At 42.1% G+C, this 844,823-nt stretch overlaps 2 protein-coding genes across 8 annotated transcripts; both read right to left on the bottom strand.

Annotated features, from left to right (window-relative positions):
- Positions 1–75,691: 75,691 nt before the first annotated feature.
- slc8a3 (solute carrier family 8 member 3) lies at positions 75,692–594,020 on the bottom strand. 6 transcript variants are annotated; one of them, XM_063052126.1, is made up of 8 exons: positions 593,517–594,020; positions 589,096–590,932; positions 242,264–242,370; positions 229,631–229,651; positions 133,211–133,335; positions 124,178–124,277; positions 85,813–86,085; positions 75,692–80,956 (listed from the first exon to the last, which is right to left on the bottom strand). In XM_063052126.1, the coding sequence occupies exons 2-8, from the start codon at positions 590,856–590,858 to the stop codon at positions 80,580–80,582; spliced, it is 2,766 nt and encodes a 921-aa protein (XP_062908196.1). In that variant the 5' UTR covers positions 590,859–590,932; positions 593,517–594,020; the 3' UTR covers positions 75,692–80,579. The 6 variants fall into 6 exon arrangements, with proteins under 6 accessions (XP_062908196.1, XP_062908213.1, XP_062908203.1 ...); XM_063052143.1 differs by lacking the exon at positions 242,264–242,370 and adding an exon at positions 238,072–238,175; XM_063052133.1 differs by lacking the exon at positions 593,517–594,020 and adding an exon at positions 592,556–592,839.
- Positions 594,021–644,187: 50,167 nt separating this feature from the next.
- Positions 644,188–724,796, bottom strand: LOC134358591 (cytochrome c oxidase assembly protein COX16 homolog, mitochondrial). Of its 2 annotated transcripts, XM_063071113.1 has the most exons (4): positions 724,700–724,796; positions 697,395–697,472; positions 652,512–652,580; positions 644,188–646,315 (listed from the first exon to the last, which is right to left on the bottom strand). In XM_063071113.1, the coding sequence occupies exons 1-4, from the start codon at positions 724,748–724,750 to the stop codon at positions 646,199–646,201; spliced, it is 315 nt and encodes a 104-aa protein (XP_062927183.1). In that variant the 5' UTR covers positions 724,751–724,796; the 3' UTR covers positions 644,188–646,198. The 2 variants fall into 2 exon arrangements, with proteins under 2 accessions (XP_062927183.1, XP_062927111.1); XM_063071041.1 differs by lacking the exons at positions 697,395–697,472; positions 724,700–724,796 and adding an exon at positions 658,376–658,503.
- Positions 724,797–844,823: the final 120,027 nt, after the last annotated feature.

The following is an 844,823-nucleotide window of genomic DNA, read 5'->3' as shown; positions in this document are numbered from 1 at the left end:
CTGTGATTAGTTCTGGAGGATAGCATCACACAGCAGTCACATCAGCTCTAATTTTCACCATTCAGGAATTGTCTGCAACTCATTCCCATTTAAACCAATTAGAAATTTAGATTTTTTTAAAAAAGTAACTAATTTCTAAGGTTCTGAGATGGATCGACAAGTAGATGAGAAAGTTTAATAGATGGGGAAAAATACTGAACGAAATTAGTCTCTGCTTTTTCCACAGTGTGTGGTACTGAGTGGAAAGAATATATGGAAGTGAAGTTCAGTACAGAGCTTCAATTAGAAAGATTTCTTGTGGTTTGTATTATATCTCAATTCTAGCGTTCAAATGCATCTAAGTAGTTGCCCAGAGATGCCTTTCATGTTCTTCACCATTTCCTAACAGGTAAAGAAGCTGGAATTCTGATTCTTGCCTCTCTGACATCACAGTATGTGCATGTGTACTTTTTATTGCTGTGCTGTGCATGGGATTATAAACCTTCATTGCTTCAAATCATTAGGGATTAGCAAAAGCAATCCTTCTGGCTTGGGCTGCCCATTAGGCATATGTCAACATGCATTGCATATCAAATCTTTTGGTGCTAAGTATGATGCCAGCCTATGGCCTACTAGTCGTATCAATGGGAAACAGCTTCTTGGAGATCAACTTCCTGCCAAGGATCACTTCAGAATTTATCTTCCTGTATGACATGAAGCATCTTGCTATATTTATTTACTTACTTAGAGATACAGCACCGAATCGGCCTTTTTGGACCTTCAAGCTGTGCTGCCAACAACCCTCGATTTAACCCTAGCCCAATCATGCAACAATTTACAATGGTCAATTAACCTACTAACCAGAACACCTTGGTACTGGACTGTGGGAGGAAACCAGAGCACCTGGAGGAAATCTACACAATCCTTGGGGCGGACGTACAAACTCCTTACAGAGGACATCGGGATTGAACTCCAAACTCTGATGCCCCGAGCAGTAATAGTGTATCAGATACAGAGAGCCCCAGATTGGTGAATCTGTAGAATTCCTTGCCACAGGCAGCTGTGGAGGCCAAGTCTTCAGGTATATTTTAGGCAGAGGTTGATGGATGCTTAATTGATCAGACATGAAGGGATAGGGGGGAAGGCAGGAGATTGTGGCTGAGAGGAAAAATGGATCAGCCATGACAAAATGGCAGAGCAGACTCAATGGGCCAAATGGCCTAATTCTGCCCCTATATCTTATGGTCTTTATATATCCCTTAAGCATTATAAGGGATGTTTAAAATATATGGAGCTTATAAGATAATGTTTTTCAAATCTATTAGATACTTATGCTTGGTATCAGAAATAGTAATATTGCATTGCATGCTTGGTATTGTGTCCCCAGTCTCTAAAGGTCTAGAGTGCTCCAACAGGATGGCTCAACTCAAATTGCGTAAGAAGAACCTATGACTACATCCGTGGGAAGTGCTGGAGTTGGATGTACTCAGGATTATTCGGGAGGGTGAAGACTTTAGAGATGAGACGTTTGAAAAGGTGGTTACAGCCAAAGTAGAGTCTTCGGACAGTCGATTAAGAAGTCAGTGCAGGGTTCTCCTGTGGTCGTTTCCCTCAGCAACAAGTATAGCTCTTCGGATGCTGCTGGGGGCTTGACCCATCAGGGCAGAACAACAGCAGCCAGGCTAGTGGCAATGTAACCAGCTTTGAGGCTCAACAGGGAAGGGTAATTATAGGGGATTCGATAGTTAGGGGGACAGACAGGGGATTATGTGGCAGCAAAAGAGGCACAAGGATGGTGTACTGCCTGCCAGGTGCTGGGACCCAGGATGTAGTGGATAGTCTCAAGGGTTTGGGGAACAGCCAGAGGTCGTGGTGCATATTGACAGCAATGTCATAGGCAGAAAAGGGGAAGAGGTCGTACACAGTGAGAATATAGAGTTAGGAAAGGGGCTGAAGAGAAGAGCCTTCAATCTTGTAATCGTTGGATTATTCCCCGTGCCATGGGCTAGTGCAGGTTGGAATGGGGTGATACCACAGATGAACAAGTGGCTGAGGAGATGATGTAGGGACGGGGTTTCAAGTTCTTGGATCATTGGAAACTTTTCTGAGGAAGTGACCTGTACAAGAGGCACAGGTTGCACGTGAACTGGAGAGGAACCAATATCCTGGACAGGAGGTTTGCTAATGTTACTCAGGAGCATTTAAACTAGTTTTGCACAGGGCTGGGAACCGGATCCCCAGGTCAGTAAGTTAAGGATCAGACTGGAAGATAGATATCAGGGAAAGTATTGAAAGGCAAAATTGAAATAGCAGGTATGATGGGTTGGATAGTTTGAAGTGTGTATATTTTAATGCTAGAAGCATTATAGGTAAAGGTGATGAGCTTAGAGCATGGATCAGAAAATGGAACTACGATATTGTGGCCATGACTGAAACTTGGTTGAGAGACGGGCAGGAATGAGTGATTAATGTACCAGGTTTTCACAGTTTTAGAAAAGATAGAAAAGGACGTGAAAGAGGGGCAGAGAGTTGCACTACTTTTCCTTTTTCAATCTTTTTATTAAATTTCAGATTAATATACCTAACAATACTAATGATACAAAGAGATCAGTGTAACGTTGATAATGGTTAACATGAACAAACATAATTCGAGTAAAATATATAATTCAAGCCTCCCAATCTCTAAGTAATTGAACATGAAAAAAGAGTTTTTTAAAGAACCCCCTAAACTTTAAAAAAACAAAGACTGGGATGTCCTATTCCCTCAGATAAGAACATTTTTTTTCATTAACTCCACTCCTCCATAGAAAAACAAAAGATTATTAAAAAACAGGGTTCTGAAAGGGACAGCTTACATCATATGAAAATGTTGAATAAATGGTCTCCAGGTTTCTTCAAATTTAACTGAAGAATCAACCATACCACACCTAATTTTTTCCAGGTTTAAACATAATATAGTTTGAGAAAACCATTGAAAAGTAGTAGGAGGATCAGAATCTTTCCATTTAAGTAAGATGGATCTTTTAGCTGTTAGTGTAACAAACGGCAAGCTGAAACGGATAAATGACCAACATCTGTCACTGATAATCCAAAAATTGCAGTAATAGGGTGAGGTTTTAAATTAATATGCAAAACTGTTGAAATAATATCAAAAATATCTTTCCAATATTTATCTAAAAGAGGGCAAGACCAAAACATATGTGTCAGAGAGGCCACCTCAGAGTTACATCTGTCTCACACAGGATTTATATGTCGGTAAAAATGAGCTAATTTATCCTTAGACATATGAGCCCTATAGACTATTTTAAATTGTATCAGTGTAAAACTAGCACACATTGAGGAAGTATTAACTAGTTGAAAAAGTTTCTCCCATTTCTCTATAAGTAAAGATACCTGAAGTTCTCTTTCCCATTCATTTTTTATTTTATCAGATGTACTGAGATGTATTTTCTTAATTAAATCATACAAAACTGCTATTAAGCACTTCTGATAGGGATTTAAACCTAAATTTTTTCCTGTAATATTGGTTGGATGAAATGTTGGAAAATTAGGTAAAATACCATTCAAAAAACTTCTAATCTGCAGATATCGGAAAAAATGTGAACTAGGCAACTTATATTTGTTAGATAATTGTTCAAACGACATGAACAATTATCCATGGATAAATCATGAAAGCATGCTATTCCCCTCGTTTTCCATAAGGAAAAATCTTGATCAATTCTAGAAGGTTGAAAGAAAAAATTAGATATAATAGGACTAGATTCGTTCAATCCAAAAAATTTATGAAATTGAAACCATATTCGTATTGTATGTTTAATTATTGGATTAATTATTTGTTTATTCAGTTTGGTTAATGCAAAGGGGAGTGAAGCTCCTAAAATAGAAGCCAATGAGAACCCCTGCACAGACTCACCCTTAAGGTTCACCCATCGTGGACAATGAATTTCATCCCAATCTTGCGTCCAAAACATTAAATATCAGATATTAATTGCCCAATAATAAAACTTAAAATTCGGCAATGCTAAACCACCATCCTTTTTTGATTTCTGTAGATATTTCTTACTCAATGTAGGATTTTTATTCTGCCATATATATGAAGAAATTTTAGAATCAATAATATCAAAAAAGGATTTAGAGATAAAAATTGGTACCATTTGAAATAAATACAGAAACTTAGGTAAAACAGTCACTTTAATAACATTAATTTGACCAATCAATGATAAGGACAGTGGAGACCATTTAGTAAACAATTGTTTAACGTGGTCAATTAAAGGTAGAAAGTTAACTTTAAATAGATCTTTATATTTTTTAGTAATTTTGACACCCAAATAAGTGAAATAATCAGTAATTAATTCAAATGATAACTATCTATAAATAGGAACTTGCATATTTAATGGAAAAAAGTTCACTCTTATTAAGATTTAGTTTATAACCAGAAAAACTACTAAACTGAGCTAGTAGTGTTAAAACTGCCGGGATGGATTTCTCTGGGTTAGAGGTACATAGTAACAAGTCTCCTGCATACCATGATACCTTATGCATCTCCTTCCCACAAGTAATTCCAAATATATCCAAATATATACGAAAAGCAATTGCCAAAGTTATATCAAATAATAAAGGATTTAACAGTGTTAATAAAAATAGCAGATTTGTTTGGAGATATTTGATTAGGCAGACCTATCCATCAAAGGATTCAAGCAACAATTAGTCTCCACCCATTATCAACTTATATTCATTTAAATCAGGAAAAGATGCAAATAAATGCTTAAAATTTCAGGATAGTCAGTATTTGGTGCATAAATATTAACCAAAACAACTTTCTGGTTATAAAGTAAGCCAATAATTAACAAAAATCTACCATTCGGGTCTGAAATTGTTTCAAAATGAACAAATGAAATTGAGGAGTCTATAAAATAGAGACTCCTTTTACCTTAAGATCTTCAAGAAATTGACGTGCCTCCATCTCTGATTTAAACCATTTACGTGATTTATCTGGCAAAACAACCCTTAAATGCACAGGATATAACAACGCAGGGTATAATTTCCTTTGGTGTCATTCCGACATCACCAACTTAAAAAAAGACCTCTCTTGTAACAACTCTGGACTAAAATCTTCCACCAAACGAAATTTGAGATCTCCATGCTCAATCACTCCTTTCCGACATGCAACTCAAATTAAATGCTCCTCAGTATGCACATAGTGGAAATGTAGAACAACGGCTCTGAGTTTTAAATCTTTCAGAGGTTTAACCCTTAATGAGTGATGAGCGCAGTCTAGTATAGGGGGATTAGAAAACACTTCAGTACTGAATACCTCCATTAAAAATTAAGCAAAAAACTTAGTGAGATTTCCACTTTCAACGTCCTCGCGAAGTCCTATAATCCGTAGATTCTGTCTGCGACTGCGATTTTCCAGGTCAATGATCTTGGCTTTATATTGTTCCAGTGTTTGAGTGGTCGAGATTACTTTCTTCTCCAACGAGCTCAATCTGCAGTCTCTTTGTGTGCCATTTTCATCAAGATCCGAAATTAATTGTTGTTGCTTTTCATTCTCGTGTTTAATTGCTCCAATGTGATCTTCAATATTATTTAACTTTATCTCGAGATTAGAAAATCTTTTATCAAATTTATCAAGTTTGTCATCCAAAAGCTTGGATGTAACTTCCAAAGTCAGTTGTGCCTGTTTAGGCTGTTTAGACTGTTTAGGGTCGCCTCCTCCTCCTCCTCCATTTCCATTGCCGGCTTCCTCGCTCTCGGTTAGTGCCTTTTTCCCTTGTCATTTCCAAGAATTAACAATCAAAATTCAAGCATACAACAATAATGTAAACACTTCAAAGTGAATACTAAACAGGTGGTAAATAAATGAAAAAAAGAACGGAGCAAAGTCAAGTGCGACTTACTCCATCTAGTGCTTGAAGAGAGTCTCTGGGAGTTGTACTACTACTCGGGCAATATCACAGCTGCATTCAGGGGGGACACAATGGAGGGACAGACACTGAGTCCATTTGGGTAGAACCCAGGAATAGGAAGGGTGCAATCACGCCAGTGGAATTGTACTACAGATGCGTCACCCACACCCCACCCCCCATAGCCACCAGGACAGTGAGGAAATGATTCCCTAATATAAACTGCGACTGTCTTAGTGCATGGGTTTTAAGTGGGACAGAATTTGTTAAGTGTATCCAAGAAAGGTTTATAAAATCATTATATGGACGGTCCAACTAGAGGAGGGGCTGTACTGGACCAGGTGTAAGGTAATGAGCCTGGCCAGCTAACTGACCTTTCAGTGGGTGAACAGTTAGGGAATAGTGACCACAACTCCTTAACTTTTAGAATAGCTATAGATAAGGATAGGTATGGTCCTTGTGGGAGAGACTTAAGTTGGCGTAGGGCAAATTACAAGGGCATTTAGCAAGAACTAAGAAGAGTTCATTGGGAACACTTCTTTTTCTGGCAAATCCACATCAGACATATGGAGGGTGTTTAAAGATCAATTGCGCAGAGTACAGGAAAGGTATGTTCCTGTTAGAAGGAAGACCAGGGATAGAAAGATAAGAGAACCTTGGATGTCCAGAGAGGTGATGAATTTAGTCAAGAAGAAAAAGGAAAAGTATGTTAAGTTTTGGAAGTTCAGATCAAGTGAAGCACATGGAGAGTACAAAGAAACCAGAAAAGAATTAAAGAAGGGATTTAGGAAAGCTAGGAGGGGCTATGGAAAGTCCTCAGCAAGTAGGATTACGATGAATCCCAAGGCATTTTATGCAAACATCAAGAGCAAGAGGATAACTAGAGAGAGGGTAGGACCACTCAAGGATAAAGAGGGGAACGTTTGCTTGGATGCAGAGAATGTGTGAGGTTCTTAATGAGTACTTTGTTTCAGTATTTACCAAGGAAAAGGACGTGGAGAATCAGGAGATCAGTGCTGAGTGTATAAATATGTTAGGGCATTTGGAGGTCAAGGACAGGGAAATGTTCATCTTCCTAGTGTGTATTAAGGTGGATAAGTCCCCAGGACTTGATGGGATTCACCCTAGGTTATTGAAGAGGTCAAGAGATGAGTTTGATGGGGCTTGACCGTTATCTTCATGTCCTTTCTAGGTACAGGCGAGGTCCCGGAGGACTGTTGAGAGGTCAATGTTGTACATCAATTTATAAAGGGAACAAGGGAAAATCCTGGGAACTATAGACTGGTGAGTCTCATGTCAGTTGTAGGGGAATTGCTGGAGAAAATTAATTCTTAGGGATAGGATATATGAGCATTTGGAAACCCATGGCCTAATTAGGGAGAGCCAGCATGGCTGTGTGGTGATTGACAAGGTGATGAGAGAGATTGATAACAGTAGGGCAGTTGCTTTTGTCTTTGTGGATTTTAGTTTGACAAAGGCCCTCATGGGAGGCAAATCCAGAAGATTATGGTGCATAAGGTCTGCAGCAAATTGGCTATTTGGATTCAGAACTGGCTTGTGCATGGAAGATAGACGCTGGTGGTTCAAGGGATTTATTCGAACTGGAGGTCTGCAATTAGTAGTGTTCCACAGGGATCTGTGCTAGGACCTCTGCCGATTGCGATGTATATAAATGACCTGGATGAAAATATAGATCAGTGGGATAGTATGTTTGCGGATGATACAAAGATTGGTGGGTTGTAGATAGTGGAGAACACTGGCAAAGGATACAGCGTGATATAGATCAGTTGCAGATGTGGGCAGAGAAATGGCAGATAGAGTTTAATGCAGATAAATGAGAGATGTTGCAGCTCAATAGGTCAAATGCAAGGATACAGTACACTGTTAAGGATAAGGTCCTTAACAGTGTTGTTGAGCAGAGAGATCTTGGGATCCAAGTTCATAGCTCCTTGAAAGTGATTACACAGGTCGATAAGGTGGTTAGGAAAGCTTATAGAATGCCTGCTTTTATTAGTTGAGGCATTGAGTTCAAAAGTCAGGAGGTATTGTTGCAACTTTATAAAACTCTGGTTAGTCCACATATGGAATATTGCATACAGTTCCAGTCACACCACTATAGGAAGGACGTTGAGACTTTGGAGAGGGAGCAGAAGAGGTTTACCAGGATACTGCCTGGTTTAGAGGGCACGTGCTATCAGGAGAGGCTGAACAAACTTGGGTTGTTCACTTTGGAGTGATAGAGGCTGAGGGGAATTCTAATATACGTAGCTGCTTCACAGGGTAGAAATGTCTACCGAGGGTATGATTAAAGGTGAGGTGGGTAGGTTCAAAGGGGATGTGAGGGGTAAGTTTTTACTCAGAGAGTGATAGATGCCTGGAATTCACTACCTGATATGGTGGTAGTGGCAGATACATTACTTCTAAGTGACGTTTAGATAAGCACATGAATTTGAGGAAAATGGAGGGATGTGGACATAGTGTAGGCAGAAGCATTTAGTTGAACTGGCCATTTGATTACTAATTTAATTGGTTTAGTACAGGGCCTGTTCCTGAGCTGTACTGTTCTATAACATGAAAGGAACCATTCAAATCAATCTCTACATTTCTAATGATAAACTTCTGGTTTATTTTTTAAGATTTGTTTCTCTCCCAACCTTGTGGCGCATCGGGCGGTAACCCTGTCATTTCTTTAGCACTTGTGTTTTATGAGGCCGAGTTGCTATTGCAATGGTCAATGCAGCACAGATGGAAAGCATGCAAGGAGCCAGCCGGATTTGAAATCAGGACCACACGCCTCGAAGTCTGGTGTGGATGCCTCTACATCACCAGCCAGCTAACTATTTGAGCGTTGACTCAAACAATTAATTACTTGCATGCCAAAACCGAAACCAAAGTAGTTTAATTTGCAAAATTCTTTCCCTAACAAAACTGAGGCTTGGAGAGGCAGCTACATTGTACATCTGTGACTTTCTGTGGTTTATAGTCAGCTTAATTCTGCTGCTGTGGCGATGATTATTTCCAGCTAACGTCAGCCTTTCGTTTCCTAGTGGGGTATACAGCTACTTCCAGGGCTACAGTGATACAGTTACTGAAGTAATTGATTAGAGGCTAATCCATCTCAGATGCCAGGGCATTTCAGCTGCTAAGAGCAAAATCATAAGCAGCTGTCAGCATATAAATAGCAAATAACTTTAAAATTTTTGAAATGTCACTGCTGAATTTACAATACATTTATGATCCTCAAATTTTATGTTGAATAAAACATGAGCAAAAGATTTGAATTAAAAGTAAGGGAAGAATGAATGAAAAAATATCCTTCCCCCTCCCCTCCCCTCTTCCCCACTCTGGCCTCTTACCTCTTCTCACCTACCCTCCACCTCTTCCTTCCCTTTCTCTCATGGTCCACTCTCCTCTGCTATCAAATGACTTCCTCTCCAGCCCCGTATCTTTCCTACCCACCGTCGCTTCACCTATCACCTTCTAGTTATCCTCCTTCCCCTCCCCCCACCTTTTTATTGTGGTGTCCTCCTTCCCTGTCCTGAAGAAGAGTCTCAGCCCAAAATGTCAACAGTTTATTCATTTCCATAGACAATGCCTGACCGGCTGGGTTCTTCCAGCATTTTGTGTGTGTTGCTTTGGATTTCCAGTATCTGCAGACTTTCTTGCACTTAGAATAAATACATGATTGATGATGAAATCCATCCTTTATCTGTACAAAACCAATGTGGCCAAGTCATTTTGTCCTTCAGTTGTCTTTCTGAGGTCTAGCAATGTTCCAAATCAAAACTGATTTTATTAGTTGGTTTTTCATATTAACAACATACATTTTTGTGGTTCATATTCTGGATCCCTAAAGAGGTTTATATGAGGAACACAATCTGTAAAAAGTGGGTCTTTAAATTAGCAATAAAATTGATTTTACAGAATCACATAAAAATTGAATGGTAAAACTGGATAGTAATTTATCCATTAGATGCAATCACATCGTGCTAATCCTGAGGGTTAGGTTCCCTCCATAAAAGAACATCGCATTCATGACGAAGTGTTGAAGATAATTTGCAAAAGAACTGGAGAGGAGGATTTTTTAACACTGCAAATCACTGTGATATCAGATACAGTAGTGATGACAGCACGTTGTCTAACAACTTCTACAGGGGATTAGCAAACAAACACGTGTAGGACTCAGAGAAGAAAACCGGGGGAGTGGGGTGAATTAAATCACTCATTCAAACAGTGCCCGAACAGCCAGACTCTTACAATTCATGTTTCACCTGCTGAAGATCGCAACATTGCTTCTGGTTTGTCAGTGTTGGAAGTTTTGTTTTTGGAAAATAGCCTTATAAAATAACCTTTTTTTGCTCAGTTAACTTAGTTGTTTACTTGCAATGTGTGCAGCAAGTCAGCTGGAGACCGTCACCTTTGATGGCAAGTATCATTCACAGCACTGCATGGAGATGGGTACAAATACTTCAGCTTTATCTCTTGCAGTCCTTTGGCTCTCGCTCAAAGGTTCAAAGTAAGATTATTACCAACGTACATATATGTCACCATATAGTATCCCAAGATCATTTTCTTGCAGGCATTCACAGTAAATACCAAGAAATACAATAGAATCAATGAAGAACTGCACACAACAAGACAGGCAAACAACAAATGTGCAAAAGACAACAAAGTGTGTAAATACAAAAAGTTAAAAAAACAAACAAAATAATAATAATAAATAAATAAGTTTTAAATATCGAGAACATGAGATGAAGAGTCCTTGAAAGTGAGGCATGGATTGTGAGGACAGTTCAGTGTTGTGGTGAGTGAAGTTGATCCCTCCGGTTTAAGTGCTTGATGGTTGTAGAGTAATAACTGTTCCTGAACCTGGTGGTGTGCGACCCAAGGCTTCTGTACTACCTTCCCAATGGCAGCAGAAAGAAGCAAGCATGGCCGGGATGGTGAGGGTCCTTGATGATGATGATGATGATGATGATGGATAGGTCCTGCAAGAGCGCTCCTTGTAGCTATGCTTGATGGTGGGGAGGGATTTACTCATGATGGAATGGGCTGTATCCATCTTTTTGTGGGCTGCTCTGTTCAGGGGCACTGATGTTTCCATACCAGGCCATGATGCAACCACTCAGTGTACTCTCCACTGCCCATCAGTAGAAGTTTGCCAAAGTTTCAAATAATGTACTGAACATTTGGAAACCTCTAAGAAAGTAGAGGTTCTGCTGTGACTTCTTTGAATAGCATTTACATGCTGAACCCAGGACAGATCCTCTGAAATGATAACGTTGAGGAATTTGAAGTTGCTGACCCTCTCCACCTCTGATCCTCTGGTGAGGACTGGCTCATAGACCTCCTGCACTCAGTCATCAGCTCGATGGTTTTGCTGACATAAGTGAGAGATTGTTCCTGTGGCACTGTTCAGCTAGATTTTTAATCTCCCTCCTATATGCTGATTCCTCACCACCTTTGATTTGGCCAACGTGAGTGGAGATGTCAGCAAACATAAATATGGCAGACAACAGGAATTCTGCAGATGCTGGAAATTCAAGCAACACACATAAAAGTTGCTGATGAATGCAGTAGGCCAGGCAGCATCTCTAGGAAGAGGTGCAGTCGATGTTTCAGGCCGAGACCCTTCTCTCTCTTCCTTCAGTTAGTCCTGATGAAGGGTCTCGGCCTGAAACATTGACTGCACCTCTTCCTAGAGATGCTGCCTGGCCTGCTGCGTTCACCAGCAACTTTTATGTGTGTTGCTTAAATATGGCAGTGGAGCTATGCATAGCCTCACAGTTATAAGTGTAAAGCAAGTAGAGCAGGGGGCTAAACACACAGCCTTATGGTGCACCTGTGCAGATGGAGATTGTGGAGGAAATATTGTTGCTGATCTGAAGTGATTGGGGTCTGCAAGTAAGGAAATCGAGGATTCAGTTGCACAAGGAGATATTGAGCTAGATCTTGGAGCTTATTGGTTAGTTTTGAGGGGATAGTAATATTGAATGCAGAGCTGTAGTCAATGAAAAACATCCTGATGTATGCATCTTCACTGTCCAGATGTTCCAGGTTTGAGTGAAGAGCCAATGAAATGGCATCTACTGTGGACTTGTTGTGACATTAGGCAAACTGGAGCAGATCCAAGTCACTCCTCAGAAAGGAGTTGATAAAGTTTAATTACCAACCTCTCAAAGCACTTCATCATAGTTAATGAATGTGCTACTGGACAGTAGTCATTGAGACAGGTTACCACGTTCTTCCTGGGCATAGTTGAAGACTGCTTGAAGACTGATGAAGCAAGATGTAAATGATCTCAGGTGAACAACCAGTTGATCAACTCAGTTCTTCAGCACTCACCCTGGTAACCCATCCGGGCCAGATGCTTTCTACGGGCTCACCCTCTGGAAGGTACTCTCATGTCGGCCTCAGAGACAGAAATCACCGTCTCTGGGGGCTGTGGGAGTTTGTGAAGGTGCCTCCATGGTTTGTCAGTCAAAGATAGCATAGGAAGCATGGAGCTCATCGGGGGTGAAACCTTGGTGTCACATATGTCGTTTCATTTTACTTTGTAGGAGATGATAGAATTCAAGCCTTGCCACAACTGCCAAGCATCCTTCTGTGATTCCTCTTTGGCTCAGAATCACCACTTCACGTGTGAGAAGGCTTCCCAGAGGTCATGCCTTGCCCTTGTGTCATACCTCAACACCACTGAGCTGGCCCTCAGCAGACTGCGAACCTCTTGGTTCATCCAGGTCTTCCGGTTGAGTAACAATCCAAGTGATTTTGTGGGGATACACTCATCCACAACTGAATTTATAACGTTCGTAATAACTATGGTTTATTCGTTCTGATACTCTGATGAGTTCCTGAACATCGCCCAGTCCAATGACTTGGTGCAATCCCATAGTCGCTTCTATGTACCTCGGGACAACCCCTTTGTTGACCTTGCTCATTAGCCCCTGACAGTATGCAGGTAGGGTAGGACAGCCAGATGTTCAGATCTCCTGAAATGCAGTCTGGGAATGGAACTGTACGTACTCCTTCTGGTAGTGTAGCAGTGCTGAGTGTTTTGAGACCCTTGGTAATGCAGGTGATATGTTGATAACAATTTGACAGAGATTTCTTCAAGCAAGCTTAACTGAAATCCTCGGCAATGATTTGAGAGGTGCCGGTGTAGGCTGTTTCTTGTTTGCTAATCATGACACTCAGTACATCAAGTGCTTGCTTTACTTCTGCCTTTGTTGATGTGTAAACTATGACCAGGATCATGGAAGGCAAACTCTCTCGGTAAGTGAAACAGATGGCACTTAATCATTAGATGTTCCAGGTTGGGAGAACAAGAGTGCGATAAGACTGCTGTGTCCGAGAATGATGAAGAGTTTATCATGAACTACCTTTTGCCCTCTTTGAATCAGCAGTCTGGTCCATTCGGTACTGGGTCTGTGGTTGTTTGTCATCTAAGTTAATGCTTTGGGTGATAATGTAGTAATTTGGTTCAGCACATTCGTGGATGACACCAAGATTGGGGGTGTAGTACACAGCAAGAAAAATTATCAAACCTTGCAGCGGGATCTGGACTAGCTGGAAAAATGGCAGATGGAAATTAATGCAGATAAGTGTGATGTTGTTCCACTTTGGGAAGATAAACCAGGGTAGGGCTTCCACAGTGAACGGTAGGATACTGAGGAGTCCAGTAGAGCAGAGGGATCTGAGAATACAAATCGTAATTTCTTGAAAGTGGCTTCACAGGTAGATAGGTTTGTAAAGAGAGCCTTTGGCTCATTGGCCTTCATAAATCAGGGTACTGCTTAGATGAGTTGGGATATTATGTTGAGGTTGTATTTAGGATGCTGCTGAGGCCAGAATTGGGGTATTGTGTGCATTTCTGGTCACCTACCTACAGGAAGTATATCAATAAGATTGAAAGAGTGCAGGGAAAATTGATAAGGATGTTGGTGGTACTTGAGGATTGAGTTTCAGGCAATGATTGAATAGGTTAGGACTTTAAGATGAGGAGAGGATGTTTTCCTAGGTTGGGGGAGTCTAAGACCCAGAGGACACAGCCTCAGAATACAGTGGTGTCCTTTCAGAACGAGATGAGGAGAAATTTCTTTGGCCAGAGAGCAGCGAATGTATGGAATTTGTTGCCACCGGTGGCTGTGGAGGCCAAACCATTGGGTATATATAAGGCAGAGGTTGTTAGATTCTTGATTTGCCAGGGAATGAAAGGATACAGGGAGAAGACAGGAGATCGGGACTGAGAGGGAAAATGGATCAGCCAAAATGAAATGGCAGAGCAGACTTGATGGGCCCAGTAGCCTAATTATGCTCCTATATCTGATGGTCTTATGGTCTTTAGTCCCTGAAGTGTAGGAGAATGAGGGGAGGTTTGAAGAGGTATGCAAAATTATGAGGGATATAGATAGGCTAATTACAAGCAAGCTTTTTCCACTGAGGTTGGGTGAGACTAGAACTAGACGTCATGGGGTAAGGGTGAAAGGTGAAATATTTAAGGGAAACCTGAGGGGGAACTTCTTCACTCAGAGGGTAGTGAGAGTGTGGAACGAGCTGCCAGCGAAAATGGTGGTTATGGCTCGATGGCAAGGTTTAAGAGAAAGTTCAGTAAGTACATGGATGGGAGAGTTATGGTGGGAAATGGCCCAGGTGTGGGTCAATGGGTCTAGACAGAATCATAGCTTGGTGCAGCCTCAATGGGTTGAAAGGTTCTATGACACTATAAATCTGACATTGTGGTAAATGCCATGCGGGCAGGACCTGAGATGGGGCGGGAATGTGGGCAATAGCTGGCCTGTCCGGGGCAGTTGATAGGATAGGAATTCACCATAGCAACCAAAACATAATGGAGGTGAGGAGGCTTATCATTCAGGAGTACAGTTGGAAATTCTGGAAGACAATTTAGTATCAGACTCAAAGTGAAGTAACAGGGCCAGAAATTAAAATTAACATGAGGAAGCAGACTCTCATTAAAAGAAAATGGTCACTGATGATAACACAAGTCTGATGAGTTTATCGAAGTTCTTCAGCAAGCTTAAGTTAATCAAAACCTACTGAAAATGAATGAATGCAAGAGCTGGAAGGTAACACCACAGGCCAAAAGCTCTAACGAGATGGAGCTTTGTCTGACAAAAGTTACCTATCCCCAGCTAAGCACTGACAATTAAAATTGCACTCAACTCTTATCTTTCCTCAGTGCCAGTATATTCTGATTGGTAAGCTACGTGCAATGCCATAAAATGAACTGCTGATTGAAATTGATCACAAATTATTTTCTCATTCAATATAAACAATTTACCTCCTCCTTGTGAAATGAGGCAGTCTTTATCAAAGAGCAGAGTCACAGAGATGTTGAGTAGATAAAAAGGCTGATCTTTTCAAGAGGATGCTGTGTGAAGAACTACCAGTGTGACACCATAGTGAGGTATGTAACACAGTAGCAACAAATCAAAAGTATGTTTCGCAATGCATGGTTATAATCAACTGCTTTTGCTGTGTGCAGACAGATCAAAGATTTGCTCAAACTTTCCTTGAAGAGTTGTAACAACCCCACTGACTCCTGCCAATCACTGGCCCATGACCATTCAACATGGGGATGGACCATTACTGTTGGCACTGAGAACCTGGAGCCCATACACCAGGAGCAGAGTATCTGAAATAATAGTGGAAGGAATGTGCCATCTCACAAACTACCTACCTGAACCACCCCTTTAAACATCTTCTGTTCCATCTGTGGAAGAGTTGATGATTCCTTCCATCATTCACTTCAGAACCAACAAAGTTGGAGTGAAAGCTTGTCATCCTCTTTTTGGAGAGACTGCCTAAGAAGAAGATTCTGGAATACTATATCTCATATACAATGATCCAACCACACAACAAGGAAGCGACAATGAATTTAAAACAGAGAACTTGTATATTCACATAAAAGTTGCTGGTGAACGCAGCAGGCCAGGCAGCATCTATAGGAAGAGGCGCAGTCGACGTTTCAGGCCGAGACCCTTCGTCAGGACTAACTGAAGGAAGAGTGAGTAAGGGATTTGAAAGTTGGAGGGGGAGGGGGAGATCCAAAATGATAGGAGAAGACAGGAGGGGGAGGGATGGAGCCAAGAGCTGGACAGGTGATAGGCAAAAGGGATACGAGAGGATCATGGAACAGGAGGTCCGGGAAGAAAGACAAGGAGGTGGGGGGGGGGGACCCAGAGGATGGGCAAGGGGTATATTCAGAGGGACAGAGGGAGAAAAAGGAGAGTGAGAGAAAGAATGTGTGTATAAAAATAAGTAACAGATGGGGTACGAGGGGGAGGTGGGGCATTAGCGGAAGTTAGAGAAGTCGATGTTCATGCCATCAGGTTGGAGGCTACCCAGACGGAATATAAGGTGTTGTTCCTCCAACCTGAGTGCGGGTTCATCTTTACAGTAGAGGAGGCCGTGGATAGACATGTCAGAATGGGAATGGGATGTGGAATTAAAATGTGTGGCCACTGGGAGATCCTGCTTTCTCTGGCAGACAGAGCGTAGATGTTCAGCAAAGCGGTCAAAGCGGATGCAGACTGGGACTTTTATATATTGGCGAGACCCGACACAGACTGGGAGACCGCTTTGCTGAACATCTACGCTCTGTCCTCCAGAGAAACCAGGATCTCCCAGTGGCCACACATTTTAATTCCACATCCCATTCCCATTCTGACATGTCTATCCATGGCCTCCTCTACTGTAAAGATGAAGCCACACCCAGGTTGGAGGAACAACACCTTACATTCCGTCTGGGTAGCCTCCAACCTGATGGCATGAACATCGACTTCTCTAACTTCCGCTGATGCCCCACCTCCCCCTCGTACCCCATCTGTTACTTATTTTTATACACACATTCTTTCTCTCATTTTCCTTTTTCTCCCTCTGTCCCTCTGAATATACCCCTTGCCCATCCTCTGTGTTTCCCCCCCCCCACCCCTTGTCTTTCTTCCCGGGCCTCCTATCCCATGATCCTCTCGTATCCCCTTTTGCCAATCACCTGTCCAGCTCTTGGCTCCATCCCTCCCCCTCCTGTCTTCTATCATTTTGGATCTCCCCCTCCCCCTCCAACTTTCAAATCCCTTACTCACTCTTTCTTCAGTTAGTCCTGATGAAGGGTCTTGGCCTGAAACGTCGACTGCACCTCTTCCTAGAGATGCTGCCTGGCCTGCTGTGTTCACCAGCAACTTTTATGTGTGTTGCTTGAATTTCCAGCATCTGCAGAATTCCTGTTGTTTAACTTGTATATTCAGTTCAGTTTCAGCTTGCTTCCAGTCATAGCTGAGGAGATTGTTGGGCTCAGTCCTATAGATATTTTTGTGCTGCAGAATGCGCCTGTACCCTCTCAGGATGGAGTGAATGAGAGACTGGAGTGAGAGACGTGATGAGGAGAATGTCATCTGTTGATGAGCACATTGCCTGAAGTGGGACCAAACAGTAGTGGTTCCAGAGATGTTAAGAGAGCAAATCCTGAAGGACATCCATATTCAATGTACAGGGATTGTTCCAATGGAGGTCGTATCCAGAGGTTGAGTGCTTTGGGGATTGATCAGGATATGGAGAGTTGGAATCCTGCTCAGGACTGCAGGCTTTCGATTTTCTCTGGTCTGACCCCAAGGTGAAGGTGGGATCACCTCAACCAGCAGGATGCTAGCTGGATTGGACAACGTCCTCCACCTGACAACCATTGAAAGTGGTTGAAGTGTTACCCTTCTGGTCATGGTTCTCCACTAAATGAACCAGTGCATTTCTGAAGCCAGCGTTCATGTAATACATAGCTTGATCAAAAAAAACTTCTCGATATACCTCTTCTGAACTACTATCACCGCAACCTGTAATTTTCCTTTAAGTAACATACATTGTGATCTCAAGTCAGGCACGGCAACTTTAAGAGGACAAAGGTACATTGGAATGGCCGGAATAGAGGAAGGAGGGGAGGACTCCAATGCAGACTAACATGGTTGACAGCAGAGGTTTATGCACTGCTCAGGGATTGGAATGCTGCCTCAGATCAGGAGACAGGATGACTCTAAGGTCAGCAAGAGACACACTCCATGTGCCATCAGGAAGGCAAAGCAAGAGCACTCACAGAAAATTCACAGACACCTTTGTGACACCAGGGACATATCTTCTATGTGGCAAGATATAGAAACATAACACCATCCTGCACATCAGTAAAAGCAATGCCTCCCTTGCTGATAGGTTGAATGCCTTCTATGCACGATTTGACGAGATGAATGGTGTGACTTTCCCTAGCAGAGCGCTCGCCCTCTCTGGCCGCAGCTGAGGTAAGGAGGATCTTAGGCAGGGTAAACCCACGCAAAGCTGCAGGGCTGGACAACATATCTGGTCAGGTGCTGAGGGATTGTGTGGCCCAGCTGTGGGCATCTTTAATATCCACTTGCAACAGTCCACTGTCCCTGCAGGCTTCAAGGCAGTCACCATCATTCCAGTATCAAAGAGAGCCATGGTAACTGGTCTAAATCAGCGGTACCCAACCACCAGGCCGCAAAGCATGTGCTACCGGGCTGCAAGGAAACGATATGAGTCAGCTGCACCTTTCCTCATTCCCTGTCACGCACTGTTGAACTTGAACATAGGGTTGCCAACTGTCCCGTATTTGCCTGGACATCCCGTATATTGGGCGAAATTGGTTTGTCCCATACAGGACCGCCCTTCTCCCGTATTTCCCCCGCTAAGGTAGAGCATTCCTATGAAACCGTTCATGCAGAAGTGGCGTAAAGCGAAGAAGCAATTACCATGAATTTATGTGGGAAAAATTTTTGAGAGTTCCCAGACCCAAAAAATAACCTAACAAATCATACCAAATAACACATAAAACCTAAAATAAATAACACTAACATATAGTAAAAGCAGGAAAGATGTGATAAATACACAAGCCTATATAAAATAGAAATAATGTATGTACAGTATAGTCGGGAAGATGAAGGCAAAACCAACTTGTGGGGGGAAAAATTCGGCATGTAAGCGCATGCGCAAATCACATGCGCAGTCACGCATGCGCCCACAGGTGACCGCGCAAGGCTTCATGGTCATGGTAGTCTTTCCTGGGGTAAAGTGTCCTGTATTTGACTGCTACTTTTGTCCCTTATTTGGGAGTGAGAAAGTTGGCAACCCTAACTGTAAAAGACATGTTGAGGTGAGTTTAACCCCACTTGAACACCCCCCCGGTCGGCCAGTCCGCAAGAATATTGTCAATATTAAACTGGTCCATGGTACAATAAAGGTTGGGGACCCCTGGTCTAAACGACTACCGTCTAGTGACATTGACCTCAGCAATCATGGTGCTTTCGGCAGCTGGTGATGGATTGTATAAAATCCCACCTTCCAGCTGCATTGCACCCTTTCCACTTTGCCTACTGCTTAAACTAGTGTACTGATGATGCCATAGCCTCAGATCTCTTTTCCGTCCTGTCCCTTGTAGGAAACCATGCCTCTTACACCAAGTTGTTGTTCATCGATTTCAGCTCAGGATTTAACACAATTAGAGGCTGGTGGGTAAACTGTCTTTGTTGGAACTCAATGCCCATCTCTGTAACTGGATCTTGGACTTCTTGATGGAAGGATAGAAGGACCCCAGTCAGTCCAAGTTGGCGGCAATATCTGAAGCTCCATCATGCTGAGCACTGGTGCCCTCCCCCGGGGCTGTGAGCTCAGCTCCCTGTGGTTCACACTGCTGGCTCACGACTGCACAACAGTGGTTGGCCTCATCAGCAACAATGATGAGTCGGCATACAGAAAGGAGATAGAGAGCCTTGTCAAATGGTGTGAGAACAACAACCTGAGACTCAATATGGACAAGACAAAAGAGATGATTATGGACTTCAGAAAGGCACAGGTCAACCACTCTCCATTGCACATCAATGGCTCTGCTGTGGACAGACTGAAGAGCACAGAGTTCCTTGGTACGCACATAAAGAACAATCTATGTAACCTGGAACCACAACACCCCCACATTCGTCAATAAGGCACAGCAGTGTTTGCACTTCCTGGGGAGACCGAGGCTTGCAACGTTCCTTGCTCCCATTCTAACAATTTTCTGCAGGACCACCATCGAAATTGTCCTGCCTGGCTATATCATTGTGTGCTAAAATGCTGCAAGGCATCAGACCACAAGACCCTACAGACGACAGTAAAAACCACCGAGAGGATCGCCAGGGTATCCCGCACCCCCCAGTTTGTGACATTTACCAGGAGTGTTGTATACAAAGGGCCCAAAGCATTGCTGAGGATCCCGACCACCCATCCCATTCATCCAACAGTCTCCTTGACCCGCTACCATCAGGAAGGTGGTACGGAAGCATCAGGATTAGAACTGCCAGACTGAGTAACAGTTTCTTTCCTCAGGCTTTGTGACTAATGAGTACTCTGCCACCACTGAGGTTTCGTCACCAGGACAGTAAGCTGTTTACTGTGTAGTGATTTGTATAGTGCTGTGCACTATATGCATGCACTTTGAATATTAACTTACTGTATGTGTGGTAATATTTTGTTGTCTGTGCTGTGTGTGTTATATGATTTGTGGGTGCACTGTGGTTCAGAGAAATATTGTTTTGGTTGGTTGAATATATGTACACAATCAGATGACAATAAGCTCGAACTTGAACTGGTTTTGAGCCAGAAGGCAAGAAGGCATGGTTCTCTGATTAACTCAATGAATGCTCCAGTAGAAATTGTCCAAGAGATTAGACAACATGTTATCCTTTTTACATGGAACATCGCTCTTTTTTTTGGCTTTGAGCTGCTTTTTTTCTGCATCAGTTTCCCAGTCAAATGCCCAGAAGTTATTTCAGAACAGGATCGATGGCCCGCAGGTCATAAGACCTCAATGGAACATAAGGAAGGGGAGAAGGACACAGAGCTTTCAGATCATTTCAAGAGGAGCAGTTTCTTGTTAGTCAAGTTAATTTGAATATATTGCTTGAAGAGGTGTTCTTTCAAAGAGAAACTTTCAAATAAGATGCATTGAATAGTGCTGGTTTAAAAAACTAACTAATTCCTTCGGGCATGAAAACAAATGCAATGTGTACAAAATGTCACTTTAGTGAGATCAGTCAATGCAAATACCTTGAGGAAGGAAAGGAAATGAAAAGTTAAAGGCTTTGCGTAATGGTAGAGTTTATCTGGAGTAGCTTGACCTACTTTATCCTGACCAACAGAACAAGGAGAAGAATTTATTTTCACATTTACAGAAATATTTCTTCATGATATATGTGGTCAGATGCCTAAAATAATGCCAACGTTGTCAACGCTGTAGAAAAGAAACTGATGAAGGCCCTGAATGAAAGAGTAATGGTGTGTGCTTTCAAGTACTTTATGTTTTTGGCAATTCCCAGCTGTGGCATGTGATTATGTACCGGTCTAATGAGATTAGGATATAATGTTCTGTTATGAGAATAGGCAGTTAGTGCTGCCTCATGTCTTGTAGAGAACATGTTAGCCTGATAATAGAACAGCCTGTTCTAAGCTCGAAGGTGAATTCAGCCATCAGAGTTTTTCAAAATCAAAAGCATATATTTAGCATTTTAAAGGAATTATAGAATCATTGAATTGTGACATTTTGACCTGCACAAAAATTTTGAAAGTGCAACTTTTTAGTTCCATCCTCCTGTGCATTTCCTATGGTTTATGCATTTTTCTCCTTTTTTCCCCTCTTGAAGGAATCCGTTTCCATGAATCATTCTGGCAGTGTATCCTGGATCATTGGATTTAAAAAAATGCCTCATTTGTAATTAACTTAATTCTCAGTGCTTCAGTTACTCATTCAGTTCTTATTACTTGTAATATGACTCTACTGGCACTGGTTCCACTGTAAAACATCTCCTTCTCTGATTCCTTAATGCCTTAACACGTGGTGGATGGAATTGGACACAATGGTGACTTTCAGTGATTTATAAATTATAAGCAGGATAAATTACTTGCCTTTGTATGCCATTGTTATTCTAGTTCAGTTGATTATATCGACAACAGAAGAGGTTCAAAGACGTCTTAAAAGCCAACATGAAGAAATGTAAATCGACATAAACAATTGGGAAACCAATGCCAAGGACAGGAAACTCTGGCAAGCCATCATCCGAGAAGGAACAGCAACTTTTGAAGCCAACAGATGTGCAGAATTAGAAGAAAAGAGAAGAAAATGGAAAGAGAGGCAGCAACAACCAAAGCCCAATCTGCCATCTGGAACTACCTGTCCTGAATGCGGAAGAACTTTCAAAGCCAACATTGGACTCATAAACCACTTGAGAGCCCATAAGTAGATCAACGGAACGAAGACCATTATCCTCGACCTCAAGGGATAGCCACGACGACGATGGTTATATCCAATCATGCGCTGATGATTAATTTCATAGTTTGCAAGGATAATGATGCTTCTGGTCCTTCTTGACCTGGTGACATAGAGCTGGATTGCACAGACTATAGGGCTTATACAGTACCAACCATCAGCTACATTCTTACACTAATCCCACTTTAGTGTAATTTTATTCTCCCCATATTCTCACCACCTCCTCCCAGATTCTACTACTGGCGCACATACCTAGGAACAATTTGCAATGGCCAGTTAACCTATAAATAGACTTGACTTTGGGATACAGGAAACCCGCACAATCACAGGGAGAATGTCCAGGATCCATACATACACACCTGAGGGTATGATTGAACCTGGATCCCTCGGGGTTTGAAGCAAAAACAACAACCTCCACACCACCATGCTGCCCGGTGATAAATTTCATGGCGATAATATAGTATATCAATCACAGATATAAAATGTACAGTTTGCAGAAAAGACTTTCAAGTTTTCACCAAGTTTTGTGTGCGCAGGTTTTCTAACAATACACACAATGACTTGCTCTGTCCAAGGCTCTCACACCCTGGACCCTGTAGTCAGCCAAATCATTTCCCTTTCTGCTCCCCTTAATATTTTGGAAACTTCTTTAAAATTACTACTTAAATCCAGATAATGCAAACCTAAATTATATAATCTGTCTACTTGGTTCAACATTTGGATATTACTTAGTGCAACACTCTCAAAGTCCAAAGTTCAAAATGAATTTTTTACTAAAGTACGTACATGCCACCATACACTACTCTGAGATTAATTTTCCTGTAGGCACTCACAGTGGCATGAAGAAATCAATGGTAAACTACACACAAACAAGACTGACAAGCAACCAATGTGAAAAAGAAGACAAACTGCAAATACAAAAAAACCCCAAAAATAATGATAATAAATAAGGAAATACATAACACAGAGAACAGGAGTTGTACAATCCTTGAAAAGTGACTCCATACGGTTGTCTTCAGTGATCAGTATAATGCTGAGGAGAGTGAAGTTATCCACACTGGTTCAAGAGCCTGATAGTTGAAGGGTAATAACTGTCCCGGTACAGTATACCTTTTCCAAGGTTTGCTCCAGTCTGGAATGTAATCCTGGAGGAAGAACAAATTGAAGCAGCAATGAACAGCTGGTTAAGTTATGAAATAAAGACAAGAATGAACTAACATTGGAATTATAACAGATTAAATATGCACAGGTCTATCAGTACGTACTTGAGGGAAAAGAAATTGGTATCTTTCATGTCATTAACCTATCTCAGTTGCTTCACAGCCAACAAAGTCAAATCCTATTGGTAATATTAAGCTTTCTATATATATATAGTAGCATCAGCATTTTTTTAATATCCTGCCTCTAAAGTTCATTTTATGGAAGTCAACAGAATGAATTCCAGAGGCTGAGTTCAATGTACTGAGAGTCAATCCACAATGTTTACTATTATTGGCCAGGGACAAATTTCTAGGCATATGTATGTTTGAAATGCACTCATGCAGGCAATTGCAGAAGGCAATTTTACAAATTTTACTGTACCACTGACAGGAAGGAATTGAATACTAAGTAATTTGTTTTGTTGCTATTGGCTGTGGCATAAATGACACTGATAGAAATACTGGCTCTTCTTTAGCACCATGGATCCTGAACAGACAGGGTTTTGGTTTCTATCTCATCTGAAAGATATAACCACTAGTAACGTATAATCCCCTCAGCCCTGCACTAGAGTGCATTTTAGATGATGAATGAGACTCAAAAGCAGAATCCTTACACTTAGAACTGAGTGCACATAACCTGGGCAAGCTGAAACTTTCCTATAAAACTTTCTTATTCACCGCAGTGCCAATTATGCCTAAGATTGGAACTTTTCATGCATTTCATCAAGCACTAAAGTAAGAATAAGAATAAGAATAAGAATATCTTTATTGTCATTGTTGTGGAGCAATGAAACACAGTTTAGCAGCTCAACGTTTTGCAACATGACAAAGAATATATACTTAAAATAAACTCTAAAACCTCAGGAGTGCAGTCCAAAATTAATCATATATGGATGGGGGGGGGGGGCGGGGGTAGGACTATTGCACACCTACCCTTCCTGGAAGTGTGATGCATTTAGCTGTTGCCGTCTTAGGAGGGGGGCAGGAGAAAGGAAGGGGGTGTTATACATTTCACTGCTTGTGGGTAGAAGCTGTTAAGGAGTCCCTTTGTTTTCATCCTTAATGCTCTGTATCTCTTCCCAGAAGGTAGAGGGGAAAACAGGTGATGTCCAGGATGAGTGGGATCCTTTGAAATACAAGTAGCCTTCTTTTGAAGTCTGCCGGTATAAATGTCTCTGAGGAAGAGTAATGTTGTGTCAATAACCCGCTCTGCTACCCTCACCACCCGCTGCAAGTCCTTCCTGTTCTGTTCTGTGCAGCTGGCAAACCACACTGCACAGCAATACGTCAGGAGGCTCTCTATAGTTGTCCGATAGAAGTTGATCAGCAGGTGGTGAGGGAGGAGAGCGTACTTTAGCTTCCTTAGGAAGTAGAGCCTCTGTTGGGCCTTCCCCACCTGATAAGAGATATGGGCAGTCCAGGTGAGGTCAGCCGAGATGTGGACGCTGAGGAACTTGAAACTCTCTACTCTCTCCACCTCTTTCCCGTATATGTGCAGAGCAGAGTGCTCGCCGCGTGTTGAAGTACTTCTTTTGTTCACATTTATTATACTCTGTTCGAAGCTCAAAGTAAATTTATCATCAAAGTACCTACAGTATATGTTGCCATATACAACCCTGAGATTCATTGTCTTGCAGGCATACTCAATAAATCCACAGAATAATGACCATAACAGAATCAGTGAAAGACTATACCAACTCGGACACTCAACCAACATGCAAAAGACAACAAACTGTGCAAATATAAAAAGGAAGAAATAATAATAATAATAAATAAATAAATAAATAAATAAATAATAGATAACATGAGCTGAGGAGTTGTTGAAAATGAATCCATTTTAGTGACAGGGCACGTGAAGTTGAGTGAAGCTATGTCCTTTAATTCAAGAGCCTGATGGTTGAGGGGTAATAACTGTTCCTGAACCTGGTGGTGTGAGTCCTGAGGCTTTGATACCTCCTTCCTGATGGCAGCAGTGAAAAGACAGCGTGTCCTGGGTGGTAGGGGTCCTTGATGATGGAAGCTGCTTTCCTGTGGCAGTGCTCCATATAGATGTGTTCAATGGTGGGTTTTAACCATGATGGACTGGGCTGTATCCACTACTTTTTATAGTATTTTCTATTAAAGGGCATTGGTGTTTCCATACCAGGCTGTGAAGCAATCAGTATACTTTCAACCACACATTTATAGAAGTTGGTCAAAGTTTTAGATGTCATGCCGAATCTTCACAAAATCCTAATGAAGGAGAGGCACTGCCAGACTTTATTCATAATTCTGTACATAAACACAAACTTCTTTCCCAGATTTATCCAGGTCTCTTTTTCATCTTTACTCCCATCCCGACATTCTAGGTTTTATCACTCACCTACACAAAAGCTGTAATTTACAGTAGCCAGTAATCTCCCTCCCACTCTGAACATTACCATCCTAATTCAAATTCAAAGTGCAAAGCAAATGAAACACCCTGGTTTCCTTGGCTGTGTAAGTCTTTTCTATATATGATTTATAATTTAAATTTTTAATATTTACTATCAATTTGTAATCCAGGGAGCACGAAACGCAGAATCAAATATCGCTGTGATGATTGTACGCTGTAGTATCAATTGTTTGGCGACAATAAAGTAAAGTCTAAGGAAGACAACCTCTGGCCCCACCAAACTCCTGAGATTCAGGCGTACTTGATCCTAGCTCACATCTCAGTTTGTGTGGATGCTGTGTCATTTGCTACCCTGTTACAAATTAATGCCGTGAAATAACAGAGTGTAAACTGCATACAATTAAAGGAATTATATTTATGAATCTTAACTGAAGTGTTAGTAAAGAATAACAAAAAGAAAAGGGCCTGTTCTAAATAAACAGTCAAATGTGCACAAGATGGAGCTCATCTGGAACTTCTCTGTCACTCACACGCTGGGCCCTCGGTCAACATCAAAGCTCACACCACCTTCCGAACGTCACTCACAATCCACCTCAAACAAACAGTTCTCCCACCGGATCGTATGCTATGACCGGTTCTCCTCAGCATCTTCTCCCTTCATCTCCTCTCGAACAAAAGAAAAGTTCGAGCTCAACCTTATTGTCCCTCACCAAGAAAACCTCCTGCTAAGTGGATGGCACACATTCCACATCATCCCTGATCTTCAACAGTAGCCCAAACAGGCTGAAACCAGAACAAACAGCTCTTACAGAGCTGCTAAATGAAATACCTACAGCATAACAGTAAAGATGTAAACCAGGGCATTACAAAAATTTATTATCAAAGTACATATATGTCACTATATACAACCCTGAGATTCGTTTTCTTGTATGTATACTCAATAAATCCATAATAGAATAATAACTGTTACAGAATCAATGAAAGACTGCACCAGACTGGGCATTCATCAGTGTGCAAAAGACAACTAACTGTGCTAATACAAGAATAAATAAATAATAATAATTAATATATAATTAAGAAAGATTGAGATGATGAGATGGAAAGTCCTTGAAGGTGAGTTGCAGGAACATTTCAAAGATGGGGCAAGTGAAGTTGTGATGTCTTTTCCCTTTGGCTCAAGAGCCTAATGTTTGAGGGATAATAACTGTTCCTGAACCCAGAAGTGTGAGTCTTGAGGCCGCTGTACCTTCTTCCCGATGGCAGCAGCGAGAAGAGAGCGCGTCCTGGGTGGTGGGGGGTCTCTGATGATGAACGCTGCTCTCCTGCGACAATATTTGGTGTAGGTGTGCTCAATAAAATATGGAATATTCTAAGGCAAGTAAATTTTGTCCTCTTCCCCACCAGTTTTTCTGAGCCACAGCCAAGCAGAGATAGTTTGAGAAATTAATATAATAGCTTTGAAATTGCAGCAAAAGAATGCTAGTCCTACTTCGCCCTCCTGGTGACTGCTGCCTACATGGAGTTTGGAAAGTACTGTGCCCTTTTCCGGTGTAGTATCTCTAGAGGGGAACTGTGGTGTGTACAAGTGAGGCACTTGGCTGCTAATCCTCAACTAGATCATCTAGGGTAGAACATTGATAGAGATTGACTTAAATAGAACTAAATATTGTTGTTCAGCTTTGTCCGATGTTAATTAGTTCCGTAGGGCTGTAGGAACGACTCGTACAGGTGACTAAACTTAAAGTTAAAATAATAACGATGTAAAAGTAACATAGGTAGCATTGATTTAGGGAGTGCAGACCCGCTGCGTGTGGACACGCTGCCATTTCTCTATTATACAGAGACAAATCAGTGTACAGAGCGGAGGTACAGAACTTAATGAGCTGGTGCTCAGAGAACAACCTGTCTCTTAGTATAGCAAAGACTAAGGAGCTAATTATCAAGTTTGGAAAGTCGTGGAATGAGAGTGTGCTCCGGTCTACATTAATGGAGACATAGTGGAGGGAATGCCCAGTTTCAGGTTTCTGGGAATACATATCTCAGAAGACCTTACATGGTCCACTAACACCACAACAATAGTTCAGAAAGCACAGCAACGCTTGTTTTTCCTCAGGACACTGAAGAAAACTTGTCTACCTGAACAGATGCTGGTGACTTTTTACCGCTGCACCATAGAGAGCATCTTAACATACTGCATCTCTGTGTGGTATTTCAGTTGTACAGCAGGTCATCTCTAGTGCACAGAAGATCATCGGGACACAGCTCCCAGTCCTGGAGGACACCTACAGCTCACACTGCCTAAGGAAAGTTACAAGCATCTGTAAGGACAATACACACCCATGCAATCATCTGTTTGAACTTGTTCCATCTGGCAGATGTTATAAGATTTTCCATGCCCGCACTTCCAGACTGAAAAATAGCTTTTTCCCCAGAGCTATAATTACTCTGAACCAATCGATCAAGCATCATCCATAAATTTGTTATATTGCTACTTTAATACTGGTTTTATGGTTGTCATGCATCTGAGTTGTGCTTTTGTACTGCTGGACATTGCTTGTACCGGCTGGGTACTTGATTTTATTTATTGTTTATTTATTTATTTATATGTTATTTTATAGCATTGAGTACAAGAGTTGCAAACTGATTTTCGCTGTATAGGAGTGGAGTCTCTTGTACCATAGCTTTTCATTTCAATGGTTTTCTCAAACTATGTCTTGCTTAAATTTAGAAAAAATTAGAAGCGTCATTTACGACCCTTCTGTTAAATTTGAAAAGATTTGGAGACCATTTATTCAATAACTTCATATGATGTAATTTGACCCTTTACAATTCTATTTTGTTACTCCATATTCGGGGAGAGGAGCGGAGTTAACGATAATAATGGACTTATCTGAGGTATCATAATAGCCCATTCTTTTTCTTTTTTTCCCTTTGGTTTAGTTTTCTTTTAATTGGGTTAGATTTTTTTTTCTTTTGGGGTATAATTTTTTTTCTTTTTTCATGATATTTTTATATTTTCACCTTATATTTTCCTATATTATATTTGTACTTTTTGAGATTTTGGGAGGCTCATCAATTATGTATCAATTGAGCTCATATTTGTATAAACTATTTATCAATAATGTAATCCCAATTTCTCTGTATCTATTTTTGTAATGTTTATGATGATGAAATTAATAAAAAGATTGAAAAAGAAGGAAAAGAAGGCTTTTCATGCATGCATTTAATGATACACATACATTCTCTAGAAATATATTTTTTATATTTTTTATCATTGTACCAGTGATCAGTATTCAAAACGTATATTTATTATCAAAGTATGTATACAGAATATAACTCTGAGATTCATCCTCCTGCAGGATGATACACACAGATGCTCTAGAATTTACAGGTATATTTCTTTCATGGTATTGGTAATTCAAGCTAGCTTCATTATCACCGATGTTACAAAATTTTGCCTGTGCCCAAGAGGACAAAGCCATCCACTGGAGGCAAATTTACTGAGTATGCTTCAGACTGAACATTGCCGTGAAATTATTCCCAAAACAGGAAGAGACACATTCCTTAATCTAAAATGGTTTTATTCCATCATCATGTTAGAATTGAGTTCAGAGGCTTTCAATGCATTCAAGGAAACCACACCGCCTCACTCTTGAGGTCAAGGACTCCCTGAATAGAAATAAAGAGTTTAAAAAGGATGTGTGCCTTAATTAAAATCGATAATGTTCCTGCAGTTTGATATCCTGACACTGCTAGATATTTTTTCAAAAAAATATATATTAAATATGGTCATTTGATTTTGTAAGAAAAATCTATTTTATTGATCTGCAGAATCAGTCACATTAACAGTGACTCTGATTTGGAATTTGTCCTCTTTTCGACCAGTTGATTACATTGTGAATATAGTACAGGTTACAAATATTATTTTAAAAAAGGAACCATGTTCCATTAAGCCACTTTATGGGCTGATGGTGACAATATGAAGCTCTGGGCAACTAGATTTGATTAAGGCACCTTACAGTCTAATTGGGATCCTGTGTTTCAAATGTTAACTTGCCCTCTAGGCAAAATATCACATAGCTGCTCTCGGGACTTTTTAAAAGATGTTTTCCAGCATGGTTACAACCGTTAGTGTGTCAAGCTCTTCCATTCTTACAGAACGGTCGAACATGGACCGGGATTTTAATGGATGTTGTTTTGCTACACTGTGATATCAATAAGGAAACAAGAGAATGGGAATGGACAGAACAGCACATCAAACATTCAGAGACGGATCATAACATAAGAGAGAAAATGAGGTCGAAATTTTTAGTCTCTGTATGCCAGCTCAGGAATTATGATGTAATATTAATCTTTGCCTCTCTGTTGTCAAAGCTCTATATGTTTTGCCAACTCCTACTTTGCTTACCACTGGTGAGTGTTAACGTGCCTCCCAATATACAGGCAGTGTGACTTACAATAAAATAACTGCAAGTACATCTAATACAATCATCGAGTACAAAAGCTTAATCAGAGGGTATAGAGCTAACTGAGGAACCATTAATAATAAGCAAGATCCTCCATTAAATTTCTACGTATATTTTCTCTTAGAAACATGGTTTTTCATTGACAAATGTAAGCTCCCAAGAGCATAGGAGAGTACAGCACTGGCCCTTTGGCCCATCATGCTCATGCTGACCCTACAGTACTGTGCAAGAGTCTTAATTACTTATATATAGCTAGGGTGCCTAAGACTTTTGCACAGTACTGTATTTTGAAGTGTGAAACAGAGAGTGAGTTTGTAAATCTGGCAGGAACAAAGGATGTTGGGAATGGCGAGGGTGGAGCACCACAGGAGGAGTGTGGAGCAGGTGAGAAAAAAGGAGTACCAGGGTGGAGGTGGTGTGGGTGCAGACACACCCGGCTCTGAGACACCAGGCAAGGCCACTGGATTCCAAACAATAGGTTTATTGGTCATTACAAAGTGTCTCTCTGGTGCTTCCTGCTCCTTCCCCTTTTCCCAACCATGATTCCCCTCTCCCCTTCCCCTTCCCACTCTCAGACCACAATAGAGACCTATGTCAGAATCAGGTTTATCATCACTCACATATGTCATGAAATTTGTTTTTTTTTTGCAGCAGTGCAGTACAATACATAAAATTACTACAATACTGTGCAAAGGTATTAAGCACCCTAAGTATATACATGTGCTGAAGACCTTTGCGCAGTACTAATTCCATCTACCTGTAGATGGCCGATATCCCTCTATACCTTGTCTGTTCATGTGTTTGCCTCCTAATCATTTCTATTGGATTGGCTTGTACCATTTTCACTGGCAGTGTATTCCAGCTGCCTACCACTCCCTCCGTAAGAAGACTCGTCTTGCACATCCCTTTTAACCTTCATCCCCCCACTTTCATCTTAAAACCAGAAACATAAATAAAATCATGTATTAGAAATCTGCTGGTTAAACGGCAGTGTTAGCAGTGAGGAGGATGCTAAGAGGATGCAGGGTGACTTGGATAGGTTGGCTGAGTGGGCAAACTCATGGCAGATGCAATTTAATGTGGATAAATGTGAAGTTATCCACTTTGGTGGCAAAAATAGGAAAACAGATTATTATCTGAATGGTGGCCGATTAGGAAAAGGGGAGGTGCAACGAGACCTGGGTGTCATTATACACCAGTCATTGAAAGTGGGCATGCAGGTACAGCAGGCGGTGAAAAAGGCGAACGGTATGCTGGCATTTATAGCGAGAGGATTCGAGTACAGGAGCAGGGAGGTACTACTGCAGTTGTACAAGGCCTTGGTGAGACCACACCTGGAATATTGTGTGCAGTTTTGGTCCCCTAATCTGAGGAAAGACATCTTTGCCATAGAGGGAGTACAAAGAAGGTTCACCAGATTGATTCCTGGGATGGCAGGTCTTTCATATGAAGAAAGACTGGATGAACTGGGCTTGTACTCGTTGGAATTTAGAAGATTGAGGGGGGATCTGATTGAAACGTATAAGATCCTAAAGGGATTGGACAGGCTAGATGCGGGAAGATTGTTCCCGATGTTGGGGAGGTCTAGAACGAGGGGTCACAGTTTGAGGATAGAGGGGAAGCCTTTTAGGACCGAGGTTAGGAAAAACTTCTTCACACAGAGAGTGGTGAATCTGTGGAATTCTCTGCCACAGCAAACTGTTGAGGCCAGTTCATTAGCTATGTTTAAAAGGAAGTTAGATATGGCCCCTGTGGCTACAGGGGTCAGGGGGTATGGAGGGAAGGCTGGGTTCTGAGTTGGATGATCAGCCATGATCATAATAAATGGCGGTGCAGGCTCGAAGGGCCGAATGGCCTACTCCTGCACCTATTTTCTATGTTTCTATGTTTCTATACTAGATATTCATGTGGGTGTGTGCAAGAGGAAGGTGCTATGTTGTATAATGGTTCAGGATGTTGAATAGTGCTCTACTCCTTTTCTTAAGTCTCTTCTTCACAATACAATGGAGAGTTTGCTCCATTATACATGTTCAATAGTTGTAGATACTCTTATGATCAGAAATGGGACAAACCAAGCACGCCTGCTTCAGAATCAAAATAGTTACAAATAATCAGCAGTTCAGGCAGATCTCTGGAGAAAGAAATAGAACGATGATCTTTTATCTTATTAAGGAATGAATCCTTTCTGTGTCAAAATGCATGTTCGGCTGTGTGCGTTTAAGAAAGGTCATTGACATGACCGTACATTTACAAATAGCATCGCAGGGATCAGCTGAGCAGGGAACAACATCATAACCAGTTTGGCTACCTAGCCTCATTGTACGCAGGATGGTGTCTATACTCTCAACAGAATGCACGCGCCACTGATCTGTGCAGGCACTGGGTATGATATTTTGGACTTCCAAACAGTTTCTGCCGTATGCAGTATATAATCACTAGGGAAACCTGGTTTAATTTGAAACCTCAGTTTTGTTCATAAGGTACACATATTTTGTTAGTAATTTGCTAAATTGTTAGTTGATTGATAGTATTCAAACCAATTCTTTCAATGCAACTCTTATTTTGTCCAACAATGTAAGTATAAATCTGGATTATGGGCCTAATCTCAACATGGGGTAATGATCTGGAATTGTAGGGGAGGTGGAAACTCATCTCCTTCTACCTTAGGCCACAAACTTATCAATCACCCCGATGAGTTATTAACTTCAAACTTTCTGCATAATCACTCAAAGAGTTGAACTGCATGTGCATGTAACAAGAGCTGTATAACTCATCTCCTTCTACCTTAGGCCACGAACTTATCAATCACCCCTGCTGTGGACACTTTCTGGAGGTCCAAGATCCGTATGCTCCACAACCGCTGGATTAAGTGTAGGAGGGGACTATGTTGAAAAATGAATGTGCTAAGTTTTCTAAAATTGACTCCTTCTACTTTAGGCCACAAATTTATCAATCTCCCCTTGTAGAGTGAAATGCGTTGTTTGCGTTAACAGCCAGCACAACCTGAGGATGTGCTGGGGGCGGTCTACAAGTGAAGCCACGCCTGACATGCCCACAATTTTCAGCAGAACAGCACAACGACAGCAACAAAACACAACGGCAAAACACGACTCTTTTCTCCTTCCCACTCACCCAGTAGTCTGCAGGACCATGAAGAAAAGTTGAAGAATGGGACTGACCGGATTACAATACTAGGACCGAGCATAGATTTGATGGGCCAAATGGTCTCCTTTTCATTTGTAACAGTTCTATGACTCTATGAGTTAGAATTCATAAGTTTCAACTGCACTGCTAACTAATAAGTCAAACTGACAGAGTATCAGAAAAGTATTTAATTTAAAGCATAATCCTTTCAGGTGGGATTGCGCCTGGCTGTAGAAACATATTAAAAAATAAAATTAAACTTCCTGACACATCCATAATGCGGGAAATTGATGAGGATTCTGAAGAATGAAAGCATCAAAGCATCAAAGATTCCCATTAAAATGTGAAGCCTGATATTGAGAGCTATCCATCAGAAGATCTTTAATCCTCTTTGCTGTGAATCTCTGTAGTTATAGTCTAATGGCTCAGAAAATTAACTAGCAGCTTCCCCACCCCCTTTAAGCTACCGCTTGAGGCTGTCAAAGTGATGACAAAATGCTATAGTTTGAGAGCAACGTGACCTTAAACTACAGCAGACATCAGACCAAATCATCTCTAATTTGTAAGCATTTGGTGCCAATGACTCATTATATTCTGCCTACGAAAGGAAACATCTAAAATGTCCACTCTAGCTGCCCAGAGTCTGCTTCAGATGCCTGTCAGTTAGAGAGCTGGCACTGGAAGCTACTGCTATGTTGCTATTGTTTAGCAGTCATAACTTTGTGATTCAGGGATATATTTCAATGCAAATTAGACCATTAGAGGGCCTGAAATCTTGAACTTATTTATGATGATAACAACAACTTCTGAGGCACCCTTGCAAAGGTTATCACTCCAGTAAGCTTCCACTGACAGCTACAATTAAAAATGCACATTCTTTCAGCCAAAAATAGCATTTGTGCAAAGGGTCTGAAAAGAACAGGAAACAATAACTAAATTCTGTGTTATTTTTGAACTCCTTCCTTTTATCAAACTATTCAGAAAGCCTTTATCCTCTGCTTTATCTATGCATACACGTGGCAAGTGAGAGCTTATTGTAACTCATGACAGCAAAGAAAAAACTCACGGTTAATTAAACAGAAAGCTGCTGATTTTGCCTGGAGATTTAAAGAACACGTTATGCTTAACACAAATGCTTAACATTTCCAAAGATTAATCTAAAATAAAAACAAACTGAAGAAGCTGGAAATCAGAAATTAAAACATTGCTGGAAACATTCAGCAAGTCAGGTAGTATTTTTGGAAAGAAAAACAGAGTTAAAATTTTGATCTAAAATGCAAACCCCATTTCTCTTTCTACCCATGTACTGTACTTCTGCTTTTTATTTCAGATTTCATTCAAGTCTAGCAACTGTAGGTCAATCACAATCGACTGTCACATGACAAAATACCATGATCCCCAACTGATAATTAATCAATTAATTTGTTGTTGGTAGTGTTAGTGATCAAGAAATGAAGACGGATACATGTGGCTCAATTTGATGTAGTGATAAATTTTAGTCAAGAGTACGTTGTTGATCAGAAGTAGCCTCTTGGCCTTGGGATGAATGGTGGTCGAGGTTGAATGTTGGCTGAAGAATTGATTTGTTTTATCTCAATTATCGTGCTCAGCTAAGTAAGAAGAAATAGCTAAATTTTAACAACTCCTCTGGAAGAAAGCTCTTTCAATAACACCTCACTGAGTCAAAGTTCTTGGAAAATGTTCACTGATCAGGGCCCAGGAAGCCTTTTTGCCTTGATCAGCTTTCTAACACAGGTGTGGACTCTTCCAGGGGTTCAAAGAGTTAGAGCATTCAACATAAAACAGAGAACAATACTGCACAGGACAGGCCATTCAGCCCACAATGTTGTGACGAACTAGCTAAAAGCAAATCAAAAACACCAAAACACGAATCCCAGTTTGGGACTAACCTTCTTAACTGCCTTATCGTCTTGTGTAGCCACTTTCAAGGAGCTATGAACTTGGATCCCAAGATCTCTCTGCCCAGCAACACTGTCTCCTTGCATTTGCCTACTGAGGTGCAACACTTCACATTTATTTGGGTTAAACATCATCTGTCATTTTCCACCCCATGTCTGTGACTAATCTATATCATGCTATGTTCTTTGCTAGTCTTTTACATTGTCCACAGCTCCGCCAGTCTTGGTATTGTCCACAAATTTACTAACCCACCCATCTACATTTTCATCCATCTCATTTACATGCATCACAAACAGCAGCGGTCCCAGCACACTTCCCTGTAGAACTCCACTAATTGCAGACCTCAGTTCAAATATGTCCCTTCAACCACTACCAAATATCTTCTATTCTCAAGACCTTCCGAATCCAAACAGCCAATTCACTGTGGACCTTAAACTTCTGGATTAGCCTCCCATGAGGAACTTCGCCAAATGCCTTACTAAAATCTATGTAGACAGCTTCCACTACCCTACTCTCACCAATCTCTCTTGTCACCTTGCCAAAAAACTCAATAAAGTTGATAAGGCAAACCTGCCATGCACAAAGCCATGCTGGCTCTCCCTAATTAGTCCATGCATTTCCAAATGCTCATATACCCTATCTCTTTTTTTATTTGCGTGTGCCTGCGTGCATGCAAGTCTGTGCGTGTGTGTCTGCGTGTGTGCACATCTGGGCGTGCGTGCGTGCGTCTGTGATGACGTCTTTTTCATGGTTTTTACAAGGCGTGGAGTGAGAGAGAGACTGTGTGGCGCACCATTCCTCACACAGACATTTTCACAGTACTTTTCCCTTTATTTTACAAGGTCGAGTTGCGATCTCGACACTCAACCTGGCACAGATGGAAACCATACTCGGGAGCGGACTTGACAGGTTTCGAACCCGGGAACCTCTGCTCCCGGGTCCAGCACCGATGCCATTGGGCCACCAGCCGGCCCTCATATACCCTATCTCTAAGAGCTTTCTTCAGCCAATTCCCTACAGCTCACATGAAACTCACCAGACTATAGTCCCCAGGATTTTCCCTTCTTCCTTTCATAAGTAGCGATACAACATTAACCACTCACCAGTCCATCGGGTCCTTGCCTTTAGATAGAGAGGACACGAAGATGCTGGTCAAGGCCCCAGCAATCTTGTCTTTCTCCTTCAATAACCTGGGGTAAATCCCATCAGGTCCTGGGGCCATCCACTTTAATACTCATTTGGAGGCCCAACACTTCCTCTTCCTTGACCTCCAAATGACCTAACGTATTTATACACCTAACACTGACCTCCTGGTCCTCCATATCCTTTTCCTTGGAAAATACTGAAGCAAAGTTCTCATTAAGTACCTCACTCACATTCTCTGCATTCAAACAAGTGTTCCCCTCTTTATCTCTAACTGGTCCCACCTTCTTCCTAGTTATCCTCTTGCTCGTGATGAAGGCATAGAGTGACATGGGATTCATCTTAATTCTGCTTGGTAAGGACTTTCCATGGCCCCTCCTGGTTTTCCTAATTCCCTTCTCTAGTTCTTTGTTGACTTCTTTATACTCCTCATGATTCATTTAACCCTAACTTCTTAAGCGTTACATACTTTTCTTCTTCTTGACTAGATTCATCACATCTCTGGACATGCAAGGTTCTCTTATCTTTCCATCCCTGTCCTTCCTTTTAACAGGAAAATACCTTTCCTGCACACTATGCTATTGATCTTTAAGTACCCTCCACATGTCCGATGTGGATTAGCCAGAAAAAAGACATTCCCAATTAACTCTTCTCAGTTCCTGCCTAATGCCCTCGTAACTTTCCCTACTCCAAACTAAAACTCTCTTACAAAGACCATACTTAACATTATCTATAGCTATCCTGAAATTTGAGAAGTTGTGGTCACTGTTCGCCCACTGAAAAGTCCGTCGCCTGGCCAGGCTCATTACCAACACCAGGTCCAGTACGGCCTCTTCTCTCATTGGACCATCCACAAAATGATTTAAGAAACATTCCTAGATACATTTAACAAATTCTGCCCCTTGTAAAACCCCTTACACTAAGAAGGCTGCAGTTTATATTAGGGAAGTTGAAATCCCCCATGACAACAAACCTATTATTCTTACATAATTCCTTAATCCGAATACGTATCTGTTTCTCAATGTTCCAGTGGCTATTAGGGGTTATGTAGTACAATCCCATCAGTGTGATTGCACCCTTCCTATTTTGAGTTCCTCCCAAGTCGACTAAGTGTCTGTCCCACTATTTTGTCTCTGAGTGCAGCTGTGATATTGTCCCCGATTAGTAGTGTAGCTCCCTCCTCCTCTTTTACCTCCTCCTCTATCTTTTCTAAACCTTTGAAAAGCTGGTGCATTAATCACCCATTCCTGTCCCTAGCTCAACCATGTTTCAGTAATGGCTGCAACATCGTTGTACCATGTACTGATCCATGCTCGAAGTTCATCACTGTTACCCATAATACTCCTAGCATTAAAATATATACTTCAAACTATCTGACCCATCATACCTGCTATTTTGGTTTTCCTTTCAATACTTTCCCTGACTTCTGGTCCGATCATTACTGACTTGGGCCTCTGATTCTCACCCCCTGAAAAATGAGTTTAAACTCTCCTGAGTAGCATTAGCAAACCTCCCAGATAGGATATTGGTTCCCCTCCAGTTCAGGTGCAACCTGTCCATCTTGTACAGGTCACCCCTTCCCCAGAAAATGTTTCAATGATCCAAGAACTTGAAACACTGCCCCCTACACCATCTTCTCAGCCATTTATTCAGCCGTGCTATCACTCCATTCCTACCTGCACAAGCCTGTGGCACAGGGAATAATCCATAGATTACAACCATAGAAGTCCCTCTCTTCAGCTTCTTTCCTAACTTTATAAACTCACTGTGTAGCACCTCTTCCCTTTTTCTGCCTGTCATTGGTGCCAATGTTGACAAGAACCTCTGGCTGTTCCCCTTCCCCTTTGAGAATAACTTGCAGCTGCTGTTGTTTTTGAGTAAGTTAAACTTCCTATATTCCTTACTCAGCCTCTTGTCATAAACAAGTGAACAGAAGGGTGTTCATTGGTTCTTTATTTAATCAAGAGAAAACAACGGGGTCCACTTTGGCTCAATTAAACAATGCATTCCCCTGGCCTGATGAATGTAATGGAAAACTGTTACATGCATGTGAAGTCACCAGTAGCAAAAACAGTATGAATGTTTGAGAGCATTTGGGCTTGCTGGGAATGGTCAAGGAATAAAACCACAAGACCATAAGACATAGGAGCACAATTAGGCCATTTGGCCCATCAAGTCTGACCTGCCATTCAATCATGGCTGATCCTTGTTTCCCTTCCTCAGCCCCACTCCTTGGACTTCTCCCTGTAACCTTTGATGCCATGGCCAATCAAGAACCTATCAATCTCCACCTTAAATATACCCAACAACCTGGCCTCCACAGCTGCATGTGATAATAAATTCCACAAATTCACCACCCTCTGGCTAAAGAAACTTCTCCGCATCTCTGTTTTAAATGGATGCCCCTCTATCCTGAGGCTGTGCCCGTTTGTCCTAGACTCCCCCACCATGGGAAATATCCTTTTCACATCTTTTCTGTCTAGGCCTTTCAACATTTGAAAGGTTTCAATGAGATCCTCTCTCATCCTTCTAAATTCCAGTAAGTACAAATCGAGAGCTATCAAATGTTCCTCGTATGACAACTCTTTCAATTCCTGGAATCATCCTTGTGAACCTCCTCTGAACTCTCTCCAATGCTAGCACATCTTTTCTTAGATGACGAGCACAAAACTGTTCACAATACTCAAGGTGAGGCCTCACCAGTTCCTTATAAAGTGTCAGCATCACATCCCTGCTCTTGTATTCTAGAGTTCTTGAAATGAATGCTAACATTGCATGTGTCTTTCTCACCACCAACCCTACCCACAGGTTAACCTTTAGGGTGTTCTGCACAAGGACTCCCAAATCCCTTTTCATCTCAGATTTTCGGATTTTCTCCCCATTTAGAAAATAGTCTGCACATTTATTTCTACTACCAAACTACATGACCATCCATTTTCTAACATTGTATTTCATTTGCCTCTTTCTTTCCCATTCTCCTAATCTGTCTAAGTCCTTCTGCAGCCTTCCTGTTTCCTCAACACTACCTGCTCCTCCACCAATCTTAATAGAATCTGCAAATCTATTCCATCATCTAAATCACTGATATACAGCATAAAAAGAAGTGGTCCCAACTCCAACCCCTACAGAAAACCACTAGTACTGACAGCTAAACAGAAAAGGATCCTTTTATTCCTACTCGCTGCCTCCTACCAATCAGTCACTGCTCTATCCATGTCAGTAACTTTCCTGTAATACTATGGGTTCTTAATTTGGTAAGCAGCCTCATTTGTAGCACTTGTCACAGGCCTTCTGAAAGTCCAAATACATAATATCTGCTGCATCCTCTTTATCTGTCCTACTTGTAATCTTCTCAAAAAATTCCAAGAGGTTCGTCAGGCAAGATTTTCTAAGGAAACCATGCTGACTTTGTCGTATCTTGTCCTGTGTCATCAAGTAATCTACAACATCATCCTTAACAATTGACTCCAACATCTTCACAACCACTGAGGTCAGGCTAACTGGTCTATAATTTCTGCTGCCTTCCTCCTTTCTTAAAGAGTGGAGTGACATTTGCAATTTTCCAGTCCTCTGGCACCGTGCTAGAGTTCAATGATTCTTGAAAGATCATTACTAATGCCTCCACTATCTCTACCACTACCTCTTCCAAAACCCTAGGATGCAGTTCATCTGGTCCGGCTGACTTATGTACCCTTAGGTCTTTCAGCTTTTTAGCACCTTCTCCCTTGTAATCGTAACTGCACTCACTTCTCTTCCCTCACTTCTCTTCTCTTTCAACCTCCGGCACACTGCTAGTGTCTTCCATAGTGAAGACTGATGCAAACTACTCATTTAGTTCATCTGCCATCTCCGTGTCCCCTGTTATTATTTCTCTGGCCTCATTTTCTGGTGGTCCTATATCCACTCTCAAAGAAGCATAGAAAACCTACTGCACAATACAGGCCCTTCGGCCTACAATGCTGTGCCAAACATGTAATTACCTTAGAAATTACATAGGGTTATCCATAGCCCTCTGTTTTTCTAAGCTCCAAGTATCTATCCAGGAGTCTCTTAAAAAGCCCTATGGTATCTGCCTCCACCACCATCGCCAGCAGCCCATTCCACGCACTCACCATTCTGTGTAAAAATACTTTCTCCTGACATCTCCTCTGTACCTACTTACAAGTGCCTTAAAACTATGCCCTCTCATGTTAGCCATTTCAGCCCTGGGAAAAAGCCTCTGACTATCCACATGATCAATGCCTCTCATCATCTTATACTCCTCTATCAGGTCACCTCTCATCCTCCATCGCTCCAAGGAGAAAAGGCCAAGTTCACTCAACCTATTGTCATAAGGCATGCTCCCCAATCCAGTCAACATCCTTGTAAATCTCCTCTGCACCCTTTCTATAGTTTCCACATCCTTCCTGTAGTGAGGTGACCAGAACTGAGCAGAGAACTCCAAGTGAGGTCTGACCAGGGTTCTCGGCTCGTGAACTCAATCCCACGGTTGACGAAGGCCAATGAACCGTATGCCTTCTTAATCACACAGTCAACCTTTGGACTGGGACCCCAAGATCCCTGTGATCCTCCTCACTGCCAAGAGTCTTACCATTAATACTATATTCTGTCATCATATTTGACCTACCAAAATGAACCACCTCACACTTATCAGGGTTGAACTCCATCTGCCACTTCTCAGCCCAGTTTTGCACCCAATCGATGTCCCGCTGTAACCTCTGATAGCCCTCCACACTATCTACAACACCTCCAATGTTTGTGTTATCAGCAAATTTACTAACACATCCCTCCAGATCCTCATTCAGGTCACTTATAAAAATCACAAAGAGAAAAGGTCCCAGAACAGATCCCTGAAGCACACCACTGGTGACCAACCTCCATGCAGAATATGACCCGTCTACAACCACTCTTTGCCTTCTGTGGGCAGGCCAATTCTGGATCCACAAAGCAAGGTCCCCTTGGATCCCATGCCTCCTTACTTTCTCAATAAGCCTTGCACGGGGCACCTTATCAAATGCCTTGCTGAAATCCATATACACTACATCTACTGCTCTTCCTTCATCAATGTGTTTAGGCACATCCTCAAAAAATTCAATCAGGCTCGTAAGGCACAATCTGCCTTTCACAAAGCCATGCTGACTATCCCTAATCATATTATGCCTCTCAAAATATTCATAACTCCTGCCTCTCATCTCTCTTTTACTTGGAAAAGCTTTTTCTATCCACCTTGATATTGTTTACTAGCTTGCTATTATATTTCATTTTTTTCCCTCCTAATGATTCTATTAGTGACTTTCAGTAGGTTTTCAAAAGCTTCCTAATCCTCTAAATCTTCCTACTAATTTTTGTTTTGTCGCATACCCTCCCTTTTTCTTTTACATTAGCTTTGACTTCCCTTGTCAGTCACGGTTGTACTATTTTGCCATTTGAGTGTTTCTTTATTTTTGGAATACATCTATCCTGCACCTTCCTCATTTTTTTCCAGAAACTCAAGCCATTTCTACTCTGCTGACATCCTTGCCAGCATCTCCTTTCAATTTACTTTGGCCAGCTCCTTGCTCAAACCATTGTAATTTCCTTTACTCTACTGAAATACTGCTATATCAGACTTTACCTTCTCCCTGTCAAATTTCAGGTTGAACTCAATCATATTGTGATTAAGAAGAATGGCAGAATGTTGGGGTGATTAGAATCCATTCCTCTACCTTTGACTTCTGTGACAGACAACTCATTCATCTGCAATTTGTTGATATGTCTTTTTAGCTTATAGGAATTATACCTGTGTTTTGGAAATCCTTTGTGTTTAAAAAATTGCAATTTGTACTTCTTTTATAAGATAGAAATCCTCTGTGTTTAAACTACTTTGTTAGCTGGAAGTATCTCCTCTTTGTAGGGAAGGATACCCACTGTTCAAATTGGCATCTAAATTTGCCATGGAGGATACAGTAATCAGGGAAGCGATATAGCCTTTAAAGACTTGGTAGCTACAGTATATTCTCCCTATAGTCAGGGCTCCTGTATCTATTTATATCAGATGGGAGTTAAGGTCTTTATTTGAGATCAGAACTTGGCAGACAGTAAACCCAAACCAGAAATGTCTACTCTAGTACCAAAATCATCTTGCAATAAGGGCCAGTGTAGCTTTGTCTTGCAGAAATTGAATTTAATGTTCAGAGATTCTTGTATGAAGTCAGCCTGGTCCATCTGTACACAAGTTAATCAGTCACCAATTGAAAATGTTCTGCCTGTGGCACAGTGGCTTCTACAGACATACAGAACAAAAGGATAGCAAGGGACAAAACTGTACATCTACAGTATACATGGGGACAAAATAGAATGAGGAAGATCATGAATGGATTTTTTGGATCTGCATTTACTTGGGAGATGGACATAGAGTCTATAGAACTGAGAAAAAACAGCAGTAAGGTCAAGGATCATGTATAGATTACTTAGGAGGAGGTGCTTGCTGTCTTGAGGCAAATTAGGACAGACAAATCCAGAGGGCCTGACAGGGTGTCCGCTTGGACCTTATGGGATTCTAGTCCAGAAATTGCAGGGGCCCTAGCAGAGGTAGTAAAACATCCTTATCCAGGGATGAAGTGCTGGAGATTGAAGAGTAGCTAATATTGTTCCACAAACATGAGAAAATCTGCCGATGCTGGAAATCCAAAGCAACACACTCAAAATGCTGGACAAACTCAGCAGGCCAGACAGCATCTATCGAAAAGAGGAAACAGTCGATGTTTCGGGCCGAAGTAAAGAGCTGGGAAGTTGATTGGTGAAAGAGATAAAGGCCTGGAGAAGGGGGATTCTGATAGGAGATGGCAGAGGAACCAGAAGGAGGTAAGGAGATAAGGTGAGAGAGGGAAACAGGCATGGGGAATGGTGGGGGGGGGGGACAATTACTGGCAATTAGAGAAATCAGTTCATGCCATAAGGCTGGCAGCCACCTAGAATATAAGAGAGAATGCAGAATATATTACACAGAACCTGAGTTGGCCATGTCAGAATGGGAACGGGAAGTAGAATTCAAATGACTGGCCTCCAGGAGATCCCGCTTTTTCTGGCAGACAGAACATAGGTGCTCAGCAAAGCAGTCTACCAATCTACGTCAGGTCTCACCAATCTACAGGAGGGCACACCTGGAGCAGTGGATACAGTAGATGATCCCAACAGACCCTACTTCCCATTCCCATTCTGACATGTCAGTCCATGGCCTCCTCTACTGCCATGTTGAGGCCACGCTCAGGTTGGAGGAGCAACACCTTATATTCTGTCAGAGTAACCTCCAACCTGAAGGCATGAAGATTGATTTCCTGAATTTCCAGTAATTGCCTCCCCCTCCCCACCTTCACCATTCCCTATTCCTGTTTCCCACTCTCTCCTTACCTGCCCATCACCTGCCACAGGTGCTTCTCCCCTTCCCTTTCTTCCATGGCCTTCTGTCCTCTCCTATCCAATTCTCCCTTCTCCAGCCCACCATCTTTTTCACCAATCAACTTTCCAGCTCTTTACTTCACCCCTCCCCCCTCCCAGTTTCACCTATCACCTGCCACCTTGTACTTCTTCCTCCCCTTCCTCCAGTTTCTTATTCTGAGTTCTCCCTTTCCTTTCCAGTCCTGATTAAGGATCTTGGCCTGAAATGTAGACAGCTAATATTGTTCTAGTGTTTAAGAAATGCTCTATGAATAAGCCAGGAAATTACAGGCTGGTGAGCCTAGTATCAATCGTGGGTAAGTTATTGGAAAGTGTTCTAAGGGATCAGTATGTAAGTATTTGGATAGACAGGGCCTTATTAGGAATAGTCAACAATGGCTTTGTCCATGGTAGGTTGTGTTAGACCAAACTTAAGAGTTTTTTGAGGAGGCTATCATGGAAATTAATGAAGGAAATGTTGTCCACATGGTTCTTAGCAAGATGTATTACCACATCCCACGTGGGAGACTGGTCAAAAAGATTCAGTTTTTTGGCATTCAGGATGAGGTAGTAAAACGGATTTGGCATTGGCTTTGTGGGAGAAGTCAGAGAGTTGCAATAGACGCCAGTTTCTCTTACTAGAGGTCTGTGACGAGTGGAATGCCGCAGGGATCAGTGCTGAATCCATTGTTGTTTGTAATTATCAAAATCTGGATGATAATGTGGTAAACTGGATCAGCAAATTTGTGGATGACACCAAGACTAGGGGGCATAGTTGACAGCGAGGAAGACCATCAAAGCTTGCGGTGGAATTTTTCCAGCTAGAAAAATGGGCTGAAAATGGCAGATGGAATTTAATGCAGACAAGTGTGAGGTGTTTCACTCTGGTAGGACCGATCTGGGTAGGACTTACACAGTGAACGTTAGGACACCAAGGAGTGTGGTAGAACAAAGGGATCTGGGAATACAGATCCATAGTTCCTTGAAATTGATGTCACAGGTAGACAGGGAAGTACAGAGAGCTTTTGGCACATTGACCATAAATCAAAGTACTGAGTATATGAGTTGGATTGGTATGGTAAAGTTGTATCAGATGTTGTTGAAGCCTAATTTGGAGATACGTGTCTAGTTCTGGTCACCTACCTGCAGGAAAGATATCAATAAGATTGAAAGAGTAGAGAGAAAATTTACAACAACGTTGGTAGGACTTGAGGATCTGAGTTATAGGTAAAGGTTGAATAGGTTAGGGCTTTATTATCTGGAGCATAGAAAAATGAGGGGAGGTTTGATAGATATATGCAAAATTATGAGGTATCGAAAGGATAAATGCAAAGAAGCTTATTCCACTGAGGTTAGGTGAGACTAGAACTAGAGGTCATAGGTTAAGGGTAAAAGGTAAAATATTTAAAGGTAACTTGAGGGAGATCTCCACTTAGAGGGTTGTGAGGGCATTGAACAATCTGCATGTGGAAGTGGTGGATGTGGGCTTGATTTTAAACATTTAAGAGAAACTTGGGTAAGTACATTGATGGGAGAGGAATGGTCCAGGTGCTGGTCAATGGGACGAGGCAGAATAATAGTTCAACATTGACTAGATGGGCTGAAAGGCCTGTTTCTGTGCTGTAATGCTCTATAACTTTGTCCAATTCTGTTATTATTTTTAATTGTTTTTTAAAGTCTCACTGACTGTCTAGTACTGGTGTTAGAGTAACTCTTTACAGTCTGTGACAGCCATTCTATAGTCTATGCAGTTTTGGAGGATGACACCCACTTACCCATTGTCTTCCATAACCACCTCCTTCAAAACCCTAGGCTAGGGCTTCTAAATATTTTTTATGCTATGGACTCCTACCTTTAACTGAGGGGTCCATAGACTCAAGGTTCATAACCCCTACCCAAAGATATAGTGTGCAGTAGGTCAAAATTCAAAGTTGAAAGTAAATTTATTATCAGCCACTCAAGCTTGTAACTCCTCTAGAGTTGTCATAGGTCTCTTGGTGGCCTCCCACACTAGTTCTCTTCTTGAATGGCCACTCGGTTTTTGAGGACATCCTGCTCGAGGCAGGTTTACAGCTGTGCCATATTCTTTCCATTTCTTGATGATTGACTTAACTGTACTCCAAGGGATGTTCATTGAATTTGTAATTATCATGTATCCATCTCCTGACTTGTGCTTTTCAATAACATTTTTGTGGTGTTGCTTGGAGTGTTCTTTTGTCTTCATGGTGTAGTTTTTTGCCAGGATACTGATTCACCAGCAGTTGGACCTTCCAGATACATGTGTATTTTTACTACAATCAATTGAAACAGCTTGACTGCACACAGGTGATCTCCGTTTAACTGATTACATGACTTCTAAAACCAATCGGCTGACCAGTGATGAGTTGGTGTGTCATATTAAAGGGAGTAAATACTTGCACAATCAATTATTTATTATTTTATATTTGTAATTAATTTAGTTCATTTTGTAGACATCTGTTTTCACTTTGACAGAAAGGAGTATTCTACTGTTGATCAGTGTCAAAAGCTAAATTAAATATGTCACCATATACAACTCTGAGATTCATTTTCTTGCAGGCATTCACAGTAAGTATAAAGGCACACAACAGAATCAATGAAGATATACAAGATGGACAATCAACCAATGTGCAAAAGAGAACAAACTGTGCAAATACAAAAAGTAAACAAAATAATAATAACTAAGCAATAAATAGAGAACTTGAGCAGAAAAGTCCTTGAACATTAGTCCATAGTTTGTGGAAACAGTTCCGTGTTGTGGTGAGTGAAGTTATCACCTCTGGTTCAAGAGCCTGATGACTGGCTCATGAGCCTATGGTTTCATCCTCTTGTATTCAATCATCAGTTTCTTGGTCTTACTGCTGTTAATTGAGATGTTGTTGTAGCACCACTATATACTGATTTAATACATAGTTAATTCAGCTAATGACAGTGGTGTCATCAGCAAAATTAAATATGGCTTTGGAGCTGTGTTTAACCTCAGAGTCATGAGTATAAAGTAAGTAAAGTAGGAAGCTGTGCACGTAGCCTTGTGGTGCACCTGTGCTGATAGTGATTGTGGAGTTATGTTGTTGCTAATCCAAACTGACTTGGGTCTATAAGAGAGGAAATCAAGGATCCACTGCACAAGGAGGTATTGAGGCCAAGGACTTGGAGCTCATTGATTAGTTTTGAGGGGATGATAGTGTTGAATGCTGAGCTGTAGTCAATGAAGAGCATCCTGATGTGTGCATCTTCACTATCCAGATGTTCCAGGGTACAACGAAGAGCCAATAAAATTGTATCTACTGTTGTCCTGTTGTGACAATAGGCAAACTGGAGCAGATCCAAGTTGCTCCTCAGGCAGGGATTGATAAGTTTCATCACCAACTTCTCGAAGCACTTCATCACAGTGAAGGTAAGTCCCACTAGAAGATCATCATTGAGGCAGGTTTCCATGTTCTTCTTGGGCACCTATATAATTGAAGCCTGCTTGAAGCAGGTGGGTACCTCAGACTGCTGAATCAAGAGTTTAAAGATAACAGTGAACACTCCAGCCATTTGATCAGTACAGGTATTTAGTACTTGGCCAGGTACACCATAGAAGCATAGAAAGCATAGAAAATAGGTGCAGGAGTAGGCCATTCGGCCCTTCGAGCCTGCACCGCCATTCAGTATGATCATGGCTGATCATCCAACTCAGAACCCTGCACCAGCCTTCCCTCCATACCCCCTAATACCTTTAGCCACAAGGGCCATATCTAACACCATCTGGGCTAGACGTTTTCCGAGGTTTCACCAGATTGATTCCTGGGATGGCAGGTCTTTCATATGAAGAAAGACTGGATGAACTGGGCTTGTACTCGTTGGAATTTAGAAGATTGAGGGGGGATCTGATTGAAACGTATAAGATCCTAAAGGGATTGGACAGGCTAGATGCGGGAAGATTGTTCCCGATGTTGGGGAGGTCCAGAACGAGGGGTCACAGTTTGAGGATAGAGGGGAAGCCTTTTAGGACCGAGATTAGGAAAAACTTCTTCACACAGAGAGTGGTGAATCTGTGGAATTCTCTGCCACAGCAAACTGTTGAGGCCAGTTCATTGGCTATGTTTAAGAGGGAGTTAGATATGGCCCTTGTGGCTACAGGGGTCAGGGGGTATGGAGGGAAGGCTGGGGCGGGGTTCTGAGTTGGATGATCAGCCATGATCATAATAAATGGCGGTGCAGGCTCGAAGGGCCGAATGGCCTACTCCTGCACCTATTTTCTATGTTTCTATGTTTCTATGTAATGGAAGCTCTCTTGTGTCGGCCTCTGAGACAGAAATCACAGGGTCATTGCAGGCTGTGGGAGTTGGTGATGGTGCCTTCATATTTTGTCCATGATAAGTGCCTATAAAAAGTATTCACCCATGCCCCCCCTTGGAAGTTTTAATGTTTTATTGTTTTACAACTTTGAATCACAATGGATTTGATTTGGCTTTTTTGACACTGATCAACAGGAAAAGAGTCTTTTGTGTCAAAGTGAAAACAGATCTCGCAAAGTGATCTAAATTAATTACAAATATGACACACCAAATCATGACTGGTGCAGCCAATTGGTTTTAGAAGTCATATAATCAGTTAAATAGAGATCACCTGTGTGCAGTCAAGGTGTTTCAATTGATTGTAGTAAAAATACACCTGTATCTGGAAGGTCCAACTGCTGGTGAGTCAGTATCCTGGCAAAAACTACACCATGAAGACAAAAGAACACTCCAAGCAACATCACAAAAAGGTTATTTGAAAAGCACAAGTCAGGAGATGGATATATGATAATTTCCAAGTCACTGAATATCCCTTGGAGTACAGTTAAGTCAATCATCAAGAAATGGAAAGAATATGGCACAGCTGTAAATATGCCTGGAGCAGGACACCCTCAAAAACTGAGTGACCAATGCAGAAGGGGACTAGTGAGGGAGGCCACCAAGAGACCTATAACAGCTCTGGAGGAGTTACAAGCTTCAGTGGCTGAGATGGGAGAGGCTGCACATACAACAACTGGTGCCTGGATGCCTCACCAGTTGTAGCTTTATGGGAGAGTGGCAAAGAGAAAGCCACCATTGGTAAAAATCTCACATGAAATCTCATGTAGAGTTTGCTGGAAGGCATGTCGGAGACACTGAAGTCAGCTGAAAGAAGGTCCTATGATCTGATGAAACCAAGATTGAGCTTTTTGGCCATCAGACTAAACACTGTTCATCATGGTGGTGACTGCATCATACTCTGTGGATGCTTCACTGTAGCAGGTCCTGGAAGGCTTGTGAAGGTACAGAGTGAAATGAATGCAGTAAAATACAGGGAAATCCTGGAGGAAAACCTGATGCAGTCTGCAAAAGAACTGCGACTTAAGAGATGATTTGTTTTCCAGCAAGACAATGCCTTCAAGCATAAAGCCAAAGCTACACAGGAATGGCTTAAAAACACCAAAGTTTATGTTCTGGAGTGGCCAAGTCAGAGTCCAGACCTCAATCCAATTGAGAATTTGTGGCTGGACTTGAAATGGACTGTTCACTCATGATCCCCATGCAATTTGACAAAGTTTGGGTAGTTTTGTAAAGAAGAATGGGATAAAATTGCATTGTCCAGATGTGCAAAGCTAGTAGAGACCTATCCACACAGACTGAAGGCTGTAATTGCTGGCAAAGATGCATCTACTAAATATTGACTTGAAGGGGCTGAGTAATTATACAATCAATTATTTTGTTCAATAATTGTAATAAATTTAAATCAATTTATAGAAATTTGTTTTCACTTGGACACAAAAGAGTTTTTTTCTGTTAACCAGCGTAAAAAAAAAAGTCAAAGTACGTCCTTCTGATTAATGTTTTAAAACAATGAAACATGAATTTTTCCAAGGGAGTGTATACTTTTTATAAGCACTGTATAGGTTAACAGGTCCTGGGGATTTATCAACTTTCATTCCATTAATTTCTCCTGTGCTAATTATTATTAATTCAAATTTCTTGGAACTACTTATTCCATCCAGACTTGCAGATCTCCACCATTTTCCTGAAGAAAGACTGGATGAACTGGGCTTGTACTCGTTGGAATTTAGAAGATTGAGGGGGGATCTGATTGAAACGTATAAAATCCTAAAGGGATTGGACAGGCTAGATACAGAAAGATTGTTTCCGATGTTGGGGAAGTCCAGAACAAGGGGTCACAGTTTGAGGATAAAGGGGAAGCCTTTTAGGACCGAGATTAGGAAAAACATCTTCACACAGAGAGTGGTGAATCTGTGGAATTCTCTGCCACAGGAAACAGTTGAGGCCAGGTCATTGGCTATGTTTAAGAGGGAGTTAGATATGGCCCTTGTGGCTACGGGGGTCAGGGGGTATGGAGGGAAGGCTGGGGCGGGGTTCTGAGTTGGATGATCAGCCAAGATCATAATAAATGGCGGTGCAGGCTCAAAGGGCCGAATTGCCTTCTCCTGCACCTATTTTCTATGTTTCTATGATTACTGTGTCTTCTGGTCAACATTCAGAATCAGAATCAGGTTTATTATCACCGGCCTGAGACGTGAAATTTGTTAACTTAGCAGCAGCAGCTCAATGCAATACATAATCTAGCACAGCGGTCCCCAACCACCGGGCTGCAGACCGGTACCGGGCCGCAAAGCACGCGCTACCGGGCCGCGAGGAAACGATATGATTTGGTGATATGAGTCAGCTGCACCTTTCCTCATTCCCTGTCCCGCCACTGTTGAGCTTGAACACACGCGAGGTCATTACACGTGCGTCATCCTTGTCAGCGCGGGAAGGAGATCAACTCCTCGAGCTTGCAAATGACGACGGGCTGAAAAGTATGTTTGACATAACATCTCTGCCGGCATTCTGGATCAAAGTCAAGGCTAAATATCCTGAGATAGCCACAAAAGCACTAAAAACGTTGCTCCTATTTCCAACATATCTCTGCAATGAATGCAACGAAAACTAAATTGCGGAATAGACAGGACATAAGGAACCCCGTTCGAGTATCGCTGTCTCCCATCACCCCCGATAGGACCGTCTTGTTGCAGGGAAACAAGCCCAGGGCTCCCACTGATTCAGCGATATTGGTGTGTTGCAATGATTTTATATGTTCATACGAGGAAAATATGTGCTGTGTGTTTAATATCCAAATGTTACTTAAAATGTTATGATGCTATTGAATTATATAACTATATAACAATTACAGCACGGAAACAGGCGATCTCTGCCCTTCTAGTCCGTGCCGAACGCTACTCTCACCTAATCCCACCAATCTGCACTCCGCCCATAACGCTCCATACCTTTCCTGCCCATACACCTATCCAAGTTTTCTTTAGATGATAATATCGAACCTGCCTCTACCACTTCTACTGGAAGTTTTTTCAACACTTACTTTAAGCTCCCCTGTCCTCCCCTGATAATTGACTTATCGCTATATTCATGCGAGGAAAATGTGCGCTGTGTGTTTAATATTAAATACGTTAGATAAACACTTTTAGAAACGAAATTGAGTGTATTAGCCACTTATCACCTATATTCCAGTCGTGATTATCACCCCCCCCCCCACCGAACAGAATCGGCAAAAGCGATTTATAGAAAAAAATTGGCACGTACACGAATGCGCGAGTCACGCATGCGCACTTGTGCCCACGCAAGGCTTCATGGTCATTGTAGTCTTTGGGTAAACCCAACATATTTGACCGCTAACAACAGGAATTCTGCAGATGCTGGAAATTCAAGCAACACACATCAAAGTTGCTGGTGAACGCAGCAGGCCAAGCAGCATCTATAGGAAGAGGCGCAGTCGACGTTTCAGGCCGAGACCCTTCGTCAGGACCGCTACTCTTGTCCGTTGGCAACCCTACCCGCCCCCCACTGGTCAGCCGGTCCGCAAGAATATTGTCAATATGAAACCGGTCCGCAGTGCAAAAAAGGTTGGGGACCCCTGATCTAGCAGAAAGAGGAAAATAAATAAATAAAATATAATAATAAATAAACATGTAAATCAATTGGGTATATTGAATAGATTATTTAAAAATATGCAAAAACAGAAATACTGTACATTAAAAAAAGTGAGGTAGTGTCCAAAGCTTCAATGTCCATTTAGGAATCGGATGGCAGAGGGGAAGAAGCTGTTCCTGAATCGCTGAGTGTGTGTCTTTGGGCTTCTGTGTCTCCTACCTGATGGTAACAGTGAGAAAAGGGCATGCCCTGGGTGCTGGAGGTCACTAATAATGGGCACTGCCTTTCTGAGACATCACTCCCTAAAGATGTCCTGGGTACTTTGTAGGCTAGTGCTCAAGATGGAGCTGACTAGATTTACAACCCTCTGCAGCTTCTTTCGGTCCTGTGCAGTAGCCCCTCCATACCAGACAGTGATGCAGCCTGTCAGAATGCTCGCCACGGTACAACCATAGAAGTTTTTGAGTGTATTTGTTGACGTGCCAAATCGCTTCAAACTCCTAATTTCTTTATGACTACATCAATATGTTGGGACCAGGTTATATCCTCAGAGATCTTGACACTGAGAAACTTGAAGCTGCTCACTCTCGCCACTTCCAATCCCTCTATGAGGATTGGTATGTGTTCCTTCGTCTTGCCCTTCCTGAAGTCCACAATCAGCTTTTCATTTTACTGACATTGAGTGCCAGGTAGTTGCTGCAGCACCATTCCACTAGTCAACATATCTCACTCCTGTACGCCCTCTCGTCACCACCTGAGATTCTACCAACAATGGTTGTATTGTCAGCAAGTTTGTAAATGGTATTTGAGCTATGCCTAGCCACACAGTCATGTGTATACAGGGAGTAGAGCAGTGGGCTAAGCACACACCCCTGAGGTGCGCCAGTGTTGATCGTCAGCGAAGAGGGTAGGTTATCACCAATCTGCACAGACTGTGGTCTTCTGGTTAGGAAGTCGAGGATCCAATTACAGAGGGAGGTACAGAGGCCCAGGTTCTGCAACTTCTCAATCAGTATTGAGGGAATGATGTTATTAAATGCTGAGCTATAGTTGATGAACAGCATCCTGACGTAGGTGTATGTGTTGTCTAGGTGGTCTAAAGCCATGTGGAGAGCCATGGAGATTGCATCTGCCGTTGACCTATTGTGACGATAGGCAAATTGCAATGGGTCCAGGTCCTTACTAGGAAGAACATATTGAATGAACAGTGCTGCATGCAATTTCTTGGAGCTTCCCTACATACAGACTGGCTGCAAATTACCTGCTACCATTGTAACCACAGGTGTTCTTTGCTGACCCTTAGGAGGACGTAGTAGGCGCTATGCTAGTGAAAAGCTTTTTTATTCACCAAACACCACGCTATTGTTCAATACTCATAGAATAAACAGTTTGAAGCTGTTTTGTGGCAGAAGTTAATGTATTTAAAAGCAGATTTTTATTGTTTGAATCCTCTTCAGATAACACAACTATTGTAACAAAAGTCAGCAACAGCTCACTTAACACTTTACATGAGGTCATGCTTCATTCTCTTGGAGAAACTCCTTACCTTCAAAAGCCAGCTGAAGGACAATTCCATCATGTCTTCCCTGACCTTCAATCTTGGTCTACATCAGATAGTATTAACTTGCAAAGACCTGACATTCAGTAAAATTCCAATAATCCAGCTCCCTTTTGGGATTTCAGAGCACTTTACAGATGATTGGTTATTACTCCTATTATTACCCAAATTTGCATCCATTTCCATTCTTTTAATATGTTGCTCAGTCAGCACAGTGTTTCAGGGGAGCAGGGTATAACTTCTCCAGAGCCTGGCTATGGCTGCAAACATGCCCACGTGCCTGAATCCTTGAGTTCTGGACTATGACCCCTGGTCTCAGCTGATTCCAGACTCCCACCTCTGGCAGTAAAATTACGTTTTGCAATTTATGGATGTTTCAACAAGTCTAAGAAGTGTTCTATGTCACATGAAATGGAGAATTTCATTCACAATGGAATCCAAATAAAATACAGAACATTTGCATTGGAGGAGGTCTCATTACAAAGAGTTGAGAAGGATCTGCCTGATAAATTGGAATCAAAGATCAGTAGGAAGAACAGCCACTGAATAATGCAGATTGTCAAGGAGGACTTGGTTTGGCAGAAAAGTAGACAAATTCTGCTAAAGGGGTGAGTAAGGACATTTAAGGCTACAGCTCTCTGAATGACAGAATGGTGCCAAATTTCAGTAGGATAGATCATTGTGCACACGTTGCCATGGAGAAAGAGGCAAATGAGAATACTAATTTTCAGCAGAAATCCAAGAACAGAGAAAGAACAATCCATCTGATTGGGAAGGGGCTCTGCAAACAAGGGGAAATTGAGAACTTGCAATCTGATTATTAACTTACCCCGGAGAGAAATCAAAAATCGTGCAGTAAAAACCATCATGCAAGGAAAGGCACGTCTTTGTAGGGGCAATGGTGAACATTATCTTACAGAGGCAGGTGATATCGCGGAGATATTAAATAATTATTTCACCAACACAAATTCTGCAGCTGCTGGAAACACAAAACAGCACAACAAAATGCTGGAGAAACTCTGCAGGTCAGGCAGCATCTGTGGCCTTTCTTCAGGACTGGGAAGGAAGGGAGAAGATGCCAGAATAAAAAGATTAGGGAGAGGAAGGAAGATAGCTAGAAGGAGGTGGGTGAAGCCAGGTGGGTAGGAAAGACATAGGGCTGGAGAGGATGGAATCTGAGAGGAGAGGTGGGTAGACCATCTGAGAAATGGAAGGACGGCAGGGCCAAAGGGGAGGTGATAGGCAGGTGAGTAGGAGGCCAGAGTGGGGAATAGAAGAAGAGAGGGGGAGGGATTTTTTTAAAACTGGAAGGAGAAATCAATATTCATGCCCTCAGGTTAGAGGGTACCCAGAAGGAATATACGGTTTTGCTCCTCCACCCTGATGGTGGCATCATCCTGGAACAAGAGGAAGACATAGATTGATCTTCTAGCAATCCTCCTTCTTTTACAGACTAACGTCCTGCAGGAAAGGAACTGGACTGACCTTAGATATAGCTGCAAGTCTACCACTGTGGAGAAGTCTTAACTGGTCTTTGAAATAGCCTAAAGAGCCATTGAATTCAAAACAGATAGGGATGGACATTGAACATGTGTTCAAGGTTCAAAATAAATTTATTATCAAAGTACATGTATGTCACTCCGTACTACTGTGAGATACATTTCCCTGTGGGTATTCGTAGTAAATACAAAGAAACACTATATAATCAATGAAAAACAGCACTCAACAGGACAAACACCCAATCTGCAAAAAACAACAAAAACTGTGCAAATACAAAAAGAGAAAAAAAAACCAAAACAATAATAATAAATAAGTAATAAATATAGGGAATATAGGATGAAGAGTCCTTGAAAATGAGTCGATAGATTATGGAACAGTTCAGTGATGGGGCAAGTGAAGTTATCCCGTCTGGTTCAAGAGCCTGATGGTTGAGGGGTGATAACTATTCCTGATCATTGTGGTGTTGGTCCTGAGGCTCCTGTACCTCCTTCCTGATGGTAGTAGTGAGAAGAGAGCATGTCCTGGATGTTGGGGTCCTCATGGTGGATGCTGCTCTCCTATGACAGTACTTCTTGCAAATGTGCTCAATGGTGGGGAGGGCTTTACCTGTGATAGACTATGCTGTATCCATTACTTTTTGTAGGCTTTTCCATTCAAGGGCATTGATGTTTCCATACCAGGCTGTGATGCAACAAGTCAGTATGCTCTCCACCACAGAAGTTTGGGCTTCTGTAGAAGTTTGTTGAATGACATGCCAAATCTTTGCAAACTTCTAAGGAAGCAGAGGTGCTGCCATGCTTTCTTTGTAATGGCACTTAAGTTCAAAGTATATTTATTATTAAAATATGTATACCATATACAACCTTGAGATTCATGTGCTGGACGGGACAGGTCTTCTGAAAGTATAACATCAAGGAATTTCAAGTTGCTGACCCTCCCCACCTCTGGTCTCATGATAAGACTGGCTCATGGACCTCTGGTTTCCTCCTCCTGAAGTCAACAATCAGCTCCTTTTCTCCTATATACTCATTTGTCAACACATTTGATTCGTCCAATGATAGGTTTGTCATTAACAAAGTTAAATATGGCATGGGAGTTGTGCTTTACACTTATGACCATGAGGCTAAGCAAGTAGAGCAGGGGGCTAAGCACATAGCCTTGCACTGCATCTGTGCTGATGGTGATTGTGGTGGTTATGTTGTTGCCGATTGGAACTGACTGGGGTCTGCAAGTGAGGAAATCAATGACCCATTTACAGAAGGAGGCATGGTGGCCTAGGTTCTGGAGCTTATTGACTAGTTTCAAGGGGATGATAGTATTGAATACAGAGCTGTAGTCAATGAATGACATCCTAATGTATGCATCTTCACTGTTCAGATGTTCAGTGAAGAGCCGATGACATAGCATCTGCTGTTGACCAGTTGTCATGGTAAGCTAACTGGAGCAGATCCAAGTCACCCCTCTGGCAGGAGTTAATATGTTTCATTGCCAATCTCTCATAGCACTTCATAGTGTACATAAATGCTACTGGATGATAACAATAGAGGAAGGTTACCACATTCTTCTTGGCACCAGTATAACTGAAGCCAGCTAGAAGCAAGTGGGTACCTCAGACTGCCAAGATGAGAGGTTAGTGATCTCAGTGAATGCTCCAGCCAGTTGATCAGCACAGGTATTCAGTAGGTGGCCAGGAACCCTGTCTGGGCCGGAAGCTTTCTATGGGTTCACCCTCTTGAAGGGATGCTCTAACATTGGCCTCAATCACAGGGTCGTTGGGGGCGGTGGGAGTTTTGTCTCCATGTTTTGATAATTGAGCTCATGTGGGAGTGAAACCTTGTTGTCCCACGTGTCGCTTGGTTTTACTTTGTGATTCATAGGAGGTGATAACTTTCAAGCCAAGCCACTGCTGCTGAGTTTTCTTCCATGATTCCAGATTTGTACAGAATTGCCACTTCATAATGTATCTGGATCTCTTGTACTTTACATAGAAACGTAGAAACATAGAAAATAGGTGCAGGAGTAGGCCATTCGGCCCTTCGAGCCTGCACCGCCATTTATTATGATCATGGCTGATCATCCAACTCAGAACCCCGCCCCAGCCTTCCCTCCATACCCCCTGACCCCCGTAGCCACAAGGGCCATATCTAACTCCCTCTTAAATATAGCCAATGAACTGGCCTCAACTGTTTCCTGTGGCAGAGAATTCCACAGATTCACCACTCTCAGTGTGAAGAAGTTTTTCCTAATCTCGGTCCTAAGAGGCTTCCCCTCTATCCTCAAACTGTGGCCCCTCGTTCTGGACTTCCCCAACATCGGGAACAATCTTCCTGCATCTAGCCTGTCCAATCCCTTTAGGATTTTATACGTTTCAATCAGATCCCCCCCCAATCTCCTAAATTCCAACGAGTACAAGCCCAGTTCATCCAGTCTTTCTTCATATGAAAGACCTGCCATCCCAGGAATCAATCTGGTGAACCTTCTTTGTACTCCCTCTATGGCAAGGATGTCTTTCCTCAGATTAGGGGACCAAAACTGTACACAATACTCCAGGTGTGGTCTCACCAAGGCCTTGTACAACTGCAGTAGTACCTCCCTGCTCCTGTACTCGAATCCTCTCACTATAAATGCCAGCATACCATTCGCCTTTTTCACCGCCTGCTGTACCTGCATGCCCAATTTTAATGACTGGTGTATAATGACACCCAGGTCTTGTTGCACCTCCCCTTTTCCTAATCGGCCACCATTCAGATAATAATCTGTTTTCCTGTTTTTGCCACCAAAGTGGATAACCGCATTTATCCACATTAAATTGCATCTGCCATGAATTTGCCCACTCACCCAACCTATCCAAGTCACCCTGCATCCTCTTAGCATCCTCCTCACTGCTAACACTGCCACCCAGCTTCGTGTCATCCGCAAACTTGGAGATGCTGCATTTAATTCCCTCATCCAAGTCATTAATATATATTGTAAACAACTGGGGTCCCAGCACTGAGCCTTGCGGTACCCCACTAGTTACCGCCTGCCATTCTGAAAAGGTCCCGTTTATTCCCACTCTTTGCTTCCTGTCTGCTAACCAATTCTCCACCCACATCAATACCTTACCCCCAATACCGTGTGCTTTAAGTTTGCACACTAATCTCCTGTGTGGGACCTTGTCAAAAGCCTTTTGAAAATCCAAATATACCACATCCACCGGTTCTCCCCTATCCACTCTACTAGTTACATCCTCAAAAAATTCTATGAGATTCGTCAGACACGATTTTCCTTTCACAAATCCATGCTGACTTTGTCCGATGATTTCACCGCTTTCCAAATGTGCTGTTATCACATCCTTGATAACTGACTCCAGCAGTTTCCCCACCACCGACGTTAGGCTAACCGGTCTATAATTCCCCGGTTTTTCTCTCCCTCCTTTTTTAAAAAGTGGAGTTACATTAGCGACCCTCCAATCCTCAGGAACTAGTCCAGAGTCTAACGAGTTTTGAAAAATTATCACTAATGCATCCACTATTTCTTGGGCTACTTCCTTAAGCACTCTAGGATGCAGACCATCTGACCCTGGGGATTTATCTGCCTTCAATCCCTTCAATTTATCTAACACCACTTCCCTACTAACATGTATTTCGCTCAGTTCCTCCATCTCACTGGACCCTCTGTCCCCTACTATTTCTGGAAGATTATTTATGTCCTCGTTAGTGAAGACAGAACCAAAGTAATTATTCAATTGGTCTGCCATGTCCTTGCTCCCCATAATCAATTCACCTGTTTCTGTCTGTAGGGGACCTACATTTGTCTTTACCAGTCTTACTTGTACTGAAGGCCACTAATCTGACCCTCGGCAGATTGTGGATGTCTTGGTTCATCCAGGGCTCCTGATTGGGGAAGACTAAATGATTTTATGGGGACACGCACGTCCATTTTATAAATGTCTATGTCTTCAACAAGAGAATGATAAATTAAAATGGAGTTCTTCAATGAAGCAACAGCAATGACTGATGATAGGAAATAGTTCAATTTCAAAACAAGTTCAGTTAATTACCACATAATAGATCATTCAGCAAAACTAAAATGCTTTGTTAACAATGGAGAAAAGAAACAAAAATGTGTGAAAGGCTGTGTGGACTGCTACTCCAAGCGTGGTCTAACCAGTGTTTTACAGAGCTGCAACATTTCCTCATGGCTCTTGAACACAATTATCTGACTAATGAAGGTCAACACAAAATATGCTGTCTTGATCACCGTAGCAACTTGAGTGGCAACTTGAGGGATCTATGGATGTGAACCCCAAGATCCCTCTGTTCCTTCACACTGATAAATATCCTGCCATTAACCGTGTACTCTGCCTTCAAATTTGACCTTCCAAAGTGTCCAATTTGACACGTTACCAGCTAGAACTCCATCTGCCATTTTTCAGCCCAGTTCTGCTTCCTTTCAATTTCCCATTGTAACCTACAACGACATCCTACACTAACCTCAGCACCATTAATCTTTGTGTCAACAGGAACCACAATCTACTATTTAAATGACAGGATGGAACAGAAAGACTTGGGCTGCAAAAATTTTTTTTGAAGGAATTTAAAAGGACATTTAAATGTTAATGAATTCTGAGCTTTATTAACAAAAGCACAAAAGCAAGGAGTATTATAAAGATATGATTAACCCTCGTGTGTTTATTCCAGAGAATCTGCGAAATGTTTATATTCTGGAGAGGGTGTAGTACGAAACTGGAGATCTTGAATAATTTAGCATACAGTAGAGAAAGTTATCAGAGATGATGAAGGTATCTAAAATCATAAGTGGCTTTGAAATTGAAATAAGCAAAAATGATTCTAATGATAAAAGAGAGTGAAAAACAAAAGGTTGACATGAGGAAACATTTTGTTACAGAGCAAGCTGTTGTGATCTGCAATGTGCCACATAATAGGCTGGGAGAGAAGATTCACTGGTAACTTTCAAAATGGAATCGGGAGAATTTATAGTGTTAATAAAAACAGAAAATGTTGGAAATACTCAGCCAGTCAGGCAGTATCTGCAGAAAGAGAAAGAGAGGTGACATTCCAAGTCTGAGACTCTTTGCCAAACTTCTGAAACTTTGTTGATGTTTTTCATTCCATAGCCTGCCTGACCTACTGAGTATTTTCAATATTTTCTTATTTCATTGCAGATTTCTGAACTTTTATCTTATTGTAATTAGATAAACTAATAGAGGTGTGGTGATGAATATAATATTATTACTGCACCAGCGATCTGGATTCAATTGTACTGCTGTCGGTAAGGAGTTTGTACATTCTCCCTGTGACCGTGGGGGTTTCCCCTGGTGCTCCTGTCTTCTCCCACATTCCAACGAGATACGGGCTAGTAGCGTAATTGGTCCCATGGGTGTAATTGGGTGGTGCAGGCTCATTGGGGCAGAAGGGCATGTTACCGTGCTGAATCTCTTCGTATAGATAAAATTAATTTTGAGGATTAATTGGAAATGAACTTGAGGGGTGTGAAACTAATTTCACAATTCTATCAAAGAAACATAGAAACATAGAAAACCTACAGCATATTACAGGCCCTTCGGCCCACAAAGTTGTGCCAAACATGTCCCGATATGATGGGCCGCCTTCTGTGTCGTATACAACAATTGTGTCTGTGCTCTGACACTACCTTCCCTGAGAGGTTTCCTCGAATACGTGCAAAAGCACCAATCACGTAATAGTGTCTGACTGCATAACTTATGCACTTAATCATCTGTCTACAATGATGGAATGTGGGCTTTGAAAATAGAATGAGATAGACACGAGAAGAAAATAATTTTTAGCACAATGGAGAAAGGTTTGAGGAATGGGACTACTTTACCAGGTGATTGCATGGATTAAATGGGTCTCCTGATGCTGGAATTAGTCTATGATTCCACCACCATCAGCACAATATAGTATCAAGCAGATTTTCTGTCTAACTTCCTTTCAGACAAAAGTAAAGTTGGGTAAATCATTTTTAAGGATTCTTTATCTTTAACACAATATAGTCTTTGTATCTTTGGTTGGCACAGTAGCGTGGATACTAACACAGCATTTTATAGCGCCAGTGATCGATGATCGGGTTCAATTCCTGTCGCCATCTGTAAGGATTTTGTACGTTCTCCCTGTGACCGTGTAGGTTTCCTCCACATGCTCCAGTTTCCTCCCACACACCAAAGGTGCATGGGCTAGTAAGTTATGAGCATGCAATGTTATTCCTGGAATGACAATACCCTCTAAAGATGAAGAAGTCAATTTTTAGATAATGAGGACACGCAGTCCTCTTTTACTGTCATTTAGTAATGCATGCATTAAGAAAAGATACAATTAAGAAATGATAAATTACACTAATTGCTCAGAGATAGATGCAATATTTGTAGGTTGTTCCCAGCACATCTTCAGACTGTGTTGGACATTGACTCAAATGACACATTTCACTTTGTATTTTGATGTACATGTGACAATTGAAGCTAACCTTTAATCTTTGGTTCTGCTCAATTGTCATTCCTGGAATGACAGCGCCCTCTAAAGATGGAGAAGTAAATTGCCTGAATTGCTCAGTGGTGCCATATTGTTAGAGTTTGTGAATCACGCCATCTAGTGTTTGAATTTCAACACTAACCTTCGGTACACATGACTCAGCTTTTCTCAGATTGGACCTTCTTTATATAGAAACCTGACATAACTGTCATTGTCTCTGAGGTGACTGTATGTACTGTACTAAATAATAAACAGCCAACCTACACTTTAGAATGTGTTGCTGGAACTTGCCATCAGATTGAACGATTATAATAGCTCAGTGGGAAAGGAGTGGATAAAACCAATGTTATCATCGATAAATAAAGCAAAAGACCACAGATGGAGTAGGTTTGGAATAAGAACAGGAACTGCAGTAAATAGTCAGCAGGGTCAGGTCAGATCAGAGAATATCTGTGGAGAAACAGTTAATGTTTCAAGACAGTTCCGGTAAAAGATAATTAATGAGAGTCATAGAACACTACAGCACAGAACTAGGCTCTTCGGCTCACCTAGCTTGTGCTGAATGGTTAAACTGCCTAGTCCCATCAAGTGCACCCAGATCACAGACCTCCATACCCCACCCATCCATGTACCTATCCAAGTTTCTCTCAAATGTTGAAATTTTCCCCATATCCACTACTTGCGTTGGCAGCTCATTCCACACACTCACCACCCTCTGAGTGAAGAAGTTCCCCCTCATGTTCCCCTTAAACATTTCACCTTTCACACTTAACCCATGACCTCTAGTGATATTCCCACTCAACCTCAGTGGAAAAAACTTGCTTGCATTTACCCTATCTAAATGCTTCATAATTCTGTATACTTCATATGAACTCCTCCCTCAATCTTCTGTGTTCTAGGAAAGTAATGTCCTAACCTATTCAACCTTTCCCTATAACTCAGGTCCTCAACTCCTGACAACATCCTTGTAAATTTTCTCTGCACTCTTTCAATCTTATTTACATCTTTCCTGTAGGCACATGACCAAACCTGGACACAATACTCCAAATTAGAGCTCACCAACATCTTATACAAGTTCAACATAACATCCCAACTCCTGCACTCAGTACAGTGATTTATGAACGCTAATGTGCCAAATGCTTTCTTTGCAACCCTATCTACCCACAATGCCACCTTCAAGGAATTATGGATCTGTATTCCCAGATCCCTCTGTTCTACCACACTCTTCAGTGCCCTACTGTTCACTGTGTAAGACCTACGTACCCTGGTTGTCCCTCCCAAAGTGCAACACCTCACACTTGTCTGCATTAAATTCCATCTGCCAATTTTTTTCAGCCCATTTTCCCAGCTGGTTCAGAAATGGCCTGAATCATTAACTCTCTTGCTTTTCAGATGCCGCCTGACCATCTGAATATTCCCAGCCTCCTCTGTTTTTATTTGGAACTGATACAGTGTTATAGAGTTGCTTTTATACAGCATGCATTGCTGCTCAACAAGATATATTAATCTTACCTTGTACTTAAACAGTATGGACAGCATAGATATGGTTGGTAGTTGACCACAAAAGATTTGGTTGGTCTTTTTCAGCTGCTGCAATGACGGGGGTTATTTCCCTGAGTCAGGAAGTGTAGAGAAGGCTTGACCCAAAAACAGAGCAGTAGAGACAATTCAGCAGTGAAGGATAACTTTAATAACAGAAAGCAAAATAATAAGGCACGGGGGCCACACAACAAGAGAGAACGGAAACTAGACACGACAGGCAACAAGATCAACTTTAGCCAAGGAGAGTGAGAGCTCAGAGCAACTGGTTGAGGCCTGGCTGGTTCAGTGAGGGAACAAGGGCAATGGGTAAGAGCTGGGGTTAAATAGGCTGCCCGTGATGAGTCTGGAATGAATGGCAAATGGGTGGATTCTGGGATGTGCCTGCGTATGCAGACTGGGAGGAGTTAAATCATTTCTGGACAAGTCAGTGTGGTATTTGATTGGAAGATGGCTTGTAAGGGGTATAGATAGGGTGAATGCATGCAGTTTTCTCCCCCCTTATGTTGGATGGGACTGGAGGTCATAGGCTTTGGGGGAAAGTTGAAATATTTAAGGGGAATATGAGGGGGAACTTCTTCACTCAGAGGATGGTGCAACCTCAGAGGATCCTGCCAGATTCCTCAGTGCCCTACTGCTCACTGTGTATGTACCTTGGTTGGTCCTCCCAGCAGAAGTGGTGGATACGGATTCAATTGTAACATTTAAGAGAAGTCCAGGAATGGGAGAGGTATGAATGGCTGTGGGCTTGGAGCAGTAGATATGACTAGGCAGAAGACCTGGTTGACATGGACTAGGTGGGCCAAAGTGCCTGTTTTCAATGCTATATTGCTCTATAATTGGGAAAGATACATTTTGATGACATTGGAGAGACTTGTTCAATCGCAGAAGCTCCTATGAGATCAACAAAGGTGTTATTGTCTTATTTTAAAACTTGTTTACAATCACAAGACCCTGCTGGACATGAAGAATTTAAAATTCTGCGGGTCCACCCCACCAGTGAGTTGCTCATTGGCAGAGAAACTGAAGGAGCTGGACTTGGTTTTGATCATGCTGCTGCCCATGTCAGAGAGGCTTTGGAGGAGTTGCTGAGTGAAGGCAGTGTGCGGTCTAACAGCGAGTGCTCATCTTAGCCGCTTTTCTTGTGATCACAACATCTTGTTAGACATCATTAATGTGGAATGCTGCAAGTCCGATTCACTGGTTGAGTGGCGGTTGGCGGGAGCAGCCAGCACGGGAGCTGTGTGGCCCTGGTCATGGTGAGGACTGGGCCTCAAGCCACGGGTTTCCCTGTTTACAGACACACATGAGAGAAGTGTTGGATTCGGGGCGCTCCACCGGAGGCTGTGTGACGCAGCCTTCAAGCTGTGGTCGGTGCTGCTCTCCAGAGTTTGCTCAGCTGAAGACAAGTTGTATTGTGTTTGACTGCAAATTGCTGCAACATTCATGGACTCAGAGCCTTGGACTATATATTATATGTCTGATTGTATATTACTGATATGCTGTATGTGCCTTGTGCTTTGTGTGACTGTGGGTACTGTTTTGCACCTTGGCCCTGATGTAACACTGTTTCATTTGTCTGTGATCATGGGTATTAAAGCTTGGTTGAATGACAATTAAACTTGAACTAGGGAAAAACGTTGTGTGCAACAGACTGATACACTAATCAGCTTCTATGTCTGATGAAATGTAAATGTATGGAAATATGGGTACAGAGAAAACTATAGGGCTTCAGAGACAGTGACCACAACTCCTTGACTTTTACCATAGCTTTCGAGAGGGAAAGGGGCGGACGGTATGGGGAACTATTTAATTGGGGAAAGGAAATTTTAATGCTATTAGGCAGGAACTTGGGAACATAAATTGGGAAAAAAAGTCCTCAGGGAAATACAAAATGGAAACATAGAGGTTATTTACAGTGCACTTGCATGGGGTCTGGATAGGTTTGTCCCTCTGAGGCAGGGAAAGGAGGGTAGGAAGGAACCATGGCTGACAAAAGATGTGGAACATCTAGTCAAGAGGGAAAAAGAAGCTTCCTTAAAGTTTAAGAAGCAAGGATCAGACAGGACTTCAGATAGTTACAAAGTAGCTACGAAGAAGCCTAAGGGTGGACATAGGAGAGATAATGGACCTTAGCCGGTAGGATTAAAGAAAACCCCAAGATATTCCACATGTATGTGAAGAATAGGAAGATAACTAGAATGAGAGTAGGCCTGATCAAGGGTAGAAGAGGAAACATACTCCCCGAGTCGGAGGAGGTAGGAGAGGTCTTAGATGAATACCTTGTGTCAGTACTCACCAGTGAGAGGCGCCTTGATGTTCATGACAACAGCATAAAGCAGACAGATATGCTGAAGCGTGTTGCATTAAGAAAGAGGATGTGCTAGAAACTTTGAAAAACATTAGGTAAGATCAGTCCCTGGGATTGGATGTGATATACTCGTGATTACTATGAGAAGTCAGGGAAGAGATTGCTGCATGGTTAACGATGATCTTTTCATTTTCACTGGCCATAGAAGTAGTACCATAATATTGGAGGGTGGCAAATGTTATTCTTTTGTTCAAGACAGAGAGAAGGGATAACATTGGAAATTATAGACCAGTGAGTCTTATTGCAGTGGTGTGCAAATTATTGAAAATTCTTAGTGATAGGCCTTACTGGTGTAACACTCGCTTTGCCTAGGGTATGATCTCGGGGAGATAACCTTCTCTTGCCCAGCCAAACCTTAGAGCTCTCGTTTGGGTGGATGCTGTGTGATGTGCTCCCCCATTTCAAATCAGTGTCCCGAAATGACAAGTCATACACCACATGCAGTTAAACAATTAAGATTTTATAATTTTTACTTGAACTATAGGGTTAGTAGAAAACCAAATATGAAAATAAAAAGGTGCCAAATCAGTAACTTTATCAATTCAACCCCTTTTGTGCACAATAAATGTTGGAGATCACGTAACTCTTTCCACTAGCCGATCTCCTCCGAACTCTGTCAGGTCCCAAGCCCCCGGTCAGGGTTCCTCCAGCCACAGGTCACCACATCTCTTCAGATGCGTCCTCTCTCTTCTTCCCCATGGCGCCTTCTGACCAAAACCCATGAAGAACAGTAGCTTTCATACATGAGAAAGAATAACATCTATCCCAATTAGCAAATGAATACAATTCCCGTTATCAGTAATTATAACCTAAACAAATTGCTACAGTTAACTCAGCAGTTAACATTACAAAGAAACCATTTCATTATAACACTACAGAGAAGCCATTTTATTGGTCTTAGCACATAACCTGAAAGAAGAAACTCCTTACACTGGCATTTGGAGAAATATAGTCTGATTAAGGATAGTCAGCATGGCTTTGTGGAGAGCCTGACTAAATTCTTTGAGGATATAACAAAGTACATTGAAGGCAAAGTAGTAGTTGTGGTGTGTATGGATTTTAGTAAAGTGTTTGATAATGTTACCCATGGTAGGCTCATTCAGGAAGTCAGGAGTATAGGAACTTTTTTGTTGAAGAGCACCAATTAATTGATGATCAATCACTCCTGATACCATGCTGTGTTCATTATTGAGGGATAGTGCAGAGCACACCAGGATGCCAGCATGTAGGATACTTGACTGAACTTTATTGATAATGCTGCTTGTACAGTATGTGAACTCCTCCCATGTGGGAGTGACTAACTGAGTAGCTTAACTGACTATTAACTACCACAACAAGGAATAACCCTGGGAATTATAGAGCAGTGAGTATTACTTCAGTGGTGGGCAAATTATTGGAGAAAATTCTTAGAGAGGAACTTTACTAGAATTTGGAGAAACATAGTCTGGTTAGGAATAGTCAGCAAGGCTTTGTCAAGGGTAGATCATGTCTCACAAGCCTGACTGAATCCTTTGAGGATGTAACAAAGCATGTTGATGAAGGCAGAGTAGTAGATGGATTTTAGTAAGGTGTTTGATAAGGTTACCCATGGTAGGCTCCTTCAGAGAGTCAGGAGGCATCGGATCCAAGAAAACTTGGCTGCTTGGTTACAGAGTTGTCTTTCCGAATAAGGCAGAGTGTGATTGTAAATGGAGTGTATTCTGCTTGGAGGTCCCTGACCAGTGGTATTCCACAATGATCTGTTCTGGAATTTGTGCCTTCGTGATTTTTATAAATGACTTGGATGAGGAGAGCGAAGGGTGTGTTAGTAAATTTGCAGATGACGTAAAGTTGGTGGTGCTGAAGATAGTGTTTAAGATAGCTGTAGTTTACAAAGGGACATTGATGGGATGCAGAGCCGGTCTTAGAAGTGGTAGATGGAGTTCAATCTGGAAAAGTGTTAAGTGCTTCACTTTGAAAGGTCAAATTTGAAGGCAGAGTACAAAGTTAATGGCAAGGTTCTTAACAGCGTGAGGGAGCAGAGGGATCTTGGGGTCCACTTCCATAGATACCTCATAGTTGTCGCACAAGTTGTAAGGAGGGTATCAAGGAGTTGGCCTCCATTAGTTGGGCTATGGAGTTCTTGGTAGTTTTCACAGTGGTACTCTACCGAATCAGTGAGTAGGAGCATGAGAAGTAGGAGAGAAATTTCATTTTGGTCCATGGCTGAAGTTTGAAAAAGGCGGCACTTTGTGAACGGGATTCTTTAGGAAAGATGAATAAAAGTAAAGCAGGGTCAAGCGGAGTGGCCATTGTGTGAGTGGGCCAGTGTTGGAGTGGCTTTGGCTCATCAGGCTTGGGTAAGGTCAACACACACAAAATGCTGGAGGAACCCAGCAGACCAGGCAGCAACTGTGGAAAAGAATACAGTCGATATTTTGGGTCAACGACCTTCAGCTTGTATGGGAGACTGAGGAAGTGATTGTTAGGAGCTACACGGAGACAGTCATCCCTAGGTTGCAGGAGGTAGGTTACTGGGTGATTGTCAGGAGGAGGAAGGGAAATGCAGAGTACCCCTGTGATCTTTCCCCTCAATAATAAGTTTACCACTTTGGATACTGTTGAGGGGGACAACCTACCACAGCAACTGGGTCTCTGGCACTGAGTCTGGTGCTGTGGCTCAGAAGAGACTTGAAGAGGACTGCAGTAATGATAAGAGATTACATATTTAGCAGAATAGATCAGGAAGACCAGGGTAATAATCTCTGGATTGCTGCCTGTGCCACGTGCTAGTGAGGGTAAGAAAAGGATAACCTGGCACATGAATGCGTGGCTGAGGAACTGGTGCAGGGGGCAGGGTTTCAGATTTCGGGATCATTGGGATCTTTTCTGGGGAAGGTATGGCCCGTACAAAAAGGATGTGTTACACCTAAACCTGAGGGGGACCAGTATCCTTATGGGCAGGTTTGCTTGAACTATTCGGGAAAGTTTAACCTAATTTAGCAGGGAGATGGAAATTGGGTGATAGGGCTAAGGACGGGGTAGTTGGTTTACAAGCAGAGGCAGTGTGCAGTAAGTCTGCTAGAAGTGAAAAGCTGCAGATAGAGCAAAATTGCAGTGCAATGGAAAATGGGGACAAAATTGAAAAGAGTGATGAATATGGGACCGAAGATGTTATATATGAATACACGCAGCATACGGAATAAGGTAGATGAACTTGTGGCACAGTTACAGATTGGTACCTATGGTGTTATGGGCATCACTGAATTGTGGCTGAAAGAAGATTACAACTGGGAGGTTAATGTCCAAAGATACACATCGTATTGAAGGGACAGGCAGGTAGACAAAGGGGGTGGCATGACTCTGTTGGTTTTAAACAAAAATGAAATCAAGTCATTAGAAAGAGGTGACATCAGATCAGAAGGTGTAGAATCATTGTGGACAGAGCTAAAGAACTGCAAGGGTAAAACAACCCTGATGGGATTTATATACAGACCTCAAACAGTAGTAAAGAGGTGGTCTGTAAATTAAAACAGGAGGTAGAAAATGCATGTAAGAAGGGCAATGTTGCGAAAGTCATGGGGGTTTTCAATATGCAGGTAGAATAGAAAAATTAGGTTGGTGATGGATCCCAAGAGGGCACTTTCTAAAATGTCTACGAGATGGCTTTTTAAAGCAGCATATGGTTGAGCCTGCTAGGGGATCAGTTATTCTAGACTGGGTGTTGTGAAATGAATCAGAATTGATCAGAGAGCTTAAGGTAAAGAAATCCTTAAGGGTCAGTGGTGATAATATGATAGAATTCACCCTACAATTTGAGAAGAGGCTAAAGTCTGATCTATTAGTAATACAATGGAGTAAAGGGAATTGGAGGCATGAGAGAGCAGCTGGCTAAAAACTGACTGGAAGGGAACACTAGCAGGGATGATGGCAGAGCAGCAATGGCTGGAATTTCTGGGAGCAATTCGGAAGGCACAGGATAGATACATCCCAAAAAAGAAGTATTCTAAGCATTTTAGAGGCAGGATGACACAGCTGTGTCTGACGAGAAGTCAAAGCCAACATAAAAGCCAAAGAGGGTATGTAATAGAGCTATAAGTAGTGGGAAGTTGCAGGATTGGGAAGATTTTAAAAACCAACAGAATGCAACAACAAGAGTCATAAAGAGGGAGAAGATGGAATATGAAGGTAATCTAGCCAATAATTTAAATAGAGGATACAAGAAGTATCTTCAGATGTATAAAGTGTAAAAGAGAGGCAAGAGTAGATTTTGGACCACTGGAAAGTGATGTTGGAGAGGTAGTAATGGGGGACGAGGAAAAGACAGATGAATTGAATAATTATTTTGCATCAGCCTTCGATGTGGAAGACACCAGCAGTTTGCCAGAAGCTGAGAGTGTCAGAGGGCTGAAATGTGTGAAGTTGCCATTACTAGGGCAAAGGTACTTCGGAAATTGAAAGGTCTGTAGGTATATAAGTCACCTGGACCAGATAGTCCACATTCCATGGTTCTGAAAGAGGTGGCTGAAGAGATTGTGGAGGCATTGATAATGATCTTTCAAGTATCAGCGTATTCTTGCATGGTTACATAAGACTGGAAAATGCAAATGTCACTCCACTCTTCAAGAAGGGAGACAAGCAGAAGTAAGGAAATTATAGGCCAGTTAGTATGACCTCAGTGTCTGGGAAGATGTTGGAGTCGATTATTAAGGACGTGGCTTTGGGGTACTTCAAGGCACATGATAAAATAGGCCATAGTCTGCATGGTTTCCTTAAGAGAAAATCTTGATTGACAAATCTGTTGGAATTCTTTGAAGAAATAACAAGCAGGATGGACAAAGGAGAATCGATGGATGGTGTGTAGTTAAATTTTCAAAAGGCCTTTGACAAGGTGCTTACATGAGGCAACTTAACAAGATATGAGCCCATGCTACAGGAAGGATACTAGCATAGATAAAGCAGTGGCTGACTGGCAGAAGGCAAAGCATGGGAATAAAGGGAGCCTTTTCTAGTTGGCTGCCCGTGACTAGTGATGTTCCACAGGTGTTGCTGTTGGGGCAGCTTCTTCTTGTGTTGTATGTCAATGATTTTGATGATGTAATTGATGGCTTTGTGGCTAAGTTTGTGGAAAATATGAAGATAAGTGGAGGGGCAGGAACTGATGAGGAAGTAGTGAGTCTGCAGAAGGATTTAGACAGATTAGGAGAATGGGTAAAACTAGTGCCAGATGGAATATAGTGTAGGGAATTGTATGGTCATGCACTTTGGTAGAAGGAACAAAAGTGTAGTATTTTCTAATGGGGAGAAAATTCAGAAATAAGAGATGCAAAAGGACTCCTCATGCAAAGGTTTCCAAAGGTTCACTTGCAAGTTGAGATGGTCGTAAGGAAGACATATGCAATGTTAGCATTCATTTTGAGATTACTAGAATATAAAAGCAAGGATGTGATGGCTTTACAAGGCATTAGTCATGCCACTCTTGGAGTATCATGAGCAGTCTTGGGCCCCTTTGGATCTCCAATGACATGGAGGCCAAGCCATGGGGAATATTTAAGGCAGAGGTTGATAGATTCTTGATTAGTCAGGGCATGAAGAGATGCGTGAAGAAAGAAGAAGGTTGGAGCTAAGAGGGAAATGGATCAGCCATGATGAAATGGTGGAGCAGACTTAATGGACCAAATGGCTGAACTCTACTCCTATATATCTTATGGCCTAAGAGCTATGAAGTAATATTTCAGCACTATAAAACTCTGGTTAGACCATATTTGGAATATTGTGTTCCGTTCTGGTTGCCTCATTATAGAAAGGATGTGGAAACTTTAGAGAGGATGCAAAGGAGATTTAAGGTGATTGAAGGAATGCTTGGGGGGGGAGATGACAGAAGTAAGTTTTTTTTTACACAAAGAATAGTAGAATGCTCTGCTAGGAGTGGTGGTAGAGGCTGATACAACAGGGACATTTAAGAAACACTTAATAAGCATGTGTTTGGTAGAAAAGTGGAGGACTATGCAGGAGGTAAGGGTTAGGTTGAACTTAAGAGTTGGCTACAAAGTTGGCAAAACGTCGAGGGCCGAAGAGCCTTACTATGTTGTATGTTAACAACATTGTACAGCTTATTAACAGTTATTTTGGGTCATCCATAACTGAGTGGGTGCAGTTGAGATACAAGTGCTAATATTATTTCACACAACTGAATCCCTGCTTGCTTTCCCTTTGCTGCCATATATCCTGTTGTCTTGAGCTGTGCGGTTCAGTGCCTGCCCCTCTCAACTGGTTGTCTTCACCTTGCTTTCTACCTTACTTACAAAGGTGAAAACTGGCACTGATGGGCTTGATACTGATGGCTGGGTTGGCAAGAGCGCCAAAGTCGCCTCAACGTTTGATGCGCCAGTGTAATTAATTGTTTGATTCCTGCTTCATCAAGTATTCCAATGGTGAGAGCCAAGGTTACAATGACATGTTACATTTATTATTTATAAATGTCAAGTCAAACTTAATCTACCTTTTACAATCAAAAAACCGTTTATTGTTTCAGCAAAAAAAGTTGTCATTTCAGATGATGAAAGTGGCATTGGTGTGAGCACGTGGTCTGAGCTGTTTTTTTAGCTGGATGGTTTTCTCTATGGATTCTCTTGGATTGATATTCAGGTTTGCTTCTGTAAGTATGTAAATACAGAAGACAATTGGACAATGGCACCTTGGATTCTAGAGGAGCACAATTTGCTGTTGACAGCCAAAACAATTCTATTTTAGGTGCCCTACAGCAAGGAGGTTGACAGTGAATTTGAAGAGTGCTTGGTGATTAAATTGGTGAGTTGATTTATTATTGTTCCATGTAGAGTGAAAAACATATTGCATACCATCCTATGAATCAATTCATTACAGCAATGCATTGGTGTAGTGCAAGGTAAGACAATAAGTGTGCAGAATAAAGTGTTACAGTACAGAGAAAGTGCAGTGCAGGTAGACAGTAAGGTGCAAGGTCACACTGAGGTACATTGTGAGGTCAACATCCATTTTTTCATACTAAGGAATGACTCAATGGTCTTATAACAGCAGGGTAGAAGCTGCCCTCGTATCTGGTGTTATGTTCTTTCAGGCTTTTGTATCTTACTGCAAAAAGAACAGGTTCCATCTGATTTACAGAGATCCCCCCCCCCCCCAGATTTTGGGAGTTTGATACTGCTGATAACCCAAGTTTGGCTAGCCAGATAGATTAAAAGGAATACATTAGTGAAGGAGGTACATGGGTCTACTTTATCCCCATCTTCCCCCCACAACCTCACACCAGTTTTATCCCCAATGTTTCTTTCTTTCCCAGTTCCAATGAACCGTCTTCATCCTAAAGCATTAGCTCATTTTTCCATCCACAAATAACTGTTGAACAATTCCAGCATTTTCTGCTTCAGATTTCCATCTTTGGTTGCTTCCTGATTTTGATAAACAATTTACAGTACGTATATTGATAGCCTTGTTAAAATTCCCTCCCTAAATATTAAGAATCTCTGCCTGTGACTTTTCAAAACAGAAGTAGCAAAAATCCAGTCACCTCGAATTGTCTGCCTGTATATTTGTACAAAATAGTAGGCATAATAAAATTACTACATTAGATAGATGGCCCTCTGTCCACCAAGTCTACAATTAGCAAGTGACAATTTACATTAATCCCAATTTATTCACCCCACATTCCCCCATCAACTGCTCCCAGATTCTACCACCCAGGGCCATTTCCTCAAAATTAACCTACAACCCACAGTTCTCAGTAGTGAACCTTCCCATGTAAAGGATCATCATTCTATGATTGACAAACTTCCTGACGAAGGGTCTCGGCCCAAAACGTCGACTGTATCTCTCTTGCTGCCTGACCTGCTGCGTTCACCAGCAACTTTTATGTGTGTTGCTTGAAATTCCAGTATCTGCAGATTTCCTCATGTTTGTGTTCCATATTAAACAGTTTCCTTTGTTTGAATGTTCTGAGCCAGAAGGCATATACCTGTACTTGAAATGTTTAGCAAAGAAGGCAAGTAGTGATAAATTACTTTGCATAGTATGTCATTATACTTTGAACTGACTGAAAGGATGCTTCTTTACTTCCAGTAATGCACCCCCCCCCCCCAACCATCCCTTATCTCCTTCCCTGCCCATTACCTCCCTCTGGTGCTCCTCCCCCCTTTTCTTTCTTCCATGGTCTTCCGTCTTCTATTAGATTCCCCCTTCTCCAGCCCTGCATCTCTTTCACCAATCAACTTCCCAGCTCTTTACTTCATCCCTCCCCCTCCTGGTTTCACCTATCACCTTGTGTTTCTCTCTCCTCTCCCCCACCTTTCAAATTTATTCCTCCATCTTTTTTCCTCCTGTCCAGCCCAAAATGTTGACTGTACTTTTCTCCATAGGTGCTGCCTGGCCTGCTGAGTTCCTCCAGCATTTTGTGTGTGTTGAAAGGACGCTTGCAGGTTCCCCTCCATCTTATTTACCATACTGAGGGGGATAAAAGATTCTTCATTGCTGCTGGATCTAAATCCTGTGATTGCTATCCAACACAGAAGGAGTACATTCACTGGAAATACTGCTGTGGTTCAGGGCAATGGGTCACCAGCACCTTAACGAGGGAATTTATTTATGTATTTATTGAGAAACAGCATGGAATAGGCCCTTTGAGCCATGCCGCCCAACAATCCCAATTTAATCCTAGCCTAATCAGGGGACAATTTGCAATGACTAATTAATCTACTAACTGGTACGTCTTTGGACTGCGGGAGGAGACCAGAGCCCCCGGAGGAAACCCATGTCGTCACAGGGCAGAATGTACAAACACCCTACAGGTAGAGGAATGAATTGAATCCGGGTTGCCTGTACTGTAGAACATGGTGCTAACCACCAAGCTACAGTGATAGCCAATAAATGCCGGCCTTCCTGGTGACGTTTTGAGAACAAATAAATGATGCTATGCTGGTGGAAATCTTTCAGCTTGTCAACAGATCGGTTCAAGCTAAATAATTAGGGCCAGAATTTGCTACAGCAATACTATTTTCTTGTAGTACACACCACCTCCTAACTAGCCAAGCCAGCTCATAAGGTCTGGGAACCTCAAGGCAGTTCATAAAAGTTTGTGCTAGGAGGTGACCTGGCACATAAAACGGACATATCCTCAGATTAAAATATCACAGTGAAATTTTACTGTTTGTACCAATTTTTGAGTCAGTAGGAGATTTTTAAAATGACACCATCCATTTTTGGCTGCATTTATAAAACCTTAAAATATCAAAAAGCCCAGGAAACCTGACACCAATAAAAGTCAAAATGTAGACAGCTATGCACCATCTTTATTCCTTAGTAGATATTTTTTATTATGAATAGTTTATTTTTGAAATTTAAAAGATGTCCTAACTACAATGGTATAAATACAGGAATTAAACACAGTAAATCCAGATTCAGCCCTATATTGGTAACTGTAAAACTAAAGGTATTCCATTCTAGTGTCAAGTTATAGTTGGACAGAAAGTGGATTATAACAAAATTACTGTGTGGGGGGTGGGGGGAGGGTCAACGTTGGCAACAACATTTGGAGATGGTTTTATTTAACTTGTCATGGCTGGGATTGGGAGGATAATGGTAATATGCTGTGTACTACCTATCACCCAAAAGTTCTGCATGACCATGGTGTTGTAGGAAAAAGAAAAGCTAACGACTCATAAATAGGGATGTGGTTGGTGCTAATGTGGTAATAAGGAACCACAGGCCAAGCCTAAAAGCAGAGGCATGGAATGCAGCTCCGATAACACCCAAGTTTCAGAAATTTTATTAATTATTGTAATAGAAAATTGGATTTATTAGTAACTGAATTTGATTTTTGGATGATCATCTTATTCTATAATCAAGACCTAATTTGTTACTTAATTAAGCCTTTCTGGAACCATTATTCTGCTGTCAAAACCTAGTTATACTGTTGATCAAGTTTCTGTGCAATCTGAGGATGTAATAGCTGCAACAAGTTTGTGCTCAGGGAGATTATAAATTTTAATAAATCACCTGTTATTTTGAACAACACACGGTCCTTCCGCATGATCCTCCACATGGCTTGAGAGAACGGGCAGGTCCTGACAACCTTAGCACAACCTTTAGGCTGAGCTTAAAAAAAATAACTTGCATCTGTATAGTGCTATGCACCCAGGGCATTCCAAAACATTTCACTGCCAATTAAGCACCCTTGACATGTTTTCAATTTCACATTGCAAAGGAATGTGGCAGCCAGTTTGTGCCCAGAGAGGAACATGAAACTGATCAGATAAGATGCATTATATGTCTGAAAGCTGAAGGGAACGCATCTGTTATATACTGAAATAGTTTTATGTCCACACAAGAAGGGATTGAGAAAGTCATTCACCCTTTAGGACAGAGAACACACCAAAATACTTCAGTGGTTTTCAGTCTTTTATTGTAAATGTTCACACATTTTCCCTTCAGATTACTGTACAAAGCAGTTTTGAATGTAATTCTGGGGTGTTTACACCTAAGGGCCCAGGCGAACAGGCAGTGCCATTACCCAGTTACCGAAAGTTTTCCCAAAGAACTACTTCGCGGTGAGCAATCCTGCCTTTACCAAATCTAGCCATGATGGTCAAGAACACAATGCACAGCAAATGGAACTACTTCAAGTAGCTAGGCTACAAGTTCATGGTACCGTGTACAGAATCTCTTTGATGCAGTAAAAGAAAGCAACAGGAAAAAAAATCAGAAGACAACAATGGAAAGGAAAAAAAAACAATTCCATTCAATGCAACATGCAAAGCATGCAGACAAAGGATAGAAAATTGGTTACAAAAACCACTACCTACAAATGGTTTCTAACTTGAATGTGGTCTGTTTGTGTGGAAAACCAATCCGTGTTTTGCTTGCACTCGTCATGGCAGTGGACAAGCCCAGAGCTGAGATGTTTTATTTCTACTGCCTGGTCTTTGCTTTCCATCATCTTCAGGCTCCAGAAGTGAACTGGTTACAGCTGAGCCTGGTGGGATGCCAAGTCATTCAAAGAAAATGGAACTTGCACAACCCGATACTACATGAAAAGTAACAATGCTTCAAAACACTGTCTTTCACTCATGGAAAAAACGAAAGCATGTGCGGGTAGATCTTGACTTTGTGAGACAGAATACAACAGGCAGGTCGGCAGCTAAGTCCAACTTCTCCATTGAAACCAACGGAAATAGAAATTAATGGAGAAATATAACGCAGTCTGCCGATTTGCTACCGACAATGTTACACCAATCCAAATCCACCAGATACCTCCTGGACGCCCGACTCCCATCCCATCCGCCCCAACCCTCTACCCCATCTTTACTTTCAGGAACTGAGATGGATGATGTACCCATTGCTTCAGAAGACTTTTCAGAGTTGAATTAATTAGCCTTCTATATTTTCTTTTTGACAGATTGTGGAGATTATCTTAAGCTTGTCTGTGAAATGATTTTGAATCTGCAAATGATACTGCCTTACCAATGTACAATGATACAATTTACAGCGGTTTCACCAGGATAAATGATCAGCTACAGGGTACAACTACAACATTAATAAAGGGCTCTCCCTCACTGAGTTATTCAATATAAGAGTCGGATGTCACAAAGTCTCTGTATAAAGGGGCCATTTATGTCTAAAAGATTTACCTTTGTCATGCCTACAGTATATCCTCGAGGCTTAAGAAGGTCTTGAAGGTACTGTCTGTAGTGAATTATTTTGTATAAAGAATCTGGCTAGAGTGGAAAAACTGCAGAAAGAGTTAGTTGAGAATCTGTATAAAATGTCATCCGACGGCTTGTATAAAGAGTCACCTGGGAGAGAACAGCAGGTTTAAAGATATTATATTCACCCTTAACGACATCAGCATACAAGCTATGAGTGTTTGACCATGTGATATAAAGTGGGCATCTCTGGTGTATAGAAAGAGGTTTTAAGTAGTATTTACTGCATGAAATCGTTTTCTTATATTGAGTGAACGGTGGAATACATCTGTGGGATATAAAGCGGGGCCTCTTTTCCTGTACTATATAGAAGTAAAACACTTGATCGTGTCAGGCCACAGTGGAGAAAACACATACCCACAGCCATCATCATTTAAATTCTTAGGTGCTACAATCTCTCAGGGTAATTGCCTGCTCCATGTCCAAGCTGGATGAAAGTACCAATTGTTAACAGCTACACTTGTACCACTGTTGAGGCGAAGGACCGGGGCGGTGAGCAGTAAGATTTACCTCAAGGATCTTGCTCGTAAATATAATCTTGGAATACTTTTAGATACCTTAAGAATACTTGATCTGTCTCTATGGGGCAAAGACATTTAGTCTGATGGATATCTTCACTACCCTTGCAGTGATGTGTCCAAGGGGATTGGGGACAAGCAAGGAGCAAAGGTTTACCCAAAAATGATCCTAAACATGAGTGTAATGCAAGGCTATGGACAGGTTTGCACACTTTGCCCCCCAGATATGAAAGAGGTACAGACTACCCTTATCAAACAAAAGCTGTAAAACTTAAATTATTGCGCAAAAAAGACCATTTGCATTGCCAATTGAACAAAAACATTAACTCCATCACTGTCATGTGTACCAGAGTGCACCTAAATCAAAAACAACTGCAGTCAACGCAACTACAATTTATCACTTCGAAACCTAGAACAACTTTAACTAATTAAGGAAAAATGTTTAAAGCAAACTAATACCTTTTTCTGTAAATTCAGTTTTTTTGTGTAATTTTACTCAAACCTTTTCGAGCCAGAAAGAAAGATATGCACACAAATACACAGAAGTTTTCCATGCAGACTTTCTCTGAAAAAAGAGGATCATTACTTGGACATAAACAACAATCCAATAAACTCATCAGCATTAACAGCACTAGGCTAAACTGAACGATGAACATGATTACCCCCGCAAGTAAATGAACTATGCTTCTGTAGGATAGGCTTTTGTTTTCCTCTCAAAAACATTGGGAAGAAGATATACAGCAGGAAAAATAAGAGCACTTTTGAGTATCTATTTTATGACTGCGCCTGCCATCCTAGACATTTTGCATTCAAAACGTAACGTGCACCTTCTCCCCGGAACCGTTAATGTCACCAGTCTATTAGATCTCATTTTCACAGTAAGCATACTTTGATGCTGCTGTAAGCACGAACCTAATAATTGTGCTGTTTGCTTCCCCTAACCTTGACCCAGGTGAAATGTTTACACTGTATAATGCATTCGGCGTCTTGTGTTCTGAATTAGGTTGCTAAGATTGCAGCGCTGATTATGGACAATCAGGCAGCTGAATGTTCTATGATGTGAAGGGGATGCTTGGGCAAGGACCCAAGCACTGAATTCCAGATGGCGACTGCTCTTCATTTCAATGTAGTATTAAACCAAGAGTCATACAGGAAGGTCTTGAGAAACCAGGAGTTAATGGGAATCCAGGGGACGTACTGACAAGAGACAATCATCCTAGCTCCAGTATGTCCTGGAGGGCACTGTTCCAGCCTGATGTCATCGCTGCCTTATTAATTATCTTCCTTCCATCGCAGAAGTTGGGAAGTTTGCTGATGGTTGCTCAAAGTTCCCTTCTATTTGCTTTCCCTAGACAACGATCAGTTCCGTGCCTACTGTGAGCAAGGCTTCCGCAATAATCAGCCTTGAGCAGTTCTGAAATAATAGTCACATTGTACAAGTTATAGACTTTGACCATTTTCAACAAGATCAGCTCTAACAGTTTTACCTTGGGATGTAATGGCATTATGATCATCTACTCTCCACCATTAACAACCTGGGGGTCGCCATTAAAGAGAAACATTACATGAGCCAGCCACATAAAAGCCAAGCCTATGAAAGCAGATTACAGAGTCTTACCTTGTAACTCCCCAAGGCTGTTGCGCCATTCACAAGTCACAACCCAGATGTTGTGGTCTAAATGAACATGGTATCAGGGACACTCAAGAACCTCCACACCATCAGAATTAAGTGCCCCATCCTATCAGCAACCCACTTTCCGATTTAATCACTCACTCACTCACTCACTCCCTCCACTACAGCTTCTCCATTCTTGTTGTGTGCATAAGGCACACTGCGGTAACCTGCCAATACTTCCTCAGCAGCACCTGCTACGCCTCTTGACCATGGACCATAAATACAGGGGAATATTGCCACAATGATGTGTGCTTAAGTCCCAGTGCCCAGTGCGGTTATGAAATTAAAATCCTGGACCTCTCAGATTTATTATGCTTTTAAAAGAGTAAATTCGCCACAATTTGGCAGTTCACCATCTGCTTCTTAAGCACAATTCACATTGGACGATAAATAGCAGACGTGCTGGCAACGTCCACCTCCTGAGATTGAGTAAAATAAATATAACAGACGTGACGCCACCTCAACTACTCTCCGAGGCTCTCATCCCACTTATTACCATTCCAGGCAATTGGAATTAAGGATGGCTCTAGCTGTGAACTGAGTGAGTGGCAGGAGTTAGCTTCTGTTCCAATATTCCAGATCAATCATGGGGCAAATTAAGCTAATCCATCAGACTCTGAATGCTACTTGTCTCTTTCTTAGTAAATGGCAAGGCAGAATTAACGTCGCAACCCAGTGCACCAATTCTGTGAACCCAGCCCTTCCTGAAGAACTGAACGAGTATTCTGAAGGGTTTGAGCTCAGCTTTTGCCTTCCATGTGCTTGCCTTGGCTCTTTTCATTTGTGATGATGCAAGCAAGCTACATTAAAACAGGGTTCCAAAGCGTACAGGATTTGTAATTAAATTAAATTAGGTCTCTGCTATAGGCGTGCTTTCAAGTGGATCCCACTGCCAGCCCGTGATGTAAATGCCATCCAGTTTGTTCTTTGAGACTATTTGCTTTGGGTGGATTTACTCTCCAGAGGAAGGACTGAACACAGTAATTGCTATGGACACACAGCAGGGCAATACTCATAAACGGCAGTTCTCATTGCTGTTCTTTTCTTCCTTAGTTGACAGTTCAATTAAACAATCCTTCATCCAATTCAATTCAGGTAACCCAACAGGACCTAAGCACTACCTAACCCACCCCTCCCCCTAACATTAGTTTCATAAAAACCCTTCAGTAAGGCAAGAAAGCTCAGGAGCGACTGATGAAGACACAGGACTGTCCTCTACAAAATGTCATGTTTTTATTTATTTGTGGGACATGTGCTGCCCTCTTCAATGGGACCATCTCCAGTGTTTCTTTTAAGAGTGGAATATTGTTGGCAAGTATTGCATTGTGTTCGAAGAGATTCAAGTGATGTGTCTCTTTGGGGGTAGCACAAAGGCCCCTTTGCTTTAGAACCCCTTTATATAGCAGTAGGCTTCCAAACAAGAGAACAGAATGTATAGTAACCACAATCCACCAAATAATGCGGCGGTGGCAATGCGGGGTCCCCGCGGACCCCCAAGCTCTCCCCCGATGTGCGGCCGCCTCCTGTACAGCAGGATGCTCACGCTGACAAAAGCAAAGATGGTGAAGAGAGTGACAGAAAAGGCCAGGGTGCCTGCTTCCACTCGGAACTCCTTGCCCTGGGATGCCCAGTAGATGGCAGCAACAGACCACGCCAATCCAATGCCCAGGAAAACATTGACCGCATTGCTTCCAGTGACGTTCCCGATGGAGGCATCTGCATAGTAGTCCTGTGAGGCTGCCACTTTGCTGGCAAAGGTATCTGTGGGATAACACAAGGTGCAGCAGATCAAAACAGGAGTAGGTAAAAAAAACTTTTACATTCATTGGCTGAAGTGAGCCCAAAAATAGTGATTGGGAAAATGAGTTACTTACATTTTCACTTTGAATATATGAAGTTGTGGTGTTATATCTGATCCCTCAAACTTGGGCCTCTTCTGATGCTGCTCCCCAGTTCCCACTCCACATTTCCTCTCTACCCACACTCTCTTCTGCAATTGAACTATTTAGTTAAATTGACTCCCCGTGTTTTACCATCCAGGATGTTTTAACACAATTCTCTGTACTACATCAGCTATGTCTCTGCCCTTTCCACCAATTCATCTGTCGCTCTCCGGAAATCTGCAACTGAGCTTCATCCGTTCTTCAGTGAAAAACCCAGAATACGCCCAATCTTGTTTCATGATTGTAACCACACAGAAAGGAGGTATTCAGCCCAAAGGCCTGTGCTGACTCCTGACCATATTCCATCGATCACCTTCCAGCTAGCCTCTTTCCGATCCGCCCAGCTTTTTATCCACACATCTGCCCTCCTCCTTCACAGTCCCGAAACATTGACTGTTTACTCTTTTCCATAGATGCTGCCTGACCTGCTGAGTTCCTCCAGCATTTTGTGTGTGTTTCTTTGGATTTCCAGCATCTGCAGACTTTCTTGTGTTTCTAGCTTGTTAAGATTCTGATCACCACCATGCATTCCAGGTGCTTCCCTGCCTTCACGCCATTTTTCCAGAGTTTACATTAGGGTACTTAATGTTGTGTAGTTGACTACTTGCCATCTTCACATCTTTCTGGTTTATTTGATCAGGTGTTACTTGCTTTCACTTGATTTGACAATTTACAAACTCTCCAGATATAATACATATACAGGACTGTCAGCCTGCAATGTTGTATATAAACCTACTCCACAATCAATATAACCCTTCCCTCCCATACACCCCATAATCCAGGCACCTGCCACTCTGTGCAAAAAGAAACTACATTTGAAATCTTTTCTCCACTCACATTAAGCAGATGTTCTCTGGTTTGGGGCACCTGGGAAAAAGGTGATGACTGTCCATTCTATTCCTCTCATAATCTTATTCACCTCTAGTAAGTCTCCACTCATCCTTTTGGGGTATCCTGTTGCTTCAAGAGAAAAGCTCTAGCTTGCTGTAGACATGTTCTTTGATCATTTTACTAAATCTCCTCTACACCTTGCCTAAGACTCCCGCATCCTTCATATATTCAGGCAACCAGGACTGAATAATATACTTTATTGAGTCATAGAAAACTAAAGCACAGAAACAGGCCCTTTGGCCCATCTAGTTCATGCCAAACTTTTTATCTGCCTAGTCCCATTACAGTATGTACCTATCCAAACTTCTCCTATATGTTGAAATTGAACCCACATCCACCACTTCCACTGGCAGCTCATTCCACACTCTCATCACCCTCTGAGTGAAGAAGTTTCCCCTTGTATTCCCTCTAAACATTTTACCTTTCACACTTAACCCTGACCTCTAGTTCAAGTCTCACCCAACCTCAGTGGAAAAAGCGTGCTTGCATTTACCCTATCGACACCCCTCATAATTCTGTATATCTCTAACAAATCTCCCACCATTTTTCTATGCTGCAGGGAACAAAATCCTAACCTATAGCTCAGGTCCTCAATTCCTGGCAACATCCTCGTAAACATTCTCATTAAGCATGTGCTTCCTATTTCTACTGAGATATATTCTACTTTAGTACTCCCAAGCACATCAATTAAGTCTCATCCAAAACTCTGTGCTGGACACACAGAAAGTGTAATTGTTGAGAAAGCTGGAGTATTATTGATGTGCGTGTGGAAATTAGCAATTTTCACAGATGACGTCACAAAGTTAAAGAATGTGAACGACGATAAGCCAGTGGTGGCAGGTAAGGATGGTGCCTGTATGATGAAAAGAGTAACGATAGACAAGGATAAATCCAAGGCTGAAAGTATGGATCTGGGTGCTATCACGGGGTATTATTATTTCTGGCTATTTCAAATAGCCAGCAGTGCAGCCACATGAAGGAAGTGATTTTGACAGCAAATTAAATGCAATGCAGGAAAGTGAGATGTAGCTAATTACTGAACGGCAGTGCAAGATATAAGGGCTTGCATCACAATTGCAGCCAAGTCATGGCTATAACTGTGAATGTTCAGAGACTGGCTTTTCAACTTACTGAGTCCTTGCCAACAACCATTAATACAATGCTAATCCCATTTTTATAAAAATCCCCATGTTTTCAATCCTGCAGTTTCAACCACTCACTTACACACTTGGTGAAATTTTCAGCAGTCAACCAATCCACCCAGCCTGATAACTTTGGCATGCTGGAGCAAACCAGCACGTCCAGCAGAAACAAGCAAACTCCGCTCAGAGGTCAGGGTCGAATCCTGAATCAATGGAGCTGTGGGGCCGTGTGGCTCTGCTACTGTGCGACTCACAAGCCTTAGAAACAGAGTTACTTCAGTCACCTCCATGAGGGTGGCCAACCCAGCTGCTGCAGCCCCTCTGTGAGATCAGTTTGTCTCCCAGGTCGCAGCTGGTGGAATCTGGGGTCTCAACTACATTGGGCTTTCAGTAGTTAAATAATTTCGATATCATTGGAACTATTTAAATGTCGTTTCAACAGGTTCAAAGAATCTCAAAAACTTATTTTAAAAAGTTACAAAAATGATAGTCTATTTAAAAATTCCCTACACTGCTAGGAATTAATTAAGAATACAAAGACAGATGCCTTCCGCTAAGGTTGGGTGAAACTAAAGCTAAAGGTCATAGGTTAGGGGTGAAAGGGGAACCTGAGGGCGAATTTCTTCACTCAGAGGGTGATGTGAGTTTGGAACGAACTGCCAGAGTAAGTAGTGGAAGCAGGTTTGATTTCAGCATTTAAGAAAAGATTGGATAAGTACAGGGATAGGAGGGTATGGAGGGCTATGGTCCAGGTTTGGGTCGGTGGGACTAGGCAGACTAACACCTCAGCATGGACTAGATGGGCCGAAGGGCCTTATTCTCTGCTGTAGTGCTCTATCACTCTGTGACAATAAAAAATAAAGAAATGTGGGCTGCATCACTTAACAATTAGACCAATGATTTAGGGAATACAGGGAGTGCCAGCAGTTTCAGTGAGTGTTACTGCCCAATTATTGAAATTCAGTATTACATCAATCTCCCTGTGGATCCGGGGAGACTACGCTGGATTCTCGTTAATGGATGAATTGGAAAACTGATGATTCAGATTTAACTTTGCTGAATAATCTAGTTAATGGTGATAATGTTGCAAAGTGCCGGAATAAGAAGAGAGCTGATGTCTTCAATCAGGGAGCAGCAGATGGAATTTCTGGGGTATGTACAGAGGAAAGAGATGGGAGAAAGTGATGGAAGAAAAGGTCGTGACTGAGAGAGCAAGACATTCATGAATTACATCAAGGGAGGGACAGGCAAAAGTTTTGAAGTGCTTATTAGAATATCACAGATTGAAGACAGATGGCAGACCATGATCGCCCATGTCATGCAACATGGCACATAATGATATTGAGGATGAATGGTGGTTAGCTCTTGCTTGCTATTGCAAACAGATTGGAACAGCTAAATAATAACTTTTATAAGGTCCCCACCTGCTGCATGATTCTGCATTCTGAAAATTTATCATACTTCATTTCTGCATCATATGGGCAGTTTTAATATCTCAGCCTTTTTAAATCTCTCTGCAGCCTCAAACTTCTCTCAAAAAATGGAAACAGATTGTAAGGAAAAGCAGAAGAAGGCAACTCAAGCTCCTCTGTTCAGAAACTGGTTGACCTTCATGGGTGGTTCACACCTCTGTTAAAATGTCTTGACCTATCACAGCTACATAATAAAACACTGACATATCCACTCCCTTTCTCGTACAAAGGTTTTCACAACTGAAGCTTAGCTATTTATCTTTTCACAGATACTTCCTGGCCTGCTGAGTGTTTCCAGCCTGCTTGTCTTCCTTCTGATTTTAGCCTGAGGAATAGACACGAGCCATGTGGAATGGAGAGAGTAATAAGGCGCATTACTGAGGTGTTTGATCAAAATGGCCTGTGGGATCTTGCTGAATGCAAAATGAGTTTCCCGTTGCCCATAGAACCAACACTGAAGGAAATGATTTAGTTTCAAAGCATGTTGAAACATACCTGTGACTTGGAGGAATGATAGACAGTACTGTGTTAAAGTCTTAGGCACACACAGTATATATAACTACGGGGCCTAAGACTTTTGCATAGTACTGTAGTAATTGTATGTATTGCACTATTCTGCTGCCGCAAAAAAAAATAAATTTCATGACATATGTGAATGATGATAGACCTGATTGTGCTATGGGTCTCTATTGTGAATTGAGAGTGGGAAGGGGTCAGGGGGAGGGGAATCATGATTGGAATAAGGGGAAGGGAGAGGGGTGGAAGCAGCTGAGAGACATTCTGTAATGACCAATAAACCAATTGTTTGGAATCCAATGGTATTGCCTGGTGTCTCAGGGCCGGGTGTGTCTATACCCACACCACCCTCCGCCCTGGCACTCCTTCTCTGCCACCCATCCCACACTCCACCACTCCATTTCCAACCTCCTCGGCTCCCACCCGATTTACAAACTTGCTCTCTGCTCCACATTGACAAACACAGTACTGTGTGAAAATCTTAAGCACCTTAGCTATGTATATGTTCTGAATGCTTTTGCACAAATGCTGACATTTCACATGAACTGAAGTTCCCTATTAAAATAATCATTGAGTGCCTCTTAAAGGGAAACACGAGAAGTGAACAGCAAGTAAATCAAATACAATCACAGTTATGTCTTCTGTTTACTTACCAGGTACAGAGGTGCCAAGAGCTACAAATACCACAGCAGTGACTGAATCTTTCAGGCCAATGGTGCAACCAAAGTGAGAGGCCAGATCTCCAATGATGGCTGTCAGGATGCCAATGATGAGAATGGACGTTACAAAGCAGGCCCAGCCATTCCAATATTCAGTGGGTGGTACGCAGGCAAACAGAACCTTCCAGAAGACGGTCAGGAAGTGCATCACGTAGTCAAAGCATGAAGGCAGCCTCTCCTCCCCTGTATCTTCATCTTCTTCATCACCTGGCAGAAATAGCAGAGTTTGGTTGGGGTGGAAGGTCAGTTAAGTCAGCAGGGAATCAGACAGGACAAAAGCAAGTGGGACTCATGGGAATACCTCCAATGCAATGTCATGGCTGTGGAATGGAGGGGTACACTTTTGGTAGTGTGGAGCCAATGAAGACAGACCAGTATGTTTGCTCATATAGCTGACACAAGGACAACAGATGTTTTGGGCTAATATCCTTCATCTGGACTGTAAGTCAGAAGGGACATTGCTGACATAAAATGAGGGGGTTGGCTGGAGCAAGAGCTGGCAAACAATAGGTGGGCGAAAGTGATGTGCTCCCCTCCCCACTACCCTTATTTGGCTCCTTGGTCGACGTTCTTTCCTTCTCAGATTACATCATCTGCAGCCCTTTGTTGCCTCCACTTCCCGGCTTCTGTCACGAGCTTCCCTGCCCACCTGACTCCATCTGCCAGCCACTCCACCTAACATGGATCCACCCTTTGCTTGCCAGCTCTTATCCTACTCACATCTTTATACTGGATTTCTCCCCTCTGCCCGTTCAGTCCCGATGAAGGGTCTTGGCCCAAAATATTGACTATCTGTTTCCCAGTGCAGATTCTGCCTGACCTGCTAAGTGTGGTTTTCTTGCTCCTTCTATGACATGATCTACACCCAGATGGAAGACAGCAAGGGGCAAGGCTTACCAAAGGGGAGATGGTTATCGTTACTTCCACACATTGACTGTGGAACTGAAAGAGCAGAACCAACTGCATCTACATAAGCACTGGCGAGCAGAATAACTCTACCCTCCTCACACACCCGTCCCACCTCCTTCCCCCCAAACAAATTGTAATAACAACCTCACGTTCCACTGACTGGAGGGCAGCAAATTCTGGCTACCATCTGCAAAGGCCACACTGAGTGGAGGCCTAGTCAAGGCAGGGACTTTCCTCTACAATTCAACAACTTGCTGTCCCTTACCTTCTCCCACCTATGAGGCACTGGAGGTCAGACAGTGCCTGTGGATAACCACCTTCAGAAGAGAAGGAGAGACAAAGGCAGAAAGACAAAGCAAATACGTAATTCTTTTTTAAAAAATGCCATTGGAATGTATGGGTTTTGAGCTTTTCATCTTGCCATCCACCCTGTCAGCTTTAATTTTTCTGAAGCTCTCAGTATAGTCCCAAAGCTGTTGCCAAGGTATTGGAACATCTGTTATAAAGTCATTGCTTTACTTAAATTGCTGTTGCATCCACTTCAAATAATCCAAGTGTTTATGAAGTCTCACAGAGAATGATATGCTTGCCATTAAATGAGTAAAGTAAACAATGGAAATAGAAAGGTATCAAATGATCCAAGAACTACTTCAGTCAGCCCTACAGAAAGCTGTCAAACAAGCAGCAGCATTACTGACTGTACCTCACAACCAGAGTGCAGACTCAAGCCTCACTCCATAGGTCTGAGCAAGTAATCCTGGCTGACACTCCACCCTCATACTGAAACAATGCTGGACTGTTGGAGATGCTGTCAATCAGCCGAAAATATAAACTCTAAAAGATCCTTACCACCTCTTCAAACAATGCCTCTTGAACCAGAAGGGATAACTTCCTCCCTCACTACTATTCAGGGCCCCAGACAGTCCTTTCAGGTGAGGCGACACTTCACATGTGAGCTGGCTGGGGTGATATACTGTGTCCGGTGCTCCCGATGCAGCCTTCTATATGTTGGCGAGACCCGGCGCAAACTGGGAGACCGTTTCGCTGAACACCTACGCTTTGTCCGCCAGAGAAAGCAGGGTCTCCCAGTGGCCACACATTTTAATTCCACGTCCCATTCACATTCTGATATATCTATCCACGGCCTCCTCTACTGCCAAGATGAAGCCACACTCAGGTTGGAGGAACAACACCTTATATTCTGTCTGGGTAGCCTCCAACCTGATGGCATGAACATTGACTTCTCTAACTTCTGTTGATGCCCCTCCTCCCTCTCATACCCCATTTGTTATTTATTTATTCTATATATCTATTCTTTTTCTCTCTCTCCTTTTTCTCCCTCCGTCCCTCTCACTATACTCCTTGCCCATCCTCTGGGCTTCACCACTCCCCCTTTCTTTCTCCCTAGGCCTCCTGTCCCATGATCCTCTCATATCCCTTTTGCCAATCAACTGTCAAGCTCCTTGTTCAATCCTTCCCCCTCCTGTCTTCTCCTATCATTTCGGATCTCCCCCTCCTCACCCACTTTCAAATTCTTACTTGCTCTTCTTTCAGCTAGTCCTGACGAAGGATATCCGCCCGAAACGTCGACTGTACCTCTTCCTATAGATGCTGCCTGGCCTGCTGCGTTCACCAGCAACTTTTATGTGTGTTGCTTGAAATTCCAGCATCTGCAGATTTCCTCATGTTTGACAGATAACTTCACTCATTTTCACTTGCCCCATTACGAAACTGTTTCCACAACCTATGGACTCACTTTAAAGAGTTCTTCATCATGTTCTTGATATTTATTGCTCATTCATTCATTTATTTACTTATTTATTTATTTAATTCTCAAGCTTAATTGTCATTAAACCAAACATGAATACAGCCAAATGAAATAGCATTACTCCAGGGCCAAGATACAAAATACAATGCCAACAAACATACACAGCAAAAGGCACATATAGAAACATAGAAACATAGAAAATAGGTGCAGGAGTAGGCCATTCGGCCCTTCGAGCCTGCACCGCCATTTATTATGATCATGGCTGATCATCCAACTCATATAGCACATATAAGGTAGCAAACACATATAAAATATCAGAACCAGAATCAGGTTCATTATCACCGGCATGGGTCATGAAATTTGTTAACCTAGCAGCAGCAGTTCCATGCAATACATAATATAGAAGAAAAAAACAAAATAATAATAATTATTATAAATAAGTAAATCAATTCCAGTATAAATATATTGAATAGATTAAAAAGCATGCAGAAAAAAACAGAAATAATATATATTTGAAAAGTGAGGTAGTGTTCACGGGTTCAATGTCCATTTAGGAATCAGATGGCAGAGGGGAAGAAGCTGTTCCTGAATCGCTGAGTGTGTGCCTTCAGGCTCCTGTACCTCCTACCTGATGGTCATGGTGAGAAAAGGGCATGCCCTGGGTGCTGGGGCAAAATACAGTCACACAAAAAATATATAGTCCAAGACCTTGAGTCCATGAATGTTGCGGCGGTCTGCAGTCGAATGCTTAAGCAAACACTGGGCTGCAGCACCAACTCCAGCTTGGATGCCACACCGCCCACCCCCACACCACTCCGGTGGAGCGCACCTCCCTCCTGGGCAGCTGCAAACGGGTGACACCACGCTTGAGGCCAGTCCTTGCTATGACATCCGCCAATAAATCGATGTTGTCTTTTGCACACGGTTCGTGCAGTCCTTCATTGCTTCTATTAATGAAAATGAATCTCTGAGTTGTGTAAAGTGACATATATGTACTTTAATAAATTTACTTTGAACTTTGCCTTATCAGCTGTCACCTTTGTTACATGGTAAGTGATTGTATGCAAAGGTATTTATTTGTAAAGTACAGTCATAAATGCCATATAAGTGGAAGTTCACATGAAGAAGAGTCATTGATAGTCTTGGTCGGCTTTTAAAATAGCTTAAAAAATAGCATGAAACACTATTCTCCCTCCTGCCACATACCCCTGCCACCAACAGAAATGCTACACCTGCCCATTCACCTCCTCCCTCACCTCCACTCTGGGCCCCAAACAGTTCTTCCAGGTGAGGCAACACTTCACCTGTGAATCCGTTGGGGTCACCTATTGTATCCGGTGGTCTTGATGCCATCTCCTCTACATTGGTGAGACCCAAAGTAGGGAGCAGCAACGTGCCGAGCACCTCTGTTCCATCTGCAGAAAGCAGAACTTTCCAGTGGCCAACAATTTTAATTCCTATCCCCATTCCCATTCCGACATGTCCCAAATTTGCCACAATGAGGCCACCCTCAGGGTGGAGGAGCAACACCTCATATTCTGTCTAGGTAGTCTCCAGCCTGATGGTATGAATGTCAATTTCTCCGTACAGTAATTTTTTTCCAGCTTCCTTCCCTGGAAAAGGGAATGTTTTTCCCTTTTATTCCCCACTTGGGCCCCTTATCTCTTCTCCTCACCTGCCTATCACCTCCCCCAGTGCCTCTCCTTCTTCCCTTTCTCCAATGGTCCACTCTCCTCTTGTATCAGATTTCTTCCTCTCCAACCCTCTAGCTTTCTCACCTGCCTGGCTTCACCTATCACCCTCTAGCCAGTCCTCTTTCCCCATCCCCCCCCACCTTGTTCTGGTATCTTCCTCCTTCCTTTCTAGTCCCGAAGAAGGGTCTCAGCCCAAAACGTTGACTAGTTATTCATTTCCATGGATGCTGCCTGACCTGCTGAGTTCCTCCGCATTTTGTGTGTTGCTCTGAAACACAGACTTCTATATCAATGATTAATTCAGAACAAGACAATGGGCTATCACTGAGCAAGAGGCTTGCATGGCTGGCACCTGTATTATTTCGGATGATATCTTTTTTTCAGTTACAATTATATGGAACAGAATTGCACATGAAAATGTTCTTTTCTAGGAAGCTTCCCATGTCCCCAGTGTTGCTAGTTATCTGTAAACGTACAGTGAAAGGAAGCCAAGCAGATTGAAGATAAGGGAAGTGCATTGTACGCCAGTGAGGACTCACAATTTGTAAAGTCACCAGAATGCCATGGCGAGTCAGGATTACTCAAGCATGGATGGGACAGATTCCATAGATAAACACAGATTTGGAATCTGTCCACAGGCTAGAACAGTGGTCCCCAAACTCCGGGTTGCGAAGAATGCAGTGATGCAGCGGTAGCTGGGACGCACCCAGCACACCTTTAAGAAAAAAGCCGAAATAAACAAGCTAATTAATTAGGTGCCACCCGGCACATAAATATCGGCCCAGATCAGAGGTGACGCAATCGGCAATCGCCTCTGATCTGGGCCGACATTTACGTGCCAGGCAGCACCTAATTAATTAGCTTGTTTATTTTGGCTTTTTTCTTAAAGATGTGCTGGATGCGTTCTGGCTACCGCTGCACCCCTGCATGCTTCGTGGCAGTGTATCAGTCCGCAGCCCGGAGGTTGGGGACCACTGGGTTAGGAGAACACAGCAGCACTGTTTCATTATTTCTTTTCTTTTGCAATGTTTATCTTTTGTAATTTATAAATTTTTATGTTTTTTCTGCTCCTGCAAAACAACAAAGTTTGTGTCATATGCCAGTAGTAATAAATCTGATTCTGACTGAGGGCTACAGTGAACTTGCAGAGAAGAGTAGATGAACCCTGGCTGGTGGGTCAAAGTCCAATCCTGCTCCTCTCTTGTTGAGTCCATATTTTCCTGTGTAACTAATTAAATAACCTCCCCTGTGTTACTCACTTAATGACCTGTTGTTGGCAGAAATCCTTATCACTGCAGCTCTTGATATTTATCCTGGGGTCCGAAGAAACATCTTAGCGCTAAGGGTTCTGGTACTCAGCAGGAAACTATTATTAGCAAAGATCAAGGAGTTCAACAGAGCTGCTGCCTAACAACTCAATCCACCTGCAGTGCTATCTGTTTGGAGTTCTCCCTGTGATGACGTGTGTTTGCTCCAGGTGCTCCTATTTTACTTACACCACGAAGTTGGACGGGTTGGTTGGTTAATTGGCCTCTGGCGTGAGAGGTAGAATCCGTTGATACAGTAACCCATTGTAATGAACTGAAAGCTGTAAATATTGTGCATTCACTGGAGTGAATTAACTGGAGTGAGGATGCATCTCCCCTGATGTTTTCACACCACGAATGTCTTCTTGCCTCAGTGGGTGTGAGGTGATCTTAGGATAACATAGCCAACCAACTGACATTTCACATTTATCTCACCACATTGAATCTAGCATTTGGCTAACATAAATAAAGTCTCAAATGTCCAGATTGCATAATAACTTGGAAATAGTTAACTAATTATAAGATATTTGAAAAGGCACTCAACATTCTGCCCATGAAAGGCAAGTTCAACTTTTATGCCTGATGGATGAAATTATCTACAATTTGGTGCTCCAGTCAGATGGAGCAGACTTCACATGCTGGGACAGGCATGTCTCCATCTCACCAGGGCTGCTAGCTACCTTCACCTGGTTTAGTCTGCCTGTCGAACCAGCGTACCGCAGTGTGACCGCTGTTGCGCACAAACAGCTACTTGGAGCCACAGGTGAAAGCTGAGTGTCCGGTAGGGACCAAAGGTAAGTGAGCTGCCCCAGAATGGACACGACAAGCCCCTTCACCAGGGGTACTAACCCGTCCTGGACACCCCATACACTGATGCATTGCTCTGTCACTAACAATTAAAAACATAGAAACATAGAAAATAGGTGCAGGAGTAGGCCATTCGGCCCTTCGAGCCTACACCGCCATTCAGTATGATCATGGCTGATCATCCAACTCAGAACCCTGTACCAGCCTTCCCTCCATACCCCCTGATCCCCGTAGCCACAAGGGCCATATCTAACTCCGTCTTAAATATAACCAATGAACTGGCCTCAACTGTTTTCTGTGGCAGAGAATTCCACAGATTCACCACGCTCTGTGTGAAGAAGTTTTTCCTCATCTCGGTCCTAAAAGGCTTCCCCTTTATCCTCAAACTGTGACCCCTCGTTCTGGACTTCCCCAACATCGGGAACAATCTTCCTGCATCTAGCCTGTCCAATCCCTTTAGGATTTTATATGTTTCAATAAGATCCCCCCTCAATCTTCTAAATTCCAGAGTTCCATTAGGAACTAATACACATTTTATAGTACTGTGATAGCATTGGTAGTGTTCTAATCTGTTCTGTATTTCAAGTAAATACATAATTAGTTACTCAGTTAAACAGTAGTTTGTCTTATTTATACCTTTTTAACTATTTCCATGAAACTTCCGATAATTGGGGCAGCCGCTTAATTGGGACAAAATGTACTGGTTCAGATGTGCCCACTTAACAGGAATCAATTGTGTTTCTATTTTCCATATCAGTTGTCCTTATTACTGAGACTGCAAAGTTTGTTCCAACCTGCGACTGGGAATTGAATCACACAGGTCCAAAACAAAGCACCTATTCACCCAGCTGGTCAGAGCAGATCTTCTTCAAGTTGACATGAATTGAATTCAGGTGGAAGGACAAATTTTGAATGGTCAATATGCCAAAGTAGTACCCTGTCAAGCCTCTTCCTTTTCTACTATATCGCGGAATGACTTCTAACAGAAGCAGGAAAAATAGTTTAAAATGATGAAGGATTCCCAGAAACATCGGAATTTTATCCCATGGATAGTTTAAGCAGACCCTCTATATTCCCAGGTGATCCCGGCAGGCTTATTCACTAAGAAGCTGACAAACGAGTGCTACTTTTGCAGATTTCAAGCAGAACAGACATCTCTCCATTTGGGTGAAGGTTTAACATCACAAAACATATACTCGACTTTCTGAAAGAATTGTCTGCCCTCCGCGAGAGTGTCATAATCTAATGCCCTCACTCACCACATTAGCCGATGTTGAGTTTTCCCTCAGAGCCCTTGTTTGACTTGGTTTGGTTACAGCACAAAGTAGAGTTTGCATATTTTACTGGGTAAGTCACAAGACAAGTAGATGGAACTGCAGCTGCTTTATTTGGCTCTGAACAAGAACAGAGCAACTGTTTCTGCAGTTTGTGCATAATTAGACATTCATGAATACTTTGATGCAAAGAGGTAAATTATTCAAAAGTCCATCTGCCCTAAAGGAAAATCAAGCATAGTTTTTTTCCACCAGGTCACCCTGTATATTCTCAACATTTTACAACTCCTTAAACTGCAAATAGAGCCTTTATTTACAACTAGTAAGAATTGGCAAGGCTGTCCCGGATGTATCTATTGCCTGAGCTCACTACTCACTTGTACTGTACCGTACTGGTTATGGCGAGCCAGCCAACCTAATCACCATGGGGTAGAGTGAGATCCCTACTCCAAGTCAGTCTCAGGCACTGGATCTTGAAGTCCCATCCCCAAAATGTACTTAAGGTCTTTGACAGCTTGCTGCCTTCAAAGACACCTAAACCATTCTTTAAATGATTCCAACCAAAGCATTTCAAAGCTGTTCAAGTGGATTTAAATAAGTGAAACAACTAAAGTTTAGCAGGACAAAAATTAAAGAATTTAAGCAATAAATTTAATTAAAACATTTTAAAAGCTAGCCTTTAGTTAGAAAAAGAAATTAAAATAAAGGAAAACAAGCAAATCAGTTAATTCTGTAACAGTGACCATGAGTGTGTGGAGTGGGGCAGGGGTTTGTGGCTTTCACCCAAGTAGATATAAATCTGAGGAGCCAAATGTAAAGTGCATCCTCAGTAGGTTCCAGCCAGAGCAGGAGGCCAGTTGGATCTCAGACCTCTGTATTTCATCAGGCATGTAGGAGAATGCTCTGAGACAGACTGGAAGAAGCCAGTAGTTCCCTACATAACTTCTGGCCGAGTGTAAGGTCGATCCAGACAATATTTTAAGATTGCCAGGAGCAATCCATATCATTGGCCTCGTTTTCTCATTACCAGACATGTATAGGCCAATTTTCTAGTGCCTCGATATTATGTTACATCTCCACTCATGCACACGTGGACAGATGGCAAAATCTCATCAACAAAGCAAGTAGAATTATATTATAAAAATATAACATGTGGAATGCGCAGAAGCTGAGCCTTTGTAATGGGAGATACAAGAATCTTAGCTGGACCAGGAAAACAACAGCAAGTTGGATCCTGATAACTCTACAGTGAATTATTCAGTTCCTGACACCCCAAAACCTCCCTTCTCCGACCTGGTCCGTGACTGATACGCCTCCGTAAACCTGGATGAGTGCGTGTCAATGTCATTTAGTAGGCATAATGGCAGAAAAGGAAAATAAAGTAGGTCACTTCATTGGGACATCATCCAGCTGCCTTAAACAGTCACTTCCTCTACACTGGTGGCTGCTGTCTGCATCTCTCCCATAGTGTAGTGCAGCAACTCATCAGGATTTCAATTATACCTTCCAAACCCACACACGCAACAACTTTGGAGGGCAGGAGTAGCCAGTGAGTGGGAACACCACTATTTTCAAATTCTTCCGATTACAGATCAGAATCATATGGAAACATCATCCCTTCAGCACTGCAATGTCCAAATCCTAGTATTCTGAACTTAAGTGGTGGTAATGGATTACCTTCACTAGAAGGATTGCAGTAAGTTATAAGACCATAAGACACAGGATCAGAATTAGTGCCATCGAGTGTGCTCCGCCATTTGATCATGTCTAATCCATTTCCCTGTCAACCCCATTCTCCTGCCTTCTCCCTGTAACCTTTCACGCCCTGACTAATCAAGAACCTATCAACCTCCGCCTTAAATACGCCCAATGACCTGTCTTCCACAGCCGCCCATGGCAATAAATATAGGAGCAGAATTAGGCCATTTGGCCCATTGAGTCTGCTCCACCATTTCATCATGGCTGATCCAATTTTCCTCTCAGCCCCAATCGCCTGCTTTCTCCCGATAGCCCTTCATGCCCTGACAGATCAAGAATCTACCAATCCCTGCCTTAAATATAGATAAAGACTTGGGCTTCACAATTGCCAGTGGCAAAAACTTCCACAGATTCACCACTCTCTGGCTAAAGAAATTCCTCCTCATTTCTTCTCTAAAAGGACGCCCCTCTATTCTGAGGTTGTGTCCTCTGGTCTTAGACTCTCCCACCATAGGAAACATCCTCTCCACATCCATTCTATCAACACCTTTTACCATTCGATATGTTTCAATGAGGTCACCCATCACTCTACTGAATTCTAGTGAATACAGGCCCAGAGGCATCAAAGCTCTTTATATGACAAGCCATTCATTCCTGGAATAATTTTCGTAAATCTCGTTTGAACCCTTTCCAATTTCAGCACATACTTTCTAAGATAAGGGACATAAACCTGATCACAATACCCTGTGAGGCCTCACCAGTGCTTCATAAAGTTTCAACATTACATCCTTGCTTTTATATTCTAGTCCTCTTGAAATGAATGCTAATATTGCATTTGGCTTCCTCACCACAGACTCAATCTGCAAATTAACCTTTAGGGAATCCTGCACAATGACTCCCAAGTCCCTTTGGCACCTCAATTATTTGTATTTTCTCTCCATTTAGAAAATAGACATTTCTTCTACCAAAGTGCATGATCACACACTTCCCAACACTGTATTCCACCTGCCATTTCTTTGCCCATTCTCCTAATCTGCCTTCAGTAGCCTCTCTACTTCCTCAAACAATGTGCCCCTCCATCTACCTTCATTTCATCTGTAAACATTTCAACAAAGCCATCAATTCCATCATCCAAATCATTGACATATAACATAAAAAGAATCATTTCCAGCACAGACCCCTGTGGAACACCACTAGTCACCACAGCCAGCCAGAAAAGGCTCCTTTTATTCCTACTCTTTGCCTCCTGCTAATCAGTCACTGCTTTATTTGTGCTAGAATCTTTCCTGTAATTCCATGGGCTCGTAGCTTATTAAGCAGCCTCATGTGTGGCACCTTGTCAAAGGCCTTCTGAAAATCCAAGTACACGACATCAACCGATGTCCTATAATCTGAATACCCTTCCTGACAGTCTGACTGCATGCTGTCTTTGCTTTTTTACCATCCATCATATCCTGCGTCCTTTCATTCCAGTTCCCATCCCTCTGCCAAATTTGTTTAAACCCTCCCCGACGGCTCTAACAAACCTGCCCTCGAAAATATTGGTCCCCCTCTGGTTCAGGTACAACCCATCACTTTTGTACAGGTCATACCTCCCCCAGAAGAGATCCCAATGATCCAAGAACCTGAAGCCCTGACCCCTGCACCAGCTTCTTAACCACACATTTATCTGCCAATTCTCCTTTATCTATCCTGCTTGTTATTTCTTCAAAGAATTTCAACAAATTTGTCAGGCAAGATTTTCCCTTGAGGAAACCATGCTAACTATGGCCTATTTTATCATATGCGTCTAAGTACCCTGAGGTCTCACCCTTAATAATTGACTCCAACATCTTCTTGTTGTTGAGTGACATATGCAATTTTCCAGTCTTCCAGAACCATTCCAGAATCTAGTGATTCTTGGAAGATCATAACTCAGGCCTCCACGATTTCTTCAACCACCTCTTTCAGAACTCTTTGATGTATGCCATCTGGTCCAAGCGACTTATCTACCTTCAGACCTTTCATTTTCCCAAGAACCTTCTCTTGAGTTATGGTATCTTCACACACTTCATGCCCCCTGACTCCTGGAACTTCCACTATACTGCTAGTGTCTTCCACAGTGAAGACTGATGCAAAATACTTACTTAGTTCGTCCACCGTTTTGTTGTCTCCCATTACTATCTCTCCAGCATTGTTTTTCAGCGGTCCGATATCCATTCCCGCCTCACACTTTATCTATCTGAAGAAACTTTTGGTGCCCTCTTTAATATTGTTGGTTAACTTACTTTTGAAGTCAACTTTTACTTTCATAGTGACTTCTTAGTTGCCATCTGTTGGTATTTGAAAGCTTCCCAATTCACTAACTTCCCCCTAAATTTTGCTCTGTTATATGCCATCTCCTTGGCTTTTATGTTGCCTTTGACTTCTCTTCCTAGCCACTGTTGTGTTATCTTTCCCTTAGAATACTTCTTCCTCTTTGGGATGTATATATCGTGAGCCTTCTGAATAGCTTCCAGAAATTCCAGCCGTTGCTGCTCTGCCGTCATCCTTGCCAGTGTTCTTTTCCAATTGATTCTGGCCAACTCTTCTCTCATGCCTCTGTAATTCCCTTTATTCCACTATAATACTGATGCATCTGACTTTAGCTTCTCCTTCTCAAATTTCAGGGTGAACTCAATCATATTATGATCACTTTCCCCCAAGGGTTCTTTTACCTTAAGCTCTCTAATCAATTCTGGTTCATTGCATAACACTTGATCCAGAAGTTAATCCTCTACCTTTCAACATTCTGTAGGTTTGAATGAGATCCCCCTGCATTCCTCTAAATTCCAGTGAGTACAGGCCCAAAGCTGCTAACCACTCCTCATATGTTAACCCCATTCATTCCCAGAATCATCCTCACAAATCTTCTCTGGACTCCCTCCAATGACAATACATCCTTTCTGAGATAGGAGGACTAAAACTGCTCTTGACAATATTCCAAGAGCAGCCTGACTAGTGTTTTATAAAGCTTCATTATTATTTCCTTGTTTGTATATTCTATTTCCCCTTGAAATAATTGCCAACATTGCATTTGCCTTCTTTACCATAGACTCAACCCATGAATTAACCTTTTGGGAGTCTTTCACAAAGTCCCTTTGCACCTGCCAATCTACAACTATGTTGCAAGTTCATCAACCTGATTCAGTATACTGCACGTATTCAGATATAACACCTTTTGTCCTGTATTTAACCTTTTCAATTTTGTCTTCCTTTTAAGTTGCAGCTCATCCTGTTCACTGTAATTTTGCCTGTTATCAGCCTCTCGTCACTACATATTGTCTCTGTTTGGAAACCATCTACCTCATCGTCAGCACTATTATCTGCCTTTCCTGTGCTACTCCTTGCACTGAAGTTTAGGCAGCTTAGGACACTAGTCACACCGCGCTCAATCTGGTGATTCTTCACTTTGTCTGAGTTCTTACTAATACCTGCCTCCACAACCTCTCCACTAACTGTTCTGGCACTCTGGTTCCCATCCCTCTGCAACTCTAGTTTAACAAACCTTCCCACTAGTATATTAGTCACCCTCCAGTTCAGGTGCAAACTGTCTCTTCTGTACAGTTCCCAACTTCCCTAGAGGAGAGCCCAATGATCCAAAAATGTGAAGCCCTCCCCCCTACACCAACTCCTTAGCCACGTATTAAACTATATAATCTTCCTAGTTCTAGCCTCATGAGCATATGGCATGGTTAGCGGTCCTGAGACCACAATCCTGGGGGCTCCTCATCACTTGTCCTACCCATATCATTGGTACCTACATGGACCATGACTTCTGGCTGTTCACCCTCCCACTTAAAAATACTGAGGACTTGATCCCCTAACAAATCCCCTATCACCATAGCGTGCCTCTTCTCCCCCCTTCCCTTCCGAATCTCAGTGGCAGACTCACTGCCAGAGACCCAACGACTGTGTCTCTCCTCTGTTAGGTCATCCCCCCAACAGTATCCAAAGTAACATACTTGTTGCTGAGGGGTATGGCCATAGAGGTACTCTGCACTGGCTCGTTAACCCCTTTCTCCTTCCTGACTCTTACCCAGTTTCCTGTGACCTGCACCTTGGGTGTAACTACCTTTCTATACACTATGTCTTATCTATAACCATTCAGCCTCCTGAGTGATCCAGAGTTCATCCAGTTCCAGCTCCAAATCCTTAACACAGTTTGTTAGAAGCTGCAGCTGGATGCACTTCTCGCAGTTGTAGTCATCAGGGACACTGAAGGTCTCCCTGCCTTCCCACATCCTGCAAGAAGAGCATTTCACTATCCTGCCTGTCATCCCTACTGTCCCTAGCTGAGCAGATAGAAATAGAATGAAAAAAAGTTGATGTTTTCTTTCCTTTGCTTTCTCTGACTAAATCATCGAAGAGCTGAAGCTTCAAGATATGTCCACTCAGATGATGGCTGCTGCGCTTGTCCCTGCCTTCCTTTAATTTACCTTCACTAGTCAATCCCAGATGGTGATTGGTGACTGGTAAAAACTCTATTACACTGCCACAATCTGCTGCTGCTGTCTTTTATCCTTGGGCTGTGGACCTTATTGAAGTCTCCTCCTCTCCAGACTTCTGATGTCAAGGTTGGCTGCTGGTCAAATCTCTATTACGCCAGGGTTATGAAGTGACCTTCTTCAAGCCAAGTGGGGCATAAGTGCTGGTCTGCCAGAGCCCTCACACTCCTTGAATAAATTCTTCTTTAAATAGACGTGTTACACAGGAGGGAAAAGTTATGTTGGTACTTGGAAGACTGAAGGATAAACTCAAACAGTAAAGTAACAAAATAATAATACATTTTGAGAGAGACTTGAATCGTGTTTTCCCATTGAGTCTCCAGAATCTAACCTAATGATGTGTGACCTTGTCAATTTTTTTGTATTTGGATGCTTTGAAGTCCAAAGATCTTTAATCAACTAAAAACAAAGTGAGTGTGAGTTTTTAGCGGATTATCAATTTTTCCTTAACTTTCCTAATAAAAGGTAAAGAACATGATTTTGCAAGTTGTGGAATGAAGGAGAAACTCAAACAGTTAATGCATTCAGATTATTTTGTGTGATTCTATTAACGAATAGCTTACTGTCCTGGACTTCTACTTCAATACTTCAGTACATGAATTAATTCCTTAGTTCACTCCACCGATATCTGAGTGAGGCAAAAATACCAAAGTATGAAGAAGTTCAAAGGAATGAAGAAGTCAGGAGAAGCCATTGCGCGAAGAGCTTTCAGTTCAATGCTATTGAGAGTAAAGGAGAAGAAGGAGCATTCATGCCAACAGGGAGACATTCTGTGCTCAAAATTCCTGCTGCATTTGCCAACATGAGCTTGCCACGTGGTTTGGGCTTGCAGCCACCATGAGCTGGAGTTAGGAATAGCTGAATCAATTGTACAGAGACGTATGTTTTGTTTTATTGAGATACAGTGTGGAATAGGCCCTTTTGGCCCTTCGAGCCGTGCTGCCCAGAAATCCCCAGTTTACTCCTAGCCTAATCATGGGACAATTTACAATGACCAATTAACCAACCAGCTTGTACGTCTTTGGACTGTGGGAGGAATTCAGAAGGAAACCCACGTAGGCACGGTTAGAACATAAAAACTCCTTACAGGCAGCGGCGGGATAAAATACTCTCGCTATATTGATCTGGACTGAGCGTAAACTCCAGGCAAGAAAACCTATGCCTAACCCAGACACTGGACAAGATTTTTAAAATGTTTTCCACGGCTACTATCAACCTTGGCAGCAGCATTGTAACTTACTTCTGTGTGTCTGGTATCAGAAAACATTTCACAGCCAGTTAACTTATATGAAGTAAACCATCAGTCAGCTTTCCATAATGGCATTGAAGTGTCATGGTTATTTTCCGTCTTCAGGCACTTATCTCAGATTTGATTTTAACTGCCCATCATTACTAAAAGTGAAATGTGCATTCAAAATACACATCAATAAGACAGACTAATTAAATCTGTATTGAAATAAAGCACACCAATGCAGAAGCTTAGAGACTGATTAATATTGGGACCAAAATAAAATAATGATGCAAAAGACTCAATCTTTAGAGATGATAATCCCAGTGACATAAATTGCCTTTTTCAGATTTAGGTAGTCTTGGAACTAACAGCTTTGTTTTGTTTGAAGAGAACAGATAATGTGCTTTCTGATATATCCCTGTTGGAACTGTAGTTTGCTATTTTCTACTTTTTCTTTATCCTTCCTGCCCACCAGTTCTATAACATTATTGTTATGGTGTCATTGGGAAGGTGGGACTCAAGCAGTTAATGCATTCAAATCATTCTGTGTGACTCTGGTAATGAATGGCTTAATGATTTAGATGTCTTCGTTTGCTATAATGACATTTTAACCCAGTTATTTTACATGAATAAACTTCTCAGTTAAAATAATGGACAAAAGAACAGTATACAAAAGCTTAACATCTTCAATAATTACATTGTGCAAAGGAATTTCAACTTGTGAAATATTCAGATTTTCCTAACATCAGCACGAGCCTTTTATTAGCTGGTGTTCCTTTTATTTCTGTTCTTTTTTGTTGCCAATTCTTAGGTTGTATCTTGCACTGATTTTATTCACGTTCTGACCTCTGGGTAACTACAAATCTTCCCAATGTACAGTAACAAAAATGTGTTCCCTCTGATTGGAACCATCTGATTTCCTGTTACATCTGTCTATCAATCTGCAGTACTGTGCAAAATCCTTAGACATACAAACATAGCTAGGATGCTTGAATTTTGCACAGTAGTATAGTAATATTATGTATTGCATTGTACTGCTGCCACACAAAAAGAAATTAATTTCATGAGTAATCATACCCTGATTCTGATATTGGTCTCTACTGTCGACTGAGAGTGGGAAGGGGGCGGGGAGAGGGGAATCATGGTTGGGAAAATGGGAAAGGAGAGGTGAGGGAGCGGGAAATACTAGAGGGATATTCTGTAATGATCAGTATAACCAATTGTTTGGAATCATATGATGTTTTTTGGTATCTCAGGGCTGGGTGTGTCTACACCACACCACTCCCACCCCCCACCCCCCAAGCTCAGGTACTCCTTTTCTGCTACCTGTCCCATACACATCCCTGGGAACTACAGTTTGTACATCTGCGTGAAGTGCATCCGGCTGCAGCTCCTTGAAGACCGTGTTAGGGATCTGGAGCAGCAGCTAGATGACCTTCAGCTTGTACGGGAGAAGAAGGAGATAATCGATCAGAGTTTCAGGGAAGTAGTCACCTCTAAGTTGCAGGAGGCGAGTAGCTGACTGTCAGGAGAAATGGAAATGTGAATCAACAGTTAGCGCGAGGTACCCCTGTGGGGGATGACCTCCCTGGGGAATGCCACGGAGACTGGGTTACTGGCACTGAGCATGGGTCCGTGGTGCAGAAGGGAAAGAGGGAGAAGAGGGGAGTGGTAGTGATAGGGGACTCATTCGTCAGAGGAACAGACAGAAGATTCTGTGGACGCGAACAGGACACCCGAATGGTATGTTGCCTCCCAGATGCCAGGGTCAGGGACCTCTAACATCGCATCCACAGCATTTTGGAGAGGGAGGGAGAGCAGCCCAATGTCTTGATACATACTGGTACCAATGACACAGGAAGGAAAAGCAAAGAGGTCCTGAAAAGAGAATTTAGAGAGCTAGGTAGAAAGCTGAGAAGCAGGACTTCCAGGGTAGTAATTTCTGGATTGATGCCTGTGCCATGCGCTACTGAGGGTAGAAACAGGATGAATTGGCAAATTAATGTGTGGTTAAGAAGCTGGTGCAGGGGGCAGGGCTTCAGGCTCTTAGATCATTAGGATCTCTTCTGGGGGACGTATGACCTGTTCAAAAGTGACTGGTTGCACCTGAACCCAAGGGGAACCAATATTCTTGCAGGCAGGTTTGTTAAAGCTGTTGGGGAGGGTTTAAACTAATTTGATAGGGGGTAGGAAATGGAGTGAAGGGACTCAGGATAGGATGGACAGTAAAATCGCAAAGATAGTGTGCAGGCAGACTGTCAGGAAGGGTAGGTAGATGATAGGACAAAATTACAGCCAGCAGGGTGAATATCAGTGCATTAGGGATGCAGAATCAAAAAGTGTAGCAAATGCAATACTCAAAGTGTTATATCTCAATGCACGGAGTATAAGAAATAAGGTGGATGATCTTGTTGCATTATTACAGATTGTCAGATACAATGTTGTGGCCATCACTGAATCGTGGCTGAATGATGGATGTAGCTGGGAGCTGAATGTCCAAGGTTACAGGTTACAGGTTGTATCGGAGGGATAGGAAGGTAGGCAGAGGGGGTGGCATGGCTCTGCTGGTAAGGAATGGCATCAAATCAGTAGAAAGGTGTGACACAGGATCAGAAGATGCTGAATCCTTGTGGGTTGAGTTAAGAAACCTCAAGGATAAAAGGACCCTGATGGCAGTTATATATAAGCCTCCCAGCAGTAGCTGGGATGTGGACTACGGATTACAATGGGAAATAGAAAAGACATGTCAAAGGGGCAATTTTATGATAGTCGTGGGAGATTTCAACATGTAGGTCGATTGGAAAATTCAGGTTAGCAATGAATCCCAAGAGAGTGAGTTTGTTGAATGCCTGCGAGATGGTTTTTCAGAGCAGTTTGTCATTGAGCCTTCTAGGAGTGTAGTTATACTGGATTGGGTATGATGTAATGAACCAGAGGTGATTAGGGAGTTTAAGGTAAAAGAATCCTTAGGAATCAGTGATCACAATATCATTGAGTTCAGCTTGAAATTTGATAGGGAGAAAGTAAAGTCTGATGTAGCAGTATTTCAGTGCAGTAAAGGAAATTACAGTGCTATGAGAGAGGAGTTGGCCAAAGTAAACTGGAAGAAGATGCTGGCAGGGATAACAGCAGAGCAGAAATAGCATATGTTTCTGGGAATAATGAGGAAGGTGCAGGATAAATGTATTCTAAAGATGAATAAATACTCAAATGGCAAAATAGTACAACTGGGGCTGACAAGGGAAGTCAAAGCTGATTAAAAAGCAAAACAGAGGGCATACAACAATGCGAAAATTAGCAGTAAGGTAAAAACCTACAGCAAGCAACAAGAAGAATCATTAGGAAGGAAATGATGAAATATGAAAGCAAGCTAGCAAACAATATTCAAGTGGATAGTAAATGCTAAGGGAGAGATGAGAGTGGATATAGGATTGCTAGAAAATGAGGCCAGAGAAATAATAATGGGGAACAAAGAGATGGCAGATGAACTAAATGAGTATTTTGCACTGTGGAAGACATTAGCAGTGTGCCAGATGTTGAAGGGTGCAGGGTAAGGGAAGTGAGGGCAGTTACTATTACAAGGAAGAAGATGCTCAAAAAGAGCAGAAAGGAAATTATAGACCAGTTAGCCTGATCTCAGAGGTGGGAAGATGTTGGAGTCAATCGTTAAGGACGAGGTTATGGAGTACTTGGTGACACAGGACAAGAAAGGACAAAGTCAGCATGGTTTCCTTCAGGGAAAGTCCTGCCTGAAGAACCTGTCGGAAATCTTAGAGATTACAAGTAGGATAGATAAAGGGGATGCAGTGGATGTTATATACATGGACCTTCAGAAGGCCTTTGACAAAGTGCCACATATGAGGCTGCTTACCAAGTTAAGAGCCTGTGGTATTACAGGAAAGTTATTGACATAATTAAAGCATTAGCTGATTGGTAAGAGGCAATGAGTGGGAATAAAAGGATCCTTTTATGGTTGCCTGCCAGTGACTAGTGGTGTTCCGCAGGGGTCGGTGTTGGGACCACTTCTTTTTATGCTGAATGTCAAGGATCTAAATGATGGAATAGATGGCTTTGTTGCCAAGTTTGCGGATGTTACAAAGATTGGTGGAGGGGCAGGGAGTGTTGAAGAAACAGGTAAACTGCAGAAGGACTTAGACAGATTAGGAGAATGGGCAAGAAAGTGGCAAATGAAATACAATGTTGGAAAATGCATGGTCATGCACTTTGGTAGCAGAAATAAATGTGCAGACTATTTTCTTAATTGGGAGAAGATCTGAGATGCAAAGGGACTTTGGGAGTCCTTGTGCAGGACACCCTGAAGGTTAACTTGCAGGTTGAGTCAGTCATGGGGAAGGCAAATGCAATGTTAGCATTCATTTCAAGAGGTCTAGAATACAAGAGTAAGGATGTGATGCTGAGGCTTTATAAGGCACTCGTGAGACCTTACCTTGAGTATTGTGAACAGTTTTGGGCTCCTTATCTAAGAAAAAATGTGCTGGTATTAGAGGAAGTCCAGAGGAGGTTCACAAGGATGATTTTGAGAATGAAAGGGTAATCATATGAGGAACTTATACTAGCTCTGGGTCTGTACTCGCTGGAATTCAGAAGGATGATAAGGGTCTCATTGAAGCCTTTCAAATGTTGAAAGGCCTAGACATGGTAAATGTGGAAAGGCTGTTTCCCATGGTGGGAGGGTCTAGGACAAGAGGGCACAGCCTTAGTATAGAAGGGCATCCATTTAAAACCAAGATGCAGAGAAATTTCTTTAGCCAGACGGTGGTGAATTTGTACAATTTTGTTTAACACAGGCAGCTGTGGAGGCTAGGTTGTTGGGTGTATTTAAGGCAGAGCGTGATAGGTTTTTGATTGGCCATGGCATCAAAGGTTATGGGGAGAAGGTCAGGGAGCTGGACCGAGGACTGAAAAAAAACAATCAGTCATGATTGAATGGCAGAGTCGACTCGATAGGCCAATTGGCCTAATTCTGCTCCTATGTCTTATGGTCTTATAGCATCTTTTGTTTCTGCCAGATTTACAAACTTGCTCTCTGTTCAAATTGAGAAATACAGTACTGACCAAAAGTCTTAAGCAACCTGGCTCTCTCTCTCTCTCTCTCTCTCTCTCTCTATATATATATATATATATATACATACACACAGATATAATACACACACATCCAACATGATGTCTGGCCAAGGAGTAGTCACAGAATCATAGAAATCTGACAGAAGTAACTAACTTTTTCACTCGCAGGTTTTGGTACTTCAGGTTCTTACCTCCATAATTGTTTCAGCCTTCACTGTCTTTCAGGCAGCAAGTTCCAGACACTCACAATTCTCCACATGAAAACAAATGCCCAAAAGCCTCCTTCTGTCAATTTCCTTAAGTCTATGCTCTCTCTGATGCTGACTTTACCGTTAATGGAAATAGATCCTGTGTGGACCTCTCATCATTTTGTACATAACGTACCCTCAGTCTCACTTGTTCAAAGGAAAACAATTCCAGCCAAGTCAGTCTGTGCAAATAACTAAAATTCATCAGCGACAAATGCAGCTGGCTGCCTTTGGACCAGCGTAAAAGCAGGCACGATACCTGCCAAGGGTGCTGGAACCCTTGTGTCTCACTTACCGATTTATTTAAATATGGCATTTCATGGTTCAATAATGAGAACAACACAGGCACATTCAGTAAATGAGCAGCATAATGCAATGAAGAAGAGAGAGAGCAGATGGTCAGGAATTATTGAAATATGAAGTTTCCTATTTAGAGTAACCGTATTGTAACTTGTGACTTTATAACATGATACAAAACCAGCACAGACGACATGCAGACAAACAAGGGGATAGAGAGGGGCTAAAATTCAAAAAGAGGATAGAGCAGGGTGGAGGGTTAGGTGGGAGGTTGGAGGGGATTATGAAGCTCAGTGTAAAATCAAAGGGGGATTATCAATGACAGCTGGTAAGACTGACGAGGTTTTACCTTGAAAGTAAGACCTCTAGGCCATGAGGTTGGGGGAAGGGTGAACAGCTCCATCACCAACAGATGTCAGCACTGAGATGGAGACTCCACTCAGGGAATCTGACCAGGTCAGCTGCCAGAAGTCACGGCTCATCAGATAGTTTATGGACTGACCTGCCAAATGGCCATTGTTTTGCAATCATTATGCATAGACATAGAGTCATATGGCACTAAACCAGGCTGTTCGTTCACTGAGTCTGTACTGACCATCAAACATCCACGGCAGTAATCCTACCCTAACCCATTTTATTCTCCCCACATTCCCATCAGCTCCTCACAGATTCTACCTCTCACATACCCACTTGGGTGTAATTTACAGAATCCAATTAACTGATCTACCTGCATGATTTTGAAACAGGAGAAGAAAATGGAACCCACACTGTTACAGTGAGAACATGCAAACACTACACACACAGCACCAAAGGTCAGGATTGAAGCCAGATCAATGAAACTAGGAGGCAGGAATTCTACATCTCCCTATATCCCAAGCGTTCTATGTTTCTAGTGATCAATATTGTCAGCAGGCACCTGCAAATGCTATCTCTCTGTTTTCCATACTCTAAGAGTGACAAAATCTCTCCATTCTTCAAAATCCAATTATTAACTGCAGCCCCTCACATCTAGGGAATCATACTTTTTTTGCTGGGTCAAAAGAGAGAATGGAAGGGCAAACTTAACCACTGATAGCAACAAAATCAACATCATACCATTCAAAGTGCTCATTTGGATTCACCATCATCATTATGTGCAGTATTGTATGACGTAGGCAATCATGGCCTCTGTGACCATGATTGCTCTTGGCAAATTTTTCTACAGAAGTGGTTTGCCATTGCCTTTTTCTGACCCCAGCCATTATCAATACTCTTCAGCCTGGCATCAGCAGTTGTACAACCAGGACTTGCGATGTGCAGCAGCTGCTCCTGCAACCATCCACCACCTGCTCCGATAGCTTCAGGTGACCCTGATCGGGGGAGTGCGCTAAGCAGGTCGTACAACCTGCCCAAGGGTGGCCTGCCGGCTAGCAGAGGCAAGGAGAACCTTACACCTCCTTTGGTAGAGACGTATATCTGCCCCACCACCCGCTAGACATCTTTAATAAAAACCAAACGATTCAACACAAACTTCCCTGCGTCAAAGCTCTAGAGTAACAACAGCCTACTTTCCAGTGAGTGATACAGTCTCTGGTGGGGAACAAATTAAGTCAGTCTTGTCACTTGAAAGCATTCAGGAGACATCTTTCATGTTGTCTGAACGTTCCAACTGGACTCCTGTGGAGTAAATTTGATATTGATTGCATCTGCCTGATCTTGGTAAGTTAGTATTCATTGTTCTCCTTTGGAAACAGTAAGAGTTGAAACAGCTGAATTTTAAAATCCACTGAGGCAACATCAGTCATTGGCATGAATGTTTATCAGCTACTCTGACTGCACACCTCTCATGGCCGATGCACAGTAGACATGTTCCCCTTTAGGTTGTAGCCAGATTAACAAGTTAAAATCAAAACTGTTAGCCCTGTTGCTTGTAAATGAAATATTGTGAGTCTGATATCAGACTGGAGTCGTTTACAATGCCCACTGATTTTAAAATGGGTTTCCAGCTGTATTTAAGTCAAAGAAGAGGAATTTCACACAAATTAATATAGATATGTTACTGATAATATACTCTGACTCAATCTGCTTGCTGGGTAATGCTATAAATACCCTAAGTGGCCTATGAACTTTTGAAATATTTTTCAAGCATTAGAAAATTGGTTTTCAGCAATGAGTGACCTGAACATATTTGTATGTTTCTACCTGTCCCACTGATAGCAGCTTAATTAAATGCTGTCACGCTTGAGCAAAAAAAAATCAAACTGATTTAATTGCACATCATTAGGTTAGGGTGAAATCAATTTCCAATTAAGAAACAAAACTTTCCTTTTGTATCTTTATGGTAGGACCACGTTGGGCCTGTACTGCTGAATTTACATCGAACTGACAGTGAACCTTGCAGTCACATTTTGTCTCACCCCATATTTTATTTCCTTTCGACAGGTCAAAATCTAAACTCAATTCTGAGTTAACAACAATTAAGCTCTCACCAAACTAACTATGCTGAGCCCTTGTTGTCCACTGACTGACCGTGGACTTGTGAGGTCAGCTCATATTACTGGGAATGCTGTTAAAGGAGCCCCTCTCACATGGTGTCCTGTGAATCCTTTTTACCATGAGATGGATTGCATTGGACATCCTGTGCTGGCAAAGTATCAATAATTGGCATGTAGCTGGAATTATAGTTATGATTGGAAAAATCAGGGCTCAGGAATTTAGATGGGGTATGTTGTAGAATCTGGGGCGGAGTATGGGTCATGCGTGCAACTGGAGCTGGGAACACCAGGAGATCAGGAACATGGAGAGGTTTGGGCTGGAACTGGGGCAAAGGGTGCTTGCATGCTTCACCTTGATACTTACAAAGCGGTGGTCACACCTGTGGAACGCTGGCCAGTCCATGTCACTACAGCCTGAGCCTCATTGTCAATAGCTTTGAAGTTCAAAGCGGAAGGTAAATTTATTATCGACGTATGTGCGTGCCACCATATATACTACTTTGAGATTTATTTTCTTGCAGGTACTCACAATAGAACAAGGAAAAACAATAGAAAGAATAAAATCTACAAAGGCGGACAAACTAGTTTCATTTGTATCTGCGTTTCATTGGAAAACTGTACACTAATAAATAGAACATGGCCTGTTTGTTGTAATCAATGGGGGTTGTGATTATTGTTGGAAAATGTGAAACATTGCTGAGTTATCATGCTTGTAAAGAGAGGTCTCGCCACCACAACTCCCTGTCACCACCTCTTAAAGCAATGGGGTGTGAACAAATTAAACTCCCTCAAAGTCTTGGAGAATCCAGATTCTTAGTTGCGAAAAATCCCCACTCATACAGCTACTTAAAAGTTCGAGTGTACGAAAGCTTGATGAGCTGCTCAATTGTGGACATTTCTGAGAAGAGCATTCACAAAATGAAGACAACTGCCAGTATAGTGAAAAGACTTCAGCCGATGACCTTTAAAGCAATCACACAAATAATCCCTTTAAAGAATATATTGCTATCTTTGACAATTTCAGCACCCGTGTCATCACATGCTATTGCTTGATAAAGATAACGAACTGACAAGCCAGTAATTCCTGACAACGTAAAGCTTTTAAAACCACAGCTTCCTAATACACAATTGTCTGCCTAACATGTCCCACATTCTGGAAATAATCTATATTTAAACTGCTCACAGAAGCATTGGTATCAGTCTAAAAAGACCGATCCAGAGAGGAAAGAAAATAGTTTTTGTGTTTTTATTTAAACTCTTATTTTCTCCAGCTGTATTTTTTCCCACATATCAAAAAGATTATGTAAAGTTCATAGTGCTTTTCTAAAAATAAATTTAAAATGTATATTCTGGAAATCTAATATAAAATAGAAAAGGCAGGAGAGATTCGGCAGGTCAGACAGCACCTGGGGAAAGGGAAACAGAATTAAGGTTTCTGGTCATTGACATTTCATCAGAGATGATGGATGTGCTTGGACTTGCAGAAACATGCCTAAATGCAGACTCGTGCATACATACAGCACACTATATTCTTCACCCAGAATACCTGGAATACACTGCCTGGAAGGGTGGTGGGAGCACAGCCAGTGACAGCTTGTTCTTGAACCTCCTGGGCTTAGAGTGTTACAAGCCAACACCTGAGAGGTGGGATTAATTTGGGTGGGTGCCCACTGGCTGGTGTGGACATGATAGGCCAAATGACTTGTTTCCATGCTGTATCATTCTATGACTCTGTACCAAACGTGGGTTTATGTATCCATAGCAAAATCTGGGCCTTCATCTGCTTATCTAGACTCAGATGTAGGCTCAGGCCTTTACCTTAGGCCTGCACCTTGCGCCTGGCTGTGCGCACAAGCTACAGTTTGTTGGGCCCTGGGCCAGTGTGTGCATCAGATATCAGTGACTGCAGAACCACCTTCTGGAGTCCTCTTCCTGTATATACTTAAGCACTCAGGGGAGGGGAAACAAAGGGCCAAAAGAACAGGTTTAGCATTCCCAGGGAATTACCCTAGCAGGAATGAGCACTAGATATTTTGGCTATGCTGTGGCACTGTTCGATAAAATAGTTTATTTTGGAGCCAGTAGGGACATATATTTTCACCTACAGAACATCCTGATTGGACATCCTCGAGGATATCGTGGATGTGAGAGGAGACAAGTGGTGGAATGCTTGAAAGATCAAGTTCGGACTAATGCTTAGCTCACAGGAAAGAGAGGCGAATCTACAGAGGCAACTTCATGGGAAGCTGAAAGAGTAATGTGACTGGATATAAACCGACATTGGACGTGGGTTGCATCAAGGCACAGCGTGTAGAGCTGCTGTTTCACAGTTCCAGTGATCTGAGTTCCATCAGGACCCATAGTGCTGCCTTTGTGGAGTTTGCACGTTCTCCTTGTGAGGGTGTAAGTTTATCTGGGTGCTCAGACTTCTTCTCACATCTCAGAGACGTGAGATTAGGAGGTTAATCGGTCACAGTAAATTGATCCCTTAGTGTAGGTGAGTGGTAGAGTCTGGGATGTGGGGGGCGGGGGAGGTTACTGATGGGAATGTGGGGAGAATAAAATTGGATAAGAGAGGATAGTGAAATGGGTGCAAATTCAAATGACCAAAAGGCCTGCATCAGTACTGCGTGGCTCTGTGCAGTCACATTAGTGAGATGATCCAAGTCTTGGACTGACATCCATTCTGAGCAGCTCTATGAAAGTTGAAACAGAGACCTGCATGAATCTGGGGAAGAAGTTTTGGAGTTTAGGTACTTGAGAGCTAAAGGCACATCCCTCCAAAGGTGGAGTGATTGAATTCAGGGATTATCAAATGTCCTGAGCTAGAGGTGTGAAAATAACTTGGAAGTTTTTAAGACGAGAGGAATTTAGAGGATAGGCAGGGGTGAAACCATTGGCAGGATTGTAAAATGGAGATTTCATGTGCCGATTGGATGGGTGGATTATGATGCCAAATGTGGTCTTCTCCATCTGTAACACACAGAAAGTCACCAGGGCATGGCCCAAAATGCTAATTGCATATTCCTCCCCATAGATGCTGCCTATCCTGCCGAGTTCCTCTGACATTCTGTGTGTGTTACTCTGGATTTCCAGCATCTGCAGAATCTCTTGTGTTTATCATTCACTTCATCTGTAGCAACCTTGCAAGTAATTAGTGGTATGCAGTTTATTTTCTTCTCACTTCGGCGTACTTGAGAGCTGAAATCACTGCCTGTGTCGTGCCTCATTGCCCTCGCACAAGTTTGCCAGCTATTTACTAACTGCATCAGCTGGAGCCACCAGAGGAAACACAAGTGCTGCAGAGCCTTGACACTGCACTGAGCTTCAGGGCCAATAAACAGAGCACGTTATCAAAAAGTGCAACGGATGCAGATGACAATCTGCTCTGATAATGGATTAGCTGGTGATCTACTCTGTTCCTAAAGCAATTATAAAAGGATGTAACACCAATTGTCAAAAATTCTCTAACGTCACCTTTGTAATCCTTTTAATATATTGGCTTGATAGTAAAACTGATATCTGATGCTATGTGGAAAAAGGCGAATATAGAAACGCTCTGAGATCGGGCTTACAACATTCATTATGTTTGAGCCCATGTGGTCACCACATCTGTGTTTTCATTCCCACTCATGGACAACACGCCTCCAAAACACATATAAGACTTTGGACATGCTCCAAGAGAACCTGCTCAGGCAGGTTGAGAACCCCACCCACTTGTGATTCCCTCCCCAATTCCCACCCCTTTCCAGGCACATGACACTGGCAACTTATTCCCTGAAATTAATTGGAATCTGAATCCCTTTCCAGCAATCTCTGTACCTAAACCCTGAAACTTCTTCCTCAGATTTATCCAGGTCTCAGTTTGATCTTTCTGACTTTATAGAGCTTCTCAGAACTGATGCCAGTCCAAAGGCTGGATCATCCTCACTAACGTGAATCTACAGAGTCCTGCAGTACAGATGCAGGCCAAAACAACACGAAAAAACACAACACGCTGGAGGAACTCAGCAGGCCGGGCAGCATCTGTGGCAGCATCCTCCAGCGTGTTGTGTTTCTCCATGTTCCACGGATGCTGCCTGACCTGCTGAGTTCCTCCAGCATGTTGTGTTTTTTTCTGTTGCTTTCACCCCAGCATTTGCAGAATGCAGGCCTTTTGGCCCATTGATTCCGCAGCCACTTACACTAATCCTACTCTTATCCCATTTTATTCTCCCCACATTCCCATCATCAACCACCCCCACCCCACACCATCCTAGGTTCCATCACTCATCTATACAAAAGTGGTAATTTACAGTGGCCAGTAATCTCCCCCCAACTCTGAACATTCCCAACCTAATTCTAATTCAAAGTGCAAAGTTCAAAGTTCAAAGTAAATCATTATTAAAGTATTATCGTGTCACCACATACAACCCCGAGTTTCATTTTTTGCGGGCAAACCCAATAAATCCATAATAGAACAGTGACCATACGAAAATCAGTGAAAAACCGCACCAACAGAGGCATTCAACCAGTGTGCAAAAGACAACAAAGTGTGCAAATTCAAAAAGAAAGAAATAATAATAAATCAATAAACAATGAATATCGAGAACATGAGATGAAAAGTCCTTGACAGTGAGTTCATAGGTTGTGGGAACATTTCAGTGATGAGGCAAGTGAAGTTGAGTGAAGATTTCCCCTTGGGTTCAAAAGCCTGATGGTTGAGGAGTAATAACTGTTCCTGAACATGATGCTGTGAGTCTTTCGGCTCTTGTATCTCCCTCCTGATGGCGGCAGCGAGAAGGGAGCATGTCCCTGATAACGGATGGTACTTTGCTGCGACAACACTTCGTGTAGACATGCTCAATGGTGGGGAGGGAATTCCACACTTCCAAGCCACTGCTTTGATGTCTTTACCCACCGCCCCTCATCCTTCTTCTGTAACACAGACCACAAACTCCCTGCCTCCCTCTGCTTAGATTATAATAGTGAGAGGGACTGGAATTACTGAGCTTGGTACATAACAGAATTTCGCAGCACTGGGCTCTTTGTGAAACATTTAGTGGTCAGCCATGCAAGGCTTTCCAGGAAGGTTAGAATTTCCAGGCCAATAATGTGTAAGGAGTAAAGCTTGTTTGACTGGAAGAGAAAGGCTTTAAAGGTTGAGTCAACTGAGGACTCATGTTGTCCTCCCCCTTTCTGGACCCAGTATCGACTGCCCACCATCATTTTGAGAATGTACTTGAAGTGACATACAAGCTTCACAGCTCAGTATATCAGTCTAACTCTTTCCCTTTCTGATGCAACAACATGACGGATAAAAACAGGCAGCTTGAGCTCTGCTGATACCAGCACTTCACTTCAGAAACCCACATTCACTCCAAAACCCCCCAAGATGTTTCCTTATCTGTCATAAGGCAGCTACGAAGGGCTAAATGGCATACCCCTGCTTCTAAATCTTACGTAGTGCTCTAAGGAAGGGACCTGAGCTACTGATGTCGCCATTGCTCTCTGTGATCGGAATAAACCCACCATAAATAATTTCCCCTCTGTCAGCTGGGTTCTAGATGCTGTGCTGGCCAGAAGATGGTGGGTTGAGTGTGCAGTCCTCTGCCAGTCAGGCAATGCCTCAGCCTTGCCCCCGGTGGAAGACGTGCTGCTGATTGGCCTCTGTTGTTACTGGTGAAGAGAGGAGGATTGGCTAAGGTAGCAGCATTTCCTGCTCTTTTGTGGGATGTTGAATAACCGATTGAATAGCAGACTCATGTGGGAAGAAGCCTGAGTTATGTTCAAAGTGCTTCAGTGAGTCCTGAACCCGTAACTCTGAGCCAAGCACACTGCCATCTCAACCACATTGTTGAAATGTAAAAATCCCACTACTTGACTGTAGTTAGCTTGTCCTCAGAAGCAAAATTTTAGGCCTGGCTGACAATATATCGCCATGATTTCCCCATCTCACTCAGTGTCAACAGCAAATATTAGGCCTGCGCTCCCCAGCAGTCACTGGGGCATTTACAATGATTACTAAGCTTGTTAGCACAGACAGGAAGGTGTACTTTCCTCTGGTGGAGAATGAAGAACCAGTAGGATAGCCTGATGAAATGAGATGGAGATGGGAGCCTCCATGGAGGTGCATCCATGGTTCCACGGTCTCTGATGGTGCAGTGATCCAGACCACTTGCACATAGTGAAGAGAATCAATGAAGCATCTCCCACCGCTACGATTCACAGTCACACGGTCAAAGCAATCTCAATAATCTCAGAAGGGTGACTGATGTAGGTCAAGGTACTTCTGCTAGTACTGACTCTTATGTATAATACCTTAAACATAGGATGTGTGTGTAAAAGGATCATAGCAGACAGCAAAAGTTGTGAATGGTCAGGAGGAAAGTGACATGAGTTCAGGGGGCTGCAGAAAGTCTAGTAAAGAGGATGGACCTGTGGCAGATGACATTTCATAAAAAAAAGTACCAAGTGGTGTAATTTGGTAGGAAGTATAAGGAGAAACAATGCAAGTACAAATTCTCAAACGTGTACATGGATGGACATATACCTAGCTTCAAAAACAGACATGTGGATTACCAAAGTAGAGCGCTTATAACAATGCTCTATAGAAGGCCAACTCAGCCAGTTAGAATATTGCATCCCATTCTTGCACTCCAAGCACCAGAGGGTGCACAATCCTTGCTGAAGGTGCAGAAAAGGCCTACTGAAATGTAATAAAATGTTACTGGAAGGCTTGAGACACTAGAAAAGCTCTCCTTACATGTCAAAGGCTTAAAAAAACAGAGCCGAAGCATTCAGAGTAATGAGGGGTCTCAACAGAGTACAGAGAAGAAATATTCTCGTTGATGGAAGGATAGAGGACACAGAATCTCCATTCATCTAGTAATCTCTCATCCTGTTCCTCACTGTGTTTATCTTCCTGGGAAAGTACAAAGCCTAACCAACTTTTATCGATGCCCATCAAATGCATCCAATCTGGATGCATCATGGTTCAAGAAACTGTGGAGATTTGTGGACACAGCTCAGCACACCAGGGAATCCAGCCACTCCTCTATGGGCTCTGTTTACACCTCTTACTGTATCAGTAAAGCAGCCAGCATCGTATAAGACCCACATACCCTGGACATTCTCTCTAGTCTCCCCTCTTCCATTGGGCATAACGTACCAAACCTGAAAGAGCACACAACCAAGCTCAAGGACAGCTTCTATCCTGCTGTTATAAGAATATTGGATGGTTCCCTAGTACAATATATTGGACTCTCGACCTCCCAGTCTACCTCATTATGATCTTGTACCTTATTGTTTACCTGCACTGCATTTCCCCCGTAGTTGTTACACTTTATCCTGCATTGTTATTGCTTTACTTTGTTCTACCTCATTGCACTGTGCAATGATCTGATCGGTATGAGCAGTTTGCAAGACAAGCTTTTCACTGCAACTTGGTACGTGTGGCGATAGTAAACAAATTCCAATTCCAATTCCATTGTTCACCACCACTACCTGTCACCAGACACTCTTGTCCTTTCTCGCAAGAGCTACATTAGTCCACTGAATGCATCATTCTTTTAGGGAAGTGTGACTCAGCATTATGGACCCACTGCCCTCCAAGGGAATGTTGGGCTGGAGCCACTGGCTGCGCGAGCTCCCTGAAGCACAACACTGAATCGACAGGAGTGGAGGATTCTGCCCTTCACATCTCAACAGTTATTCATTTCGATGCTAGAGCCTGAAGGTGGTTTGCTGCTAGGGGAGTTGTGTGAGGGAACAGTTAAAAGAAATCTTTGGGATGTTCTGTTATAAGTCATAGCTGATTTTCATTTTAACTCCAGCTATTGCCTTTGATGTGTGACCTCTAATATCCAAAACTTTGAATACTCATACTTAAAAAAGATCTGTCAGCATCAGCTTTGAACCATTCACCATTGTGACCTTAATGGTCTGAAGCGGAAGAGAAATGCAGATTTCCAGCATTCTTCACGTGACTGACCTCACCCCTGAAAAAGTGGGCATGAAAACAGAAACAGAAGCACAATAAACTGATGTCAATACTTGGTTTCGTTCTTCTGTTTCCCATGTCTGTTCCTTATAATATATGTAACAAACTGTAGAAGGCATTAAAAAAATACCCGAAAGGTGCCTTGATAACTGGAGAATCAATCCTGACTTTGAAATCTGGCACGGTAGGAACAGTCTTTAAATGCAATCTGACAAAATTTTAATTCTCTGATTGGATGTTCAGCTTGCAAACTAAACTAATCTACAAGCTGAACAAATATCAACAGCTCTCTTAGTAAGGTATACAATATTTTCAGCTGGCTGCTAACCTGTTTATCCTTGCTGGTTCCGAGCAAAATGTTCCTCCTTCCACAGTTCTGGCTAAGGACCGTTTTTAGTTTTTGTCAGAACTGGCCCGCTATGCAAGGTCATCCGCCTCTGACATTGACACAGTTTTGTCTTTCTCTCCAGTGATGCTGCCTGACCTGCTAGTTATATCCGGTGTTCTCATTTGTCTGAGGCTTCTACCAACGTACAGTAAGTGATCTGTATCTGATTCCTCTAATGCCTTCTTTTTGTTTCAGTTTTCTCCAATAGCTTGAATGAAAGTGATGTCACGTGGACACCTTTGGTCTCCACTCCATCACAGACATCCCCACCGTTCTCTCCACATCTCCCCCCCTCTGTAACTTATAACAGACTTGTTCTCTGACTTCTCCAGTTCTGATGGTCATTGACCAGAGGTGTTACCTCTATTTCCCTCTCCACAGATGCCACCGGACCAGCTGGCTGCTCCCAACATTTTCTGTTTTTCTTTCAACTATTCACCAATGCATGACGCTCCATTTATGATCAGCCATAGCTATCCAAGGGATGGGAACCAATGTCATCTTATGCCTGCTTTCATTTTCCATTCTAAAGCCTTTTCATGATATCACAATTCAGAATTCTATTGTCTTTTCAGTAACAATGTTTACTACAAGCCATGGTGCCCAATTTAATCACTGGACAATTTATAATGACAAATTAACCTATCAACTGGTACCTCTTTGGACTGTGGGAGGAAACCAGAGCACCCGGAGGAAACCCACGTGGTCACGGTGAGAACGTACAAGCTCCTTACAGGCAGTGAGGGGAATTGAACCCGGGTCGCCTGTACTGTAAAGCATTATGCTAACCACTACACTGCCATGCTGCCCAAAGATCTTTTGGTGAGCTTCTTCAATTTTAACCACCTTCACTGTGTAATAATAACAGTCACTGAAAAGAATAATTTTTCAGAGTTGGTTCTGTCCATCCCTTTTCTGACTCTTCCATTGCCTTAAAAATCCCCTGCATAGGATGATATGGCAGAAGAAAGGATGATGGATGTTTCAAAAAGGACAGAGAGGTAGGTAAAAGAGGTGGGGGGGGTGGGTGGCATTGCTAATCAGGAATAGTAGCACAGCTGTAGAAAGGTTAGATGGGGTGGGATTTGGTAGGTATATCCAGCAAAGATTCCTGACACAATATGTGGACAGGCAGACTAGAGCAGAGACCATACTGGATCCAATACTAGGCAAAGAACCTGGTAAGATGGCAAACTTCTTGGTGGGTGAGCATTTCGGTGACAGTGTCCATAATTCCCTGACTTTTACCATAGCCTTGGACGGGGATAGGAGCAGGTCATATAGAAAAGCATTTAATTGGGGGAGGGTGAATTATGTGCTGTTAGGCAGGAACTTAGGTGCATAAATTGGGAACATGTACTCAGGAAAATGTACAATGTAAATATGGAGGTTGATAGGGAGTACTTGCCTGGAGTTCTGGATAGATTTGTCACTCTGAGGCCAGGAAAAAATTGTAGGATGAAGAGACATTGGTTGACAAGAACACCAGAGACTTTCCAGATGCTGGAAATCTAGAGCAATACACAAAAAAAAATCTGGGGGAACTCAGCAAGTCAGGCAGCATCTAAAGAGAGGAATAAGTGGTTAATGTTTCTGGTCAAGACCCTTCCACAGGAGTTGAAAGGAAGGGTGCAGATGCCAGAATAAGAAGGTGTGGGGAGGAGGAAGATGGGTGGGTGTGGGAGGAAGGATGGAGAGAGAAGCTGGAATGATAGGTGGAAAAGGTAAAGGACTGAAGAAGAAGGAATTTGATAGGAGAAGACAGTGGACCGTGGAAGGAAAGGAAGGATGAAGGGGGCACCAGAGGGAGATGATGGACAGCTATCAGACTGGGGGCTACCCAGATGGAATATAAGGTGCTGCTCCTCCAACCTGACTGTGGCACCCTTGTGTCAGTAGAGGAGGCCAGGGGCTGACATAGCGGAATGGAAATGAGCATTCAAATTGAAATAGGCCACCTCAGAGAAAAGTGGGACGGTGGCATGAACATTGATTTCTCTAACTTATGGTAATCTCGCCCCCTCCCCTTCTCCCCTTTTCCGTTCCCTATTCTGATTTTCTCTTACCCCTTCTCTTTTCCTTACTCCCCCCCCCGCCCCCATCGCCTCCTCTGGTACTCCTCATCCTTCCCTTTCTTCCACGTGCACTGTCCTCTATCAGATCCCTTCTTGCTGGTACTCCCTTCCCTCCCCCCTCCCATCTGCTTATTCGTCTACACCTTTCCTTTTAAATCCTGATGAAGAGGGGCTCGCCCACAACGTTGACTGTTTATTCCCCTCCATAGATGGTTGACAAGAGATGTGGAACATCTTGTCAAGAGGAAGAATAAAGCATACTTAAGGTTTAGGAAGCCAGGATCAGACAGGGCTCTGGGGAGTTACAAGATAACCAGAAAGGAGCCTAAGGAGGGGCTTATGAAAGCTAGAAGGGGACATGCGAAGGCCAATGTATATGAAGAACAGGATAATGAATGGAATAAGGATAGGACTGACCAGGGATAAAGGAGGAAACTTGTGCCTGGAGTCAGAGAAGGAAGGGGGCGTCCCTAATGAATATTTTGTTTTAGTTTTCACCAGTGAGAGGGACCTTGATGAATCTGAGGACAGGGTAAAACAGGCTGAAATGCTGGAACATATCGAAGTTAAGAAAGACGATTTGCTGGAACTTTCGGAAAACATTAGGGTAGGTAAGTCTCCAGGGCTAGACAGGGTATACTCCAGGTTTCTACAGGAAATAAGTGAAGAGATTGCTACACATTTGGCAATTATCTTTGTGTCCTCACTGGCCACAGGAGTAGTGCCAGAAGACTGGAGGGTGGCAAATGTTATTCCTTTGTTCAAGAAAGTTAATCGGGGTAATCCTGCTGAACTATAGACCAGTGAGTCTTACATCAGTGGAGGGTGACCTGTCGGTGAAGACTGGATTTATGAGCATTTGGAGAAGCAACATCTGATTAAGGATAGTCAACATGGCTTTGTGAGGGGCAGGCCATTCCTCACGAGGCTGATTGTGTTCTTTGGGGATGTGACAGAACACAGTGATGAAGATAGAACAATGGATGAACATGCAGTTGATAAAGATCCCCATGGCTTACTCATTCAGAAAGTGAAGATACATGGGATTCGGGGAAACTTGATTCCGAATTGGCTTGCCACATTAGTTAGAGTGTGGTTTGGATTGAACGAAGGCTGGTGGTGTTGAGAATAGTGCTGAAAGTCAATGTGGGTTACAACAGGACATGGATAGGATGCAGAACTGAGCTGAAAAGTAGCAGATGGAGATCAATCCAGAAAAGTGTGAGGTGACGTGTTTTAGAAGGTTGGGCATGAAGGCAGAGGGCAGGGTTAATGGCAGGATTGTTGGCACTTTAAGGGAACAGAGGGATCTTGGAGTCCAGAGCTACGGGTCCCTCAAAATTACCATGCAAGTTGTTAGGGCGGTTAAGAAGGCATATGGTGTGTTGCCCTCATTGGTTGGGGGATTGCGTTCAAGATCCGCAAGGTAATGTTTCAGCTCTATAAAACTCTGGTAGACCACACTTCAGTTCTGTTTGCCTCATTATAGGAAAGAGGGGAAAGCTGTAAAAAGGGAGCAGAGGAGATTTCAAAGTTCAAACTCTAAAGTAAAATTTATTATCACAGTACATACATGTTACCACATACAACCCTGAGATTCCTTTTCCTGCGGGCATACTTAGCAAATCTATAGAACAGTAACCATAAACAGGATCTGTAAACTGTAAATATCAGGAACTGTAAACTGTAAACAAACTGCGAATGCAGATATAAATAAGTAGCAATAAATAACAAGCATGAAGTGACAATATTACAGGGTCCTTAAATGAGCATAGTTATCCCCTTTTGTTCAAGAGCCTGAACCTGATGGTGTGAGTCCTGAGGCACTTGTACCTTCTACCTGATGGCAGCAGCGAGGAAAGACGATGGCCTGGGGGTGAGGATCTTTGATGATGGGTGCTGTTTCTCTGCGACAACGTTTCACGTAGACATGCTCAATAATTGGGAGGGTTTTACCCATGATGTACTGGGCTGAATCCACTACCTTCTGTAGGATTTTCTGTTCAAAGGCATTGGTGTTCCCATATCAGGCTGCAATGCAGGCAGTCAGCACGCATTGTGCTGTAGATGTAGATGCTGCTTGGCCTGCTGCGTTCACCAGCAACTTTGATGTATGTAGCACGCTTTCTATGGAAGTTTGCCAAGGTTTTTGATGACATACCGAATCTCCACAGACTCCTGAGGAGCTAGAGGCACTTGTCTTGTTTCTTTGCAATTTTATTTATATGAAGGGTCCAGAACAAGACCTAGATACCGCCTGGATTAGAGATCACATCTTAAAAGGATAGGTGAGCCAATTACTTTTTCCCAAGGTGGAAATGGCTAATATAAAAGGGCATAATTTTAAGGTGTTTGGAGGAAAGTATAGGGGGGATGTCAGAGGTAGACTTTTTACACAGAGAGTGGGTGCATGGAATGCCATTCCATGATCGGTGGTGGAGGCATATGGAGTCATGGAGAACTACAGCACAGGAACAGAATCTTCATCCTGCCTGTCTGTCTGTGCCAAACTAGTTCCATCGACCTGCACCCTGACCGTAGTCCTCCATATCCCTCCTATTCATGTACTTTTCTGATCTTCTCTTAAACATTGAAATCAAAACCGCATTCACCACTTCCGCAGATAGCTTGTTCCACACTCTCATCCCCTTGTGAGTGAAGTTCCCCTTAAACATTTCATCTTTCACCCCTAACCCATGACCTCTAGTTGTAGTCTCACCCAATCACAGCAGAAGAAGTTTGCTTACATCTACCCTACCTATATCCCTCATAATTTTATACACTGCTATCAAATCTCCTCTCATTCTCTAATGCTCCAGGGAATGAAGTCCGAGCTGATTTGACCTTTCCCTATAATTCAGGTCCTTAAGACCCAGCAACATCCTTACAAGTTTTCTCTGTACTCTTTCATCCTTATTGATATCGTTCCTGTAGGTGGGTGACCAGATACATCAGGGATATTCAAGAAACTCTTCAATAGGCATGTAGACCAATGAGAAATGGAGATCTATGTGGGAGGGAAGGGTAACATTGATCTTGAAATAGGTCTAAATATTGAACTATCATGTACTGTGCTTTACTATTCTGTGTTCTGTGTCCTAAAAATTGACCATAATGGTCTCCTTAGCATGAACAGAGACAGTGCTGATGTCTGATTTGAAGAAAAACTTCCCTTGCAGCTAGCAAATCCATTTGACCAATTGCCCCAGCAAAACCTTTTTGCTTTCATGATCTATTTCTGAGGATGGTCTTGGGTAAAAGCAAAGAGATACTATGCCAGTGGAACTGCTGCAAAGGTAGAGGACTATCTGTCTGAATGAAAGATTTTGAATATTCACATCATAAATGGCTTGTATTCTTCCTTCATTATATTTATTCAGCTCAGCTATGATGTTCCAATCGATTTCCTAGACCATAGTAATTTAGCTGATATTATGCAGGATTAGATTCTATAGAAGTAAAAAGCTCACAGCTTAATGCTTCCCTCTAAAACGTAATGTTTTTCAACCGGATGGTAGCATTGCTACTTTCTGACAACTTTTCATATATGGACAGTCAAATTTTGCATGCTGGCAACAAGCAGTGCCAAAACTATTAGAAACTTCGCAAGCTTGTTCAAAGTTCAAAGTTCAAAGTATTTTCTACCTACATATTCACCATATACTGTCTTAATTTTCTTGCAGGCATTTACAGGAAAAACAAAATACAGTAGAATCTAAAGAAAACTATACTTGAGCAGACAAAAAAGGGTGACAAATAATCAAGGTGCAAAAGAAGATAAATTGTGCAAATGAAAATAATACTGAGAACATGAGTTGTAAAGAGTCCTGTAGGTCATAGAATCAGTTAAGAGTAGTGGTGAATGAAGTTATCCATGTCAGTTCAGGAGCCTGATAGCTGTCGTGTATTAACTATTCCCTAGTGGTGTGGGTCCTAAGGCACCTATACCTCCTGCGTGATGGTAATAGTAGTGAGAAGAGAGCATGGCCTGGATGATGGGGGTGGGGGGTTGGGGGGGGGTCTTGGCTAATGGATACAGCTTTCTTCTGGCAGCATTCCATGTAAATGTGCTCAAAGGTGGGGGAGAATTTGCCAGTGATTGACTGGGCTGTATCCACCATTTTCGGTAGTCCTTTCCATTCCTGGCCATTGGCGTCTCCATACCCGGCGCCATGAATCGACCAGTCAGGATGCAACCACTGCACGTCAATAGGAGTTTGTTAAGGTCTTTGGTGACATGCCGAAACTATGCAAATTTCTAAGAGATTAGAGGTGCTGCCGTGCCTTCTCAGTGATGACCTTTATGTGACAGATCCTCTGATCTGTTAACGCCAAGGAATTTAAAGCTACTGACCCTCTCCACCTCCATTCCCCAAACGAGGACAGGCTCATGGATCTCCGGCAGTGAGCCATTGCTGTAATGAGTTACAGGCAAGCAGACGGTGCACAGGTCTGTTTTACTTTGCACGATCAAAAGAAGTTACAGCTTATGTTAAAAGCAGTCTATAAATCGGATGCACTTGGATAAATACCTCACCTGCACTGACTGTGATGGCCTCCATGAACTGATCCCGCCAGGAATGTGTCCCGACCACAAGCGCAAGATTCGTCTTCTTTATGAGCTTATCCACTGTGCTCTGCCAGTTAGAGGATGCAGAATTAATGACCGGATCTAATGCACAATGAATCACCCAATAACATTCAACTCACCCTGCATTTACCAGTTCTTTGAATAAGCTCTCCAACTCGTCCCAAATACTTGCTCCCCCTGTGGCCTCCTCTACATCGTTGAGTCTCGAAGCAGATTGGGAGTTCCCTTTACTCCAGCTGCCATGTGCCAGGATCTCCCACTGGCCAGCCATTTTAATTCCCATTCTCACACAGACGTCTCTGTCCATTGCCTCCTCCACTGCAACAGTGAAGCCAAATGCAGGTCGGAGGAGCAGCACCTCATATTCTGTCTTGGTAGTCTTCAACCTGACAGCATTAACATCATTTTCTCTGACTTATGTTAACCACTTCGCCCTGTCCTCCCACCCCCTAATCTCCTGCTTTCCCTTATCCCCCAGCTCCTTTACTTCTTCCCTTTCCCCTCCCCACCATCATGAGACCTGCTCATCACCTTCACCTTCCTCTGGTTCCTCACCTCCTTTCCATTGCTTCCACTCCAGTTGGATTCCTTCTCCTTCAGGCCTATGCTTCTTCCACCTATCAGCTGCCAGCTTCTCACATCACGCTCTTTCTCACTTCCTACCTCCCCCTACGACCAATTACCCAGCAGCTCTTGCTTGTCCCCTCCCCCACCCGCTTATTTCAGCTTCTGCTCGCTACCTTTCTGCTTCTGTTGAAGGGTTTCAGCTGGATTGTTCATCCCATCCCCCCCCCCCCGACCCCAGATGCTGCCTGACCTATTCAGTGTCTCCAGCAACTTTGTGTGTGATACATGTCTAGAAAGACTTTCTGTAAACCTGAAGAACTTTAAGTTGCTGGGGCACAGCCTTCCCATTTGCAAGTCATGTTAAATACCTTTGATAATCCCTTGCCTAGTTGGTCAAATATCGCATTTACAAGGACACCCTGGAATATCTGACCTATTATTGACGTCAAGCTAATGGGCCTATAATTATCTAGTTCTGCTTTTGCCCTATTTGAAAAATTGGATGTACATTGGCATAATTCCAGTTTAGGAAACATTAACATTTTCATTGCTATCAGCACTATTAATTGCTGTCGGTTGCCAGTCATTCTCAAGAGTCAAAGTGTGCATTTGCTTGAGACTTCCTTTATTGAGTATCTTTCAATAACTGAATATAATCAATGATCTTCTCACCTACTTCTCACATTTCAGATTATTTTATTTGTCACATGTACATTGAAACATACAGTAAAATGTATCATTTGCATTAACGACCAACACGACCTAAGAATATGCAAGCCATTGCAATGACTACAAATCTACTGTTAGCTGATCCAATAAAACCTGGCGTTGTTTTTTACCCGTGTATAGCACTTGTAGTCCCAGTTTACTTATAACATTTGTTATTGACCAGTCATTTGGGACTTCATAAAAACTCACCCATTCTTAAGGTACATAATGTGCTTTGTTTTTAAACTTGCTGTTAAAAGCTTTTTATTTATATTCTGTCATGGTGTTGTCAACACACATCATGATTTATCCAACCAACCCCTTCCAAATGCTCTGCCATTTCATCAAAGTAAATTTTTTTTTTCAAATTTACTTCTGGAGATACCTTGTTCCTTAAATTCTATCAACCAATTGAATCAGATATTATTGCGATTAGGTATTTTCCCACATGGACATCTTAACACCAGTATTCACCAGTTCAGTATTAAGCGTTAGACTTACCAAATAAGACTAAGTTAGGGTATTTCAACAAATTTTATGAATCTTATTGATCAGGTGGTCATTGGAAATAAAGTGTTTCTCCCCGTGCTGTTCATTGCGACAAAGTTTCTTTTTGTTAGCAGGGACATACCTCTTATAAACAAGTACAGTATTTCCAATCTACTACAGAGTCACTGGCTCAACAGTCACCACTTTGCTGAAAGCCACGTTCAACACTACTGCTGTGCCTCTGACCACTTTAAGGAAAAGACACAGTGGTACAGCAGGCGACGCCACTACCTCTGGGCTCAGGCAGTCTGAGTTCTTTCCTGACCCCTGAATCTGTCAGTGTGGAACCTTCAAGATCTCCCTTGTGAGTCCATTGGTTTCCCCAGATACTTGCCTCCCTCCCACATCCCAAAGATATGCTGGTTTGCTAGGCTGATTGCCCGATCCTGAAGGGCTGTCTAAGAAAGCCTTATTTATTAGAAAACCCAAAGTCCTAGACCTGTACTTTCCAATATCCCCCTTTCGCTTTATCCATCGGCACAGCCCAGTGCATATTTAAACATGAACATCCAAACAGTAGCCACACTGGTCAACTGATCAGGCTGTCCAGCAATTCTGCATAAACCTTAAAGTGCACTTCGCAACTAGTGTGAGTGCCTTGGGAGCTGGAACTTCCAATCTTGCTGGGAAAATGATAATCAAGCAAAATAGTTGTTATTTTGTAAGATTGCTTGACACTGGTACTGACAAAACGCTACAGCAATCACTGTGAGTAGGTTTAATTGTTGTGGTTCTATTGTCATTAATTAAAGCCAGAAGAGTGCCAAGTTTGCTGTTTGTTTTGTTTTTTATTTGTAATGCTACAATAAGAGAGTACTACTTTTAGAAGAGGAATTACTGTTTGACTAATTCCATGTGTTCTCCTGCCCTGCGGTGTCCCGCATGTCTCATCGTTTCTCTCACTTTCTCAGCATGGGGAGTTGGAGCCAGGTTTGCAGGTGAGCTCAAACACGTTACCACATCTCACTCAGCACTCCCCATATGTACCATAGCGGCCTTGACAGGGTCAGCGGGAGTGACACTGCACCTGACGAAACACTGGGAATGGTCTGTTTTAATTGGCGCAGTGGGTATTAAGAGCTCTGCTGCAAGCAGGCACCAATTAGGGTGCACTGCTCTTTCAAACTGGTCTCTATTTTGCCTTTCCATTGTCCGATGCACTGGTGACAGGTTGCAGAACTGGGCACTGAGCTGGATGGGAAACACAGACGGGGCTGTCAGTGATATTACAGCATAACTTCTGCAGCTTTCAATATTAACGGGAGTTACAAAGGGTTTCTTGAGATTTCATCATGGTTAATAATACCATACGTGCCCTCCGCAACTGAGAACAAGGAGAGGATGCTTAGGAAGCTGAGAGGTCTGAAGGTAGGTAAGTCACCTGGACCAGATGGATTACGCCCCAGGGCTCTGAAAGAAGTACCTGAATAGATTTGAAGGTATTAGTAGTGATCTTCCAAGAACTATTGGACTCTGCAGTGGTTCCGGAGGGCTGGCAAATTGCAAGTCACTCCACTCTTTAAAAAGGGGGGCAAATATGGGAAGTTATAGGCCAGTTAGCTTTACTTCAGAAGCTGACAAGATGTTCGAGACCATTAACAAGGATGAGGCTTCAAGGTACTTGGAGGCACATGGTAGAATGGACTGAATTCAACATGGTTTCCTTTAGGGAAAATCTTATCTAACAAATTTTCTGGAATTATTTGAGGAAATAACAGGCAAGATAGGCAAAGCAGAGTCGTTACATGTTGTTTGCTTGGATTTTCAGAAATGCTACACGAGGCTGCTAAACATGGTATTACACAAAAAGATAAAAAGCATGGCTCGAAGATTGGCTGACTGGCGGAAGGCAAAGAGTGTGAATAAAAGTGGCAAACAACAGGAATTCTGCAGATGCTGGAAATTCAAGCAACACACATAAAAGTTGCTGGTGAACGCAGCAGGCCAGGCAGCATCTCTAGGAAGAGGTGCAGTCGACGTTTCAGGCCGAGACCCTTCGTCAGGACTAACTGAAGGAAGAGCGAGTAAGGGATTTGAAAGTTGGAGGGGGAGGGGGAGATCCAAAATGATAGGAGAAGACAGGAGGGGGAGGGATGGAGCCAAGAGCTGGACAGGTGATAGGCAAAAGGGGATACGAGAGGATCATGGGACAGGAGGTCCGGGAAGAAAGACAAGGTGGGGGGGGGGGGACCCAGAGGATGGGCAAGGGGTATATTCAGAGGGACAGAGGGAGAAAAAGGAGAGTGAGAGAAAGAATGTGTGTATAAAAATAAGTAACAGATGGGGTATGAGGGGGAGGTGGGGCATTAGCGGAAGTTAGAGAAGTCGATGTTCATGCCATCAGGTTGGAGGCTACCCAGACGGAATATAAGGTGTTGTTCCTCCAACCTGGGTGTGGCTTCATCTTTACAGTAGAGGAGGCCGTGGATAGGCATGTCAGAATGGGAATGGGATGTGGAATTAAAGTGGCTTTTTCTAGTTGTCTCCTGGTGGCGAGCGGTGATTGGCAGGGGTCGGTGTAGGCCCATTACTTTGCACATGATATGTTAGTAATCTGGATGACAATATTGATGACCTTGTGGTCAAGTCTGTGGATAACACTAAAACAGGTGGAGTGGCAGGTAGAGTGGAGGAAGTGGAGAGTCTGCAGAAGACTTGGACAGATTAAGAGAATGAGCAAAGAAGTGGCAGATTGAATAGAGTGTTTAGCAGTGTGTGGTCATGCACTTTGGTAGAAGGAATAAAAGCACTGACTATTTTCTAAATGGGGAGCAGGTTCAGAAAACAGAAGCACATAGGGGTTTGGAAGTTCTGGCGCAGGATTCCCTAAAGGTGAACTTACGAGTTGAGTCTGTAGTAAAGAAGGTAAGTGCAATGTTAGCATTCATTTGGAGAGAACTAAAATACAAAAGCAAGGATATAATGCTGAAGTTTTATAAGGCATTGGCCAGACCTTGTTTCGAGTATGGTGAGCAGTTTTGAGACCCTTATCTAAGAAAGGATATGTTGGCATTGGAGAGGATCCAGAGAAGGTTTACAAGAATAATCCTGGGATTGAAAATGTTCCTGTATGAGGAGCGTTGATGGATCAGGCTCCGTACTCACTAGAATTTAGAAGAATCAAAGGGAATCTCGTTGAAAACTATTGAATATTGAAAGGCCTAGATAGAGGGCACATGGAGAGGATGTTTCCTATTGTGCATGGACCTAGAACCAGAGGGCACAGCCTCAGATTAGAAGGGCGTCCCTTTCGAACAAAGATTATAAGGCACTTCTTTAGCAAAAGGGTGGTGGATCCGAAGAGCTCTTTGCCACAGATGGCCTTGGAGGCCAAGTTATTGCATATATTCAAAGTGAAGCAATGGCCTACAGGTATTTCTGTTCCTATTCTTAGGGTCTTTTGGAAATCTGGAATGAAAACAGAAAATGCTGGAAAAATTCAGCTTGTCAGGCAGCATCTGTGGAAAAAAAGAGAGCTCGTAATTCAGGTCTGAGTCTCTCCACTGGGAGAGCTCATTTTTGTCCCCTGCAATATTCCCAACAAACCTGGGATCTTTCTGTTCTCTGTGGCTCAGAAGAAGTGAGCTTAGAGATGGAGGAAGAAAAGCTCAAAAAGCAAATAAATGAGAGGATTCATTCATGTCATTATATTCCGGCATTTGCGGATGATAAAGGCTTTAGAGGCTTCATCAACACACCCCAGCTGGGATAAGGATGTTCTGCCTGAGGCCACTGGGAGCTGCAAATGGTATTGGTAATACAAAATGGTCCACTTAAGAAAAATTATTTTGTAAAGATTTCAGCACAAGTGCACTGGCGAAGCCTCGCTTGGAGTATTGTGAGCAGTTTCGGGCTCTGTTTTTAAGAAAGGATGCGCTGACAATGGAGAGGGTTCAAAGAAGGTTCACAAAAATGATTCTGGGGTTGAAAGGCTTATTATATGTGGAACATTTGCTGGCTCTGGGCCTGTACTCACTGGAATTCAGAAGAATGAAGGGGATCTCATTAAAACCTATGGAAATGTTGAAAGGCCTAAATAGAGTGGATGTGGAGAGGATGTTTCTTATGGTGGGTGAGTCTAGGACCAGAGGACATAGCCTCAGAATAGAGGGATGTCCATTTAGAACAGATGAGGAATTTCTTTAGCTACAGAGTGGTGAATCTGTGGAATTCATTGCCACAGGTGGCGGTGGAATCCAAGTTATTGGGTATATTTAAGGCAGAGGCTGATAGATTCTTGATTAGTCAGGGCATGAGGGTTAAGGAGAGAAGGCAGAGGATTTTGGCTAAGAGGAAAATGGATCAGCCACGATGAAATGACAGAGCAGACTCGATGGACCAAATGGCCTAATTCTGCTTCTATATATTATTGTCTTATTGTTTATTACTGTTGTGTGTACCAAGATATAACATTTGCATGGCACCCAGGCAGATCATGCCATACCTGAGCACATCAAGGTAAAAAAAAGAAAGCACAATGCAGAATATTGTGTTGCACCTACAGCAAAAGTGCAGTGCATTGTAAACAAAGTGCAAGGAGCATTACAGGGTAGATTAGGAGAACAAGAATTCACCTTTAGCGTATGTGCTGTCTGTTCAGGAGCCTGATAACAGTGGGATGGAAGATGCCCTTGAGTCTGGTGCTACATACTCTCAAGCTCTTGTATCTTTTGCGAGAGGGAAGAAGGGAAAACTGGATCATAACTAACTTTGTTTCAACACAATCAGATTTAAGTAGTCTGTACTCACTAATGGGGATGGACTGCTCAAACTTTCCAGAATTCCACAGCCCTACATCCATCTTCACTGCTCATGATGTCGCCTTACTTTATGTCCCTTGTGTCAACAGAACACTTGAATGTGACTTTTCATCCCATCAAACAAATTGGTTATAAATATGATGATTGGTTGAAGTCCAAAAACATCCTTGCAGGGCACCTCTCTCCACATGTGGCCCATATGGGTATGTACCCAATATCCTCACCTTCCATCTCCAGCTGTGGAGCTAATTTCTTTCTCAATAGTCTCTCTTCAAATGCATGGGCTTCAGCTTCAGTTAGTGATCTCCTCTGAGGAACTTTATCAATTGTCCTCAGGAATCATTCCTCTTCGAATTCTTCAGTCACCTCCTCAAAAACTTAATTTGTAATATTCATAAATGTATTAATTTTTACTGCTTTGTGCTGTCTGTCTCTGATCTGCAGAGAATTTCCAAGGTGTCCTTAATTATAGTCTGCTAATTTCTGCATGACTCTCTTTAGAACTAACACTTTCACACCTTATGTTCTATCTGCCATAATCCGTTATTTCATACTTTGTACTATACTTTTTCTGTCACTTGACTGTCCATGTTTTTCTGCAATGCATCATATGTAAAACTGACAGCCTCATGTTGGCAGTGGGTTGTGGGGCAGAGAAAGACAAAGCTTGCATAAAAATGGTGTATCCAAACATAGGAGTGGATGGTTGTGCCATTTCTGTTCCAGGTGCTTTCTGGATATGTTCAGTTTTGTACCCATCAGAGTTGAGGAAGCAAAGATGGGACCTGGATCTTGGTAACAAGCAGTTTTAATAAGCTAAAGTTAGTGGACCACAGTGAGATATGGAGATTTCCGAGTAAATCAACTACTGCCACAAGCGCGTACATCTTCGGCCATTCAGAACAGAAAATGTTTCATTTCAACAAATTCAATTGTCCAGCATCTAAGCGGACATGAAGAAGACGTGAGGGATTTGTGTAAGTTGCAGGTTTTTGAAAGGGTGGATGATTTCTAGAAGAATTTATAATGAGAATCTTGGAGGGCAGATGGCTTAGGATTCCCCAGGACAGAATTGGAAGGGTACCTCAAAGAGTAGATTACCAAGGACAATATTGTGGTCAAAAAGAAATTATTCCATGTAAGGGTAGGGGTTCCCCAGGAAATATACTTACTAATTTGCATTATTCAGTACTGATAAGTCATGCATGTATGTGTTGGCAAGGTAGCGTAGAAAATAGGACAAACCAAAGGAAATGGTGAATAGGAAGCCTTGCAGATTCCCTTCTCTCTCTAACCCGAGTCAATGGATAGTGATTGGGAACAGGAACCCTGACTTAATTCTCTTGTCTCTCACACAGGGGTCACTAAGCATTGATGGGAACAAGGACCCCAGCAGATTTCCCTCTTTCTTTAACCCAGAGGCAGCAGAACAATGGTTATCCAGCAGGCGTCGCAGCACAGCAGCAGCGGCCTTTCGGATCTGGTGCTACTTTAATTTGTTTTTTAATTTAATTTTAAGGCACAGTTATGGTTTAGGGCAATGGATAACAGAGTGACTATCTACCATCGCCAAATGCTGCTACAATACAGAGATCACCTAAAAACAAACCTTCATGAAGATCTGCTGGTTAAATTGAGCGATCTTGGCTTGCTGAGAGAATCAGGCCTGCAGTCCTTGGAGTCGCCTGATGCCAGTGGCCGGAGGTAGGGACGTCGTAAGCGGTGTGCGAGGAAGTGGAAGCGAGGAGAGCAGGCAGGAGTCTGTGCCAGGAAAAAAGCAAGTCCTAGCCGCTGGCTCTCCTGTCCATTCTGCTCTCCAATGGACATTAAGTTGGACTACATCCAACTCCAGCGAAATACTCGGCGGGAGTACAGCTGTTTATTTATGTAATAGTTTTACCCTCAAGCCATCGGACTACCAACCTACTGCCCTCCACTGTGCCTATTGTCTTGTTTATCATTTATTGTAATGCCTGCATTGTTCTGTGTACTTTATGCAGTCCTGGGTAGATCTGTAGTCTAGTGTAGTTTTTGTGTTGTTTTACACGGTTCAGTGTAGTTTTTGTATTGTTTCATGTAGCACCATTGTCCTGAAAAACATTGTCTCATTTCTACTGTGTACTGTACCAGCAGTTATGGTCGAAATGACAATAAGAAGTAACTTGACTTGACTTGTTAGGAGTAAGAACATTTTTACTTACTTCCTCTACCTAGACCTGGGGGAGGCAGGAGGTGAGGGAGAACAAAATTACTATCTTATTGTCCCCAATTCACTATTCTGTATATTTGCTAGTATTAACATTTGCTTCTTTCCATTATTTAACTTTATGAATGGATCTATAATAGTTTAAAGTACTCCGTAATAGTTTAAAGATGAAACAAATTAATTTCTTACCTTAAATTCATAAGATTCTTCAATGATGACCTCCAATTTTGGATGTTCACCCAAAATGGGTTTCCCCATTTCTGCAATGCGTTTTGCTTCCTCCTCCTCAATTGTCAGTTTACGGTTAGCATCCTCTGCAAAACAAAGAGTTTACTTCATCAACTAAAACTGCAGAGTGGTGTTTCCTGTTCTTGTGTACTCTCCACCCCATCCCACAATACCTGCCCATCCCATTGCCTTTAGACCTTTCAAAAGGCATCCACATATACATCAACAGCAAATTTGCAAAGATGCTGCTCTGCTCTGATGGCTTAATTCAATTTCCCTGTTGATCCAAGCTACCTACAAGCAGTCATGTTGGTTATAAATGTAAAATAAAGACAACAGAATTCACTGCAATATTTGGGCTGCAGTCTTCAGTGACTTACATCCACGAAGTACATATTGGTGAAAACAAACTGAACTAAAACCAAATCAAAACTATACCTAAATTGAAAGGCCATTTAGTTACTGTTTGTAATATTCTCTGCAACTTTTCATCATGTTTCCCCAACAAAACCATAGGTATCCATACCCTCTTCTCAGTTATCAGAGCAGGACATGTTTTTTTTAATGAACAGCAACAACCAGTTGTTGCAATGTGAACTGTATAATTATTATACTTGATCCTGATCAAGCCATGCATGACTGATTTCCTTCTTTCTCTCACACAAAGATTTGAAAGTTGACAACTTCTAACAGAACTTTGTTACACCAAAGAAGTCTAAATATGAAAAAAATGAGCATTCGAAGTGGACATTGAAGTCTGATACTTCAATATAGTTCTGTACTAATAATAATAGATTAAAAGATGTGTCCGTCACTGAGTATCTGGGGTTTAAAGTAGCACCTGAATCCTGAAAATGAATTACCTTCCCTGCTATTAGTTGATTTGTCATCTACGTAGGATATTACTTGTGCAATAAGATTTGTACCAGCCACTGTAAAGCATACAGGAGAAATTCCAAGTAATTCTCCCTTCAATCTCATCACCTATCCTTTGAGTCTATCCACTATGGCAAGCCTATGTCTTGCTACCAGATAATTTATACTCCAGGATTCCATGATTTGGGCTTATTAAATGGAAGAGATAATTGGGTTATCAATGGAAAAACTAAAAGAAGATGTTCCATTGCTCCAGGAGACGTGTTAAGGCACAGTAAGAACTGTGGTTTCCATCTCGCTGCTTCTTGGTCCTATGGAAGTTGCTGAAGAAAGCTAGATAAAGAAATTGGCATGAAATTGTCCTTTTTATGAGGCTCTCATACATCATACACCATTGGCTTTACCCCCTCCAGTTCTCTGTTTCCTCCTCCAGCTCTTCCGCCCTTCAGAATCTCCAAGTGGCTGTGGTTTCAATCTCTCAGAGGTTAGCCTCTGGCATTCCTACCCTAGGTCCCTCCTTCTCCCTATCTTTCTGCACTCCTTTACAATGCTCCGTAAAACCAAGGGCTAAGCCTTCAGCCATCTGCTCTACACCCCTGGTGTATCTCAGGGCGAAACTTTGATAAAATCCCTTTATATTCCCTTAAGACATTTTATTTAATTTAAAGTGCTATATAATTGCAAGCTGTTGTTACAAGTAAGTGCAGTGATTTTTGTCCGCCTTCAAAGACAAGAAATGAAGTCTTACGGATAATTGTTACTCCACAACAAAGATGCAACCATAGCGCATGTGTTTAACGGATCAAGGGTGGATTTTGTGTCTCAATTAAATCTTTTTGATAGGAAAGAGCTTCATTGTATTTTATTTCATTCAGCTTTGTCCTCAGAATGTTCCTCACTTGAAGTTTAGCAGCAGTTCAAAGCCAATCTTCTCCCTAGCTGTATTAAGCTTGACATAGCAATGTAGCCAAAGATTTTTCAACTCATTCAACTGAGTTTCTCACAAGCACAAAATATTGACGTCTGAATGATCTTAAGGTGCATCCAATGAAAGTGTTACTGCTGTCAAAGGCTGGAACTATAATTATATTTCTTCTAAAATATTAGAAGCCAAAAACACAAGACAATCTGCTGATGCTGTAAATCTTGAGCAGTGTACACAAAATGCTGGAGGGACTCAGCGAGTCAAACAGCATTAATATAGGGGAATAAATGGTCCATGTTTTGGGCAAAAACCAGAAAAAGAAGGTGGAGGGGAGTAGGGGGAGGAGTACAAGCTGGCAGGTGATAAATAAGACCAGGAGAGGGCGAAGGTAGGTGGGTGGAGTAAAGTAAAAAGCTGGGAGGTAAGAGGTAGAAGAGGTAAAGGGCTGAAGAAGGACTCTGATAGGAGAGGACAGTGGACCATTGATGAAGAGGAAAGAGGAAGGATACTAGAGGGAAGTGATGGGCAGGTGAGGTGAAGGTTGGTTTGCAGATGCAGCAGGCTTTCAAGAAGGCAAATGGAATGTTGGCCTTCATTGCTAGAGGGATTGAATTTAAGAGCAGGGAGGTTATGCTGCAACTGTACAGGGTACTGATGAGGTTGCACCTGGAGTACTGCGTGCAGTTCTGGTCTCCTAACTTGAGAAAGGATATACTGGCTTTGGAGGCGGCGTAGAGGAGGTTAACTAAGTTGATTCCAGAGATGAGGGGATTAGACTATAAGGAGAGATTGAGTTGCCTGGGACTGTACTCACTGGAATTCAGAAGGATGAGAGGAGATCTTATAGAAACATATAAAATTTTGAAAGGGATAAGATAGAGCAGAAAAGTTGTTTCCACTGGTAGGTGAGACTAGAACTAGGGGACACAGTTTCAAGATTTAGGGGAGTAGATTTAGGACAGAGATGAGGAGGAACTGCTTTTCCCAGAGAGTGGTGAATCTGTGGAATTCTCTGCCCAATGAAGCAGTGGAGGCTACCTCAGTAAATATACTTAAGACAAGGTTAGAAGATTTTTGCATAGTTGGGGAATTAAGGGTTATGTGGGAAAGGCAGGTAGGTGGAGATGAGTCCATGGCCAGAGCAAGTATGATCTTATTGAATGGCAGAGCAGGCTCTACGGCCTAGAAGGCCTACTCCTGCTCCTATTTCTTATGTTCTTTTGAAGAGAATGAGTGAAAGGGGAACCAGAATGGGGAATGAAAAAGAGAGAAGGGTGAGGTGAAGAAATTACTTAAAGTTAGAGAAATGAATATTCAAGTTATCAGGCCACTCGGATATGAGGTGTTGTTCCTCCAACCTGAGTTTTACCTCAGAATAGGCAGTAGGAGAGGCCATGGACCAACATGTCACAAAGGGAATGGGAAGTCGAATTGAAATGGGTGGCCACCAGGAAATCCTGGCTTTTGTGTCTTCTACTTGCCACCTACCAGCTTGTACTCCTTTCCATCTCCCCACCTTCTTACTCTGGTGTCTTGCCCCTTCCTTCCCTGCCCTGATGAAGAGTTTCAGCCCAAAGTGATGACTGCTTATTCTCCTCTGTTGATGCTGCTTAACTTACTAAGTTCCTCCAGCACTTTGTGTGTATTGCTATTGGTAGCCAAAAATCTTATGTCTAAGCAAACTGTGTGAGTGAACAAACATGCTACAAAAATAAAAAAAGTTATGTCTTCATGTATTCAAAATTCTAGTATGTTTATTATCAAAAAAAGTATAAATTATATACCTTGAGATTTGTTTGCTTACAGGCAGCCACAAGGCAAGAAACCCGAAGAACTCAATTAAAAAGACACCATAAACAAGGGAAAACACAGACACAGACACACACACAGACACGCAGACACACACACACACACACACACACACACACACACACACATCATGCAAACAATAGAAGCAAACGACAGCATTCTGAACCAGACTGACTCCCTAGATCCGCTCCCCTGAGCAGCCAGAGTAGGCCCAAGCCTACTCACGTTGGCCATCTCAGTTCATCTTAGCAGGTCAAAAAATGCCGTGAAACTCACGGGGCCGACAGCCTCCAGAGAGGGGTATGAACATCACGGGCAAGTGAACAAAATCAGCCAGACCTTTGCCTCTGGTGCCGACACTCGGGCTTTTCAGTTTATCTGGACCACGTTTAAATTGCCCAAGCACTAGGTCGTGCCTCACTCTAGGACCTGGGTCCCGGCGCAGCGACACAGCCGAAGCTGTTCTCAGTCTCACGAAATCGGTTCGCCGCTTGGAGTGATCCACCTCGGACCCAGAGTACACGGACAGGCATCGAAACTCTTCTGCATCGACTCCTCTACAAATCGTTCACTCCAACGATTCACTCTCCACCTGCAACCCCATCTTGAACATGTTGCCCCTCGGCTTTGCAATGCACCCGCACAGCCCATCCTTCCAATCAGCTTCACCTCCGCTTGCTTCTTCATTGATAATTGACCACAACTTACTTCAGGAAAGGTGTTATTCGTAATGTTTTTAGTCATTTACACATCAAAAACTAATGTTGTATTTTGTATATATTTACATCGAGACAAAGCTTTATTGACACAACTTTAAAACTATTTACATATTTAGTCTTTAATACTTTAAGCCGTAGCAGGGTTAATGTCTATGCTGATGTTACCCTGCTGTACATTGGATAGATCACTTGACTTTGCTGTCCAATAAGATGATAATATAAACATACATATGGACACAGACAGCATTTTCCATGGTGCATGATATATATTACCCCGTTCCCGCCTAAATTTTGGCAACAATAGTAGGATGCAAGAAACATTGCAATGACTGTGGAAGGGTTTCAGTTTCTTCCTCTGCACAGTGATCAAGTTTTGACGACTCTGCCAATATCTGTAACCCATTGGGCCTTTCCTGAAGACACAGGAGAGATTGCAGGTGCTGGAATCTGAAGAACATAACAGGAGGATGAGAAATAGGAGCAGGAGTAGGCCATCTGGCCCGTTGAGCCCGCTCCGCCATTCAATAAGATCATGGCTGATCTGGCCATGGACTCATCTCCACCTACCTGCCTTTTCCCCGTATCCCTTGATTCTTCCAGTATGCAAAAATCTATCCAACCTTGTCTTGAATATATTTACTGAGGTAGCATCCACTGCTTCATTAGGCAGAGAATTCCACAGATTCACCACTCTCTGGGAAAAGCAGCTCCTCCTCATCTCTGTCCTAAACCTACTCCCCTGAACCTTGAGGCTATGTCCCCCTAGTTCTAGTCTCACCTACCAGTGGAAACAACTTTCCTGCCTCTATCTCAGTATCAGAATCAGAATCAGGTTTATTATCACCGGAATGTCACGTGAAATTTGTTACCTTAGCAGCAGCAGTTCAATGTAAAACATAAAATAGGAGAAGAAATAATAATAATAATAAATAAATAAGCAAATCTTATTCAGTATACTTTATACAGTATATGTATATTGAATAGATTAAAAATCATGTAAAAAACAGAAATACTATACAGCATATTTTTTAAAAAGTGAGGTAGTGTCCAAGGGTTCAATGGCCATTTATGTATCGGATGGCAGAGGGGAAGAAGCTGTTCCTGAATCACTGAGTGTGTGCCTTCAGGCTTCTGTATCTCCTACCTGATGGTAACAGTGAGAAAAGGGCATGCCCTGGGTGCTGGAGATCCTTAATAATGTACGCTGCTTTTCTGAGTCACTGCTCCTTGAAGATGTCCTGGGTACTTTGTAGGCTAGTACCCAAGATGGAGCCGACTAAATTTACAACCCTCTGCAGCTCCTTTCAGTCCTGTGCAGTAGCACCCCCCGCCATACCAGACAGTGATGCAGCCTGTCAGAATGCTCTCCACAGTACATTGATAGAAGTTTTTGAGTTATTTGTTGACATACCAAATCTCTTCAAACTCCTAATGAACTACAGCCACTGTCTTGCCTTCTTCATAACTGCATCAATATGTTGGGACCAGGTTAGATCCTCAGAGATCTTGACACCCAGGAACTTGAAATTGCTCACTCTCTCCACTTCTGATCCCTCTGTGAGGATTGGTATGTGTTCCTTCATCTTACCTTTCTGGAAGTCCACAATCAGCCCTTTTGTCTTACTGACGTTGAGTGCCAGGGTGTTGCTGCAGCACCACTCCACTAGTTGGCATATCTCACTCCTGTACGCCCTCTCGTCACCACCTGAGATTCTACCAACAATAGTCTTATCTACCCCTTTCGTAATTTTATATGTTTCTGTAAAATCTCCTCTCATCCTTCTGAATTCTAGTGAGCGCAGTTCTAGGCGACTCAATCTCTCCTCATAATCTAATCCCCTCATCTCTGGAATCAGCCTGGTGAACTTCCTCTGCACCACCTCCAAAGCCAGTATATCCTTCCTCAAGTAAGGAGACCAGAACTGCATGCAGTACTCCAGGTGCGACCTCACCAGTACCCTGTAGAGTTACAGCATAACCTCGCTGCTATAAAATTCAATCCCTCTAGCAATGAAGGCCACATCCCACTTGCCTTCTTGATAGCCTGCGGCACCTGCAAACCAACCTTTTGTGATTCATGCACAAGCATTCCCAAGTCCCTCTGCACAGCAGCATGCTGCAATTTTTAACATTTGAATAATAATCTGTTCTTTCATTTTTCCTTCCAGAAGCAACAAACAATCTGCAGGAGGAGCACAGAGAAGTGAGCAGCATCTGTGAGTGTTTCTTGGTCTCGTCTGGATTTTCAGACACAGTTAGTGGAAAACCTTCTTTGAATGAATTAAACATTTAGATCACACTTTTTCACCCAGCAACAGAGTTCTCACGTATTAGCGGTGACAGAGAACCTGCAATGGTATTCTGTTTGAAATCCTGTCCTCAATGGTATGATTACTGCCTGCCGTCCATCCTGAAATTTGTAACTTGCTACAGATTTGGGCCTAATATTGCAAGCTGAGGGAGGCAGGGTGGAAATTCGTCTCTACCAAAGAAGGTATAGGCACTCCTTCCCTCTGCAGCTCACCCCTTGGGCAAGGTGTAGCATCCCTTGGGCAAGGGTCACGTGAAGCCATGGGAGCAGGTGGTGGATGGTCATATGAGCAGCTGGTCTATATCACAAGTCCTGTTTATGCAACCACTGATGCTAGGCAGATAATTGGAGTACTGATAATGGCTGGGGTCACCCGTCTTGTAAAGGCACTGCCCAGAAGAAGGTAATGGCAAACCACTTCTGTAGTGAAATACGCGAAAAACAATCATGGTCATGGAAAGACCATGCTCACCTATGCCAATGACACAGCACATAATGATAATGATGACTGCAAGCTGAGGCTTATGATCTAAAAACTGAATGAAGGACTTTGCTCAGTAAAAAACTATGTTATTTCTTATTTCCAAACCTTATTTCAAGTGCGTCCTATTCAATCTGTAACAATCAACCTGTCATAGCATCTTCTCCTTGCCAATCAACAGAGCTGCATCTGAAGGATGTGTTCTTGGCCCACTGTTCTACTCTCTACACTCATGACCGTGTAACTAGAGTGCCATCAATATATTTGCTGATGTCACAACTATCGCTGGTGGGATTTCAGATGTGAATGAGGAGGGGAACAGGAGGCAGAGAAATTGGGCAGTTGAGTGGCGTTGCAACAACAACCTAGCACTCAACATCAGCAAGACCATGGAATTGATTGTAGATTTCAGGAAGGGAAAGTTGTGAAAACACACACCAGTCCTCATTGAGGGGGCTGCCGTGCAAAGAATGAGTAGTTTCAAGTTCCTGGGCATCAATATCTCACAGGATCTATCCTAAGCCTAACATATTAATGAAACCATGGAGAAGGCATGCCAAAGACTATACTTCATTAGTATTCTGTGGAGATTTGGTTTGTGTCGAACACACTAGTAAATTTCTATAGATGCACTGTGAAGAGTATTTTGACTGGTTACATTACCGCCTGGATCTTATCATCATCCAGCACGGAGCATCCACACCAGGACCACCAGACTCAAAAGCAGCTACTTTCTCCAAGCAGTAAGGCTGATCAAGACCTCCAGCCACTAACCCACCCTTCCACAACCCCACCACCATTACTTATCAGCCACCTTATATACCTGTGCCTGGCACCATTTTATGGACATACAGTGCAATTAACTCCTGTACGTAAGCTATCTTATGTATTCATATTTATTTTGTTTTTTTGTGCTGCATTGGATCTGGAGTAGAAATTATTTCGTTCTCCTTTACACTTGTGTACTGGAAATGGCATTAAATGATCTTGAAGCTTGATCAAAAGAGGCCATACAGGGTTGGAGGCTCAGGTAGCTCCATCACAGGCATGTCTCCCCACCACTGAGGACATTTTCAAAAGGCAGTGGTCTCACAATCCGGCACATGCCCTCTTCTCAGTATTACCGCCATCAGGGATGAGATACAGGTGCCGGAAGATGCACACTCAGTGTTTTAGGTACAGGTTCCTAACCTCCAACATTAGATTTCTGAATGGTCCACGAACTCATGAACACTACTTCACTATATCTCTTTTGTACATTGTTTTACAGTAACTTTTGTCTTGCACTGTTCTGCTGCCACAAAAAAACAACTTTCTGACACACGCCAGTAATAATAAACCTGATTCTGATCTATGAATAATCATGTTGTCTCCTTGACAGAGGAAGAAACTAAAACAATGGGATTTTCTTTCACATCAACATTACTGCACTATGATAATTCAGACATAACATCAGAATCAACATGGAGAATTTCACTTACTAAGCTTTCAATATAAGCACACTAAGCTTCCTTATCCAACCCCCATTGCTCTTCCTTTCTCAACAAATGATACAATGACCTGCCCGCCATCACAAAAACTGCTAGCAATAGCACGTCATTCTACACTTAGGGGAATTGCTATATCTGCTATATTTCCAAGTTTCAATGCATTAGTGGTCACCTCTACTATTTTTTGTCACTGATGTAGGCCATCAGCATTAACTCTCAAACCAAGAGACAAATCACCCGATTGAAAAGCATGCAACTGCTTCATTTCAATTCACTTGGGTAATCTCCTGGCACCACTTCCAAAATCTGGAGGTTTTCTTCTTCTCCGCTTGTAGCAATCAATAAAAACAAAGCAATGATCCAACACTTAAAAAATCTTAAGGCTTGGAATGTTGTGTTCTGTTCCATGTGTAGACAGTCAGGTGGTGCTATCTTTTCAATATTTAATTGTGCTTAGGCGCTATGAATGTTTCTGATCTTATTCATCACCTGCAGGTCTTGCAAAGTGAGTGTAGATTTGTAGTCTTCACATGAGATGGATATTCATTTCCTGAGCAAGGGGCGTGGGGTCACATGTTTTGCAATGCTCACTTTTTAAACACAGCAGCTGCCTCTTGTCAAGGTCAAAACAATTGTGAGTATACTTCCAACTTTATTGAATAAATTCTTCTCGGGCTTCTAGCCAGGTAAGGGTAATGATTATCACCGACATTTCAATGACAAACTCGGCCATCCTCGTCAGGGATGATGCCTGGGCATGTCTAGTCCAGTGGTATTTATACCCTGTAATCCATCCCTCTGATTGGTTAGTCCTCGTCCAATCAGGTCTTCGCTCTTTCACCTTGTTTACAATCGGATTCCAGTTCTTACTTAGAGTGAGAGCTTTGGCTTTATCAAAATACAAAAGTTACTTTTCCTCCAGTTTTATTTCAATGGCTTCCTTTACCAGGCGATCCCAAAAGTCACTGGCGCGGCACAGTAGTTTTATGCTGTTGAAGTCAATCCTATGGCCATTGCGAATGCAGTGTTCTGATACTGCCGATTTCTCCGGGTAACCCAAATGGATACACCTCCTGTGCTCTTTGATGCACATTTCCACCATGTATCCCATCTGGTCGATATACGCTGCTCCAGATTCACAGGGAATCCTGTAAATGCCAGCCAACCTGAGTCTAAGGTCATCTTTGACCTGCACAAACTGTGACTTGAGCTTCCTTACGGGTTTGTGGTTGGAATTAATCCGGTAATTCTCCAGGATCCTGGTGATACTTCCAGAAACTGTGGAAATATAGGGAAGACAAGTGGTAGCAATGGGTTACTCCTCATTGTTAGGTTTCCTGGTTTTTCTGTCAGTGCTCTTAAGGTTGACTTAAGGTTGTGCAAAAAGAGTATCTGAGGAACCATCACATATATGTGAAGTCACTCAAATGGCAAAGGGTATAAGTGTAGACAACAGTTCCAGCTATTAGGAATGGGGTAAAGAACATCAAGAAGAATGAAAGGAGTGAGCTAGAATCCGTTTCTCTGGCTTCGATTTCAGCAACGATGATTTATTCTTCTGTATTGTTGGTATGTTTCTTTAGTTTATAGGAATCCTATCTGTGTTTTGGAGATTCTTTGTGTTTTAGAAAAGGTTTGTAATCTGGAAATGTCTTATAAGATAGAAGCCCTCTGTGAGTTTTAGATGTGTTCTAAGAGTGTTGTTTGGATTTAAACATGTATTGCGGAAAACAAATGAGCAGTGTTTTAAACTACTTTGTTAACTCAAAGTATCTTCTCTTTGTTCGGCGGTGGGGGAGAACCCACCACTCAATTAGTGGGTATTGTTAGCTGAACTCACCGTGGTGAATAAACAGGGAAGGAAACTAGTCTTTGAAGATTGGATCGTTACAGCATAATCTCCCCTTAGTGAGAGTACTCATGGCTATCTATATCTGATAGGGGTAAAGGCCTGCATTTGAGTTCAGAGCTTCATGGTCAGCAAATTCAATACCATCACTCATATCACGTCCCCATATTTTGTTTTTTTAAACCGTAAATACTATTGGTTTGGTACGTTTAACTTAAGCCATTTTCAGAGCAGAGCAGTTTGCTGTGGCTTTTTCACTACTTTCTTGAAATTCAAAATTCAAAGTTGGGCGGCACGGAGACATAGTGGTTAGCACAACGCTTTACAGTACAGGTGGGCACAACGCTTTACAATACAGGTGGGCACAACGCTTTACAGTACAGTTGAGCGGGGTTCAATTCCCGCTGCTGCCTGTAAGGAGTTCATGCATTCTCCATTTATCCATGTGGGTTTCCTCCGGGTGCTCTGGTTTCCTCCCACACTCTCCTGGCCAAAGACGTACCGGTTGGTAGGTTAATTGGTCATTGTAAATTGTCTGCGATTAAGCAGGATTAAATGGCGGGGTGTAGTGGGGTTGCTGGAGGCCATGGCTCAAAGGGCCGGAAGGACCAATTCTGCGCTGTATGACAATAAATAGACAAAATAAGTAAATATATTTATTATTAAAGTACATATATATCACCATATATAATCCTGAGATTCATTTTCTTGCAGGCATACTCAGGAAATTAGTAATGGAAGGTGCACCAACTTGTGTGTTCAACCAGAGTGCATAAGACAACAAACTGTGGCGTTACAAAAGGGATGAAATAATAGTAATAATAAATACAGTAAATAAGCAATAAATAACCAGAGCAGGAGATAAGGAATCAGTACATACGCAGTGAGAACACTTCAATGATGGGGCAAGTGAAGCTGAGTGAAGTTTTCCCGTTTGGTTCAAGAGCCTGATGTTTGAGGGTAATAACTGTTCCTGAACCTGGTCTTGAGGCTCCTGTACCTTCTTCCTGAAGGCAGCAGTGAGAAGAGAGCGTGATCTGGGTGACGGGGGCCCCTGATGATGGATGCTGCTTTCCTGTGATAATGCTCCAGGTAGAAGTGCTCAGTGGTGGGGTGGGCTTTACCCGTGAGGGACTGGCTGTATCCACTACTTTCTGTAGGCATTTCCATTCAAGGGCATTGGTGTTTCCATACCAGGCTGTGATGCAACCAGTCTCTACCACACATCTGTGAATATGCCCATTGTACCATGTGATGCTTGCGATTTGCCTTTGAATATATGCTTCACAATAATAAGCGAAGGAGCTTCTCTGAAGTATCCCCCAGTAGAAACGTTCTTTCAGTAAAGAGATTTGCTAGCCAATCCCTCCTTATATACACTGGGCTGTTGACTTAGTGCTACCATTGTATTGACTGTGTTCTATGCCCTAAGGTTTGTCAAAGTTTTAGATGTCAATGCCGAATCTTCCTAAAAATGTGAAGGTGCCTCTGTGCTTCCTTCATAATTGCACTTCCTTGTAGGGCCCAGGACAGGTCCTCTGAAATGATAACACCAAGGAATTTAAAGTTGCTGATCCTCTCCACCTCTGATCCTCAGGTTAGGACTGGTACATGGACCTCTCTGGTTTCCTCCTCCTTGATCTTACTGACATTGATTAAGAGGTTGCTGCAGAAGCACCACCCAGCCAGCTTTTCAATATGTTGATTCTTCACCACCAATGATTCGGCCTATGACAATGGTGTCATCAGCAAACTTGAATATTGCACAGGAGCTGTGCTTAGCCACAAGGTCATAAGTGTAAAGCGAATAGAGCAAGGGGGCTAAGCACGACTGATGCACCTGTGCTGATGGTGATTGTGACTCTTAGAACTTGCAGGTCCAATCTGCGCTTGCCATAAACTGGCTTTGCATCTTACCTGATGTGAATATGCCCATTGTACCATGTGATGCTTGCGATCTGCGTTTGAATATATGCTTCACAATAATAAGCCAAGGAGCTTCTCTGAAGTATCCCCCAGTAGAAACGTTCTTTCAGTAAAGAGATTTGCTAGCCAATCCCTCCTTATATACACTGGGCTGTTGACTTAGTGCTACCATTGTATTGACTGTGTTCTATGCCCTAATGTTTGTGAAGCCTTGCCAGGATAGATTTTCTGTTTGACAACCAATGGTGTCAAAGTGTAGTTGCTTGGGTAAAGTTCTTGATAAATTATTGAATACTCTGCGACGGTATTAATCCACACATTCATTCACTGATTGTTTAATCATCATCATTGCAATATTTTTTTAAAATGCTCAATATCTTTACTTGAAAATCTGTCTGACTGCTACTTGTGGCATTGACAAAATACAAAACCAGTTCCTTTTTGTCTGAATAAACTAATTATCATTTATTTTTATTGACATTTGAAATGGCTGCTGAAATTCACTTTGGCTCCACAGATTGCCTGCCTTTTAGAACAGAAGAATTGGAAGCAGGAACAGGCCATGTGACCAATAATATCCCATCAGTCAATCAGTAAGATTATGGCTTTTACTTCAAAGCTGTCCTTCTTTATTCCCCTTATCTCTCGATTCCCCTTTTATTCAAATAACTTGCTTTGAATATACTCAACTAAGCCTCCACAGCCCTCTTGGGTACAGAATTCCAAGTGTTCTTTACCTACGTGTAAAGAACCTTCTTCTCATTTCAATCCTTAATCACCAATTGATTATTCGGAAACTACAGCCTCTGGCTCTACACACCCCAACAAGGAGAATATCATACAAAATGCATTTTGTGTTTGTTGCCAGGATTTCCAGCATCTGCAGATTTTCTCTTGTTTGTGAGAAGAATATCATCTCTGGATTTCCCTGACAAATCCCATAAGATTTTTTTAAAAGTTTTATTGTGATTTCGTTGATGCATTCAGTAGATATACATTCCATCCATGCAAACTTTAGAGATTATGGACTCTGCCCTCTCCATCTCAGGATCTAATCTTTATGTATTTATTGAGATACAGTGTGGAAGAGGCCCTTCCAGCCCATTGAGCTGTGCCGCCCAGCAATCCCCCCAATTTAATCCTAGCCTAATCACATGACAATTTACAACGACAAATTAATCTACCAACTAGCAGGTCTTTGGACTGTGTGAGGAAACTGGAGCATCTGGAGGAAATCCATGTGGTCATGGGGAGAATGTACAAACTCCTTACAGACAGTGGCGGGAATTGGACTCAGGTCACTTGTACAGTAAAGCGTTATGCTAACCATTATGCTACTGTGCTGTCCCAATTTATGGACCTTCTTTGCAGTTCTTATCTTATAAGTATATCTTTCCTTGGGTCATGAGGCCAAAGCTGTGAACAATATTGCCGGTATTCATCATGGCCCTATAGAACAGAAGATGGATACCTTTCAGTTTCCTATCAAACCTCCTTATGTTAAAGGCCAACACTGTGTTTACCTTTCTATCTGCTTGTTGACCTGAATGTTAACTTTCTACAATTTGTATACAAGAAGACCTAGTCTCTCGAAACAGCAATACCTTTCCATCTTTTGGCAAATGAAATATTTGGCTGTTCTACTCTTTCAGGACTGTGCATATGATGGCCATTGGCACAGCACTGACTGACCAAATGATAGTTGTACTAATTGCCTACTGTAGTGTAGATGGATGGTGGGACAATTAGAATGAAGTTGATGCATGTGTAAGAGAGAATAGGTGACATAGTTTGGGAATGGCATGGATGGGATTGCAGTGATAACCAGCATAAGTTCAATAGGCTAAATAGCCCACTTCTCTGTTATAAGAAACTATGAAAAAATATACTCTAAACTCTATTTCATGAGCCATTGATTTTGCTACACGACTCTGACAGTGGATAGTGCCAATTCCACTTGTTAAAGGCCGATAAAATGCTCCAGGATTATTAAGTAGCATTTAAAAGAAGTAATTTTAAATGCAAGTTTGAAAGTCAGATATTGAATGCTCAACAACTTTCTCACTACCAGTCTACTCATATAGCTATTTATACAAGAATCAACATTAGAAGGGAGAAGACAAAGTAAAAACTCACCATTTGTAACACCTTACTTAATTTTTGTCTCAAATTTACAGGTTTCTGTTATTGGTTTTGGCTTCAGATTAAAGGTAATCAGCCAGGTTTTGCACAGGCTGAATTATTCATGAACACTTTGCTTCTGATTTCCACTGTATTACTTTTCTACGGCTGCTTTGTGTCCCCTTCTCCTTCAACCACCAGGACATTTTTTACTTTATAGAATATGCTCATTAGTTCAAAATTTCAGGTAAGTAGTTCTTAAGCTCAGTCATATATGCTGAATCTCCTCATGTAGCCAGACAATGCAGCCATCTCTTTCCCTTACTATTCAAAAGTGACATGGCTATACTTGTTTTGTGTGTGTATGTGAGAGAGAGGGGGAGAGATGGTCCAGTAATGAGTCTGCATTGCTGTCTCCTGTCACTGTGGCTTGCTACCCTCATCGGTAATCATGAATGCCTTAGACAAGTGAGATTCCATGCATATGATTGCAGGAAACTACTGCATAAATCAGTTTTTGTGCTATAAAGACACCTAAAATTTACCATCCGACAGTCATCAATGACCTTCAAACAACTCAAAGTAAAACCACCATCCTTGTTTCCAATTTCTAATACCTTCATGAAATTTCTGAAGCACGCTACATGCATTCAAGAAGGCAGAAGCTCATTTATAAGACCAGTTGCCTGAAAGACATCGATTGTTCGGTAGTCTCTTGGTCAATAACTCAGGAAAGCAATCAGGTGAGAATGCATGTCTGTTTTCTTTCCAGATCTGTGATGTTGGCTCAGTAAAGAGACACATTATGTCACCTTCATTAACAATTCATGAGATAAGCATTAATTTCCTCAATCACCAACTTCTTCAATCACTTCACATTCACATGAGATGACGACACTAACTCAATAGCTAAATGAGGTGAAGGGGATTTAATTCACAAACTGGATTCCCATTTGAAACTATGATACCAGCTTCCTGCTCATGATATTATCCCAGTTTTCAATAACAGGTGGAATTTTGCTTGCCTCCATCAGGATGTGAAGAACATTTGCAGAGTATCACAGTTTAGGAGGGGCAAGAGATAGGGCAGGGGTGGGGGTGGGAAGGAAAATGATAGAGCGCATACATTGAATTGTGTGCCATTCATGGATGCATCAGTTCACAGCAGTGGGTGCCTTGTAGAGGCATAAAACAAATGCAATGAACATAATTTTAAAAGGAAAAGCTCAAAATGAAAGGATATAAGCATATTTTAAATAAAATCATTTAAATTGCAACAAAAATCCAAGGCTTGACTGTCCCTGAGGATCAGAACCACACCAGGCAATGAATGTCTTGCGAGCAGTTCATCATTACATTTCATGAGTAAGTGTCCGTTGTGTGTGGAAGTGCTGACTTCCAGATTTCAGAAGTTTGATTGGGAAATTCATACAGTATTCTTTGACTTTCTGTTACAGGTTTATGAATATGTTATCCTTTCCACATTCCAACAATATCAAGTGAGGCAGAAAGAGACTGAACCCAGAATGAATCCTGCGTTCAAAGTCGCACCTAGAACCTTTGAACCAAGACAAGGAAAACAGTCAACAGGGTATGCGTTCCTCTGTGGTTAATTTAACGAGATAGCAGGGAGTAAACTGAAAAAAAAACTGAGAAGCAACTTGCTGCTAATGCTATCTTCCAACCCTGACCTCTAACAACTAATGAATCCTTCAAGCTCTATACAATTGCGGGATTGGGGTCAGAGTTGGTGGGAGGTCATAGGTTTAACATGTTCATTCTGAAACTAGCCTGAGGTTTGTGAAACCTCTTGAATGGAATACAAGTAATATTCCCGATGATTCCAGCTGATTATAATGGATTCTGCATGCAGGTAACACAATTCACACTTCACCCTGATGCAGGGTCTCGTTGACAGTTCTTCTCGCCCCAATCCTCTCCCCCACCCCCCACCCCCAGAGTCACTGCTTGGCCTGCCGAGTTTCTCCAGCAGTTTGTTCTTTGCTCACTCAGTGTTATTCATTGGCAACCTGATGGGGGCCTGATACCATATTGTCAACACTTCTTAATGCACGCCTGTGCTATTTACTATTTTAGTACTTTCGCCCACCATTTGAAGGGTGATGACTGTGAATGGAGGTCTTAACCAACACACATAACCAGGCTCAAGGACAGCTTCTATCCCACTTGTACAAAACTCTTGAACAGACCTCTTCTTCATGAAAGATGAACTCTTGACCTCTCAGTCTACCTTGTCGTGGCCCCTGCATCTTATCAACTACTTGCACTCCACTTCCTCTGTATCGTAAATGTAGCACTATATTCTGCATTTGCTTTTATCTTGTACTAATTCGATGTTCCTAAGTTTTAAAGTGATCTATACGGACATCTTGCAAAATGAAGTTTTTTAATTGTATCTCAGAACATATGACAATGTTAAAGCTATTTCGATTAATCAAATCCAATTTTTGTAACAGGCTCAGCGATGACCTGTGAATGAGAGAGAAATGCTATTCATAGGAGAGGTAGTGCAATGGAGATTTTGGTAAGATGTAGAAAACTGAGATGTTGTGCATACTCAAGGGGAAGGAACTCCTTCAAGCGATGAGACTAATACAAAGAATTATGCCCGGTTGCCTGAGATGCATTGAAGAAGTTCAATCCTCTCACATGACTAGCTAAGATCAGCTAAGGAAATCTTCAAATGCTACATTCCAAAATGCACCAGCCTCAGGCACGTCTCGCAGCATCACAATGTCTGTCTCCTCTCACAGCCTCCCGTCATCTGGAGTCACTCTTCATATTCAACACAAACGTAGAATTTGCTGAGTATCCCACGCAAGAAGATCAGGGTTCTCCACCGGACAGAGTGGCACCAGAGGCGGCATCGTGAAAGGGCCAGAAAACGTGCTGCCTTTATCACCAACCCCTTCAAGTTAGTCACAGTCATAGTCATACTTTATTGATCCCGGGGGAAATTGGTTTTCATTACAGTTGCTCCATAAATTATAAATAGTAATAGAACCATAAATAGTTAAATAGGAATATGTAAATTATGCCAGGAAATAAGTCCAGGACCAGCTTATTGGCTCAGGGTGTCTGACCCTTCAAGGGAGGAGTTGTAAAGTTTGATGGCCACAGGCAGGAATGACTTCCTGTGACGCTCTGTGTGGCATCTTGGTGTAATGAGTCTCTGGCTGAATGTACTCCTGTGCCCACCCAGTACATTATGTAGTGGATGGGAGACATTGACCAAGATGGCATGCAACTTGGACAGCATCCTCTTTTCAGACACCACCATCAGAGAGTCCAGTTCCATCCCCACAACATCACTGGCCTTACGAATGAGTTTGTTGATTCTGTTGGTGTCTGCCACCCTTAGCCTGCTACCCCAGCACACAACAGCAAACATGATAGCACTGGCCACCACAGACTCGTAGAACATCCTCAGCATTGTCCGGCAGATGTTAAAGGACCTCAGTCTCCTCAGGAAATAGAGACGGCTCTGACCCTTCTTGTAGACAGCCTCAGTGTTCTTTGACCAGTCCAGTTTATTGTCAATTCGTATCCCCAGGTATTTGTAATCCTCCACCATGTCCACACTGACCCCCTGGATGGAAACAGGGGTCACCGGTACCTTAGCTCTCCTCAGGTCTACCACCAGCTCCTTAGTCTTTTTCACATTAAGCTGCAGATAATTCTGCTGACACCATGTGACAAAGTTTCCTACCGCAGCCCTGTACTCAGCCTCATCTCCCTTGCTGATGCATCCAACTATGGCAGAGTCATCAGAAAACTTCTGAAGATGACAAGACTCTGTGCAGTAGTTGAAGTCCGAGGTGTAAATGGTGAAGAGGAAGGGAGACAAGACAGTCCCCTGTGGAGCCCCAGTGCTGCTGATCACTCTGTCGGACACACAGTGTTGCAAGCACACGTACTGTGGTCTGCCAGTCAGGTAATCAAGAATCCATGATACCAGGGAAGCATCCACCTGCATCGCTGTCAGCTTCTCCCCCAGCAGAGCAGGGCGGATGGTGTTGAACGCACTGGAGAAGTCAAAAAACATGACCCTCACAGTGCTCGCTGGCTTGTCCAGGTGGGCGCAGACACGGTTCAGCAGAGGAACGATGGCATCCTCAACTCCTAGTCGGGGTTGGTAGGCGAACTGGAGGGGTTCTAAGTGTGGCCTGCCCATAGGCTGGAGCAGCTCCAGAACAAGTCTCTCCAGGGTCTTCATGATGTGGGAGGTCAATGCCACCGGTCTGTAGTCATTGAGGCCACTGTGACGCGGCATCTTCGGCACAGGGACGAGGCAGGACGTCTTCCACAGTACAGGAACCCTCCGGAGCCTCAGGCTCAGGTTGAATACATGGCGAAGTACTCCACATAGCTGAGGGGCACAGGCTTTGAGCACCCTGGTACTGACACCATCCGGTCCTGCAGCCTTGCTTGGGTTGAGACGTTTCAGCTGTCTTCTCACCTGTTCAGTTGTGAAGCCCACTGTGGTGGTTTCGCGTGGGGAAGGGGTATAGTCATGAGAGCAGGGTGGGGGACTGTGAGGAGGGGTAGGAGGGGAGAGTGGAATTTGTGTTGGTTGGGGGCCGAAAACAGATGGCTCATGTGTGGGATGGGCAGGGGCCACAATGTCAAATCTGTTAAAGAACAGGTTAAGTTCATTGGCGCTGTCCACACTGCCTTCTGCTCCTCTGTTGCTAGTTTGCCGGAACCCAGTGATGGTCCTCATCCCCTCCAGACCTCTCTCATGTTGTTCTGCTGGAGTTTCCACTCAAACTTCCTCCTGTACCTGTCTTTAGCCTCCCTGATCCTGGCTTTCAGGTGACTCTGTATTGCCCTCAGCTCCTCCCTATTTCCATCTCTAAACACCCTCTTTTTAGCATTCAGGATGTCCTTAATGTCCTTTGTCACCCATGGCTTGTTATTTGAATAACAAAGGACAGTTCTTGTCGAACATTGCAGTCCACACAGAAGTTGATGTAATCAGTGATGCACTCTGTGAGCCCATCAATATCCTCTCCATGTGGCTCACAGAGTGCCTGCCAGTCTGTCACCTCAAAACAACCCTGGAGCGCCTCATAAGCCTCCTCCGACCATTTCCTCACTGTCCTCGAGGTTACAGGTTTACTCTTCACCAGAGGCACGTAGCAGGGTTTTAGATGCACCAGGTTGTGATCTGACCTTCCCAGTGGGGGGAGGGGAGAGGAGCTGTATGCATCCTTAATGTTAGCGTACATCAAATCCAGAGTCCTCTCCCCTCTGGTTGTACAGCTCACATACTGCGTGAAGTTGGGCAGTGTTCTAGCCATGGTAACCTGGTTGAAGTCACCCGAGATGGTAATGAGGGCACCCGGGTGCTGGGTTTGTAATCTGGCTATGACGGTGTAAATGATGTTACACATCGACATCGGATTGGCAGAGGGAGGGACGTACACAACAACCACAATTGCATGCGAGATTTCCCTTGGTAAATAATATGGCCGGAGTCCAACAGCAAAAAGTTCAATATCCGGGCTACAAACACGTTCACCAAGGAGTTGCCAGGGCAGAAGCACAGTGGGAAATTGGCCTGTTTGCAGGAAGACATAAACCAACATCTGAAGAAGATATACAGTGATCCTGAAAGACAGCAGGAGTTGGGAGAGTGCAACATCCTAATAGACCCCACTGAACCAGATGTGAAGTTCGACATGTCAGAGCTGCAGCTAAAGGAAGTCAGAGAGGTCGTCCACAAAGCAAGGGCAAGCTCGGCTCCAGGACCAAACAACACCTTGTACAAAGTGTACAAGAACTGTCCTGTGACTTCCGGTAAGATGGTGATAGGTTAATCGCTTAAAATTGGCGCTCTGTTTCATTTCTTACCTCTGCACCTCTTATCTTCTTTTTTTTACCCCAAAATGCTAATTTTTTTTTTTGTTCTCCTACCTGCCTGAGAATACACCTGTCCTACAATGGCTTTCAAGCCCTCTAAATCTGGGAAAAAAGAAGTCACTGTCTCCGGCTCCTCTACCGACTTATTGCCATTTTGGATCAGCACCGACAGGAGATTATATCTCAATTTAAGTCTGAATATGTCTTATTTTAGTTTGTTGGAGTCAAAATTGGATCAAATTAACTCCAAAGTGGAGGATCATGCTGTACGTCTCTCTCATCTTGACTCAGAAACCGAAGATTTAAAATGTCATGTTCAGCAGCTGGAAGCTGTTTGTTCTAATCTGAGTGAGTGTAACACCAAGTTATTATCTAAAATGACTGATCTCGAAGCTCGGAGCAGAAGGCATAATTTACGAATCTTCAGTCTGCCAGAGGCTATCGAAAGCAGATCTCCTGTTGAATTTTTTTCTTCTTTACTTTGTGAGATTTTTGGGAAAGATACTCTTCCGACTTTACCTGAGCTAGACAGCGTTCACCATTTATTTCTGGCCAAGCCCGAGTTAGGCTCTAGGCCACCCCCAGTTATACTCAGTTTTCATCGATATCAGGTGAAAAACCTTTTGATTATGGAAGCATGTCGGAGAGGAAAATTGCATTATAAGGATCATTCCATTCGTATTGTTGAAGATTATGCTCCTCAAGTTTTGAGGCTGCGCGCCGAGTACAAAGTTGTTATGAAAGAGTTCTACAATCGTGGATTCAGGCCCTCTCTGCGTTATCCTGCCCGTCTCCGAATAACTTTTTCTATTGGGGACAAAAAATGGTTCAACCCTGTTACAGAAGCTCAGGAATTTATCCAAAGTCTCTCTACCATTGCGACTCCTTCAGACTCAATTTGATTATTTAAAATGACTGATTAGTACTTTTTTCTCTCTTTGGTTTTTTCCTTGTTTTCTTTTTAAATTAAATTTTTAAATTACTGAAAATGGGTTAACTCTGTTACAGAAGTTCAGAAATTTATCGAAAGTCTCCCTGCCATGGCGACTCCTTCAGACTTGATTTAATTATTTAAAATGGCCGATCAGTACCTTTTTTTTCTCTCTTAGGGTTTTTTTCCCTGTTTTCTTTTTAAACTAAATTTTTAATTACTGAATTCTTTTTTATAGTTTTTCACGGGTATGGTACTCTGGATTATTACGTTGAGTTAAGTCTAATACTCTTTGATGATACCGTTTCTTTTTTTCTTTATGTACAATTTTAATTCGTAGTGCATAAATTCTCTGTTTTTTTATGAACTGTTAATTAAATGGAGCTTATGAAGATATTCAGAAACTGGAAGTTGGGGTTAGGGATAGTTTTTTTCTGAAGAGCTTGCTGCTGTTCTTTGGTAGCTTTCTTGCTTTTGGATTAGAGTGGGGGGAGGGTTCCCTAGCACCAACACTATTTATACAACCCTTAGTTATTCTTTGTTACTCAGGACTTTTTTTTGTCCTGATTTTCTTGTCTTATACCTTTGCCCCAGAGCTGTTACTTGAATGTTTGTTCCTATTTATGCCTACTACCCTTTATGCTTTTTTATATGACAACGGTTAGCCCATTGAATCTAATAAACTGGAATGTTAAGGGATTGAACCATCCTGTTAAAAGAAGGAAGGTGTTTTCACATCTCAAGCAGCTCAAAGCTGACATTGCTTTTTCGCAAGAAACAGATATTTGTGGTTTTGATAACTTTCGCCTTATGTCTAGGTGGGTGGGACAGCACTTCCATTCTGTTTTTCCAGCTAAAACCAGGGGGGTTTCGATCCTTATTAATCAGAATGTTCCCTTTGAGCTTCACAACAAAGTATCGGATACAAATGGTCGTTTTATTATAGTCTCTGGGAAATTGTTTAATAATAGGGTAGTCTTGGCTAACCTCTATGCTCCCAACTCAGATGATGTGGACTTTTGTGATCGTTTTTTTCTCTTTATTGCCTGACTTGAGTTTATATTCCCTCATATTGGGTGGTGATTTTAATTGTTGGTTAGATCCAGTATTGGATCGATCCTCCTCTGTTCCTAGACTCCCTAGATGAGGAGGAGGAGGAGTAAATCTGCTCTATCTATTCACTCTTTCCTTTCTAATTATGATATCTCTGATGTGTGGTGTTTTTTTCCATCCTACTGAGAGAGATTATTCCTTTTTTTCACATGTCCTTCATACTTTTACTATAATTGATTATTGTGATTATCAGAGTATATTGGTTTCTGATCATGCCCCTGTTACTCTGTCCATAAATTTCCCTGGTTTTCCTCAAATGAATAAGCGTTGGTGTTTTAACCCGACCTTATTGTCAGATAATGATTTTGTAAAATTTATGAAGGACCAGATAACTTTTTTTTTAAAGTACTAACATGTCATCTGAAATCTCATCCCAGGTTGTCTGGGATGCTATGAAAGCATATTTGAGGGGTCAAATAATTTCATATACTGCGAATCGGAAAAGAAAGACATATTTAGAGCGATTAGACTTGATTAGTCAAATTAAAGCAACAGACCAATTATATGCCCCTAACAAAAATCCCGAACTGTATAAGAAGTGAGTAGAACTTCAATCTAAGTTTGACCTCATCTCCACTCGGCCAGTTGAACGCCAACTTCTTGAAAGTAAGAGTCAATTTTATATTCATGGGGATAAGTCCGGTTAAGAGTTTAGTTAACCAACTAAGACGCTCTAAAGCTAAACAACAAATTACAAAAATTTGAATGGGAAATGGGAACATTATTTCGAATCATTCTGATATTAATGATACATTTAAGAACTATTATTCTCGACTTTATACCTCTGAATCTTTAAATGATAGTATCTCTGTTGAGCATTTTTTAAACAGTTTAAATATTCCTTCGCTCTCCTCCGAAAGCAAAACTCAATGAGCCATTATCACTAGAGAAAATATCATCTGCCATCTCTGCATTGCAGTGGGGTAAATCTCCTGGACCTGATGGCTTTTCTGTAGAATTTTATCAATCATTTTCTTCACTGCTTTTGTCTCAATAATTTTTAGTTCTATCTGATTCATTTAAACACGGTAAATTGCCAGCATCACTTAACGAGGCACGTATCATTCTTTTAGCCAAAAAAGATAAAGATCCGACAGAGTGTTCTTTGTATACGCTGATTTCTTTGTTAAATGTCAATGTTAAAATTTTGGCGAAAGTTTTGGCTTGTAGATTAGAGAACATTGTACCCTCTATTATTTCTGCAGATCAAACTGGTATTATTAAAAATCGCCTTCCCTTTTTCAATATACGTCGCTTATTTAATATCTTATATTCACCCTCAATTGGGACTCCTGAATGTGTTATTTCTCTTGATGCGGAGAAAGCGTTCGATCATGTGGAATGGAATTACCTTTTTGCGGTTTTAGAAAAATTTGATTCTGGACGAAGATTTATTACATGGATTAAATTGTTACATTTATGTCCCACTGCTTCTGTTTTGACCAACTCTCAACAATCCCAGTCTTTCAGCCTTAAACGTGGCACCCGTCAAGGATGCCCTTTAAGTCCCTTATTTTTTGATGTGGCCATAGAGCCATTGGCGATTGCGTTTCGTAGCTGCTTTGAATTGATGGGGATTTGGAGAGGGGGTGTTGCGCATAAAGTTTCTCTTTATACTGATGATCTTTTACTTTTTATATCAAATCCGACTACCTCCTTACCCCCAATGTTTTCACTCCTTAATAAATTTTAATTAATTATAGCTTTTCAGTTATAAACTTAATTTACACAAGAGCAAACTCTTTCCGATCAATAGAGAAGCCAAGCATTAATATTCCATGACCTCCCTTTTAAAGTAGTTAACAATTAACTCACTTACCTTGGTATTACAGTAACAAGGAACTTTAAGAATCTTTTTCGAAAAAATTTTACCAGTCATCTAAACTCTACAAAACAGAATCTGACACAGTGGTCACCCTTGTCCATGTCTGTTGTAGGTTGAATTAATGTTATTAAAATGTATATCCTTCCTAAATTTTTGTATCTATTTCAATCTTTACCAATTTTTATTTCTAAAGCTTTTTTTGATGCGTTAGATTCTATTATTTCCTCCTATCTATGTGTAAGGGTTTTCTTCTTTTATGTTACTCTGTAGGCTAATTAAAATGGCTTCTTTGTTATGTTAACTGCTGAGAAAGTTCTCTCGCTAGCAGCTTGTTTGGATTATAGAAAGAGTTGTATTCAGTTGCTAACCAATTGGGATAGATGTTATTCTTTTTTGTGTGTCTGTAAGCTATTGTGATGCGTGGGTTTTTGGGCAGAAGGCGCGATGGGGAGAGAGAGGGTGGATGCGATGTTGTGAGCTGGCCGGCTGGTCGGACCCGAAGCCGGAGTTCGAGGTCCAGGGTCTTCGGCAAGGAGAGGAGACGACAACAGACTGGTGTGGAGCGTCTGGTCGACCACTGTGGTTGGTCCCAGGCAGCGGGTCGAGGTGGTCAGAGGGGATCGAATGGTGGAAAGCTGACCCTGTTACTAGAGCTCCAACCTCCACGAAGAGGTTGAACTTTGATAAGTTTGGCGCCTTTTACTTTCCTTTTATATTTTATCTCTATTAATCATATAGTTCCAATAATATCTATAAAGTGTAATCATTTAATCGTATATGGTGTATTGTCTGTTATTTGGCGGGGTGGGGTACATCACACAGCATCCACACAAACTTGATTACCCAGTTTGGAGGGGCTGAAGGCTGCTTCCCTTAGACGAAAGTGAGTTGAGTGAGCCCGAGGCCTACCAGGGGGCTACATATGGAAGGGCAAACGGCCCAGACTTAATAAAGTTCATCTTCAAAAACCTAAAAGGGAAGATGGTATGGCCTTGCCCGATTTTCGTTTTTATTACTGGGCAGCCAATATTCACTGCCTTACCTTTTGGTCTTTCTTTCATAATCAGTCTGACTGCCCAAAATGGGTGTCAATGGAGTTGAATTCTCGTAAGGATCTTTCCATTTCTGCACTGTTTGGATCCGCAGTTCCCTGTCATTTGTCTAGACTAATTGTTAATCCTCTTATTAGACATACTCTGAGAATATGGACACAGTTCAGAAAATATAACGGCCTTCATGGTTTCTCTCTCTCCAGCCCTATTTTACAAAATCATCTTTTCCTACCTTCCATGAAGGATTCAACATTTTATGATTGGTACAGAAAGGGTATTAGGCGTTTTAAAGATCTTTTCATAGGTAATCGTTTTACAACTTTTCAACAACTGTCTGTAAAGTTTAACCTACTTAATACTCATTTCCTTAGACATCTTCAAATTAAACATTTCATTAACCCTTAATATCAAACTTTCCTGAGAAGCCTGAGAAAAATGTTCTGGATTTGTTTCTTTGTATCAATCCATTGGGTAAAGGTTTAATAGCTGTTATTCGGGATAAGTTAGTGATCTTGAGGTGTGCCCCTTTCGATAAAATTAGAATTGCTTGGGAAAATGATTTAAATATCTCCTTATCTGATGTGGTTTGGGATTCAATTCTTAAGTCAGTGAACTCAACCTCTCTGTGTGCTCGCCACTGCCTTTTATAGTTTAAGGTTGTACACAGGACTCGCATGTCTAAAACTAAATTATCGCAGTTTTATCCTGACACTAGTCCCGTTTGTGATAAGGGTAAAGGGGGTGAGCCTTCTCTTATCCATATGTACTGGGCCTGTCCTAGTCTAGAGAAATTCTGGAGAGAAGTTTTTTTCAACCTTATCCCATATTCTTAATTGCCACTTCGAACCTAACCCTCTGATTGCTCTTTTTGGCATCTTGAGTGAAGTAGACATGCACCTGAGTCCGACTAAACGTCGAACATTATCTTTTGCCTCTCTCTTGGCTAGATGGTTAGTTCTTCTGAGGTGGAAAGATGCTGCCCCACCCACTCACGCTCAATGGCTTAGTAATATTATGTCCCGTTTAGACCTTGAAAAGATTCATTACTCAATTCTCAATTCGGACATAAAGTTCCAAAAGGTGTGGGGACCTTTTCCTGAATACTTTCATAACTCCTCTTTAGATTAAGTCCATCCCTTTTTTTGTACTACAATCCCTTACCTTCAGCTTTTTTTCCTGTAGGTTTTATGGTTTTTTGTTGTGAATTACATTATAGTTTTGGTAGTCGGCATTATGTTTTCTTTTTTATATATATATTTACAGCTCTGTGGGGTCGAGTGCTCCGATTATGTTTTTCTTTTATACACAGAAATGGTTGGCCTGGGGTTTTTTTTAGTGGGAGGTTAATCTTACATGAGTTTATTTTGGGTGCTTTTTCTTTATTGTTATGAACTATATATTGGACATGTTTGTTTTGCTCTGTATAAATCTCCATTTTATTGATGTTTTTTTTCTGTAGCTATAGTGTAGAAACGCAGAAAAAAATTAATAAAAAAAAAACTGCCCCAAACCCCTGCTGCGTCTGTGGAAGATCCTGAGAATCTTCTGGAGAAGGGGGAAGATCCCAGAACAGTGGAGAGTGGCTGAAGGGGTGTGGATCCCGAAGGAGGAAAATGCCACCCAGATAGATCAGTTTCGCATCATCTCCCTGCTGTGTGTCGAGGCGAAGATCTTCTTCAGTGCAGTTTCCAATCGGCTGTGCACCTACCTAGCAAAGAACACCTATATTGATACATCAGTCCAGAAAGGTGGTATTTCAGGGATGCCGGGCTGTCTGGAGCACATCGGTGTGGTGACACAGCTCATCAGGGAAGTCAGAGAGAACAAGGGCAACCTGTCAGTGTTGTGGCTCGACCTGGCAAATGCATATGGCTCCATTCCGCACAAGCTGGTGCAGCTCACACTGACCAAACATCCCGTCCCCAGCAGAAACCGAGACCTTATCGCTGATTATTACAGCAACTTCAGGATGAGGGTCTCTTCAGCAGCAATTACATCAACCTGGCACAAGGTGGAGGTCGGCATCATCACAGGGTGCACTATCTCAGTGACACTGTTCTCCCTAGCCATGAACATGCTCACTAAGTCTGCTGAACCAGAGTGCAGAGGGCCCAGAATGAATTCCGCTCAACGGCAACCACCTATCAGGGCATTCATGGATGACCTCGCAGTCAACACAGAATCAGTCCCAGGCTGCCAGGGGCTCGAAAAGCTGGTGGAGTGGGCCCGGATGCATTTCAAACCAGCCAAATCAAGATCGATGCAAACACGAGGAAATCTGCAGATGCTGGAAATTCAAGCAACACACATCAAAGTTGCTGGTGAACGCAGCAGTCCAGGCAGCATCTCTAGGACGAGGCACAGTCGACGTTTCGGGCCGAGACCCTTTGTCAGGACTAACTAAAAGAAGAGCTAGTGATCTTACCTGTGACTGTACCTCGTCCTAGAGATGCTGCCTGGCCTGCTGCGTTCACCAGCAACTTTGAAATCAACATCGATGGTGCTGAGGAAGGGGAAGGTGGAGAACAAGTTCCAGTTCAGCATCGCAGGCACAGCCATCCCAACCATCACAGAAAAGCCAGTCAAGAGCTTAGGCAAAGTTTCTGACAGCTCTTTAAGGGACATGACATCCATCCAGGCGACCTGCACCGAGTTGGAAGGCTGGCTGAAATCTGTGGACAAGTCTGGCCTACCTGGGAAATTTAAAGCCTGGGTGTATCAGCATGGCATTCTTCCCAGAATCCTGTGGCCCCTCCTCGTCTATGCAGTTCCGATCTCAACAGTCGAAACGTTAGAGAGGAGGGTTAGCAACCACCTCAGGAGATGGCTGGGGCTGCCAAAGAGCCTGAGCAGCATCGCACTCTATGGACACCACAACAAACTGAAACTGCCCTTCAAATCCTTGGAGGAGGAATTCAAGGTAACAAGAGCCAGAGAAGTGCTACAGTATAGGGACTCAAGTGACCCGAAGGTGGCTAGAGCAGGGATCCAAGTGAGGACTGGCAGGAAGTGGAGGGCAGAGGAAGCTGTTCAGGAGGGAGAGGCGAGGCTGCGTCACAGGAGGCTGGTGGGAGTGGTCACACAAGGCCGAGCTGGGCTAGGATCCTTTAAAACTCCCCAAATGGACACCAGAGGGAAGGAAAGGCGTCGTCTAGTTCAGGAGGAGGTGAGAACCTGCAAGGCGGTGGGAATGAAGCATCAGGGAGCTTGGACAAGATGGGAGAATGCGGTTGAGAGGAAAGTGACCTGGGCTGATCTTTGGAAAGCCGAACCACACCGCATCCAATTTCTCATCCAGGCAGTGTACGATGTGCTTCCAAGCCCATCAAACCTGCACACATGGGGCAAGGCAGAGTCACCTGCGTGCCCACTGTGCTCCAAGCGAGGAACCCTGGAGCACATCCTCAGCGGCTGCGCAAGGGCACTTGGTGAGGGACAGTACAGGTGGAGGCATGATCGGGTCCTGAAGACCATTGCTGAAGCCGTCAGCACAGGAGTTGAGTGGACAAAGCGGTCCCGACCCTCCAAGCAGACCATTGCCTTTGTCAGAGCTGGGGAGCAGCCAATACCTGCCAAAAGAACATCTGCAGGCATTCTGACCTCTGCAAGGGACTGGCAGCTGTTGGTGGACCTCGAAGGGCAGCTGAAGTTCCCCAACCATATCGCAGCCACCACCCTGCGACCAGACATTGTCCTAGTGTCTGAGTCTACTAAGCAAGTGGTGTTGCTGGAGCTGACAGTCCCATGGGAAGATAGCTTGGAGGAGGCCTTTGAAAGGAAGCTCTCCAAGTACGCAGGACTGGTCAGCAACTGTCAGCAGGCTGGATGGAGAGTGAGGTGTCTCCCAGTGGAGGTTGGTTGTAGGGGATTCACAGCCCATTCCTTAGCCAAAACCTTCAGCATTTTGGGCATCGAGGGAGAGAGGAAGAGGAGAGCCATCCGCAGTACCACCGATGCGGCAGAGAGGGCCTCAAGGTGGCTGTGGCTCAAAAGAGGGGAGCCATGGAGTCATAAGTAGCTAGCCATCTGGACACAAGCTGGGGTCTGATCAGCCCCGGCTGGGTCACCTGGAGGAGGTTGTATGATGTTGAAAGACCTGAAACACCCAATGATTCCAGTAACATCACTGAAGACGTGTCCAGAGGCATCAGTAGAAGTATGTACACAGCTAAGATCAGCTAAGGAAATCTTCAAATGCTACATTCCAAAATACACCAGCCTCAGGCACTTCTCACAGCATCACAATGTCTGTCTCCCTCACAACCTCCCGTCATCTGGAGTCACTCTTCATATTCAACACAAACGTAGAATTTGCTGAGTATCCCATGCACAGCATGTGCATATTTGGAACTGTTCAGCTGTGGCAGTCACACAAGTAAACTGTGCAACATTTCAGTGAAATACTTCTATTTTAGTTCCTGTAGAGAGGAAAAGAAAACTGGAAATTGCTGTAAGTCACCAGAAAAAGAGAGGTGCAACTGCAGGTACTGTCCACCATGAAAGGGATGTGGTAGCCATCTTGGGATGGGCGATGAGCATTGCAAACATATGAAATGAGCTAGAATAAAGTCAGTGGAGATGACGGTAGCTTAGAACAGCACAGCACTGGAACAAGCCCCCAATGTTGTGTTGACCATGATGCTAATTTAAACTCGCAAACACGAGGAAATCTGCAGATGCTGGAATTTGAAGCAACACACATAAAAGTTGCTGGTGAACGCAGCAGGCCAGGCAGCATCTCTAGGAAGAGGTACAGTTGACATTTCAGGCTGAGACCCTTCGTCAGGACTAACTGAAAAGGGCTAGTAAGAGATTTGAAAGTGGGAGGGGGAGGGGGAAATCCAAAATGTTAGGAGAAGACAGGAGGGGGAGGGATGGAACCAAGAGCTGGACAGGTGATTGGCAAAAGGGGTACGAGAGGATCATGGGACGGGAGGCCTAGGGAGAAAGAAAGGGGGAGGGGGGAAGCCCAGAGGATGGGCAAGCAGTTATAGTGAGAGGGACAGCGGGAGAAAAAGGAGAGAGAGAAAAAGAATATATATATATATAAAAATAAATAACAGATGGGGTACGAGGGTACGAGGGGGAGGTGGGGAATTAACGGAAGTTAGAGAAGTCAATGTTAAAGCCATCAGGTTGGAGGCTACCTGATGGCATTAAGGTAGCCAAACTGAGTGTTGGCTCAGGTTGTTCCTCTAACCTGAGTGTGGCTTCATCTTTACAGTAGAGGAGGCCGTGGATAGACATATCAGAATGGGAATGGGACGTGGAATTAAAATGTGTGGCCACTGGGAGATCCTGCTTTCTCTGGCGGACGGAGCGTAGGTGTTCAGCGAATTCCTGAATGGTAGTGAGGGAGGAAGTGTAAGGGCATGTGTAGCACTTGTTCCTGAATGGTAATGAGGGAGGTAGCCTCCGGGTCCAACACATAATTCTCCGTAACTTACGCCACCTCCAAAGGGATCCCACCACCAAGCATATCTTTCCCTCCCCCGCCCTCTGCTTTCCGCAGGAATCGCTCCCTATGCGACTCCCTTGTCCATTCGTCCCCCCCATCCGTCCCCACTGATCTCCCTCCTGGCACTTAACCTTGTAAGCGGAACAAGTGCTACACATGCCCTTACACTTCCTCCCTCACTACCATTCAGGGCCCCAGACAGTCCTTCCAGGTGAGGCGGCACTTCACCTGTGAGTCGGCTGGGGTGATATACTGCGTCCGGTGCTCCTGATGCAGCCTTCTATATATATTGGCGAGACCCGGCGCAGACTGGGAGACCGTTTCACTGAACACCTATGCTCTGTCCACCAGAGAAAGCAGGATCTCCCAATGGCCACACATTTTAATTCCACATCCCATTCCCATTCTGATATGTCTACCCGTGGCCTCCTCTACTGTCAAGATGAAGCCACACTCAGGTTGGAGGAACAACACCTTATATTCCGTCTGGGTAGCCTCGAACCTGATGGCATGAACATTGACTTCTCTAACTTACGTTAATGCCCCACCTTCCCCTTGTACCCCATCCGTTATTTATTTATATACACACATTCTTTTTCTCTCTCTCTCTCTCTCCTTTTTCTCTCTCTGTCCCTCTCACTATACTCCTTGCCCATCCTCTGGGTTTTCCACCCCTCCCCCTTTTCTTTCTCCCTAGGCCTCCTGTCCCATGATCCTCTCATATCCCTTTCGCTAATCACCTGTCCAGCTCTTGGCTCCATCCCTCCCTCTCCTGTCTTCTCCTATCATTTCAGATCTCCCTCTCCCCCCCTCCACTTTCAAATCTCTTACTAGCTCTTCCTCCAGTTAGTCCTGACGAAGGGTCTCGGCCTGAAACGTCAACTGTACCTCTTCCTATAGATGCTGCCTGGCCTGCTGTGTTCACCAGCAATTTTTATGTGTGTTGTTAATTTACACTAATTGCTTCTGCCTGTACATGACCTATAACCCTTTATTCCCTGCCTGTTCATGTGCTTGTCCAAACACCCCTTTAACTTTGTATTACTATTGCAGCTGCTTCCACCATTTTCCCTGTTATCACACTCTGAGCACTGACCAATCTCTGTGTAAAAATTATACTTCACAAATTTCATTTAACTTTCCACCATCACCTCATCCTCACAACAAATCCTCCTCTTCATACCCCTTGTCCCTAACTTACAATCTGCACGTGGTACAACATTGTAACTCTTACATTTTACTCTAAGCACCATGCACTTGCATTTTCCTTTCTGATTTCAGACTCCAGAGCAGCCCAAGAAGCTGAGGAACAAAGAGGAGATAGTGTTGGTGAAGTCAATTTTATAATCAGCTTTGATGGTGACATCAGCCACAAGTGTTGAGTATTCAACTCAGGGGAAAAGATGGTGAAGTTGACAGCCTACTGCAAGGAAGTTCTGGCAAAATACTCAGATGAGGACTTTGGACCACCAGACAATAGATAATGGATGAAAGGAGAAAGTTGCAATGCTTGGGGGCACTGAGCAGCCTGCTGGGTACTCAATATTCATTATCAAGGAGCATAGAGGAATCTGGCACTGTCCTGAGAGTTCAAATTCAGCTCTTGGAACCATTGGCCAATGCTGTGAAATGGGTTCAATGAGCTTGTCATAGAGCCATAGAGTCAAAGAAACATACCGCACAGAAACAGGCCCTTCATCCCATCCACTCCATGCTAAACCATTTAAACTGCCTAATCTTGTTGACCTGCACCAGGACCATAGACCTCCACACCCCTACAATCCATGTACCTATCTAAAGTTCTCTTAAACATTGAAATCTAGCTTGCATGCACCACTTATGCTGGCAACTCATTCCACACTCTCATAACTCTCTGAGTGAAGAAGATTCCCAGAGTCATAGTCATAGTCATACTTTATTGATCCCGGGGGAAATTGGTTTTCGTTACAGTTGCACTATAAATAATTAAATAGTAATAAAACCATAAATAATTAAATAGTAATATGTAAATTATGCCAGGAAATAAGTCCAGAACCAGCCTATTGGCTCAGGGTATCTGACCCTCCAAGGGAGGAGTTGTAAAGTTTGATGGCCACAGGCAGGAATGACTTCCTATGATGCTCTGTGTTGCATCTCAGTGGAATGAGTCTCCGGCTGAATGTACTCCTGTGCCCAACTAGTACATTATGTAGTGGATGGGAGACATTGTCCAAGATGGCATGCAACTTGGACAGCATCCTCTTTTCAGATACCACCGTGAGAGAGTCCAGTTCCATCCCCACAACATCACTGGCCTTACGAATGAGTTTGTTGATTCTGTTGGTGTCTGCTACCCTCAGCCTGCTGCCCCAGCACACAACAGCAAACATGATCACACTGGCCACCACAGACTCGTAGAACATCCTCAGCATCGTCCGGCAGATGTTAAAGGACCTCAGTCTCCTCAGGAAATAGAGACGGCTCTGACCCTTCTTGTAGACAGCCTCAGTGTTCTTTGACCAGTCCAGTTTATTGTCAATTCGTATCCCCAGGTATTTGTAATCCTCCACCATGTCCACACTGACCCCCTGGATGGAAACAGGGGTCACTGGTACCTTAGCTCTCCTCAGGTCTACCACCAGCTCCTTAGTCTTTTTCACATTAAGCTGCAGATAATTCTGCTCACACCATGTGACAAAGTTTCCTACCGTAGCCCTGTACTCAGCCTCATCTCCCCTGCTGATGCATCCAACTATGGCAGAGTCATCAGAAAACTTCTGAAGATGACAAGACTCTGTGCAGTAGTTGAAGTCCGAGGTGTAAATGGTGAAGAGAAAGGGAGACAAGACAGTCCCTTGTGGAGCCCCAGTGCTGCTGATCACTCTGTCGGACACACAGTGTTGCAAGCACACGTACTGTGGTCTGCCAGTCAGGTAATCAAGAATCCATGACACCAGGAAAGCATCCACCTGCATCGCTGTCAGCTTCTCCCCCAGCAGAGCAGGGTGGATGGTGTTGAACACACTGGAGAAGTCAAAAAACATGACCCTCACAGTGCTCCCACACGTTCCCTTAATCTTTTCACCCTTAACCCATGATCTCTGGTTGAAGTACCACCTAACCTCAGTGGAAAAGGTCTGCTTGCATTTACCCTAACTATACCCCTCATAATTTTGTTTACCTCTATCAAATCCAAGGAATAAAATCCTAAACTATTCAATCTTTCCTTATAACTCAGATCTTCCAGACACAGCGACATCCTTGTAAAATTTCTCTGTACTCTTTCAGCCTTATTTACATCTTTCCTATAGGTAGTTGACCGAAACTGCACACAATACTCCAAATTAGGCCTCACCATATAACTTAGACATAACGTCCCATCTCCTATACTCAATACTTCAATTTATGAAGGGCAATGTGCCAAAACCTTTCTTTACAATCCTATCTACCCATGACATCAATTTCAACAAATTATGGACCTGTATTCCCAGACCCCTTTGTTCTACCACACTCCTCAGTGCCCTAACATTCACTGTGTAAGACCTACCCTGATTGGTCCTACCAAAGTACAACACATGACACTGAGTTTATTTTAGCTCCTTTGGTTACACTGGTCCTAGCTAGACCATGTAGGGGAGGGCTGCCAGGGTTGCCTTTTCCAGTTTGTTCACTTCCTCTTCACCCGTGCTGCTCCTCCTTGGTGGAGTTCGATAGATTATGTGAAAGGGTCACAACAGTGAGATAGGCAGCATGAGGCAGACCATCACAAGTCGTCAGGTTTGCCCAGGTGAGCGCTGCATAGCTTCACCTCAACAGGAGCAACTCTGCTTCAAAACACGAAGGGCCAACTCTTATCAAATCCCTGCAACAGCTTTCTGTGGTTTTGATCATTTTCATATTCCTGCACCAAAATAAAGGCTTCCAATGGATGCCTGAGGCTCACTGCCTGATGTCTGTCTGACTTGGGGCAGCCTTTAATTGATTCTATTGTGTTCCTTAAATTTACTGTGAATGACTGCAAGAAAATGAATCTCAGGTTTGTATATGGTGACATATACAGTATGTACTTCGATAATAAATTTACTTTGAACTTTGAAACTTGTGGTCCATGCAGAAACACTGAAGTCCAAGCTGTAGTGACTTAGCACCGGCCAGACCATTCCCTTTATACTTCTGAAACTTTAAGCAACTGTAGTGAGCTGATAGAAACACACAGAGTGGTAGCGATGAACAGAACACATAAGCCAGCAACTAAACTAATAACCTCTGTAAATCATGAGCATAGAGAAGGGGATCCTTCTTGCTGCCTAAAATCGTGCATAAATGTGCATTGTGCACATATATATAAGCTTTGAGATCTAAAGCACCAGTTCCCGCAGTGAATCAGCTTTGCACAGTGAACAGTATCACAATCAATATGTTGCCAGTGGTCATTGTAGTAACACTAATCAACCCTTTTACCAATAGCATCCTACTTTCCTACTTTCTGCTTTGGATGTGTAGCAACGCAAATAACACCTTGGGCTTCACTACACCCAGAAATGAGATGTGAAGTTGAGATCAGAAGGAGAATAGGTATGGCTAAGGCCCAGTTTATGAAGCTAAAAGATCTACTCTGCAATCGGAAGGTGGACATCCAAAGTAGAATCCGCTTCCTCGAGTGTTACGTATGATCAGTACTGAGGTATGGATCAGAAACATGGACCCTGAAGAAGGATGACTGAAACGAACTAATGCTTTTGAAATGTGGTGCTATGGACGAATATTGAAGATCAGCTGGGTAGAGAGAGTTTCAAATGAGAGGTTTTTGTCCGAAGTTGATAGAGCATGGATACTGCTGGAGAAGGTCATGAAGTTAAAAGTTGCTTATTGTGGACACATTACGCAGAGAGATAACATCTTGTCAGACTTGCTATATGGAAAGGTGGAGGGAAAGAAATGAAGAGGAAGGCAAAGAACAACGTGGCTGGATAACATCAAGGATTGAACCAAGCTGGACAAGACTAGACTTGTTGTGGACAAGTATCAGGACAGAGCAGCATGGAGGGAAATCGTCCGCCAACTGGAAATTCCAGATGCAACCTAACAACGACACCCAGAAAAAACATAGGTGCCACAATACCTGATTTCATCCTCCGGAAATCTAAAGTCAGCAGAGCTCAATACTTCTGGTTTTGAATGTCACTGACATATTTTTATACTGTACTTTACAATTTGCATTTTCTCTGTGTTACCAACCAATATTTGCCTGTAACTCCCCATTGGAAAACTCAACATAATCAAATCACCTGCAGTTCTGCAGAACGCTGCACTAGAGGCCAATAACAACAAAGATGCTGGGAAAATCATTTCATTGATGATCATTTTGTTTTATGGTTAATTTAAAATTTACAATGCCTTCTAGTCTAATAATTGCATTGGGCAGCTGCTTTATAAAACACCTACATCCTTTCATACTGGTGAAAAACCAATAGAGATATTACAACTGAACATTATTGTGATCTTTCAGAAAGCAGAAAAATTAAATCTTCATTATCGTCCCAATGATGGAGTAAGGCACTTTCCTATTTCTTTATAATCATATGAGAATTATTTCTTGATAAATTTGTTAAAACCTTGTCTCAAAAGTTAAGTCTTTATTGAAGATTAACAACCGGTGCTACCGCTGATGAAGCTTTTCAGAAGAAATGTATAAATTCCACATGGTTTCTTAACTGAAGAATAATGAATATCCTGGAGTTGGTAACCACCAGATGTCCACGTGATTGTTACACATTTTGCATTCAAGTATTCTGTGGCTTCAGCAAACATTGACTATACAATTACTTCCTTCAGTCTATTATTAGAATACTTCAATGCATAGCTCTTTGAAAGTTAAACACTGAACCTTAATACATGTGGACAAATTGGAGGAACATTTCACTCTGAAACTTCAACATTATTGTTTCATTAACAACTTGAAGCATGGGCCCTAATGAAATGGTATGCTCACAAGATCATTATATATATGATCATATAGTGTGCTCTCATTCCTGTATTCTACCGCCTGTACACAGATGGCTGCATGGCCAGATTCTACTGTAACTCCAACTGCACATTTGCAGATGACACCACTGCAATGGGCAACATCTCAAATAACAATGAGTTGGATCATGAGAAGGAGATGGAGAGCTTAGTAACATGGTACCATGACAACAACCTTTCCCACAATGACAGCAGAACAAAGGAGAACCATTGACTTCAGGAAGGGGACGGTAAACGTGCTGCTGTTCACATCAATGGTGTTGAGGTTGAAGGTTGGAAGTGAACATCTAACCATGTAGATGCCATGGCCAAGAAGTTCACCAATGCCACTACTTTCTCAGGAGGCTACAGAAATTTGCCATGCCCCTTTTGATCTTTACCAATTTTATCAATGCACCATAGAAAGCATCCTATCTGGATACATAATAGCTTGGTATGGCAGCTTCTCTGCATGTGACTGCAAGACACTGCAGAAAGTCGTGGATATACCTCAACACATCACGAATACCAGCCTTCCCTCTGTGGACTCTGTCTACACTTCTCATGGCCTCAGTCGAGAAGCCAGCATAATAAAAGACCGCACCCACCCTGGACATTCTCCCTTTCCCTTTCTTCCATGGCGCAGAAGATACACAAGCCCGAAAGCACATATCACCAGGCTCGAGGACAGCTTCAATGTCACTGCTATACAACTATTAAATGGTTCCCTAGTATAATAAGGTAGATCCTTGAATACACAATCCACCTTGTTATGATATTCCACTTCATTGTTTATCTGCGCTGCCTGTTTTTCTATAGCTATTACACTTTTATTTTGCATTATTATTGCTTTACCTTCTATTTCCTCAATGCATTGCGTAATGATTTGATCAGTATGAACAGCATGCAAAACAAGTTTTTCACTTTATCTCGGCACGTGACAATAATAGATCAATTCCAAATCTGGTTCCAATTCCAAAGGTACAGTATTGCTGAAAGTGACAATCCACTTTAATCTGAGCCATTTAACCTTTCAGTGCCAGTGGATCTGGGGCAATGCTGGTTCAGTTATCCTATCAGATGCTGACAGCAAAGAATAAATGTACGGTACATCTCTTTGAAAGTGGAAAACAACTTTTTTAATGAAGTCAGTGGAGAATATATAATTAAGCTGCTTAAATTCATGGTAACTGAACACAATTATTATTGGACCTACTCAATTCATTTAGAGTTGCTGGTTTTCATGAAATTACACAGATTAATGGATATGATACATTCATTCTTTACTAAAGGGTGTGCCTTTCTGCTTTAGGTTGACAAACGTTCAATTACTCAGTAAATTAAAATTTTTAAAAAGCTGCAGATACTGGAAATGTGAAATAAATAAAATAGTAAAAATGAAAACTCTCAACAGGTCTAGTGGATTCTATGTTTCATCAGACCTAAAAACATTAACCCTGTTGCTCTTTCTAAATCTGCTGCCTCACCCGATGAGTCCTTTCTGTCCTTGTTTCAAATTATCCAGTTCTAAGCCATTAGTGGTAGTCTCACCTTTATCCCCAAGCTATAAAGCAAATGGGGTCAAATTTAATTAAACCTAAACTTTGATAAACTGATGAAATCTGGCGCAAAATTAGGTTTGTATTGCTTGACTTTAAATCTCTCTGAAATTAGTGGAAATTAAGGGTTGACTCATGAAAACACTGAAAAGAACCCTTTCCTTTCGTATATTTGCAGGTAAATACATCCTCTGTTGATATTCTCAGCTGTCACAACCCCAGAATCACACACACACACACACACACACACAATGTATATAGTTAAATTAAGTAAATATTGCAAAAATCAAAATTTTTAAAAGTAGTGAGGTGGTGTTTATGGGTTAATGTCCATTTAGAAATCAGATGGCAGAGGGAAAGAATCGTTGAGTGTGTGCCTGCTCACTTCTGTACCTTCTTCCTGATGGTAGCAATGAGAAGAGGGCATGTCCTGGGTGATGGGGTCCTTAATAATGGATGCCGGCTCTTTGATTTCCAGGACACTACAGAGGCTGGTGCCCATAATGGAGCTCTACACATGGGTTCCAGCAGCAGAGCTTGATCATGCAAGGACTTCTGAAGGAAATGCTGGGAAATCGGCTAATGGGAGCCTACCATGGCCAGACCTGATATGGGAATGGAATCCCCATATATTTTGAGTGGGGATTCTCAATCTATAGACAAGGAGGGAAATGTTAGTTCTATTATCTATTTTGTTTTTACCTGTTTGTCTTTATTTGATTGTTAATTTTGATTAGGGTTCTCTAGAATATTGTCAATAAATATTTTCCTATTACCTAGATTAGACTGATTGGTATATAATTAACAGATTAATAGCCCTTCCTTTTGAGCAGGTGTCAAATAACTGACAATACCTTCTAAACCCATGACCTGGACTATCAGGAATGACAAAGGCAGCAACCACATAGGAACACCACCACCACCACCTGCAGCTTCCCCTTTAGTTCTTTCACCATCCCAACCTGGAAATATAACACCAATCCTCCACTGCTGTTGGATCTAAATTCTGCAACTCTTCACCCAATAGACTGTGGAAGCCTGTTCACCAGAAGGAATGCAGCAGTGCAAGAAGATGAGTCACCAACCCTTTTTTAAGAGCATTTAAGGACTGGTTATAAATGCTGGTTGAAATAGAACAAATAAATGAAAAGAAATCCACACCTCTGACAACGCAGTGGAGAATGGAAAGGTGTAGGCTCTGATTCCATTCTACCTTTAGTTTTTATCAGGCTGGGAAAAAGAACCTGCCATGTTTCTTGAGTCAGTACGAGTCCCTGCTTGTTTCTGATGTACATTATCAACACGTTCCAGGTATGCAAGGCATAATTTTCTCTGCCTGCAGTTGACAATGGCAAACTGCAAGGAGAAATAGAAATAATCTTCCAGAAGGATGTGGACAGGCTTGTGATGAGCAGTTGTATGACAGAAGCTACGTACTGCTGGCAAGGGTTGTGTAGTTTGGTGAAAATAATGAGGGGGAGACCATAATTTGGGGCTGCATTTAGTCAAATCTTCAAAAGTGGCAGGATGTTGGAAAAGCTGTAAAAATACACATGAGACCACTGGTTTTATTAATGAGGATGCAGAGTTGAAAACGAAGGAAGCTGTGCTAAAAATGACATATTCAGTTCTGGACACCTCCAGTTTAGAATGACAATCAAGAACTTAAAGAAACCCAGAAGCAACTCATTAGAAGGTACCACATTAGCTGGCAGGCAGAAAAGGTTAAAACATTTGAAAGCAATGTCAAAATCTTGAAAGATTAAACTAGTACAGAATGTTTTGGTTGATGGATTACAGTAACCAGCTGGTGAAGCTTTAAAGCAATTGGCAAAGGAATTAACCTGCAAAGAATTATCAGAAAAGTTCTGCCTATAATAGTGATGAAAGTAGATATGATTAAAAAATGAAAATGCGTGGAGGGGAAATCACATCTTGCAGAATAGGAGCAGGTGAATGGTACTTAATTTTTGGCACTGATTTGCTCTACCACAGTGAGCAGAAAACTTTCCCTGCGATATCATTCTATAATTCACGAAGTCAACTCACACAGCACATAAACAAAACTTTCAACTAACTGATTACATACCAACCATCAAGTAGTCATTTACAGTCATCACACTTTAATCTCCCCACATTCTTATCAATGTTCCATGATTCTGCCACTCACTTTACATTCGGGACAATTTATGTTGGCAAACTAACTTAGCAATCTGTATGGCCTTGCAGGGAGAACGTGCAAACCCCACACAAAGAGTACACAAGGTCAGTATTGAGCCTCAATTGCCATAGTGGTGAGGCAGCATCTCCACTAACTGTGCAACTGCATTGCTCACAGGTATACACTGTGAAATATATTTTATAGCTGAACACCAGAAGGCCAGACTGATGAGAGCTCTGACAAGCAATTAGGTTATCAGTCGATTTTTTACAGCATGTGCTATACTCTAGCCAGTATCTGTACCTTGAAACCTCATGCAAATCTGAGAAACAACTCAGCAAATTATATCTTTCAATTAGATTGGTCATTATTTTGCCTAGGTTAGTACTGTAGTTATATCCTCCTGCATGGCTCCTCTAACACAGATCAATTAGTCCTCATTGTCTCAATATTTCCATTGATACTAAGGGAAAACTTCAGGTGAAGGGTCGCCTTTTTCAATCAAACTGGATAGTGAGGCAGAAACAATCTGAATTAATTGGCCTAGGACAAAATATCTAATTGCTCTTGGATTATAATCAAATGAACACTGATTTTGGAAGGATGGAAGAGCATAAGATTGACAAGAACAAACAAACTGAGTTAATCTACTTTGTTTTGTCCTACTCTTCTTTTTTGTTGTTTTGATTGTGTTCTCGCTTAATTATGTAATTATTGACGACATGGAATGTTCCTGCCTTTTGAGCCACACTGCCCAGCAATTTAATCACGGGACAATTTACAATGGCCAATTAACCTACCAACTGGTACATCTTTGTATAATTTATGTTTAATCCATGTTTTTCTTGTGAATGTTCTGCCTTTAATGCAATCTGCCTGTGATGCTGCTGCAAGCAAATTTTTCATTGCATGAGTGCATAGATGTACTTGTGCATGTGACAATGAACTTGACTTGATCCAGTGCTATCCAGGGATTTTACCACGTTTGTATGCAGAAAGTGATTTGAGTGCTCCACCCCAAGTCATTTGGATAATAATAAGACCGCAAGCTATATGAGCAAAGTTAAGCCATTTGGCCCATCGAGTCTCTCTGCTCTTTCAGCAAGGCTGATCGAATTCTCCTCTCAGCCCCAAACTCCTGCCATCTCCACGTATCCCTTCGTGCTCTGACCAATCAAAAAGCTATGAAACTCTGACTTAAATATACGTAAAGACTTGGCCCCCACAGCTTCCTGCGGCAAAGAATTCCACCGATTCACCACTGCCTGGCTAAAGAAACTCCTCCTCATCTCTATTCTAAAAGGACACCCCTCTATTCTGAGGTCCTCTGGTCTGAGACTCCCCTATCATAGGGAACATCATCTCCACATCCACTTTATCAAGGCCATTAACCATTCAATAGGGTTCAATGAGGTCACGCCTCACTCTTCTGAATTCCAGAGAATATAGGCCGAGAGACATCAAACGCCCTTCATATGACAAACTATTGAATCCTGAAATCATTTTCGTGAACCTTCTTTGAACCCTCTCCAGTTTCAGCATATCCTTTCTAAGGGGCACAAAACTGCTCACAATACTCCAGTGCTTTATAAAGTCTCAACATTACATCCTTGCTTTTCTACTCTAGTCCTCTTGAAATGAATGCTAACATTGCATTTGCCTTCCTCACTACAGATTCAGCCTGCAAATTAACCTTTAGTGAATCCTGCACAATGACTCCCAAGTCCCTTTGCACTTCAGTTTTTTTGTATTTTCTCTCCAAGAAGAAAATAGCTTTTCTAAATCCTCAAAAATACCTGCCCTTCCATCTACCTTCATTTCGTCAGCAAACATTTCAATGAAGCCATCAATTCCATCATCCAAATCATTGACATATAATGTGAAAAAACAGGTCCCAACACAGACCCCTGTGGAACACCACTGGTCACTGGAAACCAGTCAGAAAAGGTTTGCCTCCTGCCAATCAGCCACTGCTTTATCCATGCTAGAATCTTTCCTGTAATACCACAGGCTTGTAGCTTGTTAAGCAGCCTTATGTGTGGCACCTTGTCAAAGGCCTTCTGAAAATCCAAGTATACAAAATCAACCAATTCTCCATTGTTTGTCCTGATTGCTATTTCTTCAAAGTACTCCAACAGATTTTTCCGATAAGATTTCCCTTGAGGAAACCATGCTGACTGCAGCCTATTTTATCATGTGCTTCCAAGTACCCTGAGACCTCATACTTAACAATCGACTCCAACATCTTCTCAACCACTGACGAAAGACTAACTGGAATATAGCTTCCTTTCTTCTGTCCCTCTTTCTCTTCTTGAAGAGTGGAGTGACATTTGCAATTTCCAGTCCTCCAGAACCATTCCAGAAACTAGTAATTCTGGAAAGATCATTACTAATGCCTCTATGATCTCTTCAGCCACCTCTTTCAGAACTCTGGGGTGTACACCATCTGGTTCAGGTGACTTATCTGCCTTCAGAACTTTCAGTTCCCAAGAACCTTCTCTCTAGTTATGTACTTCACACACTTCATGACTCCTGACACCTGGAACTTCCACCATACTGCTAGAGTCTGCCACCGTGAAAACTGATGCAAAATACTTATTTAGTTTATCTGCTGTTTCCTTGTCCCCCATTACTACCTCTCCAGCATTGTTTTCCAGAGGTCTGATATCAACTCTCACCTCTTTTCTACACTTTATGTATCTGAAGAAACTTTTGGTATCCTCTTTAATATTATTGGCTAGCTTACCTTTGTATTCCATCTTTACTTTCTTAATGACTTTTTTAGTTGCCTTCTGTTGGTTTTTAAAAGCTTCCCAATCCTCTAACTTCTCACTAATTTTTGTATTCTATGCCCTCTCCGGCTTTTATGTTGGTTTTGACTTCTCTTGTTGGCCATGGTTGTGTCATCTTTCTTTCAGAATACTTCTTACTCTTTGGGATGCATATATCCTGTGCCTTCCAAATAGCTTCCAAAAATTCCAACTATTGCTGCTCTGCCATCATCCCAATCAATTTTTTTTCAATCAATTCTGGCCAACTTGTCTCTCATGCCTCTGTAATTCCCTTTACTCCACTGTAATGCTGATACATCTGACTTTAGCTTCGCCTTCTCAAATTTCAGGGTGAATTTGATCATATTATGATCACTTGACTCTAAGGATTCTTTTACCTTAAGCTCTGTAATCAATTCTGGTCCATTGCATAACACCTGATCCAGAAGTTAATCTTCTAGTGGGCTCAAACATGTACTACTCTAAAAAAACAGCTTGCAGACACTCTAGAAATTCCTCTTCTTGTACTCTAGCATCAACCTGTTTTCCAAATCTACCTGCATATTGAAGTCCTCCATGACTATTGTAACTTTGTCCTTTTGGCTTGCATTTTCTATCTCCCATTGTAATTTGTGGGCCACATTATACTATTGTTTGGGGGTCTCTGTACAACTCCTGTCAGGGTCTTTTTACCATTGCAGTTCCTTAGCTCTGTCTACAATGATTCAATACCTTCTGACCCTATGTCACCTCTTTCTAATGATTTGGTTTCATTTTCTACCAACAGAGCAATGCTGCCCCCTCTGCTTTCCTGTCTGTCCTTTCGATACAATGTGTATCCTTGGACATTAAACTCCCAGCTGTAATCTTCTTTCAGCCATGATTCAGTGATGCCTACAACATCATACCTGCCAGTCTGCAACTGTGCTGCAAGTTCATCTACCTTATTCTGTACACTGCGCACATTCAGATACAACACTTTCAGTCCTGTATTCACCCTTTTCCATTTTGTCCACATTTTACATTGCAACTCATCCTGTTGACTGCAATTTTGCCCTATCAACAGCCTCTCCTCACTACACATTGTCTCTGTTTGTAAACCAACTACCTCACCTGCAGAACTATTATTCGCCTTTCCTATGATACTTCCTACATTGAAATATTGGCAGCTCAGGACACTAGTTGCACCATGTTCAACCTTTTGATTCCGAACTTTGTCTGAGGTCTTACCAATGCCTCCCACCCACAAACTCTCCTCTAACTGTTCTTGCACTCTGGTTCCCACCCCCCTGCAACTCTAGTTTAAACCCCACCATGCAGCAGTAACAAACCTTCCTGCTAGGATATTAGTCCCCCTCCAGTTCAGGTGCAAGCCGCCCCTCTGTACAGGTCCCATCTTCCCTGGAAGAGACCAAAATCTTGTGCCCAAAAATCCAAAGTAAGATCCGAAAACCTTATGCCCTCTCTCCTACACCAGCTCCTTAGCCATGTATTAAACTGTATAATCTTCCTAGTTCTAGCCTCACTAGCATGTGGTACGGACTCTGATTGAAATCCCCTGCTCTTCAAAGATCCGATGTCCAGATTGGTCGCTGGTCAAAGCTCTATTATGCTTCCGTGACCGGCTCCTGCCTTTTATCTTTGGACAATGGACCTGATTGAAATCCCCTCCTCTGCAATCTTCCATGTGTGCTTCATTGCTCACATAATCCTTCATGTGCTCACCTTAAGGCTATTAATTGATTGATTGATTGATTGATTTAGTTATTTATTGGGATACAGTGTGGAATTGGCCTTTGCAGTCCTTCGAGTCATGCCACCCAATTTTAATCCTAGTTCAATGATGGAACAATTTACAATGACCAAATAACCTCCCTACAGGTATATCTTTGGACTGTGGGAGGAAACCAGGGCAGCTGGAGGAAATCCACACAGTCACGGAAAGGATGTACAATCTCCTTACAGGTAGCGATGGAAAATGAACCCATACTGTAAAGTATTGTACTAACCACTGTGTTACCATGTCTCTATCTTATGCCTTTTTTTGCACTTATTCCTCCAATCAGTGATCACCATCCTGCTTGATCCTGGGGAACAAGCTTTAAATTAGATTAAAATAAAACTACTGAGTGCAGAAATGCACAATTCCCATTTTATTCCCCATTATTTAATAAAGAATTCAATAGCTTAATGAAGATATTTACACCAATACTTCAATCGGTGGAATGTAGGAAGAGGAAAAGAAATTTGAACCAGATGGTTTAGGAGATTTGTAGCTGCTACATATGTACAGCTGTAAAAAAGCAAAAGGTCAAATGATCAAGGCAATACGGTATAGCCTTAAAAATAACAGCAGCAATGCTTGTCATCTTTTATACTCCAAAGCTGCAAATTGTACTTTTTTTAAAGGCAGTAAATAAATACCTGTTCCGGTTGCTTTAACATTCTTTGTAACTACCTATGGCATTGACACTGCATGGACCACTGCTATACACTGAATGGCCATAAACAATTGGTTATTAACTCTCTGTTCAGGAACGTTGTTTCATTTTTACTGTGTACTGTACCAGCAGCTTATGGTCGAAATGACAATAAACTTGACTTGACTTGATTGTTACATCATTGATCAACAGTGTACAATATGTTGTAGGGAACTTGAAACTGTTCCTGCATTGTTTGGTACATAACTTAAGCTGGAATATTTGGTTCTTCCCAGCAATTTGATCGAGTGTCTTCCCATTCATCATCTGTCCTGCAGAGGAATCCTCACCAGCATCAGCTGACTCTACCTTCAGTGCCTGGAGGCTGCCTTTTTTTCTTTTATTTTGTCTGAGGTGCATCTTGGCTTGCGGAGTGTCATGAAGTAAACAAATCATCTCTGAGACTAAATCTCAAGTATGGTTGCATACTCCAGCATACGACATCTCACTGACAGTTTTAGTAGCATCCTTGATGGGTCAGTACGTTGTGGTAGGACTTCCTTCACATTGCCCTCTTGAGGCACCGTTTATATGCACATCTCTGGTTCAAGGAATTATTCATAATAGATCTAAAAGCTTTGGAATAAATCCTTCTATGCATGACATCTCCATGGCTGCTGATAACTCCATTTTACTCTACATAATCGCTAAGGATAGCTATTTCTAAGTGAGCAATAAAACTATGTCCTGGTAGTGAACAGAACCACAGTGGCCCATTATACCATGTAACACTTCATTGGTTGTTCAACTGCTGGTACAGTGATAGACATAGCACTGTTCCAGCTATTAGCTCATCAATCATTCTGAAGGAGAGATCTGCCGGTTCCAAGCAGAACCTGAACTACAGTCTTATTGGTTTTTCTTCTTGCATCGTAAATCTAGTAGGTATTGCTGAACAATAATACAGCAAAGACTGCAATTAGATCTCTTCATGGTGAATAAAAGAAATATTTTAGTTCTGCAAAAAAAAAATCGCTCTCAATTATATAATGCTGAAATACTGAAATACTTTAACTTTACTATGGTTCAAACTAATTTCACTATGTTTAATCACAAAGCATTACTTCAGAAATAAACATGCCAGGTATGATGTTGTGGCCATCACTGAATCGTGCCTGCAGGATGTTTTTAGTTGGGAGCTGAATGTCCAAGTTCACACGTTGTATCGGAGGGATAGGAAAGTAGGCAGAGGGCATGGCTCTACCAGCAAAGAATGGCATCAAATCAGTAGGAAGATGTTGAATCTTTGTGAGTTTTGCTAAGAAACTGCAAGGGTAAAAGGACCCTAATGGCAGATATACACAGGCCTCCCAACAGTGGCCTGGAGGTGGACCACTGATTACAATAGGAAATAGAAAAGGCTTGTCAAAAGGGCAATGTTATGATACTCATGGGAGATTTTAACATGCAGGTTGATTGGGAAAATCAAGTTGGTAATGGGTCTCAAGAGAGTGAGTTTGTTGATTGCCTAAGAGATGGCTTTTTAGAGCAGTTTGTCGTTGAGCCTACTAGGGGATCAGCTATACTGGACTGGGTGTTATGTGATGAACCAGAGGCGATTAGGGAACTTAAGATAAAAGAACCCTTTGGAATCAGTGATCACAATATGATTGAGTTCAACTTGAAATTTGATAGGGAGAAAGTAAAGTCTGATGTAGCAGAATTTCAGTGGAGTAAAGGAATTACAGAGGTATGAGAGAGGAGTTGGCCAAAGTAAATTGGAAGGAGCTGCTGGCAGGGATGACAGCAGAGAAGCAATGGTGTGAGTTTCTGGGAAAAATGAGGAAGGTGCAGGACATGTGTATTCCAAAAGTGAAGAAATACTCAAATGGCAAAATTGTATAAGTGTGGCTGACAAGGAAAGTCAAAACTATTTTAAAAACAAAATAGAGGGCATACATCAAAGCAAAATTTACTGGGAAGATAGAGGATTGGGGAGTTTTTAAAAACCTACAGAGAGCAACTAAAAGAATCATTAGAAGGGAAAAGATGAAAGATGAAAGCAAGCGAGCAAATAATATCAAAGTGGATAGTAAAAGCTTTCTCAAGTATGTAAAAAATGAAAGAGAGATGAGAGTGAATATAGGACTGCTAGAATTAATAACGGGGGTCAAGGTGATGGCAGATCGAACTAAATGAGTATTTTGCATCAGCCTTCACTGCGGAAGACACTAGCAGTATGCCATCAAAGGTTACGGGGAGAAAGCTGGGAAATAGGGTTGAGGGGGAGAAAAAAAAGGGTCAGCCATGATTGAATGGCGGAGCAGACTTGATGGGCCAAATGGCTTAATTCTGCTCCTATGTCTTATGGTCTTACGCAGTGCAATATAAATTCCTCATCAGTACCTGGCGTGCAAGATTAATGAATATACAAATCATTCTGCCACAGATTATGCACATTATAAAATATGCAGCTGAAAAATGCATCCTTGCAATGAATGTCAGTAGCAGGGCATTTGCTGACCATCCCAAGATGACTATTAACTGAAGAGTACCTACAAGTCAATAATGCTGAATCTTGTGTTGCTTATGGCCATTGCCGGGTAACAGATGACGGATTACTTTTATCAAAGGGTGTTGATAAAACATATAAGTTTTTTATGTCTAACATGATCTTCATTACTGACACTAACTTTTATTTCAGACTTACTAAAATACTTGAACGTACAGTATTTCTATGCTACAACAATGGGATTTGAACCCCTGTCTCGTAAGAACAAACCTCTAGATCTCTAGATTATTGTACTGAAGCTTTGGACAAAAATTCATGAAGAGTGTTATTTACAGGGAGCTGAAAGAGACAGTCCATGCAAGGATCACAAACATTCTGCTGAGTTTAACAGCAGGTCTTCCAACTGTTGTCTTCCATTTTTCATCCACATGCTGGCCAAAGTTATAAGCTGCTCTCTGGGCAAAGCTTTATTTATGGAAAATGGAATGTTAAACTATTAGGCTAACTGTTTGATTCCTATTATTTTTGAAGACACATAAAGCTTATGCCTATGAACAATAAAATTGCTTCTTACTCTCCTTACTGCACCGACGTATAATTCCTATTGCCTTTTCTGATAAAGAAGAAATATTTCTTCTGAAGGGCCAGTGAAGATTATTCTCACTGGGTATGAGGTAGAGCGTTATGAAGGCAATGTTGACATCCTGTGCCTGTGATCCAGACAGTTACAGAATAACTTATCATATGAAGTGTTGCCTAGCTCTCCTCTGCTTCCAAAGTTGACATTTGATCTCCTGAGCACTTCTCTTATAGAACTGCAAGATGCATACCTTCTGTGATTTGATCCTCCCAGACTCTGCATAAACTTTTGAAACTTAACTACCTCTGTGTCTCAGAACAACGATTGTTGCTTTAAGGTCTTGCGAATCAGCACCACTGTTTGTCTGCTTTTTGTTGACTACTTGGAGTAACCAAAATAACTGCCTGAATGTTATACACTCAGTTGTCACTATATTAGGTACGCCTGTACACATGTTCGTTAATGTAAATATCTAATCAGCCCATCATGTGGCAGCAACTTAATGAATAAAAGCATACAGACATGGTCAAGAGGTTCAGTTGTTGTTCAGACCAAATATCAGAATGGGGAAGAAATGGATCTCAGTGACTTTGACTGTGAAATGATTGTTGGTGCCGGGTGGGGTAGTTTGAGTATCTCAGAAACTGCTGATCTCCTGGGATTTTCACACATAACAGAGTTTACAGATAATGGTGCGAAAAACAAAACACATCCAGTGAGCATCAGTTCTGTGGGTGAAAATGCCTTGTCAGGGGAGAATGTCCAGACTGGTTCAACCTGAATGGAAGAAGACAGTAACTCAAATAACCACATGTCACAACAGTGGTGTGCAGAAGAGCATCTCTGAACGTAGAGCTTGTTGAACCTTGAAGTGGATGGGCTGCAGCAGCAGACCATCAACAAACGCATAGTGGCCACTTCATTCGGTAGAGGAGGTATCTAATAAAGTGGCCACTAAGTGTACTTGTGAGGTTGAAGAAACTGTCAGTGATCACCATCATCACCTTGTGAAACTGGAAACCATGAAATATGTTTATGGTGTTAAATAATGGAAGGTGTTGTAATCTTCACCATCAGTAAAAAGACAAGAATTTTCAGTACAAATTAACCATTCTCATTGTATAATATCCTGAAATGGTCACCCTTGTTTCATAAAGTTTTACTTCATAATTTTGTACTAAACTTTAATTATTTGACAATTACTCTTGATGCCTGGAAAATCTAAAATATGACTTGCAAAGAGCGCTATATGAGGTTATTCTTACCCTTTGCCATTAGGCTCTATAATGAGTCAACCTATAGCCGGGGAACTGATGACCCCCTCCTGTTAGACTGTTTGAGGTAACCTATTTGCTTTAGTTTTTTCTTGCTTTACTTCTAAAATTTGTATATTTGTATATCTGTGCACTTGTAAGGCTACTGTAATTTCCTTTGGGATCATTGAAGTATCTATCTATCTAACTAACAGTAAGCTTGGTGAGGCTTTAGATGTAAAGGCGTAAAGGTGAAAACATAGACTATGAACCTTGCTAACTGTTCTTGAATTACAGATATAAATATAACAAGTGTGGGACCATGATCATCATGGGACATTCATTTGCAGTCACAAAGGAATGGCTGCAATTTGTATTTTTAGGTTTGGAAGATCCTTCTTCAGTCTTTTGAGTTAATCAGTTAACTAATTGGAAGCACTGGGACTAATTCTGGCTTACTCCAGTGAAAGCCAGCGAGGATGATGAAGACAACGAGATCCAAATGACCACCTCTCATTTTCTGTTTTTTTCTCGGCTGAGTAACATTTTTTGAAAAGTGTGGCATGGTAATCCTAATATAAAAAAAGGGTAAATCCATCATTAGGAAACCTTTTGGTCTTTTTGACAAAGAGAACACATCCAGGTGACACTAAAACTGAAAGAGGCATGAATTATAGGTGTTGTTGGAGCTTGGTAGTGTGATGTTAGCAACATCTCTTTGTTTCAGCTAATAAACCAGCAGCAGCAAATTCAATTTATTCCTTTGCCTTTAATGCAACCTGAAGACATTTGAATTCAGTTTAGATTTAGTAACCATTAGCTGTTTGAATGGATCAGTTATAATTGAGGCAAAACTCTTGCAGTTTTAGATAGTTAGTCTCTTAAAATTTTTCTTTCATTTCTTAACTCTGAGAATAGGAATGAACTTCACATCAAGGTAAGCTATTACGCTCTTAATATTGAGCTGTGCTAAACTTGGTTGTCAGGATATAAAACAGGACCCCATCACCATTTTATAGAGAAAATGGGAAAGTCATTCAGGTTAGCAAACATAGAAATAAATTGTCCTACAATCATCAATTAAGTGCAGCAATCTTTCTAGAAAAATACATCCCGGCAAATCTGAATTCTACGAGTTTACTAAAGATCAAATTTCTGCGTAAAACAATAAACATTGTCGACTGAACTTTCTCATAATTTAATACCCTCACAGGCAACTATGTATTTTAAGTAGACTAACCCTAAATATTATTTAGAAAGAGTTTAGCTTAGTCAGGACTTTGAACTGTTTAATGGAGTCATTAATACCCTTCATCGACCCTTTCTCAGATGCTTGCAGTTTGATTTTTCTCCGTTGAGGGCTTGGCACATAGAAGACTGAACTAATCAGTTTTATCAGTAACAGTCTTTATCAGTGATAATGCATACATCTATCTGACCAGATTATCAAGCTCATGAAATCAAGAAAGCTACTCATTCACTTGCATATAAAAACAGATAACGTAGAACAATAGAGATGAATTTGGCAGAATGCTCCAATTTACTTTCAATAAGAAGGTAATAGATTGAGTGTAGATCTTGTCTTTAGGCAACATTTCTAACCATTTCTTTTAATTCATGATCAGGTCATCAGAAAACACAGATAAGAATGACATTCAGGGAATGCATTCCAAAAGATGTGTGTTGAAAAGGAACTTAATTATACCTGAACCAAAGTTTCCTGAGAGAACCACATCACAAAATAGTATTTTCAGAACCATCAGGAAAACCTGAAACAGAATCTAACCGCACAGGCGAAGTAAGTAGGACAGGGAGATGAATAGATCTTCAAAAAAAAATACAGAGCTGTCCAGTAAAGTCATAGACCATAGACCATAGAAACTACAGCACAGAAACAGGCCTTTTGGCCCTTCTTGGCTGTGCCGAACCATTTTCTGCCTAGTCCCACTGACCTGCACACGGACCATATCCCTCCATACACCTCCCATCCATGTATCTGTCCAATTTATTCTTAAATGTTAAAAAAGAACCCGCATTTACCACCTCGTCTGGCAGCTCATTCCATACTCCCACCACTCTCTGTGTGAAGAAGCCCCCCCTAATGTTCCCTTTAAACTTTTCCCCCCTCACCCTTAACCCATTTCCTCTGGTTTTTTTCTCCCTTTGCCTCAGTGGAAAAAGCCTGCTTGCATTCACTCTATCTATACCCATCATAATTTTATATACCTCTATCAAATATCCCCTCATTCTTCTATGCTCCAGGGAATAAAGTCCCAACCTATTCAACCTTTCTCTGTAACTGAGTTTCTCAAGTCCCGGCAACATCCTTGTAAACCTTCTCTGCACTCTTTCAACCTTATTTATATCCTTCCTGTAATCTGGTGACCAAAACTGAACACAATACTCCAGATTCGGCCTCACCAATGCCTTATACAACCTCATCATAACATTCCAGCTCTTATACTCAATACTTTGATTAATAAAGGCCAATGTACCAAAAGCTCTCTTTACGACCCTATCTACCTGTGACGCCACTTTTAGGGAATGTTGTATCTGTATTCCCAGATCCCTCTGTTCCACTGCACTCCTCAGTGCCTTACCATTAACCCTGTATGTTCTACGTTGGATTGTCCTTCCAATGTGCAATGCCTCACACTTGTCAGTATTAAACTCCATCTGCCATTTTTTAGCCCATTTTTCCAGCTGGTCCAAGTCCCTCTGCAGGCTCTGAAAACCTTCCTCACTGTCTACTACACCTCCAATCTTTGTATCATCAGCAAACTTGCTGATCCAATTTACCACATTATCATCCAAATCATTGATATAGATGACAAATAACAATGGACCCAGCACTGATCCCTGTGGCACACCACTAGTCACAGGCCTCCACTCGGAGAAGCAATTCTCTACCACCACTCTCTGGCTTCTTCCATCGAGCCAATGTCTAATCCAATTTACCACCTCTCCATGTATACCTAGCGACTGAATTTTCCTAACTAACCTCCCATGCGGGACCTTGTCAACGGTCTTACTGAAGTCCATGTAGACGATATCCACTGCCTTCCCTTTATCCACTTTCCTGGTAACCTCCTCGAAAAATTCCAATAGATTGGTCAAACATGACCTACCACACACAAAGCCATGTTGACTCTCTCTAATAAGTCCCAGTCTATCCAAATGCTTGTAGATTCTGTCTCTTAGTACTCCCTTCAATAACTTACCTACTACCGACGTTAAACTTACTGGCCTATAATTTCCCGGATTACTTTTCGATCCTTTTTTAAACAATGGAACAACATGAGCCACTCTCCAATCCTCCGGCACCTCACCTGTAGACAGCGACATTTTAAATATTTCAGCCAGGGCCCCTGCAATTTCAACACTAGTCTCCTTCAAGGTCCGAGGGAACACCCTGTCAGGTCCCGGGGATTTATCCACTTTAATTTTCCTCAAGACAGCAAGGACCTCCTCCTTTTCGATCTGTACACTTTCCATGATCTCACTACTTGTTTCCCTTAATTCCATAGACTTCATGCCAGTTTCCTTAGTAATCACAGACGCAAAAAACCTACTTAAGATCTCCCCCATTTCCTTTGGTTCCGCACATAGCTGACCACTCTGATCTTCAAGAGAACCAATTTTATCCCTTACAATCCTTTTGCTCTTAATATACCTGTAAAAGCTCTTTGGATTATCCTTCACTTTGACTGCCAAGTCATGATATTGTGAGACTATAATAACCCAACCATATATCGTTGGGATACAGGGCTGAGAAGTGGCAGATGAAGTTCAACCCAGATCGTGCGAAGTGGTTAATTTCAGTAGGTCAAATTTGAAGACAGAATATAATATTAATGGTAAGACTTCTGGCAATGTGGAGGATCAGCGAGATCTTGGGATCTGTGACCCTAAGACACTCAAAGCTGCTGTGCAGGTTGACAGTGTTGTTAAGAAGGTGTACGGAGTGATGACCTTCATCAACCATGGGACTGAGTTCAAGAGCCATGAGGTAATGTTAAAGCTATATAAGACCTTAGTTAGACCCCCCCCCCCCATTGATTTCTGGTCACCTCACTACAGGAACGATGTGGATACTATAGAGAGAGTGCAGAAGAGATTACAAAGGATGTTGCCTGGATTGGAGAGAATGCCTTATGAGAACAGGTTGAATGAAATTGACCTTTTCTCTTTGGAGTGACAGAGGACAGAGGATGAGAGATGACCTAATAAAGATGTATAAGATGATGAGAGGCACTGATCGTGTAGATAGCCAGAGGCTTTTTCACAGGGCTGAAATGGCTAACACGAGGCAGCATAGTTTTAAGGTGCTTGGAAGTAGGTACAAGGGGGAAGTCAAAGGTAAGTTTTTCACACAGGCAGTGGAATGCACTGCTAGCGAAGGTGGTAGAGGCAGATACAATAGGGTATTTTAAGAGACTCTCAGATAGGTACATGGAACTCACTTCTTCAGTTCTGGCCAAGATTCCTGGATCTTAAATGTTGACTTTTTCTTCCTTCTAGATGTCACCTGACCTGACAAGTGTTTTTAGTATTTTCTGTTTTTATACATAGTAAGTGCAGCTCTTTCTCTGGAAGCCTTCCTTTGTGTGCAAAATTGAAGGGTCAGCCAATGGTGAGCGCATTTACTGAATGAGATGGCTTGGTCACAAAGTGTGACACAATGGACATTACACCTACTTGTTCTGGAGTGCAACATGGCAATCAGAGGCCACAGAGCTTGTCAGGAGTACAGTGTGGCTGGAGAATTCCTGTGCCCAAAATGCCACTTGTTGCTTACTGAGTTGGAGGCCGTGGAAATGATTTCCCTTAAATACAGTGGTGGAGCCACACTGGAAGACATCAAGAGGCCAGTGGTGAGGGAGTTAAGAGTCATGGTGATGTTGACCTCTATGGAGAGAGCAGATCTGGCATTAGGGCCCAGCTCAGGCCTCAGTCACATCTCCACTGATGGGCCATTGCTGGCAGTGTCATCCAAATGTAATGACCTGGGAAAGGTTTCACTGCTAATGGAATGGTTTCTCTGTAGTGCAGTGTTTGGGTTATGACTAGAGATAATGGGGGTTTTGGAATGTGCACTGACCCATGAGGGGAGGTGTTTTTCTTTCTTGTGTATCCAAGAGAGAGTTTTGTGGTCTTTTGTTCGACGGAAGATGGAGAGAGAAGATGCCCGAACAGGGAAGTCATAGTCTGCAGAACAGAGTGGACATGGAATGGGGTCGGGAGTTGACAACACCTGGGGGAAATTGATGGAGAACGAACAGACGGGAAAATCATGAACTCCAAGGCTGTACTTTAGACTGTTTCATGAGAATGGGCCTTTTTCCTTTTTTGTTTCTTTACTAACCCTATGGTCAAATTAAGAATTATAAAGTTCAATCATTTAATTGCATATCGTGTACTGTTTATTATTTTGTGGTACTGATTTGTAACGGGGAACACATCACACAGCATCCACCCAAACAAGATTTCTCAAGTTTGGCCAGGCCGGAGGCTGTCTTCCCCTAGACTAACAAGCATCTCCGCAACCACACAAAGGAGAAAGTACTCACTATTGATAATAACACATGCAATGGGGAAAAAGTGTTTTGGCAGCTCGCGGGGAGTTCTAAGGTGGCCCACTCAGAATTTCTGATGCCAGCTGATCATCTTCTTCCCTCCAATCCCTCCCCCCCATTAAACAGCCACAAACTAGCACAATATCCTTCTAGTTTCCAGATATCATAATGGAAAATGGGACAATATACAATGGTCTTCTCTGAGGGGTCAGTGTGGTGGAGAATGTGAGCAGACTTTAGTTCCCAGGTATCACCGTGAAGGATCGGAGGATCTATCCTGGGCCCAAAATGTTGATGCAATCATGGAGGGGCATTCCAGTATCTCTACTTCTTTAGGAGTTTGAGGAGATTTGGTATGTTAACAAAGAATTCTTGCAAATTTCTATAGATGTACAGTGGAGAGCATCCTGACTAGTTGCATCACAGCCTGGTTTGGAGGATCCAATGCATGGGATTGCAAGAGGCCACAGAGGCAGAGGACTGTAGACTCGACCAGCTCCAACATGGGCACCGTCCTTACAACCATTGAGGTCACCTTTCAGAGGTGGTGCTTTAAGAAAGCTGCATCCACCACATAGGACCATCATCATCCAGACCATGCCCTCTTGTCATTACTACCATCAGGAAGGTAATACAGGGGCCTGAAGATGCAGGCTCAACAGCTCAACAATATCAACTTCCCCTCTGCCATCATAATTCTAAACAGTCCATAAACCCATGAACTCTGCATTTTCCCTTCTGTTGCATTCTTTATTAATTTTGCACCTCATAGCTATTTATGGCAATCTGTATGATCCAGTTTGAGGGAGACTGTTCTGTGATGCTTGCAGCGTGAAGCTTTTCACAGATAAAAGATGTATTTTTGCAAATAGCAGCATCATTCAGTGAGGGCAAGAAAAGGTCACACATGCAAGCACAGATCAGGAATGCAAACGTCTGATCTAACTTTGTGAATGGCATGTTTTTATCCTTAAAAATAGCTAACATAATTTACTCCGGGCAAAATCAGAAATGGACTGCATGGTACTAATCTTTTCAACACTATGCCATTCTGGAGACATGATTCGAGTTTAAGAACATAACTGGAGTTAAAGAGACTCTCTGATTGATTAAGACTTCCAAGGCCATAGATTAGGTTTTCTATATGTAAGACCTTTGAACTTTACATAACAATCACCATCATTATGTGGCATGTTGATAACGTCAGAATCAGAATCAGGTTTATTATCATTGGCATGTGTCGTGAAATTTGTTAACTTAGCAGCAACAGTTCAATGCAATACATAATATAGAAAAGAAAAAATACAATAATAATAATAATAATAAATAAATCAATTACAGTATATGTATATTGAATAGATTAAAAATTGTGCAAAAAAAAACAGAAATAATATATATTAAAAAGTGAAGTAGTGTTCACAGGTTCAATGTCCATTTAGGAATTGGATGGCAGAGGGGAAGAAGCTGTAGGAGAGGGGAAGAGGAGAAGAAGAACTGATGTAGGCCGGCGATTCCCAACAGGGGCGGTTATGTGTCCTAAGGAGGTGTTAGGGGAAATAGAAGTTGTTGTTCAAGATTCTTGGTGGGGCAGTAAGTGGCGCCCTAACTTCAGGCACAAGACTTGACTGACTGTTAGTAGAGCAGACACTTCCAACAGCAAGCATGAGACACTGGAACACAGAAAGAAGCTTAGCTCTGCAGCTGGTGAGCATTCATTGTCACAACACTTCTGAAACTCGGCAATCTCATCCGACCTTATCAACCAAACAGACATTATTGGGGATACATAAATTAGCAACCAAGGTGCCCAACAATTTCCCTTGACTCGAGGCACGGAATGAGTTCATGCAAGTTAACAGTTGATAAGTGAAGAACACCCTCTGAACTTTCTCTACAGGTCTGCGGAAAACAGGTTGCGTAATGATACGGCACTAGCCAGAACCAAATAGTGAAATAGAGCCAATCAGTGAACCTGCCAACCCAGAGGATTCCTCTTGAAGTGTTCAAAGTGACTTCAGCTTCATGTACAGCTAAGAACCATCTTTGGTCAATCACACACACTGGAGTAGTATAGAAGTAGCTTGCTAAACACCAGCTCTAACATTCAGATTCCAATCTAAACCCTTGTTAATGTAAATTTTGCTGTTGTGTTCATCTTCATCTTTGCCTTGCCATTCCTTTGTGTGCCGCTACCATCATTCCATCCCTGTCAACTTGCTGCTATTGTCAACATCCAATAGGCATTCAAAGTTTGTGTTAATTTTTTATTTTAATTAATTTAACTAATCCATTAATGACGGATAAATATGTACCGCATTATCTCTACGAGTCTGAAGGCGGTGAAGCCTTCAATTCTTATCCTGCTGAGAAACAGAAACTCCAGAAAGTGTATCAATACAATGTTACATACCTGGAGTATGGTTTTATTTCATTCCCGTCAGACCAGCGATGCCCCGTGTGTCTATTTGTAATACTATACTGTCTAATGAAGCCATGAAACCATCAAGATTACAGGAACATTTCCATAAAAGACACTCTGAAAAGGCTACTTATGGTATTACTCAGTTTCAGAAGATGAAAGAAGCATTTGAAAAGTGTTGCACACTCAAGTCATTTTCCAAGAAAGGTAAAAATGATTATTGCTTATTCCTTATTGCTTCTTATAACATTTCCAAAAAGATAGCAAAGTGTGGAAAATCTCATACAATTGGTGAAAGATTAATAATGCTTGCTGTATCAGAAGTGCTCAATACTGTTCTAAAAATGGATACCACTATTTTAAAATCAATTCCTCTGAGTAATAACTCTGTAGCTCATTGTATTGATAAAACGAGCGAAGACATTAAGTATCAGCTATGCACAGAGCTACAAAAACAGAATTTGGGATACAACTGGATGAGTCAACTGTTTGAGACAATGAGACATTGCTAATGGTATATGTATGATTTATCAAAAATAGAAAAGTGTATGAAGCAATTCTCTTTGGTAAAGTGTTAAAAACAAATATCAATGGAGAATCAATCTATGATGAGCTCAAAATGACAAGGATAAAAGTATTCCAATTAGGAACATGATTTGTTGTGCAACAGATGGAGCGCCATATCTGACAGGTCGCCATGCTAGTTTAGTAGCATTTATGAGAAAAGAAATTCCAAGTATGTTTGCATTCTATTGTGTAATTCACCATCATCATCTCGCAGCCAAAAGCTTCAGCCAGTGACTTTTCTCAAGCATGACTCTTGTAATAACTGCTATCAACAAAATTATAGTTCATCCATTAAATAGCAGAATATTTCACCAGTTATGCCAAGATAACGATGAAGTGTTGGAACACTTACTTCTTTGCACTGAAGTGCGTTGGCTGTCAAAGGGCTGCTGCTTAAAATATTTCTTTGATCTTTTTGACTGTGGTTGAATTTTTGCTTAAAGTTGACAAAAGTTTGGGAAACAAGACTGAACTTCTACATGGAGATGTGGCATACCTAGCTGATCTGTATGACAAAATGAACATCCTAAATATGAAATTGCAGGTTGAGAATTTCGATTTAATCAAGGTAATAAGTGCAGTGTCCACTTTTATCGGAAAATTGGAAATAAATAAGCAAAACATTGGGAGAAGAACGTTCTCACAGTTTCCCTGCATGGAAATTATGCCACTCTCTTTCACAGATGGTGATTTGCAAGAGTACTGCTTACACCTGCAGTCACTGAAGAAGGATTTTCAGAATCGATTCAAGAATTTGAATGATCTGGAAAACAGACTGCACAATTAACCCATTTCTTTGCAAAATGGAAGGACAGAAAGAAAGCTTGCAAGAAGAACTGATAAAAATTCAGAATGATGAAGAAGCAAACACATTTTTCAAAAATGTCTGCTTTTGTAGTATGTGGCTACACTATCATCCAAAGATTTTTGGTCTTTGGAGAAGAGCCAAACTGCTCTTCATCGCATTTCCATCCTCCTACCTTATTGAAAGAGGCTTCAGTGGAGAGAACCACCTACTCACAAATAACAGAAACCACTTGGACATTGTTACGTGTGGGGACTTAAGGCTTTTGCTGTCACAATTCAAACTAGATATTTCAACTCTTGCAAAAAATCATCAAGCTCAAGGATTACATTGATATTGAATCTGCTGAACAGTGCACAGGTAATATGAAAGTGCTTTAGGGGGACATTGGCCTTTAAAGGTTGGGAAAATTGGCGGGAGGAGAGACAGCAGCGCACCACGCGTGCACAGCCTTCCGGTGAAAATGATATCGTATTCGTTAAATAGGGGCCATGGACAATTCTGATTTGATGGAGACAGACATGAAAGCACAGAGGAACATCTGGAGAAATTTCTGAAATGCTTGTTTGCTGCTGTCATTACTGCGTGGTCAGGAATCTTTCAGAGGGTAGGCCTCAAAATCCCTGGCTTTGCCTGCTGTTGGTGACCAAGATTGAGGTCGAATCGTTTGGACAGAGATGGCGCTCAGTACTCAGTGTCGGAGAGCTGATCAGAGCTCTAAGTTTTCGGATGGCTCAGAGTTGGACTGTGGTCGGCATGACAGGGAGAGTTTTTCTTCCTTCTCTCGTCAGCGTGAGATGTGGGACATTTGAGAGACTTTGAACTTTTACTGTACTCATGGGCTTCTTCATCAAGTTATAGTATTGTTGCACTATTGTAATTATATGTTATAATTATGTGGTTTTGTCAGCTTTTTCAGTCTTGTCTGTCCTGTGTTTTGTGATATCACACTGGAGGAAATATTGTATCATTTCTTAATGCATGCATTACTAAGTGACAATAAAAAGAGGACTGCGTGTCTTCATAATCTAAAAAAACACTGACTTAGGCGATTATGGTCTCCATGACCATGATTTGTTCTTCGCAAACTTTTCTACAGAAGTTGTTGCCATGCCTTCTTCTGGGCAGTGTCTTTATAAGATGGGTGACCCCAACTATTATCAATACACTTCCGAGATTGTCTGCCTGGTGTCAGTGGTCGCATAACCAGGATTTGTGATATGCACCAATTGCTCATATGACCATCCGCCTGCTGATCCCCTGGCTTCTCATGACTCTGATTGGTGCAAGCAGGTGCAACAACTTGCCCAAGGTTCACCCGCAGGTTAACGAAGTGAAGGAGCACCTTACACTTTCTTTGGTATATAGTCCTATATAGTCCTAAAAATACTACAAAGTAGTGTATAGTCCTAAAAATACTACAAAGTGGTGTTGTATTAGGTGCACACTTCAGAGGCTCTGAATCATTGACAACAATATTCTAACCACACATTAAAACCAAGGATCCCAACTTTCTGCATGTATGTTCTGCAGAAATGTATCTGCTTGTTTTAGTAACATTGCCTCTATTCACGGCAAAAATCTACTGAAATTGTAAACATTGCATTTTAAATAATTTTAATTATTCTGTAATGCTTACCTCAATAATAACCTGTCTGATGTTAGAGACATTTAAAAAAAACTACTAAATTATCCACACAACTTTGACAAGACAAGGACTGGACTTTGCTGGTAATCAAAACCTTCAGGGGCACTGGGGTAGGTCTTCTTTACTGCTGGAAGTCTTGTCTACATCCAGACCATTCAACTGGAATCTGGGATGCTTCGGGCCAACATTGTAAGATCCCAGCATCTAAATAAGGTAAAGAGAGGCATGTGGAGGTAGTGGCTGGTAATTCCAAGTTTTGAGACTGCGCCAGCAAGATTTGGTCCAATGTATTTATATCATCAATTAGGATAAGAAACATTTCAACAAATATCAAAGTAAATTTTTGGGTGTCAGACACCAAACTTGGTGACTATGGAGCTCACTGAATAGCATTTATGTGGAAACTCAGGACTGGAATATGTTTTGTCCCCATGTACAACAATAGTTTCAGCTGGTTTCGAGAAGATTCTACAAAGCAGTCTGCAAAAAAAAATCAATACTGTAATTAAAAGGTGAAATGTAATTTTGCTCAAAGTGATAATTTGTTTGATAAATTATAATTTGTAATGGTATATTTAATCACACAACAGCTCACATACAATTATAATGATTTAGTGGTTCACGAGCACCGTGAACCAGGCTGTGGGGTGGAAGAGGCCTCTCTGTGTTAAACTGGACAAATTCATCATCTGAGATCAGACATTGTGTAGACATTCTTAAGACTTGTTCACTCACAAAATAATTCCTGCACCATGTACAGGCCAAGCACACATTATTTGTTTTGATGTGAGATAATTTATTAGATGATTACGTTTACTGCATTGCAATGTTATGCTAGAAATAAGAATAACTGACCTAAAAAGTAATATAAGGTGTAATTAAGCACAGAAACTTAAAACATACGGCAGTGTCTCTTCATGTCAGAATAATGAGACAACTGACCTCTGTTACCTTGTCAGCTTTCTCACAGTTGGTGAGCGGTGGTGTGTCAATGGGGTTCCACTATGTTCGAAGAGCACAAGAGGGGCATCAAAACAAATTTGTCAGCGGACTGACAGGAAGTGTATTTAGAGCGGCTATCTGCGTGGCGATATTGACAACCAAAAGCTTACAGACCTTGTTACCTTGCGACCCTGTGTGCAATAGGGGAGTATGGAAACATGTAAGAGTTCAAGGGGATAAAACAAAGACAAGACTTAAAGTAGATAGGGAAGCAGCTCTCTACCTTGAGGAGCTGTGTGCTTCTTTTGCTGTGTTGTCAGCCGATAGGGCTGCTTAACTCATTAAACCAGAATGTCACCAGAAATATTTCTACCTATATAATACAAATAATATGAATTCAGTCCTAACTGCTTAGATTTCCAAGCATAGCAGCCCTTTCATTGTAAAAATATGCAGTCTCACAAAGTAAGGGCTGCAAATTGGCAAGTCTCTACAAGAAGGGAACTGACATGGGAAAAGCAAAGGGATAATTGGAATCCCAACAACTTGAATTCAGTCCTCTATTTTCACATTTAGCTGTCTCAGGCTGTTAAAGTACGGCATGTTGTAGGCTTTAATAAATCGATACATAATAAATCCAATTCCACAGAGGATCACATGAAATTGCTTCCAGTTTCACTCCACGTCCTCTATCCTGGTCTGGCCTAACTTCCTCAGCTGCTTGATGTAGCAGGAACACCAACTTTGAAAGATTATTAACTTTTATTGTTTTTAGCAGCAATATGTAAAATAATTAGACATGAATAATTGATTATGTTAACCTCAAGCAAAACTTCGTATTCACTCAATTAAGTCCTCTTTTTTGGTGCTCAAGATATGCCTTCATCTACAGGACGGTGCAAAAGTCTTAGGCACATATATATAGCTAGGGTGCCTAAGAATTTTGTACAGCATGGTATTTCTCTACATGGAATAGAGAGCAAGTTTGTAAATCTGGTGGGAGCAGAGGATGTTGGAGAATGGCAAGGGGTGCGGCACTGCAAAAGAAGTGTGGGACGGGTGGCAGAAAAGGAGTGCCAGGGGTGGAAGGTGGCACGGATGCTCTGAGACACCAAGCTAGGTCACTTGATTCCAAACAGTTGGTTTGTTGATAATTACAGAATGTTCCTCTGGTGCTTCCCTCTCACCCGCCTCTCCTTTCCCCTTTTCCCAGCCCTGATTCCCCTCTCCCAGACCCCTTGCCACTCTCGGTCCACAACAGAGACCCATATCAGAATCAGGTTTATCATCACTCACAATTGTCATGAAAGTTGTTCTGTGTGTGTTTTTTTTGTGGCAGCAGTACAGTGCAATGCATAAAATTACTACAGTTCTGTGCAAAAGCCTTGCGCATATATTGTACTGTACATTGGGAAAACTAAATGGTGACTGGGTGACTACTGTCCAGAATCTCCCTGGTCTGTCCACAAGGGCGACCCTGAACCTCCAATATTCTGTCACTTTAATTCCCTATCACATTTCTGCTGTCTGACATTCTCCACTGTTCCATCAAAGTTCGACATAAGCTCAAGGTCAAACCCCTTAGAATCTGAGTGAACACATTAAATCCTCCGGACTTAATAATAAATACGATTCCATAAATCAGCCAAATGAGCTTTGAGTCTCACGTTCCCAGCATTCAGCTTCACTCTCCCCTTAAACATACAAACACAAGAAATGGGAGCACCAATTCCATCTACATCTACTCTATCTCCATCTACAGGTTTGCAGATGATACAACTGTGGTGGGTCATATCTCAGATAATGAGCTGGAGTACAGGAAGGAGATAGAGAGAATCATGACAACAGCCTTTTCCTCAGTGTCAACAAAATAGCTAGACATTGATTTTGGGGGGGGGGGGGAGATGTAGTGCAGATGCTTCTGTCTTCATCAACAGTGTTGAGGTTGAGAGGGTTGAGAGCTTCAGGTTTCTAGGTGTAGTCATCACCAATAGCCTATCCTGGTCCAAACATATTGATGTCATAATCAAGAAAGTTCACCAATTCCTCAGGAGGCTAAAGAAATTTGGCATATCGCTTTTGATCCTGACAAAATTTTTATTGATGCACCATAGAAAACATCCTATTTTTATGCGTAACAGCTTGGTATAGCAACTGCTCTGCACATGAACGCAGAGAGTTGTGGACACAGCTCAGCACATCACAGAAACCAAACTCTCCTCTACGGATTCTGTCAATACTTCTTGTTGCTTTAGAAAAGCATCCAACAGAACCAAAGACCCCACCCATCCCAGACATTCTCTCTTCTCCCTTGTCTCATTGGGTACAAGATACAAAGGGCTTAAAGCACGCACCATCAGACTCAAGGGTAGCTTCTATCTCAGAGACTCTTGAATCAACTTCTTGTACGATAAGATGAGCTCTTTACCTCGCACTCTACCATGTTATGATCTTGCACTTTATTGTTTACCTGCACTGTGCTTTCTCTGTAGTTTTTACACTTTATTCCGTACAGTTATTGTTCTGCCTTAATGCACTGTGTGATGATTTGATGTGAATGAACTGTATGTAACACAAGCTTTCACTGTAGACGTGACAATAACACACCAGTAAAGATTGCAACTGATTTTCTGCCTCACACCATTTTCCTCTATAACTCTTGTCCCCGATTCACCAAATATCCATAAATCATTTGATCTCAGTGACTGAGCCGACATAGCTCTTCAGGATAGAATCTTCCAATGATTTGTCACCATTTGAGTGAAGAAATTTCACCTCATCTTAATCCTAAATGACATATGCCTTATGCTTACTCTGTAATCTTTGGCACTATAGCCCTCAATTAGGAGAAACATCCTCCTTGCATTCAGTATGTCAATTCTGTAAGAATTTTCCAAGTTTCAATGAGATCTCTTCTCATTCTTATAAACTCTGGATAACCAGTTCTAATGAAACCAATTTCTTTTCATAGACATGCCTGCCATCCTGTGAACCAGTCAAGTAAATCTTCACTGCACTCTTCTTCTCTGATAAGTACATCCTTCTTTAGGTATAAAACCAAAACTATGCACAATATTTCAGGTGCAGTTGAACTAAGGCACTATAAATTTGCAGTAAGTCATCTCTACTCTTAAACTCAAATTCTTTTATAATGAAGGCAAATATAGCATTTTCTTTCTTCATCTCTAGCTTCAGTAACTTGTGCACAAGGACACCCGGGTCCCCTTTGAACATCAACACTACCCATTCTCCAATCATTTTAAAAAATGCACACCACTTTTGTAACACATGGCTATTTGGATTACTGTCACCTTCCTTCAGCTTGAACTTATCTGGCCATTCTCCTCTAACCTCTCTCATGAACAAGGCATTTTCACTCATAGAACTGATGATCACTGGATGTGTTTTGTTTTTCACAATATTCTCTGTAATCCATAGACTGTTGTGTGTGAAAATCCCAGATCACCAGTTTTTGAGATACTCAAACCACCCTGGCACAGTCAAAGTCACTTAGATCACATTTCTTCTCCATTCTGATGTTTGGTCTGAACAACACCTAAACTTTTTGACTACATCTTCAAGCATTTATGCATTGAGTTGCTGTCACTTGATTGGTTCTATTAGATATTGCAATAACGAGCAGGCATACAGGGGTACCTAATAAAGTGGCCACTAACTGTCGATCGTAAATAGCTGCGGCCAAACTTTGTGTTAACCTGCCATTCACAATTGGCCAACCTAATCAAAGATCCACGTTTCCACACAATCTTTCCTGGTCTCTGCTTTATCACAGACCACCCTTTTGTCCTTTCTATCCATCTCTCTCTCTGTAAATTAAAATCTGCTTTATTTCTAAGTTATCTGAGTCTGATGACGGGTCACTAATCTGAGGCTCTGTTTCTCTCTACAGATGCTGCCTGACCTGCTAAGTATTTCACCCTCTGCTTTTATTTCTCAATATGTACATATTACACCACCATCATCCACCCCTCCTTTACTTCACCAGCCCTCCACCACCATCCCCACATTTCAAGACTCCCCCTCCCTCACAATTTGACACACCTTTCCTGGCATCTCACTAAAAATGCTCACAATAGACCAAATGCAAGCTGACCAATAGCTTATGAAGTCACAGCAGTACATACTGCTTTTAAATTTTAGTCATTTCACAATGAATGCAAACATTGCATATCCCTACCTTACTAAAGCCAAAATTCAAAGTAAATTAATATTAATTAAATTAAAGGCATCTGTTAGTCTTGTGAGACCATGGATCTGCGCCTGAAAAGTCTTCACTCTCCAGGGCGCAGGCCTGGGCAAGGTTGTATGGAAGACCAGCTGCAAGTCTCCCCTCTCCACGACACCAATGTTGTCCAAGGGAAGGGCATTAGGACCCATACAGCTTGGCAACAGTGTCGTCGCAGAGCAATGTGTAATTAAGTGCCTTGCTCAAGGACACAACACGCTGCCTCGGATGGGGCTCGAACTCACGACCTTCAGATCGCTAGTCAAATGCCTTAACCACTTGGCCACATGCCCACAAATTAATATCAAAGTACATATATGTCACCATACATTACCTTTAGATGCATCTTCCTGCAGACATTTACACAAAAACTAAGAAGCACAAGAGAAATTATGTAAAGCTATACATAAGCAAAGACTGACAAACTACCAATGTGCAAAGGAGAACAAATTACACAAATAAAAATCAATAAATAATAAATCAATAATTTTTTAGGTTATGGAATCATTTTCAGAATTAAGGTGAATGAAGTTAGACACGCCGGTTTAGGAGCCTAGTGGCTGTTCCTGAACCTTGTGGCATGGGACCCAAGGCTTCTGTACCTCCTGCCCGATAGTAATGTGTGAAGAGTGCATGAGCTGGACAGTGGGAGGCCTTGATGATGGATGCTGCTTTCCTGTGGCAGCACTCCTTGTACATGTGCAGGGAGAGCATTTCCTGTGTTGGACCGGGCTGTATCCATAACTTTCTGTAGACTTTTTCATTCCTGCACATTGGTGTTTCCATACTCGTCTGTGATGCAACCAGCGAGGATATACTCCACTGTGCATCTAAAGAAGTCTGTCAAAGTTTTAGATGATATGCCAAATCTACACAAACTCATGCAGTCCCACTTTCGTTATGATGGCACCCATGTGCCGGTGCCAGGACAGGTTCTCTGACATGGTAACACCAGGAACTTTAAAGTTACTGACCCTAATGAGTTCAGGCTTATGGATGTCCAAATTCTTCCTCATGTACTGTAGTCTTTAGTTTTGTTGATGTCAAGTGAGAGGTTGTTGTTGTAGCACCATTCTACCAGGTTTTCAATTTCCCTCCTATATGCTGATTTGTCACCACATTTGATTTTGCAGCAACAGTGATGTCATCAGCTAACTTGAATATGATGTTGGAGCTGTGCGTATCCTCACAGTCATAAGTGTAAGGTGAGTAGAGCAGGGGGCTAAGCACACAGCCTTGTGGTGCATCTGTGCTGATGGAGATTGTGGAGGAGACGCTGTTGTCAATCTGAACTGACTGGGGTCTGCAAGTGAGGAAATAGAGGATCCATTTGCACAGAGAGGGGTCAAGGCTTAGGTATTAGAGCTTAGTGATTAACTTTGAGTTAACCCGCAAACTACTAGTTACCCTCAAGGGAATTCTGACCTAAGACTCCCAAGTCCCTTTGTATCTCCAATTTCTGAATTCTGAAGGTAAGTTATTAAACTGTAGAGTTCATCACAGGGCCCAGTCTAGTTGTAGTGGATGGATTTGATATAGGGTCATATGAACAGGAGTGCATGTAACAGGGCATTCCATAATATGGCATTAAGTGATGACAACTCAAAAGGTTAACTGGAGCTGCTATGTTTTGTAACTCCAAAACATTAAACTAATTAAAAGAAAATCAGGAAGCTGGGATAACTTGAGTACTTCATTTTTACTTTAAGTGAGGCAAGCACATGTGACATGGTGGCATGATGACTTATGCCATTTACATTCTTTTACATATAATCCAAAATGAATTATTTAAATGAATAAGATGCTTAATCAAACAATATACTTACAATGTTATTTAAATATTACTGAAATATTAAATACACAACAGTCCTCCCTGTTTATATACAGTATACTATACAAATCGACTTCTATACAGACATCCACAGCGTAGCAAATTTTAATTTGCTCAGACCTAAAGATTTAACCATTGTGGAGGATTTCTTCGTCTGGTGCGATAATGCCTTTCCTGATGGGTGGAGTCAAACTGCTTGGCAGGTGAGATTTGTGGCTGTAAAACAACCAGGTTCTGTGGCCGCCTCCATGGTGTTTGTAGGCGTTGACTTGGGACTACAGGAAGTATTGACTCTGGAACCACAGGAAGTGATTCTGATAACTCTGGACACCTTTCTTCTGTACGTATTGCATTGCTGAACAGTACATTGCAAGTTTCACTGGATGATGTTGCTCATAATGTGTGTCTGATGTCACCATTCCCTTTACCTTTTTGAAAGCCACCTCATACCGTTTTGTCCATTGCCATTTCCTCCCGAACTGTAGTAATGAGTTCAAGGAATGGAGCACAGTAGCCAGGTTTGGCAGGAACCTGGTTTAATAATTGACAAATTCTAAAAAGAACCACAACTGTGACATGTCCTTTGGCCTTGGTCAATCACCACTGCTTGAATTTTCTCAGCACACTTGTGTAATGCTTGCGTGTCAGTGGTGTGACCACAGTAAGTGATGCTTGGTTTAAAGAATTTGTTGCGTTGTGCTCTGAGCCCATAATCTTCTAATATTTTTAACACGGTCTTGAGATTTTAGAGACATTCCTCGTCATCATTACCGGCAACAATGATCTCATCCTGGTAACACTGAGAGCTTGGGCAGCCTTGAAGCACCTGGTCCATAGCTTTCAGCCAGAGTACAAGTGAAAATGCTACTCCAAAAATAACCCTTTTGTAGTGATAAAGCCCTTTGTGAGAAACACTTTGGACTCTTCTTCCATCTCCACTTGTAGGTAGGCCTCAGCTAAATCCACTTTGCTGAAATGTTTTCCTCCAGAAAGGTGTGCAAAGATATCCTCTCTCCTGGGCAGAGGATACGGATCTATTTTCAGTACTGGGTTGATGGTGACGTTAATATCACCATAGATCCTGACAGACCCATTCTTCTTTGCTACTGGGACAAACGGCATTGTCCATGTGCTCCACTCAACCTTGGAAGGAATTCCTTCAGCCTCCATGTGATCTAGCTCACTGGCTACTTTTATCGCGAATGGTATAAGGAAACCAGACAGGCTTTGCAAAACTTGGGTGCGGCATTTTCATTTAACACTATTTTACGCTTGATATGTTTGAATTTTCCAGTGCTGTACTTGAACACTGCTGCAGCATCATCCAGTACATTTCTTAATTTGCTTTCTGTTGACTCTATTACGGGGGATGTGGCAAGCAAATGGTGGGTGGATCTCCAACCAAGTTGTAGTTGTTTCAGCCAATCACATCCCCGCAGTGCTGGCCTTACTGTTTTTACTATAAACAGACCCAATGTGGCCTTTAGGTTGTTGTATTTTACTGATACAAATGTTATACCCACAGGAGTTATCTCTTCTCCAGTTTAAATCCTTAGTTGAATATCTGCAGACTTCAGTTCAATATCATTTTGTGGAATAACTTAAACAGCCAAGCCAATGTCCAATTCCATTTTAGTTAATTTGCTATTCACATCTGATGTAAGCTATATTGTTTGTCTATTATTAGTTTTCACATCATAAATCTCAAAGCTACTCAGTCCTGTGTCACTCACATTCATTATTATCAGATTTTTCATCAACAGCATGAAGATCGGTGCTCTTTTTGAAACTGCAATTTGACTTTTTATCTTTTTATTGCACAGTCCATTTATTTTTGTCTGCCCAGTCTATTCTTAGTACTGTATATGTCCTACTTTGTTGCATTCTCTGCAAGTTTCACTTTTAAACCTGCATTAGTCTGGTGTATTTGAGTCCCTGGCACAACAGTAACACAATTTTTGAGGCCAGGTAGGTTTCTATTTAGATGTTACAATTTTGTTCATGCTCATTTTCATTCCTGACTGAAACTCAATTGCATCTCTGTCTGCTGTTTTCATTGATACAGCTATTTCAACTGCTCTTTTAAATGTGAATTGTGCTTCAGTTAGGAACTGTTTTTGAATTTTCTTTGTCAGAATTCACAAACTAAACAATCTCTCAGTGCATCACTAAGTTCATCACTGAACTGACAACATTTAAACAGCTTCTTCAATTCATCCACATATGCTGAAATGGACTTCCCTTCCTTTTGAATCCACTTTCAATTTTGGTTCTAAATGTACCAGCATTACTTTTACAATATCAGTAAAGCTCATTTCAGCTGGTATGCTTGGAACAGTTAAACTTCTAAGCAAACAGAATGTTCTTCCACTAATTACACTCAGCAAAACTGGCATTCATTTCTCATCGGCTATTTCATTTGCTTCAAAATACAGCTCAATTTGCTCAGCATACAAAATCTACCTATTTGTTGTGAAACCGAATGTGTCTATCTTTCCAATGTGGCCAGCCATTTCTGCTCTTATTTTAAATTTATGATTATTGTCACCCAGTATGAACCTGTGAAATTTGTCCTTTTTTGTTTTTTTTAACTGAACCCATGTTCATTCGCTCCCCTCCAAAGAGACGTGTTGCGCTGCTTTTTTTAAAGAGAAACATCTCGCTGCGCTTTGATAGTTAGGTAGTCAACTCAGGTTTGTCTTTAAAATGTATTGTCATCGCTGTTATGTTTTGTATCTCCAAAACATTAAACTAATTAAAAGAGAAACATGGAGCCAGGATTACTCATGTACCTTTGTTTTTACTGTTACGTGTCCACAGTTTCGTTTTCCTGGGAGTCCATAGTTTTGTTTACTGTGGGTGTCACATATCCCCAGATTCGTTTTACTGAGGGTCCACAGTTTTGTTTCTGTGAGCAGTACCTTATGATGTATGCCGATGGTATAAAAGAAATGTGGACTGTGCTGAGAAGGAGTCAAAGGAAAGAGAGAGAGAGTGAAGATTACAGGCTTCGAGCTATCCGGGAACAGCTTACGATCGAGAAGGGTAAAGTCTAATGCTTACCCAAACCCAAAGGATTGGGTTAATCAGTGGCACACTGTGCATTGTGAAGACGTGTCTGTCCTTCGTATGATCCATGGGTGTGGATTTCGTGACAGTCACTTTGTGAAATCGCTCTTTGTGGACTTCAGAATAGTATCCCTCGGCTGGGATCTTCGCTAACCGTTTCTTTGTTCATGAAATCTTTGGAATTCATCGTGATCGCCTCGTCACTGCACTATGAATCTCCAAGTCTCTCCTCTCACCTATTTCGTGAATTACTGGGACTCTCTGAACTGCCACTTTAAGACTGTGCTTGAGTAAGATTTGTTAAGAACGGGTTCTAAGTTTGACTGTTTGGGAGCTATAGACGCACAACACTGTTAAATTCTGTTTAAGAAAATAGTTTATTTAATCTTCTATATTTTTGAGTAGATGTAAATAAATATAGTGGTTTTAATATTAAAACCCGACTCAATTTGTCATCTCTTGCTGCTGGTACGTTACGAAATCGTAACATTACTTTAAGTGGCATAAACACGTATAACATGGTGGTGTGATGACATATGTTATTTACGTATTTTTACATATAACCTGTAATAAATTATTTAAATGAACAATATTACTCAAATATTACTGAAATATTAAATACACAAGAGGAGCAGCCTGTTAACCACTCATTATTGGAACTGTCTCTGCCAGATCACATCAACATCACTGTATATTCAGACAAGTCTATCAGTGATCTGTACAAGGCCAATCTATTGCTACAGATAGCCTGTTAATAATATCACTGTTTAATATCGAATTCACTCCTCACTTGCAGTGAGTTCCATATTTTGCAGGCAGAGCTGAGAGCTCAGAGCTCTGCAGCATACTAGATGTGACCTCTCTGTGTTATGCCATGTTGCCCAGCCATCATCATCCTCTGGAGAGGACTTAAATTTCAGGTCAGCATCCTGTGTCACATTTGCTGTTCAATCTGGAAGTGACCCTGAAGTTGGCCCTATCTATGTCCATCACCTTGCGCCTCTGATTGCTTGTTTTCACCAGCAGTTCACTTTACCCTAGTTAGGAAAACTGAACTGTGGAAGCCAGAAAATTTACTTCCCTTTGTTAAAAAGTTCACTAAAAACTCCCCAACTTTGACATAGAAACTTCAGTAGACAAAGTCACCACGTACAAAACTGGACTTACATACATGCCACCTGAGATGAAGATGTAAGTAGAGGCAAGTTGGATGTGGCAGACTGGATTTATAATTTATCATAGTCATTGAGAACAATTAAACACTGTGAGGATAGTAATTCACCTGAGAATTCATTGAGGTTAATCAAAAGTCATATTCAGCAACTGAGCTATTGTCATTTTCTGTTCTTTTAAATGTAACATGTGGGCCTAATCAATACAGTTTCCTGAGCACCCGAACTACTGTGCTGCAGGTCCAAACTTTGTAGGAAGAATCAGAAAGCAAAATATCATTAGTTGTACTTAACTTTGAAATGCAAGGCAAACCTGTAAGTGCAATTGTTTCACATGCATCATCACTCAGTCACTGCGACTGCCTTACTGACACAGAGCAGGTGGCAGTGCCATGCACTGAGTGACATGCAGTCTCATTTAGCTTGCTGCGTTGGGCATGATCCTGACAGAGGGCTGCTGGAGCACCTAATTAAGGTAGAGGATCCCGATGTGCTACATGGTGCAATAAAAGGCATACGATTCCTTCTGCCCAAGATACACAGTCCAAGATCAGGATCGGACAACAGGTATCAAAGGCAGCATGAAAGCTAAAGAGACGGCATATAATATAGTAAAAATCTGCGATAAGTTAGAGGATTGGGAAAGTTTAAAAAACTGACAGAAGGCAACTAAAAACAAACATTGGGAGAGAAAAGATGAAATATGAATGTAAGCTGGCCAATAATATGAAAGAGGATACCAAAAGGCTTCTCCAGAGATATAAAGAGTAAAAGAGGGGTGAATGTGGATATTGGATTGCTTGAAAATGATTCTGTAAGGGTAGTGATGGGGCAACAAAGAAATGGCAGGCGAACATAATACAGTATGTATTTTGCATCAGAAGTGGCTGCAGTCGTTATTATTAAGGAGAAGACACTTGGGAAGCTGGAAGCTCTGAAGTTAGAAAAATCACCTGGACCAGTTGGACTACACCACAGGGTTCTGAACAAGGTAGCGTGAGATATTGTGGAGGTATTAGTAGCCATCTTTCAAGAATCACTAGATTCTGGAATGGTTCTGCAGGACTGGAAAATTGCGACTGTCACTACACTTTTTAAGAAGGAAGGGGGACAGAAGAAAGGAAATTACAAGCCAGTTAGCCTGATTTCAGTGGTTAGGGAGATGTTGGAGTCTGATATTAAGGATGAGGTTTAGGGATACTTGGAGGCACATGATAAAGTAAGCCAAAGTCAGCATGGATTCCTTAAGGGGAAATCTTGTCTGACAAATATTTGGAATTCATTGATGAAATAACTGGCAGGAGAGACAAAGGAGAATCAGTTGATGTTGTTTACTTGGATTTTCAGAAGGCCTTTGACAAGGTGCCACACATGAACCTGCTAAACCAAATAAGAGCCTATGGAATTCTATCATCGAATTGATAAAAGATTAGCTGATTGGCAGGAGGCAAAGACTGGAAACAAGGGGAACCTAGTCAGGTTGGTTGCTGGTGACTAGTGGTGTTCCACAGTGTCGGTATTGGGACAGCTTCTTCTCACATCATATGTCATTGATTTGGATGACAGAACTGCTGGCTTTGTGGCCAAGTTTGCAGACAATACAAAGATCGATGGAGGGGCAGGTACTGTTGAGCAAGCAGGGAGTTTGCAGAAGGAGCTAGACAGATTAGGAGAATGGGCAAAAAAATGGCAGATGGAATATAGTGTCGGGAAGTTTATGGTCATTCACTTTGGTAGAAGGAATAAAGGCATAGACTATTTTCTAAATGGGGAGACAATTCAAAATTCAGAGGTGCAAAGGGACTGTGAGACCTTGTGCAGGATTCCCTAAAGGTTAATTTTCAGGTTGAGTCAGTGGCAAGGGAGGCAAATCCAATGTTAGCATTCAGTTTGAGAGGACTAGAGTATAAGAGCAAGGATGTTATGCTGAGGATTTATAAGGCATTGGTCAGACCACACCTGGAGTATTGTGAGCAGTTTTGGGCTGCTTATCTAGGAAAAGATGGGCTGATATTTGAGCGGGTCCAGAGCAGGTTCACGAGAAAGATTCTGGGAAGTAAAGGGTTAGCATATGAGGAGCATAGTATGCTCTGGGCCTTTATTTGTTGGAGTTAGAAGAATGAGGCGGTGTCTCATTGAAACCTATCCAATATTGAAAGGCCTAGTTAGGGTGGATGGTGGGAGACTCTAAGACTAGGGGACACAGCCTCTGAATAGAGGGGCGTTCTTTTAGAACCGAGATGAGGAGGAACTTCTTCAGCCAGAGTGTGGCGAATCTGTGGAACTCGTTGCCACGGACAGCTGTGAAGGCCAAGTCCTTGATTATATTTAAAGCATAGGTTGATAGCTTCTTGATTAGTCAAGGCATCAAAGCTTATGGGGAAAAGGCAGGAGATTGGGGTTGAGAAGAATAATAAATCAGCAATGATGGAATAGTAGAGTAGATTTGATGAACTGAGTGGCCTAATTTTGCTCCTATGACTTATGGTCTTATGATCTTACCCAATGTGATATCAACTGGTCAGGTGGTATTATAAGTAAGTTAGTGCAAGGCACTGTTTATGTCAGGGGTGAGTCAGGAGGTGTGCCATTCATATATATGTGTGCACAAATGCATTCACGCATGGATGTGAGGTTTTTGTAAGTGTGAATTTTTGTGTGAATCTGAGTGTGTTTGTGTTCATGCCAATGCATACTTGCATGTGCTTGTTTGTCTTTTGTGTGTGTGCATGTCTGTGAGAGACCACTGTGTATACTTAAAGGTCAACAGGAAGCCACTGCAAGAAATATCTGAGACATTCCCAACATTTATTTTTCCGAACTGCTCAGAGACAGAGTTGCTCACAAAAAATGCAAATCTCATGAGATTGCATTGCTCCTGTTCTCCAAATGTAGATTATAACAAATAGAATACAGAACCCAGAACAAGACAGCACAGAAACAGGCACTTCAGCTCACGATGTCTGTGCTAAACACAATGTCAAATTAAAGTAAATCTTTTCTCCTGCCCATGGTCCATATCCCTCCATTCCTGGGATATTCATGTGTCTATCTAACAGCCTCTTAAACACAGTTATTGTATCTATTTTCACAATTGCCCAACAGCTTATTCCATATGTCTACTAATCTGCACATAAATGCTGCCCCACACAGAGAGTCATAAAGTTATAGAGCACAGGATGATGCTCTTCTGTCCAACTGGTCCATGCCAACCAAAGTTCCCACCTAAGCTAAACCTATTTGACTGTCTTTGGCCCATTTCCCCCTAAACGTTCCTATCCATGTATCTTTTTATGTACCTACCTCAACCATTTACTCTGGCAACTCATTCCAATTACAAACCAACTTCTGGGTGAAAAAGATGCCCATCAGGTTTCTATTACTTCTCTCATCACTCACCTGAAACCTACGCCTTCTAGTTCTTGACTCCCCAACCCAGGAGGAAAAACCCTCATAATTTTATACACCTCCATACGATCATCCCTATGACCCAATGAAGGAAGTCCCAACCTGCTCAGCCTCCATGAGTAATGCTGTCCCTCAAGTCTCAGCAGCATCTTCATAAGTCTCCTGTGTAGTCTTTCCAGTTTAACAGCATCTTTCCTACAGTGGGGTGACCAAAACTGAACAGAAAACTGAACTCACCAACATCTCCCTTAAGCTTGCCCCTCTCACTTTAAGTGCATGTCCTCTAGTATTTGGTATTTCTATCCTTGGAAGAAAATTCTTACTGTCTATCCTATCAATGCCACTTACTATTTTACAAACTTCTATCAGATCTCCCCTCAGCCTCCAACTCTTCAGAGAAAACAACCCAAGTTTTTTCAACCTCTCCTCAATCTCATACTCTATAATCCAAGCAGCATCCTTCAGCTCTATGTGGTCCAAAGCCTCCACATTCTTCCTGTAATTGCACACAATATTCCAAGTACATCCTAACCAAAGTTCCATATAGCTACTAGCACAACTTCTTTACTGTTACACTCCACGTCTTGTCAAATGAAAGCAAGCACGCCATATGCCTCCTGTACCACCATATCTACTTGCATGGTCATTTTCAAGGAGCTCTGGACTTGGACCTCATGACTTCTGTGTACATCAAGCCTCTTAAGAGTCCTGTCATTAACTGAATATTTTCCCCTTACTTTTGACCTTCCAAAGTGCATCACCTCATCATTGCCTGGTATAAAAAACAGCTGTTATTTCTACACCCATACCTGTAACTATATCTTGTAGTATCATTTGACAACCTTCTTCAGTGTCCAATATTTCTCATTGTCCCAAAGGTGAGCCTAGCCAGCACAGAGCACCAGTTTGCATCAGTAGCACGCACAGAAAGCACATACCTTAATTTGCAATGGAATTATAAGTAACTGAAATTAAAACTAGACTAAGCACTTCCATCCACAACCCCACTTATCAAATAATGAAACTATGCCTTGACATCACCCCACTAGTGGCTGGTGAAATGATGAGAACAAAACCAACTGCCACTTCATCCAACTGCCTGGACAAATTGTACACAAAGTGACCCTGTTGGCAGGAGTATTGAAACAAAATTCATGACAGGGGTGTAAAATGAAAATTGCAACACCCCATGTTTTAGGCTCTGCTGAGCTGAATTCTGCCCATTATTTATTTTATTTTCAACAAAAGCGAAGGACCAATAGAGGTCATTAATACGAGGGAAAGGTCCCGCCTGGACTTGAGGAAGTTATTAGAGATAATGAGCTAATGAAATATGTTAAGATGCCTGTACCCTGTGCTTCTGAATGTAATTGTATTCAGTCCATAATTAAGTCCTGGAAGCCCCCATTCACTCTGGAACTGAACTTCACTTGATTAAGAGAATCCTAGCGTCGAGGATGACTTCAAAAGAAGATGTCTCAAATCGTTAAGAATCCCCATTACCCAGGACATCCCCTCTTCTCATTGCTACCATCAAGGAGGAAGTATAGGCACTGGAGCCTGAAGACACACACGCAGCATTTTGGAACAGCTTCTTCTCCTCTGCCGTCAGATTTCTGAATGGACAATGAACCCATGAACACTACTTCACAAATTTTTTAAAAACGCAAACAAGAGGAATTCTGCAGATGCTGGAAATTCAAGCAACACACATCGAAGTTGCTGGTGAACGCAGCAGGCCAGGCAGCTTCTCTAGGAAGAGGTACAGTCGACGTCCTGACGAAGGGCCTCGGCCTGAAATGTCGACTGTACCTCTTCCTAGAGTTGCTGCCTGGCCTGCTGCGTTCACCAGCAACTTTGATGTGTGTTGCTTCACAAATTTTTGTTCGCTTTTTGCACTACTTACTTAATTTTATATACAGTATATATATCTCTCATTGTAATTTATAGTTTTTATTATGTATTGCACTGCTGTTGCAAAACAACAAATTTCATGACGTATGCGAATGATATTGAACATGGTTCTGATTCTGTCACAATGCTTATAGAACATAGAAAAGTACAGTACAGTACAGATCATTACACCTGCAACATTTTGCCAACCTTTTAGCCTACTCCAAGATCAGTCAAACTCTTCTCTTTCACTTTTCTTTCATCCACATGCCTATCTAAGAGTCTGTCAATTAGACTATGAGAACACTCAGACCTCGTTTATTGTCATTTAGAAATGCATGCATGCATTAAGAAATGATACAATGTTCCTCCAGAGTGATATCATAAAAAAACAGAACAAACCAAAGACTAACACTGACGGAACCACATAATTATAACATATAGTTACAGCAGTGCAAAACAATACCATAATGTGATAAAGAACAGACCATGGGCATGGTAAAAAAAAGTCTCAAAGTCCCGATCGACTCCCGAGTCCCCGATAGCAGGCGGCAAAAGGGAGAAACTCCCATAAACCTCCAGGCACCGACAACTGCCAATGCATTGGAAGCACCCAATAACAGCCGACACTGAGTCTGTCCGTCCAAAAACTTCGAGCCTCTGACCAGCCCCTCCGATACAGCCTCCCGAGCGCCATCGACCTCGCCCCGGCCGCCAAAACAAGCAAAGCCGAGGATTCGGGGCCTTCTCCTCCGGAGATTCCGGACCACACAGTAGCAGCGGCAACGAAGTGGACATTTCAGAAGTTTCTCCAGATGTTCCTCCGTACTCTCACGTCTGTCTCCATCAAATCAGAATTGTGCATGGTACCCTACTTGACAGATTACAGATATCATTCACCGGAGTGGCCGCACGTGCTGTGTCATGCCGCCATCTTCTCTTCCTCCTCTTATCCCTAATCCAGAAGCTTCATCGTTGAACTCCAAATGGCTTCCTTTGGTGAGGCCTTTTCTAGCTGGGGTTCCCTGGTACTGAATTCTAAGCAGGCTCGTTAGGAAGCAAAGGGAGTGGAAGGTTTATTTTTGTAATAATTTTCATACTATTTAATTAATCCTACATCCTATACATGTTATCATTGTTTTTAGTTGTTTTAAACATTATTTAATCATTTCAAATTAACACTTTTTCACTATCAGAGGCATTTACAATAAGTGCCATGACTTCTTTGACAGGAGACAAAGTTTTCCCCCAGCTTTGCTTTCTGTCAAAGCCTATCAGGGTATTCTAGGGGTAAGGTTTCTGCACAATGCCAGGAAGTGGGGCCTTGGGATTCTTTTAAATATTAAAGATGCTACTTAAATACAAGATTTTTTCCTACAAATTTAATTAACTTTATTAGTTATTTCATTATCCTCAACAATTCAAGATTTGCCCTTCAAGTTCTTAAAGTTATGTTAGTTGCTTTTGATCTATAAATGCGCAAATAAAGTTGAGCCTAAAGATGAACAACTACAGAAAGTTATCTTCGTGGTGCACATTGTGGTGTACAGATGTGATGGTTTTGTCTCAGTCCTGCTCACCCGACCTGGAACATCTAGCAGTCAAATATTGTCCATTTTATCTGCTGGGGGAACTTTCTGCCATCATCCTGGTATCAGTAAACATTCCAACTCAAGCCATCATCAGGCAGACACTGAAGGAGCTGTGGACTGTAATCAGCAATCATGAAACAGTGTACCTGATGCCTTCCCTATCGTTGCATGGATTTCAACAAGGCCAGCTTCAGAAGTCTTTGAACAACTACCATCAACATAAGACTTATGGAACTAGAGGAGCCAACACACTTACTCACTCTCATACCTCCCTCAAGAGGACTTACTGAGCCACCCATGGCCACACTATCGAAAGTCCGATCACCTGGCTGTACTTTTACTTCTGGCGTATAGGCTGAGACTGAAGACCGCAGCACTAGTGGTGAGAATCAAGAAGGTATGGTCAAGGGAGATGGAAGAACACTTATAGGACTGCTTTGAATTGGTAGACTAGAAAATATTCAAGGATTTGTCTTTGGATCTGAATGAATATGCCACAGTTATCACCATCTTCATCAAGACCTGGGTGGATACTTTATACTTTATTGTCGCCAAACAATTCATACTAGAATGTACAATTATCACAGCGATATTTGATTCTGTGCTTCCTGCTCCCTGGATTACAAATATTAAATATTTAAAATAGTAAAAATTAGTAAATATTAAAAATTTAAATTATAAATCATAAATAGAAAATAGAAAAATGGAAAGTAAGGTAGTACAAAAAAAACCGAGAGGCAGGTCCAGATATTTGGAGGGTACGGCCCAGATCCGGGTCAGGATCTGTTCAGCAGTCTTATCACAGTTGGAAAGAAGCTGTTCCCAAATCTGGCCGTACGAGTTTTCAAGCTCCTGAGCCTTCTCCCGGAGGGAAGAGGGACGAAAAGTCTGTTGGCTGGGTGGGTCGTGTCCTTGATTATCCTGGCAGCACTGCTCCGACAGCGTGCGGTGTAAGTGAGTCCAAGGACGGAAGATTGGTTTGTGTGATGTGCTACGCTGTGTTCACGATCTTCTGCAGCTTCTTTCGTCTTGGACAGGACAACTTCCATACCAGGCTGTGATGCGCCCTAGAAGAACTCTTTCTATGGTGCATCTATAAAAATTAGTGAGCGTTTTAGGGGACGGGCCAAATTTCTTTAGCTTTCTCAATAAGTAAAGGCGCTGGTGGGCCTTCTTGGCAGTGAACTCTGCTTGGTTGGACCAAGTCAGGTCATTTGTGATATTGACCCTGAGGAACTTAAAGCTTTTGACCTGTTCCACTTGCGAACCACCAATGTAAATTGGGTCGTGAGGTCTGCTACTCCTTCTGAAGTCAACAACCAATTCCTTTGTCTTGCTGACGTTGAGGGATAGGTTATTGTCTTCGCACCATGCCACCAGGTTCTTAATTTCCTCTCTGTACTCAAACTCATCATTACCCAAGATACGGCCTACAATTGTTGTGTCATCAGCAAACTTACATATTGAGTTTGATGGAAACTTGGCTACACAATCATGGGTGTACAGTGAGTACAGCAGGGGGCTGAGTACATAGCCTTTTGGAACATCGGTGCTCAGAGTGATTGTAGAGGATGGGAGTGCGCCTTCAAGAACATACCAGACATACCCAAACCTAAAGCTGTGGCTGAACCAAAAGATTCATAGTGTGCTGGGGGCTAGATCTGTGGAATTCAAAGCCCAGTGAACCAGAACTATACAAGAAGTCCAGGTATGACCAACAGAAGGCTACTTTAAGGGTGAAAAAGCAATTCTGATTGAAATTAGTTAAAGACAGAATCGGATGCACATCAGCTCTGGCAGTGTTTGCAGGCCTTTATATCCCCCAAAGCAAAACCTAACATCATGAATGGCTGCGATGCTTCACTCCCAGATGAACTAATTGCCATTTTGCATGCTTTGAAAGGGAGAATAAAAGTTCATATCCCTGTAACGTTTGGTGACCCTGTGATCTCTGCCTTGAAGGCCGATGTCAGAACACCTTTCATGAGAGTGAACCTTCATAAGGCATCAGGCCCTGATGGCGTACCTGGTGGGGCACTGAAAACCTGTGCCAACCAACTGGCAGGAGTGCTCAAGGACACCTTCAAACTCTCACTGCTGCAGTCGAAGTTCCCAACTGCTTCATAAGGGTGACAATCATATCAGTGCCCAAGAAGAGTAGGGTGGGCTGCCTCACTGTCTATTGCCCAGTTACACTCACATCTACTGTAATGAAGTGCTTTGAGAGGATGGTCATGGCCAGAATCAAATCCTGCCTAAGCAAGGACCTGGACCATACGCAAGTTGCCTATCACCACAATAGGTCTACAGTGGATGCAATCTCACTGGCTCTCCACACAGCCTTGGATCACCTGGACAATAGAAATACCTATGTCAGGCAACTGTTTATTGATTATAGTTCAGCATTCAACACCACTATACCCTCAATACTAATCAACAAGCTCCAAAACCCGGGCCTCTGTTCTTCCCTCTGCAAGTGGATCCTTGACTTCCTCATCGGGAGACCACAGTCGGTGCAAATTGGAAGTAACAGCTCCTCCCCACTGACAATCAACGCAGCTGGACCTCAAGCATATGTTCTTAGCCCACTGCTCTACTCTCTACACCCACAACTGTGTGGCTAGGCACAGCTCAAACACCATCTATAAATGTGCCAATGACAGAACTATTGTTGGCAGAATTTCAGATGGTGACAAGGAGGTGTACAGGAGTGAGATAGATGAGCTTGTCGACTGGTGTTCAAACAACCACCTTGCATTTAACGTCAGGAAGACCAAGGAATTGATTGTGGACTTCAGGAAGGGGGAGTCGAGGGAACACACACCAGTCCTTATCGAGGGATCAGCAGTGGAGAGGGTGAGCAGTTTCACGTTGCTGGGTGTCAATATCCCTAGAGACCTATCCTGGGCCCAACATATTGAAGCAATTACAATGAATGTACAACAGCAGCTATATTTCATTAGGAGTTTGAGCAGACTTGATATGTCACCAAATACACTTGCAAATTTCTACAGATGTATCATGGAGAGCACTGAAATTGGTTGAATCATCATCTGGCACGGAGGGGCCACAATATAGGACTGGAAAAGGCTTCATCATGGGCCTCCTAATTGAGGACATCAAAGGCATCATCACAAGGCAATGTCTCGAAAAGGCAGCATCTGTCAGTAAGGTTGCCCCATCACCCAGGACATGCCCTCTTCTCATTGCTACCATCAAGGAGGAGGTACAGGAGCTTGTAGACTCACACTCAACATTTTAAGAATTGCTTCTTCCCCATTGTCATCAGATTTCTGACTGGAAAGTGAGCCCACGTACACTACCGTACTATTTTTACTTCTTTTCGCTCTGTTTCTGTACTACTACAGGTTGAGCACCCCTCACCTGAAATGCTTAGGGTTGGAAATGTTTCAGATTTCGGATATTTTCTGATTTTAGAATATTTGCACCTATATAATGAGATAGCTTGGGGATAGGACCAAAGTCTAAACATGAAATCCACTGACATTACATATACTGCTTATACACATACCTTGAAGGTTGTTTTATATAATATTTGTAATAATTTTGTGCATGAAACAATAATGTGTACATTAAACCAACAGGAAGGTAAGCTATCAATATCTTAGCCATCCAGATGGACAGTCAGTGGCTGTTTGGCATCATTCCCAACTCTGAATTTTTGTGCTACCAATAAATAGTCTTTGCCTTACACTTGTTCATCACACATATGTACTGCTGTAGCCCTTCGGCATGCGAGATGTTTATCAGTGATGATCATGATGAAGTCATCAATTAATTTATCTGCTGCTTCATGATCAGCAGCTGCTTTATCCCCAGAAATGGTTAAAAATATAATGTTGTGCCTTACCTTAAATTATGCAACCAGCCTGCTGAGTATTCACAATTACCTCAATTTTCAGTTTGTCATGATAAACCTTTGCTTGTTTCATGATCAGCATATCATATGCAACACATGTTCACACCAACGCTGATACTTCCATTCTTTCAATACACAATTGAGATCTTCATTTTCACCTTATGCAGTGTTTTTCTATTTTTCATTAACTTCTGTTCATTATATATGCGAGGTCACTTCTCAGAACTGTCTGTGGTGCACAGAGACCCATGCATCACCTGGAAACCTTCCCCGCTCCTTGTGGAATTACTCATTTGTGACGTCATGCCAGCGCTCAAAAAAAATTTGCATTTTGGTGGTTTTCGGAGTTTGGAATTTTGGATAAGGGGCGCTGAACCTGTATTTTAATTATATATAATTACAACATATGTCAGTGATATTAATAGTAATTCTGATTCTGAAGTTAAATGTCAGATCAGGAAATTTGTAAAACAGTGCATATGAGAAATCCTTGATTGGCTTTGAAGGTATATATATATACTGTAATTCCTGAGGGTAATCATCCAGTGTACACTGCTGTGTATGGGGTGTCCAGAGAGTGGTAGCACCTCTGGTGGAGGGGCTTGTAAACACAAGAGATTCTGAAGAGGCTGGAAATCCAGAGCAACTCACACAGAATGCTGGAGGAACTCAGCAGATCAGGCAGCATCTATAGAAATGAATAAACAGTCGATGTTCTGGGCCAAGACCCTTCTCCAGGACTCAAGGGGCTTGTCAGGTCCATTCTGGGGCAGCTCACGCACCTTTGGTCCCCAGTGGACACTCAGCTCTCACTTGTGACCCCCAGTATCTGTTTGCATGTGAGAGTGGCTACACGCTGCTACACTGCTTCCACATGCAGGCTAAACAAGGCAAGGATATCCGGTGGGCCTCATAAACCGGTGAAAAAGGGACATGCCTTTCCTACCATGGGAAGTCTGTTCTGGCAGAATGGTTAGAGTAGATCAACAGTGAGATCCAATGGCTAAGAAAGCAGTTCTGAAAAAGGGCATAATAAGGTACAAACGAAGTCATGGCTATCCACTGCAGCCTAGACGCCAGTTTGTGATGACTACTCGTACCACTAGAACTGGACTTCTGAGGTCAAGAGACTGGAATTGCCCCAGCGCAATGGCTTTCCCACTTTAAAACTCTCCCACACAGGTTTCACTGTCATCATCGGGACAAGGGACAATCAACACAGTCATGTTCTTTTAATTGACTAAATGAACAAAATTAGTGCAGACACCTAGTTCAGATTATAGACTGCTGTTATACAATGCTTTCAACAATTGCATCATCCAAATCATTACTTTCATTGTAGCATTCAATATGATTTCATTGCTTTCAAATTCTTTTTCGTTCCTAACTTGTTGAAGCAGTGAAATTGTTTCATTTTCACTCCCGGCCATTTGTGGCATCTCCAAGCATGAATGCTTGAAACTGCAATGAGCAAAACAATTCCGAATTGTTCTGCTCTCCCTCCACCCATTTTCTTATTCTGGCTTCTTCCCCCTTCCTTTCCAGTCCTGATGAAGTGTCTCAGCTCAAATGTTTACTCATTTCCAGAGGTGCTGCCTGACCCGCTGAGTTTCTCCAGTATTTTGTGATCATTGATCTGGATTTCCAGCATCTGCAGAATCTCTTATGTTTCTAAATTTTCTTACTGCTTATTTCCCAACTATCAGTGACACATGCAACTGATGCTATTAAAATTTGTTCACCCTAAGCAAGGTGTAGTATCCAATGGCAACACGGTTCACACAACTGACACTAGTTAGAATCAATATATATATATATATACAATCTTAATATAATTTATTTAAACATAATTAATATAGTTAAGTAAATAAAGTTGATAGAAAACATTGCATTTAAATAAGTATCTTTAAAAGTAAACAATCCCAAGGCACCACTTCCTGGCATTGGGCAGAAACACTACCTCTAAAATAGTCTTTGACAGAAGGCAAAGCTAGCTGATGCAAGAAAACATAACATAACATAACACACAGTGACCATTTTATTAGGTTCACCTGTACACTGGCTCGTTAATACAAATAAGTAATCAGCCAATCATGTGGCAGCAACTCAGTGCATAAGAGCATGTATAATAAGGTTCAGATGTTCAGTGTTGTTCAGACCAAACATCAAAATGGGGAAGAAATGGGATCTAAGTGACTTTGAGCATGGAATGATTGTTGGTGCCAGATGGGGTGGTTTGAGTATCTCCGAAATTGCTGATCTCCTGGGATTTTCACACAAAACAGTCTCTAGAGTTTACAGAGAATGGTGCAGAAAAACAAAAAATGTCCAGTGAGCAGCAGATCTGTGGGCAAAAACGCCTTGTTAATGAGAGAGTTGCTGCCCTAAATGCCAGTGGTCTAACAGGCAGTAACTACAAAATGAAAGAGGTCAGAGGAGAACAGTCAGACTGATTCAAGCTGACAGGAAGATGACAGTAACTCATATAATTACATGTTACAACAGTGGTGTGCAGAAGAGCAGCTCTGAACGCACAACACGTCAAACCTGGAAGTGGATGAGGTACAGCAGCAGAAGGCCATGTTATTAAGTCAGAATCAGTATATCAAAATCAGGTTCAGTATCACTGGTATATGTCATGAAATTTGTTAACTTAGCAGCAGCAGTACAATGCAATGCATGATGAATTTAGAATAAATAAAGAAATTACAATAAGTATATATTAAATAGTTAACTTAAAAATAGTGCAAAAACAGAAATAATAAAGGTGTGAAGTAGTGTTCATGGGTCTACTTAGAAATCGGACGGCAGAGAGGAAGAAGCTGTCACTGAATCGCCAAGTGTGTGCCCTTTGGCTTTGAACCTCCTTCCTGATGGTAACAACAAGTGGAAATGTCCTGGGTGATGAGGCGATGAGGGTCCTTAATAATGGACATCACCTTTCTGAGCTACAGTACTTAATAAAGTGGCCACTGACACTATATATATATACATACACACATTTTATATATATATATATATATACACACACACACTATATATATATATAAAATATAGTAGTAGAGCTACTAGGACTTAATGTTTCAATCCTTATGGTAAGTTGGCACTCTCGATGTTGGCAGTCGGTCTGGAGTGGTGACAAGAAGGGAGGGTAGGTACGTCATGGGGGTCATCAGGTGGGCACCCTCCTTTTTATAAATTACACTAACTTCTTTGGGCATTTTCCTTGAATACAAAGTTTGCTTTCCCTTGGACAGCATCCAGTGAAAGTGACAAAATCTATGGTTGCTGCTGCGTGCAAGTGCACAATGTGTGGTGTTGGGTGAGATCAGCTGGGATTGGATCAGAGCACAGAGTCAGCATTCTAAGTTGCATGGCCTGTTACAGTGAACCACCCAGAACAGAAAAGTTTTGCGTAACATTTGGGGCAGGGATTAAAGTGGGAGGATGGAACCTAAGAATTCCGCCCTTTTGCTTTTCCACTGCTTCTGATGCTGAGCACAACCTTTGTTAATGTTGATGGCAATTAACTTGGCACGGATGTGGCAGACCAGAGGACCACCGCTGTGCTGTACAGCTAGACGACTTATTCTAACAGAAAAGCCAGCCGCAGTGAAGGTAGGGGCAGGGACATCCTGAAATATAACATTCAGCTGACAATCATGAGCATGGGAATTTTATTACTCAGCACTATATATAGAATACTTAGAAAACAAATGAAAAGTTTTCTGCTTCTCACTTCGGTTTTGTGGATTCTAATGTGTGTTGGTTTAGTGTATAAAATTATTATTTTTCTTGTAGTTTAGCTTTTCCTGTGCTTGCTTGTATTTTTATATAATCAGCTCTACATATGTAATTGTTCAGTGAATTTTTCAGTAATTGTAATGTAGCTAATTCTGTATTTTTCCAGAAGTTTCTCTGCACCAGGTGTCATGCCACTGAAACTGGCTATTTCATGGGTTATTCTTACCTCTGGAATGTCCTGTTTTTGTCTAATCTCACTTGTTTGTAATACAAAATGACCACAATTTCTCTGTTCTTTTCTTTTTCCTGTTATTCATTTTCCTGACACTTAACAAACGACTGTAACCAACAATTTTATGCCACATTCTTGACTTTCAAAGAAATTTTGGATTGCAAAATCACCATGATCCAACAGGTGGCTGAAGAAAGCTATTTTGGAACTGCAGAATTTTCCACAAATGGGGCAGAGAATTGCCAAATGGAAAGTAGTTTGTGAGGTGATGCTCTCCTTCCAGGTCTTACATGGAGCTTCTGTATGATGCCAATACTGGGAATCGAGACTCTCAACAGCATCCTGAATGTTTTTGTCTCCACTTTGAGTGATCTTGGGCCAGTGAATCCCAGGAATTGTTCAAAGTTCAAAGTAATTTTTTTTAAATCGAAGTACATATATGTCACCATATACAATCCTGAGATTTTCTTCTTGTGGAGCATTAACAGTACATAGAAGGAAGCATAATAGAATCAATAAAACACCTCACATGACAGAGGTGGCGAACAGTCAATGTGTAAAACACAACAAACTGCAAATACAAGAAGAAGAAATAATAATAATAAATATCAAGAACATGAGTTGCAATCCTTAAAAGAGTGTGGATAGATTGTGGAATAAGTTCCAGGGGGTGGGGGGGGGGGGTGACTAAAGTTATCCCCTCTGGTTTCCGGTTCAAGAGCCTGATGGTTGAAATGCAATAACTGCTCCTGAACCTGGTAGTGTGGGATGTGAGGCTCCTGTACCTCCTTCCTGATTACAACAGTGAGAAGAGAGGATGGCCTTGATTGTGGGATCCTGATTGATAGATGCTGATTCCCTGCGACTGCTCTCCTTGTAAATGTGTTCAATGATGGGGAGGGCTTTACCTGGGATGGACTGAGCTATAGCCACTACTTTTTGTAAGTTGTTCCCTTCAAGGGCATTGGTGTTTCCTTACCAGGTCATGATGCAACCAGTCAGTATATTCTGCACCATGCATTTATTGAAGTTCGTCAAGTTTTAGATGACATCCTGAATCTGCACGAACTTCTAAGGAAGTAGAGGCGCTGCTGTGACTACTTTGTAATGGCAGCTACATACTGGATCCAGGACAGAGTCCTCTGAAATGATAACACCGAGCAAATTAAAGTTGCTAGTTCTTTCCACCTTTGATCCCCTGATCAGGACTCCGATTTTCTCCTCCTCTAGTCAATAATCAGCTCTTTACTGTTGCTTCCAGTGAGTGAGAGGTTGTTGTTGCAGCACCATTCAGTCAGATTCGCAGTCTCCCTTCTATATGCTGATTCGTCACCACCTTTGAATGGGCCAATAGACAGTGATGTGGTCAGCAAAATGAAAAATGGCATTGGAGCTGTCACACAGCCTTAAGCATAATGCGAGTAGAGCAGGGGTGGCTAAGCACAGAGCTTTGTGGCACACCTGTACTGATGGTAATTGTGAAGATGCTGTTGCCAGTCCAAACTGACGGGGGTCTACAAGTGTAAAAATTGAGAATCCAGTTCTATTGAGGCCTATATTATTGATTACCTTTGAGGGATGCTCGTACTGAATGCTGAGCTGTAGCCAATGAAGAGTAGCCTGATGTATGCATCTTCACTATCCAGGTGTTCCAAGCAGAGGGCATCTGACGTTCACTTTTTGTGATAGTAGGCAAATGGGAGTGGATCCAAGTCGCTCCTCAGGCAGGAGTTGCTATGATTCATGGACCAACCTCTCAAAGCAATTCATCGCAGTGGACGTGAGTGCTAAAGGATTATAGTCATTGTGGCAGGTTGCCACGTTCTTCTTGGGCACGGGTATAATTGAAGGCTCCTTGAAGCAGGCGGGTATGTCAGACTGCCAGACTGCTGAAGCAGGAGGTTAAAGATATCAGGTATCACTCCAGCCAGCTGAATTGCACAGGCCTTCAGTATTTGGCCAGGAACCCCGTCTGGGCCAGATGTTTTCCATGGGTTCACCCTTCTGAAGGGTGCTCTCATATCAGCTTCTGAGTCTGAAATCACAGGGTAGCCACTCCACTGTCTCCTGTGAGCACCTGTTTGGTATTCTTACTTCTGGAGCCTTCCTTTTTATGCAGGTAGGAGGAGGACAGCCAAATGATTAAATTTCCCAAGACGAGGTCTAGAGATTGAAGGGTAGGCAGTCCTAATCATAGTACAGTAGTAGCCGAGTGTGTTGAGACCTCTGGTGTGCAGGTGATATGTTGATAGTAATTGGGCAGAGATTTCTTCAAGCCTGACCGAAGTCCCTGACAACAACTTGAAAGGCGTCACAGTACGCTGTTACTTGCTTGCTAATCGCGGCACTCAATACATTGCATGCTTGCTTAACAGCAGCCTTTGGCGGATTTGAATTATGGACTACTTCCTTTTGGTAAAGGTAGGCATCTATGACAACATTCACCATCCCCTCAATCCACCAGTACAGACGTTGGTTGATTTAGGAAATGAAAGGAGTCGCATGTAGGACATAATGAGTTTATGTCATGAGTTTATGACATCTATTCACCTCAAATTCCCAAAGAAGCAAAGAGCCAATAGCAGGTATGCTTTAAAGTTCTGCAGCACTTTCAGTCGTAGAAATTTAAAGACATATTCAGAGTTATCTGCAGACCAGTGCTACTTACAGCAGTCTCATTTTGGAAAAGGAAACAGCACAGCACAGGAAGAGGCCCTTCACCCTGCCCTGTCTACACAGACAATGATGCCAACCTAACTCATCCTGTCTGCCTCCATTTACTGCCTGTTCACGTCTGTCTAAATGCCTCATAAATGTTGCTATTATATCCGCTTCTACCTCTTCCAAGCAAACACCACTCTCTGCATAAAAAGCTTGCCTCATAAACCTCCTTTAATCTAACCCCTCTCAACTTAAGCCAATTCACTTTAGAATTGACAATTCTGCCCTAGGAAAGAAAGACACCTGCAATCTGCACTATTTATGCCTCTAATAATTTTACATATTTCTGTCTGGTTTTGATGTTCTCTGCCTGCACCTTCATTTCCCCCAGGATCAATAAAGTATGACTATGACTATGACTATGGCTATGTTTCTTATCTAGCTCCTCCTTAAACATTGTGATTAAATTGGCTTTATGAACTGCTGTGGTAGCACATTCCACATTGCAGGAATCACAGACTCATGCAGAATAGAAGGAGGCTTCCAGCCAGCTTTCTGAATGAGCTTCTAGCTAATCCCACTCTTTTCTTTCTCCAAAGCCCTGCAAAGGATATTCTTCTTGAAGTACATAACCAAGATCCTTCTAAAAAATAAACACTGAATCTGTTACCAAAAGACTTTCAGGCAGTGGTTTCCATTTCATTTCTATCACCTCCTCATTTCTACTTTGCTTCTTTAATCAAATTAATTCAACACACATCTTTTCGTTTGCAGCTTTCTCCATCTCCCTCGCCCTCGTGTGGGGGAAATGTGAACCTCCCACCTTTACCTTCCCTTCCTGGTCTGCATAAAGCGAACACACAGAACACCAGAAAATGGGAGCAGGAGTTGGGTCAGTGACTTCTCAAGATTGACTCGCCTTTCAATATGACCAAAGCTGGTATCAGCTCCTCATTTCACAATAGTCGGCTATTTTCTGATCTTTCATAAATTTATCTTCCTCCAGCTTAAATATTTCTAACAAACTATCCCCACAACTGTCTGGGGTAGAGTATTTCAGAGACTCCATGACAAGAAACTTCCCCATACCTCTATTTTAAATGACTGGTCCTCTATTTTGTAATTAAGTCCCACTTGTTCTAGAGGGCCCCTGAAGCCGATTATACAAACTGCTAGAACTGTTGGTCTGCCTGTTTCTCCACCATCAAACAGATATGAGGCAAGAAATCCCAATCCATTTTATTGAATCGACTGGTAGTTTGAGTGTTGCTGGCTTTTAGACAGCTTTCCAATGTAGGTAACAACACAGGAAAAATATTGATTTGAAATAAGCTTTCCACTAAATAAGACCATAAGACCATAAGATATAGGAACAGAAGTAGGCCATTTGGCCCACCAAGTCTGCTCCATTCAACCATGGGTTGATCCAATTCTTCCAGTCATCCCCACTCCCCTGCTTTCACCCCATACTCTTTGATGCACTGGCTAATCAAGAACCTATCTATCTCTGCCTTAAATACACCCAATGACTTGGCCTCCACAGCTGCTCATGGCAACAAATCCCACAGATTTACGTCCTTCAATCATGAAGTCGTGCCCTCTTGTCCTAGAATCCCCTACCATGGGAAATAACTTTGCCATATCTAATCTGTTCAGGCCTTTTAACATTTGGAATGTTTCTATGAGATCCCCCCCTCATTGTCTTGATCTCCAGGGAATACACCCCAAGAGCTGCCAGACATTCCTCATACGGTAACCCTTTCATTCCTGGAATCATTCTTGTGAATCTTCTCTGAACCCTCACCAAAGTCAGTATATCCTTTCTAAGATAAGGAGCTCAAAACTGCACACAATACTCTAAGTGTGGTCTCATGAGTGCCTAATACAGCCTCAACGTCACAACCCTATTATATCCTATACCTCTAGAAATGAATGCTAACATTGCCTTTGCCTTCTTCACAACCGACTCAACCTGGAGGTTAACCTTTAGGGCATCTTGCAAAGGACTCCCAGGTCCCTTTGCATCTCTGCATTTTGAATTTTCTCCCCATCTAAATAATAGTCTGCCCGTTTATTTCTTCCAACCAAAATGCATGACTATACACTTTCCAACATTGTATTTCATTTGCCACTTCTTTGCCTATTCCCCTAAACTATCTAAGTCTCTCTGCAGGCTTTCTGTTTCCTCAACACAACCCGCTCCTCCACCTATCTTTGTATCATTGGCAAAGTTAGTCACAAATCCATTGATACCACAGTCCAAATCATTGACATACATCATAAAAAGCAGCAGTCCCAACACCGACCCCCGCGGAAATCCACTGGTAACTGGCAGCCAGCCAGAATAGAATCTCTTTATTCCCACTCTCTGTTTTCTGCTGACCAGTCAATGCTCCACCCATGCTATTAACCTCCCTGTAATTCCATGGGCTCTTATCTTGCTAAGTAGCCTCATGTGCAGCACCTTGTCAAAGGCCTTCTGAAAATCCAAATCCAAGCACACCACATCTACTGCAACTCCTTTGTCTACTCTTGTCACAAAGGGGGGTGTTGGGAACAGACCCAAATGCAAGACACAGACACTGAAGTACTAGGAACAGGACAAGGGTGCAGGACCTGGGCTAGGACGTGGACAAGAAACAGGGAACCCGGACGAGGAACTATGAACTAGGAACCTAGCTTGGACTCCGAGCCAGAGACTGGACAAGGACCCAGAACCTGGGTCTTGCCTCGGGCTTGGACCCCAGAACTGGGCAAGGACATGACATGGCTACAGGACAGGACGAAGCTGGAGGCTGGAGGCTGCGGTCTTGGAATGCGGAGACTGATAACTTGGAGGCTGGAGCTCGGGGACAGACTGGGAACTGTACATCAACGTAGAGCCGGGACTTATCTTTAACACGATACTAACACGAGACTGGACAGTAGATGGACATAGAGCCAGGACTTATCCATGGAAAAGCTGGGACTCATCTTTATCTCCACACTAAGGTGGGACAGGTCCATCGGTCGGGTAACGGCAGAAAGGCCTGACTTACCCAACAGAGGCAAAGACAAGACAAGACAGATCCCCCCGCAGGGCAACGGCAGAACGGCCTGACTTACCCCACAGAGGTGAGGACAAGAGGGGACAGATCCAACCGTAGGGTAACGGCAGAATGGCCTGACTTACCCCACGGCGGCGAGGATAAGAAGAGGCAAACTCCGAAGAACGACAGACAGTTCCATCTCTGCATTGGGATTGCTCCAAGTTGCAGTTACAGCCAGCAACCTCGGCTGGCTACGGAAACAGCCGGATCCCTACCTAGCTCGGAGTGGCTGACAGCCACTCAGCTGGCCTGGGAAACGGCTGAATCCATACTGCAAAGACAGCTCCGATTACCGACAGCAAGGTTCCATGAAGCGACGGTTCTCCAATGCGGCCTAAAGATGGCAAGTGGCCGCTCTAGCCCCTTCCACTGGCAGGTTGCTCCCAGGGAATCTTGACAAGACGAGCCAGCCACCCACACTCGACCCTAAGGCTATCTCTTTTCCAAGCCTCAAGATGGGAATCAGGTGCCTATGATTAACCCAACCGAAACAAGGGACAGCTGGAAGACCCGGAGTCTTGAGTCCATGGACTGGACCGTGAACCAGAATGTGGAATTCACGGACTGGACCATGACAACTCTGCTTGTAATTTCCTCAAAGAATTGCAGTAGGTTTGTCAGGCAGAATTTTCCTTTCAGGAAACCAGGCTGGCTTTGGCCTATCTTGTCATGTGCCTCCAGGTACTCCGTAATCTCATCCCTAACAATCAATTTCAACAACTTCCCAACCACTGATGTCAGGCTAACAGGTCTATAGTTTCCTTTCTGCAGCTTCCTACCCTTCTTAAATAGCAGAGTAGCATTTTTAATTTTTCAGTCATCTGGTACAATGCCAGAATCTATCAATTCTTTAAAGATGATGATCGTTAATGCCTCTGCAATCTCTCCAGCTACTTCCTTCAGATCTATATCTTCAGCCTATAGTTCCCTTTCTGCTGCCTCCCATGCTTCTTAAATAGTGGAGTAACATTTGCAATTTTCTAGTCATCCAGTACAATCTATCAATTCTTGGAAGATCATTAATGCCTCTGCAATCTCTCCAGCTACTTCCTTCAGAACCCAAGGGTGCATTCCATCAGGTCCAGGAGATTTATCCACCCTCAGACCAGTAAGCTTCCGGAGCACCTTCTCAGTCATAATTTTCACTGCACAAACTTCACTTCCCTGACACTCTTGAATGTCCGATATACTGCAGACGTCTTCCACTGTGAAAACTGATGCAAAATACGCACTCAGTTCCTCTGCCATCTCTGCATCTCTCATTACAATATCTCCAGCATCATTTTGTATTGGTCCTATATCTACCCTCAACTCTCTTTTACCATTTATATACTTAAAAAAGCTTTTAGTATCTTCTTTGATATTAGTCATCAGCTTCCTTTCATAATTCATCTTTTCCTTCCTAATGACCTTTTTAGTTTCCTTCTGCACATTTATAAATGCCTCCCAATCCTCTATCTTTTCACTAGCTTTGGCTTCCTTGTATGCCCTCTCTTTTGCTTTTACTTTGGCTCTGACTTCAATTATCAGCCACGAGAGTGTCCTTCTTCCCTTCGAAAATTTCTTCTAATTTGGAATATATCTGTCTTGCACTTCTCTCATTTTTCACAGAAACTCCAACTATTGCTGCTCTGCTGTCCTTCCCACAAATGTCCCTTTGCAGTCAAGTTCGGCCAGTTCTCCTTTCATGCCACTGCAATTTCTTTTATTCCACAGAAATACCAACACATTGAATTTTCTTTTCTCCCTCTCAAATTTCAATGTGAACTCGATCATATTGTGATCACTGTTCTCTAAGGATTCCTTAACCTTAAGCTCTCTTATCCTTAGTGAACTCCAGGTCATTGTACAACACCCAGTCTAGCACAGTCGATCCCCTAGTGGGCTCAACAACAAGCTGTTCTTAAAAAGCCATCCCTTAGACATTTTACAAATTCTGTCTCTTGAGGTCCAGTACTGACCTGGTTTTCCCAATCCACTTTCATATTAAAATCTCCAATGATTATCATACATGGCTTTTCTGACACACCTTATCTATCTCCTGCTGTAATTTGTAATTCACATCCCAGCTACCGTATGAAATACCTATTTCATGCAGTAGTGAAGCTACTCTGAACTGCGTAACATGTGCACAAAAACAAGTACATAACAATACTAGCATAAATCTTCATTCACTGCACCATTCAGTAAGGTATGACCTGAACGAACGGGCATTTTGACTATTTTATCAAGGCTTTTTCCAGCCACTTCTCAATTTTCATCATGGTTGGGAAGAAATAATGATAAAAAATTGGTGAGAGAAAAACACAAATAGAGCTCAGTTGTCCAGGAAATGCAAACAAAGATCTCAAGATGGTTTTACAACATTTTGGTTTTAAAATGTGGGATGCTATGGATGTTATTTTAGTTTGTAGTTCTGCCCAAATAGAAGTTAATGAGCCTAGAATTAATATTGTAACTGTTGAACCAATGTGCCCTCTGAAATGATTTCAAGAAATAGATAATGAAAATAAAGGACTATCCCTGAATAAACTGTAATACTGACACTTTGGATCATATTGCTCCAAGAATGAGTTGTTTAATTACAAATGAAGTGTAATGTTACACCTGTACCTGGCTGGATAGGTGGCACCCACCATTCAGCCAGCTGTAGGTAATCAGTGCAATTATTGCATTAGGACAATTAATGAGCACGGTGTCAAGAGAAAAAAATTATACATATCTGGATGGAAAAGGAATTGATAGGTACGGTGAGATCAGAGACTGATTAAGCCATCGGAATGCTGTTCTTATTTGGCCTGATAGGTTTTAATCATTCTTCTAAAGCAAGGGTTCTAAACCTCTTTTATGCCATGGACCCCTACCGTTAACCGAGGGGGTCCATAGATCCGAGGTTGGGAACCTGTTTTCTAAAAGTAGCTTTAAATGGCTTCTCCATCATTTATCCCTTTTTATGTTCCCTCCTTTAACCCATGGAGCTCGGCTTCTGAAAACTAATCATAAAACGACACTGATAGTTATGTAAGGTCTCCTGCCTAGGTCTTGTCACCATGCCAGCTAAAGAAGAAGAAACTATGCAAGTAGTTGAGAGGAGACTGGGCTGTCCCACTCTTGGAGCTCCCAAACCTCTTGGAGCATAGCAGCATCAAATGGGACACTGCTTCCCTCTCTCAGAGGGAGATTTTAATTGTGAGAGGCAGCAAAAGAAACTGTACAAAAAGAGGATTCATTTACCAAACTTTTTCATTTAATCTTACTATAACAAGCAGCAGAAGATGAGGAAGTGCCTATATTTCAAGCTGGTGTATCTGTGCTGACATTTCACAGATAGCAAGTACAATTGGAACACTGGAGGTGATGTGGCTGTTAAGTTCCATTACACAACAACATGGCAAACTCTGGCAGCAACCAGGGCTCTTAAACTACCCCTCCTACATTCAGTTCTATCAACAAACCCATGTTTCTAGAAACTTTGCACTTTGATCTTCCCACCGTTCCACTGGAATTTCTCTCTCTATAATAGATCTCCACGCACATACATGTAGCATAGGTTACAAAAAAATGGCAGTTTAGAAAAATCAGGAAAGATCTGCTTACCCGGCTGTGCCAATAAGAGAGCTGCAGAGAAAGAGAGGAAAAGGATCAAATCTCAGAAAGAATCAGAGGCATCTTCCCATTCTTCATTGCAACAGAGTAGGTGGTCTGCAGTTAGTAATCACTCCTGACTCATTTCATCTCCCTGATATGAAATATCTCATGTTTTGATCCATTTTGTGGCTTTTGCAGAGCATACACCAAAATGTACTTTATTGGATGATCCAAAAATATGTCTTAAGGATAAGAATCAGAGAGAAATACATTTACCTTACATCATGATGCAATATCCTGATCAAGGTTTGGGACATCCAATTTGAGCCTCACCTGAGGCATTTCAACTTAATAGTTGCTCACTGGAATGCAATGAAGTGGAATGTGGGCTCTTGAGGGTAAATTATATTTTATAGACTTGCGCGGAAAGTTAGGTCGAAGGGTCTATTTCTGTGCATTACAACTTCATGACTTTAAATTAAATAGTAAACTTCTTTTTATGGAGGTTGGGTTACAAGTGTAAGGAAGTTATGTACAGGGATTTGGTGAAGTTTTGCTCTCCTTATTTACTGTAGGCTGCATTTGGTTTGTAGATGCAAAGATTTGATAGATTTATTCCTACTATTGATTTAAGAACGTATGAAGATGATAGTTACAAGTGGTCAATTTACTAGTTAAGTCCACATAACTGGACTAACAATCCAGAGACTTAAGTTCAAATCTCACTGCGGCAGCTTTGAAATTCTAATTTGTATTTACAATTTGGATACAACAACTAGTGTTAGCAATGATGACCACAGATTCTGTGAGATTTTGTAACAAAAAGGTCTGAATTACAATTTTTTCCTGCTGGAATAAAGGAATTCCAGAGTCACTACATGACATCAATCTTTAAAATGGCATTTAGGAATGGGCATTAAATGCGAGTGATGCCTTCAGTAATGAATAGAAAAGGAAGGGAGCATAGTGCCTTCAAGGGGAAGAGATATGGGGAGGGAAATCCAGGGAATCGGAGTCAGATGCTTAATGGTGGATATGCGCAGTTAGAGGAATACAGAGCTCCCAGGAGTCTGTCTGAAGTTATGGGAAAACAAGAAGGATAAATCTATAGAGCATTCCAACCTTTTTTATGCCATAAAGCAAGGGGTCCATGGTCCAAGTTGGGAACCCCTGCCATAGGGGAATCTAAGCATGAGAAAGAGAAGTTTAAAATTGAGTCCTTGGTAGACTGGAAGCCAATCCAAATCATTTGCTGTGTCGAGGAGTGGAAAGGACTAGCGGCAGTTAGCGAGAGTCTTGGGGACGTTGGACACTAACAAAAGCATTAATGAGGGTGAGAATGATGACATTATAGGGTGAAGGAAAGTAGAAATTGTGATGGAGAGGATCTGTATACATTTGTTCAGGTCTCTGCTTATCGCTCTCAATAGATGTTGTCCAGTGTCTGCAGCATTTACATTTTACATACAAGTTCATAGTTTGAATCCAGAGATGGCCTTTAATGGGATATAGTGGTTAAGACAATTGATGCGTTTGTTGGTCAGCACGCTGTGCTTGCATTAACAACTTATTGCAACGTGAAGAGAACAGATAGCTGTCATTCACTGCAATGCCCTTAACATGATGTGCCTCAGGCAGAGTGGCTGGCAGATCAGAAAGTACAATACTCACTGAACTTCAGAGTTACAACTTTGGGGAATAAAGTGGAATAAGGCACGATGAAATGCAAATTACATCACATCGCCAAACAGGGAGTACATTGGCTTCAATATACTTTTGCGACAAATATGACTTGATCAGAATATTTACATACAAGGCGAAGGAAATGCTGTCCAACACTTTGGGACCTTGTTTTACGGCAGGATTTTCAAACAGATCATTTTTTTTCTCTCAGACTGGAATTTGAATCATTAATTCCAATCACTCTGACAAAAATTGGATCTTGAGTCCCACAATGAAGCAACATCTGGGTTCTGCTACACATCAGCTATTCCCACATTCTCTTTCATACTGTTTGTTCTTTTTTGGAAATGCTCTCTATGCCAATCGTTGCTGGGCACTGGGATTATGTAATGAGCCAAAATGAAAACCATGGGAAGTCAATGGCATCCATTGAGTTCAATGTACACAGACCGGATTTCTAGCAACCCAATATAAAACGTATACAACAGGAGCCTCACTAACAGTGCTAGGTAGTTTTTGTACTGATGCACATCCTATCTTGTAATAGTTTATATCCTTTTTTTAGTTATATTTTCGATGATGAGAGAAGGTAGCAAGAAGTTCTCCTTGGCATCTAATTTAAAATAATTGTAACAATCTGGGTTAAGTTACCTGCTATGTGAACTATTCTACTGACAACTTGGGGAAGACAACTCAACTGCAGTGCTTAGTTTTAATAACATAGATTAATTTCTGTAAAATCTGCTGAATTAAACCCACTCCATTAAAATATACTAACTTACATTTAAATTCCTAGTAATCATAAAAAAAACTCAGCAACATATATTTAAGTATCAAAGTACTTAATATTGGAACATGGCCAAAAGATAAATATACCCTTCTGAAAGAGGTTTCGATTGCTTGAGAGACTTGAAGTGGAATTTCCCTCCAGAGTGTTTATTATCTTAAGTAAGTTTCTGAGGATCTTAACTAGCTATGGAACTGTCGGGGCAACGGGTAGGGGTGGGAAAATAGTGGAGAGCAGTGCGTACATTGGGGTTGGTGAGAAGGCTTCTAGTTCCATATTCATTGTAAATATGAGACTGACTATATAGGCCACATTTGTATAGCCGTATCTAACTTATGAGTTGGATATAAGTGGCCCACGCCTCTCCAACCACAATACTACCATCCTCATCTCAGGTACACACACACACACACACACACACACACACACACACACGTATCTGCACATTCTCTTTTTGATCTTAGTACTTAACTCAGAAGGACCTAATTATACCCAAGCCATTTGTGAAAATTTGCTGGACTAATTAGTTCATTTCAAGTGAAAACCCAAATCTATTCCATTCTGAGGTGAATGCCTGGTTGAGACACCTCTGCCTATCCATGAGGTGTCCTTGCCGTAGCTCAACTGAAGGTTTAGAAGGTTCTAAATGCAGCAAGCACGCCCTCAGAACTCCATTTTATATACTCTTTTTAAAATGCCAACACTGTACTTGTTTAGTAACAGCAGTGGTTTCAGACCCTTGCTCTTGTGAAACAGTGAGACTGTTCTCACCCTAGAGTCTGCTACTCACCCCTGTCCAGCCTCCCCATCAAATTGTTCCAGCATGTGTTACTTTCTCCAATAACAGATGCCATCAGAGGGAACAAAACCATGTTTACTTTCTACGCTTAATATTTTATATGTTGCTTTCCAGTCTTTGCAAATGTATCAATGGCTCCTTTCACTTCGTAACTTTGCCAACCAGCGTTCAGCCAAAGCTACTAAGGGAGAAGAGTACTCGAAAAGGTTAAGGGTGCTGTAGCTGAATCCGGTTTGTGCCATTCACATGAATGGTACCATTGCTTTGCCAAACCTGCAGAGCCTCCACTTTGCTGGTGGCCTGTCACGAAGAGTCACACAGCTTCACTGGCATGCTTCTTAAACCAAACCAAAGCAAAGTACAACACAGCTGGTCATTCAGTGTGCAGGGCAGCAGCAGAAGAGCAAACACATCAACAGAAATGACAGTATGGCTAAACATATTATAAGCATAGAGGAAAAGTATGCTTAAAGGAACAGCATCCACTTTGTATTTAAGACTCAGCATTACATAAGCTTAAAGTGTCACCCAACTGAATCCCAGACAGCAAGGTTTTATTAATTGGGAGAAGAAAGGAAAGAGAAATAATAAATGATTATAAGCTACAGCTCGAAATTGTGTATGTCATGTTTAAAATTAAGAGGTAAACAGTATTGGACTGGGCGAAAGAAATATGGGACTTTAATATTCATGTGAGTTGTCTTATCGAACACCATTTCTGTTGTTCTATCAGGCGAAAAGTTTAGATTAAAATGACTTATAGTGTCTGGTTTTCATTTCCATATACCTCTGCATAGACCATTCAAATAATTGTTTTCCCCATCAACAATGAGTGGGTATGACCACATTAATCATCATAAAATATGAAAGGTATTCTGTGCAAACTCATAATCTAAGATTATGTTGAGATCATGACAGAATGGATTTGGGACCTTCTCACATCATGCACAGAATGATATCGAGCACAGGACATGGCAGCACTGTACAGGCTCTTCAGCTCATGATAGTGTGCCACCTTTTAACCATTTCCTCCTACAAAACACTCCAATTTTCTATCATCCATGTTTCTATCTTAAATGCCTCTAATGGACCCTCTCTTTTACCAACCCTAGCTGGCCGTTTTATGCACCCAGCACTCCCTGTGTGAAGAACTTACCTCTGACTCCTCCTCCCCCATACTTCCTTCCAATCACCTTAAAACTATGCCCCCTTGTACTGTCCATTCTACCCTGGGAAAATGTCTCTGGCTATCCCCTCTACTTCTTCTTCTTATCATCTTGAGCACCTCTATTGTCGCCCTCCATTTTCCTTCGCTCCAGAGAGAAAAGCCCGAGATTGCTCAACCTATCTTCATAAGACAATATTCCAAGTGTGGTCTAACCAGGGTTATAGAGCTACATTACTTCATGATTCTTGAGCTCAAATCCTTGACTAATGAAGGCCAACACACCATTCACCCTCTTCACAACCCCATCAACTTGCATGGCGTCTTTGAGGGATTTATTGACGTGGACCCCTGGATCCCTCTTTTCCTTCACACTCCCAAGAATTCTACCATTATGCCTCTATTCCGCCTTCAAATTCGACTTTCCAAAGCAAATCATTTCACACTTTTCTGGGTTGAACTCCATCTGCCACCTCTCGGCCCAGCTCTGCATCCTGTCAATGTCCCTTTGCAACCTATAACAACCCTCTACAGTATCCACATCTACACAAATCTTTGTGTCATCTGCAAACTTATTGAACACCCTTAGACTTCCTCATCTAAGTCATTTATAAAAATCACAAAGAGCAGAGGTCTCACAACAGATCCCTCCAGAATACTACTGGTTACTGACTTCCAAGCAGAATATACTCCATCTCCTACTTCCTCTGCCTTCTACTGGGCAAGCCAATTCTGTATCTCCACAGCCAAGTTTCCCTGGATCCCATGTCTCCTGACCTTCTGAAGGAGCCAGCCACAGGGAATCTTATCAAATGCTTTACTAAAATCCACTGCTCTACCTTCATCAACATGATTTGTCACATCCTCAAAGATTAAATCAGGCTCTTGAGGTATGATCTTCCCCTCTCAAAGCCATGTTGACTATCCCTAATCAGACTAGACTTCTCTAAATACTTATATATCCTGTCTCTAAGAATCCTCTGCAATAATTTTCCTTCCACTGGAGTAAGACTCACTGGTCAATAATTCCCAAGGTTACCCCTATTCCTGTTCTTGACACAAAGGAATTATATTTGCCACAGTCCAATCATCTAGTACTTCTCCTGTGGCCAACGAAGAAACAAAGGTCATTGCCAAAGGTGCAACAATCTCTTCCCTCACTTCCCGTAGTAACCTGGGGGATATCCTGTCTGGTCCCGGGATCTTATCTATTCTAATGCTTTTCAAAGGTTCTAGCACATTCTCTTTCTTAACATCAGCGTGTTTGAGCATATCAGCCAGTTTTACGATGTCCTCACAGTCATCAAGTTCCTCTCACTGGTGAATTCTGAGGCCTGTCCCATCAGGCATGTGTTTCCTCCACCACCCCTGTTCGATCCAACCTTCACTTTGTCCAATCTTCACTTTGTCCATCCTGCTGTCCTTCACATACCTGTAGAATACCTTGGGGTTTTCCTAAATCCTACTCACCATGCCCTTCTAATGCCCCTTCTAGCTCTCCTAAGTCCGTTCTTAAACTCCTTCCTGCTACTTTGTAATTTTCTACAGCTCTGCCTGATCTTTGCTTCCTAAAATTTAAATAGGCTCCTTTCTTCCTCTTGACTAGATGTTCAACATCTTTTATCTATCAGGGTTTCTTCACCCTCCCATCGTTTCCCTGCCTCATTCGGCCAAACCTATCCAGAACCCCATGCAAGTGCTTCCAAAATAACCTCCACACGTGGATTTCCCTGCAAACATCCTAGTTCCTGTCTAATACCTTTATAACTCTCCCTCCTCCAATTAAATACTTCCTTATACTATCTCATCTTATCCCTCTCCAAGGCTATAGTAAAGGTCAGATAGTTGTGGTCACTGTCTCTGAAATGCACTCCCACTGAGAGATTTGACACATGACTTGTTTCATTATCTAGCACCAAATGCAATATGGCTTCTCTCCTAGTCAGCCTGTCTACATACTGTGTCAGGAATCCTCCTGGACACCCATAACAAATTCCACCCTTTCAATCCTTTCAGACTAAGGAGGTGCCAATCAATATTAGGGAAGTTGAACTCCCCCATTACAACAATCTTGTTATTTTGGCACTTCTTGAAAATCTGCATCCCTATCTGTTCCTCAGTGTCTCTGTTTTTATTGGGGAGAATTATAGAACACTCCCAACAGTGTGTTTGTTCTCTTCCTGTTTCTAATATCCAACCACACTGACTCAATAGACAATCCATCCGTGACATCCTCTTTCTACAGCTGTGAAACTGTCAATGCCAGTCCCCCAACTCTTTTACCTCCCCCTCCCCGTCCCTTTTGAAACATCTAAACCCCAGAACATCCAGCAGCCATTCCTACCCTTGTGACAGCCAAGTTCCATAATGGTCACAACATCATAGTTCCATGCCTTAAGTTCATCGCCCTTGCTTCAAATAGCTCTCCCATTAAAATAGACTCACGGACACACCTCAACCCAACCCACTGACTGCAACTTTACCCTTTAAATTGCACAGCCTTCCTCACCAACTCTCTACGTGTTGCATCTACTTGCACACCAACTGTCCCATCCTCTGACCTACCACTCTGGTTCCTATCCCCTCGCCATACAAGTTTAAACCATCTCCAACAACTCTAGCAAATCCGCTCACAAGGATTTGATCCCCCTCAAGTTCATGAATCAGCCCTTAAGGTGATTTATTTAAATGACAGTTCAGTAAAATGGGAAGGTAACTGAACAGGAAAAGTGACCCAAGCCATTCCTCATGACTGCTCATTAGCTGTGAACTGATGGAGCCCTCTTGAATCGCAACTGTGCCATGACATCACCTCTTCATGCCAAATAGCATTAAAGTTTCCACATCACAGCATGGCCAAGGATCACATCAGCAAGTTATATATGTAGAAAGGGAAGTGGAGCATGGAGGCAAATTAGACTGGAATCTCTCTGGACATGGATCTAAGACCAGACCAGGCTCTGTAGCAATGTCACTTGAAGGGCCGATTGATAGTCACTAGGAAATGCTCAGCATGAGGATGTACCCGGCTCATAGAGAGAATTCGTGTTGCTTTTTGAAGCCAACTGGTCCCAATCTCCTCCCTTGTTCTCAACCCCCTTCAAACTTTGCCTCTTCAATACTAAAGCACTTCCCTTTCAAAAACCTGCCTCCATCACCTGTTAAGTTTTATAATATAACTAACCACCGTTGGAACAGAAGAATCATCTCCCACTTGACTCTTACGTCTCAGTCACCTTAAGTCTATGTCCAATGCTCCTGCCTATAGTCACTGTGACTCACCAAAGCCCCTCATCATTTCGAGCGTCTCTTTTAACCACCACTTAATCTTCCTTGGTCCAAGGAGAATAACTTTGACTTTCCTTATCTCTCCATGAGAGAGGAGGGCTGGAATGTGAGACAGGATGGGTAGGATGGAGACAGGACAAAGATATATCAAGATAAATGGAGTAACTTAAAAGGTATATAAAATGGAGAAATGCATTTGATTAATAGAAGCAAACTAAGACAATAAACCGTCTGCTACTTTATGCCTGGGATTCAGTTGGATTTGACCCATTCTTTCCAGCCTTATTCACACTCACACGCGCATTAAGGGTATTTGAAAAACATTCTTTGCCATTCAAACAAAGGGGCTGCTGTGTCCTTAGTAATGAAAGTGTATGACTGACTGCCTGGAAAGCATCCCTCCAAGATGCCAATTTTTAAGTAATGTATTATTTTTTCCAAACAAAAAAAAAGATGATGAATAAAATAGCAAGAGGATTAAGCTGAATACAGGAAAATGAAGTCACGTGCATTGCCTCGGTATCCCAGTTCCATCGCACGGTTTGCGGCAACAAGATGTTATATGCAAGTACTAGACCAGGCCGAGAAAATGCAGTGCACATGATCTGGGAGAGAAACCAAAAAAAGCACTAGGCATAGATGACCGAAACAGGGTGAGAGCGGGAATACAGGAGGAAAAGTAATAGATTTTCTCAAAAAAAAAGCCGTTACATCTCAGGATCTCACACCTGATATTCCTCGTTTCATCCATTTCGGTTCACCAAGCACAATGAAGAAATGTTCCTGCTTTTCGTATTCCTCATCATCATTTATTTTAACGCTTATGGTTTTCCTGTAAGGATATAAGAGAGAAAATGTACAATGGGTTGCTCGAAAACCACTGCAGTCAGACATGCAACTTACTTTTAATTGCAAACTTGCTTGCTGATTAGTGAAGGGCCTATAGTGCAACCATAGTGGTGTCACATGCCACCATTTTCTTGGCCTATTAGGAGGCTGAATAAAGCTACATTTGGACCTTGTTCCACACCCCACCCCCCCACTACCTAACAGGCAGTGGTAAAGACAGAGCTCATGTAACCTGCCAAACCCTTCAGTTCTTCTATGCTGAAGTCAATATAATCACATTTTAAAAAACATAGGGTCTTTATTTAGAATGCCTTTACTGCTGCAGTGTCCTGGTGAAATCGTGTTGCACTACATGTAAAACAGGCTGGTTGCACCTGACACGTTAAGAATGCCAGTCACTGTAGTCTATAGGCAATGCAAAGATAGGTTGAAAGGACAGGTTCCCAGCACACGTGACATCCTTTCTTTGTCACGTCCTTTGCTTTGAAAGCCTTATGCAGCAAGTCAAATTCTAGGCCAGGTTTAGGTAGACAATAGGCATTGAAATCCTGACTGATGGTCGCTTGCTAGACCTCCTTGGAAACAACTGAAGACGACCATTTGGTGTGCGATTGGGGCCTGATGTAGACTAGAAAAGTAAACATTTCCCTTCTCATTTTAGTGAACCAGCTTGCTTATACAACTGTTCTAACCAAGTTCAAACAACTTCTATAATGAGAATTAAATTTGTATTATATGGATTATTACTTATGGAGTTTAACTTGCTGAACCAGTAACATAACCACCAGACAACCAAATTTGTTTGCTGCCTTTTTCCACTTTGTAAAGACCTTAATCTTCTTTCTAAAAGTGATGGATCCCAGTTTGCTAATTAATTTATTGGCAGATTGCATGGATTGTGAGGTAATTCGATTTTCAGAACTTGAGTTATTCATGGTAAAAAGCACCACCATTTATATTTGTAATGACACATAAAGGGCAGATTGCTCAATGCCAGCTCCCAGAAGAGCAATCCCATTAGTCACATTCCCCTTCTTATTTCCCAGAATACTCTTGCAATGTCTTCCTCTTACACTTGCCCATCAACTCCCCTTTCGTTCCTTTGTCTGTGCCTACACTGGTGACTACTTACACCGGACAATTAACATGCCTGTGCATCTTTGAGGGGTGGGAGGAAACAGGAGCTAGAAGAAACTCACTGGTTTCTCAGAGAATTTGCAGACTCTACGCGGATGACACCTGGTGATGGAGTAGAATGCAGGTCTCCAGAGCTGTGAGGCAGCGGTGGTAGAATCCAAAAGGATCCTACCACAAAACATATCCTTACCTCCCCCCACTCCCTCCGCCTTCCACAAGAATCGCTCCCTCTGCGATTCCTTTGTCCGTTTGTCCTTCCTGGCACTTGTGCCAGCCAGCGGCCTAAGTGCTACACCTGCCCCTACACCAGCTCCCTCACGACCATTCAGGGCCCCAAACAGTCCTTCCAGGTGAGGCGACACTTCACCTGCGAAGCTGCTGGGGTTGTCTATTGTGTCCAGTACTCCCGATGCGGCCTCCTCTACACTGGTGAGACCCATAAATTGGGGGAGCGCTTCATCGAGCACCCCCGCACCATCCACCACAAGCGGGACTTCCTGGCGGCCAAACATTTTAATTCCGAATTCCCATTCCTGTTCTGACACGTTGGTCCAAGGCCTCCTCCTGTGCCATGGCATGACACATCGATTTCTTCTTCTGCTAAACCAATTTCCACCCCCTTCTTTTATTCCCCACTCTTGACCTTTTACTTCTTCTTCCCTGCCTATTATTTCCTCCTGGGTCCCTTTCTCCTACGGTCCACTTTCCTCTCCTATCAGATTCCTTCCCCTCCAGCCCTGGATCTTTCCCATCCACCTGGATTCACCTATCACTTTCATTTTTGCTTCTTCCCCCCCCCCCCACCTTTTTATTCTGGCATCTTCCCCCTTCCTTTTAATTCTGAAGAAGGTTCTCGGCCTGAAACTTCAACTATCTATTCACTTCCCCAGATGCAGCCTGAACTGCTGGGAGTGAGCATTCTCTCTGTGTTGCAGTGGCAATTACTGCTCTGCTTTGCCAATCAGGCGGTATTGCAACAACAGTGCTTTTGGAGTTCTGCTGAGGTGGAGAGAGGAAGGTGTGTCCCATATCTGCTCACTCTCAGTTGTTAGAACAATATTGGGGAAAGTGTGGGGTAATTGCAGCCATCCAGAACTTACTGAGTTCCCCTGAATAGCCCTCTGAAGAGGATCTGCTCTTCTCCCTGATGGGATTTCTGTCATCTTCTATTTACATCTCCAGACAGATCAACTATGTTGAACAAGCCTTCAGCACCTTCTGGCAGCCAGCACCACCATCACTTGTGGCATTTAGTCTCCCTCAGTCCCCACCCTTCCACTGACATTCCCTTTCTTCTCTCCACATCTCCCTCTTCCCTGTAACTTCACGCATCTGGGCAGCACAGGAGTGTAGCGGTTAGCGTAAGGCTATACAGAGCCAGTGACTCAGGTTCCGTTCACGCTGTTGTATGTAACAGTTTTGCCCATATGGGTTTCTTCTTGATGCTCCAGCTTCCTCCCACAGACTTAGGGGTTAGTAGGTTAATTGATCACTTCATTGTAATTGAGCAGTGTGGGCTTGTTGGGCCAGAGAGGCCTGTTACTGCACTTTACCTCTCACTACAAATAAATATTAGTACAAATACTTGACTTCAATTTTTTTCCTGTTCCGATGCAAGATTAAAGATCTAAAAAGTTAACTCTGTCCTTTGCTCCACTGAACCTGCATGATCAGCTGAGTAATTGCAGCTCTCTCGGGTTTTATTTCACACTTCCTCAATAGCCCTACCTTTTAACTATTCCTCCCTCTCTGTTGTCTAATCAGCAGTTTAAAATCGCACAGAATTTGGAATATTTTAACACTTTAAATTTGGTGTTTTTGATTCATTATTCAACTTTAAAATCATGTTTATCTTTTATTAAATTACTTGGTTCAACTCAATTCTTTTCAGATGCCTCTGAATGGTACAGTGATTTTTTAAACACTATTAAAAGTTGCTCATGTCTTTTTACAATAGTCAGAAGGAGGTGGGAGGATGTAGCAGTTTTCCAGAGAGTTTAGGGCATGGAACTTTTTCATGGAGTCACCAGAGCGTGTGCAGCCTTCCAGTATTTATTGATGGATTCTGTGATACTTCTAGTCTAAGAAGGAGATCACCTACACTGGGGCCAGGTAATTTGTTCCTGTGGCAGAATACAGGTGCCAATTCCGAGCAAGATGGTGATGCCTGCAAGGGCCGACTCAATACTTCTTGAGATAAGATTCTTCATCAGTATACTCCTTTTGAATTTATTACGGGCATTTGTTGCCTGATATTGCATAGTTGAGAGAATTCTGTTTTTACTGAATATGGGGGGGGGGGCGGGTAGAGACTTCATTTCATGCCATATCTTCGCCACCAAGGCCATGTGCCTCTATGAAATACAGTGCTACCAATGAATGGTGAGCTTCGCATAACAAATGTGGCTCACCTACATTCATACATCACCTCTCCCAGAGCTGAAAGTCACAATTCGCAACATATAATGTACATACTGCACAAGTAATTGGTAGCTCTTCCTCACTAGCTTCTCTGTAGAATTCATTTAGGAGAAGTCATGGAATGGACTCCCCACACCAGTCAAAGCAGTCCGGGTATAACAAGAGAGCATGTTACTTAGCACACAACCAGACCTGTCCTCATGTGTTCCACAGGCTACTGGGATACTAGCTGTTAGCAGCAGGAAGGGGCAGGATGTCAAGAACAGGGGCTTGGGGGTGGCAGGTTACTGCAGCCATGGAGATGGGCCTGATTAGCAACTCACTAACAAGCCAAGACTGAAATGGGTGGCACATCACCAATCTGACTGCGGGGAGGGCCCCAGTGTTAAGTGTCTCTTGGGAATCAAGCATTCAAACAAGACAAAAGAGAAGAGGAGGGATGAAATGAGACAAAGGGGAAAGAAAGGAGAGAGGAAGGCCTTCAGTAGGGGCTCATTCTGGTGAGTACTCCACCTTTCTGTAAACTCATATCGACCATGCGTGGCTCCTTCAGCTCAAAGAAGAAATTCTTGTTTTTCTCATACTCCTCATCATCAATTATTTTGATCTGAGCTCTTTTGCTGCAAATGAAAAACAATAATGTCACAAGGGAAGGGAAAGGAAGCAGGGGAGGGAGGCAAAGGGTGGGGAGGGAGAGGGTGGGACTGTGGGTGCAGCGATGGATGAGCACTGCCCAACAAGGGCAGTTTGTTAATACTGCAGAGCAGAGATTGCATTGCTGGGGAGGAGGTGCACTACACCTGTGGATAAATAACATACAAAACTTGGAAAGCTTCACCCTGGTAATTGGATGCATTTTGTGTATTATTAACCATCGCAGTAAAGTGACTGGATGAAATAGCCCTGCTGGTTGCTTTAAATGTCAAAAAATATGTAAGCTCAGATCCGTGTTAAGACGCCAAAGGAGTTTCATACTAACACGTTTATTACAATGACATGAAGCCTCTTCAGGGTAATAATGGTAAAGGTGCCAGTGATTCAGAACACACACAACTCAACACAGTGATCACTAGAATGGCTCTCAGAGGTTGCAGCTGACACAAGATAAAAGCTGACGTATTTATTCACTCTGATAAATTTCACTTCAGTTAAAAAAAGTAAAAATAAAATTTGAAATAAAATAAAAATATGCTATCCCAATGTTTTCATGCATTTTATTACTTGAAATAATAAGGTAATTTCATTTTGCAAATGTTAACTTCTGCATAGATTCCCTTTATTACACAAAAATATCCACAGAAGAGGTGTTAATTACCAGACTGGAGTTTGATCAGGTTTCGATGAAATCAGAAATCACTAAAATCTCACTGAATTTGCAGCATACATTTATAACAGTTCAAGGCCTCCGTCCTGTTTCCCCCCCACATCTAGCTTGTTATGTTGGACCAAAATCATAAAAAAACTGCTCTATGTCATCACAGATTTAATCACAATCAAATTTGAGGCTTTTAATTATTCTTCAACATTATTTACAATTTGCATGGAGGAGTTACATCATTGTAAAGCAGAGTTCCTTCTGAATAACAAGGCGATACTGTCAGGAAGTTTACACCATTTGTAAAAGGAGCAAGATTGAATAGCTGCAAGGTTCCTTACTTCTACATCTACCATGGCCTTAATTCTGACTGCAAATTAGTGCCCTTGACAGGAAGCAAAAGCGTGGATGTACCAATTTGGCAATGTAACGGCCATCCGAATTGTGGTGTCAGGAAACAGGAAACAGTAATTGCCAGCCCCTTTGTTTTCTCCGGAACTCTTTCATTCTCAATGCCACTGTGTGTAAAGATCGGCATTTGGAATGAAAGAATTCCAGGGAAAACAAAGGGGCCAGAAATTATAGCTCCCTGCATTACAGAGAAGTATCATAGCGTGCCAGTACTTCTGTATTAAAAAAAATGAAATTTGGTATACAAAATAAAAAACTTAATTACTGATTTATAATTAACATTAAAAATAACAGAAAAGTAACCAATCCATTCATTGGTCAAAGCTGGATCTCAGCACATATACTCTTGGAAAGAAGAGAGGTATATCTATATGGGCTGCTTAGCATTTGTAGAGACTAATCTTGTTCCTAACTGTACTGGCAAAGTGAGACTAGATTGTGTTTAAGAGTTTCTTGTTGCTATAAAAGTATGCAATAAGCTAATTTAACAGCTGGGGGTGGCTGTTCTCCCTTTTCAGCAGTGAGCTGACATGACACTTCCAGGAGGATTCCTTCACCAGTAACTCCTGAGATATTTATTGATAGGGTGGACTGAGCTGCCAGGAACTGACAGCGTGTAATTATAGTGTCATGTTATTGCAACTCAAGGCAGGTGGAGAAGGGCTGAGGAAGGTGCCCCCTACCTGTCAGCACTATCCAAGAAGCAACCTGTTGGCTTGAGAGCAACAAACGTTGTAGACACCATATAGCCCATGGGTCTGTTTATCCCATATGAAGGATTTACAATGCTCTTGCTGTACACTCATTGCTCCCAGCGTTTCCCAGCCTTGCTTTGTACCCAGGATTAGATGCACAATGCTCTCCACTGTGACTTAAGAAACTAACTTTTCAGCAAGAACTTCACATCACACTCTTACTAAACTGTTTTGACCTTTTTTTTCCACATTGCACACCAATCTTCCTTCTCAAATTGCCAATCTGTGGGCAGTTTGTACAGCCTACAGATATCAGGAGATAGGAATCAAAGTTTCTTTGACAAAGCACGCTTACATCTAAGATCACATGCGAGCCTGTTTACTACCAGGATCTCAAAAGACAAACATACTGCTGTTTTAACCTATTCTTCCACCTATTTTATAGGGGATACTGCTGTTTTCAAGTTCAAGTTTAATTGTCATGCAGCCATTCATGAATACAGTCAAACGAAACAGTGGTAACCTGGGGCAACGTGCAAAACACAGAACCAACAGTCATTTGCAGCACCAGGCACAAATAGCACATAAAAGGGACCAGTAAAATAGTGTCACACAAAAAATATATAGTCCAACTCCCTGAGTCCATGAACATTGCAGCAATCTACAGTCGAACACAATACTCCTTGTCTTCTGCCGAGTGAACACTAGAGGGCAGCACCAACTCCAGTCTGTTGAAGCTTTGCCGTTGTCTGCTTCCCCCCCACCCCCGCCACCGTTCACCAATAAACCAGTGAATCGGACTTGCAGCATTCCACACCACCGACATCCAACAGTGTCACTAGGAAAGCGACCAGGACGATCACTCACTGTTAAACTGCACACCTCCTTTGTGACCCACTCTGACGCCGGCAGCAGTACAATCTGCACCGTCCAGTTCCTTCAGCTTCTCAGCCAATGAACTGACAGGGCACACCTGAGGTACCTTAAGTTCTTAACGTCCGGCAGGGTCTTGCAATCATAAAAAATATATTTTAGAAAGACAATACTACTTTTGGTTGGCCCTGTAGAAGCCACTGTGTCTGAGCACGCCTCCATCTTACCAGAAGATCTTATGTTTTTCTTATCTTTTTGTAATAGATATCGACAGCCAGCTTGAAATAATGGTGAAAGGTCTAATGTTTGTTGAATATTGTCAAATCTCATCCAGTCATGTTGCCAGTGCAGCTAAAGACATGATTATCAGGTTATAGAGTATAGCAACAGGCCTTCTGGCCCACTATATACATGCTCATCATCAAGTACTTTCCATTCCAATGCAATTTTCCAACACTGTCCCAAGGCCATCGTCCAGGTGATTAGAGTGGTAGTCCAGCTACTTCTTACATGTTGTGAGAGTCCCTGTCTCCATCATTCCTTCACGCAGTGTGCTGCAGATTCATAACTACCCTATGAATGAAAAAAGGCTTCCTGAGATCCCATCCAAGCCAAGTACCCCTTCCCTTGAAGCATTGCTATCTGGTTTTAGACATCTCCACTAAACTGAAAGTTTCTTACCATCAGCACTATCTCTGCACCTCATCATCTTGTAATCATCAACTAAGTCTCCCATCAGCCTAATCTGCTTTAAGGAAAACAAACTTAACCCATCTTGCCTTTCCTCATAACTGAAACACCCCATCCCAGGTAACATCCTGGTGAATCTCCTAGGTACTCTGAGCAGTGGAATGAGCTAAGATGCCATTCCTTTCTGATCTCGGGTTGAGGAGGGACAACTTCAATATCCATAGAAGAGTGGAACTTGGCACTTGGGAACGTAAACATGACAGCATTGATGAGATGATTGCATTTTCACACGATGCAATAGAATTTTCCAGTGGCCGCTCTGCAATTGGTGTTTGACAAGACGAAAGTTTGTTGAACATTCTTTGATGGTGATGTTGCTAAGTGTCATCTGCTAGTCATAGAGATTGTTCACTAGAGGACCTGGATGGGGATATTTGTAAAATTGGTTTGGACAAGTCTAATCAGCCAGTTCAATGATGGCATGCCAAATGAAGATAAAGGAGAAAACCAGAAATCCAATCCAATACTGATCCCTCAGTTTAAATAGTAAAACTATACATTAATTTCCATCAAATGATATATATGTAGTGATTCACTGGAATGATTTTATTTGCTGAAAGCTGAAATCTGGAGATCAACATATTTCATATTTTATTAAACTGAAGCCGTTGATCTTACAGCAGGGATTTATTGTACTACAGAAAGGGCAGAGCTGAGAAATCATATAAAGGAGGCAGAAAGATAAATTCACAGAAGGATTAGGAATAATGAAGGAATAAATAAAAGCTAATGTAAAGCAACACCATAAATAAGGGTGTTTTCTGTGCACCATATCCACTCTTTACTGCAGTACCATGGCTCCACATAAGTATGTGGACTGTGTTGCTACACAGAACCGGAAGACTTACTGTCCCATTGTAAGCTGCTATTGACCTATTCATTACTCTCCACAATCTGGGTGAATTTATCTTTTTAGCCTCCTTTTGGGTCACAGCATGTTACTGCCTCTGCAGTAGAATAAGCCTGTGATCGGATTCCAGATTGTACCTAGGAATAGATATCTACCCAATACTTCCTTATTCCTCAAAGTTTTCAGCTGCCTTCCAAACTGCAGTCAATTGGAAGTCAGAAGTGTTACTTGCACGAAACGAATCTGGTCAGAGAGATGTGTTCCGTTTGTCTCTAAAATACATTTTGTGGACTGAATGCTACGTATCACAATGATGCCACCTCTCGCATATGCCAGAGCACCTGCTAGGCTTCGGATTTCACTTCTGGAGCAGATTGCATTTGTCTGTTCCTTTATTCCTGAGGCCGCATTTAGTTTTTGTGCTGAAATTGGCCCAAAATATCCTCCAAGTCTTATTTCCATGGATGCCCTAGGAGGTGGAACAGTCTGCCATTAATGACCCGGTCTATGGTAGTGGATCCTGAGGCTCTGTCACAAACTGCCGTCACAGCCACTAACCAGCACTTTGTCCAACCGTCAGGGCTGCCAGACCAAATCATAAGAGAGGGTTCTCCAGCCACGACCGGCATAAATATGAGGAGCTAAATATCAAATGCATCTATCCACTCGGCCCAGGATGTGACAATTGTCTGCGTATTCTTGATTCCTGCAGCAGAATTGGAGATCAAGTTCACTGCCTCTGCTTGGTTCTGACTTCATGTGGTGAAGCGCTGATGCTAATGTTAGGGATCCACTGGCTGACACACTGCAACTAGGATTCAGTTCTCTACAAAGCTGCCTGCACGAAAGCTGGTACCTGAAATGTACCAAGCTTCCGTGAACTCTGGAAAGCTACTCATGTGACTACAAATTTGCAACCTATTCCTTTAAGCACTCTGAGGTGAAAGCCATTAGATCCTGGAAATTTATCTGCCCTAAGTCCCATTACTTGTTCCAATATAAAGTATTAAATACAGTCAAATCCTTCCCTTGAGTTTTGGTTGAAATACCGCAGTGCCAGCTACGAAAGCTGACGTCTCCAAAGGAACAACAGCTCTTGAGGAAAAACACAGAAGCCCACCAAAGCAAGGTAGGAAACAGGTGGTAGGACAAACTATACCTTTCTATTTACTATTAATTTCCAATGTTGTCAAAACTTGGCAATTTGGGCCGGCTCCCCCACCGGACTTAGTCTGGTAAGGAGGGTGTGAGGACACCTAGCAGGACTGAAAAAAAACAAGACCTGACAAAGGGCGGATGAGCTCCTTATGAGCCGACGGCCATCTTCCATGGAAGAGATTAAAGCCTCGCCACGTATCTACGAATCGTATGCTATGCACCTAGTTAGAAGAGACATGATGAACTTGGGCGCTGCACCGTGTGCCTGGACCTGCCCAAGGCCTCCGTCTAAGGAAGGGCCGAGCTCGAAGAAGCGGCCGCGGCTGGAGGCCGACACGGCCTCGGGCTCGAGTTTGGCGGGGGCGGCGGCAGGCGGTGCCAAGGTGGCTAGCGAGAACAAACTGGAGGAGAGGCTGCACTCGGTGCTGTTGCAAGATCGAAGAAGATGGAGGTGCATAGCCGCCAACCCTGGATTCGGGACGGCACTCACTGACTGACTGACTGACAAAACTTATTTCTCTCACAATTTCCCTCTTACAAATGCAGAATGTATTTTCCCCGAGGCAGATTTGTAATTGTGCTGTAAAATATTACACTACCTCAAAATCATTGTTCACACATTGAAACTGGTCAGTACAAATTATACTTGGACACAAGTAAGAGGTGGGGATTGTATTACCTAATCATATTTACACACACACTCACTGTTGTGTAAGAGGTGGGGATTGTATTACCTAATCATATTTATACACACACACGCTGTTGTGTAAGAGGTGGGGATTGTATTACCCAGTCATACTTACACACGCACTCACTGTTGTGTAAGAGGTGGGGATTGTATTACCTAATCATATTTACACACACACTCACTGTTGTGTAACAGGTGGGGATTGTATTACCTAATCATATTTACACATACACTTACCGTTCTGTAAGAGGTGGAGATTGTATTACCTAATCATATTTACACACACACTCACTGTTGTGTAAGAGGTGGGGATTGTATTACCTAATTAATCTGGTGGCAAATGCACACAGGTACAATAATGACAAAACCTTTCCGCGGTGGTCATTATAAACAATTGAGAAGCATGATAAATAATTGCCTGTTTATCATTACATGGGCAGTCTTTCACCAGATTCATCTGGGGTTCTGATCCATTTTATGGATGTGTACTTAGCCCCTGCTCTACTCGTTTTACACCTATGACTGTATGGCTAAGTACAGCTCCAACACCATATACAAGTTTGCTGATGATACACCACTGTTGTGGGCTGTATCAAAGGCAGTGATGAATCAGTGTACAGGAGAGGGACTGAAAATTTGGCTGAGTGGTGTAATAACAACAACCTCTCACTCAATGTCAAAAGGACCAGGGAACTGATTGTAGACTTCAGGAGAGGGAAAGCAGAGGTCCATGAGCCAGTAATCATCGGAGGATCAGAGGTGGAGAGGGTCAGTAACTTTAAATTCCTGGGTGTCACTATCTCAGAGGACCCGTTTTGACCCATCATATAAATATAATTGAGAAGAAAGCACAAGAGTGCCTCTGCTTCCTCAGGAGTCTGTGGAGATTCAGCATGTGATCTAAAACTTCAGCAAACTCCTCCAGATGTGTGCTGGAAGGTTTGCTGACTGGTTGCATTATGGTCTGGTAACAGAACACCAATGCCTTTAGGTGGAAAATCCTACATAAAGTAGTGGATTCGGCCCAGTAGATCGGGGTAAAACCCTCCCAACCATTGAGCGCATCTACACGGAACATTGCCGTAAGAAAACAGCAAACTTCATCCACCTAGGCCATGCTCTTTTCTCACTGCTGCCATCAGATAGAAGATACAAGACCTTCAGGAGCCACACCACCACATTCAAAAACAGTGACTGTCCTCAACCATCAGGCTCTTGAACCAAAGGGGATTACTACACTCATTTAGGACTCTTTTATCTTATTATTACATGCTTTTTATTTATTGCTATTTATTTATTTATTAACTACATTTGCACAGATTGTTTACTGTTCCTGATGTTTATAGTTTACAGATTCTGTTCAGTTACTGTTCTATAGATTTGTTAAGTATGCCCACAGAAAAAGAATCTCAGGGTTGTCTGTGGTGACATGTATGTACTCCAATAATAAATTTTACTTTGAACTTTGACACTATTCCCCCAATATTTACACAATGTATTGGCCTGGTCTTGCTACTAAACTGAATGATAGGCATTGTGCAGAGGGTAGCATTTTCATATCAAATAAATGTTGTTCTCAGAGTGAAATTCAACAACTCGGAAGACCCTTGTGTATCTGAATCAGGCCCTCTCACTTCCCTTCTTAGAGGCTTAAGTGGCTGCCTGCTCCTCCTCTTCCCACCCGGGACCCAGCCTGGGCTTCCTTGAAGCTTCTCTGACGCCACTTGGAGTCACGTCAGCTCCCAGCTGCAAGAACTACAGTAGATTAGTCACAGCTGTGATGACTCAACATAGTCTTGTGACGGCAATACGTTACCACCAGAGCCCTGAGTTACTGTATGTATAACGCTCACAGACTTTATTTGCACTTTTCTAGCTGGAAGCTGTGTGTTTGAAAAAAGTAATAGATTTATTAAACGCTTACTTTCATCTGCCTCGTGCACGTTGTACACACACACACAAACTAGCACAGACAGTACATTACCTGCTGAGAACTACTTCCATTCTAATGCTATCTCATCATTGTTGGTGAACGAGCAAATGTGGAAAAGGGAGTTGACACACTGGTTTACCAAAGGGCTCACCACTCAGTGATGACGCAGTGCACTGACCATCATATTGTTGGCTGATCTGCTGCCACAAACCTCCATGAAGCCTGAGGCACGAGCCACTGATCTTCGAACACCATGGAGAATGAGAAGGAACGTGTCAAGTCTGTGAGGTGCTGCGGAGATTGTGGGACCGTGGGAAAGACCAAGGGGTGGATTAGGGTCTAGAACTGGTGGCCAAGCCTGCATCTTTTCTGTGTAGGAAGGAGAACTCACTTAGGGAGCAGGGATAGAACTGGAGTGATGGAGAGATGCAATTTGTTATTATTGCAGAGAAACAGCACAGCAATGTGGATATTATCAATGGGTTATTAGGGTGCTGATGCAATCAATTTTGCCTTAACTGGGGTGGGATTCAGAAAACATTGCTACCCCAGGAATGACACAACCACAGGCAGGTCTCGGACAATCTCAGTTAATCTGCTCCTCGGATGCAGTCTGGGACCTCACTGATCACGTGCACACCTTTCAGGGAGTATTACAATTGCATAGAGAATTTTGCATATCCGACGCGGAAATCCTGCGACATGCAAGCTGCAAAAAGCTGCAAACTCAGCCAGCTCCATCACGGGCACCAGCTTCCTCGGCATCGAGGACACTTTCAAAAGGCAATGCCGCAAAAAAGGCAGCATCCATCGTGAAGGCCCTCTATCGCCCACGACATGCTCTCTCCTCATTGCTTCCATCAAGGAGAAGCAGCTTCAGGACACACACTCAACACTTTAGGAACACCTTCTTCCCTCCACCATCACATTTCTGAACAGATAATGAATCCATTCATACTACCTCACTGATTTTTCTTCTTTTTTTGATCTCTTTTTGCACTACTTATCTAATTTATTTGTAATATATTACGGTCATTTATAGTTTTTTTATTATGCATTGCAAAGCACAGCTGCCACAAAATAACATAATTCACAACATGTGCCAGTGATATTAAACCTGATTCTGAGCTCAAATGAGAGTCAGAATTCACTGGAAAACAGGTAAATTCCTGGAGTAATACCACCCGGAAATGGGTGTCACCTCACTTCACTTCTGGAAAAGTCCATTTTCCCTTGCTGAATTAAATAAGCGCCGACTGGTTTTCAGCAAGATATCCAGCTCATGCATCACTTATAGGATAGATCACGCCAGCTGCATTGCTGGGAAAGGCATTCAGAGCGTGGCAGTAACATTAGCAGCTGACAACATGCGGAATAGAGGCACTGGTGACAATCAGCACGTAACGTGAATGTTATGTCAATGCTACCAAACTGGACGTCAAAGACATCGCCTATGCTATGTGCTAATCATGAAGAGCTAAGCAGGCGTTTAGCAACAGGATGTTCCTCCATAAAGCTATTTTCCATTACTATCCGGCTCGTTAATAACTCAGTAGTGGGGTGTGTTGCTTCGGTTCAATGCATGGTTGATGGTTCTAAACATCCATCAAGCTGTTAAAGGTGACATACAGAGCATGGTGTGCCAGGGATTAGAAGATTTTTGTTGACATCAAAGCTTCTGAAATCACAAGGTGTTCTCGTAAACACAAAATACTCTGCAGATGCTGGGGTCAAAGCAACACTCACAACACGCTGGAGGAACTCAGCAGGTCGGGCAGCATCCGTGGAAACGATGAGTCGATGTTTCGGGCCGGAACCCTTTATCAGGGTTGGGGGACCGCTTTGTCGAGCATCTCCGCTCTGCCCACCACAACAGACAGGATCTCCCAGTAGCCACCCACTTCAACTCTGCTTCCCACTCCCATTCAGATATGTCCATACACGGCCTCCTCTACTGCCATGATGAGGCTAAACTCAGGTTGGAGGAGCAACACCTCATATACCGTCTAGGTAGTCTCCAGCCCCTTGGTATGAACATAGAATTCTCCAACTTCTGGTAATTCCCTCCCCCTCCCTTCCCCTATCCCTATGTCACTCTGCCCCCTCCCCCAGCTGCCCATCACCTCCCTCATTGTTCCGCCTCCTTCTACTACCCATTGTGTTTTCCCCTATTCCTTCTTCACCTTTCCTGCCTATCACCTCCCTGCTTCCCCTCCCCCACCCCTTTATCGTTCCCCTTACTGGTTCTTCACCTGGAACCTACCAGCCTTCTCCTTCCCACCCTCCCCCGACCTTCTTTATAGGGCCTCTGCCCCTTCCCTCTACAGTCCTGACGAAAGGTTCCGGCCCAAAACGTCGACTCATCGTTTCCACAGATGCTGCCCGACCTGCTGAGTTCCTCCAGCGTGTTGTGAGTGTAACAAGGTGTTCTCGGCTGATCAAGTCACTAAGCACAACACCAAACCACTACTCCAGCTGGTGTAATTACACTGTACTGCTGCAGCTACCAACTGTCACCATACTACACTGTGAATCCATCTAGATCATTACCCCATGCAATTACTGCTGTTAGCTTCACTACACCAGAACATTACTCCTAGTAGTTTGAGATTGCATCATTAGTCTTTCCAGGATCGCCAAAACCCGCCATATATCCTGCTACTGTCCATAGGTGTATGACTCGCGAAGACAGCACATCCCACCCCTGCTAGGATCACTATTAACTCTGCCGCCATCACTGAAATGCACCATTGTTCCTGCTGGTGTCATTATACTGAACTGTCATGCTTGCTAGAAATGCTCTTCTGCTGCAAATATTATTCTTCTCTTCCTAGGAAGCCCAAGGGATAAAGGCTGATCTACTGCCACTCCTGCTGATTTCATCACAACGTTACTTCTGCTTGTAGAGTGTGACTGAACTGCAGCCCCATCCTTACTTGTGTCACTGCCACCCTACCACTCCAGCTGGTACCTCCACACAGCAACAATACGGTTGTAAATTCATTCTTCTCAGGCGGACTCTCGGGATGAAGAATGTCTTGGTTTCACTCCAATTCTGTGAGCTCTGGCGTTGCTGATGAGGCATCTGCAGACTCTTCAACAGATGGGGCTGAAGACGACTGAAGGGATTTGTCTGTGTGGCACTGTGAACCTTCTGCTATACAGCTGGTCCACCATGGGCTTCACAGCAGAAAATTCATGAGGCGTTTACCAAGACTCTGGGCAGTGTTGCTAAGACACCAGTCAAGCTAATTCTTGATGGCTTCATGAAGATGACAGCCCTGCACTAGAGTGTCCTCCAGAAGGTTTAGCCACTGCTCTGCTTGAAAATTGGCCAGCTCCTGCCTGAAATGTATCACTCAGTACAGCACCATTGGTAAAAAAGTGATCAAGCTCTTAAGATATACAAGTCTGCAATTGTTATGATGGTCCTGACACTCTGGGTCCAAAACCATGTTGAAGAGTGCATTGCTCCTTTGCCTGTGCATTGCTTCTTTTCACGGGCTTCTGTGCACACAGGCTTTACAGAGCTCTAGTCTGATCCAGTGGCAAGGTGGTCTAAGATCTCTAGATGCTCGGCTTTGATGCAGGAGAATTAATACTCACACATTAATGGGCACACGGGTAGGTGCTGCCCGGCATGCAAGTGTAGTTGGTAGCATCATTACGCTGTGCTGTTCCACCTGCTGATAACACCCTATAGCATCGTCTGTGGAATTTGTTGCCACGAGCGGCGGTGGAGGCCAAGTCATTGGGTGTATTTAAGGCAGAGTTAGATAGGTTCCTGATTAGCCAGGGCATCAACGGGTATGGGATGAAAGCAGGGGAGTGGGGATGATTGGATGAAGTGGATCAGCCCAGGATTGAATGGCGGAGCAGACTCGACAGGCCGAATGGCCTACTTCTGCTCCCATGTCTTATGGTCTTATGGTCTTATTCCTGCTAATGTCACCACCCTGCACCTTCTTTCTTACTGGTAGCATTATCTGGTAACATCACTCTTCTAGTAACATTGCACCACACCATATCTCCTGGTAGCCCCATAGCATTGCACTACTCCTACCAGTACCTCTACAAAGCAAATTATTGTGAATGGTATTAGTTTTCAGGGTAATGGGGAGCTGCAGCAGAAGCAATAACTGCAACTATCTACCATAGATCTTAAGGTATTTCAGAGTCAGAATTAGATTTATTATCACTAACATATGACATGAACTTGGTTGTGGTACTATGCAAATACATAAAAATCTAGAAATTACAAAACATCAATAAATAAAAGGAATAAGGTGGTTGAATTTGTGAGCTCATGAACTGTTCAGAAATCTGATGGGGAAGGGAGAAAAAGTGCTCCTAAATCAGTGATGGTGGGTCTTCGAGCTCCCACACCTTCTCCCTGATGGTAGTAATAAAAAGAAGACATGCCCTGAATGGCAAGGGTCCTAAATAATGGATAGGGCCTTCTTGAGGCACTGCCTCTTGAAGAAATCCTTGATGTTGAGGAGGGCTGTGCTTGTGATAGAACTGATTGAGCCTCTTCAGGAAACTGTGCATTGCTTCCACTCTAGTTTGTGATGCAACCAGTCAGAATGCTCTTGACTGTATATCTATATACATTTGTACAAGGTACTGTTGACAAATCTCCTCAAACTCCTAATGAAGTTAAGCCAGAGTCTTGCCTTCTTCCTGACTACATCGATGGCTTGGGCCCAGGATAGATCCTCTGAGCTGTTAACGTCCAGGAACTTGAATCTTCTCACTCTTTCCACTGCTGACTCCTCAAGGAGGATTAGTATTCATGTATGGTTACGTGACCATTAACCTTGAACTTGAAATAAACCTCAATCCCAATTGACCTGATTTGGATTCCACGCTTTTATTTTTAATGTTGCCCTCCATTGTGATCCTTCATGTATATTCTTCAGTTCAAAATAATCTCTGACCTGTATTTACAATTTGTTAAGGAATTGATTCGTATTTCCTTTCTTGTAACCCAGGATTAAAACCTTCCGAAAGTGCATAGATTCATCTGTGACCTTCTGCAGTTAATGTTTTCCTAAGCTCTTGCTGTTTTATGACTATTTTATTACATTCATTAAATATTGACAGTCCCTTCTCCTAAGTCAACTGCAAGAGCATTGACTAGTTTATTGGAAGTTTTTCAAAGTGACTTGATCTATAGAAATAGAAATTGCAGTTTCAACTTGCAGCAAGTTCATAGATTTTATAGGTATTCCAAAGTGAAGTCAGCAATAATTGATCTATTGCTCAGATACTCTGTGCATTTGATTAACCTCTGAAGTTATATATTAAGAATGAACTGTCAGTAAACTCTCTGCCTTTCTGGTTCAAGGGAGAAAACTGAGTACAAAACACTTGATGGTGGAGTAAATGAAACAGACTTTACTAATACTTTACACATCAGGCCCACCTACTTACCTACCTTCTGAAACTCCATAGAACTGTCTCAAAATTACATTTCTTTACACATTATGTTTTGCCTTTATCAAATGTACAATCAAATGAGCTTAAACCATGAATTTATTCCCAAATCTCATTAGAACAACCTATTGGTGTGAACATGAGAGCAATTTATGACAAACCATGAAAAGATGGGCTTTTTAGTGATCATGTTTTAAAGCATAACCCACCCATGTTTATTTCTCAAGCCACTATACTTAACATCATCATTCATGGCTGACTCTCTTTCTATCACTTATTTCTTTACTCAAATCCATTTCATGCACAGCACTCAATGCATTAAAAGTAGAAGGCATGTTACACGTTCCCTCTGTGACACCTGAAAATCATCATGATGCTTATTGGTGCTCCGAGATATCAGACAGTGTGAAAGGAGGGAGGAGAAGATGGCGGCGTGACGCAGTGCGCGCGGCTGTTCCGGATGAGTATCGATATGTGTTAACTAGGGGGCCGTGCACACTCCGGATTTGATAGAGACAGCCGTGAGAAGCGCAGAGGAACATCTGGAGTAACTTCTGAAATGCCTGCTTCGCTGCCGCTGCTACTGTGCGATCGAGAATCTCCGGAGATGAAGGCCCCTAATCCTTGGCTTTGCGTATCGCCTGTTCCCGGGGCCGGGGTCGAAGCACTCGGCAGAGATGGTGCTCGGTGCTCGGTGTTGAATAGGTGGTTGGAGGCTCGGAGTTTTTCGGACGGACTCGGGGTCAGACTGTGGTCGGATGCTTCCAGGATGCTGCACCGGCAAGTTCTTGGTGCTGGAGGTTTACCATCTGCGTGAGATGATGGGACTTTCGAGAGATTTTGAGACTTTTACTGTGCCATGGTCTGTTCTTATCAAATTACGGTATTGCTTTGCACTGTTGTGACTATATGTTATAATTATGTGGTTTTTGTTAGTTTTTAAGTCAGTTTATCATGTGTTTTCGTGATATCATTCTGGTAAAACATTTTTTTATCATTTCCTAATGCATGCATTATTAAATGACAATAAAAGGGGACTGCATGTCCTCAGAATCATAATAATAATTAACCTTCAACTCCTCAAGGTATTCAATGGATGAGCCTTCAGTGCAACCTCGAATTTATAGTCACTCATCTCTTTAATTCTCTGGTCACACCACCACTCTGATCTTCTTGAGTTTGGCATTTGACACTCCTCCAATCCAGTGCAACAGAAACTTGTGCAGAAGTGTCTCACCTTTCTGTCACGTGTTTCAGAAACTCTGAAGTCAACACATTTAACAGTCAACTCATCTGTTTCCTTACCTGATGCATCCCCACCCTGTTTCACCTTCCAGGATCATCATTTTTGTCAATTAAACTTCCCCAACTTCTATCCTACCACAGGCTGTATATTTTATCTTCTCCTTTTTTAATTATATTATTTTTAGACAAAATTCTATCTTGAAGTGCAAAACCCACATACAATGCATTTGGGTGAATCAGTGAAACAACTAACAGAGTTGCTATCTCACATTCCAGTGACCCAGGCTCAGTCCTGACCATTGTATGCACTGAATTTGCATTGTTCTCTTTCAGACTATGTAGGTTCCCTTCCACACATTGAAGGCATGCCAATAGTGTAGGTGAATGGTAGAATGCAGAGAGAGCTGGTGGAAAGCTACAGGGTAAATTAAAGGAGGAATGGGATACTTCTGTGAACAGGCAGAGTCTCTATCAAAATGGCCACTTTTTAAGTCATGAGGAAATATTGTATATGGTATCACTTTATTGAAGTTTCACAATGCAGAGGTGATGAATTCACCTTATGTCCCCGCCAATATTTACTCTCCCGTCTCCATCACAGAACAGATTATTTGCCACTATCCCATTGCTGTTTGTGAGAGCTTTGCATTTACAAATTGATTGTAATGTGTGCCTCACTCCAACACCGACTCCACTTCGGAAAGACAGCTGGCTGTAGAATGCTCTGGGATGGTCGGAGGCCATGAAAGGTACATTGCTCTTCATTAGAAACGCTCAGGAGTGTGGAGGAGATGAGCGAGGAAAGCTGAAGAGTGCCCTAAAATGAATATCATAAAACATAGAACATACAGCACAGCACAGTACAGGCCCTTCGGCCCACAATGCTGTGCCAGACTTTTAACCTAATCAAAGATCAATCTAACATTTCCTTCTCACAAGGCCCTCCATTTTTCTTTCATCCATGAGCTTATCTAAGAGTCTCTTAAACCACCCTGATGTATCTGCCTCTACCACTACCCCTGGCAGCACAGGTAGCAAGAATACTCGAGCTAGGGATAGCAAGAGATGATGGGTGTGAGGAAGTGTGGAGGGTAGCGATCAGAATCTCATACCAACTACAAACAAGGCTATGTCATACAGTGTCTTGAGTTTATTCTGCCATTCAATTTAGATCATGGCTGATTCTGTGCATCAAGTCCATTCTCCTCACTGATCCCTACCCTCTCATCTTCCCCGCTGGTCTCCCTGCCCCCATCCAGAAATTCTGCAATCTCAATGACTGAGCATCCAGGGAAACAAATCTGAATAAAGTAAATTTTCCTTGTCTCAATCCTCAGTGACTGGTCACTTATCCTGTGGCATTGGAACCTAGTTCCGAATTCCTTAGCTGTAGAAAACAACCACTCATCTTGTGAATTCTTGAAGCATTACAAAGCTATGCGAAACGAGATAGGAAATAAATGGGGCCCTGATGGAGATTTTGCATTTTTGTTGGCCATAGGCTGTAATGAGCTTGTCGGGCTTGTGCGGGAAGCTGGAGAGCATTGGGCTCTGAGGTTTTTAGAGCACCTGAATTTGTTAATTGTTGTTTAACGAGAGTTGTTAATCATTTAGAATGTCTTGTGTTTTTCTCAAGCGATTCACTCTTTGCAATGCGGTCTCCTGGTGTTGTCTACTTAAACTTGTTAAGTTTATTTTGAAAAACTTAGGGATTCTGTGTTACTTGTATTATTTAAGCGGATGCCTGATTAGCACTGATCGTGGGACCCTAGTTTTAAGAATGTTACGTGTCACTTAACCAAGCCATCAATGTTCTGTTGGAACTCTTATGAATAAACTCTGGTTGTCATCCCTATATTGGTGTCTCTCTTTCCTCCGTACTTAGTAACAACATTGCCAGCGCACATTGTGACGGAGGCAAAGCACCAAGTAAACTGGTGGATAACTAAAATTGTTCCTTTACTTGAGACGGGCAACAGCAGTACGCCAGAAAACTACTAACTAGTGAGCCCTACTTAGATCTGTGATAGGGAATATTGTAGAAAATATTAAGGAACAGCATTCAAATTCATTTGGATCAGGAAGGCACCATAGCTTTGTGAGGGGAATATCCTCTTTCACTAATTTGATAGTTTATTGATGAATTAACCAAGAAGATTTGTGAAAAAAGGCAGCAAATGTTGTCTATATTACCTTTATGAAGGCATTTCAGAAGATCTCACCTGGCCCAGTAGATTAAGAAATAAGATTCAAGGCAAGCTGACTAATTGTATCTTAAATTGACTTGGTGATATGAGGCAAAGGGTAATTGTAGAAGGATATTTTTGTTTGATAGGAAGTCTGTGACTAGTGGTATACAAAAGGGATCAATAATGTGTTTGTGATACATGGTAAAGTTTCGGATGTGAATGTAGGAGGAATAATTATTAGATATGCAGATTATATGAAAGCTTATTTAGTTAGAGATACCGCTCAGTATCAAGCCTATCTGGTCCAATGAGCCTGGGGCAATTACACCCATGTGACTAATTAACCTGCTAACGTGTTGCCTTTGGCATGTGGGAGGAAAGCAAAGTATCTTGAGGAAACTCACACAGTTACAGGGAGAATTTCCTTACAGGCAGCGGCAGAATTGAACCCACATCACTGTAAGTTGGTGATATTATAGTCAGTGAGGAAGTTACCTAAGGCTACAACAGATAGAAATCAGTTGGAAAGTTGGGTGTTTCATTTGCAAATGGAATTTGAACCTGTCAAGTCAAGGTGATGCACTTTGGATGTCAAATAGAGGTAGGACATATACAATAACTGGTAGTGCACTAAGGAATATTGATAAGCAAATGTACTTCGGGCTCGAAATCTGTAATTCACTGAAAGATAGATGCAGATAGATTGGATGGTAAAGACGCATACTTGGCTTTCTAAGTTGGGGCATCAAATATAAGAGTTGGGACACTAAATTACTATTTTGGGAAAAACCGGTTCGGACATACTTGGAGTATTGTGTACACTTCTGGTCCCCACATTATATGAAGAATGTTGTAACTCTGGAGAGAGTGAAGAGAAGATTCACCTGAATGTTTCCTGGATTGGAGGACTTCAGTTATGGGATGGGATTTGATAAGCTGTGTTTGATTTCCCTGGATCAAAGAAAGCTGAAGAGTGATCTGATTAAAGTATAAAAGACTTTCAGAGGCATGGATATAATAAATAGACAATGGTAGAGCTGTCAAAAACAAGAACATATCATCTTATGGTGAGGTGTAGGAGATTTAAAGGGTATATTAGAAGAAACTTTTTACTAAAAGGGTGATTGATAGCTGTCAGAGAAGGTGATGGAATCAGAAACAATTACTACATTCAAATGCCGCTAAAGTGTTACTTCAAAGCATAGAAGAGGACAGTAGACATGAGATCCAGCAGATGCAGGGTATCTTGAACAACATGCACAACTGCTGGAAAAAGTCAGCAAGGTAGAGAGCATCCATGGAGGGGAATAAGCAGTCAATGTTTCGAGTGGAGACCCTTCGTCGGGACTGGAAAGGACGTGGTTAGAAATCAGAATAAAGTGGTGGGGGAGGGGAAGGATTACAATTTAGCAGGTGATAGTTAAGACCAGGTGAGTGAGAAGATTGGTGATTGGTGGAAGGGGGAGGATGAAGTAAGAAGCTGGGAGATGATAGGTAGAAGAAGTAAAAGGCTGAAGAAGAAGGAATCTGATAGGAAAGGACAATGCACCATGGAAAAAAGGAAAGGAGGAGGAAAACCAGAGAGAGATGATGGGCAGGTGAGGAGAAGAAAAACAGTAAGAGGGTAACTAGAAAGGGGAATAGAAAAAGAGAAGGGAGGTGAAGGCAGTTATTAATGGAAGTTAGAGAAATCATCCTATCAGGTTGGAGGCTACCCAGATGGAGTGAAGTATTGCTCTTCCAACCTGAGTTTTGTCTCATTGTGGCAGTAGAGGAGGTCATGAATGGACATGCCGGTGTGAGAATGGGAAGTTGAATTGAAATGGGTAGCCACCGGGAGAGCTTGACTTTTGCAGTGGACAGAGCAAAGATGTGCAAAAGATGGTCCCCCACTCTGCACCAGGACTCACTGGTTATACCAGGAACACCCAACCGACTCGCAAGTGAAGCATTGCCTCTCCTGGAAGAACTATTTGGGCCTTGAATAGTGGTGAGGGAGAAGATGTGGGGCAGGTGCAGCACTTGTCATGCTTGCAGGGATAAGTGCCAGGAGGTTTGTCTAGGTTCCTCTGAAACATGTCTAAATCATTGAATGTAAACCATGAATAGCTGATCCAGTGACATCCTGCTCAGGACAACCTGCCCAGTAAGTAAGTTTATTCGCAGTCTTTTATCATTGATCTCAGCTCTCATCTCTGGACTCTAATGTGTAGACTGCCTTTACTCTATCTCTCAGAGTGGGCAACCTCCTCATCCCACCCAGGGATTGATCTAATGAATCTACACTGCACTGACTCTAATGCAAGCCTATCCTTCTTTATGTGAAAACACCAAACATTTTGCACAGTATTCAACAATATCAGGAGGACTTCCTTAACTTTTATTCCAACCCCTTGCAGTATAGACCAACAAATCACTTGCTTTCCTAATTGCTTGCTGTATCTGTGTCTTTATTCATTTCAATGTCACGTTTCTCACTGTATGATCTTCCAATCAATGTGCATAACTTCACATTTCCCCACTCTGTACTCTATTGTCACATTGCACTCTCTTAATGCGCATTTATCCCTTTGCAGACTCTCAGCTCGATAGCCAGCTCAGCTTTCTTTCATCAACAACCTTGATACAATCTGCCATTTCATCTAAATAATTTAATAAAAATTGAATACCTCATGGGCCTGAACTAATCCCTTGTGGTACCCTACCAATGAATCCACCAATATGAATACAGCCCACTTACTTCTAATCGCAGGCCAGGATTTTTTTTTAACTGTGTTTCCTATGTGGAACTGTTGATATTTGTCATCCTAATTACTAGATAGTTTCAGCACTTTTGGCCAAGATCCTCCAGCCATTTCCCAGTTGAGTTCCCCATGGAGGTCATTGGCACAGCCGGATGATGCTGAGTTTCCTCAGTAATTATGTTGGGAGATCTGCTCTTGGATGCTCTGTTAGTAAGCCTGGCATGTTTCACAAGCCCATTCTTCAGGCTCCAGAGAAGAAAAGGAAGAGCAGCCCACGTTTATTAATGATATATGTATCATATGTTGCTTATATAACATGGTGTTCAAAGCTCAAAGTAAACCTATATATACACACAACCTTGAGATTCATTTTCTTGAGGGCATACTCAATAAATCCATAACAGAATGAATGAAAGTTTAGATTAGATTAGATAATGAGGACATGCAGTCCTCTTTTATTGTCATTTAGTAATGCATGCATTAAGAAATGATACAATGTTTCACCAGAATAATATCACAGACACATGACAAACCGACTGAAAAACTGACAAAAACCACATAATTATAACATATAGTTACAACAGTGCAAAGCAATACCGTAATTTGATAAAGAACAGACCATGGCACGGTAAAAAGTCTCAAAGTCTCTCGAAAGTCCCATCATCTCACGTAGACGGTGAACCTCCAGCGCCGTAAACTTGCCGATGCAGCATCCTGGAAGCATTCGACCACAGTCCGACTCCGAGTCCGTCCGAAAACTCTGAGCCTCCAACCAGCTCTCCGACACTGAGCACCATCTCTGCCAAGTGATTCGACCCCGTTCCCGGCAACAGGCAATAGGCAAAGCCGAGGATTTGGGGCCCTCCCCTCCGGAGATTCTCGATCGCATAGTAGCAGCAGCAGCGAAACAGGCATTTCAGAAGTTTCTCCAGGTGTTCCTCCGTGCTTCTCACGGCTGTCGCCATCAAATCAGGATTGTGCACGGCCCCCTAGTTAACACATACGATATCATTCGGAACGGCTGCGCGCGCTGCGTCGCGCCACTATCTTCACCTCGCTGTTCACATTGTCACTGCACCAACTTGGTGAAAAAAGACAACAAATGATGCAAATTCAAAAGTAAACAAATAATAATAATAATAATAAATAAATAAGCGAGCAATAAATATTCAGAACATGGATGAAGAATCCTTGAAAGTGAGTGTATACGTTGTGGGAACATTTCAATGATAGGGCAAGTGAAGTTGAGTATAGTTAAGTGCATTCCTCTTTGAAGACTGATAAGCTTCTTCAGTAAATTTGAAAATATAATTTATATTTTATTAATGTTATCAACTATCTGAAGAGGCTTTTGTGTACCTTTAGCTGATCTTCCTTTTTAAGCTGTACAAACTCTTAAATTTAGATTGTGGGAGTAAATCAGCAAGTGTCGATCTATTGTTCCAGCTTTTGATAATTTGTTCTCACAATCTAACCTATTATTTTTGAATACTTATTGCTGCTTCCTCAAATGTTATCTACTGCATCTTACTCAAATCTAATCCTCTCCTGTGTTCTTAGTTAGCTACGGATAGATCCACTTTTCTCCAGCTGCTTTCAATTTTGCAAACTACAGCACATTCACTGAGAATATTGAAACATACCTTTACATGAATGCCCATTGGTTATCTATTGATAGAAGAAAATAGTAACAATTATATTTTATATATTGCATTTAGCAGTAAATCTGCTCGTTTTTAATAATGCAATATATTGAGGGAAGTAATTAACTTTTGTCTTCTCTCTTCCTGTTTGATTAAAACATAATCTTGGTTGCCTCACTAAAGGTTAACTCATTTTCATAAGATATCCAACAGCTCTTCATGTTAAGCTAACCACAAGATGAAATTATGGCAGTTCCAAAGGCAGATTTCAATTAACAGCAGGGTGAAACTCATCCTGCATCTTAGTTTGCCCCAGAACATCTTTGTTTCTCCCTGTTGACGAACACAGGTTTGCTCTTTCACCAGTAAACCATCCTAACTGCCAAAAAGCAAATTAGAGGCTTAGTACCTGCAGGCTGATCAATGTGGTATCAAATAGTCCCAAGTGTCATAAAATCCTGCTGAGGCAAAGGGCTTCTGTTTGTGTGTTGGGTTGGGGAGAGAAGGCAAGAATTTTAAACAGCGCTGAGAAGCATTCAGATTAAAAGTTTATTAAGACTTTATTTAAACAGCTGTGGATGAGTGTGTCCCCACAAAATCATTCAGGGTTTACGCCATTCAGAAGTCCGGAATGAACAATGAAATCCAGAACTTGCTGAGAGCCAGATCAGAGGCATTCAAGTCCGGAGATCAAGAATGCTACAAGAAGTGCAGGTGTGATCTCTGCACCAAGTGGAGATCTACCTGCATCTTCTGGTCTAGACTGAAATCAACGAGGGATGCTTGACAGATGTCGCAGGGTTTGAATATCATAACCTCCTACCTCCTAATCTTGCGACATAGGGGGCAGCAGAGTTTCGCTTCCAGATGAGCTCAAAGCCTCCTACGCTCACTTTGATCACCAGAACAGGGAGGAACCATCATTCACCCCATGTCTCCTGATAATCCTTTGGTCTCAGTATCTGAAGATGGCACATGGGCTGCCTTCAAGAGAGTGAAACCAAGGAAAGTATTCAGTCCAGACAGAGTTTCTGGCCGAGTACTAAAGACCTGTGCTGACCAACTGGCTGGTGCATTCACAGATATCTTCAACCTCTCGCTCCGGTAGTGTGTGGTACCCACCTGCTAAAAGTAGGCTTCAAACATACCGGTGTCCAAGAAGAGAGTGGTAACCTGTCCCAATCACTATTGCCCAGTAGCACTTACATCCACAGTGATGAAGTATTTTGAGAGGCTGGTGTTGAAATATATCAGCTCCTGTCGGAGTCCTGACTTTGATCCGCTCTATTTCACCTATTGAATCAACAGGTCTACAGCAGATGCCATCATATTGGCTCTTTACACAATCCTAGAACATCTAGACAGCTACGGTACATAAGTCAGGATGCTCTTTCTTGATTACAGCTCAGCACTTAATACCATAATACCCTCAAAACTAATCAGTAAACTCTAAGACCTGGGCCTTAATACCCCCTTGTGCAATTGGATCCTGGACTTGTCAGTTCGGATTGGCAAAAACATCTCCTCCACAACCTCCATCAGCACAGCTGCGCCACAGGGATGCGTATTTAGCCCCTATGTACACTTGTGACTGTGTAGCTAAGTACAGCTCCAACATAATATACAGTGCCTATAAAAAATATTCACCCCCCCCCCAGAAGTTTTCATGTTTTATTGTTTTACAACATTGAATCACAGTGGATTTAATTTGGCTTTTTTGAATCTGATCAACAGAAAAAGACTCTTTCATATCAAAGTGAAAACAGATTTCTACAAAGTGATCTATATTAATCACAAATATGAAACACAAAATAATTGATTGTGTAAGTATTCACCCCCTTCAAGTCAGTATTTAGTAGATGTACCTTTGGCAATTATAGCCTTGAGTCTGTGTGGATAGGTCAGCTTTGCAAGTCTGGATACTGTAGTTTTTCCCCCATTCTTCTTTATAAAACTGTTCAAGCCCAGTCAGAATGCATGGGGATCTTGAGCAAACAGTCCTTTTCAAGCCCAACAACAAATTCTCAATTGTATTGAGGTCTGAAATCTGACTTGGCCACTCCAGGACATTAACTTTGTTGTTTTTAAGCCATTCCTGTGTAGCTTTGGCTTTATGCTTGGGGTCAATATCCTGCTAAAAAAACAAATCGTCTCCCAAGTTGCAGTTCTCTTGCACACTGCATCAAGTTTTCCTTCAAGATTTCCCTGTATTTTGCTGCATTCATTTTACCTTCTATCTTCACAAGCCTTCCAGGGCCTGCTGCAGTGAAGCATCCCCACAGCATGATGCAGCCACCACCATGCTTCACGGTGGGGATGGTGTGTCTTTGATGATGTGTGGTGTTCGGCTTACACCAAACATTGCATTTAGTCTGGTGGCCAAAAAGCTCAATTTGGGTTTCATCAAACCATAGAAATTTCTTCCAGCTGACTTCAGAGTCTCCCACATTCCTTCTGGCAAACTCTAGCCAAGATCTCATGTGAGTTTTTTTCAACACTGGCTTTCTCTTTCCCACTCTCCCATAACAATATGACTAGTGAAGTACCCAGGCAACAGTTTTTGAATGTGCAGTCTCTCCCATCTCAGCTTTTGAAACTTGTAACTCCAGCAGAATTATCATAGGTCTCTTGGTGGCCTCCCTCACTAGTCCTCTACTTGCATGGTCACTCAGTTTTTGAGGACAGTCTGCTCTTGGCAGATTTACAGCTGTGCCATATTCTCTCCATTTCTTGATGATTTGACTTAACTGTACTCCGATGACATTCAGTGATTTGGGACTTGTATCCATCTCCTGACTTGAGTGTTTCAATGACCTTTTCACAGAGTTGCTTGGAGTGTTCTTTTGTCTTCATGCTGTGGTTTTTGCCAGGATACTGACTCACCAGCAGTTGGACCCTCCAGATACAGGTGTATTTTTACTACAATCAATTTAAACTCCTTGGCTGCACACAGTGATGTCCACATAACAAATTATGTGACTTCTAAAACCAATTGGCTGCACCAGTGATGATTTGGTGAGTCGTATTGAAGGGGAGTGAATACTTATAAAATCAATTATTTTCTGTTTTATATTTGTAATTAATTTAGATCACTTTGTAGAGATCTGTTTTCACTTTGACACGAAAGAGTCTTTTTCTGTTGATCAGTGTCAACAAAGCCAAATTAAATCCATTGTGATTCAATGTTTTAAAACATAAAACTTCCAAGGAGGGTGAATACTTTTTATAGGAACTGTACAAGTTTGCTGATGACAGCACTGTTGTGGGCTGTGTCAAAGGTGGTGATGAATCAGCATACAAGATTCAAAGTTTGGCTGAGTGGTGTAGTAACAACAACCTCTCACTCGATGTCAATAAGACCAAGGAACTGGTTGTGGACTTCAGGAGAGGAAAACCAGAGCTCCATAAGCCACTAATCAACGGAGGATTGGAGGTGGAGAGAGTCAGTAACTTTAAATTCCCGGGTGTTACTATCGCAGAGGACCTGTCCTGGACCCATTATTTCATATAATTGCAAAGAAAGCACGGCAGTGCCCCTGCTTCCTCCGGAGTGTGCAGAGCTTCGGCATGTCATCAGAAACCTTGGCAAACTTTCACAGATGTGTGGTGTAAAGTGTGCTGACTGGCTGCATTATGGTCTGGTATGGGAACACCAATTTCCTTTGAGCAGAAAATCCTACAGAAGGTAGTGTATTTGGCCCAGTACATTTCAGGTTAAACACTCCCAACCATTGAGCACATCTACATGAAATGCTGCCATAGAAAAACAGCATCCATCATCAAAGATCCTCACCACCCAGGCCATGCTCTTTTCTTGCTGTTGTCATCAGGTAGAAGATACAAGAGCCTCAGGACTTGCATCACAACGTTCAAGAACAGTCACTGCCCCTCAGCCATTAGGTTCTTGAACAAAAGGGGATAACTATTGTACACTCATTCTACTTCTGGTGTTCCCACAACCAATGGCCTCACTTTAAAGACTCTTTATCTTGTTATTTCATGCTCATTATTTATTGCTGTTTATTTATATTTGCATTTGTGCGGATGGTTGTTTATTCATCTTGTTTACAGTTATTGTTCTATAGATCTGCTAAATATGCCTGCAGGAAGTGTCTTGGGGTTGTACGTCTCGGGGATGCGAAAGTCTCTGGATGGTTGCTATACACGAATGCTCCGGATGGCTCTTGATGTGAGTTGACAACAGCACATGATGAACATCAAGCTCTATAACAACCTACCGATGCATACCACTAAAATCAGGCGAGAAGACTGCAACTAGCGGGGCACTGTCTATGCCAGCCCGAGCTACCTGCCAGCCTAGTCATCATATGGGAGCCCAAGCACGGGAGGATGAACCCTGGGCCCCCTCCCAAGACTATGGTCAACACGCTCCTAGAAGACAGTGGCGCGGCTAATGTAGATGAACTGAACACACTGATGAGGGAGAGGGAGAGGTGGAGAGTCCGTCATTGTGCCCGACGCCTGCCCCCTAGGCCTGAGTTGACAGAGTAGTAGTAGTAATTGTATGTGGTGACGTGTATGTACTCTGATAATAAATTTTACTTTGAACTTTGAGTTTGGATGGCTGATTTCTTTCGGGGCGTTCTGAACAAGGAACGGTTCTTGCCAGGAATGCCAGTTAGAAAATTATACAGAATCTCTGCCAGCACACATAAAAGTTGCTGGTGAACGCAGCAGGCCAGCTGTACCTCTTCCTAGAGATGCTGCTTGGCCTGCATTCACCAGCAACTTTTATGTGTGTTGCTTGAAATTCCAGCATCTGCAGATTCCCTCCTGTTGCAGAATCTCTGCCATACTCTCTGTTCACTTTCCATCAATCTACAACAATGAGCATCAAATCCGAGCTAGAGAAACTGCTGAGCTTCAGAGCTTCCTGGGCTGGGATACTGTGAATAGCACTCCCTGGCATCTCCCCTCGTGTTCTAGCTCACTGGATTTGAATTTCATGCTTTCTCCGCAGGGGAGCCAGGTTAAAATGACACTGAAAATGAGATTTTTTTCTTTCTCTTTCTCTCTCTCTCTCTCTCAATAACTCTCACTCACATGGTTTTAAAATGAATTGCGTTTTAACCCTTCTCATTTTTGGAGTGCAACTGCTTAATCTTTTTTGAGTGTAATGTTTATAGATTATTTTAACTCAATTTAAAGCAGTCAACTACGGGGGCACTAATAACTTCACACATGTTTTCAATGAGCCTTACCCTTTCTAAATCGTCTTTGGGATGATCTGTCAGGTGGGGTAATAGAGCTGGATACACGAGGGACAGCTGGCTACGAATGCTGCAATTTGTCTCTTTACTCTTGCTCACCACATAACAGAACACGCTTTGTACCAAGCTTCACATTATGCAGGTAGTGAATTAGTGCCTCAGGAGTGAGCAATCTGCTGTTCCACTGCAGGTAAGCAAAACAAATATCCTCTCCGGACCTTTACAATATATTTGAATTCAGCCGTACTCTTATAACATCCCTAAGGCTAAATTGTGACTAGCCTATCAAGAGAACCAAAAACAAATTAAATCATCAAATCAAATAGTAAAGCAGTACTAGCACCCTCAGAACCCCCTTCAGAAGAGGAAAAGCAAGGAAGTAAGCATATTAGGTTGCAGGGAGGGGAGGGGTGGGGAGTGGGGAGTACTGAGGGAATGCCTGTCATAGAGTGCTCCCAGATTACTCCCAGAGTCCTCTAATATGGTACAAAACTTCAGTCTACTGGGCTGTCATCCCAATAAGCCTGTGTTTGTGATAGCCATGGAACCTATATCAGACAAGTCAAAAGATTGAAGAGATACAACCAAAACTTCTAAATTCAACATCAGCATCTTTTCTCACAGCAACTTCCTGAGCATCAAGGCTTCAAGTACACTCAGGCCCAGTGGATAGTTCTGCATCAGATTCCTAAAACAATTGATTTCCTTTGGGTGCTCTGACAGTCCAAATTCATGCAGGTTGGTCGGTTATTGATCATGGTAAGTCATAGTCATAGTCATACTTTATTGATCCCGGGGGAAATTGGTTTTCGTTACAGTTGCACCATAAATAATAAATAGTAATAAAACCATAAATAGTTAAATAGTAACATGTAAATTATGCCAGGAAATTATGAAATAAGTCCAGGACCAGCCTATTGGCTCAGGGTGTCTGACCCTCCAAGGGAGGAGTTGTAAAGTTTGATGGCCACAGGCAGGAATGACTTCCTATGACGCTCTGTTTTGCATCTCGGTGGAATGAGTCTCTGGCTGAATGTACTCCTGTGCCCACCCAGTACATTATGTAGTGGATGGGAGACATTGACCAAGATGGCATGCAACTTGGACAGCATCCTCTTTTCAGACACCACCGTGAGAAAGTCCAGTTCCATCCCCACAACATCATTGGCCTTACGAATGAGTTTGTTGATTCTGTTGGTGTCTGCTACCCTCAGCCTGCTGCCCCAGCACACAACAGCAAACATGATAGCACTGGCCTCCATAGACTCGTAGAACATCCTCAGCATTGTCCGGCAGATGTTAAAGGACCTCAGTCTCCTCAGGAAATAGAGACGGCTCTGACACTTCTTGTAGACAGCCTCAGTGCCACCAATGTATAGAAGTAAGTAGTGAATATAGGAGAACTGATGGGAAATTTGGAAAGAATAAAATGGGACCGGAACAGGATAAATGAATGTTTGATGGTGCAGACTGAGTGGTTGAAAGTTTTTTTTTTATGCTTTTTGATTCTGTGATCCTAACTTCAGGTATTATAGAAGCAGGAGAAAAATTAGAATCAACACACACAAAATGCTGGAGGAACTCAGCAGGTCAGGCAGCATCTATGGAAAATAATAAACAGTTGACATTTCAGACCAAAACCCTTCTTCAGGACTGAGAAGGAAGGGGGAAGATGTCAGAATAAAAAGCTGGGGGGGAGGGGAGAGATGATAGCCAGAGGGTGATATGTGAAGTCAGGTGGGTGGGCAAGGTCAAGGGCTGGAGAAGAAAGCACGTGACAGGAGAGAAGAGTGGACAATAGGAGAAAGGGAAGCAGAAGGGACCCAGGGGAAATAATATGCAGGTGAGAGGAAGTGAAAGGTCAAAGTGGGAAATAGATGGAGGGGTAGGCGAAGACATTTGTTCACCAGAAGGAGAAATCAATATTCCTGCCATCAGGTTTGTGGAAAAATTAATAACCTCCTACAGAGTACGAAGATCAGAATGAGAAAACATCTAATTCAGTAAAGGAGGTATTAAATTACACAGATTATCAGAGCTGCAGCATAAATTTCTCAAACAAGGTCAGGAATAGTTTCTTCATAATCCTGTTTCCAAGAAGGAAGCAGAGGGAGTATTGACAGGATGTTAAGAATGATGTTTCTGTTATCAATAAAAGGGATACATGTATTGAAAGAGGATTGAAAATATCTGGCTGGATATGATGAATAGAGAGGAAGGTTGTTTTTATTTATTAGAGTTCCAAACAGTGAGATGGTTGAGCAAATCGGTTGGCACATTACAAAGAAGTGTAATAAAAATTAAGTTGCATGATTAGGAGGCTTTAATTATCTCAGTGCAGACTGGAAAAATCACAGTATGCCCTGATGCAGCCCTTCAGCTTTCAAGCGAATGGTGAACACAGCATTTTACAGTTTGTGTTAATTAGGTCGGAACATATCAGTGACAAGCATGTATGCGGAGTGATAGTGAAGAAAAGGTGAATGCAGGGTAAGAGCTAAGAGACATTCGGGGAAGAGAGAGTTTGGATACAACTTGGCATATTATTTTCAAAGCGGAAGGAAGATTACCCAAAGTTAATCTGCCCTGGAAATAAAAATTTAAACATTATAGTAAAAAAAATGCAGCCTTGTGGCAAATATCAGCAGTAAGAGTAAGTTAAAACCAAGAAGTTTAATCCAAGTGCAGAAGGCAAAAAAAATATGAGAAAGGATGAAAAGGCAATGTTGAACTTTGAAACAATTTATATACAAAACAAAATAGAAGAGAATAATGGGAGAAAAATGGGCTATTATTAAAGTTCTTAAAGAAAATGTTCCTGCAAAGATAGAAGGCAAAACTGAGCATGAGTCTTCAGAGAGGATCCGGATGATGTGAGGGTTACAAAGAAAGAGAATAAATTTATGGACACTAAATGTAGGACATATGCAGCAGGCCAGGATGTAGCTGTGAAAGATAAACAGTTACTGTTTCAAGTTGATGACCTTTCATGCAGAAGGTGAAATCTCATTGGCTTGACCTGATGTGTTACCCCACACTTTTCTAATTTTATTTTAGACTTTCAGTACCTGCTTTTTTTTTGCTCTACACGTTTATAGACAGAATTGTAAAAGGGAAAACGTTAAAAGGATCATTGGTAGGGAGGGTCAACAGGCAAGCCTGCTAAAGGAGCAGGGGTTGAAGTAATAGAGGCACAGGACTAAATTTCTGATCTCAAAACTGGATTGCAGAGCAGGGGAGGGTTGCTAACGTTAAGCTGTTCTCAGAGAGGGCAATAATCAAGAAACCACAGGTTTACCGATCAAACATTGGTGGAACAATTGTCACTGCAAATCATCAATAGGAGCAAGATAAGCTTATATTCAGAAGGTGTGAGTTAAAAATAAGAACCAGTGTATATTCAGTCAAATTAATTAGACTGTACCTTCTTAATGCCACTTCACAGAGAGTCGATCAAAGTACCACAGTTGATGCCAGCGGAGAATTTTACGAGGCATTTCACAAAGTCCTACCACAGAGACACATTGAAAAGGTGGAAGCTCTTGGATTTATGGAGTATCAGCTCAGTAAAAGGAAGCAAAGGATACTGGCAGATGCGCAAGAACAGTTTCACTGGTTTAATTTGCAGCTGGTGTTAACACAGCTAAAACTTCAGTAACACAATCTGACCACGAGCAACTGGGCTTTTCATTCTAATACAGAATTACAGCCGCTCAAAGGCTTCCTGTTTGACACCTGAGAAAATGACCTCCATGACATTCAAAGTTCTTGTTAGGTTTAAAATAGATGATTACGTGACACCATTGCTTGTACAATTTCTAACAGGATTACTAGCATATCAACATTGTGGACTTGATTCAAGTATTAAATAGCACAAACGTAAATACTACACTGTAACTTTCCAATAAAATAATGGGCACGTTTTGCTTTAAGGATTGCAGCTTACCCCACAAGTCTTCATTATGTTAACAACATCTCCAAAGCCAGGGTGTACTGATAAATTTAAAAGGCAAAGATCAATACGTTTGAGAAGGAAGATCTGTGGGGCTGAGAGTAGTCAATCACACTGTACTGATCCCAAAGGAAGTGTGCAATGGTAATATATGGTTAATAACCCAAGAGGGACTCCACATCCATCTAGATTGGAAACTGTTGTCAGATGTTGCTTCTGATTAAGAGGCAAGTTTTGGCGGTGAATACTGTTGCCTGAACTAGACGTGATTGTTTAGTTCTGTTTATTTCATTGACTGAAAATGGACTAATCCAGGAAAGAAAGATAGAAACATAGAAAACCTACCGCATAATACAGGCCCTTCAGCCCACAAAGCTGTGCCGAACATATCAATACCTTAGAACTACCTAGGCTTACCCATAGCCCTCTATTTTTATAAGCTCCATGTACCTATCCTGGAGTCTCTTCAAAGACCATATCGTTCTTCCTCCACCACAGCTGCTGGCAGCCCATTCCACGCACCCACCACTCTCTGCGTGAAAAAACTTACCCCTGACATCTCCCCTGTACCCACTTCCAAGCACCTTAATACTATGCCCTCTCATGCTAGGCATTTCAGCCCTGGGAAAAAGCCTCTGACTATCCACACATCAATGCCTCTCATTATCTTGTACACATCTATCAGGTCACCTCTCATCTTCCATCGCTCCAAGGAGAAAAGGCTGAGTTCACTCAAACTGTTCTCATAAGGAACACTCCCCAATCCAGGCAACATCCTTGAAAATGTCCTCTGCACCCTTTCTATGGTTTCCACATCCTTCCTGTAGTGAGGCGACCAAAACTGAGAACAGTATTGCAAGTGGGGTCTGACCAGAGTCCTATATAGCTGCAACATTACCTCTCGGCTCTTAAACTCAATCCCACGATTAATGAAGGCCAATGCACCGTATGCCTTCTTAACCACAGAGTCAACCTGTGTAGCTGCTTTAAGCATCCTATGGACTCGGACCCCAAGATCCCTCTGATCTTCCACACTGCCAAGAGTCTCACCATTGATGCTATATTCTGCCATCATATTTGACCTACTAAATGAACCACCTCACACTTATTTGGGTTGAACTCCATCTGCCACTTCTCAGCCCTGTTTTGTATCCTACCAATGTCCCGCTGTAACCTCTGACAGCCCTCCACACTATCCACAACACCCCCAAACTTTGTGTCATCAGCAAATTTACTAACCCATCATTCCACTTCCTCATCCAGGTCATTTATAAAAATCAGGAAGAGTAGGGGTCGCAGAACAGATCCCTAAGGCACAACACTGGTGACCGACCTCCATGAAGAATATGACCCATCTACAACCACTCTTTGCCTTCTGTGGGCAAGCCAGTTCTGGATCCACAAAGCAATGTCTCCTTGGATCCTATGCCTCCTTACTTTCGCAATAAGCCTTGCATGGGGTACCTTATCAAATGCCTTGCTGAAATCCATATACACTACATCTACTGCTCTACCTTCATCAATGTGTTTAGTCACATCCTCAAAAAATTCAATCAGGCTCATAAGGCACAACCTTCCTTTGACAAAGCCATGCTGACTATTCCTAATCATATTATGCCTCTCCAAATATTCATAAATTCTAGTCATAGTCATAGTCATAGTCATACTTTATTGATCCCGGGGGAAATTGGTTTTCATTACAGTTGCACCATAAATAATAAGTAGTAATAAAACCATAACTAGTTAAATAGTGATATGTAAATTATGCCAGGAAATTATGAAATAAGTCCAGGACCAGCCTATTGGCTCAGGGTGTCTGACCCTCCAAGGGAGGAGTTGTAAAGTTTGATAGCCACAGGCAGGAATGACTTCCTATGATGCTCTGTGTTGCATCTCAGTGGAATGAGTCTCTGGCTGAATGTACTCCTGTGCCCTCCCAGTACATTATGTAGTGGATGGGAGACATTGTCCAAGATGGCGTGCAACTTGACACCACCGTGAGAGAGTCAAGTTCCATCCCCACAACATCACTGGCCTTACGAATGAGTTTGTTGATTCTGTTGATGTCTGCTACCCTCAGCCTGCTGTCCCAGCACACAACAGCAAACATGATAGCACTGGCCACCACAGACTCGTAGAACACCCTCAGCATCGTCCGGCAGATGTTAAAGGACCTCAGTCTCCTCAGGAAATGGAGACGGCTCTGACCCTTCTTGTAGACAGCCTCAGTGTTCTTTGACCAGTCCAGTTTATTGTCAATTTGTATCCCCAGGTATTTGTAATCCTCCACCATGTCCACACTGACTCCCCTGGATGGAAACAGGGGTCACCGGTACCTTAGCTCTCCTCAGGTCTACCACCAGCTCCTTAGTCTTTTTCACATTAAGCTGCAGATAATTCTGCACCATGTGACAAAGTTTCCTACCGTAGCCCTGTACTCAGCCTCATCTCCCTTGCTAATGCATCCAACTATGGCAGAGTCATCAGAACACTTCTGAAGATGACAAGACTCTGTGCAGTAGTTGAAGTCCGAGGTGTAAATGGTGAAGAAAAAGGGAGACAAGACAGACCCCTGTGGAGCCCCAGTGCTGCTGATCACTCTGTCGGATACACAGTGTTGCAAGCACACGTACCGTGGTCTGCCAGTCAGGTAATCAAGAATCCATGACACCAGGAAAGCATCCACCTGCATCGCTGTCAGCTTCTCCCCCAGCAGAGCAGGGCGGATGGTATTGAACACACTGGAGAAGTCAAAAAACATGACCCTCACAGTGCTTCTGTGATCCTGCTTCTCAGGATCCTCCCTGAAGTAAGACTCACTGGTCTATAATTTCCTGGGCTATCTCTACTCCCTTTCTTGAATAAGGGAACAACATCCGCAACCCTCCAATCCTCCGGAACCTCTCCCGTCCTCATTGATGATGCAAAGATCATTGCCAGAGGCTCAGCAATCTCCTCCCTTGCTAACCACAGTAGCTTGGGATTCATCCCGTTCGGTTCCGCTGACTTATCCAACTTGATGCTTTCCAAAAGCTCCAGCACATCCTCTTCCTTAATATCTGCATGCTCAAGCAAGTCTGCTGCAAGTCATTCCTACAATCTCTAAAATCCTTTTCCATAGTGAATACTGAAGCAAAGTATTCATTAAGTACGTCTGCTATCTCCTCCGGTTCCATACACACTTCTCCTCTGTAACACTTGGTTGGTCCTATTCTCTCACATCTTATCCTCTTGCTCTTCAGATATTGCAGAATGCCTTGGGGTTTTCCTTAATCCTGTCCGCCAAGGCCTTCTCATGGCCCCTTCTGGCTCTCCTAATTTCATTCTTAAGCTCCTTTCTGCTTGCCTTATAATCTTCTGGATCTCTATCATTACCTAGTTTTTTGAACCTTTCGTAAGCTCTTTTGCTTCTTGACTAGATTTACAACAGCCTTTGTGCGCCACAGTTTCTGTACCCTATCATCCTTTCCCTGTCTCATTGGAACGTACCTATGCAGAACCCCACATAAGTATTCCCTGAGCATTTGCCACATTTCTTTTGTACATTTCCCTGAGAACATCTGTTTCCAATTTATGCTTCCAAGTTCCTACCTGATAGCCTCATATTTCCCATTATTTCAATTAAATGTTTCCCTAACTTGCCTGTTCCAATCCCTCTCCAATGCCATGGTAAAGGAGATAGAATTGTGATCACTATCTCCAAAATGCTCTCCCAATGAGAGACCTGACACCTGACCACAATCATTTCCCAATACCTGATCAAGTACAGCCTCTCCTCTTGTAGGTTTATCTACATATTGCGTCAAAAAACCTTCCTGAACACACCTAGCAAACTCCACCCCATCTAAACCCCTCAGTCTAGGGAGATACCAATCAATATATGGGAAATTAAAATCTCTCACCACAACAACCCTGTTGTTATTACACCTTTGCAGAATCTGTTTCCCTATCTGCTCCTCGATGTCCCTGTTACTATTGGGTGGTCTATAAAAAACACTCAGTAGAGTTATTAACACCTTCCTATTCCTAACTTCCACCCACAGGGACTCCGTAGACAACACCTCCATGACCTCTCCCTTTTCTGCAGCCATGACACTATCTCTGATCAACAGTGCCACGCCCCCACCTCTTTTGCCTCCCTCCCTGTCCTTTCTTTAATATCTAAAGCATGGCACTTGAAGTAGTCATTCCTGCCCCTGCACTATCCAAGTCTCTGTAATGGCCACAACATCATAGTCCCAAGTACTGATCCATGCTCTAAGCTCATCCGCTTTGTTCATAATACTCCTCACATTAAAATAGACACATCTCAAACCATCAGACTGAGCACATCCCTTCTCTATTGCCTGCCTATCCTCCCTTTCGCACTGTCTCCAAGCTTTCTCTAGTTGTGAGCCAACCTGCCTTTCCTCCGTCACTTCAGTTCGGTTCCCACCCCCCAACAATCCTAGTTTAAACTTTCCCCAATAGCCTTAGCAAACCTCCCTGCCAGGATATTGGTCCCCCTGGGATTCAAGTGCAACCTGTCCTTTTTGTACAGGTCACAACTGCCCCAAAAGAGGTACCAATGATCCAGAAATCTGAATACCTGCCCCCTGCTCCGATCCCTCAGCCACGCATTTATCCTCCACCTCATTATATTCCTATAATCACTGTCACATGGCACTGGCAGTAATCCCGAGATTACTACCTTTGAGGTCCTGCTTCTCAACTTCCTAACTCCCTGTAGTCTGTTTTCAGGACCTCCTCCCTTTTCCTGCCTATGTCGTTGGTACCAATATGTACCGCGACCTCTGGTTGTTTTCCTTCCTACTTCAAGATATCATGGACGCGATCGGAAACACCTCAGACCCTGGCACCTGAGAGGCAAACTACCATCTGCGTTTCTTTCCTGCATCCACAGAATTGACTGTCTGACCCCCCAAACTATAGAGTCCCCTATCACTGCTGCTGTCCTCTTCCTTTCCCCACCCTTTTAAGCCACAGGGCCAGACTCTGTGCTAGAGGTGCAACCACTGTTGCTTCCCCCAGGTAGGCCATCCACGCCCCCCCCCCCAAACAGTACTCAAACAGGGGTACTTATTGTTAAGGGGCAGCCACTGGGGTACTCTCTAGCCTCTGACTGCTGCCCTTCCCTCTCCTGACTGTTACCCACTTCCCTGTCTCCCCAGGCCCTGGAATGACGACCTGCGCATAGCTCCTCTTTATCACCTCCTCACTCTGCCTGACCAGACGAAGGTCATCAAGCTGCATCTCCAGTTCCCTAACGTGGTCCCTAAGGAGCTGCAGCTCGACACACCTGGTGCAGATGTGGTCGTCCAGGAGGCTGGGAGTCTCCAGGACCTCCCACATCTGACACCGAGCACAGAAAACCAGCCTCACACACATACTTTCTGTCTGTATTCTACACTGATAACCTGCCTCGCCTTGACCCTTTATCGCTGAAGCCCCGTCCAGCCAAAGCCTTCCTACTCTGTCTCCCTCTACTCTGACGCCCGCTGTATAAATCCGTCTTCTTTTTAAACTCTTCTCGCTGTTCTCACTGGCCGATCTCCATGCGCTTGTGCAGTTATGCCCCTGTACTTCCCCGGGCTGACTGGCTGTCTATGGAATAAATGACTCAGTACTATGTATCAATTTGATGGTAAACTCGTTGGGTTATGTGTTCACTAATCATGTGCTAGCTCATATCCTGACTCAGCCAATGCCAACTCCTAGGTCATGGATTTCAAACAAGTCATGCATTCCAAGCTCGGTAAAATCCACAAGGTCTTGTAAATCTTTCACTCCCATGGAACAAAGCACAAAGGACAAAGTACAGCGCAGGAATAACCCCTTCACCCCATGATGTAGTGCCAAGCTAATTAAATTAATAATCAAATGCCCTTCTATCCACACAATGCGCATATCTTTCCATTTCCTCCATGTTCATGTAAGAGCCTCTTGAACACCACTAACATATTTTTCTCCATCACCACCTCTGTTCATTCCGGGCACCCATCACTCTACCCTGGAGTCGGTGCTGCCACCCCCAGTGGGGCTCTACTGGGGGCAACTGTGGATTGATGGTGTGAGTTTTTGGGTCTCTCTTATTGTGTGGTTGCGATACCACTTGTGCTTGCTATCTTGTGCGTGCTTTGTGCTGTGTATGACTGTGGGTACTGTGTTTTGCATCTTGACCCCAGAGTAAAGCTGTTTTGTTCAGCTGTATTTGTGAGGATCCCTGTATGGTTGAACGACAATTAAACTTGAATTGAATTGAATTGAGCATCCATTCCTGTCCCTCCATCAACCACGTCTTCATTGTGACCGCAACACCAGTGAGCATCCATTCCTGTCCCTCCATCAACCACGTCTTCATTGTGACCGCAACACCATAGTTCAATGTACTGATCCATGATCTATGTTTATCACTCTTACCCATAATACTCCTAGCAGTAAATTAAACACATTTCAACCCATCTAGCCCATTGTGTTATTACCTTGCTCCTGTCCGTTCTTACTTGACATGATATCTAACTTTCTCTCAGTCTCTCCACTTTCTGACCTGGTGCCTTGGTTCACACCTCCTGCCAAAGTAGTTTAAACCCTCCCAAGTAGCACTAGCAAACCTCCCAGACAGGATATTGGCTTCCCTCCAGTTAAAGTGCAGCCCATCCCTGGCCTACTCCTAGCCCAGAGGAAGTTGCAAAGATTCAATAGCCAGAAACTCTGCCACCCACACACCCTCTCCTCAGCCACATGTTCATCTGTTTCATCTTTCTATTCCTGAGCTAACTAGCGTATGGCACTGGGAGTAATCCAGGGATAATTATCACAGCTCTAACTGACATCACAGCTGCCCCCCTGCATCTGTTGCTCTCGTTACTGGAGATTCAAGGTCAATGGACCCTGCCACTTTGGAGTGGTCCACCCCTTCATTAACCTCATTCCACTCCACTTGTCTTTACTTGGAATCCATCTTTATGAATCGTATATCTTACCAGGAGTGGGAGGGGGTCCCAGGTATTGCTGTATGCTTATGTGTGCTAGTTGGAGGTCAAGTGGGCCAGAGGATTAGGGCTGCGGGGGAGGGGTTGTCTTTAATTGTGCGTTTGTGGGAAAGCAGTGGGACAGGAGGTGCTTGGATGCTCAGTGTTGGTCAGGGTGAATGGGTGTGCTCTGCACTGCGGGATGTAGTTAGGATTCGGGGTACAGTCAGGCAATGGAGGTGAGGGCATGTTGGAGAGAGGGGGCTGAAAGAGAGAGTTTGGTGGGGAGAGGGGTTTGCACAGGAGAAGAGTTTGGTGGAGGGACGGGGCTGGCAGAGGAGGGGGGCTACTGAAAGAAGAGAGGGAGCTGGCAGAGAGGGTTTTTGCCTGGCCTGCTTGGGGAGCAAGTGCCCTGGAGCACCATATTACCAAACATCTACCTGCGGGATGGAGTGGGCTGTGATGTGATTTGGTCTGTATTAGATGATCTGTAGTGAGGGATGTAAAGGGGTGCATGTGAGTTCAAAGCGGACATACCTCCCCTGCCTTGTGTAGTTTTTCTGGGGTCTATCTTGTACCTGGGTATGTGGGAGCGTTCCCAGTCTGGGTTATATTAACAAGGAACATATGGCCCTATTCTTAATGCTCGAATTTTACAGATGCAATCAGTAGTTTTTAGACCTAGTTATTAGGCTTAGTTGGGAAGAGGTTTGTAATGTTTCAATCCATTTCCTCTCTGCTCTTTTTCTTTGAAGGTTTGATCAGTTCACATTCGTTTCCAGGCCAACGATCTCCAAAGTTTGGATCCCATGCTGCTGGAAATATTCTGGTCTTCTCTTGTAGTGTTACTAAGGTGACCTGTGAGCCTGAGTCTAAAGCTGTCATCTGTCTCCCCTATTTAAAGTAATTATGGCATTGTTTGCACTGAATTGTGTACACTAAGCTCTGATATTCACAAGTTATCCTCTGCTTTAACTGGGCCCACATACCAGTACCAATGTTGTGTATGGTTTTTGACACTCTTAAGCATTCACATGCCCTACTCTTTCTTCCACCACCACCACCACCACCCCCAACAGTTTGGGGCTATTTTTAATTTGGTACTGCCTAGTATGCCTCTCAAGTTTTTCACTCTTAAAAGCTGACACTATAATGTACTGACTCAGTGAGTCTACCTCAGTAAATTGCTCAAAGCAGGTTTTGATTTCTGCACGGATACTGACTGCCATCCCACTGTATCCCGTTATCAACTGTAACCTAGGTGCTGCCCTGGTCTGTGGTATGGGATTTGTGAGGCCTTTCAAGAAGTCTGATTTGATGGGCCTGAACTTCCATCTGTTGTAGCCTCTCCGTCTAAGTGCATTGAAGAGGATTGTAATGGCCTGTTTGCAGTCCTCCTCCCTGAGTGTCTATAGTTTTGAAAAACACTTTAGCTTCTGACTCCCATTTTCTGGTGCTAATTTCAATACAATTTTCTCCCTTCTTGTTGTGGCCTTAACTTCTATGGCGAGGTGATGAGGATTCAGAATTTAGAGTCTATCTCAGAGTGCGTCCACACCCCCCAGATGTAATCCAGGTACTTGTAGAGAGCCACATAGGTTTCCTGGGGCACTTAGGGAACGCTGTCTCTTCCCACTTTGCCATGTATGTGTTAGCATAGGCTGGGGCAAATTCCTTTCTCATCGTCATGCCTCTGACTTATAGGTAAAATTAATCATTGAATTCAAAGTCATTCTTAGATAGTCTGAGCTTGCAAATAGGAGCAGTAACAGTAAGGAAAACCTCACCTGCACCTACTTACTCAGCCCCTCTCTCTGCAGCCTCCTGAACCAAAACCTCAGCACTCATTCTGAACCACGGCACTTAAAGCTCAAACAGGGCCACTCCCAAAAATGGTCAATCCAAAATGGTCTCCACTACAGCCTGCTTCCTTTTCATTCCTACAGAAAAAAAAACAACCTGCTTCCTTTTTATACGTACAGAAAATAAAACTGAACGAGCAAGCTCTCGACTGAAAAATAACCTGCAGAGAAGCTGCCGCCTCCTCTGGCTGCTGCAGCTAGACAAACATAACATCCTTCAGCACAACATGATGGAGACTGGGAGCTGCCAGCATGGGTGAAGCTATTGAAGAAACCTGTTCCAAGTCATGAATGTGTTTGATGTGCATGTAGGCAGATTTCTCTTGATGGCTGCTCCCACTGAGCTCGATATCCTCCACATGCAATATGAACCGTCCCTTGTACTCCCATGATACCAAAAATTCAACCGAGCATTGTGAGAGCTGGTGAGGAAATGGTTAAGTTTATAGTAAGTAGTTAATCCAAGAGACTGAAATTGTTGTCTCTTTGACACCACAGTCTGGATTCAATACTTGGTATAAAAGTAGTTAAATAAGACCAGCCTATAAAAGCACGGTGCACTTAAGGAAAGAGCAGTGGTTGCCTGTGCAGAACTCATTCTACCAAATTGCAATATTCCACTGGGAGTTTTCCTTTCAGCTGCAACATGTTATCAAGCATCTCCTTAATCCCCTGTCACTATTAATAGATGCACATGACGCTCAGGGGATCTCCTCAGCTAGTACCAGCAGCTCCGCCAACACCTAATAGCCAGAACAGTATCAACGGTGGCATTTCATTACTGCCCTTTCATATCATCTTACTTCCTGACATTCCTTTGTCTCTTACAAACACAGGAACAGGACTGGGCCATTCAGACCATCAACCCTGTGTTTAAACACATCGGTGGTCGATGTGTACCTTAACACCATTATCATATCTTGATTACATCTCCCTTAAACCCATTGGTTGGCAGTTTCACTTTTCACCCTTTCCATTAACTCCCGGCTTTAGCATTTTTTTTCCCGTGAGGTTGAGAGGGATAATAAAATCAGCCATGATGGAATGGTGGAGCAGAATTTGTTCCCTATTGTTCATTGCCAACTTTTATCATGTGCTTGGAAATTAGAGAGTGAGAAGATACCAAATGTGAACAGTATCATGCAACAAAAGACAATGTCTTTTGGACTCAGAAGTGTCGGGGAGTGTCATGATAATGATCTGAGAAAGCTACAAACCATAATCCAGGAACAGAAGTGGCTTATTTTCATTGTAGATAGGTTAACAATAAGCATAGATGGTGCCTACATAAATGTAGAAAGCAGAGAAGTTTAAAACATTAAGGGAGGCCATTCTGCCCTTCATATCCAAGCTAGCCAAAAATAAACATTGGGTTAACTTGGCCTACTGACTTGAATCCACGACCCTACAGGTTCTGGCAATTCGAGTTCTTCACATGAGGTGAGGATTTCTCCTTCCAACAGTTTTTCAGGCAGACACCTACCACTTATTGAATTAAATCATTGTTTTTTTTTCAAACCTCCTCCAATCTTTTTTACCAATTAACTGACATCTATGCAAACTAGTTAACAACCACACTCCTAAGGGAAATAGATCCTTCCTGACCAAGTCCTGACGAAGGGTCTCGGCCTGAAACGTCGACTGTGCTTCTTCCTATGGATGCTGCCTGGCCTCCTGCGTTCCACCAGCATTTTGTGTGTGTTGCTCCTTCCTGTTTAACCTATCTAAGCCTTTCACAACTTTCCATACAAAGAAATTTCCCCAGAATCCTTTCTTCCAAGTGGGTGTCCAGGTCTGACAATCACGTCTGTAACCTCCCCAGTGCCAGCCACCCTTCCTGGTTAAAAGGCACTGTCAAGGTGAGACAGGTACATCTGTTTTTATTTTAGTGTTAGAGCTACAAAGACTCACCTGTTCAAAAGCTCTAGTGTTTCACAGTAGGCCATGCTCCACGTGGCCTCCTACTGATCCTGATTATACACTGGTCTACAAGGGCATCACAAGCAATGCCAAACTTCTTTTGGTGAATCTTTCAGCAATTCGCACCAAATAAGACCATTTGATATACGCCATGCAGGGAATTGATAGCACAGCGCTGAGCAGGGTAGAAACATAACTGCTTTCTTTATTGCCATTTCCATAATACTGGGCATGTCCAGTACCGTCGTAATTTTATGTTTTGTACTGTATTACTGTCGCAAGAAAAACAAATTTCATGACATCTGTGAGTGATAATAAACCTGATTCTGATGTGGGTCTCTGTTATGGACTGAGAGTGGGAAGGGGGCAGGGACAGGGGAGGGAGTGGGATGCATCGGAGAGACATTCTGTAATGATCAAAGAAACATTTGTTTGGAATCAAATGACCTTGCCTGGTGTCTCAGGGCTGAGTGTGTCATTACCAGCACCATCCTCTGCCCCTGGTGCTCCTCCTCTGCCAATCCCAGAGCGCTCCACTCCTGTCATTCCCAACATCCTTTGATCCCGCCAGATTTACAAACTCACTCTCTGCTCCACTTTAACAAATACAGTACTGTGCAAAAGTCTTAGGCACCCTAGCTACATATATATGCCTAGGACTTTTAACAGTACTGTATGTGCAGTACCCTTAAAGAGATGCTTGCAAAATGAAATATAATAATATAATACAACATTAACATAACAATACAGCAACACAAGAGGAGGCACTGCTGCCCTCTTTGATGCAGAGGAGGACCAAGGACCAATGTCCACCAATAACATTTCATGGATCTGCTAAACTGGATCAACAAGGATGTTACTCCATCTTGCAGCTGGCTGTACTCCATGTGACCCCCCACATTTACCAAACGTTATAGTTCCCTTAGCTATAATATGCAATGCTAAATTCCTTTCCGTGAATTGGGTCTCTACTCAATGAAGAATCAGTCTACCACATGCACGTGAAGAAGTGGTGCCACTGGACTACCAGGAAGTGACATCACAAGATGTAAAAACACAAAAAAACTAATTGAACATAATGTGATCAATCACTCTGGGAAACCACTGTGACTAAAGCCACAAATCCTGCAGTTATGAGGGTACAATCAATGAATACTCTTAATTGGAAGCTTTTGAAGGACCTCCCCAGAAAAAAAATGTCAGCAATGACAGAGGAGATGTCACCTGGCCATCTTTTATCAGCTTCCTTCAGTGGTTCAGCTAAACACAACCTGCACTTTGACACCCAGCTCTTCGCAACTCAAAACTGAACTGCCCTGGAACCGTCAGCTCCTGAGAGCTACCTGTCAGGCAGGAAGCTGGAATCCACTGTGGCGGCTGTGGAGATACGGCAGGCGCCAGCTGCCAGTTCATCTGGAAACACTGGGAACTGGCTGGGTATTAATCCTTAGGGACAATGCAAACAACAGGAATTCTGCAGATGCTGGAAATTCAAGCAACACACATCAAAGTTGCTGGTGAATGCAGCAGGCCAGGCAGCATCTCTAGGAAGAGGTACAGTCGACGTTTCAGGTCGAGACCCTTCGTCAGGACTAACTGAAGGAAGAGTTAGTAAGAGATTTGAAAGTTGGAGGGGGAGGGGGAGATCCAAAATGATAGGAGAAGACAGGAGGGGGAGGGATAGAGCCAAGAGCTGGACAAGTGATTCACAAAAGGGATACGAGAGGATCATGGGACAGGAGGTCCGGGAAGAAAGACAAGGGGGGGGGGACCCAGAGGATGGGCAAGGGGTATATTCAGAGGGACAGAGGGAGAAAAAGGAGAGTGAGAGAAAGAATGTGTGTATAAAAATAAGTAACAGATGGGGTACGAGGGGGAGGTGGGGCCTTAGCGGAAGTTAGAGAAGTCGATGTTCATGCCATCAGGTTGGAGGCTACCCAGACGGAATATAAGGTGTTGTTCCTCCAACCTGAGTGTGGCTTCATCTTTACAGTAGAGGAGGCTGTGGATAGACATGTCAGAATGGGAATGGGAAAAGAAGCTGTACGCTTCTTTTTGGATTCCAGACCTAATCAGTTCCCCTCTACCACCACTCTGCTCCGTCTAGCGGAATTAGTCCTTACTCTTAATAATTTCTCCTTTGGCTCCTCCCACTTCCTCCAAATTAAAGGTGTAGCTATGGGCACCCGTATGGGTCCTAGCTATGCCTGCCTTTTTGTTGGGTTTGTGGAACAATCTATGTTCCGTACCTATTCTGGTATCTGTCCCCCACTTTTCCTTCGCTACATCGACGACTGCATTGGCGCTGCTTCCTGCACGCATGCTGAGCTCGTTGACTTTATTAACTTTGCCTCCAACTTTCACCCTGCCCTCAAGTTTACCTGGTCCATTTCCGACACCTCCCTCCCCTTTCTAGATCTTTCTGTCTCCATCTCTGGAGACAGCTTATCTACTGATGTCTACTATAAGCCTACTGACTCTCACAGCTACCTGGACTATTCCTCTTCTCACCCTGTCTCTTGCAAAAACGCCATCCCCTTCTCGCAATTCCTCCGTCTCTGCCGCATCTGCTCTCAGGATGAGGCTTTTCATTCTAGGACGAGGGAGATGTCCTCCTTTTTTAAAGAAAGAGGCTTCCCTTCTTCCACTATCAACTCTGCTCTTAAACGCATCTCCCCCATTTCACGTACATCAGCTCTCACTCCATCCTCCCGCCACTCCACTAGGAATAGGGTTCCCCTGGTCCTCACTTACCACCCCACCAGCCTCCGGGTCCAACATATTATTCTCCGTAACTTCCGCCACCTCCAACGGGATCCCACCACTAAGCACATCTTTCCCTCCCCCCCCCGCTTTCCGCAGGGATCGCTCCTTACGCGACTCCCTTGTCCATTCGTCCCCCCCCCCATCACTCCCCACCAATCTCCCTCCTGGCACTTATCCTTGTAAGCGGAACAAGTGCTACACATGCCCTTACACTTCCTCCCTTACCACCATTCAGGGCCCCAGACAGTCCTTCCAGCTGAGGCGACACTTCACCTGTGAGTCGGCTGGGGTGATATACTGCGTCTGGTGCTCCCAATGTGGCCTTTTATATATTGGCGAGACCCGACGCAGACTTGGAGACGGCTTTGCTGAACACCTACGCTCTGTCCGCCAGAGAAAGCAGGATCTCCCAGTGGCCACACATTTTAATTCCACATCCCATTCCCATTCTAACATGTCTATCCACGGCCTCCTCTACTGTAAAGATGAAGCCACACTCAGGTTGGAGGAACAACACCTTATATTCCGTCTGGGTAGCCTCCAACCTGATGGCATGAACATCGACTTCTCTAACTTCCGCTAATGCCCCACCTCCCCCTCGTACCCCATCTGTTTTTTATTTTTATATACACATTCTTTCTCTCACTCTCCTTTTTCTCCCTCTGTCCCTCTGAATATACCCCTTGCCCATCCTCTGGGTTCCCCCCTCTTGTCTTTCTTCCCGGACCTCCTGTCCCATGATCCACTCGTATCCCTTTTGCCAATCACCTGTCCAGCTCTTGGCTCCATCCCTCCCCCTCCTGTCTTCTCCTATCATTTTGGATCTCCCCCTCCCCCTCCAACTTTCAAATCTCTTACTAACTCTTCCTTCAGTTAGTCCTGCCGAAGGGTCTCGGCCTGAAATGTCGACTGTACCTCTTCCTAGAGATGCTGCCTGGCCTGCTGCGTTCACCAGCAACTTTGATGTGTGTTGCATTAATCCTTGGGGGTTAGTTTATGTCTGCTTGCCTCATCATCAATTCTGATACTGTACATCAGCACAGGATCTTCCCCAGGGGCTTAATGGAAAGAGGAGGCAGTCTCTCTAAATTCACCCGCCACTCGATTTACTGTGGAAAAGTTTGGTGAACTAATAACCTCATGAAAGTAAGGCAGGGTGAAGTCTACAGTTCCCAAAACATTCAGCAGCCTAGGTATGGTGAACGGGGCTCAATAAAGAATTCGCCAACTTGAAATAAATTAATTCTTCCTTTCTAAATGTATTAGGACTGGTCATTTTTGCCTCCTCCCCTCCCACCATTTACAAAAAAAAAATTCTTCACTTCAGTATTTTAGCCTGCTGGCCATGTCCAGGTTGCACAGACTATACACAGCACAACAGGTTCTTTCAGGTTTTGTGGCTGCCCGTAAGCAGACAAATCTCAAGGTTATACAATTATACATACTTTGATAATAAATGTTCTTTGAACACTAGCAGCACATCATACAGACAAAGGAACTTAATTACCCATTAAATGCCACATTATTTCACCCTTTCAGAGAAATTCCCTCCATTCCTTTGCTCATCCTCCCCCAACTTTCCCTGCTGTCTAATCAACCTTCTTTCTTTCCTTCCCTGTTTTGTCGAAGGGTCCCAGGCTGGAAATGTTAATTTTCCACAGATACTGCCTGACCTGCTTTGTGCTTCCAGCATTTTCTGCTTTTATTTCAGATTTCCAACATCTGCAGTTTTTTTTTTATTTTCATGCTTTGGTGGCAAATGAGCAGCTCCCAAATGATAATTCTATAAAATTAGAAAGAATAATGAAACAGGTTGACTGGCTCAGGATTTTCATATCAAGTGTGTACCTCTCTCGAGCTTGAAGCTCAGAACAATTTTTTCCTGCTCTTGAAGAAATTACCTGCTGACACTAGCTGAAGGCTTCCTGATTCAAGTTTCAAAATATTTCCAACATTAGGATTTTAGAGTTTTAACTTCAATAGTCTCAAAGAAGTTACTTAGCTTTAATTGAGTATCTGTGCAGGGTGTTTACATTCCATAAAATTCTATTCGTTAAAAGTCCCTAGCCTTGCCACCGTGGGACATTAAATGACATATAAAACTGCACGCAAAATCCACACAAAATCTCTTCGCAGGGGACCTGCAGTTAATGAGGTCAGCTGCTCTTGCAAAATTCAACAACAGATCTGACAGAGGCCACACTGCTTTGCTTGTGATAATTCTTCAAGGCTAGAACTGCCTGCAGAATCAGACTCGGTCCAAACAGAACTAAGTTTTTCCCTTCATATCATCCCTGGATACCGACAAAAAGAAACCCACTAGTTTAAACAAAACCTTTGTTGCTGCAATGGGGTACACAGATACACAGTCAAGATGGGACTAAGCCACATATGGAGAGATTGAGGTACATGGTCAAAGGTTTAGCCAAAGAATTAACTCTGGTACCAGAGTCCAGACCAGAACTTCTCATTCTTGCCTGAGTTCTAGTAAATATTGGGGCATTCTTTATAGCATAGTTTTTTAATTAACCTTGTGTAGGTGTACACTACAAATTAGTATGTCAGTCAGCAGCAGTGACATCTTCAACTATAATCCATTATTTCCCTTGTTCTTCTCAGTACTCATAAAGTCCTACTGGGATTATATGCAGCAACAAAGTTATTAATTTAATACAATAATCTGTTCCCAACTGCAGACATGACCATCGGATTAATCACTTTCTGAAGGCTTCTCCCAATCAGCCAGCGAGGTCCTTGCATTTTGAATTCTCTATCGGAGAGATGACCAATCGTATTCAAGCATTATTCAAAATATTCTGTTGGAGCATGAGTGCAGTGAACTGAGATTGTTATTAATACCTTATCCAGTAAATTCTGGGCTTTTGCCCTTCAGGTGTGATGCACTCTAAGGCAGACACTTAAGCAGTGAACACATACTGACATCATTCACCCATGACTCATTCATGGAAGGAAAGGTGGAAACCCACTCTGTGCTGCAAGTCACCTTGCTTCAGAATTTGTTCTGCAAATATGGGATGTTTAACCTTCAAGCTCATCAACAACATATCTATTATGTGAGTGACTCTCATTGGTATATTGTGAATAGCTATGCACCTGTTGTTATGGAACAGTGGGACTTAGGAACACAAGTACATAATTCTCTGAAAGTGGTATCACAGATGGATAGGGTGGTAAAGAAGGCATGCTGGCCTTCAAAGTCATTGAGTATAGGAGTTGCGATGTTCTGTTGAAATTGTACAAGGCATTTGGAGAATTGTGCACAATTTTGGTCACTCTTTTAGAGCAAAGGCATCGTTAAACTGAAAAAAAAAGCAGAAACAAATTATGTGAATGCTGCAAGGATCCAAAGGCCTGAATTACAGGGAGAGGTTGGGCAGGCTAGGACTTTATTCCCTGGAACATAGCAGACTGAGGGGTAATCTTGTAAAGCTGTATAAAATCATGAGGGAACATACATGAAAGTTGCTGGTGAACGCAGCAGGCCAAGCAGCATCTATAGGAAGAGGTGCAGTCGACGTTTCAGGCTGAGACCCTTCGTCAGGACTAACTGAAGGAAGAGTGAGTAAGGGATTTGAAAGCTGGAGGGGGAGGGGGAGATGCAAAATGATAGGAGAAGACAGGAGGGGGAGGGATAGAGCCGAGAGCTGGTCAGGTGATAGGCAAAAGGGGATACGAGAGGATCATGGGACAGGAGGTCCGGGAAGAAAGACAAGGGGGGGGGTGACCCAGAGGATGGGCAAGAGGTATATTCAGAGGGACAGAGGGAGAAAAAGGAGAGTGAGAGAAAGAATGTGTGCATAAAAATGAGTAACAGATGGGGTATGAGGGGGAGGTGGGGCCTTAGCGGAAGTTAGAGAAGTCGATGTTCATGCCATCAGGTTGGAGGCTACCCAGACGGAATATAAGGTGTTGTTCCTCCAACCTGAGTGTGGCTTCATCTTTACAGTAGAGGAGGCCGTGGATAGACATGTCAGAATGGGAATGGGATGTGGAATTAAAATGTGTGGCCACTGGGAGATCCTGCTTTCTCTGGTGGACAGAGCGTAGATGTTCAGCAAAGCGGTCTCCCAGACTGCGTCGGGTCTCACCAATATATAAAAGGCCACATCGGGAGCACCGGATGCAGTATATCACCCCAGTCGACTCACAGGTGAAGTGATGCCTCACCTGGAAGGACTGTTTGGGGCCCTGAATGGTGGTAAGGGAGGAAGTGTAAGGGCATGTGTAGCACTTGTTCTGCTTACACGGATAAGTGCCAGGAGGGAGATCAGTGGGGAGGGATGGGGGGGACGAATGGACAAGGGAGTTGTGTAGGGAGCGATCCCTGCGGAATGCAGAGAGAGTGGGGGAGGGAAAGATGTGCTTAGTGGTGGGATCCCGTTGGAGGTGGCGGAAGTTACGGAGAATAATATGTTGGACCTGGAGGCTGGTGGGGTGGTAGGTGAGGACCAGGGGAACCCTATTCCTAGTGGGGTGGCGGGAGGATGGAGTGAGAGCAGATGTACGTGAAATGGGGGAGATGCGTTTAAGAGCAGAGTTGATAGTGGAGGAAGGGAAGCCCCTTTCTTTAAAAAAGGAAGACATCTTCCTCGTCCTAGAATGAAAAGCCTCATCCTGAGAGCAGATGCGGCGGAGACGGAGGAATTGCGAGAAGGGGATGGCGTTTTTGCAAGAGACAGGGTGAGAAGAGGAATAGTCCAGATAGCTGTGAGAGTCAGTAGGCTTATAGTAGACATCAGTGGATAAGCTGTCTCCAGAGACAGAGACAGAAAGATCTAGAAAGGGGAGGGAGGTGTCGGAAATGGACCAGGTAAACTTGAGGGCAGGGTGAAAGTTGGAGGCAAAGTTAATAAAGTCAACGAGTTCTGCATGCGTGCAGGAAGCAGCGCCAATGCAGTCGTCGATGTAGCGAAGGAAAAGTGGGGGACAGATACCAGAATAGGCACGGAACATAGATTGTTCCACAAACCCAACAAAAAGGCAGGCATAATCATGAGAAAATCATGAGGGGTTTGGATAGGCTGAATACACACATTCTATTTCCCAGGAAAGAGAACTAGACGTCATAGGTTTAAGATGAGGGGTGAAAGATTTAAAAGGTATCTTGGGGCAATGTTAGCATTCATTTTAAGAAGTCTAGAATATAAAAGCAAGGATGTAATGTTGAGGCTTTATATAGAACTGGTGAGGCCTCTCTTGGAGTATTGTGAGCAGGTTTGGGCCCCGTATCTTAGAAAGGATATGCTGAAACTGGAGAGGGTTCAAAAGAGGTTCAGGAAAATGATTGCAAGATTGAATGGCTTGTATTATGAAGAGTGTTGATGGTTCTGGCCTGTATTCATGAGAATTTAGAAGAATGAGGGATGATCTCATTAAAAATCTATCGAATGGTGAAAGGCGTTGATAGGGTGGATGTGAAGAGGATGTTTTCTATGGTGGGAGAGTCTAAGACTAGGGGACACAGCCTCAGAATAGAATGGAGATGAGGAGGGATTTCTTCTGTCAGAAAGTGGTGAATCTGTGGAATTCTTTTCCACAGGCAGTTGTGGCGGCCAAGTCTTTATGCATATTTGTGGCAGAGCTTGGTAGATCTTTGACTGGTCAGGGTCTGAAGGGATATGGGGGGGAAGGCAGGAGATTGGGGCTGAGAGGAAAATTGGATCAGCTATGATAAAATAGTGGAGCAGACTTGATGGGCCAAATGGCCTAATTCTGCTCCTATACCTTATGGTCTAAACTCTTTTTTTTATTTTATTTAGAAATCCACCTTGGTAACAGGCCCTTCTGGCCCAATGAGCCTGCTCCACCCATGTGACAAATTAAACTCGTGGAAGGAAACCAGAGCACCCAGAGGAACCCACGTAATGCTGAGAAACACCAACACAGGTGGAGTCCCCAAACGTGTGAAGTCTGGCAGCTTCTGTGCATCAGTGTGCCACAGACTTGTGGCAGCTCCGCATTAGACTGCCACGCTTGGAGGATAGGGTGAAGAACAGTTTTTGTATCTGGTGCTGTTGGTCACAGTTAGCACAGCTTGGGTCTGCCTTTATCCTGATAATGCTAATATGTTTTAAGCAACAGAAAATACTGCAAACATTCAGTGGCTCAGGCAATAGGGGTAGAAAAAGAAAAATATTTACATTTCAGGTCGGACCTTTCTCAATTCTAAAGAAGGATCTTCAACTTAAAACGTTAACTCTGCTTTTCTCTACACAAATGCTGCCTAACTGGCTGAGTATTTCCAGCAATTTCTGTTATTATTTCAGATTTCCAGCATCTGTAAGTTTTTGTTTGATTGCAGTGTCACCACATTTCTAGATGTGTTTCTTTATTTGATACAATTTCTGAATATTAATATTCTTAATAGTCGTGCAAGGAGGATAATGTATATTGCAATGTTATTAACCACTGTTCATTTAATTTCTCTGAATTAACAATCTCATAACCTCTCTTTCCAGGACAATAGAGCTTGTTGACTGCTTATCCAATTATTTAGTGGGAAAATAACTTAAATACCCTTTAAAACCTCTGGCTGATTGTGAGGCACATGCTGCTTGATTACTAGCACAGTTTTCTAAGTTATTCAGTGTATTTTGCATCAGTAATAACTTTTGTTTATTGCTTTAATTAACCAATTCACAAGGTTTTGTTTATTCCACTGTTGGAGATGTGTTATTTTCTTTCCAGTTAAATCACTTGATGTACTTTGCATATGTGGATATTTTTCACCATCTGGATATTTCTGATAGTATACGATCCAGGCAAGGATCCAAGCTGTGGAATATTTAATACCCCTGTAGGATTGGAAGGTTGGCATTTTCTGTTTACACAATTGTCAGGCCGAAGTGTTAGCTCAGTTATGTTAATGGAGAGAATAATCATAAGGTTTGCAAACGCAGGGGTGGAAATACCCAGCCAGTACTATCACTGAACAAACATAGACCATCAGACAAAAAAAATCTGATTGACAGCTGCTCAGCGACAAACTGCAAATACCCACGATCGAAAAGAGTCACACTTCGAGTTTCAGGCCAACCGACAAAGGCGGTTGACCACTCTGTCCACCGCCACAGGCAAAATCTTCCGGTGGCCACCCATTTCAATTCGACTCCATACCCGTTCTGACATGCCTGTCCAGAGCCTGCTCTACCACCATGAGTTCAGAGAAAACAGCTTTATTTTTCACATTTATATCGAAGCGTAGAGGACAGTGAAATGCGTCGTGACCGACACAGTCCCAGAACATGCTTCCGGCACCAGCACAGTTTGCCCACAACTTACTGACCCTTACTAACTGTACACCTTTGGAATATGGGAGGAAACCCATGCGATCACAGGAGGAACATACAAACTCTTTACAGACGGTGGCAGGAACTGAACCACCATCGCTGGCACCTAGAAGTGTTACGCCAGCTGCTATACTACTGTGCTGCCCTGATGAGGCCAAACTCTGACTGGCAGAGCAAAAAATCATTCTGCCTGGGTAGCCTCCAACCTGATGGCACGAACATCGATTTCTCCAACTTCTGGCGTTTTCTTCTCTTACTCCGCTTTCTCTCTTTTTCCTTTAGTCATTCTTGTTCCCTTCTCATCTCTTCTCCTCACCTGCCCATCACCTCTCTCTGGTGCCCCTCCTCCTTCCCTTCCTTCCATGGTCCACTGTCCTTTCTTATTAGATTCCTTCCTCTTCAGTCTTTTACTTCTTCCACCTATCCCCTCCCTTCCCAGCTTCTTACTTCATCCCCCCCCCTTTCCCCACGCACTCACTTTCCCTCTCACCTGGTGTCACCTATTACATGATAGCATGTAATCCTCCCCCTCCACCCTCCACCCTCTTGCTCTGTCTCCTAACTCCTTCCTTTCCAGTCCTGATGAAGGCTCCCGGCCCGAAACAAGCACTGTTTATTCTCCTCCACACATACTGCCCGACTTGCTGAGTTTCTCCAGTGTTCTGTGTGTGTTGCAACCGACAAAGACAGTTTTCTTCAAGTGAAGTTCTGGTTGTGAAGATTATGTCAGGGAAGCTCAGACAGCATTTTATTTTTGAAATTAGTTTCTTAAGGCATTTTATTTTGTGAATTCTACCTTGATTTTGACCACCTCTGCCAGCAATAGAAAGGTATTGTTAGAAAGATGAAGGAAAAATAAATTGTGTGTAAGAATATCTCACTCCATAGTGCCACCTAGACCTAACTGAATCTACAGTATTTCCTTTTTCTAGCGATTGGCTGTAAGAGAAACCTATCCACTATAGGCTTGCTGTGTGCCAAAGGCCACCGTACTGTGCAGAATGTAAACGATCTCCATTAGTGATGAGCCAAGCTTTGAAAGCAGCGTACTGCGGAACCCATCCCGCGGCGTGCCGGAAGGAATCAACACCTGGACAAAGATATCCCCCCACATCAGCACCACCTCCCCACGCCTGAACAGTTACCGTCTCAATCACACAGATATCCTGCCACTGTCCCCTTGCCAAATGACTGGCATTTTTCCACCCGAGCTGGCAAAAGGGTAGGTCTAAACACATTCTGTGTAACTTCAGTTCCAGCTTAATCAATATCAACTTCCTGGCATGTAGACCTAACAATTACCACAAGCACCAAAAAAAAAAAAATCCTTGCAATCAGCCTGAATTGCTGTATAAATGCTAGGCTCTATCTTAACATATAAACTAACCTCTAAGGCCAGTTTTTGCACAGGCCTATCCATCTAATATCTGTTCTCATCAATCTCCAGTACCTAAGAATCACAGATGCTTGGTTCCAGTCTTCCCTTCCCCATCACAGAATATACACGGAATACTAACAAAACAAATGGGTTTCAAGGCAGCATATGCTGTTAGTGGCAATATCAATGTGCCCAAATTTTACCGTCAAAAAGTAGCGTGTAATGCCGTTTCTTGTTTATTAATGTTCAATGAAGGCAAAATCGATGAGGTATGTTGTTAGATCTCTTCCTGTTCATCCCAGCAATCTTTTACATACTCCCTCCCTCTCTATGACCTCTTTCTTATCCCCCCGTCCTCTCCAAGTATTGTTACTCATCCCTCATCTGATCTCCTCCCTGGGCGCCCTGTTATTCCCACCCACCCCGCCCATCTCCTCCACAATATTTTATTCTCCTTCTTATACCTGGTCTTCACTTACCATCAACTCAATCCTCTCTCTCAACTGTACCAGGAGATCACAAAGACAAGTTCTAGTGCTTGAGATGTGCTTGAATGCTCATGCAGAGTGGTACTTGTCAGATATGTTACACACAGCCTCTTGAAGCTGTGTGCACTCGAAGAAGAACCCCTGAAGATCTCAGTCAAAGCCGGCATGGGTTCTCCTTGTCATGCCTCTTTGATATGAGCAGTCTGGGACCAAAGAATTTTAGTTTAGTGGCTTTCTTCCTAGTGACAAATTATTGAAGTTCATCTGCATCAGGGTCTCCCAACCCTTTTTATGCCACAGACCAATATCATTAAACAAGGGGTCCATGGACCCTAAATTGAGCACCCCTGATCTAGAGTAAAATCCAGACAGAAGCAACATCGTACAATGAGAATAAATAATAGTTTACCCTCCCTGGGTCACTGTTCACTCAGGTGACAGTTATCAGCTGAGGCATAATTTGTCCCTTAATTTCTTTTCTTTCAGTGGCATCACCTGGATGTCTTGTCTTTAACTTCCTCATTGTCTGCTCTGCCTTCAAGTCTCACTCAGTAACATCTTTCCTATGATCCAGCTCTGAGGAGGAATTATTTGGTTTCTAAGCCAAATAATACCTCCACCTCAAAAGCATCCTAGGTTTCCCGATGTCTGAATTTGATGTCTTTACAGTATGTTTCCTTGACCATGTTAGATGGCTTTGTTGCCATATTTTCAGATGATATGAAGACTGGTGGAGGGGCAGGTAGTGTTGAGGAAACAGGTAGACTGCAGAAGGACTTAGACAGATTAGGAGAATGGGCAAGAGAGTGCCAAATGAAATACAATGCTGGAAAATGCATGGTCATGCACTTTGGTAGAAGAAATAAATGTGCAGACTATTTTCTAAACAGGGAGAAAATCCCAAAAATCTGAGATGCAAAGGGACTAGGGGTCTTTGTGCAGGATTCCCTCAAGATTAAAATTGCAGGTAGAGTCTGTGGTGAGGAAAGCAAATGCAATGTTAGCATTCATTTCAAGAGGTCTAGAATACAAGAGCACAGATGTGATGCTGAGGCTTTATAAGGCACTAGTAAGGCCTTGCCTTGAGTATTGTGAATGGTTTTGGGCACCTCATCTAAGAAAAGATGTGCTGGTATTGGAGAGGGTTCAGAGTAGGTTCACAAGGATGATTGCGGGAATGAAAGGGTTATCATACACGGAACTTTTGATAGCTCTGGGTCTGTACTCTCTGGAATTTGGAAGGATGAGGGGAGATCTTATTGAAACCTTTCAAATGTTGAAAGTCTAGACAGTGTAGATGTGGAAAGAATGTTTCCCATGGTGGGGAAGTCTAGGACCAGAGGGCATAGCCTCAGGATAGAGAGGCGTCCATTTAAAACAGAGATGCAGAGAAATATCTTTAGCCAGAGGGTGGTGAATTTGTGGAATTTATTACCACAGGCAGCTGTGGAGACCAGGCCGTAGAGTGATAAATTCTTTACTGGACACCACATCACAGGTCATGGGAAGGGCTGGGGAGTGGAGCTGGAGAGAGGTAAAAGGATCAGCCATGATTGAATGGTGGAGTAGACATGATGGCCTGATGCTGCTCCCATGTCTTATGGTCTTATGCATTCTACCTGAACCTCAGCCAGTGATAAAGCTATGCTTCACAGCTCCCAGAGGAAAAACACTATCGACTATCCTGTCCTGGGGAACTGTTTTCCCATCTGCAACCTCCATGTGACCATGGTACGTTGTTCCTCTCATCTCCAGTGTTGTAGCCGTCTGGTGACTATGCAACCTTATTCACCTTTGGGGACTGTTCTTGATTAGGTTCATTCTTACCTCTCCACCGCAACTCCAGCAATGGTCTCTCCTGCTCCATATCATCAACTCTGAAGTCTCCAAGGAAACATTTTAGTTGCTCTTTTTCTTTACATAACTTTTCCTACCACTGTCTGTTAGGAGTTTCTATGTTCTCCCCGTGACTGCATGTGTTTCCTCCAGGGTGCTCTGGTTTCCGCCCATGCTCCAAGGACATACCAGTTGCTAAGTTAGTTAGTCATTGTAAATTGTCCCGTAATTAGGCTAAGATTAAATTGGGAGACTTCTGGGCAGTGCGGCTTGAAGGGCTGGAAGGGCCTTCTTGTGCTGTAGGTCAAGACAGGTTTCCCCCGCCATCCGCAGGTAGAGCGTTCCTATAAAACGGTTCATAAGCCGAAATGTCATAAAGCGAAGAAGCAATTACCATTTGCTTATATGGGAAAATTTTGTGAGTGTTCGCAGACCCAAAAATAACCTACCAAATCATGCCAAATAACACATAAAACCTAAAATAACAGTAACATATAGTAAAAGCAGGAATGGTATGATAAATACACAGCCTATAAGAAGTAGAAATACTTTTCCACAATCATTACTGAACTGTTCTCCGGAGCGAAAATCTCATGCAAGCGCCGTCGGCAGAAAATCTCACACAAGCGCTGTTAGCAAAAACACGCGCAAGCGCTCTCCAGTAACCTTTAAGCTATGAAGCTGCCAAATCATACCAAATAACACGTAAAAATACACAGCCAATATAAAGTAGAAATAATGTATGTACAGTGTAGTATCACTTACCGGAATCGGGACAGCGCAGAGCACACTGATGATGGTGTGTTAGACTGAGTCGTCGGAGTTTGGGTGGTGCAGTGGCCCCTCACCCTCCAAGCCGCTGAGCAATACATTGCCGCGAAGAACGCAGGGGTCCAGTGGTAGCCGGGAGGTACACAGCACATCTTTAAGAAAAAAGCCAAAACAAACATGCTGATTAATTAGGTGCCGCCTGTAATTGTCGGCCCAGATCAGTGCCGATTTCTGATTGCGTCGTCTCTGATCTGGGCTGACAACTACGTGTCGGCGGCACCTAATTAATTAGCATGTTTATTTCGGCTTTTTTCTTAAAGATGTGCTGTGTGCCTCCCGGCTACCTTTGCATTCTCTGCGAATCGGTATCTGTCCGTGGCCTGGGGGTTGGGGTGGTGGGACACTGGGGTGTCATCTCGTCGTCTGTTTCCATTAGAGCAGGCAGCTTATCTTCTTCTATCTCTTCCCGCCTCGATGTCAAAGGTCGAGGTTCGTCGTCTGCTGTGGCTGATGTGGAAGGCTTGCTTGACTGCTGAGCCTCGCGCATTTTTCTATCACACAGTTCTTTGTAAGGACTCAAACCATCCTGCAAATATCCCCTAAACCGACGTACCCCTTCAAAACTAAAGTTGTACTTTATCATTACTCATTCAGTTTCGATTGTTATCCTTTTTTCTTACAATTGCATCAGCTCTTCATCTGTCAGTTCTTGGTGATGGGATGCCAAAACCTCTTCAACATCATCTTCGTCAACTTCCACAAGCCAAACTCACGTTGTCCTTACTTCGTTCACCATGATCAAAACGCTTAATTATGTTTCGTTTTACCTTAAATGTAACACCCTTATGAGCTCTTTCAGGCTTTTCTGATACCATAAAACTCATCTTGCAAACGGCTGCTCACAGGCTCGTGTTTAAGCAATGCCAGCAAGAATCTGGGGGAGAGCGGCTGCTCGGGGTGCGCTGCCTTTTATCGCGCGCTGAATTTTTTTTTCGTAACAGTGAAAACACCTTCTGAAAGCGAAAATAGGGTACTAATGTAGGTCTTTCGTAACAGTGAAGTTTCGTAAAGCGAACGTTCGAAAAGCGGGGGACACCTGTAATTAAAATAAAATTGTCCGAGGCCTGGACCTAGGCCGCATTCATAAGCCTGGGGTCGGCATCTACACAGATAGAAATGACAACTTGCTCAATCTCAGTACTACTTATTCAACACACCACTGACATTATGAAGTTTGTTTCTCACATTTGGTTAGCTTTAGTTTGCCCTGAAATAGTCACTTCCAGCTATTCTCATCAATTCTTGTACCTTGCTAATTGATTTGATTTCCTCTCAGGACACTGCTTCAGGGAAAATTTGTGAGTCTATTCACTCCCTAGCTGAGCTTCTCTCACACTGCCCACCCACACTGCAGCCAGCACTCCATTAACAGATCCGAGTAACTTAAACTTCGGACTGGGTCACTTGTGCGAATTTCATACTGTTTTACGGCATGACTCAGGAGTGTAAGAGTAGAAACTCACAGGGAACCCTGATATGTGCCTTTTGACCATGAGTTTGTGCAGGATTTCCTCAGTCTTTCAGAGAGAGGAACGAAGTAACACTTTAGTGAGGTAGAGAACAACATGCGTCGTTGAGCTTCCTTATTCAGTCAACAGCAAGTGAACACAAAGAGGATCAGTCAAAACAAATCCCATTTCCTTCATTCAGTCTTACTTCAATGTGATATAAATGCCATGCACCTGTGATAGCCAACTAATTTTTGTGGAATTTTTCCCCTTTCTCGACAATTTGTAACTGCAAGCCCTGATATCCTTCTTACATCCCCTGTTTATATTCCAACCAGCTATCCATGGGCTCCTGTTGGTCTTTTCTCTCTGAATATTTACATGAGCTGGCTGCCAGACAAGGCAACCATCTAAGCAGACATTGTTGGTGCAACGGGAAAAACCTTTACAGCCGAATATATCTAAGCGGCTGAAAGAACTTTAATGGCGTAAAGCAATTGGTTATTGATGCCTTATGTGAGTGTTAATCTATCCAATGCACCTCTCCGCCCTTCGAATTTAATCTTTGATGGGAACATGTCCTGAAGACACAGTGCGTTTTTGGGTCTACAATGTGACCCTATTGCTGCATCGTCCACAATAAACTTGTACCACAGATTATGACTGGTATAGACTAACTGTAACCTGCTCCAACCAGTCGCTACACCGCTGAGCACTGCTGTTTGCCATCGAATACCCTGAGCAGCTACAAAACTTGCAACAGCATGTTGCTCATCCAACTTAAACTTCAGGTTACAGAAACTTAAAAGACAACAGGAGGAGATATTCACAATTAAATAATACATGCAGCTCGCAATGAGATACAAGTAACAGGCAATATACTTCCCAACAGTATTATCAAACAAAATTTGCCACATTTGCAGCATATAAGGAAATACTTTGTGCTTATGAAGTTTGGTTAAAGGAGTAGACTTTAAGAAGGCATCTTCCAGAAGGTGTGGGCAGGGGGGAGAGTGTCATTGAGATTTCGGGAGGGAAGTCAGGGCGGCCAGCCTCCAACCTGATGGCATGAACATTGACTTCTCTAACTTCCGCTAATGCCCCACCTCCCCCTCATACCCCATCTGTTACTTATTTTTATACACACATTCTTTCTCTCACTCTCCTTTTTCTTCCTCTGTCCCTCTGAATATACCCCTTGCCCATCCTCTGGGTCACCCCCCCCTCCTTGTCTTTCTTCCCGGACCTCCTGTCCCATGATCCTCTCGTATCCCCTTTTGCCTATCACCTGTCCATCTCTTGGCTCCATCCCTCCCCCTCCTGTCTTCTCCTATCATTTTGGATCTCCCCCTCCCCCTCCCACTTTCAAATCCCTTACTCACTCTTCCTTCAGTTAGTCCTGACGAAGGGTCTCGGCCTGAAACGTCGACTGCACCTCTTCCTAGTGATGCTGCCTGGCCTGCTGCGTTCACCAGCAACTTTTATGTGTGTTGCTTGAATTTCCAGCATCTGCAGAATTCCTGTTGTTTACTATTTTGTATAACTTCAGTTAAAATTCCAATTGAATTCCAAAAGACTGCATCAAAATTATCCCAATTTTAACTGGAGGCATAGTATTTGTAAAAAGACCAGACCACACAATGATATTTGGTTTTAAAGGAACTCAAGTGAGTTTAAAAATATGACTAGAACATTATTCCAAAGCATTGGACAGTACTTTAAGAACTATCTCACAGCTCTGGAGGATTAAATCCACCAGAGTTAGATTAGATTATGAGGACACTCAGTCCTCGTTTATTGTCATTTAGAAATGCATGCATTAAAAAATGATACAGCGCTCCTCCAGAATGATATCACAAGAAAAACACAGGACAAACCAAGACTAAAACTGACAAAACCACATAATTATAACATATAGTTACAACAGTGCAAAGCAATACCATAATTTGATAAAGAGCAGACCATGGGCACGGTAAAAAAAAGTCTCAAAGTCCCGACAGACTCATCATCTCACGCAGGCGGCAGAACGGAGAAACTCTCCCTGCCATGAACCTCCAAACGCCGCCAACTTGCTGATGCAGCACCATTGGAAGAACCCCACCGCAGCGGACTCTGAGTCTGTCCGACAACTTCGAGCCTCCGACCAGCCCCTCCGACACAGCCTCTCTGAGCACCATCCTCTGCCAAGCGCTTTGACCCCGCACCCCCACACCCCCCGGCCACTGAGCAACAAGCAAAGCCGAGGACTCGGGGCCTTCTCCTCTGGAGATTCTGGACCACACAGTAGCAACAGCAGCAAAGCAGGCATTCCAGAAGTTTCACTAGATGTTCCTCCATGCTCTCACGTCCGTCTCCATCAAATCAGGATTGCGCACGGCACCCTACTTGATAAATAACAGACATCACCACCGGAATGGCCACTGCAAGCTCTGCAAGTTACTCTCCCAAATGGGAGATCAAAACACTCTGGGAAAAGGTAAACTTTTTCAGAAGTGCATAATATCCTCGGTTCAAAGTAAAAAGTAAATTTCTTATCAAATACATATATGTCACCATACTCAACCCTGAGATACATTTTATTGTGGGCATACCCCATAAATCCATTATAGCACTCTTAACCATTTATGCAAAAAGGCAGGCCTGGTGCAGGGTCTTGGCCCGAAATGTCAACTCTTTTACATAGACACTGCCTGGCCTACTGAGTTCCTCCTGCATTTAAAGTCTGTTGCATGCAAAATTACCAGTGGGATCAGAGATGGGAACAAAGTTTGAGGTTTATAATGATAATTTCATTTGCTTCTCATCATTTTTATAAATTGTGATATGATTACATATTTTACCTTCCTTTTCAACAGAGAAAATATGAATTGATAAGGGAGGAAGTGAGGAGAAATTTAACTGTAGTGGTTCCATTTTCTGATGTGACCCTATCCATACCCTGTGGTAATGCCACCAGCATTACAAAGGAGATAATTGTCCCATCAAACTTGCCAAGAACATCGGATTCAGAGGGCTGCAGAATACTGCCACACAGAAAAAAAATGTTCAGCTCATTAATTCTATTCTGGCTTTCTGTACTACAATTATATTACTCTGACCACTTTTCTCTACCTGTATCTCTAGAATATTCCCACAAGTGCCATTAACTAAATATATACCATAAAATAGAAATGTTGGCCATATTGCTCCTTGAGATTATTAGATTTTTTTTCTATTTTATTAGATATGGGCTGAAATGTATATGATCCAACTCCATTAACCTACCCCTTCTTCACAGTTCTCAAATCAAGTTAGAACAATCTTATATATAATGTTAAAAATTAACTGAGCGGTAATCATAATTGCAGAAGAAAGTACTAATTTCTACCATGTGCTTGTCTAACTTCACTCCTGACAAAGTCTGACTCTAGTATTTAGTCCAAGATCTCTGGCCCAAACACCCCAACCACCAAAAATACTTTCTCTTTACCCCATAAGATCCTCTTTACAAGGACATGAGAGACTGCAGAAGCTGGAATATGGAGTAATGAACAGTGCTGATGCAGGGTTTCCACCCAGAACAATTCCTATTTGGCTCGACCTGCTGAGTTCCTTCAGCAGATCGTTTGTCATTCCCCTTAACATCTTAACACCTTCAATAGAATTTTCTTTCTAAATTTCAAGGAGAAAAGCTTGGGTCCCACAGTCTCTCTGCAGAAGTCACCTTATGAAGTCCAGATTGTATTCTAATACACTTGGACCGCACCTCCTTCAAGGACAATATACCATTTCTAAGGTATGGTGCCCAATTTCTCTTTCTACTTCAGGTGGTCTCAGCAGGAATTTGTACAGTTATAGCAGTACTCCAATCCTAATGTATTTCAGCTTCCTAGATACAAAAACTACCAATCTATTAACATGTTATAGAGGGTTATTTTCTGTTAAGTGCAGGTGGAGGAAATTAAATTTGACCTCTTCTGGGGAACCTTTTAAAAAAATATATAATATAGATCATAAATCCAACAAACATAAATCCTTAAGAGTGCCCGGTGATGCTCTGGGCCAAACCCCTGCCTTTGCTGATGCTGGTGCTGTTAGCTTCCAAAAGACTAGTTTTGAAACCTTCTTCTAAGCAAGTGCCCCAGAATCAAAGATGTAACTTCCACTCCAGTTTTGTACGTGAGTTAATGAAGCCCATGTAGAAGCCACAAACTCATCCACAGATGGAGCAGGAGGTGGCTGATAGGGTGGCCATGTAGTTTGTAAAGTTGTGCACCCCAGGGATGCTATACATGCAAGGCTGTGATGGTTATTTAGAAAGCTCGCTTTCTAAACACAGCAGCTGCCACTGGTTAGATCACAAACAGACTGAAGTAAAAATTGAACAAAATATTTTGCTTGACTTCTAGTCGTAAATGGTAGTCAGTCTCCAGTTCTTAAAACGTAAATGGAAAGCAGTAATCAGCTTGAAGTTAAAAACATAGCCCCCATCTGTCGCGATGTACACTGGCAATGTCGGAACCTAAGTGCAGAGGAAAGACAGGCTCCACTGTAGAGACGGTGACCAGAGCTTATTCAGAAAAATTCCAACAGAACATTAGTGCCTCGACCGAACAACACCACAAGATGTAACATTTTCAAAACTAGGACCCCATGATTAGCGCTAATCGGGCGCCACTTAAATAATACAAGTAACAAAATAAACTTATCAAGTTTATTTAAACAGAAAGTACCAGGAGACTGCATTACAAAAAGGGAGAGACTCGTGAAAAAACTCAAGGAACTCTTCACAATTAACAACTCTCATTAAACAACATGTAACCTATTCAGATGCTCGAAAAACCTCGGAGCCCAATGCTCTCTGGCTCCCCAAACAGGCCTGAAGAGCTTATTACACTGTCTTGCTACTCAAGAGTGCAGTATAAGACAGTGGGTTGTTTAATTTGGCTTGTTTCTAAACAAATAAAGCTGACTAAGTTGTTTAGTTCAAGGAAGCTGACAGACCAGATGGAAGCAATCATTTAGCATTTCAAATAACTGGTCTATTAACATTGGGAGTTTTATGTACAGCATTAGCTAAGATCTACTGTATGTCTAGGTCTTTGGACCATTTTTGTTAGAAGGTTATCTGAGGAACTAAAATGGTAGAAAAAGGATATAAATATCTAGAGCAGTTCAGGCTTATTAGGAGCGGAGTTTAAAAAAAAGCACGGAAGAAACACGCAGTGAACTGGAGTCCATTTCTCGGCTTCAGTTTCTGCAATGGACGATTTGTTCATCTACATCATTTTTATGTCTCTTTAGCTTATAAGAATTGTATGTGTGTTTTCAAAATGGTTTGTAATTTGGAAATGCTTAAGCTAGAAATTCTCTGTGAGTTTTAAACGTGTTTTAAGAGTGTTGTTTGGATTCAAATATCTATCACTGGGAAGTAGAGGGGAACCGCCACTTGAATAGAGGGCATTGACAGCTAAACTTGCTTTGGAGAAAAAACAAGGAAGTGAGCTAGGCTTTGAAGATTGGGTAACTACAGTATAATCTCCCTTTAGAGAGAGTACTTGTAGCTATTTATGTCCGATAGAGCTTAAGATCTTCATTTGGGTTTAGAACTTTATGGTCAGCAAACCCACTACCATCACAAAACCTGGCCCTAGGTTTTCAATGACATCACAAATGCTTCTTCTCCACTTTGAGACATAAATTCAGAGGACTCAGTGGGGATGTTGTGATTCCTCAAGAACGTTCTTCAATCTTTTTTTTTTATCTTGTGCTGAATATATGCAAGTAGCTGACCAGGAAATCCAAAGAATAACAATGAGGACTGAGTAATATGCTCTGTGGCACCCCACCAACTATCAACCTAAACAGAACAATGTAATCCAACTCTGTACTTTGTCCTACAAACAATCCACTATTTATACGTCAAGTTTTGAGCTTTTATGATCCCATGGTGCTACATTTATAATATCAATATTTCTCATTGAAATCTCAAAGGATAAGTCCCCTTTTGGATCCAGTCCCTCTATGATTGCACATCCTACTTTCTGCTGCAGTAATTAAGGTATTGGAGTGGAGCAGGGAGATCTTCACAACGTTAACCGCTCTGTCCCCATTTTTCTCGTAATCCACTGGCCCAATTACCCTATCTCCTTCCCCCTCCCACTCTCTCAATCAACTCAACTCTCACAACATTCCTACTCCTGGTTCCTCTCTTCACCTCCTTCCCTGTATTCCATGGTCCACGATCTTCTCCTATCAGATTCTATTTTCTTCAGCCCATTGTACTTCCACCTATCACCTCCCAGCTTTGTACATCGTTCTCACTCTTCCCTTCCCTCACCTGCCTATCAATCCCCTTCCCACTTCACCTGGATCCATCTCTCACCCTGCAACTCCTGCTCTACCCTTTCCCCCAACACTTTATGCTTTCTCCCTTCTTTTTTCCCATCAGAGCCAGTATAAAAAATATTTTTGGGGGGAACAAGAGCTGATGGCTTACACACTGACTGTCTATTTCCCTCCACTGATGCTGCCTCACCCAGTTTTTCCAGCATTTTGTGTGTTCTCTTATAAAGTATTCATCTATACTTGTAACGGGTTCAAATTCGAAAATGGCACATCGTTCTTTCGTAATGACGCATCGTTCAGACAGAACAGTATCGTCTATTTTTAGTTCAGCTACTAAAAGCTGATAGCAAAATATAATTTTTCCTTCATAAATTAATTTAATGACAATTGAAAAAGAACAAGATACCCTTCCGGGGCTTGACAGGCCACTAACTTGAGCAAAACAAATGAGATAGCTTGCCACCATGACAATCAAAGTTTATAATGTTTCAGATGCACCAGCAATTACTGGTAGAGGGAGTAGCAGGGCTGTTGGAAGAGTAGTTTAATACTCAGTGGCAATCAGAGGATCTTGCAACTCATTTTAATTAAACATAATTGCACAGGAAAGATATATTGACATGGAATACCCATTAAATTGCCCCCGCACACTGAGCGTTTGCAGACATCCTAACACTCTTGTCAGGGTTATCAGTGTTGAAACATTTTAATACAGCACAGACAAAACTAAGAAAGTCTTCCATTTAGAATAATATTTAAATAATAATATGGCAATTATTTGCTGCTAGTGTGCTGTTTACCCTGCTCTAGGCACTTCTACTGAGGAACTACACTGATGGCCTACCACCTCATCAGATTCTAGATTTGGAACCCATAATCCTGTCCTGTATCTATGGCAACCATCTTTGCACACATTCATTAAGGCAACACAATCTCCATAAGTTTAATAAGTATACGTGCTGGAAAAAACAAGTCACAATACATATTACATATAATTTAATGTTCCCTGGTACAGAGACTCAAAGCACTTGAGACTCAAGGGAAATCTCAATCCAATTCATTTGAAGCCTATGTTTTAAGTACCGACTAATTTTATCAAGCTCCAGAAAGCTATAACTCATTTAACTGAACTCTGCACTCATACACTATGCGTCAGATGTTCTGGTAATACTAACCTTCTACACAGGGGATGCAGAGTGATAGACTTTTTTAAAAAAGTTGCAATATAATTTAAAGGATTGTGAGAGGAACAGTGCAAGGAATTTAACATGAAGCTTGCAAAATCACAAATGCTGATGGAGGCAGTATATTGGGTGGTTAATGTCTTGGACATTTTTTTCACTCTACAAGTTTCTGCAGTTAATATACCAAACTATTACTGTTTATTATTCACAATTGCTTTGTCATTTCTTTACTTATACATGGAGTGCAGCTGTCGCTGACTTGCCAGAATTCATTTCCCATCCCTAATTTTCCCCGATGTGTGGAGGCAATTCAGAGTCATCCACAATGATGGGTAAGTAACTCCAGATAAGCTAAATAAAGTAGAGATACTAGATTACTTTCCTGAAAGAGAAAGAGGTGGGTTTGACAGCAGTCTGGCTGCTGCATGGTTATTTGAGACTACATTTAATTCCAAATTTATTCAGTGACTTTACATTATATTCAGCCAGTAAAGCTCCTGCTTCAGAACGCCAAAGACATTTGATAAATCCTGAGCTGGGGTGCTGTCTGTGTGGAGTTTGCATGTTCTCCCTGGGAATGGTTGGGTTTTCTCCAGGAGCTTCAGTTTCCTCTCATTTCACAAAGCAGATTGCTAGGTTAATTGGCCATTATAAAATGCCCTTAGTGTGTGGGAAAGTAAGAGAATTGGTTACGGGGACAACGGATCACTTCGTGAACTGGTGTCAACTGGATGGTTGTAAATCTGCCATGCTGTATTTGAACTGGTGCCTCCGGATTAGCCCAGCAATGTAATCTCTTCCATAGCATGCACCATTATACCTCATTTTAGGAAATGTCTCCAATGCCTGCCATAGGAAAGCCAGGTATGTGGAAATCGATAAACTGGGGAGCAGGGGGCTCTGTCTCCAAGAGTTCAATCAAACGGTCAGGGGTTCCTAAATTTGGGAGAGGAGTGAGTTACTTTAAGCCAATTTGTTGAGCCAGAAACTGGCAGGAACATATCAGCCACCAATAGTATATTGCTGTCCATTAACTCACACAGATACAGACCCACCTGAAGATCACTATGGGCAACTCTCACGATTAAAGAGACCAAAACAAAGTCTAACCACCAAATCTGCAGATCAAGTATATGGTAGTATCTACATGAGGTGCTAACTCAAGAAGGCAATATCCATCATCAAAAATGCCCTGTAACAGAACTTTGCCTTCTTGTGTTGCCATCAGAAAGGAGGTACGGAAGCCCAAAGTTCCACTCCACCACGTTCAAGAACAGCTACTTCCTTTCAATCAGTGTAGCAGCACCACAAACACGGAAAATTCTGCAGATGCTGGAAATCTAAAGCAATGCACACAAAATGCTGGAAGAACTCAAGCAGCATCTATGGAAATGATTGAACAGTCAAGATTTCAGGCCTTGTCCTGATGAAAGGTCTCAGGCTGAAATGTCGACTGTTTATTCATTTCCATGGATGCTGCCTGACCTGCTGAGTTCCTCCAGCATTTTGTGTGTATTGCACCACTTTGATCACTTTGCACTACAATGGCCTTATTTTTATTTTAATTGTGTTCTTTATTAATGTTTATGTTTAACTTTTTTAAGAATGCCATTTATATTATGCTATGTCAGGTCACGGTATTTTTAAGACAGATGTTGATAGATTCTTGATTAGTCAGTGCATGAAGGGCTGCGGGGAGAAGGCAGGAGATTGGGGCTGAGAGAGGAATGCATCAGCCATGATGAAACAGCACAGCAGACTCAACGGGACAAATGTCCTAATTCTGCTCCTATATCTTACGGTCTTATGTGCCTGAATTGCAGATGAAGTAAGTTTTTCATTGAACCTGCACATATACGAGCTTGTGTACATGACAATATACTTGACATTGAAGTTTATTTTTTTTAATGTCTTAAATAAAACATTTTTGTTGGTGGTGTAAAACTGCCTCTGGGAAAATCTTCACATGGGTAATAGAGAATGATGCTGGACTGTCCCATTCTGAGATAGTGGGATAAGACCGTAAGACACAGGAGCAGAATTAGGCCATTCTATCATGGCTGATTCATTATCCCTCTCAGCCCCATTCTCCTGCCTTCATCCTATAACCTTTGACACCCTTACTAAACAAAAACCTACCAACCTCAGCTTTAAATACAGTATACCCAATGACCAGGCCTCCACAGCCATCTATAGACTCACCACCCTCTGGCTCAAGAAATTCCTTCTCAACTCTGTTTTAAGGTCTGTCTTTGTATTCTGAGGCTGTGTCCTCCGGCCTTAGACTCCCCTGCTATGGGTAGCATCCTCTGCATATCCACTGTATATAGGTCTTTTAATACTCGACAGGTTTCAATTAGATCCTTCTTCGTTCTTCTAATCTCCAGCAAGTACAGGCCCAGAGCCATCAAATGGCCCTTTCATTCTAAGGATCATTCTTGTGAACCTCCTCTCCACCCTCTCCAAAGCTAGTGCATCCTTTCTTAGATAAGGAACCCAAAACTGCTCCCATTACTCCAAGTGCAGCCTGACCAGTGCCTTATAAAACCTCAGCGTTACATCCTTGCTTTTATATCTTAGTCCTCTCGAATCAGAATCAGATCTATTATCACTGAGATATGATGTGAATTTTTTTGTTTTATTGCAGCAGTACAGGCAAAAACATCTATAAATTACAAGAATAATTAAATCGTGCAGAACAAGAATAACAAGGTGGTGCTCATGGGTTCATGGGCCATTTAGAAATCTGAAGGTGGAGGAGAAAAAAAATTGTTCTTAGATCATTGAGACTGAGTCTTCAAGTGCCAGTAGTTCCTTTCTGATGTTAGTAATGAGAAAGGGTCATGTCTTGGACAGTGAAGATCCTCGGTGGTGAATACCAACTTACTGAAGCACCACTTTAGGAAGATGTCCTCAACGATCGGAAGGGTTGCCCATGATGGAGTGGCAGAATCAGACTCAGCCTTAACATCTCTGGCACATGTTGTGAAATTTGCTATTTTGCCGCAGCAGTACTTTGCAATAAATAACAATTTTTTTTTTAAAAAACCTACAAATTACAATAAACGTGAGAAGAACTGCAGATGCTGGAAATACAAAGCAACACACATAAAATGCTGGAGGAACTCAGCAGGTCAGGCAGCATCCATGGAAATGAATCGATAGTCGATGTTTCGGTCGAGACCCTTCTTCAGGACTGAGAAGAAAGGGGGAAGATGCCAGAATAAATGGGGGGGGGGATGAAGGAGGCTAGCTGGAAAGTGATAGGTGAAGGCGGGTGGGTGGCAAAGGTCAAGGGCTGGAAAAGAAAGAATGTGAAGGGAGGGGAAAGTGGTCCATAAGAGAAAGGGAAGGAGGAGGGGACCCGGGAGAACTAATAGGCATGTGAGAAGAGGTAAAAGGTCAGAGTGGGGACTAGAGGTAGGTGGGGTGGGAATTTGTTTACCGGAGGGAGAGATAATATTTGTGCCATCATTCTGGAGGCTGCGGAATATAAGGTGTTGCTTCTCAACCCTGTGTCCATCCTCATCTTGCCGCAAGAGGAGGCTATGGATCGACATTGTTGGAATGGGAATTAAAATGTTTGGCCAATGGGAAGTCCTGCATGTGGCAGATGGGGTGGAGGTACTTGACGAAGTGGTTCCCCCAATTTACAACAGCTCTCACCAACACACAGGAGCCTGCAACGGGAGCACCAGACACAATAAATGGCCGCAGCAGATTCGCAGAATCACCCGAAAGGACATCCTGGGGATCCTAATGGAGGTGAAGGAGGAGGTGAATGGCACAATTAAGTAAGTACGTAGTGCAAAAACTGAGCCAAAAAAAAACTGAGAGAGTGCTCATGCATTCATTGTCCATTCAGAAATCTAATGGCAGAGGAGAAGGAGCTCTTCCTGAAACATTCAGTATGTCTTCAAACTCCTGTACCTTCTGTTTAATAGTAGCAATGAGAAGTGGGCGTGTCCTGGGGGCCCTTAATGATGGGCGTCGCCTTTTTGAAACATCACCTTTTGAAGGTATCCTCGATGCTGGGGAGGCTAGTGCCCATGATGGAGCCAAGTGAGTTTACATCTTTCTGCAGCTTTTTCTGATCCTGCGCACTGGCCCCTCTGTACCAGTTAGAATGCTCCCCACAGCACATCTGTAGAGATTTGCAAGTGTCTTTGGTGACACACCAAGTTTCCTCAAACTCCCGAGTGAAATATAGCCACTGTCATGCCTTTTTTTTGGTAATTGCATCGGTATGTGTGGCTCAGGATAGATCTTCAGGGATGTTGACACCCAGAAACTTGAAACTGCTCACCCTTTCCCTCGATGAGGATTGGCATGTGTACCCTCGACTTCCCTTTCCTGACATCCACAGTCAATTCCTTGGTCTAACTGATGTTGAGTGCAAGATTGTTGTTACTGTGACACCACTCAACCAGCTGATCTCACTCCTGCATGCCTCCCCACCATCATCTGAAACTCTGCCAATAATAGTTGTGTCTTCAGCAAATTTATAGGTGTGGGCCTAGCCACACAATTATGGGTGTAGAGAGAGTAGATCAGTGGCCTAAGTATGCATCCTTGAGGTGTGCCAGTGTTGACTGTCAGCAAGGAGGAGATATCATTTGTGATTCACACTGACAGTGGTCGCCCAGTAAGGAAGTCAGGGATCCAGTTGCAGAGGGAAGTACAGAGGCCCAAGTTTTGGAGCTTGTTGATTAGAACCGAGGGTATGATTGTGTTGAATGCTGAGCTCCACAACCCTCTGCAGCCATGCTATTATACCTCAGGGTGCTGGAGTTCAGAGCTGAATTCTGGCGTCCTCTATTAGAAAGCTTTGTACGTTCTTCCTGTGAGCGTGTGGGTTTCCTCCAGGTGCTCCAGTTTCCTCCCACAGTCCAAAGACTTACCGATCAGTAGGTTAATTGGTCATTGTAAATTGTCCTGTGATTAGGCTGGGGCTAAGTCGGAGGTTTCTGGGCGGCATGGCTCAAAGGCCGGAAGAGGCCATTCCACGCTGTATTCCTAAATAAATATATTCCTTCATCTTCTTAATATTTGGACATCCATCAATTTCTCTTTTGGATGAGTTGAATGATTGTACCTTCACAGATCTCCTGGGTATAGAAATCCAAAGGTTCACCAGCCTCTGAGCAAATAAATTTCTCACTCAGACTTAAATGCCCTCTACCCCTTCTTCAGAAACTGTGCCCTCTGGTTCAAGATCCCTCAACCAGGGCAAGCATGCTTACTGCTGAATGTTGTAAGTTTGATAAAATCCCCTCTCACTTTACCAAACTCTAATAAATACAGCCCAATCTACTTAATCTCTCCTCGTATACAAACTTGCCATCCCTGAAACAAGTCTGGTGAATCTTCATGAAGGGTCTCAGCCTGAAACGTCGTCTGTACAGGTGCTGCCAGGCCTGACAAGTTCCTCCAACATTTCATGTGTTGCTGGTGAATCTTGTATGGAAAGTACACATCTTCTTATTTAAGAAGCAAAAACCTCCAGCAGCAGGCTCAAGAAAGACGTATAAAATCATAATAGAGGGGATCTAAATATTCAGCATGGCAATGTAAACACTGGAGTGCAACAGATGCTTACATCACTGAAGTAAGGGCTCAAGATAGTGGAAATATGGATCAAGTTGTCAGTCGAAACCTAGGACACTGCATCCAGTCCTGACCATTGAGAATAGGAGAGAAGGTCTAGAATAGTACAGTATAGAGAACACCAAAAAGGCTGATCACCAGTAACCGGGCCCAGGTTCTGTAGCAAGACTGGAGGCAGAATGTTCTTCAACCTAGAAAGTTGATTTCGTGTGCTTTATGCTTATGTTACTTATAGCAACCAGGTGGAACAGAGAATTGTGCCTGTTGTTTCCAGCTGGAGGAAAAATAGCATGGGACCTTCCTCCTCAGGTGGCCTTAAAAGTGTGCTGCCCACATGTGCTTGGGCTAGTGTCTAGTCCATAAGGGAAGGAGGGTGTAGGCCTTTGTGTGAATCATTGCTTTAGCATTTTATTTAACCCAATTTGCGTTACTTGAGCTTGTGGTATTTGAATGGCTGGTCTTAAATCTCCATGTGAACCTGAGGCACTGATGTGCTTTATTACACTGGTGTAGTAACTTTACCTAACACACTTTATTTGGTCTGATAATAACTCAGCAACTGTATGTTATGTGACATCTGGCTTGCCTCTCTATATACAATGTTATTAACAAAATTTCTCCTTGTTAATCAAACTTGTTATAACTTTAAGCTACCTTGTTGAACTGCCTGCCTTAAGGAGGTCCAGAACCTGCCTGTACTACTGGCTCAGTAATGACATTAATACTCAAATGTAGAAGTTCAATGAGAGATACAAGGTGACAAAGGAGCATCAATGTATGGGGTAAACACTGAAGTCACAGAGGAGACAAAAATCTTGGGCAGCAATGGTTTGAGTTTAGCAGCACACTGGATAGATGAATGAAAGAAGTGTAAGGCTTTCCTCATCCAGAACCACCTTGTGGGTGTTTGTTATCTCCAGGGTGTGGATGCCTGTGCAATCCCGATCAGGTATTTCACGCTTCAAAAGTCAGAGCACGGCAAAATGAACAGTCATATTGCTCATGGTGATAATTCACTTCAAAACTCGTACATGACACAGACTTTTGAAACAGGCACTATAATTTTCCAAGCAATATGACTTGCATGGATGTTAGAATATAAAACACAAGCAAAAGCTTAAATATTTTTGGCAATGTGGAGATTGTAGGCAAGTATCATGGATCATAGACAATCATGACAGTACTATAGAAATTGTACTTAATTATAATTCCAAAACCGACTTAAGTACATAGGGATTTGAGATGGAGTGCAATTACACAATACACAGCATGGGAACATAAGATCTAATTATTAGCTAAAACAGTCAGAATATAATTGGCATTTGTTATTGACCAACCTTAAAGGGTTTCTTCTCTATTAATTTTGGATCCGTAAAATTGCTAAGTATTCAAAAATCATTTGCAAAGCATTAAGCACTCCACAGAACAAGCACAACTATGCTCCCCAAACAAAAGTATTTGAAGATGTTTCTCAGTGGATGAATACAAAATGGCTGATTGACCTTTGGTGGCATGTTGTAAAATTTCAGAGAAATCACAGATGCCCCAAACTATTAGTATGTAATTTTGTAACTGTTCTTACTTTTGACATGAAGGCAGAGGGAAGGAAAGAGGTGTGTTATAAATTGCTAACGTCTGCAGTTACTAGAATGCCAGTGACTTGATGTCCAGTTGCTGGCTTCCTTGTTTACACGTAGAAAATGTGGCCTGACTGAAATAATTCAGAATTACCAAAAAACTTGCTCCAAACACAGGCAAAGAGGCATAATCTGTTGGTAACTGCCCCCATTATCCCATCTGGTTTCCGTTAGCAGAGGTATTCAAAGATTCAAAGTACATTTATTATCAAAGAATGTATAAATTATACAACCTTGAGATTTGTCTGCTTACAGGCAGACACAAAGCAAGGAACCCGAAAGAACCCAACTCAGAAAACTAAAGACCAACACCCAATGTGCAAAGAAAGAGAGACAAAACTCAAATCATGCAAATAATAAGAGCAAGCAACAGCATTATGAACTAAATTGAATCCTTAGATCTGAATCGCCAGAACAGCCAGCAGTAGGCCCAAAGCCTCAGCCTCAGTTCATCATGTTGGCCAGGCGAATCACTGTGACGCTGTCAGACATGGAACACAGCAGCCAGGGCAGTCTCACAGCCTGAATACCACAGAGAGAGGAGGGAAGATTGTGGGGGAGCAAGTAACTCTTGCCTCTGGATCCCACATACTGCTTTTCCAATCTATCTGGGCCAGTGATTAAATTGTCCAAACAGAGGATCGTGCCTTGCATTAGGACCTGGGCCTAGACCACGCTGCCATTCTCGACCCCTCCAAATCAGCTTGGCGCTTAGAGCGATCCAACCTCACACCCGGGCAAGTTGGACAGGCATCAAAACTCCTCTGCCTCAACTCCTGCTCATTTCAACTTTGCAATTTTGCAACGCACCAGCACAGCACAGCACATCCCTCGAACTTGCTCACCTCTTCATTATTTGTGTTGATAGTTTACCACAATTTACTTCAGTAAAGGTGCTACTAATAATGTTTTTAGTCAAATTTCTTGCCTTTTGAACTACCAGTAAGCTGTTGTTGCCTTCAGTAGTGCCATCTTAAACCAGAACCCTTTGTTTCCCCCACTCCTTCCCCAGCTTCTCTACTACTGCTAGGTAACTTAACTTACTTTCTTTCTTCCTGGACCTGAAAAATTAACTGTTTCTCTCTTCATAGATGTTGCCTGACCTGCTGAGTGTTTCCAGTATTTTCATTTCCTGAGCCAGAGTTGAGGAAATATACTTGTATGGAAATACAGAAAGATTGAAAAGTTGAAGGATGCTTGCTTTTATTTTACAACTAAACTGCTATTGGAGAACTATGGGATGCAGTATGGAAGACCCTTATGCGAGGAAGAGTGAAAGAGAAGAACAAGACAGTCACGTGTGGTGCAGAAGTTAGTGCTATTCACTGATAGTCTCAGTGACCCAGATTCCACCCTGACCTACAAAGCTCTCTGTGTGGGGCTTGCATGTTATTGCTGTAATCCAGTGGTGAGAAGAAACTGGAATCTCCTCTCTGTTGTCTACTTTGACATTTTAAAAAAATTCTATGCCTTTTATTACCAGATACTTTTAAATGGATGTAGCACTGAATGGTTAAAGGTGTTTCATGATTTGAGTAATTTTAATCTGGATATAAATATTCAAATCATGAAAGACCTTTGAATTCCATGCTTTGAATCTAATTTAAAGTGTTTTCATTTAGAATGTCTAAAACACCAATGGCATGAGGAAACAAGATGAACACAAGAATAGTCAAAGCTAAAGAAAGAATGGTTTGCATCGTAATAATGCTTTTATAACTGCAGGACATCCCAAAACTATTTAAGCTTAGCAAAAACTTCCAACATTGTACGTCAGGACACACAGTGGCCAATCCACATACAGCAAAATAGTTTAAAACAAATATGTGGTTATTATACAATTATAATTAAGAGCTTTAGCAATGAGGACAGTGTTAATATTTCAAGCAAAACAGATGGTATTATGTTCTTGAGCACAAATGTAGAGCAACTCCATCAGAGATTCAAGCCCAACCGATATCATTGCCTTTTGGAAGACGTTGTCACTTTGTTTGATTCTATTAATGAAAAGGTATTGATGTTTATACCTGATTAACAACAAAAAAAGTGAGGGTAGAATTTGGTGGGGGGGAGGTAAATGGGAAAGTGGGAAAAATAAAATGAAATCAATCAAAGATTGGTATAAATTGGTGCTAGACTGCCAGCGTGAACTTAGCGGACTGAAAGACTTGTTTCTGAGCTGTAATACTCTATGACTCTATAAAACTGAAAATAACAAAAAATTGCTCACGTATAGGAAATCTGAAATTAAAATAGAAAATCCTGGAAATACTCAACCCATTAGAATGCATCTGTGGGAAGAGAAAAGAGCTAACTTTTCAGGTCAAAGACCTTTCATCAGAATTCACATCAGACTCAATAAAAGTTGTGCAAGTGACATTTACTGAGCACAATTTACAATTTACAATTTACTCATGGAACTCTACTTGCTATAAATCACAATTACTTTGCTTATAATCTCTCCACCTTTCCATTTCTCAAGCTATCATCCATCACTCATTTTATTCCACAAGCCCATGGCCCGCAGTACCAGGCAGGGCGAGGGATTATTTTCCATCCCATTCTTTAGAAATGGATGCAATGCAACCATCACAAGATTCTCAAGCAGGCAGCTGGATATCAGATCTTGGGAGGCCACACATTACATGAGTGGTTGGAGTCACAGCTGATACAAAGCAGAAATGGCACATAGATGGAAAAATCAAAGCTACAGGCAGCTTATGTTGGTGGGAAGAAATTAGCTCTAGTGGCTGGTTAGTACTAATATTTTTTAATACTCCATGCAAATGATTTCCAACAAACTAGATGTTTCAAAATGTGTTTAAAAACTCAAAGGTATGGCCTGTCCAAGTGGAATTTCTAAACTTTTCATTAACTAACAAGAGAATATTCCATCTTATGCTGAGAAAAATGAGACATCTTCCATCCAAATTCAACCAACGCCAACCAATACAAGCTGGTCATCTGCTGAGGTCACAAATATAAGTAATTCTTAAAGAAAGATAAAATAATGACCTGTAAACTGATATTAAGTTATAATGAAGTCTGAATGACACTGCTCTGATTATTTAGGAATAGCTAGATGTTATCCTCCACCACCTGGATCAACACGTTGACATTGTGTGGAGGCCTCTGTGCTTCAAGGACTCCATCAGGCGATGTCACCTCAGGGCCAGCTATGTTGGAACGGCTGAGGATGAGATGACAAACAAAGATCCAACCTTGGCTCCTGAATGGACAGACTTGCATCTGCCCCTCCCAGGTCACACTTCAGTTAGAAGTGTGAACGCCATATGAAACAAGAACAACTAGACTTGTCGTACAGTCCAGTAAACATAGAAGATAGAAAATCTACAGTGCATTACAGGCCCTTCGGCCCACAATGTTGTGCTAACCATGTTAGGACAATCCTTCCATTCTTAATGAATAGCTATATGAAAATGATCAATGACACAGAGAATTCATTAAAATTATAGTCTAGGAATTCAATCAATGTGCTTATGTATCATGTGATAGAATTTTAGCAACTACCTGAATGAATTTACCATGCAACATAACTAAACAAGTTAATTTTTGACCTGCATTCTCCAAGCTTATTTTCTGCATGCACACAAAGGATGCTGGGCATACCAATGTCATCAAACAATATGAAATGCACACTGGTTGTCACCACTGTGAAACTCCATCGTACAATTTATGGGCTTCAAGCACAGCATCATGTCTTAACCTGATAGTTAAGAGGTCTGTCTTGCTCCTGAAGAGTCCAGATTTAATTGATGGTGAGGAGTTTGTCTAGGGTGGTACACGTATCACAACCTAACTCAAGTGTCTAAAGGCAAGCGCAGGGATGACAGAAACCTCCGGTAGAAGGGCAAAGCTTGCTTAATCTTGATTTTCAATAGTAATGTTGGTCGTGGAAGGTATGCACTCTCGTCAGGTAGCATCCTCTATTAGCCTGCCCTGTTTTCACACCACCTCCACACCCCCTTCCCTGTCCACGTCCAAAGGCCTTCGTCCACTTCCGGACAACCTTAATGTGTCCCTCCAATTGCAACATGTGCTTCAGCTCAAAACTGCTGAAGGCCGATGCATTGCACTGCTTTAAAGTACCTTTTTCCATCTTTTAATCAAACTTCTGCCTCCATATGTTAGTGTGAGAATGCACGGGTCTAGACTGGAGAGCAATGCAGATCACTAAGGTAAGGATTCATTTATTTATGCATGAAGTTGTACAGCAGAGAAACAGGCCCTTCAGCCCCCAATACACACACTGCCTCTAACAACTAGCTACATTAATCCCACATACCATCGGGCAGTACAAACAGAAACCTGAAGTCCCACATGACCAGGTTCAAGAACAGCTACTTCCCTTCAACCATACCATTCTTGAATGGACCAGGACAACCCTGATCATGGGTTTAGCAGCATTATGCTCGCATTGAAAACTTTGCATTAAAATGGAATTTATTTTTTCTTGTTCTCATTGTTTCATACATGTAAAAATGTGTTTACTTACATTTTTCATGTGAATTCTGTTTATACGATGCAACGTGCCTGTGGCGGCTGCTGCAAGTAAGATTTTCATAACGCAATTGTTAGTAATCAAGTGACCTTGCCTGATGTCTCAGGGCTGGGTGAGTCTGCACCTGCGCCACCCGCTGTCCCTCGCCATTCCCAACATCCTTTGCTCCAGCCAGATTTACAAACTCCCTCTCCACTTGACATTGACAAATACAGTACTGTGCAAAGTCTGAGGCACCCTAGCTATATCTATGTGGCTAACACGTTTGCACGGAACTGTATTACACAGGAACATAGATATTAAATCATGATTTCAGGGGGGGTAAGTTTTACCATCCATACCTGGTTGTGGACTGTTGGACAAAATAATGACAAACAACAAAAATATCATGTCTTTGGCTTATGGTACCTTCCCCACATCTGGAATATTTGGACGATTCCAACTCACTGTATCATCAAACATCAATGCATCCATCTACACCTCTAGAAAGAATGGGCACAATGGACTCATTATAAATGTCAGGAAATATAATACGAAAGGTCAATGATTTTAAGAAAATGATCAATTCTTGGAAGAGGACTTGCAATAATCAGTATCAAGCACTTCCAGGTCCGAGGCTACAGATTAGATCGTGTTGCCAATATGGCAGAAGGCCAAGTACAGGCTTATGAATACCTAACTAACTGTTTTACCACACAACTCTCCAAGAACCCCAGAATGTAAGAAGTATCATTAAAGAAAAAGATTGCAACTAGGAACATTAGAATGCATGGTGGCAGAAGACTTATTGAGAATATTAAATCAATTTTGTGTGGTTGTGTTTGGAGCAATTGCTTTTGCAAACACTATGAAAAGATGTTCTGTGGTGAGATCTGACGAGACAGATTTTGCGCTAAGTGACCCATCACTTGACTGGGCATGCTGGAGTTCGCTTTCTTCCATCAGACAGTGAAATATTGACCTGTATGCTGGAGCACAAATCATCTAAAGCCACCTCAGCAAATGAACCTTGAAGCAAATAACTTACTAATGAGCAGAAGGATTTTTCTCCTTATGTTCAGTTGGTAATGACTGATAAAAAGGAGTAAAAGGCATCCGTTTGTCTTGTGAGACCATGGATCTGCACCTGGAAAATCTTCACTCTCCAGGGCGCAGGCCTGGGCAAGGTTGTATGGAAGACTGGCAGTTGCCCATGCTGCAAGTCTCCCCTCTCCACGACACTGATGTTGTCCAGGGGAAGGGGAAGGGCCGATACAGCTTGGCACCAGCGTTGTCACAGAGCATTGTGTGGTTAAGACCTGCTCAAGGACACAACACGCTGCCTCAGCTGGGGCTTGAACTCATGACCTTCAGATCGCTAGTCGAATGCCTTAACCACTTGGCCACATAAAAAGGAGTAAACAGAAGTAAAGATAGCATTGTACTTCACTGGTCACTATGGCAGAGAGCTTCAGCAAGCAAACAGGCCCACCAAAAAGAAACCTGTGTGAATTATTAATCCTTTTACTCAATGATAAGGGTGGAAAGATTCAAGTTTTTTCATGAAATGGCAGATGAACAGGAAGATATGTACACATGCTTACCTGAACTGAAATTGCTGGCTAGAAATTATAACCTCAGAGATCTGAGAGATTTGTTGATCCATGACAAGATTGCATGCAGAACCTGAGATGCAGTATTGAAGGAGCATCAATTGAGAGCGACAAATTTCGACCTGGAAAATAAATGTATGGAATCCTGTTGGGCTTCAGAGCTGTAATGAAGAGTGGATATGGGCTGCACCATTCCAGCAAGGCAGTCAAGTTGAAGCAAAGAACAGCAATAGCTTAAAGGTTGTAAATATTGTGCCAAGTACCCTGAATAGGAGAAAGAGAAAAGTCAAGCTTGTGAGATGAGATTCACATGCTACATGAGAACAGTGGAGCACTTTTCATCCCAATATGGAGGAAGGAAGTCTAGAGGTAAATGAAATCAAACCAGTAAAGGATCAAAGCCAAGTACCAATTTGGCCATGGTTTCTGTGAGAGGAAGTGATAAGGGTCAAAGCTATAACATGGTATGGGGTAGAGAGGAAAAGGACAATTGGACAGTGGAGAGGAGGCCAAAGATCTAACACCAAGCTTTGCTATAATGGAAGTGGAAGGGAGAGATATAGTTCCAGATAGAGAATGGTGCAACTATCATCCTAATATCATCCTAAAGAATGCTCTCAAGGAACCGGAAGAGACAAGATACATTGTGCAACCATACCAATGCAACCGTACTACTGGGCCGCAAGTAGTAGATCTGCTATCTCATGGCTCCAGTGATCTAGCTTTGATCTGACTTATTTCTTGGCGTTGACCCTATACTGGTTTGATTTTGAGTGCAAAATGTCTGTGTGGAGTTTGCATGTTCTCCCCGTGACAGATTGGGTTTCCCTCAGGTGATCTGCCTTCTCACAACCCAAAGAGGGTTGCCAAATCTCCTTAAATTTCTAAGAAAGGTAGGTTAATTGGTCATTGCAAATTGTCCTTGGCATGTAGATGAGTCAAAGAATCTGGGAGAGGTTGAAGGGAAGTCATGTTTATTGTCACTGCACAAGTACGATGAGGTACAGCTACAAATCCTTGCAGCAGCAACACATAGAATATAAATTACACAAGACAACGAAGAGGAAAAGACTGCAAAACAAGAGATTGCTGAGAAAAATCCATGTTAATGTAAGAGATGGTCCAGATGTTCTGTTGCTGATGTAGGGTTAAGGTGGTGCTGGTCCATTGGCTCCGCTGCTCTCTGCAGCTTCTTGCATTCCCATGCTTTGATGCAACTGCAAGGAGTTTCTTCTTTTATGTTACTGCATTTGTTAATCAAAATGGCTTCTTTGTGATGTTAAATGCTGAGAAGGTTCTCTCGCTGCGGTTTGTTTGGGTTATATTATTGATAAGAGAGCAAATGAACCAATGGGTGTCCATGTTATTCTTTTCTGGGGTGATATTGTCTCATATGGCTGGGAAACGGTGTTTTTGGCGGGGAGTTGGAGGAGAGACCGGGAGGAAGACGGACGTGCTGGGTTTTGGCGGGGAGTTGGAGGAGAGACCGGGAGGAAGACGGACGTGCTGGGGTTTTGACGGGGAGTTGGAGGAGAGACCGGGAGGAAGACGGACGTGCTGGGTTTTGGCGGGGAGTTGGAGGAGAGACCGGGAGGAAGACGGACGTGCTGGGTTTTGGCGGGGAGTTGGAGGAGAGACCGGGAGGAAAACGGACGTGCTGGGTTTTGGCGGGAAGTTGGAGGAGAGACCGGGAGGAAGACGGACGTGCTGGGTTTTGACGGGGAGTTGGAGGAGAGACCGGGAGGAAGACGGACGTGCTGGGAGCGCTCCGGTTGATCACTTTGGGTGGTTCCGAGCTGCGAGTTGAGGGGGACAGAGTGGATCGCAGGGTGAAGAGAGAAGGTCCCGAGCTCCAACTGTGTGCACCAAGAAAGTGAACTTTGATAAATCTGGCGCTTTTTTTTCATTCCCTTTTGTATTGTACCTCTATTAATCTCATAGTCCTAGTAAGATTTATAAAGCGCAATTTGTAAAACGTACGTTGTGTGCTGGCTGATATTTGATGTTTGAGGCCGTATCAGGTGGCATTGCACAGCAACTGACGCAACTGGGAGACAAGGTTGGGCGGCGGACGGGGTTTCCCCTAGGTAAGATGATAACACACAGGGATTTGAAACTGTATCATTCTTCAATACACAAGCGTAGAGAGCAAAATGATTGTTACTCCAGATTTGATGCAACAAAAAAATCACAAGCATAAAGAATAAAAAGCATACTAAATATAAATACCTAAAGCTAGCTGATATACATAGACTGATTGTACGTCCATTAAGTGATGCTCGATACAGGAGTATCTGTACAGAAAGTGATTGATAAGACATTATAAGGTAGTGGCGGGTGGGTTAATGGGTGGGGGTGTTCAACAGCCTGATGGCTGATGAATTTGTTGATGTTAACCATGAGGCTGTTATGGCGCTACCATTTAACAAGACGGTCTAGCTCAGTCCTTTGAGCTGGCTCATCACTGCCTATGAACTGTGATGTAGGTTGAACAAAAACAAAATGGGGTTAGCACAGAATTGACTTAAATGGACGTTTAATGTTCAGCAAGAAATTGGTAGGCCAAAGGGCTTGTTTCCTTGGTGTACGACTCTAAATGCAAGTTAGAAATGAAACAGCCAAAGAATAGAATGACTGGAAAACCATATTCCAGTGACCATGCAAGAGAACTGATAACAGCAGATAGATCTCTGTCTCCTACAGATACAGGATCAACACTGAACAGGTGACATCTGTTGGATAGATTTGTAGATGTGTTTCAAGGAACTGAAAACTAACAAAACACTATCCAGAAATGAACAACAATAAGCAGATGTTAGTATGCCCTCTGACATGCATTCAGCTGGCTATCAAACAAGGACTGAAAGCTGAACTTGACTTATGGAGGCAGCAATCATCACACAAGCTGGTAAAAGATCTATATTTTTCAGTACATACCAAACATGAAGATGTTTAGACAATGGATATCGATTGGTGACTCATCCCTGTTGGGAAGTCTAAATGTGTTACACAGTCATGCTCTCACTTGCCTCTAAAATCAGTGGACCCAATTTTGAAGTTAGGGTCGAAGCACTTGTGCTGCTACAGGCCATCCCTCAACGCCAACTGCAGATGAATTTCTCTGCATCAGGTGGGTCAAGGGCCAGATCGGATTTTCCAGCATTTCCCTCATCTCAAGTAGCTGACAACTTGCCTTTCTTCCAGTCATTTAACACTGTCCCTTAGTATTTCTGGTGCTGAAGGTAGTGCCACTGGAGCTATGTGCTCTCAAACACTATCCCTGTGTGCCAACTATCACACGCAGACCTGGATAGACAGCATCTGTTGTACTGTCAGCGGGACTGTTTGAACCAAGCTGGTTGATGAGTAAGAACTCCCATGGACGAAAGGAGCTGCTTTAGAGCATCTCAGAAGGGGACTAGAGACCTAAAGGAGGTCTAATGAGATCAAATGGAAAAACCTTTTTTTTTTCTCTAACAGTTAGATATAAAGGGATTTAAGAAAAAAAGATGAGGGAAATATGAATAAGCCGCTTTTCATCTTTTCTTTGAATGCTCCAAGATATTAATTATACCATTATAAGAGGCAGTAATTGATTAATACAGTGTGATATGTCACCCTATCATTTCCGTTTAATACACTCTCAGCAGATACTTAGGAAGGAACTTGCTTTTCACGCCAGTTGACCACGGCTATAGGTTAGATGCCTTTCAAGACACAATGCTACAAATGGTTCTGAAACTCCTTCAGGATAATGAGAGGGCAGAAAAACAACAATCTTTCCTAGACATAAATTGCCAAGATAAACTTTGACAATCAAAGCCAGAGTCCAAGGTAAAATTAATCCAACAGACTAACGCATAACTGTGTTTCGACTATTGATCCTTCTGCTCAAATGAAGCACACTTCTCACTGTGCTTCAACATATAAACAGTCCATTGGGGATCTGAATGCAGCAGAAGGTTGGAGCACACTCCTCTCTACACCTGGGATTCTGAACAGACCCAGCCGGTGAGATGAAATGTCTTCTCTTGCTAATTACTTTAATGGATTTAATTCCCCCTGAACATTATTTTTTAATGCACTTGTTAACACGGTTACATGAATTTTTGTCTGCAATAAAAGTGGTAGGGACAGAAATTTATGCAAAAACACTGAGTTCAATTAAGTTGGTGCAAGAGGGAATTAAAATGTTAAAGGGGGAGAAAATGGGATCATTAGTATGCCTATTTTATAAGCTATGATTGCACATTGTGTTCCACAGTTGCTTCAGCTTCATGCACACATTCTGGAGAAAATCATTTTGGATTCCATATTGATGTGCAAGGAACACCTGCTGGAAGCACGGAGTCCAGCCAGACACGATGCTAGTTGCCGTGCAATCACCGTCATCCTGCAATTTGCACCACACCCAGCATCCCTTGATTGAACCACAAGGAGAACACTTGGTTGGATGCTGAGTATGGGCAAGGGTCATTGAGAGTTATCCAGTCAGAAAAGCATCACTGTAGTCACCACATATCAACTGACAAGATGCTTCTAATACACTGCTGTGACAATTCAATGGGTCTTCGATGCTTTCTGCTCCTCTCTCAATTTGGCGAAGTATCAACTACCCAATGGATACTTTGCTGGCTTAAAGCTTCTACAAAGGCAAGTTGTCCTCAGTAGGTATTTCCATAAAACCATAAGACATAGGAGCAGAATTAGGGCATTCAGCCCATCGATTATTATCCCTCTGGCTGATTCATTATCCTTCTCAACCCCATTCTCCTGCCTTCTCCCCATAACATTTCACGGCCTTACACATTAAATATACTCGAAGTCTTGGCCTCCACAGCTGTCAGTAGCAATGAATTCCACAGATTCACCACCCTCTGGTTAAAGAAATTCCTGCTTATCTCTGTTTTAAATGGACACCCACACCCCTTTGCACCTCAGATTTTTGAATTTTCTCTTGATTTAGAAAATAGTCTTGAGTTTTTATTTCTTCAACCGAAGTGCATGACCATACACTTCCGGACACTGTATTCCATCTGCCACTTCTTTGTCCATTCTCCTAATCTGTCTAGGTCTTTCTGTAGCCTCTCTTCTCTCCACTTCCTCAAAACTACCTGCCCCTTGTCAAAGGCCTTTTGAAAATCCAAGTCAACAACATCCACAGACTCTCCTTTGTCTATCCTGCCTGTTATTTCTTCAAACATTTCCGAAGATTTGTCAGCCAAGATTTCCCCTTGAGGAAACCATCTTGACTTTGGCCTATTTTATCATGTGCCTTCAACTACTCTGAGACCTCATCCTTAATAGACAACAACATCTTTCCAACCTCTGAAGTCAGATTATCAGGGTATAATTTCCTTTTTAAAGAATGGAGTGACATTTGCAATTTTCAAGTCCTCCAGACCATTCCAGAATCTAATGATCCTTGAAAGATTACAACTAATGCCTCCACGATCTCTTTAGCTACTTCCTTCAGTCTGTCTGGTCCAGGTAACTTATCTACCTTCATACTTATCAGGTTCTCAAACACCTCCTCCTTCGTAATAACTACAATCACTTCTTCCCCCTGACACTGTCAAATGTCTGGCATACTGCTAATGTCTTCCAGAGTGAAAACTGATGCAAAATACTTATTAAGTTCATCCACCATTTCTTTGTCCTCCCCATTACTACTTCCCCAGCATCATTTTCCAGCGGTCTGATATCCACTCTCTTCTTTCTTTCACTCTTTAGACAGGATATCTGAAAAATCTCCTTGTATCCTACTTTATTTTATTGGCTAGCTTACTTTCATATCACCTTCTGATCAGTAACTGCAAATATTTAGCTATTTGCTTTCTAGCAATGTGCAGGTTAAATCACTATTCAATCAGAGTTAATCACGACTTATTTCTTTTGGTGGGGAAAGAGCACATCTTGGCTCCAATATGGTCTCATGCTTCCCACAGTGCTGGATGTCACTGTCTGCATGAACTAAGGCAGGCAACCACACTGTATGAACTTTGTCCTGTATCAGTACTGACAGGGATCTATATTCAGAATGGTTATAGACATAATGAGCAGATGACGTGGCTTTATACAAATCTCATTGGACACCGAACAGCAAGGCTCTCTGGGCTTCACCGGACTCGAGGACCATGACTGGTTCTAAACAGGATCTGAAGAGGATATGAGCAAGAAGCAAATCAAACACTCTTCTGCCTGTGGACATAGTTGTCCTGAACAAATGGTGGACAATATCATTGCATCCTGCCCTCACAACAAAATCAATGGAGATACCTGTGAGATAAAGTCCCTCTATGAAGCAACAGTATATTTGCTCAAGAACGTCGAGCTCAATTTATGAACACTGCTGCAGCCACATGCAAGAAGATGAAGTTGTTGGAAGCTATTCTAGCGACAGCTGTGATGACTTCATTTTACCACATTTAAGCCTCTGGCTCACAAGTCACCGGTTTCACAGCAGATGGCTCAGAGTACACGTTCGTAAATCCACTGTAAACCATTCTGTCAGAGGAAACGTAGTTGATGCAGCAACAATTCTTTACCTGGACAACTCTAAGAGGACCCATACCCATACTCTGCAAAGCAATCTTTGAGGTTCATGACAGTCGCTGCATATATTACAAGCAATCACCCTTTGTTAATCATCCTATGGGGAGAAGGCAGGAACGGGGTACTGATTGTGGATGATCAGCCATGATCACAGTGAACGGCAGTGCTGGCTCAAAGGGCCGAATGGCCTACTCCTGCATCTATTGTCTATTGTCTATTGTCACCAGCTACCTGGAAGATGGCTGTGGAGCTAGAGAGCGCTGGAGAGGAAAACAAATGGCAGTCTCGTCAGCTGCACTAAGTGCAATATCAACCCCACCAAAACTCTTCTAATGAAAGGTTAACTGTTCCTCCACAGAAACCACTTGACCTGCCAAGTATTTTGAGTTGTTATTATAATCTCTGCAATATTTTCTCACGTGATACTCCATCTAGTCCCATCCCTTGCATGCTCTGTCGATGACCATTGAAAGCTACTTCACGTGAAATGTAAAATTATCTCTTCAAAATAAAACATTGAATTTTAATTCATGAACAATATAATGGTTTACTGCATCACAAAGTCAACGTCTCCTCATGAATTAATTCAATGCCACATTCCATCTAACGTTGCCTGCCCTGGTGACATCCAGAGGCTGCAACATAGCAGTTGGGTTGCTGTTAACCTTGTAGATGTTGCAGCCTGGAGCCATATATAGTCCAGAGTCATGGAGCATGGAAGCGGGGCCTTGAGACCAACTGGTCCATGTCAACAAGATTCCTATCTAAATTAGCCCCATCTGCCCATGTTTGGACTACATCCCTCTAATTGTTTCCTTTCCAGTTAGCCATCCAAGTACCTTCTAAATGTTGATAATGTACCCGCATCAACCACTTCAACTGGCAGCGCATTCCATATACTGATCACCCTCTGGGTGAAGAAATTTCCCCTCAAGCTCTCATTAAATCTTTCCCCTCTCAGCTTAAACCTATGCCCTCTGATGGTTCCGGGTCCCCAACTCTGGGGAAAAGACTGCGTGCATTCGCCCTATCTACGCCCCTCAGAATTTCACGCACCTCTATAAGATCAGCCTCATTCTCCTATGCTCTAATGAGAAGAGAAGACCCCTATTCAACCTCACTCCATAATAATGTTCTTCGAGACCTGTGGAGCATGACCTAAAGCAGCTTTGGGTCCAAAATGTGTGGCTTTTTGTTGTGCCATTTCAATGCTGGCAGCAACAGTCGGGCTGGCTGAATTGCGAGTAAATTCTAAAGGGTTCAGTAAGGGTGGGATCCAGTGCCATCCCCCCGCAGATCCGCGCTCTGAGGAGCCACTTAGGAAGCTGCTTCAACAAGTAGCAGGGGCTGTGGTCTGGTGGTGTCCTTGACAATCAGAACCAGAGTGGGACACAGTGGCTCCGCAGTCTGGGGGCTGTCTAAACGAATCGAGGTCCAGGCAGGAAGCAGCGAAATCTGTGGTCTGTGGTGTCCAGTGCCTCTGGAGCCAGAGTTAGAGAAGGTAGGATCCGTGGTCTGGAGACGGGCAATCGTCCAATCCTTCCACGTGAGGAGGGCAAGGAACTGGCAGTTGAAGCCAACGATCCTGCAGTGGTTGAAATATCAGAGAGGCTATGACTGGCGGAGGAGAGAGAGGCCCAGAGCAGTGGCAGAGACTGACCCAGGGCCGGCAGTTATCTGAAAGGGTGGCAATGTATAATATGGAGAGAGAAGTGGCAGGAGAAGCTGTCAATCAAACTCAGATTCTGGGATCCTCCGTCTGTCCAAACTGGATGGTCTGAAAACGGAGCTGGAAGCAATGTGGAACAAGATGGTGGTGAAAGCAAATTCCCAGGAAGGATTCCTGGCTGAGGTAGTGAGTCCGGATGAGCACATGGTTGAAGAGTCGGAAGGCAGCAGAGATCACAGACAGAGCAGTGACAGAGAGTCTCACTAAAGTCTCATTAAAGAGAAGAATTAAATTTCTTCAGGCAAGGTACTTCTGTTGGGGTCGTCTACTATATCAGTGCTCTCGTTGTGTGGCCTCCTCTACATTGGTGAGACCCTCCTTAGATTGGCAGGCCGCTTTGATGAGCACCTCAGCTTCATCTGCCAAAAAGGGTATTCCCTGGTGGCCAAACACTTCAGTTCCTATTCCCACGACCGCTATGACATGTCATTCCACTTCTCCCATGATGAGGCCACTCTCAGGTTGGAGGAGCAACACCTCAGATTCTATCTTGGTAGCTTCCAGCCTGATGGCATGAACATTGGCTTCTCCAACTTCCAGTAATTTTACCGCTCCCAGTGTCCTCTTCTTCATTTCCCTATTCTGATCTCTACCTGTTCTCCTCCCCTGCCTATCATCTTCCCCCCGGTGCCTCTCCTCCCTTCCTTTCTCCCATGATCCATTTTCCTCTCCTATCCGAGTTCCTCCAGCAATTTTTGTGTGTTGTTCTAGATTACTGCAATCCATTTTTTACTGGCCTTCCGAAGCAATCTATTGACAGACTTCAACTCATTCAGAACAGTGCTGCTAGACTTTTAACTGAAACCAGGATGAGGTCGCATATCACTACCATCCTAGCTACCTATACCTTTGGGAATTGACTTTAAAGTTTTCTTACTTGTTTTTACAGTTCCTAATTGTCTGGGACCAGAGTACATCACAGAATCACTTTTGCTTTATAATCCTGCTTGACCTCTCAGGTCTCTTAAATTTAAACAATCTCCCTCAAAAATAATTGGCAGATCAGTGTTTTTGATTATACTCCTGAACTATAGAACTCAATACCTGAAGCTATAAGGGATGCAGACTCAGCTCGCATTTTAAAATGCCAGCACAAAACCTATTTATTTAACCTTGCTTTTAACTAACATCTTTCAATTAATAGCTTTTTATCTTTTATTTCATGCTTGTACTTTATCCTATTGTAAAGCACTTTGAACTATGCTACCTGTATGAAAAGTGTTCTGTGAATAAGTTACTATTATTGCTATTTTTATTATTATTATGACAATGGGATAGAAACTGTCATTGTGCATGATAGTGCATGTTCTCGAGCTTCTGTATCTTCTACCAGATGGAAGCAAGAAGAATATACAGTGTGGGACAGGTCTCTGTGTTGGCTGCCCTGGTGTGGTCTGAGATTTAGCTCTTGCTATCGGAGGCTCTGTGGAGTCGGATCTTTTACATGGATGGGACTGCCTTAGGCCTAGCTGACTGGTGCTATTCGAGCCTGGCAGTTGCTCAGGTCGGTCAGAAGATCAACAGACCTATGTTAGCTTGCAGGGCAGCAGGCTGAGTTTTAACTGCACACTTTAGAGACTGGGAGGCTGCTTCTTGTGCTGCACTAGAAGCAATTTGATATGGCAACAGGGATGGTTCCACAAGTGTTGAAATGGACTTTGGGATGCTACTTGCATTGTAATCAATGGCTGAGGGTTAATCATGTATCGCAGAGTTGGCAACTATTTTCAGAGGCTGTCATATTTAGTGCCAAGCTTGATAAGTATTTAAACGACTTCTGTATTAGTCTGAATTAAGAATCTCTGAGCGTTGGATCCATATTGCAAAAAATGGCCCCAATTTGTAGATTATCATTTTATTACATATGGTGCTCCATTACTGGGAAACAGGAGAGGAATTTACCAATCTTGTATTAGTACCATTATGTTTGGAAATTCATTCCCTAATCTGTAGCACAAAAGTACTACCCTGTGCCTTTACCATTTTACACTCTGCCTTTAACATTCATTCTACTGGATGAACAATATAGCCATAATACAGCAAACTCATGTAATGATTTAATACATATAACATTATTGAATAGTTCCAGTTCAAGTTTACAGACATAGGAAGACATACTCAGGAAATGAATGCTGTGAAAATTAGATTTTTGTAGCAACAGCCATTATAAACTTGACAAATATAAGTCAACAGAAATTTAATTAATATAAATGATCCATAACTTACAAGGCAAGTAAACAAAGTAAACATAATGACTTTAGTACAAGGCCTCTGTGTATTCCTGGTACATGAACTCAGTACCTCTTTTAATGCTCCTTCTTCACTTTGAATGGTCATGGGCCATAGATACACAGAAGTCGGTGGGATTGTTGCACTTGTTGAATGATTTACTTAAAGGAAACATTGAGTAAATCATCAAATCTTTTTTTTCCTTCTGTTCACTTCTTATCGTGACACTACTCAGCATGGTTTTAGCTTAGGGAGCCTGATGCTGGGCAAGTAAACAACATGGTCTTTCCAGTGTAGGTGACACAGGGTAACCAGGGCCTCAGCACTGGGCATGATGCCTGGATGATACGCTCGTCGTGGTTTCCTAACTGTGCAAAATCTTGTTAAGTGCAGCACTGCAACTATATTGGAATTAGAAATTGGATTGCAGGAAGTTCTAAGGTGTGCAGCTAATACCAATTCTAAAGAAAACAAGTATAACGAATGTACCTCTTGGCAATCCAACAAATGGTACAAATGTGCATCTTGTGAATACAAGACCCTGTTGGACTTTGGTAATGCAAAATACTGCAAGTCCCATTCATTGGTTCATTGGTGACTCCTACGGCGGGGGTGGGGCTGCTCGCGCTCTGTTGTTGCACGGGCCAGGCTCTCAGGCCTGTTACAGCCACCCAGTAGAGGAGGCGGCGGAGGTGATGTGGGAGAAAACAGAGGGGCGGTGGACGTGCTGTAATTGTGTACTGTGTGTGACTGTATGTACTGCGTTTTGCACCTTGGCCCTGGAGGAACACTGTTTCATTTAGCTGTGCACATGGATGAGGTTGAATGACAATTAAACCTGAACTTGAACTTCCTAATAAGGAAGGAAAAAACATTAGTGCATAAGACAATGGAGACACAAGAGACTGCAGATGCTGAAATCTAGACTGCAATCTACTGGGGAAATTTAGTGGATTGGGCAGGATCTGTGGGAGGGAAAGAATTGTCCATGAGCTAAATCAAAATCCTACATCAGTCCTGAACAATTCTCAACTCAAATCCCTGACATTTCCTTCCCTCCCCCCATCCTCCAGTTGATTGCTTATTACTACAGACTCCAGTACCTGTCATCTTTTGTGTCCCAGTCCTGATGTAGGGTTTTGATATGACATATAGACAACTCTTTTCCTGCCACAGTTGCTGCTCAGTCCGTTATGTTTCTCCTAAGATTGTTTGTTGTTCTGGAGCACATGACAAAGCCGAGCAGAAAACTGAAAAAGCAGATCACGACCATTTCCATCACCAGCTATAAAGAAATCAAAGCAGTGCTATAAAAAGTGAGCCTGGAATGGGAAATAAAGAGGTGGCAGATGAACGATAGAGATATTTTGCATTGGTTTTCACCACGAAGGATTACAAGATTCTGGAAAGAGCTACAAGTAGGGAGCTGCAAGGGAGGGAGTAACTAAGGGGAAATGACAATCACCAGGGTAGCTGGACTGAATCAATTTTTGGAGCTGTGGGCTGACAATTTACAGGTTATGACAGATGTCATTCTAGGATCCAAACAAAGTGCCTGGTGAGATAGTTGATGGGCTTTTTTTGAAATTTGTGAATATTCCCTAACTTCAAAGATTTCAATTTAAGCAAATAACAAACTTAACTATTTTACTCAAAAATGGGAGACTGAAAGCAAGTAAGTATAAGCCAGTTAGTGTAACATTTGCAACAGGAAAGTACTAGAAACTCTTGTTAAAGATGTAATACAGCACTTAGAAAAATACAAGGTAATCAGGCAGAGTCAACATGATCTTGTGAAAGCAAAAAGCACTGGGTATATAGCACTCAGATTTCCAAAAGGAAATTGATAAGATGTCATATCAAAGGTCATTGCAGAAAATAATGTTGGAGGAGTTAACTTAGTTGTGCAGACAGATGATCTGCTGGCAAATCTGTGCTTTAGAGAACAGGCATAAAAAGTCTTGAGAATGGTCATCAATGACCTTTTTTCTGATTGGAAACATGTAACCTCGAGGGACTGGGGGAATTACTTTTGTGATGAGGGATGACATAATAATGCCTAAAGAGATATTCATGGGGGTTTGTCCAGTGAGGTTGCATGCATAAAATGTAGAAACATGAAAGGGATAGTCACTTTAATGGAATTCTATTCCAGTCAGCAGGAATTAGATGTGTACAGAGATCATGAATGGCTTTAAAAATAATAGGATTGTATTAGTAAGAAATTATATTTTCCCTAAATATTGACTGGATCATCCATGGTGCAAAGGGCTTGGATGAGCTGATATTTGTGTAATCTGTCCAAGAAAGCTTCCTCTGTCAATAAATGGAGGGCCTTACTGGACACTTGACATCGTCTTAGGGAACAATGTAGGGCAAGTGACTGAAGCGTTAGTGGTGGTGCACTTTGGCACCACTAACCATAATTCTATTAGTTTTAAAATAATTATGGAGGGAAATAGGAGTTCTTCATAAGTTATGCCCCTAAACTAGAACACGGCCAATTTTGGAGGCATTAGCAGAAACTTCACAGATCAATTGGGAAAGACTGCTTGCAGGCAAAGAGGAGTCCGGTAAGTGGGAAGCTGTTAAAAGTGTGATATCAAGAGCTCAGGGAAGCATGGCAAGGCTGGCAAGCTTAGGGCTTAGGGCACCTGGTCTAATGACAGAGAGTGAAGGTCTGGTCAGAAAAAAGGAGGCGTGTATCAGTACTAGCTAGTTGGAATCAAGTGAATTCCTTGACGAGTATAAGAAATCTAGGAGTATACTTAAGAGGGAAATCATGAGAGCAGAACGAGGGTATGAAATGGATCTAGCAGGCAAGGTTAAGAAAAATTCCAACAGATTCTACTGGTAAAGATGTGGCTAGGGATAAAATAGGTCCTCTTAACATCAGTATGACTCTCTATGCGTGGAGCCACAAGAAATGGGTGAGATTTTAGCGAACAATTCTCAACAGTTTTTTTTCCTATGGATAAGATCATAAAGGCTAAAGATTAGAGGCAAATGAGTCATTATGTCTGAGACCACATACAAATTGAGTAGCAGAGAAAGTGGTTGAGGCCAGTACAAAAACAAGATTCAAAGAATATTTGGACAGGTGTATGATAGAAAAAGTTGAAAGAGATATGGGCCAAACATGGGCAAATGGGACTAGCTTAGATGGCATCTTGATTGACATAGATAAGATGGGCAAAAGGGCCTGTTCCTGTTCTTTATTACTCTTCATGACTCAATAACGAATGGTGGAATACAGGGATTAGTGATGAGATCTCAACATTTACAATTTATACAACATACTTGGGTATATTCATAGAGTTACAGAAAAATACAACACAGAAACAGGCCCTTTGGCCCATCTAGTCCATGCCAAACTATTTAAGCTGCCTAGTCCCATCGACCTGCACCTGGACCTGGGCCCTCCATACCCCTAGCATCCATATACCTTCCATACTTTTCTTAAACTTTGAGATCGAACTCACATGCACCACTTGTGCTGGCAGCTCATTCCACACTCTCAAGTATTCACACACTCTGTATTGCTCTATCAAATCTCCCCTCAAATTCTTTGTTCCAAGGATATAGATTCTGAGGAATGATTGCTATATTTGCTGATGACACAAAGATCAGCAGGATTGAAGAAGACAAAAGGCTGCTACAAAGGAATACAGATTAAGCAAGAATGAGAAGATCTGCAAATGGAGTTTATAGAACTGTCCATTTTAGCAGGAAAATGAAATAAAAATGATCTAAATTATGAGATATTGCAGAATTCTGAGATGTAGAGGGGACTAGGTGCCCAAGTGCATGATTCACCAAAGGCTGATATACAGGTACAACGTGTCAATAGGAAAGCTAACAGAATTCATTTATTGCAAAGGAATTCTGAAGGGATCTGAATATAGTAGTGGGAGATTATGTGTCATTTGTAAAGGGCATTTTTGTAATCACTCTTGGGTTCCCAATTATAGTACTAATCTTATTTAAGGAAGGTGTTAATTGTATTAAAGCAGTTCAGAAAAAAATTGACTCAAACATTCTCTCAAGACTTTTTGTCTTGTGAGAAAATCTTGGAGTGGCTGGAGCTTAGAACAAACTGTGAAAAGTGATTTGACTATAACAGTGAAGATCTTGAAAAGGCTGGAATGAGGAAAGTATGTTACTTCCTCTGGGAGAATCTAGGACTAGAGGTTGCTCTTGAAAATCAAGGGCGCACCTATTTAAGACAACAGAGAAGGGGTGATTTTTTTTTCTTACTCTCAAAGTGTCATGAGTGTTTTAGAACACTTTGCCCTTCAAAGGGCACTGGAAGCAGAGTCTCTGAATATCTTAACATAGAGGTAAACAAATGCAATCAAATGGTGAGGCTGGCTGGAAGGGCCAAAGGCCTCCTCTTTCTACTTTGTATATTTATGCAGGCATTTTCAACACCACCCAAGGAGACAATTAGAGTCTCAGTGGCACTACAACAGGAGATTCCCTTCTTGGCTAGAGGCAAAACCATACTTACCTTGTTATGTATCTGCCCTGTGTCTGACTCCAGAGTCTGTGACAGATGGGAAGAGTAGAACAACTGTCAACTCATTTCTGACACCTCCATCCCCTTTCCGGATCTCTCCACCTCCATCTCTGGAGACAAACCAACATCTTTAATAAACTTGCCGATTCCCTTGGTTATCTTGACTGTACCTGTTCCCATCCTGTCTTCTGTAGCAATGCTATTTCCTTTTCTCTGTTCCTTCATCTCTACTGCATCTGTTCCCAGGATGTGGCTTTTCTTTCCAGGACATCAAAGATGTCCTCCTTCTTCAAAGAATGGGATTTCCCTTCCTCCACCATTGATGATGCCCTCACCCGCATCTCCTCCATTTCCTGAACATCTGGGCTCACCCCATTTTCCCACCACCTTAACAGTGGATAGAGTTCCATATGTCCTTACCTACAACCCCATGGGGCTCCGCATCCAACTCATCACCCTCCACAACTTCTGCCATCTCCAAAGAACCCGTACTCCAGCCTCTTATCTATTCTCCCTTCCCCTCGCGCTCCTCCTCCTTCCCTTTCTCCTATGGTCCACTCTCCTCTCCTATCAGATCCTTCTTCTCCAGCCCTTTATCTTTCCTACCCATCTGGCTTCACCTGTCACCTTCTGACTATCCTCCTTCCCTCCCCCCACCTTTTTATTCTATCGTCTTCCCCTTCCTTTCCAGCCCTGAAGAGGGGTCTCAGCCCGAAGTATCAACTGTTCATTGATTTCCATAGATGCTGCCTGACCTGCTGAGGTCCTCCAACATTTTGTGTCTCTTGCTTTGAAAGTGCAACAATAATTCAACACTACGGCAATAATGTAAAATAATGTTAAATGGCTCAACGTAAGGAAGCAATTATCATTCAAAGTCCGTGATGAATGTGCTCCTTCATCTAATGGATTCTTCTCTGTGGCAATAATCTTTAAAGTTAAATTATTTAAGAAGGCCAATATATTACAAGCAATTCAAATTGACCCATGCAACTATCTTCAATCTGGGCCTTTGAAAAAAAATGAAGTAAGACAAAATAGATTTTTTTTGAGGGATGAGAATGATAGTGATAAATTAGAGACACGTTTTTTGGAGTAACCATCTTCAGTAAGCAGAGTGAAATTAAAGTACTACACATTAAACCCTTGCCACAGTCTCCAAGTTATGTAGATAATACAATCATAATGAGATTACTGAGCATGCTTATTTAGTACACAACGAAAAGGTATAGGTTCCTTTCCTGCTAATATACACCACGGCAACTTTGATTTTCCATGCCAAATAATACATATTCATTGTTTGATCAGTTATGGCCAGCTCAATCATAATTAAGCCTCTCCTCAAAATTTCCATTACCTCCCAAATTCAAAACAAGTGGGCAAAAAAAAATACAATCCACTAAGCACCAGCATTAATGCACTTGGAAGTAAACCCTCTGGGGACTGAAGCGAAGCACAGACTTATTAACTAGAAAGGAATTCAGCCATTCTCTATTGGATTAGACCACGCAGAACACAAATTAATTTTCCTCTATCCTGCTGCCACTTCACCAGAATATTTAAGTATTAAAACATTGTAATCCCCGGGACCGTGTCTACTTGCAGCTTTGTCGGCATGGTTAACAATATCGAAAACAAATTGCATTATCTGTATGTTTGGTGATACTCCCAGTACAGAGGAGCCCTTCGGAATCACTTCCCTAGTGGCTACAAAATAAAAATGGCAGACAGTCAAGTGAGGCATTTGTCACTGTGCTCATCAACTGTTATAAAATCTGTTATCAGGCCGGAGAATTGGTGGTAAATTGCTACATGCTGGCGGCAAAATCAAACCAATGTTATTCTAAATTTACATTGGTTGCGACACCACTGTTCTGTTGTACTATGTTATACTATCTAGTTATTTGATGTGATTAAATTCCCCCTGCTTTTCTGATTTTCTAATGCACTTGCATTTCCTTTGACAGGGTGACTCTCATTCTACAAAGGGAAATATCCCATTGCAAATATTTCAGCCTCCACAGAAAGGGCATTTAAAGATCATCTTGAAACCCAGCACTTTGAACATCAGGTTATGAATCCTCAATGTGCTAATCTGGAATTTCTTATTCTTAAATGCAATGCTAACTTGATAAAAATAGCGCACAGAGCAATGTAACAAATACATTATTCATTCATGCATTCTCAAATTGCCCAGACTCAAGATATGACTGAAATAAATGTAAATTTTCCTCCAACACAACACTGGCACAGTAACGCAGCTAGGAGAGCTGTGCACACAACCCCAGTGACCCTGGTTCAGTCCAGACCTCTGGTGCTGTGGGTGTGGAGGTTGCATGTTCTCATTGTGGCCTGGTGGGTTTTCTCCTTGGTGCTCTGGTTTCCGTCCGTATCCCAAAAACATGCGAGTTGGTAGGGCAATCAGCCCCTGCAAATTGTACCTCGTGTGTAGGTAAATGGTTAAGTCTGTGGGGGAGTTGATGGCAATGTGGGGAGCACAAAATTGGATTAGTCTAAGATTAGTGTAAGTGAGCGCTCAAAGCAGACTTGATGGGTTGAAGACCTTCTTCCATGCTGCATCACTCTACGGCTCCAAAGCGAGTTTGTGCACAATCCAATGATTCCAACAGGGAATGAGACTTTCACATTGGATTTCCCTTGGAAGTGATGGGTATATGTTGACAATGATCACTCAATCATAGAATTACTCTCACAAATTGCCTGATTAACAAATCTAATTTAATAAATGTATTAAAATCAGTGTCTCCTCTATATAAGTGCTCCCTGATATTCTGTGGTTTCAGCCCTTTCTCTTTCATGTTTCAGATTTCCATCATCTGCAGGGTTTGCTTTTGATTATATGTTCAACATAGGAGTAAAATTTATTGACCTTGCATGCTTATATTAAGGTCTAACAGGGTAGTTAATAGAGATGATTGCACAGAATCTCCTTCTTTCTGCCTCACCTTGTGCAATGAAGATTTAGCTTGCACTAACATATAGTAGGTGGCTGTGGACGTGAACCCATATGTGACAGCAGCAATGTGTTTTGTTTTTGGGAAGCTCTGCTGGCGAAGAATGAAAATGTAAAATACATGAGACTGAAAAACCAAGCGACTGAGGAGGTGACGCGGCTGAAGGGGCAAGAGATATGGGGCACTTTTAAAGGTATTTCAATGTTCTAGCAGAGAGGTGAGACAATTCAGCTTTAGCTATTGTATTAAATTGGCCTGTGGAATGTTTGAAAGCTACCTGTAATGACCCTTTCTTAGCAAAGATATGTTTTCTTTAAAGTTTACAGTCATTGAAGGTGACAGGAAATTATTGAAGGTTTGAGGGCCTAATGTAATTTATTGGGGCTTTCTTGAGATCTAGATTTGTTATGTTGAAAATGTAATTATAAGCATATGCATATTTGAAATTAGAATTAAAAATTTCCAACAGCACAATGAGGCAGCATAAACTAATATCTAAATAATTAGAACAATAGAATAAATGCAAGTGAGAGGGCATATAATAGGGCAAGTACTAGTGGGAAGTCTGACAATTAAGAAGCTTTTAAAAACCTACAGAAGGCGTCTAAAAAAACCCTTAGGGGAGAAAAGATTAGATATGATGGTAAGCTAGCCAATAATATCAAAGAATATCAAGTGTTTTCTTCAGATACATAAAGATTAAAAGAGAGATGCGAGTGGATTTTGGACCACAGGAAAATTGTGCTGGAGAGGTAGTACTGGGGGACAAAGAAATGGCGGAAGAAATTGGGAATGTGCTTGGGAGACTGAAAGGTCTGAAGGTTGATAAGTCATCGGAACAGATGGACTACACCCCAGGGTTCCAAAAGAGGTAGCAGAGGAGATTGTGGAAAGATTGTGGTGATCTTTCAAGAATCATGAGAGTCTGGAATGGTTCCGTAGGACTGGGAAATTGCAAACACCATCCCACTCTTTAAGATGGGAGGAAGGTAGAAGAAAGGAAATTAAAGGCCAGTTAGCCTGAGCAGTGGTTGGGAAGATATTGCTGTCCCATTATTAATGATGAAGTTTTGGGGTACTGGAGGTGCAGGATAAAGTTGGTCAAAGTCAGCATGGTTTCCTAAAGGAAAATCTTGCTTGACAAATCTGTTGGAATTCTTTGAGGAGATAACAGGCAGGATAGACAAAGGCGAGTAAGTGGATGTTGCGTATTTGGATTTTCAGAAAGCCTTTGACAAAGTGTCACACATGAGGCTGCTTAACAAGATTAGAGCTTTCTTTACCTAGAGGACAATGAACCTGTGGAATTCATTGCCACGGACAGCTGTGAAGGCCACATCATCGCGCATATTTAAACCAGAGGTTGATAGGTTCTTGGTTAGTCAGAGCATCAAAGGTTACAGGGAGAAGGCAGGGGAATGGGGTTGAGAGGGATAATAAATCGGCCATGTTAGAAAGGTAGAGCAGAGTCAATGGGCCAAATGGCCTAATTCTGCTGCTGTGTATTTTATTCATATGGAGAATTTTCCATAACTTTCATCCATTATGTATATGTCCATCTTTCACACGACCTCAGCATGATACAGAAGAGGTAAGGGGTAGACAGACTGAACTTAGGTGAAATTTTGCACAGCTAATTTTGTGAAGTCTATTCTTCTCTGTCTTAATCGCCGTAGCCTACATGTAAATGCCAGAGGGAATTGTACTAGATATGTATATAGATGAAAATGATCAGAGTAAAGACAGGAATAAGCAAAGAAGCCCTTTCCCTCCACAAGCCCTAAACTTTTATTCTTTCTAACCCAATAAATCTATGATAGGAAATAATTACTCATACAGAGAACCTGCAAGATAATCCTCAAAACTATTGTTTTCTCCCCCTATCAAAGGCAAGTAATCACAACTATTGATGTGTTACATGACCTATTCAATTGAACACTGTCCAGCTGCAATCTCTGAACTCTTTATCCCTTGTGTCAAAGGGTCACTTGTGTTCTTTCCAGTATTTGACTATGGATCTGTACACTTACCCTTAAATACAGCAATCTAATCATAAATGGATGCTTTATCGACCTGTATCACAGAAGCAATTAACCCAGCAAATGTCTCTCATGAACACAAGAAAAACTGCAGATGCTAGAAATCCAAAGCAACACACACACAATGCTGGGGGATCTCAGCAGGTCAGGCAGCATCTATGGCAAAGAGTAAACAGTTGATGTTCAGGCCGAGACCCTTCGTCAGGACTGGAAAGAAAGTTGAGAAGACAGAGTAAGAAGGTGGGGGGGGGAGGACGATGTACTAGGTGGTAGGTGAAAGGTGAAACTGGGAGAGGATGAGCGGTGAAGTAAACAGCCGGGCAGTTGATTGGTGAAAGAGGTGGAGGGCTATTGGAGGGAAAAGTCTGATGGGAGAGGGTAGAAGACCATGGAACAATGGGAAGGGGGAGGAGCATCAGAGGGAGGTGCTGGGCAGGTAAGGAGATATGGTGAGAGAGAGAAACAGGAATGGGAAATGCCTCTCATGTATAGAAAGCCATTCTGCATACCCAAGGAAGCAAAATGTCACTGTTAATGGAAAGGGAGGTTAATAATTTTAATTTGTGTCCTCTGGTCCGAGATTGACAGTCTATAAAAATAATCTGCTTTTATCCCTTCCAACTACATTATCCATCCTTCTTGAGGTTACACAAAGGATCCAAAGCATGCTCATTTCTACCTTCATATATGGATAAAGTTCTGGGGATTTATCTTTTCAACATGCAGTCCCAAGTGCCAGAACCCTTGTTTGATTTGTATCCTGTCCAATGCATCAAAGTCCTTTACAAGGTAAGGTGGCCAAAAGTACACAGTTACTGTGCCATCAGTTATTTTGACAGGTTTAAATACATTTGAAAGAAGAAGGTTAAATACCTTGAAATGAGCCCAATACACATGAATCGTTTCAGTGCTATTAGTCTTGTAGTGAAGGGATTATACTATAAATGGCCAATGTTCACAAAACTATCCTTTCAGTTTTACACATTTGCGAACAGTTGCACATTCAGTAATGTGAATTTTCTTTCACCCACGTGAATTTTACACCCTTCAGTACATTCATTTAGTTAGTTTATCTTGTTTTGAAGGCCATCAGTCTCCTGGACAGTATTGTCTACCATTAAGTACCTCCATCACCCAGGACATGCCCTCTTCTCACTGTTACCATGAGGAAGGAAGTACAGAAGCCTGAAGGCACACACTGAATGATTCAGGAACAGCTTCTTCCCCTCTGCCATCCGGTTTCTGAATGAAAGTTGAACCCATGAACCCTACCTCACTACATTTTTGTTTCTGGTTTTTTTTCACTACTTATTTAATAAAACTATTACATATATATATATATTTTCTGTAATTCACCATTTTTTAATGATCATGTATTGCACTCTACTGCTGACGCAAAGTTAACAAATTTCACGACATATGCTGGCGATATTAAACCTGGTTCTCATTCTGTGCAAACATCTTAGGTACATGTATATAGCTAGAGTACCTAAAACCTTGGTACAGCATTGTAGTAATTTTATGTACTGCACTGTACTGCTGCTACAAAAAAAGGATATTTCAAGACATGTGAGTGATGAACATCCTGATCCTGATATGGATCTCATTGTGGACCGAGAATGGGAGGGGGGCAAGGAGAGGAGAATCATGTTTGTGAAAAGGGGAAAGAGAGACGTTCTTTAATGATAAATAAACCAATTGCTTGGAATCAGATGACATTACCTGGTGTCTCAGGACTGGGTGGGTCGGCACACACACCAACCCCAAACCCCCCGGCCCTGGCATTCCTTCTCTGCCACCCGACCCACACCCCTCCCACGGCACTCTACCCTCTCCATTCACAACACCCCCCATTCCTGCCTGATTCACAAACTCTCTCTTCACTCCATGTTGACAAATATAGTACTGTAGGCAGCCTAAGGCTTTTGCACAGTCCTGAACAATGGCCAGGAAGTGCAGCATTTGCGTTAGAAGGCTTTCCTTCATAACTGAAGAGCAGAATCTAGAATAAACCAGAAAATGCTGGAAATGTTCAGCAGGCCGGGCAGCCTCAGTGCAAAGGTAAACAGAGGTAACATTTCCAAACTGTTGCAGGGTCTTCAACCTGAGATACTAATTCTCTTTTATTTCCTATAGATGCTACTTGATCTACTGAGTATTCATTCCCACCATCTTGTGTTTAAGGTGAATAGAGCAGGTGGGCTCCAAGGAATAGATTACAAGGAAAGATTAAACAAATTAGGTTAATACTTGCTGGATTGTAGAAGGATTGAAGGATGATTCTTCAGAACTTCAAAGACAACAGATTGTGTAGGTACAAAGAAGCTGACTGAGGCATCACCATGGTAATTAATTGACCGTAAATTAGTCACAATCTAATTGAATGATGGTACAAACTAAATGGTCCTTCCCTGTTTCAATCTTTCAAGTCATAAATAACATTGCTCTGAGAACATATTATTCTAAGCAAAGAAAACCAGGGGCTTCCCTTAGTTCCAATCCCATCTAATCCTATTTTGGATGGATGGAGCAGGATATTGTATGCTGAGACTAAAAACTTGGAAAACAAACAAAACCTTGGTGAGAATCTGGTTAATCTTGCACGGCAGTATGGTCATTAGCACAATGCTTTATAGTACCAGTGACCTGGGTTCAATCCCCACAGCTGCCCGTAAGAAATTTGCAGGTTTTCCCCGTGACTGCGTGGGTTTCCTCCAGGTGCTCCAGTTTCCTCCCACAGTCCAAAGATGTACTGGTTGGTAGGTTAATTGCTCATTGTAAATTATCCTGTGATTAGGCTAGGATTAAATCAGGTGATTGCTGGATGGTATGGTTGAAGGGCCTATTCCGCGCTATACCTCAATAAGTAAATAAATAATTAATAAATAAACAAACAAAAAGAATTTTTGTACGCAGTCTTCCATATGGTTCTGCAGTCATTCCACAAATCACAAGAAGGATAAGCTCCTCGAAAACGCTTTGTTAAGTGAAAATTCATGAACTGGTAAGGCTGAATGAAGAGCAAAATGAGCCTCTCAATACTGCATATTTCTACAGGTGGAGAGTAACACCCTATTTCATCACTTATTGAGATACAGTGCAGAATAGACCCTCCCAGCCCTCCAATCTGTGCCACCCAATAAATCTGATTTTGCCAGCCTAATCACAGGATAACTTACAATGACCAATTAACGTACCAACTAGGGTTGCTAACTTTCTCAATCCCAATAAGGGACAAAAGTAGCAGTCAAATAGAGGGCACTTGTGATTACCCTGAAAAAGACTACCATGACCATGAAGCCTTGCGCGGGCACCTGTGTGCACATGCGTGTACGATTTTTTTCTACAAATCGGTTTTGGCTTAATCTTCCCGATTTTGTTAAGTGAAACTACACTGTACATACATTATTTCTACTTTATATAGGCTGTGTATTTATCATCTCATTCCTGCTTTTACTATATGTTAGTGGTGTTTTAGGTTTTATGTGTTACTTGGTATGAATTGGTAGATTATTCTTTGGGTCTGAATGCTCAAAAATTTTTCCCAGATAAATTAATGGTAATTGCTTCTTCACCTTACCCCATTTCGGCTTATGAGCGGTTTCATAGGAACGCTCTACCTTAGCGGGGGAAATACAGGACAAGGGCGGTCCCGAATGGGACAAACCAATTTAGCTCAATATACAGGATGTCCTGGCAAATACGGGACAGTTGGCAACCCTAGTACCAACCGTTATGTCTTTGGACAGTGGGAGGAAACTGGAGCACCCGGAGGAAACCCGTGCAATCATGGGGAGAATGTACAAGCTCCTTACAGACACTGGCAGGAATTGAACCCAGCATTGCTGGTACTGTAAAGCATTGTGCTAACCACTATGCTACCATCCTGGCCCTTTTTTTTTGTTAAAGCAAAAAGCAGATTCATTACTCAAAGATGCACCTCCCAAGGAGTCAATGGCATCATACTGAGAATTCATAAATCATGACCTTAAATTGAGAAACACCTGTATAACAATAGGCCCACAAAAAAGGCAGCACAAGCTTTCTATCTAGGATTTGATGATCTGTACATATTCAAGGAAAAAGACATGAATTAAGCTTGTGTTTCCTGTTCATTTTCTCCCATTCTTTGTAGAAAGAGTTGACTTCAAGCAGAGGTTGAGTTTATCACTGTGTGTGCTGCAAAATACACACTGTACATATTGTTGTGTTATTTAGCAGCGGGACATAATCTGAATTTCAAGGGTGACACAGGATGGGGGAGAGAGCAGGGAAAAGGCCAAGAACAGGTCAGGCCTAATCTTAGTGAAAGTCGGAGCAGACCCCATGGATTGCCTGACTCTAATTCTGCTCCTGTTGCTAACGTTCTGCACACCAGCACTCTCATCAGCACGAGGAGGGGCTGAAGTCCAACGACTGTTCCTACCCTTTCTGGGGAGATGTGTAGATCACCAGAGTAACATTCAAATCTCCCTTCTTAGTCTGTGTTGCTCAAGCACTCTCTAAATTCAATCTATTGCCTCAGGACACTGTTCTATGATATGAATCGCACCAGATATGTTTCCTCTTTTGACAGTTTGGATATATATTTATACAGCACATATTATACCTTCATTTCAGTGTTGCACGGACAATGAATTATCCCTGAAGTACTGATAGTGTTGTTGTGCAGCCTAATGCCAAACAAACAAGATTAATGATTATTCCCTTTTGATCACTTTGAGCCAGAAGCAAGTGACAACTTTTGTTCAAAAAACATCTCATGAAATATTCACACGAATCTAAAGAGACAGACAAGACCTTGGAAAACAATATGGTATTCCCTCAGTAATGCACTGCAGTATAAGCTCTGTGCTCCATACTCATTGCCTGGTTTGTTTCCACAACCTCTGACCCAGCAAAGCTCATGATATTGATAGAAATACTCCACTGGGGTCAGTTTTAAGGCAAATGTAAAAGAAAATTATCTTTGATTGCAAGTGGTAAATAAATTGGATATTAGCTATTGGTTACGTTCGTTTTTTATACAGAATCTAGATGTTACCAAAACTAGTGACCAATACTTTGACTTCCATAGTGCTGGCAACAATTAAAACTTTGGCCCCAGTACCTTTCTCCTTGCAATTCAGCATATCCTACTAGAAGCACATTGATGGCAACTTCAAGCGAGACCGTTTGCCTTTTTCCTCCTTAGATGTGAACAGCCAAGCTTCCTTTACTCTGCCTATACCCTTTCACAAGTGTCTTCTGGACTGCAGATCCATATTTATTTATTGAGATACAGTGTGGAGTAGGTCCTTTCGGCCCTTCGAGCCATGGCACCCAGCAACCCCTGATTTAACCTTAGCCTAATCAAAATGACCAACTAACCTACCAAGTGGTATGACTTTGGACTGTGACAGGAAACTGGAGCACCCAGAGGAAACATGCGGTCACGGGGAGAACGTGCGAACTCCTTGCAGACAGCAACAGGATTTGAACCTATGTCGCTGGTACTGTAGAGCATTGTGCTAACCACCACACTACCATGGCATCCAAGATTATTCAGATTATCACCAAGATTAACCAGGCTTGATAAATGCATTCACTTTAACATTGAGAAGTGTCAGACTATTCAATTGTAGAAAGCATTACACTCAAACCCAACAGTCTCTTCACCTTGCCAACAGCAGCACAGTGAAGACCTATAGCCCACAGAGCATCTCGCCTTCTGCTCTATGCTGCAGAGAAGGATTAAACTCCAACAGAAAATTTCCAGCAAATCCCATATCCACCCCAACATCTCTATGCTAAAGTTGGATAGAGTAAAGCAGTTTCATTTTTAAAGTTTATTCCCGTAAGATATCACAGTCCACAGAAAGAACTTCTAGTAGCATGTCTCGACAGACTATGATCCACCTTTTGTCATTTTTATTTATACAGAGAATTTCAATGTCCACACAGATTAAGGTATTCAGTGCTACAGTTGCCATGTCAACAAAGGACTATTAAATTCAGTTGCAAGTCATTACTTACAGAGATCAGAGTGGCACACTACCTAGTTAGTCCCTAATCCTCTCCTTATGGCTTCATGGGCATGACCAAGGCTTAAATAAATCCTTAAAATGTGATACTGTACCAGGAAATGGCACAGCCTCTGTAAACCTTTACATTTCCTTAGCTTCACCAACCTGCACTGCTTAGAACTACATGGTAACAGGCTCCATCTTATCTGGCCAAACTGTACCATTAAACATTAATGACAAATGAGAACTTCAGCATGTTCCAAAATGACAGAAATCAATGTGACCTAATTTAACATAGTGTCAGATTCAAGGTTTAAAGAGTTCTCTATTAAACAAGTTACATTACAGGGAGATACTGTTAATGCCTGGCAGTAATTCACAATGAATCCTTAAATTCAAAACCTGCAGCTTACCAATAGTTTAACTCATTGTCGGCAGTCCACAGTAGATACATGGTCTGACTCCTAATAATAAAACAGTGCAAAATTGCATGAAAGTAAAATCTGTGTTCTGGTTACTGTTATAATGACTAACTTTTGGTGTGGATAGTTCCTCGATGTGAAACTTGAAACTCTGTTTCTCTCTCAACGGACGAGGCTGACCTACTGAATAATTCCAGCCTTTTTCTGTTTTCAAGTTGGACCATGTTTTCAGTGAAATTGGTTGGTTGTTGGCTGGTTAGTGGAATGGTTAGCGCAATGCTGTTGTAGCTTGAGGCGTCGGAGTTTGGAGTTAAGTTCTTTTGCTGTCTGTGAGGAGTTTGTACGTTCTCCCCGTGACCACGTCGTTTCCTCCGGGTGCTCCGGTCCCTTCCTACATTCCAAAGACATACCACAGTAAGTAGGTTAATTGGTCACTGTAACTTGTCCTATGATTACACGAGGTTTAATGAAGTGGGTTGCTGGATGGTGTAGCTTGTTGGGCCAGAAGGGCCTATTCCCCACTGTATCTCTATGTAAATACATACTATATAAGTAAACCTCCGACATTTGACATCAAGCCGAGAAAGGGGATTCATGCTTACATTAAGGAAGACACACAGAGTGCTGGAGGATATCTGTCAGTCAGGCAGCATCTACAGAGAGGAATAAACAGTCAGCACTTCAGGCCAAGAACCTTCATCATTCTTACATTAAGTTCCCTTTGAAACAAGACTCCTCCCACAGAGCACCTTAGTTTTGTGTCTCCAGGCTGGAGTAAGTGTCCTACTCTCTGAATTCGTATGAGTACGAACCCACATGCTTAGACACAGAGATCAGAGGACTACCACTAACACATGAATGACACCAATGAAACAATATACTCAGCCTTGCCCTTCTTCCAAGCGCGTTTCACTGACAGCACTTAGTTTTAATGATGAAGGTGATAATGGGGCTGAACATCCTGACATTCGCTGCTGTGTTAATGGATTTTGATAAGTAGTTGTTTTTGTGGAGCAATTAAGTTCATGTTAACAATGTGTGCTTCACTTTGCTGGTAATTCTGCAACTAGAGTCATAGAACACTACAGCACAGAAACAGGCCCTTTGGCCCATCTAGTCCATGCCAAACCCACCTAGTCCCATTGACCTGGTAGGCAAGTCTCAGGAAGGAAATGACGATCCTAACGAGGTGAGTCACTACAAGCTTCAACATCTCACTTGTACAGATTTGAGGGCACTGTCACTTCCTTTTGGGTTTTTTCCAAAAATATTGTGAATGTTATTTTTGCACAATTTTGGACTTTTTGAAACGGGCAGAATGTGCTCCCGAAGTGAAAGCAATGTTACACAGCCACTGCTCTTTTTCCAGATGGCTTTCCCTCTTCCTTGCTGGTTGACCAGAGTTAAATCAGAGGCCTCCACCCCTTCAATAATATCCAAATGCCTATCCCTTAACCAAACTCCGTCTCATCTACAAGTGAGCATATTTGGAACAAGTACTGCTAGCTTTGGTTGGACTGCGCTTTATCTCCCGGTTCACGTCAAGCACTTTATCTAGAGAGCACTTCTAATCTCAACATCAGTCGTGCAATGTTTGTTTGTTTATTTATTGAGATACAGTGCCTTTCCGGCCCTTCAAGACACACCGCCCAGTAATCTCCCAATTTAATCCAGACCCAACCCTGGGACCAATTATCCTACCAACCTGCACGTCTGTGGAGGAAACCGAAGCACCTGGAGGAACCTCACATGGTCACGGGGAGAACGTACAAACTCCTACAGGCAGCGGCGGGAATTGAACCCGCATCCCTGGTACTGTAAAGCGTTGTGCTAACCACAACATTACCGGCCGCCCCAGGTCTTCTGCATGAAATTCGGAGAAAGCCTGCTGGAGGGATGGTGTCCCAAGCAGACTGTTAACATCATTTACTTCGGATACCTGATAATCAACATTATTTAGGCCAAAAGCCTCATCAGCAAGTGAGCGCCAACAAACTACTCGGCTGTCGGTGAGAAAAGCCCTCTGCATGCAGCCCCTGTGGGCACTGCACTGGGAATAAGACTATTCCTCATCACCTTCCAGAATGTACCTTTCACTGGAAGGTCTGGAAAAAATACAAGGAAACTGTTTGAGGTCCATCACTAGAAGCTGCAAAGGACTCCATACCGTATGGCTGTTCCCACAGGTGAACACTGAGGCAAGCATCAACTGCTGCTGAAGAACCACCTCAGGTATGCCCAAAACTCATCAATATTCCAGGGCAAGGTGTTGTCAGGGACTGAGTACTACAACCCAACACACTCTAGGCCCAGGACTATGTGCTGAGGAATGCAATGAAGCCACTGCAACACCTCCATAGTTTAAGGACCTCCTGCCATTGCACAGACATCTGTGTTAAACCCCACCCCCCCCCCAAACTACTTGTTCAGGATTGTATAGAAGTGACAGTGTTCTTTGTCATTCATTTTCAGGGTCTGGGTATGGCTGACAACGACACAAGGACACAAACAAAATGTGGAGGAACTCAGCAGGTCAGGCAGTGTCTATGGACATTAATAAATAGTTGACGTTTCGGGCCGAGATCCTTCTTCAGGGAATCTCCCTCTGTCCATCCCAAAATGTACCCACTAAATGAATGGGAATAGATAGATAAAACATACGTACATGTAGAGTTCAAACTCTCCTCTTGAATGGAGAGTGTTAATGGAACGCAAATTCCCCTCGTCTTTGTTCTTGCTGAACACAATGGATGAAACTTAATGTGTTTGCTTCCTCCTTCCCCTACTTTCCCCTTTTTCTCCCCCCCCCCCGAGAGTTGTGAAGTTTGCTCATTTGCCTTCAGAAACCGAAACTGCCTTCCAGGACCTTGAACAAGGTTTCTCATTCATCATGTGTCAGCCAAGGCATATCAACGAGTTCATCAGTACCAAGGGCCAAAGTGAATTCAAACCTAATTTCCAGTGCAAAAATCAGTGGCTGTCTCCTGATATTACAAGCTGTCCTTCTGTAGGTGACTCGCTACTGAAATATGTTACTAAGAAATAACTTAATGAAAATCCATACTTCTAGCGCACTTACAACATTCGGTTTGGTAACATAATTAAGGGTTATAGATGCTCATCTTGCCTTGAGTTTGATCCCACTTAAAGCAAAATTACTAATTTATTTGTTTATTGACATACAGCGCAGAATAGCCCCTTTCTGCTATTCCACCCAGCAGCCCTCGGTTCAATCCTAGCCTAATCACGGCGTCACACATAAAAAATGCTGGTGAATGCAGCAGGCCAGGCAGCATCTATAGAAGAGGTACAGTTGACATTTCAGGCCGAGACCCTTCATCAGGACTAACTGAAAGAAGAGATAGTAAGAGATTTGAAAGGTAGAGGGGGAGGGGGAGATCCAAAATGATAGGAGAAGACAGGAGGGGGAGGGATGAAGCCAAGAGCTGGACAGTTGATTAGCAAAATGGATATGAGGCGGGAGAAGGGAGAGGATCATGGGACGGAAGGCCTAGGGAGAAAGAAAGGGGGAGGGGGGGAGCCCAGAGGATGGGCAAGGAATTATAGTGCGAGGGACAGAGGGAAAAAACAGAGAGAGAAAAAAATAATAATAATAATAAATAACAGATGGGGTATGAAGGGGAAGTGGGGCATTAACAGAAGTTAGAGAAGTCGATGTTCATGCCATCAGGTTGGAGGCTACCCAGATGGAATATAAGGTGTTGTTCCTCCAACCTGAGTGTGGCTTCATCTTGACAGTAGAGGAGGCCGTGGATAGACATATCACAATGGGAATGGGACGTGGAATTAAAATGTGTGGCCACTGGGAGATCCTGCTTTTTCTAGTGGACAGAGTGTAGGTGTTCAGCGAAACGGTCTCTCAGCCTGCGTCGGGTCTCACCAATACACAGAAGGCCGCATCGGGAGAACCGGACGCAGTACATCACCCCAGCCGACTCACAAGTGATGTGTCGCCTCACCTGGAAGGACTGTCTGGGGCCCTGAATGGTGGTAAGGGAGGAAGTGTAATGGCATGTATAGCGTTTGTTCTGCTTACAAGGATAAGTGCCGGGAGGGAAATCGGTGGGAAGGGATGGGGGGGACGAATTGACAAGGGAGTCGAGTAGGGAGCGATCCCTGCAGAAAGCAGAAAGGCGGGGAGAGGGAAAGATGTGCTTAGTGGTGGGATCCCGTTGGAGGTGTACTGTCAAGATGAAGCCACACTCAGTTTGGAGGAACAACACCTTATATTCCGTCTGGGTAGCCTCCAACCTGATGGCATGAACATTGACTTCTCTAACTTCTGTTAATGCCCCACCTCCCCTTTGTACTCCATGCGTTATTTATTATTTTTTTTTCTCGCTCTTTTTTCTCCCTCTGTCCCTGTCACTATAACTCCTTGCCCATCCTCTGGGCTTCCCCCCTCCCCCTTTCTTTCACCATAAGCCTCCCATCCCATGATCCTTTTCCTTTTCCAGCCTTGTATCCCTTTTGCCAATCACCTGTCCAGCTCTTGGCTCCACCCCTCCCCCTCTTGTCTTCTCCTAGCATTTCGGATCTCCCCCTCCCCCTCCCACTTTCAAGTCTCTTACTACCTCTTCTTTCAGTTAGTCCTGACAAAGGGTCTTGGCCCGAAACGTCGACTGTACCTCTTCCTATAGATGATGCCTGGCCTGCTGCGTTCACCAGCATTTTATGTGTGTTGCTTGAATTTCCAGCATCTGCAGATTTCCTCGTGTTTGCGATTCTAATCACGGCAAGTCGTGTACTTGCTATTTCAATAATATTTGAGCAATCTTATATATATATAGCTTCATTAAGCATTCTTGTTCATTTAAATAATTAATTACAAGTTATATGCAAAGATGTGTTAATTGCATACGTCATCATCACGTGATACTTGCACACTTCACTTAAAGTAAGACAAAGTTACACCTACATTGCCAGACTCGTATGTCTTTGAGTTAATTTAATGTTTTGAAGTTACAACACATAACACAGGACAACTTTCAATGATCATTTAACCTACCAACACAATCTTGGGACTGTGGGAGGAAACCAGAGCACCCGGAGGAAACCCACCCGGTCACGGGGAGAATGTACAAACTCCTTACAGGCAGCAGCAGGAATTGAACCTGGGTTGCTGGTCCCGTAAAGCATTGTGCTAACCACTATGCTTTGCCTTAATAAAAGAAACATGTTGATGTCCTGTGCTGTGTTGGAAATATTTCACATGCTGTGTCTTTTGTTTTGATTGGCCCAAGCAGTACTTTTTTAAGGTTGGTCCCAGATATGGTCATACTTTCTTTATGTAAACAGATACCTGGTATGAAGTTGTGGTGATATCACGTGTCACGTGACAGACTTCGGAGCATGCGCAGAACTGACAGAATGGTCGAGAAGCTTGCATGTTAGATGTGGTTGCCGTTTGCTGTTAAATAAAAGTTCTAGTTATGTTCTTCCAGAATATGTGTCTTTATGAGTAACCCACGGTATGTATAAAGAACACAACATGGTGTCAGAAGTCGGTCTGGAAGAATAATTCATTTCGCTAACACAGGAGAAGTGAAGATAATCGAAAAAAGAGCGCAAACTTTTTCGTTGTTTGCTAACAGCTTTAAAAATTGAAGTTTTGCAACCCCCACCGATGCTTCAGCTGACTGGAAATGTAGCTGAAAACTGGAAAAAATTCAAACAGCGTTTTGAGACTTATTTATCGGCAATTGGAGCAGAAAATAAAATGGAAAAAACGAAAGCTGCAATTCTACTCCACGTGATTGGGGATGATGCATTTGAGGTATATAACCATTTTTTTAAAAAAAATTATTTTTATTTGGATAAGGAGTTCACAATTATCATGTACTTTTTCACACATATAACCTTTTCCATTTTTTTATATGTATAAAACTACAATTATTTATACATTCTTAAGTACACATTGAGATGATATAAAAGCAAAATAAACATTTAAATAGATAATTATGTACTGTGGTAAATCTAACCTATTAGGCTAAGTAATGAAATTAGTTGTTAAGAAAAATGGTAATAATAGTTTCCATACAACCCTTCTGGACCATTTCCACTGGTCCAAAATGTTGCATACAAGCCTATATACCAACCATTGTAGGTGTTTATATCCCAATTTGTTCGTGCTTGTTCCTGCCCGCAGACATAATTATCCAATCCCTATGTACTTATTTACTTAATTTTTTCATTTTTTTTTATCCCTTTCCCAAATCTTTCCCTTTACTTGTGATAATTCTCTATTTTCCAAAAAAAAACAACTAACATTTAGACTAGGGGTGCTTACGTTAGCAATATTACTGTGTTGATGAGAAGAGCAATATAAATCATTAGGAGAGTCATCTAAAGTCTGCTCGCATTGGGGTTATATATTCAATCCATTTATTCCAGATTTGATAAAATGTTTCTTTTTGAGTTCTCAGGGAGTAGGTCAACTTTTCCATTTTAAATATTTCCAAGATAATTTCGTACCAATCTTCTAATGTAGGTGGTATTGGATTTAGCCATTTTCTAGTGATTGATTTCTTACTTGCCGCTAAGAGGGCCTGCAGCAACTTTATATCTTCCTTCTGTTCAAGGAAAAGGTATATAACCATTTTACTTTTGAGAATGGAGAAACCACAGTAAAACATGCGAGTTTGTAGAGCCGATGGACTCTCTCGTTAAAGACAGAGTTGTTTGCGGCATTCTGGACAATGCTCTGAGAGAGACTCTTAAGAGAACCAGACGTAAATTTGGAAAAAGCTTTGATTCTCTGCAAAGCTTCAGAAACCGTAAAGTCGCAGGCTAAAGAGCTGTTTATTGAGAACTGCAGCATACACGCTGTGAATAACAGCAAACATGCTAGAAACAATAATGAAGCGACTACAAAACCAACAGAGAGCAAGACGTCATTTGAAAGAAAAAAACTTTGTGATCGCTGTGGGTGGCAGCCCCGACCTAAGATGTGTCCAGTGTATCGGAAAGTGTGCAACAACTGTGGTAAGATTAATCATTTTTCACGCTGTTGAGGAAGTAGAAAGAAAATAAAACAAGTGAAAAAGCAATGGCAGGAGCAGGGTGCTTCAGTGCCAGCGATAATGAAAGAGACACAGAGAATATGAGATTCAGTTTCATCACCATCTAGAGCAAGAACGCGCACAGTGGGCACAGTATAAGGAAGCAGTGGAACGTGAACTGACTGATCTAAGGAGATGTTTGTCTGAAGGACAAGGAGATAAAATAAGGATACAAGACAAAATGAACACATGGACACAGAAAGCTACAGTACTTGAAGAAGTCCAACACAGATCATACATGGTCCAAACAGAAGAAGGAGCAGTGTTAAGAAGAAATCGCAAAGTCCTCATGAAAGCGCCAACTTCAGAGTTTCAGTTAACTGATGCAGACCAGACAAAACATGAGAATAACAACAAAACACAAGAACTGTGTGAACCACTTAGAAGGTCTACTCATGTTCATAAACCCCAGAGAGACTGATAGAGACATGGGTTAAATTATGCATTTGTTTTGATTAGTGTTGCTAATTGTTATTCTTTTTGAGGAAAGGAAGGTGTGGTGATATCATGTGTCACGTGACAGAGTTCGGAGCATGCGCAGAACTGACAGAATGATCGAGAAGCTTGTTATGTTAGACGTGGTTGCTGTTTGCTGTTAAATAAAAGTTCTAGTTATGTCCTTCCAGAATATGTGTCTTTATGAGTAACCACTGTACGTATAAAGAACCCAACAGAAGCAGCCAGCTGTCCCTCAGGCAGGGCTCCAATAATCACTCCAAGAACAACTCTTGGACCTGTCAACCAGTTTCTAAACTAAGCATCCGAACACTTCACTGCAAGATGCTCCCACAGTTTGAAAGTAGTCCTCTTGCCTCCTACTGGGATTTCACCATTCAGAAAAGTAACCATTCTATTAGACCAGATGATAATCCGTAAAAATATCCTTATTAAAAAAAACTTAAAATAAGCAAGCCCTGGCTAACTTGGCCGAGATTTACTTTTCCTTGATGATTGTTCATTTTTACTGTTAAATATGAAGGCAATTGAAATTGCAATGCATTGCAATACAGTTGCAATAACACATCAGAAACGATGCTATCTCAAGTAAGAGAAAATCTGCAGATGCTGGAAATCCGAGCCACACATGACTGGTGAAGAGTTTTGGCCCGAAACATTGACTGCACTTTTTTCCATGAATGCTGCCTGGCCTGCTGAGTTCCTGCAGCATTTTGTGTGTGCTGCTATGATGCAATCTGTCCACACTGCTGCTACAGAATGGCACTTTCAACCACTGTCCTGCACCTATTGGGATAAGCTCCTCAATGAGAAAACCCTCATAAACTTAACATGGACAATCTTCTTCTATCTACTTTGAAGGTTTACCTAAGCTTACATCTAAAGCGTGTTGGCGCGTGACCAAGTGGTTAAGGCATTAGCGATTTGATGGTTGCTAATTCGAACCTTGGCTGTGGCAGTGTGTGTGTCCCTGAGCAAGGCACTTAACCACATATTTCTCTGCGACGACACCGGTGCCAAGCTGTATCGGCCCTAGTGCCCTTCCCTTGGACAACATCGGTGGCATGGAGAGGAGAGACTTGCAGCATGGGCAACTGCTGGTCTTCCATACAATCTTGCCCAGGCCTGTGCCCTGGAAACCTTCCAAGGTGCAAATCCATGGTCTCACGAGACTAACGGATGCCTATACATCTAAAACAGTGCAAGTAAGCTGACCAAATATACACATGGTAAAACCTCACTTTTATGTTAGCCTCTCAAAAGATCATAACCATTCCATTAGTAAAGATCACAATTCTAGTCTAGTGTACATGAACTGGCCATTGGAAAGACTAAGAGCATGGTAGCATAGTTAGTAGTAGAGTAGTGGTTAACACAATGCTTTACAGTACCAGTAACCAAGGTTCATTCCACTGCTGTCTGTAAGGGGTTAGTGTGTTCTCCCCGTGACTGCGTGGATTTCCTCCAAGCGTTCTGGTTTCTTCTCACATTCCAAAGATATATCGGTTGATCATTTTAAATTGTCCCTTGATTAGGCTAGAGTTAAATTGGGGTGGCTGGGTGATGCAGCTCGAAGGGTCTATTCTGCACTGTATCTCAATAAACAAACACACAAACAAATAAACAAATAACTAAAGACAGATTGTTATGAAAATCACAGTGGAAATGGAAGCCCTGGTGGCTACAGATGGCAACAACTCTATTGGGGATGGCTAGATAGTTCTCCCGTCAATCATGTAAAAAGATGGGACAGTCATAACTAACTGGAACTGATTCATGTACATGATTTGTATTATATTACGACCCTCCTATTTAACGTACTTTGCTGGAGAAAATGCGTGTGTTTTTTATGCAAGCTCTGAAGGACCTTAAGATGGTTACATCAGAAAACGAGAAAGGAAAAGCAGTAGTGAGCCATGAGGCCCCTTCAAGCCTGCTCTGCTACCCAACAAGAACATTGCTGATCTTCCACATCAAAAAAAAACTGATTTATCTCCATATCCCTGTTTCCTTTAGTATCCTGAAATCTATCAGTCAATGTTGGAACCCTCACAGCACTCTGGGGAGAGAGATCCAAAAGATCAGTACACTTCAGGTAAAGAAATGTATCCCTGCTTTTTATCCTCCATTATTTTGAGGGTACTCTGCAGCCTCTCCTGGATGGAGGGACTTATATAACTTCTAATAAGGCATGTTTAGTCTTATACAGATTCAGATTCATTTATTTATCTCATGTACATTGAGACATACAATGAAATGTGTTGTATGCATTAATAATCAACACAGCTTAAGGATGTGCTGGGGGCAGCCAGCAAGTGTCGCCACGTGTTCCAGCACCAACCGAGCATGCCCCACAATGTTCAGCAGAACAACACAAGCAACAACAACAAAACAAATCCCTTTCCCACCCCCTCACTCAGACAGACTGGCCTCTAACCCCAGGACAGGCCACCTCCAGGGCTCTGACCTCCAGGCCTTGGCCCCAGACTCTCAGACTCTTGCCACGTTGGACCTCCAACCTCCAATCCCAACTTCCAACAACGCCAACTGTCGGGCCTCGCCATCTGGACTCACCGTCTCCGGTCTTCGACCTCTGGGGTTCGCCCCAGGACTCGCTGACCGCGGGACTTTGAACTCTGGCCTTTGACCACCAGGTTCACATGAGCTGATTTTATTTTCAGCATTCAGATTCAGATTCAGATTAATTATGAATAGTCATTGCTGGGGCCTTGCCCAACCGTTTCCACCCAGTGACTTACCCAAATCACAGTGTCCATCTCCAGGGACTGTGGACATGACCTTTACTGAGCAAGTACTTCTACACGGGCGCAGAGAGCAGCAACAACAACCATTCTTGATGTCACCAAAAGCTTTGGCTTGAGGGTCTCTCGAGGGAAGCTCCTTGAAAACAACTGTCTGTAGAAGCTTGCCTCCATCTTACATTGGTACACAAGCCATAATCTTAATCAATGTGATTGTTACAAGACCAGACTCACAAAACACTAGTGTCAAGCAATGCCTTATCACAGGCCCATCAATTTTCCTTAATGTTCCTCATTGCAAACTGTATCTTATGTCCACCAAACTTCCCAATGGAACTGATCCTGGGATTTAATGGAAAACTTTGGAAGTACCGCATCTCCACTCCAGTCAAAGTCACCACAACCTTGTGTCTGCGTACACTTTGAAGCCGAGGCCCAAGTCATCGATTGCTTCTTCATTGATCCATGGTAGAACATGAGCATTTTATACAATTTCCATAAGTTCAAAGTGAATTCATTATCAAAGTACATATATTGTATTTCACTATATACAACCCTAAGATTCATTTTCTTGCGGGCATACTCCATATATCCAACAACCATAATAGAATCAATGAAAGAACGTACCAACAGGATGGACAACCAGTGTGTAAAAGATAATAAACTGTGCAAATACAAAAAGAAAGGGAAAAAATAAATAATAATAATAACAGCACTAGAACAGTCTGAAAATTCCTAGCAACTGGGAAATGAGTGTTTTTCGCTATGCCTGTACCTCAGGTTTTACCAGCTTGAGCTGAGAAAAAATAAAAAATACAGTAGTAATAATAATAATAAATAAATAAATAAGCAACAAATATCAAGGACATGAGATGAAGAGTCCTAGAAAGTGACTCCATAGTTTGTGGGGACAGTTCAGTGATGGGGCAAGTGAAGTTGAGAGAAGTTATCTCCTCTGGTTCACTAGCCTGATGGTTGAGGGGTAATAACTGTTCCTGAACCTGGTGGTGTGAGACCTGAGGCTCCCGTACCTTCTTCCTGATGGCAGCAGAGAGATGAGAGCATAGCTGGGTAGCGGGGGCCCCAATGATGGATGCTGTTTTCCTGCAACAACACTCCGTGTAGATTTGCTCAGTGGTGGGAAGGGCTTTACTGTACTTGCAATGGACTAGGCTGCATTCATTACTTTTTGTAGGATTTTCATCTGCAAATTTAAATATGGCACTGGAGCTGTGCTTAGTCACACAGTCATAAGTGTAAAGCAGGTAGAGCACGGGGGCTAAGCACACAACCTTGAGGTACACCTGTGCTGATGGAGATTGTGGAGGAGATGTTATTACCAATCTGATCTGGCTGGTCCATCATTCAATCATGGCTGATTTTTTTTTCAAAAAAGCAAGAGATTCTGCAGATGCTGGAAATCCAGAACAATAGGCACAAGATGCTGGAGGAACTCAGCAGGTCTGGCAGCATCAATGGAAATGAATAAACAACTTCAGAATCCGCGTCCAGTCTTCCGTCATAAAAGTCAAATTAAGTTCCTTTCCCCAATCTTGTTTAATCTTAAATAAAGGACGCTTATCCCATTGTAATAGTAAATTATAAATTCTTCCGATGGAACCCTTTATCAAAAGGTTCGTACTCATAATAGTATCTAACAGGTTGGCATCCAATGTGCAAGGAAAATTACTTAAATATTTTTGTAAGAAATGTCAAACTTGAAGGTATTGTAAAAGGTGTGAGTATGAAAGAGAATATTTATCAACCAATTGTTCAAAAGACATTAGTCTATCTTCTTTAAATAAATCCAGAAAATAATTAATACCTTTACTTTCCCAAAGTAAAAAAATTGGATCACTCAAAGAAAGCTTAAAAAAGTAATTTTCATAGATTAAACAACAAAGTTTAAATTTTTTAAGATAAAAAAAATTACAGAACTGGAGCCAAGTTTGTAAAGAATGCTTGATCAATTTAAATTAGCAACTTTAGCTAACTGTATAGGTAAAGCAGCTCTTTGATCTGTGCTAGTCATTCACTGATTCAATTTAAAATTGTACATCGTTACTATTTGATGAAGGAGAGATTGTCTAAAATGTTTCCTAATGTTGATAGTTATTGCGCTAGATGTAAAACTGAAACAGCTACACTGACACATATGTTTTGGTCCTGTTCTATACTGGAACAGTTCTGGAAGTCAGTTTTTTCTACAATTTCTGAAGCACTTAAAATTAATTTACAACCTCACAAATTAACTGTGCTTTTTTGGAATAATTCCTCAAAATATCCTCAGTATCTCTTTGTCTGACCAACATGTTATTGCATTTGTTACATTGATAGCTAGGAGGGCCATTTTGTTGAAGTGGAAGGATACATCAGCTCCCACTTTGTCACAATGGTTCTCTCAAGTGATGCTATGTCTTAGTTTGGAGAAAATTAGAAGTTGAACTTTTGAACCTATGTTTGATTTTGAGAAAAGATGGGGTTCATTTGCTCGTTACTATCACTTGAGTTAATTGATAGATTTCCTCCACAATCTAATTGTAAATTTTTGATATATATTTTTTTCTTGCTGGTGGTTTGATGTTTATCTTTAGAAGCCTTTTGTATGACGCATAGCTACGGGGTTGAACGAATGGGTTTTTTTTTCTTACTTTTTCTTGCTTAGTAGGGGGTTTTTTTGGTCACCAAAATTTTTTCTTTTTTTTTTAATTTTATTTTTATTTGGATAAGGAGTTCACAATTATCATGTACTTTTTTCACACATATAACCTTTTCCATTTTTTTATATGTATAAAACTACAATTATTTATACATTCTTAAGTACACATTGAGATGATATAAAAGCAAAATAAACATTTAAATAGATAATTATGTACTGTGGTAAATCTAACCTATTAGGCTAAGTTGTTAAGAAAAATGGTAATAATAGTTTCCATACAACCCTTCTGGACCATTTCCACTGGTCCAAAATGTTGCATACAAGCCTATATACCAACCATTGTAGGTGTTTATATCCCAATTTGTTCGTGCTTGTTCCTGCCCGCAGACATAATTATCCAATCCCTATGTACTTATTTACTTAATTTTTTCTTTTTTTTTATCCCTTTCCCAAATCTTTCCCTTTACTTGTGTTAATTCTCCACCAAAATTTTTTCAATCTTTGAAACAATGTTTTTTTTTTCTTGAGACATTGTAAGTGTTGCCTACTTCGATGTACTCTTGTTAATTTTGGATAATAATAAAAGATTTGAAAAGAAAGGAAATGAATAAACAGTTGATGTTTCAGGCTGAGACCTTTAATCGGGAAGTTTTTTACAATGTTCTCCTGCCTGTAACCCTTAACCTTCTTTCCAAGCCAGAACATAGCAATCTCTGCCTTAAATACACTAATTGACTCGGCCTCCACAGCTTTCTCTGGCAATGTTTTCCACCGATTCACCATCCTCTAGCTGAAGAAATTCCTCCTCATCTCAATTCTAAAGGAATATCTCTCAATTCTGAGGCTGTGCCCTCAGCTCCTGGACTCTTCTACAAAGTTTGTACTAATGAAAACATCCCCATTCTCTCCAGGCTATGGGATGGTACTGTGAGCCTCAGGTAGCAGGACCAAACAGAAGAACAGTATAAATGGTGGAAGGAACAGATCCCCTTATACACTACCCACCCAGCTTTACTGTCAAGCATCCTCTGCCTACATGTGAAAAAATCTTGTGGATCCACATTGGCCTTGTCAGTCACCTCAGACTGGAATGAATGCTAGTTATCTTTGATCGCAAGGAAACATCACAGAGAAAATTGCAAACAGTAAACCAAATTTTGGGCTAACAGAAAATGCCAGTTAAATCTTACCACTGAGGTTTATAAAATGTCCAGAAGTAAAAGGCTGACAATGGTAAAAGTGACAACGAAGCTGTCAGGCTGTCATAAAAAAATCTAATTGGTGAACCTGTCCTTGAGGAAATAGGAAAGAGAACTTACTGTCCTTACCTGCCAATTATTTAAAGCAGATTCTTACCAGCTTTCAGTCTGAACAGAAACTCAAAGGCTTCCATTTTTTTGATAAATCCCTTTGCATCCTTTAACCTTGAACCCCAGAGCGCTGTTTTAACATTCCTTTTGACGTTCAGAAGAAGAAATACAATGTGAAGAGCTGCTATGTTGAACAGTAGATTTGCTGATGCTGCCATGAAGGAAGGCTTTATTATGCCCACTTTGAAAATGGTTTGCTTAAGCTTATTTGCATCATCCACAAACCTGCCACAAACTAGCACAATGAATGCAAAGGTAAAAATCCATCCTTGGGCGTTTATGGTAAACATACATGAAGAACACAGCCTGTGTATTGTACTTCTAATATTTGGATCCACTGACATCATTACAAGCACATTTCATTTTTTAAAAGTTTACATACTAAAGAAATATCTACTCATAAAAGTGGTATCTCAGTGTATCTGAAAATAGGCTTATCTGCATTAATAAATGTTTTTAATCAAATACTAATCCTTCAAGTAATGATTCTAAATTGCCAAATAACGATTTAAAAATATGGAGTCTAGCATACATGTAGATGTACATGTATCGATGTACAAGTTAGAGCAGAAATCATGCTTAAATGTATGACTAGGGTTAGGGTTAGGGTTAGGTTTATACTTTTAGGTATAAAGTATAAAATATAAAGTATAAATGTTTATTTTAATGATTCACAAGATTGTGTGACTGACAAGGCTTGTGTTTATTGTCTAGACATGACTGTCTTTGGAGAGAAGGTGGTGTGCCACTTCTTGGAACAGCAGTGCATATGCTGAAGGGACTCTACAATGCTCTTCGAGCAGGCTTTCTAGGTTGATGACCCAGTGACGAAGAAGGAACTCTGCTAGAGATGAAAACTGTGAGAGGAAACTTAGTGGGGAGAGGGGGTTGTCCTTACAACATGGATATGCTGAGATATTTCCTCTTCTGGAAGAATCAACAAATACAGATCCTTCCCAGATCCTTGCTTAACAGAGCACTCATTTAAGACACAGATAAGTTGTATATTTTGCTATGAGAGTCTTTGAACTTTCTTCCTGAAAGAGCAGTAAAAGCAAACTCTTTGAATTTTTTAAATCAGTGTTAAATAGATTTCAGATAAGCAAAGGGATGAAGAGGTAGTTGGAAAGGTAGAGTTGGGATTACAATCACGACAGCCATGATCTTATTAAATGGCAGAGAAGACTTGAGGGGCCAAATGCCCAATTCCTGCTCTTAACTGGTGTTATGAACATCAGAGCCAGGATGATATGTGACTTGGAGGGGACTTGCAGGTAACTGCAATCTCCTATATACCCTATCCTTGTCCTTTTAGGTAATTTGGGAGAAGCCTGTAGGTGATGTTGCAGTGCAAACTGTATACGGTACACATCCTTCCTGGGACAATGCTGTAAGAGATGAGTGCTCAAGATGTTACATGGGGTGCCTATCAAGTGGTGACATCATCTTGCAGTTGAAGTGATAACATCATCACATCAGTGAAGAGGTGACATCATCACATCAGTGGTGACATCACCTTGCAATTGAAGTGATTACATCATCACATCAAAGTGAAATGAAGAGGTGATATCACCACATCAAAGGGATGACATCAATTAAAATGGTGACATCATCAAGTGGTGACATCAATTATTTGTATTGACATTACATAGGGTGACTATCAAGTGTTCAAGATGTTGCATAGGGTGCCTATCAAGTGGGTTGCTTTATCTTAGAAGCCGTTTAGCTTCTTTGGTGTTACAGAGACTGCACATATCCAGGCAGGTAGCTAGTACTCCATCACTTTTCTGACATGTCTTGTGGATTATAAAAAGAAAAGTTACAAAGAGTAGGGAGGGGAGTTACTTTCAAACCACCTACCTATTCTTGCAGTCACAATATGAACATATTAGTATGACTATCCAACTCATCTCTAGTTAATCATGATCCCCAGGATGTTGGAGGACAGTCAAAGAGCAACATAATTGAAATATCTAGAGTATAGGGTTAGACTCTCACATGTTGGAAATGGTCATTGCTACAAAGTTATGTCTTGTGAATGTCACATTCCCATTCACGCCCATATAGTGCCCAGATACTGTTGCAGGTTGTCTCCAGTGTTCATTGCAGAATGGCTGCTAACAGAACTGCCCTTTGTGAAATTACCTGCAAGTGCCAGCACCTCTCCCTTCATGTTGAAGAGGTTGTTGATGAAGAATCTAAGTATTTCCTGAGGAATCCTGCAGTGACGGGCTACACTGCGATGATTGACCTCCAACAACAAGAAGCAGGTTCCTTCATGCAAGTTTTGGCTCCAAACATTTTGGAGTTTTACCCCTGATTCAATAGAGCCTCCGTTTTGCCAAGGCTTATTAATAGCACTCAGTCAAATGCTGCCTGGATATCCATGGCAGTCCCACTCAGACACAGACAGATTTCAGATTGTGAGTGTAAGTCTATAGTCAGCAACATGGCATGGGCAACAATGATAACAATGCCATCAGTCAACTAGCTGAAGAGGAACCTGACTGGCCATTGATTAAACAGGTTGTAATTGTCTTTTCTTTGATACAACATACCTGAGCAAGTTTCTGCTTTGCCAGATACATGCTAGTGGAATGGTTTGGCTGGATCTGGAGGATGCCTTTAGCTCTTCATCCAAGGTATTGTGAAGTCCTATAAAAATTCACTGTAGTTAGAAATTCAGGAGCTTTGTCATAATGCAAGGAGTGATCTGACAGAGCTTAAGAGAGGCTTCTGAAATGGTAGGACAATAGGAGGAGGCTGGTTTCGATCATCAGTTAAGGCTGCTCAATCTTGTTTTGTGTACTTACATGGGGGTCTGCCACTGTTGATGATAAGAATGCTTGGGTAGCCTTGACTTCCCAATTAACTGTTTCAATGTAAAATTATGAGTGTATAAATAGGATGATGCATGCAGGCTCTTTCCCCTTACACTGGGTGAGACTGATTTAGACGTTCTGCAGCTGCTGGAAATCTTGAGAAACAGTGAGAAGAGAACATAGGCTGAGTGATGGGGATTCCTGATGATGGAAGATGTTTTCCTCTGGTAACGCTCTGGTAGATGTGCTCAATGGTGGGGAGGGCTTTACCCGTGATGGACTGAAACGTATCCTCTACCTTTTGTAGGATTTTCTCTTCAAGGGTATTGGCGTTTCCATGTCAGATTGTGATGCAGCCAGTCAATATACTCTCCACCACACATCTATAGAAGTTTGAAAAAGTTTTAGATGTTGTATTGAATCTTTACAAACACCTAAGGAAATGGAGACGTAGGTACAGGTAGACAGGTATGGGTGCAGGTAAATGGGACCAGGCAGAAGATCGTGTTGGTATGCACGGGATGGGCCAAAGGGCTGTTTCTGTGGTGTAGATACAGATATTGTCATAAAGAGGGCACTGGTAGTGGATCCAAATGCAAGGCACAGACACTGAAGTACTAGGAACAGGACTAGGTTTGTCAAGAAAGCAAAGGAAGAAATTACGCTGGACATTGACACAGGCCCTGGATGAGACTAGGATTCAGGGCCTGGGTTAGGACTTGGGCTAGAAGCACGGGACCCGGATGTGGAATTAGGAACAAGGAGCCTGGACTAGGAACTCGGAACTCCGGAACCAGAGTCTGGACAAGAATCCGGAACCTGGGTCTAGGCGAGGACTCGGGACTAGGATCTTGGCAAGGACTCGGGGCTAGGATCTTGGCAAGGACAGGACATGGCTACAGGACAGGATGAGGTACCCCAGCACGGGACGAAGAATCTCCAGCACCGGGCTGGGCGAGGAACCAGAACTAGATGAGGACACGAAGCTCAGATTTGGATAGGGCTGGAACATGGCGCCTGGACTTGGCCTTGGAACACAGGAACACAGAGCCTTGGACGTGGACTGGACGCTCAGAGCCTTGGACGTGGACTGGACTCTCAGAGCCTTGGACGTGGACTGGACGCTCAGAGCCTTGGACGTGGACTGGACTCTCAGAGCCTTGGACGTGGACTGGATGCTCAGAGCCTTGGAACACAGGAACACAGAGCCTTGGACGTGGACTGGACGCTCAGAGCCTTGGACGTGGACTGGACTCTCAGAGCCTTGGACGTGGACTGGATGAGGGCCTTGGACGTGGACTGGACTCTCAGAGCCTTGGACGTGGACTGGACTCTCAGAGCCTTGGATGTGGACTGGATGCTCAGAGCCTTGGATGTGGACTGGATGAGGCTCTTGGACTAGGATTGGCTCGGCTCTTGGACTCGACTTGGTTAGACTCTTAGGTACGGAACCGGGACACCTCCTTCGACCACAGCGCAAGGACCCTTTCTATGATGCAGGGCCGGGACCCTTACTAGGACGCAAGACCTGGACCCTTACTAGGACGCAAAGCTGGGACCCTTTCTAGGATGTAGGACCAGGTTGACTACCGAGGACACTTGCTGAGGGAACTGCCAAGGTAACCTGCCGAAGCACTCCTGGACTGGACGAGAACACGAAGCCTTGACTTGGACAGGACTGGAAGACGGCGCCTGGAACTTGGAATACAGGAACACAGAACACAGAACCTGGACCCCTCCTTGGGAACAGGACTTAGGACCAGGCTTTACACAGAGTCAGGACCCCTCCTTGGGAACAGGACCTAAGGCTGGGACTCTTCTTTGACAAAGACACTAAACATGGGGACACAAAGAGATAGTTCCAAGCTCAGTGATAGATGGTTCCTTATCTTGGCATGGCAAGGCTTCGGTCTCACTCTGGCAGTTAAACTTGATGGGGATGCAAGTCCAGAAGGGAATCCTTGGTTTGAGAGGTATTTATGTGCCAGTCCAAAACGAGAATCAGGTGCCTCTATTAAGGCACCCAATGGAACAAGAGAAAGCAGGAAAACCCAGAATAAGGAATCAATGGACCAGGCTGTGAACCGGAATGCGGACATCATGGACCGGACCAACACAGATATGGTTGAGCATTCTTTGGTTGTGATCTGCTCTATCACAAGTGGCTTCAGCTCCTCAGCATGCATGTTGTCACGTACTGTAGCATTATCAAGATGGCACCTTTATGTTTTAGTGTCCCCAGCACTGATTCCAGAATGCCCTTCCAGGCTTCTGACTGAATTGGTGTTAGTCTATTAGCTTGACAGTAACTGCAGAGTGACAGATATTCCTGGCCATAAGGTGTTAGATGGTTGATACTGCTGCTGCGGCTAACGGTAAACAGAGTCCTTTAGATGCCCAATGCTGAGCCTGCAGATCGGTACGGCATGTATCCCATCTCACATGTCAGTAATACCACAAAACATGACGGAGTTTGGTCTCAGTAGGAAGACAGGACTTTATCTGCAGAAGATCCGTGTCAAGGCGGCAGGCAGTAATATAGCAATGACAGGTGAGAGCAATGTCAAGAGGTTTTATCCTCATTAATATACTCACAACTTACTGCTGGACCAAGCTAATAGTCTTGTCTCTGGAGACCTGACCAGTCTGGTCTGTCCTGGCATTACCAGACCACATTTGATATGGTTATTCTAAGCACCCAACACTAAGTCCGCTGCATTCTTGCTACTCTCAGTGCTTCTTCCAAGTAGTATCCAACATGCAGAAGAGCCAATATCCACTGTGATAGGAGATATTAAATAGGAGGTCTCTTTATCTTTGACCTGATACTTTAATATTTCATGGGTCTGTACAGTGCTGTACTGTTCTATGTTTATGGGTTCTGGAGAGGGGGTGGCTGCCCTATTTGTATATGACCGTACTTTTGAAATGTATCATTATATCTTTGGGCTCAAAAGGATATTTAATTTTTAAAGCCTCCTTGAGTGTAATAAGCAGTAAAGTACAATTACATTGTATGCAATCAGAAAGTAAAGCAATCACATCAGTCAAGCCAGGTTTTAGCTGGAGCCTTCTAAAACAATTGCAAAAGATTCAGTAACCTGATTACAATTTGTGCTCAAAATTCTGTGACCTTTAGCAGCTGTTATACTGATTTCCTTTGAAATGTGTCAGAAAAGCACTTCAAACAAATGGAAATTTCAGGTAAGAATGTTTACTCCTGTACATGTGTCCTGAGACCTAATCCGACTGCATCTGTAGGTTGAGTACAGCAAAGTCCAACTGTTCATACCTTCCTTTAGTAAACTTAAATTGACAGAATCATCAAGAAAGGATTGCAAAATGTTTGTAGAATTTCTGAACTAAAATACTGACAGCAGCTCCTCAGATTTCTTGATGTTGAAAAGCAAATGATGAAAGCAATTCATACTGAGATTGTAGGATAGTAACGTACTAATGGCTGAGGTAGAGAAGTAAAGGGGGGTTGAGAGAGAGGTGGAGAGAGAGGGAGGGAGGGAGAGGGAGAGAGAGACAGAGAGAGGGAAAGAGGGAGGGGAGAGGGGAGGGTGGGGGCAGAGAGAGAGAGAGAGAGAGAAGCCAAAATGATTCAAATGTAAATTAAAGAGATGCAAGAAGAAGAAACACAAAATTAAAATTAAAAGCAGAAAGCAGGAAATAGTCTCTTACTGCTTATTTGAGAGACTTCCACAAAAGCTGAATAGTCTCAACATGAATATTTCAAAAGAAGAGGTTGATCCACTTGATCCAGATACCCCAGTAAGTCCGAAAATGCTCCATTGGTAGTGTCTAAGGATCAGGACACTGCAGTCGCAAAACTAGGCAATATGATATTAATCCACATAAATCTACTTTATTGACATGCATGGAAACAAATAAAGCAAAGGATGCTTCACGAGATTACAAAGTTGTGACAACTCAATTTTCATGGATACTATCAACACAAAATGCACGTTCTTGATTGTGCAGAATTATAATCTGCACAGTAAAACAAGATTAATCAACCTTGTATGACAAGTGAGTTGAACAAACTATTTTCTGTCTTTGACAACACATACAATTCAGTAAATAAGTGATCACTTTTGCTGCCTTTTCAAAAGAAAATGGCCACTCTTTGATATTTGGCTTCCTTCCTATGCAGTCAAATTGCTTTCACAAATTTTCCAATCTGAATGGATTGTTGGATACCTGTAATACACTCATCTTTCACCTCTTTGAGGCTAAATCTGAATCCAGCCTAAAGTAATGGAATAAAATTTACTGACCTAGAAATTGTTGTGCTTATTAACGTGGCAATGCGTCCGCAGCATACACTAGTTTTATTGGTGTGGTGGGATCCAGACAGTAACATCCCGATGCACTTAAGACCCAAGGCATCACAGCTGATACAGACTCACTCAGAGGCTCGTGATCTCCTAGGATGGAAAACTATGAAGAAATCAGCTTAAGGATAGGAGAGGGTGGATTATTGGATTATTGGATTATTGGAGCTGGCTCTTTGGAAGGGCATAATCATAGTGGGGCTTGCGACAGAATGATGATGGTAGAGATGACTGAAGGAGGGGACAATTGAGCAGGAGGTCAGTTAGGAGCTGTGGTGGGTGGTTGCACTCAGAGGAGTAAATTGAGAGAGGGGGATGATTAGAAAGACAACCAAGATTCATGAAATTGCAGAGATGTGCACAGACCATCAAAAAAAACACCCTTCCCTCTAATGAAACTGTCTACAATTCCCACTGCATCAGAAAAGCAAAAGATTCCTCACAGACTGGTCATTCTCTCTTCTCTCCCTTTCTGTTGGTCAGGAGATATAAAAGCTTGAAATCATTCACCACTAGGTTCAAGAACAGTTTCTACCCTGCTGTTATGATACTGCTGAACAGACCTCTTACAGATAGAGACGGACTCTTGGTCTCCCAGCTACCATGTCTTGGACTTTGCATTTTATTTGTATACCTGTGTTGCATTTTGTAAGTTTGACACTACGTTCTGCATTCTGTTTTTGTGTTTTTTTTTCCTTTGGTGTCCTTATAGGTGGAATGATCTGACAGACAGCACACAAAACAAAGTATTTCACTCTATCTTGGGACACGTGGCTATAGTAAACCAATTCAGAGAGATGCTCAGGTACCTGAGGATAAGGGTACAGTTGGCCAGTGTTGGCCAGATGGCAGCTGCACAGAGTTGGCGAGATTGGATTTCCAGTCATGGTTTGAGGATGACATGATCAACAGCCTCTACGCTGAGGACAAGAAACTAGTGAAGAAGATTCAGACCACTGACAAGGCCTTCAACCAAATGGAACAAGATTTGGAACTTGGGGCACAGTGTAGGAGCAAACAGATTATTATCTGTAAGTTTGAATCTGTTGAGAAAAGCTTAAAGGTGGCTGAAACTCCAATACACAGTTGGCTGAGCATTCAAATGCCTTCTCCAAAATTTAAAGTGCTGTTGCTTGAGAGATAAATGTTGACCAGGACATAGAAATTTCCTTGATATAGGCCCAATGATAATTTATATTAACCTAAGAGAACCGATGAAGCCTAAGCTTAACTTTGACCATAAATTTGGAGAGTGCATTACTGAAGTTTTAGTCTAGGTGAGGTGTTTAGGTCTATAGAATGATAGTTAACCCCAAGACCTTTAGAATCAAAGTCATTAGATATCTCTTTAAAGGAGTGGCGATATAAGAGACTGCAGCTACTGGAATTTGGAGGAACAGACAAACTGCTAGAGGAGCTCAATGGATCATTAGCATTATTGGGGAGCGGAGAGGGGACAGCAATTGTCAGGACTGATGCAGGGTCTTGACCCAAAACATCAACAAATTCGCTCCTTCCATAGAAGATGCTCACACGAAATTTGTCTTTTGCTCTTTAAAGTATGTTTGATTGAGAAAAGAAAGGCACCAAAGGATCTGTGCCTTTGCTGCATAATGCTGTTCATACTATTCACGGCTGGCAAATGAAAATCAGTTTAGGGAAGTATGAGGTTATGCACTTCATTGAGAGCAAGCAGGGCAAAGGAATACAGATTATGTGGCAGGCACTGTTCCCTGTAAGCTGTGTGTGTGTGTGCGTGGCCGCGCAGTAACTGAAATGCCCCCAGCACATAGCCTTTGTTGCCATGCAGCTGGGATTTTCTTCTATATAATCAAGTCCTAGTAGCTCTACTAATAGCTCTACTAATGTTTTATTAAAGTGCCGTGGTTGTTCAAGAAAGCATCTCACCATCACCTGTCAAGGGCATTTATTGATGGTTAATTAATACTGCCCTTCCCAGAGATGCCCAGATTCAGGAAATGAATGATCGAATTAAAAACAATTTATTTTATTAATTTTATTAAAAACTGCAATGATTATTGACCTGTCTGCTAATGGAATTAAGTTCCCCTCTGCTCTACCTAGACGTGCCATAACATATGCATTTTAATTAAACCTCTTGCAAACTTCCAGTAGTTCAGAGAATATGAACCTATCTCAGCCAGTTCTTCCTCAGAGCTAAATGTTCTGACCTTGGTACTTCTTGGGTGTTGCCACATTTTTTCTTCAATATAATACCGGAACTATATATGGTAATTTAGTCTCCATAATCTACTAGCGTCTAGTAAAATTTAACTGTTATGTTTGCTCCCCCACTGTTATATTCAGGGCCTCAAAGAAATTTTTCTTGTTTCGAGATACGGTGTGATGTAGGCCTTTCCAACCCTTCGAACCATGCTGCCCCAGCAATCCCTGAAAACCCTGATTTTATCCTAATTTAATCACGGGAAATTTACAATAACCAATTAAACTACCCGGTACATCTTTGGACTGTGGAAGGAAAGCAGAATGCCTGGGGAAAACCTATGCATTCCATGGGGAGGATATACAGGGACTCCTTACAGAACAGCACTGGAAACCAGCGCGGATAACTTCACTCACCATTACACTTTTTTATACTTTATACTTTATACTTCATTGTCGCCAAACAATTGATACTAGAACATACAATCATCACAGCGATATTTGATTCTGCGCTTTGCGCTCACTGGAGTATAAATTGATAGTAAATATTAAAAATTTAAATTATAGATCATAAATAGAGAACAGAAAAGGGAAAGTAGGGTAGTGAAAAAAAAAACTGAGATGCAGGTCCGGATATTTGGAGGGTACGGCCCAGATCTGGGTCAGGATCCGTTCAGCAGTCTTATCGCAGTTGGAAAGAAGCTGTTCCCAAATCTGGCCATACGAGTCTTCAAGATCCTGAGCCTTCTCCCAGAGGGAAGAGGGACGAAAAGTGTGTTGGCTGGGTGGGTCATGTCCTTGATTATCCTGGCAGCACTGCTCCGACAGCGTGCAGTGTAAAGTGAGTCCACGGACGGAAGATTGGTTTGTGTGATGTGCTGGGCTATGTTCATGATCTTCTGCAGCTTCTTCTGGTCTTGGACAGGACAACTTCCATACCAGGTTGTGATGCACCCTAGAAGAATGCTTTCTACGATGCATCTATAAAAATTAGTGAGGGTTTTAGGGGACAGGCCAAATTTCTTTAGCTTTCTCGGGAAATAAAGGCACTGGTGGGCCTTCTGGGCAGTGGACTCTGCTTGGTTGGACCAAGTCAGGTCATTTGTGATATTGACCCCAAGGAACTTAAAGCTTTTGACCTGTTCCACTTGTGCACACCGATGTAAATGGGGTCGTGCGGTCTGCTACTCCTTCTGAAGTCAACAACCAATTCCTTTGTCTTGCTGACATTGAGGGATAGGTTATTGTCTTCGCACCATGCCACCAGGTTCTTAATTTTCTCTCTGTACTCAAACTCATCATTACCCGGGATACGGCCTACAATTGTGGTGTCATCAGCAAACTTATATATTAAGTTTGATGGAAACTTGGCTACACAATCATGGGTGTACATTGAGTACAGCAGGGGCTGAGTACACAGCCTTGTGGGGCACCGGTGCTCAGAGTGATTGTAGAGGAGAGCTTGTCCACTATTTTTACAGCCTGGGTCCTGTCTGTGAGGAAGTTGAAGATCCAGCTGCAGATCTGAGTGTTAAGGCCCAGGTTCCGGAGCTTAGGAATCATTACTCTTAACTAAGGGAGGGCAGGAGGATAAATACAGGGCTCTGGTGGAAGACATCGTCAAATGGTGCAAGCTGAATCATCTGCAGCTCAACTTCAGTAAGACAAAGGAGATGGTGATGGACTTTAGGAAGACTAAGCCTGCACTGCTTCCTGTTACTACTGATGGTGAGGACGTGGATGTGGTGAGGACCTACAAGTACCTGGGGGTGCACCTGGATGACAGACTTGAGTGGAGCATCAACACAGAGGCTGTGTACAAAAAGGGCCAGAGTTACCTCTGCTTCCCGAGGAGACTGAGGTCCTTTGGAATATGTAGGCCTCTCGTCTACATGTTCTACCAGTCTGTTGTCGCCAGTACAATCTTCTATGTGGTGATGTGCTGGGGCCAGCAGGCTCAATAAACTGATTAGAAAGGATGGCTCTGTTATAGGAGTCAAACTTGACACACTGGAAGCTGTGGTAGAACAAAGGACCCTACGGAAAATCTTGGCAATTCTGGACAATGTTTCTCACCCTCTGCATGCCACCTTGGCTGAACAGAGGAACACTTTCAGTAATAGACTAAGATAACTGCACTACTCCAAAGAGCACTATCTGAGGTTATTTTTACCCTCAGCCATTAGGCTCTATAATGAGTCAAACTATAGCCAGGAAGTGATGACCCCCTCCTGTTAGACTGTTTGAGGTAACTTAATTTGTATTCTTTCTTACTTCTCTTCTAATATTTGTATATCTGTGCACTTGTAGTGCTACCGTGACACTGTCATTTCCTTTGTGATAAAAAAAACCTATATTTATGCATATAACATATAACCATATAACAATTACAGCACGGAAACAGGCCATCTCGGCCCTTCTAGTCTGTGCCGAACTCTTACTCTCACCTAGTCCCACCGACCTGCACTCAGCCCATAACCCTCCATTCCTTTCCTGTCCATATATCTATCCAATTTAACTTTAAACGAGAACATCGAACATGCCTCAACCATTTCTGCTGGAAGCTCGTTCCACACAGCTACCACTCTCTGAGTAAAGAAGTTCCCCCTCATGTTATCTCTAAATTTTTGCCCTTTAACTCTCAACTCATGTCCTCTTGTTTGAATCTCCCCCATTCCCAATGGAAAAAGCCTATCCACGTCAACTCTATCAATCCCCCTCATAATTTTAAACACCTCTATCGTCCCCCCTCAACCTTCTACGCTCCAAAGACTAAAGATCTAACTTGTTCAACCTTTCTCTGTAGCTTAGGAGATGAAACCCAGGCAACATTCTAGTAAATCTCCTCTGTACTCTCTCAATTTTATTGACATCTTTCCTATAATTCGGTGACCAGAACTGTACACAATACTCCAAATTTGGCCTTACCAATGCCTTAAACAATTTCAACATTACATCCCAACTCCTATACTCAATGCTCTGATTTATAAAGGCCAGCAAACCAAAAGCTTCCTTCGCCACCCTATCCACATGAGATTCCACCTTCAGGGAACTATGCACCATTATTCCTAGATCCCTCTGTTCTACTGCATTCTTCAATGCCCTACCATTTACCATGTATGTCCTATTTTGATTAGTCCTACCAAAATATAGCACCTCACATTTTTTCAGCATTAAACTCCATCTGCCATCTTTCAGCTCAACTTCCAGGTTTTCCAGTAAAACATCCTATTGTCAAGATGCTCATGATTTTATTTCTTACTTACTGACTGAGTGAATTTTCAACCTTAAGGTTATCCAGTAGATGGCCATTGTGGGCAAGACCATGCTATGTTCCCCTTGGGATAGGTGGCATGTGAGGCTACATCAGTTAACAACCAATCACATTATTACAGAACTTAAGTTGTATATAAGCTATATTGGATAAGCATAGCCATTTTCCTTCCCTAAATATATTAGTAATACAGCAGATTTTTATTACAGTTCAGTGGATTTGCATTCATTTTTGTACAAATTAGCTCTTATTTCTTGACTTGTTTAGTATGGGACTGAATTAATTTAAATCCCCTAGCTGCCATAGTGGGAGTTAACATCGCATCCTTAGAACTTTAGTCAATAACCAATGCTCTGGCATACCCGTCCATACACGGATTTCAACTGTATGCACAGCCTTTCATCATCATCACATGCATCTATGCCTCTGAAAGGTTTAAATTCCTCAGTGCAGGGCTGGAATGCTTGTTTATTTTTAATTCGAAACATCTACGCTCTATTTTCCAATACAAAATGTAATGACAGAAGTTGATTAGAACTGAGGGTACAATTGTGTTGAACACTGAGCTGTAGTCAATAAACAGCAGCCTAATGTAGGTATTACTATTGTCCAGTTGATACTTTAGCCAAGCATTAGGCACAATCTGTCTGAAATTAGGATTATCATGACAGTAGAGATGAAGATCAAAGCTCAGCACGGAGCAAAATGGGTATGCTGCTGTCCTAGTTTACACTGAAGAGCTGGGTTTGTCAATGCCAACACCATGTTTTACAGTTATTCGTTCACGAGGACATTAATTCAACACATCTGCTCCATTTTATTCTAATGCTGATTGTTTATTAATATTAATTCATTAAAATGTATGGGAAGCATATTTACATAATATCTGATCATAGCTTTCACACTTGGTGAATGAATTTTGAGATGTATTTGCTTTCATGGCTACTACACAAGGATGTAATTGTTAGTAAGGAAATTGATGTGAGATTTTTGTTTACTGGCTATCAATAGGTGGGGGGGGGGGTAGGGATGAACTCTACATTTCCCATAGCAACCAACCTGACGATTTTCTAATCGTCCTCGACCTGTGTCACATGAAGAATTAAGCAAAACTTTATACGGTTTGACAAGTGTTGATATAGTTTTCAGTTGTGGGCAGCTGATGACCTCAATGTGGTAATTTTATCGAGGGGGAAATCTGGAATAAACATAAAAAGAAATTTCATTCTGACTTCTTCAATTAAAATAATAACCACACTTCCCTGTGCTTAAGAACAGATCTCTGTTAGAACCCCACAGGCTATCCCTTCCCAGCAGGTTTCTCATGCCTCATTACTGTTCTGGTGTGAGGCTAGCAAATGCCACAGATTGTTTTCCCAGTCAACCACATGGTCAAGCTTTTCTTTCACGTACCTCCTTGGAGGCTGAGCAGAGTCAGTGATGATGGAAGCATTTGTATGACAAGATATACAGAAGGAGAAAACAGAATCAAGCAACCCAACGAGAGCTACTAAATATTATTATTCTCTTTTACTATTATGCTCGGATTTCCCTCACTCTCTGTCCCCTTGACGGGAGAGGGCATATGTTAGGTGCAAAATGATAAAAGGAACACAAAAGCAGTATAACGAATTCAATTCTCTCATATTAGCTCATTGATTCCATCAGACCAAGGCTGACCTAAAGTCCCACTCAATTCGCCAGGTTCTCCTGATCCGCTTATCTATCAAACGGCTTATCCATTGACAGAAAGAATTTCCATCCAAATTATAAATCAGCAGACTGCGTTCTGCTATTTTGTTACCTAATAAGGAGATAGAAGAAAAAGAGAAAATAGTAAGTAGTGGATTCCTGGGTTCCCTCTTACGGAAGTGTGGAAGGGTAAGGAAGGAGGAATTCTGTTATGTTTTGTAACTTCAAAACATTAAACTAATTCAAGGAAAAACACAGGAGCCAAAATTGCGGGTATAACCTCACCTTTACTTTAAGCGAGGTGCACATGTATCACGTGGTAGCAGAATGATGTATGCAATTAATGTATTTTTACATTTAACCCATAATTAAACAAACAAGAATGCTAATCAATGTACTTGTATATGCAAGATTGATGAAATATGAAATACACAACAAATTCTGAACCAAATTTAATCTCTTGTAGTCTCTCTTACTGAAGTGTGGAAGCATAAGAAGGAGAGGGAGGAATTTTGAACATTTTATATTTCAAAAATGGACATCATTCTTAATGTATACAGTAAATACAACTGGGACACGTCTTTTCAATGCATTTCAAGTCTTACGAAGTGCCAAAAGCACTGTTTCCTCCTAAACAATGCAGCCAAGAAGAGTTTGAGAGCCTGTAACACAGAGCCCAGCTACTCAGCATCCAGTGATGACATGGGATATTTGCACTGATAGCATCTATCCCCAAAGTGCTTGAAAATAATTCCAGGTCTTCAGAAGATGTATTGGCTGTAACAGAAACTCAGAGCACCACATCAGACTGTCAGAGTATCAGATTTACTGCCAGGTTAACCTGTTACAGTCTATAAACGCACTTGAATACAAATGACACGCTGCATCTACTCTGACAAGATGACAAATTGCCGGCAAAGGAAATTGAAAAGAACCAAAGAGAAAACAAAGCTACACTACTAATGAGAGGTTTGTTCTTTGTGCTACCTGCTTTGCAACATAAAGACACGGGTGCGATACATGACAAGAAAGGCAAATGCATTGGAGAGTCAGAATCTGGCAACTGCTTTTCCCTTATAAAATGAACTGGAAAAACATCACACGACCACATTAAAAATGTCATTCATCCAGCTACTTTCCCTCATCTAAAAGATTGGCCTTTAAGGTTTCTACTATTGAAAGCTGAGTGCAAACATTCCCAGATTTGCACTTCACAGAAACCCTGAAAAGAATCCTGTGTATTGCAAAGGGCAGAAGAGCCTGTTTCTAGGCCATACAACACTACGGGTCCTTTTTTAATTACAGCAATGTTCTACTGCTTCAGGCAACCCTGATGTGCTGGAAGGTTGGACTCATGACAGGCAAAACATAGTTAATTTTGGAGAGTGCAGTGCTCTGCATGCAGGCATCATGAGTGCATGACATGCGTAATCGTTCAGGGAGAGGAATTAAAGAAGATGGGAATAAAAGATCTGGCCAGCATACTCACATAAAAATAATATTTGTACTTATATAGTTTTTTCTTAGTTGTAGGACATTGTAAAGCGGTTCATGGATAATTGAAATATAGTCTCCTTGGTAATGCAGGGAACACAGTATCCAGTTTGAGCAAAGAATGATCCTGTAAACAAGAAACTGCAATGCTGGATTTTGGAATTAAAAATATGAGCTGTTGTACGAATTCAGCAAGTCAGGCAGCAACTGTGGAGGGAAACGGACAGTAGACATTTCTGGTCAAAATCTTACATCTTGACTGGATGGTGTGGCGTGATGGTGACCAGTTTCAAGTCTCTGGAGTAGGATTAGAACCTACAACCCTCCGATCTCAGAGGCAAGCAACTGGTACAAGGAGCCAAGCATTTACAAACAAGAAACACCAGAAAGCCCGCTGATGCTGGAAATCCAAAGCAACACACACAAAATGCTGGAGGAACTCAGCAGGTCAGGCAGCATCTATGGAATTGAACGAACAATCAACATTTTGGGCTGAGACCCAAGCAATATTTTTTGGCAAAAGTTAGACAAAGTAACTAGATTTGGAGCACAACCAGCTGTAGGCTTAGAGTTGTCATTTATCTGTATAAATAAACAATGGCCAGGCCTCCAGTGGAATGTGTCTAGGTTTTGGCCACCCCACATGAAGCTTAGAAAAAACTGCAGAAAAATCCCACTGCATTAATTCTTAGTTCTGAGCACATTAGATATCAATATACTCAAAAAAATTGTTAGCAGTTTAGCGATGCATGAACATTGGGGAGATCATATCAAGATTAATACAATAATTAAGTTGTGATCAACTTGGTCATCGCTTCCAACTAAAATAAAAACTAGATGTTAGGAATAGATGTGATTTGAACTTAAGGTCGGTTTTAAAAGCAATATATAGAGTTTGTTCAGAGAATAATAAATTTTCCAAATGGACTGCCAGCTCATTACTTGGAGATCATTTATGCTTCAGGTTGGGTTGGGTATCACTGTGACCAAAGAAGAATTCTAAAAAAAAATTTCAGGGCCAGAAATGCTGCCAAGCTCACCCATTCTGGACAACGTGTGATTCCAGACCCATCAATTTGGCTGTTTTTTCATCACCCAATGAGTCTCTACATTCAGAGGGTAAATAGCGATTGACAACAAATTTTGCAAATCCTGCCAGCAATGTCCACATCTCATGAATGTTCTCACATTGCCATGGTAGCCATTCCTCTAGTCAGGCACACGATTAATCTTACATGCAGCGATACCATCATAAAACACGCAGACATCATCTGCCTTCGTAAATCTAAACGACAGTCACAGGACCTTCACCTTAGCTCCATGAACATTGCCACAGCAGTTCTTGGTGACCTAAATAGCCGTGAATGATTCATGCTCAGAAACTACAAAGAAAGCAAAAATTCTACAAGTGTAATTACAAGAAAGCGATCTGCCGTTATTCACTTTCCTGTACCCGACCATGGCTCCGATGTAGGAGCACTTGGTCAGAGATGTGTGAGGGATGGGTTTGTGGAAACCCTTGAAGAAGCTTAGCACACCTTTATCTGGCAAATCTGGAGCATTGGGCCGCTTGAAGATGCTGCCTGTTGGGGCAGCAAGGGAAGAAAAGGAGGACATCTAACATTAGAGAAGAAGGTTAATATACAGTACATGCACACACATATTCACAGACAGCAGCAATTACTGCTGATTTTTCTGACCAGCTCTAGAGCTGCTATCAAGAAATAACAAAGCCCAAAGCAAACTTGAATATTTAAATACTCCTCGTGGGATTCCAAAGAAATGTCCTAAATATCTTTTCATCTGTAAAGATTTACATCTAACTTGTTGTCTCAGAGCACGTCCACTGATCTACTTCCCTACAACATCCTTGTGGTTTGGGTCTAAGCTCATGAACAATGGCAGTGCTATAATTATTCAGCTGCTGCCCTGACAGCAAAGGAGAAAAGACCAGTGAACTCTTTTAATCTGCTCGCCAGTGGCGACTCTGCACTTGACAGAGTGCAGGAAATAGCACACAGATCTGGCCTTGCTTTGCTGCTGCTTATTGCAAAGTGAATCTCTGCGTAAACAATCCCACACATACTCCTTGGAAATGAAGCCAGCTCTAAATTGCAGGCTACACTGAGGATGCGAGCTCTCCAATATATTAAAGAGCCTTTTGTGTGTACCCCATAATTTATGTATGCTGGAATGACCAATTGTGTTCTGGAAGCAAATTATTCAGCTAGGAACTTCGCTCCCTTAAAAGCAGCCAATGCTGTCATATAAATCCTTCCCCTTCAAACCCATCTGTACACCTAATAAAGCTAACAGACCAGCTCATTGACGTCAGCAAACAGTGCTGGATAAAGGTTGCAGGCCGTCTTTACTATATTTCCTTCCTTTGAGTTATGGTTAGTCAGTGATCAGCAACTAATAAATAAGGGTGTCATGTTGAAAGAAATGAAGCATTACTTGAAGATAAGAATTCCTCCAATCCCATTTATAAATTCTGAGGTCAGTGGGGGAATGAATGCATCACATTACAAATTGTCTCAATTAATTTCATCCTTTTAAGGATGAATGCATAAATCCTAGAGCAACAGGTTCTCAAAGGATTGGCTTCAGTGGATGCTGCACCTTGTCCAGCACCAGTTTCTATAGTCTGTCAGCCCAATGGCTTCAAGACAAGAGCTTCTGGATAATTCGGGTAGAGCTAATGCAGAAACTTGCTAATTCCACAGCGAAGGCCCTTTAAGACAGTGTCGGAATAAACCGCTGGTGCTGTTGCCATGTTGTTGTTAGGGTCAAGGTTTCAACAGGACACGACTGAGCAACACTTGCAGGGCAAAATTTGCAAATGTGATGTTGGGCATCAGGTCAGACGTTAAAACACAGAACATAGAAAGATACAGCACATTACAGGCCCTTCGGCCCACAATGTTGTACTGACCATGTAACCTACTCTAGAAACTGCCTAGAATCACCTTAGCACATAGCCCTCTATTTTTCTAAGTTTCATTGAGTCTAGCCCTGTGGCTCAGAGACATAGGGGAGAAAAAGAGGGTGGTAATGATAAGGGATACAATCATTAGGGGAACAGATGGGAGATTCTATGGTTATGAAAGAGACTTCTGGATGGTATATTGCCTCCCAGGTCCAGGCTCAGGGATAGGGTGAACAGCCAGAAGTCATGGTACACATTGGTAGCAACAACAAAAGTAGGAAAAGGTATGAGGTCCTGAAGAGCACACATAGGTAGTTAGGCAGAAAGCTAAAAATACAGAGTCTCAAGAGTAGGCCTATTTAAGATTGGAAAGAGGAATTGTGCCTTTTCCTTCCTGAAGGGTTGTGAATATTTGGAGTTTTTACTACAGTGACAGTTGTAGAGGCTAACACACAAGCCTCCGATTGGGTTGCAAAGGATATCAAGAATTGTGGGGACCAGGCAATCAAATGGAATTAAAACCAAAGACCAAATAAGCCTGATCTTGCTCACTGACTCAGCAGTCTCATGGGCTGAATATCCTGCTCCTTTTTCTTATCTCGTTATCCCACATGGACCAGTCAGCCTTAATTAGGTCCTTGCCAAGCCCATTCCTGGCAACGCTCTGGCTGCTAGAGCTCTAGGGATGTTAGCCTAAACTCCAGGATGCCTGTGGTAAACCATATATATATGTTGTAACACCCCTCTGCTGATTGCCCTTGTGGCTCCTCCACAGACCCCTGAATAAAGGCGATTGGGCCTTGGCTCCTCCTCTCAGTCCAGGGACAGACACTCAGCATGCTGGAGGTCACATTTTACTGCGAATAAAAGCCTTTCAGTATTTACTCTACTTCCAGTCTTTTGGAGTTATTGATGGCGCATCAATGCCATAACCCAAAAGGCCCCTGTCAAAGCCTAACATCGCTACTCAAGGCTTTTCACCTTCATCTCTTTGAAAATGCTGCAGCTCCTCGGCCCAGTCCATGTCAGCACATTTATCTTATTTAAATTTTGTTCTTTAATAGGTGAGGGCCAACTTTTCTTTACCCATACCACACTGAAGGAAGTTTCACCTCATTGCAGTTAGTCCGTAAGTCCTCAGCCTTGTTCACCAGCATCACCATAAATGTAACTCATCTGCATATGAAAACAGAGTGATTAAATCAAATTTAATAAAACATCTTGGATTCATTGAGCAGCTTTAACATTGTAAGATGCTTAAAGGTACTTCATAGCAGATGAAGCCCTCTCACTGGGCTTGCATAGATACTTGGCTCGTTAGCCGGCTTGGCTTACAGCCACTGGACTCAGCGGTGAAAAAGCCACCTTTCTCAAACAATATATGTCTAGGGTCGCTATGATTTAGGTCCAACCAAACAGGAAAGTTGGGAGTCCTGATTTGAGCAAATGCTGTGTAAATTATCTGTCTGCAAGAAATAACAGGTCGTAAACCGCATACAGTTATAAAGAAAGTTTAATTACTAATTTCAGCTTAATCAACCAGTGATGAAGAGGAAGAAGAAAAAGAAAAAACAAAAGGGCCCAATACAATTTGTTGTGTATTGAAATGGTAAGGTCTGTTAACATAGCTTGACACTTGTCAAGTACGATGATGATGCCATCAGTCTGGGCCAGAACACATGATGTGAGGGAGCGTGGAAGCGAGAATGAGAAATGAAGACATGTTCAGAGCGTGAAATGTCGAGTCATTATATATGCACTATCAAATTAAGTGCTAAGATAGGTTGCAAATATAAAATAGTGGCGACGAGGATACGGATCTTGAAAGTAAGTTTAACATTAGTTGATGAGAATGGAGAAATCCGGGATCCCCACTTCCAATGTTTTGTGGAGCCAACTTTGCTAGGTCCGAGATGAGTTCAACTCATTTGAACTTTATGCTGATGGTAAAGGACTGATAGTGGCCAATAACGCAGCAGATAGTACAAAACAAAGAAGAAAAGCATTACTTTTGCACCTTGCAGGACCAGATGTGCAGGATATATTCTCAACACGACCAAACACGGGACAAGTCACAGACCTCACGGCAGCAGTAGATGTGCTGAATGCTTACTTTGTTCCCTAGGTTAACACTACGTTCACCCGGCAGCATTTTCATCAGCTTGCCCAAAAACAAAGTGAGATGGTTCAACGGTTCTCGACACACCTTCGGCAGGCAACAAAAAAATTGTAATTTTCGAGTAGACACAGACAACCAAATCAGGTGGGATTTAGCCAGAGAGGGAAAATGTAACTCACTCTATGTGCAGAGAAAACCACTGGAGAATATGCAGGGGCTCATGCTTGCCCACACACTGGAAATAGCGGCACAATGTGAACAAGTAGAGGAACCATGGGAGCCAGCCAGAGACTGTGTGCCATCTTTCACACTGTGAGGACACAACACATGGCAAAAAGACAGAGGGAAAAAGAAAGTTTACTAATACAGATGAAAGGAAATGCTACAAATATGGAAACACAGATCACCCAGGTAGAGACCCGAAGCTCATGGAGAGAGGTGGAGAGAGTCCCAGCCACAGATCCAGAGCTGCAGGAGGTGCGTAAAGCCATCATGAATAGACACTTTGAGAACTGTAAGGCATACGCACCCATTGCAAATCAGCTGTGTGTAGTGGGTCATCTTGTCCTCCGAGGGACACGGATTGTGCTACCTAAAGCCCTGCACACACGGGCACTCACCCTGGCTCATGAAGGACACTTGAAAATAGTTGGTACGAAACAGCATCTCAGAACCAAGGTTTGGTGGCCTGTTGTGGATAAAGCAGCTGAGAAATACTGCAAAACTTGTCACACAGTCAAATTGCCTCCAGACCCAACCCTCCAGGACCACTAAAACTGACATTGTAACCGGATGGTCCTTGGCAGGAGGTAGCTGTAGATTTGCTTGGACCATTACCAACAAGCCATTCCATTCTAGTAGCAGTTGATTACTACAGCTGATTTTGTGAATATGACATTTTGAACTCTACAAATACACAGAGTTATTGACAGACTGGAGAACATTTTCAGCAGACATGGACTGCCTTTATCTATTAAATCAGATAAGATACTCAACCTCAATTCGGATCTGAACAGTTCAAGGAATATTGTGAGAGTAATGGAATCAAACACCTGAAAACAATGCCAAAGTGGGTTCAGGCAAATGGTGAAGTGGAGCCTCAAAATGCATCACCGATAAGGATTGCTCGAGCAGAAGGACTTGTGAGCTAAGAAGGTATGTGACTGTGTACGGATGTATGGAACGTGCCACTACAGGGAAAAGTCCTGCTAAACTTCGCTACAACTGCAAAATGAGGGGGAAGTTACCAGACATCAAGAAGGTACACACAGCAGAACTGGAAGTATGAGATTGGGATGCAAAACACAAAGTACAAGCTGTATGCAGGTGATCACAAGAGTCTACTGTGAAAGTTGGGGACACTGTGCTTAACCAGAAAGAAAAAGTGGACAAATTCACCACACCTTTCAATATAACACCTCACAGGGAGGTGAGGAAAACAGGAAATCAAGTGGTAGTTGATTCTTCAACTGGAATGTAGAATGCAAGGAACACCACACTTGTAAAAAAAAAGTTCAACATAAGGGAAACTTCTGAAAAACAGGAGGAAACTCAAGGATTTGACAATGAGGTACAGGATCAGTTACAGACAAGCTCAGGTTCACAGTGAGCAAAAGTCATTTCCAGACATTGAAAGCAAAGAGAAACCAGTAGAGGGACCTCAAAGGGTTAGAAAAGAAATTCAGAAGTTTAATGATTTTGTATTGAAGTAGAGCTTCGGGTTTTAAAACAATGAAAACTGTTGTAACTTGAAAATGAAGTTCTCAGTTCCAGTTAAAACAGAAAATGTGTTGGTTATAGCCATGCATATCAGAGAATATCTGTTGAATTGAAATGGTTAAATCTGTGGACTGAATGTGGTCTAAGACATTGAAGTTCATTTCTCAGGAAAGGAGGAATGTCATGTATTGAAATGGTAAGGTCCATTAATGTAGTTTGACACTTGTCAGGTACAGTGATGATGTCATCAGTCTGGGACAGAACAACATGTGATGTGAGGGAGCAAGAAAGCAAGAATGAGAAACAAAGACAGATTTAGAGAATGAAGCATCAAATCTGGAAGTACTATCTAATGAAGTACTAAGATAGGTTGCAAATACACAACACAATTAAACCAGTCTAAATATGCAGAGAGTTGGAGCTCATCTCTTCCAAAAGTTGGGTATGACCATTACTAACGACATGTCGAATTCTCATCAACAATTACCGGTAGGACTTCCCACCTTTATTTCACAAAGCACCCCTTGCAATCATGTCTTCCCATTGGATCGAATCCTACGGCCGTCTCTCCCAATCTTCTCATCTCTCCATCTCCCGGCAAGAAGACCACAAACCCTATCGTGTCCTTTACAATTTTCTCTCTGCCCAGCTTTTTCTAGAACTTTCTCCCAATTCCACCATCCTGATTGGCTGACACAACATTTCTAAGTTGAACTTCTCAGCCTCTTATCTTTAACTGAAACCCAAACACTATCAGCAGGACATACTGCTGCTACAGAAAGCTATTAAGTGAAATACCCTACAACAACGGCAGGAAAAATCTTAACCAGGGCATTATGCAAGTTTATCAGATAATGTCCAACATTAGGAAACATTAGGTGACATATCAGCTTGGTCACAAGGTTTTGACATGGAACAGTACAGCAAAAGGACACAAGAAATTCTGCAGATTCTGGAAATCCGAAGTAAAACACACAAGGTGCTATAGGAACTCAGTAGGACAGGCAGCTTCTTTGGAAATGAGTAGACAGTTAATGTTTTCAACTGAGGCCTTTCTTCAAGACTGAAAAGGAAGGGGAAAGAGGCGGGTGGACAATAGGTGCCTATCGCCTACCCCTGCTGCCCATTCCCCCTATAGTCCCCGCTCCTATCCTTCCTCTCCAGCCTTTTACCTTTCCCACCCACCTGGCTTTACCTATCAGCTTCCTGCTATCCTCCTTCCCCTCCCCCCACCTTTTTATTTTGGCATCTTCCTTCCTTCCTTTCCAGTCCTAGAGAAGGATCCCAACCCGAAATTAGGATTATGAGCACAAAAATGAAAATATTGAAGTCATTGTATTGCTGGCCCAGAACCAAAATAACTCAATGTAAGGTAGAAACTTAAAGATATATGGGGAGAGAGGAGTGGGAGTTTGGGTAGGTGGCCCTTGAATTCATTGAGTTAGGGTGAAGCTCTGGAAGCAGAAGTTTATGATATGGTATCAACATTTCAGCATGGGATCAAAGTACTTACAGTTACCAATAGTCTGAACTATCTCCAAACAGTGGCCAGAGAGAAGGGTGGAGACATGGCCAAGGATGAAACCAAACACTTTCCAGTACTTAACTGATACAAATATCTACTCACCCAATAGTGACCAACAGTTAACTATGTCACATGATACTCAAACAGGTTAGGAAAGGAATCTAACCAATGGTCCTATTCCATAATATTTATGAGGGTCTTTCAAAAGTGCAGAAAATTTTCTCTAAGAAATTAGGAAATTAATATAAACAGAGAGCATCTGCAATCTTACTCAGTCTCACTGTCAACTTTGAAATAAATGAGTTGAGATCATCCACATAAATAGATATTGTTTTTCTTTGAAATTAGGAAGGTGTGATTTAACGTTTAAATTGAATTTTTCCAATATATTACTCAGGCACACAGCTACATTAGTCACAAATTGAGTTATGTATTGGGCTATCATTCTGACGTCTGCAAGAACATTTTCATCCCATTGAAATTAAATCTCATTGTAACTCTAAACTGTACTGCTTTTGCTAATTGAAGAAACACTTTAACTGACTGACATCAGGCTGAAAGTGTGAGGAAGGAAAGGTTGCAGAGACTGCTTGTTCATAGATATTACTGTTGATATCACTATGCTTAATGTCCCAGATAATAAAATTGGTGATGAATGTGAATATAACAGAAAGATAGGATAAGTTAAGTCACTGAGGATCAGCGTGTAAAGTCCCTGCACATTGGAACTAGAACTAATAAAGGGTCCAATCTTATTCACCAGAATCTTGTCCAGATTGGGACATTAAAGATATGTTGAGACAGGAATGGTAACAGAACAGGATGCTTTTCCTTGTGAGGAAGGGGCTGAGACTTGACTTGATATAGATACACAAAATTTATGAGGAGTATAGTTAGACAAAGTAATAAAAATCATTTTCCCATCGTTTGGTTGCCTTTGACAAGGGGGCACTGATTTGCAGTGAGAGGTCGGAGGTTGAGCGGAGATCAGGGGTGGGGAATTTTTTCACACAGACTGTGGCTACAGTCCGGAATGCATTGCCTGTAGAGGTGATGGAGGTAGATTAGGGCGGCACGTTAGCGTAGTGGTTATCATAACACTTTACAGTGCCTGTTTTCAGAAGATCAGGGTTCAGTTCCCACCATTGCCTGTAAGGAGTTTGTACAGTACACTCCCTGTTGACCACACGGTGCTACGGTTTCTTCACACATCGCAAGGAAGATGCACAACTTAGCGTTAGTATGTTGTGGGCCAAGTTGGTGCTGCAACCATGGCAACCCTACGGGCTGCCCCCAGTACATCTTTGGGTTGTGTGGGTTGTTGACACAAACAATGCATTTCACAGTACATTTCAATGTTTTGATGTACAGTACATGTGACAAATAAAGCTCATCTTTGCTTCTTTCTTCATATGTGACATTTAAGAGACATCCAGACAATGACCTGTACAGAAATGCATAGAAGGCTATAGCCCCAATGCAAGTAAATGGCATCAGTAGCAATGGATACAATGGTCAGCCTGTTGTATGGTAAAGTCCAGGTCAAAACCAATGAATTCCCACATGAGGGAGCAAGCATCAGGAGGCATCTTCCAGGAGGGGAGGGAGCGAGGGAGAGGCAGAGCCAGAGAGAGAACGGGGAAGGGGTGAGAAAGAATTGGGGAGGATCAAGCTGCTTGAAATATATTCTTCAGGTTTTCAAGGACATGAGTTAGTAATAGATGGAGAATATTCAAAAAAGGGAACACGCAAAACAATTACCAAGTCACCTTGATACTCCCGCTTCTCAGATTTGCTGCAGCGATCTTGTTTCCTGCAAAACGGCCGATGGCTCGTTGAGAATCCCAGTTTGCCATTTTGGTCTAATTACAGCTGCCAGCAGGTGTAAGAGTTAAGCACAAAACTGCTCATAACTGAGCCCCAATAGCGCCATTTATACTCATCTTATAGACAGCTGGGATAGGAAAGAGACCTTCAAAGTGTAGTGTGCAGCTGGGAAGCATGCTGTGATGTTTTGTTAGAGTCCATATCACATTTCGTTTATATTGTAATTGACCTTGAAGACAAATGTTGCAAAGTTTCCAACCCTTACACCATTAGAGCTAATGAATAAAGCATTCAGTTTGAACATTCGTCCTCTAGACTTTCCTTTGGTCAGTATGACATCTCTCAAGGATTTGTATGAGTTGCCTGTGTATATCTGGTGTGTGTGCAGCATCTATGATTTGTTTTAACAATAGAGGACTTTCCTGTTTGTCAAGAAAAGCAGTCAACATGCTGAGGAAATGCTTCATGCTTTCAACACAGCCTACCGTCATCAGATAATCACACATTAAATAGAGGCACTCTGTTATCTATGCACCTCAGCTTCAGTCTCAGGAAACTTGTCTAGAATCAGTGTGACATCTCCATTTACCATGCTTCCTGCCTCATGGCCTCCTGAAATCAGGCTGCAGCAATTTCGATCGGAGTAGAGCTGCAGATTTGCCTTAATGTTCGCATTTCAATGGGGGTGGGGATGGAAATATGCACCTCTCACATTTCTGGGACAAAACCTGGCGTGACTGAGTGAACCGTGCTGTCAAACGTTAAGACTGCCAATTTAAATCACTTTCAAATAATGTATGAAATTATGAAGAAGAAGCCACTGTGCCCATTCCCTTCAGCCTTCCCATTAATTGCACTATCACAGATTTATCCTAAGTCATGAGCACCTTAGGTAGGCAACTTGTTCACCGGTAGTGCTTCCAACTGCAATCCCCAACCCCAGCTTTCCATCAGCACACTTGCGACTCTCAAGGAGGTGCCAGCTTGTAAATGAAACCCGCAGAGCATTTACGGGTTTACTCCGCTGGTAAATCATCCTGGCAGCTGGCAATGATGGAGTAACAAAAGATCATTAACTTTCTTTCTCTGTCCCCAGAGGCTGCTTTTCCTTTGGTTTTTGTTTCAAGTGCTAGTAGTAATTTCTTCTGTTTAATTCAGGAACGCTCACTAGTTTGGAGTCTGGTCAAGTGATGATTTTCTATGCTCATTTCCAGGATCAGGATGCCATTAACACACACAAAATGCTGGAGGAACTCAGCCGGTCAGGCAGCGTCTATAGGAAAGAGTAAACAGTCAAAGCTTTGGGCTGAGACCTTCGTTAGGACTGGGAGGAAAAGGATGAGAAGAAGGTGGGGAGAGGAGAATAGGTAGTGCAAGGTGATACTGAAGAGCTGGGGGGCTGGTGGGTGCAAAGAAGTAAAGGACTGGAGAAGGGGGATCTGACAGGAGAGGGTAGAAGACCATGCAAGAAAGGGAGGGGGAGGAGCAGCAGAGGGAGATGATGGGCAGGTAAGGAGATAAGGTGAGAGAGGGAAACAGGAATGGGGGAATGGTGAAGGGGAGGGGGCAATTACAAGAAGTTTGAGAAATCAATGTTCATGCCATCAGGTTGGAGGCTACCCTGACAGAATACAAGGTGTTGCTCCTTCAACCTGAGTGTGGCCTCATCATGGCAGTAGAGGAGGCCATGGGTTGACATGTTGGAATGGGAATGGGGTGGGCACTAGGAGATCCTCCTTTTTCTGGCTGACAGAGCGTAGGTGCTTGGTGAAGCAGTCTCCCAGTGTACGTTGGGTGCCATTAGCAGGTTGAACACCTACTGCTTATCCTGGAGTGCCGCTGAGGAGGTGGTGGTGAGCGACCTACTAGAACCACTGCAATCCTTCTGGTGAAGATGCTCCCATCGTGCTGCTGAGTGGCAAGTTCCAAGATTTCGAACCCACAATGACGATATATTTCTGAGTCGATGTATTGTGTGGCACAGCGGTGGACCTGCAGGTGATGCACCTGGCGCATTTGTTGTGGGTTTGAGGGGGTGGGGTTCAGTAGTCTGGGTGAGTAGCTGCAGGGCATTTTGTGCATGAACTGGTGGTGCAGGAAAATGAATGTTTAAAGGTGTCTGACAATCAAATGGACTACTTTTCCTAGAAGGTTTTGCGTACGTTGAGAGTGATTGGTACTGCACTCATCCAGGCATATGAAGGGTATTTCTTAACACTCCTGATTACAGACTTGCATATTGAACCTGTCCTTAGGTACCCACCGGTAAGGAGTTCCTGATTTCCTGCAGACTTTGTTTAGTTCATTGACTCTCACTCCATTTCATCCACCCCTGACTCTCACTGTGGTATGACTTCACATCACTTCATTTATCCCTTATCCCTTCCTTCAGCAATCCACAGACTTCAGAAACCTAAATTATATCTGACATTACTTTTCAGCACCTCGCATTCCTTATCCTGTCCCCTTCCACCTTAGTAAAGCTCTAGATCATACTCTTGATCCTGAACCTTGATGATGAACCCAGTAATAGATGTGTATTTCATCAGTCAGCATTATTCTGATAAGTGGTCTGCAGAGAGCATCATCATATTCTCACTTCATTTAAAACAGCCATGACTTACATTTTTTCAGGACTCTATGTGCCTTTAAAAATGGATGACACAGGTAGTGGCGCCAAAGATTGGCTCAAAACAGTGTAATGGAATGTTGTATGGTAGGAAGCCATGTTGGAGGAGGAAGATGCCCAAATGGCTGGAAATGCCTACCAAGTAAATAAGATAGAACCTAAGAGGAAGTCTAAGAAAGTTCCAAGGATGAATTTTGCTATATCCATGAGATAGGAGGTGGGCTACTTGTAAGAGTTCAAAACTGGTGAGATTAGGGACCCTGAAGGCTGCTGCAGGTCCTGTTTTGCTTTGCTGTGCCCATGTGTATGATCTGCCAAGCATGCTGCCTCATGTCTGTAATTGGACCCAGCTCCACGCTGTAAGAAACCTTCGGGATTCTGAATGGCCCAAGTGCACGTTGCTGGATTCTCACCAGTTTCCCTGAATAATTCTGTTTGATTCTATTCTACAATCTCAATTAAAGCCAGTTCTTAAATAAATCCACAATATAAATCATTCCCCTATCAATGCTACTATTCGTCCAAATCAAAAGCACTACTTTGTGAATTCGTTGCTATTATACATCATTTTAATATTACTTTTTATGCAGATTGCCATTCAAACTGGAGTACTAGTGGACTACCTTGTTTTTAATCTGAGCAAATCAATTGCATTGGCTTGAGATTAAATTCTAATGGATCACTTGCCCTTGAAAGTTCAAGTAAAATGTAAACATTATTATTGCTTGCTTGACATTTCCTTGCCATTAATACATACAGCAGTGCGTACTGGTTCAGCAATAGCATGGTTTTCCCTTGTCAGTTCAAATCCCACTCCAAAAGTCAAATCTCAGTTGCCAGGGTGACAGTGAGGAAATAGTGAACTACTGGGGTCACTTACTTTTGAGGGAGCTACAAAAGCAAGGCCATCTCCTTTCCAATACAAATGTGAAGCTCCTATGTTCCCGTTCACAGAACGCAGTGGAAACCTCGACATGTCACAAGCAAGATTTAATCTTCAGCCAGTGCCTTATAGAAAGTTTATTTCATCCCTGCCTCTGGGATCTTGCTGTTCATAAATTTAATGTCCATATTACAACAATCTTTATGATTCAGAACTACTACCAATACTACTTCGTAGTATCTGAGACATCTTCCAGGAGCGGTGCCTTGGAAAGGCATCATTATTATTAAGGAGCCTCATCACCCAAGACATGCCCTCTACTCATTGTTACCGTCAGAAAGGAGGTACAAAAGCCTGAATGCACACACTCAGCAATTCAGGAACAGCTCCTTCCCCTCTGCCATCCGATTCCGAAATGGACATTGAACCCGTGAACTCTACCTCACCACTTCACTATTTTTATTATTTTTGTTTTTGCACCATTTTTAATTTAACATGTATATATTTATCATGTATTACATTGTACCACTGCTACTGAGTTAACAAATTTTACAGCATATGCCGGTGATAATAAATGTGATGGTGTTATTTCACTGGCTGCAGGACACGTTGCTACATCTCAAAGTCGTGCAAAGTACTAAGTCAACGTAACTTCTATCGTTATACCCTTTATAGTTTAAATCAGATCTCATGTTTAATGCATTCTCCATAATGATAACCTGAGTATAACATACGTCCTCCAAGTTAAATATTTTACAACCAGATATATACACTGCACAACTGAACGGTAAATAAAGAAAAAGCTGCAGGTGATGCAAATCTGATGAGAAAACAGAAAATGCCGGAAACACTGAGTAGGCCAGGCAGTACCCATGGAATACGAGACAATTAATGTTCTGATGAAGAGTGTTTCAGCTGAAATTCAATCTCTTTTCCTCTTTTCACAACTGCTGCCTGACATGATGAGTGTTTCCAGCATTCTCTGTTCTTAGGTCAGTTCGTCAGCTACTGATTCTCCCAGACCATAGTAAACAACTGCTACAATGTTGGAGTTGGAGTCACAGAATCATGGAGCACAGAGCCAGGATCCCAGCCTACAATATCCATGCCAACCATGAACTACCCATCTAATCTTATTTACCAATACCTTCATAGTAGGCTTCTTAGCCTTGGCAGTTCAAGTGTTCACCTTGATACTTCCACCACCCACTCAGACAACGGTATACAAATGGATGGTAAATAAATATAAAGCTGCCAGTTTCAGGATCCAAACACCTAGGCAACAAGATTTTTCTTTGGATCCCCTCTAAACCCCTTATCCGTAAAGCTATGGACAACTTTATTAAGAGTTACCTACAATCCAACCTGTCGATGCTCCTCATTATTTTGTATACAGTACTTCATTCAAGTTACCCATAAGCCCCCTCTGCTCCAAGGAAAGCAAACTCACATTCTCCAATCTCTCCTCATCACTGAGATGCTCTATTGCAGGCGATATCCTGGCGCTGGGCCTGTACTTGCTGGATTTTAGAAGAATGAGGAGAAATCTCATTGAAGCCTCTCAAACACTGAAAGGCCTGGATAGAGTGGATGTGGAGAGGATGTTTCCAATAGTGGGAGAATCTAGGACCAGAAGGCAGAGCCTTAGAATAGAAAGCTGTCACTTGAGAACAGACATGAAGGGAATTTCTTTAGCCAGATGGTGGTGAATCTGTGAAATTCATTGCCACAGATGGCTGTGTAGACCAAATAATTAGGTATATTTAAAGTCGAAATTGATAGGTTCTTGATTAGTAAGGGTGTCAAAGGATACGAGAAGAAGGCCGGAGAAGGAGGTTGAGAGGGAGAATAAATCAACCATGATGGAATGGGAGAGCAAACTCAGTGAGTCGAATGGTCTAAATCTGCTCCTATGTCTTAAAGTCTTATCATCATATTTACTTGCAGTGCAGGACCAGTGGGAAAATGTTAATTTGCATCTGGGAGTTAGCAATAAGAGGGCTTGTGTTGATTTGCTCATTTGCTCTCAGCAACTAGCTGAAGAAAAATGTTTAATGTACTATAAATTTAATCACAAATATGGATGAATATTCAGGAATGAAATTTTCCAATTGAACTTGGGTGTTATTAGTGACTGATTCAACATCAATTAAGTCTGTGTTGATATTATGACCGACTGAAGCATCAAGTGATGTCTGCAGTCATTCCAGAAATTCAAAGGTTAGTTCACATTTAAGAACACTGCTCCCAGAAGGGAAATGCTCAAAATGATTAACTGCTGATTCTGTTAGATACCCTCACTAACGAATTTCTTAGGGAGCACATATGAGATTGTACCCAGAGCAATCCTACGTCTATCATTAATTACCACACTTTATACCAACTCTAACAACAAAAACCTAATTACCAAACATATTGGTGTATCTACTTCACAGAATACAAACATCTAGACTATGTACAAGCCTTCACCTCCTTTGGCAAGTCAGCCTATTTTGGTGCATTTATCTCCCCACAGGCAACAATTATTCATTTGATATCAGGGATTGGCTTGCCAGCAGACAACTGGGAACAGACTGTCTTCACCATGTCCAGCCTGTTCTTATATACAAACTGCTCTGAGATTTAGCTTGGTTCTATTTATTCAGCCTGAGGAGCTGTGGTGTTTATATTGAGCCCAGGGACAAAAAGAGCTTCAAAGATACAGATAAGGTAGCAGAACTGAAAAGCCATACAAACAAAAAGTGAAATACTGATTACGAAGCGAATTGAATGCTTCCCTAATGCTTGATTGTTTAGCCAATCAATGGGGGTTTAGGGAATTTGAAGATAGGGGGGAAAAGCAGACAAATCAGAGGATCAGCCACAATCTTCACAAATGGCAGAGCAGACCTGAAAGCATTATTGGCAGATTCCTGCTTCCATCCCATAAATCCTCATGTTGACTTGACATAGAGCTTGAGGCCATAAGCAGACAGTATAATATTACCACCAGGCCTGCATCAAGACGATGAACACCACTGTTCCCTCTAAGTTGCATGGGTATGCGGCCTTGAAGTAACTAAAACGCTCCCACATACATAGCCTTTGTTGCCACGCAGCTGGAATTTTCTTTTATATAATGTTAATATAGTTGTGAAATATCCTGTAATTAATTCTGTGTTAATGAATTTAATCTATAAATTTTATAAATAATAAACATATCACAACCTTTACTCTGAAACATTTTAGAGCTTCAATATAGTTACATTGTCAGTGTTTCAAATTATAACGCAGTTACAAATTGTAACAATAAACACAGAATGAAAATCAGTAGCTCATAGCAACGTGTGTGTAATCACTTGGATAATAGATTTCCTGATAATAAGTTAAGAGAATGACAAGCTTCTGACCCTGTTGTTGCAATTGCAAACTCAACCAATTTTGAATTTGGAAAAAGGAATGTTGTACGACTGACAAAAAAAACTCAGCTACCATGAACTACCATGAAAGCAATGCTTCAAGAATATTGCAGCAATACTGTGATTTCAATTTTGTCGTTTCTGAGAAAGTTAAGACTGGTTCAATTAAGATGTTCACTGGTATGTTGAACTTGCTTAGAAACAAAGAACTTGAAAACTGTCAATTCTTTTGACATTGTTGGAATATTTCAAGCTTCTAGTGCTGTCTGTGACCATGGATTCAGCCTTATGAAATCAGTCAAATGTAAATCCAGAAACAGACTAGAAGTGGAATATTTGGATGATCTAACAAAGATTAAGAAGTATTTTTCAGCTGGATGCAATTTAATCTGGACACTCTCTATTGACAATGGCTTTGTAATAAAGACAGACAAGAAAAAGTTTATGAAACATGAAAGATTGTTGTACTGTATTTCATTATACCTTTCAATTAATAAATAAAATCAAACATATGTGATTTTCAGTTTTCATTCTAAGTATTCATAGTATGCATATTACCAAATGAAACATTTAAAATGCCATGCAATTTTCAGGTCGTGTAATGGTTGGTCCACTCAGCTGTAAAAAAAATTAACCAATTTACAAATTTACTTAAGATCTATAATCGAGGCAGATTGCCACTTTGAAGAATGGGAGGTTTTCGTTGAAATCCTTAAGTTTGAAAGTGTCAAGCGAGTGAGGACTGTAGAATCAGATAGGAACGAGGTGGAGCAAAGTGAGAAATGTTTATGTTCAGTAAAGTCATTTAAGTTTACAGATGGAATTAAATTCAATGAATCATGTAACAGCTGAAGGATAGTGGTGGTGGATGTGGCTAGGATGTTATCTCTTATGGGAGAATATTAAACCAAGGGCCACAGCTTAAAAATATAGAATTGTTCATTTACGAACAGAAATGGGGTAGTATTTTTTTCTCTCAGGAGGTCAAAAGTTTTTTGAACTTTCTTGATCTAAGGACAGATGAAGAGAGACAGCGACATTTTGATAAGTAAGGGAATGGGGTGTTTCAGGAATAGTCAGGATGCAGCGCTGAGTTTACAGTCAGATCAGCCATTATCTGATTGAATGGCAGGACAGGCTTGAGGGGCCGAGAGGCCTACTCCTATTCCTAATATGTAAATAAAAGACCTGAGGAGATGATTACCTACTCCTCTTCCATGTTACAAAAGGAGAAATAGACAACTACAGATACTTATTGATTTGTGGAAGTTCTATTTACAAATTTTCACCACAGAGCCATAGAGTCTTGAGGATACATGGCTTCAATTTGCCATTCAGTTTTTCTCTATAATGAACTGCATGCCACTCTTCTCCCTTAGAGAGTATACTGTACTAAAAGATCTATAATGCATTTTGTCCAGCACTTTCAACTTACAAAATTTCTCTGAATGGAGTTCATCTCCTTAGTAAGTTGACACAATTCCCAATGCCCAATTTATGACTGAAGATGGCGCCAAGTTGTGATGAATCTAGTACAGATCAAGAAAAGTAAAATGCACGGCAAGGCTACCTCACTTGTGCCTGATAGTACAGATAACTGCAACTTGACCAAGAGTGGATACACATGCTGTCTCATTAGTAGCGTGGCTTGACTTGGAAAATCTAAGCAGAAACCAAGTGGAAGACAAGTTTTGTCATTTGGGTATTATATTCATGATTAAATATCAGTGTTTGGCAGGGCATGGTGAAAATATATTTCACTTGAACGACTTGCTGTGATGACTCCGATTGTCAAACTGGCCCTTCTTTGAAGAAGCTGGACATCACTATTTAATAACAGAATTTTTTTGACTTACTTTCATAAATGCTTCCCTTTTTCATGATTCGGTTTGTTTATTTCTGGTCCCAATAAAACCTGTCAAAATTAGCCAGAAGGCTGGAGCCTGTGCAATGTCTAAATCCCTAAGTGTACTGCAGCACCCATGGAACACTTTACTCATCAACTGAAATACACAGCCCTAATTTCCCAATTCATAATTACAATTCCTTATTTGGATCTGCAGAATAGGGTGACATTCAGTGATCAAACGATGGTACACAACATATTGCCAAAATAATTCAATTCTGAAGCCTCTATTGAAAGAGAGACAATGAGTTTTGTCAATAACCACAAGAGATTGTGCAGGTGCTGGAATTCCAGAGTAACATACACAAGATATTGGAGAGACTCAGCAGATTGAGCAGCATCTATGGAGGGGATGAACAGCCGACTTTTCAGCCAAGGCCCTTTATGAGGATTCATCCATCTTGTCAAAACCCTACCACCATCAGGAAGGAGGTACAGAAGCCTGAAGGTACACACTCAACAATTCAGGAACAGCTTCTTCCCCTCTACCATCCGATTTCTGAATGGACGTTGAACCCATGAACACAACCTCACTACTTTCTTCTTTCCTTTATTTTTGCACTACTTATTTAAGTTAACTATTTAAAATATGTATACTTGCTGTAATTAACAGTTTTTCTCTCTATTATTATGTATTGCTGCCACAAAGTCAACAAATTTCATGACATATGCTGGCGATATTAAACCTGGTTCTGATTCCGATTCTGAATCAAATCTAATCAAGTTTAATTATCATTCAAACCATACATGGATACAGTCAAATAAGGTAGTGTTTCTGTGGGGCCAAGGTGCATAATATACATTCAAAATAGCGAGAGAGGAAGAGAAAGAAGAACACACATCATTATGTAAGGAAACACATGTACAGACAGGTCCCTGAGCGACATGCTAATTGCTCCCGGCAATCCAGCCTGTTATTCCACCGATTGAACACTGCAGGGCAGCACATTTGGGAGAGGTCAGCTCCCATTTGAGCACAAACTCCACTCTACACCACTCCAGCATCGGCTCACCTGGACTGCAGCAGGAGGCAAGCCTGCAGCTTGAGGCCTAATCCTTGCTACAGCCGAGGCCTCACAGCTGCCTTGTTGGCTGCCTCGTCACCAAATAAGGGAAACAGGCCCGTGGCATCTTATATTATCAATGTCCAACAGGGTCTTGCGTACGCAGGAGAAGTGTCCAAGACAGTCACTCACGGTTACACTGCACACTGCTCTCACACACCAACTCCAATGCCTTTGAGTAGCAGGCAGCAGCATGATATGCATACAGGTCACCTCCTCCAAACACAATCCGGCCTGACCGCCAGCTCCTCCTTCTCCACCCCGTCCACCGGCTTCTCCTTCTCCACCCCGACCACCGGCTTCTCCTTCTCCACCCCGACCACCGGCTTCTCCTTCTCCACCCCGTCCACCGGCTTCTCCTTCTCCACCCCGACCACCGGCTTCTCCTTCTCCACCCTGACCACCGGCTTCTCCTTCTCCACCCCGTCCACCGGCTTCTCCTTCTCCACCCCGACCACCGGCTTCTCCTTCTCCACCCCGACCACCGGCTTCTCCTTCTCCGGTCTGTCCACCGGCTTCTCCTTCTCCACCCCGACCACCGGCTTCTCCTTCTCCACCCCGACCACCGGCTTCTCCTTCTCCACCCTGACCACCGGCTTCTCCTTCTCCACCCCGTCCACCGGCTTCTCCTTCTCCAACCCGTCCACCGGCTTCTCCTTCTCCACCCTGTCCACCGGCTTCTCCTTCTCCACCCTGACCACCGGCTTCTCCTTCTCCACCCTGACCACCGGCTTCTCCTTCTCCGGTCTGTCCACCGGCTTCTCCTTCTCCACCCCGTCCACCGGCTTCTCCTTCTCCACCCTGACCACCGGCTTCTCCTTCTCCACCCCGACCACCGGCTTCTCCTTCTCCACCCTGACCACCGGCTTCTCCTTCTCCACCCCGTCCACCGGCTTCTCCTTCTCCAACCCGTCCACCGGCTTCTCCTTCTCCACCCTGTCCACCGGCTTCTCCTTCTCCACCCCGACCACCGGCTTCTCCTTCTCCACCCCGACCACCGGCTTCTCCTTCTCCACCCTGTCCACCGGCTTCTCCTTCTCCACCCTGAACACCGGCTTCTCCTTCTCCACCCCGTCCACCGGCTTCTCCTTCTCCAGTCTGTCCACCGGCTTCTCCTTCTCCACCCTGTCCACCGGCTTCTCCTTCTCCACCCTGTCCACCGGCTTCTCCTTCTCCACCCCGTCCACCGGCTTCTCCTTCTCCACCCTGACCACCGGCTTCTCCTTCTCCACCCCGTCCACCGGCTTCTCCTTCTCCACCCTGAACACCGGCTTCTCCTTCTCCACCCTGTCCACCAGCTTCTCCTTCTCCACCCTGTCCACCGGCTTCTCCTTCTCCACCCCGACCACCGGCTTCTCCTTCTCCACCCCGACCACCGGCTTCTCCTACTCCACCCCGACCACCGGCTTCTCCTTCTCCACCCTGACCACCGGCTTCTCCTTCTCCACCCCGTCCACCGGCTTCTCCTTCTCCGGTCTGTCCACCGGCTTCTCCTTCTCCACCCTGTCCACCGGCTTCTCCTTCTCCACCCTGACCACCGGCTTCTCCTTCTCCACCCCGTCCACCGGCTTCTCCTTCTCCAACCCGTCCACCGGCTTCTCCTTCTCCACCCTGACCACCCGCTTCTCCTTCTCCATCCCGTCCACCGGCTTCTCCTTCTCCACCCTGACCACCGGCTTCTCCTTCTCCACCCTGACCACCAGCCTCTCCTTCTCCACCCCGTCCACTGGCTTCTCCTTCTCCACCCTGACCACCAGCCTCTCCTTCTCTACCCCGTCCACTGGCTTCTCCTTCTCCACCCCATCCACCGGCTTCTCCTTCTCCACCCCGTCCACCGGCCTCTCCTTCTCAGGTCTGTCCACCAGCTTCTCCTTCTCCACCCCGTCCACCGGCTTCTCCTTCTCCACCGGCTTCTCCTTCTCCACCCTGACCACCAGCCTCTCCTTCTCCACCCCGTCCACCGGCTTCTCCTTCTCCACCCTGTCCACCGGCTTCTCCTTCTCCACCCTGACCACCGGCTTCTCCTTCTCTGACTCGTCTGTCAGCTCCTTTGACACCCTGGCCAGCTGCTCTGAACAACAAACAGATCACTGATGCAGCAGACCTGCTGTCCCCATTGTTATTGATGTCTGACGTACTCCTAAAATCATAAAAAACTCATTTTTAAAAGAAAAGCGCACCTTTGGTTGGCCCCCGAGAGGTCACGTTTGTGCGCGCTGCCATCTTACCGGTGTCTGAACATAGTCCTTGACTTTGTGGTACACTAAATAACATCTACACATTCTAAATTGATATCTACAACTCCTGTCCAATGTAACAACAACTGGATACATCACCTTTAACAGGGTAAAACATTCCACGGCAGCCTGGCTCCATGATGCATGTGACAGGGTACAGCAGATTCAGTTTCAAAGTGCTGATCAGTCTTCAGATAGCTGAACAAATCCCCCACTTCGCCTCTGTGATTTACTATAATGCTACTGGACACTCTCAAAGAGACATGTGCCTTGCAAATCATTCCAGAGAATGCATGAACATCCATTCAAAATGCAGAGGAGGTTTTCTCCTCTCAAACCGTACTAAAGAGAGTGAGTTCATTGTTATTTTCACCACATTTACTCCCACACCTCATGCTGACAAGAGGTTAAATGAATCTGAACTGATCCCAGACCGAAAGATGGGTTCTACTTGTTTCCTCTGCACTGCAATCAACCAGCACAGAGAGATTTGCAGAACTAATATCTCTGCTGACAGATTATTGGATAACCTACAATGATGGTTTTCATGTTGAAAGAATTTTGCTTCTCCACATCCCTTGCCTTGCAACCTCATTTCTATTTAAACTGCTGTGTGCTACATCTATGAAATGCAGCTGGTTATGGAGATGTAATCAGAGGCTCATGATACTACCGATGAGGATTAATGAGCAAAACCTGAAATTGTTATAACTTGGCCGCTAAATTTCTCCACAGCCTTAACGGAAGTAGCATCCGTGTAGTTATGTTTTGTTAGTGGGAAGGACGCAACTAATGGCTCATACTTCGAAGCATAGCAACAACTCTGTGAATAGAGCCAAGTAGCCTATTACAAACCACTCCTGAAGCAGGATAAACCCTAATAGGTTAGGATAGTGTGATGCACTCTCCCTAGTCTTACCAGCTGTTTTAATGTTAGCACTGTGTCCTATCTGGATTTTAGCTCCCCACTCGTGATCTGCAAGCAAAGTCAGGCCATCAAAGCACATTTGGCTTTAACCAATAAAAAAGCCAACTGCCTGAGCTCTGTTGAACCCCTCGTTTGATCTAGGCACATGGGACAGGCACGCTCTAGCAACTCCCTTTTTCAATGGTTTTTCATGACTGGCAAAGGTAAGATCAATCCTGAAAGGGTTCATTAATTATGAAGGCCAATTACATGCAGTGGCCTCTTTATTAGGTACAGGAGTGTACTTAACAAAGTGGCCACACGAGTGGAACCTGGTATGGTCTTCTGCTGCTGTAGCCCATCCACTTCAAGTCTCGTCGCGTTGAGCGTTCAGAGATACTCTTCTGTACACCACGGTTGTAACGTGTGTTTCTTTGAGTTACTGTCACCTTAGACATTCTCCGACCTCTCCCATTAACAAAGTGTTTTCACGCACAGAAATGCTGTTCACTGCATGTTTGTTGTTTGCATCATTCTCTGTAAACTCTAGGCACTGTTGTGCAGGAAAATGCCAGGAGATCAACAGTTTCTGAGAGACTCAACCACCTCATTTGGTACCAACAGTCATTCCGCAGTCAAAGTTACTCAGGTCACATTTCTTCCCCATTCTGGTGTTTGGTCTGAACAACAGCTGAACCTCTTGACCATATCTGCATGCTTTTATGCACTGAGTTGCTGCCACATGATTGGCTGATTAGATATCTGCATTAACGAGAAGGTGTACCTAATAAAGTGACCACTGAGTGAAGGGTTAGTAAAGTAACAAAAGAAAATTTTAATTCATATTTTTAGAACATCACTAATTACAATGTGATTTAATATATCTGGAAAAGGTTAGAAATATGAAACAGTTTCCAGTAGTTGAGAACTATATAAAACACTTAGGACAGAGAGTAGGACCTATCACCTGCCACCTTGTATTTCTTCCTCCCCTCCTCCCCACCTTCATATTCTGACCGCGTTCCTTTCCCTTCCAGTCCTGAAGCAGGGTCTCAGCCACAAATGTCGACTATTTACTCTTTTCCATAGATGCTACCCGGCCTTCTGAGCTCCTCCAGCATTTTGTGTGTGTTGCTTTTTTAGATAAGGAGGCCTAAACTGTAAGCGATACTCCTGGACCCACCTATGTTCCTGTACTCATTTTTGTTTGAATGAGGGAGAAATATCATTTGTCTTCTTAATTGTTTGTTGTAGCTGTGTGTAGGTTTTCAGAGACTTGTGTGCAAGGACATGCAGGTCCATTTAAAAATACCCTGTTATCATTAAACAAAATGCCATGTTTATCTGTTTTAATCATCAAAGTGAATATTGCCCATGTTATCCGCTCACTCATCTTGCCTTGAAGCCACTTTACACCCTCCTACCTACATACAATCCCTTCAAGATTTGTATCATCAGCAAACTTGGAAATGTGACATTTGGTCCCCTTAATCAAATTGTTGATCTACAGTAGACTGTGAATAGCTAAGGTCCAAGCAATACAGTAATGACCCTGAAAGGAAGCAAAATCTTGTATAAGTGAAGGGATGGTAATGAAGCTGTTAGTCAGTGATTGATCGATGAGCAGACACTTAATCTGTTCTCAATGGTCTATCAATAAAGTCCACTGCTCTGAGCAGAATGATGCAAGCAAACAATATGCAGTTCAATGAGATCCGCCAGTAATAAACAGATAAATACCACTGTGTCCTTGTCATAATTTTCAACAGATTACAATCTTCCAGTTATTTCATTTTGATAGCCCTACATTTTATTCCCAATGCAATTTTGTATTCTTAATGCCCTTTGGTTCTTCCATTAACTTACACCCACACACACGACTCCTATAGCAACCAACTAAAAGGCTTTCAAGAATAACCATGTGACCCTGCTATTTAGTACTGTACTCCTCTGCCTTGTGTGGCCTTGGATTGGTGTACTCCCTCGTGGCAATCTGATGACAGCATCCGATTTCTTGTATAGTTATGGCGGGTCGGAGTTTTCCAACATTTTAATACAAACGCTCTAGAGAAATCTTAGTTTGTCATTTATTTAATTACACTGTCAATATCAAAAGCTAAACAAGGTAATTACTATCAGAGGAGGTTATTTTTTTAAATTAAAGCGATAAAGCCGCACTGTCCCAGCAACAACCCATCAACCCCAAAGCCCTAATCTAATTCTGGGACAATTCACAGTGACCAATTAACCTACCCAGGACATCTTTGTACTGTGAGAGGAAACCAGAGTGCCTGGGGGAGAACCCACACATTCCACAGAGAGGACGTACGGACTCCTCACAGACGACCTCGGAACTGAACTCTGAACTCCAAACTCCCAAGCTTTAACAGCATCGGGCTAACCACTACGCTACCGTGGTCACTTGCATTGATTTTATTTATACAAAATAGTATAATTGCATGTCTTCTTATATTTATATTAAAAAGGGCATATGTAGCAACACTGCTTTGAATTAAACATAGAAAACATAGAAAACCTATAGCACAATACAGGTCCTTCAGTCCACAAAGCTGTGCGGAACATGTCCTTACCTTAGATATTACATAGGGTTACCCACAGTCCTCTATTCTTCTGAGCTTTATGTACCTGTCCAGGAGTCTCTTACAAGACCCTATCGTTTCCGCCTCCACCACAGTCACCGGCAGCCCAACCCACACACTCACCACTCTCTGCGTAAAAAACTTACACCTGACATCTCCTCTGTACTTACTTCCAAGCACCTTAAAACTGTGCCATCTCATGCTAGCTATTTCAGACCTGGGGAAAAGCCTCTGACTATCCACACAATCAATGCCTCTCATCATCTTATACACCTCTGTCAGGTCACCTCTCATCCTCCATCGCTCCAAGGAGAAAAGGCCAAGTACACTCAACATATACTCTTAAGGCATACCCCACAATCCAGGCAACATCCTTGTTAAATCTCCGCTGCACCCTTTCTATGGTTTCCACATCCTTCCTATAGTGAGACGACCAGAACTGAGCACAATACTCCAAGTGGGGTCTGACCAGGGTCCTATATAGCTGCAACATTACCTCTCAACTCTTAAACTCAGTCCCATGACTGATAAAGGTCAATGCACCGTATGCTTTCTTAACCACATTCAACCTGCGCAGCTGCTTTGAGTATCCTATGGACTCGGACCCCAAGATCCCTCTGGTCCTCCACCTGCCAAGAGTCTCACCATTGATGCTATATTCCGCCATCATATTTGACCTTCCAAAATGAACCACCTCACACTTATCTGGGTTGAACTCCATCTGTCACTTCTCAGCCCAGTTTTGCATCCTATCAATGCCCCGTTGCAACCTCTGACAGCCCTCTATGCACAACACCCCCAACCTTTGTGTCATCAGCAAATTTACTAGCCCATCCCTCCACTTCTTCATCCTGGTCATTTATAAAAATCACGAAGAGCAGGGGTCTCAGAACAGATCCCTGAGGTACACCACTGAATTGAAAAGAATTAGCTTTTTTTTGGAGATGATTGAATTTTTTTTGAAACGACGAGAAATCAATTCAATTCCGAGCCTGAAGGTGGATATCTCAACTATCTCTATATATATATATATATATATAAAAATTTGTTCTGACTACCCCACTCACTGGTTCCCCTGCCCCCTCCCTCTCTGAGGTTTGGCCGAGAACTGACAACATGGGATGTCAGCACCCGTATCCTTTTCTGCTGAGGACTGAAGAGCCTCATGGGTTTTCGTGTAGATGCTGATTCGTAGGTGGGGAGGCGGTGGTGAACCCTCCCCGTTTTCCCTTCTCGTCTGTTCTCCGGCCCATATGGTAAGTCGAATGTAGCAATTAACTTCCATCACTTTACAGTTCTCTTACACAGTGCTGAGAACATCATATTAGTAACATCTATTTGCTTGCTGATTGATGTCTCCTAGTTGCATCAAAGTTGACAAACCTAATCACTACAGCTTGCCAGCACTATGACCACTTTGACAATGTCGTACTAAAATGGAATTTCACTTTTTCTTGTTTTTATTGTGTCCTTCCTTGCTCAAATTATGCTGATTTATGTTTAATCTATATTTCCCTTATGAATGCTACTTATATGATGCTATGTGCGTGGGATGCTGAGACAAGTAAGTTTTTCCTTGCACCTGTGCATACATGTGCTTATGCAGATCGACGATAAACTTGACTTTGACTCACCTAGAATGGTGCAAGAAATAGGAAAAGTGCTCCGGAAGGTTGAGATTGATTGTCAAGGTAGTGGCTCATTTTTACAGTATGTTTTACCGGACCTCAGAATCCTGGAGTACTTACAGCGGTCCTTTGAAGGACCTTGTAATACATCACTGGACTGGTTATCCCAACACGGGAACCAGTGAGGCCAAGAGAGGAATTTAAGTCTCATTGTGGAAGTCCAAAAATCTAAATTCAGTGGATTGAATGAATCTGAAAATAAAAACCTGGTGCCGTTGATGGTGACCATGAAGTGGCCTGGCCATCACTAATACCCATTTAGTTGACAAATACCTTGAAGTGCAAGGGATCTGACTGTCAGTACCTGGTCCGGGCAATGTGTGACTCCAGACTCGCCAATAAGGATGGTTCTTATCCACCCTCTACAATGACCTGCAAAAAACAAACTCCTGGAGCAACTCAGGGGCTCAAACAGCATCTGTGGGAGCAGAGGACTGCCTGTATTTTGAGTCATAATTGTATAAGGCATTGGTGAGGCAGAAATTGGAGTATTGTGTGCACTTCTGGTCACCTACCTACAGGAAAGGTACCACTTAGCTTGGAAGAGTGCAGGGAAAATTTACAAAGGATTTTGTCAGCACTTGAGGGTCTGAGTTATAGGGAAAAGTTGAATAGGTTAGAAGTTTATTCCCTGGAGCACAGGAGGATAAAGAGAGCTTTTCTAGAGGTATACAAAATTATGAGGGATGTAGATAGAGAGAATGCATGAAGGTTTTAACCCCTCATGTTGGGTGAGACTGGAACGAGAGGTCATAGGCTTGGGGTGAAAGGTGAAATATTTAAAGGGGACTACTTCATTTAGAGGGTGGTGTGAGTGTGAAACAGGCTTCCAGTATAAGTGATAGAGGCAGGTTCAATTGCAACATTTAAGACAAGCTTGGATAGGGACATAGAAGAGAGATTATGGAAGGCTCTGGTCTGGGTGCAGGTAGATGGGACTAAATAGAAGACCAGGCTGGAATAAATTAGATGGGCTGAATGGCCTGTTTCTGCTCTGCTCTATGACTCACACTGGAGCTCATCACAGTACACCAGAAACTCCTTTGCACCAGCAGATAACCACCAGCTGCTTACCTACACCAGGGGAAATTCTAAAGTAGCCGATAAGCCTGTCCCTGGGATGTTAGAGGACACCAGAGCAACTGTGGAGAACCACATGGTCAGAGTGTAAAAGTGCAAGCTCTACAACGATGGCAGCTGAGGTCAGGATCCATGCTATCCTTAGAATAAAAAAACACTGAGTAGAAATAATATTGACTCTGTGGCCTTAAAATCATCATCATTCACAAAAGAATAACGCAGATCGTTTTATTGAAGTGGCTCTATTTCCACTTTCCATTCTGCCTATCAACTCCACCTCTTACCTGGATTCCAGTCACTGCTTCCCTTCTGTCCCATTTTCCTCACCTCTGAACCACCTATCCCCCGTCACTGTCTCTTTCCTCATTTCCAGCCTCTCTATCTACCCATGACCACTCTTCGCACAGGCTGTTATCCCCCTACCCACTCTGCCATCCCCACCTCTCTCCCTTTATTCCACGCCCCAGCTTCCTCTCCTATCAGATTCCATCAACTCCGGCACATTGTCACTTCCACCTTCCAGCTCCTGGGGCAACTCTCATCCTCCCTTCACTCATCTGCCTATCATCCTGCCCTCTCACCTAGATCCCCCTAGAATCTGTCAGCTCTTGCTCCATCTGTCTCTTACATCTCTATCTCATCTCTAACCTTCAGTCCCGATGAAGGATCATGACCGGAAACATCGACTGTCCAATTCCCTCCTTTGATGCTGTTTGACCCATTGTTTTGCTTCACTATGTTGCAGACATCCCACCCTGCAAAAACTCATTTCAGGGAGGTAGCACCACCGCCCCCTGCAACCCCATATCATTACCCCACCCCCCCCGGGTCCACCTCCAAGGGTGTATTTAATACTTTGTTTAGTGATTTTGTCTAATCTGTGGACCAAGTTGGGTATATGCAGAAAATGTGACATTAAAATATGTACTTATATTATATTATCATGTTTATTCTATTACAACTTTAAGGAGGTCTACAGGGAGTTTGGCCTCATCATGTAGGACATCAATAGCGTAGCTCCTTAGCAGCCATCCAGCTAGTTTAAATAACGTTAGCTACGCTAATGAACGAATGACACCTGTTAAACTCACCTCAACATGTCTTTTTCATTTTAACCCACCATGGACAATAGAAAAGTCGCTGTTGCAAACAGTGTAGCGAGCAACACTGTCATTATTTTTGAGGTCGACTGTAAAGCCTGCCCACAGGGAAACCTGATAGGTCTAGTTAGCACGAAGAGAGACCAATCAGGATGCTCGCTCTCCCTCTCCCTCTCCCAAAAATCGATTTCCGGGATATTGTATATAATTTCCGGGTATCAGGGAGCTGCTATCAATATGCGGGAGACTCCCGGAACTTCCAGGAGAGGTGGGATGGCTGATGTTGTGTCTGTTGCTTCAATCAGAGAGAACTGGGAATGCTACTGTTCTGGCTTTCTTGCTCCAACGCATCGGACAGGAAGGGATCACAGGCAACATGAGTATCAGAACCTTACTTTGTAGACCAATGTAAACCCACAAAATGTCATTGCATTGCCTATCACCACTGAGCTGTCGCTTCGTTTTAGTCAACACAGCTTGTGGTGCATCTCACAGAGAATGCAGAACTTCCTCTTCATTATCAGTGGGAATTGATTAAAGATATCGTGGAAAGGAGCAAGAGGATCATCATTACAACAGCCACAGAAACCAACATGAACAATGGATCTTCCCCACCAATTATAATATGGGGGACCTGTGGAAGAATTCTTTCAGCTGGAGTATGGCTGAAGGCAGGATTGCTGCCTGAGGGGTGGTAGATAGAGATACTCTCACAACATTTAAAAAGTATCTACATGAGCTTTTGAATCGCCAGGCCTCAGAAATGCTGATAAATCAGATTAGTGTAGATTAGGGCCTGAAGATCTAAAGGACCTGTTCTGTACTGTGTGACTCAATGACTCTACCAAGCTAATGAAATCGAACACACAATGTAGTGTGCAAGTGAAGACTGATATTTGCGAGTGCACTTGTATAAGTGTCAAAGGACAAGTTTCTCCACCAATGAAACTAGAGGTGCCAAGGGTTGGGAGAGAGAGCTTGGACAATTCTGCAAGATCAAAGGTCAGACATGGTCAATTTGGCAGTGCAGGTAATAGGCGGTCTTTGAAACCTTGCCATAGATTGAGAGAAAATTTCAATGATCATCTTTACTGTGGTCAGGTTGCAGTATAGGTTCAGTGTTGGAGCAGTGTTTTTGGTAAGGTCTGAAATCTGAAATTTCTAGGGCTCATGGAAGGGCCAATACCAGCACAGAGCTAGTTGTAGGTATGAGGGAGTATTCGAAAAATGGAGCTGGGCGCAGTCAGAACATCAATGGAAGCTTGGACATGTCTTGTGGGCAATGTTCTTGAAAGACAGCATGTAATTTAGGAAGAAAACTGGGCCAAAGATAGCCCCTTGGAAAACACTGCGAGATGACAGTGAGGGATGAGAAACAAAGCCAGTGCAGGACATGCACTGAGTGCAGCCAACCAGATGTGGAAAGCAACTGCAGCAGAACCGAACTGACTAAACTGAACATTCCCAGACTGCTTCAGTGACTTTGTTGTCTGATGTTCGGTGTTTTTCGCTCGATTTTTTTGCCGTTTGCACGATTTGTTCTTTTTTTTGCAGTTAAGTGTTTGATGTTTTCTTTGAATGGACTCCATGTTATTTCTTTGCTTCATGGCTGCCTGTGGGAAGATGACTCTCAGGGTTGTATATTGCATAGATACTTTGGTAATAAGTGTACACTGAATCTTTGAATTAGTGCAAATGGACCAGTGAAACGAGTCAGTGGAAACAGAGGCAATGTTCAACCATAGAAGGAGAATATTCTCACTCCCAGAGTTACAGGGAAATGCATTCATGAGCTAGGAATATGGTTACCACAATGCCTGATAAAGTGAAGTTCAATCGGAAGACACATGTATCGGAATGCCATTCAGATATCCTCTTTCCATGTGGAAAGTTTAAAGAAAACTCCTTGCCTGTTAACCAGACTCCAAAACTTTAAATAGGTATCAGTACTGAGCAGAGAGAATATGCCATGGGAAAACTATTCAATTAGGATTATATGTTATCTTCCCTCAGAATCAGAATCAGGATTAATGTCACTGGCATATGCTGTGAAATTTATTGTCTTTGTGGCAGCAGTACAATGCAATACATAATAATAGAAACATAGAAAACATACAGCACAATACAGGCCCTTAGGCCCACAAAGCTGTGTCGAACGTCTCCTTACCTTAGAAATTACCGAGGGTTACCCATAGCCCTCTATTTTTCTAAGCTCCATGTACCTGTCCTGCTGTCTCTTAAAAGACCCTATCATATAATAGAGGAAAAAACTTGAATTACAGCAAGTATATTTATATTAAATAGATAAATTTAAAAAGTAATGCAAAAATAGTTTTTTAAAGTAGTAAGATAGAGCTCATGGGTTCAGTGTCCATTCAGAAATCAGATGGCAGAGTGTGTGCCATTGTGTTGCAACATAACAAATCCCCAATTATCCATTTTTCCCACTGCATGCTTTCCACACTGAATATAATTAAGCCATTGATAAATTGCAGCTAAGGACAGCAATACATTTTTTAATCTAATCACTTTTAAACAAATTTATGATGGTTATTCATTGCTCTCTGTTCTCATTCAGATTAAAGTACTGAATGGGCTGTGGTTCAAAAGGTTGCAAAATTAGTGAGAAAGATGGGAAAAGGACCTACAGTCATTGAGCTGTTTGTGATTATATTGATCGACCGTACAGATTCAGTATTTAGGCTTTTAACTGTGACATATGAAATGCAAAAAGAATACAACAGCAAATGATGAACTTATAAACTAGCAGTACGTTCTTTAGGCTTCAAATATACTGCTATACAATCACAGAGTTGAACAGCATGGAAAAATATTCTTCAGCCTGCACTTGTCCATGCTGACCTAGATGTATGTTCAGCTCATCCCATTTGCCTCCAAACTCTTCCCATCCATACAGCTGTCCACATCTTAAATGTATCTAATGTACCTGCCTCAACTATTTCCTCTGGCAGCTGGTTCCATATATCTACCGAAAACTGTCCCCCAAGGTTAAACCTTTTACCGCTAACCTTAAAACTAAGTCCTCTAGTTTTTGGCTCCCCATTCCCGAGAAAAAGGCCTATCTCTATGAGATCACAACTCAACTTCCTATGCTCCAACTAAAGGCCCAGTCTGTTGAGCTTTCTCATAAGTTCCTTGAGTCCTGGCAACATCCTCCTTAATCTTTCTTGCACTCTTTCCAGTTGACTTACAGCCTTCCTATAACAGAGTGAATATATAGTATTGCTGAATATATGAACGGTATAATAATAGTGTAGCTTGATTGATTAAACATTCCATAATTTCATTAGCAAATATGTTCTACTCATGGATGGTACTAAAGAGATGTATAAGCCGATAACAAAATAAAATAAAACTTGTACTCCCTATATCATTTGAGGTTACAAAAGTGTCTGTACTACAGAATATTTTGCTTCAGCATCTCTCACCTGCCTGTCCAATCGTATGACTATTCCATCTAGCTGGCTCATTCTTTCCAACTGAATCCCTGACTCGTGGCTGCCTGGATACAGACAGTAAACAATTAATTACTTGACAGTCATAGGTACAGATGGGAGGCTTTCCACACTAATGTCATCTGTCTCTGTCCTCTGGACAACTTGTCGGAAACTCAAGTGGCCTAAATCACAGACGCCATAGCTGCAGAGGAAGCCATGGGAGCAGGTGGTGGATGGTCGTACGAGCAGCTGGTGCATATCACAAGTACTGGTTATGCGACCACTGACGCCAGGCAGCCAATCTCTTAAGAGTATTGATAATGGCTGGGATCACCCGTCTTTTAAAGACACTGCCTAGAAGAAGGCAATGGCAAACCACTTCTGTAGAAAAATTTACCTAGAACAATCATGGTCATGGAAAGACCATGATCGCCCAACATCATATGACATGCCACATAATGACGATGTCATCCGACACAGCACATAGCGAATGAACTGCGGGAAAGGAAAGGCTGGTATCCTGGGCAGAAAGTCAACTCCCGATACCGAAAGTTTCTTCCAACACTTGAGGTTGATGGAATATTCCCCATCTGTCGGAATGAGTGTTGCTACAACAATGTTCAAGCAGCTCTTCACCATCCAGTACAAAATGGCACCCTACATACTACCCTCAACATTCATTCTTTCCACCACCGGTGCATAATGGCTGTAGTGTGTACCATCTGCAAAATCCCAAGTAGTTCTCACCCAAGCTGATCCACCAGCACCTCCCGAAGCCATCAAGAAAGACGAGGGCAGCTGATACTACATCCAGGTTCCCCTCCAACGCATGCACCATTTTTCCTCAAAAGTATGTAACAATTCTTCCATTGACACTAGGACTAAATCATGGAACCCGTTAACCCAATAGCATTTTGGAGGTGCCCTCACCAGAAAAACTACAGCAGCTAAAAAAATGACTCACACCATGTTCTCAAGGGAATTAAGTAGGGACAAAACTCCTCACCAGCAATATTCAGATTCCAGACGAACATGAGAATAATTCAGAGCAGAACATCTCACAAGAATATTGTTTCTTTGAAAAAAAGATATACCTATCTAAATGTAAAGAACTCTATAGAAAACTCTATAGGGTTCTGACGAAGGGTCTCAGCCCGAAACGTCGACTGTACCTCTTCCTATAGATGCTGCCTGGCCTGCTGTGTTCTACCAGCATTTTGTGTGTATTGCTTGAATTTCCAGCATCTGCAGATTTTCTCGTGTTTGCATTTCTATAGAAAGCATTCAGCTTTGAATCCCAGTGACTTTGTCTGCACCCAACTTATTTAAAATTATTCAAAAATTTCTAATGGTTGTTCACTGACTCAAAAGGCAAATCAGGCATCACTTCAGAGTGCTGAGCTAACACTGTGTAACACCAGTTTCCCTTAGCAAGGTATTTCCAAATAACACACAGAATGAAATGTCATCCATTTTCCAAACTAATAACTTTGAATCATAAAATAACTTGACTGTGAGCTTATACTATTGAGTAACGCACACAAAACGTGGGACAAACTCAGCCAGGTCAGGCAATGTCTATGAACGGGATTCTGCAGAACCTCCTGTGTTTATATCACTAAAGTGTACAGGTTTTAAGCACTGCTTTATCATGAACACATGATAAAACAGAATTCCTTCTAAAAGGATGGCTTATCATGCACCGGGAGTGCTTGTTGTGAACACAAGTGACAAGAAGAGAATTACTTTTTTTATACCAAAAGCTACCCAAGTATTTTTTTAAGTGTTGGTCCACAACTAGCAAGACCAGATAACTGAACGCTGTTTCAGAGGATGAGGGACAATATACTGAGTTACTGAAGCACATATGGAATTAAAACAAGAAAAAGGGTGAAATAAGCCATAGATAGACATGGAGCAGGAATCAATCTGTTCTGTCACTGCCTTTCACTGAAAGTGGTGTTGGAGAGACTTCTGGCATCAGTCTCCAATCAGCTTATCACCACTTTCCACCTATGCATATTTGCTATATTGTCACTGTTTGGCTCCAACTTGTTTATTATTTCTCTATTATTATTATTTTCGATTATAAGGAGATCAGCCTCATTCTCAAAAGCTCCAAATATCATTGGTTGGGGGAGATCATCGGAAAAGATCGCAATCTGCAGAGGCGGTATAGGAACAGGAAAAACAGTCATCTGTGGCAGGGCTTATGAGCCTTGCTGTCTTTAAAGATAAAAACTATGGATTTACAAAGTGGCCCATCTACATAAGCACCCTATTAGTGTCCATTTAGTACGTTCTTCGTATGGGAGTCCTTGGGTCTGATTTTAAAGGGTAACCAGTATTACTCACAGTACTATTCTGGACCTAGTAATGTGTACTCCTGGTTTTAACACTCTTGCCGTGGAAAGCCACAAGGCATTAGCCAACACTCAACAGTCAGCATATGCAAAAATTCTGCAATATTACACATAAGTATCTGAACGAAAAATCACTTTTCTCTTTGCTGAAAGGTGAATGCCACCCCTGTGGTTCGAAGCATATACATGCACCTGTCTATCCGCTGACTTCAAATTTGGGAGCTGACATTATTTGCCAGGGGGACAACTGAGGCAACATATGGCAGCATGACTTCCAGGCCATCTTCATGCACCCTGTCAATTCAGGTTAGAATGACACATCAGTATCCAAGATTCACATGATGCTCATCTCACAGTTAGTTAGGGTTTCACCAGCTTCTTTCAATAAAAGAGACTTCACCATTACTTGGGACAAGCTCTGGTAAATAACTAAAATTGATTGACTGCACCTCCCCCCACCCCCACCCCCCGCCCCCACCGCATCCACAGTCTGGACCTGCTAACAAATATTTGTAATGAATACTTCTAGGGATTCAACTCTCCACTGTCCCTATGGGTTCTTTCCAAAATCCTGGCTCCCCACACAACCACATGAGTGCAGGGTTTGACTGTCAAATATCCTACGCTCATCAGTAAGACTCCCTGCAGTTTCTTAACTCACACCAAAACTGTAACTGTTTTCAGATTTCCACAAAAGGCTGAACAAATCATCCTTTCCTTTTTACTGAACAAGCAACCAGTCAGCTTTAGATTACAGAGTTATCCACCTCAGATGAGTGCAAAACGTCTTTGACTGTGTCTCTATTTTTTAGATTAGTAATAGAGTCATAGAGTGATAAAATGACAAAATAATGATCACACCATGCATTGTTTTAAGTACTAGCATGCCACAGGAGGAAGAGGGATTGGTAGGCTAATTGTTCACCATAAACAGCCCGCAGCGTGTACGTGAGGGGTAGACTCTGTGGAGCTGATGAGAATGTGAGGAGGATAAAATTGGATTAGTGGCATGGTAGCGTAGTGGTTAGCACAACGCTTTACAGAACCTGCGACCCAGGTTCAATTCCCGCTGCTGTCTGTATGGCATTTGTACCTACTCCCTGTGACTGCGTAGGTTTAATCCGGGTGCTCCAGTTTCCTCCCACAGTCCAAAGGCATATGGGTTTTTAGGTTAGTTGGTCATTGTAAATTGTCCCGGTGATTAGGCAAGGGTTAATTTGGAGGATTGCTGGGTGGTGCAGCTCAAAGGGCCGGAAGGGCTATTCCATGCTAAATCTCAAAATATAAATAAAGTGCCCAACTTCTGTAAATGTCTGGTTGATGGTTGGCAGGTAATTGATGGGCCGAAGGGCCTGTTCCCTGCTGTATGACTCTATCACTCTACAGAGCTGAACAAGTTCCTTCCATAATGCTGAGCTCTCAGAAGAGGACAATCCAGAGTCGGAGATGGCACCACACGAGATGAATGACAAGTCACTGAGGGCCTTGCAAGGATCACAAGGGTATGGCTTGCTGGATGTGGACCTCAGGAGTTAATCATAAATGAGGCAAGTGGAAGGGACACAGGAGGTGGAGGGATGAGAGACGGAAAAGTGAGCAAGAACTCACTGAATAAGTGTTGCTCTTCAGACCACTGAGTCCTCACCAACCATCCACCACACATTTACATCAACCCTACATTAACCCCATTTTTAATTCTCCCCCATATTTCCAGCAAATCCTCCCAGATTCCACCACTCACTGACACACCAGGGGCAATTCACAATGGCCAATTAAACTAGCAACCTGTATGTCTTTGGGATATAGGTTTAAACTGGAGCACCCAGAGGAAACCCACATGATCAGAGGGGTAACCTGCAAACACCACACAGACAGCACCTGAACTCTGGACTGAACCCTGTTTTTTGTACTATGAGGCAGCAAGTCCACCCGCTGTGCTACTGTGCTGGACAATTATTAAAGTAATCAATAATAGTTTATTGGTTCGTTTATAAATTAATTTGTGCATATAATAACATGAAATACAGTGCTTTTCATATGAAGATTACACACATTTCAGAGAATTTTGCTTATTGTCTCTTGCAAGTGACATCCAGGGGTATGGTAGAAAGACCCCTGCCTTGAAGAAGTACATCTTTTGGTTTCAATTCTTTTGTACTTGGACACAAAAGCCAATTAAATGCCATTCTCAGGAGACCAAAAAAGCCTAGTTCAAACCCTGGTGGCTGTTCAGTCCACGAGTTCTTAAATACAAAGAATACACAACAGCATCAATGAAACCCCACACTCAGCACAGACAGTCAAACAACCAACATGCATTTACATGCAGTATTTGTATTTATACTGATCATATTGTTAATTCATGACATCTTTCCAGTCGTTTAAATGATTTCTTTCCTCAGTCATTGAAAGAAACACTGCACAGTTAACCACAGAAGGAGTCGATCAGCCCATTGAATTTGCCTCCTCCTACGTTTCATGTGCATTTAAAAATCTGCTTTGGTTTTAAATCAATGGCTACAGACTCGTCTAGGTTGGGCTCATGCGGGTCTGAAAGGGAGAGGGCTAGAGGGAGCTAATGTGAGCCTGGAAGGAATACGACAGAGCGGAGCTCGTGCGGACCTAAAAGGGTAACTGTTAGTGGACCGTGTAGGGTGAACCAGGAACAGGAATGAACAGAACAATAAGTAAATAACCATGTCATCAGCTGCAGGCTGAAGCAGAGAGGGTAGGGTATATGAAAGTTGATGAGCAATGCGAAGAGATTCGGGTAGGGTGAAGCTCAAACAGACTGGGAAGGCAGAACAAAGTGAGAGCAAGACACTTTGCTGGGCACAGCAGAAGCAGGTGAGGGAGAAATGCAGAGGGAGCAGGATGATCCAAAGTGGTTCTGGCAAATGGAATACACACCCAGCAGGGTGGAGCTCGTGCGGACTTGGAAGGGCGAAGGCAGAGTGGAATTTATGCAGAGCTGAGAGGAATACAGCAGGATGGAGTTCCTGCCGACTGTATAGGGAGAACTGGGAGCAGGAATGGATGGGTCGAGGGCTGACCAGCTAAGTAATCGGCCTAAGAATGTGGCAGGGAGAGTAGGATGTGCGAACGTGAAAGGCAATGTGAAGAGGTACAGGACGACAAGCCAGCGTACCTACTAGACTGAAGCATGAATAGACTTGGAAAGCAGAGCGAGGAGTGAGACAAGGTGGAATCAGGCAGCCAAGAGAAATGCAAAGGGACTAGGATGATCTGCAGTGGATCTGGCATGGTGGGGCTCATGCAGACCTGAAAGGCTGGATGGAGTTCATGTGGACCTGAAGGGGAAATGATAGACTGAAGCAGCAAGGGTGTGGGTTTGGGGATGCAGGAAATTATGCACATAAAGATACAAGGGTAGTGTGAGATCGTACTCTGGAGTTCAGGTGTGTAGCCAGATATTAATTTCACCAGAAACCAATATTAGGATTTGAATGTGGATTGCAGATTGAATTTAAAACGTAGCTCAGAGCAAATGGACCTCAGATGCCTGCATATGCATGAATGTGGCTTACAGTCAGTAGGAATTAACATTCATTTTGGATGTCTGGAGAGTTGGTGCTAGGTACGAGGTGTTTAAAAACTTCATGTAATTCAAATGAAGCATAGTAGGTGCAGAATAACCAATGTTCCCTCTAACTGTAATGACCAGTGTGCACAAAATACCTGGTGCTGCGCAATTTTTTTGCCCAGTGACAACACATTTGCGCACTGAATTTTATATATAGAGGTATTCATTTCAATAGCAAGCAAAACACTGTCAATAAGAACTTTGATCTCCTCTGGCTTTGATCAGTTTGGCTCTCGTTCAGCTGCATGCTCACAAAACATATGTAGCAGGCCTGTAGCATTTTTTGCCTGAGCTTTTGCACAGTGTCCATATGTGATCTGCTTGCTAAATGATGCTTTAAAAAGTCAAGTTTCCAAATATTACTCCACTTCTTCCCACTTGCAAATTCTCCAGCAACTTTTGTATCACGACAATGCTCGCAGGTAACACCAGTTTCTATATTGTACATAAATATTTCTCACCGCTGCACGTTCCTGATCACACGAGCTTTCAGTGTAGCAGTTTCTACTGTTTCATTAAGCCATTCCACTTTAAATGAACCAGCCGTTCTTTTGGGCTTCACGCGTTCTGCTTCTTTGGAGTTCGACATAGTCAATCAATCACTTCTTCAATAAAAAGCAGTATAAATAAGCCGGTTCTAAAATCTGCAAACAAATCATCGCAAACTCCACGTTGTCAACGCCGTCCGCACCAGAAACCGGAAAAGGAAATTTGATTGCGTACAATCATGACAACGAGGTAGAGGGCGACAATCTTTTGTGCGAGGTTTAAATTATTTTGTGTGCTAGTAGCAAAAGATGTGTGCACGCACGCTCCTAAGAGGGAACATTAATTGTAACTAAAGAATTGTCTTGCAGTTACCTTTGATCTTTAGCATATAAAAATGTCATTTAATATTGGGTTGAGCAGGCCTTTTCTTCCATAAAACACTTCTATATCCACTAGGTTCAGTGTCTCTCTGGGGACTTTACTCATATTACAACAGCCAGCATAGATATGATGGGCCAAAAAGCCTGATTCTGTCTTTAATAAAACTATGACACAATTACTGAGGTGATATTGTCTAATCAGTTTGAAATAGCCTTGCCGCCATTACATATGATATGAACATGACTCAATCCACTTCTTAAGAAACCCCAGACAATAGTTCAGCAGTTACAATGAAACTCCTACTTCCTCAAAGGGTAGTTATTACCATGATTAAGTTACCCCCCAAAATCCCCACAATGAGCAGTCTGCTTAAATTCCCTTCTTTTTTACTGCACCCTTGCTTCTGATGGTGGAGTGGATTTAACTAGAATTTGGAGTAGGTATGTGAAACCAATGATTACCTTTGGATTTCATATTAATAATACGTCAACTTTATAGCAAAGAATCCAAATAGAAAGGCAATATTGCATCAACTTCTCAGAAATTTGACTCTAGGTATTAGCTACGAAGGATGAAAATTACGGCTGTTACTATTTTTGGATTCAGACCATGCTGTAAAAGATATTAGGTTTTGATCCACGTGTTAGGAAGAATGTGGAAACCATAGAAAGGGTGCAGAGGAGATTTACAAGGATATTGCCTGGATTGGGGAGCATGCCTTATGAGAATAGGTTGAGTGAATTCGGCCTTTTTTCCTTGGAGCGACGGAGGATGAGAGGTGACCTGATAGAGGTGTACAAGATGATGAGAGGCATTTCCCGGGGCTGAAATGGCTAGCACGGGAGGGCACAGTTTTAAGGTCCTTGGAAGTAGGTACAGCGGAGATATCAGGGGTAAGTTTTTTACACAGAGAGTGGTGAGTGTGTGGAATGGGCTGCCGGCGGCAGTGGTGGAGGCGGACATGATAGGGTCTTTTAAGAGACTCCTGGGCACGTATATGGAGCTCAGAAAAATGGAGGACTACGGGTAACCCTCGGTAATTTCTCAGGTAAGGACACCTTCGGCACAGCTTTGTGGGCTGAAGGGCCTGTATTGAGCTGTAGGTTTTCTATGTTCTATGTGAGACTCCATACGTTAATAGAATCATTGGTATTGCCAATTCTGCCAGAAGTTTCTGTTTCTTTTTATTATACTCTAGCTGAAAGTGATTGCACTGCGTCACACTGCTGTGATTTAGCATCTATTGGTGAAACACTCTTCTGGCATTCATCAATGGATATCTGTGAGTGGTTTTGAAGCTGGCAGAAAGGTTCCTGATGTATTGTTCATCGGGAAGGAATACCTCCCAGCTACATTTTGATGTCTGCCTTTACGAGTTTCTTGCTTTTCTACCTTGAAGGCACCATATGAATAAATGCAAGTTATTCTTCTTGTGACTCTAACACTGTTGCTTTCTGCTGGTTTTTATGCACCGCTGTTAAGGGGGCCACCACTGAATTGTTCAGCTGCTGCAGTCCCACGAGGAAATCTGGCTGAATAATGTTGACCTCTATATTCTGTGGGAGAACGTAAATGATGTCTTTATGACTGAGTATGGTCGGTTTTCAAAATTGGAAATGGGTGAAAGTACCCCATTCCCATAATTCCATGGAGGAACCAAGCCTAACAGGCTGTCAAGGAATGTGGAAAAGCCCTCAGTCTCTGTACCATCTTTCTGCCCTTGAGAAACTCAGGTTTAGAGATACCTTTCACTCAGCACAATATTCACTCAACAAGTAAAGAAATGGCATTTATAAAGTTATTTTCATCATTGTAAGTTAAATAACAGTCTTCAGGGCAAAAATAAAACTTCAAAAGTACAGTATAGTTTTCATTGCAGGGTGGGGAAAGACGTGGTACTCAATTTCTATACAGCAAGATCCCACTAAATAGGAATGAAATTCAAACCAAATTATCTCTTTGGATATTGGATGAGAGCTAGAAGTTGGCTTGGTTATCACTGAGGATAACACATATGTCCTTCTCTGAATACTGGCATTAATGACCACCTACAAAAGTAAACAAAACCTCTGAAGACTCATTTGAAAGACAATAGAGATTCATCTTCAGTCACTGGGGATGAATTTGTAAGGTGGTAGAGAATGCACCCAAACGAATGCAGAAAGGAAATAAGGCGAAGGCTAGCAATGGCACACACAAGCACTACCAAACTCTGGAACATCTGGAAAGATAGATCTGTGAGCACTGACACCAAGATACGCCTCCTCAAGAGTCTCGCCTGGCCAGTAACCCTATATCGCTGTGAAACATGGACCTTAAAAGCAGCTGATGAAAAGAAGTTGACAGCATTTGAGATGTGGACATACAGACAGATCCTCAGGGTATCATACATTGAAAGGAGATCCAACAATTTCATAATAGAAAAGATTGGCACGAAACCAATACTTCTGGAAACCGTTATTCAAAGGAAACTTCGCTATTTTGGACACATCTCAAGAACTGATGACACACTGGAACGCACTGTGCTTGAAGGCAGAGTAGAAGGAAGCTGCTCCTGAGGCAGACAGAGGACAACCTGGATCGACAACATCAAGAAGTGGACCAGCCTCACCGCCAGAGATGAAAGAGGGTTGACTGCCAACAGATGGCAGTGGAAGAAAGTGGTCGCCGAGGCTCTGGCAGAGTATGGCACATGATGATGATGATGACAGAATGCACATTGTGATCTTGAATCACTTGCAACTTTTGTGTCCAGTGCCATCCACATATCAAGGGATGAAAATAGAATGTAAAGTATTCCCACTACCACACTGTCCCTCTACAAGTACCAATCCAAGGAAGATTATCACTACATCTCTTTGCAGATGAAGATAAACTCACAACCATCTGATTCAGGGATGAGTACTCCACATAAAGCCGTAAACTTAATGGACCAAATGGCCTTCTTTGCTGCAATATTGAGAAAGGACACATAGAAGACAGATTAAATGGCAAAATATTGATCACATGAATTGGTAAAGTCATTTATGATCATCACATGGACCTCAGTGATTCAGACATATTTTTAAGATACTTCGATATCGCAGGAAGAAGCGGGATTGGTAAGCTAACTGTTCACTGTAAGGTGCTCTTAGTGTGTAGGTGAGGAATAGAATCTATGGGAAGTTGATGGAAATGTGAGGAGAATAAAACTGGATTAGTGTAGGATTTCTGTAAATGGCTGATTGATGGCTGGCAGATAATTGATGAGCTGAAGGGCCTGTTTGTCTTCTGTATGACTCTCTCACTCTACCGAACTGAGGAAATTCCTTCCATAATGCTGAGCTCTCAGAAGAGGGCAATCCAGAGTCACAGAGTCACACGTGATGAATGACAAATCACTGAGGGTCTTGCAAGGATCAAGAGGGTGTGGCTTGATGGATGTGGGCCTCAGGACTTAATCATTATGGTGGCAGGTGGAAGGGACACAGGTGGTGGAGAGATAAGAGAGAGGAAAATAAGCAAAAACTCATTGAATGAACGTGGATCTTCAGACAATTGAATCCTCACCAACCATCCACCACACATTTACATCAACCCTACATTAATCTCATTTTTAATTCTCCCCCACATTTCCAGCAAATCCTCCCAGATTCGATTCCACCAGTCACTGACACACCAGAGGCAATTTTCAGTGGCAAATTAAACTACTAACCCATATCTCTTTGAGATGGATAATTGTGCTGGATAATTAATAGATTAATTAGGAAAAATATTGATTGATTAAATTATAAATTAATATGTTCATGTAATAGCATGGATTAAAGTAGTCTTCATATGATGGCTACATATATTCCGGGGAATTTTGTTAATTGTCTCCTGCAACTGTCATCCTGGGGTACGGTAGAAAGACCACCACCTTGAAGTGGTACATCTTTTACTTTTACAGTAATTGTTTTGTACTTGGACTCAAGAGGAAGGGAGGCAATGGGTGAAGAGACAAGAGAGAGAAGTGAGCCACATCTCACTAAACTAGTGCAACAGATAGATTCATCATTCACTTAGACAACATGATTGGTGGAGATCTATTCGGATGGTTCAAAGTCATGTAATTAATGCAAAGACAGTCAGGAAAATCCATGTTTTGCGCTAAAAATTGCTAATATGAATGGGAAACTGCCTGGCTTGGCTCCGAAACAAATCACTGTTTTTCAAAGAAACATGAATAGTTCAAGGATGCAAATTTCTCTTCCGGATTTAAGCTTACAGAGCTAGGAGCACACTTTGATATTCAGCAAAGCCAGTTACTGCCTGTCAAATTTAACAAACTTGAACACATCAATTATTATTTTAAAGTTCCCTGCCCTCAAGGTAAAGCAGTTGGAATGACTTTGTAAATCACCCAAATACAGCATATGCTTGGAAAGTTTTTTGGCAGTTCTCAATGTTGACAGTTATGGATTGGCTTAAAACTTTGATGTGTCCCACTCACGCAGCAGAGCTTCTTGTCAGCTAATGACAGATCTCCGTAAAGAATCTCTTCAGTGCAGTCTTCTCCAGATTTGAAAGGGAAAGAACGCCAACAGCTTCAATGTGCAACAGTACAAGATATCCCAGAGGTATCACTACGGCAGTTCATGAAAGCTGTGTTTGATGTTGACGTGTGATTGTTAAACTACTGTATTAACAAAGATGTGCTGGAAACATATTACAGGTTGTTTCACCCACTTGAAATTTAACAGATTTATTCATGTTCCAAGGGCAACATCCATCCTTTTAGCAAACTAATAGCAAAGTCTCAAAGAAATGTCAACTGCAAACATAAATTCTGTCTTACACTCCACAGATGCTGCCTGGCCTGTTGAGTATCTCCAGCATTTTCTGACTTTCTTCCAGGCTTTCAGCAACTGCAGATATTATTAACTTCGGAGCAACTAATTAGACTTGCACTAATCAAGGGTTCAAACATGCCATGCCTCAGAGGAACCGTCTGAAATCAGTGCAGCAGCAAAATTAAAATCCATGATATTGTATTAAGATGCTGGAGTCACATCAAAATAGAAGACTGGATGTGTTGTTGAGAAGGATTTGGAAGTCATGGAATTATACAACACTAAGACAGGTCCTTCAGCCCAGGGGGCTCTTCTGAGCATTTGTAACACTTCATTAGGCACAGAGACAGTCTTAGGGAGCATGGTTTTGACGAGAAACAGCTTATTGAGCCTTTTTACTGCAAAGCAGGTCAGAATGGGATGAAGGACAGATGCTGACACATCAGGTTCCCCCAGTCAGCAAACGGGTAGGGCTCTGGGGCATGTTGAAGAGTGCTAGTTAGTACTGAGATGTCTGAAACCACAGGAGAAGAGTGTGAGAGCCAGAGGATATCTGAGGAAGATTATCTTCGTTGAGAGAGTTGTTGCAATTTGGGATGTAGCAAAAAATGTGGTAGCAACTAATTGTCATTTTAATTGGCATTGCAATTCAAAATTATAATCTCTACTGAAACATATTGAATAAATTGATTATTGAAAACACTTTCAGTCCTTTGTCTCACTTCAGTAAGAGGACAGACCTTTGAAAGATCCTCTTGATGAATCCTTTTGACATTTCTGAATATTTTCCCATAAGGCTTAACAGGAAGTTTATTAAACTACTGTAGAACATGGAACAGTACAGACTCTTCGGACCACGATGCTGTGCCAACCTTGTGCCCATCTAAGAGTCTCTTAAATGTTCCTAATGTATCCATCTCTTCCAAGCCCCATCCACTCTGCTTTCCTGGCAGTGCATTCCATGCACCGACTACTCTCTGTGTAAAGTATCTATCTCTAACATACCCCCTATACCTTCCTCCAATCACCTTAAAATTATTCCCTCTCATATTAGCCATTTCCACCCTGGGTAAAATAGGCACTGACTCTCCACTTTATCTATGTCAATTCTCATCTTATACACTACTATCAAGTCACCTCTCATCCTCACTCGTTCCAAAAAGAAAAAGACCCTAGTTCATTCAACCTTTCCTCATAAGACGTGCTGTCTAATTCAGGCAGCATCCTAAAATCTCTCCTGCTCCTTCTCTAAGGTTTCCACATTCTTCCTATAATGCGGTGACCAGAACTGAATACAATGGTCCAACTGTGGTTTAACCAGAGTTTTAAGGAGCTGCAACATTGCCTCATTACCTAAATAAATTGAATTATTAGCAGCTGCTACGATATTGATCTTTGAGTTGGATGACCAAAGGAATATTGTCAAATTGTTTTGATGGAAATGAAAAAAAGAGAAAGATGAATGTATTATGATGTATTCAAATAATGAATGTAATCTAATACATACATTAGATTAAATGGCATTTGAAAAAAAAACATTCCTTGTATCTGAAAATGGCAAGAAAACATAACTTAAACTGAAATTACCAAACATAAAAAATTAATGTCTGGGCTCCCTATTGTGCTCGCCCTTAAGCCTTCGAACCTTGTGAAACTAGATTCTTTGGACTCATATTGCTGCCATCCTGTTGCGAAGTACATTGTGTGATTTTGGCTGATAACCCAATGCACGCTGTTCCTAGCAATACATCACGCAGGTTCAAAATTCAACACGAGCAATAATCTATTTTTATCACAGAAACAAGAATAATACTTGCAGTGATGATCATCAATCACTTCCCATGAATAGCTGGGTGCACTGTTGAGGTGTACAGCTGAAGTGGCAATCACGAGGAGCTAAGAGCAAGTCATGTGGATAAAGGCTGAATGCATTCTCACAGTGCTGGATTCCCTTAACGAACTTTGGCCTTACAATAAAGATTCAAGTCAACAAGTGCTAATACAAGAGTTTACTGCTTGAAGATGAAAATAATCAGAAGATTTTTCTGACCTAACCTTTACATTCAATTAAGTCTCTCAAGGGTTTTTATTGTTATGCATTAGAACCTGTATACCACTGTTTTAAGGAATTATAGCTGGTTCCTTCCTTGCCTTATAATAAATTGCATTCTATTTGATAAATATACAGTATTAATTAAAGATTAGGCAATAACCTTTTCATTGACGTAGTTCCCCTGCAATTAAATTGGATTATACTTCCAAACCCCCTACTGTGCAAGTTAGCCAGCTCACTGTGCAATACAGGGGAAAAAAGGCATCCGTTAGTCTTCACTCTCCAGGGTGCAGGCCTGGGCAAGGTTGTATGGAAGACCAGCAGTTGCCCATGCTGCAAGTCTCCCTTCTCCACGACACCAATGTTGTCCAAGGGAAGGGCATTAGGGACCCATACAGCTTGGCACTGGTGTCGTCACAGAGTGCCTTAAGTGCCTTGCTCAAGGACACAACACATGTTGCCTTGGCTGGGGCTCGAACTCATGACCTTCAGGTCACTAGTCCAATGCCTTAACCACTTGGCCACGTGCCCACACAGGAAAAAGACAGGAAAAATGTTGCATATTTAAGAATTGCATTATTTATTGAGTTACAGCACAGAATAGGCCCTTCTGGCCCTTCGAGCCCTGCTGCCCAGCAGCCCCCGATTTACCCAGCCTAATCACAGGCCAATTTGCAATGACCAATTAACCTATCAACTGGTACGTACTTGCACTGTGTGGGAGGAAACTGGAGCACCCAGAGGAAACCCACACAGTCATGAGGAGAACGTACAAACTCCTCACCGGCAACAGCAGGGAATCGAACATGGGTTGCTGGTACTATATTGCGTTGTGCTAACCACTACACTACCCAGTTGAGACACTGTACTAATGTAGGTAGAGTGGTAATGCTAGGGATGTTCTCCTTCCAACAGAGGAAGTTACAAAAGGATCTGTTCATTCTATAAAATCATGAGAGGTATAAACAGAATGAACTATCAGTATAGTGCCAAAATTAAGGCAACAAAGAACCAAAACTAACATGAGGTGAAAAAGCAACACACGTCAAAGTTGCTGGTGAACGCAGCAGGCCAGGTAGCATCTCTAGGAAGAGGTACAGTCGACGTTTCAGGCTGAGACCCTTCGTCAGGACTAACTGAAGGAAGAGTTAGTAAGAGATTTGAAAGTGGGAGGGGGAGGGGGAGATCCAAAATGATAGGAGAAGACAGGAGGGGGAGGGATGGAGCCAAGAGCTGGACAGTTGATTGGCAAAGGAGATATGAGAGGATCATGGGACAGGAGGCCCAAGGAGAAGGAAAAGAGGGAGGGGGGAAAACCCAGAGGATGGGCAAGGGGTATAGTCAGAGGGACAGAGGGAGAAAAAGGAGAGTGAGAGAAAGAATGTGTGTATATAAATAACGGATGGGGTACGAGGGGGAGGTGGGGCATTAGCAGAAGTTGATGATGGGCAGGTAAGGAGATAAGGTGAGAGAGGGAAACAGGAATGGGGGAATGGTGAAGGGGAGGGGGCAATTACAAGAAGTTTGAGAAATCAATGTTCATGCCATCAGGTTGGAGGCTACCCAGATGGAATATAAGGTGTTGTTCCTCCAACCTGAGTGTGGCTTCATCTTTACAGTAGAGGAGGCCGTGGATAGACATGTCAGAATGGGAATGGGATGTGGAATTAAAATGTGTGGCCACTGGGAGATCCTGTTTTCTCTGGCGGACAGAGCGTAGGTGTTCAGCAAAACGGTCTAGCAGAATTAGTCCTTACTCTCAATAATTTCTCTTTTGGCTCCTCCCACTTCCTCTAAACTAAACCAACTTGCTACCAACCATACTCCCTAGGATGTGGGTAGAAACCCACATGATCACAGCCAGATTGTATAAACTCCACAAAGAAAGTATCAGAAGTCAGGATTGACCATAGGTTACCAGAACTCTGAGACAGCAGTTCAACCAGCCGAGCCACAGAGCCATCCCCAACTATAAACCATCTCTGAAAGTCATTACTCTACGAGTTTGACTTGTCCAAGGCATTAATTTGCAGAACAAATCATGCCTAATTTCCAATTAATTCAGAGAAATTAGGAAGTCCTCTGAGGACCTGGAAAAATTATTAGACTAGCATATCTGCATTATTAGATTTTGGCATTTTAGGACATTATTTTGAAGCTATGGTTAAACCTTTGATGAGGGAAGAGTAGGGAAATTTCACTCTTATCTACTGAGTTCCTCCAGCAGCTCATATTTTGTTCCAGATTCCAATATAAACAGTCCCTTGTGTCCTCACTCTTATCTGGTCTATCACATATCTTACCAAATTGAAAATTACTGTATATACCTGCACTGGCAGCAGAATGTCTTTTCTATGAATACAAATCCCCTTATTCTATTCTCGTTAGAATCTGGCTTCCCAACTCAAATCTGACAGGACCTGACCATATGTAGGGTTAAGTTTGGATAATCAAAAACATCTTATGTCCTTGGGCTCAGTTCGGAGCGATCCTGGCCAGCTCTTTGTAAACAAGGGCATCAATGCTCAGGACCTGTTAAGTAAATGCATTACCTAATTAATGAATACATTATTAGATACCATCTGGGACAATACTGGGCATTGCACTGCCATGTAAAATAGGTGAGTGTTGGGACTGAGCTGCAATTCTGGAGGGCAATGGTTGGATCGTGTATGAAAATAACTTATCCTCGGACTCGGTTCAGGTTCAGAGTGGATTGAGCAAGGTCGTGTTGGATTTCAACTTGAACAGAGCCCTGGTTCTCATGTAAGAAAATAAGATCAAAGATTTAAGGACAAATAAAACTGTCAGCCAAATTATGTCACACCAGAGATGTTAATTAATTAGGGATAAGATGAAGAGTTTAGAGTAAATTTTACCAGAGAACTGTGTAAAGCAGCTGGTATTGACTTAACCACTCAGTAAACAATCACTTGAATATTTGAAGTCAAGGAAATTGGAATTATGACTGGACCAGTGGGGCTGTGCTTTCATTTAGAAACTATCCCCATTAACTTAGTGCAACAAGAAACTCCAACAGAATGGAGGTCCAGTGATCAGCATGTAAACAGAAAGAGTGCTTAGTGTTTTGTGGCAGGTGAGGGACTTGAATCAAGAACAAGTCTTCAACTTGAAGTGGAAAAGTAGATTTTGTTTTCCTTGGGGAAAGGAGTTAACTTCTCCATAATGCCTTCCTGGTCTGTATTTACATTAAGATCTTGAAAGCCTCCGGAAGAGCTGATGAAATGATCCTGCTTTAGGAACTATGTGTTCAATCCCTGTCTTTTTTAATCTAAGAAATATATCTGTATGTTTGAACGAGGGAATCTAAAACCCCTTAAGCGTGAAGTGAACAAATATAACTGCAACCAATCTTCATTGCCAGGGATTTATTTTCCACTAAAGTGTATAAAAAAAATGAAGCCGTACATTTTCAAGGAACAACACTGTCAAGAAGATATGCCAGTGTAATTTCTGCCCTTTATTGCAACTGCTTTACATGGCATCAATCTTGAATACCAAGCATCTAAATTTAATAGTGTCAGAGATTCAGGTCGAGTGCAGAATGCAAATGAAGGCTGCCACAAGCAAATCACCACAGACAGAGCTGCTGAGAATACCAAGCAACACACATAAAAGAAGGGTCTCAGCCCAAAACGTCGACTGTACCTCTTCCTATAGATGCTGCCTGGCCTGCTGTGTTCACCAACAACTTTTATGTGTGTTGCTTGAAATTCCAGCATCTGCAGATTTCCTCGTGTTTGTGTGCTGAGAATACCCCAGTTTTTGACTATACTTTCTACATTCTGGTCACATGGCCCTCTCATCTTCACATGGAAAGTATCTGTTTTCTGTCATAAGACACCAGGATATGGATTGCTGGGTTCAAAGTTCAGTTAGGTTCTGTTCTAATATCCATCAGCATATATAGGCATGGGACCAACTTTCACATCAGTTTTACATTTGTTTATCTTCAAGCATTGCTCTTCCATCAGTAGGGAGTGCCATCTGCTCTCCACATCTTATGCAATGAAATCACCTGTCTCACTTTTTGATTCACCGAACTTAAGAGCAACACTCATTTTTTTTCCCTATTTCCTTTCAACATAAACGAAGGCAATTTCAATCCACCAAGTGTATCTGACTCAGGGAACAATTCCTAGTCTGATTTGCGAGTTGAAGTTTATTGTCACAGGCATGCATTCACAGGGTATAAATGCCATGAGCATCAGCTTCCGTTCCCCGAGTAATTTTCTCTGTACTCTATTCTCCCCACAGTTACTTCACTTCCACTCACCTACATCCCAGAGGCAACTTACAGTGGCCAATTAACCATCCAACCTGCATGTCTATGGCCCAAGGCAGGAAACCAAAATATTTGGATGAAACCCACATTGTCACAGGGAAAATAGGCAACCGCCACACAAGGACCACCAAAGGTCGGGTTTGAACCTCGGGCTTTGAGACATTGTGCTGTCTGAAAAAAAAATCACCACCTTTCCTGTCTGAAACCTTCATGAGATTACCTGTCTGAAAATTATGACCGATCACAAAATTGAGGTAAGGGTTAAACTTGGGATTATGATCATGGGTTGACTCCGCAGACTCTAAGACTTGATGTGTCGACTGGTAAATGATAAAATACTAAATTACTGGAGTGAACACAAGAGATTGAAATTCTGGCATAATTCTTATGAAAAACAGAACATACTGGAAGCACAGAGTAGATCAGGCAGCAAACAAAAGGAGAGAAATGGAGTTAATCTTTTCTCTCAAGGACCCTTAATTGGAACTCAGACTGTATATTTGAAGTTGTCGAGGAGGGGAGGGGAGTGGTAGAGACAATGAAACAACTGTTAGTGATACTGTGATCATAAGCGTCCAGGCAACAATTATAGTAAAAACTGGCAGGTAGAAGCAAAATCAGAAACAAGTTGAAACTGAAATGTACAGTACAACCACATTTGTGGAATTTGCTTTTTGGAAGTTTTCAACTCATCTTTGAGTCCTGAGATCCACCTAATGCCCAGATCAATGATCAGGTACTGCTCCACATGCTTACCTTAGAATAGTGTAAGAGCTCGAAGCAAAGAGCTCAGAGTGGGATTGGAATGGGGAATTAAATTACAGTTAGCAGGAAGTTCAGGGTTTCCCCAAGGGACTAAACAGAGATAACCGATATTGCTTTGGCATCAGAGGATTATGAACTATGCTACAAATCACACAGGGCCATCACTGCTTTTTGAACACAGACACACACAACTGAGGCTATTTAAAAACTGTTCACTTTAAGCATGGCGCTGTGTCTACTGGCCACACAAGTTCAGCTGGTTAGAAACTATTCATCAACAGTCTTCTGTCCTAGTTAATTGGCATATTGTATAAACAAAGGGAACCCTGGCTATTTTCTCAATTAGTTTTTTTGCTTTAACAGTTGTCCCATATAAGCAGCCACCCCGATTAACTGATAGACCAATTAGCAGGACTCCACTATATAGGCGACCTTATGTATTTACACTTATTGTGTATTTTTATTATTATTGTGTTCTTTATCTTATTGTGCTTTTTCTTGCTCTGCAATGGATCTGGAGTAGCAATGATTTCATTCTCCTTTACACACATGTATTGGAAATGACATCAAGCAATCCTGAGAAGAAGAAGGAAATCCCTACATAACAGGCTTACATAAAAATCTGCTATGGTGACCTGGTGTTTTCAACACTGCGGTACAACTTCCAAGACTTTTTGTGGTTGCCTGCAATCCAAACAACTCCATTGCCTGAAGGCTTCTCTTTGAAATACTTCAGCATGAATTGATAGCATTGGTGCTGATATCTTCTGTACTCAATATGAGGAGATCCTCAAGGCTGTATAATGACCAAGACGAGGCCAGACAATTCCCCATTGTCTGGAAGAGAAAAACACTGGGGAAATAATACAGTAAGACGAAAGAGCTGATTGTGGACTTCAGGAAGGGTAAGACGAAGGAGCACATACTAATCCTCATAGAGGGATCAGAAGTGGAGACAGTGAGCAGCTTCAAGTTCTTCAGTATCAAGATCTCTGAGGATCTAACCTGGTCCAAACATATCGATGTAGTTATAAAGAAGGCAAGACAGCAGCTATATTTTATTAGGAGTTTGAAGAGTTTTGGCATGTCAACAAATACACTCAAGAACTTCTATAGTTGTACCATGGAGAGAATTCTGACAGGCTGCATCACTGTCTGGTATGGAGGGGCTACTGCACAGGACCGAAAGAAGCTGCAGAAGGTTGTAAATCTAGTCAGCTCCATCTTGGGTACCAGCCTACAAAGTACCCAGGACATCTTTAGGGAGCGGTGTCACAGAAAGGCAGCATCCGTTATTAAGGACCTCCAGCACCCAGGGCATGCCCTTTTCTCACTGTTACCATCAGGGAGGAGATATAGAAGCCTGAAGGCACACAAACAGCGATTCAGGAACAGCTTCTTCCCCTCTGCCACCCGATTCCTAAATGGACATTGAAGCTTTGGACGCTATCTCACTTTTCTTAATATACAGTATTTCTGTTTTTGCACATTCTTTTAAATCTATTCAATATACGTAATTGATTTACTTGTTTATTTATTATTATTTTTTATTTATTATTATTTCTCTCTCTGTCAGGTTATATAGTCCATTGAACTGCTGCTGCTAAGTTAACAAATTTCACATCACATGCCAGTGATAATAAACCTGATTCTGTTTCTGATTATACTAATGTTCCCTCTTAATGAAATTCCCCTTCCATTCCTCTGCTGAGGAATTATAGTGTGAAGGTGGTGCTGAATTTTAACAGACAACATCCCACAGGTGTAATTGCCATGAATGGAGGTTGAGAGGCCAGTCCGATAGGGGACTCTGCTGCAGGAGGGGCTGCATATGCCAAGCTGCTGTAAGTAAATCTTGTGACCCTACTGCTCTGTGGAATACACTGGTGTGATTCATTTACATAAATGCTGTATTCCAACAGACATAGTCCATATGCTGTTTGAATTTTGGAAGAAAACAGCAATCTGTTAGCTGACAGATACAAAGCTGCGTTCAATGAGGAATTAGAGAAATGGCACATCTGGATGGCACAAATGACTTGGCAACAGGGACCAATGATAATGAATCAGCCAGTATTCACACTCTACATCTTTCCAATTAGACATATTTACTTAAAGTATCACTTTACAAGTTAAAACACCATTGAACAGGACAGAGGGGTGTCACCCCAGTTTAACAATCAGATTCCTTTCCCATCTTCCTTTGAGCAGGTAATTGAGATCAAGTTTCACTCTATGATTGAACCAATTATTCTCGGTCACTGGCCTTTGGTACGTTGATGAAAGTGTCAATAAAGAGGAATTTTTTTTTCTCCCAGGGTGGGGTGTGATAAAGTCTTACACTGAAGGGGTGACAGGATAGCATAATGGTTAGCACAACATTTTACAGTACCAGCAACCCGGGTTCATTTCCTGCCACTGCTTGTAGGGAGTTTGTACGTTCTCCCCGTGACCCAGTGGGGTTCCTCCAGGTGCTTCTGCTTCCTCCAACAGTCCAAAGACGTATCGGTTGGGAGGTTTTCAACCCTATTGGCTAGGAAAGCCATTTTACTTAAGTGGAAAGACCCTAACCATCCTATTGCCTTTTATTGGCTTTCCTCTATCATGTCCTGTTTAAGTCTAGAGAAAATAAGAAGTCGGGCGTTGGATACATCCTTTAAATTTGAAGAAATCTGGTGACTTTTTATTCAATATTTTCATATGATCTGATTTTTGTACTGATTCTCTTCCAGCTATTTTCTCAGAACCTTAGATTTGATCAGCGAGTCTCCCTTCTCTTGATTTTTCTCTCAGGATGGACTGCCCAGTCCTACTTTTCTTGTTTAGAATAGTGGGTTTTTTCTTTTTTTAATATATAAATATTTCTAATAGTCCTTCCTTTCTTCATAAATTGATAAGAGGAGAATGAATTACATTCTTTTTTTTCTGTATTATACATTCTATATCAAATTTATACTTGTAGATCAACACTATGTGTGATTCTGATATTGTTTATTTTACCTTCTGTATTTACTGTTACTGACATATATACCAGAGATATTCTCCTCTTGTTTGTATACACACTTTTTTAAAAAATCAATAAAAAGATTGAAAAAAGAAAGAAAGATTGGGAGGTTAATTGGTCATTGTAAATTGTCCGGTGATTAGGCTCAGATTAAGTCGAGGTTCGGTGGCATGGTTTGAAGTGTCGGAAGAGCCTATTCTGTGCTGTATCTCAATAAACAAATAAACTTCCTGAAAGGGGGAAATGGCTTGAAGTGTTTTTGTTTTCTGACCTCAAATCTACCTTGTTAAATTCTCACATCTTATTGTTTACCTGCACTGCACTTTGTTTGCAGCTGTTACACTTTATTCTGCATTGTCATTGCTTTACCTTGTTCTATCTCAATGTACTGTGTTACTTGATTTGTATGAACAGTATGCAAAGCAAGTTCAGTACATGAGACAATAATAAACGAATTCCAATTCCAATAAATCTCTCTGGTTCTATTTTCTATAAGTGTGAACCATTTAACCTGCTCTTGTGGCCACAGTATTGTAATGCTTTGTCCAATTAACTTTGATTCTCCCATGATGCTTATGGTGGAGGATTTGCTGATGCTGAGGCAAGATTGAGTGAAAAAGGGAGGCAGTGAAATGTTGGAGGTGGCCGTTGCCTCACACATGAACGGCATAAATATCCCACAATTGGGAACATGCTTTCTTGTCCAAGCTTGTCAAATGTCTTGTTTCGCTAACCAATAAGTGTTAGCACAAAGCTCATTTGGACTTTTGTACTAGCCAAGTTGTACTGATTGTAGAGAAATCTTTTCAGTAATTCATTGACATGAAGCAGAGCACTCGTCATGACAAATAGAATCCATTCAACATTAACTGGAACTGTCAGCAGCTTCCACAATGTGGTGTGGAATAACAACCAGAAATCAGATGCACAATATTACGTTAAAGGCTGCGTCAAATGGACGCCGTAACCTATGCAGGTGGCCTACGCGCGTTGTGAGCATTTATACTTGTGCGTTGGTGTGTCTGCGTCGCTCTGCAATTCACGCACGTCATGCATGCACACACATCTGCCCATGCAAGGCTTCATGGTCTTGGTAGTCTTTCTCAGGGTAAACAAGTTTAAAGCAAGCGTCTTTTTTCATAAAAGCGAAATGTCCCCTCCATAATTTCGGAGGTCAGTAAAGCTTTATGGAAAGCATTGCAGCCAGAGTTCCTCCCCTGCCCTTCAGTCGCCCAATGGCAAGCTATTGCAGCGTAGGAGGAAATGCGATGCTACCAAGCGGACCAATCACAGTTGTTGCTGTCTGCGTTACAGCGACACATAGTTACATTTTGGGAGAGGTGCGCGCCAGGCTACGGTGTAGGGATCCGTATAGGCTCTGCATAGGGTTCGCGGCTACGCCGTACCTACGGTGTCAATTTGATGCACGAGTATAAATCAGTCTTTAGATTGTAAATGCAGAAACACAACCATGAGGATCAGTCCCCCATAAGGCTCTTATACCAAAGGGGATAACTTCATTCAACTTCACTTGCCGCATTACGGAACTGTTTCCACAACCTATGGACTCTCACTTTCGAGGACTCTTCATCTCATGTTCCTGATATTTATTGCTTATTTGTTTATTATTATTATTTCTTTCCTTTTGTATTTGTGCAGTTTGTTGCCTTTTCCACACTGGTTGAACAGCCAAGTTGGTGCGGCCTTTTATTGATTCTATTATGGTTATTATTCTATTATGGATTTTTTGAGTACACCTGTAAAAAAATGAATCTCAGGGTTGTATATGATGACATATCTATAATATTCTGATCATAAATTTACTTAGGACTTTGAACATATCAGATGACCTGTGCAGGGTTCAGAACTTAGCTGCAAACACAAGGAAGGCATTGCCTGCGTCTTTACATTCTTAGGAAGTTAAGGAAGTTCAGTTTGTCACTTAACATCATAAACCTGCAGGTTGTTGCTATGTCTCCCGCTTGCTGTGAAAATGGGGGACACCTCCCTCTCCCTTGCCAGGGAGAGAGAGAACTGCGGTCTGTCGAATATCAGATGAAATGCGAAGCCTTTGGGGTAGCTTTGGTCTGTGTCTTTGCTATTGCTTAGCACACACTTGGGCTCAGTGATGGTACCAATGTGCTTTTTTTTTGCTGGTGGGGGGAGGGGGATCGTTGCATGCTGCCACTTACGTGTGGGAGGGGGGATCTGGGGAGGGACTTTGGGGTTCTGACATTTAACTGTCGTTCATTCTGTGGGGCACTTCTCTGTTTCCATGGATGTTTGCGAAAAAAAAAATTCAGGATGCATATTGTATACATTCCTCTGACATTAAATTGGACCTTTGAAACACTCCAACAAATCTCTACAGGTGAAGGTATCCTGACTGGTTGTATCATGTTCTGGTACAGCAATCTGAATTGACAGGAACCTAAGGAGCTGCAAAGTAGTAGACTGAGCCCAATACACCAACAACACATCCTTCTCTCCATCGGTACCATCCACAGGAGGTGCTGCCTCATGAAAGCAACGTCTAGATGTCCACTATCTGGGCCATGCCATCTTCTCTCAGATACTATTGGACACGAGGTACGGAAGACTGAAGTCCCACACCACCATATTTAGAACAGCTCCAACCACTTGGTTCTCAAACCTACCGGCAGAACCCAGTTTAACAACACTATGGCCACTTTGATGACTATGCGCTACAATGGAGTATTTTTTCTAATTATGTTCTGTCTGTAAATGTTCAATATGATTTATGTTATGCTTTTCTTATGAATGTTGTGCATTTGATGCCATATGCCTTGATGCTTCTGCAAGTAAGTTTTTCAATGTGTCTGTGCATACGTGTACTTGTGCATACCACAATAAACTTGACCTTGACTTTGACATTTGAATGTCAGAATGTGGTTCAGGTTAAACATGCCTTGTCCACAAATGAAAAGTGTTGTCAACCAGCATAATCACATCTCTCCAGGCTATGGCAGCTGTCAGACATGTCAACTAATAATAAAAAAAAGCACCAAAAGCTAGGGGAAAAAAACAATAAAATCACTACAGGCAACACACACAAAATGCTGGAGGAGCTCAGCAGGCCAGACAGCATCTATGGAAAAGAGTACAATTGACCTTTCAGACTGAGACTATTCATCAGAATCATTAATTCAATTTCAAAACTTATAAACTTTTGAAACAGATAAAAAAACAAACCTAGTTATTCCAAAAAAATTGAATTACTTTAAATTAACCTCCTCTCCCCTCTCTATTCTTCTCCAATTAGTCTCTCTCACCTTGTACCAGATCTAACTGTAAAAGTTCGCAGGCAAACTCTTCAGCATAACTCTGGGGGTTCAGCAAGGAGTCCAACTTCACAATATAGCCAGGAAATCGGCAGCGGATCCTGGTTAGCAATGTTGAGAATTCCACATTCCTGAATTTCCTAACACCTCTGAATGCTGTTGCTTGCTTTCATTGTTTGCACAATTTGTTTTTTCTCACTCTCGGCACATTGGGTGTTTGTTGGATTTTTTTAATGGGTTCTTTCAGGTTTCTTGTTTCATGGCTGCCTGTAAGGAGACAAATCTCAATGTATACGTACTTTGATAACAAATGTACTTTGAACTTTGAACTTCTCAGGTAAGTGATAGGAAATACAAGCAGTTTGGGACAGAATTGCCAGCCATTCACAGTAAGTTCTAAACCATTACCTTAAACTCACATAAGTATGCTGGCATGGAGTAGAGTGTCAGGTTCATAGCCTATCCATCTAAAAGTTGACCAATGTCAGGACTCGCTGGAGGCAAAAGCAGCAAGAGGAAGATGTTCCTTTGTGTGTTGGTGGCAAGGAGGTGGAGAGACTGACAGCAATATTGCCGTGAGTCTACCAGTATAATTCATTACTTTATGCATTACTATCTGAAGTTTTTGGATAAACAATTTCATTAGGAAGTCCATTTGAGATGCATTTACTCAAAAGTCACCTCTAGTTAAATAAAATTCAATTTGATGTTAAATGTCAAAGGCAATGATATAGTCCAGTAAGTGGGATTTTGAGAAAACTATTTTGAAATATTGCACACATCCAATGACATTGATGGAAAAAAGGACTACACAGACTTTAGACTCTTACATATGAAAAGAAAAATCATAGGGATATTCAGCATGCAAACATGATTCAAGAATGCAGTATGTAAATTGTGGTCAGGCAAGGATCAATTGCAACATCCAGTTGAGTATGACTACAACAGTGTGTAGTTAAACCCAGGCAAGGGAGACCTTTGAAGTGAGACAGCTAAAGCCAACCTTGCCCATTGTAGACAGATAGGTGAGAAAGACTATGGCAATATGTAATCAATGTAGAAGAACATAATTTCCCTTTACACGACAGGAGGAGCTGGAATTCGAGATAGGAATAACAGAAGGATGTGAAACACACCCGACAACTAATGGACAGTTACTTTACTGAATTCAAAATATCATCAGCTGCCAGTTTGAAGTTTCGATTGACTTTTAACACCTCTATTGTGAATGGCGATTGATCTTGCAAATAAGGAACTTACTAAATGGCCAATATCCATGACTGATAAGCCGATTCTGTATAAAAAATAGCTATTTTCTGTTCAGACTTTAGAAGAGTGTGGGTGACAGGAGCCACGCTGTTCTCCTTGTGTACAAGTTAAATACAAACATGTTTTAAGAGCATGAGTGTTCTAGGCCTGGTGATTTTAGTTATTTTCTTTTATTATTGGCAGTGACAGTTACTTGCAGGTTCTATTAAGACAGCTAACCCACGACTTCACTGTAGAAGAATATAGTAGCCAATCAGTCCTAAATCCTTGGCTGTTCATGTTTGACCAAGGAACTGAGTCCACTGCTGGTATGCAAGTTTCCTCCTGTGTGGAGTAGTCGAGGTACACTAACACTTTAGTCACCAACATAGTGAAGCTGCAACATTAAAAACAGGTTGCCGAGGTCTGGTACAGGTCCTGCATGAGATTGCCATGGTCCAGGTTGGGTCCTGTATGGAGTTGCCAAGGGCTCGGCCGGGTCCTGCGTGAGGTTGCTGTGGTCTGGGTTGGGTCCCGCACAAAGCACAAGAAAATTTGGTAAAGGTGTTTAAAAAAAGGAATTTTGAAATTTGTGTGTCTATGTCACATGCCCGCACACACGCGTGTGTGTGTGTGTGTGTGTGTGTGTGTGTGTGCGTATGAATAATAGCATGAAAGTCCCCTGTCCCGGGCCTCGAAAGGACTCCAGTTCTTTGTATCAGAAAGCAGCAAGTCTGGTGAGAAGTAGGGTTGAAATGGACTAAGTGAGTGTCTGCAGACTTGTTAGAAAAACGAAAATGTGAGAAGAATGCAGGGTCGCCCGAGTTTGTTCAATTTCAACACGAATCCTGTAGAAAAGCAGAGAAAGTGAACAAAAATTGAAGAAGGAAAAGACACAGAAAGAACAGACAAGGTATAATAGTGTCTACCTCAGTTTCTGCCTCCACCACCACCAGCATCATAGACCACACACTTCAAATAATCTGTTTCCGACTCTACTTAAGAACTTGTATGATTTATTTCTGCCTGTTGTAAAATGCCACCTGAGGTACTGTAAGCCCACCTGATGGTGGACTTCTTATTAGCTCAGCCAAGTTGTCCTTACCCAGGGCAGGCACACATCCAAAGCAGGTGAACTGCCTTTAACTTATGCAAATTAAGGCCATGCCCTAGAGGTGTGACTGGAGCACCAGAGCCAGCTGAGCATTTGACTTCCCTGTCAAGGAAGCAGATGTATGTTGTTCATGTAGAGCCTGGATGTTGCATGCAACATTTAAGAGTGGATGGAAGTAGTCTTGTGAGTCCTAATTCTATAAAGACATCAAGTTAAACACAGGCAAGAAAACAGCCTTCTAATTGCCACTATGTTAGTCCTCCATGTTGACCAGCCCTTGGAAGAAGCGCCTTAAAAGGCAAAGGGACACAACAAGGGGACTTCAATGTCTATTACCAAAAGTGGTTCGATTCACCATTACAGACAGAGTTGAAGAAGTTGCTGGCAGTCTGGATCAGCAGTAGATAATGAATGAACTAACCCAAAGAAAACAATGGAACAGGACATACTAGCTAAATATGAGCAATGGAGTTAGAGTTCAGAGAACTAGGAGTAGAGTATGGGTCTGTAGTGACCACCACAGAAGGACAGGGCACTGAAATTAATCTGAAAGAAATCTGATAAAAGGAAAAAATGTATTTTGGTTATCAAGGGGTATAGAGTCAGACAAAGACAGAGGAATCTTGCAGTGTATATCCCCAAGTTACGGGACACAAGGATAAGTTGGTTAAGAAGACATAGGTGATAGCTGGTTTTATTGACCAACCTACAGAGAAGTCATGAAGTAATTTTCTGAAATGTTAGTTTGGCCACAGTACACAGTATTGAGTATGTTCCTGGTCACCACGTTACACAAAACATGTGAAGTAATAGAGAGAGTGCAGAGGAGACTGACGAGGATGTTGCCAAGTCTGGAGAATTGCTATTATTAGAAGACACTGGTTAGGTCAAGGATGTTAACATTGGAATGAAGGAGTAAAAAAGATTTAATTGAAATATTTATAATGGAAAGATTAAAAGGGAGGACGTATCTCCCTTAGCAAGGAAGCCAAATGCAGGCAAGTGGGACTAGATCAGTTAGGCAACTTGATTGGCACAAATGAGTTGTGCCAAATGACCCATTTCCAGTGTGTAGCATTAAGACTTCATGGTCGTTGCCAGGGGACTTAGATTAAGTTGGAGGGAAGTTCTGAAAAGGAAGTTTGGCAATGGTGCAATGTGGAGAGAGGAAAAGAGAGAAAACATTTGACAGGGAAGTCAAATGCTCAGCTGGCTCTGGTGCTCCAATCACACCTCTAGGGCATGGCCTTAATTTGCATAAGTTAAAGGCAGAATGTTCTGTGAGCTGGCATTGACTCAATGGTCTGTATAGCCTCCTTCTATGTTGTGAGGAAATATGGTTACACCTGAGTGTTGAATGAAGAATAATGAGTGGTTTAATAAAACAGTGATGAAGGGCAGGAGGATAGACCCTGAGAAAAAAAGAAGTTGATGTAAGTAAGGACTGGACCTAGCAAATGTCTGGAAGAGGATGGAACAGCGAGAGTGATGAGTCTAAAGACAAGTGAGACTCATATGAACATGAGAAACAAAAAAAAGGTGTGCCATGTTCATAAGAACGAAATTCACTCCATTAATAGAACGAGGGAAGATCTTTGATGTTGCAGTGTTTTCCAAGCTTGGCATTTTGCTTGACTGGTGATGAAATGTCTGCAAGTTAATTGCCAAAATCAGCAAACACAGATACATCAAACGCCTCAATCTGAGCTACCAATATTCACCAACAAAGTCTATCAAATGTTACTTAGAGACACAGAAATTAGAAATTATTTTTCAACATTGTTTTAAATGGCAAAGAAAGTGTGGAAAATACTCTTAGCTTAAAATTACAATCAGCCCAGTAGAGAGGATATAACTCCACGTTAACAGCTTTCACCAGCCTAGTAGTTCACACTCAATCTGAATTGTGTGCTCTTTCTGTTACAGGCTGCAAACCAGTTTCATCAAGCAAAACAAAGCAAAAATTTGAACAAGCGTGTTCCTCAGTCACAGATCCATATGATCGATGTTTGTATTGTCACATTCATTACGAAGTGAACTACACTGTAGCCAGCTACAGAAGTACTTGTAAGCCCCTTATTCTCTTACCTTGTCTACCATAGTGACGGTTACAGAATATCGTTTCGTCAATGCGTCTGCGAAGCAGAATATAAGGCTGCCCGGTTCGTCCACGCTTACTGATGTCAGTGAAGGTCAAAGGATTATTTTTATTAGAAAACCGAAGTTCTAGAAGGAGAAATTGGTAAAAATACAATATTCCAGTCCTGTATCTCTGAGTTACAAATGGGCTGCTTTACCCTTGGACACATCCATTTTCTGTTCATTAACCTTTTCATTGTTTCTATTCCTATGCAACTAAGCAAGCTTAATGGAAAACTATGACCACTGAAAGCAATCATAAATGAAATAACAATCACTGGGAGGGATTATATAAGGAAAATTAACATTCTGCCAACAGACTACAGTGGGAATAAGGAATAACCACAGTAAAAATACAGTAGGCATGATTTGTTTCACAGACTGTAAGAGTAAATTTGGCAAAGGTGAGGCTATTTTGCTTATACCTGATTTGTACAGTGCTATGAAGATTGAGATTTTATGCAGACTTGAACTTTAGCTTCATAAGCAGTCGTTAACAATATAATCACAAACCCCGTTATACACATATATCCATGCCCTGCAAGCAGAAAACCATGATTTGTATTGTGTAACATCTTCCCAATCCCAGTGAGTATAAAGGCATTTCAAACAGAAATAGAAGCAGGAGTGGGTAAATAAGATCATGTTTGATTCTGTGCTCCATCCACTTTCTTACCTCATCCTCATGATGCCCAAAACTATTGATCTTAACACTGAGTACACTCAAGAGTCCACGATCCTTTAAGGCAGTTAATTCCAACAACCTACACCTTTCCCTTAACAGTATCTTCCTACTTAGCCGCCACCAACCGTGTTCGAGACACCACATTATTATGCACACAGCGAGCACAACAAATGACAGTGAACTAAGCACCCCGATATAAGAGAGATAACTGCGAGTCAGAACATTCAGGTAAGATCTTTACTCTCCTCTCAACTGCATCAAAAGATTTCTTCCGTCCAATCAGAAGAGTCGATAGGGCCTGAGCTTCTGTCAGCAAGTGAATGCGTGGATTGCAACCTCTTTGAAGTTACTCCTGGCTCAAAGCGTCAGGACTGTGCATCCAAATCGATCACAGTTCACTCAAAGTCATCCCTGGTGCCCGTGGGAATGAGGGAGCAAGCTGCACAAAAATGGTGGTTGGATGATAATTGCTCCAAAAAAATTATAGTGCATTACACACTAGTTTTCTATGTATAATTTTTTAAATAAATTGTCAAAGTGCATTTTATCTCTCTCTGAATTTAGGAAGAACTCTCTAAGCTTTGCAATTTATGATTTAATGTTGTAAATCATTGAGGAACCAATGCTGAATTCTTTCATAAGAACATTAAAATTTTCACTTTTTTCAGTCTTTTACATATTTTATTTTTTGCTTCAGTGTTATAACAACATATTTCCAGTTTGTGAGTATTCTTAACCAATGTAGTGAACAGATGGCAGACATACAGTTCAGTTTATGAAGCACAATTGGAATCAACCATCACTTATAAACACACGTGTGGGACTGTTGTGCCCAGGGCAAGCCACTTACACACTCCAAGCAACACACACAATACGCTGGAGGAACTCAGCAGGCCAGGCAGTATCTATGGAAAAGATTAAACAGTCAACATTTTGGGGCGAGACCATTCATCAGGACCGGACACAAAAGATGAAAAGTCAGAGTACAAGGTGGTGGAGGGAGTGAGAAGTACAAGTAGTAGGTGATAGGTGGAACCAGGAGGGGGGATGGTTGAAATAATGAGCTGGGAAGTTGATTGGTGAAAAAGATAAGTGGCTGGAGAAGGGGGAATCTGATCTGGTAGAAAACCATGGAAGAAAGGGAAGGGGGAGGAGAACCAGAGTGAGGTGATGGGCAGGTAAGGAGATATGGTGAGAGAGGGAAATGAGAATGGGGAATGGCGAAGGGGTGGGGAGATTACTGAAAGTGTGAGAAATCGATGTTCATGCCATCAGGTTGAAGGCTAGCCAAACAGAATATAAGGGAGCTGCTCTTCCAACTTGAGTGTGGCCTCATCACGGCAGGAGAGGAGGCCATGCACTGACATGCTGGAATGGGAATGGGAGGTAGATTTAAAATGAGTGGCCACTGGTTTTTTTTTCTGGCGGATGGAGCATAGGTGCTCGGTGAAGCGGTCTCCCAATCTATGTCAGGTCTCACCGATAAACAGGATGCCTCACCGAGAGCATCAGATACAGTAGATGACACCCAGCAGACTCACAGGTGAAGTGTCACCTCACGTGGAAGGACTGTTTAGGGCCCTGAATGGTAGTGAGGGAAGAGGTGTAGGGGCGAGTGTAGCACTTGTTCTGCTTGCAAGGATAAGTACCAGGAGGGAGATCAGAGGGCAAGGGAGTGAAATAAAGAGCATAGGGAGCGATCCCTGTGGAAAGCAGAAAGTGGCGGGGAGGGAAAGATGTGTTTGGTGGTAGGATTCCATTGCCGAAGGCAGAAGTTATAGAGAATTATGTGCTGGACGCGGAGGCTGGTAAGAGAATATGCAACTTCCTGGTCAGGGACAATACGTTGGTTTCATTCCCATCCACACATTGTCTGGAGCTCTGCAGGGATATTTAGCCCACATTATCCAGGGAGCAACCACTGATAGACAAGCCTGGTACATCCTAGTCTTCCTGGTGCAGTCCCAAGCTAGGACCTAGGTTAGGCGAATCTTTTTTTGTTCAAGTCCTTAGTTCCCAAAGCACCTTCTCCTGTAGCACCAGTCCAACACCCCCATGCCTATCAAATCCTGATCTTCACCCCAAATCTATAATCCTAACTTTATATCCTACCAGGTGCAATCCCACCCGCCTGCACCTTCAAACCCTCAACTTCCCAAATTGCAGGCCCCAACCTCACCTTCTTTCTGTCCTGTCCACTAACCAAGACCTCCCCCCACAGTGCCACCCTAACCATCCAAAATGCAAATGGTATCCTACACTGAGTGCCAGGTATCTCTCTACCTTTCTACCACTTGCTTTACGGTGCACTAGAATTTCTAGGCAAGGTGCCAGGCAATATGTAACCAGACATTTTGTTATTATACACTAATGCAACCATCATAATCCTGCCAATGTCAGGTGTATCTAAAAAGAAAACATCTGTAAGATTCTGATTGAAATATAAAACTTGGCAGAAAATTGAAAGGGCTCTTTATGGACAAAATACCTCTTTAAATATCAAAGTAGCTACATTTTTCTTCCACTTTGTCATATAGAAACACGGAATAAAGCACACACTCTCACACACAGCTTGGCAAATGTTACCGAATGAAATCCCTCAGAAATCCTCCCAGAAATAAGTCTTAGCAGCAGCTGACACACACACTTCAGCTTCGAGCTTGACTTCCTTCCCCTTCCTCCACCTTGCATCTTCACCACCACCCCCTGTCCTTTCCAGTCCTGAGGAAGAAATTCAGCCTGAAACTTTGACTGTTTATTCACTTTCATAGATGTTGCCTGACATGCTGCGTTCCTCCAGCATTTTGTGTGTATTGCCCTAGCATCTGCAGAATCTCCTGTGTTTCTCTCTTTCAAAGATCTCGAGAAAGTCATCCACGCCCTTATATCCTCCCGCTTGGACTACTCCAACTCCCTATATATTGGGATTAGTCAGTCGTCCCTGTCCCGCCTGCAACTGGTCCAGAACGCCGCAGCCAGGCTCCTGACAGGTGCCTGGAAGAGGGACCATATTACTTCTATCCTGGCCTCTCTACACTGGCTACCAGTACGGTTTAGAATTGATTTTAAGGTTCTCCTGTTTGTTTATAAAGCCCTAAATGGGCTGGCCCCCTCCTATATCACAGACCTTCTAACCCCTTATTCTAATTCCAGGTCCCTCAGGTCGGCTGACTTGGGGCTCCTGGCTGTCCCGCGATCTAAATTTAAGTTCAGGGGTGACCGCGGCTTTGCTGTTGTAGCCCATAGACTGTGGAACAGCATTCCCCTCCCTATCAGATCTGCCCCCTCCATTGACTCTTTTAAGTCCAGGCTCAAAACTTACCTTTATTCACTAGCGTTTGAATCTTCCTGAGGTGGCTGATTTTTGGCTTGTGTCTAGGCTCATGTGTTGTTTATTTTGTGCCTATAAGCTGTGTGCCTTGTTGTTTATATCTGTAAACAACAGGAATTCTGCAGATGATGGAAATTCAAGCAACACACATAAAAGTTGCTGGTGAACGCAGAAGGCCAGGCAGCATCTCTAGGACTGTCCAACTTTCAAATCCCTTACTCACTCTTCCTTCAGTTAGTCCTGACGAAGGGTCTCAGCCTGAAATGTCGACTGCACCTCTTCCTAGAGATGCTGCCTGGCCTGCTGCATTCACTAGCAACTTTTATGTGTGTTGTTTATATCTGTGTTTATTGTTTTTGTGATTTTAGCTACCTGTTATGGTTTGTACAGTACTTTGGTCAACATGGGTTGTCTTTAAATGTGCTTTATAAATAAATTTGACTTGACTTGACTTGACTCGACTTGACTTCTGACCTGAAGCCTCTTATCTTTAAGAAAAAAGTGCCAGAAGTCATCGGGCATGTTGCACATTCAGTGTATTTAAATTACATTCACTAGCATTTTATTATCATGCCATCGTGCCTCATGAATATCTCTCCTCACTATGTTTACAACCAACTTGCACTTCAGTATACATTTCCAAATTAGTTGTGTGAAAACAACCTTCATTGAGAACATATATAATCCAGGCTGAATCCTGTGAGGGTCAGATTTTAATTAAAAAATGGATATGTGAAAGAAAGTGCAAATGTCAAACTTTAATATTGATGTACCCAATAAAGTGCCAGATTTAATTTAGATCTTGGTCTACTTTGTGAAGCTCATTCACGAGGGGCAAAGAATTTCAATCTACTTGCAAAGCTGTAATTATTAGCATCGTCAAAGAGGTAGAAACAATTTCTAGATCTGGGAGACAAGCAGGAGCTCATCAAAGGGATAACAAGGTGAAGTTGGTCTGTTAGCAAAGGCAATTTCTCTTCCAAATCTTCGAGTGAAAAGATCAGTCAATTTTACAGTTAGTGGCAAAATTACTTCTGCTTTACAAAATAAGGGGTTGGTTTGTGGCAAGGAGTTAAGAGTTTGCGTCCATTATTTGGATGGGAAGGGAAACAAGTGGAAGGAGAAGATCTCTCTGTAATCTTGGAGCCTTTGTTGCCTACTTCAGGGCCTAGGATATGGATAGTTGGTTCATTGTTTTAGCAGACTGACAGTCATCGCCAGCAGAGAAAATAATCAGTTTGAATTCTACACCAGTAGTTGAATGAAAATATTGGAACACTGTCCATAACCTTGGCTGGGTCCACAATGCCAGACAGAAGATGTGAGCATAAGGAACAAGGACAGCTCCACACCATGCGGCCTCCAAGCCAGATGCACGCTCAGCAACCTGCTTGTGGAATCCAGAATTTAAAAAATCTGATAGCCAAGTTCTCCCTGATAATTTGTACAGCCGGATCTTTCATCTAGTTTCTCACAGTTTCAATGATCTATCATTCTACGTATTGATTACAATCAATCCCTCATACACATTTGACCCTGGTTACCTTTGTTTTTTTTCTTTGAATTCTATTTGTCTCCGACAAAGGCTGAATAGTTAAGTCTTCCCTTTTTCTCCACTGTAATTTTCCTACCTTGGCTCTTAATGTACATTTGCTAATCTCAAGCCATGTTCGGTAGATTATAACAAAGTTTTTATAATGCTGTAGTTGATATGGTCTCCTTCAGTTTTCTGTGTTTTCTTTCTTGTTACCAATCAATGGGTGAACAATGTTGCTGTTTGGGCCTGGGAGGGGTTGGGGAATTTGGGGATTTGGGGTCTGAAGTTCTTGCTGGTGTTTTCCACGTGGGAAATCTGTCAGTTTTTTGTGTGCAAGAGAGGGGGGGTTGGGGGCTTGATGTTTGCGAGTTTTGTTTCTCTTTGTTTCCGTGTTGGGGGGGAGGTAGGTTGATGTCTTTTCTTTCAATGACTACCATGGGTTTCTGTATTTCATGGCTACCTGGAGAAGACCAGTCTCAGAGTTGTATTCTGCATACATGCTTTGATAATAAAAGTGAACCCTTGAAACTTCGATTTCTTATTAATCCATTATCATTTATTTTCTCTTTTCCTGTCAATTCCTTGGTTATCCTTTGTTGAGTGTTTATTTCATCCCTTTCTTTGCAATACCTTAAGTCTCTTTTAATCTAATAACATTTTAGTTTCTTTGGTTAGATGGGGACATAAAGCGAAGCTACTCTGAAGAATCCATATTCACGAAAGAAAGTCATCCTTTTCTTTATGTTTTTCCCCCATAACTTAGGCTGACCACATCCTTCAAGCTTCTTTCTCAAGATCACCTCAAACAGTTTGTCATACACACCTCTGTCAGAATAGAAATTCACCTTCAGTGTCTGCCCTGAACACACAATGCAGAATTGGCTGCTGGTTGTGCTCTGTACCTGATATGCATTTTCATTGGATTAATTCACTCCCATCACTGTATTCTGCATCCCACTAATTCAAAACTTCATATTAATTTGATATCCTGTCTTTGAGCTAAGAAGGCCTCCCCTTCATTGTCAACACTACACTATCTCCTTTTCCACTCTCAATCTTTTCTAGAGGTCGAATACTAAGAATTCTTTGTGCCCAACTTGTATATGCCACATCTTCGAACTATCAATGGCTCCAAGGTGACACCCATTTATCTCAACATATGCTAGTAATTTGTATTGTTATAGATGCATGGTGAATCCAAATAATCCTTTTACCTTTATCCCTTGGAGCAACCTTCATTGATAATGCCCTGTTTTCCATTTAAATTAACCTTATAAACTCCGTACAAATGCTCTGCAAGAGCTGAAGAATGTCAGTTCTAGAGTGAATAAGTTAGCTCTTAACTCATTGAAGTCTATTCTTCCAATGTAAGACACAAATTTTAAGTGTGATGGAATCCTCTTATGCTAGTTTACTGAGATCAGCATACACAAACCTCATGTAAACAGTAGTGCTCCAATTTTTCATTCCTTGCGTGACCTCTGCCTCATGAAACAAAGCGACATGGTTGATATAGTATAAATGGACTTACAAATTTTCATGGAATGAAAGTAGGTATGACTAACAGTATAGAAAATTGGGTGTTATAAGAAGCAGAGAGCTGTAGTGAAAGTCTTCGCTGTCTAGACGTAATTGTTTAATAGAGATCCCCCGGAGATGATACTGAGCTAAAGGTTTTCCTCAATGAACTTGCGTTTACGGAATACAATTTGCAAAAACTGCAGCTGAATTGTGAGCAGGATACCAATAGATGTCATTAAGAGAAAGAGAAGTCAGAGGGATGAATTAGATAACATTTAATGCAGAATCACAAGCGATTCTGCAGATACTGAAAATCTTGAGCAACACACAAAATACTGGAAGAACTCAGCAGGTCAGGCGGCATCTATGGAGGGGACTGACTGAACAGTCTACACTTTGGGCCAAGACCCTTCATCATTTAATCCAAAGAAGTGTGACGTGTTATATTTTGGTAGGAAGAACAAGGAATGTATAACTGAGAGATCACACTAAAACAGAAACCTGGAGCCAGGTGTACGATATTAATAGGAAGTAGCAGGACACGATGAGTGAAAGCTTCAAAAAGCATTTTTAGTCAAGGGATTTATGGGATAACTAGAATACAAAAGCAACGAAATCATAAAGAACCTTTGTAAATGACTTGTTCAGCCACCACTAGAGTATTATGTACAATTTTAAGTGACATGTCTTATGTGGAAGAGGTTTACTGAACAAATTCCATGGATTTATTTATTTATTGAGATCCTGTGCAAAATTGGCTCTTCTGGACCTTTGAGTCACACTGCCCAGCAACCCCATAGTCTAATCACAGGACAATTTATAATGACCAATTAACTTACCATCTGGTATGTCTTTGGACTGTGGGAGGAAACCGGAGCACCCGGAGGATTCCCATGTGGTCAACGGGTGAACGTACAGCCAACGGTGGGAAATAAACCTGGGTCACTGGTCCTGTAAAGTGTTGTGCAAACCACTACCCTACTGTGCCGCCCAGATGAGGAACTGTACTAATGTAGGTAGAGTGGCAATGCTAGAGTTGATCCCCTTCCAACAGAAGAGGTTACAAGGGATCTGATCGATATATAAAATCATGAGAGATATAGACAGAATAAGCCATTAGCATAGTGCCAAAAAGAGGCAACAAAGTTATTAAAAACCAGAACTAACAGAAGGAGAAAAAATAGTGCTCAACTGCTCTGAAATATAGAGTCTGATTTGGTAGTAGAGGCGAGTTCAGTAATTGCATTCTTAAGGAAGTTGAATAAGTTCCTGAAAGGAATGAATCTGCAAAGCTATGGAGAGAGACTGCAGGAGTGGGACTGGTTGAGGCAGATTTGACAAACCAATGCTGCACAATACTGTAAACAATCTGTAAATCTATTATGCCCCATCTATTGCAGAGGTCAGGTTTTTTTCAAACAATAGAAAACGGCCTTGTGGTTGACAGTGAGAAATGCTTTCAGACAATGAGGAAGATATAGATGGTCTAGACAACTGGACAGAAAAGTAGCAAATTAAGGTGAATCAAGTATGTGTAAGGGTGCAGATAGGAAGGTGCAGCAATAGATAATACAGATGGATAATACAGATTGGTCTGCATTGACATTTTGAGACAAAAGACCTGGCTCTGTGCTATTTGAATCCATAGCTCTATGTTTCCAGAATTAAGCAGAAATAATTTGGGTGGAGATACAGTAAAGATGGTAACCAGTAATGAGAGTATATGGTACTACCATTCTTGTTTAACGGTTTATAGTGATTTTGGATAACCACAAATCCATTATGGCTATGGGCCCTCAGTCAGTAATGCTAAATAATTGGGCACCTACATTAGAAACATGGAGGCCAACCAAGCTTAGAATAATAGTGTGGAAGGTGAATTTACGAAGTGTACAATAGATAATTTCTGGAGCTGCATGTTAATGAAAAAGTAGGAATACAGACTATTTGACATCTGTTATTGTGCAAGGGGAATGGATTAATCAATAACCTGGGCCTTTAGGGAAGGGTGATCATAACTGAAGGATTCAAAAACTGACCGTAGCTTAGTTCAATCTGAAAGTAGTATCTAAGATTTGAGTAAAACAGAGCAAACTATGAAGACATTGCCTAATGTAGATCAGAGTACTGCATTAAAAGGAAAAGAAAAAAGATTAACATTTAAATAATTAATACATGGTTTATAATAAATATAAAACAAAAGAGTGAAATGTAAAGTACGGACCTATTTCTTTTAGAGCAATGACTCCCCTCAGCACTAATTATTGACTGATAACTTACCTATGCGCATTGATTTGCTGCTCTCTCTGCAAAGTGAACATACAAGTGAACTTCACCTCCAAGTGTGTGCCTTTATTTATTTGGTATGTAGTTGTACAGACACAAAAAATTGGTGACGAGTATGAACCTGAACGTCAGTGAATATCACCAAATATCACCGATAGTTATAAAATGACAGAACTCGTAGGAAAGGAGGGAGACGGTGAGAGGAAAGAGTGAACTAGTACCGAGAAGGAAGTCACAGGTGCTAGCACAGGGATGCGTGAGTGACAGTGCACAGTACACAGTGAGAGATGCACAACTAGCTAAGCAAAAATGAAAAAAAAAACGTGACAATGGCCTTAATCAGGAAAGTTGATTAATTTTATAGTGCTAATGAGGACCCGGGATTGGATATGAGTTGAACTGCATTCTAATGCTAATGATGTGGATGAGGTAAAGAAAGTCTCCACACTTCTTAGCTTAATGGGTGCTAGAACATACAGTCTCTTACACAACCTACTAACTCCTGAAAAGCCAGCAAACAAGACATTTGACAAAATTGTTGCAATTTTACAAAATCACTTTAGCCCAAAACTGCTAGTAAGTACAATCTGAGAGATTTAGATTTCACAAAAGGAACCAAAGGATGAAAGCATTTCTGAATACACTTTAAAACTGCATAAACTTTCCCCATACTGTAACCTTAGAGATGGACTTTCTGATGCATTAAGGGACATGCTTCTATGTGGTATGCATAGTCAAAGCACTCAAAAGAGGCTACCGTCAGAAAGAGAGCTAGCTTTAGCACAGGCATTGACCATTGCAATATCATTGGAGACATCAGCAAAGGATGCATTAGAACCACAGAAAAATAGTTCAGAATGTGCAAATGTCCCTGAATCATGCAAAAAGCCAAAAATGTTATTGATGTGGCAAATTCACCCATAATGCAAATGACTGATGATTCAAAGAAAAAGTTTGCAGAAAAAGTCACAGAAGAGAACACAGAGAGAGTGTGCAAGTCAAACAAAAAGTACAACCAAAGAGAAAAACCACACAGAGTGAAAAGTTGCAAACACAAAACTAAACAAATGCATAAAGTGACTGAATGTGAAACTGAATCAAATAACACAGAGTCTGACAAAGGTGAGCTGTCATGCCTAGAACTGTCTAGCATTACTGAAGCAGATTGCAAAATCACATGGATCACAACATATGTACCAACATATATTCTTAATGCATGCATTTCTAAATGACAATAAACGAGGACTGAGTGTCCTCATAATCTAATCTAATCTAATGTAATGTGCCTGGTGCAAAACTGAAAATGGAGCTGGATACAGGGTCAGCTTTGTCTATAATTTCTAAGCTAACTGTTTTCTAAGATAACTTTAGAAAGGACCTCAGTGATGCTAAAGACCTATACAGGTGAAAAAGTGTCTCCGAAAGACAAACCGAAAATGAATGTGGCGTACAAAGGTAGAGAAAAAAAGTTAGAACTTATGTGTTGAAAAGTGGAGGGCCAGCACTTTTCAGACATGAGAAAAATCCAGCTAGACTGGCACACAATCAAAGCTCTCAATGTGTCATTCTCTCCAAGGCTGTGTGGAGCAACTGGGCCATGCCTATTTTCCCAGTGATCAAGAACGGGAAGGCTCGGAGCTGTTGGTAAATGTGGGGACTGCAGAGTAAGCATCATACAGTGCAGTATCCCCTGCCATGAATAGAAGAATTGTATCATTGGCAGGCAGGGAGAGGTTTTCAAAGATTGACTTGTCACAAGCCTATCTGCAAGTGGAGATTGAGGAGTCCGTTGGGAAGTTCCTGACAATCAACACTCAAGAGGAACTGTTCCAGTATAATCGTCTCATCTTTGGCGTCGCATCAGCTCCAGCTATTTGGCAAAGAGCAATGGATCAAGTGCTCCAAGGTATCCCAGGAACACAATGTTACCTTGATGAGATCATCGTGACTGGCAAGAATGATGAAGAGCACCTGCAGAAACTTGGCAAAGTGCTTACCAGACTGAGTGAGTATGGTCTGCGCACAAAAGAGAGAAATGTGAGTTTTTCAAAAACAAAATCTCATATAGTGAACATATCATTGACAAGCAGGGCTTGTATAAGTCGCAAGGGAAGACTGAAGCAGTGCTACAGGCACCCAAACCGAAAAAATGTGTCACAACTCAGGTCATACTTGGGCCTTGTAAACTACTACAAACTAAACCTTGTAAACTAAACCACCAGTTTCTCCCAAACATTATCACAGTGCTACGCCTACTGAACGCACTATTGCAAACAGCAGCAAAGTGGGAATGGTCAGAGAGATGTGAAAGAGTATTCCAGGAAGCAAGGAGACTAATAACATCTTATGAACTGCTCACCCATTATGACCCATCCCTGCCCATCAGACTGGTGTGCGATACGTCCCCTTATGGCATTGGAGCTGTTTTGCCATAGACTATGAAAAATGGATCTGAACGTCCGATCATGTTTGGTTCAAGATCACCGACGAGCGCAGAATGCAACTATGCACAGATCAACTAAGAGGCCCTTAGTCTAGGATGGAGAGTAAAGAAGTTCCACCATTACCTCTACAGACAAATGTTTACCCTAGTGATAGACCACCAGCCCCTTGTGTCCATTTTCAATTCCAGGAAGGGAATCCCAGTAATGACTGCTACCTGGTTGCAATGTTGGCCACTATTTCTAGGAGCCCACTCTTATTACATAGAATTCGAGGGTATCAAACAACACAGCATTGCTGATGGCTTGTCACATCTTCCACTATTCGCAAATGAAGAAGAAAAGACTTCATTCTGTGACCCAGCAGAGGCGTTCCATACAGCACTGGTGGACCAGATGCTGGTAACAAATTCGGAAATACAATGAGAAACAAGGAATGACCCAACGTTGTCAGGTCTATGACATCACCATGCAAGGACGGCCAGCTCATGATAATCCTCTGTTTCCAGAGCTCTCAGTGACCAACTGTTTGTATGTCAAAGAATGCTGACGTGTGGATCTTGTGTTGTGATTCCCTGTAAACTGCGCACCAGAGTGTTACCGGATCTGTATGAAGGACACCTGAGGTCAGTCAAGATGTAGAGTCTCGCCTAGAGCTATGTATGGTGGCCGAAAATAGATAGACAGATTGAAGACGACCGAAAGCTGTTCAGGATGCCACAAAGTTCAAAATGCACCTCTATAGGTACCTTTACACCCATGGGAGTGGCCATCATCACTGTAGCAAAGAGTACTTTGTTGGGCCATTCATGGACTCCATGTTTCTGATTGCTGTGGATGCTCATTTGAAGTGGCCAGAGGTTATGCCAATGAAATCAAGCACCTCAGAAAAGACTGTTTCCACTCTGAGGACTACCTTCAGCAAAAATAGCTTACATGAACAAATTGTGAGCAACAACGGACCACAATATACGTTGGAAGATTTCAGACTGCTCAGGCAGAAAAATAGCATCAAACTGGGCTTGTATACACTGGAATTTAGAAGGATGAGAGAGGATCTGATCAGAACAGATAAGATTATTAAGGTATTGGACACGCTAGAGGCAGGAAACGTGTTCCCGATGTTGGGGGAGTCCAGAACCAGAGGCCACAGTTTAAGAATAAGGGGTAGGCCATTTAGAACGGAGTTGTGGAAAAACTTTTTCATACAGAGGGTTGTGGATCTGTGGAATGCTCTGCCTGAGAGGGCAGTGGAGGCCAATTTTCTGGATGCTTTCAAGAAAGAGTTAGATAGAGCTCTTAAAGATAGCGGAGTCAAGAGATATGGGGAGAAGGGAGGAACTGGGTACTGATTCTGGATAATCAGCCATGATCACAGTGAATGGCGGTGCTGGCTCAAAGGGCCGAATGGCCTTCTCTTGCACCTATTGTCTATTTCAAGTCAGCTCTTCACTACCCAGCAATGAATGAGTTAGCGGAAAGGTTTATCCAAACCTTCAAGAAGTCCATTAAAGCTATGGGCAAGGAGGGCATTTCTCTTCAGCACAAGGTGGATAACTTTCTTTTGTATATTGGAACTCTGTTTGTGCAACAACAAATCAAGCACCTGCAATGCTGGTCATGAACAGGAACATAAGATCTCACATGGATTTCCTGAAACCAGACCTCCGTAGCGAATGAACAGTTCAACCAGTTGCCAAGTAAATCAGTAAGGAGTTTCGGGTTGGACAGGAAGTCCTAGTGCGTGATTGCCAAGATGTGGACATCATGTAGGATGCCTACAAAACTGGGCCACTGATGCATACAGTGGATGCTGGAGATCAGACGCGGAGACGTCATGTGGATCAGAAACTGGATGTTCAGCTGAAGAACATACCTGAGTCAACTGCATCCAACACGATGGACACATTACAGACACTGCACTTACCTCTCAGTGATGATCATGTCACTAACAGCAACATGACACCGGCAACTGAAAGCACTGTCTTTGACAAGACACCTGCCAAACCTGATGCCACTCCACAGGTCCAGAGGTGCTATCCTGAAAGAAACAGAGCACCATCTAAAAGACTGAACCTTTAGTATAGTGAAGTTAGTTATGGACTGTTATTGTGAATGCATGTTTATTTGAACATGGTCTGTTAAAGGGAAATTGAATGTTTTGTAGATATACAGTTTTATGTTACATTAATCTAAAGGGGGAGGAAGTGTACTGTATGGATCTATTTCTTTCAGCACAATGACTCCCCTTAGCACTGATCATTGACTGATAATTTACCCTTATGCGTTGATTTGCTGCTCTCTCTGCAAAGTGAATATAAAAGTTAACTTCACCTCTGAGTGTGTGCCTTTATTTATTTGATATGTAGTTGTACTGACACACCAAATTCCAGACGTGCCTTACAAGAGAAGTTTAAGATCAGGGGAAAGGGGTTTACAGCATATTGTTGCCAGAAAGAATAGCAAGCCTAAGGATCAGGAATATATTAGAATTTTGCAATAGAGCACCAATAGTTCAAAAAGAAAGAGAAAGACATTAGAATTGGGCAATTGAGCACAGAGAAGTTCAAGAAGAAAGAGAAGGAATGCAATTGTACTATAATAAGAAACATAAAGTAGCCTGTAAAAGCTTTTATAAATATGTAAGGAAAAGTTTAGCAAATGTTTATGGGACTCCCTTGATTACCTCTACAGGAAAAATTACTGTGTATTGGGAAATATGGAAATGACAGAGAAATTTAACCGGCATTTTTTATCTGCATTCACAGACGACTTTGAAACCCTACTGAAAATAGCAGAAAGAGGACCTACAGTGAATGCAGAGTTGAAAGAAGATAAGATGGGTGTAAAAAAAGGTAATAGAGAAATAAATAAGAGTACTGATGAAATGTCTCAGCCCAAAACGTCAACTAATTATTCCCCTCCACAGATGCTGCCTGACCTGCTGAGTTCCTCCAGTATCTTGTGTGCTGCTAGAGTATTCATGGGATTGAACATCAATAAATCCCATGGATTTAATGACCTGAATACCAAGGTCTTGAAAGAGGTAGTAATGGAGGCTGTAGCTACACTACTTGTCATCTTCCAAAATTACACAGAATCTAGAACAGTTCTCACAGGTTGTAATATAGTCAATGTAACAATCTATTTACAAGGAAAAGGAACAGGGAAAACGGGGACCTACGAATAAGATATCGTAAGAACTCATGATAATAAAAATAGAGAAATAGAGGCAGGGCACTCTGCAAGTGGTAGAACTAAGCAGAGGCAACATGAATTTATGGAACAGAAATTATATTTGCAAAATTGATTAGGATTTTTCTGAGGTTATCAGTTGATAAAAGCTGAGGAGAAACCAGTGGATGGTGTATTTAGACTCTGAGAAGCACTTAAGAAATAATTAGACAAACGTAGACCACATAGGACTGTTAGTAACATACTGGCATGGATTGAGGATTAGTTATTGGAGAGAAAAGGGATCAGGAACAAATCAGCCATTTTTGGGTTGGAGTTGCGTAATTAGAGGTGCTTAGGAATCAGTATTGAGGTACTCTGGTACTCCATGTATTTTTTCTTAGATCAAAAGCCAGACACCAAAAATATTTGACTGCACATTTCTTTTAATAATTTTGTATTTAGATACAAAAAAGGTCTGTCCAGTCTGTTGCCCATCTTAGAATATATGTTAACTTATACACATTATATGCATGGAAAGGCTTAAGTTGTTCCATTGAAATGTATTTCAAGGTGAATGTACAGTATGTCTTCATGAGGAACGTAAAATTGTAAGGAAGAAAGAAATAAAGAAAGGAGAAAGGGGAGGCAGGTAGCTGGATGGATGGGAGAAAGCAGTCAATAGAAGGAAGGGAAAGCAGAGGAAAAGGCCTATTGTAAAAAGCAGCAGTTGCTCTTAATCAGCATACTGCAAGACAACAGGACCTATGCTTCATGCTTTTAATACATAATATCCATTAAGAGGAACCCAGACAGTACCAGCATTGCACCAGTCAACACACTGATGACTCAAATGTGTTTCAGGAATAAAATGAGATTTTCAAAGTGGGAATTTTGCAAAAAGCTAAATGCTATTAAATGCTCACTGCTTTCCACTTAATTTTTTTTCATTAGCTTTAAACGTTCTAAATATTATGATTTAAAAAATAGGCTCAGTTCATGTTTCATTTGTTACTTTGTAATGAATTAAGGGATCAGTGACCCAGCGCAACCCCCATCCACCCCTTCACCACGGACAGCTAATCAAATTAGTTCAATAATTATCCTTATTGTTCTGCAGTGTTATGAAGGGAAGCTCCCCGTGCTTATGACATCGATTACATAGCACATCAAAGATTTTGCTTCCTGAATACTGTTAGGTGTATCTTATAGATTTTCGGCCACAGACCATGAAAACCACTGTGAAATTTTCCTAACTTGACCCATTTTTTAAAAATCGCCTATATTTGTTATTTCAATTCATAATTCAAGTCAAAATAACTGATGCCAAGATTAAGGAAGGCATTTTTGTTTGTCCACAAATCAAACAGGTCATCAATGACAGGCAATTCAAAGAACTTCTAGTGGAACTGGAGAAAATCTCATGGAAGGCATTCAAGGATGTTGTTGAAAATTTTCTTGGCAGCTACAGAGCACCAAATTACGTGCGGCTGGTTAACAGCATGCTTATAGCATACAAAACCATGAAATGCAACATGTCATCAAAGACTCATTTTCTGCATTCCCATTTAGACTTCTTCCCTGCAAATCTTGGCACTGTCAGTGACGAGCATGGTGAAAGGTTTCACCAGGACATTGTGATCATGGAGAAACTGTATCAGGGTAACTGGAATTCATCAGTGCTGGCTGATTATTGTTGGACACTTAAGCGGGAAGCCACAGACACTGAGTACAAATGAAAATCATCAACAAAACATTTTTTAGCTTAGTTGAATTATTGCAAGGTGTCAGCACTGCTATGCAATTAACACATTATATTCAATAAAAGTTAGTTTCTTGTTTCTCCAAATTCCTACATGATACAAGTGGTCTGAAATTATACTTGTGTTCAGCTTCAAGCCATTTATCATAAACAAAAAATTTCTGAGGAAGCAAAATTTTCGAAAACTTTCTTGTCCGGTGTTATGAGTCATCATTTTCAAATTGAGTGGGCAATTAAAAACGCAAACACGAGGAAATCTGCAGTTGCTAGAATTTCAAGCAACACACTTAAAAGTTGCTGGTGAACGCAGCAGGCCAGGCCTGAAAGGGTCTTGGCCCAAAACGTCGACTGTACCTCTTCCTAGATATGCTGCCTGGCCTGCTGCATTCACCAGCAACTTTTAAGTGTGTTGCGGCAATTAAAAAGATATGATAGGGAGGTGCAATATGAAGATACAGGTAAACACACACTTTAGGTACAGAAAAAGACTATTCATGGCTAAATTGATGGTAAGTTTAATTTTATCATCCTAGTTGCCCTGTAATCTTTCACCCCTTGCATAATCAGAAACATAAGTAACTCGGCATTAAGAAAATACAGAGGATCAACTTGCACGACCCTCTGAGAGCATTTGGGAGAAATAAAATTGCCTTATTTTGAACTTAAATGAACTAAGACTTATTTTCAAATAGGAATCCTTGGTCCTGGATCCTCCCACAAAAGCTTAATCTTTTTTACATCCACCTTGTCCAGACTCCATAGGATCTTCATTCAATGCAAATGTATTTAGCTAAGGCTTTAGAGTGGATTTGCCAGACCTTGCTTTGAACTCTGTATGCAGTGCTCAAGATCACATTATGAGGGGTGATTGATAAGTTCGTGGTCTAAGGTAGAAGGAGTCAATTTTAGAAAACCTAGCACATTTATTTTTCAACATAGTCCCATCCTATATTTACACACAGTCCGGCAGTCGTGGAGCGTACGGATCTTGGACCTCCGGAAAGTGTCCACAGCAGGGGTGATTGATAAGTTTGTGGCCTAAGGTAGGATATGAGTTATACAGCTCTTGTTACATGTACATGCAGGTTAACCCTTTGAGTGATTATGCAGAAAGTTTGGAGTTAATAACTCAGCTCCTGCTACCTAAGACCACAAACTTATCAATCACCCCCTGATGAGTTATTAACTTCAAACTTTCCGCATAATCACTCAAAGAGTTGACCTTCATGTGCATGTAATGAGAGCTGTATAACTCATCTCCTACTACCTTAGGCCACGAACTTATCAATCACCCCCGCTGTGGACCAGTTCTGGAGGTCCAAGATCCGTGTGCTCCATGACCGCTGGACTAAGTGTGTAAGTGTAAGAGGGGACTATGTTGAAAAATAAATGTGCTGGGTTTTCTACTACCTTAGGCCACGAACTTATCAATCACCCCTCGTATAAATAAGTAATTTTGAGCCACCTGCATACAGACAGTAATAGCCCAAGTATGACGGGGATAAGTGAAGACTTGACAAGAGGTAATTAAAGATCACCCTTCTCAGGTGGACAGCATTATAAGGGATATTGATAAGGCAAACTCAGAATATCACTGCCATAAATCAGAAAAAAAAATCAACAGATGAGACAGATCCTTGAAAACAAAAATCTTTACTAAGATGTCCAGAAATACCTAGATATAATCCAACTGAAACAACAAAGTGAGAGAAATCTGGTATACTCCATGAATGCCGGGCAGGTGAGTTGAAATATCATTGAATATTAAGTTGGACACATTGACAGCTCAGTGAGATGAGGTCATGGTTTGTTTTCTTATTTTTCATTCTGCTCTTAATCATTGGGTTTTTCCAGTTTTACATCTCAAATGTATTTGTATTTTCATCTGCTTTACATTTGGACGCATTTACATTTCGAACTGTTTTCTTCCTACTGAAGATCAACCCAGTCTCTTCTAGTCTGCTGTAATCAGTTATACTTCAGAGTGGCTGATTGTGGTTTTATCAGAGACAGCACTCCTTTTCAATGGAACAAGATTTTTATTCATCTAAAGAAAATGACTATCTTTCCCAAAAAAAACCAGAAGCTGTCAAAAACTTCAAAAGGTAGCACTCCTGCATTTCCAAGGAATATGTTACTTTTCATGTTACTCCAAAGGTGTGCAACACAGCCTTTGAGTCCAAACTCTGAGCTTTCGGAGTGATAAGATATTTTCTGAAAAGAAGCATGCCAGTGTTGGAAGAACGGTGTAGGTATATAGCACAGACACAATGTGGCACAGGTTGTATTAGGCAGGTGGGCCACACTGTCTGAGCAGAAGAGCAAGTGAGGGTGTAACAAACTGTCCCCCTCTTTACAAGGAAGAACTCACTCCCATTCATTAGGATGACAGTACTTCTTAAAGCTGAGTAGAAGATTAACAGATGTGGATAGAAGAAAGATATATCTGCATTTAAGACTTCATGTTTATAATGTGAGGAGAAAATAAATTACTCCAATACGTGGAACAGTCCATGTTGCAAGTCTATACTGGTAATGCCCCCAACTCCTCCTATGCTACATTGGCGATTACATCGGTGCTGCTTCCTGCACCCATGCTGAGCTTGTCAACTTCATCAACTTTGTCTCCAACTTCCACCCTGCCCTAAAATTTACTTGGTCCATTTCTGACACCTCTCTCCCTTTTCTCAATCTCTCTGTCTCTGGAAACAGTCTATCTACTGATGTCCATTACAAACCTACGGACTCTCACAGCTTCCTGAACTATACTACCTCCCACTTGCAAAAAATGCCATTCCCTTTTCTCAGTTCCTCCGTTTCTGCCGCATCTGCTCTCAAGATGAGGCTTCTATTCCAGAACAACTGAGATGTCCTCCTTCAAAGAAAGGGGCTTCCCTTCCTCCATCATTAATGCTGCCCTCACCCGCATCTCTTCTATTTCATCTACACCTGCCCTCACCCTATCCTCCCGCTGCCACACCAGGGACAGGGTTCCTCTGGTCCTCACCTACCACCCCACAGGCCTCTGCATCCAGCATATAATTCTCCGTAACTTCTGCCATCTCCAATGGGATCCCACCACCAAGCACATCTTTCCCTCCCCCCACCACTTTCTACTTTCCACAGGGATCGCTCCCTACACAACTCCCTTGTCCATTCATCCCTCCCCACTGACCTCCCTCCTGGCACTTATCCTTGCAAGCAGAACAAGTGCTACACCTGCCCCTACACCTCCTCCCTCACTACCATTCAGGGCTCCAAGCAGCACTTCCAGGTGATGCAACACTTAGACCGTCTCCAGAGACAGAGAGATTGAGAAAGGGGGGAGAGTCTGTTAGGGTCATATACTGTGTTCGGTGCTCCCAGTGTGGCCTCTGGTATATTGGTGAGACCTGATGTAGACTGGGAGACCACTTCATTGAGTACCTTCGCTCTGTCCACCACAAAAAGTGGGATTTCCCGATGGCTACCCATTTGAATTTTACTTCCCACTTCCATTCCGACGTGCCTCCTCTACAGCCAGGATGAGGCCACTCTCAGGTTGGAGGAGCGACACTTTATATTATGTCTGGGTAGCCTCCAACCCAATGGTATGAAGATCAAACTTCTAGGGATTGCCTCTGCGCCCCCACCCCTTCACCATTCCCGTTTCCCTTTATCACCTCCCCCTTCTTTTTCTTCCATGGTCTTCTATCCTCTCCCATCAGACTCCCCTTTCTCCAGCCCTTTATCTCTTTCACCTATCAACTTCCCAGCTCTTTACTTCACCCGTCCCCCTCTCCCAGTTTCACCCATCACCTGCCTCCTTGTACTTTGCCCTCCCCTCCCTCCACCTTCTTATTCTGACTTCTCCTCTTTCTGTCCAGTCCTGAAGAAGGGTCTCTGCCCAAAATGCCTACTGTTTACCCTTTTCCATAGATGCTGCCCGGCCTGCTGACTTCCACCAGCATTTTGTGTGTTGCTTTGGATTTTCAGCATCTGCAGATTTCCTCAAATTTGTAGATTTAACCCTTCATGCGTGCACACCATTGGAGTAATATAAAAAGTAATACCTAGATAACTGTGTATTTCCTATGTTCCCTATTGCTTTTATGTAGGGCTGTAATTCATGTCCAGATGTTTGTTGTCATTCTCCCAATGTCTGGGATGCACGTCTGTTCACAGTCTTATCGTTAATGGTTGGTTCTGCAGTGAAAGTTGTTGAAGAGCAGGAGAGAAGGAAATAGAGGTCTGTACATCCACCTGATCAATCCCAGCGATTTCAATTTCATTTACATATAAATTGGAAAGAGACAGGAATACTGTATCAATAAATCTGCAGCTTTTGACGGCAGGTTTCTGATGCATGGATTAATAGCCACAATGACTCTTATCTCCTGCATTCTCCCCACTGGAGCATCAAGTTTAATTACCAATCAAATGGGAAGTAAATAGCAGGAATACATTTAAACATAATTATTTCTACGACATAAGCACCGGTAAATTACCTCAGCAAGAGTGCAGCAAGCTAAGAATAACTTCTTCTGAAGACAAACCCTTTTTTAGTTTGCTGAACTCTGCCTGCAAAACAGAACACCAATGGTTGATTTATCAGCATATCCTTTGCTTGGTTTTCCACTGAAATCAAAAAGGAAGGAGTGTTATTATAGCTTGTAATATTTGGAGTTTAGGAGAATCAAGGTGCCAGAGAATGATGTTGAAGAAAAAGAACATTCACAAGGTGGTGGGTGGCCTATCTTACTTTCACTTCATGTTCTGAGTGGATGCTTGACTGAAAGACCAGCTGAAGGGAAATCCATTTTGCAGAAGAAATCATAGGTTGGGAGGATAATTGAATTCATTTTGAATCCTGAAGCAAAAAGGCAGCAAAGGCTTGATGAGCTGAAAGGTCTCCATCTCTGCTTAATTACCTTTCGACCTGAATGTAGTTGTTTAACCCTGCTGCCAGAGAACTGTTCACTACGTACCGGTGAAGTTGACACACAACCATCAACAGATGCTTTGGGAACTGCTCATGCAGAAGCTAAAGACATGAGCTAAAAACGGAGAGCTAAATGGTTGCAAATGGAAAGCTGGGAGGAAGTCTAGAGTGGCAGTAGGTACAAAGGGTGATTAGTGCTGAGACAAGCGTTGTTCACAATTCAGCTAACAAATTAGATGTTGGAATCAAAGCTTCAAATTAAGAGTTTGTGTATAACATCGTATATGAGATGGAGAGGAAGGTGAAAGTCTACCTTCTTAATGCTATGGAAAACAAATTAAACACTAGTCAATAATGCAATTAATCTTGTTTGGAGAAAAGTTTGATAAACTTTCAGAATGGACATATAAATGGCAAATGAATTTCAACAGGTAAGTGGAAAGCAAAATAAGGAAGCCATGTATAACTTTGAAAATGAGAATCTAAATGGAGCAGAGGGAGAAATGGATCTCGGAGGACGTACAAAAATCACTGCAAGAAACGACAGGTTAATAAGACCATAAAAAATGTCATGGAGTTTATTTCTGAAGGAATTGAACTGAAAAGTTACTCTGAAATTGAATTGAACTTTGCTAAACCACACTGATGCATACAAATCTAATCATATAGAGTACATGGACAGTTTACAGAGGGTAAAAATTAGATTTACAAGCAGCATGAGATTCTAATTAACAGAAAATTAATAGCCTATTTTTAAATAGGAAGCTAAAGAGAAATTGTGCAGAAGTTTTTAAAATTGCGAAGGGTTTGGATGGAGTAGAAGGAATGTTTCCATCTACGGGGAGAGCTAGATTAAAAAGCCATCAATAACAAGAGCAATCATGAAATCAAATGGGGAATTCTAAAGAAACTGAATGAAAATTGAGAAGAGAAATGTGAACCACAGGGTGAGAAGCACTAAGGGGTGGTTAGATAAGCATATGGAGGGGAAAAAGGTGACGCTGCTCCAGGTATATCAGGAAGAAAGGAGAAAGTTTAAATAGACCATAAGCAGGTAAACGGAATCCTGGTACTCCCGCATCACTCACATCAGGGGTGTGTTCAAGAGAAGGCAATAAAGGCTCACAAAAATTTTTGAGGCCAGGCACGTGATGCACACACTTGCTCAGTAACATTAAGGTTGCATTCATGTATTTTTGCAAAGAAACAGCACCTATAGAGGCCCGTGCGTTCCCAATTCATACTGATCCTTTAAAATAGTTCAGCTTTTTTTTTGCAATGACGTCTCAGTCCTAAAAATTGGGATAGAATTCTGGAAAAGGATTGCAATTTTGCTTTTTATTTGAAAAACAAACTTGGTATTTTTATTGCAGAGGAAAAGAACTGAGAATTGAAAAGTTCTTCCAACTAGGGACACCCTGTATGAAATATTGAACTACAATCCCATGCCAACAACTGTATGGATTAGAAGCAAAATCCTTCCAATCTCCAATTAACAATATGGTACAGGTCCACTGCATCACTATTCACAGGAGCTTAGGACCTGTGCGGAAGGAACTGGTAACTCAAGAGAATTACCAGTGCTCAAGACTTGTCATGTCATCTCCAGATCTAATGTTCAAGCTGCCCTCTGTCGCTTCCTGTAGGTAACTACAGGACAGGCAGCCGGCAGTGGGGAAGTTACCAGAAGGATTTCTGAGGGACAGGATCTACTATCACTTGGATAGTCAAGAGTCTGATTAGGAGTAGTCAGCAAAGCTTTGTGCATGGAAAGTCATGCTTGACAAAATTTTAGTGTCTTATGAAAAGGTAACCAATGTGGCAGAGAGTAGGACAGTGAATGTTGTCTATTTGGACTTTAGCAAGGCTTTCATCGAGGTCCTGCATGGTAGGCTGGTCTGGAAAGTGAGGACGCACGGAACGCAGGGAGAGCGAGTTAGGTGCATTCACAATTGGATTGAGGTTGAAAAGCAGAGGGTGGTGGTTGAAGGTTGTTTCTGGAATGGAGGCCAGTGACTAGTGATGTAACATACGTGGCTGCTGTTGGGACCCTTGTTATTCCTTATTTATATGCAGTAAATGATCTGGATGTGAATACACTGGACTGAATCAGCAAGTACAAGGATGGGGATGACACAAAATTAGTTGGTGGCGTTTCTAATGAAGGTTATCGTAGATGAATGGGGAGCTTAACCAGTGAGGGAAGTGGGCCAATGAGTGGCAAATGAATTTCAATGTAAGTACATGTGAGCTGATGCATTTTCAAAAGTCAATTCAACATAGGACTTATACTATGAATAGTATGCCACTGAGGAATGTGAAGGAACAATGAGACCTAAGGATAGATGTGCATAGTTTGTTGAAAGCAAGATCACATGCAAACAGGGTGGCAAAAAAGGCATAAAGTATGCAGACAATCATTCCTTAGTGGCATACCATTCATAGTATAAATCCTATGTTGAATTGACGTTTAAAAATGCACAGGAGTATTATGTTACAGTTATGTAAGTAATTAGTAAGGCTGTACTTGGAGTACTGTGTACAATTTTGGTCACACTGTAATAGCAGAGATGTGGTTAAACTGGAAAGAGTGCAGAAAAGATGTTGCCAAGACTAGAGAAGCTGAGAAGTTATAGAGAGAGGTTGAATAAGCTCGTTCTTTATTCTTTGAATCATAGTAGAATAAGGAGTGACCTTGTAACAATGTTTAAAATCGAGAAGCACAGATATATTGTATGCCAGAACTAGGGGGCACAAATTTAGGGTAAGAGAGGAAAGATTTGAAAGGGACCTGCAGAGGAACGTTTTCACACAGAAGGTGGTGAGCAGTTGGAGTGACATGCCAGAGGAAGTGGGGTGAGGCAGGTGCAATAGCATCGTTTTTAGAAACACTTAGATAGGTACATGGAAGGATATGGGCCAAACACAGGAAATTGGGAACCATTGGCTGGGAACTCGGTCAGCATGGAATCGATGGGCTCAAGGGCCTGTATTTGTGCTGTATTGCTCAATGACTTCATGTCTCCTGCAGGCCAAAATTACCTGTGGTAAGTTTTATGCTAGTTTTTTTTAAATTATTCTACCTGCTTTTCTACAGACACGGTTTAAACGGCTCCCTAAATACACAGAAAGCAGCAGGAGGCTTTAACCCCAATGTAAGAGGCCTGAGAGAAAAACATGTAGGGTGAAAACTTAAAAGTCATTCTTCTGTGATACTGATTCAGTTTTTCACCCTCTATTGGTACAGTGTGACGTGCTGGGTGTGTCCCATAGACCTGGCATAAAAACAGAATGATTCTAGTTTCTGTTTCTAATTTCCAGCATCTGCACCGTTTTTGATTTTTTATTTGGCATAAAAATTGTCCTTTGTCATAGCAACTGTATGAATGATGCAGTAAATTCAGTTCAGAAACTAAATCTCAGAACCAGAGAGCAGAAATCATCTGTTTCCACAAGACATATTTGGACCACACAACAGAACATACATTTCTACCTATTCCCGTAGATGCTGCCTGACCTGCTGAGTTCCTCCAGCATATTGTGTGTGTTACCCTGGATTTCCAGCATCTGCTGCAAGTCTTGTGTTTATAAATTTCTACCCCCTTGTTGTTTCATTAGACTTTGATAATAACAGTAATGTGCTTATTATTGCCATAATTCTCAGTCTTATCAGTTTAAGAATCCTTAAAAATGCTGAAAATGATAAACTTCTGAGGAACCGACTGAGCAGAGGTGAACGTAGCTGACAGCAGATGTACTCCATCTACTTAGCCTGAATAACCAAAAGCAAGTTTCTTCATTTATCTCTTGGCTATAAAATTTCTAGTGCATAGCACAATTTATCACGAGGGAACACAGGAATCAGATACTCTGTATGAAGGCATGAAATCACAGCTAAACAAAACAGGATTTCCAATTTGTGGAAGCTTTGTTGAATCCCCCATAGAAGATCTGAACATGATGCATCTTTCTCTAAACTTCTAATACAGCCCTCCCAACCACTGAACGCGTCTACATGAAACACTGTTGTAGGAAATCAGCATCCATCATCAGGGATCCCACCACCTAGGGCTTCCCTCTTCTCGCTGCTGCCATCAGGAAGAAGGTACAGGAGCCTCAGGACTCACACCACCAGGTTTCAGGACCAGCAGTTTCACTACCAGTTATTACTCCTCAACCATCAGGCTCTTGAACCAGAGGGGATAACTTCATTCAACTTCGCTTGCCTAATCATTGAAATGTTCCCACAACCAATAGACTCACTTTCAGAGACTCTTCATCTCATGTTCTCAATATTTTTGCTTATTTATTTACTTTTTATTATTATTTCTTTCATTTTGTATTTGCGTAGTTTGTTGTCTTTTGCACAAAGGTCGAACACCCAAGTTGGTGTGATCTTTCATTTATTCTAATATAGATTTAAGCCTGCAAGAAACTGAATCTCAGGGTCACATATGGTGACATATATGTACTTTGATAATAAAAAGTTACTTTACTTTGAAAGAGACTGTGGCTAATTGGCCCCTTGACTCTATGCTCCCCATCTACTCTCCTGTAACCAATTCTCTCTCCATTGCTCATGAAATCTCTATTGATATTCTTGCCATCCACCGACGTACATAAATTACAGCCGCCAATTAACTGACCAGCACAACGTTGAGTTGTGGGTGGAGATTGGAACAACAGGGTCAGGATAGAGTCCAACCTGTAAGGGAGCAACACAATAGCTATTCCACAGAGCTGCCCATATTAAACCACTCCAAATGCAACCTTGAGTCATCAAAGGCACTATATAAATGAAAATTGTTACTGCTACAGCTGCTGTCCATGAGCTGAATATTCTCAGGATTCATCTGAATGCAAAAACTTCAAAAGCACTTACTTTTATTAAATTTAAATAAAACATAAACTAGAAAATGTATATTTCATTGGATTAAATAAAATATCTCTTTATAAATGTACTAAATTTATTTCCAATAGGCTCAGAGAGTGGTGAGTCTGTGGAATTCATTGCCACAGGCAGCTATGGAGGCCAAGTCACTGAGTTATAGTAAGGCAGAGGTTGATAGATTCTTGTTTAGACAGGACATGAAGAGTTATGAGGAGAAGGCAGGATATTCGAGCTGAGAGGGAAAATAAATCAGCAATGGTGAAGTGGTGGAGCAGACTCGATGGGCCAAATAGCCTAATTCTGTTCCTATATCTTATGGTCTTACAGCACAGAAGCAATTCTTATACCAAAGCTGAATGAAATGCTACCAGTCGTAAGTGAAGAATGTAGCATGGCGTTCAGGAGAAACTGCTTTAACAAAAGTGGTGAGGATATGGACAGGCCTCAATGGATCAGAATTGTTGTAATTATGACGAAGCTAGATAAATGCGAGGGAGGGAAGAGCAAAGGACACACTAACAAGATAAGACACAGGAAGGCGGCAGGAAGCATGAGTATCATCAAGGATCAGATGGGCAGAATAGTCTGCTTTGGACTTGCAAGGGCATCGCATTTCACTATGAAAATACAAGTGAGAAGGGAACGGTCTCAAGGATTTGGTTAACTACGAATGCATCGAAAGATTCATTAAGGACATTGTGGGCCCAGGCTTTCATCCATGGTTTCAGAAGTAATTACAAACTTACTTCTGAAACTTAACCAATTAAAAAAAGTGATTAATGTGAATATTATGTAATGTAATAAATTCACATTGTACTTTTTTGGCTTACACCTAATATTTTATCAGCTGTGACTGCTTTACCCCACTCTGCAATTTTTCTTTGATAAATGAAGCATAACCACTATGACAACGAAGTTTGTCTTACCTTGTAATTATGGACATTTTACCTTGCTGCTATTCACAGAGCAATGGAATGGCAATTAATGCCATATTACTAAAGAGTAACAAGGGGGGCAGACTTAAATATAACAGGAAGCACAGACAATAGCGTTAATATGATTCTATCCATTCCGAACTGATGGCATCAAGCAGTGTGTCCCTGCTGTCCAAGATGTACAAAGCCAGAGTATTGTATGGAACATTCATTTTCCTTCCCTAAAAGGAAGCAAGCACACATTTGTGTCACAGTTGTCGCATTCACCCCTCCCTTTGAATTAGACAGTAGTGGTTTTAAGTACCACTCCAGGGAGCTGGACATGTTATCTCAGCTGCCGTTTCAACGTGCAACTGAGGAGGTGCTGCACGTTCGAAGAGAGAGATCTTTTGGAAGAGATGCTAAATTGAGTGCCCATCTGCTCTCTCCATTTGGAATAGGGGAGTCTCCCAAGTACCCTGGCCAATGACTATAAAAGGAACTCAACCAGCATCTCTAAAAGGAGACAGCCTATTCATTGAGGGAAATGATTGCTACCTTCACTGCTTTGGAGCAGTTGCCACACTCCTCTGAAAGCATTTTGGGGTGACTTGAAGGTCACGAATTATACAACCATGAATGCAAGTTCTTTCTCTGTAAATCAATAATGAATTCAGTTGTTACCACCCATTTTAAAGTTCAAAGTAAGTTTAATATCAAGTACATTTATGTCACCAGGTACACCATTCTATTCATTTTATATGCCTTTCCATTCCTTTCTTTGTCATTTTATCTCCATTAATCTTTTAAAAGTGCTTAGGAATTGAGTGTGTTTTATATGTACGAGCCACGTACAAGAAGTTACTCTGCCATGGACGGTCCCAAGCCCGGCTGCAAAAGGAGGAGGCTGGGCACGGGGCTAGCAACCCCATCCCGTAAAAGCCCAGAGTTACAGAAACACCAACACAAGTCCCAAAGACCAACAAGAGAAAATCCGCAGATGCTGGAAATTCAAGCAACACACACAAAATGCTGCAGGAACTCAGCAGGACAGGCAGCATCTACGGCAAAGAGTACAGTCGATGCTTCAGGCTGAGACCCTTCATCAGGACTTGCCCCAACGGCATCCCTGGGAGAGGAACCATCTTTGAAGATGGGCCACACCTGGGGACAACTTGAAAGGCTGACCCAAGGCAGAGTACTCTGGCGAGCTGCTGTTGCCAGCCTATGTCCCAGCAGGGGTGATAGGCTTAAGAAGAAGATGTACAAAAATTGCACTCATCCATTCTAAAGTATTTTCTCCCATTTCCATCTCTCAGGAAATCAGACTGTTGTAATTCTTCCCAGCTTTCATTTCTGTCATACTTTGCATGCAAGATGATTACTCAAGGACAGAAATTGGATCAAATCCTTGGGCCAATCGACCTTTTTAAATAACTCATGTCAAAATGCAAAGTAAAGAACTATACATGTATGAATAGATGTGACTTCCACAATCTTGCGTTTAAAGTCATCCCCTGTAATCTGTAGTTTAAAAAAACCTGAAGGATCTACTAACCGGGACCCGTTGATCCATGAGAGGATGTTCATGTCTGATCATGGTGGCATGCCACAGATACAGAGGGTGATGGTGGGGTAAGAAGGGGTCTTCCCAGTGATCCGCTTACTGTTACCCACCTCAACCCTGTTACCTCCCCCACTCCTATTCTGCCTCATCTCCAAGCAGTGCACACAGGTAAACTCTCAAACTGCAAAGAACAAACTTCTACTCATTCAACACTGTTAAAGATGCCAGTTGGTTTTTAATTCTAAGGGGAGCAAGCTGCAGTAGCTACTTAGTAAAAGAAGAATGGGATTATTTTGTAACCTTGGATTTGTTCTATAAATGACAATGTCTGCTCCACATTTCTAGGCACACGTGTATCATATCGACAGTACTGCCCTTGTCAACTTTTTTCAATAATTTTTCTAAGTGGCACTACGCAAACTGCATTTATTGAAATCTGTGAGCCTGATCATATTTGCAGGGCATGGTTCACCAAGTGCTTGTTCAGTTCCTCACTTGAAAACTTCGTTATTATTCATACCCACATCAGAGATTGCCACAAATGCTGAAATGACCAGGCCATAAACAGACTTGGCTGTTACACTGAAGATGATGCAGAAATATTCACAATTCCGTTCCTACCAGAGATGCTGTCTGACCCTCTGAGTTCCTTCAATCCAGTTTATTGTTTGCTGCGTGATATCCTTTTCCCATGAATCCCTGCAACATATTTGCTCTCAGATACCCAAGCGTTCTCCCTTGATGCTTGTACTACTTATCATCATCACTGTGTGCTGTATTGTATGACGTGAGCGATCAAGGACTATAACCATGATTGTTCTAGGCAATTTTTCTACAAATGTGGTTTGCCATTGTCTTCTTCTGGGCAGTGTCTTTACAAGACGGGTGATCTCAGTCATTATCAATACTCTTCAGATCTTCAGAGATTGACTGCCTGGTGTCAGTGGTCGCATAACTAGGACTTGTGATATGCACCAGCTGCTCATATAACCATCCACCACCTGCTCCCATGGCTTTACGCGACCCCGATCGCAGGGCTAAGCAGGTGTTACATCTTGTCCAAGGGTGACCTACAGGCTAACGGAGGGAAGAAACGCCTTACACCTCCTTTGGTAGAGATAAATCTCCATCCTGCCACTTAACTACAGCAGGGCTAATTCACAGTGGACAATTAACCTTCTTGCACAACACGTTTTTGTGATCCACGAGGAAGCTTGAGCCCCTCGGGTAAAGATAGAGGGAGAATGGGCAAACTGTACACTGGCAGCATTAAAGCACCTGGTTCCCTAGAGCTGTGAGACAGCAATACTGACTGCTACACTGTTTTTGAGTATTTATATTCTCGAGACATGTACATTTACAAAGCAACCTTTCTGGCTGGCATTTCCAGCACAAGGATTGCCACTGGATTTGAACATTACCACGTGACAACATTAAATTACTGCTTTGTAACAAGTCCAGTACATAGCAACTCGGCTCAGGGAATGCTAAAACATAGCACTGTCCGTCTTTGTGCTATTTGCGAATGTAGTAGAGGGTTACAAGATTGAGTCAGTGGTTAATACAATGTGTTTCCTTGGGGCCCCTAAATGTTGATTGGGAAAGGAAATAAGTCTGATGACCATTCAAAGTTCAAAGTACATTAATTCTCACAGTATTTAAGCAGTATACAACCCTGAGATTCGCCGTTCCACAGACAGCCACAAAACAAAGAAAACCCTAGAATCCGTTTAAAGGAAAACATCAAACACACCCCACTGAGCAAAACAAAATACAATCACACAAACGGCAAAAAAAGTGAAAAAGCAGAATATAAAACACAAAAATTGAAAACGTTCTGGCATATTCAATTCAGATCAGTTCAGTTCAATCTAGCACTGTGCCGCTTGCCATCTGCTCAAAATAGCAACAAATAAAAGAGCGGCCAGGAACCACAACATGAACTACAGAGTCCAATCCACAAAAGTAAAAAATAGTACGTAAGAGGAAAGATCTGCAACAACACTCATATGGGGTAAGTGCCACTATGAAAGGACTCTTGAAATGGACATGAACTTTTAATTTTTAAGCAACATGTGTCAGATCTAATAATGCAGCGAAGCAAATCTCCACACATTTCTAGGAAATTAGCTTTAGATTTAGATTATGAGGACACGCAGTCCTCTTTAAGCACGGTAGGTAGGGGAAGTAGAGACTGTTTAAGTGGAAAACATTAGGATAATAGAGAACAAAATGAAGTACGTTTGAAAATGGTTAAGGAAAGGGAACCAAAAACTAGAGGGCATAGTTTTACAGTGGAGGAGAAAGATTTAAAACGAAGCTGAGGGACAACTGCTTCATGGAGAGAGTGGTGCATATAAAGAATGAACTGTCACAGGAAGCGGCTCAGGTAGATACAACAATAATAACATTTAAGAGAGGAATATGGGCCAAACTCATGCAAATGGGAACAGCTTATGTGGACACTTTGGTCGCATGAACAAGTTACGCTGGCTTTACTCTATGACTTTATGAAGGAAAGTCAAAGGTAAAAACAGCCAGTTAGAGGCACCAAGTTCAGTGATTTCTGAAGGAATTGTCATTATCATAGTCATAGTCATACTTTATTGATCCCGGGGGAAATTGGTTTTCATTACAGTTGCTCCATAAATAATAAATTGTAATAAAACCATAAATAATTAAATAGTAATATGTAAATTATGCCAGGAAATAAGTCCAGGACCAGCCTATTGGCTCAGGGTGTCTGACCCTCCAAGGGAGGAGTTGTAAAGTTTAATGGCCACAGGCAGGAATGACTTCCTATGACGCTCTGTGTTGCATCTCGGTGGAATGAGTCTCTGGCTGAATGTACTCCTGTGCCCAACCAGTACATTATGTAGTGGATGGGAGACATTGTCCAAGATGGCATGCAACTTGGACAGCATCCTCTTTTCAGACACCACTGTCAGAGAGTCCAGTTCCACCCCCACAACATCACTGGCTTTATGAATGAGTTTGTTGATTCTGTTGGTGTCTGCCACCCTCAGCCTGCTGCCCCAGAACACAACAGCAAACATGATAGCACTGGCCACCACATTCTCGTAGAACATCCTCAGCATCGTCCGGCAGATGTTAAAGGACCTCAGTCTCCTCAGGAAATAGAGACGGCTCTGACCCTTCTTCTAGACAGCCTCAGTGTTCTTTGACCAGTCCAGTTTATTAGGATCATGCCTTTCATTCTAATTCAAAAAAACTGACTTGGACTTGAATTCAAGAAGTACAGCATAACTTTGTGAGTGATATAAATGTAATATAATGGTGAATAATATAGAGGTTGCTAACAGACAAGGAAGTATAAACTAGGCAAAACACACACACACACACACACACACACACACACACACACACACACACACACACACACACAGTCCTAAAGAAGGGTCTCGGCCTGAAATGCTAACAATTTATTCGTTTCCATAGATGCTGCCTGACCTGCTGAGTTCCCCCAGCATTTTGTTTGTGTTGCTCTGGGTTTCCAGCATCTGCGGAATCTCTGGTGTTTATTAAGTAGGCAGATGCAGATTAATGAAATTAACTATGAAGTGATGCATTTTAAGTGGAAGCAAATTCCATGGCAACTTTCGAAAAGCAAGTGAACGTGTACTCAGAGAGGATTAATATGTAGAAATGTGGAGAAAAAGTTGTAGTGTGGGATTATATTGGACAATTCATTCAGTGGGATGCCAGACACAGAATTATATGGTTGTTAGTGAGTCTAGATGGAAATACTGAATTAATCTTCCTCTTCCCCTCAAACCCCACAGAGCTTTTATAAACTGCTCGAGCAGAGGAGGATTTTCTGCATTGTACTGTTGAGCACAAATTGAAGGTCTGTTAGATATATTCTCGGTCCAATCAGACCAAGAATACCAGCTGCTTAAGCATGATAGTGTAGAATACTGAACTGCTCATAATTTCTTACATCATTCAGACAGGGGTCCCAGCTATTTTAGACTGTTCTTTGCATACATTCACAAGCACATACCATTCATGCCTTATTAATATCCATTTTTACAACTGGATAGGACATAGACCACAGATAGGATTTCAACAAATATTAAATTATATGAGGAGAAAAGCAGTGGAATCAAAACCAGTTTTTGAAGACGCAAGATATGTCTGAAATAATACAAAATTCGACATGTCAGGTAGCATCTATGGAGAAAGAACAGTCTTTTTTTCCCAGTTCTGAAGAAGGGTGTTGACCCAAGCCAGGCTGCACAGCAATTAATGTTATGATTAATGCTGCTGCATACCAGATCCAGCAACCTGGGTTCAATTATGACCTTGGGTAGTTTCTGTGTAGAGTTCGCACGTCCTCATAATGCCATATTGGTTTCCCTCCCAAATCACAAAGATGTGCGAGTTGATAGATTAATTGGTCACTGTAATTACCCTTAGTTTAGGACGGGGTGTAGAGTCAATGCAGTATTGATGAGCATGTGGAGGGATGGAACTTCCGAAATCATTTTGCGAACTGGTGTAGATAGACTCAATAATCCAAAACAGTTTAATGTTGCACAGTACTGGAGTATTGCACTGTACTGCTACAAAAAAAAATTCATGACATACAATGATATATATATGTTTCTATGTTTAATATATGTGTGGTGATAAACCTGATTCTGATATGGGTCTCCATTGTGGACAGAGTGGGAAGCAGGCAGGGAGAGGGGAATCATGGTTGGAAAAAGGGGAAGGGAGAGGGAAGGGAGAGGAAAGCACCAAAGAGACATTCTGTAACGATCAATAACCCAATTGTTTCAAATCACTTTGCCTAGTGTGTCAGTGCTGGGTATATGTGCACCCACGCCACCCTCCTGCTCCTGACACTCCTACTCTTCTACCCATCCTACACCCCTCCCTCGCCGTTCCCAACATCCTTTTCTCCCGCCAGATTTACAAACTCGCTCTCTGCTCCATGCTGACAAATAACAGCATAGTGCAAAAGTTTCAGGCACCCTATTTGCCTAAGACTTCATGGTACTGTATCTCAAGATTCTATATGGTATACATATTTTGAACCTTTAACTTGGAAATAAGATATGCTACTTTACTTGCTGATGGTTTCTAGCATTTCCTGATTTTGTTGCAGATTTCTGATGTGTAGCTTTTAATTCAATTCACAGTCTTGTGTTTACTGCCTGCTCAGTCACATGTAACCTAATCCCATGTCCACAGTCCATATCACAATTCCGGTTGACATGTCCGATGACATCATTCGTTGGTGAGCCAAATTACAGCTGGCGAATCAGTCCCTAGAGGCTCACACTCAGGGACAGTGGGGGCATAAGAAAGATGTTGTGGCATTTAAATTTGCCGAGACCTTCCTGCATTCTAGGTTCTCGATACTTGATCCCATCGGCTGCCTTCAAAGTTAATGTAGGCCCCTATGGTCAAAGCACACCAGCCTGGTCATATGACTCACTTGCAAGAATGCCATTGCTTTGGAGGCTGCCTTCAATAAAAACCTTGTGTTGCTTTCTTGGACATCCCTGGTCCAGTGCCCTCAAATTCTGACTCTTGCCCTATGCATGCATTTTCTGTTCAGGAGTGTTTCTTTAAATGTCCTAAATTATGTCTTTTTGCACCCATCACAGTTACCTCTCCACATCTCTCCACCAGCCTTTGTCCAAAACTACCAAAAACTAAGTCTTTGAAAGAGTGGAGGTTGTCATTGTTATTTCTAAATAATAGGAAAAGTTAATTGCATCTGATTTTTAGAGTTCCTAAGCAGAAGCTAAAGTTCAAATTTTTAAAAATATAATTTATTTTAATTTGTTTGTTTACTCCTGGGAAAGATAGATGCCGGAAAAGCGGATCCATTTTATCCCTTGGGAAGGCAATAGCAGCCACTGCCTGGCTGAGCCTTCCTCCAAAGGAACAGCACAGTACATTCCGCAAGTAAGATACCTCATTACAACTTCAGGTCTTTGGAATTCCTGGCAAGCTGCCAGAGAAATGATGCAGCACCAGCACTTCTTTTAACACTGCATCGTCAGAGGAGTTTCCTACGCAAAGGTGGTTGCCAGGAACATATGGTTCAATGCATTCATTTCAGACGAAGCTTTAGTAACACTAGGATTTAAACCACAGTGGTTTGGGGTCAGCAGAAACAAATTAAAGTCAATGGATTCATCCCACTTCGAACATCTCACTGCTGCCGGGCTAGAGTGAACCATCTGAGCCCAAACACCACTTGTGCCGATGACTTGAAACTTTGACTGTGTATTTTCCTCTACAGATGCTACCTGACTACAGAGTTCCTTCAACTGTTTGTTTCTGTTTTGCACCAGGTTCCAGCAACTACAGTCACTTTTGTCAGCATCAGTAATTAGTCCAGAGGGGAATGAGGCAAAATAGCCAAATGGGAAGGGGGTATCGGAAAGTACTCTCAGTCAGCACTTCACTGCAATGAGTACTTCCTCTGTGGCTACAGTGCTCCATGAATTTTCTCCTCACTAGTTTTAGATCAATCTTTCAACCTGAGCAATTTGGTGGAAGCGACTGTGAGGAAAGGGCTGGATCACTTCTTTCTAACACTTCACTGTGACTTCTTTTGGTGACCAGTGTCGGATTCCTGGGTATTTGTGACAAAAGAGTCACCAAAACCAACTTTGATGTCCTTTATGTTTTGTAACTTCAAAACATTAAACTAATACAAAGGAAGATACAGGAGTCCGAAAATACGGACCTAACTTTGAGTTAAGCAAGGCGCGCAAGTATCACTTGGCAGCGTGATGATGAATGCAATTTGAGAATTTATAGTTATAACCTGTAATGAATTATTAAAGCAACAAAAATGCTTTATCAAACTATATACATACACAAGATCACTCAAATATTATTGAAATAATAAATACACAACATCCTTCACTACCTAAAGGCAGTAACATTATCTTTCAGTTTTCACCAGTTAAGAGAGACTGTTGGTATGAAAATGTAATCATAAAGTGGTTTGGCCTACATTTTATTAACAATGAAGGAACAGTCCAGTAAACATAGCAAATAGTCATCCTAATAATTAAGGACTAATAAGCCTACATATATTTGTAAATGGAATAGAATAGTATGGGGAAATAGTTTATTTAAAGTTTATGCACTATATGGACATAGTAAAACAAATCCATTTGTTGGGAAGACTTGGAAATGGACCTGGCTCAGAATAGCAGAACATGAACGAAAGGAACAGGTAAAGGTAATTGTGCCTGTCTCACGTGCAGTACTGTTCAAGACTAATCTTTCACCACAGAGCCATCTCATCGAAACATAGAAAACCTAAAGCACAATACAGGCCCTTCGGCCCACAAAGCTGTGCCAAACATGTCCTTACCTTAGAAATTACCTGGGGTTACCCATAGCCCTCTATTTTCCTAAGCTCCATGTACCCATCCAGGAGTCTCTTAAAGACCCTATCGTATCCGCCTCCACCACCATCGCCGGCAGCCCATTCCATGCACTCACCACTCTCTGCATAAAAAAGTTTACCCCTGACATCTCCTCTGTGCCTGCTTCCAAGCACCTTAAAACTGTGCCCTCTCATGCTAGCCATTTCAGCCCTAGGAAAAAGCCTCTGACTATCCACAAGATCAATGCCTCTCATCATCTCTGTCAGGTAACATCTTATCCTCTGTCACTCCAAGGAGAAAAGGCCGAGTTCACTCAACCTATTCTCATAAGGCATTCTCCTGAGTCCAGACAACATCCTTGTAAATCTCCTCTGCACCCTTTCTATGGTTTCCACATCCTTCCTGTAGTGAGGCGACCAGAACTGAGCACAGTACTCCAAGTGGGGTCTGACCAGGGTCCTATATAGCTGTAACATTACCTCTTGGCTCCTAAACTCAATCCCATGATTGATGAAAGCCAATGTACCATATGCCTTCTTAACCACAGAGTCAACCTGCGCAGCAGTATTGAGTGTCCTCTGGACTCGGACCCCAAGATCCCTCTGATCCTCCACACTGCCAAGAGTCTTACCATTAATATTATATTCTGCCATCATATTTGACCTATCAAAATGAACCACCTCAGACTTATCTGGGTTGAACTCCATCTGCCACTACTCAGCCCAGTTTTGCATCCTATCAATGTCCTGCTGTAACCTCTGACAGCCATCCACACTATCCACAACACCTCCAACCTTTGTGTCATCAGCAAATTTACTAACACATCGCTCCACTTCCTCATCCTGCTCTCCTTCAACCAGAAGATCTTAATGGCAAATTGTATCTATGGCTACAATGACATAGCAAAAAAGTTCAATAATAACTAAATATTAATGATATTATGATCTGAAATGTACTAGCTATGAAGATGGGTTTAAAAAGTGAGGTTTGGAACAAGTTGGCAAACCAACATCACCAAAATCACGAGAAAGTCTGAAGATGCTGGAAATCCAAAACAACACACACAAAATGCTGGGGGAACTCAGCAGGTCAGGCAGCATCTATGGAAATGAACAACCAGTCAACGTTCCGGGCTGAGACCCTTCTTCAGGACCATGTTCTGAAATGCTACCCCAATAACCACAGCCACTCTGATCAATTTGCATTAAAATGGACATACTTTTTTTGTTCTAATTATAGCCTTTCTTATAAAAATTGTGTGCAACTTATGCTTATATTTTTCTTGTAAATGCCGCTTGTGTGATGTTAATTGCCTGTGATGCTACTGCCAGCAAGTTTTATAATACACCTGTGCCATAATGTATGATGACAAACTCGACGTTGACTTTACTAAATCTTGGTAACATTTTGCCATGAGTGTCGCCCTGTATCTCAGCCATAAGCGTCTTCATGGATTATCTTTAGATCAACAGGCAGAGAAACCAACAAGGGAAAAAAGAGATAAGACAAATATAGCATTATGAAAAGAGAAAGGAATATTAAAAATCTTCTTGTAAAATAGTCTTGGGAAGATTGAATCTGGTGTGATAAAATTTTACTTCAAATTTGAAAACAATGCAGTCCAATCTGGAACTCGGTTCTGAAATTTAAGCAAAGGAAACTGCAGAGGTGTGAGGGGCAAATTGACTGCAGTTGATTGGGGAAGTACATTAAAAGGTATGAATGTGAACTAGCACTTAAAGAGCTGGTGAGACTGAAAGTTGATAAATCGGAAGGACCTTCTAATTAAGAAACTATCAATCTCCAGTTTAAATATACCCAATAACTTGGCCTCCAGAGCTATATGTAGCAATGAATTCCACAGACTCACCACTCGCTGGCTAAAGAAATTCCTCCTCTTCTCTATTCTAAAGGGCATCCTCCTATTCCGAGGCTGAGACTTCTGGTTCTAGAATTTCCCACTAAAGGAAATATCCTCTCCCTGTCCACTCTATCTAGGCCTTTCAATATTCAATAGGTTTCAATGAGATCCCCCCCTCCCATTCTTCTCAACTCCAGCGGGTGCAGGCCCAGAGCTCGCAAATCCTCCTTGTAAGTTAACCCTTTCATTCCTGGGATCATTGCTCATGAGAAGTGGAAATCACTGTCAAGACAAACACTTGCTGCTCCTTCCTAGTCACTTCCTGAATTAAAGACTTTGTCAACCTCATTCTGCTTCTCCTCCCACAGATACAGCCTGCTAAGTATTTCCAGCATTTTCTGTTTATATATTAATAATTATTACAATGTTTAAGAATTCTGTGAACAGCTGCCGTAAGTGTTATGGATCATGCTGTGGCAATGTTATTAAGTAAGCAAAGTCATGCTCGAACACAGTAAGTTACATGCATGGCAACAAGAAGACTATGCCGAGTTACCATGTTATCCACAGTAAGATGTCAGAACATGCCCTTCCTCTGAGATCTCCCACACTGGGATTTTTAACAGTTACTGCCATGCCATTATCGATGTGTGCCAACAGCCCTACCATCTGCAGCAGGTGAGAGGGGAGTGGCAAATCAAAGTCATCCCTGAAAAAGAATTGCCGACATCTGGCTCACAGAGGCCATGTGTGAAGGGTGGGAACAGGTTATCCAATCCTCTCTGCTGGAGTGAGTGAATGGCACAGCAAGAAAGAAGAACAGGTATGGAACATCTCTTCTGCAGAAGATACTGACCCTGACAATTGCTTGAGTAGGCACCCCTTGGCCCCAGTCAATCTCTCTCTTAATTTTAGCTAGGCTGATTTAAGCAAATATCAATAACAAACCTCTGCTTCACTGTGCTTAGTTATTCACTTAAATCTATAACATGAGGTTTTACAGAGCTCGCAAATAGCACGTGGCCAAGTGGTTAAGGCGTTCATGTAGTGATCTGAAGGTCGCTAGTCCGAGCCTCAGCTGTGGCAGCGTGTTTGTGTCCTTGAGTAAGGCACTTAACCACACATTGCTCTAGTGTCTGTGTGAGGAGTGGCGCCCCACACAGACTTCCAATCTGTGCCTTGTAAGGCATGAAAATGCCTGACGCAGGCCTCTCATGGTCTGAGTCGACGTTCCCCCCTCCCCCTCCCCTCCCCTCCAAATAGCAAAGTAATTGATATAGGTGGAACACACTTCACAATCTTCATCTGTTACAATGGCCACTTTCATGGAAATGCAGTCACCACTCTTTTTTCTCTATATTTCACTGTGTGCAGGTCTACTGGGCACTGTGCAGTACTGCAGTGAAACCCTCATTTGGATTAAAGGAGAATGCTTTGAAATGCCATGTAGATGAAATCTAAAGATGGGTTATGCTGCCTGTGTCTCCCTTTGGCGCAAAGACAGACAGTTAACAGATGTGACCCTGGAAGTAAATGGTAATGATCAGAAACCTCAACCATTGTTGACAAATGTTCATCTTCTTTAAATTGGCTTCAGATAAAAGAATTCCACTTCCACTATCTGCTTCTGGAGTGTTTGAACACAAAGGTACCTCGCTACACTGCCTAGCCTCTGAATACCAGAGCTCTAGCAGTACGTTAATTATACTCACTGCAGTGGTTACAGAAGATTGCTCATCACTGCCTTCTCAAGACAATTAGATACAGGCAATTGATGTCAGCCTTAAGAGCAATGTTCATATCTCCAGAATGATTTTGTTTTAAGACAAAAGGTCCAATTTTCTTCCTTTATTATTTCATCGATTTCAACTCTGAATATTTTCCTTTTGCATAAAATAAAAACAGATAATGCTGTGTGTAATCAGCAGGTCAGGACACATGTCTTGAGAAGAGAAACAGAGGTAATGTTTATAGTTCACAGTCAAAGATCTTATTTACTTATTTATCTATTTATCTATCTTTCTATTTATTTATTTATCTATTGTGATACAGTGAGGATTTGGCCCTTCGAGCCCTTCGAGACGCGCCACCCAGCAATCCCCCAATTTAATCACAGCCTAATCATGGGCCAATTAACCTTGCCTGAACTGGGAAGGAGGTAAAAGAAGCTTAATAAACTGTGGGAAGTGGGGGGGCGGAAGAGGGATGTATCAAATAATGTAAAGCTGGGATGACCCGGGGGACAAGGTTGTCTGGTCAATGAGTGAATGTGAGCACTCAGAGAGTGAGAACACAGACAAAGGAAGGAGATGGTGAGAAACGCAGAGCAGGAAAGCGTGCTCAACAAGTCGGGGAGGATATGTCTTCCACTCCCAGAAGGAACTAAGCAGAAGGAAAAATAGGGAAAGGAAAACAAACAAGCTGAGCCAATAGGACCCCGCCAGGCAGATCCTCCTGCTCTGCTTTTTGAGATTAACGCACATTTCTAAGGATCCCTGAGGGCAGTGCTACAAGGAGATAAAGTTGTAAAGAAGGCATGCAGGTTACTGGGCTTCATCAGCTGGGCACGGAATATCAGAGCAAAGAGGTAATGGTATAACAATATAAGACAACTGAATGACCATCTACCAGACTGCACTGTAGAGAGTGCAGAAGAATTCACCAGGTCATTGCTTGAGATGCGGCCTTTCGTTTATACAGGGAGATTGGATAGACCGGGGTCACAACCTATAGTCTCACTTTCGAGATTCAACAACTCATGTTCTCAGTATTATTTACATATTTATTTATTATTATCATTACTCCATGTTTGTATATGCTAATTGTCTTCATTTGCATGTTGGTTATTTGTCAGTCTTTGCGTACAGTTTTTCACTGGTTCCACTATATTTTTGTTCTACTGTGGATGCCTGCAAGAAAATCAATCTCAGGGTACTATGTGGTGACATGTACAGAACTCTGCAAACGTCTTAGGCACATATATATAGCTAGGGTGCCCAAGAGTTTTGCAAGGTACTGTATTTGTCGAAGTGGAGCGGAGAGTGAGTTTATAAATCTGGCAGGAGCAAAGGATGTTGGCGAGAGTGATGTGCCGTGGGGGGGTGGTGTGGGGCGGTTGGCAGAGAAGGAGAGCCGATGGGGCAGTGTTTGGTGTGGGTGCAGACACACCCAGACCTATGACACCAGGCAAGGTCACTTGATTCCAAACAATTGGCTTATTGATCATGACAGAATGTCTCTCTGGTGCCTCCCACTCCCTCACTCTCCCTTCCCCTTTTTCTAATCACGATTCCCTTCTCCCTGCCCACTTCACACTCTCTGTCCACAATAGAGTCCCATATTAGAATCAGGCTTATCATCAGTCACTTTTTTTTGAGGCAGAGTCTAGTGCAACACATATAACTGTGCAAAGGTCTTAGGACACTAGTTACATATATGTGCCTAAGACTTATGCACAGTACTGTACATACTTTGATAATAAATATATTTTGAACTTTGAACTTTGACTGGGTGTGACTTGGAACAGAGAAGGCAAAGAGTGACCTAGCTAAGGCAAAGAAATAAGGGGCATAGGTTAGTCAATAGTGAAACATTTTGCCCCTGTTACAGGTGTTAACCAGAGAGCACAGGTTTAAAGAGAATTAGAGGGGAGTTAAGGAAGAAATTTTCACCCAAGGGAAGCTGAAATATGGGATGCACAAACCTGAGGCTTACTACAAGCAAGAACTCTCATAATGTTTAAGAAGTATTTCGATGAACATCTGAAAAGCCATAGCAAAGGCAATGAGTTGAGTGCTGGAAATTGCAAGTCATATAAATTGGTACTTGACACCAAAAAAATCTATAGCTCCTCTTAATTCTGCTTGTTGACCTTCAGCCATGGGGTTTGGGTGCTGCTGAACAGACATAACATCCTTTGAAATTCTTCCACTGGGGGCCAAGGCCATGTCTGGTGACTGGAGAGGAGGGAAGATCAGAGCAGTGGAAGTTTAGTAGCGGGAAGGGAGATCTCTTTCAAGGGTTATTAGTGGAAGCAGAGATTAAATAACTAAATGAGATCCTATTGGAAAATGTAAACGCATGCATTGTATTTTCTATGTATTACAGTATTTACTCAAATGCACACATTGTATTTTCTATATTTACTATGTAACCACTGCTAGCTCAATAGAAGGTATTCACTATGTAGCCATGACTTTTGACCTGATCACTATTAATTCATGAAGAGAACTAGAATGAAACCAAGTAGAAAGATAATGGTGGCGAGTAAGGTGATGAAATATGCGGCAGTATGTCAACACAAGACTAATTAAGAAATAACTGTGGTTAGGGATGAGAGGACACCTGGCCTAAAATGTAAACTAGGACATAACTAAGTTGGGGAGTAAAACAATAGTGGAAAGTCGAGAGCGGATATATTGATAATATGTAATCACAGGCTGACTGGATGTGATAATGTAGCTAAGATAGGAAATTGCTATTAAAAATGCTGTATACAAGCCTCGACGGGCAGTCAGCTACTAGCTTTCTGATTGTCTCAGCTTTGATTTGCAAATTAAAGTTTAAAACGCCTTGACGAGTTTTCTGCGTCTCCTTGTCGTTTGTGAGAAACGAGAAACCACGACAATCCACAGTTAAAAATTCATTACAAAGGTTATTTGAAGTTGTATTGCAAGTTAGAACACCACATAAAGTTCTAAACATTCAAAATAAAATGGCAAATGAAAGCTGACAAACTCACCAATAATTTAGTAGGAATAAGCAGTTGTAGTTGCAGAGGTGGATTTATAGGAGTTATGTCTTTCCTATACTGTAGTAAAATTGGGAGAGCCTTTCAAGATTATGAAGTGCTGTCTGTGTATTTTCAATGTGTACTACTAATTAGCCCATAGTAATTTTGATCTGATTTATTATGTTTTTTAAAATAAGTTATTTCTTATCCTAGGATTACGTTCCAAGAAATTCAAAGATTTAAATACAACTGAGAGGATAATGCCTGGAGCTACTGAAACCAAGGGGGACAAGATATTTTGATGAGTTGTCTTGAGAGCTAATGGACCAGGAAGTAACAAAAATCACTCTTGTCAATTTAAAGCAATGCGAAGACTGATAATGTGCTAGAACACTTCTAAGTGATAGTTGCAAGTGAGGAATCAGAATTAAGTAATCTGTGCAATTTCTTTCAATGAAAAAGAAAAAGGCTATTCAGCACATCCAACCTATGCCAACTTCCAAAAGAACAATTCAATCAGTCCTAAACACTCTCTTTTATTCTGTATTCTTGTGAGTCAGTTTTGATCATACATGTTCACCATCCTTTCTTTGGTCCTTTTGATCTTTTTTTTAACCATTAAACCACATCGAGAGGTGATTAACCAAGCAGTGTGCCTTTGGGATGTGAGAAGAAACCGGGGCACGTAGCAGAATCCAACACTGCCTCAAGCATAGCATACAAACTCCCACCAGAGAGCACACAAGGTTTGGATCAATCTACCTCCCCGGAACTGAGAGACAGCAGCACTAACTGCTGTGCCACTGAGTCGACTCTTGTAGTGAGGGAAGCTGCAAAGGCACAGTGAAGTTGAGTAGCTGATAGGCTAGGCAGCCATTCTCTAAACTTGGACACATCATGTGTCAAAGACCATGGCTTACCTTCCAACCTTTCTTCAGGAATAAATGCCCGGTTCATAGGAAATGTCAACAGCAAAACCGGTTTCATCTGAGGATGAAAACCTAGTTCTTAAATACAAGGCCAAATGGATACAACAGTGGGGTTCTCCAAACCATTCTGCTTGTTGACCTTCAGCCATGGGGTTTAGGGTGCCGCTGAAAGTTTCCACTGGGGACCAAGGCTAGGTCTGGTGGCTGGAAAGGAAATCTCCTTCAAGGGTGTGGGAGAGGAATCGGGACCAGGAGGGGGCATAAGTACTTAAAGTGAGTGAGCTGTAGAGTCATTTAGCACAGAAAGGGGCCCTTCTGCCAAAGTGGTCCATGCTGAACAACATCCCCATCTAAGCTTGACCCATTTGCCCATGTTTGGCCTATATCCTTCTAAACCTCTCCTATCCATGTTCCCGACAATGTACCTTTTAAATGTTGTTAATGTAGCTGTATCAATCACTTCTTCCAGCAGCTCATTTCACGTATTGAGCACCTTCTGGGTGAAAAAGTTGCCCCTCAAATTCCCATAAAATCTTTCCCCTCTCACCCTAAACTTATGGCCTCTAATTCTTGATATCTCCAATCCTGAGGAAAAGACTCTGCACATTGTCCCTATCCAGGGCCCTCATGATTTTGTGTGTGTGTGTGTGTGTGTGTGTGTGTGTGTGTGTGTGTGTATATGTGCACGTGCCCTTAACTCCTGGTGGAGTCGTCGGGGTTCTGTCATGACAAGCTTTTTGCATCGATCTTTTTGGTATGCTCATCATACAGCGTGTCTTGGGCATGTGAAGCCTGGCGGAGCCCATCCCTCTCCAGGTTCTTTTTTACGAGGTCAAGTTGTTAGCTCGACACAACCCAGGCACGGATGGAAAGCATGCAAGAGAGCCGGCTAGACTCAAACTCGGGACCTCTCACCCCGAAGTCCAGCGCTACGCCACCAGCCGGCTTCCTCATGATTTTGTAGACTTCTATAAGAGTGGGTATGGGACTCAAGACTGATATCTTGGCATTGCAAGGTGTCACTTGGTTTGAGAAGCAGGCGGTACAAAGGGAAATACGTAATTTAGCTCACGGGGTCCCAATCCAGATGTTTAGTCAGACAATTTAGTTTAATAATCCCTGTCATAGTTCAAAATTCCTCATGGAATGGAATTGGCATCAGGTTTGGAAAAGCACGTCTTTGCCTTGACGTGCCAGGTGAATTTCTAGTAAGACCCAAAATGGAATAGAAATGGTCGCTGCTGGAAGATTTTCAACTACATAACATTAAAATCAAAGCAACCAATAACTGAATTTCCAGGCAGTGGAATATTATAAGATCCTATGAAGACATCTGAAGATTTTCAGTACTAAAAGCATCATTACAATGTCTGTTAAACTGAAATAGTTCACTTAATTGTATACCTAAGATAGATCAACTTGATGAGTTATAATTGTCCTCATTTTACTTAATTTTATCTCAGAGCATTTTTCCTAAAATAAAAGACTTGAGGGTACACTTCCACTGACAGTGTTTATAGTGCTGCATCCACCAATTCACACAATCATAAGATTTGATTTCAGATAGTGAAAAAACACTCCTGTTTATATAATTCACAGAAGACTGCCTAGGACAGGGAGACTGAATGCTCAAAGTTTAAAGTTCAAAGTAAATTTATTATCAAAACATGTGTATGTCACCATTTTTTGCAGACATTCACAGAAGAACAAAGAAAAACAATGGAATCGATGAAACCCAACACCCAAAGACTGACAAACAACCAATGTGCAAATGCAAAAAAAAGTAAGTAAATAAAGACTGAGAACATGATTTGCAGAGACCTTAAAAGTGAGTGAAATTAATTCGGTGTTGAGGTGAGTGAAGTTATCCATTCTGGCTCAGGGGTCTGATGGTTGAGGGGTAATTGTTCTTGAACCTGGTGGTGTGAGACCCAAGGCTCCTGTACCTATTTCCTAATGGCAGCAACGAAAAGACAGGATGGCTGGGATGGTGGGGGTCCTTGATGATAGACGCTGCTCTCTTGTCGCAGCCAGTGAATGTCAGGCCACATGTACTGCAGAAACACGGTTTATAAAGATCATAACAAAGTAGCTGATTACTTTCATAGATTAGAACATAAACTCAGTGTCGGCTGTGCTCGGCTGCTTCCAAGGCATCGGCAAGTTGACGGTGCCTGGAGGTTTATGGCAGGGAGTTTCTCCCTTTTGCCGCCTGGTATCGGGGACTCGGGCGTCCATCGACTCAGGGACTTTGAGACTTTTTTTACTGTGCCCTTGGTTCTTCTTCATCAAATTATGGTATTGCTTTGCACTGCTGTATCTATATGTTATAATTATGTGCTTCTGTCAGTGTTAGTCTTTGGTTTGTCCTGTTTTCTGTGATATCACTCCGGAGAAACATTGTATCATTTCTTAATGCATGTATGCATTTCTAAATGACAATAAAAGAGGACTGAGTGTTCTCATAATCTAATCTAAAAATATAAAGAGCATCTTTAAGTAAATCCAATGTGAAGGAAATTAGAAAAATATTTCCAAGGGTAATTAGAATTTGAAAGTCTCCCTTACAAATAAGTGAATTGGACATTTCCTTGGGAAAGAATGCCGAAGCTTCAACAGTGGGCAAGAAAAAGACCCGACATTTTGTAGCTCAGATGAATAAAACTACCAACTAGCCTCATGGTCGATGTAACCCACTTCTGTAATTCAAAAACTTTATGGGCAATGTTGATAGACGACGTAAGTGTGAATTCTCTTTTAAACTTGAGCTGGCTATAACAATGAAATTACTGTGGATGGAGAGACTAATTACTGTTCTTTCAAATAGTCCCTGTCAACTGTTCAATCAAACGTCAAAATCTCCAAACGACCCATGAAATGCAGTGGTGTAAATAATGACTCTGAATTTAAGCAAAGCAGCAGAGAATGGAACATTATCATAAAGTAGAAATATGCAGCAGGAAAATGGCAGGGAGCATGCAGGCATATTAATAATAACCAGTAAAGCCAGATAAAACCCAGCAGATGTCAAGTAATACCACAAAACATCATCAATTAATCTGGAACTCTTTGTGCCTCACAGTAATTATGCATTCATTAGAATATTGTCACAAAACAATTCAGTTGCTTTTGTTTATCTATGAAATTATTTACATGGAGATTCTATTGTTTAATACAAGATTTTAACCAGTTGTCTAATTTAACTTCACCTGAAAAATAATCTGTTGGATGTTCTTGGCAATTCAAGCATTAGTGATGGGAAATTATACTGCAGACCCCCCTGTGCACATAATGGTATAAAGGGATCTGCATAACACCACAGTATACAACGCACTGATGATATCCCAGTGAAGAATTTGCAGCAGTTCACAAACGTACAGGTCTTGACCATTGAAGTAGGGATGAAGGCCTATCACTGTAGTAATAGGAAGTCCATTCATCCCCAAAGCTATGACGATGATTCAGTCCCTCACAGATGCTTCCAATTCCATCCTACTGAGAGATGAATCATTGTTCAGTAAAGTCTCTAACCACTGGGATGCCTGCCCGGACACCAACTTCTGACACCTCCATGCCTCACCAGAGTCACAACACTATGAGATAAAGGATCAGAATTAGGCCATTCGGCCCATTGAGTCTGCTCCACCATTCTATCATGGCAGATTTACTATCCCTCTCAACCCCATTCTCCTGCCTTCTCCCCGTAACCTTTGACACTCTTACTAATCAAGAACCCATCAACCTCTGCTTTAAATACACTCAATTACTTGGCCTCCACAGCCATCTACAGCAATGATTTCCACGGATTCACTATCCTCTGGCTAAAGGAATTCTTACTCATTTCTGTACTAAAGGAATGCCCCAGTATTTTAGTACTCCCCCACTATAGAAGCACCCTCTCTATGTCTAGACCTGGATCAGTGTGCCATTGCCATGACTCACCTGCTATTGAGCACAATATGGCCCAATGTACCCCCACTGGAATAGCTGCTTTCAAAGCTCCCACATTCGTAGGAGATCAAGGGCTAAAGTTCGCACTTCTCATGCAGACTTTACTGCCAACTTGCGGTTTGTGTGCAACTGTGTGTAGAAAACCTGGGATTTGGGGTTCTAACTAGAACTGCACAACTTGAGCATGAAAATATCACCCCTTCATGCTCATACAGATCACCTGCACCGGACTGCTTCACAGTAAATTTCTCTGCAGAAAAGAATTCTCATCACTTTCAACTTCTGTTTTCTGTTTATTCTTTGAGCTTGCCTCTTAATTTTCAAGGAATGTTTCTTCCAGTAGGATGGCAGCGAGCTGATGCAGCATTCTCTCTGGATCCAATCAAAGATGAAAAGTTCATCTTTTACATCTTTTTCATGACTGCAAGACACTGCTGGTTATCAAGGACATCAAGTACTGAAGGTCCACCCCACGTGCGAGTTTCTGGATAGCAATAGAGATGGACTTGTTGCACAGTGTGTTGCAGCCTGCATCAGCCACCCCGAGAAGGATGAGGGTGATTGTCCTGGACATTTTTCTTGTGATCACAAGACCCTGCTGGATATTGGTAATGTAGAAGACTGAGAGTCCAATTCGCTGGATCACTGGCGAGTTCTACGGCAGAGGAGCTGTGTAGTCTTGGTTGTGACGCGGACCAGGCTTCATTCATGCTTGTTGCAACCACCGGATGAGACGTCGGAGCTGGCCGTGTGCCACCCCCCGCCCCCGGCAGTGCTGCCCTCCAGTGTTTGCTCGCTCTGAGACTGATGCACCATCAATAACTCCAAAAGACTGGAAGTAGAGTAAATACTGAAAGGTTTTTATTAGCAGTAAAATGAGACCTCCACCATGCTGAGTATCTGCCCCTGGACTGAGAGGAGGAGCAATGGCGCAATCACCTTTATTCAAGGGTCTGTGGGAGGAGCCACAGGAGCAGTCAGCAGAGGGGCATGTCCAGACAGGTAACCCAGTTACAACATATGGTTTACCACAGAGACAAACTAGATTGTGTTCAACTGCAAAGTGAGGAACTGCTGTGAGCTATTCTTGCAGAAACGTGGCTCCAAGTACACCATCCATGCACCAATAATCTACAGGCCTTGACACTCAGGGGCTTGGGCCATATTATTATTTTTAAATTTTTTTAGTAACTATATGTTTTTCTGTGATCATAATTATAGTATAAGTGCTATATGCGCTGTGTGTGACTGTGGATTCTGTATTTCACACCTATGCCCTGGAAGAACAATGTTTCATTTGGCTGTATTCGTGTATATGGTTGAATGACAATTAAACTTGAACTTGAACTCGTAAACTATCTCTTGCCATGATTGATCAACATTTTCCCTTTGCACCTCAGGTAGGATCTAAGTTTGGATTCAAGCAGGTTGTTTGTCGGTTGTTGGGCCTAGATGTGAAGGTTGATACTAATGGACACACATTTCCATGAAACAAAGCATCAGGTTGTTGCATTTGTCAATCTCACTTAGTGGATCCACATAGTCAATTGATGGAGGAGGTTGACTGTTCTTCATTTCCCACTGGTACTTATTTTCTACTGATGAATGACAGCTTGTGAGATTTTCCACAGTCTAATGGGTTTAATGGCTGTTGTGAAAAGCAGCATCCTTCCACTAGACTAGGGTGAATCTTGATTCCCTCTCTACCGCACAGTCAAGGATAGAACACGCTAAATGGCGAATGCCTTTGGTACCCAATCGCATTACTGACATTTGAAAAGTACTTGTTTTCAAGAAGGGCACTATAAAAATGCAAGCCATTGTTATTTCAAAGACAGTCGAAAGGCAGACATCAAAGCCACAACACAGACAAAACCAAACTGCAGCTGTGTTTTGCTGCTCAAACATTTCCAACCAATTTGTAGTTGTAAGCAAATACGACAGAAGTTCAGATATTACAACGTATGTAAAGGCAAGGTGAAGCTATGTTCTTCTGAATTAGTACATTCAGAACACTGAGCAGTGACACCCATCAAAAAGTACCCTGCTTTACTTAGTCTCAGTCCACAAACTGATATAGATTGACGGGTTTAATGGCCTAGAAAAGGAATGGCATTTCAGAAGAAGGGCTCTTATTCATTCTGTCACATGGAATCCCAATGTTTTCTTGCCAGAAGTCACGCTGACTTGTCTTCCAGTTGGGAACAAAGCATTCCATAGCAGGTCCCAGCAGTGGAAGGGAGCACACAGCAATTACTGGGAAGAATTCCTAAGGGCAGTATCCTAGGCATTAACATCTTCAGATGCTTCAGAACTGACTTCCTATCATCAATAGATCAGAAACTGGAAATTAAGCAATGTTTGATTCTATCAGTAATTCCTTGACAAAACCCAACTCAATGCAGTTAGACCTAGACAACATTCAGACACGGGCCGATAAGGAGCAAATAATATCGGTGCCACAGAAGTGCCAGGCAATAAATGGCCAAACAAGGGAGAGTCAAGCCATCTCTTCTTGAGACGTGAATGTCATTTCATTTGCCAAGTTCCTCGCTATCAATACCCTTGACCAGAAACTTAAACAGGGCAGCAGGTCAAAGGCTGAGTAAACTCAACAAAAGGATGGGATGGAGTTACTCTCCACTTGCTGAACAAGTATTGCCCAACAGCTCTCAGGAAGCTTGACGTCATTCAGGAGAAAGCCGTCTGTTTGACTGTCAGTCCATCAAACACGTTAAACATTGCACTGCTGGTTGAAAGTGGCCTAGGTGCACATCACTGACAAAATACGCTGAAGTTACTTGTCTAGGTTCATCTGACAGCGCCTCCCAGACCTGCGACTGTGGCCATTAAGAAGACAGCAGATAGGTGGGTGCTCCACCACCAACAGGTTTTCCTCCAACTCTGGCACTATTCCGACTTAAAAATATGTTCCCAGTTCTTCATCATTCCTGACTCCAAATCCTAGAACTTTTTGCCCAGTAGCACTATGGGCGTGCCTTCACTAGAGGGACTCCAGTGGCTCAAGATGGCTCCAGTGCTTTCCACCACCTCCTTAGAATTAGAAATGGGTGTTAAATGCTGGCCTTGCCAACAACACTCAGATTTTAAAAAGAAATAAAAGAGAACCTGAGATTCCTAGCCTCCCAAGAACGGTTTTCCCTTTTCTCCATCTCTGTTAAACCCAGGAAGGGCCAAACTGACAACGGTGAGATTGAAATGTTAGGTTTCACTGCCATCACAATCCCTTCTTACCACCTCAAATAGACAGCAAAATTTACAACAGATGGAAGTATTTCAGTGAGGTTTACTACTATTTTTATGCAAAAGGGAACATACTACTTCAATTATGCCTCTAGCTCAGACACACAAGCTACAAGACACCATGTGTCGCATTGAGGTCCTGTCAGAGGTTAATGCTATTTAAGAAGACGGCTAAGTGGAATATACGTGTCTCCTCTTCCTGAAGTTTGCAAGGATTTTAAATTCAACTTGCACAAATATGTTTGTTTATTTTTGCCATGTAAGTTATGCATAACTTAGGTTAATTTAAGATGATGTTACATTTGCCATATTTGTGATGCACTGTGCTGCTGCTGCTACAGAAAGCTAATTTTCATTGAATTTATATTATGGTAATTTATGCCCACGACAATAAATTTGAACTTGAGGCCATCTCGACTGGGTTCCTGGTGGTCACATGTCAGCACTTTACTACTGAAGCAACAAGCTCGATTACAAAAGGGAGACATGTCACAATGTGGAAGAAGCACATTAGAATGGAGGTTATGGATTCAATATGTTATTGGATGAGAGTGAAGACACTCTATGGTACAAAGAACCTTTGAAAATGAGACATTATCCTCGGTCAATGACCATTCTACTGTCAAGCACTATTGAGATCTGGAAATATAGATCCATAATTCCTTGAAAGTGGCATCACAGGTAGATAAGTTCATAAAGAGAGCTTTGGCGTATTGGCCTTCATAAATCAAAGTATTGTAGAATTTTCCACTTACAACATTATGTCAGCCCTCAAAAAATTATGGATTTCACAGGTTTTTGGATTTTGTAATTTTGGATGAGAGGTGTTCAACCTGTATATATATTTTTCATTTAATGGTCTAGTTGCTAGAGCCACTGGCGGCCTCATAGATCCAGTGACCCAGATACAGCCCAGATCTTCAATGCTCTCTGAATGCAGTTTGTGCATTCTCTGTGACTGCATGGGTTTCTTCCGGGTGTTTATGTTTTGCTTTCTCCCATATCCCAAAGACCTACTGATCCCAAAATATCAGTAGCTTAATTGGCCACTGTCTATTATGCCTAGTATGTAGGCAAGAGGTAAAATTGGCACGACTTGAAGAAAATGTGGAGGAATTAAATGGTATTAGAGTAGGATGACTGTAAATGACAGCTGGCACAGACTCAATATTCTGAAAGAATTGTTTCAGTGTTATACGACCATAGAGTATCAGTCCATCTCTACAGCTGAAAGTTTAAGGGGGAGGTAGAATTTATCGGGGATTTGCTTTAGTTGAAATGGGTTGCCACACTTGTCTGGGTAATTCCACTTCATAGGGCATTGCATCGTTTCTCCAACAATATCCCTTTCTCTCAGTACTTCAGAGAAGTATCAAAGCCTAGGGTTACAGATTGAGCACCCAAAAGCTAATGTGGCTAATGTGGGAGCCAGGCCCATCTGATTCACTCCCTCCTCTCCTCTGCTCCCCCATCATTCCTTCTCTCTTTCCCTAATCATTCACTCATTCTCTTGTACCTTTTCACAGTTTGAAAGTAAATGGTCACTTCCTTTACTGTAGATCATAGAGTAAGGAACATCTCTGTCCGAATTTCATTTCAGTGAACAGTTTGCATGAGTGCTGTACATGGTGTGCTCCATTGATTGGGAATTCCATCATTTTTAGAGTCCACAGATTTCCATCACTTCAGCAATGGCACAAAGCTGAAGGGGCCAGATCTATGGGGAATGATATGTGGCTGAGGAACATACCCATCCTGAAAGAAACCATGATCCTATTTCTTCAGCGGTGCCAATGACAGCATTCCAGAAATCATAAATTTATAGTGAGTGGGTTAAATATTTTGAAATACACAGAAAAAAAATTCCAATAGTTTTATCATCCTTATGACTGTGCACCTGCAATACCTTATTTAAGCCATTTATAATACTTTCATAAGCTAATAATAATTAATTTCCATGAAATTTTAAATTTATAAAGAACAGGAAGTTTATAATATGTCTCTATTATTATATCCAATTTAAAACTGAGCCTGCATCTAAAGTATCTTTTTAGATTATACTTGGGACTCTGTATGTGATAGGACATTTCTGTTTTGAGTAGGTTGTATATGTATCTGCATTTCAAACTGCTCTTATAGGTGTCCGGGTCTGAATTTATATTTTGTCTGTGTATGCATCTACGCATTTCAAACTTAAACTGTGCTTTTAAGTGTTGCTCTGTTTCTATTTCTCTCTGTGCCTATATGGACTTAGCATTGCCATTTCAGTCTCTGCATGTTTATACTCACTATTTATGTTTTAGACCTGTGTATGTAACATGTCTGGGTACCTCTGTTCTGGATTGTGTACATACATATGTCTGTATTTCTACTTTAGACTGTACATAAGCACTCTGTAAATATTTATATATATATATACATATGTAGTTCATTGTCAGACTCTGCATACATGGATCAGTAATTTTGGACAGTATATTATGCTTTTATACATTGAGACTGTGCCTGAGTCATTTCCATTTTGGACTGTGTATATGTTTCTGTATTTCGCTTTCAGACTGTGTATGTTTCTGTTTTCTAATTTCACTGTGTATATATCACTGTATTCCTATTTCAGGTTGAAATGTGTAATTTCATTCCTATATCCGACTGTGTAGACATCATTGTATTTTTATTTCGATCTGAGAAAGCATCACTCAATGTGCCCTTTATCTGATTCCATTTTAGACTTCTCTGCAGATATTTATTTCTGAAACAACATCTTTTGTTATGAATAATAATGCAACAAAAACATCTAATGCTTTCATCATTGGAGCATTCCACTCTACTTCAGAGTTAGCTATTCCATTTTAACCTCCTCACCATTTATCTTCACATCTATCCAAGAAATGTTTGACCTTCAGTTCAGAGTCCACAACTAAATGATTCCTTCAGTGATCTACTTCAGCCACACTGAAGATTATCTTTATCTCACTATAAACTCATAGCATTAAAAAAAGCTACTCTGACATGAAAATTCTGAAACAGAGCCAATCTGTCCCAGTGCAAGTGGAAAAATCGTTACTATTCCTGTCTTTGCAACCTTGCAGTTTTTAACTCACACTCAACAGGATGTGGCAAGCTGAGGAAAAGGGTTTTGTCTGAATTAAACTCATCTGTGCGTGTAAAAATTAAAAGCGCAACTGTAATTTTAGTAATAGTGTCGTGTGGGTCTGACTTCCATAAAACAGTGGGAACTTAGTAAACAGACTTCATCAGTTAATGTGAATGTTTATTACAACACTGGCTCCTATGATGCTGAGCTACATCCTAAGATAACCTGGGGCCATTGGGTGTTTTGGGTCTTTCAACATCAGACACTCTCACCCAGGCGACCCAGCCAGGGTTGATCAGGCCCTGGCTTGCGTTCCAACAGCATTGGTCTACAGATCACACCTATTGATCCATAGTCATCTGGAAGCTCCCTCAGCAGCTTCTGAGACAGTCCTGAGGGCCTTTTCCTCAGTGCCTGTAATGCTAAGGAGAGTAGGTTCTGCACAGAGAGCAGCCAGCAAAATCTCTACATCCCTCCTCTATAGACTGGCATCATGCCCTCCACCCCTGCTTCTGACACTGCTCTACCAGCTCCCGGTATTTGGCTTTCTTACGCTCAAATGCCTCCTCAGTCCAGTCTTCCCGAGGCACTGTCACTAGCTGAAAGCTAAAACTGTCTCCCATTATTCCATCAATAATTCCTTTTAATGTCAGTCACTAATCCCATCCCTCCCTTGTGTCTACAATTTACATTCATCATTCCCTTGCTCTCTGTCGATATTTGGTCATTGTCTTCCCTGGCTACACTCCCCAAAATTTTTATTTTAATTAGCCTAGTACACCAATTGTTCCCTTAGTTGGTTGCTTCTCAGTTTCTTACTATTTAATCATATGGCTCAAATCTTACATTGCACCAATTTCTGATACTGATCCTTTTTTATTTTCATCCCATATATCTTACTATTTATTTTCTCAGTTATTTCTCAGTGTTTATGATCCATTAAATACAGATTTGATTGCCTGTCAAATTCACACCATTCACTGGTTACTGGCAGACTGCCTTATTCCTCTGATATCTTATGTGGACCCCAGACAATATGTAACAGTATTCTACCTTTCTGATTCTGCTTGGAATTAGTGCATTTGCAGTTTCTAACCAAGGCCGCACAATAAGCTGGCCAATTTTTCCTTTCATCCTTAAACTCATTACCACTGCAGTCCTCAGGAGCATGCACAAGGTTAGGGTAGCAAGGGTACTTCCCCATAATAACCATCCAAAAAATATGTGTAGTAGGTTATGGACGGGACACATATTTACTACCAAGCCACTCCAAAACCTTGCATATTTAAATTCCTGTGCATGGATCTGACATTCCTCAAAAAAAACAGAACAGACAGCTGTCAGATCTGCTTGCAAACTATATTTCCATCTCCAGAATCATCTCAAATCTGTGCTTGTCTTTTCCACAAATCTGTTTAAATCTCTCCAAACAGATTACTGCCCTTGGTATTGTACAGAAACGGATACAATCAAATTCACTCCTGGTATCACTTCCTTCAACAATCTCTCTGTGGCGTGTACAGACAGAAGACCTTTCTCGACTGTTCCATCATTTCCCATTTCAGGGCGACCACACCGACCTGGTTCACGATTAACTGGACCAGATTATGTTATGAAATGAGTTTTGAACTTGCCCACTCATCGTTCCCCCCAACAGGCATCTTTGAATCTCATCTCTTTATTAATCTTATGACAGGGGCATCCTCCACGTTTACACTAATGATCTCAATCTCTCCACCTCCTTGGTCAAAGAAAATCATGAAGTAACCCAGATTTTCATGCCAGGTTTCCAGTCAAGCTATCCAAAAAGGAATGCGTGGCTAAGCACAGCTCCAACACCGAGCTACAAATTTGCTGATGGCACCATTATTGCTGGTAGAATCTCAAATAGTCATGAGGAGACCAGCAGGAATGAGATAGATCATCTGGTTGAGTGGTGTGATAAAAACTATGTTGAGCTCAACACCAGCAAGTCCAAGGAATTGATTGCGGACTTCAGGAAGTGGAAATCAGGAGAACACACACTGGTGCTCACTGAAGGGTCAGCAGTGAAAAGGATGAGCAGCTTCAAGTTCCTGGATGGAGCTTCTTCTCCTCCACCAGATTTCTGAATCTAAGAACACTGCTTCACTAATCCTTTTTGCACTTTTTTTTGTAATCAAGAGTGTCTTATGCCTTTGCCTGTCCTGCTGCCACAAAACAACAAAATTTCACATCATATGTCAGTGATAATAAATCTGATTCTCATTTTTATTGTGGAAGAACAGCTTTATGAGTTCCTTTGCTAAACTCTACAACCGAATGCAATGCTGTGCCTGGATAACAATGCTATTTTTCAATTTACCGCACTGATCACCTTCAAACAGGCCATGGAAAGACTTATTGCATCCCAGCACCTCGGCAACGGATAGACACATCTTCATGGCTCTTCTGAAATGTAATCAATGTCCAATGCTACTTAGGGTCAATGATTTCTCATTTGGACACATAAACTACCTCATGATTTGACTAAAATGCAAGGCAGTAGGCACTAAAAGTAAAACCAGATGTCTACTTGATTTTGTCAGTTTCCCAATGGGAAATTTGGGAACAGTATTTACATACAAACAAGGTCCCACTAGGGAAGGAGACATTAAAAGAGTAAATTCCAGAATCCATCCTATAAAAATAGGAAATACAGATGATATAGATTTCTTCTATTTCTTCAGCGTCATTTATGGTCATGTGGAGATTTTGATTTAATTCTATTGTTTGTGCAGAAACCTCACAGTTCAATTTCATTAAAATTAAATTTTATACTCTTCATTCATAATTTGCAGCAATAAAAAGCTCTTGAAATCCAGGATTAAAGGAGTAATTGGAAACATTTTTGAAATTGCCACTCCTGTTAATATTCTTCTCCTTCTGCTGTCCCTCGAGGTAAAGGTTCCACTCTGTTTCTGACAGAATAGGAACCAGAGAAAGTAGCTTCATGATAAAGGGTCAACAAATAAAAATGGAGATGAGGAGACATTTCTTCGCTCAGGGCCTTATGAAGCTCTAGGGTTCTCCACCACAGTGAGTTGTGGAAGCGGAATCATTGAATGCATTCAGACTGATGGACTGAACATTGTAGGAGAACAAAGTCAGTGATTACGGGGAACAATGGGACAGCAGTTAACACTGCTGTCTCACAGTTCCAGGGACCAGAGTTTCACCCTGTAGCTACATGGTTTCCCCTGGGCAATCCTGATCCCCCCCCCCTCGTGCTGGTAGGTTAACTGGGTTATGTAAATTTACCCAAGTGGCAAAGCTTCACAAGGGAAATAAGCAGGCAAGTGAGAAAATGGGTTGCAGGGCTGGAGGTAAATATAGAGAAAGGAACTGGAAAGAAGGGTTTGCTCCACTTGGAGCCTGCATAAAGTGGATGAACAGAGGTAAAAATAAAATCCAGTCAAGGGCCAGATCAGATCAGCCATAATCTTGCTGAATGACACAGCAACTTTGAGTTAAGGTCTATTCTTGATCCTATATGCTCTTAAGCCACAAAAGAAGCAGTGAGACAGGACCTGCAACTCTTTAGCTGAATTGTAGAGCTCCTTCAAAACAAAATTATTTTGTAACAGGTAAATTTCAAGACAACTCAGTCCAAAACCAGTCGGTTCCCAATTAGTTGTGTATCCCGCAGCAGCTAACACAGAATCAATTGCACTGCAGCTCCCACTGAAAGTAATGAGGAATGTAGGCCTACAGGTGACACTGTGCCACTTGGCACGCAGGCCAAAGGCCTGCCCTGTGGCATGCCGAATTACAGGAGTCTCTGTGTGATAAAGGGAAGCAACAATCCAGTTAATAGAGCCGCTAAGTAGATCTCTACGGGACTGTTTTCAAGTTCTGCTATGCTCGAGGGAAGGAGCTGGTAGTGCTTCTAAATGCTACATCCACAGCTACTCAGAACTCCAGAGTTTCGGTCCTGCTAAGCTCCAGCCTTCATGCTATCACAGAACAAGAGCAAATGTGCAGATGCTGGAAATCCAAGCAACACACACAAAATGCTGGAGGAACTCAGCAGGCCAGGCAGCATCTATGGAAAAAAGTACAGTCGCATTTCGGGCCCAGACCCTTCGACAGGACTGGAGAGGAAAAAGCTAAGGAGTAAATTTAAAAGGTGGGGGGAGGGGAGACAGAAACACAGGATGATGGGTGATGGGGAAGGGAGGAAGTAAACAGCTGGGAAGTTGACTGGTGAAAGAGATACAGGGCTGGAGAAGGGGGAATCTAATAGGAGAGGCGAGAAGGCCATGGAAGAAAGAAAAGGTGGAGGAGCACCAGAGGGAAGCAACAGGCAGGCAAGGAGTAGATGAGAGAGAAAAGGGAATGGGGAATGTTGAGGGCGGGGTGGGGGGGGTGCGTCATTACCGGTAGTTCGAAAAATCGATGTTCGTGCCATCAGGTCGAAGGCTACCCAGACGGAATATAAGGTGTTGTTCACCAACCTGAGTGTGGCCTTATCGCAACAGTAGAGGAGGTCGTGGATGGATATATCTGAATGGGAATGGGAATGGGAAGTGGAATTAAAATGGATGGCCACTGGGAGATCCCATTTCTTCTGGCAGACGGAGCATAGGTGCTCGGCAAAGTAGGCTTCCAATCTATGCCGGGTCTCGACGACATACAGAAGGCCACACCTGGAGCACTGAACACAATATATGACCCAAACCAACTCACAGGTGAGGCCACACTCAGGTTGGAGGAACAACACCTTATATTCTGTCTGGGTAGCCTCCAACACGATGACATGAACATCGATTTCTCAACCTTCTGATAATGCTCCACCCCTCCTTCATCATTCCTCACCCCCTTTTCCCTCTCTCACCTTATCTCCTTGCCCGCCCATCGCCTCCCTCTGGTGCTCCTCCCCCCCCCCACTTTTCTTTCTTCCATGGCCTCCTGTTCGCTCTCGCTTCTCCAGACCTGTATTTCTTTCACCAATCAACTTCCCAGCTCTTTACTTCATCCCTCCCCTTCCCATTTCATCTATCACTTTGTGTTTCTCTCTCTACTCCCCTACCTTTTAAATTTGCTCTTCATCTTTTTTTTCTCCTGTCCTGCTGAAGGGTCTCAGCCCGAGACATCGACTGTACGCTTTTCCTACATGCTGCCTGGACTGCTGTTCCTCCAGCATTTTGTGTGTGTTGACTACATGCTATCCTTTATCTCACTGCTGAAATCAGATTAACAATATTTCCTCAGATTATAGTTTTGTGAAGGCCATAGAAACCTTAGAGTTATAGAGCCATACAGTGTAGAATCAGCCACTTCAGCCCACCATCTTCCAGTGACCAGCAGGAACCCATCTACATTGCACTATCAAAGAAAGGAGGTCTTGCTCAAACTTCTATCACTGCACTCTTCACAAACCAATACGTATATCAACGTATCACCAGCATCAGCCATTAAGGGCATAGATACAGAAAAGTACCAGAAAAGACCAGCGATATCACGAAGGATCCCACACACCCTGCTTATGGACTGTTTGTCCCACCTTCATTATGGGAAAGGCTACGTAACATCTACACCAGGACCACTAGACGCAAAAACAGTTACATTCCCCAAGCTGTCAGACAGATCAACACCTCTACTCATTAAAATACCCTACCATGCCCCATCACCTCTACACACACATCACCGAGCGCCAGTTTATGTCCATACAATCAGTCTATGTATGTAACAGTTACTTGTACATTGTGTCATAGCATTGCTTTTACAGTTATAATTATCGTGTTCCCTTGCCTTTTATTGTGGCCTTTATGCTTATTGTGTTGTTTTTTTATATGATGCTCCCGATCCAGAACAACAATAAACAATCTTGATTCTTAAATCCTGAAAATGACTCTAGGGAGACTAATGTGGTCAGCACTTAATTGCCCTTGAAATGGTCAGCCATTGAGTTCTAGAGTAAAAAGAGACAGGCCAGGCCGTAGCCAGTGAGGCACACATTGTGTGAACAACACAAATGAACATTCTGCAGAGTTAACCTCTGGATCTTCACTTGTTTCATCTTTAGCATTAATATGCATCAGTGACTTAGGTGCAAAGGCAACATTTGTTGAGACATTACCCTGCAAGTGGTGTTGTCTAATCAATTCAATGAGTCGGGAGCAGTCCTTGTTGTTCTAAGATAAAAGCAGAAAGCATGGATTCTAATGAAGCTAATTTGCATAGATAAACTGAGTTCAATTATTATGATTCATTAATAATTTATCCTAATGGCACAATAATGACATTCTGAGTCATAATGCCACATATTGTTAAATTATTTTGAATATTCATTAACTGATGTGCAGTGATCATCACTTGAGTATTCTGAAGGTTTCTAGCTTTCACGGTTTTAAGATCTTTGGTCTCTGCCCCCTCCATAATGCAATCTTGAGTGAATCTAGTCAATACCTTCAGTGAAGAGAGTCTTTCCCTTGCAATTCCAAGGCCTGAATGAAGATTCTTACATGCATCAAGTGGTGTGAATAGATTATTTTAAAAGGAAATGATATACTATCAAGATCTGCTTCTCTTGTCCATCTGATGGGTAATTTCCAGATAAATTCTCTGTGGAGCCTCCAGACTGTTAAATTAATTTTTCAATCACTATGTGCCATTCTGAACCAGGTGCTGTGGTGTTCCCTCAAACATCCTGGGAAAATCCCAAAGATGAACGACAAGAATTATTAAGAAGCAAATACTTTGGAGGCTGGATGGAGCTTACAGAACAAACCCCTGCAGCTACTGCTTTACTTTTTTGAAGTCGTTTTCTGCAGATCTTTCATTTTGATTTGATCTTTCCTTAACTGCTGGATTCATTATCTACTGACTAAGTCAGGGTAATACACTGGCTGTAATGTGCTTCGACACTTAAAATACACAGCACTTAAAATGTTTTTTTTAAGAACAGAGCAGATTTGTGACTCTGTGTGGCGGCAAGCAGTCAGGGGTTTGCATGTTACGGAGATTTGGCAACGAGCACAAGTTGAGTCCTTGGACAGATCATCAGATAGTATAATGAATGTCAGGGCAGGCCTCAGGCCCAGTGGCCTGCTCCTGCTCTTAATTTCTTGTGCTAACATAGGACAGTACAGCATAAGGCAGGCCCTTCAGCCCATGATGTTTTACCAAGTTAATTAAGCAAATGATGCCCAATTAATCCCTTCTGCCCTGCACATTGTGCACCCCACACTATTCTCTCCATATCTGCATGCCTATCTAAGAGCCTCTCACACACCTCTATCATATCTGCCTCCACCATTGCCCCTGGCAGTGGAGGAACCCACCAGGAGCCCACCACTCTCTGGGTATAAAGTTTGCCCTGAACATCTCCCTTGAATTTACCCCCTTCAATGTAAATGCATGCTCTCTAGTATTAGATACTTCAACCGTGGAATAAAGATACCGGTTGTCTATTTCTGCCTTTCATTATTTTATAAACTTCTATTGGATCTCTCCATCACTCCAGAGAAAACAATCCAAGTTTGTCCAACTTGGACACACCCTCCAATACTGGTAGCATCCTGGGAAACTTCTTCCACACCTCTTCAAAGCCTCCACATCCTTCCTCAAGTAGGTGACTGGAATTGAATGCAATACTACAGATACAACCTAACTAGAATGTTATAAAGTTAGAACAAAACCCCCTGACTCTTGAACTCAACGCCTCAACTAGTAAAGACAAGCATCACACCCAAAATGCTGGAGAAACTCAGCAAGTCAGGCAGCAATAATGGAAATGAATGAAACGTCGCTGTTTTGAGCCGAGATCCTTCTTCGGGACTGGGAAGGAAGGGGAAAATGGCATAACAAGAAGATGGGGGGAAGGGAAAGGAGGATAGCTAGAAGGTGATAGGTGAAGCCAGGTGGATAGGAAAGGAAAACAGCTGGAGATGAAGGAATCTGGTAGGAGATGAGAGCGGTCTTGTTCTTGTAGAATAATACCAAATTGGCTACAAAAGAGAAAACAGAGACTAATGCTTACTCAGGTCAGCGTGAATCCTGATTGCATAAACTTTTCTATCAGTGATTAATTGAGAAAATTTAGAGATTGTATTGGCAATAAAGAACAGCTGTCTTCTTCATCTGCATATCCAAAACACTGAACAGTCATAACCATACATAGTCTTAATGTCAACGTAAAGTGACCTAAAAATTGACATTTTTAAATGTAACAAACAATATCAAAAAAAGAAATATGCTTCAAAGAGATCAATGTTTCTGTCCTTCCCTGACATAAATGATTTGGATTCAGGAAACAAAGGTAAGTTATGAAAATTCAGAGGTGATGGGAGAATTTGGATGATATTCAAGTGGACTGTGACAAATGCATTAAGACATTAACAAAATGGCATTGCAGGCCTGAAATGTAAAGTCAGTCTCAACGTAGAAAATGAATCTTGATATAGATAAGTGTTGATGATCAAAAAATAAGAGACACTTAATAAAGATTTAAGATGGCAAACTCAGTGTTGAGTCCAAAAAGCCATAGGTTGCACTTTCTTGTAATATACAGTAAAGGTCTAAGTGTACAAGACACCAACTGTATAGGTACAAAATATTTTCGTTATACCCACTCTGATGACTTATTTGTATGGCTTTTCGCTTTCCCCTTTCAATGTTTCTGGGCATGAAATGCGACTTTCTTAGCTCCCTCTGTGATAAACCGCAATGAAACTATCATCTTCTCTCCACCTAGCACTTCTCCCTAGAGAAGCCTTATTCACATTAAAGTCCAAAGCAGGCAAGCATTCAGTGACTGATCTAGCTGAACCAGAATAAAACATGACTGGATCCTAGTCATCTGAAAGACCTGGATAGGGTGGACGTGAAGAGGATGCTTCCATTTGTAGAAGAGTCTAAGATTCAAGGGCATAATCTCAGAATAGAAGGATCCCCCTTTAGAATTGAGATGAGGATGAATTTCTTCCACCAGATAGTGGTGAATCTGTGGAATTCATTGGCACAATGGGTAGAGGCCCAGTCATTGAGTTTTTTTAAAGCAGAGATTGATGGATTTTTGATTGGTAAAGGGGTATGGAATATAGGGAGAAGGCAAGTGAATGTGGTTGAAAAAACATCAGCTATAATGGAATTGTGGATCAGACTCAATGGGCTTAATGGTCTAATTCTGCTGCCATACCTTGTGGTACATGATCTAAAACTTTTCCAGAATAACTCCAGAATGTAAAAATAACTTTGCTTTCTTTCCACTACTGTAATTTAGACTTTGAAACCCATCTCTGCTGTTCCCATCGCCCTTGCTACCAATGACAGAGGCAGGGAGTTTCTGCACTTCAGACAGGATGAAAACATGGGGACACCTATGCGTGCCTCTTCCCTCCCTACCTGGAATCCATCGGGTAAAACTTCCTTCTGCCTCAGCCACGAACTGGTCTTCCACTCTGATTTCCCATCATGTCCTTTTCACGTTCATCTTGTTTTCCAGGGGCCACCTATTGACTTCATGTATCATTTTCTTGTACGATAAGATGAGACTCTTGGCCTCATTATGATCTTGCAATTTATTGCTTACCTGCACTACACTTTGTTTGGTAGCTTTTACACTTTATACTGTATTGTTATTGCTTTACTTTATTTTAGCTCAATGCACTATGTAATGATTTGACCTGTATAAACAGTAGGCAAGAAAAGCTTTTGACTATATCTTTGTACATATGCCAATGTTCAATATTCCCACAAAACTGCTGCCTACTCAATCTCCCTTCCTAGCTCCCATGTTAGCTAACCTTAGTAATCTTCCTTTCTCCTTGAGCACTGCAAGCCCACAGCCAAACATCTTCAAATCTTCCATCTGCTCTCTGACTTTCCAAGATGGCAGCCTATTGTCAAACACACTTTCCTATCCACTGTCTTGGACCGTGCTGTCTGACCAATTTATCCTGGAATTCCATGCATGATTTAATTAACTTTCAGCCTCAATAAAAAGTCTCTCTTAGGCCAACAGGCAGTGACTAATGGGGTGATAACAATTAACAATCCATGCTTAAACAACACTCCAGATATGTTATGGTTATCATTGCCTGTACCACTCTTTATTCCAAACCAAACAGGTGCAAGGACTGAAATGTAAGCTGAAAGATAGTGAGATTCAGTAAAATAGACATAGAGAAGATATTGCTATGGTGAGGAATTCCAAAGTGGCCCAGTTCTAAGGAAGAGCACATCACCTGTCTACTAGACATCATACAGTTTTTCAGACCCAACAGAGTTCAGAATCTTCAGATTGTAAACATCAATTGTCCAACAGACGACACAAATAGTGCACCTGCTGCTGTAACGTATTCCACCTCATTTTCTGTGCCTTTGGCAATACTCTCTTCATCCACCACCAGCCCTTTGGTCAATTAGCCACTCCATGTGCTACCTTTCTGAATTCCCCTCATCAAATGCTGCCCCATTTCTTATTCTCCGCTGCTGCACTTTCATGGTAACATCGTCCAGTTCTGACGAAGTGTCACGGAACCCAAAGCGCTAATTCACTTCCTCTCTCTGTTTTTGTTGCTGCATTTGCTGGTTTTAAATTACATTCCCAGCACCCTCAGTAGTTTGATTGCCCCTTCAAATGTAACATGAAGATTAATCACTTGAGCTCTTAAATTGTCTTGATGGCTATGGTCCAAGAACTTGTAAATGGGATCCAAATAGTAGGGTGCTTGATGCATTACAAAGTGGCCAAGGGGTCTGTTCCTGAGCTGCAGCCCTTTTATATAAATGCAACAACAGATTCTGGAGAGACCTCTGAACATGGAGCCTGCTCGCATCCATTGAAGCAATCAGTGCTGATAGATCTAAGGAGCATTTAGATTGGTGCATGAGGATCCACAGGAAATACCAGTAAGGTTCAAAGCAAAAGATGTGGGAAATATTCAGTAAGTCAGGCAGCATCTTTGCAGAGGGAAAAAGAGTGAAGTCTTAGGTTGATGACAATTTCCCTTCCCACAGCTGCCGCTGCGTGCTTTCAGCATCTTGTGTTTTTATTTCCGATTGCCAGCATCTATATTTTTGCTACATTAGGATGAAGGTTAGATGTTCTAGGGTTGAAGAATGTCTACCCAGAGCACCAACACAACTCGGCAGCAACTGTGCAGAATGGACTGTTTCAGTGTTGTAATTTATATATACTGTACCATAGGGTCCTATCTCAATGCATAATGGCTTGGTATGACAACTGCTCTACACATGACAGCAGGAAACTGCAGAGTCACCGACACAGCTCAGCATTTCACAGAAATCCTGAGCATCCTGTCGGGTTGTGTCACCACCTGGTATGGGAACTGTACTACACTGCAGAGAGCGGTGCGGACAACCCAGCGAACCTCTGGATGTGAACTTGCCTCTATTCAGGACATTTACAGCAGCTGGTGCATAAGAAGGATCATCACAGACTCTAGACACCCCAACCTCAAACTGTTTCAGCCGCTCCTATCTGATAAATGGTACTGCAGCATTAAGGCGAGGACCAACAGGCTCCTGGACAGCTTTATCAATGCACATTGATCTGATTGCATATCTGACTGTACACATGTATACAAAACAATTATATATACAATCTTAGTGTTTGGGCAATATCCTCCCACAGTTCCCTTCCTTACTGCTTGTACAACTCGGCTGGTGGCATAGTGGCATCAGCGTCGGACTTCAGGACGAAAGGTCCTGAGATCGAATCCAGCCGGCTCCCCTGCTCGTTTTCTATCCATGCTGGGTTACGAGCTGGTGATCTCTTTGGAAACTCACCCGGCAGAAGGCAATGGCAAACCACTGCTGTAACTTGCCTTATACGCGGTTCCCCACTACGTCAGAGAGACGTGGAGGGAAATTATCCGCTAAGCGGAGAAACTCCGGATGCGATGTATCTTTCCTTTCCATTGCTTGTACATAGCAACAGAGATGCAACATAAAGTTTTTTGCTCCCTCGTGTTGTGAGATGGATGTAAGAAATAAAATAAATTCCAATTCTAATTCTAAAATCAGGCTCCCCTGCATGGACTGTCTATACTTCTTGCTGCCTCAGTAAAGCAGTAAGTCAAAGACCTCACCCACACTGGACGTCCTCTCTTCCATCAGGCAGTAGATACAAAAGCCTCAAAACACGTAACACCAGGCTTAAGGCAGCTTCTACCCCACCCTAATAACACTACTGAATGGTTCCCTAGTTAGACAAATGGACACTTGAGCTCACAATTTACCTCGTTATGACCTTGTGCCTTACTGTTTACCTGCACTGCACTTTCTGGGTAACTCTTACACTTCGTCCTGCATTTTTATTGCTTTACCTTCATCTACCTCAAAGCCCCGTGTAATGACTTGAGAAGTATGCATGGCAAGCTTTTCACTGTACCTCAGTACATCTGACAATGATAGACCAATACCAATTCCAAAATATCTTGTGGGGAATTGAGTGCAGATGACAGGGGTCTTTTCAGAGAAGTATTGTCAGTCACATCAGTCAATCCAGCCATAGGCCTTTTGAAGTTTCTCACAGGCTGTTGCTGTAACTGCTCTCCTGACAATATATGCTGTTGGGTTTAGCAACCGTGATACCGCTGAGCCAAAGTGGTGAAAGAATTGTCAGATCAAAATGGACCTGATGGTACTGCTAAATAGAGCTGGTATCCAATCCAATTCCATGAACCTGAAACTAATATAAATGCAACATTCCTTCAGGAAAATTCAGGATCCAGTGGGTTTGGGTTACATTGGAACCCACTGAGAATTGCTTCCTAGTTGCAGTGCCCCATCTGTGTGTTATTATCTTACATCAGCTAAATGTACTTTAAATATTTTTATAATGTTTGTCAGTTCTCTAATTGTTAATTATTCAAATGATTTTCGCCTGTTTCTGAGCGTGTGAGCACTGGAAAGATCTGGAAAGCAGTGCCAGCCTTCTGTCAAAAGGCCACTAAACCAGCCTGCTGGCGTGACTTTAGTTTCACCATCTGGGGGCCAACTGTCCACTGCAGACTCCTCCACTTCAGGGGATGAGCACACCGGTGAGGCCAGCGGTGTGTCGGGAGCAACCCAGTGGAAGTACAATTCAGACCAATGCCTTTCGAACAAAAATTCAGAAGAAACACTTCCTAACGCACCATGTAGATCAAGACCCAATCACACAGGAACTTGAAAATATATTCATGAACACTGAAGTCAGTGGAATGAATTTCGAAGGTAGAATGCTTTGCTCTCATGCATGTGCTGTAATATGGTGCCTTTCACAACACTGTCCAGGAGTGAATTTCAAGACTGAAAACCTTACAGAGTGTGTCAGCCAGGCTACATTCTAAACTAGAGAGACTGCAATGAGGGTGTTTATGATGCAGAGACAGGCTTTTTGTAATGCAGCTATTCCTCTGCAATGCAGAAGCTTCAGAAAGATGTTGAGAATACACAACTTGGGACTGCCTTGAAGTTCACAGGAGAGCTGATTTTCTAATGTTAAAACCCAAAGCCCCTAGATGCATCTCAGAGACTGAAGTCAGCTGCTGTTGAACAAAAACAGTTATCGGACTGTGCAGCATACAATAGAACTCATTTTGGTTTTGTCTGGGCACAGTGGTGTGCCATTGTGGATTCAGAGCTGCCAAGATATGGGAAACTGCCAAACCCTGGAGGCAATTCATAGAAAGGCAAGTGAGCAAATCCTTGCTGCCAGAGACCAAGTTTTGAAGAATGTTAATAAAAAGACACAAGACATTACAGGTAGAGAAACGATACAAGAAGGAAAGAAGATGTAATTATGAAGCATGCCACACGTTCAAGATGTCACAAGCTACTTAAAAGCCAAATTTTATTTATATTTATGAATATTCAAAAATAAATTGAATACTTTGAACTAATCACCATAGTCACTGTTATAACATAGGAAACACAGCAACCAATTTGTCGACCAAAAGGGTAAATATGAAGAGGAACAGATTCCAGGATTTGTAGACCAAAAGAGTGAATATAAAGAGGAGCGGATCATTTATTTCAACCGTATGAACCAAAGGATATTTTAGCTAGGGAGACTAGGGAGAACTCAGTTGGCCCTGAGATGGTCAAGGCATCACTTACGTTACCTGACTGAGAAGATGAGTGTTGTTATATATGTTTCCAGGATTGAAAGGCTTTTCAATAAAGAGCGTTGATGGCTCTGGACGTGTATACACTGGAATTCAGAAGAATAAGGGATGACCTCAGTGAAACCTATCAAATGATGAAAGGCTTCAATAGAGTGGATGTGGAGAAGATGTTTCCTCCAGTGGGAGCGTCTAAGACCAGAGGGCAAAGCCTCAAAACAGAGGGGTGTCCCTTTAGAAAAGAGATGAGGAGGAATTTCTTCAGCCAGAGAGTGGTCAATCTGTGGACTTCATTGCCATAGGTGGATTTGGAGGCCAAGTCATTGGATATACTTAAGGCAGAGGTTGACAGATTCTTGATTAGTCAGGGCAAGAAGGGATACAGGAGAAGGCAGGAGAATGTGCCTGAGAGGGAAATGGATCAACCATGATGAAATGTCAGAGCAGACTTGATGGGCCAAATGGTCTAATTCTGCTCCTATATTTTATGGTCTTATATCTCAAACAAAAGATGACACCTTGAATAGGACAGTATGCCTGCAGTACAGGACTTGGACCATCAGAGTAGATCTTTGTGTAAGTATTTGAAGAGGGATTGGAAATCGTAATCTTCTGACTCATAAGTGAGAGTGCCACCATCTGAGCCTCGCATGCTGCCTGACTAAATAAGTCAACAATGAGATTCCAGTCAATTACCGTAACTGGAATATCACCCTGCGCCAAATACTTTAAATCACTGCAAGGCTCTTGAATGACAATTGATCGTTTTAAATAATGGCTCTGATTTGCTCATGAACATCAGTGCCACACTTACATTAAACCACCAGTTTTACTCTCCTGCTGGAATCTTTTGCAGGGGTCAGATATCACTGTTGATATCAATATGATTGTATTCACTCAAATTATTTTCAGCCTATCGATTCTGTCAGTAAAGCATGTACAGAAAAAAACAAAAATCTGAGGCTTTAGCAAAGATTGAAGACTGAATCAGCGCTTATTGGAAATATCATCAAAATTGTAAGCAGTTGCAGTAAATAAAACATGCCCTTCACCCAATGTATCAATAACCATTAATGTCTGTCCATAGTTTGATGCAGTGGCTGTCTCATTAAAAGAGAGGAGTACAGACAGCTAGAGTCTAGTGTTGGAGCAGATTTGTTGCATTGCAATGTTGGAGAGGCCTGTGATGACCACCCCCTTCCAAAGCCATGGATTGGCAAACTCAGAACTATTGCCAGGATTGGGTGCTGCCACACCGATTGCAGCAGTGTGTCCTAAGGGGGACACACATTGTGGCCTTTATTAGCCCTGCCTCTGTACAAAAGGGCAGCACCCATACAATATGAGGAACTCGTTGACGCTAAAATCAATCTCCCAGTCAGGCCCAATGAAATCGTGTGTTTTACTTTTAAGGTCAAAGGTTGCAACCTTGTAGGACCAGTTTCTTTCGGCAGGTCAGAAATGTGCAGTGGGTATTAATGACATCATGAAGTACAGATGGGACATGACACTGGTGCCAGGATGAAAAATGACAGGAAGTGCCTGCCCCAGTTTCCTGACGGATGAGACTTGCAGCAGAAGTGAACAGAAACACTCCAAAATGTGCACTACCTGCTTTTAATGTGTGATCTATGCATGATATGAAGGAACCTTTCTTTAGGTTTTTGTTCTTAGAGAAGCAACCTTCAACTATTTTATCTAATCGAGGAACCCAAACAAGATTATTCAATTATTCTAATAAACTAAACTTTCTGCTTTAAGTAAAATGGAACCACTGAAGACTGATATGACAACTTGCAGAGAATTAAGACTTGGTTCATAAACTAGAAGCAAAACTCAAATTAAAAGCTGTTTATTAAGAGGGATGTTACAGAAAGCTTGCTTAAACTTGCACATTGGAATTGGGTCAAATCCATTAAGGTGATACATTACAAAAGAGTCAAAACATCTGGGTTAAGATTAAAGTGCAACATTTCAGGAGAATGCTATCTCTTCATTCCTAAATTCCTAAGAAGTTTGAGTATTTGTCAACAAGAATCTCACTGAGAATGGCTAGATTCCTATAATGGTGAGAAAGCTTCATGGTTTAGCCTGCATTCCATGAAGGCCCACAGAATCAGGCTTTTTTTTTCAAACCTGAAGACACAAGAAAATGCAGATGCTAGAATGTGGAGCAACAAACAATCTTCTGGGGAAAAAAAACCTCAGCAGACCGAACAGCATCTATTGGAGGAAAGGAACTGTTGGCACTTTAGGTCAAGATCCGATGACTTGATGCAAGGCTTCAACCTGAAATGTCAACAATTCCCTTCTCCCACATATGCTGATCAACCTGTGGAGTTCTTCCAGCAGATTGTTTGTTGCTTTTTTCAGTCAAGCATATTTGTTTATATTAATATTGTAATTAATGGCATAGAACTTAAGCTAAAGTTTCAAAGAGGAGAATATCCCATTACCCGATTATATTTTCCATCATGTTGTGTGGCATGATGGGACAAGTCTGGCACCTCAGAAATGGCCGTCCACGAGGGACTGCGGACCAGCAGCAAAATCAAAAGACATACATTACTACAGTCTGTAATCTCCCAGCTCAAGAGTATTCCGCACTGTACCGTCACTATCATGGGGGTCGGTGCAGCGTCATCGATCAATGGAGAAGGGTTTGCTCGGAAGTGCAACAGGCACATTTAAAAATGATGAGGTGAAGCTGCTCTACAGAACCTGCATCTGGTCAACAGTAAGAACATCCATCCATCATTATGGACCCTTACCATCTAGGACATTGCTCCATTAGGGAAGAGGTACAGGAGCCTGAAGGCACACACTCAATGATTTAGGAACAGCTTCTTCCTCTCTGCCATCGTTTTTCTGAATAGACCATGAACACTTCCTCACTTTTTGCACTACTAATTGATATATTTGTTATTGTGACTTATAATAATTATTTATGTCGCGCACTGTACTGCTGGCGCAAAACACGTTTCACGACATTCAGGTGTGTCAGTGATAACAAACCTGATTCTGATTCAGTATGCAACAGACAGTGAAATCTCAGGACCATCAGATTAGATCAAAGCTCTGTATTTCTACCGCATTTTGTCATAAATATTGATGTATTATTTAGCAGCTAACAAAGAATATTCCCACCCTCAGTAATGGCTGGGCCCGGCAGTAAGTGCTAAACACAAGGCTGAAGGATTTGTAACCAAGCCGGGCCAAAAGTGCAGAGTGCATGATCCATTTTCCACTCCCTCCTGAGATCCCCAGCGTCACAGAAACCAGCGTCCAGTTCACTCAGCTCACTCAGGGGAATTCCAGGACAGCACTGGATACAGCAAAGGCTACAAGAGCAGACGACATCCCACTGTAGTACAGAAGATCCCAGCTCCAGAACTGGAGTACTGTGTAAAAGTATGCCCAGCTAGGGTGCCTGAGACCTCTGCACAGTACTGTAATGATTTTATGTACTGCACTGTACTGCTGCAAAAAAATATATAAATTTGCACAGTGTGCCTCTGGCCAAGCTGTTCCAGCACTGTTACATTTGGTTCTTTCGGATGATATGTAAAGTTGCCAGGCTCACCAACTGTAAATTGATCATTTATGAACATCTTTGACATTCCCACTTCTTCAAAATCCCAGACCTGTTGAAAAAACATTTTAGATTTATTGAAGTTGAAGGACACACGCCTGTCTAATTAAATTAACTTAATTAAATGAAATCTTTGTGGCAGCAGTTAGCTTCACCCGTTCACTTCAGTGGGTCAGAAATAAAGTGGGAGGGGGCCAGGTTTTCCAGGCCAGGCTCAGTGGGTGGATCTCCCAATCAAACAGCTTCTTCCCCTCTGCCACCCAATTCCTAAATGGACATTGAACCCATGAACACTACCTCACTTCTTTACTTAATTATTTCTGCTTTTGCACTGTATTTTAAATTTAACTGTTTGATATACATATATATACTTACAGTGATTTATTTTCTCTATATTATCATGTATTGCACTGCCACTAAGTTAGCAAATTTCATGACATATGCCAGTGATATTAAACCTGATTCTGATTCTGAGGTGCTGGGAAATCAGTGGAAAGTCAAATTAGATTCCGCAGAAGTGCAGAATCAGTGTCCCATGGCCATTGATGAGCTGAGCAGAGGCTGTTCTACAAACCACTCTGGCAAATCCCTGTAACAGCCTTGCTGCTGGTAGATCCTATGGCTAAAGCATAACACTGTAATTCATAAATAGCTCAGTATATTTCATCAACTTTAGTAATGCATACATTTCTCACATTTTACTTAGCCCTCGGTACATATGATATTTAAAGTGTTAATTCAAAAATCATTTTGCTATCACGTCAGTGAGAACTCCTCTAACGTGATTGGCTGTTCTGCCAGCCTGATGACATCACATCCACTGGGATCACAGACACTGAGAAGCTCGTTGAGCCACCGCATCTGAAAACAGGATGCTCTTTCATCAGGCACTGCTTGATCTTGTCTGACAAAGACAAGCACCATTGTTTTGTCAGCCACTGCCTAGCCTGCACCATTATAGATTTCAGATCGACTCAGAAGAGTTTTCTATTTCTCAACGCCTGCCCTGGGCTCTGAGCGCAAAGCTGTCAATAAAGCGGCTTCAAAGCAGCAGTGAAGCATCTTCAGCTAGGGGACCTTCCAGTGAATGACAGTTCAAATCCCATCCATGCCTTGCTTGCCCAATTAATACTTTGATGAGACATAATCAGCTTAGTTCTGGGAAAAGTATTCTGACTGATTTTTAAATCAAAGCACCTGGCCTGTTTTCGATACAGATTTCTCTCCCTCCCTTACCACGGGCATAAAGATTGACATCTGAATTGCTAAGTTTGCATTCTCTGACCCCTGTCATCCAGGAACCTCCATAATTTGCAACAGAGTATAATCCTGGCCTCATTTGTATAATGACATTGACCCCAGCCTCCCCAGGCAGAATTACATGCATGGAAAAAAAATGTTTGTACAGTACTCTTGAACCCATACATATACAATGAGGTAAGAGTCAAGGTGAAGTTCAGTGTAAATGTGACTTCGATCTGAAGCAAAGTGCCACTGTTGTAAAATGGAAAGAGTCTGCATCTTAGTTCCATAATGAGATGTGCCCTCCATCACTTCTGGTGCCAATAATTATCGTAAAGGGTCGGGCAAGTGGTTATTGGGTATTGTATAAGCCGTGTGTCAGCTATCTTGACATGGTAAGCTTTACTTGTACATCTCCGTCCCGTCTTAAAACACAAGATGTTCCAGGCTAATCTTGTGCCTGAAGAGTGATGAGACGGAAGCAAAGCTTGTCTTAAAAACAGGAGGCTCTCAACCTTCAGCACCTGCGTGCCACACATCAGAAGCAGTTCTGCAAGGGTTACATCACAGCGGTGACACCAACCAAATGGAGACGCGGGAGAGCGCAGATGCTGGAATACGGGGCGATACACAAGGCCCTGGAGGAACTCAGCAGGTCAGGCACTATCATTGGAGGGAAATGAAGTCCATCTGACCAGCTGAGTTCCTCAAGTGCTTTGCCTGTTGCACTGGTCAATGGTGATTATGACATAAACAGGGGTGGACACTGCAAGTTAAACCACGGGCAGTAAAGGACAATTTTGAGTTCCCTGCTGTTATTATTACTGCCCTTACCAATTTAGATGCAATTTCTAACAGACATTGGAAGTGGGATCACTGTAGAGGGATACTGGTCAAACAGGGGCAAGTGCGACTGGGTTAGATAGACATCTTGGTCTGCACAGATGAGCTGGGCCGAAGGGCCTGTTTCTCTGCTGCATTAGTCTATGATTCCACGAGTCTAAAAGGAATCTTCGGCCCATCATATCATTGTGGCTGAAAGTGGGCTTTAGATTAATCTACAAAATGCCAGAGGAACTCAGCAGGTCAGGCAGCATCTATGGAAATGAATAAACAGCCAATGCTTCAGATGCAGACCCTTCTCAGGACTCGCTTAGATAGGCAAATGGAGACACAGGAGGCGGCAAATGCAGAATATGGAGTAAAAAACAAACTCCTGGAGGAATTCAGTCGTCCTGAAGAAAGGTCTTGACCTGAAACGTTGACTGTTTATTCAATTGCATAGATGCAGCCTGACCTGTTGAGTTCATCCAGCATTTTGTGTGTGTTGCTCATGTTTAGATTAACTCATTTTCCCAGCTCTTGGGCCAGGCTTGTGAACATAGAAAAGTTCTGTGGTTCTCAATCCTTCAGTCACCCTAATTGCTATGGACCTGCATTCACATAGTGACCAGTCACATATTGACCAGACAAGAAGTCACCGTCCAATAGTTCTGTGCCCAACGTAACTGATACCAGTGTTTTTTTTTATTTCAGTTAGATTAAGTTAAGTTCTCCAGCTGTCGTGGTGTGACGTGAAATATTTTCTAGAGAGATCATTAAGTCAAGCACTTCAGAGATAATATCTGCACTCTACTAATATTCCTGTTAGTTGAACGATAGCCGTTTCTGTAAGTTGATAGTAACAAATGGTAGCAATGAGCAAAAGACTAACCAGATGGCAAAGCATCAAACTGAAAATGCAATAGTTTTTACTTAATTATGTATTCAATCTTCCTATACTACTGCGCTGCAGCACACAATCAGATTTTGAAGGCATTCTATCTACAAATCTTTTATCTTATTTGCTAAGATCAGGAATTACTCACTAGTTGCAGGAAGCAGACGACTGTTACTCAGGAGAGCTATATTCCCAATTTAAAGCAGGCCATTCATCTAGTAACTCTTACTTCCAAACTTCAGGTGATGTTGGATAGCACAAAACTGAATTTGTCCAGGAGACATCTCGGCATTTCTGGTTTGCTTTTTTCATACCAAATAAAAGGTATGCTGAAGTCACATTACTGAAAAGACCAAAATTGTATCATAATCCAGAGAGACTAGTGTATCAATGAATGCATAGTCTTGCTTACAATGCGGGTCCACAACATGACAAGTTGGTCATCAGCAAAATACTACTCTTTCAGCTTGTCATTTAACATCTATTTTTTAAACAATGCCTCTTTTTTATACAAAACAAATTCTAATGTAATTTCTTTTCCATCACAAAATGTCACCCCTATATTTTGTTAACCCTTTTGTAATGTAGAAGCAGGTTCACGGGTTTGGTGAGTGAGGCAGAAGACACCAATTACAAATAAGCATATTACTCATTTATTTACAAATAGTGAAAGATTTTACCAAATACGAGTTACACAAACTACAAAGCTAAATATTCAACAAACAGATACATAAGAGTGCACGTCTGGAGCATATTTTCCCAGTGGTTCTTCAGCACTGATCACTGAAGAGGAGCCCCTGGAGACAAAGGGAAAGAGAGGCCACGCGTCCTGCAAGTGCTATTCTTATACCCCTGAAGTGCCTGAAACCAGATATTGGTGCCATGGCACACAACACAACCAATGGGACAGAGCTGCTACAGACTTCAAACAGGCCAATTGGTGACCAGCACAGTAGAAGTGGCTTTCGACCGACAAGTAAACCAACCCCTAGTTGACAACTCTAGGTAGAATTCGAGTCAGTCAGAGGTCACACTGCCACAACCCTAACATGGCAACAACTTTCTTCCATTCATTTAATCTTTTGACAGCCTAACTCAGAGGGCCAGTTTTACTTCTATTAAATCTTTCGTCACAAAAATAAGGTCTGCAGATGCTGGAAATCTGAAATATAACTAATGCTGGAAAAGTTCAGCAGGTCTGCGGAAAGAGAAACCGAGTTCATGATTCAGGTTCAGATCTGTGATCTGAAGCAATAACCCTGACTCTCTTTCAACAGACACTGCCTGGCCTGCTGAGCACTTCCAGCAATTTTACTTTTAATTCCAATTTCTCACGACCTCACTCCTCTTCTGTCCCTGCACCCCGCACAACGGTATCAGTAAAGTTCCCAAGCTTCTGTACAGGTATAACTATTAATACTCTCATATAAAATAAGACCACCTCTTAGGAAGCATGTAAAGGGAGATTTACATAAATGAAACAAGGCAAGAGAGACTTCAGTTTTGTAGGCAGACAAAGATGGTCAGTTGTATTTCTTAGAGAAGAAGAGCTTAATTGAAAAATTATGATTCAAATTTTGATGTCACTTGATGTAGAAAATGGTGCCATCTGTTTCTGCTGGCAGCGGGTTGATAAGAAGAGCTGATGGATTGGAAAACCCTTTCTAGGTCTCCAAACTTTTAAAGAGTTCCTGCAGATTAGAGGGTAGCAAATGTGACCATACTCTTTAAGAAAGGAGTGAGAGGGAACTACTAACCCATTCACTTGATCAAGGTTGTTGAGAAAATGCTAGAATCCTTGGTGAAAGTTGCAATATCGAGACTGTTAGAAAATATAACTCCAATTCATGAGAAAGAGAAGGAGTGTAGGACTAATTAGAAACGTCCGACAAAGAGCAGACACAGGCACTTTGGGTCAAACTTTAAAAAATTGGGCATTATAATTGGAATTAGCACAAAGTCCAATAACTAGGACATAAACCAACCCGTTGCAATGTACCAATTTTAACAGCAGCAAGAAATCACCATGCTAGATCTTTTGAACATGTTGCACATAATTCTTCAAAACTATCAGATTACAACCTAAATGTGAAAATTCCAATGGGGGTAGCAAAGTTGACAGAATTATACCAAGTTGTTTAAACATTCCAAGCGTATTTTGACATCAGAGTAAATAGGAGCATTTGTATTTATCCCCACATGGATAATAGCAGATACTGATAATTGTGGTAACTGTGATCCTTCGACAAGGAAATGTTGTCATGGAAACAGCAGCAAAGGTCCTTCATTCCCCCAGCCTGAGGGGACTGAAAATTTGCCATGTTGATGCAAGCAACTCAGTACAAAACTTATCTGAGTTCAAATCTCGGCCTTATCTAAGCTTGGCATTCTTCCCTCTACTGGTTCAGGGTTGTTATTCTTGCACTCATTATTAGATGCAGCCGAGGTGAGAAAACACCTTATTAGAATGAGTACTTTCAAAATAAGTATCATTCATTCTTTCTTTCATCCCAGCTGATGAGCGAACGATTAAAATAATACAACAAGCAAATGAAGATTAAAAAGGGCTGGAAATCTAAAATAAAAACAGAAAATGCTGGACTAACTAAACAGGTCAGACCATGTTCTATTTTTACTTTAGATTTCCAACAACAGTCTCCAACCAGAAATGTTTCATTTGATCCTCTTCCTCCAGACACTGACTAACCTGCGGAGTTTTTCCAATACTTTCTGTTTTTACATTAATAAAATTCTTAATGTTGGAGAAGATGAACCACCAGAAATAATCTACATTTACAGTGTGCACCTTGCACATACAAAACATAGGCGCCATGGTAGTATAGTAGTTAGTATGATGCTATTGCAGCTCGGGATGCCTGGGTTCAGAGTTCAAACCCAGAATCCCCTGTAAGGAGTCTCTGTATATCCTCCCCTGGGAATGCATGGATTTTCTCTGAGCCCTACAGTTTCTTCCCAAAGTCCAAAGACCTACTGGGTAGGTTAATTGGTTACTGTAAGTTGTCCTGTGATTAAGTTAGGGTTAAATCCCGGTTAAGCCAGCCGGTGGCGTACTGGCATCAGCACCGGACTTCGAGGCGAATGGTCCTGAGTTCGAATCCAGCTGGCAACTTGCACGCTTTCCATCCATGCCCAGTTGAGCATCAAGCTAGCAACTCGGCCTCGCTAAAAAAAAAACAGTCAAATGGTACGGAAACAGCAAAATACTGCCTGATGTGCAACAAGGCGCAAAAAGGAACAATAACAAATCGGGGTTTTCGAGGGTTGCCAGGGCAGCGCAGCTTGAAGAGCAGGAAAGGCCTACTCTGCACCGTATCACTAAGTAAATAAATGTAGTAAACCACTGCAGTGAGCACAATCCAAATTAATACCATGCCAAGAAAAGAATGCTAGTTCAACAGATCAAAAGCTTGAGAAAGGAGGCGGGCTTAGGGAATACTTTAAGGTGTTGGAATGGTTTAGGGAGAAAACTATTTTTAATAGTAGGATGAGGAATTCCAAAGATGCACCCGGGTTAGATGAAGCCTGTGTCCTCAGAGTAGAAGAGTTAGGGGAAGGCATAGCTATGTGGAGAGAGCAAAGCCGTGTAAAGTTATGATAATGTGACAACGATGCAGGGTTCTGAAGCCAATGTATTCAGTGATTGCAGGGGTGTTGAATTGACAGAATTTGGTGCATGTTAGGACACAGGCAGTTCTGGGATGCAAAACTGAAAGAAGGTGCAGAGCAGGGAAAGAGAAGGTAAAATATGAATAGTCCGTAGGACCATAACTTACTCAGACCTTCATAAGCAGTGAGTCACCAAGCATGATGTTTTGTCACCTTTTTCCATTTAATAGAACAATGGTGATTTTAGTTAACATTTATGTTAGTGGTGGTAATCTCAATGTGCTAATATCTTGATTATTTAATAAATAATAGCAATATACCCAACAACAATAATAGCCCCAAATCTCCTGGGAATACCAGGCCTCATACATTTGCTGGTACTCACTCAGCACACACTCACCTGCAGTGGCTGTTTCAGCAGATCCTAGCTCCACAAAGCCAGTCCCAGCCTGAGCAGAATGAACAGTCATTGATAGCAAGCCCCACTGATAGGTGTTGATGGCCATTAATCCGAATTCCCAGGATGAACTAGCCATTAATGCTAAACAAACACAAGAAATTCTGCAGATGCTGGAAAATCCAAAGCATTGCACACAAAATGCGATGGAGGAACTCAGCAGGTCAGGCAGCGCCTGCAGAAATGAATAAACAGTTGACGTTTCGGGCCAAGACCCTTCTTCAGGAATGCTAACTAAAAGCTTGTTGATTTATGGTGATCTAATAAGAAACAACCACACTGTATATAACAGCTTTTAAAAAAGTCATCCAGTCACAGAAAGAAACAGCACAGAAACAAGACCTTGATCCCACAAAGTTGATACTGATCATCAACTACCCACATATATTAATCTCAAATTAGTCCCTTTTCTAATTTCTCCTCACATTTTCATCAACTCTTCCAGAGTCTACCCAAAATTTACAGCTGCCAATTAACCTATCAACCGCCATGACTTTGGGACTTGGGAGGAAAGCCATTTGGCAAACATGCAGACTCCACTCAGAACATGCCGAAGGTCGGAACTGAATCCAGCTCTCTGGAGTTGTGAGGCAGCGGCTCTACTAACTGAGTCACCCGGTAAGTCAGTTAGTTTTACCCTTCTGATGAGGTGTTGTTACAACAGTAACCTTGCTCAGTGCAACAGGAACCTTAGGTTCATATAATTGTCTACGTATATGCTAGGCCGAGGAGCCAGTGATCCAAATTCTCTTAAAACAATTAAATATCATTAGACCAGTATAATTAATTCAATCCCTCTTCCTCATGATTGATCTTGTCCATTGAAAAGAATGAAGCGACTGAACTTGCTCAAGTCTAACCACACTCAGGTTCACAGACATCCCACCTCTCCCGGAAGTTCCAGGAGTCTCCCGCATATTGATAGTGGCTCCCTGATGCCCGCAAATTATATACAATATCATGGAAATCAATTTTTTGCGAGCGAGCGAGAGAAAGCAAGAGAGAGCGCGAGAGCAAGCAAGTGAGAGAGCGAGAGAGCGCGAGAGCGCGTGAGCGCGTGAGCGACCATGAGAGAGAGAGAGAGAGAGAGAGAGAGCGTGCCATAGCAGAGTGTTCCAAAAAAAAAAGAAAATATAAAACATATATCACCCCAGACTACGCTAATGTGTACCCCTGCCTAATAGGGGTCAAAAATAATGACAGTGTTGCTCACTGCACTGTTTGCAAGTGACTTTTCTATTGTCCATGGTGGGTTAAGACTGTTAAAGACATGTTGAGGTGAGTTTAACAGGTGTCATTCGTTCATTAGCATAGCTAACGTTATTTAAACTAGCTGGCTAGCTGCTCAGGAGCTACTCGATTGCAGACATCCCACATCTCCTGGAAGCCTCCCGCAAATTGATGGTGCTACCTCCCTGAAATGAGTTTTTGCAGGGTGGGATGTCTGCATTACAGACAAACCACCAAGCAGAACTGATGAATGGGATTTGGACTTATGCTTTCATTCCTGAGACCCAAACTAATGTGGAGAACTGCCATCCTATGGAACTAGACATTTGCTTTAATGAAAATCCATACCTCAAAGACCTTTCACATGAGTGTCTGAATTGTGTCACTTCAGTGACAGAGCAAGGTTCAAACGTGTCGATTCTTCATGTTGCTCAGAGATAGGGTGATAATCCACAGGCCAGACAGGATAACATCTACCCACATGGAGCATGTTAGGAATGCTGAAAGGTATCAGCTATAGAAATGATATTTTAATTAGGAATCCTTATCGTGGTCGTTGAGGATATGTCAGCAGATGAGAGTATCATTTCTGAAACTGCTTAGAAACTGACAGCAAAAGCAAATCACAACAAATAAAATGACAGATGCCCAGAAAATAGAAACTCAAAGCATCAACTAAATGTTTGCTGCCACACTTCACCATTTTGATCAATTTATTTTCTAAAATAAAACCTGAGATCCACAAAAGCAATGGTCTATTTTTTGTAGTGAAAATCCTTCTGCTTTCCAAATATAGTTTTTGCTTTATAGTCCACCAGCTGGTAAACTTTAAGTCATTGTCTTGAGTCTGCAGTCTCAGCAATGCACCAGAATGGCCAGGTGGATGCTGTAGATGCCAAGTTAACAGCAGGGAGCAGTCTTTTGGGGATTAGGGCCGTGGTGATTTGATGGGGCGCAGTACTAATCTGTACCACACCACCACCCACAGAGCTGACACTGGGTCCCAGAGGTATGACAAAAAGCACCAATTATTTCTTAACGAGCATAAAATTCAGACATACATGAAGATTATCGCAGCATGTCACAGACTACTGGAACAAGCAAAAGGGATCCCTCTATGCAAGGTGTGGATTTGTTCTCCCACTGATAATTAAACGTTGTTATCGAGACTTCATTCTCAAAGCATTTGTGCATTTGCTCTGCAAACGTGGTCATTACACATTCAGCTGTCTGGAAATACCACGTCAGGGTAGAAACATGGTTGGCTCAACAGAGTGTGCATTAAATAGCAACCCCAGAAATTAGTGAGACAAGGAGCAATTTACCCAAAGCCTTTTTAATCCCAGGCTTCACCTACTTGTCATCAGCTGTCCAACAACAGAGTTCCAGGAGGTTCCTCCAAGCAGAACGCTGAGCAAGGGAACACCTTTGGGAACCTCAAGGAAGCCCTGCAGTTGCCTCTGTCCCTGAATTATTGCAGATCCTGGCTTTATCCAGACTTGGTGGAAAGGTTGGGATTGGGGGACAGTGTGCAGTCAGTCAATACTGGCTCACACAACAATCTCATTCCCCTACTACTTGCCCCTGTAACTTGTTCTTCCCACATTTCCAGCAACTCCTCCCATCCCAGGGAGAAGGTGCACACTTCAGAGTCAATGACAGTTGCTTCTTCCTCATCTAAAGTTCACAAAGCATTTTCAAACAAAACATTTACTTGGAAAAATAGGTCAATATGATGTACCCAGGCTGCTTCTTCGGAAATCCCCAGGCTCCCTGTTGTAAAGGCAGACGGATAATAGCTCTAGAAAGCATGGCTTTAAAAAGAGGCAATGACTATCCAGCAAATAGGCTGGTAAGGTGTGCCGACAAAACAGCAGATGCTGTTACTACTGCAGTTAAAGCTTTTAGCAAACTTGTCTCATTCTGCGTAAAGTGTGAAAATTAGCTGCCACATTTTCACATTACCACAGGAATTACATGTTTAAATGACTTCACTGACTGTAGTGTGCTTTGGGATATCCCCAGGCATTGCAAGATACAAATTAAATGCAGGTCTTCATTCCAATAAAAAGTTTTACAAAAGCCTAAAAATACATTCCAACAAATCATAGTATCCATAAGACCAGAAGACTTAGGAGTTAATTGGGCCATTCAGCCCATCTACTCTCCTCTGCCTTTCAATCATGACTGATTTATTATCCCTCTCAAACCCATTTTGTTACCTTCTCCCCATAGCCTTTGACACCCCTACTGATCAAGAATCTATCAACCACTGCTTTAAATGTACCCAATGACTTGGCCTCCACAGCTGTCTGTGGCAATGAATTCCGAAGATTCACCTTTGTCTGGCCAAAGAAATTTTGTTTTAAAGGAACATCCTTCTATTCTGAGGCTGGCCCTCTGGTCCTAGACCTTCCCACAATAAGAAACATCCTCTCCACATCCACTTTATCTAGGCCTTTCCGTATTTGATAGGTTTCAATGAGATTCTCGCTCATTCTTTTAAACTCCAGTGAGTACAGGACCAGAACCACCAAACGCTCTTCATACATTAACCTTTCATTCTTGGGATTATTCTCATGAACCTCCTTTGGACCCTCTCCGTTTAAATGTGTGGGGCTAGTGCCTTGCACAGGAGTTTGTCATAATGGCGTTTCGTAGAACTCCAAAGAAGCCTCATGACAGCAGAGAGCCTGCTGAGAGCAAATAAACACGTGGAGTGGAATCTTCATTCCCCTGCTGCATAGAGTGCCTCATTTGCTGAACCATGTGGGTCAACACATCAAGTGGGCTCCAGGCATGATCGGGGAAATCATGCAGATCATCGTCCTCTCAGGGAATACATCTTTGCTTGACCTTGCTTGTGCAGAAATAGAGGAAATGAGCAAACTTTACTCTTACCACAGGGTACCTGACTCAGGGCCTAAAGGTGTGTAGGTGGCTGTGAGTGAACACAGCTCTGATCGTGCGTGGTTGTGGGCATGCACCAATGTGAGTTGTGCAGCTTTCAGTAAACTGTAGATTACTGCCTGTGTTTCCATCCCAAGCAACAAGTGCGGACAGTGTTAATGCTCATTTGGACTGCCCTAGCAAACCAAATGGCCAAATTTCTGAATTTGAATCCAACAAGTTCCTTTAGGCGGGGGGATATGAATTTTCTCTACGTAAAACTGGACAGCTACATTGAAAAGAAAATTCTGGGAACATTCTGCAGGCTGCATTGTGGCCCAGCTTCAGCAATCTGAGCCCTATCCTGGCCTTGGATGCTGTCTGTGTGGAGTTTGCAGGCTTTCCATATGACGACATGAGCTGCCACCAAGTTTCTTCACGTGGCATCCAGTTTCTTCCCATACCCCAAAGGTGCACAGCACATCTTTCCCTCCCCTCCACTTCCTGCTTTCCACAGGGATTGCTCTCTACGCAACTCTCTTGCGCACTCGTCCCTCTCCACTGATCTCTCCCCTGGCACTAATCCTTGCAGGCAGAACAAGTGCCAAACTTGCACCTGCACTTCCTCCATCACTACCATGCAGGGCTCCACCAATCCTTTCAGATGAGGCGACACTTCACCTGCGAGTCTGTTAGGGTCATCTACTGTATCCGGTGCTCCCAGCATGGCTTCCTGTCTATCAGTGAAACCTGATGTACATAGGGGGACTACTTCAGAGAGCACCTATGCTCCATCCACCAGAAAAAGCAGGATCTCCCAGTGGCCACCCATTTCAATTCCATTTCCCATTCCCACCCGAACACGTCAGTTCATGGCTTCCTCCACTGCTGCTATGAGGCCACTCACGGGTTGGAGAAGCAGCACCATATATTCTGTCTGGGTAGTCTCCAACCTGATGGCATGAACCTTGATTTCTCAAACCGCCAGTAATTAGCCCCCCTTCACCATTCCCAACTCCTGTTTCCCTCTCTCAACTTATCTCCTTACCTGCCCGTCACCTCCCTCTGCTGCTCCTCCCCCTCCCTTTATTCCATGGACTTCTGTCCTCTCCTGTCAGATTCCCCCTCCAACAGCCCTTTATCTCTTTCACCAATCAACTTCACAGCTCTTTACTTCACCTCCTCCCCATCTCCCACCTACCACCTGCCACCTTGTACTTCCTCCCTTCCCCGCTTCTTCCCTTCCTTTCCAGTCCTGATGAAGTGTCTCAAACTGAAATGTCAACTGTTTACTCTTTTCCATAGATGCTGCCTGATCTGCTGTGTTCCTCCAGCATTTTGTGTGTGTTACTTCAGATTTCCAGCATCTGCAGATTTTCTGGTGTTTGTGCAGATTAGTTTCTTAAATGGCCACTGTAAATTGCTCTCAGTATTTAGATGTGTGGCAGAATCTAACAGGAATTGATGGGAACTTGGGGAAAATAGAATGGGATTAGTGTCAGTGGGTGTTTGACAGCGAAAGTGCATTTGGTGGGGCAAAGTTTACTTCGGTTCTGCATGCATGATTTTATATCAAATAGGTCAGTGGAATCTGTGAAGAAAGAAGCAGAGGAAGAATTTCAGGTCAATTCCAATTGGCCTGAACAACTAAAATTAGATTTTAAAAATTAAATCTTCCTGCAACTCTTCACTTTAAATTGTGGAGTGATGAGCAGGAGGTGAGCTGCTGTAGGCCCAGTGTAATGCAGGAGCAGGATCAGAACCGATCGGTTACTGGAGCAATCTCTGGAGGCCAACGTTTACTGAGGGAGAAGAAGTATAGACATTTCAGGTTGAGACCCTGCACCAGGACTGAGAATGGAGTTGAAGACCCCCACCCACTCGGATATTCTCTTTTCTCCCCTCTACTAGAAAATACAAAATACCTACCACAAGGCTCAAACACAGCTTTTACCATGGTATTAAGAGTACTATTGAATGGTTCCCTAATATAAGATGGACTCCTGACCTCACAATATAGCTTGTTAGATCTTGCAGCTTATTGTTCATCAGATCACTTTCTCTGTAGCTGTTACACTTTATTCTGCAATTTTGTTATTGTTTTACTTTGTTCCATCTCAATGTGCTGTGTAATGGTTTGATCTGTATGACCAATATGCAAAACAAATGTTTTACTGTGTCTAGGTACCTGTGACAATAATAAACCAATTCCAATTCCAATTCTAAGATAGCTGGTATAAAGAGGAGAGTGCAAGGCTATCTTCCCTCTCCTGTCTTAGTCCGTAGATCTTGACCCAAAGCATCGACAATTCCTTCCCCACAGATGCTGCCTAACCTACTGCATTCTTCCAGAAGTTTTTCTTTTGCATCAGACTACAGAACCTATGGGCTCTTGATCAGTTACTGGATCGTTATGCAGAGATCTAAATTATTGAGTGGGCGAAGTGTGATTGAATCCCAACTTCTAGTAATTAGCCCCCCTTGAATACAACAAATTAAGTAAATCTAGAATTATAAACCTACAAGAGGACCACAAGCTTGTCATGGTTTGGAGGCCTGCGGGCCTCAGTGACCCAGAGAGCTATGCTGGCTGCAGTCAGGGCTTTAGGTTGTGGTTCTTGGTACGGTTACCCATGTCAAACAGATCAAAGGGTAGAGGCCAGACTAAGAATGGTCCACCGGTCCTTCAGGTTCAGGCGTTCAGCTCAGAGTTAACAACCCCGACTAGTAAACCAAAAATTGTTATGGAAATAGCAATGAAGAATCCTCCTACATCTGTGTGTGTCTGCATTCCTGAGTGTCCACCCGGGACTTACATGACTGACAATGAAAACTGAGAGGAGGCTACTGACATGATGAAGGACACCCTGAGCGCCAGCAGAAACAGAGAACCTCATTGCTGCCCTAAACACCAGCAGCATAACAGGCAATAAGTAAGAATTATAAAGTTGGCAACCATGTAATTACTAGATTCTCATAAATCTGCATTTGGCTCACTGCCAGCATTATCCGGATGACAATTCCAAAACCACCAATGTTATTAATTCATAAGTGCCTACTCAGTTAAGGAGCTTTTAGGGATGGACAGTAAATGCTGGCGTTGCCATTGATGCCCATGTGCTGTGAACAAAAGAGATACTTTCAATAGGTATGTTCACAGTGCTATAGAAAGGAAATATGCCTGTCAAATTATTAAAGTTGCTGGGAATTTTCTCTCATAAATCCCACACTACAAAGCTCCCACACATACCTGCCGTGACCTCAAGACCTTAATCCTCTTTTGCTTCTGCTCACATCGTTCTCCTGTGACCTCCTGGAGAAAGTTATCCCAGATGTGGATTCACCTAGATAAAAAGCAGGTTTCCACAAAATCCACTAAACAGAAGCAGACTACAGGAAGCGCAACAGGGCATAAAGCAGTAGTCAGCTGATGGAAATCAGTGAAAACTTCCAGTTGCCACAGAGTGGCACACATTTATAAGGGGTATTGGGAGGGACCTTATACTTTATTGTCGCCAAACAATTGATACTAGAGCGTACAATCATCACAGCGATATTTGATTCTGCTCTTTGTGCTCCCTGGAGTACAAGTCAATAGTAAATATTAAAAATTTAAATTATAAATCATAAATAGAAAATAGAAAAGGGAAACTAAGGTAGTGCAAAAAAACTGAGAGGCAGGTCCGGATATTTGGAGGGTATGGCCCAGATCCGGGTCAGGATCTGTTCAACAGTCTTATCACAGTTGGAAAGGAACTGTTCCCAAATCTGGCCGTATGAGTCTTCAAGCTCCTGAGCCTTCTCCTGGAGGGAAGAGGGACAAAGAGTGTGTTAGCTGAGTGGGTCGTGTCCTTGATTATCCTGGCAGCACTGCTCCCACAGCATGCACTGTAAAGTGAGTCCAAGGACAGAAGATTGGTTTGTGTGATATGCTGGGCTGTGTTCAAGATCTTTTGCAGCTTCTTCCGGTCTTGGACAGGACAACTTCCATACCAGGTTGTGATGCACCCCAGAAGAATGCTTTCTACGGTGCATCTATAAAAATTAGTGACAGTTTTAGGGGACAGGCCAAATTTCCTTAGCTTCCTCAGGAAGTAAAGGCGCTAGTGGGCCTTCTTGGCAGTGGACTCTGCTTGGTTGGACCAAGTCAGGTCATTTGTGATATTGACCCCGAGGAACTTAAAGCTTTTGACCTGTTCCACTTGCGCACCACCGATGTTAAATGGGGTCGTGCGGTCTGCTACTCCTTCTGAAGTCGACAACAAATTCCTTCATCTTGCTGACATTGAGGGATAGGTTACTGTCTGCGCACCATGCCACCAGGTTCTTAATTTCCTCTCTGTACTCAAACTCAACATTACCAAGACATGGCCTACAATTGTTATGTCATCAGCAGACTTATAAATTGAGTTCAATGGAAACTTGGCTATACAATCATGGGTGTACAGTGAGTACAGCAGGGGGCTGAGTACACAGCCTTGTGGGGCACCGGTACTCAGAGTGATTGTAGAGGACAGTGCCTCATTGCTCTAGAGTAATGGTCACCAACCATTTGATCGCGATCGACCGGTCGATCTTTGAGACTTTCCCAGTAGATCCCGAAAAAAAAGAAAAAGAAATGCAAAAACACATTATGCCTGATAAACCTTTTGATGCAAAAGCAAATTTTACCCCTAGAGCGCATATGTGAGTCACATGTAGTAACTTCTACTTTGAAAAAGGACCACTTGACAACTTCATGTCCAAAGGAACAACTTTATCTGGGATGGCAAAACCAATGCGGCAGAGGGGCATACACACACATGCGCAGAAAAGACCAGAAATAAAATCCCGCAACCCAGGAAACAACCTCTGTTTACAAACAGCTTTCCGTAGCGGGAGTATTGCTATATTACCATTATCCTAATTAGTATTAACTTATCTTTATAATGCTCACATTACAACACCTTTAATTCTAAGTTTCATTATTTAATTTTATTTCGACACGAAAAATAAATGAATAAAAATTGACTGTTGCACTCAGTGTGATGACTGGGGCTGAATACTTTCTGCTAGTTCTCTGAAATTTGGCTCATAACTACAGACAGCCAGACTGAGACAGTCTGTGAGGTGTCTGAAAGTAAGACAGCTCCTGTACTTAGATTTAATAATTTTCTTCTGTGAATGTGCAATTTCACACAGATAAGTTGACCCGAAGTAGGCACTGACTTTTAGTGCACGTGTGGTGAGATGAGGAAACTTCTCCCTGCTGACAAGCCCCAAAAGTCACCATCCCTTGATCTTGCTTTAAGCTCGATGTCATTTTGCAAATCAATTATTTCCTTTTCTACATCACTTGGCACACCAAATACTGGCTGGAATTCCTACCTGTTCTGTATCGATCAACAGAAATGGGTTTGAAATAAATGCAGTAATATCTTTCATGGCATTTATCTCCCCAAAACGCCAAACAAACTCTATTGCCAGTTTGTCTAGGTAAGCACAGTACTGTTCAGGGTGAAAAGCGTTCTTTTTTTCCCTTGATGGCCTATAACTGCTTCTCCAAGTTGGGAAAGTGTGTCACCCTCCTGTTCTTTAAATTTGAAATCCAAACACCCGAGCTTGGCCTTAAACACATTTACTGCGCTTATCATGTGGGGCAGGTGTCGGTCTTTTCCCACGAGCTCGTTGTTAAGTGCGTTTAATTTAGCCATTAGGTCTGTCAGAAACCCTAAATCCAGTAGCCACACATCATCTGACAGTTCCTCGTGCTCCTCGTTTCTTTATCTCAGGCAGCAAGTCAAAAAACCGTTGCAGCACAGCACCCTCGCAAATCTCCTAACAGAATGAATATTCGAATGGACAATTTCCTTTGTTAGACAGAATATTGAATATGCCACGTGTTTCAGGTGTTTTGTATTGGTAAACTGTTACTGAGACACTAGTGTAAGTTTCAGGGGTACCCAAGCTAATGACACCACTGTTTTTTGTTTCCCAGTTCTTTTACATTTGGGGAATCTTGGAATTTAAGCGGGGAGAAGTGTTGTAATGTGAGCATTATAAGGATAAGTTAATACCAATTAAGATAATGGTAATATACCAAAGCTCCCGCTACGGAAAGCTGTTTGTAAACAGAGGTTGTTTCCGGGGTTGCGGGGTTTTACTTCCGGTCTTTTCTGCGCATGTGCGTATAAACCCCTCCGCCACATTGCTTTTGCCGTCCCACATAAAGTTGTTCCTTTCGACATGAAGTTGTAGAGTGGTCCTTTTTCAAAGTAGAAGTTACTATAAAAAGTATGAAGTATTGTAATATTCTTAAAGAAAGACAGCTAAGGCCTGTTTGATATGCTAGTTACAGTGTTTTCTTCGTTGAATTAATTTGAAAGTTTGACAAAAGCATTTTATGTAATTCAAATACAATTAGCCCAAATAAAAGGCCTCAGGTTGGAAGTACAATCTGAGCTGTTTTTTCTCTAAACGATTTGGTAGGTCGATCTTGCCTTTCACTAAGGCCGAGGTAGGGGATCTTGGGCTTTAAAAGGTTGGCGACCACTACTCTAGAGACCTCAGTTCGATCCTGACCTCGAGTCTGTCTGTGTGGATTCTCCCCATGGCCACATAGGTTTCTTCTGGGTGCTCTGGTTTGCACCCACGTACCAAATGCGTGCGGGTTGGGGAGCTGATTGGCCACTGTAAATTGCACCCTACCCCGCCCACCCCCGTGCATTGGTGAGTATAAGAATCCAGGAAGAGTGAAGGGTAAAGTGGGGAGAATAAACAGGGATTAGTATAAATGGATGATTGGCACACAGTCGGTGATGGGCCAAACAGCCTGTTTCCCTGTAGCATGGCATTGCTTTATAGAAAAGTGTTTAACACAGCTGAAGTGATTAAATAAACCACCGTGAGATGTGAATAAATTGGGGAAGTGGGCTTAATGACTGGCAAATGGCCTACGGTCCAAGCAAATGCAAAATAATGAGAACAAGAACAGCCTTAGCACAGCGAGAGCACAGACTAAACAAGTCCAGGTTACAGAAGGCAGATCAGAGAAGGATGTGCGGGAATTGAACTACCCACTGAAATCAACAGCATGCAGCCCCAGCAGCAGAATAGATTAACAGACCAAGGGTTTTATTGCTGGGGGGGGGGGGAATAGAGTGCAAATCCCAAGAGGTGAGAATAAGTCTGTAAGCGAATGGTATGCTGGCATTTATAGCGAGAGGATTTGAGTACAGGAGCAGGGAGGTACTACTGCAGTTGTACAAGGCCTTGGTGAGACCACACCTGGAGTATTGTGTGCAGTTTTGGTCCCCTAATCTGAGGAAAGACATCCTTGCCATAGAGGGAGTACAAAGAAGGTTCACCAGATTGATTCCTGGGATGGCAGGACTTTCATATGAAGAAAGACTGGATGAACTGGGCTTGTACTCGTTGGAATTTAGAAGATTGAGGGGGGATCTGATTGAAACGTATAAGATCCTAAAGGGATTGGACAGGCTAGATGCAGGAAGATTGTTCCCGATGTTGGGGAAGTCCAAAACGAGGGGCCACAGTTTGAGGATAGAGGGGAAGCCTTTTAGGACCAAGATTAGGAAAAACTTCTTCACATAGAGAGTGGTGAATCTGTGGAATTCTCTGCCACAGGAAACAGTTGAGGCCAGTTCATTGGCTATATTTAAGAGGGAGTTAGATATGGCCCTTGTGGCTACGGGGGTCAGGGGGTATGGAGGGAAGGCTGGGGCGGGGTTCTGAGTTGGATGATCAGCCATGATCATAATAAATGGCGATGCAGGCTCGAAGGGCCGAATGGCCTACTCCTGCACCTATTTTCTATGTTTCTATGTTTCTATAACACCATATCTGAAGTCCTACATAAAATGCAGGTCACTGCAAAATGATCACATCAAGACATTGGGGACACCCGAGTAAGAGGTAATAAACGGATGTCTATTTAGAAGATAAGAGCTCTGCCAAGTTTAAGAGTCTAGGATTGTTTCTTGTAGAGAAAAGAAAGCCCACAGGAGATGGAGTCAATGATAAATAATTCTTAAAGGAATGGATAACGCAAACTTTAATGCTCTGTAAAACTGCCTCAAACAACAGAGGGATAACATAGAGAGAGTTCAGTCTGGAATCTGTATTGACACCACAAATCGTAGCCCCTAAATTAGAAGTTTAAAGATTTAAACTCTTTGGCCAGAACTAGGTGCAGCATGAAGTGCTGAAATGAAGACAGCGCAGAAAAGTCCAGAGGAAAACAAAACATTCTCGAGGGAATGGATTACCTGGCGATATGATTCACAGAGTCAGATACACACCTAAGTTTTGTATAAGTTCAATCAAAAAGTACCCAGTTTTACATTTTGCCACAGGTATAACTACAATAACAACTGCTGTTTGGTAGTTTATGCATTATCTCCATTGGAGAAAACTATATCAAACAATTAGAATCTTTTCAGGAAAGTAGGGAAACAACTATAATCTTGTTTGAAGAGACGTATGGAGAAGAAGGCAAAGAGCAAGAGAATACCCTGTAGATGTTTGGGAATGGAACGTTTGAAGGAATAAGGTCAAAGTGTCAACAGGCTGCAAGGTCAAAGATAGAGTGGAGACAGGTAAAAAGGCACCAAAGACCCTACAAACAGAAGGCTACAGGTGGGGCAGAAGTAGAAAGCAGAGCTGGGCAGGATGGGCCTGTCAGGAGATTGCCAGTCGAAAACAGAAGTTAAGTTAACTGCAAAAAATTAACAGGGAGATGCAGCATTTTTTGAAAGGCAAATGACAGATTGATTTTCATTGCAAGCGGGATGGAGCTTAGAAATAGGGGAGTGCGCCATGGTTGTCACAGAATATAAAGACAATTATGGAGAGGTGGGCTCCCACAAGATTATTCAGACTTCCCCAACCCGAAGCCCTGGATGAACCAAGAGATTGAAAGTCTTCTGACAACTAGACTGGAGATGTTCAGGTCTAGTGGTCTAGGAAAATACCAAGACGTCCAGGTATGACCTCTGGAAGGCCTTCTCACCTGCAAAGTGGCAGTTCTAGACTAAATTTCAACCACTGGGGGATGATCAACCACTGTGAAAGTGTTTGAATGCCATCACCTCCCGACTAAGCAAAAGCGAGCAACGTGAATGACAACCAGGTTTCACACCCAGATGAACCCAATGCTTGGACCGAAAGAACATGAAGGCTCCTTCACCAACCCGGACAGCCCCTGGCGATCCTGTGATCTCCGTCTCTGAGGGCAATGTGAGAGCATCCTTCAGGATAGTGAATCCACAGACAGCACCTGGCCCAGATGGACAAGTACAGAAGATCTGTGATAATCAACTGGCTGGAGTGTACAGCATCTTACTTCGGCAATCTGAGGTACCCAAATGCTTCAAGCAGTCTTCAATCATACTGGTGCCCAAGAAGGACATGGTAACCTGCCTTAATACCTATCATACAGTAGCACTTATACCCACTGTGATGAAGTGCTTTCAGTGGTTGACCTTGAAGCACATCAAAGACCCAGATCTGCTGCAATTTCCCTACCGAACATCAGGTTAACTGCAGGCACCATTTCATTGGATCTTCACTCAGTTCTGGAACATCTGGACTGTGAAGATGCATATGTCAAGATGCTCTTCATTGACTACAGCTCGGCATTCAACACTATCACCCCATCAAAACACATCACTAAGCGTGACAAACAGGGGACCCACACCTCCTTGTGTAACTGTATTTGCAATTTCCTCAGAGGCAGATTCCAGCTAGTATGGATTGGCAGCAACATTTCCTTCATACTCAGCATAGGGGCACCCCTGCTCTACTCACTTTACAGCTATGATTGTGTAGCTCCAGTGGCATATTTAAGTTTGCTGATGACTCACTGTTGTTGGCCAAATCAAAGGTGGAGATGAATCAACATATAGGAGAGAGACTGAAGATCTGATTGAATGGTGCTACAACAAAGACCTTTCACTCAATGTCAGCAAAACCGAAGAGCTGATGATCAACTACAGGAGGAAGAAACTGGAGATCCGTAAGCCAGTCCTCATTAGGGGACAGGAGGTGGAGAGGGTTAGTAGCTTTAAGTTCCTTGGCGTTAACATATCAGAGGATTTGCCCTGGGACCAGCATATGCCAACACAAAGAAAGCACAAAGGTGCCTCTAATGTCCGAGATATGGTGGATAGAGCCAAGTCCATCACAGGTAAAGCCCTCCCCACCACTGAGGACATGTACATGCAGGACTCCCAAAAGAAATTTGGATCAGTGAAGGATGCTCGACAGCAGTGTCAAGGCTTGAATGCGATCACCTCCTCCCAAACAACATAGGTGACAACAAGGTTTCACTCCCGGATGAGTTCAATGCCTTTTATGCTCACTTTACACTTATGACTGTGAAGCTAAGTTCAACTCCAATGCCACATTCAAGTTTACTGACTTTTATTGCCCGAATCAAAGATGGTGATGAATCAGCATATAGGAGGAAGATTGAAAATCTGGCTGAGTGGTGCTACGACAACAACCTTACTCTATGTCAACAAGACCAAGGAGCTGATTATTGACGACATGAGGAAGAAACTGGAGATCCATGAACCAGTTCTCATTGGGGGATCAGAGGTGGAGAGGGTCAGCAACTTTAACTTCCTCGGTGTTATCATTTCAGACGATCTGTCCTGGGTCCAGTACGTAAATACTATTACAAAGAAAGCTTGGCAGCATGGCTACTTTCATAGAGGTTTGTGTAGATTCGACATGTCATCTGAAACTTTGACAAACTTCGATAGATGCGCATTTGAGAGTATATTCACTGGTTGCATGACAGCCTGGTATGGAAACACGAACGCCCTTGAATGGACACGCCAACAAAAAATAGTAGATACAGTTCAGTCCAGCACAGTAAAGCCCTCTCCACATGGACATGGGATGCTTTCACAGGAAAGCAACATCCATCATCAAGGACCTCCACCATCCAGGCTATGCTCTCTTCTTGCTGCTGCCATCAGAAAGAAGGTATAGGAGTCTCAGGACCCACACCAGTAGGTTCAGGAACAGTTATTACCCCTCAACCATCAGGATCTTGAACCAGAGTGGATAACTTCACTCAACTTGACTCACCCCAAAACTTTCACTTTCACTTCCAAAGACACTTCATCTCATGCTCTTGATAGATTTTTGCTTACTTCTCCTTTTTCATTTTATATTTGCACAGTTTGTTGATTTTTGCACATTGGTTGTTTGTCCATCTTAATGTGTGTGGTCTTTCTTTGATTCTATCATGCTTCCTTGTATTTATTGTGAATGCCCGCAAGAAAATTAATCTCAGGGTTGCATATGATGACAAATATGTACTTTGATAATAAATTTACTTCAAACTTAAAACTTTGAAAGCAGCCTCCATCATCATAGACACCCACCATCCAGGTCATGCTCTCTTCTCACTTCTAAGATTGAGAAGGAGGTACAGAAGCCTCAGGTCCCACAGCACCAGGTTCAGGAACAGTCATTATCCTTCTACCACCAGGCTCCTGAACTGCCGTGGATAACTTCACTCACCTTAACTCTGACCTGATTCTATGACCTACAAACACATTGTCAAGGACTCTACAACTCTGGCCACAGTAATATTTTTTATTAGCAGTTTGTCCTCCTTTACTTGTCAGTCTTTGTTTATGTATGATTTTTCATAGATTCTATTGCACTTCTTTATTTTTCCTGCAAATGCCTGCAAGAAAATGAATCTCAAGATAGCGCATAGTAACATATATGTTACTTTTAATTTTATAACATTACAATTGTTGTTGATGGCCCCCCCCCCACCTGAAGTACTGTGCATATTTTCATATTTTGATTGTTTATTCTTTTTAAGAAAGGCATATTGGCACCTGTGGCAGTCCAAAAGAAAGATTCATTATGCTGATTCCTGGGATGAAAGCGTTGTCTGGTCCTGAGTGGCTGAAGAAATTGGATTTATCTTCTCTGGAGTGTGGACTCACTCTGGTGTACAACTGAACTAGACTGTTCATGGCCTTGGTGAAACTTTGGACCCCATGTCCACACCAACCCACACATCATTTTCACCTCCATAATATCCTGTACCATTTCTTCAGGGACATGCTGTTGAACCCCAAAGCATGGCTTTCTCACTTTCAGACGTGACAACTTCATTGCTTTCCCTTTCCACTTTCCATAAGCTCAAGGTCACCCGAAATCTTAACTGCCCTAATGCACACCATTCACTCACCACCCCTGCTCCTGGTTAAGACATGTTTCCATTTTTTTTTATATAAATCTCAGAATTATTTTAAAATCCTCCATGCTTTTGCTTCACCTACCTCTGTAATCTCTTTCAGTGCACTGAGGTTTTTCTGCTCGCCTCTACTTAAGGCAGGTTGAATTTCCTTGAACTTAATCAGGTTGATTGGCCAACATTTGCCAAGATCAGGTATTTCTGCCCTGAGCTCTGTCTTTCGTCCTTTAAAACGTTATTGAAGGCCTGCCATTAATGAGTCACCTGCCCTCATGTTTTCTTTTATGGCTCATCATCACATTGCATTTGGTGAAGGTCTTGTGAACTGCCTTGAAGTGATTTGATTGCATTGGAAGATGTTGCTGTTGATAGCTGGTGGAAGATATGAAGGCAGGCAGGCTATTGCTGGAATGATCAAGTCTGGAGGTATCGGGGTGATGTCCACAGTTTTAATAGTAGGAGGGATGAGGCGGTGATGGGAGTCGAGCAGTGCTAGTGAAATGTTAGAAGGTGGCCTTTGTGAAAGGGAGGACATTCAAGAACAAGAATACAAGAGCCTGCAAAAATATGAGCAGGAGTAGACCACTTGACCCCTCATGTTTGCCCTGGCATTCAGTATGATCATGAATGACCAACCCATGGATTCAATACCTTCTCTGCACTAGATCCCAATAGCTCATAATCCCTTGATCAGTCAGAAACAGACCTAACTTCACTTTCAATGCCACTAATGATCTAGCCTCCACTACTGTCTCAGGCAGAGAACTGCAGAGTTTCACCAACCTCTTGTTTTCCTTGCAAGATGGCATCGACAAGTGGCGATGCTTTGTGTACACCTCCAATAGGAATCATCAAATATTTCTGCTTAGGACTACAAGAGCTGAAATCCAGTCACAGCGTTGGGTACTTCAGTAAACCACATTACTTTAAGACGATTTTTAAAAATCTATGTATCCTCAAAACTGGCAGTTTCTTTAAGAAAGAGGAACTGGGGAAACCGCGTTGGGTAACAGGTACAGTTGAACCACAGAGACCTTGGACCCCCATGCCTGACTATCCTGCTGGTGAATCTACAACCTCCAGAAGATAAAACTGAAGACCTCAAAGCAAGATTGCTGCACCAGAGGCACATAAGGGACTGCTGAGTACTTTGCTTCACGGAAACATGGCTATTCCCCGCCATTTTAGATGCAGCCCAAGGACTTCACTATCCACCAAAAAGACAGGACAGTTCAGTCTGTTAAAGGTAGAGGTGGAGTAGGCTTTATGATTAACTCGTCATGGTGCACAGATGTGCCAGTTCTATCTCAATCCTCCTCATGCAACCTGAACAATCTAGCAGTCAAGTGTCATCCTTTTTATCTGTCAAGGGAGTTTTCCACCATTATAATGGTAGCGGAGTACATTCTACCTCTGGTCAACATCAGGCAGGCACTGGAGAAGCTGACCACCATGACCAGCAGTCATGAAACTGCTCACCCTGATCCCTCCTTATCATTGCATGGGATTTCAACCAGACCAACTTGAAGAAGTCTCCGAACAACAACCACCAACAACATATCACCTGTGGAACCAGAGGAGCCAGCACACTTGACTACTGTTATACCAGCATCGAGAATGTTTACCGTGCCATCCCACACCCACACTTTGGAAAGTCTCATCACCTGGCTGTACTTCTACTCCCAACCTACAGACAGAAACTGAAGACCACAGCACCAGTGGTGAGAACCAAGCGAGGCAGAGGAGCACTTACAGGACTTAACATCTTACAGGACTGTTTTTGAGTTGGTGCACTGGACAGCATTCAGAGATTCATCTTTGATTCAGAATGAATATGCCACAGTTGTCACTGACTTCATCAAGACCTGTGTTGATGTGTGTGTGCCTTCAAGAACATACTGGACATCCCCAAACCAAAAGCCTTGGATAAACCAGGAGATTCATTGTCTGCTGATGACTAGATCTGTGACATTCAAGACCAGTGATGCAAAACTATACAAGTCCAGGTCCGACCTACAGAAGGCTATTTTAAGAGTGAAACAACAATTCCAGTTGAAGTTAGAAACAGAATCCAATGCATGTCAGCCCTGACAGGGTTTGTAGGCCATTATTTTCCATAAGGTGAAATCTAACATCATGAATAGCTGTGAATCTTCACTCCCAGATGAGCTCAACACCTTTTATGCACGCTTTGAAAGGGAGAATAAAACCACACCTGTGCAAATCCCTGCAGCATCTGGTGACCCTGTACTCTTTATCTCAGAGGCCGACATCAGAACATCTTTCAAGAGGATGAACACTCGCAAGGCGTCAGGCCTGATGATGTACCTGGTAGGATACTGAAATTCTGTGCCAACCTTCAATCTCTCACTGCTACAGTCGGAGGTAGCCACCTGTTTCAAAAGGGCGACAATCATATCAGTGCCCAAGTAGAGCAGGAGGTAGCTGCCTCAACAACTATCGCCCAACGGCACTCACATCTACTGTGAAGAAGTGCTTTCAGAGGTTGGTCATTGCCAGAATCAACTCCTGCCTAAGCAAGGACCTGGATCTGCAGAGGTTGGTCATGTCTGCTGTTTATTGATTACAGATTAGCGTTCAACTCAATAATATCCTCTGTTCTAATCAATAAGGTCCAAAACCTGGGTGTCTGTACCTCCCTCTGCAACTGGATCCCTGACTTCCTTGAAACCACAGTTGCTGCAGATTGGCAGTAATATCTCCTCACTGACAATCAGCACTGGCGCATCTCAAGGAGATGTGCTTAGCCCACTGCTCTACAAGCATAACTCAGACGCCATCTATAAACTTGCCGATGAGAAAACTATGTTGGTAGTATCTCAGAAAGCGATGAGGAGGCGTTCTCAAGATAGATCAGCTGAAGAGTGTTGTCACAACAACTACTTTGCACTCACCGTCAGTAAGACCAAGGAATTGATTGTGAACTTCAGGAAAGGCAAGTCAAGGGAATGCACACCAGTCCTCATCAAGGAATCAGTAATGGAAAGGGTGAGCGGTTTCAAGTTCCTGACTGTCAATATCTCTGAAGATTTATCCTGGGCCCGATATATTGATGCAATTAGAAAGAAGGCACAACAGCAGCTATATTTCATTAGGCGTATGAAGCAACTGGGTATATCATCACCAAATACTCACAAATTTCTACATATGTACCATGGAGAACATTCTAACTGGTTGCATCACCATCTGGTATGCAGGCACTACTGCACAAAATCAGAAAAAGCTGTACAAAGTTGTATACTGCCAGCTCCATCATGGGCACTAGCCACCCCAGCATCCAGGACATCTTCAAAATCTGACGCCCCAATAAAGCTGCATCCATCACCGCCCAGGATCTGCCCTCTTCTCACTGCTACCATCAAGTAGAGGGTACAGGAGCCTGAAGACACACACTCAATATTTCAGGAACAGCTTCTTCCCTTCTGCCATCAGATTTCTGAATGCACAATGCTTTGCTATTTTTTTCTTTTTGTTGTTCTCTTTTTGCACTACTTATTAATTTAATTTTTATACATATTTCTTATTGCAATGTACAGTTTTCTCTATCATTATGTACTGCACTGTATTGCTGCTGCAAAACAACAAATTTCATGGCATATGCCAGTGATATTAAACCTGATTCTGATTTACACTTTGGTTACATACCTTTGTTTTAAACAGCCTGCTACTTATGTTGAAAGTCTGTCGCTCTTGATTGAGATTCACGTACACCTCCACATCCACCCCGTCAAGCCCCATTGGAATCTTATATGTTTCAATGAGATCACTCCTTATTCTTCAAAATACCAAAGAAAACAGACGTTACCTGTTTAGCCTCCCCAAATCAGGCAAACTGCTCATTCAAGGAATTAGCCTAGTAAACTCTTTTAGGTTGCCTCTAATACCAGTGTGCTCTTTTACAACAAAGGAGCAAAACCCATGCACCGTATAATTGTAACAATACTTCCCAATTTCTAAATTCCAACCCCTTTACAATGAAAGGCAATACGTCATTTGCTTTCTTAACTATTGCTTGCAGCTGCTTGCTATTTTTTCTAATTAATGCAAAAGAACATCCCCAGATCCCTTGGTACTTCAGTCATTTGGTAATTTTTTTTTTCCCATTTAGACAATATTCTGACTTTTGAGTCTTCTGACTGACTGCATGATCTTACCCTTTACCACATTTCCCAAGTCTTCACTCAATCTATCAATAGTCACAATATCTCCACTGCAGCATGTCCTGCCATCTATTTCCAAGTCATTGGCAAAAACTTGGACACCTTACTTTCTGATCCCTCTCCCAAGTCAAATAAAATCTGGGATAGCATGGTAGCACAACACTTTACAGTACCTGTGACCCAGATTCAATTCCAGCCGCTGCCTGTAAGAAGCTTATATGCTCTTTATTGGTCACTGTAAATTGTCCCGTGATTGGGATTAAACCAGGGGATTTGTGGGTGGTGCGACTTGAAGGGCTGGAAGGGTCTATTCTGCAATGTATCTCAATAAAAAAAAACCTGAAAGCCGAAACTAAGCGTGGAGCCCTCCAGAAGGATCAGTGGCTCAATTCAGGTCAAACGGTTTGGAAGGAGACGAACTCCTTGTAAAGACTGCCATGAATGTTTGAGCTCTATTTGTAGATGTGAGATGATGATTTTCCTGCAGCCAACTGCTGAGGTTTTTCTTTTAAAAATTCAGATCCATTTGTTTAGTTTTGACTCTTCTGTCCGGCTCTATTTTCTAAAAAAAAAATGAATTGCTTGTCCAAACAGCCAGTTTGAGGGAGGATGCTGAGGAGGCCTCGTGTAAGTTACAAGAGATCAACAGTTTCTGAGACTATCAGCTTTTCAAAAGGACCCTTTCATCCAAGTTCAAAAATAAAAAAGTATCTTTTTGGAGGACTTGGGAGCATTCTTTCATCGTTACCTCACATCTATAATATGAGTTGGCAACCTTTTAAATCATTTAACACACTGCTCTCTCTTGGGATGCCAGTGCTAACTGGAGAGTTATTTCACCAAGGTACATTAGCTATTGGATGGTTGTAAAGTGAAGCCACAGTTCTCATATTTAAGGGTCTGTACATTTGCTTTTCCTCCAGCAGTTTACTTTCTGTAGGTAATGAGGCCGTAAGTTTTTACATCACAAAGGCTTGTACTCCTAGAATTCACCCTGATACCCCTGACCCAGATATATCCAGGCTGATACTGATACAGCTGGGAAAGACAAGTCCCAACAAATTGATAACTGATGGAACTCTTGAGTTCAACTAATAATACTGGCCTTGGACCTGAGTCCTTGGGTCTTCTTACACTCAGATGTGCTTGCACCAGCATTTTCAATTCGACATAATGGAAGTGCCACATCGGTAAGAATGGGCAGTCAAAAGTAAGGTAGTATTTACCATCAAGTCACAAGCTGATTATATCTTGCACTATGTTAGGCAAGGCTAGACTCAGCATTTGTAATGGGCTATGTGCTTTATTCGATCCACGTGGCTTCTTTGATTTAACAACACATAACAACACATTCCAGCTTAGAGTCCTCACTCAGCAAAAGGCATTGAACCAAAGTAGAATACCTAGCATTACACTTAGTTATTAATGCCATAAAACAACATCGCCATGACTTTCTGCACATATCAGATGGAACATCTGCTCACACACATCAAATCGACAATTGTGTCAAGCAGAGATCCAATACCAGCTTTCAAATAAGATATTCTAGCATAATGGGTTAACTCACAGAGCAGCAACCAAGTCCAGATGAGACAACATTTACACATTACTTGGAGGAGTCAAGGAATCCAATCTTACAATTCATCTTTTAATTGTTTGCACGGATGTGTGGTTGATTAAATGAAGATTCTAGCCTCTACAATTAGAACAAATTATGTAGAACCAACCTGTTATTCCTACTTGGTAAGCTAACTAGTTAAGATTAAAATATTGCTCACATTAGAAATAACAGGTGAGTTTAGAGAGATCATTTTTACAAATTTATCCTGTTGCATTTATATAGAATTTTGTATCCACAAGAATCTCAACAATACATTAATGTGACTCCATGAGCAATTATTTTTTCTCCAAAAGGTAAATACAGATGAGCAAGACTCAACAGGGTTATGATTTTTTTTAAATGCAATCCATTAGAAACACAGCAGATACATGAATCACAAGAAATACAGGATTCATAGCACATTATCTCATCCACATATGTCCAAGTGTGTACATTCAAATGTCCATATGAACATACAAATTAGGAACAGGAATGGACCACCCCCAGCTCCTTGAAACAGTTCTACTATTTAATCATAGCTGATCTGATTGAAACCTCATTTCCACATTCCCATCTATTTCCAGTAACTTCTCCTCCATTTGCTTAGAAAAATTACATTAATCTCTATAAAAAGCTTCCACTGCCTCTTGAGGAAGAGAATTTCAAAGGCTCACATTCAAAGAGAAAGAATTTCACTTCATCTGTACCCTCCTTGGAAATCCTTTAACAATGACCCCAAGATTTTCCTGCCAGAGGAAATGTCCTCCCCACCTTCACAATGAAAAGACCCTCAGAACCATATATGTTTCATCAAGTCACCTCTAACTCCTCTTGTCAAAACATGTCTCGCTTACCTAATCTTTCCTCAAAAGACAACCTTCCCATTCCAGGTACAGTCTACTTAAAACACAATAAATTATCATTGAGATGCGGTGTTAAGGTAAACACAGTAACACTCTGTACAGTAAGCATCCCCCACCAATCAGGAGACAGAGATCTAGCTCAGTGCTTCCCACCACTATTTGTGGAAGGAATATACAACCAAACATGGGATAAGATTGCTGCTTTTCAATTACTTCACATCACTAAAGACAACCAAGGATATCAAAACCTAAAGGTGACCGATCTTGTACAGATTTCAGCTTGGCCCATTTGGTAGAATTTACCTCAGAAGAGAAGATTGAGAGTTGAAGTCCCACTGCAGAGATGGCAAAATGATCTCAACAGGGCACTACTGAAAGAAAGCTGCATGATCAGAAGAGGCTTTATACAAAGATGTCCTACCCCAGAGGCACACCATTTGAATAACAAGCACTTCACCCATTTCTCTCTTAATATCCTTCCCTGGCCCACACTATTGGTTTACTCCATCTGCTGCTTGTGCAAAATGATTCCTGTGTTTGCTACATCATGTCAGTTACTGAGCTCCAAAATTAATCTGTCATTACTTAAGGACAGGGGTTCCCAACCGTTTTTATGCCATGGACCAATACCATTAAGCAAGGGGTCCCGGACCCCAGGTTGGGAATCCCGTAAAGGTTAGGATGAGCTGGAAAGAGATATAGCACAACGTAAATGCAAGTTCTGTCTTTCTATATGCAAATTCACAGCTGGTACTTTACCAAGTAGGGCAAAGAAAAAATCAAGAGCAATTTACAGAATAAATGGATTATCTGCATTCTGAGTTACTTCATATTGTATAAATTAAAATAATATTTTAGAAAATAGTCTTAAAATATTCTAGACTACGTAAATATCTCAAGCTTTGTCACATTGCTCTATTCTCTTGAATGAGATGGAAAGACAATAGCCTCAAAATAAAGACACAACTATGGCATTATTAACTGCTTCTCTCTCTACTGATGCTGCCTGAGCTGAATATTTCCCGTATTTTCTGCTTTACTTCTGTTTACCTTCCCCTTTTCTTCCTTTGTTCATTTAATGATCAAGTACCATGACATTGAATGAAACACCTCATCCCAAATGGCTGATTGAGAGAGCATAGATTATATCCAAAACTGGAACCAAGAGGAAACGGCTTAGGAAGTGCCAGCTTTGAAAACAGCAATAACGGAATGCAAGCAAAATGGCAAACAGTGTGAGCATAAGAGAAATGACATATTACAAGAAATTAAATAGGACCTTGGTGAGACTGCACCTCAAATTATGTACAGCAGAGTATTCCTGAGTAAGGGATAACAGCGGGAATGCAACAAAAATCCACAGACTGAATCCACGGAACAGAATTCAAGCCTATAACTTAATACAGGTGTCCCCCGCTTTTCAAACATTCGCTTTACGAAACCTCGCTGTTACGAAAGAGCTACATTAGTACCCTGTTTTCGCTTTCAGAAGGTGTTTTCACTGTTACGAAAAAAAAGCAGCGCGCGCCCCAAGCAGCCGCTCTCCCCCGGATTTGGAACGGCATTCTCACCAGCATTGCTTAAACACATGCCTGTGAGCAGTCGTTTGAAAGATGAGTTCTATGGTATTGGAAAAGCCTAAAAGAGCTCGTAAGGGTGTTACACTTAGCGTAAAACTAGACATAATTAAGCGTTTCGATCGTGGTGAACGAAGTAAGGACAAGCAACACACATAAAAGTTGCTGGTGAACGCAGCAGGCCAGGCAGCATCTCTAGGAAGAGGTGCAGTCGACGTTTCAGGCCGAGACCCTTCGTCAGGACGAAGGCCTGAAACGTCGACTGCACCTCTTCCTAGAGATGCTGCCTAGCCTGCTGCGTTCACCAGCAACTTTTATGTGTGTTGCTTGAATTTCCAGCATCTGCAGAATTCCTGTTGTTTGAAGTAAGGACAAAGTGAGTTTGGCTTGTGGAAGCTGACGAACATGATGTTGAAGAGGTTTTGGCATCCCATGACCAAGATCTAATAGATGAAGAGCTGATGCAATTGGAAGAAAAAAAGATAACAATCGATACCAAATGAGTAATGATAAAGTACGACTTTAATTTTGAAAGGGTACGTCGGTTTAGGGGATATTTGCAGGATGGTTTGAGTCCTTACAAAGAACTGTGTGATTAAAAAATGCGTGAGGCTCAGCAGTCAAGCAAGCCTTCCACATCAGCCACAGCAAAGGACGAACCTTGACCTTCGATATCGAGGCGGGCAGAGATAGAAGAAGATGAGCTGCCTGCTCTAATGGAAACAGACGATGATGAGATGACACCCCAGTGTCCCACCACCCCAACCCCCAGGCCACAGTCAGATACCGATTCGCGGAGAATGCAATGGTAGCCGGGAGGCACACAGCATCTTTAAGAAAAAAGCCGAAATAAACACGTTAATTAATTAGGTGCCGCCGACACATAGTTGTTGGCCCAGATCAGAGACGACGCGATCGGAAATCGGCACTGATCTGGGCCGACAATTACGTGCCGGGTGGCACCTAATTAATTAGCATGTTTGTTTCGGCTTTTTTCTTAAAGATGTGCTGTGTGCCTCCCAGATACCGCTGCACCCCTGCATGCTTCGCTGCAATGTATCACTCAGCGGCCTGGAGGGTGGGGGCCACTGCACCACCCAAACTCCGACTCAGCCTAACACACCATCATCAGTGTGCTCTGCGCTGTCTTCCCGATTCCGGTAAGTGATACTACACTGTACATACATTATTTCTACTTTATATAGGCTGTGTATTTTTACGTGTTATTTGGTATGATTTGGCAGCTTCATAGCTTAAAGGTTACTGGAGAGCGCTTGCGCCGTGTTTTTGCCGACAGCGCTTGTGTGAGATTTTCTGCTTACGGCGCTTGCGTGAGATTTTCGCTACAGAGAACAGTGCAGTAATGATTGTGGAAAAGTATTTCTACTTTATATAGGCTGTGTATTTATCATATCATTCCTGCTTTTACTAAGTTTTACTGTTATTTTAGGTTTTATGTGTTATTTGGCATGATTTGGTAGGTTATTTTTGGGTCTGCGAACGCTCACAAAGTTTTCCCATATAAATAAATGGTAATTGCTTCTTCGCTTTATGACATTTCGGCTTACGAACCGTTTCATAGGAACGCTCTACCTTCGGATGGCGGGGGAAACCTGTATATGTGCATCCAAAATTGGAAGTGCAGTATGCTTGTTGTCGCTTGTTCAACAGCGTAGACTGCACTGCTGGATGCCTGCATGGAGATGAAAAAGCTGAAATTGGGTCTTCCTCATAAAACAAATCACGATTGGACCATTCTCCCATCTGGATGCAAAGTAATCGGTCTGATGTTCTTGCTAAAAGGGTCATTAATCACAAAGGACAAAACTGGCCTGAGCCATCCCCTTCTTAAGCACAAGGTGTCCTACGCTTCTGACTGAGGCGACTTGGGGACGTGAGTCCCAGGGTTTCTCTGAGCGAGCTGCTGGCAGTGACTCAAATGTTGGTTACTTACAACACCACTCCTAACAAACCTTTTCATCCACCAAAGATGAGACTGTGATGTCAGCAGAGTGAGGACAAGCGGCTGTAGCTCAGTGCTCCACATCAAAATGCCGTCACTGCATCTCTAGAGGTGATGTTTAAAGATATAATAAAATAAACATTAAAGAAAAAACTGAGTCTACCGATTTGGCCCAGTCACTTGGCCTAGGCATAGGGAAATTTACTTTCAACTCTCTTCTGCTCTGGTGATCCACACATAATTCCCCACATGATCCCATTTGATCAACCTACCCTTTTACTAGCAAGCCAAGACTGTCACAGAACACTACAGCAAACTACTGCCCCTTCAGCCCCTTGACCACAATGCTCACCCTTTTAACCTACTCTCAAATCAATCTAACCTTTCCCTCTCATTTCCCTATCATCCATGTGCACATCCAAGAGTTTCTTAAATGCCCCTAATGTATCTGCCTCTACCACCACCCTGCAAGGTGTTTCATACACCAACCTCTCTCTGTGTAAAAAAAAATACTTCTGTCATCCTCCTATACTTCCCCCAATCACCTTAAAATTATTCCCCCTCATTTTAGCCATTTTCACTCTGGCTACCTGCTCAGTACATGTCTTTTAACATCTTGTACACTTCTATCAAGTCTTCTCTCATCCTTCTGTGTTCTAAAGAGAAAAGCCCTAGCTCATTCAACCTTTCCTCAAAAGACATGCTCCCTAGTGCAGGCAGCATCCTGGCAAATCTCCTTTGCACCCTCGCTAAAGCTTCCACATCCTTCCTATAATGAGGCAACCAGGACAAAATACAGTATTCCAAGTGTGGCCCAAGGGTTTTATAGAGCTGCAACATTATCTCATCTTTCTTTAACTCACCACTAAATTTACTAAAGAAAACAATGTGAAAGACACAAAACTTGCCCTCTTGGGCAGGGTTAACTTCCCTTCAAGCATGTGATATATCATCTATGTTTGTCCACTGTAAATACTCTTGATTAAGAAATATCAGTAAATTGAGGTTTGATCCCTGGACACCCTTTGATTTTGCACTACATGCTAATCTCTATCAAAGTTCAAAGTACATTTATTATCAAAGTATGGATACTTTATACAACCTTGAGATTCATCTCCTTACAGGTAGCCACAAAACAAAGAAACCCAAATGAACCCATTAAAAAAAGACAGTCAAAAGAAGATGCACAGAAGAAAAAGAAATGAGAACAATAAAAGTAAGTAACTAACATTCAGAACTGAAGTTACAAAAGTGCGTCCCCAGCCACAAAACCAGTCATCACTGCAGCCAATCCAGGAGTCCAACAGTTACAGGCCACATCCTCAGTTCAGTACAGAGATGAGTAAACCTCGTGGAGCAGCAAACTGAACACCACCTCGTCCCTCCTCTCTGGCCCCAACACCTTGACCTTTTCAATCTAGCCCAGTGCCTCAAGACTAGAAACAAATAGCTTTCATAACACAGCAGTCCATATCCATCGTCTTGAAATGCATGCAAACCCCCAACTTTTTACCGTGATGGGCAGAATTTCAACCTATTTATCAGTTTCTCACAAAGAGATTCTCTCACTGGTGGTTAGAGACTGTCAACTTCAGCCAACCTCCTCAGGCAGAAGACCCTACGGGGGTTTGTCAGGGCCCATTTTATTGGCCAACTTGGTTTCAATCAGCATCAGAAGGATTGGCTGGATGGATTCTGAGAACTGTTGTTACAAGGGCACTTTGTATCCAAAAGACTTTTTCTTATTTATGTGCTAAGATGTTATCTGTAACTTTTAATACCACCTGTGTTTCCAAAGATACATACTGGAGTCTAGTGATGCAATGGGCCAAATCTTCTTGGCAAATATAAGCGCTCCCAAACTTGCTGACAATACTCTGATGCATGAATCTGCCTCATCACCACAGTGGTTTGAGAAGTCAACTGGGTAGATGAGATGTGCCTTACACACATTAGGTAAAAATTCCAGAGCTTGAGAGAGAATTGGCTACTTTGTATGGAAACTGCAGAGTCCCATAATGTTTCAATCTGCAGACATCCCTCAGATCCCTTGGAAAGCTTAGGAAAAAAATAACTGAACTTACAGTAGAGAAGGAAACATGCTAAGGAATATAAAAACTATTCTAATAATTAAAAGTTGTTTTTTTGAGTCATGATGTCACATAGCAGAAAAAGATTTCCCAGCAGCTATCTAACACCATTCCCACACCAATCCTATTTTATTCTCTCCACATTCCCATCAACTTCTCCAAGATTCCACTATTTATCTACATATTAGGGAAAGTTTACAGTGGCCAATTAGAAACACGCCATTGTAGAGCACAAAAGGAGGCCACTTGGTCCATTATATGAGCTCCATCTCTTTGCCAGAAATAACTGTGGGTGAATATGTCAGATTACTTTAGTTCATATGTATGATTTTAATGTCTGTATCATTTTTCAGATGGGACAACTATATTCATTTTCATGTTTTTAATACGCTGTCAACTTGCGTCAAGCCCAATAGACTTTATGTGTCATGTGAGGTCAGGTATCAAAAAAAACCTGACTATTTGGATAGGGCTTGGCTGGATTTTTAAAAATAAGTTAATTCAGGGCTTCTACATAAACTTAGCAGACAGGGACACCCAAAGTTGGGGCAAGTGCTGTGTGCCCAGACTAGAATAGAATTGTGGATGGTGAGGGGCCAGAGTGGGTATCAATGAAGTTAAAATCCTCAGGATGGAATCCCCAAATATTGACAAACATGAAAGTCTGGAATCCCATCACTATTTCGAAACAGTTCTTCAGTGCTGTTTCCCCTACAGTCTATCCCCTTATAATTCAGTAACTTCTAAGATAACTCATCCAATAGAAATCATCAAATATTGAGTGTGTTAATTTAAAACCTGCCTGCATATCTGCTTTTTTATATAAACACTTCAATCCTCGTATATCTTGTGGCTTTTATTCAGGGCTACTGCTGAGTCATTGACTTACTTTAGACTGTCAACTTGTCTATTCTGTTGGTTGGCTGATCCTTGTCTTCTCACACATTAAAATAAAAGATCTTGAAGCAGGAGATATTGTGATATGATAACACAAGAATATGATGTACAACTCCTCAGATCTTCTCTGCACCCAACACAATTATGGCTACATCTCAAATTCACTTCAGCTTCCTCCCCCAAAATTCTTTGATTCACTTTGAATCCAAACATCTCCACTCATACTTGAATATGTAAACAGCAAGTATCCAGAACTCTCCAGGATACTGAATTCCAAGGAGCAAAGGTCCTCTTCTGCGCAGTTCGTAACATGTGTCCCGTAAGTTTAAAAGAAGCGTTTAGAGAGTTATGAGCCACAGCCAATGAAAAATGAATGAAGTACGTCAAGGAGTAGTAGCTTGTGAAGTGTTTCACTCTTTCTGCACTGACACTGGGTCTTCTGTCTGCTGAAGTTTAGACTGGTTCTCATGCTGAATATTCCATCTCCACTTTGAGGCGTTGTAGGCTGGAGACATGTAGGAGTCATTCAGTCGGTGGGCATATTAGAACTTGGAGTAAATTTTTGAATATTTTTCTTCGTCCACCTGATAACCTCCTCCTAAAGCAAAGGTCAGACTAAAATCTTCTTTCATAGCTACTTCCATTTTCAACTATAGATGACCAACTTGATGAATCCAGAATAACAACAAATTGAAAATCTTCCACTGTGTCATTGAAGGACATCTAAAACAAGTTTCAAGTATTTGTCTTCATTGTTCCTTTGAGAAGGCCATTTCATGTGATAACTTACTGGCTAGAAAATTTTCCCCAGTTATTAGTGCCTAAACACATTTTATATCATAACAGCACATTACATTATTTCCTGCCTCTGAAACTATCCCACTCACTGGAGCCCAGTATCAGAATCAGAATACAACATACCAACAAAATTATACAGTGTGCTGCCTACACCAGATAACTTTCTAGGCTTCTGTCTGAAAAATAAAAGAACCTGTTAACATCTGTCTTTAATTTGCTTTCATCATTTTCAATCTATGGCTTCTTGCTTTAGTCTCCAAATGTAACCTTGATATAGTTCTCCAGATTCTCCTGGTTTATGCCATATAGAGAGGGTAGTAACTTCAACACTTCTGACAAGTTGGTTGTTTTCTTTTATGTTCCAGTTTTTCCTTCTGACTCAATTTCTGCAGCCTCAGGCTTTGGCTGTTCTGTGACTAGCAATAACTAACCATGAAGTTGATTTATCTGATTCTCACATACTTTCTCTTATTGACTTGCCCTTTGAAATTCAGCTTCTACCCTTTATGAACGTATTCGGAAGGACCTAAAATAAATTGGTCTGAAAATGCAATCGGGTGGTTCTTGCCTATTAAGCATTTCATGACTGAATCGAAGCCAAAATCAAAATCTAGTAGAGCCGATCTTTCCTTGTGTACTTGGCATATAACAGCAATCTGAATCACACATTTCCATGAGGCTAATTTACATACACTGATGACACCAGTCAGCATGCAACTATCAAATGAGTTGCAAAAATTAAGCACAAATACAAATTGTGGACAACAAAGCAGAGAGATCTTCAAGCAGGGAAACAAGTCTTAACAAAATGGAAAGGGGCCTTTCTAGTACTCCTCAAAGGGACAGACCTTATATAGAACACAAATGACTAGTGTGCATGTAAGTCAGTAATGGATAGATCTCCAATGCATCAGCAGACCTAACCTTGCAGCATTTTGCTTCAAGACCTTCCTTTTAACACTACACAGCAACAAAGAGGGGGGTGGAACAGAGGGGTCTTAACCTGAACCACTAATCCACTCTTGAGTGTCAGCTTCTGAATCACAATGCCCATTCCAGCATGGGAGAAGGGGGGCTTCATCTCCCAGACACACTCCCATAGTGGGAATGTCACTTCTGAGCAGTGAATAGCACTGAGAATCACTGTTGTGCAGCTAGAAGGCACGAACAACACTCAAACACAGAGTAGTGACACATGAAAACAGGGTCTCCAGTCCAGGGAGACCCCACCAACAATGAAGCAGCCAATTACACTCATCCCATTTTTTATTTTCCTCACATTCCAATTAACCTATCGCAATTCCACTATTCACCTACACACTGAGGACTACACAAGTAGTTTGCACAAGGGGAGGATGTTTCAGTTACATTGAGGGGCTAGATAGTCTGTGTTTCTTTTCCATGGAGTAGATCATGCTGGAAAGAGGAGGGGAAGGAGGATTTGATAGAGATATACAAAATTATGAGATCCGTAGATAGGGATAGTAGTAAGAAATGTTTCCCAATGCAGAGGTTCCACGACCAGAGGGAACAAGTTTAGTTGATGAGTAAGTTTTTGAGAGGAGCTGGGTGTTGTGACTGGGAATGAGGTCACCAGGAACACTGAAGCTGGAGGATATAGAAGTCTTTATTCAGCAAAACAAGCAGGCATCATACTCGAGACACTCTTGAAAAGAAGAGGCCTCCTGACCCAACATTACATGACACTTCACTGCATATGCTAAAGATCAAAGGTAATGGAAAGACAATTCTATAGTTACAATGTATCTACAATGCTTCCTTTGAATTACATGCAGTTTGCAAACACCTAGATCTTCTCACCCACACTCTAGACACCCAAAATGAATGTTATTCACCACTGACTCTGAGCTGCATGCATTCATGCTGCATGCAGATATCTCATCGATTAGGTGTCTCTTGGTTTCCAATCATTGTTGAAAGCTGCATTTTAAACTCAATCTCCAATTCACATTCGGGTCTGAAAACTGGTTGGTGCTGAAATAGATATTTGCTATATACCATAACTCCAGAATACACCCTAACACTGGGGAAGAATTTTCACCTAAAGGATGGTTTCATTCTGGAACACACTGTCTTTAGATAGTAACACACACAAAATGCTGGAAGAACTCAGCAGATCAGCCAGCACCTATGGAGGGGAATAAACAACTGGGATTTTGGACCAAGTTTCTTCATCAGGACTTCTTCAGCACTGTCTTGAGATAGTGCCCAGTTTCATGCACAGTGCGATTCCCAGGCACAATCACTCATGTTTATTCAATACCTACTAACAAGGGTTAGTTAGTCTATGTTGTTAACAGCAACTCAGGCACTCTCTACATCCATCATTGAAACCGAGCAAAAGAATTAAATTAATTTCTTCTTTAAAGTTGTTACAGCAGTGAACTTCCAAAATCAATTGCAGCCATTTGATTTTTTACAAAACCTACAAAGGCATCCGAGTTCCGTCTACCTCTTGTTACCCAAACACTTCTGTTGCTATAATATAAAGACAGATGGACTGGGGATGCCAGCAGAGGAATCCTTCACACTCGGTGTATAAAACTAAAAGGCTCATTTAGTTTCAAAACAACGTATTCGTTTGAGCTCCGATATGCCATACTGCTAATTGGCCAGATTTTGCAGGAGCAGAGAGTCTTAACATATCCTGCACACTATAGCTCAAATCATTTTGGTGTTTACAAGATTGCTGGATGCACAAATTTACATAAATAGAGGGAGACCAAAGAGGGTAGAGTCAGACACAGAAAGAGAAGTAAAGAGAGGATCTAAAGATTGGATCGACAAAAAATGCAGAAAAACAAAATAAAAGGTTATAGACATATGTCAGAAGTTGACAATTAAAACTGTCTCCGTGCCTCCAATCTTTCAACTTCTGAGCAGGAGAGGCTGACTGGCAGTCATTGACAATTATAACAACATTTAAATAGCACTTCAATACTAATTGTCAGATTTGACTCTCGGTGGTGACTTTAATGGTTGATTAATGCGCAAAGGCAGCTGCTTCACAAAATTTACAAGGTCATGGTTGATTTGCCATTTAATGGAGGTTTACACCATGGTGGGCAAACTTTTCATCGACAAAGGGGATGTCATGATTCATGGGAGTTCTTTTCCCCGTACAAGTTGTTGAGTAACTTCACATTAATAATGGCACACATCATTTATTTTTCAAAACATTCCAGAACAAAATATCTTATGGTCTCAAATCGTTTCTCATGCTATTGGTAGGAATAACGAGTGTCATCACCAGTGCAGAACTATGGATTAGGGTGGACTGAATTTTGGGATACTTCCAGGACAGCACACCCACTTAAAGCTAAAGCACACTGATTAATCACTTTCTCTCCCTCTCTCTCACTTCTTCACTGCCTCCGAGCATCATTCGATCCTCTCACAGCCTCAACTACACCTCCCAGCCTGCTTTCACAAACAATTCATTGTTACACTTGTTAAAGCAGAAATAATTCTCTCCTAAAACATTAGGAATGGATAAATCCAAAGAAACCAGTATTATGTCAATGTTGATGACACAGACCCTCATTGTAAAACTACTCTTTGAAGAGGTGTCAATAGATCATAACTCCACTATTTATGGTTACAACTAAAACAGGGAAGAAGGAAATGAAACATACATTTCATTCATAGCTCTTTCATAAATAGATGCAAAACGCTGTGTTGCTCTCATCGGAATGTCATAAGACACAATTCATTCTCTGTCAGATGCCATGAATGTAATGAGCTGCTGTTTCCCAGTGGATAAAATATTTTTTTTGCTCTATTTACTGCACGAACCTGTCAGGAGTACATTTACTGTGCCTGTCATTAACATTTGGATGTGTTTACCAAAATGACATTCCCCAAACCCACCAGGGTAAACCCAGGCTACAAAAACACAAACATGAGAACTTCTGCGGATGTGTGTGTTGCCAAGGCTACACAAGTTGTTCACTCAATTCCAAGTCGAGCCCTCCAAAGGAATGACCTTTTCTTATTTGGTTACGTTTCTGTTACGGTAATATTTCATTGGTTGAATATTTAGAGGAAATCTTTGAACTGGATTCACAGAGTGCTCAATGGGCAGAGTTAAGATGGCGCCAAATGGCTGCCTCTTCGAGCTCATCCGTGGAAACAGCTTAAATTCTTGTCTTTAATGTCTCTTTTTCCTTTTCAAGGTGGCTGGGGTTCTATCAAGGTTCCTGGTCTGCAACAGCACTCAAACTGTGTTTTTGCACAGCAATGAGTTCCCGCCCTAGGAGCTCACTGACCGACCGGCCATTTTCCGACATTCTGCAGGCGTGGCATGGAAGATGGCACCTCCAGGGCGTGGCCCTGTGGATGACCAATTCCAGGCTGCTGCCACCGACTGCGGCATCACAGGAGAAGGAACATGCCGGATTTTGTGGTGGCGAGATGCTGTGGAGAGGGCGACTGCTCCTTCTTTTGTCTTGATCGTGGGGAGAGCTTGCTGATGATTCTTGAGCCAGAGAACTTGGGAAAAAAGTGCCGCAGCAGATTGCAACACCATAACAGTGACTGTTTATTAATCTCTACTTTTACTGTTGCATGTCCGACTGTCGGGTAAACAACAGTTTTTGTTGACTTCAGATTATGGTCTCTCTTTGGGGGCCTTGTTGTTGCTTGATGAGTGGTGGGAACTAAAGCACAAAATGGGTGGTGGTAGGGTGGAGGAGGTTAATGCTTCGCTGCTGCTTACGCAGGGGAGGGGCTTTGGGGTCCAAACGTTTTTCTGTCATTCATTCTTTGCATTTTTTTTTCTGTTTCGTGGATGTCTGTGAAGAGTAAGAATTTCAGGTTGAATATTGTACTCATTCTCTGATAATAAATGGAACCATTTGTATATTCCATCTTTGGCTATTCCGTGGCTATTCAAATACTGCAAGTGACTTTGAGTGGGTAAGCATAAAAAATGCACGAGTAAGTAAGAAATACCAACCACCTGACCAGACTGACCTGCACCTGTTCAAAAGAAGAATGGCCCTTTTCACCACAAGATCAAAACGTGGAACAGTAAAGATCACTGGTCCTGTCAAATTTCTCTCCAACAACTGAAAACAGACTCGTGCTACCTCTTTCAATCAATGGCAGGAGCCACAGCCACAAGCTGAAGGATGACAAGGCTGTGAAATTTCTCACAAAGCGAAGCAATCTCACATTTATTCACCACATCATACAGTATTTACAATCAACACTCAAGGCCATAAGTATAATCGCACAAAATGAAGCAGCCACAGAAACCATCTACTCATCTGCACAGGATTCAAACCTGTCCAATGGATATTTATCGATCCTTGTTCCTAAAGAATTAATCACACTTTTACTGTTCTCGACACTGTAGGTCAAAAGTTAAGTCTTGGAGGAATGATGGAGTGGTGGGCAGGGAAATATTGCCTTCTTCTGGTGTGGCTATGACGAGTCTCCACAGCAGTTAAATAATTGGCCTGCCTTCACAGCTGTTAATACATATGCCACTTATAACTGTTAATCTTTTATTCTCCAATGAAAAACAATTTCAGTTTTGTCTCACTTCAGTAACAAAGAGGCCAGAGCCTTGGAAAGATCCTCCTGATGAATCTTCACCAAATGATTTCCTTTAACTTTTTGTTATTCTGCATATTCTCCTATAAGGCTTGACAGGAATTCTGTTAACATATAGTCTTGTTGGAAGGTCATGACATGTTTATAGTTGTCTAACCCATTTAGCTGAGCAGAATACTGTTCAAAACGGGACACCATGAGCAACAAGAAATTAAAATGAAAAAGAAACTGCATATGCTAGAAATCCAAAATATATCTAGAAAATCCTGGAAACACTCAGCATTCAGGTAATGTATGTGGAGTGAGAAAAAGAATTAACATCTCAGGTCAAAACTATTTGTCAGAAACCACATTATTGCTGATACTATTATTTATATGGGTACACCAACACTCACAATAGCCTTTGGTACCTTTTGCCATTTTGTTAAGTGAGAGGCGTTTATCAACAGAAGGCACATGACTCTATTACCATTGCTTGATATCTTCGCTAACAAGTCTACTTAGCTCAGTGATAATTACATTATGAAAAGAAGGGCCGGTAACTGTTTATGTATTGCCTCTAATATTCCTGGAATGGATCAAAGTATTCCCAGTCAAGCAAGTACTTGTGAAATATAATTACCCTTATAGGAAAATTCACATGTCAATTTGTTCACTGACGTAATGTAATAAATGACAGATTAATCTCTTTTTGAGATATTAACAAAGGATAAATGCAAGCCTTTATCCCGAATTGATCTCACTACGAACTCAGTATTTTCTCAAATGGAGTCATGTGATTTCACGTTTATGTTAGCTAACAGGGCAACCCCTCTCAGTTTAACATCTCAAGCAAAAAGAAGGTACTGCTGACTGAGCAGTGCCACCTTGGCACTGCACTGAAACGTTAGCCTGAAAATATAGACAGTCAAAAACCTTTTTCCTCATGGTAGGGTATCAAAAGCAAGACAGCACTTAAGGTGAAAGGAGAGAGTTGTGATGGAACCACAGAGCTAGGTTTTATCTTTAGACTATAAGACCAAGGAGCAGAAATAGCCCATTCAGCTCATTGAGTCTGCTCCGTCATTCCATCTTGCCTGATTTATTATTCTTCCCAACCCCATTCTCCTGCCATCTCCCTGTAACCTTTGATGCCCTGATTAATCAAGAATCTATCAACCTCTGCCTTAAATATACCCAGTGAGTACACCTGCACATCCATCTGTGGCAAAGAATTCTACAGATTCATCTCCCTCTGGCTGAGGAAATTTTTCCTCACCTCTGTGCGAAATGGATGTCTCTCGATTCTGAGGCTGCACCCTCTGGTCTCACACTCTCCCACTATGTGAAATATCCTCTCCACATCCACTGTATCTTGGCTTTTCAATATTCAATAGGTTTCAATCAGATCTTCCTTTCATTTTTCTAAACTCCAGTGAGAACGGCCCAGACCAATCTAATGCTCCTCATACATTAACTGTTTCGTTCCCAGAATATTTCTCGAGAACCTGGACCCTCTCTTATGCCAGAACGTCTCTTCTTAGCTAAGGGGCACAAAACTGCAGACAATACTCCAAGCTCGGTTTGACCAATACCTTATAAAGTCTCAGTATTACATCCTTGCTTTTATATTCTAGTCCTCTCAAAATGATTGCTAACATTGCATTTGCCTTCCTTACCACCGATTCAACCTGCAAATTAACCTTTAGGGAATCCCGCACAAGCATTTCCAAGTCTCTTTGTACCTCAGATTTCCAAATTCTCACCGTTTAGAAAATATGCCTTTATTCCTTCCACCAAACCGCATGACCGTACACTTCCCTACACTGTATTCCATCTTCCACATCTTTGCTCACTCTCCTAATCCATCTAAGTTCTTCTGCAGACTCCTTGCTTCCTCAGCACTACCTGCCCCTCCAGCTATCTTCATATCATTCGCAAACTTGGCCACAAAGCCATCAATTCTGTCATCCACATCATTGACATATAACGTCAAAAGGAGCGGTCTGCAGAACACCACTAGTCACCAGCAGCCAGCCAGAAAAGATCTTCTCTATTCCAACTCTCTGCCTCCTGCAAGTCAGCCCATTCTTATCCATACTGGTATCTTTCCTTTAATACCAAGGGCTCTTATCTTCTTTAGCAGCCTCATGTGTGGTGCCTTGTCAAAGGCTTTCTGATAATCCAAGTAAATACAGTTTACACAGAATGTGGCTGATATCTGGAACATGCTGTGAGAAAAGGTGGTTGCATCTAAACCAATGACAACATCTAAGCAGCATTTAGATGGGCTCTTAATTGGGCAAGGGCATAGAATGAAAGGGGCTTAATATGGGCAAATGGGATTAGTAAAAATGAAAGGTTCAAGGGTTCATTTAATATCGGAGAATGTATACAGGATACAACCTGAAATTCATACTCTTCACAGACGTCCACAAAACAAGAAACCCTACAGAATGAATAATGAAAATATCAAAGCCTTGAACCTTCACACAGCAGAAGTGTGAACACCATCCCCCCCCCCCCCATCCCAGAAGCACCACCAAGGTTTCAATGGGCCAGCATGGTCATGTTGGGCTGAAAAACCAATCTCTCTGACACACTACTCTATGCATCTTTGAAATGGATTCAGTCCTCACCCTTAAGATCAGTGAACAGGGCGTGCGCTCAGCTTGCAGGTTACTGCACTGTGTGTATGGCTGCTCATATGCACGGACACCCACGAGGATAGTGAATCCGAGGATTCTCTGTCCCAGAGCATGTTCGAGGCCCGGTCATCAGACAGGTTTCAAGTGGAGATGGAATAATATTTGAAAGATTGTGGCAGGAGATTTGGGTCCAGCACAAGTCAGTCATCATCATATTGAATAGAGGGGCAAGCTCGAGGGACTGGGTGAGTATTCCTGTTCCTATTTTCTTGTGCTGTTGTGCAGCAGAAACATAGGAGAGGGTAGCATGAAACACGTGACAAATTAGCAGGAAACAAGGGGCAGTATACAGGACCTCCCCTGTTTATGTACGACCCATACATACAAATGCGTATGTGGGAGACTGGCAGGGTGGATTTGCCAGCTGCTACAGGGCCACAGGTATCTTTTGCTTTGTGGGAACTCGGTGCAGGGCTACATTTTTGACTTGCATACTGTTCAGATTATGAACATTTCACAGGAACGGAGACTGCAGCAGGAAACACAGGATTCTGCTCAAGATTATAACAATCTCAGGTCATTTTCTCTTTGACCAGGTTCTAAAGCCAATCATGATACCTCAAGTGATGCTCACAATCCAGGGTACCCTTTCACAATTCACGAATGCACAAAAAAAAGCAGCCACAGGAAGAATTTCTAACATTTGATACACTAATTCAATGAAATGGCAGATAAAATAATACTTAAACATTCCTCAGGATATTGCTAGATATTTACACTAACTCAAGAATAAGTATTTTAGTCTCTTGCTCCAGTTTTGACGCAAGGAGCCTTTTTCTGAGGGCAATATTTCAACAACGAGACAGTCTTGGTTGGATTATTCACAGAATTTGATGTGTCTAGCAAGGAATGATGGGATGTTGGTCATTAGGAGACTGTTCTGTTGCTGAAACAACTAAAAATAGCTGCAGCTTTGAGTTAACTCAATAGACAGCCATGTCATTAAATTCATCCGTCAGAAGTACATGTCAAAATGCTTCTGATGATTATGTAAATTACCCATCCTGATCAGCACTTTAGAATATTTAAAAATAGCTTAATGTAAATAATTGTCCTTGCTTTGCAAGTTTTAAAGAGAAACACCTTAAAGTGTTTAAGGTGATGAATTACCTTTGAGAATGACAGTTAACGTTGTTATGTATTGCTATCTATTTTAAGACCTCATCAACAAATCTTTACTCTGTTTTAGTTAACGTGATCAAATACACAGGATGAAGAGGTCCTGTCATAAAGAAAAAGAAATAGTAGACACAAATTTGCAGAAGTTATGAGGTTCTCTGATCTGGCCTGAGACCCACTCAAGGCTAAATGTTGGCCGTATTCCGGAGTCCTGGTGGCGGGACCATGCGACTGACCAGGCTGACTAGGAAAACACAATAAAAGGGTTATAGCACTTGTCATCCATGTAAGGGATCCCCTAGGAGATTCAATCAGACAATGGCTCGCATTTTGTGGGAGCAAAGGTCCAGGACTGGGCCCAGGATCTGCCATCTTGTGCGTGTTTCACATCCCATATTAGCTGCAGGTAGTGGGGCTGATCCAACACATGAATGCATGAATTGGTTGCTGCAGCAACAAATTAAGCTTTTGACCCCTTCTCTGATCCTCCAGGAGTAGCTGGGTGTGCTGCAGCAAGCAGTGGGCCACCTAAGCTCCCAGCTGTCGAGACTGGGTGGGTGCCCAGTGTCCCGGCATTTAGCAGTGTCAGACCCTCCGGAGCTCGAGGAGGTGGAGTTGGAAGAGGAACTGGGGAAGGTTTGGGTGCAGCCAGTGGGACAGGGGAAGACTGTGGCAAGTGGACCAGGAAATAGTCTGTGGGTAGTGTTACCGCGGGAACTGGGAATGACATATCTAATGATTAACCGGAGGGAGTAAGTGTGCATCTCCCTACACTGCAGAATGGTGAAGCGGCAGGCGCCAACGGCAGTGGTGATGACGCTGAGCTGCAGTGGCAGGTCCTATAACACGTTCCTGTGGATACGCAAAGGATATGCAAACAGGAGTAACATGTCCGATTGCTGGGTCTGTACGAGGACTCCAGCCCACGCTGCAGACGGGTTACCATCAATACCGGTCCCCTTCGATGACAAGGTAAAAGACTGTTGCAGCAACTTGTCCATCTCCACTGACTTTGGTATTTTGTTTTGGGGGAAGCAGGGAGGGGATAGTTCACTCCAGTCATCCTCACCCTGTCGTGTAGTAACGGCCTTAAAGTACTTGAGGCCTAGTGACCCCCGGTGGAGTGAGTGCTTTAAGGGCTGGTGTATCCCTACTTATGACTTGTTTAACCCAAAGGTCCCAACTCTGAAAGTGACTGCCCAGCCGACCAGGAAGGGAAAGGTACATTTGATGCAGACGGCATGGTAACCACAGATCCAACCTGTCAGGGGAGCACAGTGAAGGTGAGCAGGAGCAGTATCCTGCGATGACTGTGTCTACGCGGAACGGTGCTGTGAAGGTGGACACTCCCTGGACACTGAATGGCACCTACTGGATATGGATCTCCCGGGCCTACCCAGGGCTCCCCGTGGGGGTGGGGGGGATACGATTGCTGCTATGGGGTGTCGTACATATACCACTTCAGTGCACTGGATGAGCGCCCTGCCCCTGATGGTCAGTGTAGGAAGAGGGCTATCACAGAGGCAGAAAGGCTTTGGATAATAGCTCTTCCAGTATGGTGCAGCCAGACAGACCCAGGAACTGATATGTATGACCCCTGTGCTGGAGACGCTGCCTAACTAGCTCTCAAGCACACAGAGTATGCGCTGATCCGAGTATCGGCTATTTGAATGGTTGCCTTACAGAGTCAAATAGCCTTAGGCTACCTGCTTGCAGAGAAAGGTGTCATTTGTCAAGGATCTTGCACCTACATACCTGATGTGTCAGGGACCACCACCACCTGGCTGATTAACCCAATAGTTAAAGAATAAGATCAAGTGGGGGACCAGTTCTATGGCTATTACACTCCGGAAGGAAGGTGGCAGCTTTTGGGGGCATTAGGAGGTTGATGGACTGGGTAGTGACCATTGGGCTGATAGTACTAGTATTCAGGTTTTGCGTTTTATATGTAGTTTAGTGGGGCATTCGCAAGGGTTATCCCTGCCTGGTGTCCGAATGTCACGGTGTCTCAATTTTCGAGGGGTGACTTGTAACGTGAAGGGTTAACTTACCTGCCGGTTGAAAGCTACTTCCACCCTGCCAGTTACTGATTGGCCCGTGCGAAGGATGCTGCAGCACTTCCCCATTGGCTGGTTTTCAAGCCACAGCACCGTCTTCTGATTCTGGGCACCCCAGGGGTATAAGAATGGTGCGTGTGAAAGCCTCGGACTAGGGGCTCACCTGCAGAGTGGGTCACGACCAATACCGAAGGACCATTGGGAAAGTGTTGCAGAAAGGAAGGCCCCCTTACTTGGAGAAGTACCTGTTGGCTGAATGTTTAATGCTGCAGTTGTGTAATGGGGGACTTAACAAAATAAGTTTGACTTACAGTAGAAGCGTTACTGAATGTTTAGCTTTGCTGTTTTGTAACTTGGGGGCTTGAGTAAGTACTTGTTTGAATTAGATCTTTGGTTGAGTGTTTATTTGTTTGTAAATACAAAGTTTGTGTAAACGTGCTTACTTGCTGTCAATGTCTACTCAATCTGGGAGTCTGTTTCCCCGTAACAGTCAGGCAAGTTGATGTCTCAGGCGAGGGTCCTTCATTGGAACACAAGACTATTGCTCAACTCTAACTGAGGACCCACTGCCGAGCTGCTGACAGGTAAGTTCCCTCTGATGCTTTGAGTGCCTGCAGGATCCGCCGATCTACCACGGGGATACCTCAGCTCTCCAAGGCTCCAACATTGTCATCATAACCATAGGTGCAGCAGAAGCAGAATGAAAAAGACTGGATTCTCTACAGGATAGAGAAGCACAAGCACGCAAGGAGCCGGGGACGTGGCCACACAAACGTCTGTGAAATGACGGGACCCCAGCTACAGTCTAGACAAGCTCCTGTTGAAGCTGAATGCAAACTGTCCTCAAATAGGTCAAGGACAATAAATTTCATGTTCAGTTATTCATGAGGACTGTGAGATTAGTCACTTCACCCTATCAGGGGAGCCCAATGACTTGGATGTGACAAGTTATATGTGAACTCATTTGTTCTTCCCTACCCTTATTACAATTCCTAACTTAATTTAAAAGACAAGAGTAATTACTTCATATGACGTATACAGGACAGCTCCCTGTACCAATCAATAAACAGCAACGTGAGAAGACATCGTTATTGCACTTGATAAATACCAAGACAGACACACACATATTAGGGAGCGACAGAAAGCCACCTCAGGGAACCTTGTGACTCTCACATCCGCTCTTTATGATGCAGTGTGTCCTGATGCACCCGCACCAACGGGAAGCTGGGCCAGAGCTGTGTTCCGTCCACACTCTTGTACAGGTCAGACTGCTGCCGCATGACAGAGAGCCACCTTGCCAAGCTGTTGTCATTCCACACCACGAGCCTCCATTAGAATGATCTCCAAAAGTGCCCTACTCCTCCAGTGTCATCAAGAGGACATGGCTGCAATCACCATGAGGAAACAATGGGGATGGATTGGTGGATTGGGCATGTGATGAGAACAGAGGCCAACTCCATCATCAAGACAGCACCTCATTGGACCCCTGAGGGAGAAGGAAACGCAGGAGACCAAAGACAATTTGGAGACATACTGTAGAGACAGAAATGAGGACTCTGGGGTAAAGTAGAGAAAATGTCAAGGACAGACGGAGATGGAGGACCTTCATTGCTGCTCTAAATACCAGCAGCATAACAGGCAGTAAGTAAATAAAATAAAAGTGTCTGATTCAAGGCTTTGATCCAAAACATCCACAATTCTTCACCTCAGATGCTGCTTGATCCACAGAGTTCCTCCACCAGATTGATGATTCAGATTCTAGCGCCCAGTCTCTTGAGCTCGCGCATGTGCGTGCACACACACGCGCGCGCACACACACACACACACACACACACACACACACACACACACACTCACTCACTCTGGTGCTGATTCTAATTTAGGACCAGCAACACCGCTCGGCAGCAACGTGACATTCACTTCAAACAGTCATCAAATGCATCTCAATGTCACTGGCATTCACATAAATATGATACTGCTTCCATCACATGAATGGAGCATAAGAGTTGTCTACCTGCCTGTGGCTTGTGACAGTCTGGCTCTGAAAGTCCCTGAGGTTCTGCCACTAAATGCCAAATTAAATATCTGAAATTCAGAATTAAGTATTTATAATATCCAACATACCGAACACCTGGTTAAGTTTAGAAGAGATTTGTAATCCTCAAGCCTTCAACTACACTGCTGCTGTTTTTTTTTCCCCAAAGGAATGAAGCCTATATCTCATTTCAGTTGAGCTCACAGGCTTCGAGCCTAGGCCACTCCACTGGAAAATTAGGGCTACTGCAGAACTCAAGCAGGAAGCATCTAAGAGGTAGCTTTGAATTTGTACCACCTATGTTTTTGGGCATATTAGGTTCTGTTTATTTCCAAAGGCTGTACTTGATTCCAATTTGAGACTTGTGAAAAAAGATTAGCATCCTGTCCAGGTATATTACAGCTTAACATGGCAACTGCTCTGCCAAAGACTGCAGGAAATCGCAGAGGGTTGTGAATGTAGCCCGGTTGGTCACAAAAAGCAGCCACCACCCCACCAACCCCCCCCCCCAATATTCATCTATATTTCCCACTGCCTTGGGAAAGCCAATATAATCAAAGATCCATCCCACCCAGGCCATTCTCTTTTCACCCCTACCCCAGCTTCCGTCAGGTAGAAGATACAAAAGCTTGAAACAAGCCGGACTCAAACAAGAGAAAATATGCAGATGCTGGAAATCCAAGCAACACACACAAAATGCTGGAGGAACTCAGCAGGCCAGGTAGCACCTATGGAAAAAGAGTCGCTGTTTTGGGCCAAGACCCTTCAGTAGGTCAGATGAGTCTGAACGAGCTTCCTGTACTATAAGACTATAAGACAACAGGAGCAGAATTGGGCCATTGGGCTCATGATAAAGATAAGCACTTGATTTCTTTCTCTTATCCTACCTTGTTGTGGCCTTTTCACCTTACTGGTCTACCTAAACTGCACAAGAATCTGGTTCATTATCACTGACACGTTATGAAATCTGCAGTTCTGCAACAGCAGTACACTGCAATACTTAAAATATACTATACATTATAATGAGATATAAACAGTATATTAAATAATTAGATAAGTAGTACAAAAAGAGAGCAAAAATAGTGAGGTTATGGTCAGAAATTTGATGGCAGAGGGGAAGAAGATGCTCCTTAATCTTTAGGCTCCTGTACCTGCTCTCTGATGGTGGTAATGAGAAGAGGGCATGCCCCAGGTGATGGGGGGGGGGGTCCTTAATGATGGATGCCGTCTTTTTGAATTTAACACTATGAGTGTAACACTATGTTCTGCCTTGTTTTTATCCCCTATTTATACTACCTCAACATACAGTAGAATTCAGTTAAATGGGACACATTAAGACAGTGTATTTTGGCCCAATTAAGCTGCTGTCCCAATTAGCCTAAATTTCATGGAAATAGCTAAAAAAGGTATTAAAAAACAAGCTATTGTTTAATGGAATAACGTATTATGTATTTAAATAAAATACAGAACAAATTAGAACACCACCAATACCATTACTGTACTATAAAACTGTATATTAGTTCCTAATAGTTATTGACAGAGGAATATACCCAGTGTACACTGCCGTGTTCATTTGATTGACTGTAAATGAACAAAATTAGTACAGACACCTAGTTGAGATAATAGACTGTCTTCATACAATACATACGATGATTGCATCCTCCAAATCTTCATTTTCATTGCAACGTTCAAAATAATTGTTCATACTAATTCTTCGTAGTTCCTAACATGCTGAAGTAGTGAAATCATTGTATTTTCACTCTTGGTCATTGCTGGCATCTCCAAGCCTGAATGACTGAAACTGCAGTGAACAAAACCGTTCTGGTTTGCCCTACTGCTTACTTCTCGTCAACTATCAGTGACAAAAATCACTGCACTTTGAACACAAATACATGCAACTGACACTATTTAAAAACTATCTAAGCAAAATACAGTGTCTAACAGTCACACAAGTGCTCACGACTGATGCTAGATAGGAATTGTTCGGCAACAGTCTCCTGTCCCAATTAAGCGGCAGTGTCCCAAATAAATGAAGGGAATCGCAACTATTTTCTCAATTAGTTTTTGTTCTTTAAGAGTTGTTCCAAAAGAGTGACAGCCCTGATTAACCAATGGCCCAAATTAACCTACGAACCAAAATCCACTGTACTTACGTGTGGAATGATCTGTCTCAATGAGACACAAACAAAAGCCTTTCCCGGTATCTTGGTGCTGTATGTAATCGTGGGCTACAAATGGAAATGGCAATCACAGAAGGTGATTGAATTATTTATTTATTACTTAAAACTATATTTTTGAAAGTACTACAGCCTGGGGTAGGGCAGATGGTAATGGAAATTAATTTACTATTGATGTGAAATTAATAAAGCAAGTCACCAAAGGCATCCAATAATTCATGGCTGTAAGATGTGTGCCCATGTGCTCCAACCTAGAAGTGAATCAGTACCCACTGTGCCCAAATAACACACACCACAGAGCCCAGTGTTGTGCCACTGGAATTTTTCGCCTGATTGGGTCTTAATCTGAAAGGTGCCTCCTTATTAGTATTCTCTTCTAAATGTGGCAAGAATGGAGAAGGAACAGGATGTATGCAGAGCTGGGCAAGCAACCGAAGAAAGAGGAAGAACTGAGCAATCTTAGGGGTTCAGGGAGTAATTTTCCTACCCACAGTTTGGAGAGAAACAGTGTGAAAGGTTCCTGTGCTTCTGTTAGGACACCCTCGTTATAGTCAGGCATTGCTGCAACCATATTCACAGGCTCAGGAGCCTGGACAGTAGTTCCATTATGAGAAAATAATTTCCCTATCTCCTCCCTGCTTAAAGGTGGAGACAGGTTTTACAGGCATACTATACATCATGGAAATTATCATGACAACCAAGGGGCCCATCTGTGTTAATCAATGTTGTTTTATCCATGCACTTGTCCAAATACCTTTCAAACTGTGTATTGTACCCGCCTCTAGCTATTTGTCGCCTATACCAACCACCCTGTGTGTGGAAAACAGGTCGTCTTTAAATCTTTCCTCTGATTCTAGGCCTATGTCTTGAAGTCTTAGACTCACCCAATCTTGGAAAAATCTATGTCCCTCATTATTTTATAAACTTCTGTAAGGTCAACTCTCAGCCACCTATGAAAGCAGCCCCAGACTATTCCTGTAGCTAAATCCATCTACTCCAGAATGGCTAATAATAACGAGTTATAACCAGCAATGGCTAGCCTGAAGCATAAAAGATGCCTTGATTATCATCTTATTGAGCACAATAGAACTTGTAAATCTATATTGGTGAATTCAAAGTTTGCAAAAGTTGGAAATGTGAAACAAATAAAAATTGCTGTAAACAATCTGTGAAATAAATGTCAATAGCAGTTCACATTCACCCTTTCAGGGATATTTCCTTTGTTCAGCTCATCAGTCCCCCACCTTCTCTGCTACTGAAGGACAGCAGACTCGGAACAGTTCCTTTTCCACAGATGCTGCAAACATTTTAGTTTGAGAAAAGCACGTTACCAAAGTAAATGTTTAGATACTCAGTTCAGAGACCAGATGAGGAGGGAGACACAGAATGAATGTTTAAGGTCTCCTTCAAACTAGGTAATATCACCCTGAAATAAAAAATAAAATCCAAAATCATTTTCACCTGAGGTTGTTATAATCGATTTTTTGTAAATCAGTTCCATGAATTCCCAGTAGTTAAACCAGGAAATCAGCTCATCAAAATACTGTCAGCCGTGACCGGATGCAATTCCATCCCCTTCAATGCAGAGGAGTAAAAAAAGTAAAAGTAGTAAATTACAGGTAATTTAGGGTTTTTTTCCAACAAACATATTTATTCATATTACAATATTTATAACTCTCCATTTTAACTTTTATATTATTTATCTTTTTGATGTATTTTCACTAGTTCTTGAATGTCAGAATAGGGCCAAGGATTAACCAGCTGTCTAGATGTTTCTGTGGGATTTATGTTAAGCCTGCTGAAATAATCTACGTGTCATCCTTAAGGAAGTAGTCAATAGGCACGATAGGTTGGGGGGCATCAACCACAGGATACTGGCAAAACTGTCCAGAGAGTATGAATTTGTAATAACCTTCATAACTGTCCAGAGTGTATAAATTTATAATAACCAGCAAATCTGTCCAAATTATATAAATTTATGAGTGCAAAACAACTTGAAGCCAAGTTCTGTAGTACATACACATGTACACACATATACATGCATATACACACACGTACAAACACGCACATACATACATACATATACACACACACATTTAACAGTGCAGAGTAAGGTATGGTTATGTGTCTATACTCATTCATCTTGAATGCAGACACGTAATCACATCCAATTGGCTAACTTCTTCCCTTCCCCAGCACCCAGATCTCCTCTCCTCTTCAGCTAACTGCCTCCATCAGTCTCCCCGCTCCTTTGGTCATCAAACCTCCTCAGAATGAGGGGACAGAAAGTGAGAGAAGTCTTCATGAAGCTTTTACTACAGCAAGAAGATATAGAACAGATAAATCTGAACAGCACTTTAAGTGAGACGATGAGTTAAAGATTCAAACCGGTGAAAGGTTAAAACACAACCAATATCAGGAATTTCCTGAAGACACATTGTTGCATTGTTGGTTAGGATTAGCACTGATTTCATGTGTGTGTGTGTGTGTGTGTGTGTGTGTGTGTGTGTGTGTGTGTATGTGTGTGTGTATATGTATATACGCACACACTGGAATTTGGAGCAACAAACAGTCTGCTGGATGAACTCAGCAGCTCAAGTTGCTTTTGTGAGGGGAAAAGATCTGTCAAAGTTTCAGGTCAGGAACCCTTCCCACCTACAGTGTAATTAAGGACCAGGCAATGGTCTCCACAAGAGGTCAACGTGAAGCAGGGAGCAAGTTTGTAAATCTGGTGGGAGCAAAGGATGTTGGGAATGGCAAAGGGGGAACACCACAGCAGAAATGTGGGACAGACAACAAAGAAAGAGTGTCAAGGGTGGGGGGGGGGGGTGCAAATATACCCAGCGCTGAGACACTAGGCAAGGCCTTTGATTCTAAAGAATTGACCATTACAGAATGTCTCTCTGATGTTTCCTGCTCCCTCCCCTCCCCTCCCTCCCCTTTCCCCTTTTCCCAACCATAATTCCCCTCTCCCTGTCCCCTTCCCACTCTCAGTCGTAGACATATAAAATAAAAAATTTCTATGCCTCTGCCCAAGGTAAGAGATTTCTCCTGTGCACAAACTAACATTTACCCCACAATCCCATTAAAGCACATTGTCCAGTCATTTACCACTGTGGAACTTTGCCCGTGAGTGAGTTCATTGCTCTATTTCACACTTACAGTGATGACCACACTGTGCACTGGGGACGTCACCTCGACTGGTGATGAAATGTCTGCAAGCTAAATGCCAAGCTCGACGAACACCACAACATCAAATGCCCCATCCTGAGCTACCAATATTCACCACCATCCTAAGAACCCCTTTAGTCACAAAGTAACTTCCCTTTACGTGGCAATGTGAAAACTTGCTACCTCAACATCAGCCTGTGGCCTACTCCATTGTGAATGACCCAGGAGGACCACTGTTAGACAGGACCTCACACCTCCAGGGACCAGGGTACATTACCTGGCAGATTCACAAAGTAACTCAGAATGAAAAACATACTCAAGAAGCACAGAATGAGCCCCCGATTTTGGTTTGTGAGTTAATTTTCATTGAGGTAGCATTGCATACTGCATAAAGTACAGTCACTGCTGACACAATGTCATTTTTTAGCATTGTTATTTTCCCCAATCCTTCAGAACTCCAGGGAACTATTTCTCCAAAACTCAGCATTCGGAAAAGAGCTGAGTTAGACACTGTGGCACCTGACAACGTGCATCTGGATACAACAGCTGGGATAAACTACAACTGTAATCCTCAATATTTGATGAAGCAGAGGACTTTATATTGTATTAATGACTATTCTGTAATGTACTAAAAGAAGCCAAACTTACTTCAGTTGAAATCCAATACCCAGAAAAAAATGACTACCCAATTAGCCTCATTTTCATTTGAGACCAAAAACAAAGAGGTACAGGGACATTTACAAAAGTGAAACCTCAACTCAGTTTTTCAAACAGAGATTATAGTAGAAATATAGTAGAAATTATTATATAGTATAACAATTCTAATTATAGTAGAAATCTGAAATAATGCATAACAATTACTTTTGGCGTTGAATGGTATGCTGGCATTTATAGCGAGAGGATTCGAGTACAGGAGCAGGGAGGTACTACTGCAGTTGTACAAGGCCTTGGTGAGACCACACCTGGAGTATTGTGTGCAGTTTTGGTCCCCTAATCTGAGGAAAGACATCTTTGCCATAGAGGGAGTACAAAGAAGGTTCACCAGATTGATTCCTGGGATGGCAGGACTTTCATATGAAGAAAGACTGGATGAACTGGGCTTGTACTCGTTGGAATTTAGAAGATTGAGGGGGAATCTGATTGAAATGTATAAGATCCTAAAGGGATTGGACAGGCTAGATGCAGGAAGATTGTTCCCGATGTTGGGGAAGTCCAGAACGAGGGGTCACAGTTTGAGGATAGAGGGGAAGCCTTTTAGGACCGAGATTAGGAAAAACTTCTTCACACAGAGAGTAGTGAATCTGTGGAATTCTCTGCCACAGGAAACAGTTGAGGCCAGTTCATTGGCTATATTTAAGAGGGAGTTAGATATGGCCCTTGTGGCTATGGGGATCAGGGTGTATGGAGGGAAGGCTGGGGTGGGGTTCTGAGTTGGATGATCAGCCATGATCATAATAAATGGCGGTGCAGGCTCGAAGGGCCGAATGGCCTACTCCTGCACCTATTTTCTATGTTTCTATGTAACCAAATTTGACATTGTTCAATCATCTCTGGCTACAAAAGTCGCCTTTAGTCCTGTGTCTGGCAGTTGATAAAAATGTTCTCACTACAGCTGCACAAACAAGCAGGAAATGAATGCCGGAGACAGAGTTTCAATGGACAGGCTCTCCTGCTTCAATTACCTGAAGCAAAGAGAGAGGCGAACATGAGAACTTCACTCTATTCCAGGCCCAAGCTGATGCTGTACCAAATATCTACGAATCAGCAGAAATGGGATCAGGCCAGCCAGGGTCTCTGTCAATTAAATCGATTGAAGATAATCACAGTGGAGTTAATCTGTGACTTTTGACAGGACCATTGGAATGAGGGGTGTGGCTTGTTCTGCAGCATGTCCAGGTGAGGAATGCTTTCTGCAGCCGTCAATCAAAGCTATTCTTACCACTGACTGCTTTCAGGACACCTCCGGTAAAACAGCAGTCCAGTGGCGGCAGTGAGCTTTACACCACCATTCCAGACAAAAATACTTCACTGGCAAACAATGTCAGGTCTACTTATGGATCATTTCAAGTTGCCAGCAAGACCTCCTGCCAATGCAATCAGTGGGCAACACATCCAAATCTGTTTCTGAGGCAATCAGGCTGTTAAAGTTGGTGCTTCACAGCTTCAGTAATCCTGGGTTCAGTCCTGAGCATCGGTAAAGCCAATGACTCTATGAGCTGCCAGTTCCACCATATTCATTAAATGCCAGCTACCAGGAAGAATAGCAAAGAATCACAGTTCTTCAATAAGATGATAGCAGGACTGGGCCATTCGGCTCACCAAGTCTGTTCTGCCCTTTCGTTATGACTGATCCATTTTCCCTCTCAGCCCCAGTCTCTTGCCTTCTCACTATAATCCTTCATGCCCTGACGAATCATGAATCTATCAACCTTTGCCTTAAATATACCCAAAGTCTTGGCCTCCACAGCCGCTTGTGGCAATGAATTCCACAGATTTACGACTCTCTGGCTTAAGAAGCTCCTCCTCATCTCCTTTCTAAATGGATGTCTCTGTTTTCTGAGTTTCTGCCCTCCGATCCTGGACTCACCCACCATAGGAAACATTCTCTCCACATCCACTCTATCAAGGCCTTTCAATGTTCAATAGCTTTCAATGGGATCCCAACCACCCCCCACCCCAACCATTCTTCTGAATTCGAGGGAATACAGGCCCAGAGCAAACAATCAGTCCTTATATGGTAACCCTTTCACTCCTGGAATCATTCTAGTGAACATTCTCTGAACCCTGTCCAAGTTCACAAAACATTTGCTTTCCATGCTTAATTATAGCACCATTGGCAATACATTATACTCCTTATAAAGGACACATTACATCAGTTAATAGATGCAGGAACCTGAAAAAGTCTACCTATCGGAAGAATGTTCAGCCAGTAATAATATCCCATTCCAGATTTCCAGTATCTGTAGATTTTCTCATGTTTACAAATACCCTAAAGACTTTTAAGATGCATTGTGTCTGTCAAGGTTCGTACACAGACACATGTATGCATGTGTCCATTAATGACAGTTTTGACCAGGGTCAACATGGAATTCAAAGGTATTGATCTAGAATGCTCAGTCTTCTTTCAGAGTCAGTGGTAACGTCATATCTTTCCTGTCCTGTACGTTCTGTGGTGAGAGAAGCGCCCTATTCAGATTCTGCAATCTCTGCCACAGATGGGAGGAGATAGATTGGTGAGTTGCTTGTAATAGTGCATTCTTCTCCCACTCCGTCAGAGAGGACAGAAAAAGATCCACCCATTCAACTGGTCCACGCCAACCTAGATTCCCATCTAAACCAGCTCCACTTGCCCACGTTTGGCCTCCAACACTCTATCCTATTCCTATCCACGTACCTCTCCAAGTGCCTTTAATGTACCTGCTTCAATCAATTTGTTTAGCAGCTCATTTCATCTACTGACCACCATCTGGGTGAAAACATTGCCCCTCAAGTTCTTATTAAATCTCTCTCCTCTCACCTTAAACTATACCATCTAGTTCCTAATTCCCCAACCCTAGGAAAGAGGCAGTGCACATCAGTCCTAACTATATTCCTTGCTCATGAAGTCCACGTCCTCTTCTTAGAAAGACTGAACGTGCTCAGTGCTTCCCAATATGAATGGTCTCCCTCAGTCTGAATGGTCTTGAGCTGGGGGATCCTGCTTAACGGGATGTTATATTTCATTCAGAAGACATGAAGGGGTTTATCTCTAACCCCCGAGGAACCACTTGCTACGGCAAGGTTTGGAGTGGAGTTCTTGCTTTGGGGTCTTGGAATGGAGCAAGTGGACAAATTGAGAGTGGATGAACTTAATCGTAGTCCTTGATGCTGGGGATGCTTTTTCAAAAGAGTTGCCGCAGTAGCTTTGGAGCTGGTTGTGGATTTCAGAAGGAATGGAGACGGGCTACCCCTTTTGACATCAATGGATCTGGGGTTGAGACGTTAAACAGATTTAAGTTCCTTAGCATCCACATTACCGAAGACCTCACGTGGTCTGTACACACCAGCTGTGTGGAGAAAAAGGCACAACAGCGCCTCTTTCACCTCAGATGGTTGAGGAAGTTTGGAATGGGCGCCCAAATCCTAAGAACTTTCTACAGGGGCACAATTGAGAGCATCCTGATTGCCTGGTATGGGAACTGTATCTCCCTCAATCGCAGGACTCTGCAGAGAGTGGTGCGGACAGCCCAGTGCATCTGTAGTTGTGAACTTCCCATGATTCAGGACATTTACAAGGACAGGTGTGTAAAAAGGGCCCATAGGATCATTGGGATCCAAGCCATCCCAACCACAATCTATTCCAATTGCTACCATCTGGGAAGCAGTACCGCAGTATAAAAGCCAGGACCAACGGGCTCCAGGACAGCTTCTTCCACCAGGCCATCAGACTGATGAATTCACGTTGATATGAGTGTACTCTATATTGCATTGACTGTTCTATTTATTATAAACTATTATAAATTACTATGACTGCACATTGCACATTTAGATGGAGGCGTAGCATAAAGATTTTTACTCTCATATATGTGAAGGATGTAAGAAATAAAGTCAATTCAAATTCAAATATTGGTTCTAAAAATACAAAATACCAGAAATATTCAGGATCATGTACACTCTCTGCAATGAAATACCACCTTGCTTTCTTTCTTCTCCAATTCTAACAAAAGTTCTTCAACCGGAAACTGTTTCTCTTTCCACAGATGCTGCCTGACTTGAGCAAATTGAGCATCTTCTGTTTTTATTTCAGATTTTCGGGTTTATCAGCTTGGGTTCTTAGGATTACTGATTCACCGCTGAGGTTGGAAGATTTTGCAGAGGCAACAGGCTGCTCTTCCACTGCCTGGAGAAGTCCACTTTGCAATTATCTCCTTCTCCACCATATGCGGGAATTACTGTTGCTCTGCTGACTACAAGTTTGGTGTCATATTTGAGAGTTTTATGTTCATAATCCTTTCCTCAAAGGTTGCTCTGACATACTGAAAGTGGCAGTGAATTTTGTTATCGATGATTACACTCACTGCAAGGTGATGCACTTTGACCAAGGTCTCACAGATCCTGATGTTCAGGAAGAGAACTGATTTGCAGGGTCAGGTTGACAAAGGACCTTGGCTTTCAGCCCAGTGTCCTATATCCTATAGTGAAGGAATCAAATGCATCCACACTGCTGAGCATTTCAAGCAGTTTCTGCTGTTCCCCCCCCATCACATTTCCAGTATTTGAAAGCACCCCCCACTGTAAATCCATAATCCTGAGTTAGTGATCTTTCAGTTTATATAATTCCCATTAACCCTGTCTTGATCTCTCATTATAGTAGAATACTCAAAGTCTATACTGAGTCAAAGAGTTATGTTGAGAAGAAATTAAATGTTATCATGACCATTGTTCAAAAATCTAACTAGTAATTGCTGCACAAGCAGGTTATCTATACCCCACCAGCTTTTACTGGTAGAACTGTGAAGCCTTTTTTGCTCTGCAGCAATACACATAAAGTCAGTTTGTGCTATTTCTTGACAATACTGAACTCCAATCACCTCTGACCTCTAATACAGAGATTAAAAATTTGAAAGGGAAGTATCGTGGATTTGATCATTCATCTGACCTAATGCTGAATAAACTACAACATAGAAAATTTGAAAATGTTTTGCAAATGGAGGAATAGTTTATCTTCAACCTGCTACTGACCATGGTTGGGAACATTGTAAAAAGAAACTTAAATTCAATATAAAAAAAAAGGTACTGGATGGAAAGTCGTCGTCATCGTGGCTATCCCTCGAGGTCGAGGATGAGGGTCTTCATTCTATTGATCTACTTATGGGCTCTCAACTGGCTTATGAGTCCAATCTTGGCTTTGAAAGTTCTTCCGCATTCTGGACAGGTAGTTCCAGATGACAGATCGGACTTTGGTTGTTGCTGCCTCTCTTTCCAGTTTCTTCTCTTTTCTTCTAATTCTGCACAACTGTTGGCTTCGAAAGTTGTTGTTCCTTCTCGGGTGATGGTGTGCCAGAGTTTCCTGTCCTTGGCATTGGTTTCCCAATTGTTCATGTCGATGCTACATTTCTTCATGTTGGCTTTTAAGACATCTTTAAATCTCTTCTGTTGTCCGCCTCTTTTATGTTTGCCTTCTTTACGCTGGGAGTATAAGATTTGTTTCGGCAGACGTTCATCTTTCATCCGAACATGACCGCTCCATCTTAGGTGGTTCTTGATGACGTAGGCTTCAATGATAGATGGATGAAAAGTACACCCAACTCAAATTGCCTGAGCCACTTTGATTCCTCATATCCTAGAAGATGGTACCAAAGGCACATTGACATGGCTTTCCAAATAAATAATAAGCTTTTTCCAAGGGGCAAGTCTCACGACAGAAAAAGTCTTCTACTACGAACACATAAGAAAAGTGATTTGTTTGCTGACGTTGGAACCCATAATGCATAGCAGAGACCAATTGGTATAGCAGCTGTAAAGAGTACTCTGAATGATGTTTGGCATTTTTTAGCCTGTGAATGATGATTAAATCAACCAAAGCCTCTGAGTCAACCTGTTCACATCCTGCAGCAAGTTATCAGACATGAAAATAAACTGATTTCTCCACTTAAGAACAAATTTTCCAACTAGCTCTATTGCTGAATCAGCTACACAGGTCAAGAGCTGTTTTTTTAATAAATAATTGCCTCCAGCTATAGCTTGCTCTAACAGTTAGTATACAATACAGAAAACTAGAAAATTAATAGAATTGATCCAAATCACGTTTCATCAGCTTTTGGAATCTGAACGCAGAAGACAGGAATATCATAAATACAGTTGGTGGCTAATCAGATTACTGATCTCACAGATTATGGACCAATGGCTGAAATCCAGTTAAATTGACACACAAATTAGGACTACAGATATTCAAATCAGAATCCAATACACATTGTGTAAAGCACTTCCAGGTCTGCACAAGTACTGCCCCTTTCTCTGCAACATCCCATCAACCCCAGCCTTCCCAGTACAACTCTTGATCCAGCCATCCCTCAGTGGATGTAAGCACACAAACACAGAGCAAAGAACAGAACTGTGTGCAGCAGGTACACATCATGGTAGAAGGAGAAGAGTTATTAACTTCAAACTTTCTGGATAATCACTCAAAGAGTTGAGCTGTATAACTCTTCTCCTTCTGCCTTAGGCCATGAACTTATCAATCACCCCTGCTGTGGACCACTTCTGGAGGTCCAAGACACCGACTTCTACAAAGAAGGGATCTGTATGCTCCATGGTTGCTGGACTAAGTGTGTAAATGTAGGAAGGGACTACGTTGAAAAATAAATGTGCTAGGTTTTCTAAAATTGACTCCTTCTACCTTAGGCCACGAACTTATCAATCACCCCTCGTAAGACCAAACAGGCACAGAAGTGGAGAGCAGCACTCCATTCCAGCTGCACACAAATGACGTGGCGGAGGAAAGGAATTGAGAGATTAAGGAGAGCTAGCAAAACTGGTCTACTCGAGACACAAAGTAGGCTATACTTGCCCCTGAAATGCAACTGTCCATTAGCAAAGTGTCAGTGGTGAAAATAGGAATATACAAGAACGTTACACCTTATTTGTAAAATATACAGTTCACCTAATTACACTCTTGATTGCTAACACAGTCAACTATTGCCTGTACCCGATACAACTCGTCTCAAGAAACTGAGAGTGTTTATGGGAATTCAAGAGAAAGCAAAAGAACCTAACTGGAAAGTTTGGAGACCACAGAATGGGGCCTGGGTCCAAGGAAAGGAAATTCCATAAAAATATTTCTGTCCCTAGTTTCGATCCTAGATGGAAAGCTCCTTGTATCATTACAAGGTTACCTACAACAAGACTGTGGCAATCGAGGCTGGGAGGGGAAACAGGACTGAAAGCAGAACTGTTTACATAGAGAATATCAAACCTACCACGGCGCGACTTATCCTCCTCGAATGAGTGCAACTCTTATATTTGGCCAGAGCACGGGTCCACCACTGAATCCCTATACCCTGACGAGTGGAGAGGGGATGCGATCTACTGAAAAGATAAAAACACCTGTTTAGATCTGAAAAGCTTGAGGAAGATCTCCAAGATTATCATGGATAATACATCCAGGATGTGCTGTTGTTTTCAGAGTAAGGCAGACTCAAACTCTAGGAAAAAATTTTGCTTTTGCTGTATTTTACTTCTAATATTTGTGCTTATAGCAATACTGTTCAGTGCTGCCTTGCTTACCATTTGCTTTCTCGCAGACAAAGTCACATTTACTACAGAAATTGGCTCATCTGGCTCTGACATGCCTAAAACCTAATGATTCAGAGAGAATATTAAATTAAGGGGATCTGTGAGCTATGATGATTCTAATTTAAAGATCACCAAATGGCCCTTACCTCTTGGTCATGTGTGAACTCATACACTGGAACCCTTAAATCTTGCCTCAGGCAAAGTAATTGCTCTCATCTACTTAAACATTCACTCTGACTGCATTGCAGATGAAATGAACATGGGAAGGCAAAGAATCACTTGTGGAAATGATTACTAATGCCCCAACAGAACTGAAAGATTCCAGCCCAGATACTGAAGGTAAACTAATAGAGTAATCCCTTGACATGGGTCCCTCTACACTTGAAGAAAAGTATAGGCACTGTTGTGTCATTGAATGATCCCACTCATGGGAACATGACATTGAAACCTTTAGACTAGAACAATGTGGGAACTTCTTTCTTAATGAAGATTTCTCCATTAACCAGATATCTTATTGCACTTTAGTTTGATGGCCAACAACCCTATGAAAATGCTTACTACGAAGATGTTAGACCTTTCCATTTCTCCAGTTATGGCCACTTTTCCATTCCATTGTTAAACATCAAGGTAACATGACAATTGTCTGCATTTCTGGCTTATGTTCTAAAAAAATTCAGCAAAGCCTTGATCCGGGTTTTTGCATGTGAAGATAAGATGGAAAGATGCACTGAAGCAGAAGCTAAATGAAACAAAACTGAAAAGTGCAATAAGATTTTTAGATATTTTAGTTCCATAGGCTATTGCATCTACCCAGATTTCTTATTTGTTATTAATCAAAAAGTCATGAATAGTTCACGCTATGGTGCGAGTAATGTCTTATGATGAAAATTAGTTCTTTACTATTGGTGTCCTTACAACTTCAATTATATTTCAGATAGACTTCGACTACAAGTTGAAAAATGGGGAAACAATCCTGTGATAAATTTTACTGTTGGAGACCAATTGATAATGCCAATTATATACACAGACAAGCTTTCAACTATTGCTGTATATTCACTCGCATAGCATTGTCATCAACAAGCAGAGAGAAAAAACCAATTCTGCCATTAACAATTTTCATGATAAAAAAAGGGGAACACTGCTCGTACAGCCATGCCCTGACAGTGCTCATTCTTACAATAGCAATGGCGTGATCCTTTGGTTCTCTCAGAAAGTAGAAGTTCCTGATAACAAAAGTTGTTCAGACATACAGCTATCAGAGGATCACTCACTTTTTCAGCTTTATAAAGGAAATGACTTAGAGTAATTTGATGATTTAATCAATGTTGGGTATCTCAAGGCAGAAAATGCAAATCCAGTTTTAAGGAATGGTTTATGATGGATGCAACATAGAATGTTCTAGAGGGACTTGATATTTGTCAACAGTGGCTAGAAGAAACAGTCTAATTAAAGGAATATTTCTTTATACACTCTGAGAGTCACTGAACTGACATAATTAGATGTGTGAGGCATCTCCTTTCACAAGTTTCCTTTGCAGACTTATACGAAGCCCCTGATTGGCACTTTAGTTGACACAATAGCTCAGGCCTTTCTAACTGCTGCAAATTCTGTCTCTGCAGCAGCAAACACAGTTTCCGGATGGATTGGCACTACTTAAATTGGGCTATATATATTTTTTTTGCAATTTTACAATGGACAATTCCCCTAGCTATTGGAATAATTGTCTTTGTAGTGCTCTTTTTGTTGAGATGTTGAAGCCTGCAAGGATGGAAATTTGACTTCTGCTTATTGTATAACAGTTCCAGTCCTAAGACTGCATTGACTCCAATGCCTAAACTGCACCACAATGAGTTATCTCCCATACGTCTGCTTTGTATACATTGCCTCGTACTCACCTCTTTGCCTTTTCCTCTGGTTCATCATTAACCCTGGAAGAGTGAAGAGCAGAGACAGATCTGATCTATTATTCTTGCTCCTCTCCTTTTCCTAGTCCTGATACTGACGTTGTATACAGGTTTGCATGTTTCTTGCCTCACTTGGGAGGAGGGGTGGGCTTGGGATGTGTCTGTCACGAGTAGATGGTCTAATAACACGATCCCACAGAAAGATAAGTCAACAAACATTATTTTTACTTACCTTTGAGGATGTTGCATATTTACATTTCAATATGGGTAACTTTTCATATACAATATATGCTTCTTAAATTCAATATAACGTACTTTGTAAATATGTTGTTCATTGCTAATGATGGCATCATAGTACCATGGCTTACACCTTTAACGTTTAAAATCATCTATTTTACTTGATTTTGTGTGCAAAATTATACAATGGTGGAAGATTTACCAGGGGAAAGATAGATACCTTTGAGGAATGCAATACTTTTAACCTAATCTATTGCGATTTCTTCAGAAACATTGATGGAATCCTACAGCCTCCAAGTTTTACAAAGCATTATATTGTCACAAAGTAGAACAGTTTGGATGTATTTGCTATTAACTTACTACTTGGGTATAAGCATATATTGTGTATGTGGTACTCTTACAATGCAACTAGTAGGACCAGCAAGCCTATCAATGTTGCTATTTGTTTTATATTTAACATTACCAGAACTATTTGTATATTTGGTTGATAAAATCCTATGGTTTGACAGAACAGAACTCAATTAAAGTTTTCTGGGAAAACATAAAAGTAAGGAAGAAGTGTCAATTCTTCTCAGTTAGGCCCAAACCTTAAGAAAGTAAAGGTCGAAGAGCTGAACAATCATACCCAGAGTTCAGAATCATGAAAACGGGAAGGAGCTTATGCAGTGGTATGGTTGGTGCCAGAATGTTAAGTTACAGTATACCATTGGGTGTTCACTCCCATGGGAGGGACATAACCAACCCTTACATTGTGACTTACTTTTTTCTGAGAGCCTCGAGTTAAGGTACAGAAGAACCATATGCTTCATTACTTCTGTAAATGTTTATTTTTTATGTACATTATTATATTATGAAATCATGTATGGAGATGATTTTCTGCAATTAAAATGTGAAATTACTAATCCTTAGGTTATAGAGAACATCAACACATGATTAGTAGCTTGTTTTCAGGAAACATGAATAAATTTATGCACTGCATCGAAACAAATGTGAACACTCCTGTGAAAGAGACGATCTATCTTCATCTTAGTGAAAGACATTGCCAGCTGACCTTATAAACTAACAGTGACCGAGACACTGATTCAAACTTGTATCAAGGAAATGGCAAGAACTGTTTGTGGGGAAGAAGATTCTAAAGATGGACTAATATAGACCTAAAATATGAACATTGATGCATTGTTGTCACATGTTTATGAAGATTATAATGGAGACATTTGTTTGAGGTTTGGAAAATGTGTGCTGCTGAGATTGAGGGAGTGAATACTCTTTAAAAAATCTCACAGAAACCCCTACATCGGGAAGTAGTCAATGAGTACCTTGAGCACCGAAGCAAAGAGAGCCTTTCTAGAACTGATAACCTACTGGAACGGATAGAGAAGTGATAGTCTGATCCCAGGAGGAGCCTTGATCAGGAGGCTGATGTCCATAGGAAGGTAGTAACTCCTAGGCCAATGGGCCCGTGGTTATTTGCTAATCCTGGCTTTCTAAACACAGCATCTGATACTTGTAAGGTCAAAAATAGATGTAAGTAATCTTCCAACTAACAATTTGTCATTAATGAATCAGTCTTCCATTCTTAAAATGGAAAGCAGTAATCAGCTTGAAGTTTATAAAAAGTGTTGTCAATAGAGCAACTTTGAAGATGCTCTGTAATTATTGCTCAAGAGTAGAGTATAATACAATGGGTTGTTTAATTTGCGTTGTTTCAAACAGACAAGCTGACTGTTAAGTTGCTTAGTTCAAGGAAGCTTGCATAACAGGTGGATAAAATCATTTAGCATATCAATAACTGATGTGTTTATAGTTGGAAAGTTTTATGTACTTAAGGAAGTTAGCTGCACAGTATTTACAGCATTATTTGTGGAACTTTGTCTTCAAGATGTTTTTAGACTGTATTAAAAGAATATCTGAGGAAGTAGCATATGCGTGTGAAGTCACCCAAGTGGAAGAAAAAGGGTATTAATGCAAATAGAAGTTCAGGTTTATTATGAATGAGGTAAGGGGTGAACTAGAATATATTCCTCCAGATTTGGTTCTGCCATGGATGACTTGTTCGTCTGCATTGCAGTATGTCTTTTTAGTTTATAGGAACTGTACATGTGTTTTGAAAATCCTTTGTGTTTTATGAGAGGAAATGCTTTGTGTTTTAGAAATGGTTTGTAATTTGTAAATATTTCAGATTGAAATCCTCTAAGTTTTAAATGTTTTTTAAGAATATTTAAACATGAATCACTGAAAATAAAAGAACAGTGTTTAAACAATTTGTTAGGTGGAAGCATCTTCTCCTTAGTAAGGAGAGGGGATCCATCACTTGAATAGTGGGTATTGGCAGCTAAACTCACTGTGGAGAATAAACAGGAAAGTAAACTAGTCTTTGAAGATTGGGTAGTTACAGTATAATCTCCCTTTAGTGAGAGATCTTGTGGCTATTTATATCTGATAGGGCAAGCTCAATACCATCACAAGTAATTATTAAAAGTTTACATTATCCCCCCCCTCATTTCATTCACCAATTATCTTTATGAAGCCCCCAGATATTCTTTATTTCAGTCCTATATTCATCTAATTCCAAACTAAGTACCAAAAATGGAGAATACAGCAGAGTAGAGACTGACCACTGCTGTACTGAAAACCAATTACTAGCATGTAATTAGATGAATTATGACTGTGGAGTGCAAATCTCAGGAAGTCTAAATAGTCTTCAATGCATAAATATAATTGGGTTAGAGTTACTAATCTGGAGAAATCTCTAACAATGGTATTTTTCCTATACCTTGTATACAGAACTATGCTTTGTGTAATATGTCAGACAGAAACATTTTAAAATAATATTTATTTCATAATTAGCAAAGCTCTCAGTACAGCAATATAGATAACCACAAGACTTGTGACTGCTTCAGCAGAAACCCTGAACCAGCAGGCATTTGCATGGGTTGTGGATACTCCATATGGACTCAGCTGTCTCAGACCTCCAATCAGTCCCTCCATTACTTTAACCAGAGTTTTATTTACCAACCCGCCATATTTTTCTTATAGGGTCTCTTTGGCATTGAGAGGATAAAATCTATTTTGAATTGTTTCTGGTCTCTCCACCAACCCTTCCCCAGCCCTCTAGCCTCTTTACACCATCCCTTCATAACATCTGTAGCGTTCGCAAAAGCATCACTGTACTTCTCTGAATGTGCTGAGAAACTAAACACTGGTTTCCATTCTTGGCCACAAGGCCGGGTTCTGCGTGGACGAAGTAAAAGAGGAATTAAACAAAACAAAGCTTTGAGGAGGAAGATTTTCTCTTTCAAATGCGTTCCGCTGAGGTTTGAGCTCATATTTCTGTCAAGGCACAGGCAAGTAGCCAGCACATTCAGTCTGTGTCGCGGTGTGCAGAGGTGTACCTAGGGCATTCTGCGTTCCATCTGCTGAATCCCACAGATTCAGATGTGTTAACTGGCTAAGATACTGAGATACTGTGCCAAGCAGAGCCAGCACATCTGCAATTGGCTGAAACAAAACAAACTGATATGATGTCATAGCACCCCAGAGGTACTCTTACACCATAATGCAGTGCAAATTCCAAAGAAGTTGTTTTATTGTACCAGGGAATGACATCTGGTGACATGAAAGAAAGGGAAAATAGTATAATAATTCTAAAACCTGAATAGTTGTGTAACCCACATCAAAGTTGCTGGTGAACGCAGCAGACCACGCAGCATCTTCCTTCAGTTAGTCCTGACGAAGGGTCTCGGCCTGAAACGTCGACTGTACCTCTTCCTAGAGATGCTGCCTGGCCTGCTGTGTTCACCAGCAACTTTGATGTATGTTGCTTGAATTTCCAGCATCGGCAGAATTCCTCGTAGTTGTGTAACCCTCAGGTTTGGCCGGCATGTGTTTGTCTGGGGGAAGACAGCCTCTGGCCCAGCCGAACTGAGAAATCTCGTTTGTGTGGATCTTGCGTGATGTGTTGCCCGGTTACAAATCCGCACCGCAAAATATCAGACAGTACACCGTATGCAATTAAACGACTGAACTTTATCATTCTTAATCGGACTATAGGGTTAATAAAGAAAACTAAAAAGGGCCCATCTTAATGAAACAGTCTAATGCATATGTTGGAGCTCTCGGTTCCGTCCATTCGTTCCCCATCGACCTCCTCTGAGCATTGCTGACCCTCGGACCCTCACTCCAAGTCCACTCCGTCCAGCAAGTCAACTCTCTCCACTCGCATCTCCACTCTTCATCTCTCGCTGACCAAAGACCATGAAATCCCTTCTCTCAGACCCACAAGAAAGAACAACATGCCTGTCATTGGATAGCACACATTCCAAAGGCCCTGTTATCTTTAGCCATAACCAAACATTGCTGCGACAGAGAAACCGTTACATTAGCAGTGAAACCTTACAGCATGTTATATTTGTTTTGCTCGCTTTTTTCACAATTTACCTTCAAGAGGATTTCATTCATTTGAAGTTGTACTTTTTTGTAATGATGTCTACAAAATATACTCAAAACATCCAGAGTTGACAGCCTATAGGGGGTAAAAGAGAATATCTATGATTGTATCAAGTCAATTCTGTCCAACTCTGTATGATGTTAATCTAAAAATTCCTTCAAAGGTTTCTCGAGTACCTTGACAATTTTCATTTAATGCCTCAGGTTGAATGATTTTACAGCACAGTGTGGTAAATATGGCAGACTGAAAGATACTTAATGATAAGCATTCACAAAACAGTACCAACTAAACAGAAGCCAAAACCATAACAGAAGTACAGCTTGTTTCACCTTTTAGCACTGTAGTGGATCATAGAACACAACAATTTGCTGCAACTGTCAACCACTATATTTCTACTCCACGTGTAGGCGTTTAATATCCACTACAGATTTTGCCATTGTCTTCTTTGAGAAATGATCGAATGTAATGGCCATAAAGATGTACTATCTGGGGCTACAGAAAGCCATGTCTGTACATGGTCTGCTCCTGAACAGTTGGCACATCTGTGAAGCCCTCTAAAAAAGCAGTTCAGCGACAAATACTAGTGATGCAGTTACCTCATAATATTCACTGACTAAAGGTATTTAAATATTTGCATATTCCACAATATTGTTGCTAGCAACCCAAGGACAACAGCATACAAAATATAGTTTCACAAACATGAGAAAATCTGCAGATATTGGAAATGCTCCTCCCCCTTCACTTTCTTCCATGGTCTTCCTCCTCTCCTTATCCAGACCTTTCTCTCTTTCAGCAATCAACTTCCCAGCTCTTTACGTCACCCCTCCCCTTCCCGCTTTCACCTTTCACCTACCGTCTTGTACTTCTTCCTCCCCTCCCCCCACTTCCTTGCTCTGACTTCTCCTCTTCCTTTCCAATCCCAGTGAAGGGTCTCGGCCCCAAACATTGACTAATTACTCTTCTCCAAAGATGCTGCCCAACCTGCTGAGTTCCTCTAGCATTTTGCGTGTGTTGCACAAGATATAGATAGTTGTGCTTTATACGTCAGGATGTCCTCTGCTGATATCAATACACTTTTCAATATATCAAACCATGGACTCAAAGTGCACATTATCAACAGTTCTCCTCAAACACGGTTTTTAACTTTCCTTTTACTCTTGTTACATTTTATTAATAATTTCTGCATGTGAAGTCAGGACTTGGTAAAGGCTTTTACTCTCCTGTATGCCCAATATCCCATCTCAAACATTTTCCCATATTATGCAAGATAAACCATTCAGAGTCATAGACCACCACATCACTGAAACAGGCCTTTCGGCCCATTTAGTCCATGCCGAATTAATAATTTGCCATGCAGCTGAACCATTATCCTCCATACCCTTCCCGTCCATATACCTATCCAAATTTCTTTTAAATTTAATTTAGTAATTTATTAGTTGATGTATCAAGTGAATCAATAAAACCAGCTATAAAGCCACCCAACATTTTCTGAATGATAAACTACAGGCAGCTTATTCTCAAGTTATAATTTATTGTTGTGGTTTGGAGGCTTGCAAACCTCAATGACCCGGAGAGCTTTGCTGGCTGGAGTCAGGGCTTTGTGCTTTGGCTTTTGGTAGGATCACCCATGCCGAACAAGTCAAAGGGTAAAAGCCAGACTAAAAGCAGTCCACCGGTCCTCCAAGTTCCATGGTTCAACTCAGGGCCAACAACCCTGAATGGTAAAATGAAACTGTTACAGAAATAGCAATGAAGAATCCTTCTACATTTGAGTGGCCAAGGTCAGATGAAGATGTAGGACCTTCACTGCTGCCCTAAATGCCAGTGGTGTAATGGGCACTAAGTAAGCTATAGTATTTACTTTATGGAACATAATCTCTCTAAGTGTCTCTACCCCATACTTATACATATCATCAAAAACCATGAGTGGTCGCCACAGAATTATATTCCAGACTTTGGCTGAGATACCATTTCACAGATGGCAGCTCCCTTCAGGATTCTAGGCCAAGTAGTCAGTTTCATATCCAAAACCAGCTGAGGAGTCTTGTTAGGCCAGTTGCAGAAAACCCAGAGCCTGCAGTTACTATTTGGTCACGCGTGTACTTCCAAGCAGAGAACATTGGACTGAAGGCCTTGACCAACTCTTTGTCAGCCTAGTGGCCAATTCTAAACCACTGTAAATCCAGCAAAGAGCCCTGGAAATATTCTAGATCTTGTGGTGAGGAACTATGGTTTGGCTCGTTAATAAAGGACACTCTTCAATTTAAAACCTTCAGCAAGCAAGAAACAGTATATCACAACTAGTCTTCCTGGCTCATCCAATCAGCTGATTAAGCCACTATTCTAATCTTGCGTGGCTGTCATATCTTGGATTGAGAGTATTCCACGGCCAAGAGTTGTGTTAAAGTCACAATCTAAGAATTTTCCTTTAACAGGCTCTCTGGTTGCTTTAATCAGCTCTGCTGTTCACAACTGGATTGACTGCTAGAAGTTGTATGCATGTCGGCACCATTTTACTTGGCACAGCGCTAAAGCGGATCACAGTTTGCTCCTTAAAAAAAGTACTTCCTTCAGCAGTCTTAGTGCACAGCATCCAGGGAGCTTGTTAGGGAAGGTTGTTGCTGTGTTTATGGATGAAGACTTTTAAAAGTTTGTTTTGACAGAAGGATCATTATCCTATTGAACGCTGCCAAAATTAAATTTAGATCCCTATGTTCTGTTCTGGACAGCCAGCAAAAAGTTATGGTGATGATATAGATCTTGTAACTTGGATGTCTCTAGTTTGTAATTAGTTTCATGAAGAAAATGCTGGAAATCTTATACAATTAAAAGAAGCTTCAGGTACTGAGCAGAGAACAACATTCCTGGCGAGATAAAACAGGCTTAGTGTTGGGATTGATGAATTTACAGCAGGACCAGATTAGCTGGAAGATCAATGATTGGATAAATTAAAACCATCTCTCCCATGATGCAAGCTGCCGAACAGCCTATTCAATATGTTCAGAGTTTTTATTCTGCATCTCTAGTATTTACAACATCTGCTTTTGTGTTAAAAGAAAAAAAAGTCTCAAACCATTTGGATAGCACAGTAGCAGGGTAAATAGCATTACAGAGTTCCTGCTCCAGCAATCCTGACCTCAGGTACAGTCTGCATGGTCTCCTCTGAGTGCTCACATCCCAAGCACTTGCTAATGGGTAGATGAACTGACCACTGTAAGTTAGGCCAGATGGACTGATGGAGGATCAAGGGGAGTTGATGGGGATGTGGGAATGGATAGGCTTAAAGGAAATAAGTTTGGGAATGGAGTCATCGAATGTACTCTAGGAGCCAGAACACAGTCAATGGGCAGAATGGTCTCCTAAAAGGACAACGCATACTCAAAGTTACAAAAGCGATAAAAAGCTATATTATCCTCCGTTGTTTATTTACAAAATTTGGCCTTTACACCTTTCAAAAGCCATGCAATACCCACTGAAACAGCACAGAATGTACAGACATCATGAACTGAAGATCTGTACTATAAATAAAAACACTGAACATTCAGTAACCTGTGGATATATATTTTTTTTAATCTTACAAATCTCCCAATGACAGCTTCAGTTCAAGATACACAGTCAGTGGTTGCATACACCTTTAAACCAAATGCTCCTACTTGCTGTGTTGAAAATAAATTTACACAGAATCAGCTTGTTGTCCTGATGCAAGATACCACAGATGACACTGTTCTATAACATTTACTCACATAACAAAATAAAACAAAATTGGCTACTTCCAGACTTTTTATAAACAGACCACAGAATCAGTCTAGGGACTACATACAGTATATCACTGCAGATCTACATAACAGCGATTTGACGGTTGTAACAATTTGATGGTACAACCAATAACATCCAGTGTTGCTGCAAGAGAAACACACAGCCAATCAATTTACTTATTAGACCAGTCCACTTTAAGGCACATTGCATAGTTCACTCTTTAATACACACACAATGCACGAGCCTGTCCAATGTTGTCCTTTCAAAAAGGGATAATTATGATTATGAAAATCAAATACTTCCAATACTCATTACTAAACTGTATCCATTCAGAGGACAATAACTAGATAATTTTTGAATAAATTCATCTATTGGTTCAGCATCTATTTCAGCAGAAACTACTTATGGATAAAATCCTTATTAAAAAAAAATAATGTTCCTGAGAACACTACAATCATTTTTAAAGGGAGTAAAGGGAGGTTGGAAATTTAGAATAAAAATCTAACTCCAACCACCTTATTTTTTTCTGGAGCAAATTAGACAGATCACTTCAACACACCAGCTTTTAAACCAACCTTGCGAGAGGTGGGTTGCAAGGCACTGAACTCGGCTGAATTTGCACATTCCACATGGCAGAAACCAGCCGGTCCATTTAAACGCATGTTCTGAGTTCAGCTCTACTTACAAATTCTTAAATTACTCTAGCATTCTCCTGGTCCTGTGACTCTAGTGAACAGCAATAATGCTGGGAAGAAACAGTGCAGAATGCCCTTGCCAGCATCAACAGAACAGATACACTGCCAAACAAGAGGTAGTTCACATCACTATCCTGGGAGCCTTTTTAATGGCTGACACTAACATCATCACCCATCAAGCGAAACAACATCATTTAATCCACAAATTTGCTTAACTAAGTCCAAGAGGAACTTGCGATAAACCAAAGATGATGCTTGTACCTTTAATATTTAATTCCTTATTTTTCAATCCAAGAAGAATTTTATTCCAGTTCTTTGATTTCTTGATCAAAAGTATCACTATTGAACCTGTAGTTAATGATGATCCGCACAATTTTAGCTTGGGATGCAGTCAGCAAAGTGCCAGGGTGACGTTGCACACAGGTTTCTGTGCAAACATGTCAGCATAAACACAGACCATAATCTCTCACAGACCCAGGCAGTCAGGCGGAATTTGTCACTCAGCACCCAAAAGAGCAGGTGGATTGGAGATGAGCCATCCTCTAATTTACAAATTTGACACTCTTGTTTCTACTTTCTAAATTTGCTTCTTTTTACCGCTTTGATCTTCCTTGATCAGCAGTCAATTGAAGCCACTCAAGTGTGAACAGTTGTAAGCAATTTGCATTTAGACAACTGATTTTACAGTCTTGTGTTCTGCAGCAACTGCAGCAGTAACAACTGGGACAGTTGGGTCAGACTTCTGTGAAATCCTGGTTGCTGCAAGTAAAACTGATTAGTGCTGGATTAATGTGCCAACAGGTGCCAGTGTGGGAGGAAGCTGCAGAAGCTTGTCTTGGTGACATGAGGGGCAGCCACATTTGGAGGCAATGGACTCTTCAAACAACAGGAAATTATCTTGGAGTTTTCAACTGGTTTTAATCAGGGATACGGTTATTAAAGGTACAATTAACCTGAACATTAAAATAGCAAGCTCCAGTAACATTTCACTTGTATCCATCTATCTAGATAAAAAACACCATGGTACTCCCCCGGGAAAACTCCATGCCAATAAGGAGGGATTACAATAGTGTGCTGCAACTGATACACGACAATGTCAATACTCACGATTTTTTTTACTTTCTAAAATGATTGTTTTGACTAATTGATAAAGTATCACAAAAATAACTAAAAAGGAACTTTAAAAAAAAACAGGTACTGCACATTGAGAGCCTGATTCCTCATAGAAAATTGCTTCCTTGCCTTAAAAGGGCAGCCTGACAATTGTGGATCTCAGTGCAGGGGTCTAGGAAGAGATCTGGTTATTGTAAGATTTGTCATAAGGGAAGGCTGCACTCTGGTATGTAGTTTAATTGTAATATAACCCACTCTCTGGAAAAGCCTATCAGATTAACAATGTACAAAAACTTCAGCAAGATTTGACTTTTTGTATATGCTGCTTTCATTACACGATGTGTATCTCAGCAGAGTCACAGTCGTCAAGAAATGCCCAAGTCTGTTTAATATCCAATCACAGTAACACTTATGTGTGTTTTGTCCATTTTTAGGTATTTTACTATGGTCAGCCAAAGCAATAAGGCATTGTGGAATTAATGACATCTTCAAACAATACCCATGCGCTCAAGTCCAGGAGTAAGTTGCATTTTTTTTAACTTTGTGAGTGTACTGAAGGGTTAAAATGATGTGCAAAGAAAACATATTTACAAATGTTTTCCCAAATTAAACAGCCATGGTTCTGCTCAACACCAACTTCCTTTAATTGCTGCTGTAATTTTAAACAAAACAGGTATTACTAGTTAGTTTTCCAATAGTACAGAAAACAAGACATTCAGAGATGTGGGATAGGAATTCTACTTACAGAGTCTCATCGTTTCTAAACTCCAGCTCCCCATAGGTGTCTTCAAAGTCCTCGCCACCCCCTTTTGCCGTTCCTTCTATCGTCCGAAAGGGAACGATGACTGTCCCACGTGCCCCAGACGTTCTCAGCACTTTCACTTCCATCACTCCGATACTCTCACTGACATGGACAACATCGCTTTCAAATGTAAAGATACCTGCGTGGTCATCATCTAGAATAGTCACAGTGGCAACAAGTGGGGAAACGATCAAAGCTTTCGGGTACGGCACGCTGTTTGGCTCCAGCGCATCTTCCAGTTCCATCACTCTGAGGTTGTTAAGCCGCACAAAGAAATGCTCGTCTTCCTCAAAGATGTCATCATCGATGATGCCAACGGTGATTTCTTTCTGTGTTTCACCTGCCTTGAAGACCAGGGTTCCTTCGCTAAACTCATAGTCTGCACCGGCGTTGGCCGAGCCATCCTCCGTCTTGTAGTCCACGGTCACCGTGTTGGAGATGTCCCCGCCTTTGCGGATCACAGTCAGTGACACCGCACCACAGTTCTCCAGGCACTGGTAAGCAGATGGCTCAAAGAAAATGCGGGAGCAAAGATCTTCAGGAGTGTCCGGCCTCACCTCAAGGATGCTCATGCTTCTTTTGGCTTGCTCGGACACGTGCTTCTTCAGGATATTGCCTGCGCCAGTCATCATCCTGGTGGCTTGGATTCGATAGAAGGCCCTGCTTTTCTGCTGGTGGGAAAGAGCATAGTAGTTCGCCATTTCCACCAGCTGATCGAGTTCTTTCTCAGGGTGCTTTTGCTTCAGTTCTTTAAGGATGCGGATCATCTCTTTGCGGGATTCGTCCACTTCTTTCCCATCCAAGGCTGCCAGTGTCCCATCCATGAAGTGAGAGTTCACTAGCTTGCCGTCCATCTCGATACCTTTGGGATGTTCACCTTCGGTCTCGATGATGAGGCCCCGGTTCTTGTTGGTGCGATACTTCTTCCGCACATACTTGTAGAAAAGGAGTCTGCGGTCAGCGATCCAGGCGAGTAGGACGCAGATGGGGAAGAACAAAAAGGTGACCAACCCTTCCCACACCTGTACAATGCCGGGTGAAAAGACGGCAAGGATCATGTACAGCCAGATGTAGGCAAAAATGCTCCAAGCGGCTGTGACAAAAAAAACACGTAGGTGTTTGATCTTCCTGGTCTCGCCATCAGGAATGGAATATACGCAGATGGCAATAATGACAAACATATTAAAAGCTGCACTGCCCACAATGGTACCAGGACCAAGCTCACCAGATTCAAACCCATGGCCACAAACTTCAACCAGTGAGAGCATGATTTCTGGAGCAGATGATCCCAAAGCCATAAGCGTTAAGTTGGACACAGTGTCATTCCAAACTCGTACCATCGTCGTGTTTGTCTCTCCATTGGGTTTGTTGATGGTAATTTCTTTTTCCTGCGAGGTAATCACTTCTATAGATGCCATAAAGCGGTCTGCTACAATGGAGACTCCCAAAAACATGTAGATCATTGCCACAAAGTAAACAATAACTCTGGCAATTTTATCTCCAAGGGATGGATCTTCTGGGTACCATATTGGCAAAATAACTCCCTGCTTACATTCATAGTTGCCCATGCAGGAGCTGTTTTGCTTTGGAGAACTTGCAGGTCCAGGTGTTTCTGCATCCACAGAAGGTGGGTGCATTAACAACATTACTGATACAAAGCCCACGAGGCAAAATGACATGAATGTCTGCAATCCAAACCACGCCATGCAAACAGGTTCACTCTCGACGTCCCCCGTAAATCAAATCAATTTTCAGAGCTGGAGGGTCTCCACTGTCGTATCTGAAAAACATTTCAAAAAGAAAATGCCGGTGTTAGCCAGCAGAGCATAGCTGCAGCTTTCAAGACAGGAGATGCTCTCCACAATCAGCTTTTCATTTCCCTTTTCACAAAATTTGATACAACAGGACTTAGCAAGGAGATGTGCAATAACACTCCACAGGCCACTGGCTGGGCTGTGGGACATGGTACCTTGGGACTCTCACACACCGTGTGGCAGGAAGTGGAACCATGACATTATGAGCATGCGATTTCACCCACTGGACCAAAAAGAGGTCAGGTACCTCTCATGCATAAGCAGTAAAACATCAGGCTCAATCACTTTAGGACTATCAAAGTAACCTGAATAGAAACTGGGGGGAATGTAATTATTTAAGAAATTTAGACTAAGATTAGGCATTGGCCTTTCAGATTTGCTCTGTTATTCTGTATGGTGCCCGACCTGTTACCTAAGCAAATGAGCAGAATTCCAAACCGATCCCAACCACAACTTTTCAAAATGTAAAAATGTAACTGCAATGAGACAAACAGAGACATCCATTCCCTAGTCAGGTCAATGGACCTCCATGTGCCTTAAATTTTTGAACCCATCAGTAGCAAGGGGCCAGAGATATTCTCTTAACCAGGTAAAGTCTGAGTTCTTCAGCAGTTACAAGGGAACCTGGGAACAGCAGCAGAAGCTAGCATGACTGGACTGGGAATTCACCTTCGGCCAAGGGGTTAGTTGTAAGGATGCTCACACTGGAGGTGCTGAACACTCACTCCTCCCACCTGAGCCGCAGCGCCCGCTTCCACAGAGCCACTTCCAAAAAAACATGGGCAACAGGTGCTGGGAGCACCATCGTACCAACTTACAAACTGTCCGTCAGTGTTGGCAGGTCAGATTCCAGGAAGCACACACACACCCCGAACAGCGCTGTTCCTGCCCCATCAACTCAGACACTTCATGTAGCAGCTCAACAGCACCGTCTCATGGGTAACTTACGATGACCAGCAATGCCTTCATTACAAAATATTATGTCAAACTCATTATAACTATGATTTCTTATCCACAAGTCAGAACTAGGAGGTCTTGTTTACGCATCAGATTTACAACTCGAGATCACATAGAGTGGTCAGCTGTGACAGGTGCTCACCCTCACGCAGAGGAATCCACGCACCGTGCAAAAGCCATCCGAGGCATGACTGTTTAGAGCAACCATAGTTGCGGGAATGGGATGAAGGCAAGGGGGACTGACTGCGCCATATAGCATCACTCGCCCAGGCTGCAACTAACTAGATCTGGGGGGAGGGGGCACTAATAGTCAAAGACCTTAATCACCAGTTGATTCCTTGTCAAAAACCACAAACTAAAACAACACACAAAACATTGGAAGATCGCTGCAGGTCAGGCAGCATCTAAGGAGGGGAACGGACGGTCGACGTTTCACAAATTGAAAATTAGATTTTAAGGGGCGAATAGCAGGAAATCAGAATCATTTAAAAAAATAACTTAAAGATGAGGCTGAGACGAGCCGGAATGTCGCAGGCGAGGAGCCGCTTTGGAATGGGCTGGATGCTGCTCTGTAAACAGTGAAGTAAAACGCCCCGGACATGAGCTTCATTAACTAACAGCAAGAGACGCACATGGCCCGTGGGCAACTTTGGATTCAGACGGTCGCGTACACACGACAACAACGTGTGCCACTGCTGGGGCTTCCTGGAGGATTCCCGTTTACTTTGGTGATGGTCAGCAAGAAGGTACGGGCTGCCCGGGCGCCTGTCGAGTGTTGTCAGCGGGTTGTGGCCGCAGTTCCTGCCGTCTTGGCCGGAGGAGGGTACGCAGTCCCCAAGCAGCCCCCTCGGCGTCCTCGAACCGCCTCCCTTCCCGAAGGCAAGTGCTTGCCCTATTTAGGGAAGACCGTGGCGCAGTCGCTAAATTTGACCGAGGTAAACAAGGGCTCAGCAGAAATGAATGAACGCGACAGCTGTCAGCCTGTCAAGGTGCACCCGGAATGCAATGAGTATAAATACCCACACACATAACGTACATCAACCGCTTAATCAATCCCAGCACTACTGCAGAGCAAATGTTATGCAGAAACCCACTGATTTGCGAAGTACAATAGTTATTTGTATGTGTGTGGCTCCAAGCAAGGCAGGTTCCCCAATTTGCATTAAATGCAGTTGGGAGAGGGTAGAGGGGGTGAGAGATAGGGTCGGGGTCTTATTAAAAAAAACACTGTGACCAATCGGAAAAGCGAAAGATTTTGCAAGCCAAACAAAACCAGGATTGAGGGGGAATGGAACTGTGTGTGTGTGTGTGTGTGTGTGTGTGTGTGTGTGTGTGTGTGTAATGGGGGGGTGGAAAAATAGGTGTCTCATCAACGAAGAAAGCTTATTTTTAATCAGCCTTCTGGAAAAAACAGGTGTTTTTCCATAAATTATTTTAAAAAACGATTGGCATCAATTCTGCGCTCTTAAAGCGACCCAAGCGTCAAATACGGCTGGGGTTAAAAACACATTGCGCTCCCAGATCGTGTTATATAATCCACGTAGTGCCTTTAAATAAAATCGTTGCAACATATGTATATAAAAGATGTGTTACCTGCTGTTCCTTCCCTCCGCGCGCACATACAAAGAGCTTAACATGTATACATTGGATGCTGAATACTGTACATCGTGTCCTCTGGGATCAAGCTGCGAGATGTACAAGGATTCTGTGCGTGGCACACCAAGTTACCCGGACTGCTACAAAGCGGCCGGTGTTGCCGCTGCCGCTGGAAATGTGCGACTGGAGATGTGCCGGCTGAAGAACTCCATTCAGGTGTCAGCCTCCTGCTGGTTGGCAGAGGTGGAGGAGGCGACGACTCGCTCAGGAAACTGGCTGCAGTGAAAGGTTAAGGGAGGGGGCTGGGGAGGGAGTCAGGAGGGTGGTGTGTGTAGATAGCTTGAGCCTCCAGAATGAGCGGAATTTTACTACAGCACAGAGAGCGAGAGAGAGAGAGCGATGTGTCAGCCACAGCAGAGCCTCTCTCAGCCTGTGCTGCCTGCCTTGACGTCAGGCTGTCAGCTGGCACGACACTGACACAAGCTCAGGGTTGGGGGCGGTGTGGGGGGGGTTTACTAACAACCCCAGGCAGCCTCGAAACACAGGCTCTGCCGCTGGAGACCGCCTCTTTAATGGGGACCGCCTGCCCCAGCTCTCCTTCTGCCCACTCCCTCTCCCGGACGCCAGCGGCGACTCCTTCCAGGCGCCGGAGCTGAGCCTCGGGTGACAGGTGCAGTGCAACATGCAAAAGTCGCCGGAGATCTGAAATCTTTTTGGGGAGTAAATACAAGAAAATACTCAGCAGGCCAGGCAGCATCTGGGCAGAGAGAAGCAAGAGTTAACGTTTCCGATCGAGGTGATACGCCGTTGTCGTATTGCTGATACAAAGCATTGGCTCAGTGTGGCATGGTGACACCTGCCGGCTGGCGCTGTGCAGTCTCGGTGTAACACCCCAGGACCACGCCGTCTGCTTGCTGAGAGCTACTTCCCAGACCGTGTCAGAGTCCCTCGCAGCCCCAGTATTTCAGATTTTCTCTCATATATAGGAAGCACATCAGGCTGAAGTGGGGTGCCTTGGGGGGGGGGGTGGGGGTGGAGGGAGAGCTCGATTCTTTCTTTATCTTCATTGGAAAGGGCACCTGCCTCTCATGTGCTAATGTTTAATGACCGAGTTATTTAAAACTTAGCATCAAAAACAAGGTATAAAAAATAAATACTTTATTCTCTCATGCATGGTGAAGTCGTCGCATTTGAAGATTATGTAGTAGCTGCATCAAACAGTTGCTTAAATTCTAAACAGACTTTGCATTGGTGCATAACAGGTTGTAATGTGCCCCTCAGGGTCTGGGTGTTTTCCAGAGCTCCTATCAAAATTGCTTGACGTAGTGTCTAACTTTTGCAGGCAACATTGGCCAACATTTGTATCAATTTCTCCTTAAACATTGGTTTTTGCGTTTATACCGCAACAACCCTTTACTTAGAGTGCGAATTTCTAGATTTGGAAATCCTGGTTTGGAGACGGATATTTGGAATATTAAATATTCAAGAGATTAGACTGGGGTAAATATACGTTACACTCTGCCATCACCAGTTATTTGAGCATGATCTTCCTCTCATTATAATACGTTGGGCACCACGGTAGTGTCGTGGTTAGTGCAAAGTTAGTACAGCCCTGGGCGTTCCGGAGCGCAGAGTTCAATTCTAGCTCCGTTCTGTCGGGAGTCTCTGCACGCCCTCCCCGTGGAATGCAAGGGCTTTCCTCAGGTGTTCCGGTTTCCTGCCACGGTCCAAAGACGGGCAGGTTAACTGGTCATTGTAAATTGTCCTGTGATCAGGTTAGGGTTAGTCAGGACCGTGGGGTTGCTGGGGCAGCGTGGCTCAACGGGCTAGAAAGGCCGACTCTATGTTGTATCACAAAATAAATAGATAAGCGCACACATACATAAGTCAGAAAGGTAAAGTTTAATTCAAGATTATTTAGATCATAAGACATAAGAGCTGAATTAGGCCACTCGGCCCATCAAGTCTGCTCCACCATTCCATCATGGCTGATTTATTCTCCCCCTCTTAATCCCATTCTCCTGTCTTCTTCCCATGGCCTTTGACACCCTGAATCTATCAACCTCTGTTTTAAATATACTCAGTGAATCAACCTCCATTGCCATGACTCCAATGATTCACTGCCCTCGGGCAAAAGAAATTCCTCCTCATCTCTGTTCTAAAGCGACGTCCTTCTGTTCTGAGGCTGTGCCCTCTGGTTCTAAACGCCCCCATGATAGGAAACATCCTCTCCACATCCACTCTATCTAGGCCTTTCAACATTTGCTAAGTTTCAGAGATCCCACTCGTCGTAAGCCCCAGCAAGTACAGCCTCAAAGCCATCAAATATTCCTCATATGTTAACGCTTTCATTCTGAGAATAATTCCTGTGAACCTCCTCTGGACCCTCTCCAATACCAGCACATCCCTTCTTAGATAAGGGCCCAAAACTGCTCACAATACTCTTAAGTCCGATCTGACCAATGCTTATAAGGGCTCAGCAAGACATCGTTACTCTTATACTCTAGTCCTCTTGAAATGAATGCTAACATTCATTTGCCTTCCTTAACACAAACTCAATCTGCAAGTTAACTTTTAGGGAGTCCTGCCCTGCATAAGGACTCCCAAACATGAGAAATTCTGCAAACGCTGGAAATCCAAAGGAAAACATACAAAATGCTGGAGGAATTCTGCAGGTCAGGCAGCATCAATGAAGTGAATAAACAGTCAACGTTTCAAACTGAGACCCTTCTTCAGGACTGGAAAGGAAGGGGGAAGATGACAGAATAAGAAGGTGGGGTGGGGGGAGAAGATAGCTAGAAGGAGATAGCTGAAGCCAGGTTGGTAGGAAAGCTAAAGGGCTGGAGAGGAAGGAATCTGATAGGAGAGGAGAGTGGACCATTGGAGAAAGGGGAGGAAGGAACCCAGGGAGAGGTGATAGACAGGTGAGAAGAGGTAGGTGGCCTGAGTGTGGAATAGAAGAAGATGGGAATGAGGAGGGAAAATTGTTTTTACTGGAAGGAGAAATCGATATTCATGCCATCAGATTGGAGGCTACCCAGATGGTCTATAAGGGGTTGCTCCTCCACCCTGAAGGTGGCCTCATTCTGGCACAAGAGGAGGTGACAGACTGACACGTTCGAACCGGAATGGGAATGAGAATTAAAATGTTTGGCCACCCTGAAGATCCACTCTTAGTGGTTATAGCAGAGGTGCTTGATGGAACGGTCCCTCATTTTACAACAGGTCTCACCAGTGTAGAAGAGGCCACATCGGGAGCACCAGACACAATAGAAGACCCCAGCAGATTCACAGCTGAAGTGTTGCCTCACCTGGAGGGACTGTTTGGGACTGTGAGGGAGCAGATGAACGGACAAGTGTACCACTTTGGCCACTTGCAGGGAAATGTGCCTGGAGGGAGATTAATAGGGAGGGACGAATGCACAAGGAAATTACAGAGCGAGCAATCCCTGCCAGAAGTGGGGGGGGGGGGTAAAGATATGTTTGGTGGATCCCTTTGGAGATCGCGGACGTTGCAGAGAATGATGTGTTGAATGCAGAGGCTCCTGGGGTGGTAGGTAAGGACAAGAGGAACTCTATCACTGTTAAAGTGGTGGGAAGATGGGGTGAGCGCGAATGTTCAGGAAATGGAGATACGGTTGAGGGCAGCATCAATGGTGGAGAAGGGAATCCCTGTTCTTTCAAGAAACGGGAAATTTCTGATGTCCTGGAAAGGAAAGCTGCATCGTAGAAACGGATGCAGTGGAGACAAAGGAACTGAGAAAAGGAAATACCATTTTTACAGGAGACAGGGTGGGAAGAGATACAGTTAAGATAACACACACAAAATGCTGGAGGAACTCAGCAGGCCAGGCAGCATTTCGGGCCAAAACCTTTTGGCAAGACTGGAGGAAAAAAAACTGAGGATTAGATTTGAAAGTTGTGGGGAAGGGAGAGAGAAACACCAAGCGATAGGTGAAACTTGGAGGGGGAGGGATGAAGCAAAAAGCTGGGAAGTTGATTGGTGAAAGAGTCAGAAGGCCATGGAAGAAAGAAAAAAGGGGAGGGGGAGCACCAGAGGGAGGAGATGGGTGGGCAAGGAGTTAACATGAGAGAGGGACAAGGGGATGGGAAATGGTGGGGGAGGGGTTGATAGTTAAGATAACAGTGGGAAACGGTAGCCTTGTAAAAGAGGTCGGTCGACAATCTGTCTCCCTGCTTCCTCAACACTACCTGTCCCTCCACCTATCGTCGTATCATCCTCAAACTTGGCCACAAAGCCATCAATTCCTTCATCCAAATCTTTGACATATAATGAGAAATGAAGCGGTCCAAACACCTGTGGAACACCAGTACCCACCAGCAGCCAACCAGAAAAGGCTCCTTTTATTCCCACTCCTCCCAGTCACCCAATCTTCTATCCATGCTAGTATCTTTCCTGTAATACCATGGGGTCTTATCTTGTCTAACAGCCTCATGTGTGGCACCTTGTCAAAGGCCTTCTGAAAATCCAAGTCAGTAGCATCCATTGACTCTCCTTTGTCTGTCCTGCGTGATAGTTCCCCCAAAGAACTCTAAAAGATTTGTCAGGCAAGGATCCTTAAGGAACTATTCTGACTTTGGCCTATTTTATCATGTGCCTCCAAGGACTCTGAGACCTCAGCCTTAATAATGGACTTTAACAGCTTTCCAATCACTCAAGTCAAATTACTGGCCTATAATTTCCTTTCTTCTCCCTCCCTCCCTCCCTTCTTAAAGATTAGCAATTAGCAATTTAGCAATTGTAAAATAGTAAAAATTAGCAATTTTCCAGTTCTCCGGAATCTTTCCCAAATCTAATGATTCTTGAAAGACCATCACTAATGTCTCCACAATCTCTTCAGCTACCTTTCAGAATCCTGGGTGCAGTTCATCTGGTCCAGGTGACTTATCTATCTTCAGACTTTTCAGCTTCCTAGGCACCTTCTCTTCCGTAATAGCACCTACACTTACTCCTGCCCCCCGGCATTCTAAAATTTCTGGCATACTTGCGAGCATCTTCCACAGTGAAGACTGATGCAAAATACTGAAGTTCATCCACCATTTCTTTGTCTCTCCAGTGTCACCTTCTAGCAGACCAGAATCCACTCTCACCCCTCTGTTAGTCTTTATACATCTGAAAGAAAAACTTTATCATCCTCTTTTACTGTTCAGTACACAAGTGTAAAGGAAAACGAAATGCTTGTACCTCAGATACGATGCAGTAAAAAAGAACACAATCAGATAAAAAACACAATAAATATAAATACAGTGGATTCCAGTTAATTGGGACGTATCAAGACCAGTATATTTTGGCCCAGTTAAGCAGCTGCTCCTGTAAGTTTCATGGGACCAGTCAAAAAAGTATAAAAATGACAAACTGCCATTCAACAGAGTAACAAATTAAGTGTTTAAATGAAATACAGAACATATTAGAACACTATCAAAACTTTTACAGTTAATATAAAACTGTGTATTAGTTCCTAAGTGTTATCAACGGTAGAATTCATCCAGTGTACCTGTACGCTGCTGTGTTCTTTTCATTGACTGTGATTGAACAAAATCAGTGCAGACACTTAGTGTAGGCAATGGACTGCTTCATACAATGCTATTGATGATTACATCCTCCAAATCTTTATTTTCATTGTAATATTCAAGATGATTCAAAACCTTCAAATCCTTCATAGTTTCTAACCTGCTGAAGAAGTGAAATTGTTTCATTTCAATTCCTGGCCGTTTCTGACATCTCCAAGCCCGAATGCTTGAAAGCACAGTGAGCAATATAGTTCTAAATTTTCTTACTGCTTATTTCCCACCAACTATCGGTGGCAAAAATCACTGCTTTTGAACGCAATCACATGCAAGTGATGCTATTTTAAAAACTGCTCGCTGTAAGCTCGGTGTAGTGTCTGAAGGCCACACAAGTGCACACATCTGATGTTAGTCAGAGATTGTTTGACAACAGACTCCTGCCCCAATTAAGCAACACAGTATCCCAAATAAATGAAGGGAATCCCGGCTATAGTATTTGTACCATAGGGGTGTCAGGGAGGGGTAGCACCTCTGGTGGGGAACATGTCGCGTCCTTTTCAGGGCGGTTAGTCCACCTTTGGTCCCCACCTGGCACTCAGCTCTCACCTGTGGCTCCCCGTAGCTGTTTGCATGCGACAGCAGCCACACCCCGGGCAACGGCTTTGACAAGCCGGCTAAACCAGGTGAGAGTAGCCGACAGGTCTCAGACCCTCGGTGAGATAGGGAGTTGTCTATCCCAGCATGTGAAGACAGACTCCGGCGGATTGAGCGGACAAGACCAATGGAAGGTCCAACGGTCAAGAAGGCGGTCTCTGCAAGCGTCGTGGAACGTGTAGAGCAGGACAAGACACAGAAGATGTCCTGGTCATCCACCGCACCTAGTTCCATCTCCAGCCGTCTAGATTCTGTCTTGCCACTGGATCCAGATGGGAATTGGGAAGAGAGAGTGAGGCTGACGCTGCGCAACTCTCCCTCACTTAAATCCAAATCACGTGCTAGTCTCGACACCATCATAATGGTGTCGAGGTCCTCATCGACATCAATGATGGACAAACAACATTTGTACTATAAGAGTTGCCCCAAATAAGTGGCTAACCAATTGCCCAATTAACCGGAATCCACTCTACGTAAGGTCACCTTATATACATTAACTGACTGCATGCACATAAAGTGACATTAAGCACAGTACAGGAATATACCTTTTTTGCATTCATCCCTGGTTTATGTTCAACAGCAACCCACAGAAAGACAGGTAGATTCTGTTTCATTTGCCATACTTTCCAGGGAGCGCGCTCGCTTGATCTAAACAAAATGGGTCAGAACATCACAGATCATTTCCAAAATCATAGTCTTCAACCGTAGTGCATTGTTTTCTGTTGCACCTGCCAGAGAGCAGAAATCTTTGTACTCCCTCTTTCTTTTACATTAATAACATTTCCTTTACATTATTACCTGCTTGGTTAAAAGCCTATTCTCAACTGGCGATCTACACCAAAGTCAAATCACTCCTTTGCTGGCCATTTGTATCCAAATATCCATGATGAAGCTTTCATGTAGTTGACACTCCTATTGTCGTTAACATAAAAAGAAATGTTAAAACTCACTTATTATCTCTGGTGCCAATAATTAGATAGATAATGGAATATGATTCCCAGACCTTAAGAAAAATCCTATGGACTTGTGTGATAAAAATTAAAATGGTTCTATTGTACAGCCCCTAAGCTGGAAATCAGGGAATAAATAACATGCAAGGTTTATCTTAGTAATAAGCATGCATTTCCTTTTGATGAGTGCAATTGGTTCTTTTATTTAAACAAATGAGAGGAAAATGTTGGATCATCAATAATGTCTACCTGTTTGACAAACTTAATATGAGATAGGAGATAGGTATTTGCTCAGATTTTTCAATTGTTATGGTGAAAAATGTTGTGTTCCACCATTTTACTTTGAAACTGACACCAGCAACTTGTACAACATACAAAAACAAAATTATGCCGAGTGCTCTCAGTGAGTCCTTGTTCCTCCGAGGAGTGTGCAGTTTTGCAACTTTCTCCAATGATTTAGTGGTATTCTAAGCTGCGCTTAACAAACTAACCATAAAGTGCTCCAAACTGATAGTCAGTCTTCATGACCCAGGGCTCTACTTCTCTCTGTACAACTGGATCCTAGACTTCCTCGTCAGGAACAACACTAGTAATCATGAACTGATACTATCTCCTCCTCACTGACCATTAACACAGGGGATGCACCTCAAGGACGGGTGCTTTGTCCGACAATCAATACCCTATATGCACACAACTGTGTGGCTAAGCAAAGCTCCAATGCCATGTGCAAATCCTCTGACAACACCGTTGTTGTTAGATGAATCACAGAGAATAAGTCAGCCTAAAGGAGCCACATAGGACACTTGGTGGTCACAATAAAAAATTTTCATTCAACATCAGTAAAAGTAAAGAGTGGTTGATGATTTCGGGAAGAGGAACAAGGGAGAACTTGTGTCAGCCTACTTTGGTGGATCAGCAGTGGAGAGAGTGAACAGCTTTACATTCCTGGCTGTTAACATGTCAGATGACCTGTCCTGGGCCCGGCATATAGATGCAGTCACAAGGAAACCACACCCATGCCTCTGCTTTCTTAGGAGGCTAAGCCAGTGCAGATGTACTGATGGGTTGTATCATGACCTGGTACAGCAATTCAGAAATGCAAAATTATAAGAAGCTGCAGAGTCTAGTTGACTCAGCCCGATACATCATTGGCACATCTCTCTCCTCCATTGGGAGTATCGGCTGAGGTGTTGCTTCAAGGCAACGTCCCCACCACCAGGGTAATGCCATCCTCCTGCAACTACCATCAGGCAGGAGACACAGGTGGTACACTTATCTCCCTCCCAGCACCTATCCTTGCAAGCAGCCTAAGTGCTACACCTACCCATTCACCTCCTCCCTCACCCCCATTCAGGGTCCAAACAGCCCGTGCAGGTGAGGAAGCATTTACCTGAGAATCTGCTGGGGTTGTCCATTGTGTCCGGTGCTCCCAGTGCAGCCTCCTCTACATTGGTGAGACCCGCTGTAAACTCGGTGACCATTTTGGCGAGCTCCTCGGCACCGTCCACCACAAGCAGGACTTCCCAGTGGCCAAACATTTTAATTCCCATTTCCATTCCAACATGTCAGTCCATGGCCACCTCTTATGCCAAGATGGTGGTGGAACAACATTTTATATTGCGTCTGGGTACCCTCCAACCTGATGGCATAAATATCAATTTCCCCATCTAGTAAAATTTAAAAATTCCCTTCTCCAACCCTTTACCTTTCCAACCCACCTGGCTTCACCTATCACCTCCCAGCTATCCTTCTTACCCTCCCCCACCTTTTTATTCTAGCATCTTCCCCCTGCCTTTTCAGTCCTGAAGAAGGGTCTCCGCCTGAAACGCCGATGGTTTATCCATTTCCACAGATGCTGCCTGACCTGCCGAGTTCCTCCAGCATTTTGTCTGTGTTGATTTGGATTTCCAGCATCTACAGAATCTCTCATGTTTAGCAGACACAGAAGCCTGAAGCTCCACACCAGCAGATTCAGGAACAGCTACTTCCCTCGGATGTTTAGTTTGAACCCCTTTGTGCTACAATGAACTTTTTTTTTGTTCTGGTGTCATAGAGTGCCACTGTACAGAGTCAGGCTCTTCGACCACCTAATCTGTGTCAGACCATAGCCCTCCATACCCCTGCCATCCATATACTTATCCAAATTTCTTTTAAATTTCAAAAATGAACACACACCCACTACCTCTGCTGGCAGCCTGTCCACACACACATCACCCTCTTAGTGAAGAAGATCCCCCTCAGATTCCCCTTAAATATTTCACCTTTCACCCTTAACCTATGATATCTAGTTCTGGTCTCACCTAACTTCAGTGGAAAAAGCCTGCTTGCATTTACCCTATATACACCTCTTATAATATTGTACACCTCTATCAAAATTTCCCCTCATTCTCCTACAGTCCAGGGAATTAAGTCTTAACCTATTAAACATTTCCCTATAACTCATGTTCTCAAGTCCTGGCAACATCCTCGTAAATTTTCTCTGTACTCCTTTAATCTTATTGCTATCTTTCCGATAAGTAGGTGATCAGAACTGCACACAGTAGTCCAAGTTTGGCTTCACCAATGTCTTATACAACTTCAACATAACATTCCAATACTTTCTGTGCTTGTTGCTTTGATTTATGAAAGCCTCTCTTTATGAACCTATCTACCGGTGATGCCACTTCCAAGGACTTATGGATCTGTATTCCCAGATCCCTCTGTTCTACTGCACACATCAGTTTCTTACCATTTATTCTGCAGGTCCTATCTTCCCAAAGTGCAACATGTCACACTTAATGTCTGCATTAAATTCCAACTGCCATCTTTCAGCCCATTTTTCCAGCTGACCTAGATCCCACTACAAGCTATGATAGCCCCTCTTACTGTTCACTAAACCCTGAATCTTGTGTCATCCAAGATTGTGCTCTTTCTTGTATAATTTAATGTTTAATTTATGGTTTTCTTGTGAAAGTTGTGTATCTGATGCCAGGTACCCATGATTACGTTCCTGGGTATCAATGTCTCTAAGGATCTAACCTGGATCCTACATATCGATACACTACAAAGAAGGCACAACAACAGCTATATTTCATGAGGTTTTTGAGGAGATTTGGTATGTCACCAAAAACACTCACAAATTTCTACAGATATACTACTGAGAGCATTCTAACCGGCTACATCACCATCTGGTGCAGCAGGGGGAGGAGGAGGGCTAAACTAAACGACAGAATTGTAAACTTAGACGGCTCCATCATGGGCACTATCCTCCATACTACCCAGGACACCTTCAAGGAGCGATGCCTCAAAAAGATGGCATCCATCATTAAGGACCCCTATCACCCAGGTCATGCCTCTTTCTCATTGCTACCATCAGAAAGGAGGTACAGAAGCCTGAAGGCACACACCCAATAATTCAGGAACAGCTTCTTCCCCTCTGCCGTCCGATTTCTGAATGGACATTGAACCCATGAACACGATCTCACCACTTTTTTTATTTTTGCACTGCTTATTTAATTTAACTAATATATACATTTACTGTACTTCACAATTCTTTTTTCTATTTTCATTATTGCATTGTACTGCTGCCATAAAGTCAACAAATTTCACGACATATGTCGGTGATATTAAACCTGATTCTGGTTCTGACTGAGTTTTTCAATCTACCTGTGAATACATGTACTTGTGCAGATAGCAATAAATTCAATTTTGACTTTGTGTCAACTGTAATTCCCTTGAATCTTGAAATCATAAAATCCATATTTTAAATGTGTATATTTCAGTTTCTACTGTGATCACAATTTCCATTATTATTTAAGGTATTTCAAAAATACCTTATGAATTGTTTCTTTTTTACTTTTAGCACAATAATATTGAGAACTCTCTATTGCAATTAGCTGTGTAATCAACCTGATGGCATCAGTGGAACACACACAAAATGCTGGAGGAATTCATGATGGGTCTTGGGCCAAATTGTTGACTTTTCATTCCTCCCCATAGATGCTGCCAGACCTGCTGACTTCCTCCAGCATTTTGTGCATGTTACTCTGGAGTTTTAGCATTTGTAGAATCTGGTGCTGGTGATAAGTATTTTGAGGTGCCAAGGTGTCACTCCAACACATTAAGGACAATTTACAGTGACCAATTAACCCACTAAGTCACAGATTTTTGGGTCATGGGAGGAAATTGGAGCACCCACAGGAAACTCAAGTGATCAGAGGGAGAAAATGGCAATTCCGCACAATTAGGACCCAAGGTCTGGATTGAACCAAGTCTCCAGCACAATGAAGCCTTAACTCCACTAATTGTAGTACTGTGCCTTCCATGTTGCATCACTAAGAAGTTACTGACTGGAAGATGTAGTCCATCCACACCTACTGTTCGGGTTACTCAGGGTTGAGTGACCGAAGCTGTTGTTAAATATCATTTGCCCTGCCTTTTCACAAGCTTCCCTAAGGTCTGCCACTCCATCTGCAACGTGGGCTCCTTGCCTCAATGCAAAGATCTGATCTTGGAGAGGGATGGTTTTGGAGAAAGTCTGTCTTCTGAAGTAGTGACACCAAGTACTGAGATAATGGATTCTGAATCACTTAACAAGACACTTAACACATCTGCACTTTCTTAACTGAGTTGTCAGAATCCCCAGTGGAGCAGGTTTGTTCAGATATTATGTTTATCCTGGTTATGTTTACAAATAAGTCAAGCAAAACACATTGAGGCTGATAGGAAGAGTTGGCAGTGATAAGAACTGACAGAATCAAGATCTACACTGTCCACGACGTTGAAAATGGCAGTCCTAGCTAACTTAGTATCATTGGGGAACAAATAAAGTGCAAGGAAAACTGCTTAGAGCTGTTCAATTCAACCATTTCTTCCCAATGATACTTACACCCTAATGTTAAATTATGCTAACGAGGTGAGAGAAGGATTAGGCAGAGTGGCCCCATCCAGACAATATAAGTGTCGGCTGCACACAGCCCAACTTCTTTGGGGACTGAGATTATGGGGACCTCGGGAGTTTGGGCAAGAATATCAGACCCTGTGTCTCAACATCAGGCTTCAGTCATGAATGAACTCAGCAGAGTTCCAATGGCCAAGATGGTGGACTTTGCTCCTCTTTTCCTTAAAGCTAATGCTAGAAAATGTTTCCATGACATCTTACCAGTAAAGTCTAGGTTTCAAAGATTTGCAGTGGATTCTGGTTAACTGGGCTCTCTACTAATAAGGGCAGCTGCTTTTTTTGGACAATTCTTAGAGACCAAAACCTAATCGAGAAAATAGCCTGGATTCCTTTCATTCATTTGGGACACTCTTCTGCTTAATCGGGACAGGAGACTGTCTGATGCATGTACTTGTTTTTAGAGTGAACAGTAGTGTCAGTTGCATGTGTTTGTGTTCAAAAATCGGTGATTTTTGTCACTGATAATTGGTGAGAAATGTGCAGTAAAACACTTCAGAACCGTATTGCTCACTGTGGTTTCAAGCATTCAGACTTGGAGATGCCAGAAACAACCCGGAGTGAAAATGAAACAATTTTACTTCAACAAGTTAGGAACTACAAAGAATTTGAAGGTATCAACAACCATCTTGAATGTTGCAATGAAAATGAAGATTTGGAGGATGCAATCGTCGAGAAGATTGTATGAAGGCAGTCTATTATCTGCACTAGGGGTCTATGAGGGATGAATTCCTCCTTTGATAATGATTAGTAACGATACACAGTTTTATAGTACTCTAGTAGAATTCTGATTTTTTCATAATTTCATGAGATACATAATTTGTAATTCGGTTAAATGGTAGTTTGACTTTTCTTACCTTTTTAGCTATTTCCTTGAAACTTCAGCTAATTGAGGCAGCCGCTTAATTGGGCCAAAATGTACTGGTCCCAAGGTGTCCCAATTAACTAGACTCCACTACATCTTTGAGAGCGCCTCAGACTGATATTTTTCAGTGTTCCCTTTATATTACATTACTTGCATAGATTTCATTGGAACATGATGCATGATACATTACTTTGACATAACAATCTAGCTTGTATTGGACTTGCACCTGATTGTTTGCCTGTATTGTACTTTCTTTATAATGGTTACATTATATTCTGAATTCTTTTATTGCTTTTCCCCTGTACTACCTCACCATACGGTTGTGATGAAATTATCTGAATGGATAGCATGCAAAACAAAGTTTATCCACAATACAATAATAAACCAGTTCAATACCTTTCACCTTTGCAATCTTACTCACTTTGAATGCTTAACCTTTCCTTTCTCTGTAACTAAATCTATCCTTCCAAATCCACCTCGACAATCCCAAATCCCCCTGCTCCCCAAATAACCACATCATCCACTTTCCCTGAGGCCATCACTCAGCTATTGACAGCCACACCCAGGCCCCAAACTCTGGAATTCTAACCAGCCCTCTGCGCCTTGCCTCCTTAAGTCACTCACTGCAACCTAGCTCTTTAAATACGCTTTTGATCAAGATTTTTTAGTATCTGATACTAGAACTTGCATCTTAATGTCAAATTTTATCTAATAACTCTCCAGTGAAGTGCCTTTGGAAGCTTTTCTTAATTAAAATACACCACATAAATACAATGTCATTGATATTGATATTTTAATACAATCACACTAGACATGCATTTTCCTTTGCACCTGTCTTGTGTTGCATCCAAATTAAGATTATTCACATAATATCTTAACATTAGGAGACAGGCTACAGTTGTGAGTGTTTCAAGTTGAACACAAGTGGCGGTGGTTATAGCTGGGGCTCATTGTGGGCAGGATCACATCCACCCCCAACTTATAATGCAGCACCCATTGTACAGGCTCAATGGGCCAAATAGACTTTTTAAGTATGTGACACATTATTAAACAAGAAAAGACAAGAAAGAAAGTGTAATATTTGTCCACCAGTTCTTTATTCCTTACTGTTTAGTGGTAAAGGCAACGCTGCAAGCCTTTTAAAGTGCATGCAACAATGATTCACTATATAGTTCCTGGATGAAACGGTTGTCCAGGAGGGAAGCACGAGAAGAATAGGCTATGCACTCCGGAGCTAAGAGGAAAGTGACAAATCTTGAAATGCCTAAAATATGTGACAAAATGCGTTTTGCCAGAACTGTAGAGATGAAAGCTACACATTATATCCTTCGGGTGAAGGGCAATCGTTTCTTTCAGAAATTTGAAGATCTTTATGTGTCCAGCTCCAAGGGCAGTGGATGCCCAGTTACTAAATACATTAAGGATAGGGCAGGAAGTGGAACTCACTGATGACAATCAATCATGACCTCATTGGATGGAGAAAGGAATTGGTGGGCTGTGATTCTATTATGAATCCTGTGGCTGTAGTATGAAAGGTTTACATGAAATTGACAAGTCTCAGTGTTTCTTTTGGAGGATTTTAAGTTTCCCTGATGATACCAATCTCTGAAATAAAAAGCTTTGAGAGTTTTGAGTGTAAATTTTTTACTCCAATGCTTTTACACACTGTATGTGTTTCGATATTCACATATACATTCGTTTTATACCCACTTCCATTCACTGCTCTGTTCATCAGTCACGGCAATGTGTGCCAGGGTTAAACAGTGTATGGTGATCATGTTACCAAAGAAGACTCATCATTCAATTGATAGTCCAAGTTATATCAAAGCTCAGTTCTGCACCTTTTATTTGGTAGCTGGTCGCTTGCAGGCTAGCTCGTAGGGCAAGAACACCGCCAAATTTAGGTTGTTTAAACTTTTCTTAAAAAGATATTTTTCTTAGCGTCCTTTCCTATTCAAAAATTAAACTAAAGGAGTTTGCATTATCTTTTTGTCTTTCTTTCATCTGCCTTTGTTCCTTATTTTTCATTTCTCCTCTTCCAACATGCTGAAGTTCTCATCTTTGTCATATGTTAAAAGAATCCAATCATCCAAACCCAAGGTTAGTGGATAATAGCCACCACTATCAGAACTTGGAAATTGTACCAGATATGGCAAGATAAAATTCTCCGTCAGAGAATAAAGTGATGCATTTAACACAAGGCAGAAAGGCAAGAGGAGCATCTGGACTTGATCTTATTGTCTGACTGGCACAGCAGATAAGATGGCATGTCAGCTTCTGGCTTTCTTACACATTCACATAATCTCTTTGAGACAGCGCACAAGTTGCTTGTTTGAGCAAATTAAAGATAAGTAGCTGCCTGATTTGTCTGGGTTGAGTGTGCTTTATAAAATTAAATAATTTCTCAGCGGACATGCTGTTCTGCTTCACTTTATCCTTTGTGTATTATGGACAACAGCAAGAGCCATTATGTGACATGCATGGCTGCTGATGACAGAGGAATGAAATGGATTCATCTCCATGGAAATAGAATACTTCCTTGTGGAAGCTGATGAAGCATAACAAAAGCTTTGTACAGTTTGCACTAACTTCTGTGGTTTTGCTATGTGTTCATTACAGCAAGTGACCCAAAATTCAAGCAATCTTTTGATAGTCAATGTAACATAGGAATATCCCCAAGTAAATCTTGATTAACAGGCCTCAAGTGAATCTCTACTCTTCAGCAGGGGACCAGTATTAATCGTGAAATGTTCGCACTTCATGTTTGAAGATAAAATTGACAATGGAGTACTTCGTAAATCTTTGCCAGATTTGCCAGGAGTGATTTTGTTTGCAATATATTACATAATCCAACATTTAAAATCAATGCCTTTTTGCTGACAGGGCAGAAAATGGTAAATCCAAACTTTACTGTAGGATAATTTTCCAATGGCTTTTTCTTTCAGCGGCTCAATATTCCATGGACATTTCTGCCAGCTTTGTGAATAGATGTAAAAAAAGGTGAGAAAAGACCACAAATATTGTGAAAATTGCAATGTCACTTCACTCTTTAAGAAGGGAGGGAGGCAATAGAAAGGAAATCATAGCCAGTTAGCCTGACTTCAGTGGTGGGAAGATGTTGGAGTCTATTATCAAGGATGAAGTTTTGGGTACTTGCAGGCACATGACAAAATAGGCCAAAGTCAGTATGGTTTTCTTAAGGGGAAATCTTCCCTGACAAATATGTTGGAATTCTTTGAGGAAATAACAGGCAGGATAGATAAAAGAAGTGTCAGTAGAAGTTGGATACTTGGATATTCAGAAGGCCTTGTTATTAAGCTTCTTAACAAGATTAGAGCTCATAGTATTACAAAAAAGATACTTGCATGGATAGAAGATTGCCTGACTGGCAGGAAGCAAAGAGTCAGAATAAAGGGGGCCTTTTCTGGTTGGCTACTGGTGACTAGCGGAGCTCCGCAGGGGTCAGTGAGGGGACTGCTCCTTTTCACGTTGTATATCAATAATTTAGATGACAGAACTGATGGCATTGTGGCTAAGTTTGCAGATGGTACAAAGATAGGTGGAGTGGCAGGTAGTCTGCAGAAGGAAGCAGGGAGCCCTTGGAAGGACTTTGAAAGATTGGAAGAGAATAACAAAGAAGTCGAAGATGGAATATAGTGTAGGGAACTATATGGTCATACACTTCAGAAGAAAGGATACAGGCTTAAACTATATTTTAAATAGGGAGAAAATTCAAAACTCAAAGCTGCAAACGGTCTTGGGAGTCCAAATGCAGGATTCCCTATATGTTAACTTGCAGGTTGAGTCAGTGGTAAGGAAGCCAAATGCAATGCTAGCATTCATTTCAAGGGGACTAGAATATAAAAGCAAGGATGTGATGTTGAGGCTTTACAAGCCATTGGTCAAGCTGCACTGGGAGTATCATGAGCAGTTTTGGGGCCTTTATCTAGGAAAATATGTGCTGGCATTGGAGAGGGTCCAGAGGAAATTCACAAGAATGATTCAGGAATGAAAGGGTTAATGCACTAGAATCGTTTGATGGCTCTGGGCCAGTACTCACGAGAGTCTGGAAAAATGAGGGGTAGATCTCATTGAAACCCATCAAATATTGAAAGGCCTAGATAGAGAGGCTGTTTTCTATAGTGGGGGAGTCTAGGACCAGTGTCTGGTGTCTGGTGCTGGGGCTCAGAAGATTAGAGAGGTGAAGAGTACTGCAGTATTGATAAGAGATTCCTCAGTCAGAGGAACAGAGACATGACTCTGTGAGCACAATAGAGACACCTGGATGGTATGTTGCCTCCCTGGTGCCAAGATCATGGATGATTCGAATCAGGTCCATGTGAGGTGAGCATATTGGCACCAATGAGATAGGTAGACAAGGTGAGGAGGTTATGAAGAGATTTTAGGGAGCTAGGTAGAAAGATGAAAAACAGGACCTCCAGGGTAGTAATCTCTGGATTGCTGCCCAGGCCACATGCCAGTGAAGGTAAGTATAGCGTGATTTGGCAGGTGTGGCTGAGAAACTGGTGCAAGGGGTAGGGGTTCAGATTTATGGATCACTGGGATTTCTTTTGGGGAAGGTACGACCTTTACAAGAGGGATGAGTTACACCTGAATCCAAGGGGGTCCAAAATCCTTGCAGCCAGGTCTGCTAGAGTTCTTTGGGATTGTTTAACTAATTTGGCAGGGGGATGGAAACTAGATTGATAGTGCTGAGGGCGAGGCAGTATATAGTGAGACTACTAGCAAGGAGAGGCTGATGATAGGGTCAAATTGCAGGAAACAGCAATGCAAAAGGCAGACAAAATCAAAAAGCGTGAATACAAGACTGAAGGTGCTATATTTGAAGGCACACGGTATAGGTATAAGGTAGATGAACTTGAAGCATAGTTACAGATTGGCATGTTTGATGTAGTAGGTATCACTGAATCATGGCTGAAAGAAGAATATAGCTGGGAGCTTAATATCCATGAATACACATTGTATCGAAAGGAAAGGCAGGTAGGCAGAGAGGGTGGTGTGGCTCTCTTGGTAAAAACCAAAATCAAATTATTAGGAAGGGGTGACATGGGGTCAGAAGGCATTGAATCATTGTGGATAGAGCTAGGGAACTGCAAGGGTAAAAGGCCCTGATGGGGGTTGTAAGGATATGGTCTACAAATTACAACGGGAGATACAAAATGCACGCCAAAAGGGCACTGTTACAACAGTCATAGGGGATTTCAATATGCAGGTAGATTGGGAAAATTAGGATGGCGCTGGATCCCAAGAGGGGGCATTTCTAGAATGCCTACACGATAATGTTTTAGAGCAGCTCATGGTTGAGCCTACTAGGTGTCAGCCTTTCTGGATTGGGTGTTGTGCAATGAACCAGAGTTGATTAAAGATCTTAAGGTTAAAGAACCATTGGGAGAAAGTGATCATATTATGATCACTTTCACACTGAAATCTGAGAAGGAGAAGCTAAAGTCAGATGTATCAGTATTACAGTGGAGTAAAGGGAATTACAGAGCCATGCAAGAGGAGTTGGCTGAAAAGAAGACTGGAAGGGATGACAGCAGAGCAGCGATGTCTGGAATTTCTGGAAGCAATTCAGAAGGCATAGGATATATACATTCCAAACAGGAGGAAGTATTCTAAACACAAGATGACACAACCATGGCTATAGGAGAGAAATTAAAGCCAACATAAAACAAAAAGAGGATTCCCTAAAGGTTAATTTGCAGATTGAGTTTGTGGTTAGGAAGGCAAATGCAATGTTAACATTCATTTCAAGAGGACTGAAATATAAAAGCAAGTTTGTAATGTTGAAGCTTTATAAAGAAGTGGTGAGGCCTCTCTTGGAGCATTGTGAGCAGTTCTGGGCCCCTTATAGAAAGGGAGTGCTGACATTGGAGAGGGTTCAAAGGAGGTTCACGAAAATGATTCCAGAATTGAACAGCTTGTTATATAAAAAGTGTTTGTTGGCTCTAGGCCCGTAATCACTAGAATTCAGAAAATCAAGGGGAGACCTCATTGAAACCAATTGAATGGTGAAAACCCTGATAGAGTGCATGTGGATAGGTTGTTTCCTATGGTGAGAGAGTTTAGGGCCAGAGGACACAGCAACACACACAAAATGCTGTAGGAACTCAGCAGGCCAGGAGGCATCTATGGGTAAATAAAGAGTATAGCTAACGTTTCCGGCCAAGACCCTTCAGTAGGACTGACAAAGAAAGGAGAGGAGTCAAATTTAGAATGTGGAGGGAGGGGAGGAAGAAACACAAGTGATAAGTAAAACTGGGAGTGGGAGGGGTGAATTGAAGAACTGGGAAGTTGATTGATGAAAGAGATACAGGGCTGGAGAAGAGGGAATCTGATAGGAGAGGACAGAATGCCATCTGCTGATTTTCTCTTGTTCCGGAGGACACAGCCTCAGAGTAGAGGGGCATCCTTTTAGAATGGAGAAGAGGAGAACTTCCTTTAGTCAGAGAGTGGTGAATCGGTGGAATTCATTGCCACAGGTGGCCATGGAGGTCATTGTTATGTATATTTAAGGCAAAGGTTGATAGATCCTTGATTAGTCGGGGCATTAAGGGATACAGGGAGAAGGCAGGAAATTGGGGCTGACAGGGAAAGTGGATCAGCCATGACGAAATAGCAGAGCAGACTTGATGGCAAAATGGCCCAATTCTGCTCCTATATCTTATGGTCTTCTGGATCAGAGGGCACAGGTTCAGAATAAAGGGATGTTCATTTATAAGGAGGGAATTTCTTTAGCCAGAGGTAGTAAATCTGTGGAATTCATTGCCACAGATGGCTGTGGAAGCCAAATCATTGGGTACTTTTAAAGCAGATGTTGGTAGATTCTTGATTAGTCAGGGTTTGAAAGGTTACAGGGAGAAGGCAGCAGAATGGGGTTGAAAGGAATAATTAATCAGATATGATGGATTGATGGAGCAGACTTGATGGGTTGAATGGCCTAATTCTGCTCCTCTGTCTTATGGTCTTTATCTCATCAATATTCATCTTGTTTATTAGTTGATGAGACATTGTGTGTGATATTGCCAAACCTTGGGTGATGCAGACTGTTGAAGAAACAGAAAAGAAGATTAAACATTTGTGGACAAATTCAGAAATAAAGCCTCAGTGAAATTCATCTCAAACTCCCTAAGGCAATCAAGTGAGATGCAGAGAAGATTACCAGATATACTTAACCTCAGCCATCACATTCTCACATTTGGTATAAATTCTCAGAAACACATAACTTGCAGCTTATTCTACATTGCTCCTACAGCAAGCACAATAAATGAAGATCAAAAAATGTAGCATTACATTGAGAATTTCAATTTCCAGGAAGCTGAAGAATTGGAATACCTCAGGCAGCAATAACTTCAGGCTACTTCTCCCAGCTGAAAAAAAGGCACTGTTAAACCCGTCTGATCTTCTTCAACATCAGCTCCAATTATCATCCCAGGAGCCCAGGCTTTTTACTAGAAGTACCAACCAGTCATCTCGCTCCACCACTTCTGGTAGCATCCTCAAACAACTCGCTCTGCCAGACTATTTGAAAAAACTCTTAAAGGCACCCTCCCATCCCAGCCTCAAATTTGCCCATATTCTCTTTCATGGTATGTCCATTATACCCATTTCCTGCTCCCTCGACCAGATTACTGATCACCAACACTTTACTTCTGGTCAGCATTAGCCAATTCTATTAACATATACCTACACATACAACACTATACTTGGCCAGTGTTTTTCTCACAAGACATGTACCAGACTCCTCCATTCTTGTAACTCTCTTGTCTGTTCCTTTTGTGTGAACATGTTGCCAGATGCTTGTCCATATTTCCAAAGTATGTTGTTTAATTCCCACCAGTCAGCTTCCCACAACATAGCACTGAAAATATAAAATTATGATATGTGTTTGACGATGGCTATCCCTTAGCCTGACCACAACCTTGAATACAGTTCATCACATAATCCTGGTCCAGTGCCTCCCCACTCATGTTGTGCTGAATGGAAACACACCATCCTGGCACCACTTACAGCAATCCAGTCATTGCACGTCTCCTGAGATGGTTCATCTTCCCACACCATTACCTCTGGAGATTTCCCTAATATCTACCCTTGGCCTATTATTTTTAGCCTCTGATATTATCTAGAAACACAAATTTCATATGTATACTGATACATTCACCACCACCTCTTCCAAACCCTTCACAGACTTTAAACTGTTACTTCCTAGCGTACGGTTGAAGTATTGTCCAACCATATGTTAGGAATGGTGAATTAACTGTCCTCAACCCAAGGCATAAACACCATTCTCTGATCCCTTCACAATCTCTAAATTGATGGTCACATCCAATATTTAATCAGCAGAAATATCCTTCAACCATTTACTGAAAAGGGTAGGCAACTGTCCAAGTCACAAGCACGATTCCTGGTTTCTAACATCATTGTGCTGCATTTGGTCCCAAGAACAGCTTCCAACTAATTTCTGTTTCATTACGAAGACCTTTTTCCACCTCCATAAAACAGATTCCAAACTCATCTGCTACTAAATCCCTGGCTTCTACCCTTGTCACTTGCACTTCCGACCATTCCAGTCAACCTCTCGCCTTCATTCCATCCTAAATTTAACCAAAGTGTATTCAACCGTTATGTTCCTGTACCTGTGAACCTAGACTGACTCCTGGTCTAACAATAGCTCAATTTTACAAATCTGCTAATCCACATCCTTCCCTTCTCCATCTGCAGATCCATTAAAATTCATATTCCCTACACTTTTCTAATATTGGCCCCCTTGCATTCCTGCTTTTAATTGTGACGTTACTGGCTACTGTACCTTCAATTGTCTAGATACTAAAGTTTGGAATTCCCTCCCTAAATTCTTCTATTATTCAGCTCCTTAAACATTGTTGTGTTATACCTTCTGTTGATCATTCCCAACAGATCCTGAAGGTCAACATTCATTTGATAATGCTCCCATGAAATGCTGTGAGATGTTTTACTACATTGAAGTTGCTATATAAATGTTTAGTAACAGTATACACTCAGTGGCCACTTTATTATGGACAGGAGTGGAACCCAATGTGGTCTTCCCCTGCCGTGGCCCCTCTACTTCGCGGTTCGGTGCATTGTGTGGTCAGAGATGCTCTATTGTACACCGTGTGTGGATGGGAGTATTTGCTCACAGGGTGCGTGTGAAGTGTCCTAGTGCAGTAGTGCAATAGTGTTGTCGTGCTTGTAGTCAGTGCATGCGGCATTCTGTATGCCGCATAGTGCTCTCTGCTTACAGCTATTGCCGCTGGCTAGCCTTCTTAATAGAGGGTGAAAAGTGGAGCCGAGTGTGTAAGCCTCCTCCTGCCAGTACAGAGCCTCTCCACCACCAAGACTCCTGCAGTGCCCTGTCGGGGCCACACATGGAAACTGGGTATCTTACAGTCCCAGGCTAAACTACAGGGGATCTCGGAGCAGCAGTGGCCCCAGTGACGTAGCGTGAAGGCCCACCACTGTGTGGACACGCCCTGGCGCCTGTCAACCACTGTCCCAGCTATGGGAAAATAGCCCCCCTGCCTTGTGGTAACTCTATTGAGACAAGGCTAAGGGAGCACACCCTGACAGAAAAGCAATGCGCTGGCAGCACGCAATAGGCGGGCCTTAACAGACCAAGGACCCGGCAGCCAAGATGTGGGACCGGTTGTCCTGGGATCACCCTTGCCACCAGGACTTACCTCATCATGGTGAAGATAGTGCTACTGGGGATGGCGCACCCCCTGTGGCACTTTAAAATCTTCCTTGTACAGGTCTCCACCTCTGACCACGATCAACAATACCTGGTTGAAGTCTGACAGCAATGGGGCATCTGGCAAAGGGAGCAGGTATGAATGGACTGGGAGCTCCTAGTCAGAACCGTGCATGGCAGCGGCACAGAGTATTTGGTCGTTAACAGCTGGGACTGAGTGGCAACTGTTTTCTGCAGACCCCTGTGCGACTGGGCATCCCTATTTAGGAACTGCACTTTGGGGACCCAGTTGGGGAAGGGCCTAGAAAAGGTGGCCTAAAAATTGCCCATTCAATCACTCACCTGGATAAGTTATTCCACTACTGCAGTCAAAATAAGAAACAATACAACCTAAAACTGGCAACACGGAAGGTAAGGACTCTCCTGGACTCATATGGCATCTCTGACAGACCTCACCGGAGAACAGCCTTGATTGCTGCTGAGCTGAGGCGCTACAACATTGATATTGCTGCCCTGAGTGAGACCAGGCTCCTGGATGAAGGCTCTTTAACAGAGGAAGGGATTCAGGCACCTTCTTCTGGAAAAGTTTCCCCCCAGGCGGACAACATCTCCATGGAGTAGGACTGGCCATCAGGAACACCTTTCTACCAAGTCTCACAGAAACACCTGTTGGCATTAGTGAAAGACTAATGACCCTCCGTATCCCCCGGCAAAGAAATGTTATACCATGCTTCTCAGTGCCTATGCACCAACTGTGCCATCTGAGAATGAGGCCAAGGAATGCTTTTACCAGACATTGGATGAAGCTCTTTGCCGGATCCCTAAGAATGATGAGGTCCTTTTGCTTGGGGACTTCAACGCTAGGGTGGGACAGAACAACAGGATATGGAGTGGAGTGCTAGGTAGGCACTGTATAGGCAAGGTGAATGCAAATGGCATGAGGCTACTTACTCTTTGTTCTGAGCATAACCTTACCATAACCAACACCATCTTCCAGCAGAAGGCAAAATATAAGACCCCGTGGATGCACCCTCGCTCTAAACGTTGGCACATGATTGACTTCATCATTGTGAGACGTAGTGACATCAAGCATGTTCTCATCACCCGTGCCATGAGAGGTGCAGAGTGCTGGACTGACCACCATAGGATTGTGGCCAAGCTCCATGTGAAAGTGCGTTCCCCCCCGCCCGCACCCCCCGTGACTGCAAAAACCCAATAAAAAGTGGCTAAATTGCAACCGCCTGAGAAACACAGAAGCAAGAAGTGAGTTTTGATGCATTCTAGCTGAGAAACTAAGGGAGCTGGTACCTTGTCTGAGCTCAGAAAATACCACGGAACAACAGTGGACCTATATCAGCTCTGCGCTCTATGAGGCAGCAGCCCAATCCATCGGCCATAAGAGCAGGGACCACCAAGACTGGTTTGACGATAACTCAGACACCATCCAGAACTGGCTTAAGGACATGCACAAAGCACACCGGGCAACTTTAAACAACCATTCATCCACCGGCATCAAGAAGCATTGGCAGGCAGCTTGTAGGAAAGTGCAAAAGGCAATACAGGCCACACATAATGAGTGGTGGACTGACAAGGCACACGAAATCCGGTCCTTTGCCAATAATAATGACATGTATAATTTTTACAATGCTGTCAAAACCATCTATGGCCCAATAAATCGATGCATTACTCCCCTGAAAACAGCAGATGATCTAACACTTCTGAAGAATCAGAAAACCATTCTGCTGAGGTGGGTTGAGCATTTTAACACCCTGCTTAATGAGGACTCTGACGCAGACCCCACCATCCAGGACAAACTGCCTGAACTTCCTCCTATCCACGACCTCAGTCTACCACCAACCTTCCAGGAGGTTCTATCAGCTGTCCATTCCCTTAAGGACAACAAGTCCCCTGGCACTGACAATATCCCTGCTGAGTTACTGAAGAACGGAGGGTACATGTGTATGCGCACCCTCTACCAGTACTGTACATCACCAAGGCCTGGGCTGATAAGAACATCCCACAGCAATGGAGAAATGCAAACATCATTGTCATTTATAAGAACAAGGGTGTCAAGGTCATCTGCGGCAATAGCAGGGACATATCACTCCTTTCCGTTGCTGGAAAGGTCCTGGCTGAGGTGATGCTTCAGAGACTCATCAGCAACATCACAGAGTCAATGCTGCCTGAATCGCAGTGTGGATTTAGGAAGAACAGGAGCATGATCGACATGATCTTCACAGCCCGGCAGCTTCAGGAAAAGTGCCGGGAGCAACATCAGGTCCTGTTTATGGCCTTTGTCGACCTCTCCAAAGCATTCGACACTGTGCAAAGAGAGCTCTTATGGGATGTCCTCCTCAGGTTTGGCTGTCCTAATAAATTTGTTAACATCCTCCGCCAGTTCCACGATGGGATGACTGCTCGGGTGACTGTAGCAGGACAAGAGTCCGAGTCCTTCCTTCTACGCACAGGGGTGAGACAGGGGTGTGTGCTAGCGCCAGTACTCTTTAACATCTTCCTCTTGTGTGTTACCAAACTTCTCCACAACGAGATTGAAGACATCAGCAGTGTGGCAGTGGACGTCAGATTAGATGGCAACCTCTTTGACATCAGGAGGCTCCACGCAACCACCAAACTCAGAAGAGAGCGGGTCCTGGAGCTGCAGTATGCAGACGACTGTGCTCTTGTGGCCCATACTCTGGAGGATCTTTAGACTGTCCTTGCTGTGGCAGTGAGAGCATACAGCAGGATGGGGCTGACTGTCAATACCACCAAGACAGAAGTGGTTTGCCAGTGAAGTACCAGTGTCCCACCCACTCTACCTGCCTTCACTGTTGGTGATGAAGAGCTGTCAGTAGTGCCATCTTTCAAATATCTGGGGAGCATTCTCTCTGAGGATAGCGGCATTGGCAATGACATCCAAAGCCGCATTAAACAGGCATCAGCTGCCTTTGGGAGACTTCGGCGTAGTCTTTCAGAACAGGAGCCTTCATCCCTCCACAAAGGTCGCTGTATACCAGGCGGTCTGTGTCACCAGCCTCCTTTATAGCTGTGAAGCTTGGGTAACCTACAGCCGTCACATCAAGTCCTTGGAGTGTTTCCACATTAGCTGCCTCCAGCACATCCCGGGAATTACCTGGCGTGAGCGGGTGCCTCGCACTGAAATACTTGTAAAGACCAACTGCAGGAGTTTTGAGGCCATGATCACCCAGCATCAGCTGCAGTGGCTGGGGCACGTGATAAGGATGCCCCTATGTCGGCTACCCTGCAGAGTGTTATACGGCCAGCTACATCATGGTCGACACTCAGCTGGAGGACAGAAGAAGCGCTATAAGGATCAGATGAAGAACGTTTAAGGTAGTGCAAGATCAGACCCGAGGACCTGGAGGAGGTTGCTGCTGACCGTACCACTTGGCGACAGCTGTGTAGGGACGAGGTTTGTATTCTGGAGTTGGAAAGAACAACCAGAAGACAGCAGAAGAGCCAGGAGAAATGCAACCATGGTTGCCACCACTACTACATATACACGTCCCGCCTGCAATAGAGCTTGTGGGTCCAGGATAGGACTGTGTAGTCATCAAAGATCTCACCGTTAAAGGAGTAGACGTCGTCATCGGATTTCGATGGACAACCGAAGAAGATTGTACACCACTGTTTTAATACATTATTTGAGTTTCTGTCACCTTCTTGTCAGTTTGAACCCGTTTGGCCATTCTCCTCTGACCACTTTCAGCCACAGAACTGCTACTCACTGGACATTCTTGTTTTTTTTTTCGCATTATTCTCAATAAGCTTTCAAAACTTGTGCGTGGACTCAAATCACCCTGTCAGGTGCCAACAATCATTCCACAAAGACATTTCGATCAGATTTCTTCCCCATTCTCATATTTAGTCTAAACAACAACTGAGCCTCTTGACCATGTCTACATGCTTTTATGCGATGAGTTGCTGCCACATGATCAGCTGATCAGATACTTGCATCAACAAGCAGGTGTACCTAATGAACTGGCCACTGACTGTATATGATTCCCATGAATAGTTACTGTTGCAACTCAACAGTAACTCAATAGCTATCCAATTCTCTGGAGGGACTGCATGTAAACTCCAACAAACTGCAATGAAGCTCAGGAATGAACCTTCACTGGAGCTGAGGCAGCAGCTCTACTACACCCAGCACTACTATTGTTGAGCCAGACATGTACTTTGATGTCACATCCTAAATTTTGAACAGTTCCAATTTACTTATAATCAAGTTCATGACGAAAGTAGATCCTGGGGCTTAGCAATGTGGCAATTATTTGAAAGAGAACCATTCAACCATAGAAAAACATTAAATAAAATGTGTGACTCAAATGGTTAGACATTCAGCATGAACTTGCCAAGACTTGGGTTGCCATAAGCTAAAAACCATGAATCCATAATTGTACTTCTTCCTCAAGGACAAAAATTAGTCATGCTGCAGTGCTCTCATACATGCCCTCGTGACCAAGTGCAAATGGAATTGAAAGTGGTTCAGGATTAAATGTTATATCAAATATGATGTGACTTGGATGCAATCAGTTTCGCATTTTTAAAAAGTTTAAACAAAAAGAAATACAAATAAACAACAGAAAAAAAGTCCTGCTCAAAATCAAACATGAAAACGTAGGCAGGTTCCCTCTTGGAGAAGTGTACAAAATTTAAATGGTCATTTTTGCAGTCAGAGCTTTTACTCTAAAAGAGATTCACAAATACAAAAGAAATGTCTTCTAGTTTGCATTTGAAAGAAAGCAAGAAAAGGCGAATCAAAATTAAAATACTTTGATTTTGGAGCAGGACCAGAAGCATCTGTGGAGAGAGAGAAACAGAATTACCATCTCCACTCAACAGTCCCATCATCAAAACTGGAATTACTATAGCTCAAGAAAGCTCATTTTAACATGCAGACAGAACAGACTGCAGAATACTGATAAAGAGAAGGATCTCAGCATGCTGGTGCATAATACTATACATGATACAACTCATTAGGAACAATTGTTAACTATTGGGTGGGAACTTTACACAAAAGTAGGGGTGAGAGGTCTATACTTCACTTATATGGGGCATTGGTGAAACCGCATCTGGAGTCCTGTGTACAGTATTGATTTCCTTATGTACAGACAGAAGAGATGGTTTGCACCTGAACTAGAAGGGGAAGGTTCTATGGTAAAGGTTTGCTAATTCTGCATGGTGGAGTTCAAACTAGAGTTGCGGGGGGATAGGAACCAGAGTGCCCGAACAGTTAGTGGAGAGGTTGTGAAGAGAGAAGTTTGTACGACCTCGAACAAAGTCAGGAATCAAAAGATTGAGCATGGTGCAACTAGTGTCCTAAGTTGCTTATTTTTCAATACAAGAAGTATTGTAGAAAAGGCGGATGAGCTCAGGACATGGGTCAACACCTGGAATTATGACATTGTAACCATTAGAGAGACTTGGTTGCAGGAGTGGCAGGACTGGTAGCTCAATATTCTGGGGTTCCGTTGTTTCAGATGTGACAGAGAGGGAGGGGTTAAAGGAGGAGGGGTAGCATTACAAGCCAGGGAAAAGGTCACGGCTGTGCTCCATCAGGTCAGACTGGAGAACTTGTCTACTGAGACATTATGGATGGAACAGAGAAATAAGAAAGGTACAACCATATTAATGGGGCTATATTACAGACCACCCAATAGTCCTAGAAACATAGAAACATAGAAAATAGGTGCAGGAGTAGGCCACTCGGCCCTCTGAGCCTGCACCACCATTCAGTACGATCATGGCTGATCATCCAACTCAGAACTCTGTACTTGCTTTCTCTCCATACCTGCTGATCCCTTTAGCCACAAGGGCCATATCTAACTCCCTCTTAAATATAGCCAATGAACTGGCCTCAACTGTTTCCTGTGGCAGAGAATTTCACAAATTCACCACTCTCTGTGTGAAGAAGTTTTTCCTCATCTCGGTCCTAAAAGGCTTCCCCTTTACCCTCAAACTGTGACCCCTTGTTCTGGACTTTCCCAACATCGGGAACAATCTTCCTGCATCTAGCCTGTCCAATCCCTTTAGGATTTTATACGTTTCAGTAAGATCCCCCCGTCAATCTTCTAAATTCCAGAGAGTATAAGCCTAGCTGATCCAGTCTTTCATCATATGAAAGTCCTGCCATCCCAGGAATCAATCTGGTGAACCTTCTTTGTACTCCCTCTATGGCAAGAATGTCTTTCCTCAGATTAGGGGAACAAAACTGCACACAATACTCTAGGTGTGGTCTCACCAAGGCCTTGTACAACTGCAGTAGTACCTCCCTGCTCCTGTACTCGAATCCTCTCGCTATAAATGCCAGCATACCATTCACCTTTTTCACCGCCTGCTTACCTGCATGCCCACTTTCAATGACTGGTGTACAATGACACCCAGGTCTCATTGCACCTCCCCTTTTCCTAATCGGCCAGCATTCAGATAATAATCTGTTTTCCTATTCTTGCCACCAAAGTGGATAACCTCACATTTATCCACATTAAATTGCATCTACCATGAATTTGCCCACTCACCTAATCTATCTAAGTCACCCTGCATCCTCTTAGCATCCTCCTCACAGCTAACACTGCCACTTTAAATCTTAGAGAATTAAAGGAACAAATTTGTAGAGAGATTGCAGACTGTTGCGAGAAACATAAGGTTGTTTTAGTAGGGGATTTTTATTTTCCATATATTGACTGGAAATCCCATACTATAAAAGGACTAGATGGATAGTTTGTCAAATGTGCTCAGGAAAGCTTCCTTCATCAGTATGTAGAGGTCCAAACAAGGGAGCATGCGATTCTGGATCTGCTATTAGGAAACAAGACAGAGAAGGCAACAAAAGTTTGTGTAGGGGAACACTTTGCATCTGGGTGACTTCAATGCCATTAGTTTCAAAATAAATTAGCAAAAAAGTTAGGTCTGATCCACAGGTTGAGATTCTAAATTGGAGTAACACCAATTATGATGGTATCAGAAATGATCTGGCAAGTAAGTGTGGATGGGACAGGCTGCTTTCTGGCAAAGGTGTACTTGGTATGTGGGAGGCCTTCAAAAGGGAAATTTTGAGAGTACAAAGCTTGTATGTGCCTGTCAGAATAAAAGGCAAAGATAACAAGTATAGGGAACCTTGATTTTCAAGAGATATAGAGGCCCTGGTTAAGAGAAAAAAAGGAGGTGCATAGCAGGTATAGGCAGATAGGAACAAATGAGGTGCTTACGGACTTTAAGAAATGCCAAGAGAACACTTAAGAAAGAAATCAGGAGGGCTAAAATTAGGCATGAAGTTGCTCTAGCAGACAAAGTGAAGGAGAATCCCAAGAGATTCTACAGATATGTTAAGAGCACAATGATTGCAAGGGACACAACTGGTCCTCAGGAAAACCAGAATGGAATCCATGTGTGGAGCCAAAACAGATGGAGGAGATCTTCCTGACGAAGGGTCTCAGCCTGAAACGTCGACTGCACCTCTTCCTAGAGATGCTGCCTGGCCTGCTGCGTTCACCAGCAACTTTTATATGTGTTGGAGGAGATCTTAGATAATTTTTTTGTATCTGTATTTACTCAAGAGACAGGCACAATGTCTATAGAAGTGAGGCAAAGCAACATCAACTTCCTGGACCATATAGAGATCACAGGTGTATGCTATCCTGTGGCAAATCAGTGTGGATATATCCCCAGAGCCTGACAAGGTATGCCCTCTGATGCTACAGGAGGCAAATACAGAAATTGCCCGAGCTCTAGCAGAGATATTTAAATCATCCTTAGTGACAGGAGAGGTACCAGAGGATTGGAGGATAGCCAATGTTGTTCCACTGTTTAAAAAAGGGCATACATATAAATCAGGAAATTATAGGTTGGTGAGTCTGACATCAGTTGTGGAAAGTTACTTAAATATATTCTAGGGGACTGGATATACAAGTATTTTGATAGACATGGACTGATTAAGGATAGACAGCATGGCTTTGTGTGTGGTAGATCATGACCAACCAATCTTAGAGTTCTTCAGGAAAGTGGATGAAGACAAGGTAGTGGATGTTCTCTACATGGACATGAGCAAAGCACTTGACATGGCCCCGCATGGGAAGCAAAGGTCAAGAAGATTGAGTCACTTGGCATTCAAGATGAGGTGGTAAATTGGAACAGACATTGACTTTGTGTGAGAGGCCAGAGAGTGGTAGTAGACAATTGCCTCTCTGACTGGAGGCCTATGACTAGTGGTGTGCCGCTGGGATCAGTGTTGGGTCCTAAGTTGTTTGTCATTTACATCAGTGATCTGGATGATAACGTGGTCAACTGGATCAACAAATTTGCAGAATGCACCAAGATTGAGGGTCTAGTGGACAGGGAGGAAGGTTGTCGTGGCTTACAGAGGGACCCGCAACAGCTAGAAAAACGTGCTGAAAAATGGCAGATGGAATTTAATGGAGACAAGCGCAGGGTTTTGCACTTTAGTAGGACCAACCAGGGTAGGTCTAACACAGTGAAAGGTAGGGCACTGAGAAGTGCGGTAGAACAAAGGGATCTTGCAGGTCCATAATCCGTTGAAAAAGGCGTCGTAAAAAAGGCTTTTCACACACTGCTCTTCATAAATCAATGTATTGAGTACAGGAGATGGAATGTTATGTTGAAGTTGCATAAGACATTGGTGAAGCCTAACTTGAAGCACTGTGTGCAGTTTTTGTCACCTACCTACAGGAAAGATGTATACAAGGTTGAAAGATACAGCGAAAATTTATAAGGATGTTGCCGGGTCTGGAGAACCCAAGTTAATTATGAAATATTGAAAATGTTAGGACTATTGTCCTTAGAACATAGAAGATTGAGAGATTTGATAGAGGTATTCAAAATTAAGAGGGGTAATGACAGGGTTAATGCAAGCAGGCTTTTTCCACTGAGATTGGGTGGGAAGACAACTAGAGGTCATGGGTTAAGGGTGAAAGGTGAAAAGTTTAAGGGGAACATGAGGGAAAACTTCTTCACTCAGAGGGTCGTGAGAGTGTGAAATGATCTGCCAGTACAAGTGGTGAATGTGAGCTCAATTTCAATATTTAAGAGAAGTTTGGATAGGTATGTGTATGGTAAGGGTATAGAGGGATGTGGTCCCGGTGCAAGTCGATGGGAGTAGGCAGTTTAACTGGTTTGGCAAGGACTAGATGGGCCAAAAGGCCTGTTTCTGTGCCGTACTGCTCTATGACTCTATGTAAGGTACAGTATTAATGTGTCGGAAACAGATCAGAGAAGATTTACAGAACTAATTAACTGGAAAAAGTGTGTTGTATTATGAAGAGAGGTTGGACCTAGTAGGGTTGTTTTTGCTGCAGTTTGAAAGATTGAGAGGGGACTTGTCTGAAACATACAAATTCCTAAAGAGAGCAACACACAAAATGCTGGAAGAACTGAGCAGGTCAGTCAGCATCAATGGAAGGAAATGAGCAGTTGACACTGCGGCTGTGATTCTTCATCAAGGCTGGTTTGCACTGCTGATGAAGGATTTGAACCTGCAACATTGACTGCTCATTTCCCTCCATAGATGCCGCCTGGCCCGCTATGTTCCTCCAGCACTTTGTGTGCGTGTGTCGCTTCAGATTTCCAGCATCTGCAGAATCTCTTGTGTTTGAAGATACTGAGGGGTTGTGAATGGATAAATGTAAAGAAAGTGCTTCCTCTTGTGAGTGAGTTGATCCTCTTTGATGTGCTTAAGGGGTTAAGAGATTCAAGGAAGTGGGGTTGGAAAAAAAAACAGCCATGATCGAATGGCCTCAATGGGCCAAACTGCCAAATTCTGCTGCTTTATCTAGTCTTGTTAAAAAAATGGTCACCCACTTAAAACAGAGATGAAGTCCCCACCCCGCTCAGAGGCCTATGGATCTTTGAATCTTTTTCTTCACAGGACAGTGAAGCAGAATCTAAATACTTTTACAGCATTTGTTCCTGGGTGAAAGGTTGCCATGGGTAAATGGGAATGCAGGAAGTGGTGTAGAATCAGAACAGGCACAATTTTATTAAATAGCAGGGCCAGCTCAAGGGACAAGAGATCTACTATTTTGCTTATAAACAGGTGAGAGGCAAAAAGACATATCATCTGTGAAAAGTAGAGGAAAGGAGAGCTTAAATGTCAAAGGAATGATCATGCAAAGTGGAAAATATATTCTTTGGAATAAATGTTAGGGCCAGGAAATGTAAATGCATAATTATTATTCAAAATTACAGAGTAATCTGCTGGTAATCTAAAATAAAAATGCTAGTAATATCGATTATCTGCAGCAGTTGAACATATTATCAAGCCCAGAAGGCAGTCATATGCCTAGTTGGCAAATGAATAGTATACTTTAATATAATACATGGAACTGCTATTTCTGAAATTATGAAGTTGAGGAACATTAGTATTGAGAAATATATCTTTCAACTCTCAGAGCCAACACTAAATGCATATATGTATGCAAACAGATCCATTTACACTCTCCACTTACACTGATAACATAGCTATATAATTTAAGCAGGGTTATAGTTCTGAAAGAAATTATTTTTAATTATATTAGCAATGCCTCTTGCACCTACCTTTGTAACTAACACTGGGTCAATCCAGGGACTCATATCGATATCAGAGGAAACCAATTTGTGTCAGCAATCAGAAGACTTTATCCAATTGGTAAATGAAATTGTTATTTCACAACAGGATATCACAGACAATCCACCCTGTATACTAAAAAAGTATACCACACTGTATACTGGAAAAGTATTTCAGGATATATATTGCATACATTTCTCTGACATTAAATGTACCTATTGAAACCTATTAAGTCACAAAGCCAGGGACAATGTTGAACCGCATACTGCCAAGTACGTACATACTCAGAAAGCCTCGTACATTCAATGCAGAGCGATATTTACAGGGTATAATGTATACTTTGCCATAGTGTAAGAATCTAGGGGGATGCCATTATGTATAGGTTCAAAAGAACAGATTCCTTCCCATTGATAGACTTGCACCAGTTTTCAATTTTCAACTCATTACTAATAGAGTACACAAATAAATCCTGAAAATACATTTCATGTTTAGTACAAGCAGTATTTTAAAATAATGCAATTTCATCCTAAGCTTGGTGGTATTTTAGGGATTCATTTACAGTATATAATGCACACGGTATATATACTTCAAAGCTGCAAATTAATCAAGAACCTCAACAAACAGTTACTTGCCTAAGTATCCAATTTGACCAAAACAGCAGTCGGTTGTAATTGATACTGCATGTGATCATATCAAAAAAATGGATCATTCTATTATCAACTGTGCATTAGCTAATCAATACATTTTGACCATCAATCAATCATACAATATAATCAATCAATGGATTTTTAATCTCAAATCTTGAAAACAATGAAGTACTGAGACACTGCAGTCCCAGCACTTCTCCCAAGTGCATGAGCTTCCACAACTTCGAGCTACGGTATTTGATCACAATATTCTGACACCCATCCTCTTCCCACCAGGATTTTGCTCTGCATTTTCAAGCATGTAGTCACAGGTAATGGAGACTAGTTGATTTTCTCATGTCTAGAATCACTTAAAACAACTGTATTTAGTGCTGAAATTAGCTGGGAACAACTAAAAGACCCTCAAGCTGTCAGAGTTCTCTCTAAAAATAGGACTGTTTGATGCCATGTGTCATTCTAGCAGAAGGATTTTGATTAAGGACATGCACAATGGAATTCATCAGTCTTAGCATGAAGCTGAATCAATAGAAGTAATATCTAACAATTAACCATATATTCAAATATATTTGCTTCTTCCAGTCAAAAGCTATGCACCATCTCATGTAATAGTATTTTACACAATTCCATTCCTTTCGAATCCTGATTTTACTGTGCTGTTGAATTTGCGAATGGAAAAATCTTTGTATTTTTAGGCTTATGTAATTTTTGCCATGTATAAGTTGCATATTGTAGGTGAGGTGGGAGTACTCTATGCTAATAAGCAAGAGTAATTTGGATTATGTGCAAAAGGCTGTCATCTCATTCTCCACTCTGCCCAAGGAAGCAGTCATCACTGAGATAAGGGAGTCACTCAGTGTAGAGTTGCAGGATTTGGAGAAACTCTGAAGCCCATTGGTTTGTACCATAGTCCTCCAATGAGTTCTCAACCCAGGCTGCAATCAGCACACTGCTGCAGCGTATAAAACATTTAATACAAAAAATTTTAAATGGATAAAGAGGAAGTTGCTTGGGTATATAAAATACTGAGTGATAAAAGGGTGAAAATCATTGGTCTAAACCAGTGGTTCTCAACCACTTTCTGTTTTGAGGCCCAATGGTGACTTCATTTACCTCTGTGGCCCCCACTCTTTATAGTAACTGTTAGTTGATGAGGTTTTTTTGGGGGCAACTGTAATAATTATTCTAATATACGGTCAATATTTATGGCTTAACAGGTTATAAGTATTATTAAAAGTTGAATATAGTGTTACAAATGTATATGAAAAATAAAACTTAAGTATTATAACACGTAAAGGTCAATGGAAGGCAGAGAGAACCAGCCCTCACCTGCATACGCACTGACTGGGCTTGCTGCAGACAGCCCCACCCAATCTGCAGTTTGTTCATGATACTCAAAACTGTTTTAATTATATTACCAAAACACAGGCCACACCAGGCTTTCCGTATTTATCCTCTTCCTGCCCTGGTGGGTGTGAACGTGATTTGTGCATGGCCCAGCAGGAGCAGAGATAACAGTTGAGGGGCCACCCCTCAGACACACCCCACACATATATACAGACATGCTAAGCTGTTTTCTGTCTTATTTGCATCAATAAACATATTTTCCCATTCATTTCATTCAGGTTTCCAGTTAAATTACATATATTAATTTTTTATTTATGTAATACTTCATTGAAACTGTAAACTTATCTTGGCCCATTCAGAAACTCCTGTGGCTTCAGTTTCTTGTTTTTTTTTACTTGTGGCCTCTGTAAAAATCCATCATGGACCACTGGGAAGTCATAAGGTCCACATTGTGAACCAGTGGTCTAAACCATAGAGATCTCCTAACTTAAATTCACATTTACGAAAAAATCTGCAGATGCTGGAAATCTAAGCAACATACATACACAAAATGCCGGGGAAACTCAGCAGGCCAGGCAGCATCTATGGAAGAGAGTAAACAGTCGATGCTTAGGGCCAAGACCCTTCATCAAAACTCATAAATTCATATTTAGATTGTCAAGAACTAAAGAAATTAGATTTTTGAATTAATAGATATATTGTTTGAAGCAGATTGCAGAAGCTTTATTTCCTTTTTAAATCTTTTTATTAAATAAGTATACAAAAAGGTAAGCCATATAGACACTAATACATTGTTAGAATATAATAAAATTACAGAAGATATTAATACAAAAAAAATACTACAAACAATGTAATTTAAACATAACATACCAAGGTAACATAATAGTATACTAATTTATATATATATATCAATGGAGAAAAAGAAAAAAAAAACCCCAAAAAAAAACCCACCGTGCAACTAACTAAAAGCAAAGCAAAGCAATGGGCTAACTTGAAACCAAACAGAGTTAAACTTAAAATCACGTCCTCAATCCCGACCTCCATTAAAAACAATGAAAAAAACAAGAAGGGTATATATTACATTAAATGAAAATATTGAATAAAAGATCTCCAAGTCTGTTCAAATTTAAATGAGGAGTCATAAAGATTGCTTCTAATTTTCTCCAAGTTCAAGCATAACATCGTCTGAGAAAACCAAAAAAAGGTGGTTGGAGCATTAAGCTCTTTCCAATGTTGTAAGATACATCTTTTCGCCATTAAAGTAAGAAATGCAATCATTCTACGGGCTGAAGGGGAGAGATTACTGGAAATTTTAGGTAGTCCAAAGATAGCAGTAATAGGGTGAGGAGAGATATCTATATTCAATACCTTGGAGATAATATTAAAAATGTCTCTCCAAAAAGTTTCCAAAGTAGGGCAAGACCAAAACATATGGATTAAAGAGGCTATCTGCCCCGGACATCTATCACAAAAAGGATTAATATGAGAATAAAAGCGCACTAACTTATCTTTGGACATATGTGCTCTATGAACAACTTTAAATTGAATTAGGGAATGTTTAGCACAAATAGAGGAAGTATTGACTAATTGTAAAATCTGCCCCCAGTCATCCACAGAAATGGTAAACCCCAATTCCTGTTCCCAATCTACCCTAATCTTATCAAATGGAGCTTTCCTAAGTTTCATAATAATATTATAAATCATAGCCGATGCACCTTTCTGACATGGATTAAGGTTGATTATAGTATCTAAAATGTATGTAGGAGCGAGCATTGGAAAGGAAGAAAGTATAGTACTTAGAAAATTTCTAACTTGTAAATATCTAAAAAAATGTATTCTTGATAAATTATATTTATTAGATAATTGTTCAAAAGACATAAGGGAACCATCTAAAAATAAATCCATAAACCGTGAAATACCCTTAGTCTTCCAAATTTGAAAAGCACGATCCGTAAAAGAGGGAGGAAAAAATATGTTACCTAAAATAGGAATCGCTAACCCAAATTGATTAAGATCAAAAAATTTTCTGAATTGAAACCAAATATGCAAGGTATATTTAACTATTGGGTTAGACACCTGTTTAAGGCGTTTCCAATCAAAAGGAAGAGAGGAACCTAAAATAGAGCCAAGTGTAAAACCCTGAACAGATTGTAATTCCAATGCTACCCATTTAGGAATGGATAGTATATCCTGGTCCAGTAACCAGAATTTCATATGTCGAATATTAATTGCCCAATAATAAAATCTAAAGTTAGGTAATGCTAAGCCTCCATCTCTCTTAGCTTTCTGTAAATGTATTTTACCCAGTCTCGGGTTTTTATTCTGCCAAATAAATGAAGAAATTTTAGAGTCAACTTTGTCAAAAAAAGATTTTGGAACAAAGATTGGTAACGCCTGAAATATATATAAAAATTTTGGCAAAAAAAACATCTTAACTGCGTTAATACAACCAATCAAAGTTAAATATAAAGGAAGCCATTTAGATGAAAGTTGAGTAATATGGTCTATTAATGGTAAAAAGTTAGTCTTAAATAAATCTTTGTATTTACAAGTAATTTTAATCCCAAGATATGAAAAATAATTATTAATCAATTTAAATGGAAATTTATAATATAAGGGAAGTTGTTTATTAATCGGAAAGAGTTCACTCTTACTAAGATTTAATTTATAACCTGAAAAAAGACCAAATTGTGCTAATAACTCTAAAACAGCCGGGATGGATTTTTGAGGATTAGAAATATATAAAAGTAAATCATCAGCATAGAGTGATAATTTATGGGACTTTAAGCCCCGAGTTATCCCAGTAATATTTGGAGATTCCCGAATGGCAATTGCAAGAGGTTCTAATGCAATATCAAATAATAAGGGACTAAGAGGACAGCCTTGTCGAGTACCTCGAAAAAGAGAGAAAAAAGGTGAACTTAAAGAGTTAGTACGGACCGAGGCCACAGGAGAATAATATAAGAGTTTAATCCAGGATATAAATTTCAAGCTGAAATTAAACCTTTCAAGCACCTTAAATAAATAAGGCCATTCTACTCTATCAAAAGCTTTCTCGGCATCTAAAGAGATAACACACTCAGGAACATTTTGTGAGGGAGTATAAACGATATTTAACAGTGTACGAATATTATAAAAAGAGTAACGACCTTTAGAAGCTTTATTTTCAATCCGCAAAACAAGCCCATGTGCCCTGTCTTGAAAACTGTTATTTTTAGATTGTTGTCACGCCCAGGAACATTGGATCAAATCTGCCTAATAAGTATGCCACACCATGTAAATTAATAACTGTACACTAAATAACCACATCACATCATATCACATTACCTACCCAAGCCTAATGTCCCAGTGTAGATAAAAGCTGCAGCAAAAAGACTCTCATAGCAAAGAGAGCAGTATGGAGGTTGTTGATTGCTGTCTTATTATAAAATGTTGTTTCCATATTTAGATTCATGACAAAAACAACAATAGAACAGTTCTCCGGTGCAGGTAATGTTGCATTAATATATACCTGACATCACTATTTATATTGAGCACAAATTGAACCAGAAATAATGAAGACTGACTGAAACCAAAATCAAGAATGTCATTTTTTGAATCATTAGACTTTTTTTGAACATGCACAGCTCAGTAGTTATTTGATGGGGAAAAGTAACTAAGAAATGAGAAAAGCCTAAAAGAAAGGGAACGCAATTACCATGAAAAGTTTCGATCTTCATGTGAAGTGGACAAATCAGATGGGCAGCAGGTTGGAGGGCAAGTTCAGAGAAATCACTGGGGACATTTGTCTAGGAACAGTACATCAGGGAACCAACCAGAAAGCCAACAATTGATGCTGCCCTTACCTGCATCTTGTCCATTTCCAGGACATAGACACTCAGCCCATCTTCCCACTGCCTTAACAGTGTTAACAGTTCCGCATATCCTTACCTACCATCCCATGAGCCTCTACATCTAACACATCATTCTCTGCAACTCTGCCATCTCCAAAAAGATCCTACTGCCAAACACATCTTTACCTCCCCTCTACTCTCCACTTTCCACAGGGATCACCCCTGAAGAAGATGACAGGGTTTGTCATTGAAATGTCAGTTATAATCGATATCTATACCCAGCTGGAAGCCTGAGAAGAGTTTATTCGAGTAGGTATGTCTTTTTGATCTGTCACAGCAGACCGGATTTCTGTAAGGCCTCAATGGATTAGAAGAAAGCAATTACAACAGCGTTATCCAAGAGAGGAAAGAGAAATTAGTGAACTGTAGATGATTGATATGACGACAGGAGTTCAAGCAAGTACCACCATTGAGCATATTTATCCGGAGCAGTGCCATAAAAAAGCAGCATCCAACATCAATGACCCCCACCATCCAGGTTATGCTTTCTTCTCACTACTATCATTGGGCAGGAGGTACAGGAGCCTTAGATTCCACACCACCTAGTTCAGGAAAATTATTATCCTATAACCATCAGGCTCCTGAACCAGGATGGATAACTTCACTTACCACAGTTCTGAACTGATTGCACAACCTACAAACTCCTTTTCAAGGACTCTGCAACTCATGTTCTCAATATTATTTAATTTTCAATTGCACATTGTTCGGCAGTCTCTTTTTATGTATAGTTTTTCATAAATTCTATTATATTTCCTTATTTTCTGATAAATGCCTGCAAGAAAATGAATCTTAAGGTAATATATGGTAACATATACTGCCAATGGGCACGTGGCCAATTGGTTACGGCATTGGACTAGCGACCTGAAGGTCATGAGTTCGAGCCCCAGCTGAGGCAATGTGTTGTGTCCTTGAGCAAGGCACTTAATCACACATTGCTCTGCAATGACACTGGTGCCAAGCTGTATGGGTCCTAATGCCCTTCCCTTGGACAACATTGGTGTCGTGGAAAGGGGAGACTTGCAGCATGGGCAACTGCTGGTCTTCCATACAACCTTGCCCAGGCCTTCGCCCTGGAGAGTGAAGACTTTCCAGGCGCAGATCCATGGTCTCGCAAGACTAACAGATGCCTTTATCTACATACTGCCAATATGATATTTTTACTGACTTTTACTTGAATCTGTTATTAAGTTAGTACCAGATACTTAGATAATCCCACATTACAATTAAGCAGTGTCAGAATATTTTCATGAAACTGTAATAGATTTTGACAAACCTAACGTTACTTTAGTATTACGAGGAGGGTAGAAAAAAAAGCACTGGATATAGTACAAGATTATTAAAGACATTGTCAAGGTATTACACGATAAGTGATCATAAGGCTGACAAACTATCAGACTAGTAGATGTGTGCTAAATGATAGCCAACTGTCATAAAAAATAGAATTTTCAGCTCCACAGGCTGTTATATTTAGAGTGCTATATGAATCATTATTTTGCATAATTATTTCTATCATACATTAATGACTGTTGAGTAAAATGTTTTACTCTTGTTAACAGTATATGACTGGAAAAATAATCAGTTAGGAGACAGATTGAAAAGGTTAATGAGCAATAAATATGACAGTAAACGAAATCTGGAGGAAAAAAAGCGAGGCAGGAAGAATGGGAAAAATACTTCTTCAAAAATAGCAAAAGCTATGAAATGCGGCTATTTGGAAGGCTGTGTACAGTGTTTTAATAGCCATTTAGATAAAGAAAGAACTTTAGATGGCAAATGTTATATGCATAAGGCAAATCTTACATACAATCTGGAGGTCTTTTTATGGTTAGTTCTCCGTGCTTAATTGAAAGGCATTCTTGCCTTGGCATGGTATGACAACAGTTCATTCGAACAATCAGCATCAGGTTTTATTATCATTGTCTCATGTGACATGAAATTTGTTGCTTTGTGGCAGCAGTACAGTGCAAAGACATAAAATTACAATAAATTACAAAATAAGCTTAATGCTAAAAAGGAATAATGAGGTAGTGGTCACGCACTGATCCGGAATCTGATGGCAGAAGGGAAAAAGCAGTTTCTGAATAATTGGGTGTGGGTCTTCAGGCTCCTCTACCACCTCCCTGATGGAACTAACAAGAGAGCAAGCTCACGATGGTGATGGTCGTTAGTGATGGATACTGCCTTCTGAAGGCACTGCTTCTTGTAAATATCTTCGATGGTAGGGAGGGTTGTGCCCATAATAGAACTGGCTGAGTCTACAACCCTTTGCAGCCTCTTCTAACAGCTGATGGTGACATACCTCAAAACTCTTAATGAATTGGAGCTGCTGGTGTGCCTGCTTCGTGATTTAGAAACATGTTTAGAGATACAGCGCAGAATATGCCCTTCTGGCCCTACAAGCCACACCGCACAACAATCTACCTGTTTAACACTTGACTAATCACAGGACAATTTGCAATGACCAGTTACCTACTAACTGGTATGTCTTTGGAATGTGTGAGGAAACCAGGGCACTCGTCTGTAGTTCACAGGGAGAATGTACAAACTTATTACAGACAGCTCTGCTGTTGTGCTCTGAACGCACCAAACCGTAATAACGTCACGCTAGTGGTACGCTACCGTGATACCCCACTGCATAAATATTTTGGGAGCAAGGAAGGTCCTCCTAGTTGTTGACATGTTGACACCCAGGAATTTAAAGCTGTTAACCCTTTCCATTGCTGACCTCCCTCAATGAGGACTGATGTGCATTTTCCAGACTTCCCATTCCCGAAGTCCACAATCTGTTGTTCCAACATCGTTCAACCAGTTGATCTACGTGTAAGGGGTTTCTTCTTTTATGTTACTGCTAAGGTGGATAAAATGACTTCTTTGTTATGTTAAAATAAAATGGCTTCTCTGTGATGCTAACTGCTGAGAAGCTTGTTTTGGGTTATAATTACTGATAACGAGAATTGTATTCATTTGCTAACCAATTGGGATTGATGTTTTTCTTTCTTGTGTGTCTGTAAGCTATTGTTTTCGCAGGCTTTGGGGCAGAAGGTGCAATGGTGACAGAGAGAGGAGATGCGATGCTGTAAACTGGGCGACGGAACAGACCCTGAGCGGGAGTCCGAGGCCCAGGGTCTTCGGTGAGGAAAAGAGACGAGGACAGACTTGTGTGGAGCGTCTGGTCAACCACCTTGGTTGGTCCCAGGCGGCGGGTCGAGGAGATCGGAGGAGATCGCATGCTGGAAAGATGACCCCGTTAATTGAGCTCCAACGGTTGTGCACGAAGTAGAAACATAGAAAATAGGTGCAGGAGTAGGCCATTCGGCCCTTCGAGCCTGCACCGCCATTCAGTATGATCATGGCTGATCATCAACTCAGAACCCTGTACCTGCCTTCTCTCCATAACCCCGATCCCTTTAGCCACCAGGGCCATATCTAACTCCCTCTTAAATATAGCTAATGAACTGGCCTCAACTGTTTCCTGTGGCACAGAATTCCACAGATTCACCACTCTCTGTGTGAAGAAGTTTTTCCTCATCTCAGACCTGAAAGGCTTCCCCTTTATCCTTAAACTGTGACCCCTCGTTCTGGACTTCCTCAACATCGGGAACAATCTTCCTGCTTCTAGCCTGTCCAATCCCTTTAGGATTTTATACGTTTCAACAAGATCCCCCCTCAATCTTCTAAATTTCAATGAGTATAAGCCTAGATCATCCAGACTTTCATCTTATGAAAGTCCTGCCATCCCAGGAATCAATCTAGTGAATCTTCTTTGTACTCCCTCTATGGCAAGAATGTCTTTCCTCAGATTAGGGGACCAAAACTGAACACAATACTCCAGGTGTGGTCCCACCAAGGCCCTATACAACTCCAGTAGAGCCTTCCTGCTCCTGTACTCGAATCCCCTTGCTATGAATGCCAGCATACCATTCGCCTTTTTCACCACCTGCTGTACCTGCATGCCCACTTTCAATGACTGTTGTACAATGACACCCAGGTCTTGTTGCACTCCCCTTTTCCTAATCGGCCACCGTTCAGATAATAATCTGTTTTCCTGTTCTTGCCACCAAAGTGGATAACCTCACATTTATCCACATTAAATTGCATCTGCCATGAATTTTCCCACTCACCTAACCTATTCAAGTCACCCTGCATCCTCTTAGCATCCTCCTCATAGCTAACACTGCCGCCCAGCTTCGTGTCATCCGCAAACTTGAAGATGCTGCATTTAATTCCCTCATCTAGGTCATTAGTATATATTGTAAACAACTGGGGTCCCAGCACTGAGCCTTGCGGTACCCTACTAGTCACTGCCTGCCATTCTGAAAAGGTCCCATTTATTCCCACTCTTTGCTTCCTGTCTGCCAACCAATTCTCTATCCACATCGATACTATACCCCCAATACCATGTGCTTTAAGTTTGCACACTAATCTCCTGTGTGGGACCTTGTCAAAAGCCTTATGAAAATCCAAATACACCACTTCCACTGGTTCTCCCTATCCACTCTACTAGTTACATCCTCAAAAAATTCTATGAGATTCGTCAGACATGATTTTCCTTTCACAAATCCATGCTGACTTTGTCCGATGATTTCACCACTTTCCAAATGTGCTGTTATCACATCTTTGATAACTGACTCCAGCAGTTTCCCCACCACCGATGTTAGGCTAACCGGTCTATAATTCCCCGGTTTCTCTCTCCCTCCTTTTTTAAAAAGCAGGGTTACATTAGCCACCCTCCAATCCTCAGGAACTAATCCAGAATCTAAAGAGTTTTGAAAAATTATCACTAGTGCATCCACTATTTCTTGGGCTACTTCCTTAAGCACTCTGGGATGCAGACCATCTGGCCCTGGGGATTTATCTGCCTTTAATCCCTTCAATTTACCTAACATCACTTCCCTACTAACATGTATTTCCCTCAGTTCCTCCATCTCACTAGACCCTCGGTCCCCTATTTCCAGAAGATTATTTATGTCCTCCTTAGTGAAGACAGAACCAAAGTAGTTATTCAATTGGTCTGCCATGTCCTTGTTCAATTCACCTTTTTCTGACTGTAAGGGACCTACATTTGTCTTAACCAAGCTTTTTCTTTTCACATATCTATAAAAGCTTTTACAGTCAGTTTTTATGTTCCCTGCCAGCTTTCTCTCATAATCTTTTTTCCTTTTCTTAATTAAGCCCTTTGTCCTCCTCTGCTGGTCTCTGAATTTCTCCCAGTCCTCAGGTGTGCCTAACAAAAGTGGTTGAACTCTGATAAGTTTGGCGCCTTTTACTTTTCCTTTGGTATTGTATCTCTATTAATTACATAGTTCCAGTAAGATCTATAAATTGTATTCTGTAAATCGCATATGGTATACTGTCTTTTATTTGGCAGGATGGGGTACATCACACAGCATCTACACAAACTTGATTACCCAGTTTGGCAGGGCCGAAGGCTGCTACCCCTAGGCAACAGCGAGGTGAGCGAACCTGAGGCTTACCGGGGGTTACATTGTTGGGGCTCATCCAGGATATGGATTTTTGTAGGAAGCTGTGTGATTGCCCTCTTTAAATTATGCATGCTGCTGGGATGGAAAGCTGGTGTGCCTCTGTGGGATTGCTGGTTATTACTGCATGCGTGTTGCGTGGGGTGGCTGTTGGTACCCCGGAGGTCTTTGTTCGAGTTCAGACTAGCGCTGACGAAATGGTGGTGGGGCTGCCAGTGTCTATTGGTGCCCCAGGTGATGCGGGACCATTGGCTGGCCACACTATTAGGAGAGAGAGGAAAGAGTGGTCTGATTCGGAGGTAGTGTCTGTGAATAAATGTTGTAGCTATGGCAGGCTCCACCTGGTTTTTGGGATAATGTCCACCCCTAAAGGGGCGGAGGCGTACGAGAGGTGGGCGGAGCAGATCTCTCAGTTGTTAGATGAGTAGCAGTGCTCGGTTGAGGGAGAGCGGCAGGGATAGGTTGAAAGTTTGAGTAGGCGGGCTGGTGACGGTGTTAGAACTGTCAGGGTCAATTAGCCCGTAGTGACAGCTGCCAGTCACCTGAAAGCGGGGGAAAATACGTCTGGTTCGACCGGAAGTAAAGTGCAGCACCTGGGGGGCTTTCCTTACCTGTGTCAGGAGTTTGGGGAAAAGCTTTCAGTGCATCTTCTCTGGCTGGGGGGGGGGCAGCTAAATTGCTTGCAGTGCCATCGATCATTTAAGGGGATCAGCCCCTCTCTCAGTTGTTCAGCTGATCAGAGAGGTGTCGGGAAACTTAGTGGAGGCTCAGTGGGGGAACGGCTTGGGGTCTCTGGGAGAGCACATTCCCAGCAATGTACCAAGGAACTCCCAAAAGGAACAGACCCTATTCCTGAAAGCTTAGAGGGACCACACCCTCGGGTGTCGTTACGGATAGGTGGAAGCTATGCTAACGCCATCCTTGACACCGGGGCGCAGGTCAAGTTGTTGTACAGTTCGTTTTACAACTGGTTTCTGAAGCATTTACCCTTGACAACATTAAGGGCACTGGAGATTTGGGGTACCAGTGCCAGTGATTATCCAGACGACGGTTATTGGTCAGTGACACTGGAATTCTTGGAGGCCAATGTGTGGGTGTCAGAGGGTCGTGAATCGTTAACGCTGATGTGTCCGGACCCTGGTGCGACGGGCAGTGTTTCGATTCAGGAGGGGACCAACACCCCGCTGATGAGGAGGCGGGTGAGAGCTGTTTGGGGGTATTGTCTGTGCACCCAGTGTTTCGAGTTGCTTGTGAGGACGTGTGTAGTAACATTGGGCCTGTACCGAATTTGAACGAGAGCCACTGGCAGTACGGCCCGGGGGAAGTATCTGAGGGTGAGACCCTCTTAGTAGACGCTCCAAAATACCACGAGGGAGGGGAGTTGACCGCTGAAGACACCTCGGTGAGAGAGAGGTCGCGGTGACTGGCCTCTGCAGACTTGGAAGACATAGGCAGCATGTGAGTGGATTATAGGACTCTGAACAGGCGCACTGTCAGTAACCAGAATACGGTCCTCAGGGCCGAAGACGCGATGGTCTGTTTGTGTGGTGCGACATGGTTTAATGTGCTGGATCTGAGGAGTGGATGTTGCCAGATCCCGATGAGTGAGGCTGACAAGGAGGAGACGGCCATTATAAATCCCCTAGGATTCTTATGGTCTGAAAAGATGCCACAGGACATATCCGGAGCCCTTGCAACCTTCCCGTGGGACATGGGGAAGACCATGGGGGATGTGGAGGTGTTTGGAGCTTTGGTGTATTTGGATGATCTCCTAGCATTGGGATTCGCCTTGGAAGACTATGAAGTGAGGCGAGTGACGGATCCCAGTCGACTAGGGATTAACGAAGTAAAACTTTCTTTGGACGAGTGCCAGGTCTAGAGAAGAACGCAACTCCTGAGAGAGGAAATTTGCATCGCTGAACTGAATGCTCAGAAATGCAGGCTGGAGACTGAGTGCTGCAATTTCGGGACAACCACTGAAGAATTGGAGTCCACGCTTGTCAAAGTGGAGACGGGGAAACGGAATTCCGCGCCGAAATGGAGGTCATTTACTGATGAATTAATCCAGAGAGACGGAACAATGACCAACCTTCGAAAGGATCAGCAGAAACTCAAGAAATCGATCCAGAACAGATTGGAAGAAGCTGGTGGTGTAATTGCATTCCAGATGGAGATGAACACGAAGCGTGTGTCCGAACTGCTGCGACTGCGGCTGGAGGCAGAGGAGTCAGAGAAGAAACTGACGTCTCGATTGCAGGAGGCTGCCCAGGCAGCCCAGACTAAGTGCTTCAGTTGGGAGAAAATCAAACAGCAGCTACCAATCGAGGAAATGGGAAAGAATACAGATTCGAAGGATGAGTGCTGGATGTGCCTTTCGCTAACTTCCCCTTGTTAGATGAAGAGACTTTTGGCCCTTCCCCCACTGAGTTAGGGGTAGTGAGGAGGGTTATCTGTGGGCAGTCTGGGTTACAGCAGGACCCTTAAGGAAAAGAAGCAGGGCCCTGGACACGGGACAAGGGGTTCCGAGTTGCAGTGGGGGCACGAGTAAGAGATTGAGAGAGGATTTGGCAAGCAGGCCCGAGGTATCCCTAGTAGTGTCCGAGCCTGAAGGGTTTAGGTGAGGGGGTACAGAGGTCTCGGAGGATTAGGAAACTCCCAGATAGGTTGGCCTATGTAGCGCCTGAAGAACAGGGCGTAAGGACCACCATTTGGGAGCAATGTCACTGTTTGTACCTGGATTGGATTTTTGTGTCTGCAGGAAGGGTCGGCAAGTTATTTAGAAGTTATGAGAACATGACTAAATTTGGTGGGGGGAGAGTGTAAGGGGTTTCTTCTTTTATGTTACTGCTAAGGTGAATAAAATAGCTTCTTTGTTATGTTAAAATAAAATGGCTTCTCTGTGATGTTAACTGCTGAGACAGTGGTTCTCTCTAGCAGCTTGTTTTGGGTTATAATTACTGATAACGAGAACTGGATTCATTTGCTAACCAATTGGAATAATTGTTATTCTTTCTTGTGTGTCTGTAAGCTATTGTTTTGCGGGCTTTGGGGGAGAAGGCGCAATGGGGACAGAGAGAGGAGTCACGATGCTGTAAGCTGGGCGACGGAACGGACCCTGTGCGGGACTCCGAGGCCCAGGGTCTTCGGCAAGGAGACGAGACGAGGACAGACTCGTGTGGAGCATCTGGTCGACCACTGTGGTTGGTCCCAGGCAGAGGGTCGAGGAGGTTGGAGATCACATGGTAGAAAGAGGACCCCGATAACTGAGCTCCAACGGTTGTGCACGAAGTGGTTGAACTCTGATAAGTTTGGCGCCTTTTACTTTTCCTTTTGTATTGCATCTCTATTAATTACTTAGTTCCAGTAAGATCTATAAATTGCATTCTGTAAATCGTATACGGTGTATTGTCTGTTATTTGGCGGGGTGGGATACATCACACAGCATCTACACAAACTTGATTACCCAGTATGGCAGGGCTGAAGGCTGCTCCCCCTAGACAAAAGTGAGCTGAGCGAGCCTGAGGCTTACCAGGGGGCTACATGTGTCAGCTCTGTACTCCTCCTCATTACCGTCTGAGATTTTACCAACACAGTGCTGCCACCCGCGAATTTATAGATCACATTTCTCCTTTGCCTAGTGTCACGTACCCCGTGATGGGAATAAAGAACTAGCAGAGATGGAAAACACTTTGGAGTCCAGTATTGCTATTAAGCAATAATATTTATTAGTAACTACGCAATACAGTAATATAAATGTAGATAAATCAAACAGGTTAGCAATGATTATATATATAAGTAAGTAAATCAGTAAGTGTGGAAATATATATGAAAAACCAAGCTGCTTCAAGTCTAGGGGTAAAAAAAAAAGTCTTACGATGATGAGTAAAGTTCAGTTCAGTTCGTGGTATTGAGTTGAGGGCGGGGAGAGAGGGGGGGAGAGGGGGGACGGAGAGAGATAGATAGATAGATTTGAGTCTTCAGGTGAGCTGACCCCGTCGATCCTCTCGTTGTCCTCCGAAATCCTTTAAAAGTCACCAACTGTGACCACAACAAAGGGGACCGGTTTTCTGTGGTGGAGCTAACAACCCAGACAAGGGTGGACACATGAACAACTCCCCACTGGTCACTGCCTTTTCTTTTCACTGCAAGAGCCACTGATCGATCCTCCAAAAACCCACTTTTTCTGTGGGCACAACAAAGCTCATTCAGTGTCCACAAACGTGTCTGAGGTCTGTATCATCTGACCTCCTATTTATCTCACTGTACTGAGTACCAACTGTCAGTCACATAATTCCTCCTTTCTTTGTCTGTGTAAGAAATGTACGAGCAGGCAAGTGTCCTTGAGAAGTATAAACACGCTGCCGAAAAATCATAAGATCGATTGTCCATCAAATAACGCCGCCCTCGGTCACCATAGTGACTTACGAGCTCCGAACTCAGCAGAAATCCAAAAGTTAGTCAGTTCTTTCTCGTGCCTTAAAGTGACAGTCCAAAAGTTAGTCTTCATCTCTCTCTCTCGCTTTCTCTCTCTTTTCAAAACATGTTGGTGTTAAATACCTCTCTCTCTTTTCAAAAGCACAGTTCATAGGGGTAATTCAGGATCCCATCACACTAGACAGTCACGAATGTAGAGAGTAAGCACACATCCTTAAGATGCAATTATGTTGATTATTAGCGAGGAGGAGATGCTGTTACCAATCCATCCTAACAGTAGACTCAAGAACACCAACACATTATGTAGTCTGCAGGCACATCTGGCTTCTGGAATGGGTCTGCCCAGTGCACCTGCAGTCCTCTTAGGTCCACTTCTGTCTTCTTGCCATTGCACTTACTGCCATATGATATTTGCATCTATCACCCAGTTTCACTCCAAATTCCATGAGGTCCTAATGCTAATGGCATTACATTGCTGCTCTTGATTGGCCGATAAAAATGTTCTTCAGCTTGGGCAGCCTTGGTGTTACCATAGGAACTGGTATGTTTTGATTAGGACATTGAAATAAAAGCACTTCCTTCTCACTATCAAGGGAAAATCTGCAGATGCTGGAAATCAAAGCAAGACACACCAAAAGCTGGAGGAACCCAAGCAGACACTGAGTCTCGGCCCGAAACATCAACTGTTTACTCTTTTCCACAGATGCTGCCTGGGCCGCTGAGATCCTCCAGCATTGTGCATGTGTTCCTTCTCACTATGACTATTTTCTCCTAAAGCTTCAGTTTTTGTTCAAGGGTCCTTTCCCCAATTTGATGCTGTTCAAAACATTTTTCGCAAAATGGAATTCATCTGTATTGAATCACTATATATCTGATTCAACTCTGCAGCTTGTTTTTTTTTTTAATTTGATTACCAATGGAATATTGAAGAAATTACAGAAATCTTAGCACTATGAATTTTAGTTATGAAAATAAGCAGATCCTGGAGCAAGATTATGTGACTGAATATGATGTTCATAATGCTTTTTCTCATCTCATCAGTTTTTTGCAAGTTGGTGTACGAGGTATGCTGGAGCACAAAGAGTGTTCTGTATTACATGGGTAAGAGATGGCAGGAATATACAGGAGAATAATGAATGGGAACTGCATAATAGAGTTAATTTCTAAATTGGTTTAAAAAAAAGTGCATAACACCTAAAATCTTTTCCAAGATCATTTTCTGACTGTTCGTTAAAATGGTGTTCAATTCCCTGAAGTGTATTTAATTTTGCTCACCAAGCATTTGGCAAAAGGAAACTTAGATATTCAAAACTTAAAATTAAATAAGATTACAAGGACTATACCATTATAGCTCCTTGAGCTTGCACCACATTTTAATCTCATAGTTTATACTTCATTTCAAATTTACTTTCCCACCAAGTTTCTGACTTCGAGTCCAAAAACAAAATCGATCTTGGTCTTGAATAGACTCGGTAACTGAGCGTCCACAGCCTGTGGGCTTGTTAATTCCAACATCCCCCCCCCCCCCCACCATCAGTGGTATCCACAGGAGGCACTGCCTCAAGAAAGCAACATCTTTCATCAAAGACCCTCACCACTCAGCCATGCCATCTTTTTGCAGCAACCATCAGACAGGAGGTACAAAAGCCCAAGCCCCACACCACCAGGTTCAAGAACAGCGATTGCCCTTCAACCATTCCGTTCCTGGACCAAATGGCATGACTGTAATCAAAACAGTTTAGCAACACTATGCCTACTTTGATCACCTAGTACTAAAATGGACTTCTTTTTGTTCTAATTGTTCTATCTTGTAAAAAATACTGTATAATTCATTCCACTTTATGTTCTTCCTGTGATGCTATGTGGCTGAGATGCTGCGACTAGTAAGTTTCCTACCGTACCTGTGCATTCATGCAGTTGTGGCTATAGCAATAAACTCAACTTTGTCTTTAGAGACACAGAGGGAAGGAAATCCATTTCTCCTTTTCCTTTTCTCCTGCTTCATAACCTGAGGAGATCTTCCCAATTCTTGACTAGTGAACTTTCAAATATCTTATTTTAACTATACATACCATACACAGTCAATTTTAGTTACATTTAACATTTACACTGTTCCTGCGGCTGTGGCTTTGCTGCCTATTTGCTACATCAGTTATTACCTCCTCTCTTCCCCCATCCCGGCACTACATCACTGCTCTTTTCTACTGAGACAACAATGCCCATGCTTCCACCACAGTAAGATTTCAGATAATTGAGTTGAGTAATATGGCTACAATGCAATATGATGAATTGACAAGGCTTAACCCTAACAAAAAACTTAGAATTATGCTTCATAATGTAACTTATTTTTGGTAAGCTGTTTTATCAGACTATTTTTATTTAGCTGAAGAAAGACTGCATTTTTGCCAGCCAAGCAGAGAAACTGGGCCAGCTTGAAGACGCTGTATACTTCACACTGTGAAAACTGAAGCTCCATAATAACGCCAAAGTTTGGAAAGAAAGCGAGATCATTATTTTATGTATATAGGCTTAGAATGAACTTTGCAATTCAATGTTTATTAGTGTACACTTACTGATGTTTTCATCAATTAAGTGCATGTTCAGCTTTCCTTTCAAAGAGTAATGCAAAGGATGGCAGATAAAACATTCAAGCTGCTGGCATCCTGACAAAACTTTCCTGTGGGGTTGTATGATTATCATTCAGGATAATGAAGGCCAGTTAAGATAAACCTTGGATTATAAGAGACATGAAATCTGTTTACATTTAATGGTGAACCCAAACCCGCGCAGTTATCAGGTCTAGAAACCTTATATAGCATTAATCCAGCGAGTACCATGCACCTAAGGTTGTTTGGGACAGTAATATGCAAGACACATGAAACTTTCAGAAGGTTAACTCTTCTCATAACAATGCAAAGTCTTCACTCACAAGCTACCAGCTTGGCACAAGCCTGTTTTGGGTATTATCGTTCCTGATGAAGAAACTGTTGTGGGGATACCCAACAAGAAACAGTGATTTTCTTTGGGGATCTGCCTAGTTGAAAAAAAAATCCAGTTAGGGTTCCATCTATTAATCTAGGAGGTGAAAATTCCTCCAGAGGCATCTAAGCAATCTCTAGGGATGTGCAATTACAGGTACAATTACATGAATGCAGGGAACAGACTTGGCCTAGTACCTGGGGCTCCAAAAATGAAACCCAACATGAAGCAGCTCAAAAGGAGCTGCATCTTTCACAAATCTAGACCAAGCTCTAATTGAGAGCCAGCAGCACTGGTTGCTAGGAAACAATAGACATTGCTGCTTGAAAGCAGTGTACGAACACTGGAAAACTAAGATAGCATATGGCTATAATTTCCTGCTGAAATAGTTCAAAGCTCATTTTGCATTATTGAAACCTTCAAAAGGTAATTTCAAAAGAAAAATCATATTTCATACATTGTAAGGGATTTCCAATACCATCAGTAGATCCATTCACATTCACTCTGATCTCCCATTTTACAGTTATTATTAAATCAATACAAAAAAAACAAAACAGACAATGCAAAAATTTTATGTATATAACATCTTAAATTCAAATTAGCTGAGGCATTCAGTTTCCAGACGCAAGTGAATAACAACCAGGCGATTCGCGTCACTATTTAATGCTGCTCCCAATTTGAATCTTCCGTTGTTGTTCTTGGACAGCTTTTGAATCTTCCCAGGGACGTGGTCCTCTGATGTTTACCCATTCAGAGTTAGGCTTTGGAAGTTTCTGTATTTTTATTTAAGAGAACAAAGTTGGACATCATCACTTTGTTACATAACAAAATTGATGTATTATATTCTTTACCAAAAGTCAATTTTTAAAAAATCACATGCACAACAGAATGTATGCAATATAATATAAACAATTACAATTCAGTGGTTTGAACAGCATAACATCAATTATTTGCACATACGCTGAAAGCTATAAAACTGTTTCTCTAAACACTTCATAACCACCTTTCTGTAGATGCAGTGCTATCTTTGATGAGAGTTCCTTGTTCCAGCTAACACACTGCTCCATATGCTCCTGTTACAGGGCATTGCAATGCTAGAATAGAACAATTACCCCCTTTCTCATCAGTGAAAGTAAGGGGGCTTGAACAGAGGGTATGTGTCATCCTCACTAAGATCTCATTTGTGCTTTAAATAGCATCTCTCAATGCAAGGAAAGAAAGTGGAAAAGCTTCAGGAGAATAAAGTATTTCCATGCAGAAATATATTTGCATCTCTTTAAACATCATTTAGATTTCTGTTCAATTGTCTTTTCTTATTCCATACATCTCCTCCAAAAAAAAACTAATAGCTGAAGTATTATCCAAGATGGGGTACTGCCTTTCACTCTTTAGGATACAGGTAAGCAGCAAATTGCATTGTTTGTTATCTTTTCACTAACCTGCCTTCCCTTTCTTTGGAAAAAGTAGTAAGCTTCTCTAGCTGATAGTCCTGCAATCATACAGAAACTCAGTTTGGGAATCAGTGAGGCTTCACTACTGTAATAGAGCTTTATACAGAATTTCTGAAACTGCCATTGTCAAGAAACGTGTTTGGAAATGCAACCCTCATCAAAGTTTATGAGTAGCATTGCTTCAGAATCTACTTCTATAAAATGTCACATGAACCACCTATGCAATATGTGTCTAATCAATCAGGTTGTGTGTTGATTCAGGATACAAACCAATAACTATAATGCTACAAATTGCAAAGTAAAATTCAAATTATTCAACTGTTCAAACATGCGCATTCCTAAACTCTTCAGGTAAATAAAAGTCATTGTGTACACTCACAGAATTTAATAAATGAGCAACAAGACATCACACAACACCAAACAGATCAGCACCATATTCTTTCTTTCCTCTGACCAGGAAACATCACTACATCAAACTGTGCCAAACCCACAATAACTAAAGCTTGCTCCCAAAGTATTGTCCCAAAGCTGCACAGTGGAGAACAAAGCACCACTTTTAAGATTATAATGAACAAGGGCTGAGGCAGTTATTCAACTGCAAGTTAAGACTGTTCTACAATCATGAATACTTGGAACCTGTTTCATTGTGATCTCACATTTTCATGCCCACGGAGAAAGAAGATTTTTACTCTGTCGATTTTAGCTGCAGTTGAACTTGAGTCTTAAGTATAGTAGGACAATACTTCAGCCACTGCACATTGTTGTAATATAAATGTTAATAATGGGAAGGTCTGTCCTCTCCACTCAAGGGAGCAAAACCGAGGCAAGGAAAGATTCCAATGAATTTCCGGACAGAAGTATCCTATGATCAGAATTTGGGAATGCTTTCCATAAATGAAAATGTTAACCCATTAAGATTTCCAAGTACATATCCTTTAAATAGCACTGGAATTTCAGGCAAACATATCCTGAACACCACAAGTAGTAATGCAAATTTTGTATTTTGGTCAGCACAGGGCCGACAGCCGGCAGATGGGTGGTCACAGTTTGAATGAACACAGTTGTTGGAACAATTGTTCATCTGTTATGTGATGGGTCATATGACCTGGGTGATCATGGTCTTCCATGACCATGATTGTTCTTGGCAAATTTTTCTACAGAATTGATTTGCCATTGACATTTTCAGGACAGTGTCTTTACAAGACAGGCGACCCCAGCCATTATCAATACTCTTCAGAGATTGCCTGCCTAGCATCAGAGATCGCATAACCAGGACTTGTGATATGCACCAGCTGTTCAGACAACCAGCTACCACCTGCTCCTATGGCTTCAGGTAACCCTGATCGGGGCGGGGGGCTAAGCAAGTGCTACACCTTGCCCAAGGGTATCCAGCAAGCTAGCGGAGGGAAGGAGCACCTCCTTTGGAAGAGATGTTTCTCCAACCACCAACCCCCTCTCCGCAAACAATATCAGAATTAAAAAGATTGTTATAATGTTAAATTATACACATTAAATATAATTACGGTATATCTGCATAGAGACTGACCTTGGTTTTGTTACATGTTACAATGGCAAGTACATATGTACATTTTAGATATTATATAGCGTACCTGCATTTGGTCGTGCACATGTGAAAAATAATTTTGCATACAAATCTATACTTTTACATTTGAAGATCTTTGTTCTTTCCTTCCTTCAACCACAATGACCTCAGTGAAGTATAGTTGCAGAGTTACATAACTGTATCATGTATGGTGGTTAACATTTTAATTGGACTGAGAAGTCTCATTACCTCCAGGATTTTCAGACAAACCTTCATTAGTTTCAGTTGCTCTCGCTGAATAGTTCAAGCCAGAACAGCTGCCCACCTCTTCAAATGGAAAGCTTCACAGTGGAAATTCTGTACAGGACAGCTGCACAGCTTGGAAGAAATCATGCCTGACAGCTACAGTGGCAGTTCTGATGCAGCAGATTGAAAACTCTCCTAATCAGAATTCTAGATCATAAAACTCCAAAGCTTTGTTTCGACTCTCAAATCAGAAGCTACGTTGCATGTCAAATTTATGATTCCATCATAACTATTTTCTTCAATCCATTTACTGCAATTAATATAGAGATCCAGCAGAAAATGAGCTTTTAGAATTCTGAAAAGATTTTACAGCTGCAAGACAGAGAACCTTTGTTGCCTGTAAAAATGAAATGTTGAAAATGTCACTACACTGACTTCTCTGCACAGTACTCGTCACTTGGCTCAGAGATAATTAGGCAGAATAAGAATTCCCAAATGGAAGGGACAAATCCTTCTCACAGTACAGTGCTTACATAAAGAGCACTATAATCAATCTTATGGCTTGCAGTGGTCTAACATTAATCATGGTGCTAACCCCAGTCAATCTCAGCTGCATCAGTCTTCCAGTACTGATTTCCCCTTCTTTCCTCCTCAAAATCATTCTAAATAATAGTAAATAATTCTAAAGAACATATAATGATAGATGGCACATTACAGCAGCTAAAAGAAGGTCACAGAGCCAAAGAAAAAGTATAAAACAACATAGAGATTATGTATTGTACAAAATCACGAAAAGGGAAACAATCAACATTGAAACCAATAAATTCGGTAGAGTCATAGAAAAGTACAGCAGAAAAACAGGTTCTTCAGCTCATCTAGTCTGTACTGAACCATTTAAACTGTCTTCTCCCATTGACCTGTAGTGGGACCATAGCCCTCCTTAGTGCTACAATCCATGTACCTATCCAAACTTCTCTTAATCATTGCAATCGAGCTTGTATGCAACACTTGGCAGCTCATTCTACACTTTCTCGACCCTCTGAGTGAAGAAGTTCCCACTCATGTTCACCTTAAACATTTCACCTTTCACCTGTAACCTCTGGTTGTAGTCCCACCCAACTTCTGTGGAAAATATGCTTGCGTTTACCCTGTCTACTATACCTCTCATAATTTAGTATACCTCTATCAACTCTCTCAATCTTCTGCATTCTAAGGAATGAAATCCTAACCTATTCAATCTTCCCTTATAACTCAGATCGTCCAGACCCAACAACATCCTTGTAAATTTTCTCTGTACTCTTTCAACCTTATATAAATCTTTCCTGTAGGTAGGTGACTAAAACTGCATGCAATACTCCAAATTAGGCTGCACCAATGTCTTGTATTGCTGATGGCTCACTGAGTAGACTGGGACCAAACCATACAGTTGTGCATCAAAGAATCAGGCCCTTTGGCTCACCGTGTCTATGGCTCATCTAGACCACTTCTAAAGATTAAAGAGATAAGCTTTATTAGTCACATGTACATTGGCACATAGAGTGAAATGCATCATTTATGCCAAATGAAATCAGTGAGTATTGTGCTGGGGGCAGACCACAAGGGTTGCCATGCATGTCCACAACTCCCTAACCCCATGTCTTTGCAATGTGGGAAGAAACCCACACATCCATGGGAGAACATACAAATTCTTTACAGACATTGGTGGGAATCAAACCCCGATCAGTGATCAACACTACGCTACCGTGCTTGTGTTAACTCCATATTTCTCTATGCCTTCATCTTCAAAGACTCTTAAAGTTATTGGTATTCCTGCTGCCTCTCCCTCCTCTGGCAGCTCTTTCCAGATACCAATTACCTTATGAATGATTTACCTTTCAGATCAACTTTCAACCAACACCCTCTTACTTTAAACCAGTGCCCTCAAGTTTTAGCACCTCTATCAGGGAAACAAATTCTGACTATTTCTCATATTTATGCCACTAATAAATTTATATACCTTCATCATGTCACCTCTCAGCTTTCTTCACTCCAGGGATAACTGACCTAGCCTATTCAATCTCTTTAGAACTCCAGCCAAAGAAGAGAAAAAAAATAAATAAATCAAAGGATTATCTGTAAGGCATGTTAAGTTAAATCAGCCCAAGGAGAGGAATTAGAAAAAAAATGCAGCAGGATAATATGCCTTTCAACCTTCCGAATTTAATTTTCCAGCTACTGGTGGTTTGTAAAAATGGTGATCATCATCAGATCACAGCATGTTTCGGTTACCTGACCTTCTTGTGTCCACTTTGCACCAAGCTCTTCTGTTCACAGAACTGATCGAGGATTGTACAATTCCACTTCACTGAATTAAAGTGAAATTGCAGAGTCTTTTGTCAGTTCTGTGAACTGAAGATCTTACAGAGCTAGAATCACCTAAGCCACTGATCTGTAGGATTAGAGTAGTGTGAAAGAATATAAGTATCAAGGTGCATATCCCCAAGACAGAAGTGGCAAAACTGGTCAGTGATCAACAGCATTCAGGTGTACTACAGAAATACACTTCCAAGACATTAGCCTAGTAAGCCTAACAAGGGACATGTGGCAGTGCCAAATATTAGTCATCAGAACAATTGTGGCATGACAGAGCTTTAGTTACCTTCAAAGGAAAATAACTAAAGAGAAATGAAGAATAAGTTGTGGTAATCAATGCCAAATGAAACGACCATGGTTTTAACACTTGTGCTGTGCACTTTCCTTTCAATTCTATAAACTAAGGGAAAACTACAAGTTAACGTTGTTGCGGCCAAGCTCCACAGGTGTAAGCCCACTAGCATGCTGTTCAATTGCACCATTAGATGGAATGCCCGCCCAAAGGCTCCAGATTGGCATTTAAATTGTCCTACAGTCTTTACTCATACCTCTTCACTAACCAAGCGACATTTCCGGCCATTCCTTTCACCTTCATCGACTTACCTGGTTTAACCATTAATAAAACTAACTTGTTGGCAGTCTGTGTTAGACATCTCAAGGAGCCCATTGGCATCCTGTAGCTGTTGTGCCCAGATTTACATGTTCAGCAATACAGATTTAGGATTCTTTGTGAGTTTTGTTCACTCACCTTTTCAAAAGACAAGAAAAGCTGTTTGGAGGTTTCAATATCAAGAGGAACTTGTGAGCAATTGGTGACAAAGTATTTTAAGTAAAGGGTAAGGAATAGAAATAACAGTTTCACTAATAGGGTATGCTTTGAGACTCCTCTCGCAAATCCCCATTCAATATTTTGATCAACATTGTCTACTTGGCCGCACCTACAATCCTGCTATAGTACAATTACGCCTTATACAACATGATAACGTAAACTTAAAAACATCGCTCAGCTTTCTTATGAAGTAGCAAAACAATCTTGCAATGAAAAGAAATAGCCAATCCAGTGATATCAATTGGAAATGTGAAGCTAGTATTGGCTAGATGAGCATTCAGAGTACAGCTCTGAGACTCTCCAGAGTAAAGAGACAGCAAGATCAAAACAAACATGGGCGTAATAGCAAACCAAAATACTGATTGTTTAATTGCACTAGGGCAGGAGGAAGAAATAAGGAGACACACAGAGAGGGTTTGAGCAGGTCTGAGGTAGCATCACTGATATTGAATGAATACTATGCATTGCCATGCGTTCATAAATCCTGAAAAAAATGTTAATAAACATTGAGATTATTTGACCAGGACCACATAATTTTAATACTACACCTGATATTCTGACTCTAGTGTAACCTTGTCTTTATTCTTCTTTAACTGTGCTTCAAGTGCAGGATCCAACTGGGAAAAAAACCAAGATAAATATAAGTGAGTATTTAATGTAAATACAAAAGACAAAAAATTGTAAACATAAATTGTAAAACATTACTTGGTCAAAGTTAGTAGAAGGTAAACGTTCATGGCATACTGAAAAATGTTCCAAGTGCCAAGAACTTCAGGATTCTATTACCAAACAACATTTCAGAACAGATTGCTTCAGTTACTCAGTGGCTACTCATGTGTATATTCCAACAGCTGGCATCAGCAAGTCATTTGATCACTCAGACATCCTATCTGAGCCAAGCCTGAACCAATCATTGCTTTAATGCCCTATGTTACCATCTTCCAAAAGGAGTCAGTGGTGAGCAAGAAGCAGCAACTTGTGTCTGTCTGATTCTTATTTAAAGCTAACACTTGCAAGCAATCAGAGCAAACCCAGTTTTAACTTGCATTAATCAGACTAGAAAAGTTTCTTCAGTTCAGTGCAGCTTGGAATTATATATAACATATCGGTCTTCTCTATTTGGAGACCGATAGGAAGACCACTATTTTGTTTCCATAAGAGTTCTTAATACAGAATTATATAATATCATTATTATATCAAAAAATAAATACATAAATATATTGCCCATCTCCTACAGATAAAAGTCATTAATTACAAGAAATTAAGGAGGGAGATGTCCTCCTTTTTTAAAGAAAGGGGCTTCCCTTCCTCCACCATCAACTCTGCTCTCAAACGCATCCTCCCCCATTTCATGCACATCTGCTCTCACTCCATCCTCCTGCCACCCCACTAGGAATAGGGTTCCCCTGGTCCTCACCTACCACCCCACCAGCCTCCGGGTCCAACATATTATTCTCCGTAACCTCCGCCACCTCCAACGGGATCCCACCACTAAGCACATCTTTCCGCCCCCACCCCCCGCTTTCCGCAGGGATCGCTCCCTACATGACTCCATTGTCCATTCATCCCACCCATCCCTCCCCACTGATCTCCCTCCTGGCAATTATCCTTGTAAGCGGAACAAGTGCTACACATGCCCTTACACTTCCTCCCTTACCACCATTCAGGGTCCCAGACAGTCCTTCCAGGTGAGGCGACACTTCACCTGTGAGTCGGCTGGGGTGATATACTGCGTCCGGTGCTCCCGATGTGGCCTTCTATATATTGGCGACCCAACGCTGACTGGGAGACCGCTTTGCTGAACATCTACGCTCTGTCCGCCAGAGAAAGCAGGATCTCCCAGTGGCCCCACATTTTAATTCCACATCCCATTCTCATTCTGACATGTCTATCCACGGCCTCCTCTACTGTAAAGATGAAGCCACACTCAGGTTGGAGGAACAACACCTTATATTCCGTCTGGGTAGCCTCCAAACTGATGGCATGAACATCGACTTCTCTAACTTCCGCTAATGCCCCACCTCCCCCTCGTACCCCATCCGTTATTTATTTATATACACACATTCTTTCTCTCACTCTCCTTTTTCTCCCTCTGTCCCTCTGACTATACCCCTTGCCCATCCCATGGTTCCCCCCTGCCCTTGTCTTTCTCCCTGGGCCTCCTGTCCCATGATCCTCTTGTATCCCCTTTGCCAATCACCTGTTCAGCTGTTGGCTCCATCCCTCCCCCTCCTGTCTTCTCCTATCATTTTGGATCTCCCCCTCCCCCTCTCAAATCTCTTACTAACTCTTCCTTTAGTTAGTCCTGATGAAGGGTCTCGGCCTGAAACGTCGACTGTACCTCTTCCTAGAGATGCTGCCTGGCCTGCTGCGTTCACCAGCAACTTTGATGTGTGTTGCTTGAATTTCCAGCATCTGCAGAATTCCTGTTGTTTGCGTTTTTAAATTCTGTACTCAGCTGCTTTGATGAAGCAGTGAAAGAAAATGGAAGTCTGGAAAATTTAATGACACAATTGATGTGAACATACTCCACTCAAATTGGAGACGCTGTTTCTTATTCTGGCTTTTGTTCCCTTCCTTTCCTTTGGGTCTCATGTCAAAATACCAGCTGCTCACTTCCCTCCATAGCTGCTGCCTGACCTATTGAGTTCCTCCAGCATGTGTGTTGCTCAAGCTTTCCAGCATCTGCAGAATCTATTGTATTTTCAATTCAAGGAAGATAATGTGATTCGTATTGTATCCATACTGTCGGGTAAGATGGTGGCAAACTGCCCATGTTTAATCTAAATGCCGAGAGTTGCATTTGAAGAGAAGACTGTGGAATGCATTACAATATCAAGTTTTTTTGTTGTAAGTGAACTTGGAGCTAGTACGGTCAACAGCCAATGACAGTAAATGAAAATAATATAACGACTACAGATGACGAAAGTCAGAATAAAAGCAACCATGCTCAAAACACTCAAGTCAGGCAGGATTCTTGTTAATGGTTCATGCCAAGACACTTCATCAGAACTGAAAAAGAGAAACAGTCAACTGTTAATAGTCAAGTGCAATTGCAAGTTGCACAAGTTAAGAAATTGCAGATAAATACTGTAAATACTTATGTTTGTATTAAGTGCAAATTCCTTTTCCAATTTTAAGATCATAACATTTCTTATGTCAAATTTAGATCACTGTGAACACTTATAAAATAAACTGTTTTAAATAAATTAATGGATGGCTATAAAATCTAGAAGTAATTATCTTAATATGACAATCTTAAAGGTAGAACCCATACTGAGAAGTATTTTCTCTAAAGACTTTTGGTTCTTGGAGCTGATTTTTCATTATTCCATCTGTTTGGTTTTAGTAGCACAGTCTTAAACTAAGCTTGAGAAACTGAAGGCTTCCTAATCAAATCTGTGTTGTGTATTTAAAATTTCAGTAATATTTGAGTGATATTGTAAATATATTCTTTACGCATTCTTTGTGTTTACCTATTTCATTATGGGTTATGGGTAAAAGTGTGTGAATGGCATATGTCATTAGGCCACCATGTCATATGTGCGCCCCTCGGTAAAGTAAAAACGAACTAGACACATATTCCCAGGCTCCCAGCTTTTTCTTTCGATTAGTTTTTTGAGTTACAAAATATAACAGCAGCAATGAGCAAGCTTTAAAATGAACCTGAGACGACTACCTACCTATTGAAGTAAAGCTCATAAAGAGTGAATACCAAGTAATAATAATAATAGTAATAAAAATAAATAAAGCATAAGTGACTAGCTACTTTGGAAAGATAGATGAGTTCAATTACACAACAGATGATTGAACCATCTATACTGAATGGATTGAGCAGTATTTTAAAGCAAATGGAATAGCCAATAAGAAACGAGTGTCAGTTTTTCTGACTGTAATAGGTGGAAGAGCACACAGCTTGCTTAGAAGTTTGATTGCTCCAACCAAACCAACCAAAATGAGCTTTGCTTTTATCGTGAAAGTAATGCAGGAACATTTAGAACCGAAACCATTATTGATTACAGAACACTTTAGTTTTCATAAGCAGAATCAAAAGGCAGGGCGTCCATTTCAGATTATGTGGCTGAATTGAAGAAATTAAGCATTGTCAGTTCAGTGGTGGGCTTAATGATGCACTGAGAGATTGCTTTGTTTGTGCAATCTTATAAAAAAGGATTCAAAAAATGGGTCCTAAGTGAAGCACAACTCACACTTAAAAAGAGCAGTTGAAATCGCTGTATCAAAGGAAACAGCTGCTAGAGACACGACTGAGTTGCAGTCAGGAATGAAAGAGTGTGAACAAAATTGCAATGTCTAAATAGAAACTTGCCTGACTGAACAAATTGCATTACTGTTATGGCAAAGGCTTACATACACTAGACCAATGCAAGTTTAAAGGCGAAGTAGGACATATACAAAGAATTTGTCAGGCAGACAAAAATAAATGGATTGCACAGGGAAGAGAAAAAGCTAAGAAGTCAAGTTGCAGTATCAAGAAGAGCACTGATCTGCATCCTGTTGATGAAAACACAGAACTGAGTAGCCTTGAGATTTGCAATATGGAAACTAACAGAAGGCAAGTGATATGGCTTACACCAGAAGTGAACGGCAAATTAATTAAAATGGTATTAGACACTGGCTCAGCTGTTTCAGTCATTCAACAAAATGAGTTTGAATGGCATTTCAAAGATACAGAACTGAAGCCTGCAGATATCCAGCTAAGAAGTTATACTGGAGAAAAGATCATTCCTATGGGAATGACATATCAAAGATACTGAACTGAAGCCTGCAGATATCCAGCTAAGAAGTTATACTGGAGTAAAGATCATTCCTATGGGAATGACATTCGTAACAGCGAGAGAAGAATTGCATCCAGTCATCAGAATCACTTCCTGCAGCCAGAGTCAACTCCTAGAACCACCATGGCAGAGGCCCCAGGACAAAATTATGTTCTATACCAAGTTAGAATTTATAGCTAAGCAGGGAAGAGTGTTGTGTATTTAACACTTCAGCAATAATTGAATAATATTGCAAATGTATTGTTTGATTAAGCATGTTTACATAATTCATTATGGGTTATACATAAAGGTACGTGACTAGCACATGTCATTTTGCCAGCACATCATGTGTGCAGCTTGCTAAAGTAACAATGAAACAGACATCTTTTCCCAGACTCCCATACTTTTCTTTCAATTAGTTTTTGAAGTTACAAAGCAGAAAAATCTGGAGTAAGGCAAGGCTGTCATCTCTCCACTGCCTTTTTTTTAAGATTTCCACAGAGCCTCCTGATGAGTCCATCAGGAAGCAGAACAGGAAGCAGTACAGACACTCAGAGCAAAGCGTCCATTATTGAGGACCTCCAGCACCCAGGGCATGCCCTTTTCTCACTATTACCATCAGGCAGCAGATACAGAAGTCTGAAGGCACACACTCAGTGATTCCAGAACAGCTTCTTCCCCTCAGCCATCCGATTCCTGACACGACCTCACTTTTTTTAAATATACAGTACTTTTGTTTTACTGCACGTTTTTTAATCTATTCAATATACGTATACTGTATTTGATTTATTTTCTCTGCTAGATTATGTATTGCATTGAACTTTGCTGCTAAGTTAACAAATTTCAAGTCACATGCCGGTGATAATAAACCTGATTCTGATTCTACACATGGATATCATTGTCTTGTGTTCAGACTTCCTGTGTGGTCCACAGATAGAAAAGCAGCTGTAAACAGTTCCAACTCGCCTTGGCAGTCACACCGAACCCAAGCAAAATCAAGGCCATGCTCAGAGGCAGCCAGACTAACCAATGCTGTTTAGAGTCAGATGGGATTCCAGAGAGTGCTGGCAATGTGAACTGCTGGAGATGGAGCAAGGTCTATATGCAAGGTGAAGAAACTGCATAGACAGTAGCACTCACACTTGATGATCAGAAAGAACCGAGTCATCAAGTGCATGGGGCTCTGGGGTTTGCCCTAAGCAGTACAGGGTGGCCCACAACCAGCACATGCATTACATCTCTTGTTTTCATTTCTGATTTCCCACATATGCAATGTTTTTTTTTTAAATGACATTCAGTTTGCCTGGAACTCCAAAATAGATTCAATTCACAGAAACATAATGAAAAATCTGCAAAGACAAACAGATGTGGTGGCCTCCATTTTGATGTCTATGTTTGTATATTGTTGAATAAAGTTGTACATAGATCCTGAATAGACAGATGTATCAGAATGTGCTCAAATTCTGTTTGTCCCTGACAGTGCAAAGGACAGTTTGGGCATGTTACCACAAAACATTTATTTTAGTTGGATTATGCTATTTCACCTATTCCTTGCAGACCTTTTTTTTTTAAAATCACAAATCACATGAAATGTACTTAAAGCCCTACATGAAAGGGATAGGGTGGATCTTGCTCACCTTGCAGAATGCTTTATCACTAGAACTGTCAAACAAGCTCCATGAGATTGCTTGGCTGCTGGTGGTAAGGACACATGCACAGGTTTCCCCCGCCATCCGAAGGTACAGCGTTCCTATGAAACGGTTCGTAAGCCGAAATGTCATAAAGCGAAGAAGCAATTACCATTTATTTATATGGGAAAATGTCGTGAGTGTTCGCAGACCCAAAAATAACCTACCAAATCATGCCAAATAACACATAAAACCTAAAATAACAGTAACATATAGTAAAAGCAGGAATTATATGATAAATACACAGCCTATATAAAGTAGAAATACTTTTCCACAATCATTACTGAACTGTTCTCCGTGGCGAAAATCTCACGCAAGTGCCGTCAGCAGTAAATCTCACGCAAGCGCTGTTGGCAAAAACACGGCGCAAGCGCTCTCCAGTAACCTTTAAGCTATAAAGCTGCCAAATCATACCAAATAACACATAAAAATACACAGCCTATATAAAGTAGAAATAACTTATGTACAGTGTAGTATCACTTACCGGAATCGGGACAGCGCCAAGCACACTGATGACGGTGTGTTAGGCTGAGTCGGAGTTTGGGTGGTGCAGTGGGCCCCCCCCTCCAGGCCGCTGAGTGATACATTGCCGCGAAGCATGCAGGGGTCCAGCTGTAGCTGGGAGGCACACAGCACATCTTTGAGAAAAAAACCGAAATAAACATGCTAATTAATTAGGTGCCGCCTGGCACGTAATTGTCGGCCCAGATCAGTGCCGATTTCCCATTGCGTCGTCTCTGATCTGGGCCGACAATTACGTGTCGGCGGCACCTAATTAATTAGCGTGTTTATTTCGGCTTTTTTCTTAAAGATGCTGTGTGCCTCCCGGCTACCATTGCATTCTCCGCAAATCGGTATCTGTCCGTGGCCTGGGGGTTGGGGTGGTGGGACACTGGGGTGTCATCTCGTCATCGTCTGTTTCCATTAGAGCAGGCAGCTCATCTTCTTCTATCTCTGCCCGCCTTGATGTCGAAGGTCGAGGTTCATCGTCTGCTGTGGCTGATGTGGAAGGCATGCTTGACTGCTGAGCCTCGCGCATTTTTCTATCACACAGTTCTTTGTAAGGACTAAAATCATCCTGCAAATATCCCCTAAACCGACGTACCCTTTCAAAATTAAAGTTGTACTTTATCATTACTCATTTGGTTTTGATTGTTATCCTTTTTTCTTCCAATTGCATCAGCTCTTCATCTGTCAGTTTTTGGTCATGGGATGCCAAAACCTCTTCAACATCATGTTCGCAGCAGGCCAGGCAGCATCTCTAGGAAGAGGTGCAGTCGACGTTTCAGGCCGAGACCCTTCGTCAGGACTAACGGAAGGAAGAGTGAGTAAGGGATTTGAAAGTTGGAGGGGGAGGGGGAGATCCAAAATGATAGGAGAAGACAGGAGGGGGAGGGATGAAGCCAAGAGCTGGACAGGTGATAAGCAAAAGGGATACGAGAGGATCATGGGACAGGAGGTCCGGGAAGAAAGACAAGGGGGGGGGTCCCAGAGGATGGGCAAGGGGTATATTCAGAGGGACAGAGGGAGAAAAAGGAGAGTGAGAGAAAGAATGTGTGTATAAAAATAAGTAACAGATGGGGTACGAGGGGGAGGTGGGGCCTTAGCGGAAGTTAGAGAAGTCGATGTTCATGCCATCAGGTTGGAGGCTACCCAGACGGAATATAAGGTGTTGTTCCTCCAACCTGACTGTGGCTTCATCTTTACAGTAGAGGAGGCTGAAGATTGACATGTCAGAATGGGAATGGGATGTGGAATTAAAATGTGTGGCCACTGGGAGATCCTGCTTTCTCTGGCGGACAGAGCGTAGGTGTTCAGCAAAGCGGTCTCCCAGTCTGCGTTGGGTCTCGCCAATATATAAAAGGCCACATCAGGAGCACCGGACGCAGTATATCACCCCAGCCGGCTCACAGGTGAAGTGTTGCCTCACCTGGAAGGACTGTTTGGGACCTCCTGTCCCATGATCCTCTCGTATCCCTTTTGCCTATCACCTGTCCAGCTCATGGCTCCATCCCTCCCCCTCTTGTCTTCTATCATTTTGGATCTCCCCCTCCCCCTCCAACTTTCAAATCCCTTACTCACTCTTCCTTCAGTTAGTCCTGACGAAGGGTCTCGGCCTGAAACGTCGACTGCACTTCTTCCTAGAGATGCTGCCTGGCCTGCTGTGTTCACCAGCAACTTTTATGTGTGTTGCTCGAATTTCCAGCATCTGCAGAATTCCTGTTGTCAACATCATGTTCGTCAGCTTCCACAAGCCAAACTCATGTTGTCCTTACTTCGTTCACCACGATCAAAACGCTTAATTATGTCTAGTTTTATGCTAAGTGTAACACCCTTACGAGCTCTTTTAGGCTTTTCTGATACCTTAGAACTCATATTGCAAATGGCTGCTCACAGGCACGTGTTTAAACAATGCCGTTCCGAATCCGGGGGAGAGTGGCTGTTCGGGGTGGGCGCTGCCTTTTATTGCATGCTGATTTTTTCACATGCTGGCTTTTTATCGCGCGCTGATTTTTTTTCATAACAGTAAAAGCACCTTCTGAAAGCAAAAACAGGATACTAATGTAGGTCTTTCATAACAGTGAGGTTTCGTAAAGCGAGCGTTCGAAAAGCGGGGGACACCTGTATCCGGAGTCTCAGTGTCAGCTCATGCTATTTTCAAGATAGTTTCGGTGGGAGTAAGATCCCCATCTATCTCTTACTGAACTGCATGTTCACTAAGAAGATCTGAGAATTGATAGAACAGGTCCATCCCTCAAAGCTGCATTAAATATCACACTGTGCTATGATGTGTTGGATTGGTTTGTAGAATAGTTTTTTCATGTAGTTTAATTTTCCTATGCTTGCTTGTATTTTTATATAATCATTACATTTGTTAGATTTGTGTGTGTGTGTGTGTGTGTGGGGGGGGGGGGACTTTGGATGCTATTGTCACTGTTTTTTCCGTGAGGGAGAGGGTTGTGAATTTGATGTTATTGTCACTGATTATTTTTTGTGAGGGAAGGGTTTGGGGGATTGATGTTATCATCAATCCTGTATTTCATGGCTAGCTGGAGAATACGAATATCAGAGTTGTATTTTACATGCATACTTTGACAATAAAATGAACCTTTCAATATACATGTTTTTTTTTGTTCGGTGAATTTTCCAATAATTATGGTACAGTTACTTCTGTATTTTTCTAGAAATGTCATTTTTCTGAAGTAGATGTTATGCCACTTGAATCTAGCTATTTTGTAGATTCATTGTTATCATCAAACTTCTGTTTATCTCTAGTCTGAGTATGAGAAGATCAGAACTATCTTTTTTGCCTCCCCCCCCCCACTCTTTGTTCTCTTGGCTCTTCTTCCTTGTTCATTTTCCACTCTTGTAGCACTTAATAAAACTATTATAAACAATAAGTTTTATGCCTCATTCTTGATTTCCAAAGAACCTTGGATTGCAAAAGCACCAGGGTCCAACAATGGGTGGTTCCCAGGGGATACACACTGAGACAATTAGACATTGCTGTTGGAGGACCACAAGTCATTCATCAACTTGGTGAAGGATCCTTAAGGAACTGCCCACAGGTCATTGGATCTCCAAAGGAAGGTGCTGCCCAGAAACAAACACGCTCCAAGTCTAGGGCTATACTTCGCAAGTCAGACTGAAGCCAGGTGCATCCACTGCAAAGGTTCCATGATAAAGGGCACTGTTTAAGACCCTCCAGGCATCACACACTATGCAGCTCAAATCTGTAAAAGTTTTAGAAACTGCTCAAATTATTAATGTAAACAAAAATTGATGGTTTGCTAATATTAAGTAAATGGAATAACATAACATGCTGAAAATGCCCTTTAAGTGTTTTGTATTATATAAATCTGTGTAAATAAAGTATTTTCAAGAAAATACGAAAATCTATTAGACAGGTTAGATAGAAGATTGCCTCCTATAAATGGCAAAACCAGTCAATCTCCCGTAGTTTTGTATTAAATTAGTTTTCAACCTATGCTGGGACATGTTGATGCTATTTTTAAGTTATACATGTATCATTTGTTTTAAATAAGCAAAAACAGATGCTGGTATAAAACCAAGTCATAAAACATGCAGGCTAAAATATAGGGATTGCTTTAGATACCTGGGTGATACAGAACTCAGTATAGTAATGGTGCTGTTGGAAGATGCAGGTGTGCTGTTTACGTTATATAAAAAAAGCAAAATCCATTTTTAAGCATGAACATGGAATGTATTAGATATCTAACTCAGTGGTCACTTCATTAGGTGCTTCCTGTACCTAACAAAATGGCCTCTGAGTATATGTTTGTGATCTTCTGCTGCTGTAGCCCAACCACTTCACGGTTCAGAGATGCTCTTCAGCACACCATTGTTGTAACGTGGTTACTTGAGTTACTGTTGCTGTCCTGTCAACTTGAACCAGTCTGGCCATTCTCCTTTGACCTCTCTCACTAATAAGGCATTTTTCCTCACAGAACCATCGCTCACTGGATGCTTTTGTTTATCACACCATTCTCTATAAACTCTAGAGACTGCTGTGTGTGAATATTCCAGGATGTCAGCAGTTCCTATCATACTTAAATCACCCTGTCTGGCATCAACAATCATCCCATGGTCAAAGTCATTTAGATCACATTTCTTCCCCATTCTGATGTTTGCTCCGAAGAACAACTGAACCTCTTGACGGTGGCTACATGCTTTTCTGCATTGAGCTGCTGCTACATTACTGACTGATTAGATATTTGTACTAACGAGCAAATATACCTAATAAAGTGGCCACTGAGTCTATAGCCAATATATACATGCCTGCCCAAACTTAAAACAAGGATGAACACTGTATGGAAAAAGCTTAGTGAACAATCAGATATTGTTCATAACAAAAGGCAATTGCTAACCAAGGATTATTTTCTAGAATGTAATGATGTGACCTAGATCTTCTGGCAAGGATTGATTCTGGCATAGAGATCAGAGTTTCAGTCATCAAAGTGATCAACTTGAACTGAAATAAAATTAATAGAACTTAGAACATGGTGTCAAGATATTTTGTACACTTTAACAGAAATACCTTGTTTATACATTAGCTTAGCACCATCGATTTCTACGTTTTCCTGGGTAAAAAAAATTTAAATTAAAAGGTTTGTTAAAAGTTCAGTTGGTGCTTATAATAGTTAAATCTTATGACTCGCATACTTTCTGATTTGGTGACAATGGAAGTATATATAGAACATAGAATAGTACAGCACATTCTCTATATGCTGTGCCGACCCTCAAACCCTGCCTCCCATACAAGCCCCCACCTTAAATTCCTCCATATACCTGTCCAGTAGTCTCTTAAACTTCACTGGTGTATCTGCCTCCACCACTGACTCAGGCAGTGCATTCCACGCACCAACCACTCTCTGAGTAAAAAACCTTCCTCTAATATCCCCCTTGAACTTCCCACCCCTTACCTTAAAGCCATGTCCTCTTGTATTGAGCAGTGGTGCCCTGGGGAAGAGGCGCTGGCTATCCACTCTATCTATTCCTCTTATTATCTTGTAAACCTCTATCATGTCTCCTCTCATCCTCCTTCTCGCCAAAGAGTAAAGCCCTAGCTCCCTTAATCTCTGATCATAATGCATACTTTCTAAACCAGGCAGCATCCTGGTAAATCTCCTCTGTACCCTTTCCAATGCTTCCACATTCTTCCTATAGTGAGGCGACCAGAACTGGACACAGTACTCCATGTGTGGCCTAACCAGAGTTTTACAGAGCTGCATCATTACATCGCAACTCTTAAACTCTATCCCTCGACTTATGAAAGCTAACACCCCATAAGCTTTCTTAACTGCCCTATCTACCTGTGAGCCAACTTTCAGGGATTTGTGGACATGTACCCCCAGATCCCTCTGCTCCTCCACACTACCAAGTATCCTGCCATTTACTTTGTACTCTGCCTTGGAGCTTGTCCTTCCAAAGTGTACCACCTCACACTTCTCCGGGTTGAACTCCATCTGCCACTTCTCAGCCCACTTCTGCATTCTATCAATGACTCTCTGCAATATTTGACAATATTCTACGCTATCAACAACACCACCAACCTTTGTGTCGTCTGCAAACTTGTCAACCCACCCTTCTAACCCCACATCCAGGTCGTTAATAAAAATCACGAAAAGTAGAGGTCCCAGAACAGATCCTTGTGGACACCACTAGTCGCAATCCTCCAATCTCAATGTACTCCCTCCACCACCACCCTCTGCCTTTTGCAGGCAAGCCAATTCTGAATCCACCTGGCCAAACTTCCCTGGATCCCATATTGTGGGATGTGGGTGGAGGTTGAATGAAATAGGGTTAGATATGAATTTAGAATAAGCTGCCCAAAGAGAAATGGGTTACCTTTTAAAATTTTAAGCATTTCATTTTAAACCGGAGTGGATTAGATGTAATGCAAGAATGACATATTCACCGAGCACAGAGGGATTTTATCTGGCTAGTAAGCTGCAATCAGGCAAAATATCACTACGACTCTACAGGAAAAAGAGATAGTGGATCCTTTGCCAAAGAATATGTATGATATTCAGATTTCATTGGTATGGTACTTCTCGGCTGTGAGGGGAAGGGATAAATACGAGGGATTCTGCAGACGCTGGAAATCTTGAGCAACACACACAGAATGCTAGAAAAACTAGTAAGTCAGGCAGTAGCTATGGAGAAGAATAAGCAGTTGATGTTTCCGGCCAATCAGGACTAGAAAGGAAGGGGGGCAGCTGTCAGAATAAGGGAGGGGGAGGGGAAGGAGTACGAGCTGGTTGGTGTTAGGTGAAACCAGCTGAGGGGAAATCCCCAGCACCTGGGATTGAGATTGAGATGAGGTGAGTGGGTGGGTGGGGGGATGAAGTAAATTAGGAGATGACAGGTGGAAGAGGTAAAGGGCTGAAGAAGAAAGAATCTAATACATATTCATTTATTTATCACTTGTACATCGAAATATACAGTGAAATGTGCTATTTGTGTTAACAACCAACACAACCTAAGGATATGCTGGGGAAAGTCTGCAGGTGTCACTAGACATTCCAGCACCAACACAGCATGCCCACAATGCTCGGCAGAACATCACAAACACAACTAAACAAAACACAAGTAGTAACAAAACATTGCATTGACTGCATTGGTGCTGCTTCCTGCATGCATGCAGAGCTCGTTGACTTTATTAACTTTGCCTCCAACTTTCACCCTGCCCTCAAGTTTACCTGGTCCATTTCCGACACCTCCCTCCCCTTTCTAGATCTTTCTGACTCCATCTCTGGGGACAGCTTATCTACTGATGTCTACTATAAGCCTACTGACTCTCACAGCTATCTGGACTATTCTTCTTCTCACCCTGTCTCTTGCAAAAACGCCATCCCCTTCTCGCAATTCCTCCGTCTCTGCCGCATCTGCTCTCAGGATGAGGCTTTTCATTCTAGGACGAGGGAGATGTATTCCTTTTTTAAAGAAAGGGGCTTCCCTTCCTCCACTATCAACTCTGCTCTTAAACGCATCTCCCCCATTTCACGTACATCTGCTCTCACTCCATCCTCCCGCCACCCCACTAGGAATAGGGTTCCCCTGGTCCTCACCTACCACCCCACCAGCCTCCAGGTCCAACATATTATTCTCCGTAACTTCCGCCACCTCCAACGGGATCCCACCACTAAGCACATCTTTCCCTCCCCCCCCCCTCTGCATTCTGCAGGGATCGCTCCCTACGCAACTCCCTTGTCCATTCGTCCCCCCCATCCCTCCCCACTGATCTCCCTCCTGGCACTTATCCATGTAAGCGGAACAAGTGCTACACATGCCCTTACACTTCCTCCCTTACCACCATTCAGGGCCCCAAACAGTCCTTCCAGGTGAGGCAACACTCCACCTGTGAGTTGGCTGGGGTGATATACTGCGTCCAGTGCTCCCGATGTGGCCTTTTATATATTGGCGAGACTCGACGCAGACTGGGAGACCGCTTTGCTGAACACCTAGGCTCTGTCCGCCAGAGAAAGTAGGATCTCCCAGTGGCCACACATTTTAATTCCACATCCCATTCCCATTCTGACATGTCTATCCACGGCCTCCTCTACTGTAAAGATGAAGCCACACTCAGGTCGGAGGAACAACACCCTTATATTCCCTCTGGGTAGCCTCCAACCTGCTGGCATGAACATCGACTTCTCTAACTTCCGCTAATGTCCCACCTCCCCCTCGTACCCCATCTGTTACTTATTTTTATACACACATTCTTTCTCTCAGTCTCCTTTTTCTCCCTCTGTCCCTCTGAATATACCCCTTGCCCATCCTCTGGGTCCCCCCCTGCCGCTTGTCTTTCTTCCCGGACCTCCTGTCCCATGATCCTCTCGTATCCCTTTTGCCTATCACCTGTCCAGCTCTTGGCTCCATCCCTCCCCCTCCTGTCTTCTCCTATCATTTTGGATCTCCCCCTCCCCGTCCCACTTTCAAATCCCTTACTCACTCTTCCTTCACTTAGTCCTGACGAAGGGTCTCCGCCTGAAATGTCGACTGCACCTCTTCCTAGAGATGCTGCCTGGCCTGCTGCGTTCACCAGCAACTTTTATGTGTGTTGCTAGTAACAAAACAAGCCCCTTTCCCTCTCCCACCCTCCCTCCCATTCATGCATACAGAGAGGCCTCTAGCTCCAAGACAAGCCTCCAGTCTCCAGGCTTTGATCTTTGGTATCAACTCCTGGCCTAATCAATGACAGGACCCTAAACTCCAGGCTCAAACCTGGAGCCCGCCTCCTGCTCACATTGGTATCCACCGATCTGGGACATCCCAAACTCCCCAAGTGTCCTTCATCACCGTGTCTACATCTCTGGCCTTTCACGCGTGCAGACTTCGTCACCCGTCCTCGTCACTGGCCTTCGACATGCAGTTTATTATTCATCATGTTATCAGTAATGACTAAAAAACATAACTTTACATCAACTACACTCTGGTCTACTTTCCTTCTGCTGAAAACAACAGTTTACTTGGTTTACAAATTTCCTCAGCATACCCCAGGTGCTCAGCTGGCTGACTTTTGAAAGACAACACCACACAGGACACATGACCAAACAGAATCTAGTGCACAGTGAACTGAAAATCATAGCATGGTACTTCTACACACCGGGGGGGGGGGGGGGGGAAAGTATGCTACACTACATACAGGCACAGGAATATCTTACGAGAATGGGAAGTGATGCCAAATCTGTTGAAGCCTCCACCTGCTAAGATATTAAAGCAAAGGTCAAGTACCCATCTCAGAGGGATTTGGATGCTCTGGTAGTACACAGAGAACATGAATTCTGCTAGTGCACCAGTAAAATCATGCTCTCCAATTATTATCACCTAAACCAAATGCAAGATGTTGCTATGCAACAAAATGCTACTGTAGTTTCCAACCTAATCCAAATAATTAATTGTAAGTGAAGCTCTTGAATGAATTACAGAAACATGATAACTCTTTCCTTCCAGCTTGGATCTTGGTCATCATACCACTATGTGAGCAGGCCACTTATGTTTGAAAGGAGTACAATGGGGTGAGTGGGTTGGATATCATTCTCCTGCCTTATGAGAACTCTGACACTGATGAATGGATGCCCTAGATTTAGAAAATAAATTCTTTAAAGATAGCAAAGGAGAAAGAAGTCAGTTGCTTTCAATGGTTGTAAAAAAACCTTTAAATTCCGTGACAGAGACCTTTTTGATCACAGCTACCATGTGCCAAATGAAGTGAAGGCAGCATAGATATTCTCAAGTTAGTAATAGTTCTCCAGCACAAACTGACAATGGAACAAATCAAAATCTTAGAGCACAGAAATCGGCCAACCAGTCCACTGAACATTTCAAGCAATAGAATCTTTATCAAAACAGAGTTAAAATGCTCCTTAATGAACCCTTTTGGTTGATACCTAATTTATCAGCTGTTATCAACAGAAACAATCGCACCTCGCTTATTCATTACAAAGCCACTTGCAAGTGAAAAGCTCCACAAAACTCCTACTAACCATCTTTGTTCCAAAGAGTGCTGCCCCAGTTTCAGCCATCTCTCCATCCAAATGAATTCTTTCACCCCTGTAATACTGCAATACTGCATCCGGTTTTAGCTTCTCCCTCTCAAACTGCAGTGTAAATTCTATCATATGACGATTATTGGCTCCTTTACCTTAAGTTCCCCAATAAAATCCAGTTCATTATTCAACACCCAATCCAGAACTGCCCTTTCCCTAGTGGGCTCAATCACGGTTTCCTCTGAAAAGCCATTTCACAGGCTTTCTACAAATTTCTTCTCTTGGGATCCAACACCAACCTGATTTTCCCAATCTACCTGCATAATGAAATCCACAAGACCATCATAACATTGTCCTTTTTACAATTCTTTTCTATCTCCCATTGTAATTTGTACCCCTAATTTTGGCTACTGTTTGGGGGTTATATATAGCTCCTGTCAGAGTCCTTTTACCTTGCAGTTTCTTAACTCTACCCAAAAGGAATTTGCACCTTTTGATCCTATGTCACTTCATTCTAAGGATTTGGTTTCATTTCTTCCAACAAAGCCACACCACCCCCTGATTACCTGCCTGTTCTTCTGATAGAATAGGTATCCTTGGATGTTAAGCTGTGATCTTTCAACCACCACTCTGTGATGCCCATACTTGCCAATCTCTAACTGCACTACAAGATTATCTAGGTTATTTCAATATACTGTGTGCATTCAAATATAGCACCCTCAGTCCTGTATTCACCACTCTTCTTTTCAATTTTGTCTCCATGTTGCCTGAAGTTAAATTCATATTCCTTTCTAAACGACTTGGTTTATCCATTATTCTGGGGACTTCAGTAACCTCTCCTGCACTCACCTTCCCTCTTACTCTATCCATACTTTTCCAAGCTGTTGAATACACCTTTCTTATTTAATACTGTATTGATAATCACAAATCCATTGTTACAGTTACGTAGCCTAGGTGAAAACCTTGCTCTCTTAAGCTACCTGCCAATTGTTACATTTTTGTTACCAGTTTTATAGAAATTAGTATTGCTTAGTCAGTGTAGAAAATAAGTTCAGACACCACAAGGTCATAGTACTCTGGATTTTCTTGTCAAAGCAGCAGTGAAATTAATAGTTCCATTCTTCATCCAGAAACGGAAAGGTTAAGTTTCAATTTTAAATTCACATATTTAAAATTTGATATTGAAATTGGGGAGCTCCATCATATATTTTGTAAAGCCAGTCCCTCAATGTCTGCTCAGTATATTTGTAGCAAAGAACACACAGATGTCCGTCCAGCTCATAGGTTTGTGCTGGTGCTTCACACATAGTACAAGACTTTAGAAAAATTTCATCTCAGTCTTTGACGATCCCTTCTTGTTTATTTTTATCTCAACTGCTTATCTAGTTCAGGAGTTCCACGGACCCCTCAGTTAATGGTGAGGCTCTCTGGCGTAAAAAAGGTTGGGAATGCCAAAACTAGTTTCTTCTTTACATTGGTTTACATGCTTGCCTCAGCTGCTTTCTGCGGTGATTGGTTCCAGATTTTAATCACTGACTTGTACAGATAAATTTTTCTTTCCCTTTTGGATTTTTTATTAACTATTTCATATATATAGCTTCTGTTTTAGTTTCCCCTACAGACAAGTTTATTCTATTCAACGGATTTATAATTTTGAGATCTTCATTCAGTCACCTCAATCTTTTCAACAAAAAAACCTGTTCATTCTTCTCTTATTCTGCTTTATTCTGTGCAGAGTGCTTCACTAACTTGTAGTGCTACATGCTAATAACTTGTTTACCTCCATCCACAGATACCTCAGTTAATTTATCTCAAGCAGTCAACAATTTGTTCTTGGAGCTGTAGGTGATTCTATACTTCCTGCTATCAACTTGCATTTACACATGTTAACATACATGTGTCAATTAACTGTCCAGTCTGAATCCTGTAGTGACCAAATGAAGTTTAGTGACCGTCAGTCTCTTGGGCAGTGCAAACTGACTGCAATTAAAATGGAATCCCATTTCTCCAGATCTTTATTGCTATTTGAGATTCACTAAAATGTTTGGTGTCGGCCCTGTGCTATTGGTAATAATCCTTCTGTCTCATTGGTCAAGAATGTAGACATTTGCTTATCCGGTTTTCTTCACTGCACTCCTATCAGCTTACAGATTTTCTCTGGTGACGTGCCATGAGCAATTTAAAAAACTTAAACGTGTAAAGGAAAACCTAATGGTTGGTAGGTTTGGTGAAGTTGAACAACTTGACCCATTGATTCTGACCTGGGATGCAAATATTCTTGTGCAGTGTGGGCAAGAGTAAGTGGTGGCTGCGGCTAGTGGCTGGGTCACTTGGCTGCTTATTCTCTCCTTTCGCAGATGCAATTTGTCTGCAGCACAGCAAAGATCGTTCTCATGTAGCAACAAAAACAGTATTAGAGAACCACGAGTGGACATCAGAATACTGGAAAATTATGCCGGAGAAGTAGTAATGGGGAACAAAGAAACGGCGGGTGAATTGAATAAATATTTCGCATCAGTGTTCACTGTGGAAGACACCAGCAGTCTGACAGAAATTTGAGAGTCAGGGGTCAGAAGTGGTGACCGTAGTCACTATTAGTAAGGAGTAGGTGCTTGGGAAGCTGAAAGGTCTTAATGTAGGCAAGTCACCAGGACCAGATGGACTACACCCCTGGTTTCCGAAAGAGGTAGCTGAAGAGATTGTGGTGACATTAATAGTGATCTTTCAAGAATCACTAGATTCAGGAATGGTTCTGGAGAACTAGAAAATTGCAAATGTCATTCCACTCTAAGATAGGAGGGAGGCAAAAGACGAGATTATAGTCCAGTTAGCTTGACTTGAGTGGTTGGCAAGATGTTACAGTACATTATTAAGGACGAGGTTTCAGGGTACCTGTAGGCATATGATAAAATAATCCAAAGTCAGCATGGTTTCCTTAAGGGTAAATCTTGTTTGACAAATCTGTTGGAATTATTTGAGGAAATACTGGGCAGGGTAGAGCACAGAGTTCAAAGTAAATTTGTTATCAAAGTATGTATACATCACCATTTACTACCTTGAGATTCATTTTCTTGCAGACATTCACAGTAGAACAGACAAGTACAATAGAATCAATAAAGATTACACACAAAGACTGACAAACAACTTACAAAAGAAGAAAAATTGTGCAAATTAAAAAAACGTGAATAAATAATACCAAGAACATGAGTTGTAGAGTTCTTGAAAGTGAGTCTGTAGATTGTAGAATCTATTGTGGAGGTGAGGGAAGTTACCCAAGCAAGTTCAGAAGCCTGATGGTTGAAGGGTAATAAAATGTTCCTAAACCTGGTGGTGTGGGACACAAAGCTCCTTTCCGATGGCAGAAGAGTATGGCCTGAATGGTGGGGGTGTTGATAATAGATGCTGATTTCTTGCGGCAGCATTTCCTTTAGATGTGCTTAATGTTGGGGAAGGCTTTACCTGTGATGAACTAGGCAGTATCCACCACTTTTTCGTAGGCTTTTCTGTTCATGGCATTGCTGTTTCCATGACAGGCTGTGATGGAACCAGTCAGGATACACTCACTGTTCCTCTATAAAGGTTTGTCAAAGTTGTAGATGACAGTACAGGGATTGTTGCGTCTTCTTTATGATGGTGCTGGCCCTAGGACAGATCCTCTAAAAAGGAGAGTTAGCAAATGCTGTTTACTTGGATTTTCAGAAGGCCTTTGACAAAGGAGGCTGCACATGAAGCTGCTAAACAAGATAAGAACTTATAGTATTATAGGAAAGATACTATCATGGACAGCAGTTTGCTTCTGTCAGTCAGCCAAAGAGTGGGAATAAAAAGGGCCTCTTTCTGATTTCCTGCCAGTGACTAGTAGTGTTCCTCAGGGGTTGGTGTGGATCCACTACTTTTCACATTATATGCGAATGATCTGGATGACAGGATTGATGGCTTTATGGCCAAGTTTATGGATGATACAAAGATAGGTGGAGAGGCAGGCAATGTTGAGGAAGCAGGAAGTCTGCAGAAGGACTTTGACAGATTAGGAGATTCAGCAAAGAAGTGGCACGTATAGGGAAGTGGATGGTAGAAGGAATAAAGGCATAGACTATTTTCCAAATGGGGAGTGAATTCAGAAATTGTTGGTGCAAAGGGATTTAGGAGTCCTTGTGCAAGAATGTCTAAAGAAGGCGGAGCTTCGGAGGGTTAATGGCACCTAACGGAGACTCCTTTGCTTGCATCTTTGGAAATAGCCCTATTTCCATCTCTAATATCTCTATTTTTCCCTTGAAGACCCTGACCTGACTGCGGTTCTTTGCGGGAATGGGACCCACTCTCGGGATTCCATAACTCGACGTTGTTCGATATGCCTAAGGCTTGGCCCAAGAGTCCAGCTTGGATTCAGAAGCCTAGGATCTCGGGGCTCTGGTGTTACGACAGGAGACCCGTGTGTCATTGGAGGAGTAAAAATATCTACGGCTCTATGCCTGGAGACCTGGGATCTTTGCTATCTTCAGGTACAGAGCTCAAAAAAAGCGACGTAATGGATTTTTAACATCGTAAACTGAGTTGATTATTATGTTTCCCCACTCGCCGGGAAAATGAAGACACTGCTTTCTCCCTTATTACGGAAAGAGAGAACCCGCAGTATGACGAATACCAGGTGAAACACTAAGTCTTTGGGGTAACTACAAGTCTGTGTCTTTGCTATTGCTTTGCTCACACTTGAGTGCTCGGTGGCAGTGCCAATGCTTTTTTTTAAAGCCTGTGGGGGGTAGGGGGGATTGTTGCTCGCAGGAGGAGAGATCTGGGGGGGACTTTTGGGGTTCTAACATTTAGCTGTCGTTCATTCTTTGGAGCACTCCTCTGTTTTCATGGATGGTTGCAAAGAAAAAGCATTTCAGGATGTATATTGTATACATTTCTCTAACATTAAATTACACCTTTGGAAAGTTAATTTGCAGGTTGAGTCAGTAAGGAAGGCAAATGCAAAGTTAACATTCATTTGGAGAGGACTAAAATATAAAAGCAAGGATGTAATGTTGAGGATTTATAAGACATTGGCCAGACCACATTTGCATTACTGTGAGCAGTTTTGGGCACCCAACTACAAAAGGATTTCCAAAAGGCATAAAGTTAAAGATGACACATTTCTTTAATATTTCAAGCCAAAAAGTTCTATTCAAAAGGTTCAAAGGAACATCTAAACAAGCCTGATGCATTTTGGAAACAAGTCCTGTGGACTGATGAAGTTAAAATAGAACTTTTTGGCCGCAATGAGCAAAAGTATGTTCAGAGAAAAAAGGATGCAGAATTTTATGAAAAGAACCCCTCTCCAACTATTAAGTGCGGGGGCGGATCGATCATCGCGAGCTTGTGTGGCAGCCAGTGGCACGGGGAACACTTACTGGTAGAGAGAAGAACGAATTCAATAAAATACCAGAAAATTCTGGAAGCAAACACCACACCGTCTGTAAAAACGCTGAAGATGAAAAGAGGATGGCTTCTGCAACAGGTTAATGACAATGGACAATCCACAATGGACTACCTCAAGAGGCGCAAGCTGAATGTTTTGCCATGGCCCTCACGGTCCTGTGACCTAAACATCATCGAGAATCTGTGGATAGACCGCAAAAGAGCAGTGCATTCAAGACGACCCAAAAATCTCACAGAACTAGAAGCCTTTTGCAAGGAAGGATGGGTGAAAATCCCCCAAACAAGAATTGAAAGACTCTTAGCTGGCTACAAAAAGCATTTACAAGCTGTGATACTTGCCAAAGGGGGTGTTACTAAGTACTGCCATGCAGGGTGCCCAAACCTTTGCTTTGGGCTCTTTTCCTTTTTTGTTATTTTAAAACTGTAAAAGATGGAAAAAAGTTTTCTTGCTTAAAATATTAAAGAAATGTGTCATCTTCAACTTTATGCCTTTTGGAAATCAGTTCATCTTTTACTCGCTTAGCTATTCACAGTAACAGAAATTTTGACCAGGTGTGCCCAAACTTTTGCTTGTCACTGTGTGTGTGTGTGTGTGTGTGTGTGTGTGTGTGTGTGTGTGTGTGTGTGTGTGTGTGTGTGTGTATATATACACACACACACCTCTGAATCTAGAAATTTAATAACTTCCAAATGCAAGTATAAGTTTATTTGAACAGTTTGGAAACATTAGAGCAGAAGGAGGCCTGTTCTGCCATTCTATTAAAAAGTGGCTGCTCTAAACCTCATTTGTACTGCTGACCTCCAAGTCAGAAAAAGATAAAAGAGAAAACATGTTGGCAAATTACGGGTGTGAAAATAGCAAGGCAGTAATTATAAGGGTCTTCAAAAGCATTAACTAGATAGAGTATTTGAGTAAGTTATAAAATAATTCTTGAAACTTCAGAAATTTCTTTAAAAGAATCACAGTGTAGCAAGTCCCAAAGGGAGAGGGCAGTACAAGACTTAGTTTTCGCCAATAAACCTGGAAAAGTGGAAAGGGCATTGGGGAGAAAACAGTGGAGACAATCTTCAATTTAACATGATGAGAGAAAGGACTGAAATGTAAACCAGTTCTAAATTGGGATAAGACCACTTGGGTTAAGTTGAGGCACAATTTATCAAAAGCAAACAGAAAAAAGACTTGAAACTAAATAGTAGAGAAATGAGTATTGGGGTACTCCAAGAGTTACATCCTCCCAATCTGAAAAAGAAACAAAATACTGGGTGGTTACTCAGTTTGGTGACTTTTTGAACAACTTCGGCCAACCCAAAAATCTAACTACTACAGTTCGAAAATTTTCAACTAATTCAGCAATTTATGGGCTTTGATGAAAAAGTGTTCCAGGCTCTGTCACTACCTCTTGTGTGTAAAGATGCACTCTGATTTCACTCCAGGTTGGTCAAGCCCTACACTTAAAATTAGAACTCTGGTCTGATTTCCTCTACCAAAAGGAAAAAAAAGCTTCTGCCCTACCTAACAAATTTCTTTAACATTTTAATCTCTTCAGTAAATCACCTTTTAATCTTTTGAACAGCACAGGAGTAGAAACTAAAGTGTGTGCAAATTTCATTCCTTCCTCTAGCCCCTTACACCGTCCCTTCCACTTAAATTATTCTACTTCCAGGGAATACAGGTCATGAATTCCAAAGGCTCCATTGCAAGCACCAATAATTCTCATTCTGACTCAGAGGAATAATTTTAACAAACTTGCTTTGAATATCAATAGTGAAATTTATGTTGTATCACATTATTATACACTTAACACAAAAGCCATGTCAAAACTATAAATCTGATAAATATCTACACTTACTGACAGCATAACTCATAACTTCATGAAATCACAAGTGAGTTTTTAAAATTAAGCCTATATTATCCACATCATAATGCTGGCCCAGATATATTTTGATTAAACTGGGTCTAATAAGTTGTAGAATGAAGCAATTTCATTTTAATGTGGACTATTATAAAAGGCACTTGAACAATTATTGCTGGATTATGTCAGAGGTCGCCCACTTACACAAAATACTGTACAGTATATAAAAAGTGCATAGCTCGACAACATTTTTTTCCAAATGACCAAGGACAAGTTAAAATTGGAATCATCAGGAAGACAATGCACCTCTACCAATAAAAAACTTCAGAATCAGGAGTAATGTTAATGTCCAATTGCCACATCAAATTTAAAATAAAGCTTCTGTACAACTGAAGGATCAGAGCATTGAGGCACTTTTGAAATGAAAGACAAGATCTCTGTTCACCTGCACATTTAAGCACATACTGAAAAATCTTGGTATAAATGCAAGAATATCTGGCTTCCCCTACCCCCATTTGGGTTTGCATTCCTGTCTCAACTATTAAAAGATTTTCTAGCCTTTTCTCCCATTGATTTTGGGATCTTGTTGTGCACCACATAGCTGTGTGCTTAACTTAGACAATTCATTGATGTAATTCATTGTGAGGAATTGAGATAGTTTAAACGTGTTATACAAATTCATTTCCATGAGACTGCACTTCTCTGACATCATACTGATGGCAATAGTGGCCATGAGTGTACATACTTACATTGTTTACTTTGAATTATAACCATATAAACATATAACAATTACAGCATGGAAACAGGCCATCTCGGCTTCTCTAGACCATGCCGAACTCTTTCTCTCGCCTAGTCCCACCGACCTGCACTCAGCCCATAACCCTCCATTCCTTTCCTGTCCATATAGCTGTCCAACTTAACTTTAAATGACAACATCGAACCTGCCTCAACCACTTCTGCTGGAAGCTCGTTCCACACAGCTACCACTCTGAGTAAAGAAGTTCCCCCTCAAGTTACCCCTAAACTTTTGCCCTTTAACTCTTAACTCATGTCCTCTTGTTTGAATTTCCCCCACTCTCAATGGAAAAAGCCTATCCACGTCAACTCTATCTATCCCCCTCATAATTTTCAATACCTCTATCAAATCCCCCCTTAGCCTTCTATGTTCCAAAGAATAAAGACCCAACTTGTTCAACCTTTCTCTGTAACTTAGGTGATGAAACCCAGGTAGCATTCTAGTAAACCTTCACTGTACTCTCTCTATTTTGTTGAAATCTTTCCTATAATTCAGTGACCAAAACTGTACACAATACTCCAAATTTGGCCTCACCAATGACCTGTACAATTTCAACATTACATCCCAACTCTTATACTCAATGCTCTGATTTATAAAGGCCAGCATACCAAAAGCTTCCTTCACCACCCTATCCACATGGGATTCCACCTTCAGGGAACTGTGCACCATTATTCCTAGATCCCTCTGTTCCACTGCATTCTTCAATGCCCTACCATTTACCATGTATGTCCTATTTTGATTAGTCCTACCAAAATGTAGCACCTCACATTTATCAGCATTAAACTCCATCTGCCATCTTTCAGTTTACTCTTCTAACTGGCCTAAAGCTCTCTGCAAGCTTTGTAAACCTACTTCATCATCCACAACTCCACCTATCTTAGTATCATCTGCATACTTACTCATCCAATTTACCACTCTATCATCCAGATCATTAATGCATATAACAAACAACATTGGACCCAGTACAGATCCCTGAGGCACACCACTAGTCACCGGCCTTCAATCTGACACACAGTTATCCACCAATACTCTCTGACGTCTCCCATCCAGCCACTGCTGAATCCATTTTACTACTTCAATATTAATACCCAACAATTGAACCTTCCTAACTAACCTTCCGTGTGGAACCTTGTCAAAGGCCCTTCTGAACATCCACCGCTTAACCCTCATCAACTTTCCTCTTCAAAAAATTCACTAAGATTTGTCAAACATGACCTTCCACGCACAAATCCATGTTGACTGTTCCTAATCAGACCCTGTCTATCCAGATAATTATATATACTATCTCAAAGAATACTTTCCCTCAATTTACCCACCACTGATGTCAAACTCACAGGCCAATAATTGCTAGGTTTACTCTTAGAACCCTTCTTAAACAATGGAACAACATGAGCAATACGCCAATCCTCTGGCACCATCCCCGTTTCTAATGACATTTGAAATATTTCTGTCAGAGCCCCTATTTCCACACTAACTTCCCTCAAGGTCCTAGGGAATATCCTGTCAGGACCTGGAGACTTATCCACTTGTATATTTCTTAAAAGCTCCAGTACTTCCTCTTTTTTAATCATCATAGTTTCCATAACTTCTCTACCCGTTTCCCTTATCTTACACAATTCAATATCCTTCTCCTTAGTGAATACCGAAGAAAAGAAATTGTTCAGAATCTCCCCATCTCTTTTGGCTCCACTCATACTGTCCACTCTTATTCTCTAAGGAACCAATTTTATCCCTCACTCTCCTTTTGCTATTAATATAACTGTAGAAACCCTTGGGATTTATTTTCACCTTACTTGCCAAAACAACCTCATGTCTTCTTTTAGCTTTTCGAATTTCTTTCTTAAGATTATTTTTACATCCTTTATATTCCAAGCACCTCATCTACTCCATGCTGCCTATATTTATTGTAGACATCTCTCTTTTTCAGAACCAAGTTTCCAATATCCCTTGAAAACCAAGGCTCTCTCTCAAACTTTTAACCTTTCCTTTCAACCTAACAGGAACATAAAGATTCTGTACCCTCAAAATTTCACTTTTAAATGACCTCCATTTCTCTATTACATCCTTCCCATAAAACAAATTATCCCAATCCACTCCTTCTAAATCCTTTCGCATCTCCTCAGTTAGCCTTTCGCCAATCAAAAATCTCAACCCTGGGTTCAGACCTATCCTTCTCCATAATTATATTGAAACTAATAGCATTGTGATCACTGGACCCAAAGTGCTCCCCAACACAAACCTCTGTCACCTGACCTATCTCATTCCCTAACAGGAGATCCAACACTGCCCCTTCTCTAGTTGGTACCTCTATGTATTGCTGCAAAAAACTATCCTGCACACATTTTACAAACTCCAAACCATCCAGCCCTTTTACAGAATGGGCTTCCCAGTCTATGTGTGGAAAATTAATATCTCACACAATCGCAACCTTGTGCTTACTACAAATATCTGCTATCTCCTTACAAATTTGCTCCTCCAATTCTCGCTCCCCATTTGGTGGTCTATAATACACCCTATAAGTTTTACTACACCTTTACCATTCCTCAATTCCATCCAAGTAGCCTCTCTAGACGAGCCCTCTAATCTATCCTGCCAGAGCACTGTTGTAATATTTTCACTGACAAGCAATGCAACACCTCCCCCTCTTGTCCCTCCGATTCTATCACACCTAAAAAAATTAATTCCAGGAATATTTAGTTGCCAATCACACCCCTCCTGTAACCATGTTTCACTAATAGCTACCACATCATACTTCCAGGTATCAATCCATGCTTTAAACTCATCCACCTTTCTTATAATGCTCTTAGCATTAAAATAAATGCATTTTAGAAATTTTCCACCTCTTACTCTCTGTTTATCTCTAATGGTGCGAACAACTTTACTATTTTCTTTTTCTTCCTTCTCCCCTACATCTGTTCCCACACTCTGATTCCCCTCCCCCCCCCCCGTATCTAGTTTAAATCCACCGGAACCTCTCTAGCAAACCTACCTGCAAGAATATTTGTCCCCCTCCAGTTCAGATGTAAACCGTCCCGCTGGAACAAGTCCCACCTTCCCTGGAAAACTGCCCAATTATCTATAAATCTGAAGCCCTCTCTCCTGCACCATGTCTTCAGCCACGTGTTGATCTGCTCTACCTTACTATTTCTAAACCTGCCTGCACGTGGCACTGGTAGCAATCCTGAGATTGCTATCCTGGAGGTCCTGTCCTTTAACTTGGTGCCTAACTCCCTAAACTCACCTTTCAGGACCTCCTCACTCTTCCTACCCACGTCATTGTCTGAATTGTCTGAATACTGTTTTCAATTTAGTTAATAATGCATTTACATCAAGAATACCACTCTCACCCCAAAAAAGATATGGATTTGAGGTTTCACATGGCACAAAACAAGTATTTTAAAATAAACTCCCTCACTATGACTGCAAGTGGTTACCTTGAGCAATGCAAGCTCTCCAATTCCATCCCAAATCTAGACTAATGTCACAAATATCAGTTCAGTGACCCAAAATTAAGGAAGGAATGAGGCAAGGCAGGCAAGAAGAAAACACCAAAACGCTAGCTTCAAATGACTTCCTACCAATCTTGGCTAGAAAATATACTATCACAAGCCATTGGAGGAGATCAGGATGAGAATTAGCTGAACAATCTCCTATTATCTGATTATGCCATTTACAGCAACTAAATTGTCAAATAAAGATTAAAAATGGTAGCCAGTAGCCAGCAAACAACAGGAATTCTGCAGATGCTGGAAATTCAAGCAACACACATCAAAGTTGCTGGTGAACGCAGCAGGCCAGGCAGCATCTGTAGAAAGAGGTGCAATCGACGTTTCAGGCGGAGACCCTTCGTCAGGACTAACTGAAGGAAGAGTGAGTAAGGGATTTGAAAGTTGGAGGGGGAGGGGGAGATCCAAAATGATAGGAGAAGACAGGAGGGGGAGGGATAGAGCCAAGAGCTGGACAGGTGATAGGCAAAAGGGGATACGAGAGGATCATGGGACAGGAGGTCCGGGAAGAAAGACAAGGGGGGGGACCCAGAGGATGGGCAAGGGGTATATTCAGAGGGACAGAGGGAGAAAAAGGAGAGTGAGAGAAAGAATGTGTGTATAAAAATAAGTAACAGATGGGGTACGAGGGGGAGGTGGGGCCTTAGCGGAAGTTAGAGAAGTCGATGTTCATGCCATCAGGTTGGAGGCTACCCAGACAGAATATAAGGTGTTGTTCCTCCAACCTGAGTGTGGCTTCATCTTTACAGTAGAGGAGGCCGTGGATAGACATGTCAGAATGGGAATGGGATGTGGAATTAAAATGTGTGGCCACTGGGAGATCCTGCTTTCTCTGGCGGACAGAGCGTAGATGTTCAGCAAAGCGGTCTCCCAGTCTGCGTCGGGTCTCGCCAATATATAAAAGGCCACATCGGGAGCACCGGACGCAGTATATCACCCCAGTCGACTCACAGGTGAAGTGTTGCCTCACCTGGAAGGACTGTTTGGGGCCCTGAATGGTGGCAAGGGAGGAAGTGTAAGGGCATGTGTAGCACTTGTTCCGCTTACACGGATAAGTGCCAGGAGGGAGATCAGTGGGGAGGGATGGGGGGGACGAATGGACAAGGGAGTTGCATAAGGAGCGATCCCTGTGGAATGCAGAGAGAGGGGGGGAGGGAAAGATGTGCTTAGTGGTGGGATCCCGTTGGAGGTGGCGGAAGTTACAGAGAATAATATGTTGGACCCGGAGGCTGGTGGGGTGGTAGGTGAGGACCAGGGGAACCCTATTTCTAGTGGGGTGGCAGGAGGATGGAGTGAGAGCAGATGTACGTGAAATGGGGGAGATACGTTTAAGAGCAGAGTTGATAGTGGAGGAAGGGAAGCCCCTTTCTTTAAAAAAGGAAGACATCTCTCTCGTCCTAGAATGAAAAGCCTCATCCTGAGAGCAGATGCGGCAGAGACGGGGGAATTGCGAGAAGGGGATGGTGTTTTTGCAAGAGACAGGGTGAGAAGAAGAATAGTCCAGATAGCTGTGAGAGTCAGTAGGCTTATAGTAGACATCAGTGGATAAGCTGTCTCCAGAGACAGAGACAGAAAGATCTAGAAAGGGGAGGGAGGTGAAATGGACCAGGTAAACTTGAGGGCAGGGTGAAAGTTGGAGGCAAAGTTAATAAAGTCAACGAGTTCTGCATGCGTGCAGGAAGCAGCGCCAATGCAGTCGTCGATGTAGCAAAGGAAAAGTGGGGGACAGATACCAGAATAGGCACGGAACATAGATTGTTCCACAAACCCAACAAAAAGGCAGGCATAGCTAGGACCCATACGGGTGCCCATAGCTACACCTTTAATTTGGAGGAAGTGGGAGGAGCCAAAGGAGAAATTATTAAGAGTAAGGACTAATTCCGCTAGATGGAGCAGAGTGGGTGGTAGAGGGGAACTGATTAGGTCTGGAATCCAAAAAGAAGCGTAGAGCTTTGAGACCTTCCTGATGGGCGATGGAAGTATATAAGGACTGGACATCCATGGTGAAAATAAAGCGGTGGGGGCCAGGGAACTTAAAATCATCGAAAAGTTTAAGAGCGTGAGAAGTGTCACAAACATAGGTCGGAAGGGATTGAACAAGGGGGGATAAAACCGTGTCGAGGTATGCAGAAACGAGTTTGGTGGGGCAGGAGCAAGCTGAGACAATAGGTCGGCCAGGACAGGCAGGTTTGTGGATCTTGGGTAGGAGGTAGAAACGGGAGGTGCGGGGTGTGGGAACTATAAGGTTGGTAGCAGTGGATGGGAGATCCCCTGAGCGGATAAAGTCGGTGATGGTGTGGGAGACAATGGCCTGGTGCTCCTTAGTGGGGTCACGATCGAGGGGTAAATAAGAGGAGGTATCCGTGAGTTGTCGCTGTGCCTCGGCAAGGTACGCCAGACTACAACAGCACCCCCCTTATCGGCGGGTTTAATAATAAGGTTAGGATTAGTGCGGAGGGAGTGGAGAGCAGAGCGTTCCGAAGGAGTTAGGTTGGAATGGGGACAAGGTGCGGTGAAGTCGAGACGGTTGATGTCCCGTCGGCAATTAGCGATAAAGAGATCCAGACCAGGCAGAAGACCAGAGCGGGGTGTCCATGAAGAAGAGGAGGGTTGAAGACGGGAGAAGGGGTCATCGGTGGGGGTGGAAGAGTCCTTGCCGAAGAAGTAGGCTCGGAGACGGAGACGGCGGAAGAAAAGTTCCGCATAATGGCGAACATGGAACTCGCTGAGGTGTGGGCGAAGGGGGACAAACGTGAGGCCCTTACTGAGAACAGAACGTTCTGCCTCCGACAGTTGAAGGTCGGAGGGGATGGTAAAGACCCGGCACGGATGAGAGCTGGGATCAGAAGGGGGAGGGGGGGAGGCTGGGTGTGTCAATGGAGAGGGGAGAGTTGGGGTGAGAGGAAGATGGAGCCTCCGAGGGCCCAGGAGCTGACGGTGGGATCTGAGGGAGACGGGATTGCAGAGTATTGGTGGGGGAAGGGGAGACGGAAGTCACAACAGCAGCACATAAAGACTCGGCCTGGAGTTCAAGGCTGGAGTCGCAGCTGGTGGTTGCGTAATCACTTTGAATGTCTCCATGGTTGTTGCTGGAGTCCGGGTTTTGAATATGCCCTGAGGTGTTGAAGCCGACGAGATCAATGGCAGGGGCCACAATCTGAAGTTCATGCCTGCTAGTTTCAGGGCCAGCAGGCTCTGGAGTCCGTAGATGTAGGATCTTGCGATCTTTGCCTAACATGACAAAGTCAAAAAAATGGCGATTGCAGGCGTGAATCCGACGGAGGATGAAATAACGGGTAGGACCATTACAGACGGCGAAGAAAGTGTCCCGAAGGTGTGGAAGGGTCTGGGATAGGGACACCAAGTACCACCTCATGGTGGAGACAGTCGCCTTCAGAGCTTGACAGGAGAAGCGGCGAGAGGCAGAGTCAATAAAATGTGAGTACCTGGGATCCTCAGAAGGTCCAAATTGAGAGGCTTGGAAACGAATCCTAAAGCCAACTGGAGTAAGTTGGCGACGGAGGCACGTTCCAAGAAAGGATATATGGCTGTGATAGCGAGTCTGAGTCAAAGTGTGGTCGAAAAGTTGAAGAGTCGAAGAAATTACAGATGGGGAGCAGTGAGAGATGGTTTAATAGCCAGTAGCCAGACAAGGGTATTCAAAAATCCTTTTCAGCAACAAAGGAATAAAAACCAGTTTAGTAAGAAAGAGGATAATGGGAGTAATTTCACTACTATGACAGGAATTTACAAGGATTAGTTAAAACACTCTGCAATTTACATAGCATTTATAAAAATATTGCTAACTCTACTTCTACATATGGCAAAGAAAAAAGAACTTTAATGCACACAAAAGATTAAAATCCAATGTACTTATATTCAGTATATGTCAAATTGAGGGGAATAAAATGATTGGCATCCAATTACATCAAGAATTCTACTAGCATTATTAAACTTTAAATAGCTGTAACAGTGAAATGTCAACAGAATCCCTAATGTAAATTATTGCCTTCACTGAACCAACGCAAACCTGCAGCAATTACAAAACTTTGGGGTGGAGGGTGTGGGAAAGTGGATTATAGAGAAAGGCCAGATTCATAATTCAAGACACGAGAGAGACTATTATGAAAAGAGTTTTACTTTAAGGAGGCAATTTTGGTTTACATTCAAGCCTCTAATAATCTGATTTCACTGGCACTTCTGTTGTTGCCTATCTCCCACAGAACTCCCTTTCAAGCTCATTTCAGCCTCTCGATTATAGCCTAGTCTACATTTTCTTCTCACACACCAAATCCTTCACACTCTCACATGACTCCCTCAATCCTCACCTGTCTCCTTAACTTCTTCCCACCTAACCAACAAACACAGTATTTTCCACAGTTTTCTGAAAGCATCCCAAGGACTTTTTATTCCCCCCCACCCCCACACACTCCTGGCTCTCCCAATTCCTTCTGGAGTTCTTTTCCAGCTACTTCATGATCCTCAAGGGCTCTGTTTGATTCTAGTTTCCTAAGATTTACATACTTCTCCTTATTTTTCATGACTAAATTAATCAGGGATGGAGCAAAGTTATGATGGCACTAAACGGCGACTACTCTACTTGCATCTTCGGAAACAGCTCTATTTCTATCTTCGATATTTCTTTTTTTCCCTTTTCAAGGTTCTTTTGAAGACCCTGACCTGGAGTAACACTCTCATTTTGGTTCATAGCGGGAATGGGACCTGCTCTCTGGGCCTCACAATCGGCCTCTTTTTGATACCCCAAGGACGTGGCCTGGAAGACAAGCACATCTTCAGGGTGCCGGATTTTCAAGGCTCTGGAGACAGGCTGATTCCAGGCCAGTGCCCCTGACTCAAGTGTCATGGGAGAACACGGAATATCAGAAGCAGTGAGTTAGCTGCCGTGGGTTGTGTGTCCAAAGAGCTGCGCCTTTCTAGCGCCGACTCTCTGGGCGCAAAGCTCGGAAAAAGCGTCACAACAAACTTTTAACATTGTAAATTAGTGAGTTGTTTGTTATGTCTCCCCTCTCACTGTGAAACAGGGACACCTCTTTTTCCCTTATTAGGGAGAGAGAGAGCCTGTGGTATGTGGAGAGAGCACCAAGGATGACTCCAGGAATCAAAGGGTTATCATACGAGGAACGTTTGATGGCTCTGGGTCTGTACTCACTGGAATTCAAAAGAATCGTGGGGGGGGTATCTCATTGAAACTATTCAAATGTTATTAGGCCTAGACAGAGTAGATCTGGAAAGGATGTTTCCCATGATGGGAGAGTCTAGGACAAGAGGGCAGAGTCTCTGGACAGAGGTGCGCCCTTTCAAAACAGAGATGTGGAGAAGTTCCTTTAGCCAAAGGGTCGCGAATTTGTGGAATTTGTTGTCACGTGCAGCTGTGGAGGCCAGGTCATTGGGTGTATTTAAGGCAGAGATTGATTGGACATGGCATCAAAGGTTACGGAGAGAAGGTCAGGAACTGGGGCTGAAGAGGAGATAGAAAAAAAGAATCAGCCATAATTGAATGGCAGAGTAGACTCAATGGGCCATATGGCCTAATTCTGCTCTTATGTCTTATGGTCCTATGTTGAATTACCAGGTGAACGAGTAGCCTTTAGGGTACTGTAAGTCTGTGTCTTTACTGATGCTTGCTGCATGCTTGAGTGCTCAGTGGCGGGCGCTGATCTTTTTGCTGGTGGGCTGGGGGGAGGGGGTCATTGCTTGCGCGTGTTGGGGGGAGCTTTGGGGTTCTAACTGTCACTCATTCTTTGGGGCACTCCTCTGTTTTCGTGGATGTTTGCGAAGAAAAAGAATTTCAGGATGTATATTGGATGCATTAAATGTACCTAATGAAACCTCCCTTGACACCTCCTCACCTTGCCATCCTATCCTTCCTTCTGACTGGAACATTCTGGTGCTGTACTCTGCAGGTGGTCTTTAAACACCTCCACATGTTGGATGTAGATTTGTCCAAAAACACATGCCTCGTAATGCTCTCGTGACTTGCCTGCTCCAATTTAATACTCTCCCACAAGGTCCATATCTATAGTTACTTTAAAACTTGAGGAGTTGTGGTCACTGTACCCTAATTGCTCACCCACTGACTCATTATCCAACACCAGGTCCAGCACAGCCCCTCCTCTTGTTGGATTATCTACATCTTAATGAAGAAACCCTCCTGGATGCATCTAACAAATTCTGCCCCATCCAAATCTCTTAAACTGAAAAAATTCCATTTTATATTAGGGAAGCTAAACTCCCCCTTGACAACACCCATGTTGTTTTTACACCTTTCCTTAATCTGCCCGCATATCTATTCCTCAAAATCCTGGTGGCTTTTGGAAGGTCTGTAGTACAATCCCATCAGAATGATTGCACTCTTCCTATTTTTGAGTTCTACCCATATGTTCCACCTCAGTTAATGAGCCCTCCATTATGTCCCTTCTGAGTATATTAGTAGTGCAACACTGCCCCCCCCATTTTAACCTCCCTCTCTATTTTCTTCTAAAACATTGAAACCCTAGGATATCAGGCACATGTTCTTGTTCTTCTCAGAACCAAGTCTCCGTAATGGCCGTAACATCATAGTTCCATGTTCTATACTTGCTCTAATTTCATCACCTTTACTCATAAAACTCCTCACATTAAAATACATAAACTTCGTACTATCCATCCTGTTACACGTATCTATTAATTTGCTCCTGGCTGTTTTTACTGATCTGGACATCTACCTTCCTCTCCATCTCTCCACTTTCTGACCTTGTGCTCTGGTTTCCAAATTAGTTCAAACCCTCTCAAGCAGCAGTAGTGAACCTCCCAGCCAGAATATTGGTTCCCCTCCAGCTTAGGTGCAACCTATCCCTCTTGTTCTGGTAATCCCTGCCCCAGAAGAGGTTCCAATGATCCCAGAACATGAAAACACGTCCCCTGCACTAGTTCCTCAGTCACTTGCTCATCTGTGCTATAATGCTATTCATGCCCTAATTAGCACTCGGCACTGGGAATAATTCAGAAATTACTACCTTTTTTGTGTCAAGCCCGCACCGGAAGACACCTATCAGTCTCCATCCAGCTAACAGGAATCACCTGCCACTCGTTTCCAATTTATCACCTACAACCTATTTAAACCCAGCTGGCATCCACAGTAACACACACAAAATGCTGGAGGAACTTGGCAGACCAGGCAGCCTTGCCTGCTGAGTTCCTCCAGCATTTTGTGTGTGCTGCTTGGATTTCCAGCATCTGCAGATTTTTTTCCTCATTTCTCATCCACAGTCTCATACTCCAGTTCAGGTGTTGGTAATGCATCTGAAAACACCATAAAACCTCAGAATACAACAACAGTACTCGTTCACCTATCAAACCAGCCAGCCTTTAGTTACCTTGTTGTGTTAAGTATCGTTCATTCTTGCTTTGTGGCTCATCATAGTCTACTGTTTTGCAGATTATTATTAAACTGATTGATCATCACTAAGTTGTCTCAGCTGCTTTGCACTTGAGTCAAGCCTCCCCTACAGTTCCTGATGGGATGGGTGACCCAGCAGAGTTTGCACACCTAAAGGAAGTTGTCTGCCTTAATGAGTACTTGAGTACACGATCCAGAAGCAGCACTCAACCAACTCGCCATCTCATTCCAGCAAACCCTGGTCAGTCATCCCTTAACAACCCAGTTACAAGAACACTAAGGTGGACACCCTAACATGACAGTTTGACCCAGCTAAAATGGAGACTGACCCTCAGCCCATCATTCCATCCTTGCAATTCCTCAGGCGGTTCATTTGGGATCTTGAGAACCAGGTCCACTGGGACCTACAGCATGAACCTGCTCCTTCTGATATTCCTGGCAATCGCAGCGTGCTCTGAGGCACTCCATTGGGTACGTGACAGACCCCTGGATTTTCTGTGATGCCAGTCTGGTGGCCCACCATGATTACAGATGTATGTCACTTCATTGCTGCCTGCCCTCAATGTGCCCAGTCCAATTCTTCCAATCAGCAGCCTTCTGGGCTCCTACCAGTCCCTTGACATCCATGGTCCTACATTGCCTGGAATTTCAACATGTTTTGCCACCTCCTGGTGGAGCCATGGTGATTGAGACAGTGGTGGACTAGTTCTCCAAGTTCATTGCCCTCCCAAAACTTCCAGCAGCCACTGAGACAACGGACCTCGTTCTCCAACATGTAGTCCACAGCCATGGTTTTCCTCAGGACATTGCATCAGACCAGGACCCACAACTCATCTCCTGCCTTTGACATGCCCTCTGCTCCCTCCTCTGCACCTCAGTGAGTTTGTCCTCTGGTTATCATCCACAGACCAACAGTCAATCGGAAAGGGATGATCAGCAAGTGGAGAAGTTTCTGCAATGCTTCGCCGCCTCTAACCCTTCTACTTAGAAGTAATACCTGCTCTGGGCAGAACTGTCCCACAGCCTACATACCTCTTCTGCCACGGATATGTCACCCTTTGAAGTGCTTCACAGCTACCAAACCCAGTTGTTTCCCGTGGAGGAGCCCACGGTGAAGGTCCCTTCTGTCAGGGCCCTGGATTACCGCAGCCAGAATGCTTGGAAGAGGGAACAGAGGTCCATCTTAGCAGCCAACCATGCCTACTGCCACCAGGCCAACCGCCAGCACCCAGCCAGTCTACTCCGGCCTAGGGACCGCACCTGGCTGCCCACCTGAGATCTGCCCCTGCACACTGACTCCCAGAAGCTCCCACAATAGTTCATTGGTCCCTTCAAAATTAACCATGGCATCAAACAAATCTCCAGTTGCCACCATCCCTCAGGATCACATCTATCTTCCATGTGTCCTGCCTCAAGCCCGTTGTCCATGAACCACTCAACCCACCAGAGCCAGCATCTCCTGAGCATCAGATGGTGGAAGGAAGTCCAGTGTACATGGTTCACCGGTTGATGTACTCACATCATCGTGGATGGGGTGTGCACTACCTGGTCAACTGGGAAGGGTATGGGCTGGAGGAGAGGTCTTGGGTGCAGTCCAGTTTCATTATGGATCCACTGCTCAGAGGAATTCCACTGGACCCATCCGGATCGCCCTGGGCCATCAGCTATCAACCAGAGGTAGGAGGGAGGGGGTGGTTCCTATCAGACCTGCATAGGCAGGCCCCTCCCAGTCTCCACCCAGCTACCAAGAATCACCTGCCACTGATTTCGAATTCATCACCTGAGGCCTATTTAAACCCAGCTGTCACCACAGTCCTTGTTCACCCATCGAACTAGCCAACCTCAACCAGTTAATTTAACCTTCATTTACCTTGTTGCCGTGTCTTGTTAAGTATCTGTTTGCTGTTATTTTGTGGCACTCATGGTTTGTTATTTTGCAGTTTTTTTTTATTGAAGTCTTCGCTCACTACTAAATCTTCTCTGCTGCTTTACGTTTAGGTCAAGCTTTCCTTACATTTCCTGACAGACGGACCTGCTCCAGTTTCTTTCCTAACTCTCTATACCCTCTGTGCAGGAACTCTTCCATTTCTACCTACATAATTTGTGCCAACGTACACCATGACCTCTGGCTGCTCCCCTCCCCTATGAGAATCTTCTACAGCTTCTTAGAGATATCCTTCAAACAGAGTTCCCCCTCAGCCTCCATCTCTCCAGGGAAAAAATAATAATCCAACAATCTGTCCAACCTCTTTCCTCCATAGGCCAAAACATCTAATCTTAAAACAAGGGTAGGAATTTGGTGGATAACCAGTTAAGATTAATGAGCTCAGGAATACTGCATTAACTAGATTTGGTTTGTTCGGCCACATTAGCAGATTATGATGGGCTCAAATTTGAGGACGACAGATCACAAGTTGTTGTTTCAAATTAGAAATGAATGCTTTCATTCAAATATTTTGCTGTATGTTTTCTCCTGCCAGGCCAGTTCCTTATCCATTTATAATTTCTTACTGAATTCCCAAGCCAGATTCAATAAAACTCATTTTAAGATTTCTAGAAATCCAAATGCATTGGCGCATTTCCAGTTGATACAGTAATGCCCAAGAGCATTTGTGCTTCCACTAATATAAACAAATATTAAATGGCCACTTTTAGAAGGAACCTGCACAAGTGATTCTTTACATTTCTTTCACCATTGTTTAAGTTACAAGTTACTTTTAGCGAATTACACTTTATATATTTAAACATGTGCAAGTTTTTTTTTAGAAAGGTGGTAGGCAATAAAAGTGCCCAGAATACATTGTCTGGATTTCTTTCTTCCTTAATTAATTCACCTGTCTCATTAAGTGGGGTGTTTTTCTATCTCCTTGTATGCGTGTGCATGCAGTCATTGTGAGCCACTGCACACAAGTACCGAATTAAGACGTCAAACTACATGCTTAAAAAGGCAATATTCTCCACACTCTAGCATTTGTGTGTGTTATCATAGACCATAGAACAGACATAGGTAGCACAGGCCCTTTGGTGCATGCCATTTGCCGACCTTTTAACCTACTAGATGATTAATTTAACAGTTCCTGCCCACACAGACCTCCATTTTTCTTTCCTCCATGGGCCGATCTAAGAATCTCTAAAATGTATCTGCCTCTAGCACAACCCCTGACAGTTTGTTCCACACATATCCACCAATTTTGTTCCCCTTCCTTTCTACCATCAGATGTCCCAATGGTCCATGAACACAACTTTGTTATTTCTTTCTATCAGACACCATTTAGTTAATTTTGTAATTTATAGTAATATTATGTCTTTGCACTGTATTACGACCTCAAACAACAAATTTCACAAGTCAATGATAATAAATTTGATTCTGATTTTCTGTCTTGTCTCTAAAGCCTCTTTACAGAAGATCTAAGTCATACTCAACAACAACTTCCTCAACAAAAATATCAGGAACAATGAATTTGGCCACAGCTAAATCAAGCTGCACATTAATTAACTTTCCTTAACTTTTGTGCTGTCAGCACACACCAAAGCTAATTCTGCAAAACAATCCATTATCTTTTCAGTTGTCTCTGGTATCTCTTTTTTAAAAAAACTTAAGTTACCTTTGAAATCATTTAAGCTATGCTCGTTTTCTGTCTGATAGGGAAGAATTGCAGAATTTTAGTTTCACAACTCTGGATATTAGAAAATGAAAACATGCTACCACTTCTACTTATTGGGTCACTTGGAAGGAATTTCTATTATCCTACCTCACAGCTCCCTCAAAAAAATTCCTGCCGGCAAAGCATTTTTAAGAATCCCTTTGCTCCAGCCATTCCACTACATTCATCTTAAATGTCGCCAAAAAGCCATCTGCGGCTGACTCAAAATACTTCAAAATTATCTGAAAAATTTGTGCTTCATGCCTCGTTCCTCAGCAGACTCCTGATCGGGGCATGCAAGAAAAATGCACAGCAGAAAAACCGACGCATGGTTGCATCATCACTTTTTCCCCATCTGATCTCTGTGCAGCAGAAAGTTCAGAATACATGAGTATGCAAGGTTGGACTGTCCAATTAACTGTGCAAACACTCATTGTGCATCAATATTGGTAAATCAGCAAATTGGACTGTACAGGAAATTTTATATAGACATTGAAAATCCCTTTATGAGGAATGCAATATTACCTCAGACAAATGTATGTACATGATTACAGCAAAAAATACAAAATGTAATTGTAATCCAACTGTTATATAATTATGAATATACACATTTTTAAAAACTAGAAATGAATTTATCTTTGGAAAAGGGTCTCAATTGCACTATTTGCTTCCTTTTGTAAAGTATTAGAAGGCACTCGAAATTAACTTGTAGGTACTGCAAACGTCAGGACAGTTGACAATGAAAATTCTGACAACAAAAAAAAATAAGCTTTCAAGTGGATTATATAACAAATAATACTTAGGGAATGAACACAAGAATGGAGCTTAACTCACTTCCTAAACCATCCATAGCTTTCATATCAATTCCAAAAAACTGTTTTGAGGTAGTAAAAAAAGCTGCACAAAATCCAAGTAACATACCTAATATAATTTCACACCATACATCTGCAACACACTCAAGGACAGAATACAACCGTATGGTGAAACTACCATCACTTCCTTTTAAAAAAAAAAGGTCCTTCACAACTTTGGGATTTTTCTGTGCTATGCAAGCAAGTGTGAATACTCAAGAATCAATAACTATCATCAGGAGCTTAGTACAATTCTGCAATGTGCATGCCAATGATGGACCCACAAGCAAGTTAGCATGGAAACATGTAACAAGAGAAAATCTGCAGATGCTGGGAGTCCAAGCAACACACACAAAATGCTGGAGGAACTCAGCAGGCCAGGAAGCATCTATGGAAAAAAGTCAACATTTCGGGCCGAGACTTTTCAGCAAGAATGGGGGGAAAAAAACGATGAGGAGAAGATTTAAAAGGTGGGGGAGGCAAGAGAGAAACACAAGGTGATAAAGTAAAATGGGGAGGGGAGGAATGAAGTAAAGAGCTGGGAAATTGATTGGTGAAAGAGATACAGGGCTGGAGAAGGGGGAGTCCGATAGGAGAAAACAGAAGGCCATGGAAGAAAGAAAAAGGAGGTGGGAGGAACACCAAAGGGAGGCGATGAGGCAAGGAGATAAGGTGAGAGAGGAAAAAGGGTTTTGGGAATGGAGAAAGGGGCAGTGTCATTACCGGAAGTTCGAGAAATTGATATGCATGCCATTAGGTTTTAGGCTACGTCCTCCTTCACCACCATTCAGGGCCCAGAACAGTCCCTTCAGGTGAGGCAACACTTCACCTGTGAGTCTGTTGGGGTCACGTACTGTGTCCAGTGCTCCCAGTGCGGCCTCCTGTCTATCAGTGAGACCTGCCATAGATTGAAGAAGTGGGATCTCCCACTGGCCACTCATTTTAATTCCACTTCCCATTTCCATTCTGATACGTCAATCCATGGCCCCCTCTACTGTCACAACAAGGCCACACTCAGGTTGGAGGAACAACACCCTATATTCCATCTAGGTAGCTTCCAACCTAATGTGCTTCTCTCTCCCTTTCCGCACTTTTAAAATTTACTCTTAATCTTTTTTTCTCTAGTCCTGCCAAAGGGTCTCGGCCCGAAACTTTGACCGTACTCTTTTCTATATATGCTGCCTGGCCTGCTGAGTTCCTCCAGCATTTTGTGTGTGTGTAGCATGGAAACATGAATTGTTGGATATTTCCCACCATATGCATTCAATTCAACAGACAGGGTCAGATGTGCGGCAACAAGAGATTCTGCAGATGCTGGTAATCTTGACTAAACATCCTGAAGGACGTAGGTATGAAACGTCAAAAGTTTATTCCCCTCCATAGATGTTTCCCAACTTGTTGAGTTTTTCCTGCACTTTGCTTGTGAGCATCAAGGTATTTGTGAGCTTATTTTTATATCAGCACAGCAGGCAAACCTGTTGCCTCACAACCTCAGTGACCCAGGCTACCAGTGAGCCATGTTCACCCTGACTCACAGTGTGGTTTGTGTGCAATTTACACATTCTCCCTGTGACCACATGGGTTTCCCAACAGTTGCTCTGGTTTCCTCCCACACCCTAAAATTGTGCCTGTGGTAGATTAATTGGCTGCTAGGAATAGTCCTTGGACTGTAAGATCAAGGTAGAAGGTGGGATGGAGTTGATGGGATTGTAGGGATGAGTATATAGGATTAGTGTAAAAATGAATGGTTTATTGTCAGTGGGGCGCAGTTCTATGTCTTTTCACTCTGCGACTCTAAAATATTCTTCACATTTCATCTAAATGTTTGAATATTTTAGAAAATTTAAACTTGCTTTGTATAAAAAGTTTCTACATCTGAAATATTTAGTTGCAATCAGTTCCAGCTAGTATGTCTTTGAGAGCTGTCAGTTTTCCCACATTCCTGCATGATAATTTTTGTAGTCACAACATTGCATATCTACAGCATGAAAGAGCTTTTTGTCAGACAGATTCTCACTGCCAGTGATGGGACATCTTTCCCCAAAATATTTCACTGTACAGCTTTACTTTGGAAGTCGATGACAAGTGCAGGTTGTTCACAGCAAATTTTGGTCATTAACTCCATTTTACACCAGAAAAAGGATAATTCCCACAGAAGGACTTTAGTGATTCAAGAAGATAACTCATTGCTTTCTCAAGGGCAATAATTGCTTGCCTCTTCAGTGATACCAATATCCTGAAAAATGAACACGCATTAAAAATATATTAACTATGTTTTGAAATTTTGCAAATTATTTGTGTAAAATACAGGGGCAGGGGAATAGAACAAGCCTAATGTTTAACACTTCATAATTACACAAAAGCATTCCACATTTTCTATTGTCATCAAAGATGCACTTCATTTGGTATTCCATGTAACGGGAGCTGAAACAATGATTCGGTTCATTAGTGTAAATGGTCTCATAATGAAGTACTAACTGCAATTAACCACGTTCTTTGGTGGGCTTATCTATTTGTTTGATGCTCAGTTTCACTCGATTATACATCTTGCCCAAATAATTCATTAGCCTGAAGATATACAACATAGGAAGATAATAAAAAAAACTGAATTAAGGAATAGACAACCAGACGTTGCTTAACAGAGGTGACTGAAAGCTGGTTGAAAAGTTGCGAGAACACCCCACTCTTTCAATCTAGTTATGCAATATTTAACATTAAGCCAAGCTATCAGTACAAATGACAGAAATATGAGCAATCTCTTATTTACTGAGTAACATTTATACTTTCATTTGCACAGATTGTCTTCTGCATGCTGGTTGATCTTTCATTGATCCCGTTACAGTTACTGTCCTACAGATTTGCTGAGCATACACACACGAAAATGAATCTCGGGGTTGTATATGTTAACATATATGCATTTTGATAATAAAATTTACTTTGAAAAGATGTGCTTTTGCTTCTAGATTTGCCCAAAATTTCACTGGTTACCATCTTATAGAGCTATAGTATTCCCAACAAGCCATTATTAACAGTGACCAAAAACTCATTCACAAAAGCACAGATAAAATGCTATTAAGCAATGAAACCCTGAAACTAAAACTACAGCTGTTGAAATTTTGTACACACTTGGGAGTAGAAGATTTATGTCTTTAGTATAATTTTACAGTGCAGTCAGCTAAGATTGTTATTAAAAAGCAAGTGTCATCATTTTTCTGTAGGAATTATTCCACAACAGTCAACTGAATATATTGGAACTAAATCAATAATATTAAAAGAATGCCTACGGGATTACTGGTGTAGGAGACAAACATTTTACAAGTAAAACATTGAATTCTTTTTGCAGATATTCAAGAAGAACTTATGAAGGGGGAAAAAAGGACCCAATTGCCAGAAGACAACATTTAGTTCGATGAAGAGTCCTTAACCATCAATCGGTATGACCAGTAAGAGCATCCATGTTTCTGAATACAGGTAGCCAGATCACACTCTTCATGTTATAGGCCACCAGTTATAACCATCACACGTACTCCGGCATCAATATACATTCAAGGCACTGAATTAGTCCACTTTGGTTTGCATTCATTAAGCTTGTTTTGAAGTATTCCGACAGACAGTACACTACATAAAGAAATTATGCTGCAAAGGCTTTACACTTCCTGAAGATGGAACCTCTTCTGGAATTCATACAGTTTACAAGCTGCATGAAGCCCGTAGAAATAGAATAACAAGCATTCCTCAATTTACAAAAAGGATGCTGATGGAAACACTTCATTTTTTAAATTTTGTAGTTAAGAAAGATGGCTAAAATGCATTATGGAATGTTGATACAATCTATTCCTATACATGGAGAAAGTCATTCTGAAATACAGATTCGTAAATTAAAGAAATGCATCCCAAAAATCAAAGCATTACAGTGAAAATTGTAAACCAAACATTCAGAAATCCAGAAAGACTTGTATGCATGACATCTGCTCTGGAGACACTGCTATAAATGCTATGTGAACACGCTGTAATACTAATAATCATATCCAATATTTTGAAAGGTCCTTGCCTGCTCAAGGTCAAGAAGCTACAAGAACATTGTTGCTACTAATCTCTCTCACATTAAACAAAATGAATTATAACTTATTACAACATTTTGCTCTTAATTCCAAATGAGCAACTATCAAAAAAGTAAACAGAAAGATTTTCCTCCCATAGTCATAAGCATAGGTATTTGAAAGGAAAATTCAGCTTCCTGTCCAGAAAGTTCATAGACAGTAACTGACAAAAGTATTAAGTAGCATTATAGCTCCTTCTCAATTAAGCAGCCTAATTACATTCTGGCTTTCACATTACAAACGGAAAGCAGACACAGATCAGGAATTTGCAATTGCAGTAACAGAACCATTTGTTATCATTACTGAAAGACTGACTACAACTTCTAGATTCTGCACGTGTAGCATTAAAAATGGAAAACCAGAATTTGTTTTACACAAGATGCATGTTGCTGAGGTAATAAGACAGAACTGGTGAACTGTATTTATTAACACTCATTGGTGTAAAACACATTATTTCACAAAATGTTATAGAATTCTTAACTAACATGTTGAGTCTCACCAGTCTTTATCTTGAAGTCCTCATTTTCTTTTGAAGTCTAATTATTTCAAAGTTCCAGGATTTTAAAAATTAAAAACTAAGGGTACAATTTGGCATTTTCCCCCAAATTAAATATTGATATTTCAACTTCTAGTCCCATTCATGTATCTGTTACATTCTTATTTTCATCTCTGGTAAAGTGTTCAAAATATTTTAAAAATCGGTGATTTTCTTCACTCTGGAATTGATTGCTATGTCGGAACTTCTCCAACCAATTGGCTACTGAGCTTACTCCATGATATCACTATTGACTAAAGTCACAGATTCTCTTTAGAACAGAAGCAGACAGACATTCACAATGAGAATATGGAAATCCATTGCCACCAGTTGAAGTTTTGTGGATTGGTTTCTTCAAGGTCGACACTAAATGTTGTTCTTCACTGCTAAACAGGAAATCCTGGCCATCGGTGGCATGACTCTAATTAGAAGCCAATTACCCATACACCAACACAAGGAAGTCAGTCAGGACCAGGGATGAGTACCATGATCACTGGAACTTGCTTCGTTATTCAGCCATTTGAAAATGAACAATATATACCGATCTATACAGAGCTAAAACGTATTTTCCTTTCCTGTATTAACAATGCTGTTAGTTTGATAGGAGTGTTTTATTTTAAGGGATTATTGAAATGCTTCAGTAGTCATTACATGCAGCAAAAGTTAGGTTATGCACTGTTTCCAGTGCAAATCCATGGCATCAAGGCAAGGCAATGAAAATAATGGTAAATTGCAGCAGTTAGGACAAAAATAGTTTGCTGTGAAATGGTATCTTTTGCAACATTATTCATTTTGCAAGACAGTTTTCAAATCAAGTCTACCACTAATTTTAGATTCTTCTAGTGCTTACCTTTCTTTTCACCTTTTGGACATCATACCGAACTTGGGTAAACTCACGGAGACCGAAGGATCCTCCAACAATAAGTAACTGTGTAAAAAAAAAGGTTGTTATTGAAATGTTATTGAAGTAAATCTGCTCCTATGTCTTATGGTCTTACTTGAGAGGGATAATTGATCAGCCATGAAAGAATGGTAGAGCAGATCTGATAGGCCAAAAGACCTAATTCTGTTCCTATGTATTATGGTCTTGAATCTGCATCAAGGCAAAGACCCAGAAAATAAAAGGAGGCTTCAATTTTATGAAGAAAACATCCTTCTCCTCTTTATAGAATGGGGGGAGGGATTGAAGAGGAAAATTTAATACACATACTCAAAATTATTTGATAAAGTACATATTAAGATACCTTTACTGGAAGGCAGATTCAAAACCAAAGTCCATGTTTAAGATGATTAGAAAAGAACAGGCAGAGAGATATTGAGAATCTCCTACTATTTATGATGATCTAGAGGGCAGTAGTTGAAAGAGTATTGGAGGTAATTGAATAGATATGAAAAAAAAATCTGCACGAACATGAGGAAAGGGAAAAGGAAATGGATTAATTGAACTCAAAGGGCTAGCAAGGCCAGAATAGAACAAATGGCCTTCTTATGTACTTTTTGAATGGTTTCAGATTAGCAAGTAGCATATGCAGTAAGAACAGAAGGCCAAATGGCATCTTAAGACTCCTTAACCATTTAATAAGGAGAGGGAGCATAAAAATAAGAAATCTTGCTACAACTGTACAGGGTTTGGATTCTTCCATATCTGGAGCATTCTACAGTTTTGATCTGCAATTCCATGTTCATGCTTGATCCCCATAAACTCAAAGAGCACTATGGGACAGAAACAAGTCCTTCAGCCCATCTAGTCCATACCAGCATGGTTTGCTGTGTAGCCCATCTACCTACACCCAGAGCATAGCCCTCCATACCTCTCACCACCCTGAGCCCCCTCAACATCCTGGGTTTCAAAGAGAATACCGAACCAGGATTTCCCGACCTGGGTTCCACGGGTCCCTCTGTTAACGGTAGGGGTCCATGGTATAATAATGGTTGGGAACCCATTCTAATCTGAGTATAGATTTTTGTGGCTTAATTATTCCTTATACTGAAAGACTGTCATTTTAAGAATCAACCCAATGAGCTTTCTTCACTACTCATGTATGTCTCCTTAACTGCAGAAAACAAAACTGCAGAGTAAAAATGTTTTATAAAAATGCTGATGCTGGGAATCTAAAATATGGGGAGAAAAACAGCGTTAACACTTCTGATCAAAGATGCTATAGTGGAGTACTCCAGGCCTGGTCTCAGCTGAACTCTATACAGCTGTAACAAGACTTCCCTATGTTTATAGTCCTTCTTGCTATGTAGGTGCTAACATTGCATTTTTTTTCTTTCTAATTACTTGTGAATCCCTCTGCACAGCTGCATTCTGTAGTCCCTACATTTAAACAATATTCTCTTTCTACCAATATGGGCAACCTCAATCAGACTCCATCTGCCAAATGTTTGCCGACCTGCTTAACATTTCTACGTCCCCCTGAACATGGTATTTTCTCACAACTTGCTTTGAAAACTTACCTTTCTAATAACAGGATAGGCTGCAATACATTCTGTACTTTCATTAGAACCACCAACTTACATGGTTGAGGCTGCAGCAGTTATTAGTATGGTACTCATTAGTTATAGCTTCCCATCTTAAAAATACAGATTTATCAGAGATGGATACCCAGTCTACTATTCCTGTTAAAATATTTATCAATGTCTTACATACTTGTGCAGAAGCCTTTTGTGGGAATGTGTCGGATCTCCACATCTAGTTCACTTACTGGTGTCCACTTTATCCATGCTGCTAGTTACACGAAGTTGAATCTGCTTAATTATAGTCTAACGATTGTGCTATTAACTTGCAGGGGTGTCAAAAGTTAAAATATTAGTCAGAATGAAATAATATAAAAAAAGAATGGAACAAAAAGTCTGAAGTATAATTAAGATAAAATGGAACATACCTGGATCAGATTGGTACTATAACTGATCTGTTAGTCATACAGTCATAGAAAAGAACAGCACAAAACAGGCCATTCAGCCCATCTAGTTTACATCAAACCATTTAAATTGCCTACTCCTATTGACCTGTACCAGGACCACAGCCCCCCATACCCATACCAATACCATTCATGTACCTATCTAAATTCTCTTAAATGGTGAAATCCAGCTCGCATGCATCACTGGCACTGGCATCTTGTTCTACACTCATGACCCTCTGAGTAAAGAAGTTTCCCTTCAAGTTCCACTTAAACTTTTCACCTTTCACCCACAAGCCATTATCTCTAGTTGTAGTCCCACCGAACCTCAGTAGAAAAAGCCTGCTTGCATTTACCGATTCTATACCCCTCATAATTTTGTATACCTCTATCAAATTTCCTCTCAATCTTCCATGTTCTAAGGAATAAAGTCCCAACCTATTCAATCTTGCCTTGTAATTCAAGTCCTCCAGACCCAGCAACATCTTTATAAGTTTTCTCTGCACTCACTCAATCTTACTTACATATTTCCCATCAGTCGGTGACCAAAACTGTACACAATAATCCACGTTAGGCCTCACCAATGTCTTGTACAACTTCAACATAACATCTCATCGCCTATACTCAATACTTCGATTTATTAAGGCCAATGTGGTTTTCTTTACAACCTTATCTACCTAACCTATCTGAAACATGTACTGTATATATGCACATTTACCCTGCCATCTCATCTCAAACATAAAATCATTAAAGTTTTAGAGGCAGGGGAAATTCTAATTGATTAGTACAAGAGCTTGATAGGGTCATGAAATGACAGGAAGATACATGAAAACGATCGACTGCAGTCAAGCATTTCATACAGAGCATTTGTGTGGCTTTATGTACAAATGCATTGCTTGAAGAAAATTCAATACCGTCAATACAATTTGCAACACTATAGAGAGCACGTACATCCAAACTGCAGCAATTCCTCAATTTACCAAAGGATAAATTCTGGAAGCAAAAGTTTATAAATTAAAAGGAGTATTACAGCATTTGGGTGCAGTGCATTCCAATGCACGGAGAGTGGTGTATTATTTGCTCTGGCAAAAAATACCTTTGATTTTGTATACCAAATGTATACCGAACAAGGTCAATGGTATTACAGCAAAAATCTGTAAATCAAATGTTTGTAAACTGAATAATTTCTTACACCCTTAACCTTTTAAATTACTAATCCCAGCTCTATTTTTTTGTATTAAACATGCAATGCATATCCATTTTGAAAGTACACAGAAGGCATTTTTTTGTAAATTATAGTAGTTGTTAACAGAAGTTCACATACTGGTGAAAAGAAACACACACAAAATAAGGTTTCATTTTAATCAGTGTGTAAAAAAAATACCAGCTGTACAGAACATTTCATATCCAAAATATTTTGTCAAACACAATAAGCAAAGAGAGAATTCACACTGGCAGCACCCAGTGGCAGTGTCACAGGATTCCACAGTCTTGGACAAATATGTGAAAGGCAGAGAGGAGAAGCTAAACTGACATTAAGTATTCTTCATTCACCATTAGATAAAGGGACTTTTGGGTCACATATTCCAGATCTTGTAACAAGAGCTGACATTCATTTGCTTTATTGGGGAAAAAACATGATAAACGGACCTTAAAAAGCTTAAAAATCTGTAAAGCGTTAAACTGAAGTCTTAACTTCATTATAATGGATTCTTGTGGATGATCTTAACTCAGCCTAAAGCACTGCCAAGAGTTTTACTTAGATTTATTAAAATACAGTTATGTAATAGCCAGCCAGAAAAAAATAAAAGGACAAAAGATGGGTCACAACACATTCAGGGAAGCCACTCACTCTAACCATCTCATCTTTCCTTTACAACTACTCTAGCATCTAAACTTTGACTGATGTTCTGAATTGAACAGCTGCTAATCATTTACAAATATTATGTATAAAATGAGATTTTACCATAATTAAAATCAGAAGTACAGTATATTGGTATTGAGCATTTAATTCAGATTTCAGAATCAGGTTTATTATTACTGGCAAGTGTCACAAAATGTGTTAAATTAGCAGCAGTTCAATGCAATCCATGATAATATAGAAAGAAAAATAAATACAGTAAAAAAAGTGCAAAAACAGAAATAATATATATTTAAAAAGTGAGGTAGGGTTCATGGGTTCAATGTCCATTTAGGAATCTGATGGCAGAGGGGAAGATGCTGGCACTGTGTGCCATCAGGCTCCTGAACCTCCTTCCTCATGGTAACAATGAGAAAAGGGCATACCCTGGGTGATGGTGGTCCTTAATAATGGATGTCGCCTTTCTGAGGCACCACTCCTTGAAGGTACCTTGGGTACTATGGAGGCTAGTACCCAAGATGGAGCTGATTAAGTTTACAACTTTCTGTAGCTTCTTTTGATCCTGTGCAGTGGACCCACATGCCCATACCAGACAGTGATGCAGCCTGTCAGAATGCTCTCCATGGTACATCTGTAGAATTTTGAGTGTCTTAGTTGACAAACCAGATCTCTTCAAACTCCTGATAAAGTAGCTGCTGTCTTGCCTTCTTTATAACTGTATCAATATGTTGGGACCAGGTTATATCCTCAGAGATCTTGACACCCCGGAACTTGAACTTGCTCACTCTCTCCACTTCTTATCCCTCCATGAGGACTGGTTCATGTTCCCTTGTCTTACCCTTCCTGAAGTCCACAATCAGCTCTTTCATCTTACTGACATTGAGTGCAAGGTTATTGTTGCAACATCACTCTACTAACTGGTGTACCTTGCTGTATGCCCCCTTATTTCCATCTGAGATTCTACCAACAATGGTTGTATCATCAGCAAATTTATAGATGGTACTTCAGCTACACCTAACCACACAATCATGGATATAAACAGAGTACAGCAGTGGGCTAAGCACACACCCCTGAGGTGCACCAGGGTTGATCATTAGCAAGCAGGAGATATTATCACCAAGCCACACAGGTTGTGGTCTTCCGGTTAGGAAGTCAAGGATCCAATAGCACAGAGAGGCCTAAGTTTTGTAACTTATCAACCAGCCTTGTGGGAATGATGGTGTTAAACACTGAGCTACAGTTAACAAACGGCATCCTGACATAGGCATTTGTGTTGTCCAGGTGATCCAAGGTCAGGTGAAGAGCTATTGAGATTGCATCTGCCAAGGACCTATTGTGGCGAAAGGCAAATTGCAGTGGGTCCAGGAGCTTGATGAGGCAAGAGATGATTCTAGCCATAACCAACCTCTCAAAGTATTTCATCACCGTAGATGTGAGTGCTACTGGGCGATAGTCATTAAGGCAGCCCACACACTACTCTTCTTAGGCACTAGTATATTTGCTGCCTTTTTGAAGCAAGAGGGAACTTACAACCGTAGCGCTGAGATGTTAAGAATGTCCTTGAATACTCCTGCCAGTTGGTTGGCACAAGTTTTCAGAGACTTATCAGGTACTCTATTGGGGCCTGCCACCTTGTGTAAGTTCACCCTCCTTAAAGACAGCCTAACATTCGCCTCAGAGACAGAAATCACAAGGTCACCGGCTGCAGCAGGGATCTTCACAGCTGTAGCTATATTCTCCCTTTCAAAGCGGGCATAGAAGGCACTGAGCTCATTTGGTAGTGAAGCATCACTGCCATTCATATTATTAGGTTTTGCTTTGTAGGAATAATGTCTTGCAAACCCTGCCAGAGTTGTTGTGCATCTGATGTTGCCTCCAACCTGGCTCTGAATCCTCTTTTCGCCCTTGAAATAGCCCTCCAAAAGTCAAACCTGGTTTTCTTGTGCAGATCTGGGTCACCAGACTTAAATGCCACATATTTAGCCCTTAACAGACGACGTACTTTCTGGTTCATCCAAGGCTTTGATTTGGGAATGCACAGCAAGTTTTCATAGTTATCCTGACATAGGTACTAGTATTGTCCAGGTGATCCAAGGCCATCTGAAGAGCCATTGAGATTGTGTCTGCCAAGGACCTATTGCGGCAAAAGGCAAATTGCAGTGGGTCCAGGTGCTTGATAAGGCAGGAGATGATTCTAGCCATAACCAACAGAGGTTTTAATGAAGTCGGTAACAACTGTGACACACTCATCCAGGTTTGAAGATGAATCCCTGAATACAGTTCAGTCCACTGATCCAAAGCAGTCCTGTAAATGCTCCTGTGCGTCCCTTGTCTATACCATCCTGGTCCTCACTACTGGTGCTGCAGTCTTCAGTATTGGCCTATACTCAGGGAGTAGGAGTATAGCCAAGTGATCAGTCTTTCTGACGTGAAGGCATGGAATAGCACAGTAGGCTTTCCTAATGGTAGTGTAACAGTGGTCCAATGTGTTGTTTCCTCTGATAGTAAAAGTGATTTGTTGATGGTAATTATTTAGTAATTAGGTTAATATCAAAGTCTCCAAAAAGCTGAAAAGCCCTGGAAATACATTCTTGGCAAGTTTCCTTGTCACATGCAGCTTTGATTCAAGTGCCATTATGTTAACTAACCCAGTAATCGCAACAAGGCTTAAGTATTGCAGAGAACAAAAAAAAAATTTAAATGGAGGAATAAAAAAAAATTGCAACATATTTGGTGCTCTCAGAATGTTCCAACGCACCTGAAGCCAATGAGGTCCTTTTGAAAGGCAGACAACACTGTAGTTTTGGGACTAGAACATTTGCACTGCACATGGGAACCCAGCTGTACAAAGTGATAACTGTCTAATGTGACCATGACCTTGGACGAAGAATAATTCTCCTTCTTCCTAGGCAGTTACTCAGGATCAAAGGAGATTTTCACCCACTTGGGTTTTATAGGTACAGGTGTCCTCCGATTTTTGAACCTTCGCTTTACGAAACCTCACTGTTACAAAAGACCTACATTAGTTACCTGTTTTCGCTAACAGAAGGTGTTTTCACTGTTATGAAAAAAGGCAGCGCGCACCCCAAGCAGCCAAGCTCCTCCCCCGGAACTGCATTCTAGCCGGCATTGCTTAAACACGTGCTTGTGAGCATCTGTGCTTTACATCGATTTATTTTGAGCATCCGTTAGCAAGATGAGTTCTAAGGTATCGGAAAAGCCTAAAAGAGCTCGTAAGGGTGTTACACTTAGCGTAAAACTAGACATAATTAAGCTTTTCAATCGTGGTGAACGAAGTAAGGACAAAGTGAGTTTGGCTTATGGAAGTTGATGAAGATGATGTTGAAGAGGTTTTGGCATCCCATGACCAAGAACTGATAGATGAAGAGTTGATGCAATTGGAAGAGGAAAGGATAACAATTGAAACCGAATGCAGTAGCGAACGGACCGAAAGTGAAGTGAAGCAACTGCATGAGATTTTTGCTGCAATGATTGCAGAAAAGTACAACTTTAATTTTGAAAGGGTACATAGGTTTAGGGCATATTTGCAGGATGGTTTGAGTGCTTACAAAGAACTGTGTGACAGAAAAATGTGCAAGGCTCAGCAGTCAAGCATACTGCCATTTTTCAAGCCTTCCTCATCAGCCACAGCAGATGACGAACCTCGATCTTCGACATCGAGGCAGGCAGACATAGAAGATGACCTGCCTGCCCTGATGGAAACAGACGACGATGAGATGACACTCTAGTGTCCCACCACCCCAACATCCGGGCCGCAGACCGATACCGGGCTGCGAAGAATGCAGCGGTGGAGCGGTAGCCGGGACGCACCCAGCACATCTTTAAGAAAAAAGCCGAAATAAACAAGCTAATTAATTAGGTGCCGGCCGGCACCTAAATGTCGGCCCAGATCAGAGGTAATTGCCGATTGCGTCGCCTCTGATCTGGGCCGACATTTACCTGCCGGGCGGCACCTAATTACTTAGCTTGTTTATTTCAGCCTTTTCCTTAGATGTGCTGGGTGCGTCCCGGCTACCGCTGTACCGCTGCATTCTTCACAGCAATGTATCAGTCCGCGGCCTTGAGGGTGGGGACTCAGACCACTGCACCACCCCAACCTCCGACAACTCAGCCTAACACACTATCATCAGTGTGCTTGGTGCTGTCTTCCGGATTCCGGTAAGTGATACTACACTGTACATACATTATTTCTACTTTATGTAGGCTGTGTATTTTTATGTGTTATTTGGTATGATTTGGCAGCTTCATAGCTTAAAGGTTACTGGAGAGAGTGTATCTGCCGAGAGCACTTGCGTGAGATTTTCGCTACAGTGGACAGCTCGACAATGATTGTAGAAAAGTATTTCTACTTTATATAGGCTGTGTATTTATCATATCATTCCTGCTTTTACTATATGTTACTGTTATTTTAGGTTTTATATGTTATTTGGCATGATTTGGTAGGTTATTTTTTGGGTCTGCCAATGCTCACAAATTTTTCCCATATAAATAAATGGCAATTGCTTCTTCACTTTACGACATTCTAGCTTACAAACCGTTTCATAGGAATGCTCTACCTTCGGATGGCGGGGGAAACCTGTCCTGAGAATGTCAATGTAAAAACCACATCCTTTCACAGATGGGGTAGGAGGAATGCTCTACCTTCAGATGGCGTGGGAAACCTGTCCTGAGAGTGTCAATGTAAAAACCACACATCCTTTCACAGATGGGGTAGGAGGTGCTGATGGATCCTCTGGATGGACAGCTTGAGAGGTGATGTGTTCCTTCTGTCACTTAAACAGAACCTCTGTGTGTTTCTATTTTTGGTTTTGAGATTCTGAATCCCTTCTCAAACTCTCCACTTTGTTAGCCAGAGGCTCCTAGGGGTCAGAGAAGCAATGAGTACTATTCAGGATCTTTTTCTCTGTCACAACAGATTTGGCTACATTGTCTACAATTTGATACTGGGACTTGGGCTCAGAAAAGGACAATGGCAATACTTTGTTCCTCCTACCAGTGAATTTGAAGTACAAACTTAGTATTTTGCAGAGACATTGTGAGTGATATTTTAATCACCGGACCAGATTGGAGGCAAGAGCTGACTTCGTTTGCTCCCTGTGATGTTCACTCCTCTCTCCAGGGCAATGCAGCCTTTCACTGCAGTGGTTTCTGGGTACAACGTGAAATACGATCCATTGTTTGGTCAATTTAAATGTCAGCCTAGATAGACCGAAAAGACAAGGTGTCCGAATCCAAGGCGAGAGCTGATTTCGCTCCCTCTCCGAGATGGTCACTCCGCTCTCCATGGTGCTGAGGCTATGAAGACTGCCTTGATGGTGTACTCTGTGCCCGTTAATACGACAAACTGGTAAGTAAGACCTTGGGCCTACTCTGGGTCTGGATCTGAGAACTCAATTAGGTTCAGAACGTTGTAGATTGCATGACTCGTTTACTTTTTCCCTTTCTCTTACACATTGGGTGTTGGTCTTTTTTTTAATTGGGTTCTTCAGGTTTTTTGCTTTGTGGCTACCTGTAAGCAAACAAATCTCAAGGTTGTACAATGTATACATTCTTGTATAATGTAATAAATGTATTTTGAATCTTTAAGTTTTTTCCAGTGCCTGATGATGATGCTGTAAGTACTCCAGGTCTCAGGACCATGTACGAGGAGAGGTTAAGGTTCAATACAAATCCGAACACCAGATCAGAATTTCTTTCTGTATTCCCAAGAGACTGCAGATGCTGGAATGTGGAACAAAAAGACTGCTGGAGGAGCTCAGCAGGACCAGATGCAAGATCGCAACCCAAAACATTTGATTATCCCGTTGCCTTTTTAGATGCTTAGAGTTTCTCTAGCGGTCTGTTTTCTTTGCTCTAGAAATTCCTTCCTCTTGAATCAAGTTGTATGGTTTAAGATCCCAGAGTAGCAAGAACAGAGATGGAATCTGAAACTTTCAGAGTTGAAGGAATGATTATTATTTAAGCAAGAACTGGATTGGAAATGTGACACGCTTATTTTCTAATATGGAGCTACCATTTGCAAATTTGTACCATTTTTATGGAGATAGGTTGTAAATCTAGTCAGCCTTCCATCTTGGGTATTAGTCTACAAAGTACCTAGGACATCTTTAGGGAACGGTGTCTCAGAAAGGCAGCGTCCATTATTAAGGACCTCCAGCACCCAGTGCATGCCCTTTTCTCACTGTTACCATCAGGTAGGAGGTACAGAAGCCCGAAAGCACTCACTCAGTGAATCAGGAACAGCTTCTTCCCCTCCACCATCCGATTCCTAAACTGACATTGAATCTTTGGACACTACCTCACTTTTTAAAAAATATACAGTATTTGTTTTTGCACATTTTTTAAAAAATCTATACATAATTGATTTACTTAGTTATTATTATGATTTTTTTTCTCTGCTAGATTATGTATTGCATTGAACGGCTGCTGCTAAGTTACCAAATTTCACGTCACGTGCCAGTGATAATAAACCTGATTCTGATTCATATATGGATTCTGCAAACAGAATAAACTACTATCAATATGGTGAATCAACCCACAAAGATTACAGACTCCACCATCCCAATAGGTTGGTAGATAAATTTATGCAGGCAGCTTTTCAGACACATTAACAATGCATGCAGGATGCCATAAGATGAACCTTTTACAACTAGACCAGTGATTGTGGATACTAAAGTTTGAGGGATACCAAAAAAATCAAGAATGGAAGCCTAAGGACAAGTGCCGAGTGCCATTGGCAAGTGTCTCATTTAAAGCCAACTCCAAGTTATCTGCGCCTCAGTGCAACATTAGTGTCAATGTCCCTTTAAGAACAAGTGTATTATGTTGGACGACCTTGAGATTGTTGCAATAGATGTTGCTGCACACTATGAAGATGGCTGTATTCAATACAGGATTCTCTGTTGTTACCTCTTTCTAGTCTGAAATGACAACACAGAAACATGGAGCTTAGAAAAATAGAGGGCTATGGGTAACCCTAGGTAATTTGTAAAGCAAGTACATATTCGGCACAGCATTGTGGGCCAAAGAACCTGTATTGTACTGCAGGTTTTCTATGTTTCTAGATACACCAAAAAGAATACTGGTAGGTATAACACTGGGGCAATAGAGAGGAAAGGTTGATGCAAATGACAAAGCAATTCTCAAAATGCATGAAGACATTTAACAGAATGAGCATGCTGCTATCAGTTTGGTTGCCAATCTGTCATAGTGGTTTGAGGTCAAGATGTGGTAGAATTAGATTTACAGCGTTCTCCATTTCATCCACCACAAGGCCAATCTCAAAAATAGAACACAATTTATGTCCCTTAGAACATAGAGTATATTTGCCTTTTAATAAAAAGTAATAGACAAGAACCACCAGATATTTTCCTTTTGCTTTTGTGTAGAATGTTATATCTATCGAAAAGCATTCTCAGCTTTTCCAGCAATGCAGTGCTGGAGTACTGTGCAAGAGTCTTAGGCATATACATATAGCTAGGGTGCCTAAGACTTTTGCACAGTACTGTAGTAATTTTACGTATTACACTGTACAGCTGCTGCAAAAAATAAATAAATTTCATGACATGATGAATGATGATAAACCTGATTTTGTTATGGACTGAGAGTGGGTAAAGGGGCAGGGAGAAGGGAACACACACAAAATGCCGGAGAAACTCAGCAGGCTGGGCAGCATCTATGGAAAAAGTACAGTCGACATTTCAGGCCGAAACCCTTCGGCAGGGCTGGAGGAAAAAAGCTAAGGAGTAGATTAGCAAGTGGGGGGAGGGGAGAGAAAAACACCCGGTGATAGGTGAAACTTGGAGGGGGAGGGATGAAGTAAAGAGCTAGAAAGTTGATTGGTGAAAGAAGAGACAGAAGGCCATGGAAGAAAGAAAAAGGGAGGAAGGAGCAGCAGAGAGAGGCAATGGGCAGGCAAGGGGATAAAATGAGAGAGGGAAAAGGAGATGTGAAATAGTGAAGCAGGCGAGGGGGATTACCAGAAGTTTAAGAACCTGATGTTCTTGCCATCAGGTTGGAGGCTACCACAACAGAATATAAGGTTTTGTTCCTCCAAGAGGGGGGGGGGGGAAATCATGGTTGGGAAATGGGGAAGGTAGAGGAGAGGGAGAGCACCAAAGAGACATTCTGTAATGATCAATAAACCAATTGTTTGGAATCAAACGACCTTGCCCAGTGTCAAGCAGTTCTGGCCCTCAATAATCCACAGTGCAAAATGCAGTTCACCAATGGAAATGCTTTAACAAAACTGCATCCAAAGATAATAATAACAAATGTTATATAATAATATAAAAATGTTTACAAGCAATGATCTGGTGAGTAAAAAATTCTCAGCCCTGCTATGTAGATCAAAAGTTCAGTTTCAGGTCCTGAGAGAACTCTGGAGTCTCAGTACAAGGAGGAACAGGTTTCAAGTTGGTCTTCATGTTGCTCTCTGACAAAGTGGGAAAGACAAGGTGCATAAATACAAAATTTAACCTCATTCCCTCTGCTGGTTTCTAGTCAATGCCTCTTGCAGATATTTCATATCTAGGAGAGAAATAGATTTCCTTATGATTCCCCATGATGGAAAAATTCATTGACACAGAGTTTAAACTCATGCAGGTAAAATGGCAATGGGCATGATTATTTGTAAACTTTACTCAGCACGGGTCTATGCTTTCAGGATAAAAGTTCTAATATGTAATCTCAGAATTTGCTAGGAACATAATACCATGTATCTTTAACATAGTTTTCTTTGTTGTCTTATTAAATAACAGATGACTTTCTTTCAATTGCATTGCACAAAAGCTCACCATCAATCATCTCACCTATTTCAGAGTATTGTAGAAAGCACACTTAGCCTCTGTAATACAGAAAGAGAAAATAGTGAAACATAATTTCCTTCTCTCTCAATCCAGTCATTTTCCCTCTCAGAACCTAAAATGAACTCCCATTGCCCCCGTTTCTTTCCCAGTTATTGCTTCTCATTCTCTTTTCTTAAATCTCTGCAGTAAGACACTTCATTTCTTCCATCAGAATTAGAATCAAAATCAGTTTTAATATCACCAGCATATGTCATGAAATTCGTTAACTTTACAACAGCAGTGCAATAAAATATATGATAAATAAATATAGAGGAAAAAAAAACTAAGTACATACATGTGTATTGAATAGATGAAGTTAAGATTAATAGTTGAAAAAACAGAAATAAAAAACGTAGTGAGGTGGTGTTCGTGGGTTCAACGTCCATTTAGAAATCGGATGGCAGAAGGGAAGCAGTTCCTGAATCACTGAGTGTGTGCCTTCCAGTTTCTGTACTTTCTTCCCAATGGTGACAATGAGAAGAGAGCATGTCCTGGGCGTGGGGGTCGCGCTTGATGGATGCCGCCTTCCTAAGGCATCACTCCTTGAACATATCCTGGATACTACCAAGTACCCATGATGAAAATGACTAATTTTACGAGTTTCTGCAATTTATTTCATTCACCATAAATACAGTTTACCTTTGCCGCCTGCTAAATGCTTCCTTTCTAGCAACGTGCATCACACGTTCTTTAAAGGACGAGGAGAAAGACCTAACAAAAAGGTGAATAGTTTGTAATGACACATTCCAGCAGATTTTGAGCCAAGTTTTCCATTTCGCATGTGACAGCAATTATTTTATTTGTAACCTTTTCGTTCTGCCCACACACACTTAAATTTGTGCTTCTGTGCTTCAAGTCTTAAAGAACAATAATATTCCTTCAAAATGACTCATGCTATTGCTCTAGGTTTAATAAGCAATAAATTGCAGTTAATGCCTGTGCTGAATATTTGTTCCCAATTTAGTAAGTGTTCTGATTTTAAAAATCTGAATGAGCTTTTTGATAATATAAATAAAGTTTGAGTGCATGAGATGTTCTTGTTTGTTTCAATTGCCCAAAACACATTTCTCTTCTACACCTCTACGTAACTGAGAAACATCTGCAGACCAAATTACTGCACTGGCATTCTAGTCCAGTTATCGTTATAGAACTGAAGCTAACTACAGTACAGTACATTATCTACTGGTATGGGGGGTAGTGTTCATGGGTTCAATGTACAATCAGAAATCTGATGGCAGAGGGGAAAAGCTGTTCCTGAATCACTGAGCGTGTGCCTTTCAGGTCCTGAACCTCCTTCCTGATGGTAGCAATGAGAAGAGGGCATGTCCTGGGTAACTGGGGTCCTTAATGATGGAAGCTGCCTTGTTGAAGCATTGCTCCTTGAAGATGTCCTGGATGCTGGGGAGGTTAGTGCCCATGATGGAGCTGACCGAGTTCACAACATTTCTCCTTGGTTTTTACTGAGGAGAAAATTATGGATGCTCTAAAGACAATGAAAACAAGTAGAGATATTTCAGAGAAAGCATTCATATTTACACTGAGGAGGTATTTACAGCCTTACCAGTGCATTAAGGTGCATACATCCCCAGGGCCTGGCCAAGTACATCCTTGCACTTTGTGGAAAGCTAGAGAAGAAATTTCAGAGGCCCTTGTAGAGATATTTGCTTCATCATTAGCCATCGGTGAAATTCCAGAAGATTAGAAGGCAGATAATTGTATAAGAAGGGTAGCAAGGACAAGTCAGGGGATCACAAGCCGGTCAGCCTAACATCAGGGGCGGGGGTTATTGGAGGGAATTCTGAGGTACAGGGTCTATAGGCATTTGGATAGATGAGTCTGATTAGGAAGAGTCAGCATGGCTTGGGATGTGGGAAGTCATGTCTGACAAATCATTTAGAGTTTTATAATGTAACCTAAATGGTACATTAGGGCACTGTATAACAGGCTGGTCTGGAAGATCAGTTCCCATGGAATCCAGGGAAAGCCAGCAATGTAGAATCAAAATGGATTCAGAGGTTGGAAGCAGAGGGTGGTGGTTGAAGGTGTTTCTCAGAATGGAGATGGGTGACTAGTGGTGTGCTGTAGAGTTCAGTGTTGGGAATCTGGTTATTCATTTAAAAAAAATATAAATGATTTGGATGTGAATGCGTAAAGCTTGATCAGTAAGTTTGCATAATTACTCAAAATTAGGAAATGTGATAATGAAGGAGGTTATCATCGATTACATGGGGAATCTTGATTAGCTGGGGAATTGGGCCAAGGAGTGGGAAATGGATTTCAATAGAGAGAAGTGGAAGCTAATGTATTTTGGAAAGTCAAACCAGCATGGGACTTCATTATGAATGGCAAGCAATGGGGAGCGTAATGGAACAGAGGGACCTAGACGTACAAGTGCAGAGTTTGGTGAAAGCAGCATCACAAGTAGATAGGGTGGTAACAAAATCGTTCAACATGCTGTCCTTCATTAGTCAGGGCATTGAGACATTATGTTGCAGTTGTACAAGTCATTGGTGAAGCTGCACTTAGAGTACTGTGTAAAATTTTGGTCACCCTGTTATAGGAAAGATGTGGCTAAACTGGAAAGAGTGCACAAAAAGGCTTGCAAGGATTCTGCCAAGAAATGGAGAGCCTAAATTACAGAGAGAGGCTAGCCAGGCTAGGTATTTATTTCTTGGAACATAGAAGAGTGAGAGGCAACCTTACAGAAGTGGTTAAAATTGAGAGGCAGAGGTTAGGCAGGTGATAACAGTCTTTTAACCACTTCTGTAGGGGAGCCCAAAATCGAGGGGGCAACTTTTTTCCCACGTAGAGAATGGCAAGCTTATGGAATAAGAAGTCAGAGTGGTTCAGGCAGGAACGATAGTATCACTTGGATGGGCACATGGAGGGGAGAGGCCTGAAGGAATATGGGATGAGCATAGGAAATAGGGACCATCCTGCTAGACAACATGGTCAGCATGGACTCGTTGAGCTCAAGAGCCTGTATCTGTGCTGTATCCACTTTGGTGGTAAGAACAGGAAGGCAGATTATTATCTAAATGGAGTCAAGTTAGGAAAAGGGGAAGTACAATGAGGTCTAGGTGTTCTTGTACATCAGTCACTGAAAGCAAGCATGCAAGTACAGCAGGCAGTGAAGAAAGCTAATGGCATGCTGGCCTTCATAACAAGGGGAATTGAGTACAAGAGCAGAGGTCCTTCTGCAGCTGTACAGGGCCCTGGTGAGACCACACCTGGAGTACTGTGTGCAGTTTTGGTCTCCAAATTTGAGGAAGGACATTCTTGCTATTGAGGGAGTGCAGCGTAGGTTCACAAGGTTAATTCCCGGGATGGCGGGACTGTCATATGTTGAAATGTTGGAGCGACTGGACTGGGCTTGTATACTCTGGAATTTAGAAGGCTGAGAGGGGATCTTATTGAAACATATAAGATTATTAAGGGATTGGACACACTGGAGGCATGAAGCATGTTCCCGCTGATGAGTGACTCCAGAACCAGAGGCCACAGTTTAAGAATAAGGGGTAGGCCATTTAGAATGGAGTTGAGGAAAAACTTTTTCACCCAGGAAGTGGTGGATATATGGAATGCTCTGCCCCAGAAGGCTGTGGAGGCCAAGTCTTTGGATGCTTTCAAGAAAGAGATAGATAGAGCTCTCAAAGATAGCAGAATCAACGGTTATGGGGATAAGGCAAGAACTGGATACTGATTGTGGATGATCAGCCATGATCACAGTGAATGACGGTGCTGGCTCGAAGGGCCAAATGGCCTACTCCTGCACCTATTGTCTATTGACTATTAATCATTCAGTAGAACCACTGTCTCAAATACAACCAAAAACAAAAACAAACTGCTAGAAGAACTCAGCAAGTCAGACGGCATCTGTGGAGGCAAAGGGATGGTCAACGTTTCAAGCTGACATTCTGTATCAAGGTCTCAACCTAAAATATCAACCATCCCTTCATTAACACGTGGCACTACCTGACTCACTGAGTTCCTATAGTAGGTTTTTTTTGCTGCCGATTACAGCATCTGCGGTCTCCTAGGACTCAGATATTAAATACCTATCAGACATTATGTTTGCTCAATTAAATCTAAATGCTCCTCAATATCACCTGGTTGCAGTGGTACCTTCAGTAAATAATACCCAGTACTCTAGCCTTCAAGGGCAGTGGATACATTTCCTATTTAGATCAAGATCAGCTACATGCTCTTAGTATTTGTCTCCATGACTTTGTCACATATCAAGATGATAATCCTTCCCTTTTCGTGAACAGGAATCCACTTACCTCATCAATCGGTAGAACACGGTTTACAGAGGTCTAATACAGTGATGCAGGTTGCTGTCTTGGCCCCGACATGCCACCCGGTCACTCTCACTACTGTATTTGCTTTTCCAGCAGGAGCAGCCTGAAGGAAAATTTCTACAGATGTACAATGAAGAGCAGTGCCTCAAGAAGATGACATTCATCATTGAAGACTGTCACCATCCAGGGCATGCCCTCTTCTCATTAGTACAGAAGCCTCAAGACCCACACTTACTGCAGAGTTTTAGGAACAGCTTCCTCCTTACCACCACCAGATTTCTGAACAGTCTGTGAACCTATGAATACCACATCAATGTTCATCTTTTGCACTATTTGTTTTATCACTTATGGTAATTTTTATGTCTTGCAAAGTACTTCTGCCACAAACCAATAAATTTCATGACATGACACTGACGATAATTTTGATTCCCAAGAAACCATAACCATCTCTGAACTATAACAGAACCATGTCCATCTCCCTTTCAGAGAACCTACAGACAGCATCATACAACTCCTGTGGAAATGAAAGAATCTTTTCCGAAACCCAGTTAACTTTCCAATGGCACTGGTAATTATTTATTGTTGCAGGCTTTTGATAAATCCCTTACTCAGGAATTAATTATTTTGGTCTAAATGTCACTTTTACCCAGAAATGACTCAACAATCACAAATATTGAGTTGAGATTCTAACCAGCAGATAGCATAGATTAAACATATTCAATTACTTTTATTTATATATTGAGATACAGCGCGAAACAGGCTCTTCAAGTCAACCCAGCCCAATTCTAACCCTAGCATAACGTTGGGACAATTTACAATGACCACTAAGTCTACTAACCAGTACATCTTTGGACTATGCATAGAAAACAGAGCACCCGGAGAAAACCCACACAGTCACGGGGAGAACATACAAACTCCTTGGCAGTAATTGAACCCAGGTCGCTGTTACTCTAAAATGTTGTACTAACTGCTACACTAGCGTGCCCAGAAGGAATGTGACAGTAATAATAATAGTATGTGATCTGTAAGACATTATAGTCAATACACTGATCTATTTTCATTCAATCATTTCAATAATCCAGGCATTTTCTGAAAGAATCTGCACCCACATTAGGCATGTCACAGTATGTTTCTCAATCCTCCAAGAGGACTACAACCATGTTGTGGTTTGGAGGCTTGCATGCCTCAGTGACCCAGAGAGCCTCTGGATGTTGGCATGAGTCAGGGCTTTATGCTTTGGCTCTTGGCAGGGTCACCCATGCCAAACTGGTTAAAGGGGAAAGGACAGACTAAGAGTGGTCCACCGGTCCTGAAGGTTCAGGGCCTCAGCCCAGGGCCAACAACCCTGACTGGTAAAACAGAACTGTTGTGGAAACAGCAATGAAAAATCCTTCTACATCTGAGTGCAACGGTATTTCTGAGTCTCCACTCAGGACTTGCATGACTGGCAGTAGTGAAAACTGAGAGGAAGCTACGGACACAATGAAGGAAGCCCTGAACACCGCCAGAGATGGGGATCTTCATTGCTGTCCTAAAGGCCAGCGGCAGAACAGGCATAAAGATGTTTCTCAATAAATGTGAGCGTTTATAATAATGGAAAAGTAAGAATGGTTGCATATCTGTGAAATTGCAGGTATTGTTATCAGTAGATAATAACAAGTACATTTCTACTCAGTTCTTCCACATCCTACGGCATTTTGAATTCAAGATTTAAGATCACCATGCTTTGCAACAAGAAAACATTTAAATTATTTTTGTCTTATTAAAAAGATTTTCTGTTGTTCGTCTTGATTATGTCTCCCCCTGTAGTTTTTCTATCGTAATGAAGCACCAGATCAGCATTGCCCCTGCATCTGCTGTTTAAAATTACTTATGATTCACACTTCAGGGCTCTTTGGTGCTTTGAAAGATTCTTTCATGATGGCTAAATATACCGGGGTGGAACATCCTCAAAAGTTACACCTAAACAAAGACAACTGTACAGATTAATTACAGTTTTTTTGTACAAAAGCTCAAAGAAAACTGCATTGTGTCTGATTTCCATTCTATTCACATTTCTGATCCTCTATTGATTATTAGCACAATACAATCTTCTATCAAAATACCCAGAATTTAAACAATACAGTACAAAAGCCTTAAACATAATTTTACATTTCTGCGGCTTTATGAACCTTTTATCAGCTGTTCTTAAACCATCTCAGTGAAGCTAAACACGTAGACTTTTGTATCTTTGAACGCATGCCTTTTTAGGCATCAGGATCATTTACATTAGAAAATTAACATCCAAAAATCCATATACCTAAACCCTAATGGCTTCTAATAGTTTAGTGTCATGATGCTATTGGAAAAGTAGTGCAGTCTCTCTAATGGGGTAGTGTCTTGATTCTATTGCTAAAAGTTCTGAGAATTTTAAACTGAGTTATAGGCAAACCACTTGCATTGTAATTCTTGCAATTTTTTCTGCTGGCTTACATATTATTTTATCGAATCAGACCCTGCCCACTAACATACAATAAAATGCACATTTTAAGAAACCTTTCAAACTTATTTTCTTTGGGTGCACATCTATATTGAAAGAACATGTGCCTACTAAAAAAAAAATATCACTGGCTGTTAAATAGCGATTGGAAAAATGACATAAGCTGTCTGACAATTTAAAAACAGTGGGGGGGGGTGTCAAGAAATGAGAGGCTGTACCAGTATTGTATTAATGATTTAATTTTGCCTTAATTTTGGACAATAGTTTTTGTACAAAACAGGAGATGACAAAATAAATACACTCAAACTAATGGAGGAACTTAGCAGGTCAGACAGCATCTATAAAAATGAATAAGCAGTCAACATTTCGAGGCCCTTCATCAGGACTGGAAAGGAAGAGGGAAGATGCCAGAATAAAAAGGTGGGGGGGGGGAGGGGAAGAAGGATTAGCTAGAAGGTGATAGGTGAAGTTGGGTGGATGGTAAAGATAAAGGGCTGGAGAGGACCAAATATTTCAACTGCAACAACTCCAGGAGTGAGAATAGTAGCCAATGTTGGTGATTCTGCACCTACAGTTCGACAGGTAAGAATGGAGGCAACAGGTAAAAATGATCAGGAGAGTCATGAAAAGTTTATCAATGGATTCTGTTTTCTAACCTGGATTAGGTTAAATACACTAACCTTAACTGATCCTGTTATGTTGTCAAATGTCAACCAGATGCAAGAAGGTACATGTTTTAAAAAGGTCATTCAGCTCACCTGCACACTGCACTTCCTTAGTGCCTGCTAATCTGCAGCACCACCCATTAGCATCAAGAGATTGATAGTAACTGAGCTTCTGAGTCAGAAGAGTTTTGGTTCAAAGCCTACTCCAGTGATTTGAACATATAATCTAAACTGAATCTCTACAGAGATACTGGAGTGCTGACTTTCAGATGAGATAAAAAACTTCAACCCATGATGCTAAGCCAAACTAATTAAGCTAAAGATGCCTAATCTCTTCTGCCTTCTGGCATTTTAGAGGGTCCAGAGGAGGTTTATGAAAATGATCCTGGGGATGAAAGGATTAACATGTGAGGAGCATTTGATGGCCCTGGGCCTGTACTTTCTGGAGATTAGAAGAATGGGGGGGGGGGAATGGCAATCTCATTGAACTCTACCAAATATTGAAAGGCCTAGATAGAATAGAAATGAGAGGATGTTTCTATTACTGGGAGAGCCTTGGACCAGAGGGTACAGCCTCAGAATAGAAGTATGCCCCTTTAGAATAGATGAGGAAGGATTTCTCTAGCCAGAGGGTAGAGAATACGTGGAATTTGTTGTCATGGTTATTGGGTATATTTAAAGCAGATAGGTTCTTGAATAGTAGGGCATCAAAGGTTAGGAAAAGATACAAGAGAATGGGGTAGAGAGGGAAAATAAATCAGCCATGATTGAATGACAGAGCAGAATTGATGAGCCAAATGGCCAAATTCTACTTCCACGTCTTATGGCCTTCATATCCCTCAATTTTCCGCATATTCATGTGCCCAATCTAAGAGCTTCCAATATCTCTTTCATGTTTGCCTCCATCACCACCCGTGACAGGGCATTCTATGCACAGATGATTTTCTGTATAAATACACGCCTCCTCTTGCCTTAAATGCATGCCCTCTAGTATTAGACATTTTAGCCCTGGGAGAAAAATATATTGGCTGTCTGCTTTATCCTCATGTCTCATAATTTTATGAATTTCCATGTTTTCCCTCAGCCTCTACTGCTTCAGAGTAAACAACCCCGATTTATCCAGTCTCTCCTTACCCTGTAATCCAAAAAGCAACCTCGTAAACCACTTCTGTCCACAGACACAACATCCTTCCTATAAAGGGGTGACCAGAATTAAACGCAATCCTCAAGATATGACCTAAACACAGTTTTATGAAGCTGCAACACAACATTCTTTAACTCAATGCCATACAATATTTTTTAACCACTCTTATCAACTTGCGCACCACCTTCAAGGAGCAATCGACTTAGACCCAAAATTCCCTCTGTATATCAATACAGTTAAGGGTCCTGCCATAAACTGTATACTTTCCCTTTACAAGCGAGGAAGTGCCAAACATCACATTTGCCTGGATTAAATTCCATATGTCATTTCTCCACCCACATCTGAAAGTGCAAAGTAGTTGGTCAACTGCTGGACCTGGAGACAATCCACAACTCGCAATGCCTACACCGCACTCGTAACATCATTAAAAACACAAACCATCCTGGGCACTGTTTGTTCAATCTCCTGCCATCTGGTAGGAGGAACAGAAATATCTTAGCCAAGACGGGAAGAATGAAAAGCAGCTGCTTTCTGAGGGCTGTTGTGCAGCTGAATAATGCTACAGCCCAGCTTGCCAACGGCCTTTTGAGTGTTATGGACTGTCAAAGTCATTTGCTACATGGAAATATAGGATCTTTTTTAAATTAAGCCATACACATGCACTGTAAATATCTGCTTTGCATGGACTGGAGTAGCACGGCAATCTCGTTGTCTTGAGTAATGACAATAAAGTTCCATTCTATACTACACTGGCAAATCAGTTTATTGTTGTCATATGTACCCAGGTTTAGTGAAAAACTTTGTTTCACCATCCATACAGATAAATTCATTACAACAGTGCATTAAGGTAGTACAAATGTAAATAATAACATAATGTAAAATAAAATAGCGAAGTTGCAAAAAAAGTGCCGTGCAGGCAAACAATAAAGTGCAAGGCTATAACAAGGTAGATTGCGATGTGAAAAATACACCTTATTGTACAAGGAGACAACTCAATTGTCTTTTTACAGGACAGATGCTGTTCTTGACTGCTCTGGAAGGTGCCTTCATGATTTTATAGCTTCTGGCCGAATGGAAGGGGAAGAAACGAGAATGTCTAGGGTGGGTGGGGTCTTTGATTATACTGCTTGCTTTCCCAAAGCAGCAAGAAGTGTAGAGAGAGGCCATAGGGGATGCTGGTTTCTGTGATGTGCTGAGCCCTGCCCACAGCTCTCTGCATTTGCTTGTGGTCTCAGACAGAGCAGTTGTCACATCATTCCATGAAGCATCTGAATAGGATGCACATGGTCCTGTGGTCCACAACAACCAAGCTGGCATATGTTGTGGAATTGACAGTACCATGGGAAGATGGTGAAGAAGAAGCTTATGAGAGGAAAAAGACCAAATACTCTGAACTGGCAACTGAAGCTGCCCAGAACGGCTGGAAGACCAAGATTTTCCCTGTAGAAGTGGGATGCAGGGGATTCGTTGCTACATCTACGACCAGTCTATTGAAGAAGATGGGAGTGAAGGGTCACTCCCTCCAACAAGCAATCAAGTCCTTGTCAAACGCAGCAGAAGAAAGCAGCAATTGGATTTGAATTAAAAGGAAAGACAACAACTGGGCTGCAAGATGAAGACAGGAGTGTATGGAACTGAGGGGGGTGTATCTGGTAATCCAGGTAGCACCATTGAGCCCTCTGGAGACGTCGTGGGCTTATCAATGAAACGTCAAAGAAGGAGGGTGCCCATCTAATGACCCCGATGATGTACCTACCTTCCCTCCTTGTCACCACTCCAAACCCACTGCCAACATCGAGAGTGCCAACTTACCATGGGGATTGAAACATCAAGTCCTAGTAGCTCTACTTTCTATAGTGCATCCAACAGTAAAACGTAAAATGTGCCAAATTTCTTCATCCTTCTGAGGAAGCAGAGGTGCCTTCTTGGTCATGGCACCTCCATGGTTAGACCAGGGCAGGCTATTGGTGATATTCATTCCAAGGAACTTGAAGCTCTCAACCGCCTGACCGCATCACTGCATCATCAGTCAGTCATCAATTCTTTTGTTTTGCTGACATTACGGGAAAGGTTGCTGTTGTGACACCATGCTACTGGGCTCTCTCTCCCCTTCTTATACTCCAACTCATTGTTATTTGAGATTCAGTCCACTGCGGCAATATCATCTGCATATCTGTAGATGGAGTTAGAACAGAATCTGACCACGCAGTTGTGAATGCCTAGGGAGCAGAGTAGGGGCTGAGGTCGCAGTCGTGTGGCATCCTTGTCAAGGACAATCGTAGTAGAGGAGTTACTGTCTATCCTTACAGAATGCAGTCTGTTGGTCAGGAAGTTAAGGATTCAATTGCAAAGAGAGGTGTTGAGTCCCAGATCCAGGAGTTTGGAGATGAGTTTGTTAGGAATTATAATATTGAAAGTGAATCTGTAGTCAATAACAATGGTCTAACATAAGTGCCCTTATTATCCAGATGCTCCAGAGATGAGCTTAAGGCCAGGAAGATGGCATGTGCCTTGGACCTGTTTTGGCAGTAGGTGAATTATATTGGATTGAGGCTATCTGCATGGCTGTAGTTGATGTGTGCCATAAATTATCTATATCCCACTTTATCCTTTGGAACTCTTCTACAGTAGCCATAACAGCTACAAACTTTGTGTCATCTGCAAGCTTACTAACCTACCATTCCACAGTTTCAGCTAAGTAAATTAGATACGTCTCAAAGAGCAGAGGTCCCTGTACAGATCCCTCCAGAACACCATTAGTCACAGACTCCCAGCGGAACAAGACACATCAACCACTATTCAGATTCCTAACTCACATGTTATGAATCTGAAAATTTTCACCCACTTTCTGTTTCCATAGAAGCTGCCTAACCTGTTGAGCATTACCAGTGTTTTCATTGTTTACTTCAGAATTCTATCATCTGTAGCAAGAAATTTTATGTTGTGTAAACCATGTGCTGTAATATCATCACTGGCATAATACTACAGATATCCTGCCTGTCCTGGAAGTTCTGGCAATCTCCCGCATATAGATAGTGGCTCCCTGATGCCCACAAATTATATATAATATCACGGAAATCAATTTTAGATAGAGAGAGAGATAGAGAGATAGAGAGATAGAGAGATAGAGAGATAGAGAGATAGAGAGATAGAGAGATAGAGAGATAGAGAGATAGAGAGATAGAGAGATAGAGAGATAGAGAGATAGAGAGATAGAGAGATAGAGAGATAGAGAGATAGAGAGATAGAGAGATAGAGAGATAGAGAGATAGAGAGATAGAGAGATAGAGAGATAGAGAGAGAGAGAGAGAGAGAGAGAGAGAGAGAGAGAGATAGAGAGATAGAGAGATAGAGAGATAGAGAGAGAGAGAGATAGAGAGATAGAGAGATAGAGAGATAGAGAGATAGAGAGATAGAGAGATAGAGAGATAGAGAGATAGAGAGATAGAGAGATAGAGAGATAGAGAGATAGATAGAGAGAGATAGAGAGAGATAGAGAGAGATAGAGAGAGATAGAGAGAGATAGAGAGAGATAGAGAGAGATAGAGAGAGATAGAGAGAGATAGAGAGAGATAGAGAGAACACAAACGAACCATGGCAGAGTGTTCCAAAAATAGAAAATATAAAACGTACGTCACCCCAGACTAGAGTGTACCCCTGCCTAATAGGGGTCAAAAATAATGACAGTGTTGCTCACTGCACTGTTTGCAACAGTGACTTTTCTATTGTCCATGGGGGGTTAAGACTGTAAAAGACATGTTGAGGTGAGTTTAACAGGTGTCATTCGTTCATTAGTGTAGCTAATGTTATTTAAACTAGCTGGCTAGCTGCTAAAGAGCTACTCTATTGCAGACATCTCACCTCGCCCGGAAGTTCCAGGAGTCTCCCGCAAATTGACGGTGCTACCTCCCTGAAATGAGTTTTTGTAGGGTGGGATGTCTGATATTATAAAGCAACTGAGATTTCCATTATTTGCATGAATATGGGAATTCATAGCAAGTACAAATTAAAAATATGACAAATCAGATTTTACAACTGGAAATATAAAATATTGGGAAAATGATGTTCTTGGCATTTCACATACAAGAGTCAAGGCCATGGGTGAAATTAAGATCAAGCAGATTTAGACATCAGCCAATAATTGAACCATAACAATACAGCAGAACACACAAAAATGCTGGAAGAACTCAGTAGGCCAGACATCACCTATGGAAAAGAGTAAACCGTCAACGTCCCGGGCCGAGACCCAGATTTCCTGCATCTGAAGATTTTCTCATCTTTGTGCTACTACAATACAGAGGACTTTGGAGAGAGAAAATCAAAGCCTGCGGAGAGTCACACAACACAATGAACAAAAGTGTGGCAAAGACAAAAAGCAGCCATGAATATCATTAGTCCTTTGGACCACACATTGAATCACTTTGATTATTCACTTTTGTTGATAGCTACACCCTGCAAAGAAACTATTTTTATGGAATAAACATTTGTGTTTAAGAAATAAACCATTTCCTATTAGATTGCTTCTATTTCAGCCATTTATCCTTCCACTTATCACCTCCCAGCCTCTTACATCATTCACTCCTCCCTCCCCACCCACCCACCTTCCCCCCTCACCTGATCTCATCCAACACTTGCCAGCTTATACTCCTCCTCCTCCCCCCTGCACCTCCTCATTCTGGCTTCTGGCCCCTTTCTTTCCAGTTCTGATGAAAGATCTCATTCTGAAACATTGGTTGTTTATTTCCATCCATAGATGCTGCCTGACCTGCTGAATTCCTCCAACATTTTATGTGTGCTGCTGGTTCATGTATCTGTATTTCTATATTGTTGACTTATCATGGGAATCAAGCAGGAAAACAGAGCAAAGATCACAATCACATCAAAATCTTACTGAATGGCAGAGCAAGTCCTGATAAAAGGTCTCAGCCTGAAACGTTGACTGCTTCCTCTTTTCTATAGATGCTGCCTGACCTGCTGAGCTCCTCTAGCATTTTGTGTGCATTACTTTAACTTCCAGCATCTCCAGATTTTCTCTTGTTTGCAATACACAGTTTAGACTTCTCCTAATTTTTTTTTATGCATTCACAGGTTTTTGGAGGACAAATCCAGGAAGTTCCACCACAATGTGAAAAATGCTCCATCTTCTAATTTTAATAATCAGTGTTACCTCAACAGAAAGGATACTTTCTTTGTAGCAATACAATCAAATTGCTGATTCGTTCTATTAATAGGTCACCATTCAAATCTTTCAAAGGAGTAAAACAAGTTTATGAAAACTGCTTTCTTGAATAATAAATGGAGAACAGTGAGAACTTCTGCAACCATTTAAAGGAAATTCATTTATGAAGGTTGTTACAGTATTTCACGCCAAGTCAGATTAAGGATCTGTATCACATTTTGAATATCAATGTCTCAGATAAAGGCCAACAGTCATTTACTTTCCTACTTGTACATTTATTTCCATTGTAGCCTCTGACCCCTTTAAATTCCATTTCTTAGTATCTCAAAATAAAAAGTCATTCCAATGTACACCTTCTATGAATCCAAAGTGGTGTTTCGTCTCGTCCCTGTGTCAATCTCTTCCCACCATGTGATCAACTAATTACTACAGAAGGGGGAGATGTATGGGCTAGGGGACTCCTCTGCCCATCTACAACTTTACTTAACGACGAAGGGTTCCGGCCCGAAACGTCGACCGATCTTTTCCACGGATGCTGCCCGACCTGCTGAGTTCCTCCAACGTGTTGTGAGTGTTGCTTTGACTCCAGTATCTGCAGATTATTTTGTGCTTACAACTTTACTTACACACACACATCCCCACATGCGTGTCTCCCAAAAAACAAACACACACAAATATCCCCCACATGCGTCTCCTAACAAACATACATTTCTCCATTCAATCCCTTTATTGTCCTCGTCCCACACAGTCTCTCACCAGCATCGGCAGCCCGAACCTCAGTGTTCTGCTCCCTCTCAGATAGTCCATGACAACGAAAAACACAGACCGGGTTTGGGTGCTGGGGAAACGTTTTATCGATGCACACCTACTTCCGCTTGTACACCACCAATCCCGTCCGGCTGCTAGCCTGTACAACCTATTCTAAAGTAAAGTTAAACATTTCCTTTATTCAGATCAGTTACGAATCACTCCATTTAACGTGAGCATTACAATTGTTCAAGTGGAACTGATTTTTTTTTGCTGTTCGCTACTCCCTGCTACCTGTGCCTTATTTTGATAGGACAACTTGCATGGTCTGACGATCTCCAATGTCTCCTGCCGGTTTCCGTAATTTCGCTTTGGTATGAGTTAGAGCCAGATAAAACAAACGCCTCACTCCTCTAGGTTTAAGATTAGACACAAAGTTTTCATCTAATAGATGAATGTGTATCAGAAAAAAGCAATGGAAAAAAAAACCAACAGCTGCTCAGTATGATGTCGTTTAGGAGTCCGTGTCCGCCAGTGGTGAAAGCTGAAAGGAAGCCGATGGTGTGAAGAATGAAGTTCTCGTCACAAAAACAAAAGTGCAAAATTGTTTAACTTGGAACATACAGAAAATGTAGAAAACAGGAAGCCAACGGAGGTCACAACTCAGATGCGACATCTGAGGAGGTGAGATCTTCGTGACCTTCCTAGTCACAGCAGGCGAGGTTTGAGGAGTGGCGGGTAGGTAATACCGTTCAATTATTCATGAAGGGAAATAAAAATAATCCCACAAAATATAGACCACTGCATCTCAAGTCAGCGACGGGAAACTTCTTGGAGGGGATTCTTTGGGAAAGGATTTATGAGCAGTTGGAAAACCATAGCCTAAGTAGTTGCAGTCAGCATAGTTTTGTGTAAGGCAAATTATGCCTTACTAACTTCACTGTGTTGATGTACAGAGGGATCTTGGGGTTCGTCATTTTTTTATATATATGGGCATCCGTTAGTCTCATGAGACCATGGATTTGCGCCTTGGAAGGTTTCCAGGGCGCAGGCCGGGGCAAGGTTTATGGAAGACCAGCAGTTGCCCATGCTGCAAGTCTCCCCTCTCCACGCCAGCAATGTTGTCCAAGGGAAGGGAACTATGGCCGATACAGCTTCGCACCGGTGTCGTCGCAGAGCAATGTGTGGTTAAGTGCCTTGCTCAAGGACACAACACGCTGCCTCAGCTGAGGCTCGAACTAGTGACTTTAAGATTACTAGACCGATGCCTTAACCACTTGGGTCCATCATAACACGCTGAAAGTAGCTGTGATAGGGTGGTATCAGGCTGAATCTGATAACTATGAACTGCTAAATAAGGGGGTCAGTAAGCTTGGGTTCTCTGAAGCATCATAAACCTTACAGGCATTTGCAAACCTTGATGCAGAGGAAGGTAACATTGATGAAAGTAACATGTAGAACAAAGTGGCAACAATCAATGGACAGAACAGTGAAGCTATAGGTAAGGGAAAAGAAAGGGGTGGGTTACATAGGGTCGTACAGCATGGAAACAGACCCTTTGATCAAACTGATCCATGCCTACCAAGATTCCCATGTAAGATGGTACCATGTGCCCACATTTGGCCCCTATCCCTCGAAACCTTTCCTATCCATGGATCTGTTAAAATATTATTTAAATGTTGTTAATATATCTTCCTCAGGCGGGTCATTCAATGTGTTAACTACACTACAGGTGAAAAGGTTGCCTCTCAGATTCCTATTAATTTTTTCCTCTCTTATCTTAAACCTCTGCCCTCTAGTTCTTGACTCCCCAAATCGGAGGGAAAAACTTAGCATTCACCCTATCCGTGCACCTCGCGGTTTTGCACACCTCTATGGGATCAGCCCTCATACTCCAACACTGCAATGGAAAAAGACCCAACCTGCTCAATCTCTCTCCATTATTCAGTCTTAAAGTTCTAACAACGTCTTCATAAATCTCTTCCGCACCTTTTCCAGCTTAATGGCATCTTTCTGATAATAGTGGAGCCAAAACTGAATACAGTATTTTAAATGCAGTCCCACCAGCATCTTGCAGCGTAACATCCCAACTTCTATATTCAGTGACCTGACTGATGAAGAGCAGCACATCAAAGACCTTCTTCACCACCCTAATTTCCTACAATGCCACTTTCCAGGTCACTCTGTTTTACAACACTTTCCCAGTGTACATCCAGTACATGGAATACCACGGACACTAGATGTCCCTAAAAGAAATTGTCCCAGAGGTTACACACAAATGGGATACATGGTTATTACTCTGGTTGGCAATCAGTGACAAGTGGTGTGCCACAGGGGTCAGTGCTGGACCTGCAACTATTCACAATATACATTAACGATCTGGAAGAGGGGACCTGGTGTAATGTATCTAAGTTTGCTGATGATACTAAATTGAGTGGAAAGGCAAATTCTGCAGAGAATATGGAGTGTCTGCAGTAAGATATAGATAGGTTAAGTAATTGAGCAAGCGTCTGCCAGATGGAGTACAATGCTGGTAAGTGCGATGTCATCCACTTTGGAAGAAAAAATGGAAGAGCAGAGTATTATTTAAATAGTAAAAAATTGCAGCATGCTGCTGTGCAGAGGGACTTGGGAGTGCTTGTGCATGAATCACAAAAGGTTGGTTTGCAGGTGCAGCAGGCTATCAAGAAGGCAAATGGAATGTTGGCCTTTATTGCTAGAGGGATTGAATTTAAAGAGCAGGGAGGTAATGCAACTATAAAGGGTACTGGTGAGGCTGCACCTGGAGTACTGTGTGCAGTTCTGGTCTCCTTACTTGAAGGATACACTGGCTTTGGAGGTGGTGCAGAGGAGGTTCACCAGATTGATTCAGGAGAAGAAGGGGTTAGACTATGAAGAGAGATTGAGTTGCCTGGGACTGTACTTGCTGGAATTCAGAAGAATGAGAGGAGATCTTATAGAAACATATAAGATTATGAAAAAGATAGATAAGATAGAGGCAGGAAAGTTGTTTCCACTGGTAAGTGAGACTAGAATTAAGGGACATAGCCTCAAGATTCAGGGGAGTAGATTTAGGACGGAGATGAGGAGGAACTGCTTTTCCCAGAGGGTGGTGAATCTATGGAATTCTCTACCCAAAGAAGCAGCGGAAGCTACCTCAGTAAATATCTTTAAGACAAGGTTCGATAGATTTTTGCATAGAAGGGGAATTAAAGGGTTATGGTGAAAATGCAGCTGGTGGAGATGAGTCCATGGCCAGATCAGCCATGATCTTAGTGAATGGTAGAGCAAGCTGGACGGGCCAGATGGCCTATTCTGGCTCCTATTTCTTATGTTCTTGTGTTCTAACTACTAGAGCAGTGAGGCGTATTGAACATAGAACATAGATATCTACAGCACATTACAGGCCCTGCAGTCCACAGTGTTGTGCTAACCATGTAACCTACTTTAGAAACTGCCTAGAATTTCCCTAGTGCATAGCCCTCTATTCTTCTGAGCTCCATGTACCTATCTAAGAGGCTCTTAAAGGACCCTGTTGTATCTGCTTGCGCCACCGCCACCAGTAGTGCATTCCACGCACCCACCACTCTCTGTGTGAAAAATTTACCACTGACATCCCCTCAGTACCTGTCTCCAAGCACTTCAAAACTATGCCCCCTCATGTTAGCCATTTAAGCCCTGGGGAAAAAACCTCTGGCTATCCACACGATCAATGCCCCTTATCATCTGTCAGGTCACCTCTCATCCTCCGTTGCTCCAAGGAGAAAAGGCCAAGTTCAGTCAACCTATTTTCATAAGGCATGCTCTCCAATCCAGGCTATATCCTTGTAAATCTCTTCTGTACTCTCTCTGTAGTATCCACATCCTTCCTGTAGTGAGGTGACCAGAACTAAACACAGTACTCCAAGTGGGGTCTGACCAAGGTCTTATATAGCTGTAACATTACCTTACGGCTCTTGAACTCAATCTCATGGTTGATGAATGCCAACACACCATAAACCTTCTTAACAACACTGTCAACCTGCACAGCAGCTTTGAGTGTCCTATGGACATGGACCCCAAGATCTCGCAGATCCTCCACACTGCCGAGAGTCTTACCATTAATGTCATATTCTGTCTTCAAATTTGACCTACCAAAATGAACCACTTCACACTTATCTAGGTTGAAGTCCATCTGCCACTTCTCAGCCCAGTTCTGCATCTTACCTCTGACAAACATCCAGACTATCCACAACACCCCCAACCTTTGTGTCATCTGCAAACTTACTAATCCACCCTTCTTCATCCAGGTCATTTATAAAAATCACAAAGAGGAGAGGTCCCAGAATAGATCCCTGCGGAATACCACTAGTCACCAACCTTCATGTAGAATTCAAACCATCTACAACCACCTTTGCCTTCTGTGGGAAAGCCAATTCTGGATCCATAAAGCAATGTCTCCTTTGATCCCATGCCTCCTTACTTTCTGAAGGAGCCTTGCATGAAGAATCTTATCAAATGCCTTACTGAAATCCATGTACACTACATCCACTGCTCTACCTTCATCAATGTGCTTTGTTACATCCTCAAAGAATTCAATCAGTCTCGTAAGGCACAACCTACCCTTGACTATCCCTAATCAGATTACGTCTCTCCAAATGCTCATAAATCCTGCCTCTCAGGATCTTCTCCAACAACTTGCCCACCATTGAAGTCAGACTCACTGGTCTATAATTTCCTGAGTTATCTCTACTCTTTGTGTTGAACAAGGGAACAACATTTGTAGTCCCGCAATCCTCTGATACTTCTCCCCTCCCTATTGATGACACAGAGATCATTGCAAGAGGCTCAGGAATCTCCTTGCTCGCTTCCCACAGTAACCTGGGATATATCTCATCCAGTCCAGGTGACTTATCTAACTTAATGCTTTTCAAAAGCTCTAGCATATCACCTTTCTTAATGCCTATATGCTCAAGCGTTTTAGTCCACTGTAAGTCATCCCCAGATTTGCCGGGGTCTTTTTCCCCTGGTGAATACTGAAGCAAAGTATTTATTAAGTACCTCCGCTACCTCCTCCAACTCCTTGCACACGTTTCCACTATTGCACCTGGTTGGTCTTACTCTCACACGGCTCATCTTCTTGCTCTTCACATACTTGTAGAATGCCTTGGGGTTTTCCTTAATCCTGTTCACCAAGGCCTTCTCATGGCCCCTTCTGGCTCTCCTAATTACATTCTTAAGCTCCTTCCTAGCAACCTTGTAGTTTTCTAGAGCTACAACAGGACCTAGTTTCTTGAACCTTTCGTAAGCTTTTCTTTTCTTCTTAACTAGATTTTCTACATCTTTTGTACACCATGGTTCATTAACCCTACCATTCTTTCCCTACCTCAATGGAACATACCTATGCAGAACTCCATCCAAATGTTCCCTGAACATTTGCCACATTTCTGCCATGCATTTCCCTAAGAACATCTGCTCCCAATTTATGCTCCCAAGCTCCTGCCTAATAGCATAATATTTCCCCTATCCCAATTAAATATTTTCCCAAATTCTCTGCTCCTATCCCTCTCCGGCGCTATGGTGAAGGAGATAGAGTTGTGGTCACTACCTCCAAAATGCTCTCCCATTGAGAGATGCAACTCCTGACCAAGTCCATTTCCCAATACCAGATGAAGTACAGCCTCTCCTCTAGTTGGCTTATCTACACATTGTGTCAAGAAACCTTCCTGAACACACCTAACAAACTCCACCCCATCTGAACCCCTTGCGCTATGGAGATGCTAATCAACATTAGGAAAGTTAAAATCTCCCATCACAACAACCCTATTATTATTGCTCAATTTCAGAATCTGCCTCCCTATCTGCTCCTCAATATCTCTGTTGCTATTGGGAGGTCTATAAAAAACACCCAGTAGAGTTATTGTCCCTTTCCTGTTTCTGACTTCCACCCACACTGACTCAGTAGACAATCCCTCCATGACTTCATCCTTTTCTGCAGCCGTGACACTATCCCTGATTAGCAATGCCACGCCTCCATCTCTTTTGCCTCCCTCCCCATTCTTTTTGAAACATCTAAAGCCTGGCATACTCAGCAGTAATTCCTGCTCCTGAGACATCCAAGTCTCTATAATGGCTCTATAATAGTCTCTATAATCCTCTGCCTCTCCACTTCGGTTCCCACCCCCCTGCAAATCTAGTTTAAACCCTCCCCAATAGCATTAGCAAACCTCCCCACCAGGATATTGGTCCCCCTCAGATTCAAGTGTAACCCGTCCTTTTTGTACAGGTCATACCTGTCCCAGAAGAGGTCCCAATGATTCAGAAATCTGAATCCCTGCCCCTTGCTCCAGTCCTTTAGCCATGCCTTTATCCTTCACCTCATTCCATTCCTATTCTCACTGTCGCGTGGCACAGATCCTGAGATTACCATCTTTCAGTTCCTGCTTCTCAGCTTCCTTCCTAACTCCCTGTATTCTGCTTTCAGGACCTCCGCCCTCTTTTCTACCTATGTCGTTGGTACCAATATGTACCACGACCTCTGGCTGCTCACCCTCCCATTTCAGGATATTTGGACACACTCAGAAAGATCATGAACCCTGGCACCTGGGAGGCAAATTACTTTCCTTGCTTCTTTTTTGTGCCAAGAGAATTGCCTATCTGTCCCCCTAGCTATAGAGTCCCCTATTACAGCTGCAACCCTCTTCCGTTCCCTACCCCTGAGTCACAGGGCCAGACTCAGTGCCAGAGGCACGGTCGCTGTTGCATCCCCCAGGTAGGTCATCCACCCTAACAGCTGTCAAAATGGAGTACTTATTATTAAGGGGGACAACCACAGGGGTGCTCTCCACTACCTGACAGCCTCCCTTCCCTCTCCTGATGGTCACCCACTTATTTGTCTCTTGTGGCCCTGGGGTGACTACCTGCCTGTAGCACCTATCACCTCCTCACTCTCCCTAACAAGTCGAAGGTCATCGAGCTGCAGCTCCTGTTCCCTAACTTGGTCTCTAAGGAGCTGCAGCTCGATGCACCTGGCACAGATGTGGCCATCAGGAAGGTTAGAAGTCTCCTGGACATCCCACATCTGATACCCAGAACAGAAAACTGGTCTCGCAGTCATACCCACAATTTTTGCTAGAGGGAGGAAAAAAAAATAACCGACCTCGCCTAGACCTGTCCTTGCCGAAGCCCCAATGAGCCAAAGTCCTACTACTCTGACTTGCACTACTCCGACAACTGCTCTGCTGGACAGTGTCCCTTTTTTATTTTGGAGCATTCTCATCATCCCTGCACAATGACGAGCTACTGTGTCTGCGCACTTCTCCCCAACCTGTGTGAAGCTCACTCCCTCTTCGAATTGATTGGTCCGCCGCTAATGCGCCAAGCCTTTTTTTAACACTCTTCTTAAGCCCCTTTTTTACACTCTTCTCCCGCCCTGTGTGAAGCTCACTCTCTCTTTGAATCAATTGGTCTGCCACTAATGTGCTATATTGGGAGGTCAAATTCCTAGTAAATACATCCACACGACAATATTATCCATACCCTCATGACACAAGCAGAGGATGCAACTGCCTGCGACAAATAGCAAATGTTTGCAAAATGACGCAACTTATCGGTGTAGGCAGATATCAAGAAATTTGCACATCAAAGAAAAACAAGGCCACCCTCCAACTAAATGGAAATTATCAGGAATTGTGCAGGAAGGAAATGCTTCAAGGAGCTGTTGGAAAAAAAGCAAACATCCAGGAGCAGGTTGTTGTAACCAACCTCTAAAAAGCAAGTGATCTTTCAATCCATTAAATCCTCAAAAATGGGGCTGTGTCTTTCCAGGAGAACCTGAATGCGGGATGGTAAAAAAATAAATACTAAGTTAGTAGCAGCTGTCCAGACACTATAATTCTAATTTGTCTAGGAGAAGGAACAAGTCTCAGTGCAGTGAGTCGATGGAGTTACAGTGAAGATAGCAAAACCGATGATTGGAATAAATTGCAAGTATCTTGGCAGATTTATGTGAGATTATAAGATGTAGCCATTTGATAACATTCTCGGAAAGGAATCAGCTTGTTTTGGAAAGTCTGCGAATGTATGAACTTTACAAAATTATGGAAAAATGCTGAAAATAGAAAAGCCAACTCAAGATGAACCATAGACCTTCAGAAGGCTTTTGACAGGATTCAGAGAACAAGCTGTGGCACACGCTATGGGCAAATGAAATCAATCTTGTGAGACTGGCAAATGGCACTGAAGATTATCTCACAGGCACCCAGCTTTGATTCTTACCTCCAGCGCAGGGTGGAGTTGTTGGGCACATGACAGAGAATAGGTTACAGGAAAATAAGTGAAGGCATGGGATTGCTCTGAGAGGCAGCATAAACTTGATGAACCAATTGGTTCCCTTCTATTTTGAAAGTGGCCCAAAACATCGACTGTTCTCTTTTCCATAGATGCTGCCTGGCCTGCTGAGTTCCTCCAGCATTTTGTGTGTGTGTTGTTTGGATTTCCAGCATCTGCAGATTTTCTCCTGTTTGTGATAAAAATATAATCAACATCTCCAAAAGTTTCAGTCTACCTGTTGAGCCCAACTTTGAAGATGTGGGTTAGTTTATTCTTATTATGTTCTTTCTTGTTCTTTCCATAGGGGCAAATGAAGTTGAGTTCCCACAAAGATGGCACCAAGTGGCTGCCTCTTTCAGCTCATCTGTGGAAACAGCTTAAATTCCTCTCCTTAATGCCTTTTTCCCCTTTCCAAGATGGTTCAAGTTCTATCGAGGTCCGGATTTGCAAGTGGCACTCAAACTGCAGTTTACAGCAGATGAGTTCCACAACCTGGAGCTCACCAGCTGACTGTTTTCCAACATTCTCCAGGCATGGCTTAAAAGATGGCGCCTCTGGGTTGCGGCCCTGTGGACAACCGATTCCAGGCCAGTGTTGCCGATTGAGGTGTCGTAGGAGATGGAACATCAGGATTTTCACTGCACCAGATGCATGGAAAGAGGTCGCTGTAGTGAAGCGGTCTCACTCTCCCTCTCTTCCTCTTGAAGGTGGGGAGAGTTTTCTGCTGATTCTTGAGTCGGAGAATCTCAGAATAAAAAGCGATGCAGCAGACTGTAATATTGTAACAGCGACTGTCGCTTTCCCTTTCCACTGTGAAAATGGGTGATGCTTCTCTGTCCCTTGATAGTAAGAGAGAGAGCCTGTGGCATGACAAACTGTAAGAAAAGCAATAGTTTTTGTTGACTGCAGATCGTGGTATCTCTTTGGGGAGTTTTGCTGTTGCTTGGTGAGTGGTGGGTATTGGCGATTTTTGCTGAAACGGGCAGCGGGGAGGTGGGAGGTTGATGCATTGATACTTTTGCTGGTTGCATGGGGGAGGGCTGGAGAGTGTGTTTTTGGGGTTCTAATGTTTTTCTGTCATTCATTCTTTTGGAGTTCTGTTTTACGTGGATGCCTGTGAAGACAAGTATTTCAGGTTGTATACTGTACATATTCTATGACATTAAATGGAACCACTTGAACCATTTGAGTGTTGTTATTCCTTCTTGTTCAACAGCCTGATGGCTGAGGGGTAATAACTGTTCCTGAACCTGGTGGTGTGAGTCCTGAGGTCCCTGTAACTTCTTCCTGACAGCAGCAGTGGGAGGGGAGCATGACCTGGGTGTTGGGGGTCCCAGGTGATGGTTGCTGCTTTCCTGTGACAATGGTTTGAGTAGATGTGCTCAATGGTGGGGAGGGCTTTACCCGTGATGGACTGGGCCGTATCCACTGATTTTTGTAGGATTGTCCATTCGAGGTATTGGTGTTTCCATACCAGGCCGTGATGCAGCCAATCAATATATGTCGACATTGATACTTATTCTTATTATGTACTCTCATTACGTTGCTTTGTGGCTGCAATTAGTGCAAAACATAAAATTAAGTTACAAGAATAAATAAATAGTCCAAAGGAAAATAACATGGTAGGGTTCACAGGTACATAAGATGTAGGAGCAGAATTAGGCCATTTGGCCTATCAAGTCTGCTCCGCCATTTTAACATGGCTGATCCATTTTCCCTCTGAGCCCCAATCTCCTGCCTTCTCTCTGTACCCCCTCGTGCCCTGACTAATCAAGAATCTACCCAACCTCTGCCTTAAATATACCCACTAACTTGGCCTCCACAGCTGCCTGTGGCAATGAATTCCACAGATTCACCACCTCCTGACTAAAGAAATTCCTCCTCATCTCCATTCTAAAAGGAAACCTCTGTATTCTGAGGCTGTGTCCTCCAGTCTTAAATTCCCCTACCATAGGAAACATTCTCTCGACATTAACTCTATCGATACCTTTTAACGTTTGATAGTTTTCAATGAAATCCCCCTCATTTTTCTGAATTCCAGTGAGTAGAGGCCCAGAACTATCAACCGTTCTTCATATGACAAGCCTTTCAATCCCAGAATAATTTTTGTGAACTTCCTTTCTTGTTCAGAAATCTGATGACAAAGGAGAATAAGCCATTCCTAAAACATTGAGTATGTGTCTTCAGGCTCCTGTACCTCCTCCCTGAGGGGTGCAGCAAAAAAAGGGGTGTCCTTTGATTATGTTAATGATTCAGTATTCTTGTTTTATGTAATTTCCAGTACACATGTACAGGAGAATGAAATAATTTTTACTTTGGATCCAATGCAGCCCAAATACACAATAAGATAAACAAACACAGTAAGTATAAATGCATAAGCTAGCTTATATACATAGATTGATTGTATGTCCATAAAGTGATACTGGGTACAGGAGTGTCCATACATAAGGTACTCTGACAGGAAATAATAAAGTGGCGGTGGTGGGGTGGGTTAGTGGGTGGAGGTGTTGATCAACCTTACTGCTTCAGGAAGGTAACTGCATTTGAGACTGGTGGTCCTGGTGTGGATACTATATATCCTCCTCCCTGATGGGAGTGGAGCAAACAGTCCATGAGCAGGGTGGGTGGGATCCTCCATAATATTGTTGGCCCTTTTCCAGCAACTTTCTGTATATATGTCATGTGTATTTATCGGTTGTAAACAACAGTCTGTGGAGAGTGTACCAAAAAGCTTGGAACAAATTTAGGCTTCCTGCATCAAGTTGTTCATTGCAGTAACCCTAAAGCAGCTGTCAGTTTCATTTCACGGTGAAACGGAATTCCGACGATCTCGTTATCAGAGCCAGTGCTAAAGCGATGCTCTGGCCTCATTAACTTTTAATAAATGGCACAACTAGTAGAGCGAGGGAACCGGGTATAATCCAGAGCTCGGGTGATACTTGTATGGAGTTCGTATCTTCTCCCTGTGACTGCATGGATTTCCTCTGAATGTTCCAGCTTTCTCAGGCGTATTAAAGACACATGGGTTGGTAGGTTAAATTGCCCTCGTGTGTAGGTGAGTGATCGAATCCAGAAGCAGATGAAGAGAACATAGGGAGAATAAAGAGTATGAGATTAATGTAGGATTAGTATAAATGGATGACTGATGGCTGAAGCAGACTCAATGGGCAAGAGGGTATGTTTCCATGTTGTATCTCTCAATGATGTTGTGACTCCATAAGCTGCTCTATCACACACAAGCTGTAGATGGCAGTGTGGTAAAATAAAAATAACTCGTGCATGATCTGGAAATTCCAACATAGTGTGAAGTCTAAAAGTGCATTCTAATATTTAAGCAATGTTCAGCAAGGGAAAGGATTTCGTCAGTTAGGTGAGATGAAAGTTTGCTTTGAGCATGGGGCAGGATAAGTATGAAAATTGTAGCAAGCTTATAAAAATGGTATTGGTGCAATGAGGAAATTGTGCTTGTTTCAGCTGTCCAATCTCCTAAGAAATATCTTCTTTTGATTTGTGTTTTTTTGCTGAAGTCTTGAAGATTAAGTTTACATGAATTGAGTATATTGTCTTTTTTCTTTACAAATGTTTTACTGTGAATGGCATCTCAACAACTAATTACAAAAACTGAATTTATTGAGAGTTGGAAATAAAAGCAGAAAATATTGGAAGTACTCAGCAAGTCAGGCAACAACTGTGGAAAGAGAAACAGTTAACATTTCAGGACCAAAGTGCCTCACCTGTCACTGTTTTATTGGGGAGGTGGTTCAAGGAAAAGAAACTTCATCTACTTTCCATCAGGCCATAGTAGAAGGTGGAGTGAACATAGATATTGCAGGCTTCACTGACGAAGGGTCCTGGATTTCAAACATTAACTGGTTCTTTTCCTGCCAATGCTACTTGACCTAATGAGTGTTTCTGGATTTTTTTTTGGCTTTATGATCAAATAATCAAGTTGTTTTCTTTCGGATTGGTTAATGGAGGAAGTGAGCAGGAGGGAGAATTTCCTGCTTTTCTTTGAATGGTGCTATCTGCCTGATCTGACCATTGCGGTAAGCAAAAAAAGAGTTTCATTAGCCAAGGATGGTGCCCAAGTCAACGTGGTGTCATTACACAGGAGGCTTTACCTTGCATAATAATCACTTTGGGCAATGGTCTGTGAGTTAGACTTAGCCCCATTCAAAGTCTTCACACCAGCGGGAAGGGTGTTTGAACAATTATTCCTGCAATTATTTTGTAGAAAGAAATATTATTTTCTCTCCACTGGATTGAAACACTGAGCACTGTGTGTGATACAGCTAGCCAGCAATTCATAATGGCAGCTTCTGTGTTCCTCCTTAGAAAGATATTTCCCTCTTCCTTCATTGTTCAACTGGGCCTGACAACCTAAACAATTCTAGTCAACTCTTTGTAATGTTATAGTCCAGAGGTCAAATCTCAGATATCCTTGAGTTCAAGCATACTGAACCTGACTTCATTCACACAACTCTGAAAGAAAAACAAAAGTGGGTGATGTTGAAAGTGGGCTCAGTTTGGAGTCAAGTAATTTTGTGCACCTTGTGTGTTATTATGCATGTTGGGAAATTTGTCTCCCCACTTTGGAAGGGTTTTCATTCTTCCCCTGAATGATGGCAACAAAGACGCAACACATAAATTTCATCTGCAGTGCACTGAAAAACAGTTCTGAGTTACGAAACTAGTCCCTACTAGCCTTATTTCCTCTGTGACAAAGTGTTATCAAGGAAAATCACTCAAATCAATCCAGTGTCTCCAAACACAGCCACTTTGCGTATAGGGATACCATGTCTGTGGAGATCTCTCTCAGTGTCCTAGATCGAGGATCATTCCAAGGTACAGCCACTAATGTCTACAACATCTCAGCTTGCTGGACACCGTTGCATTTGAGAAGTCTTCCAACCCCATACCCGATCTACTTTTCCTTCAGCCCGCTGCAGAAAGCATTGCAGGTCTCCCCAGTTTGTAGGCATTCAGAAATTGTGCCCACGTTTTTACAAGTATTGCATTTTCATCTCTTGGGAAGTGGATACCACTGTTATGGGAGAGAGTGAGCAGAAAGGGGCCAGTTGAACAGTTCATGTAACTTCCTGTCACAAATGCTTGGATTTAGCACTGAAGAGTATCTAAAATCCCATTGCACAAGGAACATGACTCTTTCAAGTGTTGTTTTGCACTCTCTCCCAAAACTTCCGTCATTGCAGCTTCCATAGATCCAATGGCAATTGTTCCCTTATGATTGAGATAGTGTTGTTTTAAGTACATGAATGCAGTTTTTGAATGACTGTTGTTTGTACTGTGATGTGTCCCACTTAAGCACCAGTGGCAAAGGTTGTTTCTGAAGTGCGACATGCTGACAGTTGTAAGAATTTGCAACAAGTCCATTGGGAATACTGTTCTAAAACCAAAAATGACAGTTTCACTACAGAGTTACACAGGAGAAACTCAGCAACACCATACTATTAATTTCTTAATTGAAGTTATAGCTCATAATATGATTTCCACACACAAAGTGTTTCTATCAATACAATGTTTAAATGCCACAAATTCAACATGGAGTAATTTCTAGGCCAGTGGGTCATACAAATATATACTCTTGCATCATTTTGCTATGCACTTAAATATAGTATTTCAGATCAATGTTAAATTCTTTGTTCACTGACCTTTCAAAAATACCAAAGCATGAATGTGAATTTTTGATCCACTTTAACTCCATCCACCTCTCTTGAAACTGGTAAACAGTTGCAAACACTCTGTTTCAGCTGAAAAGACATCAAAGGTGAAAAACAGCAAAGCAACTCCTGTTGACCACAGAAGTGGACACAGAGGGGGAAGAAATGATGTTAATTTGTCAACATTGTCGTGTTAGCAACTGAAACTGCTTCACACAGCAAAATGGTCAGCCTTTGGCACAAAAACAATTGATCTATAAAATCAGGAGGGGAACAGATGGGGAACCAAGAACTAGAGGGCACAAGTTTAAGGTGGAAGGGGAAGGAATTAAGAGGAACTTGAGGGCAACTTTTAAAATATGAAATCAGCCAATAGAAGAAGAGGTACAAGAACAACTTTCAAAAGACAGAAAAATGGGAACTTAAAGAGCAGATGTGTGGAGAAATTGCAGGTGGTTGTGGGAATGAGAAGGTAATGCTTGTGGGAGATTTCAATTTTTCTGCTTTCAGCTGGGCCACCAAGAGTCCAAAGGGCTTGGACAGGATGCAATTTCTGCAGTGTGTCCGAGACAGTTTCCTCACACGATGTATAAAGGAACCACTCAGGAAGGAGAAATACCAGATCTGTTGTGAATGAAGTGGTCAAGTTGGGGAGTGCAGTTGGGGAGCACTTTGGTCCAGTGTCCTCAATTCTATTGGTTTTAAAATAGAAAAGGTCCCACAGGCAAAAGTCCTGAACTGGAGCAGGGACTACTTTGAAGGCATTAGGCAGAAACCAGCTGGGATCTACTGGATGACTCTATTTAAAGGCAAAGGAATGGTTGGCAATAGGGAGGCTTTTAAAATGGTCATGTCAAGAGTCCAGGGGCAGATTGTTCTTGGTCGGGTGAAGGGTGGACTTACCAAGTTCAGTGAATCCTGGCTGACAAGATATATCAAAATTTTGGTAAAGAAAAAGAATGAAGCATACATTGGGTACGAGTGAGTCCCTCACTAAATGGTGGTAAGAGTGGGATCCTCACCTCTGACCCTCAACACAGCAGCCCCTCAGGGCTGTGCCCTAAGCCCCTTCCTTTACTCTCTATACCCATGACTGTGTCACCACCCACAGCTCCAATCTGCTGATTAAATTTGCAGGTAATACTACATTGATTGGCTTTATCTCAAATAATAATGAGGCAGCCTACAGAGAAGAAGTCATCACCCTAACACAGTGGTGTCAAGAAAACAACCTCTCCCTCAATATCACAAAAACAAAGGTTGTGGACTACAGGAGGAATGGAGACAGGCTAGTCCCTATTGACATCAATCAATCTGGGGTTGAGAGGATGAACAGCTTTAAGTTCCTCAGTATACACATCACTGAGTACCTCACGTGGTCTGTACATACCAGCTGTGTGGTGAAAAAATCACAACAGCGCCTCTTATACATCAAAATGGTTGAAGAAGTTTGGCCTGAGTCGCCAAATCCTAAGGATTTTCTACAGGGGCACAATTGAGACTGGTTGTATCACTGCTTAGTATGGGAACTGTACCTCCCTCAATCGCAGGGACAGCCCAGCACATGGGTGGATATGAACTTCCCACTATTCAGGACATTTACAGTGACGGGTGTGTAAAAAGGGCCCAAAAGGATCATTGGAGACCCGTGTCACCTCAACCACAACTTGTCCCAGCTGCTACCATCCGGGAAGCGGTACTGCAGCATGAAAGCCAGGAGCAACAGACTCCAGGACAGCTTCTTCTACCAGGCCATCAGACTGCTTAATTCATGCTGACACAATTGTATTTTTAAGCTATATTGACTGTTCTTTTGTACATACTGTTTATTACAAATTACTATAAATTGCTCATTGCACATTCAGATGGAGACATAACGTAAAGATTTTTACTCCTCGTATGTGAAGGATATAAGAAATAAAGTCAATTCAATTCAATAAAATCAATTCAGAATATTAAAAGTTTAAGACTAGGCTTAAAAGGGTAATTAGGAGGACTCAAAGAGGCTATAAGATAGATTTGGCAGGAAGGGTTAAAAAATAAGACCGAGATTCCTCAGTAATACTAACATAAAAGAGTGACTAGGGAGAGACTAGATTGTCTTAAAGACCATCAGGCCCACTGATGTGTGAAGCGATTGGAGAGAATTGAAAATTTTATTATCTATTTCTCCTTGTTGTTTACTAAGGATGCCAAAGAAGTAAGGGTACTAAGTAATGGGGTCTTGGATCATGTGCATATTACAAGGAAAGAAGTATTTTCAACTTCGAAATGCATTAAAGTGACAAATCCCCACAGCCTAACCAATTACACACCCCATACCTTATGAGAGGCTAGAGAAGAAATGGTAGAGTCTCTCATAGAGATATTTGTTTCATTGTTAACTACTAATTAAGTTCCAGAAGATTGGAGGGTGGCTAATGTTGTCCCATTGCTCAAGAAGGGTAGCAAGGGCAAGCCAGGAACTATAAGTGAGCTTGAATTTGATTGTAGGAAAGTCACTAGAAGGAATTCTGAGGAACCAGATCTACCTTCACATAAATTGTCAAGGACGATCCTAAATTATCAGCATGGTTTTGTACATGGGTGATCATGTCTGATGAATGTTTTGGAGTTTTGAAAAGGTAGCTTAGAGAGACAGTGAAGATAGAGCAGTAGATGTTGTCTACATGAACTTTAATAAAGCTTTTGACAAGATGCTGCATGGCAGGCTACTCTGGAAGATTAGGCTGCATGGGATTCCAGGGGTTACTAGAGAGGTGGATTCAGAACTGGCTCATTGATAGGAAGAAGAGTACGATATTTGAAAGTCACTTTTCAGTGTCTAGTAGGGTGCCCCAGTGGTCAGTTTTGGAACCTCGTTATTCATTACTTATGTAAATGATTTGGATATAAATATACAATGCACAATTAGCATGTATGTTGATGATTCTAAATTAGTGGGTCTTGTTGATAGTGAAGCAGATTACAATAAATTGCAGAGAGATCTTGATCAGTTAAGGAGATGGGCTGAAGAAGAGAAAATAGATTTCAACTTAGATAAGTGTGACACACTTTAGACAGTCAAACCAGGGTAGGACTTATACGGTGAAGGGCAGGGCACTGACAAATGTTCTGGAACAGAGGGAAATAGGAGTACAAGTGCACAGATTGCTGAAAGCTGCCACACAGGTAGGCAAGGTGAAGAAGGAATTTAGTATGCTGACCTTCATCTGTCAGGGCACTAGGTTGGAATAGAGATGTTGTTTTGCAGTTACTTAACTTGTTGGTGAGGATACACTTTGAGTCCTGTATACAGTTTTGGTCACCCTGCTATAGGAAAGGTATTGTCAAGCTAGAGATGGAGCAGAAGAAATTTACGTAGATGCTGCCCAGGCTAGAGTACCAGAGTTTGACTTCAAGTTCAATAATAAATATTGTCATTCAACCATATACATGTATATCAGCAAATAAAACAACATTCCTTTAGACCAAGGTGCACAACATGGTACCTATAACTCACACACATAACACACAAAGTAATATTACCTCTAATAAATTAACAAATGATAAGGTTATAATAGGGATAATGGGGAGAAGTCGGCCAGCTGGATTTTATTCCCAAGAGCACAGGAAAATTTTATTTACTCTATTTTATTTAGAGACGCAGAGAAGAATAGGCCCTTCTGGCCCTTCGAGCCACACCTTCCAGCTACCCCCGACAACCATAATTTAACCCTATCCAATCACAGGACAATTTATAATAACCAATTAACCTACCTGGTACATCCTTGGACTGTGGGAGAAAACCAAAGCAGCCAGGAAAATCCCACGCAGTCCATGGGGAGGATGTACAAACTCCTTACAGACGATGCCGGGATTGAACTCCAAATTCTGACACCCTGAGCTGCAAAAGCATCACGCTAACTACAATGCTACCTGAAGAGGTTTACCTCATAGAAGTTTATAAAATCATGGATAAGGTGGATGGTTTTCCCCTGGGCTGAGAAACCCAAAACCAGACAGCACAGATACAAGGCAAGAGGGGCAAGACTTAAACGAGTCCTGGGGGGTAACTTTACATAGAGGGTAGTGAGTACCTGGAATGAGCTGCCAGTGGAAGTGGTCAAGCAGGGTACAATTATAACTCTTAAGAGGCGTTTGGATAGGTACTGTACATGGAGGGAGGGGCTGGGAGGGTTATGGGTCAAATGTGCAACTAGGACTAGCAGGGAGAATGCTGCGGTTCTCATGAACCAGTCGTATTTCCTTGCGGTATTATTTTATGACCCTATGATTAAAGGTGGCAACAGAAGATCCATTGCCAACTTTCTAAGAAATGAATTCCAGGTGTTATAAATCCCTTGGAAGCTGCAAGAAAGTGATCTAATAGGCCAGAACAAAGCTCACACTGTGTGGCACCCTCTCTGGCATTCTCTCTTCTGCATGACTTTTCTTCCCATTTCTGTCTGTGTGCTTTTCTCCATTCTTCTCTTTCTCCTTAGCTCAACAACAGCTTCCACAATCCCATCTTGTTGATCAGCCCCAATCAATGAGAACTTTGCTAAGGCCAGCGCAGCTGAGCAAAATGCTAGAGCTTAGGTAACCAGCACCAGATCTCACCTCAGCATCCTGAACATGTTTCTTTGCCTGGATGTCAGGACGGGCACCAGGTTCTATCCTCCGAGAAGCCCAGTGAATTATTAGTGACTGAACGTCAGAAGTACTGCAGATGCTGAAATAAAAATAGAAAATTCTGGAAATATTCATCCTGGTTAGTCAGCATCTGTGGAAAGTCAAGAGGAATTAGCACTTAATATCTAAAATCCTTCCAGATGAAAAATCTCAGACTTGCCTAAAATATTAACACTGTTTCACTTTCTACAGATGCAGGCCGAACTGCTGAGCATTTCCAGTATTTTCTGACTTTGTGAGTAATTGATGGGCAGCAAGACCTGTGACCAGAGACCTTGACAAGGATGGAGTATCCGAAGCAAGGATCGAGACACGATATCAAACTGGATCTGAGCACAAAACAAACGCTAGATGATATCACTAGTAGAACTTACGATTGAGCTCCGAACCTCAGTCCAGGTACTCTTTACATACTCAATTCTTGGTGCCCAAGACATGATTGCCAATTAGGTGGACCGTCCTGAACCCTTATAGGGGCCATGCCAGCTATCCATACTCTGGAGAATTAGGGCTTCTAAGTCCTGGAAGCTAGTGCGGTTGGGAGCGTCTGGTAACAAAAGCCTCTTCAGCAATGTAAACCTGCACGATTTGGCATGCTCAATGCACATGCATTCTGCACTTCTGTATTTGTCCTGAAAGTGCTTAGTAATTCTTAGCGAGTAGGGGCCAATGTTCCGGTCACTCAGCTTCTCTCCATATCCACCCCACCCACCTCCCCATCCTCCTCAATGGTCCTGGTCATCAGAAAGTGAGATTACAGAAGATGTTAAAATAAAAGAGACAAATTAATACTTTCCATCTGGAATGAGAATACTAGAGCTCTTCAAGATCCTTCCATCTTGCATAACTGGAATAATTCTATGATTAATGGATCAAAAATCAACTCTTGAAGATCTGAAGTGAAATGTGTTTTGGTAGACTTAACCCAGCTATTGGTGTGCTTCAGACCACCACAAAAGTTGGCTATAATTTACCAGGTTTGTTTCAAGGATGGTTCATGCAGATATCCTTGCCAATGTCAAAACATAGTGAGAAAAAACAAGGACCATCAAGCCTTGACCTAGTCACCAGATTTGACTAAACCAGTGACACGCCTAGCCTCATCCCTTTTATTGCAAGTGTATGACATACACCTCCCTAATATCTGTAGACTGGTGCAGATATTTGCAGAGCCTTGCCTGCAGATCGACACTATTGTGTTCACAGAATCGTAATGTTCTTTCAGCCCAATATTTGTGTATATATTTTTTTATTTAGAGAGTGGCGGGGTGTAGATAAGTCTCTAATAAAGGGGGTACAAGGCACTCCTTCCTTCCGCTGCCTTGGACATCACCCTTGGGCATGGCGTAGCGCCTGCCTAGCCCCCCGATCAGGGTCACATGAAGCCATAGGAGCAGGTGGTGGATGGTGGTATGAACATCTGGTGCATATCACAAGTCCAGGTAATGCGACCATTGACACCAGGTCGACAGTCTCTGAAATGTATTGATAATGGCTCAGGTCACACGTCTTGTAAAGGTTCTGCCCAGAAGAATGCAATGGCAAACCACTTCTGTAGGAAAAATTGCCAAGAACGTTCATGATCGTGATCGGCGATGTAATGCAACACAGCACGTAATGATGATGAACAAGGTAACAGGCTGTTCTGGTCCAACAAGCCCACTATTCCCTCTTCAGCATCTATCACATCCATTTGCTGGTTAGACCCATCAGACATGGTGGCAAGAGGCTACACACTTGGGGATGCACTTGGATTAGGAAGGTCAAAAATTGGCTCTCGACTGCGTACGTGCTCCACCAGCAAAACAGTCGTGCACAAGGAAACATCCTGCTGATTACCAGCTGCCTCCTCCATTGGTTAGAAGAAACACTCGGTGTTACTAGGGCACAGAATGTGCTGTAGGTGAGTCCATCATCAAGGATATCTGGCGGCCAGGAGACGACGGACATACCTGTAGTTGTCAAACTGGGTGTGTGGCAGATGGTGAGAGAGAATAAAAAACAAAAACGTTAAAAAAAATGCAGTCCAGCTAATATCACCCCATCAGCATATTCCATCATAAGGAAAGTGACAGAGAATAAGCAGAGGTTATCAGTGGTGCTGTAAAGTGACAGTAACTCAGCAATAACCTATGTACTGATACCCAATCCGTGTTTCACTAGGATCTCCTGGTGTTAAACCACATTGCTGCAGAGGTCAAGAACTCACAAAAGAGCAGTTTTCCAAAAAGGTGGTGAGAAGGACCGTCCCTCACAAGAAGGCAGCATCTGAGGCATGAGGCATTTACGTACTGCAGGAAATCTTCTGTCGTGACTCCGTCATTCTTTAAACTTAACATGGAGCCCAACCACAAAATGTTCTGGTGTAAACAGAGTGGTCTGTCATTTGAGAACTATCAGACTTGTTTACCGTTTAATTACTCATGGTTTGGCAGCTTTTTAATCAACTATTTCCACATCCCACCCGCAATTTATCACCTTTATATGGGGCCAGGAATCTTGCGCTGTTCCCAGTGGCTTGGTGTTGGAATCCAATTTTCAGCTTGTCAGCCTCATTTCCTGCTTTCATCCATCAATCTGACTGTCTGAGTGTCACCCTGTCAGGTCAGCCTGAGGACATCAAGGCAACGGCTAAATCTCTGCAAGACTATTGCACCACTATCCACATTTCCAGCCACAATGGTTCCAGTCAGAAAGGTCAGTCTCAGCTGTGTCAGAGTGTAACATGATAAAAATGTGTCTCAAGAGCATGATTAAAAGAAACAGAACCTGTAGGAAATATAAAGCAAGTATACCATTTTAACACACACAAAATATAAGGTCCTCCACCCTGAGGGTGGCCATTTTGTATACCATTTTAACACACGCGCAATGCTGGAGGAATTCAGCAGGTCAGGCAGCATCTATGGAAATGAATAGATGGTCGATATTTCAGGCTGAGACACTTCTTCAGGACTGAGAAGGAAGGGGGAAGATGCCAGAATAAAAAGCTGGGGGAGGAGAGGGAAAGGTGCTATCTGGAAGGTGATAGATGAAGCCGGATGAGTGGGAAAGGTCAAGGGCTGGAGAAGAAGGAATCTGATAGGAGAGGAGAGTGGACCATAGGAAATGGGGAAGAAGGAGGAGGGGTCCCAGAGGGAAGTAATAGGCAGGTGAGAAGAATTAAAAGGTCAAAGTTGGGGTTAAAAGAAGAGGGGGGGGAATTGGTTTACTGGACGGAGAAATTGATATTCATACCATCAGATTGGAGGGTACCTAGATGGAATATAAGGTGTTGCTTCTCCTCCCTGAGGGTGGCCATTTTGTATACCATTTTGCTATGATCCATTTCACCCAATCACATTAGGTCTAAGCTCCTCTCTGTGATCTCTGGGCAATCCTTTTATTGTACCCCAGGAAATTGACACTTGGAGCTATAGTCCATTCAGTCAGTTGAAAGTCCTGCATGATCTTGTTTGTGTCTTCAGTGCTACTGTTGCTAGACAGAGATCCTACCTGGATTTGGCTTGAAAAGTCTGATTTTGTATAGATTATGCAAAGCAATTATCCCTTTTTGTTGGGTCCTTGTATCTGCAGTCTTTGCCCAAGAGAATATCTAAATTGCCGATATGTCTTGGAAATGTGGGGCAAATGAGATTCACCTGGAGGCTGCCTGGAAAGGAGCATTTCAGTGTAAAGAGAGACTGCAGAGACTTGGTTTGTTGTCTTGGAGGCTGAGGGGCAACTTGATAGAGGTATAAAGAATTCTAATGGGGAGAGTTAGGGTAGGGTAAGAAGTCTTTTTCCTGTGGTGAGAGTGTCTAAAATAAGAAGGCATAGGTACATAAAGATTAAAGACTCTGTAGTTAAGCAGTTTACAGCGCCAACCATCACTGATCAAGCTCCAATCAACCGTCACTGTCTGTAAGGAGTTTGTATATTCTCCACTGATCGTGTGGTTTCCTCGAGGTCCTCTGGTTTCTTCCCTCATTCCAAAGACAAATGGCTAGGTTTAGTGAATTGTAGGCAAGCTATGTTGGAGCCAGAAGCGTGCTGGCAAGTGCAGGCTGATTAGGTTTGATGTAAACAATGCATTTCCCTGTATATATTAATGTTTCGATATACAACCAACAAATAAAGCTAATCTTCATCTCTTTCTTTAAATTCTGAGGTGAGTTGGGGGGAGGAAGGTAGGGTAGATAGTAAAAATCTATTTTCCCGTGGTGGGAGTATTTAAAATAAGAAAGCATAGGAATAGTGTGAGAAGTAGAAGACTTAGAGGGGATCTGAGGGGGATTTTTTCACACAGATGTTGATTGGAATCTGGAGCACATTGCCTATAAAGGTGGCAGAGGCAAGTACCCTCACAAAATTTAAGAAGCATTACGACAAGCACTTGAATTGCTAGGGCGTTGGGGGCCACGAGTCTCTTGTAAGTAAATGGGACTGGTATCGATAAGGACAATGGCCAGCAGTAGTGGAAGGATGGGCAGAAGGGCTGTGTCTGTCTCTGCCACTCAATGACTGTGAATAGCTGCAGCATTAAGCACGTTCTTTACTCGCACTCCAGCAGTATTTCCCTGGTGGCTGATTTGAAATGCTGGAGACTGGCTGCAGTCTGGATTGCTGGCAGTGTCCAAGACTGTGCTCAGCATAAGGTACTGAGGAATTCAAGCATTAAAAAAAATAATGAGGTCAAAGATAATTAAAATAAAATTGTAGAATTTTAAAATAAAGCACTGTTGGCAAAGAAATTAACCACTTCAGCTATAAATACTGACAAGCATGGTTTCAAGAGTACTTGTAGGGAGAACCTGCTAATTTTTGTTCTATGTTTCTCATTGCATCACTCAACACTGAGAGCTTGATTTTTTTAAAATATGAAATCAGATTATTTATTTAATGGATATTTTGCTGAAGTGGGATTTATATCCAAAACCTTTATGTTCAGGCGAGAATGCTACCACTGAAGCCTTCAACTGTTAACACAACACTCCAGGGAACTTCAAACACTAAACTTTGCTCGGGGCAACTTCAAGATCAATTCTAAGTTATTTCTAATTACTTGCTATTTTGAAAACTCAGAGAAAGTGAATAAATTTGATACTTCTATATAATTTCACACATGTATTAGAAAAAGCATTGATGTGTTGGGATATTTTGTCAAGGTTCTTGAAGAATAGTTTAGAAATTCACTCACGCAACAGCAAGAAAATATGGCACCCTGTTACTGAAAATTGGCCTTAATTGTACAACTTTCAGAATCTCATCAGCCAACAGAAAATTCAACTCCTGACTTTTCGACAGTTTTGCATCTCATCACACAATTTTTTTTCCAGTGTAAGCCCCCAAAAATGATGACAACAGCTTCAACAGTAGTGAAATCTATTAACTCACTGGTCTAAAACACCAGTTCTCATTTACATATAAAGGAACTAAGATTCACTGACACTGTTTCCCCTACTTAAGGTTGAACATTGAAACTGCATTGCTTGGCTACATTGAGATCCTTGGGCTCCAGTGACCTCAATGACAGTCTTGTTGGGTGCCATGAGTTTAATGTCATCAGGGTTGAGCCCACTTTCCTCAGCTTTGGCTAGCTGCTTAATCTAGGGGAAGACAGCCTCTGGCCTGGCCAAACTTCAGAAATCTTGTTTGGGTGGATGCTGTGTGATGTGTTCCCCTGTTACAAATCAGCACCACGAAATAACAAACAGTGCACAATATGCAATTAAACAATTGAGCTTTATAATTCTTAATTTGACCATAGGTTTAGTAAAGAAACAAGAAAGAAAAAAGGCCAATTCTCATGAAACAGTCTAATATGCAATGTTGGAGCTTATGGTTTTCCCGTCTGTTCGTTCTCCATTGATTTTCCCCTCGGGTGTTGACTCCTGACCCCATTCCAAGTCCACGCTGTCCTGCAGACTATGACTTCCCCATTCTGGTACCTTCTCTCTCCCACAAAACCTTCTCCCGGACACACAAGAAAGAAAACCATGCCTCTCATTGGATGGCAGACATTCCAAAGCCCCCGTTATCTGTAGTCGTAACCCAAGCACTGCTGCTACAGAGAAGTCATTACATTAGCAGTGAAACATCACAGAGAGGCCATTACATTAGCAGTGAAACCTTACAGAGCGTTACACTGGCTTCTATCTCATTCTAGGTTGCTGCTGCTGATGGAGTTGTATCGCAGAGAAGCAGGCCCTTCAACCCACCATATGATCTCTGCCACATCTCACGGTGCGTTAGCGATTCACTCAATCTCCATACTCAAAGGTGGACCCCAATCTTTTTTCCCTCTGCCACTGAACTGGACTGAGCAGGCAGAGCATCTGAAGCAAAAAGCAAGTTGCAGAATGGAATCAGCAGGTTAGCCAGCATCTGTGGATAGTTATGGGCAGTCAACCTTTTTCCCGTTGCTATCCCTGTTTCCTTTCTTGAACAAAGGAACAACATTTGCCATCCTCTAATCCTTTGGCACTACTCCTGAGGCCAGTGAGGATGCAAAGATCATTGCCACAGGTGCAGCAATCTCTTCCCTTGCTCCACATGGTAATCTGGGGTATATTCCATCTAGCCCTGAGTCTTATGTATTATAATATTTTTCAAAAATTCCACATCCCTTGTCAATCATGTTTCTTTCATCCTACCTGAATGGGACAAACCTGTCCAGGATCCCATGCAAGAGCTCTGTACCTATCCGGAACCCCATGCAAGTGCTGACCCATCCAACCTCATGAACATGTAACAATCCATTTGGCAAGTGAAAGGGTTTTATTTAAGCAAAGCGGACAATTTTATCCAAACACTTTCATTAGGAAACAAACAGAGTTAGACGCATTAGTGGATAAGCGTGATGGGAGAGGCATCGTGTGTCCAAGGTTTAAAGTTCAAAGTACATTTATTATCGAAGTATGTATACTGTATACAACCTTGAGATTCGTCTCCTTACAGGCAGGCACAAAACAAAGAAATCCAATAGAACCTATTAAAAAGGAAGGCAGTCAAACACCCAATGTGCAGAAATAAAGAATATTTTCCTTTTTAAAGTTTCCCAGTTCTGACAAAATGTCTCAGACCTGAAACATTAACTGCTTCTCCATCCACAAATACTACCCCGACCTGCTGAGTAGTTCCAGCAGCTTCGGTTTTAATTATGCCACTTCACCCAAACAATTTTACATAATGTTGAATGGGATGAAAACCAACATTTCATTCAATCTACTGGATTTGCCATTCAGTTTCAAAGTTATCGTCATAAGCATACATACACAGGCCATAAATGCCACGTAAATTAGCTTTTTGCAGCAGCAGCACTGTACAGTACAAACATGACAAACACAAGTAAACATAAAATTAAATTAACATACATAACTTACACAACAAAATAAACAGAATAAATGCAATGACGTTAGTACAAGTTGAGAGAGAAAGTATAAAGAAATATTATACAGATGTACCATGGAGGGCATTCTGACTGGCTGCATCACCATCTGGTACGGCGGGTGGCGGGAGGGTGGCGGGGGTGGAAATTACTGCACAAGATTGAAGTAAGTTGCAGAAATTTGTAAAATTAGTCAGCTCCAACATGGACACAGGCCTCCGCAGTATCCAAAACATCTTCAAGGAAGGTGGCGTCCATCATTAAGGACAGCACCACTGAGGACATGCCCTCTGCTCATTTTTGTCATCGGGAAGGAGGTACAGGAGCTTGGGGACACACACTCAGCGATTTAGGAATGACTTCTTCCGCTCTGCCATCCGATTTCTAAATAGACATTGAACCCACAAACACTACCTCACTACTTTTTTTACACTGCTTATTTTAACTTAACTATTTAATAGTTTTATATATATATATACTTACTGTAATACAGTTTTTTTCCTCTATATTTACTTATTGTGTGCTTCATTGTCTTGCTGCCATAAAGTTAACAAGTTTCACGACGTGCCGGTCATATTAAACCTGATTCTGACTGTTATATAAACTGAGGGAGCATTAAGGATTTTCATGTTGGTTTAAGCACCAGATGGTGGTGGGCAATTGAACCTTGAGATGCAGGTCTTTAGTTTCCTGCAGCTCCTGATAGATGGCAGCATTGTGTAGAAGGCATGGCCTGGATAGTGATGTCCCTGATGATGGATGTCGCCTTCCTGAGACATCACCTCTTGTAGATGTCCTCGATAGTAGGGAGAGCTATACCTGTGAAGGAAATGGCTGAGGCCTTCACTCTTTGTAGCCTCTTGCTTTTCCATTGATTGGAATTTTCATACCAAGCTGTGACACAACCAGCCAGAATGCATTCCACAGTATAACTGTAGAAGTTTGTCAGAATCTTCGAAGTATGACAAATCTCCTTAACCTTCTAAGAAAACAGAGACACTGATGCGCCTTGATTTATGTGTTGGGGACAGGATAGATCCTCCAAGATGTTGACACCCGGGAACTTGAAGCTCCTCATCCTCTCCAGCACAAATTCTTTAATGAGGACAGGTGTATGCTTGCCTAGTTTCTCCTTCCTAAAGTCCACAATCGGTTCTTTGGTTTTGCTGACAATGAGCACAAGGTTGTTGTTATGACACTCAGCCAGCTGAACTATCTCATTCCTGTAAACCTCCTCTTCCTCATTCATGTTTTGGCTAACAGTGGTGTCATCAGAAAATTTGAAGTTGTTGTCGTGTATAAAATAGTTTCTACCCACCCATCTGCAATTTTGCTTTTGTCCTACTTGATCCTGTGTCTCAGAACATTGCCTGATTGTTTAGAAATATCTGGTTACAAAGGATTTCTTTTGAGCTGAAGAAGTGATCCCTTATTCCAGCTAATCAGAATTTGGGTTGTACATCACCTTTATGTGGGGAAAATTGCTGTCAATATGTGTACAGGATTAATTATCGGATGGGAGTAAAGTGGCCATACATGATTGAGAAATCAAGAACTTGAAGATGGGGCCAGAAAATAAAATTCCCTGATGTTCTTCCACATCACTGCTAGGTTTGTTTGGTGTTGGGTTTAGACCTGATGTCTCCAGTCTGGCTGGAGCCTTTCCATTCAGTCACACAGCACAGTTAATCAACAACTTAGAAAAATAAATATTGCTGCTGTCATGTTGCATCATTCCTTCTTTAATTTCAAATTGCGGTTGTTTTGGCAACAATTTGAGAATGGAAGAAAGGAAGTTGTGCCGTCATTCCAGTGTTAATCTTTGTTCATTACAGGCTTGCCAGCTGCCCCATTTTGATGGATGCTCGCCTAAGTTTAAGCGTGAGGTAATCGATAAGAAGTTGTCAATTTTAAACTATCACCTAGAGACAGAGCAGAAGAAAAATTTCTTTGTAGAGGGATTCGTGAGGGAATGGAATTCTCTGCTGCAGGCTTAAGGATGATTACGCCTTCAACTCCAATTGCAAGTCCTCAGAACAGAAAAAAGCCCTTGTTCTGAGATCATGACGAGGTTACAGTATGGATTGGTGAGTGGTAATGAGGATCTGCATGATCACTGGCCCAGGTAGTGAGCAGAGAGTTACAGTATCAAAGAGATAGAGCATAGAATCAGGACCTCTTGCCCAATGATTCCATGCCAACCATCAATCACCCTTTATCATCTCCCAACACAATGGAGTTGAACCATTGACACTGGACATTGCTCACAATAAACCTCCAGCATCAACAATGTGGTGTTAGTACCACTGAGACCTAACTGGGCAAGTCACGTGAATACTCTGGTCAAAGATGAGGTACTTTGCTTTTGTTTCCTGACTCCTAAAGGCCTATCTACCATCTACAAGAAACAAGTCAGAAGTGATTATGGAACCCTGTTGGATCTGGAGCCAAGATTATTTATTAATTGAGATACAGTGCAGAATAGGCCCTTCCAACCCTTCGAGCCGTGCGGCCCAGCAATCCCCGAATTTAATTTGAGCCCAATCGCATGACGATTTACAATGACCAGTTAACTTACCACCCAGTACGTCTTTGGATTATGGGAGGACACTGGAGCACACGGAGGAAACCTACGTAGTCATGGTGAGAACGTACAGAAACCTTACAGGCAGCGGCAGGAAATGATCTTGGGTTGCCTGTGCTATAAAGCGTTGTGCTAACCAGTATGCAACCTCAATGGGACGAACCTGTCCAGCATCCCATGCAAGAGCTGTGTACCTATCCGGAACCCCATGCAAGTGCTGACCCATCCAACCTCATGAACATGTAACAATCCATATTGCAAGTGAAAGGGTTTTATTTAAACAAAGAGGACAATTTTATCTGAGCACTTTCATTAGGAAACAAACAGAATTAGACGCATTAACAGATAAGCATGATGGGAGGGCATCATGTGTATGAAGTTCAAAGTACATTTATTATCAAAGTATGTATACTTTATACAACCTTGAGATTTGTCTCCTTACAGACAGACACAAAACAAAGAAACCCAATAGAAACCATTAAAAAAAGAAGGCAATCAAACACCCAATGTACAGAAAAAAAGAAAAACAAGATAAAATCTGAGCAACACACACAAAATGCTGGAGGAACTCAGCAGGCCAGGCAGCATCTATAAAGAAGAGTACAGGCAACATTTCAGGTCGAAGCCCTTCGGCAGGACCCTGTACTTTTTTCCATAGATGCTGCCTGGCCTACTGAGTTCCTCCAGCATTTCGTGTGTGTTGCTCGGGTTTCCAGCATTTGCAGATTTTCTCTTGTTTGCGGTTTGATTACTACTCTGTGAAGTCTCTTCCAGGGATGCCTGCCCTGAAGAAGTTTAAATCTTCCCTTCGGCGAGAGTTCAGTGAAACTGTCTGTCACTGCTCCCCCGCTGTGATCCCTGCTGCTTTCCGACTCTTTCAATGTGTGCTTCCCCAGACCCGCTGCTCCAGCCAGTCCTGCTGAAGGGTTATGGCCCGAAACGTTGAATGCACTTTTTTCCGTAGACGCTGCCTGGCCGGTTGAGTTCCTTCAGCAATTTGTGAGTATTGTGCAGAAAAAAAGAACATTTTTCCTTGTTAAAGTTTCCCAGTCCTAACAGATTGTCTCAGACCTGAAACACTAACTGCTTCTCCATCCACAAATACTACCCCGACCTGCTGAGTAGTTCCAGCAGTTTCTGTTTAAATTATGCCACTTCACCCAAACAATTTTACATAATGTTGAATAGGATGAAAATCAACATTTCATTCAATCTACTGGATTTGCCATTCAGTTTCAAAGTTATCGTCATAAGCATACATACACAGGCCATAAATGCCACGAAAATTAGCTTTTTGCAGCATCAGCACTGTACAATACAAACGTGACAAACACAAGTCTAACTCTGACACCTCCTCTTTTTTTCACCTGTCCTGATGAAGGGTCTCAGCCCGAAACGTCGACTCTACTCTTTTCCATAAATGCTGCCTGATCTACTGAGTTCCTCCAGCATTTTGTGTGTGTTGCAAAAAAATTATGGTTGTCTTATGCTGGAAACTGGCTCAAACTACACAGATATGAAAGTTCCTTGATAAGAACAGCCTACGAGACGGTTCCACTTACGGCGTGACACTCGCTGCAGACAAATAATTTACAATGATATGAAGAACTGGCTATGCTGCAAATGACTGAAAATTCATTGAACATTTACAAACAGGTGATTATGCAAACACAAAGAAAGTTAAGCTACAAGTAAAATGACATTTTAGATCCTAATCTAACAACACCCTCCACTTGCCTACATGAGTACAATTTCATCCATACTCAGTAAACTTGTCAACATCCAGGGGAAAAATCTCACCTGCTTGACTGGCACCCCATTAACCACCGTCTAAACATTCGCTCGTCCTCCACCAAGGCAGTGCAACTGTAGTGTGTACTGTTAACTTTTATAGCTTCAAAACATTAAAGCAGTTCAAGGAAGTACACGGGAGTCCAAAATACGTGTCCATACTTTAAGCAAGGTTTACAGATATCATGTGGTAGTGTGCTGATGTATGCAGTTAACGTGGTTTACATACAACACATAATTAATTATTTAAATAAACAGGAATGCTTAATCAACTAATATATACAAGATCCTAAAGGGATTGGACAGGCTAGATGCAGGAAGATTGTTCCCGATGTTGGGGAGGTCTAGAACGAGGGGCCACAGTTTGAGGATAGAGGGGAAGCCTTTTAGGACCGAGGTTAGGAAAAACTTCTTCACACAGAGAGTGGTGAATCTGTGGAATTCTCTGCCACAGCAAACTGTTGAGGCCAGTTCATTAGCTATGTTTAAAAGGAAGTTAGATATGGCCCTTGTGGCTACAGGGGTCAGGGGGTATGGAGGGAAGGCTGGGTTCTGAGTTGGATGATCAGCCATGATCATAATAAATGGCGGTGCAGGCTCGAAGGGCCGAATGGCCTACTCCTGCACCTATTTTCTATGTTTCTATGTTTCTATTACTAAAATATTATTGAAATAGTAAGTACACAACATGTACCATCTGTAGAATGCACTACAGATACTCACCTAGGTACTCCAATAGCATCTTCCCTTGCCATAATGTCTATCACCAAGGACAACAGGCAGATGGCCACACCACTACCTACAGGTTCTTTCCAAGTCACATGCAGCCCTGAAGATAGATATTGCTGTTTTTTCATTGTCGCTGAGTTGAAATACTGAGGGTGTGCCCTAACCTGAAGGACTGCAGCAGTTCAAGAAGGCAAGTATTGGTGCGGAATAAATGCAGGCCCTGCCAACAACTTGAGCATCCTGTAATGAATAAAAATGTGCCTGTCATGCTCCTTGTTGTGTTAAATCAGGCTGCTGCATTTTCTCAAATAGAAAATAGCTACAGCCTATAATTGGAGCTTGAGGAAATACTTTTATAAGAGCATTTTCCACAACAAATTCCTATCATTGTAAACACACTGTGACAAGGGCACTATAGTAGTGTAGCAGTTAGTGCGACACTATTACAGCTCGGGGCTCAGTTCCAGCATCCTCTATAAGCAAGTCTGTATATTCTTTCCCGTGTGTGTGGGTTTCCTCTGGGTGCTCCAGTTTCCTCCCACAGTCCAAAGACATCCTAGTTAGTAGGTTAACTGGTCATTGTAAACTGTCTCATGATTAGGCTAGGCTTAAATCAGCGGGTTGCTGGGCAGAGTGGCTCGAAGGCCCAAAAAGGCCTGTTCTGTGCTGTATCCCTATGGGCCTGTTCTGCACTCTATCTCTAAATAAATAAATTGAAAAAAAATTACTTTGAACTTTTAAGAGAGCTTTCAGCTATCACCCCCTAGAGGCAGGCAATTAAAAGCTTTAGTTTTAACAGACTGCTGACTGGGTAGAGGGGTACAAAATGAGTGTGGAATTTCCATGTGGTTGATAATTCGAGGCCAGTGCAGTATAAATTATTGGACTACAAATCACCTGGCAGAGGGGATGTGCTCCTCGTCACTTTGCCTATGTCCCTGTGCCAACCTCACTTTAGAGCAGGCCGAACCTCTTTATGTGAAGTTACACCCTTTATCTCCACATCTAACAACATTTCTCTCAGCCTCTCTTCGAACGTCTCCCAATTCTTTCCTCTCCATCACAGCCTTTCCAAATGTATTTATTGCTGTACTGTGTTGGTGCATGGCCAAGTGGTTAAGGTGTTGGTCTAGTGATCTGAAGGTCGCTAGTTCGAGCCTTGGCTGAGGCAGTGTGCTGTGTCCTTGAGCAAGGCTCTTCCCTTGGACAACGTCGATGGTGTGGAGAGAGGAGACTTGCAGCAACTGCCAGTCTTCCATACAACCTTGCCCAGGAAACCTTCCAAGGTGCAAATCCATGGTCTCACGAGACTAACAGCTGCCTATTGCTGTACTGAATAGACATTCTTCACCAACCTCCTCATCCACTGAAGCTTCAGTAGCTGCTGTCATTTCTCTGAACACGGCCTGCAACCTCACTTGGAGCACTGGGTGCTGGAGGCTTCATTTCAGAGAGATGGACCACTGAAAAGCACAAATCTGAAGAAGCTAGATGCAGAGGAGTGAAGGTAACGCAGAAACCCTAAAGGGCTGGATTGAATGCCATGGAAGGTTTTGAGGACAAAGAGGAAGCAACACCAGCTGGCAGCTGATAGAGGGCAGTTGGATTTGGAATTGAGTTTCACTGTATGGAGATATAGTGAAAAGTTTGTCTTACATACTGTTCATACAGATCGGATCATTACACAGTGCACTGAGGCAGAACAAGTTAAAATATTAACAATACAGAATAAATTGTAACAGCTACAGAGGAAGTGCATTGCAGGCAATTAATAAGGTGCAGGTCTATAACAAGGTGGATTGTAAGGTCAAGAGTCCTACTTATTTCATTAGAGAATCATTTTGTGGTCTTATAACAGTGAGGTAGAAGCTGTCCTTGAGCCTGGTGTTACAGGCAGTAAGTACGGAGGAAATGAGAGATACATTAAGGACAGCAGCAGTCCATTTGGCTCTGTCCAGGGATATTGACACCCCTGATGAGCAGATAAAACTCACTGACAGTCCTAAAGTAGCAGAGAAGACAGGGTTTACTGAAATTCTCCTGAATCCTTTAAAACCCTGAGTTCAAGCTCAGGACTCTCTTGTGTTCACTTATGGCCATTTGCATTTCTCTGGTTTCCTCTCACATCCCGGAGATTAATTTGCCACTGAAAATCAATCCAAGCGTGTTGATGAATGATCGAACCTGTGGGTGGATTAATGGGAATTGGGGAGTATAGAATTGGATTAGTGTAGGATCAGTGCAAGTGGCTGCCGGAGTGTAAGCAAAGACATGGTAGGCCAAAGGTTCTGAATCTGTTCTGTTTGACTCGGTAACTCAATGGCCCAATGCAGTATTCCTGCCAGACTTTCCTGGGAAGCTGGAGAGTGGGGAGGAACTTTGGCACTTTTGAGTTAATATCTCACTGGGGTGCTTGTGACATTATGTGTTACTTACTGTCCTGACTGCCTGCAATGGGCACCTTCTTCACAATCAAAACAGCCTATATAACATGGTGTTGAACCGGAATGTGCAGGGATGGTAATCAGCACTCCTTCAGCCCCACTGGGGTGATTAGGTTAAAACTGTGCCTTCCCTTTCAGCTGAAATAAGTTATTCCCTGAGCAGTTTGCTTCACTCCGAATTAGAGAAGCAAAGATTTCTTTCCTCCTTGTTAATCTATCAGTGAGGGAAAGTGCACAGAGGAATGTGACACTTACAGAATTTTAAACTAACTTCATCATAACAAATGGGCAAAAGGCTGTCTGGAATCAGCTTATAACAAGCCAAATTAAGATGCACTGAAACTATCTGGTTTAATGAAGATGCTAAGTGTGCAGGACATATAAGCTTGAAGGGCTTGCAGAAGAAACTAGTTTTCATGATGCACCAGTTCAGCAATTTCATCATTACAAGTTGGCAGTGTTGCCCTTCAGATAGGAAGTCAGCTGCTTCTATTTAAAGGCCAATAGGAGGATGTGTGGATTTGGCTACTCTCCCCTTGCTTGTGAGCAAGTGGAACTGGCAATGCAGCTCCCACAGGCTATCCGCTCTGTACAGTCTGATCAATCCTTTTGCTTTCATTTCTTGGCAGGAATGAAAATGTGCATTAAGTAAAGGCCTTCCCCTTTGAGGAAAAGTCATGGGACATTAGATCATTGTTTCATCATTCTGATTGTCTCCTTTACCCACTTTAGTCCAACATATGTTCTACAAGTAACTGCATTGGTAATTGAAGAGACAACTATCTCCATCAAGGTGTCTGCCCTTGAATAGTCACAAGGTGATAGCATTATTTCAATTTTAGGGTCTTTGTAGGTGTAGAGTATTCATGAGTTACATGGGTTAACACAATTGAAATCTTTACAAATTTTATCCATTGGAGGGATTAGGTGAGATGAAATCTGTGGGATGTATAAAACTTGATGTGAATCATGTTTAGTTGTTTTAGAACATAGAATAGTACAGCACAGTACGGGCTCTTTGGCCCACGATGTTGTGCCAACCCTTAAACCCCGCCTCCCATATAACCCCCCACCTTAAATTCCCCCATATACCTGTCTAGTAGTCTCTTAATTTTTTTTGTGAAATAAATTCTATCGGTTTTAAGCTGAAGGAACAAGATTTGAAGATGCAATGCTCTACTCATTCATCCATGACAAAGGAAATACTATGCAAGTCGGGAGACTAAATGTGGTTAGATGTCTTGTCATTCCAGCAGCTCTCCAAAAGCTTGCCATGATCTCAACACTCAGTTAACTTCAAGATGTACAAGCTTGTCTATGAGAATTATTTAATGAGAGCCATCATCTCTTGAGTAAAAAATTCCAAAATACCAATAAGGATCGGAAGATCGCCTGTCTCCAGGGTACAGATCCTGCCCTCTCCAACTCTAATGGCCTTGGACGCCTCCAGACTGCGATCTCTTCTGCCTTCCATTTGGCCCAATTTGATCGGACGCCTGCAGATCACGGATCTCGTGGACTCCACCCGCCGGCTCCAATGCCTCTGGACGCCTCTGGATCGGTGACACTATTGTCACCAGCCCCAGTTCCAACAATCCCCAAGCCAATCGGGAACTCGGATTCAACCGCCGCCAGTGCCGGTTCCCACGACCCCGGACACCTTCAGACTGCAAATTGCACGGCTTCTAGCTCTGGCTCCAACCTGGACTTTGACCGCCCGCCACCCCCTCCCCCCCCGAGCAAGACTTACTTACTGCTGCTGTGCCCCGTGGCTTCCTTTCACCCACCACCACTCTCCAACCCCATGAATCTCAGGCTCCACCATCACCTCTTGGGTCCTTGGAGCCTCCAACTTCCTCCCACATCACCTACCCTGTACACCCCAACCCTCCTCTCTCCTCTGGCACCAACTAATCTCCTTTTCCCTCTCTGATCCCAGCTCCAAAAATTCAATCACCAACAAAAATGCCTACTGATTTGCTGCTCTGCAGGGGTCTTGCTTCAATTTGTCCTTGTGATACGTAAGATTTCAGTGTATGTATCTCATGCAAAGCACTAGGCACTTACACAAATCAACCATCTTTTTTTTGCTTTGGGCCACACTAACCACAATTAATTTATTACTGTAGAGTTATTACTGTTTCATGTACCAAGGTATAGCGAGGAACTTCGATTTTGCATGCCATGCAGTCAGATTATGCCATACGTAATTACATTGATACAGGAAAAAGAAAACAGAATGCTGACATTGTGTGGCAATTACAGAGAAAGTGTACTTAAAATGAAAGGACCACAGTGAGGAAGATTGTGAGATCAAGTGTTCAAGAGTTTAGCATTCTGATAACAATGGACTCTTGAACTCTCAGCCTTCAAGCTTCTACTCAACAGGAGTGGAGAGAACAGAGACTGACTGGTATGGGAAGGGCCCTTGATTATGTTGCCTGCTTTCCTGAGGCAGTGGGAAATGTAGATGGAATCAATGAAGGGGAGGTTGCTTTGCATGGTGGACTGGGCAATCTCTGTGATTTCTTGTGGCGTTGCGCAGAGCAGCTGTCATACCAAGCTGTGAGGCATCTGGATAATTTCAAGACAATTGTGTCACCACTGAAGCAAGCCTATGCCACCTGATGCCATACTTTTAAGAAGGGGAGGGATCACTGAATGTAATCACTGTGCACCCACAGGGCATTTATTTTAATGGTGGCAAGGTGGGGCAATGGTCAACAAAACACTACCCCCACTCTCAGGCCACTAGGTCTGTGATGAAGTAGTTATGTGAGGAATTCCAGGAGTAATCCCCTTAAACCTTGTTCTACCTCAATGTTCATTGGCTTCCTGTGTACAGTTAGGTTTCATAAACCCATAAATGGGAAACTGGAGAGGGTGTAGACCATATAGACCTTTAATCCTGCTCTATTATTCAATAAAATTTCTCCTCTTCTTCTGCCTGATCCCTGTAACCCTCTCTTCTCTTGTAGTGCATCAACAATGCTGATCAATCTAAGTGCTGGTAAATGGCACAACAGATGGATACTCAGTGGGCTTCAGAATCAAAATCAGGTTTATTATCACTATCTCATATGATGTGAAATCTGTTTTTTTTGTGGCAGTAGTAAAGTTCAAAGACACAAAATTACAATAAATTCCAAGATAAATAAATAGTGATGGCGGAGAGGAAGAAGCTGTTCCTAAATCATTGAGTGTGGGCTTCAGTGGGGCTTAGTGGGCTCAGGGCATGTTTCTCCACTGAGTAACAGTGATCAGATTACAACTCTCATTTGAGGCATGAGTCAAATGTTTCACTATTTTGGTTGTTTCTGTCACCTCCTCCAGCCCTTATACAGTATGCGCTACATCTGACTCTATTGAGAAATCAAGGTTCAAATAACTTCTGCCCAGGTCCCTGCCAGTGTGTGTCAGATATGTCCAATGTGTAGCTATATTTCATTCCCTTTACTCATTCCCAGATATGCTGGGGCCACAGAATGAAATATTATAAATATTTGCAATGCTTATCTTTGAGTTGGAATCTTGTTAACAATTTAAACATTTAATGTACTTGGTGGAAAGATAGCTGGTGAATTGTGGAACTGGAAAAAGAGACAGACTTTCATTTTTTGTGAGGTGAACTCAGATGGATTTTAAGCATAAGGTTGAGGCTTGAAGGTTTGAATCCTGAAGTTGTATATGGTGACATATATGTACTCTGATAATAAAATTTACTTTGAACTTTGAACTTTGCTCCATGTTTTATTAACAATTAAGGAATTTCTGAGAGTCCAGAAGTAATTTAGAGTTAACTGGCAGCATTCACACTGACACATTGCTTCATGCAGCATACCTGAAAATCATCTCTATCAATCAACATAGCTTTCCATCATCCCAAGGTTATACCAAGTCATAAACACAGTTTAGTGATATTGCAACCTATAAACACAACCTTCACACGCTTTGGGAAGACACCTGGCTATATAAAGCATATCACATCGGCATTCCGGACATTCTTCCCTCTCTCTCAGGAGAAGGTGCCAGGCAAGTTCCGTCATCCCAAGAACTGTCCCATCAGCCAACTCATAATCATTACAAGTTGCTGGAAACAATCACCCACAGTGCAATCAAGCAGAACTTAATTACAAACAATCTGCTCAGTTGCAGTTCTTTTTGGACACTTGTTTCCAGACTTTCCTGACAGGTGGAGGGGCAAGTAATGCCAAGGAAGCAGAGGGTCGTCAGAAGGACTTGGGCACATTGGGGGATTGTCCAAGGAAGTGGCAGATGGAATACAGTGCAGGGTAGTGTACGGTCATGCTATGGTGGCCTATTTTCTAAATAAGGAACAAATTCAGAGATTGGAGGTGCAAAACACCTTGTGACTCCTAGTAAAGGGTTCTCTAAAGGTCAATGTGCAAGCTGAATCAGTAGTAAGGAAAGCAAAAGGAATGTTAGTATTCGTTTCCAGAGGACTAGAATATAAAAGCAAGGATGTAATGTGACGGCTTTACAAAAGGCATTGGTTAGTCCGCATTTGGAGTATTGTGAGCAGTTTGGAGTATTGTGCTCCATTTCCAAAAAAGGATGTGCTGGCATTGGAGATGGTCCAGAGGAGGCTTACTAATCCCAGGAATGAAAGGATTAATGTATGAGGAGCGTTTGGTGGCTTTGGGCCTATTCGTGCTGGGGTTTATAAGAATTAGGGTGGATCTCATAGAAACCTACCAAATAGGTCTAGATAGAGTGGATGTGGAGATGATGTCTCTAATAGTTGGAAAGTCTAGGACCAGAGGGCACAGCCTCAGATTAGAAGGACTTCCCTTTAGAACAGAGATAAGGAAGAATTTCTTTAGCCAAAGGGTGGTGAATCTGTGGAATTCGTTGCCACAGATGGCTGTGAATGCCAAATCATTGAGCATATTTAAAGTGGAAGTTGATAAGTTCTTGATTAGTAAGGGCGTCATAAGTTACAGGGAGAAGACAGGAGAATAGGGTTGAGAGGGATAATAAATCAGCCATCATTGAATGGCAGAGCAGAGCCCGTAGGCCGAATGGCCTAATTCTGCTCCAACGTCTTATGGTCTTGTGGTTTCATAACAGACTTGGTCCAAATGCAGACATGACAGCTAACTTGGGAGAGTGAGAGTGACTTCCCACTTCATGAAGGTAATAGTTTACAGAATTAGATGCATGGATCATCCTTCTCCTTTTTATTGTAACATAATATCTTTCATCATTGCTGGGCATCATTGAACTCTCCACCTACATGCATTGTTACTGTGCACGCTGCTGCAGTTCAGGGAGCTAACTCACCACTGCTTCTCAAAGGCAATTAATTGCAAGTGTTGCTGCTGACATCCACATCCCATTGAGTGGGGTAAGAAAGTCAATGGTTAATCAAAAACTACCCCTAGAGTAGGTAAAAAAAAAAGGCACAAATCAACTCCTCTTTCAGGTCTTACCTCATCAAAATGGAATAAAGACAATCTCGTTATCTCTAATTTGACAAAGTAAATGATAAGGTACAACTGCTTTACTTAAAGTAAATTCTCAACTGCATTACTCGTTGATTAAATGTGAATAATCATTATGTCATTGCTAAAATCATAAAACAAGCATGCTGAATTAATGCATTATAAAGTTGAGTAAAATTTAACTCTGATCTGTGATTAATCAAATTAGTGCATAATTACTGTATGGAATTTGATAAATTAGACAAGTTAATTTTAGTAAGTACTTGCATAATTCAGAATTGTTGCAATAGTAACTGTATAAATCAGCTGTCTGCTACAAAAAAAAGGATATTGGATTGCTCTCTCACTTAAGTAACCAGACACCTGGACCAAATCCACATGTTATGACAGAAAATCATTTGTAAAACATACACACTGTGATGATCTTAGCAGAACATACCTGTTTTAAATTGACTGCCTCCCCTCAGCCATTTTAACAGAAAGACATAGGCACTTCTAACTTTAGGTTATAGTGTAAAATGGCCAAATTTGATTAATTTCTTTTGATTAATTTTGAGTAATTTTTGATTAATTAATGGGATCATAGGGCACAGCAGAAAACCATTTGTTTTGTTATGTATGTACTAGCTGATTACAAATACTCTCCCATTAGTCGCACTTCAGGAAATGGAAATAAAAATCCGAAGAAATTAGGTCTAAGTGGTGGAGATGAAGGACACTGAGTGACCCTTTTATTATGCTGGCTTTGGAGGCTTGATCTCTTGAATGGTGGGCTGATAGGGGGAGAGGGTGCAGAACAACCTTCATCTAGGGATGAACCGGCCGGGGCTTGTGTGTGCAATATGAGATACCTTGCCAAAATTGCTCCATTATGTAAGGACTCTCATTCCTAGAGGTGGCAATTGTTGGGCTACTGCCCACCTTCCATAATGCATGACTTCCTACTGGGATGCCTTTCTTTGGCAGGTCCCCCTCTGTAAATCCGGAACCTGTCCCTCTTGCCTGCAGCCTCTCTCTCCTCCCCAGCAGTCCATGTGTGTGTTTCTGCTCTCTGGATGCTATGGAGCATGCACTTGAAAGCCTGGCAAAGTATAATTGAATATGAAGCAGACTGGTCCTATTTTAATGCTTCTTTCTCACACTGCTTTAACTGTCCTTTACCAGATTTCACAAATTTTTGACAAGGAACTTACATGACATCTGTGCTAATACTGTTTTGGTTCACTAGAAACAGGTGGTATCCATATTTTAAGTGCAAGTTCTTTAAAGGAAAATCACCCTGCTCGTCCCACATAGCTTCCTCTGCAACCTAGTGGCCACATTAGCCTGGCACTGCTTTGCATATTCAATCATACTACAGACCTCATTACAACGAACCAGTCCATGTGCTGCATCTGGGTCTCAGGTGGTAAATTCTGCCGTTCTGCCCCCCCCCCCTTTTGTCCTGTGAATGACCTGATAAATATAATTGGATGAATTAAAGTTGTTATAACTTTTTTAAAAATGCATACATTAACTCAATTTAAAATACTAGTAGTAAAATAAAGAGAAATAACTAATCACTTTTTATTGTATTCAGCATTATGTTATTAAGCAAATGCATCAGATCAGGTACATTCGATATGGTGTTCTCCTATGAACCACTGAACATTCTATACTTCTGCATTACAGAGAAGTCAAGAAGAGAACAATCCATGCAATGCTGTCAGCTAGCATTTCTCTAGGGAGCTGTCAACTGAAGAGGAAATGATCTGGGCTAATATGACAGAACTTCATCGTTCCCCTCATTAATTAAGAGAAACGGTCTAGGTTTCTTAGTTTTTTTTAAATCACTTTATTACAAAGTCTTTCCAATCTGAGCTATGACTCATGGGATGAACAACGCTCAATAATTTCAAGAAAAGAAGTTGTTGGCAATTATATCAATTGGGACTACTCTTTCTGCTTTGATCTTAAGATTATTCATGTTCTGGAAGCGTTGTTCATTTTGTAAGAACATCACTTCCTAAGCGTAAGCAGTTTTTCATATAATTTCCTGTGTGTGTGGTTAGTTTTTGATTCGATTTGAAGCGCACGGTGGAAAGAAACAAGTCTTTATCCTCCCTTTATTTGCCCTTGAAACAGCAATTTATGTGAATCTGAATCTATTGGTGATTTTTGAGAAGTTGTTTAACTCACTGCATAGCTGTGTACAGATGCGCAGTCAGGGCAGTAGAGTGAAAAGAGAACTTGTCTTCAGAGGCCGAGACCGGAGACATGTCGGAATTCCATTGCCGATAATGTCAGCTTCCAATCCAAGCAAGGTCAATCACCAAGACCTGGAAATCAGTTCAGAATGTGACTCATCTATCGTGTCTTTATGATGCTCAACTGTAAATTGAGCCACAATTTAGCATAGTTGCAGCAGGAGGTGAAATGGCAAGAATGAGAGCAGAGTTTGCTAAGCATGTAGTTGAGATGCAAATGTAGGAAGCTGAGAATCAGGTTTAATATCACCGGCATACATGGAGAAAGCATTTAGCGACAGGGAACGAGCATGTGTAGAGGCTACATTAAGTGCACTCAAGGAAGAGTGTGAAGCTGAGGCTGCCTCAGCAGAGGCAAAGGTGCATGAAGTGGCAGGTGACGTAGAAGGTGGTGAGTGTATAATTGGAATTAGTTGTGCTTTGCCATCACAGCAGTCAATGCATCTTACTAAAGAATATGTCCAAATGCATTTTGACTATGAAAAAGACAGTGCTGCATGATGTGACCCACTCTACAAGGAGTAGCTGGCCACACCAAGCAGCCTACATGCCTTTCTCATAGTTACGGTATTGACATTCAGCAACAACACCCCCTTCTGCAGTTTCATCACAGAAAAGACCGCACCAAGAGTAGCTACTGATGTCAATCCCATCTGCACAGAGATAGACAGACTGAACTTCCAACCATCCCAGGAAACACATTTGGCAAACCAATCTCAACAATGCTCTCATTCAGGAGCAGCAGGTACGTTAGAGCTGGCTTGGTATCTGGCCCATTGGAACCTAATCACAGCAGGACTAACAGTGTTCAACAACCAGTCTGCCAGTTATTTGTCCTAGAATTCGAGCTTTCGCAGTGCTGTGGAACCATTAAATCTCAAAGCTAGTGAAGAGCTAAACCTCCTCTGTGAGTGGCTTGATGGGGCGTCACTGCAACATCTGAAGGGATAGGGCAGTTCCTATTAATAATCCAGCTAAGGGTTTACAGAGGTTGGACAAAGGCTCTGACTCTCAAAGAATCCTTCTTCAGCATACCCGATAATTTTCTAGTGCTCTCACACAAAGAACACAGTAGCTACAGGAGCTTGTTATTGGAACTGCAAAAAATGAAGGCTACCTACTCGGGCTGAGTTTCTTGGATACAGCAAAAGAAATAAACCCTATAATGGAGAAACTACAAAAACAATATTCAAGAAGAGTGGAAAGCTATGTTTCAAATGTAACTCTCGGTTCGGCTAGTGGCTTAACCTAGGGGAAGACAGCCCTTGGCCTGGCCAAACTTAAGAAACCTTGTTTGGGTGGATGCTGCACGGTGTCCCCTGTTACAAATCAGTACCATGAAATAACAAACAGTACACAATATGTGATTAAACGATTGAGCTTTATAATTCTTAATTTGACTATATGGTTAGTAAAGAAACAAAAAAAAAAGAAAAGGGCCCATTCTCATGAAGCAATCTAATGCACAACACTGGAGCTCACGGTTCTGTTCATTTGTTCCCCGTCGACCTCCTCTGAGTGTAGCCGACCCTCAGACCGTTGCTCCTCCACCACTCCGTCTGGCAGTCTACCAACTCTCTCCACTCGCGTCTTCTCTCCTCATTTCTCCCCGGCAAAAGACTGCAAAATTCCTGCTCCCAGACCCACAAGAAAGAACAACATCCTGCTCATTGACTGACATACGTTCCAAAGGCCCCGTTATCTCTCGTCATAACCCAAACATTGCTGTTACAGAGAAACCATTACCCTAGCAGTGAAACATTATAGCGCATTACACAAGTATACAATGAAGCGTCATGGCCCCTATTCACCATTTTCATTCTTTGTGGACTTCATCTGCTGCCATGCAGAAAGGCGAAATGACCCAAGCTTTATGCTGTCAAGTTCCAGTAACAGGCCATTCAAAGAGAGGTCTCCAGCAGAAGCATGGAAAACCAGGGCCCCTATCACAGTCAACAAAACTGAAGTAGAAAACTCCATCATGAACCTCAATAGCTAATGACCAGTCGACAAGAATCTTCGGCCCTTAAGGGAATACAGAGGATTCGGAGAAAGAAAGAACATTTGCAGAGTGCAAACGCTTTCTAAAGCATTCAATATTTTTTAAGTGCTGAGCCTCAACAACAAGCAAGCAAGAAAACTGTGAAGCTATCAGACACTGCACTGAGAGCAATGGCCCACTTGAGGTACTGTGCTCAGTTCTGGTCACCTCACTATAGGAAGGATGTGGAAACCATAGAAAGGGTGCAGAGGAGATTTACAAGGATGTCACCTGGATTGGGGAGCATGCCTTATGAGAATAGGTTGAGTGAACTCGGCCTTTTCTCCTTGGAGTGACGGAGGATGAGAGGTGACCTGATAGAGGTGTATAAGATGATGAGAGGCATTGATCATGTGGATAGTCAGAGGATTTTTCCCAGGGCTGAAATTGCTAACACGAGAGGGCACAGTTTTAAGGTGCTTGGAAGTAGGTACGGAGGCGATGTTAGGGGTAAGTTTTTTACGCAGAGAGTGGTGAGTGTGTGGAATGGGCTGCCGGCGACGATGGTGGAGGTGGATACGATAGGGTCTTTTAAGAGACTCCTGGATAGGTACATGGAGCTTAGAAAAATAGAGGACTATGGGTAACCCTAGGTAATTTCTAAAGTAAGTACATGTTCGGCGCAGCATTATGGGCCAAAGGGCCTGTATTGTGCTGTAGCCTTTCTATGTTTCTATGTGATCAGCACATATCAGTTTCCCCATACACTCTAAAGACATGTTCTGGAACATCAGAATTTGCTGGAAGAAGAGCCAGTGGATTTGGCATGGTGTCAACAGAGAGGAGATCTGCCTACCCTTACCAACCCTCACCGCAACCATATTCCCGACAACAGTGATGAATTCCAAACTCCCCAAGCTACACATGGTTATTCACATCTTAAGGCCAGAGCTGACAAGATACCCCCACTTAATTCTTCTGCTGAGATTCTCCTAATGCACATAAGGTACTTGAACAGTGCAATGCACCTGGATCTGGACTGGGTCACGGTGGGTGAAGTCTGCCTCGATGGTGCTCATTAGCCCACTGTCAGTGCATTTAAAACTAGTGCCCACGTTATTTCCTTCCCTGTGAGAGTAGAATCTATATGAAAGGGAAGATTGGTGATAAGCAAATCAAACGCCCTGACATACTTACCTCTACTCAAGCAGATCTGGCAGATAGGTAGTTCTCCTTCCTTTTTGCTCTCCACAACTCCTACCGAACAACGGAGAGCTGGCCCTTAGTCAACTCATGTCCCTCAGTCACACATTGAGTAGGAAATCAGAAATGAAAGATCGATACACGGGGTTCATGGAGAGTCCCTTCAAGGACAAGCATGCTGAGCTAGCTCCTCCACCAGATCCCAACAAAGAAAACTGGTGTTTGCCTAACTTTGGTTTTTACCGCCCCCAGAACAAATGCAGATTATCTTTAATTTAAGTGCACAGTTCAAAGGTGTATCACTGAACAATGTGTTCTTGCGTGGTTCAGACCTCAATAACGGTCTGCTTGGGGTCCTTGTGTGTTTCAGAACTGAGTCTGTCGCAGTGATGGCAGACATCAAACAAATGCTCCACAGCTTCCCAGTGAGAGAGGATCATCGACCCCCTCAGATCCTTGTGGTTTCATGACCTCCAACAGGGCAACAAGATTCTGGAGTATTGGATGAGAGTCCATGTCTTTGGTAACTGCCCCTTGCCAGCTGTGGCAATCTATGGTCTTAAGGGGACAGCTGTCGGAGAGGGGGAATTCAGAACCGAATCATGGAGGTACACAGAGAGGCATTTCTATGTTGAGGGTGATCCCAATCATTTTCTAGTGCAGAAGAAACAGAGTGCTGAAAGCAGTGCAAGACATGTTGGTGCATAAGGCTCAGACTGTGTAAGATTGGTCCAAGAGTGCAGAGGTCAGGCAATGTTTCCCGTCTGAAGATTTGGCCAAAGGAGTACAGAATCTTGATCTTGGATATGACCTCCCTCCTATGCAGCACAGTTTGGGCCTTGGATGGGACCTTGTTACCGACACCCTTACAGTCCAGGTTGCTTTTATCGAAAGTCCCTTGACATGTTGTGGCATGATTTTGACTATCAATAGCCTATTTGACCCTCTTGGACTTGCAGCTCCAGTCAGTATCCAGGGACGCTACATGTTAAGAGAATTGACCTCAGATACTTGTGGGCAGGATGTCCCATACATTAAAGAGAAACATAAGCAGCGTATTCTTCCCTTCAGGATCTTAAAGACTTGAAAATTCCAAGAACCTACATTCCACTATCTACAGCTCAAAGGAAAGAGGTCTGCATCTTCTGTGAGGTGTCAACTGAAACTATTGCTGTGTTTGTGCACCTGAAGGTCACAGATGCTGCTGGACATAGTGAAGTTGGATTCATACTGGGCAAGGCAAAGCTTGCGCCCAAACCAGTTCTCACTGCACCAAGGCTTGAATTCGATAATGAGATGGCAGAGATGATAACCAAAGAGCAGGACACACAACTAGACGATATCAAGTTCTTTACCAACAGCAAGGTTGTGCTCAGTTATATATTTAATGAAGCAAAGAGATTCTATAATTATGTATATAATAGGATCAACCGTATCAGGCAATCAACCCGGAAGAGCCAGTGGGATTATGTTCCTTTTGATCTCAGACTGGCTGATCCTGCTATAAGAGGGCTCTAAGCCCTCTTATAGCAGGATCAGCTCACCATGGTTAACTGGCCAGCATTCCTGGTGGGTTCTCAGCAGGAATTTTGTCAGCAGGAATCGTTTGGCTTAGCTGTCCCTGAAGCAGATGCAGAAATATGTCTTCAAACATCACTCATTTTTCACCGCTCCAAATTCACAGTCCATGCTTTGAGTGCTTTTCAGACTGGAAGTCACTTACTAGAGCAACAGGCCAGCTCTCACAAATTGCTTGTTCCTCAACAGCAGTAGACAAAGACAGACTTTGCAATGCTTGGCACATCTGTAAGCAACCTCTCAGCACAGAGCAATGGAATCAGGCAAAGGATAGAATCCTTCTTGTTGTTCAAAGGCAAGTTTATACAGAGCATTGCAAAGCAGGAATCTCTCCCAAAACAAAGCCCCATTAGTAAACTCTGTCCCTTTCTTGACTCTGAGGGGCTACTGCAAGACAGAGGATATATTAAGAAACAGTGACTCATTTAAGAGGTATCTCACCCAATCACCATTCTGGGTGAGCACCATGTTACTTCTCTGCTCATCACAAGCAAATATGTTATCAAGGCCAGCATTTTTGATGTGAGAATAAATTCTGTGTAGTAAGACTGTTTTCAAGACCTTTCTCTGAGACTGTACTTCTTTTACCAAACACTTAGTGAAATGATCATTTGACTTTTAGTTTCAGTAGTTACGTTTGACATCCCATGGATGCCAGACTGTCAGTGTTTTGACCTCCAGAGGCACAGTTCATTTTCTATGAACATCTCTGCCTATATGTGAGCTGTTTTCCATATCATATCCTGCACGGGTTAATTTTTGACTCAATTTGAGATGTAAGGTGGAGAGACATACATCTCTGTCCTCTCTTTATTTGCCCCTGAAACAGCAATATTTTTGGTTATATTGGTAACCAATTAGTAGATATAATTTGAAGGGAATATTATGCTTAAGCTTAGCTTTTTGCAATTATCTTACTCTTGTTTACACTGTGTAGTTATGGAGTGTTGCATACGTATATTACCAGGTTAACACAGACGAATCAGAAGTATTAGTAATAGTATATTTAGGGGTGCAATCGTCCTGTGGGAGGCTTGGCTTATCCTGCTTGTCAAAAGCTGCTTCTATCATGATTGGTTAGTTTAAAAACTGCAGCTGCTCTTCCCATTGTTTGGTTACCTAGTGTCCTGTTTCGGGTATCCAGGGTATGAAGAGTAGCATGTGTGGGAGCTTCTCTCTCTCTCCCTTTGTCTAAGGCATGCTGTGCAGAGCCCTTGAAGGTAAGCTTCACGTGCACTTTTAACTAAGTATCTGTTGGCTGCAAATTCAACTTTGTAGTTTGTGTAACTTGGGGGAAGATGAAGGCATGGTTGAATTTTTACTGATTGTAAATAAATGATTAATATACTCATTCACAGTCAATGTTTTCTGTCTCACTCACCAAACCCATAAACCTGCTTCAATGTTACAGCATTGATTCTCTATTGAATTTAATAGTTATTTTACTGAACTTACTGCAGTTTCTCAGTAAAGAGATCTCATTAAAAACTCTGAAGAAAGCTTCCATCTCAAGCAATATGTGAGAAGTTGTTTAACTCGTTGCATAGCTGTGTACAGATGCATAGTAAGGGCAGCAGAACTCAACTTGGATTCCTCAGCAGTGGATGGTGCTTTGAATGCTTTGAGAACAACATGTTAGGTATGATGCTCTGCAAACTGCAGCGTGCCAGTCACTGTGAAGATCAATATGTCTTGCTGAAGGGTCTCGGCCCGAAAAGTCGACAATTTACTCTTTTCCAAAGATGCTGCCTGGACAGCTAAATCCCTCCAGCACGTTGTGTGTGTTATTTGGATTTCCAGCATCTGCAGATTTTCTCTTGTATACGTTGTCTGGACTGGCTTGCTTCTGCATCTTATGAGAATCAAATCCTCATCCTGCCGATCTGAATTAAAGTGGTTTTTTGCCTTTATTTTTGTGCTGTTTTACTTGGCTTTGTCACAGTCCCATCAATGTTGATGATCTTGTAAGGTGTTTGATAGCAAAGTAAAAAAATGAACAGAGCCGATGGTTGCTGAATGGGGCACTGCTGTGTAGCTTTACAGATTGGCAGTTGCACTGTTTCTCTTCTGTATGAACAGGGTAGACAACTTCATTTAATATTTAAATAAATCTCACATTTCCTCACTGAAAAACAGCCATTGAGGAGAGACCCTGTGCTGCGTGAGGCCTATGTAGATTACAAGTTTTCTGAATGGCTCCCAGTTAAAGAGAGGTGGTAGTTAAATATGTGATCTGCTCTGCAGGTAGTGACACTTAGAGATCTAAAAATGTACACAGGTGTACATGTAACCTGATCTGCGGGTGAATGGCTGTCAGGGTGAGACAGGACAAGAATGGACCTGGACATGCAGAGAGTTGGAGATAAGATCTGGTCTGGAGAAGGATTGAGTGGTAATGCAATTGGGTTCAAGTCTGGGAGGATTGGAGCTGATCCAAATGTGGTGTCATTCCTGCCTGTGGCCATCAAACTTTACAACTCCTCCCTTAGAGGGTCAGACACCCTGAGCCAATAGGCTGGTCCTGGACTTATTTCCTGGCATAAGTTACATATTACTATTTAATTATTTATGGTTTTATATTGCTATATTTATACTCTATTCTTGGTTGGTGCAACTGTAACGAAAACCAATTTCTCTCGGGATCAATGAAGTATGACTATGACTATGACTATGACTACGTGTCACTGGAGATATGATCTTGTCCAAGTGCTAGGTCATTGGAGATCTGGTCCAAGTGTTGGGTCATTGTATCCATTTTCATGAGATTTCCTGAAGACGGATTGATCAATATACATTGATCTGATTGCATACCTGACTGTACATTGTATCTGACTGTACATACATGTATACAAAACAATTATGTATACAATCTTAGTGTTCGGGCAATATCCTCCCACATTTCTCTTCCTTATTGCTTGTACATAGTGACGGAGACACAACATGAAGATTCTTACTCCCTCATTGTGAGATTGATGTAAGAAATAAAATTCTAATTTTAATTCTAAAAATGATGTGATACATCATTTTATGAAGCCGAATTCATGACTGATCTCCAAACAATAAACGAACAATCCAGGTTGAGACAGAAGGTCTCCGGACCTGCACAAGCACAACTCCCCATCCCAGACCTGTGGAGACCGGAATTTATCTCCGCCCATCCACAACCGAACTTCTGTATCAGCAAAGTCAACAGGAAGGTGCAGCCTCCTTCAGTTCATCAACCTGACTAGTTCAGTCTCTGTGCACACATTCTCTGATTTGTCTAATCCATGGTAAACATGTACTGACAGATAGATTTACCTCAGAGAATGATTTCAGTGAGATTTAATTCCAGCAGACTCTCAAATAATCTTGTGTGGAATCCTACCTCTGAGCAGGAAAAACACTTCATCTCAGGCCAGTCTCTAAAGATGAAGTGAGAACTTGGAAGTCCTGTCTTCAGTAGCCACCGCTCTGAAGCTTTTCTGTTGGAACCTTGCCAACATTCTGTCGTGTTACCTGGAGGTTAGTTTCTGGTAAGGGCTGGGTTGGCCAATCTCAGCAAGGTAAGAAGAGTCCACAGGTAGCTTTGTAGCCCCATAGCAAATAAAGGAACTAGAACAAGTAGAGCTCTTGTTCTTGTCTCTGTCCTGCCGATCGAGTCTAAAGTGTGTGAGATTGCACTTAATGAATGCTCATTCCAAATCCCTATAGCAGCCCGAGTTTGGACTGACCACCTCCAATTAGCACTGCATTTGGGTCCTACTGGGAACTCATGAGATGTGAATTACAGTTGAGACGAGTATCAGAAACACAAGAAATTCCGCAGATGCTCTAAATCCAAAGCAACACACACAAAACTCTGGAGAAACTCAGCAGGCTAGGACCAGGTTCTGAAGAAGGGTCTCAGTGAAAAAGTTGACTGTTTATCAATTTCCATAGATACCGCCCAGCCTGCTGTGTTCTTCCAGCACTTTGTGTGTGTCTTTTTGCAGAGGACTATCAGATTCAGCTCTCATATCCTCCTCGAATGAGGAACTGCCTCTCAGCTATCTGAGGGCCATCTGCGCCCTCAGAATTACATCTCAGCAAACAGGGATGAAACAAGGAAAGGAGGGGACCACCAAAAATCAGAAACAAAGATAAATTACACAGGAAATTGGCCACTGCCACTGGATGCCTCTGGAAATTATTGCTTTTGATTACATCTTACAAAGAAGAAATGATTGTGCTGATCGAGTGCTGTACTTCAGCCACAGTGTGTGGTACGGATTTTATGTGCGCAGGAAATCTTCCTCCTTCTCGGTCATATATTTTCATTATCCTTTGAGAAACATTTTAACAAAGTAAAAAGAACATGAAAGCCTCACAATCAACAAAATTAACTTCATCCACTTGTTGGCCAGAGTGTAGTACAAGGGGATGTAAATTATTCTTTAATCTGCTGAAGTAAATACTTCCAACATTCAACTATAAATATAATTCATTTAAAAATTTTATTAATAAATCCATAAATTTTCATCACTGAGAGGAAAGGGAAGATTACAATTCAATTTAATGTGTTTACTAAATGACTCCTTGAATGTTCCAACTCTTGCAAATAATGTGGAGAGACTAGAGTTCTGTCTGCAGGAACATTTGCTTCCTAAATGGGAGTAATGAGCTTCGTTGCTCTCCTGGTATCATACACAATACATTCCAACCATACCGGCCAATGGAATCTGTTTATTGTGTTTCCTCCATTCACCGAGTCTGTTATGACAGACAAAACTGGCTGAGGCCAATTGCTTAAGATTACCCATTTAAGGAATTTAAACTATATTTCTTTAAATTAAACAGCCTATTTAGGTGATAAAATAAGTGTACTTCAAGGTCTGACTTTCTTATTGTGTGTGTCCTGAAGTCCAAAAAAGAGGCTAGTGACAGGTTTCATATGCAGACTAATGTAATTGTAAACCTGTTTGGAAAGAGGGAGTGCGCAGTTTCACTACACCTATTTCACAGGGGAGCAGCTCCTTTATAATGGGGATATCATGAGAAGTATTGCAAAGTTTTTCATGGAGCACAGAAGCAGGGCATACAGCACAAAGGTCCATTGCTTTGTTTTTGATCCACACTGGCCTCCTCCCTCCCACTTTCTCTAACCCCAGTAGGATTATCATCAACCTGAGACATTAGCCTTGAGTCTTTCTCCACAGATGCTATGTGACCTACTATCTATTTCCAGCACATTTGTAAAAACTAGATTTCGGACATCTTCAGTATTTTGCTTTGCGAGTATCCTTCTACGTCCTCACTTGGCTTTTCCTTAGATGGAGCTGTGTATTTAATGAGTTCCACTATCCGACAAGTTTCTTTATATGGGAATTTGGGAATCATAACTTTCATAATATTCTAATTGTGATATAACAAGGATATAATGTGTTCAATGTTCTGTAGTTTTATTATATGCTTCTGGAGAAGAAACCCTGTGATTCACTTTTCTCAATGACATTATTAATCTGCAACACTACTTTCGGTATTGCGCTGAGCACCTCCGCTCCGTCCACCAAAAGCGGAACTTCCCGGTGGACAAACATTTTAGTTCCCATGCCCATTCCCATTTTGTCAAGTCGGTCCATGGCCTCCTCTTGCGCCACAATGAGGCCACCCTCAGAGTGGAAGAGCAAAACCTCATTTTCTGTCTGGCCAGCCTCCAACCTGATGGCATGACTATCAAATTCTCCTTCTGATAAAAAAAATTTCCTTCCCCCTCCCCTCTTCTTCTATTCCCCAATCTCGACTCTTACCTCTTCTGATCTGCCTATCACCTTCCCCTGGGTCCCCTCCTCCTTCCCATTCTCCAATGGTCCACTCACCTCTCCTATCAGATCCCTTCATCTCTAGCCTTTTACCTTTCCTACCCACCTGGTTCCACCTATCACCTTCTGGCTAGCCTCCTCCCCCTCCCCCACCTTTTTATTCTGCCGTCTTCTCCCTTCTTTTCCAGTCCTGAAGAAGGGCCTTGGCTCAAAACATCGACTGGTTGGTCATTTCCACAGATGCTGCTTCACCTGCTCAGTTCCTCCAGCAATTTGTGTGTGTGCTGCTTTAGTAACCTATATGTCTTTATATCAATATCCATCTGCTCCTTTAACCCAATTAGAAGCTTCTCTTCCTGGAATTTTGTAGTTTCTTCCTTCTAGATGTTACTAATCTGCATTTTTAAATTTTCTTCTTATTTATTCATTTTTTCACAGCTGTTAAACACCTTTGAGAAGGTGATGGTAAGTCATTTTCTTGAACTACCATAGCCCTTCTGATGAAAACACCACCACAGTCCTAGTGGTTAGGGAGTCACAGCAATGATGTAAATACCCAAGTCAGGATGGTGTCTGGTAAAAATACCTGAACACCTGAACGTGCCTCATATTCCCCTGCCCTGTCCTAATAACACTGTCTTTAGCATCTCACCACTGACATCCCAGTGTCTTGCTGCATTCCTGTGTGTGTGTATGTTCTAATGAAAGCATAGAACTAGTAGCAAGAGTGGACCATTCAGGCATCAGAGCTTGCTCTTTCATCCAAGAAAATTATGGTTATTCCTTTACTTCAACATCAATCTCCTCTACTAACTGTATATCCCGTGATTCACAAAAGCAACCAAAAATCTATTTATAAATATCTCAGATCTTCAACCATTGAGCACCACTAGGTAAAATAAATTTTTACCACTGAAAACACTCATTTGAGACTGTGATCCCTGGGGCAACTAGGGAAATCTGCTCTGCATCTCTCCCGCTAAGCCTGGAAGGAATTTTGTCTATTTCAATGAGAGCAAAACTCAAACCACTAAATTTTAGGGAGTAAAGACCCTGGCCTTCTCAATTGCCTCTCATAAAAGATGTTTCTTTCACACAAATCAGTCTGGTGAACTTTTATGGCTCTTCTTCCATCATTAGAACATATCTTCTGAGATAGGGAGACCAGTTCTGTCCACCTTAGTCCAGGTGAATTCTTCCTGGCCTCTATAATATCTTAATAATCTTTCCATGTGCTTCTCCAATTTTCAAGGTCCTAGTCTATTCCCTTTACCTGACTCTCTCCTCTTGAAGCGTTTCTACATCCTCTTTACAACTTATGCTGCCATCAGATTTCAGGCTAGGATATATATATAAATATTGATGTAAATTGTGAACAACCTGTACCTCACCACTGATTCTCATAGCAATCCCTTCATTTAAACCTTCCAGCTCGAAAATCTTGCTCTGTTTCCCCACCATTAACCAGCCTTCAACCTAGCCAGTGTATAACCCCAAGTGCTCTAATTTTGTTAGATCCAAAATTCTACATTTATCCATCTCATATATTCAACCATTGGACATCACTAAATGAAATAAATTTTTATCATTAAAAACTATTTAGAAAAATGGGGTGGGGTGGGTTTAGAGAGCAGGCTGAAATCTAAGCCTCTGTTCTGTGTTTGAAGCCAAGTGGAAAGGGCATGGTCAGATGTGGCTGAGGCCAAAGATCGAAGCCTAGTTTTCAAGGTCTCTTCTTTGGTGTGTCTGACTTTTGAGGCCTGGAGTTCAGCCCTTACTTGTCCTCATCTGTGAGTCCTGCGTCGATACCAAAGATAGAAGCCCGAAGGTCAATTAGAAGTCCAGATCTAAGCCTGAAGGTCAATTAGAAGTCCAGATCAAAGCCCAAAGATTGGTTGGAAGTCTGGATCGAAGCCCAGAGGTTGATTGGAAGTCCAGAATGAAGCCCAAACGTTGATCTTAAGTCCAAAAGTTCGAGGATCTGGAGACTGTGGCTCTCTGTTGGTCCTCAAGGGAAGTCGGGTCCAGTTTCTGCAAAGCCACATGCCTACTGGGGGCTGGAGGCTGAAGAAGATGGCCTGACCAGCTGTTAGAATACTGTGTATGTACCTGGTGGGTGATTGAGGGGGAGGGAAGAACAGGGCTTGTTTGGCTGTTGTTGCTTTGTTGCTTGGTATGTTCTGTTTAGTTGTGTCTTTTTGTTGTTTTGACGAGTATTGCGGGCATCCTATGTTGGCACTGGAATGTTTGGCGACAGTTGTGGGCTGCCCCCTGCACACCCTTGAGTATGTTAGTTGTTAACACAAATGACACATTTCACTGTACATTTCTATGTACAGTACATTTGATTAAAAGATCTAATTAAATAAATCTAATTCTTGTTTTCATACCTTATCTAGAGGCTCTTAAGGTCCAAGTATCTACATTTACATACTAATTAAATTAGATTTAAATGAAACCCCATGATTAGAAAAGAAAGATTGCAATTCAGACAGAATGGTTTGCTTAACTCTGTTGCCCTGTTGCAACTAGTTTTGAAGTTGTGATGTCTGTTGAGTTTTCCTTCCCTCCTATATGGAATTAATGAGCAGTCTTTCATCTTTGTATCGTAAGTGTAATAAGCCTGAAAATGACTTGCAGGAGTACTGCTCAGTGCACATCTGGAAGAATGTAGTTTTCAGTAGAGTGAGAACATGACATAGTCATTACAGATGGATATGCAGTGTAAGTGCTCCACAACCCACTCACAACTGGTGCAAGTTTACTCGTTTTAAACTAGGTTTACTAAATCCTTGAAGTAAATTTGAGCCCTTATGTGACTAGTAATCTAGGCAAGATAACAATCACTGTATGTACTGTCACCTAGTTACAGCAGTGTAAATATGACCAGACATCTGCAGTAACATTATGTGCTCCGAGCACCGGATGGTGCAAGGGAGACAGAGCCGGAACAACTATTTTGTGCCATTTCGCAATACCTTTAGGTCAACATGTGCTTATGGGAATCTTTCCCATTTTTCTTGTCCCCTTTCTGTCTCCTTGAAGTGCAAGTATATTGCCTGGTCACAATGCTCCTGATCTGAGTGTGAGGCACACTGGATGCATCAGCTAATGGTTTCTTGCTCATTATTTTGGTATGTTGGAATTCAAACAGCTATCTGCTTTCTCTTGCCCTACCCCAACATCTCCTCTGCTGCCAAAGATTGTTATATGAAAACAATCTACTGAAAGTCAGAAAGAAATTTGTTGAATTGTAAGAATAGTTGTAGAATGAGGTGAGGTTGTCCCACAGGAGAGATAATATGCGCACTAATGCTTGCTTGTGTCAGGAGCTTTAAGAAGTTCATTATATGGTGTTTATAACAAAGATATAGCTATAAAGTCTTCAGTTTATTTTATCTTTAGTCTGTAATTCCTGGCATGTAGCAAAATGGGGATGAATTTTATTAACTGGGAAAATTAGGTGAAAGGTTGAAACCGTTAAAAGAGATTCAGTGAGAAATGATTCAGTGCCATTTATTTGAATGTCAAAAACCTGTGAAAGAGATTTGGGAAATGAATGGTCCCACAAAGCTTTGTGCTCGAAATTGTTTTAGATAGTGAATTCTGAACCTCAGGGAACAGGCATGACCAATGAACACTTGCATGGGCCCCAGCTCTGCCTGCCTTTTCACTGGCATTGTGAACACAGTCCATGTTCCAAGCCTACACTGGTAACACTCTTTCTCCCCTACATTAATGACTGTGTTGGTGTTGCTCCCTGATTCCTTCCAGGTGAAGTGACACTCTTTTGCATCTGATGCTCCCAGTGAGGCTTCCTCTACATCGATGAGACCCGATGCAGATCGGAGTTCGTCAAGTAAGCTCTTTCTGCCAGAAAAGGCAGGATCTCTTGGTGGCTACCCATTTCAATTCAATATCCCATTCACATTCTGACACGTCTGTCCATGTCCTCCTTTACCGCCATGATGAGGCCAAACCCAAATTGCAGGAGCAACACCTCAATTTCCATCTGGGTAGCCTCCAACCTGATGGCATGAACATCAATTTCTCAAACTTCTATTAATTGGTCTCCTTCTCTCTTTTTCCTTCCCCACTCTGGTTACCCTCTCACCCCTTCTCTTCTCCTCTCTTGCCCATCAACTCCCTCTGGTTCCCCTCCTCCTTCCCTTTCTTCCATGGTCCATTGTCCTCTCCTACCTGATTCCTTCTTCTTCAGCACTTTGCCTTCCTCTCCCCACCCATCTTACTCCTCACCTGGTTTCACCTATCACCTGCCAGTTTGTACTCCTTCCCCTCCCTCCACATTGTTATTCTGTCTTCTCCACGCACACCGCCCCCCCCCCCAGTCCTTTTCAGTCCCGATAAAGGTTCTTGGCCCAAACTTCACCTGCTTATTCCTCTCCATAGTTGCTGCCTGACTTAAATAAGATTAGATTAGATTATGAGGACAGGCAGTCCTTTTTTATTGTCATTTAAGAAATGATACAATTTGTTCCTCCAGAATGATATCACAGAAACACAAGACAAACCAAGACTAAAGGAAAACTGACAAAAACCGCATAATCATAACATATAGTTACAACAGTGCAAAGTAATACCGTAATTTGATGAAGAACAGACCACGGGCACGGTAAAAAAAAGTCTCAAAGTCTCTCGAAAGTCCCATCATCTCACGCAGATGGTTGAAGAGAGAAACTCTCCCTGGCATGAGCTTCCAGCACCTCAAACTTGCCGATGCAACAGCCTGGAAGCACCCGACCACAGTCTGACTCTGAGTCCGTCCGAAAAATTCGAGCCTCTGACCAGCCCTCCGACACCTAGCACCAAGCACCACCTCTGCCGAGCGCTTCGACCCCAGCCCTGGCAACAGGCAACAGGCAAAGCCGAGGATTTGGGGCCTTCCCCTCCAGAGATTCTCGATCGCACAGTAGCAGCGGCAGCGAAGCGGGCATTTCAGAAATTTCTCCAGATGTTCCTCTGTGCTTCTTCACGTCTGTCTCCATCAAATCAGGATTGTGCACGGCCCATATTTAACAAATACGATATCATTTCGGAGTAGCCACACGTGCTGCGTCGCGCTGCCATCTTCTCCTCCCCTCCTCTTGCTGAGTTCCTCTAGCATTTTGTGTGTGCTGCTCAAGATTTCCAGCATCTGCAGAATCCCTTGTGTTTATGAAGCATTTGTTTTCATTGGCTGGCCTATATCATTTAGGCAGGCAGGAAGTTGTTGAATTATTGCCACTATTCCCGTTTTTGACCAAACTCTGTTTCTAGAGGCATTAGAGTCTGTGGATGCTGGAATCTGGAGAGAAGAGAAAGCACTGTAGGAACTCAGTGGGTTCGGCAGCATCTGTGGAAGCAAAGGGAGAGTTAATGTTTCGGGCAGAGCCCCTGCTGTCCAGATGTTTCTATTTATCATCCAATTCCAAAAAGAAAGAGTCTTCAGGACTGATACCACTTAATGGGAAAATCACTAAGGAGTAGGGATTAGAATTGGGATTTTTTTAACCAAGCTTACCATTTTATGAATGGGCATGGTGGTATCTCCACTCTACAGTAAATGGAGTACAAGGAATAAGGTAGACAGTCTTGAAACATAGTTATAGGTTGACAAGTATGATGCTGTAGGCATCACAGAAGGATGGTTGCAAGAAGACCACAGATGGGAGCTTAACATCCAAGGATATACTACATATCAAAAGGACATGCAGGAAGGCAGAGGGGATAGGGTAGCTATTTTGGGAAAATATTAAATCAAATCTTTAGAAAGAAGTGCCAAAGGATAAAAAGATGTAGAATCAGTCTGAGTAGAGTAAAGAAACTATAAGGATAAAAAGACCCTGATGGGAGTTATATACAGGCCCCCAGACGGTAGCCAGTATGTGAGGTACAAATTACAATGGGAGATAGAAAAGGCGTGTAAAAGGGACAATGTTACAATGATCACAGAGGATTTCAATATGCCAGTAGATTGAGAAAATCAAGTTGTGCTGGGTCCTAAGAGAAGGAGTTTGTAGAATGTCTACACGGCTTGTGGCTGAGTCCATTAAGAGAAAAGCTATTCTGGTTTGGGTGTTGTTTAATGATCCAGGTTTGAATATGGAGCTTAAGTTAAGGGAACTCTTAAGAGGCAGCTATCATAATATGATAGATATATCTGTATTATAGTTCAGTAAAATAAATTGCAGAGGCATGAGAGAGGCTCAGGATTCCTTAAAGGTTAACTTACAAGTTGAATTAGAAAGGAAGCCAAAAGCCATGTTAGCATTTATTTCCAGAGGACTAGAGTGTAAAACCAGGGATGTCTTTAGTGGTGCCCTTCTCATAGAGTCATAGGATCATGGTCCTCTTTCACTGTTGGCCAGTAAGGTTGCTGCTTACTCAGGCATAGCCCCAGCTCACTTAGCCTAATCTGCAGCTGAACCTAGGCTTTGCAATTAAGCCTTACAAGGAACTTCATTGCAATGATGAGTTCAAAATAGCACTGAGAATACTAACCTAATGGCTAAATCAATGGCCCCATGTTCACCCCTTGAAGAGTCCAATATGAACTTACTTCACTTTGGATGATGGTGATGCATTTTACGCACAGATCTAGATGGTATCCCTCTCACAAACAATATTTTATTTTTCTAACTTACTGATAGTTATCATCCGTCGGTGGATTACAGCCTAATCCGACTCACATGGAATGCTGAAAAGTAAATTCCCTAGCATGAATTTAATATATGGCCTGGATGAATCATAATCTTATCAGAGTCAGAACGTGCAAAATTGAGAAAGAACATCTGTATTGTGAACTTGTATATCTGCCAAGGATAATGGCATCACAAGCTGAATCTATAAACCAGATCCTAATGAAAAGAACAGAGGAGCCAGCTGTTTCAAGAAGGCATGTTTATTTAACTTTAAAAAAAGTTAAAATATAAATTCAGTGGCACTCTCTCCAAACACTCGATACATTTGAACACTCCCTGTACATGTCACCTGCTTAATAACGTTTACTTTGCACCAAGATGCCTCCCTTTAAAAATTAAAACCACCAGGATACTTATGTTTTGTTTTGGACTTGAAGAGCTTTTAAAATTATTCCTTTAAGAAGAGGTGGGCTTGCTGGCAAAGTCACCAGTTAATGTCCATACCTCACTGCTGTACTGAGTGGGTTTGGCGAACTGTGTTCATCAATACTGTAAGTGTTCACCTGGGTGTCACATCTGGAACCAAGCAACTAAGGAAAGAAATCCCTAAAGATTGTTAGTAAACCAGATTGTCTTTAACCAACCATTTTCTCCTCTGCCTTATGGTCTTATGATCTATGGTTTTATCATCATCATTGCAGATATCAATGTAAGATTTTACCTCATAGTGGGATTGAAACTCAAGTTGACTAATGCCAAGTTCAAAGCTTTTCTGTTATACCACCAATTCCGAGTTAACTGGGCAGACCATACAACTGATGAATAGGTGCACATGTAGTAGTAATTACAAGCCCATCCCAAATGGAGCTGCACACATCCCAAACTCCCTCCACACCATGCAATAGTAGTGTTTCATCAAGCCCATTTTATCATAATTGTTAAAGCATTTCTTGGAAAATAATCAGTGATATTTCTTACTAAACACTTCATTTTATATGTATGCAACATATTCAGTTCTAAAGTCCAATGTCATTAAGTCCAAAAGAAAATCTCAGAACTTGTTAAAATTGCTAATACCTTAGATTTCTGCTGGGTGCTGCTGCATTGGGAGTTTGATGTTAAGTTTGAGCAGCTGCATTGTCCATCATGAATTCAGGATGGGTGATAAATTTGTTTCCTGCAACCAAGAGACTATCCTCTTTCTTTGAAAAAAACTATTTTTCTCAGTTACTAAAAATTTACAAGTCCAATGAAAGGTTTTTAAGTCAAAATACATTATTTTCAATAAGATTATTTCTTTCATTATTCATTAAGTTTTCTTTTAAACTTTTAGCTAAAATTCTTACTTGAAAACTTGTAGTTGAACGGTACATTTTTTTTCCAAAGCTTACCTTACCTTAGTACGAAATCTAAGCATATACAGTGTGCCTCTTGTCCAAGGATGCATCTGAAATATTCAACAAGCTTAGCCAATGGAAGGCTTCTCACTCGCTTCATGAATTTTTACTCAATTATTTTTAAAATGTACAGAAGAAGGGTTAAAAACAAAACATTGAAAGCCTCAGATAAGATTTATGTCGCAAGTATTTTGGTTAAAGCTATGTTGTTTGAATGCAAGAATTTGAGGAATATTGGCTGATTCTTATACATATGTCATTGTTATCAAAGTGAGTCTGCCTGAAGATCTACAGCAGTGCATTGATATGTTTCTAATGTTAGTTAGTGTGGTATTATCCATTCTGAATAAAGGACTGATCCATATGTGGCTAGAGCATTGGCTGTTTGTTACAATACACTGTGTGATACAACTATTATATAGACATCCACAGCATTGTGAATTTTAAATTGCCCCATTCAGGCCTAAAGGTTAAATCGCTGTGGAGGATTTCTTACTCTTGTGGAATAACATCTCCCTGACTGGGAGGCAGGGCAGGTAGGTGGTCACTCTGCTTGACAGGCGAGACTTGTGGCTGTGAAACAATCTCAGGTTCTGGGCCTCCTCCGTAGTGGTTGTAGAAGATGACTCTGGGACTGCAGGAAATGGTTCTGACAGCTCTAGGTGCCTTACTTAACTAAAAATTGACTCTGCTCTCCTCAACTGATCAATGTATCATCTCCAGATGACACCAGATGCAATCTCCTCTGTGTAGGAGAGCAGTCTAGTTCTGTTGCTAGTCTTTTCAAGTACCCACTTTTCATCACCTCTTAGACCTTCGCCAGGAGTGAAGCATCAAATCTTTTTGTCTGAGGAGCCCTCAATTTGTCTTAGCTGCTTATCCTGCATCCCGCTTCTGAGATATGGTTTGTGGAGATCCAGGTATGAGCACAAGGAACAACATAGCTGGTGAGTTGTTGGCTTTGGTGTGTGCTGCATTGCGATATGCAAGGAGGAAACTGGCGACCTTCTGATTCCGTGTTAGAGTAGCATGTTCTGCTGACATTGCTTGCAGTGTGTTCCTTAGACTCTGGACAAATGTTTCTTCCAAGACTTTTGCAGCTGGGTGGTTTTGTGCAGGTGTAATATGTCTGATTCCACTCATTTTCAGGAATGGCTGAAACTGTTCCGGAACAAACTATGGTCCATTGTCGCCGATTACGTGTTCTGGAACACCAGTCCTTGAGAAGAGGCTCCTCAACACAGCAACAGTGTGTGAGGCTGTAGTGGGGGATATTGGGAACATTCCTGGTCACTTTGTAGCTGCATTCCCTGCAGCCAAGAATTTTGTGCCCATGAGTGATCCAGCAAAATCCACCTGAATCCTCTGCCAGGGTAATGCAGGCCTTTCCCAGGGATGGGGAGTTGCTGCTCTTGGCATCTTCTGCATGCATTGGCATCCCAAACAGTGCGTGCAATCTGCTCGATCTGCTGATCTATGCCAGGCCACCTGACAAAGCTTCAAGCCAATACTCTTAGTTTGACCGTGCCTAGAATACCAGCATGTAGCTCCTCCAACACTTTAGCTGTCAGCTTGGATGGTGCAACATCTCTCAATCCACACAAAAGGATACCCCTGTCAAGGGAAAGTTCATCCCAGCAGTGATACTATGGAGGAAGTGGAATTTCTGCTGCAAATTCCAGCCACTTTGGCTTGTCATGTAGACCTGAGAGTGTGTGGGGTCTTTTCTGGTTTCCCTTTGGGTCATCACTGCTGTAATAGGGAGACTTTCAATTTACGTCAGGGAGAATACGTCAAGAGGAGTGTCCTCTTTTGTAAAACTTTTTAGGTATTTCCACTTCCAAGGGTAAACAGGACAATCCACCAGCATTTCCACAATTCGTTGTCCTCTTGAATTCGATCTTATAATTGTGTCCACCAAGAAATAGAGCCCATGCTGCTGTTAGTGGAACACCCTTCTGTAGACTGAAAATGAATACCAGTGGTTGATGATCAGTAATGAGGGTAAATTCTTTCTGATACAAGTACTGGTTGAAACGTTTTACACCCCAAACCAGAGTCAAGGCCTCTCTGTCAAGCTGTGCATAAGTTTTCTCAGCAGGGAACGTGATGCAAAGACTATGGGGTGTTCACTTCCTTCACTCATAACATGTGACATGACTGCACCAATTCCATAAGGAGAGGCATCACAGGCAAGTTTCACCAATCCGTGTGGATCATTATGTGTGAGAATAGTGTCTGATGTCACCATTTCCATTGCCTTTTGAAAAGCCACCTCACACTGCTTTGTCCATTGACATTTCCGCCCGATCTGTAGTATTAAGTTCAAGGGGTGGAGCGCAGTAGCCAGGTTTGGCAAGAACTTCTAATGGTAATTGACAAATCCTAAAAAGAAGCTCAAATATGAAACATCCTTTGTCCATGAAGCATCCACCAAAGCTTGAATTTTCTCAACACACTTGTATAATCCTTGTACGTCAATGATATGACCACAGAGGGTGATGCTTGGTTTAAAGAATTCACACTTGAAGAACCATGCTCTGAGGCCATAATCTTCTAATCTTTTTCATACTGTCTTGAGGTTTTGGAGATGTTCCTTGGCATCCTCACTGGTAGCAATGATGTCATCCAGGTAACACTGAGTGCCTGGGCAGCCTTGCAGCGCCTGGTCCTTGGCAGTCTGCCAGAATTCAGGTGCAGATGCTACTCAAAAATTTAGACTTTATAGTAATAAAGCACTTTGTGAATGTTTATGGTGAGAAACACATTGGACTGTTCTTCCATCTCCATCTGTATGGAGCCCTCAGCTAAGTCTACTGTGCTGAAGTGCTTCCTCCAGAAAGGTTTGCAAAAGTACCCTCTATCCTGGGCAGAGGGTATTGATTTACTTTAAGTACTGGGTTGATCATGATCTTAAAGTCACCACAGATCCTGACAGGCACATCTTTCTTAGCTACTAGAAACACTGATGTTTCCTATGGATTCTACTCAAACTTGGAAATAAGTCCTTCAGCCTTCATGTGATCTTGCTCGCAGGCTACTTTATCACAGATGGTATAAAGACTGGGCTTTGTAAAACTTGGGTGTGGCATTATCATTTAACACCATTTTACCCTTGATATGTTTCAGTTTTCCAATGCCATCCTTGAACACTGCTGTGGCATCACCCAGTATCTTTATTAATTCACTTTCAGCTGACTCTATTGCAAGGGATATGGCATGCAGATTGTGGGTGAACCTCCAATTAAGTTGCAGTTGTCTCAGCCAGTCATGGTCCTGCAATACTGGCCTTCCTCTTTTTACCACCATCAAGCCCAATGTGGCCTGTTAAATATCACTACTATGAATGTCATATCCACAGGAGTTATAATTTCCACGGTATGATTTCTTAACTGGATATCTCCAGGCTTCAGTTTAGTATCTTTGAAATGCCATTTAAATTCATTTTGTGGAAAGACTAAAAAAGCTGAGCCAGTGTCCAATTCCATTTTAATTAATTTGCCATTCACTTCTGGTGTAAGCCATATTGTTTGTCACCAAACAACAGGAATTCTGCAGATGCTGGAAATTCAAGCAACATACATCAAAGTTGCTGGTGAACGCAGCAGGCCAAGCAGCATCTATAGGAAGAGGCGCAGTCGACGTTTCAGGCCGAGACCCTTCGTCAGGACTAACTGAAGGAAGAGTGAGTAAGGGATTTGAAAGCTGGAGGGGGAGGGGGAGATGCAAAATGATAGGAGAAGACAGGAGGGGGAGGGATAGAGCCAAGAGCTGGACAGGTGACAGGCAAAAGGGGGTACGAGAGGATCATGGGACAGGAGGTCCGGGAAGAAAGACAAGGGGGGGGGTGACGCAGAGGATGGGCAAGAGGTATATTCAGAGGGACAGAGGGAGAAAAAGGAGAGTGAGAGAAAGAATGTGTGCATAAAAATGAGTAACAGATGGGGTACGAGGAGGAGGTGGGACCTTAGCGGAAGTTAGAGAAGTCGATGTTCATGCCATCAGGTTGGAGGCTACCCAGACGGAATATAAGGTGTTGTTCCTCCAACCTCAGTGTGGCTTCATCTTTACAGTAGAGGAGGCCGTGGATAGACATGTCAGAATGGGAATGGGATGTGGAATTAAAATGTGTGGCCACTGGGAGATCCTGCTTTCTCTGGCGGACAGAGCGTAGATGTTCAGCAAAGTGGTCTCCCAGTCTGCGTTGGGTCTCACCAATATATAAAAGGCCACATCGGGAGCACCGGACGCAGTATATCACCCCAGTCGACTCACAGGTGAAGTGATGCCTCACCTGGAAGGACGGTTTGGGGCCCTGAATGGTGGTAAGGGAGGAAGTGTAAGGGCATGTGTAGCACTTGTTCCGCTTACACGGATAAGTGCCAGGAGGGAGATCAGTGGGGAGGGATGGGGGGGACGAATGGACAAGGGAGTTGTGTAGGGAGCGATCCCTGCGGAATGCAGAGAGAGGGGGGGAGGGAAAGATGTGCTTAGTGATGGGATCCCGTTGGAGGTGGCGGAAGTTACGGAGAATAATATGTTGGACCCGGAGGCTGGTGGGGTGGTAGGTGAGGACCAGGGGAACCCTATTCCTAGTGGGGTGGTGGGAGGATGGAGTGAGAGCAGATGTACGTGAAATGGGGGAGATGCGTTTAAGAGCAGAGTTGATAGTGGAGGAAGGGAAGCCCCTTTCTTTAAAAAATGAAGACATCTCCCACCAGTTCGTTTTCACATAGTAAATCTCAAGGCTACCGAGTCCTATGTCAATCTCATCGTTGTCAGTTTTCAGCAACAGCATGCAGATTTCTGCTCTTTTTGAAATTGCAATATGACTTTTTATCTTTTTCTCTTCCTTTTACAGTCCATTTATTTTTGGTTGCCTTACAAGCTCTTTGCACGTGTCCTATGTGTTGCATTCTCAGCAAGTTTTACCAGTATCCCGCATTGGGCTGGCGTACGTGAGCCCCTGCCACAGAGGTAACAAAATTTGTTCAACCAGGCAGGTTTCTGTTTAGATGTTGTAAATTTATTTGCACTCACTTTCATTCCTGAATGCAACTCAATTGTATCTCAGGCTGCTGTTTCCATCGATACATTGATTTCATCCGCTCTTTTAAATGTGGGTTATGGTTCAGTTAGGGGCTGTTTTTGAATGCTTTCTTGTAAGATTCTACAAACTAAACAATCTCTCAGTGCATCATTAAGCCCACCACTGAACTAGTGCTGTTCAGACAATTTCTTCAATTCAGCCACATACGCTGAAATGTCTTTATATTCTGCTTAGGAATCCTAAAGCATTCTGCAATCAACAATGTTTTTGGTTCTAAATGTTCCTGCATTATGTTCATAATATCAGCAAAGCTCATTTCAGCTATTTTGGTTGGAGCAGTTAAACTTCTAAGCAAACTGCATGTTTTTCCACCTATTACACTCAGTAACACTGGCACTTGCTTTTCATTGGCTATTTCATTTGCTTCAAAATACTGCTTTATTCATTCACTATATATCATCCTATTATCTGTTGCGCAATCAAATATGTGTATCTTTCCATTGCAGCCAGCCATTTCCACTTTTTTAAAAAAATTCTTGTTATTATCACCCGGTGATCATTGTTTATGAACCTGTGAATTTCATCCATTTTTTGCCTTTTTTAAAAACTCAAATATCTCTTTCCTCTTGCAAAGAAAGAATGTGCTGCACTTCAACAGATACAGTACTGTGCAAAGGTCCTAGGCACATGTAAAAAAAATCCGTAAAGCGAAGATGCTTTCAAAAATAATGAAATGAAAAGTCTCTAAATATCAAAAAAATACTATATCAAAGAGTAAAGAGTAAAAATCAAATCAATAATTGGTGTGTCTACCCTTTGCCTTTAAAACTGCATCAATTCTCTTAGGTAACTTCTCTTAACTTCTCTTGTTGTGAAGTTTTATAAGAAAATCAGCTGTTAGGTTGTTTCAAGCATCTTGGAGAACTTGCTATAGTGCTTCTGCAGACTTTGGCCGTCTTGCTTGCTTCTGTCTCTCCAGGTAATCCCAGACATCCTCAATGATATTGAGATCAGGACTCTGCAGAAGCCATACCATCTGAAACCATATAAAAATCCTGCATGGCTAAGACTTTTGCACAGTACTATAGGTAGTCATCTCAGGTTCATTTTGAAACTATTTTGTTACCACAGTTATGTTTTGTAACTCTAGAAAATAATGGAAAGAAAAACGTGGGAGCCAGGGATATTCTTCTACTTAGTTTCTTTTCTTTAGTAATGTGCTCACACATGATGTGGTGATGTAATAACATATGCCATTCATGTACTTCTTATATATAAGCTATAATGAATTATGGAAACAAACAAATAATTAATCAAACAATATATGTACAGTATTATTCAAATATTACTGAAATATTGAATACACTACAAGAGGATATTCTCTAATGGCCTGGATGAGGACAGCCTCAACAACGCTTGTGCAGCCAAACTCCATCCAGGTCAAAGCAGTCTATTTGATTGATACTCCATAGACTAGTCTAAAAAGTTATTCCCTCACTCCTGATACTGTTTGATTCCAAAGTATCTTCAGGTCTCATCCCACTGGGTCCAAGCGTGCTAGAGAACTGAATTCTAGAATGGCAGCAAGGTGTCCTGGTAAAACTGAGATCTATGAGCATCAAGCAGAAAGCATTCCAAGGGTTGGAATCAGATCTGGCAACAAGTAAAATGGTTCTGATGGTTGGAAGTCAATTATCTTTGTTAATAGACAAGTTGATTACTATGCAATTCATAGCATATTTTAAGAAATTAAGTGGAGAGCCACAGATGGAGTTCGTTTTGAACAAGGAGAGGATGGGAATAATTCAGTCAGCAAATTTCACAGATTTGGTCCTGCAAATTTTCTGACTAATTTATGGCTTAATAATTTGGTACATCAACATCCCATCATACTCCCAGCAAGATATGGGCCAGTATTATGATGTTTGTTGAAAGGCAGGTTGAACCTTTCTTGAATAGATGTCTGGATGTTTGGTTGCTTAGACATTCGAATTTGTCAAGATACATCCCAAGCTCCTGAATTGGAGATAAAGAGGACAGGTAGAAAGGGGGGAACATGAATAAACCTCCCATACTAGACCTGGCAAAAATAGGTTGAGAAACCTTTCAGATAAATAATATCTCATCATGTGTTTTAGATGAATCATTTTGTACATGCCTACAGTGACTGATTTGTATTATGCCTCTCTAAATCTCATAAAGTGAATTTATGAGTTTAATTTTGTAGGGATTATAGCTACAACTCCTCCTGAACTGTGCTGCATGCTACAAGCTCTCTGATGATTTATGGCAGTTTATTACTCATATACAATCCAAAAAGGTTAAATCTAACGTTGTTCATATGGGTGAATGCTCCAGTTGCCACTTAACCTTTAACCTTTTGGTTGCTTGCGAGCATTTACATCATCAAGCGTTGATAAGGTGTACACTTTTGATTTACTGATCAGGATTAGTTCCAGTTCTTTGATTTATTTGGCTCATCCATTAAACTTGATAAGGTCTATTAAGGTCTTTTATGTGAGCTTCAAAGTATTTAAAAATGTGCAAGGTTTCGCCTACCAAATTAGTTTTTTTCTGGTTGACCAAAAGTTAGTTTGAGATTGTAAATTCTGTTTGTTCCTGAAGTGATTGGGAAAAAGAACATGCATTCAGTTTTAATAAATTATGCACCTTATTTATAAAACATCTTCATTTAATAATAAGGAGTAGATGAGATGATGCCATTCCCTAGCAGAATAGAGTCAGTGCCAGCACCTAAAGGGAAATATGCAAAGAGAGACCCTGTTCCACCCTGGATGATTTATCTTTCACATCTGCAGCTTCAGCACTGCTGCATTCCCTTGTCAATGCACACTCAGCGACAGCCTAGATTTAGAGCATGTATCATGTGAGATTTGAACCTCCGCCTTCTGCCCCGGAGGATAAAGTGCTACAGTTGACCTCTGCTTATTGCTTGAAATCTGAAATATTTAAGTTTGTGTGATCTTGGCATTGTGTGATTGCAACATTTTTACAGGAGCAACTTTACCGTAAATTTACCCCTCAACGATCAGGCCCTTGAACTCTTCCATAACTTGGTAGTGTGCGTCCTGAGGCTCCTGCACCACCTTTCTGAAGGCAACAGTGAGAAGAGAGTATGACCTGAATGTTAGGGGTTTTTGATGATGGATGCTGCTTTCCTGTGACAGCACTCCATGTAGATGTGCTCATTGGTGAGGAGGTTTTACCTGTGATGAATTGGGCCATTATCCACCATTTTTTTGAAAGGCTTTCCATTCTTGGGCATTGGCGTTTCCATATCAGGCTGTGATGCAAGCAGTCAATATAACCTTCACATCTATATAAGTTCGTCAATGTTTCAGATGACATGCCAAATCTTTGCAAACTTCTGAGAAAGTAGAGGCGCTGCCATACTTTCTTTGCAATAGTACCTATGTGCTGGGCCCAGGACAGATCCTCTGAAATGATAACAGCAACAAATTTAAAGTTGCTGACCCTCTCCACCTCTGATCACCCATTGAGAACTGTCTCATGGACCTCCTGTTTCCCCCTCTTGAAGTCAGTAATCAGCTCCTTGGTCTTGCTGACATTGAGTAAGACATTGTTGTTATGGCACCACTCAGCCAAATTTTCAATCTCCCTCCTATATGATGATTCATCACCACCTTTGATTCAACGAACAATAGCAAATTTAAATACAGCGTTGGAGCTGTGCTTAGTCTCACAGTCCTAAGTGTAAAGTGAGTAGAGCAGAGGGCTAAGCACACAGCCTTGTGGTTCATCTGTGTTGATGGAGATTGTGGAGGAGATGTTGTTGCCAATCCAAACGGACTGGGGTCTACAAGTGAGGAAATCAAGGATCCAGTTGCATAAGGAATTATTGAGGCCTAGGTCTTGAAGCTTACTGATTAGTTTTGAGGGGATGGTGGGTATTGAATTCTGAGCTGTGGTCGATGAGAGTATCATGACGTATACATCATCACTGTCCAGATGATCCAGGGTTGAGTGATGAGCCAATGCAATGGCATCTGTTGTTGACCTGTTGTGATGGTAGGCAAACCGGAGCAGATCCAAGTCACTTCTCAGGCAGGAGATAATATGTTTCACCACCAGCCTCTCAAAGTACTTCATCACAGTGGATGTCAGTGGTACTGAATGATAGTCTTTGAGGCAGGTTCCCATATTCTTTTTAGACACTGGTATAATTGAAGCCTGCTTGAAGCAGGTGGGTACCTCAGACTGCCAAAGCGAGAGGTTAAAGATATCAGTGAACACTCCAGACGGTTGATCAGCACAGGTCTTTAGTATTCAGCCACGTACCCTGTATGTGCTGGATGCTTTCTGTGGGTTCCTACTCATGAAGGATGCTCTCATGTTGGCTTTGGAAACGGAAATCACAGGGTTATCAGGGTCTATGTGAGGTTGTGAAGGTGTCTCCATGTTTTGCAGGTCAAAGCGAGCATAAAAACATTGTGCAATGTGTTAACCAAAACCCATTTACTTGTTGCAGGCTTAACTGTGCTTGACTTGCAAGGTGCCAGCAGTAACCCAGTTCCATAGTGTTGGACAGGGTGGAGACGGGTTTACTTGGAAGGTGGAAAATAAACTTTAAATGACGTGCTTCTGAAGAGCCCAAACCATAGCAACTCGCATAACACTCGTAAAAGTGTGCTTGAACTGATTCTCTCCCAGCGTTAATACTTGAGTAAGTGTAACACCCTCAATGATTAATGTTAGTGGAACTGCTGTGGGGAAGAAACATAACTCCATGCTGTAATTCAAGGGCAGCACAGTGTTCAGTGTCTGTACCGGGATGGATGGTGGGTAAGGGTAATGAACGTGATCCCTGTTGGATTTATGTGGTGGAGGGGAGAAAGAAAAATCTGCTGTTTGGTGAAAAAGTTTTGTTGATTCCCCTGCCTGACTGCTGATATATTGCCTGGCATTGGTGAGAAATGCAGATCATTAGCATCGTCACCACAATTTCAAAAGAAGTTAATTGGTGAAATGGTTTAGTAATGTCTCATATATTTAGGAAAAGTGAGAAACTTGTCTTGCTTACTGTCCCTACATGTCAATTTGTTACATCAGTGCATTGAGGTGGTGCAAGAGGGAATGATAACGAAATGCACAATAAAGTGTAATAGCTACAGAAAGAGCAGCGCTGGCAGACAACAAGGTGTGAGGCCATACTGAGGTAGATTGTGAGGTCAAGAGTCTATCTTGTCATGCTAGAGTACCATGCAATAATTGTATAACAGCAGGATAGAATCTTCTCTTGAGCCTGGTGGCATGTGCTTTCAGGCTTTTGTATCTTCTATCTGATGGGGGCGTGGGTGTGGGGAAGCGGGGCCAAGGGTGAATGCCAGGAGTGGGTGGGTTATTTGATTATATAGGTTGCTTCCCGAGGTAACGAGAAATGTAGATGGAATCTACGGCTGGTTTCTGTGATGTGCTCAGCTGTGTCTACAACTCTCTATGGTTCTTGCAGTGATGGGCAGACCATTTGCCATACCAAACCATGATGCATCCAGAAAGGATAATTTCTATGGCACAGCTATAAAATTTGGTAAGGTTTAAGGGGACACACATCAAAGTTGCTGGTGAACGCAGCAGGCCAGGCAGCATCTCTAGGAAGAGGTACAGTCGACGTTTCAGGCCGAGACCCTTCGTCAGGACTAACTGAAGGAAGAGTGAGTAAGGGATTTGAAAGTTGGAGGGGGAGGGGGAGATCCAAAATGATAGGAGAAGACAGGAGGGGGAGGGATGGAGTCAAGAGCTGGACAGGTGATAGGCAAAGAGGATACGAGAGGATCATGGGACAGGAGGTCCGGGAAGAAAGACAAGGCGGGGCGGGGGGACCCAGAGGATGGGCAAGGGGTATATTCAGAGGGACAGAGGGAGAAAAAGGAGAGTGAGAGAAAGAATGTGTGTATAAAAATAAGTAACAGATGGGGTACGAGGGGGAGGTGGGGCATTAGCGGAAGTTAGAGAAGTCGATGTTCATGCCATCAGGTTGGAGGCTACCCAGACGGAATATAAGGTGTTGTTCCTCCAACCTGAGTGTGGCTTCATCTTTACAGTAGAGGAGGCCGTGGATAGACATGTCAGAATGGGAATGGGATGTGGAATTAAAATGTGTGGCCACTGGGAGATCCTGCTTTCTCTGGCGGACAGAGCGTAGGTGTTCAGCAAAGTGGTCTCCCAGTCTGCGTCGGGTCTCGCCAATATATAGAAGGCCACATCGGGAGCACCGGACGCAGTATATTACCCCAGCCGACTCACAGGTGAAGTGTTGCCTCACCTGGAAGGACTGTTTTGGGCCCTGAATGTTGGTAAGGGAGGAAGTGTAGCACTTGTTCCGCTTACACGGATAAGTGCCAGGAGGGAGATCAGTGGGGAGGGATGGGGGGGACGAATGGACAAGGGAGTTGTGTAGGGAGCGATCCCTGCGGAATGCGGGGGGGGGGGGAGGGAAAGATGTGCTTAGTGGTGGGATCCCGTTGGAAGTGGCGGAAGTTACGGAGAATAATATGTTGGACCCGGAGGCTGGTGGGGTGGTAGGTGAGGACAAGGGGAACCCTATTCCTAGTGGGGTGGTGGGAGGATGGAGTGAGAGCAGATGTATGTGAAATGGGGGAGATGTGTTTAAGAGCAGAGTTGATAGTGGAGGAAGGGAAGCCCCTTTCTTTAAAAAAAGAAGACATCTCCCTCGTCCTCGAATGAAAAGCCTCATCCTGAGAGCAGATGCGGCGGAGACGGAGGAATTGCGAGAAGGGGATGGCGTTTTTGCAAGAGACAGGGTGAGAAGAGGAATAGTCCAGATAGCTGTGAGAGTCAGTCGGCTTATAGTAATATTGATTCCTTTTCCCTCCTCTGCAATGCTGACAACTTCTGCAAAGAAAAATAAGTTAAAATCTTGCCCCACTTCAGCAAATAGTGACCACCCTTTCACACGTCCATGGGTTTAAATAAAAGTCTCCACTGTTCTGAAAAGGCAGAACAAATTACACTGGTGAAAGCCAGTAAAAGTAAAGGTTATGGAATGGAAGCATTTTAATATAGAAGACTGAATTCTAGAGAGCTCTTATTTCATGAGTATAAGCTAGAATTATTGCAAAAAAGACAGTTTAATTGCTCTGGAAACACATGATCCAGCAATCAGTTAAAGCCCCCCCACTTGGAATTAAAGTTCCTAACTGTCAGATGTTTGATGAGATGCTATTGGTAGCCAATATTAATAATAGTAAAATATGAACTATAGCAAACCAGCACCTAACATATCCTTTACTTATCCCAATTTACCAAGGTCAATAAGTGTTACATAAATTTTGGTGCAAGATGGAGCCATTGGCAACTATCCTTTACTTTTTATTAAAGGAATCTGTAACAAAACACTATATATCAAGTGGCTGTTCACAGTATTAGACATGAAACATAAAACTTCTCGTAAATGTGTTGATGTCTTAAAGGTGTGTTGTGGGATTTGTAAGTCACTGCTTGCAAAGGTGACTAAACTAAGTAAGAGAAACATGAGGTGGAAATTTATTAAAAAGTCATTTAAATTGAATATTTTTTAGAAATGACAGTAAATGGTTAATAGGTTGAAGTTTTGCAGCTGTGAAATGTTTTCCTCAGCGGTAGGTCAGCTTGCTGAATTTCCACAAGGACTTTTTGGAGCTCTCTAACAATGAAACATTGGCTGCCATTATTAGATTTAAATTACCAACAAATCTACTATACAGTGGTATCCACCAGAAAGCTGCTATTACGTGGCTGAGAAATAACCATTTTTTTTCCAAAGGTTTCAGAGGTACATTTTCATGTCAGAGAAATGTATACAATATGCATCCTGAAATACTTTTTCTTCGCAGCCATCCACGAAAACAGAGGAATGCCCCAAAGAATGAAAGACAGTCAACTGTTAGAACCCCAAATTCCACCCCCACCCCGAGCTTCCCCCTCCCACGTATAAGTGGCAGCAAGCAACAATCCCCCTCCGGTACCGGCAAAAAAAAAACATTGGCACTGCCACCGAGCACTCAAGCGTGAGCAAAGCAACAGTAAAGACACAGACTTGCAGTTACCCCAAAGACTACTCGTTCACCCGGTATTTGACATACCACAGGTTCTCTCTCTCCCTAATAAGGGAGAAAGAGGTGTCTTTGTTTTCACAGCGAGTGGGGAGACATAGCAAACAACTCATTGGTTTACAATGTTAAAAGTCTGCCACGTCACTTTTTTCGAGCTCTGTGCCTAAAGATCACAGGTCTCTGAGCACATGCTGCAGATATTTCGACTCCCCTGATGACACACAGGTCTCCTGTTGTGACACAAACCCTCGATCCGCCTGTCTCCGGCGGCCCGAGATCCTAGGCTTCCAAATCTGAGCCTTTGGCGTGCCGAACAGCGGCCAGTCCTGAAACCCGAGAGCGGGTCCCATTTTCGCAAAGAACCGTAGTCAGCATGTAACTCCAGGTCAGGGTCTTCAAAAGAACCCTGTTAGGGAAAAATAAAGATATTAAAGATGGAAATAGAGCTGTTTCCAAAGATGCAAGCAAAGGAGTTGCCGTTTAGCGCCATCATCACTCCACTCCGCTTCCCATAAGAGATATCATTTTCACAAGTTCAGGCGAGAACACTTGCTCACTGCCCACAGTTTAACTGATTGTAACATAGGAGTTCGATCACTCATACCAACAATAAGAGAAAGACTACTCAGATTCCTAGGACACATCATGCAGAAAGATGAACTAGAAAAACTCATACTCTCTGGAAAGATTGAGGGGAGCAAACCTAGAGGAAGACCTCGGCTTATATACATCAAAAGCCTAGCCAGATGGCTACACATCGAGGAAATGGAAGTCATCCAAAGAACGAGGGTTAGATCTATATGGAAAACCATGGTCACCAATGTCCGCATTGGATATGGTACCTAGACAGACTTTCAAATCTCTTACTAGTTCTTCTTTCAGTTAGTCCTGACGAAGGGTCTCGGCCCAAAACGAAGACTGTACCTCTTCCTAGAGATGCTACCTGGCCTGCTGCATTCACCAGCAATTTTTATGTGTGTTGCTTGAAATTCCAGCATCTGCGGTTTCCACGTGTTAACATAGGAGGATCCTCAAAAATCCATTCCTGCCGTTTTAGAGCTATTAGCACAATTTAGTCTTTTTTCAGGTTATAAATTAAATCTTAGTAAGAGTGAACTTTTCCCGATTAATAAACAACTTCCCTTATATCATAACTTTCCATTTAAATTAATTAATAATTATTTTTCATATCTTGGGATTAAAATTACTTGTAAATACAAAGATTTATTTAAGATTAACTTTTTACCCTTAATTGACCATATTATTCAACTTTCATCAAAATGGTTTCCTTTATATTTAACTTTGATTGGTCGTATTAATGCAGTTAAGATGTTTTTTTTGCCAAAATTTTTATATATATTTCAAGCATTACCAATTTTTGTTCCAAACTCTTTTTTTGATAAAGTTGACTCAAAAATTTCTTCATTTATTTGGCAAAATAAAAACCCGAGACTGGGTAAAATACATTTACAGAAAGCTAAGAGAGATGGAGGTTTAGCATTACCTAACTTTAGATTTTATTATTGGGCAATTAATATTCGACATATGAAATTTTGGTTACTTGACCAGGATATACTATCCATTCCTAAATGGGTAGCATTGGAATTACAATCTGTTCAGGATTATACACTTGGCTCTATTTTAGGTTCCTCTCTTCCTTTTGATTTGAAACGCCTTAAACAGGTATCTAACCCGATAGTTAAATATACCTTACGTATTTGGTTTCAATTCAGAAAATTTTTTGATCTTAACCAATTTGGGCTAGCGATTCCTATTTTAGGTAACATATTTTTTCCTCCCTCTTTTACGGATCGTGCTTTTCAAATTTGGAAGACTAAGGGTATTTCACGGTTTTTGGATTTATTTTTAGATGGTTCCCTTATGTCTTTTGAACAATTATCTAATAAATATAGTTTATCAAGAATACATTTTTTGATATCTACAAGTTAGAAATTTCCTAAGTACTATACTTTCTTCTTTTCCAATGCTTCCTCCTACATACATTTTAGATACTATAATTAACCTTAATCCATGTCAGAAAGGTGCATCAGCTATGATTTATAATATTATTATGAAACTTAGGAAAGCTCCATTTGATAAGATTAGGGTAGATTGGGAACAGGAATTGGGGTCTATCATTTCCGTGGATGACTGGGGGCAGATTTTACAATTAGTCAATACTTCCTCTATCTGTGCTAAACATTCCCTAATTCAATTTAAAGTTGTTCATAGAGCACATATGTCCAAAGATAAATTAGCTCGCTTTTATTCTCATATTAATCCTTTTTGTGATAGATGTCCGGGGCAGATAGCCTCTTTAATTCATATGTTTTGGTCTTGTCCTACTCTGGAAACTTTTTGGAGAGACACTTTTAATATTATCTCCAAGGTATTGAATATAGATATCTCTCCTCACCCTATTACTGCTATCTTTGGACTACCTAAAAATTTCCAGTAATCTTTCTCCTTCAGCCCGTAGAATGACTGCATTTCTTACTTTAATGGCGAAAAGATGTATCTTAGAACATTGGAAAGAGCTTAATGCTCCAACTACCTTTTTTTGGTTTTCTCAGACGATATTATGCTTGAATTTGGAGAAAATTAGAAGCAATCTTTATGATTCCTCACTTAAATTTCAACAGACCTGGAGATCTTTTATTCAATATTTTCATTTAATGTAATTTTTTTTCTCCTCTTTTTTTGCTCTATATTTATATACCCTTCTTGTTTTTTTTTACTGTTTTTAATGGACGTCGGGATTGAGGACGTGATTTTAAGTTTTTTAACTCTGTTTGGTTCCAAGTTAGCCCATTGCTTTGCTTTGCTTTTAGTTAGTTGCACGGTGGGTTTTTTTGGGGTTTTTTTTCCTTTTCTCTATTGATATATATATATAAAAATTAGTATACTATTATGTTACCTTGGTACGTTATGTTTAAATTACATTGTTTGTATCATTTCTTTTGTATTAATATCTCCTGTAATTTTATTATATTCTAACAGTGTATTAGTGCCTATATGGCTTACCTTTTTGTATACTTACTCAATAAAAAGATTTTAAAAAAAACATAGGAGGAGAAATAGGCCGTTCATCCCTTGAGCTTGCCCCCATCAATATGATTGTTGTTGATCTTCTCAGGCCTTCTGTGCAATTTGCTGATAGGCATTAATTCCATGATCTTTCAAAGAATTATCAGCATCTTATTCCATAACTCTCTGGGGAAAATAACTCCACACCCTCAGTTTAAAATGGCCGCCCCCGGTCTTGAGACTGTTTCCCCTCATTTGCAATTCTTCCATTAGTAGAAACGTATCAACATCTAGTCAGTCACAATGCAGTATGTTTCCATAAAATCACCCCTCGTTCCTCTAAATTCCAAGAAATATAGATCTAGTTTCCTTACTTGTTTGTGATAAGACACTTTCTCATCCCAGGAATTAATCCAGTGAACGTGAACTGAACCGAAACTGTGCACAATACTCTGGGTGAGTCCTTGCCGGTAACCTTGTAATAATGTAACAATATAAGGTTATATATATATATAAGGTTCGTCCATCGTCATCGATAAAGACCTCAACACCATTAGTACTCCTTTTACAAGGTCGAGTTGCTAGTTTGACACTCAACGCAGCAGGGATGGATAGCGTGAAAGGGAGCCGGCTGGATTCGAACTCGGGACCTCTTGCACCGAAGTCCAGCGCTGATGCCACCACGCCACAAGCTGGCATTGATGGTGTCGAGACTAGCGCTTGATTTGGATTTAAGTGAGGGAGAGTTGCACAGCGTCAACCTCACTTTCTCTTCCCAATTCCCATCTGGGTACAGCAGCAAGACAAGAGTCGAGACGGCTGGAGATGGGACTAGGCACAGTGAATGACCAGGATATCTTCTGTGTCTTGTCGTGCTCTACACACTCCACAATGCTTGCAGAGACTGCCTTCTTGACCATTGGACCTTCTATTGGTCTTGTCCGCTCAGTCAGCCGGAGTCTGTCTTCACATGCTGGGATAGACAACTCCCTATCTCACCGAGGGTTTGAGACCCGTCGGCTACCCTCACCTGGTTTAGCCGGCTTGTCGAAGCCGTTGCCCGGGGTGTGGCCGCTGTCGCATGCAAACAGCTACGGGGAGCCACAGGTGAGAGCTGAGTGCTAGGTGGATCAGATCAGCAGAATATAATGAAGGGACTATTTCTGTGTTGCCTGACTTAGCATCAGCACCATGGATGCATTTTCCGAATCTAGAAAGTGAGTTCTATTCAGTTGACATGCTTTCTGACAGTATTACACTTCCATAATTTTTTTCATTCATCCCTTTTCCTCACCTGTAATCCCTTCTTGAGTAAGATTCAACTTCTCTGTGTGTGCTGTGCAGTATAGCTTAAAATTTCATGTTTTCTCATTGAATGCTGATTGCTTTCCATTTGCAATACTCCAATTATATTACACAGTTATACGTGAGCTGGAGATACTTAGACTATTAGATCACTAGAGTCATGTCTTGGCAATCAATGAGTGACTCTGTTACAATGATCCCACAAAGTTATACCAGGAATCTGAAATGAGTGAGAGCAAAGGTGAACAAAAATTTTGGTAGAGAAACACATATGGTTGGAGGTGTAGTGGAGAAGTGGCCAAGGTGAGGCAGGGCATTGCCATCATACGATTGCAAGACTTATTAGCAGGCTCAGCTTAATCTCTCTGTGTGGAATAGTGACTCTGTACCAAAAAAGAGATTGAGAATGGACTTAAAACCATGAGTATTGGCCTGATTGGGTCACTAAACCACCAGCTGCATTACCTCCTGATGTATTCTGATTGACCTTCAATAACTTGGGCACATTTGCTTCTGCTATGCCAATCTTCCCAGATACCTTGGTGGGCTAGCAAGTTTCTTCCCCTTTTCAAGTAAAGATTTTCCCCCTCCCTTTCTTGAATAATTCTCAGCATGGTTTCAGCACATGGCCAGGTACCCCATCTGGGCTTTCCTTGGGCTCCCCCTCCTGAAGGCTACTCGCACGAGGGTTTCAGAGACTGTAATCATAGGATCATCAGGGGATGTGGGAGTCTGTGATGTTGCTTCTGTCTTTTGATGGTCAAAGCGAGCATAGAAGGCATTAAACTCATCCGGAAGTGAAGCCTTGCTGTATCCTATATCACCGGCTCATAGAGTCAGAGAAAAGTACGGCACAGAAACAGGTCCTGTGCTGAGCCATTTAAACTGTTTACTTCCATTGCTCTGCACTGGGCCAAAGCCCTCCATACCCCTACCATCCATGTACCTATCCAAACTTCTCTTAAATGTTGAACTTGAGCTCGCATGCACTACTTGTGCTGGCAACTTGTTCCACACTCTCATGATCCCCTGAGTGAAGAAGTTTCCCTTCATGTTTTCCTTAAACTTTTCTCCCTTAACCCATGACCTTTGGTTGTAGTCCCACCCAGCCTCAGTGGAAAAGGCCAGCTTGCACTTATCCTATCTATACCCCACATGATTTTGTACACCACTATCAATTCTCCTCTCAAACTTCAGTGTTCGAAGGAATAAAGTCCAAACCTATTCAATCCTTCCATATAATTCAGGTCCTCCAGATCCTGTAACAGTATTGTAAATTTTTTCTGTACTTGTTCAACTTTATTTACATTTTTCCTGTATGTAGGCAACCAAAACTGCACATGATACTCCAAATTAGGTCTCTCCAACATCTTATACAACTTCAGCTTAACATCCGATCTCCTGTTCTCAATACTTTAATTTATGAAGGCTAATGTGCCAAAAGCTTTCTTTACATCCCTATCAGCCTACCTGTGACACCACTTTCAATGAATTATGGACCTGTATTCCCAGATCCCTTTGTTCAAGCACACACCTCAAAGCCCTACCATTCACTGTGTAAGACCTGCTCTGGTTGGTCTTACTGAAGTGCGACACCTCGCACTTGTCTGCATTAAATTCCATCTGCCATTTCTCAGCCCATTTTTCCAGCTGGTCCAGATCCCGCTGCAAGCTATGATAGTCTTCCTTGCTGTCCACTACACTCCCAATCTTGGTGTCATCTGCAAATTTGTTGGTCCAGTTAACCACATTATCATCCAGATCATTGATTTAGATGACAAACAACAACAGACCCAGCACCGATCCCTGCGGCACTCCACTAATCACAGGCCTCCAGTCAGAGAGGCAACCATCTACTACCACTTTGGCATCAAAAGCAGCAAACAGTTCCTCATCTGTAATCTGTATAGTCCATGAAGCTGATGCCGCTTTGCTTCATTTCCATAGACTCTGTATCTGTCTCCTAAGTAAATACAGATGCAAAAACGGATTTAAGATCTTCCCAAACATGAGGAAATTTCAAGTGCTGGAAATTCAAGCAACACATATAAAAAATGCTGGTGAATGCAGCAGACCAGGCAGCATGTATAGGAAGAGGTACAGTCGACGTTTCGGGCCGAGACCCTTCATCAGGATCTTCCCCATCTCTTTTGGCTCCACACATGGACTATCATTTTGATCTTCCGGAAGCCCAATTTTGTCCCTTGCAATCCTTTGGCTCTTAAAATTTCTGTAGAATCCATTAAGATTCTTCTTCACCTTGTCCGCCAGAGCAACTTCAGGCCTTCTTTTAGCCCTCCTGACTCCTTTGTAAGTGTTCTACAGCATTTCTTATGCTCAATTGTTCCCACCTCTCTATAGCTGCAATGCACCTCTCTTTTTTTTCTTAACCAGGGCCTCAATATCACATACAAGCTTTGTACTCCAAAATTTCACTTGATTTAACTTTATAAGAGGTGATAGTATTCAAGCCCTGCCACAACTGTCGAGCATCCTTCGTTGATTCAAGGTTGATCTGGAATTGCCACTTCGCCCATGAAATGGCTTTCTGCAATCATACCTGGACCTCATGTAACTTTCTCGGTCACCAGACCAGAACGCCTCTTATCTGGCTCTCAGTCAATTTCAGATCTCATGGTTCACTCAGGGCTTCTGATTGGGGAAGATTCTGAATTATTTTGTGGGGACACGCTCATCTACAGCTGTTTTAACAAAGTCTGTAAACAACCATGGTGTATTCATTCAGATCCTCATACGCATCTTTGAACACAGCCCAGTCCACTGACTCGAAGCAATCCTATAGCCGCTCTTCTGCATCCCGCGACCACCTTTTTGTTGTCTAATCTTCTGAGCATTCCTCTTTGTCCTCTGCCTGCACGCATGTAGGAGAAGGGCAGCCAAGTAATCCACCTTACCAAAATGCAGTCTGAGCATGGAACGGTAAATATTCCTATCTTAATATAACAGTGGTCTAGCATGCTGGGACTTCTGATGCTACAGGTTATATGTTGATGGTAATTGGACAGGGTTTTCTTCAAACAAGTCTAGTTCAAATCCCCAACTATGATTTGAAATACATCGGGATGCACTGTTTCTTGTTTGGAGATGTCATCATGCAGTGTCACGAACGCTTAATTATTGTCAGCCTCTGGTGGCATGTACACTCCAGCAAGGATCACAGATGAGAATTCCCTATCTAATTAGAATGGAGAGCATTTGACCGTTAGGTGTTCCAAGTTGGGGGAACACGAGTTCGACAAATCCATCATATCAGAGCACCACCAAGAGATTATCATGAAACGCACACCTCCTCACCAATGGAAACAGCTTTCTTGTATCTAGTCTTCCAATCCCAGAGCCAAGGATTCAGAGGAGCCATTTTGGACTGATATGAGAAATCAATTTTCCCCAGAGATTGGTGAATCTCTGGGATTTTTGCAAATAACTGCACAACAGTGTGTATGTGTCATACATGATAGGAAAAAAATTGCATCCAAGGTTTTAGCAATTGATTGTTACCCAACGTTGTAAGGCAGCTCAGGCAGCAGAGATTAAATCATAATTCAAGAAGGGGTTATGTGTGATTCTAACAGCTAAAAAGATCAAGTAAAATGGGGAGAAAGCAGGAAGAAGGGACCAACTTTGGAGGATCAGCCACAATTATGTTGAACGGCCATGTAGGCTTCAAGGACTGAATAGCCCACTTCTACTTCTATTTTCTATGTTCTTCACCTTCAACACTAAAACGTATTATCTGATCATTATTTCCGAGATCTAAGCAAATGGAAGATTTTCTAGACTTGCAGCTGCAACTACAGATTAAAATTATTTAACAAGTTGTAAGATGTTTTGCATATCACAACGCCATCAAATAACTACAGTACATTTCGATAGCATATATAATTATAGCAAGGTCTTCATTTCTTTAAATGTTATGTTTCCAAAATTATCTTCTTGTCCAAACACACAGAGAGCATCACTCTTTTTAGGATGTTGAGCGTAAGTATTTGACATCTGGTTTATTATCTAGTTGACCTTGGCAGATGAAACTGTTTATATTGTTCTACCACTAAAATGAGACTACTAAAATGTGGAGATCAGCTGCAAATCCTTGTTAAATAAATGATAGAAGTAGCCAGCCTACTAATTGGTAGAACTATCAGCCAAGGAACATATACGGGGATATTTGGAGGTCAGAAAACACTTCCAAGACTCGTCAGCATCACACTACAGGAATGAACCCATGTTGGATCATAAGCAGTTGCCAAAATCCTGCCTGCAATTTAGTTCTGATTTACAGGTTAAGTAAACATTGTTTTTGGCACCTTGCTTGTGTTGACTTCCCAGTGAGGCTTTGTGCAGTTGGGTAAGAGGGGGGTTGCAAAAATATATATTGGGGGAGAATTTGTTGTAGCCACGTCCCTAGCCTTAACTGGCATATTAGGAGTTTTGAATTTTTCAGAAATGTTAAAACATTCAAAAATGATTGTAAAATTGTAAATTGATTGCCAATTTTTAAAACTAAAATTAAGAATATATAAAAGCATAAAAAGATGTCCAGGTCAATTGGACTGGATGGAGTTGAGGATTTTCTTTGCCAGTTTCCAATGGGTAAATGCCGAAGATCAGAGATGGGTGGTTATGAAAGTTCATCCTCTGCAAGGCTCTAAGTTACATTACTATTGTGAAAGTCACAGCAATGTATGCCAGCAGGTTCAGACTTTCTTGCCTGCTCAAGAATCTAACCATTAGTCTCATTTATGTAGTATTGCCAGTTTTCCCTATACCTGGCTTGCAATGCTCTTCTAGCTGTACCTGAAGGGTACATAGAACATAGAATAGTACAGCACAGTACAGGCCCTTCGGCTCACAATGTTGTGCCGACCCTCAAACCCTGTCTCCCATATAAGCCCCCACCTTAAATTCCTTCATATACCTGTCTAGTAGTCTCTTAAACTTCACTAGTGTATCTGCCTCCACCACTGACTCAGGCAGTGCATTCCACACACCAACCACTCTCTGAGTAAAAAACCTTCCTCTAATATCCCCCTTGAACTTCCTACCCCTTACCTTAAAGCCATGTCCTCTTGTATTGAGCAGTGGTGCCCTGGGGAAGAGGCGCTGGCTATCCACTCTATCTATTCCTCTTATTATCTTGTTCACCTCTATCATGTCTCCTCTCATCCTCCTTCTCTCCAACGAGTAAAGCCCTAGCTCCCTTAATCTCTGATCATAATGCATACTTTCTAAACCAGGCAGCATCCTGGCACATGAAGGGCATATTTTGGAGTTTCCAACCTATGCTGTTTCCAACCCAGTCCTTCAATCCCTCTACTACCAGTTTTCCTTCAGCAGATTAAACCCTCCTTCCTCCCTGGTCACCAGTCCTCCTCCTGGCCAGTCTCATGGTTGAGATTGTCTCCAAGACTCCATCTACGGTTTGTCTTGCCCAGCAGCTGGCCACCATGGTGGACTGCTGAAGAGGCTGTCATAACAGACCTCCATGCAGAATCAAATTTGATATTTACATCTATTTAGAGATACAGCACATATCAGGCCCTCCAAGGCCAACGAGCCTGCATGATCCAATTACATCCGTGTGACCAATCAACCTACTTAACCTGTACGTCTTTGGAATGTAGGAGAAAACTAGAGCACCTGGAGGAAATCCATGCAGTCACGGAGAGAACAGACAGCTGCAGAATTCCTATATTCTGTCATGCATTACCTTGCAGAGTGAAAGGAATGTATTTTGCCATTTAATGAGCTTGGGGCGTGCCAGATGAGCACTCATTCAGCAGAGTGTATTGGGTGCCAGTAGCCGTGCAAGCCGTTAGCTAGATTTTTCATTTGATTGTGACATGAAGTGGGAAGAATCTTGGAAAGTGTTGATTAAGTCTAGGTTTCAGTATCAGTGAGTGTCCTGCTAAATTCTAGTTTTGAATAGAATTACACACTTGTGGGAATGCTTGGTGGAGTAGACAGAGCATTTAGCACAATTGGCTGATCCAGCTGATACATTCCGATGAAGCTATGGAGAAGACAACATTCTTCAAAAATGTTGATTTCTCTTTGTGTTCTGTCGTGCTGAGCACCAGGTATGAGCAGCACCAGCAGCAATAAAGTAACTTCATCTCTGCCTGTGGCTGGAGCAGGTGTGATTTAGCAAACAGAATTTCATGAGCTTACTCAACAAATCTGTAGAATAGTAACTGCAACAGGATCAATGAAAGATCAACCAGAAGACAATAAACCATGCAAATGCAAATATAAATAAATATCAATAAATAATATCACTTCCATGGAGAGCATTCTGACAGGCTGCATCACTGTCTGGTATGGAGGGGCTACTGCACAGGACCAAAAGAAGCTGAGGAAGGTCGTAAATCTAGTCAGCTCCATCTTGGGTACTAGCTTACAAAGTACCCAGGATATCTTTAGGGAGCGGTGTATCAGAAAGGCAGTGTCCTTTATTAAGGACCTCCAGCACCCAGGGCATGCCCTTTTCTCACTGTTACCATCAGGTAGGAGGTACAGAAGCCTGAAGGCACACACTCAGCGATTCAGGAACAGCTTCTTCCCCTCTGCCATCCGATTCCTAAATGGACATTGAATCTTTGGACACTACCTCACTTTTTAAAAAAATATACAGTATTTCTGTTTTTGCACATTTTTAAAATCTATTTAATATATATAATTGATTTACTTTTTTTATTTTATTTATCATTTTTTTCCTCTGCTAGATTATGTATTGCATTGAATTGCTGCTGCCAAGTTAACAAATTTCATGTCACATACCAGTGATAATAAACATGATTCTGATTCTGATGAAATAACAAGATAAAGAGTCCTTAAAGTGAAATCATTAGTTGTGGGAACATCTCAATGAGAACAAGATGACATGCGACCAGGAATATTTACTTGACCAGAGGGTAAATTACAAAATGAGTTGTTTTCAATATTATAAATTTTGTGAATTTCTATGATGGTTTTTGGTCACCCAGTTGCGTTCTATATATCTATTTTGTAGGAATTCCACAGCTGCCTGTTGCATCCAAGCAACTACGAATATACTTGGAGAAATTACTTTAGTCAGAGGGTGGTAAATCTGTGGAATTTGTTGCCATGAGCTGCTGTGGAGGCCAAGTCATTGGGTGTATTTAAGGCAAAGATAGATAGGTACTTGATTAGCCAGGGCATCAAAGGGTATGGGGTGAAAGCAGGGGAGTGGGGATGACTGGAAGAATTGGATCAGCCCATGACTGAATGGTGGAGCAGACTCAATGGGCCAAATGGCCTTCTTCTGCTCCTATATCTTATGGTCTTATGGTCAATGGCTGGGCAAGTGAGTGTAGCTATCCCCTTATGTTCAAAAGCCTGATGGTTGAAGGGTGGTAACTCTTCTTGAACCTGGTGGTGCAAGTCCTGAGGCTCTTGTACCTTCTACCTGATAGCAGCAGTGAAAAATGAGTATAGCCTGGGTAGTGAGGATCTCTGACGGATGTTGTTTTCCTATGACAGCATTTCATGTAGATGTTCTTAATAGTTGGCAGCGCTTTACTGTTATGCACTGGATCAAATCCACGACCTTGTGTAGGATTTTCCATTCAGAGACATTGGTGTTTCCATACCAGGCCATGATACAGCCAATCAATATAATCTCCACAACACATCTATAGAACTTTGTGATTGTGTTTGATGACATGCCAATTCTTTGCAGGCTCGTAAGGAAGTAGAGGCATTGCTGTGCTTTCTTCGCAATTGAATGTACATGCTGGGTCCAGGATATGTCCTCTGAAATGGTAACACCAAAGAATTTAAAGTTGCTATCTCTCCCTACCTCTGATCCTCCAATGATCCTCTATTTTTCCTCTCCTGAAGTCTACAATCAGTTCCTTGGTCTTTATCTATGGGACACAAACAAAAGCTTTTGATAGTATCTCAGTACATATGACAATATTAAACCAATACCAATGAATTGACCTCTTCAATTTTGCCTTCTTTATCTCATTAATTTGCGTGGATATCCAGGTGTCCACTTTCCGATAGCTTCAGACTTCTAACTGCAGATTAACCTGTACATCCCATGGGCCCATATCCAATGCAAACCATGGCAATACATGCAAAAACTTTCTCTCCCTTATTTCGTCTTCACTTTGATTTGGACCCAGGTTAGAGTACACCTAAACTGTTTTGCAATTTATTCTGTCACCCAACTTGGGTTTTGGATTATGAGCAGGTCAACAAAAAGATTATACATTTCAATAGTGCTGAATGTGGACAATTCCATATTATGGATTAATTCTGTGAACAAAATGTAGAAAGTGTTCAGTCTCTCCTAATACGGAAAGATCAATTTTATGTAATTAATTCACTTCATATGTGCGTCAAGTTCAACTAAAGAGATCAAGCATTGTGATATGATTTAAGACTCTAGAATATCTGTTACAGAATTTCAGGGAGAAATAATAAAATATATATTATTTGCAAAACAATATGAATCATTTCTGCAGAGATAGAAGTAAACTCCCTTAGCCAAGTCTTCTGAACTTCTCAATTATTACATGGTTTCATTATTTTCATGTGTAAGATAAAGGGAAATGCATGGAGAAAGAACTATGGTTTCTGTAGCTGCTTCCTTTAAAGACGCTTTGTAGCCAGGGCTGAATCTGGTGACATGAAGTTGATAAATTTATTACCATAGAGACTATTTTTCACTTGCAAACTTGGGGAGTAAATCTTTCAAACATATAGGAGATGCATTGTTCTTTCTACAGTGTGGTTTAGTCCTAATTATGGAGATCACTTTGGAAGCACATTGTTGAATTACTTTCACTGAAGGGGTTCAAATAGGTGACTTGCTGCACATGGGCTCCTAGGCCAGGGCAATAAATGCTTCCCTTAACAGCAATGCCCAGAATGGATAAAAGGGCGTTTTCAGATCTCCAGAAGTTATTGTCATTCTTTTTACCTCCATGTGTAAGATTGTGGTGGATAAGGGCTCCTCATCAATCCTTTCACCTAGATGGGAGAATATATATGTCCCTAACCACGCCATCCTTCCAAAGTCTTCATTGCCATATCTGTTTTTTCCATGGTTATGCCTGGGAAAATCTTTTAAGTGATCTTCTTTCATTATTCAAATCTACAAGGTTTTTCCATTATTATCTTTTATTATGTACCCTCTCATAAGCTTCACTTACAGATATTTGACAAGATCCAACATGGTAGGTTGGTCAAGAAAATAAAGGCACATGAGATCCTGGGTGACCTGGCTATCTGGAGCCAAAATTTCTTGGAGGCAGAGGATGGAGCAGGAATGCAGAACAGTCTGTGACCATTGGTGTACGACAGGAATTGATGCTGGGGCACTTGATTTTGTGTTGTATACTTGGTTGTGAATGTAGGAGGAATGATTACTAAGTTTGCAAATAGCGTGAAAATTGGTGGTGGTGTCGCTTGCAAGAAAGGTCTAAGACATCAGAGGATACATGATCCGGTGGAAATTTGGGTGGAGTGTCAACAAGTAAACTCCACTTTGGGTGTTCCCAAGCCCAGCTGCAAAAGGAGAAGGGTTTGCATGGGGCTAGCAACCCAATGCGGTTAAAACCCATCAGTGCTACAGAAACACCATCAAGAGCTCCAAGGACCTCATCCCTGGAAGAGGAAGGATCTTCACCCAGAAGTGAAAAACTGGCCCAGAACGGAGGACTCTAGTGAGCTGCTGTTGGCAGCCTATTACCAGAAGGGGTGATGGGCTTAAGTAAATAAGTAAGTTAACAAGTAGAATTTAATTTTGACAATTGCAATCTGATGGAATTTAGGAAATCAATTAGTGTTAGAACATATACAGGAAATTGTAGAATGTTAATGAACAGAGAGACCTACGGTGTCCAAGTCCTTATTTCCTTGCACAGGGAGGTGAAGAAGGTGCAGGGCATGCTTGCCTTCCCAGTTAGGACATAGAACATAAGAGTGGGAATGTTATGTTGAAAGCTTGCAAAACACTCAAGTATCGAATGTGAATTATTGTGTGCAGTGCTGGTCATTACACTATGGGAAGATGTGGTTATAAGGAAAGGATGTGATTGTGATGAGGAGATTCACCAGGACATTGCCTGAACTAGAAGATTTTAGTTTCAGGACAGAGTGGATAGATTGGGCTTACTTATCATTGAATGAAAGAGACTGAGGGGTATCCTGATAGAAGTTTATAACATTATTTGGGACTTAGATGGGGTAAATAGTCTAAATCATTTTTCTATATAGGTGCATCAAGAACAAGATGACATAGTTTTAGGGTGAGAGGTACAAGATTTTAAAGATGATTTGAGGCATGTTTTTTTAAAATGTAGACTAATTGACATCTGGAATTTGCTAACAGAGGAGGTGGTGAAATTGGGTGCAAACTGCTTTTTCTATTGTACAAAGGGATCTATTTTTTCATTGGCTATAAAGGCTTGGACAGATTTGATGCAGGCTGGATGTCCAGGACCAAGTGTTACAGTCTAAGGATAAGGGTAAAGCCATTTAAGACTGATCTATGGAGAAATTGCATCTCCCAGAGAATGGTAAACCTGTGGAATTTTCTACCACAGTAGGACGTTGAAACAAAAATCACTAAATGTTTTCAGGAACAAGTTGGAAATAGTTCCAGTGATGATAGAGATTAAGGGCTGTGGGAGATGGCTTGGGTAGGGTACTGAATTTGGGTGATTAGTTATGATTATATTGAATGGTATAATGGCTCATATTTTCTGTTTACATCATCTTGTACCTAGAGTTTTATCACAAAGAACTCTTACCAGCAGTGCCTAGAAATGACCCAAGTCTGTGAAAGATATATCCATTTTTGTCCCATAATCTTACTTTTTATTTGTAATAATGCCAAGTTGTTCTTAGTTAACTTATTTATTAGTACTTTTGAGAGCAACTGTCTGCATTTTTTTTCCAAATGGGGCTACCAAGGATTTTACTCCTTGCCTCATAGTTAGGGTTAATTGCTGTGGAGAAGTAATCAGAAATTGAATACTTCCATTTTCAGATAATGGAAAATGGAACAGTGAACAGCAGTTGATAGATGAGGGATCCATTAAAGTATGAAAAAAGAACTTTATCCTGTGGTTAGAAAAGTGGCCAAATATTTGTACAATGCTCTTATACTGTTCCAGACACTTGGTAGCCACAGTCATAGAGTCAAAGGTTCATAAAGCCTGTAAACAGGCCCTTCTGCCCAACTAGTTCTTGCTCATCAAGATGCCCATCCAAATTGACCCTATATTTGCCAGTGTTTGGCCCATAACCTTCTAAAGCATTTCTATCCCTGTGCTTGTCCAAATACCTTTTAAAAGTTGCTATTGTACCAAGCCCATCCACTTCCTTTGGCAGTTCATTCCACATACATACCACCCTGTATGTTAAATAGATACCCCTCAGGTTCCTATTGAATATTTCCCCTCTCCTTTAAACCTATTCCCTCTAGTTCTTGAATCCCCAATATGTGGGAAAAAGTGCATTCACCCTGTTGATACCCCTCTTTGATATTTTAAGATCACCAGGATACCTCCATAAGATCACCTATGAGTCTCGTACACCCCATGGGAAAAGTCCTAACCTGCCCAAGCTCTCTTTTACTCATTCGCTTGAATCCTGGCAACGTATTTGCAAATCTTTTCTGCATCTTTTTCAGATCTTGCCTATGGCAGGGTGACCAAAACTGAACACAATACTCAAACTACTCCACAATACTCCAAGGATCAGAGTTGGGGAGGGTTAGCAAATTTAAGTTCCTCAGTGTTATTATTTCAGATGACCTATCCATTCTGCGCCCAGCATGTAAGTGCAATTGTGAAGAAAACATGGTAGCACCTCTGCTTCCTTAGAAGTTTGTGAAGATTCGGCATGACATCTAAAACTTTGACAAACTTCCACTGATGTGCAGTGGAGAGTATACTTACTGACTGCATCACAGCCTGGTATAGAAATATAATGCCCTTCAACAGAAAATCCCACAAAAAGTAGTGGATATGGCCCAGTCCATCATGGGTAAAGCCCTCCCAACCATTGAGCACATCTACACGGAGCATTGTCACAGGAAAGCAGCAACCATTGCCAGGTCCCTCACCACCCAGGTCATGCTCTATTCTCACTGCTGCAATCAGGAAGAAGGTACAGGAGCCTCAGGACTCTCACCACCAGGTTTAGGAACAGATATTACCCCTCAACTATCAGGCTCTTGAACCAAAGGTGAGAACTTCACTTGCCCCATCACTGATATGCTCCCATATCCTATGGACTCATTTTCAAGGACTCTTCATCTCATGTTTTGATACTTACTGTTGATCTATTTATTATTATTTATATGTAATGCCCCGGTTAAGATTTCTACCACTATGCTATGAGGTATTTTATGTTAGCAGTTTTCTGTAAAAGCAGTGTATCCTGCTGGTAAGAGTGTTTTAGCTTCAGTTAAAAATAAGAAGTCATATTGTCCAACCTAGGAATGTTGTGTCAGCCAGTCAGGACTGTGAGATGTAGCTAAGGTTCTAGAAAGCTGGGCAGGAAGAGATTTCTGAAGGACAGTCATCTGGTTTGGGGTCCTGTTAGCAGGAACTGTGGAGCGGAACACAAGGGAAGATGCTGCAGAATGCCGGTGGAAGGAGAGTCTCCTGGCAAGAAGTGCTTTGTGCAGATGAGTAACTCCAAGGAAGAAGGGCCAATACTCTTGAGAGAGGCAGTTCATTTGAGATGGTCTTTGAGGGAAATTCAGACTGTGGCAGGTGCTTTCACGCAGAACATGGGTTCAGCATGTGAGTGAAATGATCCACCCCAGACTACTCCAGAAATGAGCTCCAATTTTTATGTGCATCAGTCAGTGGGTGCTGTCCCGAATCCAGGATTGGCAGCTATGCACCTCCATCTTCTTCAGTCTTGTGACAGCACCAAGTAGAGCTTCTCCTCCAGTTTGTTCTTGCTAGCCACCTTGGCATCGCCTGCCGCCGCCCCTGCTGAACTCGAGCCCGAGGTCGTGTCGGCCTCCAGCCGCGGCCGCTTCTTCGAGCTCGGCCCTTCCTTAGGCGGAGGCCTTGGGCAGGTCCAGGCACACGGTGCAGCGCCCAATTTCATCATGTCTCTTCTAACTAGGTGCATAGCATACGATTCGTAGATACGTGGTGAGGCTTTAATCTCTTCCATGGAAGATGGCCATTGGATCACAAGGAGCTCATCCGCCCTTTGTCAGGTCTTTTTTTAAGTCCTGCTGGGTGTCCTCACACCCTCCTTACCAGACTAAGTCCGGTGGGGGGCCCGGCCCAAGTCGCCGACCACGGCCCCCAGCCGAGCACCAGACACCCGCCTCCCACCGAATCGCTCCAAGCGTCCGGCGCCGGACCGAAAACCATGGTTTATGTACATATTGGACTGTTTAACTGTAATGAGCCTTTTCATTTTTCCTTTTTTTTCAGTAACTGTAAATTCAGTACATATACTTTATAATTTTATGCTGGTGTATTATCTGTCATTTCTGGCCTCCGATAATTGTGTATGGGCAGTATTTATACAGAATTTGCTCAAATCGAGTTTCCATCATTTGGAACATCCTGACATTCTTGTTTGGTTGAGCTCCAAATCATACCAACCCCAGACGTATATTGCTTATGAAAGATGGCCTTCTCACCGCTGAGTCAGGCGGCTGTTAGCAGAGTTAGCTAACGAGCCAAGTTGGTATATGAGTACCAGTGGAGGGTTGCAATTATTTCTTTTTTCTTCCTTTGTATTTACACGGTTTATTGTCTTTTGCACCCTGGTTGTCCACCCTTTAGGAGTGGTCTTCCGTTAATTCTGTTATGGTTTTTGGATGAATCTCCGACATATATATACTTTATAATAAATTTACTTTGAACTTTAAACTTTGAACAAGTATGTTCTCACTAATGTCTTGTACAACTGCATCATGCCTTCCTAACATTTAGACTCAGTGCCCTGACTGATGAAGATCAACATGCCAAAAGCCTTCTTCACAATCCTGTCTCCCTTTGACTCCACTTTCAGAGGATCATGTATCTGAGCTATAAGGTCCCTCCATCCTACGACATTCCCCTAGGGATAACATACACTCTGAAAGTCCTAACCTTGATTGAGCTTTCCAAAATGCAACCACTCACATTTATCTGAATTAAACTCCACTTGCTTTTACTCAGCTGATCAAGATCCCTCTATAATTTTTGATAACTTTCTTCACTGTCCATAATACCACCTATTTTACAGTCATTGGCAACTTGCTAACCATGCCTCGTACATTCACATCCAAATCTTTGATATTGATGACAAACAACAATGTCCCAGAACCGACCCCTGAGGTACACCATTAATTACGACCTTACATCATTACTGTCTGTTTCCTAGCATTAAACCAATTGTGTATCCGGTTTAACCAACTCTCCCTAATTTTATACAATCTAATCTTTCAAAGCAGTTTACCATGTGGAACCTCATTAAAGGCTTTACTGGAGTACAGACAGTTGGGTTGAGTTGTTCTCTGATCTTGGCAATTTACTTGCAAGTGTTTTGTCACCGTGCGAGGAGACATTGTCAGTGTGCTGTTAATTGTGGTGTGTCCTCCGAATGCTTGGCCTTTATATACTTTTCAATCAGCTGACGGGATGTCATTTTGCCAACTCAGTTGTGATGTGGGGAGGAAATCTCATCACTGATTGGCTATCTGGAAAACTTTGTGCATTGTGGTCAGGAATTTTGCCCACATTGGCTCATATATACGATCGAGGTCCATGTGCTTGTTTACAGAATCGGTCACAGAAAACCACACTTTTAGGAACTCTCTTGTTCGCTTGCACCAGGACTTTCACTGATGCCCAGTCAAATTTGCGCTCTTCTCAATCTTCATTGGTCGATACTCGCGAGAGTTCGTCAGGTTGTTTTACATCCATTTGATGTCCATGGATCCTTGTGGCTAGGTTTCCCCAGTTTGGCTGATGTAATATTTGCTGCAGTCCCCGCAATGGATTTTGTAGACCACATTGGTTTTGTCTAATAGCTTGGTTTGTTCTTTTGGTCTCCTCAACATTGCTGTTGGCTTCTATGTTCTCGGAGCAGTTGGCCGTAATTTGCAAGATATTTCGAATATGTGGAAGGACAACTTGTTTGATCCCTTCTTGGTCGGTGCGTTGTCAACCTCATCCATATAGATCATGCCTACTGTCCTCCCCTTATTGACCTTTATGGTGAAATCATCAAAAAAATTCAATAAAGTTTATAAAGAATACTCTACAAAGCATAAAGCCATACTGACTACCCGTAATCAACCCTTGTCTTCAAAATCCTCTCCAGCAACTTATCTATCACATGTATTAGAATTACTATTCTATAGTTCCCAATTTTTCTTTGCGGTCCTTCTTAAATGCACAACATTCACTACCCACCAATCTACTGGCATGTTACCCGTGGCTAACAATGATGCAAATTTCTCAGCCATGGCTCCTAAAATTCCTTTTCTCACCTCACACAGTGTTCTTGGATAAACCAGGTCAGGCTCTGGAGAAACACACACAAAATGCTGGAGGAACTCAGCAGGCAACTCAGCATCTAAGGAGAAGAGTACAGTCAACTTCATCAGGTCTCAGCCTGAAGTGTCAACTGTACTCTTTTCCGTAGATGCTGCCTGGCCTCCTGAGTTCCTCCAGCATTTTATGTGTGTTGCTTGGATTTCTAGCATCTGCAGATTTTCTCTTGTTTGTTTCAGGCTCTGGAGATTTATCTCCCTTCATTCATTTTAAAATGCCCGGCACCTCCACTATTGTAATATGGACTAACCCCAAGACTTCTCCACTAACTTTCCCTGAATCTTCATGTCTTACTTCACAGTAGAAACCAAGGAAGAATATTCATTGAACACCTTGCCCATCTCCTGCAAACCCCTTTTGTCTTTTGGGTGCCCCATTCTCTCTCCCGTTTCTTGAATATACTTATATTACTTATTTAATATACTTATGTAATCTCTTTAGATGCTTCTTAATTTTCTTTGCCAAAGCTACAGTATTTCCTGCTCTCTCTTTGCTCAACTGATTTTCCCGTCTGGTGGCGGGAAGATGGTGGCGCGATGCAGCTCACAGCAGCCACTCCAGTGGTGATGTCCTTTATTTGTCAAGTAGGGTGCCGTGCACTATCTTGATTTGATGGAGACGGATGTGAGAGCACAGAGGAACATCTGGTGAAACTTCTGAAATGCTGCTTCGCTGCTGCTGCTACTGTGCGGTCCAGAATCTCCAGAGGAGAAGGCCCCAAGTCCTCGGCTTTGCTTGTTGCTTGGCAGCCAGGGTGGGGTCGAAACACTCGGCAGAGGATGGTGCTCGGAGAGGCTGTGTAAGAGGGGCTGGTCGGAGGCTCAAAGTTTTTGGACGGACTCAGAGTCCGCTGTGGTTGGGTGCTTCCAATGGTGCTACATCAGCAAGTTGGCAGCACTTGGATGTTCATGGTGGGGAGAGTTCCACCCTTCTGCCGCCTGCGTGGGATGATGAGTCTATCGGGACTTTGAGACTTTTTTTCACCGTGCCCATGGTCTGCTCCTTATCAAAGTATGGTATTACTTTGCTCTGTTGTAACTATATGAAATAATTATGTGGTTTGTCCTGTGTTTTCTTGTGCTATCATTCTGGAGGAACATTATATCATTTTTTAATGCATGCATTTCTAAATGACAATAAAGGAAAACTGAATTGAACTGAATTCCTTCTTGAGTACACTCCTGAATCCTTCTCCAGGGATTCACTTGATCCCCACTGTCTGTACCTGACCCATGCCTCCTTATCCCGGCTAGATTCTCAATATATCTCATCATCCAGAGTTCCCAACTCCAACCAGCCGTGCACTTTACTTCAAAAAGAATATGCAGACCTTGAGCTCTCTTTATCACATGTTTATAAATTTCCCAGTTGCCAAACATCCCTTAAGCACCCTTCGCAAGCTCCATTCTTACACCATCAACATCTTGCAATGCCCCAATTTAGAACTTAAACCTCTGGACCAGATCTGTGCTATTCTATAGCTATTTTAAAACTCATCAAACTATGTTTACTGATCTCTAAGTGTTCTATAGTTCCCTTTGTCATCTGAGTCACTTGCCCACGCTGTGAAGTTGAGTGAAGCAAACCAACTTTAAACTAAAATGCATCCTGGACATCATGGGCTGTGTGATGTTGAATGTACAATACAATCATGTCTTTATTCTGAATGTTCATAAGGTGACTTTACTGACATAAAGACATGTATGGGTTAAATGGATTATAACTTCAAGCTTACCTGACGTTTTCCATGACGTCAGTGAAACGTTTGGGGAAAATTTATCCAGTCTCACCCTTGAGAAACTTTTGGTGGAAAGGAAATGACTGATGGGTTTGGATTAAAATATAAACTTGATCCGCATGAGCGATTACCTCAATATTTCTTTCTTGACAAGTTGGCTGAAGCGATAATAAACTTCAGCCCAGACTTTCCACGGGGACGCGATCCATGCCAGAAGTGTGGTGAAATGTCACTGGCAGTGTCCATGCCGTTGATTCTGGATCGGCTTAATTAGAATGATTCTGGATGAGCTCCAGGTATTCCAAATTCTTCAATAGGAACACCACTTTTTAACATAAAATAAAGGAGCAGAATTAGGCCATTGAGTCTGTTCCACCATTCCTGGCAGGATTAAGTGTGGGTGATCCAGTGTAATGCCACAGGATTTTAAGTCCTGTAGTCGTGAAAAAGGACAATCATCTTTAAAGTTGTTTAGGAAAGCTGTCCATGGGATTGCTTGCCTTGGAGATTCTTAAAAGCAGGATATTGATACCCAGGCTTAACTATACAATACAGGAACAAAGACAATTTCACATTATTTTTGTGGGGGAATAAGGTTTGTGAATAACCAGGAGTCTTTACAATTTATCACCAGTGGTGACAGGGAAGCCTGAAAAAAGGCAATCGTCTGGGAGGAACTTTCCTAATGTTTTCAGTGAGAGAGATAGTGATCACCATCAGTGATGGGCTGATGCATGGCAGATGAAATTTAAATGCTGAGCAGTGCTAAGCAATGTGAGCTGGTAGGAATCATGATGTAGAGTAGGGATTCCCACACTGGGTCCATGGACCCTTTGTTTAATGGTATTGGTCCATGGCATAAAACAAGCTGGAAACCCTGATATGGCATCTTGCCTGTATTCTCTCTTAATTGAGTAAGTAAATAGAACAGATCTTCCATCCAAACTTCATTCCATTGTTGGTAAACAGCCTTACTTTAACAGCCGCTGTGGACGCAACAATTCAGCCGTGCCATATGGTGCACGGTTTTCAGTGTGTATATCCACATGCATTGTGCAGCAGCTTCTGAGGTAGCAATCAGGATTTGCTCCTTGGCATGAGCTCTGGCTGAATCAGCTTGAAAAAGTGTCACTACATACTACATGCGACATAATGCCTGCGTTCTGGCAGGGTACTTGTGAACAACAGGGTTGAATCTGACAAGTTGTCTATTGTATTCACAGGTTGGTAACTTGTGGTAAGTTTATCCATTTTTTCACTATCTAATGCTTAAAAAGGTATTTTCCCATTGGACCAATAATGCTGTAATAGATCGACATTTTGCAGTGTGGTGCAAACAGATGTCAGAAGTTGTTAAGTTTGGTCATGATTGTAGAGCATTTGACTGCATTCACAACTCTCTAGTGAACAAAACAACCATTGCTGGCTTCAGTCACTCAACATCTCAAGCTACATGAGAAATGGCAAGCAATGATCATTCTCCAGAGGTTTCTGAAAATGAACATCTCCAATACGAGAGTGTATAACCACTGCATCTTGATATTATTGTCAATGTTGACTGTACTCTCTGTTGGATTAGTCACAAAACATGGTAACTGCAAAAGTAGGTCAGAGTTTGGATATAGATCATAGAACATAGAAAACCAGCAGCACAATACAGGTCCTTCGACCCACAAATCTGTGCCGAACGTGTCCTTACCTTAGAAATTACCTAGGGTTGCCCATAGCCCTCTGTTTTTCTAAGCTCCATGTACCTATCCAGGAGTCTCTTAAAAGACTCTATTGTATCCACTTCCACCACCATTGCCAGCAGCCCATTCCATACACTCATCACTCTCTACGTAAAAAACTTACCCCTGACATTACCTCTGGACCTACTTCCAAGCACCTTAAAACTGTGCCCTCTCGTGTTAGCTATCTCTGCCCTGGGAAAAAGCCTCTGACTATCCACACGATCAATGCCTCTAATCATCTTATACACCTCTATCAGGTCACCTCTCATCCTCCGTCACTCCAAGGAGAAAAGGCCGAGTTCACCCAACCTATTCTCATAAGGCATGCTCCCCAATCCAGGCAACATCCTTGTAAGTCTCCTCTGCACCCTTTCTATGGTTCTTATGAGTGACTCAAAGCCTGACATCCCAAGGCCATTCCACCCTCTACAAGGCACGAATGAGGAATATTATGCAATATCCTCCACTTACAAGAGCTTCATGGTTGATATATTATTACCCTTCAACCATCAGGCTCTTTAACCAGCAGGAATAATTTCACTCACTTCACTCGTCCCATCACTGAACTGTTCTCACAACCCATGGACCTACTTTCAAGGTCTATTCATCTCATGTTCTCAATATTTATAATTATGATGATTATATTTTTCTTTATTTCCTTTGTATTTGCACAGTTTGTTGTCTTTTGCACATTGGTTGCTTTTTCATCCTGTTGGGTGCAGTCTTTGATTAACTCTATTATGTTTTGTTGATTTATTGAGTATGCCCTCAAGAAAATGAATCTCAGGGTTGTGTATGCGGACACATAAGTACTTTGATAATAAAGTTACTTTGAATTTTGCCTTGATGTGTCAACAACTCTCAAAAATCTCAACACCATCCAGGGCAAAGCAGCCCATGTTGACTGGTACCCCATCAACCATCCTGAACATTCATTCTTTTACCACCCAATGCATGCAATTGCAAAGTGCACTACAGTTACTTGCATAGGCTACTTCAACAACATTTCCTAAATCCATGACCTCCACCAGGAAGGATAAGGACACCATCACCTCCAAGTGGTCCACGATCCTTCCTTAGAAAAGAATACCTGGTGCTTCATCACCACTGGATCTAGTTCCTGGAGTTCCCTCCCAACACACTGTTGGCCTACCGCCACCAGAGAATTTGCAATAGTTCGAGAAGTTTGCTCATCACCACTTTCTCAAGAGCAGTTGGGTGTGAGGAATAAATGTTGGCCATTGCCAATATACTGCATACTGCATGTAAGTGTGTGTGTGTGTGTGTGCGTGCGTGCGTGTGTGTGTGTGTGTGTGTGTGTGTGTGTGTGAGAAAGAGAGACAGAGAGAGAGGGAGAGAGAACACGAGAACAAACATATAATGAGGCAATGCAATTTAAAACAGCAATTCTAAAAGGGTGCAGAAGAAGAAAGATCTAGGGCAGCAGGGGTTCCCAACCTGGGGTCTATGGATCTCCTCGGTTAATGGTAAGGACCATGGCATAAGATGTTTGGGATCCCCTCGTCGAGATATATATATATGTAGATATGTACATGTCCTGACAGCAGAGCTTGTTGAAAGATTTGAAATCCTGATTGTTATAAAAGAGACCAAGTACAGGACTGAAGAAAACTATAAGGCACTGGTTTGCCCACATAATAAGACCATAAGAAATAGGGGCAGAATTATCCTATTTCTGCCCCTTTCAAGCATGGCTGATTTCTTTTCTCTTTCAATCCTGTTCTCCTGTCTTCTCTCTATAATGTTTGACACTCTTACTAAATAAGTACCCATTAAGCTCTGCCTTAAATATACCCAATGACTTAGCCTCCTCATCTGTCTGTAGCAATGAATTCCACAGATTCACCTCTCTCTGCATAAAAATATTTTTATGGAGTCCTGTGTTACTCTGCTTGCAGATAGGGCAGCAAAGGCCAGCTGGAGTAGATTATGGGTTGAGAGACTTCAATTATAAGGACCCACCAATAAACCTGGAATAGCTCTCCTTGAAGTGGGTTTTGATGGAAACGCTCAAAACAAAGACAAATTGTATCAAGGGTCAAGAACCAAAGGATGCAGACTCGAGATAATCAAATTAACAAAAGGAACAAGAATAAACAATTTTCCTTGCACTCGGTCACTGTGATCAGGGAGGGTAAACTTGGAAGGATTATGAAAGTCAATTCACTTACGGCTTTCAAAGAGGAATTGGCTAAGACAAATATTCAAGAGCAAAGAGCATCACTGGAAGGATGCAGCCCAGGAATGGAGTGAATTGGATTCTCTTGCCCAGGAGTGGAGTGCTTTGAATTCTGATGCACAATGCTGGCATGAGCTCAGAGGGTACGTGGCTGGATTTTGCCCTGAAATTATTGCTATTCTAACTGTTCTGAAATTTCAGCCATTTTAAAGAACTTGTTTTGGACAATTTGGTCATTTGTGAGAGAGCTAGAGTAAACATAAGGGGGAATCAGTTTGTTGCTGGCCTGTATTTAGTGTTTGAAATGGGCACAGGTTTATTAAGGAATTTAAATGGAATGAGGCAATTCCAGTGACCCAGGTTCAATCCGAATCTGGGTTCAATCCTGTCTGTGTGGAGTTTGCACGTTCTCACTTCAACTGTGTGGGTTTTGCCCAGACATTCTGATATCCTCCCACATCCCAGATCTGTACAGTTTGGAGGGTGAATGGGCCACTGTAGATTGCCCCTAGAGCAGGTGAATGGCAGGGGAGGTGTGTGGGATTGCTGTGCATGGGAGGGAGAATGGATTGTATTAATAAACCCTTTCTCATAGCTCATACGTGAGGGAAAAGATTATCTAAGAGCATGTATAGATTTGATAGGCTGAATGGGAAACCTGAAGAATAATCTTGCAGGGATCTGGACTAATTGGTTTGCAGTTCAAATACTGAGCCCATGATCCTGGGCCAGATGCTGCCTTTTTTTTTGTTTTTGAATTCCAGGTAAGGCTTCTGACTACAATGTATAGATTTAGGAAATTATAGAGAATGAGCATGCCATTCCTCGTAAGAACAAGTACTGACACACTGTCTGAGAAGATGGTGGGTGCAGGTAACCTCACAACATTCTGGATCAGCCCTTGCATCACGAAGGCATAGAAGGCTGCAGCACAAGTGTTGATAAATGGGATGAGTATAAGTGAGTGCTTGAGGGTCAGCATTTGACGTGGCGAGCTGCAGAGTCTGCTATATGATTCTAATGTAGAAAGCTTGCCTGTGGTGATCAGAATTGTATTTGAAATACAGCCACGATGCATCCAACTCCATTTTCTTTCAGAGTTTATATTTTACCACAGGAGCTGGAAAATCTCAACAAGCCACATATACAGCCGGGGAGAACTGGAAGAGGGCCCCATCTCTGCGTTATTAATTAACATGCTCTGCTTTATTCAAATTGGCCCGTAAGATATTCATTCTTACTGAAGAAAAACCCTCTTCCCAAAACTTGGATAATGATTGTACCCACAATAAACACTCACTTTGGATCCAAATGATGTAAACTAACACTGTTAGTATGGTGCCAATTTAAAATATTGGCTTTCCAATTGGTTTCTGCAGCACGATCAAGGTCATGTACAGTAACAGTTGCCTGTCTTTTCAGAAGCCGTTTTTTTTTTATCTTCACAGACTCCACAGAGTCTATACAGCAAAACCCAAGTGAAATGTTTGCAGTTCAGTGCAGCCATAATTCAAAGTTTAACACCCTGTTTTCTATTGAAGTCTTTTGGGGAACACAAGGCAAGTGAGTTACAACAAACTGACAGTGCTTTGGCTTCAAACACATGTTGGTTGGTGGTGTCGACAGGGGGAGTTTGTGGTGGTGTTGCAACCATCACAAGATACAAGAAGTAAAAGAACTATCAAAAAGTCATATAAATCCTTTGTCACTCCAGAACTTGGCTGTCCAAAAATACTATGTTCATAAATTAGCATCCTTGCTTGCTGCAGGCAGACAAAGGTTAAAAGCTTTCTCAAATCTTCTCTGTCTCACCACCATAGATTGCTGTTTTTTAAATATATTTTCCCTATCTAAAAGTTGCTGAACTTTTTCTACATTGAAACCAATGTGTGGCTGAGCCATCACTGAGGAAAAAGCCACAGCCAATTTTCTTACCAGACTTGTGTGAGCCTTTGGTTCTGAAGTACTGGCAAGCTGGCTTTTATTTTGGGAGTAATGGCTATTTTTCACCCATCTCATGATGACTATATGTCAGTAATAATGATGCTTTTACTATTTTGTCTGGAAGAGACATTTGGACATAGAAGATGGGACAATACAGCACAGTACAATCTCTTATAGACCTTGCTTACCTACTGCCAGTTACGCCACTGGCATTTAGGGCAGCAATGGAGTACTTTTTCTTCATTGCTGTTTCCTTAATTTTTTTTTTAAACCAGTCATGGTTGTTAGACCTGAGCTGAAAACCCAAACACTGAGGACCTTTGGATCACTCTTAGTCTGGCCTCTACCCTTTGACCTTTTTGACAGGTTGACCCTACCAAGAGCCAAAGCACAAGGCCCTGACTCCAGCCAACATAGCTCTCCGGATTATTGAGATACACAAGTGTCCAAATCCTATGACAAGGCTGTGGGCCTCTTGGAGGCTATATAAACCTACTGTACTATCAATCTTCCCTCCTACACAGCACATAACCCTCTCCATTTTCTTACATCCATGTACCTATCTAAGAGTCTCTTAAATGTCCCTCCCGTATCAGCCTCTACCACCACACCAACAGTGCATTCCTGGGCACCTACCACTCTTTCTGTCACACCCTGAAACACTTAGTATGATCATGACCAATCTAAGCTGCCACATCTCCCATTCCTTGATTGATTAAAAGTTTATTCACCTTTGATTTCATTATTTCTAAAGATCCAACATTGATCGCCTGCTGGGACACAGAATTCCAGAAATTCACCACCTTCTGCTAGAATAAATTTCTATTTATTCCACTTTAAAATGTTTCATCTGGTCTTTATGTCCTTTGTTCAAGACTCTGCTTCTCATGAAAGAACCCCAGTATCTGCACTGTCAAGCCCTATTAGGATCTTATATAGTTGAATAAGGTTACCCCTCATTTTTCTGATCTCTAAGGAGCACAGGCTCAAATTATTTAGTCTCTTTTGGTCAGGCAACACTCTCATCCCATGAGTTAGCCTGGTGAATCTCCTTTCCCTCCAATGTTATTGCACCTTTCTTTAGGTAAGGAGGCCAAAACTGTACACAGTATTCCAGTTGAGGCCATGTCATCATCATGTACATTTACAGTCAAATATCATTATGCTTAAACTCTAATTCCTTTGCATTGAAGGGTAATATGTCCTTTGCCACCTTAACTACTTGCTAGACCTGCCTGTTACCTTATTGTGATTCATGTACTAGGGCACCCAAATCCCTCAGTATTTCACTCATTTTCACTCTCCATCCGTTTAGATAATAACCTGCCTTTTGATTTCTGATACCAAAGTACATGTCTTCTCAGTTACCCACATTACACTCTGCTTTCCAGTCCTTTACCCACTTGTTCAATCTTTGCATATCCCTTTGCAGAATCACATCACAACATTCCCCTTCTTACCTAAGTTGAAAATGTTGCACAATACAATAGTCATCAATTGCAGGAGAAATACTGACCCCCCCCTCCCCCACTGTACTCCACCAGTTACTTCCTTCCAGTCTGGAAAAAAAGAACAACTTTTTTCCAAATCTCCATTTCCTTTGAAATGGCCAGTTTTCAGTCCATTTTAACACATTTCTTCTGATACCATGGGCTTCTAATTTATGTGCCAGTCTCTTATATGACACTTTGTCTAATGCTTTTTGGAAATCCAAGTACATGATATTTACAGGTTCTCCTGTATTGACATTCCCTGTTACAGGCTAAAAGAACTTGAACAATTTTCTCAAGCATCCTTCAAGTGGTTCATGTTTACATATGTAAAATTCTATTAGCGGGCATTTGTTGTTGTCCTGCTGTTATTCACAATGGAAAATCTATTTTTACCAAGTAATTTCTTTTGCTGAATATTTGGAACTTAAGTACATAATTGGGTTCCAGATTTGCAGCCATAATGCTTGTAGCATCTACTATACTTCAGGAACCTTAATACATCATGTTACACTATAGTAGACAGCCATCAATCCCAAGGGCTCATGGGTTTGCACCTGTAGTGGACTGTGTAGGCCTGATATATTCGCTATTGGTACCATTTGTTGCACTCCCTTTGGCTTAGCAGCTTATGGGGAATGAACTCTGGCCTTGGGTGAGATCAGTACATAGAGAGTGGCTTGGTACTTTGAGAAATGTCTCAAGCACTTGAATATGGTATACCCAGTGAAGAGCCTCTCTTGTATCTTATTAATCCCCTCATAATCTGCAGCAACCCGATGTATCTTCAAAGTTCAAAGTAAATTTATTATCAATGTACATAGATGTCACCTTATACAACCCTGAGATTCAGTTTCATGTGGGCATACTCGATAAATCCATGATAGAATAACAACCATAACAGAATCATTGAAAGACCTCAGAACTTGGGCATTCAACCAGTGTGCAAAAGACAACAAACTGTGCCAATACAAAAAGAAAGAAATTATAATAATAAATAAATAATAATACATTTTTTTGCCTTTATAATTACAATGTTCATCTTCCAATCTGATGTTAGCTTCTTCTCTCAGATTGGAAAGAATCCATTTTACCAGAGTGGAATCCACATGTTACTCTACCTTGTAGGAATGATATGATATTTACTTCCCCTTGATCTTTAGTGTTGGACCATTCTGACCATTATGCTACTCAACCTACAAGAAGAATAGATGAGCTAACAGGACATGAATCTTCATTGAGATCCTGTTGCCATTTCTGGAGATGTTCTGAGCCTTCTTACATTAGGTCCTGAAATAACCCAGCAGTTGATGAAAAATAAACTTAGTGTCTGTGGTGAGAGAAACAAAGGGTCTCCAGTCTGAACCCTGAATTCTACTTTCCCTTTCCTATATGCTGAGTGTTTCCAACATTTTCTGATCTTCTATCAGTTTCCTTCCATCCTCAGTGGTTTTTAAATTTTCATTAATTTAGGGTGATTTCATCTCTTATCACCAATGACTAGCTAGTCCTATTTGATTTTTGACATTACAAAGTAGTTGGATTGACATTATATTGAAAGGCAGAACCTACACTTGCATTGAATGATGAAACCAGTTAAGAAAGCAATATGGAGACTACAGAGTCTGGAGCAATAAAAAAATCTGCTGTAGGAACTCAGATCGAGCAGCATCTGTGGGAGGAAAGGAATTGTCAGTGTTAGTTGATGCAAGGTTTCAATCCAAAACATTGATAGTTCCTTGTAACAAAGCAGTAGGTAGTCCAAACACACAGTATTTTTAGCCTCTATAATCATCAAAGAACTGGAAAGTCTAAATGAAATTCTTCTAGTTGTCATCTGATTTTAGCTGATTCTGAAGGTGGTGCTATTTTGTACCATACAGGACAATTCTCCTTTCTCAGATTTCCTGTATACGTAGTTTAGTCCAGATAATTTCAGACCAGTTGTCTTTGTTTATCAGAGATCTTACCATGCTTTTACGCAGCTGGGATTCTATTTGCTTTCCTTGATATCTTCTGTAGTTGTCAATGACACTTTAACAATCCATGTATATGCACTGCATTTGATCGACCCATCACAGCTGCTTGCTGTTCAGTGTTTGGAAAGAGTTTTGTCGAGTTCTATCAAATAGCTTGCCTGTATCAAAATTGATTTACCACAATCTTGTTTATTCTTGTAATTGATTCGTTCAATCTTTGTAATTTATGCAGCCATCATATTGCATGTGACTCTGCATTTGGTTAGGTTTTTTGACAAATTGGATTAGTTATGGCAGAATAATAATAATAATAACAATAAAGCAGGGACCTTAGAAACCACACCCAGGAATGCACTGCCAGACTGACTGCCTTTTTATAATCTCCGCTCTTCTCAACCTGGTCAATAGTTTAAAGTGCATAAGCAGAAACATTAGCTATTGGTCTCTTGTGAGGTACTTTATGTAGCAAAATCACATAAATAACATCCTCACAAACACAAGAGATTCTGCAGATGCTGGAAATCCTAAGTAACACACACACACAAAAAAAATGCTAGAGGAACTCAGCAGGTCAGGCAGTATCTACGGAGAGGAATGAAGATTCAACGTTTCAGGCCAAGACTCTTCATCAAGACATCAGGATAAGTAACATCCTCATCATTTATATTTTTGTTTTCTTTAGCTATCTCTTCAAAACACTCAGTCAGGTTAGTCAGAAACAGCTGGCCTTTTACAAATACACAAAAGTTTTCAAGGTTTTTAATCATTCCATCCTTAACTGTAAACTCCAGCCATTTCAAGAAAGCAGATATTGAGACAATTGTTTTTTTTTAAACCTACTTGGCTTTCCTAAATAATGGAGTATTGTGTACAATTTTCCAATCAAAGGAACAATTCTGGAATTATCACCCATATATTAACCTTCAAATGTTTTCAGGTTCTTTTATTAACATTCTGAAATGGAACATCATCTTCATTTCTACCTTCAGTTCCACTTTTTTTCTGTAATTGTGATATTCATTGATTTGGATTATACTAAGACTATATCCCAAATTTTATTTAAGGGGCTAACTGCGCTTACCTGTCATCAGTGGTTTATGGTGATCAGCCTTTTGATATCCAGGAAGTTTCAAACTTGTCTGCATACACTGAAACATCCTTAAGATCAGAAGATCATGCACCTGACCTTATTCTGCTTTGCTACACTCTAAAGGTAGGGCTGGACCCATCTATTGAATGGTAAATGAGTCAACTTCTTTAATGTCAAGTTTTTGATTACTTTCTAAAGCCTGGCAGCCCCATTGGTCTGTGCTGACCATGGCATGGAGATTAGGATGCTGTGGTCAGCATGGATCAGTTGGGCTGAAAGGCCTGTTTCTGTCCTATATTACTCTATGGGTCTATAATATTTTGATTTTAATTGCGTTTATTTTATTGTATTATTTTTAAACTGAATCCCTTTAAATGTCTCCATTAGAACTGCCATCAGGATACTATGGGAGGGGCCTCTGCTGCCTCCATCTTCTGCACCTGGTAGGCACTTGTCCAGGCTGATGGGACCGTAGACAGTGAACACAGACATGAGTAGCAATTTACTCATGAGTAATTTCAGGATGCCTGGTATGTTTTCCTTTCCATTCACTATAAACATCAATGTAAGGTAATAGTTCACCATATTGACTTTTTAAATTCCTTTTATGTCATCATTATATGCCTTTAAGAGGTTGCTCATTTTCCAAATTGTGGACCAATGTTATTTTTGATATTTCTTGCAAGTTGTTCTAAACATTCCCTTGGACTTAAAACAGTTTTATCAAGATCTGATTTGCTATGCATCTTTCTTGGTTGCCAGGGCCTGTACAAATATTGGCTTATCCTCTGCTATTATTTTGCCCCCTTCCATCTTTCAGTGTCCTTGAGCAAATTTTTTTGGGCAAACAGCACTCTTATCCCTTGGGTTATAAGCTAGTGTAGTATCAGGTTAAATTCTTTTTTCGCACCATCTTTGATGATATTCCTTATTCATAAGTCTTGCTGAGCTTATCATGGACAACCTATCATATCACGGACAAGCCAGCTTTGTGCAAATTTAGTATCTAAGTGCTGCTTCCTGGTCCTCCTCTTTCAAATTCTGTATTGAACTTGGGTCCTATTATAATCACTGTTAGATTCACATCCACTCACTGTTACACTGCTGATTAAACTCTTTGTTCTCACTGTGCTGCCATTATGTGCAGGAACTTTCACTAATCCTCCTTATTGCTGGGAACTTATCCCAGTTATAGCATCTTTAGTGCAGCCCCACATATGATTAATACAGGCCAAGTCTGAACCAGGCACATATTTGCCTGAGATTAGCTAAAACAGCACTTGCCTGGGGAGGGAGGCAGGCACTTTGGTGACCTGCATATCTCAGCCACTCATCCATAAATCAGCTGAGCAGCACTGCACAGCTGAAAACAGTTTACATGCAGTTTAGGGAGCTTGTGATAAAATTGCTCTGATGCTCCAGGGTGATGTTTTACCCTAGAGTCCCTGGTCATCCACTAAGTCCAAACATAGTCACTCACTTAAATATGATGGGTATTAAATAATCAATAGTATTAATAATCAATTATTTTCTACCAGGTTGTGTATATGCTTAAAGTGTTGTTTTAATCATAATATATTACTCATGGAGCCTTCTGTCTGTTAAAAGTTATGGGTTTTGCTGTTGTGAATTAGTATTTTATAATGTTGAGCAGATGTGCCCTTTTTTTTAATAGTCAAATGCTGTTCAGTTCATTTGCCAGGAAGGTGTACTAGATTTTGCCAAACTAGATTGCATGCGGGGAGTCTTCAAACAGGTCTGAAATGTAATGGCGCCATTAACAGTAGCAGAACAGATGGGGTGCCAATTGCAGACAAAAATAAAATTAAATGGATTTACCATACATATTAAAAGATAAAAACTGCAGGAGAACTGTGAGGCTGGCTTGATGTGTGCATTGAGAGCCCTGGCCTGTTTATTTCTGAATTGCTTACTTGTACTTCGTGCTTTGTTTGTACTTACTCCATGCAGAAAGGTTGAAGGTTAATCTAAGTTTTACACAAACTTCTGTTTCTCTCAGTCACTTTAAAAATGACTACTTCATGTCATGGAACAGAATTGGTCAGAAGCAGAAAAAAGAATTGATATTGCTGTGAGAGCCACAGGCTTAAGAGTTTTGCATTAGTGTAACCTTTGCTGTCACAGGAAGATTTGAGTGGAAATGCATTGAGAGAGAGGTATATGGAGAATGTTGTCAAATGATTTAACTTGAGTCTTGGTAATTGAGCATAATCTGTTCTCATGGAATAGTATTGAAATGATAAGAACATAGAGAGCTGATTTTACATATACAGTGTCCTTACATTGACCTTTCATCATGAATGTTATTATCTGTGTACAGTTTCTTTTGTTGAAGAGTACATTATATGGAGCACATTTACCTGTACAACAGTACACAGTACGACTGGAAATCTGCTACATTCCAGCAGCATGTAGCGCAGCAGGTAAAATCTTTGCGGTCACCTCTTGAAGAAACATGCACAATTTCAGCAAGGCCCCTGTAGGGATTGTTGCTTTTGAATGAATGGATGCGGCAATGATGGATATGATGGGAGAGGACCCCAAATGTACCTGGGAAGCTGGAAGTGAACAAAAGGTGTGCACTGTATGAGAAGTGCTAACACCAGCTGTGGGTGGTTACAGGACTGGTAATGAGTTTCCAGAGAGGTCTCCGTAAAAATACGGCTGCAATCCTCTCTTTGGGAGAACTCCCAATGGGGAAGCGTCAGTTCCAGTAGATGAAATTTTCCCTCCATGTTTATGGAGTTTGAGTGACCTGCTTAATGCAGCAGTAAGCAACAAACTCTGAGATTTAGCAGGGGTCAGCAGGAGAATCTGGACTCCTGAGGCTAGGCAGCTGAAAGTTAGTGACCATAATCCTGTCCCCCATAGGAAAGCAATGAAAGCAGAAATGAGGCTGCACTTGGTATTGCAGGAGTTCTGTGTTCTCACTGAGGACAAAGAATGTAATTTTGATGTCTGTCCTTTAAAAGCAACATTCTACGGGAGACGGTATTGGTAGCCATTTTGGTAAGCACATTTTTCATTGTTCCAATACTTGTGAACATGACAATTGATTCAGCTTGGTCTGACCTGTGTGTGAAAGCTGATATTCTCATATGAGCAAAGTTAAAAATCCCACTGCAGATGAATTTTCCATGTTGGACTATTGCTGTCACAATTTGGGGGAGTTTTAACATGTTATAAGTGAAAATGCAAATTTTAAAAAAGGATAGTCTGTTTTCCCCCCAGTTTTTCCCCCAGATTTTTCCTTTTGCCAGTCTTTCAGTTTGGCAGCACTCACGGCCCAATTTTAACGTAGTAATAAATGGTGAACTTTTCATAAAGAATATTACAAAGGCAGTGATTCCAGATATGAACTAATCTAACTTGTTGAACAATATAACTCGAATATACAATTGGATCTGGACACAATGACAATAATCATTCTTCTTCTACTACTGTGTTAAATGCTTTTCTCCATTCAATCAAATGGCCTTCACAGTCACTATCAACCCCCACCAGCACCCCCCCCCACCCAAACCAAGTTCAAGAAATAATGTAAACAAACATCCTTGCACTATTTCTTTTCCTGTGTTGAGCCTTCTCCTCCATCCTTTTGTCCTCATCTGATTATTACTTACATGTTTAATGAGTAGGCTCATGTCCTATATGATAATTTTCTGAGGTTCTCCATTGTCCTCCTGCCCCACCTCCATTTCTATCAGTAATCATTGAGAGTTAGAAAGCATTCAAAGACAGGCCAAGAAATACCCTCTCCGAGCCCTTTGCTTGTACCAGTACCTTATCCTGTTTTCTCTGATCCATCTCTAAATCCACCCACTCTATTAACCCCAGGTTTACCTCTAAGTGGCGCCCCACACAGACTTCCAATCTGCCCCTTGTAAGGCATGAAAATGCCCAACGCATATAGAATATATTTGGAGAGCGATAATTGTAATTGTCAATGCATAGAATAAATAGTGTGGGGATGTTGAATTTAGTTTATCAAATGGATTTTGGGGTCAAGGGGGCAAAAGAATAAAGTTAATCTATGTTTAAGTTTAAACTTAAGAACTGCGCTACTCTAAAACAGGGGTTCTTAACTTGGAGTCTATGGTCCGTGGATGGATTCCAGGGGGTCCATGAACTTGGATGGGGAAAAACTTACATCTATTTTTCACTAACTTCTATCTGAAATTTAGCATTCCATTCAATTATGATTGTTGGCAACAAACCACAGTAGTACTAGCAGTACCTGTGACTTTGTCACCAATAGAAGACACAGATATTTTCATAGCACATTACTGTGTAAGGTTTACATTACTCACTACTATTGGAGTGAGAGAAGCCTATTCTCACCTTGTAAAATAAGCTATAGAACTTTAATTTCATTTGCAACAACATATATTTGCGAATCAGGATTTTCAACACTTGTAACCATTATAACAAAAAATTGAAATCCATTGGATGTCTAATATTACATGTATGTCGCTCTGTCAAAGACCACCCCACAGTTTAATTTCTTATTCAAGCTAAGCAGCAACAGCCTTCACGCCAATACATCTTTAAAAAATAAAATTTAATTTTAAGTTGTCTATATTTTAATGTATGGTCTTGTTATTTAATGAATTAGGAAGCACATTTGTTACTTATCACAAATTTGTTTTATTATATTTTGATGACTGTATTTCAATATAATTGGTTTCTTTTGCAATCCTATATATTTAATTTATATATTTAAATACATTATTCTGAGAAGGGGCCATAGGCTTCAGTGGACTGCCAAAGGGGTCCATGGCATAAAAAATGTTATTAACCCCAGCTCTAAAATATAAAATTTTACATATACACAAAGAGTATCACAGTATGTGTACTTTACATTTAAAGGGAAGCTCTTTGTTATATCTGACTGTGTGTAACTTTTAAGAGTTATCTTTTCCTTTTACTGAAAATCTTTTGAAATGCTTTGTGTTGTTGTTCAGATGAATGTTGATTATCTTCACTGAAGGATATCTTAAAGGTAATTCAATCCTCATAACCTACTTCAATAAATCGCTTTCCCTTGATCCTGCTTTCCTTGACCTCCTTGCTTATAAACATTATAGATTTAATGGTCTGGACACATCATGGCAGTTCATTTCGTACACAGCGGACACTGCAGCCACAGTCCCTTCACTATTTTCCTGACATGCTGAGTAGATGGTGGAAAGGTATCATCTGTATCAGAAGGTGAGAAATATTACAGGACCCCCAGCCTCTGACCTGCTCTTATAGATGTGATATATACAACAGAGAGCAAAAATCTTTGGCACATATGTATAAAGGTAGGGTGCCTAAGGCTTTTGCACAGTACTGTAATAATTTTATACACACTGCTGCAAAAAGGTATCATGACACATAAACCTGATTCTGATAGTGGTCTCTAATGTGGACTGAGAATGGGAGAAGGGAATGCACACAAAATGTTTGAGGAAATCAGCAGGCCAGGCAGCATCTATGGAAAAGAGATGTCAATGTTTCGGGCCGAGACTTCATCAGGGAGAGAGGAATCACCAGGGAGAGGGGAGTGAGAGGGAAGCACCAGAGAAACATTCTGTAGTGATCTATAAACAAATTGTTTGGAATTAGAAGATGTAGAGTCCTTGGGGGTAGAGTTAAGAAACTGCAAGGGTAAAAAAGATCCTGATGGCAGTTACATACAGACCTCCAAACAGTAGCCAGGATGCCATGTACAAATTAAACAGGAGATAGAAAAGTCATGTGAGAAAGGTAATACAGGTCGACCTTCACTAATCCGGCACCACTGGGACCTGAGGAGTGCCGGATTAGTGGAAGTGCCGAATTACAGAAGGATCACATTAAACATAATCTGTGCCGGATTATCCAAGGAACTGGATTACAGGTAGTCGGATTATTGAAGGTTGACCTGTACTAGAGTTGGCATGGGGGATTTCAATGTGCAGGTAGTCTGAAAGAAAATTAGGTTGGCTCTGGATGCCAAGACAAGGAATTTATAGAATGTTTACAAGGTGCCTTTTTAGAGCAGCTTCTGGTGATGCCCATAAGGAAAAAGCAATTCTGGATTTGGTGCTATTGAATATATTTTCTGCCTTCATCCTGCTTTTATTTTGCGTGCTGTTTCCTGGGTAGTGTCAAATAGAGAAAAGTTTGCAAGTAGTAAATTTATATTCTGCTTTGATCTCCTATAATAAAAATCAGCAGCTGTTTAAGGCTATTGAAATGCCCCCACTCTTCAGGACCTTCTTGCTCATTTTTGTGTTGACTTGGAAAGGAACTTTACCCCAGGAATATTCTGTAAATTCCTTCTCTTGGTATCCAGTGCCAGCCTGTTTTTTTTTCAGTCTACCTGCACATTGAATTTAACCGCCAGGTGGTTCATAGCTACTTCTTTCTAAGCCCCTTATTTCAACAAAAACATGTATGTCTGAGTTGGTCTAGTTGTCCTGAAATGCCTTTGTCTCTGGAATTGAGCCTTCTTTAGGCTGAAGAACTAGATTTTAAGTGAATATGTATCAAAGTCAAAGCTGTCTTTTTTGTTATAGTAACAAGTTAATGTAAGCACAGGAGCAATGAAAAATTTATCCACAGCAGCATCACGGGCACACAGCATCATATAATGAGCATCCACAAGAAAAACAAAAATGAAGCATAAATCATACACAATTTTTTACAAGAAAACACGATTCAAACAAATGAAAGTCCATTTTAATCGAAGTTGTCAAAGTGCGTGTTGTGTTGCAAAACTGTAATGATTATGGTTGTGCCCATTGCTTCAAGAGCCAAATGGTGAATGGGAAATAGCTGTTCTTGGACATGGTGATGTGAGACTTCAGGCTTTTGGACCTCCTGCTCTATGGTAGCAGCGAAATGATGGCATGGCCTGGATGGTGGGGATCTTCTTGAGGCAGCGCCCCCTGCAGGGACTACCAATGTGTGGAGGAATGTGTCCATGGTGTTTTGTATAGAACAGAGTCCAGTATCCTCTGCAGCTTCTTACATCCCTGTGTATTTGTATTGCCATACTAGACCATGATGCAACCAGTTAGCATACTTTAAACAGTACGTCTAGAAGTTTGTTGGAGTGTTTGCTGACCAGCTCCTTACCTCCTATGAAAGAAAAATTCACTGGCACGATTTCCTTATGATTACATATATATGCTAAGTCCAGGACAGATCATCCAATCCAGAAATTTAAAGCTGCTGAACCTACTGCCGATCTCTGGTTAACATTCTCTATTTAGTCAGGAGTCAACTCTTCATTTTTGTTGACACTGAGCGAGAGGACGATTTTGTGGTATCGCTCAATAAGGTCTCGCTCTGTTAAGCTGACCCATCGTCATGTGTGATTATTCCAAATCAGTAATATCACCGCCATATTGAAGAAGGCTTTCCATCTTACGCAGAAGGTGTAAGCTCCATGCAGCGTTCTCCAGGTCAGGATTGAACCCCGGCTGCTTGAGTTATGAGGCAGAGGCTATACTAACAGCAGCACGGTGTTGCACTGTCAAGTGGTTTTATTTTTGGAGGGGTGGGGGCAAACTTTGATCAGTTTTGCACAAAATGTTCCTTTCTACTTTCATCAGCAGAAACTGATTAGCCAAAAGTCAACTGGACCACTTCTGATTCTGAAGCTCTCTAATCCAATTTTAATTACGTTATTTCTACTGGTTGATTTAAATCAATGTTGGTTATAATTAACTTGAAAGTATGCTGAAGGAACATTTTTATGCCTCAATAGGGTCGATGAACAGATAATCCAAGAAAACGGAGGCCATAAACCTACATGTAAGATGGAGCAAGATATTCATTTTTTCATTTCTTTGAAAAAAAATTAAGTACTGGAAATGCAGTGAGTTGAGTCCTGATTAAAGTTTTACTTGTAAAGTTAAACTTCTTTTTTCTAGATGTTATTACTTTTTTATATATCAGCATTTTAATTTTTCTTTCGATCTTTGTACTTTTAACTTTTTAAAGAATTCATTGCTGGGCTCTCTATTCACGTTAGTCATTTAAAAAAAAGTAAAATATCAAAAAAAAACTATTGGCCACAACACACAAGGCATACTTAGTCGGTTAATTCTCGAGAAATGTAAAAATGATTTGCTCTGTTTGGATGACTTTTGCAATGTGTAGTTTTTTTTTTCATTGGTGCCTGGTAAATGGTCTCATTTATTTTGCTTTTGAAGTGCTTGGCTGTTGAAAAAAGAAACCACGTGAAAAATGTGTGTTCTATAGAAATGCCAAAATCTGGATTTGGTTTGAGCACCTGTGAAAAATGTTCCATTACTCTGTGCATTCATCCTTTCATTTTCACTAAAGCTACAGCCTGCAGCTGTTCTAATAAAGGAACTGCAGGTTTCACGTGTATTATGGACTGAACAAATGCTGAGATATATTTGTATATTCATTCTCTCAGGTGCTCAGGATTTTAAATCTAAGTATTGCTTTTGACTGAGAAATGATTCACGCTAAGAAAATGGGAAAAATAAACTTCTTCCAATTTCTATGATTGGCTGTCAGAATAAAAGGTTAACTATACGCCATCAGGTGGAGGAAAAAGTGGGTCAGAAGGTTTTACATGGAATGGATTGTTGCTGACCAATGCAGAGTTACAATCCGCTTCTAAACAGTTCAAGTGTGCCTTAACAGAACCAGCTTGGAGAGCAGTCAAAGTAATTTTACTATCTAAGTACATATACATCACCATATACTACCTTGAGATTCATTTTCTTGCACATATTTACAAGTGTAAAAACACAATAGAATTTACAAAAAAAAACTATACGAAGATTGGCAAATAACTGAAGTGCAATAGAAGGCAAATCATGCAAATATTTTTTTCTAAAAAGTAGATAAACAATATTGGGAACTTGAGTTGCTGAGTTCTTGAAAGTGAGTCTATAGGTTCAAGTCAAGTCAGGTCAAGTTTATTGTCATTTTGACCATAAGCTGCTGGTATAGTACACAGTAAAAACGAAACAATGTTCCTCCAGGACTATGGTGCTACATGAAACAACACTAAACTACACTAGACTATGTGAGACAGCACGAGGCTACACTAGACTACGTAAAACAACATTAAAAACTGCACTAGACTACAGACCTGCACAGGACTACATAAACTGCACAAAACAGTGCAGGGCAGTACGATAATTAATAAGCAAGGCAATAGGCACAGTAGAAGACAAATTACAATACAGTCAGCCCTCCTTATCCACGAGGAATTGGTTCCGGGACCCCTCCCCCCCCCCCGCAGATACCAAATTCGTGGATGCCCAAGCCCCTTATGTAAAATGGCGTAGTACTTGAATATAACCTACACACATCCTCCCATATACAAGTACCTTAAATCATCTCTAGATTACTTATAATAGCTAATACAATGTAAATGCTATGTAAATAGTTGTTTGTTTAGGGAATATTGACGAGAAAAAAAAGGTCCATGTCCCTCCCGCTCACAACACAAGCAGTGAACGAACGAGACGCGAGGCGAATAATGATCAAACAACGAATAAAATTTGTAATACCTGTACAGTAGTTGTTACACTGTCTTGTTTATGGAATAAGGACGCTTTGCAGGAGGCTGAATAATACTAAAGTCAGGAGCTGCGGAGGTTGAGGGGTGAGGATCTTCAAGCACTGAACGTCAAAACTTTAGAATTGCAGATAGTTTAGTTAGAAACATTGTTATAGGAAGCTGTCTCTTCAAACAAATCTTGCAGTGGTTTTAGGCATGGTGTTATCCCTCGGGTGACACGGAGGCTTCATTCCATCGAAGGATCATATCCTTTAACACTTGCATCTGTTGAAAAACTGCTGCAAATTTTTCAAGTGTCCAAATTGATGGCCCTGCCTCCTCTAAATCTTCATCATCATCATCGTCATTTTCTGTAGAGGATCTCAGCAGATCGTCGAGTTCCTCGTTGGTGAGGGTTTCTCTATGCTCTTCTACGTGTTCCTCGACATCGTCCTCGATCATGTCAGAGAAGCCTTCCCTGCCAACTTCCCTTGCAACATTCAAGATATTCCTGACTTCTGCATCAATAGTGGGGAAGCCCCTGAAATCACTGCCTGTCTCACTCCATAGGGGGTTCCAACATGCATTAACTGTCTCGGGCTTCACGGCGTCTACAGCCTCTGCAATAAGCACAATTGCATCTGCAGTTGTAAATTTCTTCCATAAATCCATGATGCTGCAGTCAGGGTTAGCATCAAGGGCAGCACGAATCCTCCCGAAGGTGAGGGGGGAGTAAGTCGCCTTAATGCACTTGATGATGCCTTGATCAAGTGGCTGCAGCAGTGAAGTAGTGTTAGGAGGCATTATCATCGGTGAAGCAGAGAGATTGGGGATGGTCAGGAGCATTGTCAATTATGTTGAGAGCCTTGAATGGCAGCCCCTTCTCTTCGAGGTATTTCTTCCTTTCAGGAATGAAGCACTGGTGGAAACATATCAAGAACAAGATCGCTGTCACCCAAGCCTTCTTGTTGAGTTGCTAGAACACAGGTAAGCAATTTTTATTTTTGTTCTTAAGGGCCCGGGGATTGTTTGCTCGGTAGACGAGGCCTGGCTTGATCATGTGGCCTGCTGTGATGCCACACGGCACCAGAGTAAGGCAATCTTTCCAGCCCTTGAACCCCGGGGCCTGCTGGGCACTCTTCTGGATGTAGGTACGATTGGGCATCTTCTTCCAGAACAAGCCCGTTTCATCACAGTTGAAGACTTGCTCTGGAAGGTATCCTTTCTCTTCGATGAGTTTCTTGAGCTCCTCTAGGAATGCTGCTGCGGCCTCGGCATTAGCCAATGCCGATTCTACCGTGATCTTTATGTTCTTGAGGCTGTAGCGCTTTACATAGCCAGCCAGCCATCTCTTACTAGCCTTAAACTCTTTTCTCTCGCTCCCCTCAACCCCATCACAGTGGTGGTCAAAGAGGCTAAGAGCTTTTTCATGTATAATTTGGCCATCAGCGGGGATATGCTTCTGTGACATGTCCTCTGGCCACACACTTAATGCTTTTGCAGTCTTTGCAAGCACTTTATCACGAACCAGAGAGACCATTTTTGCCGTTGTAGGGGCAGCACTTCCACTTCCACGAATTTCAGCTTCTTTCTTCTTTATTGCGCAAATGCTCGATTTGTTCTTACTGACCTTACGGCCCTTCGGAATGCGACATGCTACTTTTCAAAAGATCTAATATTTCTAATTTCTCAGCAAGAGATAGCACTTTACGCTCCCTCTTAGCCTTTGAGGAATTGCTTTGACCACCTAGTTGCTTTTGAGGAGCCATTTTTTCACAGGAATGAAGTAGCAAACGAACAAGACGCGGGGCGATTAATGCTCGAACAAGTGCTGGAAGAGCACTTCCAGGTTTTCTCGATTCGCGGTTGGTTGAATTCGCGCATGCGGAACTCGCAGATAAGGAGGGCCGACTGTATAATAATAAATTGTGTAGATGTCAGTCTGGACTCTGAGTGTTGAGGAGTCTGATGGCTTGGGGGAAAGAAACTGTTGCACAGTCTGGTCATGAAAGCCCGAATGCTTTGGTACCTTTTGCCAGATGGCAGGTTGTGGTGTGAGTTCAGAGCTGAGGTGAGGAAGTTATCCACACTGGTTCTACAGTCTGATGGATGTAGGGCAATTACTGTCCTTGAACATGGTAGTGTGGGACCTAAGGTCTCTGTATCTCCTGCTCAATGATAGTAGCAGGTAACAATGGAGCCCCTGAACGAAGGTAGATCACTGAAATATTTTAGAGAGGTTGTGTTCCTTATTGCCAACAGCAGTTATTATTTTAGCATGGTCAGGATACACCGGACTTGGGAATCAAGAGCTACTTGTTGGACAGAAGTTCTGACAGTTGTTGTCCCAAAATTTTAAATCCTCGCAGGCTGAAGGTGAGCTGCCAGAAGATTGGAGCACAGTGATTATGGTGTGCCTATTCCAGGAGGGCAGTGGGGATAAGCCAGTAATTAAAGGGTTGTGTGTCTAATGTCAGTGATAGGGAAAACTGTGGAAAACATTTCTGACTGTTTGCATTATGGCCTGGTTTGGGAACACCAATGCCCTAAGTGTGCAAAAAATAGTGGATACAGCCTCGTCCATCATAGGAAAAGCCCTCTTCACCACTGAGCACATCTACAGGGAGCACTGTACAAGAAATCAGCATCCTTCAGCAAGGACCCCAACATCCAGCCCATGCTCTTTTCTCATTGCTGCCGTCGGGAAAGAGGTACAGAAGCCTTAGGTCCTACACCATCAGCTTCACGCATAGTTTATGTCCTCCAACCATCAGGCTCCTGAAACAACATAGTTAATATTACTCACCTCAACACTGAACTAATTCCACAACTTATGGACTCACTTTCAATAACTCAATCAGTACATTTAATGTCAGAGAAATGTACACATCCTGAAATTCTTTTTCTTCCCAATCATCCACGAAAACAGAGGAGTAACAGTTAAATGTTAGAACCCCAAAGCCCCCCCAGCACCCCCTTCCCATGCATAAGCAAGGAAACGACACCTTCCCACCCCCACCAGCAAAAAAGCATCAGCGTCCTCCACCAAGCACTCAAGCATGCAGCAAGCATCAAGAAAGACACAGATTTGCAGTATCCCAAAGACTACTCATCACCCGGTAATTCGACATACCATGGACTCTCTCTCTCTCTCGCTAATATGGGAAAAAGAGGTGATCCCGTTCCACAGCGAGAGGGGAGACATCTTATGTTCTCTGTATTATTTATTTGCTTACTATTATTATTATTATTTATTTTGTATTTGTACACCTTCCCTTCTTTTTCTTATTGTTCTGTCTGTCTTTGTATGTAGTTTTTTCATTATGTTATTGTATTTTTTGTTCTACTGTGAATGCCTTCGAGAAAACGAATCTTAGAGCAGTATATGGTGACATATACGTACTTTGATAATAAATTTACATTGAACTTTGAGCTGTTTGCATCTGGGTTGTATATAAATGACAAATACTGACATATCAACATTATGTCACAGGGTAACACAACATGTGAAAATATTAATAAAGTTAGGTTGACTTGTTCTCTGATCTTGGCAATCCATTTGCAAACGTTTCGTCACTATACAAGGAGACAACATCAATGCGCTGTTCACTGGTGGTGTGTCCTCCGAACGCTTGGCCTTCACAGACTTATCAATCAGTTGATTGGTCATCATTACAGAAACTCAGTTGTGACATAGGGAGTGGTTCTTGCTGCTGATTAGTTGTGTGGTGAACTCTGCGCTGTCTGGAATTATGCTCGTATTCGCTTGTAAGTGGGATCGAGGTCTACATGTCTGTTCAGAGTATCGTTTGTAGAAAGCCATGCTTCTTGGAATTATCTTGCATGCCACATGTTTGCTTGTACTGATGCCCAGTCCAATCTGTACCCCTCTCGACCTTCATGACAGCCCCACTGCTCCAAGAACTTAGAAATTCAGTCACACATAAACCAACAGCAACATTGAGGAGAGAACTCAGCAGATCTAAAGAACAAACCAAGCTGTTGGACAAAACCAGTGTGGTCTACAAAATCCAGTGTGGGGACTGCAGCAAATGTTGCATCGGCCAAACTGGGAGAAAACTGTCTAGAAGGATCCTGGAACATCAACAGGTTATAGAGCAACATGACCAACTCTTCCTTCCTAGATTCTACCCTTAAAGATCGAGAGGGGCATTCAACTGGGCATCAGTGAAAGTCATAATCGAAACAAGCATGTGGCATGCAAGAGAATTCCTAGAAGCATGGCTTTCTACAAACAGTTCTGTAAAGAGACATGTAGACCTGGATCTCATTTATAAGCCAATGTGGGCAAAATTCCAGACAATGCACAGAGTTTGCCACACAACCAATCAGCAATGCCCCCCACATCATAATTGCATTTCCATAATGATGACCAATCAACTGATTGCTAAGTATATAAAAGCCAAGCATTCGAAGGAAACACCACCAGTGAACAGAGCATTGATGATGTCTCCTCGTATGATGACGAAACGTTGGCAAATGGATTGCCAAGATTGGAGAAAAACTCAATCAGCTGAGCTACATAGTTTTGAGTTATTTCCATTAATGAAGTTTTGTAGCATATATATTTTCAATTTAAATGGATGTCCATTGTTATGGGTTGATTGCCAATCAAATGCACACAAAATCATAAATCTGGCTATTATCACCCTATGTCTATTTTAATCTTCCTGACTCAGAAAGCAAACAATTAAGGGATGGCTTCAGAGGAGAATCTCTGTCCCGAAGGTTGTTAACAGTTTATGGAGGTATTAAACAAATAAAATACTAGAGTTCCTTTCCATTTATTTAATGTATTCATATCTCTCAACCAAATCTTTCTTTTCCTTTATTTTTCTTTTTGCACCTGATTTGTCATTGAACTCACCCACTCTATTCACTCTCCCCCATTGTACTTACACTGCTACTTCATTTAAATCTCATTAACCATTTTGCCATTATTCCATTTCTACCAGTTTGAGCTCCAGCAGCCTCCATTCCCAAAACTTTTTAAAGCCTAAACATGTCCATACTTATTGAACTGCTATTGAAAGTCAGGACATCACCCGATGCAGTAAAACCTGGATATTTCACTCCCAATACCCAGCAGGGAGTGGGTGCTGGATACTGCAGTGAGGAGCCCTGGCAATTGGTCAAGATAATTCTTCTGTAACATGCTTTGAATTTCAGGGCCAAAACCAGGGAGTTGTAGCTTGCACTTAGTTTTGTTGCTGGATTCTATGGTTCCATCGGGACTTCTGCCTTGGTTAGCATTAGACCTTATGTTTATGTTAACTAAGATGCAGTTTTTTTATGAGTGGCCAGTTGGTTTCTATAACGTGTAGCTTCTTGCCTGATGTGGTTTGGGAATGACGTGTAGGTGTGATTGGGAAAATGCTCCTGTTTCTGAAATAGGCATGCCTCCAGGCTTCAACCAGTTGTTCATAATTCTCCGGAGGTGGCAGGAGAGAGGAGGGGGGCTAGGAGAGTGG

This window comes from Mobula hypostoma, chromosome 1 (assembly GCF_963921235.1).
Source record: "Mobula hypostoma chromosome 1, sMobHyp1.1, whole genome shotgun sequence".
Lineage (NCBI taxonomy): Eukaryota > Metazoa > Chordata > Chondrichthyes > Myliobatiformes > Myliobatidae > Mobula > Mobula hypostoma.
The sequence above is the reverse complement of the archived record's forward strand: the minus strand, read 5'-3'. Positions and strand labels throughout refer to the sequence as shown.

Excerpts from the sequence above, each read along its gene's own strand:
- slc8a3 (XM_063052126.1), bottom strand. The coding sequence starts at position 590,858 with ATGGCGTGGTTTGGATTGCAGACATTCATGTCATTTTGCCTCGTGGGC. Across the intron at positions 124,278-133,210 it reads AAGAATCTTATGAATTTAAG|AGCACAGTGGATAAGCTCAT; the intron begins GTAAGAAATTAA and ends TCTAACTGGCAG. Across the intron at positions 80,957-85,812 it reads TCTTGGCACCTCTGTACCTG|ATACCTTTGCCAGCAAAGTG; the intron begins GTAAGTAAACAG and ends GTTATCCCACAG.
- LOC134358591 (XM_063071113.1), bottom strand. The coding sequence starts at position 724,750 with ATGGACTATCTGAGAGGGAGCAGAACACTGAGGTTCGGGCTGCCGATG. Across the intron at positions 697,473-724,699 it reads GGTTCGGGCTGCCGATGCTG|TTACTTATTGTTGGAGGATC; the intron begins GTGAGAGACTGT and ends TTTTTTACACAG. Across the intron at positions 652,581-697,394 it reads TCCAAAAGGTGAAAAGAAAG|TTGGATCCTGCACTTGAAGC; the intron begins GTAAGCACTAGA and ends TTTTTTTCCCAG.